The sequence below is a fragment of the Notechis scutatus genome, chromosome 1 (assembly GCF_049901735.1).
Source record: "Notechis scutatus isolate UNSWTSFEM ecotype Mainland chromosome 1, rNotScu1.2, whole genome shotgun sequence".
Lineage (NCBI taxonomy): Eukaryota > Metazoa > Chordata > Lepidosauria > Squamata > Elapidae > Notechis > Notechis scutatus.
This window is the reverse complement of record NC_142009.1, coordinates 208,517,222-209,670,654: the sequence shown is the minus strand read 5'-3', so window position 1 is coordinate 209,670,654 and position 1,153,433 is coordinate 208,517,222. Positions and strand designations below refer to the sequence as shown.

Genomic DNA, 1,153,433 nt, shown 5'->3' with positions numbered 1-1,153,433 from the left:
CGCCCGGGGAAATCAATTCTCCACGCTGATGCATTGAGCAGAACACCGCTTCCAGAATCGGTTGAAGATCCAGCCCCAACCATCACAACGTTGCAAATTGAGACTCTACACGCGCCGCCATTGACGGCGAGAGACATTGCCCTCGAGACAAAACGAGATCCGGTCCTGCAACACATCCTACGCTGGGTTGAGCGGGGTTGGCCAACAGAACAGCTATCACCTGAATGGGCGCCTTTTAAAGCCCGCCAAACCGAACTGTTTTCCCAAAAGGGTTGCATTTTGTGGGGCGATAGAGTCGTAATACCAGGCAAACTGCAACGAACTGTTTTAGCGGTATTGCATGACGGACATCCGGGCATCGTGCGGATGAAATCACTCGCACGGAGCTACGCCTGGTGGCCGGGAATCGACAAAAGAATCGAGGCCTGGGTCGCTACTTGTCAACGTTGCCAAGACGTCAGCAACGCCCCACCTAAAGCAAGCCCAACCGAATGGGAAACTCCGAGGGGACCATGATCCCGTATCCATATTGACTTTGCGGGGCCTACAAAAGGGCACACTTTCCTTATTACAGTCGACGCCTATTCAAATTGGCTCGAGATCCATCGAATGAACACAACTACAACGGACTCAGTTATCAACAAATTAAACAGGTTATTTGCCACACATGGGTTTCCGGACGTTCTCATCTCGGATAACGGCCCACAGTTCACAGCATTACCATTTGAACAATATCTTGCTGACCGGGGCATCCGCCATGCGCTAACCTCGCCCGCGCATCCTGCGGCAAACGGACGTGCAGAGTGCATGGTACAATTTCTAAAAAAGACCCTCCACAAAATGGAATTCGGAAACATCGATGAGAAAATCAATCGAATTTTATTGTTGCAGCACATCACGCCCCACAGCATTACCAACAAAACGCCCGCCGAACTTCTTATGGGGCGGAAACTACGATCGCACCTCGACCGGCTCCACCCCGCATATGCACCCGAAAAGCCTTTTGGCTCCAGCAGCAAATGCCGGGAATTTAAGGTAGGCGATTTAATCTTTGCCAAAAACTTCTCCGGCGACCCTTTATGGATACCCGCAACCGTTACCCACCTCACTGGGCCTAAATCTTACCGCCTGCTAACAGACGATGGGAGGGTGTGGAAACACCACATAGACCAACTCCGTTCGAGATTACCACCCAGCGCCCATGACTCCCCGGGTTCACAAACTGAGGGGGGAGGAAATATTGAGGAAATTGACTTCGATATGACGGATAGCAGGCCAACGGAAACCCTACGGCCCAGCGAAGTACCGGGATTGAAGCGGGAGGGAGTTGACTTTTCCATGGGACTTGAACACGGGGAAACCGAACTGCGAAACCCGAAGAAACACTGATTGGCGGAAACAACCACAACGGAAGCAGCACGGAATCACCGTGCAGCGAAACGGAACTTAATAGTGAGCATCCAAACGCTCCACCGGAACCGGACTTGAGGACAAACCCGGTGGAGCCACGGAAATCATCCAGACAGACCAAACGGCCTGTCTATCTTGAAGATTTTGTTACAGCTCCCCTCAAATGGAACCCAAGGGGGAGGGGTGTTGTGAATGAATAAAGTAAATAAGCCCAAATGCAAAGTAGGTTTTGGAAGCCTGCACATTTGATTGGTCCTTGAACAGCGAACAAGGATTGGTTCATAAAAGCCCCTGATTGGCCAAACTTAGGACACTTCCTATTGGTTATTGGTTTGAACCTTATGCACTTATTATTGGTTAATAGGGTAGCAGCCAACCCTATAAAAGGGTTACTGCTGCCCATAGCCTTGCTCTGTTCTGTTCTAATTACTGTTATTAAAGAGTTGAAGTCACTGGTCAGATGTCTGGTCTCCATTATTTCCCAAACTTAACACTGGGATCATATGATCATTTTTTTGCAACCATCTGACAAGCAAGTCAATGGGAAGCCAGATTCACTTAACAACTGTTTTACTATCTTAACAATTGCAGTGATTCACTTAATAACTGTAGCAAGAAAGGTCATAAAAAGGGGGCAATGCTCACTTAACAACTGTCTTGCTTTGCAATGGAAATTTTGGGCTCACTGGTGGTCTTACGTCAAGGCCTGCTTTATTTCTCTTTCTCCCCTCCTTCTACTCACATTCACAGGGGAACTTATAGTGCTTTGGGGGTTTTAAAAAGTGCCATTATTAATATCCCTAAACAGGTATTGGTAGGTGTTGCAATTTTGGAAGCCTCCATTTTGAACAGTGCACCCCAGATTTTTTTTTTTTTTTTTTGAAACTCCTACATCTGGAAGAATCTGATTATTGCATGAGAGGCAGCTTTGGATGTTTCATTGTCTTCCTGGAAATGAACAGCCCAATTTGACCAGTGTATTCCAACTAAGTAGAACTCTATTGATGAGCAGAAATGGTCTATTCTGGAATTAAGCCAGAGGACTTAAATCATCCCAATTGTAGTGAGTGTGCCAGCATATTTCTGGGAATAAACAATTGATCTAAGGTAGACATAACTGAGAAATTGTAATGATTTTTTAAATTATTGTTGAGATCCTTGTCTTCTTTTTGGAAAGGGTTCCGGTTTTTCCTTCACATTAAAAATTTAATAACTAATTCAATATTAATATCCGGGGTCAGCTGTGGAACTGAAACCATTAATCCAAATCTGGAGTAGTGGAGACACAAAATCTAGGGAAGCTTTCCCAGGCTGGTGGGCTTCCAAGCATGAAAACTCCAACTCCCATAATTCTCAGCATTGGTCACACTGACTTGGAATTCTGGAAATTAAAGCACACTTATTTGGATGGTATTCATGTCAGACAAGGTTGATCCCAGGAATAATGCTACTAATTGATGAGCCACGGTACTGCAGTGGTTAGAGTACAGTACTGCAGGCCACTTCTGCTGACTGCCGGCTGCCTGGACTTTGGCAATTCAAATCTCACCAAGCTCAAGGTTGACTCAGCCTTCCATCCTTCTGAGGTGGGTAAAATGAGGACCCAGATTGTTGGGGGCAATAGGCTGACTGTCTAAATCACTTAGAGAGGGCTGTAAAGCACTGTAAAGCAGTATATGAGTCTAAGTGCTACTGCTATTGCTAATTCTTGCTCCATGTAGGAAGAAGTATTCCATTGGACGTGATTCCTATCCCATCACTGAATATCCCTGCATTAGAAGATACTAATTACTAGTGGTAATTCAGACCAAATTGTGAGAATTCTATTGGGGGCAGCCAACATTAAAGCAGTATTTATTTAACTATTTATTTACATGTCTTTATTTCCTATTCTGTCTAATTAAAGCACAGACCGACAGACTGTGAACAAATTGCAAAAAAAGGTAGGCTCTCCAAACAAACAGAAACTAGAAAAATAGCAGTGCCGTAGATATAAAAGCAGCTTAAGAAAAAAAAGAAAAGTGGACAAAAATCACAATTAAAAGCAAAAGCAAAACAGTAAGCAGGCAGCTTATAAACATAAGCAAACAAACTAATAAAATTAATTCAAGTAACATAAAGATGGCATTAGAAAATTCTTGGAAGTATACTAACGCTAATAGCTTCACCAGATGCTGGAAAGAATATGAAGTTAGGCATTAGCAGGGTAAGTACATTACAGGATTGCTGTGTGCTTCTACACACTTCCAAACCAACCCTCCAGTTCCCACAATTGATTAGTCTTTGTTTAGCAGAGGTACATGCCACTGTATTGAAGAATGTAAATACGCAGGACGTAAGAGGCACACAGATCTTGAAGTCTGCCTGTGAGCATTAAGCTACCATTAATAACTGATTATGAAAACTCACCCTCTCAACTCCTATGGCGCTTCTGCAGCATACTCCCCATGGCTCTCATCAGGCTCATAGAAATAAACACAGCTGTGAGAAAACTAATTTCCGTTTATTACATTTTAATTCTTTGCTTTAAAGGGCCTTCCTCGCAAATGCCTTTGTGAAGCTGTGAGTAGTTGGAAATAATAGGATAGCAAAATAGTTAGGATACCCTCAAACCATACCATGAGTAAACTTTTTTGTCGGAATACCAGGGTGATTAGGCCTGTGGCACAAAAACACTGTAGCACATTAACGTTAGCTATAGATTAAATGGAAATTACATGGAATAATAGCTTACATTTCTATAAACCTCCCCCCTTCCCCCGGGGTATTTTCTTGCTTTGTTAGGTCTACCACCAGAGAGGGAGGAGTATCATTCTTTGCAGTGGGAAATAGTAATCAGTTTGCTTATGGAGTTTGGATGGAACATTGAAACACGAAGAAGAAAACTTTGAATCGGTGGCAGTGAGTTTTCAATGAAAGAAGGCTATTTATTTGAAATGCAAACCTAAAATACAGTCAGTTTCTACAATTTATATTTATTTATTTATTTATTTATTTATTTATTTATTTATTTATTTATTTATTTATTTATTTATTTATTTGGTTTGTCAATTGCTTACAAGATAATAGGTATGAGTAAAAACATAGTTATGAATACATGGATACATATAAGAAAAATAAAAGAAACAATAGGACAGGGACGGTAGGCACGTTGGTGCACTTATGCACGCCCCCTACAGACCTCTTAGGAAAGGGGTGAGGTCAATAGTAGACAGTCTAAGGTTAAAGTTTTTGGGGTTTGGGGAAGAAACCACAGAGTCTGTCAGAGTATTCCAGACATTGACCACTCTGTTGCTGAAGTCGTATTTCCTGCAATCAAGTTTGGTGCAGTTTACCTTGAGTTTGTATCTATTCTGTGCTCTTGTATTGTTGAAGCTGAAGTATTCATTGACAGGTGGGACATTGCAATGTATGATTTTATATACTATACTTAGATCTGACCGAAGGCGATGTAGTTGTAGGTTTTCTAGGTCTATAATTTTAAGTCTGGTGGCATAAAGTATTCTGCAATGAGTAGAGGAGTGGAGAACTCTTCTTGTGAAATATTTCTGGACTTTCTCAACTGTGTTAATATCAGATATGTAATGTGGGTTCCAGACTGATGAGCTGTATTCGAGTATTGGTCTAGCAAATGTTTTGTATGCTCTAGTTAGTAGTGTAATATTACCAGAGAAAAAGCTACGCAAGATTAGGTTAACAACTCTTAATGCCTTTTTGGCTATGTAGTACTCCAAGATCCTTGACAGAGTTTGGATCATCAACAAGGTCTTGACTATTCAGCCTGTATTTTATTTTCTGATTTTTTTTTGCCAATATGTAAGACAGAGCATTTATTTATTGAGATTTGAAGTTGCCATTTGTTTGACCATTCTGATACATAGTCGAGGTCTTTTTGAAGGGTAACAGTAACAGTATTGTCATAGCTTTACATCATCAGCTAACAGTATTGTGAATAGCTTTACATCATCAGCGAAGAGAACGTAGTTGCTCTTAATATGATCACAGAGGTCATTTATGTAGAGTATGAAGAGAGTTGGTCCTAGAACACTGCCTTGGGGGATACCACTGTTGACAGGTACAGAATTTGATAGGACACTCCCAATTTTGACCATTTGTTGTCTGTTTGAGAAGAATGCTTCTATCCAGTTATGCAATTGTCCAGAGATACCATAAGATTTTAGTTTTAGTAGTAGTTTGTCATGTACCACTAAATCAAAGGGTTTACAGAAGTCTAAGTAGATTGCGTCTATTGCTTTGCCCTGATCGAGTTGTGTAGTCCATAGGTTTTTGCAGTGTAAGAGTTGCAGATTGCAGGATAGTTTTTTTCTGAAACCAAATTGTTTATTAGAGAGTAGGTTGTTTGACTCTAAGTGGAGGATAATAGATTGGTTAATAATTGATTCCATGACTTTACAGGTGACACAGCATAAAGAGATTGGTCTGTAATTTTCAACTAGGCTGGGGTCTCCCTTTTTGAAGATGGGGATGACCGTGGCTTGTGACCATAGTTTTGGCAAGGAGCTGGTTCTGAAAGATTTTTCGAAGATTATGCTTAAAGGTTTGGCTATGGCAGTGGATAGCTTTTTTAAGAAGTAGGCACATATTCCATCTGGTCCAATAGATAGAGATGGTTTTAGATTGCATAGTGCTTTTTCAACATTGTCTACTGTAAAATCATATGTATTAGATCATTGTAGTTGTGGTTCGACTAGGAAATACTGGGCATGATCCATTGCTGTTTACAAATACTGAGCCAAAGAATGTGTTAAAGAGGTTGGCTTTAATAGTGTCGTCATTGCAGTCTTTACCATTAGGTCCTTTCAGCGGTGGGATGGACCCCTGAAATAAGATGCAATTTGGTCTACTGGTTAAAGTACCAGGTTAGGAATCAGGAAATGGTGGATTCTAGTCCCGCCTTAACATGAAAGCAGCTGGATCATTTGGATCAATCCCTCTTTCTAGGTCCAGCCCAACTCACAAGGTTGTTGTTGTGGGGAAAATAGGAGGATGAAAGAATTTTAGATTCATTTGCTGTCTTGAGTTACTTATAAAGTAATAAAGATGAGATAAAAGAATCCTAATCAATAATAGAAATCTATCAAAAAATAAATACAGCAAAGGAGAAATTCTTCCGATGGTGATGCCTTGGTGAAAGGGTGAAGGGAGAGCGGTCTCCATCTCTGGATCCTGTTTTTTCACTTTTGGGGAACTTTCGGGGCGTGAGGAGCCTGGAGAGCCAAGCGGAGAAGAGGGGAAGCCCGGAAGATGGCGAGGTGAAACACGATCGCCAGCCAGCAACAAGGGAAACCCCTGAAAACCCAAAGTGAAAGTGTCTGTCATTTTATTATGGCAGACCCAAGGCCATGGCTGAACTGTGAATGAGGAGGAAGTAAGAAGATTATCAATGAAAAGTGTCATTGAAGTTAAAATCCCAAAGTTGCAACTGTGATGATTTGCCAAAAGTAAGTTTGAACTTGTTTCTGAGGAAAAAGGAGCTCTGGTGAGGGGGGAGTAACCCCATAGTACAGGCAGTGAGACAGTAAGAAAGAGCTGTGATTCAGCACTTTTTACAAACGGAAAGTGACTGAAGGAGAGGGGGTATAAGTTGGAAGTGAATAGTTCTAGGAAGCTGAAAGGTGGAGATTGAAATAAGACGAGAACTGGTGGGAGAAGAAGAAAATCCAGGGAAGCCAGAGGAGGAGGTGGTGAAAAGAAATTGATAAGGGAGAGACGATTGACTTCTCTCTGCTTCTTGGATGGAGGGCAATTGCGAGACCAACAAGGCGAGTGGAGAAGGAGAAAGTGAAATCTGATCGGGACGTGAGAGCAATACGAAGGAAAGAAAAGAAAGTCTTGGAAGGAAGGAGGAGGTGAAGTGAAAGTGGAGAGACATTGAAAGGATCAGAAGGAAAGTCAGGACGACGGAGGTGAGAAAGGCGAAACACGGAGAAAGGAGTGACTGAGCAGTTTTCAAGCGGAAAGAGACGGCAGGACATTAATGGGAGCAGAGAAGAAGAAAATTTGGCAGAGAGTGGGCTGAAAGAGACAATGAAGGAGGATTGGAAAGAAACGGAGAAGATACGAGTGGAGTCATAAAGAGAGAGACTTGGAGCGAGTAGTATAAAGACAAAGCGGAAGAGAGGAGAGTGGGAAATGGTTTGGACTGAGACAGTGAGATTGGAGAGAAAAGAAAAGGAAATCTTTGAGTGGTTTGTATGAACTGTAAACTTTAAAGATAACAAAATAGGCTGGTATTGAAATATAAGTTTGATTTATATGATTAACATGATCTGTATGACCTGTATGATTTGAATGTATTTGTCTATTACAGCACTGTCTTAAGGAGATTGTGGGTATAAGAAATCAAAAAGGAGGCTTTCTCCTTCTTTAATTTGAAATAACTTGATGGTATAGTTATCTTGACAAAATAGGATTATTGGGTTAAGGAACGTAGTGATAAATAATCTTAGAGTAGGATATTAAGAGTTTAAGAAGAATATATATTGTTGTGAGTATAGAGAATCTAAACCTTGACCCCTCTTTTATTGTATAAAGGAGAAACTACAATACATTGTGTATAGAAAGAAATAGAAAAGGGGTGTTTGAGTAAGAAATGTAGAGATACATGCATATATAGATCTTTCAATTGATAAATACCTGACTACTGGATTACTGCTCTAAGTTAAAAGTGAATTAAGAAATTGGACTTCCGGTTTGAAGGGCTTTGGTGACAGACAGGAATCCGTGGTCGTGCGCGGTTTCTGTCTGGGCTCACCACTGGAGCGCCTCGAGCCAGCTGGTTTCGGGGCTAAGCCACCCCATAGAGGTAGTGAAGAGGGGGGAGACCACTAGCAGGGTTGACGAGAGCCACATCTCTCCTCCTCAGCTGGCCATTACTCCCTTTCCCAAAGGTGGTTGCAGTGGTGGTCAGAAATGGCCACCACAAAGAAGAACTCAACCGGAAAAGAATGTGCAGGAGGACGATAAGAAGTGAAAGTTTTGGCTGACCAGGTTAAATTGTAAAAGCAACAACTAAGGTACCCTGGAATTTAAACTTACAAAAAATAACATTGCTCCCAAAGAAGAGTCGGAAGCAGCGAAGGAAAGTGAAAAGAGAAAGGTTTGGCTTTTCCCCCCTTCTCTCTCCTTCCCTATACTGACAACTAAGAGACTTAAATAAGAAATTGGAAAAATCCACTTTGACATCAATAGGCAATTAAGCTGAAAATAAAACAAAATGCCAAAGGGATAATAAAGATTTCTGGACATTAAAAATTTTCTTTTTCATAAGCAGGAAGGGAGAGAAAAAGAATAAGGGCAGGATCTGGAAGAGGGAGGAGACTGCCTGGAATTAAAAAGAATCTACAGTAAAACTTCCACAAGACTTCTAAAAGATACATTTTAACTGAAACTTTGCAACTAAATAGTAACCCCAGGAAGAGAAAGTGAAAAAAAAGAGCAAAAAGGAAACAGCTTGCGTGTATTTGGATTATTTGGTGATCTTTGGATTCTTGGTTATTATATTTGAATGACTAAAATCAATCTAGTGGTTGTTTAAAAATTTATACAATGGCACCACTTCTGGATGAATTGAAAATGGAACTTAAAAAGTACAAAGAAGATGCACAAGAAGGGAAGGGTTCTTTTGGCTTCGTTTTTCAATTCTTAGAAATGGAGATTTGGAACTATGAGAAACAACAAGAAAAGACTGCAAAACAAGTAGACTGGGACAAAGGAGAAGCCATCTTTAATGAACAAGCAATTTTATGTGGGGAAGAAAAAGGAAAGTGGGGAAAGAGAATGGAGAATTTAAGACTTAAAAAAAAACAACCAAAGAAAAGAAAAATAATTCGAAAAATAAGTATAATACTGGAAAGCAACAGAAAAGGGGAATACAGAAGAGAGAAATAGAGGTAGAGAGACAAGGGGGTAAAAAGGGGAGAGAGAAGAAGAGAGGGAAGAAGGAAAGGAAAAGAAGTTACAAAGGACCGGAGCAAGATATAGAGAAACAGGACCTATTTAGAGATAATGGGTGAAAATCTAACTGAAAAAGGGATTGTGTAAAGGTACATAAGATTGTATTGTTATATTAGTAATAGAAATAACTTTAGAAAATTGGAAACAATGTATGATTAAAATGAGGGATAAAATAGTTAGTGTAATTTAGTGAAATGTTTGTGAATAAAATAAGTGAAATAAAATAAATGAGAAAATTGAATTAGGAAGGAATGGGAACATTTTAATTAGTTAATGTTTTATAAAATATAAGAGAAGAGGGAGGGAATTAACTATGGAAAGCTTATAATTATTCCCATTGAAGTATGATATTTAATTGAAAAGTAATGTTAAAGAAGTTAAGACTTTAATGAATATTAATATTAATGATAGAATTGACTTGGAATGGAATGTTGTTTTAATTATATACATTTATAATTTTTTTCTTTTTTTAAGAATACAGTGTGTATTTTAAGAATGTACCAAGCAGAATCTGAATGGAAGTTATGTGTTATATTGAATGTTACAACTTTAGGGAAAAGATATAAAGGCGTCATACTCCAATCAGTAACTACAGGAGAAATTTTGTTTAATGAGAAAAGATAATAGATAATTGAAACAGGACAGACAAAAAATATAAATACAATGATTTGAATTGAGATGAGATAATTAAAATAAAATTGAGAAAATTAAAAGAGGGGAGAAGCTATGCAGAAAATGTAAAATAGTAATAAGATATGGAATAGAATATAAAAATGAGCATGAACCTGAATTTGTGTCTGTATGAAGAAATGTAACCCGGGATTACACTACTTTCAAAAAAGATGTTTTATTTGTATTTTTTTTCTCTTTGTGAAAACTCAAATAAAATTTACAAAAAAAAAAGTGAATTAAGAAATTAAAAAGGGCGGCTTTTTGTCTTTCCTTCTCTATTGGGGTGATATTTGAGATTATAATTACTTTGATTAAATATTGTATATTGAACTAAGGAAATATGGTGATAAATAAGTTTTGATTACAATATTACAAGATTAAGAGATTAAGGGGAGAGTTTATTTAGGTGATTATATATAAATGGAAATTAGATTCCCCCTTTTATTATAAATAAAAGGAAAAAAGGAATAAATTTTAATACTTTGTGCATAAGGAGGGCTTTGTCTGAGTAGGATATTGTTAGATATATAGTGATATTGACCTTGAGATAGAGAAAGGGATAACAAGGGGTGCTAATTCGATATAATTATAATAAAGAGATTTGAAAAGAAGAAGGAATAAATTGAAAGTAAGAGATTAGTTTAAAATATATTGTAAAGGAAATAATAAAATAGGTAGAAACAAATAGAGCTTGAAAATAAGACAAGGGCCATGAAATCAGCCTGGAGAACGGCAAAGAAGACAACATCTAGTCCAACATTGACAATTACATCACCTGCCGGTCAAGAGGCAATTGAAGGAATGTCAGGGGCAGAAAAACAAACTGTAACCAATATGCAAACAATACAGGCTTCGTTAATGATCATTCAAGAAACCATGCTTAAAATGCAAGAACAACAGATAAAAACACAAGAGAATATTTCACAAAATCATATGGAATTGAAAGGCAATATTAATAAATTAGAAGACAAAGTTGATACCATACAGCAAACAATGCAAAAGAACAAGCAGAAACTAGAAGAGGTGGAACTTAGAACAGTACAAAATGAAAATAAACTGTAACTAATTGACAACAGGATGATGACAATAAATAAAAGATTAGAAGAACAGATTATCCACCTAGAGATGCCTATTACTTGTGGTTTCAAAATATCATTGAAAGTAGAGATGAAGATCTGAATGTGCTTATGGCAGAATTACTTGCACCAGCTTTACAAAGGGAGACCCAAGAGATCCTGCTAGAAATCGACAAGGCCTATAGAGTTCAAATGAGTTACGCTCGATGTAACAGGTTATCCAGGGAAGTCCACATGCGATTTGCCAGGAAACAAGTACGTGACATAATATACATGATAACGCGAGACAAACCTTTGGTTTATAAAGATAAAGAAGTGCAAATCCTGAAGCAGGTTTCCAAGAAGGTGCGTGAACAGAGAAAAGACTATAAGTTTTTGGCAACACAACTTATCCAGAAGAATATAATGTTTTGATGGTTAATCCAGAAGGCTTGTTGGTAACATGGCAGGAAAAGAGGATCAGGATAGATAACTTAGACAAGGCGCAAGATTTCTATGAGCAGATTGGAGGAACAGAAGAAAAAAGCAGCGGTAGAGAGGAGCTAGAGACAGAAAGCCAAGAAGAACAACAACAGCAAGATATAGGAGGCTTAGAACAAGAAGGAGAGAACAAGGAAGAGACGGAAGGAAGAAGATTAAGAACACGCCCGCAAAGAGAGACTAGAATTAACAGAAGATAGATAATATCCCACAAGTAGAAAGACGGAAACGGAAACGAAGCTATTATCATTAAACATAAGTGGTCTAAACTCACCCATTAAAAGGAAACAGATACTATCTAGATTAGCCAAATAGAAATTAGAAATAGTATGCCTGCAAGAAGTTCATATTAAAAAAACAATTCTGGAAATGTTTAGAATATCCTAAATTAGGAAGGTTATTTGTAGCCCTGGCAGATCAAAAACAGAAAGGGATAGCGGTATATGTTAAAAAAGAAATTAAGGCAGTAGAAAAATATGTAGACCCACAAGAATTTTGATACTTGAACTAGAATTAGGGTACAAGCCAATGTTATTAGTTATAGTTTATGCACTGAATGACAACCAAAGTCAATTCTATAAGGATTTACATGAGGTAATCATATACATCGAAAAGGAATAAGGAAAGATGGCAAAATCAGAATAAATTACAGGAGGAGATGAAAGACCTAGAAAGTAGATTACAAAAAAAACCACAAGATGAAAAATTGAGGAGAGAGATGATTCTTACTAGACATAAATTGAACATTATAAATCAGGAAGAGAGAGTTAAAGAGGTGAAAAGGGCAAAACAGAATTTTTTCGAACATGCAAATAAACCAGGGAGGTGGTTAGCCCATAAATTAAGATTAGAAAGAGAAAGAAGGTTGATACAAGAATTGGAGGATAATTATGGAAAATTAGAATATCGAATGACTGAGAAAAAGAAAATAGTACAAAAATATTTTGAACAACTATATAGGGAGGATGGAATAAACCCTGAGAATATAGAACAATATTTGAAAAGGAAAGGTATCCCAGAAATTAGAGAGGAACAGAAAGAGATATTAAATAAAGAAATAACAGTGATGGAATTGAAAAGGGCGGTTGAAAGGCAGAAAGATAATAAGGCGCCAGGGCCGGACGGTCTTCCAGCAGAATTGTACAAATGTATTTATGAATATCTTGAACCAGTGATGTTAGATGTGTACAATGAGGTATTAGACTTTGCTAAATTACCCGATTCATGGAAAGAAGCGAATATCTCACTAATTCCTAAAGAAGATTTAGATCATAAACAGATTAAAAATTATAGACAAATCTCACTCCTGAACGCAGACTATAAAATATTCACAACAATAATGTCAGAAAGACTAAAAATTATATTAAATGAACTTATTCATATTGACCAGAACGGGTTTCTACCCTCTAGACAGATAAGGAACAATATAAGGATAGTATTAAACGTATTACCGTATTTGCCGGCGTATAAGACGACTTTTTGCCCTAAAAACATGCCTCCAAGTGGGGGGTCGTCTTATACGCCGGTAAATACATTGTCACTCGGTGCAAGAGCGACGGGGGCGGAGCTCCGCAACCTGCGAAGCCCCTTCAAGCCCAGCCGAAGTCTCTCTTCCTCCTCCTCCCACCCACCCACCCACCCTCCGCCCGGCTCGGGCGCTATGAGGCCAATCTGGAGGTGGGGTGGGGTGGAGCGGGAGGGTCTCTGGCGGGCCGCTTCGCCCAGCCAGCCCCGAGCCGCGTAATGGCCCGGGAGTGGGGGGAGAAGGTGGTGGGGGTGGACTGTGGCGCCCTCCTTCTGGGCAGTGGGGCGGGGGCGGCAATTTGCTCCTCCCGCTTCTCCCTCCCTCTTTGAAAGACCGGGAGGGCTGTGCTTGGGGCGGGGTGTCCTCAGGAAGTTCCTGATGGGACCCCGCTGGGCAGGGCCACCCGGCTCCCGAGCTGCTTTCCAGGGTCCCCTTGGGAAGAAAGGGTCCGGTGGGCGGTGGAAGAAGGCGAGCGCCCTCCTCCCGCCCCTGTCCCGTCCCGTCCCTCCTCTTGTCCCCTCCTCCCCTCCCGCTTAAGAGAGAAAGATCTGCCTCCCCTGCACCGAGCTTCCACCCGGCGCCGCGTCTCCCGGCCAGCGCGCTGCGACTCTGGGAACCGGCCAAGCGACTTTAAAACCGGCGGAGGCCAGAGATAGCCGGAATTACCCTCCACACCACACACACACACACACACACACACACACACACACAGAGAGAGAGTTGGCAGCTGTCCATCCCCACCCTTGGAGTCCCGATGGCACGCACGCAGGGGCTGTCACAAAGAAAGGGAGAGGAATTGAGTGCCAGCCTGAGAAAGGCGAAGCTGCCTCTCTAAAGCATTTTGGTGGCTTTGTAAGTTTGGGGGAAAGGGGTTGGGGGTGTCAATCAAGAATTATATCCAGAATACCCCAAGTGTTACAACTTACTGTATTTGCTGGCGTATGAGATGACTTTTTGCCTTGAAAAGCATGCCTCCAAGTGGGGGGGGTCGTCTTATACTGCGAGTATATAACAAAAACTATATTTTGAGTGGAAATGTTGGGGGCTCGTCTTATACGCCCAGTCGCCTTATACACCGGCAAATACGGTAGAATACTATGAGGCCCACCCAGGAAAGCAGGCAGCATTGATTTTTTTGGATGCTCAGAAGGCCTTCGACAATCTCAGCTGGCAGTTCTTGATCCAACAGGTTGAAAATATGGGATTTGGATCTAAATTCAAGAAAATGATTGGCACAATTTATTTGAACCAAAAAGCTAGGGTAATTATAAATGGGGAGATTACTGAAAACTTTAAGATTATGAAAGGTGTTGGGCAGGGATGTCCAATGTCGCCTCTGCTTTTTATCTTGACCATCGAAGTGCTTTTAAATCAGATTAGACAAAGAAAGGAGATAATTGGACTGAAGAGCAAAAAAGAAGAATATAAAGTACAGGCGTTTGCGGACAACTTAGTGTTTTTTGTGGAAGCTCCAATGGAGTCAGGGACCTATCTAATCCAAGAATTAGAAGAGTATGGGGCGGTAGCAGGACTAAAAATTAATAAAGATACAACAAAAGTAATAATCAAAAACTTGATAGAAAGTCAAAAAAAAAAAAAACAATTGGAAAGGAAATTGGGACTACAAAATGTCAAAAAACTTAAGTATCTAGGAATTTGGTTAACAGGAAGATGCTCTTCCATAAAAGAGGATAATTATATGAAATTACTTTCACAGATAAGGAAAGATCTGGCCAATTGGGGAACATTACAACTATCACTATTAGGCCGAATAGCGGCCATAAAAATGAACATACTACCGAAACTATTATACTATTTTCAAACAATACCTATAAAATTGGATAAGAAATTTTTTCAGGAATTAGATAGGACGGTAATGAAATTTATATGGATGGGGAAAAAAGCACGAATAAAATTGAAAACGTTACAAGATAGTAGAACCAGAGGTGGCCTTGGACTCCCAAAATGGGAAACATATTATCTAGCAGCAATTTTACTATTGGTTAAGGAGTGGCTAAACTTAAAAAATAAAAGAATTTTGGTGATAGAAGGTCATGACCTCCAAGTTGGGTGGCATGCCTTTCTATGGGATAAAAAGAATAAGATCCACTCCTATTTCCATAGACATTTGATAAGGGACTTTTACAAACATGGGAGAAAATTAAAAAAGCATTATTTGAAAAGACCAAACTGGATCTCACCTATGGGAGCTATATTATATCCAAATAAAAGGGACACTAAAAAAATTAGATATAAAGAATTGGTAGATGAACAGGGGGAATTAAAAACACTGGATAAACTAAAAGAACAAGGAATAATATTAGACTGGTGGGTATATTTGCAAATTCAAACTAAATTTAAGAAAGATGTAAAGGAGCTAGGGATAGATAAAGACTTACAAAAATTGGACCAAATCTTGACAGGCAAGGATATAAAATTTATAACACAAACATATAATTATTTACTGGAGGTAGAACTAGAGGAGGAAATTGTTAAGGGACCAATGATTGCCTGGGCAAGAAATATGGGTCATAATAAAAATTTGGATGAGTGGGAAAAGACTTGGACCGAGAACTGGAAGCTGAGTTTGTTGACGGCATTCAAAGAAAATCAATATAAAATGTTTTGTAGATGGCACTTAGCGCCAGCATGACTGGCGAAAATGTATCCAACCTTGACACCGGAATGCTGGAAGTGCAAACAAAAGAACGGAATGTTTTCCCATATGTGGTGGCAATGTATAGAGGTCAAAAAATACTGGAAGAAAATACAGAGATGGCTTTTTGAGATTACGAAATATAAATTGAATTTGGAACCCGAAATGTTTTTATTAGGTATGATCAAAGGGAATTTGAGTAAAGATAAAAGATACCTTATTGTACACATCTTAACTGCAGCAAGAATCACGTTAGCACAAAATTGGAAGAGTGATAAAATACCACTGGATGAAGTTTTGATTAGAAAAATAATGGACTGTGCTGAACTAGATAAATTCACTATGGAACTGAAAGGCAAAGAGGATCGAGAATACTATGCGACATGGGAGAGGTGGTATGAATGGGTGAAGGAGAAGGATAAAAATAATGTATAGTCACAAAATAAGAAATGGAAATGATATTTTTGTATTTTTTGTTTTTAAAGAATAAAAATTGAAAAAATTGAAAAAAAGAAAAGAAAATAAAGCAAAGGAAAAAGAAGAATCTCGGATTGCTTGTCTGCGAACAATTATTATTGGAATTATTGGAAGGTGTGTCTCCAGCAGGAGATTTCCAAACTAATGTTGTGCCCTATGAGTGGGAAATTGCAAAATAGAATAGTTGGGATGTCACCTTGGATTCATTTAGAATTTTGTCTGATTATTTTTTGAGAGAGACAAAAGGCTGCCCTGGGTGGGATGAGTTGAATATAGCAACATTGCATCTTAAAGCTTCATTGATGTCTTGATTGATTTTTTTACAAGTGAATCAGTTCCTCACTCAGATAAATTTCCTCTGTGCCACTCTCCAGTCTTTTCAAAGCAACCAGACATGCCAAAGAATCAAAATAATGGGCAATAACAACACAAGAGCACACAATAGATACAAACTCAAGGTTAATCGCACCAAACTTGATTGCAGGAAATACAACTTCAGCAACAGAGTGGTCAATGTCTGGAATACTCTGCCAGTCTCTGTGGTTTCTTTCTAGACTGTCGGCTATTGACCTCACCCCTTTCCTAAGAGGTCTGTAGGGGGCGTGCATAAGCACACTAACGTGCCTACTGTCCCTGTTCTATTGTTTCTTTTTATTTTTCTTATATGTACCCATTTCATGTATTCATAACTATGTTTATACTTTTACCTGTTATCTTATAATCGCTTGACAAAAATAAATAAAATTAAAAAATAAAATGGGCAAGGGCATAACTAGAACCAGAATCAGATTTGGTGCAGTGTTTGTATAATGTTTGATCTGGTTTAGATTGAAGCAACTAATCTTGAGAATCCTCCTGGATTTATGGATCTTGCTGAAAGAGCAGGCAAGCAACCACAACTAGCAGTTGTTACAGGTGTTCTGTCTACCTTATATGCAGTTCTATCTTTCCTCTCTATTGTAGTTGTTTCCTGTATCACATTGCTTCTCTCAGATTCATCTCTATCGTTATTGCGATGCATCTCCTGTTCCTGTTGTATTACTCACTCTCTAGTACAGGGGTCTTCAAACTTGATTTGTGGACTTCAACTCCCAGAATTCCTCCTCCAGTCATGTTAGCTCAGGAATTCTGGGAGTTGAAGTCCACAAGACTTAAACTTGCCAAGTTTGAAGAGCCTTGCTCTAGTAAAATGGTTTCTGCACAGTATGGCTTGTAGTGTGCTTACCTACTCTACATGAAACAGAAGTACTTTCGCACAGGTTCACCTTGGGCATCAATTGCATCTATGCCTGGATTTGAAGGTCTTGCTCCTGGTGACTCGAGCTTTATTCACAACTCTTTTGGATTACTGGGACACACCCTATATGGGCCTGCCTTTGAAGAGTGCTTGGAAGCAATGGTTGGTCCAGATGCAGCAGCAGCAGTAGCAGTTTGGCTTGTTTCCCATTGCACCCAAGCCGCACTACTTCTCCACAACTGCTTCCTTTGGTCTTCCAGATCCCATTCAAGGTGCTGTCCCAAAGGTGCTTTTTCAGGAGGCAACTGGACTTCCTTGTTTTTCCAGGAAGTTTCTTCAGCTCTGACTGGATGGTGGGGAATGGAAAGATCAGACCATCCAGTCAGAGCTGAAGAAGCTTCTTGGGTGAGAAGCAAAATGTCTTCAAAGAAAACCAAGAAAGTCCAGTTGCCTCCTGAAAAAAAGCACCTTTGGGACAACCATGACCTGGATGACTGAGAATCTCTATAGACCAATACAAGGTGCTGGTTAAAGCCCTAGAGAGAAAAAGGTTAAGCTATTTGCAGGAGAGCCAACCTGCACCAGATTTGGTAGGGAGCACTTGTTGTGTGGGTCCCTCCCTTCCATTAAATGGGTCCTTGTTTTGGACCCATTCCCTGTAGCAGTTTGTGTTCCTGTAGAACAACACCCTTCTGGAAATCTGGATAGGCCCCACCCTCTTAGCTTTTGATAAGGCATTGAAGATCTTGTCTCATTCTTGCCTCAAATTCCTCAACTGTTTGGTTCAGAAAACTAAGCAAGCTTTGTTGGTTACAGCTTTTTCTTTAAACAGGCCAAGACTATTTGTTTTGACCTCACATATTGCAGTTCAAATTGTGGTGTTGTTGTTGTTTAAGCTGTGAGTCATTGCTGGGAGATGGCTGGCCAGGTAAACCATTAAAATAAAATAGAAATAAATTATAGTGAAATCAATAAATTTTGAACATTTCTTGTAGAAATGGAATGGGCAATCCCTGGGCTTGCTTGTAAAGTAGCCTCCATACCCAAATCACAACTCTGGAAAGAAACCTTTTCTTTCTGGATACATGGGCATTTTGCCATTTAAACAATGAGAAAGAAAGGATCAATCCTCTATATCTTGGAGCCCTGGAAGTGCAGTGGTTAGAATGCAGGATTGCATGCTTACTTTGCCCACAGCCAGACGTTCGATCCAGCCTGGCTCATGGTGGATTCAGCCTTCCATCCTTCCGAGGTCAGTAAAATGAGGACTCAGATTGTTGGGGGCAATAGGGTGACTCTGTAAATCAGGGGTGTCAAACTCGATTTCATTGAGGGCCGCATCAGGGTTGTGTTTGACTTTGGGGGGCTGGCCAGGGTAGGCATGGCTAGCTCAACATCACTCATGTGGCGGCCTGAGCGCTGTCAGCAAAAATGGGCTCCTGAGCTCTGTTTTCTTTGGCAGAGGCACCACAGGACAGTCCTTCGCTGTTTCCAGGGTGCCCCACAGGCCAGATCTAAGCACCCCGTGGGCTGGATCCAGCCTATGGGCCTTGAGTCCTGCTGTAAACCATTCAGAGAGGGCTGTAAGACACTATGGAGTGGTATATAACTCTAAGGGCTATTGCTGTTGCTAAGTGCTACATATCACATACCCTATGCTCCTCTGAAAGCCACAAAGATGTCACATCACTTCTCCAGTGACATCACCTGGGGTGTTCTGAGGCAGAAGGTAATTTTTTTTTAAAGTTAAGGCACAGGACTAAGCTTAGAACGATTGTCCTTCCCTGAGCTATGAAATAACAACAGCATTTGATTAAAAAAGCAGGTTTGGCCACTGGAACTTAGCCTGCCGATTAGCAAATTGCATCGTGCAACATATATTTCAAGGCACAAAGAACTCCGTTATTTGGGGGTTGTTAAAAATGGCCGACAGGAACTCAGATTAAAGCATAAAATAAAAAGCCTATCAGCAGACTATTGCTAGGGCTGCAGGGCGGTATTTTCCATCACTGAATTCAAATTGCTTCTTCTGCCAGCAGTGTTTTGTTGTATCTTTTTATATTATTCCTATTATTGTTTGGAGGCTAGCATGAAATACATTTCTTAAGACGCCATTTTGGCGACCGTTGAAGCAACCATGACGTAGATAAAGTTTATAGGGGAGAGAATAATTGAGTTTGAAAATAACTTAAAACCTGAAAATCTGTTTAGACTACCTAATACGATGTCGCCACGAAGCAAGTTTCCCTTCTGATCAAATACTGAGGAAGAGATAGGTCCAAATATAATCTGCAGCTTCTTTCCTGATAAACTGAAAGCAGTTGGTAAATAATTCCCTCAATTCTGCTAATGTGTGGATTCTATAATGATGACAACAACCTGATGGATGGATGCAGATTACGATAATTGAAGCTAATGTAAGATTACTACTAATAGAAGGAAGGATGTATGGGGGAAAGTCATGCAGGTAGAGAAACCTACAGGCGATGACAGTAAGTTGACAATACCAATTCCAGTTCAAAGGTAAACTTTTGCTGGTAAACCTTGATGAACTGCAGTCAATCAAAGTTGGTTTACATCACAAGCAGGTTCGGGAAAGCCCCTAGCTAAGATCTGTGTAGATCTTTGGAGAAGCCCCAAATTCCACTCCTGGCTGGCCCCACCTACCCCTCCCTGCCCCTCCCAGGAGTCCCCACACAGACTGGTTTGGATGCAGGTAAGTGCAGGGCACACACGGAGGCTCGGGAAGGGTGAAAAACGGGTCTCCCGGAAGTTTAGGAAGGCCAGAAATGGGCCCATTTCCAGCTTCCAGAGAGCCTTCAGAGCCTGGGGAGGCCGTGTTTGCCCTCCTGGGGGCTCAAGGAAAGCCTCCAGAGCTCAGGGAGGGCAAAAACGTCCCCCCTGTGGTGCAGGAGGCCGACTAGGCCACACCCACCATGGGCATGCCCACCCAGCAACCGGGCAGAGAACTCTTTGCTAAAATTTTTGAAGCCCACCCCTTCATGGGGTCATACAATTTCTGGGCTAGATTTTCCAGCAACTCCTGCTGAGAGTGTGTCTTCAAGCAGAAGCTTGAGAGGAAGACAAATAGAATAATTTTAAAAAATTACATCTTGCAATGTGTAACTGGCCCTTGTAACAGCTACCGTGTGCTATAGGTCTTCAGTGAAACAGAACTAAAAAGAATAAACCCCATTGCTGTCAGTGAAGCAATTTTCCCCCGTTATTTTATTTTGATTCACACCTAAGAGGATAGGTAAATGGCAGGAGCCGTATCACTGGCATCTTGAAGCCATTGCAAAAATGATGTGAATTATGTCATTTATTCCAGTGACATAAAGGGGTCATGATGAAAATGACGAACAGGGTGCCAAAGACCCAATGTTTTGGCTGGGCCCATGATTGCAGTCCTACTTGGTGCCGTACATATTTTATGTTGTCTTAATTATTTGGTTTCTAATTTGGTTTTAATGGTCTGTGAAATACGCTGCCCAGAGTCACTTGTTGAGATGGGCAACTATAGAAATGAAATAAATAGGTCAACAATTGTTTCCTAGCATTTAGAGTTGTGTAGGGTCTTGAGACTGTTAACTTTAGTAAGTCTGTTTCATTCACTGCTCTTTCTTCAGAGGACATTTACGAGCACACATCTCATATAAAATATAACATCAGATTTGCAGGGGGAAAAATAGCCACCAACTCATTAAAATGTTTCTAGATTGTGTTATACAAGGGAGTCTCTCACTCTCCCTCCCTCTCCCCCTCTCTAATACTTACATTTTTTTAAGTATATAAAAATGTTAACATGGGATTTCCTTCCAAAACAAAAATCAGCAACAACTCTTGACATTTTATTCCCTCCTCCCCTAGCAAGAAAATCCAACTTGTCCCCATGAAATATAGTCAAAATGAGCCTGAGTCTTGAGGTCTGAGGAATGGGCCCTGTCAGTTGAGACGAGACAAATAGCATCTGTAACAAAAGCATCTGGAAAAAAACATGCAGCTGTTGGAAGGTCAAGCAACCTGGCAAACGAAGGAATTGAAGCTGTTATATTCTGAACCCATAACTTTTTTTGTCACCGTAAAGGCGACCGCTAGGTTTCCCATTTGAACTACTGTAAATTGTTAGCAAAATGTCTCATTATTGGAACTTGCCATCAAAGTTAGCACAAAGGCTGGTAGCACTGACATTTCTTCTGCACTCACATCCTTGTTATTCATATGTACTTCTCTGATTTATTGTATAAGTACACCATTGTGCCTCCCATCCCTGTCCTATTGTCCCCATTTAATCGTACCTATTTTCTGTATTCTTACTCATGTTTATACTTATAGCTATTATTTTGTAAACGATTGACAAATCAAATAAATAAAAATAAAATAGCTATTATCTTGATCATCTGGTTACTTGGATTAGCATTGTCTTTTCTCTATTTTTTTTAAACTGGCTTTAATTAAAATGAATTGTGTTTTGACCTGTTCTGGGTAGCACAACTCTTGAATTAGCTCACATCCTGATTAATGCTTTGTTTTTTCCCCCTCAACCTTTCCTTCATTTCTCAGCTGTGCCATTTCCCCCTTCCCCTCAGACGTTATTCAAATGCTGAGCATCCCAGCTCAGTGTATCTGTTTTTCAACTGTAGCCAAAGCATTTAAGATATGAAATGTCTCTCAAATTGTAGAAGGAGATGAGGAATAAATGAAGCAGTTACTGAATAAATAATAGAGTCTGAGCTAATGTCCATCCATCTATGTGTCAACCATTACATTCCAGAATGTAAACTGCATAGTTATATGACAGGAAAAAAAGGAAGGAAGGAAGGAAGGAAGGAAGGAAGGAAGGAAGAAGGAGAAGGAAGGAAGGAAGGAGGGAGAAAGGAAGAAAGAAAGAAAGAAAGAAAGAAAGAAAGAAAGAAAGAAAGAAAGAAAGAAAGAAAGAAAGAAAAAAAGAAAAGGGAGGGAGGGAGAGAAGGAAGGAAGGAAGAGAGAGAGAAAGAAAAAAGAAGGGAGAGAGGGAGGGAAGGAGGAAGGAAGGAAGGAAAAAAAAAAAAAAAAAGAGAAGGGGATGAGGTGGCACAGACACTTAATGACACTGGAACTGCTGGCCAGAAATAGTCTGTACTCCACCAGTTCGAGGCCAGCTCTGGGAGATGTATTGAACTACTGCCGCTTGCTCCCTGGCTCTTGCCCACCTAACAGTTCAAAAGCATGCAGTATTGGAAGAAGATAAATGGGTACCACTTTGGCGGGAAAAACCTAGCTGTGTTAGTATGTGGGGAGAGCAGAAGCCAGCTCTGGACCTGGCAGATATGAGGCAGTGCAGGTTATGCAACACAAGGGAAGGCAAGGTAAGGCAAAGTAAGACCAGTGGAGGAACCCTGAAGAGCAAGCAACCAACGCTGCTACTCCGCTGGTGTCAGCTCGCTCACCCCCAGCAGTGCACCAAGGACTGCTGGACAGAATGAACTAGCAATTTAGGCTGTCAGGAATGCATTGTGTCTAGCATTTTTTGATTTTCCTGACATTGTATGCCATATACTAACTAACTAAATAAATAAGTATGGAGTGATGTTTATTATATGTTAACATATATTCATTCATCAACTTCTTTTAGTGGTTAAGGCTCCAGGCTAGAATCCAGGAGACTGTGAGCTCTAGTTCTGCCTTAGGCATGAAAGCTGGCAGGGTGACCTTGGGTCAGTCACTCTCCCTCAGTCCAACCCCACTTGCAGGGTTGTTTTTGTGGGTAAAATAGGGGAAGGATGAAATATTAGGGAGGTTTGCTGCCTTGAGTTACTCTTAAAGTAAAAAATTTTTTTTTTAAAGAGGGAGGGGGATAAAAATCTAATAGATGAACAGGGAAAACCATAGAGTAATTAATACAGGCATCAAATATTCCCCATATATTTGTTCAGAATATGGGTCTCAGTAAGAAGGAATAAATAGTAAAATTAAATATTTTTGTTAACGATCAAGATCTTTCCATCACCCAACATGATGTGATGTGGAAATCCATTGCGCTTTGATTGGAGGAATTCCTTGATTCTCCTCTTCCTCCTTTATGGCCATTTTCATAAATGACAGAAAGTGTTCCCACTCTTTTTCTTTTGGTTCATGGAGTTATTTTTTGCTGCAGTTCCAAACAAAGAGACATTATGGAAGGTGAATGAAGAATCAGATTAGGTTCAAGCAAACCTTTCCAAATTAACATTCTCCACCTTCGAATCCAGGTTGCCCTGTCCAATGGGGAGGTAATAAATGAAACTAAGAAGTTTCAGAGCAGAGGAATAAATGTATGTGTGTGGGGGCGGGGGGAGGGAGGAGGCAGGAAGGGAGGGAGAGAAAGAGAAGGAGGAGAGAGATCCCCAGGATCACAAGTGCAGATATAGAGTATATTCAACTTCAACTGATGTTCTGCTGAGCACACACAAAAAAGAAAAAGACGTATTCAGTATTCCCTGTGGCCTTTGAATATAACACATTGGAAGGGACCTTGGAGGTCTTCTAATCCAACCCACATTTCAGACAAATGGCTGTCCAATCTCTTCTTGGGAACTTCAATTGATGGAATGCCGTTACACTGATTAATTGTTGTAACTGTTAGTTGTTCTAACTTTCTAGGTTAGTTCTCTCCTCAATTACCTTCCATCCATTGCTTCTTGTCTTTCCCCTCAGGTGCTCTGTAGAATAAGTTGATCCCCCTCTTCTCTGTGACAACCTCTCAAATATAATATCATGTCACCCCTAGTCTTTCTTTCTTTTTTTCTTAAACTAGCCATACCCAATTCCTGCAACCATCCTTCCTATGTTTTAGCCTTCTGTTTTCTATCTTCCATTTACATCATTTATACAGAGGCAGCTTAGGATTTCACCCAAACTCATCTAGTATTCATTAGCTCTTTGGGAGCACAGTCTTTACTCCCAATAGGCAATTATTCCCAAGGAGATCTGTTTGAAACCTTACAGTTCTTTGCCATTTTAGTTGCGGTTGCTTTGGGACCATTTTATTCTGAAATTCTGAGATATTTTCAAGAACAGATGCTGGTGGGATAGTTTCTAAAATGTTGGAAGAATTGATTGTGTCCCTGAGTGTATAACTGATTCAGACACCCTCTGGGAGAGAGTGTTTTTTTCTGCCTCCTTAAGCAGCTTCTTCACCCATTCTTGCCTTCTAATGAAGAGTCATCCAAGGAGATATATGATATCTGCTTTTCCTAAAGCTCTTATTCTCTTCTGCGGAGATATAATTTGCTTTTTTCTTTCTTGAGAAGAACCTATACACCAAGACAGAAGCTGAGCAAAAAAATAAGAATGACTTCATTTTAGTATACTTCACATCTGACCAATAATCTGATTCCCCCATCCCTCTGAGTAATTGTATCTTTAAATGAAGTTAAAAATACAGAAAACAAAAATAAAAGCCGATAAAAGAATGCCACAAGTGCTGAAAGAAAGCCACTTTTTGCAGTCTTTTGTATATGATTAATATATTTTTCTAAACGTGTACAGTGACAAGAACAAAACAGAATTCACTACTGGTTGAAAGACTAGATATATAAAGATATATAAATATGACTAATAAAAACAGCTACATTGTTTGAAAGGTGATGTATCAGGGGTGTCAAACTCAAGGCAGGGCCGGATCCAGCTCACGGGGTGCTTAGATTTGGCCTCGGGGCCGCCCTGGACACAGCGAAGTACCAGCCCACGGTGCCTCTTGTTAAGGTAATTCCCCGTTAGGAGAATGAGTGCACACAAGGAGACATAGTGAGAGTGGTGAGGAATAACACACAACCACCACACAGATACACTGTATAGTAAAATGTAGGTTTTTACTTCCAGTAAACAGTTAAGCAAAGTCCAACAAGCAGTCCAAGTCATACACGGTTAAAGCAGTCAGTTTTCAGTCCAGGGATAATCCAAATAACAAAGTCCAGTATCATGCACAGTTCAGTAACAGACTTACAGTAATCCAAGAATAATGACGATCAGCAACAGTCAATAAGGAAAATGCAGGAACCGAAAACAGCGAACATCAGAACATCGACCAACTAGCAACTATTAACAACCGGACTAAACAACCCAGGTTTCTGGCTCCATCTTATGGCCCTTTGAGGCACCACACCCAATTACAATTTTATCATTCCCTTAAAGAGACAGTATTAAATGTCTATCCTGGTTTATATATTTCCAACCCAACTGTTAGGTGAGTTACATTCCTAACACCTCTGACCGTGAAAACGGAGCTAGCGAGCTCCATTTTCGCTGGAAGTGGGTTGCAGGAGGCCCTAAAATGAAGCTCGGGAGCCCATTTTCATTGGCAGAGTGCTTGAGCCACATGAGTGATGTCATGCTGGCCACGCCCGCATGCGGCCCTCGATGAAATTGAGTTTGATTTCCCTATTGTAGATGTAGCCTCAATGCTGGAACAGCCAGTGGCAGTTTCTGAAGTAGGTCTATATGAGCTTTGCCAAAGGCGAGTGCTGACTTTCATTTGAGTGAGATGCCACTATGAAAAGAGGACCAAAGGGCCTGTCTGTATAAAAGAGTGCCACCTAACACATACATCAGCCTCTCCTTCATCATGTGGTATATAAACCTAGTACATGCTCCAAATGTCTGTATTCCCTAGAATTCTACACCCAGCTAAACCAATTATAACCAACAGAACAAATCATGTAAGCAGAATTTGATAAGCATGAGAATTTCAACCCACTCCTACCGTCAGGGGGGAAACAAACTCTTTCCCCAAGCATTTCATTGTCAAGAAGGATGGAAATGACAAGGAAGGAATAAGATGCTAAAAATAAGCTCTTTGCAAACAAGCCCAGTAGAAAGAAATGCCATTTTTTTTAAAAGAAAAAACAGTACTTGTTGCAATCTACTTTTTTTTTTGGCAGCCACATAAATCAAACATCGTACCCTGGAGACAGCATTATTCTATTCAACAAGGGACAGACCTTTTGTAGCACTGGTTGACTTTTCCAATGCTATCACGAAGGGATATACTGCCCACTTTTCCTTAAGCTCTCAGAGGGAAGGAGACACATGAGAGAGGTTACATTATTCAGGCCTCCGTGTATGAGGTTTTATATTTTTTTGAGTGGGGTAATTTCTCTGTTTTTACAAACTATATATACCCGGTGTGGTGTTGTCAGGTAGTGAAATCTGGTGGGTCAGTTGTAATTTTCCTTTCTTTAAATGCAAGTTAGATCTTTGGCTGTGAAATATATGAACTTCTAGTGTAATCCTTCCAGTTATTAAAGGTAATAGATTATGTATCTGTAAAGCTAATAATACGAGAAGGCACCTTAGAACTACTGTCATGATAGAAGAGAAATTAAAAAAAACAACTATGAATTATCAGGATGTACCTTGTTAAGAAAGATCTTATTAATGAGGTGTGAAAGAAGATGATGGCAAAGGCAATAAATAAAAATAAAATAAAAAAAAAGAGGGCACGGAAAATTATAAAAACAAAATGAGGAAAAAGAAAAGCCACAAGAAGGGAATTTTTCCCCTCTCTATTCTACTAGCTGCAGTGCCAAAAAAAAAAAACAAAAACAAAACACCAATCTAATGAACATCACCAGTTTGGGTTGTTTTTTTTCTTTTAGACATTGTTTCTCAGCTATGATATGTGATTCGTTATCTGTCAATAATGTCTCTTAATAGTCTGTCAGGAAAAGAAAAGAAAAGAAGAAAAATAAGTATGTCAGAGAAGAGAAATCATTTCTTCCCTTCTCCTCCCTTTATCAGGATCACTAAGATAACCAAAGGTTGCATTTCTAGAAAAAAAAAAGAGTTTGAAGATGCCATGAAATAGCACATGTTAAAAATATAGGCACTGATAGAATGCTATGAATTTTAACATATGATAAAGCCCGGGCTATTCCAATCACCCTTATTTTGGGATGTTTCTGTGCAGACTTTTCAGCGTGTGACTTTTTGTCTTTGTCAGACTTAAAAGATCCAGGCTGATTTTATGAATCCCAGCATGGGTTCACTCATCTTTTGGTAGTACATAATCTGTGTATCTGTCTGTCTGACAGAATCACTTTCTCTCTTTATCCAGTTTAGAGTACAGAATCCTGAATAAGTGAGTTGGAATAGACCTTGGTGGTAACAAATAACATTTATTTATTTATTTTATTGTTTTGTTTTCATCTCGTCCAACCCCCTGCCCAAGCAGGAGACCCTACACCATTTCTGACAAATGGCTGTCCAATCTCTTCTTGAAGGTCTCAAGTGATGGCGCTCCCACAACTTCCGAAGGCAAGCTGTTCCATTGGTTGATTGTTCTCACTGTCAGAAAGTTTATCCTTATTTCCAGGTTAAATCTCTCCTTGTTCCGTTTCCATCCATTATTCCTTGTCTGGCCTACGGGCGCTTTAGAAAATAGCTTGACCCCTTCCTCCCTGTGGCAGCTCCTCAAATATTGGAAGACCGCTATCATGTCTCCCCTGGTCCTTCTCTTCACTAGACTGGTCTTCTAGTCCAACTCACTACTCAAGCAGGAGACCTTATACTGTTCCAGACAAATGGCTGTCCAATTTTTCCTAAAAAAAGTGATGGAGTACAATTTCTGGAGGCAAGAGATTCCACTGATTCATTGTTCTCAGGAGATTTCTCTTTAGTTCTAAGTTGGATCTCTCATTGATAACTTTCAGTCTGCCACTTCTTGTCTTGCCCTCAGGATTTTTTGAGAATAGGTTGACCCCCTTTTCTCTATGACAGTTCCTCAAATATTGGAAGACTGCTATCATGTCAGTCCTTCTCTTCATGAGACTAGCCTTACCCGATTCCTGCAACTGTTCCTCATATGTTTTAGCCTCTAGACCCCTAATCATCTTTGTTGTTCTTTTCTGTACTCTTTCTAGAATCTCAACATCTTTTTTGAATCCTGGTACCTACGAGTCTGGTCTTGCCAAGGCAATATATAGTAGAACTGTATTTGTAGACTATCAAGTCCACTTGGGTTTGGGCAATTCACAAACCAATGTGGTCCTGAGCTTTCTTTTGCCATTTGGGCCCGCAATACTTGCTGATGTCATTGATCCATCTTGTGTTTGGTCTCTTCCGTGGACACTTTTTATCAAGTGGGATCCATCTTATCTCTGCCTTGGTCCTCCTGCCATCAGCTCTTCTTGCTGTGTGACCAGCCCATTTCCATTTCAATTCTTTTACTCTCTTGATGATATTGTATACTTTCGTTTGTTCTCTAATCCATGTTTGTTCTCTAATCCAATCTATCTTGTCTTGTAATGCCAAGCATGTATCTTTCCATGGCTCTTCGTGCCACTTGTAGCTTTTGTATTACCAAAGACAAGTATGTCATAGTACTGTATTTCTAGACTATCAACTCCATAAGGGTTTGGGCAATTCACAAACCTGGCATAAAACCATGAAAACCAATCAAATCAATCTCAATTCCCAAATACCTTCTTCTCCACCAAATTCCCTCCTGCCCAATTCTGAAAATCCACATTGTTCTATATTAGCATTCTCCAAACACTGAATTCTGATTGGTCCACACGGACCGCAACCTGATTGGTCGACTGAACGGCCGTGATTGGCGCGCTAAGAATCAACCGTGATTGGCCGAGCTGATCGCGGGAGATTCAAAGCTCTGTCATTGGCCGCCGAGCCGCGAGCAATCCCTATATGAAGGGCTGCCGCGGCTCCAAGATCTTGTACATGTCTTAACACTGCAATAAAGAGCTGAATGTACACTTGGTCTCGCGTCTCTGTGGGACCGATCTACCCGATCTAACACACATATTTAACAATATTTCAAAGCTCTGTGGAAAAGCCTGGTTTGGACTGCCTTTCTGAATATCCTTAAAAAGGAATGCCAACTGGATCTCTCTGGGAGCTCCATAAGCTGTGGGGTCATAAAGAAAAAAGCACAAAACCCCTTCCCTTTATTCCAACCAGTGGTGGTGATTATTAGGATCCAAGCTCACGACATACAAACAGCCTAGTTCTATCTGAAGGAGGTAATCCTACAAGCGTCCAGATGTTCAACTCAAAGGCTTTATCTGTTCATACCAGCACTTTGAATGTTTTCGGGTGCCAACTAGAAGCCAATGCAAAACTCCACGAGTCTCCATCCTTTGATCAATTTGATCTAGCAGACTGGGCATGTTGCAGGATCTCATCAGCCAAAGAGGGGATTTAAAAGACAGGCCTTTTCCGCAGTAGCTTCTGCTTTGTGGAATATCCTTCCCTTTAGAGATGAGAATTGCCCTAATCCTGTTGGCCTTTCATAAGGCTTTAAAAACTTGACTGTGTTCTCATGCCTGGAGCTCTGAATGTGTTAAAGACCCCATTTCTTGGCTTTACTGTTGACTGCTTAACTATCTCAGCTACTGTGTATACTTATTGATTTTAAATGGTTTTTTTTATTGTGGCAGGATCCAATCTGGGTTAGTCACCAGGACCAGAGGTTTTTTTGTCTTCTGAGCTTTCGGACTTGTGCTGGAGTGCATCTTCAGGAAAGATGCACTCCAGTCAGTTTTGAGAGTAATTCCCTGAAGATGGGCTTCAGCAAAAAAAGTCCAAAAGCTGAGAAGGATAAACCTGTGGCCGCAGTGACAAACCCAAATTGGATCGTACAGCTGCAGCTACAATTAGTCTTCAAAGGCACTCCTTGTAGAGTACATTACAGTAATCAATTTAACCAGTCAAGGTGTGATTCAGTGTATGGCTGTTTTAAGTCCCTGGCTTTGTTTAAATCTGGTGGATTGGGACTTGTCACACAGCCAATGCATCTGAATTATGTGATCAGTGTTACAGGATGTAATGCTGCGTGCAGAAAGGTCAGTGATTATGGTCAGGAGGAAAGAAGTAGGAAGCTCTTGTCAAAGTCCTGAGGTTTGCATACTTGGAAGAGAACCGTTAGAAAAAAACAGTAGGTAGAAGGAAGAATAATCAAATGGGTCTCAGAGAGTAATGTGACTGTGTGTGGTAACATTTGTGTATTCTTAGCTCATTGTTGGCTGCCATCCAATACAACCAAGTAACACCAGGACATACTTGCAATTTAACTACCCTGAGACGTAAGAGGCAAAATGTTAGAAATGTCAGTTTGAGGTGTTTGATTTATACCTTCAACCTAATTCTAATTATTTTAACCTCATAATTTGCATAAATCCAATCACAGCTATCAAATCTGTCGAAGGCATAAATTCTTCTGGTAGCCTTTGATTTACAACCAGTATACTGTTTTCTCGCTTGACCCTTTTGAGACTGATTATTTATTTTAAAAAAAAAATGAATTAGAAGAATGTTTTTTTTTAAAAAAAAAAAGAAAGAAAATAAATGGTGAGGGTAAAACATTGTACATTTACTAACACATTGTGGAAACCTTCCTTCAGTTTCACCCACTCGGATAGAAAGCATTGTTTTGAACTTACAAATGTCACTTTGTCCTTACAGAAAGGTTAATTCGTGAAAATATCACTTAATCGTTACAAAAAGATGACAACAATCCCTTACAGACCTGCATATGTAAGCCTATTGATTGGGTTGGACGTGAGCTCTGTGTCACATTAGGATTTCAGAATTCAGTCAAGGAAAAGTCGATAAAGTATAATCCTCTACATATTTATAAACTACAATTCCCACCATCCCTTCCCATGAGCTGTAATAGCTAAGGCTGATGGGAAATGGAGTTTAACATTCTGAGGAGGGCCAGACCTTACTCACATCTGGATAAAAACCTAAACTAAACCAGCTTGCGGAACCTGAACACACCTGTAAGTGGATCATAAGCTTCCTAACAGACAGGAAGAAATAATTAGATTTTTTTAAAGAAAGCCATCAGCAATGACAGTGATTGTCACATCTTGTAGAGATTTCCATTATTATGTGTTACATGAAGACGAAGAAAACTTTCAGCTGCTCTTGCTTCAATGTGAGTAACCAGGTTTCTCTTCTGTCACTTTTTTCCCCTTTTCTCCACACTTCCCTTTGCTCTTATTTTCTGCTTTCATTTTGACTTTGACTTTATCCAGCTGCAGTACTGTTTCTCTGGCCCACACGCTGCTAAAACCCAACCATCCATGACCACTTACCTAGGACGATGTCTGTCGCTTGTGGAAATAAATTACAATTAGTTCTAGATTTACAACATTTCATTTAGCGACCGTTCAAAGTTACATCACCATTGGAAAAAAAAGGACTTATGACCGATTTTCACACTTGCAATCATCGCAGCATCCCCTTGGTCATGTGATCAAAATTCAGATGCTTTGCATATTTATGATGGTCGCCGTGCCCGGGAGTCACGTGATCAGCTTTTGCAACCTTCTGACAAAGCAAAATCAACGGGGGAAGCCAGATTCCCTTCACAACAGTGTTACTAATTTAACAACTGCGGTGATTCACTTAACAACTGTGGCAAGAAAGGTCGTAAAATGGGGCAAAACTCACTTAACAATTGTTTCACTTAGCAACCTAAGTTTTGGCCTCAATCATGGTTGTAAGTTGAGGACTCCCCGTACCGTGGAGAAATTTTTATAAAACCTGAAACATGGGTGGTTTTTTTTTTTAAAAAAAATGCTTTTATGTCCATAAAAAGCAACATTTCTGTTAATACATGCACAAATTATTTTACACTTTCTTTGAAGGCTGTTTCTAAAAGGTCTGCAAGGAATAAATCCTTTGTTCGTTTCACTCTTGGATCTTTACTAAAAGTAGCCAGGCTAATCTCAAAGAAAGGCTAGAACACTTCACCTAAAAGGAGAAAATTGATATGGTGAAAGAATTACAAATGGGGGAGGGGGAACCTTTCCCTTGCATATCACAGCATGTAGTGAACATTTTCCCTGCCGTAGCATTATGTAAATATTCCAACTTTCCTAATAAAGATTTCACACAGCATAGTTTTAGGGTATTTATTATATTTTCTCAGCTAGCATAAAGTGTTATTGAAAGGGATAGGAGGCCTAGCAGATCAGATAGCAAATACAGAAACATTATGTCCTCAATTTTAATGAACTAATGGGGAAAAGAGTGTTTTCGATAGCTAAACACCCATTAATATGAAGCTTACCCTACCCAAAGAACGATAACTCCAATGAGGACAACAAGTTGGGCCACATCACCTCCCCTCTCTCTTCCTCACCTTCAGTATATTTATTTATTTTATTTATTTATTTTATTTTGTCAAGCGATTATAAGATAACAGGTATAAGTATAAATATAGTTATGAATACATGAAATGGATACATATATGAAAAATAAAAAGAAACAATAGGACAGGGACAATATGGTGCACTTATGGACTCCCCCTACAGACCTCTTAGGAATGCCTTAGGACCTCTTGATGCCTTAACAGGTCAATAGTAGACAGTCTAAGGTTAAAGTTTTTGGGGTTTGGGGAAGAAACCACTGAGTCAGGTAGAGTATTCCAGACATTGACCACTCTGTTGCTGAAGTCGTATTTCCTGCAATTAAGTTTGGTGTGGTTTACCTTGAGTTTGTATCTATTATGTGCTCTTGTATTATTAATGGTTGAAGCTGAAGTATTCATTGACAGGTAGGACATTGCAATATATAATTTTATGTACTATACTTAGATTGGACTGAAGGCGGCATAGTTCTAGGTTTTCTAGGTCTAGAATTTCAATGTCAATGGTGGCATAAGGTATTCTGCAACGAGTAGAGGAGTGAAGAACTCTTCTTGTGAAATATTTCTGGACTTTCTCAACTGTATTTATATCAGATATGTAATGCGGGTTCCAAACTGATGAGCTGTATTCAAGTATTGGTCTAGCAAATGTTTTGTATGCTCTAGTTAGTAGTGTGATATTACTAGAGAAAAAGCTTCGCAGGATTAGGTTAACAACTCTTAATGCCTTTCTGGCTTTGTAGTTACAGTGGGCTCTAGCACTTGGATCATTAGAGATGAGTACTCCAAGGTCCTTGACAGAGTTTGGATCATCAACAAGGTCTTGACTATTCAGCTTGTATTTTATTTTCTGATTTTTTTTTATGCCAATATGTAAGACCGAGCATTTATTTGTTGAGATTTGAAGTTGCCATTTGTTTGACCATTCTGATACATAGTCAAGGTCTTTTAAAAGGGTAGCAGTATTGTCAGTGGTGTTGAATAGCTTTACATCATCAGCGAAGAGAACACAGTTGCTCTTAATATGATCACAGAAGTTATTTATGTAGAGTATGAAGAGGGTTGGTCCTAGAACACTGCCTTGGGGGGACACCACTGTTGACAGGTACAGAATTTGATAGGACACTTCCAATTTTGACCATTTGTTGTCTGTTTGATAGGAATGTTTCAATCATGCAGGTGTCCAGAGATACCATAAGATTTTAGTTTTAGTAGTAGTTTGCCATGTGCCACTGAATCAAAGGCTTTACAGAAGTCTATGTCGATTGTGTCTATTGCTTTGCCCTGATCGAGTTGTGTAGTCCATATGTTTTTGCAGTGTAAGAGTTGTAGATTACAGGATAGTTTTTTTCTGAAACCAAATTGTTTATTAGAGAGTAGGTTGTTTGTCTCTAAGTGGAGGATGATGTCCCACCTTTGCCTCTGAAGAACAGGCCCGTTTGGTCACAGGGCTACTCTGCTTTACAAAAACAGTGAAAATGTGGCTTTTCAAACGAGGCTGAAGTGCTTTAGTGATTCTGATGAGTGTCAAGCAATGAGATTTGATTTACACTGTCTTTTAGGTAGTTCTAACATTATTATTTTCTTTTCAGCAAAGACTCTTTGTCTTTAATGGACTTACCAATTATAAGCCACCTTTGATTTGTTGGCCCTATACACCTAATATGTCATCGTCGCCATGCAACCAACCTGCTTTCCTCTCAATCGTCCCAACTCTTTCCCTCCCTCTCTCTCTGCCCTCAGCGATTGCTATTGCCTCAGAGAGAGATAACCCCGGGCTTGATTTTTCCTTTCCTTTCCTTTCCTTTCCTTTCCTTTCCTTTCCTTTCCTTTCCTTTCCTTTCCTTTCCTTTCCTTTCCTTTCCTTTCCTTTCCTTCCCTTCTCTTCCCTTCCCTTCCCTTCCCTTCCCTCTCTCAGCTGCTAAATTCAGCAGATTTTGTCTGCTAATTCTGAAGTTGCGTAAAGCAATGTTTGTAAAATCAATGGCTTATTGCACACAGTATAATCCACATTTTCTCAAAAGCTTAGAGAACTCCCATAGTTCTCAGCAGACGTAGTTGCAGAGAGCCAACTACTATTTGACAGGAAAAAAAAGATGGGCTGAGTTTGCCCATCTCTGAATCAGAATATGATTTCTTTGACTTAGAACGTTTTGATGGTTCTGGGATGTTTATTTGTTGTATTCATTAAATGTTTATGCCCACCATCTCACTATCCAAAACATCAAGTGTTGTGTCAGTGCAGTCAGTTACGTTGTACTCAGTAATCCACAGGCAATCAAATCATGTCTCAGTTCCAGGTGTGTGTCTGACAGGTCACTCAGCAGTGCCCAAGGAATTGTGATTCAGCACTGTTTCCGTGGGCTTAATTAGCAACAACTACTCACTGGTTTATCACTTGATGCCTTAACAGGTCTCTCACTGGAATGCTGAGAATCAGTTGTTTCAGCTAATTTTGGATTACAAGCACCATCAGTCCTGGCCACTGTCTATATCAGCTACAATATTTGGGGTCCAAAATAAATGGAGATATGAACATTTCCCACTGAAATTGGGAATTAGAGCATGTATTTATTTATTGTTTATGCTGCCCATCTCATTGTTGCAATGATTCTGTATGGCTTGAAATGTAATAAAAAGGTAGAAAAGATAATACAAAACAATTAGAATTAGGAGGATTAAATAGGAATCTAAAAACCAAGAGGCTGGGCAGTATGGGAGTGAGGCTCTTCTCTCTATTCCCATCAGCCACTCGCAGCATAGAGCATCCCTACTGGGGTCCCAGGCCAATGTGGCACAGCCAGGTTTTCAGGCTCTTCCAGAAGGCCAGGAAGGTGGGGGCCAACCTCACCTCTAGAGGAAGAATATTCCAGAGGGTGGGGACCATAGCAGAAAAGGGTTTTCTGGACTCCATCAGCCACACATTTTTGGCAGACGGGATCCAAAGTAGGCCTCTTCCATTGGAATGAGTGAGGCAGGCTAGTCTCACCATTGGGGTGAGACAATTCTTCATATACTTGGGACACTCTGGACCTATGTCATAAAGGGCTTTAAGGGTAATGACTAACATTAACAATAGAAGGCAAAAGAGCTATTATTGGAAATGGAAAAGACAGAGATGATAGGTCATGCTTGTAGAAAACTGAAATTTTGTGCTAGGAGAAAGCCCAAATTCTAGCTTCTACATTAAAAGCAATAGAACAGTATTCCTACTGTGGGAAGCTCCCCTCTCCTTAGAAGAATGAAATATTTTGAGGAATATTTTTAAAAAGGCAGAATATTATATTTCTCTAAATGAGAAATAGACAAACGTGTTTTTAGAGGCAGGAGGCAGCCCCAGTTTCCCTGTCCCCAAGCAGAAACCGAGGAGGCAGCTTTTAGAAATGCAGATTTGGTAATCCATTCAAGACAGGATATGTTGAAACAAAGTCAGAATGGTAAGATTAGAAGCAACCACTCACTCAAGATCAAAAACAGGATGAAAACCAGTAAGCCACATTGGGAATTGTCCAACACTCTTTCAGAACACAAGCCCCTTCATTGCACCATCCCATCCCAGAGCAACCCAAACTTCACCTGGGAGCTCAGATAAACAATAAACCAGAGATTGACCAGATTAGCTCAAACACCTAGGATTTGCATTTCCTGTTTTGCCTATAGAGCCAACCATGACCCCTACACAACCCCTCCACGACCCCAATAGGAATCTGACAACAGTCAATAGAATATTAAAGGACCTGTTCTTGCACAGGAACAGGAAGCTCAAATACAAAGCCCACAGAAGATATAAAAAACCACCCCCTCTCAACTCCATTTTGTCAGCTGCACCAGAACCATAAACAGTGGTTCTGTTCATTATTAAACCATCTTTTCAATCAGCCTCCATGTTTCCAATGTCTTTCTCCCAACTTGGAACTGAACCAGATGGATATTTCTTCCAACACTACCAATCATTGGAAATAATTAATTAAAGTCTGGACACAGATGATCATGTATGCTTCTCCATGTTATGTAAGTTGCAGGAAAAGTTTCACAAAACATGAAGCTATAAAAAATAAAAATGGAACAAGTGTAAAAAGTCAGGTGAATATTTGGTAATCCAACATTTGCATAGCTGATCTTCTCCAGTGTATGTGCACCTTTGTACTTTCTCTAGTTCACCACTAAGTTTTCACTGAGCAAAAAAACATAACTGAAATCAATCTGCATACCCTGTTCATGCAGTTCATATAATTAACCATGCAAGTGAAATAGCTTCTAGAAAATAAGCAAAATTATTGACTGGATAATTCAAAAATAGCAGAAGGTATTGACAGTTAGAAGGTAACCAATATCGCATAAACCCAAAAAAGTTCATTCTGTCATCAGCTCACCAAAGAACAAAAGCAAGAAGACCGATCCTATTGATTTTCAAGGCTTAGGGTGGTATATATTTTTTTACACCCTAAGAAATGCAGTGGAAAACCTATAGCGAGATTGGATATTGAATCAGGGCCAGGCATACGGAGCCAGACATTCTAGGCATACGTATTGCTTTTGACTGTCTTCATCTGCAAAAGCAACATAGAAAAAGTGTCAGGGAGGAAAGAGGTGGTTGCTTTATTGATTCAAAAGGAGATGTGTTGTGATGCAATGATTTCAAAGGATTTTTATCCAATTCAATAACTGGAATAGTTCATAAGGAAAGGGGTATGGAAAGCTTATACACATATAGCCGTGGTTGAGAAGTGACTAAGCAGACTTGTTAAACAAGGATGCCCTAAGGTCATGCTTTCATATAAGTTCTGATTATTGTTTTTTTTAATTTTAAACAGGTTTATTTATTTATTTATTTTGTCCTGCCTTTGTTATTTTGTAACTCTAGGTGGTGAACATACCTCTTCCTCCTCCTGTTTTCTCCATAACAACAACCCTGTGAGTGAGTTGGGTTGAAAGAGAGTGATTATTCCAAAGTCACCCAGCTGATTTTCCTGGCTAAAGTAGGACTAGAACTCATGATCTCCTGGTTTCTAGGATGGCATCTTAATCCCTGCACCAAATAGGCTCTAATAGGCTGCTCGTCAAAATAGAATTTTACCAAGGTGGCTTTGGCAGACCGCACTGTAACATTTCCAGCATAACATAAGTCTGAATTCACCTCTTACATGCAGAGGACTCAAGACAGCATGCTTATAATTTAGTTTACTTTACTTTATTGTCATTGCACCTCGTACAATGAAATTAAATACCATCTTCAGTGTACATTATGACTATGAAAATAAACACACATTCTTCACATTCTATACAATGAATTGAAAACCCCTGATATTGCATTAATATTGCACTATACAGTAGAATTCAATATAGTTACTGCTCTGGGATAGAAGCTGTTTTTCAGCCTATTTGTCCTTGTTTTTATTATTATCCTGTACTGCCTGCCAGATGATAATAGTTAAAAAAAAAGTGCCCAGGATGAGATGGATTTTTGGGAATGTTTTGAACTTTCTTAAGGCAGCGGGAGCTATAAAGCTCTTCCAAAGAGGGGAGAGGGCAACCAAAGATCCTCTGGGCAATGACATTAACTCTCTGGAGTGCTGTTCTTTAATGCATGTGTAATTAATATATTTAAGCAATACTGTGGATAATGCTAGAACCTTATCAATAATGTCCTCTTGGCTTCTTCATGTTGGTTGTAATATAGATTGATTTTTTTCTCCCTTTGATCTCATTTTGTTTTTTCACTTTTAAACTTCTTTCTCTTTGCCTGTGTGTGTGTGTGTGTGTGTGTGTGTGTGTGTGTGTGTATGCAGCAGCAAGAAGAAAATATAGAGTATAGGTAGTCCTTGACTTATGATTGTTCCTTTAACAACTATATAAAGTTATGACAGTGCTGCAAAAAGTGACTTATGACCAGTTCTCACACTTATGACTGTTGCAACATGTCCTCAGTCACACAATCAAAATTCAGGAGCTTACATTTATGACGGTTGCAGTATCTTAGAATCACATGATCATCATTTAAGACTTCTCCAGGAGCTTTTGACAATCCAAATCCATAGGGGTGAACTTGATTCACTTACAGACCCTGTGATTCACTTAATGACTGTGGCAAAAAAAGGGTTGTGAAATCAGACACGACTCACTTAAGAGCCACATCACTTAGAGGCAGAAATTCTGCTCCCAATTGTCCCTGTGTAAATTGAGCATTATCTGTACTTGCACTCTTGTAAAGTTTATATCCCTTTTTTGAAAATGGAGGGGAGGGAAATCCCCGGGGAAGAAAATTGCTCCACAGTAATAAAAGTTAAGAAGAAAATGGTTTTGGATAAAAATAAGGTATTAAAAATGAGATGAATGAGTCAACTTTAACAGTAACTAAGAAGAAGGATTTCAAAGATCCTTTGGATAGTAAACACTCTCAGCATGTGATTATTCATCATGAATGTTCTGTTAACTCCCCTGAGCAGCAAGATTATCTTCTTTCAGTTCCTAAGGGTTTCTTGTTTTTTGTTTTTGCAATCCTATAACAAGTTTATCTGATTTCATTTAGTGCTCAAGGATGTTACAATCCTATTCAGCCAACTTTTGCAATTTGCTCCAACTCTGCATATTGTTCAGAATAAAAAAATGAGGCTTACTCTAATTCTAATTATCTAGCTTATTTGAGGAAATCCAACACTTACAATATGCTAAAGAATGTAGTTTTTGAAGACAGGGGCAAGAGCTCTTGCTGGTTTACCTGGGCATGTGTGTTAAAGTAGGCAAGGCAGGAGTAAGTAGCTGGATTCTGACTGAGGCTGATACCTCTTTGTAGAAGGGAGTGGTCCCAGGCACCTCAAAAGAGGAAGTGATCTGGGTGGCATGCTTTTTTATGGTATAAAGGAACTTTTTTATGGTATAAAGGAACTAAAGGGGTATTTTAGAACAGTGATCCCCAACCTTTTTTACGCCGCGGCCCGGTATCCCCAACCTTTTTTATGGCGCGGCCCGGTACCGACATCAGCTGGGCGCCGCCATCTTGTTTTGATGAAAAAGTGCTTCCGGTGAGCTCACCGGAAGCACTTTTTCATCAAAACAAGATGGCGGCGCCCAGCAAGCCAGCGGCCCGGTAGGACTTGTTCCACGGACCGGGACCAGTCCGCGGACCGGTGGTTGGGGACCCCTGTTTTAGAAGACATTATATACGGGAGTCTCTGTGGTTAAACTGGGAGAAGACTAAAAGACAATGTTATTTGAAAATTCCAGTCTGGCTATCGACTATTGAAGCATTTTCTTATCCTATATACAAAAAGGAACAAACAGTTAGATATGGTGACATATTGAATGAAAAGGGTGAACTTAAATCTATGCAAAAATTAGAGGAACAAGGTATAAAGATGAATTGGTTTTCATATGCGCAAATACATTCAAGGTATGATAAAGACTCTAAAATAGAAGGTTTCTACGATAAACTGACTGATTTAGATAAGATTTTGACAGGTACTGATGAAAAGGTGATTAAAAAATTGTATGGATACTTATTAGAAATTAAACTAGAAGAAGAAAAAGTTAAAGAAACAATGATTGCTTGGAGGAAGAATTTTGGATATGGGATTGATTTAGAGAAATGGCAAAAACTGTGGTCTCAAAATTATAAAATGACAATGTCAACAGCATATAAAGAACATTTGTATAAGATGTTTTACAGGTGGCATTTCCCCCCTGACAAGAATAGCAAGAATGTTCAAGAACAAATCTGAAAAATGTTGGAAATGTCATCAGACACCTGGCTCATATTACCATATGTGGTGGACTTGTGCGGATGCCAAAAAATATTGGACTAAAATCCACACGTGGTTGGAAAAAATGACAAAAAAGCATATAGATTTGAAACCAGAGATATTTTTATTGGGAATTTTACCTGAAATATATAGTAAAGAATTGAAATACCTGATTGTAAATGTATTAACAGCGGCTAGTATTGTATTTGCTAAAAACTGGAAAAATGAGAAAATACCATCACAGGAGGAAATCATTAAGAAAATATTGGAATGTGCTGAAATGAGTAGATTGACATTTGAAATCAGAGAACAAGATGATAAACAATTTTATAAAATTTGGGATCTATTCTATCAATGGTTAGACAATAAAACGTGGTAATGAAATATGTAGATTCTTAGAAAATAATAAATATATAAAGATGTATTCTTTTCTTATTATATCTACAAAATGATTGTAGGATAGATTTGAAATGATAATATGAACTGTCATAAAACAAATTAAGTAAAATATGATTATTTCATGAAACATGAATGAATAAAAGTATAGTCAAATGATTGATTAATAATGATATTAATGTATTTAATACTTGATTGAAAATATGAGAATATATACAATGTAATTGTAATTGAAGACTACGAAATGGAAGCACAAAACAATTTGTAAACCAATCGGCACACTGTATGTATATATATGGAAGATGGCTTGATGTTTTTATGTTTTGTTTGTCTATGTTCGTCTTAAAAACCAATAAAAATTAAAAAAAAAAAAAGAAGGACTGATCTAACCCTCAGAATAACAGAGTTGGAAGGGACCTTGGAGATCTTCTAGTCCAATCCCTACTCAAGCAGGAGACCCTTGTGGGAAGCCACGTCGTCATCTCCACAATGGAAGAACTATCCATCTGGTTCAGTTCCAAGTGGGGAGAAAGACACTGGAAATTTGGAAGGATAGTTTAATGGTGAAGCAGAACTACCAAGCATGTGTGATTCTGGGTAGCAGACCACATGTGGAGAGTGGAGAGTGAGGGTTATTTATACCCTCTCTTGGGCCTTGCCCTTGAACTTCCTATTCCTGTGGCAAGGGCATGTATTCTATTGGTGGCTGTCAGGCTCCCATGGGGCTATGCAGGGGTCATAGTTGAGGTTGTCTGAGCTAAGTTTGGTTGAAACTTGGAGGGTGATGATGTAATGAAGAGGCTTGTGTTCTGTGGGCAATTCCTATGGTTTGGATCTTTTGTGAGGGCTAATCCCACCATCCTGAGGCTGAAGGTCTTTTGTCTTGTAGATAGGCTGGCCCAGTCCTTCTCAATGGGTACCAAATATCTGCTGGGGGCAGGGAGCTGAAGCTCTGAGTTTCTGTCTTTAGAAACATGTTTCTCCTTTAGGGAAATATAATAATTCTTCCTTTTTAAATATTTCTCACAATATTTCATCCTTCTAGGAGGGGTGACTTCCCTCACCCCAGAAGAATGAAAAATTTCCGGGAAATATTAAGAGGCAGAATATTATATTTTCCTAAAAGAGAAATGGAGAAACATGCTCTTAAAGACAGAAAGAAAACTCAGTCTTTCGTAATAGCCATTTAAGAAATAGCCTTTCTTAAGGTTTATCCTGTAGGAAGTTAGCACCCACCCCTCTCCTAGAAAATTGAAATAGCCTAGGAAATATTAAAAAGGCAGAATATTTCCCCTAAAAAGAGTACAAAGTCAGAAAAAGAAACTCACCTCAGAAGCAGAAACTCACCCCCACCTTTGTTAATGGGTGGGCCATTAAGGCCGGGGCCAGAATACTTTACATAACAAAGATCTGCAGGTAAAGCTATAACAATTGCCAAAAGCCCTTTTCAGTGCATAATCATCCAGCAAGGCTCAACCAAGCCTGGAACTCAGGACAGCCTACCGAGTTGCCCCTGCATGGGAGTCTGACAACCAATCAGAATACAAGATCCAGTTCAAATCCCAACAGAGGGTATAAAACCCAGGCATTCTCAGCACCTCAGCCCTTGTCTTGATCTCAGCCCTTTTCTTCTTCACCTTGAAGCATGTGATCATCCTTCCTTTTCACTCTGGAGCTCCAAGCCATGTGATCCTGATATTAAACCTTCCAAACAGCCTCCATGTTTCCAGTGTCTTTTTCCTCACTTGGAACTGAACCCAGATGGACATTTTTTCCAACAATCCTTTGTTCAAATTATGTAGAGTTAGTATTTTAACATATAGCCACACGACTACATATCCAAGGTACAGCCATGTTTAAATTTGCTTTTCAATTGTATCGCTGATAATTTCCCATAAGTCTTAACTTTCAAGAATAAAGTTTCGGAGACCAGGACTGGCAGGAGAGCATTTAATACATTGTAGCATTTTTAGCTGTTCTCAAGCCTCCATGAACAAAGAAAATAATCCAGCCAATCTTGGGAAAGGCTGAGAATGTACTTTACCCAAACCCATTTTTGTTGTTTTTCCTTTTCAAATGTTTCTTTTACTTTTTCAATGCTCTTTTCTGTGGCTATGCTGTAATTCTTGTGAAACAAGAGAACTGATAAGGGAATATCAAAGAGGTGAGAAATGATGGGATGGGGGGTGAATGCTTAGCAAGTTTGGGTGACAATAAGGGCTTAACTAACTAAACATTTAGGTGCGACAGCAGATTATAGGCGGACTGTTAGTGTGTGACTGGCCTGGGCCTATTCACTGGGCCTGGGAAGGATGGAGAAGTGGCCGGTGATAGAAATGTATAAAATATGCTGAGATCTGTAACTGGTGTGGCCTCTTGACTGTGTGTGTATTGACACCCACCAGCCTTTGCAAACGCTTCATATAAAGTCTTTGTTTTGTTTCCAACAACTTCGGAGTTGAATTTTATTCCTCACAGTGAGAAAGGTGGGATTCTTCCAGTGGTGGGATTCAAAGTTTTTTTTACTACCGGTTTTGTGGGTATGGCTTGGTGGGCGTGGCAGGGGAAGGATATTGTGAAATCTCCAGTCAGAGGTGGTATTTGCCGGTTCTCCGAACTACTCAAAATTCCCGCTACCGGTTCTCCAGAACTGGTCAGAACCTGCTGAATACCACCTCTGGACTCTTCTCAGCTGAACTAGTACAGTACACTAGTTGCAGTCTTTCCTTGAACACTGATATTCATACTCTTGTTACCGTAATCCATTCCATATGGGGATATGTTTTAAGACCACTTGATATCTTCAACTGGTATAAAATGAGGCTGCTCATGAGTTTACTAGTCAATCTCCACATTATCATATAAAATCATTACCCTTCAATGGCTATTGATTTGTTTCAGAATGCAATTATGGATGCTGAAAATCAGCCACAATGCATCTACGGCCCAGGCCCTGTTTTTGAGATAGCCTGACCCAAATAAATTCCACCCTCCCTATTGGGATGATGTTAAAATAGCTATGACCAGAAAGGGGCACTGCACAACTGGTGCTATCTTTATTGGGACACTTCAGGAATAGGAATCTGCCATGCTAGATACTTTATCTACAACCCTTTAACAGGCCTTGCAATTGATGGCTATACAATGCATTAGTTTTAGAGCTATCTTGGCCTGGTTGTCAGTAGTTTGCAGGAAAAGAAATCGTATAGACGTGAAATAGCTCTGCCTTCCTTTTTTTGCCTCTATGTGTTCTCTCATGCTAGAGAATTTTGTGTGTTATTTTATTGGTCTGGGCCCTCAAGACTTCTTCTCCATAGGAGAAAACAGTGGGGATGGGGTTTGTGTAGCTTTTATTAGCCAGGTCAGAATAGTTTTAAAACCAAATGCAATGTATACTCATTAAGTACAAGATGTGTGGGTTTAAATCCCATTAAAAGGTTGAACATAGAACATGTAATATGGAAGATAACTACACCTCAAGACTCCCAATGAGGATGGAATTGGTTGTGCAGTGCCTCCCATTGGTCATTAGCTAATACAACAAAATGCTAATAGCATGAGGCCAAACCAACGAGGATCACAAACTCTTTACATTTATTTATTTATTTATTTGATTTGATTTGCCAATTGTTTACAAGATAATAAGTATAAGTGTATACATAGTTGTGAATACATGAAATGGGTACATATAAGAAAAATAAAAGAATAAGAGAAACAATAGGACAGGGACGGTAGGCACGTTGGTGCGCTTATGCATGCCCCTACAGACCTCTTAGGAAAGGGGTGAGGTCAATAGTAGACAGTCTAAGGTTAAAGTTTTTGGGGTTTGGGGAAGAGACTACAGAGTCGGGTAGAGTATTCCAGACATTGACCACTCTATTGCTGAAGTCGTATTTCCTGCAATCAAGTTTGGTGCGGTTTACTTTGAGTTTGTATCTATTGTGTGCTCTTGTGTTGTTATGGTTCTAGACTGTTCTAGACATGTAGTGCTAGACTTACAATGTTCATTTAGTGATGTTCAAAATTACAACAGCACTGAAAAATGTGACTTATGACCGTTTTTCACCCTTATGACCATTATACAGCAGTTTCCCCATGATCATGTGATCAAAATTCAAACACTTGGCAATTGACTCTTATTTATGAGGGTTGTCCCAGGGAGTCATGTGATCACCTTTTACAACCTTCTGACAAGTAAAGTCAATGTGGAAGCCAGATTCACTTCACAACCATATTATTAGCTTAATAGCTTAACAACTGTGATTCACTTAACAACTTTGACAAGAAAGGTTGTAAAATGACAAAAATCATTTAACAAGACAATTGCGCAATTGTGGTCGTAAGTGGAGGGCTACCTGTAGTATGAAAGAAGGAAGATGTATCTGCATAGCTTCTGCAGTCTGGATAAATAGTGAATATCCATTGAAGGTCCTCAGATAGCAAGAACTACCACAGAAACAGACAATTTTGGTGGGGTCTCCTTCTTCTGGAACAATTTCTACTCAAGGCAAAGCGTTCTAGAGATTTGTTGGGCCTCAGTTTTTCTAGAAGGCCTTTAGAGAGGGACTAGTCTAAGTGTGATCAATTCCAAAATGTGAAAAAGTTGTTTCACATTGATATCTCCTTGTATTTATTTCATTAATACTGTATCATTTGATTGATTTTCCCCCCCCACATTTTTTGTTTAGCATCCTGTTGGACTGAAATGGTATAAAATCTTATGAATTTATAGATAAATTTGATAAATAATTGTATTTAAATCAATAAATTTAATTACTAAAATAAATTTATTTAGTCTTATTGATAGGACAGAGCAGCTGCCTCAGTCCCTTGAAATCTCAGTAGTAGACTTGAAGCAATACACTTCAGTAGTGCAAGGCAAGAGTTGAATCTTGTTGCCTCACTCAACGTTTCATTCTTTTCTGTTCTTCATTCCCAGTTGGAGCCTTATTAGAAGAAACTTTCTTTCTTTCTTCTGTTTCTTTCTCCTAGTTGAGGGACCCCTACCAATTTTCTCATCTTCTTTAGGTGCTTAACGTCAATGAACATATGCAAAGCCTGTAAGTCTTCTCTAGTCAGTGCAGTTCCATATAAGTAAAGAAGTATTTTGAACTTGTGTGCTAGATGAAGTAGTTACAAGAGGACTACTTCATGAAGCATCTTCTTCATATCAAATAGTCTTGAAGACTGACACATTGGGAGTCATGACTTGAATGTACATCTGCACAAATGTATTTATTTTTATCCCACCTTTATTCTTTTATAAATAACTCAAGGAGGAGAACATACCTAATACTCATGGTTCGTGGGCCATGGTTTTCCTAAAGGTCCTTTTTTAGGAGACAATTGGTGTTTTCTTTGAAGATGTTTAGCTTCTTGTGATGGTTTGTTGTGAAACTGGATTGATGTAAGGAATTTGATAAACATGGGTATCCCCAAAGGTGCTTTTTCACAAGGCAAATGGACTTTCTTTGTTTTCCTTGAAGACGTTTCACTTCTCATCCAAGAAGTGAACTGAAGAAACTTCTTGGATGGAAGGCGAAACGTTTTCAAAGAAAAATCAGAAAGTCCAGTTGCCTTTTGAAAAAGCATCTTTGGGACGTACTTAATACTCCTTCCTCCTCCTATTTTTAACCATCTGAGAGGAGCTAGACACACAGAGAGAGAGAGTGACCCACCCAAAATCACCCACCTGGCTTTCGTGCAAATAGAATTAATTTACTTTTTTTTTCTTTTTAAAAAACCTGAATGGTTACTTATTTAATCTTCTTACCATCTGCATCCAGGCATGTCTGGTTTTATTCAGGTGCTTTCACTGCACAAAGTAATAGGTCAAAAAAATTATAAGTTTAACAAAGATAAAGTCATATTTGACTGAGCTCATGCATGGATCTAATTTTCTTGGAAATGGTACCCATATGGTTTCTTATTTCAGGATGCTTTTTTTCAACTTCCCAGTCTAGCCCCAAGACCTTGAGTTTCTTAGTGGCATCCTATTCCAGTAATAACTTCAGTCAAGAAACAAGAGAAAGTTTCAGAGTATTTCATTTTTAAAAATTTGATCTTGATCTTGATCGATGATACCAAGATAGGAATATATTGAATAGTTTGATAGTTAGTTCAATCAGAAAAACAAAACAAAACAAAAATTCCAGTGTTTGGAGAAATAAATGAGGGCTTATCCATAACTCTTTCCTGATTTCTTACTACAATTTCCTTCACTGTCGTAATGAAGGAATGTTTTAGATCATTGCGACACAAAGGACGGAATTTTGAACAGCATTTCTTTTGAGTGGAACATATATTCCAAAAACAATTTTTAAAAGTTCAAAAGATTTATGCTTGAAGAAGATTCTCTGTTGTTGAGCAGAAATCATGCTGCTGATTGTCTTGGCCCATTGGCAACGGAAATATGACAATGTAAGGTAGGCTAATTATGTAGCCATGCTGCCTCTAATGAGCAACTTTCATCGCAAGGAAAATTGTAAACTACAAAAAAAGCCTAACTTATTCTCTTGCTGCTGTACCGTTCACATCTTAACTTCCCCATCTCATGTAAATGAGGACTGAAATGAGAATCCAGCTACTCACATTAGAAAATATGTCTTAAAGTGCTTTCAGGGCACGCCAGCTGCTCATGGGGTGGGGGGGAAATAGAAAGAAGGATTTGCAAAGCAAATGTTCCTTTCTCAAACTGAGCAGGTGAGAAACCTTTATATTTTTAAGCTTGGGAAATTGTTTTGATTGAAAGAGAGAAAAAGAAAGAATTAGAAAAAAATGTGCGACTCCTTAAAGCCTCTGCATATGATTTACTCTGGTTTTTTTTTTTTTTTGCTCATCATAATTAAACTAGGATACTGCATCACTGATTAATTAAGACTGCCCTAAAAGTTTTTGCACATGCGCCCGCACACACACACACACACACACACACACACTCATTTGCAGTCTTGTTTAAAGCCTTTTTACAGAAACTTAAACAATAAAAATAGGCTACTGATTTTCTATAGCGCATTATTATGTATTATTATATAGAGGTACATATGCATGCATAAGACGTAATAATGATTAAGTAACGGTTTCATCTATTTATGCCTGTATGGGCAACAAATCCATTTCTTTCTAAGGGACAACCTGACTAAGAGGCTTCAACAAGAATGTGTGTAATAAAGATGTTGCTGAATGCTACTTATGCAATATCCCTTTTGGAATGCCTTTCTGATAGACTGGGACTCTAAGTCCCAGAGATTTGCAACTCTAAGAACTGGAGTCCAATCACAACTGGATAGCATTAGGGTAATGTAGGCAACCAAAGACACATGGTGACTTTATAACAGTGGTAGGATTCAAAATTTTTTAGTACTGGTTCTGTAGGCATGGTTTGGTGGGTGTGGCATGGTTTGGTGGGCGTGGCAGGGGAAGGTATTGTAAAATCCCCATTCCCTCTCCACCCCACTAACCTGCTTTCCAGCTCCATTCTCCTATGCAGGTCAACAAAAGAAGGGGGAGGCAGAGAATAGATGGGGACGGGGCCAGTCCGAGGTGATATTTTCTGGTTCTCCGAACTACTAAAAATCTCTGCTACCGGTTCTCCAGAACTGGTCAGAACCTGCTGAATACCACCTTTGCTTTATACTTGAGGTAGCCAAGTCCGTCCAGTACTTCATGTTCTGTCAGACAGGATGAATACAGAAAACAGAGGCACACGGAGGAAAGAGGAGTCCAATTATCCTGAAATGGGTTAGAGGAAGATCAAGATGCTTTCCCGTTGAAAGAAACAAAAGACCTCCTGAAGCAAGAACTGATCTGCATTGAGCTAGTCGACTGCCATGAATATCTAGCATAGTCCACCAAGATTGAAACAAAAGCAATGGCTTTGGCGGTTAAACATGCAATTGCATAATGTTTGTGAAGGCGCAAATACACAGATAAAACTTTAACCTTAGACTGTCTACTATTGACCTCACCCCTTTCCTAAGAGGTCTGTAGGGGGCGTGCATAAGCGCACCATCGTGCCTACCGTCCCTGTCCTATTGTTTCTCTTATTCTTTTATTTTTCTTATATGTACCCATTTCATGTATTCACAACTATGTATACACTTATACTTATTATCTTGTAAACAATTGGCAAATCAAATAAATAAATAAATAAATAAAATAAATAGAATCAAGAAATGGCTGTTCACCTAAAATATGAAATTGTCTTCGAATTTCATTAGGTGAATCAGATTTCCCTCATGGTAATGAATTTCTGAGGCAAACTCCTTCCCGCCCCTCCCCTCCCCTCCCCTCCCTCCCCTCCCCCCTCTCCTCTTCTGCATTGCTTAACTATCCAACAACCATTGATCCCCTGGTGATGGACAAAACTGCTTAAACCACCCAGTGTAAACTAAGTGAGTATAAAAACTTAAAAACAAGACTACCACCACTAATAATGAAATACAGTACATGCAGTCATACGAAACTTGTCAACACATGATGTTTCATATTTCTAAAAAGCCTTCATAATACTGTACGTATGGGTTGTTTTTTTGATTTTTGTTTGTTTTTGCTTTTTAAAAAGGTTTTTTTTATTTTGGCATTAGAAACATTAGAAAGATATAGATGCCAACAAAACCCATTTGGAAAGGGCATTTCAAATAGCTTTGAAAGCATGGTTTCTATGAGATCTTTTAGCTATGCTTCCACACCCACTATGTTTTTCCTCCCGGTGGCTGTTCTTTTCAGCTTTGTAAATCTAACAAGTTTCTTTGATCAATGTTATAAGCACTACCCTCCTCTTTGCAAGAGAGAAGGCAGATCAAACATCTCAGAGGAAGGTGGTTTTTTAAAAAAATTCAGAGTGGGTTTCTTTGGCAGTCATAAAAAGTGAAGCCCACAATAGTTGTGTTAAAAATGAATGTTTTGTTAATTAAAATGCTTTCCCAAAGGTGAAACTGATGTTGAAGTGATCCTGTCATTTCCTGATCTGCTAGAAGAAAGGGGTATTCTTCTTCTGTACCACGAGTGTTATTTGAATAAATGAAGGAATATATTGATGTACAGCATCAGAGGCTACATCATAGCACATTAAATCTTAAGTTGGCTGAGATGGACTTGTAAATTTGTATATGTCAGAAATGGAAGTTACGTCAGGCTGTTTATTCCAGCACACGGGCAATCATCAGTTATTATCAATTGATTTTTTTTTGAAAAAGGTAATACAAAATGGATAAAGTATTAGAAATGTATACAAGTTGGCTATGTCTACGTTTTACATGCACATGCACACATCAACTGGAAGCAAGGCAACACCTATTTATTTATTACATACCAGGCACATATTCATATTGCTCCCAATTTCCCCCGATATATACACACATACACACAGACACAGACACAGACACACACAGACACAGACACAGACACACACACACACACACACACACACACACATATAGAAGCACAGAGCCAAAGACACAAGCCTGAAGATGATGAATGAGACTTCATCGAAATGTTGCCTAGATACTTCCAATCTTACGCGGGAGAAAACCCGAATAACCAAAGATCCACATACAAATACCGCGAGAACCTCAGAAAACATATATATATATATATGTATTTTCCCACGTCATTGTAGTTGTTCTTTAAAGTTGTAGCAACGTTTCAGCAGAATCTCATCTGCCATCATCAGGCTTCTGTATAGTGTTGCCTGTGAGTCAGACTTTTACAGTGGTTTCCGATTTAAATTTGGGGCACCCTATTGCTGTACCAGAATGGTTTTTTCTTCATCCTGATTGGTTGGGAGTCTTGGTCTGTGTTTATTTGTCTCGGAGTTTGCTGTGTTCTGCTTGATTGGTGTCTCTAATATCTTCTGTCTGTTTTTTGGCTCTTTTTGTATCTTGATTGGCTGGTAGCATTGTGTTACTTTATTGGAGGCCTTTAGTGCAGCTTGGCTTCATGGACGGCTATCATTAGTTAGGAAGCTGGGTTTCATCTGGGTGCCTGGTTGGGGTAGGGTTTGTAGCGCTTTAATTTCATTTTTCTGCAAGTTGCTTTTGGGTGGTTTGCTTGTGCATAGGGATTGTGCATAGGGATAGCCATAGAGATTGAAAAAAGACCAGAAAGCATGAATAGAAGAGATGATATGATGGCAGATGAGATTCTGCTGAAACGTTGCTACAACTTTAAAAGAACAACTACAATGACATGGGAAAATACCCGAACAAAGCCGAATGCCATACATGTAAGTACCGCTAAAACTTAAGAAAACAAATATATATATATATATATATATATATATATATATATATATATATATATATATATATATATATATATACACATATACATATACACACACACATACACACACACACACACACACACACATATACCTATATACCTATATACCTATATACCTATATACCTATATACCTATATACATATACATATATATGTACTTCACACTAACATTAGCATCCACCACAGCCAGTTGAGCTCAGCCAAGCACCTGATTTTCACCCATGCTTCTCAGTCCAGGTGTGGCATCCTGCTTCTGCACCTCCTGGAACCCTATCTTGGCCATGCTAGTATTCATCCAATGATACAGTCTTAGATTAAGTCAATATAATGCTTCTGGACTTTGTGCTTGAAGTGGAAAAAACCCAAAACTTTGACTTTGGGTTTTATTGATTAGATAGGTTTGTTGTTATATAAATAGCTAGATGATGATGATGATGATGATGATATCCATTATTTATGTCTGATTCTTGGTGATTCTCAGGTCTCTCCACATTTCTTATTCTACTGTGCTGAAAGGAGTCAGAAGTCAATGCTTTCCTTTCTTTTCCCTTTCTCCTCTTCACCTTTTCCTCTGCTTTTTTTCCTTCCTTACCTTCCCATTATTTTCATTTTTCTTTGTATTTTATATTTTGATTAGCTAATGAAAAAATTAAAAGTCAAAATAATCCTCATGATATTCATCCCGAGTGGTTTGCATCTGTAGGTGTGGCTTGGTGGGTGTGGCATGGCTTGGTTGGTGTGGCAGGGGAAGGATACTGTAAAATCTCAATTCCCTGCCCACTCCAGGGGAAGGATACTGCAAAATCCCCATTCTCTTCCCACTCCACTAACCTGCTTTCCAGCTCTGTTCTCCTGTGCAGGGCAATAAAGAAGACCCAGCTGTCAGCTAGGACTGGGGAGGCAGAGAATAGATGGGGGCGGGCCAGTCACAGTTGGTATTCTGAACTACTCAAAATTTCTGCTACTGGTTCTCTGAACTATTCAAAATTTCTGCTACTGGTTCTCCAGAACTGATCAGAACCTGCTGAATACCACCTCTAATTTGTGTTGGTCTAATTTTGGAAGGGTCAATAAGGATTGTGAGTGTGTCACCTGCCTAGAAGACAATATAGTTTCCTCTCCCAGAGAAGAAATGAGTTGCCAATGTTTAGTTTACACAGTGCTTCATCTGTTGTTAGTGGATAAGGATTGTCTGTGAAGTGAGAACATCCTGGTGATGATCTCCACCTTCCAAATAGTGGGTGCAACCAAGCAATCAAAGCCATGGCCCTTTTGAATACACATTGCCCAGGTGGCACTTGTGTCAAGACTAGCCTGATTACGCCTGCCATTTTCAAACAGAGTCTCATTACTCTTGGTGTGGAATCTTGAATCTGGGGGAGAAGCAGTCTGATTCTGCCATGCAACAGAGTGAAGGGATTTCTTTCAGGGTAAATCTAACATCAGAAAGATTTAGCCAGCAAGGGGTCAGGATTCCAGCAGTTACCCCCATTTAAATCATGAGTCTCAAGCCAAACTTCCAAAACTTAAAAAGGATCTATTGGGACTTAACATGCCAGCACTGCCTGGGTGTAGCCAACTCTGAGACACATAATTCATTGTCACCCTTGACCCTGGTATTTCCCTCATCCCCTGGGTGTATCGTAATTCATATTCTCCAATGGGACACATCCATAGCCAAGAGTCATCAATCATGCTCTCCAGTTAGAATTTTCTGCAGCAGAAATTTCAGTCACCTTGTTACTATCTTTGAAACCATGTATGGAATGCAGTTTCGGTTTTGCAAGCTGCTGCACTTCTCCCCACTCCCTTTCTGTTGGCAACTCTAAAAAGACCATAGAAATATACTGTATTATGAGTTGACACAAGACTTGTTAAGTATAGGCTCCAACTGGAGAAACAACATATTGGTGCTGCTAGAATATAAGTTAAGAATGAAGGCTTTGCTTGCATGCAGGATATTGTATCGTAAAGATTATTTTCCCTGAGTGCAATTTCAGATAATCTCAAAATCTTGCAGTATTGATTGGACCAAGCTAAGTGTTTCCATTTCATGACTCCACTATGTTAAAATGGCATAAGATGTCTAGGATTTTCTCCTTGGATTTCTGGAGTTTTCTTTCCTTTCTCCCTTCTCTTCCTCCCTTCCCTTCTCAAAAACATGCTAAGCCTATTGTAAATTACGGTTTTTAGTGTTTCCCACTTCAAAATTGCACTGTCTACCTGCCCATGTTTCACCAGGCCCAAAGAACATCAAAACAATCCAGAATACACCCGTCCCTTCAGATGTATCTGCCTGCAACAGCTAAGTCAGCATGATACTGTCCCAGAGTTGGCCTTCATTACAGTGTCTTTAGGACACCACTGTCAAAATGAAGTTGTGGATATCAGTGTAAGCATATCTCGGTCATGGAACACTGCTCTTCCAAACCAAGTGTATGGGACTGTGTCTTTGTCATTAATATGTCATCTAAGCACAATAGTGTAGCAGTTTTTTTTTCACCTCAGCAACTTTAAGATTTGTGTATTTCAATTCCCAGAATTCTGGGAAAATGAGGAATTCTGGGAGTCGAAGTCCATACATCTTAAAATTGTTGTGGTTGAGAAACACTGGGGTAGACCACAAGGCTCTGTATTTTATATTTGCCATTATCTTGGTCTGGTCCTGTACTTGTATCAACTGCTGGATAACCAAATAAATACCCTTTATTTATTTATTTATTAAATCTATCTCCCTATCAAGCAACTCTGGGTGTAGATTTTGGACTGTTGGCTGATTATGAGTGACATTTTTCCTGGGCTCATAGGATTTGATGAATGACACGGTGCAATAACTTCTTTCGATGTTACTTTACTTTGGATATTTCATTTATTAAAAAAAACACATCAAAGCTAATGGCATCAGTTAGCTTTATTTTCCTTAGTCTGGCTCTGCAAGCAGAATTTACCTCTGGCTAATTGCATTCCAAAGTTTGCTTCTCCCTTTCCTTTTCCCTCTGCTAATGCTGCTGCTTGATTTTTAAAACTGTTTTGTAGACAGAACTTTTATTTTTCTCTACTACTGAATACCAGAGCCTAAATTCTCTCTAACTGCATACATATTAGCAAGCTATAATTTGCTCTGTCATGTAGCTGCACATGATTATTTCTAATTATTCTACTCTATATTTATGTCATGTTTTAGCAATAAGAAAATGGATAAATATATATACTCTCTGGCTTTCTCTGTCAGATTGACGCAGGCTTTCTCTCTCTGGTAGAACATTTTCTCTTCCAGTTGCTTTCAGTCCATAAGTGATCATCTGCACTGAACAAATCAAGTTCCATGACATGTTTTCTTCTTCAGGTCTTCAGTCGGTCTTTTTCAAGGGTGGGATTCAAATTTTTTAACAACCGATTCTGTGGGCGTGGCTTAGTTAGTGGGTGTAGCTTGGTGGTCATGTTATTGGCTGGACGTGGCCAACACAATATCACTCACATCGAGGCATGCATCTCCTCGCCTGGCCTCTCATGACTGTGGGGATGCTACAACAGTTGTAAGTGTGAAAAAGGGTCATAAGTCACTTTTTCAGTGCCATTGTAACTTTCATGGTCACTCCACCCAAGCAAAGTACCATCAAAGGAGGGGAAAAAACTCCAGCGAAGTTCCTGAGACAGGAAGTCTAGTCCTGCCAAGAATATAAGAAGGGTTAACAGAGAGGCAGTTTCTGTAAGCAACACCAGAATGTTTCCTTCCTGCTTTCCTTACAGGATTAGGCCAGTAATTTCTTCTCACAAGCGATTCTCCGAACTGCTTAGAATATTAACAACTGGTTCTAGCCAATAGGTGTGAACTGGTAAAATCCCACCCCTGGTCTTTTTCCAGATTTCACTCAACAGATCTCTTTAGCAATCTTCCCTGAATGTGTCCTTGAACCAATAAACATCTCGTCAATAGAGATTCACAATCATCCAGGTCATGGTTGTCCCGAAGGTGCTTTTTCAAGAGGCAACTTTCTTTTTCCTTGAAGAAGTTTTCTCATCCAAGAAACTTCCTCAGTTCTGACTGAATTGTGGGGAATGGAAGGATTTTATATTCCTTGCAGTCAACTAGTCATTAGCAATCTTTCTGAGAGTCATTGAGGCCATTTGGAAGTTTATCTGTGCCTTCAGAGTCACTGGATTAGTGCAAATGGGATGAAATTTACAACACAGTCCTTTCACCAGTTCCAAAAAGATTTCATGTCATACCCCACCCCTCACCCGTAGAGAGCGAGCTGTTCAGTTTTAATGAACAGATGGCCTCTTTGACCCCTCTTTCAAACCAGCGATCATCTCTGTCCAGAAAGTGGACTTTGCTGTATTCAAAAGAGCGGTCTTTGTCTTTCCAATGTGGATGGACTATTGAATCTTGTCCTGTTAGGTTTGTTCTTCTATGCTGTACCATGCATTTGTGAAATGTCTTCAAGGAAAAACAAAGACAGTCCAGTTGCCTCTTGAAAAAGCACTTTTGGGACAATAAGCATCTTGCTAATCAACCAACATTATTCCTTAGTGAAACCAACACAACATTTTCAAGAGCCACCATTATCAAGGTCCCCATTGTACCAACCACCGTAATGTCTCCTAATTCTTCCCAGTGATTATCTTGAGATTCTACCTCTTCCTTCCTCCAATGGTATCATTTCCCCATGAGAAACTAAGTTATCTATTTATAGTCTGCCTCTAATTATTTACAGAGCATTTGTTTGGGTTTTATATAGATATATTAACAGCTAGCAGGAAACCATGGTATTTTTTTTATAACTATTACAGGAGACATGATTCAGATTGTTGTTTTTTTATTTCTAAGGATGTTTCTAAAACTGTGATGATGTAGTAGAGAAGACGCCTCATATACTATGTCACCTGTCTGAAATTCAGCTTATTATGGGTATTAGATTGATTTCCTAAAGATGTGGATTTCCCATAGAACTACCTCTTTTGCAGTCTTAAATATCAACCAGTCAAACCTAATCATAACCTATACAGTCTATATCCAGGACATTAGAACTGTCATGCCTCATAGTTTGTAGACTCTTTTATCTTTAGCATATGAACTCCATCAAGGCATTGTACAGACATAATTATTTCACATATGAAATATTGCTTAATCTGTATTTAAATATATGTATAGCACCTAACTGGCTGATAATTTTAAAGGTTTATAATAGTACAATGCAAGTAATTAAGAGCAGCAAGTGAAAACTGTGACAAAGAGAGAGATGAATTCTACCAATCTCAAATGAGATACCGATACTAATACTAATAGAAGAGAAAGAATGGGAGGAAATGATAAAATATAAAGACCTGCAAAACGAAGTAGAATGACTGTAGCAAAAGAAAGCAAAGGCGATACCAATAGCGATGGGTATTGTGGATGCAATCCCAAACATTTAGGACATCACTTCAACACTAGCAGCATTGACAAAATCACTTGCAAATTGCAGCCTTATCTGGAACAGCTTACATCCTGTGACACAGTATCTTTTATATCATCAAACTACAAAGTCTGTATCATGCCCCTGGTGGAGTCTGACTCTGAGGAAGAGGAGGAACAGTCAACAGGGAATGGGAGTGTGGCTCCAGAGGTGGTGGAGGAGGCTGGGGAAGGGCAGAGGCCAGCTGAGCAGTCAGAGGAGGATCCAGGCCCATCCCCTATCCATCCTAGGTCACGCAGGGAGGAGAGGATCAGGGATAAGCGAGATCTACTCAAGAGGAGATTACCATGATCCTCCTCATGGCTTGCAGGTGGGAGCTATGTATATAAGTTTGCAACTATGCAGTTAGAATTGCTGAAGTCAATTAGTGTTTACCTTGAAAGAGGTTTATCTTTGCTGGCGTTCTTCCCATGGACTTTTCTCAGTTATTTTCCTGGAGGTTATAATTAGTTATCTTAGCTTGCTTCGGAACTCTCATCAATGCGATTTGTTTTGGTTTTTCTGTTTGCCTCATTATTTACTTTTGTGACTTTAAACTGTGCCTAATAAAACAGTGAAGTTAAGTTGAAGGCTTTACCGGACTTTAATATATGTTTTGGGTTTTGGGGTTATTTTGAGAGACTACGGGTCATCACAGTCTGCTTATCCCAGGTCCTTGGGAAGGATTCAAAAGGTGGATAAAAATGCCAAATGCAGTGTAAATGTTTGGCAGATGGTATAACCAACCATAATAACTGACTAGTGAGAAGATACTCAAGCACAAAACACAATGTGACATAGAAAACCGTGAAACAGGATACGTAGACTTATTTTACCATATTCAAATATGTTCACTTTGCAGGTGACCTCAACCTGCCCTAAAAAAATAAGCTCTGATTTGGGCAGTCTTAACTATACACTTAGGGATGCGATGGCTCAGTGGCTAAGATGCTGAGCTTGTCGATCAGAAAGGTTGGCAGTTCGGTGGTTCGAATCCCTAACACTGGGTAAATGGAGTGAGCTCCCATTACTTGTCCCAGCTTCTGCCAACCTAACAGTTTGAAAGCATGTAAAAATGCAGGTAGAAAAATAGGGACTACTTTGGTGGGAAGGTAACAGCGTTCCATGTGCCTTTGGTATTTAGTCTTGCCAGCCACATGACTACGGAGATGTCTTCAGACAGCGCTGGCTCTTCAGCTTTGTAATGGAGATGAGCACCGCCCCCAGAGCCGGAAACGACTAGCATGTATGTGCGAGGGGAAGCTTTACTTTACCTTAACTATACACTTGGAGGTACTGCTAACTATATTTACCTGCAAAGGAGAGAAGACCCTCTAATGTCGGGTCCCAATGAATTGTTTAACTGATAATAAATCTAGAGCCACGGTGGCACAGTGGTTAGAATGCAGCACTGCAGGCTACTTCTGCTGACTGCTGGCTGACTGCAATTTGGCAGATCGAATCTCACCACACTCAAGGTTGACTCAGCCTTCTATTCTTCCCAGGTGGGTAAAATGAGGACCCAAAATTGTTGGGGGCAATAGGCTGACTCTGTAAACTGCTTAGAAAGGGCTGTACAGCACTGTGAAGCAGCATATAATTCTAAGTGCTATTGCTATTGCTATACTAAGTTCTTGACAAGGCATATCAATGGCAATCAAACATAATGTACAATGTCTTCTATAGTGGATGAACAACAAATGGCTTCCTTTCCTGACATTATATTTGAGAAATATTTCACCATGTTTTACCATAAAGTCCAGCAGTTTGAAACCTGTTCTGGTAAATGTTCCTCTTTGACCCTGTGTCAGGCTCACAGTCAAATATTTTTCTCTTTTGTCCTTGGCTGACCATTTTAGTGCTTCTAAGCAACTCCATGTCTGTTTGAGCACCTACATCCAAGGCTCTCTGCTTGAAGATTTCCTTGGCCTGTTGTTTGAGTGAAAATAAATAAGAATGTGATAGACCATGCTTTACCATAGTTTTAACAAGCTACTTTATCCAAACCAAGGACAGAGGCATGCTGTTCTAGGCAGAGCTTGGGTAATCTATGATAATCCATTTGTAGGGTCTTCTATCAACAATTAAAAGCTTGTTTTGATTAGGACAAGTAGCATTGATAGATTTCATCTCTAATGGGTGTTAGGGTTTGGAGATTAACCCCTAGCAGAGTATTGCAGCAGTAGTCAAGCCAGGCAGCCAAAGGAGAGCGGAAGGGCCCCAGAGTATACACACACTGAACACAAACACTGTTTGTAGTTTAAATAGTTTTTAATCCAGTTAGAGTTTAAGCATTGTCATTCAGTCCATTAAGTCATTCACAGTATTTCCATCCAGTAAGACTCACTAGTATAGTCCAAGTTAAGAGTCCTTGCAATATCTTTATCAGCCGATAAAGATATCTTCTCCTCCTCCGGTTTCACTCTCCAGAGAAACAAACGCTGGATATTCAGCAAACAGTAGCAAACAATAACAGTTCAGTCACAGGCACTCACAGTCAGTAATCACAGTTAGTCGCAGTAACACACAGTTACTCGCAGCAGCACACAGTTACAGCAAGTTACAGCCAGACAGTAACAGACAGCAGACAGTAAGCTTTCCAGCTTCTAATGCTTCCTTATATTGTAACTTCTAACCGCACCCTTAATCGGCTAATTGCCTGCTGCATTGTGCTTAAAGTGATAAGCACTTAAACCATGATATCTAAGTTTTATATATTTATTCACCCAAACCATATTTGGTATCAATGTTATACCTAACATACTCCCCTTTTGGGTGAAATAAATATATAATACCTTTACAATCTTATCCCATATTTTTCACAACTCTCCTGGTGCTTACTGGCACCTTGGGCTTTAGTAAAATTATCAGCTAAATTGTCCTCCGACATACAGTACTCTAGCTGAATCATCTTACTTCTTACAGATTGTCTCACGTTTAGATATCTTAGATCTGTATGCTTGCTCCTTGTTTTTACTCCAATATTTGTGGCCATTTGAATTGCTGCCTGATTATCTTCATGTATAATTATAGGATAATCTACAGTTATACCTATATCAATTAACATTTGTTTATACATTATTAACTCTGTACATAACAATGATAAACAGGAGAATTCTGCCTCCATAGTAGACAAACTTATATGCTGTTATCTTATTGACTTCCAGCCTATTAACGTATTACCCAGCATTATGGCTGTTCCTGAAGTCGACTTTCTAGTGTCTCTTTCTGATGCATAGCTAGCATCTGCATATGCACTCAAAATTAAATCACCCTTTGGTTCTAAATACAATGAATAATTCATTGTCTTTTTAAGATATCTTAATATCCTCTTTGCTGCATTCCAGTGTCTTTCACATGGTGCAGAATTGAATCTAGCCAACTGATTCACGCAGTACGATATATCTGGTCTAGACCAATTACTAATATAACTCAAACTACCAATTAAAGATTGATAAATCACCTTATCAAACTCAGGGCTTTGTACATCAGTGTTGCTAAACTCCTGACTCATTGGAGTCTTAGCTGGCTTACAAAGCTCCATCTTGTAATCTTTTAGTAATTTGCTTATCTTATCTTCCTGAGATATCTTAAAACCTTTCCTTGTTTTCTTTATATTCAAACCGAGATACTTCTTTATCTCCCCTAATTGCTTGATCTTTATTCTCTTTCCTAATGATGCTATTATTTTATTTGCTTCATCATTAGTTTCAGTTATCAAAGCAATGTCATCTGTGAATAGTAATAATAATGATACTTTCCCATTTGTCTCCCTCTTAAACAGACATGGATCGGCTAAACCAGCTTTAAATCCTATATTGTCTAGTACCTTTACAATATACTGGTTCCATTCATAGCCTGATTGTTTTAGACCATAGAGACTTTTCTTTAACAACCAACAATCATTATTATCCTTATTTTCACTTTTAATACCAACAGGTTTTTTCATATAAATAATATGTTTTAATGGGGCGTGCAAGTAAGCAGTTTCCACATCTAAATGGTTAACTATATAGTTTTTACTAGCTGCCCACACTAAAGCTGCTCTCAAGGTTGCTGCCTTAAGACTAGGTGCAAACACCTCATCATAGTCATTAGCATTCTGCCTAAAACCTTGGGCTACTAACCTTGCCTTATGGATTAAATTACCATCTTTATCTGTTTTTACCTTAAATATCCATTTGCAGCCAATGGATTTCTTTCCTACAGGTAATTTGGCATTTTCATACACCTTCATCTCACTTAATGAATTCAGTTCCTTATTCATTGCTGCATACCATCTTTCTTTTTCCTTAATAGGATACTTTTTAATTTCTTCAACAGAATTAGGAACTTCATTAATCTGGCACACTGTGTTAGCCTGGTACCTATCAGGCGGTCTAGATACACGTGTAGTTCTTCTGGGAATTACAGGGCTTACAGGAGGACTTTGTTGAACTACTACCTGTTCATCTTCCTCATCCTGTTCAGCTATTGAATCTGTTTCTTCCTTTATGGGCACTATTTCATCCTGTATTTGTCTCTTTACTTTATTTTTAAAGTTACAGGGATAACTAATGGGATTTCTATAGGATTCAATAATTACATCTTTATTGGCATCCTGTTCTAATTTCTCCCATCCTTCATGTTCTAGAAATTGGGCACTAGCACTACATAACACTTTAGATGTGCCTTTCTCCCAAAATCTATATGCCCTATGGTTTGCCTGATAACCAACGAAGAAAATCTTTAGCTCTATGTTGCCCTTTTTTCTGAGTTGTGCAGGAATATGCACCCATGCTGGTGCACCAAATGTGTGCAGGTAACTTAGATCAGGTTTCCTGCCATGCCATCTGGTGAATGGTATTTCACCTGTCGTTGTATTAACAACGTTGTTCAATATGTTATTAGCACACATTGTAGCCTCCCCACAAAGAATCAGGTAACCCAGAATCATTTAACATTGTTCTAACCATTGCCTGTAGTGTTTGGCCTCTTCTTTCAATAAAAGCATTATGTTCTGGCCTGTATGGAGCAGACTTCTTATGCTCTATTCCAGCTACCTTAAGTCTGTTCTGGAATTTGTTATTAATAAATTCGCACCATTATCTGTCACCAGGGTTATCAGTTGACGTTAGACTTTCTTTCAGCAAACCTAAGCCAATTGAAAAAATGTTGATATGTTTCAGTTTTGCTTTTCATTAAATAGCAAAACCCATATCTAGAATAATGATCCATAATGCTCAGTATATATCTAGCACCTCCCATACTGGGTTTCTTTGGACCTATTATGTCTGCAAATACTACTTCTAAAGGTTCTTTTGTTTTGAAACCATTTAGCCTATTTGCAGGCAATACTTTGCTCTTATCTTCACAGCAAACATTACAACGCAAATATTTATCACAAGGTTTTAACCTTATTCCTTCAGATAACTCAACTGTACGTTTTAGCATTTTAAAATTTACATGCCCCAAACGCCTATGCAATAAATGGATACATTCATCATGAGGCTTTATATTATTAAATACAGTTTGTGCCTCCCTTTCTTACTATTATCTAAGACATATAATGTTCCATTTAAAGCTGCAGTTACCCTTTTGTTATCTTTTTCAATTATGCAATTATTATCTTTAAAAGTAATTACATAACCTAATTTATCTAATACCCTTACTGAAAGCAAATTAAACTTTAGTTGCGGTACATACAACATTTTTATATCCTGGTTTATGTACGGACAACGTGCAAAACCTTGACCTTTCGCTTTCAGGTTCCAGCCATTTGCAAGTGATATATGTTGAGAACTTTTAGACATTTTTATAAATTTTGTCTTATCTCTTGTGATGCAGTGGGATGCGCCACTGTCAACCACCCATAAATTATTCTTCACATCAAAGTTGCTAATCGTGGCTAGTTCAAATGCTTTCTTTGGCTTTTTTACATTCTGGCTTTTTCTCTTTTTGCAGAACCTTGCCAAATGTCCTCTGCCTCCACAATTAAAACACTTTTTAATTGTGTATGCCGTCGAAGATAAATTCTCTTCTTCCGGTGCTTTACTTTGCTTTGCTGGTTTCTTTCAAGCTTTGAAGATAATTTCTCTTCTTTCTTATCTTCTCTCAGCTCGTCACGCCACGCCTTCTTCTGGCTTCTTCTAGTAGCCTGCCTGTAATCTCGGTTAATGAGAGGCTTTCTTTTGGCAATACCTCTAACGAAGTCACATAATCATCATAGCTTTGATCTAATGAAGATAATATTATGTAGACTTGTTGCAGTTCATTAAATATAAGCTCTTTTTCTTGCAAATCTTGAAAAATGCTCTTCATACAGTTTAAATGAACTAACATATCTCCATTCCTCTGAAGATGCGTTCGAAAAGCTTCCGTGTAAGATTTATATGTGCTCCTACACTGTCCCGAACATAAATCTTCCTGAGGTTCTCCCAGCAGTTTGCAGCATTTTCTTCTCCACGAATATGGACAAGCTGCTGATCACAGAGAGTCAGTCCTATGATGCATAAAGCCTGCTCATTCTTCAGTTTAAAGTCTTGTAACTTTTCTTTATCATCATCATTAGCAGGATCCCAGCTACTCACATCTGGTGGGTTTGCTATAATGTCCCACAATCCTTCTCTGCGTAGAAGTAAACTACATTTCATTGACCATGAAACATAGTTTGTTCCATCCAGCCTGGATATCATGGACAGTTGTGACAAATTTACTTGTGCCATTACTCTTCAGATATTTTGACTATTTTAAACTAATTAAAACAGTTTGTTTTTACAGTAATGTGCAACTCACACCAACTCTCTGCTATATCCTGGTTAGTTAGACTATGCTGCTGGGCCCATAACCAATGTTAGGGTTTGGAGATTAACCCCTAGCAGAGTATTGCAGCAGTAGTCAAGCCAGGCAGCCAAAGGAGAGCGGAAGGGCCCCAGAGTATACACACACTGAACACAAACACTGTTTGTAGTTTAAATAGTTTTTAATCCAGTTAGAGTTTAAGCATTGTCATTCAGTCCATTAAGTCATTCACAGTATTTCCATCCAGTAAGACTCACTAGTATAGTCCAAGTTAAGAGTCCTTGCAATATCTTTATCAGCCGATAAAGATATCTTCTCCTCCTCCGGTTTCACTCTCCAGAGAAACAAACGCTGGATATTCAGCAAACAGTAGCAAACAATAACAGTTCAGTCACAGGCACTCACAGTCAGTAATCACAGTTAGTCGCAGTAACACACAGTTACTCGCAGCAGCACACAGTTACAGCAAGTTACAGCCAGACAGTAACAGACAGCAGACAGTAAGCTTTCCAGCTTCTAATGCTTCCTTATATTGTAACTTCTAACCGCACCCTTAATCGGCTAATTGCCTGCTGCATTGTGCTTAAAGTGATAAGCACTTAAACCATGATATCTAAGTTTTATATATTTATTCACCAAACCATATTTGGTATCAATGTTATACCTAACAATGGGTATGCTTTCTTCTTACATTGAGAACTAAATAGACCATGGGTTATCGTTCTTTCTGATGGGAGTAAGACTATTAAGTGTTGTTGGGAATAGATGGAGGAATAAGCCAAATATCTGAATTATCCTCAGCAGATATTTTTCTTTTGGGTTGGCCACTATTTGTATCATCATCATCATCATCATCAAACAATTTTCTCAGCAGGGTTCCCTGCAGGTATGCTGAATTTGATTTCCCATAATCCTTTTGTCCATTTTCTTTTAACTTTTATGAGAGTTCAACAAATCAGAAATGGGATGCAGAGGGCTATAATAAAATATAATCTCCCTAAAATATAGTAGACTGATACCCTACAGGCCACAAGGATTTTATCATTTGTTTCTACTATAGTGGATATGTTTGATAATAGGCATAGAAATCTAGAATCTCTCCATATTTTTCCTTGCAGAGTTTTCTTCACCTAAACATATTTTCCTTTCCAAAGCTAACTTTTATTTATCTGTCTATCATCTATCTATCTATCTATCTATCTATCTATCTATCTATCTATCTATCTATCTATCTATCTATCTATCTATTTTTTAGAAAAAGTTATGACCTTAGATTATTTAATATAAGCATAATTATACTTTTGTTTTATTTTTATTTTTAGAAATTCAATTCAATTTCCAGAACTCTGTTTTGAATATCTTATATACATGGTGGTATCTGACATATCGTGGCAATCAAAATCATTTTTTTAATCAGGGAAGAAAGAAAAAAATATCTTTTTAATGTTTAAAGTGTTGAGACCTAGGGAAAACAAAAATCAACCAAAATGTTGGGCTTTGATCTGTTGCCATGCTTACAGCTAAAGTAACAGGGAACAGTTCTTTCATTTTGTGTTGCAAAAAATTCAATCATTGTAGCTTCAAGTCAATGGAATGCTTAAGAGATCCTGTCACTTCACTGGGCTTTGCAATTAATAAAGTCCCCATTTTGTATTGGGTAATTAGAAGTGGTAGGTCTTAGGGAGAGAATGTCTTGGGATTTCTGAATGGGCCGTTTAGCCTCAAAGAGATTGTGTTTTATCTGGAATCCTTCGCTGCCTGCCATCAGGTCAGCTTTCCATGTATATTAACAGTATGCCATCTTCTAAGTGTATAGGCTTGAGGAAGAGCCATGGTAGTGCAGTGGTTAGAATGCAGCATTGCAGGCTAATTCTTCCAATTGCCAGCAGTTCAATCCTGACCGGCTCAAGGTTGACTCAGCCTTCCATTCTTCCAAGGTCAGTAAAACGAGGACCCAGATTGTTTAGGACCAATATGTGGACTCTGTAAACCGCCTAGAGAGGGCTGTAAAGCACTGTGAGGTGGTATGTAAGTCTAAGTGTTATTGTTAAGTGGCATTCACTCAATAATACTATGTAGCCCTTTTTTGTTTATGCCCAGGCTACTGAAATAAGCTGCAGGCATACAGATTGATAATTTAACTGAGAGAATTAGGAAAACAAATATTAAACTGTCCCAAATGAAATAAATGAATGCATAAATAATACTTCTATAATAATACGTTCTCTATTTAAACTGTTAATCTCACAGCAACACATTTACATTCTCATTGAATATATGATGATACACAGTGATTTTTACAATGCAGATATGTGCACTTTGATGGTTTAGCTTTGTGTGCGTGCGTGTGCGTCCATGTATTGCACAGTAGTTGTAACCTGTTCCAGTCCCAAGGACTGAAGGGGAAATACAACATCACACAGAACAAGAATATAATAAATAACCCAAATGAGTTTGGAGAACAAAACATCACACAAAAAAGGTTACCCCCCTCCTCCTAAATAAAACCCAAAATAGATGTCTCCCTCAGCCAGCTGGGATGGAAAGCACGTTGAAAGGAATGGTGGGATGGAACTGCAGCAACACAAACTTGCCAGGGTGGGCATGGGATGAGGTATTGGCATGCAATTATAGGAAAGGGTAGATGTGCAAATGTGTATTTGTCCAGAAGGCCTGCATGTAAGAAGGCAATTGGCATTCACTTTTCTGATGTGGAAACTAGACAAGGCATAGCAGCAAGGGAATTGTCAAACGGAGGAGCGGAGGAGCTGCCAATCCAGAGCGAGCTGCCAACTCCCTACCACAGAATCTTATTGTTGGACAGAATTTCCTGAACCCAGTTTAGAGTCCAGCCACAGCATCGGCTTAAAGCTACAGCGCGGATAATGGATATGCGGTAGCGTAGGGCCCCAGGGCAGACTCTGGTTTAGAACACGCAACCCTTTTCATGCCAGGATCATAGTGTTATCTTAAATAATAGATTAGAAAAATGTAGTGATTACTTACATTATTGTTTTCTGCCCACCAATCCTATTGTCATAAAAAGTCCAGAGCTTTTTTTTTTTAAACCAAAGGCAAAGTCAAGAAAATCTCCAATATTTCTAGCAGAATAAGAAAGAAAGGGAGGGGGAGGGAACGAGTAGTCCAGGGCAACCATTCTTCCCCTAACTTGAAGGGGTGCAAAGGCCTCCCCCTTCCTCTCTTCTCTATCTCTATCGCAAAGCCTGCCCTCTGGAGCACCCCCACACATACACAGAGAGAGAAATTCAGGTGGCTTTGAAAACTTCACTGTTCCTCCAGGGTTATGACCAAAGTAAACGTCTATGCATGATTATTTCTCTTTTTCAACAGGCAGGTGATTTCTATGCTTATTGTTTTCTGCATTAAACACTGTAAGGTTGCCTAGTGTTTTATGCAGTTAAATGAATAAAAGGGTTCTTCAAACACAGAGAGCCAAAAGAGCATTCAAGTACAGCATCATTGTCTCTCTCTTTTATATCCTTTAGAAAATGGGCGATGTACCATTTCAAACCTTACATTCATTTTCATTATAAACATCTTGCACATTACTCTCTAGTGCAACAATTAGAAGTGGTGTTTGTTTGTTTTTTAAACTTAGCGGGTGTATTCATTTAGTAAATGTATATGGCAGTCCATCTCATGCAAGGTGGCCCTGCATAGTATACAACTGTTAAACATTCATCATCTGATCTCTTTCAATTGTTTTCTTCATCTCTTTTCTTGTTGCAGTACTTTGTAGAAGTAGCAATCGCAAGGAAACTGACACCAGCAGCCACTCCAGTTGGTCACTACTTAATTTTCCTAGGAATAGCAATAGCACTTAGACTTATATACCACTTTACAGTACTTTACAGCCCTCTCTAAGCGGTTTACAGGGTCAGTCTATTGCCCCCCCCCCCAAAAAAAATCTGGGTCTTCATTTAACCCACCTCGGAAGGATGGAAGGCTGAGTCAACCTTGAGCCTGGTGAGATTTGAACTGCCAAATTGCAGTCAGCTGGCAGTCAGCAAAAGTAGCCTGCAGTACTGCACTCTAACTACTGTGCAACCGTGGCTCATGTCCTAAGTACAGTAGAACCTCGGGTCGCGAATGCTTCTGACCACAGTCAAATCGGGTGCCCACCAAAAAAATCAGCTAAATGTTTCACTGTGGTTGTGAACAATCAAACACAGCTGTGGCGATTTCCCCTTCCGCACCATTTTTTTCCTACGCGCATGTACAGTCAGTCTTGCTTCCGGTCATGACCAAATTGGGTTGCGACCGAAGTCCTGAAACGGATTACGGTTGTGACCGGAGGTTCCACTGTATCACATTATTTCAAGGGGTTCTATTGAAAAATGTGTCTGCTTCAGAAAAAGAGTAGTACAGGTAGCCCTTGACTTACGCCCACAAAATTTCCATTGCTAAGCAAGACAGTTAAGTGAGTTTTGCCACATTTTATGGCCTTTCTTGCTACAGTTGTGAAGCGAATCACTGCAGTTGTTAAGTTAGTAACACCGTTGTGAAGTGAATCCGGCTTCCCCATTGACTTCGCTTGTCAGAAGGTCGCAAAAGGGGATGACATGACTTCGGGACACTGAGACTGTCATAAATATGAATCAGTTGCCAAAATCAGTTGCCAAATGTCTGAATATGGATCACATGAGCAGGAGGATGCTGCAATGGTCGTAAGTCACGTTTTTCAGTGTTTAGTCACTAAATGGATAGTTATAAACTGAGGACTTCCTGTAATAGGCATTTGAAGAGGAAGTTGGTGTAACTTGGAACAATATTCAAAGGCATCCGACAGGGGAAGTTAACTAATGTTTGTGTTATTTTTGAGTCTCTCCAGCTAAATGGGTCCAAAGAAATGCACCCATTTAGTAGACCTATATACAGTATATATCTACCAGCTCAGCTGAAAACATCCAGATGATTTTTAGTTGGCAGAAAACTCTTATTATTATTATTATTATTTTTTGCAATCTTCCCATGGCCCTACCTACAGATTTTTTTTTCAGCCCAGCTGTGGTAGCCTGGCTATTCAAAATGTATCACTAAATGTGGCATAGAGGTAAGAATTAATAAAACCATTTGGTTAATTGTCCCATCTATTCTCAGTGATGACATATACCTAAAACAAAACAAGGTCCTATTTAAGAATAATAGTACATAGGAGAATTCACATGACTTTCCCCCCCTAATGGTCTACTTCAATTATGTAGCATTATCAGCAAAGGTTACTGCCAAAGACAATTGTTGGAGTAGTACATTTTGATGAGTTTCATGACCTTATGGGTTCACTGTGGGATCTGCATCCCTTCTGGGAGCTTTTTTTAAATATATGACTTTTCCTCACCACCCTCAAGCTTTCTTCCTTCCTTCCTTCCTTCCTTCCTTCCTTCCTTCCTTCCTTCCTTCCTTCCTTCCTTCCTTCCTTCCTTCCTTCCTTCCTTCCTTCCTTCCTTCCTTCCTTCCTTCTTGATTCCTGCCTTCTCCCTCTCCTCCCCTTTTTTTAATCCCCCAAAGATTACTCAACTATGATGAACTCTGATTTGCAGCAGAATCTGTTAGGTTGATTACTACCAGTCAGACTTTTATATCCGTCTTTTAATCAGCCAAATATGTAATGTCTTTTGTTGGAAGAATGAGCAAATAGACTGCTGATCAGTACAGGTTTGCATATTAGCACCTCACATTGAACTGGGTCTGTGAGATTACATTAAATCAACCTATAATCCCATGTATTATAAACAGATGAAAAGAGACTTCAGTTTGGATGTCAGAATGATGATGGGTGGAATCTGCATTTCCCCTGTAAACTCAATTAAATAGCAAGTTTTCATAGGCTCAAATATGCTGGTTTTGAAGTAGTGTAGACAGAATCAATAATCCTAGCAAGTCCATTTAATTTCTCTAGTGCCCTTCCTACTTCAGTAAGTCTATCAAGGCTCTGTAGATTTGATTTCAAAATCACATCTGCATCCGCTGAGCAGATACAACTTCCATTTTCTTTTCCAAGTGCAAATACATTATTTGGTGTTTTGCCATTCCCAAAGGTTAAACAAAGAAGAAAGATCTCTTTGAGTTTTTTTAAAAATAAATAAGTTAAATTATATACACCAAAATAAAATAGTACAAATATACCTGTGTACTAAATAGAATGGTTCTATCTTAGATGAGATTTGATCATTTCACTTCTTTACGGCCCACGTTTGTTGCTTTTTTTTGTTTGTCTGATTCAATTATCAATGTATACATTGATTTTTATATAATATGGAATTCAGTTCTTAGCAATCTGCATCCAGAAAGCTCAGTGATATATTTTAACTATGAAAATCATTTGTTAGAGTCTGCAAAAAGCTTTGTGGAGCATGTATCTTGGAAGCAACAGGATATGCAATATACCCATGACAAGGAAGGACATGAAATTATGGCACATTTGATGTAAGTGCTGTATTTGAAAGAGGATGCACTCTGAAAATAAGGAGGAAATGCTTTACAGGAGCTGAAAAACAAAATGCTTTACAGGAGCTGAAAAACAACTCAAATTGTTATTGGTTATCAATAGAAGAAAATATTTGGAAATAAGGGTTGAACTGTGGAGTCCTTGGTGCTCTCTGAGCTTGTTTGCTTTCCTGCAAGACATTTCATTGCCCAACTAGGCAACATCATCAGTGCTAGAAGTGGGTGGGTTTTGCTCTCTGTTTATATACAAGGGGCTCAATGTTAGTGGGAATGCTATTTTCTTCTTGGTAGTTCTTTAATTGGACTGTTGTTTACCATTTTATCGTATTATTAGAAATCACTTTTCACATTTATTAGTCTCTCCCTAATGTCAACTCATAAAACATTTTGTATACACATACAGGGAAAATAAATCCTCTTTAGTTTTGGGAGTGTGGCTCGAGGCTCATGATTTAATTGGAGCAATTGCCGGAATCCTGACAGATAGCCAACTCTGAGGATATTCAGGATATTTATTTATTTTAAACTGAAAGCAGATAATTTGACTCCTTGTACAAGCAAGTGAAACTTTTCTCCCCCACTCCAATACATTCAAACAGCTAGTTACCCAGAAGGAAACACACAAAAGAGCAATTTTCATTCAATCTGGTTGTAAGCTCTTTGTTAGAAAAACTGTCATTTTCTAGTCTTCAGAGACATTGTTCTGAAAAGGAGGTGGCTTCTACAAAAGAAGGGCCCAGTGCACTTTTGCAAGATTGATCCTCTGATCCCTAAGCTATGAAATAATTCTTTTGAGATCTAGAGGTCAGATTTCTATCATTGCAGGTCTTCCCTAAAAATAATTTAAGACTGCAATGCCTACATGTTGAACTTGATTCTTAACCTTGGCAGTGTTACAGGTGTAGTTTACCATTACTTTCTTCTGGAAATTTTCCTGGCTATCCAATAGTTCTTGAATTTCCAGGTGATTCCCTATCCAAGGCCTAACTAGAGGATCAAATACTAACTAGAGCTGACCAAGATCAGTATTAGTATTAATTTACTTTATTGTCATTGCACCTCGTACAACGAAATCAAACAACATCTTCAGTGCACATCATGATCATGAAAATAAACACAAACACACATCCTTCACACTCCAGACATTGAATTGAAACCCCCCAACACTGCACCAACACTGCACTATACAATAGAATTCAACAGAGCTACTGCCCTGGGATAGAAGCTGTTTTTCAGCCTGTTTGTCCTTGTTTTTATTATTCTGTACCATCTGCCAGATGGTAATAGTTCAAAAAAAGGGTGCCCAGAATGAGATGGATCTTTAAGAATGTTTTGAACTTTCTTAAGGCAGTGGGAGCTATAAAGCTCTTCCAAAGAGGGGAGAGGGCAACCAATGATCTTCTGGGCAATGACATTAACCCTCTGGAGTGCTTTCCTATCTGCCACTGTGCACTTGGCAAATTATACAGAGGTGCAGTAAGTTAAGGTACTCTCTATGGTGCAGCGGTAGAAGGTCACCAGCAGTTTTTCATTCAGTTGTTTTCTGAGAAGTCTCAGGTAGTATAATCTCTGCTAGGCCCTTTTGACCAGTGCTGCAATGTGAGCACCCCAGGTCAGGTCCTCTTTTATGGTAACACCCAGAAACTTAAAACTGGCCACTTGCTCCACTCAGTCTCCATTGATAAGCAAGGGCTGGATGCCTGATCTGTTCCTTCTATAGTCCACTATAAGTTCCTTGGTCTTATTGGTATTGAGGACCAAGTTATTGTCTCACACCATGAAAGCAACCGGTCCACCTCATCTCGGTAGGCAGACTCATCCCCCCGGAGATGAGTCCCACCACTGTTGTATCATCTGCAAATTTAGTAATAGTATTACTAGCCTGAGTGGGAATTCAGTCATGCACATAAAGAGTATAGAGTAAGGTACTCAACACGCAACCCTGTGGTGTTCCAGTGTTAAGAATAAGGGCTGAAGAGGTATGATTACCTCATCTGACCCTCTGTGAGTGGCCAGACAGGAAGTCCATAATCCAAAGGCAAATTGAATAAGAAAGTGTTAAATGCAGAACTAAAATCTACAAAAAGCATCCTCATATAGCCCCCCCCCCCACTATTCTAGATGAGTCAGAGCAGTGTGAAGAGTGATGGCTATAGCGAACTCTGTAGATCTATTTCTTCTGTATGCAAACTGGTGTTTATCAAATGTATGTGGAAGACCAGAAATGATGTGCCGGCAGACCAATTTTTCAAAGCACTTCATGATGATAGGAGTGCCACTGGTCTGTAATCATTCAGGTTATTGATAGGGAACTTCTTTGGCAGCTGAACAATGGTGGAAGCCTTCAAACAAGATGGAATAGTGGACTGGGATAAAGACCAATTGGTAAAGACTCTTTGCCGATTGGTAAAGACTCCAGCCATCTGATCAGCACAGTCTTTAAGCTCTCGGCCAGAGATACCATCAGGACCGACAGTCTTTCTAGAGTCCACAGCCCTCAGAATGCTCCTCACCTTCTGTTCCTCCACAATGAGGTGGGGGTCTACAATTGGCTGGTGGTTGATTTTAGCTGTTTCTGATGTCTCCACTTCAAAGCGAGCAAAGAAATGATTCAGTTCTTCAGCCAATGAAGCATCCTCCTCAGCAGGGATGACATTGGTCGGTTGATGGTTGGTAATTTGTTGCATCCCTCGCCAAACATGCCTCATGTTATTGCTATAAAAATCATCCTCAATCTTCCTCTTATAATCAGTCTTGGCCTTCCGAATACCTTTCTTCAGATTAGCTCTGGCAACACTGTATCTTGCCCCATCACTGGACCTAAAGGCCTTGGTCCTGTCACGCAAGAGGAGCTGGACTTCCTTCTCCATCCAGGGTTTCTGATTGGGATAGATCCTCGTAAAGTGGTTGTTCAGATCCTTCCCTCTGCTAAAGGAAAAAACAGTGGCCAGTCTATCTTAAAAATAATGTCTATGTAGAGGTGGTATTCAGCAGGTTGTGACCAGTTCTAGAGAACTGGTAGCGGAAATTTTGAATAGTCCAGAGAACCGGAAAATACCTCTTCTGACTGGCCCTGCCCCCATCTATTCTCTGCCTCCTGAGTCCCAGCTGATCGGCTGGGTCTTCTTTGGTTGCCCTGCACAGGAGAATGGAGCTGGAAAGCAGGTTAGTGGGGTGGGGAGGGAATGGAGATTTTGCAGTATCCTTCCCCTGCCATGCCCCCAAGCCACGCCCACCAAGCCATGCCCATAGAACCAGTAGTAAAAAATGTTGATTCTCACCATTGGGTCTATGTATGGTGGCTCTAAATCAGGGTTGTCAAACTCACGTTGTCACGGCAGCGTCATCTGACATCTTGGGACTTTTTTCCCCTTTGCTAAAATAGGCGGGGGTGGGGCCAGCATGTGATGCATCTGGCTCGCAGGCTGTGAGTTTGACACCCCTGTTCTAAATGGACCAATCCCAGCAATTCAACCTCTTATACTCTAATGCTAAAGGCTGTTCCCCATCTTCATATCAATTAGCATCAATGGTGTTTCAATATCTCATTGGATCAGGTCAATAATGTATTAGTCATTGCCATATACAAATCAACTTGGTACAACTGAGAAGACATGGACAATCAAAGGTTATTCTGTCCTGTCTATTTTTCAAATGTGCCCTGTCTGCCTTAGTTTGGAATCTAAAATCTGCTCACCTCAGATCAAATAATCGGTACCAATAAGAAAGCAATATACCAAACCAAAGGCATATTGATTAATCAGACCTTCACAAGCAGACAAGGTCTTCCTGTCCTGAGAATTTGTGACCTATACTTGTTACGAGAGAGGAGCATTCCTTTCATCTTTGGAAGTTGAGAGGTGACATAATCCATTCTGGGGAATGTTTATCAGCACTTTATCACCACAGCAGCTCTTCCAATGAATTTGAGAAGTTCTTTCAGGTGTTTACCAGCTTTTTACACCTTGTGTGGAGTGTGAAGTGGTGGTGTGGAGGCCCGTATGAATTCAGGGTTATAGTGTAGAAGACACCATAGAGCAGGGGTGTCAAACTCACATCATCATGGCAGCATCACATGATATATCGGGACTTTTTTCCTCTTTGCTAAACCGGGCATGGGCGTGGCCACCACATGATGCATCTGGCCCGTGAGCTGGGAGTTTGACAGCCCTGCCATAGAGGGCAAAGCTCAATCCAAGGCTCACTCAATAAGGGAGGGAAACTTGGTTAGTAGACCAAGTACCATGATTGTGGGAAATGAAATCTAGAGGGAAGAGAGGAACTAAAAGTCTGCCTGGCTCTCATTTCTATTTCTGGCATGAAACATGGGCACCCTCCAACCTACACCAAGTAGAATACAATGTTTCATATAACCCAAAAAAGGGTTAAGGGATGCAGTGGCTCAGTGGCTAAGATGCTGAACTTGTCCATCTAAAGATCGGCAGTTCAGAGGTTCGAATCCCTAGTGCCAGGGATGAGCAGGGTGAGCTCCTGTTACTTGTCCCAGCTTCTGGCAACCTAGCAGTTTGAAAGCTGTAAAAATGGAAGTAGAAAAATAGAGACCACTTTGGTGGGAAGGTAACAGCATTCCGTGGCCTTCGGTGTTTAGTCATGCTGGCCACATGACCACAGAGACGTGTTTGGATAGCGCTGGCTCTTTGCCTTTGTAACAAAGATGAGCACCACCCCCTAGAGCCAGAAACAATAGTACATATGTATGAGGGGAACCTTTACCTTTACCTTTAAAAGGGTTAATTTTAATGGCTTTCTTCTACCCATCTTTATTATCCCATAACTGTACTCATTGATTGAAAGGATTATTTATGTATATATATATATTTCTAATTATTTGATTTGTATGCTCATAGTAGGTTAGGGCAAAGAGCCATGGATGACATCCTCCTTACATGATACGGAACAGTCAATATAAAAAAAAGCTCTATAAAAGCTTCCCCAAAGATGCTTCGAATTGTTCCTTATTTACTCTCTTCCTGCCATCAACAGTCTTCCAATCACTTTTAACAATAAGTTTAATTAAGCTAGGATGAAACAACTGGGGCCATTTAAGCCAGCCAGGCATCTATGTGTCGTGCTACTTGTCCCAATATTATATTTTATTACTCTCTGTTTCGTTTCTTTTTTTTTCAGTAATGTGTGAGTTTTCTTATTAAGGACAAATGAATAAATAATGCATAATGTGTTTAAAAATTATCACTTAATGATGAGGTGTGGTTTTATTACATACACTTTAAGAGGGAAAATTGTTAGAAGGACTGCCAGAGTACAAATCAGCATTATGAATGTTCTCACTGCCACTTCGGGAGCGCTTCCAGTATGAATGAACTCAGTAGCAATTACCCGAGAAATTACGAGAGATGGACAAGGGAGTAAACATTAATCTAGAAGTATTGATACGGGAGCATAAACATTAAGCATGCTTGTGTAAATATTCATTTACGGCCACTTAAAATGACCTCTCGCTCATCAATTTTTCTCAACATTGTCTGCTTTCTGAAGAATTTTATTTATTTAAAAGATTTATATACCCACCCATCATTCAGCCAGCTCTGGGCGGCTCCCAATCAAACATTAAAAGATGTATAAAATCATTGTAAGATGTTTCAAAACATAAAACACACCCAATTAAACATAAAATATTGAAAAACAACAAAAAAAAACTGGCACCAATCAGAGCTAACATGCCATCATCTGATCTTGCCTCAAATTCTTGGGGGGTAAGGGCAGGGGTGGGATTCAAAAATTCCAGCAACCGGTTTGCTGCCCAGTTGCTGGGTGGGCGTGGCCATGGCCTACTGGAACTTCTGGGAGGGTCATTTTTCACCTTCTCAAGGGTCCAGAGGCTTCCCTCGGGCCTCTGGAAGGGCAAAAAAGGCCTCCCCTGGGCTCTGGAGATCGATTCAAATACTGGTTCAGTGAACCAGGTGCAAATTTAACATCCGGTTCGCCCGAACCAGTCCGAACTGGTAGAATCCCACCCCTGGGTGAGGTGGGAGGAAGCCACACCTTCAAAGCCTCATGGAAGGTTAAAATGGTGGAGAGTAAAAGGCCTCAGAGTAGAAGGCCTCAGGGGGCAGAGTATTCCATAGGGCAGGAGCTGCCACAGAAAAGGCATTCTTCCTAGCTCCCATCAGATGGCAATGTTATTTTAGGGGAAGCGACTAGGAACATGCCCACCCTATCTAACTCCACAGGAAAAGGTGGCCTGCAGATAGCCTGGTCATATAGGGTTTTTAAGGTGATGACCAGCACCTTGAATTGCTCCCAGAAAGAAACTGGAAGCTAGAGCAGCTCATACAACAGAGGTGTCACATGAGCAAACCTCGAGGTCCCCATTGCTGGGCGCACATGCTGGATTCTTGACCATTTGAATGCAGTACTGCAGGCTACTTCTGCTGACAGATGGCTGCCTACAATTCGGCAGTTCAAATCTCATGAGGCTCAAGGTTGACTCAGCCTTCCATCCTTCTGAGGTGGGTAAAATGAAAAGCCAATATCCTGGGGGCAATATCCTGATTCTGTAACCCACTTAGGGAGGGCTGTAAAGAAAGCACTGTGAAGCAGTATATAAGTCTAAGTGCTATTGATAAAACACATTGCAGAGGAGAGGACCAAGGCATGAGTGACCATAAGCAAGTCAAAATAAGGCAAGACCCCATGGGAAAGTTGGGGGTGGAATGCGGCTGGTACCACATACTTTATTGGATTTTATTTGTATTATTTTTTTAAATTGTATTTCTATATTTTGTAAGTCACCAAAAGTCTTGGGGATATGGCACCTACAGACTAGATAGATAGATAGAAAGAAAGAAAGAAAGAAAGAAAGGAAGAAAGAAAGAAAGAAAGAAAGAAAGAAAGAAAGAAAGAAAGAAAGAAAGAAAGAAAGAAAGAAAGAAAGAAAGAAAGAAAGAAAGAAAGAAAGAAAGAAATATGACTAAACAGGTAAATGAACAGAGTCAGATGATGATGCTGGGTTAGGAACCAGGAGAGGGTGAGGTAGGTATAAAGCCAGCTAGTTAACTACAGGTTCTGTGGGCGTGGCTTGGTGGGCGTGGCAGGGGAAGGATACTGTAAAATCTCAGTCAGAGGTGGAATTTGTCGGTTCTCCGAACTACTCAAAAATTCTGCTACCGGTTCTTCAGAACTGGTCAGAACCTGCTGAATAACACCTCTGTGCCAGACACTCTTTCTCAGCCCTAGGAAGCAGGCAATGGCAAATCACTTCCAAAAAACCTTGCCGAGAAAATTTTAGAGACTAATGTAAAATTAGGAGTTGTTTGGAGTCAACACTTCCTTGAAGCCCCACCCACCCAAAAATAAAGAAAAATTAAAATTAAAATTGAAGGACTAGTGTAAAATAATTCTTTAAAAAGTTTCCTGTTACCTAAAAAGGTAGATACTTTGAAAAAAAATCACTGGGTTTTTATTTGCTCCCAATTTTCTTAACAGTACCTCCTAAAAATATTTTATGCTTGAACTGTTAAAACTGTTAATGTGTATCTGTATGTGTTAACAGATTCTAACATCTCAAGCAGGGCTGAACACGTTTACTGAGAATTATAAAGAACTTAAAAATTAATTATAAATTACAACGCTGGATTTTAATAAGATTGCAACTGAAGCTCTCATCCATGAAACCATGATGTATAGTTATTATTCCACTATTGTTAAAATCTATGTAACTCACATCCCTCTAACAATCCACTGCAGGTGATTTTTCCAATCCACAGAATTTTTCTTTTTTCTTTTTCAAGTTGTTACCAATTAAATATTCTTAAAAGTTACACTTAGAAACTGCAACTATTAATATGAAGTGGCTAATTATTTGAACAAAAACTCAGCATCGCCATCAACCAGGAACATGCTTAGTTGGAGATAAGTCCTCTTGAAATCAATGGGATTTATTCCCATGCAAATTTGTCAAGGATCGAGGTTTAAGAGAGTTTTAAAGCAGAAGCTTGATGTTCTATCCTGCATTTGCCGGTTGCCAAGGGCTGGTCTTCTTTTCCCCATTTTTATTTGAATGACTTCATCAATATCATTGCAAATTGAAACTGAAAAAAGGTTCAATAGCTACTTGCAAAGTGATGGATAAGGGTGAGTAGAGATCCTGGGGAGATGGGAATCTCGTTATTCATATTTTATTGATTGCAACACAAAAATAAGCTTAAATGTAGATTGAAGCTTAAGATTCAATAACAGTATCTTAAAGGTGAAAATTCAATGAGCAAAACTGTTATCTAATGTCCCTAGAGGCAAGTTCATTGTTTAATAATGACATCTGTGACAAACAATTACTTTTAGGTTTTTATCCTATGACACTTTCAGACTGTTTTGATTTCTGACCATCTCCTCACAATCCTTTAAAAAGCCATCACAATGTTTTGCACATTGTGTTGAGCAGAGGTGGTATTCAGCAGGTTCTGACCAGTTCTGGAGAACCTGTAGTGGACATTTTGAGTAGTTCAGGGAACTGGCAAATACCACCTCTGACTGGAGATTTTACAGTATACTTCCCCTGCCACGCCCAGCAAGCCACGCCCACAGAACTGGTAGTAAAAAAACTGGTGTTGAGCCAGAGAATGTGGTTTGTTTGCTTTCACTTAGCCTGAAGTGGGAAGCCTGCTATTATGGCTTGCAAGTTGCGATTTAGGGTTTTGCATACAAGGTACTCCTTGACTTACAACCATTCATATAGTGACCAAAGTTATAATGGCATTAAAAACAAGTGACTTATGACAGTTTTGCATACTTACAACTGTCACAAGCATCCCCAGGGTCATGTGATCAAAATTCAGACGCTGGGCAACTGGCATGTATTCATGACGGTTGCAGTGTCCTGGGATCATGTGATCACCTTTTGTGATATGCTGTCAAGCAAAGTCAACAGAGAAGCCAGGTTCACTTAGCAACTATGTTCATAAAACTCTACAGATCCCTAATTTATCCCAAAGGTGCTTTCTTGAAGAGGCCACTGGACTTTCTTTGTTTTTGTCTGAAGATGTTTCACTTCTCATCCATGAAGAAGAGAGCGGAAGGAGCTTCTTGGATGAGTGTTGTGGTTCGCCGGCAGCCTGTGCAGACGGCAGCGGAATCGGACAGTGGGGATGAACGGGGACCAATACGGGAGTCTGGAGAGGACTCGGATGAGGGTTCTGCGTCCAATGCAGAGATGAGGCCAGGACCATCTGGAAGTGGGGTGCTCACTCCGGGGCCTCCAGCAGCGAGGCAGAGGAACAAGGGGAGCCTATTCCCAGTGCATGTGTACACAGAGCTGCTAAAAGGCGAGAGCAGCTGAGATAAAAGGGGCGACTCAGGAGTAAGGTTTGGAGGTGATTGCCCCTCCCATAAGGTATAAAGGACAGGCAAAGGTGAAGCACCTTTGTAGGAAGCAAAGTCGTTCATTCTGTTCAGATTAATTCTTGAAGGTCTGTGTGGACTTTGTACTTTGGTTGGTTTTTTTAATAGTTCATTTGGCACTTTTGTTGTTGGCAGCACTTCAAAGGAGAGAAAGGTGGTGCTTATCTCAAGGGACTGTTTGAGACTCATTACAGGCTGGGAATGAACATAATTCCCAGCATTGAAATAAAACAAGAGTTGTTTTAACTAAGCATGTGCTTAATTATGGTCTCGGAAGCCTTGGTCAGAACAATGAGAAGTGAAGTGTCTTCAAATAAAAGCAAGAAAGTCCAGTTGCCTCTTGAAAAAAGCATCTTTGGGAAAACCATTGTTAGGTATAACATTGATACCCAACAAGGTTTGGATGGATAAATATATAAACTAAGGTATCATAGTTTAAGTGTTTGTAACTTTAAGCACCACACTGCATGTAATTAGCCAATTAAGGGTGCGGTTAGAAACTGCAATAAGATGAAGCAGGAGAAAGCTGGAAAGCTTACTGATTGCTGCTTACTGCATAGTGCTTTACTGTTTACCGTTTGCTGTTTACTGCTGGATACAACTGTTTATTACTGTTTTACTGCGACTGTCTACTGTTTGATCGTACTACTGAATATCCAGCGTTATCCTCTGGAGAAAAGGATCGGAGGAGGAGAAGATATCTTTATCGGCTGATAAAGATATAGTAAGGACTATTACCTGGACTGAGTTAGTGAGTCTTACTGAATGGATATATTGTGAATGACATACGGACTGATTGACAATGCTTAAACTCTAACTGGATTAAAAACTATTTAAACTACAAACAGTGTTTGTGTTCAGTGTGTGTATACTCTAAAACCCTTCATCTCTCATTTGGCTGCCTGGCTTGACTGCTGCTGCATACTCTGCTAGGGGTTTATCCCCAAACACTAACAACCATGACCTGGATGACTGAGAATCTCCATAGACATCCCTACTTTACATTTCTGCCCTAGAGCCTCTAATTCACAAAGCCTCTAATTCCGTGATGGCGAACCTATGATACGCATGCCAGAGGTGGCACGCATCACTCTCTCTGATGGCACATGAGCCATCGCCTCAATTCAGCTCTGACGCACATGCGTGCATGCCTCCTGTTGGCCAGCTGGCCTTTGGGTCTCTGCCGCGTATGCATGGGGGCGCATGCAGCAGTGGTGGGATTCAAATTCTTTTACTACTGGTTCTGTGGGCCTGGCTTGGTGGGCATGGCAGGGGAAGGAGACTGTAAAATCTCCAGTCTGAGGGGATATTTGCTGGTTCTCCAAAGTACTCAAAATTTCCTCTACCAGTTCTCCAGAACTGGTCAGAACCTGCTGAATACCACCTCTGGCATGTGTGGGGCTTTTGCGTGCTTGCGCAGGATGGGGTGCATGCAGGGAGTTGCGCGTATATGTGTGGGGGAGTGGTGTGCATGTAGGTGACCGTGCACACGCACAGGGGCAGGGTGCATGCATGGGGGGGCACACATTGCATTTGGGGGATTTGTGCATGTGCACACATTTGTGCACACACATGTGTGCTTTGAGCACTTGGTCCAAAAAAGGTTGGCCATCACTGCTCTAACTCATAGTTAACCCATAGATTACTAAGCCCAAAGAATTAATAAATAGGCTAGAAAGGAAGAGACCATGAGTTCTAGTCCTTCCATAGCTATAAAAGTTGGCTGGGTGACTTTGGGCCAGTCGCTCACTCTCAGCCAAACTCATCTCACAGGGTTGTTGTTATGAGAAAAATAGGAAGGGGAAGGCATGTTAATATGTTCCCCTCCTTTAGTTGTTTGTAAAAAGAATAAAGGCAGGATATAAATAATAATAAAGAAATAAATAAAAATAATATAAAACATCTTGACTGCTCTTATTCTTTTTACTGATGTGTTTACACTTCATTATAACATTTTGCTGATGATGTTTACTTCCATGCTGGTTTTGATAATAAAATATTTATTTGCTGCCCATCTTGCCACGGGGCTACTCTTAACTTGTAACCAACTTGTAGCTGAAACTCCTGTGTTGCATAGCTTTGGCTGAGAATGGTGGTGGGAAACCTGAGTGTGTGGCACTTTAAGGGGGAAGATGCCGCTCTCTTTTAATGGGTTTGTTTCATTGTGTTTTCTTAAGATCCAAGGGACCCTCTGGGGAGGCTGGGCTCTATATGTAAGTAATCTTTCATTTAAGATAAAGCTTTCGCATCTTAGCTTTTGATAATTGTGGGCTTATCCTCTCAGCCATTATATTTCTGAAATGGGAACTGTAAAAGGAAGGGAGAGCTGACCTTGAGGAAGATATGAGAGAACAGTTAAGGGAGGGGACAGAACAGACTCACCCCCCCCCCTCCTCAAAAATACACAACTCTGAGAAAGAAAGAAGCACAAGAGAGGAATTCAGATCACCTTGTTTGGCAGAAGGGTAAGTTAGAAAGAAACTTGGAAGAAGAAGAAGAAGAAGATGCTTTCAAGATTTTGTAATTCTATCCTATTGCAAAAAGAGAGCAATTGTGGAATCCCCGCTGTGTTTATTTTTCACCTGGCCTCCCAGAAGAGGGCTAACAACCCCCTCTCCTCCATGAAAGAGGTTTCAATCAGTCTTTTTGGTGAGCCTCTTTTGTTCTGCCTCCTGCTGAAGAACAGGCCAAAAAGCGGAGTGTTAAAAGCAGAGATCTTTCTGAAAACGGAAAATGTTTCTTTGCTCGGAAAGGAGCGGGTTGGGAAGCCTCTGCCATGCTTTGTGCCTGCCTGAAACTGTTTTATAGATTTGTGCAAATGCACATATCGCAGCATGGAAGACAATTAATAAAGGAGGGCAGTTGGGAAGGGATGGAGGGAGGCCCATCCTTTTCTCCTCTTTCGTTTTTGGCAAAAATTAAACGGAGGTGGGAAAACATGTTTGCCTGAGGTACGAACATCTGTTGGCCACTTCTCTTTGGGAGGAGATTTATCTGGGGAAGGCTGAACAAACGTGCAACTGCCTAATTTCCTGCTGGTCCCTCAACTGGGTGCATTGCCTGGCATTGGGCCATCTTGGAAAAATCTGTTGCCCGCCTCCCCGAGCTCCAATTTCCTTTCATCCTGTTCTATATTCTTTGACTGGCTGGTTTAGGGTTCAGTTTAATAGGATTGCATTCCAATGGGGAAAACGATGACTCAAACAAATTGTTCTCAGAACCCGGATATACAGGTGACTTTGCTCAGTTAAAAGGTCAGCAGCAGAGGTGGTATTCAGCAGGGTCCGACCAGTTCTGGAGAACCGGTAGCGGAAATGTTGAGTAGTTTGGAGAACCGGCAAATCTCACCTCTGACTGGCCCCGCCCCCATCTATTCTCTGCCTCCTGAGTCCCAGCTGATCGGCTGGGTCTTCTTTTGTTGCCCTGCACAGGAGAACAGAGCTGGAAAGCAGGTTAGTGGGGTGGGAAGAGAATGGGGATTTTACAGTATCCTTCCCCTTGCCACGCCCACCAAGCCACGCCCACAGAACTGGTAGTAAAAGAATTTGAATCCCACCACTGAAACACAGTCTTACCTAGAGTAATTACTAGAACCAACATTCAACAAGTTAGTGATTTAATTGAGCTTCGCTTTTCTCCCTTCTGAGCCTTACAGCTTCCAGTCTCTTGTTCAACCTTTCCAAAAATCTGCACCTTGGCCCAAAGTGAAAAATAAGAGTTTCTGAGTGCCATTGACAATTCATCCCAAATAGATGGATGACCTGCCCCAGGGATTTCATATAGATGTTCAGTTTTAATCAGGAGAGTTTCCTACATTGGGAAAATCGGTTTATCTTATATGTAAGTACAATGTTCCAGTCTTATGTCACAGATTGACCAGTAAATTCAGAGACCTGTGATCTGGACACTGAGTTTTAATTTTGTACTCTAAATGATGGGGAACTAATGCCTAGCTGCCACAGACAAGCTGTAACAGCTTATTTAAGTTTTGTGAAGATTAGCGCAAAACATTTTGTATTCTCGACAAGTAATTATGAGGATGTGGGTGAATGTAACCTGCCTATTAATGTCAGGCGGAATAGCAATAAAGTCTTCATTCAAAGTGCCAGAAAATGGGTTGCATCCACAAAATGTTTGTTATCTTTCCTGACATACAGGTGCAAGTTGTATTTAATTCTACATTTATATCTGTATGCATTTATGCACCTTGCATAGAAATATATAAACAGATTAAAGATGGATATTTAAAGTGACAGTATTGGGAAGAGTAAATGTTTTGTATTTTGTAGGGAAGGGAGAATAAGAAAACCAAGTTGGAATTCTCCTTTTTTGATTGTCCTGAATTAATATTATGCAAGAAACCATTTTCTCCTCAGTCTGGTGTTTATTGCTTATCAATTCTTCCAGCCTTTGACTTTATTGATATGTGGATTGGGTAGATTGGGTAACAAGATACTCCAATTTCAAGGTTTTCAGTACTGTGTGGAGAAGAAAAAATCAGTCGAGAGCTTTCCTTTGTTAGTTCTTATGCTGTCCCATCCTCCCTCCCTTCCTCCCTCCCCCCTCTCTTTCTCTCTCTCTCTCTCTCCCTCCCTCTCCCTCCTCTGTCTTACACACATACACACATGTAACTGTGATTTAGTAGGTTTATTAATATTCCCCAGCAACTCCCTTCACCCAAAACCCAGAACTGTTCCAATTTAAGTTCAGCCACAAGCAGACGAATGCTAGGCCACAGAGCAAGGGCCAATGGGTCCACACTTGAAAGTTTCCCCATCAAAATAAACCCACCACACAAAATTAAATCCACAATACAAGAGGGTTCGTGAGGCACAATCCAAGTCAAGGTGTCAATCTAAAGCAAGGCAAGAATCACAACAACCAGAAAACACACAGCTAGGAAATGAACAGCATCACTTCCTAAATAGCCAGCTTCTGGTACAGCCCATCAAAAAGGATAAAGCTTTCTCCTCATGAGTAATCTGGCTGACTTTCTCTGCTCCTGCCTTTTCCTCAGCACCAGAGGTGGTATTCAGCAGGTTCTGACCAGTTCTGGAGAACCAGTAGCGGACATTTAGAGCAGTTTGGAGAACCGGCAAATGCCACCTCTGACTGGGCCTTCCCCCATCTATTCTCTGCCTCCTGAGTCCCAGCTGATCGGCTGGGTCTTCTTTTAATGCCCTGCACAGGAGAGCAGAGCTGGAAAGCAGGTTAGTGGGGTGGGGAGGGAATGGAGATTTTGCAGTATCCTTCCCCTGCCACACCCACCAAGCCACACGACACCCACCAAGCCACGCCCACAGAACCGGTAGTAAACATTTTTGAATCCCACCACTGCTCATCAATGATTGGCTGCAGCTGCATGCTTCCTCCACCTGAAGTCTCAGTGTTGTCCTGCTGCAGCTGTGCTTCAGGCAAATCCCTCTCAAATGGCTTCTTGGAGCCCTTAACCAACTCCCCTCCAGACATGCCTGGAACTGGTTCATCTTCCTTCAAGCTGACATCTGGATAGATACCTGGGGAAGCATCCAGGGAGTCATCATACTCCTATAAAAAACAACAATAACAATGAGAGTTTATTTAAAAAGAAAGAGCACACAGAACCTTCCCCGTTGCTACTGCAGTCACTGAAGATATCACATCAGGTCACTGATCAAAGAAATCAGATAGAACTGAATCACCAAATGGAGGCTTGATTAGATCTGCAAGAGTATGATTCCATATCAGGCCTGTCAAACTGACGGCCCTTGGGCTGGATATGTCACACACAGGCCACACCCACCCTGGCTCTGCAAAGGCAAAAAAACCCCATCACAATACATCACAATATGTCATGTGACGCGATCGAGTTTGACAATCGTGTTCTATAGCGTTGCCGTGATGAGTAGAATAGTGCCAGCCCTTCAAGGTAACCCACACCAGGAAACCAAAATCAGGAATACTAACAATACATTTATTTTAAAGTTACAGTAGTAGAATCTTGCAAGTCTGAAAGTACTTCCCTCTTGCCTTGATGTTCCAGAGAACCAGAGAGAGAGAGAGTCATTCCTAAGATGGTTTTTCCACCCCTATTCCTGCTTTGGATTCAGATACATTTTATCAGTACGTTGTCTAGGTTGCAGCTCTTCCTCCTGCCTCTCAAGGTTATTCTCACAGGCCATTATAATTAGGCAATGGAAGAGGGTAACATCTGAAAGGCGTGGGAATTATCTTCACTTCAGAACTAACCTGAACAATTGTAAAATAGGTAAGCTACCAACACTGCAAAGCAATCCGAATTCCTAGATTAAAATTCTCTTGGCATGGATTGTGCAGGTGTTCCTAGATAGGTCTTCTTATCTGACAACACTTTATATATTTCTTGGAGACATGTCATCTGCTTTTTTCCCCTCCCCTATTAAAATAAGAGCTGTAGTATCCCTCCTTAGATGTTTGGGAACCAATAGTTGCTTGGAAAAAAAATTCAATGAGAAGAATTGGACTTGCTTCCTGCCCTTGGAGATAAAGGCATTCAAATCTAACCCGTTGACAGCTAATTAGCAAAACTGGAATTGGGGTCAGATGGCTAAAATATCGGAGGTGTTTTACTTTAGCCAAAGTAAATTTCAGGAGGATGGGTTGTACTGAAAACTGCGTAGAATTGGGAGAGTTTTAATTTTTTTTTTAACTTCTTTTATCATAATACTACTAGGTCACTCAATGAAGCTGATTGGCAGTGGAAAAATAAAATGTGAGGTTTTTTTTCCCTTGAATTAATGTTTGCAGTTAACCTCAAAGCTTAGGCTGATTTAAAAGAAAGATAGGTGGATTTATTTATTATTTCTTCTATTTAGAATAAGTTCCTAGAATTTCTGAAGTGTTTCCCATGCAGAAAGCTTAATAAAAGCTGTACAATCCCAACATTTTACAGCAAGTCAGTTGAAAATCAGATAAAGCAATGTTGCCTTTTCCACTCACCTCCTTCAGTCTTATTATTTCTGAGTTGCAGTATACTCAGTTTTCAGTGGAGAAGTGGTGGAGGGAAGCATATTCCAGCTGATAAGGAAGTTGGCATTTGAGATTGTGAGATACACAAAATACAGATAGTCCTCAACTTATGACCACAATTGCACAATTGCCCCAAATTGCAGCATGTAAAAAAAGAAAGGACTTCAATTCCTCGGTTGTGCCCACTACTTCAATGTCATTGATCCCACACACCCCATGGATGCCCTGAATTGTAGAGCCTTTATCTTTAATCGAGCACATTTACATCTGGATCGTTCCAAGGCTTGCTCTGAAATAATTTTTTTTCAATCTCCAGTTTTCTACCAAAGAGCCAATGGAGAGGTCATTGTGGATCAGTACAGAAAGGGTTCCACTTTCAAAAATATAAATATAAATAAATATAAAAGACCCACATTCTTCTAAAACTAAACTCTTGCTAAAAATGGAAGAGCCCAAGCAGCCTTGTTTTTCAGTGCTGGCAGGTTTGTTTTCATGGCTCATTACCCAGCTAGTTTTGTTAATGTATTAGAGTGCCATCACACCACTCACCCCCAGCTTTGTCCAGATGTGGAAGCAAGGCAGCCAAAAAGGTCTACAATTTTGTGAAGCCGAAAAAGCTTAGGGGACATCTATGTAAGCTCAAAGTGACTTGAAGACAACTGGCTCAGTCTGATGTCTCCAGTACTCTTGAAGTGTTGGTTTGCATACTTACTTTGAGGGTGCACAATTCTATGCACCAGGGGCTCAAGATTGATTCAGCTTTCCATCCTCTCAAAGTTGGTAAAATGAGGACCCAGATTGTTGGGGGCAATAGGCAAACAATGCTCTTTCATTGTAAACTGCCCAGAGAGTGCTGTAAAGTGCTATGAGGTAGTATATAGAATCTAAATTCTATTGCTATTGCTATGCATGTCTACTTGGAATGCCACCTACTCTAGTCAATGGGTCACGCTCAGGGGTGGGATTCAAATTTTTTAACAACTGGTTCTGTGGGTGTGGCTTAGTTGGTGGGCGTGGCTTGGTGGTCATGTGACTGGGTGGACATGGCTTGGTGGTCATGTTATTGGCTGGGGGTGGCCAACTCAATATCACTCACATTGAGGCACACATCTCCTCGCCTGGCCTCTCATGACTGTGGGGATGCTGCAACAGTCGTAAGTGTGAAAAATAGTCATAAGTCACTTCAGTGCCATTGTAACTTTGAATGGTCACTCCACACAAGCAAAGTACCAGCAAAGGAGGGGGGAAATACTCCAGAGAAGTTCCTGAGACAGGAAGTCTAGTCCTGCCAAGAATGTAATAAGGGTTAACGGAGAGGCAGTTTCTGTAAGCAACACCAGAATGTTTCCTTCCTGTCTTCCTTACAGGATTAGGCCAGTAATTTCTTCTAACAATCGGTTCTCCGAACTGCTTAGAATGTTAACAACTGGTTCTAGCGAATTGGTGCGAACTGGTAGAATCCCACCCTGGTCCCGCTCCCAAGAAAGATACAAGGAGTTACATTGGAAAGTTGTTCCATTGTTCCTTGCATCCTTAAGCTCCAACACACAATAACTGGTTATTTCTTCAGCAACTCCCATGTTATTGCTCCTAAAGAAGATGAAAAAGGAATCATTTATTTTTCATGTCCAGACAGTTTTCCTCCTGTCAAAATAAAAATGTGCATCTTTGAACGCATACACATGCAATGAAACTTTGATTTAATGGAATAGTTGGGGAAAGAGGCATCCAGTAGACTCCAAAGTTCATTAAATCTGAATGCATATTATTTATGCAACTAGATAATTGTGCATATGATGTAAATCGATGCAGTAACATTAATTTACGTGACTCAATTGGACTTTATTTTGAGATGATGGCTGGTTGCCAATTTTGTTCACTGAAGTGGAAGTCTACTAAACTCGGGTTTGTTAAACTGAGGCTTTATTATACCAGTGCATGTGCACTTATACACACACAAACACAGACAGACACAAAAATGGTCACTCTTTAAAGTTGATATTTTAGTACCTTAGAACCTATTTCAAAATTCTGTTGAGTGATGAATGCAAAATAGATTTTTGCAGAAAATTAAATATATAGAATAAGATGGAGAACATCAGTCCAAAAATTAGGAGAGGAAGGGAGGGAGGGAGGGAGGGAGGGAGGGAGAGAGAGAAACACACAGAGAGAGAAAGAAACAGAAGGAAAGTGGGAAAAGCACTTTGATTTATTTCAATTTAACTATAATTTTATTTCCTCCTTGTCAAAAAAGACAGACTTGTTTCGCTATCTTGGATGTAAATATAGTTAATGTGCTGAGGCTGCAATGCTTCCAGTGTGGAGGTCATTTAATAGTGACATAAATTATTTTACTGACTGTTCCTGCAAGTGAGTATGACTCCATATTGGATAAATGAATATCATAAGCATGTGCTGTTCCATCCTACCAAATATCTGGAATTTTATTTTCTTCTTTCTGTCGAAATGCTAGAGAATAACATGAATAATAAAAGTGGTTCTCTCTTTCTCTCTCCCTCCCTCCCTCCCTTCCTCTCTCTCTTTCTCTCTCCATTGAAGAATGAGATCTACTCCATTAATGAATATATCAAAAGCGGCTACTTTCTTTTCAATTGAGGAACCTTCTGCCGGTATTGAGCTTCCAATAAACTTTATGGAAAAAAGGTTTTAAATTTTTTTTCAAAGAAATCTGAGACAGAAAGCCCTCCATATAGTACTAAATGCTGCTTTTAAGGTCTAATGTTGAATTGGTTAGTAATTTGTAAGACTGTTATTTTAGTTTTCTTCGACCCTAAGCACTGAAGTGCCTTCACTAGATAGCTAGTCCAGACATAATAGAGATTTCACCGGCAGAGAAGAAACATCGGGCAAAAAGGTCAGCTTTGACTTGATAAAAACATTACCTTTTAACGTGTCAGTTTTATCCTGTGACAGAGATAGACAATTTGATGTCCTACATGTGCTTTGACTGTTGGAAACGAAGCTTAAAAATGAAGGGTGGGGAGATGATTTACAAGTGAGCTGATGACTAAGTTCATAGGAATTTTTAGAAGTGACTCTTAAGTGTCTTTAGAACTGAACTATGGGCTCTTGCTAGATATGATAGAAGCCATCAACGAGTCACTTAACAATCTATATTCTGCCCTAGTAGGGGTACTCCTGAGCAATATCATTTGATCTCTACTACAGAAGAAAAGAAAAATGTGCTTCCTTTCCCTAAATTATGGTAGAGATGGTGTGATTGATATGCGCAGAGAACTCCTAAAACAGGAGTAGACAATCCTCTTCTTCCAGATTTTTGCGGTTCAGTTTCTAAAATCCCTGATCCATAGGTCATACTTGATGGACAAGATGAGAATTAGAGTCAAAGCACATGTAGGACATCAAATTGTCTATCTCTGTCACAGGATAAAACTGACATGTTCAAAGGTAATGTTTTTATCAAGTCAGACATGACTCCTGGTGATTCTATTGACATATTGATGCAATTTTCTTGGCAACAGAGTGAAAATAGTTTGCCATTACTTCCTTCAGAGACGTTTTTTGACCTTCTTAAAGAAGCATACAGTCTTGCTACTTCCCATCCGGGTACCAATCACGTTTGACTCAGCTTAGCGCTTTTGGAGATCATCCAGTCACCTAGATGCTACCATCTATTGTGAACAACAATGGCTCCAATCTATTTCCTTGAACCCATGTCTACTGAACTGGGATCAGATTAAGGCTTCCAGTTCTGGGCTGTAAAAAATCTACATGAACACATAATCAGAGCAAAAAGTTAGTGTTCCTTCTATCAAGAGAACATGGATAGAAATCTTCTAGGAACCTTTCCATTCAGCACTAGACTGTTGGAATATTTAAGGGTGAGGCTAAAACAAGGGAAGACATTGTGGATAGGTCTGGCATGTAACACTGTAAATCAACATTCTGTAACCTGTAGAAACATTAGGGTTACAGCTTCCAGTTGGCTATTCGGCCTTCCAATTCTAGGAAATTGAGTTTATATTCATCTGTTTTACCCTATTCCATAAAATGCTGGATTAGGGCTAGGATGCTTTTAAGAAGTCCTCTTTAGAGACAGGTCTAATTGCTGTACTAATAGTAGGAAGCCCCATAGAAAGTGCTTTTCTGTCTTCATTGCATTCACTTTGTTTTCAACAACAGGTCCTTTGCTTTCATTATGTGAAACAATACTTTTGTAAACAGCTATAACAATCACAGTTGTGTGATATGTAAATAAACAATTAACTGGAGAGCTTTTGACAATCCTAAAACATAAGGGTCTAACCAGTGTGGGAATCCACTAGTGTAGCATTTTTGACACATGGTCACCCACTCTCTATTTAAACACAGTAGGTTCCATTCTGAGCCAGATTTTATCATTAGACATTGTTTTCCTGATGTCTACTCAAAATCTATTTCCTTCCAATTTAAACCTATGTTTCTTGTCCTGGCTTTTGAACACACCTGAAGAACTTTATCCTGCTTCTAACTGATAGTCCATCAACTACTTAAAAACAGCTATCATGACTTCCTGCAGTCTTTCCTTTTCCAATTTCTATCTACTCAATGATTCCAACTGTTCCTTGCACATTTTTCCTTCAAAGCTTCTTATTATCTTGGTTGTTCTCCTCTGAAAGTGTTCTTAAAACCCTCTTGATTGCTATCTGCTGACGGCTACTTTTATGTTTATAGCTTTAATGGCAACGTATTGAGGCATCACAAATACAATGGTCACCAAAGCAAATGCTTACTGAATAATTCTTCAGAACAAGAATACTTATTAAGTAGTATTAAAGCTCCCACTAACACATTACAAATTTCATGCAATCGCATCGTCAAATGGTTGCATTATACACTCCATTGCGCTGGCTTTGTGTATTTATATGAATGAGGGTACTAGTTTAATTTAACTTTAAAAGAACCTTGCAATTAAATGATCCAAATGAATGTTAACAGGATACTGCAAAAATTCCTTACACACAATCAATAGGGGAGGACAAATCAATATAAAATGCCTTAACCTTATTGTTCTGCATTCCAACAGCTTTTAAAAATATTCTGAAGAAACATTTCATATTGACTAGTTATCACTTCATATTTATTATCACTGAGAGGTGAAAATAGCATAGTTTCTTTAACTTATTTTGTTCTACCAAATGATGGCAGAGAGAAAGAATCAGAGTAAAAGTAATTGTAAATTAACCTTATACTGACATCTTCAAATAAAATATTTCCAATAGAAATGGATGTATGGACAGACAGGCAGATAGTCATCACCCAAAAAGAAGTGATGGCCACCATTTAGCTAGAATAAGTTTTGAACACTGATCCAGCACAAATTTCTGCAATTCTTTCACCAAATTTTTCAGTTGAAATGAATCTTGCTATTGAGTGTGTTGAGCAGCAAGCATTTGGGATCTTCAGTAAGAGCATTAACTATATTCTGAAGTTTCTAATTTGAAGTACAAAGGAAAATAAATAGTGTAATTACCTTATACCTCTGTTTACTTGGAAGTAAGTTCAGTGGTGGGATTCAATTTTTTTTATTACCAGTTCTGTGGGCGCGGCTTGGTGGGCGTGGCAGGGGCAGGATACTGTAAAATCTCCAGTCAGAGATAGTATTTACCGGTTCTCCCAACTACTCAAAATTTCTGCTACCAGTTCTTCAGAACTGGTCAGAACCTGCTGAATACCACCTCTGAGTAAGTTGCATGGTAACCAGCGGTCTTATTCTTCGATGTATGTTGTTACAATCACAAAGAAAGGGATAGAAGGTTGACTTCTAATATAAACCGGGCACAAACCTAAGCTGTCCTGTGGCTTGTATCTTTGCAACTCAGTACCTGAACCCAGATGTAGTTTGCAACCCATAGTTTACAGCATAGTGTTATAGGTGAAGAAATCCACTATGGCTTGTTCAATAAACAAGATGTAATAAAGAAACATCTCCCTGTAATGTGGAAACCTAGCCCTTGAAGACAAAGAATTTTAAAAATGCAAATAGTAAATAAATCAACCATACTGTGCTTTAGCACAGGGATGTGCTAGCCTGCGGGGTGCTTACATCTGGCCCATGGGGCCGCCCTGGACACAGCAAAGGACCGGCCTACAGTGCCTCTGCCAGTGAAAGCAGAGCTTGTGAGGGCTGTGTGTGGCCCTTGCAAGCTCCTTTTCAGAGGGTTGCAGGAGGCCGTTCCAGCCAAAAACGGAGATTGGGAGCCCATTTTCACTGGCAGAGCGCTCAGGCCACCACAGGTGCCCCCCCGGCATGAGTAATGTCTGGCTGGACATGCCCACCATGACCATGCCCACCCTGGCTTCCTGAGGTAAAACACAACCCTGATGCGGCCTTCAGTGAAATTGAGTCTGACACCCTTGCTTTAGCACAATGTGTGAATCTTATCTATATGCCTCTCTTAGAAAGTTACATTGTCCCCTCCCTTCTCCCCCCCCCCCCCCCAACAGGCTAGATTTTTCTTTAAAAAGAGCCTTTTTCAACTGGCCCCAAGGTAAGGGAACTTGCAACTATCACCCGATATTGCTATTCTTTTCTTACTTATGTTTTCTCCTTCTCTCATTTGACAGATTAATAATGTTCTTGTTAGGGGTCAATTGTTTTCTCTGGATCTGTTTTTAATGAATTCTGTATTACCTAAAGTTATTTCTGCAACTGAGGTGGACTTAAATGGACTAAATAGTCAATAAAAGAACTCCTGAATGTTTTCTTACTTTTTCTTTTTTCTGTAGTGCAGAGTCGGAGTTGTCAAAGTTGTCAAAGCATGTCAAAGTTTGCTTGTATTTTTTTCTGCAGTGACATGTCAGAATGGCAACTAGTGGCATGTTGCCTTATTATCATTGTTACAGTTTAGAGGATGAAAACCAGGATTTTGGTCCCAGAATTCTTGCAACCTGGAAGAAAGATTACAAAGCAGCTTAATACACACAATGAAAATTATTAAAAGAAAGTAAACTATTATTTTACCACTTTACAAAATTTTTAATAAGACACACTTGGAATACTGCACCCAGTTCTGATCACCACAATATAAAAAAGATATCAAGACTCTGGAAAGAGTGCAGAAAACAGCAACGAAAATGATTAGAGGACTGAAGGCTAAAACATACGAAGAACACTTACAGGAATTGGGTATGTCCAGTCTAATGAAAAGAAGGACTATTGAAGACATGATAGCAGTGTTCCAATATTTGGAATATTCATCCTACAAAGACGAGAGGCTCAAGCTATTTTCCAAAGCATCAAAAGGCAAAACAAGAAACAATGGATGGAAACTAACTCACCAAGGAGAGAAGCAACCAACACTAAGGAGAAATCTCCTAACAATCAACCAATGGCCTTCAGAAGTTGTGCGTGCTCCATCACTGGAGGCTTTCAAAGAGACTAGACTACCATTTATCTGAAATGGTATACGGTCTCTTGTTTGAGCAGAAGGTTGGACTAGAACAGGGCTGTTAAACTCACGGCCTATGGGCCTGAAGTGTCATGCCCACTTTAGTGAAGGGGGGGAAAGTTGCAATATATCACATGACGACGCAAGTTTGACACCCCTGGTCTCGAAGAACTCCAAGTCGCTTCCAACCAGAGGTGGTATTCAGCAGGTTCTGACCAATTCTGGAGAACCGGTTGTGGAAATTTTGAGTAGTTTGGAGAACTGGCAAATCCCACCTCTGACTGGAGATTTTACAGTATCCTTCCCCTGTCCACCAAGCCATGCCCACAGAATCGGTAGTAAAAAAAATTGAATCTCACTACTGCTTCCAACTATATTATTTTATGTCCTATGCTTCATCAATCTGACCAGAAAAATATTTCTTATATCCTGTCTGCATGCCTGCAGATGGTTTATAAGAATATGAGTTCAAATGTTTTCTTCAGGAACTCAAGATGGTGAATATCACTGTATTTGTTTAGATGGCAGTCAAAAAGCAAAGAAAAAGAAAAGCAGCAGTTTTTCTTTGTTAATAAATCATTTTAAGCAACTCCAGCATAATAATTCTCTTAATTTCCTAATGCATTTTTACAGTAAAACAATACAGTACAGAACAATAGAGCACAGTAAAGCATTTTTAAATGTTATCATTAAATTCTCATTTCAAATCAATGTACTAGCTGCAGATTGCTGCATAAAGAAAATATTTCAATAATTTTACTCATACTGGGAAATGAATGGCTGCTTTTCAAGTCTGGTCTATAAAACTACAACATCCTATTTAATGGTAAATAACTAAATTGGGAGAGCAAGAAATGAACTTCATTTTATTTTCAGTATTATTGGTATTTGGCCTGGAAATAATCTGCCATTTACAAAATGAAACTAAATAAACCAAGAGAACAAAGCACAGCTGACTAAGCCCAGCAGTTGGGTGAGTGGACATGTATGTAATTTAGTTATTTCCTTTTTCAGGGGTTGGGGTGGTTAATTAATGAGGTTGATAATGACTGTTCACTTTGTAAGCAGTGTCCTAAATTTAGGCCAAAATCAAATGGTAAAAGAGTTTGTATTCACAAAGTCTAGGAAGCTGAAAGGAAAAAGAGGGCTGAATGGTAGAGCTGATTTAGAAACCATATACAAAAGTATAGACCAACACAAATGAAGTAATGATTTATGGCGATGCCAACTAGTCTGGGGTCCCAATGGGGGAGTGGCTAGTTGACATTGCCGTAACTCATTGTTTCATCAGACCCCAGTTGCCTCCTGAAAAAGCACCTTTGGGACAATCATGACCTGGATGACTGAGAATCTCTACAGACTCCTCTCTGTGTGCACTTTGCTCCCTCCCTCTCCATCCTGCTTAATTTTATTTATTTTATTTATTTATTTGATTTGTCAATTGCTTACAAGATAATAGATATAAGTATAAACATGAGTAAGAATACAGGAAATAGGTACGAATAAATGGGGACAATAGGACAGGGACTGTAGGCACAATTTAAGATCTTTATTTATTGTTTTAATATTTTATTCTGCATTTTATTCAATGTCTGTAGGCTTCCTAGAGTAGTCTTTGGCAAGATGAGCAGCATACAACTTTAACAAACAAATAAACCAAGAAACAAACCAAGAAGAACAATGGAAAGAAAAAAATCCATGCGAAGGCAATCCCTTTATCAAGCAAACTGCTAGTAAAAGTTTAAACAATTTTTGGACACTGGGAGAAAAAGGAAGAGGCACAAAATTTTGGAAATGTAAGGAACATCTGGACCAGGTTTCTCTCTTAGATTGTGTTGTGCATAAAAAGAGCTAATATGCAAATTGATGCCTATTAAATATAAAATTAGGGTTAGGCTGGACCAGGAATTTTTCCAAAACTTGTTGAGAAGATCATGCAAGCAAATCTTCCATTTCTGGAAATACGAAATGCAGTACATTGACTTATGCCTGGTTGCTTCGCAATAGTTCGAAATTACAATGTGCCTCCCCAGAGGTACACATATAATAATCTAGTTCTGAAATTCAGATGGTGTGATCATGTGAATGCATTTTGGGTGCTCGGCAAACTGGTCCAGATTTACACCCATTTGCAGCATCCTGCAATCACATGACTACATTTTATAATGTATTTGCCCCAAACTGGCATTCATGTCTGTTTTTTTGCAAAGCTTGCCCATAGCAAACGATTGGTTTGCTTAAGGACTGCAGTGCTTTCTTAATGACTGCCCCTCCTCAAAATGTTGTAAAAATCAGGTCACATAGGTCGCCTGCTTTATGATTATCATGACTTGAACCACAATGAGCAGGCTCCATTACATTCATAAATTGAGGACTACCATAATTCCATTCTTAGGCCTTATCTGTGTTGCTAGATTGCCTTGTGGTTGGTGCCTGCCAGCAACCATTTTTGGATGGCAGAAGTTGCTTCAGTTGTCATTACTTGTACAGATAGCACATTTGGGATCTCTGGAGAAACAAGGCTGAAAATTCCACACCGGTTGAATTTTTAAACCTGTAGGTGGTTATCTATTTTTGCATCCTAATTACTACAAAATTAAAGATGATTTTCTCTCTCCCACCCCCCATGTGTCTATTAAATATTTCTTGGCTAATAAAAACCATTTTCCTGGCTGGAATTCAAGCAACCAATAATAGAATAATAATTAAAAACAATTTAAATTGAAATGCAGCCCGTAAGCTATCAAATTTTGACAGTGCACCTTAGTGAACTAAAAACCAATGAATTATTTCCTTGTCTGCTGATTTGAAGGTCAGTGATACAAGTAGTTATGTTGACTTTGAGGTGATTTATTAAAGGTTTTAATCCGTCCTGTTACCTGGACTAATATTGGTTTAGTTTGTTTAATATTAGGATTAGATGACTGTGTTTAATTGCTTCATAATTTTGTTAAATAACCTAGAAATCTTTTTTAAGTGGGTGACCTAAAATACATGCATTTTTACTTACCTCTGAATCTACGATTGAGAGCTTGTTTTTATACCCACAATGTAGTCAAGAATTAGCCCTGAAGCATTTAGTATATTCCACAAGCGTTAGTCTTCAATTTCCGTAATTCTCAGCCTGGCATATTAAAAAGATATCTGATATGAAAAGCATCAGATTGAAGCTACCAAAAAAAAAAAAAAAATGTGGGGAATCTGGCCTCAATTAATTCTTACGACCCTGCCAGCTTGCCAAGGAAATACTGGTCATAAATTCGTTTATATTTATTTTATTTTTGGATTTAGACCCATCCTTTCTACTTCTTCAGTAATCAAGGCAGCTGACAACATTGAAAACAGGCCTTTCTGTTAAATCGGTTTTGGAAATGATTCTGGGAAGTGTTTCCCATTAGAGTTTGGATCAATTTGGTGTGATATTTCAATGAGTCTTACAAAATTTAAGTGAAGATTGAACGCTTAAGAGAAGGGACGGAAATGCTTTAAACTTAGTCAAATAAGAACACAGAGTTTTTCAGTCTCTATAAGCATGGCCTTCCCAATAACCTAGTTCCAGGCTGTGTGTGTGATTTATGATGCACTCTGAAAAAAAAATGCAGCAGGCATGTTTATACAGCCCAGCTCAAAAATCCACCAGAAAGAAGATGGAATCTTAGAGGCTATATTTAGCGGCTGCCGCCTTCATTATATTTAAATGGAGAGAAAGGAATTGCCTTGAGAATACAGCAAGAAGTTTATTTGGAAGCAAAGTTCTAATAGTCCCATTATTCATAGTTAAGGAGTGTAGTCAGTGAATCCAGAATAGCTACAAACCTGCTCCAGGGGGTTCAAGCAAGGGCTAAATGAAGCAACTATCAGCATTTTTTGCTCACCAAAGAAAGCGAAAATAATGGTGATCACAACAGTTTAACAAGCTGGAAACAGGCGCTACTTGTAAATCACGTTTCTTTTAACGAATATTCTAGTTAGTGACAAATATCAATTTACTTTATGCTCGCTAAGCTATTGAATGATGGTTATGAATGGATTAGCTAAATAGCTTTTAATCATCAAAGTAGTCACTAAAATGTCCAAAAAACCTCAGTCCAAATATTTACTTACTTTATAAAATTATTTATTTGTATCCCGCCTTTATTGTTTTTATAAATAAGTCAAGGCAACAAATACACCTAAGACTTCTTCCTCATATTTTCCCCACTAGTCCATCCTGTAAGGTGTGTTGGGCTGAGAGAAGGTGACTGGCCCAGGATCATCTAGCTGGTTTTCCTGACTAAAGTGGGACTAGAAATCCACAGTCCCCCAGTTTCTAGTCTGGTGCCTTAACCACTAAACCAAACTGGTAATTATTTCAATGTATCTCTTTTACATTCTGCTTTGTCATTTTCACCAAATGCTTCCTTTTCTTCCTCACATGCAGATTCACCAACTGAGCTTTTTTACCCAATGGAAACAGATTGCAGTGGAAGGGAACAGCAATATAGATTAAAAACCGGGTATCGCTCCTAATTTATCTTGTGGCATTCCCCCCTGAGGCTAAATGGGAGGATGGGAAACCTATGATCTTGTTTCTCCTTTCCTCTACTTTACAGACAAAGAATAACCGAAGACTTCAGAAGCAGAGCGATGCTAAGTGTGCTCCCATTTTGCTATTGAACTGATTTCCTGAAAGATAATGCAATTTTTATCTGTGGGAAACTTTATGTTATTGAAGTCTTCACACTGCCATTATTTTTTATCTGTTTCAAAGGTAAATTTCTGTGGCAAGTAGTCCAAATCCAATGGCACTGATTCCTGAGCATCTCCTAACCTTATTGACCACAAAGGGGCAACAGTTAAAGATGATGGATGAAAGATTTGCTCTGTTGATCACCCTGTCTCTTCTTTGCCTAGAGATTGCAGGTAACTCAAATCACTTCCTTTACCTTTCTTCCCAGGCACACAAACACCAAATGCAAATTCTTACATTCTTTCCCTGGTAGGAAACTACTAGCAAAATGTATTTAGAAAGAAAGCGTAGAGAAAGTTCCTTTCTCTTATGGTTATAAAGACTGCTTCACTCATCATTTGCTCAGCTGAGAGACCTGCTCTCAGGAACCCTCATATGTACCCATAGGAGACTTCAATGTCTATCCAAGTGATGGGCTCCAGTGACTGAAGAAATGTATAAAAAGATTCCATGAAAGAGAGCGGTGTGGGAGGCAGGAGTCTTCTCAGCAGATTTAAAAATAAAATCCAGACTACTCTCAGAAATGGAGTTGCATTGTACCACGTCTTCCAGGGATGGGCTACTACCGGTTCGCACCGATTCAGGCGAACCAGTTTTTAATTTTAAGGCCAGTTTGGCAAATGGGCAAATCCCACCCCTGGACCCAAACACCTTGCCCTTCCCCTCCCAAGAATCCCCACGCAGCCCATTTTTGATTGCAGGAAAGTGCAGGGCCCGTGTGGAGGCTCAGGGAGGGCAAAACCCGGAAGTTCCGGAAGGCCAGAAACGGGCCCGTTACATCTACCCACCCACCAGGACGGGAAGATAGGATATGTTTTGGGTCCTATAGTTTGGGGATTGTCATCTGATAGGATCACCAAAAAAAAATGCCTTTTTGGTGGTGACCCCTTCCTTAATGAAAATCATTCTCCCCGAGGTATGGTTGCCCCACCTCTGCTTCTCCAAAAGGACCTAAAACATGATTTTGTTGGTGGGCCTGGAGATCAGGAATGGAGATGAGGCATTTAATTTGACTGTATTCTTTCTGCCATGGTATGTGGGATGGGTTTTTATTACATGATATGATGATATGACAGATTTTTAAAATTTTGTAAGCCGCCTGAAATCACTTATGTATGAGTTGGGTGTTTGTACAAATTTATTAGATAAATAAACAAACAAATAAATTAACATGGGAAAGAATAGATTTCTCCCTCTGGTTTCCTTCATGTTCCTGAAGTTTCAAGGAACTCCTTTTGTGCAAGATGAAGTGGGATCTACAGAAGGTCAGAGGCAAACACCAGGAGACACTGCAAACAAAAGAATGAATGACTTTTTATGGTGCATTTAAAGGACATAGATCAAGCCAGGGACATTTGGAAAACCCTCTTGGACATACAGGAGAAAAGAGCCAGCTTCTTCAAAAAGTGTATTTTTCAAAAACATTTGCAACCAATACCTGGAAGAAGTGGGATCCACATCTACAGCCAATAAAATATATTGCCAGTCAGCTTATGCGATTAAACAGGAAGAAAAGCTGGTTGCCTTCATTTTAAACTCCAGCTACCAAGCTGTGGTAGCTGCAATGGAAATGGAAGCAGAAGCGGATATTAATTTTGTGATAAATTGCCTAGAAGATTGTAATCTTCATAACTGTAAAAAGCCAGTTTTCAGTCTGGAAACTGTGTAAAAGGGCAGGAGAAAGGAAAAGGAAAAGGAAGGTTTAGCTTGCAATGGTTGGGGGCATTTGAAATTCAGTTGTCCTAGAAAAGGGAGTCAAGGCAAACTCTTTAGACTGCATTCCTAAGGGGAAGACTCTGTTCAGGTTAATGAAAAAACAAAAGGCAAACACACACACACACACACACACACACACACACACACACACACACAGCAGAACAATATGTGCAAGAACAAATTGGCCACCAGATGGTACACGTTTTGATTCTGCCACAAAAAGAGAGGATTATTGAAGTTGAGGATCATAAATCCACCGCTAATTTGGTAAACAGAAGAAAGATAATTTCAGCTGGGAGTCTCCTTAAGTTTCCAAAGAGAGAATGCAATTAAAGATGCCTTATCTACCTTCGTTCTGGAACTAAGTTGGCTGTTTGTAAAATATACCAAGGATGAAATGTAGGATTTAAAGACAACCAGACTCTTGTTCTTCTTCTTCTTTTTTTTTTGGAATCCACCATTTGATGTAAAAACTCAAACCCAAAAGGTTTTTGCTTGCTTACACCAGACATAATCAAGGGTGCAATATCCTTGTTGTGATTGTGGCATAAAATCGCTATAATTTGGCAGGTTTAGCTCAGGGCTGTCAAACTCATGGGCCAAGGGCCGGATGCGTCATGTGCTGGCCACACCCATACCGGGTTTAGCAAGGGGGGGAAATAGTAATACGTCACATGATGCCACTGTGATGATGTGAGTTTGATACCCCTGGTTTAGCTAAAGGATTAAAGTTTCAGCCATGAGTAAGTCAGTTCATGTGTGCATGGGTTGTAAAATTCAAAGGCTAATGAATGTGAAGAGAGAGAGAAAGACTAAAAAGTCAGGTGAGTCAATTCACCCTGGTTTAGTAGGCCAGTTAGTTCTTTTTGTGGGTTATTTAAGGGACCACTTCTTCCCAAATACTGTCTCATCTGATTTGGCAGAAGAAGTAAGTTGTGGATTCCATCTGGTAACAAATCACATCTGATGGGACCTCAGAGACAAGCCTTTTGTGTTGTGACACCTGCCCTGTGGAGTGTCATTCCCTTGGAGACGAGACTGGCTCCATCCTCCATCCTTCCCAAAATGCCTCAAAACACGATTGGGTCAACAAGCTTGGAATCTCAAGGTGAATCAGTGAGATGATTACATTGTCCAAGATGGTCTGTTCTAATTCTGTTAACATTGATGTTTTTGAATCATGGAATGTTTCTGGTGTTCTTTTTTTATTGGTTTATTTTTTTATTCTATGTAGTCCAGAGTCATATTTGTGAGATGGATGATGTGTGTGTGTGTGTGTGTGTGTGTAGAATTTTTGACACCAAGTAAAAATAAACATCCTCATATAGTAGATGGTTATACAAAATGCCAATTTTGCTACTTGCTTAGCAGAAATAGGGAAGTACTAGAAATTTAAATAATACGTGGCACATACTTATTAATAGAAACATACAGTTGGAAGGGGCCATTAAGGCAATTGAACCCAACTCCCTGCTCAATGCTAGAGTTCAAGTGGAAGCAACTCCCACAAATGGTTCTCCAGCTTTTGCTTGAACACATCCAGTGAAAGGCTCCATTCCTCCTTCAATACTTGGTTCCACTGTTGAATAGCTCTTGTTTTCCCTCCCCGTCCTACTATTCAGCCAGACGTTGCCTTTTGTAACTTCAATCCATATCCTGCACTAAGATGATAAAGAATCTGGCATTTTGGGGGTGGTTGGGGGCTATGACATACTTTCATAGATTTCAACCATTCTAAAGATATCACCCTCGGCCTTCTCAAGACTAAGCCTTTCCAGTTCCTTCAACCTCTCCTCATAGAGTTTATTTTTAGTTCCCTGAACATCCTCATTGCCTCTCTCTAGGTTGGTTCAATTTCTCCAAGCAATTCTTAATGTGTGGTCTCAGAATGTAAGGTAGATAGATTTGCTGATTAATGCTCAGCAAAGTGAAAATATTACATCCCACAATTTGGAAATTATAGCTCTGTGTGGCTGTAGCCCAAAATTATACACATTTTTTTATGACAGCAGATAATCCTATTTAGTGACCACAACTGGGATCAACAACTCAGTTGCTGCTACAGTCTCCAAGTGGAAAAAAAATATGTGACCATGATGGGCTTATGACCTCATTTCCCATTAAGGGGTTAAGCAAAGTTCCTCGGTCACTAAATGAAAAACCACATGACAGCAATTTACAATTTTACTTCTGCCTTCTCTATTAACTCTACCTGTCTCAAGCTGGTTGTGAAGCACACAAGTAGTGATTACAGGACTGGGGGATGCTGCACCAGTCATAAATGTGAGGATTGGTCACAAAGCATTTTTTTTAACCTCGCCATAAGTTTGGATGGTTGCTAAATGAGGCAGTCAGTAAGTGAGGACAATCTGTATATCACATTGCTGATCAAATTCCATTTGTAGTTAACCGCTTTTATAAGATTTTTTTCCCCAGAAGTCTTTCCATGACTACAGAACTTAACGTAGCCTTCACAATTGGGCTGCATAAGTACATTTAGACCCTATTTCTCACCTTGTCCATACCTGCTTCAGTTTAAGGAGTATAGTTAGTTGGGGACTGTGTTATGGTCTCCAGGAGGCCCTCCATTTTAAGAGCTTCTGTATGACATTTCCAAACACAATAAAGAACTTTCTTTGTATGCAAATATTGTCAGCAAAATGTTGTACAGCCTTTATGTATAAAATCATTGTAGGTGTCAAGGGAACAACTGGCATTTGCAGAGAAGCAAAAGTAGAGGGAACTTCAGTAAATCCCATTTATTTCATAAGATGTACCATTTCAAAAAAAATACAAAATATGTATCCAATTACTCTTTTCTAAGTGAAGAATTTTTCATTTGTCTCCAATAAATTTCATTCTGTTATTTCCAGCCCATTTTGTGAAACTATCAAGGGCTTTGTAATTTTATTTCTGATTTGGTAGGCATTAATTAACTAATTACTAATTAATTACATTAATTCATTAATAAGGGGCATGCATAGGTCCATGTACTAATGTCTCCCTTTTATTTGTTCCCATTTCAGGCAGGGGTGGGATTCAAATTTTTAACTGGTTCTGTGGGCATGGCTTGGTGTTGGTGGGCGTGGCTTGGTGGTCATGTTATTGGCTGGACGTGGCACAACTCAACATCACTCACATCAAGGCACGCATTTCCTCACCTGGCCTCTCATGACTGTGGGGATGCTGCAACAATCGTAAGTGTGAAAATAGTCATAAGTCACTTTTTTCAGTGCCATTGTTAACTTTGAATGGTCACTCCACACAAGCAAAGTACCAGCAAAGGAGGGGAATTGAAACTTGCCATATCCTGTTTAGTAACTCCATCCAGTTTGAAAGTAATGTTGATGGGCAATCTGTGAGTGCAGTTTCTGGTACAGCTATATATATATATGTAAAAATAAAGGAGACTCATGGGTTTTACTCCACTAATAATAACTGACTTCAGGGGATGGTGCTCATGTCCTTTTCTTTGTTTGATGCCAGAGGTCGCTCTTTCCATCACGGCAGCATCACATGATGTATTGTGACTTTTTCCCCTTGTTAAACCAGGTGGGCGTGGCCAGTGTGTGACACACCTGGCCCGCAGGCCGTGAGTTTGACAGCCCTGCTTTAGGCCCCTGAGCCAATGCTGTCAGAAGATATTTCTGGGATCATGTGGCCAACATGACATCATGCTGCAGCGCAGAATGTGTAACAAAACACGGAATGCTATTATCTTCCCACCAAAGTGCTACCTATTTATCTACTTGCATTTGCATGCTTTCGAACAGCTAGGTGGGCAGGAGCTGAGGCAAGTCACTGGACCTCACCCTGTTGCACAGAGTTAGGGATGGAACTGCTGAAATAAAGACCTTCTCAGGCATCTTTTAAGCCACTGAGCTGCTATGTATATGTAGTCCATATTTAATTAACCTGCTGATCAGAATATCGCTAGATACTGTGTCAATGCTTTTTTGAAACCAAGATATTATACATAGTATTCCCATTGTCTAGAAAAGAAAATTATCTGACAACTGTTATAGTCTAACTAGACTTATTCTTAACAATCCCATGCTATTACTACTTTTTTTATTTTAAAAAAGGTCTTTACAGATCATTTGCTCTGTTTTAAAATCTCTCAGGTAAAGCTCAAAATAGAAAAGCTCAAGTATAAATTTAGTCCAAACATATGAAATGTATTGTGTTGCATCAGAACAAGACTCACTCACTCACTGTCTTGAGCATTCTGATGCTAGGAAACAATAGAAACTTGGAACCCAAATGCTTATTTTCCCCCCACCTTTATTTTTTCATCATGTTAGTTTATGGTGAATGCTAACTGCCCCTGGAATTGCAGAAAACATGGCCAAATAAGCAATTTTTAAAACTTTAAAATATATCCTTGTATAATAATAATCACAACTTTGCTTTCATGGACCAAAACTTCTCCTTAATTTAGAATATGTATTGTGGTGTTTTTTTTTTAAATCCAAAACAAAATAAACTCTGTTCTTTAAGAGAAGGAAGACGAGGGACTTTTTAATTTCTCTCAGTAAACTTCTCAATCACCAATCTAATAGATTATAAGGTCGAAATAACAAGCAACTAAGCTCATTAACAACCCTTTCAATTAATACTTCCAGGATTTTTTTAATCTTTATTTTTTTGTAAAAAAAAAGTATTCAACATAATCACTTTGTCTTGCAACCAGCAAACACTTTCTTTGTTATGCATTATTATTAATTGCATGAATAGCATTAATTTTACAATAAGAGTGTGCAGAAATGATACTACAACCCTCTGACTTTTTTTTTAAGTAGCACTACTTAGAGAGAAGGACAGAAGTGTAGACAGAAGTAAAACAAAAGGAAGAAAAAATAGTGGCTTCTGACTTTTTCTCAGTGTAGTAGAATAAAGGTAAAGGTTTTCCTGTCAGTCATGTCGAACTGTAGGGCACTGTGCTCATCTTCATTTCTTGACCGAGGGAGCCAGCATTGTCTGAAGACCATTTCTATGGTTATATGGCCAGCATGGCTATATGCCAAAGGCACATGAAATGGTGTTACCTTCCAACTGAAGTGGTACCTATTAATCTACTTGCATTTGCATGCTTTCAAACTGCTGGGAGGGTGGGGGGACAGAAGCTGGAGCAAGTAACAGGAGCTCCCCTTGTTGTACGAAGCTTGGGTCTCGAACCCAGGCTGTCAGTTGACAAGCTCAATGGCTTTAATTGATGACCCTTAGTGCTCCTATGCAGTTAAGTAATAAAGGAAAAGGTGTAGCTTCTGGCTTTTGCTTTACATTTCTAAAGAGCTCAAACCATTTCTATAACAACAAAATCACTCTACCCATCCACATCTAAAAGTTACATTTTTTTTTAGTTTCCAGTGCAAAATCCAGAAGTCCAAATGGAAACAAAACCAAATAGATATTTCTCTTTAAATAGAACTGTCAATTTGCCATCTTTGCCAATTCTTACCACCTTTATCATCTTCCATTGTGGGAATAAGTGTGTCTTTCCATCTTTGCACGTATAAGATTCTCCCCCTGCTGTCAACATACAGTATATAGTAACAAAGTTCCAAATTCTTTTTCAAGTTCTCTTTCTCCAACAAACTTAAACCAGGGTAGATTTTTTTTTTAAGCCAGACTCATTTCCAGCCAGTTTGGCCTGGGAGACAGACTGCTTAAGGTTGATCTGGGCAAAGGAATTTGGATATGAACTTCCCGTTTGAACTAAACCCCTGGACCAAACTGTTCTTAGTTCCTCTTGTTTGTTTACTCTGTAGCTCTCCCCCCCCCCCCTCTGAGCTACAGATAACATACCTTGTATAAATGATTAATTACAGCTCCTTTTCTTTACCAGAGGATTCCTGGGGTGGCAGGATCATTCTTGATTCTTGTACTTCTCTATAACTGAACAGAAACAGACAGCACAATCCAATAGGTGTTTTACCCAGAAGGAAGCCTTGCGAATTCTATCTAACTAATTTCCAAGGAGGGAAATGCTTTGGACTTCAGCCAGGGAGGATGTCTCATTCCAGTCTTCAGAAAAAGCTGCTTATTGCCAAATGCTTGGAAACCAAGCTATCTTCATAGAGCTCACTGCTGATATTGGCTCTGTCCTCATGGGCATGTGACAGCAGCACAGGAACGACTTGTTTATGTCTGGTGCTTGTCTCCCCCCCCCCCTTATTCACTGTTGAAATTCATTTCTGGCTCTTGTACAACAGTTAGGTTCATGCTAATCAATTGTAATATGCCTAGTCACATACAGTTCCCTGTAGCATGACAGTCTTACATGACAACCTAGGTAGGCTTGGCAATTGCTCCTGAATGAACAAGCTGGCCTCTATTTTTTCCTTCTTTGGATGTATTGAGAGCATAAGGTGACCTGTCTGCTGCCAGTGCAGTCATCTAGATAACACTGCCTCTCTGCATACTGATGCTTTGGAGTAAGGCTTTTGCTGAGTTTGATATTATTCTGCATTTTGATTCTTTCATCTTCTTTTTCCCAGTCTTGATAGAGAAGGAAGGAAGGAAGGAAGGAAGGAAGGAAGGAAGGAAGGAAGGAAGGAAGGAAGGAAGGAAGGAAGGAAGGAAGGAAGGAAGGAAGGAAGGAAGGAAGGAAGGAAGGAAGGAAGGAAGGAAGGAAGTGACGAGGGAAAGGGAAGGAACTACACCATAAACTTAAATAGATCAGGTCAACATCCTGAGATCAATGGAGTAAATTCCCATGAGAGAAATATCATGAGTACATCCTGATGTAGGGAATTGGGAAAGGAGGATGGGGAAAAAAATAGAAATAATTATATCTGGGCTTAGGATATGCTAATGACATACCATTTATTGGGACTCTCAAGACCTCAGGTGTCTTCCAGGGCAGTTCAAGTGTGTTCATTCCCACCATCACCACCCCAACAAAACAATGAGGTGGGTTGATATCAGAATAATGACTGGCCAAAAATTCCAGTGAGTTTTCAATGACTGAGGATTCATTAATAGTTACATCAACATATTTTGTTCTGACCCAAACCCTTTCCCAAGAAAACATACAATAACCAAAGGGAACAGAAACCTTTTAATGAGTTTTATGAATCCCCGGTTAAAAGGCTGCTGCAAACTAATTAATTTGATAAGCACAAACCTTGCCAAAATTGTACAAGATTGCCAAGAATCACAGATAAGAAATATTTCACAACACAAGAGTCCAACTTAAGATACTGTAATGTCCACGAGGTTGAGTTTCAAAATGTCTTTGCTTCCTGCAAAGAACAGTCACTTCACAGCTGGCTTTTATCTTCTTGAAGGAGGGGCCATTACCTTGCAACCTTACTCCTGAGTCGCCTGTGCTGTTGCAGCTGCTCTTTCCTGCGAGCACTTAGCACAGGCTCCTCGGGAACCTCATCATCACTACTGCCAGCCCCCACAATCTCTGAAGGCAGCAGTCCACTCCCTAATGGTCCTGGCCCCTCATCTGAGTCCTCGCTCTCCTCAGTTGTCTGTACCTGCTGCCGGCTAACCACAACATATTTTCGGTCTATTGTCTTCATGGTTTGTTTTCATTTCATCCAAACAGCTTTAGCCATCCTTAGCTGCAGCAGAAGAAAAACAGTGCTTTCCCATTGAGCAGCTTAAAGAATGTAAAATCTATTACACTTTCCCAGCTGTTACAGTCAAGGTGATGCCAGGTGACCAGTAAACCAGGGAGCCCAGGAAAAGTCTCTTTGACCACTGCACCTGTTCTTTCTGGCTCTTGATCAGCCTCATCTGGGTGGGTTCATTCTTTCTCTGCCCTAGGAAAAACACCCAGGGCAAATTGTTTCCAAAAATCTTGGCAAGAAAACTGCAGACAATTGTCAGGAGTCAACAGCGAACACACACACATAAACACAATGTTCCAGTTTATTTTCACCCAGCATATTCCCAATCAGTTCCTTCATTCATATCAGAACAAGCACATAGGCTGTTTATAGGACTGTTTATCTCTTTCTCTGTCTTCATAGGTCTTGATGTTTATTTATGAAACATCAGTAAACATTAAAAGTTAACTGACAAAATGGGACAAAAGGCAAGCAAGATAGGGAGAGAGAGATGAATAACTTGCAAGACTTTAACCCTATTTGTTTATGTATGAAAAAGGCACTAAACTTTACAGAGCAGTGGGAAACAATAATGTGATTAATGAACATGAACTCTTTTTTTAACATTGTATCAGCAGTATGGCAAAGGAAAATAGGCCACCAGGTGATCTCTTCTCTATTCTGCACCATTAAAGGGAACAATTGGTGCATGGAGATGATGTGTTCAATACATTCTACTATTTTCTCCCTAAGAAGGTAAAACAGTGTGCTCTTTTTTGAAATGGAGAGAGAGAGAACACCTGTATTTTAAAGACTTGGGGATATGCTTTTGCAAGGTCATAATGCTTTTAATCACTGAACTGATGAGACATATCCTTGGCATTAAGATCTTTCTGGAAATGTTACTTTCTCCCTGCTATGATTTCCAAAGCCAAAATAAAATTCCCCCCCAGTAAGGCTAAGGTAGGTGGGAATCAGTGGTGGGATTCAAATGGTTTTACCACCGGTTCGGTGGGCGTGGCTTGGTGGGCATGGCTTGGAGGGGATGCTTTGCCTCAGTGGCCCCCAACCTTTTTTGTGCCACAGCCCGGTACCGGCATCACAAAATGATCCGCGGCCTGGTACCGGCATCAGCACGCATGACAAGGCAAGGCGAGCTGAGCGACCGGCCAGCCAGCTGTCCCCCGCTTCTCCCCGCCACCTTCAACTCCTCCTTTGTACCCTTTTTGTGCTTTTTTGTGCTTTCTTAATCTCCTCTGCCATCGGGACGGCTCTTCATTCAAAGCCGCCCCCCCTTTCAATGAAACTAAGGCGCGAGGATTCCTTCAGGACCCAAACGCCGCTTTCCAACTGGAAAAGCTCACCCGGAAGCACTTTCTTGTCGAAACAAGATGGCGGCGCCCAGCAAACTGGCGGCCCGGTAGAAAATGATCCACGGACTGGTACCGGTCCGGGGCCCGGTGGTTGGGGACCCCTGCTTTGCCTAATGCTGGCACCCCACACCAGCTGAGGCTCTGCCACGCCAATCAGCTGAGAGGATAAAGAAGAGAAAAACGCAGGGGCAGGTGAGAGGGCCGATCCTGCGCTTTTCTCTTCTTTTTCCTCTCAGCTGATAGTCAGAGGATTTTTTTCCCCCCTCTCAGCTGATCGTCAGATTTTTTACTACCTGTTTGGCCTAACCGGTCCAAACTGGTAGCATACCACTACTGATGGGAATGGCAGGAAGGTTGATCTGCAAATTTTCAAAGGCTATTTTAGCAATCTTGTTTTTAAAGACCAACCCTTCTTGATTTATTTTTTTTCCTCTCTTTTACAACAAAAAGAAAACAAATTGTAATCCTGACAATGTTGTCAATGTCACACTTTTTAAGTTGCCGAGCTCATCTTGTTTCTTTTGCAGAAAAAAAAGACACCTGGGTAGATTGTCTTAAAAAAAGAAAGGGACGCAATTTTCAATCAAAAAAGTGTGTGTGTGTGTGTGTGTGTGTGTGAAGAGAGCCGTTTGTTTTAAACCAGTCTCTTAAATTCCTCCCCCACTCCCTCCAAAATTGTTCTGATTTCCCTCAAGCATCTGGGAGAGAGGTTTGCTATGCAAATCACTTCACCGAGGTCCCTTATAATTTATCTTTAACTGATATACCTGGAAGTAAGGCTACTTTATGGTGATGAATGCCTTCAAACAGATACCAAAGCGAATCCAATCACTCTCTCTTCCCAGAAGATTTTTCTTTCTGTCATGATTGTAGTGTGGAGGGAGACAGATACTATCTAAATTACACTGATCATCACAACAGAGATTGTTATTTCACATATGTTCTTTTCTGCTTCTAAGAACTAAAGCTACACGCCTCCCCTGAATCTCTGGTGTGTTTTTTTTCCAGGGAAAAAAAGTCAGTGCTGACTTTCCATATGTTGCTGAACTACAATTCCCAGCAGTCCCCAGCAGCAATCTAATTGTGAGATGTCCTGGGAAGCATAATTGAGCTACATCTGGAGAACATTCTTATGCTGTCTTCCCCAAAGAAGACCCTTCTTAAGGACAAGATTTTCTACTCCCTCAAAAAAAAAAATGGCTCTGTTTTTTATCAAATGAGAATTTAAGATGGCTTTTCTTCAAAACAAATTTCACTCTTCTAATAAGAGTTATGATAGACTGTTAAGTAAGCTTTTGTTTTCTGCTTTGTACATCTTTTTATTTATTTATGTTATTTGTTGTTTGTATTGTTAGCTTACATAGTAATGTATCTTTTAGGGTAGAAATTCTGGTCTTCTGGTTAAAAGCTTTATGTTGTAATATTGGTTAAAAGCTCTATATTGTAATATTGACCCAACCAGAACCCAACCCCTCCACTACCTCTTCTGAAGCAAAAAAAGAGCCCAAAATATACTTGAGGAGCCAGCAGTGAAGAAGACAAGAAAAACGGAATTCCGATAAAGGCTGCTGTTGTTCTTTGAACATTGCATACTTCATTGATTGTTTTAGGAAGGTAACAATACTTAAGCCTGGGAATGAGAGATGATAAATGCCAACCTTTCCAGATCTGCGGCTCCCAGAGTTTCTGTTTATTGGCCATGCAGATTGGACATTTGAGGAACATCTACAGGACACTATCTGTTCATGTGCATAATAAAGCAAGGATGTGTGACAGAAGCTTTCTGGTACACCGATACTTGTCAACAGCCTTCATCACATTTCTCAAGCTCATCCCCAAAGTGTTTTTTTCAAAAGGCAACTAGACTTTCTTGGTTTTTTTTCTTGAAAATGTTTCACTTCTCATCCAAGAAGCTTCTTCAGTTCATAGATGAGAAGCGAAACGTTTTCAAAGGGAAAAAAACAAGAAAGTCCACTTGTCTTTTGGAAAAAGTATCTTTGGGACAACCATGACTTGGATGATGGAGAATGAGAATGAATTTATTTCTCAAGTTCCAATGCACAAATCAGTCTTTATAGAAACTAGACTTGACTGAATCAAATATCTTAATTACTTTTTGGGATTATTGTATTTATTCTTTGCATATTAGAGAGATTAAGATCCTTTGGCTTGGCAAAGTTATACTACTGTATATTCACTGCAAGTTTTCCTCCCCTTGAAAGATGATGGTATAAATTTGATTTGATTTTGAAGTTTTAAAAATAGATGATGTATTGGACTAGGCAGCAAAAGGTGTATGGATTTTGGAAAGTTAATAATAGATTAAGGGGACATAGGGATTTGGAATTATAGCTTTGAATTATTTAGAACATACTTTCTTAAGGGAAAATAGAAATTGTCTTGGTTATGATTTTTTTTAATGAAATGAGATCTTGAAGGCTGGATACTAGAGGATAAAGAAATTGGAATAAAAATCCTCGGTGAAAATTTTTGAATAGCTTTCAGCCAAGCATTTGGACAGAATGGATCAGAGATTCATTCATTGCTTGGTAAAATTGACTGTATGTTCGTATGGAATTGTAAAACAAGAATGATCTGTAATGGATATTTATGAAATCAGTTTGAAGGAATACTTTAAAAATAGTATAAATGAATCGTTTGGAGATTTAGAACTTATTCCCTACAGTAGATGAACGGGGATTAAATGAGATTGATTTGGATATTTCCCACCCCCTCTGGATATACAAAAGGTTTTGTTAAGATTTAGAAGGACATTTTTAGAAGTGATAAACAAAAGGTAGACTTTATGTATGGAAACAAGAAAAATATATTACAATTCTAAAGATTTTCACTTTGAAACACAGAAGGCCACTTTCTTGGGTCACTTTCTTGAAATTGGTCAAAGAATAACTTTTAAAAATTAGGGGGGGGGGATTAAAAATTACCTTGTTTGGTCAGGATTAAAAGAAGAAAATAGTTATATCTGGTTGGCCCTATTGGATTTCTGCTGATAAAATATTGATTGAGGTGGCATTTTGATTTTGTTTTCCTTATCTGTGACCTGAGTTGGAAAAGAGAGATTATATTTTATTTAGAGACGGTGATAAACTATTAAAATTATTTTCACTTGCTAAAATAAAGAGACATTTATTTCTTCTTTCTTTTGCTTTTTTCACACCATTTCATTTAAAAAAAACATTTCTTGTTTTGTATTTTTTTTATAGTTTATGTAGTTTATGGTCTTTTGTTCTTTACATGTATAATTCTTAAGAAGATATTTGGGGAAAAAGATCTGCTGAATATGACTCACTCACTAGTTTTCCCATTTTTTGTGAATAGTTTCTACTGGTTGTACTATGTGAGAGGAAGTCATGAAATTGTTGCTCTGTTTAATGATAGTTATTAATATCAAGCTTTATGAGTCTGGTAACTCAGGAATCAACAACTTAGATTTCTCAAAAGCTGTTTATTGAAGTCTCCTTTTGATTCAAACTCAACTCATGATTACCTCATTTATGCTTTGATGCAGGTTCCTTAGGTCAGTGGCCCCCAACCTTTTTTGTGCCACGGCCTGGTACCGGCATCACAAAATGATCTGCGGCCCGATACCGGCATCAGCATGCATGACAAGGCAAGGCGAGCCGAGCGACCGGCCAGCCAGCCATCCCCCGCTTCTCCCCGCCACCTTCAAATCCTCCTTTGTACCTTTTTTGTGCTTTTTTGATCTCCTCCACCATTGGGACGGCTCTTCGTTCGAAGCCGCCCCCCCCCCTTTGATGAAACTAAGGCGCGAGGATTCCTTCAGGACCCAAACGCCGCTTTCCAACCGGAAAAGCTCACCCGGAAGCACTTTCTGTCGAAACAAGATGGCGGCACCCAGCAAACCAGCGGCCCGGTAGAAAATGATCCACGGACCGGCACCGGTCCGGGGCCCGGTGGTTGGGGATCCCTGCCTTAGGTAACATATTAAATATGAAAATGGTTTCCATTGCCTTCTTCAGAGTTGTTTTTTGATCCTAGTCTAGTCCTGGAATTTCCTAATACTGACCATTTCCAATTCTGTTTAGTTTCTCATTCCAGGTGCTGCCCTCAGACTGATGTTTTTAAGTAGTTGATATGGTAGAAAATGCTACGAACATTATTATTAGAACCAGATTTGGACACAAAGTCCTCTTTCTAATTAAGTATATTCAGTGGCACAGGCAGTAATTATCACCTATATTTTTGGCATAGATTTTTCCCCCCAAATAAATGAAGCATGTTTGTTCATTCTCAAATTATTTTGTTCAATCTTTTTACACATATTTTAGTGCAGAATATTAATTCTTCTAATTATCATGTAATTAATCCGGTTGCAAACATTTTCCTCGTTTCTCTTAAAAATCCTAATAGAGGTATACTGTGGTGTTTCTTCTGCCGTTTGAATAAATTGCATTTGGTAGCACGTTAACTTTGATAAATCTTGTGCTGTTTTAATTAACATCAACAAGGAATTACAGAAACAGTTTCAAAAAGTTTCAGGGCATCACATTAGTCTTGGGGGATTTAAATATTTAGGAATAATTATTGTAAGGGATTGGCACCAATTAAAACCAACCTAATGAGCCTCTTCTGTGCAAGATGAAAATGAAACTTAAATCATGGCAATATATACAGTATATTGTATTATCATTGCTCAGTAGAATATCTAAGTTAACAATTATTATACTTCTTAAAATTCTATTTTGTTTCAAATATTCCAAATTCCATGATTTTGTATGTGGAAAATAAGTTTTTTTTCCTTCATTTATATGTAACTCTAAAACTTCTAAAGATTAAACAGACCTGCATAATATAGCAATACCACATGTTTGGTCAAAACTTGTTCATACATTTTAACTAAGGCGGTTTACATGAGGTAGAAATGAAATAATACTCAGTGAGTACAAATTGAGTGAGCACTGGGTCTCCTTTCAGAGAGGGAATTATTATATATCAGTATTACTCGACAGGAAGAAATTAGTATCTATCTTCTTCAATCATTTATTTTTGATATTTTTTCTTTTCAGGTATATGGATAAATGTGTTCATTGCAAGATTTAGCAAGAGGAATATATAATATTATATTAAGGTCTTAATTATATATATAAAAAGCCTCTTGTTACTGAATATATATTTTTAGAATGAATAGTCACAAATGCCAGCCTAGTTCAAATGATTCAAGGTTAATGATTTTTAGCATAAAAATATCTAGGTCGCATCAACTGAGACTGCTAACAGTTGAAGAACGGCATATATATGTACTTAATTTAACAGAAAGATAATTCCATCAAGGCGTGTTTATTTATATCACTGTGGGAGGGGGGGATTTCTGTGATAAAAATGAAGGTTTGCCAAGAATGTTTCAGATGATACAGATGGTCCTCAATCAGTGGTGGGATTCAATTTTTTTTACTACTGGTTCTGTCGGCGTGGCTTGGGGGCATGGCAGGGGAAGGATACTGTAAAATCTCCAGTCAGAGATGGTATTTGCCGGTTCTCCGAGCTACTCAAAATTTCCACTACTGGTTCTCCAGAACTGGCCAGAACCTGCTGAATACAGGGGTGGGATTCTACCAGTTCGCACTTATTCTCTAGAACCGGTTGTTAACATTCTAAGCAGTTCAGAGAACCAGTTGTTAGAAGAAATTACTGGCCTAATCCTGTAAGGAAGGCAGAAAGGAAACATTCTGGTGTTGCTTACAGAAACTGCCTCTCCGTTAACTCTTATTACATTCTTGGCAGGACTAGACTTCCTGTCTCAGGAACGTCTCTGGAGTTTTTTTCCCCTCCTTTGCTGTTACTTTGATTGTGTGGAGTGACCATTCAAAGTTACAATGGCACTGAAAAAAGTGACTTATGACCATTTTTCACACTTATGACTGTTGCAGCATCCCCACAGTCACGAGAGGCCAGGCGAGGAGATGCGTGCCTCGATGTGAGTGATATTGAGTTGGCCACGCCCAGCCAATAACATGACCACCAAGCCATGTCTACCCAGTCACATGACCACCAAGCCACATCCACAGAACCCATTGTTAAAAATTTGAATCCCATCCCTGGCTGAATACCACCTCTGTCTTCAACTTATGTTCACAATTGATCCCATGATTTCTGTTGCTAAGGAAGATGGTTGTTAAGCAAGCTTTGCCCCATCTTACAGCCTTTCTTGCCACCATTGTAAGTGAATCACTGCAGTGGTGGAGTTAGCAGCACGGTTGTTAAGTGAATTTGGCTTCCCCGTTGACTTTGCTTGTTAGAAGATCACAAAAGTGGATCCCGTGATCCTGTACATTGCAACATCATAAATACACACCGGTTGCAGGGCATCCAAATTTTGATCATGCAACAACAGGCATGTGCAACAGTTGTAAGTGTGAAAAACAGTCATAAGTCATATTTTTCAGTGATGTTGTAATTTCGAACAGTCACTAAATGAACTGTTGTAGGTTGAAGGCTACCTGTATTTTTTTTTTACAACGGATGTTCCATTTAAATAATGGCAAAAAGACATATCTAAATTTATATGGCAAATTAAAAAAAACACCACAAGTTAAATATGAAATGATAAAGATGCAAAGGAAAGAGGATGGTTGGGTTTACTGAATTTTAAATTCTATTTCAGTGCTTGTTGTTTGGTCTGGATGAAAGAATGGATATTACTGAGAAATAAGAAACAGTTAGAAAGTCACAACCTGAGCTTTGGATGACATGGGTATTTATGGTATGATAAAGTTAAAATCATTTTATTAGATATGCCATATTGACATTCTGATTCTTGTGTACTACCTGTACACAAGAATCTGAACTGCTAACAGTCAAGGAAAGTTGGCCTTGATAAAAGTCAAAAGATTTCAAGGGACGTCTGGACTTAGGTCTCTTACGGGAGTGTAGAGACTCCAAACTGATGATGCATTTGACCCTGCCCTCAGGCTAAGTCATCTCCTACATTTACAAAGACACTAACAAACACATGTTAGTCCCAAAACCTTTTTTTCTTTATTTCAGTGGCTGTGAATTTTAGTCATTCACAGCCTATAATGAGTCTGAAACAGTTTGTAAATAGTCCCATGGAAGTCTGCCAAAGTCCTTCAGGATAAGTCTGATAAGCACGCATCTTTATCTTCCTTGAAATGTTGCCAACAACTAAATGTCCAATTAGTTATACGAGGCCAAAACGGAACACAAATTCAACACCGAGCTTCAGGTTTCAAACTGACCAAGTACGAACAAAGTTGCTTCCTGCAAAGATTCCTGTCCTTTTGCTCCTCCTTTATGTCTTATGGGAGGGCCAATCACCTCCAAGCCTCACTCCCGAGTCACCCCTTTTGTCTTAACTGTTCTTGCCTTCTGACAGTTCTGCGCACATGCACACTGGCTACAGGCTCCCCTTGTTCCTCTGCCTCGCTGCTGTCAGATTCTGGAGGCTCCAGAGTCAGCACATAACTCCCAGATGGCCCTGGCCCCATCTCTGTATCAGATGCAGGACCCTTGTCCAAGTCCTCCCAGACTCCCGGACTGGCCTATGTTCCTCCCCACTGTCCAATTCTGCTGCCGTTACTGCAGGCTGCCGACAGACCACAACAGTTAGCTCAAGAAGCATATCATAGAAGAGAATTGGCAGATAAAGATAAATGGTTGACATGCCAGGCCATACTGCAAAATATCCAGGGGAATTTCAAATCAAGACAAAAGAATAATTATGAGCAGAAGGGTATTGTTCTCAGTGGTTTTAAAGAGCCATAGTGGTGCAGTGGTTAAAATGCAGCATTGAAGGCTAACTCACTGCTCACTCCAGGAGTTCAATTCTGAGTGGCTCAAGGTTGTCTCAGCCTTCCATCCTTCCGAGGTTGGTAAAATGAGGACCCAGATTGTTGGGGGCAATATGCTGACTCTGTAAACCACTTAGAGAGGCCTGTAAAGTACTATGAAGCAGTATATAAGTCTAAGTGCTATTGCTATTGCTATTTTCTAGTTTACAACTATCTGAAAGGTATAAAATAGACAAAAAGAGTAAGCCAGATTTTGAAATACAATTGTGTACTGATAATAAACATATAATTATTACATGTTGAAATTTGAGACAGACAAAGAACAGATTAAATAATACATGGTAACTGAGCTAAGAATATTGGTTATAATACACAGATAGCTCAATAGGAAATGTGTAGTTAATATGTGTATTTATACAACAATGTAAAACTAAATATCGTTATTGTTTATAATCTGTGATAGTCTGTAACCCTATTAATTTTCTAATCTTATTTAATCCTTTTAATAAATTAATTAAGTATAATTCTAAATATAATAGCTTATATAGTAAACATATATAATTCAATAAATACAGATAAATATGTGTTCGATTGTTTTCTATTCTTATATACTATATCTTATAACTTTCTTTTAATTCAGTTAAGTCTATGAATCAATATATAGCCATTAATTAGTTATACATCAATTGATTAATTAGTTGTTATCCAAAGTATCAAATTGTGGAAAGATATAAAGGATATATAGGGTATAGCAGTTATAAAGAATGTAGCAATCTATGAAATAGGATACATAAATTAATTCTTCTTGCAAGCAATCATATATATATGTGTGTGTGTGTGTGTTTTTTTTCATAGATTTTCACGGGTACAGGTATGTAGATCTAGGTGTGTTCGGGTCTTTTCCCGTGTAAGATTAAGTGTATATTGGCTGCTTGCACTGGCACGAAGCCGAAAGCACCATCCTGAGGATGGCGAGTGGCACCTCGCCGAAACATCGCCAAGATACTCTTAATCTTACATGGGAAAAGACCTGAACACACCTAGACCTACATATGCAAGCAGCTGCAAGCTCACATTACTCCGAGAAGCACAAAGGCAAAGACACAAGCCTGAAGATGATGAATGAGACTTCATCGAAACGTCACCTAGATACTCCCAATTTTATGCGTGAGAAAACCTGAATAACCAAAGATCGATTGATCTATCTATCTATCTATCTATCTATCTATCTATCTATCTATTTGTTTTCTTAAGTTTTCGCGGGTACTTACATGTATGGTTTTCAGCTTTGTTCGGGTATTTTCCCACATCATTATAGTTGTGCTTTTAAAGTTGTAGCAACGTTTCAGCAGAATCTGATCTGCCATCATCAGGCTTCTGCGAGGTGTGGCTGCCCATTTATTTATTTATTTATTTGATTTGATTTGCCAATTGTTTACAAGATAATAAGTATAAGCGTATACATAGTTGTGAATACATGAAATGGGTACATATAAGAAAAATAAAAGAATAAGAGAAACAATAGGACAGGGACGGTAGGCACGTTGGTGCTTATATGCACGCCCCTACAGACCTCTTAGGAAGGGGTGAGGTCAATAGTAGACAGTCTAAGGTTAAAGTTTTTGGGGTTTGGGGAAGAGACTACAGAGTCGGGTAGAGTATTCCAGATGTTGACCACTCTGTTGCTGAAGTCGTATTTCCTGCAATCAAGTTTGGTGCGGTTTACTTTGAGTTTGTATCTATTGTGTGCTCTTGTGTTGTTATGGTTGAAGCTGAAGTATTCATTGACAGGTAGGACATTGCAATGTATGATTTTATATACCATGCTTAAATCAGACCGAAGACGGCGTAATTCAAGGTTTTCTAGTTCTAGAATTTCAAGTCTGGTGGCATAAGGTATTCTACAACGGTAGAGGAGTGGAGAACTCTTCTTGTGAAATATTTCTGGACTTTCTCAATTGTGCTAATATCAGATACGTAATGAGGGTTCCAGACTGATGAACTGTATTCAAGTATTGGTCTAGCAAATGTTTTGTATGCTCTGGTTAGTAGTGTGATATTACCAGAGAAAAAGCTACGTAGGATTAGGTTAACAACTCTTAATGCCTTTTTGGCTATGTAGTTGCAGTGGGCTCTAGCACTTAGATCATTAGAGGTGAGTATTCCAAGGTCCTTTACAGAGCTTGGGTCATCAACAAGTTCTTGACTATTCAGCTTGTATTTTATTTTCTGATTTTTTTTGCCAATATGTAAGACAGAGCATTTATTTGTTGAGATTTGAAGTTGCCATTTGTTTGACCATTCAGATACATAGTCGAGATCTTTTGAAGGGTAGCAGTATTGTCTGTGGTATTGAACAGCTTTACATCATCAGCGAAAAGAACGTAATTGCTCTTAATATGATCGCAGAGGTCATTTATGTAGAGTATGAAGAGAGTTGGTCCTAGAACACTGCCCTGGGGGACACCACTATTGACAGGTACTGGATTTGATAGGACGCTCCCAATTTTGACCATTTGTTGTCTGTTTGACAGGAATGCTTCTATCCAGTTATTCAGTTGTCCAGAGATACCATAGGATTTTATTTTTAGGAGTAGTTTGTCGTGTACCACTGAATCAAAGGCTTTACAGAAGTCTATGTAGATTGCGTCTATTGCTTTGCCCTGGTCAGTTGTGTAGTCCATATGTTTTTGCAGTGTAAGAGTTGCAGATTACAGGATAGTTTTTTTCTGAAACCAAATTGTTTATTGGAGAGTAGGTTGTTTGTCTCTAAGTGGAGGATAATGGATTGGTTAATAATTGATTCCATAACTTTACAGGTGACGCAGCATAAGGAGATTGGCCTGTAATTTTCAACTAGGCTTGGGTCTCCCTTTTTGAAGATGGGGATGACTGTGGCTTGTGACCATAGGTTAGGCAAGGAGCTGGTTCTGAAAGATTTTTCAAAGATTATGCTTAGAGGTTTGGCTATGGCAGTGGATAGCTTTCTTAAGAAGTAGGCTCATATTCCATCCGGTCCAATAGATAGAGATGGTTTTAGATTGCGTAGTGATTTTTTCAACATTGTCTTCTGTGAAATCGATATGTATTAGATCATTGTTGTTATCTGTGGTACGGCTAGGAAATACTGGGCATGATCCATTGCTGTTTACAAATACTGAGCGAAGAATGTGTTAAAGATGTTGGATTTAATGGTGTCGTCGTTGCAGTCTTTACCATCAGGTCCTATCAAGGGAGGGATGGACCTTGAGTCTTTTAGTTTGTTGTTTACAAAATTGTAAAAGCACGGGTGGAATTGGTGCTTAGAAGGTTTTCCTCTTGTTTAATGTGATAATTGGTGCATTCGGTCTTTATCTGGTGGCATAAATTTTTGTATCGGTTTTTGAAATTGGCAGCGTGACCAGATTTGTTTTTCCGCCAGAGTGATCTCTTTTTGGATTGAAGTTTCCTTATTGATATGGGTAATCTGCTTTTTGTTTTGTTTTGGGAGTTGTTGTTGGAACATATAGTTTGATGACTCTTTTGACTTCAAGTAAAAATATGTTGTAATGGTCTTCAACGGTATTGCATCCAGTGAATAGAGATTGCCAATCAAGGGATGAGAAGATCGTTGTCTATAAGATCATAGTTGCCTTTTTGAAGTTACAATTGGGGATTACATCATAGTGATGATTTTTGTGTGGACGTATGTTGAGACAAAAGTCAATCATATTGTGGTCACTACTGGAAAAGGGTTCTTTAGTTTGTATTCCGTAAATTAAATTCAAACTATTGCAGAAGATGAGATCAAGGCAGTTGTTTAGTCTAGTGTTGTTGGTTACTAGTTGTTCCAGTCCCAGATTTGTAATAGCATTATAGAAGGTTGTGTGTATGATTTCAGTTGTACAGTCATTTAGGGTCCAGTCAGTATGAGGTAGATTGAAATCACCAAGAAGGATAAAATGTCCCCTCGTCTTTAGGCAGTCTCTTTCGGGTGATGGAAGCTCCCCAAATGCAGTCACCAGCTACTTCAATCGGCCGGTAGAAGCGGCCTCGCAGCGAAGGGAGTGTGTGTGTGCCATGCCTCGCCCCGAAGCGGCTGGGGACTCTGCCTTCAAGGGAGCTTTTGTCTGCCGAAAGAAGTGGCCTCGTGGCGAGGAGAGTGTGTGTTTGTGTGCGCTCGCCCCGAGGCCGCTTCTACCGGCCGATCGAAGTGGCTGGTGACTGCATTTGGGGAGCTTCCATCGCCCGAAAGAGAGTGCCCTAAAGGCGAGGGGACATGGGTAGCCACGCCATGCCCTGAAGCAGCTGGGGACTCTGCCTTCAGGGAGCTTCTATTGGCTATCGGGGTATTGTAGCCTAGACTACCTGCAAGGCACTCCTAAAGGCAAGTTTTCTCCCCATCCCCCCCGCCCTTCCCCCGCCCATTTCTCTTCACCTCATGTAGTTCTAACAAATGATGTGGGAAATGGCGGGGAAAAGCATGGTTTGAAGAGACCTAAATTTTGGGGGCGGGGCTTAATTTCACCTCATGCCTAGAAATCATGCTGGGCCTTCCTATTGGTGGAGGCCGTATTGTTGGAGAAACACGGTAGATTTAGACAGAGAGATGGATGGATATGTATGTACTGTATGTATATGTATATGTGTGCGTGTACATATAAATATACATTTATACACACACACACACATATACATGTATATATGTGTCTCTGTGTATATATATATACATATACATACATATACACAATATATAAATATAGATATAGATAGATATAAGAGAGAGATGGATAGATAGGTATGTACTGTATGCATGCATATACTGTATGTATGTATGTATAAATATATACACACAGAGAGACATATACACACATATACACACTATAAATATAGATAGTTGGATAAATAGTTCGATAGAAAGATTGAAAGAGATTTAATAATAGATGATCGGTGGATGGATGGATGGATGGATGGATGGATGGATGGATGGATAGATAGATAGATAGATAGATAGATAGATAGATAGTCACAAAGCAAATTGTTGCTTATTGGTTGTAGAGATTTCTTTCCTCCCTGATGTGCAATGATCCTAGCATTTTTTTTTTGTAAGTAGTGAAAGCAAAAGACCAAAATATCCACCCAACCCCCTAGTGAATTTGCCATTTGTACTAGCTCTTATTTCCAAGGTCTTGCTTGACGTTCCAGCTGCTGATAAATGATAGCTGCTGCTAACCTCGGAAGTAAGTGCCAGTAGAAAGAACGGAGATGGTCAATTAGCCCTTTCTGTTCTCTCATCATTTGCTGAGTGCTTTGCAGCCTTTATTTAAATAACTAAAGACCATCTCTGCTGGTATATTGGGGGTGGGGTCATTTCTCTTACGGGGATTTTTTTCTCTCAAAAAGCTTTCAAACACGTTCTAAAAATATTTTCAATTTTTCTGCAAGTCGGCTGGTCAATAGCCTGGTCCATCACCTCGTCCACTGTAATGAAATTCAAGGGAGCAAGGGGCTCAAACTGAATACAGGTAGTCCTCGACTTACAACCACAATGGAACCCAAATTTTCTGTTGTTAAGTGAGACATTTGTTAACTGAGTTTTGCCCCATTTTATGACCTTCCTTGCCTCAGTTGTTAAATGAATCACTGCCGTTGATCCATTAGTAACCCAGTTGTTGAGTGAGTCTCCCCATTGACTTTGCTGGGCAGAAGCTCGCAAAAGGGAATCACGTGACCTTGGGACACAGCGACGGTCATAAATATGAAACAGTTGCCAAGCATCTGAATTTTGATCACGCGATCATGGGGAGGCTGCAAAGGTCGTGACTGTGAAAAACGATCGTAAGTCACTTTTTTCAGTGCCGTTGTAACATTGAATGGTCACGAAACGAACTGTTGTAAGTCAAGGAGTACCTGTACCCATTATTTCTTACAGTCAGGAAGCTCCGAATGTTTTGATCGTTGTTCCAGGGGGGCCAGGAACACTCAAGGCATTTCCAGCATTGGTCCATCCAGGTAAGTGAACGCAGAATAAATGGGATGGCCCAGGAAACAAGCAAGCTGAAAGAACAAGGTAGTGGAGGAAAATGCTTTTTACTATTTGATGTATATAGCAATGGCGCTTAGACTTATATACCGCTTTATAGTGCTTTGCAGCCCTCTCTAAGCGGTTTACAGAGTCAGCCTATTGCCCCTAACAATCTGGGTCCTCATTTTACCCACCTCAGAAGGTTGGAAGGCTGAGTCAACCTTGAGCCTGAGTCCCCCTTCACCTTAGCCTGAAGGATGGAAGGCTGAGTCAACCTGCGTCAATATGATAGATATGGACAATTTTTGCTGGCCTAAAATATAGGGTGGGCAGTAGGCAGGAATGCTATATTTTTTTCCCTAGCAGGTAAGGCTTGTGAAGGGGAGAACAATGAACAAATAAGCAAGTATGAGTATCATTCTGTAGAAGAGGTGTGAAAGGCAGTGCTCCAGTGGCCACATGTCCACTTTCATGTAGAGCAGGGGTTCCCAACCTGGGGTGCGAGACGATATTCCAGGGGGTGCGAGAAAAGTCCAGGTAAATAATAGGATATTGGCTATATGTTGGCATTTTTATTTATTATTTATTTCAGGGGGTGCGAGGTTCGAGTGAAATTTCTTTAGGGGTGTGGGGCAAAAAAAAGGTTGGGAACCACTGATGTAGAGGAAAGATGCTGTCTGAAGGGCTCTTCCAATACTTGAGGGACAGTCATGAAGAAGACGGATGACTTATTCTGTAGGGCAGTGATGGCTAACCTTTTACGCACCAAGTGCCCAAAGCACATGTGTGGCATGCATGTGTCACGCCCTGTACATGTGCACATGATACCCACATATGCACCCCCACAGGTGCACGTATGACCCCCGTGTGTGCACCCCATGAATGCATGTGTGCCCCACCCCTGCATATGTGTGCGCAACCTCATGTGTGCGCCTTGCTCCCATACATGTGTACGCAACCCCCGCATGCACCCTGCGCATGCGTGGCAGAGACCTGAAGACCAGCTGGCCGGCAGGAGGTGTGCGCATACACAGCAGAGCTGAGCTGGGGCAATGGCTCGCATGCCCAGAGAGAGGGCTCTGTGTGCCATAGGTTCGCCATCACGGCTATAGGGCATCAGAAGGGAGGACAAGAAGTATTGGATGGAAGCTTGTCCAATAGAGATCCAACCTATAAGTCAGAAGAAATTTTCTGACAGTGAGAGCGAATAATCCATGGAATAGCTTGCCTCCTGGGCTTGTGGGTGCTCCATCAGTGGAGGTTTTCAAGAATAGACTGGACAATAATTTCACTGGGATGGTACAAAGCTGAACTAGAAGACTTCTGAGGTCCCTTCCAGCCTGTGATTCTATGTGGTTAGGAATGCCTCCAGCTGATGTACTGAAGCTGACAGCTTGGTTTCTGTTAGCTACTTTGCTTTGTCAGAAGTGCCAATGGAATTATCTGATGTGCATGTGTACACGCAGACCGGATGAACATCAAAAGACCAATGAAGCCTGAGCTTGGACGAGGTTCTGCTAGTTTAAGTCTACAATAACTACAGAACTGCTTCCCCCGAGAGCTTAGAGGGTTCTTCAGTCATGGCTTTTTACTGAAGCAAAGGGCCCCTCGAAGCATCACACATCCCTGGGACCTGTCCTACCACTGTCACATCTTTTGGGTTTTGGTTTGTTTACTATAAACAGGAGTAGAACATGTCACCTCTGATTAAGGGCAGTTTATTTTGATATATATAAGCAGTGCGATTTCAGGAGGCCCTAAAGGCTGCCCAAAAGTTTGGAAATGATTGTTGTGTCCATAGGCTACCCAAGATTAGACTATGCTGATCAAAGAGCTACAAAAAGAAAGGATGTCAATCAATCAGAATGGAAGTGGAAAGGACCTTGGAGATGTAGTGCAACCTCCTGCTCAGGAGGGAGATCCTACACCAGTGATGGCTAACCTTTTCAGCACTGAGTGCCCAAAGCGCATATGTGCGCATGCGCACCCTCAAAATGCAATGCATGCATGTCCTTCTGCATGCGCCCTGTCCTTGTGCATGCGCAGCAGAGACCCAAAGATCAGCTGGCCAGTGGGAGGCGCGCGTGCATGCGTGGCAAAGCTGATCTGGGGTGACAGTTTGTATACCCACAGAGAGGGCTCTGTGTGTCACCTCTGGCACGCGTGCCATAGGTTCGCCATCACGATCCTACACCATTGCAGTCAGGTGGCTGTCCAGTCTTTTCTTAAAAACCTCCAATGACGAAGCACCTACAAATTCTGAAGGCAAACTGTTCCACCGGTTGTTTGGGGTATCTCACAGTTTGATATATAATTCTAGGTGATCCTTGGTTCACCCATGGAGCACCACTGCTGCATCAGCTGTGCTGGCCTGGCATCCAGTTGCATTCTGGGTGCTATTCAAGATGCTGGTTATTACCATTAAAGCTCTTCATGGCACAGGGCCAATTTATCTGTGGAATCACTTTTCCCTGAGGCTATTTCTTGTTACCTATGCTCCCAGGATGGCTTATGGTCACTCACACACTCACAGCCTGTTGAGGCACACAGATCTTTAAGCCTCTCTTATTTTCTACCTGGGTTTTCCAGATGGGTGCAGTTAGAGCGGACGACACACAGCCATGATCAGCCTAGTCTCAAACTGTCTGTCCCAAAGATACTTCTTTCAAAAGGCAATTGGACTTCCTTTGTCTTTGCTTGACGACATTTTGCTTCTCATCCAAGAAGCTTCTTCATTTTGGAATGATTATAGAAAAGATTTGAAAAGAACTGAAGAAGCTTCTTGGATGAGAAGTGAAATGTCTTCAAGTAAAAACCACAACAAAAAGGAAGTCCAGTTGCCTTTTGGAAAAGCATCTTTAGGACAATCATAACTTGAAGACTGAGAATTTCCATAGACATCTCTCAAACTGCCTTTTTTTACTAGGTTATATACAGTAATCATACTCCAGGTCCCCTCCTTTGAATGTTGCTATCTGAATGGGACCTCAGAGACATGGCCTTCTTGGTAGTGGCCCTAGCCCTTGGTATAGCCTCCCACCTAAGATCCAATTTATCCCTACCCTTTTAGCCTTTTGGAAGACCTAGTTCTTCCTCCAAGTATTGGACTAGGATGGGGATTGTGTTGGGAGGCTGTTTGGTTTAGCGCCTGGGGGAAGGACATCTCTCTTTTTCCTTTGTTTTTGTGGAGTATTGTGAACCATATAGACTCATTATATGGGATAGGCAGCGCTCAAAGTCTTCTTTTTTAAAAAAGATAACAGAGTAGAGAGTAGAGTAGAGTAGAGTAGAGTAGAGTAGAGTAGAGTAGAGTAGAATAGAATAGAATAGAATAGAATAGAATAGAATAGAATAGAATAGAATAGAATAGAATAGAATAGAATAGCTTTATTGGCCAAGTGTGATTGGACACACAAGGAATATGCCTTTGGTGCATATGCTGTCAGTGTACAAAAAAAGAAAAGATACATTTGTCAAGAATCATAAGGTACAACACTTAATGATAGTCATAGGGTACAATAAGCAATCAAATCATACTAGGAAACAGTCATTAGGATACAAGCAACAAGGTTACAGTCATACAGTCATAAGTGGGAGGAGATGGGTGAAAGGAAGGATGGGAAGATTGATAGTAATAGTAATGCAGACTTAGTAAATAGTTTGACAGTGTTGAGAGATGGGTCCAGATCTTGGTTAATGAATCAAAATCCCACAGACCTGTCTGCCACCTGCGTTTTGAGTTTTGTTCTGCCACTGCAGTAAGAGGAATTAGGGAATCTACCAAATAAAATAAAATAAACAAAGCAGAATTCTCAGAGGCATCATAACCTGTTCAGTGGGTTGCTCAATTTGCTTTCGGAGCAGATTTGAAGCCAGTGTGGTAATATCCTTCATCCTGCTTGCTTTGCACCTTTGACTTTCTCAGGCGATTAATGAGATTTAGTTCTGCTTATGTTTCTGGAAGGCTAGGGTGAAAGAGCTCCATACATCATGAGAATTGTGAGATACAAGAACATTTTCTAAATACGTAGATGGAATACTTTAGGGAATGGATAGAGAGCTGGCTATTATGGGCCCACATTTGTATGCCTGTATCACAAAGCAATTGATACACCATTTTCCTATATAGGGACATAGATTTGAGGTAAGACAAGAAGTAATGGAGGGAAGCTTAATAAACAGAGATCCAACCTAGAACTTAGGACACAGAGGTGGTATTCAGCAGGTTCTGACCAGTTCTAAAGAACCGGTAGTGGAAATTTTGAGTAGTTTGGAGAACCAGTAGCAGAAATTTTGAGTAGTTCGGAGAACCAGTAGCGGAAATTTTGAGTAGTTTGGAGAACCAGTAGCAGAAATTTTGAGTAGTTTGGAGAACCAGTAGCGGAAATTTTGAGTAGTTTGGAGAACCAGTAGCGGAAATTTTGAGTAGTTCGGAATGCCACCTCTGACTGGCCCTGCCCCCATCTATTCTCTGCCTCCCAAGTCCCAGCTGATCGGCTGGGTCTTCTTTCCTTACCCTGCACAGGAGAATGGAGCTGGAAAGCAGGTTAGTGGGGTGGGGAGGGAATGAGGATTTTGCAGTATCCTTCCCTTGTCATGCCCACCAAGCCACACCCACAGAACCGGTAGTTAAAAAAAATTGAATCCCACCACCGTTAGGATAGTGAAGACTCCTGACAGCAAGAACAATTTTCAGAGGAATGGCTTGCTTTCAGAAGTTGTGGGTGCTCCCTCACTGGAGGTTTTCAAGAAACTATCGGACAACCATTTGTCTAAAATGGCATAGTTTCCTGCTTGAGTAGGAGGATGGACCTCCAAAGTCCCTTATTCTGTAACTTCACTATTGTGAATTTCCTCAAAGTAAACTCTACCCATAGCTGCTGTTCATAACTTTTTTGGCCATGTTAATATCCATAGCGCTGTGAAGTCCAGCATGGGTAGAATTATCACATCTGTTCTCTGCCTACATTCTTTTGCCTGTTACCAAGCCTAAATTTCAAGTGTTGAGGAAACAACTCCTACATAATTTTGGATGTATAATCTTAAAAGGAGGGGTTTTTCTTGTTGCTTGCAAAATAACTGTTTCATTCACAGTCTGTAGAGATACTCAGTCATCCAGGTCATGGTTGTCCCAAAGGTGCTTTTTCAGGAGGCAACTGGACTTTCTTTGTTTTTCTTTGAAGATGTTTCACTTCTCATCCAAGAAGGTTCTTCAGCTCAGAGTGCTTCATTCATAACTCTTTTTATAATTTAGCTTTGGTGATATGCCCTATTTCTTGCATTGTTACTGCTCTGTAAGTAATACAGATAGTCCACGTCTTACAACCACAATTGAGCCTCAAGTTTATGTTGCTAAGCAAGACAATTGTTAACTGAGTTTTGCCCCATTTTACGACCTTTCGTGCCACAGAATCATTGCCGTTGTTAGGTTAGTAGCAGGGTTGTTAAGCGAATCCGTCTTCCCCATTGGCTTTTGTCAGAGCGTTTGCAGCATGACTGCCATTAGGAGATAACCCAGGAGCAAAACACAGCAAAAAGAGACTTAGATTTTTAATAGTGGTTTACCTACAAGACAGTTATATACAAATGTATAAGTGGTAGGCAATTACCTGACAAGTAAGCAAACTTCTTTCTTACACGGAGAACTTCTACAATGAATGCTGGACACAAGGAGAGAGAACACCCTCTATAATGGCTGCAATTATATAAACACCTCTTAAAGGGATAAAACCCATCCCCAGTCTTCAAGGGAAATACCCATGTTATGCTGAGTCATGCTTATTGCATCAGCCACATCTGGCAGCTATTCACTGATTGTCGGCTCTTAAATCCCAAGACCTTAACAATTTTGCTTGCCTGAAGGTCACAAAAGGGCTGGGACACTCCAACCATCATAAATACATGCCAGTTGCCAAGCTTCTGAACTTTGATCACATGATCACGGGAATGCTGCAATAGTTGTGTGAAATATAGTCAAAATTGCTTTTTTCAGGGTCATTGTAACTTTGAGCAGTCACTAAACAAATGGTTGTAAATTGAGGACTACCTGTATATCACCCAATATGTAAAGCAGCCAGTATGGTATAGGTTGTAATCTTAGACTTGTAGTGGAAGGCCTAGATTCAAGTCTATACCCAACGGGGTGTACATAGGATGACTTTCGATCAGTGTCTGTTCCCCAGCCTAAATTACCTCAGAGTATCTGTGAGATACTATAATCTTGATGTTGAGAGTTATATTTAAGTCATCTTGCTTTGCTTACAGCCAGTGTCACCAAACTCTTAAAGACCATCAACCTCTTCATGAAATTTCAGATTGAGTCCCAAACATTGATTAAATGAAAATAATTTCATAAATACTATTTTGAGAGTAGTAATACTAATAACAAGTAACAGGTAGGGTCTGACCTCAAAATCATAGAAAAGGTACAATCATAGGAGCTTTCCAAAGCTAATCAAAAGAGATCCAATGGTTGCAAGAGTGTTGGCTGGTTTTCCTGCACAATTTGGCTAGTTTTGGAGATCAGTTGCAGGAAATTTGGAGCCTTTGTGGATTGCAGTTCTTGGAATTATTTTGGGCTTCTTTTAAGGGTCATATATCAAACTCTTATGAATGATGTTCTGTCGCCAATAAAGAGACTCGCAGACCGGAGTTGAATTCAGCTCTTTTAATAATAACAAGTAACTTCAACTGCAGTCGAGCCGCGGCAGCCCTTTTTATAGCGGCTGCTCGCGGCTCGTAACCAATGGCATCTATTTAAACTTCCCGCCGCTTTAGGCGGCCAATCAGATACTCACGTTATTAACCAATCGTTTCGTTGCATTTACTAACCAATAGGAACATCGACTTAGAAGTCTCTATTTGAATACACTACAAATGATAACTGAAAAATGCCTTACAGGGATGCAGATGATACCAACAGGCTGAATCAGGTCAGCTGGCCTTCTCTGCTCTTATTACCCCGCCAGCGGAATGGGACAACTCACCACAGCCAACTACCACAGCTAACTCACCACTGCCAACTCACTGCAGGACAACTAGCCTTGGCCAACTCACCATGGCCCAACTTGCTGTGGGATAATTTAACAATTCTATTTAATTATTTAAAAAAAAATTATTTTTTATTTTTTTGTCATTCACATTTCATACTGTCCCTCCTTTTGCATCCTTTCTTTAATGATTCAATTCCACGGTTTCTTTAATATTAGTGTAACTCTTGTCCTGCAGCGAGTTGGCTGTGATGAATTATCTCGTAGCAAGTTGGCCGTGGCAAGTTGGCTATGCCAAGTTCACCATGGTGACTTGTCATAGACCCCCCTCCCCCCAGTTGCTCATTCTTCAAATCCAGCTTGTCTTTTCTCACCTCCGCTTTCCACCTCCTCTCCCAAGGACTGCTTTGCAAACTAGAGGGGGAAACACACACTTTGCAGCTCCCCTTGATATTTGGACTCCTCAACCTGTCCAGAATCCTTGGCATCCTGATGCCAAAGCCTCCACTACTCCACTTTTGCCTCTCCCTGCCTCCTCACCCATCTTTCTGGTTGCGTCTTGCTGCTTAGGCCCAGCCCAACGCTGGATCTCCGGTGTCTGTCCTGAGACAGGTTCCCCAAACTGCTCCGCCTGCAGAAAGGCAGGTACACACTGGCCAGGAGAGCCTCAGCAGGCCATGTCATTCTCTCCCCTCTCCTCCAAGGCTCCTTCCTCAATTCATGCTCTGCATGCCTCTGGGCAGGGTTGGGATTCAAAAATCCCAGCCACCAGTTCTCTTCCGGGTTGCTGACTGGGCATAGCCATAGTGCGCGTGGCCTATTGGAACTTCTGGGAGGCTCATTTTTCGCCCTCCCCAGGTTCTGGAGGCTTCCCTCAAGCCTCTGGGAGGGCAAAAACAGCCTGCAGACCCATTTCCAGGCTTCCAGAACTTCCGGTAAGCCCATTTTTCACCCTCCCAGAGCCTCCATGTGGACTCTGCACTTACCTGCATCCAAAATGGGCCACTTAGAGACTCCTGGGAGGGGTGGGCTGGCCAGTTCAACTACCAGTTCAGCGAACCAGATATAAATTGAACATCCAGTTCACCTGAATCGGCCCGAAGCTGCTGAATCCCACTCCTGCCTCTGGGCCATCCCAGGATTAGAGATTGAAAGGTTAGGAGGTTTGGACATTAGTTGAGGGAAGTTTATGGCCTTTGTGGGTTGTGCTTTGTTTGGGTTACTTTTATGGTCAGGTTGGACTAGAGGCAGTGGTGTATTAACCATTAAGCAGACTAAGCACGTGCTTAGGGCACCAGGCCCAAAGGGGGCAGCACAAAGTTGAGAATATGGCTTCGTTTGTACAGTATGTACAAAGGAAGGGGGCACCAAGATTTGTCAGTGCTTAGGGCACCAGTGTGAGCCTTAATCCGCCACTGACTATAGGGTTATAAAAACAAATTGGGGCGTCTGGCCACATGCACCGCTCGGACTCCCTACTCCTGTGCCAGAATGTAATTCAGTTTCACGGCTGCTAGTTGGGACAGCAGTGAGATGGCATGGAAGGGGAAGAGCAAAGCCTGGTGTGGGGCAAATTTGACAAGGGTTTGGTCTTCAATTCTACCTGCCTTCCATGCCAGTGCCCCATCCAGTATGCCTGCTTGAGAACAGTAGGGAATGCATGGATTTGCAGAATGTCAGCTCTGGACCGCATTGCTTGTTTCTTAACAATTGGCTCTAAAAGCAGATTTTTAAAATCTTGCTGTTGGCAGGGATGGAAGATAATACCGTCTGATTACTTCTCTGAAAGCAAAACCTTCTGCACGATACCCCCATTATGATCAGCATGCATAAAGGAAACGCCATGGTGAAAAGTTGTTAGGTATAATAACAGTTTAAATCTTCTGTCTGAAGGTGTGCCATTTCTGCAGTCTGGGGACAAAAGGAAAGGAGGGAGTGGGGAGAGAAAAATGCAATCAAGCCCTCACTTTTGCTTTAAGCTAGAGAAGTCAAGGTGTTAAATTAGCATAATTTTAGTGACCAGAAATGCATACAAAAGAGAGATCAATTTTCTTCCCATTTTACAGGCAAATTCCTTGGCTTTTATAACAAACCTGGTCTTTTTCCAACTAAACCAACTTCTGTTATTTTCTTTTTTAAAGCAAAAATTACATAGCTCTGAAAATAGGGCTTAGATTATAATGACAGTTTTTGTGTTCAACTGAAGAACATCACATATGTTTCCATCCTTTTGTGGTTTTTGCTAATTACTTGGGCTTTCCTTTGAAAGGAAAGATGGAATTAGTGAACCAGGAATGACACAGTGGTGCCCTAGGTTAATTGATTTGCTCCCTGACCTTTCTTCCAATGAGCCCTTTTCAATTGTCTGATTTTGACTCGCATAATTTCTCATTGTGTTTATGCATGTGACTTGTACAATATCAACGTTATCCTAAATGGGTATCTAGTTACAGTAAAATGATTTGATTCAATGGAATCAACGTTTGTCATCGAGTGTTGGGTTCTTTGGCAGCCGTCTAAAATCAAAATCATTTTTTTTTTCTAATTGCCATTTTACAGAGTTTTCTTTATCAAGATTTGTTGAAAGGAATGGAGTGGCAAACAAGAATTCTATACAAGAATTCATACAAGAATTTTCAGGGTAGGAGCAATAAAATCCTTTTTCTATTAGGAATGTAGACAAGTTCTGGGTTTTCTTTCCAGCAACTTTCCTTTAATCCAGCAAGGAGTAGAGATTGCCTGGGGTCCCTGGTGCTCTCTGAATTTGGTTGTTTCCTTGTAGATACTTCAGAGCTTGCAGAGATGGGATTCTTCACTGCTAACAGTGAAGCAACTTAACATTGCTAAGGGAATATTGTGGCTAACTATTTACATAACAATCTCTAGAATATTTATTAATCTGTGAACCTACTCTTACATATAATAGGAGCAAGGTATTTTCTCAGCTACATTCGCACTTTGCTATTCAAATAGATCTGTGAATCTGAAAAAAAAATTATTAATCAGTGCAAATTTATTTGGGGTGTTAATAATTCCAAACATTTGGCTTCAAGAAATAATGCTGACAAAAACTTGGCAATATTTCCCGATATCTGACTCAGCACAACTTGACTAGACTCTTAACCTCAAACTCAATTGAAGGCTATTGAATGGCTGATGCAGCACAGCTAGATAAGAATCTTTATTGCATTACTATAGCATGTAGCCGTTTGAAACAGTTCATTACTCTCTGTGAACGTGAAGGTGCATTTCCTTTTTATATCCTTTCTTATATTCAATTCCTATACTTCTTTCTTCTGCTCTTTCAATAGTTCATTTTATTTTATTTTAATTATTTTGCTTTAATATACAAAAAGAGAGGGCAAGAAAAAAAAGATTTAACCCCCCCGAAACCTGTCAACAATCGTAAAATGATAACAATATGTATTGTCTATATTTTGTAGAGAAAATCTATCAGCCCAACCAATCAGCCCAATTTTTGAATAGAGCATTCAATATATATATTGAATGTGTGTGTGTGTGTATGTATATGTATATGTATATGTATATCTATCTATCTATCTATCTATCTATCTATCTATCTATCTATCATCTATCTATCTATCTATCTATCTATCTATCTATCTATCTATCTATCTATATGTTTTCTTAAGTTTTCGCAGGTATTTATATGTATGGTATTCAGCTTTGTTCGGGTATTTTCCCACGTCATTATAGTTGTGCTTCACATGTACAAAACTCATACCACCTCTTGGAAATGATCAAAGATCTACACGTGGAACAAGAAGGTCTGCTTGTAAGTTTCGACGTGGTTTCACTATTCACTCAAGTCCTGATAAAAGAAACTCTCGAAATAATCAAAAATAAATACCAACCACCCAAACACCTCATGGAACTAGCAGAACACTGCTTAACCAACACATATTTCATATACAAAGGACAAAAATACAAGCAAATTGAAGGAGCCCCTATGGGATCACCACTGTCATCCGTCATTGCAAACCTGTTCATGGAATAACTTGAATTCAGAGCCCTAGCCAATGCCACCCACAAACCCAAACTATGGTTAAGATACATCGATGACACATTTGTTATTTGGCCCCATGGAAAAGAAAATCTAAACAATTTCCTAACACACCTAAACAGCACACACCCCAAAATCAAATTCACCATGGAAACGGAAACAAACAAACAACTACCATTCCTAGATGTACTAATCTATAAAAAAACAGATGGCTCTCTAGGACACACCATATACCAGAAGAAAACACACACCAACCGCTACCTCAACACCCAAACCCACCACCACCCAGCACAGTTAAACTCTGTGGCCAAAACACTAATCGCCAGAACCAAACGCCTGGCAGACAAGACACACATAAAGACTGAACTACGCACCCTGACTAAAGTACTGACAGCTAACGGCTTCCACAAAAGCAAAATCACTGGCCTGATCCACAAAAACACACTGAGACATAATGGAGACCTAGAAGATGAACAGACCTATGGAACAGCTGTCCTGCCCAACATAAGAGGTACTACAGACAAAATCAGCAAGATACTACACAGGCATCACATCAAGACTGCCTTCAAAACAGACAGAAAAATAGCAGGCATCCTAAGAAACCCCAAAGATAAAATTGACCTGGAAAACCAAGGCATATATGAAGTTCCCTGTGCATCATGCCCTGCCACATACATTGGACAGACCAATAGAAGAATAAGTACCTGCCTGGATGAACAGAAAAATGCAGTAAAAAAGCTGGAACACACTTCCTCACTAGTCCAATACATGAAAGCAACAGGTCATAGCATCGACTTCAATGGCACCCAAACCCTAGCCGCTATAGAAAACCCCAGCTACAGAATTATCAGAGAAGCCATAGAGATTGAAAAAAGACCTGAAAGCATGAATAGAAGAGATGACTCCACCAGACTGTCAATTATTTGGAAGCCTGCATTCACAAACAAAAAAATCTCCACACCGCAAGCCAGGCAAACACCTGGGCACAAACAGACCCCCCCTGATACCTCCAGTTCAAACACACCCCAACCAGGCACCCAAATGAAACCTAGCTTCCTAATAAATGATAGCCGTCCGTTTACTCGGAGCCAAGCCGCACTAAAAGCCTCCAATACAGGAAACACAATGTTGCCAGCCAATCAAGACAAAAAAAAAAAAAGCCACAAAACAGACAGAAGATATTAGAAACATCAATCAAGCAGAACACAGCAAACTCCAAGACCAATAAACACAGACCAAGACTCCCAACCAATCAGGATGAAGAAAAAACCATTCTGGCACAGCAGTAGGCTAGCACCAAATTTAAAACTGAAATGGCTGTGAAAGTCTGACTCACAGACGAACACAATACAGAAGCTTGATGATGGGAGATGAAATTCTGCCGAAACGTTGTGACAACTTTAAAAGCACAACTATAATGACGTGGGAAAATACCCAAACAAAGTTTTAACTCCACATTTTGAGTAGTGGTTAAAGCCATGGGGGTGAAAAAATGAGAGACTGGGAATTCTTGTCTTGCCTTAGGCATGAAGGCAGGTAGGTAACTTGCAGCCCTATGAAGCATGCAATGGCAAATCACTTCTAAAAAGAAGATTAACAATCTATGGACCTGCCTAGGCAGTCAAAAGTGCCCTCTCCATCCCAAGAAACACAATATTAAATTATGCTAAATTTACAGACATTAAAATCAGACAATCTGCGATTCATTGGGTTAATCTTTCCAAGATCGCCAGATTCCTCAATGCCTTCAACGACGACAGAGCTTTTAATGAACTGCTTTCACTGGAAAAGTTGGGATATATCCAGAGATGTACTTGCCTTGAAAATAGCCCATACTGAGCTGTATGGCACAGTCAAGCTTCAATGTAGAACTAGTCATTCTATTTCAATTTGCAGGTCTTTGTATTTTGTAATCTTCTCCAATTCCTTCTCTTCTATTTTGCTGACAATTGTTAAGTCTGGCATATTATGCAGCCAGTGCCCCTCTGCTAAAGTCTCAGAGCACACTCTGATTGTAAATCTTACATCATCTGGCTTAACCAACTTCTTCTGCACTTGCTGGCTCGTGAAACATCTGATAACAGTTATGAACCAGATTTCTTGAGCTGGATAGAGACCAAACTGGACAATCTCCAGCTTAATGTCTAACATGCCTTCGGCTCATATGACTTATTTCCTAGATTCCTGTTCTCCTGCATTCACTAGAACTATAAACATTGAAAGAAGTCTTTGTAGAAAAATCTGCTCTGAATGCAAATACTCCAGACTTTGCCTTTGGCACCTTCAAGTACCAGGCTCTAATGTCCAAGAATGAAATCCTGAAGTTATTGTCAGCCAATGCAGACAATTCTACTCCGTGGGCCATTTGCCTGGCTCAGTCACTAGTTCTAATTAACATGTTTTGATTTCAGTTCTTCTGAGCCTCAAAGCAACATGGCCATTGACAAAGGATTGTGATTTGCCTGTAGTTGACGGTCGCTATTTTTACTCATGCCATGATTTTTAAATAATTAACTATGTATCGTTGCATTGCAATTATAATTCATTCTCTCTGAAATTGTATGCAGAAATATGCATAATTTAGCGATACAGTACATTTAATTAAGATGGAGAACTACATAAATATGGTAAGGAGTAGATAAAAGAGTGCAACTGGAAATTATAGATGTGATAGGTCAGTAGACAGGTATACTTTCCCAATAAGTGGGATGTGTGTTTGCATTTACACTCAAATAGCTCAATCATAATCATCAATTAATTAAATTTTAATGTCATTTAGTCTCACATACAACTCATTTGTCCTAATGCCTGTGATATTTAGTGTTTTTGGTTGGTATACAGTAGACGGACTCTCCAGATTATCATTTTTTTATCTATGCATCCATCTCTCTCTCTTTCCTCTCTTTATATTTTCAATAACCCTGAGTTTGGTGATGTCCATCTGAGAATCAATGCTCAAATTGTCTCCAACTCAATAAGCCGATCAACATTTATTTAGTGTGATGTTCTTTTGAGCCCGGCTTTATTCTTTTCACCGTAATAACTTCTTCCTTTCTCATTGTCTCCTGTGGGTCTCATTATCCAATTCAGCTGGCAGTTCTCCTGCTTTAATTGGTAGATCTTGGTTATGTTTCCAGGCATTAAGACAAGGATTGAAAGGTCAAAAAGTGCTGCCCTTAGAGTGGACAACTGGTATAGATTTTCAACGGTCACTTCTGAATTGTCACCTCTCGGCTGGGTCTTTGCCCAGAATCTGGATTGGATGTTGGATGCCGGAGACCTTTGAGCTTACAAGGTGATCCAGAACTATGTTAACTATCCAGTTCTCCTGGTGCTGGCTAATTGTTTAGTGAGTATGGTGGATATGGTGAGATTACCGTATGGGCTTATCCAGACATTCCTAGATCTGTAGCCAGACCATGCCCTGGTAAATATTTTTTATGCAATGTCCTCTTAGCATTGTCTTTCTCACATATCTAGCCTACAGCTGGCACTGTCTTTAATAACTAGGTTATAATATAACCTAGTTATTAAAGACCTATAACTAGGTCAGAGCTGAAGAAGCTTCTTGGATGAGAAGCGAAATGTCTTCAAAGAAAACCCAGAAAATCCAGTTGCCTCTTGAAAAAGCATCTTTGGGAACTATGACCTGGATGACTGAGAATCTTCATAGACATTTGGTTATAATGTTTTTTCTCTTCTTCTGACACAGTTCTGGCCATGGATTTGATCTCACTGGCTGGGGAATTCTGGGAGTTGAAGTCTACAAGTCTTAAAAGTTGCCAAGGTTGGAGACTTCTGATCGATCATGTTTTAGTAATAGCAATAGCACTTAGAATTATATACTGCTTCACAGTGCTTTTACAGCCCTCTCTAAGTGGTTTAGAGGCAGCCTATTGCCCCCAATAATCTGGGTATTCCTCATAGTATGGTTGCGGACACAGTCAGGAATAGAGAATCTATCCAGCAACCGTTTTTCTCTTTTGAATGTTGTGTACATGTTCACTTCCCTCCAGTGACTTGGATTAGTCTTCCTTGGCATTTTGGATCACTTGGACTTGGGCTGCAGAAGAGGCTGGACACCTTGTTTCCTTGGAGGCCTCTGCCCATGCAGTGCCAGGCTGGCACTTTCAAAATACATCTCGCATCTTATGCATGCTGCTTATAAACATTATTGTTCATTGTTTTGCAAGAACACTGAATATCTTTTGAAGAACCAGGATGAGCACCTTCTGGAGAAGGTCCTGTGTCGCCCAGATGATTGGTTGAAAACAGGAAAGAGAGACAGGTTATGCCCACTGTATGCTGATAATTTTATTACCATTGGGGTCATTCTGTTTCTGCCAAGGTTTTTTTTAGTTTTCTTAAATTAAAAAATACATTTTTAAAAAATACATTTTGTGGGGGATTCACCAGTGGTGGGATTCAATTTTTTTTACTACCGGTTCTGTGGGCATGGCTTGGTGGACATGGGAATCTCCTTTCCTGCCCCACTCCAGGGGAAGGATACTGCAAAATCCCATTCCCTCCCCACTCCACTAACCTGCTTTCCAGCTCCGTTCTCCTGTGCAGGACAACAAAAGAAGACCCAGCCAATCAGCTGGGACTCGGGAAGCAAAGAATAGATGGGGGCAGGACCAGTCAGAAGTGGTATTTGCTGGTTCTCTGAACTACTCAAAATTTCTGCTACTGGTTCTCCGGAATTGGTCAGAACCTGCTGAATACCACCTCTGGGATTCACCCATTCTGGTTCCATGCCTGTTTTCAGCTTAAGACTGTTCTTTGCCTTACAGGCAGTCCACAACCTACGACCATAATTTCCATTGCTATACAAGGCAGATGTTAAGTGAGTCATGCCTGATTTTACTCCCTGGATTCATTTAGCAACCACATGTTTCACTTAACAACTGCAATGACTTGCTTAGCAACCATAGGGGGTGGGGAAGCTTTCCCAATGAACTTCGCTTGTCGAACACTATCCGGGGAATTCGCAAATGGCAATGTCGGTTGTAAGTGAACGTTGATCACATGACAGTTGGGGATGCTGCAACATTTATAACTGTAGGGATCTGTTGTAAGTCACATTTTTCAGTACCGTTGTAACCGTGAACAGCTGCTACACTAATGGCTGTCAGCTGAGGACTACACATATTTCCGGGTGCTCCCAGCCACAAGAACAAAAACAGATTTGCTGCCAACACTGCCATTCCTCCTAGACAAAGATGGAGCTCAGTCACTCCAGATCTCTTCCACCTGTTCCAACCATGCCCTTACTACACCCTTTCAGTAAAGCCACTTTGGGATGTGAGCTTAGCATGCTTTCAGAAGGGTGAAGAGCAGCTCTGTAACTGTCAGTCAGGCAACCTGACAAGGAGTTAAGCATGCCGTTCCAAATATCCTCTTGCTCCTACCTCAACCTGCTCTACCAAACATTGGGAAAGGGGTTGTTTTCTTTGCTTCAGGCAATGAATGGTGGAAGATTGGTTAGAAGATGGGTGGCTCTGTAAAGGGTTTAAATAAATAATAAATAAAGAAGAAACAAGAGTTAGAGAGCTTCGCTTCACCATTTGCTTTCCTTAACTTGATTATATGCCCTCAAATTGGTGTCGGCTCTTAGTGGTCCACATAGATTTTCACCAGGAGGATCTGGCCCTAACTTGGTCTTTCAGGTCTTCCAATGGTACAGCCATTCCCATTATGACAGAGTCCATCCACCTTACTTCATCATCTTCTACTCTTTCCTTCTACATCTCACATCACTGGATTCTTCTCTAGGGAGCTTTCCTTAAAACAGGACATTAAAACCATACAGACAAACCCGTTGCCAGCTTTCTTAGTATAGAAGAATAGGATATGCCATGAAGGGCAGCAGTTTTATACCCGCAAAGACTTACGACAGGATTACAGGATGGTTGTGCTATCTTGCAGAAAATGTTACATATGTAGGCTGATTCCTGTATAGGAAGCGTTTATAAACACGAGACTTTCTAACACATTGGATTACTTTAACCTTAGTAATATCCACTATTCATCTCTAAAATAAACAGTTGCCAAAACCTGCACTCTTCCTCCTGCACCGGCTGGTGAGGTTGTTTGCTGCTGATTGAAAGACACTTTACACATGCTTAGGTGCAGTCTTTTTCTATAGCTTTATAGAGGCTATAGCCTTCTATAGAGGCTGAGCTGCAAAACATATTCTCTCTATTGAGCTTGCCAGCAAAAGTAGATTATGAGTTTGGGGAGATGATTTGATCATAGATTATTACATCCAGGCAGTTTAAAAGTACAATAGCTTATTCTATTTCTACAATAGATTTGTTTTAATATTTATTGTTGACTACATTATTATAGGTTGGAAAACTGGGAATTACCTGACAGATAAGGAATATGAAAATGACAAACCTGAGCAAATAATTGTTATCATTTCATTGGTGGTGACCCCTCCTTCTGGCCTTTCTTATCCCATCTTTGTATAACATAATTGATGCTTCAAACTATAGTCGGTACAGTGATTTCACATTTGCTCTAATTTACTTGTTAAGTTTTCTTTTTTTTAAGGCCCGATAATTCCCAGTACAACTCTGGACAATCATAGAGTATATTTTGCCTTGAAAACATTGAATCACAAGTTTACTCTGTTTTTTTTTTCACCTGGTTCATTGATTAGCTTCTAAAATATATCACAAAAGTTGCATTACTAGCTCTATCAGTATGCTATTTCAAGGTGCCATTTTGAAATATTTAGTCAGAGACTGGTTTAATAAAGGGAAAAAACATATTTCTAGGCTGATTTCAAGTGAAGAATTGGGTTCTTATTCACACTGAGGTGGCAGAATCATCCTACCACTGGGAATATTAAAGAAGTTTGTTCAGTGGCCCCTGAGAATAGGACATAATCTCCTGGGCTAGATCTTGAGGTGGAACTAATGGAAGAAATAAAAACAAGACAAGAAACTATGGACGGAAATTAACCAGGGAGAGAAGCAACCTAGAACTAAGAAGAAATTTCTTAATGGTGTGTTGGAAGAAATATCTTTCTGGGTTCAATTCCAAGTGGGGAAAAAGACACTGGAAACATGGAGGCTGTTTGGAAGATTTAATATCAGGATCACATGGCTTGGAGCTGCAGAATGAAAAGGAAGGATGATCACATGCTTCAAGGTGAAGGAAGAGATCAAGAAAAAAAAAAAAAGGACTGATATGCTGAGAGTGCCTGGGTTTTATACCCTCTGTTGGGATTTGAATTGAAGCTTGTATTCTGATTGGTTGTCAGACTCCCATGAGGGGCAAATCTATAGGCTGCCCTGAGTTCCAAGTTTGGTTGAGCCTTGCTGGATGATTATGCCCTGAAAGGCCTTTTGGCAATTTGCTATAGCTTTACCTGCAGGTCTTTGTTATGTAAAGTATTCTGGCCCAGGCCTTCAAATCCATTAACAACGGTGGGGGTGAGTTTCTGAGTTTCTGAGGTGAATTTCTGCTTCTGAGTTTCTACTCTTTTTAGAGGAAATATTCTGCCTTTTAAAATATTTCCTAGGATATTTCACTTTTCTAGGAGAGGGGTGGGTGCTAACTTCCTACAGGCGAAAGCAATTAACTAACGGAACGGCTTGCCCTCAGATGCTGTGGGTACTCCATCACTTAAGGTTTATAAGAGACTGGACAGTAACTTGTCGGAAATGATATGGAGTCTCCTGCTTGAGCAGAGATTTGGACTAATAGACCTCCAAGGTTCCTTCCAACTCTATTATTCTATGTTCTATGAAAGCAAATGGAAACGTCTATGACCCAAAGAAAACCATTTAAAATTAATAAAGGGACATAGTACAATTCAAATAGTAGAGATATGCATGACATGGAAAGCACATTTTGTTTCAAACCCAGAGCAAGCAATTGCATTCAAAAGCTGTGCCAAACTCGGCTTCCGATTTGAGTCTCTTCGGCGACAGACCGAAATCCGCGATCGTGTGTGGTTTCGATCTGTGCTCGCCGCTGGAGCGCCCGAGCCGGCTGGTTTCGGGGCTAAGCCACCCTGCACCCGGTGAAGAAGGGGGAGACTGCCAGCAGGATTGAGGAGAGCCGCATCTCTCTTCCCCAGCTGGCCATTACTCCCTTTCCCGAAGGCAGTTGTAGCGGTGGTCAGAAATGGCCACCTCAAAGAAGAACTGAACCAGAAAACAATGTGCAGGAGGAAGATAAGAAGAGAAAGTTTTGGTTGACCGGGTTAAATTGAAAAAGCAACAACGTAAGGTACCCTGGAATTTAAATTTAATAACATTGTTCCCAAAGAAGATTTTGAAGCTGCAAAGGAGAGAGAGAAGGGAAAGGATTAGGTTTTGTTTTTTCTTCCCTTCCTTATACTGACAGCTAAGAGACTTAAGCAAGAAATTGAAAAAGATCCACTTTGACATTAATAGGCATCTAAGCTGAAAATAAAAGTCAAAGGGATAATAAAGATTTCTGGATATTTAAAAGTTGTTAAAAGCAGGAAAGCAGAAAAAAAATAAAAGGGCAGGATCTGGAAAAATAGAGGAGACTGCCTGGAACTAAGGAATGGAACTGTAACTAAAAGGACTTACAGTGAAATTTTAGCAAGATTCCTCAAAGATACATTTTAACTGAAACTTGGTAACAAAATAATAGAACCCCAGGAAGAGAAAGTGGAAAAAAGAAGCAAGAAGAAACAGCCTTGGATTATTTGGATTACTTGGTGATTTTTGGTTTTTGCATCTAGATGACTAAAATTAACCAGGTGGTTGTTTAAAATTCTTTAAAATGGTATCACTCTTAGAAGAACTGAAAGTGGAACTTAAAAAACGGAAAGAAGATGCGACTTCCAGTTTGAGCTTCTTCAGTGACAGACCGAAACCTCATCTCTGCGAGGCTTCGATCCGTGCTCGCCGCTGGAGCGCCCCGAGCCGGCTGGTTTCGGGGCTAAGCCACCCCGTAGAGGTGGTGAAGAGGGGGGAGACTGCCAGCAGGGTTGAGGAGAGCCACATCTCTCCTCCCCAGCTGGCCATTACTCCCTTTCCCAAAGACGGTTGCAGCAGTGGTCAGAAATGGCCACCACAAAGAAGAACTCGACCAGAAAAGAATGTGCAGGAGGAAGATAAGAAGAGAAAGTTTTGGTTGACCGAGTCAAACAGCAAAAGCAACAAATAAGGTACCCTGGAATTGAAACTGTTAAAAAACAATAACATTGTTCCCTAAGAAGATTTTTAAGCTGCGAAGCAGAGAAAAGGGAAAAGATTTGGTTTTCTCCTTTTCCTATACTGACAGCTAAGACAGCTTAAGCAAAAAATTGGAAAAAAAATCCACTTTGACATCAATAGGCATTTAATGCTGAAAATAAAAAGTCAAAGGGATAATAAAGATTTCTGGATAATTAAAAGCTTTTGAAAACAGGAAAGGAGAGAAAAAGAATAAAAGGGTAGGATCTGGAAGGGAGGAGACTGCCTGGAATTAAAAAAGAACTTACAGCAAAATCTCAATAAGACTTCCAAAAGATACATTCTAACTGAAATATCTCAACAAAAACCCCAGGAAGAGAAAGTCGAAAAAGAAATAAGAAGACTTATTTCGGGACTATCTGGATTACTTGATGATTTCTGGATTCTTGGTTATTGTTTTGAATGACTAAAATCAATCGGGTGGTTGTTTAAAACTTTTAAAATGGCTCCACTTTTAGAAGAACTGAAAATGGAACTTAAAAAGTACAAAGAAGATGCACAAGAAGGAGAGGTTCTTTTGCCTTTGTATTTCAGTTTTTAGAAATGGAGATTTGGAATTATGAGAAACAACAAGAAATGCCTGCAGAACAAGAAGATTGCGACAAAGAAGAAGCCATCTTTAATGAACAAGTAATCTTAGATGGGGGGGAGGAAAGGGGGAAAGAGAATGGAAAGTTTAAGATTGGGAAAAACAATTTAAAAAAATAGAGCGAAAAATAAGTATAAAATCAGAAAGCAACAGAAGAGGGAAATGCAGAAGAAAGAATTAGAACTAGAGAGACAAGGGGGTAAAAAGGGGAGGGAGAAGATGAGAGGGAAGAAAGAAAGGAAAAGAAGTTATAAAGGACAGAAGCAAAATATAGAGAAACAGGGCCTATTTCGAGATAATGGGCGAAAACTTAATGGAAAAAGGGATTCTGCAAAGGTACATAAGATAGTATGGTTATATTAGAAGCAGAAATAATTTTAGAAAATATGAAACAATGTATGATTAAAATGTCTGATAAAATAGCTATCGTAATTCAGTGGAATGCTTGTCAATAAATAAATGTAACAAAAGGTATATTTAATGATTTATAAAACACATGTGAAGAGAAATAAGGGAAAAATTAATTATGGAGATTATATGTGGTTTTTAAGGAAGTATGATATTTAATTGAAAAGAAATGTTAAAGATGTTATGGTTTTAATGATTATTAATGATAGAACTGAACTGGAATGGAATGAGGGTTTATAATTACATATATTTACAATCTTTCTTTCTTTTTTTTTAAAGAATATAGTGTGTATTATAAGAATGTGCCAAGCAGAATTCGATTGGAAGTTATGTATTATGTATTATATTGAAGGTCATAAACTTAAGGTATATATTGAAGTTTAGATAAGAGTTGAATGGATGTAATTAAAAGATATAAAGGTGTCATACTCCAATTAGTAACTACAGGAGAAAATTTGTTTAATGAGAAAAGATAATATGAAATTGAAACAGAACAGACAAAAGTATAAATATAATGATTTGAATTGAGATGAGATAATCAAAATAAAATTGAGAAAATTAAAAGAGGGGAAAAACTATATAGAAAATGTAAAATAGTATAAGATATGGAATAGAATACAAAAGGAGCATGAAATTGAGTTTTGTGTCTGTATAAAGAAGTTCAACCCGGGACCATGCTATTTTCAAAAAAGATATTTTACTTGTATTTTGTGTGTGAAAACCCAAATAAAACTTTATTTTAAAAAAATGGAAAGAAGATGCACAAGAAGAGAGAGGTTCTTTTGGCTTCGTATTTCAATTCTTGGAAATGGAGATCTGGAACTATGAGAAACAACAAGAAACGCTTGCAGGACAAGAAGATTGGGACAAAGAAGAAGCCATCTTTAATGATCAAATAATTTTAAGTGGGGGGAAAAAAGAAAAGGGGGGAAAGAGAGTGAAAGGTTTAAGACTAGAAAAAAACAACCAAAAAGAAGAAGAACAATTTGAAAGATAAATATAATATTAGAAAGCAACAGAAGAGGGGGTACAGATGAGAGAGTTAGAAGTAGAGAGATGAGGGGGTAAAAAGGGGAGGGAGAAGAAGAAGGGGAAGAAGACAAGGAAAAGAAGTTGTAAAAGACAGAAACAAGAAATGGAGAAGCAGGGAAAAGATATAAGGATTGTAACCATAAGCTTGTTTAGAGATAATGGGTGAAAATTTAATTGCAAAAGGGATTCTGCAAAGGTACATAAGATAGCATTGTTACATTACAAACAGAAATAATTTTAGAAAATATGACTAAAATGATGGATAAAATATTTACTGTAATGTAGTGGAATGTTTGTTAATAAATAAATGAATTAAAGTGTTTGAGAGAATTAAATGGGAACATTTTAATTATTAGTAATGATTTATAAAAATATAAATGAGAAATATGGGAAAAAAAGAATTAACTATGGAAAGTTTATAAGTGTTCCTAAGGAAGTATGATATTTAATTGAAAAGAAATGTTAAAGGTGTTAAGATTTTAATGAATATTAATGATAGAATTGAATTGGAATGGAATATGTGTTTTATTTACATATATATATATATAGTTTTTTCTTTTTAAGAATATAGTGTGTATTTTAAGAATGTACCAAGCAGAATTCAATTGGAAGTTATGTATTATATTGAATGCTATAATCTTAAAGGTATACATTGAAGCTTAAATAAGAGTTTGAATGGATAAAATTAAAAGATATAAAGGTGTCATACTCCAATTGGTAACTACAGGGAAAAATTTGTTTAATAAGAAAAGACAATATGAAATTGAAACAGGACAGACAAAAGTATAAATATAATGATTTGAATTGAGATGAGATAATTAAAATAAAGTTGAGAAAATTAAAAGAGGGGAAAAACTATGTAGAAAATATAAAATGGTAATAAGATATGGATGTCTGTATGAAGAAGTGATAACCTGGGACCATGCTATTATCAAAAAAAGATGTTTTATTTGTATTTTGTTTTTGTGAAAACCCAAATAAAATTTTCAAAAAAAAAAAAAAGTTGTGCCAAACTCAAATCTGAATATTTTGTTTGTTTCAGGTTAAGATGAAGAAAATTCCAGAGGGACCTGGGAGTGATTTTCCACAGTGACCAGAGTCTGCATGGTCTGCACTCTCTCCCCTCAGCAGCTCCTATCATGGCATATTCTACCTTCCCAAATACTGCCAGTTTTCCTAGTACCTTGCCTTGCTTTCCTTTTCATCCCTTCCCTACAGAGCCATTTCTGCCACCACCTGTGTCTTTGAGGCAAATCCCTTCAGTTCAATTACATCCACTGCTTATGTCCACTGGAATATCTCCCTGGCTTTCGAATCTTCCCACTGCCCATCCTAAAAATAATAGGGGGAAGCTTCCAATATAAACAGCCATCAAACTCCATCCCACTGTGCAATAATGATGTTACCTAACTTGATATGAAATGTCTACAGGAAAACAACCAAGCTCCAAAGAAAATCCAGCCTTTCCTTCCTATTCTCAGCTACTGCTGCCATCAATGCTGGCTTGTATTCTTAGCAGTAAAAAAAAGAGGCCCCAGTTCCTCATGGCTCATCAGCCCCCAATCTTTTCAATTGCCTCTCTGACTTCTTCTTTATTCTATGTACATATCAAAACATCCAAAAACAAAATATTTCACTTAGGGCACAGAGCACCTAAAACTAGCTGTACCATAAATGGAAGTGGTTGTGCATGAGGCATTTTGCAAATGTTTTTAACAATGGAGCCTTTTAAGGCTCAAGTTAATCCCAATTTTCTGTCTCTGAATCCAGAGACCCCCTGTAATTCCATTCAGACACTTTCATGCACTTGGGAAATGTACAAGCACTTGTACAGATCAAAATATCCAAAACACAATTTTTTAAATTAGAGCCCAGAGATACCAGCTGCACCATAAATAGAACAGGTCATGCATGGGGCATTTTGCAGATATTTTAACAGGTGTGTTGTGTCTTTTAAGGCTCAAGTTATCTGGATTCCCACACTCCTTGTGTAGGAAGTTAGCACCCAGAAAAAAATTGAAATATTTTAGAAAAATGAAATATTTTAGGATATACTAAAAGGGCAGAATATTTCTCCTAAAAAGAGAAGTGGAAACTCAGAGAGGCAGAAACTGAATCCAGAGAGCAGGTTTCTGTAATACCACTCCGAAAATATGACACACTTGGAAAACATACAAGTACCTGTGCATATAGACAGCATCATGAGGAGTCACAGTGATGAAACTCTTGCATGGCTTGAATGGAAAAACACATACAATTGTTGGAAGAAATATCCTTCTGGGTTCAGTTCCAAGTGGGGGAAAAAGTCACTGGAATCCTGGAAGTTGCTTGGGAAGAAAGTTTAATAGTGGACAGGACCACCTGGTTGGGTGAAGAAGAAAGGAAAAAGGGCTGAGATGCTGAGAGTGCCTGAGTTTTATGCCCTCTGTTGGGCCCCACCTGAGTGTTTCCTGTTCCTGTGTAAGAAATGTATCCCATTGGCTGTCAGACTTCCAAGGGGCGGGGGTCTTAGCCAACTTTGCAAGACTTTGTAGGCTTTGCTGGCTGATGTAATCTTCCTGGGGCCATGTGGTGAGATGGCTACCTTTGTTATGTAAAATACTCTGGGCCAGGCCTTAATGGCCCCATTGGCAAGGGTGGGAGGGCTGAATTTCTGCCTCTCTGAGTTTCTACTTCTCTTTTTAGGGGAAATATTCTGCCCTTTTAGTATATCCTAAAATATTTCATTTTTCTAAAATATTTCAATTTTTTTTCTGGGTGCTAACTTCCTACACAAGGAGTGTGGGAAACAATCTGCAGGGCAAGCAGGCATATTTTGTGTAGTGTTTCTGGACTTTCCAGTAACTTACGTTGGCTTATCTCAGTGGTGGGATTCCATTTTTTTTACTATGGGTTCTGGCAGGGGAAGGATACTATAAAATCTCCAGCCAGAGGTGGAATTTGCTGGATCTCCGAACTACTCAAAATTTCCACTACCAGTTCTCCAGAACTGGTCAGAACCTGCTGAATACCACCTCTGGCTAATCTGAAAGCAAGGTGGAGTGAAAGGTGGATCATTGCATCTAGCCGATCTTGTTGTTTCGTAAATTACTTCCCTTTTTATGCCGCTCTCCATGGAGCCTTGCGATCTACTAAGTGTCTGTACACAGCCTTTCCTCTTGAATGCATGGCAAGTTTCTACTCCACAAAAATGCCTTCCGGGGCTAGAAATTGTACATGTAAATGAATCCATTGATGCGATTTTTGGTTTGGAAAGAGGTTTAAAAAGCCCGTGTGGATTTCATAAATAGCCTAGTCCTGGAATACACACTCCAAATGTTTCTTAGCACCTATTTCACGTCATGATTTGCAAGCATGATGAATAGCATTTTCCGTAAAACAAACTCCAGTGACTTCTCTGGACAGCATCTGCTTAATCATGTCCTTCCACACATGTCAGCGTTTGGTCTTTCTCCCCCCACCACCCCTGCCCAACCTCCCTTCGATTTCCCCTGCAAACATCCCTAACGGTGGTGCACTTACTCATTTTGTTGCTTCTCTTGAAATGCCAAGACCAAGTATCCACGCAGAATGTTATTAGATACTTTTTATGGACTAACCCAGACAGAAGCAGCCACGCCACAATAAAACAGATAGGTGGCCTTTGAGAATTGTCAGGTTGGAGGTCTCTTTACTTCTCTGTCAGAACTCCCTGCCGCTATCCATTTGCAGGGCTTACCACATTTCCAGGGCTGTTATTAGTACAAAGTAGAGACACGACAGAGAACCATTACGCTTGATCAGCTCTGCCACCATAAAAGATTCTGAAAGAGGAGTGGGAAGCTGCCAGCTGAGTTAGGGTACTGCTGAGTGATGGGTTGGAGGCAAGGTGCCCTCTCCATTGTTCTGGTTTGCACAGTGAGGAGCTCTCGTCGTAAAGGATTAAGTGGGCCCAGGCCTTTGAAAGTCCGCTGTGACAAGGCCAACCTTTGACGGGATGGTGCTTTTACTTAGAACTCCTCACATCACTCTGCCAGCCAGCTCTTTTGTCACAAATGCACTCTCTCTCTCTCTATTTTATTTTACTTTATGTTTAAATCTCCGAGCCGACAATTCAGGAGGGAAAAGGCACTTTGCAAGGTGCCATAGTTTGCCTAAAGGCCCCAAATTGCTGCTAATCTAGTGCTGGTGCTTCCAGCGTATTGAAACAACTCATCCCTTTGCTTTAAACATACTGCATGTGGGAGAGAGGAAAAAGGGGGAGAGGCTGTTTATCACTACAGCCGTTATCCTTTATTTATCTAAGGGATGGCTAGCCAGGTTTTAGCTGAAGGATGGAGATCAACACAGCAATTGCAAACAATAAATAATGATAATGATAATGATGATGATGATAATGATAATAATAATAATAATAATAATAATAATAATAATAATAATAATGATAATGATAATGATAATGATAATAATAATATCATCCTATATTTACCTGAAGGGGGGATAACTCTGACTTGATCATCCTAATCATTTCCTCTCCCAAGGCAGCATACATAGAAGAACAAAGGAAACAAAGATTGCAAAAAGTCCTGGAGAACACCCATTCTCTCTAGCTTGTCAGCCTAGGGTGCCTGTCCCTCACCCTTAAATATCTATAAAATACTTTTATATTTGTGCATATATGTATGTATATACACATATATGGTATTCAGCTTTGTTCGGGTATTTTCCCACGTCATTGTAGTTGTGCTTTTAAAGTTGTAGCAACGTTTCGGCAGAATCTCATCTGCCATCATCAGGCTTCTGTATTGTGTCCGTCTGTGACAGACGGATGAGATTCTGCCGAAACGTTGCTACAACTTTAAAAGCACAAGTACAATGACGTGGGAAAATACCCGAACAAAGCTGAATACCATACATGTAAGTACACGCGAAAACTTAAGAAAACATATACACATATATGTATATACACATATATGGATCTTTGGTTATTCGGGTTTTCTCCCACGTAAGATTCAAAGTTGAAACCAGCCTGACCAAAACCAACCCTGATGATGCTAATAGAATCAGACTCGAAATCACCAACATCCTCTGCACTAGCAAACCACCCAAAAGCAACTTATCCAAAGAAGAACAAACTGCACTACGTAACCTGAAAGAAGACACCAGCATAATAATCCTACCAGCAGACAAGGGCAACGCGACAGTGGTTATGAACACATCTGACTACCAAACCAAGTTAACCAACCTACTCCTAGACCCCACATACAAACCCCTAAAGACAGACCCCACCACCTACCTAGAAAAAACCACCAGATCCAAAATAAAAGCCTCCCCATCAGTGAAGAAATCCAGCAAAGAATCATACCCAGAGAGAAATCTTCCAGATGCCCTAAGCTTTATGGTCTCCCCAAGATACACAAAGAAGGAACTCCACTTAGACCAATAGTCAGCTCCATAGGCTCACCTCTACAAAACCTAGCCAAATTTCTCGCCAAACAACTACAGCCCTATGCAGAATCCATCAACTCACATGTAAGAAACTCATTCCAGTTCATCGAGATCATAAAGAAACAAAACTTACAACCCAGCGACCTACTAGTGAGCTTCGATGTCATATCCCTCTTCACCCAAGTGCCAATAAAAGAAGCCTTGACAGCCATCCAAAACAAATACAACCCCCCCAGCACATCCTAGATCTGACCAATCACTGTCTATCCAATACATACTTCACCTACAACGGACAAAAATACAAACAAATAGAAGGAGCACCCATGGGATCACCCTCTCACCTGTCATCGCAAACCTCTACATGGAACACTTTGAAACACAAGCTCTAGAAAAATATGATCACAAACCCAAACTCTGGCTCAGATACGTAGATGACACCTTCATAATCTGGCCACACGGGAAAGAAAAACTGAACAACTTCCTCACACACCTCAACAGCCTACACCCCAAAATACAATTCACCATGGAAACAGAAGCTAACAATCAACTTCCCTTCCTAGATGTCTTGGTATACAAAAAACCCAATGGCTCCCTAGGACACACCATCTACCAAAAGAAAACACATACAAACCGCTATCTACACGCACTCTCACACCTCCACCCAGCACAGATCAATTCCGTAGCTGAGACACTCATCTCCAGAACAAAATGCTTAGCTGATGAACAACACCTAAAAACCGAACTAAACACTCTCACCAACGTACTAACAGCCAATGGATTTCAAAGAAAGAAGATCACCCACCTAATCCAAAAAGAAACCCCAACCAAAATCCAAGACAGAGAACAAGAGAACGCAAAGCCCTCCTCCCATATATAAAAGGCACTACAGACAAAATCAGCAAGATCCTCCAAAACACAACATTAAAACAGCATTCTGCACAAACAGAAAAATATCCACCATCCTAAGAAACCCTAAAGACAAAATTGAGTTAGAAAACCAAGGAGTATATGAAATCCCTTGCACTGCCTGCCTCACCACATACATTGGACAAACTAACAGAAGAATAAGTGCACGCGTTGAAGAACATAAGAACTCAATCAAAAGAAGAACCAACCTCTTCCCTGGTCCAACACCTCAAAGCCACAGGACATGAGATTGACTTAAAAATACCAGAACTATCGCCAAAACTGAACACTTCAGCAGCAGAATAATCAGAGAAGCCATAGAGATAGAAAAACGCCCACACAGCATGAATAAAAGAGATGACACCTCCCGCTTACCAGCCATTTGGAAACCCGCCCTCATGAACAGACGAGTACCCAACATGATGAATGACACCAGACCCACACCCACGAGGGCCACACAAGATGCCACCACCACACTTCCACGTAAGAATCAGACTCACACCCACACAGAAGATGAGACACGACCACAGACCAGAAGCCGCACTGCAGCTGCATCACTACCCACTTCAAACCCATCTGAGCCATACATGAAGCGAACTGACCCCCACCATGAAGATGTAGCACGACCACGAACTCAAAGCCAAACAGCAAGATCCCAGCTCACCAGCTCAAATCCCCCAGCAGCTGGGACTAGCCTGAGCACGGCCAAGCCCCCACCTGAACAGAGCACGCTCCAGCCAATCAGAACACGGCCAGCCCCCAACCAATCAGAACACAGCCAAGCCTCCAACCAATGAGAACACACCCCACCCAATCGGAACGCAGCCAAGCCCCCACCCAGTCAAGTCACACCCCCACTGGCAGTTAGAAGGAAGAAGCAGCTGAAAGCTCACATCACTCTGAGAAGCACAGAGCCGAAGAAGCAAGCCTGAAGATGATGAATGAGACTTCATCGAAACGTTGCCTAGATACTTTGAATCTTACGCGGGAGAAAACCCGAATAACCAAAGATCCACATACAAATACCCATGAACCTCAGAAAACAAATACACATATATGTATATACACATACATATGCATATGCATGCATGCCAGAATCCATAGAAGGATATTAGTAGACCACTTTATTTGTGAATGTGATAACTTTTTTGCATGTGCCTTTGACTCGGTTTTGAGCTCCTCATGATTGACTGGACTATTTCCTGAAGCTTTCTTGGCAAGTTTTTTTTTTCAGAAGTGGTTTGTTGTTGTCTCCTTCCCAGGACTGAGTAGCCCAAAGGTAGCCAGCTGGTTTTGTGCCTAACGCCACCTCCTGATTTCTAGCCTGTTGCCTTGGCAACACCAAACTGACTCATTCTATTATAATTAATTGTTTATAAAATTTGCTTACCCCGTTTATAAAATTATCAACCAGTCATTTCCATATGCTAATCATTTCCTCTTCTGCATATATAACTAATTTTATATCACAGATGTAAATACACAATCATGTTTCCTGGAGAAACACCCAAAAAAATTAGGATGCAGATGGAATAAGGGCTAGTAGCTATTGAACTAAGAAGTGAAGATTTTCTCACCAACATACATGATATCAGGACAGTGTATCATATAGGGATCCAACAAGTAATGGGAAATCAATGAAAGGGACTTAGCCTTGTCAACTGAACAGGCTTGTAGGAAAAGGCATTGAAAAAGCATGAGTTAAAGGGTGACCTGCAAGAGCAACCTAAATATAATTTAAGATAACGTCACCCTGGTGCTTCTAAACTCAGCAAACTATTGAGTTCGGTTCTGATGTGGCCATTCAAGAATGGATTGTTCTTGATTTACCATGAATGCAGTTCCAATAAAAAAAATTCTGATTCCAACCTTCAGTTTTAAAGTCTGGTAAAGAATAAAATAAAAGGATGAGCTTTCATACTAATGGATTTAAATGAGTTTAACTTTTCTAGAATACCACATTTCTCAGCACATTTATATTTTCCAAACAATCAAGGCCACCAAGGTAATTCAAAAGCTTTCCTCTTTATGATGCTTTGTTTAACTGATTTGTAGAAGTATCATGTTATATAGAGCTAAAGGATCACATGCTGCATCAAAGAGTTTCCAAGTATCCTTACTTGAAATAAACTAATTGCTGCAGTTTGTACATTTTTGACATGTAATCTTACTCAAGAGTTAGATTGAGTAATTGAAGAACTGAACAAGAAAAGAGATGGGGTCTCTTCAGGCCTGCTTTAATCTTTGTTATCCATGAATACTCTATTGTCATTGGTTGTTTATTTATAAATAATCTAGGTTGCCTTTTTCTACTTTAATGGATTTCTAATTATGATAGATACATCTCTCATCATGCCTATCAGATTGCTACCACAGTATGATGGACACAGCACATCTGGAGATCAGTTACATTAGCACTTAAATAAACAAATTACAATGTTTGAAGGGTTGGCGAACTACGATTCCCCCTGTTATCTCAAGGGCTGTTCAAGGTTTTCCAGGACATTTGGAGGACTGTATTTCAAAAGTGAATAGGACTATGATTCAACACAAGCAGGATTTGGAGAGATTTTAAGGAAAGAAGTGGAGTTTTCAAGTTTGTGCAAGAAAGTAAGGTATTCAGCTCACCCTTCAATATTCTCTCCAAAGCAAAAGGAAAATTTGTCTGGTTGCATTGAGCCTGCAAACAGAAGGCTGGTATACAGTACACAGAAGCTGAGGTACACTATTTTCATATATTATTGGTTAAAGGTCCTCTTGAAAAAGGATTATGTTTTAAGGAGATGGAAGAAGAGGCTATGGTTGAGAGAAAGCAATTAATGGCAGCTGAATGGGAAATGACTGAAGGTCAATTAATGAATTACCGTCTTAATAAGAAAATTAATGTCTAAAACATTAGCCTCAGAACATTGTTGTTGTTGCTAATTATGTTAATGACATATATTCTGGTTGGAATTTATCTGTTTTCAGTGATATGTCAGTTTCTTTGCATCCCTATATTACTGAAGGTCAAACTATAATGGAACATTAATAGAAAAACACCCAAATCCTGTCAATAAGTGCTGCCTTTTTTACACTTCAAGGATATTGTTGTTAATAACCAACCCTTTTTAAAACATCCTCTGAGAAATCCAATCAACATAAAAATTAGCTTCTTATTGAATTTGGATCTTAAGAAATATGTTTAATATTTTAAACCATTTTGCCATTGATTGGCTAATATAGGATATTCCAGCTCTTTATTTTTCTTGCAGATGACAAATATCCACCTTAGTGCTAATCTTTAACAGTTTTTTTAAAAAAAAACATATTGTAGGTTTATGATTAATGCAGGATTTTTTAATGCCACTGACACATCTGGGCCAAATGTGAATCAAGAAATATTTGACTGTAATATTCTCCCATTTCACAGTTTTAGATCATCCAGATTCCTCTTGCAAATAATTTAAATGCCACAAAGACTTGGTTGCCAATGAGTTGATATAAAATTTAATATCTCGCATTGTTCATGACTTTAAAGCAGTAGTTCCCAAACTTTTTCAGTCCACCGCCCCCTTGGTGCTACAAACTCATCCTCAATGCCCCCCACCCAGGGGCGGGATTCAAATTTCTGTGGGTGTGGCCTAATTTGAGGGTGTGGTTTGCTGGTAACGTGACTGATGGCATGGCTTGCTGGTCACGTGACTGGGTGAGCGTGGTTTGGTGACTGGCAAACCAAATACAAGTGGTCCTCACTTAATGGCCGGTTGCTTAGCAAGTGTTCTAATTTATGACTGGCCTCCCCAGAACTACTTGACCTGTTTTTGGAGTTTTGACAGCCATGCGCACACATATACACATACTCCCTTCCAACCCTGCTGGAGCAGGTCATTGGACTAGAATCGGCAAAGCATCTCTGATTAGATTCTAGTAGTGAATAAAATCTAATCAGAGATGCTTTGCCGATTCTTGTTGATTTGTTTTATTTGTATTTCTTTATTTTATGTTGCTGAATTGCATTGACATGTGTGTCCCTTCCTGTGCACAACCCAGAAGCTCTTGTGATTCTTTGCAGCAAAAATTACCGACCTCTGGCTTTGCTCTACTTTTCAAAGGTGCCGGCACTGCCGCATTCTAGGTGCCGGACCTGCAGGTCCACCCATTGAGCCCGCTGCACTGGAGGGACCTGCCCAAGCAAGTCCAAGCGGAGCGGTGCACCAAATCAATGGGGTGAGCCTGGGAGAAAGAAAGAGAGAGAGAGAAAAGAGAAAGAGAGAGGAAGAAAAGAAAGAGAAAAGGGAAAGAAAGAAAAAGGGACAAAGAAAGGGGGGATGGAGGGATGGAGGAATGGAGGGAGAGAGAGAGAGAGAGAAAGAGAGAGACCTGATGCATCAGATTGAAATGAGGCCTAGTTTAGAGGCCCTTTTCCACATTAAAACATCTTTGCCAGCAACTTTGCCAGCACATTGAAACATCTTTGGCTTCTATTAATTAAAGGTTTTGTGGACAAAACATGGCCAAGACTATCAGGAAGCTCTCACATTTTGTTGAGGCTTTAAACAGGATCCATTGGACTAGATCTCCACCCTAAAAAATGACTTTTCCCCAATGTATTACAGTGCCAATGCTGAAGAAGGCAAAACCAAAATGTATTGGTAAATTACAAGGAGAAAACACACACACACACACTCCCTTCTAACCCTGCTGGAGCAGGTGATTGGACTAGAATAGATATCTCATTATCTTTCTCCTCTCTCCCTCCCTCCCTCCTTCTTTATTTCTTTTTCTTTCTGTCCCTTCCTTCCATCCCCCCTTTTTCTTTGTCCCTTTTTCTTTATTTCTTTTTCTTTCTGTCCCTTTTCCTTCCATCCCCCCCTCTTTCTTTGTCCCTTTTTCTTTCTTTCCCTTTTCTCTTTCTCTTCTTCCTTCTCTCTTTCCCTCTCTCAGGCTCACGCCATTGACTTCATGCACCACTCCGTTCGGACTTGCTTGGACAGGTGCCTCCGGTGCAAGGGACTCAATGGGGTGGAATGCAGCACGGCAGTGGGATGTTTGAAAAGGAGAGCAAAGCCACTCTGGCTTTGCTCTCCTTTCCCAATGCTGCATTCGGGGCGGAGCTCCTTGCACCAGAGCGTGCAAGTCAATGGGATGATCCTGCGGGGCCTTGCCTCGAACGCAGCGGCGGCGGGATTTTTCTCACCCCTGAATTGTGCCCTGCCTCTCACCTCCAGTGCCCCCTGCCACCCCCTTGCCACTCAGCGCCCCCCCAGGGCATCCCACCATCCCCCAGGGGGCAGTACCCGCCCACTTTGGGAACCACTGCTTTAAAGGAAAAAAGGAGGTTTAGTTATTGTGTATAAATTAGGATTGCCCCAAGGTCAATGAACGTTATGTGAATTTTGAATAAAAGTGATCCCCACTCCAATCCCCACGTCTTCACAAAGAGGCAAATTATTGGCTCAATGGCTAAGACACTAAGCTTGTCGATCAGAAAGGTCGGCAGTTTGGCAATTCAAATCCCTAGCACCGCATAATGGAGTGAGCTCCCATTACTTGTCCCAGCTTCTGTCAACCTAGCAGTTTGAAAGCATGTAAAAATGCAAGTAGAAAAATAGGGACCACTTTGGTGGGAAGGTAACAGCGTTCCGTGCACCTTCAGCATTTAGTCATGCCAGCCACATGACCACGGAGACGTCTTCGGACAGCGCTGGCTCTTCGGCTTTGTAACGGAGATGAGCACCGCCCCCTAGAGCTGGAAATGACTAGCATGTATGTGTGTGGGGAATCTTTACCTTCACCTATTTTCCTCACTGCAAAACTCACACATTGGAGAGCAGTATGTGATATCAAAATTAAAGGAAGATGTCCTGAGTGGATCCAGGTGGATCCTGAATTCCTTAGTCAATGTGTCTGTAGCTCCAGGCAATCATCATCTATGGGAGATCCATTCCAACCTAACAATAACAAAACCAAATGTTTTGAAGATAGCTAAAGCCTGCTCCTCTTTTTGTGCATATATGATATATGATTTCAAGGAAAAATCAAAAAGTCTTTTTCCAATCAGCATCATCTTCTTCCCTCCAAGAAATTATAATGACAAAGCATTTTTTTGCTATGAAAATCAGAGGCGTGCAATCTTTGGAACTAAAGCAGACAACCCCCTCCAATATACAGTATATAACATCTTTCTACCCCCGACAACCTACTTCTCAGTTGCTCATTTTCCTAAGCTTGCACAATAAATAGCTCAGGATATTATGCATTTGGATGTCAGATGGCATTAAAAAATTGTGACTGCTGGGGGTGAAAATAAAGAGAGGAGAGGACAGAAGCCTACTGAAGTATGTAATAATATGACATGTATTAGGTACACAGACATACTGTAATGCTAATGACACACTAATGAGATAAATGCATTGTTTTCAAAGCTTGTGTTTGAAGTGTAAACCCTCCTCTGTTAAAGGCTTTACAGCAGAATTGAGCAAACTTAGAATTGTTTTAGGTTCAGTGGTTGTCAGAATTGAGCAAGGGGACAGGATACTTTGGAAGAGAATTTAAATGTTCATGGATGACTTATTTTATTTTGATTTTTTTTGTGGATGTATTATCACCACTCATTTGCACATTCCAAAGAGGCTCCAGAGATCACAAAATAGGATTTGGAAGATTACTCACAGACTTGGAGCTACAGGTTGCTTGTATCCCTGCCATCAGGAAAATTGGATTTATTTATTCACAGTTATGCAATTGACATCCAATCTGAAATATAGAATTGGGGTCTTTTAGCGTCTGATCCTCTTGAAGGGATCTTGCTGCTTCATATGCAATCTTCATGAATGTTTCTCTTCGTGTGAAATTCACTTCTATGTACTTCAAAGAGTTGAGGGAATAACAGATGAGGAAGAGGAGAAGAAGGAAAAGGAGAAGGAAAGCGAAGGGGGGGAAATGGGAGAAATAAGATACAGTAACACAGTAGGGGATACTATAAGTTGTAAATAAAGCTAAGCAAAGTGATTAGCTATGGTAGAGATCAAAGAGTGCAGTTTTATGACTTGAAAAGTTTGCTTGTTTCATTGATCTCAAAATAAAATGAAATGAAATAACTTGTTTGTTCTGGAATAAACCATCTAAAGTAAAACCAAAGCAAAACAAAAGAAAAGACTGCCTGGTGATTCTCCAAAGCCCCAAACTAATAATTCTCACTTCGGCTGAATCATATGCCAAAGCTTCTTGGTATAGTGCGAGGGCATTCATCCCACTAAAGAAAAGAATTACAGTTATCAGCTTCTTTAGCCTTGTGCCAGTTTAAATAACATTATTACACAAATCTCATGCTGGTGTGTGCTACTACTATTTCTTTAGTTCATATCATAGCTTTATGGTTATTAAAGCAAAGCATATCTAGAAATGATTTTTAAAGAGCTCTGATATCCAGAGTTCTGCCAGTATTACCATATCTTCTACCTTGGAATGTTTTCATGTGTTCCAACATTTTCCTGCCATAAGCAAAAGTTCAAACTTCATTTTTCTGTCTTTCAAGGACTACGGTTAGCCAACAGAATCAAACAAGGACAAATCGATAACAAGCAAGGAGTATAGGTAGAAAAATCTATTTCTAAAACCCAATGTCAAAATAAAATAAAAATTGCATTTTTTAAGGAAGAGAGAAACAAAAAAATGTAAGTAAAAGATGGTGTTCTTTTAAGCTAGAAAGAGTTAACTAGAAGTTGTTATACTACCACAACAACATTCCAGAGAAAACATAGGCTACTTCTTGGGTTTGGTAACTTTTCTATTTTCTTAGATTCTAATCTGTGTTCTCACTACCAATCCTTTACCTATTGAATTTAACATCTTCTACTACATAACTCTAATACTAAAGGAAAGGTAACTCATTCTTCAGCACATGGAAAACCAAATGTTGGTAGTAAAAATCATCAGGAAAAGCATATGAATACAGTTGAGAAAATCCAAAAATATTTCACAAGAAGAGTTCTCCACTCCTCTACTAGTGCCAGAATACCTTATGACACCAGACTTGAAATTCTAGACCTAGAAAAACTAGAACTACACTGCCTTCGGTCCGATCTAAGTATAGTACATAAAATTATATATTGCAATGTCCTACCTGTCAATGAATACTTCAGCTTCAACCATAACAACACAAGAGCAAACAATATATACAAACTCAAGGTTAATTGCACCAAACTTGATTGCAGGAAATATGACTTCAGCAACAGAGTGGTCAATGTCTGGAATACTCTACCTGACTCTGTGGTTTCTTTCCCAAACCCCCAAAACTTTAACCTACTATTGACCTCACCCCTTTCCTAAGAGGTCTGTAGGAGGTGTGCATAAGCGCACCAATGTGCCTACCGTCCCTGTCCTATTGTTTCTTTTATTTATATTTTTTATTTTTCTTATATGTATCCATTTCATGTATTCATAATTATGTTTATACTTATACCTGTTATCTTATAATCGCTTGACAAAATAAAATAAATAAATAAAAATAAAAATATTTAGCAGGTTCTGGGTGGTAACTCAGAACCTGCTAAATATGCTTTTCCTGATGATTTTGTATACAGTATAATGCAATAATCTATATACTCTATTTAATTTTAAAAAATCAATAAGAATAAGACTGGTTTAATAAAAACAATGCTAGAAGTCTTTGAACTAAATTGACTACACTTCCACCAGCAAGGTATTGAGACTACAATCCAAGTACACAGCTAGATGCATTTATTCGGCTATTGCAAACTTTTCTATATGAACTTCAGATGAATTCATTATTTCTCCTGATTGTATCCCAAGAGATTATTGATTGGTATTTGATAACAAGAGCCTATTATATCCTTACTGTAATCTTCACTGGTTGTCGACTGCTTTATTGTATGAGCTAATAGAAGAGAATATTTATAGTTCAGGGTTGAACTGTGGGTCCCTTGGTGCTCTCCAAGCTTGATGGTTTTCTTGCAGATGCTTCTTTACCCTACTAGGTAACATCATTAGTGCTAGAAGGGCATAATTCAGGGTCTTGATATCAGCCTTTAGGGCTCTCAATAGCTTAGGAGTTGTCTATCTGAAGGATCAGATCTGAAGGAATGTGGCCAGGCACTAAGAGCAGCAAGAAAGACTCTCTTCAAAATCTTTCATATGACCACCTAGGAGGAGTGTTATGTTCTGTTATATTGCTTCCAAGCCATATACTATCACAATTTCCTCAGAGTTGTGTTTGATCCTGCTCTTTCAGCTGTTAGGCTTTGGCAGAAGACTTGCCTTTAGTGAGGTCTGCTCAGTTTCAGTGGAGCTGAGCTAAGCAGGGACTAAAACTGCTTTTTTTATATTTTATGTATCTTTGTGTGGATGTTATTGATATTGATAGTCATCTTGAGTAAATAAAAGGACATCATCATCATCATCATCCCAATGTAGAGCTACTAACTGACCATGGGAACATGAATCTAGATCTCCCAGGTCTTGTCCTAGCACCCTAACTACCACTGATGTATGCAAGTCATTTTGGAAATCAATATTTAAGCCACATCCCTCTAATTTTATTTTCATGATGCAGCAACACAGCTGTTTATAGAGCTATATTTGTTGACACAGATTTAATATGACACAATTTTATTTTGATATGACACAATAAAATGTGGAAATACATAAGTAATGTACCTTTCATTGTTTCCTAGATTTGGCAACTCTTCAACTTAGCAAAGGTCTGGAGGAGCCTGGGAATTTTTGGCTGCCAGGCTAACTATGGACCTGACCTGATTTATCAAAGATCTGACACACATGAGAAGAACACAATATCTGGTTTGAGTCTCAGAGCAGATGTGACATGAATTAGGGAGCATTGAACTTCACCCCCTGCCATTGATAGATCACTCTCTGATTGCTATGGAGTTTTACTTCTGCAACACTCCAGTGGGGGAGTGTCTTTCGATCCGCTAACTTTATACTTCTTGTTGGTTTACAGAGGGCTCTTGCATGGTTTCCTAAGGCTTTGGCATGCAACTCAGACAAAGCTCTTGTTGCCCACTAGAATAAAGAGATGTCTTGGGCACTGAACCAGGTTGTAATGAAAGAAGCCTCTCCCTGTTCCCAGCTGCATGCACCCCCCATGGATGAGTTCAGGGAGATGAACATGCCTATAACATTGCTGGATTGAGTTCTGTCTCAAATCTTGACCGGTACAAGCAAGTCACAGTGGTGATTCAAGTGGCAAAAAAAAAAAAAAAAATATTGTCATTGTTGTCTCAGTGGAATGCCAGTTAAGAACCCTTCTGAAGAACGCTCACCAAAACCAACTGAAAAATTGCTCTGAGTGATTTTGCAACATTTTGCAGGCAACACTATCGAAATCTGAGAGGGGCCCAGTTGGACAATGGCAGTGGAAATGACTGTGCCTTCATCTTGTGATTTGAGATCGTCTTGAGTTTATAAGATCCAAAGAAGTGGAAAAGTTCCTCTGCAGAGTTGGTTCCACCACTTCTCTCTTGGGTCCCTGTCCTTCTTGATTGCTGAAGACTTCTGAAGTATCAAATGGTTGGATCCAATGCAAACACAGAAATATGTTTTGGATAGGAGCTTGCTTTGTAATGTCACAATGCATATTTGTCATTTTGACCATGATTCAGCATGTTGGGAATGCCCTTAGCTATAAGATAGCGAGGGTAAGTATTGTGACTCAACAAAAAAAGTTGCTGTGAGTTTCAAAGGGAAGGAAAGTAAGACATGCTGTGAATATTCAATAGCATTCCATTCCCTCTGTTTTTTCTAGTCCTGTGAGATACAATTCAAGGAAATGATTCAAGAGAAGTCCCCTTCCCAAGTAGAAAATTATATATAATATTTCTTCAGTTGATTCAAAACTATACACAATTAGGTCTGGTCAAACACAGAAGCCTTGTGCCTTCTTTCCCCCATGGCCCTTCAAAATTGCAACGACTGTAACCAATAACATAATGTTTTTGGATGAGTGGAGCCACAAAATGCATGCTTTTCAAGGCAAAAAAAGGATAAAACAGCCTGATTTTGGATGAGAGCCTTCAGGGGAGTTTAAAGAATATCCAGATTCACCTTTCCAATAAAAAACTTTTGCCTCCACAAAGCAGATTGATAACATTGGCCTGCCTGCTCTTTATTTAGACTACAGCTTGGTGGATAAAACTAGCATCAAGTAGCAGATCTTCCACTGCACGTATAGACTGTCTTTCAAAGGTAAAGGCAGCATTGAATATGGGACCCAACATTTCCGCTATATTAATGAGTAATAATCTGTCCTCACCCAGGACATCACATGAACAAGGGATACAGTTTTTTAGTTATCCTGAGCCCAGTCCAGTAGACCAGAGTTCCCCAATCTTTCCAGCTTTGTAGATCAGCAGGGATGAGGACAGGCAATGTTTCTGCATGAGTGGCCAGCAAGCATGTGCAGGGCTCCATTTATGTGAGCAGAGGTGCATGCCAGAGGTGGTATATAGCCAGTTCTGATAGAATCTGGAGAACAGATAGCGGAAAGTTTGGAGAACTGGGAAATACCACCTCTGACTGGCCCCACTCCCATCTATTCACTGCCTGCCAGGTCCCAGCTGATCGGCTGGGTCTTTTTTTGTTGCCCTGTACAGGAGAATGGAGCAGGTTAGTGGGGTGGGGAGAGAATGGGGATTTTACAGTATCCTTCCCCTGGAGTGGAATGGAAATGGAGATTTTGCAGTTTATCCTTCCCCCGGAGTGGGGTGGAAATGGGGATTTTACAGTATCCTTCCCCTGCCACACCTACCAAGCCATGACCACCAAGCCATACCTCACACACCAAGCCACGTCCACAGAACCAGTAGTAAAAAAAATTGAATACCACCACTGGTGCATGCGTGCCCAATGCTCATGCAAATGGAGTACATGTGTTCATGCTTGTCCACTGCTTGTGAAAATGGGGATGAATGTGTGTGCGTGCATCTCCGCTACAAATAACTCAAGGCCCACTAGTGGGCCATGGGCCAGAGGCTGGGTACCCCTGAATTAGGTCTTTGCTAATAAAAAGATAGTATCTTATTTATTAAACCCCTAAAGATTACTCAGGTTCACTTATCAGGCAATGAAATTGAGTCAATTGACTTTTCAAAAATTATTCCACAATTCTTTTTGACTTACCGTTAGTTTTAGGAACATATGTAATAAAAATAAATCAATCAATGAAGCTCTAGGGGATATTTGAGGAATTGATAAAATATTCTCTTCATTCCCTTAAGCCAGAGATCTTCTTGGATAACCATCTATGTCCTAATCAGAGTGATGAAAATACTACTTGAGATAATGGTGCTTTAAACCTCACCTAAATATCTATGTGGGACTCCAGAATAAATTGAAACATTTATCTTTTCTATTTGTTAGCCAGTGGCATTGCTCTTAAATTTTGAAGTGGCCACTGTTTGTTAAGATGTTGTTTGTATGCTTCCGGTTATGGTACTTGAATGAAACGAACTCATTAATCAGTGAGAAGCAAGTTGCTAGCATGGTGTATAATTTACTGATTTATTATGTTAGGATTTGTGTTCATTACTATCTGGTAAGATAAAAGTAAAGATGGAATTTTAGCATATATTACACAATAAAACAATGCTGCTGTTTGTGATAAACGATCATGTTTTCAAGCTGCCGACTACTCTAATTGCTAATGCTCTGCCAAGAATGCTATGATCTGGAAAAAGAAAAGGAATAAAAATGGCAGTTGCAGATTGACTGGAAGTTCCCATCCTTCTTAAGAGTTCCATTTTCAATGATCCGAGCTCAGGAAATAAGTGTATATATATGTAGGTTCTCCTCCGAAGAGAATAAGATATGCACGTCAGACTGAGAAGAAGATAGAACTAGGAGAACCACTGACTATGTGTGTGCTTCATATATGTATGAAGCATATCCAGTTCCTATGTATTCACTCTTTACCTGAACAGAATGTAGATTGTGGCATCTACTCTGCAGACCATAGTCAGTGGTTCTTCTAGTTCTATCTTCTTCTCAGCCCGATGTGCGTATCTTATTCTCTTCAGAGGAGGACCCACGTCCAATAATGACCTTTACCACTCTCTTCCTAATGGATATACCCTGGGATAGTCTAGGAGTGGTTATTCTTACTCTCTTCCTCAGTCTCCTATCCAGCTCCAGACTCTTCTGTCTGTTGTCTCTTTCCCCTTTCTGGAATCTGCTCCTCTTTTTCCTGCAACTGTTCTTCAAGAATAAAGCATATGAAAAAATGGTTGCAGGAATTGGGTATGTCTACTTTAATGAAAAGAAGGACTAGGGGTGGCATGATAGCAGTGTTCCAATATCTCAGGGGCTGCCACATGGAAGGGGGGGCTCAACCTATTCTCCAAAGCACCTGAAGGCAGGACAAGAAGTGGTGGATGGAAACTAATCAAGGAGAGAAACAACTTAGAACTAAGGAGAAATTTCCAATTAATCAGTGGAATGGCTTGCCTTCTGAAGTTATGGGTACTCCATCACTGGAAGTTTTTAAGAAAAGAATGGACAACAATTTGTCTGAAATAGTATAGGGTTTCCTGCTTGAGCAGGGAGTTGGACTAGAAGACCTCCAAAGTCCCTTCCAACTCTGTTATTCTGTTATCCTGAAATCACTTCACTCTACTGCACCACACCAGCTCAGCCTTCACAGGCACTATCTCTCATAAAAAGCAACAGACATGCCAAAGCAAGCGGTATTTAAAATAAGTAGTGTTAGCGGTTATTTAAAATAAAAGGCTTCAAGATTAAAATGGGAAACTTGTAATAGCTTCTTAAAACAGGAACTTCATGACCTGGGGCCATTATAGAAAAGGTTTTATTTATTGAACATATCAACTCAACCGGTGTTACAATGGGGCTACCAAGACTGATTTGTCTCTTGGTTAGTTCATATCAGTGTGCTTGGCATATTAATAGTAATGGTAATAATAGCCACAAATTGGCATGGCAGATTTTCTGCAAAAAGAAAAAGAAAAAGAAAAAAAAGCCACATTCATCCTATTTTGCAGTGCTCACTCTGCCTGAGTTCCTTTTTAATTTACTTCATTATATGAATAGGTATTTTTACCTGGATTAAATTTACCAACAGCCAGATTCTATGTCTTTTCTCTGCTTCTTCACTGAAGACAAGTTGCCCGTTTACTTCTTCACATTTGTGTTGACCACATCATACCTTCATTTATAACCCATCAAATCTACTCAGGATACATTTTTGTGATCTTTCTTCCCTCCCTCCACATCCCACGACTTTCTATCCACTTAAAACTTTTGTGGGATTTTTATAGCTATGTGTATGGTTGTTTTTTTTATTATTCATTCTCATTTGACATGACAGGAATCATATCTAACAGCAGAAGTGCATTAAAAAAATGAAACCATTGGAGCTGAGCCCAATTTAAGATAAGTAGACACATTTCATCATAGATACGTTTGGGACCGCGTTGTTTACAGATGTTCAATATCACCAATGGCCCTTTAGCTTTCATTAATGTCAATAATGTATTTCCTTTTCCTTCATTTTTTTTTGTTGGAAAAAGTATTCTTTTCCTCTGAGGGTCAATTACCGATTTTCAGAGTAGGGGAAAAAGAAGAAGAAAAAGAAGAGGCAAGAAAAATCTCAGAGCAAACAGCCTTGCAATATTTCTTTCAAAAATTTTGAGCCAGTGCTGTGTAAGCTAATATCTGGAAGAGAAAAAAGAGATATTTCTTTTCACCTTTTCCTTCACTTCACCATTCTTAACACTTATTTTAGTGTAATTATTGCAGTGCTACTGCTCACAGCACTTCAGTTAAAAGTGTGTCAGCACTTCCATTATAAAGTTATATTTTCAGGGCCTAAAATCTTCATTGTAAATACCAGCTTGCTGGGATGACAATAGAAAATGTGATATTCAATTTTTTTTATCCCGTCGCTAGATGGAAAAATTGATAGAAAAATTCCATGCTTGGTAATTGTTTCCTTAAAATGTAGATAAGAAGAAAAGGAAGAGTATTTATTGACCTAAAGCATACATTTGTTCTGTCATATGAAACAATACTATTTTGTATTTACAGTTCCCAAATGCTTGCTTGGCTTGACTCAAACAATTTACTGCTTTCTATTTATTTGACAGATTTATTAATCATCTTTCTTTCCTGGGGTTCAAGATGGTGCAAATAGCAGCATCTGTCATTTTTCTCCATAACAACAAACCTCTGATGTAGGCTGGGCTAAGAGAGAATGACTCTCAAAATCATTATCTGAGCTTTCAGGAATATGTGGACTCAAACCTAGGCTATTCTTGCACTTGTCCAGCATCTTGGCCACTACATCACATTTGCTTTCCAAACTATTGGATTCAGAAGTTTCCGCTGAAGGGCCCTAAAGTCAGTCCTCCCAGTTGTGTTTTCCAAATGTGCTAGACTTGAGTTTCAAAAGTAAAAAAAAAAGAAAAAGTAAAGGATGATTTCTTACACAATTAGCGTTTGAGGAAGTCCTCCCCATAAGGTGAAGTCTTTCAAGCTTTGCAGCAGGGGCAGGATTTAGTCGGTTCTCACTGGTTCATGTGAACTGGTTGTTAAATTACCCCTCCCTCATTATCACAGTGGATCCTGGACGTTGCGCTGCAATGGAGAAATGGGTAGCGAGCAGCCAGTGCGAGAGAAGGAGAAGGCTGCTTTCCCTCTTTCTTCTCCCTGTTCCTCCTCCTTCCCTCATGCTGGCTGCTCCATTTCCCATTTCACCATTGCAGTGCAACATCCAGGATCCACTTTGACAGCGGGGGGGCGGGGGGTAATTTAATAACTGGTTTGCCCAGGGTCAGGTGGGCCATCATGGGAGGCTCATCCAACATAGGCAGCAGAATGAGGATGGGCCACACCTCCCAGAACAGGCAACCTGACCCTGGGTAAACCAATTGTTAAATTATTTGCATCCCACCACTGCTTCTCAGTATTACTTGCATAGGAATGTGAAGTACAGGTAATCTGTGATGACCCGGGGCGTGGCACAAAGGCAACACAGTCAAATAAGCAAGTCCCTTTATTATCTCCAACGTTGACCCCAATGTCCGGGTTACCTTTGGGCTGGAGAAAAACTCTCCCAGGAACAGCCTTTAGACTAGACTAGACTAGACTAGACTAGACTAGACTAGACTAGACTAGACTAGAATAGAATAGAATAGAATAGAATAGAATAGAATAGAATAGAATAGAATAGAATAGAATAGAATAGAATAGAATAGAATATTGGCCAAGTGTGATTGGGCACACAAGGAATTTGTCTTGGTGTAAATACTCAGTATACATAAAGGAAAGGTACATTCGTTAAGAATCAAGAATCATAACATACAACACTTAATGATAGTCATAGGGTACAATCAGCAATCAAATCGTACGAGGAAACAGTCAATATAAAACGTAAGGATACAAGCAACAAAGTTACAGTCCTACAATCAAAAGTGGGAGGGGATGGGTGATAAGGAGTGGTGAGAAGATTAACAGTAATAGTAGTGTACATTTTGTAAATAGTTGAACAGTGTTGAGGGAATTATTTGTTTAGCAGAGTGATGGCTTTCGGGAAAAAACTGTTCTTGTGTCTAGTTGTTCTGGTGTGCAGTGCTCGAAAGTGTCGTTTTGAGGGAAGGAGTTGAAACACTTTATGTCCGGGATGTGAGGGGTCTGTAAATATTTTCACAGCCCTTTTTTTGACTCGTGCAGTATACAGGTCCTCAATTGAAGGCAGGTGGGTAGTAATTGTTTTTTCTGCAGTCCTAATTATCCTCTGAAGTCTGTGTCTGTCCTGTTGGGTTGCAGAACCAAACCAGACAGTTATAGAGGTGCAGATGACAGACTCAATAATTCCTCTGTAACTGTAGAAAATTCAGTCCAAAACAAGATACACACAAACTGTAACTTAAAATCCAAACAAACCAAACTGAAGTAATTAGCTTGACAGGGCAAGAGAAGGAATTTCAGACTTGAAAGCACTGCAAAACTCACACAGTTGGGAAGACACCAGGGACACAGTTAGACAATACAAGATAAAGTCACATTTGCTCCCAACTGCCAGCACGCAGCTTGCCTTTTTTATACACTGTGTTCCCAGCTGCAGCTAATGAAGGGAATCAGGGCCCTTTCCTCCCCCATAAGCCACGCAACCCACGTTGCTCTCTTCTCCATTCCTCCCTGCGTGCCCTAGAATGAAGAAAGGGTGGGCCTGGGTCTTCCTCTGAATTCCCCCTCCCTTGTTCTACCTCTTCCCTGCTCTTCCCAGCCAGACTTTGCCCTTCCCCAGTTTCTTCCACAGCCAATGGAGCCACACTCCCACTCCCTGTCAGCTGTTCTACTTCCTCCTCTGAGTCAGATTCTGACAGGGCACGACATAATCTTTGACTTAAAACCAATAATTGAGTGACCAATACATCAGCCCTGAAAAAAGTGACTTATGACCATTTTTTCACTCCTGCAGCATCCCCATGGTGATGTAATCAAACTTCAGATACTTAGCAACTGGTACCTACCATGTTTCTCCAACAATATGGCCTCCACCAATAGGAAGGCCCAGCATGATTTCTAGGCATGAGGTGAAATTAAGCCCCGGCCCCAAAATTTAGGCCTATTCAAACCATGCTTTTCCCCACCATTTCTCACATCGTTCGTTAGAACTACACGAGGTGAAGAGAAATGGGCAGGGGAAGGGTAGGGGGGATGGGGAGAAAACTTGCCTTTAGGAGTGCCCTGCAGGTAGCCCAGGCTAGAATACCCCGATAGCCTATAGAAGCTCCCTGAAGGCAGAGTCCCCAGCCGCTTCAGGGCATGGCGTGACTGCCCATGTCCCCTCGCCTTTAGGCAATCTCTTTCGGGCGATGGAAGCTCCCCAAATGCAGTCACCAGCCACTTCGATCGGCCGGTAGAAGCAGCCTCGGGGCGCGCACACACACACTCCCCTCGCCGCGAGGCCGCTTCTACTGGCCGATCAAAGTGGCTGGTGACTGCATTTGGGGAGCTTCCATCGCCCGAAAGAGACTGCCTAATGGCAAGGGGACACAGGCAGCCACGCCCGCCCCAAAACAGCTGGGGACTCTGCCTTCAAGGGAGCTTTCGTCTGCCGATAGAAGCGGCCTTGCGGCGAGGGGTGTGTGTGTGTGTGCACTCACCCGAGGCCGCTTCTACTGGCCAAAGTGGCTGGTGACTGCATTTGGGAGCTTCCATCGCCTAAAGAGACTGCCTAAAGGCGAGGGGACACAGGTAGCCACGCCACGCCCTGAAGTGGCTGGGGACTCTGCCTTCAAGGGAGCTTTCGTCTGCCGATAGAAGCGGACTCGCGGCGAGGGAGTGTGTGTGTGCGCTTGCCCGAGGCTGCTTCTACTGGCCGATCAAAGTGGCTAGTGACTGCATTTGGGGAGCTTCCATCGGCCGAAAGAGACTGCCTAAAGACGAGGGGACACAGGCAGCCACGCCATGCCCCAAAGCAGCTGGGGACTCTGCCTTCAAGGGAGCTTTCGTCTGCTGAAAGAAGCAGCCTCGCGGCGAGGGGAGAGTGTGTGTGTGTGTGTGCACTCGCCCTGAGGCCGCTTCTACCGGCCAAAGTGGCTGCTGACTGCATTTGGGGAGCTTCCATCGCCCGAAAGAGACTGCCTAAAGGCGAGGGGACATGGGCAGCCACGCCTCGCCCTGAAGTGGCTAGGGATTCTGCCTTTGGGGAGCTTTCGTCGGCCGATAGAAGCAGCCTCATGGCGAGGTACATGCGTATGGGCCGCTCTAGGTGGGGGAGGAAATTAAGTCACCCCCGAAAAGACGGCCTAGCCATTTTTTCAGGGGTCAAAAAAAAATAAGGCCCGGCCTTATTTGGTGAGAAACATGGTATTTATGACAGTTGCCATGTCCCGGGGTCATGTGATCACCTTTTATGAACCTCTGACAAGCAAAGACAATGGGGGAAGCCAGATTCATTTAAACCACTGTGTTACTAACTTGTCAACTGCAGGAATTCACTTCACAACTGTGGCAAGAAAGGTTCCAAAATGGGGCAGAACGCATTGAATAACTATCTTGCTTAGCAAGAGGAATTTGGGCCTCAGTTATGGTTGTAAGCCAAGCACTACCCATAGAAGGATCTCACTGCTGGTGACATCCCATGGCTATTGGTGGAAAAAGGAACCCTGGGTTAGATAACAAACCATTGATCTGATCCACCAGGGTATTTACTGTAGTCTCAAGATATGCAGTGAAAGCTAGCTGTGGGAGGCATTTGTTAATCAGCCTCACTCTGAGCCGCACCAGTTCAATTGGCTTGTAGGTAAAGCAAAATGTAATAACGGGGAATAAGGTGCTCAGAGTTACTTCTGCTTGGGAAAAAGAAGTTTGCAGACTCAAAAGTGTCAATGACCCGAGGTGGAGAAAGAATAGGAAAAGATTCTAACAACAAGAGAGTTCCCACTGATTTTGATCAAGAAATATCTGCCAATAAGATTTCCAAGTTTCTGGTTCCAAGCAGACAAGGCTTAACCGAATCTGATTAAGTCTGTGAATCTCAGCCATATTCTCTGCTGCATTCTCCAGTTTGAACATTTCAAATGGTTTATAAGACAGTTTTCTTGAGCTCATTAAGAAAATTCTTTACACTACAGTACTCTGGCTCTGTTTTCTGTCAATTTTCAGTTCACCATTCCCTTCATGGCTTTCAGTGGCTCGTTTTTCTCAAGAAGTTTTTTAAAAAAACACCTACCCTAACCTGTCTCTTTCTCAGTTAAGGTGACATGGGAGGCCCAACCTAAGGATTTGCTGAATCTCATTTGATTTAATTACATTGCTGCCCATAACTTATCTGCAGATACTAGGAAATAAATCATTGGCAAGTTGATTCTTGGAGATTCAAAAGCATTTTGAATAAGCTGCATATCAGTGGATGGATGTTGAGGCCATCCTTAAGTAGCTTTAATCAGTGCAACCAGCACTTACTCAGCAGTTTGCTATAACTCTTATTGACCTTGGCAGCTGTCACACAATATATCCAGTTTATTGTAGCCAGAGGTGTCAATATTAGGAAAATAAGCAGAATAAAGGTACAGCTCTTTATTTTCAGGTCAGAACTCTGCTCAAAGAGTTCCAAAGCACCTTAGCAAAAATGTGGCACTAGTGCAAATTCTCATTAGCAGTTTTCTTACCACAGGGGTGAATAGCAGCAAGAGAGCGTGAACTTCTGCTGATTTCTCTGCTGCATGTCTTATTGCAAAAATATGGACCGGACAGACTGCTCTCTGTAAAGGCAAGATAGAGACAGAGGTGAGCTGCACTTTTGTTGGCAAGGGGCTTGCTGGTTGTGCACGCACCACTTTGGGGCTGAAACGCAGCTTCAAACAGGCAGCTAGTTGACTCAGGCAGCTCCAATGAGTAACTCAGGGCGGCGTGGAACTCACCTGGCCAGCCTGGATGGGAGAAAAGTTAGCTATTTAGGGAAATCATAGCATAAGGGCAGGTGGGCAGGCCTAGCCAGAGATCACCGGTAGGGGTTTGCCCAAACCTCGCCAACCACCCAGCAGCCCACCACTGGACAGAGAGCAATGTTTTCTCCAGGTTTGCTCTTTTTCTGTGGTACCTTACAGAGATGACATCAGATTAGAACAGACTAGGCGACAGTGAGTTCTAGTCAGACCTTCCACGTGAAGGCCAGCTGGGTGACTTGGGCCAGTCAGTCTCTCAGCCCAACTCACCTCTCCCAGGATTGTTGTGGTAGGAGGATATGTTCGCCATCTTGAGTTATTTATAAAAATAACAAAAGTGGAATTTAAAAAGTATTTTAAATAAATACATCTGAAAGCAGGGCTTTTGAATGATAAATGCAGATCCGTGCCAAAGTGGATGGAGGGTTAGAGCTGCTGTTTCCACCCGTGATGTAAAGATTTGGACTACTTTGGTGTGATCCCTCTCAGCTCACAGACATAAGGAAATCATTCCAATCTCTCTGTTCCCATAACCAGTGGTGGGATTCACACTTTTTTTACTACCGGTTCCGTGGGCTTGGTGGGCATGGCAGGGGAAGGATACTGCAAAATCTCCATTCCCTCCCCACCCCACTAACCTGTTTTCCAGCTCTGTTCTCCTGTGCAGAGCAACCAAAGAAGACCCAGCTGATCAGCTGGGACTAGGGAGGCAGAAAATAGAGGGGGGGTGCGGTCAGTCAGAGGTGGCATTTGCTGGTTTTCCGAACTACTCAACATTTCCGCTACTGGTTCTCCAGAACTGGTCAGAACCTGCCGAATGCCACCTCTGCCCATAACATCTCCTTCCAATGTATCTGGGACCAACCTGTTGCTCTGAGGCTCATGGAGCTTAAATGGGACATTCTAAAGCCTGGGATAGCTAATTCAGTGTGCTTGATTATTTTAGCGTCATCTTCTATTTGGCTTATATAGAGATTTTATTAGATCGAATTTTGTCGACTGTTGCTAGCTAGTCCTCAGTGAACAAGAGTAACGGGGACCAGAATTTCCATCGCCAAATGATGGGGTTGTAAAATGCGATGTCTGCATGACTTAATGACAGAATTCATTAAGGAAGGCCCATTGTCGACATGACCTGAATCCCACCAGTTGTTAGGTGAGGACCCAGCTTGATCCAAAATCATTCTGGACTTAATCCTTCCCAGTCCCGAGCTTTGATAAGGTAAGAGGGGCTGCCTCCACTTTGACCCCTACCACCTCCCTACCATCCCTCCAATCTCTGCCCATTTGTGTGCTTTGGTGGGGGGGTAGCAGGGATAAGCCGGGGGCAGCTGGTGGAACTCCTAGGCCAGGGGTGTCCAACCTTGGCAACTTTAAGACTTGTGGACTTCAACTCCCAGAATTCCTCAGCCAGCTTTGCTGGCTGAGGAATTCTGGGAGTTGAAGTCCACAAGTCTTAAAGTTGCCAAGGTTGGACACCCCTGTCCTAGGCAGTGATGGTGACACCACTGGGGCTGAAGGGTAATCTTGGGGGAGGCTCAGAGACCTCCAAGGACTCCACGGTTCAACCCTAAACTACAGGCGCCTTTTCTATAATCTTTGTTTTTTGCAAAGGAATACTAGCTTACCATGAATTCACTTAAAACAATCCTCACTGTAATGAGTGAAAAATAAATTATGTAATAAATAATAAAGCTAAATAGATTTTCTTTGAAGAAATAATAGCAGATCATATAACAGCTGGATCTGGTAGATAGTAGGACTTTGCAAAGGTTAAATTCAGATTTTTTTTTAAAAAAAAATTCAAAGGCAAATTGATGGGAACTTTTAATCAACTTTATGAACGGTTTGATAATTCACAATGAGATGCCTTCAGTTCAGGTTGGATCCCAGATGATCGGTAAACTTCCAGAGGACAACAGCAAACAGTTCAGATCATGATGAATGCTAACTGTGGGGAGATATTTACAGATTTGTTACTACCTCCCAGTAAGCTGCCACTGATTTAAAATTGTTGGCTTTTAGTGAAGAACTTCACCTTAAGAATGTCAGTGAAGGTCAGGTAAAACAGTTAAATATATCCTGGGGAAGAATCAGTGGAATAAGTCTTTGAATGGAATCATCAAAGATACCATGTAGCTTTTATTAGAATAGAAATTCAGCAGAGAAACTGAAGGAAAAACAGGAGTCTGTCATGTTCAACGTTTCAAGAGATTTGCCAGGCTATTTCTGTATATTTTGTTTTCTCAAGCAAGAAACGAAAAGAACATGCAGCCAAATGTAAGACCATGTATGTATTATAATATGATTACCTACTCATATATAGCCACAATGTGAACATATATACTTAGGAATTAGTCTTAGTGAAGCTCACAGGAGAAGTATGAATAGGGGCAATTAACTATATGCTTGCTGGTTTCTACAATCAAAGGATATGCAGGCTACATGATTTCAATATCACCCCCCCACACACACCCACATACACACTTTAAATTATTCACACTTTGAGGAAATCATGTATTATCAAATGAAAATGTCTAGTTAGCCTCTCCTTAAATCTGTTGGCTTTTCCAGTGGCTTATTAAAGATATTAGTCTATTATATATTTTGGATTTTTCCAAGATTTTCCACTTCACAGCTAATCTAGCTAACTACATTCAGTCCTTCTTGAACTTAAGCAGGTTTCACACTTTTTTAAGTTTGAAACCTGCTTATTTAGAAGTAAGTTTTGTTGTATTCACTGCTTACTTCTGAAAAGACTTCAATAAGAACATGATTTCATCTCTGCATATTAGTTTGAGGGAGTGAAAAAATGCTGAATTCCACCTGATATGAGATGAAATATAGAATTATCAAAATGAAGAAATTTAAAACTAAATTTAAAACTAAAATTTCTACCAAATTCATAGTGATGACAGGAAGATTCATTTTTTTCTGATTTCTGTAATTGAACATACTTTGAAAGTATAACTAAATTACTTTGATTCTACTTTGATTCCATTTCAACATCCTCCTGTTTCTGAAAGAGGTGTACTTCTTTTATCAGTTTGCTAATTATTGTACAAAGAAACCCCTCAAGCTATACCTGAGAACTATAAAGCCATTCTCATGTTGTAAGCATCTGCCTCAATACAAGATCCTTTCATTTTCACAAAAACAAAGATACTCAGATCTACAGTCTGCATTGTAAGGCAGTGATCCCCAACCTTTTTTATGCCGCGGCCTGGTACCGGCATCAGCTGGGCGCTGCGGCCCGGCACCGGCATCAGCTGGGCGCCGCCATCTTTTGATGAAAAGTGCTTCCGGTGACCTCACGAAGCACGTTTCATCAAAAAAGATGGTGGCGCCAGCGTGGCTTTCCGGGTAGAAATGGCTTTCTACCGGAAAAGCTCACCGAAGCGCTGGCGCCACCATCTTTTTTGATGAAAGCGTGCTTCCGGTGAGCTTTCTACCCGGAAAAGCTCACCGGAAGCGCTAGCGCCGCCATCTTTTTTGATGAAAGCGTGCTTCCGGTGAGCTTTCTACCGGAAAAGCTCACCGGAAGCACTTTTTCATCAAAAAGATGGCGGCGCCTAGCAAGCCAGCGGCCCGGTAGGAATTGTTCCGCGGACCGGTACCGGTCTGCGGACCGGTGGTTGGGGACCCCTGTTGTAAGAGACTGATCTTAAGTGTTTTGAGTACCTGAAGTCAAAATGGGCACTTTTCTTTCCATAACCAGATTTTTGTTTCTTGTGTGCATAAACATTTTTTCATATATTTATGTGTGATAAAACTTTTTTAGAATTGAGCTCAGCTTCTAGTGACCTCATTGGGCATGCCCCTATACCTTTCTTGAGAACAATAAATACCAAAATGTATTTATTAGATTTTTATTCCACTTTTTTTTTTCCACACATAACTCAAGGTTGCAAATATACCTAATATTCCTTTCTCCTCTTATTTTCCCCACAACAACACTGGAAAGTGAGTTGGGCTAAGAGAGAGTGACTGGTCCAAGGTCACCCGGCTGGCTTTCATACCTAAGGCAGGAGTAGAATTCACCATCTCCTGGTTTCTTAGCAAACATCTACATCATAGAATTCTCCTTTCCTTGGATTGCTTTTTTTATTTATTTCCCAGGCTAGCTTAAGGTTCCAGTATATTGTGCAGACCTTCTATCCCAATATTAACCAGCCCTTATCAATAGCCCTTATCAATAGCCCTTAGACTTATATACCACTTCACAGAGCTTTACAGCCCTCTTTAAGCAGTTTTACAGTGTCATAATATGGCCCCCAACAATCTGGGTTCTTATTTTACTCATCTCGGAAGGATGGAAGGCTGAATCAGCCTTGAGCCAATGGGAATCAAACTGCTGGCAGCTGGCAGTCAGCAGAAGTAGCCTGCAGTAATGCATTCTAACCACTGCGCCACCACAACTCTTATAGGCATGTTCTCCTATCAAGCTTAGATAAAATTAGCCGAATATCATCACAATATGTATTGTTACTATGGTCCTTATATTTTGGAGTGGTATGTCTTGTTCACAAAAAATATGGGATCTTCAAGCTGGCCTAAGGAATCTCTGCTTTCCAAGGTTCTGAATTAAAATTTTCAGGATGCTAGCTAAGTTGACCAACATTGTTGGGGGCTGTAATTCAGGAAAGCAGTGTGGTTAGAAGCTTCTCTGTTTACTTCAGGCTTTAAAGCCAAAGATAATTTTAGTAAGCTAATTTTTTTTTTGCACATTCATGCTACATTATCTCCAGATCTTATTGATTCTGCTAAGTTAGCAGTTTTTAAGACTAATGACCACAATTTTAATATGCTACCCAGCTTGAAAAAAGAGATGTGTTAAGAGGTTAATGCTTTCACTGGTCTAATTGCGCATAAACACCAGTCTTTGTAAATGATAGTAAATGGGTTTACCCCTCTTTCTTGTTGAGTCTTGCTTGGCTAGCTCATTCCTTCCAGGGAAATGGTATTGACAAAGAACAAGAGCCAAGGTATTTCTATGATCTAAACTTCTGCTAAGATCCACAATTCACATTTTGAAAGCTGTCCTTCAGAAAGAATGAACACTTTTCCTTTTCCTTTTACCAAAAGACATTAGGCAGTTTTTTTTTAATCACATTATCTATTCTACATCAAGAAATTCTAGTGACAAATTGCAAAATAATTTTGAAGCACATCTACCTAATTACTACCTCTTGCCTTCAACTAATGAGATAAATATTATGCTCCGATATCCTCTGTTTTGGCAGCTGTAGATGAAGATAAGGACTTGGGAGAATATATTAAAATTAAAGAAAAAGCTTGTTTTCAGAGTAGGATTGTGCTGTAGCTGGCTTATATAAAGGTGCATGCTCTAAGGCAACATTTGGCTACAGTTAGAAGCCTGATACATGCTGAAGATTACTCAGTTAACCCTAGGTTATATCATATACCCTCCTTCCACTGCTTTTCATATCCAAACATATTTTATTCTGCCTCAGCAGATGGATGGATGGTCTCAGTTTTGTTCCTTGTGCATTGAAATGTGCTGATGACATTCCACTGCTTAGCCGATTGGCTGTGTAGGCACTGGAATCATACCAATCAATGGACTCCTTCCTGCCTTGTGCCTCTGAAGTGAGCAAAGCCCATTTAGTGTGTAAAGGAGCATTAGGTACAGCCTAGATCTGGTTAGTCACAGATTGCTCTGAGATGTTTGTAAGATGGAAGGAGACCAGTCTAATTTGAACGTGTTGCATTGTGAATGCACCTGTGACACTGTTCTTTAAAAACACATACTTTGCCCTCAAAGCTGATGAGGTCCCTTCTGATGCACTCTCTACCCCATATCTAGGGTTTCTTCAAGAAGGGTCAATTCTTCACAGCTAGGTCAGGAGAAACAGACATGAATATTGGAGGGTATAGTAGCAGAATCTTGAAAGCCTCCTAGAAATTTCTGCTGCCCTCTCATATACAAACATAATTAAGATAATTTTATTTTGAATCTCTTCTCATGTTCTTTCCTTTCCCAGGACTATGTTGGTGTTTATATTCTTTTTGTGCATTCCTTCTTCAACCTGATGTCTGTATTTTTCAGTGACAACATTTCTCAATTTTGGCAACTTTAAGATATCTGGGCTCCAACTCCCAGAATTCTCGAGAAAGCATGCTTAGGAGTTGAAGTCTACACATCTTAAAATTGCTTGGGATGAGAAACACTGCCTTATGGGAAGAATGTTTTCTCTGACAGCCAGATAGTTAGCCATCAGCAGGGACCACCAGATCCATTCTTGCTGCTAATTAATCAGGCTGCCCTTGTTATGTTTGAGAGTTCATGTAATCCAGGACTGTCAAACTGGAGGCCCGCGGGCCAGATGCATCATACACAGGCCACACCCATCCCAGCTCCGCAAAGGGGAAAATCATTATGAAACATCATGTGATGGCAATGTAACATTGCAAGTTTGATACCTGCAATGTAATCCATGGTCTTACTCATCATTTACAAATTACAAACTCCTCTTCTGACATCTTTTTTTCCCCACAATGAGATTATATTCTATAATCCCTTTTGAAAGGGGTTTCAGCATGGTATTTCCATCTTCTCTTAAATGTGTTTGCTTATGTCAAGTCTCTTCCACAATTGCTCTCCAGTATTCCCACCTAAGCTGTAACTTTTCTTGTGATTTCTCTGAAAAAATCTCAGTTCCTTTTCTTGTTTCATCATTGGTTGTCAACCTTGTCCTTTCTTGTAGTAGTTGATGTTGAAAGTCTCCATTCAATCATCATATAATCCTCCTGGTGCCTGTGGTTTTCATTCTGCATTGTGACTACTATGATAGTTTGTTCTGAAACTCAGCTACATCTTTTTTTTTCTATGACAAGTTGAGAATATATTCATTTTTCTTTTTAGTTTTCATAGTGTCTCTAATCTCAGAGATCTCTAATCTCTTCCACAGTTCCTCAGCTTAATTTTCACCCAAGTTAAGTGTACTGAATCCTTGTACTGATGTTAAGTGGATATACATTCTCCAGGTAATATCCTACTGGGACAGCTATCGTGTTTAATTTTCTATGTCTATCCTGTATATTTGACAGCAGTAATTAACAGTAGATTCCACAATCTTCACCTGAAAATATCCTGACTGATGGAATTGCGCTAACCCATCTTCTGCTTCCTATTAGGCACTTGATTTGATTCTGTCATTGTGCATCCACTAATGTGGATCTTCATGAATAGATTCTGCATTTATGCTGCTTGAAGCAGGTGTTGGCAATAAACAAAGAATTATCTTTGCAAAATTCTATTAACCTATCCCCCTGCACTACTGTGTTTATCTCCTGTCCAAATTTTCCTGCTATTCTAGTTTCCTCCATTCCTCCAGCTTTTGCATTGCAGTCATTAATGATATTATATTCTTTTTTTTAAACAAAGCAGTTGTATTTTGTTCCTCCTGCAATTTCCTATGGAATTTTCAGTTTCATTTTACTGAGTTTGTAATAGATGCATTCACTTGATGTTTACTTAATACAGTGGTACTCCAGTAGTAATTTCTAATTGGTTCTGGGAGGCATGATGAAAACCAAAATGATGAGTACCAAACAATTTTTTCCCATAAGAATAATGTAATGAGTCATAAGGCAGCTGACACTGACAAGTCTAACATGTGTGTGTTGAGTATCCAACAAACAATGAGTACCAATACAAAATTTTCATGTCAAAATGCATTGAATACTAAATTCAATGCACTTCAGAACAGTCGAGCTACTGTTGCATCCACTAATATAAATAGATGTAATTCTGTAGTGCATTGGGTTATGGCCAATCACATATTAAGAACTGTCCTTTTGACAGTAAAATTGTTACTCCATTCTTTCTAAAGGAATCATGCTCTAGATACTATACTGAGTAATCAAATGTGGTCCAACCCTCCTAAATTAGTAAAATGTCACAATCTGTATGCTTCATTTTTGGTTTACACTTTCAAGTTCTCTTTGTTTCATGCTTCTTACATTTTATGTTCTTATTGTAAGTAAAGCAATACATTCCTTTTTCCGGGACTGGCACTATCAATTACCAAACTTCCTTATGGCCAGTTATGACATGGATATGAAGTCCTCTTCCCTAATGCAGTAGTAAAAAATGACTTCTGATATTATTACATTTTTTTATAAATAACTCAAGGTGGCGAGCACACATAATATTTCTTCTTCCTTCTATTTTTCCTACAACAACAACTATGTGAAATGATTTGGGCTAAGAGTAAGCAACTAGCCTGAAGTTACCGAGCTGTCCTTGATGTTTAAAGTAAGACTAAAATTCACTGTCTTCTGGTTCCTAAACTGGTGCCTTAAACACTATGGAGATATTTTCCCTATCAGTACCCCAACATGTCTAAATAGAACATCTACTGTGAACCTATATAGCTTTCTTGGTTTGGAAGTCGTTTGCTAAAGGTCTTTCATGTTTGGTTTTGGAGTTTTTTTTTATCTAGGGGCATTGGCTTTTCTTGCACCTGTAAAGCATTACTTTCCTTTTCCTCTGATATGGAATTTCATTTAACATCACTCCTTGTCTTTCATTCTTACTGACAAAGTTGCTCTTATAGCATCACCCTTAAGCTCACTGGGCTATTGAGCCCTCTGCCACATCAAATAATAATCCCCTTATAATAGACTCCAATGTTTACACTAATGGATAAACAGGGGTTATTTCATGCAGTTGTAACACAGCTATCAGAACTGTTGTGTAAACATGGGATAACTTCCCCCTCTCAGCCAAAAGTCTATTGATTTGAAAGGGCAGGTAGAAAAGGCTGGTGGATGACATATATAAGGGTGTAATTGCAGCAAGCAAGTCTGCATAAGCTATGATTTCTTTCTTGTCTGCAATAAACCAAATTATCACACCTTGTTGAATCTGTGAAGTTCTCCTGTTAGTTAGCTACTGATGCAAGGTTGAGTTTCGGAGAGTAGAGATTTATTGCTGTGCCAGTGTGAAGCCTGACAACAGGGGTGATGGTGCCCTGTTAAAGTAGATAATGCCCATTTGAGAACAGCAATGTCAAGCTCCATCCATGGCTTCTCTTGCCCTTTTTGGATCCATTAGGAATGAATCAGAGTTAGTAGGAAGGGAGGAACTGTTTGACTTTTCTTTAGAAGAAGATTCGCGGCTGAGAGAACAAAAGTTATTTTTTTTAAAATGTTATTTGATGTATAAGTGCTGAGCCATCAAAATCTAGCTTTTTACTACTTTACAAATAGAAACATTGGTGAAATGATTTATTTCTTTATTCATTGGGGCCACCAGAAGTAAGTTGCAAGAAGGTATATTAGCTATTTGTTACTACCAAGTGGTCATCTGGATTTTTATCAGCTAATATTTAATCCAGTAAGTATTATAGCTTGTGGTCTATGGAACTTCACATTTTAGAGATGTAGTATAGAAAGAATCCACAAGTTTGTGACTTGACTTCGCAATGGCAAGACTGAGCTCACAGGTCAAAATATTATTTTTGAAGGCTCAGCTGCTGTTAGGTATGCTTGACCCAATCCTGAGCTTGTAAAATGAGGGTGATATTCAAGCATTTCTCCCAATAGTTACACAACAATTTGTCAAAGGCAATCTAAAGTTCTCTTAAAAATGGAAAATCTTTTTTGTGTGTGTTAGGTATGGATTATTGATTATAAAAAATAAAGCAAAACTTTGGCAATACCATTTTTGACATACTTGTCTACCCATTATGTGGAAATGTTTTGATTAGGATGTTAAACTTACACCAATCTTTTCTCTAGGAGCTCAAGTACCCTTTTCACTTACAAGGGATGGTGTCCCTTCACTTTATCTCCACAACAATAACCTGATGACATAAATCAGGGTTAGAAAGAATTACTGCTCTAAAGTCATCTAGCAAATGTCTATACCTGTGGGTGGACTGGAGTTTTCCTTTCCAATGAAAAACTACCTTTCTAAAAAACAACATAAGTACAATGAAGAGGACTTTACCATGGAATTCTTTCAAATTAGATTTAATCAGTGGGACTGACTAAGAGAAAGAGAAGAAAAAGGGAAGGGGTGAATTCCTGAGATTAGGATTTCTTTGACCTTATTGGCATTTCAGATGGCCTTGAAATCTTGCTGTAATTCCAAGTGTGTGAAGGGTCTTGTTTCTTGTTTATGTTGACAATAACAGACCATAATATCTCTTGACTGCTATTTATCTTTTATTTATTTCTTGTACTATGCATTAACTGTTTTGTTTTTATAAACTGTAATTATCCTCTTCTCATAACCAAAAAAGATGTTGAGACTCTAGAAAGAATGCAAAGAAGAGGAACCAAGACGATTAGGGGAACATATAATGAATGGTTGCAGGAACTGGGCATGGTTAGTCTGGTGAAGGACCAGGGGAGACATGATAGCAGTGTTCCAATATTTGAGGGGCTGCCACAGGGGAAGGGGTCAAGCTATTTTCCAAAGCAGCTGAAAGCCAGACAAGGAACAATGGATGAAAACTGAACAAGGAGAGATTCAACCTGTAAATAAGCAGAAATTTTCTGACAGTGAGAACAATCAACAAATTGAACAGTTTGCCTTCAGAAGTTGTGGGAGCTTCTTCACTGGAAGCTTTCAAGGGACTGGACTGCCATCTGTCAAAAATGGTGTAGGGTCTGCTTGGGTAGAGGGTTGGACTAGATGACCTACAAGGTCCCTTCCAACTCTGTTAATCTGTATCTTGGTATTTTGATTGTTTTTTAATCACACTCTTGTAAAATGATTTGGGTGTCCAGTAGTAGGGAAGTAACTTATACAATTGCCAAATCATGATGATCAATTTTAAAAATGAACTCACCTCATGTATCATCCAGGCAAATGCCAGCGAAGAGTGCTTTATGGCACAGCAATTCTTGCATTCTGCAAGCACCACTTGTTGAAGTAACAAATCCCACTGATCTCAATTTGACTTTAGAGTATTTTCTTTACCTTACCAATTAGAATATTTATGGTGTCATCCCTCTGGGCTGGTGAAGTAGCTTTCCCTCATTTGATATGAATATTACATTATGTCTTAGCTTGTTGGGAAGGAATTATTGCACATCAGCTACAATTATAGCTGACTGCTGTCTCCACTCTTGACGATTTGCAACTAAGTTTGGTTGACTTTTCCTAAACATCTCATCCATCTGATGTGCCACATATAAATAAATAAATCCTTTAAAAATATATTTAATCTGTAATAGGTTTCCCATTTTTTTTCCAGGAAAAAACAACATATTTTTGTCTTATGTTAGATGGAAAACATGTCCTGTGCAACATAGCTAACTAAGTTAATGAGGCTCAGCAGTTTTTTTAATTTTTATTTTAAAGTGTCGTTTTAAAGACAATCATTTTTAGACCAAGTAAAATTTCCATTTTGTTTATTACATTTTTGCACTTGATTCTCTTTGGCAGGATAAGGCAGCAACTTTACATAAAATGGAAGATTGGCTAAGATTGCATGCATTCCTATTTCCAAGTTATTGCATTCCTAATAAATCATTTGTGGGGAAATATTGGGTTTTCTCATCAGCCTGATTTGACACAGACAGGAGTTTATTTATGGTCAATTTCTGTGGTTATATACTGTAGGCATGGCTCATCAAGAGTCTTGGCTGCATACTTTTCATTTGATTTTAGATGCTGATTATGAATGGAGCTCTAAAAGCAATCGTCTAAAGCTCCTTGACACCAACACTTTTTGTCCCGTACTTAAGATCTTATGCACTATGCATATATCTGTGAATAAGTTTGGACATTGGTTTAAGATTTCTGTCGACAAGGACAATTATATGCACATCCTTGTTTCGTCTGTGAGTCAGACTATTACAGCCGTTTCAGTTTTAAATTCAGTAGGCTGCCCCAAATTTAAAACTGAAATGGCTGTAATAGTCTGACTCACAGACGAACACAATACAGAAGCCTGATGATGGCAGATGAGATTCTGCGAAACATCGCTACAACTTTAAAAGCACAACTATAATGACATGGGAAAATACCCAAACAAAGCTGAATACCATATATATATATATTTTCACACCCAGTTTTTACTTAGTAATATACTTAGTATATACTCTACTTAGTATATACTTAGACATAAGCTTTTATAATTTCTTAAGGATCACCATTTTCTCATTCTTATCCTGAAATTCATTTAAAAACAATAACTAATGAAGAAGATAACACCAAAAGCAAAACAGACTACAACAGCCAGACAACATCCTGCATACTATTGGGATATGAAATGTTGGAAACTCTATCCGCAATATGAAATTTGACACCATGAGAATAAGGAACCAAAGTTGAATTATTAATTTGAGAATCCTGACTGAAAGTTTTAGGGTAGATTATAAGCAAAGGGGAATACAGTCTAATGACATGGTTTAGGAGAAAAGTATAAATTCCTGTCTTGGACTACAGTGCAGGGTTCTGCATTTGCTAAGTGCTGAAAAACAATATTTGTTCCGGTATGTTGTAAATTGGAGTCAATATAAATAACAACAATGTAATATGTGTACATTATAATAGTTTTTTTTAAATTTTAATACTGTGTGCTGCTTGGATGTGCAAAGCATGATAGGCAGTAAATTTTGAATAAAGGTAATAAAAGCAATAAATATAAATAATGCCTACTCCAAGCTATTCTTTTCTACAGAGGAAATTGAAATATCAACCCTTTTCTGGAAATAGTATCCACTAAATACAGTCAAACTTATTTTTCTGTAGACTTATATGGGATTTCATATTAATTCGCTGAAGTTTCTCATCACTTGGAATTCTAAATTATTGAAATATAGCAACATTCCAATAAAGTTGACTCTTTCCATTTTTCTACTGATGATGATCATTTACATGCCAGGTCTACTGCTTAAACTCGTAACTAGCAGCTTCTCATATATGAGATTTTTAGAACATTCTGCAAAGTCTTCATGTAATAATATGCATGATAATATTCCTAATTAGTATTCTTTCTTTCTCCCACAGAAATAATGGGACCCTTTTTTAAAAAAATGGCCTTGTGTCAGGTTATTGGATTAATAAAGCAAAAACTCAAATATTAACATGGAATTTGCTAGAGAAAAAAAGGCAACATCTGTAAATAACAATGGGCTTTAATATTTCATATAGGTTGAATATTTAGGGATCTACTTGACCAAATTAAAGATTCATTTAAAATGATGAATTGAGCTGGAAAAATGCAATAGCAGATATTTCTAGCTAGAAAAAAAACACTAAACCTATTATTGCTAGGAAGAACTGAAGCAGTCAAATCAAGGCTCAGTAAAATATATTTTTCCAGTGATCCAATATATATTGATTGGTGTAAACAAGAAACAAACTCCATGTGGTCTACTGGAAGACTTAAGCATTAAATTAAATATCTTCCAAGATTCAAAAACAATGAATTGGGTTAGTTCCTTTGAAATTTATTCCTAGTTGCTTAATATGGATTTCAGAATTGATTGTACCTGCTTATGACACATTCTTTTACAGAATGGGCAAGGTCTCACAAATATCTTTGAGTTGCTATAGATGGGACTAAACAGTATATAAAATATCAAGTAAGAACAAGGTCTAATTCCCTCACGTATTTATTCATGTAAATACGAAGGAAATCTTCGTGGTTGCTGTTTCTTTCAATTGCACTTTTATTTTAAGTATATTTTAAGTGGCCTCAGGATGATCTTTTGCTTTGAAAAACCGCACATAAATATCTAAATAGGTAAACAGGGTTCCAAAAAGGATTTCATCAGATGAGTCTATTTTACTCCCCTATCTCTTTCAGAAGATGGGAATAAAACCATCAACCCAGGAGCAGAAGTCACAAAATTGTCAGTGGTCAGGCTACTATTCATTGCAAAACATTTTCCAAGAATTCACACAGAAGAGGCCATGCACAAGCTCAACCAAGTTCACTCCTCTGCTTCAGCTTTAGATTATACAAGCGATTGTCTAACCTTAGTTACATAACTGCAATTTTTTTTTTTTTGCAATGTTCTAAGAAAGACCATGCCTGGGCCTCGCTGTTGTCCAATTGTTCATTGAAAATAATGGCTTTCCTCTTGTCCCTCAATATTGTCTTAATCTTCCCTAAAGAAACAAGGTAAGGTGTTATTAGCTATACAGATATTTATTATTGAGGACAAACTCATGGTGTGTGAAATCTGTTAGTCTTTGTCTTCCATTGCCTTGGGGATTGAAGCACACACAACTAAGGCTGGAGAACGGTTAGCAATAGAAGGGGCAGCAATTTCATGCTGATGTGGTTTTCTGCCTAGTTGAGAAAAGGTGCAGACTTCTTCACCTTAACAGGAAGGAAAGGACCAAAGTTTAAAGTTGCCCTTCCATGAACAGAAGACATTTTTTTTGCATCTGCAAGGGCAACTACAAATCTAACCATGGTGACCACTGTTAAATACAATGTTGGAAATAGTCCACTCTCCCTCAAACAAAATTACAAGGATTTCTAAATCATATGACTCAGTACAATGTTATGAATATTTACTATTCAACTTTTTCTTTTGAAGCAAACTCTCTCTTTCCCAAAGCATACCTGATATTTTCTTTGCCACTTCCCCCCCTCAAAGCTGGATTCTGGAAACCAGTTAGACTTTATTCACTTATGTAATAACTTGCCTTGCAAATCTGTAAAACATGTTCTGTGCCTACCAAGCTGTCAACTTATTCCAGATACAATTCCAAAACTATGAATCATTCATATAAAGTCTATGCAGGGGGCCTGTAAACATTATGCTTCACATAAACATCTCTTCAATTTAACTCTTTTTTTCCTCAGTAGAACTAAGCCCAATCAGGTTAACTTCCTTAAACATTTTGCTTCACATTTTTCATTTGAGGATAAAAATAGCTTTTCTTGATTTTAATTTTCTCCTTTTCAGTACATCATGCCTGAACATATTTGTCTACAATAATAGTTTTCCCCTTCTCTGTGTTATATATAACAGTGATAAAAGAGACAGTAACTTAGTGAAAATAACTCGAACTATCTATTGATATATTAGCTAGATAATATAAAATTGCAGTGAAATCCTGTATAAAGTGATTAAAAATCTTGTTCTTACTATTTTAAACTCAATGAAAATTTGGCTAATATAATATAGTTAACTTGATATTAATAGAATGCTTGTTGATTGTTCAGACTAGACAAATTTATTATTGACCTGGACATTTTATTAAACTATACAAATTGTGTAAATGAAAAAAAAGAATAAGTTTTAAAAAACAGGAGAGATTTAAAATATTTCTACAAATAATATTTCAAAAGGCCATAAAGGTGAATCATATAAAGAAATTAATTTAGTTTACTAATTTAAAGTTGTTATATGCTATACAACAATCTGAATACATTGAATAATAATTCCCTGCTTGTTAATATTTTGGAATCTTTTAAAGCGCAAGCTGTTCTGAAGAGCCTGCTCCCAATTTTATCAAGCCATTTTTATTTTCCTTTCTTTCTTTTTCTTTTTTTGCTTGTAGTTTTCTGCTAATATAAAACAAACCGGCATTGTTTATAACTGTTTTGCTGTGAAGGTTTTATTGGATTTCATATTTTATGTACGCTGCTAGGTCTCTGGAATGCAATGGAGTAAAATGTAGAGAATAAATAAATGAATTTGAATAAAAATAAACAAAAGCCACCTATACATACAATAATAGGTGATTTCCTAAGCTCTCCTTGTTAATAACTTCTTAAAATTGTTGTTTTGCCAATCAGTATGAACCATACCTGTTCATACATGGTCGTCCCCTATGTTAACAGGCATCAGGATATCTAATATAGGACAAGAAGTACATTTTTATCTTTAACTCCTAGAAAACCTTAAAAATTGGGCATACTCACCTGTTGTACCTTTGGAGGTATTTTGAAATCCTTTCCAGGTAGGGTGGACCACAATCAAGAAAGGGGCAGTCCCTTCACAGAGATGCTCACCTTGAATCAACATTGCCAAATATTTATTTATTTATTTATTTATTTGATTTGCCAATTGTTTACAAGATAATAAGTATAGATGTATACATAGTTGTGAATACATGAAATGGTTACCCCTATCTCTTTCAGAAGATGGGAATAAAACCATCAACCCAGGAGCAGAAGTCACAAAATTGTCAGTGGTCAGGCTACTATTCATTGCAAAACATTTTCCAAGAATTCACACAGAAGAGGCCATGCACAAGCTCAACCAAGTTCACTCCTCTGCTTCAGCTTTAGATTATACAAGCGATTGTCTAACCTTAGTTACATAACTGCAATTTTTTTTTTTTTGCAATGTTCTAAGAAAGACCATGCCTGGGCCTCGCTGTTGTCCAATTGTTCATTGAAAATAATGGCTTTCCTCTTGTCCCTCAATATTGTCTTAATCTTCCCTAAAGAAACAAGGTAAGGTGTTATTAGCTATACAGATATTTATTATTGAGGACAAACTCATGGTGTGTGAAATCTGTTAGTCTTTGTCTTCCATTGCCTTGGGGATTGAAGCACACACAACTAAGGCTGGAGAACGGTTAGCAATAGAAGGGGCAGCAATTTCATGCTGATGTGGTTTTCTGCCTAGTTGAGAAAAGGTGCAGACTTCTTCACCTTAACAGGAAGGAAAGGACCAAAGTTTAAAGTTGCCCTTCCATGAACAGAAGACATTTTTTTGCATCTGCAAGGGCAACTACAAATCTAACCATGGTGACCACTGTTAAATACAATGTTGGAAATAGTCCACTCTCCCTCAAACAAAATTACAAGGATTTCTAAATCATATGACTCAGTACAATGTTATGAATATTTACTATTCAACTTTTTCTTTTGAAGCAAACTCTCTCTTTCCCAAAGCATACCTGATATTTTCTTTGCCACTTCCCCCCCTCAAAGCTGGATTCTGGAAACCAGTTAGACTTTATTCACTTATGTAATAACTTGCCTTGCAAATCTGTAAAACATGTTCTGTGCCTACCAAGCTGTCAACTTATTCCAGATACAATTCCAAAACTATGAATCATTCATATAAAGTCTATGCAGGGGGCCTGTAAACATTATGCTTCACATAAACATCTCTTCAATTTAACTCTTTTTTTTCCTCAGTAGAACTAAGCCCAATCAGGTTAACTTCCTTAAACATTTTGCTTCACATTTTTCATTTGAGGATAAAAATCGCTTTTCTTGATTTTAATTTTCTCCTTTTCAGTACATCATGCCTGAACATATTTGTCTACAATAATAGTTTTCCCCTTCTCTGTGTTATATATAACAGTGATAAAAGAGACAGTAACTTAGTGAAAATAACTCGAACTATCTATTGATATATTAGCTAGATAATATAAAATTGCAGTGAAATCCTGTATAAAGTGATTAAAAATCTTGTTCTTACTATTTTAAACTCAATGAAAATTTGGCTAATATAATATAGTTAACTTGATATTAATAGAATGCTTGTTGATTGTTCAGACTAGACAAATTTATTATTGACCTGGACATTTTATTAAACTATACAAATTGTGTAAATGAAAAAAAAGAATAAGTTTTAAAAAACAGGAGAGATTTAAAATATTTCTACAAATAATATTTCAAAAGGCCATAAAGGTGAATCATATAAAGAAATTAATTTAGTTTACTAATTTAAAGTTGTTATATGCTATACAACAATCTGAATACATTGAATAATAATTCCCTGCTTGTTAATATTTTGGAATCTTTTAAACGCCAAGCTGTTCTGAAGAGCCTGCTCCCAATTTTATCAAGCCATTTTTATTTTCCTTTCTTTCTTTTTCTTTTTTTGCTTGTAGTTTTCTGCTAATATAAAACAAACCGGCATTGTTTATAACTGTTTTGCTGTGAAGGTTTTATTGGATTTCATATTTTATGTACGCTGCTAGGTCTCTGGAATGCAATGGAGTAAAATGTAGAGAATAAATAAATGAATTTGAATAAAAATAAACAAAAGCCACCTATACATACAATAATAGGTGATTTCCTAAGCTCTCCTTGTTAATAACTTCTTAAAATTGTTGTTTTGCCAATCAGTATGAACCATACCTGTTCATACATGGTCGTCCCCTATGTTAACAGGCATCAGGATATCTAATATAGGACAAGAAGTACATTTTTATCTTTAACTCCTAGAAAACCCTAAAAATTGGGCATACCCACCTGTTGTACCTTTGGAGGTATTTTGAAATCCTTTCCAGGTAGGGTGGACCACAATCAAGAAAGGGACAGTCCTTTCACAGAGATGCTCAATTTGAATCAACATTGACAAATAGCGAAAGGCGAAGATTTTTCTTTGTGTCTGTGTCACGTTCTGACCTTCCAGCACCAGAAAACGCAAGCAGTCCAGTATGTGGCATGATATTACATTTAATGCAGGCTTGAAAAGTCAGCACGAAGTGAATTTCGGTTTAAGTCAGTGTTATTCGCTGCCACTATGAAGCTGATTTTAAATATCCCGCTGGCCCCGCCAATAGCGGGATTCAATTTTTTTTTACTACCAGTTCTGTGGGCATGGCTTGATGGGCATGGCACGGGAAAGATACCGTAAAATCTCCAGTCAGAGATGGTATTTGTTGGTTCTCCAAACTACTCAAACTTTCCACTACTGGTTCTCCACAACTGGTCAGAACCTGCTGAATACCACCTCTGGGCCCCTCCCCTCCCCAGCAGGAAACTATGGCTGCTTTTCACACTTATGACCATTGCATCATCACACAATCAAAATTTGAACGATTGCAGTCTAACCAACTTCCTTCCGAAAAGCAAAGTCAACGGGGAAGCCAAATTTTCACTTAACAACCACGTTACTAATTTAACAACTACAGTTGATTCACTTAACAACTGTGGCATGAAAAGTAATAAAATTGGGGCAAAACTCACTTAACTAGGCTCAGTTGTGATCACATGTTGAGGACTATCTGTATTCAGTGGTTTTGTTGTTTATTGTTTGATTATTTAATAGAGTTTTGGGCAGATTTTTTGTTGATGTAATATTTTATTTGGTAATTTGGATTGTATGATGCTTTGTATTCTGCCTTAGGTGTGAGTCACTGTGGAAATTTGGGGACAAAATCATGGAAACAAATTAAGAAACAAACCAATTTTAGGAATAAAGAACATGAAGACATAAAAGAGGACCATTCATAGGGCATTAACCCTACCAATCTTGCATACCTTTTCCCTCTAGACTGGAAAGACGGGACGGGAATGTCAATATTTGTATATATATCCCACACACTTAAACAGAGATATCAAGGCCAGAGATCAAGCTCCTCAACTTGGTAATACAGAAGTAGACAAGTCAAGTTGACTGTGAGCAATGAAAGGTAACTTTGGACAATGTTGCTGTGGAAAATGTTAAATGCTGCCTTGAACTTGTGGAGGGAAAGTGGGATATCAGTCTAATCCAGTGTTTCTCAACCTTGGCCATTTTAAGACATGTGGACTTCAACTCCCAGAATTCTCTGTCCAGCTATGCTGCCTGGGGAATTCTGGGAGTTGAAGTCCACACTTCTTAAAGTGACCCAGGTTGAGAAACCCTGGTCTAATCCATGAACAAATGACAGAGGTTTCAGGCTTAGATCTGCAACTATGTTCCTATCAGCTCTATCTTCAGCCATTGTAGGAACTGGCCATAACCATTGTCAACAAAGGATGTCATCCTGATTGGTCCTGGACACCTCATCACCACTCTTCCATGAAGGTGGTATCTATGCGGGGCCATGCCCTGCTCCTGTTGAATTTATTACTAGTGGGAAAATTTGCTGCCTTGCCCATTGGTAGTGTGTTGTGTTGGAATGACGTGGTTCCCTTTTGTTCATACCTATATTGCCATTTATGAGAAATATACTACAATCATAGTCAAGATTTACCAACAACCTATGGGAGTCTTCATGAGCAATCCCAGCAGAAGTAACCTTGGTGCATGCACCGAGAATCTTAGAAGACCCTCACTACACTTTTGGGAGAAAGCAATTGCCTTAGTGGTTTAAGCTCACTGCTCACTGCCAGGAGTTCGATTCTGACCAGCTCAAGATTGACTCAGCTTTCCATTCTTCTGAGGTCAATAAAATGAAGATCCAGTTGGTTGGAGGCAATATGGCGACTCTGTGAAACACTATGAAGTGATATATAAGTCTAAGTGCTATTGAGGGGGAAGGGCATTTATTTATTTTCTTGTTACATTTCCCCCAAGAGTTAATAGAAACACCACACTCTCATTTATAGTCCTTGTATCGGGGGAATAGGTTACACTGAGAGAAAATGATTGATACCACAGTATCGGGGGAATAGGTTACACTGAGAGAAAATGATTGGCTTAGAGTCACCTGGTTAGCTTCTGTGGCTGAAGATGGCTTTGATATTAAGTCTCCTGAGGCCTACTCTAACTCCTGAGCCTCTATACAAAACTTGGATTTAAGCGCCCTGCCAAATCATTTGCATAGATCGAATTTGTATGTTTTTTTTTTTATAAAAAACACCGTTTTAATTGGATTGAGTGATGTATCTGTCTTGTGCCCTCTAGGAAAATTAGGTTATTAAATTGAAATAACAAAATTAATAATGTTTTAAAAAGCCACCCTACCCAGGAGTATTAATAATAGTTGTTAGCAAAAGTTTTAAGAATGTTTTCTAAGGGTGGGTGTAATTAATTTCTTCCACTTGAGGGGAAGAGTGAGGATTGAGTTTTAATTTTATAAGATCTATTTATTTTTTAAATCAAACCCAGAAAAGCAGTACCTTGGTGCTTTTCCAGATAATCAGTTTATTGTGAAATAAATGTATATGAATAAGTTATGGGAGTCCAGCAGGGGTTTATAACAATCCCTCCCCCAACCACTATATTCATTGTAGCTATTACGCTGTTGAGGAAATGCCATAATTCAACTGTAAAATATATACCTCATATTTCTGAGGTATGGCTGAGAATGGAATGACTGAGTGCCAGTCAGAGTAGGTAACACTAAGCTAACTGGATTAACATCCAAATTTGACATAGCTTTTAATATTTGATAATGGGCATTGGGAAATGCCATTTAGTTTTCCTTCATTCCCAGGAAGTCCGTTTGCATAAAACTTCAACTTGCATTGACTAGTTACTGATCTATTAGTGGTAATTAGTATAGATCCAACAGTTTCCTTTTTGTTTCAGTTCCAATTATTTCAGGTGTGCCAGAACTAGAATTGATGGGTTTTTCAGAGTACTCTAATTTACTGTCAAAAATTGTGTTAGTCCTAAACCTATAAAGAGAATAATTTAAAGATAAAATTGGAGGGCTCCAATATCCCCAAAGTCCTGCCATTAACAGGGCTAGAAGTTAGGGAGAAGCACCATCTGTTACTTTCCCTGTTTATTTTTTTTCTGTTAAAAAGATGTTATAACAAGTAATAAAAAAGACCAGCTCCATGAACATGGGGAAGGCTTGGAAGAGCTTAGGATTTTCCAAGTGGCATCATGCTCCTACCCTTACTATAAAATCTTCCGTATTAAGCTTACTTTAGTACATAAACTAGAAAAGCAAGTTAATTGAATGGATTAAAAAAACAAGCAAGCAAACTCACAAACAGATAAACATGTGGTTGGTCTTTGTGCAACTGAGGAATGGTAGTGAGCTGACATACATTCCATTAGCAACATCATGGAGATGGATTTCATTATTTTTGATGCAGGCATTCAGTGTACATAAGATTTACCTTGAAGAATTACAAAGCTAACCAATTATCTGCCTCACTCGTCTTCAAAAATAAGTGGATCAGCCTGAGGCTACTATGTACCACCGAGGGCCAAAGTTCAAGGGATGTTGTTCTCATTTTGAATATTTGTCTTAATTCTCTGTCTATCCAATGTGGGATATTGTTATGAGAAATCCTATTGCTCATATTGGGAAGCAAAGTAATAGAGAGCTGGGTGGTGATGGGGATATTTCTGAGCTATGTAATAGAACAGTGCAGGCCCGTGATGGTGAACCTATGGCATGCGTGCCAGAAGTGGAATGCAGAACCATCTCTGCCAGCATGCGAGCTGTCGCCCCAGCTCAGTTCCACTGTGCATGTGCCTTCCGCCCATAAGCTGATTTTCAGGTATCTGTCATGCATGTGTGGGGGCGGGGTACATGCAGGAGACACGCACTCATGTGCAGGGGGGGTGGAGGAGTGCAGGGGGGTCATGTGTGCATCTGCAGGGGGACAGGGGGAACGCAGGGGGAACGCACGCATGTGCAGGGGGCAGGGGGTGTGAGGGGGTGTTGCACGTGCATTGCATTATGGGTGCAGGCACGCACTTTCAGCACACGATGACAAAAAGGTTAGCTATCACTGGTGTAGGCAATGGTGGTATTCTACCCATTTGGCCCAGTTCGGCCAAAGATCATCTGTGAGTGAACCGGTTCCGATTATCAGCTGCTGGGCCCATCCACCGTGCCCCGGCTCTATTCTTACCTTTATTTCCTGGTTTTCAAGCTCAGCTGCTTCACGCGGCACAGCGGATTTGCTGCATGTCAGCTATTTTACACACAGGGCTTGCAGCAGAAGGTGAGTTGCAAACGCTGTGCACGCGCAAAGCGCATACTCACCATGAACCGGTAGGAAAACGTTTTTGAAACCCACCACTGAGTGTGGGATGAAATAAAGATCTTTTCATCATGCTAGTCTTTCTTGTTGTTATTTTATTAATTGGAATGGTTAAGAGGGGAAATGACACAATGACAGTTAATTATAACTAATCTCGAAGCATTTTGACACAGACTAATAAGAACAGAGAGCCCTGCCAGCAGTTACTTATATTCTGGAGGTTGCGTTGGATTGGGTTGTATTGCATGGGTTGGGAGTGAAAAGGTGCCAGGGAGCGAGATGTGCTTTTGCCTAAAATAATTTCCCTTGCTTCATGTTCCAGGAAGCTGAATTTGCTTGGTAACTCGATCACATCATTTGGACTGCAATATTCAGGCTTAGGAAAAGCATTGGCTGTTGAAGCAGAGATACCTGTGGAGTAAGGATTAAAAAGAATTTCTGCTGGAATGAATCTAAGTATTTGGCTGCCAATAGATCCATTGTGAGACATTCTTCCCCCAGGAAAATGGAATGAACAGATGCAGTTGCACTTATTTTCAGTGGTTGTCAGGTCTTTTCTGTTTGAACTTTTAAAAAGCTTGATCTACTTAAGTAGCACTGGGATGCATGCATCCTCAGCACTCCCATGGAACGAGTCCACGGCCATTAAAAAAAATAAAGGGACACTTTGGTTATCCTGCACCTTTGGAAAAGGAAGTATAATTCGTGTCTGACCCATGTCCAGTTTGGCAAAATGTCCTTTGAATTTTTAATTTTTAAAAATGAATATTTGCCAGATTGGAAATTGCTCCCCAAACTGGACAGTTAAATGAAGTAGGCTTACCCTGATCTGCTAACTTCTACAGTGAAAATATTGCATAATGGAAATATGAATATGAAGAAAAGAGAAAACTTGCATCTGGACAATTTTGCACATGGAACAGGACCCTGTCTCTTTTCCAAATTCCCTATTTAGCAGTTGTTTTCAACGGAAGCTATTTTGCAATGGGGAAGCAAACAAAGGAGTAGAAATATTTCTACTGAAATGAGTGGATTCCTTTGAACCGGCTAGGAGATTGGGAAGGATAATTGCTTAGTTAATTTTAGTTGTTTATAACATCTAAACCTTCCTTCCTTTCTCTCCCTCCTCCCTCCCTCCCCCCCTTTTTAACCTCCTTCAGTTGTCTCCATTTTCATTCCTTCCTTGTGAACCTACTACCCCCTGCCACCACGTTTCATCCTTCATTTTTCCCTAATTCTGCCAGAAGAAGGCAGAGGAATGTATTAGCAATTAGCAATTAACTTAAGTGTTACAGATTCATTTGTGAATGTGCCCTATTTTATTGTGTGTGGAGGTCATTTCATACACACGTACATATACATGAATTATATACACTCTCCGAGAGGGAGGGAGGGAGGGAGGGGGAGAGAGAGAGGGGGGGGGAGGGAGGACCTAATGGTAAAGACTGCACCCGGCGACACCATTAAAGCCAACCTCTTTAACACATTCTTTGGTTCAGTATTTGTAAACAGCAATGGATCATGCCCAGTATTTCCTAGCCGTACCACAGATAACAACAATGATCTAATACATATCGATTTTACAGAAGACAATGTTGAAAAAGCACTACGCAATCTAAAACCATCTCTATCTATTGGACCGGATGGAATATGTGCCTACTTCTTAAAAAAGCTATCCACTGCCATAGCCAAACCTTTAAGCATAATCTTCGAAAAATCTTTCAGAACCAGCTCCTTGCCAAAACTATGGTCACAAGCCACGGTCATCCCCATCTTCAAAAAGGGAGACCCCAGCCTAGTTGAAAATTACAGACCAATCTCCTTATGCTGCGTCACCTGTAAAGTCATGGAATAAATTATTAACCAATCCATCATCCTCCACTTAGTAACAAACAACCTACTCTCTAATAAACAATTTGGTTTCAGAAAAAAACTATCCTGTAATCTGCAACTCTTACACTGCAAAAACATATGGACTACACAACTCTATCAGGGCAAAACAATAGACACAATTTACATAGACTTCTGTAAAGCCTTTGATTCAGTGGTACACAACAAACTACTCCTAAAACTAAAATCTTATGGTATCTCTGGACACCTGCATAACTGGATAGAAACATTCCTGTCAAACAGACAACAAATGGTCAAAATTGGGAATGTCCTATCAAATTCTGTACCTGTCAACAGTGGTGTCCCTCAAGGCAGTGTTCTAGGACCAACTCTCTTCATACTCTACATAAATGACATCTGTGATCATATTAAGAGCAACTGCGTTCTCTTCGCTGATGATATAAAGCTGTTCAATACCACAGACAATACTGCTACCCTTCAAAAAGATCTTGACTATGTATCAGAATGGTCTAACAAATGGCAACTTCAAATCTCAACAAATAAATGCTCTGTCTTACATATTGGCAAAAAAAATCAGAAAATAAAATACAAGCTGAATAGTCAAGACCTTGTTGATGATCCAAACTCTGTCAAGGATCTTGGAGTACTCATCTCTAGTTATCTAAGTGCTAGAGCCCACCAGCCCCACACAGCAAAAAAGAAAAAAAAGTTGTCCCCACCCCTAGGTGGCTTTTTCTGGGCAAAACAACACCACCAAACCAAAAAAAAAAAAAACCTAACAAAAACCCCACACCCCAAACCCACATTATGTATCTGATATTAGCACAGTTGAGAAAGTCCAGAAATATTTCACAAGAAGAGTTCTCCACTCCTCTACTCGTTGTAGAATACCTTATGCCACCAGACTTGAAATTCTAGACCTAGAAAACCTTGAATTACTCCATCTTCGGTCTGATCTAAGTATGGTATATAAAATAATACATTGCAATGTCCTACCTGTCAATGAATACTTCAGCTTCAACCATAACACTACAAGAGCACACAATAGATACAAACTCATGGTTAACTGCACCAAACTTGATTGCAGGAAATATGACTTCAGCAACAGAGTGGTCAATGTCTGGAATACTCTACCCGACTCTGTAGTTTCTTCCCCAAACCCCAAAAACTTTAACCTTAGACTGTCTACTCTTGACCTCACCCCTTTCCTAAGAGGTCTGTAGGGTGCATAAGCGCACCAACGTGCCTACCGTCCCTGTCCTACTGTTTCTTTTATTTTTCTTATATGTACCCATTTCATGTATTCATAACTATGTATATTTTATTTATTTTATTTATTTTTTATTTATTTGATTTGCCAATTGTTTACAAGATAATAAGTATAAGTGTATACATAGTTGTGAATACATGAAATGGGTACATATAAGAAAAATAAAAGAAGAATAAGAGAAACAATAGGACAGGGACGGTAGGCACGTTGGTGCGCTTATGCACGCCCCTACAGACCTCTTAGGAAAGGGGTGAGGTCAATAGGTATATACTTATACCTATTATCTTGTAAGCGATTGACAAATCAAAATAAATAAATAAATAAATAAATAAATAGAGAGAGACTGTCCTTTGTTTGAAATCGCCCATTGAGGGCCACCCACAACCCCAGGAAACAGGCTCTCACAGTCAGGAAATTCCTCCATTTGGATCTCTTTCTGGAAAGCAGAAAGCTGACAAGGGGGAAATGCGGGAAATTGCAGCAGGTATTGTTTTGCTGAGATGCTCTTCTTTTCCTATCTACTTTACATTTGGGGACAGGGGCTTGTCTTAAGTTCTGTCATCTTGTCAGGTAAATCTAGTCAAAATGACAAGAGAGGAGACACTCCTTGACACAGCATTCTGGGCTGGAAACAGAATGGAAACAGGTATTTCCAGCGTTGCTTATGCCATAGAAGAACCTCCATAGACAGCTCCCTTTATTGCACTTTTCTATTCTGTTGGATGCAATTCTAAAACAATCAAGATGCTCATTGAGAAGGCAGCTATATAACTCAAATAAATAAATAAATAAATAAACAAACAAACAAACAAACAAACAAATAAATAAATAAATCCTCCCATCATGGCCAGGGAATTTTGCCCAGATTCAGGCGAGGTTTGACCACCTCACAACAGTGACGTCCTCTTATTGCTACACACCTGGAGCGCTGTAACAAGGCTGCCTTTTAACATGCTTGGCAATTTCTGTGAGTGCAGAACTACTACAAGTGTGCTCAGGGCCTTCCATTGAATTGTTTCAGAGAGCCTTTGGTAATTGATGATTATCCTACACAAAATAGCATGTAACTTTAGTTATGGCTGTTTCTGAGTTATTGTTCATGTTTTCGATCTTATCGGGAGTTTTTGTTGTATTTATTACAGGAGATATTATTGAAAGTTTGGTGTAGTGGTTAAAGCACCAGACTAGAAACCTGGAGACCATGACTTCTAGTCCCACTTTAGGCATTAAGACAGCTGAGTGACTTTGAGCCAATCCCTCCCTCTCAGCCCAGCCAACCTCACAGGGTTGTTGTTGTGGGAAAATAGGAGGAAGGAATATTTGATATGTTGTTTATAAAAATAATAAAGGCAGGATATTACATAAATAAACAAACTATTTTAAAAAAATATTTTTGTCTATGTTTATCTCACTGTGGATATTGCTTTGAGATTTTATTTTGATTGTAACCCACCAGGTGTCTACCTGGATTGAGTGCCATGGAAATCTTGTATAGTGGCACCTGTAGATTCATATGTAATGTTACAGGGACCAAACAATCAGTGAAATACTTCATCAGCTGAAGAAAAAGGCATATGACACTAAATTTCATAATTGGCTTGGTTTGTAAATCTGTCTGGTTCAAAACTATATTATTAGCAATCACTCCTACATATTATACTACATAGCTAAAGCCAGCTGAATTGCTTTTAGGTGCATACAAGTTATTCAATATTTTAATTATATTTACTGAAGCTATTTGCTAACTTCTGTAGTCTTTATCCCAATTTTCGAATGAAAATTAGCAAAGCAATGAATAATTAAAATCAATAAACAAATAATTGAAATAACAGAGCTTCGGGGGGGGAAACACTCAATTTTCAGTGTTTGAAATTAACACTGCCCATGCTTAAAATGCTAGAAAATGAATAAAATGAGGTTTACAAGAGAATCCTATAGTATTACTGACACTCTAGGTAAAGTCCCCTTTGTTACTAGATATCTGGTAGGAAAACATCAAACATTCCCTGCTAGATTAGACCAAAGGCCTACTTACATTCATGGAAGTCCACAAGGACAAGGAGATGGTAATTCTCACAGTTGTTGAATCTCAGAGGCATGCTTCAGCATCCTGCCTCTGAGCTTGGGAATGACATAAAAGCATCATAGCTATTCTTAGCCTTATCCTCTGTCAATTTATTCTACTTTCTTTTAAAAACTACCTGAATAGGTGGCTGTTTTTCTCATTTTTTGTTTGCCTGCTTTCATATTTTTTTTTTATTATCCATTGGTTCTCAATGAAACTCAAAAACCTCTACCGTCATCTTAGGCTGGGACTTTAAGGTAGCGGTACGTAGATCCTAGCAACAGATACAATAATATCAGTAGATCTAATATGCTTGGGTTGCATTCCAACTTTATAGGTTGCGACTCAACTTTAAAGAAACACACACATCCTGCCCAAACCAGAAACTAGTGAGCATTTTTTCAGACAGAAAGTGATGAGTGTTAGGCCAATTGTAAATTAAGTTGACCCATTGTTAAGTTTACCAGTTCTAGCCCGCAAAGTTCTCCATGACCAGAAGATGGCAGTAATGAAACAGAGAAAACTATACCTTTTGTTGTCATCTAGTGGTCAGATGGTTTTTTTCAGCCCAGAGTTGGTAACCAATCCACTGGTTTCACTGAAACAGACTGTGCCTTTGATTTTGGACTGATTCCACAAATTAATACAGAAAAGTTTTATTTTCTATCCACTATTTGTCCTCTCTTTCCCTCTAATATTTCAGGTCTTTCCCATTAACATGTGTCCTGACTCATCAGATCACATTCCATAGTAACTGAAGAAATTAACACCATTAAGAATATTTGTCAGATTTGCATAATTTATTTTGAAAGCAGCATTTGAACTTTCAGTAACCTTTCCCATGTTCTTTTATCAGCTTCTGTCTGAAGTTTGGCTTATGGATAATTAACAAGTATGTTGGGACACATGGATAAACTATGCCTGCATGGCTATTTCTGCAGTTAGGAGCAGCTAAACTAACTCCAGCATTTTCCATGATACCAAAACTTTACATAAAAACCTAATGTAGATTTCTGACTTCTACCTTCTCTATCATATGACAATTTAAAACGAGGATTTCTAACAGGGTTATGGAACCTGGCTTGTGAAGTGAAAGTTCTTGATTAGCTTGGTACAATTTATATATAATTGGATAGTTGATGGCTAATCTAATGCTTCCCAGGATTCCAATTCTTGATAAGCTAGGATTCTGTAGGACTTTGATTTGGAATTTTGGGTAAATGCAGTGATGTCACTCTGCAAAGATTTGCACAATCTTCATTTTCTAACTGCCACCCCTAACAAAGCTGCTTCTAATGGGTGACACAAAGATCTGTGAACTTTGCTAAACCTCTTCAGGGATCCTTAATAATTTTTTTTGCAGCTTTTTTGGTCTTTGCTTCTGCTGTACTCAGTTTTCTACTTTTTCATCCGAATAAAACCAAAACAAAGCCTAGAGGAAAAATATTCTCAAGCAAGAAAATTTCTGTGTGACAATAGGTGGAATACACTTCTTTCTCCAGCAGGAGGTTCAAGACTCCAATCAAGAAAGGTTAATAACTTGTGGATATTTTCACAAAGCTTTTCTTGATTTGCATGGCAGGTAGAATTCTTGCTATTGGGATTATATATATCATTTAAAGATGCACTATATTTAAACATCCCCTTTCATGGCACCCTATATATAAAATAAAAATATAGTGAAGAAAAAAAAAGATATATTAACTATAAAATGATTTCCTCCTTCATAACAAGTCTAACATTTTTAGTAACATAAACTTTTCTAACTCTTTTCCCCATATATCAACTCTTATCTACGAACAAATCCAAGTCTCATCATTCCAATCCTGATGTCAGCAAAAACAAGTGGCAAAAGCCATTAAGGGTTACCAGAGATAACAACATCCCTACTTTAACATTGATCAAATAAAGCAACTTTATATTCCCGCCTTTTACTTTTAAGAATCTTGATCTTTAATCCCTTCAAATACTGTTGTAGAATTCAATTACTTTCTTTTTTTTTTCTTTGTCCCTTCTCACAAAACCCTTCAAAATTTAACAAAACTTTTTGCAAGTCCAATATAGGAAATTATCCAGGCCAGTCTTTTGATTTATTATTTATATGTTTAATGATTAACACATCAGCTGGTTTCATTTACATATCCAGTATAGCATCTTTTTCCATATCATTTTAAAATCCACTTTCAAATCATGTACTCCTTGCAGTTGTTTTCATGACTAAATTGCAGGTACTGAAGTCTTAGTAGTCAGCTGGTACAGTTGAGGGATTCCAACTAAGCTCACAAGATGTCTATGGAGATTCTCAGTCATGGTTGTCCCAAAGGTGCTTTTTGAAGAGGCAACTGGACTTTCTGGTTTTTCTCTGAGGTCATTTTGCTTTTCATCCAAGAAGCTTCTTCAGCTTCTTGGATAAGAAATGAAACATCTTCAAAGAAAAACTAGGAAGTTCAGTTTCCTCTTCAAAAAGCACCTTTGGGATAAGCTCACAGACTAATGTAGCCTATATGAACTTGATAGCTTGTAGCTATCAAGAATCTTTGTAATAGCAAATTTTTAAGTACTTGGTGAAACTCTTTCAATCCTTAGCGAAAAAAGTTTTAAAGGATTTAAAAAAAAATCTTTTTGAATCAATAGCAAAAGGGCTATTAAAACATTGGTTTTGGAAAGTTACAAATGAACTAAGAGTCCAGATGGATTTCAACTAAGATTTAATTTTTATTAATTATAAAATCCTTCCTGTTGCTTTGAATTCTTAAAAAATCTTATTTTTTTTAAAAAAACAACAGGATGGGACATTGTTCTGTCCTCAGTACACATTAGTCTATGTGCAGCTCGACATGCAGCTAAACCCACTTATCCTCTAATAAAACGGACCATGTGCATAGATCTGAATGCTTTATTGAAAGAACAGGATATGGTGAAACTGGGAAAATAGGGATACATACAATGAGAACCAAATACAAGTTAGATAGTATTGAGTTACTGCTAAACATAACAATTAATACATACAAATAATTTAAATCTCACCAGCGATGCTCTGTGTGTGGGATGTGGGTTTGTCCTTAGATGACCATGTGCCACAGATTAAGATGGATTCTTCTTTGTGCTTCTGCCTTCTCCAAATGGTAAAGGTAATGGAGCGTGGCTTCCCAGCATGCACTTGTTTGAGAGTACTGGTTAATGGGTAAAATGGATTGGGTCAGCTTCAAACAATATAATTGGTGTTTGTCTCTCTGGCCACTAGATGGAACTAGAGAGCAAGAACAGTATAAAAATCGCATGTTGGGGCATATTTGTCCCTCCACCTACTAGATGGGACTGGAGAGCAACAACAATATATAAAAGTTACATGCTGGGGCATGGCAGACATTGAAGATTGGATACTAGAAGGAACTAAAGACTATAATTATAGGAGAAGAACACTTAAATAATACAGCATGGAGTAAAATACTTTAAAATTGAATATATGAAAGGATTAACAATGGACCCAAGAATTAATTTTAAAAGAGGTCGCTTCTTTTAAGATGCTGTGTTAAAAGATGTTATGGAAGAGGAATATGTTTTACCAGACAATATGGGGAAGGCAGTTCTGACAGAACTCACTTATTGGTGCTTGTAGTCACAGATGATACTTTTTAAATAGCAATGAACCCCCTCAAGAATTTCTCACTGTTTTCTTTTTACTAGTACCTCAGATCTTAGCTTATATTATTGTCAGCCTCTTTTACTGAGAAATCTATCACTGATTCAGTGTTGGAAAAAGCAAAAGTATAGAATGTAGGGTGTCATTAACTGTAGGGCAAAGCATCTAAAAGGATGCTGTGTGAAGTGCAGCTCTCTAAAAGTTAGGGAAATTACAGGGTTTGAAAGTTTTGATACGACAGCTTTGAAAGTTTTCCTCGTTTCCTGCCTAAGCATAGGGATTTCGAGAGAAGCAAAGCAGTTGTGTTGGTACACCAATGGCGATGATGGAGGAAAGCACTACTGAACTTTTTGGAGGGTGCTTCTCCCTCAACATTTGGAGGGATGTTAATTTTGTATGCTTTGCACTGCACTACAGAGTCTCCTCTCTGGGTGTTTCCTCGGTAATTGCTCTTTTTATGAAGATCCTTACAGCAGATATACATAACCTATGTAGCAATAGCAATAGCACCTAGACTTATATATTGCTTCACAGTGCTTTTATGGCCCACTCTAAGTGGGTTACAGAGTCAGCATATTGCCCCCAACAATCTGGATCCTCATTTACCCACCTCGGAAGGATGGAAAGCTGAGCCAACCTTGAATCTGGTGAGATTTGAACTGCCAAATTGCAGGCAGCCAGCAGGCAGCAGAAGTAGCCTGCAGTACTGTACTCTAACCACTGCACCACCATGGTGTGTGTGTGTGTGTGTGCGCGCGCGCCCGCTTAAATTATAATGGTTCATATTAGGACATCTGGTAGAAATTATTGCTATAAATTCATTCATTCATTCCTTTCAACATTTATAAGGCCATCCAACAAAAGCAATTTAACTCTGAGTGGTGTTACATAAAGAATAAACATTAACAAAACATTTATAATGTAGAATAACTATACTATAGAAGATGACCAGGCTGAACCAATGGGAGGAGTCAAGTGCATCATTAGTTTGGAGTCTCTTCATTAAAACTTGAATTGGTTGCATTAACTACAACTCAGGATGAAATAGTTATATAGGTGTTACACAATGCTTTCAGTTTTAAAATTAGTTGAGTGTTTGCTCCACTCAGTTGAATGGGGCTGTAAATACCTGCCCGATGCTTCTACTCTGATGGCACCACTGACAGTTACTATTGTCCAGTTTGCAAGCTTTTGTAAGTCTCATGAGCCCTGAGTTTATTTCATCTTCTATTTATCTTTTTCTATCATTTGTATTGCAGTTCAGCTTGGTATCAAACCGGCAAGCCGAAAAATTGGCTAGCTACTTCAAACCAATGCACAGAAATCAGTTCCCTGCAGTTACCTGACATATATCACTTCTTTTTAGTTGTCACGTCATGGAATCACAATGGTAATATAAGCCACAAAAGACAGTCACAGAATTATTAACTAGAATTTGGGCTATCCTTCTGCAACCGAGCGTGCTCCAGATATTTCCTTGTTCGTTCGATTTATATGGCTGCCTACTTTTCAAATGGCTCTGGGCTGCCTACAGACTGCTAAAACATCAAAATATAACAGACAATCAATAAAAATGCACCAGAAACAAATAACTCACTTTCCACATACTAAAATGGGTTCACATAATATTCTGCCTGGGAAGAAGCTCAGGTTAACAAGAACTTTTTAAAAAGACAATAGCAATAACAATAGACTTATATTATAATAGCAATAGCAATAGACTTCACAGTGCTTTAGAGCCCTCTCTAAATAGTTCACAGAGTCAGCATATTGTCCCCAACAATCTGGGTTCTCATTTTACCAACTTCGGAAGGATGGAAGGCTGAGCGAGCCTGGTGAGAATTGAACTGCTGGCAGTCAGCAGAGTTAGCCTGCAAAACTGCATTCTAACCACTGCGCCAACATGGCTCTAACAGAATTGGGACCATCTCTTCTTATTATATAATCCCCTGGGCAGCTTGACCAATGTTTAAAATGAAAGGAATTCTAATCCTCCCAACATGAGGTTCAGCATGTTGGAGAAAAACGCCTCGATTCCACAACTCTTTCTCTTGACCCTTTTCTCTTTAATCACATTCTCTTACATGTAATTTTCCTCAAATCTGCATTGTCTTGCATTTCCTAGGCCTGGGCTTATCAACTTTGACTTGATTCAAATTGTATCTGATTTTATTTCAATTTGTACTTCAAGATTCAAGGGCAAAGTGATTCAATTTGTGCCACTCAGATTTGATTCAAAAATTATTTGACCAAAGGCTATAATAGGGAAACATCCAAACCCCTGCAGCTGTTTCAGTTTTTAACAGAATGGGATGAAAATTATAAGGATGATAGATTCTTTAGAGAACATTATAACCCTGCCAAGTTCTACCCAGATACCTTCACGTCTTTCACCGCAATAAATGAAATATATCCACTGCACCGATTTTAAGGCAAAGATTGCGGGGATGAAGAAAGCACATCAATTCTGCCATACAATAGTTTAGCAAGGATCCAAAATTATTATGCTGATAAGTGCAGAAAACATTATAATCTCTCATTGGCAAAGCTTGATCTCATTCTGGCAGAACTCAGAAGAATGACAATTCACTGCCCCATGTGGTATTATATAGATTTCCTGCCTTTGATCACTGGATTTTCTGAGGAACCAGGAGGCTTGGATTAGTTTCTTGGCAACATGGCCTCTCTGGGAAGGACCTTTCCTCACAGGCAGAAACTGTTTTTGCTGTAATAATATATAGTAGTTAGTTAGGATGAGCAGCAGAGGTGAGTAGTGAAAAAGAGTGCCACAGCCAAGCAGGCTGTAGAGGTAGAGGCGGGCCAGGAAAAGGGTAACTTCCAATCCTTAAACCATGTTTGGAATAAGTCCTCTAAGTAGGAGACTCTAATACTTGCATTCATTGTTAAGAAATTTTAATCCATCTCATGGAAAATCATGGAAAAATTTAGAAAAATTATTTCACTTAAGACTGCACAATGGAACTGATTGGGTTTGAGTTCATCTTCAATGTACAGTGGAACCTCGAGTCGTGAATGCTTCTGTTCACGACCAAATTGGATGATGACCAGAATTTTTGGCAAAGTTTTGTTTATGGTTGTGAACACATCTTCGGGTGGCGACCAGACACAGCCACAGCAATTTTCCCTGCCATGGCGATTTCCCCTTCGGCACCATTTTTTGTTTGTTTGCGCATGTGCAGATGGGCGTACTTCCGGTCACGACCAAATCAGGTTGCGACCGTAGTCCTGGAACGGATTATGGTTGTGACCCGAGGTTCCACTGTAGTAAAGATGAATTGAATCACACTTCTTTTGGTAGGATCGAGAAAAAATATGACATTCCATGTGAGAGAGAGAGAGAGATCAAAATTTAGACTTCGGTGCTACAGTCTTTGAGCTGAAAAAGTAAATAAAGGTGATTACAATGTTAGCCTTGCACCCTAAATCAAATATATTGTGCTGAGAGTTTAATAAGGCATTTGCTGCTTGGTTGGCTACTTTCAAGAGTCTCCCCCAACCCCACCTCTACCCGCCATTCTCCATTGCACATTGTTTGCAACAATTTAAAAGTGCAAAAAAGTTATGAAGACTAAAAATATCTTCAAAAGTGTATGAAATACTTTTTGAAGCCACCAGATTGATTTGCTGTTCTGAAACCGGGCTCTTTTTCAACTCAAGAATAGACTTCAATGGGGCGATTTAATTGAACCTTGCTCAAATTACTGTGCTCCTTTGAAGCTTTGAACATCTATAATAAATATTGCTGGATCAGGAATACTCCAGACTTGACAATTATTTAAGTCACTTTCCTTTGGGGGGAAAAAGAAAGTGAAAGGAATGGTGAACTGCAATAGAAAGCTGACATTTTGTTTTTTGTCTCATAGCTATACTGGGCGCTTTTTTATAACTAGTCTGCAAGATGTCCCTAATGTATGTTAATATTTTTATTCATAATGCCAACTGTTGCTCTATTTCTTCCTGTTTTGTTATCAATTGTGCAGTATTAATTTGATCTATCTATTTATCCACATGTAGCATCAGCAGGGCAATGCTGTGGTAGATTAGACTAAGAAGGTTAAGTCAAGACAATTTTAACTCAAGAAATTATTCCATATTCCATAGTTTTTACCATATTTATTCCAAAACTGCCTTCTCTTCTGAGTAACGTATTTGCAACTTCTCTTAAGAATATAGAGATAGATATCTATGTGTCCCTGGGCATTAAAAAAACCCAACATAATACAAAATTATTAGAAACAGCCATCACAGTTCTTTCCATATTCATGCTGGGTGGAAAAAAAATCAAGATAGTTTACATGTTAAGGTGTAAAGGGTTTTTATCTTCCTTTCCAGAGAAGTAATTATGAAATAATGTGTTTTCTCACCTGATGCAAATATCGACTGTGGTTTTCCAGATTAACACATACTGAGATTTGAGGAGCAACTTTGATATTTTCCATTCTTGCAAGCATCCTAACAGAAAAAATATCAGGATTTACCTGCAAAAGTGCTTGCTGCTTAGTTATCTCTCCATTCTAAGCAAAGTAAGTATGATTGGCTGGTGGAATAAATATTCCATTTACTTGCAGAGCACTGGAAGAAGAAGAGAAGTGAGAGGGAAAAGAAAGGAAATGAATATTAATTTGATTAGGCCTGATATTTGGGGTGTGCTGTTTTTTTATGACCCATGTGGCTCATAAAAGAAAATGAGGAATCTATTTGGAACCAAAAACTTTTCCATAGAAGACCACTCAACTATTACATGGTCTACCAACCTTATTAATAGTCTAGCTAAATATGTTAAATAGTTTTTCCAAATACTCTGGGAATCATTATATGGCCAGGTTGTCTGGATCACAGAATTAGACACTTTATTTTCCCATCTAGGATGTCTTTTTTATTTTTAACACCTATCCCTCTCCCTCTCTCCTCCCCCCTCTCCCTCCCTGCCTCCCTCCCTCCCTGTATACACCTGTTTCCCCTTTCCTTCTCTATTCTCCGATCCTGTTCTCTATGCAAGAACAATATTAAATGGAAAGTTTTGTGGATCAAGCTATGCTCAACTTGCCAAATACAACACCTTGTGTACACCATGGATGAATGCCTGGCTGCCTAACATCTCTGCTCTTTTAACTACACATGACAACACGCAGGGGGATCCTTGTGATTTCCTGGCATTGGCAGAAGAGACGAGACATTGGTTTCCTTTGCTGTTTTCTGTTCATTAACACTGATACTGCTGAGAGATCAATTCCTGGGATAAGAGGGTATCATTTTACTTCCCAAGACGCCGAGACACCATCCAGAAATAAATTTCTGATACCGAGAGCAAACTAGCCAAGCAAACATGTTTCTAGGAGGATTCTGGTGCCACTTATTCTCTCAATTAGGCATCCTGGGCTAATGTGTGGCCCTCTAGATCAGGGGTGTCAAACTTGTTGTGAATCAATAAAAGTGAATAACCTAAATGCAAATTAGGGGTTGAAAACCTGCACACTTGATTGGTCCTTATACAACAACTTGGGATTGGGCCAGAACCAGTCCCTGATTGGCCACTTTTGGGACTTTTCTTATTGGTTAGTAGTTTGAACTTGTTGCACATTTTCATTGGTTAATAAGGCAGCAGCTAACCCTATAAAAGGGTTACTGCTGCCCATAGCGTTGCTCTGTTATGTTCTATTACTTTATTAAAGAGTTGAAGTCACTGGTCAGATGTCTGGTCTCCGTTATTCTCCATACTTAACACTGGCGACGAAGGTGGGATTCGGAGACCGAAGAACAACCAACAGAGCATGTGGTCGAACACGCACCATCAATGGCAACATGGCCAGCGGTGCCGTACCACCCGCTCCATTCAACCCAGAAACCGAAGACTGGGAGGCCTACATGGATCGGTTCCAGATGTTTCTGGAGACCAACAATTTGAAAGATGCAATGACCGGAAAAAAAAGAGCTATCTTTCTAACTCACTGTGGGCCAACCGTGTTTAAAATGGCAAAGTCACTTGCCAAGCCAGCAGAGGTAAAAGAAATGGACTGGGATGTCCTCGAGCTGTTACTACGGGCTCACTACGCGCCCACCGTACCAACCTTAGTAAGAAGACACGAATATTACCAGAGGGACCAACGGAAGGGTGAAAGCCTTGCCAATTACATCGCGGACCTCCGGAACCTAGGAGGCCTCTGCGGATTCGCAGACTTAGAAGAAGCCCTCTGGGACCGCCTGGTTCTGGGCCTAGAAGACGGCGCAATCCAGAGCAAAATTATGGCTAAGGGGGACATCAGCCTCACCGATGCCCTTAAAGAAGCCTCGGCAGCGGAGGCGACCAAGAAGTCGGCAGCCCAAATGCGCCGCACCAACGCACCGCTATGTAAACTCGCCACTGATACCTTGCCTCGCTCGGAGAGACACCCGGTATCAACTCACCACGAAGACCTAGAGTCCCCGTCCGACAGCGATGAGGAAGAGGTCAACCGACTTCGAACGGAGAGAGATCAGTCCACACAACACTCATTTCGACCGTGTGCCGGCTGTGGAGCCAATCACCCACGATCCGGCTGCAAATTCCTCGACGCACTCTGCCGCCATTGCGGGAGACGCGGTCACATCGCAAAGGTTTGCAGAAGCAAACAGAACTCCAAACCCCGACAGGCCGAATTCCAATCTTCCGGATTCTTCGGCACACACCGAGAAAAAGTGAACCACTCCTACAGAAACAAGCCGTCCACCACTTCCACCAGGCGTGAAGAAACCAGGCGGGAAGAGACCCACCAAACAATCACCATAGGCCACACTACATCCCTTGATGCCGGGAAAATCCGAGTAAAAGTCACCATCGAAAACAAACCTTGCGTGATGGAGGTAGACTCGGGATCTTCCCTCTCGATGGTGTCGTGGAAAATGCTACAACAGCTCATTCCAACGATTCGCCGCCAAGACCTTAACCCTCAAAGGGTTATACTCAAAGACTATCAGGGCAACCGAATTCCTGTCGTCGGGTCCCGCAGATTCCAGGTCTCATTCAAGGACCGCACCGTCGCACTACCACTGACTGTCGTGGATCGAGACAGGCCTAGTCTTCTAGGCCTTCAATGGTTCAGGCCGCTCGGAATCACTGTAGCCGGAGTCCACAAGGCCGAAAGCGTCGATTGGGAGGAAGAACTCGTGCAAGAATTCCAAGACGTTTCGCGAACGGACTAGGCAAGTATAAGGGGACCCCAATCTCGCTTAACTTGAACCCTGAGATAGCACCCATCCGCCTTAAGCGCGTCGGGTGCCGTTCGCCTTAAAGCCTAAAATCGACGAACAACTCGATAAGCTGATAGCGCAGGGCGTACTGGAACCCACCGACCACGCCCGTTGGGAAACCCCGATAGTGACGCCTATCAAGCCTGATGGGTCCCTAAGAATTTGCGGAGACTACCGGGCCACATTAAACCACGCACTGCAGCAAAGTGCTTATCCAGTACCGGTAGTGCAACATTTGCTCCATTCCCTGGGTGGCGGAAAGTTTTCGCCAAACTAGATCTAGCCCAGGCGTATCAACAATTGCCTGTAGACCCAACCACAGCCGAGGCGCAAACGATCGTAACACATAGGGGCGCATTTAAATACAACCGGCTCCAATTCAGGGTAAGCGTCGCCCTGTAATCTTCCAGAGTTTAATGGAAAGGTTGTTACAAGGGATAAAAGGCGTTGTCCCATATTTCGACGATGTACTCATCGCCGCACCTAACAAAGACATTCTAGAAAAAACGACTTAGAGAGGTTTTACGAAGATTCCAAAATGCAGGACTCAGAGTAAAAAAAGATAAATGCCAGTTATGTACCGAACAAGTAGAATTTTTGGGATATCTCCTGGACAGCCAAGGAATTCATCCCACCGAAGACAAATTACGAGCAATTAAAAGGCACCCACTCCAAGGAACAAGGCAGACCTACAGGCGTTCCTTGGACTTATCAATTTCTATAATGTTTTTCTACCCCACAAAGCAACAGTAGCTGAACCATTGCATAGACTATTAGACAAAAAAGCAACGTGGGTTTGGGGGCAACGGGAACAACATGCTTTCCAACAAGTAAAGAAATTGCTAACTTCTGATTCAGTACTTATGCAGTACGAGACTCTGCCGCTCACTATCACGTGTGATGTATCACCTTTGGGGTTGGGGCAATTCTGGCCCACGTGTTACCAAACGGAGCGGAGGCCCCCATCGCGTTTTTTCGCGAACCTTAGCTAAAGCTGAACGAAATTATAGTCAGCTGGACAAAGAAGCTTTAGCTATTGTGGCTGCAGTTAAAAGATTTCATGAATATGTGTATGGCCATGCGTTTACAATAATCACTGATCATAAACCGCTACTGGGGATCATTGCGGGTAATAAACCAACCCCGTATATATTGTCCCCCAGAATGACCCGTTGATCTGAATTCTTGGCGGCCTACAACTACACCTTGCAACACCGCCGGGAAATCGATTCTCCACGCTGATGCATTGAGCAGAACACCGCTCCCAGACTCTGTTGTGGATCCAGCCCCAACCATGTCAACGCTACAGATCGAAGCTCTACATGCACCACCCTTGACGGCTAGAGACATTGCCTTTGAACGAAACGTGACCCCGTTCTGCAACACATACTACGCTGGGTTGAACGGGTGGCCAACGGACCAAATAGCACCTGAATGGGCGCCTTTCAAAGCCCGCCAAACCGAGCTGTTTTCCCAAAAAGGCTGTATCTTGTGGGGCGATCGAGTCGTAATCCCTGGCAAATTGCAACAGACTGTGTTGGCGGTATTGCATGAGGGACATCCGGGTATTGTGCGGATGAAATCACTCGCACGCAGCTACGCTTGGTGGCCGGGAATCGACAAAAGAATCGAGTCCTGGGTCGCTACTTGCCAACGTTGCCAGGACGTCAGCAACGCCCCACCTAAAGCAAGCCCAACCGAATGGGAAACACCGAGGGGACCGTGGTCCCGTATTCATATTGACTTTGCGGAGCCTACCAAAGGACACACTTTTCTGATTACTGTCGACGCCTATTCTAACTGGCTCGAGATTCATCGAATGCACACAACTACAACAGACTCAGTTATTAATAAATTAAACAGACTATTTGCCACACACGGGTTTCCGGACGTATTGGTCTCGGACAACGGCCCTCAGTTCACTGCATTGCTCTTTGAACAATATCTTGCTGATCGGGGCATCCGCCATGCGCTAACCTCGCCCGCGCACCCTGCGGCGAATGGACGTGCAGAACGCATGGTACAATTTGTAAAAAGACCCTTCACAAAATGGAATTTGGCAACATTGACGAGAAAATCAATCGAATTCTCTTGTTGCAGCACATCACGCCCACAGCGTGACCAACAAAACACCCGCTGAACTTCTTATGGGGCGGAAAATACGATCGCACCTTGACCGGCTCCACCCCGCCGCACCGGAAAAACCTTTCGGCTCCAGCAGCAAATGCCGAGAATTTAAGGTAGGCGATTTAATCTTTGCCAAAAACTTTTCCGGCAACCCGTTATGGATACCCGCAACTGTTACCCACCTCACCGGGCCTAGATCTTACCGCCTGCTAACAGACGATGGGAGGGTGTGGAAACGCCACATAGACCAGCTCTGATCGAGATTACCACCCAGCGGCCATGACTTCCCCGGTTCACCAACTCAAGGGGGAGGAAGTATCGAGGGAATTGACTTGGACACAACTAATAGCAGGTCAACGGGAGCCCTACAGTCCAGCGAAGCACCGGAACGTGAAGCGGGGAGGGAGTTGATGTTTTCAGGGGACTTTAATACGGGGGAAAACGAACTACAAAACCCCGAAGAAACACGGAGTAGTAGAGACAACCACAGTGAATGCAGCACGGAATCGCCATGCAGCGAAATAGAATTTAACAAAGGTCATCCAAACGCTCCACCAGAACCGGACATTAGACAAAACCCGGTGGAGCCTCGGAAATCATCCAGGCAGACCAAACGGCCTGCCTATCTTGAGGATTTTATTACAGCTCCCCTCAAACGGAACCCAAGGGGGAGGGGTGTTGTGAATCAATAAAAGTGAATAACCTAAATGCAAATTAGGGGTTGAAAACCTGCACACTTGATTGGTCCTAATACAACAACTTGGGATTGGGCCAGAACCAGTCCCTGATTGGCCACTTTTGGGACTTTTCTTATTGGTTAGTAGTTTGAACTTGTTGCACATTTTCATTGGTTAATAAGGCAGCAGCTAACCCTATAAAAGGGTTACTGCTGCCCATAGCGTTGCTCTGTTATGTTCTATTACTTTATTAAAGAGTTGAAGTCACTGGTCAGATGTCTGGTCTCCGTTATTCTCCATACTTAACAAAACTCGTGTCGTCACGGCAGCGTATCGTAACTTTTCCCCCCTTCACTAAACTGGGTGTGGGGGCATGGCCAGTCTGTGATGCATCCGCCATGTGGGCCACAGGTTTCGCAGCCCTGCTCTAGATGGTCCTCTGGGATGTTGGGCCTGCCATGCATTTGGCTTTTTTCCTTCCACCAACCAAGAGAAAAGAAATTTGGGGATAAAAGGGCTGTGGTTCCCTCCCTTTGGAACATATCTTTACGGACATTAGACTGGCCCACACTTTGACACTCTTTCACAAGGCCCTGAAGACCTGGTTTTACCAAAGGGCCTGGGGACCTCAGAATGGGATGGAGCCCATCAAGTGGCTTATTCGGTTATTGTCAACCGGGGGTGGATGGGTTGTTTTTACTCTTTGTTTACAAGGCTTTTATTTTTTGGAAGCTGCCTAGAGTCACTGAAAGTGAGTGGGCGGCCATATAAATTCTCTAAATAAATAAAAACAAGAGTTGGGAATTGCCTGGTGAGGCTATACAAACTGGGAAGTGGTATACTTTTTAAAGCTGCATCCTAATCCAGTTCTCTGGGGAGGAGGGAGAAAACAATCTTATTGCAATCAAAAGCTATGCTTTTAATTAAATTCTAATTAAGGTTGCAGCTAGAGGATCCTTGTGCGATTCCTTCTACTTCTCCTTTTACTATAAAACATAACCCAAGCAGCTTTGAATAAGCCATTTGCTTTGCGAGGTAAAGCTGGAGACCAACAAAAAGCACGATCCAAACTTAACCGATTTGCAGTCCAACAAGTTGCATTGAGAAAAACAAGCTAATTTTGCCTAATGAACCACACAAAATTGTTTTTAAGCGGGGGTGGGTTGGGTTGGGCTGCTACTGAGCTCATTTGAATTTGCACAGATATTTTGTAAAAAAAAATTGCTGTGAGAATAGTTTACCTAGAATATATGTGGACCCAGAGGATTTTGTACCACTTCTAGCGTTTTTTTTCAAGGATCCATGGTTTGCATAATCTCTTAGACTGAGGTCCTGGTGTGGATTTGAGCCCATCTTAGTTAATGTATAAGTTAAAGTAGAACTCAGAAGTATGTATAATGTATTGTAGGAAGTTAGCACCCACCCCTCTCCTAGAACATTGAAATATCCTAGGAAATATTAAAAAGGCAGAATATTTCCCCTAAAAAGAGTAGAAACTCAAAAGCAGAAACTCACCTCAGAAGTAGAAGCTCACCCCTATCTTTGTTAATTAAGGCCTGGGCCAGAATATTTTACATAACAAAGATCTCCAGGTAAAGCTATAGCAATTGCCCGAAGCCCTTTTCATTACATCATCATCCAGCAAGGCTCAACCAAGCCTGGAACTTAGGACAGCCTACAGAGTTGCCCCTGCATGGGAGTCTGACAACCAATCAGAATACAAGCTCAAATTCAAATCCCAGCAAAGGATATATAAGGGTCTCTCCGCATCTTGGCCCTTCCTTCTCTTTTCCTTCACCTTGAAGCATGTGATCATTCTCCTTTGGAGTTCCAAGCCATGGGATCCTGTCCACCATTAAACCATCTTTCCAAACAGCCTCCATGTTTCCAGTGTCTTTTCCCCACTTGGAGCTGAACCCAGAAGGATAATTCTTCCAACTGTATAATTCAGAAGTATGACTAACAGGCAAATGTTTGTGTTGCTTAGTTCAACTTAACTTTAATACCATGCATAATTAAATGTTGCCCAACGTTGCTCTTAAAATCCAGACTATCTGGTATTCCCTTGGCTGTAGTAGGGTTACCAGATCTGGAATGAAAAAAAAAAAAAAACACCAGACAACCACTACATCGGCAAAAAAGAAAATTTTCAGTATTTATTTCTGGTTTTTTTAGTAGATATCTGGATTTCAGTGTATATCTGCTGGCCTTAGGCATACCCTTATATTAGCTTTCTAAAAATAAATTTTAAAAATTTATATTGGCTATCTTACTGGAACTGAATTCAAATAAAACCTGTAAGTAATAATAATAAAATCTGTTAATAGATTAATAAAGTAAATCCATGAAAGTGGATTAAAACTGGGTAAAAAATAGAAATTTAATACACTGGAATATTATTGAATATAATGAATTAATCTCAACTTCAATATATTGAAATTAATTAATGGAGAATTAAGAATTAATGAAATTAATTGCAAAGAATATGCAATAAGGAAATTAATGGACCAGAATTACTTTTACCTTGGCCGTGTTAACATTATAAATATGGCCTGAGCTATATCTCACTAGGAGTTGCCAATTCCAAAAAGATTGTTTACTTCTTATGGGAAAATCTTGCAGTCATAAAATTGATGGATAGAACCAAGAATTATTCATTAATAATATTGCCTTAAACTGGCATGTATATATTCACGTGTCTGTGTACTTTTGTTACTTCTCCAGCTTCTACCTAAGATAAGGATCGCCATTCTACAGGTTCAAAGATCAATCTCAGCCATTATTTCTTGTCTTTATTTATTGTGTCACTTCGTTTTTAACACAATATTAATCCTACAGAAACAATCAGAGGTGGTATTCAGCAGGTTCTGACCAGTTCTGGGGAATCGGTAGCAGAAATTTTGTGTAGTTCGGAGAACTGGCAAATATAACTTCTGACTGGAGATTTTACAGTATCCTTCCCCTGCCACGCCCACCAAGCCACACCCACAGAACCGGTAGTAAAAAAATAATGAATGCCACCACTGGAAACAATCCTGTATGCTTTGCAGGATTAAACCCCCCCACCCCCAGTGGAAAACAATTGAAAGGTACATATTCTTGTTCATTGTATTCTATGGCAATAAATTTACTTGTTCAAACTTTCGTAGACATTTCAGCACTCCTTACCTCAGGAAAATAGTCTAGAAAAATCACCCTCCCACATCTCCAAAAGTTTCTAAATATAAACTGGCATTTGTAAGAAGCCTAGCTGACTTGCTTTGAAAGACAAAAGGAAAAATGGATCTTATAAAGGGCTACTGTTCTTACTGCTTTTTTATATTTGAAGGGAAGTAAAAAAGCATCCCGACAGTTATATCCTTGCTAAATACATGGTACTAAATCCAGATTTCTTTTCTCTTCGTACTTCGGCTTGCAGGGTTCGGGGGGTGGGGGGTGTTTAATATATTCAAAAGAACGAGAACACAGCAGCAGGCTTGTCATTCCTGTGGGAGATGGAAAAGGAACATCTCCTGTCTGGTTGGTGGAGGAGAGGACCTGCTTAAGCAAATGGCACTGAGCCCAGCTTTCTTGGAACCAGCCGTTGAACAGCAGGGTTGCCAAAAGGATGCACAATAACAAGCTCCAATCTCCACAACACCTGGCCTATACAAAACCAGGTCATTATGAACCTGATCCAACCTGTTATTCACCTTGTCGTGCTATTCCCATATTGGTTTGCAGAACTTCTTCCATAAAAGATGAGGGTCTCCTTGGCAGTCCTCGCTTTCAGGTTTTCATCGACTTTTACTTGAGCACCACTTGGGAGGATCCGCAACATCCCTGGGAGACGACAGGAGCAGGAATGAAGAAATGCAGCATCTGAATATTCGATGAGGCAGGAGGCAGCCTGGGAACTGAGAAGCATTCCACTGCCCATACTAGGTTTAAGTATTCCTTTTTCTTTAACAGATGCTATGTTCTTCCAAATATCTTTAATGAACTTTTAAACAAACAGGCCCCTGCAGATGTCCTTGAGAGCGAGCTCCTGCAATTACAGTTGACCAATGCTTAAGCATTGAAGATATATATAATCCCCGGGTTATGAGCATTCTCTTAGCAAACATTCAAAATTACATGATAAGCGCCCCCTAGTGTTTGCGAACAAGGCCCAAAACTATGAATCTTGCAGCACTATGGCCGTTGTCACCCTTATAAACAACCGCAGAGACTCTGCAACATTTATCCTGCACAATGCTGGCCGAAATAGAGCTTCTGAGGGGTAGATCCGCCCCTCAGAAGCCCCGTTCAGGCATCCAGAGGCTCTATTTTGGCCTGCAATGGGCCAGCGGAGACCCATGGAGAGCCAAACGGAGCATTGGAGGGCTGGATTGGCCCCCAGAAGCTCCATTTTGGCCTGAAATGGGCCAGGGGAGGGCCGCAGAGGGCCAAATGGAACTGCAGAGGGGTGCATGTAGCTGAGAGGTTGGAGAGGAGATTGGTTCTAGTGCTTCACAAGGTAAGTGACCTGTCATGGCAGATTGGGGGGGGAAGCAATTGTGGGGAGCATGAGGTATTTCAGTGAGTCAGGGAGGCCTTGGGTGGTCTTGGGCATGTGGTCTGTTCCATCAGTAGCCCCCTCCCCATGGCCTTCCCCACCCTGAAATACCTCATGTGCACTTAACACGCCCCACATTCAATTAGCGAATGCATGGGCGAAAGGAGGGAGTGATCTTGTTCAAGGTATGAGATTCACTCCCACGAATCCTCGTGTTACGCATAGAATGGGCAGGCTTCGTTCCATGCGTAACTCAGGGACTATCTTTATAAGAATGGCCATGGCAAGCATATCGGCTGACTTTGGGGTGCTTCTAAAATTGCATCTGTAACACAAGTCTGTATAGCTCTATGGAGAATATGCTAGTAATACCACATCTATGGTCAGATACGGAATATGGATGCATAGTGCAGTTTAGTTGACCAGGTAATTCTTAGCAGCAGATCTACTAAGCAGCTCTTCCCTGTTTATCTCTTGTTAGTCCATCAACTGACAGCCATTAGAGATCAGCTGCTTTCTCAGAGAAATAAATTCTAGACCTTCAAAACTGACATAGGTACAATGTGTAGGCTTTCACATAGCATTGTTGTATTGCATGAAATTAAAAGAAGTTGCTAGCCTGCTCAGATAATTGGTAAATTAGATATTGTGGGTAATGTTCTATATTTCATGCATTATAGTAGCATCTCATGGTTTCTCCATATTACCGCTACATGAATAAATTATCAATCCATTTGCTTAGAAAAAAATTAGACAAAATCTTGATTTGATGGACTAATGGGAGGAGGGATAATTAGGCCAGAATATCTTTCCACCTGACACTTTATTGCCATTTCCCAAGTCCTGAACTGAGGATTTGGTATGAATTATTCCTCGTAAAAAATGTAAAAATGGTGCTGCTAAGAAAAATGATTCTCTCTCCCCACAATTTACCTTCCACCTCAACCAATTTCACCCCCTTTCTTTTCCAAACTAAGTTTCTGCTTCTCCTTTATTCTTTGTGCAAAAGATAAGCTGTGCTCAGTACTTCCTTTTTGCATTTGTGCATACATCTGAAACAGTATCTGTCAACTTCTTGCTTTCTTTGCTCCTGCAAGAAGCCTTGATCATACATTCTCCACTTTTCTTTGAATTCATCCTTTCTCTTGTAGAAATGAATATATTAAGTTCCTCATAGACTAATAACTGCTGAAGATCTCTGTGGTAGCCTGCAGACAGTTAATAATTACTTTTGAATACCAAGTGATTATTTCATTGTCTTGTATGTCATTAGCCCAAATATTATTGAATAATTTGTATGGCTTGCACATTAATTATAGTTTTATTTTCAGATTCCCCTGAATGTATAAGCTTGTTCACTTTCCTGTACTGGGAGGCCCTGCTGGACTGGATCAGTTTTGTCCAGCATTTTGTGTCACAAATGGTCAACTGGCTACATCTGGCTACATCTGGTAAAATCACAAGTCGGGACTGGAGGATGATAAGTACCCTTGAACCAGTGGTGGGATTAAACACTTTTTACTACCAGTTCCGTGGGCGTGGCTTGGTGGGCATGGCATGGCTTGGTGGGTGTGGCTTGGTAGCATGGCAGGGGAAGAATACTGTAACATCTCCAATCCCTCCCCACTCCTGGGGGAAGGTTACTGCAAAATCATCCCCTCCCCACCCGCTAACCTGCTTTCCAGCTCTGTTCTCCTATGCAGGGCAATAAAAGAAGATCCAGCTGGTCAACTGGATTCGGGAGGCAGAGAATAGATGGGGGCAGGGCCAGTCAGAGGTGGTATTTGCCGGTTCCCCAAACTACTCAAAATTTCCGCTACTGGTTCTCCAGAACTGGTCAGAACCTGCTGAATACCACCTCTGCCTTGAACCATTGATCTCTCTCTCTCTCTCTCTATCTATCTATCTATCTATCTATCTATCTATCTATCTATCTATCTATCTATCTATCCATCCATCTATCTATCTAACTATCTATCTATCTATCTATATGTTTTCTTAAGTTTTCACAGGTATTTATATGTATGGTATTCAGCTTTGTTCAGGTATTTTCCCACGTCATTATAGTTGTGCTTCACATGTACAAAACTCATACCACCTCTTGGAAATGATCAAAGATCTACACATGGAACAAGAAGGTCTGCTTGTAAGTTTCAACGTGGTTTCACTATTCACTCAAGTCCCGATAAAAGAAACTCTTGAAATCATCAAAAATAAATACCAACCACCCAAACACCTCATGGAACTAACAGAACACTGCTTAACCAACACATATTTCATATACAAAGGACAAAAATACAAGCAAATTGAAGGAGTCCCCTATGGGATCACCACTGTCATCCGTCATTGGAAACCTGTTCATGGAAGAATTTGAATCCAGAGCCCTAGCCAATGCCATCCACAAACCCAAACTGTGGCTAAGATACATCGATGACACATTTGTTATTTGGCTCCATGGAAAAGAAAACCTAAACAATTTCCTAACACACCTAAACAACACACTCCAAAATCAAATTCACCATGGAAATGGAAACAAACAAACAACTACCATTCCTAGATGTACTAATCTACAAAAAAAACAGATGGCTCTCTAGGACACACCATATACCAGAAGAAAACACACACCAACCGCTACCTCAACGCCCAATCCCACCACCACCCAGCACAGATAAACTCCGTGGCCAAAACACTAATCGCCAGAACCAAATGCCTGGCAGACAAGACACACATAAAGACTGAACTATGCACCCTGACTAAAGTACTGACAGCTAACGGCTTCCACAAAAGCAAATCACTGGCTTGATCCACAAAAACACATTGAGACATAATGGAGACCTAGAAGATGAACAGACCTATGGAACAGCTGTCCTGCCCTACATAAGAGGTACTACAGACAAAATCAGTAAGATACTACACAGGCATCACATCAAGACTGCCTTCAAAACAGACAGAAAAATAGCAGCCATCCTCAGAAACCCCAAAGATAAAATTGACCTGGAAACCCAAGGCATATATGAAGTCCCCTGTGCATCATGCCCTGCCACATATATTGGACAGACCAATAGAAGAATAAGTACCCGCCTGGATGAACACAAAAATGTAGTAAAAAAGCTGGAACACACTTCCTCACTAGTCCAACACATGAAAACCACAGGTCATAGCATCAACTTCAATGGCACCAAAACCCTAGCCACTATAGAAAACCCCAGCCACAGAATTATCAGAGAAGCCATAGAGATTGAAAAAAGACCTGAAAGCATTTTTAATTGATGTAATCTTTTATTTGGTAATTTGGATTGAATGATGCTTTGTGTTCTGCCTTAGGCATGAGTCAGTTTGGAAATCTGGGGAAGAAATCATGGAAATAATTTAGAAACAAACCAATTTTAAGAATGAAGAACATGAAGACAGCAAAATTAACTGAAAAGCAACAGAAATTTTAGGCTCAATTGTGGTTGTCAGTCAAGGACTACCTGTGCATTCCAGATAAAGGTGAAATCCCTTTGGGTTTTCTTGTACCTGCTTTTCTTTTGATTTAATATTTCTGGAACCCCTTCCCAAATCCTCAGCATACTATGCAAAGTACTCTTAGGAAACTATGCATGGATTGCAAATAACATACAGCAACTTTCTTCTCATAAGCTGGCTGCACATGTGTGAACTGCTTTCTTTGAGCAATTGACAAGTTCAGAAATATTATGAGTCATTCTAGCAGCTCAAACAATCAATTTGGAAATTGCATCAACATGAATACAATACAATAGCTCACCATGTAATTGTTTTAATTTCCTTTTTCTATCCAGTCACTGATCACCTACCTGCAATAAGCTTAATAATGCCCTTCAATGTTATGTTTTAAATGGAATATAATGAAAGGATTGGGACTGGGATTTAGATTGCATTTCTGAAATAATGGGGAAAGTTAGAAATTATAAACATCTGATTTAATACTCCAGACAGCTTCCTTTCCCCCACAAAAAGCAGTATTCCTGTTCACTAAGAGCTACTTTGATTAGACCAATCAGTACCTCAAAGTAAGAGAAGGGGTCACACAGAACTCTTGCTATGGTGCTGGTAGGGAGAGCTATTATTCGAATTTGACTGAAGGTCCTTTCATCAACCCCCTGTATTCTCATGTAGATCAAGAGTGCCTCCTTGAGGGTTTGGAAAGTTTTAGGAATTATTTTGTTTGGCACCTATAGTGTTCATGATTATGTAAGTCAGGATTTTTTTTTTAATTCTGTAAGAGACAGGACCCCTGTACAAATAAATAACATGGGACTGCTAAGTACTTAGCAGTCTCATCAGATGTATATCCTACTACATTGCTCAAATGAAATCAGCAAAACCTTCCATGCAAATATCTGTAGACTTGACTTTCAGGACAGTGCGTATACTGTACTGAATAGCTTCTGTTAATGCATTGAGTGCTCATCAAATGCTCATCAAATGATCCCTTCTTATAGTATGTCTTTGAGAAGGTTGAAACATTTTGTTATGTGAGTACTTTTCAGAGCAGGAGTCTGACTTGAGCAATAGTTAGTGAGTTGTTATACAGGTTGCATAACAGAAAAAAATTAATTGGAAGCCGTCCAGAATCACTTTGTAGAATGAAATGGCTGGTATAAAAATTTAATAAATAAATAAAAGATTCTATTTATAGGAAGCACGTCCTATGGATAGGTGAAGCCTAGCACAATTCTACATCCTGCTGTATGGAACGCTAAGAGCATGTACGCCATTCATCCATCTTGGGAAAAAAGACAAAGAAAGTGACCTGAGATTAGGAATCTCTAGCATCTAGGCCGTTTCTCAACCTTACTGATGTCTGGACTTCAACTTCCAGAATTCTCTAGCAAGCATGGATGGCTAGAGAACTCTAGGAGTTGAAGTCCAGATTTCTTAAATCTGCCAAGGTTGAGAAACTTTTCATAACTATGTTTTTATTCATAACTATGTTTTTTCATAACTATGTTTTTACTTATACTTATTATCTTGTAAGCAATTGACAAACCAAATAAAATAAAATAAAATAAACGTATCCAGAGTGATAAAGAGGGAACATAAAATAAATCCTTCCCGACTTATACTGCACTGCCCCCTTGTGGCCAGGAGGTCACAAGATGCTGAAGTGACATTGAATTTGCGCCTCCAGCATCCTCACAGGAGTAAAATTAGTGATGCAGTGTATAGTTCTAATGTCAATTTTCAGGACCCGAGGGAATAATGGAAGGAGGTTTGCATTCATTCTCATTTACAAATATAGATCCTAGAGTTTTCAGAGGAAGACATATTGGGAAGTAAAAACTTCTAGAGAATGGATCCCTTTGTGAATCCAGTTTAGCTGATTAAACAGTTAAACAGCTAAAAGGTATATTATCCATCAACTGAAGGCTGCTTCAGAGGGGCACATCTAAAAAAAAACAATGGTGGGAATGGTAGAAAACTAGGACTAGATCAACAAGGAAATATCAAATAAAGAATTCTTGTAGATATTAGAAAACCAAGGAAAGCCAAGAGACATAAAGAGGAATCTTTGCTCTGGCAGTTCTTGTGGAAAGGCTAAACTGCTCTCTCAGAATCCTGCCTGAATTTTACATTAGTGAATGAAAGTCTAGACAGAGAAGATACAATTTGCCTTTAAGAAAATGGTAGAGGACATCAGTGTGTTTTGTTACTGTAACTAGAGTATCATCTGAAAATATTTTATATTTCTTTGTATGTTTATCTACTCCCTCCACTCAAAAAATAGGAATGTTTAAAAATTTGCTTCTTATAGTGCCATCCTTTGCCCATATTGCTTTAAGAAGGGTTGGAAATGTTGTGCTTTAATTTCTTCAGGAAAAAAATAGTGACTGTAAATAGCGGGCTTGAAAATAAGTAGTTCCGCCCAGCAATAAGAAGAGAAGAAAAAGAGATTTTTTTTGAGAGAGAGTCTGGATATGTAACGTACAAGTCAGAACAGCAGCAAGATGAAAAGAGCCTCATGCCAGGCATTGGGTGGAAATGTAAGCAAACAAAAATCATATTGAGGAAAGAGGAGGAAAATATTCTCCATCCATATTTATTCCTGATACATACACAGAGCAGGAGATCTGTGGGACAATTGCTGTAAATTACAGCTGACCAGCACTTTTATATTTTATTTTATATTTTCAATTCTTTTATATTTTTATAAGGATATGAAGAAGATGAAAAGCAGTTTTCTGATTTCCTTGATATTTGCAATGCAGCAGACCACATTATTGGGCAAATAGCAGTCAGACTCTGCAAGCAAACAGACTTTGGTAGTCTTGGATTTGCTATACAAATGTGAGTCTTCAGAAGCCAAGATTTTAGGTTATCACCACTACAACAAACTCTGCATTTGTAGTAATACCCAAAGAACTGCTTTTAAAATACCTGCTTACATCAACATTTATTTATTTAATTTTGTTTGCTGCTCATTTCTCTGTGAGGAGGAGACTCTGAGTGGCTTACAACATAATCTTTCCTGCAGACATTTCTGTGTTATTTTTTATTTTATTTATATCTCTTTATTAATACAGTTATTTATATAACTTATTAATTTTTTAACTTTATTATTTTTTTAGAGATAATTGAAGGCTTCAAACATATCAAGGTGGTATTAGAACTCACTGTCTCCTGGCTTTTAGTCTCTTTAACTACTAGATCAAACTGGCTCAATTATTATTGCACATATTAATTCATATTATTGTTGTGCTCTTAGGATCATTGTGGTTTTGTTAGGTTCTGTGTCTCTGGTTTTCTAAGCATTTAGAAAATGCTTTGGTTTTTATTTGTTTCTTGGGAATAGACCCAACAGAGAGATGACCCTTGGCGATAGAGTTCAGCATTTTTCAAACCCAACTGATGCAACTGATGGCCAACCTTTTCTGGAAATCTGGTGGTGGTGGTGATAGGTTGAGGACAGTACAAAGTTCTTACCAGCTAATACATGGACTTCAAGATATTTTAATTAAACTACATATAACTGCAGTCATTAAAAAGCACCGATGAGATTCCAATCATTTGTTCCAGTATGGTAACAGAAACAAGGGTTAAAAAAAATGACCCTATTCATTTAGATTTAGCTCAGAGAAGTGACAGCTTTTAGATATTTTTTTTAATGCTACAATTTTTTCAGCTGTTTTTGTGTTAATCCCTTCAGAATGCAGCATTTATCAGCTACCACATAGGTGTTAAGTGCTCTGTTCCAAGAGGATTAGTGCTTTCTCCCTCCACTGCTCTTCTGTTAAAAAAGATGCCCCCATGAAGGATGGCCACATAATAATCCTTTACCTTCTTGTTTATAGATACTATGGCTAGGAAATGCACTTAATATGGGTTTAATTCTGTTTCTTCTCTATATTCCAAACAGAGGAATGCTCTTCATAGATGCTGCTATGTCTTCTAAAAGAAAAGGATTTCTCTCCCCTTCTGGGTGAAGAAAGTATTTTATGGCACAATACCTTTTACTAGAATTGTTCATAACATGGCATTCAATCTGTCTGAAGTGGGTTCATTGTGCCCCCAAAAGATCTGTTTGCGCTCAGCGATGTTTTTAAATCCAGCTTCCTTTGTAAGAACTCAGAGAACTGTTGGAAGCAATGAATGCATTATTATAAAAGTCTAGCTATACAGTAATCTTTTAAAGGACAGGAATAATCTATTTGTTGCTGGCAAGAATGTATGTACTGTCTTTGAAGATTTCTTAGAATTCTAATTCTGTAAAATACAGCTGCCTAGTTCCTGACTCAGTCTGGCCAAAAGGAACATATCGTGTCAGTTTTGAAAGAATTTTAAAGGCTTTGATCTGTTTCTGATTACACTTCAAATGTTCCTGGTGCATATCAAGAACTGTTAATATAAGCTTCATAAAAACCTGACCCTGATGACTTTGCTCAAAAGTCTTTACAAAGATGTTTGGAAGGCTTAGTAAAGGGCTGTGAAACCCTTGGCCCATGGGCCAGATGCGTCACCCACTGGCCACGCCCACGCCCGGTTTAGCGAAGGGAAAAAAAATGTTCCAATATGTCATGTGATGCTGCCGTGACGATGTGAGTTTGACACCCCGGCTTAGTATGCTCAGCCCTTGCTAGGCAACCAGTACATGTATACCAATTATAGTTTTAAGTCACCTTTTGATTGCCTCAAAGTCTCTCCCAGCATAAATGCTAAAACTGATTGTGCAATAGCCTGTCTTTTTGAGATTGAAAAACAGGTGAAAATTGTTATGTAAGCTCAATAATAAAACATATCAATTAAAAGAATACAATACGTAGGAAAACTCCAGATTCTCCTTCTGATTTATGATATATCCATTGGTAAAAAGAAAAAAACAATGTCATGATTTTTTTTTCATCCTTCTAAAAAAGTGATCCTGTGGAAGATCCAGGTGAAAATAAAACAAGCCCCTTTGAAGTATCTAACTCCATTGCTTTCAGATCCAATTTTGGGGTTTTCTGAGGAGCTCAAGGTGAAGAAGGATGCCTGGATGCCAGATTGTGAGGACAAAAGTAGAGTAAGGAAAATTAAACTGAAATGGAATCTGTCTGGATGCCTACCTCCTGATGGCAGCAGGAGAATCAGTTGGCAACAATCATAGTTTGTTGTTATCAGTAAAGAATTGGCTGGTTCTTCTTTCAGTTACAGAAAGGGTACACGCTCTGAGGACCTTCAGCAACTTGCTGTAATAAGTTTGAAAAACATTTTTTTCTCATAAAAGCATTAAGAGCTGTGGTGGTGCAATGATTAGAGTGCAGTACTGCAGACTACTTCTGATCACTGGCTGCTAGCAGTTTGGCAGTTCGGATCTCAATGACTCAAGATTGACTCAGCCTTCCATCTTTCCGAGGTTGGTAAATGAGGACCCAGATTGTTGGGGGCAATATGCTGACTTTGTAAACCAATTAGACAGGGCTGTAAAGCACTGTGAAGCGGTATATAAGTCTAAGTGTTATTGCTATTATATGAGTTCATTTGTGGTTGCAGCTGGTTTATGTTTCTTGAATGAATGAGTTTCATTTTGTTTAATTTGAGGATATGGACAAATCACTTATATAAGTGAGGCCAGTTATTCCCTTCTTATCAATCCTGGATAGTAAAAGCTATTGGACAGGAAATTAAATTCAGGTTTGGTTTGATCTCCCTTGGATGATCTGTGCTCAAAGCTCTACAAGTGGATTGCATCACTGCTCAACCATTCAATAGCATTTAATATTGATTAATATTCTTCTACATACTGAAATATTAATATTTGAAATATTGAATATTGGAATATACTACAATATTTGGGTAATGTAATGTGGAAGTGCACCATTTTCAATGGATCTCAGTTCTTTCAGGTGGAATATTTTCACAAGTAATGCCAAAGGGCTATTGGCTGTTACTATGGAGTAACATGGGGCTATATTTATCCCTCTTTTTCTTTGACATTACAGCTAGGAAAGATAACTGAAATTTATAGGTTGGATGTCTTCATTTTACTGATGCATTTATTTGACCTACAGATCCAAGGAGAACCATCCCATGGGGTTCTCAATTTCAGCTTAGATATTTTTTTCTCTCCAGAATTTAGTTTTCTCTCTCTCATGCATAGACAGGGCTTTCCTCCAGAATATGAAGTAGCACCAAAGTTTATTAGCGCATATTGCACTGCCCTATCTTCTGAGCTCCATTCTGCTTCAGCGCCATTTTAATATGGGACATTTTAAAGAAAGGGTAGAAAGTCTCATGATGTCACCTTCAGGAAGAAAAGAAAGAACTACAAACAATTCTCCTTAATAATCAGGCAAGTTTTGCAAGACTGAACGACAATCAGTCAAATCTATTTAATCTATGCCATGTGGTTTCCCCTTGCAAAATGGTAAATCTATTGCTTTACTGGGCAGAACTGACCATTCCATAAATGAGATGCAGTCCTACCAGGCATAATCTAGCCACAACTGTGGGTTAGGTGTAGCAATCTTGATTTACAAGTATCTACCTTAGGGGTATCAAAGTCACATCATCACGACAGCATCACGTGACGTATCGGGACTTTTCCACCTTTTGCTAAACCGGGCATGGGCGTGGCCAGCACGTGATGCATCCGGCCGGGAGTTTGACAGCCCTGATCTACATGGTTCTACCTGGAAAAAAAATAGGCCATTACTTGTTTTGTTTTGGAGACACCCAAACCCAGTAGGCAGTGTACCATGGATGGGGGGAATTGGCCGAAGAACCTGTTTCCTAGAGGCTTGTATAGGAGGGAAGAGAAGTAGCTCTTTAGTAAATAGTTCTCCGATATCAAGGAATTTAAGTGCCAACTACTTCTTGTCCCACTTTTACCTCCCCTTTTGCTTCAGATTTGAAGAACTGTTGCTAAAAGAACTACTTCCTGTTTCTTTTCCTCCCACTTCTCTGACCATTCTTCTAAGCCCTGGTCATAAAGAAAGGGAAAGGGGCAGAGGTGATATTCAGCAGGTTCTGACCAGTGGAAATTTTGAGTAGTTTGGAGAACCGGCAAATCCCACCTCTGACTGGAGATTTTACAGTATCCTTTCCCCTGCCACGCCCACCAAGCCACGCCCACAGAACTGGTAGTAAAAAATTTTGAACCCCACCACTGGAAAGGTGGATCAAGATCAGTGGAACAGATGAAGGGGAAGTTTGAGGGCTTTTTTTTCCCTACAAGCAGAAGACACAGGGAGAGAAGGGTTTTGTTTTTGTTTTTTGGCACAAGACAGAGACTATTTTGAAATAAATTCTTCATTACCAAAAGCAGAATGGTTCTAGAAAAGTAGTCCAGGAAAGGGAAGTGTGATCAATAGGAGCTGGGCAGAATCCCTACCCATCTATCAACAGAATTGATTCAGGTACATTTTCCGTCATTCACATGGCAAGAAGGAAAATGTTAGTTTTGGCCTGGAAGAGTGAAATTTGAAGGCTGCATTTGTCTCATCCCAGCTGCCTCTGGTGCAGGCTAGGGGTAAGATGAGGGAGAAGTCATTAGGTTATAACCTAACAGGAATCACCGGCTAAAGAAAGGGAAGTAAAGAGGCGAGGCAGTATGGAATCCCTGTGGGGGAGGAAGTGACATACACCAAGACTAGCAAAGCCCTTCCCAACCCACATGAAAATGCAGTCAATCTGGTGAATTTCTTGTAAATAGGCGATCTATTCTACAATTTAAAAAAACAAAACTGTTTTGGCTTATTCACAGAATTGTTCTGGGTGCTAGTGCCTGACATCTACAAAGTAGTTGATGAGGCATTACAGGTAGCAGGACATGAGGCTGAACTAGTGAAATGTTTGACAGGACAGGACAGATTATCTTCCCCATGACAGATTTCAGATAAAATGATTTCTAGTAGATCTCTCAGCTAAGGATTTAAAAGAAGGAAATGTCTCAGCGCCTTCTGAATAGACTGCTTAATTAAAGATATGGGTGGACCAACTATTCTTAGCGTATTATCCCCGCTATTACAAGCACCATTAAAGTTATAGTGTGGGTCAGGGCTGAAAAGCTGGCAGCTCTTATTCAACATAGGAAGGAGCCAATTGTCACCAATGCCTTTCTTTTTCAACTTCAGCAACTTCCCACTATTTATGGCTGTAATATCCCGGAGCTGCTGCACAGCTCTGTCAACAAAGGTTTTTCTTTTACAACCACAGAATAATCCATGAAAGAAACAGGTTCCCTTCTTGGCAAGAGAAAACAACAACAATGAACTACATCTTTTATTGTGTAGACACCAATTATCAAATCTGTAAGATTCAAAAATGGGAAATGTTTGCTTTGCTTCACTGACTTCAAAAGAAACATTTTAGTTTGGTTCAAACTAAATTATTTCAAATGGAAACTGAAGAAAACTACAATATTTTAAAGACTGGAATACAACACAACACAGGAAAACACAAAATAAAAGGGGGAAAAGAAAGCCAGTATAATTTTTCAACCAGAGAAATGAATATATGAAATTTAAATCATGTTCAACTTAATATATTAGTGACACACTCATGCTAATGGGACTCTGAAACATGAAAATTCTGCAAGAAGCATTTCCAACAAATCAGGATACAAAATGTGTAGAATTCAAATAAAATGTGCAGAAATCAGCACCCAAGGCTAAATTTTATTTATTAAATGTATATACTACCCATTTTGACCTCCAAATTTAGGATATGATTTCTGATCATGTTAATATTCACTGCTGGTTTTATATTCATTAAGCAGTTCTTTTCTCATTCAGAAGAATGTTTGCCCCCTTAAGCATGGCGCTGATAGGTCTTTTGTACATGTTTCTCAGTACATCTTATTTCCTGTGACAGTGTCTTTTTTATTTATTTATCCCAATTGGACTGTTCCAGAGTCTATACAGGACAGCCAAGAGTTGTGCTACCAATGGCCTCTATGGAGGCAGCAGAGATCCTAAATAGCACCCCCCAAAATGGTACAGCTTGGTGCCACCAGATCACCTCTACATTCCTCATTCTTTGCAACTAGCACTGCTATTATCAGCATAATGTTCAGATTTGGAGAAGGCCAATATTGGCTGTATTGTAAGAGGTGACTTTGTTTTACAACCAGTTGTAGAAGACAAAATCAATCTTTCAACTGTCTAAAACTCAACTGAAATATCCTGTGATCATTAGCTCACTCTGTAAGTTCATGTAGACACCTTCCAATGATGTTAAAATATAGTCCTCACATAGAACTCCTGCATTCTATTTGCTACACAGTGGAGACATAGTTGATCTGAGCTCTGGCAACAAACCACAGTATGATTAATACAAATATCAAAAATAGCAACTGCTCATCTACAGATAACCCGAATAAGTAGAAAGACATTTGACCCTAGAGGGACTAGTTGAACAGTTGGTCATTGCTAATTGAATCACATTCCATCAATAAAGAATAATTGTATGAGGGCTGGGTGAAAAGTAATGCCTTCAAATAATCCTTGAAATGAACCTTTTATGACACTCAAAACCTTAAAACAATGATTAAGCTAAAGTTGGAATCCCAAGAAAGAAATGTATGTAGAAAGAGACAACTGCAAAGTTGGATCTTAATATCTTATTTCTACATGCAATCTAGATTTGGCAGTCAAGTGATTTCTACCTTTTCTCAAGATTGAAGGAATGTCTTTGTGAGCATTTGATTGAATCAAATGAAGTACAGGTGAAACTCAAAAAATTAGAATATTCATTTATTTCAGTAATGCAACTTAAAAGGCGAACCTAATATATGAGATAGACTCATTACATGCAAAGCAAGATAGTTCAAGCCGTGATGTGTCATAATTGAGATGATTATGGCTTACAGCTCATGAAAACCCCAAATCTACAATCTCAGAAAATTAGAATATTGTGAAAAGGTTCAATATTCTAGGCTCAAAGTGTCCCACTCTAATCAGCTAATTAAGCCATAACACCTGCAAAGGGTTCCTGAGCCCTTAAATGGTCTCTCAGTCTGGTTCAGTAGGAATCACAATCATGGGAAAGACTACTGACCTGACAGTTGTGCAGAAAACCATCATTGACACCCTCCATAAGGAGGGAAAGCCTCAAAAGATAATTGCAAAAGAAGTTGGATGTTCCCAAAGTGCTGTGTCAAAGCACATTAAGGGAAAGTTATGTGGAAGGGAAAAGTGTGGAAGAAAAAGGTGCACAAGCAGCAGGGATGACCGCAGCCTGGAGAGGATTGTCAGGAAAAGGCCATTCAAAAGTGTTGGGGACTTTCACAAGGAGTGGACCGAGGCTGGAGTCAGTGCATCAAGAGCCACCATACACAGACGGATCCTGGACATGGGCTTCAATGAACAACAAACAACGTCAGAAACATCTTACCTGGGCTAAAGAAAAATAGACCTGGTCTGTTGCTCAGTGGTCCAAAGTCCTCTTTTCTGATGAGAGCAACTTTTGCATCTCATTTGGAAACCAAGGACGCAGAGTCTGGAGGAAGAATGGAGAGGCATACCCTGCAAGATGCTTGAAGTCCAGTGTGAAGTTTCCACAGGCTGTGTTGATTTGGGGAGCCATGTCATCTGCTGGTGTTGGTCCACTGTGCTTCATTAAGTCCAAGGTCAACACAGCCATCTACCAGGAGATTTTGGAGCACTTCATGCTTCCTTCCATTGATGAGCTTTATGGGGATGCTGACTTTATTTTCCAGCAGGACTTGGCACCTGCCCACACTGCCAAAAGCACCAAAACCTGGTTCAATGACCATGGGATTACTGTGCTTCATTGGCCAGCAAACTCGCCTGACCTGAACCCCATAATCTATGGGGCATTGCCAAGAGAAAGATGAGAGACATGAGACCGAACAATGCAGAAGAGCTGAAGGCCTCTATTGAAGCATCCTGGTCTTCCATAACACCTCAGCAGTGCCACAGGCTGATAACTTCCATGCCATGCCGCATTGAGGTGGTAATTGCTGCAAAGGGGGTCCAACCCAAGTACTGAGTACATATGCATGCTTATACTTTTCAGAGGTCCGATATTGTTCTATGTACACTGCTCAAAAAAAATAAAGGGAACACTTAAACAACACAATGTAACTCCAAGTCAATCACACTTATGTGAAATCAAACTGTCCACTTAGGTAGCAACACTGATTGACAATCAATTTCACATGCTGTTGTGCAAATGGAATAGACAACAGGTGGAAAGCAGAGGCAGTTAGCAAGACTTCCCCAATAAAGGAGTGCTTCTGCAGGTGGTGACCACAGACCACTTCTCAGTTCCTATGCTTTCTGGCTGATGGTTTGGTCACTTTTGAATGCTGGCGGTGCTTTCACTCTAGTGGTGGCATGAGACTGAATCTACAATCCACACAAGTGGCTCAGGTAGTGCAGCTCATCCAGGATGGCACATCAATGCGAGCTGTGGCAAGGTTTGCTGTGTCTGTCAGCATAATATCCAGAGCATGGAGGTGCTACCAGAAGACAGGCCAGTACATCAGGAGACGTGGAGGAGGCCGTAGGAGGGCAACAACCCAGCATCAGGACCGCTACCTCCGCCTTTGTGTAAGAAGGGACAGGAGGAGCACTGCCAGAGCCCTGCAAAATGATCTCCAGTGGGCCACAAATGTGCCTGTGGCTACTCAAACGGTCAGAAACAGACTCCATGAGGGTGGTATGAGGGCCCAACATCCACAGGTGGGGGTTGTGCTTACAGCCCAACACCGTGCAGGACGTTTGGCATTTGCCAAAGAACACCAAGATTGGCAAATTCACCACTGGCACCCTGTGCTCTTCACAGATGAAAGCAGGTTCACACTGAGCACATGTGACAGACGTGACAGGGTCTGGAGACACCATGGAGAACGTTCTGATGCCTGCAACATCCTCCAGCATGATCGGTTTGGCAGTGGGTCAGTAATGGGGTGGCATTTCTTTAGGGGGCCGCACAGCCCTCCATGTGCTCGCCAGAGGTAGCCTGACTGTCATTAGGTACCGAGATGAGATCCTCAGACCCCTTGTGAGACCATATACTGGTGAGGTTGGCCCTGGGTTCCTCCTAATGCAATACAATGCTAGACCTCATGTGGCTGGAGTGTGTCAGCAGTTCCTGCAAGATGAAGGCATTGATGCTATGGACTGGCCCGCCCGTTCCCCAGACCTGAATCCAATTGAGCACATCTGGGACATCATGTCTCTCTCCATCCACCAACGCCACATTGCACCACAGACTGTCCAGGAGTTGGGGGATGCTTTAGACCAGGTGTGGGAGGAGATCCCTCAGGAGACCATCCGCCACCTCATCAGGAGCATGCCCAGGCATTGTAGGGAGGTCATACAGGCACGTGGAGGCCACACACACTACTGAGCTTCATTTTGACTTGTTTTAAGGACATTACATCAAAGTTGGATCAGCCTGTAGTGGTTTTTTTCCTTTAAATTTTGAGTGTAAGTCCAAATCCAGACCTCCATGGGTTGCTAAATTTGATTTCCATTGATAATTTTTGTGTGATTTTGTTGTCAGCACATTCAACTATGTAATGAACAAAGTATTTCATAAGAATATTTCATTCATTCAGATCTAGGATGTCTTATTTTTGTGTTCCCTTTATTTTTTTGAGCAACGTACAATCCTTGTTTTATTGATTGCATGTAATATCCTAATTTTCTGAGATTGTGGATTTGGGGTTTTCATGAGCTATAAGCCATAATCATCATAATTATGACAAATTACAGCTTGAACTATCTTGCTCTGCATGTAATGAGTCTATCTCATATATTAGGTTCACCTTTTAAGTTGCATTACTGAAATAAATGAACTTTTGCACGGTATTCTAATTTTTCGAGTTTCACCTGCACTGTAAAAAGGACTGTCAGGAACTGGTTGAAAAGAGAAAGCTTGGCACTCTTTCCTGACAGTTTTAAGAAGCTTTTCTATTGTTGGCAGGATTGTGTAATGAATGGTGGTGATTATGTGGAGAAGTAAATACAGGTGACAAATAGCTCATTTCAAGGATGGCTTTCCTATTAAAGTATCTTTATTTAAAGTTATAGAGGTGGAGGCATTACTTTTCATCTGAAACAGATATTACTGTCAACATAGCATAGAGATTGAAGACTATATCAAACCATTTAAGATTTTAGATGAGGGTGTAGTACAACATCTTTGCAACTAAAAACCAGAATAATAGTAAGAAAAATATATAACTCTTTTTCCTGATAGGCTGACTTTAAAAATTACATTTATTTGTAAAAAAAAATTGAAGGTAATGGAGATACAACTTTCTGCCTACAATATGAAGTAGTATGACTGCAATTACCTACCCAGAATTCTGCTACTTTATTCATTTATAGAAGTAGGACAAATCCAGTCTGCCTCCAAAGGAGGACAGAGATCCTAATTTATCTTTTTTCATTTCTGTATGGATGCAGAAATCACATTTGGTAATCCAGAGTTTCAGGTCTTTAAGACTTACACAGAAGTGCAGCAAATCCTGGAAGATTTGGGTTCTGTTGAGTGAATTAGGACCTCTCCAAGTTTGATAAATAAAAAAGTGTCAAGAAAACATTAGAATAGTTCATAGAGTATTTAGACCAGGGGTGTTCAATCTTGGCACCTTTAAGACTTGTGGGCTTTAACTCAGAATTCCCTAGCCAGTAAGTAGAGATGCGGGCTGCCCATCCATTTTTATCTGGATGAATGCCCGGTGAAGAGCAGAGAAAGGGTTGCATATGGAACCATTATCACTGCTTCTGATGACTAGCGGTAAGCTTTCTACGCTTCATCTACCTCAATTTATACAGCAAGAGGCAAAGGACTGGATCTAGGGTCCCCCAAAATGGACAACTTATGGAAACCCTTACCATCTTCTCATGTGATGGTCCTTGTCTTTGGGTGTGTCAGCCAGAAGAAGCACTACGTCAGAACATGGAGAGTAGGCAAAGTTGTCCATGCCAACCTCCCAATGCATTAAGATGGTAAAGGCTGCCAGTAAGAGGCAAAGACAGTACAGGTAATATCCTCGACCATTTGAAATACAACAGTAACGAAGAGAGTGACTTCTGACTTTTTTTTCCACACTTATTACCATTGTAGCATCCCTATGGTCAATTGATCAAAATTTGATTGTTTGGCAACTGGGTCATTTATGATAGTTGCAGTGTCCCAGGGTCAGTGACCCCCTTTTGGCAACCTTCTGACAAGCAAAGTCAATGGGAAGCCAGATTCATTTAACAACTTAACAACTGCAGTCATTCACTTGACAACTGTGCCAGGAAAGGTCGTAAAACTGGGCAAAATTCACTTAATAACTGTCTCACTCAGCAATGGAAATTTTGGGCTGTTATGATAGTAACTTGACAACTACCTGTAGCACGGATGCCCCCATCCCCTTTGCACCCTTTCTGCTCACATGGTTGCCTGTTGTTTTGGTAGCATGGCGGGCAAGGCTGATCCATTTTGCAAAATGCTGTTGGAAGAAAAATCCGGTCCGGTTCCAAACCGAGAGAAAGGCGTTGGAAATAAAATGGAGGCTGAATGGGAAGGAGGACTGTGTTTATTGATGAGCAGAACCAACAACAGCATGTGGTTCTGAGACAGCTGCCAAAAAGTGGATGGATCTTTATAGGTTTCTGTGACTTTGAAGTTTGAACTGTTCTTGGGATTGTGTAATGAAGGGGCTTTTGTGTCTCTTGCTATTTCAGTGAAGGTGAATTGACCCTCTTATGTCCTAAAGGTCATGTCCTGTTCTTAATCCTATCACCTGGAGCTGAAAGTGTTTTGTGAATAGATTGGCCCAGTCTTTCTTAATGGACACCACATATTCATCTCTAAAGACTTCAGGCATCTGCTGGAGGCTGTTGGGGCTGCTTTTTGCAGGGAAATATAAGATTCTGCCTCTTTTGATATTCCCAAAAAATTTCATGGGGGGCGGGGAAAGGAAAGAAGAGTGAGTAAATACTTCTTACAACTGCCAAGGCCAGTTAGGTCACTGGAAGCAGACAAACTCAAAACCACAAAATGCAGTAGTTCTAAACAATACCAACAATCTCCGTGGATCCCTTTCAAGAGATCAACCGCAGTTCTCTTGGGCAGGAACCACTTTGCTCTTGGCAGAATGTCCCCACGGCCCTCACCGAGTCAGGAGAGGAGCATCTTTCCCCTCCAGAATCGGCAAGGGCTCCCCACTATGCCCAACCCATCGGAGTCTCCTCAAGTTTTGGGAGCTGTAGTGGCCCAGTGGTTAGAAAGCAGCACTGCAGGCTACTTCTGCGGACTGCCTGCAATTTGGCTGTTCGAATCCCACCAGGCTCAAAGTTGACTCAGCCTTCCATCCTTCTGAGGTCGGTAAAATGAGGACCCAGATCGTTGGGGGCAATAGGCTGACTCTGCAAACCGCTTAGAGAGGGCTGTAAAGCGGTATATAAGTCTAAGTGCTATTGCTGGGAAGGCCGCCATTCCCTGTGGCGTTTGGGAACGTCAAACTCCGGCGTGGTTAGCCGCGGGATAACTCAAGACCCGACCGCCTTAAATGGCGACCGGTCCGCGCAACCCCAGCTGAGGAAAAGCCGTGCCTGGGGTGGGGAACCGGGCTCGGGGCGCCTTTTCCCTCAGCTTCCCACTCGGCCTTCCCGGCCGTGGGTTCATTCACGTTTCTCGCTCCGCGGCTCCACGCGCCCGGGAAAGCCCAGCCTAGCCAGCTGGCTGCTTCTACTTCTCATTCCCGGCGGAGGCGGGGTGGGCGGGCGGGCGGGCGGGGCAGCGGGAGCCACCCAAGCAGCCAATGGCGTGGCGGCGCCGTACAGCAGATGGCGTTCGCCGGCGAGCCCGAGCGAGCCTTCCCCGCCGGAGGAGCTTGACACCTCGCGGGGGTCTGTGGCATCGGCGCCGGGCTATGGGTGGGCTGCTGCCAGACCTTCACCTTCCTCCGCCCGGGGAAGCGCGTCCCCGCCGCTCCCGTCGCCAGACCCAGGCGAGTCCGGTAAGTGCCCGAGCCCGCTTTGCTGCCGTGCAGGAGCCTCTCAACCTTCGCTCCGTTTGGCGCAGGATGCCAACTTGGGATGGGGAACGAGGGAGGGAGAGGGGGTGTCAGTCGAAGGCTCCCGGGCAAAGCCCCCGCTCTTCCTCCCCGTGCTTTTCCCGCCACGCTTTTCCTCCGGAGGTTGCAAAGGGATCGGGGCATGGGAAGCGGGCAGGCAGGATCGGGGATGTCCGCATCTCCAAGGCTGCCTGCCGCCTTACCGGGGAGTAAACCTCCCCCCACTTGAAGTCGGCAGGGACTTACTTCGGAAGAGCCGAGCGCCGGATTCCGCCGAGCGCCTGCAGACAAGCTGCGGAGGGGATTGCGCGTGGTCGATGATCCCCGCTTCCCGATCCGACTTTTCCTTGAAATGGCATTTTCCTTCCCCTTTCCTCTTGTTTTGTCTTAACATTTTTTTTTAAATTAAAAAAAAAAAAGATTAAGCTATCGTTAACTGAAAATCTAGGGTAAGGCGAAACGGTCGAATTTGACCCGATCCAAATTGCTGACATGCCCAAAGGATCTCCGTGGCTTCCCAGAAGAAGTTGTGTTCTTCGCTCCCTTAAAAAAAAAAAAAACAAAAACACACACACACACACACACACACACTCACTCCTTGGAATGGTTGTTAATCTGCATTGCGATTGCTTAATCCTCCGCGCCCCCCCCCCGCCCCCTTATTCCTGCCACCTATACAACCCAGAAGTTTGCAGACGACCGCAGTATGCTAGTTCCTTAGAGAGGAACGTGAGAGCAGGTTGGAGGCATAAACATTGCAAGGAAATGGTGTACCAAAAAAAAAAAAAAATCTGTGGTGGGTGCTCAGATTTCCAAAGTGTCCTGATAGGTTTCAGAAAAGGATGGGGTGCAGCTAGGGGAGATCCTACACTGACTTGGGACTGAGCCCTGCAGAAGCCGGAAAAGTGAGCAAATTATTGTCAGGTAGGAAAGGGAAGAAGGTCTGAGTAAGTAGCACTGGCACCAATGTGGCTTGCTTTAGAGTAAACATACAGTATGTGCCATTCCGTTGGTAGAGAATTTAGAAGGTTTTAATTCACAGCAAGTCCATAGGATGGGGAGGGAGGGCTGGATTTCTCCTTATTAATATGCTCAAGAATAGGTTGTACATGTGACTTTTAAATGAAACTGTATAGTTTAGTAGTATTTCTGGACCACACTATGCCAGTTATCTTAATATAAAAATACAGCTGTCCTGTTTAGGATTAAGCATCTGGCAAGGAAAACAAAAGCATGTACCGGCTGATTCTGTTTTTCTTTTTTTTCCCTCGCTTCAAGTTCTTTCCCTTCTTCTTCCACAGTGTTTTTTTCCAGAGACTATGTCAGTATCATTCCTTTGGAACAGATTCTTTAAAATCAGTGGCGCTATGTTTGTTATTTTTCTTAAAGCTTAGTAGTTTGCTGTTCAGATGGAGCTCAGATTTTATTTTATGGAAAGTAGAGGAAAGAACTAGCCACAGTTCTGGCATTTCTAAATAGATATTAGACACACGCACAATAAGCCGCTAGAGGTATAACCCTCACCTTGTTTATGTGTCAGTTGTTTGTGTTCATAAGTGATGTCTGGTACTGAATATACAACAGAACCTTTATCTTTGTGTATGATTTGGGGAACTCTCCCCCCACTTTTCTTAATGTCTCAGCAGGTGGCAGCACCTAACTTTTTCCAGGGCTTGGAAGCTAAGCAAAGGGTTAGTATTTGGCTAGGAGACCACTATCAAAAAAGCCAGAATATCCAGGGTGAAAGCTAAGCTAGTCTGGGAAGTTAAACAAAATGCAGGTGATGGTAAGTCTCTTCTATGTCTTTGCCAAGGAAACTGCATCTGTGTAGTTACTGAGCTCTACTTGAGAAGGTGTCTTTCTGCCTTTCTTGGTTCAGTCAGTAGTTGAATGTCAAGATGATGAATTTATGTCTGGGGCAGCTGTGTCAAGGATAGTGCAGGTTTGTTGAGTAACTAGAAGGCAGCTAATCTTCAGGGACACTGCTTTTGTGTTCCACACTCTCTGTTAGCAATAGCTGCTTCCAGGTTGCTTCATGAAAGAGAGAAAACTTTTTAGCTTCCTAATAAAATCAAGGTTTTCAAAGCGGAATACTTCTTCTCGGCAGACAGACAAATTAGTCTTTGGAAGAGAAGGGCACATATTTGAGTGGCTTTTTGAAAGTTGCAATGATTGAATACTTATTCAGGTATCACTTTTAGGTTTTTGAAATTGTGCAGATAGTGCTTTGCCTGTCTATTAAAATGAAACCTCTTCTTGCTTTGGAAGTTGTTTCTTACATACTAATACTGGATTACTTTTGGATTTGTCTTCTTTGTTTTAGTCTTCTAAAAAATGAGTGGATTATACTGTTCTTAACGACTTGCTTAATTTATGGTTTGATCAGTAGTTAAAAAGCCATTAATCTGGAAGTCAACTGGATCTTTTTCATGTCCTACTTACCTACTGAGCTTTAAAAAAACCCACCAAGATCAAATGATGAGTGATGCTTTTTCTTTGGTAAAAAGCAATTGACAGGAATGGATTTTCAATTTTTAGTCTCCTTCCCTCCTTTTCCCTAGAATTCTCTACAACTTTTTTTTCAATCTGTTGCTTTCCAGATCTGACATATCACAATTTCCATAAGTTTTGGCCAGCATATCCATTGATTTAGGAATAATGAGATTTGTGTTTAAAGATTCTTGATGGTACCAAGTAAGTGGGAAGAATGTGATGTTGCTTTTACAATAATTGCCTAGAAGATGCAGTGCTTCGAAAACTTGATATGCTCATGGAAAAAATCCTTGCCTCAATGAATTTAATGATTGACAGAACAATTCTGAGCATGTTTATTTTAAAGTCAGCACATTATAATCATTTCCATGAGAGCAGGTTCTAATAGAATTGTTTTTGACACTTTTTGGGGAAAAGCCAATTGAATTCAGTGAAATACAAGGGGTGCTGTGCAAAATTATACATAAGTGTTTAGCTTTGCAGTATAGCAATCTCCAAATTTTATACTTACTTAGTGTAAGTTACCTATCCCATAGCTTAGTTCTATGGATCAAGAAGACTTGCTCTCAAGGAAATGAGTTCAAGATTGCATCTTTATTGGATCTACTAAATAGCAATCACAGGATTGGACTCTATAGCTATAATGTCTTCTCAGCTCTACAAATGCCTCTTTCATAATAATTCCCAGTAATTCATATGGTACTTATTCTTGCCATCTTATCTAGTTTGAGAGTAAGCCCATGTAAACTTGGGACTTCTCTTCTGAGCAGTAAATTTACATTGGAGATGGCTGCTATATTTCAGAGTTCTGTACTTAGTTGTGGGTTTTGATGATACAATGAGACTTCTTTCCATTGCATTACATTTAGGATCAGGGTCAACTGGTGTTACTACCAGTTCGGTGACTATGTTTTGCGCGCATGTGTAAAACAACCTTAGGCTGTGCCGCCTGGACAGCTGAAAAGTGCTGTGTGCAGGTGCGCAGCATTTGAAAAGCCTCTTTTTTCCTGCTTTTTCAACCTCAGCTGTGCTGCACAAAGCAGCTGAGGTTGAAAAAGCAGGAAATAAAGGACAGGTAAGAGCCCAGGTGGGCAGGTGAGCCAAACAGCAGCAAACACAGAACCGGTTCAGTGTCTTCTGAGCTACCGCCTCTATAGAACCGGGCAGAACCAGTAGCATCCCACCCCTGGTCAGGGTATTGATTTTTAAAAATAGGATTTCCTTTCCTGACCTTAATTAAAGTTAAACTTGATGAAAAGAGGGATTCTCTGGGTATGTGTGTGTGTGTGGATAAAACAATTTCTTTAAAGTACTCTGGCAAATCTATTCAGAAAAAACATGTAGATGGAGGCAAAGCCATTAAATTTCACCATTGAAGTGCCGTCCAAGCAATGCAATAGTATTTAAATTAGTGATCGGAAGGATAACAGGATAGCAATCATAGATAGTGGCAAGAAGCAATTACAGACCATGGATATAGGCATCCTTATCATAATAAAATATTTCAATATCAAAAATTCAAATAAGAAGCATAATCCTTCATATACCAGATAACTACAATAGAAAGGAAAGTTAAAAGTTTAATTCTATGTACCTGACCATATTTGCTTGGAAGGCAGTTTTAAATGGAACATTCTTAAGTTTTTATATATATTTTTACAAATGAGTGTGATTGTACTGAACTACTCTTCCCCTGGATGTTCTCAAATGCAGTGACCACGTTGGCTGCAGAGGATGGCAGAATTACAACTGTATGAACCTTGTCGTAGAGGAAGAAACTGCTTCTCTCTATAGCTGAGCACTAATGTTTCTTCTGTGATAATAACCTTCAATCTCATTTTTTTAAACCATCAAGTGGTCCTCCTTCCCATCTAGTCCACCCTTCCAAATCCTTTGTGTTCTCATTACTTTTGGTTTTCTCTTGTTTTACGCAGGAATGCTTTGATGTCATTTCCTATTTTATAGTAAACGTGGATAGAAAGGTCAAGAGTTGCTTCCCTTCTGGTTTTGAAGGCTGCCTCTCCCACCTAATAAGGATAAGAGGGCTTAACCTTGTCACCTGCTCATAAAACAGGAAGTGTCATTTTCAAAAGGGCTGAATCTGGCAAGGAGTACCCACAGTTCTTGCTTCCAAGGAAGCCTTTTAGAAATCCAGGAGAGCTGCCCAGGGCTGCCAAATGAGCTGTCAATCATTGTTAACGTGGTGAGACAGGGAGAAAAATGACTGGAGTTTAAGCTCTGAAGCTTAGACTTATCTAAAGGCTTTGACTTCTTTGCACCACAGAGGACAAATTATCTGTACATGGCTTCATTTTTGTCTGCAGTAAAGTCTGACTTAGCCAAGTCCTATCCAACAGCTTTCTGCTGATTAAGCCTATCCACTAATAATGGGTTTAGTGTCTGAAGCATCAAGATTTATTGTCAAGCTCTGTTGTGAGCTTAGACACATTGGATCCAGTAATGTAGATGGCTCAATTATTAGGGGAATGTGTGCTTCAATCCCTATGTATCTGCTGAAAAGTAAAAGAGATACCCTGTGGTAAGATGGGTGGCCAGTAAACTTTACAAACTTTACATGAATAAATAAAAAATAAAAACAATTTTTTTTTGACTGAAGTTAGGCTTATTCTGAGGGATGTGTGTGTAGGCCTGAAGCCAAAGCGGACCATTGGAACTTGCTATAGGAATACAAGTGGTTCTCAGTGAATGATGCTAATTGTGACTGGATATTCTGCTTTTAGGCAATGATGACAATCCTGACTGCTGTCATAAAGTGAGGAACGCATGGGTCATTAAGCGAGGACCTTAGATGACCCTCATTTTTGGCTAGTTTTCTTGTGGACTTCGATTGGCGGCAAAGAAGAAGATTGCAAATTGCAATGGTGTCATCACAGCTAAAAGTATGAGGTCTGGTCACAACTACCGTTTGTTCAGCGTTGTTGTAGGTTTGAATGGTTTCTGAACAAGTGGTCCTTAAATGAGGACACTTGTAAGCAAGTTCAAGACACCGCGGCTGCTACTCTGTTTGGAAAACATATCATCTCTCTCCTTGAGGAAAAGCTCTGAGAACTGCTCACAATCCATAAAGTATAACTTGATTATGACAGATAAAGAGGTTTTAATACTGTGATATTGTTATTGTGCTATATTTGACCGTTCCATAGATAAATATGATGAAAATGTGAGGTTTAATTCAGTGGGGGAAACCCATGATGTGTGTATCCACGCAATTTGGTTTCCATTTTGGATATTTTATGAAATAGCCTTTTCTGAATTTCAGTCTACACCTACAATTGATGTTGCTAAATTTAACAAGCATGCCTGGATAAACAGAGATGTGCTGATCTGAATAGAAGCCCCCAATGCATTCAGACATTAGGCTAACACTGCTGATTGGATGATTAAAACCCAATTGAAGTTGATAGGATTGAAGGGGCTTAACTGTGCATAGAACTGTAACCTCCATTTGTATTTTTTGGCACGCCATTTTAGTACTCTTTTTTTTCCCCTAGTGCTGTACCTGGAAGACTAGACAGATGCTAGCTGCTGTGCTCCATATGTTTGCATTATGGTAGGCTGCTGACTTGTGCCCTGGAGTCATGTTCCCTCCTCCTTCATTACGTTTGGATCAGGAAGAGCATTCAAACAAGTTTGATGTGCTGTAGCTGTTGCTTGCAAGATGCTGTTTGCCTGTATTTTTTTCCCCTTTACAGTTCTGGCTATGGACTTGATTCTTTTTCTGATCTGTTTTTTTTAAAAAAAATTAGATAATCTGAGGAAATCTTTTCTATAGCGTCAACTGCTCTACACACACACACACACACACACACACACACACACACAAGAGCTGCGTGCTACTTTATGAAATATTTTTGTGATGTTCAGTCTTTTCTTAGACTCACATTGTTGTTTTGTTAGATTACTGAGGCTTACAATAGGAGTCAGAAACCGATTTCTTGACCCCCTTCAGGAATTCAGTGACTACACAGCCCTTTTTCTCTTGGGAGACTCCCAAGCTATAACATCCTTTAACAATTCTCCAAATCCACACAGAACTTTAAAGCGCTATGTTCTAATCATGTCATAATCTCAATAGTCAATGAAATAAATACTGATAGTTTGTACTGGGAGCCTAACCACATTCTAAGCTACTGTTTGCTTTAAGTGCAGTATATGAAGTAAATAAGGATTCATACTGCAGGCTAAATTGAACTAAGCAAAACATATTATGAGATTAGCACAGTGTGTGAACCCAGTCATTACCACTTGTGATGGCAAATGAATATCCATGCCAGAGGTTCAATAGCAGCTGGCTTGATGGCAGTATCTGTTCTCTGATGAGTCAACCAGGGTGGTGGAGGGATCTGTCTAACCCCACTTTGCCTTCAGCTGCCCCTCTTTCTGAAAAAGGAAAAAAATGGACAAATAATCCTGCCCTGCTGTATTTTAAATATAGCCGGATCATTCTCCAGCCTGGAAAATTTCTTCTTACCCTTTGAGGAAGAGGAGAGATCAGTCCACATATGACCTTAATTATCAACAGGAAATAATAGTGTGATAAATATTTACTTGCATTAATTGTTGCAGTTGTGAAATACACACACACACACACACACACACACACACACAGTGTTTATCACAGTGCTTTCTATAGGTCCTGTTTTCCCGCTTCTCTTTCCGTTTTCACTTTCATAATTATCATATTCACTCTTATTCAGATATAAGACTACTAAAAGAAATAGATAAAAGGGCAATATAATCACAGTCACAAAACTATAAAGTTCTTACAAATGGAATCAAAGCCAAATGGGTGAAATATTTTTTATGTACAATACTTGAAAACACTTTGTAAGGGGCAGATGGTCTGAGAAGTGAATAGGAAACATTCGCAAAAGTTTCCTTGTTCATATATAGATTAATTGATAACACAATTAATCATCCCAGGAGATGATTTTAAGAATCGGGTTATGAAATGTTCTTGGATATTTTTGTTGTTGTTGTTTAACTCTCCCTGGATATAGTTGTCATCTGGTTTTAAAAGCAGATGACTTTTTAAATGGATTAGTTCAGTGGTGTCAACATAATCTTGTATTGCTTTTTAATTTATATATGAGTTATGGTATCAGTACAGGCAGCAGTGCGATTCAATCAGTGTATCAGTCGGTTCGGTGAGTGTGCTTTGTGCGCGCACTCTGCCTTTAAAAAAGCCCATTTTCAACTCTAATACTTATCTTCTACTGTAGCCCCTGGGACTAGAACAGCTGAGGCATGGCAAACCGCTCTGCCGCGCAAATCAGCTGGGCTAAAAAAATCAGGAAATAAAGCACAGGAATGAACAGGTGGGGCCAAATGCTCACCAGAACTACCGGTTCTGAATCCCACCACTGGGTACAGGGAGTCCTCGATATACAACCATTTTCTTAGTGACCGTTTGAAGTTACAGCAACACTGAAAGTGACTTATGACCAGTGGTGGGATTCAATTTTTTTAAAACTACCAGTTCTGTGGGCGTGGCTTGGTGGGCGTGGCTTGGTGGGCGTGGCAGGGGACCGGATACTGTGAAATCTCAATTTTTGCTGGTTCTCTGAACTACTCAAAATTTCTGCTACCAGTTCTCCAGAACTGGTCAGAGCCTGCTGAATACCACCTCTGCTTATGACCATTTTTCACACTTATGACCATTGCAGCATCCCCATGGTCATGTGATCAAAATTCAGACGCTTGCAAGTGTATTTATGACCGTTGCGGTGTCGCAGGGTCATATGAATCATCTTTTGTATGACCTCCTGACCAGCAGTGTCAATGGGGAAGCCAGATTCATTTCACAACCATGTTACTAAGTTAACAATTGCAGTGATTCATTTAACAACTGTGACTAGAATAGAATAGAATAGAATAGAATAGAATAGAATAGAATAGAATAGAATACTTTATTGGCCAAGTGTGATTGGACACACAAGGAATTTGTCTTGGTGCAAATGTTCTCAGTGTACATAAAAGAAAAGATACATTCGTCAAGAGTCAAGAACCATCAGGTACAACACTTAAATGATAGTCATAGCTCATAAAATGGGGCAAAAAATTCACTTAACAGTTTTCCTTAGCAATGGAAATTTGGGGCTCAGTTATGGCTGTAAGTTGAGGATTCCCTGCACCTAATTTTGGGGATACCTACTTTGAGATGGATGTTTCTGTCTTGTGCTGAATTAGTGGTTCAGGGTTCTCCCTCCAAGAGAAGCTGTTTTCTGGATGGGGCTCTTCATTGTTGTTGTCCTTTAAGAGGTCACTGAAGACAATTTTGTGGGGATTGAATTGCTCCCACATTGGATATATTTTATGGATGTGGATGTTGGTTTATTTTTCTTTAATTGGTTAGGGTTTAGGGTTAATTGGTTGCTTTATTTGGAACTGCATTTTAATGTATAAATCTCTTACTCCTGATTAAATCTTATCTTTAAATGGTTTTATAGAATTTTATTGCAAAGTTATGGTTTATACTTGACTTAAGTTGTTTCAGTAGGGAGATATATAAATGCTTGGATAAATATAGTGCCAAATAATGCTTATTGAAGATAGATTGGATAGGTTTAAGACAGCAGATAAGGACATATTCAGTGCCTGGTATAAATCCAGCTGGTAAATTATGTTTAGTATTAAGACAAGCATTAGACCGGCACTAATCTATATTGGACTTGTCTTATTGAGATACAAACTTAGCTTGCACAATGCTCTACTGTGAATTACTGCATCATCCAAAATAGACCATGATTCAAGACTATGATTTAAGGACTCCTTTTTGCCCCCTGCCTATAAACCTGGATGTTGACTCGGTTTCTTTAATTATGGTCTAGCATGTCATCTGAGCGTATACAAAATGGCTGGCTTATTCTTAAGAAGCCTTTAGGGAAGGGGTGTCAAATTGGATTTCTTCGAGGGCCGGGTCAGCATTGTAGTTGTCATCTGTGGGCTGGCTGGGGAGGGAAGATGGGACGGACCGCAGATAGGACGGACGCCTCCTGTAGCACCCTGCCGGCCAAAACGGGGCATGGGCGATGCACGTGGTCCCCCCGCACCCAATTTTTGCTAGCAGGTGCTGCAGGAGGCCGTCTAAGCTGAAAACAGGGTGCAGGAGCCTACGTGCAACCCCCCCACGCCCCATTTTTGCTAGCAGAGGCACCACGGGCTGGTCCTTTGCTATATCCTTTGCTGGATTTGGCCCTCCTGAGTTTAACACCCCTGCTTTAGGGAATAAGACATTAGAGACCATAACATGTTGTTACTCTTGAAGAGCACCTCTGCTACTTCCAAGCTTTTTTGCTGTGGACATGTAGCATGGTCCTTTCTAAAAATAAAAAGTCTATAAAGTTCCTTAACTCTCAGGGGGCAATATATGTCTTAATCTTTAAATCAATTTCCCAGCCTCTATAAATGTGATTGGGATACCACCTGTAGAAGGAAGGGATACACTGAGCTCTTATAGTTGTTTCACATGTTGTCTTTGACATAGATTATCTCTTAATCTCTTGCTCCTGGTTAACAGTGGGATATCCTCTTGGATGTACACAAGTTAGTCTGAATGTCTTAATGGAGGAAGTAATCATATGAATTTTAGGAACATAGGCAGATTGCAGACATGGCCTGTGCACTCTTGCTATCATATTAAAGAGTCTTTCCGTGTAAAAATGGTTTGAATTATTCTTCAGATACAGTCACATTCATGCCTAATTCATTTCATATATACTGTAGTTTTATCATAAGGCACAATGATACATTGTACGTATTATTTGGGTATTGTGATATTTATGCATTGTTAATTAGAGACTATGAGCACTATGATGTTAATAATGTAAACCTTTAAAGATAAGGAAGAAAACAAAATTTATAACGAGATAATTTTTATTTCCCATTTCTAAAAAGGAGGAAGCCAAAATATAGATTTTGAGTAGAGCCAAAGCAGAGAGACAGCTTGGTGCAATGGTTAAGGCATCGTGCTAGAAACCCAGAGACCATCAGTTCTATTCTGTTGCCTTTAGGCAGAAAGCTAGCGGGTTGACCTTGGGCTGGTCACTCTCTCTCTCAGCCTTAGGAAGCAAGCAATGGCAAACCATATCTAAAAGTCTTGCAAAGCAAATTGTGGTTACAAGCCCAGTCACCAGGTGTCCACACTGATTCAGTGGTATACACATACAAACATACATGCACTTATGCATTCACACACAGGGTAAAAGTGAATGGGAAAACATTGGGAAGGCAATGGCTGCTGTGGAATGGAAGAAAGATTTGACATACACAATGTTAAATATTTTCATGCCCTTCTAAGTTCTGCATAGAAGGTCTCCATTCATTGTGGGTTTGTACAGATTAGAATTGTGGACGTGGAAGCCACCTGGGCTGATTTGCACTTGGAAGTAGTTGCAGTATGAAGCAGCTGCGAAAGATGAAAAATGAAGATAGCAGAAACGGAATTAATAGAGAGTTAGGATCCGACTGAACACGGATTTAGATCTGCTTTATAAAAACCTTTTAATTGGAATGGATGAGAGATCCAAATTCCCTTTTTGACTGTGGCTATGGAAGCTTTTGCTTCTTTATGAAGTGCACTGGGTCCTTTTCATCAAGCTATAATCTTTTCTTTCTCCATTCCTAAAATAACACAGCAATATTTGGTGGGGTAAATAAAACCAACAATGCCAGCAATATTTGGGGGGGTGGGATAAAAAAGTGGAAGGAAAATGCAGCGCTTTCGAGAGGCTGCAACTACTCTCCAGTGGCTGCTTTATATGTTGCTTTGGGAAAGCTATGGATCTTGAGAAGCACAGGGGAGGTTTTGAAAGGGGCTCTGCCAGTTCAGTCAATTGCAGATTCTTCCCTGAAATGCTTGCAAACCGCCACTTCTGAGCCTCCCGGGAATGGATTTATCTGATAACTAGAATGGACGTGATCAATGTTCATTTTTAAATAAGAATGTGTATGTTTTCTGCCTGTTTTTGCTCAACTTGCAGTATGAAAAGAATAGTTCCCTTGAGAAAGGTAGTTTAATGCTAGAAATATAGACTAAGGGAATAATTTCAAAATAGCATTTTAAAAAAACCTAAGTAAATGATAAGTAAATCGTTAAAAGGAAGAAAAAAAAACATGAGGATAAACACCCATACGAAGGTACTCATTTTAGGCCAAGGTGAAACAGGAAGGATGTGTTCTAATTTTGTAAATGCAGATCTCAGAGTCACCCTTTTCAAATATTTGATCCGAAATGCATTATTTGTATAATGGATTATACATATAGGGATGGATTCAAAGGCAAAATGGTTCTTTGGGCCACACCTGAGCCGGCATGCTGCATCTGTTTGCAACACTTAAGCCAAACTCACTTTTTGGGAGATCACAGTGCAATAGCTGAAGGCAGCCACTTGAACCTGGGAAGAGGTCCAGAGACTTCCAGGAGATGCTGTCCCACCTGGTGCCCAGCACACTGTTTTGCCCTTGAATCTAAATTACTGCCCAAGTTTATATAGTCAGTCCTCAACTTATGAAAGGTCGCTTAGCAATCATTTAGAGCTCTGATGGACCTATCTGGGGGTACTTATAATGCAGATTTGAAGTTGTCATGGTTGCTTCCCCATAGTCACGTGACTGCACTTCAGTCTGACGTTTGCAGCCCCCTGTGGTCATGTGACTGCATTTTATGATGATTTTGCATTTGCTTCCAATTTTCAGCAAAACTGCATCCTTAGTTGGTTCGCTTAACAACTGTGGACTTCAGTTAAGGACTATGGATTTACGTAATTGCTGCTGCAGAAGTCGTAAAAAAACTTATGACCATCATGCATTATGCCTATGATGGTGGGCAAGCTCCTTTATGGTCTTAATTCAAGGACTACTTGTACTCTAGTCTTAAAGTCCTTATGGCAGGTCTTTTCACTTTTATTTGCCATTCTAGTTAGTTGCAGGAAAAGCTACTTGCACTGTTGTTTTTATTCTGCAAATTATCTACAGCATGGTTGTGCAACCTTTTGGCTTTCCTGGGCCATACTGAGCGAAGAGGAATTGTCTTGGGCTGCATATAAAATATAACATAGTTTCATAATATAAAATCTCATAATAATGTTAAAAGTCTACCATCTTGTGGGGCCACATTACTAGCTATCCAGGGCTGTGTTTGGACATGCCTGATCTACAATATCACCTTTTGTTCCGAAATAAAGTTTTCAATGTGGTTAATATCCTTAAATTATAGCATCCAATTTTCACATGGTTCTCTTATCTTAGTATATACTGTGAATGGTATGCATGCAGTTTGAGTTTTTCTTCTTGCTTAATTCCAAACTGAGGAATTCACCATTATTAACAATTAATTGTGTGGAAGGCAAGGGCAAGGAGGAGCAACTGAAAATGAAATGGTACATGAGACACATCGCAGGTGGTATGGCAGCCTGTCATATTCCTCTTTAAGCGATGCGATAGCATGCATCATGTTGCTTTTTAAAGAAACCGGGTCTGTGGCCTAATCAATGCTCTGGAATCTCTTTTATTGCAATGGCAGAGATTACATAGGAGCAAATTTGAGATGCAATGTGTAATAAAGCTTATTTGGCCAAGGTACCTAAATTTCAGGTCCTTGCCATTTATAGTTTCATTTCTGCAAATAAATATTGGAGCCTAAATGTATTTCCCCAAAGGGTGCTACACGTTCAATTGTTAGATTTCTTTTTTGTCTCAGTGCATACCACATGTTGAGATCATAGCCTTAAACAGAAACTGATCCAGGAAAGCTCTTAGACCAAAGTTTGTTTTTTTATCATCTGGAAGAGAATGGGCCAAGAATGGAACACAGCATTAAAATATATATTGATTTTTGCCTCTTGGGATGCTTGTTGATCCCTGATAATGACGTGTTAGAAAACTTTGGAAAAAGAAATCCATGGGGTGTTTTATATATGGGTATATGTGTAAGATATATGTATATAGCATAGGAATAGCAATAGCACTTAGACTTATACATGGCTTCACCATGCTTTACAGTGCTCTCTAAGCGATTTACAGAGTCAGCATATTGCTCCCAACAATTGGGGTCCTCGTTTTACCCACCTCGGAATGATGGAAGGCTGAGTTGACCTTGAGCTGGTGAGAATCGAACTGCCAAATTGCAGGCAGCCAGCAGTCAGCAGAAGTAGCCTGCATATTGTACACCAACCACTACTCCATCATGGCTCAATAGCACTTATATACCTCTTACATACCCTTACATCAAGCAGGTTCTCATTTTACTGACTTCGGAAGGATGGAAGGCTGAGTCAATCTCGAGACCCATTAAAATCAAACTCCAGACTGTAGGCAGAGTTATCCAGCAATACTACATTCTAATCACTGCGCCACTACGGCTCCAAAGATATATGTGTATGTGTGTACATACAGGACCCACACATATAACCCAACATAAAAAAGCAGATGTCTTCTGATGTCGCTCCTTCCTTTGATTTGGGGACTTTTTGACAATACCTACCAGCTAATATTGTATATCTAAGCAGCATTAAGATTGGCTTACTTTGGATGGGAGGTCACCACGAAACTCCAAGGCTGTAGATAGACTGGAAACGAATACTGGGAGAAGAATATAGGTAGTAGTTCGTTTAATGACCATTTTGAGTTATGATGGCCTCAGATAGGGTGATCATGGGGGGGGGGAAGTAACATTTCACAATGGGTCAAAGTGCTTTGCCCTCTCTGTAAAACCCTTCCAGCCATCATAAAATGTTGTGCCCCGACCAGTCACATGACTGCATTTTGGGCACTTGCCAACTGGTTGCAGTCACAAACGGGTGCTTTTTTGGCAGAATCTGGGAAAAACACCTGAAACTGGCAAAAAAGTCAGTTATGGGACTGTGATTTGTGTCTTTTTTGCTAGTTACAGGTGTTTTTCCCAGATTCTGCCAAAAAAAGTACCCATTTGGGAGAATGGGTTTGGACTTATGACTGCATGATTCACTTAACAACCACAGTAAAAGGGTTTTAAGATTGGATCTGGTCATGTGGGTCTCTCAACCTATGACCGTCACAACTTACGACCAAGATTCTAGTCCCAATTGTGGTTCTAGGTTGAGCACTAGCTATGAAGCATTATTTGTGTATTGTTGGTTAAAAGTTACATGGACATGCCAAGAGCAGCGAAAACATTTTATCTTGAGATGCACTGTGTAAAGCCAAAATTTGTTTATGTGCAAATTGTTATTTCTGTTATTATGTGGAAGATCTCAGGAAAAGGTAGATCTGCATAGTTGCAGGGTTTCACTTGAAATGCTTAATTTTTCTTCTTCTTTGAGGAAGCTATCCAAGTTTCGCTACTTCATTATCGCTCCACATAGTTTGTATGTATTTATGTCAAGGCCAATTGTTTTATTATGCCCTACCTACCTTCTTTTTATGCTAAAATGCAAAGTGGCACTGACATTTAAGAAACTAGAGTGACTGACGTTATTAACAATCTTAGCCCCCTTACAGACGAGATGCTTCAGAAGCCATAAATACAAGGGCAACGGAAGATACCAAAAACAACATAAATGATCTGTACAAGAATGAAAAAAATAAATAAACATTTTTAATAAAACCCAACCATGTTGCGCAACATGCGGTCTAATTAGGGCTCAAGAATTACAGTTCAGTAGGATTTCTCACATATCTTGTATAGCTTGTGTATTAACTGGGAAAGAAAGAAAATGGGTAAAATTCAATCTTTTCCTCCATTTTATTGGTCAGAAACAGAAAACTGTTCTTGGTACAGGGTAACCCTCTGCTCTGTTTTTTTTTGCTTTCTGGATACGAAAGCAGTGGCAGGCAGTAAAATGGAACAGTGTGCACAGGTCCACTGGTTCGTGGCTCGACTGTTCCACTTGCTGCCTGCTTTTATTTTATTTTATATTTTTGGTGTGGGGGTTATGCTCTTTTAGCTTTTTTGCTTGTGCTGAAGTTTGGTTTAAAGAAGTGCAGCAGGTAAAAAGTAGCACTTGCTGGCCAGGAGATGGAGATCATCTGTATGTTATCTCTGTCCCCCTTGTCACGGGTTCTTTTAAGTACACCCAGCTCAGTTCTCTCAAAACACAAAAAACCCAATACAGGTCTCTAGACAACACACACACACACACACACACACACACACAACTTCATAGGCTATTACTCATTACTCAGCGCTACTCCATTCTTCCTCATGAATTCTTCCTCATTGCGATTCTATCACTACAGGTAATTACAATCATTTGTTTGGTGATCAGAGTTATAACAGCACTGAAAAAAGTGACTGGTTTTCACGCTTACAACTGTTGAAGCCTTCTCCTGACCACATGATCAGAATTTGGGCATTTGGCAGCTGGCATGTACAGTTTTTACGCCAGTTGCATTGTTCTGAGATCATGTCATCACCATTTGTAATTTTCGCAGCTGGCTTCCAACAAAAAAAAAAAATTAATGGGAAAGCCAGATTCACTTAATAAGCACATGATTCACTTAGTGATTCACTTAACAGCAGAGGCAAAAGTATCATAAAATGGGGTACATTTAACAACTGTCTTGCTTAGCAACATAAATTTTCAGCTCTATTCTGATCATAAGTCAAGGAGTACCTGTACTCCTTGGGAGAACTGCTAGATAATTTTTCCCTTTCTATAGTAGATGCTTTAAATGGCTTCAGGCTGTTTTGCAAATACACACCTTCTTCACTACACCTCTGTATAAAAGCACAGCTTTTATAGTCAGGATTGCCCTGCTGGCTGGGGAGAGGGCTTAAAGAGACAGGAGCACAGGGAAGGATTAACAGGGCACTAAGGACAATCAGTCACACACCCCTAAGGTGGGCATACGGAGCATTCTGGCCTTTTGTTCTTTGTATGCTTTTTGAGCATGATGTTCTGCAAGTTAATATTAAGCTATAGCTACATATTAGTAATCAAACAATTCATGCCTGTTCTATAACACAAACAGAGGATTCTAATGGGGGGAAAAAACTGACAGGGCTATTGGGTACAGTTTAAGAAGGTGAATTGGGATTAGGGAAGGATGGAGTTCATTTTCAGAATGGCAATTGACCAGGTTAGGCTGGTCTTACAACCAACTGTCCAGAGTTGAGACTGTGGAGAGAAAAATGAGGACATAACCTTGTGCAAACCTTGGCTTCTGAGAGGAAAAGCAAAATGTAACTGTAATAATAACAAAATAAAGCATGCTGTTTAAATCTGCTTTTCCCAAGTTCATCAACCATAACATGTTGAAGAGATGGTTTCAGAAGAATCAGTTCTTGGCTTCATTACTTAGTGTCTCTGATACAATTTCATGTGGTATTGCACCAGGAGAAATGCTATTCTGCAATGCTCTATCATTTCTGGGTTTTATTCTGTTTTACACAATGTCAGTGTAGCGTCCTCTTGTTTTTCTTGTAGATTAATGATATTTTATAGGAAAAGGCAGTTTAGTGAAGCTACTGTAGATATTTTAGTTGGGAATCAAACATTGGGTTATCAGTAATGTGGATAATGTATACCAAGAATGTGAGCTTGGACTATAACGCTCATTATTAGCTTCGAAAGATTGTGTTGGATCCTTAGCTTGCTAATCTAGCAAAAAACAACAGAGTAGGCCAATGGTTGCTCACCTTTTTGGGCTCCTGTGCCAAAAATTGTGTGCACGCTTGCACGCTCGTACTCGTGTGCCAGCACCCAGAAGGCAATGCGCGCCCCCTATCCCCCCTACGTATCAGCGCGTAATCTCCACCCCCGCTGCCCCTTTACCTGCACTGCACCTCACAGCTGATTTTCGGCCGGTTTGAGGCCTTTTTCGGCCTCCCAAAGGCTGGAGGGAGGCTTCTGTTGGCTTCTGCAGGCTTTGCAGGCCGAAAACTAGCCCCGTTTCATCACTTCCGGTATTTTTGGAAAAACAGGCTTCTGCAGGCCTGCAGAAGCCTGCAGAAGCCTTTCTCAAGCCTTTGGGAGGCCGAAAAAGGCCTCAAACTGACCGAAAATCAGCTGTGAGACGTGTGCATGCCCAGTGAAGTAAGTTTCCCTGTAGCTCACGTGCTGGCACAAATGGCTTTTTGTGCCACCTGTGGCACGCATGCCATAGGTTTGCCATAACGGGAGTAGGCTAATAGTTATTCTCTTGCTTGATCCTTGGAATCAGTTTAGTGGTCGGCTTTCTTGTGCAGCCAGGTTTCGTGGTTAGAGCAACCTTAAGGAAAGGTCTTTTGTGGAAAGTACTACAGTATCTGGTCTACATGGAGTCAAAGGCAGCCTTTTCCAACATCCCCATTTTAGAAGTGTTGAATTGGATCTTCTGGCAATCACAACTTGTGTGGAGAGGAGTTACAGCAGGGGTATCAAACTCGTGTCGTCACGGCAGTGTCACATGACATATTGGAACTTTTTTCCTCTTTGCTAAACCAGGCATGGGAGTGGCTACCACGTGACGCATCCTGCCCATGGGCCGCGAGTTTGACAGCCCTGAGTTATAGCCATAAAACTTCTGGATGGTGCCAACCTGGGGGAGATTGATCAAATAGATTCCAAAGTTATTTATGATTTTTGAAGCAACTTCTGTAGCAATAGTTGGAAAGGAGGAGTAAAAACATATTATTGAAAAGTTCTGAGGAATTCTTTGAAATAAAAGCACTTTTTCTGTTCTTTCTAACCAATAAATGATTATTGGTTGGTAGTGCTGTCTTCTGGAAAATGTTGGCTCCACCGGTCTGACCAGGGGACTCTTCAGTGGCTTCCACCCTTATTAAATTCTCCACTTGGGATTGTGCTATTTTATTGTTTACCTTTGGTTAAAGAGGAGCCCCCAGGGATGTAATTAACATGTACAAGTTTAATACAATATATATCCCTCTTAAAACAACTAGACACACGCACCCTGAAAACAAAGCAAAAAAGAAAGAAAAGAAAAGAAAACTAGCCAAATGAATAAAATGACAAACACATCTTTAAATTCAGTGTTGCAATCTTGTGCACTTGGGAGTAACCCAGCTTTGATTTTGTGTTACACAGGGGTAGGACTGCACCATATTTCTAAGATGCCTTTGAGTGTTTTCTACTATATTTCATTCCATATGGTTTACATTTGAGAGAATGCATAGGATTATTGGGAGTTTAGAAGTGTAATAATAGCAGTGCTAGATTTCTCATCATGCCGTCAATTTTCTGTTTTGTAATTTCAGCCAGGAGAAAATATTTTCATCCTGAAATTGTATTTCCAATAAAGCATTAAAGGTCTTATCCTGGAGAAGAAACACTGGTGATTGCCTCCACTTTAAACCCAGAAATTGTGTTAAGTATTTGATTATTTTGGAATGGCTTCTACCCAAGGTAAACACTCTAATTGCAGCTGCTGGCCTTTATTTATGATCAGCTAGGTTGTGTGCTCTCTTGACAATTGCTATGCCAATTGTTCACCTGTGAATAATAAGCAAATCCAAGTCATTCTGCCTTATCAAATGTAATTGATGGTGTGGAAGCTGTTCACATGTCCTGATTTGGTATATAATTAATATATGAGGAAGGAGAAAGATGATTATGGTAGATCTTCTATAGCTGCTCTTCTGGTTTTAGGCCTTTTGCCCTGATAATCTTTCATATCTAATTGTGCTTTATTTATTTATTTTATTTTTATTTTATTTGGTTTATCAATTGCTTACAAGATAATAGGTATAAGTAAAAACATAGTTGTGAATACATGGATACATATGAGGAAAATAAAAGATAAAAGAAAAAGAAAAACTGTTAAACCCTATTCTTGGGATCTGTTTATATAGAACACCCAAATAATTTCCCTTGTAGACCACTGAAGATACAATTGCATCTGGCCTCATCACAATGTCATAACTGAAGAAGACATTTTAGATATCCTTGAGTGTCTGTTATTTTCCTTAGATAATCTTCACTTTCTTGGGATTTGAGTTGTTGACAGACTGCTGGAAATTATGTTATATTCCCATGATCCATGACAATTACTTTCTCATCTAACTTTGACAGTGAGGGATTTGCTTTGTCTATATACGGCAGTTGAAAAGATGAAACCTAACCCCTTATTTTGGTTTTCTACTGAATTCATTGTCCTCTGTGCTCCCTGTTTGTATACAGTGCTTATAATCTCTGCTTCCCCGCCCCAAATAAGACAGCAAAACTTTGCCCTTGCCTGACTGTTCTTCCACTTGCAAAACTGATTTGATTCTTCAGTATTAAGTTGACAGTGATGGTTAACATGGCATAGCTGGTAATTCCAGGTTGGAGAAGGCTGACGATATTGGCATGCATATAAATTTGCAAGGGATGCATTAGCTGTTTTGTGTGTTGCTTCAGGACAGCAAAGGATGGTGTTCATCCTGCAATCATTTTAGTAAATGGAAGCCTATGCTAGCTAGAGATTGGTTTAATTTTCAGAATTATAGCCATCATAACTTTCTCCAGAGCCAAGACTTCCTTGATCAGATTCATATATAAAATCATGAGTTGAGCTGTCAGGTTGCTGTGAATCATAGCAGTTTTGCCAAAGGATATGTTAAATAAAAAAATTACCTTATTATTATATCACAGCTGGCTTGATCAAGAAATGTTGATGACCTGAAATCTTTCTACTCCTTCACCTATTGTACTTTGCATGAAAAGACAATTCATTGGAGTTACTGATACTAGTAGTTAGAGAACAGATTTTTTTTCTTTTCTCACAGATCACTTAGTTCTTTCACTTATATATACACAAAATCAGGCTTTGGAATAATGTTAATTGACAATAGTATACATGCATATTTTGTTCCTCGCTTATTTGAAATGCTCTTTTTAAAATTCAGAGGAAAGTTTGATTACTTGGTAATTTTTCTAACAGGATATGATCGAAAAGAAGTTAACATAGTAGTTTGTATATAAAGTTTCCATAACTGGATTGAAACATGATCCACAAACCTCATTAGATATCATTTGGGAATATTTCTTCTTATTGGAAGAAAAAAAATGAAAAAAAGGCTAGAACATTTCGGACATCAAAATATAGGTTTAAATAAACATGGAAAGATAGTTTATAGGATGGCTGTTACAAGGCAACATTTTTATTAAAAGGATGTAATTTAATTGTAGTGCACTTTCCAAGGCATGGCAATACTTGTTAGAGTTGCGTTTTACCCAGATGAGGTTTCCCTTGGAGGACATAGCTCTTGAGAACTGTAGTGTTTTTGTAATATCCTTCTGTTTAGAGCTATTTAAAAGAAACCATAAGCATGTAACTTTATACAGCAGCAGATGTTCCCGCATGGAATCCAGAGACACAAGATCACTTTACCCCAACCCTTCTCCTTAATTGTACAAAGCAGATTCACTTTCCTTAAGGTCTGATTGTTGTTTCATTCAGGCCCTAGGAAAATATTGTTCACTGTGTCAGAACTATTTTCTTCCATCAGGAAATCAGTATGCAATTTTGCCAAATGAAAAAATAGTTGATGAGGAGCTGTAATGTAGCCTTTTGTCAATGTGGCATCTCCAGATGTTGCCGGTATACAAGGAGTTATCATAGGTATTATGAGCTATTTATTTTAAAGGATATTCTTGTTTTAAATTAAGATCCAAGTAACGTTAACATTATATGCATCGTTAGTACAATTTCAGGTGCTTTGAGATGGACTTAATGGTCCCTTAATGCTGTCTGAAATGAAAAGTCTTTCATGTATCTTTAAAATCACCATTGAAGTTGCATTTTTTAAATGAGCTTTTAAATGTTTGTATTTATTGTTTTTAAAGATTGATGGTTTTATTCAAGATGGGTTTTTTGGGGGGGTGGGATTTTTTTGGTGAATTGCTGTTCCAGGAGGCAAAGCGGCTTAGAAACGTATGATTAAATAATAATTGAGAAACCCTTTTTCTATGAGGAGAGTTGATTTTAAAAGACAAGAATTTTGTGCTCTCAATTAAAAACAGAACTTTTGAAAAATGTTATAATTGAAATGTGGAATTTGGAAAGTTCTGGTGTGGAACCTGAAGCACGGGGATCTTGGATCATTTCTGATGTTTATTGGATTATTATTATTATTACTTATAGATCCTCTGTCATCTTTATTTAATCATTTTTGTATTATTATTCTGATCCCATAAAGGTTGTAATGCAACCTAAATTCCCTTTTGGAAAACTGATTTTACAGTATTTCTGATACTTTTTAATGATGGGCTTGTAATTTCTGGAGACTTACCCGTTCATGATGCCAATCTGATCCTGAACAAGCGTTAAGAGTTGTGGAGTATGAATCTGTTAGCTGATGACAGAAAATACCACCGGAGTGTTCATTAAATGGCTTTTTACGCTAAGTTTTGCTATTTTGATGGACCTCTCTCCAGAGTTCTTCCAAAAACCATGAGTGTGAAAAGCAAGTCACTGCTTATTATAAAAGTATTTTCTTTTTGACTAATGTGACCTAGAGTTGCTGCAATTTTAAAAACATCTGCTTGCTTATGGAGACACCTGCTCAGTGCTGAAACTTCAAACACAAGTTAATCTTCAGATTCTGTGACCTTTCATTCCAGGGTTCCAGTCAAGATTGTCATTTATTGTTAAGTTGGTTCAGACAGGTTATAAATCATTATTTTCTTCACCAGCTAGGTTCCTTAACATTCAGTAATTTGATTTAATCTTTTTTTTTCTGGACTGGTCACAGCAGAGTGCCTAATATCTGACCCAGTTGTGCCTTTCTGTGGTTTTTTTTTAAATCTTATTTACCTCCCATTCTCCATCCTTCCATGTTTTTCATGTAAGTTGTGTTAAGTGTCATAGAAAGGAAGGACAGGCATGATCAATGTCAGTTGCATTTAATGATCCCTAGATGTGAGGGTCTTGGACCTTTGCCTGCAAGTTTATCTAGTGATGGCACTGAGCAAAATTGTCTATTTAACCTTTTGACTTCTGTTAGTAGAGAAAAATAATGGGCACTCTGTCCCAGCCCCATCTGGCCATTAATGCTGCTCTTTCTCTGTGTGACTATTAAAGGAACTGAAGAGGACAAAGTGTCTGACGTCTTCATCTACTTCAAATGCACAAAATATCGAGTGAATACACAGGGGTGCAGAATGCTTATGAGTATCTTAGAGGTAGGAGATGTAATATGGATTTCATATGTAGTGAAGTTTTCAGCTGATAGACTGAATCCACAAATTTTTGATTTGTTTCAGACTTATATTTACACTGAATGTTATTGTTACTGCAGTGAGAATATGTGCTTTTGCAAGGTGTGCTGTAGTGCATTCTATATATGAATATACGTGTCTGTCTCTAGCTCTCTGTGATCTCTTTCACACTCTTCTTTTGCATTTGCTGAATGGACTTATTAGGTATTTCAAAAATGCAATAAAAAATAAATAAAATACAAATAGTTTTTGTTTTTTTTTTGCTGAAAGAATCATATTCCATTGATTCTTTCTTGCTGAAAGAATCATAGGTTCTTCATAACCAACCTTGTGCCCAAGGCAGGAATCCATATATCATGCTAGGCAAATTTCTGGCAATTCTTTTCTATTGATGGAGCACTTACAACTTCAAAAAGCAGGCTTTTCCATTGCCTAACAACTCAGACAGCCAGGAAATTACTTTTTATTTTGAGTTTGGATCTCTCTCTGTAAAGGTTCTACCTGTCTGGCCCTTGGATGCTGTGAAGAGTAAATCCATACTTACTGCTGGGATATCCCTTTATGTATTCGAAAATTGATATCATGTTCTCTCCATGGTACCTCTTAGTCTTCTCTTCTTTAGGCTAGACCAGGACTATCAAATTCCCGGCCCACAGGCCGGATGCGTCACGTGCTGGCTATGCCCACACCCGGTTTAGCGAAAGGGATAAAAGATCTGATATGTGACGCCGCAGTGATGACATGAGTTTGACACCTGGGGCTAGAGATACCAAGTTTTCTGTAATAGCTTTTTGCAGGGTTAACCCTCACCTTCTTGATCTCAATGTTATGCTTTCCCAGTCCACAGCATAGAATATTTTATTGGCCAAGTGTGATTGGACACAAAGGGATTTGTCTTGGTGTAAATTCTCTCAGTATACATAAAGAAAAGGTACATTTGTTAAGAATCAAGAATCATAATGTACAACACTTAATGATAGTCATGGGGTACATTGTTTATGCATTGTGTTAACCAGAATTGGAAATAATATTCCAGATGCAATCTGACCAGGTACTATCACTTCCTATGATCTTAACACTATATCTCTGTTGGTGCAGCCCAAAACTGCATTGGCTCTTTGTCAACTTGGACACATTGCTGGCTTGTGCTTAATTTGTGGTCTATTAATCTAGATCTACCACCTAAATTCTTTTCCCAAGTATTGATGTTAAACCAGGTGCCATCTACCACTTATCTGTGCATGTGTTTTTTCCTCCCTTAGCTCAGAACCATATATTTCTCACTATTGATCAACATTTTGTTGGATATAGTCCAATGTTCAAGCCTATCAAGATGTTTCTATATTTTGAACAATCGGCGTATATATATGAAGTGCAAGGAAGGGATTGAACGTATATACCTTACAATTGACCTCACTTGAACATTGTACCATTTACCAGAGAATTGTTGTCAAGCTACTGTTGATGAATAGAATGCTATGGTTTACTCTACTAGGATAATAACAGCTGAATTTCAATATTACAAGTTGGGCAAGACTAAGAATGATTTTAGATTGTAGAATAATAAATTTAGGTATACCCTACTCATGGCAAGGAGCAAGGCAATGCTAAACATTAGATATTTAGACATTTAATTCCTCCTCCCTTCCTCCTCCCTCCCTCTTCCTTCCTTCCTTCCTTCCTTCCTTCCTTCCTTCCTTTCTTTCTTTCTATGAGCTTTTTTGCTATGACTGCAAAATGTACTGTATTTTGGGAACAGTAATGGAAGCATGTCTCATTTTTGCAAAATGGCCCAGGGGAATATTTCTGCATTTTGGGGAAACAAAATTATAGAATCTTTTTGGTAGCAGTGGCTGATTATCATTTTCCCCAGAGTGCTCCAGAGCAACATATGTGGAATATATAAAGAAAATTAAATTGTGATCAAAAGCTTTAAAAAAAATACCCTTTGCAATCATAACAGGTGGGGGATCTCTTTGGTTATCTAATATTTCCTTCGGTTGGAAATAATAGTCCCAGGTTCAGATTCTGGTATGGCCCAGTTATCTGAAATCTCAGAGTAGCAACTGGTCAGGTGATAGAGAATCTGAGTTGATGTAGTGATAATCCTAATTTAATGTTCAAAATATGGGACCAAGCAGACTTCTAGCACAAAAAGTTCATTGCTTGCATGAACAGCTCCTAACGTTCCCCAAGAAAGCCATAAGGATGAAACTGTCCTGTTTTGATTTAAAAAGAACATGAGTAAGTTCACATTTTTAATGATCTGCATGTAAGAAAATTTATAAGGGATAAATGGAACTTTTTCCAGTCACAACATGTGTTTAGAAATATGTAAAATATTCAATGCATAATTGTGTTTCCAATAGTGATAGTTGATAGTTCTAATATATTTATTAAAAAAAAACCTTAAAAGAGCCAACTCTCTATTGATTAACAGCAAATTTCTAATTTAAACCGAGTTTGAAACTAAATGTGTTTTAAATAATTAAAAAAGCTACTTGCTTGAAATAGACTGCTCTGAGAGGGTACTTGTTACCAACTGAGATACGACTTTCATCCCATCGTTTTGTGTTCTTTTTGATCTCTAGTTAATTGTGAAGAAATGGCTTGTGCTTGAATCATATCTTTTCAATTATAACTCCCATTTAAAAAGAAATGAAATACTTGGGTGGTATTTAAGATAATATTTTTTCTATAATTTCTATCTCCCAGTAGTATTTAGGAGGAGTTTTAGTACAAATAATATAAAATTACTATCAACCGTTATACAAGACATCAGTGAAAATGTTTATCATTCTCCTCTCCATTATCCAAGCTTTCTGATCTTTTAGTTGGTTTAGGCTGCTGTTGAATGTTTTCACAAAAGGGGAGTTGGAAAATCACCTAATAATAACCTTTTATTTCATTTCTTGCATTCAGTTGGGCTGTATCTTTCAAAGTAATTTTGCGAATTAAATATCTTATAAAAATTAAATAACTATAAAAATGTATTTTTTAAAAAATCCTCTGCCCTTTTCCTTTACAGGAAATTCATGTTTTATGAGCCAGTCCTTTAAAGATTGTACAGATAATTCTTTTTTTAATTTTTTTTGTTAAAAATGAAAATATGAATGTTTTACAAGCATTTTTGCTTGTAATGTTCCTTAGGCAGCTGAGGTCCTCTCTTTCAACTTTAAATCAAAATGTGCAAAGAAGAGTCAAGCATTTAAGCAGCAGTGGCTTTTGGAGATGATTAGCTGAACAAAAGAATTGTGGTGGATGACCAGTAGAGATGATGTTACATTGGACTGATGTGGAATGTGCTTAATCACTTCCAAGAGTATATAATAAATCTTGAGTGTCTTCCTAATTGTGTAGTGCTACTCTCCAAAGTACTCATTATTGGCCACAGTGCAAAATTGCATTGGTTGGATGGACCTTTTGTGTGGCTCACTGTGATAGTTAGAGCCTCCATTTATTAAGTGGCATAACGAGGACCTTTGATTGACAGGAAGTAGTGATATCAATGCTCGTAAACAGCATTTTCACTTTTATTTATTTGTTTGCTGTGAAGACCAGGAAACAAAAGAACAGCTCTCAGTTGTTTCAAGAAGACAGTGTTACTCCCTGGAGAATAATGTGGTCTGGTGCAAACCTGGAGTCTTGTTTGTCACACAGCTGGGCAGTGTTTGAGAAATAGAGGTAGTAGTTCAGCCGCTCAACCTCTAGAGGGAGTCGGGATGCTGTCTCATGATGTGACATCATCGGTAAGGTAGGAATTGGTGTTGAGTGTTCAGGACCTATTTATCATATGAATTTGGGTAATGATGGAAATAAAACCAGGAAGCATCTGGAGAAAAATAATTCTCCTTTCTATTATTTACCAGTACATCTGAAATTGCTGATTTTGTTAGCCAGTTTTGGGATGTTTGGGGAGGAACGTATGTTAAAGGCAAAGAGGGGAATAAATTGTTTCTTTCATGGTTCAGAATACAGGATGAATCACCTGGTGTCCTACTTTCCTTTTTCATTCTGCTACTGTTATATACATAAAAGGATTGAATCTGAATAATTGGGACTGAACATCCTAATGATCCACAGTATTGTTTTCAGTGGATCTGCAAAGTTTATGTCTTTTGATATATAAATATATATAAAGTAGGTTATGGATATTAACTCCAATACCCTTCTATTTTTATCCTGTTGTTCACGTCTCTCTCTTTTTCTCTCTGGCCTGTCTTTTTGTTCTATTTTTACCATTTAATCGTTTTCCTTGTTTGCTGATATCTAGCCAGGGAAGTCTGGAAGATATGGTCAAAAACAACTGTGCAATTGATTGTTAAATGCCCACCACGGGCACCCCTGTTGCTAGTTCTGTTGAGTGGCACACCTGCTTGTTATGATCTGGAGATTGGGTTTGCCTGAAAGTGTGTGAGTACAGATGAAACTAGAAATTATATACAACATTTTTTCCAGTAGGACTAACATGTAGGGGTGCCCTGTAAAATGATTAAAGCTGCAAATTGGCAACCAATAAGAGCCGTATCTTTTATCTATGGTATTTCTATTCCTGAGAAATGTCATTTTCTCTCTTGAAACTAGAGAAAAAGAACTGATTATGAAAATAAATGTTAATTTTAATTTCTCTAGCTACTTCTGGAGAATTGAAATATGTTCCACAAATCCTATTGTTGTTTTTAAAAGACCAGAGAGATTGTGTAGCTCGGTTTCATTCTGGAAATGCAGCAAAACTTTGTTGATTATAAATATGCAGATTTAGTGTCCATAAGCATACAAGATGAAATTTGGAGGGGGATAACTTGTGGAATGCTTAAGGGTGTCATGCCTATTTTCTGACATGCAGTGATTCTGCCACTACGTCTGACTCCTGACATTTAATGTTTTTGGTATTTCGGTTTCCGGCTTCTGAGCTTTGAATGTCAATTAGAGAGGTTGGAATGTTCAGCATATTTTGTACTTTTCCTCCGGGTTCTTTTTCTGAACATATCACCGTCTCTTGCCTTTATCTTCATTGTACTTAGGCATATTTTGAAGGCTTTTTCTGAACAGTGTCATAATAAGATTTCTGCGTAGCAGAAAATGCTATGCATTTATGCAGTTATTGAGGACTTCACAACTTATTTCATGATATTGCGTCTCAGAGAGATGGAAAATCTTTTCATATGTTGCTGAGTTCTGCCTCTCAATATTCCCACTGTTGGTCAAGTTGGCTGTGGCTGCTGGGAATTATAGTATAGCAATAACCTGAAGTAGCAAGAGTCTCAACCTTAAAATGAAGAATGTGTGTGTGTGTGTATTCCTGAGCATATTAAAAAAGGGGTTTTTTTGGTTAAAAAAAAAGGAAGGTTGTTGTAACCAGTAAATAGACTAATTAAATACTTTTGATTCATCTTATACAAAGCATATTCATCCCTACCTATGTTACAAGTGCCAAACATAGATAGTTACAACAAAACATAAATGAAAGTTAATTACTGAGATGTTTGAGAAAAGCTGCTGGAGTGACCAGAAGAGATAAAATCAGAAATGAGTTCATATGGAAAAAAATGGGCAAGAACTAGTCTTAAACTACATATAAAAAAAAAAGCAAATAAAATGGTTGCTCACCTGCAGAGAATGTCTTGGGATTCCATACCGTACAAGAGGAGAATGTCAAAGAGCATGAGGAAGACCCAGAAAATTGAGAGACAACATCAAACACACTCAACAACATCAAACAACAATGGCTGCCACCAGAAGAGCAAGAACAAGAACTTTGTATCTCCCCTGACACTTGAAGTGGTAAAAGAGGAAGTAAAGAAGAAGAAGAAATACTTTCTTTATTCTAGTAAGGTTGTTGAATTCGGCTGCTAAGCTCAGAGCCAAAGACTTTTACTTGCTTGTGGTTTCATGGGAAGCTGTCTCAAGAGAAGATCCTATCGAAGGGCTCTTTAGCCTGATTTAACTTAGGTGTTTTCTCTCAATGTCTGTTATTAGATCACTGTAGCAAAGATGAAAAAAAAAAGCGACACATTTTTTTATGTCTAGCCAGAGGGGCAAAAATGTCCTACAATATAGGACTTATAAAACAGCTGTGATCAATAGTCGTTGCCTCTCAAGTAACCAAGCTGACTGTCCTTGCATGTCCCTTGTCTCAACCCTGTGTGCTCTTGCATTGGGTGGAGGAAACAGTTCCTCCTCATCTCCCTCATCTGGCCAGCTGCAGCTACACGCCCTCTCCGCCCAAAGCCTCTGGACTGTTATGCTGCAGTTGTGTCTTTCCAGTCCCAGGTTCAGCTGGCCACTTATCCAGTTGCTCCCTCTGCAACCATTTCGCCGTGCTCACTTTCCTGACTTGGAGCCTCCAGCCACCTCCAGATGTTCTTCAACATCCCTCCCTGATGTGCCTGGAATCAGTTCTTCCTCATTCGAACTGTTGTCTGGAGAGATGTTTGAGGACAGCCCCACAAAAAGCCTCTCTAAGAACTATGTAGAATAAAGAACTGGCAAATAGACTGGCTCTTCAATAATTCCTCTCTGGGAAAGGAGAGGGCTTGAGATCGCCCATAAGTACTTCATGAGGAGACCATAAGACGGTAGTCTCCATTGGGTTTTGTGTCTCTGGGAAATGAGGGAATACACATTTCTTGGCCCAAACCATGGTAGGTGCCTTTGAAAGGGTATTGGTTTACTTGTTCCAGATTAGAATAATTTTGTGAGAAGAGACAAAATAATAATAATAATAATAAATTCTAGGAGATCACTTGAAGGCATTAAAGATCAAGTTTGTTAAAACAAACAACAAAAAAGAAATATAAAGTTGATTTATTTGATCAAGGTTAAAATAAAGAAGTTACTATCCCTGGTAATGGACTGAATGATGAGATTTTAAGAGTTTTTATATAGATAAGAGATGAGATATAGGAAGAGGGGGATATGGGAAGAATATTTGCATTTTAAGGGAAGGTGTGAAGGTACTAAAATTGCTTACACTTCTTGTGATGAAGGAGGAAGTAATTTCTTATATATTTCCCTTTGTATTCTTTGCTATAATTTTATTTTTTCTTTCTTCTCCATTTCTGGTTTTTTATTTCCTGGATTTTCTATTTCTTCTCTTTTTCTTTTATTTCCTTAGTTTGTAGTAATTTTTATTGTTGTATTTGTAATGGTTTAATAAAATTACTATATAAAAACTAATTAGTTTGCTGATTATGCCAATGGAGAAGAATGCAAAACAAAAACAACAGTTGAGAATCTGCAAAAATAGTTACATTTCCCCCCTTATCAAATACATTATCTCTACTATCAAATAGTTGCTTTTGTGCAAGATAGGGAAGTATTACCTCACGTCCTACTTTCCATCTCTATTTTTCTGATGTTATGTATATAAAAGAGTTAAAGCTCCTACTCTGTGACTCTCTCCACGATAATGGATTTTTGTTTCTTGTGGGAGGGAAAGAAAAAGCAGGAAAAGAAAGGAAAGAAAGGAAAGAAGAAAGAAAGTAAGAAAAAGAAAGGAAAGAAAGAAAGAAAGAAAGAAAGAAAGAAAGAAAGAAAGGAGAAAAGATACCTTAGATACAGTAAATAGATAAATTGTTGACTTTTGTTTGTGTCACTCTTTCTCCATTTTTCCCTGCCTTTTATCCTATGTTGCCAGTTAATTATTTTGTTGTTTGCTAATGTTTAATAAACAACTATCAAGCTGTATTATTCCTGGTGTTTACTCTCTAGTCATGATCGTGTATGTATTCTATATACACACACTATATATATGCAGAGAGAGAACATACCAATAATCATAATCAAAGGAAAAAGAAAAAAAGCTTGAAAAATTAAATAACATAAGAACTATTAAAAATATTGATCCTACTGTTTTAAAAATTTCATACTTTCCCATTTATTGGGAGGTAAGCCCAATGCATGCACTGGGAAACTGTGTATTTTATGCATAATCCATTGCTGTGAATTAAGTGGTAGATTTTTGGTTTCAGTGTTGTTATAATAATTATTTTAGCCAGACTCCATAGCAGAAAAGTTCAGAATCCCTGAGGTCTTTATAAATTTCAAATACTGACATAACTTGAGCATCTTTATACCACACAGCACTCAATTCAGAGCACTATAAATAATGTCGCAATAATCAGCCACCTTCCAAACCATATTTATGTTTTAATTTCTAAACTGCATCTCTAAAAGCAAGGTGATTGCAACCAACTCTTACATCTGAGGTAATCCAATATATATAAAAAAAGTATTGCATTAGTGTCCAATATATAAAAAATATTGTATTGATATTGACCAGTTCTGGAGAACCGGTAGTAGAAATTTTGAGTAGTTCAGAGAGCCAGCAAATACCACCTCTCTGACAGGAGATTTTACAGTATCCTTCCCCTGCCACGCCCACCAATCCACAGCCACAGAACCAGTAGTAAAAAAATTAGAATCCCACCACACACACACACACACACACACACACACACACACATAACAAGTCTTTGCTGGATTATTAGGGTTCAGGTATTCACGCACTTTGGACCAGAAGTCATGTTAATTCTTACTATCAAGTTTCTGATACGTCAAATGGCCAAATGTTCATATTAACAACAATCTCACTCAAAATAAAGGAAGGCATTACTACTTATCTCAAGATTTAAATACTATGTGCAGGTAGTCCTCAACTTACAACAATTTATTTAGTGACTGTTCAAAGTTCATAAACGCTGAAAAATGTGACTTACAATCATTTTTCACAGTTACAATCTTTGCAGCATCCCCCCATGGTTATGTGATCATAATTTGGATGATTGGCAATTGGTTCATATTTATGACCATTGCAATATCCTGGGGTCATGTCGTGATCCCTCTTTGCGACCTTCTTGCAAGCAAAGTCAATGGGGAAGCCAGATTCACTTAACAACTAGGTTACTAACTTATCAACTGCAGTGATTCACTTAACAACGGTGGCAAGAAAGGTCATAATATGGGGCAAAACTCACTTAACAACAGAAATTCTGGGCTCAATTGTGGTCGTAAGTCGAAGGCTACCTATATTAGGATTTTCAAGGGAGTGGTAAACTATTAATTGGAAAGTGAATGACTAATCCTCAGAAGAAAGGAAACAGCTATCAATTGTTGTTAATGTTAGGGTTCCTGGGATGCTAAAATTTCCTTTTAATTCTCCATCTAAAATCATAATTGATTATTGAATCTGCCCAGAATAATACAAATGTCATGTTAAAATGTACCTTTTGAATTGTAAAAATATAGCTCTGCATAAGGTGTATTAATGTCATCTGTAGATTTTATAAAATGAATCTTCTGAATTTTCCAGTGCTTAAGAGTTTATGCAAGGATTCATACTTCCTTAAGGAAGATAAGCTGGCTTCTCCAGACAGAGCAAAAAAATAATAATAATGATATTTTGGGTTTTATAATGTGTGTAAAAATTTGTCCAGAGTGAGCCAGCTAGATTGCTTACAAGTGAACAATGAATTTGAGAATTATCTTTGAATATGTACAGTCCAGTTAAATCAGGTAAGTGACCATGTTTGAGAAATGCCCCTTGGGTTGTAATGGACTAATTTTTATGTATGTTTTTGCATATTTTTAAGGATGAACATTGAATAAAATTAGCATTAACTTTTCAATATTGCTGCTTGCCTTTTCTCTCTTTCTGTCATCTCCTGCTTGCCTTTTGAAAAGCCTTGAAGACTTGGGTTTTCTAATGGGATTTGGGCCAGTATGGTGGTCTTTAATAGTCGGTGTGAAAATTTTTACCTCAATTATATTTATACTTGTTGGTGTTATAATCTTATGTTAGCTGCCAGTTGGGCAGCCACATACATTAATGAAATAAATAAATGCCCTTTTTGGAAGACAAATGCCCGAATCTATCTCCAACTGATAACGCACAACAGTACAAATATTTCACAGTTGGTTTTGTTCTTACTACAGATGCTAACTCGCTTTGTGTTAATTTATAACCGCTATCTTTGCTTTCTGTTTGGTATTCTGGATTGGATTTCCTTGTGGATTTTTTTTTTCATTCACACTTAATATGCTTCCAAAATTCCCCTCACCCATGGAAATAGGCCAGCATTGCCTTATCGGTGAGATGTGTGACATTTGAATTTAATAAATATGTGTAATAAAATAAATAAATAGCTTCGAGCTCTTCTTGTGCTAGAACATAATGCACCCATCCTTCATGATCTCTTTCATTATTGATGAACATAATAACAGAATTGGAAGGGACCTTGGAGGTCTTCTAATCTAACCCTCTGCTCAAGCAGGAGACGTATACCATTTTAGACAAATGGTTGTTCAATCTCTTCTTAAAAACCTCCAGTGTTGGAGCACCCACAATTGCTAGAGGCAATTCATCCCACTGATCAATTGTTCTGTCAGGAAATTTCTCCTTATTTCTAGGTTAGTTTTCTCTTGATTAGTTTCCATCCATTGCTTCATGATTACTTATTTTCTTCTTATAAAAGAAAATTTTCTATGATTTTCTTTTACAATTATTGTGGTGGGTTTTTCTTTTTCTTTTTGGCACTTCTGAATTTTGGTGAGCCTTTCTTGTAAACCCTCCCGATTTAATTCACAGGCAGCCTATTATCATTACAGGTATTAGGCCAGATAGGATTTTTCCATGGGTCTGCCTACACCCCCCTCTAAATCCGAGTTAGGGTGATTTTTTCCTTTTACATGTTCTGTTCCTAAGCCTACTCATTCGTTGCTCCACAAAATTGTCTCCTGTCTTTAAATCCCAGCCAAACTATCTGCTTTCCTGTCTCCCAAAGAATTGGACTAAGATAATCCTACTGCTGACAGTTTAATTTCCTTAACTGTTGGTTCTTTCGCAGAATATTCCATGACATCAGTGAGGTTTAGTAAATTGTTGTCAAACAATTATCACAAAATTGCTCATTACGGTGCAAGGTAATTTACTGGTGTCTTTCACAGCAAATGCAAATTGGAGGGTTTGAAGTCAGTTGAAAGTGTATGTTTCTTGTTAAATGTCTTTTGTCTATTCTAAAGCCATAAAGAATTTGTGCACCCAAGGAGGAAAGCTCAATAAATAGGAGAATTTTTTTTTTAACTTGTTTTAGGATTTCTCCTTCATTTGAAGTCTAAAAAGCTGTATTATTCTCAAAGTGCAGTGATGCTATGGGGTTTTGGCAGCAAGTATGCAAAGAAAGACAAGGCAAAGTTGTAGCAACGTTTTGGCAGAATCTCATCTGCCATCATCAGGCTTCTGTATTGTGTTCGTCTGTGAGTTGTAAAAGTTTGACTCACAGACGAACACAATACAGAAGCCTGATGATGGCAGATGAGATTCTGCCAAAATGTTGCTACAACTTTAAAAGCACAACTATAATGACGTGGGAAAATACCCGAACAAAGCTGAATAACATACATGAAGTACCTGAAAACTTAAGTGTATATATATATATATATATATATATATATATATATATATATATATATATATATATATATATATATGGAGAGTAAGATTAGTATCTAGGCAATGATATCATTATCATCTTAGGCTTCTTCTTCAGCTCTGTGCTTCTCAGAGTGACTCACTCTGAGAAGCACAGATAGCCTAGTGATATGAGATCATACGTCTATCCAATCGGGAGAACCAATAACAAGATCCACATACAAATACCGAGAACCTATATATATATATATATATATATATATATATACACACACATATACATATACATATACATATACATATACATATACATATACATACATACATACATACATACATACATACATACATACATACATACATATATATATATATTGCTCAAAAAAATAAAGGGAACACTTAAACAACACAATGTAACTCCAAGTCAATCACACTTCTGTGAAATCAAACTGTCCACTTAGGTAGCAACACTGATTGACAATCAATTTCACATGCTGTTGTGCAAATGGAATAGACAACAGGTGGAAAGCAGAGGCAGTTAGCAAGACTTCCCCAATAAAGGAGTGGTTCTGCAGGTGGTGACCATGGACCACTTCTCAGTTCTTATGCTTTCTGGCTGATGGTTTGGTCACTTTTGAATGCTGGCGGTGCTTTCACTAGTGGTAGCATGAGACTGAATCTACAGTCCACACAAGTGGCTCAGGTAGTGCAGCTCATCCAGGATGGCACATCAATGCGAGCTGTGGCAAGAAGGTTTGCTGTGTCTGTCAGCGTAATGTCCAGAGCATGGAGGCGCTGCCAGAAGACAGGCCAGTACATCAGGAGACGTGGAGGAGGCCATAGGAGGGCAACAACGCAGCATCAGGACTGCTACCTCCGCCTTTGTGCAAGGAGGGACAGGAGGAGCACTGCCAGAACCCTGCAAAATGATCTCCAGCGGGCCACAAATGTGCCTGTAGCTGCTCAAACGGTCAGAAACAGTCTCCATGAGGGTGGTATGTGGGCCCAACATCCACAGGTGGGGGTTGTGCTTACAGCCCAACACCGTGCAGGACGTTTGGCATTTGCCAGAGAACACCAAGATTGGCAAATGCACCACTGGCACCCTGTGCTCTTCACAGATGAAAGCAGGTTCACACTGAGCACATGTGACAGACGTGACAGGGCCTGGAGACGCCGTGGAGAACGTTCTGCTGCCTGCAACATCCTCCAGCATGGCTGTTTTGGCAGTGGGTCGGCATGGTGTGGGGTGGCATTTCTTTAGGGGGCCGCACAGCCCTCCATGTGCTCACCAGAGGTAGCCTGACTGCCATTAGGTACCGAGATGAGATCCTCAGACCCCTTGTGAGACCATATGCTGGTGCGGTTGGCCCTGGGTTCCTCCTAATGCATGACAATGCTAGACCTCATCTGGCTGGAGTGTATCAGCAGTTCCTGCAAGATGAAGGCATTGATGCTATGGACTGGCCCGCCCGTTCCCCAGACCTGAATCCAATTGAGCACATCTGGGACATCATGTCTCGCTCCATCCACCAACGCCACGTTGCACCACAGACTGTCCAGGAGTTGGGGGATGCTTTAGTCCAGGTGTGAGAGGAGATCACTTAGGAGACCATCCGCCACCTCATCAGGAGCATGCCCAGGCGTAGTAGGGAGGTCATACAGGCACGTGGAGGCCACACACACTACTGAGCCTCATTTTGACTTGTTTTAAGGACATTACACCAAAGTTGGATCAGCCTGTAGTGTGTTTTTCCACTTTAATTTTGAGTGTAAGTCCATTGATAATTTTTGTGTGAGTTTGTTGTCAGCACATTCAACTATGTAATGAACAAAGTATTTAATAAGAATATTTCATTCATTCAGATCTAGGATGTCTTATTTTTGTGTTCCCTTTATTTTTTTGAGCAGTGTATATAGAATAGAATTCTTTATTGGCCAAGTGTGATTGGACGCACAAAGAATTTGTCTTGGTGCAAATACACACATACACACACACACTCAGGAAGGCTTGACATCTAAAATATGTACGAATTTATGGATTAGCAAGCAGATATTCTGTTTTTGATATGCTGTGATATGTTGTAAACATAATGGTCTAAAGTGGCTTAGGATTACAGGTAATTGGATTAGAGGTAATTGGCCTAGAATCAACTCATATTTGCTGTCATGTAATATTTGGACAATGATATTGACAGCAGTGAATATATTTCTTAAGTTTGGGGAGATGCAGGTATTTTTTTCAAGGAACAAAGCAAGTGAGGATTTATTAATAAAGTCACAAAGCTTTGTCTTAAGAACATATACAGTAGTTAAGGACTGGAAGGCGATGCTGGTGGAATTGAGGAGCAACCTGATAGGACAAGGGAGGTTCATAGGCATCGTGAAGCACACAGAAGCGGTGATCATGAAAGAAACATTTTCTTAAATAGCTTTCTAAAATAAATTTATTTTGGGACCTTTCCAATCTGCACATCATTTTGGGGTCTAAATGCAATCAATTTAAACTTAATCTAGTTCCTTAAAATTAATAGTACATAAGGAAAGTACAATCAGATTTATGATTTGCATAGGTCCTCTTTGATATTTATTAAAATATGCACATTTTTTATGCATCAGTGCAAGCCTGGAAAAAGATGCCACTGTCTTTAAGCATAATGATTGATTCATTAAAACAGCAGTATTCTTTTTTTCTTCATAAGCCTAAAAAAAGGACATAAAGGAAGAAGCTACGCTTGTGCTTACCTGAGGTCCAAAGCAATTTTCCAAACTATTTTCAAAGCCTTTACTATGCTACTAAAGAATTCATTGTAAAAATGATATAAGTCTTTTTGGGATTATGTTGATAGTGGCAATGATTTGATTAAGGAAAGGTAGAGGACTAAAACACAATTTTCTGATCATACTGCCTTCACAGATAGATTATTTGTAATGGAAAGAGTGATTTTTTACTTTTAAGCACAAAGATTAACATTATGTATATAATGTTTTCTGTTTGGCACTATGCCTTCAGTACCAGTTGAAGTTGCTCAATATTCTTCAGGGGCAGCCCCGTGTAGAACATGTTGCAGTAGTTACAAGAGGTTACAAGAGAAGGATTGCAGAGAAGAGCAAATAAGAGGATAAGGGGACTGCAGGATAAATTGTATGATGAATGGTTAAGAGAACAAGATATATTTAGTCTAACAAAGAGAAGAATTGGAGGCGACATGATAGCTGTCTTCCAGTACATTGGGCTGTCACAGAGAAACAGGGGTCAACTTATTCTCCAAAGCTTCTGAGGGTAGTACAAGAAGCAATGGGTGGAAGCTCATTAAAGAGAGATCCAGCTTGGAACTAAGGAGAAACTTCCTGATAAGAACAATTAAGGAATGGAACAGCTTGCCTCCAGAGAGAGATGTGGGTGCTGAAGAAGAAAGAATTGCACAACCATTTGTCTGTGATGATATAAGACCCCCAAGACATAGTCAGGGAGTTGATCTAGAAGGCCTCCAAGGTCCTTACCAGCCCTATGATTGTAGGACTTCTCATGGCATGAGTCACGGTGAGCAGTGCCTCCCAGTAGAGGAATAGTCACAACTGGTACGCCACCTTAAGGGATGCAAAGGTTCTTCTATCCATGGCTGCCACCTGCTCTTCAAGCAAGAGCTATGAGTCTAGGAGGACCCCAGATAATGTACTGGGTCTTCCTGGGGCAGTGCAACCCCACACAGAATTAAAGACAGAAGAACCTTGTTTATAGAGAGTCCAAATACCTCAGCTATTCTATCTAGCTAGGGTTGAGTCAGAGCCTGCTTTGCCCCATCCAATCCCCAACAGTCTTCTGACACTGGGATAAGACATCCATCACCCAAAGGGTCTGGGGTAGAGATAAGAAGCTGAATGTCATTTGCATATTGATGATATCTTACCCCAACCCAGATCAGTTCACCTAAGGGCTTCATGTAAATGGTAAATAGAAGGAGAGAGAGAACTGAACCTTGAGTTTTTCTTTTTCCCTACCTTCTTTTTTCTGCTTTTTTCCTATTCTTTTCTTTTTTTTTCTTTCTCATGTTTATTATGTTCTTTCTTTCTTTTTTCCTTTCTTTCTTTGCATGAATTTATTATTCGTGTAAAATCTCTTAATTAAAATTATTTTTCAGAGTTATTTTTGATTTCCAAACTTTAAAAGTCAAGTGTACAATGGGAACATACTTTAATAGGTTTGGGAGAGAGACAGATGAAGTGAGAAGATGAACGACAGAACACACAAAAGCACTGACTAGATCATATGGTTATCCATCTTGTCTCAATGTCTTGTGTGGGAGTGTTGACTATGTATTTTGCTGCAATTTCTTTATTCCTCAGTTGTTAGACTGATATCCAAGCTTTCCCAAAGGAACATACAATGACATATATAATTTTATGTGAGATTGGTTGAAGGGACGGAGAGAGGGAGAGGGAATGGGGAGGAGGGAGGGAGGGAAGGAGAGAGACAGAGACAGAGACAGAGACAGAGACTCAAAGCTATTCAGGAAATTTTCAAGGTTGATGGAAGATTTGAAATTGAGTCAACCCAGTCATAACTTAAATGCTGCATCATATTGATTTAAAGTTATCAGTTTAAAAAAAAACCATTTTGGCTCAGAATAGATTTTTGTGTATTTTTCACCTGTATTTCTTTGCTGTGCTTATTTAAGATAGCAGAGGTGAAATGAAGATTGATTTATGTATTAGAAAAGGCACTGAGGGAAGGAGCCCTTCCACTTTCTGGCACCACCATGTATACTCATTTTTTTCATCTCATTACACATGGTACGTGCCATCTGCTTTATTAAGTTTTTGGAAGTTCTAATATAGTGTCTCCTGTCTTTTTGTCTAAGGTAGTTGGGGAAAATATTTTTAATATATGAACTCTCCAACCTCCCCCCCCTTTTCTGTTTTTCCTGATAAGATATTTCTGTAGAAATGGAAAGGTGATGAGATAAAAATCAGTCATGTTTCATATGCAGAATCAATGCTGTAAAAAGCATACTAAATCCTGGATGCAGCCTCTCATTAAATTCCCGTACATTTGGTGATCGGCACATAGACTCCGTAAGAGGACAGGTATAAAATATTGAAGATGCTAAACTTCCATTTAGTCAAGCACTGACATGATGTGGGTGTTGGTATATCTTATAGCTCGTTTTATGTTCACCTAATTTAAAAATTGCTTCTGTTTAGCTAGATCTTTCATGACCGTAATAGATATGGGGAATTTTACATTTATTTCAGGTGGAGCACTGAAAGGCAGTGCTACAAAGAATGCAAGATCAGCTTTTCATCATGCAAATTTGATTATAAGTAGAACGACAGCAACTTAAAAAGAAGGTGCATGAATGTTTTATGTATATTTCCTCTTTAGCCACAGCCTTTGCAAAGAGCTTGTAGTTCACAGATGTTATCTTTTTGTATGTTCCCTTCCTCAAATGCTTGTATTATACATTGGTGGAATTTAAATATACAGAATTTTAATAAAGGAATATGAAGAACGAGAACTTCTTTTCCTTTTTTTTAAAAAAAACTGAAAATGTAACTTAATCATGGACAGTTTGAGGTGTTTTGGTCATGCTAGAGTGGATCCGAATTTATCTGGCATTTGAAATTTCCTGATAGAGTGAGAGGAAAAGGGTAACGATAAAGATGGAAGAGTTCTAACAAAAAGGTAAGCCACAAAATAATGTTGAAAAAAGCCTTCTTAGAAGAAAACTCGACACATTTAATTCTCTTGTCTCAGAAAAAGGTTAGCACCCCAACATTTTTCAACATCAGTTTAAAAATCTAACCTGTCTAGGGGAACAACATTGCTTTCTATGATTTATTCAACATAAAACCATTGCTGAGGCTTATAAATTTTTTGAGTTGTCTAAGAGAACCATGAATTGTAAATCCTAATGAAAGAATAAGACAAAGGTGGGCAACCTGACACATCCTTGGCTTAATTTTAAAGCTTTTTATAAGACTTCTGCTATGATTGTTCACTTTAGCTTCATCCCTTTTAGCTTATGCAGACCAAACAGGTTATCCCAAAAGGAATATTCATACTCTGATAAAAGGACAGTCCTTATTTGGACCCAACTTTCAGAAAAGCACTGTTGATTTCAAGAGTTCATGCCAAGCTAAGCTAAAAAAAATGGATGTATGTGTCATGGATCGTTCTGAATCACTTGTATTGGTATCACATAATGGATGTAAGTCAAGAAGAAAGTGAGGAAATGGTAGCCCACTCGATGGTACAGAAGAATAATCCTCAGCGGTCCCAGCAAGCGCAACCAGTTGAAATGGATGCTGGAACTTAACATGCAGGAGTATCTGGAAGTCCACAGGCTTTTGAATCCTGGACCAAAAATTAAAGCAAATGACCCTTGTGCCTATATCTGAGCATTTTCCTTTAGTCAGTGGATTTTCGTAATTGTGTCTCTCTGCTACTGCCAGTACACTTGGATTTAGAAGTTGCCTTGCTGTGAATTCCTGGGTTGGTTTTTGGTGTTGAGAACGTTCAGGGTCCACCATGCATGAAGGTCTGCCAGCAATCCAGATAACAGTTTTCTGGGAAAAGAGAACCAAAGGATATACCAATGTTAAGTGGTCTTGGGGCACCTTCTTAATCATACAGATTATCTGGAAGCATTTGGTTCTGTTTATTGGAGTGGTGCAGCAGTTCTCACCTCACAGTCAGGAGGCTGTGAGTTCAATCTTTGGTAGAGGCAGATACTTCTCTTCCTGGGCACAATGAGAATATATCTGCTGAAACAAACTCTGCATTGACCACAGGAAGGACATCTGGCCAGTAAACACTTAGCTCCATTCAGTTGCCCAGACTCCACCCTGTAAGGGATTATGGGGTTGTTAAAAGATGATGATGATTGGAAGCATTTTAACATGTGTTTTGAAGACATAGTTTGTCTGACCATTTTTAGATCTGCCGCTTATTCTTTTGGGAATTCATCAAGTGCCAGAATAATGGTATATGTAGATTTATATATTCTGAAATACGTTGACAAATGAGTGAAAATCATACCTATAGCTATAATTTCTAATATTTTCTAAGTATACATTTCCCCCAAGTGCTGCAGTTTTCCAGGCCTTTGTTCAAAAAGCAAAGGGGAGCAGCTTAGCAGTCTTTTCTACTATATTATGTTAATAAACTTGGGAAAAGAGCAACATCTGGTGTCTTGCAAAATTGGAAATGAGAAGGCATGTGATAAGAGTGCAGCTGCTGGTATTTGATGAATTAGATTTGGTATGCAAAATAGTTCTAGATTGAATTAAATGACAGATTCCTGATGCTTTATGGTAAGCTGTGCTCATTCCCTTTTCTTTTCTTTTCTTTTTGGAAAGAAAATAAGAAACAGTAAGTGAATGAGGGGAATGAGTAAGTGAATGAGGGGAATCTTGATCATTAGAGCCTTCGACTTTGGACCTTCAAAGGATCGTGGGATATAATGGGTGGAAGATTGCAATACCATCATCCTATGCATTCAACAGTACACAAGGCTGAACATATTAGAGAATGATTGTCAGAACATATTGCCAATGATTGGAACGAAAACATTAAAAAAAATGTTGGAGGGCCCATGGAATGTTATAATAAAATATTGTAACACAGAAACATTGAATTATAGGTCTGGAAGTGACCTCGTTGGTGGTCTTGTCCAAGAAGTAAAAATTGGACACCATTTGTTCAGGATTATTGAGGGTTTATCATTTATTACTGAGTAGTGTGGTGTCCTAGAGGTGATGGTACTTGCCTCCCACTTGGTAGATTGAGAGTTCAATCCTAGGCAGCAACAGATGTTTCTCTAACAGAGCACAAAGAGAAAATATCTGCTGTGAACTCTGCATAGGTATCGGGAAGGGCCTCCGGCCAATAAATGCTCATATCCATTCAGTTGTCCTGACCTCATTCTGAATAAAGGAATTACAGGGTCATAAAAAGAAAAAAAAAAGGTTTATAATTCTTACCTGAAAACTTGCAAAAGTTGACAGTATCATGAGGTGGTTTTTTTTTTTTTTTTGTAATTTGAATATTCTGTGAGTATTAGCCAGGAACAGTGTTAACAAATTGGTATCCATAGACTCCGCACTTTCTACTGTCAGAGTAGGGTTTATTTCCAGACAAAGTAAGCAAATGAAGACCATTTTATATGCAATATGCAATATGAACATTAAGATAATATGACAGTAAGTTTATTCTCAACTATCTGGATGGAGTGGTTTGTAGGCAATAGATTTACATAGCATAGTTTAAGATATGACTGGTTCTCATCTAAAGTCTCTAGTGAATTAATAATTTAAAGCATTGTTAAGATAACTGTCCATATTGTATTATTCAATTTATGTTGAATATGTATGTGCTTAGCTCTAGGGTATTGGTAATATAGTTTATGTATTAACCAATATTGTTTTAAAAGCAGTAAAATTGTAGGATTCTATGCTGGTAAAAATCATTTACTCTATTTGTATCTATTTTTCTTTTGGAGATTTCTTTTAAGACAAATTCCTATCTATGAAGTAGAAAATATTCTGCTTATTTTATATTATTGGACTTCCAGATTTTTCCTATAGAATTTTTCAAACAGAAGCATAACTAGTGTGCTACATTAAATCCAGACAAGTTAAACTAATTGCACACTACTTCCTTAAATGTATAATCCAGCTTTCCAATTGTCACAAATTCATTCTTCCCTTGAAGAACCATGCCAGAAGATGGAATGAAATCCTCATAATAAACTGTCATCATCTACATGGGGAACTGACTCACTGGTCAATTTCAAATTCTTTTTGGCTGACAAGTGAAAACAAAGCCTGCTATAAATGGACTAGCAGAATATAAATATTAGTGTATTGAATGATCCTCACTGTTGAGCTGGCTTGCAATTGCTGTTATATAATCTCTGCAGTGCCAACATAATTCATAAACTTTGGTTGGCATAGCCAGTGTTAGGGTTAGGGTTATTTATTGTTTAAGTTGGTTCCTTCTATAAAACTTATGATTTGGTATTCTCTGTAGTGTGAATTATTGAGGTTCAAATGCAGGTTAAGTAGTTCAAAAAAGCTTAATACAGTCTTTGTTCAAATATCTTACTTCTTATTTTCCACTTCTGTACTCAAAGGTGTATTTTAAAAATTGCAGCAAGATTGGCTGTTCAGAAAGATTAATTGTGTTATTGACTTCTAGAAATATATAGAAAGTTTTATACCAAAGAACTTCTGCCAGTTACATAAGGACTTCATTTTTTTTCTCTTCAAGAACAAAAGAGAAGTGATTATTGTAACTGTTTTCTGGACCATTGAGAGTATTTAGAATTTAACCCTTTGGGATTATGGATTTTATATGGCAAGTATACAGAATACGTATGACGTCAGTGGGTTTATGAGAGGGCGGAATAAATAGCTCCCTGATACCCTTTCTGTTTCAGCAAGAATTATTTTAAAAAGATGGGCATCGGACACATTTTGATCTGATATTTTGCAGCTAGCTGTACAATTCCCCCCACCCTCCCTGTGTAACACTTCTAACTAGACTTTTGTAGCAAGAAAGCACAGAGCTGCTGACTTAGCATATGAACTGATGATAAGGGACTTTGATCATCTATTTTCAATCTATTCTTGCTATTTGTTCAGTAGGAAAATGCAGTTAAATGAGATCATGAGCCTTTAAACCCTTTTGCATTTGGTTCAATATGGAAAGTCAGATGGACTTAAACAAACCCTTAGTAGAATTGTTTAATTTACATAATTTCTACAGTGCTGAATAATCAAAAGTCCGTCTAGCTAGCCCAACATTTGGTTCCCAAGTGCAGCCAGTTACATACCTTCAGAAACAAGGCTGGAAAATAGGTCTTTTCAGTAATTATACCCTGTAGTTGGCATTCACAGCTTGCTATCCAGTGTTCTAAATCTGAACATTTCACATACAAGTAGTTCTCAACTTACAACCATTCATTTGGTGACTAAAGTTACAACAGAATTGGGGGGCGGGAATGACTTATGGTTCTTGCATTTGCAAACACTGCAGCATCTCCATGGTGATGTGATCAAACTTTGGGCATTGATAACTGGCATCTATTTTTGAGGGTGACAGCATCCTGGGGTTTTGTGATCACCGTTTGTGATCTTCCCAGCCTTCTTCCTACAAACAAAGTCAATGGGAGAAACTGGATTCACTTAATAACTGTTATGATTCACTTAACAACTGCAGTGAGTTAAAAACTGTGCCAAGAAAGGTCTTAAAATTGGGCGTGACTCACTTAACTGCCTTGCATAGCAACAAAATTGTGGATTCAATTGCGGTTATAAATTGAAGACTATCTGTACTTTACATTACCAATAGCCATTACAAAGCTACACAAACTGATTGCTCCCACCTTATTCTATACCCGTGATGGCGAACCTATGGCACGCGTACCACCTGTGGCCATTTGTGCCTGCACGTGAGCTGCAGGCAAACGTATCTCACTGCGCATGTGCGTGCCTCACAGCTGTTTTTCGGCCGATTTGAGGCCTTTTTTTGCCTCCCAAAGGCTTGAGGAAGGCTTCTGCAGGCTTTCCAAGCTGAAAACTAGCCCTGTTACATCACTTCCTGATTTTCAGAAAATACCGGAAGTGAGGACACGGGGCTAGTTTTCGGCCTGCAAAGCCTGCAGAAGCCTTCCTCAAGCCTTGGGACTAGAAAGCCCCAATATTTGGCTTTTTCTCAAAGCAATGTTGTTGCAATAGCTAATATTTTTAGTTTTATTTCTTCACAGAGCAGGTGATATTTGCTTTATTGGGATGAAGGGATGGCCACCAACAACATAAATGATTTTACATGATACTGCACTGGTAGGACATGGAATACTGCATCTGGTTCTTGTATAAAAAAGATGTTGAGACCCTAAAAAGTGTGCAGAGAAGAGCAATAAAAATGATAAGGGGCCTGGAGGCTAAACCGTACAATGTACAATTATGGGAATTGGGTATCTCTAGTCTAACAAAGGACTAGGGGTATCATGATAGAGTCTTCCAATATTTGAGGTTCTGTCACAAAGAAGAGGGGGTCAACCTATTCTCCAAAACATCTGAATGTAGAACAAGAAGTAATAGATGGAAGATGATTACAAAGAGATCCGACCTAGAATTAAGGAGAAATTTCCTGATAGTAAAAACAGTTAATCAGTGGAACAACTTGCCTCCAGAAGTTGTGGATGCTCCATCATTGGAGATATTCAAGAACAGATTGAGTAACCATATCCAACATTTTTTCCTGCTTAACCAGGGAATGTTAGGTTATCCTCCTAACCCTGTTATTCCATGTCCTATGTGATTAGATAAACCATGAGGACATAAATAATTTTGTTTGCCTATTGCCTTATGGGAAAATTAGTGATATGAAGCTTGCTATTTAGTTATTTGCCAAAGAATACTGTAGAAATGTTGTATGGTGATTGGTTTTATTGAAAGTTAAATGTGTTTTTATATCTGTTTGTATGTATAATTGAAAAATTGAAAACCGGGGTTGCCAGATTTTCAAAGTCCCATTCTTTTGAATGCAAAGCTTTCAGAAGAAAAATATTGTATGCCAGTCTGCATGATGAAGTTAGTGTACATTAGCAAGTACTAAAATGTGAAAATAAGCATGAACTTTCCCAGTAGGATTACATTACTGCTGATGTTTTTTTTTCTTCTTATTTCAGCAATAATGTAGAACTGAGAAAACAACATTGTAAAAAAAAAAAGATAGAAATATATGTGGAAGGGGAAAAAAATCCATCTTTTCTCCTGCTTTGTATCTCCAGGGAGCAAAAACAACAGTCAGAACGGAAGTTGCACTTGAAGTCCGAAAGCCAAGTGTAGCTAATGTGGCTTTTTATTTGTTCTTGTGTGAAACCTTCCAAAATGATGGGTAATGCTGGTGGGGCTTGAACAACATTTGGAGAAATGAGTTACCTCTCCTTCCTCTGACCTTTGTGTGTGCTTTTTGTTGACAATCAAATAGATGGACATGTTGAAAACTGATGTCAGAGAGTAGGAAAGAGACAGGATCTTGCCCTCTTTCCAGCTAATGTGTTGCTTACTGTTGCAGTGCATATATAGTAATTAATCTGGGCTTATTTTTCAATATAGAGTGGTCTTATCTCTAATGGGAGTATTCAAGTCTTAATTACAACCAATTTTATTTATTTGTTTGTTTATGTATAGCACTTTCTTGAAGTTCCTTAATTATTTCAATTGCTTCATTATCCACCAGTTGCTAAACTTAATCACCAGGCTTTGTTATGTTAACTCCTTCTCTTTGCTTTATTTTTCCTTTCCTGTCCGCAGCCTTTTCTAAGCTGAAGAGAGAGGAAGAGTGAAAAAACAATTCCTTTTTGGAGTCTTGTTGGAACACTAAGCCTTGATCATACTTCTCTGTTCTACTACTGCTAGGCTGTTTTCCAAGTAGCTCACCTCCTCTGTCCAGTTCTTTGCCACTTCCCATTTAACAGACTTTTTTTCCTGACTCTGTTTGCTTTGCTAGGATCATCTGACAGAACATCCCCCTTCCTCTGGCAATCCTCTTTTTTTTTCTTTCTTCAGAGAGGCTCAGGTTTGCCCTCAAATCCACAGAGAAGCCCAAAACTCCTTTTGGTGTTCTTTGCCTGACCAATTCTCCCATTATGAATCTTGTACTAGAAGAAAGACATGCTTGCCTAGAGGCATTATATATAAAGCAAGAAACTTCTAGTGCTATCTCTCATATCTCGCAATTTGAGAAAAAGTCAAAAAACTGACCTTGAGACCAAATGAAAGATAATTTCAGTGCTACCCTGCCACAATTGTGACAGTAAATCATGTCCTTATCATTAAATCACTAGAGTACTGCAATTCACTCCATCTGGGCCTGCTTTTGAAGGTAAGTCAGAAGATATTAACCCCAGCTAGGCAGAGAAACTCATTACTGCAGGATTATGCTTATTCTTGGGTCACTGCACTGATTACCAGTAGGCTTCTAATCCAATTCAAATACCTTCCTTCCTTCCTTCCTTCTTCCTCCCTCCCTATCTACCTATCTACCTACCCATCCATCCATCCATCTATCTATCTATCTATCTATCTATCTATCTATCTATCTATCTATCTATCTATCTATCTATCTATCTAAATTTATATAGCTGCTCATCTACAGGCATGACTTTAGGTGGTATAAAGTAAAAGAAATGTAAAACAGTATGAATAGATATCTTGCAGAATCTGTTGCTGTGATTCCCAGTTTCCTTGTTGGGAATACTCTTAGGACAATATCTGTTGATTCCTGAGATTGAAGAAGAGCGTTGTTTGATGCCTACCTACAGTACAGGTCAAGATATTTTTTAAAAAGTAAAAATATTTTTCTTTCAGTTGTTTTCTTAATTTTCTCTCTTCGTGTCCCTCCACTCCCCTGCAACTAAAGGCTATAACAGTCAGAGATGTTCTCATAGCTGTTAAGATCTGTACACATGAGTCTCAGCTGCCATTTTGGTAGAGCCAAGTGACATCAGGAATATTCTTCTGTTATACTGTTTATCAACATAAATTTGTATATTTTGAAATTTGTCAAAAAAAGGGTTTAAGAGCAATCATTTTAAATAATTACTTGACCTATTCTGTTATCCCTTGGCCTTTTTCTCTCAGTGGTTTCCATATTTTCAGAATAAGTTTTCCACACATGATGCCATAATAAAAAATCCCATCTTGGATTATTTTATGGGTGTCAAATGCTGTAAAATGTATGTACTTACTATATATTAGAGAGGCAGTTTGTGTGCCTTGTACCTTGTCCAAAAATAATTGACTCATTAATCTTAGCCATATCAAACTGGTACCCATTAGAAGGGTCAAACGTAGGTTAATCTTAATAGGAAAACATGAATCAGTCTATACAGATGTGTGCTTTTCAAGTGATTTCTGTTATGTGTAACTTACTGTACTGACAATAGAAAAAAAAAAACCCAGAGAACCACTAGATGGAAGAAATCGTGTTTGTTGGTAACTCTAATCAAGGGTTGGTTGCACGTAAAGCTAGACTTTGGGTTGGGATACTATGTAAATGTATGTATGTACTCTGTAAAACTTGTTGCCTGGTAGCTGGTGTGCTTATAGCAAAAATAACCTTGAGAGTATAACACTATAGGTGGTCAAGTTGATATAATCTCTTAGCAGATACAGTTTGCACCAACGATAGTAGTTTCACCGTGGTATAGTGCAGCCTGCCTGATTAAAAAAAAAAGTAAGCAAGTTCCCTTGAAATAGGGTGCTATAAGGAGTTCCTAGTCAGATGTGAAACTTTGGGAGTAAATAACTCTCATAACTCTCAGCCCAACCTACTGCACAGATGTGGCAATAATATGGGCTTCATCCCCAAGTAAAACACTGCCAGTACTTTAGAGTAAGATAAGATAAGCAAACCACAACAGCAATTCCAGACAGCATGTGTGGCGGGACATTCTCAAAATATCTAGAGGGCTCTGATTTCTTATCCATCATAAAGTGTCCTGTCTTGGTTTCTTAGGGGCATGAGAATGCATGCAGCTCCCTAAAACTTTTAGTGATTTTGCTATCAAATTGTTTTCTTAAAGGTGAAAAGAGGGGAAAATAAACAGATTTTGGAAAAGTAAGCAAGATTAGATGTGGTTGGCACTCAGGTGGAAGACTATTAGGAAATGATAGGACTGTGGGTTAGAGTGGGAAGTTGAAAAAAATATGTTGGAAGAAGGCAGTAACAAATTGCTTCCCTATTGTCAAAATAACTATAATGGCTCCAGGAGTTGTGCATGCAAAGCAGTCTTTATCTCTTGCAGGTAGTCCTTGATCTATGACTGTAATTGACTGTAATTAATTGGAGGACATTGTTGTCATATATTGAAGCATTGTGGATCCAACATTTTGACACTTTGTGGCAGCCATTAAGCAAACACTGCAATCATTAAGTGAATCCATTTTCCCCAATAGGTTTATTTTTGGGGTAGAAATTGGAAGAAGATGCCAGAAACCGGCAAAAAAAAAAAAAAGTTACAGATTGCAGTCATGTGACCTCAGTATGCTACAAATGACTGTAAAGGTTGCTAAACACACAAACTGTGGTCACATGATTGCATGGGTGTGTTTCTGTCTGTATGTGTGGCCATTGTAACTTTCAAAATGGGTTATAAGTAGCTCTGGGGATTTAATAATTTTGGTTTAAATTTAGAGTATTTTTTTTTGTCCCAGCTTTTCTTATTGCAGAAGGAAAGGAACCAACAATATACCAACAATATGGCCTCCACCAATATGCCCATATATGCCCTATATCTAGGCATGAGGTAAAATTAAGCCCTGCCCCCCAAATTTAGGCCTATTTAAACCATGCGTTTCCCCACCATTTCTCACATCGTTTGTTAGAACTACACAAGGTAAAGAGAAATGGGGGGGGGAAGGGTGGGGGGGGATGGGGAGAAAACTTGCCTTTAGGAGTGCCTTGCAGGTAGTCTAGGCTAGAATATCCCGATAACTGATAGAAGCTCCCTGAAGGCAGAGTCCCAAGCCGCTTCAGGGCGTGGCGTGGCTACCCGTGTCCCCTCGCCTTTAGGGCAGTCTCTTTTGGGCGATGGAAGCTCCCCAAGTGCAGTCACCAGCCACTTCGATCAGCCGGTAGAAGCGGCCTTGGGGCGAGCACACACACACACACACACACTCGCCTCGCCATGAGGCCGCTTCTACCGGCCGATCGAAGTGGCTGGTGACTGCACTTGGGGAGCTTCCATTGCCCAAAAGAGACTGCCCTAAAGGCGAGGGGACATGGGCAGCCACGCCGCCCTGAAGCGGCTGGGGACTCTGCCTTCAAAGGAGCTTTCGTCTGCTGATAGAAGCGGCCTCGCAGTGAGGGGAGTGTGTGTGCGCGCTCGCCCCGAGGCTGCTTCTACCGGCCGATTGAAGTGGCCGTTGACTGTATTTGGGGAGCTTCCATCACCCGAAAGAGACTGCCTAAAGGCGAGGGGACATGGGCAGCCACGCCACACCCTGAAGTAGCTGGGGACTCTGCCTTCGGGGAGCTTTCGTCGGCTAATAGAAGCGGCCTCGTGGTGAGCTACGTGCATATGGGCCGCTCTAGGTGGGGGAGGAAATTAAGTCACCCCCGAAAAGATGGCCTAGCCGTTTTTTCAGGGGTGAAAAAAAAAACCAAAAAACAAGGCCCGGCCTTATTTTGTGAGAAACAAGGTATAAATCCTGAAAGAAACTGGGCATATTGCATTACATAGTCAGTATTATCCATGCAGTAAAGAAAGATTATGCCCACTCTCAATGATTTGAAATATTCCTGATATTAAGATTAATATAATTTGTTTGTTTGGTAACATGTTTCATAAGAAGCTGCATCGCACCTGAAACTTCCTTTCTTAGAGACAAATAATCTGTGTACTTAAATTGTAAATGAAAAATAGTTAAATAATACAAATTGTATAGCCAGGAACAACCATGTTCTGTTCTTATTTAATTAAAACCACTAAGTGTATTGCCACTGAGGCAGCTGAAAACTAGCTCAGTCCACTAAAAATTAAAAATGAACCTGGCTTCCATGTATAATTGCTAGACTGAATCTATAGGGAAAGGTTCCATAGAGTTTAAGAACGATTAAACCAATATGTATTTAAAGAAACATTCCAGAGAGTGCTATAATATTATGGCAATACTATGCCTATACATCTAAAAAGGTTTTTATCTAGAGAAGGATTATGCTGATACTATAGAAAGAACGATGATAAAAATAATAGAATGGAAAAGTGAATTGTCACCATAGTTGATCAGATCTGGAAACTAAAAATAGAATCCAGTAGCACTTTTAAGAACTTTTAATATCTGTTGTATATAAATTCTTATTTTCTACCAGGTCTTTGGGAACATTCTGAATAGTAACAGTTGAAGAAATGTCAAACTTGGCCTTTGTGAATTCTTACCAGTCAGATAATAACATGGAGGAAACCAAATTAAATCATGCAAAGCAGATTCTAGTCAGGTACTCAGTATGGTCCTGTGCTTTTCAGCTGAACATATGGTTGCATCTGCTGGAGCTAATGTTGCATGACCTTTTGCAAGTTTTCAAGGAGGTCTGTCTTTATACAGACAAGAAAGCTGGCATACTAGTTATTTCCTTGATGTGAAAAGCAGCATGTGATAAAGGGGTCGCCTGGAACTTTGCAAAATTTAACCCTAAAGGCAACAGTATGTTAAGAAGGATTGTTTAGAGCACACTTAATTAAAAGCAGTGGTTGTGGTATTACTCTTGAAAACTGCAACTGGCTCAGAACGCATGGGCAGGCTTTCAAATGCTCACATAACATGTATACGATGTGAGCTGTATGGAATACCACTGGGATCAGAGCACCATTCAAGGTAATGGTTGTCATTTATTAAGTCCTACTTGGCAAAGGGTCCGGATATTTCTGGGATTGCCTATGAGCCGCTGGCAGCTCAGAAGCCTCAAATAAAAATGGCTTCCATCTGCCTACTCTTTTTGTTTTTATCACAATGTAGCCAAGCAGTGGTGGGATTCAATTTTTTTTACTAATGGTTGGTGGGCGTGGCAGGGGGAGGACACTGTAAAATCTCCAGTCAGAGGTGGTATTGGACGGTTCTTCGAACTACTCAAAATTTTCGCTACCGGTTCTCCAGAACTGGTCAGAACCTGCTGAATACCAGTTCTGTAATCAAGGCTCTTTGACAGAGAGGTCTGTGTGACTTAAGAAATAACCTGTTGAGAACTACTAGATTAGGACATTATGTACAATATATTTCCACCCCCCCTGCAAGCTGCTATGTTTTTATCTTAATAAATATTATTTATATTAATTGCCTATGCTTTAAAAGCTTTTAAAAATGTTTTTTTTTAAAAAACAAAAAAACCACACACACACTTTTTACAGTACTAAAATGAGGCTATTTATTATTATTTTTAAAATGATGTTTGTTACTAAAACAACTTGTGAAAATTGGACCTGGAAAGCATCAACTTAAAAGACTCATTGATTGCCCTTTGTTGGTAGGAACTTTTTACATGATTTTCTTCTGCCAGGGTTTTCTGTCTTAATCTGGTGGTGGTGGCTTATTATATTGGCTAGGTTTCTTGATTAATGCTACTCTGCACCGTGTCTTTTGGGTTTTATTTCTTTTTAAGTGTTGGAAGCTATCTGGAGTCTTTTGATTGATGCGACAAAGAAATAATGTAAAACATTAGGTTTTATGCACAAGGGGATTTTTCTAAGACAGGGGCTTCCATACTTGGCAACATTATGACTTGTGGTCTTCCATTCCCAGAATTCAGCCACGCTGGCTGAGGAATTCTGGTAGCTGAAGTCCACAAGTTGTAAAGCAGTGGTGTTTCTCCTCCACTGCTTCAGATGGGCTACATTTCCCCGAGCCTATCATGTCAAAAACATCAAAGTGAAAATGCAAGTGAGAAATGATATGTGGGACAGGAGAGAAAGTGGTTGTACATTGAAAGCAGGGTGGATTTGATTTAAATCAATTGACTTAAGTAACAGGAAGCCTCAGCAAAATTGGATCACACATTATGCATTAGTCAGAAGGATTTTGTAATCATTTGTAGTAAAAGCATTCTTATTGTTTATTCTCTTCACATTTTCAGAATTTAGAGATACAGATTTCATTCTAAATACCGTAGATACCTTTTCTGACAGATTATCTTCTGATCAATTTTAATAGCAAATGGAATGATGATTAATGCTAAGCAAGAAGATACAGACTCATGAAATTCATTTAATTACTGGGGATGTTTTGTGGATTTTTTGCTGTTATCTGCTAACAGAACCAGTAGCTTTTATACTGTATTATTAAATTTGTTCATTCATTGATCTTCATCTTGGCATTTTAGAGACAGGTCAGTTACTGAGTTTATTAGGCTGTTTCTCATCTTGGCATTAGCATGTGGGATATCAAACACTGTAATTGTAAGTTATCTTCTTAATTGTGTCTTTGAGCTGTGTTCATTTAGTTTAGAAAACATTTTAAGAAAAACCTTAAGTTAAACATACATTTGAGGAAAGGAATGAAGAAAAGGTTTTTAGATTTTGCCTTAAAGATCATTTGTGGTTAATGTCAAAAGGCAATTACTATGAATTGAGAAGAGATTTAAAAGCTCATGAAACAAGGACAAAAGGAAGGGACATTTTTTGCTATGATCTGGCTGAAACTTCTCACCTTAAAAACCTTATGAAATCTAAGACTAGAAAATAAAATAACTGCTTAAGGTCAGATTTGTTCTGTCTCCGACATGGACCTGAAGCTGTGTTGATTGCTTGAGGGAAAGTTCATAGGCTACTCTTTGAAGGATAACTGCCTTAGTTGTTATGATATTTAACTTTTTATAAACGGAGCACTTTACCTTGACAAACATGGCAAGTTGCTTGATTTTCAGATCAGTCAAGGAATAATGTTTTATATCGTTCTTTTCATTCCTGGAAGAGATAAATTTTGTTTGATATGCACCAGAGTGAGGTTTTTCTAATCTTTTCAAGAAGGAACAGAAGAGATATGTGGTATATGTATATAGGTACTGGTAGTCTTGACTTAAAACTCAGCCCAAAATTTATGTTCTTAGGTGAGACAGTTGTTATGTGAGTTTTGCCCCTGTTGTTAAGTGAATCACTACATTTGTTAGTAACATGATTGTTAAGTGAATCTGACTTCTCCTACTGACTGTGCTTGTCAGAAGATTGCAAAAGATCATATGACCCTGGGACGCTGCAACGATCATAAATACATGCCAGTTGCCAAATGTCCAAATTTTGATCACATGACCATGGGGATATTGGACTGATCTTAAATGTGAAAAATAGTCATAAATCACGTTTTCAGTGTTGCTTGTAACTTTGAATGATCACTAAACAAATGGTTGTAAATCAAGGACTACCGGCATATGTATGTATTGTCCGTCCATCCGTCCATCCATCCATCCATCCATCCATCCATCCATCCATCTATCTATCATTGTGATGGCGAACCTATGGCACGCATGCCAGAGGTGGCACATAGAGCCCTCTCTATGGGCACATGCGCCATCGCCATCTGCTTTTCTGGTTTCTGGCATGCACATGTGCACCAGCCAGGTGGTCTTTGTGAGCACCAGAGCATCAGAAAATGGCCAAAAAACCGGCCACTTTTTGGGCCGTTTTCAGGCCTTTTTCTGGGCCTTTTCAGGCCATTTTTCAGGTTGGAAAATGGCCTGAAAATGGCCCCAAAACAGCCTGAAAACAGCCCCAAAACAACTGGAAAACTGCCAAAAATGACCTGAAAAATGGCCTGAAAATGGCCCCAAAAATTGCCAAAAAAGCCCAAAAAACAGGCATGCACACATTGGCCAGTTGGTCTTTGGGTTTCTGGCGCTCGGCATGTGCACATGCATGTGCATGCATGCATGTTCTGGTTTGGGCACTTGGTGCTGCAAAGATTCGCCATCACTGAGCTATCATATAACATCATCTTGTTATTGCCAGTTTACAGGCAGGAAAATTTAAATGTACTTTATTCTATTCCTGGTTTTGATCTTAACCTAAACATAGATTTTGATGGCCAGTTTGGGTTTGGTGTATGGTTAAAGTTGGACTAAAAACAGGAAGACTGAGTTTTCATCTTTCGTGAGGCATGAAAGGTGGTTGGGTGACTTGGGGTAACTCAGTCTAACTAAAGGGGTTTTCCTTGTAGAGAAGAGAGGAGGAGTGAATGTTGGCTGTGCCACCTTCTGTTGCTCAAAACATCTAATACATAAATAAATATTGAGCAATTCGGTCTTCTGGTTTGTCAGCTTCGCGGCGGCAGGGATTTGCGAAGCTGCGCGATCCCTGCCGCTAGCCGTTTTGGGGCTCCGTCCCACACGGGTACGGAGCTAGGCTGCCTGCAGGGGCAGATGAAGGTAGGGGGATCCGGAGAAGGGACTGGGGTGTTGCAGACCCCCTCCCTGGCCGGCAGAACCCCCTTTTCCCAGGACGGTGCAGCGGCGGTCCGTAATGGCCGCCACAAAGAAGCTGGCAGCCGGGTAAGAATGCGCAGGAGGAAGTGGAGAAAGTGATTGAGAGGAGAAAGTTTTTCTTGGCTCCTAGGACTCTAAGACATATTTAATAAAATTCCTGAAAAGTATGACTTTCTGAATAATACCTGCCAGAAGAGGAAAAAAGCGGCTGCTTGAAGGTGCTGAAAGGATAGCTTTCCCTCTTTTCCTACGGAATAAATAATTGGATATTAAGAAACCTATTTTTTTAGGTGGAAATTGGTTTTAAGCGATGAGTGGGAAGAGAGAGGATTAAAAAGAAAATATTTGTATGCTAAGATTTTGTTGGAGCAGATGCCTTAAGGATTTGAAGACTAGAATATATTGTAATAAGATTTTAAACAGATTTGGACTTTCTTTCTCTTTGATTGATATTACCCCAGAAGGAGAAAGTGAGAACTCTGCCTTGGTTTGGACTGATTGATAACTTTGGGACTGTTTTATCTTTTTTATTTTCTTTTGAATATTCTGGTTGTTGTAAGAAGAAAGAAGGAGAAAAGAAAAGAAAAGATTTATAATGGCTCTTTCTGTTGAGGAACTAAGAAAAGAATATGAACAAGCAAAAAAAATGGTAAAGATGGTGTGGAAGAAGCTTTCCTTTTCTTAGAAATGGCGCTTACTAATTATCAACAAAAATTACAACAGATGAAGACAGCAGAGGAACAAGAAAGAAAGGAAGGAGCCATCTTTAATGAATCTCAGAATTTGATCCAGAAAAAGGAAGAGAGAAAGAAAAGAAAAGAAGAGAAAAGAAGAAAACTAAAGGACTTAAGGACTTAAGATCTAAAAAACATTTAAGAAAGGGAAAATAAAGTGCAAAACCAATATGATGATTGTAAACAAAGGGAAAAGAAATACGACAGAGAAGGGAAGCCGGTAAGGCAGAGGCTAGAAGAAGGGGGGTAGAAAGGTTTGTTGGGAGAAGAAAGAAAGGAAAAGGTGGAGAAAAGCTACAATGTTTTGAAATTAAATGGAAAAAGGAATTTTTATGGATAATGGATAAAGTATAATTTTTTTAAAAAAAAAAGATTTTGCAAGGTACATAAGATGAGATGGTAGTATTGCAATGGTTTAAGAGTTGATAAGAGATTAAAATGTTAAAATGTTTAAAAATGATTGGCTTTAAAACTTAATAATAGGAGAGGTTTAGAATATTGTTTTAATTAAAGAGTTTAATAAAATTATGGTATTGATGTTATTATAAAATTTTTATTATAGTATTTCTTTTTAATATTTGGATTTATTGTCTAATTATGCACTTAATTGTGTTGGATGTATTAGTTAGATAGAATGTACCAAGCAAAATCTGATTGGGTATTAGATATTATTTTAAAGATTAATTTGATTAACTTAGGGGGAGATAGAAAGGCATCATACTCTGATTAATGATTTCAGGAGAAACTGATTTTCTTTTTTTCATAAGCGATGAGACAAAGGGATGATAAAAATGGACAAAAGATACAAATATAATGATTTAAACTAAGATGATTAATTAAGGTAGAATTAAGAAGTGTGAAATATGTGGAGAAGTTAATATAGAAGGCTTAGAATGGTAAATAAAATAAGTAATGATATGTAAGATGAGCATGAATATAATTGAAGTCCATGAAGAGAGAGACACCTGGGTCCAAGTTACTTTCAAAAAGATTTTTTTTATGTTTTGTGTGTTGTGTGTATATGTCTTTATTGGGGGAGAATTGGTAAAAACTTGTAGAAATATAGAATGAGAATAATGGTAACTAAGTCAGAAAGAATCAGATGAAATAATAATAATGATATTGAATAAGAGTAAAGAGAAGGAAAGAGAAATTGAATAAGAGGTTTTGGTATATTATATGGAAATGGTTTAAAACAGAATCATAATTTATCTGACTTGTTAAATTTACAATGGAAAAAGGTTTAAACATGTAATGAATAATGATAATTTGTGTGTTTTAAAAATTAATAAAACTTGTTTTAAAAAAAAATAAAAAATAAATATTGAGCAATTTAAAAAAACTGTGACACAACTAGCTAGTTTTTCATATGTGTTAATATATTTTAAATAGAGCACAATGTTTAATTCTAAGTATTATGCCATTTAGGTTTTAATGTTTTTCCTTAACATATTTTTAATTGTAACATACCATAGGGCTACTTGGTAGCATGTGTCAAATATATAAATAACTAATAATTTTGCATGCATTCCACCTTTCTTTTTTTATCAATTTAACAGTGATTCAGAATAGCAGGATTCAAAATGAAGGTTATGGAAATGATTATGTTTGTGGGATGGAGCCAATATTCAATAGGAAATGCTTTCTTTAGGTTTGGTAATGTACTTCATGTTTGTGCCAGTATAAGACAACCCATGATTTTGGGTGGGGAGAAATAGAGAATATCATCTTCAGGTTTCTAGGAAGGTGGTCTTTTCCCTTATTTGTTTATTATATTTTATCACATTTTTATAATTTTTTTTGCTCCATTCTTGCTCCATTAAAAGTAGTGCTTTTGCTGGTAGTATAGGCAGGACTTCCTTCCCTTTGACCCAATGCTGCATTCCAATTGGCTTGTGAGGATTCTGGATATTTATCCCTACACACCTTGCTCTTGGCTTTATGTTTCTATTGGGCTCCTGGCTGGCCTTCCTGCTATAAAAATGGGACCTCTGCTGGGGAAATCCAGGAGGATTAATCAGTGAAAGGGTGAATTTTTTTCTTCATTTTTTTAAACAGGTTCAGGGGAAAAATGATGAATCATTCCTTCCTCCCTCCCTCCCTCCCTCCCTCCCTCCCTTGAAATTGGCAAGATTTCATCTGGAAGGGCTGGATTAAGGCCACCTGATGCTCTAAGCACAATCGTAATCAAAATTCTCATGCTAGAAACAAATATATTTGACAGTACCTTCAAACCAAACTTTTAAACTTCAGTCATTTACCGTGCCAAAGAAACAGGTATTTAACAATGAAGATTAAAATTGAACAGTGTAGATAAAAATAAATACAGAAAAAGTTGTCTACCGTCAAGTATGGCAATGAAAAAGTTAATGAAGGGCTAAATGACAGCTAAAGAAAGAAACTGTTGGTGCTTTCCTTCCTTTGGTGCCTTAAGCATCTGCTTATTTTGCCAAATGGTTAATTCAGGACTACCAACTGACCATAAAAATTATTAAACTATTGTACTTTTGTCTTCCCTCAAGTCCTCAGAAAACATCCCCACATAACAAGAAGCAATTGATGCTTGCTATATAGGGGTAGGATTCAGTGGGTTCGGACCGGTTCGGGAAAAACGGATGCTAATTTTACATCTGGTTCGCTGAACTGGTAAATCCCACCCCTGGCTGGCCCCTCCCCCCCTTCCCCAGTCCCAGGAGTCCCCATGTGGCCCATTTTGGATGCAAGGTAAGTGCAGGGCCCACGTGGAGGCTCTGGGAGGGCGAAAAATGGGTCTCTTGGAAGTTCCAGAAGCGGGCCCATTTCTGGCCTCCAGAGGGGCTCCGGAGCCCGGGGAGGCCTTTTTTACCCTCCCGGAAGCTCAAAGAAGGTCTCTGGAGCCTGGGGAGGGTGAAAACTCCCCCCTCCCTGGTGATGCAGGAGGCCATGCCCACCAGGGCCACACCTACCCAACAACCGGACAGATTAACCAGTTGCTGAAATTTTTGAATCCCACCCCATAATATCATAGGTAGAAGTTGGAGGAGGGAGCAGGAAAACCCATTAATATGGAGGAGAAAGAGGGTGAGATCCACAAAAGCATTTCTTAAATTGGTTTTGTTTTCAGCTAGTTTACACAAGGAAAATAAGCGGTTGAAGGCTGCAGTGAGGAACAGGCCTCAAGTTAATTCAGATTCCCCAATTTTGATCTTGTGTGTTGGAGTGCAAACTCCATTGTTTCCATCATGTATGGCAACTGGCAGGTTAGTTACAGATGATATTGTTAGGTTAAAAATAGTAATAAAATCAAGGTTAACTTTGAGAGTTGGAAATGGATTTTGCCAAAGTTTACTGCCATGAAGGAGAAGATTTAGGACATTATTCCTTGAGATGCCCTAGATATTGCCACTGCATTGTATTTCTTAAGAAGACAGGAGAAGAAATAAGCAATAAGACAATTAAAAGAAATAGTTCATTTGATTCTAATTACATTGAAATGAATCTAAATTATTTAGAAATAGTTTTTCCCTAGATCTTCTCTGACATGCCAGTATAGCCTTTGAAAATAGCCTCCAAGGAAAGTTACATTTTCCAATGTAATCAATGGGAGTTTTCTTGTTTTATTATTTTTAATTAGTTTGTGATTTATTTGCTTCATATCTTGTATTATTGTGTGTACGTGCATTAGAAGAGGGTGTGCTTGAAGAAAAGCTCTTCCAGTATTCAGAAATAGAAGGCATGGAAGTGACAAATTCCAGACTTGGGGTTGTCAATAAAACCTCTCCTGCCTGTACTGATCAATCAAGGTCTGATCAGTAGAATTGAAGGAAAGGTGTGTATGCACATACATTTTATTCTCCTCTTGGACAAGCGTTTCTGATTGTAGAGATGCAAGTCTGCAGTTAATGGGAGGAACTAAAAAAAAATAATTCAAAAATGTGCAAAGCGGTGGATGACATTGGCATGTCTGATGCATTTCTGCCTAAATCTGATGTCCCCTTTTCAATCATTCATTGAAGAAGAGACAACTGAACTGCTGGAAACACCCACCTTCCATACATTTGTTTTCTCTTATGTCAGCCTAAGGACACTGATCTCTTTAGAAGATTCCTCTTAAAATACAATAGGCTGCTGAAATTCAACCTGGAAATTCCAAACTATTCTATAATTATAATGGAACATTCTCCTCCATTCTCCTATCCTTCTGCAAGACCATGTAGACCTGGCTCTGCCAGTTGACCTGGAGATCAGATGGGAGACTTCCATGCTGGAGATGGCTGCTAGATTAATACCAGACTCCCCCTTATCTCCCCACTCCCCACACCTTGCTTTCTGCTCTCCACCCCTCTTTTCGGTTATCACATTGATGTATTCTCGTTGTGTTCTTTTGTCATTTTTTTATTTTATTTTACGGTTCCATTATTTTACTTTCTGTTTGCACCCCTTTCCTTTTCTTCCTTTTCATTATTGTAAATCGCATAGAGCAGCCCACAGCGAGATAGGCGGCAAATAAATTTAACAGATAAAATAAATAATATGTCAACTCATAAAATATTTCTGTGGTCTTTTTAGAGTTGCCAACAGAAAGGGGGGGGGGAGCAGTGCGGCAGCTTTGGAAATCAAAAGTGCATTCCATAAACAGTTTTCAAAGTTAGTAACCAGGTAACTGAAGTTTCTGCCACACAAAATTCTAACTGGAGAATATGAATTATGATACCCACAGGGAGTGGGGGGAAAACCAGGGTCAAGGGTGACAATGAATTATGTGTCTCAGAGTCGGCTACACTCAGGCAGTGCCGGACATGTTAACTCCCAATAAAACCTTTTGAAGTTTTGGAAGTTTGACTTGAGACTCATAATTTAATTGGAGTAACTGCCGGAATCCTGATGTAATAACAATTTTAAGCATTGCTTAAAATCATTGGCCGTGTCATGCAGGGGAATTCACTGGAGAAAATAATTACACTGGGAAGAGTCAGCGGTAAAAGGAAACCAGGCTGCCCAAGAACATGATGGCCAGACACCGTCACAGCTGACCCAAGCCAGATCATAGAAAAATTCAAAGAAGTAGTGCATGATTGGAAGACGAGGCGAGACCTGGCCCATAGAATTGCCAAGAGTCAATTGAATGAGTGAATGAATGGATAACATCCTCATCATTAAGCGTAGCTTGTCTTATAAGGAGCAGTTCTGCAACTGAGATATTCAGATTGAAGTGACTGAAGTGACAAATCACACGAGTGCCCCAGTGATAAATACATGAAAAAGATGCATATGTACAGTCTTCCAGGAGCTGCAGCGCAGAAAAAATGATTTATATCCCTCTTGTGTATGCATGGGAGAATTAACCGCTTTGGAATCTTATTGTCTGCCTATCATTCCTGTTAGAATTCTATTGAGTTTGAACTTTTCAGGAAGATACTTGAGCGTCTTAGAAAAAAGTGTGAAGAGTAGAATTTTGAAGGTGAAAAGTTTGGATGAAAATACGTATCTTGTCGGATGACTTGTGGAATGCATTCGACAGATGCGACACTGTCGGATGACAGTGGAATGTAAACTCTCTGGCAATTTGATAGGCTGAGGTGATGGCAAGACAGAGCTGTCCTGTCAACAAAAGCATGGTTTGGGTGATGTCATTTTATCTTTTCTTTTATACAGTGGAGGAAGTCTGACACAGTTTTCATTTACACTGGCAGTGTGAAAAATGCAAATCTTCCTTTTTTTCTTTCCTACAGCCCCCCTCCCCCAGAATGGATTGGATTATTCCTTTGCCCCCTTTGAGAACATTTGGGCAAGTGGGTTGGATGTTATCAGGTGTTATCAGGTTAAACCCTTGCAGAGGTTTATATCTACTTTTACAGCCCTTTAAAGAGATCCTAGATTTATCCATTTCTGGAATTTATCCATTTCTTCAGCCCTTGGTATGTTGTGCAAACCTTAGAGTTACCAACAAGCCAATGAAGAAAATAGAAAATAAGATGAAATTATAAAGAAGATTAGGACTCAAATTTTAGTTAATTTAAATTTAAGTTTAAACCAAAGAAGATTAGGACCAACTAGGACTTAAAGGTTAGACCAGTGTTTCTCAACCTCTGACACTTGAAGATAAATGGATTTCCACTCCCAGAATTCCCCAACTCTGCTGGCTGGGGAATTCTGGGAGCTGAAGTCCACCCATTTTCAAATGCCTGAAGTCGAGAAACATTTGGGTTAGAGGAAAACCACCCTCTACATGCAATCAAACAGATAACTAAAGCTTGCAAATGCCCAAGTTTTAGAGAAGACCTTTTATTTTAGTTCAGAGGAAAAAGCTGCAGAAAGATTTCCTCTCTTTCCTCGCTTGGTTTATCTCCTCTTCAGCCTGGAGTCAAAGTAATGTATTTAAAAGAAATATTGGTTGGAGGGCAGAAGGAGAATTTAGTTTTATCATCTAATTGGGGTGGGAGAGGAAAGATCAACGTGTTTGTCCTCCCCAGCTTTTTTGTTTTTTTATTGAAGATATGTGGCTACCTGAAAGGAAGGAGTGTGGGAAGTTAAGAAAGGGAAAGGTTTGGGAAGCTGATCCGGAAGGTGTCTTTCATGCAAGGACCGACTTCCCAAAGCCTAGAGAAGGGAGAATGTCTGTGGAGATTCTCAATCATCCAGGTCATGGTTGTCCCAAAAGGTTGTTTTTTTTTTTCAAAAGACAAGTGAGCTTTTGGTTTTTTTCTTTGAAGACATTTCACTTCTCATCCAAGAAGCTTCTTCAGTACTTTGGGATGGCTAAAAAGGGAGGAGAGCTTTACAGCATCCCCATGGAAAGCTGATGTGTGCAGACAACTGATTAGCAGAGAAAGCTCTGCAAGCAGCTCCCATTTTATTTTATTTATTTATTTTATTTATTTGATTTGTCAATTGCTTACAAAATAATAGGTATAAGTATAAACATAGTTATGAATACATGAAATGGATACATATAAGAAAAATAAAAGAAACAATAGGACAGGGACAGTAGGCACGTTGGTGCGCTTATGCAGGCCCTTACAGACCTCTTAGGAAAGGGGTGAGGTCAACAGTAGACAGTCTAAGGTTAAAGTTTTTGGGGTTTGGGGAAGAAACCACAGAGTCAGGTGGAGTAGTCCAGACATTGACCACTCTGTTGCTGAAGTCGTATTTCCTGCAATCAAGCTTGGTGCAATTAACCTTGAGTTTGTATCTATTGTGTGCTCTTGTATTGTTATGGTTGAAGCTGAAGTATTTATTGACAGGTAGAACATTGCAATGTATGATTTTATATACTATACTTAGATTGGACTGAAGGCAGCGTAGTTCTAGGTTTTCTAGGTCTAGAATTTAAAGTCTGGTGGCATAAGGTATTCTTCAACGAGTAGAGGAGTGGAGAACTCTTCTTGTGAAATATTTCTGGACTTTCTCAACTGTGTTAATATCAGATACGTAATGTGGGTTCCAGATTGATGAGCTGTAATCAAGTATTGGACTAGCAAATATTTTGTATGCTCTAGTTCATAGTGTGATATTACCAGAGAAAAAGCTATGTAGGATTAGGTTAACAACTCTTAATACCTTTTTGGCTATGTAGTTACAGTGGTCTCTAGCACTTAGATAATTAGAGATGAGTACTCCAAGGTCCTTGACAGAGTTTGGATCATCAACAAGGTCTTGACTATTCAGCTTGTATTTTATTTTCTGATTTTTTTTTGCCAAAATGTAAGATGGGGCATTTATTTGTTGAGATTTGAAGTTGCCATTTGACCATTCTGATATATAGTCGAGGTCTTTTTGAAGGGTAGCAGTATTGTCGGTGGTGTTGAATAGCTTTACATCATCAGCAAAGAGAACGCAGTTGCTCTTGATATAATCACAGAGGTCATTTATCTAGAGTATGAAGAGAGTTGGTCCTAGAACACTGCCTTGAGAGACACCACTGTTGACAGGTACAGAATTTGATAGGACGTTCCCAATTTTGACCATTTGTTGTTTGTTTGACAGGAATGCTTCTATCCAGTTATGCAGTTGTCCAGAGATACCATAAGATTTTAGTTTTAATAGTAGTTTGTCGTGTACCACTGAATCAAATGCTTTACAGAAGTCTATGTAGATTGCATCTATTGCTTTGCCCTAATCGAGTTGTGTAGTCCATATGTTTTTGCAGTGTAAGAGTTGCAGATTACAGGATAGTTTTTTTCTGAAACCAAATTGTTTATTAGAGAATAGGTTGTTTGTCTCTAAGTGGAGGATAATGGATTGGTTAATAATTGATTCCATGACTTTACAGGTGACACAGCATAAAGAGATTGGTCTGTAATTTTCAACTAGGCTGGGGTCTCCCTTTTTGAAGATGGGGATGACCGTGGCTTGTGACCATAGTTTTGGCAAGGAGCTGGTCCTGAAAGATGTTTCAAAGATTATGCTTAGAGGTTCAGCTATGACAGTGGATAGCTTTTTTAAGAAGTAGGCACACATTCTGTCCGGTCCAATAAACAGAGATGATTTTAGATTGCGTAGTGCTTTTTCAACATTGTCTTCTGTAAAATCGATATGTATTAGATCATTGTAGTTTTCTGTGGTTCGACTAGGAAATACTGGGCATGATCCATTGCTATTTACAAATACTGAGCCAAAGAATGTGTTAAAGAGGTTGGCTTTAATGGTGTCGTCGTTGCAGTCTTTACCATTAGGTTCTTTCAGGGGTGGGATGGACCTTGAGTCTTTTAGTTTGTTGTTTATAACATTGTAAAAAGCGTGGGTGGAATTGGTGTGTAGAAGGTTCTCCTCTTGTTTAATGTGATAATTGGTGCATTTAGTCTTTATCTGTATCTGGTGGCATAAATTTTTGTATCGGCGTTTGAAGTTTAGCAAATAATTGTCAGGAAGCTGAAAATGGAGGCTGCTTCCAGGAGGCATGGAAAGCAGGCCTAGTTTCTGCAGGGGATGGGAGGGAGGGAATGACAGTCAGGGGAGGGTACTGCCATACCCCTGGAGTCTGTTGTAAGTGTGAGGTGCTGCATCTGTCTTAAATTTTAACATGTTAAAAAGTACTTTTGAGTTGTCGGTCATTGTTTTGAATGTTTATTAAATGGCCTTTAATCTGGATATCTGGGGAAAGGGGAAAAAGGAATTTTCTTGGAATTTTTAGATATGCCCTGGAACATTTTGAATCCTAGTACCTCTGCAACTACAGCCATTACATTATATTAATTATATTATGTTATATATTACATTATATTATATTACAGTGGTGGCTAACCTTTTTGGGCTCCTGTGCCAAAAAGTGTGCCTGCGCTTGCACGCTCATGCTTGCGTGCCAGCACCCAGAAGGCAATGTGTGCCGCCCCCATGCCCCCCACGCACGCGCCTGCAATCCCCACCTACCCACTCCCCGCCGCCCCCTTACCTGCACTGCGCCTCACAGCTGATTTTTGGCCGGTTTGAGGCCTTTTTCAGCCTCCCAGAGGCTTGAGGAAGGCTTCTGCAGGCTTTGCAGGCTGAAAACTAGCCCCATTTTGTCACTTCCGGTATTTTTGAAAAAAACAGGAAGTTATGAAACAGGGCTAGTTTTCGGCCTGCAAAGCCTGCAGAAGCCTTCCTCAAGCCTTTGGGAGGCCAAAAAAGGCTTCAAACTGGCCAAAAATCAGCTGTGAGGCACGCGCATGCGCAGTGAGATAAGTTTGCCTACAGCTCGCTTGCTGGCACAAATGGCTCTGCGTGCCACCTATGGTGCCATAGGTTCGCCATCACGGTTATATTATGTATTGTATTGTATTATTATTATTACAGTACAGTATAGTATATTTACTATACTATACTATACTATACTGTACTGCACTGTACTGTACTGTACTGTACTATACTGATAGTTACTTCTTTAGATGTTACCTTGCAAATAAATAAATAAACATTAACTTTATCTTGATTTCTTTGTGGTTCTTTTGCCCTGATCCCATTCTTCCTTGTCCTGATTTGATTCACTTGTTAGAGCAGGGGTGTCAAACTGGCAGCCTGTGGGCTGGATGCAGGCCACGGCCACCCCATCTCCGCGAATGGGGGAAACCTCATGAAATGTCACGTGACAGCAACATGATGGTGAGTTTGACACCCGTGTGTGTTAGAATGAGTTTCCCAACATAAGTCACTGGCCAAATGCTTCCTTGCCTTGCTCCTAGCCTCCAAAATGTTGCACCCCATGAAGATATACTCAAAGTTTTGGTGCAGGGAGATTTAATTTTTTTTTATTATCCCACCTTTCTTATTTCTATAAGTAACTCAAGTTGGCAAACTTACAAACAATACTCTTTCTTCCTCCTATTTTCTTCACAACTGTGAGTTGGTTTAGGCCAGGGGGTCTTCAAACTTGACAGCTTTAAGAGTTGTGAGCTTCAACTTCCAGAATTCCTCCAGTTATTTTAACTCAGTAATTCTGGGAGTTGAAGTCCACAAGTCTTAAACTTGCCAAGTTTGAAGACCCTTTGCATTAGGCTGACAGAGAGGAACTGACCCAACCTGGCTTTCATGCCTAAGACGGGACTAGAATTCCTTGTCTGCTGGCTTCTATCCTGAACCACTTGACCAAACTGGGTCTGTCCTGCCAGCAGAAGTTTAGATTGTTTTCAGAAATACTTTTCAAAGTAGTTTTTTTTAGCACTGAATTCCATACTTCTATGAAAACATATCTTTTTGCTTCAACCAAGTAGAATAGAAAGCTCTATTAGAAATGTGTGAAGAACAGCCATCAAGTGAAACAGTTTCCTCTAGCTATCTTTCTTGTGCATGCCTCCTCCTCTGTATGTAAGGGAAAATCCACAGTCTGAACATTAATCTTACAAATAAGGTGCTCACATGAAGCAATTTCTGGTATGGTGACATCCTCATCTTTTAAATGTGGAGCATGAGAGATTTGCCATTTCTTAAAAATCAATTTCCATCTTCAACTCTTCAGCAACAGCAGTCCCCTTATAAAATTTTTGAGGTTCATGCATTAAAGAAAAATCGTGTAACAAATACAGGGATAACTCATTCAACAATCGATGATGAAGTTACTCTGGGTTGATGGTGATAATCAAAACAATGTCTTTTACTGGTGTAAGATCACTAAAGTTCTTTTTACACTGGATTTTATTTTGTTTTGTTTTGTTTTATTATTTTATTAAGAAAATTTATTTGGCTGCCCAACCCACTCATGGTAATTCTAGATGGCTAACAGAAATAAGCCTGCATTATTTTCTGGTGAGACTCATTTCTAAAAACAAATATGCTTTTCATTTTATTGAGAACTACAGTAGAATCTTTGTAGGAGTGTGAAATGTTCATAAACATTCAAGTGCTTTGTGACACCTGAGTGTTTAAATGCCTTTAATTAAAATACAAGGAAAACTTCACATAAATTAAAGGTAGAGACAGATCTAGTTCTGCAAACTCTATACAAACTCTATACCTTAAGCCAGGGGTCTTCAAACTTGACAGCTTTAAGACTTGTGGACTTCAACTCCCAGAATTCCTCCTCCAGTCATGTTAACTCAGGAATTCTGGGAGTTGAAGTCCACCAGTCTTAAACTTGCCAAGTTTGAAGACCCCTGGCTTAAGGTATAGAGTTAAGGTGCCACTATTGACCTCACCCCATTCCTAAGAGGTCTGTAAGGGGTGTGCATAAGTGCACAATTGTGCCTGCCGTCCCTGTCCTATTGTCCCCATTTATTCGTACCTATTTCCTGTATTCTTACTCTATGCCTATACCTATTATCTTGTAAGCGATTGACAAATCAAATAAATCAAATAAATAAATAAGTAATACAGTAGTTTGCAGAACGGTGCATGTGAAAGATTGGCTTTCTTGGCAGATTTAATCAATACTTAAGAGAGGTTCGGAAAGGCAAGAATGACACCCACTTGGGTGTACTTGTTGAGGTATCAGGATAGGAAACTGGGAGACTGTGAGTTCTAGTCCCACCTTAGGGATAACTCCAGCTGGATGATTTTGGGCGGCCAGTCACCTTTTCTCAGCCAGAAGAAGGAGACAAGGGCAAAACACTTCTGAAAAACTTTGCGAAGGAAATTGTAAGAAGTTGTCCAGGCAGTGTCTGAGAATCAGACATGACTGAATGAAAGAAAAAGAAAGAAAAGGCAAGCAAAGAACAGCAAAAGAACTTTCAGTGTTGAGAACTCTTTTGCACTGAATAACAAAATTGCAAATATTTATGATTTCAGTAAAGGTGTTAATATTTTAAACTTCTTCAGATTCCTCTGTGAATTACAGATGTTTTTAATAAATGACACTGTATCTGAAAAGCATTTAATAATTTCTAATATTTTATTTTAAATTAGAATAAAATCACATATTTTGATCAAGTGATAGATCAACTCAACCAAGGCTAAATCCAACTGATTATAAAGTAAGAGGGAATATGCCAATAAATATTATAGCTCAATTATAAAAATGGATTTTTTTAGGGTAAATGTTAAATCAGATTAAAATGAGGAATGCATTGCTAGTTCTAGTAACTGTAATGGAACATAAGTCTTTATGCCGGTTATTTTACCAGATCATTAAATTATAGCAGCATAATGAATGCTACAGGCACGCACACACATGCAAATATATAATATTAGCTTATAGTTTATCACATTAAATTTTCACACCAGAAAGCACTTGCAACATGATATGTCAGAGACAATCCTTATCAAACAACTGGCTCCAATGGATTTCTCTTGCTATCGTCTGTTTTATTCTTCCTCTCCTCTGTGGAAATACCCTGATATCTAAACCAGGATACATTTTTTTTACCTCTTCTCTTACCTACGTAAACAATTATGTCTTTTAATATTAATTTTGAATGGAACCAATCTTTTCCTTTAGGTAGCAAGATAGCAAAAAGTACCTCAAAGGAGTAGTGGACAGGTTTTCTCTCTGAATACATTTGCTTCCTCCATCATTAGCATTATGGCAGATCACTCACAGAGATCCTAATTGCTCCTCTTGCATATTATCATAATTGCTAGTGATATTATCGTAGACATGGTGCTCAACTGGTATCAGCATAGCTATCCTTGGCTGTATCATTGGCGATTTTTAAAGCTTTAGTAGGTAAGCTTAATTATTTGTGGGGCTCAGATGGTCTATTGAGCCATCCATGTAATTTTTGGAAGTGGAGTGGAAAAGCGGAATACACAGGTGAAGAACTGGCTATGCTAACTATGTCATGAGATAAATTGCATTTCTGGGATTGTAGTCTCTGGTTTATTCTTTTGGCAAAGGATTCTTGGCCTTTGGAAACCTGACCGGGAGGTCTTTCAATCTGTTGGTGTTAGAAACGGAGGACTAAAAAGAAAGGATTGAAACAACATTTAAAATGTTTTTTATTGCTCCAAAATTTCAAAAATCATCAAACTTTTATTTACAATCCAAAACCACGCATGCAGTGGAATTTGTTGTTCTATTTCTATGGTTATATACACTGTTCAAAAAAATAAAGGGAACACTTAAACAACACAGTGTAACTCCAAGTCAATCATACTTCTGTGAAATCAAACTGTCCACTTAAGTAGCAACACTGATTGACAATCCATTTCACATGCTGTTGTGCAAATGGAATAGACAACAGGTGGAAAGCAGAGGCAGTTAGCAAGACATCCTCAATAAAGGAGTGGTTCTGCAGGTGGTGACCACAGACCACTTCTCAGTTCCTATGCTTTCTGGTGATGGTTTGGTCACTTTTGAATGCTGGCGGTGCTTTCACTCTAGTGGTAGCATGAGACAGAGTCTACAACCCACACAAGTGGCTCAGGTAGTGCAGCTCATCCAGAATGGCACATCAATGCGAGCTGTGGCAAGAAGGTTTGCTGTGTCTGTCAGCGTAGTGTCCAGAGCATGGAGGCGCTGCCAGGAGACAGGCCAGTACATCAGGAGACGTGGAGGAGGCCGTAGGAGGGCAACAACCCAGCATCAGGACTGCTACCTCCACCTTTGTGCAAGGAGGGACAGGAGGAGCACTGCCAGAGCCCTGCAAAATGACCTCCAGCAGGCCACAAATGTGCCTGTGGCTGCTCAAACGGTCAGAAACAGACTCCATGAGGGTGGTATGAGGGCCCGACATCCACAGGTGGGGGTTGTGCTTGCAGCCCAACACCATGCAGGATGTTTGGCATTTGCCAGAGTACCAAGATTGGCAAATTCGCCACTGGCACCCTGTGCTCTTCACAGATGAAAGCAGGTTCACACTGAGCACATGTGACAGATGTGACAGGGTCTGGAGATGTCGTGGAGAACGTTCTGCTGCCTGCAACATCCTCCAGCATGGCTGTTTTGGCAGTGGGTCAGTAATGGTGTGGGGTGGCATTTCTTTAGGGGGCTGCACAGCCCTCCATGTGCTCACCAGAGGTAGCCTGATTGCCATTAGGTACCGAGATGAGATCCTCAGACCCCTTGTGAGACCATATGCTGGTGCGGTTGGCCCTGGGTTCCTCCTAATGCATGCCTCATGTGGCTGGAGTGTGTCAGGAGTTCCTGCAAGATGAAGGCATTGATGCTATGGACTGGCCCGCCCGTTCCCCAGACCTGAATCCAATTGAGCACATCTGGGACATCATGTCTTGCTCCATCTACCAACACCACATTGCACCACAGACTGTCCAGGAGTTGGGGGATGCTTTAGTCCAGGTGTGGGAGGAGATCCCTCAGGAGACCATCCGCCAACTCATCCGGAGCATGCCCAGGCGTCGTAGGGAGGTCATACAGGCACGTGGAGGCCACACACACCACTGAACCTCATTTTGACTTGTTTTAAGGACATTACATCAAAGTTGGATCAGCTTGTAGTGTGTTTTTCCACTTTAATTTTGAGTGTAAGTCCAAATCCAGACCTCCATGGATTGCTAAATTTGATTTCCATTGATAATTTTTGTGTGATTTTGTTGTCAGCACATTCAACTAGGTAATGAACAAAGTATTTAATAAGAATATTTCATTCATTCAGATCTAGGATGTCTTACTTTTGTGTTCCCTTTATTTTTTTGAGCAGTGTACTTCAAAAGTAAAAGGATTTTGTCTGAAATGCATTGGGATTCAGGCTGAAATAATCATGTACCATTTTTGTACACATGGTGGGCTGTCCCTTTTTATTTCCTATGTTATGACTGCAACAGCTTCTGAAATAAGGATCACTGCTGTTCTTCCTGTGGTGAAACAAGAGTTACAGTTCAAAAACTGGTGGGATGATGTTCAAAACTATACTTGTTTTGGTTTCATTTATACCTACATGAAATTGGTGGGAAACATAGTTATGATTGTTCTTCACTCCTTTTTCCATCTATGAATTTGGTAATAATTTTCAGAGATTTCTAGCACCCATACACCCATAGTACAGTTTTTATTAATGTTTTAATTTGTCCAGTTTTAACATTTTAAGGTTTTAATTCTTCTTTTTTTAATAATTTATAAGCCATCCAGAGTCACCATCTAGGGCAGACAGGAAACATAAATAAATAAAAATAAATAAAATAAAAATGAAAGGCTTTCAAATGTCCTGAAAAACTCTGTTTGCAAGTGAAAGTAGATTGCTAGAGCTACTGAGTATCCCATGCTTATAGAAAAACCTGAATTATCTTTCTGAAGCAAATCCTTCTGGGATTTGCTGACCCTTATGCCCAATTCTGAGTTTTTCAAGTTCATTCACAAGAGTTAGTTCCAATACAGGTAGTCCTCGACTTATGACCACAATCGAGTCCAACATTTTTTATTGCTAAGCAACACAGAAGTTAAGTGAATTTTATCCTCTTTGTTACAACCTTTGTTGCCACAGTCATTAAGTGAACCACTGCAGGTGTTAAATTTAGTAACATGGGCCAGGTTGTAAAAGATGATCATATGACCCCGGGACACTGCAACCATCATAAATACATGCCAGTTGCCCAGCATCTGAATTTTGATTATGTGACCGTGGAGATGTTGCAACAGTTGTAAGTGTGAAAAAGGCACTTTCTTCACTGCCATTGTAAATTGAATGGTTGTAAGTCAAGGACTATTTGAATGTCACTCTCATAAAACCCTTTTATACATAAAGGGGTTCAGCATGCACAAGGAAGAGTTTTGGGAACTGCTGGTGGGACACAACATGGTCAGTCTAAACTCACCCCAGCATCTCTAGTATTGATCATGGACACATAATGAGGAATCCCTTGATCTCCACAAGGGATCAAGATCAAGGGATTTTTTTTCATGTGTGTTAATATGCGAAAAGTTCCCTTGTCTTTTAGATAGTTTAGAGCAGGGCTGTCAAACTCCCGGCCCGCGGGCTGGATGCCTCACATGCTGCCCACACTCAAGCCCAGTTTAGCAAAGGGGGGAAAAGTCCCAATACATCATGTGATGCCGCCATGATGATGTGAGTTTGACAACCCTGGTTTAGAGGAAGGTTTTGCAATTAATTATTTAACTCACAAAATATTTAGGATCTCTCTCTCTCTCTGTCTCTCCCTCTCCCTCCCTCCCCCTTCTCTCTTTTCCCCCCCTCCCCCCATCTGTCTGTCTATCTATCTATCTATCTATCTATCTATCTATCTATCTATCTATCTATCTATCTATCTATCTATCTGTGATGACCCAGAGTGCAACACAAACGTAACAAAATCCAAAACGTAAATAAATGTTTTAATGCCTCCAACTTGGCCCCACTGTTCAATAATACTCAGTTGGAGATAAAACATACTCAAAAATAGTCTTCAAAAGAAAGCAATACAGTCCGAATTTAATGAGCAGATAGAGGTGAAATAAAAAACCAAACAAACCACAGTGATGAAATTTCCACAACGAACAGGAGAAGTATGGTGGTTTGACATTGAAATGAGACACAGGGAACTGTCTCTGAGAAAAATGCCAACCCTGAGAGAACTCAGGTAGCAGTATTTATTGAGAAAAAACACAAGCAAAAATACAGTATGCATATTCAGAAAACAATGACCTCAACAGGAGATTACTTCACCAGCATGAGAACACACAATCTTGGAAAGTCCCAGATGTTACCTTGCTAGGATGAGATCATACAGCCACGGAAAGTCTCATGGGAAAGTTTGGAAAGTCCCATGAGAAAGCACAACTGTGTATCTTGTACCTTGAACTTTCACCCATTTTCCTATTCCTTCTAAACTGGCAGAATCAAAACAGAATGAGGCACTCTGAGCAAAGATACTCCTACCCCCACCAAGAATGCCCACATCTTCCTAGACTTACTGCTAGTTATACAAAGGCCTTACAGAAAATGATAAAATGATCAATAGGTTATATTACCACATTCCCTCCTTTTTTATTTATTCAAAGATAGGGGGTGTTTTAGTGGCATAGTACACAGTTCCCTCATGACCTGATCCCACACGCCGGAAGACTGAGGTACACATTTGTAATAGATTAGGAATACATTGAATAAAACAACATAATAAGATACATATAGCAATAATAATAACAACCCCTTGCAATAAGGAGCGAAACCAAGATCCATCAGGAAGCCAGGACCACAGACTGTCCCAGAATGATGCATTAAACCCATCGGCTCCAGATTGATGCTGAGCAATACGATCTTCCATGTCCTGAACAGTCTTTGTAATGTTTGGCTCATAATTATGTATAAAAACACAACAATGCGAATGAATTAAAGCACAAACTCCTCCTTGAGCAGCTAACATAATATCTAAAGCATATCGATTTTGCAAAGTAACTGTACGAATTTCAGACATTTCTACATTAATCATCTTAATATTCTTTATAGTATCATTAAACATAGCAACAGTAAAATTATTTAAAATATGAATATCTCTATAGTTCATAGCAATTCCCAAAGGCGGGATAAGACCTCGAGAAATTTGTGTCCACAGATTACCTCCCATGGTTAGACCCGAATCCAATTCCCGACGATTTCGGATCCGAACCTCAGGAGGTAATGTATCTAACTTATAGATAACCGGAATGACAAACCCCAAAGTACATGTCCCTGACCAATTTGCAGGGATTTGTTGATATGCCCACAGTCCACATAAAACCAAAACCCTTCCAGCTGTACATAACCTTGTTGACTTGCCGCTTGCATCAGCTGTTTCATGTCTAGATATTGATACTGGCCAAATGCGTCAGACTCATTTTTCCCATTTACCCAAGTTATGTTGTTCTCTGAACCATTTGTCCACTTAATAGTGTAATTGCAGACACTATGATTCCCCAAGAATTGTGAGTTTGTAATGTTTTGGAAACATAAATGTGCTGGAGACTGCAGTGCAGTCTTCACCTTGACTGTGAAGTTCATGGCATATGAAATGTTATGCTTTCCGGTCTGCAAAGTAGACCGATTAAATGGAACTCCATGTAGAGTCAGTCCTTCTCCCACTCTCCCAGGAAGGTGCATACACAACCAACAATTGGTGATGTTCAAGTTTTTGGCAGTTGTGCGCAAATCTTTAATGTAATTATTATCTGTCCACAAATCATCGCCCAAATCTCCGGCACGCTGAACATGCTGTCGCTGCTCTCTCCGCACCCGAGCAGCCCAGGACAGATTAGGCAGAATCAACAGGATCAGGAACCACAGATGCACCATCCTGCTCCTCCGAAACTTCCTTCACAGGTGCCTGCGAATGATCAGGTCGAACACACCGACCAGGAACCCAACGAATTTGACCAAGATGTTCAACTGCTGCATAACCACGTCCCCACGTTATCAGCTCAGCAGGAACCCATGCTGGATCTGGAAGGAACCGCACCAACACCCGAGGTCTCACCGCATCTGTAGAAGGAGAAGAAAAATGCCTGCTGGCCGCGCTCGCAGGGGGTTACCAGACAAATTTAAAAATTTAAAGTATATAAAGCTAGATTTAATTGATCTTGAATCGCTGGAAGCCCCAGGAGCTTCCCTCCTTTTTTATTTAATTTAGTCAACATGGTCTTAAGCGTGGAATTTGAGCAACAAAACACACATTCACACGCTGCTCCAAACATCCTTGTAACAGCAAAAGCAATCTTAAAATATCAGGTGATATTCCAGGAGACAAATAAGAACCTGCTACAAAAGGGTAACAAATTATACACATACAATGAATCCACTATTAAATTAAAATCCTGATTGTGAAAATTTTGAAAAGCCAAAACTACAGCAGCAAGTTCTGCCTGCTGGGCAGACTTCTGCTCTGATGTCACTTTTGTATGCCAAATTCCAGATTTATCTTTCCAAACACAAGCACCAAAAAACTTTCCCTCCATCAGTAAAAACTGTAGGAGCATCTGATATGCCCAATGGTATCCTTTCTTACATTTTGGGCACACTGATTTAGGACGAACACCCTGTCCCATTGATCTCTTATTCTGCTGACTTTGACCTCCTCCAGGAGCCCGACATTGCGCTTTAAAATGTCCAGGCTTCCCACAATTGAAACAATTCCCCTTTTGAGCATGTCCTGTTTGTAAAGCCAGAGCTAAAGTTTCCATGTTAAAAGACTGACTCCCAACCTTCCTACATGCATTAATCAAATCTGCGATTTCTCTCTCTCCACTTGCTACCAGTGGATTTAAAATCTTTTGCAATCTGTGTTAGCTTGTTCTACTGCTAACTTAAAAAGCAACTCTTTCTGGGCGAATTGATTATCAATTTGTCTTTCAATAGCCAATTTCAATCTGCTAATGAAATTTTCATAGGGTTCATTGTTCCCTTGTTTGATGTTAGTAAAGGTCTTCTCACCACCTTGCGTCAGGGAGAGACCCTATGGCTTGAAAAATTATTTGTGGGAGAAGAATGAACCCTTCCTCAGGCATACCATCTCTGTTGTTCCACTGTTGTAAAATTACCAGCTCCGTAAAGCTGATCTGGGGTAACATTTGCTGTTCCCCTCTGGACTGCCAGCTGTCTCCATTTCTGATCTAACACCAAATATTGAGCTGGAGTTAAAATCATATTTAACAGAGCTTTCCAGTCAGCCGGAATCATTTTATTTCCATAACCAACTGCTTCTAACAATGCCTGAGTATATGGCGTTCTAACACCATATTCTTTTGCTGCTTGCTTAACTTCCCTCAAAATTCTGAGCTGTAAAGGCTTCCACTCCCGCTGCGGATTTAATGCAGCATCCATGACAATTTCCACTGGATTAAGTTGAACTTCTACTCCAAACTCCACCAAATCATCTCCTGATAATTCCCCTCTATTCTTTGCTTCTTGAATAGCTGCAGTAACTGCATCCACCTGAACCCTTAAAGGTAAACTCTTATCCTCTGACAAAGTATTTCTAGCGCTAGACAGTCCCCAGATTTATCTGGAGGTGCCGTCGGGCGGCAACAAACGTACCGCATGGTAAAGCGGCAAACCTTCTTCGGGGGTGATAGGAGCGGTTGTTCATAAGTAGCTAATGCATCCATTATCACCCTCCAGGTTAACAAAATTGAAGAAGGGGCACGAGGTTCCTCATGCAAAAATTTCCCTATCTTTTCCAGGACTCTACTTTAATACTACCTCCTCCGGATATGACTTAATATTTTTCCAAACATACTGTAGTAAGTCCTCAATTTCTTTCTTTCCTACAGCACAACCCCTACTGCCAATTCCAAACCCAAAACTATTCCCAATGATCCCTCTCAATTCCTGATGTGCTCTTTCTGAGCCTTCGAGAGATCTCCCCCATACTCACGAAAGAATCTATCTTCGTCCAGCGAAGAAGATGAGGGCCCAGTCGACGTCCGCGACGATGAGTATAGGATGCGGGAAACGTATAGCCTTCCAAGCTATCACGTCGGGGTCACCATTTATGGTGGTTTGACATTGAAATGAGACACAGGGAACTGTCTCTGAGAAAAATGCCAACCCTGAGAGAACTCAGGTAGCAGTATTTATTGAGAAAAACACAAGCAAAAATACAGTATGCATATTCAGAAAACAATGACCTCAACAGGAGATTACTTCACCAGCATGAGAACACACAATCTTGGAAAGTCCCAGATGTTACCTTGCTAGGATGAGATCATACAGCCACGGAAAGTCTCATGGGAAAGTTTGGAAAGTCCCATGAGAAAGCACAACTGTGTATCTTGTACCTTGAACTTTCACCCATTTTCCTATTCCTTCTAAACTGGCAGAATCAAAACAGAATGAGGCACTCTGAGCAAAGATACTCCTACCCCCACCAAGAATGCCCACATCTTCCTAGACTTACTGCTAGTTATACAAAGGCCTTACAGAAAATGATAAAATGATCAATAGGTTATATTACCACAAGAAGTATTTACCAAATTCAAGAAGATAAAAGGCAGAGTCTGTTGGAAGGATACTGTTAGGAATAACTATAGTTACCTAACGTTGTTTGGGTAAATAATATATAAACCATGATAGCAAAGTTTAAATGTGTTTTTCACTTTAAACTCTAAATCAGTGATCCCCAACCTTTTTTTATGCCGCGGCCTGGTACCGGCATCAGCTGGCGCCGCGTGACCCAGTCCCGGCATCAGCTGGGCGCCGCCATCTTTTTGATGAAAAGTGGCGGCGCCAGTCTCGCGGTGAGCTTTTCCGGGTAGAAATGGCTTTCTACCCGGAAAAGCTCACCGAGCGCTGGCGCCACCATCTTTTTGATGAAAAGTGCTTCGGTGAGCTTTCTACCCGGAAAAGCTCACCGGAAGCACTTTTTCATCAAAAAGATGGCGGCGCCCAGCAACCAGCGCCCAGTAGGACTTGTTCGCGGACGGTACCGGTCCGCGGACCGTGGTTGGGGACCCCTGCTCTAAATGATATAATTTGGGTGCGGTTGAGAAACTGCCATAAGAGGGAGCTAGAGAACCTGGATTGCTACTGGATTGATGGTTGATTGTTCTGTGTGTTCCCTGTTGCTGAGGTCGAAGGAGGAAAGAGTTTTGAATGCTGCATATCTAATCTACTGTGAGAAGATATTTACTGGACTGATTTATGGATTGACATTGTAAGTTAACTGATTTTTTTTGACACTGGATTTTTGCAATTGAACAATCTCCGGACTGAACTGACTGAACACTAGTGAATGATATTTGGACTGTTTGACCCTGCTAAACTCGTAATGGAATAAACTATTCAACTAAGACAGTGTATCCGTTTTTACTGAGTGTGAAAACTAAAAAACACTTTCTCTCATATTCGCCTGACTGCCTGACTGCTGTGCACATTCTGCTAGGGTATATCCCTAACAGATACCAACCAAGATACCTTCAGACCAAAATAAACACGCTTTGCTTCTGGCAACCTGTGTTTTAACCGTCTCTCTTATATACTCGTCTCCCCAGCTGCAACCAGTGAGGAGGATCATGGCTGCTTCCTCTCTCACAAGCCAAGTTGTTGCCTTCTCCGCTCTTCCCTGCGTGTTGGGGAGGGGATGGGCCTGGTTCTTCCTCTGACTGCCCAGCTGGCCTCTGCTCTTCCCCAGCCACCTCCACAACCTCTGGAGCCACACCTCCACTCCCTGTCAGCTGTTCCTCCTCTCCCCAAGAGTTTGACTCTACCAAGGGCATGACTCTATCTATCTATCTATCTATCTATCTATCTATCTATCTATCTATCTATCTATCATCTATCATCAAGTGCACTTAAAAAATTTTTTTTTTGAAAGGTGTTTTCCTATATGGGTGGAATAAACAAAATATTGTGTTGAAGGAATAGCAGCGTACTCAAAATGTGAAACGAATGGCTAATTTTCTGGAGGTCATGCTCTTGCCCATAATCCAGGCTGCTTTGCACTGTCAATGGAAAAAGGAACAACTGAGTGGAATTCTCATTATTTCTTCCTATGGTGTGTTCTTATTGAATTATTGCCAGGTATTGCTAGCAGATGCTCATCAAGCCACTGCAGGACTCCTCTGTTAATTGAACTATAATGGGAATGACAGCAGGGAAGGTCAAAAACGATAGGACCAGGGATGATATAACATGAACTCTGTTCTCTTATAAACTGAGGAGGCAATTGCCCTTGCTAGGGTATGGTTCTATAAAAGTTTTCTTTGGAGACTCAGCCGACTTTTTCCTTGGATAGTAGAAGTCTTCGTAAGAAAGGAGTTAATTTCTGCAGCTTTGGTTTTACACTAACTAAATGCCAGGTTATAAATCCTGTTCAGGGATTTAACTGAAATAGGAGGTGCTGAATTGTACATAATGCAATTTATTCTACCCATCTCCTATCCCCGTGCCTGTATGTACACTATACAGTGCCTGGGAAGGCAAAAATTCAGAGGACCACTTGATGTTAGCCTAGAATAAGCATTTTGTGTATCTTGTGGCTACCATTTAATGGATGTTTGGATTTTTAGCAACCCAGACATGGTATCCCTACTATATGCACTCTATAGTGCTTTTACAGTTTGAATTCCTAGGGCTTGTTAGCCTGCTTTAGGGTGAGAGTACCCGTGGGCTGTCAGACTTCTGAATGGAAAATAACTTCATGTCAACATAGTATAATAGACTTGCGGAGCTGGCGCATTGTGCAACAAGGTCACATAGTGTAATAACATTAGGACTGGGTTAGGGATTTCTCTCCTCCCTGTGAGTTGTGTTGGGGGGGGGGATTGCACGAAGGGAGGCTCAGCCAATCTCATTGTACACATGTTGTACTCTGACAGTACAGGTAATAATAAATATGAGTGTCCAATCTTGGCAATTTTAAGACTTGTGGACAGGCTGGGGAAATTTGGGAGTTGAAGTCCACAGGTCTTAAAGTTGCCAAGGTTAGACACCTCTGCTTTATAGTGTTAAGACTGCATGAAGTTCTCACATTCAAGCAGTTAGTAGGAGAATCCTACTTCATATTTGCTGCTCAACCTAGTATGGCTGAAAATTGAGAAGGGGAACTCCCTCCTACCTACATAAGGGTAATTGCTCTGTTTGGAAAAGTGACATATACTGTACATTAAGGGCTACCAAACTCCCTATGTCAAAGTGCAAAAAAGTCAAAGCCAGACAAATTGTTAGTCATATGAAGTGGAAAATTGCCTCTATGGTAACAAGGTAACAAATACGTGAGTTCATTTCCAATGTGAAATCTACTACCTGGCTATCACATTAACAGGATCAGTTTCTACATTACTACAAATGAAGTTGCTGTTGCATTGGTTATACTTAGATTTGCCAAGCTGGTTCCCCCCCCCCCTTGCATTATTAATCAAACTAATTATGTGTTTGTTTATTTCAAGTACTTTAATACTTCAAGTGGAACTCTCTCAGACCAATTTGCATGATAAAATAGTGAAACCCACCTATATATCTAAGGGAAACAGGAGGTGAAATTTAAAATTACAATCAAGAGTCAAATCAAAATACACAAAATAAAGATGGGTACCTTCCTATTTAAAGAAAATGGAGAAAACCCCCAAATCATTATGAAGTGTGATGCAGTATCCCATAAACATTGACAAAAACACAAATTTTATGTGCCTGCCACTTGAATGTCTCTTACTAATCAGGCACATTTTTATTGACTCTTGATTGGCCCTGATCATATTCATTCAAACCATTCTTCAAGTAAGTTGGCTGCAAGGTATTGAGGAAGATTAGGAAGATCCTTCTTACCATTTATTGGAGTTGCACAGGTTTCAAAAGGGATTGTGAAATTTCATAAGGCTAGAGGCTAAGCTACAATATCAAGAAAATGGGTGGCTGGATTGGTGTGATGGAATGATGAAAATCAAGCTGATTGAAATAATTGATTTAGAATTTTGGTCCCACAAAACAGCCTATGATTCTGTTTCCCACCTATGATTTTTGCTTAACGATAAAGCTGGGTCTTCTGCTACATTCGTACTGTGAAGAGGTGGACTGCCTATTAAAATCTAAGCTTGCATACTAAACAATGTAGAATTTCAGACTGAAAGCCAATGGATTTATTGTGCAGTAGGCTTTTGTGTACAAAACTAGCCTTTAAAGTGCAAGGCAAAACCAGCAAGTAACAAGTAACTCGAAATTCTAGACCTAGAAAAGCTAGAACTACGCTGCCTTCGGTCCGATCTAAGTATAGTATATAAAATTATACATCGCAATGTCCTACCTGTCAATGAATACTTCAGCTTCAACCATAACAACACAAGAGCAAACAATAGATACAAACTCAAGGTTAATTGCACCAAACTTGATTGCAGGAAATATGACTTCAGCAACAGAGTGGTCAATGTCTGGAATACTCTACCTGACTCGGTGGTTTCTTCCCAAACCCCAAAAACTTTAACCTTAGACTGTCTACTATTGACCTCACCCCTTTCCTAAGAGGTCTGTAGGGGCGTGCGCAAGCGCACCAACGTGCCTACCGTCCCTGTCCTATTGCGTCTTTTATTTTTCTTATATGTATCCATGTATTCATAACTATGTTTTTACTTATACCTATTAACTTGTAAGCAATTGACAAATAAAATAAATAAATACAAATAAATAAATAAATACATACAGATATTAGTCTGAGAATTGTAATTTTTATGAACACCTATGTCGATACACTCTTGTGCAATAATGTGGGATTTAAAATCTGCTTAAGTCCCTCAAATGTGGGTTACATGTTGAAAGTATTTTTAACTTCTTTTTAATTTAGGTTTATTGGCAATGAGCAAAATGCTTGTGCTCAGTTTGTGATCAGTCCTTATTTTCTGTGAGTATGTGTAAGAGAACCTTGGCTGCAGAGGTGGCATTCAGCAGGTTCTGACCAGTTCTGGAGAACCGGTAGCGGAAATTTTGAGTAGTCCAGAGAACTAGCAAATACCACCTCTGACTGGAGATTTTACAGTATCCTTCCCCTGTCACGGCCACCAAGCCACGCCCACAGAACTGGTAGTAAAATTTTTTGAATCCCACCACTGCTTGGCTGCTCCAGCTGTGATTTATACAGCATGCTGTGCAAACCTTGACATTTCTTGCTTTAAGAAATCAGTGGGTTCAGTCTTACCTATTAATGGCAGTTTTTTTTAAAGCTGTGATTTGCTGAACAAGCCACAATAATCTATGGCTTGCACATAGTACAAAACTGTAACGAGTACATTTAGCAAGAATGGACAAGCTTAAGCAATAATTTCAGAAAGTTTTTGTCAAGGTAGTAAAATGTGTGTGGCATCATCACAGTTCAAACTCTGTCCATTTTATACTTTAATGCAGCATTTGTGCAAAGAAAAGGAGTGATGCATAATTTATCATTTACTCCTCTCCTGTGAGGTTAAGCCAGGATCCATGAAGCCAGAGTTCATTTCTTTATTTTCTTACATACACTAGACAGAATCTTGCCAGACTAAACCCTTATTGGTCTCTCCCTGTTGGATATGTCCTGGGAGATTCTAGGGCAGGGGTGTCAAACTCACATTGTCATGGTGGCATCAGGTGACGTATCGAGACTTTTTCCTCCTTTGCTAAATCGGGCGTGGCTGTGGCCAGTGCGTGATGCATCCAGCCCACAAGCCGGGAGTTTGACAGCCCTGTTCTGAGGAATGGCTATCCTCACTTTCTTCCTCTCCTCTCCAGCTCAGGACTCTGCTGTTCTTGTCTCTTTTCTTTTTGGAATCTGTTCCCTCCTTCCTAAGAAATTGCAGCAACATGGTACTCCATCATACTATCTCCTCCCCTCCCTCCCTCCATCATACCATCTCTTCTCGCCCTCCTCCTCCTCCTCCTCACATGTCTACCTTCACTCCTCACCCCTGACATTCATGCTTAAAAAATCCATGCCTTGATGAAATCCATTCCAGTCAAGAGAACACTTGTGAAGAAGTGAACAAACCCAAGGGCCTGATTATGCTTGAACTTATTTGTGGTGCATTCAGATTTAATTTACATGAAAAGACTCCTCTTATGGTTTATCTATATTGCTATATATTATTTTATTCATTCTAAAAATGTGTAGAACGCTATTGATTTTCCTACAAGAATCCAAATCTCCACCTTTTCTTTGATCATAAAGTAATATCCCAGAACACCGAGCTTTGGCTGAATATACAGTAAAATAGATTTGGGTGTAAGAGTTCTCACATGTTATGCTCAACATCAATATGATGCAATATGGTAGGTTTGAAGGTCAGGTTTCAGCATGCTGTTTAAACATACTTTGGTGTATGTTGCTCTCAGCTTCATCTTTTTGAATTTCTTTCAATTATGTGTTTAAGTATCAACTTTTGATAATATATGGAACCTATTATACTCTTTGGATGATATTTTTATTACATAGTATTCAGGCAACTGATCAAATGTATCATGCCATATTAACACACACACACACACACACACAGAGAGAGAGAGAGAGAGAGAGAGAGAGAGAGAGAGAGAGAGAGAGAGATTTTACTTGAATCTCTTTCTCAGTGATCCATAAAAAGACCAGTATAAAAAACAAAATATATATATTTTTTAAAGGAAATTATCCAGACTAGGGAATAATTTCTTTGCCTTTGCTAATAGCACTGAATGATAACTGGAGTGTAAGAGTAATATCATTTCATAGAAGAATTCTGTTCTACGATTCTTTTAATTAAAATCCTTTTTGCTGATTGAAAGTTCATTCTCTGGTGTTTTCCTTAATATATTCCTAATGTATCCGTTTGGATTCCCTTGCTGGTGATATCTTTCATTATAATCCACTTAGCTGAGTTCATAATTAAACTTCTAAATACAAAGCTTTCATCATTATATTTTCAGGTCATATTCTGAAATTCAAAAGTTGAAGTCGAAGAGGACTTTTGTGGGTTTCATATTTCTCTTCCCCCTTTATGGCAATAGAACTGAAGGAATATTTTAGAGCTCATATAGGAAAAGCTTACAGAACTACTAGACAACTATGCCCTGTTTGGTCATCATTTCAGAACTATTTCTTACCTAAAATGAGAAACAAAAATGAGCAGTAGGCAGATAAAGTGGTGAGAACTGAAGCAACCTCTGATTTCCTGCTGGCTTCCCCATTACATTTCCTTGTGAGAATTTGGCAGCGAGCATCAGAAATCTTCCCTTCCCTTCCCTCCCCACTCCTGTCCTCCCTTTCCCTACCTTCTCTTCCCGCTAAGTGACTGCTGCTGGGTGTGGAAGGGAGCAGGGGATTGCAAGTGTGGCTGGGAAATTGTCACAAAACATTGAAAAAAGAAGACCATGTGACCACAGCAGCAGCCCAGCAGAAGTTAGCGGCACTGAAGCAGCCACAACTTCCTCAAATTTCATTCCCTCAGGAATCATGGGTCCCGAATTTTGGACACATTCTGTATGCTAGCCTGTTTGAAGTACCTTGGTTCAAAAATTGTTAGCCCATTTTTCCCAGTTAAAAGTCACAGCAATGAAAGTTTTAACGGAGATAGATAGCAGCCTCTGCATTATTAAAATGTGGTAGTATTAGAGGAGAAAAAAATAAGTAGCAAAAAGAAAATGAAAAAAAAAGTGAAAATTAAGCAATAGCTTCTAGGTGATTTTTCAAGAGTAAAGCTGTAAAGATTATTCCCCTCACCCTTGTTGTATTAATCAGATTCTTCATAGAAGAGGTTAATGCCTTTTCTTTGTGTTCACATTGATCTTTGAAAGGGTTTGCTTTAAAAATGGTTGATGTTCTTAGAGAGTAAGTAGCCCTAGAGTCCTAAATGTGCTAGGCTACCTTTCCCAGAATTCACAGCCTCTGAGATCAATGGCTCATCAGGCTATCATAGACTATGAAACAAGTATTCCTGAGTCTACCTGGAGGGCTTTTCCCCCCCCCTTCTTTTTACCAAAAGCAAGTTAGCCCACAAAATTAGAAGCAGGTACAGTATTTCTCCAGGTGTTCTAAAAATCCTCCCACTCCTTACTCAGTGATAATTGCCTTCCTCTCCAAAATTCTGCCCCAGATTTCTAGTTTTCCTTTCAGCTGGTCTCTCTCCAAATTATATTGCTTCTCCTTCCTTCAAGTCTCTCCTCCAGCTTTCTCCCATGGAGTGTTGTTTCCTTAAGTGTACGGCCTTACAACTCCTATTGTCTTCCCTGGTGCTTCAGTTCTTTGCTTTAGCTAAGCTCCCTGCTTTGCATCTGTTGTGGGCACAGGCTTTCATCCATTCCTGACTTAAGATGATTTAAAAAGCATCTGTTTTCAAAGCCGGGAATGAAAAGGGAGAGGAGACAGCTTTCTCTCAAGTTATTCCCTCTACATTTTACTTCACACACTCTGCTTCATTTTCTCCCCCATTAGTCTGTACAATATGGATATAGAAATAGTCATGTGAGCATTATATATTCACTATATATATATATATATATTTTTTTTTAAAACAAGTTTTATTAATTTTTAAAACACACAAATTATCATTATTCATTACATGTTTAAACCTTTTTCCCTTGTAAATTTAACAAGTCAGATAAATTATGATTCTGTTTTAAACCATTTCCATATAATATACCAAAACCTCTTATTCAATTTCTCTTTACTTCTCTTTACTCTTATTCAATATCATTATTATTATTTCATCTGTTTCTTTCTGACTTAGTTACCATTATTCTCATTCTATATTTCTACAAGTTTTTACCAATTCTCCCCCAAAAAGACATATACACACAACACACAAAACATAAAAAAATATCTTTTTGGAAAGTAACTTGGACCCAGGTGTCTCTCTCTTCATGGACTTCAATTATATTCATGCTCATCTTACATATCATTACTTATTTTATTTACCATTCTAAGCCTTCTATATTAACTTCTCCACATATTTCACACTTCTTAATTCTACCTTAATTAATCATCTTAGTTTAAATCATTATATTTGTATCTTTTGTCCATTTTTATCATCCCTTTGTCTCATCCCTTATGAAAAAAAAAGAAAATCAGTTTCTCCTGAAATCATTAATCAGAGTATGATGCCTTTCTATCTCCCCTAAGTTAATCAAATTAATCTTTAAAATAATATCTAATACCCAATCAGATTTTGCTTGGTACATTCTATCTAACTAATACATCCAACACAATTAAGTGCATAATTAGAGAATAAATCCAAATATTAAAAAGAAATACTATAATAAAAATTTTATAATAACATCAATACCATAATTTTATTAAACTCTTTAATTAAAACAATATTCTAAACCTCTCCTATTATTAAGTTTTAAAACCAATCATTTTTAAACATTTTAACATTTTAATCTCTTATCAACTCTTAAACCATTGCAATACTACCATCTCATCTTATGTACCTTGCAAAATCTTTTTTTTTTTAAAAAAAATTATACTTTATCCATTATCCATAAAAATTCCTTTTTTCCATTTAATTTCAAAACGTTGTAGCTTTTCTCCACCTTTTCCCTTTCTTTCTTTTCCCAACAAACCTTTCTACCCCCCTTCTTCTAGCCTCTGCCTTACGGCTTCCCTTCTCTGTCGTATTTCTTTTCCCTTTGTTTACAATCATCATATTGGTTTTGCACTTTATTTTTCCCTTTCTTAAATGTTTTTTTAGATCTTAAGTCCTTAAATCCTTTAGTTTTCTTCTTTTCTCTTCTTTTCTTTTCTTTCTCTCTTCCTTTTTCTGGATCAAATTCTGAGATTCATTAAAGATGGCTCCTTCCTTTCTTTCTTGTTCCTCTGCTGTCTTCATCTGTTGTAATTTTTGTTGATAATTAGTAAGCGCCATTTCTAAGAAAAGGAAAGCTTCTTCCACACCATTTCTTAGTTCCTCAACAGAAAGAGCCATTATAAATCTTTTCTTTTCTTTTCTCCTTCTTTCTTCTTACAACAACCAGAATATTCAAAAAAAAAATAAAAAAGATAAAACAGTCCCAAAGTTATCAATCAGTCCAAACCAAGGCAGAGTTCTCACTTTCTCCTTCTGGGGTGATATCAATCAAAGAGAAAGAAAGTCCAAATCTGTTTAAAGTCTTGTTACAATATATTCTAGTCTTCAAATCCTTAAGGCATCTGCTCCAACAACTCTTAGCATACAAATATTTTCTTTTAATCCTCTCTCTTCCCACTCATCGCTAAATCCAATTTCCACCTAAAAAAATAGGTTTCTTAATATCCAGTTATTTATTCCGTAGGAAAGAGGAAAGCTATCCTTTCAGCACCTTCAAGCAGCCGCTTTTTCCTCTTCTGGCAGGTATTATTCAGAAAGTCATACTTTTCAGGAATTTTATTAAATATGTCTTAGAGTCCTAGGAGCCAAGAAAAACTTTCTCCTCTCAATCACTTTCTCCACTTCCTCCTGCGCATTCTTACCCGGCTGCCAGCTTCTTTGTGGCGGCCATTACGGACCGCCGCTGCACCGTCCTGGGAAAAGGGGGTTCTGCCGGCCAGGAGGGGGTCTGCAGCACCCCAAACCCTTCTCCGGATCCCCTACTTCAGCTGCCCCTGCAGGGCAGCCTAGCTCGATACCCGGCTGGGTCAGAGCCCCAAAAACGGCTAGCGCGGCAGGATCGCGCAGCTTCGCAAATCCCTGCCGCCGCGAAGCCGACAAACCGGAAGTCCTATATTCACTATATATTTTTATTATTTAAAAAATATGAATGTGTTATTAATTAATAAATAGTTATAAACTAACGAGAAGATTAGTAGAGTATTGTGAGTTATTTAGTGATTAAGATGTGATAGTAAATGGAAATGGGAGAAGTATCAGTAATGACTATTAGGACTTATCAAATTTGATATCAAATGTAAAGAGAAATGTGTTATGTATTCACTATTGGTTTTGTATTCTTAAATTTGTATGTTTTTAATTCTTGTAAATAAAGTTTAAAAGAAAAAATAGTCACATGAAGTTACACACAGACACATTGACAGACAGACAGACAGACAGCTGAATGAGAAATAAACTCCTTTATTTCTCCTCATTAGCCGGTATAACTTATGGAAGCTTGAGGTATACAGTAGATGAAACAGATGAAGAGGTTTGGAGGCCTTTATAATGCAATTTATTCAGGGTGTGGCAGATCTGCAAATGGTATCTTGCTGTGTGTGTGTTTTTTAAAAGCTTTACATGAACTTTTAATATTTGTGACTGTGTTATAAAAACTGAGATTCTGATTTTGCTATTTAGCTCATGAGTGAATCTAGCGAGTCAAAGTAGCTTGCTTGACACCAAGATATGAGGATCTGGCACAGAGTGCTTTAATTTATTAGTTTTTTTCCTGACTTGACAGAATTTCCATATACATGTCAAAGGGAGCAGCTGATCTGTTTGGTTTTGCAACCATCTTTCCCTTTATCACAAATATGCTGAGACTTTGAAGTAGGGCTCTTGTGCATATAAAGAACTTTATACCAGCCAGTGATACTTTTAATCCTTTGAATTAGTTATCTTCAGATATTTCTTTACTTGGCAGGTGCTGTGAATTGCAAAACTTGGAATGTATCTTTGCATGTCCAGCTATGCATCTCAGTTCAACCTGACAAAAGCTATTGTTTCTTTCTTTGACCTCTTCTATTATCTTTACTCTTTGTTTTTAAAAAAACCACAATCTTGGTTAGTGATTAGGATGCAGACATTCTGCCAGAAAGCATTCCCATGTGATAAACAAACTGCAGTAGAATATTTGTAGAAGAAAACCTGCATTAATATCTTGGATAATTCTGATAAAACTGAGCTGAACTCATGCTAGGAATAAAGAACAGGAAACCCATAGGGAATAGATTCAAACTAAAGTTGATTAATAATAGGCAGAGTGATAGAGGAAATTGGGAGAGACAGGAACTATTTTGCTAACTTAGCATGTTTACTTAAATATGTTCTGCTGTATATATTTAGCTTTCTCAGCCCAATTCACCTCATAGGGTTGTTGTTGTAGGGAAAATAGGAAGAAGAGAGTGTTGGATAAGATCACTGCCTTATTTGTAAAAATTAATAAAGGCAGGATATGAATGAATAAATAAATAACAATACTTCAGTCAATTGATACTTCATTTATTCTCTAAAATTTCTTTAGCAATACCGATAGCACTTAGACCTATATATCACCCCATGGTGTTTTACAGCAGTCTCTGGGAGGTTTACAACGTCAGCCTATAACTCCCAACAAACTGGATCCTTATTTTACCTATCTTGGAAGAATGGAAGGCTGGGACAGCCTTGAGCTCCATCAGGCCATGAGCAGAATTAGCCTGTAATACCACATCCTGACCATTGCACCTCCAGGGCTTTATAGAATGTTAGATTTGAACAGACCCATTAACCACCCATCTTCCCGTAGGGTAACTCTGAGCAGTTTACAGTCACAAAAATATGTCTATACAAATACAATTAAAACATGATTAAAACCAGACATTGAAACCTAAGAACAGAGGAGGAGGGCTGGGGCGGGTGAGGGGATCTGTTGTTACTCGATCAACCATCTCCTCTGTGCTGTTCCTCCACTGGGGCCCCAGGCAAAATGGCAGAGCCAGGACTTTAGGCCCTTAAGAATGTGGGCCTTAAAATGTTTGTATTTGGGTATTTGAAGCTCTGAGATTGGTCCCATGATACATCATATTACAAACTATTAAAAATACTCTAAGGACACCTGTATAATAGATGCTGAGAGGAAGGCAGGCTTTGAAATTCACCCAGTCCTTGTAGAAGTTCAACAGAAAAAGTATGTGCACAATCTTGAATGAATCCTTGGGTCCTAGCTCAATGCTGGAGAACTCAAAAAAATTGTACAAACCGACAGGATTTTGATTCCTCATGTGAAAGGTTCACGATGAAGCATAGTTATTAAGCAGAAGGAGAGGACTTCCAACCAAATCCCGTAATTTAATTAAGCCTTAATTTTCTGTTCAGTCAACAGTGCTATGCAACAGGTGTAAGCTGCTGTTCTCCAGTTTTGTTGAAACAGCAACTGTGGGTTTCTAGGCATTGTTTCTGCTATCGGTAAAGAAAGGGAGAGAAAGTGAAGCTGGAGGTGAAATAATTTTGAAATTGGCCTGACCTATAGAAGACCTAAATCAAGGAGTTTGCATTTAAAGTCCTCAGTTTTGAATTAAAGAAGTAAACTAAATTAAACATAACAAATAGTCCCAATAATTTTTCTCAATCAGAACAGATGCTGAATTTCAAATTAGGCAAAATCTTTACATGATCTTACTTTCCCATTAATATAAGCTAAAAACTATTGTCTCCATGATTATCATTAACTATGCTGCTCAATTATATTAATGAATGAAATCAGACAAAAATATTATAATTATGCCATGCTGAGTAGGCTAAATATGAAGGGTAGTATCATGATGGAGTCCTTAAAATTTAATTATGTAGCACTGTATTAACAATCCATGTGGATATATCTGTATATGAAGACAGAGCTTGCCTGATATGTCATGATTTAGATATTAGACTAGGAGTACGGAAACAGATTCTACTTTAGACTTGCTGGGTTACTTTAAGCCAATCACTCTCTCTTAGCATAACTTACCTTACATAGCTGTTGTTCTTTGGAAAAATTGATAGAGAGATCATGATGCATATAGTTTTTAGCTCCTAATTAGAAGTGGGATTAAAAAAGTGTGTAAGCTTGTGTATGTGGCTTATAGGTTTTCTGTAATATCCTGCTTACATATAATTAATAAAAAGCAATTAAAGAAAAAAGGAAGAGAGCAAAACAATATCGATCTGTGTGTGTTCTTATATTGTCATACTTGTTTATATGTAAATAAAATTTTATACAATTTTCAATAATAGATGACCATACCCCACTGTAATTATTCATACATAACCTCTGATGATAAGCAACTGATTCATATGTTGTAAATAAATGTAAATCAGGTATTCCAATATTGAAGAACTAGTCTCTTTGCAATACAAAAGCAATAAGAATTCATTCTATTGTCTAGCCATCACCATCATTTTTCAGGTAATATGTACAGTATGTGGTTCAAAAGATTTGGACATTCAAGTATAGTAAAAGTCAAATTAGTATATATGATTATTTCTTCCCAAGCAGAATGACATCACAAAAATGTATGCTTTACTGATATATTGCTCCCGTTGCATTATTTATGTGATAATTGTAATAGATAGATAGACAGATAGACAGACAGACAGATAGACAAACTGAATTTTGGGTGGCTGACCCTTTGCCTTATCAACAACTGCACACTATAAGATAACAATTTTACATTTTATGTTTAGAAATATCCCAAAGTTCCTTTTTTTTTTTTTTTTTTTTTAAAAAAAAAGCACTTTTGGGACAACCATGACCTGGATGATTGAGAATCTCAATAAACATGTTTAGAAATAGTTTTGCTTTAAACTAAATATAGTCATTAACAATTAGTAAGCTTAAAGAAAAACAGTAAAATTATGTGATTAATCTTTTTGGATATGAATCTATTGCTGATGGTTCAGTAACATTTTATTAGATAACAACTTTCCTGTTTAAATAAAATAAGACAAACAGCTGGTAGCAAATATAAAAAGTTAAAAATAAATAAATCCTTGCAAAATTAAAAAAATCCCCACGAAATGTAAAATATTGGGAAGTTTGACCTGTATTCATTTTGCTCTTGGGGAAAAAAGCTTTTTTTGGTTTTTTTTGGTTCTTCCTTCACAGCACATTTTTTGACATTCAAGATATGACCATTTGCACTTTACCTTTATGAGAAATCTAAAAAGCTATTGGTGGTTTTTCTTTGACAAATGTGAGATTCATCACATAATCAGACAATCCTTTTAAAAAACAACAACAAAGGGAATTAATTCAAGAAATAGGTGTATGTAGGTCATTGCCACTTTGGGAACTGAGAATTATAGTTTGTGGTTGGTGGGGAGACATCTTGAAACAAACATCAGGAAAAAAATGAAGTTTATTGCGTGTTGGTGGGCAATCTCTTTAAGAAGCATATTCAGGCGTGCCTGGAAATGAGGCCAATTTACAGTAGCTGAGAGTAGATCTCTGGAAAAAATTGGGGGTTTTCTTTGTTTTATAAATGCAATATGACTATTTTAAGACTGATTTTAAGTCTGCACGGTTCCAAAATCTGGAAGAAGCACTTATGGTCCTCTTAGGAGCACAACATACTACCTGAAGAATTCTGGGAGTTGAAGTCCACATACCTTAAAGATGCTGAGAGGGTTAACACTGTGTTAAACTATTGTGGGTTTTTCTTTTTCTTTCCCAGGCTTCTGCCTGAAAAAGAAGTGCTGCTGCTTTAAGAACCACATTAATTCAATGAAAACATTCCTTAAACCATCCTCATCTTTTTCTGAGGCTCATATGGAAGTCTTCACAAAGGTGGATTAACACAATGCTTGCACGGCCTCTGAACCTCTTCTGCCTAATGGTTTTAGAAATGTGCGCAATTCTAATAGTTTTCATCTGTAGCCTACCTCAGATCCCTGGGAGGGGGTGTTACTTGCTGTCATTGTTCAGCAATCATGATGTGAAGGAGCTCTTTCTACCAAAAGAGGACTTAGTAATTGCGTGCAGCCTTGGAGCATCCATCCATATCTTGAAATGGAGACACAGGCCTTATCCTAAGCATCACAAGTGGTTCTATAAGGACATCTTATAGAAGATATTGACATATTTTGAAGTGGACTACATTTTTGTTGGGCAACAACTATTATTTGAATTCCTAAGGACATTTGAAAAATAAAATCAAATAAATGGCAGCAGGCGGAGACTAAGTACTTTCCTGTATCTAAATTACACCAAAGCCCTTTCTTTCTAGGATATGTTTTAAAAAATGAACTGGTGACTATATTCTTTAATAAGCTTTTGTTTCTTTCATTTTTAGGCATAGTGAAGTGAACTGGATTGATCTTCCTGAAGTATGTTTCTGAGGAATAGCTGGTTTTGTGCTCGCTGGGCATGGAAAAACATGAAAAAGGGCTTAATAGTCCTTGCCTTCTTCCTCTTGCACGTTTCTGATCTGGAAGGTAGAACGTCACCTCCCTTTGTCTGGAAAACAGGTAGGGATGAATGAATCCTTAACTGACATTTACAGCTTAGACGATTGTGATTCTTCAGTCATTCACAAGAATGGATTTTTTATTTATTTTATTTATTTTGATTTGTCAATCACTTAAAAGATAATAGGTATAAGTATAAACATAGTTATGAATACATAAAATGGATACATATAAGAAAAATAAAAAGAAACAATAGGATAGGGGCGGTAAGCACGTTGGTGGTGCCCCCTACAGACCTCTTAGGAAGGGGTGAGGTCCATAGTAGACAGTCTAAGGTTAAAGTTTTTGGGGTTTGGGGAAGAAACCACAGAGTCAGGAAGAGTATTCCAGACATTGGCCACTCTGTTGCTGAAGTCGTATTTCCTGCAATCAAGTTTGGTGCAGTTTACCTTGAGTTTGTATCTATTGTGTGCTCTTGTATTGTTATGGTTGAAGCTGAAGTATTCATTTACAGGCAGGACATTTGTAATGTATGATTTTATATACTATACTTAGATTAGACCGAAGGCAGCGTAATTCTAGGTTTTCTAGGTCTAGAATTTCAAGTCTGGTTGCATAAGGTATTCTGCAATGAGTAGAGGAGTGGAGAACTCTTCTTGTGAAATATTTCTGCTGATGGATGGAGGAGGTTACCCTCCTGATTTTTCCTGAATGCTTTCATAGAACAGTTCACAGAATCATAGAGATGGAAGGGGCCTTAAAGGTCATCTATTTCAAGCTACTGCTCTATGCAAGAACCATTATACCATTTCTGCCAGATGGAATGTTGGAAGGAAGGTCTCCATTGAAGTAAAATTCATCACTTCAGGTGTCAGCCTGTTCCACTGGCTAACAGCTTATATAGTCAAGAAATTTAGTTTTTCTTAAAGTTTTAATCTATTGCCCCCTCTACTCCTGCTCCTGCTACTATATGACAGCCATTGGATATTTGGAGATTGCTATATCTCCCCTCCTGTCAAGTGATCTCGTCTGTTGTGTAAGTGTGCCCAGTTCGTTTATCCATTCCTCACAGGATTTCACTTTTAGATCCTCTCACCATCTTGGTTGACTTCCTTTGAACTCATTTCAGTTGTCACTGTCCTTTGTGATGCCCAGAACAAGACCCATATTCCAAGTGGAGTCTGACTAGAAGTGAGTAAGAGAAAAAAAAATCCTTCCTTTAACCCCAAGCTAGCATTTAACATTTTAGTACCTTTATCACATTGCTGGTTCACGTTTAGCTTGTGATTGAGAAGTAAATCCAGATTCCTTTCCTGTTGCTAAGCCAGGTTTATCCTTTCTTTCTTTCTTTCTTTCTTTCTTTCTTTCTTTCTTTCTTTCTTTCTTTCTTTCTTTCTTTCTTTCTTTCTTTCTTTCTTTCTTTCTTTCTTTCTTTCTTTCTTTCTTTATATATATATTTATTTATTTATTTTTGTCAATTGCTTATAAGATAATAGGTATAAGTAAAAACATAGTTATGAATACATGGATACATATAAGAAAAATAAAAAATAAAAATAAAAGAAACAATAGGACAGGGACGGTAGGCACGTTGGTGCACTTATGCTTATCCTGTCTCATACTTGTATCTTACAGCTTCCTTCTCCAGATGAAGACCTGTATGTTTTCCTAGTTAAATTCCATTTATTCTTTTCAGTTCAAGGTTCTCTAGATTTTTCTGACTTTTCTTTTTTCTGAGGTGTTAGTTGTCCCTCCCAGCTATGCTTCAGCTTCAGCTTTGATAAATGTCCCCTTATCCAAGTGCTGATAACACACACACACACACACACACACCTATGAAAGACCCAGGGGTCGGGACAAGAGCATTCACTGCTTCCCTCCAAGCTGAAATGTAAGTAGTGATGGATTCTCTTTTAGGATAAACAGCTTCAAATAGGTGGAATAGAAGCAGTGTTATTGTGGTAACTAAAACTATGATAGTTACATCTACTTGTGTGTGGAACAAGAAGTTAGATGAGGAGCAAAAACCTGGAAGAAAAGAAAATCATGCATTAATTTGTCAATTTATATTTTGAATGCAGTAGAGGCAGGGAGTTGGGGAAGAAAGCAAGCCGTATGCTTAAGTCATCATTTCACAATTTGGGTTTCAATAGCTAATCAAGTGCATTTTTATGTATAAAGGATTTTTGACAGTGTAGTTTTATGAGGTCTGGGTTTTTCTTGGTTTTGGTGCTTTGCTAGGTGTGTAGTACAAAGGATATAAGAAGCCCAACAATCCTCCAGAAAAGCTTTGGGAAAATAAATGTCTTTATTACATTTAAAAAAAATGAAATAGTGGTTCAAATATTGCTGTGTCTTGTTGATTATAGTATTCTGATAAAAAGGGATAGAAAATCCATTAATAATAATGGTATGGGGCTTGTTTCCTAGAGAAGTTTCTTAATGCAGGGAAACATCTCTTTCCAAAGGATGGAATGGGAAAAAAATATAACAATTCAAGGATTTTGAATTATTTCCCTCTATCTATCTGTGTTGTCACTAGGGATGTGCTGTGCTTTGGATCTGTAGTGAAAACACGCTTCGGGCACACATCTGCACCTGTCAGCACCTCCTTAAAAAGCTACATTTTCTTGGTTGGGTGTTTCCAGGAAAATATGTGTTGGGTTTCAGGATGTCTGACAGTGCTGATTTGTGCCATGTCTTTAACATTTCACCACTCAGATGTTATTATTTACCCAACAAAATTAAAAATTGTTTTGCCACATGGAGAATGGATAAGATTTCACTCTTGGTTAAAGTACACATTTTCAGGACTTCACCTATTAGAAACTTCTTAATATTCTCAAATAGAATGTAAAGATCATTAATGCTCAAAAGAGTTACAAAATGAAAGGGAGAAAAAGAAGAAAGGAAACATAACTAATTGAAAATAAAAATGAAACAGTATCTTTCAGGAGTACCTAATGATCCCAGCCACCTCTATCTTCATTCTAAGCTATAAAAGAAAAACGGATAGGGGAGGAGGAATAATTCAATTAAGTTCATTACTTCTCTATAGACTGCTATTTGAGTGTTCATCATTTATTTAAGTTAATTAACATGATTCCATACCAGAGTCAAAGAATTATCCCATTCCAGTATCCAGGGATGCAAAAAAAGCTTAAGAGTAAAGAAAGGGAGAAAAAGAAATATTCTTCCTTGCCCTCTCTTCATCTTGTGGGTGTGTGTGGGTGTGCGCGCACACACACACACACACACACACACGTGTACACACACTTTTTGTCTCTTGTAGACTGGCCATGAGATAGCCCTGCTGGAACTCTTTATGCTTCTCCACCACTCTTGAAGGTAAACTTGGTTAATATCATGGGCTCTTATCTCCTAATATTCCAAAGAATTGGAATAGGAAGATAAGTTAAGGTAGTAGAAGATATATATGATAAGATACTAGAAAGATAATAATAATTATTTGAACTTTTATGAGCAGTTTTGGAGAAAATATGCAAGGTACCACTTCCAGAAGAAACTAAGAAAAGTCAGATTTCCATGTTTATAGTTGTGAAATTTAAGGGTCTTGGAAATGTGTGTTGTTGTTCATAAAACATGAAGTATTTCTAGATACGTCTTATACATAGTTATATTGACCTTTGAAGATAAGCCTTCAACGAGTTTTGAAATATCTCAGAAGATTTAAGGATTCTTAAAATGTTTTTTTTAAATGATTGATTTTTCTTTTTATGGATGGTGTATTCAAGACCCTTGTTAAAAAGCATATCAACAGCTGATTTGTGGATATATGTAATGTCTGGATCAAAGTTAAAAAATCTGGTTTGAAAAAGTAGACCAAAATATTATTTTGGATTGCTTTCTCTTTCAAATGCAAAAATGTTATTGTAGTTAGACCGCTTTTCTGCTACTATTAACCAGATGGACTAAAATTTGGTCCCGTTCCCCCCCACCGAAATGCAAGTGGTTGGACATGCTGGCAGCCCTTGGATATTTGAGGTAAAATTCTGGCTTAATAAGCTATTTAATCCTTTGCAGTTTTGAGTCAGTAGTGTATATTAGGGGCAACTAGGGTTATCATATGTGGGCTTCGAAAATCTGGATAAACTCTATATGTCAGCAACTCCTAGCTCTTTTCTGCCAGATTTCATAGTCCATATGTGATAGCCCTAGGGAAACAGTAATGAAGTGACTGTTCATAATGAAGTTAGTGAATGAAAATTTACTTTTCTATTGAAGAATGATATTCAAGGCAGCATATAGTAAGAATGCAATTGCTAAAAACAAAAAAAAAAAAGAAAGTTCAATTAAAAAAACTAAAAGTGCAATTTAAAAAAGCAAAATGACAGGCTAAAGTCTTGTCTCTATTAAAAAAAAAAAACGCCAAGAAAGAATTCTGCTAGATTACAATTAGCTGGAGTTCAAACATTGAGAAAATGTGATTATATTCACCTCAAATTTTTGGTTTACTTCATTCATTCACTTCAAATGTCAGACCAAAGCAGTGTTTTCTTCAGAGGTATTCAGTAAGTAGGCTCGTAAGAATAGAATTTAAAAAGGAGAATGCAGCCCTCTAAATAGCGTGGCTAATTTGTTTGACCATATGCAATATTTTGCAGGTCTCTGATATCTTTTTAGAATTTGTACAGCTTTCTTGAATTGCAATGGGGGAAAAAAGATATGTGTACTGGCAGTTAAGTATGAAGTCCCAACATTTTTGGTAGCCTCTTCCAGTTGCATATCCATTTTAAATCCAAGAGTAGATCAGACCTGGCCATATTACAGTTCCCAGGTCACATCTAGCTTTTTGACTGTCCCTATCCGGCCTACAATGATTGCTTTTATTTTGAAGGTGACTGCTATTCCCCCCCCCCCCAAATTTACTTATGTTTGTATATACATGCCTCACACCTTCACAGACCTATTGGTTTGGCTCTCCACAACAGTCCAGTTTTTCATGTGGCCCCTTGGGAAAATTAATTGTGCACCCCTACCCTAGATGAATGTACTATTCTCCTCCATGCTGCATCGAGAGCCCAGGATGGGTTGACTCCTTCCTATGATGTCATAGCTGAGTCTGTACAAAGATATAAAAGCCAGCCCCAGGGAGAGACCCCAGCTTTTGACTCAGCTCCTTTCAGTCAGTAGCTGTGTCTTCAAAAGCTTCTGTTAGATAACACTCACCAGCGATCTTCAGTGCTTTTTTCCTCTCTTCAAGCAGCTCCCAGGAATCTGGGCAGCTGCTCTTCCAGAAAGTAGGTCTCTCTCTCTCTCTCTCTCTCTCTCTCTCTTTCTCTCTCTCTCTCTCTCTCCTCCCTCCCTCTCTCTCTCTCTCTCTCTCCTGCAACGTTGGGAGCAGCATTACAGAGCTCTGTGCAGGCAAGCTGGGCAGCGTCTGCAGACCTCCCCCACGCCTGCGGTTTGGAGCGATCGTAAACACGATCGGCAAACTGATAAGAGCTCAAGCCAGCTGATCGTGTAGCTGGTTGCTGTGTTTTTCCCTTGCTGACTTCGCTCGGGGCTCTGTATAGCCTAAGGAGCTATTCTTCAATCTTGGAGCCTGTTTTCCTGTAGTCAGCGACCATCTTGGATTCAAGCCTTCCACCACGAGGTGAGTGGCCATTTTGTAAGCCCGGGGGCCATTTATACCCTAAGGGGCTTAATAGAAACATTTCTAAACAGCTTCTTTCCAATGCAAGAGCCTTTATTTTACAAATGGAGCAAGTTAAGGCTCAGGCAGAGCTTTCCCCTCCAGTGGAACAGTCTCTTAAGCCCAATAGGAGAAAAAGACGTAGGCAACGCACCCAATCAGTCCAGAGGGAGGTGGCTGCTAAAATCAAAGCTAAGGCTCTAGCCCCTAAGAAGGCAACTCAGGCTGAATTGAGGGCAGAGAAGCGCAGACATGCAGCTCTAGAGAGGCAGTTCAACAAAACTATTCAACAGAAGGGAGTGCAGCTACAGCATGTTTCAGGTGATACTCGTGGGCCCCAACCAAGCCCTCCCAGGGGAGGAGAAGTTATCTATGAGCCTTTCCATCCTCCATCCTGGTCTCCTGAGGCTCTTGCTTACAATCAGATCCTCAGGATCTAAGCAGATCTGGGCCTTATTTCCAACAGGCTTCTGTGCCCTATGTTCCTCCCCCCTCCCTCCAGGCCTCGAACCTCTCCTCAATCTAGGCCTGAAGCCACCTTCACTCCCACAGCAGTGGGCCTTCAGCCTTCTGCCTCTACCTTTGAGCATAGACCAAGGGATATCCAAGACGTAGTCTCATCAGCCATTAGGCAGGGATTGGCTGAAGGCTTCAAGCAAATTCTTCAACCTCTGGAAAGGGTTCAGGCCCTTCTCCCTTCTCAATCTATAAGTTCCTTGCCTCATCATCCTGATTTACACAGGCCTCTGGACCTCAGGGTCCGTTCTTCTCTACCAGAATGGGAGGAGGTTGATGAGGAAGGAAGGCCTTCACCATCTGAACACAGTTACTCCTCTCATTCAGAGTGTGAAGAGGGTGAGATTTTTGACCAAAATCTTTCAGAGGAAGAGGATTCTCGCCCAGAGCAGACATCCTCTGCATTGGTCTTCAAACCTACTCTCTTCAGACCATTACTCAGCAAGGCCTTGGTCACTGCCAAGCTGTCACCAGAGGAAGTGGCTCCCGAGCTACAAGGAAATCCCTCTAGCCAAGGGGATTTGCTCTTCTCCAAGCCTGTAGTGAATGCAGAGGTTTTGCCTTCTCCCATTTTGTTCCTGGACATGGTCAAGGAACAGTGTACTTCTCCTTTGGCAGGTCCTCACCCATCTTCTCTAGATAAGCGTTTCTACAATGTCAGCGCAGCTCTGGACAATGCCCTGGCAGTGCCTTCTGTTGACATTCCGGTTCTGGCCTCGTTCTCATTTTCTGGCACTCCCACGGAGCCAGAAGATATCCTGAAACCAGATGATAAACGTTCCGAACAGACCCTCAAGCGCAATCACCAGGCTGCTGCTTGGGCTGTTCGGGCTTCAACAGCAGCATCCTTCTTCACCAGGGCATCCATACGGTGGCTGCGCCAACTCCAGAATAGATTGCCTGCTTCTGACCTTCGGTCTCACCAAGACCTTAATAAGATTATTGCAGCGGCGGAATTCACTGCGGATGCCACTCTCAATTCTGCCAAATTTGCATCCAAGGCCATGGCATCTTCTGTAGCAGCAAGAAGACTTTTATGGCTCCGAAATTGGCAGGTGGAGTCACACCGAAAATGGAAGCTGGCTTCAGTTCCATTTGCAGGTGATAAGCTTTTTGGTGATGCTCTGGAACCTTATCTCATCGAAACCAGAGATAAATGTAAAACTCTCTCTTCCTCTGGGAAGAAAGCCGACTATTGCCCTGCTCCTTATCACCCTCCTGCCTTCCGAGCAGAGACCTCATCTCGCTTCCCCCGCTCTCACAGGCCATACTCCCAACGCCAAGACCAACGGGCGGAAACATCTGGCAGGCAACAACCTTCTCCTGGTAAACGGCCCTTTCGGGGGGAGGGGGTCGTTCCTTCCGTCCCTCTAAGTAATCCCTCGTTCTCCCCACCCATCGGAGGTCGCCTAGCCTTCTTTGCCTCCAAATGGGAGGAGTCAATGACGGACACCTGGGTGCTCAGCACTATTAGGTCAGGGTTACGATTGGACTTCCTAACGCCACACACCCCCAATTTTTTTTGATCTGTCCTGTGTCTCGGGACATTTCCAGGCAAGCCCTCATGAATCAGGCCATTCAGCACCTTCTTGAAATCAGGGCTATTCAACCTGTTCCCCCGTCTCAACGGGGACGTGGACTTTACTCTCGCCTTTTCATTGTTCCCAAAGCCTCAGGGGGGTGGCGAGCCATCCTTGATCTAAAATTTCTCAACCAATTTGTAAAATACAGGCGATTTAAAATGCAGACTCTGCATTCTATTTTAGAGAGCATTCGGGAGGGCGACCTCCTCTCTTCCATTGATCTCACTGAGGCTTACCTCCACCTCCCAATTTGGCCTCATCATCGCCAATTTCTCCGTTTCTGTTATCAGAATACCCATTACCAGTATCGAGCACTTCCCTTCGGCCTCTCATCGGCTCCAAGGGTCTTCACAAAGGTTCTGGCAGCATTGGTGGCATCTCTGTGTTCTATTCCAGTGAGGATCCAATGCTACTTGGATGACATTTTGATTCTTTCCTCTTCCATCCTTGCGACCCATTGGGATCTGCAAATTACCCTGTCATGTCTCCAGAGCCACGGAGTTTCCATCAACACCAAAAAGAGCCAGCTCTCTCCCACCACCAAATTGCAACACTTGGGAGCAGTCATTGATACCATGTCGTGCTAGGTTTTCCTGTCCCCAGCTCGTGGAAAGAGCCTTGCAAAGATCATTAGTCAGATCCAGCAACATCAAATTGTCCCCCTGTCGCTGCTGTCCAAACTTCTGGGGGAGATAGTTACCTGTCTTGGCATCGTCCCGTGGGGTCGGCTCCAGTCCCGAGCCTTCCAATGGTTCCTGCTTCCCTACCAACAAGCAGGAACCAGCCACTCATCCATCAAGGTCTCACTCCCGCCACAAATCCAGAGATCTCTCAATTGGTGGCATTCCCCATCTATCTGGAGGGGACTCCTGTTCAGGGACCCAGACAGGCTAGTGATAACCACCGATGCCAGCCTCCTGGGTTGGGGTTCCCATATGCAGGGCCAGATAGCTCAGGGCGTTTGGTCCAGATCCAAACAGACCCTTCCCATAAATTGGCTAGAGCTCAGAGCCATTTTTCTGGCTCTCAAGCATTTCAGGCAATCAGTGACCAGCACTCATGTTCTAGTCCTTATGGACAACATGGCCGCAAAGACTCATGTCAACCAGCAAGGAGGGACGAGGTCCAAAGCCCTCATGAGAGAGGTTGGGGTTATGGGCAGAGAAACACCTGTTATTGATCTCGGCGGACCACATCTCCAGGGTCGGCAACTCCCAGGCCGACTGGCTCAGCAGGAGCCTAGTCGACCAGGCAGAATGGTCCATTCCTCCGTCTCTATTCAGGGATCTTTCCCTCAGATTCAGAACACTGGAGGTGGATCTTTTCTCCACTCCTCAAAACGCCCAAGTCACCAGATTCTTCACCAGGTTTCCTTGCCAGGGAGCAGAGGAGACCAATGCTCTTTGGTGCAGATGGCCCAAGGGTCTCCTCTATGCCTTTCCCCCTCTTCCCATCATTCCAGCAGTAATTTGGAAGAGGTCAGAGGAACGTGCGGAGCTCCTCCTGGCACCCTATTGGCCAAGGAGGCCCTGGTTTGCGGATCTGGTCAACCTATCGGTGGCTTCTCCTTGGAGGATCCCTGCCCATCTAATCTCCCTTCACCAGGGGGCCTTGCTCCACCCAGAGCCCCAGTGGTTCAAGCTGACTGTGTGGCACTTGAGCGGCAATGGCTAGAGGAGGCTGATCTTCCAGAAAGGGTCATCCTCACTATCCTGGCTTCTTGCAAATCTTCTACAAGGCGCATCTATGATGCCACCTGGAAGGCTTTTTCCCGATGGTGCCTCAGGGAGGGTCTTTCTCCTGCTTCAGCCCAATTGGCAGAAGTTCTTAGCTTCCTTCAGCATGGGCTGGAGAAAGGATTGGCCCCCAACACCTTACGCAGGCAGGTTGCGGCCCTCTCTTCAGTCCTTTCATGGGGTTCGCTTCCTTCCTTATCCCATCACACTTCAGTCAGGAGGTTTTTGAAAGGGGCTTCCAACCTGCACCCTCCGGTGGTTCACAGGTATCCTTCCTGGGACCTTCATTTGGTCCTTAATGCCCTTACAAAGCCCCCCTTTGAACCCCTTAGAACAGTGTCTCTCCATTTCCTGACTCTGAAGGTAGTGTTCCTTGTTGCCATCACTTCTGCCAGGAGGGTTTCCGAGCTTGCTGTTCTTTCCATCAGACAGGACCTTTGTTCCTTTCACGATGATAGGGTTGTTCTTCGTTTGGACCCCTCATTTATTATGAAGGTTAACACCTGGTTTCACAGGTCCCAGGACGTTGTTTTGCCTGACTTCTGTCCTCTCCTGCACCATAACTTAGAGCGGCAGTGGCACACGGTAGACGTAAGAAGGGCTCTTAGAATATACATTAAGCGCACTTCCTCCTTCAGGAAGTCGGAAGCCATGTTTGTTTCCTTTTTCCCTTCTCTCTTGGGGCACAAGGCCTCTTCTCCTACTATTAGCAGGTGGGTCAGGTCTTGCATTGAACAGGCCTACAAAGCTGCGGCCCTTCCGGTTCCCCGAGGTCTGATGGCACACTCTCCCAGAAGCGTGGCCACCTCTGCTGCCTGGGCGACCCAAGCATCCTTGGAGGAGATTTGTCGTGCGGCCACATGGACATCCCTGTCTCCTTTCATCAGACACTACCATCTGGATGCTTTTGCCTCGGCGACTGCAGCCTTCAGCAGACGGTTGCTTCAAGCGAGTGGTTCCACAGTCGGTGTGATGAGCCAGACGAGGACCCGCCCCTGGACACGCAAGCTTTGGTATGTCCCATCCTGGGATCTCGATGCAACATGGAGGAGAATGGGCGTTGGTAGAAGTTACCGTGAACGCCCTTTCTATCTATGCTGCGAGAGAGCCCAGCCCCTCCCTTGATTCGTCCGGAGAGGGTAAGACATATTTCTGTATTTATTTTGGGCTTTCAGAGACACCTTTCAGTCTGTCAAGTATCTTCGCCAAAGCTGGGGTCTCTCCTGGGGGCTGGCTTTTATATCTTAGTACAGACTCAGCTATGATGTCATAGGAAGGAGTCAACCCATCCTGGGCTCTTTCGCAGTATAAATAGAAAGGGCGTTCACTTCTACCAACGTCCATTTTCAGTTGTGTCTCCAAGCTGTAAACCAACTGTATGTGTGGCTTGTTTTTGGCTTTGATGGCAAGGATATTCCAATGGGGCCTACCAGGATTTCTTATCAGATCACTAATGCTCTTCAAATATAGCATGGTATATTATTCTTGTAGTGATTATACAAAGCATTATTTTGTGTTGATAAGAACTTAGTTTAGATTAGTGTAAATACAGATGTGTTGGAATACACATTTTATACAAATACATTACTTTCTTTGGTATATATGACCGTGTTTACTACACAGATAGAAAATTGCCCTGCTTCAAATTAACTTTTGATATCAATTATGCCTCATGTAGCTTTCTGAGGGTAATGTATTACTCACTGCAGTCTCATACAAAAGAGCTTTAAATTATTCTTCCTAAAATATTCCAATATGTAAAGTGATACCTGGATGTGGTACTCAACTTATCTTTCATTTTTTCCTTCCCACTAAAATTCACATATTTTATATGTATATGATCAACATAGCCATTGACAAATGATCTCAACCTTTGATAGGCACCTCTATCAAACATTTTCCAGCAGAATGTAATTGAAAAGCCTGCTGCTGCTAAAGGGCATAGAATAAAGATTTCAATTACCCTGGCTGAAAATACTTAGAATTGCAACTTTTATTTCTGGAGATATTTTGCATGATCATCATATTCCTATACTTTATCTCCATATTTGTGTTTTAGATGAGTTAATCTTAGTTAAAGGCCAGCAAGAGAGTATTTTGGAAGTCTTGGCTCTGTGCTGTGTTTCTTTAAATGACTTTAAAAAAAACAAAAGTCTCAATGGGAGGTGCATCCTTAAAGATTAACTACTTTCCAACATTTTTCAAGTGATGCGCAAAATAATGCAATTAAAAATAAGTATCATTTGGATGCAGAGATTCATGTTTAGCTAGTGAGCATGTTACACAAAACATGACGATTAAAAAATGAAATAGCATATTTGCATGTGTTAGGGCAAATTCCTTTCCATAGATATGAAATGATCTGAAAACAACTCGGTCCTTTTTCTTCCAGGTTTTACAGGGAATATTAATTAGATTGTTTTTAAAAACAGAATGAAACAGAAAGGACGTTAAAGGTCACGCGGCTGGTGCTAATAGTTTGCCCTTTCTTTCCAAACTGCAAAAGTCACCCTGATTAAAGTATTTCAGCTCTCATATAGGTATTTTAATGTAGACAAATTTATCACAGTTTTGTTAACAGGAAAGGCTAGGGATTCCATCTAATTAAGTGAAACTCTTGTCCCTACTGTAGATGTTTTCATTCAATTATTTAAACTCAATATATAGAATGGAGAAGATTTGAAACCTGTACAGTTCAATTAGTTAACAAATTAATACTTTAATTAATACAATTATAATGCCTCATGGTTGTATTTTAAAATTGGAATCCTATGCAATAGGAACCCAAAACAATCCATTGCTGTCCTTGCTCACTGTGACCAATGCAACTACCTGGTGATTTTCCCATCTATTGAACCGGAATATGATTTATATTTAGCCTAATTACCGAGGGAGCTGTACAGTGGGCAGCCTGATCCGTGAAATGGGCAGTCCTGAATCAGTTCTCTTCTGACTCAGAACAGCCCAGACTTGGAGAAGTGTGCTAATTTTAGGGCTAAATTATCTGATCCAAAGAGTGACTGCCAGCTGTGAAAACAGTCAAATGTAGGGGTAGGAAAGTACTTTTAACTTTCATTTCTGAGCTGGTATGAAGGAAGCTTGATAGACCAGTTTGAAGGGGGGCTGTGAGCTGAAAAACATCTCAAGCTTCTTCCCTTTGAGGCTCAACATAAAACAATCACTCAGGCACAAAAGGATGGAGGAACGTTTGATATGTATATGCCATAGATCTTAGGAAGAAAAACCTTCAAAAGCCATTGTGCAAGAATTCCAGCAACTGCTGGGTCAAGTGTCAAATTCTACATACAATCAATGTTCTTACACCTTTTTAAAAATGTCTATTCCACATAAATGGCTAGAGTTGATTTGTATGTGGGGTGGTGGTGGTGGAAATATTGTTTACATTTGTGTTTTGGTAATAAAAAAAGACTGAGCTCTAGAATGGGAGAAGGTGAAGATGGAGAAAAAAATGGCAATCACTGTCTTTCTCTTCCTGGGGTCACTGAGGAAGGAGATGCGAAAAGGCCTGTGAATTCAGAAGCCTCACCAGCTCATGCCGAAGGAGAATTGGAAATTATTCCCTTCTTCTATTTCAGTTGGCATCGCTCTCTTTGGTTTCCGTGTTCCACAGCAGGTAAATCTTCCCTGTGTCTGTGGTTTCATTCGAGGCAAGTTGTATCCGAAAGCCTTCTGCTGAATACAGACTTACAACAGTGAGCTTAACGATCGTTCGAAGTTACAATGGCACTGAAAAAAAGTGACCGTTTTTCACACTGGCAACCATTGCAGCATCTTTATGGTCACAGGATCAAAATTCGGAAGCTTGGCAACCATTTCATATTGTGGTGTCCCATGGTCAGGTGATCGATCACCTTTGACGGCCTTCTGATGAGCAAACTCAATGGGGAAGGCAGATTCAGTTAACTGTGTTACTAATTTAACAACTGCAGTGATTCACTTAACAAAGGGAAAGCAAGGAAGGTCATAAAACGGGGCAAAAGTCACTTAGTAAATGTCACTCGGCAGCAAAAATTTTGGAGTCAGATGTGGTTGCAAGTTGAGGATTACCCATAATATGCTTTCTGAATAGGGAATGGAGAGCTGAGAATGCTTGAAATATCTATAGAACTTTTAAAATAGCTTCTCTCTACTTTTTGTTTACATATAAAATCCTTGATTATTTTTTACCATTTTTTTTAAAAAAAAAAGATTTTGCTTGATATGGAAATGGAAATAACCTAAAATAGGAAGCTACTCTGTAGTTTATTATCACTCTGCGTGCAGCAATCTTCTCAAATCATAGCATATGGATATTTCCATAAAAGCATATAAGACAAAATTATTTTTAAGCAGGTCTTTATTGTTTGCTGTGATAATGATGTTTAAATTTTCTCTATTCTAATTATTCAAGTATATTGGGATACTGTGCAGATATGGTTTTGTGTTTGGTGAACTCTATATATTTTCTGCTTCCCCTTGTATATTGGAAGCCAATATATTGATTAAATTAAGACTATGAATGTGAATAAGAAACAGACTTTTTTTTTAACAAGATGATGAATACGCATACTATTATTTGATTTGCATAGGAGGAAAATTGCCAGAAGACCTTTATATGGTTCTTCCGTATTTATAGACTATTAAAACTCTTATGTCTGTCTCATTGTTTATAACCTTCAGTTTGCTGAACTAGTGCATCACAGGGTACATGTAGTCTTCAACTTTCGGCCATTCATTTAGTGACCATTCAAAATGACCCCAGCACTGAAAAAAGTGACTTATTTTTTTCATATTTATGACCATTGCAGCGTTTTTCATATTTATGATCACTGCAGCATTCCTGTGGTCACATGATCAAAATTCAGATGCTTGACAACTGGCACACCTTTATGATGATGGTTGCAGTCTGCAGGAGTCATGTGATCACTTTTTGAAGTCTTCTGACGAGCAAAATCAACGGGGAAATCCAGATTCGTTTAATAATCGTATTACTAACTTAACTTCAAGGGTTCACTTGACAAGAAAGGATGTTAAATAGGGCAAAATGCACCTAACAACTGCCTCGAATAGTAGTGGACATTTTGGGTTCAATTGTGGTCATAAGTCAAGGACTACCTGTAATAATTTTTGAATCAATGTACTTCAGATAGGGTAGGTGTTGTGTCCGCGCAGCTGCAGACACAGAATAGCCTGCCGTTAATAGCATGGGAAAATAGTTACTTAATTGGCTAACGGCGTGGCAGGCAACCGCTATATCATGGAGCCCGCCAGCTGTTAGCCCTCATTGTGTTGCAGTTGGAATTGAGTACTTACCAGTAAAACGTTGATTGCGGATCCATTGTCTCTGGCTCCTTCTTTCCCATGACACAATAGTAACTTAAAAGAATGTGTCCAAAATCCAAGACCCATGAGTCTTGTGGGATTGAAATTTGGCAGAGTTGTGGCCAATTCATTGCTGCTGCACTGTCACGCCACTACACTGCTGCCCTCAGCCACAGTCACGTGATCATCATTTCCAATGCTTCCTGCCAGCTTTCTTCAAGGAAAGTCAATGGGGAAGACGGCAAGAAGTCAAGTCACTCCCATGCCCACTGCTTTCTTGTATACCTGTGGTCATTCTGTTTCTCTATTTAAATAAATAAGTCTGAAACAATGATCCAACAGGTCACGGAGTTGTCTAGTTTTCAGCGAAAGCTCAGTACTTTTCAAAGCCTATTAATTTAAGGGATGGAGCTTTCTCTTAGGAATCAGAGAATTGTAACAATGTTTTTTGTCCGGACTGTAACATGTGACTGTTGTACATGAAAGAAAGGTTATGATTAAGTTTGATTAAAAGCAGTCAATTTTGTGGGATTCAGGGGGGAAAAAAACGTATTGGGAAGCCACTCAGTGCTCCTGGGCAAGTGTGACTTGAAAGGTTGCTCATGAAAAATAACTTTACAAATTAGAACTTAATAAAAACTTTGCTGCTCCAAATGGTAAGCCATACTCCCTATGCGGTTAGTGGTTTCATTTCTTTCTCAGCAGTTGGGTAATGATTATGGCTCCAGATGCTGCAGGACTGATAAAGAGATTGATTAATTTCACTCGAAAGGGCATATGTTCAAAGAGAATCCAATTGGAACACCACGAAAGGAGGGGTCTGACATCCTTGCAGCAAAAGAGTTTAACATAACATGGTCCCCAACTGTTTCTGGAAAAAGATTGCACGCTATTATTCATCTACTCAATATATAAAATGCTCCATTTTATGCCAACCCAAGCTAGACACATCATCCGAGTTGTTTATGCTGACTTAATCATCAAAACCCCATGGCCATACTGACAAGTGCCAACAGAGACATAATCAGTGCCTCTGACTTGGCCTAAATATGCAAGTACACTTGCTTAACTATATTAATTAAATTTTCACATTTATCTTTCTTCACCAGAAAGATACACTACAGGAATTACAGTTCCTGTGAATTGGTGCATTTTAGGTATTATTTTGAAACTGACCTTGTGTGCAGCTCACTGCCTCTGTTTATTGGGTGCCTATGTACCAACTGAAAGTCAATGCAAAATGACAAGGTTCCCCCTCCCCTCACGTTGCATCTCCTGTGTTCCCCTCCAAATGCATTCTCAAAATGTTGGAGGATTTTCAAAACCAGAGGTGAGATAAATGTAGGATTTAGGTAGTAGGACCACAAAAGATTTTGTGTGAATGGAAATTTGTTTGAGTAGGTGACCGTTTGTGTGAAGTCCACATCAACTTCGACTGTTGGGCTATTAGTAAAATAGACTGAAGTATTAATCCAAAAGTTATTTGTCTATTCTAAGGGGTATTGTGGCTAAATCTGTTAATGCTAAAATTATAAAGTTATATGTACCCTATGACTATTATTAAGTATTGTACCTTATGATTCTTGACTCTTGACGAATGTATCTTTTCTTTTATGTATACATTTGCACCAAGACAAATTTCTTGTATGTCCAATCACACTTGGCCAATAAAGAATTCTATTCTATTCTATTCTATTCTATTCTATTCTATTCTATTCTATTCTATTCTATTCTATTCTATCGTATCCTATCCTATCCTATCCTATCCTATCCTATCCTATCCTATCCTATCCTATCCTAAATATAGATGGGGTTTATGAATTAAAGGAAAACAGCCACACAAAGTTTGTAGAGCTTTGCTAAATATTATTAGATCACAGGTTCATGAGTATTATTTAGATTTATTACAGGAACATTAAAACCCATCCAGTGCATAGGATATACAATTGTAGTGTGAGCAGAGACAGAACCAGGTATCTTCAGCTTTCTGTGAGCCATATTCTCAAAAAAGTAATTTATTTACAAGATGAAGGGATATGTGCAAATATGAATCAGATTACTGACATACATATCCCCATATTAATATATTTATGAAATCAAGTATACTCAAGGATAGATGTACAGTGCAGCTTAATATATGTAGCAAGGCCTGACATTGATGTAACTTTGGCTCATTATTTATCATTATTATATCAAGGGTACATCCGACTATTCAAATGAATGAAGGAATAAATTACACATATTCCTGACCTAAACAAATAATTGCAAAAGAATAGAAAGGCTTCCATAATAGTAAACAAGTACTCATGTTAGGGACAAGCGACTCACAAAACCTTAAATTTACCTATAGATCAGAGGTGGCAAAATTTCATTCTTCTAATGTCGCTACATTTCATTGTCATCATTATGGATAGTTTGTTGACTTGGGACCATGGGATGTTTACTTGGGACCATGAAGTTGATTTGGGACCATAGAGACTGAATAAGACATTTGGGTTGACTTGGGTCATGGAGACAGAATAAGACCTGATATTGCCTAACATTAATATTGATGGTAGAGAGATGGTTGGTTGATGGTTGGTAGAGATAATGTGCATACCAGAGAGACACTGGTACAGTAAGTAATAACAAAACTACAATTGCTAGTCATTTCTAGAATACTTTTATGTATAGAGTATTATAGGTAAAGTAAAGGTTTGCCTTTCTAGTTGTTTCTGACTCTAAGGGGCGGTGCTCATTTCTGTTTCTTAGCCAGTGTTGTCCAAAGACTATTCCATGGTCATGTGGCCAACATGACTATATACTGAGGCTGTTACCTTGCCACCAAAGTGGTACTTATTTATCTACTCGCATTTGCATGCCTTTGAACTGAGAGGTGGGCAGAATCTGGGGCAAATAATGGGACTCACTCACTCCATTATGCAGCACTCAGGTCTTGAACCTGGGCTCTCAAACTCAGCTTCTTTAACCGCTGAGCCATTGCGCCTTCATAGAGTATTAACAAACTCTGTATATGGGAATCAAGCAAGTTTACCCTTCCTGAAATAAAAACAGAACCATTTGCATGGTTGTGCCATTTGTAAGAATCACTTTAAAAAAAAACCTATTTTGAATTAGTGAAATGGAATAAAATTGCATTTTCCTTTGTCTATTCTTGTAGTCATAAAAAGCACAAAAGCACTCACTAGGTGAAGCCTAGGAAATAAGGAAATCTCTCTTTGCAAATGTCCAAATATTCACCTGATAATATTATCTAATATTAATTACTAAATACAAATTACTCTTCTTGGAGACTTTTTACAATTTAAAGATTTGACTTAACGATTTAATATCATGTTTTCCAGAACATTGATAAGCTGTATCAGACTAAAGCAGAGTAATCCAATAGTTGGTAATAATCCATATCTTAACTATGGGCTTGATGTGATAGTTAAGGGCTTTGATATATTGTAGGAATCTTAATCTATGTTTTATCCGTCAGTGTAGATAATTCCAATTTAATTTGGAATCCTAATTCTGAAATAAATGTCAGAACTCAATTTTTGTTTCCCCCTTAAAGTGTAATCTGTTTTGACTTTCTTTAATATATCTACATTTTCTTTATTCAAACTAGGAAAAGGCAGCACTTAAATTCCATGTCAGGTATATTATTAAAGTCCATTTCCTTAGCGTGGTGCTATGTGTCATTTTCAATGCTTTCTTAAAAGACAACTCATTTGCTTGTAACCTCTAGAAGCCTTGAAAGGTCTTTAGTTATGATATTTTATGCATCTGGAAGATTTCATCATTAAATTAGTAATGAGTATTAATTAAACATTTCTTTCCCTGGTAACTGTCTCTGTGAAAGGAAGGCAGAATATGTGATCACTAGAATTTTAAAGTATGCAGGAATAATTAGAACCATTGTAAACCATTGTATGAGGTCCCCTTCTACCCAACGTTGCAGTCTCTATGCAATGATTTAATAAGGGTCCTATTGCAAGGAATATTGTGCTGCTTCCAGTGGTATGTCCTTGGATAGAGAAACATCAACCAACAGAACAAAATGTCACTCCTCTCTCCCTTGTGCAGAAAATCATCTTCCTTGTGATGATTATGAATAGATGTACATTCTGGTGATATTTTCCTTTCCCCTATGCCCATACCAAAGGACAACTGTTTATTTACCGTATATGCCGGCGTATAAGACGACCCAGCGTATAAGAGCGACCCCCAACATTTCCACTCAAAATATAGTTTGTTATATACTTGCCCCCTCTTCCGCACGCCTTCCACTTTTGCCTTTTTTTTTTTGAGGCATTTTTGTGCACCGTGGAAGCGAATCCCGTGAAGCCGAAAGGAGCAGCCAGCCTTCTCCCAGCTCCCAAGGAAGCGAGGCTCGCACCGCCCGAGCTCCGCTGAGGTATCCGGCTGGGGCTGTCAGTTGTTGTTACCGCTGGCGCGGCTCTGCGCGCTCCAGTCCGCGTTGCCTCAGGAAGGAAAGGCAAAAGGAAGAGCCGCTGCTGCCATTGCAAAGCGCCGCCGCGGCTCTTCCTTTTGCCTTTCCTTCCCAAGGCAACGCGGGACTGGAGCGCCGGAGCGCGCCAGCGGTAACAACTCCTGACAGCCCAGCCGGATACCTCAGCGGAGCCCGGGCGGTGCGAGCCTCGTTTCCTGGGAGCTGGGAGAAGGCTGGCTGCTCCTTCGGCTTCACGGATTCTTTCCACGGTGCGCAAAGTGCCTCAGCCTGGGCAGCCACAGTGCTTCCCAATTACTATTTGCCAGCGTATAAGGCACCCGGCATATAAGGCGACCCCCACAATTGGAGGCATGTTTTTCAGGGCAAAAAAGTCATCTTATACGCCGGCAAATACGGTATTTATATTTATTTATTTTTGTCAATTGCTTACAAAATAATAGGTATAAGTAAAAACATAGTTATGAATACATGGATACATACAAAAGAAAAATAAAAGAAATAAAAGAAACAATAAGACAGGGATGGTAGGCACGTTGGTGCGCTTATGCACGCCCACTACAGACCTCTTAGGAAATGGGTGAGGTCAACAGTAGACAGTCGAAGGTTAAAGTTTTTGGGGTTTGGGGAAGAAACCACAGAGTCAGGTAGAGTATTCCAGACATTGACCACTCTGTTGTTGAAGTCGTATTTCCTTCAATCAAGTTTGGTGCAATTAATCTTGAGTTTGTATCTATTGTGTGCTCTTATATTGTTATGGTTGAAGCTGAAGTATTTATTGACAGGGAAAACATTGCAATGTATGATTTTATATACTAATACTTAGATCGGACCAAAGGCAGCGTAGTTCTAGGTTTTCTAGGTCTAGAATTTCAAGTCTGGTGGCATAAGGTATTGTGCAACGAGTAGAGGAGTGGAGAACTCTTCTTGTGAAATATTTCTGGACTTTCTCAACTGTGTTAATATCAGATACGTAATGTGGGTTCCAGACTGATGAGCTTTATTCGAGTATTGATCTAGCAAATGTTTTGTATACTCTAGTTATTAGTGCAATATTACCAGAGAAAAAGCTACGTAAGATTAGGTTAGAAACTCTTAACGCCTTTTTGGCTATGTAGTTACAGTGGGCTCTAGCACTTAGGTCATTAGAGATGAGTACTCCAAAATCCTTGACAGAGTTTGGATCATCAACAAGGTCTTGACTATTCAGCCTGTATTTTATTGTCTGATATTTTTTTTTGCCAATATGTAGGACAGAGCATTTATTTGAAGTTGCCATTTGCTTGACCAGTCTGATAGTCAAGGTCTTTTTGAAGGGTAGCAGTATTGTTTGTGGTGCTGAATAGCTTTACATCATCAGCGAAGAGAACACAGTTGCTCTTGATATGATCACAGAGGTCATTTATGCAGAGTATGAAAAGAATTGGTCTTAGAACACTGCCTTGAGGACACCACTATTGATAGGTACAGAATTTGATAGGAAGCTCCCAATTTGACCATTTGTTGTCTGTTTGACAGGAATGCTTCTATCCAGTTATGCAGGTGTCCAGAGATACCATAAGATTTTAGTTTTAGGAGTAGTTTGTTGTGTACCACTGAATCAAAGGCTTTACAGAAGTCTATGTAGATTGCGTCTATTGCTTTACCCTGATCAAGTTGTGTAGTCCATATGTTTTTGCAGTGTAAGAGTTGCAGATTACATGACAGTTTTTTCTTGAAACCAAATTGTTTATTAGAGAATAGGTTGTTTGTCTCTAAGTGGAGGATAATGGATTGGTTAATAATTGATTTCATGACTTTACAGGTGATGCAGCATAAAGAGATTGGTTTGTAATTTTCAACTAGGCTGGGGTCTCCCTTTTTGAAGATGGGGATGACCGTGGTTTGTGGCCATAGTTTTGGCAAGGAGCTGGTCCTGAAAGATTTTTCAAAGATTATGCTTAGAGGTTCGGCTATGACAGTGGATAACTTTTTTAAGAAGTAGGCACATATTCCATCCGGTCCAATAGATAGAGATGATTTTAGGTTGCGTAGTGCTTTTTCAACATTGTCTTCTGTAAAATTGATATGTATTAGATCATTGTAGTTGTCTGTGGTTCGACTAGGAAATACTGGGCATGATCAGTGTGGTCAGTTTTGAAGCTAATCTTCACAGCCTTGTTCCAACTCTAATATATTGTTTTGAGGACAGTAGGACTGCTGTGGGTTGAATAGATATGCTTTTCTGGATCTGTTTATTCTCCACAGTCTCTTAGCAACACCTGATGGAGTGTAAATTGATTTTTACTGGAACTGATTAAGGCTTTCTTTTATCAATTAACTGTCTTGCTTTTAACAAAATACTCAGTCAAGGTTAATAATATATTATCTTATTAATAGGGACATTTTGGGATGTTGAATTCTAGATTTCTCTTAATGAAAATCAAAATGAAATTATTAAGATGGAGTTCTGCTTAGCATTATATATATATATCCTATCTATCTATCTATCTATCTATCTATCTATCTATCTATCTATCTATTGAAACAGTAAGGTTATAACTTTTAATCTTCAAATGTCTTCATTTGAAAACATAAAATTATGCACAATTGATTTTTTAAATTTATTTTTAGTTATAAAAGAAGAATCCAGTGTTAGTATTAAAATATATTTATATGAAATATAAGTATATTTTAATATACTTATATAATATCATTATAATGCATTTAATATAATTAATATAATACCACTATAATGCATATTCTAGTACATAATTAAACCATCTGAATTTAATGCTCTGATGTGAATTTATTGTGCCTTCTTTACTATCAGTAATGTCTGTTAATGTATCAATTTGTGCATCATTAAAACAATATAACGAATATTCTTAAAGTAGTGGACCCTAATAATGCTTACAGAATTTTAATTAAAAAAAACATTTTTTCAATGTTCAGAATGTTATCTTGAATTTATATTTGCCATTAATATCAGTATATAGTTTGTAAGATAAAGGTTGAATTTAGCTTTCAATTCTGAATGAATTGGGAGGATCATCACACATGATGCAAATCTAACTCTAGATCTCTGACTGTTTTCTGATTATTGGGATAATGCCATTATTTTGCAAATAATGTCTGTCTTTTCAATCTTTACAGACATTTTAATAATATGTGATAAATGCCATACATTATGGATTCTTTCAGTGCTGGGTAGGGAAGTAGAATTTACCATGTGTTATAAGATGTACCCATTGCTTGATGACACTGCTTTAATGGTTCCTTATGGGAACCCAAACAAGTTTTTCCCAACCTGCTGTTGAAAAATGCACCTGCAGATGTATCAGAATTCGTCTTTAGCATTAGCATTAACATCACAGAGAAACATTATATACTCCACTTTGAGTTGTACAGAATAAAGGTGTGATATAAATTCAAATAACAACAACCAGCACAACTATATTTTGGAGCTATTGGTTGTTCCATAATGTTTGTATGTTGTAGTGATTTTTAATTGACTTTTAAAAATCATAACACGCTTTGGACTGTATTTTTGATTTTCATCATCAAGTCAAGATATCTGATTTCGGTTAATAGCACATTTAATTCAAAAATATCTTCTAAATCTCATGAACAGCTTTTGTGGGGGGTAGAATGAAAAGGAAATCTAAATAGTAAGTTGCCACATGAAAGTTTACTGCTTAAAGTTAGGCTGCATAGAAGTGTTTCCTATTAAAATAAACCACTGTTGGATGCAATTCAATATATTAATGTCTGTAGTGCATGAAACATATATATTAAGATTCTGAGTCAACCGCTTATCTTCAAGAGATTGATCTTTTCCAGACCTGAAAATTTAGCTCTTTTCAATGGAAATTCTAAACAAAACAACTTCTTTTATGCAAAACCCATGTTAAGGTGTAGGTGCTTGTATCACACCCGAGAATTGTGATAAACATGACAGAGGGTAATTGATAGACATGACTGATATTGAATCATTAGGTTCATGCCATCAAGATGAAAAAGTAGGACATTGCTGCAGAAATTCTTGGAAGACAGCCATTGTGTGAATCAAAAGCTTATATTTATTCAAGACAGAATTGAAAAGTGACATAAAAAAAGTATCCAAAAACCAGAAAAGTAACACAAATAGACTGAATAAAAAGGGAAAATGTTTAAAGTTGAGCAAAAAGGGTATTTGACTGTGGCATGTTAATGGAAAATATAGTCTGTTTGGATTCTAGCTATTAAAATTCTATAAGTGCCTATGCATGTCTGGCTATTTATGAGATATTGAGCAGACAGTAGTCCCCTATGTATGGAAGTTGTAAAGGTCTCAATCTCTCTCTGTCTCCTCTTTTTTTTGTTTAATTCCTGGATTTGGGAGGCAAGAATGGATAGTGTTTTCTAATTGATCTGATGGCCACAAGTTGTAGTCCATTCTTGTTCCTAATATTATTTTATAAATATCTTATAGTACTAAGAATGCAGTTTCCAAAGTATAAAAATGGTATAATAAGACTGCTCCAGTGCTTAACATTTTCACCTTTTTAATGTTTAGCTGATGGATATTTGATTGTTAACCTTTTCTAGAATATGTGATTATCTAGCCAATAAGGCATGGGCTATGGATGAATGACATTTGAGGGTAGCAAGTTGACCGTTATCAGAAAAGAAGGCTTTTATAGAACATGACAGGTGAAAGTTCTGGTTGCAAATAGATATTTCTAAAAACCAGCATTTTTTGGGAGATATGTATGTGCACTACTTAAAGTCTAGGAGGATGGCTTTAATATTGACTGCATTATTAATAATCAGCACTTTTGGAATTTATATAATTTAAATACCAGGTCTAAAAGTCTTAAACTTTAAGTTTGATATGGGAAAAAAATTACAGATGCTTTGCAAACTAAAATATAGGTTCTTGCCTTCGTTGATATTCTGATTAGTTTAACCTTGATTGATTCTAGAGGAGATGAACCAGCTACAGAGCTCTCACAATGACTTAATTATTACTGCAAACAAAATCCCAAATCAGGTTTGTGGTACACTGATAAGTGTGCAAGGGTGTACTTTTGGAGGAAGGGAAGAAAGTGAACAGCTGCAAAGGATATGAGGTAACCGATAATGATGTTACCCAGTTGGCCTATCAGGAACAGATGCCCTCGGGCCCATTTTGAAAGGTCACAAGGCTGAATGTGATAATGTCATTTAATCTCTTGAAATATGGGCTTATTGCTCCATATGTGATGGTTTCCCAAGCATAAAATCAACCATAATGGGTATCACCTTAAGAACAAAGCCATTTATTGTTGCATGAGATTTATGCAATTACGTAGATTATATGAATTGGAAGGGACCTGTTTAATCCAACTCTCTGTTCAGTGCAGAAGTTCATTAATGCATCCATGTCAGGTGGTCATCCTTTTTAGGGATCCACGAAGAGGGGATACATCACTGCTCTGGGCATACTGTTCTGCTGCTTAATTCCCAATATTCAGCCTGAATCTCTTTTTAATTTCAATTATTCTTTATCCTGCTTTAATTTTAATAGAGAACAAGTCCACTAATTCTTGCACAGTGCAGTTTCTTACATACTTGTAGACCACAATTATATCATACTTCAGTCTTCAGTCTTCAGTCATACTTTCATCTCTAGTGCTTCCTTAACCATAGGATTGGGTTTATCATCCTGAAATGTCTCCTGTGAAACTGCTCCAATTTCCTCTTTTTTAAAATGTGCCCCCCCCCAAATTAAACAGAACGCTACTTGTACAATCTAAACCTGGATTATATTCCCCTATATTAGTTAGACAGAGCACTGTCTTGAAAAAAATCTAGCAGTCATGGGCAGAATGGCTATTGCATTGAATATCTATTGAGACTGTTTCTATAAACAGTTTAGGTCATTTGAATAAGATTCCAGTGAGATCTTTGAAAAAAGTGGTCAAGTCTTATTTTATTTGACACCTATAAACAGGGGTGGGATTCTACAGGTTCGCACCTATTCTCTAGAACCGGTTGTTAACATTCTAAGCAGTTCGGAGAACAGGTTGTTAGAAGAAATTACTGGCCTAATCCTGTAAGGAAGGCAGGAAGGAAACATTCTGGTGCTGCTTACAGAAACTGCCTCTCCGTTAACCCTTATTACATTCTTGGCAGGACTAGACTTCCTGTCTCTGGACCTTCTCTGGAAGTTTTTTTTCCTCCTTTGCTGGTACTTTGCTTGTGTGTCGAGTGACCATTCAAAGTTACAATGGCACTGAAAAAAGTGACATGACCATTTTTCACACTTACAACTGTTGCAGCATCCCCACAGTCATGAGAGGCCAGGCGAGGAGATGCGTGCTTCAATGTGAATGATGTTGAGTTGGCCACACCCAGCCAGTCACATGACCACCAAGCCACATCCACCCAGTCACATGACCACCAAGCCACATCCACCAACTAAGCCACACCCACAGAATCGGTTGTTAAAAAATTTGAATCCCAGCCCTGCCTATAAACTATACAGAATACAGAAGTTTTTGTTGTCAGCCTCACTATCTAAACCCGGATAGTTACAATCTCATGATAAAATTCTCTCTTTTGTGTTTATGTGCAAGTGGGAAAGCTATTGTGGTGTGGGAGAGCCATTATGTTATAGTGGCTAAGATGTGGGACTACCAGCTTGGAGATGTGGATCCAAGCATTAGCCATTCAATGACTTTGGTCAAGTCATTCAGTGTTCTTTCCCTCACAGGATTGCTTGATGTGAGGAAAAAAATGGAAGTAACAATGTTATATAAGTCACTCTCAGCTTATAGAGAAAACGTAGATAAAAATCTTAGTGAAAAGATTAAAAAAATGTATTTTATGCTTATATAAAACCAACTAAAATGCTATTTGTACATATTATGTGTACTTTGTGTGAAACAGACAAACACAGACAACAACATATGGGCTACAGGTAGTCCTTGACTTACAACCATTTGTTTAGTGATCATTCAAAGTTATAACAGTACTAAATAAAATAACTTATGAGGATTTTTCACACTTAAGATCCTAGCAGCATCCCTGTGGTCATGTGATCAAAAGTTGGATGTTTGGTTGGCAACCGGCATGTATTTATGATGGTTGCAATCCCCTGGGATCATGTGATCACTTTTTGTGACCACTCTACCAAGCAAAGTCAATGTGGAAGCCAGATTTACTCAAGAGCTGCTAAAATCACTTAAGTCTTGCTTAGCAATGGAAATTTTGGGCTGAATTGTGATTATAAGTCGAGGACTACCTGTATATCCAATCTTAAATTAGTCTTGTACTGTTTTTCTATTTCCCGTTCATGTCTCCTCTGTTTTTCCTGTGGCAATGTGTCCCAAAGCAGCCTCAGAGGCAATTTGGAGAGGGAACAGACTGGATATGGAAATTATTAAAAAGCTATTCCATTGACAGAGCAGTGCAGTACCCCTGGCATCTACCTAATGCCTTTAAAATAATGTATACTGACTGGGAGATTCCACTGAGCCTAAAGAAGATTTGCTTCTTATTTAACTTTATATATATTCTGTGACTGCTCATTTTACAAACCTCCATTGTTTGTTGGAAAAACCCTACACATTGTCATTTCAACATCATCCCGTTTCATGCCAAATTGCTCAAAGTGATTGCTAAATAATGTAGTGACGTGCTTGAAAATAGTGGGCTCTCCCCCCCCTCCAAATGACTAACCACCGTGCATAGTTCCTTTGTAAATCGAAAATGTTTTACGATGTTTTCTATTGTCTTTTTGAACTGTATGATAGGTATATTCTGACAAATGAAAGCTGTTGATCTTTTGTATTCCTAACCCGACATTTCAGTCAGAAATGGTTGACAGGGTAGGTAGACAATACGCTATAGTGCTCTGCTTTTTTTCAGTGTTTTTATACATTACCGTTATTGATATATACCTGGCCCTGACTCTCTCATCAAATCCATGTGTATGAGCAGGAGGTTGTGCAGAAATATGACTTGGATTAATCCCTGATTGTATTACAATGCTTGAAGTTTCAAGTGCTCTTGCATATGTTTCTAATACAAAAAGAGAAACTGCTATCCCCCACCCCAGCCTTTGTAGATATACTTTTGTTTAAAGCATACATACATACATTGCAAATTAAATGTGAGAACCTACAGTTAAAAGAAATTGGCCCCAGGCAATGATTTGCAGAAATAAAAAATCAATAATGGTTTCATTAAAGGAAGAAATGTAAAAAGTTTAGGGATTCTCTGCGGGGTGGTGGTGACTGAGATGGAAGGAAGGAAAGGAAAGGATAACCATTGATTATTTTGCTTTGCTGAATCCTGATAAATTAGTCACAACACTATGCTGTTTTGATAGATTTTTATTTGAAGCACAGTCCTCCTAAACCAATCAGAATCCTTAATCTATTTTTCTTTCTTTCACTTTTAATCACTCTGCAGAAGAAAATGACTTTCCAGGTGCAATATTTCTTGCGTCTTCAGTAACGTGTCTCAATATTGACAATCCTGTCGTTCTCAGTGGAATTACGATAGAAGTTATCTCTGCTATATTTGGTCATACTGCTTATCAAACCCTTGCAGATTAATCTACATTTTATCTTTGTTGTCTGTCATGTTTTCCAAACCTAAGGTGTACCAATTTGTGTAAAATTCTGAAAAATTTGAAAGTCTAGCTGTGAACCTCTGTCCACCATTTTGAAAAAGCACGGTAATAAGGATTTGGCTTCTTGCATTCTCTTTTGCATTCACTTTGCTATCCGAATTTATTTTATGTTATTTATTAGATTTATTTGCCACCCATCTCGCCACGAGGTAACTATACTTATTTATTTAAAGCAGAATTAACTGTGAAGAAACTGCAGATGACTGGAATTTTTTGGATGTCTTAAACAAACTTCTGCAGAGCTTATAAAATGCTTCAAATATTTGAAATAAATTTGTACCTGTAATGTTTACATACGATAACATTAATGCTAGTTAGAAGTATAAGCCCAACTAGTCATTTGTAGATTTTAAAGTTTAAATCAAAGGATGTTAAAATATTATTGAAACAAATTTATCTTACATACTCTATATCACTCTCTTATTTAGCTGCAAACTAGTTCCTGATTGAAAGAAAATTATGGCTCATGTTTAACTAGGTATTAACTTGATTGCCTAACATTGTGTGCTTCATATTAGTGTAAGGGAAATAATTGGAATCAGTATGAAGAAGCTGGAACATATTGGTCAAAGTAATTTTTTTTATTCCATTGTTTTTTCTCCTTGGTGAGGTAATATGAATTACTTTACCATTGGGATAAGGGTGGCACATTAGCCAATTAAGTAAAGTGGGAAAGTAGAAGAAAACCAACTTGTTCAACTTCTGAATTGGTGATTGATAATTGGATTAACGTAAAGAAGGTAGGGCTCCATGTCACTTGAAAAGCATTTATTCAGTCTATATTGGGTGAATATATAGTTTTCCTATGATTCAATTTCAGTCTGGATATAACAACAACCATAATAATAATAACAACAGTTGGAAGGGACCTTGGAGGTCTTCTAGTCCAACCCCCTGCTCAGGCAGGAAACCCTGTATAATTTCAGACAAATGGCTATTATCCAATCTCTTCTTAAAAACTTCTAGTATTGGAGTATTCAGAACTTTTGGAGGCAAGTTGTTCCACTGATTAATTTTTCCATACTTTACATTCAGGTTTTAACAGCGGGCAAGAATTTTCATATCTAAGGCTAGCATATTGTGTGTAACTTTGTAGAGATTTGGCCACAGTAATATATGCCTCAATTGTAAGCGGCCTAGATTGCTATAAATGATTTATAATGGGTAGCCTTTTAAAATGACTTACAAATGGATCCCAATGCTTTGGCTAAACAGCTTCTTTGAGTCAGAAAGCCACTCTGTTGGTGGTTACAGTGGATAAAATTCTTTACATCTTGTTGGGATGACACATTTGAAAGACTGTATTCTCTTCACAGTTTCTAAAGCCTTTTTCTCTAGCCTAGTTGGAGGTATGTTGATGAGAATGGAAAAGCCGGCTTGGTGCTCTTTGATAGGTCTCTAAATCCTTTTCAGTGGAAGTCTGGCTACCTTCCTTGATCGTATGCAAAAAAATTGGTTTATTTGGGCAACTTTATGCTAGATAAACTACAATGATTGCTGTGACATGTTTAGTTGATGAACTCTTCATGATGTTCTAACTATGCTTTTTTATGAATTTCCACAGCTTGTAATTATTATTATTATTATTGTCTTGGGTGCTATTGCTTAAATTAGGTAATTCAAACACGGTGCAGATACTCTGTAGTGTCTATTGGATGAGATCATCCAAAGAAAATGGTGCAGTTGTTGGTTTAGAGAAGAAATTTGATTACCGCCATAGCTGTCAGAACATCTGGGAGTTTTAAGAGTGAAGATTTATCTGCATACACTTGGCCTAGAAGGATATCTTGTTTTGTATGCAGTGAACAAAAAGCCCTATCATGTATGGCATAATAATCTCAGGTCTTATTCAGATGTCACAAAAGCAGATGGTATGAGATACCCAATGCTATTTGAAGAACTTTACTAGAAGGAGAGAAGAAATGCTTGGCTCTGATTCCCCAAGGCTTTTTCTACCTCTTGCTGACATCTATATCAATCTTTGAAAGATGGGAGTAATGAAAATAGAAGCTCTGGCAATGACCTTTGAGAACAAAAAGGGAAAGGCTTTATAAAGACATTAATGTTACATGTATCAGCAAAGCAAAACAAAGAGAATCTGAACATCCAAACATAATTGCAAATTGTTTAAGCCTTAATTATCTTCATAGGCCATTGTCCATTGGTGCTGCATTGCTATTATTTCTATTAGTAGAGAGAGAGAGAGAGAGAGAGAGAGAGGAGGGAGGGAGGGAGGGAGGGAGGGAGAGAGAGAGAGAGAGAGAGAGAGAGAGAGAGAGAGAGAGAGAGAATGTGTGTACTATAATGTGAAAATATGCTTGTTTTAATTCCCTTTTACACATACTCCAAATGCTATTATTAAAATGTCTGAGGTAAAGGAAGCTCTGGTGGGTTTTTTTAAAAAAAGTGTTTAGGTTACAGAAAGGCTTTTTGTTACATTTTCTAGAAACTATATTTTCAAGAAAACATCTAGAGCAGGGGTGTCAAACTGATGGCATCACGTTGTCATCATATGATATATTGCAACTTTTCCCCCTTTGCTAAAATGACAGTGGGGGTGGCCAGCATGTGATGCATCTGGCCTGTGGGCTGTGAGTTTGGCACCCCTGATCTAGAGTGTAGGGATGACTTTATATATTTGTAATACCTTATCTATTGAATAAATATGGCACATTTCTTATTGGTTGACACAATGGTGCCTGGCCTAAGAAAGGAAGTTTCTCACTGCCTTTTCTAGGGATAATTTCCTGAATTAAATTGTACATTAAAAGGCATTAGAAATTTACATTTTAAAGATACTATTAGTAGTTAAAGAGCATTCTGTTCTTGCAAAATTTCTGTTAGCTTGTGGTAAATTCAGTTATATCAAGATGCTGCCCGTGTAATTATATTATAAACTCATTCATAGGTCATTGTATGCTTCCGTGCAATCAATATTTATCTGCATTTCAAAAATATGTTAGTTTTGCATTATTATGCCTTGGTGATAACACATTGAGACAAATGCTGTCATTGTGTGTGACAGTTATGGGTCTTTTTAGTGCTCCTATTACACATGCCTAATTTGGAAAATATAATGACCAACTCATTAAAATGTAGTTAGCATAGTTTGGTTTGGCCAGTGCCTTGATTTATTTGCAAAAGCTTGCTTTTTGGGTTTCTTTGCTTTAAACGTTAGAACAAAAACAGAGAGGGAAATAATATCTAGATGTTAACTATGTCTTTAGATGTGTAAAATTGAGGATTATAATCAAGTAAAGCAAACTGAATTATGTCTCCAGCTAATATCCCGGTAAGAGTGGTAATAGATGTCCCTAATTGACTGATTGGTTTTTATATCTATTTAGATTTATAGACCAAGAATTGCATAGTCTGTTCCATGAATTTTAAAATAGTACTCATTTTTTTTTCTTAGACAATATTCTTTTTTCCATACGTTTTAAAACTCAGAAGAAATTTTGGAATACTTTGTGATATTGGGCACACTTAAAACAAATCTTTCAGTTCTAGCCACAGTATTATCAACATACGCTTTGTACTGAGCAAAGACTTCTTATATACACATCGGATTTTGTATTGGAAGCTTTTGTTCATCACCTAACAGAGCAAATATGAGCCCATAGTGTTAGTGGGAAAGAAAAGTGATTTTAGCACATACAGAATACAGTTTTTCTTTCATTAGATAACCAAGCCTGATGAAATTATCGGAGGTGCTCATATATATTAGTCAGAGGGTTTAAAAGAAAACAATCTTGCATGAATATCCAGATTTGGAAAGAACAGAAATACTTGTATGACTTAGGAAGCCAAACTCTTAAAATGAACTTAACTTACAAATTGGCAGTATTGCATGCAGTATTTCCAATGCTTTCATATACATTAAATTGACTCAACCTACCAGTTAACTAATTTACTTTTGCATGGGTTATATATTTGTCTTTAAAAATGTCAAGTCAATTAGCTGAACCGATCTTTAAACTTCCTTTTAAACCTACCCTTTCTTTTATCAGATTTTTTTTTTCTTAAATGGGGACAAACATCTGTGCACTCCTTAAGTTTCAGGTCCTTAGGAGACCTATCCCTACTTAATGGGTCTGGCCCAACTTTCCTAGTCTTAGAAGACCAATTAGTGTACAAAGGAAGACATATCTGATTTCAGTACCATCTGTTGTTTGAGCGGAAATATTTTGTAACATATTCAGTACCGGAGATACAAGATACGTGTAATTATAGTGGCAGGTATTTGGTCCCCTGCTTGGCCTCTAGAAACTGTCCATTAATGGAAAAACCAGCTTACCATTTTATTCTGCAAAAATTCCTTTGGGATATTTTTGGTCTGGCAGTTAGCATCCTATAAGTAGTTTTGACTTCCAGAGGAATAAAGATTGATACCGTATGGTATAGAATTAAGAATCAGTTACAAACCATGCATTGAAAATTGTAAGGCAAGATCCACATATTGCAGCCGATGTATTAGCACTTTAAATTAATTCAAACATTTATGGGATTTGTATCCTGGTTTTGCTCATACATTTAAATTAATCACTATTAATTTAAGAGCAAGAGAAAGTTGATTTCATAAACACAGAGCACTAAACAAAGTTTTTAAAACTGAAAAATAGAAAATAAGCCAAAAGGCAGGGTAAAATATTTAATTCAGTTCAGTACAAGTTTATTAAAGGAATTTTACATAAAGTTTGTATAGAACATGATTCAAAATGATTTTTCACTGAATTACTAGAAAACATTTACTACATTAAATAAGCTATGGACTGCTTTTCAGTATGTGTTATGATGACATTTTATTTATTTAATTTGACTTTGGCACTACCTGACTCCAGATAAATTTTCAGCAGTCCATATAGTAAGAAACAAAACACTAATACAATAAGCCTTTCACATAAATGGGCTGTAATATTAAGGTTTCTATGACAAAAAGAGGTCTGGTGGAAGACAATGATCATCCTAGATAGGAATGTACCATTCTTCAGTCAAGGGTACTGATAGTCTTTGACTTATAATCATTTGTTTAGTGACTGTTCGAAGTTACAATGGCACTGAAAAAAGTGACTTATGACCATTTTTCACACTTATAACTGTTGCAGCATCCCCATGGTTGTCTTATCAAAATTTGGATGCTTTGGATGCAACTGACTCATATTTATGATAGTTTCAGCATGACTGGGGCCATGTGATCAGCTTTTGTGACTTTCTGACAAGCAAAGTTAACGGGGAAGCCAGATTCACTTAACAACTACGTTACTAACTTAACAACTGTGGTGATTCATTTAACAACTGTGGCAAGAAAGGTCATAAAATGGGAGGACTTAACAACTGCCTTAACAACTGCCTTGCTTAACAACAAAAAATTTGGGCTCAATTGTGGTTGTGTATATGATACCTGTGCTCCTCTATTAGATAAGCTCAGATAATAACAACAAAAAACACAAATAATCCATTTGTGTATGGTAGGAAAAGAACCTATAAACTTTACCCCTTATAATGAAACCATAAAGGGAAATGAAGTGAGGAACTTCTGAAAATGGCAGAATTGAGTAGGATTATTTAAAGTGGATTCTTCAGAAGATGTGCATGACATGCCTTTTTGAATTGTTAAAGCAGATGCTTTTGGAGATAGTAGGGACAGTTTCCAAAGCAACTCATGAAAAAGACACAATCACTTTTAACACTTTGAAAAGAGATCTTTGTTACAGTTTCCCTTGCATTGCCAAACGTTTTTTCATGAACATATGTGTAGTCTAACAATACAGAATTTTTGCATCAATGGGATGTATGATGTCTCCCAGGAACTGCTACCATTGTCATAGTCTGAACAATTCTGAGCCTTGAAAATCTGGCATATTGTATGCAAGGTTTGTAACTGGGTATCTGGGGATCTGTTTTCTGCTTGTTGTGGAACAAATCTAGGGGCTATGGTGGCTCTTCTTTCAGCCATAACTTGCCAAACAACAACAAATCTTAGTAATCTTGGATGTAGAGAATGTAATTTGAGTAAACCACTAAATAAAATATTTAATTGGTGGTAGCAAAAGAAAACCAAACCTTCTAGAGTAGTTTCCCAACAAGAACTTATGTTATAATCAAGGATACTACTCAAGGAAAGAATCAAAAGAGAATTAAGGAGAAATTTCCTGACAGTGAGAACAATTAATCAATGGAATGGCTTGCCTTCAGAGATTATGGGTGCTCCATCACTGGAGGTTTTTAAGAAGAAACTGGACAAACATCTTCTGGAATCGTATCAGATCTCCTGCTTGGGCAAAGGATAGAAAACCTCCAAGGTTCCTTCCAATTTATTAGTCTTTTATTCATTTATGTCTTAAACCCAGATAATATATTCATATGGATACTGTGATTCAGATCAGGAAATATCTCAGACTTAAAAAAAATCTTTAAATGCTTTAACATTACCTGATAATCCTTGGAAATATAGCATTATAAATAGAATGGGAGTTCCATGGAAGTATGAAAGCATCGATATTACATCACGTAATGTTAAATGCACCTGTACGAATGTCAAACTGTCATGGAAAAGTCTGAATTTTGCAAAGAAAAATTGGTTGTAAATAATAGTAGTAATTATCACAGTAATTAATCAATATTTTCCGTTATTTTTATTGTATTAAAGTTGATTGCACTAACACAATAGACAATAAAAAATAAAATGCCTCAGTAAATGGGAGGTATTATTACTTTTATTTTCTCTGTATGCTGTTTTGGTGATTTATAAGACAAGTTATAATTCTAATATTAGGACAGGTAGTCTGTTTGCAGATTCTAATATTAGGACAGGTAGTCTGTTTGCAGATGTACACACACGCACACACACATATACACATAAATATGTCTGTGTATTATCGTTGCACACTAAGACCAGTGTGTCTCGCTGAGTACTTTATCTTCCTGGTAGAAAGTTCATTTTTAAAAAAAACTAGAATTGTGCTGTCCAGCCAGTGTATGGGAAATGGATAGTTAGTGAGCTGTTCTTTAAGGGAATGCATCATGGTAAATGTAGTTAAGGTATCCTGCAAATGTAGTCCATGTCACGTGACCAAATTTGTAATCCTAATTGGTCACTAAATTGACCTTCAATGGGTTGGAGGAGTTTTCCTCACTCTTGACTGAACTCATGGACTCGTGGTAACTGTTCTACTTGTATCGTTACAAGATGGGAGAAAAAGAATAGGAGATAAACCATCTTTTTACCTACAAGACAGATATGCAAAGGATTGGTCATTGAAGAAGAACTTCATTACAAATGTGAGTTATGAGGATACCTGATGAACCAATAAAAGTACTTTGTTATGGATGTTTTGTGGAGTTTATCTATCTGCATCTGTACAGGATACAGAATAGTAAAAAGATGGTTATTTGAAGTCCTGAAGCCCATCAGTATAAAGACAGTTAATTTGGATTTGTGATAAAGCAAAGTAATGTTGAAGCCAGGAGTGAATGTGGAATGCTAAGCTCTGTGCCTCAGTTTGAATTGCAGGGAGGGGCAAAAATCCCCCCCTTCCCCTTTTACGCAAGAGACTTTTCAAATATCCTATGCTTTGACTTTCAAAGGCAATCAAATTTGCCTCCTTCAATCCTTTTTTTTTTTTCTCTTCCTTTACTGAGGCAAGATTCCTTTATCTTCATATCAAGCCAGGAAGGGGCAAATTCCCCCTCCTTTTCTCTTCAGTGAAAGAAGTGCTGTGTCTCAAATTACAACTCCTAACTCAGAAAGAACTAATTTGTAAAAGAAAGGGAGGGGCCAAGTACCTCTCACCCATCCTTGTATTCATCCAATTACAAATCCTTTCCAAACGCAATGAGAAAGTTTCAGAAATCTTGCTGGCATTTCTAGAAAGGAAAACTAACTTTGCCCTGCTCATTTCAACTGAAAGGCTTTGCATTTTTCCAGCTCAGAGGCAATAAGAAGCCTCTCCAGCTATTTTTACAACTACTCTGCCCATTTTATTGGGGGTCATAATTCATTACTGACAGACCATCTTCAAAGCAAAGAAGGCTAATCCTAGCAACATTTTTAAAAGGAATAATTTCTCCTTCTGCTCAAAACCTTAAAATTTCTTCATGTTCCCCTATCTTTATTAAACAATTAAAAAAACATATAACACTGCAAGCAAACCTTTGGAGTGTTGTATTCGATTGATTGGTTTTTCTTCCAGCAAGGAAACAATAAATTCCTCTGAAGTTCACCCCCCCCCCCCAAGACTCAAGCAAAGCAGCCCACAGCACCATCTGGGGCTCAAGGAGAAATTTCCCAGAGTTCAATATTTTTTTTGCACAGTTTCTCAAATTTGACCAGAGTGTTTATCCAATGATAATCCCTTTTTGCAATTATTGTGGACAATTTAATCAATTTAATTCAAGGTTCCAGGATTAACTGCAACCTAACATGGGCGTAGCAACAGCGTCTTCCATTCATATTTCTGCGTTTAGCCATCCAGTCTTCTGACTTCGCTACGCAACCTCTACTGCCACCTTGTGGAGCAAGCGACACTAACAGGCATATTTCTGCATTTAGCTTCCAAGTCTTCAGACTTCGCTATGCATATTTCTGCGTTTAGCCCTCCAAGTCTTCAGACTTTGCTACGCAACCTCTAGTGCCCCCTTGTGTAGCAAGCACACATCGCACCCTAGAAACTGCCATACTGTGTGCTGTGCTAGCATTGCCCAGACTCTGCATCGCCACCTACGTGCTCAAGTATTAAATTCAGCAGCAATTCTACTTTCTGCTACCTGCTTGCAGTGCACCCTAGAACAACAAAAGTCACCTTTTACCAATTTGAAACATGGCAACTGCTTCAGCCATGACGGATGTCCCTGAAGTACCAGAGGACTCGAAGCCTCCACCCACCCTTGCTGTAAACATGGAGCCTGGTTCCCGAAACCCAGTTTCAGATGTCCATATCTTTACGGAAGCGGTGATACCTCTGAAAGCCTACGACCTTATGTCCTTCATAGCACAGATTTGATGCTTTTTCTTTCATGTTAGTAACTAATAGAGAATCAAAGGACTGTCACTCAATGTATAAATACATCTTATTTTGAAATGAAAATGAAAAAAAAAAGTTCTCCCATGAGCTGTTCAGAGCATCCAGAAGTGGGAGGTGCTTCAGTCACTTCTGGAAAGGCTGGGCTTAAAACTCCGGGACGCTCCTCTTCCTCCACGGGACACCTCCCCAGCGTCCCCCAGTTTTAGCTCAGCCTTCGTGGTAAGAGGTTGTGCACTCCCTGACTGGAACGGTTTTCTGATTCAGCTAGTCAAAATTCCGGTTTGCTCTTGGGTTAATTCGGCTTGTAAATTTTTCCCCAATTAATTTGGTGATTTCAAGGCTTGTGGCTCTATTAGGTCATCCCCCCGAATCAGTTTGAGAGCAGTTCTTTGTGGCTGGTGGAGCCTGCCACTCCACAGGCAGCCTGAGACGGCCTATCTAATTCCCTGATCATCTTATCTCTGCGATCTTGGCGGAGCGCTTGCAGCCGCGGCTCACTTCTCCTTGCCGTTTTGACTGACAGGATCATTTATCTGACAATTTAGAGAGTCAGCAGCAGCGGCTTGTTAAACTGCTCAGGCAATTAACATCGGAGATTCTGCCTTCCCGCCATTTTCAATGGCTGGCTTCAAGTTCGTGCCTAAATATCACAGGCGCCATTCCCCAGTGGTATCCCTTCTTGGGGACCGGGGCAAGTACTTTCCCACTCCACTTCCCTGACATTATTTCTCTTTTATCTTGCTGGCGTTGGATAAACAGGCTAGTCCTTAAACAGGAATTTTTTCCTATTGCAATTGCTTTTGGATCATTACATTGGAGTGAAGCCGCAAGTGCCATTTCAAACAGCGGGGCATTTATGACAGGAAAGGATCCATCCAGGCCCTGTATAGCTGGTTTCCCTTGTTGGGGACCAGGGATCCAGAATATTTCTTGCTTGGAACGCTTGGGGGTTTCCCTTGTTGGGGACCCTTAGATACTGTTTCCCATATACACAGTTTAACATGTAGATATGGGCACGTATATGTATATGTGTATGTGTATATATGTGTGTGTGTATATAGATATATACATATAGACTTACACTCCTGGAGAAGCGTTCTACTTTCAACCACAGGGGTAGGCATCACCCCTAAGTACAAATAATAATAATAATAATAATAATAATAATAATAATAATAATAATAATAATAATAATAATAATGGATGCCCATAGATGGCACCAAGCCTTGGAAAGGCAGTTGCAGAAACGGTCCAGGGAGGCGGACAAGATGGCTATGACACAACAATTGGATCAACAATTGTTGGGGCCTTTGGACTTATCCACCCAGCCCAGACAGGCTATTTCTGGACAGCCTCCCATAGGCATATCTCCTCCAATGAGCACTGCCCGGCGAATCCCAGAGGCAACCTTCACCCCTACGGCTGCCGGTTTAAGACAGGAGGAGGGATTACCTGAGACTATTCCCATCAAAATGAGGCAATGGATGGAGATGGCCATACAAAAGGGCATTGTGGCTGGAGTTCAGCAATCCATCCGGACCAGACACTTTTCGGCTACTTCGGAAGCGAGATCCCTGTCTGCTCGATCCTTTGCGCATATGGGACATCATCAAACTCAGGTATTCCCTAATATTCCTGACATACCAGTCCAGGGTCTTCGGGAGGAGGTGGAATTAGATGACCAGGATGTTCCCATGGAGGTGGGGTCAATCCATCAGATGGACTTGGGATTGTCAGAAGCTGACCCACTAGAATGAGGAATGTCGGATGACGAAGGCCTCATTCCGGACCAACCTACCTTTTCTGGCCTTTTTCGTCTGCACCTCTTTAAATCTTTACTGTTCAAAGCAAAGAATAGCGCTAAACCAGGCACATCAAGCCCTCATCCATTGTCAGCAGGGTCTCAGGACGAATCCAAGGATCTAATATTCTCACAACCGGCTAATGAGGCAGAAACTATTCCTGTCCCTCGTATATTTGCTGAATTAGTACAAAATCAATGGGCATCAGCAGCATCCTACCCAGCACCAACAGGGTACGATAAACAATATTATAATTTGGCAACAGAGTTTTCAAATTTTCTCAAAATGCCGGAGATGGATGAGCCCATTGTGGCACTGGCCTCTTCTTCAACCTTTCCCAATGAGGCCGAGGAAGCCCTGAGACCGGAGGAAAAGAGAGCAGAGTTGGCACTCCGTAGGGCGCATGTTTCTGATGCCTGGGCCATTAGGGCAGCTACAGCTGCGTCCTTTTTTACATGGTCCTCCCTACGATGGCTCTTCCACTTGAGGGATATATTGCCAGCGTCAAATGTCAGAGCCCACCAGGACATTGCTAAGATTATTGCAGCAGCAGAATTCTCCGCTGCCGCCACATTTAATGCAGTCAAATTCTCGTCTAGAGCCATAGCATCTCACGTATCAGCACGGAGACTGCTATGGCTCAGACATTGGCAGGTGGATACCAAGCATAAATGCAAGCTGGCATCAGCCCCAATATCGGGGGATAAATTATTTGGCAGTGTCTTGGAGGCCCTGCTTATTGAGAATAGAAACAAGAAAAAAGTTCTTCCCCCTCTTTTTCGGAGGTCTGAAAACAGAACGCCCCAGTCTATTTGCCTCTCCCCTCAACGCCCAATTTCCCCAGTATATTTCAAGGTACCCGACTCGGGGCGGAGGCCGTCAATGCCCTGTGATGTCAGTGGCCTCCCGGACTTCTATATGCATTTCCTCCACTCCCTGTAATACCCAGGTTGATCCAGAAGTTATTGGAGAACGAGCGGAATTGATATTGGTCGCCCCTTACTGGCCCAGGTGAACATGGTTCGCAGACTTACAGGACCTGTCGAGAGAACAACCTTGGAAAATTCCACTGTCAAGGGTTTCCCTCTCGCAAGGGCCGGTACTTCACCCAGACCCACATTGGCTCAGCCTAGCCGTATGGAGGTTGAGCGGAGCCGTTTAAGGGCCCAACAGATTTCAGAGGATGCCATTGCCACCATACAAGCATCCAGATGGTCCTCAACAAATCGTACATACGAGGCCACGTGGTCCGCTTTCTGTCGCTGGTGCCGGGGGTCTAAGATTGACCCAACCACCCCATCAATAGGACAATTATTGGACTTTTTACAGGAGGGGTTGACCAAGGGGCTATCTCCAAATACTTTATGCAGACAGGTGGCGGCCTCAGCCTCGGTGATATCCTGGGGTGACCTTTGTTCCATAGCACACCATCCACATGTCTGCAGCTTTCTTAAGGGTGCTGCAAACTTACGACCTCCTGTAATTCACCGCTATCCCACTTGGGAGCTCAACAAGGTGTTAACCGCACTTACAACTGGCCCGTTCGAGCCTTTAAGAACCGCTAGTCTCAAATTCCTGACATATAAGGTGGTCAAGATAATTGCGATTACATCAGCAAGGAGGATTTCCGAATTGGCAGCATTGTCGATGAGAAAGGACCTGTGCGTGTTTCATGTGGACAGAGTGGTTCTCAGTTTGGATCCTTCGTTCACCCCTAAAGTAAATTCAGTCTTCCACAGAGCGCAGGAGTTGGTGCTTCCAAATTTTTGTCCGAAACCATCCCATAGACTGGAGCATCAATGGCATCGACTTGAGGTTCGAAAGGCATTAAGCATCTATTTAGACCGCATGGCGGCATTTCGAAAATCTGGGACTCTATTCCTATCCTTCAACCCATCCACTTTAGGACACAAGGTGTCGTCAACGCTCAACCATTGGTAGATGGTTGAGAGCCACCATAGCTAAAAGTTACGAATGCCAGTCCATCTCAGTTCCTAAGGGCATTACAGCCCACTCAACAAGGAGTGTGGCAACATCAGCAGTATGGGCCACACGGGCTTCCATAGATGAAATTTTCAGAGTGGCAACTTGGGCTTCACCATCACCCTTTGTCAGAAATTATAAAATTGATGTCTATGCCTCAGCGGACACTTCATTTGGCAGAAGAGTCCTGCAGAGGGTCCACAGAGTTTAGGAGTGAATTTCGATCCAGACGGAGTCCCTCCCTAAGGACAGGCCAAGCTTTGGTATGTCCCACTTCTGGATGCTCTGAACAGCTCATGGGAGAAAGGGCGTTGGTACTTACCTGATACGCCCATTCTCTGTGAGCGGTGAAGAGCATCCAGCCCCACCCATTTCTTTCTGTCTGGTGGGGTTCTGTTCCGGTCAGGGATCTAGATTAGGTGATGAGTCCCGGACTTTGGCACTCAGTCTTCGCAAAACTGGGGGACGCTGGGGAGGTGTCCCGTGGAGGAGGAGGAACGTCCCAGAGTTTTAAGTCCAGCCTTTCCAGAAGAAACTGAAGTACCTCCCACTTCTGGATGCTCTTCACAGCTCACAGAGAACGGGCGTATCAGGTAAGCCCTTTCTGACAGATTTGGAATTTTGATTAGCAGTTATTGATGGGCATTTATTTGGTAGGCATTCCTGCAGTACCCTGCTGGCCAAACGGGCCGCAGAGGGCTGCGTCTCCCCCGCACCCCATTTTTGGCCTTCAGAAACACAATTCTGGCCAAAAATGGGCTGCACGGAAGCCCTGCAAGGCTTCTGCATGGCCCATTTTGGCTGACAGAGGCATCGCGGAGCAATCCTTTGATATTTCCAGGCCGGACCTGCTGGCTAGCTGTAAGCACCCCATGGGCCAGATCTGGCCCGGGACCTTGAGTTTGACATCATTGCTGTAGATTCTTTACTGTTAATGGACACTTCCAAGTGACTTGCATTTTCAGCTTTTCTTCATTACACAGCTGACTTTCAAAGTTTTTCTCTCTGTTTCTCTCTCTGTCTTCTTCCCTCCCTCCATTTCTCCTGCTATCTTTGTAGGCAATTTTAAAACGAACACTAGCCTTTTAAATGGTAATACAGCACAGGCAAGAACTTTTAACAGCACAATATGTAAAAATGATGAACCTCAGAAATGGACCTGCCATTTCTCAGAGAAAGATACTGAGCTTTATGGAAGAACAACACAGGGAAAACACTGTGGAAAGTAACACTGAAGGAGAATGGAGCCGCCAGTGAGGAGACAACATTCCATGGGAAATAGCTTTAAAAGCAATAAAAAGTGTTAAGGGACTAGCAATGAAAACGTGAAAAAAACACACAAAGCACTCAGAGTGAGGGAAATAATTTGGCAATGAAGGGGAAGCCCGCATTCACGGGGGAAATGGCATTCAATGGGGGGAATAGCATTAGAGACAATGCTGAAAGAGCAGTGATGAACAATCTCTAGGGACTCATGACTGGGAAGCATGTAGGCTGAAGCTTTTAGGGGAGAAAGCAAACATGCTTTAGACAAGTATTTCTCAATGCTGGCTGCGAAATTCTGGAAGTTGAGGTTCACATATCTTAAAGTTGAGAAACAGTGCTCTAGAGGGAGCCTCCTTCTTTGCCTTAGAGAGTTTGGAATAAAAAGGGGAGGAGAATTTGCTTAATTTGGGAGTCAGAAGGTAAATGTGCAAAGAAGGGGTCTGAAAAATCCGATTATATGAATAGGAAAGAAACAATAAGAAAAATAGAAAAGAAGTCTTCCTTATTCTCTTATTCAGAAGTCTCCAAACTTGGCAACTTTAAGACTTGTGGACTTCAACTCCCAGGATTCTCCAGCCACCTGGCTGGAAAATCCTGAGAGTTGAAGTCCACAAGTCTTAAAGTTGCCAAGTTTGGAGACCCCTGCTCTAATTGCTATTGATGCCTTTTAATTTTTTCCCCTTAGTGGTGAATCACACAATTACACCATGATTTGATCTAAGACGGGTTGGCTTAGGAATTATGGGAGTTAAAGTCCACAAGTCTTAAAGTTTCCAAGTTTGGAGACCCCAATCTAAGAGGATTTTGCTGGTCCCACTAAGCATATTTTTATATGTGATTGTGGAACACGGAGAAGAACTAAAACAACACAGATGCATTTTTAAAAATGACATTACCTTTGATTGTACAGTTTTAAAATGATTGTAAAAAGGCCCCTTTATGTACAATGTAGACTAAATTCTTTGGAATATTTTCTCAGCTCTTGTGGGAAGATGGCTGCTAGAAATTTACATCATACAAAGGATTTGCTTTCCCTGTGGAATAAACAGCTATTCCATAATCTGTCATGTTGATGGATGATTTCCTTGGGATAGGTTTCTGAGCTTTAGGTGGACATAGATGGATTGGATCCACAACATATGGATTGACTTAACCTCAGAAACTACACCTAGACCAAGCCAAGTCCAAAAACACTAGAAAATTCCTGGAAGACTGGCATTCAAATCACCCATCAACAGGCAAGTAGATATGAGTTATCTACATACCATTCAAAAGAGACAATCAAAAAGCCACAAAGGAAACAAAAAGACCAAAACACCTCCTTACTAATCAATATCCAGATGAGCACAGATTAACACCAAGATTAACTCAAGAAGGAAACAATATCCCAATCAAAGAATTACCAATTCAAATGAACAAGCTAACAGTAAACAAACTCAGTCTAATCAAGGAACCATTAAGTCTAACCACTAAGTCTAAACACTAAAACCTCTCCCATCAGTGGTGGGATTCAAATTTTTTTACTACTGGTTCTGTGAGCGTGGTTTGGTGGGTGTGGCAAAGGAAGGATACCGTAAAATCTCCAGTCAGAGATGGTATTTGCTGGTTCTCCAAACTACTCAAAATTTCCGCTACTGGTTCTCCAAAACTGGACAGGACCTGCTGAATACCACCTCTGACTCCTACCAACACTGAGAGGGCAAGCCACTAACAGAGAACAAAACACAGCTTCCTTTTAGCGCTGATGATGTTACCTAGTTTGCAAGCAAACAACCAAGCTCATAGAGTACTAAAGGTTCAACTCTGACCAACAAGTATTCTCCTCTGTCAGTATGAAATTCCTCCAAGAATTAAAACTGGAAGCTGGTACCTGTGTTACTGTTCTTTGAATGGTAGTTCTAATGGCCAGTCATCCCAAGGTTTAAAGATCAGCTTACATAACAACAGACAATTCATCAGGAGCAAGAGGGAAAACAAAAGACCGATGTTTCTTCTTTGTTGCATAAGCCTGTATTTCAAGGACTGGTGGTTAAAGCCTTGAGAAGTTCACAGAATAAATGAAGGAAAGTGGAAAGCACATCAATAGCTACTAAGCAATGCTTTTTGGCTAGGTATTTTTTGGTTTCCTGAAGTTATAGTTCTCCAGGAGCTGGGCTTCCAGCCAGTTTAGTGTAGTACCCCACTGTCTTGCCTAGATTCAGGTAATCAGGTTAAACTGCTTGGTTCTTTCAAGTCATGAAAGCCACTCAGCAGTCTAGTCTAGTCCATTGAGGAGATCAGGTTTGAGATGGTTCAATGAAGTTTTTCCCTAAGATAAACTAAGCTTTATGGATGGAGCATGAAGAGAGCACACAACTAGTGGCCAAGGCTGCAGTTTCCCTTGAGAGATGCCAGTGTTGATGGAAAAGAGAGCTCAAAATGAATTCCTTGGTGTTGATGACTCAACTCTCAGTTTTAGACCGTGTATACAGTGTGAATTTGTTTGTTTGTTTGTTTATATTTCATATTTTTAGCTGCCCATCTCCATCAGATAATTTGGTGGGTTTCCTGAGGTGGGGTAAGATCACATAAGATTGATATTATTTGAAAATCCGTTCTTCCTTTTGCATTCAAAGTTATCCTCCATCGACCTTTCCACGGAATATCCAGGTGCTTGTTCTACCTTCTTAGAATTGAAGTGTTATGCCTGTAGGCAGTATTGGCATTAAACTGAGCAAAAGGTCACATTAGCAAAGAGCCAGGGAATAAGGAAAGTGGAATGTCTAATAAGGCCAGTCTTGTAGAAAGCCTTGGTCCCTCTAATACAGGCCATGATACGAGTTTTTTTCCCCTATAGAAAAAAAAAACTTAGATTTTAGGGGACAGATTGTCTCAGGACAAGTTGAAGAGGAGGAAAGTTTCTTATCAAATTGTGAACAATAGATATACAATATAGTTAAATTACTGCATTCAATTTTATGGACCAATTAGAGGAAAGAATTTTGTGTTAACTCTATAGTTACATACTTGATTCACCTTAATAATTTATGTAATATGTTTCAACTGACATCCTTTGGATAAATTTTACAAATAGCATTGAAATTTTGTCAATGGCCAGTAATGTTTCAGAAAACAATAGATTTCACCCCTTTTTTGAAGTCCAAACTAAAAATTTGTCAGCTGCATCCAAAGCCCTCAAAATGCCGAATTATGTATTGCACAGTATTAATCTACTTACTTCAGCTCAAGATAAAGTAAGCTTGAATATTCACCTCAACCATGCTGAGGTAACACCATGTATGCTTAGTTCTATGGGCTCCAAGCCCTCAGTTGCTTCCAAACAACCCCTCTATGAGTTATTTTCTGTATCTCTTCGCTGCTATCTAGTGGTCATTTGTGCCTCCCCCAAAAAAAAAAAAAAAATCTAGCTAAGGTAACTCTTGCTGCTGCCAATGTCTTTCTAGTAACGTGCATGAAAATGTGTTTGACTCTTCCACAGAGCTTCTGGCAAATTCAAATAATAGTTGTGGGCTTATTGTACATTCTTGGGAAGCAGAGAACAAAATTGTTCAGAATCTGATCATTAAGGGACAATTTGATATCTATCTACTCAGAAGTAAAATGTTCTCCTGTTTTTGGAGTGGTTGTTTATTTAGAGCTCTTTTTCCCTATTTTATCCACTTTTCTGTATTTTAATTTGGAATGGATTTTGGAGGAATAACTGAAATTACATACATACATACATACATACATACATACATACATACATACATACATGCATACATTTAGCCAATGGGATACAATGCCTTTTTGACTGAATCCTCAATAACTCTTTAATATAATAGCATAGGCTTTGACAAGTTGAAAGTGAGTTAAGAATATCTTCAGCACCTAGGATGGAACTGTTCTATTGATGCACATTGTAAATGAAAGGGCTTACTTTTTCTTAGAAGCATGCTTGAATACTAAAATAAGTTTCATCATGCAACTTGGATTCTGGGGGTAGTTTTTCAATGAAATGTCTGGATCCCAATGTATTATTCAGCAACCTGTTGATGTATGGTGCTTGCATTTAATAATAAAGGTTGCGCTTAAGATATTTTATATCAGTTTCTCAATTTAAGTGGTTTCTGTACATTAATGTGCAATCATTGTGCTTCATAATAGAAGCCATTGTTCTTGTAAACAAGCTCAGTGCAGATCCTTTGTCTTCTGTGTTGAACAAATACCATGGCCACTGGGTTTTTCAAAGAGTAAGCCTTCCTCATCCCACAACTCTCAAGCAGGATTCAATAATCGGAGTGCTTTGCAGAAACAGGATCTTGCTGAATAGCATTAATTGTAGTGGTAATAAACCAGGCTGAAGCTGAAACTCGGATACGTTCAGAGGTGGTATTCAGCAGGTTCTGACCAATTCTGGAGAACCGGTAGCGGAAATTTTGAGTAGTTCAGAGAACCGGCAAATTCCACCTCTGACTGGAGATTTTATAGTATCCTTCCCCTGCCATGCCCACCAAGCCATGTCCAAAGAACCGGTAGTAAAAAAAAATTGAATCCCACCACTGGATACTTTGACTGCCAAAGGCGCAGAGAGGAAACATTGGTAAAGACCCTGATGTTGGGAAAGACTGAAGCAAAGGGAGAAGAAAATGGCAGAAGATGAAACGGTTAGATGGTGTCATCAGTGCAGTCGGCAGGAGTTTTGGCAAATTTCTGAAGACAGTGGAGAAGAGGGACGTCTGGTATGCTGTGGTCCATGGAGTCTCAATGAGTCAGACATGGCTTAGCAACTGAACAGCAAGAAAATAAATCAATAACTACAGGGTGGGGAAGATACTCTTAGTTTGTAGTAAACTCAGTAACTGCTTTGAAATTGTGGTATGGAGTGTGAGGCCACACACAAGGTATACTGTGAGTATACTGTGTTTTATGACTTCAGGCTCACCATAGAAAGAAGATTGGCCAGAGGCGATATAAGGTTACTATGGATTTTCCCCTTAGAATAGAACTCCAGTAGGCATTAATTTAAGAAAATGTGAAAATACAATCTTTTCTGGCTTTTCTGGTTTTGTGAAAGGAATAATTTTGTGAAAGAAATAATTGAAGAAGTTTTGCCTCATTGTTGAGGTGTGAGATGTGAGCAAGTTTGTACAAAATAAAAAAGATCAATTTTTTGATATATCAAGAGAATATGGTGCAATGGGGGGGGGAATAGAGCCTTCTCAAGCGGATATCTTCAGATATGTTGGGCTACATCTCCCATAGTCCTTAGCTCGCATAGCTCTTGATTGTGCTTAGGAGTAATGACTGGTATACATTAAAGGTCATCACTGTGTTTTTTTTTATCCTTTTTGGATTTTAATAATATTTGATCAGACAGTGCTGCACTTCAGATTCAAGGTCCAAAAGATGCTTTGGAACATACCAGGAATATTAAGTAGCACTTCTCTGTAACACTGAAAGTAGGTTTTCTTTCCCTGGTTCATATAGTATTCGGTTCTAGAGTGAGCAATCAACAGTTGCAAGTTTTACAAGAGGTTTAATGATAAGGTTGAAACTCAAACAAGAAGACAGGTAGAATTATTCATTGAGTAGTTGCAAACAAGTTCTAGGTGAGTGCTTAACTTGTAGCCAGGCTACAGTTCCAATTCAGTTTGAAACAGAGAGGTTTAGAACCTAGCACCAGAGGTGCAAATATTCCAGTCCTGGATCATAGCCGTAAGAGACAAGAAGAACATACTGCCCTGAGAAAAATGGGAGTAGATAGCAGCAGAGAAACAAGCATTTGTTTCATGAATCACGAAGTGTTGAATTCAAGCACAGGGAACTAGAATAAGAAGAACGCAGAGCTGATACTGAAGTGTTTTTTTTCTTTTTTCTATTTGAGAGGAGACTACAACAACCACAACTGTGGGCATGGCTAAATTGGGAGCGTTGCTATTCTTTCCTCTGGAGTAGCTATGCTGATTGCCTTTGCTCTTTCTTTTAAAGTTTCTGGCATTGGATTTGGCCTCACAATGTATGTTCCTCAGTTCCTACTTATGTCTCTCTGATCTCCAGGTGATTAACTGTCTGTGTGAAGAGTAAGAAAAGTGACCATGAACAAGATATGCAGGAACAGTTATCTAAGCAAAAGGGGCTGCAACATTTTTTTAGATCCAACACAATGAGATCAGGATCTTCAATTCTTCAGAAGACCATGATATATAACAGCTTTCAGGTGATTCAGACAAATGTCACATTGCTATGCAGGCAAAACACGTTTTGCAGATAAAATCCAGAGTACTGTACAGGCCTAATACTTAATATGAATGTAATAAGTAGATAACTTTAAGAACTTTTGTAATTTTCAAATACGGCAATTTTAAGAGTGGAAATCATCAATTGCACATATTGAAATTATGTAACTGTGTTACTCTGGAGAAGTACAGTTATTCTAGCACCGGGGTGTCAAACTCGCAGTATCATGGCAGTGTCACGGTAGCATTTCCCCTTCACTGAACCAGATGTGGATGTGGCCAGTGCATGACGCATCCGGCCCGCAAGCCATGAGTTTGACAGCCCTGTTCTAGCAGGTCAGCTGATCATAATGATGGATCCCCAAAATACAACTTCAGAAAAGCCAACTATGATCTCATAGCTGTCGACCTATCATCTCTTGATTGGCACATTCTGTTCTCTAGCTGTAATACTACAGAAGACCATTATAATGCATTTCTGCTTGAACTTGAAAGAGTCATTAAACTATATGTACCATTAGTAACCTCCCAAAACAAAAACAAATTACCCATAACAATAAGGAAACTTCAATTAAAAAATTGCTATGGCGTAAAAACAAAACTAGCTACGTAGCAAACTTTAAAAACCAATACAACACCTTATGCTGACAGATAAAGGCAGAATGCACCAATTACCACTGCAAGCAAGAGGAAAACCTCCTACACACAAAATCCATCTGCACCTTCTACAATTTTGTAAACACCAATCTTAAAGACTCAAGAACCATCCCACCTCTAATAGGACTAAATGGGAAAGACTGCAGCAGTTAAGCCATTAAGGCCAACATCTTCAACACATTCTTCAGTTCAGTCTTTGTAAACAGCAATAACTCATGCCCCACATTTCCTAGTCATATCACAACTAACTGCAACGATCTACTACATATTGACTTTATAGAAGATAACGTAGAAAAGGCTTTATGTAATCTAAAGCCATCCCTATCTATTGGCCCCGATGGGGTCAATACTTCTTGATACTTCTACTGTATATTTCTTAAAAAAGCTCTCCACTGCTATAGCAGAACCCCTAAGCATTATATATGACATACCATTCAGAACCAGCTCCTTATTGAACCTATCTTCAAAAAAGGTGACCCCAACCTGGTTGAAAACTACAGACTAATCTTACTGTGTTGCGTCACATGCAAACTCATGGAATCAATCATTAACCAATCCATTACCCTCCACTTAGAGTCAAACAACCTACTCTCCAGAAAACAACTTGGCTTCAGGAAAAAATTGTCCTGCAATCTACAACTCCTACACTGCAAAAACATATGGACTACTCTGCTTGACCAGGGTAAAGCAATAGACACAATTTACATAGACTTCTGCAAAGTCTTTGATTTGTTGTGGTACACAACAAACTACTATTAAAACTAAACTCTTATGGCATTTCCAGATCCCTTCATAAATGGATTACTGCATTCCTGTCAAACAGGCAATGAATAGTAAAAATAGGAAGTGCTATATCAAACCCTGCTCCAGTTAACAGCAGTGTCCCCCAAGGCAGCATTCTAGGACCCACACTCTTTATACTCTACATAAATGATCTTTGTGATCACCTTATAAGCAACTGCATCCTGTTCACAGATGATGTAAAACTATTCAACACCACTGACAATGCTGCTGTCCTTCAAAGTGATCTTTATTATGTGTCTGAATGGTCAAACAATTGGCAACTCCAAATCTCGACCAACAAATGCTCTGTCCTACACATTGGTAAAATAATCAGTTCACCAAATACAAGCTAGGTGGATATGACCTCGTTGATGATCCTCACTCTGTCAAGGACCTTGGAGTACTCATATCAAACAACCTAAGCGCCAGAGCTCACTGTAACAGCATTGTCAAAAAGGCATTAAGAGTTGTAAATCTAATCTTACGAAGCTTCTCCTCCAGTAATATTGAATTGCTAACTAGGGCATACAAAACCTTTGCTAGACCAATGCTCGAATACAGCTCATCTGTCTGGAATCCGCACTGTATATCAGACATTAATAGAATTGAGCGAGTCCAGAAGTATTTCACGAGAAGAGTACTACACTCCTTTACTCGCAACAGAATACCCTATATCACCAGGCTTGAAATTTTGGGCTTGGACAACCTAGAACTATGCCAGCTACAGTTGGACTTAAGCGTAGTACACAAAATTATCTGCTACAATGTCCTACCAGTCAATGACTACTTCAGCTTCAACCGCAACAATACAAGAGCACACAACAGATACAAACCCAATGTAAACCGCTCCAAACTTGATTGCAGAAAGTACGACTTCAGCAACGGAGTGGTCAATGCCTGGGATTCACTACTTGACTCTGTTGTTACATCTTCTAACACCCACTCCTTTAACCTTAAACTATTCACTATTGACCTCACCCCATTCCTAAGAGGTCTGTAAGAGACGTGTATAAGTGCACAATTGTGCCTATCGTCCCTGTCCTATTGTCCCCGTTTATTTGTACCTATTTCCTGTATTCTTACTCATGTTTATACTTATACCTATTATCTTGTAAGCGATTGACAAATAAATAAAATAAAACTAAATAAAATAGTTTGCTTCATCTAAAGTAAAAGAAAATAACTGACTTCCATATCAGTTTTATTTTCTTCATTTTTCTTCATTTGGAAACAGCTGTGGAAGTGTTTTTTTTTTTAAAAATCATAATAGTGAGAGTCCCAAGATTATCTCTAGTTTATTGTAGTACCTTGGGGGACAGGGAGGAGAATATCTGAGTTAATAATGTTTTGAAAAAGACTTAATATATTTATGTATAAATGCTATTTGTAGAAAAAAAACTTAAGAACGCATGGACATTAACCATAAGTGGGACAAATTTTGTGCTTCAGCAGGAGAAGTTGTTCTTATTTAATCAAAGAATTCCCAGATTGGTTGTGTGTAACCCAGATAATATATTTCCAGTGCACAGCCTTCTGACAATTTTGAGGCATTATATAACTAAAGTGCAAAATAAGTTGAGTTGCTATGAACTCCCCTAATTTGTTTTATGTAAAATATACAATGAAAACAATGTAGATGGGTTATGTTCCATCACATAATACATAATAAAGTAAAGCAACCAGATTTGAATGGCCAGAGTTCAGATGGCTACTAAAAGGATTAGGATATTTTTTATCTCTGTACTGCCATGAAATGCATTTTTGGACTTTTGCAGCTCAATTCTGGTAGGATAGGATCAAAATTCCGAAATCAATTATTGTTGGGCCTTGATCCAATCTTTATTTTCTTAAGATTGGAATATTGGTGTTAGTGTTGTCTTTTAACAGCACTGTCACCAACCTTTTTGACACCAGGGATCCGTTTCATGGAAGATAATTTTTCCATGGACCGGGAGGGGGGGGAGAGAAGCACACAACTTAGATTCCTCACATGCGCAGTTTATAATAGGGTTTGCTTTGCATTCTTATAAGAACCTAATGCCTGATGATCTGAGGTAGAGCTGAGGCGGTGATGCTAGTGCTGGGGAGGATCTGCAAATACAGATGAAACTTTGCTTGCTCACCTGCCACTCAGTTCCAGCTGTGTGGCCTGGTACTTAACAGGCCATGGATCGGTACTGGTCCATGGCCTGAGGGATGGGAACCCCTGTTTTAACAGAGGAAGAATATTTAGGCTTCAATCTAGTGGGAAATTCAGGGAAGACCATCTGAGAAAATGATTTTAGAATCTTCTGAATAGCTGGTTATGTGTTGAGGACTGAGGGGAATAAAAATCTTTTGAGATCTCACGTTATTTTTCATTGGCCTGTAATTGGTCAATTTGTCCTTTTTTTCTCTACTACCCCAGAGACAAAATCTCTACTATCTGATCAGAAGAGGTTAGGGGACACCACAAAGTTCTTCAGGATGATATCGGTAGTTGAAAATTGCCTCTACATGTGTGCAGCTGATTTTAGATGAAACTCAAATATTGTGAATAACCCTTGAAAGATACTATGACATTATGACAAGTAAACTATTAGAAGTCAGATCAACCGAATGGGATCTGGAAGCATTGTTATGAACAGGAAACCAGTGGGATAATGGTGAGTTGGGTAAGGCAGAAGGTCAGTGAGGCAGGAAAGAAAAATGAGTGTAGTAATCATGAGCCAGGAAATACAGTTTTCTGGTTCTATAGTGATCTTGCCCCAAAACAAATTTGCTTGACTAAGAATCTTAATGTGGATCCAAACTTTACTGGGATTGTTATTATAAACTGGGATGGAGATTAGAGTAAAATAAACACTGGCATTGAGGGAAAGAATCTGTGGAAAATTCAATACAATCGGGAGGAGGGGAAATCTGGTCTGAATTTCAATTAGGGACTGGCATATTTTCAATCTGTCATTTGGAGGGTGGTGGTCTCCTCTCCAGTATTTGTAATAGTAATTAATTAAACATACACAAACACTGCTTCTGCTGAATTCTCACTGGGCTCTGTTTTGTTATTTATTTTTAAAAAAACATTCAAATCTTATAAATTTTGTCTGATTGGATCTTCCTTGTGACATACAGCAAAATGCTACTAAGGCTAACATAGTGAAATGTTGGTGTGTTTTCTCAGAGAAAAGTTAACGATATATAAACAAATATTAAAAAAAAAATGCTCCAAAGAATCCAAGAGTTGGATTTAGGATAAATTGGAAACAGAGGTGGACTCCCACCCTCCAGGCAAGTGGTTTACAGTGGTGGTTGGATTAACTTTACACAGGGACCCAAAAGAAAGTCTTAAAACTCTCTCCTGTTTGTCATGACAAAATTCGGAGTGGGATTGTGTTAAAGATTGTATTTTAAAACCTTCTATGCTGTTGGTAATTACATGAATGCTGTCTTGTCTGCTTGGCCCTCAGTAGTACATCTTTTAGTTTGCAAGCAAATAATATAATGTACCATTTATTATAGTGATGCGATGAGGATCTTTTTTTGGGATTTCCTGCTCTCTCTCTCTCTCTCCCTCTCTCTCTCTCTCTCTCTCTCTCTCTGTGTGTGTGTGTGTGTGTGTGTGTGTGCTTCTCTTTATGTAAAGCAAACACATCATTTACATTCTTTTATGTAAGGTCAGAAAAGTCTTCAATTAGTGAATGGAAACTAATTTGGCTGGAACTCATCCACATCTGACCCAGGCTAATTTACACATGGGACAGGATTGATTGAACAGAAGAAGAAGAAAAAATCACATTTGCTTGCTCTAAATCTGTCATCTACCTCTGAGTTAATTTAAAGAAATATAGAAATGAATATTTGCTTACATTTTTGTACACACATCTTTGTACTGTTTATTTTCTACTATATATAAATACATTGTATGCAACCTTTTGCAGGCTTAAACTGGGGACTTAGTTTGTCCTACATGTACCCATTCAACTCTGTGTTCAATCGATCAATAATAATAATTTTATTAATTTTATTAAATATGAACTTTGGGAAAAAGTATTAAGTTAAAGATCAGACAGAACGTTAGTCAGGAAATACCACCTGATAGTTTCTGACATTTCTTTACACATTAAGCCTGTGCAGTAATCACAGTACTTTTTAGTGGATGGTGAATGTCACATTTGGGGTTAGAAATTGCTGACAGATGCTATTTACTTGTTCTCAAGTGCTCCAAAACATCTTTTTTTGTTTGATATCTGATATGCTGTACAATCCTACTACAGCTGTTTTATAAGAGCCATGGTGGTTAGAATGTGCGGTGGTTAGAATGCAGTATTGCAGCCTAATTCTGCCAACAGCCAGAAGTTTGATCCTGATCAGCTCAAGGTTGACTCAGCCTTCTGTCCTTCTGAAGTCAATAAAATGAGGACCCAGATTGTTGGGGGCAATATACTGATTCTGTAAACCACTTAGAGAGGTGGCTGTAAAGCCATATGGAGCGGTATATAACTCTTAAGTGCTGTTGCTGTTGCTATTATAGTTAGAAAAATTATAATATTCCCTTAAACCATTTTTCATTTACACTAAGCAGTGCCTTTAAGCAATTATATCACTGTAAGATGATTCACTGTAGGAGCAAAGGTTGACTCAGCAGGCAGTATTCTACTTTGCAGAATGTATAAGAATATGTAAATCTGGATTTAACCCCAGATGAATGAGGTGTTCTGCTGTTTCCTTTTCGGAATGAATTTAGAACAGTAAATAAGCTATCCAAATATCCAGGTGTGATTTCTCTGCCTCTGTATTAGTTTACATATAAATGTACACATAATACTTACTTGCAAAAATGGACATGCAAAACCTCTAGAAATACTGGCATTTTCCCCATGAATCATTTTGAGTTATGTCTGCAAACTAAACAGAAAAAGAAAGCCTCGAAATTTTCCAGCATGAATCTTCATTATACTGAATTTTCCTTTATTATCTGACATTTTCAAACAACCAAGAAAATTACAGTAACAGTTTTTTAAAAATATGATGAATAAATCTGATCTATTAGGCTGAAGAGTATTTCTCCAAAAGAAAAAACAGAATCTTGGTTATTTGGGGTTTTCAAAAGCACATTCTTTCGATATTAGATACATTAAAAAAAAAAGTTGAGAGATCACATTATTAGAGTTGGGAACAATTTCCAACATCAAAAGTGTAGATCTAATTGATGATTAAAAAGAGGAAGCTATTTTAATACAAAAATATTGGTTTAGTTTACCCTTTGTCTGTATAATCAAATAGCAGTTCTTCCTAGCTTTGTCAAAAATCTTTTCCCTGGCTACCTGTTTAGGATTGAGTTATGCATCTTTTGCATATAATTCACATGGGCTTTCACTGCTGTTGTCCTTTCTTAAAATAATGCAAACAAATTATCATATACATAAATACATTCCACATCTCCTTGCTGTCAAGTCACCTTATAAAGCTTCTTTTGCTTTGTTTTGGGATGGATTTTTCATTTAACTGTAGTGTTCTGATATGGAAATAGCTTGGAATCAAACTATTAACTCACTTTTTCTCAGAATTTTAGGAAAGCCAGCAGTGATTGCTTTAAACCATTTAGTTTTCTTAATAATATAATCCCCACCTCCAAATTAGAGTAACAACAGAGATGACAATAACACAGGTTCTGAACCTCAAATTAATTTAAGAAGTGACTTCTTAAGAACTTCCTAGTTTTGTCACTAAAAGTTTTACTGTTTTCTCTGATCACCTTCTTTTAAAAGCTATTATACATTAAGGTCCTATTAAGTATGTAGGCACAAATACTGATGCCTGCATAATTATGCAATCAGATATTTAATAAACTACAAAGACCTCATTTTCTAAAGAACCAAAGCACAAATTGCAAATGATATTTGCTGTCCACTGTGCCCCATTTTTGAAAACAAGATCTTAAGTTTTATCTCTTTTGAAAAGAAAAAAGAAAGAACATGTTTGCTTCACAGTTATATTATAATTTGACTGGAGTTGGAGTAGTTTAATTTTGGGGGTATGCAATATTTTTGAAATACATGTGTTCTTGCTTTCTTTCTTGCTTGCTTTAACACAAATAATTAAAAGATAATTTAAGAACACAACCATCTAATGCTAACATTGTAAGATGAACATTAAAAGGTAAGGAATCTGGGCAAAGAAAACTACATAGAAGAAAGAGAATCACTAAAAATTATTTCCCAGCAAAAGATTGGATTTTACACAATAACATCTTCAGATGTTTCAGATGCAAGCCATAGTTTTATTACTGAAGCTAACCAGTACAAGGGAAGTTACTGTACAAATATGCAAAGCTGAATTTGCAATACCAGAATAATTAGAAGAACCTAGAAAGAATTATGACTAAAAATAGTATTAAAAAAGGGAAGACAATGTCTTATTGCTCAGTCTATACATGTGCAACAAAAGAGAAAATAGATTAAAATTTCCACTCTGGGTAGTATAAAGTTTAAAATAGTAGCTTAAAATTCAAGTAAATATCAACAAATAAAGCCATAATGTTGTCAAGAAGGAATTTTAAGATTATAAATTTATGGTCACCTGTCAAACATGAGAAGAATGTAGTCTAATAACTGACATTGCCTGTACAGTTTTATTACTGGATGTGAATTTCAAATGTGAGCCATGCCAAAAGGGTTTATATAGTTTCTTTATTTTCATCTAGTCTAAACTCTGCAGATTATTAATTAGCATTCCATTTGGACTTCACAATTGGTTAGATTTTAGTCTGCAAATATTTTATTTACAACGAGTGATCTGATTTTTAACTGTATTAATGTGTAATGTACTTATATGTTTTCTTATTTGGTTTATTTGCGTTCTGATAACTGCAAATAATGCTTTGTCTTATTGTTCTGCTGACTTAATATTTGAGTACAAGAAAACATGAAACAGAATGACAAAATTACATTCAATTAATTTTTTGGCCTGTGTCCAATGACTGGGTTGTTAAAGACAGCCATTGCAAATAAAATTATGAAGAACACTAATCAAAGCATTTTAATATGTTTTGTTTTAACACTAAAATCAGGAATGCTGTTTTACTAATCTAAAGAGTGTAAATTAGAAAAGACACCAAAATATAATGTTAGAAGTTGGTTTATCATTGTATTTCTTTTAATTTGTAGTTTTGCTGTACTACAAATGTAATAACCATCAAAATGAAAAATGCAACAGATTGATAATGCCATTGAGTTTTAATTAAACTGCTGAATTGAAAAAGGTCCAGATGGATAACAGGATAATATAGTTATAACCCTGTTATGAGAAATGCTGGGCTGCCAGTTATAGCATTTTATAAATAAATGTTATGCCAAAATAACATGAATTTTGGAAGATCATCTAGAAAACTAATCATTTATGTCTGTAAAACAGATGGTTTCTTATTTTATTTCATTTGGTTGCACAGCAGTGGTCTCCTTAAATCACTAAGTCTTCCTTTCCTATCTACTGTTCAATACCCTACTTATATATATATAGTCTACTTTTTTATTGCCCAGAGTGGGAAAATCTTTGGAAATTTATATTCTAAAATATTGGTGGTATAGGGGGGACTTAAATTCCTTTAAAAATTCCTATTGAGCTTAAATAAAATCAAGTTTCAGCACATACAAAATTATTTTTGGGAGTTTACTGACAAATCGTGCAAATTAAACACAATGAAATCTTCAGAAATAAGCCCAATCATGTAAACATGATTGATTGATTATGTGTCATCAAGTTGGTATTAACTGTTATTGAGGACACAGATAAATTATATTTCCTCATTATTTCAAAGTTGGGCATTCCTGTTTGTAAAAAAATAATATAAATATTTTGTTTGCATTCTGACCAATTTCAGACTGAACTTCGCTATCAGACCACTTTTCTTATCATAAACCTGAACAATTGTCACATCAAAGGGTTACCCATGAAAACTAACTGATATTATTCAACCATTGATTGCATTATATCAAATTCAGTATTTGACAATCCTTGCTGACAATGAAGGCAATATCATTTTTTTGTTTTTGTGACTTGATTAATAAATAGTATGATATTTTGACTAAAAGTGTCCAATTCTAGTCCAGTTCAATTTGCCGATCAATATATCATATCAATTTATTGTATTTATTTATTAAATTTATATGCTACCCATCCCATTGTTAAAGCAATTCTGGTCAGCTTTCAAAGTGATAAAAAATAATATAAAATGATTATTATTTATTATTTATTAACTTTCTTTGCCAGCCATCTACTTACAAATCCTTAGTTAATCTCTCTTAATTTTAATGTAATGTTAAAATCAGATTAAAATTAAAAGATATTAAATGAACATTAGAAACCATATAAATTATGAGAGATTAAATCAATTTATAGTTGATTTGTTTAATCTTATGAATATATGAAATGGGTACATATAAGAAAAATAAAAGAATAAGAGAAACAATAGGACAGGGACGGTAGGCACGTTGGTGCGCTTATGCACGCCCCCTACAGACCTCTTAGGAAAGGGGTGAGGTCAATAGTAGACAGTCTAAGGTTAAAGTTTTTGGGGTTTGGGGAAGAGACTACAGAGTCGGGTAGAGTATTCCAGACATTGACCACTCTATTGCTGAAGTCGTATTTCCTGCAATCAAGTTTGGTGCGGTTTACTCTGAGTTTGTATCTGTTGTGTGCTCTTGTGTTGTTATGGTTAAAGCTGAAGTATTCATTGACAGGTAGGACATTGCAATGTATGATTTTATATACCATGCTTAAGTCGGACCGAAGACGGCGTAATTCGAGGTTTTCTAGTTTTAGAATTTCGAGTCTGGTGGCGTAAGGTATTCTATAACGGGTAGAAGAGTGGAGAACTCTTCTTGTGAAATACTTCTGGACTTTCTCGATTGTGTTAATATCACATACGTGATAAGGATTCCAGACTGATGAACTGTATTCGAGTATTGGTCTAGCAAATGTTTTGTATGCTCTGGTTAGTAGTGAGATATTACCAGAGAAAAAGCAACGTAGGATTAGGTTAACAACTCTTAATGCCTTTTGGCTATGTAGTTGCAGTGAGCTCTAGCACTTAGATCATTAGAGGTGAGTATTCCCAGGTCCTTTACAGAGCTTGGGTCATCAACAAGATCTTGACTATTCAGCTTGTATTTTATTTTCTGATTTTTTTTACCAATATGTAAGACAGAGCATTTATTTGTTGAGATTTGGAGTTGCCATATGTTAGACCACTCAGATACATAGTCTAGATCTTTTTGAAGGGTAGTAGTATTGTCTGTGGTATTGAACAGCTTTACATCATCAGCGAAGAGAACGCAATTGCTCTTGATATGATCACAAAGGTCGTTTATGTAGATTATGAAGAGAGTTGGTCCTAGAACACTGCCTTGGGGAACACCACTATTGACAGGTACTGGATTTGATAGGGCGTTCCCAATTTTGACCATTTGTTGTCTGTTTGACAGGAATGCTTCTATCCAATTATTCAGTTGTCCAGAGATACCATAAGATTTTATTTTTAGGAGTAGTTTGTCGTGTACCACTGAATCAAAGGCTTTGCAGAAGTCTATGTAGATTGCGTCTATTGCTTTGCCCTGGTCGAGTTGTGTAGTCCATATGTTTTTGCAGTGTAAGAGTTGCAGATTACAGGATAGTTTTTTTCTGAAACCAAATTGTTTATTGGAGAGTAGGTTGTTTGTCTCTAAATGGAGGATGATGGATTGGTTAATAATTGATTCCATGACTTTACAGGTGACGCAGCATAAGGAGATTGGTCTGTAATTTTCAACTTGGCTTGGGTCTCCCTTTTTGAAGATGGGAATGACTGTGGCTTGTAACCATAGGTTGGGCCAAGGAGCTGGTTCTGAAAGATTTTTCAAAGATTATGCTTAGAGGTTTGGCTATGGCAGCGGATAGTTTTCTTAAGAAGTAGGCACATATTCCATCCGGTCCAATAGATAGAGATGGTTTTAGGTTGCGTAGTGCTTTTTCAACGTTGTCTACTGTAAAATCGATATGTATTAGATCATTATTGTTGTCTGTGGTATGGCTAGGAAACATTGGGCATGATCCATTACTGTTTACAAACACTGAGCCGAAGAATGTGTTAAAGATGTTGGCTTTAATGGTGTTGTCGCTGCAGTCTTTACCATCAGGTCCTATCAAGGGAGGGATGGACCTTGAGTCTTTTAGTTTGTTGTTTACAAAATTGTAAAAAGCACGGGTGGAATTGGTGCTTAAAAGGTTTTCCTCTTGTTTAATGTGGTAATTGGTGCATTCGGTCTTTATCTGGTGGCATAAATTTTTGTATCAGTTTTTGAAATTAGCAACGTGACCAGATTTGTTTTTCCGCCAGAGTGATCTCTTTTTGGATTGAAGTTTCCTTATTGATATGGGTAATCTGCTTTTTTGTTTTGTTTTTGGAGTTGTTGTTGGAACATATAGTTTGATGACTCTTTTGACTTCAAGTAAAAATATGTTGTAATGGTCTTCAACAGTATTGCATCCAGTGAATAGAGATTGCCAATCGAGGGATGAGAGATCGTTATCTATAAGATCATAGTTGCCTTTTTTGAAGTTACAACTAGGGATGACATCGTTGTGGTGATTTTTGTGTGGACGTATGTTGAGGCAAAAGTCAATCATATTGTGATCACTACTGGAAAAGGGTTCTTTGGTTTGTATTCGGTAAATTAAGTTCAAACTATTGCAGAAGATGAGATCGAGGCAGTTGTTCAGTCTAGTGTTGTTGGTTACTAGTTGTTCAAGACCTAGATTTGTAATAGCATTGAAGAAGGTTGTGTGTATGATTTCAGTTGTACAATTAATTAGGGTCCAGTCAATATGAGGTAGATTGAAATCTCCAAGAAAGATAAAAGGGTATGGGCAGGATGTAGCCCATGTTAGTAGTGTATTTAGCTTGTTTACATGTTCGATGTCATAATCAGGTGCTCTGTAACATAGTAAGAATCGAATTGTGATATTTAAGGATAGTTCACAGATGATGGTTTCAGGAAGGGCAAGCTCCTGGGTAACTTGGATATTTTTTAGATGTAAGGATTTTTTATAGAATATAGCAACACCACCTCCTCGACGATTTTCACGATCTGATCGGTAAACATGATAGTCTCTTACTGTGGTAATGGAGTCGGGGAGAGATGCATTGAGCCATGTTTCACAGACAAATATAATGTCGAAGTTAGCCATATTTAAGAGGATGAGAAATTCAGGTATTTTATTCACGAGGCTTCTTGCATTGAGTAGTTTGCATTTAAGTCCGGCAGCAGTTGGGATTGAGGTAGTTGGGGGCGTGCGTGCCTAGTCTTGGGTGATGGTGGGTGGTGGGTAGTTTTGGGTGATGGTGGGTGGTGGTAGGTGGTTGAGGTAGGGTAGTGGTTGAGGGTAAAAGTTGGGTATTGGGTTGCGTGTCTTACTTTTGATGCAGTCAGCATGGTAGTCAATGTACAGGTCCTTCTCTCCATTGTCTAGACGGGTTTTGAGTTCGATGCGGAGTGCATGGGAGCGGGCACGTTGCTGTATGGTTAAGTCAGGGCGGCAACGGAGGTTTTTGTGGTTGGTGTTGGTTTTGGCGAGTGAGTTTATAGTGTAAATGAGTTTACGTTTGCTTGATTCATTTTTGCAAATGATCCTGCACAAGCGTGGGGCCACAGAGCCGTCTCTATTTTTGAGCTCTCGGTCAATGCGGGAAATGTCAAGTATTTCATCGCCGGAGAAGGTTGATGCTTGGTAATCTCTGATGATGTTTCGGACAGTTGTGATGTCATCATTGACAATGCTGTCTTCTAGTCCAAATAAGATGGCGTTTGGGCGTTTCCGTTCACGCTCAACAGCTTCTCTGATGAGGATTGGGATATCAATATTTGTCTGGGTTGCGTTTATTTGTGGATTGGGTTTTGGATTGGATTGTGGTTGTTGGGTGGAGATGTGGTTTGTGGCTATTTGATGTTCAGGTTTTTGTGTTGTGTCTTTTTTTTCAAGGTTGGTTATTCTTTCTTTTACGGCGTCCAGGGATGCTAATATGGTGTTGAGGATGTTTTAATGGTTTCGATGGTTGAGGATGTTTCAATGGTTTCAATGTTTGGGGATGTTTTGATGGTTTCAGCGTATCATCTCTTTTAGACAGATCTAGTTTGGATATGCATAATTTGCAGAAATATGGAAACTCATTGGATGATTCTAGGTATCGAATCATTTGCTCAGGTAATCCCAAGCAGTCATGGTGGGTGTATTTTTACACAGAGAACATTTGATGGAGTATTTATTATCTATTAGATTTTTGCAGCATTTAAGGCATGTGCAGGAGTCTTGAAGTTCATTGGTGCAGGAGTCTTGTAGTTCATTGGTGGGGATTGTCTTCTCATTGAGTTGTGGTTTGAGGTAGGATTTTCTTTTTGGCATGGTAATATTGGTAAAATAGTACGTTGATTGAATTAATTAAATGAACAATTTAGGGTAATCTATATAGTCAATATTACATCAAACAATATCAAACAATCTATTGTAGTAATCTCTCAAGTCAGATAGTATTTCTAAGCAACTTTCTTTAACTGTTTCCATATTGAGGCTTCTTACAGTCCATGTTCCTACTGTAATTCTATCTGTAGTTCTTGATTTTCTTTTCTCACATGGCAATAGCGGTAGCTAAATGTTGCAAAGGCTTTAATTTAGCCATATAATAAACATAATTAGTACTCTGGAAAAAAAATCCTTAGCTCTTTCCAATGCTATGTTGAGTGCCATCGGACCTGAGAGGCCCTTCATCCACCACTATATCATCAATTACGCTATATTTGTCTGCCTGTAGTTTCTTGGTAAAATGCAGAAGTGGTTGACTCTTACTTTTTCCAGTGCAGAATGTACTGATTTCTTTGTGGTTGTCACTAAAGTGATCTTGTTGCTCTAGCATCTTCTATATTGCTCCTGTCAAATATACCATATGTACACATACACATAGAAGCCCATCTGCAGATAAGCTGAAAGTCAAATTTTTAACAACAACAAAAAAAGTTAAAAGTGGGCCATGAAAAGTGTGCCAGACCTGGATTAGGCACCCCTCAAAATTTTTGTCTTTTAATTTTCACAATTGACTTACCAGTGAAAGGCCCTTTCCCCCTGATGTTTTGATTAAAATTTGATGGCTGGTTTATCCATATTACCATTTATAATTGTGGATAAGCCCATCCATAGATAAGCTATCATTGGGGTGGTGGTGTCTATGTTAAAATCTACAATTGCCAGCTTATCTGCAAGTATATGCATACATGCCTCCCCACTTTAGTTATGCTGCTGGGATGACATATTCTTGGCTTAGATTCCTGGTGTTTTTCACTTATCCTTCTCAGCAACAACCATTGCCATGTTGAGGAAACATAGCAGGTCTTACAAGGGCATATTATACCTACTAATGTTTGTGCCCATCGCTCTATACAAAATACAGCAATGGAAGAAAAAATAGTAAGAAGTTATAGTTATGAAAAAATATTTTTTTTTGCTAAACCTAGGTTAACCTAGGTTCAGGCTGAAAGAATTGGGACTATCTGTTAGGTTGCAGCATAGAAGGTATATTTGTGCCTACAAAGGTAGTCCTTGACTTACAACGATTCCTTTAGCGACTGTTCAAAGTTATAATGGCACTGAAAAAGTGACTTATGACTGTTTTTCACACTTACGATCGTTGCATCATTCCTATGGTCACATGATCAAAATACAGGTGTTTGGCAACTGGTTTATATTTATGATGGTTGCAGTGTCCTGGTGTCATATGATCCACCTTTTGTGAACTTCTGACAAACAAAGTCAGTGGGGAAGCAAGATTCACTTTTAATACCGGTGTTACTAATTTTACAACTGCAGTTATTAACTTAACAGTAGCAAGAAAGGGCATAAAATGGAGCAAAACACACTTAACAACTGTCTTGCTTAGCAACAAAAAGTTTGAATGGTCATAAGTCAAGGACTACCTATATACAAGGATCCAGTCAATTCTCATTCAACACTAAATTGGTGCCAGTTAAGGGTCAACATAATTCAGGAGGGGTTGGACTTGGATTCTTTGTGGCAACGTAAGGACTCTAAGCTGATGACATGTTTAACTTCACTGCCCCAGGTCTGCCTGCTCTTCTCCTACATTTATACCAACATCATTCATTATACTTCATACCTTTCTATCCCTGCAAGTCATCCTTGCCTTCAGCACTAGACAATGTTTTATAGTTTATTTTTTGTTCTGTAAAGTTGTCATTTATTTCTTTTCCTGGATCCTATCAACTCCATCCAACCATAACTTTCTAATCTTTCCCTTCCTCTTGGCTCATTCACTCTTCCTTTCTGTACCTGGGAATTTGATCCCCATTCATTCAATAAACAACATTAACACATTTCTTGTGTTTTCCCCTTCTTTTTGTACTTAATCCACATTCATTCATCACTCATTGAATTCTTTGCCCTAACTCTCTTGTCTTATTACACACACTTCTTACATAATCCATTCCACTGCAGTCAAATTTTAAAAGATTGTTTTATTTGATTGCAAATATATCATGTTGCATACTGAGTTATAGTGCTGTGTAATTTTCACTTTCACAAGTTTATTTGTAGTTGGACATGACCTAATGGAAGACACTTTAAAAATATATTTGCTTTTCTGTGTATAAGACAGAGGGACATTCTTATACACAGCATTGTTACTTTATTTAAAAAAACTAATTTCTTGCAGCAGACCACATGCCATCTCTATCATTCTACCAATGGTTGCATGACTTTCCATCCATTTCTCAATCTTCAGTAAACTTCCTAACCAGCCATACAAATTAATGTATTGCAGTTAAATATTATGGATGACTTACCTTTGATAGTTCCATTTCTTCTAAAATACAACTTCCTTGATTACTGATACATTCATTTTCATAATCCTTGAAATGAATTCAAAGATCATTCAATTTATTTTTCACTCAAATTATTCAAGTTCTTAGAAACAATACAACATTGTTATACATTTACAATCCCAACCTACTTAGCTATAATACTGAATTTCTTATCTTTTTATCTATAAATACAATCAAAGCTGAAGAGGTAAGATGAGCAACAATAGAATCTTGGCTAGTTTTACATCATCATATTTGAGCTATCTGAACCCTCCAAAGGAATCAAGTATCAATTGGAAAAGTGTGAGAAAAAGACTGAGGTTTAAATCTTGATATATATACACATACTAGCTCTCTGTGATGTCATGCTGGTCACATGATTGTGGAAATGTCTTTGGACAATAGCAATAGAACTTGGACTTATATACCGCTTCATAGTGCTTTACAGCCCTCTCTAAGTGGTTTACAGAATCAACATATTTTCCCCAACAATCTGAGTTCTCATTTTACTGACCTCGGAAGGATGGAAGGCTGAATCTGGCTCAATGGCCTTGAAATGGCAATTGTCTGCTATAGTCAGCAATGACTAGTGGAGTAAACTACACAGAGTCTCTTTTATCTTTACCTTTACATACACATAAACTTTAGAATCCTCTGATAAGCAGAGAACAGTCATTCATGTTTCAGTTAAATAATAATAATTTAACCAATTTGTGTCTGAGAAACATCTGCCTAGTCAAGTCAAATGCTGAATAAAGGATTAAAAGTCTAGAAAATGAATGCCCAAACATTTTGGCTTGGCTGGGCTTTATTAAATGAAAATGAATGGTCTTGGGCAGCTTTAAAATCTATAATATATGTATATAAAGAACAAACATCTTAATTTTTTTTAAAACAAATATATAATCTCATGAGGCTACATGCAGGCTGCGGACTGCACATTGCCTGGCCTAGAGAGTTGCAATTTCTTGCTAAATCTGAGATAAACCTCACAAATACATTAAAAACCAAGGGGACATCAAACTTCCTTCATTTCTTCCCTGTTTAATATTTATTTACTAAATGTTTTGTTTTCACCCCTTTTCTACTTTTGTCATATGCCATTCCATAGTTCAGACCTCTTCACTACACCCGTTGTTTTAGCCTAGACTTTCTCTAAATCAGAGACATGCAATTTTTTTTAATATTCATATTTATGAATGTCATGCTGAAGGTCAAAAATATAGTCATGCATAAAACCATGTCCACGACTTTGCTGATTGGTTCTTCTTGTAGCCTTTTAATCAAAATTCTATTCAATACTTTCCTAGGCTTATTTAAATTAATTTTAATGTAATGTAATGAATATAATACTTGCCTCTCCTCTTGCTGTCTTTTTCTTTATATGGAAGTGATCAAAGCATGTTTTCAATTGTCTGACACAGGTATGGCCTTCATATACATGTTAAATAAATTGCACAGCCACTCCATAAGCAAACCGCACCCATTTTTGAACATTTCCCTGAGTACACAATCTACACCTTCTGTCTTTCAGTTTTTCAAAGTTCTTGTACCATTTATGACTTGCTTTTTTGTCCATTTATTTTTCTTGGACACTAACATCTGTAGCATTCATTCCAGTTATGTTCTTCAACATTTCTCTATAATTTCCCATACAAAACTCTAAAACATTCCTTCCCATATTCTCTCACTTCAGTTTAATCCCAAATCACATCAGCACTTTTATTTGTAATTTCATTCACTCGGCTCAAGGTCTTTGTTAATCTTCTTCATTTCTAAAACAATTTTGTATTTCCATCAAAATCACTTTGCATTTTCTCTGCCTTTTTCAATCTTAACTGTTCCTTGCTCTCTTTGACTACATTCTTTGCAACTTATCTTTTTCTCTCAGTGCACATTACAGAATATATTTCTTTAATCCTCGGGGTTTTGTTGCAATCATTCTCTTATATGCATTTTTTTTCCTCATGCACAGGCTCTTTAATTTTATCATTCCACCAAGCCTCCTTTTTCATATTTCCCATTAGAATAACTCCTTGCAGTTCTGTGGCTCTCTGTAATATATTTTTATACTGTTCCAAGCAGCTTCAACTTCCTCCTTTCTCAAGGTCCACCGTCCATCCTATCTATTTGTAGATTAAACTATTTTCTAATAATTTCCCTTAGAAGACTGATACTTTTTCTTCCTGCAGTTCTCTAATTTCACTTTAATTTATTTCACAATGTTGATATTTTCCCCCAAGGCTTACCCTTGACGCTACCATATAACACTCTGTTCAACATTCAGAACTTTCATCAGATTTGTATCCTACACTAATTCAATTTTTCATCACAAACAATCAAATCAGTCATGCTTTTAGATTCACTGTGGGTGCATAGAAGGTATACAAACAAAGACTTATGCTGAACTACATATTCAAAACAAAAACATACCTTTTTGTAAATAATTGCTCACAAACGTTTACCATTTACCAACTAGGAACCACAGAACATGAAAGGCTGGCTGCATTGTCTTCTATCAATTTAATTTGCCCTGTCAGCCGGGAAATGAACCCAAAGATCCATGCATTCTAGTTGAACACCACAAAAAAGTGATCAGTAGTCAGAATGAATGGTGAGATGTTTCAGCTGGAGGGAGCTGTTTTTGTTATGATATATTGCAGATAAATTAGAAATTCCATCTGAAAATAATCCTTCTCTAATATTTTCTCATGCAATTCGACCACCATGGCAATTTTGTCTCCTCAGAGCTCAGTGGAAATAATTGTCTGACCTTCTATATGGAGAAATATAAAGAGGAGAAAAGAATGGGATATGATATCTTTTGTCAGAATCATCCTAACACCAAATTGTTATCAAAAGAGATTGAGAAATGGAATATTAAACGGGGGAAATAACTTTATGGTATTGCACTCTGAAAGTTTTGTTTGCGTCAGCAGTCACACAGAGATATTTTATATATCCTGTATGGTAATATGGGCACTGACATACTAGTCAGGGGTAGGTTAAATTGGCCCACGCAAGCTATGGACACTGTGAACTACCACAAAAATTGTTTCAGATGCATAAAAAAACAGACTAAACAGAGTTGGAAGGGACATTGGATGTCTTCTAGTCCAATACCTTGTTTAAGCAGTTGACCATATACTATTACAGACAAATGGTTGTTCAAAAAACCCAAACCCTCAAAAAAACAAACCAAACCAAGATCAGTTCAGCATGGACTTTTTTTCTTTTGGAAATAGATAATCAGAGGAAAGAGACCTGTCTTCTGATCATAGACTCTTTCACTCAAGAAAGTTTGAAACACTGCAGAAGTTTCAAACACACACTCACTCTCTCCCTTTCCTCCTCTCTCCCTCCTTCCCTCCCTCTCTCTCTCTCACACCCACGCACACCTATAATCCCCCCGGCACACTCTTAGCTAGATATCTTTAAGGGGATTTTCTTCCATAGGTTTAATATTTTCTGTCAGAAACAGGACTCAGTGCATAAAGTATAATCATACCTGTTTACAACTGTACATATTATGATGCTACCAGGCACAGCTCAGGGAGGGAAGGTAAAAGGCTATTGATTTGTATTTCTGTACATTTTCACTGCATATCAGGAGAACATGAAAGAAAAATGGAAAGAAAAGCTATTTAGGTTAGCCATTGCATTCAATGAGAAACGAAGAACTGATAGCTGGGGACATCATTCTGCTGCAAAACTAGAGATTTCTAGCAGACGTAAAATCTTCAACATCAAAAAATGAAAGAATAGTCTGAGATTAGAAGATAGATCTAATAAAACTGTAGAAAGAAACCCTTTTCTATTCATATTTTTTTCACCCAGAGCTCACTTGTAGATATAGGAAGTTGGACAGCAGCCCATTCACGAGAGATATCAACTCTCTAGGTTTATCACGCATGCAGAGCTAAATGGATGTGCATATCTGGTACCTAGTAGGAGTGATAAAATTCACAACCAGGGAGATGGAAACAGAATGTAATAGTGAGGATTCAGAAAATGAACAGGGAAGAAGAAAACTAGAGCCAGATTGGAAGGAGGGCATTTCAGTCACACCCACCTATGTAGCAAAAAGTGACCAAACCAATCCTAGAAATACAGATTCAGAAATTCCACCCTTGGAGAACACAAAGTGTAGACTTAAGGGCAGATATTTGAAGAGAGTTGGATCAATAAGGTACAGTTTGCTTTAGATCTCTGAAGCCTTGTCTTGCCTTGCCTTTTTGCATCCTTAATTACAGATTTTTGTCTTGTGTTCTTGCACCTTAAGGTGGAAATAATCCTACATTTATTCATGCCATACCATAGGGGTATCAAACACTATTGAATTAAGGGCCGCATCAGCTTTGTTTGACCTTGGGGGGCTAGGTGGGTGTGGCCAGAGTGGGTGTGGCCACCTCGACATCACTCTTGTCAGGGGCACCTGTGATGGCCTGAGTGCTCTCCCGAGCTCCATTTTCGGCTGCAATGGCCTCCTGCAAGCCTCTGCCAGCGAAAACAAGTTCTGTTTTCTCTGGTCCTTCACAGATTTAAGCACCCCATGGGCCGGATTGGCCCCCTGGCCTTGAGTTTGACACCCCTGCATACTGCATAGTTAGGTCTCTTTATTACATAGAAGGAGCAAAAGAGGAATAGTAATTTCTGATCCACAAAACTAATCTTGGTCCATGTCATGTTTTATTTTTTATTTTATTTATTTGATTTGCCAATTGTTTACAAGATAATAAGTATAAGTGTATACATAGTTGTGAATACATGAAATGGGTACATATAAGAAAAATAAAAGAAGAATAAGAGAAACAATAGGACAGGGACGGTAGGCACGTTGGTGCGCTTATGCACGCCCCCTACAGACCTCTTAGGAAAGGGGTGAGGTCAATAGTAGACAGTCTAAGGTTAAAGTTTTTGGGGTTTGGGGAAGAAACTACAGAGTCGGGTAGAGTATTCCAGACATTGACCACTCTATTGCTGAAGTCGTATTTTCTGCAATCAAGTTTGGTGCGGTTAACTTTGAGTTTGTATCTATTATGTGCTCTTGTGTTGTTATGGTTGAAGCTGAAGTATTCATTGACAGGTAGGACATTGCAATGTATGATTTTATATACCATGCTTAAATCAGACCGAAGACGGCGTAATTCAAGGTTTTCTAGTTCTAGAATTTCAAGTCTGGTGGCATAAGGTATTCTACAACGAGTAGAGGAGTGGAGAACTCTTCTTGTGAAATATTTCTGGACTTTCTCAATTGTGCTAATATCAGATACGTAATGTGGGTTCCAGACTGATGAACTGTATTCGAGTATTGGTCTAGCAAATGTTTTGTATGCTCTGGTTAGTAGTGTGATATTACCAGAGAAAAAGCTACGTAGGATTAGTACGTAATTATGTACCAATATGTACCAATTGAATGTACCAATTCTTATATTGCTGTATTTAATATGACTAGGAAGTATAAATAAACCCAAAACAGAGTTGTATAACTGGCAATACACAGGTACAAAACACTTGAAAAATTGATGATCAGGAATTGCTACTTTGCTTCTCTTAAATCCATTAACTTGTATTCTTGCACCATTAGCCAAAACTGAACACCACAGCAGCAGAATAATCAGAGAAGCCATAGAGATAGAAAAACGCCCACACAGCATGAATAAAAGAGATGACACCTCCCACTTACCAGCCATTTGGAAACCCGCCCTCATGAACAGACGAGTACCCAACATGATAAATGACACCAGACCCACACCCATGAGGGCCACACAAGATGCCACCAGCACACTTCCACGTAAAAATCAGACTCACACCCACACAGAAGATGAGACACGACCACAGACCAGAAGCCGCACTGCAGCTGTATCACTACCCACTTCAAACTCCTCTGAACCATACATGAAGCGAACTGACCCCCACCATGAAGATGTGGCACGACCACGAACTCGAAGCCAAACGAACACAGACCCAGACCCCAAACTCAAAGCCATATTAAAAACCCAAAATGCTACATCACAGCCACCCGCTCAGGACATCACATCAGAAAACTCAAGAAATTACACCTCAAGAACTCAAGAAGTCACAACACAGCAAATGACCCAGGATATCACAGCACAAGACCAAGGATACCACAGCAATAAATCTCACAAGGTCATCACACAACCCATTACCCAAGCTGTTACTACACAGGAGGCTAATCGAAAAGAGATCAAAACACAAACGACCCAGGAGATTACAACGCAAGACCCAGGATACCACAACAAAAGAACTCACAAGCCCATCACACAACCCATTACCCAAGCCGTTAAAACACAAGAGGCTAACGACCCAGGAGATGACAGCACAAGATCCAGGATATCTCTACAACAAAAGGCCATTACACAGCCCATTATACCAACATCAACTCCATCAACCAATCAAGAGGCTGCAGCACAGCCAACCAGCCCAGCACACCATCCTCCACCACTTGTATATATAGAGAGATGGCAGCTCCGGTCACATACTGCTTGCACTGGCACTAAGCCGAAAGCACCAGCCTGAAGATGGCGAGTGGGACCTCGCCGAAAGGCTTAAGTAAAAGATTTTATTAGCTTCTTCCGAAGTCTGATGACTCAGTACCACTCACAAAGCCGCTACAAAACCAACAGACACACATACACACTGTAGCTCAGCAGTTGGTTATTTAATAGCAAAAATCTCAACAGGATTCCTGTTTAGATAACAATGCGATGAAAATCTGGCAAGCAGCTTGCACTTTAGATGCTGCTGGGATCTCTAGCGACACCCCGTGATTGCCATGTATTTGGTTCAACCCGAAGGAAGTTTTACATATATTTATATGAACATTCTGTTTTTGTGTTTCTTTTCACCCATTCTAGCAACGGATATTTAAAGAAGTACTAAATACCTGACTAAAAGTAGTTAGTACAAGTAATCCTTGACTTACAGCCACAATTGAGGTCCAAATTTCCAGTGCTAAGAGAGCCAGTTTTAAGTGAGTTTTGCCCCATTTTATGACCTTATGACAGCTGTTAAGTGAATCACTGCAATTGTTACCTGAATCTGGCTTCCCCGTTGACTTTGCTTGTTCCAAAAGATGACCACATGTCCCTGAGATACTGCGGGCATCATAAATATGAACCAGTTGCCAACATTTGAGTTTTGATCATGTGACCATGGGGATGCTGCAACAGTTGTGACAACTGGTCCATAAGTCACTTTTCAGTGCCACTGTAAGTTAGCACAGTCACTAAGCAAATCATTTTAAGTTGAGAATTACTTTATAGGTCGATGCAGTCCTCTAAAAAAATATAATATTTCAGAAGAGATGACACCACATTTGGATGCTATGTTGTTGATACAATCGCCTGTATTACAGATGAAATATAGATATCAAAATAGCAAACTGGAGAGTTTTAGTCCAAACTAGGATTCCCAGTCACATTTCGTGAAGGTATTAAATGGTTTGGACATGGTTTGTCATTATGGAAATAGCAGTGGAGCACTAATGCATCTGCAGCCTTTATACCTACATGCAAATTTTCAGAGCTGACAAATGATTTTATCATTTTGTGGATCTGTACTGTGTATGTGTGTTTGTGCATGCATGCATGTGTGCGTGTAACATTCTTAAAAGTACAAACTTTGCTCCTTTTGTGTTCCGACATTGTGTGCAAATCTGAAAAGGTGGATCTTGTATCGTGATGCACATTTCATCACTGACAAAACCTCATCCTGCTATATGGAACCTCTTATGTGATTGTATGCTATATATATATACACACATCTGTGATTATGTGCTATGTACATATATACAGTGTCTACAAACCCACATTAAAATGTTAGGTGTATAATTCTACAAACACAATGTACAAATAGACTATTAATTTAAGGCTGGTTCTTTGGATTCAGACTCAGAGATTACTTTCGAGACAATATTTAGAAGGATTTCTAAATATTATTAGAATACTATTCTAATAGTACTATTCTCCTTGTATATAAATACAGGAATTGAAAGAGAAGATAAATTTATAGATGATAACTGTAATCCACCAGCAGAGAAAGATGTAATTTAGCTTGTCTGGTTTATTTTATTCCAATTATTGTAATAGGTGAGTCATTTTTTTAAAGTTTGATCTCTACATTTGTTCAATATTTGGAATAATCTTTTATTTTTCCTTTAAAAAAAATCTTCTTCAATTTAATATCACTCCAGTATTGTCCCACATGAATGCTGTGTGAAATATTTTCTGTGGTGACAGATCAAAATTTCAGCATTTGCTTGGCTTGTACAAAAATCAAAATTAATATGTAGCACAATAAACTACACTTTGGTTTACATGCAGAAGAATCAGATAACAAATAGGAGATTTTACAGTGACTTCTGAAAGCAGCTCATGGTTAAGCTTTGCTTTTTAAATTTATTTGCACATCATTATTGTCTAAAGTATCTAAGTGGCAATACACGATTTAACAGATAACAGATAATCAGAGTTGGAAGGGACCTTGTAGGTCATCTAGTCCAACCCCCCCCCCCCACCCAAGCGGGAGACCCTACACCATTTCTGACAAATGGCTGTCCAATCTCTTCTTGAAGGTCTCAAGTGATGGCGCTTCCACAACTTCCGAGGGCAAGCTGTTCCATTGGTTGATTGTTCTCACTGTCAGAAAGTTTCTCCTTATTTCCAGGTTGAGTTGTTCAGTTTCCTTGTTCAGGAACTCCTTGTTCAGTTTCCATCCATTGTTCCTTGTCTGGCCTACAGGTGCCTTAGAAAATAGCTGGACCCCTTCCTCCTCTCTGGGGCAGCCTCTCAAATATTGGAAGACTGCTATCATGTCTCCCCTGGTCCTTCTCTTCACAAGACTAGCCAAGCCCAGTTCCTGTAACTGTTCTTCATATGTTTTAGTCTCTAGTCTCCTAATCATCCTGGTTGCTCTTCTCTTGTAGAGAGAGTCTCAACATCTTTTTTGTAGAGTCTCAACATCTTTTTTGTAATGTGGTGAACAGAACTGGATGCAGTACTCTAGGTGTGGTCTTACTAAGGCTTTATAGAGTGGTATTAGTACCTCCCTTGATCTTGATTGTATCCCTCTGTTAATACAACTAAGGATTGCATTTAGTTTATTGTGGGTCTGAATATTTTCAACATTCAGTTGCTTGCTTAGCACCAACTCACTATTCATTGCAGGGTTATAAACAGGATGGATCTTTACCTTGTAAACTAAATGTTGCATATCAATTCTGTATTATATTTGCCAGGTGCATGAGTTTCTCAGGAAAAAACAAAAGACAGTTATAAAAAAAGTTGATTTAAATCCTGATCCACCCATTTTCACCAACATTCAGCTGTGAGGCAATATTTGCTTTCAACTTAATCATGTTGCTTATATCATGCTATTTTTTTCCAAGAGTACTGCTTGTTTAGTTGCAGTGTATTTACGAGAAAATGCACGAACAAGTGGAAATCCTCATTGTTTTGAGTCATCCAAGGACTACTTTTGAAATTTTCCAGCTCTGTTTTTTTTTAGATAACCTGATTAGGATGCAGAAATATGTAGAAAATGTGGTTCTGTATAGGTGCAGAAGGCAGAGATACATCACAGTATTTAACACCAAGAATTATATTTTCATATTTCAGCTTAGGTATGAACCTCGGAGTGCTTAGGCATTATGACTGGGTATACATCTTGCCCTGAACTGAAGTTTATTTTAATAGTGATTTGTTGAATAAATCAGAATGGCCAGGTTCACATATAACGTCTGTCTGATTTGGAATGGGTAAGCTCCAGAGGTGGGATTCAGCAGGTTCGGAGTAATTCTGGAGAACCGGTAGCGGAAATTTTGAGTAGTTTGGAGAACCGGCAAATGCCACCTCTGACTGGCCCCACCCCCATCTATTCTCTGCCTCCCGAGTCCAAGCTGATTGGCTGGGACTTCTTTGGTTGCCCTGCATAGGAGAATGGAGCTGGAAATCAGGTTAGTGAGGTGGGGTGGGAATGGGATTTTGCAGTAACCTTCCCCTTGGAGTGGGTGGGAATGGAGATTTTGCAGTATCGTTCTCCTGCCACATCCACAAGCCATGCCCACCAAGCCACGCCCACAGAACTGGTAGTAAAAAAATTTGAATCCCACCACTGGTGAGCTCCCAGACTTGCTTTTATATTACAACAAGAATTATCAGCATAATTCCTCCATTTCTATTTATCATTTTACAGAAATATTTCTTATTTCCAATCTTTTGAACGGACATTTCAAAGAAGAAAAATTACCATTCCCTTACTTAAATGCCATAAGTTAATTTGAACCACCTTTTGTTCTTTACGCCCTCTACTGTTGAAAAAGTGCCAACTAGGCTGGAAGGAAGGGTCAAGTGAGGACCTAGCTTGGAGTCATTGCACAGCCACAAACGCTATAAGCTGGATCTCCCCCAAGATTCATGAAGCTGGTTGTTCCCAGGGAAGATGAATGGTCTGATGTGAGTCTTGTAACATAGGTGGTAGATAATAAAGTTGCTGACTTTATGAATGGCTCTGGTTGCTTATGCCTGACATCTGCTTAAGCTTCCTGGTATTCTATCTCTGGTGATAGCACTTCTGCTGCCAAGCCAATGTGGAGAAATAAAAGAGAAGTGACTTTCCTGCTTTCAGAAGCCCAGCTTTCATATGGGATTATAGCTGGCCAGACCACTAAGAACAATGTGAGCACCCTTTGGGAAAACCACATTTCCCAAGATGCACTTGTGGCATGCATGGGAAGTAAGCTGCTATAAAGAGAAGGAGGGAGCTTTCTGTTGCTTTTCGTGGTTGTTTTCTCCAAAATTGGAGCAGATACTAGAAGGAGGATCGAGTGCAAGAAGATAGGTGAACAATGAAAGAATCATGGAGGAAGGAGGAAGAAAACAAAATAAAATTTATCTTTTATCTACCTTGTTTTTATCACTACCTAATTGGCAAATACTTTGAGCTAGCATCCCATCTGTGTCAAACAGTTGTAAATAATGACCCATCTGCTCAAAACTTGTAATTTTGTTAGCAAATTCATGAATTAACTTATTTGCATAATTGTGTTTATAAAACAAAAGCACCCAAGTTACTTAATTTAAACTATTTTTATCCTGAACTGCAACATTTTGGCAAACGTCCCTTAGTATGCACTGCTGAGAAGAGGATGATTGTGTGTGTGTGTGTGTGTGTGTGTCACTTGTTAACATTTTAACAGATTAACAGAGTTGGAAGGGACCTTGTAGGTCATCCAGTCCAACCCCTGCCTATGCAGGAGACTACACCATTTCTGACAGATGGCAGTCCAGTCTTTTCTTCAAAGCTTCCTGTGATGAAGCTCCCACAACTTCGTGCAGCTCAGATAAATAAAGGGGGGAGGAGAGATAGGGTGGCCCATGCCAGAGGACCAGGGACCCATGGGGAAGCCCCAGCGTCAGAATCTTTGCCCCCTTTCCTCCCGCCCGTAATCCCCCTAAAAGACTTTGCAGGCCCCGCAAAAGGGGGGGAGGAGTCTGGAGGGCAGAGGATGGCACCAGGGCAGGATGGATTGAAGGAGCCTCTCGACCCTGCTCCAGTGCCAGCGCTCACCATGTTGGCGGCATCTTGCAGCACCAGAGAGTGAGAAAAGCAAAATGTGATTCGTTTTTCAGAATAAAGTTTGGAAATTTGCAGCCACTTCATAAAATAAATAACAATCTGACAGCATTTCCATTTAACATGGATGGTTTTAAACCAATTATTACAAACGCAACTGTACAAAATTGAAGTCAAAGGAGAAAAGAGCTTGCCGTTTAGGAATACCGGATTGTAAGAATTGGGCAAAACTAGTTTATTAGGGGTGAGTAATTTAAAATGATTCTTCGTTTGCTGTTTATTTTGTCTGTTGCTCATAAACTTCAATTATATATGACTGAGCAATCAGATATTGGGAGGTGGGGAAGACTAGTCAGATTTCAGGACAGAGAAACAATCTATACAATTGAATAGTTTTACTGCAAGCTATAAATCATTACTCGGATCTTTTCTCCAGGATGATGTGTGTATCTCTTTCTGTCTTACATTTCTTCATTTTTTCCTAGTTTATCTTATCCAGTGCTGTCTTTTTTTTCTTCCCTTAAAGAAGCCTAAACAAATTGTGGCTTGAGAATATTGCCTTACTTTGCTTTCCTCATCTTTTCCCCTAACTCTTATAAAGAGTGTAGGTTGCAGCCCTTTTATATTCATCTAGGATTAGCTGTCATTGAATTCAGTTTGGATTTACTTCTGGAAGGACACAGATGGGTTTTCTTTTTCCTGAGACTAAACATTTATTTATTTATTTGTATCTTGCTTTTATTATTTTTTACAAATAACTCATGGCAGCGAATATATACAACATACCTTCCTCCTCCTCTTTTCCCTGAACAACTAGATGAGTTGGGCTGAGAGAGAATGACTGGCTCAAGGTCATCCAGCAGGCTTTCATGGTTAAGGTGGGACTAGAACTCACATTCTTCTGCTTTCTAGCCTTGTTGACTTAACCACTACTAGACCAAACTGGTTCTCTGTGAATACAGTGGAATATATTCAGCATTTAATTCATTTTACTATATATAGTGAAATACTTTAAATATACTTTTCATTTCTTGAGACAACCATCAATCTTCAGTGTATATCATAGCATAGATAGGGTATGAGAAGGATTTAAAGTTTGATATTTTATTTTCAAGAAATGTCAGTTTTTGAAAAAAGAAAATATTGTGAATCATGCAAGTCTATCAAAATGAAACCAGTCCATTATTGAAAGCCACCCATTGTATCAAATGAAAATTCTTTAAGAAATTAATTGAAATAATTTTCAGCCATATACTTTAATGCAGGTGGAACAAAGTAATCTCTTAAAAATCTTAATCAGCCTAAAATGGATTATCCTTTCTTGGGCCTAAAAGTTTGTAATCTAAATCTGATTTTTTTTTCCAGTGGTGTTAATCTACGCTTCAATTGCCTTGCTGTAGAAAATTAAAATGTTTTCCTCAATGCTATCCTTTTGTGGTCAAGAATTCAGCAGGTTACCTATTGTCTTTTTTAGTTGCATGCCAGTGAGCAGTGTGATATCATCTAACTGTCAATTCATAAAGCATTCCTATGCCTGTTTTAGAGTTGTCATAACAAGAGTTAGGGTTAGGGTTAGGGTTGTGGGAGAAGCAGAAAGAAGTTCACATATATAGACAAGGAAGGATTCCGAGAGACAGGGAAGGAGAGAGAAAAGACAAAAGAAGAGAAGAGGAGAATGTGAGTCTTTTGTGTGTTTGGCTAGAAAGCGTACCTGTAGTTCCTCTGGACAATGCACTAATAGTTTGTGAAATAATAATATCTATTTCTTTGTTAAGGGAGCCTTTTGGTGTAGTGGTTAAGATATCAAACTAGACTCTGGAAGACCACGAGTTACATTAAACTGCCTTAGACACAAATTCAGAACAAAATAAAGCAAAAATGAAAGCCCAGTCTAGTTAAAACATTCTTTAGAATTGTTCTATTTTCAGTATCCTTTGGAGAACCATCACAAGGGAACCAGCCTGTTTTCTACAGAGAGATTGTTCCAGTGTGGCTCCCAAGAAGTAGCTTCATTTTCCTTTACCTCCAAAAAGTCTGGAACTAGGAACAGTTTTTCTCTAAATGACCAATACAGTAGATTGGTTCAATTCTGGAGTAAAGAGTAACAGTGACAGAATTGTTGGCCAGACCAGGACACCCTCCCTTCCTCCCTCCCTTACTTACTAACTAACTTACTCACTTACTTAGAAATAAGGCAAAGAAAGCTGTAGTAAGTGGGAGGATTTAGCTACACTGTTCCAAGCTGTTCAAGTGGATAAACATATTTCTTTTCGAAGAGCCAAAAAGATTGCCTGTGGGCTGTACTTTTGAACACGGGTTGTTAGATTGCATGTGTTCCACTGAATGTTTGATTTCCTTTCTAGACTTTCTGCTGTCAAAGAAATGTGGCCAGTTTAACCTACTTACCAGGCTGATACTTTTGATTTCATGATTACAGTTTGGGAAATTGCCTCTTCATGTGGGCGTATCTAAATTCACTTTTGAAGAGCCAAAGAATAGGCAGCTCCACTGGTTCTTAAGGTCTTTTTCTGCTCCTATTTATATTTTTGGGTGGAGGGATTGTGTTGCATAGTGCAAAAAAAAAAAAGGAATGTACCAGTTTTGAGTGCTACAGGTTTGGTCTATAGATTATGAGATTTGGAGCCATGGCAACCTGTTTGGGCCATGTTTATATTGCCAACTCTCATATTTGAGCATTTGACATCAACTGCTGTGTTATGTGTGTGGCTTTAATACACCCATTTTAAGCAAAGTCTTTAGAGTGATAAAAAGAACTAATTACAGCATAGATGCTGTCGCACTGTAATCGAGACAGATTTAAGTGTAACACATTTGGGGTATGCATATGCATATATCCCTAAACACACAACATTGACCTATGTAGAAGGGCACATATCCTACCCATACAATTGAGTATCTTTCAGAAAGATAATGCTAAGTTTCCTCTGTTGAGTGTTCAGAGAACTGAAAAGACAATTGCGGAATCTCCTCTTTTCCTTGAAAAGAAAATAGTATGGTAGAAGCCAACTCAACTTCGATGATACCCTGTTGTCTCTGAGACATAGTTGGAGCCTAGCAATTTGAAGCAGGAAGATGTTGCGAAAGACCAATCTTTCCGCCCACCATGAGTCATCCCTGACTTATTCATTTCCACTATATCTTCAGTGTCACGGATGAATCTTGAGACTCTCTTGGGTTGATGCCTCTGAGAAGGTTTAGTTTTACCGCTTTTTGTAAGACTCTGAATCACTTTTTGCTGTATTCATGTGCGAATGACTTTCCCCTGTCTTGTTTGTTTATCGATACATAGTACCGCATTTAAAAGCCACCTACAATCTGATCGATTCAGTGTGGTTTGTATACGGGAGTAAATTTTTTAAAAAAATACTTAAAGCAATCAAATCAAACTGATAGTAAAACAAATTAATAAGTAATGGATGGGCAGATAGGTTGAAAAGAATTCAAAGGATAAAACATTCTTCCCAAACCATGGGGGGAAAAAATAGATTCCGGGTATTATAAATACTAGTTATAGCCTCCTGAGGCATCATTGGCAAAAAACACAGTCATCACAGAATTTGGTAATGTAAGCTTGAAGTCTGATTAATCAGACCGTTCAATGCTTTTAAAATAGAATCCAATAATTTCAGTCCTTAAGCATTATGGAAAATGCTTTAGTTTGTCCATTCCCAATTCTGGCAGGCATTCTTTGTTCCAAATCTAAATATCCACTAATGCATTTGGGCTCACAAATATCACATAGGATGAGCCTTGCTCAACTTGTAGGGTTATCTTGTTCTTTGTCTTGCACAGTTCTTGTTATAGCACCAGAATCTAATCTAATGAAGTCTGCCCAATTCCTTTTGCAGTTCACTTTAAGATTGTGATGATTACAGATGTAATAGCCTTATCATCTTTATATTTCTTTGCTAATGTCTTTTGCTTAATATCTACTTTAATGAAAAGGTCTGAAAAATCTCAGTATTACTCTTGGATATTTTAATGTATTGGTTCATACTGATAAAGTGATGTCTGCCAAGAGGGTAATTTTGATAGATTTAATCCATCATTGGTTAACACTCGCCTGTATCATGCAAATTTAAAGTAGAAATTCAGTACAGGTAATAGTTGATCTGCAAGCATTCGTTTAGTGACCATTCAAGGTCACCAAGCGAGACATGACAGTAGTGTTCCAAATTTGAGGGACTGCCACAGAGAGGAAGGGGGGTCAAGCTATTTTCCAAAGCACCTGAAGGCCAGACATAATGGATGGAAACTGATCAAGAATAGATTCAACATAGAAATAAAGAGAAGTTGTGGGAGCTTCATCACTGGAGGCTTTCAAGAAGAGATTGGACTGCCACTTGTCAGAAATGGTGTAGAGTCTCCTGCTTGGGTGCAGGAATTGGACTAGATGACCTACAAGGTCCCTTCCAACTCTGTTAATCTGCTTGACTAAAATGTTACAATAGCACTGAACAAGCGACTTAAGACCAGTCCTCACATGATCATTGCTGTATCCCCCCTGGTCATGTGATCACAATTTGGGCACTTGGAAACTGGCAAGTATTGATCACGGTTGAAGTATCCTGGGATCATCTGATTGCCATTCATGACTTTGCCAGCTGACTTCTGACAAGCAAAGTTAATGGGGGGAATTGAATTGGCTTAATGATTAGTGATTCACTTAACAACCATGGCCAAAAAAAAATCATAAAATCAGGCACAACTCATTTACCAACTGCCTTGCTTAGAAATGTTGTCTAGTGGTTAAAACAGGAGACTGTAGAAAACAGGAGACTGTGAGTTCAAGTCTTGTCTTAGCCATGAAAGGCAGCTGGGTGATTTTGGGCCAAGTATGTGCCTCTCCCTCTCCCTCTCTCCTAATAATAATAATAATAATAATGATAATGATAATGATAATGATAATGATAATGATAATGATAATGGTGATAATGGTGATAATGGTGATAGTAATACTGTGTTTCTCATATAATAAGGCCGGGTCTTTTTTTTTTTTTTTGAGCCCCGAAAAAATGGCTAGGACGTCTTTTCGGGGGTGACTTAATTCCCCCCCCTCTTGCATCTTCGGGCGGGCGGTGACGGCTTGGATGTTGACCTCGGCGTTAGTGGGGCACTTTGTATCGGGGTCAACGCAGGCAGCACCATATCCGGGTGTGCAACAAAAGTACTTCCCAACGGCAAGCCCCCCCCACCATTCCCCCCCATTTCGCATGTTTTAATATAGGCCTTAATTTGGGGGAGGGGCTTAATTTCATTTCATGCCTATAAAACATGCTGGGACTTCCTATTGGGGGAGGCCGTATTGTTGGAGAAACAGGGTAGTAATAATAAGACTTGGTACTATGCCCAAGAATTTTATAAAATACATCAAGAAATTGCAGCTTCCTGCAATAACACCAGTGGAATTGCAAAAAACTGCACTACTCAGAACATCGTGCATCTTAAGAAGGTACTTGGTTGATACCTAGGATGCTGGCAGCAACCCGTATCAACCATTAGCATCAGTCAATGGTATTTGTGGTGCATTTTTTGAATGTTCAGTTGACTGAATTTCATGTTTAATGAATAAAGTATATAACAACAACAACAACAACAGAACTTCTAATCCCAATTGTGGTCATAAGTCAAGACTATTTATACTGTACCAACAGTACATATTGTCATCATGATACTGCACAGCTCAAATTCCCTTTTACAGAATGCAAATTGAAAACTTCAGGATCCATTGAGTCACTTTGTGTAGCATTTAAGACTTGACACCAGAGAGGTGCTTTTGAATGCATGGGGACAGGAACATGACATCTGTCTCCAACTCACTTTAGAAACCATGTTTTTTTCCAGAAACCTGCCAAATTTTCCGCTGGCTTTTCTCTTAAAGAAAAGATGGCAATGTTTTAAGACTGGAATTACCTTTAATGAGTACATTTCTGGAAAAGATAAATAAACAAGTTGGGCTTCTTTATTGAACAACAAATAGGTGCCTAGCTCACCTGAAATATAAAGCAACTCTTTTTAATCATTTTCAAAGAGCATAGAGTCCTCATATGAATCCAATAAATAGACATAGAAAAATGTACACAGAGACCTTGAGAACAGCTGAGTGGCATCTCTCCATCTTTCTCTGAAGCTGAAAAGGAGGATTTGATTCCTTTGCAATATTAGTATTTTAGAGTTTCTGAAGATTGCGACAAAATCACAAGTATAAGAAAGATTATTTGTTCACAAAATTCTACTTTTTTTTTTCTGCTTTGCCAGAGTCTACTTTACTCTAATCTTCTCCAGGTGTGATAGATGCAATTGCCATCATTCTCAGCCAGCAGATGTAATGTTCAGGCATTCTGAACAAACCAATATATTAACTCACTATAAGATAATTTTTATAGTTCTGTGTTTACTCACGGAATATGGCCAGGCTCACATGGTACCAGTTGTTTGATCTCAGGGTTGTTCACAAAATAGTTCCTAGGTAACAAGTATTAGTAAAACATACTATTGAAAAGACCTCTTCAGCAGATGCCCACACAGGCCTTCTTGTCATCTTTGCCTTAGAATGATTTTTATTGATATTGCCTATTGTATCGTCCAAGTGAAAAGCAAACATGTATTTGTAATCTTTATTTCTGCACCTGTCTGGTTGCTGAAGCTTTAACCTGCCAAAAGGCGTAGATAGATGTGTCAGCTTGATAAACCAACAAGGGCCAGCAAAGCCTAGAAAGTTTCTTCATCTTTCTTTTTGCTGAATGGTTAAAGTTTGAACCTGTCAGGGCAGAGAAGTTTCTGGAATAGGGAATGTCTATCCCTCCCTTTAGTTCATCTTGATCTGTTGAACACAGTGAGCAAATTTGCTATGTAGCTGTAGGCTTAAAGTAAAATTCTATATTTCTAAGTAACATACTTAGGAGTTAAGTAGATACCGTATTTGCCGGCGTATAAGACGACTTTTTTGCCCTAAAAAACATGCCTCCAAGTGGGGGGGTCGTCTTATACGCCGGTAAATACATTGTCACTCGGTGCAAGAGCGACGGGGGCGGAGCTCCGCAACTTGCGAAGCCCCTTCAAGCCCAGCCGGAGTCTCTCTTCCTCCTCCTCCCACCCACCCACCCACCCTCCGCCCGGCTCGGGGCGCTTGCAGAGGCCAATCTGGAGGTGGGGTGGGGGTGGAGCAGGAGGGTCTCTGGCGGGGCCGCTTCGCCCAGCCAGCCCCAAGTCGCGTAATGGCCCGGGGAGTGGGGGGAGAAGGTGGTGGGGGTGGACTGTGGCGCCCCTCCTTCTGGGCAGCGGGGCGGGGGCGGCAATTTGCTCCTCCCGCTTCTCCCTCCCTCTTTGAAAGACCGGGAGGGCTGTGCTTGGGGCGGGGGTGTCCTCAGGAAGTTCCTGATGGGACCCCGCTGGGCAGGGCCACCCGGCTCCCGAGCTGCTTTCCAGGGTCCCCTTGGGAAGAAAAGGGTCCGGTGGGCGGTGGAAGAAGGCGAGCGCCCTCCTCCCGCCCCCTGTCCCGTCCCGTCCCTCCTCTTGTCCCCTCCTCCCCTCCCCGCTTAAGAGAGAAAGATCTGCCTCCCTGCACCGAGCTTCCACCCGGCACCGCGTCTCCCGGCCAGCGCGCGCTTGCGACTTGGGAACCGGCCAAGCGACTTTAAAACCGAGCGGAGGCCAGAGATAGCCGGAATTACCCTCCACACCACACACACACACACACACACACACACAGAGAGAGAGAGAGAGAGAGAGTTGGCAGCTGTCCATCCCCCACCCTTGGAGTCCCAATGGCACGCACGCGGGGGCTGTCACAAAGAAAGGGAGAGGAATTGAGTGCCAGCCTGAGAAAGGCGAAGCTGCCTCTCTAAAGCATTTTGGTGGCTTTGTAAGTTTGGGGGAAAGGGGTTGGGGGTGTCAATCAAGAATTATATCCAGAATACCCCAAGTGTTACAACTTACCGTATTTGCTGGCGTATGAGATGACTTTTTTGCCTTGAAAAGCATGCCTCCAAGTGGGGGGGTCGTCTTATACGGCGAGTATATAACAAAAACTATATTTTGAGTGGAAATGTTGGGGGCTCGTCTTATACGCCCAGTCGTCTTATACGCCGGCAAATACGGTATATCTATTTCAAATTAGCATTCCTTTGCTTACTTTGAAGAGAATAGGAGGATATTTTTCTATTACATTTTTTGGGGGGACAGGCAAGATAACATTATTCCTTAGGGATTTAAAATGCATTAATTAAATATCAGCTTTAATTCATTTCTCAGCCTGTGATAATTCTCAAAGAAGACAGCATAGAATTACATAGAAATGAACAAATGTTTCATTATTAATTAGCAAGTCCTCAAAAGCAATCCTACAGATATTAGTCATTTTATATAATAGAAATAACTCTGGCCACAGTAGAGTAATATATTTAAATGGCTATCTTCATAGCAATAATGATTTGGAAATATATTTATGTAGTATTTTGGTTGTTCTCTATATTTTCTCTATATATGTATATGTATCTGAATGATTTCTAAAGCCACATGGATTTAGATGAGGAGTAGGATCATCCCGGATACATGTGAAAAGCTAAGTCCCCTATGGGTTGAGCTTCACTTTTCATGGAAACATCCATATAACTTTCTTGGCAACAGTAAGGAAGTAGTTTGCAACTGGCTTCTGACATGTAACTAGCATAAATATTGCCCTAAGAAAATGAAACATCAGATGTATACCTAGGTGTGGTTAGTATAATTTTGTTTATATTGAAGTTCAGAGATCTGTGCCACTCTTTCGTTGACGTCATCGCTACAGAAGAGATCAATATGTTTAAGATAATCTAGTCAAGACATTTCACTGAGGGTAGAAAATGTTAATTAAGATAAAATTTATTATCAGCCCAACTCAATCCACCATAGGATGAAGCCTTCTTCATTGAAGGATATATAGATTGTAATCTATCATGCTGGTGAAGTATTTTGCAACTTTCTAGTCTGGGGCTGAGGGGCAGTGTCCGGCTCAAAATCATCTTACTGACTTGTGTGTCCAAGGGAGATCTTGAACTTTCATAGAATAACAGAGTTGGAAAGGACCTTGGAGGTCATCTAGTCCAACCCCCTGCTTGAACAGGAGAGTCTATTCCAATGATTAGCCTCTACCTAGGTTTGAACTTACAGTCTCCTGATTGTGAGGTGAGAGCTCCATTTTGGTCTGTCCTCTCCTAGCCCAGCTCCTTAACCATAAGCCGCATATGCAAGTAGCCCAGGTTCGAATCCCGGAAAGGGTGTGGCTAGGTGACAAGAGCTAAATAGCTTGAAATAGATCTATACTAATCTCCCTTTATTTCTTTGTCAGTAAAAAATAGAAATTCAACACAAAAATAGTTTGTCACAAAAGCGACTGCCTGCGAAGGGTCCTGGGTTGGGGCTGAAAGGTGAAAGAGGAAGCAGTATGCTCCATCCCATAATTGGGTAGATCAGGTTGCCCTGATAGAGGGGTCTCACTGGAAAAAAAAACACATAAGCCGCATTGGCTCTCCCAAGGAAGAGCGTAGTTTGAAAGGAAACCAGGCAGAGTGAGGATGAAGTTTTAAGTATCTTATTATTGGATTAGATTAGATCCAGTTTTATAGTTAGGGAAAGTAAAGATTACATAGTTAATATTTATTGCTCAAGCAATAATAACTGGAAATGTTTGAAGAGTGCATCTGCTGCATTAGGGAAAAACTGAAATTGTATAGGAAAGGTAAGATTTACTCCTGCCTTTCTTTGTTGAATTCATAGAAAGCCTACGAAGATACATAGTGTTTAAAAAGTTTCAGGTCAAATTCTTGTCTAAGCCAGTTGGACTAAAATATTGTTTGAGCCAATAAAGCCTTTTATTGAGCACTGTATGAAGCTGTTTACGGGCTTCCGTTTTTCTAATTAAACTGAACCCTAATTTTCCCTACGTTTTCTGTTCATCTGCAGTGATGCCCTTGCAGTTATTACTTAGATTTCTATTCTGACCTTTTGTACGTATCCTCCTAATGGCTTTTTTCCCCTGTTCTCATTCTCTCTCGTTCTCTCTCCCTCCCTCCCTCCATCTCTCTGTCTCTCTGCCTCTGTCTCTCTCTCTCTCTCTCTTTCCTTTTTTTGTTCCATAAAACTTGACTGTCTCTGTGTTACTAAGATTCTGGCCACCTAAGCTTTTATTTTAAAGCAAAATTATAAAAAATATTGTAGGGACTCTGATGCTATTGGAAGGGTATCCCAGATAGGAAGGCTTTAATTCTATGAAATTGTATTTTATTCCAACATAAATAGTGTTTACAATTTGCATTGTGAAATACTAAGTTGAACAAAATGGATATTTTTAAAGGGCTACAAAATTAATGGCTATATGGTCCCAAAATGGATTGAAATAGTAAAGGATTGCATTTCCACTAACCTCCATGCCAGCTGCCAAATTGGAAGTGGTACCCATAATACTAATAAACATTGGTAATGTAAATTACATTGATTTCAATGGATTTATTCCAAGCATGACTAATTCTGGATCAATGCTTATCTTCTTTATTGTTGTTCTAATATGATCTGCTTGGCAGGTCCTAGAAAGCATTAAAATGTCCCAGATCTATTAAGCAATTTTGTCTCATCAAATAAATTTGGCTGCACTACAATGTAAGTTCCTTGGAACAATTTATGAAAAGAAAACATGAATTAGGAAAAGGAGAATTTTTTTTTAATGTAATAACTATTTCGCACGATACTGATAAAAGGAGGGTGGAGCTGGCTTGATTTAAATAAGAGATTTTTCATTTTTAATAAGATGAATATAACAGATTTTAAACCCTTTTTCTTGCTTATTTGTTTTTAGTACATTACTTGGCCACTGAAAACAACCACTTTAGAACAAAATAGATTTTCTTTAACAAGAATATATTCTACATAGTCTATCTTTAGACATGCAGTCTATACAGTATACTTTCTTTACTGTGCAAGAGTAGAAACACTGTATGTAATGCAACTTAACCTTAATGTATATTTATTTAGTAATTTTTCTGTTCAATGTGATCCCCTTTTGCAACCTTCTGACACGCAAAGTCAATAGAAAACCCAGATTCACTTAACAACAAACTTAACAACTGCAGTGATTCACTTAATAGTTGTGGCAAGAAATGTCATTAAACGGGGCAAAACTCATTTAACAAATGTCTCACTTAGCAACAGAAATTTTGGGCTCAATTGTGATCATAAGTCGAGGACTCTCTGTACTAGCTTCTCAGATATGTGTCCACTTATGCTTCTCTAATGCTAAGTACTACTACTATTTGTCACTTTAGGTTTAGAATTAATTGGCATTTTACCATCAATCTGGCTGAAGAGAAGATGGATGACTGTATCCTTAATTTTTTTTTGGCTGGCAACCCTTTGATCTTGTTTCTTTTTATCTTCCATCCTGTTGAACCTCTGATGATCTTTAGGGACATCTGGTCATTTGTCTCCATATACTGTTCCTCATCCTTTGTTACGCTCTTTCTCTACTGCATTGTGCTTTGGGAGTGAGTCTAACCCAGGGGTGCAAACTCAGGTTGTCACGGTGGTGTCACATGATGTATTGGGACTTTTTTCCCCTTTGCTAAACCAGGCATGGGCGTGACCAGCATGTGACGCTTTCGGCCCATGGGCTGGGAGTTTGACAGACCTGGTCTAACCTAACATTCTATAATGCTGTGATTTATTTGCCTTTCTTATCCTGGGCAGAAATCAACAATCTAGTATTTTATCTTCAACAACTATTGCTTTCTGTTGCTGAATATTATGCAATTGTTCATTATTATAACATTAGGAAGAAACAGAAGAGAGGATTAGAGAAGAGAGAATCAGAATTAGAGAGACAAAGGGTCAAAAAGAGGAGGGAGAAGAAGAGAGGGAAGAGGGAAAGGAAAAGAAATTATAAAGCACAGAAACAGGATATAGAGAAACAGGGAAAACGTACAAGGATTAAAGGTATAAGCCTATTTAGAAGACACAGAGATAATGGGTGAAAACTTAATTGAAAGAGGGATTCTGCAAGGGTACATAAGATAGTATTGTTAAATTAGTAATAGAAATGAACTTTGAAAATATGAAACAAGTGTGATTAAAATGATAGATAAAATACTCACTGTAATGTAATGTTTGTTAAATAAATGAAATAGAGAGAATGAGATAATGAAATTAGGAAAGGAGGAGAACATTTTAATTATTATTAATGAGTTATAAAAATTTAAGTGAAGAGGAATATGAAAGAAATATGAAAAAATTATGGAAATATTGTAAGTGTTCCTAAGGAAGTATGATATCCCATTGAAAAGAAATGTTAAAGATGTTAAAGATTATAACTAACATTAATGATAGAGCTGAATTGGAATAGAATAAGTATTTTATTTATTATTGTTATATATATACTTTCTTTTTAAGAACTTAGTGTGTATCTTAAGAATATACCAAGCAGAATTTGACTGGAAGTTATGTGTTATATTGAATGTTATAATTGTAAAGGCATAAATTGAAGTTTAAATAAGAGTTGAATGGACAAAAATTAAAAGATACAAGGTGTCATACTCCAATCAGTAACTACAGGGGAAAATTTTGTTTAATGAGAAAAGAAAATATGAAATTGAAACAGGACAGACAAATGTATAAATATAATGATTAGAAAGATATTGAAACTTAGAAAAAGATATATATAATTGAATTTAGAAAGGAATGAGATAATTAAAAGCAAGGTTGAAAAAACTAAGGGAAGGGAAAAATTATTGAGAAAATGTTAAAATAGTAATAAGATATGGAATAGAAAACAAAGACGAATATGAAATTGAGTTTGTGTCTGTATGGAGAAGTGATAACCCGGGACCATGCTATTCTCAAAAAAAGATATTTTATTTGTATTATGTATTGTGAAAACCCAAATAAAATTTTTACAAAAAAAACCAAACCACAACTATTGCTTTCGAATTAGGAAGGGCAGGTTAGCAACAAGCAATATGATTTTCTATTTCCAGCTTCTAATTGGCAAAACAAAGCAGAAAGCTAAAAGAAGAATATTTGCTTGAATTACTTTCCTTCCTTCTAACATCCATTCCAGAGGTTATGGAGCTCTAGGGTTGTATGCATGATCAGTACCAGAGTATGACCGATTGATGGCTGGTCCATCATCTCAATCATAGTATGTTGTGGACCTGCCATGCAGATGAAAATGAAAATTTTAAATTTTTCTTTAATTTTCATTTTAAAGTTTTATTTAATTTAATTTAATTTTTTTATTTAATTGTATTTTAAAATTTTATTTAATTCTATTGCAAATCTTGATTTAATTTTATTGTAAAACCTAATTTAATTTAATGTTAAAATTTAATTTAATTTAGTGATAAAATTTATTTAGTTTAAAAATGTTATTTAATCTCATTTTTAAATTTTATTTAGTTTCAAAATTTATTTAGTTTTAAAAATTTTTGATCACTTTATTTTAAAATTTTATTTAGTTTTATTTTAAAACATTTATTTTATTTTAATTTTTTATTTAGTTTTACATTTTTACTTAATTTTACTTTAAAAAAGTGAAATAAAGCCTCATTTATTTCATTCAGAATAAGCAACAGTATACATAGCAGGTGGATAAGTAGAAACTCTCCCAGTTATCCTGGAGCCAAGCCAATACTTTCTTTGTAGCCACAGTGTAAACTAGATGAACCCATGTTTAGAGGGGTCAAGGGGTCAAGGTTCACCTCTTCCTCCTATGAATGTTTCAGCAGTTTCCCAGGCTTTGTCTCTCTCTACTCTATGATCTTAGCCAGGGGTGGGCTTCAAAATTTTTAGCAAGGGCTTTTCTGCCCAGTTGCTGTGTGGGTGTGGCCATAGTGGGCGTGGCCTAGTCAGCCTCCTGCACCATGGAGGGGGGGGGTGTTTTTGCCCTCCTTGGGCTCCAGAGGCTCTCTGGAAGCTGGCAATGGGCCCGTTTCCGGCCTTCACGAACGTTGGGGTGGCCTTCACCCAGAACTTTTTCATCCTCCTAGAACCTCCGCATGCCCTGCACTTACCTGCATCCAAAATGGGCTGCCTGGGGACTCCTAGGACGGGAGGGGTGGGGTGGGTGGGGCCAACCAGGAGTGGGATTTGGGGGTTCTTCAAACTGTGCAGAATCTTAGCTAGGAGTTCTCCCGAACCCCCACAAACCCCCACAGCAGCTCACCCCTGATCTTAGCTAGTGGTGGAAAACCATCTTTAGAAGCACATAGGAAAGTTTGGGTGAAAGAAAGAAACAAACAAAAAAAAAAAACACCCCACCATTATTTTCTTATGGAAGCTGGACTCTTTTTTTGAGTAACTTTTAAATTGTCCAGCAAGTAATAACAAATTACAGAGCTTTGTATGAAATGCTTTTAAAGAAAGCAGATACTCCAGCCCTCCACGGGAGAAAGCTGTGTGACAGAAAAATCAGTAGCAGAGCACACTGCAAGAACATAGAATACCACAGGGCAAATAATTTAAGTAGCATTTAAGGTAAGAAAAAAATAAATTTTGCAGAATTTTGTAGACAGGTTTGGTGTGTGTCACAGTAATGATCAAACCCGTTTAAATTTTTAATCTTCCTTTGCTCTCAGGAAATGTTTGTAATAAAATTATTGCTAAAACATAGTTCTGGTAGAAATTAATAGAATCTGACTTTTTATACAACAATGTAAAGTGTAAAACTTTGGAAGTTATTTCAAATAAACATGATAAGTGTGTGTGTGTGTGTCTATATATATATATATATATATATATATATATATATATATATATATATATATATATATATATATATATATTTTCTTAAGTTTTCTGGTACTTACATGTATGGTGTTCGGCTTGGTTCGGGTATTTTCCCACGTCATTGTAGTTGTTCTTTTAAAGTTGTAGCAACGTTTCAGCAGAATCTCATCTGCCATCATCAGGCTTCTGTATTGTGTCCGTCTGTGAGTCAGACTTTTACAGTGGTTTCAGATTTGAATTTGGGGCAGCCTATTGCTGTGCCAGAATGTTTTTTTTCTTCATCCTGATTGGTTGGGAGTCTTGGTCTGTGTTTATTGGTCTCGGAGTTTGCTGTGTTCTGCTTGATTGGTGTCTCTAATATCTTCTGTCTGTTTTTAGGCTCTTTTTGTATCTTGATTGGCTGGCAGCATTGTGTTGCTTTAATGGAGGCCTTTAGTGCAGCTTGGCTTCGGGTAAATGGACGGCTATCATTAGTTAGGAAGCTGGGTTTCATCTGGGTGCCTGGTTGGGATGTGTTTGAGCTGGAGGTATCAGGGGGGATCTGTTTGTGCCCAGGTGTTTGCCTGGCTTGTGGTGTGGAGATTTTTTTGTTTGTGAGTGCAGGCTTCCAAATGATTGACAGCCTGGTGGAATCATCTTCCTCACTAGTCCAACACATGGAAGCCACAGGTCATAGCATCAACTTCAATGGCACCAAAACCCTGGCCACTATAGAAAACCCTAATCACAGAATCATCAGAGAAGCCATAGAGATTGAAAAAAGACCAGAAAGCATGAATAGAAGAGATGATTCCACCAGGCTGTCAATCATTTGGAAGCCTGCACTCACAAACAAAAAATCTCCACACCACAAGCCAGGCAAACACCTGGGCACAAACAGATCCCCCTGATACCTCCAGCTCAAACACATCCCAACCAGGCACCCAGATGAAACCCAGCTTCCTAACTAATGATAGCCGTCCATTTACCCGAAGCCAAGCTGCACTAAAGGCCTCCATTAAAGCAACACAATGCTGCCAGCCAATCAAGATACAAAAAGAGCCAAAAAACAGACAGAAGATATTAGAGACACCAATCAAGCAGAACACAGCAAACTCCGAGACCAATAAACACAGACCAAGACTCCCAACCAATCAGGATGAAAAAAACATTCTGGCACAGCAATAGGCTGCCCCAAATTCAAATCTGAAACCACTGTAAAAGTCTGACTCACAGACGGACACAATACAGAAGCCTGATGATGGCAGATGAGATTCTGCTGAAACGTTACTACAACTTTAAAAGAACAACTACAATGACGTGGGAAAATACCGAACCAAGCCGAACACCATACATGTAAGTACCGCGAAAACTTAAGAAAACTATAAACATATATATATATATATATATATATATATATATATATATATATATATATATATATATATATATATATATATATATATATATATATATATATATATTCTTCTATCCACTCAAGATTCATAGGGAGAAATTGCCTGTAGCTGAGCCATGCAAGGTAAGATAGCATTATATCAGAGGTAATGAGGCCCATTCCCAGTAAAATCAGGTGCCATCAAGTACATATCATTTGATGTGGCATGGTTATTGTGGATTATATACAATAGACATGGCAGAGTTTTCTCTAAGTGTCTGTTTATCTTCCAAAGAGATTTCACCAGAAAATTGAAAGGTGACAAGATCATTGACGCAAACGTAAACGTAAACGTTGGGTGATTTGGTCTTGCTGTGACCTGCATTTTGGGGGTGGCATAGGTAAAGAATTACAACAGGAATATACAGTATTTTTACAGTCTGAAGACATAACAAATTACTTTCAGAACACAGAATGGGAACTCTCTTAGATGTGCATCCTTTTTCCAGATTTTTTTTTTCCTGTGTTTTACCAGAAAATGAAGATTAGAGAAGGATGTAGAATCACAGAATTAGAAGGAGCCATTTAAACTATGAGGTCCTATCTCTAGATTAAGGCAGGTTGCCCAGATAAAAGCATCTATGACAGATGGGTGTCTAACCTCTGTGAATGGAGTCTATTACCTTTCTGGGTAATTGGTTTTTACTGTCAAGTGCCGCTTATCACCTATTTCCCAAAAAGAGATGTCCGTCGAAAAGATAAACTTTTTTTTTCTTGAAATTTCTCAGTATGTCCTAAATAGTCTCTCAGTGGGCAGCAACATCTGATCATCTTTTTCTGGGATAGGAAGCAAATGATGGTTTGCTTAAGTAATGCCTGGATTGCAGATCCACAGGAATGGAAGATAAATAAATAAATCTGGGGCTGACACCCTGTCCCTGGGAAATAACCTTAAAAGACAGTAGCAAACCATTTTCATATTTTTGCCTAAATATGCCTGATACATTTATATAATCACCAGGAGTCGACTACAGTTTGTGGCCATCTTTACTGACACAAATATTTTAAATTAATTATTATTTAATAATACCATGACAAATGAATTACTCCCAAGCCTTACCTAGGAGGCATTGCTTTGTAAATGAAGATTTCCTGTGTAGCCCATAAATATGCGATTTCTTTTAAATGTTATGTTAAGCTATATTATGTTATGTTTTGTGCATATGTGGTGGCGCAGTGGTTAGAATGCAATATTGCAGGCCAACTTTGCCTACTGCCAGAAGTTGGATCACGACAGGCTCAAGGTTGAATCATCCTGTAAAACAGGACCCAGATTGTTGGGGTAATATTCTGACTTTGTAAACTACTTAGAGAGGGCTGTGAAGCACTGTGAAGCAACATATATGTCTGAGTGTTATTTTATTTTATTTATTATTTTATTTGATTTCATTTTATTATTTTATTTTATTTTTATCTGCCTTTATTATTATTATAAATAACTCAAGGCAGTGAACATATACAACACACCTTCCTCCTCTTCTTTTCCCCACTATTATCTTTTGTGCTAACATAACCATGAAGCAATTTGATTTCTAACCACCCCTCCCATCTCATCACCTCTTCACTCTGTTATGTTTTAAGCAGAACATTTTAGCAGTACTATAATAGGATCCCATGGAATTAAATGCCAAAAGCAATTACAGCCTTGGATACTTGCCATTTCCAAGAGACTGTTGAGGAATTTCAGGTAGCTTGTTCAGTGGAGCTTCACCCACACTTGCTTCTCAGCTGTGTAGATTAAGGAAACCGCTTGGATAGCTGAAGGTACAGTAGTTGGAAATAGGACTGCAAAAAGTGGGGAGGGCAGGAGATCGCTGAGAGGCAGAACATAAAACCCCTTTTCCTCAAAACAAGGCAAAATCACTATAGAGAGAGGTACATGTTGTGCTTTTCATGGCAGACATCCGTAGTTTCCATTTGGAGATTGGTGCCACAGAGAATAACTAATTTTAGCTTCTCTAAGGGGTAACCGGAGCAATTAGACCAGATCCAGATTATACAGTACAAATTTACTAAGCTTGAGGACTGCACTTAACTTTTGAATGTCATACACAAGGAATTCAAATGTTAAAAAGGGTTAGGTAAGAAACAACTAAATTTGATTTTTTTCTTCATTTCACTGCAATTCGATTAAAATATATTAATATAAACATTCTCCAGTCATTGTTAGCTTCTCCCTTGTCACATTAAAAAAAAGAAATTTTCTTAAGAACTTTTGAAAGACAGTGTGTAACCAGGGAATGTGGACCTCAATTATGGACAGAACATTTGTCTTCCTCCTTGGTAAAAACTTGGTTTTGGGCTCCATCTTTTATTTTTAATTTTTATTGAACTACTGTGTAATTTTGCTTCTAGGACTTTAGGGAGAAAACAGAAGGCAGTTTATTATTCCTTTGGTGTTGCTTTCTCTTTCTAGTTGAATCTGCTGAGCGAAATGAAGCTCATTATAAATTACACATACGTTTAGCCTGAATAAAGGCTGTTATCTTTTTATGCTAAAACCAGTCCTGCTCAAATCTGAATGTTTTATTGTAGAAGGGCTGTTTTGATTTATGCCCTCACAGCAGTTGGAGTTTCTCAGTTGTCATGAAACATATAGTTCTACCATATAATAATGGAATCCTTAGCAAAACCTGAACTAGTTATGCTATTGTTACTATTGGACCTATACGTACTATTACTTTTATTTCAGAAAAAATCTATCCTGTAATCTGCAACTCTTACACTGCAAAAACATATGGACGACACAACTCGATCAGGGCAAAGCAATAGACGCAATCTACATAGACTTCTGTAAAGCCTTTGATTCAGTGGTACACGACAAACTACTCCTAAAAATAAAATCCTGTGGTATCTCTGGACAACTGCATAACTGGATAGAAGCATTCCTGGCAAACAGACAACAAATGGTCAAAATGGGGAGCGTCCTAATAAATTCTGTACCTGTCAATAGTGGTGTCCCCCAAGGCAGTGTTCTAGGACCAACTCTCTTCATACTCTACATAAATGACCTCTGTGATCATATTAAGAGCAATTGTGTTCTTTTCGCTGATGATGTAAAGCTGTTCAATACCACAGACAATACTGCTACCCTACAAAAAGATCTTGACCATGTATCAGAATGGTCAAACAAATGGCAACTTCAAATCTCAACAAATAAATGCTCTGTCTTACATATTGGCAAAAAAAAAAATCAGAAAATAAAATACAAGCTGAATAGTCAAGATCTTGTTGATGACCCAAGCTCTATAAAGGACCTTGGAATACTCACCTCTAATGATCTAAGTGCTAGAGCCCACTGCAACTACATAGCCAAAAAGGCATTAAGAGTTGTTAACCTAATCCTACGTAGCTTTTTCTCTGGTAATATCACACTACTAACTAGAGCATACAAAACATTTGCTAGACCAATACTCGAATACAGCTCATCAATCTGGAACCCACATTACGTATCTGATATTAGCACAATTGAGAAAGTCCAGAAATATTTCACAAGAAGAGTTCTCCACTCTCTACTCGTTGTAGAATACCTTATGCCACCAGACTTGAAATTCTAGAACTAGAAAACCTTGAATTACGCCGTCTTCGGTCTGATTTAAGCATGGTATATAAAATCATACATTGCAATGTCCTACCTGTCAATGAATACTTCAGCTTCAACCATAACAACACAAGAGCACACAATAGATACAAACTCAAAGTTAACCGCACCAAACTTGATTGCAGGAAATACGACTTCAGCAATAGAGTGGTCAATGTCTGGAATATTCTACCCGACTCTGTAGTTTCTTCCCCAAACCCCAAAAACTTTAACTTTAGACTGTCTACTATCGACCTCACCCCTTTCCTAAGAGGTCTATAGGGGGCGTGCATAAGCGCACCAACGTGCCTACCGTCCCTGTCCTATTGTTTCTCTTATTCTTCTTTTATTTTCTTATATGTACCCATTTCATGTATTCACCACTATGTATACACTTATACTTATTATCTTGTAAACAATTGGCAAATCAAATAAATAAATAAAATAAATATAGATAAATAAATAAATATTACTATTGTAGTGTTCCTCTGTATTACATGCAGGTTTTCTTCAAGTTACGGCCACAATTGATCCCAAAATTTCTATTGTTAAGCAGGACAGTGTTTAAGTGAGTTTTGTCCCATTTTATGATGTTTGTTGCCACAGTTGTTAAGTGAATCACTACAGTTACATTAGAAACACCGTTGTTAAGTGAATCTGGCTTCCCCATTGACTTTGCCTGTCAGAAGGTCACAAAAGGGAATCACATGACCCCGTCATAAATATGAGCCAGTTGCCAAGTGTTTGAACATGACCACAGGGATGCTACAACTGTTGTAAATGTCAAAAATGGTCAAAAGTCACTTCAGTGGCATTGTAACTTTGAACAGTCACAAAACAAATAGTTGTAAGTTGAGGACTATCTGTATTACTTTTCCCTGGATTTTTTTTAAGAATACAAATGGTAAACATAAGATGTCTGGTGAAACAGGAGTTACAAAATAAATCCTGCATTTGTTACAATAACAACAATTCACATTCAGGTTCAGCCTGTATCTCACAAATGGCACGTATCCGAAGTGTGTGTGATAGTTACAGTACAACGTTGACAAAGAAATAGAATGCTGGATTAAGCATGCCTAAATAATAATGGAGTAGCTCTAGCACAAAAATAAATCTAGTAAGAACAAAAACCCACAAAAGAAATGAGAAGACAGGATATTTTTTTTAAAAAAAATATTTTTTATTGAATAAAACATTAAAAACAATTGAACAGTACGACTTTCTTGGCCATCATTTTGGCCATACAAGCTATAGTATAGAGATACACATAACAGTTAATTTCCTTTTTCCCTTATGTTATTAGTATAGTGTTAGCTGCATATTATTTCTATTTACATTTATATACAATATTATACATATTTACAACTGTCTTTTATACTCATGCATTCATATCATCTCATATTTGTCCATTATATTCCATTCTCTTTGGTTTTCAAAACTTTAACTTTCATTCTATAAAGCATCAACCCTTTCTTTCTTTTTCCTTGACTCTAGCCGTTGATACATTTTACTCCAGACTTCATAATACTCTGTCTCACCCTTACCTTTGATTTCTAAAGTTAGTCTGTCCATTTCTGCACAGACTAATATTTTCCTTATTATTTCACTTTCTGTAGGGGTATCTTCATTCTTCCAGTTTGGGGCATATACCAAGGGAGATTTTTGTTTTGTTTTGTTTCTGATAGAAGTCTAAAAATCTGAAGTCCCATCGCTCGGGTCAAAACAAGCAAAATAAAGTAAAAAGCAAAGTCAAGCCAAGGATGGATTGGGATAGATGTGAAGAACTAAACAGTAGGACTGAATACTTGACATCTAAGGTTTTCTAAGCATCCCTCTGTAGAATGGATGTATAATGTAAAGCTAGACTTACTGAAGGGTTTACCTGCCTGCTTTCTTCAGTGGATTTGTGTTTATTGACTTTTTTCCTGTTTTAGTACCACAATAGCTGGTCTTCCCTTCACTTTGCAACTTTTTCCCTATGGCCCATTGATCGACAAGTGGGACACACATTTCTGACAAGAGCTGTTTTTCAGGTTACTAATGTGGAACAGTGACAGCAACAGAGACTGTGCCAGGCAACCTGTTTGTGGAGGCACCTTCAGTGGAATTAGAAATCTGGGCTGGAAGGCCAGGTTGTCCAACTTCTTTTATGCCACAGGCAAGGTAGTTTATAGCTGCTGAGTTATAGGTTGCCTTCTTGCTGGAGGTTTCCTTCAAAAGAAAAAGCAGGGCAGGGAGAAAGAGGATTCATTTGAAATTAAATTAATGCAGTAAATATTATTACAATGTTGAGTAATAACAGTGATCTTTTTTTAAAATCCAAATATAATATTTAGAAATCTCTGGAGACTACTTGGGACGGGGTCGTGCGGAGAATAGGAAAGTGGGCAGTAAATACTCAAAAGCTAAGTGTTCAGCTCTTAGAAAAAGTACTCTTTGAACAGAGCGACCTTGCATGTTGTTGTTGTTTTGTATTAAATTTATATGCTGCCCATTTTGTTGTCAAGCAACTCTGGGCTGTTTATGACAATATAAAAACACAATAAAAATGTTAAGAACATTAAAAGCTTTAAAACATTCAGCACTGAGAATTAAAAGATAAACATTAACAAAGAATTAGATATAAATGGACCAGGATGGTAAATGTTAAACGGGGGAACAAAGCGGAATCATCTAATCTACTAAAATGGTAAAGGTTTCCCCTGTCCACTTGTGTCCATATCTAGAGGGTGGTGTTCATTTTCATTTCCTAACCAAGGGAGCCAGTGTTGTCCAAAGACATTTTCTGTGGTCATGTAGCCAGCATGACTATATGCCGAAATGCATCAAACACTCTTACCTTTCTGCCAAAGTGGTCCCAATTTATCTACTTGCATTTGCATGCTTTCAAACTGCTAGGCGAACAGGAGCTGGAGTGAAGATGGGAGCTCCCTGGTCATGCAGTGCTTGGGTCTCAAACTGCCAACGTTTTGGTCAACAAGTCCAGTGTCTTAACCGGTAGGCCACCACCACACCCTAACCACATCTAAAGGGAGATGCCTCCAACAGGGCCCCAGGCCAGTTGTTTTAATAACTGGCTTAGCTTTCTCTGTGATCATGCTAAGCTTCTGTGTGCAGATAATTTTTTCAACAAGAGGCACTTTCAGTCATGTGACCCATTGCATGTAGGTTGAGCTTCTCACATCCAAGCTTGCTCTTTTTTTCCAGTGAGAATTAAACATTAAATGTTAAGTTCATCTGATGTTTTTCAATTTATCATGCTGTTATCCTATCTTTGGTGGGGATGTTGAAATGTGTCATTTCCTATTGCGATGAACTTAGAAGTGATTGCATTTAAACTGCTGCTGGCTTCTGACAGGGATGTCTTTTTATTTCTTTGAAATCTCATTTGAAAAGTTACATTCAGTCCTTGAAGTATATTTAATAGCCAATACATTTGTTTGACAGTATTGTCAAAGATAATTTAAGAGGTTTTTGTTGTTGTTGGTTATCTATCATTTTACCAGTTTTTTTTAAACTGATTGTGATAAATGAGTATCTTCCAGAAATGGCATTTGAAAATATTTTATTTGTTTTGTTGGTGACACGGCAGAACAAAGATGCAACGAGAAGATTACTTCTGCTGACATTCAGGATTTCAGGATTGCCTAAAGATTTATGTATGGGCCCTTCTTATCAGAAAAATGCAGACAAAATCAATGTAGGTGTTGATTGCGTTGTTTTCAGAAGTAGTTATAACAATGCTTAGAAATGGATGCAGAATTAGTGTTTGTTTTAAGACCACCAGGGAGGCTGCTTTGGTGCTTTTTTTTTTTTTTTTTGCTGATTGAAATGTTATGGAGATAATCTATAATTGTAGCATATGCGAATGGGTTGAGAGGAACATATCTTAGAACAGTTTTCTTAATGTTATGTAAAGTGTTGGAGCTGTGCATGAAATACATTGACAGCTTTGTTGAGAGAGGAAATGGATGGCTTCGGCAGTAAAGCTGGCCACTGAAACCCGGGAAAAATTGCAATATAAATAGGATTGGTTCATTGTTCTCCCTGTAGAAGAGTCTCATTTCATAAAATACGGTAATTAGCATCCGGATTTTGTCCATGATAGAGAAACGTGGTAATCTATCTGATACTGATTCTGCATGTCAGTCTATCTTGCTCTTTATTGTGTATTCGAACTGTCAGAAGTTCTCCAAGGTTATTACAGAAGTTGTTTTCTGTTTGGAGATTTTGTTCGGGTATTTTCCCACGTCATTATAGTTGTGCTTTTAAAGTTGTAGCAACGTTTCGGCAGAATCTCATCTGCCATCATCAGGCTTCTGTATTGTGTTCGTCTGTGAATCAGACTGTCACAGCCATTTCAGTTTTAAATTTGGGGCTAGCCTACTGCTGTGCGAGAATGGTTTTTTCTTCATCCTGATTGGTTGGGAGTCTTGGTCTGTGTTTATTGGTCTTGGAGTTTGCTGTGTTCTGCTTGATTGGTGTTTCTAATATCTTCTGTCTGTTTTGTAGCATTTTTTTGTCTTGATTGGCTGGCAACATTGTGTTTCCTGTATTGGAGGCTTTTAGTGCAGCTTGGCTTTGAGTAAACGGACGGCTATCATTTATTAGGAATCTAGGTTTCATCTGGGTGCCTGGTTGGGGTGTGTTTGAGCTGGAGGTGTCAGGGGGGATCTGTTTGTGCCCAGGTGTTTGCCTGGCTTGTGGTGTGGAGATTTTTTTGTTTGTGAGTGCAGGTTTCCAAATAATTGACAGTCTGGTGGAATCATCTCTTCTATTCATGCTTTCAGGTCTTTTTTCGATCTCTATGGCTTCTCTGATAATTCTGTGGCTGGGGTTTTCTATAGTGGCTAGGGTTTTGGTGCCATTGAAGTTGATGCTTTGACTAACACATGAAAGCCACAGATCATAGCATCCCCCCCCCCCCCAATCCTTTTTCAAATGATACAGTATAACAAACCAGATTGAAGAAATGTGTGCATGTTCCTGATGCAGAACAGTTATTTCACCTTCTGGCTACTATAGTAGTTTCCACATTTTTCTGCTTTTGGTTATAGGCTGACACAAATTTATGACTGAGCCTGGAATCTCACTTCCCTATCCATCTCTTCTCTTTTCTCAGTCCTTTTTGTTCTTTTTTTAAAAGGCAAACTGGCTGATAGAGAAAGTCCCTCCAGGATAGAGACATGCTGTTTGCAAGAAAAATGCAATACTCCTGTTTTTTATCCAGTTTGACTATCCCTGTCATGTTTTATTTTGTGGAGTTAAAAATAATACAGTGGTAGTTAGATAATCTCAATTCATGTTTCTGTTACAATCTTGGTTGCAACTAACCCTGATAGGAAACTCTCCAGTTTCCATGGTTGATGAAGAAATGAACCCATCAACCAAAAGAAATGGTATTTGGACATGAAAATGACAGTGTAAAACATTTTGCAGCACTCCAAATATGTGCAAAGACATGACATTAAAGAATAAAAGAAGTAAATACCTGTAAGAACTTGCCCATTTAGCTTGACTTTGCTCAGTTTTATTCAGGATGTTTTGTAATTCTGTGCATGTTTGAAGTGTCAAGGTGTCAACTATAATGTTGGTAATAGTTGTCAACTTGCTATAGACAGTATAAAGCAAATTCATACTGTATATAACGTTCAAATATGTTTGAATGTTTCCTAAGTCACTTTTCTTATCGTTTGACACAAGAACAATTTGGGGGATATAATTTTCAAACATTTTAGGAAGTGTTTCTTTTCAGAAGGCACTTTCTTAAGAAGATTACTGCTACCACTAAAAGGATGCAGTATGTAAGGAGAAGAAGAAACCCCCCCCAAGAAGACTTATCTGAAAGAACTGACACAACAGCAATCTTGTACTTTGATTATCTAAAGTGGAAACCTCAATAGAAAATCAATTGAGCATTTTGAAAAAAAAAGATTAAAAAAAAAAGAACAAAATAAACCTGCAACCTTCATTATATACAGTGGCTGTCCCAGCTTGAAAACCTTCCCTTAATGTTCTGTATAGGTTAAAGTTTCCATCAATGTTCTGTGAAATCAGTAGGGATGTTACAGCAATGTGAGAAGTTATAGCCACAAATTAACAGAGCGTACAGTAGGTAGCCTTGCCCATTTAGCTTGACTTTGCTCAGTTTTATTCAGGATGTTTTGTAATTCTGTGCATGTTTGAAGTGTCAAGGTGTCAGTTATAATGTTGGTAATAGTTGTCAACTTGCTATAGACAGTATAAAGCAAATTCATGCTAAGAATGTGACATTGGGTATGGTCTTGCATCTATTAAAAATCATTGCAATTCAGAAATGATCAGGAAGGAAAATTACGGGAATTAGTAACTTATCATCACTGTACCCGATAGTGTCACTTGTTGACACAATCTGACCTTTTAGTGGGGCAATGTTGGCTATTGCAAATTGATGAAATCTAGATGCTCCTTTATAGATCGAGACAATTATGGAAGAAGGTTCAAGGTACTCCGTAGGACTTCTATTCACATTCTGTATTCTTCTGTCTCCTAATGATACTTTTTGGTAGCACAACACTGTAGCTGACATAAGCTAGTTTTGTCATTCTTACAGCTGCATGACAGCTTATTTGTGATTGATCTCATGGAGACTGTATGCTGAAAGCTAAAAATATAAACTAAAAGTACAGTGCCATGTACTTTCTTATCTGATCGTGGGAAACTACCATTCCATATAGTGCTTGAGTTACTATTCTATATATTTCTTTCCAAACTGCTATAGTTTCATTTCTTTCATTAGTTGTTCCATGTGGAAGAGGAGAAATTTGGAGGCTGGTGATACCTTAACTATGTGTATCATAGTTAAAAGAAAGGCATGAGGGGAAAGAGTTCTTGAAACCTAGCAACCACACTTTCCTCTTAAGATCTTAAATTTTAGTTTCATTGATGATAATTTATTGATGTCTACATGTACAGAAGAAGAGACTCAGGATCCATGTAAAATAGCAAATTTTGGCAACAGGCATAGTATGCCACTTAGCAAAAGCAAAGCTTGTCAGTTTTGGTCCTTTTATTTTGAAGCGTGGAAATCCGAGCAAATAAGATTATCTCAAATTTATGTTTAAATAAATTTGAAATACTCTTGAATATTATTTACTGGGATCAAGTTTCTAAAACATTTTGAAGTGGCTGTTAGTTAGATGATAAAAATGTAGAAGCAAAATTTTAAACTCTTGCTGAACTCTTGCTAGATGTTGTTGATTTTATTTCTGACATTGTGCAAGAGAACAGTAAACTCACACAGCGCTTCATAAATTTAGATTATTGCAATGTGCTGTATATGGGGCTGCCCCTCAAGAGCACTCAGAAACTGCCATTGGTGAAAAATGCAGCTGTGTAGGTAATAAACAGTACCAGATGTACAATGCGTGAAATACCACTACTATGTAAGTTACAATAGTTATTGGTATGTTCCCAGGTGCAATTCAAGGTGCTATTTGTCAACTTCAAAGTCTTACATGCTTGGGATTGGCTTACCTGAGCGACCGGCTTTCTCCCATGAGCTGTTCAGAGCATCCAGAAGTGGGAGGTGCTTCAGTCTCTTCTGGAAAGGCTGGGCTTAAAACTCCGGAACGCTTCTCCTGCTCCACGGGACATTTCCTCAGCGTCCCCCAGTTTTAGCTCAGCCTTCGTGGTAAGAGGTTGTGCACTCCCTGACTGGAACGGTTTCTGATTCAGCTAGTCAAGATTCAGGTTTGCTCTTGGGTTAATTCGGCTTGCAAATTTTTCCCCCTATTAATCTGGCAATTTCAAGGCTTGTGGCTCTATTAGGTTATCCCCCCGATCAGTTGAGAGCAGCTCTTTGTGACTGGCGGAGCCTGCAAATTTGCAGGCAGTCTGAGACGGCCGCTTCAGGCAATTAGCCTATCTAATTCCCCGATCGTCTTATCTTTGCGATCTTGCCGGAACGCTCGCAGCCGCGGCTCACTTCTCCTTACAGGATCATTTGTCTGACATTTTGGAGAGTCAGCAGCAGCGGCTCGTTAAAGTGTTCAGACATTTAACATCGGAGATTCTGCCTTCCCGCCTTTTTAAACGGCTGGCTTCAAGTTCGCGCCTAAATATTACAGGCGCCATTCCCCGCTGGTTTCCCTTCTTGGGGACCGGGGCAAGTACTTTCCCACTCCACTTTCCTGGGATTATTTCTCTCTTAGCCTGCTGGCATTGGATAAGCAGGCTAGTCCTTAAACAGGAATTTTCTTTTCCCTCTCGCAATTGCTTTTGGATCGTTACATTGGAGTGAAGCCTCAAGTGCCATTTGAAACAGCGGGACATTTTTGACAGGAAAGGATCCATCCAGGCCCTGTATAGCTGGTTTCCCTTGTTGGGGACCAGGGATCCTGAATATTTCTTGCTTGGAGTGCTTGGGGTTTTTCCCTTGCTGGGGGCCCTTAGATACTGTTTCCCATCTATACAGGCTTACATATAGATATAGGCATATGTATATATATATATATATATGTTTGTGTATGTGTATGTATGTATGTATGTATATATGTGTATATACATTATATATATATATGTGTGTGTGTGTGTGTGTGTGTGTGTGTGTGTGTGTGTATGTATATATGTATGTATGTATGTATATACACTCCTGGAGAAGTGCTCTACTTTCAACAACAGGGGTAGGCACCACCCCTAAGTACAAATAATAATAATAATAATAATAATAATAATAATAATAATAATAATAATAATAACAATAATATAAAAAAATAAAGTTAGAGACACGAGATTCAGTCCTCCACAATGGAAGGTGACAACGTCTTCCGCTCCAAGACAAATAAGTCCCGAGATAAGTCAGTGGGCCCCAAAAAGGCCTTTAAGGTGGCGGATAAGGATGCCCATAGACAGCACCAAGCCTTGGAAAGGCAGTGGCAGAAACGGGCCAGGGAGGCGGACAAGATGGCTATGACACAACAATCGAATCAGGGCACAAGTACATTGTTGGGGCCTTTGGACTTATCCACCCAGCCCAGACAGGCTATTTCTGGACAGCCTCCCATAGGCATATCTCCTCCAATGAGCACTGCCTGGCGAATCCCAGAGGCAACCTTCACCCCTACAGCCGCCGGTTTAAGACAGGAGGAGGGATTACCTGAGACTATTCCCATTGAAATGAGGCAATGGATGGAGATGGCCATACAAAAGGGCATTGCGGCTGGCGTTCAGCAATCCATCGGACTAGACACTTTTCGGCTACTTTGGAAGCGGGATCCCTGTCTGCTCGATCCTTTGCGCATATGGGACATCATCAAACTCAGGTATTCCCCAATATTCCTGACATACCAGTCCAGGGTCTTCGGGAGGAGGTGGAATTAGATGACCAGGATGTTCCCATGGAGGTGGGGTCGATCCATCAGATGGACTTGGGATTGTCAGAGGCTGACCCACTAGAACGAGGAATGTCAGATGACGAAGGCCTCATTCCGGACCAACCTACCTTTTCTGGCCTTTTTTGTCCGCACCTCTTTAAATCTTTACTGTTCAAAGCAAAGAACACCGCTAAACTAGGCACATCAAGCCCTCATCCATTGTCAACAGGGTCTCAGGACAAATCCGAGGATCTAATATTCTCACAACCGGCTAATGAGGCAGAAACTATTCCTGTCCCTTGTATGTTTGCTGAATTAGTACAAAATCAGTGGGCATCAGCAGCATCCTACCCAGCTCCAACAAGGTACGATAAACGATATTATAATTTGACACCAGAGTTTTCAAATTTTCTCAAAACGCCGGAGATGGATGAGCCCATTGTGGCACTGGCCTCTTCTTCAACCTTTCCCAACGAGGCTGAGGAAGCCCTGAGACCGGAGGAAAAGAGAGCAGAGTTGGCACTCCGTAGGCCACATGTTTCTGCCTGGGCCATTAGGGCAGCTACAGCTGCATCCTTTTTTACACGGTCCTCCCTACAATGGCTCTTCCACTTGAGGGATATATTGCCGGCGTCAAATGTCAGAGCCCACCAGGACATTGCTAAGATTATTGCAGCGGCAGAATTCTCCGCTGACGCCACATTTAATGCAGTCAAATTCTCGTCTAGAGCCATAGCATCTCACATATCAGCACGGAGACTGCTATGGCTCAGACATTGGCAGGCGGATACCAAGCATATATGCAAGCTGGCATCAGCCCCAATATCGGGGATAAATTATTTGGCAGTGTCTTGGAGCCCCTGCTTATTGAGAATAGAAACAAGAAAAAAGTGCTTCCCTCTCTTTTTTGGAGGTCTGAAAACAGAACGCCCCAGTCGTTTCGAAAGGGTTCCTTTTGGCCCTACTATCAAGGCCCATACGTTCCCAGATCGTAAAGAACATCAGGCTACAGACCCAGTTTTAGACAGGAAAGGTTGGAAACTTCCGACAGAGGTCAGTGGGGAGGCCAAAACAGAAGAAACCCCAGAGGTACCGGAGGTCGATTATTTCGTCGCCCCAAGTGAGTCCTTGACAGCAGCTCCCATTGGAGGTTGGCTAAAATTGTTTGCTGATCAATGGGACAGCTCCACCTCTGATGCGTGGGTCAGGGACTCTGTTAGGTTTGGTTTGGCGCTAGAATTTCAATCCTCCCCTCTGAACTTTTTCATTAGGAGCCCTAGGTCCATGGACCCCATTAAGAGAGTGTTGATGCAGGAGGCTGTCAATCATCTTCTGCATATTCGGGCCATTAGAGAGCTCCCATCTGAACAACGGGGTCAAGGCTGTTACTCTCTATTGTTTGTGGTCCCAAAGAGTTCAGGGGGCTGGAGGGCAATTCTGGACCTCAAACGTCTGAACAGATCATTGGTTTATCGAAAATTCAAGATGACTACTCTCCAGTCCATTCTGCTCAGCATCAGAGAGAACGATGTCCTGACCTCTATAGATCTGACAGAGGCTTATCTACATATACCAATTAGACCTGCTCACTACAAATATCTTAGATTTTGCTATTGTGATCGGCACTATGAATATATTGCCCTACCATTTGGTCTGGCTTCGGCCCCTAGGACTTTTACCAAGGTCCTCGTGGCCTTGGCTGCCTCACTCAAGATCAAATCTATTCGCTTACAATGTTATCTGGATGATATTTTAATTTTGTCATCTTCCAGACATCAAGCAAATTTGGATACCAAGATTACTCTGGAGACCCTTCAGGGTCATAGCTTTTCCATAAATTGGGATAAAAGCCATTTGATCCCCTCAACTAGGTTAGTTCATTTAGGGGTGGTGATAGATACCGTGGAGGGCAAGGTCTTTGTCTCTCAGGACAGTTTAAACAGTATCCAGTCTTTGGCCAGAAAGATCAGAGCCTTAAAGAGGGTTTCCCTGGCAGTGCTGTCTCAACTGTTAGGGAAACTGATTTCTTGTATTTCCATTGTGCCTTGGGCTCGATTCCATTCTAGAGAGCTGCAATGGTTCCTGCTACCTTTCCAGCGATCTGGAAGAGCCACTTCCAACGTCCGGATAAAGGTACCGCACAATGTTCTCTGATCGCTCCGCTGGTGGTCAGAAAACACGATAAACAAGGGGTGTCCTTTCAAGGAACCTTACAGGGCAACGATCACAACCAATGCCAGCCTGGTAGGATGGGGAGCTCACTTCCAATCCCACACTGCACAGGGAATTTGGACTATTTCCGAACAATCACAAAGCATCAACCTGTTGAAGCTGCAAGCAGTTCACCTGGCCTTATGCAGCTTCTACCCCTTTTCCAATCATGCCACGTTCTGGTCGTGACAGACAATATCACAACCAAGGCCCACGTAAACAGACAGGGGGTACCCATTCCAAACTTCTGATGCTGGAGACGGCCAATTTGTTCAAGTGGGCCGAGGCCAATCTGTTTTTGCTCAGGGCAGAAAACATAGCAGGGGCCTTAAACACACAAGCGGACTGGCTCAGCAGGGCCACGATAGATCAGGTAGAGTGGCGCCTATACCCGTCTGTCTTCCAGGAAGCAGTGCGGAGGTTTGGGCAACCGGTGATCGATCTATTTGCCTCTCCCCTCAACGCCCAATTACTGCGCTATATTTCAAGGTACCTGACTCAGGGGGCGGAGGCCGTCAATGCCCTGCATTGTCAGTGGCCTCCCGGACTTCTATATGTGTTTCCTCCACTCCCGGTAATACCCAGGTTGATCCAGAAGTTATTGGAGGAACGAGCGGAATTGATATTGGTCACTCCTTACAGGTCCAGGCAAACGTGGTTCGCAGACTTACAGGACCTGTCAAGAGAACAACCTTGGAAAATTCCACCGTCGAAGGTTTTCCTCTCCCAAGGGCCGATACTTCACCCGAACCCACAATGGCTCAGTCTAACTGTATGGAGGTTGAGTGGAGCCGTTTAAGGGCCCAACAGATTTCAGAGGATGCTATTGCCACCATTCAAGCATCCAGACGGTCCTCTACAAATCGTATATACGAGGCCACGTGGTCCGCCTTCTGTCGCTGGTGCCAGGGGTCTAAGATCGACCCAACTGCCCCATCAATACGACAATTATTGGCCTTTTTACAGGAGGGCCTATCTCCAAATACCAAGGGCCTATCTCCAAATACTTTACACAGACAGGTGGCGGCTTTAGCCTCAGTGATAGCCTGGGGTGACCTCCGGTCCATAGCGCACCATCCACATGTCTGCAGCTTTCTTAAGGGTGCTGCAAACTTACGACCTCCTGTAATTCACCGCTATCCCACCTGGGACCTCAACAACGTGTTAACCGCACTTACAACTGGCCCATTCGAGCCTTTAAGAACCGATAGTCTTAAATTCCTGACATATAAGGTGGCCTTCCTAATTGCAATCACATCAGCAAGGAGGATTTCCGAATTGGCGGCATTGTCAATGAGAAAGGACCTGTGCGTGTTTCATGCGGACAGAGTGATTCTCCGATTGGATCCATCGTTCACTCCTAAAGTAACTTCAGCCTTCCACAGAGCGCAGGAGATGGTGCCTCCAAATTTTTGTCCGAAACCATCTCATAGACTGGAGCATCAATGGCATCAACTTGACGTTTGAAGGGCGTTAAGCATCTATCTAGACCGCACGGCGGCATTTTGAAAATCTGAGGCTCTATTCCTATCCTTCAACCCATCCACTTTAGGGCAAAAGGTGTCGTCGACGACCATCGGTAGATGGTTGAGAGCCACCATAGCTAAAAGTTACGAATGCCAGTCCATCTCAGTTCCTAAGGGCATTACAGCCCACTTAACAAGGAGTGCGGCAACATCAGCAGCATGGGCCACCCGGGCTTCCATAGACGAAATTTGCAGAGTGGCAACTTGGGCTTCACCATCTCCCTTTGTCAGAAATTATAAAATTGATGTCTATGCCTCAGCGGACACTTCATTTGGCAGAAGAGTCCTGCAGAGGTTCCACAGAGTTTAGGAGTGGATTTCGATCCAGACGGAGTCCCTCCCTAAGGACAGGCCAAGCTTTGGTATGTCCCACTTCTGGATGCTCTGAACAGCTCATGGGAGAAAGGGCGTTGGTACTTACCTGATACGCCCATTCTCTGTGAGCTTTGAAGAGCATCCAGCCCCACCCATTTCTTAACGTCTAGTGGGGTTCCATTCTGGTCAGGGATCTAGATTAGGTGATGAGTCCCGGACTTTTGCACTCAGTCTTCGCAAAACTGGGGGACTCTGAGGAGGTGTCCCGTGGAGGAGGAGGAGCGTCCTGGAGTTTTAAGCCCAGCCTTTCCAGAAGAGACTGAAGCACCTCCCACTTCTGGATGCTCTTCACAGCTCACAGAGAACGGGCGTATCAGGTAAGTACCAATGCCCTTTTTTTTGGATAACGTCTTGCAAAACAACTTTAAGTAATATATTTTCCACTAATATAAGTTAATGAAGGGCTTGATTTTATGGCTGCTTATTTTGTATTGCCAGACAAGCTAATTGGATTTTATAAGTAAGTTTTTAATACAGTTTTCTATTGAGCATTCTCAGAATTGATTATCCATTAACTGCTGATTAAAGAAAACTACCCAAGAAATTGAAAAAAACAACTGACTTTTTATTTTGAGTCAGCAGCATCTGTCCATGATGATAAAAGTACAACTTTACTAAGTACCAGACTTTCAGGCTAGTACATGAAGAAATGGAGTCAGCCTGGAGTTGTGCCAACAGTGCTTATCCTAGACACCACACACAAATAACCAGTGAACTGGGGGTGATCTTTAAGAATAATAATAGCAGCTGACTAAAGTAATTCTCCAAACTGGCGGTAATGAAATCATGATTTGCTGCTATTATATCTGCTAGCTGCCATCTACTCCAAGAATTAATCCATGCATTTTAAAAGCTTATCATTTGGACTTACACAAGAGCTACATAATGTGGTTTTACTTACTATGAATGACCCTTCGGATGTGATTGAAGGATAGAAAAAGAGGTTATTTTCCCCAGCTCCTTTGCTAATGACATCACTATCAACAAGATGCAATATTCTTTTGGTTTTTCATTGCTCTTTCCCTATTGTCCATACAAAAATGTGGCGCTCTAATAGGAATCAGCATGACAAATATCACATTAATTCTTTTTGTCTTATCACTCTCTCTGTGTGTGTATATTATGCCTGTGAGGATTTAATCCATTTCTGCTTCACTGAGACACTGCCTTTGCACCAAGAAACAAGCCATAGCCTACATGACACAAAGGTTATCTTGATTTGTGGTTGCCTGTGAAGAACATACTCCTCAAGTTAAATGGGTCGGGTGCTCCATTTCTAGCTACAGCAGTGGGGCCCTGCTTGGCGACATCACTTCTGAGACCACGTTAACAAAACTTCGGCTGAAACGAAGCATCTTTTGATGATTCTTTCAGCTAAGGTTAAAAATGCCTTTGAACTGAACTTGATTCAGCCAGTCACTCTCTCTCTCTCTCTCAATCCGAGGAAGAAGACAGTGGCCGTCCATTCCCCCCCAAAAAAAAAAATGCCAAGAAAACTGCAGAGACTTCTCCAGGCAGTTGCCAGAAGTCAAACACTGACTTGAAGACACACATGGACTTTGTGCTCATTATGTTTGTATTTATTCTACAGGCAAAAAAAGCAGTTTGGTTTCCATCACATAACAAGTTATAAATATTCTTACATACCGGTGGCAGTATTAGGAAAGATTATGGACTGATATTCCATCCTTGACACCTCAAATTAAAAGCCAACACATTAAAACACAGACCTTGAATTCTTGAATTGGCTATTCCGTAGCTGCCTTTGGATTACTATTTAGTTAGGAATCCTGAAATTTGCTTCCCTATTGTAGTTTTGTCTTATTTATTATATTGTTAAAGTTAGACCTTTCCATTTTAAATCTTTAAATACTTTAAAAGTTAAATACTTGTTTTTTGGAACAAATAATGGCATTTATTGCCTTTCTCCATTAAATCTGGCTACAGGCTGTGAGGATGAGTTACTTTCCTTATATTGCTGTGAATTAATCTATGATTGGTCTCTGCGCTGTACCTTTACTAGGTGCTATATTAACAGACTCCCCTTTCACTGAAAAAATCTTTAGCTATAATAGTTTATTATTGTGATTGGCTGACAGAAGATATGAATGTCACATGATCAGTATTTAAACTGCTAGTATTTTATTTTAGATAGTGTCTTACCAAGAGAGTATGGGTGAAACAAAATGGGTAGATCAGCACAGATTAGACCAATCATTTGAAGATTCTTTTATGCTGTTCATGATGTCCGATGAAGTGGAACATTTTTTTTTTGAAAGGATGGTCTCTCCTGCCCATGTGTAAAGAAACTGCAGTCACTGGAAGTTTTTCCTTCTTATTAGAAACAATAGAGTTTCCTGATAGAGTCTTCCTAGATGGGTTGGACCTACAATAATCCAGTATTCCTAGCTAACCTGACCTTCATCTGGAATTGTGATCCTACCATATTTAAATGTCCCAAGTTGCCCCAACTTATTATCAAATGATACAATGAACCAGTGATGGGATTCAATTTTTTTTTACTACCGGTTCTGTGAGTGTGGCTTGGTGGGCGTGGCAGGGGAAGGATGTAAAATCTCCAGTCAGAGGTGGTATTTGCTGGTTCTCCGAACTACTCAAAATTTCTGCTACCGGTTCTCCAGAACTGGTCAGAACTTGCTGAATACCACCTCTGCAATGAACTTTTCTTCAAGTTCAAGAATTTTTTTTCTATTCCGTTGCAAAAGAGAAAGCTAGATATTAAGAAAGCATGTAAGATTTTAAGTAGGACCTAAATGTTTTGAGTGGTTCTTGGGTGACTTTATTTGGTCCTAGCACGAGATTTGTTCTCACCTTTTTTACCCAACAGGAAACCTGCTTTTATTGGTTTTGTTTTTGTTTTAATTCTTCTTGTTTTTAATAATAAAAGCTGCCCAGAGTCACGTGGGTGATATAAATGAAATAAATAAATAAAATTTCCAAGAATTTCATCTGATAATGAAATTATCAAAAAGAATCTTGTTGATTCTTGCTTTAGCACTCTTTCCCCATTCATTAAGGGTATGGCTGCAGTAGTCCTTCATAGTTGATACTTTAACTGCCAGCAAATAAGGTGCACCCATTCTCCTTGTTTAAAAATAATGCTTCATTAATTTCACAGGCTTAGCTCTCTGAATAAGAGGAAGAGAAAAATCCTCAGGGACGACTCACACCTTGGTCAGCACTTCTTCACTTTCCTACCATCGGGTAGGAGATATAGAAGCATAGCCAGCCATACCAACAGGCTGAAGAATAGTTTCTACCCATGGGCTGTCAGACTCCTGAATGGAAAATAACTTTATGTCAACATAGTATGATAGACTTGCGGGACTGGCACGTTGTAGAATAAGTTCACATGGTGCAATAAGATTGTGTGTTTGTTAGTAGGATACACTGAGTTAGGGATTTTTTGTCTTCACTGTGAGTTGTGTTGTGGGGAGTTCAGTGAAGGGGAGACAATGAAGGGGAGCTCAGCCAATCTCATTGTACACATGTTGTACTCTGACAATAAAGGTTGAAATTCTCTTTCTCCCCCCTCCTCCTCCCTCTCCCCCTGAAGTCATCAGAAATCCTTTATGAATGTACTTCCCTTGTGAATACTATACTTTCTAGTAGTATGATATGAGTATTGGATGTGCAGGAGGCCTACTGTTGAAGTTGAAGCTAAGAAAGCAAAGATTAACAGCAACTAGAAGCTGATTACATATTTCAAACTTTTCAATGATTTTTTTTTTTTTTTTTTGCAAAATGGTCAGAACAATGCTATATTAGAGTGAAATGCTATGCCCTCTAAAGAAGATGTTTCTTCTTAAGATGGCAAAAGAAAGAAGAAGGTTTTTCTGTCCTGTTTGCCATCCACTGGCATGCTGGCTGTGGAATTCTGGGAGTTAAATCCACCCTACTAAAACCTGCCAGTTTGAGAAACACTGACCAGCATTGTTGTGACTTTTCCACCCAGATTTTGGAGGGATAGGCCTGGAAAATACGACCAAGCTCTTTTATGTATTAGTGCCTTAGATTTGGGTTAGTGCTTTGGATATCAAAGAGAATTCTTGTGTCAGTAAGTTTTGTGCTTTCCTGGAAGTAAAAAAGCAGAGATGAGAGTTTAGACACAATTGGTTTAATGTTGCAAAGACACAGTTTATCATTAGGATGCTTCATTCTTCAGCAGGTTAAATTCTAGAGGTCTTTGCTTGGTGTCATTTTCCCCCTTTAACCTGCTAAAATTAATTTCACTTCCAAGAGTTTAGACTTTCTGACTATTTCAGAAGGAGCCATGTGTAGCTTTGCCCTTATAGAAAGGAACAACTTTTTATTTTTCAGCTACAGCCAGAGTCATTACTCGTATTACATAGATACATACACACACACACACACACACACACACACACACACACACACTACTGAGTGTTCTGTATGTTTGTTTTTTTCCAACTTAGAGAATAGTGTTATTCATCAGTGGGATAATATTTCTTAATGTTTTCATGATAAAATGATGCCGAATTGAAAAAAAAATTCAAGCTTACTGATGATATTTAATGGATGCTCAGAAAAAAATCCATTAAGAAAACACTCTGAAGCAAGAGGTGCAGTGGTGGGATTCACTTTTTTTTTTTACTACCGGTTCTGTGGGCATGGCTTGGTGGGCGTGGGAGGATAAGGATATTGTAAAATCTCCAGTCAGAGGTGGTTATTTGCCGGCTCTCCGAACTACTCAAAATTTCTGCTACTGGTTCTCCAGAATTGGTCAGAACCTGCTGAATACCACCTCTGAGGAGTTGGCTTATTCTTTATAATTCTAGCTGAAATTGTAAAGATGACATTCAAAATCTTGTTTCTGTTAAGGATTTCTCCCACTAGGAAAATAATACTGAAAGCTGGCTATTTTTCTTAAAAATTCTTTGTGGAGGTATTCCGGGATCTATTCTTCTATTTCAGTAAAAGGGTTTAGACAACCTAGCACCTTCCTGATAATTAAAATACAGCTTCTGTAATTATTATTGATCCTTCCTCCCTCCCCAGAAAAATAATCCTTAAATTTAATTCCCTTGGAAGAAATGTGTCTTGGCATTTTGTAAATTAGCCCCCTTTTTTTTTGCCCATGATGCAGCATTTCATTCAACCGAAGGTTAAAAACTATCAAACAATACAAGACTTTTAGTAATATATAGGTAAAAGTAGTAATACTGTTTCTTTGATGGGTTGCATTTTTCATAACAAAGCAAGCCCACAGTTTGATAATGCTTCTGGATCTTTGGAAGGTGCTTGAGGTCCAGAGAAGACAGATACACTAACTGTATCCCTTTTAAAAAAGAAAAAAAAGGCAGGGTTTGCCACTACTTTGCATAACTAGAGAGCTTTGGGAGCTAATGTCATACTGTATCTCATGAATGTAATTTGTCAATCCTGTTGGCACTAACTGGGACACAAACTGATAGCCCAACAAAGAAGAGGCATTAGGCAGTATTGCAAATATACCATCAATTTTGCTGAAGCTCAACTCGATTACTACTTTGTTCTATAAGCTGTTATCAAGAAGCTAAGCTTTGCTTCATTTTTAGATATTGTGTAGGGCAACTTTTTGCATTTTCCAAATTTGCCATCAGAGTTTTCGGCATAATAACTCCAAAATATGCTGGACCTATACTTGAATACAGCTCATCAGTCTGGATCCCATACCATGTATCTGATATTAGTACAGTTGAGAAAGTCCAGAAATATTTCACAAGAAGAGTTCTCCGCTCCTCTACTCGTTGCAGAATACCTTATGCCACCAGACTTGAAACTCTAGACCTAGAAAACCTAGAACTATGCCACCTTCGGTCCGATCTAAATATAGTATATAAAATCATACATTGCAGTGTCCTACCTGCAAATGAATATTTCAGCTTCAATCATAACAATACAAGAGCACACAATAGATACAAACTCAAGGTTAACAACACCAAACTTGACTGCAGGAAATACGACTTCAGCAACAGAGTGGTCAATGTCTGGAAAACTCTACCTGACTCTGTGGTTTTTTTCCCCAAATCCTAAAAACTTTAATCTTAGACTGTCTACTATTGACCTCAACCCCTGCCTAAGAGGCCTGTAGGGGGCGTGCATAAGCACACCAACATGCCTACCGTCCCTGTCCTATTGTTTCTTTCTCTTTTTCTTATAAGTATCTATCTCATGTATTCAAAACTATGTTTATTCTTATACCTGTATCTTGTAAGTGATTGACAAATCAAATAAATACTAAAAAATACTAAAAATACATTTCAAAATGTTCATGGTGAAAGACAATATATTTCAGCGTGCAACTTTGCGTGAAAACAGTAGGGTTGGTTCCAATTTTGGGAATTCTCTGCCAAGGGTACTTATGTGAATAGCATCTCAGGCAGGCTGGTCTTTGGTATGTAAGTCAAATTTGTCTCTGGAGTTGGGTATAGTTTTTATTGTTGTGCTTTTAAAATTGTACCTTGAAATGGGGATCCTTTAGTTTTGTTGAAAACAACTTGAGAGCTATTGGTTGATAGAAATGCAGGATGTAATTCAAATGAATAACGTACATTACTTAGCTTTGCATTTGTCCAATGTTCAGTGAAGGAGGGAAGAGAATATTTAGCAGTAAAATAAAATTTGATTAGAATGTAAAAAAAACAGGTGAATCTTTGATCTGAGTAGAGTACAGTTCAGGTTTTAACACACCAACCGATACACAGAGGGAGGGAGGGGAGAGGGAGGGAGGGAGGAGGAGAGGGAGAGGGAGAGGGAGGGAGGGAGAGGGAGAGAGAGAGAAAGGGAAGGAGGGAGGGGGAAAGGGAGAGATGGAGGGGGAGGGAGAGAGAGAGAGGGAGGGGAGGGGGAGCGAGAGAGAGAGAGAGGGAGGGAGAGAGAGAGAGGGAGGGAGGGGAGAGGGAAAGAGAAGGGGAAGGAGGGAGAAAGGGAAGGAGGGAGGGGGAGAGGGAGAGATGGAGGGGAGGGAGGGAGAGAGAGAGAGGGAGGGGGAGAGGGAGAGAGAGGGAGGGAGGGAGGAAGAGGGAGAGAGAGAGGGAGGGAGGGGGAAGGAGAGAGAGAGGATCCAAACAACTATCTTTTACTAGCCTAGATGCAATTGGACTATAACGTCTAGAATTAAATAACTATATAATAACAGATCGGCTGCAATGGATTTTCATAGTAATATTACATTGGCAAATATTTTTATAACTATTGCTGGATACTGAAAACAACAGGGATGTTAAGAATAACTCTGTAAAATGAAATGAATCCAAGTTGTTTTTAGCACAAATTGCTATTTAGTTTTTGACTGGCTTTAGTGCCAGTTTTACAATTTATACCTTCCAAAAATTGAAAAAATATCTCTCTCTCTCTCTCTCTCTCTCTTTCTCTCTCTCTCTCTCTCTCTCTCACACACACACACACACACAACACACACACACACAGAGCTTAGAAAACATAGTAAAGAAAAAACACTGTGTTTGTTCTTTACTTTTCTTTAGTGTATGGATTTTATAGTATTGGCTTTTACTTTTCATGTTAAACACATTCAAATGGGATACATTTTTAAAAATAACATAGGTACTTGAATAAAAGAATTGTGCAACTTATTAAATATGGAGTATTATATGGTTATATGCATGCCCATACAAATATACATTGTGTGTGGGGGGGAGAGGGAGGGAGGGGGAGAGAGAGAGAGACCAGGCCATTAACAATTGGATAATAATCACATAGGATTTTACTTATATGTGCCATTATGTAACTTGTAACTTCCAGAATTCTCCAGTCATCCATGCTAAGTTGAAGTCTACCCATCTCAGGTCTTCTAATCCAACCTCCTGCCCAAACTGAATGCTCTATAACATTTCAGATAAGTGGCTATCCAGTCGCTTCTTAAAATACTCCAATGATGGATCACCCACAACTTCTGAAGGCAAGCCATTCCACTGGTTAATTGTTGTTATGGTCAGGAAATTCCTCCTTAGTTCTAGGTTGCTTCTCTCCTTATTCTATGGAGATTCTCAGTCATCCAAATCATAGTTGTCCCTTTTTCAGGAGGCATCTGGATTTTCTTGTTTTTTCTTTGAAGAAGTTTCACTTCTCCTCCAAGAAGCTTCTTCAGCTCTGACTGGATGGTGGGGAATGGAAGGATTTATATTCCTTGCAGACAGCTGGTCATTTGCATTCTTTTAGAGAGTTGTTGAGGCCACTGGGAGGTTTATATGTGTCATCAGGTTCACCTGGTAGTGCAAATGGGAGTGGAGCTTTCTTGGTTGCAGGGTGTTTTCTGCCCTGTGTCCCTTCACTGTTGAAGACAGATGCAGACTGTTGGGGTTGAGTCTGTGTTGTCTGCATCTCAAACTGAAATGCAAATGGTTCCTGTTGTCTGCAATTTTTTTGGAAATCTGTTCATAATCCCACACCATTCGAAGGGTGTTCATCCCAAAGTGCATAGCTAAAAGTCTGTGGAGCTTCTCAATCATCCAGGTCACAGACTCATCTCCCAACACCCTCAACCACAGCGAAGGGACACAGGGCCGAAAACATCCTTCAGCCAAAAAGGCTCCACACCCATTTGCATTACTTAGGTGATCCTGAGGACACAGATAAACCTCCAAGTGGCCTCAACAACTCTTTAAAAGAATGCAAATGACCAGCTGTCTGCATGGAATATAAATCCTTCCATTTCTCCACCTTCCAGATAGAGCCGAGGAAGCTTCTTGGATGAGAAATGAAACATCTTCAAAGAAAAACAAAGTCCAGTTGCCTCCTGAAAAAGCACCTTTGGGATTCACTCCTTGTAAATAGAAGACATGTTTAGCACTTTTTAAATTTTCTTTTGAGAGTTATTCAGATAGTTCAGTATTTATTTTACTTGGTTGTTTTTCTTTGAAAATGATTTTCTTAATCCATTTAAAATTTTGTTGAACATAGTGATTATTGCTGTACAAATTTATTTCCAATTCATTCTACATTTTAAAAAAAAACATTTGTATGTAAATTGATATGAAACGTTCATGTTCCTCCAGGCTCTTTTAAGCTTTCATATGAGTTTTGTATATATTTGCCTCTTGCCTTCTTATAATTGCAGATGCTGGAAATTAAGTATGAAATTAGACAGTGGAAAAGATAATGCAACAATTCTACTTTTATATCTTGAAAATATTAAAATAAACTCTTCCCAGTTGTGGGTATAGCTAGATATATCTTTTATATTTTGTCTGATTGCAGGCAGTTAATTTAAATTTTATAATTTAACTGATTGTAGTTATTTTTTTTTAATTCACATCGAGCTGGAATATCTCCAAAGTGAAACATCAACAGAGATTACTCATCTAAATTGTGGAAGAGTGTGTTTCCTTTGGAATAATGTCATTTTTTAAAATTGAAACCTGTTAGATGTTTGGACACTCACACTCTTTGACTTATGGGGCTTGTCAACAGCATCTCCCTAGGTTGTAACTGCAACTATTTTGAAATAAAATAATTCAGTGAAATTAATTTCCTGTTAAGTGGATATAAGATTGCAGCATTTGGCTCTTAGATCTGTTTTCTGCAGGGTGCCCGAATGTGTCATCTTTGGTTTAATGTTTCATTAACAGCTGATATAAGTTAACTACTTGTAATGTCTAGGAAAACTACACCAGGAATCTAAGTGGTTTAAAAATCTTAATTTTGTGAGGGAAGTAGAAATATCTGACACATTAATAGATAACAGATAATCAGAGTTGGAAGCGACCTTGTAGGTCATCTAGTCCAACCCCCTGCCCAAGCAGGAGACCCTACATCATTTCTGACAGATGGCAATCCAATCTCTTCTTGAAAGTCTCAAGTGATGGCACTCCCACAACTTCCGAGGGTAAGCTGTTCCATTGGTTGGTGGTTCTCACTGTCAGAAAGTTTTTTCTTATTTCCAGGTTAAATCTCTCCTTGTTCAGTTTCCATCTATTATTCCTTGTCTGGTCTTCGGGTGCTTTAGAAAATAGCTTGACCCCCTTCCTCTCTGTGGCAGCCCCTCAAATATTGGAAGACTGCTATCATGTCTCCCCTGGTCCTTCTCTTCACCAGACTAGCCATGCCCAGTTCCTGTAATCATTCTTCATATGTTTCAGTCTCCAGTCCCCTAATCATCCTGGTTGCTCTTCTCTGTACTTCTAGAATCTCAACATCTTTTTTATAGTGTGGTGACCAAAACTGGATGCAGTAGGTGTGGTCTTACTAAGACTTTATAGAGTGGTATTAGTACCTCCCTTGATCTCGATTGTATCCCTCTGTTAATGCAACTTAGGATTGCATTAGCTTTTTTGGCTGCTGTTGCACACTGCTGGCTCATATTTAGCTGGTTGTCCACTAAGATCACATTTCTCAAGGACACGCTCTAATATTCTTTGAAGTGAGCCATCAAAGCTAATCTATACAGTACTGTAGATTTACATACAACATATGCACATATTCTCTGCTCAATCGGTAGACTCATCACTGTGTTTTGTCTAAAGGGAACTCGGAAGAAATGTGAGGATGTCGCAGTCAAACCAGTTTGAACCCAATGATAGATTAAGCTAGAACCAATAATCCATGGAGCTTGTAATATTTCCATGTTTAACTTTGAGTCTCTTAAGCTAAGATGGACAATTTACAATTAAAGAATGTGGGTACCTTATACTTAATGCTTTTTCTAAAAATGCTTTTTGGAATTTCCCAAGATAGTTTGCTGCCAGAATTCAGCAGCTTATTACCAACAGTAGGACCATACTTTTTTGGGAATTTGAAGGAAATGATTTGTGAAAACAAATACATTATCCAAACATAGAGATTTAATCTTTAAAAATGAAGAAGCAAGACTATATAACAAAAATCAATTTTAAATGTTTCACTTTTATGATGTACTATAATACAGTTTTTACTTGGTTCCTATTAGTTCACTTTTAGCTTTGGTTATACTAGTATTTGTAAGCTTGGCATGACTATTGCTTAAGAGAGTTATCATGTGAATTCAAGCTTGTTTGAATTTAAGAGGACCATGAAAAGAATTTAATTAATAAATGAAATGAAATGAAAAAAATATTGTGAAACAAAAAGAAATGTAAATGGTGTAATAGGTTTGAATAAGAGTCATTTGATCTTGTGTAGTGGAGTTAACAAATATGTGCAAGGAAATAAAGGTGTAAGTTGAATTATGAACAAAATAAAGTAAAAGAAAAGGTGTGTACAAGTATGAATTTACAGCTTGGTGACCGTTTCATGTTATGCTTCTTTGAACGATGATGATGAAAACACAGGGATGAGTTTGAGAGATACTATGCAATACACTGAATGAATGTGATTTGGGAAAAAGTTATTCTGCTTAATGGCAGAATAACAAAGACATCTGTACCATGGTTATGTTCCATTTGGTCTACAAATCATTGGTTCCCATCTTGCTATATTTAATCCTGGATGGTTCTGGATGTGGTTCAAACTATTTTCTGGAAATTCAAGAATATTTTCTTGGAAACGTAAAAGAAAAGGGGAAAAAAACTAGACTGAATGTAGACTACAAGAAGAGAAAATGTGATTCCTACATGAAAGGACAGATTAATTTCCCAATAGAATGCATATAGAAAACTGCTGGGGAGACAGTAAAAATAATTATGTTATATAAGTTTGTGCAAGTATCCTAATGGGAAATATGAAAAAGGATGCTTGAAGGAATTATGAGGTGAAAGGGTGCATATAAGAAAAAATGCACATAAGAAAATGATTGTTGCAAAAATGAAGACGAGAGATCTTGCTGAATGTACGTATAGGGGGAAAAATAGCAAAGCATGCAGTCAAAGAGGGCAAGGAATTGTTAAGATTAAAGTGGCAGTGCAAATTGATGATTTTGATGAAGACTTTTAAAAATGTGCTTTGGCTGAAACAAAGTGATGAAATGACTTGGGATGAAACTGAAGAAAGGGAATGCTTGAAGGATTATTTTAGAGATTTATATTGGAATGATAGTGAATGACTCCTGTAAGTCTCCAAGAAACAAAAAAGTTAGGGGAAAAAAGTCAGAGTTGCTGTGAAAATTATGGAAAATTGGTAGGACTGAAAATAAAATGTAGACTTATTTGAGAGATGTTAAAATATGGATGTGCTTTGTTAAGGAGAGGATGTATGATTTATCTAAAGTACGTTTGAAGACCGCACCTATAACTGATGACTGGAATTATTGTTCCTTCATGCCAAAGGAAAGACAATAAGAATGAATGCAAAAATGATGAGGGATTAGTATAGCTGAAAAAGGAAGGTATATAAGAGGTGATAGCAAATTTTGTGTAATACGGTTTTTATGCTGGGAAGGTAGTATGTAGATCTTTCTCTGTTTAACAGATCTTTTAAAAATGTACGAGTGTGAGAAAGAAAGCTTATTGTATGTGTATTGATGTAGAGAAAGATTATAATAGTGAACAGGTTTGGATTATGGTATGAGTCATTGCAGAGTTGACTTGATTGCAGAATGTGACAAGAGCTATTAGAAGATACAAGAGTAGTATTTACAACTATATGTCTATACTAGACAACCCATACCTCCCCCCCATTGGATCATTATTTCAGAGATATTTACATAAACAGAGAAACAAAATGACCAAGGGCAAAAAAGCGGGAGCAGGACCGACTTCCGACTTCCTGCTGGCTTCCCCATTGACTTTCCTTGTGGGAAGCTGGCAGAGGGCATCATAAATCTTCCTCCCTCCCTCCCTCCCTTCCTTGAAAGTTTATAACTGGTTTGATATAATTTAGATTAATTAACCCCCCTTCCTCTTTTTTTCCTTTGGCTTACTACTACTTATTGTTTTTTTTTTTTTTACTATGTGCAAAAACATTATTCATCCTTAAAGGGAACTGAATGATTAGTATAAATGTGTTTGCATATAACTTCTCTTAGCCTCCAAAATAAGAAACAAGTTCCCTTTTCCATCTTCTGAGCTCTTATAGTATTCACCTCCTAGTTCTGAAAGTTCTGACTAGGAAAGTTGCAGGCATAATAGGAAGGAACCCAAGCTAGTTCTAGATTGAACCAGTTCTTAGACCACTGGGCTCTGATCTATAGTTTCATCATATGTTCTACTTTTCTGTGTGTTTCATCATGAAAACAGATGTTAACCTTAATAACAACCTTAAGATCTCTTATTCTTTCTTTTCTTTTTAGGTCACTGGGGACGATGTATTGGTGACTGTGGTTCAGGTGGTGTTCAGAGCCGAGTAGTGTGGTGTGTACACTCAGAAGGCTGGACAACCCATCATTCAAACTGTGAACAAAGTGATAGACCTGAATGCCAGAGGAGCTGCTTTAAAATATGTGATTGGCACCTTGAACTCTTTGAGTGGGAAGTTTCAGAATGGAGCATATGCGTTCTAGTCCCTTTTGCCCACGGTGAAGTCAAACCGAGGACTTCAGAGTGTGTAACTGCACAGCATGGATTACAACACAGAACTGTGCAATGCATACAAAAGTTGAATAGAACAGTGGTTTCGAATGAGATTTGTGGATATTTTACTCCTCAGCCATCTACGGAACAAGCCTGTCTAATACCTTGCCCGCGAGATTGTGTCGTATCCGAATTTTCTGCCTGGTCTGAATGTAGCAAACATTGTGGAAAAAGTATACAGCATAGAACCCGTTTTATTATTGCTCCTCCACTCTACGGTGGAAGCAAATGTCCAAATCTCACTGAGTCCAGGGTCTGTGAGGTTTCCATGTCTTGTCCTCATGCGGAAGAGGAATATTCCTACAGTCTTAAAGTTGGACCTTGGAGTAAATGCCAGTTGCCTCATCTGAAAGAGCTTAACATGGTTGGGAGAACTATTCTGGATTTCAGTTCCGATTCATTAGAGCGAAGCACTTTTAAGCTTGAAATGGTTGAAAATTTGCAACATTCTCACAAATTTAGGTCCCACTACAATTCCAGGGCTTGGGATATAGAAATTGGTTATCAAACAAGGCAGGTGAGGTGCACAAGAAATGATGGGAAAAATGCTATATTGAGGTAAGTTGTTCTCTTTATTCATGACAAATCTTTTCTTGAAAGGTAGTTACATTTCCTAATGGAAGGGCTATTTTCTAATGGAGCAGCCTACCATGGGAAGATGGAGGACCATTTGCTACCAATTATGTGAGCAGAGGCTGAACAGCCACCTGTCAAGGTTGCCGTAGCAGAGAAGAGAGAGCTGGGCTACATCATCTTCAGAATCTTTTTCAATGTTGCGTTTCTCTGATTCTATCTGCTTTTGTGTACCATGTCTACATTCTGCAATTTCCAGTAATATTGTATATTTACTCTTATTTAGTAGTAGGGTAATCAGGATCAAATAGTTCAGAGAGATAGTACCATTAAGTGTTTCTCCTTTTTGGGAGCAGAGTTTCAACCCATATTTTCTGCTAAAGGGAGCAGATAGCATTCATTGCCTATAGCAATTACAAAGGCCATTTCAGATATTTCAAATCACTCGACTGCTGATTATCAAAAGGAACACAAATGCATGGCAGAAGTAATTCAAATAATTCTTACGCATTTATGACTACCACAGATTGATAAGAGCAGAAGACCTGAAATACATTCTATTCTTATTTGGGACTCTGCAGCTTGGAGAAAACACAACGGAGACAGAACTGGATTGAGTTCCATAAAAATCATACATGACAGTGACAAAGTAGAAATTGAGAAGTTTTTCTTTCTTTAATGATATTTTTACTAATGTTTATAGATACAAAGATAAAAACAAATAAAAATAAGTGTGGAGAAAAAGTGAATATATGTATGTATGTATGTATGTATGTATGTATGTATGTATGTATGTATGTATGGTATTCAGCTTTGTTCGGGTATTTTCCCACGTCATTATAGTTGTGCTTTTAAAGTTGTCGCAACGTTGCGGCAGAATCTCATCTGCCATCATCAGGCTTCTGTATTGTGTTTGTCTGTGAGTCAGACTGTCACAACCGTTTCAGTTTTAAATTTGGGGCTAGCCTACTGCTGTGCCAGAATGGTTTTTTCTTCATCCTGATTGGTTGGGAGTCTTGGTCTGTGTTTATTGGTCTTGGAGTTTGCTGTGTTCTGCTTGATTGGTGTTTCTAATATCTTCTGTCTGTTTTGTAGCATGTTTTTGTCTTGATTGGCTGGCAACATTGTGTTTCCTGTATTGGAGGCTTTTAGTGCAGCTTGGCTTTGAGTAAATGGACGGCTATCATTTATTAGGACTCTAGGTTTCATCTGGGTGCCTGGTTGGGGTGTGTTTGAGCTGGAGGTATCGGGGGGGGGGTCTATTTGTGCCCAGGTGTTTGCTTGGCTTGTGGTGTGGAGATTTTTTTGTTTGTGAGTGCAGGCTTCCAGATAATTGACAGTCTGGTGGAATCATCTCTTCTATTCATGCTTTCAGGTCTTTTTTCAATCTCTATGGCTTCTTTGATAATTCTGTAGCTGGGGTTTTCTATAGTGGCTAGGGTTTTGGTGCCATTGAAGTCGATGCTATGACCTGTGGCTTTCATGTGTTGGACTAATGAGGAAATGTTTTCCAGCTTTTTCACTGCATTTTTGTGTTCATCCAGGCGGGTACTTATTCTTCTATTGGTCTGTCCAATGTATGTGACAGGGCATGATGCACAGGGGACTTCATATATGCCTTGGTTTTCCAAGTCAATTTTATCTTTGGGGTTTCTTAGGATGGCTGCTATATTTCTGTCTGTTTTGAAGGCAGTCTTGATGTGATGCCTGTGTAGTATCTTACTGATTTTGTCTGTAGTACCTCTTATGTAGGGCAAGACAGCAGTTCCATAGGTCTGTTCATCTTCTAGATCTCCATTATGTCTCAGTGTGTTTTTGTGGACCCGAACAAAGTGTGTGTGTGTGTGTGTGTGTGTGTGTGTGTGTGTATACACACATATACATATACATATACATATACATATACATATACATATACATATACATATACATACATTGCTCAAAAAAATAAAGGGAACACTTAAACAACGCAATGTGTAACTCCAAGTCAATCACACTTCTGTGAAATCAAACTGTCCACTTAGGTAGCAACACTGATTGACAATCAATTTCACATGCTGTTGTGCAAATGGAATAGACAACAGGTGGAAAGCAGAGGCAGTTAGCAAGACATCCCCAATAAAGGAGTGGTTCTGCAGGTGGTGACCACAGACCACTTCTACATTCCTATGCTTTCTGGCTGATGGTGAGCCCATATGCTGGTGCGGTTGGGCCCAGACCTGAATCCAATTGAGTACATCTGGGACATCATGTCTCGCTCCATCCACCAATGCCACATTGCACTACAGACTGTCCAGGAGTTGGGGGATGCTTTAGTCCAGGTGTGGGAGGAGATCCCTCAGGAGACCATCCACCACCTCATCAGGAGCATGCCCAGGCATTGTAGGGAGGTCATACAGGCACGTGGAGGCCACACACACTACTGAGCCTCATTTTGACTTGTTTTAAGGACATTATACCAAAGTTGGATCAGCCTGTAGTCTGTTTTTCCACTTTAATTTTGAGTGTAACTCCAAATCCAGACCTCCATGAGTTGCTAAATTTGATTTCCATTGATAATTTTTGTGTGATTTTGTTGTCAGCACATTCAACTATGTAACGAACAAAGTATTTAATAAGAATATTTCATTCATTCAGATCTAGGATGTCTTATTTTTGTGTTCCCTTTATTTTTTTGAGCTATGTATATGTAAGTCTAGGTGTGTTCGGATCTTTTCCTGTGTAAGATTAAGAGTATCTTGGTGACGTTTCGGCGGGGTCCCACTCGCCATCCTCAGGCTGGTGCTTTCGGCTTCGTGCCAGTGCAAGCAGTGTGTGATCGGAGCTGCCGTCTCTCTATAAATACTGGTGGTGGGGGCTGGTGTGCTGGGCTGGTTGGCTGCACTGCTGCCTCTTGATTGGTTGATGGAGTTGATGTTGGTATAATGGGCTGTGTGATGGCCTTGTGAGTTTTGTTGTGGAGATATCCTGGATCTTGTGCTGTAATCTCCTGGGTCATTTGTTTTGTAGTGATCTTTTTTCCATTAGCCTCTCATGTTTTAACAGCTTGGGTAATGGGTTGTGTGATGGGCTTGCGAGTTCTTTTGTTGTGGTATCCTGGGTCCTGCGTTGTAATCTCCTGGGTCATTTGTGTTTTGATTTCTTTTCCATTAGCCTCCTGTGTAGTAACAGCTTGGGTAATGGGTTGTGTGATGACCTTGTGAGTTTTATTGCTGTGGTATCCTTGGTCTTGTGCTTTGATTTCCTGGGTTGTTTGCTATGTTGCAACTTCTTGAGTTCTTGTGGTGTAATTTCCTGAGTTTTCTGATGTGATATCCTGAGCGGGTGGCTGTGATGTGGCATTCTGGGCTCAAGGCCAGACCAAAACCCAATTCAGGGACAATGGGACTATCAAAACTTTTTGGTTTTGAAGATTCATTCATTCTTTCCTCCAGGACAGGGCCTGGATTCCTCCAGATGCTAATTATAGTGGAACAATGGTGGAAGAATATTATGTTTCCATAGCTTGAATTGAATTATCCCAAAGGAATCTGGTTGGACATTGAGAGATAAAAAAAATGTTGCAAGGGTCACTTTTACATGTGTTAACACTGGAAATTAATAGGAATGTTGAAGATTGAACTGTACCAATGTATAGAGATGAATAAATCTTGCTTAGGCTACAGGATGGAAATAGATTGTAAATCAATAAATTTAGGCTAATGAAAGGAAAATATATTTTGTTATGGTATTGTCTCTGCTAATCTGATAATTTAAGGTGAATCAATATTCATGCCAATCTAATGTTTCAAATCTAGTTACAGAGAAATGACATATGGAAGAGTTTAGAGTTGAATTGTTTGTTGTAACAACCCTGACCATCAACCAAAAAGTTCCTTGTACAACTATTGAATTCCAATTCAAGCAGAATTTTGCATTTTAGAGCTGGCTGTTGTTTAAATAAAAAAAATGTTATATACCCTGTTTCTCCAACAATACAGCCTCCCCCAATAGGAAGTCCCAGCATGTTTTATAGGCATGAAATCAAATTAAGCCCCTTCCCCCATATTAAGGCCTATATTAAAACATGCGAAATGGGGGAATGGTGGGGGCTTGCCGTTAGGAAGTACTTTTGTTGCACACCCGGATATGGTGCTGCCTGCGTTGACCCGATACGAAGTGCCCCACCAACGCCGAGGTCAACATCCAAGCCATCGCTGCCCGCCCAAAGATGCAAGGGGGAATTAAGTCACCCCCAAAAGACAGCCTAGCCATTTTTTCGGGGCTCAAAATAAAATAAGACCCGGCCTTATTATATGAGAAACACGGTAGTTGTGGAGTAGCTAGTAGGATTAATCTTTTTCAATACAATTTTTTGCCAAGCTCAGGGAAGATAATTCCATCAGCACAAAGTCTATTATTACGTTCAAACATAGCTTTTTATAGAATGGGAACTTTGTCATGTCTTTAAGTTTAACATTTCTTTATGTCAACCTTTTCTGGGCTAATTTTCTTATCATTCCTGTAATATAAATGTACTCAGTAAATAAATGGAAATAATAATTTGATAGCTAGTATTAGGTTAGAAAAAAATATAATAATGTTACTGGCTGAAATCATGTGGGAGGCTGTGGATCCCTTTCAATCTTCTTGGTGCCTTTATGTGACCCCTTTGTCTGATCTGTAATTCCCAGATCTCACTAGAAGAAAATAAGGAAGAGAATAGAAGGAGTTTTATTAATCTTGCTGAAATATTTGCAGGACCAGTGGAATAGAAATATATTTGTTAGTATTTTTGTGACCTTTTGTTTATTACATTTTATATATCTTCTTTTTTGGAGTGTGATTTAGACAAAAGGCATGTTGTTTTAGAGTTCTGTTAAGTGCAAATTGTCCCTGTAGTTCACCTGTAGAGTTAAAGATATAGCCACCTTCAAATCTTGCTTGAATTATTCTGCAGTATTATGATTGCACAGGAGTTAAATTCCTGTATAGACCAGATTAATTTGCCATATGACTCATGGCTGGAGAAAGAGATAAGTACATGCATTAAAACCAAATCATTTGAAACAGTGCTTTTGGCAGCATTTTAGTTCATTTCTAGGTTAAATATATATTTCAAGAGAAAAAGACCCCTGACAATGAATGAATGATCCATCCATTTATTAACTCATTTTGGTACAGACTTGAATTCTTACCTCTTCTAGACCAGTTTTTGCATAGGTTATACAGATCATTCTTTCATATGATATATAAAAAAATTATGATAATGTTACTGAATCAGTTTAGGCATGTAGATACATAATTAGATAATGGCAGTCATATGATTCCTTTAATAATCTCCTTTGACCACTCCATCCTTATATTTTGAAAAAAAGAATCAGACTGGGGCAAAAGGTACGAAATCAGTAGAAGTCCCTGGCCCAGGAATCAACCCAATATATTATGCTATCATATAGGAGTGAGGTATGAGTCTGTGAGTGGATCCCTCCCCACTTAGCTGGAACACCAATAATATAGAACTATAATTTCAATTGTTCTGTGGTGCACATTGCCAGTCCATGATCCTGAATGATACAGCTATTTATTTATTTTTATTTATTTATTTATTTTTGTCAATTGCTTACAAGATAACAGGTATAAGTATAAACATGGTTATGAATACATGAAATGGATACATATAAGAAAAATAAAAAGAAACAATAGAACAGGGACGGTAGGCACGTTGGTGCGCTTATGCACGCCCCCTACAGACCTCTTAGGAAAGGGGTGAGGTCAAGAGTAAACAGTCTAAGGTTAAAGTTTTTGGGGTTTGGGGAAGAAACCACAGAGTCAGGTATATAATTATATAATAAGATGGTTGATAGAAGTGACAACTTATCTTTTCTTTTCTGTAATATATGTTTGGATGTAGCATTTTACTATTTTCGTTCTACTTTTTGGAGTGATGGAAATTATTCGTTATCAAAAGTAATTTCTCCACTGAGGGTCCTGAAAGATGTATTCCAAATCTCATTTTCAGTAGGTGAAGATGCTTGTTCAAGGCCATGCAAGTACTGCTTCCTTCCTTTGTCTGAAATGGAGTTATTGAGCCTTGAAGCAAAAGAATGGAAGAAAATAGTGATGATGGACACTCTCAACAATAACAAAAACAAAGACTGCTGTATCTCTTTGTCGTATTGCTATTTACAGGGATATGAATAGGAGCGATTGCTTTGCTGAGTACCCATGCTGCAATGCCCATCTCCAATAGTAATAATAATAATAATATCATTCAAGCTGAGAACTTCAAGCACTTTGAAGTCAAGAAGAAAGTTAGAAATGAATATTTCCCAAGAGTGAAGAAGATATTAAAGTCCAAACTCAATGGAGGAAATACCATGAAGGCAATTGATACCTGGGAAATTTCAGTCATTATATCCGCTGCTGGAATAGTATATTGGACTCAAAACTAAAAGCCTTGGATAGGAACATCAGAAAAATAATGACAATGTATCATTCATCCATGCGGCAATGTTGACAGACTCTACTTACCAAGGAAAATGGCTGGGCATGGAATGTTGCCTCTACATCGGAGGCTAAGGGAGGGGAGGGAAAGGAAGAACATCTGATGGATAGTGAAGAAGATGCATCAACGTAGGCTTGATGAGTACTGGAAAGACCAACCTGGCCTGCAAGAATGACCAAATGAAGAAGTTGACGGGGGATAAATAGGCCAAATCCAACCTAAACATCTGACTGGCTTTGCAATGAACCATGATGATGATGATAATAATAATATTTTCAAACAAGCTCTGAAAGATCTGCTTTTACATTTTTATGTGGCAAATATCAGTTACATTAATTTCCAGTTTACAAAGCAGAAATGACCCTTTAGCACCTTTGTAATTTTATACTACATTTTGTGTAATTAACCTCACATTATATGTGATTAAATGCTATGATCCTGTTACAAAATTGTGGCATCGTGAGACATTATACAGAGAGAGGCTATTGAGCTTGTCTCTCATTTCAAGAAATTTACACCCCAATCTTAATTATTTGAAGAAGAAAGTTATTAGGGGAAGACTCATTTTCTGAATTGACATTTGCATGGCCAGACATACTTCATCTTTCCAAAAAGCAGCCTTAAATCAATGAGATAGTAATATTGGAATCCTTTCAATGTTGCCATGCTCTGATATTAGTTTAAAACAGTCTTTTAATTGAACCACATGTACATTCTTACTCTGCAATGTCTCTTTCGTTTCCTTAATCTCTTCTACTACTTGGCAAAAGATAACAAATTAGGGGATTGATAAAATGTAATGGAGGGAATCTAATTATTATGGAGTGATTGTAGTGTGTGGGTTTTTTTTTCCTGCTCTTCAGTGACAACTCTTCAGGATTTGTTTCTAACAAAACACTTTCTTATCACAGCCTTTGTATGCAAGAAGCCATCCCTTTGACCTTTCGCTCCTGCATTCTTCCTAAAGACTGTGAAACATCAGGGTGGTCTTCCTGGAGCTCCTGTTCAAAGACTTGTTACTCAGGGGATCTCTCACCAGGATTCCGCAGAAGAAGAAGGATTATAATACATGAGGCTCTTGGAGCTGGGAAGGAATGTCCTGAAACTGAAGAAAGAGAAGCCTGCAATACTGATGGTGGAGGAAAACACCTTCAGCCTTGCCCAAGGTATCCCATACCATTACATTTCTCTTGTTTCAACCAGAGTTGATCTTCTGGTTCCTCTAGTGCAGGGGTGGATTCTACCGGTTCGGACAGGTTCGGTTGTTATGATTCTGTGCAGTTCGGAGAACTGGCAAATCATGCCCCTGGCTGGCCCTGCCCCTCTCCATCCACCTCTCCCCTCCCAGTCAATCCTTATTGTGCATGTGCAACATATCACACATGCCCAACATCGCGGACTGCGTTCTTCCCTGCCTAATCACTCCTTAAGGTATTTTTCCCCCTCCCGACAATCAGCTCTTTCTACGATCAGCTGTGCCGGGATTCTCCTCGCTGTCTTACTGCTTTGCCCAGGAGGCTTCCCTGAGGTCCAGAAGGCCTCTAAATGGAGTGTGGGGGGGGGGTGCTGCGAAGAAGAAGAAGAAGCTATGCCCACGCAGTCACATGGCCATACCTACCTAGCCACTCCCATCTAGCCATGCCCACAGAACTGGTTGTTAAAAAATTTGAATCCCACCCCTGCTCTAGTGGCTTTAGGGTTGGCCCTATGGTTGGCACCTTTTGATCTAATGACGAACAAAAGAGTGGATCCATGCACGTTTTTCTGAATATGAGACAGATACTCAAACCCTTGTCCTCCGTGCATCTCAGGAAGTTTTTTTATCTTTTTTTAGTCTAGAAAATAAGATGACCTTCAAAGAGAAATGCAGGAACATTTTTTTAGAGTCTAAAATAGCTAGATTGCATTCAGGAAGTGGCTCAGACGAAATAATTCTACCAGTAGTCCTTGGCTTACAACCATTTGTTTAGTGATCATTCGAAATTACAATCTTGTTCTTCCTAGCGTATTCCCGCAGGAGTAGGGTCCGCTTTGTGGATCATTGAACACCACTTTGCACGGTCAGCTGTGCCTCCGGGGTGCAGGCCCACAGCTTGCATATCTTTGTTGATGGTGTCTTGCCACCTGTGTTTTGGATGCCAGCGCGGTTGCCGGCCATTGACTTCTAGTTAGTAGGAAGTCTTGGCCACGGTGAAAGGTGCTGCTCTCTGGACATGTCCATACCAGCAGAGTCCTTTGCAAAGTGATTTAGTTATCATTCGAAGTTACAATGGCATTGAAAAAAGTCACTTAAGTGTGAAAAAAGTTTTTCACGCGTATGATTGTTGCACTATCCCCATGGTCATGTGATCACAATTTGGATGCTTGGAAGCTGGTTCATATTTATGAGAGTAGCACTGTACCAGGCAGGATCAAGGGATAACCTTTTGTGACCTTCTGACAAACAAACTCAATAGGGAAGCCAGATTCACTTAGCAACAGTATTACTAACATAACAACTGCAATGGTTCACTTAAGAACTGTGGCAAGAAAGGTCATAAAATGGGGGCAAAACTCACCTGTCTTGCTTAGCAATGGAAACGTGGGACCCAACTATGGTTGCAAGTGGAAGACTACCTGTATAAGAAGGATGAGATAAAGCACCATCAAATCTGCAGAATTCTGCTGTAATAGACAATCTGCAGAGTAGAATGGCAGGTCTGATCCCTACAGTGGGAATTGCCTTCACAACATACCCAGGCTGAGAAATATTATAGGTATCTTTATATCAGAATGCTCTGGAGCAGGGGTCACCAACCTGTTGGACCTCAGGGAACACCAAACTCATAATTTTAAATCCCAGGGATCACTAACCAGTTTTGTGGGCGTGGCCTAAGTTGTGGGTGTGGCTTGGTGGTCATGTGACTGGCTGGCCATGGCTTGTATGTAAATATTATAAATATTTATATAAATATTGAATTTTTTATAAAAAAAAGAGCAACTTTTAACCAAAATTAGGCAAATCAGGCAGGTAGATTGAGTTGCTCACAGAATCAATAATTCATTCAGAAATCTATCTATCTGCCATTGGCTAGTTCAGTCTGTCACATAAAATTTGCTAGCAAGCAAACTCATAAAATTTGCTAGCAAGCAAACTCACAAAATTAACTCACAATACACCATGTATGTAAATATTGAATTTTTTATTTAAAAAAGAGCAACTTTTACCCAAAATCAGGCAAAGCAAGCAGGCACATTGAGTTGCTCTCAGAATCATTCAGTGTTCTATCTATCTGCCATTGGCTAGCTCAGTCTCTCAAATTTGCTTGCCATGAGTCCTCACTGAATAATAGAACCTTCAGTCCTAAGGGAAGTTTGGCTGTGCTTAAAAGCAGAGCTGAAGATCTAAAGACTAGCTAGAAAGCAAGAAATCCAATCATTTCCTGCTTCCTAGCTAATCTAAATTTCCCAGCACAGCAGAACAGATGAGGGTCGGAAAAAGGAAAAATAGCAATTTAGCAGGCAAGTTTGCCGGATAAGGAGTGAATGGGCGGGGAGGGTTCCCGTGGGCCATGTGGGTGGCACAGCCTTATGTTTCTGCACAGCCTGGATTAATTGCTTTGGGGGGGGTGCTCTGGGGGTGAGATTTCTCTGCGGCCCACCAAAATTTTCTCATGGCCCACCGGTTGGTGATCGCTGCTCTGGAGCATCGTCTAAGTTTGGCAAAGAGTTAAATGAGTGCAAAGAAATGAGTAATATCTGGCTTTGGAAATGAAGTTCAGTTTGTCTTTGATGGTTTGCGCTTCCCCTGAAAGTGTGTGTGTGTGTGTGTATGCACACTCTCTGGTTTTCAGCTATTGTTAGCTTCCCAGATGACAATTCTAGAGAGGAGTACAGTTGAATATAGCTGTTCATGAGTCAAATGGATTTGCAGCATTTTGGGTGCCTTGAGCACGTTCCAACTTGGACTATGCAAAATGTTCTACGTGAAAAGTATGCCAAAGTTGACCCAAGTGGTAATTACTAACAGATGCAAAGACCTGGCTCCCAGGATATGGAGACTGGAAAATCTTCACACTTCCAAGCACACTTTAAAGTATTGTCATGAATTGTTAAATTCTCAGTGGTTTTAGGTATTGACTATCTGAGCCATTTGCCTAGCCTGTTAAAAATCTGCTGCGGAGACATGTAGGAAACACCCTCAGAAGTTGTCTTCCCATTCCAAAAAAAGTAATTACCAAACCGGTAGTAATGCCGGTTGAATCCCACCCCTGATACCCAACTTTATGTATCAAATAAATGTGTTGCCGGTGCGAGGTAGATATTCAGAGATAGATCTTCCTCAGTATTTTGTAGGCTATCTTCAGAGGCTATTGACAGGGGGGATATATTGGAGGAAATGAAGGATGAAGAATTCAGTCTGTGGTCTTTCATTGCCATTTCAGTGCTCTCAGAATTTTTAAAACATTCATAATATCAAGTTTTTGCACAATCTGTCTTCCTGGTCATTGTCCTTAAAAAGAGAAAGTAAGTTTAATAGTAGAACATAACAAAATATGAAAGAAACACATATGTAGATGTTTAGTACATAATGTTTAGGCATAGAACTAGATGTGTAACATAACTATCAGGCTATTATCTAAAAACTATTATCTAAAAGCGATGAGGTTTTAAATTTATTAAACTTTATCCCTGCCTGTGGCTTTGGACCTCAACTTTCTATTGAATTACTGAATTCTCGCTGACTTGATCTTCTACTTTTGGAAAGTTAGAAATCACAAGCAGATAAAAGTAAAAGAAGAAAAAAGGATTGTGGATTAGAGGGCTGTATGCCAAAAGAAGTCACTCGATCACAGCTACTGCTATTTAAAAACACTATCATTGAAGTGAGAGCTTGCCAAGGATATTTTTTAAGTTAATAATTTTTGCAAATTCAGAATCCCGCTATACTGTACTCAACATGAGCTGAAAACCAGAATGTTCATCTCTTTAAAAGCAGTAAAATAAAAGCTATTGAATATAAGTAAGCAGGCATCCAGACTTGAAGAGGAAAAGCTCTCTCAGCATACATGAGACACTGACTTCACGCTTATCAGCAGTTCTGTGTGATGCCAAGAAACCGTGGAAGTGCCAGTAGGTGCATTGTGAGAATAAAACAAGAGGAAAATAATGCAAGTGTTTCTGAGGGTCACTTTGCTTGTAAAACTATAGAAAGCAAATGTCACTGTAATTTTTCCTTTCTTTGAGTAAATTACCCTCTTTGTATAGACTTACAATGTTGGACTTTCAGTAAATAAGGAAGGCTGATAGGCTATTCTCTCCCTCCCTCCCTCTCACTCATTCTCTCCGTGATACACACACCTAGACAATTCTAGGCACATTTGGATAAAATTGGAATTTCCTGGGAAAAGTCAAAACCCAAATAAGTAATTGATGAACTTACCTTGGAAGAAAACAAGCTCCAAAATAAGATGTAAATATTTATAGTACGTCCCCAAGCCAACTTTCTGATATTTTTTAAAAATCTACAGTTCTAGTACCTGTAGTTCTAGTACCAGGTAGCTAAGGGAACATTTAGCGAACTAACCCAAAGAATTCATTCCAACCAGTATGAAGTCTTGTCTGTTGGTCCAATTTGATATTCCAATCCACAGTGGCCTAAAGCTGTCTCTCTCCCCCCCCTTCTTTTTTTTAATTGGAATATTTAGTTGGAAGTGGTTTATATGCTGCTCCAATTGAAACTGGTTTTCAATGGCTTACCCTTTATATAAATCAGGTTGAAGACTGCAGAGTCTAAAAGAAATCATAAGAGTTCAAGGCAAGAGTTCAAGTGATGGGCCAGGGGAAAACGTTTTAGAACTGAGATCTTTTCTTGTAGGCAAATCTTTTAGGACCATATTTTATGGTTTCATTGAAGACCTTTGTTATGAGCCTTGTCCAGCTCTTTGTTCTTGAGAGCTTCTATGTCTGCCCATACACTGCTGTTTATTCTTCTTCCCGTGAATGGTGGAATTCTTTTCAAATTCACCCAGGGAGGAAGAAATAGAAAAAAAACGTAGAACATGGAATTATAGGGCTGGAACTGACCTCAGCGGTCTTGTAGCCTAGCCCCTTCAAGGTAGGAACCTTATATCATCCCAGTCAAAAGAAATATCCATAGTTTTACAGTGAAGAGAGAAAAAGAAAATGTATAACTTTTCACCAGCCCAGCAGCCCAGGATGAATGAAATGGCCATGGAAGGAGGTGACTAGGGCCCAGTCCTGCCTCAGCACAGAATGGCTAGTTGGAGCTGTGTCATGTTTAATGAAATGAAACACATCAAATGAAACACAGACCTACTTGAGACAGCAGCATTGAAACAAAAATGTGAGAGGTCTTAATTGTGAGATTGTACACATAATCCTTCTTGCTTTTCTCTGTCATTTAAAAAAATCTCTATGGGTTTTCTTATTTTAAATAATACTTTAAACTTTGGTTACTAATATTTACCGGGGTATTTTCCCTTCCTGTTGGGTTTCTTTCAATTTAGGGAAATCCTGAGATATTCAGAATGTTCTTGAGGGAATGTAGATGGAGTAAATTCATCTAAAAAGTATGGCATTTATGCTTCAAAAATAACGTCTAGTCTTGCAGTTTTTTTATTTGAAAAATTGTTAAATGGATCTCTTTGTGAGTGGACTTTACATAAACGTTTTCTATTCCTTGTTCTCTACAAGATACTCATGGAAAACCTCTGAATGGAAGGAATGTGATGTTTCTCTCCTGTTGGAAAGGCAGGACCCTCGACTCGATAAACATGCAGCACTCTGTGGAGGTGGGATACAGATCCGTGAGGTCTACTGTGCCCAGACAACTTTGGAGGAAATGCACAAGTCAAAGGAAGGTACATATAAATTATTTATATCTCCCCTGATGAAATAGGTGTGTGTGTGTGTGTGTGTGTGTGTGTTAAGGGGTATAAGAAAATCCATTGTTTTAGCTGCCTCATAGCTAGGTGAACTGGAGGGGGGGCAACTTGCTTTGAGTCTGTGTAAGGCAATCTGAATAAATAACCAAACTGACATGAAATCAAAATGGAAAGGCAGAATACATGTTTATTAGCAAAATTAGAAAAGTATTATTTTGGGTTACCATTGCAAATAAGTAAAATTTAGATGAATGTCATGTAGTACACATGTACAGAGAGTTTGAAATAAAAATATTGAAAGAGTGGACATATGAGCTGATATGGAATTGTCAGATAAGGATTGTGTGTATTTGTTTCTGTTTGTCAAACCGTCTCATTTTGATGAGGGCATCCCATTTTGGAGGTGGCTCGTAGATGAGTAGAAGAACCCACCTCCATCCTGTCTACAAATTGGCTCTTTTCTTCTGTTTTAATATTAACTGTAATGTTTTAATGATGATTTAGTGTTTTTATTCCTGTAATTGTTTATCTTGTTCTTTAAGTTGCTCAGAATCTCTTGCTAGAGCGATGGGCGGCACAGAAATTTAAATAAATAAAATAAAATGTTTTATATTTATTTTAAAGGCCCACTCTGTTGAAAAAAAAATCAATTTTGTTGCAGACATGGTGGTCAAAATCATGTACCTGAAACCCAGAACTGGCTTGTTTACAAAGAAAAACCAAGTCTGTCTTTAAGAGAGGTTGCTTGCCTTCCATGTTTGGCCTGAAGACGGGGGGATTGGGTACCTTTATTGCCACCCCACCCACCACAAAGAACACCTTTGCCTCCCACTAAGCTTACATTCAGCATTTGCAGGGGAAACTCTTTATACAGTGAGCAAGATAATCACACCCTTTGTTTACTGTGTTCATTAGCGATTCTGCTATGCGTGTTATCTTCTGCTTTCTTTCCTCTGGATGGTTGCCCTGGTGTCAGAGTTTTACTGAACAGACATGGAACCATCAAAAAAAACTTAAGGGGACTGGCTTGATCCAAGCCATAAAAGCAGAGCTTTGAAATTGTCTAATTTGAAATATAAAAGTATTGCAATGCAACCAACTTATAAAAGTCAGCTCTTTGAGTTAATTAGGAAAAATCATGGTTAATTGGTTTAGTTCACTGCTGTGGGGAAAAAAGATTTTCCAAAGTTTTATGCTGCTTTTAAAAATCGAAGGGGGAATGTTTCCCATAATAAACATCAAAGACCAGTTAATGCTGCTGTTTTAGTACATTACAATAAAAGCAATTTCTTTCTTTAGAAGAGCTCCAAATGGTATAAAGTCCACCTTCCCCGAAGCACTCAGAGCGCAGAGATACAGATTTTATATTATGTCATGCCCCCATATAAAAGAGTTTTTACACAGTATGTAACCTACGTGGATTTTTTAGTTATATTGGCCACAGGAAGCACTACATGGCTGCTTTCATCCTATCTGGGATTTATCAGGCATTGGTAGCCAGACATTATTCTATGCGGTTCAAATCCTCCATCAGGATTTGAATTTGTTGACCTTGGTGTGTATAGACTGCATACAATGCATTAGAAGCTATCTATGGTGCTCAGTGGTTTCAGAAGAGATATATGGAAGCTTTCAGAATATCCTTTACTTTGCTCTTAGTCTGACATAGAATTGGTCTATTTTATTTCGTTTAAAGACAGAGCCCATTAATATCCAAACATTATTCTCCAAAAATAAAGGTCAGCCCTTATCTCAGAATTCTAGGTAAAAATGGACTCCTACTGTAACACAAACTAATTGATTTCATTTAAATCCCTGTTTGAAATGATTCTAAATCCTTTCGGTGGAAACATCTTGGCTTATTGATTTCCCCCCAATTTCTGTTTGATTTGCACCTCAGAGAACTCGACCGCCTATTCATTGTTGATCACCTGGTGTTTACTTCTAAGAAAGGTATTGCTCAGGTGGTTGTATAATATCATGCAGGGGGTTTCATTCAGTAAGTTTTAAAAGCTCAGAGAAGAGGCTGGAAATTCGCTGGAAATTTGAAAGGAATTTGTATACTTAAGGCACCGTCCCTGGCAAAACTCACTTCAGCTCTTTCTGAAGTAGACACTTAGCCAGATGGAGCAGGGCTGTTTTTTGGGCAAGGCTTTGATGAGACCTTGAAGGACTTCAATTCTAAGCCTTAATAGTATGCACACCTGGGGCTTGACTAGAAGATGCATGGAGAAATCCCAGAATAAGCTCTTGTATGGTCTGAACCACATATATTCCTATGATGTGTGCCTACAACTGGACTGCTGTCTCTCTTATGGAATAATGCCTGTTTGTTTCAGGAATAAAAATAGTAATAGTAATAAACCAGAATATATTGGACCAAGAACAAACACCCATTCTTTCCTCTTATCTTCCTTTTTTACGTGCTTCTTGTAATAAACTCCTATGTATTTAGAGATTAAATCAATCCATTCCTTTTCTTATTCAGATGTTGTGGTTTACATAAGCTTTCATTTTGCCTTAAGGCATGGTGAAGAAAGGGCTAGGTCACAGACTGATTTTTGCCTGCTGTAATCTCAAGACTAAATAATCATGCAGTTCAGCTATGAGATTAGGAAAAGCAGAAAGCACATCGGAGATAGAGACATGGGCATGAATGGCTTATGGAGATAAAGTGGTTTGATATTAAGGGGAAGCATAAAATACAACTCTCTACTTTCTCATAGTATCACCTCTGTAAGAGCCAAAAATGTACTAAAAACCCTGAGTGTAACGTAGGAGGTATGATTTAACAGCCTTGCATTACTTAATTGGAATCTATAAATGGATATGTAGAGTCCAGTGACTCTGAAATCATTAATATTGAAATCATGAGCTCTACTGAATTCAGGGCGATAGATCCAAAAAAGGGGTTTCAATTTGTCACCATTTGTCACAATTTGTCAGGATTATTTTCTGTGCTTAATTCTTTATGTTGTTTTCCAAACGTCGAATTATTTGTGGCAATAATCCTTTAATTACAAGGGCAATTTATTGCAATATGACCTTAAATCAGTAGCCAAATATTTTCAGACCCTCTTCCATCTTTAATGCCACATGCAGCCTATAATTCATTTTAACTTCATCTATTTATGTTTCTCTTTTTTATGTCTGCTTCTCTTGTATTTTCTCTCCTGTTTTACTTTAAAAGACAAACAGTAACAAAAAAGGTTAATTGTTCTGCCTGTGAGGGCTGATGAGGGCAAGGGATATGACATATGATCAGTACAATCAGTAGTTATGTAACTTTCCCATAAATTGGAAGATGAATGAGTGCTGTTTTTTCATGAGGATCCTGTAAGCTAGAAACAATGTCTTACCTGCTGCAATTGTATCAGCAGGACTGGTGTGATGAATTAGGATCCATAATAGTGATTCTCTAGCCTCAAGGTGTAATTGTGTCATTGAGAAGCAGTCTGTAAACATGTGGGATTGATTAAACTGATCAATCGAATGATTGAAACTGAATTCAATTATTGAAACTGAAAATATATTTTAATGGGCACAGATGTAAAATATACAGCAGATAACAACCTGGACCTTACCTTTTCTCAGACCGGAAACAGGAACATCAAGAATAAAGTACAGAAGGAAATGATGAAATGAATTGAATTTGTTTTCCTAAAATGGACATGGGTAATATAAAATACATATCTATTCTAAGGAGCTTAATTTTCTTGATAAATGACGTATCTTCTGACAAGATATAAGTGTATTCTAACAGTTTCATACTAAGTTTATTGGGGAATTATTGGGGCATTCACCTATTGATTAATGGTTCATTGCCAAATGTTGGTAGAACTAGAATGGATCAAATTAAAGCTACATGGTCAGATACGACAGAGCAAGTCCATACATTATGGGTGTCACATTGCTGTCACATGATGTTCTCTTTGTGGAACTAGGGTGGGCATGACACCCCTGCTATACATGAAGGAAACTGATTAAACCAGGGGTGTCAAACTCAAGGCCTGGGGGCCAGATTCGGCCTGTGGGGTGCTTAGATCTGGCCCCCTGGAAACAGTGAAGGATTGGCCCGTGGTGTCTCTACCAGTGAAAATGTTTTGCAGGAGGCCATCACAGCTGAAAACAGAGGTCGTGAGGGCTGCGTGCTCCCCCGTTCCATTTTTGCTGGCAGAGGGTTGCAAGAGGCAGTCGCAGCTGAAAACACAGCTTGGGAGCCCGTTTTCACTGGCAGAGGGCTTAGACCACCACAGCCGTCCCCAACACTAGTGATATCAAGTTGGGTGTGCCCAATCTGGCCAGGCCCAATCTGGCCAGGCCCACCCCCAAGGTGAAACACAACCCTGATGCGGCCCTCAATGAAATCAAGTTTGACATCCCTGGATTAAACTGATATATTGCTAAACAGCCTATGCACGGGAATCTTCTCAATTAAACAGCACCTGCCTGGATTTAGTTAAGAGTCAACAGAATTCAAGGGGAGGAGATTGGACTTAGTCCTCTTGTGACTATGTAGAGATTCTAGATGGTCCCTCTTTTAACTTGGCCCCCATGTTCTGCAACTCCTTATCCTACATCATAAAGTAATGGCATAATTAATGGATAACAGCTGACACCTTTAAAACAAGGTATACATGTATTATTTAGGTTTTATAATTGTCAGTACTGTATACAGGTAAGCCTACTTTCCAAGGAAGTTTGGAAATTCAAAGATGTAAATTCATGAAAAGAGCAAAATGTTAACTTGCAATCATTTTTTTTCCTTCATACTAAAAGTGGAAGGAATAGATATTAAAGATGACTCACACCTTTCCCATACTGAGCCTGCAGCAATGCATCTTAAGTGAGTGCCTTTAAAACTTTTTTGGAAACTGCATTGATACAGAATGCTATAGCCTGACTGTTAGTCGACAAGAACCTTTATAAGGATATCACATTGTTTTAAGGGCATTGCACTGGTTACGGATGGGTGCTTTTCAAACTACTAGTTTTAGTCTTAACCCCCATGTGGCTTAATTCTTAAGGCTTTTCACTTTTTTGAATGGAATTTGCCCATCTTGTTCACTCAACAGAAGAGATGGTACAGTCTCTGTTCCCAAGAAATGATTAACATTGTTCCTAGTGGCAATGCTATCTCTGTAATGGTAGTTTAATACTCTGACGATGTCAACAGAGGCTGACGAAAGCTTAGTAAGTACATTAAATGTAATTTTAAGATCATAGGATGTCTGTTTCTTCTTTTACAAGTATACCTGAAACTTGTATTTTTAGAATAGTTTTATATTTATATACTGTATATTTTTATATGTATGTATGTATGTATGTATGTATGTATGTATGTATGTATGTATAGAAAGAATCACTAATTATTTATTTGATTTTATCCTGTGTTTATCACTTGATAAGTAACTCAAGGTGGTGAACATACACAAATATATATATACATACATACATGTATAATATATATATACATACATACATGTATACACTAATCATATTTCTGCCAAGCATGCTATATATCATTATACAGTAAAGTTTTCAGGGCAAATAAAACATTTGCTTTTGTGACAACTGTTACACATTAGGCCTTAATAAAGTCTTTTTATTTTTTGGATTGTAGATGCAGAAATTTATGTGGATCATTGCAGGCTTTTCCTAAATCATATTAATTCCTACATTAGAGTTTCTTTATTGAATGATCAGATGCCCTGTATATCTTGCCTTGCTCCTATCTTTTGTGTGTTATAAATCTGCTATATTGATCACGGGAGGATGGCACAAAACTCTCTGTCTGTGATGATTGCTTAATAGCAAGACAGTGAGCTTTAGGAATAGCTTACCACCTGGATAATTGCTGCAATGAAACTGAAGGTAGAAATATCTAGCAATATCATTAAATCTTCACACAATGGCAGCAATCTACACAGTCTACCTTAAAGATGATATAGCAAGATCATTAAAAAGCCCATAATAGGTTGATTATTCTTGACTCTTTCCTCATGGTAAATGTCAATTATGCACAACACCAGCTATTATGTACTAATAATATTTCTTCAGTCAGTTTAGAAATGCAGGATGTTGCATGGCTAGAACTACTGTTTTTAGGACAGTATTGAGTCAGACAGATCTTGTTGAAGTCTTACTATTTCCTGGTATTGTGTCGCTTTTCTGTTGCGGAGTCCTCTTTGCACATTAATCTAACTCACGTTAGATTAGATTAGTCAACCATGGCTGAGGCTAGTCCAAGAAAATTTTATGCATATTAGCAGTTCATGGTTGGTGTACAATTGTACTTGAGATTCAGTCTTACTTTGCACTTGACCTTTATGTAAAGTAGAGTAATACTGAATAAAAATGTTTAGCATATTTGCATTGTCTGTTTTACAGAATATTTTTCTTCCAATTTTATTATCACTTCTTTTTCTTTCTCTTTTCTCTACTTATATGCCAACCATTTCCTGGTATATTTGAAAATTCAAAACTTCTTTGGTTTGCATAGTTCACCTTTGCTCTCTAGAAGCTTAATTTGGTTGGTAATAATTGTGCTCCTTGGTGATTTTTAATTTTTTTTTTCTTTATTGTTATCTCATCCAAAATCACTTGTACTTTCTATTTCCTTTTCTTTTTAAATTTACTATTTTGTTGTATAAAAATACCCTCTTACAAAAGCTTTGTTTTCATCCCAAACTGTTCTTAGTCTTGTACCTTTATAAAGGTTGTTCTCGAAAAAATTATTTTAACTTCTTTTTATAATCCTTCACTACCATTTCCTTTTGCAGCATCTCATTCTGTCTCCACTTAATAGAGCTATTTTTCCTGTTAAAAGTTTAAGTTAATGAATTGCTGTGTTTGGTATTTTTTATAAGTTAATAGCGAAAGCCTAAGACATCCAACTCATATCTATTCTAGAAAAGATGTATGCCTTTCAGAATAAATAAATATATTCTTTTGGGCCACAATTTTTTACCTCTCCATAGATCAACAAACTCAAAATTATCCATTAAATTGATATTGAATTAATTATTCCAATTAAAAATAATGTGCAGGTGGTTTACTCAATTGTTCTTATAACTTTACGACCATTATTATATGTTGTAACTGTACAATAGTATAGTAACAATAGTAGTTCAAAATATATATAAAAATGCAATTCACCAGTTACTGATAAACTGCATACTTACATTTTAAATATATAACTATTTCATATAGAGAGAGCTAAAAACATGTGAACCTACAACATAATGCATGCTTATAGAATCACTTAAGAGACGGTATAATACTTTCATATTTTATTTACCTTAAAGTGAAGTAACCAATAATTTCAAAAGATTTTACCACATGTCAGGCATGCATTGACATTTCTTTTGTGGGTATCATGATTCATTGCCTGAGACTTTAATATTGATGAAAGAGAAGTCAGATCCAATAGCCCTTCTGAAAGACAATCTGTCTTGATATTCTCATTTTTTAAAAGCCATTCTAAGGTTTTTGTTGTTGTATTCAGGAAAGCTCTCAGTTCAGCCTGCTGATATTTTCCAATCTATAGGGAATATAAAGTTAAATAACCATAAGAAGCTGTAATATTCTTTCTGGGAGATTGAAAGGATAACGGGAGAGAGAGAGAAAGAGATGAAAGGATATCATATTTTGTTTTCTTGCTTATTTTTGTTTTTGTTTTTATCAGTATCTGGGAGCATAAATATCTGTTGTTCTAAGCACCCAGAATTACAGTTAAGATCAATATAATAAATAGGCATGTTTAATACTAAATGTACTTTGTGTCAATTTAATCCAATTTACTATTTTACCATAGTAAGAATGTTGTAGATTTCTTAAACATATCTTTATTTACTCCTTTTTACCTTTGTATATTGTTTTATTATATTAATATAAAACAAATGTAGCACATTATTTGAGTACAATTATCTTTATACAGTGTTGACTGGATATTATTAATACTGTGATGTTTAGACTAAATTGAACTTGTAAAGATAATACATGGACTATGTTATTACCTTGAAGAAAATAAGTGTATTTTATTATGGTCCCCTTTTGTAGTTCTGTCAAAAAATGTCTGTAAATACTGACCTCTTGCTGGGGCATATAGTTGGTAGCTGAATAGGACAGTCGTGTTGTCTTCCATTTCTGGTGCTTCACAAACATATATTTTGTCAGAAAGTGGTGGAATTGTGCATGTTGAATCATAATACTCAGATTATGTGTCAGACTTGTTGCCAGGTTTTTTATTTATTTATTTAACAAGACATTTTACTCTTAACCATCATTTCAACCACATGATGTTTGCAAGTGACTCAATGTTGGTTTGAGCTAATGATCTAATGTATTCAAGGCTCTTTGAATATTGCCTTGACCTGAGGTCTATCTCAGAGTTCATATTCTGTGGGTGACTCAAGCAGTTCAATGATTTTGTTCATCTATATGAGAGGTGGGGAACTATGGCTCTTTTATGATTTGTGAACTTCAACTCCCAGAATTCCTGAGTCACCATGGCTGGCTCAGGAATTCTGGAAGTTGAAGTCCACAAGTCATAAACGGGCCATAGTTTCCCCACCCCTGTTATAGTGAATTCTGTACCATATGTCTTGGGTTATGAAATTATCTCTTACTTAAATGTGATTTTTTTAAAAATGGCTTAGAAATAGTATTTTTTTAAAATCATATGGCAAAGAAAGCTTTGTGTTGTTTCTCAGCTTGAACATATGAGGTTATTTTGTGTCTTGAACTTTCAGGGATGGCTTTGCTTCAGAAATAATAGCGATGAGCAGCAGATTCCTTGAGCTGGAAACATTTGGAACATTAAGCAGGACCATATCTTAGTTAAGCTTAGGGAATAAATGTGTCTCTTGCATTTTCCCATTTATGAAGGAATTTTTACAGGGTTATGAGCACATCAAGTTCACTTTATATGGAAATAACTGTCAGAAGTTAGTGATGATAATCCAAAAGAACTGGCTATAGTTACCATTATGGAGTCTTCAGTGGCCTTTAAGGGAGAAAAAGAGAGAATAATACTGTAATAGGATTTTCCATAACATTATTTATATTTTTACCTCAACTAAGGTTAACCTATTTTAAATAAGTTGCATTTCATGCTATGCGGCTGGAATTGCTAAGAATTCTTTTGCAACTTTGTACTCTTACAACTTCTGTTTCAGGCTAATATTGATGTCTGCTTGATATCTCTGTCTGTCTGTCTGTCTGTCTTCCACTAAGAAGGTTCTTTTTTGTAGCATTAAAATAGCAGAGTCATTACTGCAGCCTGTTGCGTTCTATTTTTTTTATTTTTACAACTTTTCCATTTTGGAAAAAAAAAGTACCTATTTTTCTTAGTTTTAGAATTAATGCGACTTACTGTATTTATCATTGGTTACTCTAGAGCAGCGGTGTCAAACTCAATTTCATTGAGGGCCGCATCAGGGCTGTGATTGACCTTGGGAGGGCTGGGGGGCATGGCTTACTGGGTGGGTGTAGTCAATTAGGTGGGCATGGCCAGACTGACGCCACTCCCCAAACTCCTGGCATGTTTTCTCTTCATATTGGGTAGACCAGGATGGAGCTATGCTGGCCTGCTCTTTCTTATTCGTACTGGGAGACTGGGCCAAAGCTACACTGGCCCAATCTTTCTTTGCACTGGGTAGACTGGGCCGATCTTTGCTCCTCACATTGGGTAGACCAGAACGGCCCCGCAGTCCAGATCCAACCACATCGCAGCGTGGATGCGGCACATGGACCTTGAGTTTGACACCTCTGCTCTAGAGTAAATAAATTGTTGCCAATCGGTATTTCAAAACTATATCTAAACAAGTGAAAGTACTTAGCAACATGGCTAATATTGTTTTGTGTTGCTTAAACTGAATCTGCTTGTGATGAGAAAAAAAAATGCAGTGAGACTGATATGCTTCTTTGCCAGTAAATTACTAGAATGATAAATTGTTTTGCAAAGAACAATGCTAAAGGCCACATTAAGAAATGCATGAACCTCGGATTTCCGGTTTGTCGGCTTTGCGAGCGGTAGGGATTCGCGAAGCTGCGCGATCCCTGCCGCGCTAGCCGTTTTTGGGGCTCCGATCCAAAAGGGTGCGGAGCAAGGCCCCTGCAGGGGCAGCTGAAGGTAGGGGGATCCGGGAAAGGGTTTGGGGGTGCTGCAGACCCCCTCCCTAGCCGGCAGAACCTCCTTTTACCAAGACGGTGCAGCGGCGGTCCGTAATGGCCGCCACAAAGAAGCCGGCAGCTGGGCAAGTATGCGCTGGAGGAAGAGGAGAAAGTTTTTAAAAGTGAAAGTCTTCTTGGTCGACCCAGGACTCTAAGATATATTTAATTTAATTCCTGAAAATGATGGCTTTTTGGATGATTCTTTCCACAAGAGAAAATAAGCGGCAATTCTGAGGTGCTGAAAGGAACGTTTACTCTCCCCCCCGACGGAATTAATAAATGGATATTGAGAAACCTGTTTTTTTTTCAGGTAAAACTAGCTTTTGGGATAAGTCGGAAGGAGAGGACAAAAATATATTTATCTGGTTGGATTTTGTTGGAGGAGATGCCTTAAGGATTTGAAAACAGAAATAAAATCTTAATAAGGCTTCAAAACACAGATTTAAATTTTCTTTTTTCCTTTGTCTGATACTACCCCTGGAAGAGAAAGGGGGAATTTTGGCTTGGCTTGGATTGATTGAGGATTGTGGACTTTGGGATTGTCTTATTTTTCTTTTGGAATATTTTGTTTTTTTTTTAAAAAAACAAGTTTTATTAATTTTTAAAACACACAAATTATCATTATTCATTACATGTTTAAACCTTTTTCCCTTGTAAATTTAACAAGTCAGATAAATTATGATTCTGTTTTAAACCATTTCCATATAATATACCAAAACCTCTTATTCAATTTCTCTTTACTTCTCTTTACTCTTATTCAATATCATTATTATTATTTCATCTGATTCTTTCTGACTTAGTTACCATTATTCTCATTCTATATTTCTACAAGTTTTTACCAATTCTCCCCAAAAAGACATATACACACAACACACAAAACATAAAAAAATATCTTTTTGGAAAGTAACTTGGACCCAGGTGTCTCTCTCTTCATGGACTTCAATTATATTCATGCTCATCTTACATATCATTACTTATTTTATTTACCATTCTAAGCCTTCTATATTAACTTCTCCACATATTTCACACTTCTTAATTCTACCTTAATTAATCATCTTAGTTTAAATCATTATATTTGTATCTTTTGTCCATTTTTATCATCCCTTTGTCTCATCCCTTATGAAAAAAAGAAAATCAGTTTCTCCTGAAATCATTAATCAGAGTATGATGCCTTTCTATCTCCCCCTAAGTTAATCAAATTAATCTTTAAAATAATATCTAATACCCAATCAGATTTTGCTTGGTACATTCTATCTAACTAATACATCCAACACAATTAAGTGCATAATTAGAGAATAAATCCAAATATTAAAAAGAAATACTATAATAAAAATTTCATAATAACATCCATACCATAATTTTATTAAACTCTTTAATTAAAACAATATTCTAAACCCCTCCTATTATTAAGTTTTAAAACCAATCATTTTTAAACATTTTAACATTTTAATCTCTTATCAACTCTTAAACCATTGCAATACTACCATCTCATCTTATGTACCTTGCAAAATCTTTTTACTTTATCCATTATCCATAAAAATTCCTTTTTTCCATTTAATTTCAAAACGTTGTAGCTTTTCTCCACCTTTTCCCTTTCTTTCTTTTCCCAACAAACCTTTCTACCCTCCCTTCTTCTAGCCTCTGCCTTACCGGCTTCCCTTCTCTGTCGTATTTCTTTTCCCTTTGTTTACAATCATCATATTGGTTTTGCACTTTATTTTTCCCTTTCTTAAATGTTTTTTTAGATCTTAAGTCCTTAAATCCTTTAGTTTTCTTCTTTTCTCTTCTTTTCTTTTCTTTCTCTCTTCTTTTTTTCTGGATCAAATTCTGAGATTCATTAAAGATGGCTCCTTCCTTTCTTTCTTGTTCCTCTGCTGTCTTCATCTGTTGTAATTTTTGTTGATAATTAGTAAGCGCCATTTCTAAGAAAAGGAAAGCTTCTTCCACACCATTTCTTAGTTCCTCAACAGAAAGAGCCATTATAAATCTTTTCTTTTCTTTTCTCCTTTTTTCTTCTTACAACAACCAGAATATTCAAAAGAAAATAAAAAAGATAGAACAGTCCCAAAGTTATCAATCAGTCCAAACCAAGGCAGAGTTCTCACTTTCTCCTTCTGGGGTGATATCAATCAAAGAGAAAGAAAGTCCAAATCTGTTTAAAGTCTTGTTACAATATATTCTAGTCTTCAAATCCTTAAGGCATCTGCTCCAACAAATCTTAGCATACAAATATTTTCTTTTTAATCCTCTCTCTTCCCACTCATCGCTTAAAACCAATTTCCACCTAAAAAATAGGTTTCTTAATATCCAGTTATTTATTCCGTAGGAAAAGAGGAAAGCTATCCTTTCAGCACCTTCAAGCAGCCGCTTTTTTTCCTCTTCTGGCAGGTATTATTCAGAAATACTTTCTATACTTTTCAGGAATTTTATTAAATATGTCTTAGAGTCCTAGGAGCCAAGAAAAACTTTCTCCTCTCAATCACTTTCTCCACTTCCTCCTGCGCATTCTTAGCCGGCTGCCAGCTTCTTTGTGGCGGCCATTACGGACCGCCGCTGCACGTCCTGGGAAAAGGGGTTCTGCCGGCCAGGGAGGAGTCTGCAGCACCCCAGTCCCTTCTCCGGATCCCCCTACCTTCAGCTGCCCCTGCAGGGCGCCTAGCTCCGTCCCGGCTGGGTCGGAGCCCCAAAACGCTAGCGCGGCAGGGATCGCGCAGCCGCAAATCCTGCCGCGAGCCGACAAACCGGAAGTCCTTTTTGGAATATTTTGGTTGGTGTGAGAAGAAAGAGGAAAAAGAAAAGAAAAGATCTATAATGGCTTTTTCTTTTGAGGAACTGAGGGATGAATATGAGCAAACAAAAGCAGCCTGTAAGGATGGTATGGAAAAGCTTTTTTTTTTTTAGAAATGGCGTTGGTTAACTATGAACAGACAATACAGATGGAAGCTGAAGAACAACAAGAAGAAGACGAAGACGCCATCTTCAATGAATCCCAAAATTCATCTAAGAAAGAAGGAAGGAAGAAAGCGAGGAAAATGAAGGATTTAAGATCTAAAAAACATTTAAGAAAGAGAAAAATATGATGCAAAATAAATACAATGATAGCAAACAAGAGAAAAAGGGAATACAACAGAGAAGGGATGCCGGCAAGACAGAGGTTAGAAGAAGGGGGGGTAGGAAGATTTGGTGGGGGAAGAAAGAAAGGGGAAAGGCGGAGAAAAGCCACAAAGTTTTAAAATTAGATGGGAAAAGAGGAATCCTTTTTAGGGATAATGGGTAAAGCATAAATTTTTAAAAAAAGATTCTGCAAGGTACACAAGATGGTATTGTAACATTTGTATTAGAAATAGAAAATTAGAATGGCTTAAGAGTTAATAAGAAATTAAAATGTTGAAATGTTTAATAATGATTGATTTTTAAAATGTAATAAAATATTGAAGGGAAAGGCAATGAGAATGCTATAAGATTTATTATTTAGATTTATTATTTAACTACGTATTTAGGAGGCTATTATGTATTTAAACATTTTTGATTTTTTACTCTGTTTTTATTGTAACTAAAAGTAAAAATTAGTAGATAGAATGTACCAAGCAGAATCAAATTGGGTATTAGGTGTTATTTTAAATGTTAATCTAATTAATTTAGGGAGAGGATAGAAAGGCATCATACTCTGATTAGTGATTTCAGGAGAAATTCTTTTTTTTTTTTTTCATTACAAGGAATGAGATAGAGGGATAATAAAGGATGGGCAAAAGATACAAATATAATGATTTAAATTAAGATGGATTGAATAAGATAGAATTATGAAGAGTGAAATGTGTGGAGAAGTTTATATAGAAGATACAGAATGGTAAATAAAATAAGTAATGATCTGTAAGATGAGCATGAATATGATTAAAGCCCATATAAAGAGAGGTACCTGGGGCCAAGTTACTTTACTAAAAGATTTTTTATATGTATGTTTGTGTCTGTTTATGTCTTTGAGAGTACTGGTGAAACCTTGTAGAAACATAGAAAGAGAGTGATGATAATCAAGTCAGAAAGAAATAGATGAAATAATATAGAAACGTATTGTATAAGATAAGGTTTTATCTGACTTGTTAAATCTATAATGGAAAAAGGCTCAAATATGTAATGGTTGATGATGATTTGTTTGTTTTTTGAAATTAATAAAACTTGCTTAAAAAAAAAAAAAAAGAAATGCATGAACCTCGTTGACAGGGAATAGTTTGATGGCTAAAACAAGCAAGATAATATTTATCTTACACTTTTCTGCTATGTGATTTTTTGAACCTTTAGAAAAAGAACTAGAGTATTCAGAAAGTAAAGTCAGTTGGATTCCTGCCAGCTTTCACAATCCCTAAATGAATATCTTAGAGGCAATGTTTTGGAAATAAGTAATAATAAAAGTAATCTTTGTATCCAAGTATCACTGTCTGTTAATTTTGAATTAAATATTATCTCATCGTGAAACAAGATTGTTATGGCAATTGGCTATGAAACCTTAAAATACCTGTTTCTCAGCCTTTCTGCATTTCATGCTTCTCTGCATGAGGGTATACATCGTGTGCATGCTTGGTTTGCGAGCAGGAAGACATAGAATGAAAAATAGAGCGTACGATATTTATCTTTCCCACCATGATAAGTCAAACCTGAGTTAAAACTATACAAAGAGAATGTATATTCTTTGCACTCCCATGTGTACTCAAGAGTGCTTGACTTAAAGGTAAAATACCTTTTACTTATTTGTTTGATATTGTTTAGACTGTTCTTCAACTATTTCCTTGAACCCCATTTTCCTTCCTGTTCATTAAACAATCATCCCCTTCCCCCCGTAAAATTCTAGTTAGTCATTCATTTATATCCTGGCATCATGATGTGGCAGTGCAGTATACCATGAGGGTACTCAGCAAGAATATGTGATTGTTTTAGATGTGTATGCAGTGACAAGCTTACTGGCTAAAGGTGCAAGCTTATTGCACGGGGATGCTTGGATAGTGTTAGGGATAACATTGGTTACCTAACTTAGTTTGGGTAAAATAATATATAAACTATGTTAGTGAGTTTAAGTGTATGTATCACTTTAAACTGTAAACCAAGTTTTTGGGTGCGGTTGTAAAATCACCATAAGAGGGAGCAAGAGAGCTCACTGTTTACCCTGGCTTATACTGGAATGCTGACAATGATAGATTGATGGTGATAACTGCGTGTTTGCTGAAAGAAGAAAAGGGGTTTGATTATTTTCTTCATATCTCTGACTGCAAAAGAGATATATCACTGGACTGATTGATTGTAAGTTTAATGAACTCTTTTTCAACACTGGACTTTGCAAACTGAATAACCCCTGGACTGACTGAACTTAGTGTATGACATATGGACCGTTTGACTATGCTATAACTCTTGCTGGAATAAAAACTATTTAACTTGCACAGTGTATCTGTCTTACTGAGTGTAAGCTACTACAACGTTTTTGTCTCACATATCTGCCTGTCTGCTAGACTGCCGTTGCACGTTCTGCTAGGGTGTATATCCCTAACAGATAGAAATGTAGAGGATGCCGGTGAGGAAGAATCTAGTCCAGGGGTTCCCAACCTGGGGTGCTTGCACCCCTTGGGAGTGCGAGACAATATTCCAGGGGGTGCGAGAAAAGTCCAGGTAAATAATAGGATATTGGCTATATGTTGGCATTTTTATTTATTATTTATTTCAGGGGTGCAAGGTTCGAGTGAAATTTCTTTAGGGGTGCAGGGCGAAAAAAAGGTTGGGAACCACTGATCTAGTCAATGATCAGTGATATCTTTTGAGGAAATAAGAGAGCTCCATGGTGAAGGTTGGCAGAAATGGTACAACAAGACTTGTAATCAAGGCAGTAATATATCGGAAAGGAAACAATGAGGCAAGAAGTCAACATTACAGGCAGTTTCAAGGGAAATAATTGTGATGAATGGAGTCCTGAACTGTAGATTTAATAAAACAATTTATGCATAACAGCAGGTATCATGATCCTGGTCAGAATATATTTTTTTGAAAATAACAACCAAGTAATTAAAATAGATAACTTAAGTATAATGTAAGAAATTTCATTTCTTCTGATTATTACATTATTATTAGCTTGAACTCAGATGTACCTTTGGTTGCTGTGGTGAGAATCTGCCCAAAGTATAATGCATTTGAATTCAGAAACACTTAGTGATTTAAAGGAATAAGCTGCACAATTTCTTTTTCCTTTTATGTTTTTTTCCCCCTCTTAAGTGACTAGACCTGTGGAAAAGAAACTTTGCCTTACTCCCGTTCCTCCTGCTTCTCAACTGTGTAGCATTCCGTGTCCTCCTGATTGTGTGGTTTCTTCCTGGTCAGCATGGGGCCCTTGCATTCATGAAGACTGCCAAGAAATTCAAGGAAGAAAAGGTGAATTTGAATATAAGTTTCAACATAATGTAGGGTATTTCTTCAACCTGATGTTTTGCAGATGTACTGGATAATATTTCCTTTCAGTTTCCCCTGATACGTTTGACTTTTTATCCCCTTTATAAAGTGTGCTTCTTTACCGTGTATTCTAGTTTTTAGCAAACCATAGTTCTTTTGCTTATAATCCATGATTAAACATAGTCCTACTTGGGTATTTAACTTAGCCTATTTTCTATTTTTTTATTTTTATGTATTTTTTGTTTCAAGGGAGAGAGAGAGAGAGAGAGAGAGAGAGAGATTAGATCAGATCTCTATCTATCTCTCTCTCCCACCAACGTCAGCAAGCCACCGTCAGTCAAAATTCATATTAGTGGTCCCCGGGATTTAAAATTATGAGTTTGGTGGTCCCTGAGGTCCAAAAGGTTGGCGAACCCTGCACTAGAACAAAGGGACCGCAAAGGCATGAAATGAGTCCAGGAAGCATATGAGACTGAGTTTCTGATTCAAACTAATGTACTGAGAGAATATTTGTACCTCAGAATTGAACTGAGGAGTCCTTGGTGCTCTCTGAGCTTGGTGGTTTTCATGCAGACATTTCATTACCCAGCTCAGTAACATCATCAGTGCTAGATGAGAATTTACCTAGAGGTTACCTAGTTTGGTAACAAAGCTAATGTGCTTTATGCCAAATTCATGATTATTGAAGAATTCATGCAAATAAGCTCTTTTCCACCTATGTAACAAATGTGGATATTTTTTTAAAATGGATTTCTTTAAACATCAGAAGGGAATGATTCTGCCTGCACTCTGATTCCTCCAACAGTATATGCTTGCATAAAGTAGACCTAGAAACCAGTAAGTTATAAGTGGGAGTAAGATTGTTCCAGTACACATTTCTCCAGGAGTTGAATATTATATGAAAAGAGCTCTATTATGTATAGCTTGTTGTTGAGCAAGTTAAATAGTCTTTTTCATAACAATGCAAATATGTAGACATAATGGAAAAGCAGTCAAGTTCTCCAGCGAGTCTATCCTTTTTCCCACGTTCCCTCAGTACAAATGTGGCCCATGCTAATGTATAATTTCCTACATCAGAAATAGCAAGGGAGAATGGGAAAGTGGGAAAAATACGTAATCAGACTTCTTTTCTAAAGTGCACAAGCATGATTTGATCTTCTTTAGTACGTGCAATGTAACCTGAGAGATTTTTAATAGCACCTTCTTGTCATTTCATTGTAAGTATGCAAGGCAGCTTAAAAGTTAGCAGAGCTGTCTAGCCAAAGACAATGAGCTAGAACTGTGAGAAAATGTGTTTCTTACCTCTATTGTATTTGTTCATCTTCAAGATGGATTGACGGTTGGAAATTATTCAGTATTGTTTCTTCCTTCTGATTTTAGCTATTTGCCTCCCCACCCTTCTCTTAGGTTTCAAAATGAGGCACAGACACATTGTTGTGGATTCCATTGGTAATTCTGAGAACTGTCCACATTTGATAGAGGCTATTCCATGTGACAATCCAATGTGTTATGACTGGAGCATTTCAGAAGGAAACTGTTTCCCTTATAATGGAATATGTGGACAAGGAAACCGTGTGTTGTATGCCCAATGCAAAAACAACAATGGTACGTAGCTCAAAGATATTTCATTTAAATATATACTACACTGTGGGGCCTTTGATGCTCTCTGAGCTTGGTTGTTTCCTTGCGGATGTTTCATTACCAAACTAGGTAACATCATCAGTGCTAACATCATCGATGCTGCATTAATATTCAAGATGCTTTATACTGTCTGTTTTCTAGAAAGAATGCATGATGTACATCTTAAGTTCAGATATGGATTTTACTAAAGTTTGTGGCTTTATTTTGCACCACACTTCGTCTTGTGCAAGTGTGTTGCTTAACAATTTAATCAGTTCTTTCTAGCACATCATTCTACCTTCTTCCAAAAAACCTTAATTGCCTCAGTATAAGAAAAAGAGAGATTCCCGCAGTGAAGATTTCAGGGCTGAGGCCTAGTTTTCAGTGGTTTGCGACAGGGATTTAGCTCCACATGTGTAAATGATAGTTATATTGGCCTCAGGCAGGAGGTGTTGGGGGAGATTAGATGCTACTGGGCTACAAGTAGAATTTGTGCAGTGGAAAAAAACCATGCTGGAGATAATATCCTTGATTGTATTTGTGTAAACAAAGCCACATAAGGTAGCACAATGCCAAGGAAAGAAAGTTGTTCTTATTGAGTGCATTGCAATACAGTGCCAAGGTGCCTGGGCTTCATGGGATTTGGGAAGAAAACTGAATATTATCAATTTGTGGCTCCAGCTTATTGGTTTTTTTTTTGGCCACCCTTATGATTTTAATCATAAAAGCCTAAATCCTGCTAGATTAGTCTGTATGCTTCCCTAGTCCAGTTTATTGTACCTCTCTTTAGCAAATGGGATGGCACTGGGGAAGATGTTGAACTTAGACAGGAGAATATGAGCTCTCTTCCACCATCCCTTCCCCTGTGTATGATTCAGAAGATAGGAAAGAACTACTGGTATTAATAGCCCTTGATATCCTGATCCTCCATAAACTTTGGTTGGGCGCTAAATTGGCTGTGCTTACTTACCACAGCTGCTGGCAGTGAATTCCACAGTTTAAATATGAGCTGCATAAAAAAAATCATTTCATTCTGTTGGTTCTGAATTTGCATGCATTTAATTTCAGGGAATGGCCTCAAATATTTTTCTGGAAGGGGGAGGGGAGGGTGGGAGAGAGAGAGAGACTTCTTTTTCTGCAAAATTTGCCTAAAGCAGGGCTTTCCAAACGGTGAGTGGTATTTTCCTTGAGGAGGTGCAAATAGGGGTGGTGTGAAGAACTTGTTAGTTTTACAAAATTTCGATGTCCATCTTTCTCACAGTTTCATTTTATAGTTTTCATTGTTCATTTGTGTTCATTTTGGTGTTTGGATTGTTAGGAAGATGACACTACAGGGTGGGGGTAAATGCAGCGGTGCGATTCAACTGGTGTAACAACCAGTTCATTGAGTGCGCGCTGCGCGTGCGTCATACACACAATTTATGTGCGTGTTCTACGTTTAAAAAAGCCCATTTTCAACTCTAGTACTTACCTTCTACTGCAGCCCCGGTGACTGAAACAGCTGAAGTGCGGCAAACTGCTCTGCCGCATGAATCAGCTGTGCTAAAAAAAACCAGGAAATAAAGCACAGCAAAGAGCAGGGGTGGGTGGATGGGACCAAACACTTGCTGGAACTACCGGTTTGCCCACCCGCTGGGTAAATGCCGAAAAATGAAAAGCCCTCTAAAGCAAGTCATCATCTTTTGTGTTGCCCAAGTAGTTCGCCACTAGCACGGTTTCAGATCTAGCAGGTTTTCATGAGACATGTTCCACCTCTTACTAAAGCATCTAGTAGAAATACAGTTGACTTTGTCTCACTGACACCATTAGACCTATAGCTCTGAGAGTGACAATCCTTTTTTAAATAATAATTTTACAATTAAAAATATAAAAAGTAATACAAACTAAAAAAAAAAGAGTAAAAAGAATAAATAAAAAGTGCAGAAAAAAATAGTATAGAGATAAAAAAATTAAATAAATTACTTCTTCCTCCATCACAGCAAAGATAAATAATTTGAGTAATTTATCACCTTCTCTTTAAATACAACAAATTATCTCTTCTTCCCATATCTCACCTCTTATTTAATAAACAAATCCTTAAAGCCTGGTTGTTCAATTTTGGTCAGCAAAAACCCTGTTAAGGATTACCAGAGATAACAACATATCTATTTAACTGTGATAAATAGCTTGAAATAGATAAATAAAAGAACCTTCTATTCCTTTTACTTTAATAATCTTAATCTTCCTTTAAGTAATGTCCTAGAATTTGATTTCTTTTCATTTTTATTTCTTTTTCTCTTATGATAAAATCTTTGAAAACATTAACAGGTCACTTTTGTAAATCCAATGTAGAATAATTTTCCAAATCACCCTTTTGATTTGTTATTTGTATATCCCTTTTAATTAATAAGGCATTGTTCTTGTGGACTGTCATTATAAAATCCACTTTCAAATCAGTCTCAGTCTTGTCTGGTAGAACTTGCTGTTCTTCCATAATAACTTTTAAACGCAATCTACCTATAATGGCACACATTCTTAAAATTATTGAGTCCATGGTTCACACATTTTCTTCAATATGTCTAAAGCTAAACTATTTTGTATTAGTCAATCAAATTTCAGTGTTCTTCCCATTCAATTGTAATCTTTAGTCCTTTCTAATTCTCAGTGAACTTTGTGTCCATGAATGCTATATTACAGTTGTGATCTTGATTGAAATCCCTTGATTCCCAGTTGTTCATCTCACAAGTTGACCACACACACACAACCCCCCCCCCCACCCAATTCCTGCAGTCTACTCATAAGGAACAGCTGTCAAAAGTACACATGACAACTTCATAATCACCCCCTTTTTTTGTGGAGACTTCATCTGCCAGAATTTGCTGTCTGGCTACCAGTCTCCGCTGCATTGTCATCCTCCTTTGGGATGACTAGTTTGCATGTCTCCTCATTAGAAGTCTGGGAGTGACAATCCTCTGGGTGTAAACAGAATTATCTCTCTGCTTTGTCAGTTATGTTTATAATAGAGCATCAAAAGAAAATTATTTTGACAACAGCGGTGTGATTTCTTTCCAAGAATGTATAACCTTCCTCAAAAAGGTACATCAACATTTGCATTCCTTTCTAACTGTCGCCAATACACGCAGACACAAGATTTACTTCAAGGTTTTACAACTTATTGCCGAATAGTTTGTTGCATAATCTGAACTGGGAAAGTGGTTTTAGTGCTGTCTCCAAACCACATTGTATAATATGAATGGAATATGAATGGAATATGAATGGAATGGAATGGAATGGAATGGAATGGAATGGAATAGAATAGAATAGAATAGAATAGAATAGAATAGAATAGAATAGAATAGCTTATTTGAGCAAGTGTGATTAGTCACACAAATAATTTGTCTCTAGTGCAGAAGCTCTCAGTGTGCATGCAAAGCAACAGAGTCATAATAATCATAATACCAATAAGAGGAGATAGTAAAGGAGATAAGGGTAATAATAATACTTCTGCCATATGGGTAAATGTACTTTGATATAAATAATATCGTGAAAATTAGGTGTTCAGTAGAGTGATGGCACGAGGGAAAAAACTATCCTTGTTTCTAGTTGTTTTGGCATGCCATGCCCTATAGCAGTGTCCTGAGGGGAGGAAGCAGTTTGTGTTGTAACTTTTGGTTTTCCATTTTAGAAGGATAGCTGACATCATAATTTTCTCCTTTGAATGACATAGGAAACAATGTTTTACATAGTCTTTTGATCTGAGAGGAAGTGGGAATATGTGGACATGAGCTGCATCACTAATTTTTTTTTATCCACTAAAATCTACACTACTAATTTTCCAGTGCTGCCTCTAAAACCAAGGATAGTAGAATTCTTTTAAATGAACAGAATTTCCCCTTTTTGCCTTTGGTAAGTAAGCATCATGCTTCAAATACTTACATTCTCTTTCTCCCTTTCCCTCTCCCTCCCTCCCTCCCTCTCTGTTTCTTCTTGCAATCTTATTACATTTTAAAAAAATATAAGGAATGTGATTCGAGGGCCCAGATTCTGATGATATGTAAATGAAAACATTGTGCTGAGTAACATGATATTTACATTGCAGCGTTTCAGACCCAGAGGATGTTCAATTTCCAGCCCATTAATGAGGCACATTTTCATGTGAAGTTTACTAACATGTTGCAGAGGCTGTTTTCCTTGGTACACTCTGAACCTATCCTACAACTTAATTATTTTTGATAGAGTGACTTTTGTCAGATCACAAGATTGTTTTCTGAAGGGCCTATTCGCCTGCTTTTAATCAAATGAATGCTACAATATAACTAATCTTATCCTAGCTAAATCAGAAACGTGCAATGTCTTGGTGTAAACATGGCGTTGGAAATATTTCCAAGAAGAAACAAGTGAGACTGATTATCAGACTGGCAAAATTACTATGTGAACTGTGGATCATTCTCTTCTTATTCCACTTTTCTCTGTTTTCAACAGTGCTTATTAATCAGAGCTTCATTAACTTTACCATTCCAGACACTGAAATCAGAATATATAAGGAGTTTATTCTGCTATGTTAATATGATTGCTGTGGACTTCTCCATGAGTTCAAGCAAAGCTTCGTTGGTGCAGAAAATCTAAAAACTGGATGTTGCCATTTATAATATAGGCAGAGGTTTGATTTCTGTGTGGTGATTGGATGTTCCTTGGATGATAAAAGAAAAGTTGCACTGATGAAATTTTGCTTGAATGTATCAAGAAGCACATGCAGCATTCATGATCTACACTTCGGTGCAGACTGTCCTAAGCCTGGAGAATGTCAAAGAAAGTATGCCCAGAAAAGTAACTAAGAATAAAAAATAATAAAAAATCAGGGCAGTCTTAAAATAAAGTTACAAGTCTATATTCAAGATAACAAAAAAATAAAAATAAAACGTTATTCTTTTGGGCGCAGGATAAAATTTTAACATAAAGATCAAAATTAATTCCCAAGTTGGATCTTAGCATAGATTGAATGCGCCTGGAAACAAAAAGACAGAAAATGGATTTATTATATGCACTGGTCTTTTGGAAGGAAAACTTATTATTAAACAATTGGGGTATATTGAACCCCTTTCATAATTTACAAAATAGCCTATGTTTTACCTAATAATTTTTTTTTCTTTTTTCTTCCTTCCTCTTCTACAAACTCTATCTTGGATGTCCAATATTTTCCAGGAATGATTACATCAATCTTGTTTGAAGAATAAAAATGATATTAAAGACTATATCTATAAAATCTTTTCCCCATTTCTTTTATCAGTCATTTCTAGCAAATGGATCTATTGGAATTATTGGCACTAATACCAGTGTTGAATGGGTTTTTCAGCTTGGCTTTTATCCCTTGGTTCTTGTGAAAACATTTTTGCAGAAATCTTGAGTACACTCAATTCAGAGCCCTAAATAGGAAGCATTAGGTTAGCCTATTTCCTTTTTACTTTCCTGATGTAAAACATATTACCTTGTAAGTTAGGCTATATGATTGGCCGAACTCACACAATGAGCTTAATTAATGAATGGGAATTATATGCCATATAACTTCATTGTCTTCCAGTTTATGTCAGTTGACATGATTTCTTTTCTTTTTTTATAATGAAAAAAGTTTGTTTTGTCTCACTCTCTGAACAAGCTTGACAGGTATTGTCAACCTAATGTAATTGCATTGTACTGTGTACAATTGTAATATCATCCATCGCTCTGCTTTTATTTTTAAACTCAGACTTATTTTTGATCCTGCTGGTTGCTTTTAACTGCTAGAGGAGAGAAAGAGAGAGAGAGTGATAAATTCCTCTCATGCAAACAACCTTGACCTCAGATTCTGACATTAAGACTCAGGATCTTTGGCTGTGAGAGTTAAGCCTGACTTGGACGCTTAGTTGAAGTCTCTCCTTTTCTAGTCCACCTTCTAAGTCCTCCTAGCAGTAGCACCAAAAATTGGAGCCCTTCTCTGTTTAATTGGCTGTGGTGTTCCTGACTGAAACTATATTAGGATAGTAGATGTGGGTCAAATTGCAAGTGACCTGCATCTGCCCATCACAGATAACAACCCTGTTGCGTTATCCCATGTCTTCTCATAAGGCTGCCAACTGTATAATAATAATAGTAAGTGACCCTGGCAAGAATTTTGTGATTCTCTTTGAAACTTGAAAGTCACTTGTCTAACAGCCACATCTCATGAAAAGAAAATACAACATTTTGGTTGCTATGATGGTCACATACCTACGTCTATAATATACTCTCGTACCTATGTTTGCATTTCTTTTAAAAACATACAGTGGAGTTTACTTCCTTTCAAGGTTGCTGTTTTTGTCAGGGAAAGCTGTTGATTGAGACAACACACATTTGTTCTGAGGTGTCTTTTACTGGTGTGCAAAATGTCTTCAGAAAACTATTTACATCGTTGTGAATAGGTATTATATTTTCAGCATCAAAATGTATTTTGTTTTCACATGTACCTCTATGGAATTTCAGGGTGGCCTTTGGATCTAACAGCATCCAGGGTTGTTTTTTTTCAGACTTGAAATGTTTCTCAGCCTTCTATTCTGTAACGGAATAGCAGATTTTTATGAAGGTGGACAGGCAGACAAGTAATTTCCTTGACATCTTTTGCCCTCAAAACAGTGGTATTCATGTGTATTGCTAACTTTGAGCTCTAATACAAGTTTCAAATAATGAATCATTCTGGTACCTTTCTTTTTTAATAGATACTTGTTATTGTTGTTGATAGATAGGTAAGAAATATGGAATATAAGTTTGGATGAATGGTTAGATATTTTATTGTTGTCCAAGGTCAGCATTATAAAAAGAAAACATTTCAACGACAACCAAACAAGCATATGAAGGAAACATCAAAATTTAAATTTAAGAGTCTGATTTTGCAGCCATTCTTCTCTTCTATCAAGGATTGTGCAAAAGACTTTTTGGTTTTCTTTAAGGTGCTGTTAGATATTTTTGTTTTTTTGTTTTTGCTAACTTATTCAAATTTGGAAAGAATACAGAATAAAACCATACTGAAAAAGTGACTTATGACCACTTTTCACACAATAATCATTGTAGCATCCCCATGGTCATATGATCAAAATATGCCATAGCCGCCAGTTGCCTGGTACCACCCTTCCCCACTCACAATTATTTCTGCATGCTACTGCTGCCTGGCACCACCCAAGCCCTACCGGGATCGCTTCTGCACACCACCAGTTGCTTGATGCATCCCCCATGGCTCCCATGATCACTTCTGCAGATCACCACTATCAGTTATCTTGTGCCTCCCACAGCCCCCATTATCGCTTCTGCATGCCACTGTTGCCTGGTGCCCCCACGCGCCCACACAATCACTTCTGCATGCCTCCACCACCACTTGCCTGACACCCCCCACTGGCTCCCACATTGGTGTGGTGCCCCCCACAGCCTGTCACCGATCGGTCACTGCCACCTTCCCCATTGGCTGGCAACTTCTTATTCCATGCAGCCAAGGGCTGGGTCAAACAGTGTCTGAGTGAATGGGCAGGGATGAAGGGCCAGGGGCCATTGGTCATGTGGAATGACCAAGAGGGGGGGAGCAGAGGAAGAAAGCTAGCTATCAATCAGCTGAGGCGGGTAGTTGGGGATAAAGGGGGCATGGCCAATGGTGGGCGCTAAAATGTCCCATTCCATTTGGGATGTTTTCCTTGGCCAGGAACAACTAAGCAGCTTATACCCCAATCAATATTTCTTTAGCCTCATGGTAGTTTAACAGAGAAGTTTGAAAGTGTATGGAAACAGTTTTACTTTTTTTTTTTTTTTTTTACCTCTCAGTGTGAATTGTTTATAGTAGGCTAACTGGTAGAATTTCCTACAGATTGGTCCAGGGAAACTTTTTTTCTGCTGAAAGAAGGGGCAGCCAAATGAATTCAGTGCCCCTGAATGAGGACAATTATCTGTTGCTGGATAGTTCCCAGAATTTCATGCAAAGCAGCGGAGCCGCATTTGATAATTCAACGAGGAGAAGGAAACAACTTGAGAGATTTGCAAGCTGAAACAAGGCATCCATAAAGTTCATGAATGCCTATTAGGTTTTTCAATTATATGCCAGAGACGTTGAGTGGGATGATGGATCAGTTTCAAGAAGGACTTGCTGATGAGCTGATTTAGTAAGACTAGGCACACCAGACAATTTGGAAGAAGTGTTTCATTGTGTCTCTTTTTTTTGTTAATTGGTGGGTGATTGGAAGAGTTGAAGTATATGGGAAATAGTAAAGGGAGCGGATTTTATAATCTCTCTTCATCTCTCTCCCCATCCCTGATAGCTGTTCTGACCAAGGCTTCCTGAGACACCAACAAACACATATAAAATCTAAAAATCTTGTATTTTAGTTCAATGGCTGTGAATTATTGTCATTCACAGCCTGGAATGAGTCTTAACTGGTTATAATTAGTCCCAGGGACGTCTGCCAAAGTTCTTTATAAGACGTCTGATAAAAATGCATCTTATCTTATTTGAAGTGCTACCAACAACTAAAGTCCCAATTAGTCTTTCCAAAACCAAACAGAGAACAAATTCACCACGGAGCTTTGAGAGTCCAAATTGATCAGAGCAAACGACTTGGCTTCCTGCAAAGGTTTCCCTACCTTTATACCTTAGCGGAGGGGCAATCACCTCCAAGCCTTACTCCCGAGCCATCCCTTTTGTCTTAGCTGCTCTTGCCTTCTGGCAGCTCTGTGCACACACACACTGGGAATAGGCTCCCCTTGTTCTTCTGCCTCATTGCTGCCAGATTCTGGAGGCTCCGGAGTCAGCACATAACTCCCAGATGGTCCTGGCCCCATCTCTGTATCAGATGCAGGACCCACATCCGAATCCTTCCCAGACTCCTGGACTGGTTTCTGTTCTTCCTCATTGTCTGATTCTGATGCTGTCCGCACAGGCTGCTGGTGAACCGCAACAATAGCCTCCTTGCACACCACAGTGCTGGAGAATCCATTCAAATAGAAGCACTAAAAAATAGAGGCCTTTATCTGCAACAGAGAAGCAGAAGAAAGAGAAACCTAGGTGCCTGTGCAATTGCCAAGCAGTGGTCACAAGTGCTGAAATTGCTCAGTATCCTCAGTAAACTTTGCAGAGTCCCCCCTCAAGACCCAGCAGGATGGCTGGCCGAGGGAGCGGGGAAGTCAGACAATTTGGAAAGCCTCAAGCAGTCAAGAATAGGAAATTGCATGCCACTTTTCTCTGCTATTCTTTGTTCAACTTCAGCTCTCGTAGATATGGATGCTACAGCCAATTTAATGAATAAAAACCACGGTGCAACACTTCAAACTTCCCACATAGTTATGAGGAAACCCCCCCCCCCAATCTTCTTGTAAAAATGATTGACAGATTGAAAGCCTGAGTATTGATTTGTTCTATGACCCATTTGTCTGGACATGGTATTCTCAGAGGTTTTCTCCAAAATCGTAATTCTGAAGTGTCGATTCTCTATCTGCAGAATCTCTCTCTGGGAGTGAGATAGGCAGCCTCCAAATTTGATGAATAGTATTTTCTTCAGAGTTCATTTTTTGGTATCTGTCGAGCATCACAGAGAAACCTCTCTGCATAGAGGTAGTCCTTGACTTACGACCGCAACTGAGCCCCAAATTTATGTTGTTGAGCAAGACAAATTTATGCTGTTGAATTGTTTTTGTGAGTTTTGCCTCATTGTATGATCTTTCTTGTCACAGTTGTGAAGTGAATCATTGCAGTTGTTAAATTGGTAACACGGTTGTAAAGTGAATCTGGATTCCCCATTGACTTGGTTTGTCAGAAGGTGTCATGCCCTTGTTAGAGTCGGACTCTGAGGGAGAGGAGGAACAGCCTATAGGGAGTGGAGGTGTGGCTCTGGAGGTTGTGGAGGAGACTGGGGAAGGGCAGAGGCCGGCTGGGCAGTCAGAGGAAGACCCAGGCCCATCCCTTCTTCATCCTAGGACACGCAGGGAGGAACGGAGAAGGAAACAACTTGGCTTACAAGAGAGGAAGCGGCCATGATCCCCCTCATTGGTTGCAGCTGGGGAGAATAGTATATAAGAGAGATGGTTAAAACACAGCGTTGCTAGAAGCGTGTTTTATTTTGGGTTGAAGTTATCTTGGTTGGCATTCTTCCAACAGACTCTGCCTTGTTATCTCCTGCAAGTTGGTAGTTATTTATCCTGGTCCGTTGTGGAAATTTCTTCATTGTAATTTGTTTTGGTTTTTTATTTCACCTTCATCTGCTCATTGAGTTTGGACTGTATTGCTTTCTTTTGAAGACTATTTTTGAATAAGTTTAATCTCCAACTGAGAATTATTGAACAAGTTGGGCCAAGTTGGAGACATTAAAGGACACTTATTTACGTTTTGGATTTTATTACATTTGTATTATGCTCCGGGTCAACCCAGAAGGTTGCAAAAGGTGATCACATGACCTAGGGATACTGCAACCATCATAAATATGAATCAGTTACCAAGCATCTAGAATTTTGATCACATGATCATGGAGATGCCACAACGATCGTAATTGTGAAAAATGGTCATAAGTCTTTTTTTTCTTGGGTTGTTGTAACTTTGAGCGGTCACTCAGTGAACTGTTGTAAGTCAAGGACTACTTGCAATTCTAATCTTTATAGACCTAGACACATCATAGCACCTGAATGGCCTTCATTACTATCCTACTAAGAATTTGTCTGTGGCATATTACTGTTGATAATTATCCCCGAAAAACAAACTATCCGCCGTTTCAATATCTCTATTGTAAATTGTAGGACTGGTTGCTGATCCTGTTGTTATTCGTTTAGACTTCTTTTATGATCCCATTTTACACCATGCTCCTGGACTGTATTAGTTACTAGCTTTACATCATTAAAGATTGCAGATCATTTGCAATCTTTGCTATCAGAGTAGTGTCATCTGCATGGAGTAGGTTATTCAAACTAGTTATTTAAAAACCACACTCATTTTTCTTGCTATCCAATCTAGACTTTTTTTTTTCAACTCTTTTGTAGAGGGAGACGGAGATAGTGAAATAATGCAAGGGCTTTTAACTATGGGCCTAACTCAGTAAATAGAACTGGGTGTTTGGATTTGTGTACTCATTTGTGGAAATATAAAACATAAATTCTGGATTAAAACCCAGATAAGAGATACAGGTATATGAGTCGGTAACTATGCACGTACTCTGACACATTATTCATGCCAGCATGGCTGCACAAATACCTGGATTTGAAAGGCAAAAGTGGTTTGGGAGAATTCGTGAACATGGACATCTCATCTTTTAGAAGATGTATTGCTTCCTGAATTTATACTATGCAATCCCCTAAAAAATCTCTATTTCCTTTTAAGATGATATAGACAGATGTGACTTACTTCTACATATTCTCCAAATCATCTTTTACCCTCTGAATCTGCTACCTTGATTCATTTTAACAAATGAGTAGCTGTCTAAATTGAACAAATAAATGAACAAATGAATATGAAAGAATCTGGATCTGTGCCATAAGGCACAGCACCCAGTGGAAAGATATCTCTAATTCAAATAGTCATTCATATCATGCATCAGATGGAAACCTTTTAAAATCCATTTCAAAATCCATTATTGTTCAATCAATCAACATTTATCTGTGATCCAAGACCAAACACAATAAAAGACCAGTAAACAATACAATAGTTACTGTATAAAAGGGAGTTTTAAAATTGTGAGAAAATCCTAAAGCAATTAGCAGTTAACAGATTTCAGGAGCAAATAACTAGGAGCATTCACTGAGTTCAAAGCACTGAGGAGTTTATTATTGTTACCTATACATAAGAATCTAGTCAACTAATGATTAAAACTAAATTACTGCTCAATAAGGGTCATTGGAATTCTTGGGAGACTAGACTGGGAACTCTGGTGGCAACCCAATGACTCTACACCAAGGGTCAGCAACCTGTGGCTCTGGAGCTGCATGTGGCTCTTTCATCCCTCTGCTGTGGCTCCTGTTGCTGGTCAGCTCCACAATTGATAGGGCTTTCGGTTAGGACCTTTGTGGCTCTTTTAGTGTTTAAGATTGCCAACCCCTGCTCAGCCTGCTCTTCTCCCACATCTATTGATAAGAATTTTGGAACCTTGTTAGAGGTTTCTGAAGAGTGGTCACTTTTCATCTGTGATACTTACATATCTATTAGTTGTTGCCCTACCTTTGGTCTAAAGTGGAGCGTATGAGATGTTATAGAAATATCTAGAAACAGACTAGGAAGGAACACAGTTATGCTATAAAAGGGAGAGAGGCTTTGACTCTGTCATTTTGGATAGCCAGATCCCAAATTCTCTATTTTAATTTAACCAGGTTTTAACAATCCCAAAGCAGGTAATGCTAAGACTACATTATGCCAAATTATAATTAATCTCCTCTTCATAGATTGGAAGAGAACCTATCCCACAATTCCCTCACTGTGAGCAATTCCCTCACTGTGATCTGCTGAAGGTCAGCCCTTGGTTGCTTTTTGCTTGTGGCTCAATGCTCATATGTGGAAACTCTGTGCTAAAACATTCATAGATTACCTGATTCTGGGTGAGGGTTTCATGCAGAGCAATTCCATCCATTGTTGCACGTTTCCTAGATTTATGAACAAGAAGGGACACCTAAACTTACTTTATTTTCTAATTTCTTTGTTAGTTTCCAAGTTACCTTTGCAAGCATAATTATAGTGACATTAGAGATTTCACCTTTTGCTATTTTCCTCCTCCTTTTCTCTCCTAAAGGCTTGACTAGGTAAGCTGGAGACAAAGATTTCTAATTATACAGGATAAAATTATTTTTGTTAGTACCCAGTTGATTATGAGTTAATGTGATGTGTTTTGGCTTAACAAACCAAAGACCTTGGTTTTGGGATGTTAATTACTATTTTAAATATTTGGGACACAGACTGGTCCATTATAAAAATCATGGGGCTGCCCTTAAAAAGCATCTAAAAGCTACAGATGATGCAGGATATGGTGGCTTAGGCAATTGTATGAACTTTTCAATCAGCAGATGTTACAAATCTGCTCTGTGACCAGCAATGGTGGCCAGTTGGCTTCTGAGTTTAATTCAGTTCAAGGTGTTGGTTTTAGTCTACAAAACCCTTAATGAAATGAGTCGGAGTTTCTGAGGGTTCAATTACATCATGTTCTGGGTTCTGTCTGGGTTCTGTTAGCTTTTCATAAGGTCTTAAAGATTTGATTTTGTCACTGCGTCTGTGGATCAGAAGGCAGGGCTGAACCCATACTTAGATTATGTTTTGTGATTTAGTGGCTCTCTTTTTAACTCTGACTGCTGTTCCTATATATATGCTGTTTTATTTTTATGCTTTTATATTTTTCTTTTAATACTGTTAGCTGACCAGAGTCATGAATCTGAGATAGGTGTGTATAGCAATAACACTTAAACTTATATAAAGCTTTATAGTGCTTTACAGCCCTCTCTAAGCTGTTTACAAAGTCAGCATATTGTCCCAACAATCTGAGTCCTCATTTTACCCACCTGGGAAGAATAGAAGGCTGAGTCAACCTTGAGTGTGGTGAGATTCGATCTGCCAAATTGCAGTCAGCCGGCAGTCAGCTGAAGTAGCCTTCAGTACTGCATTATAACCACTGTGCCACCAAGGTATATCTAAATTAACATCTTTATCATCAACACCCTCTAAAAAATTCATTTAGGCTGTATTGGTATAGTGGTTAAGACATCAGGTTAGAAACCAGGAAACGGTGAGTTCTAATCCATAGGAGGAGGAAAGAGTATTATGCATGTCCGCTGCCTTGAGTTACTTATAAAGTAACAAAGGCAGGATAAACAAAAAAAATGTAATAAAATGTTAAACTCCATACAAAAAAAGCCATCTTCTTATTAGCTAATCTTGGGAAAGCTACAAAGGACTGCCCTGATATTTTCCTGGCTATCAAATGTGTTCTGCATAGCTAACTCAGATTTCATTTACCTCTTCATATTTCTGTCTTAAGAAAAAAATAACAGGGCATTCTGTAACCTTAAGAAACCAGATTCTATTATTAACTGTGTGGTTTAATTTGCAATGCCTTTCCATTTTCTTTATATCCCTCTAAAGTACTCTTGCTTTGCAAGGTCAGATTCCACTATGAATCCAATTTTAGCTGTATTAAGGGGCTATATGTCTGAATAAACAAATGTCGAACTCTAATGAATGTGCTGAAATTCTAATGTGGCTTTCAAAAAGTGGCTTTCCTTAAAGCAGTTATGTAAGTTTTTTTTTTTCCTGATGTAAAATCTTATAGAAGAATGATATGTTTATTTCTAGAAACAGGAGGGAAGCAATTGATTGAACGATGCATCTTCTGCCTACAGATATCCAGTGAATTGGACCTGATTAACCTAATTTAGCAGAATACTCACCAGAGAAAAGAAATTTACACATCAGCTGAATTATTTAACTAAGATTGATCTAATTGTATTAAGGCTAGAAAGGCCTTTAAGAGGATTTTCCTGGTGTTGTTTTGTTTTTAAAATATCTTTGAAACTATACATACTGCCTCGGTAACAAGATAAAAAACAACTTTCCTGATTGTAAAACCTTAGCTTATTTATTTAGCCTTTCAGCCACTTCTGTCTCAAATACTCACCAGTGGCTTAGCAACAGTTTCTCATAGAAGAGAAAGCAGGGAAAAGTCATTTTTATGATGCATTGGCAACATGGGAAGAAATATACTGATAGTCTTTTTTAATGTTTTTTTTGTGCATGCCTAAACTTCAGCTGTGTTGACACAATGGATTGCTTAGACATTGGAGTCGGGCAAGATGACCAGCTCCAGAAAATTCAGGAGAAAGGTTTTTTTTAAATTAAATTTATTCATGGTCCATCTCATTTCCAAAGTTTTTAGTGACTGGTTTCACCTGACTGTGCTGATCTGGTAAGCAAATAGTTGCCAGCATGAAAAGGACTAGGTCATATTTGCATGCTGGTAGGAATAGGTTTACCTACAAGTAAAAAAGCAGATAATGCTAATTTAGCTCCATGAACATGGTGGGATATGTGAGGATATAAATATGCCAGTTCATTTTGTTTATTATTTTTCATGGAAATATCTTAAATAATCCTAATTAAAAATCATAAATGTTGGTAAGCTCTTATTAGAATCATAAGAAAAAACAACAATCAACCTTCTATAAAAGTACTATCATTTCTGCTTCTGACTAGATCATGAGCCAGATGCATCATGTGCTGGTCACGCCCATGTCTGGTTTAGCGAAGGGGGGAAAAGTTCCAATATGTCACATGATGCCGCCATGATGACGTGAGTTTGGCACCCCTGGACTAGATAGATGGAGCCATCATTGTTATGGCTTAATTGCTCTTGCTAGCAATTCTGTAACAATTTCCGGGGCTTCTTGTACATCTAGATAGTATATCTTGGATAGTTTACAGCTTTATGATACTCTCCATCCAAAGGAAGAAAGATGGTTAAGGTAGGATAGCAAGTGAGCAACTCTGGAAAGCTACTAGTTCTAAAGAATGCTTTTTAAATAGCTGTATGGTGAAACGTACCAATATCTGTATGTGATGGTGATTCATAATATGCATTTTTCTACTAGATTTTATTTTAATTATACTGATTATAGAAATTAACAATCCCAAGCAACATGGAACTTGGACTTTCTTTTTATTTTTCCTTATTTAAGAGATATCAGTCATTACATGTTGAACTGCAAGAGGGAAAATGCAGATGGTTTATTTGGTCTTCTACTTTTCCTTCATAAGCATATTGCACACAATAGTCTCAACAAGGTTATGTAGCAATTTGAGGATGGAAATTAATACATTTTCCTTCAAAATTTGAAAGGATATTTGTCTGTTACTTATTTAGGTTTCAGTCTTGCTAAATTATATTATGCAAAGTTGATGCCAAAGTTTAATTGCCTTTTGGGTAGTTATCTGGTAGTACATCAAGTGTGCTCCTATAACTACTGAGTGAATAAATGCATTCATCAGTCTACAGTACTTGAAGAAAAACTCCTACCAAGCCATTAAAAAATAGATTCAGATTGCAATTCATGATGCAAAAAAAAAAAAAAAAAAGGCTATTGCAATGGAAGATAAACTTGAATGCTTTGGGCAGCAATTTTCTTGATGTTCATTTAGTTGTCTGGAAATAAAATTAGAGTCAAAACATTAGAATTATTGAGAACTGGGAAAATAAGATTGAAAGAGAAATGAAATATATTAATTATTAGTGCTCATTTATATCAGTCTGCACAATACACATGTCATGCCCTTGTTTGAGTTGGATTCTGAGGGAGAGGAGGAACAGCCTACAAGGAGTGGAGGTGTGGCTCCGGAGGTTGTGGAGGAGGCTGGGGAAGGGCAGAGGCTGGCTGGGTAGTCAGAGGAAGAACCAGGCCCATCCCCTCTTCATTCTAGGACACACAGGGAGGAACGGAGAAGGAAACAACTTGGCTTACTAGAGAGGAAGCAGACATGATCCTCCTCATTGGTTGCAGCTGGGAGACTAGTATATAAGAGAGATGGTTAAAACACAGCGTTGCTAGAAGCAAAGCGTGTTTTATTTTGGGCTGAAGTTATCCTGGTTGGTGTCCTTCCAACAGACTGTGCCTTGTTATCTCCTTCAAGCTGGTAATTACTTATCTTATTCATTGTGAAATTTCTTTCATTGTAGTTTGTTTTGGTTTTTTTATTTCACCTCTATCTGCTCATTAAGTTCGGACTGTATTGCTTATTTTTGAAGACTATTTTTGAATAAATTTTATCTCCAACTGAGAATTATTGAACAATGAGGCCAGGTTGGAGGCATTAAAGGATATTTATTTACATTTTGTTATGTTTGTGTTATACTCCGGGTCATCACAACACATGTGTAGGCAGGCTGCATTTAAATGCCAGGATAAACTATAATTTATTACATCAAGAAGGAGCTGCAAAGTGTTTCAGTTTCATCCATTCATTTTCTTCTCCGGGATGGTAACAAGATGAAGCCTATGAGTTAATTTTTATGTTAGTTAGAAGATTGTACCATCTGAATTCAACAAACAGTTAACTGCAGTGTAGATTAAATGGTGGTCCCTTTTTGCATATCATAATAACAAATAGTATCAGAAAAAAAACCTAAGTGTTCTTAATTCATCTCACAAAAAGAATTGAATACCTGGGGTTCCAACCCAGATTTTGAATAAATAAATAAATAAATAAATCCTTGGTCCAGGTAAAACCTTTATCTGAAAAGAGGAGTCTGTCACCATCATTTTTTTTCACTCCATTTTGTTTTTCATTTGAGTTTATAAGAATTCCTCTGAGTTTATAAGAATATAAGAATTTCCTTTCTTTCAGTGTTCTTCTTTAACAAGTTCACAAGCTTTTCTTCCTGTTTTGATTATTTACTGTTTGCTCTGTCATCTCAACTGGATTAACTGTAGTTAACCATGGATTAAGCAATTTATTTATTTTTTCAACTGACCATAGTTACTGTTAACTCTTGTTTATAGTTGTTCCAGTTTATAATATCAAAATTCTAATAAATCAAATAGCAGGAAAAGTTAGGATAGTGGTGTTTTTTTTTAACCAGCCCTAATACTAGACCCTGTCTTTAAAGATATATGAATTTTAGAATTTATCTTCATTTTTAATGGTTATTTATTTTTTTAAAAAATAGTACAGACATGAAATATATTACACCTAAAACTTATCTGTTACCTTAGAATGAGTTAGATAATGAAATTCATAAACCTCTATTATGTAAGTTATTTTTCAAAAAAGCAAGAAAATATGCATCCTATCGATCAAGCTTTCTTTTGTCAGCATTTTGCTTTGTTGCAATTTCCTTTCAATCCCTTACTAATTTTTTTTTTAATATTGGGCTCTGTAGCAAGAAATAAAATTAAGAAGAAAGATTACTTGGGGATCATAAACAACTTCAATAAACCTCTAAATGACTAATTAGACAAAAGACATTTTGTGGCATAAATTGGAGGAAAATTGCTAGTCTAAGGGAAACAGTTGAGAATGCAAAAACAGTGTTCGCAAAATTTTCTGAAATGAAGTGCCTTTCCTGTTCATTCATGGAAGCTCCAAGTTTTCTAATACAAATTTAAGGGTCTAGAAGCATTTATATGAGGATGATGTAATTCACATAAGAAGCTGACACTGACATTGTGAGAATCCTTGTAGAATTCCATCTGTTTTGAATTAGAACGGATCAGTTTCTGAGCAGAATAGGGCTTGGTTTTATAGGTAGTCCTCAACTTACAATAGTTCATTTAGTGAACTAAAGTTACAATGGCACTTATGACCATTTTTTCACACGACTGTTGCTGCATCCCCATGGTCACATGATTTATATTGGGATGCTTGACAACTGGGTTATGTTTATGATGGCCGCAGTGTCCCAGGGTCATGTGATCCCCTTTTTTGACCTTCTGACAAGCAAAGTCGATGGGGAAGCCAGATTCACTTAACAACCAGGTTACTAATTTATCAACTGCAGTGATTCACTTAACAAATGTGGCAAGGAAAGTCATAAGATGGAGCAAAACCCACTTAACAAATTTCTCACTTAGCAACATAAATTCTGGTTTCAGTTGTGGTCGTAACTGTATTTTTGTACTGAATCACATTTTAAGTACCGAGAATTATCTAGGTTAATTAGTACCTTGAATTGATGAGCTATTGCAGAGGTCTCCAAACTTGGCAACTTTAAGACTTGTGGACTTCAACTCCCAGAATTCTGGGAGTTGAAGTCCACAAGTCTTTAAGTTGCCAAGTTTGGGGACCCCTGAGCTATTGTGATGCTCCAGAAACATCTTCTCATAGCTGATGCCTCCATGTTAGACAATAATCATTACTTCAGTTCACCAGTTTGGAAACAGCCATCAGTGATGTCAACCTTCTTTTGTTCTTTCTGCTCTACAAGAATATCCTTTGTCAGTGCTTCCGGTTTGGGTTTCTTTAGCGACAGACCAAAATCTGCCATCGTCCATGGTTTCGATCTGTGCTCGCTGCTGGAGTGCCCCAATCCTTTGGATTTGGGGCTGAAGCCACCCCGTAGAGGTGGTGAAGAGGGGGGAGATTTCTAGCCGAGTGGAGGGGAGCCGCATCTCTCCTCCTTGGCTGGTCTAAACTCCCTTCCCCGAAGGCAGTTGCAGCGGTGGTCAGAAATGGCCACCTCAAAGAAGAACCCGACTGGATAAGATTGTGCAGGAGGAAGACAAAGAGGAAAGCAGGACAGACCAGGCTAAACAACAGAGAACATCTAAGCAAGGTACCCTGAATCTAAAAGTACCTAGAGGAATACTTCTGAAAGAAGACTTTTAAGCAGTGAAGGAACAGAGACAAGGAGGTTAAAAACCCTTTTTTAACCTTTATATTGACAATTACAAATGGTATCGAAAGAAATCTGTATTAATCTACTTTGACACTAATAGGCAACTTTAAGCTGAAATCTAAGTGTCAAAAAGAGAATAAACATTTTTTCTTCGGTCATTTTAAAGTCCTAAAAAGGAGAAGAGTGGAGGCAAAAGGGTGGAACTTGGAATAATGGAAAAATGGAGTGCCACCTGGAAAAATAAAGAGGATTAACAGTGAAACTTTGAAAAGACTCCCGAGGATACATTGTAACTGAAATCTTATTAAAAGATACAGTAACCCATGGAAAGGAAAAGTAAAGGAAAGAAACAAGAAGGAACAGTCTGGGATCATTTGGTGATACAAAAAAAAAGTTTTTGGCATTGTTTTTTTTTCTTTCTTTTTCTGTTTTTACTTAAAGTGAATCGGGTGGTTGTTCAAAAGTGTTTAAAATGGCATTACTCCTGGAGGAATTGAAGATGAGTCTTAAAAAACAGAAAGAAGATGCAGAAAGGGGAGGAAGATCCTTTGGATTCGTATTTGAATTTCTTGAAATGGAGATCCTGAACTATGAAAAGCAAAAGGAAAAGCTTCAAGAGCAAGAAGAAGGGCGGGACAATGAAGAAGCCATTTTCAAAGATCAAATAATGCAAGGTGTGGTAATAAGGGGAAAGGGGGGGAAAGGAGTTAAAAGTTTGAGATCAAAGGGAATAGCCAAAAGGAAAAATAGTCTGAAAAAGAAGTATAACAGCAAGGAGAAGCAGAAAAGAAAACCACAGAAGGGGAAATTAGAGATAGAAGGATAAAAGGGATGAGAAAAAAGGGGGGGAAGATAGAAAGGGAAAGAACTCATGAGGGACAAAAGCAGGAAATAAAGAAAAAAGGGAAACATACTAGGATTAAAGGTATTTGCTCAGCTAGAAAACACAGAGACAATGGCTAAATTAAGTTAAAAGTGAGGATTCTGCAAAGGTACAAAAGATAGTGTTGTGACAGTAGAATATTGTAATGAGTTAGAAATGTAATAAGTAAATAATCTATGAGATAAAACTATATTGTTATGTAATGGTATGTTTATTTATAATTAATGCAATAATAAAGAAGAGAGGGAAACATTGTAATTGTTTCTAAAGATTGATAAAATAATGAACAGAAATGTGAAAGATTTATAAGGGAATTTATACCAGTTACTAGAATGAATTTGAATAATTATTTTGCTTATTAATAGTAAATAACTTATAAGATAAAATTGTATGACTATCCAATGGTATGCTTATTAACAGTTAAGTAATAATGAAAAAGGGAGGGAAACATTTCAACTGTTCTCAAAGATTGATAAATATTGAAAAGAAACGTGAAAGATTTACAAGGCTCATACCAATATTAGAATGAATTTGAATAACTATTTTGTTCACTAATGTTTATATATATACAGTATATTGTTTTTGCTATGTTTTTAGAATTTTTCTTTTTACATTTTTAAGGGGAAGTACCAAGCAGAGTCTGAATGATGAGATTTATATGATATAAAATAGATATTAGAAATTTGAATGTTATAATTTTAGAATGCACAAATTTAATGTTTAATGAGATTTCATATGATAATAACAATAAGACTTAAATGTGTTGCATTCCAATTGGCAATCATAGAGGGAATTTTGCTTTTTAAGAATGTTGGAAGAGAACATAATGAAATTGTAAACAAGACAGACAAAAGTATAAGTACAATGAATAAAAAGATATAGTAATTTAGGTAAAAGAAATACAATTAAATAAAAAGAAAATGAGATAATCATAAAAAAAATTAAGAGAAGTAAAGGGAGAAATAGTGAGAAGTTGGAAAAAGAGTAATAAGATATAAAGTTGAATATATAAGATGAATATGCATATGAAATTGTGTCTGTATGGAAATGTGATAACCCAGAACCATGCTCTACTCAAATAAAATGTTTTATTTGTTTTGTTAAAATTCAATAAAACTTTATTAAAAAAAAAGGATATCCTTTGTCGGGATAGAGGATCATTTCACTAACTTAATGACATGACAATGACATCGCATTTATTCAAAATCATAGAAGGTTAACTAGAAGAATGTGGTAGGCAATAGCAAAACTATCTATCTCTTTTGTCAAGTTGAACAGCTGTTCAAAATCAAATGCTTTTTTAAAGATTAATATTGAAAAGCCAATATGGAATTATGGTCCCTTATTTTTACTTTATGTCAGGTGAAAATTGAACTATTCTGTTTCAGGAGGGAGTTATAGGTAGTCCTCGACATACAGCCTGTCATGCCCCTGGAGACTGACTCTGAGGGAGAGGAGGAACAGCCGACAGGGAGTGGAAGTGTGGCTTCAGAGGTTGTGGAGGACACTGGGGAAGGGCAGAGGCCAGATGAGCAGTCAGAGGAGGACCCAGGCCCATCCCCTATCCATCCTAGAACATGCAGGGAGGAGAGGATAAGGGAGAGATGTGGTCTGTTCGGGAGGAGAGGGCCTTAATCCTCTTGATTGGCTGCAGCTGTGACAACTGAATAAGAGGATGGACTTGCGTTTGGGCAAATGCTGGAAACAAAGTGTGGAAATATCTCTAGTTTGTCTTCCTCTTTGAGTTTGGCGCCCTTCCCAGTGTATGTTATCTGTGGACGTCCTCCAGTCCTTATCTTGCCTGGTTTGTGTTGCTTTTTTCCTTCTTCTTGTAACTGTTTGTGTGGGAGTTTTTTTGTCTTCCATCAAGAATATTCGGAGCTTGGAAGCAAAGTGAAGGAATAAAAGGGGCTTCACCTGTTTTCTGTGACTGTGTTTGTTTTGTATCCCACCCTGGGTCATCACACAGCCATTCGAAGTTACGATGACAGTGAAAAAGTGACATGGTATTTTTCATACTTACACACTTACACATCACCATCCCCATGGTCATGTGGTCAAAATTCAGGGGCTTCACAACTGACATGTAATTATGGCAGTTTCACTGTCCTGGGGTTATGTGATCACCTTTTGTGACCTTCAAAGATGGCTTCTGACAAGCAACGTCAATGGGGAAGCCATATTTGCTTAATAACTAGATGATTCAGTTAATAATGGCAATGATTCGCTTAACTATGGGGGAAAAAAGTCAAAATGGGGCAAAACTCACTTAACAACTGTCTTGCTTAGCAACAGAAATTTTGGAGTCAGTTGTGGTCATGAATCAAAGACTTATCTGTACTTTGATCCTGACATAATTAGCAGATAAAAGCTTAAAGATAAATTTGGGGATTTCCATGCTGATTTGTGAATGCATCCTGCATTCTCAGCCAAAAGGAGAAAAAGAGGAAGACTGAATTTTGTAGTTTCGAATTACTGATCATTTCTTATGTGTTTCTTTTTAATGAAAAGAAAGTTTATTTATTTATTTATTTATTTATTTATTTATTTATTTATTTATTTATTTATTTATTTATTTATTTTGTCAAGCAATTATAAGATAACAGGTATAAGTATAAACATAGTTATGGATACATGAAATGGATACATATAAGAAAAATAAAAGAAATAAAAATAAAAAAGAAACAATAGGACAGGGACGGTAGGCACGTTGGTATGCTTATGCACTCCCCTACAGACCTCTTAGGAAAGGAGTGAGGTCAATAGTAGACAGTCTAAGGTTAAAGTTTTTGGGGTTTGGGGAAGAAACCACAGAGTCAGGTAGAGTTAATCTAATCCTACGTAGCTTCTTCTCTGGTAATATCACATTACTTTTTTTTTTTTGAAAATTTTATTTGGGTTTTCACAAAAACAAAATACAATAAAACATCTTTTTTGAAAATAGCATGGTCCCAGGTTATCACTTCTTTATACAGACACAAAACTCAATTTCATGCTCATTTTTATATTCTATTCCATATCTTATTACCATTTTATATTTTCTACATAGTTTTTCCCCTCTTCTAATTTTCTCAACTTTGTTTTAATTATCTCACTTCAAATCATTATATTTATACTTTTGTCTGACCTGTTACAATTTCACATTATCTTTTCTTATTAAGCAAATTTTTCCCTGTAGTTACCAATTAGAGTATGACACCTTTATATCCTTTAATTTTTTCCATTCAAGCTCTTATTTAAGCTTCAATGTATAACTTTAAGATTATAGCATTCAATATAATACACAACTTCCAATCGAATTCTGCTTGGTACATTCTTAAAATGGTAATATCACACTACTAACTAGAGCATACAAAACTTTTGCTAGACCTATACTTGAATACAGCTCATCAGTCTGGAACCCACATTACGTATCTGATATTAACACAACTGAAAAAATCCACAAATATTTCACAAGAATAGCTCTCCACTCCTCTACTCATTGCAGAATACCTTATGCCACCAGACTTGAAACTCTAGACCTAGAAAACCTAGAACTATGCTGCCTCCAGTCCGATCTAAATATAGTATATAAAATCATACATTGCAATGTCCGACCTGCAAATGAATATTTCAGCTTCAATCATAACAATACAAGAGCACACAATAGATACAACTCAAGGTTAACTGAACCAAACTTGACTGCAGAAAATACGACTTCAGCAACAGAGTGGTCAATGTTTGGAATACTCAACGTGACTCTGTGGTTTCTTCCCCAAACCCCAAAAACTTTAAGCTTAGACTGTCTATTATTGACCTCATCCCCTTCCTAAGAGGCTGTAAGGGGCGTGCAATCATGCCTACTGTCCCTGTCCTATTGTTTCTTTTTATTTTTCTTATAAGTATCTATCTCATGTATTCAAAACTATGTTTATTCTTATACCTGTATCTTGTAAGCGATTGACAAATCAAATAAATAGTAAAAAAATAGAGTATTCCAGACATTTACAATTCTGTTACTGAAGTCGTATTTCCTGCAATCAAGTTTGGTGCGGTTTACTTTGAGTTTGTATCTATTGTGTGCTCTTGTATTGTTATGGTTGAAGCTGAAGTATTCATTGACAAGTAGGACATTGCAATGTATAATTTTATATACTATAGTTAGATTGGGCGGAAGACGGCATAGTTCTAGTTTTTCTAGCTCTAGAATTTCAAGTCTGGTGGCATAAGGTATTCTGCAATGAGTAGAGGAGCGGAGAACTCTTCTTGTGAAATATTTCTGGATTTTCTCAACTATGTTAATATCAGATACGTAATGCGGGTTCCAGACTGATCAGCTGTATTCAAGTATTGGTCTAGCAAATGTTTTGTATGCTCTCGTTAGTAGTGTGATATTACCAGAGAAGAAGCTACGTAGGATTAGGTTAACAACTCTTAATGCCTTTTTGGCTGTGTAGTTACAGTGGGCTCTAGCACAGGGGTCCCCAACCGCGTCCGCGGACGTACGGGCCGGAACAAGCCTACCGGGCCGCTGGTTGCTGGCGCCGCCATCTTTTTGGTAAAAAAGCAATTTTTCGTCAAAAAAGATGGCGGCGAGCGGGTGAGCTTTTCCGGGTAGAAAGCCATTTCTACCCGAAAAGCTCACCAAGCGCATGGCGCCATTTTTGACGAAAATCACTCGTGACGTCACCGAAGTGATTTTTCGTCAAAAGATGGCGGCGCCCAGCTGACGCCGAACGGCTGCGGCGCCCAGCTGACGCCGGAACCGGGCCGCGGCGTCGAAAAGGTTGGGGATCCCTGCTCTAGCACTTAGATCATTAGAGATGAGAACTCCAAGGTCCTTGACAGAGTTTGGATCATCAACAAGGTCTTGACTATTTAGCTTGTATTTTATTTTCAGATTTTTTTTTTGCCAATATATAAGACAGAGCATTTATTTGTTGAGATTTGAAGTTGCCATTTGTTTGACCATTCTGATACATAGTCAAGGTCTTTTTTGAAGGGTAGCAGTACTGTCTGTGGTGTTGAATAGCTTTACATTATCAGCGAAGAGAACGCAGTTGCTCTTAATATGATCACATTTAGTCCCGCTACATTGCATTAATTGGCTGGTAAAGTTACTTTTACCCAATGTACATTGCAATTAAAACAGATTAAACACAATAATTAAAAACCATATTTTGTTTGCCATGTAGCTTTTAGAAACATGGCTGTTACTACATTGATATTTTGATGCGCACAAAGGAGGAATCAGATCAATTAAAGTATTGTAGTCTCACACTATAAGCCCTTTGTACATGTGTTGTCACATTGCATATAGTATACATCTAGAAAAAATGCAGCTTATGAACGAACGTCAGAACACTGCTTTTATCATTCTGTGGATGCTGTAATTGTAATTCACAATTCAAGGATTTCTTTCTTCTGATGGAAGTAGTTCTCCAGAGACAGGAAAAAATACCTTTATAGCCAATCTAATTTCCATGAAGAGGTTCAGCTTATTTCATTCCTTAACTATACTACAATAATACAATTGGATGTTTTTGGTATAATTGGCCTTCACACGATCTCTGTGTATGTGTTGTTTACCAAATGCATAGCATTCCCTATTGGCATGGCCATGATGTCAAACTTATTTCTAAAGCTTTGCATCTCTTTAACACGTCAGTGTACCATGACATTCCCACTGATACAGGTAATCCTTGCTTATTGATTACCTTGTTTAGTGACCATTCAAAGTTATGACAGCCTAAAATACAATCTTTGCAATGAATCCTCCCATTTATGAACATGGCAATGTCCCATCGTCACATATCACCATTTGAGCACTTAGTGCACATTTAAGATTGGAGTACATAATATAAAGATGTGATAAATACATTTCAGCAGCAATCACTTGAATGCTTTTACAGAACCCATCAACTTGCATGGAGGAGGAAGAAAAGGCCTCCTTTTTCTGTTTTTAAGGCAGTCTGTAGGCTCATTTAGATTTTTAGACTATCTCCTGATGGAATCAGCTTCCCAAGTCCAGGAAGCTAAAGCGAATGCTGTAACAGAAATATCCGATATGCTAGACCTGTGATAGGGAAACCTATGGCAGAGCCATTTGTGCTAGCACGCAAGCCGCAGGCAAACTTACTTCACTGTGCATGCCCATGAATAGGCCCATTTCATCACTTCCTGTAATACTGGAAGTGACGAAACGGGCATATTATTCATCCTGAAAAGCCTTGCAGAGGCTTTTTCCAAGCCTCTGGGAGACTGAAAAAGGCCTCAAACCAGCCCAAAAATCAGCTGTGAGGCGCAATGCAGGTAAGGGGGTGGTATGGGGCATTGTGCGTGCATGCGCTGGGGGCATGGGGGGGCATGAATTGCATTCTGGGTGCTGCGCACGAAGTGCACACGATGCTAATGCGCGCAGAATTTTGGCATAGGAGCCCAAAAGGCTAGCCACTACTGTGCTAAACTGATGCTGGGCAGCATCACAGAAAAAGCAAGGACCAGATAACCATCTGAACCGGGAGTGTCAAACTGGCACACCATGCCCACCCCAGTTCTGCAAAGGGAAAATTACCATCACGTGATGGTTATATGACACTGCAAGTTTGACACCCATCACCTGTACCAATCTGAAGGTCTCTGTCTTCCATATCAGGATTTGGGCTTGACCAATGAAGAGAAAGGAAGTTCATGGAAAGTACATTATAAGCAAGCATGATAAATAATGTTTCAGATCACAGTTATTAATTGTGGGGCACAAAGTATGGGTAAGCCCTTTAAGGAAGTAGCTTTGCTGGCATTTTTCTATTTAGTAATGGTAGGATTGAGTAAGCATTGAGTACCTTCACTAGTATACACTTTTCCTAAGAATGAGGAGCTTTACATCACTCTCTGAGCTGTTTACAAATGTCAGCATATTGCCCCCAACAATTTGGGCCATTTTACTGACCTTGGAAGGATGGATGGCTGAATTAATCTTGAGCCCTATTAGGATTGAACTCCAGGCTATAGGCAGAGTTAGGTTGCAATGCTGCATTCTAATCATTGTGCCACCAGGGCTCCTGGATACTGGTTAAAGGCATTCATCTCTAAAGGCAGAAAAGAGAGGGCTGAGAGAGAGGTTTCACGGAGAAGAGAAGATGATCAGAAGATAGATTAGTCCTGTTAAGGATAGATTCTTCATCTTTTAAATATGGGAACATACAGGAAATATTAGAAATATTAGGCCAGTGTTTCCATTTCCATTTCACTTTTCTTTTTCTCTACTAAAGTGTAAGCTGCTCAGATTCATCTAGTGCAGGGGTGTCAAACTCGATTTCATTGAGGGCTGCATCAGAGTTGTGTTTGACCTTGGGGGTGGTGGTGGCGTGGCCAGGGGGCATGGCCCACTTGACGTCATTCCTGTCAGAGGACCTGTGGTGGCCCAAGCGCTCCCAAGTTCCATTTTCAGCCACCATGGCCTCCTGCAACCCTCTGCCAGTGAAAACAGAGTTCAGGAGGGCCCTCCCAAGTTCTGTTTTCACTGGCAGAGGGTTGCAGGAGGCCCTGGCGGCCAAAAACGGAGCTCAGGAGCCTGTTTTTGCTGGCAGAAACACCACGGGCTGGTCCTTCACTGTTTCCAGGGTGGCCCTGTGGGCGAGATCTAAGTACCCCGCGGGCCGTATGGCCTTGAGTTTGACACCCCTGATCTAATGCTTGCTTGGTTGTACAAATCCATGTTAGGAGATGAGTTACAGTTCAATAGCAGAGCTCTTCTGCATGTATAAATATTTGATGTAGACTTTGGAAACTCCAACTCAAGTCGGGACACATTCCTTTCTGCAATTCTAGAAAGACACTGGCGGTCAGTAAAATAACAGCTGTGAGCTCGAGGTTCTGATCAGCTTTCATGTAGGTTCCTATGCTTATCTATGAGACAGACTAGATAGAAAAAAAATAAGGGATGAACACACAAATGTGGAATGTAATATTTGACAACTACAAAACTGAAAAACTGGAGCATTTGTGGGGAAGAAGGTCACTCATGCTTTAATAGCCTCCTGTAGTTTGTTCTGTGTGGGGCTCCTTCTGAACACCACTCCGAAGCTACAACTGGTTCAGAAGGTGATGGTTTGTCCAGTTTCGGTAATCTCATGCTGACATTAGAACTCCGCTCTGCAAATGATATTAGAACTCCGCTCTGCAAACTGCATTGAATTCTACATGGGTGCTTCTGGGTGGAATTCAAGGTTCTTGATTGTCACTTAGAGGTATGGAGTGAGTTATCTGTGGGACTAAAGCTCTCCCTAGTTGTTTCTATCCATTTATCAGATCTGACAAGAAGGGCACACGCTAGATCCCCTCGGTGAAAGAAGGCCATCCAACTTGCAGTAGGAATTAGGCCTTTTATTTATTATCACCGGTCCTTTCAAACATTGTATTTCCTCAAGTTAGTTTGGCCCTGACCTTGCTGGGCTTTCACAAAGTGCTTTCAGTGAACTGGTGCTCTAGGAAATGGGGGTCAGGAGGTTAGGTGGCTGTGACATGCATTGTTACTGTTGAGTGTTTATTGGGTTTGTTTTCAGCAACTGTTTATATTTTTTACGGTTTTGTCGATATCGGTATTTGTAGCATGTCCGTTGGACTGTTAGCTGCCCAGAGTCACTTCTTAGAGATGGTTGGCCTTATAAATCAATGTAATAGATAAATAATAAAATAAATATAGCACCTTTCTTAGCTTGATCTAGAAGTATTTCCCTTCTCTTTTTCCTCCACTTCCCCTGGGCATGATTTTTGCAGTCAGTAGAACTCAGAAACTGCTTTAGTCAGAGGTTAAGATGTTCAGCTGTCTACAAGAAAAGGAATTTGAGATGCTGTTAGCCTTATGTTCTTCAGAGGCCATACAGTCCAAATCCAGCTGGAATTCTAATACCAGGCATAGAAAAGCACAGCCCACAGAGTGTTCATGTGTAATGTTGTGACTTTGTCAGCCCTGAAAAAGAGTCTTTACACCATGAGACATTTGGGAAAAATAACTGACAAAGATTTATTTATTTATTTATTTATTTTATTTGATTTGATTTGTCAATTGCTTACAAGATAATAGTTGTAAGTATGAACATAGTTATGAATACATGGATACATATCAGAAAAATAAAAGAAGCAATAGGACAGGGACAGTAGGCACGTTGGTGCGCTTATACACGCCTCCTACAGACCTCTTAGGAAAGGGGTGAGATCAATAGTAGACAGTCTAAGGTTAAAGTTTTTAATCATGCTATAGTTTAGCATTTACTTTCTCCTTACAGTTTTATTTATATGGAATCTGGCTTCATACATGAAGAAATTGATATGGTTTTTATGCTACAAATTATGTGATATATATACATATACACATACATATACATATACACATACATATACATATACATATATATATATATATGTTTTCTTACGTTTTCGCGGGTACTTACATGTATGGTATTCAGCTTTGTTTGGGTATTTTCCCACGTCATTGTAGTTGTGCTTTTAAAGTTGTAGCAACGTTTCGGCAGAATCTCATCTGCCATCATCAGGCTTCTGTATTGTGTTCGTCTGTGAGTCAGACTTCCACAGTCGTTTCTGTTTTAAATTTGGAGCTAGCCTACTGCTAAGCCAGAATGGTTTTTTTCTTCATCCTGATTGGTTGGGAGTCTAGGTCTGTGTTTATTGGTCTTGGAGTCAAGCAGAACATAGCAAACTCCAATCAAAAATAAATACCAACCAGCTAAACACCTCATGGAACTAGCAGAACACTGCTTAACTAACACATATTTCCTATACAAGAGACAAAGATACAAGCAAATTGAAGGAGCCCCTATGGGATCAGCACTGTCACCTGCCATTGCAAACCTGTTCATGGAAGAATTCGAATCCAGAGCCCTGGCTAATGCCACCCACAAACCCAAACTATGGTTAAGATACATCAATGACACATTTGTGATTTGGCCCCATGGAAAAGAAAACCGAAACAATTTCCTAACACACCTAAACAACACACACCCCAAAATCAAGTTCACCATGGAAACGGAAACAAACAAACAACTACCATTCCTAGATGTACTAATCTACAAAAAAACAGATGGCACACTAGGACACACCATATACCAGAAGAAAACACACACCAACCGCTACCTCAACGCTCAATCCCACCAACACCCAGCACAGATAAACTCTGTGGCCAAAACACTAATTGCCAGAACCAAACGCCTGGCAGACAAGACACACATAAAGACTGAATTACACACCCTGACTAAAGTACTGACAGCTAATGGCTTCCACAAAAGCAAAATCACAGGCCTGATCCACAAAAACACACTGAGACATAATGGAGACCTAGAAAATGAACAGACCTATGGAACAGCTGTCCTGCCCTACATAAGAGGTACTACAGACAAAATCAGTAAGATACTACACAGGCATCACATCAAGACTGCCTTCAAAAGAGACAGAAAAAAAGCAGCCATCCTAAGAAACCCCAAAGATAAAATTGACCTGGAAAACCAAGGCATATATGAAGTCCCCTGCGCATCATGCCCTGCCACATACATCGGACAGACCAATAGAAGAATAAGTACCCGCCTGGATGAACAAAAAAATGTAGTAAAAAAGCTGGAACACACTTCCTCACTAGTCCAACACATGAAAGCCACAGGTCATAGCATCAACTTCAATGGAACCAAAACCCCAGCCACTATAGAAAACCCCAGCCATAGAATTATCAGAGAAGCCATAGAGACTGAAAAGAGACCTGAAAGCATGAATAGAAGAGATGATTCCACCAGACTGTCAATTATTTGGAAGCCTGCACTCACAAATAAAAAAATCTCCACACCACTAGCCAGGCAAACACCTGGGCACAAACAGATCCCCCCTGATACCTCCAGCTCAAACACACCCCAACCAGGCACCCAGATGAAACCTAGCTTCCTAATAAATGATAGCTGTCCATTTACTCGGAGCCAAGCTGCACTAAAAGCCTCCAATACAGGAACACAATGTTGCCAACCAATCAAGACAAAAAAAGCCATAAAACAGACAGAAGATATTAGAAACACCAATCAAGAAGAACACAGCAAACTCCCAGACCAATAAACACAGACCAAGTCTCCCAACCAATCAGGATGAAGAAAAAACCATTCTGGCGCAGCAGTAGTCTAGCCCCAAATTTAAAACTGAAACGGCTGTGAAAGTCTGACTCACAGACGAACACAATACAGAAGCCTGATGATGGCAGATGAGATTCTGCCGAAACGTTGCTACAACGTTAAACGCACAACTATAATGACGTGGGAAAATACCCGAACAAAGCTGAATACCATACATGTAAGTACCCCTGAAAACCAATGAGAACATACCCCCACCCAATCAGAACAAAGCCAAGTCCCCACCCAATCAAGTCACACCCCCACTAGCAGTTAAAAGGAAGAAGCAGCTGCAAGCTCACATTACTCTGAGAAGCACAGAGCCAAAGACACAAGCCTGAAGATGATGAATGAGACTTCATCGAAACGTTGCCTAGATACACACACACACACACACACACACACACACACACACACACACACACATATATATATATATATATATATATATATATATATATATATATATATATATATATATATATATGGCCTTCAGCTTTGTTCGGTATTTTCCCGTCATTATAGTTGTGCTTTTAAAGTTGTAGCAACGTTTCAGCAGAATCTCATCTGCCATCATCAGGCTTCTGTATTGTGTCCGTCTGTGAGTCAGACTTTCACAGAGCGGATTATAATACAGAAGCCTGATGATGGCAGATGAGATTCTGCTGAAACGTTGCTACAACTTTAAAAGCACAACTATAATGGCGTGAGAAAATACCGAACAAAGCTGAAGGCCATACATGTAAGTACCCATGAAAACTTAAGAATATATATATATATATATATATATATATATATATATATATATATATATATATATATATATATATATATGGTATTCAGCTTTGTTGGTATTTTCCCACGTCATTGTAGTTGTGCTTTTAAAGTTGTAGCAACGTTTGTCAGAATCTCATCTGCCATCCTCAGGCTTCTGTATTGGGTTGGCAGCCGTTTTTTGTTTGAATTTGGTGCTGGCTTTCTGCCTTATTTGAATGGTTTTTTCCTCATCCTGATTGGCTGGGAGTCTAGGTCTGTTTTTATTGGTCTTTGAGTTGCTGTGTTCTTGATTGGTTGGCAACATTGTGTTTTGTGCATTGGGGTTTCTTAGTGCAGCTTGGTTTCTTGTGAATGACCAATAATTATTTATTAAGAAGCTAGGTTTTATTTGGGTAGCTGGCTGGGGCATGTTTGGGCTGGAGATATTAGGGAGGGTCTGTTTGTGTCCAGGTGCTTGCCTGGATTGTGGTATAGAGATTTTGTTGTTTGTGAGTGCAGGCTTCCAGATGATTGATAGTATGGTGGAGTCATCTCTTCTATTCATACGATTAGGTCTTTTTTCAATCTCTATGGCTTCTGTAGCCGGGGTTTTCTATAGTAGCTAGGGTTTTGGTGCCATTGAAGTCGATGCTATGACCTGTGGATTTCATATGTTGGACTAGTGAGGAAGTGTGTTCCAGCTTTTTTATTGCATTCTTGTGTTCTTCAAGGCAGGTACTTATCCTTCTGTTGGTTTGTCCTATGTATGTGGCAGGGCATGATGCGCAGGGGACTTCATATATGCCTTGGTTTTCCAGGTCAATTTTATCTTTGGGGTTTCTTAGGATGGCTGCTATTTTTTTGTGTAGACAAAAAGAACCCAATACACAAGCCTGAGGATGGCAGATGAGATTCTGCCGAAACATCGCTATAATAAAAGCACAAATATTAAGACGTATATATTTTCATAGATTTTCACAGGTACAGGTATTTTGGGTCTTTTCCCGTGTAAGATTGAGAGTATCTTGGTGATGTTTCAACGAGGTCCCACTCGCCATCTTCAGGTTGGTGCTTTTGGCTTCTTGCTTTTGCGAGGAAAGCGTGATCTGAGCTGCCATCTCTCTTTAAATACTGGTGGGGAGGTTGGCTGTGTTGTACAACACAGGAGGCTGATAGACACACAGCCAATACCTCAGCCACATATGTCCTTACGAAAAAGCCAGCCAATCTGAAAACATCCACTCCATCAACCAATTAAGAAATGACAACACAGGAAATCTCCCCACCAGTATTTATAGAGAGACGGCAGCTCCAATCACGCTTTGCTCGCACAAGCAAAGCCGAAAGCACCAGCCTGAAGATGGCGAGTGGGACCTCATCGAAACTTCGCCAAGATACTCTCAATCTTATATGGGAAACGACCCAAACACGCCAAGACCTGCATATAATAAAAGCTGAAAATATTTGGATTTATTTGTTATGTATAAATAGGAATGTGGGGTTTTTTTTTCAATTTAGGGGGAGAAATGAAAATCCATACTCAGGCATTATAGTGGAATCTCGGGCCCTGACTGTAATCCATTCCAGGAGTAAGGTCGCAACCCAATTTGGTCGTGACCGGAAGCACGACTGACTGCACATGCGCAGACAAAATTTTTCATGGATTGTGCATGTGCGGAAGGGGAAATCGGCACGGAAAAGGAATCTGCCACAGCCAGGTTTGTTTGCCACCTGATTTTTGAATCGTGACCTGATTCAAAAATCGGGTGAATTTTTTTGGTCAGAACCCAATTTGGTCACAAACAGAAGCATTCGCGACCCGAGGTTCCACTGTATTTGATATTTGAGAAATGTAGAAATAACAAAAACAGAAGTTCATCATAGAAGATATAAAGGGTTTTTTTTTAGTAGAAGTTTAAATAGATAATATGATACATCTTGTAGCCTTTCCACATGTCCTAAAACATGAACAGTCCAGAGCTGCTTGCTTCCTAATATAGCTCAAGATGAGCTCGTGAATTTTTGAGTAGCAGTAATAATTTATTCAACATGTACCTCATAATTGAGATATAATTTGCTGTTGTTATTCTGAATGCCGCTGTTACTTAAAATTCAGCTCCCCTACCTGTCTGCAACATACAATCTGTATTCCTAAGTCAAGTGAAGAGGAGGACATGAGTTGCTATCACATTGGGAGCTTTGGAACTGAACAAATCACTTTGAAAATCCTCAGGGAAGCAGAGTTTTCATAAGTCCAGCAAAATCTTGTGCGTTTAGGTGATTCTATATACCATGCTAACATAGGCTGTAATTCTAAACACTTTTTTTGCGGGGGGAGGGAAGCTGCTATATTACATTTCTGTAATTTTGCAAAATAAACGTATAAAAGGGATCACACTGCTTTCAAGACTGTGAGCATTTTACTGCTAATATTTATTGTGAAGCCTGTCTTCCATGAAAGAATCACTTAACACTTCTGCTGTGGATGTGACAACCAGCTAGATGTTCTGTTAAAGTACTGAGGCATCAAGTTATTTTAGGGTAAATACTTTCTAAAAGATTCATAACGATAATTATGGAAGACTCCTCTGGTGTTTCAGTGTACAGACTTCCCTTGTTTATGACAGGGTTATGTTCCCTGAAAACATAATATAAGGCAAATTTGTACAAACCGAGAGACTAAAGCAACAGCAAAGCAGGACAGGCTGTTAAATGTTGTAGCCCAATTGCATTAACAAATATGTTCATAAATTTGTAGAGCCTTATTTTGAGTCATTGGGAGTTGAGTAGTGTATAGATTTTATTATGGTTGGTTGTGCAGTCAGCCAGATACGTAGGCTGGATTTGGCATTTTTTATCCACCTATCGAGTCCTTCCTCAAGACCTTGGCTAAACAGATATTATTGTTTGAAGATGTTAAAGGTATCATTGAAGGATGTAAGCAGGGGTGGGATTCAAATTTTTAAAAAACTGGTTCTGTGGGCGTGGCTTAGTTGGTGGGCGTGGCTTGGTGGTCATGTGACTGGCTGGGCGTGGCCAACTCAATATCACTCACATCAAGGCTCGTATCTCCTGTCCTGGCCTCTCTTGACTGTGGGGATGCTGCAACAGTCGTAAGTGTGAAAAATGGTCAAAAGTCACTTTTTTCAGTGCCATTGTAACTTTGGATGGTTACTCCACACAAGCAAAGTACCAGCAAAGGAGTGAAAAAAACCTCTAGAAAAGTTCCTGAGACAGGAAGTCTAGTCCTGCCAAGAATGTAATAAGGGTTAACAGAGAGGCAGTTTCTGTAAGCAACACCAGAATGTTTCCTTCCTGCCTTCCTTACAGGATTAGGCCAGTAATTTCTTCTAACAACCGGTTCTCCAAACTGCTTAGAATGTTAACAACTGGTTCTAGCGAATAGATGCGAACTGGTAGAATCCCACCCCTGGATGTAATCAATGAAGAATAATTAAAAAGCTCTTCCCCCTGCTCCCTCTCTCTCTCTCTTTCTCTTTCTCTTTCTCTTTCTCTTTCTCTTTCTCCCTCCCTCCCTCCCTCCCTCCCCCCCTCTCTCTCCAGCAAGGCTAAAAAAACTAGCTAACTGGCAAAATAGGAGAAAAGTCATGCAGAATCAGGGAGTGATGTGAACAAAAGGCAAGAAACTACATTGTCTGCATTTCTCTCTCTCACGAATGAAGGCAAATATATGTGTCCCAGGATAATGTTGCAGGGTCCAATCTGGGTCGTTCACTGGGATCAGAGGTTTAGTCTTCTGAAATTTCAGACTTGTGCTGGAGCCAGCCCATCCTCAGGGAACTTCTCTCACACATTTGGTGAGTCACAAGTCTGAAAGCTCAGAAGACTAAATCTCTGATCCCGGTGACTGACCCAGATTGGATTTCTATCTCTGTCTCTAACACAAGACACAGAATGTTGCAGAGTGCCAGAGTTATTCCAGCTTTAATTCTTTTGCATACCTAGCAGTAGCAAAATTGAGGTGGAAAGTAGGCTACTAAGTGATCCTTCCTCTCTTCTGCTTTATGAAAGAAACAATTGGATGGCCAGGGATGGTGGGTCCAGCATCAGATGGGAGGAAAGCACATTGCTCAGAGACCCTCTTGGCTTTGAGAAAAGAAAGCCAGCACATTTGCTGACCTAATTTTGAATCCTGGCTGTTGTGGAGGGAAGAGGAGAAAAGCAGGGAGCATGATTTTCCTCCACTTCCTTAGGTTTTCCTCCACTTCGTTTTCCTCCACTCTAGCAAGGGAGCACAACTTCTGGAGAAAAGCAGAACTGAATAAAACAAGTGACTGATAGGAACAGCAGTCCCAGGAATACTGTCCACGAACAGGTCACTGTTCCTACCTGAACTTAACAAGAAGAACCCTAGCTATCTTCTCCAACTTTCCAACATTTAAATTATGAAGAGACAGGTGATGAAATAAGGTGGTCAATGGAAGAAAACCTCTGCTATTTAGACTTTTTTGCCCATTTTTCTCTCATTTATTTGCATTTTTGGGGGCTTCCCAAAACACTGCAGAGAAGAAAATATTCTGGGAGTTCAGAGGCGGTGGACAGAGGCTGAGAGCACCTGTTCCTTGAATCCAATTATTCAGGCTTAAAAAAACCTTCCAGTGTGTTGCTTTGGTGTATTAATTACAGAACTCAGGCTAGGGGTAATGTCATTGCTTTACTAGATTAGATCATAACTTTTACTTTCCAGCATCCATAGCAGTTTTTTTGTTAATGATATTGATGAAGCAGAAGAGGTGGAAGAAGAAGAAACTATCGGAATTACACAGTGCTACACAGAAGTGTTAATTACTCTCTTTACACAGAGAGTCTTAGCTCAGGATCATTCCAAGGGTCCCTAGCCTCATGCGTTTGGATGCTAACCAAGTACTTAAGGACTCCCCTTTCTTTTTAGTAGACATACCAAAACACAATTATTTTTGGTCCTATTTATCCTTTGAATATCAGTTGAGAGCTGATGAGAGTAGATCATTATGACAATAAAGACGCTCAGGCTTAACCTTTTGCAGTGGTGTAAAATTAATGAAAAATATTTGACACAGGTAAATAAGTATTAGTCATAAAGGTCACTCTAACATCAAACCCATTATGTGATACTTAGCAGAATTCATATTAAAAGTAACGAAGTATTCATTAAGAGAAAAGTAAGTGTAAATCTATTTCAGCAAGCAAAAGGAAATCTAAGTGACAACCGCAATGAAGAATATTCTTGATTTGCTGTCTAATTCATGTCTTAGAATGTAGAGAAAAAAACCCTAAAAACAATAGCAGATTATATTTCTATCTACAATACATGACGGTTACAATTTCTTTGTGCTTTTCTTTAATGCCTGTTAGAATATTTTCTTCCATCCTTGAAATAAAACATGTCACATAAGTATGTTCTTTCTTTTTTCTAAGCATAGCATCATGTTTTCATTTGCAATTTTTTTTAAATTATTCAAATCTTTCAAATAATTTTTAATTTATTATATTTAATTTTATAAATAATATTTTAATTTATTAAATCTTTAATATATGCTTGTGAACAGCATGCATGGAAAAGATAAATAGCATAATGGGGATATGTTAAACTTAACAATTTGGGATTGGGAACACAGCATTCCAGAGCATGTGGGAAAGGCCAACTTTCCATCAGACCATACAGTTCTTTTTGGGATGGGTGGGGAAATGGGGAATTTCTGGAAATACATTCTCCAAACAGAGATTGAGTCAAAGTATTGATTCTCAGACTAATAAAGATTCAGACAGCCTTGGTATAAACCAGGGGTGTCAAACTCAATTTTATTGAGGGCCTCATCAGGGTTGTGCTTAACCTCAGGGGGCCAGGGTGGGCGTGGCCAGCTTGACGTCACTTGTGTCAGGGGCATCTGAGGTGGCCCGAGCACTCCCAGTGAAAATGGGCTCCCGAGCTCCATTTTCAGCTTTGACAGCTTCCTGCAACCCTCTGCCAGCGAAAATGGAGCTTGGGAGGAATGCCCATGGCCCTCTCGAGCTTTATTTTCACTGGCTGAGGTATCACTGGCAGCCCCTCACTGTTTCCAGGGTGGCCCCATGAGCCTGATCTAAGCACTCCGTGGGCTGGATTTTGCCCCCGGGCCTTGATTTTGACACTCCTGGTATAAACAAACCACAGTTGCTAACTTTTCCTTTATCACAAACGCTATGAGAAAAAGACTCAGTCTCAATTTTAATGATTCTACATTAAAAATATTTCACTCACTGGCATTTTTTGTATTCCTCGCTACTTTTAGCTTAATAAATTTTGTTAAAGCAGCCCGGTGAGATTGATGCTTTGGAAAAATCACTTTGCATAAAGACAGTTAAGATACGGTAAAGAAAACATACCAGAGTTCTTCAGAGCGATATATTCTTAAATCAGCCAGTTTTGCATGTCCCTAATGCTTGTTTGGCAAAGGATAAATAACATTTCATTCAGATTAAATACTTGGCAATGGCAGCATTAAATTATGTGAATTGAAGACATATAGTGGGGATAGGGAACTGTGTATTCTAGAAATTCTCACTAGAAAGTGAGAGAATAAGTATTTTGTGCTTATTAAATCTAAAGTCAGAAAAAATATTCATGAGCATCTGTCAGAGTGATGCATAAATGGGTTAACAAAGGGATAACAAATGATTATAGGTGTGATCATGTCACCTCTCAATTTTTTTTAAAAAAATGTTTTTTATCCTGCCTTTATTGCTTTTATAAATTAGTCAAGGCAGCGAATATGCCTACTGTCGTATTCTTTCCTCTTCCTATTTTCCCCACCACAACATCTCTGTGAAATGGGATGGGCTCAGTGGTGGGATTCAGCAGGTTCTGACCAGTTCTGGAGAACTGGTAGCGGAAATTTTGAGAACCAGCAAATCCCGCCTCTGACTGGAGATTTTACAGTATCCTGCCCCTGCCACGCCCATCAGGACACGCCCACAGAACCGGTAGTAAAAAAAAACAAGACTGAATCCCACCACTGGTTAGGCTGAGAGAAAGTGACTGGCCTGGGTTTTCATGCCTAAGGTGAATTAGAACTCACTGCCCCCTGGTTGCTAAACCAGTACCTTGACCCCAAGACCAGACTGGCTCTCTTTTACAGTTATCTCTCATGCCCATTCACATGGTATCCCCAACATTTGTGATGTATGCCACTGCTTGCCTCATAGGATTCATGGAAGATCCACATTGAAACCTTCTTGAGAAACTAATGTAAATGTAACAAATAATAAATAAAAAGCAAAACACGCGAGCTAAGGAGAATATGCAGATGATGCTTTACAAAAGCAAAGATATTTCAAAGAGGTATGAAGTAGCAGTGATGACACATTTTAATTACCCCGACATCTCTTGGGACAGGACGGTTCTTCCGGATGATTTATGGCTGTCTTCCTGATTTCTCATTTGCAGGATTGAGAGAGTCCCCAAAATACGAGCTTTCCTAAATTTGATCTTTTTTAAAAAAAACAACACAGTATATAACAGTATATAACATTTTATTGACTCATGGAGTAAAAAATACATTACCTAATATTCAGAATGTACGTTGCATATTTGGTAGTCTAGGAAGAGTGGTGGTAGGGGGAGAGAGATTTTCACAGGTTATATATACATTATTGTCAGTTTCTTAGAATTATTGGTAGAAAATAAGGAAAGATCTAAGTAATTCAAGAATTCATTGCTCTTTTGTTTAATGTAATTATAAAATGCAGACGATATAATATATTCCAAATTCACCATATCAGGACTAAAATAAGAAATTGTTGTTTCATTTCCTTATTCAGTTAGCATGAACATTTTTTTTAAAAAAGAGGAAGTAGTTTTACTTTATGTCTAAAATACAGTTCATAAAATGAAGTATAAACTGTAAAATGAAATATAAAAAATAGGGTAGTGCATCAGTTGAAATGTGTTGGTGTCAATGTTCTGACTGATGAACCCAACCAAAGCAAGCACGGCAGAGATGATCCAATCTCTTAATGCAAAACTTCACCGAGTACATCATTTCGGCAAAGATGAGGGCAACACCCTATCTAACCATTTCCCATGCAAACCCACATAGTTCAAGTTTAGGTTTTTCCTCCCCCTATTAGAGCAGATCACACTGTCCAATGGTGTCTCCTGGTATTGTTAGAAAGTCTTTTGGCTCTGGTAAACTGCCCTTGGTTCTCACGGCTGGCATCTTGATGCCTGGAATCTACATTCCATCTACCCTTTCCCTCCTCCCCATAGTTTGCTGGCAAGCTGAGAAACGATAATAGTTGCAACAGCAAAAGCGCCTTTTGAAGCTCGACAGCTGGAATGAAAATTCACAGCAAATGTACAAAGGGGGAAAAGGAGAACTAATAAAGGTACATCAATATTAGTAGCCCAGGATCTGTTATCCGATTTATCTCTGATATTATTGCCAGCATAATAGAAGTACATCAGTGAAATTTGCTAGGTTTTGTAGAGATCTGCCAATTCAGATTATTTTTAGGTAGTAGTCCTTGACTTATTGCTACAATTGAGCCCAAAATTTCCATTGCTAAATGGGGTGAGTTGTACCCCATTTTATGACCTTTTCTGCCACAGTTGTTAAGTGATTTACTGCAGTTGTTAAGTAATCATGCAATTGTTAACTGAATTTGGCTTCCCCCATTGACTTTGCTCACCGGGATGCCACTTGGGAACAAGTTTAAGGGGAAGTCCCAAAAGTATACAGCAAAATCATAAGTTCAACTGGGGGCGGGAAGCTAATATGAATGCCAATAAGCTAATTAAAATATGAAAATAAAGAAGGACAAATATAGGAGATGGAAATAGCCATCTATATTATATCTATAAATCTCTATCTCTATATCTATGAATGTGGTCTGTATTTATAGAGATGATGATAAGCCTGGAATGAGTGAGGTTAACAAAGAATGCTCAGAAAAATAGGACAGACTTTCTAAGATGTGTTAAAAATAAAAGGAAGTTTTTTTTAAAAAAAAAAAGCTTTCCAATTGCTGAATCAAGGTGGCAAAATTTCTTTTATTTATACACTGTAATTACTTATTTTGCAATTGCAACTCCTGGGTAGCAGAACAAAAAAAAAAAAACAGCAGAAGAAAAGCAAGCAATTAGCAATAATTAAATAACATTATTATATATTTATTGTATACAATTTATACAGCCATTCATCTTGCCATGTGCCACTCTGGATGGCAACCATAAGATTAAAACTTGGCAATATACCAACAAAAATAAGGCAGTATTGGAACCTGAGGACAATCTAACTCAAAGCCGTAGAGACACAGAAGCATATAAAGAATAAGAATATAAAGAATGTAAACTGCATAGCATTAGTGTGTGTGTGTGTGTGTGTGTGTGTGTGTGTGTGTGTGTGTAAGTTTTGAAAAGAAAGATAAAAACTATCAGAAAATAATTATAGAATAAAGATAATTGAAAAGAAAGAGAAGGTAAAGGTTTTATAAAAGTAACAGTAAGAGAGCAGTTTTTGGTATCAGTAGGGTTTGCCTGGAGTTTTGGGGTCTAAATTTGGTAGTTCAATCGAACATTCCTTGACTTTATCTTTCTATTTCCTATCGACACAAAAGGCAACTACTGTTGTTGGTTTTCTCTTAGCCTGGCATTCTTTTCCCAGTTGGTTTCTTTCTGTCTCTTCAACTTTCCTTCTTAAGCCAACTACGAATGGTAGAATGTGATAGAGAATCATGGTCAAGTTCAGGCTGTCACAGTTGCTTTCTTTTTTACTTCCCTGAGTGACCGACAGCCCTACTATTCTGGTGGTGTCTCCACTGAGCATTTACCAAATTGATCCCTGCTTAGCTTTTTGAGTTCAGTTAAACCTGGGTCTATGGTGCCATGAACCCAACAGAAAAAATAGAACCAGTAGCCACTGATGGCTGTATTCTCTGTGGGGTTTTTTAGATTTCTTTTAAAGCCATCGGGGTTGGCGTTCCTTCTTGTGTCTTGTGTTAAATGGTTAATAGTTTTAGTATGGGGGACACACACACACACACACACACACACACATTTTGAATTTATCCTCCATCTCCTACCATTCAGCTTTGTTTGTTGAATTTGTGTTCTTATAAGGGGAAGAACAACCATTCCCTTTCTCATTATTTGCCACATAGAATCAATATCCTCTGAAATTTCTAACTTCCCTAAGTTTTCCTGTGATTTATAACATTAAATTATTTCCTATATGATTTTTTTTTCGTTGTAGCCAATTGCTTGTGAGTACGGTTAAATTGAGATTTATATTGACTAAATAATCTGATGGATTTAAAGGTCATTTTGAAACCAAAAGTCCCTAGTCTAAACTCACTACTTTTGCTCTTTCTGAATTTGCTTCCATTCATAATATGAGATTTTTTAAAATGCATAATCAGATATTTGCAATGGTGTTGAAAAAAATCTGATCCATGTGTTGCATGATTGAATACAATAATAATACAACCATTTTTTTTAAAAAAAGGCTTTACTTGCACAGTATGCACTAAGATTAAACATAAAATTATATTTACAAATTAATTACCCGTGTTATGTATTTAATGATTCACATATCTTTTGTAAATTGAATCAGCAAAGTCCCAGTGAATGCCAGATATTTTTTCTCTTTAATTTAATAAGGTGAAAGAGAGACACATTCTTAAATTTATTCAGCTGACATCTATGAAGTGGTAAAGTGCTTATTTAACCCTTGTGTAACTATGAAATATAAATAAATATGTTCTGAAAAATATGGAGCTAAAGCTGCCAAACCATTTCTTCCTTTAATGTGCATGCATCATTTTGTTTTTTAAACTATATTTAAAGTCAAATATAGCCAGTACAGACCCCCTACAATTATTTTTTATTCTGAATTTGTTGTAAGGTTGCATATTTTATTCCTAAAACAGTATTTTCTACAGGTCATTCCTTGATCAGGCCTTTAAATTGTGACAATCAAAATAATGACATATTTATATGAAGGAAGGTGACTGAGTATTTTAAAAAGAATCTCCTCCCTCTCAAAGGCAGACGGTTCTTGGAATATTGGTTTTTAGTTCTTCTCTTTTTCAACAAAGAAATGGGGACATAGAGGTCTTGCTTACCTCCCTGTGAAGAGGATTAGTGTCTACACTGAAGATCAAGATAGGCCAGAGGCCTTATTTATGTAGTGGTTTTGTAGATTGGGCCAGCTCTCCACCAGATATGGTCCATGTATGGAGAGACAGTGTTTTCCTCCCCCTTGAAATGAAGGTCACTCCTGCTTTGCTTTGATCACTTATTTTCTTATTTGCACCATCTCCCTACGCTGGCTGTTAACAGCATCCTTTTTTATAATCAAACTTAAGAGTAGGGCAGCATGATCCCTGCTTTACTCCCTGTAGTGAGGCAATGGCATTTTGCCTGTCTCCCTTTCGGCCACTTGCATTTACTATTTAAACCTCCCAGTATTCCTCTATTAGCCTCTTCTCAGCTATTGTCTGATGACCCTCTGCCCTCCAATTCACTGATTGTTATTGAGAAAGAAATCTTCATGAAGATAACAACTAGATTATTTTATACAAAAGCTATTATGGCGAGTAATACATTCAAACTACATTAGACAGAACAAAGCATCAAAGCCCCCAAAGTAATAAACAGCCTTCCTTCTGATTTGTGTTTCTTTGTAATTTATGTTCTTTCCTTATAATGCAATTCAGGGCTCTTGTATTTTGTTTGAAATATATGTATTTTAAATTATAGGTAACTGTTTTTGTTTTTCCTTTTTCCAATTATGAGTGAACTTTCTTAATATTTATGCAACATTAGCCACATTACACTTATCTGTTATTTTAATCAACATCATGCTGGAGAAATAAAAGTAAGTTTTGAATAATGAGTTAATAATAAAGTTTTTTACCAACCTTTGTTCTTTTGCTATAAGAAGTGATAGAGAAAACTATGGGACTGCTTCAGAGAACGATGAATGATATTGATTTATTTTAAAGGATATATACCTGTCCATCGAACATACAACAGAACAGCTAAAAACAGAACAAAGGAAGTTAAAATAATCATAAAATACTAACCAATATACCATAGAAGGAACTCAGCCACGAACACTATACCTATGTTGGCCCCATTTATTATCACAGCTCAATAACTCCCGAAAAAGCCAAGTCTTCACAAGTCGTTCCATTCTGGACCAGCTGAAGCTTCCAAGAGCTTTTGAAGGATAGCCCCATATAGTTGCACTAATCCAACTATTTATTTTTTATTTATTTTGTCAAGCATGCATTAGATCAGTGGTCGCCAACCAGTGGGCCGGGGACCACTGGTGGTCTGCGAGAAAAATTTGGTGGTCTGCAGACAAATGTCCCCCCCAAAGCACTCCCCCCGAAGCAATTAATCCAGGCTGCGTGGGAACACAAGGCTGCACTGCCCACATGGCCCGCCCACCTGCTGGCCCCCACCCTTTGGCCGAGCGCAAATCTTACCTTGAGTAGAGCCACACAAGCTGGAACTAGAAGGTAAGGCCAATGGCAGGGGAGGGAAATCCACCCTGAGGTGACTTGCTGACATTGGTGGAAAAGTCGGTCCTCTATTCCAGAGCTGCAGTAGTCATAGGATTGGCCCTTTGGTCATCCCAGAGCAGCTCCTCCAGTCCATGACAGGCCAGTGCACCCAGGTGGAGGAGCAGCTGCTCTGGGATGACTAAAGGGCCAGTCCTGTGACTACTGCAGCTCTGGAATATGGGACTGACTTTCCCACCAATGTCAGCAAGCTACCGTCAGTCAAAATTCATATTAGTGGTCCGCAGGATTTAAATTTATGAGTTTGGTGGTCCCTGAGGTCCAAAAGGTTGGTGACCCATGCATTAGATAACATGTATAAGTATAAACATGATTATGAATACATGAAGTGAATATGAATTAAAAGGAACATTAGGGCAGAGACTAAAGCATGAGTGTTAGCAAACAGGACCTCCCAGTCCAGGACAGTTGTGACTGCTACAGTAGATGAATCTATGCAATCTGTTTAATCTTCTTTTAGCTGAAGCCCTGACTCCAGGAGGAATTCCATATAGCACTGTAGCTTTGTCTGGAGAGTGACAGTTAAAGAAGAAAAATATCTCATTTCAGGGGCTCAAGGAACTCAGTGACTTTCTGTCTTCTGCCCCATCTATACCCTCATAGCCTCTGGGCACTGGGAAAGCACCTCAACCACATCACAGCCAGGAGGGAAGATATACAATTCATTATTGTCAATTTCATCTTATATTCTTACCCAACAGTTTCATGTAGAGTGGAAAGAGGAGTGGAAAGAGGGCCAGGTCCAGAGGTACCTCACATAAAAGAGGCATAGAGGTAGAATTTTTTCCCCTACCACCAACACTATTTGGAACTGGCCTTGGAGGAAGGAGAAGAACCAGTACAAAATTATACTTCCTAGTCCTAATCTCTTACACTGACCAGAAGAAGAGCATAATTAATGGCATTGAAAAGTGCAGTGGAAAGCTGCTCTGGAGCAGGGGTCGCCAACCTTTTGGACCTCAGGGACCACCAAACTCATAATTTTAAATCCCGGGGACCACTAATAATGAAATTTGACTGATGGTGGCTTGATGACGTTGGTGGGAGACAGAGAGAGAGAGAGATCTGATCTCCCTCCCCCCCACACACACAAACACACAGAGGCAGGGGTGGGATTCAAATTTCTTAACCGGTTCTGTGGGCGTGGCCTAATTTGTGGGTGTGGCTTGGTGGTCATGTGACTGGCTCGGCATGGCTTGTATGTAAATATTATAAATATTTATATAAATATTGAATTTTTTATAAAAAAATAGCAACTTTTACCCAAAATCAGGCAAAGCAGGCAGGCAGATTGAGTTGCTCGCAGAATCACAGATTCATTCAGAGATCTGAGAGATCAGCTACCTGAGCCTGTCACATAAAATTTGCTTGCAAACAAACCCATAAAATTTGCTAGCAAGCAAACTCACAAAATTAATTCACAACACACCATGTATGTAAATATTGATTTTTTTATAAAAAAAAAGAGAGCAACTTTTACCAAAATCAGGCAAAGCAGGCAGGCAGATTGAGTTGCTCACAGAATCACAGATTCTCTTAGAGAGATCTGTGTTTCTGCCATCAGCTATCTGAATCTGCAACTGCATAATAGAACCTTCAGTCCTAAGGGAGGTTTGGCTTTGCTTAAAAGCAGAGCTGAAGACCTAAAGATTAGCTAGAAAGCAAGAAATCCATTGGTTTCCTGCTTTCTAGCTGATCTAAATCTCCCGGCACAGCAGAACAGCTGATGGTCGGAAAAAGGAAAAATAGCAATTTAGCAGGCAAGTTTGCCAGGTAAGGAGTGAGTGAGCAGGGAGGGTTCACGTGGGCAATGTGGGCAGCACAGCCTTGTGTTCCTGCGCAGCCTGGATTAATTGCTTTCGAATGTGCTCTGGGGGGTGACATTTCTCTGCGGACCACCAACATTTTCTCGCAGACCACCAGTGGGCTGCAGACCACTGGTTGGTGACTGCTGCTCTGGAAAGCATGGATTGCAGATAACTTCATCTCATGTCCTCCAGAAGTTACCCACAAGCTCAACCAGTGTCTTTTCAAGACCATGAATTAGCCCAATTTTGATTGAAAAGGGTTTATTTATACACTAGACAATCTAGTACCTTTTGGGTCATCCTTTCAGAGATATTTCTTTCCCTCAACAGAGCAACAGAATGAGTGGACAAAAAAGCAGTGGAAGCATAAGTAACTTCTGACTTCCTGCTGTTTTCCCCTTTGACTTTGCTTATCGGAAATTGGCAGGAAGTGTCGAAATAATGATCATGTGATCATGGCTGCCAGTGACTGATCATGGTTTGTGAATATAACAAGTGTGTAAGTGTAACTGCTGTGAACATCCTTCACCTTTCATTTCCACAGAAATAATGAGTCCTAGAGTTTCTATACATGATTTTTTTAAGTTAATACATTTGAGATACTTTGATACAACAATTGTTACCCTATTATGTACCACTTCAGCTAACTGAAAGTTATAGTGGCAAATAGACTGGAGAGTTTTAATAGGATATAGTTATGTTTTATATATAATACCCTTTTGGCTTCTTTTACACATAAAATTGCTATTGAATATAATCTCTATCTTCAAGTAAACACAAAAGACCAATGACTTTTTAAAGATGTAAAGTATTTCTAGGAACATAGGTCCTATTTTGGATAATATTCCCTGGCTTATTATGGATGTATAAAGCGTTTCATGCATAAACTGTTCATGCATGAAACAGCTGCTTTCCACTTTATTTTATCAAATGGTTGGAGATTTATTATTTGCAACCTTGTGCCAGAGCTGTAACAAATCAATTGATTTGTGATCCAATTGAGATATAGTGTGAGTTGCCCAATTTCTCCATTGCTTTTTAATTTATTTCTTGAACATTTGAATCAGCCAGGTTTGAATATTTTCCTATGTTATTTGTCACTGTTAATCATTAATTATATTTTTAGTATTATTTTTTCTTTGTTCCTTTTGTTTTCTTTTGTTTTATTTGTATTTTTGCTTTTCTTTTTCTTTTAAACTTGTGCACAGAACAGCTACTTTCAGATTATCTGTGACCAAACTAAAGCTTACATATTTGGATGAAAACTTACGTTCTAGGCCAGGGGTGTCAAACTCAAGGCCGGTGGGCCAGTTATGGCCTGCAGGATATTTATATCTGGCCCGTAGGGCTGTTGTGGAAATAATGAAGGACCGGCCCACCGTGCTTCTGCGAGCGAAAATGGAGCTCACAAGCTCTGTTTTCGGTTTGCGATGACCTGCTGCAACCCTCTACCAATGAAAATGGAGCTTGGGAGGCCGCATGGTTTTACTGGCAGAGTGCTCGGGCCCCACAGATGCCCCGACACGAGGAACATTGAGCTAGCCATGCCCCTCTGCCCACCCGAGGTCAAACACAACTCTGATATGGCCCTCAATGAAATCGAGTTTGACACCCCTGTTCTAGGCAGAAGAGTTGGAATATTGGTTAGTATGGAAATGCCATACTTGAAGCCAAAACACTGCTGTTACATTTTTAAAAAAGAAAAGTTGACTTTCCTGTTCATTATTATTTTTCAATGTTCTTATTAATACCAGATAAGTAAGTTATTTACATGATAAAAAATAATCTTCTTGTGCTTATAAATGTTGTAGAACTGAGACTTCAACCAATCAGAAGAGTTTGAATGCTGTTTAAATCGGAACAAACTGTAGAATTGTGGTGCATCGCTCACGTGGGACTTGGAAGTGTCTTATTTCCTGCCACCATCCCAAACTGAATTTAGTCTTTGTGTCCATTCAACTTCCATTGGGGGACACTTTTATTTTCAGGTAGAAGCAATACATTTCTGGCTGCTCACTTGAGTGACTACAGAGGTTCATCGCTAGCATTTGAGGCAATAATGCCTAGAAAGATGGATGATGACAGGGGAAGTGAAAGTTGTTATCCGAGCATTTGTCATGATTTAGGACATTGAGATAGATGGGCAAACCTCTTGAAAGGGTGCAGAGCTCCCTCTCTCTGGCACTCTGTGGTCTTGAAAGGAGTTTATCATCTTGCATAAGACAGGGATTGTGTACTTTATTTAAATTCATTTTAATTGGATGTTTGGTAAGGGAGGTTCACACTTATGGGAATTCTAGCATGAGTGCTTAGAGCTTAAAAGCCTTTGCAGAGAAATGCTGTTTATAAAAAGCAATGTCACCTGCATCATGGAAAATGTATAATTTCCAAGAGGTACTTTCATAGCCTTTCCATTTAGAGACAGAATTAGGCAAAGCATACCAATTTACGGTCTTAACCCCCTCACCCCACCACCCACCCACGGTGCTGGTCATTGTCACAAATAGCACGTCTCGGTCCCGACAACTCCCAACTGATTCCCAAGGCGTCATTGCAAGGATAAAATTCATAATATTTCTAAAGTCTGTTTTTTATTTTGTCTCCACAATTTATTTTGAGAATAAAACAAATAATGATGTGTTGCTCCTTTGAAATGAATCACCTGGAGCCTGTTTTTTTTTAGAGCTTTGCCACCTAGATCTATGATTATGAAAAGAACTCTTACTTAACCCACTTAATGATAGTTATGTACATCTGTGGAATTCATTAAACAACCTTCTGTTTCTAGAGAAGTCCTGTTTAGATACAAAATTGAATGTTCTTTTAAAGATATTATTAATCATACAGAGGGCCAGTTTCATTTAGTGGTATGAAGCTATAAATTGAGGGACAGTGAGTTCTCGTTCTAGTCCCACCTTAGGCAAAAAGCCAGATGGGTGACCTTAGACCAGTCACTTTCTCTCAGTCCTAGGAAGGAAGCAACGGCTTCTGAAAAGCCTTGCCAAGAAAATTGCAGGGTCTTGTCTAGGCAGTCTCTGAGAATTGGACATGATTGAACAGAAGGAAGAAATATCATATATAGGAAATCTGCATAAAATTCAAGCTACAGATTTACATAATTATGCACAGGGAATAATCAAATATCCCTGATAATATCTTCCGAATATAATCTAATATTGTACTATGTGAAGTGAATGAGTGAAATTGGGCAAGGCACTGATCCAGAGAAATCAATTCACTTGGTACAAATTGATGGTAGTGATGGATTATGAATGTAATTCAGGATGATAATGCCCAGAAATTTTTAATGTCATGTCAAATTTCACTGGGAACTTTGGTTTTTTATTCAAACAATTGTTAAAATGTGTATTAAATAAACAATGTCAGACCGTGCTAGCTCTAAATAGGAACAAAGAAAGTTGTTTAATTTAATATAATTTTACAGTATGTATATATTTGCTGGGTGACTTACAGTTCAATAAAATAGTATAAAAGATTAAAACAATAAATACATTAAAATTAACAAAAAATAGCTAAGACCCATTAATTTCAGTGTCTGGATTCACCCACCACGCTAAATCATGATTGGATTCAACAATATTTACACATTAGGTTCACATATCATATTAAATATAAACCAAGTTTACAAATCACAATAGTGGGATTGCAGTCAATGCCATCTATATTAATATATAATAAATGCCTAAAGCAATGTTTTTCAGCTCTGATAACTTTGTGCTGTGGACTTTCTGCAGAGTGGGAAGTTCACACATCCTAACGTTGTCAAGATTGAGAAACATTGCTCTAGATCAGGGGTGTCAAACTCACATCATCATGTGACATATCAGGACTTTTCCCCTTCGCTAAATGGGGCATGGGTGTGGCCAGTATGTGACGCGTCTGGACGGGAGTTTGACAGCCCTGCTCTAGATTTTCAAGGACTGATCCTAGGATCTTTGACAAATGAAGCAAATGATTTTCAAGGACTGAGCCTAGGATCTTTGGCAAATGAAGCCTAAAATCTTTTCAAGATCTATTTTTTTCAATTGCTCAGGAAATGGAATTGAACTGAATTCACTGCTGATAAATCTATAGTAACATAACATATAAAGGAAAGAAGAAAACAGAACCATGCAGCTGATGATACCTGAAGGTTCAACTACTAGTGGTCTCAGGATAGGTCATTAGTGAATGACCTTATTGCTTAATGTATGTAAATAGGGGAAGTGTGATGCATTACATAGGATGTTTTATTTATTTACTTCATCTGTCAAATGTATATGGCTGCTCAAGAAGAATCACAAGAAGTGACTTGACAGTGTACAGCAAAAAATATAAAACAATGGACATGTCAAAACAATCATATTATTTAAAAATCATAAAACTCACAAGAGATTAGATTGGCAAGAGAATTACCCCAACATCTCAGTGGTTCCCTGAGACCTCCAGGCCTATTGACAAAACCAGATCTTGAGGAACTTCTGAAAAATAAATAATATTTTTTTACATTTGCAACTTCTCACAACCAAGTGCTCTTCAGATATGTTGGGTTTTAACTCCCATAATCTTAGTCAGGAATGTTATGTTGATGGGGATTGCTTGCAAAATTCTGATGGAGGAATGTTTGTTCTTCCAATTCAGACAACTGACTTACAAAACTCTAATCCTCTCCTGATATCTGTTTCCTGGGCAAATTCACTGGATAGGGCATTCAGATCTGCAGGCATTTGCAAGGTGGTGTCCGTCCCCGTCCCCCCATTTGTTCCCACTTTTACTTAGCTACTAATGCAAGATACATAAGAACAATATAAAGTTGATTCATAGCAAAATGAAAAGTGATGTTGGAGAAATCTTCTGTGTAATCTTCTGATCAATTTTATCTCTTCTGTAAATTTAAAATGAAGTTGCGCTGCAGATACAGTAAATGACTATCCATGAGATCTCATATTTTTCAGTGGTTCTTATATTGCATATTAAAGTACCATTGAAAAACTTTGCTAAGAAGTTCTCCCATGAGCTGTTCAGAGCATCCAGAAGTGGGAGGTGCTTCAGTCTCTTCTGGAAAGGCTGGCCTTAAAACTCCGGGATGCTCCTCCTCCACGGGACACCTCCTCAGCGTCCCCCAGTTTTAGCTCAGCCTTCATGGTAAGAGGTTGTGCACTCCCTGACTGGAACGGTTTCTGATTCAGCTACTCAAATTTCAGGTTTGCTCTTGGGTTAATTTGGCTTGTAAATTTTCCCCCCAATTAATTTGGCGATTTCAAGGCTTGTGGCTCTATTAGGTTATCCCCCCGATCAGTTGAGAGCAGCTCCTTGTGACAGGCAGAGCCTGCCACTCTGCAGGCAGCCTGAGACGGCCGTGTCAGACAATTAGCTTATCTATTCCCCCAATCGTTTTATCTCTGCGATCTTGGCAGAGCACTCGCAGCCGCGGCTCTCTCCTCCGTGCCTGACAGGATCACTTAGAGAGTCAGCAGCAGCGGCTCGTTAAACTGCTCAGGCAATCAACATCGGAGATTCTGCCTTCCCGCCATTTTCAACGCCTGGCTTCAAGTTTGCGCCTAAATACACAGGCGCCATTCCCCGCTGGTTTCCCTTCTTGGGGACCAGGGCAAGTACCTTCCCACTCCACTTTCCTGGGATTATTTCTTCTTTATCTTGCTAGCGTTGGATAAGCAGGCTAGTTCTTAAACAGGAATTTCTTTGCAATTCCTTTTGAATCATTACATTGAAGTGAAGCCGCAAGTGCCATTTCAAACAGCGGGACTTTTTTCGACAGGAAAGGATCCATTCAGGTCCTGTATAGCTGGTTTCCCTTGTTGGGGACCAGGGATCCAGAATATTTTTGCTTGGAGCGACCCTAAGTACTAATAATAATAATAATAATAATAATAATAATAATAATAATAATAATAATAATAATAATAATAATAATAATAATAATAATAATAATAATAATAATAATAATAATAATTATTATATTAAAAAATTTAAAGTTAGAGGCACGAGAATCAGTCCTCCACAATGGAAGGTGACAACGTCTTTTGTTCCAAGACAAATAAATCCCGAGATAAGTCAGTGGGCCCCAAAAAGGCCTCTAAGGCGGTGGATAAGGATGCCCAAAGACGGCACCAAGCCTTGGAAAGGCAGTTGCAGAAACGGGCCAGGGAGGCGGACAAGATGGCTATGACACATCAACCTCAGTACCCAAGTCCATTGCTGGGGGCCTTGGACTTATCTACCCAGCCCAGACAGACTATCTTGGACAGACTCCCATAGTCATATCTCCTCCAATGAGAACTGCCCGGCGAATCCCAGAGGCAACCTTCACCCCTACGGCCACCGGTTTAAGACAGAAGGAGGGATTACCTGAGACTATCCCCATCGAAATGAGGCAATGGATGGAGATGGCCATAAAAAAGGGCATTGCGGCTGAAGTTCAGCAATCCATCCGGACCAGATACCTTTCGGCTACTTCGGAAGCGGGATCCCTATCTGCTCATTCCTTTGCACATTTGGGACACCATCAAACTCAGGTATTCCCCAATATTCCTGACTTACCAGTCCAGGGTCTTCGGGAGGAGGTGGAATTAGATGACCAGGATGTTCCCATGGAGGTGGGGTCGATCCATCAGATGGACTTGGGGTTGTCAGAGGCTGACCCACTAGAACGAGGAATGTCGGATGACGAAGGCCTCATTCCAGACCAACCTACCTTTTCTGGCCTTTTTCGTCCGCACCTTTTTAAATCTTTACTGTTCAAAGCAAAGAACACTGCTAAACTAGGAACATCAAACCCTCATCCATTATCATCAGGGTCTCAGGACGAACCCGAGGATTAAATATTCTCACAACCGGCTAATGAGGCAGAAACTATTCCTGTCCCTCGTATGTTTGCTGATTTAGTACAAAATCAATGGGCATCAGTAGCATCCTACCCAGCCCCAACAGGGTACTATAAACGATATTATAATTTAGCACCAGAGTTTACAAATTTTCTCAAAATGCCGGAGGTGGATGAGCCTATTGTGGCACTGTCCTCTTCAACTTTTCCCAATGAGGCCGAGGAAGCCCTGAAACCGGAGGAAAATAGAGCAGAGTTGGCACTCCGTAGGGTGCACGTTTCTGATGCCTGGACCATTAGGGCAGCTACAGCTGCGTCTTTTTTTACACGGTCCTCCCTACGATGGCTCTTCCACTTGAGGGATATATTGCCGGCGTCAAATGTCAGAGCCCACCAGGACATTGCTAAGATTATTGCAGTGGCAGAATTCTCCGCCGACACCACATTTAATGCAGTCAAATTCTCGTCTAGAGCCATAGCATCTCATGTATCAGCACGGAGACTGCTATGGCTCAGACACTGGCAGGCAGATACCAAGCATAAATGCAAGCTGGCATCAGCCCCAATATCGGGGGATAAATTATTTGGCAGTGTCTTAGAGCCCCTGCTTATTGAGAATAGGAACAAGAAAAAGGTGCTTCCCCCTCTTTTTCGGAGGTCTGAAAACAGAACGCTCCAGTCATTTCGAAGGGGTTCCTTTCAGCCCTACTATCAAGGCCCATACGTTCCCAGATCGCAGAGAACATCAGGCTACAGACCCAGTTTTAGACAGGATAGGTCGGAATCTTCCGACAGAGGTCAGCGGGGAGGCCAAAACAGAAGAAACCCCAGAGGTACTGGAGGCCGATTTTTTCGTTGCCCCAAGTGAGTCCTTGACAGCAGCTACCATTGGAGGGCAGCTAAAATTGTTTGCTGATCAATGGGACAGTTCCACCTCTGATGCGTGGATCAGGGACACTGTTAGGTTTGGTTTGGCACTAGAGTTTCAATCCTCCCCCCCCCCCAAACATTTTCATTAGGAGCCCTAGGTCCACGGACCCCATTAAGAGGGCGTTGATGCAGGAGGCTATCAATCATCTTCTGCATATTTGGGCCATTAGAGAGGTCCCATCTGAACAACGGGGTCAAGGCTGTTACTGTTTGTGGTCCCAAAGAGTTTGGGGGGCTGGAGGGCAATTCTGGACCTCAAATGTTTGAACAGATCATCGGTTTATCGAAAATTCAAGATGACTACTCTCCAGTCCATTCTGCTCAGCATCAGAGAGAACGATGTCCTGACCTCTATAGATCTGACAGAGGCTTATCTACATATACCAATTAGACCGGCTCACTACAAGTATCTCAGATTTTGCTATTGTGATCAGCACTATGAATATATCGCGCTACCATTCGGTCTGGCTTCGGCCCCTAGGACCTTTACCAAGGTCCTGGCGGATTTGGCTGCCTCCCTCAGGATCAAATCTATTCGTTTACAATGTTATCTGGATGATATTTTAATTTTGTCATCTTCCAGACATCAAGCAAATTTGGATTCCAAGATTACTCTGGAGACCCTTCAAGGTCATGACTTTTCCATAAATTGGGATAAAAGCCATTTGACCCCCTCAACTAGGTTAGTTCATTGAGGGGCAGTGATAGATACCGTGGAGGGCAAGATTTTTCTCTCTCAGGACAGACTGAATAACACCCACTCTTTGGCCAGAGAGATCAGAGCCTTAAAGAGGGTTTCCTTGGCAGTTCTGTCTCAACTGTTAGGGAAACTGATTTCTTGTATTTCCATTGTGCCTTGGGCTCGGTTCCATTCTAGAGATCTACAATGGTTCCTGCTACCTTTCCAGTGATCCGGAAGAGCCACTTCCAACATCCGGATAAAGGTACCGCACAATGTTCTCCAATCACTCCGCTGGTGGTCGGAAAACACGATAAACAAGGGGCGTCCTTTCAAGGAACCTTGCAGGGCAACGATCACAACCGATGCCAGCCTGGTAGGATGGGGAGCTCACTTCCAATCCCACACTGCACAGGGAACTTGGACTATTTCCGAACAATTACAAAGCATCAACCTATTGGAGCTTCGAGCAGTTCACCTGGCCTTACGCAGCTTCTACCCTTTTTCCAATCACGTCGCATTCTGGTCATGACAGACAATATCACAACCAAGGCCCACGTAAACAGACAGGGGGGTACACATTCCAAACTTCTGATGCTGGAGATGGCCAGGTTGTTTAGGTGGGCCGAGACCAATCTGCTTTCGCTCAAGGCAGAGCACATAGCAGGGGCCTTAAACACACAAGCGGACTGGCTCAGCAGGGCCACGATAGATCAGGCAGAGTGGCGCCTACACCCGTCTGTCTTCCAGGAAGCAGTGCGGAGGTTTGGGCAACCGGTGATCGATCTATTTGCCTCTCCCCTCAACGCCCAATTACTGCGCTATATTTCAAGGTACCCGACTCAGGGGGCGGAGGCCGTAAATGCCCTGCGATGTCAATGGCCTCCCGGACTTCTATATGTGTTTCCTCCACTCCCGGTAATACCCAGGTTGATCCAGAAGTTATTGGAGGAACGAGCAGAATTGATATTGGTCACCCCTTACTGGCCCAGGCGAACGTGATTCGTGGACTTACAGGAGCTGTCGAGCCAACCACCTTGGAAAATTCCACTGTCAAGGGTTTCCCTCTTGCAAGGGCCGGTACTTCACCCGGACCAACAATGGCTCAGCCTAGCCATATGGAGGTTAAGCGGAGCCGTTTAACCCTAACCCTAACCCAACAGATTTCAGAGGATGCCATTGCCACCATACAAGCATCCAGACGGTCGTCAACAAATCGTATATACGAGGCTAAGTGCTCCGCTTTCTGTTGCTGGTGCCGGGGGTCTAAAATTGATCCAACCACCCCATCAATAGGACAATTATTGGCCTTTTTACAGGAGGGGTTGACCAAGGTCCTATCTCCAAATACTTTACGCAGACAGGTGGCGGCCTTAGTCTCGGTGATATCCTGGGGTGACCTTAGTTCCATAGCGCACCATCCACATGTCCACAGCTTTCTTAAGGGTGCTGCAAACTTACAACCTCCTTTAATTCACCACTATCCCACTTGAGAGCTCAACAAGGTGTTAAGTGCACTTATATCTGGCCTGTTCGAGACTTTAAGAACCGCTAGTCTCAAATTCCTGACATATAAGGTGGTCTTCTTAAATGCGATCACATCAGCAAGGAGGATTTCTGAATTGGCAGCATTGTCAATGAGAAAGGACCTGTGCGTGTTTCATGCGGACAGAGTGGTTCTCAGATTGGATCCATCGTTCACCCCTAAAGTAAATTCAGTCTTCCATAGAGCGCAGAAGTTGGTGCTTCCAAATTTTTGTCCGAAACCATCTCATAGACTGGAGCATCAATGGCATCAACTTGACGTTCGAAGGGCGTTAAGCATCTATCTGGACCGCACGGCGGCATTTCAAAAATCTGAGGCTCTATTCCTATCCTTCAACCCATCCACTTTAGGACACAAGGTGTCATCGACGACCATTGGCAGATGGTTGAGAGCCACCATAGCTAAAAGTTACGAATGCCAGTCCATCTCAGTTCCTAAGGGCATTACAGCCCACTCAACAAGGAGTGCGGCAACATCAGCAGAATGGGCCACAAGGGCTTCCATAGATGAAATTTGCAGAGCGGCAACTTGGGCTTCACCATCGCCCTTTGTCAGAAATTATAAAATTGATGTCTATGCCTCAGCAGATGCTTCATTTGGCAGAAGAATCCTGCAGAGGTTCCACAGAGTTTAGGAGTGAATTTCGATCCAGACGGAGTCCCTCCCTAAGGACAGGCCAAGCTTTGGTATGTCCCACTTCTGGATGCTCTGAACAGCTCATGGGAGAAAGGGCATTGGTACTTACCTGATACGCCCGTTCTCTGTGAGCTGTGAAGAGCATCCAGCCCCACCCATTTCTTTCTGTCTGGTGGGGTTCCGTTCCGGTCAGGGATCTAGATTAGGTGATGAGTTCCAGACTTTGGCACTGTCTTCTCAAAACTGGGGGACGCTGGGGAGGTGTCCCGTGGAGGAGGAGGAGCGTCCTGGAGTTTTAAGCCCCAGTGTGTGGAGTGTCACAGAGCACTGCATTTTTTTTCAGATTTGGATAAGGGGCGCACTTATCAAGTCTGCAGATGAGAGATGGAAGGGATGGCTAATATTTTAGAAGAAAGAGAGGTGTTTCAACAAGATCTAGACTGGCTTAGGCAGTGAGATAGAATTTTACATGAAGAAGTATAAACTTTTGCATCTGAGTAGGAAAATGTAGGTTGGATAGAACTTTTGGCAAGAGTTGGAGTCTTCTTCTTTTTCCTCCTCCTCCTGCTCCTCCTCCTCCTGCTCCTCCTCCTCTTCCTCTTCCTCCTCCCCCTTCCCCCTCCTCTTCTCCAAAAAGGCTAACAATGCTAATATACTTAGTGATGCTTGTTTCATTATTTTTTCCCAGAAAAATGGATTCCCAAATAAGAAAGAAGGGTAACTTATTTCTTCACCATAATTATTAGGTGAATGTAAAACCATCCTGACAGTTGTTCCCAAATAGGCTAGATGGTGAAGCTTAGCTTCTGAAGCAATCTAAAGGAGAAAATTATTTCTTCTTGATTGAAAAATATCAGACTTTACAAAATAATCAAGCTGTGGTGAATTCCCAATCACAGACATAGGAGATATATGTGTGTGTGTGTGTAAATATAAATGCGGTTTTCTGCTCTATCATTTCCCTAAAAGGGTTTGAGTTTTTTCAGAATTGACATCTTTTTGGCTAAGTGATCTTTTATAAGGGAAAAGCACAATGCATCTGGAGTACATCTGCAATTCAGTGCTGCATTTATTACTCTGATACATTTATGGTTTAATTGAATGTATTAACTTCATGATGTGATTTAATCATTTTTTGTTCTACCACATAGATGAACATTTTTTTTTGTCATATGCCTATTTAATATTTCTCATAAATGAAAATCTCAGTTGTTGTCAAATCTTTCAGCTTAATCCACCCCAGGGAAAGGTCTAACAGTGTTAAAAATCAAATGTTTAAAATGTGTAAAGACAAACATTAATATAGCATTAATAAAACAATGTGTTCCTTACTCTTATGGAAGGAATTTAGAAATGTATTTCTATTAACAGAAGTTACGTCAGGAAGAGTGATTCTTTTTTTCTTCCTTATAACTAAACTTGTAGCATTAGTAGAGGAGAAGAAAAAGAAAAAAAAATTCATCCAGGAGAAAGGGATATTCCATTATTCTGAAAAGGAACTGCTCATAACATTTGATACCACCAATGAAAATTTTAAATAATATTAGGTATTACAATTATGTCGCTCCATATGAGTGTTGTGGAACTGTTTTGATAAATACACGTTGATGGCTATATAATAAGAATATTTTATGGTGGAATATCTTAATAGTCAAGAGGAATCCCCAAAACTGTTTGAGAACAGAATAATATCTTATATTTCCAAGAATTAAAATCTTGGAATTGTCTTATTCTACTCTAGGTGGCCAGCCAAAACTTTATGGTGCTCATGGAAAGAAAAGAAAATAGTGATGCGCTCTTCAATTGCTAGCAGAAGTGCAAAACCTGGGCTGCTTTTGGTGCTGTGCTTCTGATTTACCTCGATGATATATCGTCAGGCTAGATTTTTAGAATGTACGAAGGCAGCAGGGTTCTATTTGCTGTGTGAGGGATTCAATAATTTATAGAATTAGTAAAAGCTTCATTATATTTTTTGTGCCTGCACACACTGAATTCACTCTGCTATGCTCCATAAAAGTTCAAAGGTAATATTTTATTGTCATGCATGAGAGTGAAATAAATTGGAGACAGTAATGTAATCATGCTTGCTGATGTGTTCTGAATTTTGAACACCATCTATTAGGAGCTTTGTCACAAAATACTTAGGGAAATATTTATTCATACTGAAAATTTTAATATTTTTTCCCTGCTTATGCTCCTTTGTTTAAACATGCACGTGGGAAATTTATCCTGCAGACAGCAGTTGCTGTCAAATAGCACTTTTTTTCTTTTTAATAACCACATAAGCTGAAGTGGTTGTCCCCTTACTAATAGAGGTGTAATAGAGGTGTGTGTGTGTGTGTGTGTGTAAAAATGAACTATATACAGAGGAGAAAGGAAGAGGGGACTGTGACATACAACAATTTTTGGCTTCTTCCATTTGGAAGTGGGTTCAGATTTTACCATCAACATTTATTGTGTTTCTTTTAATTGCCAACTGAGTAGTGCATACACTTATTGTTCAGAAGATTGGAACAATCAGGACATTATCCTTTTACAACCTGTAATGTTATGGCTGCCTTGTATCAGGTGTGGACTTAATAATTGGTCCGCAAATAAGAACATGGCTGTGAAATCTGCCATTAGCATAATTGTACCTAGTTTGTCTCTAAGGCCGTGAGTCTGTATGTGCTTAACTAGGATCAAACCACACTGAATTCATTAGACTTACTTCTGATTACTCACTGCAAGGATTGTATGGTAATTGGATGTGAATCTCTCTATAATTCAGGCCTTTATGTGCAGTCCGCAATCTGAAGCCAATGCAAATTCAGATTTCTTTGAATGCCTAATAAAATTTCTGGCTTTTCTCTTAAATTGCAAAAGATATTCATCACTGGTGGGATTCAAAAAGTTTTACCACCAGTTCAGTGGGCGTGGCTTGGTGGGCGCTTTACACACGTGTGCACACTTTGTGTGCACACACATGCCAAACATGCACTTTGTGCAGGCACAGAGGCGTTTGCGCAGGCACAGAGGCGTTCCAACTCACCTCCTGCAAGCCTGCACTCTCCCGGTCGCTTCAGCAGCTGCCGCGTAGCACTTTGCTCTGCTGCGCAAAGTAGCTGCGCTTCAAAAGCAGAGGATAAAGGTGAGTATGGGAGCTTGGGCGGGTGGGCAGGCGCAACAGCAGATGGCGGAGAGAACTGGTTCGGTCTCCCCTGATGTTCGGCACTACCGGTTTGGTAGAACCAGGCCAAACCGGTAGAATACCACCACTGATACTCATCCTGAATGTGATACTAGAAGCTTCCGAAATTTCCTCTTTGTAAGTTTACAGTGTCACCAGTAGGACTTCGGACATGGGGTAGTGAAGTTATTTTATTGAAATGTTGTTATCTTACAGTGATGATTGGAAGAAAGAAAGTCGGCCAGAGGAGATGGTGGCTGAATTGTTTGGGAGTTTGAGCAGCCGGCCTAAAGCTTTAATATGTACTCTGATGAAATCTACCAATATTGTACCAGTGGCCTTCATGAAGCTTTGATTGAATTTCCTCTTCAAAATGTTGAAATAAAGCAAGCTTTTTTTTTTTTTTTTTACATGCTACATATATTAGCACACGGCAAGTCTGAAAGACTAGTGAGAGATACAGAGGAAACTAAGAACTAAACTGGAAGAAGTTAGAAACATTTTGAAATGAAAAGTGGACTAAAGAATCTTTCATAAAGAAAGAGAAATAAGCACAGAGGCCAGAAATAGGTATAAACAATAAATAATATAGTCCCTTTGGGATCACCTGATTGTTAGATTCTATTCCTTCTTCTACATTTTACTATTCATGTTGAAGTTATTGATTTTCTGAGTATTCTTTTGTTTCCTCCCTCTTTTAAATAAATCTAGAGTTTGGGGTTTGCTTTTGGACTTTTGTTTTTTAGGGAACTCACATATCAGAAGGATCTGTTGCACATTCTTCCATGCTGTTTAGGAGGGGCATACTCCTAAACTTAATGCATTCCTCAAATTTTCAGTGAACTATTGTTTTGGACGATGTGCTCCTCTTCAAAAGCAAGCAAACAAAAACTAGTGAGGTCAGTATATAACATAAATTATATAAAACTTAATTATAATTCTAATTAATTAACAAATGCCCCATGTATTAATTAAGATTTCCCTCATATATTTATTTATTACTTTTTTTAATGCCACCCATCTCTCCTACAAAATGATTACAACTTCATGAAAATATTTGAAGGCTTTGCAAATTAGAGGCTGTGCCTTTTTGCACTACAGTATGAATTTACAGGATGTCCCACAGCTCCTATCTTCACCCAGAGGTGCTAGTAAAAAAAATCTGATATGGACTTTAAAATTTAGTCTTGTCTTTGAAAGAGGAATCGATACAGTACAGGTTCCAGTGTTTATTTTAAAGAGTTTTGGAAGCTTTTGCCATTTTAACAGCTGCAAGAAAAGAAATTTCAGAGGAACTAATTCCTTGTAGAATATTATGAATGATCCTTTCCCATTTTATAGATTTTATAGATGCTATCATAACTAAATTGTGTGTAGTATTAGATGGTTATTACAATATAATCATCAGACCAGTTATAAGAAGGTAAAGCTGCTTTGATATTTAATACTTTTTAAATGGCTCCTCAGGAAACATGCCACGTTGGCTATAAATGATGGCATAATTATTAATGAGGTAATTAAAATTTTAGGCAAAACAGAAGCCTGCTATAAAGATAACATTTATGTTATGACATGTACGTCTCGGTGTGTGAATGTATTTAGTTCAAATTAAACAATTGCATTTATCTAAGGAAGGGAGCCTGTCTTGAATGAAAATGGGAATAAAACGTAGTTAGTTAGATAGTGAGCTCTCTACAAATAATAATGGAATATAATAGAATGCAAAGTAGAAATCTGCTTCAGTAAACCAGTAAACTGGTTGTTCCTCATCAAGTGAGAATAAAACACAAATAGGTAGAATTGTGGCACCAATTGAAGACCCCCATGGAGCTTCAAGTAGATAAACAGAAAAGTAAAGGAGTCCCCGAGGATTTTACTCCACTAGTCCTTCCGTTTATGCATCACTATCATATCTGTATGTATATACCATATTATTCTTGTTTAAAAATACATCTTACCTATCAAGACTTTTGAATGACATAAACATAGAATCGCGGCATCATATGAATAGATTGGCATCTGTTCAGACTTGCAGTTCAAAACGTTTTCCAGCTGATGGCAGCCGCAAGCTAACCATTTTATTATGTTCTGCTATAATACAGGACATCCCTTGGAACAGATAAGTAAGGTTCAATTGAGCTTATAAGAGGCCACTCCTGCATCTCTTGTGGCTACGATCCACTACGATTCAAGATTAATTCCCGGTTTGATTCCTCCCTATCTGGCTAGGTGATTCCCAACACGTCCTTTGTTTCTCTAATTTTCTGCAGTGTTTCTCCCAATGGATTTTAGGCATTATTCATTCGGCATGTTAATTTGTAAACTTGCTACCTTCAGATAAAACCAAATGTTACTTTTCTATAACAACTAGATCCTCTGCAGCTCTAATTTGAAGTGTATTGCTCTATGATATTGGTAGAACAGCAATATGGTCTAGTCTACTTTTGTCAAATGGTATCACCTCAGTGTTAGCACCAGGGCTCAATTTCAATTTATTAAGGCTCTGTATCCTTCTGTTCTGCCTTAGGGTCATCCATACACCATTGTCGGTTACATTTGTTGTTGCCTCTGTGTAACACACAAAGATGATGAAAAGTACAAATGGAATGGCTTATAATTATGGTGATCTGAGTTGTCACTTGTGCAAGAATATATTGAGGTTTCTTGCCATCCTTAATGCTCGATCCTTTCTTTCTCATGTTTGGCATGTGCTAGTAGACAAGAATTGAATCACTGTAGTAAACTAATCCTGGATCAACAGGTGAAAAAAAATAAAAGGCTTTAGAGTTCCATTAATATTATCAGGAAACCCTACTGGTTCAATTCTATGTATGTAATCTATATATATAAAAGCGAAATACCACTCACAAAGTCTCCAGAACCATAAAGCCTATAAACTTGAAATTTGGCACGTATGTTCCTCTTGGCTTCTAGGCACTCACTAAGAAAGGATTTTTTGAAATTACCATCAGAGCATTAGTATTTCCTATATTATTATTAACACACTCTGATGCTAAGGAGTTCTATTCCCCCTCCCCACTTGAAAAGAAATCTGTTCCAAATGCAAAACTCAAGCAGAGGAGAGAAGTTTCAGTTTTAGTTTCACAGCACCAAGCTAAGAACTAAAGAACTTTAGTACAGAATAGTTGAGCTAAGCCATGCCAGGGTTCCTTGCTGTCTCCTTCTTGCTCACATAGCAAATACTGTTTCAGTTTCCAAACAGCCCTCAACTCTCTCACACACTGACAGGACCCCAGCCAGATTTCCCATTCCCTTATTTTCCTCCCCAGAAACTAAGCCTGACCACATAGTTTGATAAACTTGGGTTTCCACCACGAGCTCCAGACAGTATTCAGCCCTCATTTTCCCATTGCAACAATCCTTTCTTGAAAGGAGGGATATGGATCTCTTTCAGCGCTTAATTACTACATCACACAAGCTTAATGAGCACAGCCTTAACATCAGTAATTCTATCCCTTGCACTCATCCAGTGTTGCTGAAATAACAATTGATGCCAGGTTGTTAATACTATGACTTTCTCAGGAAGCCAAGTACTTTCTATGTATGATTGGACATACTTTGGTTTCCACATGACCTAAAACTCTGATAATATCCCAGTGGAGTTCACAGGGCTGAATTGTAGGATTCATGAGGTACTTTCTAGAGCGTGTTCAGTTGTCTCATTAATGTTTCTTTCTCTCCTCACCCCTATCCTTACCTCTGTCTTCATATTGCATGAATGACTCTTGAATCCTAGCACGTTGAGCAAAAATGATTCTCACTGAACAATGGCAGACATGTCTAGAATTGTATGGAAACCGTTCAAAAATGCCTCACAGACTGGCTGAAGTGTTACAGTATGTTTTATTACCTTGTTTTGTTACATCTTCATCATGTTCAGAAAGAAAAAAAGTTATGTTATCTGTACATTGGCACCAATTACTCAGGAGCAGAATGGGAAGAATTACAGAAATATGTGGCTTGTAATTGTGAAAGCAGAACAAGAATAATTAAATGGAACTATAAGGGATAGAGGGATTTTACACATTTTTTTCCCTCTCGGAGTTTTCATATAAGATTTGATTTTGCAGTGGACTGAAGCCTAGGAGTACAGGATAAAAATAATACATTTCCACCCAGTTTACAGGGAAATAGTGGAGAATTTTAATGTGTTTGAGGTTTCAGAAAGAATGGGAAAGACAGTTTAGTTGCAGGGGATTTAGGAAAGATTTCTCCCTGTGTATTGTATAATTATACAGCATTTATTAATTTAAGAAAATTACAAGGTAACTGCAAAGTGATATTGGCCCCAAATCGAACAGCTACCATAGAAAACATTAAAAATTGAAGAGAAAGAACTGAGAGTTAAACTGCCAGATCAGCCATTTAAAAAAAAATCTATCAAAAGAGAGCCCAAGAGGAGGGAAATAAAGATAAAAGGCCCCATGGCGATCAGGATTATGATGTATAAAGTGAATCATTGAGCAAAACCTGACGGAGAAAAATGAGAGAATTAGAGAAAGAAAAAGCAACTGAGCAAAGAACAAAGTTCCCCAAACTCTAGTAAGAGCCTACTTTGCATTCAGCTGACGGAATACTCTTTTAAATTACACTGACTTCCATCGTTAAAGTTAAGAGTGCTCTGGTTAGTCTCTGGAACAGGAAGGGAAATCCTGGAAGTGTTTCTAGGATGGGAAGGCCATTGAGAGCCACTTTGGTCTAGTGATTAAGACATAGGTGTCAAACCCGCGGGCGTCGCATTGCTGTCACATGACGTTTCATGACTTTTTTTCCCTTCATGGAGCTGGGGTGGGCGTGGTCTAAGTGTGACACATCCAGCCCACGGGCTGCCAGTTTGACACCCCTGGTAAAGGATCAGGCTAGAAAGCAGAAGAATGTGTGTTCTAGTCCCACCTTAACTATGAAAGCCAGCTGGCGGACCTTGGGCCAATCTGTCTCTCTTAGCCCAACTCAACTCACAGGATTGTTGAACGGAGAAATAGAAGGAAGAAGATGTGTTGGATATATTTGACAGCTTGAATTATTTGTAAAAAGAATGAATGAATAAATGATGTTCTGCATTCTATTCTGATTTCCACCAGATACAATCCCACGAATAGATCTATTTCTCTTTTAAAATTATTTGTGTTCCTTGCTATCAGTTAACCTTATATTACAAATTACATGATGCTCTGCACTGTGTGAAAGGACAAAGCTGTTTTGACATTTCTTTAAATTCATGTTGTTTCCTTTCTTGTGTTGTTCACCTGTTTCCCTGAACCATGTCTGCAAACTCTGAAATGTTCATGTTATTTTCCATTTTCCCTTTGTTAAACATTACTTCTTTGTTTTTTCCTCTCTCTCTCTGACATTTCTAATTCTTTTCATTATTTTATTTGCTCCCCTCCTCTAACTTCCTTTCCTCTTTCAATTTCTGAAATAGTGATGAGTTATTTCCCACCCTGATGGTTACGCTGACAAACTGACAATACGGCTTGTTGGATTTATGTTAACTGAAACCAGCATCCAGACAGCAATGTCTGTGTGATGTAGGCTTTTCAGCTGGCAAAGCAATGACATGAAACTAGAATTACTAGGATTTGAATCGGTGTCTCAGAATGGGGAAAAAAAGTTAATGACAACATTGCTAAGAGTTGAGTACATTACAAATGATTATATCAAATCAATCCTTTCCTCCTAAATTGTATTATTATTGTTACCTAGTATTTAAATGCAATAGTTCTTTTGGCAAATTAGATGTCTGAGAGTAGATTTTTTTGCCCATTAAGACAATTTATCCTGAAAGATTTAAAATTGCTCTTAGTAAGCAGGCAAATGGTAACTTTGATTTCCTTCTGTCTCCATTCTTGAATTTACTACCATCTTCTGACATCTTTGTTATAGGGAAGCAGTTACTCAATGTTTATTGGTATTGTTTCCCAAGATTTAAATGAGATATAAATTTTTATAGCAAGTATAGTATTTTAATGACTGTTTCATTATTTTACAAGCAAAACAAGAATAGATACAACAAGTAATATTGACAGACAGCATGCCATTAAATAAATGAAACTATTGCTTGAGTCATTTGTGTGCAAATCAGGATCTTCTTTTCTTAGTGCTTGGTTGCAAAATTATACACATTGCTTGGTACAGCATAACAACAAAAATAATGTTACGTGTTGTAACATTATATTGTGATAAAACTCGTCATTATGAAATAATTCTCTGCAACTACAAATTCCCTAATTTCCATTCTTGTTATTAATTTTAGGAAGGAAGATAAACTAGTGATCATGGGAGCATATTTATATTACAGGTAGTCCTCAGTTGGAGGTGTGTCTGCAATTTAGCCCCAAATTTTTATTGCCACAGACAATTGTTCAATGAGTTTTGCTCCATTTTTATGACCTTTCTTGCCACGGTTGTTAAGTGAATCACTGCAGTTGTTAACATGGTGGTAAAGCTTCCCCATTTACTTCGCTTGTCAGAAGGTCACAAAATAGGATCACATGACCCTGGATCATTGCAACCATCATAAATACATGCCGGTTGCCAAGCGTCCAAATTTTGATCTTGAGATTGTGGGGAGATTGTGTCATAAGTCATTTACTTCAGTGCTGTTGTAACTTCGAACAGTCATTAAACAAATGGTTGTAAGTCAAGGACTACCTGTAATTAATTCTTGCATGTAATGACTGTTAGGGACCTGGATTTTAATGAACCTCTTTCTTCAAGCTCTATTTCACTCTATAAACATCTTTCTCATGTGCTGGGATCTTTTTTTTAAATTTAGAATAGAATGGAAAGAGATTTTAGATAGCTTACGCTTAAAGAGGAATTGGTAAAATTGGTTCCTTCTTTTATGAGTGTCAATCCTCAAGATGAAAGCCAAGATCTTAATAGAATATAGCTGATGGCCAAAGAGTCATCTAACCAGAAGAAAGAAGAGTAACAGTCTGGTGGGATGTTGGCCCAGCCTTTGGTACGGAAGACTTATGGAGGCCATTACATTAATGTGAATTTGCCAATCAATTTCACAGGAAGCCAGAATCCCAAAGGTGCTTTTCCAAAAGGCAACTGGACTGTCTTTGTTTTACCTTGAAGACGTTTCGCTTCTCATCCAGGAAGCTTCTTCAGAAGCTTTTTCACTTCACTTTTGGAGGAGAAGCAAAACGTCTTCAAGGAAAAATCAAGAAAGTCCAGTTGCCTTTTGAAAAAGCACCTTTGGGACAACCATGATCTGGAAGGCCGAGGATCTCCTTAGACAGCTAGAGTCAAATAATTTGTTTCATGATCTACAATTTATTATTTTGAGGAGAGTTGAAGAAATCAGAAATACATCTTCGGCAGTTGCTACAGATACCTTGTAACCGGCAAGTTCTGAATAAATAGATTGTTTTGCTTTCAGTCACTTTTGTCCAGTGTGAGAATAAAGTCACCTTTTTATAAGGCATGAAGATTTATGGCAACATTGCATGATAGGATGAAACTGCAATAAACTCCTCTTTGGCATTCTAGTTTCCTTGAATGTTTTACATTTCTCATATACTGGGATTTTGAATAAAATATTTGTATAATTCATTTGTCAAACTGTCTAGTGTTATCCTTATGAAATTATTGCCCAATATTGCTTTTTCAAGTTGTGCTGAAGTAGGTGATATTCAGCACTTGTTATGTATCCTATTTTTCACCTGCATAAATATTTTCTTGCGATAACTTGAAACCCATGATCAGGTTAGTTCTTCTTTTCTTCGGTAATTCTATTCCTTGTTTTAGAGGTTATAGCAATAGTACCATTATTACTACAAACTAGATTTTTTTTACTTTTATCCACATGGAGTAGAAGAAACACAAAATGTAAATCATTTGAATTGTAGCTGTGAAAGTTGGGAAATGGACACGTATTCTGTGTTTTCTTTGAAAAATGTAACAAATAAAACAGATTATTTATTTATTATTTATTATATATCAATTTAGAAACTGCCCATCTCATTGGTAGAGCATATCTGTGATACGCTTGTTTTAAACAGAAATGGTGAAATGATATTTATTTACTTACATACTAATTTACAAGTTGGCTCCTGTCCTGTAAACCATCAACAACTCCCAGGCTTTAAATAACTTTAAAGGGTTCTTTTTAACTTTTTTATGATTCTAGTTTTTAGAATCTAGTAACAGCTACCATCCAGGCAGATTCTCAAAATCCTTGCAAGGGCTACAATATCAGAATGACTTATGGAGACAAGCACATATAATTGGTGCATGGTTTAATTCTTCTTCTCCCACCCACCCCATTTAGCTCATCTGCTGTCAGCTAAATGTGCCTATCCAGAGTGGTGTTGCTGCAATAGGCCATTCTCCGAAGAATGACTAAATGACAGGTTGTAGGTGCAGCAAGAGAATCTTGCCAAATGTGTCATGGAAAGAGATTGATGTTGATTCATGATGAGAAGCCTTGTTGGAGGACATTTATTTTGACATTTATTTCATCATTCTTATTTTGACATTTATGTCATCATTCAGCACACTAGAATAAATATACAGTGATCATGAAAGTTAAGCTTCGTCATCTTCAATCACCCAGGGACGTCAGAGAGAGGGAGGGAGGGAGGGAGGGAGGGAGAGAATATAGCAGTAGAAATAATTAAGGTCCTTCCTAAGTAATAACCCTATCTTTGGGTTATACTGCCTTTAGGGGTACATTTGCAGTACTACAGGCTACTTCTGCTGATGTTGTGGTTAGCCGGCAGCAGTGAGGAGGAGGAGGTTCCCGAGGAGCCTGTGCCAAGTCCGCATGAGCGCAGGATGATTCATAGAAGAGAACAGTTGGAGCAGCACAGGTGACTCGGGAGTAAGAATGCTAAGTAATGGCTCCTCCCTCCAGGGAATGTAAGCCTGGTTTCAAAGGGATTTTGCTCTGTAGAAGGCAAAAACGTTCGAAGGACTCAGCATTGTGTGTAGAGACTCCGGCTTATCTGAAGAATTCTGTCAAGGTTTTTCTGGTTGGACTAATTGGCTGCAAGCCATCTTTTATCTACAAAGAAGTTTAGGTTTGAGTTACTGAGTTTGTCTGTGCTTGCTTTCTGGGAACCCGGTTGGGTCAGAACAGTTGACTGTGGGTTACCAGCAGTTCGAATCTTACCAGCTCAAGGTTGTCTCAGTTTCCCATCCTTCTGAGGTCGGTAAAACGAGGACCCAGATTATTGGGGACACTATGCTGACTCTGTAAACCACTTAGAGAGGTCTGTAAAGCACCGTGAAGTGGTATATAAGTCTAAGTGCTATTGCTAGTTGGCCCTTCCTGTAGCAAAGTCTACCAGAAAATATATAGTTGATTGTGGGGGGGCGGAGATAGAGAGGGAGATGCAGCCAATCAGCCAGCTATCTATCCCTCCCTCTGTCCATCCATCCATCCATCCATCCATCTTGGCATGATTGTTTGCTTGATTCTCGATTCTCTTTATTATTCCCCATAATATTCTTGAAAATTTTTATTTGGATTTCAGAGGCTATGAAGCTGCCCTCATTTAGAAATATAAATATAGAAATTACTGATGCACATTTGACAGCTGCTTCCACTGGCAGCATGTGTGCCTTTTTGTAAAGACAAAGGAATATAGATCTCTCTACATTATCATCATAAACCAAATAGCTTTTTTCCCTACTTCTCCTTCAATTGCATTTCTTCGTTTTATTGCTATCTTCTCTTCATATTTAAATTGCTTGCCTCTATTGGGTCATCTTGGGTTCCTTAAATATAACAAAAGTCGATGTCCTGAAGGAGGAGGAAAGTTAAAGTTATTCAGAGTGAAAATGTTTGTACAGGGATACAGATTTCCGATTTAAAGAGCTCAAACTGGGGAATGGTTCAGAGCTGATATCCATAACTCAGTCCAGTTTTCTGTGTCTTATCTCTGTGCACATCACCATGTTCTTCTATTTTCGAGTGCCCCAAAAGGCCAGAATCAACTAAACATATGTACTTCCCTTATCTTTGCAAGATAGCACATACATTTCTCTTAGGTTGCTCCATGATCAGAATTATTAAGTGTTTGGTTCAGCTTCTCAGTGGACATAAATTTCCTCAATTTTTTTCTTCACATCAAGTGTATATTGAACTTTTATTGAAGAATACACTAAGGAAAATCTTTGCCATGCTTTTGAAGCTTGCAGTTGACAGGTAGAGACTTTTTTTTTTTGTACGAGTGCCTTGATAATTGTTTTGCTGCTCATATATATATATATATATCCAATCAATGATGGAATTCTGGGATTTTAATAGTGGTTTCATTTAAAACATTAACTATCTAACTGCTTCAATGTAGTTGATTTATTGTACACTGCTTTGAAGACTCTAGGACAGTGGTGGCTAACCTTTTGGGGCTCGTGTGTAAAAAATTGTGTGCGCGCTAGTGCACACGCACTTGCATGCCAGCACCCATAATGCAATGCACGCCCCCTCCCCACGCCCCTTGCCCATGCACGCGCAATCCCCCACCCCACCCCCTTACCTGCACCGCGCCTTCCAGTATTACAGGAAATGATGAAACAGGCCTATAATTTGTCCTGAAAAGCCTTGCAGAGGCTTTTTCCAAGCCTCTGGGAGGCCAAAAAAAGGCCTCAAACCAGCCAAAAAAAAATCAGTTGTAATGCGCAGTGAGGTAAGTTTGCCTGCAGCTCGCGTGCCAGTACAAATGGTTCTGCGTACCACTTGTGGCACATGTGCCATAGATTCACCATCATGGCTCTAGGAAGTCTGAAAAAGAACTAACAAATGTTTTGAATTTGACCTTTTTTAATATGACTTGTAGGAGATTTCAAAAATATGGTTTTGCATCTTGCAAATGTGACTAATGGCAAGTCAAGGCAGTTGAAATATGCCCTGTCTTATTTTGCAAAGATATTCTGATCCACACATGACAATATTTCAATAAGGTCAGACCCTAGAGCTGTGATGGCAAACCTTTTTGTTATGGTGTGCCAAAAGCACGCGTGCACCAGCACCCAAATGCAATGCGCCTCGCCCCCACACACATGCGTGCACAACACCCCTGCCCTGCCCCCACACCTGCACTGTGCATGCATGCACCTCCCAGCTGATTTATGGCCCATTTGAGGCTGGTTTCGCCCTCCAGGAGGCTCGAGGGAAGCCTCTGCAACCTCAGGAGGCCGAAAAACAGGCCCTTCCGGAAGTGCCCGTTTTCAGCCTCCAAGAGGGCCTCAGGAGCCCAGGGAGGCCATTTTCACCTTCCTGGAGGCTCAAGGGAAGTCTTGGGAGCCTTGGGAGGCTGAAAACGGGCCCGTTTCATTACTTCCAGTGTTTCCAGAAGGCCCATTTTTCAGCCTCCTGAGGCTGCAGAGGCTTCCCTCGAGCCTCCGGGAGGGTGAAAATGGCCTCAAACGGGCCAAAAATCAGTTGGGAGGCACGTGCATGCGCAGTGCAGGGTAAGTTTGGCTGGGGCTCACGTGCCCACATGAATGACTCTGCGTGCCACCTGTGGCACATGTGCCATAGGTTTGCCATCACGGCCCTAGAGTATTATAGGTGCCTTGTATATTGTTAGATGGTGATTTCTATTATTTTGTATTATTGTGCCTCCAAGGGCAGATAAACATTGAAATTAATAATATATGGATGGTGCGGTGATTCCATCCCTGCACTCTAAGAAAGTTTCAGCAGTTGGCCCAAAGAAAGTGATGGTGATTGAATCCCTATAAAGTAGGAGCATGTACATTGAACACACCTGACGTTTGTCAACCCAAAGGGAAAAATGTGTGAACTAATGTACATATGTTCCTCCCTATCCTATTCTTCATCATGATATTAATGATCTTTATCTTGATCAAGGTACTTATCATTTTATGTTGGCTTCTTTCTTTTCTAGATGAGGATGTAGCTGATGATTTTTGTGCTGATTCTCCATCGCCTTCCAAAACAACAACTTGTGAAGTACCCTGTGGGATGGATTGTGTTGTGACGGAGTGGGCGCAATGGTCACCTTGTTCTCAGTCCTGTTCCAATAAAAATTCAGAGGGCAGGCAAAGCAGAACAAGATCAGTGCTGGCATTACCAGGACAAGGTAAACAATGGGGTTTTTTTTAGCTTAATTTTTTTGTTTCCAAATAAGAATTCCTGTCAAGTACCAAAGCTGGCATTGTGCTTGGGAATCCTTGCCTATCAGAAGACACTGGATATGCTATTGTTTCACTCCAGTGGTTTCCAAATATTTTTTAGTATTTATTTGATTTGTCAATCGCTTACAAGATACAGGTATAAGAATAAACATAGTTTTGAATACACGAGATAGACACTTATAAGAAAAATAAAAAGAAACAATAGAACAGGGGCGGTAGGCATGATTGGTGCGCTTATCCACGCCCTCTACAGGCCTCTTAGGAAGGGGATGAGGTCAATAGTAGACAGTCTAAGGTTAAAGTTTTTGGGGTTTGGGGAAGAAACCACAGAGTCAAGTAGAGTATTCCAAACATTGACCACTCTGTTGCTGAAGTCGTATTTATATGTATATATAGATCACAGTCTTTTTATATGTATATTATATATTATATATTATATATTATATAGTATATAGTATATAGTATATAGTATATAGTATATAGTATATAGTATATAGTATATAGTATATAGTATATAGTATATATATAGTATAGTATATAGTATATATGTATATTTGTTTTCTGAGGTTCTCGCGGGTATTTGTATGTGGATCTTTGGTTATTCGGGTTTTCTCCCGCGTAAGATTGGAAGTATCTAGGCAACGTTTCGATGAAGTCTCATTCATATGTATATATGTATAGTATATATTATATAGTATATAGTATATATGTATAGTATATTATATAGTATATAGTATATATTATATAGTATATAGTATATATATGCTATTCAGCTTTGTTTGGGTATTTTCCCACGTCATTATAGTTGTGCTTTTAAAGTTGTAGCAACGTTTCAGCAGAATCTCATCTGCCATCATCAGGCTTCTGTATTGTGTTCGTCTGTGAGTCAGACTTTTACAGCCGTTTCTGTTTTAAATTTGGTGCTGGCCTACGCTGTGCCAGAATGTTTTTTTCTTCATCCTGATTGGTTGGGAGTCCTGGTCTGTGTTTATTGGTCTTGGAGTTTGCTGTGTTCTGCTTGATTGGTGTTTCTAATATCTTCTGTCTGTTTTGTGGCATTTTTTGTCTTGATTGGCTGGCAACATTGTGTTTCCTGTATTGGAGGCTTTTAGTGCGGCTTGGCTTCGGGTAAACGGACGGCTTTCATTTATTAGGAAGCTAGGTTTCATCTGGGTGCCTGGTTGGGGTGTGTTTGAGCTGGAGGTATCAGAGGGGATCTATTTGTGCCCAGGTGTTTGCCTGGCTTGTGGTGTGGAGATTTTTTTGTTTGAGAGTGCAGGCTTCCAAATAATTGACATTCTGGTGGAATCATCTCTTCTATTCATGCTTTCAGGTCTTTTTTCAATCTCTATGGCTTCTCTGATAATTCTGTGGCTGGGGTTTTCTATAGTGGCTAGGGTTTTGGTGCCACTGAAGTCGATGCTATGACCTGTTGCTTTCATGTGTTGGACTAGTGAGGAAGTGTGTTCCAGCTTTTTTACTGCATTTTTGTGTTCATCCAGGCGGGTACTTATTCTTCTATTGGTCTGTCCAATATATGTGGCAGGGCATGATGCACAGGGGACTTCATATATGTCTTGGGTTTTCAGGTCAATTTTATCTTTGGGGTTTCTTAGGATGGCTGCTATTTTTCTTCTGTTTTGAAGGCAGTCTTGATGTGATGCCTGTGTAGTATCTTACTGATTTTGTCTGTAGTACCTCTTATGTAGGGCAGGACAGCTGTTCCATAGGTCTGTTCATTTTCTGGGTCTTCATTATGTCTCAGTGTGTTTTTGTGGATCAGGCCTGTGATTTTGCTTTTGTGGAAGCCGTTGGCTATCAGTACTTTAGTCAGGGTGTGTAATTCAGTCTTTATGTGTGTCTTGTCTGCCAGGCGTTTGGTTCTAGTAATTAGTGTTTGGGCCACAGAGTTTATCTGTGCTGGGTGGTGGTGGGATTGGGCATTGAGATAGCGGTTGGTGTGTATTTTCTTCTGGTATATGGTGTGTCCTAGTGTGCCATCTGTTTTTTTGTAGATTAGTACATCTAGGAATGGTAGTTGTTTGTTTGTTTTCATTTCCATGGTGAATTTGATTTTGGGGTGTGAGCTGTTTAGGTGTGTTAGGAAATTGTTTAGGTTTTCTTTTCCATGGGGCCAAATAACAAATGTGTCATCGATGTATCTTAACCATAGTTTGGGTTTGTGGGTGGCATTGGCTAGGGCACTGGATTCGAATTCTTCCATGAACAGGTTTGCAATGACGGGTGACAGTGGTGATCCCATAGAGGCTCCTTCAAGTTGCTTGTATCTTTGTCCTTTGTATATGAAATATGTGTTGGTTAAGCAGTGTTCTGTTAGTTCCATGAGGTGTTTGGGTGGTTGGTATTTATTTTTGATGATTTTGAGAGTTTCTTTTATCTGGACTTGAGTGAATAGTGAAACCACGTTGAAACTTACAAGCAGATCTTCTTGTTCCATGGGTAGATCTTTGATCATTTCCAAGAGGTGGTATGAGTTTTGTACATGTGAAGCTGCTGCTTCAGCATGGGGCTGTAGCTGCTTTGCTAGGTATTTGGCTAGGTTTTGTAGTGGTGCTCTTCTGGAACTGACTATGGATCTGAGAGGTATGCCTCCCAAAAATACACAAAGAAGGCATACCTGAACAAAGCTGAATACCATACATATAAATACCCGTGAAAACTTAAGAAAACATATATATTATATATTATATAGGATATAGGATATATTATATATGTTTTCTGAGGTTTTCGCGGGTATTTGTATGTGGATCTTTGGTTATTCGGGTTTTCTCCCGCGTAAAATTGGAAGTATCTAGGTGACGTTTCGATGAAGTCTCATTCATCATCTTCAGGCTTGTGTCTTCGGCTTTGTGTTTCTCGGAGTAATGTGAGCTTGCAGCTGCTTCTTCCTTTTAACTGCTAGTGAGGGTGTGACTTGATTGGGTAGGGGCTTGGCTGTGTTCTGATTGGCTGGGGGGGTGTTCTCATTGGTTGGGGGTTTGGCTGTGTTCTGATTGGCTGGGTGTGTGTTATATATTATATATATTTTATATATATATAATATTATATAGTATATAGTATATTTATATGTATATGTAGATCACAGTCAATATACTCTATTGAAGTGAATAAAATTATAGAAACCTTTTTTGATAGGGTTAAGATTTCAACATAGCATTACGTTTTTAGTATGACCGTATTGCAGTTTGTTTCTTATTCTAAAGTCTTTACAGTTTTATACCAGGGACTGCTATACTTATCAGAAACCACAATCAATAATCGTTATGAACACAGATAGCTAGAATTATCAGATGTAATTTTTTAAAAAGTAAAACGATGTGTGTATGTTTGTATGCAGGGAGTGAGAGAGAGGGAGGGAGGGGAGGGGAGAGGGAGAGAGAGAGAGTCTGAATAAAGGACAGCATTCAGGGGACTTGACTTTTCAAGGTTGTGTTCTGTTTCACATTCCAATTCAATGTCTTCCCAAGTGAATTATTAGAATAGCTTTAGTAACAGTTATTCAATTCAATTCAATCTTTATTGATTAGCCCTTGGGCCATATCAAAGTGCAAAATTCCAGAAACAAATTATTACTAAAATTTAATAAAGCAATTTAAAATGGAATTGGATAAAATACAATTTAAAATGAAATTGGAACAAAATACAATTTAAAATGAAATTGGAATAAAATACAGTCTAAAATGAACTTGGAATAAAATATAATAATTTAAGATATAGATAAAATATGATAAAATTATATTTCGGTATCACCCCTGCAATCGACCCCAGTCAGTCCCACTTATGCAGATCTCAAGTAACAGTTATTATTAACTTGCAAAATTGAGGAAAAGTTAAACCTACAAAGTTACATACAAATATCTACTAATTCATGATGGCATGAAATTGCAGATGATAACTTTGAAATCATGATATAATAAAGTTTTTAATATATCCAAGTATTGCATGTATGTATTTATTAGATTTTTTTATCCCACCTTTCTTACTTTTAGAACTAGCTGAAGGCAGCAAACATATATGATATTTCTTCCCCCTCCTCCTGTGTCCCCCCATAACAGCAGTCCTGTGAGATGTATGTATGTATGTATGCACACACACACGCACACACACACACACACACACACACACAATGGTAATGCTGTTCTTGGTAACACATTCCCTATATCCAGGAAAATGGAAAATTAATCTGGAAAATTAATTATGTTTTATTTTAACATAAAATGTATTTTCCTGCATATATCTAAATTCTGCTTACGTTTACCCAGTTAATGGAGCTCAGAGAAACTAAGCTAAGGTGCTACAATTTATTCATCTGGTTTTTATTTATAAAAATAAGTTAACTGTGTTTAAAATTTACAGGAGTTAATTAAAACAGAAGATGTGACATTTCTGTTACTCACGGAATTGATCCATGAGAAGAATATTGCACAACACATAAAAATGAAGAAGAAAATGGGGTTCTAAAAAACAATCTGCTTTCATACTGTATATTAATATATGCAAATTTGATATATTTACATATATTAAATCATCATATTTGTAAGGTCCTTCGGAGCAGATTTTAAAAGCCTGAATGAATGCGCAAGTGGAATAATTTGTACTGAATATGTTGAATATCATTTTTTAAAGAAAGTAACTAAAATTAATGAAAATATCATACATTTCTTGTTCAGTGAATCAATGTATGCATAGCAATAGGCAAGAATAAATGGTTAATTTAATCATGATATTAATTTAGGGTCATTGTCTGTATTGACTCTTAGCATCCATATATGATCTGTCTTCAGCTTGACCTTTAGGTCTCTCAATGCTTCACTCACTGCTGTCATAATTAAGTCTATCCATCTTACTGCTAATCATCCTCTTCTCTTTACTTCAACTTTTTTGGCAGTATGAATTCTTCAAAGAAGTTGGGTCAGGACATAATGTGCATAAAGTGCAATAGTTTGGGCTTGATTATTTGTATCATAAGTGAAAATTATAGATTGCTCTATGATCCATTTGTTTATTTCCTTGACTATCCATCATCTCAGGCACTGTATAATGTTAAGCAGAGGCAATTTTCATGTGTAGTTACTATCTGTACTTCAAAGACAATTTAACCTGTAAAGGTGGTATAGGAGATGTCAGAGTTTATTTATTTATTTATTTATTTATTTATTTATTTATTTATTTATTTATTTTATTTGCCAATTGTTTACAAGATAATAAGTATAAGTGTATACATAGTTGTGAATACATGAAATGGGTACATATAAGAAAAATAAAAGAATAAGAGAAACAATAGGACAGGGACGGTAGGCACGTTGGTGCGCTTATGCACGCCCCCTACAGACCTCTTAGGAAAGGGTGAGGTCAATAGTAGACAGTCTAAGGTTAAAGTTTTTGGGGTTTGGGGAAGAAACTACAGAGTCGGGTAGAGTATTCCAGACATTGACCACTCTATTGCTGAAGTCGTATTTCCTGCAATCAAGTTTGGTGCGGTTTACTTTGAGTTTGTATCTATTGTGTGCTCTTGTGTTGTTATGGTTGAAGCTGAAGTATTCACTGACAGGTAGGACATTGCAATGTATGATTTTATATACCATGCTTAAGTCAGACCGAAGACGGCGTAATTCAAGATTTTCTAGTTCTAGAATTTCAAGTCTGGTGGCATAAGGTATTCTACAACGAGTAGAGGAGTGGAGAACTCTTCTTGTGAAATATTTCTGGAATGTAGTTGCAGTGGGCTCTAGCACTTAGATCATTAGAGGTGAGTTAGATGTCTCTTAAACAATTGTAAATACAGTAACTACATAATTTTTCATATAATAATAAAACAGCAATAATCACATAATTCCTGTAGAATGAAGGTTCATCAGCTGTATAGAAATCTTTCAATAGATAAAGGAAGCTATACACCACAGATCACCTCATCTATATATAAAAGGTAGAATGAAGTGACTTGGGTTAGCATGTTTAAGTCCCCTTTTCCATGGAAGTGCATAGACTATCCCAAACTTGGATTCATTGCCCCAAGCTGCTTATTACATGCCAATTATCATGGCTTCAGTTATCATGGATTTACAATGAAGCCTCCATCTCATAGGCCGTCTGCTGCAGAGGTAGTGGTTGCCCTGGAAAAATTGAAGGAGACTTCAACTCCAGATCAATCCATCCAGTGTGAAACAGTTTTAAGGTGAAGCAATTGGGTGTGTGTGTGTGTGTGTGTGTGCTGGTTATAGTTGGCCTAGTATGAGACTGTCCCCTTTGGCCAGTCCTTGGGTCGGTGCTTTTTCCAGTTTCCACAGAAACATATTTGATTTTTCCTTTCAAAAGGAGCCAGTCAACTGGTCAGCCAAAAGGGAGAAATGCTGAAATTGACTAGACCATCCCTGACTTAATACACATTTAACTCTCCTTTTGTCTTTTATGTGGCTGTGAATTCCCTTTCCAGGTGCTGTTCCTTTGGGGGAAGCTCTGAATCAGCCCATAAGAGGTAGACCATAAGAAGTAGACCAGATAAAGAAACAGACACCAAGTGTGCCTAAAACTACTTTTATTAACTTTGATGATTGTTAAAGAATCTTGTAAGTTTAAATGTCCTTCTCCTCTTCTCTCTACACATTAATTTGGGTAGGTGGTATCTGAGATACTTCTTAGCCCTTCCCCTTCATCTGGCCTTTTTCTCCTAGTTGCCTTATAATGGATCTTCCCTGTCTCCATCAAGGTCATCCTTTCACTCTTTACACTTTAACTGCTCACTTCTTCTCGTGAAATATTCTTTGAAGTCATTTGTTCTATCCTAGAATGCAGAGCATTAGACTCTTCTCACTAGAGAAGAGCTTAATGCTGGGAAAGATTGAGAGCAATAGAAAAAGGGGACGACAGTAAAAGAGGTGGCTGGATGGAGTCACTAAAGCAGTAGGCGTGAGCTTAAGTGGACTCCAGAAGATGGTAGAGGACAGGAAGGCCTGGAGGAACTTTTTCCATAGGGTCACAATGGGTCGGATACAACTTCACAACTAACAACAAGAATGTAACCTGCCTCCACCCTGGCCTCAACCTAGAGCTGTCCAGCAGCACTTCTCCAGCAGCTGCCCCTTAACTGCAGAAATTCAAATGTCCAGTAAATGAGAAAAAAACTCTGTTTTCTCCATCAAGTAGTCAGTTGGGGAGATAGTAAGTAAATATATGTGAGAGATAAATTAAAACAACAACAAACATATAGCTTTCTCACACACCCAAGTCCTTTTTTGGAATTCCTAATCCATAAACACTTATTCAGCAACTGCATCTGGTTTTCTCATCTCCAGGTGACCACTACCTGGATGAGTGATGATCTCCTTCCTTCTGTCTAGTAGTTTTCAATTGATAGGCTGACATTCCTTTAGAAAAGGGAGGGAGGGAAGGGAGGGATTGAATGCTCTGACTTTACAGAGTGAGAGGGGTTCAGATACCACTCTAGCACATACCTGGAGATTGGCACCTTTAAAATAAAGGGGGGGAAATGCCAATTGTTGACTTTCCAGTGCCACATGAAGGACCTGTACAAACTACAACATAGCATGGTCCTGTTCCAGTGGTGTTTTAAGGGCAAGATGTGGAGCACTGTAATTTACACCATGGTGATTCCCTCCCAGCTCTAGGAAGACAGAAGAGCATGGCAAATCATCCCCGGAGATGACCCTTGGATGTACACGGTAATGTTCCTTCCCTGAAATGGAAGAGGTGTGTTTGGGTTATGTTGACCTCCACTCTGGATTAAGAAATACATGCACCTTCTCTTGTTTTGCTATTGTGATCCTTCAGATTCACCTATGTGAGTTTTAAGCATCAGCTTTCCTTAGCCCAAACCAATTTTTAGACACAACCTGCATCTTCATTTAGTTTGTCATATTTCCCTGCATAAAAGGGAAATATTTTTTTTTAAAAAAAGAAATATTTTCATATTTTCCTGAAGTGTAATGATAACGATGATGGTTTCATTTCTGAGCTTTATTTTCCCTTCAGTCTTATTTTATAGCTATTTTTACAGCAATAAATTATGATTCAATTATTTGATTATTATCTGGAGTAGAATATTTCTGTTTAAGAATAGTTTCACTTTATAGCAATCAGCGGCCCACAATCTTGGTTTAGACAGTATGTTACATCAAATGTTTTAATAGATATTGCACTACAGCCTTAGGAAGTGATGTGCTTCTGCAATTTCCTCCTTATCTTTTTTTTAAAAAAATGTTTGATGTTTTGGAAAGAGAATTATCAACTGTGGAAGGCAATATCAATCAATAACCTCTACTGCTATCAAAATTGTCTCTGGTTGGCTCCATTTTTTTTTTATTAAAAGCACTCTATACTTCCCTTAGGCATAAAGGTGCAGCAAAGAATGCTATGAATATTCAATAACGACAAAAGCTTGTAGACTCCTAACTATGCTCTAAAACTGTTTTTGTTAAACTGGCTAACTTGAATGAGACCCAGGAAGGACTAAGGGCAGGGAAGGCCAGAAGCCTCAAAACACTGGACTAAAAAATGGACATGCACTTGTCCTTCACATCTGGTCCCAACTCCATTCTATTCCTCTGCCACTGCTTGCACGTAAGTAGCATTTGCAAGCAATCAATGCAGAAGATGACTGGCTACTCTTTCCTTACCCCTACCTGATTTTGTTTTTCCCTACGTACACACACACACACACACACACACACACACACACACACACACCTTTACCTCTCTTCCCAAATCCCCACAAACATTTCCCCTGGTGCCCATGTTTTCTAAACGGTAGCTGGGAGAGTTAAAAGCAGAAAGAACTAGAAATCCCCCCAGGAATTTCTAACCTGTGTAGCAGCACAGACAGATTGTGAGTCCATCCGTCTCTCTTTGCTTTTCATGGGCGGACATACTTGCCTGTCCCCCAAGAGGTCTATTTAACCATCAAGAAGGCATCCTGTGCAAATATACTTAAGAATGAAGTCCCACTGAGTTGCAACTGAATTGCCATCCAGGGAGAAGGAACAATTTACAGACCTTTTGACTGATTTCACATGACAAGCAATATTTCCTTGGGTAGAATTGTGAATTTCCAGATAGAGATTTAAAACAAAGTCCTGAAATTGCCAGATAGGCATTTGCCATGTACAACAGCAGATCAAACATGAGATTGTCTGTCAGATGATTGAAGTTCAACTGAAAGTAGAACATGAGAATCACTCTAATCATTCCAGTAAATCCATCAAGGAATAGCTGTGGGGAAAAAAATGAAAGGACATACAAGGTTCTAGAATGGCCAAATCAAACTTCATTTTCAAATCTTATTGAGATGCTATGGGGTGATTTGAAATGGCTACACATGCAAAATTTCCCAAACATTACAGGGCTGGAAAAAAATCTGTATGGAACAATGGGGAAAATGTTCTCAGTTGATGTCAGAGACAGATACAAAAAATGCCTGTTTGAGGTTATTTCTGCCAAAGGAGTCAATACCAGATATTTGATTCAAGGGTACATTTATTTTTTTTGCACAGAAGGAAATGGCATATCTGTTAACTTTTTGTTGAATAAATAATTGCCAATTTTCATATTTTTGTTCAATGTTTGTTCACCTGTTTATATGCTGTATGAATGAAGATAAAATATTGAAATGTATCAGGCATGAAAGACCAGGACCACACATGAAGTTCCAATTAAACTGATTTATTATTGCATGCCTATGCACAGGAATCTATCCTTTGCATAGGAATCTATCCACTATTTTGACACTAGATAAATAGCAATAGCACTTAGACTTATATTCACAGTGCTTTATAGCCCTCTCTAAGCGATTTACAGAGTCATCCTATTGCCCCCAACAATCTGGGTCCTCATTTACCCACCTCAGAAGGATGGAAGGCTGAGTCAACTTTGAGCCTGGTGAGATTCAAACTGCCAAATTGCAGACAGCTGGCAGGCAGCAGAAGTAGCGTGCAGTTCTGCACTCTAACCACTGCACCACCATGGCTCATAAAGATTAATAGAGTTTAAGAGGGGTTGGATTTAGTCCATTATGGCTACATAGTGATTCTAGGCTGATTCCTGTTTGATTTCATCCCTAGGATGGAACCTGTCACTTCTACAAAATGTACAAACATTAAAAAAAAAAAAAGATAACATGGGATGTACTAACTTTTTCACATGACTGTAGGCTAAAGAGAGAAAATATCTTACTTGCAAGTATTTTATTTATTTATTTGTTTGTTTTATTTATTTATTATTTTATTTTATTCATTTATTTGTTAAAAGCTTACAATACAACAGAAACAAGAACAAACATAAGTTTAAATACAAGAAATAGGAACTAATAATAGGGGACAATAGGACAGGGACGATAGGCACAATTGTGCGCTTATGCATGCAATAAAAAAAGTAGTATCAATTGTTCTAAAAACTGAGTTTTTATCCAAGGAAAAGGAGCATAGCCCATTCGTTGGATGTTGATTTGTTGGTGAAAACCTTAACCTTCCAAATAATTGTAAAATTCAAGTTCAAATTTGTGTACTTTGAAAATATTAATTTTACATTTACAATAGGCAGATTGCTTTTCGTTTTGTGCCAGTTCTCTATTACAGGTTGTCCTCAACGTATGACCACAATTGAGCCAAAAATTTCTTTTACTAAGTGAGATAGTTGTTAAGTGAATTTTGCCTCATTTTACACCCTTTCTTGCCACAGTTGCGGTTATTTAAGTTAGTACATGGTTGTTAAGTGAATGTGGCTTCCCCATTGACTTTGCTTGTCAGAAGAAGGGAAGGATCACATGACCCCAGGACACTGCAACCTTCATAAACATGAGTCAGTTGCCAAGTGTCTGAACTTTGATCATGGGGATGCTGCAACGGTTGTATGAAAAACGGTCATAAATCTTTTTTTTTAATGCCATTGTAGCTTTCAACAGCCACTAAATGAACTGTTGTAAGTCGAGGACTACCCATACTAGTGTTTTCTCTCTTGATCAAGGTTTCCAGTATTTTTTTCCCTTAAACCTAACAAGACCTAGAGCAGGGGCATCAAACTTGCATCGTCATGGTGGCATCATGTGATGTATCGGGACTTTCCCCCCACCTTTGCTAAACTGGGCGTGGGTGTGGCCAGCACATGACGCATCCGGCCTGCGGGCTGCAAGTTTGACAGCCCTGACCTAGATCCTTAAAAACTTTGAAAACACCTGTTTTACAATATGTATAACACATTTAAAGATTCCTCTTTTTGTTTGATTGATTGCTAAAACACACTACTCGGTTTTGGAACTTTGTTTACTGCAGGCAGGGTGTCTTCTTGAACAGTGGCATTATTTTTGAAACCATTGCTACAGTTTATACTGTTCTTATCACTCACAGGTGGAAAGCATTGTCCTCCTCCTTCATCACTCCAGGAGTATCGACTGTGTAATGAGCATTCTTGCAATCAGCTATACTGGGGAACCTCTGCATGGAGTCTCTGTTCAGAAAATGCCCTGCTAACAACTGTGAATACTACTATCAATTGGAACAACAAGGCAACCTGTGGAGTTGGAGTACAGACTAGGAGGGTGTTTTGTTTGAAAAATAACTCTGGCCAGGTCCCAGCTAAAAGGTATTCAGTACGGCTATAATATTTGGTTTATTCTCCTCTGAACACTCTCATACTTTTAGTTCTGTACAAATTGGAGAAGGCCATTATAGAATTGTGCACTTAGCAAGATGGTGGACATGCCACCCTCATTACCACATAACTCCTCTCATTCTTTCTCTGGTGAATTCATGCTTCCCTTTTTAAGAGATGACCAGAGCTGCATCGAAGTGGTCAAATAGGCAGTCAAATAGACAGAATGGTCTCCCCCATGCAAAGCATAAAACGGATAGACCTGTAAATTTGTAAGATGCAAAGTATGTTTTTCTCCCAGATTAGGTGGAAAAATAGGCCTTAACTGTACTGAAATTCAGGCAGGGACATAAATGTGGGGAAACCCATCTGGCACAGCTACCACTTGCAGGAGCTATGAGTTTTGGAGGAGCCCCACATTGTGCATAATTTCTGAGCTGAGATATAAAACCCTATTCAGAGACAAAGATAATACTCCCCTGGAATTATTTGGCCCAGAAATGCAAAGTCTGTTCCTCTTCATATGGACTTAATTTCTCGTGTTATGATTTCTGCTCACCTCCAACCTCAAGTTTCACCCTGAGAGAAACTCCCATGGGCAAAATTTCCAGGTGCACGAGGCCAAATTTTACTGAGGAAAATTTGGAAAACGCTTTCAAAACTGATTCTCTTTCCTTTAAGGTAAATTTATTAGGACTATGTAGATCTTGAAAAATATTTTGCCAGAAGTATTTTAGATCTTAGGTGAATAAAGGGCCCTCTCTGCTATTTTCTGGAACAGCCCACAAAAGATATTGTCACATTAACTTTAATGAGGAAGATTCCTTAAAGCGTCTCTCTCTCTTTTTCTCTTCAGGATCACAAACAAGCTTGTAAAAAAAACCAGCCTATTTTAAGGAATAATAGAAAGGTGCTGTGTTCACAGGAGGTCTGAAATACTTTTTTCAAATCATATTTCCATTGGTCATAGCCCCTACACTCCAGCCTCAGATTTTAAAAAAAAGATGCTAAATAACCACTACTCCATTAGGTTTGATTGAAATTATCCTATGAAAAACAAATGTGATTCTAAAGAAGATATTTAGCCTCTCAACTGACCTAATCTGCTTGGCTTTAGTAGCTGGGAGAAATAAGAAATTTTTTCCAAATCAAGACATAGCTAATTACTTTTGTGCTCTGTTAATGAGTCTAGAGAATTACAAACTAGTTTTAATTCTTACTGCATCTTTTTCTCTCTCTCCTGAAAATGAGCAGGCTGTGTTGACTCCTGTACAGTTAATTAAAATGCTTTAAGATAATGAGACTAATTGATAAGAAAAAAACCCCTCCTGTTCCTTCAGAAGAAGAAAAAGCTTCATCAGCTTTTGGTTTTGTTCTCTATTCCATCATACATTGTTTAACACATAATTGGGTCTTTACTCTTACACAGAAGTCTAATGACATAGATGTATTGCTGAGGCAAAAGTTGTAGAGTATTGTGATCGGCTTGGAATATTAGAAGAAGATGTGATCAGAAACAATAGTGAAAGAACATCTTCCTCTAACATAATATGAATTTAATGCACATAGCCACAGAGATTTCTAAAATTGATACTTCTGATTTTTCAGTAGAAAAAAAATGATTTAATTTGGTCGCTTCAGGGCTCATTTAGCAATACGTGTCAGAGTGAATGTGAAGATATGAAGAAAGCTTGCGCTAACAACTCTCGCCAGCCGTGGCTTCTTAGTGAACATAATCCAGTTGATTATATTTTTCTCATTGATTTTTGGAATCTAATTTTTATTTATCTACAGTACATTTTATCGATTTTTTATCTATCCATGGTGCGTTGCGCCATGATACCAGAGAGGAGTACATTACATGAGCAAGCCACCCATACTTTGAACAAGGAAAATCATTACCCATGTGCAAAAATGTAATTTAAATGGCAGAAAAATTAACATTCTTTAGGGTTTTTTTCCTGCCAACTAAAATATGGTTAGCTATAAGATGCCGGTGTCCTGTCTTCTTTTCTAAGCTTTATGTTCTATATCTCATGTAACTCATTTAGTTTAAGTTGCTAGAAGTGGGTGGGATTTGCCACCCAGTTTCTGAATATGAATTTGTGAATTTCATCACATTAGCAAAGAGAAAAAATAGTATGTGGCTAGACCTGCTTATTATATTGTATTTGTCTACTTATGAAAATTTAAACATTTGGAGTTGCTTTAAGAGCTGCTGTAGAGATGATTAAGCATAGGATAACTTCAAGGAGATCTATGTATCTACATAAATATTCAATTTACCTTAGAGTGCAATTTATGAAATGAGGATTGTTCCTTCTTTTTATTTGAAGGAAATGGGAGGCTAAATACATTTTCCATTTTACAGATTTCCAAGTAGATAAAAAAAAAGAATAATAAATTTGAAAGAGATTAAAAAACCAACACTAATAAAACGGCATTGTATATAGAGAATTCATGGGAGAACAAAACTTATTAAACTTATTAAAACAATGCAAACTTATTAAAACAATGCATTTCACAGTGTGCTTTGATTAACTTAACAAAAGCTTGACATTATTAAATTTGCACACAATTATAGCCATATGATTTATGTTTGGTTCCTACCAAATTTTTGACTGATTGAAACAAAATATACTCCATTGTATTCTGGTTCCTACCATAAAGACTGCCAGAGATTAATATCTTAGTTATTTGGATGGTTTTATTTTATTTCTGCTATTTATCTATTGTTCCACCCAAGCAGACATGAGACAGCAACAAATACTAAAACTGAAACAATTCCATCAGCGTTGTTAAAATCAGTGCCAGTGCTGATGGGTACATATCAATTGATTTCTAAAGACTCACAAATGGCCAAGTTTTCGTAAGTTTTTGTAAAGTCTTGAGAGTAGGAGCCATCCTCACATTGGAGACAATCTGTTTTAAGGAAGCAGAGCTGTCTCAGTGAACTCTGCCACCGTGGCACTTCCCCACACATCACCTAATAAGAAGGGGACATCTCCTGGTTGTCAGGATTGGCTAGGCATGGCTATCTGGCAAAGTTCCCTTCGTGGATTTAGTGGATTTAACATCTCATTTCTGTGACTACCTGGTGAAGCCCCAGGCTGCTATATTTTGTACCAGCTGATACCTCTGCATGTTCTTCAAGGGTGACCCCAGGTAAATTGAAATGCAGTGATCCAACTAAGAGGCGATAAGGGGATGAATGGCCATCCCTGATGCACTTAACAGAGTCCCCATCCAACCTTTCTCCTATGCATCCATTAAGTGGTTCTACTAATTCAAGTTCCACCATAATACAATGCATCCAACTCCAACTCTTAGCAAGAACAGTGACCCATATAGAAAGGCACTGTAGCTTATGATACTGAATGCCACAAAAGGGTCCAGAAAGATATCTGGAGGAATGGTGATGGTCCCTCCTGGTCCAACCACCAATCTTCCATGGGAGCATGGGTGTTCCTTTCTGCTTTTTTTTTTTTCTTACTTGCTTCGGCTTGTCTCCTCTTTTTGACAATTTCCACCACCTGTTCTGACATCTTGGGTTTGTTTTTTCTTTCTTTTCACAGTCATCCTTAAATCTTCTTTAATACATTCCTCAAGTTTCTCTAGTTCCCTATCAGTGAGTTTCAGGATTTCAAAATTATTTTTCATGTTCTCTTTAAAATTGATGGGTATATGCTTAATACCAAATTGTGGAAGCACTTCATTGTTCTGCTTAACCTTGATGTGGAATTTGCACATGGGCAGTTCATGATCTATGTTCCATAGTCATCCCCTGCTTTTTCATCCATCTTTGCTTTTATAACTGAGCTTCTCCACTTTGTATCAGTAGTAGATAGTCAACTTGATGTCTGCATGATCTATCTGATGACGTCCATAAATATAGGCATTGTTGTATTTTTGAGGTTTTATTTATGAAGATTATCTTCCTTATAGTTATGAAGAAATATTTGGATTGTAGAAATTGGTAAGTCATCTAGGTCAGTGGACTGCAAGAAAATTTTGGTGGTCCACAGAGAAATGTCACCCCCAAAGCACCCCCTAAAGCAATTAATCCAGACTGCATGGTAACACAAGGCTGCGCCACCCACATGGCCTGCGGGAACACAAGGCTTGCATTGCTTGCATTGAGGACAACACGAGGTAGTGAGGGGAGGGGGAAAAGGGTGGAGGGGGGAACCTGCCCCACGTGCCTGGCCTGGCCACCAGGCTGCTTCTTTCTGCTTCTCTCTTCTCTTTTTTGGCTGCATGCAAGGAAAGCAGCAAAAGTCTTTCTTTCTCTCCCCCAAACTCTACCAGAAATGAGTCTTTGGGACCCTGCAAGGCATCCTGCTCCAAGATGCTGCACAAAGACTCATTTCTGGGGGAGTTTGGGGGAGAGAAAGAAAGGCTTCTGCTGCTTTTGCTGCTTTCCTTGCATGAAGCCATCTCTCTCTCCCCCCAAGAATGGAGCTGGAGACGGTATCCTGCGATCCCAAATAAAGAATGATTGGTCGGTAGGAAAACGGGGTGGGGAATTTTCCTGCAGACTTTTTGGGGGGATTTTTCCCAGGGTCTCTGGTCCGCGGGGTTTAAAATTATGAGTTTGGTGGTCCCTGAGGTCCAAAAGGTTGGTGACCCCTGATCTAGGTCACCAAGCTGGCTTTGTACCTAAAGCAGGACAAGAACTCGTGGCCTTCCCAGTTTCTAGGCTGATGCCTAAATCATTACACCAAATTAGATTTTGAGGAGCCCATTATACAGCACTATATTATCACTATACTATCAGTTACTTTATCTTATCTGTCAGTGTGGTTATCTATATAAAATACAGGAGTGGTTTACTACTGCCTTCTGTGTAATCTGAAATGATGCCCTTGTCATTTTCATTAAAATGGCCATCCATCTCTACCATCTTTTAATATTTTTGCTGCCCAGTACAGGTCCCTGCCTACTTTACAGGGCAGATGAGATGAATTTCATGCCTTGGTGAATCCACAAGAAGAGTACACTTCATTCATCCCTCTGAGAAATATCCACCTACCCTGATGAGACATTTTTGCAAGCTCTCTCAAATCAATGCTAGATAGCACAGGGAGGGAAAGATCAGTGATAATTATCTCTTCTCACTCTTTCTTCACAGAAATATTTACAAAATACTTAAGGTTTTAAAAAAGAAACTCAAAATGAAACTTCCAGTTTGAGCTTCTTTGGTGACAGACCGAAATCTGTGATCGTGCGCAGTTTCGATCTGTGCTCACCACTGGAGCGCCCCGAGCTGGCTCGTTTTGGGGCCAAGCCACCCCGTAGAGGTGGTGAAGAGGGGGGAGACTGCCAGCAGGGTCGAGGAGAATCGCATCTCTCCTCCCCAGCTGGCCTTGCTCCCTTTCCCGAAGGCGGTTGCAGCGGTGGTCAGAAATGGCCACCTCAAAGAATAATTCGACTGGAAAAGAATGTGCAGGAGAAAGATAAGAAGAGAAAGTTTTGGCTGACCAGGTTGAACTGGAAAAACAATACAAGGTACCCTGGAATTTGAATTATGAAGAACAACATTGTTCCCAAAGAAGACTTTGAAGAAGCGAATGAGAGAGGGAAGGGAAAGGATTTGGGTTTTTTTTCTTTTCTTCCCTATATTGACAACTAAGAGATTTAAGCAAGAAACCAGCAAAAATCCACTTTGAGATTAACAGGTATTTAAGCTGAAAATAAAATGTCAAAGGGATAATAAAGATTTCTAGATTCTCAAAAAATTTTAAAAGAAGGAAAAAAAACAAAAGGGCAGGATCTGGAAAAATGGAGGAGACCACCTGGAAGTGAAAGGAATTAATAGTGAAACTTTAACAAGATTCCTAAAAGATATATTTTAACTGAAATTTTGTAACAAGATAAGAGAACCCCAGGAAGAGAAAGTGGAAAAAAGAAGCAAGAAGAAACAGCTTTGGATTATTTGGATTACTTGGTGATTTTTGGATTTTCGGCTATTGGATTTAAAGGACTAAAATTAATCGGGTGGTTGTTTAAAAGTTTTTAAAATGGTATCACTCTTGGAAGAATTGAGAATGGAACTTAAAAAAACAGAAAGAAGATGCATAAGAAGGAAGAGGTTCTTTTGGCTTTGTATTTCAATTTTTAGAAATGGAGATCCTGAACTATGAGAAACAAGAAGAAATGCCTGTAGAACAAGACCAAGTATTTTTATGTGGGGAAAAGAAAGGAAAGTGGGGAAAGAGAGTGAAAAATTTAAGATCTGAAAAAAAACAACTCAAAAAAAGAATAGTTTGAAAAGCAATTACAACATTAGGAAGAAACAAGGGAGGATTACAGAAGAGAGAATCAGAATTAGAGAAGGGGTCAAAAGGGGAAGGGAGAAGGAGAGGGGGAAGAAGGAAAGGAAAAGAAATTATAAAGGACAGAAACAGGACATAGAGGAACAGGGAAAACGTACAAGATACAGAGATAATGGGTGAAAACTTAATTGAAAGGGGGATTCTGCAAGGGTACATAAGATAGTATTATTATATTAGAAATAGAAATGAACTTTGAAAATATGAAACAAGTGTGATTAAAATGATAGATAAAATACTCATTGTAATGTAGTGGAATGTTTAATAAATAAATGAAATAAAGAGAATGAGAGAATGAAATTAGGAAAGGAGGGGAACATTTTAATTATTATAAATGTGTTATAAAAATTTAAGTGAAGAGGAATATGAAAGAAACATGAAAAATTATGGAAATATTATAAGTGTTCCTAGGAGTATGATATCCTATTGAAAAGAAATGTTAAAGATGTCAAAGATTAAAACTAACATTAATGATAGAGCTGAATTGGAATAAAATAAGTATTTTATTTATTATTGTTATATATATTTTCTCTTTAAGAACTTAGTGCATGTTTTAAGAATGTACCAAGCAGAATTTGACTGGAAGTTATGTGTTATATTGAATGTTATAATTGTAAAGGCATAAATTGAAGTTTAAATGAGAGCTGAATGGATAAAAATTAAAAGATACAAAGGTGTCATACTCCAATTAGTAGCTACAGGGAAAAATTTTGTTTAATGAAAAAAGAAAATGTGAAATTGAAACAGGACAGACAAAAGCATAAATATGATGACTAGAAAGGTATTGAAACTTAGAAAAAGATATATATAATTGAATTTAGAAAGGAATGAGATAATTAAAAGTAAGATTGAGAAAACTAAGGGAAGGGAAAATTATTGAGAAAATGTTAAAATGGTAATAAGATATGGAATAGAACACAAAGATGAATATGAAATTGAATTTGTGTCTGTATGGAGAAGTGATAACCCGGGACCATGCTATTCTCAAAAAAAAGAAAAGAAATTTTACTTGTATTATGTTTTGTGAAAACCCAAATAATTATAATTATAATTATATATATATATATATATATATATATATATATATATATATATATATATATATATATATATATATATATATATATATTTTTCTTAAGTTTTAGGTACTTACATGTATGGTGTTCGGCTTGGTTCGGTATTTTCCCACGTCATTGTATATATATATATATATGTGTGTGTGTGTGTGTGTGTGTGTATATATATATATATATTTGTTTTCTGAGGTATATATATATATATATATATATATATATATATATATATATATATATATATATATATATATATATGTTTTCTTAAGTTTTCGTGGTATTACATGATGGTGTCTTGTCATTGAGTTCTTTGTGTTCAGCAGATCTCATCTGCCATCATCAGGCTTCTGTATACAGAAGCCTGATGATGGCAGATGAGATTCTGCTGAAACGTTGCTACAACTTTAAAAGAACTACAATGACGTGGAAAATACCCAACCAAGCAACACCTATATATATATATATATATATATATATATATATATATATATATATATATATATATATATATATATATATATATATATATATTTATTTTCTGAGGTTATATATATATAAAATATATATATATTTCTTTTATATATATATAAAAGAAACTCAAAATCCAGCCTGCTAAATTCAGTTTCACTAGGGAATGCCAGAAAAATAATTCAATATGCCTTGCAAAACAAAACACACACACACAAAAAAAAACCTGAAGAGATCTCTTTTCTGTCTAACTACCTGCACATAGCAATACTGCATTCAGAGCTGTGGTGCAGTGGTTAGAATGCAGTACTGCAGGCTATTTCTGCTGACTGTCAATTACCAGCGGTTTGGCAGGTCGAATCTCACTAGGCTCAAGGTTGACTTCCATCCTTCCAAGGTGGGTTCAATGAGGACCCAGATTGTTGGGGGCAATAGGTTGACTGTAAAACTGCTTAGAGAGGGCTGTAAAGCACTGTGAAGCGGTATATAAGTCTAAGTGCTATTGCTATTCAGTGTTTTCTCATTGATGGCAAGTAGGTGGGTACTTTTTATTTCATAGCGGCAGTTACTATAATTTATATTTCTGTGTGTAATTGTACAGTTCCTGTTTTGAAATAAATTAGGTATACGTGCAGTCTTCCTACAGTAAGTGTGACTTGTTCTTAGATGAGTGTAGGGATTCTGTTTTGCTAAAGTAATGTTGGGGTTTAGAGGACTGTTGTGCAGTTACCCAGAATTGCATTCAATCCAGGGGCACCTAACTAACCACATGTTATACAATTGTATTGCCAGGTGTCCAGAATCCATTAAGCCAGAAACCATCCGCTCATGCTTGCTCCCGTGTAAGAAAGATTGTGTAGTGACCCCCTTCAGTGAATGGACACGCTGCCCTACCATCTGTCAACATGGTAAGCTGGTCTAGAAGAGTCAGAATCAATCCTCCAGTTGTTCAATCCTACCCTAACCAATACTTAGTAAAGTTTTGGATTAGAAATAAATTTTGAAATGAAATAAAATATATTATATAGAATGTTTTAGAATAAGTCATCTCAGGTAGCTGATGACCCTTTTAAATACATGATATACTCTTCAGGACATGAGACCATATGAAAGAAGGCAATGAAATTAACATTAAAAACATGGCATAGCTAAGGATATGCTTGGCAATAAGCTAATAAATGATAGGTTCAGTTCTATTGACTTGAATTCAAGTCAGTAGAACTGAAGTGTACTGTATGTACCTAGTACAGATGTGATGGTAGAAGATAATGGGATATTCTATGGCAAATTGTAAGAGTTGTCAATGCAACATCAAGCAAAGATAAAGAACTTCTAAAAGATTATTAGAATCCCAGAGTTGGACAAATTGAAGCTTCCAGAACTACTTTACAGGAAGGTTTGATTTAGGTAAATGCTTCATAGAAATAGGAGACATACCAAGACACTTCCAGATTAAATTGTGGTACAAACTATTCATTGTTTGTTATCAAACACTTGGTTAAATTTACAAATTTAAAGAAAGCAGGAATGCCAGCAAAACTTGATCTTGAGTCGTTATATCAGATCTATTTAAAGTACAGAATGTGAGATGCTATGCAAAGAAATAATGGGCACCATAAAACCATTATAACAAAATAAATCCCAAAGTTTCAAAGATGAAGGGATCATAGTGGCTTTTTTTAAACTTGAAAGGATAAGGAGAGACTTGGTAATTGGGCCAGGACCTACAATTGAGTTCACGCTTCCAGTTCATACAAGAAAGGACTAGGAAAGATACTTCAAGAATGTAAAAAAGAATTTTTTAAAAAAGAATAAAATAGCAATAAAATAAATGGTTTAAGAATCCATAGGAAAATAATTCTACATGAGGTAGAAATACTCAGTAGTAAACAATAGAAGCGAATGAGGTGAAAGAAAGATGAAAAGATTATGCTGACACAATTTAGAAGTGGAAGTGTATAGTTCTCTACAAAAACATTTTTAGAAAAAGGGATTATATGCAATTCCATTAGAAGGTGAGATATAAAAGCCCAGCTATCAATAGGAAAGTAAACGTGCAATTAAAATAACTGTACTGTTTGAAACTGCAACAGAAGAGGCAATTCATGTGTTAACAATTCTAAGTCACTAAATATAGAATAGGTTTGAAGTAGATATTATACCATAATATGTATATTTGAGAGAATACACAGATTACCGAATCATCACAGCAACTCTCATGCAAGCAAACTTTCACTTAAGATCTTAACGAAAATGAGAGAGATGCCAAATGCACAGTTATTTAAAAAGGGAGCGAGATATGCAGTCCAATTGTTGACATAAGATAGGTAGTGGAGAGAGCAAAAGAAGGTTTATTTTTTGCTTCATGTGGCATTAAGGCTTTTGATTGTGTAGATCGTGGTTTTTCCAATATGGCAACTTTAAGACATTTTAAAATTGCCAAGTTTGAAAAATACTGTTGGAGATAATGTCTGACACAGAACATATTAAATCAAAAGGTGTGTCAGAGCACATAACTATTCCTCTGATGAATCTTTTCCTTGAATAAGAAGCTACTGTTGGAACTAAATTTGGAGAAGCAGAATAAGGAAGGGGATGAGACAAGGGTATATATTGTCACTGTATCTGCTTAATTTATGCAATGAATATATCACAAAAACCGGCAGGATTTAAATAGATGACAGCTGAAATCAAAACTGGAGATGACAGTGCTTTGTTAAAAGAAAATAAAGAAGATGAAGAAGAGCTTATTCTAAAAATAAAAATGGAATGTGAACAATGAAGGTTAGTTTTCCAAATTTGGAAAGCAGAGGTAATCTTAACCCGAAGGCTCAGTGAACTTTGATGGTTGATAGTAAAGAAGTGACAGTTGATAGAAAGTTTTATATTTTTAGCTTCAAAAGATGGAGAATGAGCTGGAAAAAAATTAAACCAGAAATTAATCCTGGTGATATAGAACATGATTAACTTTAAAAACATCGTAAAAGATAAATATGTATTTATGAGTAGTTCAGAGTAGTTAAAGCTACAGTTTTTCCAGTGGTAGTGTATGAGTATGAAACCAGAACATTTAGAAAGAGTGAGAAAAATTAGATATGAATCTGGAGATGATTATTATCATGGACTGGAAAGAAAATCAGTTAATGGATACCAAATTAAACAAACATAGCTTTTCCACTTTGTGATTATTGGTCAGCAGAAGCTCACATTTTTGGGCCATGTAATATCAGTGAATGCTGAACTAGGACAAAATTTTTATCCTTGGCAAGATTGCTTGAAGAAGAAAAAGAAGGCAACAGGGTAGATGAACAGGATCAAGGAGGTTACAGAATTCTCTTTGGAAGAGCCACAGGGTATTATTAGAGAGAGGCAAAGGTAACAAGCACTTGTCCATGGAGTCTACAAATAGTCAAGTTATCTACTTGCATTTCAATGAAAAATCCCTTCTTAGTAAAGGCTTTCAAATATACAGTAAGTAAAGCCTTCAGAGAGGAGCTTTTCACCCTGCCGGGATAGAGATCTCTTTGCCCTCCCTCCAATCCACAGTTTGAGCTGTTCAGGCAGCTCAGATGCTGCTATTTCAGAAAAATTGTAAGTTACCTGCATTCACATCTAGTTTTGTCACAAACTGATTGCTGTGAAAAGCAGCTGTTTTTACGATTATTTCTCTACTGCCTGATGTTTTCCCCATTGGCTCCAATCTTACATACTTACAGCTGATGTAAAGTCCAATCTTCAAGTTAAACTCGATTCCTGGTGACTTCATGGACACATATTCAGTACCAACCTGCACTTTATACTATTCCCCTCCTCATCCCAGTTCTTTCTAATCTACTGTGAGTTTACCTTTGCAGTAGGCAAAGCACACATATTTCTGTTCATGCATCTTGACTTAATATTTGGAGAGGAATTGTCACTTCTGTTTGACTAAACCTTCACTAAACATAATTAAAGTTAGAGAACTTGATTCCTGGTGATTAGAAGGATATATCTATTTATTTAGGGTGAAGAGAAATATGGAAGTGGTTTCCCATTGCCTTATTGTATTTTTTTTTAACTTCTCAGCAAAGGAATCCCTGGAGGTTCTCATTCAGATACAAACCAAACCCAACCCAACCATACTTAGCTTTTAAGTCCAGTGTTCCACTTAATAATGTGACAAAATGTAACTTATCACCCTCAGCTGGATGTTTGAGTTAATTGTGCTGAACCATAATAGCTATTGGTATGAAAGATTGAATAGATTCTAAAGATGAACTATATATTCTGACTTAGATAGTTGACTTAGCTCTATCTGAATCTATAAATTCAGATTCTACATAGAAAGCTGAGGGTTTTCATTGGTATTTAGATGTACCCCAAAATTCGTTGTCGGAGAGAATGTCAGAGTAATGTTGTAAGAATAAGCGCAAGCTGTGGCTAAGTATTCTTCTCTTCCCACATGTATCTCAGACAAGATTTAACAACAAGACTATCTTTGGAAATAGCACATGGCAAAGTTCATAACTTAGAAAAGGTTTGATCTTGAACTCAATATTATACTACCTCTCTTTACTTACTCCAAACAATAAAACATATTCCCTCTCTGAGAAAGGACTTCTCAGCATTTTTTTTCCATATCTGGTACAATATAGGTTTTTTTTTAGGCTGATATAAAGCTTTTTGCAATATTTTTGCTTTGTTTGACTGAGCTTCTGTTTATTCTCATCTTTGCTCTCATTCATTTTACTCACTTTTTACGAATAAAAAATGAACTATTGCTTGTGAATGGCGATGGCACTATATTTTAAGAAAAAAAATCATAGTCCATTTAAAACAAAGCAAATAATATGGTAATTAATTGTTGGTTTTTTATATGTTATTAGATAAAGAAAATGAATTCAGACATACATTTATTCTGCTTATTAAGAAATGTTGTAGCATTAAAAGCCTCTCCAACATCATATTTAATTTCATTGAAATAGTTATCATTTAATATGGTTCTAAATTCAAACTAAGTGGTAAAGAATTATGTTATACACTGGATTTAATTTTAATTTGCTATTTTGTGAGTTCTTTAATTTATGCTGCACAATTAAAAACATAGCACAACTGGAAATTTAGAAAACCACTCAATGGCAAATGCATCTAAATTAAACAGAAAAGATTATTTAACAAATACATAAACCGCTGAGTGGCTAAGCTGCAAACATAATCACAATCAAGTTTTAATTTGCCAGTGATAAAACAGAGTATCTGCAAAAATAATGGCAGCTTAAGAAAACAACATTGACAGTCACATCAGATGTTGGCAGCAGTCTGTTAGATAAAATATGAAGAACTGAACTGGGCAATTGGTGTCTAGCTTGCCCTGCAGTTAAATGTCAGCAAAATGACTGTTTTCTACTGAAGACTTATCATGCTCTGTTGAGTGCTTAAGGTATTAACAGATATTGGAAGACAAAAATTAAAAAGAGAAATTTAAAATGAAATACAGAAAGTTCTTTAGTTCTTTTCTGTCTTGTATACTCACTTTGCTTAGAAATTTAAAAAATCTGAATGTATTTAAAGTTATTCTAAGCAAAGTACTTTTGCCACTGACATGCAGAGCGGTTTAATGTAATAGGGTCTTTTTTGTGAAATTTACAGGAAATATTCAAAGAGCTAGAGTAAAACTGAAGAACAAAGTGGTATTGTTTAACTAAACCTTAATATCCAGAGTTAATTTCTGTGAATTGCATTAGCCAAGAAAATCTGTCATAAGTGGATTGCTGGTGCTTTTTTAAAAAACCACTCCAGAGCTAAAGATGACCCAAATATAGAAAATGGATCTTTCTTTATTTTCTTTGAATACCTATTCCATGGAGACAAGGCACTTCTATACTGTAAGAAGTCAAAAGGAGAAAAATAATGATCCCAGACCCCACACATTCTTTCTTTCTGTTTCTTCTGCTGTAATATTTTTTACCCACTGGATGCTTCTTTCAAAAAATTTCATGTTGAGCCACGTCTGTGCAAATACTTACTCTGAACCTGAAAATAGTCATTGATGCATTATTTTTATGAATGGTTATGAGACTAGGAAGGGCAGGGTTGGCTGTAGAGGGGCTCTTTCATAATCAGCTATTTTTCTGGTCCTGATCCATTGGAGCAAAGAATTGTCAAGGTTTCAGGAAATAAAAATTACATAATATCCTTTATTAAAAGCAAAACAGGTAATCCTCGACCTACAGCCATTTGTTTAGTGACCATTGGAAGTTAAAACAGCACTGAAAAAAGTGACTTAAGATAGTTTTTCACACTTATTGTTTTCACACCTATTGCAGCATCCCCGTGGTCACATGATCAAAATTTGGACGCTTAGCAACTGGCATGTACTTATGACAGTTGCGCTGCCCCAGGATCATGTGATCACCTTTTGCAACTTCCCCAGCCAGCTTCTGACAAGCAGTCATTGGGGAAATCAGATTCATTTAACAACCACGTTACTCACTTAACAACTGCAGTGGTTCACTTAATGACTGTGGCAAAAAAAGGTGGTAAAATGGGGCAAAACTCACTTAATAACTGTTTTGCTTAGCAATGGAAAGGTTGAACTCAATTGTGGTCGTAAATCGAGGACTACCTATATAACTAAAGTCTGAAGTAAGTGAGATACTTCAGAAATAGAAGTGAATATCAGTGATGTACAAAATCGGCTATCCTTGATAGAAAACCATTTTTATACGCTTGAAAATACCTCAGGGAATACCACTGCAAAAAAACAGTCCCGCTACAGGATCATCGTTCAAGATGCACTTAATGGAGGAACAGAATGCCCGGACACTTTATTTGAAGAGAGAGAGTGTGAAGGTGTTTCACTTTGTCCCACCTACAGGTAAAGTAAGAAAATATCTCTAAACATACGATTCGTCAGAATGGCATTCCTCAGATCACCAGTGAGGCACTTGCTTCTGCACAGATTTAGAAAAAAAACTAATCCCCGTTTTTCATAGCAACCCTTTTACTTTCAGGCCTTGGTCTGAATGAAGTGGCTTCCTTAAAGCAGTGGCATCCTTTTCTTAGGCTTGTGCTTTAAAAATCACAAGAGAGCCAAAGCTTTTCTTCCAAATTGTTTTCGAAATGTGTTCAGCCCTATTGATTGCCCTCTTTGGACGATGCATTATTTTGATTGACAGTATAATAATATAGCTGTGTATATAGCAGTGTACTATGGTATACAGTAATATACCTAAGTATATAATAATGTGCTATTATTTATAAATGTACAACAAGGTTCAGGGCTTCAGAGAAGAGTTGATCTGATCTTGGATTAAATCCAAATTACCCTTTCAGCATGGATCCCTGGCTGAAATGAGATGCAGAAAGATCCTGAGTCCCATCTAATCCTATATATCTCTCTATCTCTATCTCTATCTCTATCTCTATCTCTATCTCTATCTCTATCTCTATCTCTATCTCTATCTCTATCTCTATCTATATCTCTATCTATCTATCTATCTATCTATCTATCTATCTATCTATCTATCATTCTAACTTTAGAACTTTATTTGGAGCACAAGGTTGAATTGTGAGGTCCTTGGTGCTCTTTGAGCTTAGTTATTTTCTTCCATACGTTTTATTCACCAACAATGTAACCTCATCAGTGTAGTAACACTTCATTAATCAGCAAGGTGACATTATCATTGCTACTGTACTGATGGTGTTACCTAGCTGGGTAATAAAATGTCTGGAAGAAAAAAAAAACTAAGCTCAGAGTGCAGCAAAAAGCTCACAATTGTAACTGTTTTTATTTCATAAGTGAATGGGACAGCCTCTACATAATTCAACCTTTGGAGGATATGATCCTTATATTTACATTTGAGAAGGATACAAAAGAGAATATATGAGTCAAGGCTTTATATAGCTTCTTATACCATACATTTATTAAAATGCAATGTTTTATATATGGAAGTACTTATTCTGTTATCATTTACTTATGGAAATGAAACTAATGAGTAGATTAAACAGTTTCAGTAACAACATGAAGATTCTATTTTGGAAACCAAAATGCCCAAAAACACACCTTGAAATAAGGTCCACTCACATACTATACAAGTCTCCAGGGTTCGTTTGTATTATTGTATTTGAGTCCAATTTTGTACATAAATATTACTACTTGCATTGGTTTATTTTGATATTTAACACTTAACTTTAAATTTTAAGAAACACTATTAAAAATGTTAAAGTATTGAAGTGTTAAAGATCCAACTATGGGTATTGTTGAACTTTTGTCTAGAATGAATTATTTTTGATATAAACATTAACATAAAAATTAGTTTGTAACCTAACCTAACTCCATTATATGTGCTCCAACATCATGTCTCCTGAATCCAGATATTATCAGGTCCTCAAAGAAGTAGACTTTGGCATTTTTAAAAAAATATTTTATTTAAAGTGGATGAGTTTATTTAGTAATTCTATTCTAAATAATTAGGAAGAATCGCTGAAACAAGTAGCAGACTGACATAGGTCCTGTTACTCTCAAGCATCATGGCACCAGCCATTGGTATAATAATAAAGCATGACATATCAGGTGACACATTAGGGCCAGCAATATCCCTAACTGAGTAAGCTAAGTTGTTATTGGTGCAGCCCCTAATTAAATTCTGTGGGGGGAAGATCAGAACCAACAAAACAAACTAAATCTGATGCATCATAACTGTTCTTCTGTTTCCATTTCAGTTGGAAGATCCACAAATGGGGTCAATGCTTATTGGTGCCTGATTCAGTAAGACAAGGTGTATTAGGAATCAATGAAGCATGTGGGCCCGGTTTGCAATCAAGAGGTAAGAGTTCATAAATAAATTTTGTTACTCTTTATTAGCTATTTTCTCATGGTACCTAACACTTTGCTAGATGCGAATGGTATTTTACAAGATCATTTCAGACTAGCTAAAAGTCATCTGCCTCCTCCGGTCACCTATGAACAAAACAATGACAGCAATGAAGGATTACATTAAGTATTTATTGTAATTAAAACACTCTGAATGTGGCTTATTGTGATTAATAACTCATATATTTCTCATGATAAATCTTGGCCTCAATTATGGTTACACAATTGATTTGGCAAGAGAGATGTGGGATATAGCTGAGGGATGCTGAGAGCCTTTCAGGACAGACCAGACTAGGAAATCAAAGTCATGAATGTAATGTTAATTTTATTATAATGTTACAGTAACAGAATCTTGCAAGTCTGAATGTGCTTTACCCATCCCTTCCTTTATCATCCTGAGAACCATGGGGATTCTGTCTGAGTCCTTTATTCATACTACATTTCTGCCCCAGACTAAGATTTCTTTTTATCTGCCCATGTCTCGGTATCATTGCCATGTTCCTCAAGTTTATTCCTTCTGCCCATTACAAGTGCAAGAAAAATGCTAACACAGCACATTGACCCTGGGTGTCAGACTCCACAGGCTGAAAATAATCCCGTTTTACAATGAAAGTTGCTGTCCTGACTATCTCTCCAGATTCTGTTCATTAAGTGTCAGGGCTTCAACCCATTAGTTCCTGGTTATCAATGAGTCACCCTGAATAGATGACAACCGATTAACATAATAACAGCAACATTGTCAACTTGCCACTCTTATCATCACTCTAAAAGCTTGAACGTGAACTTTTACCGGTGCTTGTTAGATCTACTTTTCACTTGTTCTACCAGTCCTCCTAATGGCTCACCTAATGTTTTTGTCAAGTTTCCAAGTGATGAAATCCATTTTAAAAAGAAAAGCACAAAGTCCATCTTCCAAGACAATTTATTTTATTTAGGAAAGCATCAAATTGGCAAAGTCCATGGTCATTCCGGATCTGACACAACCCAGAATTACCCCACATATTAGAAGTTAGAAACAACCCCCCCACACCAAAGTAACATTGTCCAATAGAAGTAATTCAACGTTGCTTGATGTTATAAATCTCCACCTCCAGTGCCTAGGCATGGACAGCTCAGGTTCCCATGGAAAGAATGATCACCTAGCCTAAACAACTCTGTCTCCACTCCTCCCCACTTAGGAATGTGGCAAGCCCGAAACCCTTCCCCCATGACTGCCAAAGAGAAAGTAAGAAAAAAAATATATATATTAAGCCTAATTAAAATGGCTACACATATGTCAATACTGGGCTTGACAGTTTTATATCTCTGAGGTAGTTCCAAAGTTTGCCAGCAGGAACGAGCTGCTTGTGAGCTATCCGATCAAACACCTGCATCATTTCTTGATACCAGAGTCCAACATGTACTCAACAAAGATGCCCACTAGAGCACTGGCAAAATATCCAAGTGCCCACTATAATTTATCTAACAGGCCCACCCACTCTGTGAAAGTTTCAAGCTGTGAAAGCCACAAGGAAGGATCTGTTCCTGGCCATGCAGCCAGTCTGATATCCTCTTTATCCTGCTCACATATTGGCTTTGATCAGAAGCAAAGATTAAACAAAGCACATATCCATTAAATGAACTCCAAATTACTTGGCTAAGCCCAGATGCTTCCACAGTAAAAGAAAGATTTCATTAAAATGGCAATGCGTACACAAGCATTTCAAGTGCAAATTCTGCCCCCCCTCTCCAGTTCTTGTGTGTGCCTTGATACAAGTACAAAAAGAGCAGAGTTTATGTTGCAGCATTGTGTTGTGTGTTTTGCTCTTTGTCCTCCCTGGAGAGGCCCATGGAAACATCTATGGTCATGAACTCCTGCAACTTCCAAGATCCCATGATCTCATGGCACAGAGTTTGAAGTTCCTAAGCACCCAACGGTGGGAGGATCTTAATATCAATATCCTGGCAGGATCTAAGATAGTAGGTCTTAAATTGTTTTATCTGATTACTCCCTTTTTCGACAGTCTCAAATAATGTCATTACTCCCCAACTTCTCAAAATCAGACTCTCTTGTTTTATACATTTGTTTTGGCACTGGAAGTCCAAAATGAATCCTCAGCTCACAAACAAGCAAACACAAATTGCTCCATTATCCTCAGGATATGCCCCAATCACCCCCAATTTAGGAACTCTTGGCCTGGAATGGGACAACTCACCACAGCCAACTCACCATGGCTAACTTGCTTAGGAATAATTTGTCATGTCTAACTTGCCACAGGACAAATTAACAATTTTAATTTAATTATTTAAAACAAATAAATATTTTATTTTTTGTCATTCACATTTCATTCTGTCTCTCCTTTTGCATCCTTTCTTTAATGCTTCTATTCCACCATTTCTTTGATGTTAGTGTAGCAGCGAATTGTCCCGCGGCGAGTTAACCATGCTGAGATGTCCCTCTGTGAGTTGGCCATGGTGACTTGGCCATGGTGAGTTGGCCATGATGAGTTAGCCGTGGTGAATTGTCATAGATCCCTCAGGAAGAGCTCCTGCCAGGTAACAAAGTAGCCAATACATGCAAAGGATAATTATCACAGAAACAAAATATTGTAAGGAAAGAGGATCACAGTGGATGTTAATCACATCACAGTAATCTAGATATCAACGGTTACAATTTTGGCTTTTGTGATGAGCAGCAGCAAAAGTACAGTCTAGGATCCCTAGAAAAGTGTGTACTAACAAACTGTGTAACTAAACAAATATTTCAGGATAATGCTAAAAACTAGAGCATAAAGTTATACCCAAAATTAGATTCCAGAAATATGAAGGTGACTGCATGTGTTGAAACATCATTCCCAGATTTATTTCCCTTCCTATTTACTATATGATTTGTCGGTGGTGATTTATTTTCCCAATAGATACATAAGCTACGTTATGAAAACTTTAAACTGTCTAATAAGACTTAAAGGTTTAAGATTTGCTGTCTTCAAAATAAAATAAACCAGAATCCCAAAACAAATACTCTTAAATTTTCCAATGTGATGTTTCAACATTTTCCTTTGTGATTTGCACTTTTTGTGAAAAAGGAGTAGTTAATGGATATTTATTGGAGAGAAAAATACATGAGCAATTTATATTTGATAAATCAATGCTTTATTTTTTATTTTTTACTTTAGTGGCAATCTCACACAGGGTAGGTATATGGCATACAAAGAACTTCAGAATTGTTTTGAGCTCTCCAATAGAAGATTTGAGAAAAAACACGATACCATAGCCATGGCATTTTAAAAAAAAAATCACCTACATTTAGGGCAGGGGAATGCTAATTAAGCATTTAAGATCTATTGTACATAAGGAAGACAAAATCTATAATATTCTCTCTCCCTAATTGTCATGTGGGGCAGGCAGCAAGGTTGGAAACAGTACCCAAGAATACATAAGAGGTGCTGTGTGGATCAAGCTGTATGCATGGGGTGGTGCAAGTCAAGAAGATTGCATGGTGAAGTCACAGTAGTGTGTACAAAGTGCTGTACCGGTCAGGCCCATTTGAAGCATCTTGATTCCAAACTTGTTGTCTTATGATGCACCATTTTTCCCAGTAAAAGGTCATGACAATGAGAGTTTTAGTAGTATATAGATACTTCGGTAAAATATGGTATCCAATATACCAGTTTGTTTATTTAATGTGGGATTTATATCCTCACTCAAAACTGGGGTCTTAGCCCAAGAGCTCAAGAGGTTGTACCTATCGCTCCCGCAACCATTTTTCTCCCTGCAATACTCACCCTTTGTGATAGGTTGAGATGAGATAGGAGAAAGTGACTGGGCTTAGTCACTAAATGATCTTTCTTGGCTTAGAATAGATCCTTGGATCTCCCTGATCTCGTCTGAAACTGTAATCACTATCCCAGAGATGGGGTTGTTATGTTTTTTGGGGGGGAAACATCTTTAACTTGAAAGCGAGCTATTATTTTCTATGAAAGCCTAGCGTGTGAAAGTTAACTGGAAAGAATAGGTCATCGTTTTCTAAAAAGGAATGAAAGACATTTTCTTCCCTGGTTTAATAGCAAAGTTTTAAACAGCAGATGAATGTGTGTGCATTCTATTTTATAGATCTTACAGTAACACTTCCAACATTTTGGTAGGACGGGCAAGCTAATCTAATGCATTGGGAACTGTTTGGAGCGTAGATGTTGGTCTCCATCCAACAGAACATTTAGCACTGCCTGTTCGTTTGTCTGTTTGTTTGTATTGGAAGCTGGGCAGGCTGCCTTCCGCTTTCATTGCAAATGGAATAAAGCCACCCTGCTAATACAATTATTAGAAATAAATTAGTGTTACTCATCACAGTTGTTTAATGTTGTGTTAAACATTATGCATATTCTTATTTGCACATTATAGGAGTTTGAAAACATAAGGAGACAGAAAACTATTTAGGCCCTAGAGTGCGATGTTTTGTTTTGCTTTCTGGTCTCTTCTTTTCATATCAAATGCTTAGTACTCCTTTTGCTTTAAATTAAATTAAAATTCCTTATAGATGCCACAGTTGGCGAAGGATTTGCAGGACAACCATACTTACGTCTGCTAAGAAATAAGAGGATTTCACTTAAGGGGAAGTATAGAATGTTCCTCCAAGGGTTGAATATATTGTAACAAGACCCAAATAATATGTGTGCTACTTTCCACTACTTAAGGGAATTGTGCTTACCAGTATTTAAATAGACCCCCTATACATTTAGGCTTTAAATTTGCTCCTTTGGACTTTGTGTAATTGCTATTATTTATTCATATAAGTCATCATGTATACACAAAATTGTTCTATGAAACTACAGTGTGTAATTTAGGCGTTCTGTTAAATGCTGAAATTAACAAATGTATTATGAAATTCTAAAGAGTAATATAATTTAACATTTTGTTCATTAGGACTATTTTGTAATTATGGTACTCATTTCCCTGTGTGTCATTACTATATACCAACTTTATAATTATTTTTCATGTTTATTATGCATGTAGATAAATTTATTAATTTGAAGTGGATTGCTATAAAATGCTGTCCCAGATGTAAATCTAGGGCTTGTTTACAGTTCATTCTTTAGTTCTGCAACATGAAATAATACCCATGTAGACATGGGTAAATATTATAAGGGGAACTAAAACTTGACAAATCCATAAAGATCATAGCATAATTCAAATCTCAGCTAGAGAATTATAACCATGATGATTTGACTATAATGTTACGATGGATAAATTGCATGGTATATAAATGTTAATTGCTCTTCTTTAAAAGAATGTTTTATAGATAAATATTGTGATATCTACCTATAATGGAAAAATGTTATGCATAAAAATGAAGCTACTTAATCCAGTCCATTAGGTGCTCTGTACGAGGACTGAACTGACAGCGGCAATCTGTCACTTCAGTCTTCTGATTACTTTGAAATATTCTTACTGACATCAGTGGAATTGTTGCATGAGAACGAAAAATCTACCTGCCTGAAAGGTTAATTAATTAAAATGCCAGCCTCGGCATCATGTTTTATTTTGAAGAAAGCTACCAGGGCTTTCCCTACCCCGATAGTATCAATAGGAAGTAAAAGATGGCTGCTTAAAATCCCATCCTTTGTTCAACCGCCCAGAGGAAAATAAAATGTTAAAAATCAACATAAGGAACCAAGAGGGAGTTAGGCAGAGGGCATCTTTATCATTTTGCCTTTGATAAATTGATATCATGTGATTGACCACACTCATATTGGCCAGTTTTTGAACCTTCTCATTACAACCAAGCTGTGAAAGTGCCCATAGTATGCTCTAAGAATTCCAGTTATACCTTCTAGCTAACTATTATTGTGTTTTAAATTTATATTATAGCCTGGTAATTTGGGGACAATTATTTAAAGGTAGCATTAAGACCATTAAAATAGTGACTGTGTCTCTGAAGATATTATAGTTCTCCCTATTATAGTTGGAATTCAGAAATATATATCAACATTAATTTGGAATGTGGTAAAAAATCTAGAGGATATGATTCTGCATCTGTAAGTTTCAAAAGAGACAATTTAAGCTCTGCTATTCATCAGTCACTCTTGCTCACCTAGTAACCTTATTCCATTTAAATGTGTATTTTTGCATTATCAGTGCCACCCCTTCCAAGCCAAGTCTTCCCGGTGGTTTCAAATAAAATCATCAATTAAAATTCTGAATAATTAAAATACACAAAACAACACAATAATTAAAAATGTATAATAAAATGATAAAGCAATAAAATAATAAAAGCCACTGTCCAAATAATTAAAAATTTGCTGAGCAGCATATATATTTAACAACCATACATCAATTGATTAAAAGGTCTTAGATAATGAAAGTCCCCTGCTTCACACTGAAAACATTAAAATAGAGTTGGCACCAGGCATATATCAATGAGACAAGCTATCCAAAATTGGGGGTCAATGCTAAAAAGACAAAGTTGATGCATTTGAAATCTTAAGATGTGATAAAAACATATTGGAGAAAATTTTTGTAAATAAAGGCCAGTATGTTAGTTGGGACTGGAATTAACTTGGGAACCAGCAAATTTTTGGGCTATCTTCAAGGGTATCCCTCTTCCATTTAACAGATAGTTTTCCATTGATGTTGTGGTATAAGTGGCACTTTCCACAAGTACCTTTGCATGGTAAAAGATGTTCAAAGGTTGCACTGTGGGAAAATGCCTATATTTCTATACTGAACATACTCAAGGCTCCTTCATGATTTTCTGTTCTATTTCTACAGTTTATACTCTTTCCCAGTAATTGGTGTATAGATCTTTATGTTTTTAGTTAATGGAGTCTAAGCAGTGTGTGTGTGTGTGTGTGTGTGTGTGTGTGTGTGTATGCGCGTGTGCGTGCATGCGTGTGCAAAAAGCAAAAATTAATTGAAAGAGGAAGCTTATCAGATATAGCCACAATCTCCTTGATACACATAATAAAATTTGATTGTAAGGTTCTTCCATGTTATGAAGGATATTTGTTGGCCATGACTTCCCATTCACATTTGAAACTATTTTGTTGAGCCAAATGGGAAATTCTTGGAAGTTTGATATTCAGCCAAACCAGCCATCAATAGACACCTAGAGATAAACCATATTTGTATACTACTCAAATGATAAGAGATGATAACAAAGCTAAGGAGGAAACAAAAAGACCAGAACACATCCTCTCCAGCAGCCAAAATCCAGTTAAACTGATTAACACCAGAGATTCAGAAAGCAATACCCTAATCAAGGATCTACCAAGGAGAAAACCACAACCTCACCTATACTGGCAGGGCCAGCTACTGTATATAAACAGGAAGCAAACCCTACATTCTCTGGCCCTGATAATTTATTTTTATTTTATTTTAGGAAATTTATATTGCCGCCTCTTTGCACATGACCACTCAAGGCGGCTTACAGGAATATAAAAACCTCTCTATATAAAACAATAAAACTAATAAAAGACTAATCATATAATATAATAAAATAAAATAACTCCCGCCCCATCGACAACACATCACACAAGCCATTTAATGGGCTCTATCCCGCTCTGCGTTCTCCGGGCCTGCTGGCAGAACCAGGTCTTCAGCACCTTCCAAAAGAGTGTTAAAGTGGGAGCCATTCTAATCTCTGGGGGAATGATTTTCCAGAGAGAGGGAGCTACCACAAAGGCCCTTCTGGCTCCCACCAGGAGTATCTCCCTCGAGGATGGGACTCGCAACATTTCTTGCCTCCCCGCTTTGGTGGGTTGGGTAGATGTAACTGACAAGAGTTACCTAGTTGGATAATGAAATGTCTGCAAGCAAAGAATCATGCTCAGGAAGCACCAAGGGCTATACTGTGCAACCATGAATTATATGTTTATAAATTATGTTTATTCTAGTGCAATTGCCAAGAGAGTCTCCTTCTTGGCTAGAAAGAAATGAAGATATTTCAACCAATCAGTGCTGAGCTAATGGCTAACAATTGAGATCAAACAAAACTCATACATTTCTCCGCTGCTTGTAAATTGGATTTCTCCCTTTTCTTAAAATCTAGAGCAAGAGCATGCTGTGACCTGGCATGTTTTCCAACAGCTACATTTGGTCCAAGTTCAGGCATAGTTAATATGTTCTGTCAACAGATCTGAATTCTTAGAAATCTACTAATTCTTGCAGTTTTGGAGAACTAAATTATGTGTGTTAAGTGCAATATTAAGCATAGGTCTGTAATAAAGCCTGAATAGTTCATTTTTCCCCTGCAGCCATCACAGCATTAGATGTTGTCAAATCAGCCTTGTGAAGTGATTGAATTCTCTGAGTTTTCATAGAGTTTCATCAATGAAGCTCTAGAGACAAAGAACTTTTCAGCAAAAATAACGATAGACCTTTTAGATTTCATCACTTCCAAAAGAACTCCCGCCTCGTTCAACATCAAAGGAACTCCTGAGGTGATAAATAATTGATGAAACCAATATGCTAGAAATTAATAAGCTAAATTTAATGGTCATATATCTAACTATCATTGAGAAACTTATTATTTTTTATGTGCATCCAGGGCAGGTGTTAGCCCTGGGGAAACATGTAAGAAATAATGGCATGCTATGCTTTAGCTATACACTCAGGTTGCCAAACAGCTAAGACACTCACTTTTAACAGTCTAGCATTACAACTACTTCATCTGCAATTCTTCTAAGAATAAATTCAGTCACAGTGTTCAAATTTCTGACATTATATTTGGATTAATTAATTGGACTGTTTTTAAGAGCCAGAGGTGAGAAACAGGAAAAAGTTATTTATCCTTCTTGAAAGTCAAACACATGAAGCCTTATTGTACATTGGTCAACTCTTTGTTTAATGTAATTACGCTAGAATCTAACATAAAAATGGTATGACATTTTGACGGCAGATAATGTTTCCCCTATAAAAAATCAGGCATCTAAGCTGGCGTGAAGCTGGAAAGAAACTTGCCCCCTGAATTTGAGAGAGAAACTCTCAGGACCTTTGCAAACCACAAGTATGTCAGCCAAAGCAAAATAAGTGCTTATTAAGGGAGCAGTCAAATTTTTATGTAGGGTAGAGAAACAAATGATTACCTGCATTCAGTATATGTCAGAAAGCAGCCAATCAAACAGTAAAAGACATTAATGTGCAATAAGGGCTTTATTTTGCTAGACCCTTAAAGTCTGTGGCATTTCTTCCTCACACTGATTTTCTTCCTTTAATCAGGGGCTTCAGAGCATCCTCCTTGTATGGTTGTTGAAAGGGCTAGCTTTTGTACATTAAAGGAAATGGCTTTGGCTCAGAGGAAAAAAAACATGTTTTACAAAACTTCAAAAAGAGGTATGGATGCCGGGCTAAGGTGCTAATATCATCTTTATTAAAAAGCTAATAATAAAGCCTAAAATGTGCACATTTAGTCAGTGTGAATAGTATCCATAAAATATATCCATTACTTCTTGAAAAATGAAAAATAAACAGTCCAAAGTAATGGGCCTTGTTTTGTTCTGTACTCCCACTTCAGGGATGCAATTGCATCTTTCCAAAGGCCATTCTGGGCCATCTCATTTGCTCTCTGTTTTTCCTCTAATTTCAGCATATTATTTCGCAGCTGGTTTCATTGGCCTGCTTTCCTGTGTCAAAATGAATAGGGGCTGTGACTAAATCCACTATATTAGGCATTAATCCATTCTGATCCAACCCAGGAAGGTTTGTCAGATTTCGTCTGCTTTTGCTCGACAGACCAAAGTCTCAGCCATGCTGATTGCTATGTGTAGAGTCAAGTAAATAACGTTCGACTCCACAATCAAGAGCTTCTCTGAAATTCTTGCTTCTGCAAGTGTTTTCTAAACCTTCTTCTCTTTCATCAACCTCCATGAGAACTGGTTAAAAAAGAAGAGCACATATTGCCCACATATTTTTTTCCAAATGTACAGTTGTAGCATGACTGTTCATTCTAATGCAAAGTTATGGTATGCGTAATAAACGACTGAATCTTGTTTAAGCCCTAGCCTGCACGAAAAAATTATAAATGGAGTGTTAGCTGATGTACTGCCCATTTCAAGAAAAAAATGTTCACATCTGGCTTTTCAGATCAACTCAAACCCTGCCCACTTTCTTTCTGTTGTGGTCATAAACAAACGAGAAGCATCTACTTCTCTGCTAATGGATTTACTGTTGTGTTATATGCAGACCAAACTATTATAGTTTTTTTTTTAAAGGAACCATGGTTTATATCAGCAGTAGGATCCTACTACCAGTTTGGTGATCGCGCGTGGGCAGCTTTCCCCACACCAGCTGAGGCCTGCAGCGCCAATCAGCTAAGAGGATAAAGAAAAGCACAGGGGCAGATGGGAGGGCCGATTCTGCGCTTTTCTCTTCTTTCTCCCCTCAGGTGATAGTGGGAGGCTTTTTTAACTACCAGTTCGGCTTGGTTTGAGGTTAGCTACTTTCAATTTTTCATCGTTAGGATTAATCGTAACTCTGTCCATTTTGGATGGCATCACAGTCTGCAGTTCATCTAAAACAGAAGGAAAAGTTTCCAAAAGTTCATACTGAAGAAAAGAGCCCCCCACAAGCCCACAGAAGCTGATTTATATAATGCTGAGCATTACTTCAAAATTTAGTATTGCTTCAAAACGAGGCCAATATTTCTTTTATCAACTGAAAACTGATGAGTTTCTTCTTTTAAATCTTAACATTTTATGGGACCCAGGGAGAATACCTTTTCTGCGATGTCTCCCTTTCTCTGGAATGATCTCTGTGTTTCCCAACTAATATATATCAGGCCTCAACTCTACTCACTGTTAGGAAAGCTGTTAAGCAAGCCTTTCCCTCCAGGCATTAAGGACTAGTTGAATGGAAATCCCTTTTGGGTTTTTTTTTGCAGTTCCTATGTTATGTTCATAAATTGTATATATTTTAATGTTACATGGTTGATTTGCTGCTTGTTTGTTTTTTATTATTATATACCACGCAAAGTCACATTGTTTGAATTGGGTGGCCTTCTAAAACCAAGTAATAAATAAACAAAGAATAAAACTGAGGAGCCAGCAGAATATACTCTGAAGGAAACAAAAAGATCAAAGCACTTCCTTACCAGCAATCAACATCTACACGAGCAGAGATTAATACCAAGATTAACACAAGATCAATACTCAAATAAACAATACCTCAATCGTGGACCTACCAACATAGACAAATAAGCTAACAGTAAATAACAGCCTAACCAAGGAACAAGAACCAAGAACAGCCCCATCAACACTGACAGGACAAGCCACTTGTATAGCAGGACAACCTAGCTGTTCGAAAGCATGTAAAAAAATGCAAGTAGAAAAATAGGAACCACTTTGGTGGAAAGGTAACAGTGTTCCGTGCGCCTTCAGCGTTTAGTCATGCCAGCCACTTGACCACAGAGACGTCTTTGGACAGCGCTGGCTCTTCAGCTTTGTAATGGAGATGAGCACTGCCCCCTAGAGTTGGAAATGACTAGCACGCATGTGTGAGGGGAACCTTTATCTTTTAATCCCATACCGATTCTGATAAAAACAAAACAAAACAGATAATTAAGAGCCAGGATATATGTGAGGCTAGTACAGAGGATTGTATTCAAAATAGGTTAAATCTCTTGGCATAAGATGATACAAATCAAAGAATTGGAGAGTAGGTGATAGTTATGGATATTACATGAGAAATACCTAAGCAAGGAAGATTAAAACTAAAAGGGGAAAAAGAAGAGTGACAAGACATCAAAGCTTTTCACAGTTAGATTTGCTTGATTAATTGAAAAAAGTTGGAGATTTACACCAGATCAATAAGAAATATGTCCATTAAAGACAAGTTCCATTATATACACAATTTGCAAGAGCTATTACCGTACCTCACTCATCTTCAAATGCTAGCAGTACACAGGCTACATTTAATAAGGAAGGAAAATAAAATCCATTTAGTTGAAGAAACTGCTCTTTTAATTTGACAATCAAGGGAAGGAAAGAAAAGAAAAAATCATATTATATTTCATTCCCTTTTTAATTGTTCTTTTTTGAATCTCCTTAGATTTCTTTTTTCAAGTATATATCTCCTTTGATTCAAATAGCTGTCCTAGGCAATTTCCCCCCTCCCTTTTTTTTTAATGGCAGCAGTTTAGCATCAAGCAAGTGCATAATAGATAAAAAATGTCTTTGGAGATCCAAACTTTTCCAGAGGATGAAAAGCTTATTAAAGGAGCGAATGAGGCACCATGTCTCTTGCCAACTGTGAAGTTCCTCTAGCTGTTCCTCACTTAACTTTGTGTCAGAGAAAAACTATCCTTCCTATGTTTAAGTATTCTGCAGTTTTCATAGCAGGGTTCAGACTTTCCATAATTATGTGTAGACAACATGAATGTAGTCTGAGAAGAAGCATGACGGCTGTAGTTGTGCTGAGAACCCCATATGGATGATTTAGATGCAAAGCATGTGAATTAGAATGGGAGCTATAGTGTGCTGCAGCTGCCCCCCCCCCCCAAAAAAAAAAACCAGCACAATTCTAGGGTGCATTAACAGAGGTATAGAATGAAATGTGAAGTGTTAATACCACTTTATGATGCCTTGGTAAGGCCACACTTGGAATGCTGCATCCAGTTTTAATTGCCACGATGTAAAAAAGATGTTGAGACTCTAGAAAGAGTGCAGAAATGAGCAACGAAGATGATTGGGGGACTGGAAGTTAAAACATATAAAGAACGGCTGCTGGAACTGGGTATGTCTAGTCTAATGAAAAGAAGGACTAGGGAGTGACATGATAGCTGTGTTCCAATATCTAAGGGGCTGCCACAAAGAAGAGGGAATCAAGCTATTCCCCAAAACACCTGAGGGAATGTCAAGAAACAATGGGTGGAAACTAAGCAAGGAGAGAAGCAACCTAGAACTAACAAGAAATTTCGTGACAGTTAGAACAATTAATCAGTGGAACAACTTGCTTCCAGAAGTTGTGAATACTCCAACACTGAAAGTTTTTAAGAAGAGATTGGACAACAATTTGTCTGAAATGGTATAGGGCAGGGGTGTCAAACTTGTGGCATGATGTATTGCAACTTTTTTCCTCTTCGCTAAAGCGGGGGAAGGCATAGCCAGCGGGTGAGGAACCGGTCTGTGGGCTGTGAGTTTAACACCCCTGGTATAGGGTTTCCTGCCTAAGCAGTGGGTTTGACTAGAGCAGAAGTCTCCAAACTTGGCAGCTTTAAGACTTGGGGACTTCAACTCCCAGAATTCCTCAGCCAGCCATTCTGGCTGGAGAATTCTGGGAGTTGAAGTCCCCAAGTCTTAAAGTTGCCAAGTTTGGGGACCTCTGGACTAGAAGACCTCCAAGATCCTTTCCGACTCTTATTCTATATTCCAAATAGCATCTGGAAATGCTGCAGATGCTTTATTGTTCTTGGCATATATATTTTTTTACCAATTCTGGAAAGAAGCACTCTGCGTAGTAATGTGTAGGTCAGGGTTCTCCACCTTGGCAACTTTAAGACTTGTGGACTTCAACTCCCAGAATTCCTCAGCCAGCTTTGCTGGCTGAGGAATTCTGGGAGCTGAAGTCCACAAGTCTTAAAGTTGCCAAGGTTGGAGACCCTGGTGTAGGTAACTGAGAATTGTGTGGTTTCAACCAGCTCATGTGTATTTTAGATGTGTGGAGAAGTATGGCCAAATCCCGTTTTCCTAGTAGAACTTTACAGGTACTTCTCAACTTGCAGCCACTCATTCAGTGACCTTTGAAATTATGGCAACTCTCCGGTCAGCAAAGGGATTTAGGACCAGTCCCTGAAGTTACAGCTGTTGCAGCACTCCCACTGTTACATAATCAGAATGCAAGTCCTTGGCAGCCTGCTCATTCTTAAGATTGCTTCAACTCACCCCCATTCACCAATTTGCCCTTCTTCCATGTCACCTTGGGAATCTTCCCAATGACTTTTATCTAAGTCCAGATGATGTTCTCCTCCATTTCCTTATTCTGTGTTTCCTTTATTATTTTATCAGCAGGGGACTCAACTTATCATTTCTGTTGGGGCGATATAATAACCTTGTCTTGCAGGATTAAATACATTTGTGTGCGTATGTGCGCACATGTCTAAGTGAGCTCCAATGGGAGCAATTGGATAGATAGATATACTATTTGTTAGTATATACTGTAGTTGCTATAGAGAAAAGGGCCTGATATTTTCCTTTCTATAAAATGATCTGCAGCCTAAATTGGGAGAATGAGTGAATTATTGTTTCTAATCAGGCAACGTAATGGATTTTAGGTGTTACGTTCCGTAATTGCTTTTTGTATTGCAAACACCGATTTCCAAATTTTTTTAAAAAAATGATCAATAGCATATACCCATTTTTTCCTCCTACTTCACCATCCCTCTCCGTCTGTCTTCTCTCATAGAAGGTAGAAAATATCTATTGTATGATCTTACCCTTTATAAAAGAAACAAAGAAATCATGTTTTCTCAGTAGCTTTGTTCCTTTCTCTGATCAAACCATAATATTTGAATTGTCTCAAAATAAACAGTAAAACATAAGCATTACTTTCAATCTTTGCATTGGGTTTTTTCTCTTACCTTTGAGAATTTCCTTCTCCTCACAATTGTATAAAACAGCATCCCTCCAATGACTTGTGCTAAAAGTCAAGGACATTCCAGCATGAGAATGAAGTTTTGTATGGGAATTGCCTACTTTGCTATGGAGAATACAATAAAATAAAATGAACCGATACGGTACCCATGTCTAAAGTGGTTGGATTTGTTTCAGTTGAATCTAGTTAAAGCATGTTTGTACTGAACGTATTTTTCTGTTTAAAAAGTGTCCTCCATAGTAAATCTTCCTATAGAAAGTTTTGCAATACAACACAACAAATCAAATTAATCTAACAAGTTAATTTGAAGAGAAAAACACACACTTTTTGGCTGTTGACTCTTTTGGACTTTAGATTGACCTGTTCTCCTCACCCCTCTTCCCCCCAATGTTTTATTTTTGGGAGAATACATATTTCTAAAAACTGAAAAGAAGCAAACAGTTGGGTTTTAATTCATTTGGATAAAGGAACCTTACAAACAGAAATTATTATTTCTAGATACCACATCTCATTCATGCAAAGTTCTCCCACAAAATTACTTCTACTGCAGTTAATGAAATGTTCCATATGGCTAGGTAACCTTGAGTATATGAATCCTTAATTCATAAATTTCATCATTTTTTCCCCTCTAAGATGTTTCCAGTAGGCAAAGCTAAGCTTGATTTGCTTCAAAACATAATTTAGCAGTATTCTAATATTGCTGGCAGTACAGGTCGCCATTGAGGGCAAATATCGACATATTTCATCACCATTTTAAAAGTACATTTAATATACTTTTGTATCATATATAATATAGTGTATTTTCTGTTATTATGTGCAATTCATTCAGTGAGTTTATTCAGTGAGCACCCTTTCAGATTCTGCACTTAAGTCTTTCCATGCCGGAAATTTTCAGCTTACCTTTGGATGCAGCTGAGTTTCTCTTAGCTTCAAACAGTATCTTAAAACTTACCTACTGTGAAATCAAATCTGCAAACCATTCAGATTAAGGCAATCTTGAATAAGACTGAATAAGAATAAAAAAGAGAACACCAGATTGTTCCAAATTTGTTAAGCAGTTGCTCCTTATGTTACTGACCTTTAATTTTGCTCGTCACCCATAATCTAGCGACAAAAATTATAACCCACAAGCATTCATGGCATGTTTTTCATGGTTTTTAGTTAAGCTTTTATGATTTAGATACCTGCTTTCCACCTTAATTATCTACCCAATTTTAGCGTGCCCTCACTAATCATCTAGCAAGTGTGGTTCATAAATTTGCTGAAAGTGCCTTAGAAAACATTTTACCCGAAGAATACATTATTTTTTTATTGAGGCCTATAAAGAAGCAAGCCTTGTGTAGTATTTTGATGACACAGTAATTTTGCCCACTCCTTACGTTGGTCTGCTGTATAAAATTCGCTGCTCCAGTTCTGGCTTTAAAAAATCAAGATTAAAAGAAATCCTCACTTGACCTTCAGTAATTCATTGCTGTGTGTTCCCTTCTTGACAAATGTTCTTCAGTTATATTTCTTTGACATTGCTCTCCTTGGACACTACAACCAAATCAACCTTCTCTTTATTGTGCCTTTGCGCTTTCTCTATGACTGGAACATTAGATGCTGCTTGTGATGATCACACATCCTTTCCGCTTCCCTGTGACTCCACTGACTTCATAGAGATTTGAAAGAAGATGCATCTTTGGTGGGGGTGTTTTGGCGAGCATACACAAGAATCAGAGAGAGAGAGAGAAAGACTCTAATAGCAGGGAACTTGATAGTTATGTGTTATTTGAAATGGTGTTGGAAATGAAATTTGTCCACTTTCTGAAACATTCAACGGACCACTTATAGCCCCCTTAAGATTTAAATTTCTAGGAGAAACTAAGCAAAAACAAATTAAGAATATTTTTTGTTTGTGTTTGGAGCAATACACGAGCACACAATAGATACAAACTCAAGGTAAACCGCACCAAACTCAATTGCAGGAAATACGACTTCACAACAGAGTGGTCAATGCCTGGAATGCACTACCTGACTCTGTGGTTTCTTCCCCAAACCCCAAAAACTTTAACCTTCCACTGTAGACTATTGACCTTACCCCATTCCTACGAGGTCTGTAAGGGGCGTGCACAAGCGCATCAACGTTCCTACCACTCTTGTCCTAATGTTCCCTTTTATTCGTATCCATTTCATGTATTAATAATCATGTTTATACTTATATCCGTTATCTAATACATGCTTGACAAATAAATAATAAAATAATAATAAATAACCTTTGTGGCAAACAATGTACTATCCCATTGTCAGTCTGGGAGAGAAGTGTTCTGGTTTTCTGGTCTCTCTTGGAGTTTGCCTTGAGGATCCAAATCTGGTTTTAAAGTAAGCAACCACTAGAAGGAAAACAAAGTGATAACGCCAAAAGATTCAGTGCATGAATTGGGTAAAATAGCATAATAGATTATTCATCAGGCTCGTGGAATACGTGTCATGGTAAAAATAACATACAGCTAGCTTTCGATTTACAACCACAAAATTGCTAAGTGAGACAATTAAGTGAGCGTCGCCCCATTTTACGACCTATCTTGCCACCGTTGTTAAGTGGATCACAACAGTTGTTAAATCAGTAATGCGATTATTAAGTGAATCTGGCTTCCCCGTTGATTTTGCTTGTGAGAAGGTTGCAAAAGGGGATCACATGAACCCAGGTTTGTGTAACCATCATAAATATGAGCCAGCTGCCAAGTGGCTGGTCACATGATGCAATTCTAAGTTGCATTAACAGAGGGATACAATCGAGATCAAGTGAGGTACTAATACCACTCTATAAAGCCTTAGTAAGACCACACCTAGAGTACTGCATCCAGTTTTGGTCACCACATTATAAAAAAGATGTTAAGACTCTAGAAAAAGTTCAGAGAAGAGCAACCAGGATGATTAGGGGACTGGAGGCTAAAACATACAACGAACAGTTGCAGAAACTGGGCTTGGCTAGTCTAGTAAAGAGAAGGACCAGGGGAGACATGATAGCAGTCTTCCAATATTTGAGGGGCTGCCACAGGGAGGAAGGGGTCAAGCTATTTTCTGAAGCACCTGAAGGCCAGACATGGAATAATGGGTGGAAACTGAACAAGGAGAGATTTAACCTGGAAATAAGGAGAAACTTTCTGACAGTGAGAACAATCAACCAGTGGAACAGCTTGCCCTCAGAAGTTGTGGGAGTCACTTGAGACCTTCAAGAAGAGATTGGACTGCCATTTGTCAAAAATGGTGTTGGGTCTCCTGCTTGGGTGGGGGGGGGGTTGGACTAGATGACCTATAAGGTCCCTTCCAACTCTGATTATCTGTTATGTGTTATTTGAACATGGGGATTCTAGAGTGGTTGTAAGTGTGAAAAATGGCCACAAGTCACTTTTCATAAGTCACAGTCACTAAACAAATGGTTATAAGTCAAGGACTACCTGTATAGCATTGGTTAGGAGTAAGATTACTAACCAGGACTTCACATGGGACATATCTCACCAGTCTTAAAGTTAACGTAGTGGCCATGGGACCATTTCTAGGTATAATTAGATACTTTATCTTGCTCGTTGACCAGCAAATTCTAACTATAATTATTAGTACCAGGTTTCAATTTTACATGAATTAAATGGCTTTAGAAGATTACAGTATCCAAGAACTGGGCAGTGGGGACTTCATCTGTATTCTTCAATTTTTTTTGTCTGTTTTTAAATATATGTCCACTCTTTCCCTTATCCTACCACTTATTGAACGGCACAGGCCATTAAGAGAGAAGATCTTATCTTTTTTTTGTTTTTATTAAGATGAATCTCTAATGCTCTTTCCAGGGTGAATCTTTGTACATTGAATGTGCCAGGAAGGGTTTTTATTGACATATTTTTTTTAATATGGTTAGCTATGAGGAGTCTTTGGTGCTCTCTGAGCTTGGTGGTTTTCTTGCAAACATTTCATTACCCAAACTAGGTAACGTCATCAGTGCTAATGACTGATGATACTACCTAGTTTGGGTAATGAAGCATCTTCAAGAAAACAACTAAGGCTCAGAGAGTAGCAAGGGCCCCTCATTTCAACCCCGAACTACAAATATTCTCTGTTATGGATATAGTTAGCTATGTTTTATGTTGGAGCTCAAGTTTTGTATTTATTAAAAGATTTACATACTACCACCTGTCATGCTATTAGGTCCTTATTGGTCACATATGCATTTACAAGTTATGCATAATAATCTATCATAATTCTTTGTTACATGGATTGACTCCTCCTTTGACCGTTTAACTTAATTTTTCCTTGTCATGTAAAATTCTTAAGCCACAAATTGATGGTAGAACACAAATATTTAGGGAAATCTGGTTATGGGTTGCGCGCAGCTGTGCATGGGCTTCTGAGTAAAACAGCTGCTCTTTGCTGTATATCTGATACTTAAATTTTCAAACTTCAGTGCTCCCTTTCAAAAGGAGCATGCTTGAGGAATTCTAATAGCTGCTCAAAGCTTTACATTGTTTTTTTTCCCATTAAATTTTATTTCCTAAGCAAGGCCTTCCAGGATGAAAAATAAAATGGGATCTGGTTGGATAATTGGTCCTGTTGCTTTGTCAGTTCCTGCGGTTACCTATCCCTTTTGATCTTTTCTGCAGTAGAAATGTCTAGCAAAAACACCCGAAGTAAAGACTTTAATTATTAGCATTTCATAAACAAGGTTAAAAAAAAATACGTCCATCAGCAGAATCTTTTAGTTGTCTAATCAGTTTCCATATTAATTGTTTTCTAATTGCAGATTTAGGTTGACTGGACTTGTGTCTTTCCCAGAATGCAATAAACATGTCATTACCTTATTGGGTATTTTATTATTATTTTATTTATTATTTTATAAAATGTACATTTCTGTTATTGTATTGAGATGCTGCCTCTCTCTCTCTTTTCTTTCTCCTCTTTTTATTTGAATCACTCATGTAGCCTTTTCCCACCCCACTGCTAATGGGACAGAACCTACTTCATTGCCAGGATATAAAACGTTTTATTGCTGCTCTTCAGGCTTACTCTGTTTTGAAATTAATCATTTGCATGCGCACCTATGGGTAATAAAATGGGTTATTTTGCAGTTATGAATGAATAAATAAATAGTGAATTTAACATTTCCTCTTATATAGCAATCTTAATATTATTTTCTCTTCTATTACCTTTATGCTTTTAACAGTATTTCCATATTTGGGGGGAGGGGGGAAGAAATTTAATTTTATCCAAAACATATGATAAGCCATTACTTTGGCAGTATAGAAGGAATGTATAAAGCAAAAAAAAAAGTAAAATCACAGTCATATGTACAGACACAAACATTGTATGGTCAAGTGTATTTGAATTCTTTCATAGCTTATTTGCAATATAGATAAAATGGGGAAATTTTGCCAAGTTCTATTACAGTAGTCAGAAATCTATGTGCTTCTTGAGTGTTCTTTGCTTTCTTAGTCATACCCAGAGCCCATGCTGTTGAAATCTGACAGCCAAAGCTAGTAATCAGATTGCCTGCTAAGTTTCATCTCTCAGCTCAACTCAGCTCAGCTCAACTCATGTCAGACAGATTAAAAACATCAATAAAACTTAACACTGGGAAGATGAGGTGGTGGGAATGGCCAAAAATTAAAGTCCTGCTAACTCTGGAGATATAGTTATATCACTACAGTTCACATGGTTACAAACACATTGTTCATTCTTGTTTTTATAGATAGGAATTATTGATATGGTGTTAGATGAGAACATTATGATAAAGTATTTGAATATTATCATGATGCAAGACTGAGTATACTGCCATAATCTCACCCTATAAAAAGACACCAAACCAGAGTTTCCTACAATCTCATATCTGTCTTGACCATAACACTAAAAGTCATTCCTCAGTCCAAAAATAAAACTAAGATTAATAAGCAAACAATACATCTTACTAAATAATGTTTGAGATTACTGAATTCTAGGTCAGTCAAACAATAAATAGTCAGCACTTTATGGGGAATGTAGCTGAAGGAATAATTGAAGTTTGTATACCAAGTAATCAAACAAAAAGCAGTTAACAATCTATGAGAATTTAGTACATTTACTATAATTACAGAAAGGCATGAACGTCAAGAAATAGCACATACAATTAAAAGATACAAAGATGAAGCAGAGGTTGAGAGCAGCAGGAGAAATGGGATCAGGTTTCAAGAAATGATGGAATGTTCAGCTATAGTAGAAACCAGAAAAAGAAAAAAAAGAGACTCTTAACATAACAAAATTTAGAAGTGTTTTTGCCTCTGTAATAGTTTTACTCCATTATGAGATGTAAATGAATACATTACAAAATACAGGTGTTAGCTGAGTACAGTGGTATTTATGCAAACTACAAATGTGATGTTTTTGATAAGCAAATTCTTTGAAGATAAGGAAGAAAAAAATTATATCATTCTTAAATATAGTTTCAAAAATGTTTTTTTTTACAACTGTACAATCAAAGCTAAGAATGGCACTGCTAGGCAATTGTTAAATACAAAATTATTTCATAATATGAAAAAAAGTTTGTATATTTAGCTCAGTGCTTAATATTAAGGACTCCACTGTATGGTTATTTATCTTTGTTTATAAATATTGAGGAAAAACAAGGCAAAAAGTCAAAATGGAACTGCTTGGAAAAATAGATATTTTTGTTTAATGTCTTTTGAAGTTTTCCACCCAGGGGGGAAATATATAAGATGCAGCATTCACAACACACCTGCTGTAAGAGGAACCAGCTTTTGTATTAGTACCATTTCACATGGCATGGAGAATGGCATTAAATATTTCTGGATTGGAGAGGGAGAGGAAGAAAGCTTGAGATAGATCTCCATGCCTGTGTTTTAGCTTGCAGATACTCAGGTTTTTCTGGAACTGGGGACTAGAATCAGAAAGAGATGTGCAAAGGGAAAAGGTTGGGCCCGGTGACTTTCAGGCCCTGAAAGTTACCAAAAATTAATGGCCTGGAAAAAGTTGTCTGCTTTTGATTAATAATAGAGGCTCCAAGGAAGAAATGGTGAATTATTGCACATACCTATTGCTGTGAACAAGTAGGGCCATTCAGATCGTGGGAAGGAATCATGTTCCAGAGGGCAAGTTATTATGAGTAACCAACTTTATATTCCTTCCTTTGACTTTTAATAATCTTGATCTTTGGGCCCTTCAAATAATGTTCTAGAACTTAATGGTTTTTCATTTTTTTCTATGTTCCTTCTCACAAATTTCTTCAACAAGCTTCTTTGGTAAATCCTACATAGGAAAATTATCCAGGGTGCTCTCTTGGTTTGTTATTTGTATATCCCTTTAAATATTAACAGATCAGCCAGTTTCTTTTGAATACCCAGTGTATCATTTTTACCCATATCAAACGTGTGGCCTGTCATTTTTAAATCCACTTTCAGATCAGTCCCAGTCTCGTCCAATAAAACTTGTTTCTCTGCTATAAATAGTTTATCTGTACCAGCAGATACTCTTCAAATTAACTACTGGATCTATCATTCAAAAATATCCTTCGATATTTCCAATGTTAAAATCCTTTGCATTAATAAGTCAAATCTAAATGTTCTGTAATTTTAAGTTTTAGGTCCTGTTAGTGCCTGTAGTTTCCAATCTTAAAAATCCCACCCTTTCATGTTTTTGTAAAAGAATTAAAATCAAAAGTATTTTCCCCACCCCCAGAAAGAATTCTTATGAATAATTCAAAAACCTTATTTCAGATCCACCGATAACTTTCTAAAATCAAAGTTGTAATCACCAGTGGTGGGATTCAATTTTTTTTACCACCGGTTCTCTGGGCGTGGCTTGGGGATGTACTTTGTGTGTGCTTCGTGCATGCGCAGAGGGTCTGCTACTAACCTCCTGCAATCCTGTACTCTCCCTGTGTCTTCAACAGCTGATGTGCAGCAATCCACTGTGCCGCGCAAAGCAGCTGAAGTTGAAAGGCAGGAATTAAAGGTCAGTATAGAACCGGGGCGGGTGGGAGGGCCCAATAGCTGATCGTCGGAGCAAACTGGTTTGCTCACAGATGATCGTTGAAGTTACCGATTCGGCCAAACTGGGATAAACTGGTAGAATACCACCAGTGGTAATAACCTTTTTGCTGTTTATTAAAAATATTTTTTTAAAAAAATCCTTAAATTAGTATTCAAAACTTCTTCAGCTAACGATTGAAGAAAATATTGATTTGTCAATCCGAAGTTTCATAATAGCTGAAAGCAACTAACAATAATTTTCCAAAAGTGATTAGACACAGAAGTATGCGAACCCACTGTTCTTGTTAAGGTGCTGATCATGGTTTGAACAAGAGGCTTATTCCCTTGACTCCTAGAGCTCTGAATCTGATGATGTAAAGCTATTCAACACCACAGACAATACTACTACACTCCAAAAAAGACCTCGACTATGTATCAGAATGGTCAATCAAATGGCAACTTCAAATCTCAACAAATAAATGCTCTGTCTTAAATATTGGCAAAAAAAATCAGAAAATAAAATACAGGCTGAATAGTCAAGACCTTGTTGATGATCCAAATTCTGTCAAGGATCTTGGAGTACTCATCTCTAATTATCTAGTGCTAGAGCCCACTGTAACTACATGGCCAAAAAGGCATTAAGAGTTGTTATTCTAATCCTGTGTAGCTTCTTCTCTAGTAATATTACACTACTAACTAGAGCATACAAAACATTTGCTAGACCTATGCTTGAATACAGCTCATCAGTCTGGAACCCTTATCACGTATCTGATATTAACACAATTGAAAAAGTCCAGAAATATTTCACAAGAAGAGTTCTCCACTCCTCTACTCATTGCAGAATACCTTATGCCACCAGACTTGAAACTCTAGACCTAGAAACCTAGAACTACGCCGCCTCCGGTCCGATCTAAATATAGTATATAAAATCATACATTGCAATGTCCTACTTGCAAATGAATACTTCAGCTTCAATCATAACAATACAAGAGCACACAATAGATACAAACTCAAGGTTAATTGCACCAAACTTGACTGCAGAAAATACGACTTCAGCAACAGAGTAGTCAATGTTTGGAATACTCTACCTGACTCTGTGGTTTCTTCCCCAAACCCCAAAAACTTTAACCTTAGACTGTCTACTATTGACCTCACCCCCTTCCTAAGAGGCCTGTAGGGGCCTTGCATAAGCGCACCCACGTGCCTATCGTCCCTGTCCCGTTGTTTTTTTATTTTTCTTATAAGTATCTATCTCATGTATTCAAAACTATATTTATTCTCATACCTGTATCTTGTAAGCGATTGACAAATCAAATAAATACTAAAATACTAAAAACTCACCAGAGAAAATTGAGTTGCAGTCTCCTCATGAAGAACAACTATGTGGAGCACTTGTAAGTCATCTCAAGTTTTCTCCTTGTCCAAAAAGGAATTACAAAGAACTGGTTTACTTACTGGCTCTTTATTCTGTTGTGGTCTAGCTCCGTTTTCAGTTCTTTATTTGTTCCCGGGAAGTCCAAAATAAACATATTATTTTTGTGTGATTAAATTTAGCAGCAGGAGGATAGGAACCTGAATATATTTTATAAACTGTAATAACACACCACGATCCTTACCTGAGTAGCATATGATGATGCCTCTGTTTCTTCTACATTATTATTTTTTGGGGGGGAGGGGGGGTTTACAGTAATACAAAGGAACAAAATCTGTAGAGGGAATCCCCTTATCTTTGTTCTCTTCTTCCCCTTTTATCTTAGAGCAGAAGAAAAAGGGAAAAAGCAAGTTAAAATAGTGCAGCTACTAACTTCTGAAGAGAATATGTTGCCCCTAATAATAAGCAAAATATTACCATAAGATCAGTAGATCTAATTGCAGGCTCCTCTCCTCTTAAGAACCAAAGTGTTCAATAGATTCCTCTATTGGCAATCAGACTTGGTGTTCTTGAAGGTAAAAGAAGCAAAATCCCTTCTGTATTGTAGTGAAGATTAAAGTTTTGGAGTCTAATATAAGATACTCACCTCCCAGCATCTTTCCATCCTCAGCCTGTTGATTATGTTTCTTTTTTTCAAGTGACTTCACTGTGCTCTGCCTCTGAAGTATAATTCTGATAAACTATCATATTGTTTGGTAGTATAAAAAAAGTTTCAGGATGGTTTGAAAACAAGATGATTTTAACATGGCATCTTTTATTTAAAAAAATGTGTGATATAGCAGAGACAGGGTTTGTTCTTAACTTTGTTAAAAGCTCTGCAGGGAACTTTCACATTTGGTAACTTTGCAACACAGCTAATTTCCATTTTCTTTCTCTCTAAACTTTTCACAATTTTCTTCTCTTATTCCCCCCTCCCCTGTTTTCAATCAATTCCAAAGTCAAGTTTCACTTTAAATATCTCTAGTTTTTTCCATATAAACCAGAAATATACTGAATTTTAGATATAATTGAAAATAATATTTATTTTTATTTTTACTCTTCAGAGTCAACTTACTTAAGAGGCGCTGTTGGCATTATCAGAGGCCAGATTAATGGGACATTATATATTAATTTGCAGTGAGGCTATAAACTGCATCTGCTAACTGCTATTAAATATCAAACAGCTGTTTTTCACCCATATAAAGAAACGTGCTTTGGCTAAATGCGCTTTTGATTCTAAATATATAACACCTCTCTATAAAACACTTAACTAATATATTAACTAATATATTAGTTAATATATTAGGACAAGTAAATTAATTGTCCCAGATTTTGCATGTATTATATTTCTTAATATTTCTTTGATATGATTCTAAAAACCAGATGTGGAAAGACAAGATCTTTTTTCAGTATGAAGTTAAACTTTGCATAGGGAGAAACAATTATTGCCGCATAAGTGGTGTGGAGGAGGAGCAGTTAAGTTGCTGAAGTAGCAGTGAAGAAATCCTGATCCCTCAGACAAATGCTATCTGGGTGACTTTAAACCAGTCTCCCCCCAAAAAAAAAAAAACCCCAATGTTGTTGTGAAAGAGAAAAATAGGAGGAACACTATGTATGTCGCTCCTGTTTAAAAGGTGATGTCTACACTCTTAACAGAAAAAGAAATAGGATACATCTGACAATACAAATTTGGTTTCGTATCATAGATGTATTTCCTCATGCTAAAGTGAGCCATTTTTTACTTACTTTGGACAGTTCTTGGATCCCAAGCTAAACCCTTCCCAATTCCCCTCAAGCCACACCACTAAAATTCAGATTGCAACAACTGGTGGCAAGCTTTGGTAGGGAATAAAATTATCCTTAACTCCCTGCCTAGAGATTGGGAGGCAACCAGGGGTGGAATTCAACCGGTGTTACTACCGGTTCGGTGACCACGTTTTGAGAGAGCTGAAAAGCGCAGCATGCAGGTGCATAACGTTTGAAAAGCCTCTTTTATCCTGCTTTTCCAACCTCAGCTGTGCCACGCAAAGCAGCTGAGGTTGAAAAAGCAGGAAATAAAGGACAGGTAAGAGCCTGGGCAGGCAGGTAGGCCAAACAGAAGCAAACACAGAATCGATTCGGTGTCTGCTGCTCTTTAGAGCTACCTGTTCTATAGAGCCAGGCAGAACCGGTAGTATCCCACCCCTGGAGGCAATCGCCTTAAACTCTGCCTACTCACACAATACTTAGAAATTATTTTCTAAGTCAGGGGTGAGATAATAAACCTGAAGTGTTGACAAGGGAGTTATCCACTGAAGCTGGTAGCTACTGAATGTATTTTTTATTTTATTTTTATTTATTTATTTATTTGATTTGTCAATCGCTTACAAAATAATAAGTATAAGTATAAACATGAGTAAGAATACAGAAAATAGGTACGATTAAATGGGGACAATAGGACAGGGACAGGAGGCATGATGGTGCACTTATGCACGCCCCTCTTAGGAATGGGGTGAGGTTAAGAGTGGATTGTTTGAGGTTAAAGGAGTGGGGGTTTGAGGATGTAACTACAGAGTCAGGTAGTGCATTCCAGGCATTGACCACTCTGTTGCTGAAGTCGTATTTCTGCAATCAAGTTTCGAGCAGTTAACATTGAGTTTGTTGTGTGCTCTTGTATTGTTGTGGTTGAAGCTGAAGTAGTTATTGACTGGTAGGACATTGTAGCAGATAATTTTGTGTATTACACTTAAGTTCAACCGTAGGCAGCGTAGTTCAAGATTGTCCAAGCCCACAATTTCAAGTCTGGTGATATAGGGTATTCTGTTGCGAGCAGTACTCTTCTCGTAAAATACTTCTGGACTTGCTCAATTGTATTAATGTCTGATATGCAGTGAGGATTCCAGACAGATGAGCTGTATTCAAGTATTGGTCTAGCAAAGGTTTTGTATGTCCTAGTTAATAATTCAATATTTCCAGAGGAGAAGCTTCATACGATTAGATTTACAACTCTTAGTGCCTTTTTGGCAATGCTGTTACAGTGAGCTCTGGTGCTTAGGTCATAAGATATGAGTACTCCTAGGTCATTGACAGAGTGAGGGTCATCAATGAGGTCATATCTGCCTAGTTTGTATTTGGTGTACTGATTTTTTTTTTACCAATGTGTAGGACAGAGCATTTGTTGGTCAAGATTTGGAGTTGCCAATTGTTTGATCATTCAGACTCATAATCAAGGTCACTTTGAAGAGCAGTAGCATTGTCAGTGGTGTTGAATAGTTTTACATCATCCGCGAAGGGGACGCAGTTGCTTATAAGGTGATTGCAAAGGTCATTTATATAGAGTATAAAGTGTGTGGGTCCTAGAACGCTGCCTTGGGGGACACCACTGTTAACTGGAGCAGGGTTTGATATAGCGCTCCCTATTTTTACTATTTGTTGCCTGATTGACAAGAATGCAGTAATCCACTTATGAAGGAATCCGGAAATGCCGTAAGAGTTTAGTTTTAACAGTAGTTTGTCATGTACCACTGAATCAAAGGCTTTGTAGAAGTCTATGTAAATTGCAACCATTGCTTTTCCCTGGTCGAGTAGAGTAGTCCACATGTTTTTGCAGTTTAGGAGTTGTAGGTGGCAGGACAATTTTTTCCTGAAACTAAATTGTTTTTGGGAGAGTAGTTTGTTTGACTCTAAGTGGAAGGTGATGAATTGGTTAATGATTGATTCCATGACTTTGCACGTGACACAACACAGTGAGATTGGTCTGTAGTTTTCAACCAGACTGGGGTCACCTTTTTTGAAGATAGGGATGACCGTAGCTAAATAAACCCAGTGATTACTTGTCACTGTGTGACTGGCACGTTCAGTATCCAATTAATTTTGCTGATCCTTTCCATTTGTGGTGTGCTTTAACTCTTAACATCACAGTTCAACATCTTGTTTTTCTTTAATCAGAGGATCTTCTCTGGTTCTTTGAATGTACTTAATTTTAATGTCAGAGTCAATCCTGTAAAATATCTGATGAGAGCTATAATATCTGAATAACAAATATCCAGATGACCACTCGATGGCAATGAAGAGAAACAGAACTGGGTGCCCCGGTTTCCTTGATGGACTTTTCTGCATCCTTTAAAATGTTCTTACTGAGGGCTTCCAGTTTGGGTTTCTTCAGCGACAGACCGAAATCCGCGATCGTGTGTGGTTTCGATCTGTGCTCGCTGCTGGAGCGCCCCAATCTTTTGGATTCGGGGCTGAAGCTACCCTGTAGAGGTGGTGAAGAGGGGGGAGATTGCTAGCCGAGGGGAGGGGAGCAGCATCTCTCCTCCTTGGCTGGTCTAAACTCCCCTTCCCAAGGCGGTTGCAGCGGTGGTCAGAAATGGCCACCTCAAAGAAGAACCCGACTGGATAAGATTGTGCAGGAGGAAGACAAAGAGGAAAGCAGGACAGACTGGGCTAAACAACGAAGAACATCTAAGCAAGGTACCCTGAATCTAAAAGTACCTAGAGGGATACTTCTGAAAGAAGATCCTTAAGCAGCGAAGGAGAGAGAAAAGGAGGTTAAAAACCCTTTTTTAACTTTTATATTGACAATTACAAATGGTATGGAAAGAAATTTATATTAATCTATTTTGACACTAATAGGCAACTTTAAGCTGAAATCTAAGTGTCAAAAGGAGAATAAATATTTTTTCTTTGGTCATTTTAAAGCCCTAAAAAGGAGAAGAGTGGAGGCAAAAGAGTGGAACTTGGAATAATAAAAAAATGGAATGCCACCTGGAAAAATAAAGAGGATTAACAGCGAAACTTTGAAAAGACTCCCGAGGATACATTGTAACTGAAATCTTATTAAAAGATACAGTAACCCACAGAAAGGAAAAGTAAAGGAAAGAAACAAGAAGGAACTGGGATCTGGGATCATTTGGTGATATAAAAAAAAGTTTTTGGCATTGTTTTTTTCTTTCTTTTTCTGTTTTTACTTAAAGTGAATCGGGTGGTTGTTCAAAAGTGTTTAAAATGGCATCACTCCTGGAGGAATTGAAGATGAGTCTTAAAAAACAGAAAGAAGATGCAGAAAGGGGAGGAAGATCCTTTGGCTTCATATTTGAATTTTTTGAAATGGAGATCCTGAACTATGAAAAGTAAAAGTAAAAGCTTCAAGAGCAAGAAGAAGGGAGGGACAAAGAAGAAGCCATTTTCAATGACCAAATAATGCAAAATGTGGTAATAAGGGGGAAAAGGGGGAAAGGAGTTAAAAGTTTGAGATCAAAGGGAACAGCCAAAAAGAAAAATAGTCTGAAAAGGAAGAATAACAGCAAGGAGAAGCAGAAAAGAAAACCACAGAAGGGAAAATTAGAGAGAGAAGAGTATAAAAAAAGGGATGAGAAAAAGGGGGGAGAGAGAGAAAGGGAAAGAACTCATGAGGGACAAAAGCAGGAAATAAAGAAAAAAGGGAAACATACTAGGATTAAAGGTATTTGCTCAGCTAGAAAATACAGAGACAATGGCTAAATTAAGTTAAAAGTGAGGATTCTGCAAAGGTACAAAAGATAGTGTTGTGACAGTAGAATACTGTAATGAGTTAGAAATGAAATAAGTAAATAATTTATGAGATAAAACTGTATTGTTATGTAATAGTATGTTTATTTATAATTAATGCAATAATAAAGAAGAGAGGGAAACATTGTATTTGTTTCTGAAGATTGATAAAATATTGAAAAGAAATGCGAAAGATTTATAAGGAAATTTATACCAGTTACTAGAATGAATTTGAATAATTATTTTGCTTATTAATAGTAAATAACTTATAAGATAAAACTGTATGACTATCCAATGGTATGCTTATTAACAGTTAAGTTATAATGAAGAAGGGAGGGAAACATTTCAACTGTTCTCAAAGATTGATAAATATTGAAAAGAAACGTGAAAGATTTACAAGGCTCATACCAGTACTAGAATGAATTTGAATAACTATTTTGTTTACTAATGTATATATATATAGTTTTTGCTATGTTTTTAGAATTTTTCTTTTTACATTTTCAAGGGGAAGTACCAAGCAGAGTCTGAATGATGAGATTTACATGATATAAAATAGATATTAGAAATGAATGTTATAATTTTAGAATGCACAAATTTAATGTTTAATGAGATTTCATATGATAATAACAATAAGACTTAAAGGTGTTGCATTCCTATTGGCAATCATAGAGGGAATTTTGCTTTTTAAGAATGTTGGAAGAGAACATAATGAAATTGTAAACAAGACAGACAAAAGTATAAGTATAATGAATAAAAAGATATAGAAATTTAGGTAAAAGAAATACAATTAAATAAGAAGAAAATGAGATAATCATAAAAGAAAATTAAGAGAAGTAAAGGGAAAAATAGTGAGAAGTTGGAAAAAGAGCAATAAGATATGAAGTTGAATATATAAGATGAATATGCATATGAAATTGTGTCTGTATGGAAATGTGATAACCCGGAACCATGCTGTACTCAAATAAGATGTTTTATTTGTTTTGTTAAAACTCAATAAAACTTTATTAAAAAAATGTTCTCACTGAGAGCATTTCTTTGAAAAACAACCACATATTTTATAATTCTAACGCCTCTTTAGTTGCAACGTGCTGAACCTTTCATTCTTCAAATTTGTTTAACATTATTCTGCAGGTATTCTGGGATTCGACTGTAAACTAGTTAGTTTCTTTTTATCTGGAAAACATTTAGAATTCAGACAGGTCAAAACCCCAGATATAACATGTTTCTTTTGAGTGTTAGGTTTTTTTAAAAATATCTCTTACTTTCATTTGAGATGTTCCTTCTAAAAATATTCCACAAAGGGATTTAAAAAAGAAGTCAATTTTTTCCTTTTGAATTTCAATTCCCAGAATTTTCCTTAGCCTGTTGCTAAGAATTCTGAGATTTATCTGGAGGATATAAAACTTCTCCATGATTACTTAGAAATGAGACCGAGGTAGCAATAAGCAAACTGGAAAATGGAAGTGCATGAATTTAGAGTTGATTCAGATATAAAATGAAGTTCACTTGATACCACTTAAGGAAACTTGCATCATTTAGGTTTTGCTTATCATGCTAATTTTCTGTTTTAAATAGAAATCATGGTTTCCCCTTCTTTCTGGATTTGCAGATATATCAAGGGTAAAGAGGATTTTTAAGCTTGGCTTCTTTTGTAGTGGAAATGAAAGTTGTAAGTCACACCAGAGAAGGAAGGAAGCAAATATTGGGGAAAATATCTCAGATTAAGGGCAATAATTGGCATTTTTTTAAAAAAAACAACACTATGGTTTATACATATGTAAGATTTAACTGGATCATGTCCCATTTCTTTACAGTAGAATATTTTTCTTATTTTATACCAGCTTCCACAAATGTGTGATTACTCACTTACAAGGTAATGTCCATGAAAGGTTCTTCACTTATGAAATTAAGCAAAGGGATTAATTAAGCAAAGGAATTAATTTTGCAATAGTGGTGAATATCCGGATTATAAAGTAATCTGGATTAAAGGGATTAATGTATGTTGAAACCAAGATCATGGCTTATAGAATTCTTGCCAACCCTTTAGAAGCCCAACAATGGGACATGGTCTTAGAAGGAAGGCTCAACAGCTGCCTCTCCCATATGCATCTGGACTTAAAAATAAAAAATACACATTTGGAAGATTTTTGTGGTACCTTTTTCTTGAACCATATTTCTCTACAAACCCCTGCTTGATCTGATCCATTTTTAACTTGATCATTCTTTTCCAGCTCTCCTTCCAGCCAAGCAAATTTGGTCTCATTCTGTTTTAGTTTCATAGATTTCTTCTACTGATATAGGCTTGAACCCCATCACACAATTTCTTCCCAAAATTCTGGTTGTGTTACAGATGAAGGATTTTTTATGTGACTAAAAGAAACTACAGCAATGAACTTTTCTCTCTTCTTTTTTTCCATCTATGGATTCTTATTCTAAATGATTTCTTTTCTTTACTAAAACTATGCAATTTACTCACAGGTTTTTTTAAAAAAGATACTTTTGCAGTAAAGAACTCCTTCTAGTAGCTGAATTTACCCTTCTGATTGTCTGAGTACCATTGTGGAACAGGCCATATTTAAGAGAGAGAATATGACGAGTATTCTTAACATAAGAGCTAATGATTTCTTTCTACGGCAGCTATAGGAATAATTGTTTGGCTTCTGAAAATGCCCAGTAATTTTGAAAAAGAAAGGAGTGAGAAATCAAAAGCATGCAGTTATTCTTCTTGCAAGAACCCATATATACATAAATTGCTGCCTTCACATTATTCACTTCTTTGGTGTTACTCAGAATGTGGCCAAGAGAGTACAATATAATTCTATAAAAATCCACAGGAAATTTTTATTCAGTTTGGTTTGTGGCATCTATAAAAGCAATGTGAAAAATGCCTTTTTTGCAACAGCTAAAAAATGTAATAACATTATTTGAATATTTCTTAAGCATCCTGGACTACTAAATCAATTAAATCTATTTGGTTCTACTATAGAATTATTTCCAGATGTGTGAAATCTACATTTGATGGAATAATGAGTTACACATTAAAGCTGAATGCCAGATTATAGTTCTGGCCTGTATATTGAAAATAGATAGATAGATAGATAGATAGATAGATAGATAGATAGATAGATAGATAGATAGATAATGCACTGATAGATAGATAGGATTAGATAGGCAGGTAGAAAAAAAGAAAGACAAAATGGAGGAAGGGAAGGGAAGGAAGGAAGGAAGGAAGGAAGGAAGGAAGGAAGGAAGGAAGGAAGGAAGGAAGGAAGGAAGGAAGGAAGGAAGGAAAGCCTGAGACATTACTTTGCTCAAACAGATGCCTAAGAGTATGCCTAGGTTGTTTGTAAACAACTCAAGATATGTGGGATTTAGTAGAGCAATGACATTCTTGTTTATAGCTTTAATAATTAATAGGGAGCTATGGAGGGAACTACAGAGGAGAGAGCTTCTTAAATGCCCCATCCATTGCCTCTTTCCTCCTCCTCCTCCTCCTCCTTCCTGCCCCCCCAAAAAAAACCCTTCTTTGATATTTGCATGGACATCTGGTAGCAGTAGCTCTTCTCCATAACATTGTTTATGTCTTCCATGCACACAAGGAAGACAGAGATCATAGTATTGACTTAAAGACTCTTGCTTTAGCATCACTTAGTGCAATGAAAGGGGGGAAAATGGTTTCAAGCAATATCAGGGAGCTTGGTCACCAGCATCATGCTTGTGCCTGTTGGCATGATGTATAATCTGAGCTTCTTATCATAGGGCATTAACAAGGGGGGTAGAATTAAAGATATCAGATCAGGCACCAAATGTTTGCTACCAGTCTGTGTTTTGAATGTACTGTAGCTTGCTGAAAAATAATTGGTTTACATCAGAACATCTATAGATAAGGGTGGAATTGGATTTATAGAGCAATATAATTATATTATATAATTATTTCTTTCTTTAGATGCAACTAAATATTTTAAATTTGCTGCAAAATATATGTGAGCTCTTTTCTCAAAGCTCTCCCCCCCACAACTAACACCCTTTTGTCTGGTTCATTCTGCTTCATGTAACAATAGTACATGACTTCACTCTTTTCTTTGACAGAGTTACCAATGTTGTCTTTATCACTTTCATTAACTTTGTGCTTATCCTTCAAGTATCCTCTGCCTTGGCAATTTTGTATTCTTTATTCTAGACAAAAAACAACAACAACAACAACCCCAAATTGATCCATTAGTCAGTGGGAAATGTAGTTCCAGAAGTATAAATTTGGGGAGGAAGATATTATTTTGTTTCTCTGAAAATTGGCTTGTTTCTTTAAGCAATATGTATAACTACTTCATCCTCAAAGCAATGAGATAGTTCACATATATTATAGTTGCTTCATACAGAACATATATGATTATATGATTGACTGTCTACATTTAAAGTAGTTTCTAGAAATGAAAGAAAGCACACAAACTGTTTCCACTCATTTTACCAAAGTTAAAAATGTAGGACACTACTACATATCACAGGATCCAGAGGGTGGCCAATGTATGGAATCTAGATTTGATTCTCTAATGGGCAACTTTATAGAAGTGATCATCAAGATGTGGCAAACCATCTTTAGCTATCCTGATCACAAAATCAGTTTGCAGATTCTCGTAGTAAGCAAGTTAAAGTACTAATGTCATCGTAATGTAAAATACTTACTGACCTACTTTACTGGATTTGTAGCAGTCACTCTGCAGTCTTATTATTTTGATCAAAGGGTTTGCATATTTTATTCCCTCTCCCCCCTTGATGGACATCAAGAAATTCATTAGTCTCTGGGCTTATAACACGCAAAACTGGTTTGCTTGTTTTTGTAACTATATCTATAATTGAGATTCCATGCTGATTCACGTATGGTGCTTATGAGTCAATTAAATTGCCCTAACAGGCAATTACCAGTTGATTGTTTAATTTATTCTAGCAAGTGATGTTAGTCTTTTCAAAAGTTTGTGTATATGTAGAAAAAACGCCTTTTGTAGCCTGAAATATTAAAACATTCCAATTTGGGAGATCAAATATAAAAACATAGTCTTTATATTTTCTAATACTTGTGTTTTTGAATCACTTAAAAGATTATAATGTAGATGTATATACCTGTTTTTTGAAAGATTTATTAAGTTTTGTGCTTATTATAGTTAAAATTATGCAGATAAAAGCTAGAGAATAACAGCCAAATGGTAAAGAATCCTCCTTTTCATATGCTAGCGTACGTGCCCTACAATAAGGACAATAATGAAAATAATAAAGTGTGTTCTGACTTACAAAAGATTGAATCCAAATTATTACTGTGCTTCTTGATAATTTTAAATCAGTGTCAGCCAATTTACACGTGTATGAGGTATCTCATTGGGTGGGAAAAGCCTTGTACTTGCCTCTCCCCCACACCTGAGGCACTCCATGCTCCACTTAACAACCCCTACATTCCTTTTATGATTAAATGAATCGTTGGGTGTCATTAAGTGAGGCATTTGAGGTGGAGTGGTGACCTAGTGGTGGAGCTCTCGCCTCACAATCAGGAGGCTGTGAGTTTGATCCTAGGTAGAGGCAGATATTTCTCTCTCTGGGCACACTGAGAATATATCTGCTGAACAAAACTCCGCATTGGTGACAGGAAGGGCATCCGACCATTAAAACACTTTGTTTGCTCCATTCAGTTGCCCAAACTCCACCCCGCAAGGGATAATGGGGTTGTTAAATGAAGATGATGATTAAGTGAGGCAGTTATTTAATGGCTGTCCCGACATTTGACTGTAATAGGCAGGCTCCATTATGAGCTTAAGATCTAACTGCATAATGGCAGATCTCCAGGATTTTGAGGATGCTGTTTTTCTACATTGATTAGGCATTGATCCAAATATGTCTGCTTCATGGCTTATGTTTTTATATTTCCAAAACATTATTAATGCATTAAATACTATTCTGTTTTCCCCTTGTTTTGTGTTTCAATTTAATTCAGTTTGTCAAGGCGGTAGAAACATCTTTGTTGTTAAAGTCTAACTTAATCAGCAATCTTTCTAATGATATACCCAGCTTATTGAAAGTGAGGTAGACTTTCAGTTCAATTATCACATCATTCCATAGCTTTGTTGAACTAAATACCTGTCTTACGTGGAATCATGGAGCTGAGCTGGATCATAAGAGTCCAATTATAAAGTTTGAAAAAACATACTGTACATTCATAAATTCTCTGTCAGAATTCATCAACTTGAAAATGTCCCCAGTCTGTGAAATTATAGATTTAATAAAAGCACCACATTTTTTGCTTCTTTTTGGCAAAAAAACCAGAAGATTGCAATTTATTATTTAATCAAATCAGCATGATTTAGTAAGTCTGGTAGTATGAACTTAAATATACTTATTTGGAAACAGTATTTAATCCCTGAAACTAGTACCTATTTTTTTTTTTTTACTTCTGTACATTATTTTCATCAAAGTGAACTGCTAGATATATGCTTCTTGAATTACCATGAATATTAATTTATATAGAAAGTGATCCCCAATAGGAAGGAAATTCAGAAAACAAATAGCATATTATTTTGGCCAGTTTAAAGACAACATCTTCGTGTGTATGAAATGTCACATTTATTATCTATCAAATTTATAAGCATAAACGATTTTGGGCAAAAACCAAATTTCCAAACCAAACAAACCAGATAATAACTCAAGGAGTAAAATACACAATGAAATGATAAAATTGCCACAAGGTGCTTATTTCTTAATCCAGCCCATGGAGAAAGAGCCCCTTCTTCAAACTGATTTAAACAGAGGTCAACCTATCTCCCCATCAGCATCAACTGTTTTTGTGTGGAAATGTTCGCACACAAATACAGGAGATTTACTGCAGTACTGTGCCTTCCTTTCCCAATCACTGGAGGCATTCTAGAAGAGTGTCATGATCAATGGTATTGAAAGCTACAGACAAATCACAGAAAACCAGAAATGTTCCGCCATCTTATCCTGATTCCCCCAGAGATCATCAACTAGCACTGCCTTCATAGGCTCTGTAGCAGTCCTAATAATCTGCTTTATCTAGGACCCTCTATTGAAGCAATCCTGGTATAAAAGGAAAACTTGAAGAAAAGAATGGACAAAAATTGTCCATCACTGTTGGGTCCAATGATTACTTCTGATAGAGACAATACCACCTCCTCATTCAGCCTTATGAAACAGCCTCTCTCCTGTGGTCTGGAGGCCCCTAACTCTCCTTTCCTTCTGGACGTCTATGATGACATCTTAAAGCTTCCCTCTTTAAGATCTTGGATCAAAATAATATATGAACACAATAGAGTGATTGTGTGATTGAATTTGTTACACAGTCCTTAAGTTATTGTAGTATGATTATATTAATTACATTAATTATATTTCTTCTGTTGGATTTATAGAAGTGTTATTATATGTTTTTGTTATTTAGTCTTAACCTCCCAGAGTTCATATGTAAGATGGATGGCGTTATGAATTTTATACATACATACATACATACATACATACATACATACACCATTACATGGTTGCAGCAACAAGCTACTCACATTGAAGTGTTAACTAGCCAGGGTGGATATGGATTTAAATGACAGATAACCAGTTTAGTAGTCTTAAGCTCCTGTCCACTTCTTCAGGAATTACAAAGTCAAATGTCTTTCAAATACCAGGGCAAAATGGTGCCTTGGTCAGCTCACAGGGACTCTCTCAGTTGGAATTGAACTCAGGGTACATGTAAATGATACTTTCCTCATAAAATAATGTATCTGGTAGTACTATTTTTCCCACAGAGTAATAGCTTATAAGGGTGGGATTATTCTGCCAGAGGGTAAAACTTTTGTTGTTGGCCCGAGAGGTGAACAAACCTGCTGTGTGTCCCGTTCTCAAGCTGAGCCAGTCTGTGTGAAGTTGTAAATCCAGCAAACAAAGACACAATCATAAATAAGTCCGAGTTCAAAGGAAATCAAGTTCACAGGGCAAAGCAGTACTTACAGCCTGAGTCAATTCAGGATTAAAGTTTCCAAGAAAGCGCAGCAGGTATGTAGCATAGGGCATGACATGCATGGTTGGCTGATATTGAAAGAGCTAGATTACAAAATGTTGTAAGCCACTGCACGCAGGCAAGACAATCCAAGAAGATAATCAGTGTTACTGCCACTGAAAGAAGGGACAGGCAGAAATTGGGTCTCCTGCTACAACAGAGGGGCAGAGGGCAGCAGAGGCACAAAAGTGTTATGGCATAGTTGTTCTCAGTGACACATAAATCACTGGAATCCTTTTGTTAGCTGATCAACAACAACAACAACAACAGCAACAACAATAATAGTATCTGCTGGAAGCTCTTGAATTGTTGAGAGTTAGGGTTAGTTCTAGCTGAGACTTGCTAGTTGAAATCTGCTAGTGACTCAGCTCATCTGACATGGATTAGTCCTGCTTTCCCATTACCAAGCTGCTACCAGATGTCACCAGTTGTGCCAAACACTGAGGATACTCTCGGCAGCTGGGTACTCTGCCTCTACTTTCTACCTCTTCACACAGAAATGGCAGCCTTCTATTGGTTAGATGGGATATGATTCTTTTTGAAGAACTGAATGACAAAGATGATGTCGGTAATAGCGAATCCTAAAAACTTTTTTCTAGCGTTGTTAGGGTTGGGACTGTCTGTATGTAATTTCTGGTCTTGATACTCTTCTATCTTCTAAGGATGAATCAAATCAGGAGCATGATGTATTTCTTGCAGTTGTGGCTGTTAAGATTTATTCAAAAAAATATATTATCAAGATATAATATAAATATCTTCCAGTAACAAGACACCTTTGTTGATTTTGTCAAGATTACTCAGTCTTGACTTAGTGGATTATTGAGATTTGTTTTACATATATTTAATAACAATTTAGAAGGCCAGATCCTGAAGATGAAACTCAAATACTTTGGCCACCTAATGAGAAGGAAGGAGTCACTGGAGAAGAGGTTAATGCGGAGAAAGATTGAGGGCGGTGATAGAAGAAGGGAATGACAGAGAATGAGGTGGCTGGATGGAGTCACTGAAGCAGTAGGCATGAGCTTAGATGGACTCCAGAAGATGGTAGAGGACAGGAAGGCCTGGAGGAACATTTTCCATGGGGTCACGATGGGTCAGACACAACTTCACAACTAACAACAACAAAATATTTAATAGGAGGGCTCACAGTATGACAAACAGGATCTGCATGTTGAGTGCTTCTGTTCACTACTCTTGTCATTCAACTGTATCCTGTTCTATGCACAATTTTTGATCCCCATCCTGAATCAGTCAACTGGTTTAGTCCTAAGTGGGTGTTTAAGACTTCTGTCCTATTTAATCATTTCCAAAATACCTTTTAATGCAGCAACGCTCTAAAGTATACTCCATTTTTAAACTTTAAACTAACCCACACTCCCAGCAAGCTTTTTGCTTTTAAATCCTTATAATTATTTTCTTTTTCTTTACCATAATCCTTCCTATGGATTCAAAGTACACTTAACCAGGTGGCTTGAAGGTCTCTTTTCACTTTAAATTCTTTTGTCCAAATGCGCTTAAGAAAGTGGATTGGGTGAATCCAGTATCCTTGAAACAGCTTCACCTGAGGCTATGAGCTTGTTATATCCTTCCACAGTTGCAGGCATTATACTCAAAAGTCACCAACAATTCCTTCCTGATCCTGCAGGCTTCTCCCTTCCCAGGTCCTCCAGGGCTTAAGTGTGCAATCTCACTAAAGGGGACAGTTTAATTTGAAGCATTGCTATGTTAATAAAATATTTTTGAAATAATTGATTAAAGAAAACATACTTCTGAAAAAAAGGTTGGGTCACTTATTTTTTCGGATTCTTATTCTTTACCTTTATGTTTCTGTTTTACTTTTGCACTTTGCTGTTTCTAGTTCTTTTTCTTTATATGTCTGCTTTATTTATGTAAAATTCTCAAAAAATTGTAGATGTACACACACACACACACACACACACACACACACACACCGTTTTTAAAGGGAGGAAATTCCATCCGAATCCAAAGTACATATAAATTATAAATAAAAACCAACACAAACCATGCTGCAGCAATGAACGAGACAGGGCAGGATAAGGAATTGAAGACTTTAGAAGATAACAAAACACACACGGTTGGGAGGATGCCAGAACTCAAATAAGACTTGACAAACCAAAATAATTCACTCTTTTCTTCCAGCAAGGAGCTGTGCACAAACATCCTGTTTATCCTGTTTTCCCAGCTGCAGCTAATGAAGGGAATCAGGGTCTTTTTCTCCCCCCCCCCCCGTAACCCACGTTGCTCCCTTATCCTCCCTGCGTGCCCTAGGATGAAGAAGGAGAGGGCCTGGGTTCTTCCCCGGAATGCCCAGCCAGACTGTGCCCTTCCCCAGTTTCCTCCACAGCCACTGGAGCCCCACTCCCACTCCCTGTCAGCTGTTCCACCTCTCCCTCGGAATCAGATTCTAACAGAGGCGTGACATATAGTGAATTTCATAGTCACAAAGGGGATGAAAAGATAATTTTGTGATTAACTCATACATTTATGAGCTTTGCAGATATAAAACAAAGGAAAAGTGAAGTGAGATGATAAGAATAATCAAGGTTACACTTAGCAACCACTTTGTTTAACAATCACAATTGTGGTTATTCAATAGACTACCTGTTTTCCTGTCCATCTGCAGAAATCTCCCTCTTATGTATAGAATTTGCTATTTCTGGCTGCTTAAAGGTTCTCTAATTACTGTGACATTCTTTCCGCTGTTTTGCATGGGAATAGTCCACTGGGGAGGATTTTGCTTTGCAGGATTGTATTCTTAATCTTCCCTCTAAGTGTTTTATGTTAACATAGATAATCCATTGTGCATCCCTAACAGATAAAGCTCTTCTCCAGAAAAGAAAATAGCCTCCTGAAAAAGTTTTAATTTGTATTTATATGAAGAAATCATTCTCTGTGTTTTAATCCTAGCCGTAATTCTGTAGTGATCTTTATAGAGTCAATAAATATCTTCCTTTTTTCTTCTTTATTTTTTGTTGGTGATAGTACAGTAGTATCAGGGGTGGGATTCTACCGGTTCTGTCCAGCTCTGTAGATCCAGTAGCTCTGAAGAGCAGCAGACATAGAACCAGTTCTATGCCTACTGCTGTTTTGGCCCACCCGCCTGCCCGGGCTCTTACCTGACCTTTATTTCCTGCTTTTTCAACCTCAGCTGCTTTGCGCGGCACAGCTGTGGTTGAAAAAGCAGGAAAATAGTGCTTTTTCAAACGCTGCGCACCTGCACGCAGCACTGCTCAGCTGGCCGGGCAGCATAGCTGACGACATTCCACACGCATGCGCAAATCGCAAAATCACCGAACCAGTAGTTACACCGGTCAGATCCCACCCCTGAGTAGTATGATTATCACAACTGTCTAAATGTTCACTCTGGAATGTTCTGCAAGTCTTAAAACATTTAGAGAACAGAGATAATAAGCAATATTAGAATGTGTAAAGAAAAAAAAAAGAAAATACCTTCTTTGAAATACAAACACAGTTCTGAAAAACAAACAGTATAGTATTCCACAAAACAGTTATCATCAAAAATAGCTTAATATGTATTTTTCATTTTTGATTAAATCTCATTTACTTAAAAAAAAAAAAACCTTGATGGTAGATCTTTGATTCTAAATTCATCCTGTGCCTCCAAGGAGTTTCAAATCATTTATTTCTGTCTGTATTTATTCATTCATTTTCTGCAGTTGTGACATGCACCTTGGAAGGTAATCATTCAGTAGATGCCAGTGAGTGTTTGAAGTGGGCAGGACCGATGCCTTCCCTTGTCCAGGATTGCTCAGTGCCTTGCAAAGATGACTGCATGTTTACTCCTTGGTCTAAGTTTACAGCATGCACTTCAGATTGTGAATCAACACGGACCAGGAGAAGAACTCTCACAGGTAGTATAAATCAATGAATCAATCATCCTTAGTCCTTTTGTTTCCAAACATCCATGGAGTTGACTTTGGAGGTTTGCCAAGGCCAATTAAGTGTATTCTTGTTTTGTTAAAAGTCTCATAATGATTTCCTCAGTGTTGACTTACTAACAATTTGCTCTGTTATTCTATTAAGTCTGTCAGGAGGGCTTCCTCCTCCTAGGGTGTCAGGATCATCATTTCATCAGTGAGTCCCTTAAGCTATTTGAATGCTGAAATTATTTCAACTAATCATAGCAATAGCACTTTAGACTTATATACCATCCCATAGTGCTCTACAGCACTTTCTGGGCAATTTACAGTGTCAGCATATTGCCCACAAGTCTGGGTCCTCATTTTACCAACCTCAGAAGGGTGGAAGGCTGAGTCAACCTAGAACCCCATCAGTATCAAACCCCCAGGCGGTGGGCAGAGTTAACCTGCAATCCTTCATTCTAACTACTGCATCATTAGGGCCCTAATAGCCAACTGAGGCAGAAATTTCTATTTCCTTATAGAATTTTAGTTTTTTTTTTCCAATGAGTTTTTCTGTATAATCTCTCAAGGGACTGCCCTTTTCCAACTGCACAAGTGTAGAAAAAGTATGAATAATATTCCTACGTTGGTTAATGCAAAAGTTCATAAGGAATCAAACAAAAATGTGAATGCATGAATTGTTTAAGTACTATACACAGTTAACATGGACATCTTACTTTAAAAGTTTTAGCGTGTGTAGGTTGTAAAAAAAAAATATCTGCGAATCACACTTGTATAATTACTTGAAGCTCTCTCAGTGTGTTTATTTTATGAATTGGGTTTGTATGCTTATATTTCAGGATTCACATAGTCTGCTGCAGTAGATTCAGTGGGTAGCACACATATATACCAGAGTAGAATATTCCATTCTCCAAACTCTGAAAATATCCCTTATGTTTGATTTCACAAATGCAGGATTTTAGGATATTGAATTTAGTAGCTGGAAACTTCAAGCGTACAATAGGCCTGTAGTTGATTGGTTAGAAGTTGCTGACTCATGCATGAGGCAATCTACACTATACTTGGTTGCTGGAAGTACAAAGGGGGAGGCGTTTCCCCTTTTCCCCGCCTTTTTCTTCTTTGTGTTCTATAGTATATACTGATTAATTTACCTCATGGTATTCCTGTGTTCCTGGTTATTTTATATTCTTTCCTTCTGGGTGATGATAAAGACTTATGTGTGTGTGTGTATGACTACAAGTTTGTGTTAGTGTCTCCAACTTCATCTGGACAGCTGCTATGTAATTCCTTGACACAGACATGTGTTTTAATGCATAAATTATTGCAAACTGTATATGTAATTGATTGTGAACTGTTGGCCTTGCTCAACGGATTGCACATCCACACACTTTTACAGTAGTATATGGGTCTGTATTAATCTACAAATACTACCAAGATTTACGGCTTTTCTGCAATGTGAGTCACTGTGTGTATCTTCCACAGCTGAAAATCACTCCTCTTGAAGTCACAGCTAGTCACTGATTTTGGTTTCTAAGCATAGTGGAAGTGTCACTTAGCAACCGTCCTTGTTTTTAGTAAAGAAATCTGCCTTCTCTCCCTGAATCCTCACTCTGCTGGGAAGCAAGATGAATTAGTAGCAGTCACAGGTCTAACATATAACTGTCTTAGAAAAGAGCCTAAAGTCCTTTAGGAAAGATCCACTGGATAGCATCTCACAAAAAAGTTTTTCGTTGGGTAAGGATGTTGCTACAATGAACTTTTAATGATGACAGCTGCTGTAGCTGCATCTTGTACTCAATACTATTATATTAGAAGATGAAGTGGGGTTGATTAGGAACAGAAAATGCTCATTTGAAGCAGAAAAATCACTAGTTCAAATCCCATCTCGATCGTGATCATACTGAGTAGGTGACAGGTGAACATTTTCTCAGATTTAATCTCAATAATGGGTATAATGATAACAGAACAACAATATTGTTATCCCTTGAAGGCATATTATGAAAAACTACATATGGTTTGTAAAATGTTCTAAAAGTATTAAAGTATTATATAAATGTTTATCATAATTATAATAACATCCTTGCCTTAATCAGTCAGACATCTGTTGTTTAACTTGTCACTCCATCTAAGGGAATTTCTTCCAGCAAAAAACCACAATCCATCATCTTACTGTTTATCAGTGACACGAAATTGAGCATTGCTGACTAGGGAGGGATGATTCCTGTCAATTTTGCTTTTGCTAAATCTCTAACCTTTCCATCCACAAATTATATTTGGTTTAGCTTTTTAGCATTTAGGAATTGGGAAAAATCTCTAATTGTGCATCTGTATCTGCTCTTTCTTGCATATCTTAAAGCTACAGATGCTCTTTGTGGATATGCTATTATAGGATTGAAAGGACAGCAGCGTAAAATGGTTGTGCATGTATAATTGGAGTAGCCACATAAGTCACATACAAGCCTGGGAAAGGATGTAGTTGCTTTAATTATTTTTAAAAGGATGCTTCATGCACTCTTTCAAAGGATTTGCATAGCTCCAGTGCATTGCGCACAATATTTTAAAGCATTGTTCTACAAGAAAATTGCATTTTTCTATAAAAACTACATTTTTCTGCGTATGTCCCCTAAAGTATATATCCCTATGGTTCTTCTGTGCTCTAGAGAGTGTAGTCTAGAATTATGACAACACTTTTTCAAATCCCTAGCTATTGCTTGTTGAAGATGGGTACAACATTTGGCATTTTCACTAAAGTTAAAATTCCTTGCAACTTAACGATTTCTGGTACAGGTAGTCCTCGACTTACAACAGTTCATTTAATGACCATTCAAAGTTACAACAGCACTGAAAAAAGTGGCTTATGACTGCTTTTCACACTTAGAAACGTTGCGGCATCCCCTTGGTCACATGATGAAAATTCCAGGGGTTGGCAATTGGTTCATATTTATGATGGGTGCTGTATCCTGAGGTCATGTGATCAGATTTTGCAACCTTGTGACAAGCAAAGTCAATGGGGGATCCAGATTCACTTAACAACTATGTTACTAACTTTAAAAATGCAATGATTCACTTAACAACTATGACAAGAAAAGTCATAACATGGGACAAATTCACTTAAATGTTTCACTTAGCAACATAAATTTTGGGCTCAAGTCATAACTTGGGGACTACCTGTAGTTGTTATATGAGCTGGATAAAGACCATTCTAAGGAAATTTTTGACACAAAATGTTACACTTCTTTAAAAATTGAACACACTGATGTCTGCATAGTTTGAAATTATGGTGTCGCCTCTTGCCCAGAATCATGGAGATTAAATTCTAATTCTTATCATCACAAAAAGAGTTGTAAATTATAGGTATGTTTGGAAGCACTATTCAACACCAATAATCTATGTCTATATATATATAAAAGCGAAAAAGCACTCATGCATTATCACAAAATCTCCAGAACCGTAAAGCCTACAAACTTGAAATTTGGCACGTATGTTCCTCTTGGCTTCTTGGTGCTCGCTAACAAAGGATTTTTCAAAATGACCAGAGCATTAGTATTTCTTTTTTTATTATTAACATGCTCTGATGCTAAGGAGTACTACTACTCCTCTCCACCTGAAAAGAAATCTCTTCCAACTGCAGTTCAGCTAAGCTACACCCAGGCTTCTTGCTGTCTCCTTCTTGCTCACACAGCAAATACTGCTTCAGTTTCCAAACAGCCCTGAACTCTTTCACACACTGACAGGATGCTAGCCAGATGAATACTGATGGATGCTGGTAGGCAGAGGCACAATTTTTTCCCCTTATTTTCCTCCCCCAAAACTTACCCGATCACATAGTTTCATAGCGAAGCATTGGCATCCTGGTAGTCCTTAATAAAGGAGCTGTCGAGCCATTAAAGTTTCCATGGAATAAAGGGATTGCAGGCTATAGTGGGCATTAGAAAACATCTTGGAGAGGGCAGTGGTAACTAGTTCCAAAACTGACATCAAAATCTTTATTCTAATTACTCTCTTGGGGATAAGAAATTGATGAGCAGAATGGAAGAACTAAAATGAGGAAGAGAATTTTCCTGAAGCGAGTAGGTTAAAAGGCCTTCCTCCCCACCCCCTTCATCTCAACCAGATCATTCAAGATTTAATATTACTTAAGGAAGTCACCTAATACCTCTAGCTCACTCTCAATTCACTTGTTTTTTCTCCAGCCTCTTCTCTTTTGAATATACATTCTCATAATTAGGCAAACCAGATACATTTCTTACTTGCTCTACTGCTATTTAAGTGACTACTTAATAATGAACTCCTTCCCAATGGCATGGATTAACATTGATTCTAGTTTTGGCTTCAGTAGCAAAAGTGTCTTCAGTTTTATGTATGTTTGTTTCTAACATTCTGTAACAAAAACTAACAGTTGGGAATCTGCCAATTCTACATAATTGTTCAACTAGAATAGGAGTTTAATCTAAGTGTCCCAAATCCTAATTTAATTTTCTGCCTCTTGCATAGTCTGGGACACAAACACACAGGGGAACTGGAAAAAAAATCCTCTGTACTGTCTTTAAAAATTGGCTTAATATTATCTATAGTATTTACCTTATCTACCTAATTTTATATCTTCTTTCAGGTATGTAACACAACTTTAATCATATCACTGTTCTCACAGGAACAAATTACAACTTATAATTATTATTTTTTTAAAAATGAACACTTGAAAATTCCTACTGGACTTTCTTAACAAGGATTACAAATGTAATGAAGTTACATAATAAAGAGAAACAACATGAATAATAGCAATAGTACATTTAGTGCAAGAGTAATTCTTACTTAATGACCCATGCTTTTGAATAAAACATTACACAGAACTTGCAAGGATGTTAATAAAAAACGAATACCTTACCTGCAATGATCCAGCAAGATATTAAAGAATAGTGTGTTATGGTTGGTTGCAAAGTCATCCAGATGTTTAGACTGGATTTGGCATTTTTATCCACCTATCTAGTCATTCCCTTGTACTTGAGATAGGTACTGTATTTTTCAGTCTATAAAATGTTCTGGACCATAAGACGCACATTACCTTTAGAAGAGGAAAACATCTGCCTCTGCCTCCCAGCATCCTCCTAGCATTCATCTGGCTAGCATCCTTGCAACAAACAGCCTGGTCAGCTTTAGCACATTATCACAGCCCCAGCACATGGCTCGTCAGGGCTCCGCTCTGTTGCACCCACCAGCAGTCAACTGAGCTGAGCTGCCGCCGCTATCAGGGAACACTGGAACCTTCGATGACGAGCAGCTGATTGGCAGTTGTATCGGTCTCCCTGCCCATTCACCACTGATCGCTGCGGCCCATTCACCATGGCCTATTTGCCACCTGTTCGCTGCGGTGAATGGGCACGGAGATTGGCAGCAAACGGGCCTGTTGTGATCGGGCCATGGCAAACAGGCAGCGGTAAATGGGCAGGCGGTAGCAAACGGGAAGGCCGCAAATGGGCAGCGATAGGTAGCAGCAGCAGTGGTGATCCCCGCCACCTAGAACAACTGATTGGTGGTATTCTAGGAGGCCGATCCAATTGCCAATCAGCTGCTTGGCAGCAAAAGCTCCAGCATTCCCCATAGGCAGCGCACCAACCTCCCTCCCCCCGCCTCAATATTCGCTCTATAAGACACACAGACATTTCCACCCACTTTTTTTGGGGGGGAGTGTGTCTTACAGTGCGAAAAATGTGGTAAATGTTGATGCTTGACGCTGTTAAAGATATTGTCACAAGATGACAGTATTTTAATCTGCTCATTTTCATCTACTTTTTCAACTACGTATTCCCACCAATTTTTCATTAGCAGTACATGATAATTTTTACAGCTGCTCAGTGAATCATTTTGGCAACTATATTCTGTCGTTGTTTATAATCAGTCTGCAAATTTCTTGCATAAGCTGAGTACATGATCTATTGTTTCTTCTGCTTCTTTACACACTCTGGACTTTAAATCATTATTGATCTGGTTCATCACACGGTCAGTCAGAAGTTTATGACTGGATTTGGCATGTTTACCCACCTATTGAGAATAACAGGTGTTGTTTGACAGTGCTAAAGGTATCTTTGGAGGGTGTAAGCTGTTCTAGGGAAGGCTGCCTTTTTCAAGTGAGTGGTGGTGATTTGATCAGTGCCCATGGTGTTCAAGCGGTGCTTCAGATTTTTTGGGGATTGTACCCAAGGCACCTATCACTATTGGTATTACCTTTGATTTTTTTTTTTTTGCCATAGTCATTCTACTTATTTTTGCAGTTTTTTGCATTTTGTGATTTCCTTCAGTTCTTTCTCTTTTCTTCTGCTGTCTCCAGGTACTACCATATCTGCTATCTAGATTTTTTGTTTTTCTTATTGACAATTGTGAAGTCTGGGGTATTATGTGGCAGGTGCCTGCCTGTTTGAATTCTAAAGTCCCAGGGCACTTTAGTTTGTTCATTTTCTATGACTTTGTCCATTTTGTGGTCCCACCACTTCTTACTGATGATGCATGGCAGTTCTTGTTAAGCTGAGGACTCTACTATCTGCATCTACCATATATTCTGAACTATTAGGGAGGTGCTGTCTTCACCCTCTTTATCTCGCTCATAATATGTGTATTGAATTGCCCCTTACTCCTCTAGAATGCAGCCCCTCCCACCTGGAAATTTATCTCTGCACTATATTCCATCACAACAATAGTTTTTAAAAGTCTTTCACTAGGGGTCTTTGTGTTACAGACTATTGGGCTCTCTAAAAGTTTATTATAGAACTAGGAAAATACTTTGGGAAAACCATTGGAAATATGTGAGAAAAAGCTTTTATTTGCTGTAGATAGGATGCTGATTACCGTATTTACCGGACTATAAGCCGCTACTTTTTCCCCATGCTTTGAACCTTGAGGCTTGTACAACAATGTGGCTTGTCTATAGATTTTTCTTCGCTAACTGCCATCGGGGGTGCAAAAACGTGACAGACGCAAGAGGTCAATGCAAAGAAGAAGATGCTACCCATAGTTTTTGGCGCACTCAATGCATATATATCTGCAGCTTATAGTCTGGTGCGGCTAATATATGTAAAAATATTTTTTTCTTTTAAAATTTAGTGGGTGCAGCGTATATTCCAATGCACTCTATAGTCCGGTAAATACGGTATTTCTTTTCTAAACAAAATAAGAAAGCAACTTAAATAATGTGATCTGCTGTTTGCATTTCCCACCATATTTTAATGCAAACAAGCCACACAGAGTTGTGGTTTCTGTGTCTTAATTTATTAAGTTGTTGTATTTCTTCACATTTAGTTCAAATGATGCAAGCATCAGCAACAGCCATGGCTTTTTCATAATATATGTGTTAGGTCTTTCTTTCCAATAAGATATAACTTTTTTTTTCTCATAATCTAAAATTTGACATTCCCCAAGCTCTTTAGAGGTTTCCAAAGGGTGGAAAAATCAGTTCTATCAAAATTATCCAACCTCCCAGCAGATACACCAAGCTACAATTCCCTAACCCTTTTTGCTTTTTTGCTATTCCTATTCAAAAAATATTTACTTAACATATGAAAAGGTATTGTTTCAAATATAAAAATAGCTTTGGTGGATATTTTTTTAAGATAGCAAGAAAGCTGAAAGTAACATTGTTCTGTAATAATTGTACCAATTCATGAAGAAAATTGCCCAATTTTGAGGCATTTAGGGACTATCTTCCTCTTCTGCATTTTAATATTAAACATGCACAAAATTAACTTGCTTCTTACTTCATGTTTAATAGCATGTTTAAATCTGTGTGTGGTTTACCCATTTAGTATAACTCATGAGAGAAGCCTTCCTCAAGTATACGCCTGTTCAATCTAATTTGAGGTTACATGATTTTGCAATCTGTAAAGAGGATGAGAGTTAAGCCTTATGTTCAAGCAAGGAGTATTTATTTTGTTTAATCTCCAACATTTTCCCCCAACTTAACAGTTGTTGTTTTTTTAAAAAAATGCTTTAAATGATTTGTATTCAAACTAATGGAACAAAACAGTATTTAAAGCTGCAGATTCTTGAGAAAAAAAAAGAATTTTAGAAAATGGCTCTAAAATATTAACACATTAATTGACAAAAATGGGAAGTAGGCAATTCTGTGGGAATCTCCAAGTGGGAAAGTTCTGTAGGAAAAATTACTGGTTTGTGTGGCACTAAGTGAGCAAACAAACAAATTGAGTGGGAAAAGATTGGCAAGTTTTGTAAAAGACAGTCTTGGGCACTGAGGGAAGCTGTTTATAGCTCAGGCAAGCTCTTCATAGGGTTCCTTACAGGCATGTTCTCTGATGTTTCAAAGAGTGATTCAGTTCGAAGGAAGCTCAGCTGAAATAACCCCTGCAAATTGAACGTTCAAATATCTAGGGCAGTTCAAGGCACCCCCTTTTATAGTACTGAAAATCTTTGAATTGCTTCAGAGATTCAGAGGTGATTCATAGAAGTGATGGAATCTGAGCCTGCTTTCAGGAATTCTGCTTTTCTGTCTGCTAGAACCCATTTAAGGGAATCTACTTGATGACAAAGAGACAGGGAGACTTTGCTGCTCTTTTTTTATCTGATTCTCTTTTTTCTTATATAACCTTTTCATAAATTCATACTTGTTTGTCCTATTCTCCCTTAACTGATAGTCAGCTTATCTAACCTGTAGAATAGTTCCCATTAAACATGTATCAAATCTATCTGAAGTTTTCTAACTCTTTTTATAGTTTTCATTGTCCTTTCATTTTCCAAACTTTTCTCCAAAAAGTTGCTTTAAAAAGTTCATAAAAATAATATTTCAGTTTTTATTCTCCTACATTTGGTTTGTTTGGCTTGCTTGTCCTGTACTGAGCAAATGGATTTATTGCTTGTATGGGTAGGGATACTTCTTTAAAAATATATATATAATACAAGCTACTCTTTTATTTTATAACGTGTTACATGGGAAATACTAAGAACATGGATACCATCTCAGACTTTTAAAAAATGCTGCCCAACAGCATGTAACACACCAGAAGAGATTAACATGTCAACAACCTGGCTCAGGAAGGCTTCCTTCTTAGAAAAGTATGTGATTGTGAGTCAGGAACTCTGTGATCTTTAGCAAAAACTTAATTTTCCTACAATTTTTGAAAATTTTTATATTGACTTATGATATTTCCCCATTGGTTCAATCAAACTTCTCTATAGGCTGTTTGCTGGAGAAACTAGAAGTTGCTAGGTTATCACGTCTTCTGGAGTGGGGGGATGGGGGAATAATTAAAAAATGTGAAAAATAAAAGGTTGATGGGTCATCTGCATGAGGAAAATGTAATTCTGTTTCCTGTTTCACTTGATTTTCAAATTCCACACATTACCTAAAAATATTTATCAAGGTAAAGCAATGTTGACATCCAGGAATTTTTAGAACTTAACATCTAAACCAAAAACCAATAGCAATAGTTATTTTTTATAACAGACATACAGTTCCCTTGTTTAGTTCCCTAACCTAGAGAACAATATGATACAACAACCACTTCTAGGCCTTGGGATTCTCTTATATGTTAATAGAAATAATTGTAACCACAAATAAATTACTCTTGTGACAACTTGCCAGAGTTTCGTACATTACCACAGCTTGTTTAAAAACTAGCTTTTCAATAGTCTTTTGAATTATTATGGTCAATGGGTGGAACTCATTGTTGTCAAGCAAAAATTGATCATTCTATGGCTCCCACAACCACACTGTCAATATTTGGTACCAGAACATACAAATGGTACAATTTCCTCCTATGACAGTATGCATAAAAACCAGCAGGAAAATACACTTTGTCCCAAACAAGCCAAAAATTAAAATATTCACTCCATCCCTCTGAATAACATCATTACATTATCAATGTGCCATCTGTAACTCCTAGTTGCCAAAAATAATAGGAAAAAATATGATTCCCAGATACTAGAACATGTTGCCTACGTCTGTTGGCGTATACCATATAAATAAGTCTGCTCTTTCAGAATAACAAGAATAATAGAGTTGGAAGGGACCATGGAGGTCTTCTAGTCCAACCCCTTGCTCAAGCAGGAAACCCTATCCCATTTCAGGCAAATGGTTGTCCAATCTCTTCTTAAAGACCTTCAGGGTTGAAGCACCCACAATATCTGGAGGCAAGCCATTCCACTGATTAATTGTTCTAAATATCACAAATTTCTCCTTATTTCTGGGTTGAATCTCTCTTTGATTAGTTTACATCCATTGCTTCTTATTCTGTCTTCAGTTGCATTGGAGAATAGGTTGACCCACTCTTCTTCGTGCAGCCCCTTAGATATTGGAACACTGTTATCATTCTGATATTTAATCAGAGCTTAGCAACTTTTTCAAGTAGTAAACCCTATTACAGGAATTCATTTGATCTTATGGATCAAATTTTAATAGTTAACATGACTAAAGTCTCATGTGATTTCATGCGAGAAAACAAACTTCATAAGAGACTGGATTGTCTCATGAGCTCTGTATTATTTTAATTTGCATTTTTAAATCATTTTTAATAAAATATTTTGGCATCACAAATGGATGTTTCAGAACTTCTGTTCTAGTAAATGGAACCTTGTGGTTTCTGGCATAGATCTTAAATTCATTGTGTCGTCCCAAACTGCTGATATCCTGGTTGGCCCAGATTTCTGTAAATACATCACAATATCTGAGCTAATGTAATAAATAATGAAGAGTAATAGGTTAAGTATACGCCGTAGTATCTTTGGGATGTTTGCCTGACCGTCTGTGTTAGAAAAAGTCTTGGAAAATTGAAGTTCTTTCTAATTACTTAAATGCCAAGTAATTTCGAAAGATGGTCCTACTATTTGTATGTGGAAATTGTGTTCAGTCAATTTATACAAAATTTATACAAAAGATTCCCCAACTATCTGTAGGCGGCAAATGGAGAATGGTACAATAAAATTATTTTCTTCAGATAATTTCAGAGGGGAAGAACAGGCTTTTGTTTTCTTTTTCTTTTGTAACAAAAGCAATCAGATAGTTGTTTTCCTTGTTATTGTTTTGTGCTTCATCCAAAAGAATCTCTCCAAGTTTCTTTAGGTTTCCCGGTTGCCCTGGAGATATCTCCATCGTCTTAGCTCTCCAGAGCTCTGGCAGGAACTAACAGATGTCTTTGAACCAACTCTGCTGCCGTATTTACATTTCAGATGGTTTGGTTCTAACTGTATTAAAACCCTTCAAGTATAAATAATATGACATATTGTTATCAAAAGCAGCAGATGTTACGCTAACAAGCATATTTTCCTGGTTGGAACAGGAAGAAGCAAAAAGCGAGAGAAGTGCCAGAATACCGAAGTCTATCCTCAGCTTGAGACGGAACTCTGCCCTTGTGTAATATTTACCTCCCAGCCTTATGGAAATTGGTCGGAATGCATCATTGTGGTAGGAAGAACAGAGCTGCAGTTGGAGATGAGATTTCAGAGACATGGCAAAGAATGTGGAGAAGGGGTGCGCTTCCGAGCACTTGCCTGCTATGATAAGACCGGCAGAGTTGTAGATCCCTCTCGGTGCAACCACTCAGGTAAAAGAGCATTGAATGTATGTAAAACATCACACCTTGAAAGGGAGTCATTTGTAATGCCTCCTTTGGCAGCCAGATAATGGGACACTCGCTGTAGCAAACTTTAGTGTTATATAATCCATCCCATCACATGGGACAAGAAAACAGAATATTAATTGTGTGACCACATTTACTATATTGTTGGCCTTTAACGGGATAACTCTGGAAGACCAATTCATTCATAACATCAGTTAATGAATATCTGTAGTGCCACAGCTGAACAGAAGTTAGTTTTTAGATGGGCAGACATTAATGAAAAATGTTTCTACTTCATTGTTTTTAACTCAAGAGAGGGCCACGGTATAGATATATAATATAAGCTAAATATAAAGTAAACTATATCTCACTTCTCTTGCTCTAGATGTCAAATCCGGCTAATTAGTCTCTAATTATTTTGATACTTTAGTAAACCACTCGCTTAAAGAATAACAGTATGGCTTCCTGCCATGCTTGACTTAGAAATATTATTTCATTAGGTTGGATAGCTCCGCTCCAGAAAGAAAGCAATTTAAAATTTTGAGTGGTGTGGAAATCAGCAATTGTCAATTGCATAAATATCATCAACTGGAGTTACATTAACAGATGTTTTCCCGCTCCAAAGCTGGAAAACGTTTCTCAACATCTCATCATCATATTGTTACCCCACCCCACCCCTATTTTGGCATGTTGTCACACTCTGTTTCTGTTGTTGTCACATTTGTTTTTAATAATTAGCACTGTTTTTGACCCTTTAGTCTTGTCTTCACTCAGCCTATTCTTATTTGGTTTTTAGGTTTTTGTCGTGCATTGCCTCTTTTCATCAGCATGCAGTATCTCCACTGGGAGGAATAGTCTGTTAACAGTGTTAGAGTTGTACCCATCGATTTGACTGGAATGAGAATCGGGGGGAAGGGGGGGAACCAAACAGAAGGAGACAGGATGAAGCTCCTCCATAATGGGGGTGTTCATTGGAGTACAACAATTCCATTCTAGCAGTGACAGTACATCCACGCAAGATAGTTCTTCATGAATCACTGCACACCTTTCCAAATTTTGCTTTTTAAAAGATTGATTATATGAGAAAAAGCAATACAAACAAATCCTTTGCTGGGTAAGGCTTCTCTACATTTTCATAGCGTGTGGGCAAAAAAATGTTAAAAATGCTGTATTATTAAATATATCAGCATGCCAAAATTGAGAGATTTATTTATGGTTGTGCAGTTTGTCCAAACGAGCATATTCATTTGTTTCACTTTATGCATCAGCATTTGTTGAAGTATTCGCTGTTATTATGAGATACTAAAATAATAACCCCAGCAATATCTACAATGAAATAGGTATCGAATGAAACAGATATTTGCATGTTACAAATTGAAATACAGATAGTCCTCAACTTAACAATCACTATTGAGCCCGCAATTTATGTTGTTAAGTGAGGCATTTGTTAAGTGAGTTTTGCCCCATTTTATGATTTTTCTTGCCACGGTTGTGAAGTGAATCACTGCATTTGATAAAGTTAGTAACCCGGTTGTTAAGTGAATCTGGGCTCCTCATTTACTTTGCTTGACAGAAATTTGCAAAAGGTGATCACATGATCCTGGAACACAGCAATGGTCATAAATACGAGGCAGTTGCCAAGCATCTGAATTTTGATCACAGGGCTGCTACAAAGGTCGTAACGGTGAAAAACGGTCATACGTCCCATTTTTCAATGTCATTGTAACTTTGAGCGGTCAGTAAATGAACTGCTGTAAGTCAAAGATTACTTGTATTGTCAGAATCCATTGAAGAGCATGAAGGAAAATCTATCAACAAGTAATTACATAAGAAATTCTTATTTTAGATTTCATCTTAATTTGTGTGTGTTTTATTAGAAATATAATCTTCTCTGGACTGCTGGGCACCGTTGTGCTTCGGGTTTTACATACTGTGCTCTAGATAACAGATTTCCTGTCTTTTCAGTTGCAACTGTGGCCTTTAGCCAGGGGTGGGATTCTACCAGTTTGCACCTATTCGCTAACGTTGTTAACATTCTAAGCAGTTCGGAGAACTGGTTGTTAGAAGAAATTACTGGCCTAATCCTGTAAGGAAGGCAGGAAGAAAACATTCTGGTGTTGCTTACAGAAACTGCCTCTCCGTTAACCCTTATTACATTCTTGGCAGGACTAGACTTCCTGTCTCATGAACTTCTCTGGAGTTTTTTCCCCCTCCTTTGCTGGTACTTTGCTTGTGTGGAGTGACCATTCAAAGTTACAATGGCACTGAAAAAAGTGACTTATGACCATTTTTCACTTATGACTGTTGCAGCATCCCCACAGTCACGAGAGGCCAGGCGAGGAGATGCGTGCCTCGATGTGAGTGTTATTGAGTTGGCCACGCCCAGCCAATAACATGACCACCAAGCCATGTCCACCCAGTCACATGACCACCAAGCCACGCCCACCACCTAAGCCATGCCCACAGAACCAGTTGTTAAAAATTTGAATCCCACCCCTGCCTTTAGCCTAGTTGGTTTCTGATTGGTGTAGGTTGGTGAGGGCTGATTTGGGTTGATGCAAACTATATCAATCAGGAAGCAGCTCACCTAAAAGGCCAATCAGAAGTCAGGATACTTGGCTATAAAGACAGTAATCCAGCCACTCCCTGCTCAATTGCAAAGCACTTTACCTTTAAAGATGCCAGGTTGATGATATGCACGTGGAAAATGCAGAGTGCAATTCTCCAGTAAAAGAATAAGAAAAAAAATATCTTAAATTTCACGAGATTTCCACAAGTTCTGTGGTACGCTATTAACAGTCATGCTCATATTCCATACTTCCTCCTGCAATTTTTTCCCCATGGCGGCATGCCCATAAAATAAGTGGAGCTGAAAGAGACTGACTGGCACTGGTTGAGTGTAAACTTGAATCTAAATCTCCTCAGTTTTTCTCCAATTTTTTTTTAATCCAAATGCTACCCTGGCTCTCTCATCCTTCCTTTGGTGCTTGTAATTTACACCTCTTCCAATTCCAGCTTTTCTCACACTAGTCCAAAACATTTGTACATAAATACAGAATGGTAACATGACAATAAGCAAAGGATAAGAGAACAAAATGATAATTCACATCCTTTGAGAAGAACAGGCAGAAACAGGAGACTTGTTGCTGTTAAAATTTACATCCAGAGGATTTAGTTATTTGCTTGTAATTGAGCACTAATTTTCATTGCATCAATAAATAAGACCCTCTGTTGAAATATATCACAGCAGAGGGAGCTTCTGCCTTTGAGGAAGGCAGAATCCGAATGCTCAAAGGCCTTGTAAATGTCAGGAAGGCCTCTGGAAGTTGTAGTTCAATACTATCTAGAGACCAGCCCGTGTACTTATTTTATATTCAATCCAGGTATGTTTCACAAAAACATCTTGAAACAAAAGGATCCTGGTTTGCTTCTATGGAAAGTCTTGCCACCGTTGCCATTGACCCCTGGAGTGATGTATGGAATTCTGTCAAAAGGCCCTGCATTGTACAAGGCAGCTGGAGGTGCTGTTTTCAAAATATACAGCTGCCTCAGACTTCTTAATTACAGTGATGAAATATGCCAGTCGTGGAAGTAAATGAGATTAAAGCCAATTAGTTTACATGTGCATCTGCTTCAAAAGCTGCTTGCCTATCATATTTTATTTCCAAAACCCTAGCCTCCCTTTACACAAACTGTTTAACATGCTGGCATGACTCTGTACAGCTATAACAAATTTACCACATAAGCAAAGAAATACACCATCGCTTTTATTAAGTGAAGATTGCATGCTTCTTGATTACATTTCTGGAAATCTACCCTTTGACCAAAGAAAATTCTCTTTATTATTCAGACTCCTCTGAAGCCTTTATCTTATTTACTCTGGCCTGCAGCCATAATGTTTTATTTTTTGCTTATGAATATGTGTGTGTGTGTGTGTGTGTGTGTGTGTGTGTCCCCATTTATGCACTCATGCAATTCATCAGCCTCTCAATATTTAGTATAAATAATATGTTTCCTTAAACATCTTCGAGTGCTTTCTGCCTTGGGCTTCACAGCCCAGCAAGATTACTGATGTGGGAAACTGTCCAGTCATAAGGCAGGCAAGCGAAAAAAAATTGAATCATAAACTGTAACCACAAATAATTTAAAAAGCTAATAAAAACTCAGTAACCAATCTGCCTTCTAGCTCTACGCATTATTCTACCCACAAATCCCATGAAACGGAAGTTTCTGTAGTTTCCCTCCTCTCCTTTTAGTTAATGCTGTGTCAGTGTTTACCTGCCACTTTCTCAATCATTTTTCCCCCCTGCGAAAGGGCTTTCTGTATTTCTGCTGTATACTCTGGATTCTTGAGAATTCTTTTTGAATTTCCCTTGGGGAGATCTCTGCAGTTAATGTTATTTTGGAGATAACAAAAGATAAAGTTGCTTGTATGGTGGGGTTTTTTTTCTTTTTAGTTGTTGTTAAATATTTCCTAGCAGACTAAATCTCCTTAGGTCTCTGTTGTACATGGTAGACTGAAAAAAACCATGAAGGAACTTTCTCATGTTATCTTGCTTCAGGACTGAATTGTCATTGAGGAAGTGAAAGAGGCTGCAGACCACTAGAGGGACGTTTGAACAATGAAAGCAAGTTACTCACAGATCTACTTTGGTCACCTTTTCATTTCATAACTGGAAGAACCTCATCCTGCGCTCATGAGAATTTTGCAGAATGTCTTTCTGTTAAATAAATTTTGATATCAGTTCTACATTAAACACGGCTGATGGGGAGGGGGGAAAAGGGAGAAACATACTTACCATCTTCATTACTTGTATGCTGCCCTGAGTCCCCTTGTAGGGGAGATGGACGGCATAAAAATTTAATAAGTAAATAAAAATAAATCTTTATATGCTGCTTGCCTAGATGTTCCTGACACTGAGTAAACCCCTGTATGGGAGCAATTAATTCTTAAGTACATTGTGTCTACTGTCAATCTCAAACCTGTGACAGCAGCTCCCAACAAGATATCTTAATTCTCACAGAATCTCATTAGTCCTATTTACTGCAAGGAGATGGGGGTTAAGTTGAAAACTGCATATGTGCTTTTAGACCTAATTTATAAGTTAATATGTTAAGACAGGCTTCTTCGATACCTTTGATTTTCTTTCTAATTGTCTTTCTAATTGTCTAAAAGTCAAAAGAGACTTGGAAGAAGCTTGCTTCATGTTTAAAGGTAGAGAAAAGAGTGATCCCTGTGCTGCAATGCGTAAGAAGTGTCTATTTCCATTCCAAGTTGCAGAGGATTTAATTACGAGAGAAGGTATTTTGAATTTTTAATAGTTACAGAACCGAGGATTCACTCTGCACAAAATGTCTGCCTCATACAGAATAAAGTCATTGCAATCCAGGAGTCGGTTTGATTGTTAGTTGGATTATATTCACACGATCAGACAAAGGCTTGAAAATTTAGAGTACTTCCATCAAACTATAGTAAAATGTATATGAATGAACAAATAAAATAAATGGCCCAACCCCTATATACATAAATATATAAGCTTTATCTCTTAAAAATTGCTGTTTTTAATAGCCGGTGGAAAGCCAACCGCAATGGATCAGATTTCTAATTGATTGATTATGTGTCATCAAGTCAGTATTGACTCTTAGCAACCACATACATCGATTTTTCCCCATAATGATCTTTCCTTAATCTGCTCTCTTGTAATGGTGCATTCATTGCAACTTAACTGAGCCCATGTACCTTGCTGCTAGTCAATTTGTTCTTCTCTTTCTTCCCATCTTTACAAGCATTAAAGCTTTCTCCAGAGAGCTAGGCCTTCATGTAATGTGTCTGAAGTAGCATAATTTGCACCTGGTCACTTGTGCCTTAAGGGAGAATTCTGGGTTGATTGATCGATGATCCAGTTATTTGTTTTCCTGACTATCCATGGTATTCTCAGGAGTCTTCACTAGAATTCAAAAGTGTCAATACTTCTATCCTGCTTCTTCAAAGTCCAACTTTTACTTCCATAGAATATCACAGGGAATACCATTGCCTGTGTAATTTTCAATCTATTGTATATAGGTATAGACACATCACAGCATTTCAATATATTTTCAAAGTCCTCCATACTTGCATTGCCTTTTTCTAATCTACTGTGTATTTCTTGACTGTTCGTTTCTTTATTGTTTTAGTTGAGCCTAAAACACAGAAGCCATTCACTACTTTTGATATCTTTATTGTCAGTTCTAATGCGGATTGCTCTAACTTTGTCATTAGTTTATATTTAATGTTAGACTCCTTTTTTTACTGTGCTCCTTGACTTTTATTCTTAGAGCTTACAGATCCTGTGCATTTTCAGCTGTCAGAGTAGATCAGAATTCTAGGAGGAGGTTACTCCAAAATGAAAGTGCACCAGTAGGAAATCAGAGCCTGTGGGCCTCTGCCCCCTTTATTTCTCAGAAGTTGGAAACAAAACTAGATCTACACAACATGTAAGAGTCAGACAGATAAGAATGATTTGAAGTGAACCATCCAGCAAATATCTCAGTCCTAAGACTTTAGCAATCAAGACCAGCAGTTTAAACTACATTTGGAATATGTGGGCATGGTACCTTTATGAAGTACTCATGTTTTATGAGTTAAGGGAGGAGGAAAGGAGGAAGAATCCCGTCTTCTTAGAAATATTCTGTGTTGTTTAGTTTCTTAAGCATTGGAGGGAAACATCTTAACATAATCTGATCTGAAACAAGGAAAATATGGTGCTTTACCATTGCAATGGATCATCTAAAGAACTCTGCAGTGAATTTTGACTAATATCTTTTTATTTTTATCCAGTGTTTATATATTTGAACCTCCTCCCATGATATTGCCTGTATATTTATTGGATATATAATTTATCTACAAAACCCCACGATAACAAATACTGTGTGAGAATTAATAGCTATTTACTCCCATTATTCTGTTGATAATCATTTTATTTCAACTTTTCCCTTTAAGATACTTACTCTTTGCTGAAAATTAATTAAGCCGGCTGTCACGAGGTAGTTGAAAACTGAAGTTTGTTTGTTTTTCCTGAGTTGAAGAATTCCTTTGTAATAGGTATGCAAAATCATCTGGCAAATTTCCCACATATAACTGGGTCACCCATTATGCTTTGTTGCCTAATGGGATAAACAAATACCTGTGGAGATTTTGCTTCTCTCTGCCTAATGATAGGAATTCTTTTATAGAGTTTATAGAGTTTCTTCTTAATGGTTTAACTATAGATTCTTTTTGATATGCAAGTGTAAAGGACAGGTATGGATCAATATATTCCAACATGGGAAGAAAGAAGATGCTAATGAATAACAAAAAGAAAGATAGATAGACTGATATGCATGTATATAAAGAAGCTACTAAGAGAAAACATTGGTATGTAAAATAGTCAACCAAATTAGTGTACATTTTAAATTAGTGTTATACAGCTTAGGGAAGAATTGCAATATAGAGCTATTATGGAAAAATGGTTGTAACTATCAATTTGCTCTCTGACTCCAGTGCAAAAGGGCAATAAAATGCAGCAAGAAAGGATAAATATAAACCAATTTTAGTATTTATTGCTTTTGCCCTTCTCTATAAAATTAATTTTATCGTGGCTTAAGGATCCAGACAGTTTTAACTAGTTACCGGTATTCTAATAAAGCATCATAACAGAAAGCCTTTTAAGGATCTATCCTTGTCATAAACAAATTCAGTGCAAAAGCCATCAGCCTGTTCTGCCAATTTGGTTTATAGCTTTACCTCAGTCTTTGCTTCCTATAGCAAAGCAGCATGTGTAATTTCATTCTTTGGGGATAAAGCTATTCAACTTTCCTTTTATTTTCTTAATACTGAGGGATCTGCGGATACAATTTTTTTTGACAGAGAGTAAATAGTTGGAGTATCAAGCTCAGACAATAAAAACACAGATATAACAAAAAATGACATAAAATAGAATAGAATAGAATTCTTTATTGGCCAAGTGTGATTGGACACACAAGAAATTTGTCTTTCTGCATATGTTCTCAGTATACATAAAAGAAAAGATACATTCATCAAGAGTCAAGAATCATAAGGTACAACACTTAATGATAGTCATAGGGTACAATAAGCAATCAAATCATACTAGGAAACAGTCAATATAAATTGTAAGGATACAAGCGACAAAGTTACAGTTATTCAGTCACAAGTGGGAGGGGATGGGTGATAAGGAGTGATGAGATTAACAGTAATAGTAATTCAGACTTCGTAAACAGTTGGACAGTGTTAACAGAATTATTTGTTTAGCAGAGTGATGGCTTTCGGGGGGGAAATGTTCTTGTGTCTAGTTGTTCTGGTGTGCAGTGCTCTATAGCGTCGTTTTGAGGGAAGGGGTTGAAATAGTTTATGTCCGGGATGTGAGGGGTCTGTAAATATTTTCACAGTCCTCTTTTTGACTCGTGCAGTATGCAGGTCCTTGATTGAAGGCAAGTAATTGATTTTTCTGCAGTCCTAATTATCATCTGAAGTCTGTGTCTGTCCTGTTGGGTTGCAGAACCAAACCAGACAGTTATAGAGGTGCAGATGATAGACTCAATAATTCCTCTAGAACTGTATCAGCAATTCCTTGGGCAGTTTGAGCTTTCTGAGTTGGTGCAGAAAGAACATTCTTTGTTGTGCTTTTTTGATAACGTTTTTGATGTTAGGTGTCCATTTTAGATCATGTGATATAGTAGAACCTAGAAATTTGAAGGTCTCTACTGTTGACACTGTGTTGTCTAGTATTGTAAGAGGTGATAGTATGGGAGGGTTTCTTCTTCTTTTTAAATAAAGTTTTATTTGGGTTTTCACACATACAAAATATAAGTAAAACATCTTTTTTGAAAATAGCATGGTCCCGGGTTGAACTTCTTTATACAGACACAAAACTCAATTTCGTGCTCCTTTTTGTATTCTATTCCATATCTTATACTATTTTACATTTTCTACATAGTTTTTCCCCTCTTTTAATTTTCTCAATTTTATTTTGATTATCTCATCTCAATTCAAATCATTATATTTATACTTTTGTCTGTTCTGTTTCAATTTCATATTATCTTTTCTCATTAAACAAATTTTCTCCTATAGTTACTAATTGGAGTATGACACCTTTATATATTTTAATTACATCCATTCAACTCTTATTTAAATTTCAACATATACCTTAAGTTTATGACCTTCAATATAATACATAATACATAACTTCCAATCGAATTCTGCTTGGTACATTCTTATAATACACACTATATTCTTTAAAAAGAAAAAAGAAAGATTGTAAATATATGTAATTATAAACCCTCATTCCGTTCCAGTTCAGTTCTATCATTAATAATCATTAAAATCTTAATATCTTTAACACTTCTTTTCAATTAAATATCATACTTCCTTAAAAACACATATAATCTCCATAAGTAATTTTTCCCTTATTTCTCTTCACATATGTTTTATAAATCATTAAATATACCTTTTGTTACATTTATTTATTGACAAGCATTCCACTGAATTACAATAGCTATTTTATCAGACATTTTAATCATACTTTGTTTCATATTTTCTAAAATTATTTCTGCTTCTAATATAACCATACTATCTTATGTACCTTTGCAGAATCCCTTTTTCCATTAAGTTTTCACCCATTATCTCTAAATAGGCCCTGTTTCTCTATATTTTGCTTCTGTCCTTTATAACTTCTTTTCCTTTCTTTCTTCCCTCTCATCTTCTCCCCTCCCCTTTCTACCCCCTTGTCTCTCTAGTTCTAATTCTCTCTTCTGCATTTCCCTCTTCTGTTGCTTTCTGATTTTATACTTATTTTTCACTCTATTTTTTTGAGTTGTTTTTCCCAATCTTAAACTTTCCATTCTCTTTCCTTCCTTTCCTTCCCCCCTCCCCACATCTAAGATTACTTGTTCATTAAAGATGGCTTCTTCTTTGTCTCAATCTTCTTGTTCTGCAGGCATTTCTTGTTGTTTCTCATAATTCCAAATCTCCATTTCTAAAAATTGAAATACGAAGCCAAAAGAACCTCTCCCTTCTTGTGCATCTTCTTTTTACTTTTTAAGTTCCATTTTCAGTTCTTCGAAAAGTGGAGCCATTTTAAACAGTTTTAAACAACCACCCGATTAATTTTAGTCATTCAAAACAATAACCAAGAATCCAGAAATCATCAAGTAATCCAGATAGTCCCGAGTTATATCTTCTTATTTCTTTTTCCACTTTCTCTTCCTGGGGTTTTTGTTGCGATATTTCAGTTAGAATGTATCTTTTGGAAGTCTTGTTGAGATTTTCCTGTAAGTTCTTTTTTAATTCCAGGCAGTCTCCTTCCTTCCAGATCCTACCCTTTTATTCTTTTTCTCTCCTTTCCTGTTTTCAAAAGCTTTTAATTATCCAGAAATCTTTATTATCCCTTTGACTTTTTATTTTCAGCATTAAATGCCTATTGATGTCAAAGTGGATTTTTTTTCCAATTTCTTGCTTAAGTCTCTTAGCTGTCAGTATAGGAAAGGAGAAAACCAAATCTTTTCCCTTTTCTCTCTCCTTCACAGTTTAAAAATCTTCTTAGGGAACAATGTTATTGTTTTTTAACAGTTTAAATTCCAGAGTACCTTATTTATTGCTTTTGCTGTTTCACCCAGTCAACCAAAACTTTCTCTTCTTATCTTCCTCCTGCACATTCTTTTCCAGTCGAGTTCTTCTTTGAGGTGGCCATTTCTGACCACCACTGCAACCGCCTTCGGGAAAGGGAGTAATGGCCAGCTGGGGGGGAGAGATGCGGCTATCCTCAACCCTGCTGGCAGTCTCCCCCCTCTTCACCACCTCTACGGGGTGGCTTAGCCCCGAAACCAGCCAGCTTGGGGCGCTCCAGCGGCGAGCACGGATCGAAGCCTCGCAGAGACGAGGTTTCGGTCTGTCGCTGAAGAAGCTCAAACCGGAAGTCCGGGAGGGTTTCTTCTAAAGTCTACCACCATTTCTATGGTTTTGAGTGTGTTCAGTTCCAGATTGTTCTGGTTGCATCACGAGGCAAGTTGTACAACCTCCTGTCTGTATGCGGATTCATCATTGTCTCGAATGAGACCAATCACTGTTGTGTCATCTGCAGACTTCAGTATTTTAACAGATGGATCATTTGAGATGCAGTCAGTGATATATAGGGAGAAGAGAAGTGGAGAAAGCACACAGCCTCGGGGAGCCCCTGTGCTAATTGTACAGGTATCAGATGTGATTCTGCTTCACTTCACTTGCTGCTTCCTGTCTGTTAGGACGCTTATAATCCACTTACAAGTGTGTTCAGGTACCGCTAGCTGGTTTAATTTAGTTAGGATGATTTTAAGAAGATGTTTAAATGCAAGTCAAGATAGTGCCTTTTCAGTGACTCCTATACCAAGAAAGGGCACTGTTTTCATGCTTCTGCATCATGCTTATTATTTTTGTGATGTCCAGGGGGGGAAAAATTGCTTCCTGAAAACACTTGGTGATACCGATAGATCCTTTTAAACACAAATATAATTTCAGAAAGACTGTATCATGTAGGTATGTTAAGAAATATGATATTAACTTTTAATCACTGCATAAGTTCCAGAGCCTCAGGGGTGCAGTGGTTAGAGTGCAGTACTGCAAGCTATTTCTGCTGCAGCCAGCTGCCTGCAATTTGGCAGATCGAATCTCACCAGGCTTAAGGTTGACTCAGCCTTCCATCCTTCCGAGGTGGGTAAAATGAGGACCCAAATTGTTGGGGGCAATATGCTGACTCTGTAAAACCGCTTAGAGAGGGATGTAAAGCACTATAAAGCAGTATATAAGTCTAAGTACTATTGCTATAGGACCAAAAGCATTTTGCTGCTGATTTTTGTTTGTACTCAGTTCCAAGTCATCTCACTGGTATGTCCAACAATAGTCACCCAACATTGATGGATTCCAGGTCCCCTGATATTGCTATGGCAATATCATGGTAAAAACTTTCACCATGTTTGTAATTCACTGCAGCTAGATTTTCAGGAAAAGAGTCCAAGAGTGAATGCAGAAAATGAATCTTCAGAGACATGTTGCACTTCATGAACTTGTATGTAGGTTGGTGCTGTATAGTTGTCAAGAAAATTCTCAACAACATCTTGAATATTTTCCAAATGGTTTTCTCTGGCCCCACTAACAGATATTTTAACCACTTGTCATTGATGACATATCTGATCTTGGACCAGCAAAAATGCCTTCCTTAATCTTGGCATCAGTTTTTCTTAACCATATTATACTTTTTATATGTGGCCCAAGACAATTCCTCTTCATTTAGTGTGGCCCAGGCAAGTGTGATGATAGATAGATAGATAGATAGATAGATAGATAGATAGATAGATAGATAGATAGACAGATAGCAGTGGTGGGATTCAAATTTTATTTTTTTAACCACTGATTTTGTGGGCATGGCTTGGTGAGTGTGGCAGGGGAAGGATACTGTAAAATCTCCAGTCAGAGGTGGTATTTGCCGGTTCTCTGAACTACTCAAAATTTCTGCTACCGGTTCTTCAGAACTGGTCAGAACCTGCTGAATACCATCTCAGATAGATAGATAGATAGATAGATAGATAGATAGATAGATAGATAGATAGATAGATAGATAGATAGATAGATAGTTTGCAGTAAATATTTTTTCTTTGCACCCTAGGAGAAAAATATCTGCCACTACCTTGGATTGAACTCTCAACCTTCCAAGTTGGAGGTGAGCATCTTCATCACTAGGCCATCACACCACTCAGTAAAATGTTCAGCTCCATCCAGTTGCCTCACCTCTTCCCCAAATTAAGTCTCTTTGCATTGAGTCCTGCTGATTTCATAAGCATATTCAAGTTGTTTTCTTGACAATCATATAGAAGCAGTTTATCCCTGCTTTCCTTTGGAATGTTTCTTGATTTTCTAAGCTTGAGTGCAGCCCTTTTATTTCTTAGTGACCTCTTATGCACTTGCTAATCAAGTCTGACTTTTCTCAGGTGCTTTGTATCAACACAAGACTATTGGGCATGCCATCTAACTTGGCTTCCAGCATTGTAGATAGTGCGGGTGGAAGGAAAATGTACTGTGTTAAATATTGATAGTGATATTAACAGCAGGCATTCAAGAATGTGTTAGGTGATAAGATGAATATATTTCCATTAGAGAGCTAGTTAGCACATATTTAAGAGGTTGTAATGCATGAAGTTGGCATATATTTATAGTAACTACTGCAGTATTAATAGCAACTGAGCTATTTTCTTTTGTCAAGCAAAGAGGATTGTGTCTTTACTTTAAGCCTCATGTAATTATTTATGGCAATATTTATGCAACATGTTGAACCAGTTAAACTAAGCCAGGTAAGGTATTTTAGTATTTATTTGATTTGTCAATCGCTTACAAGATAAAGGTATAAGAATAAATATAGTTTTGAATACATGAGATAGATACTTATAAGAAAAATAAAAAAAACAATAGGACAGGGACGGGAGGCACGATTGGTGCACTTATGCACGCCCTCTACAGGCCTCTTAGGAAGGGGTTGAGATCAATAGTAGACAGTCTAAGATTAAAGTTTTTGGGGTTTGGGGAAGAAACCACAGAGTCAGATAGAGTATTCCAAACATTGACCACTCTGTTGCTGAAGTCGTATTTTCTGCAGTCAAGTTTGGTGCGATTAACCTTGAGTTTGTATCTATTGTGTGCTCTTGTATTGTTATGATTAAAGCTGAAGTATTCATTTGCAGGTAGGACATTGCAATGTATGATTTTATATACTATATTTAGATCGGACTGGAGGCGGTGTATTTCTAGGTTTTCTAGGTCTAGAGTTTCAAGTCTGGTGGCATAAGGTATTCTGCAATGAGTAGAGGAGTGGAGAACTCTTCTTGTGAAATATTTCTGAACATTTTCAATTGTGTTAATATCAGATACATGATATGGATTCCAGACTGATGAGCTGTATTCAAGTATAGGTCTAGCAAATGTTTTGTATGCTCTAGTTAGTAGTGTGATATTACCAGAGAAGAAGCTATGTAGGATTAGATTAACAACTCTTAATGCCTTTTGGGCTACGTAGTTACAGTGGGCTCTAGCATTTAGCTCATTTGAGATGAGTACTCTAAGGTCCTTGACAAAGTTTGGATCCTCAACAAGGTCTTGACTATTTAGCTTGTATTTTATTTTCTGTTTTTTTCTGCCGATATGTAAGACAGAGCATTTATTTGTTGAGATTTGAAGTTGCCATTTGATTGACCATTCTTATACACAGTCAAGGTCTTTTTGGAGGGTAGTAGTATTGTCTGTGATGTTGAATAGCTTTACATCATCAGCGAAGAGAACGCAGTTGCTCTTAATATGATCACAGAGGTCATTTATGTAGAGTATGAAGAGAGTTGGTCCTAAAACACTGCCTTGGGGGACACCACTGTTGACAGGTACAGAATTTGATAGGATGCTCCCAATTTTGATCATTTGTTTGACAGGAATGCTTCTATCCAGTTATGTAGGTGTCCAGAGATATCATAAGATTTTAGTTTTAATAGTAGTTTGTCGTGTACCACTGAATCAAAGGCTTTACAGAAGTCTATGGAGATTGCGTCTATTGCTTTGCCCTGATCAAGTTGTGTAGTCCATATGTTTTTGCAGTGTAAGAGTTGCAGATTGCAGGATAGTTTTTTTCTGAAACCAAATTGTTTATTAGAGAGTAGGTTGTTTGTCTCTAAGTGGAGGATAATGGATTGGTTAATAATTGATTCCATGACTTTACAGGTGATGCAGCATAAAGAGATTGGTCTGTAATTTTCAACTAGGCTGGTGTCTCCCTTTTTGAAGATGGGGATGACCGAGGCTTGTGACCATAGTTTTGGCAAGGAGCTGGTCCTGAAAGATTTTTCAAAGATTATGCTTAGAGGTTCAGCTATGGCAGTGGATAGCTTTTTTAAGCACATATTCCATCCGGTCCAACAGATAGGGATGGTTTTAGATTGTGCAGTGCTTTTTCAACAATGTCTTTTGTAAAATTGATATGTATTAGATCATTGTAGTTGTCTGGTTTGACTAGGAAGTACTGGGCTTGATCCATTGCTGTTTACAAATACTGAGCCAAAGAATGTGTTAAAGAGGTTTGCTTTGATGGTGTCATCGTTGCAGTCTTTGCCATTAGGTCCTTTCAGGGGTGGGATGGAACTTGAATCTTTTAGTTTGTTGTTTACAAAATTGTAGAAAGCACGTGTGGAATTTGTGCGTAGAAGGTTTTCCTCTTCTTTAATGTGATAATTAGTGCATTCAGTTTCAGTTGGTGGCATAGATTTTTGTATCAGCTTTTGAAGTTGGCAACGTGACCAGATTTGTTTTTTCACCAAAGTGATCTCTTTTTGGATTGAAGCTTCCTTATTGTTATGGGTAATCTGTTTTTCCTGGTTTTGGGAGTTGTTGTTGGTACATATAGTTTGATGGCTCTTTTGATTTCTAGTAAGAATATGTTGTAATAGTCTTCAACAGTATTGCATCCAGTGAATAGAAATTGCCAATCAAGGGAAGAGAGATCGTTGATTATAAGATCATAGCTGCCTTTTTTGAAGTTATAATTGGGGATTTTGTCGAGATGATTTTTGTGTGGACGTATGTTGAGACAAAATTCAATCATGTTGTGGTCACTGTTGGAAAAGGGTTCTTTAATTTGTATTCCGTAAATTGAATTCAAACTATTGCAGAAGATGAGATCGAGGCAGTAGTTAAGCCTAGTATTGTTGGTTACTAGTTGTTTCAGTCCCAGATTTGTTACAGCATTGTAGAAGGTTGCATGTATGGGTTCAGTTGTACATTCGTTTAGGGTCCAGTTAATATGAGGTAGATTGTAGTCACCAAGAATGATAAAAGCATGTGGGCAGGATGCTGCCCATGTTAGTAGTGTATTTAGCATGTTTACATGTTCAATGTCATAATCAGGGGCTCTGTAACATAGTAAGAATCAAAATGTGATATGTAAGGTCAGTTCGCAGATAATGGTCTCAGGAAGAGCAAGCTCCTGGGTAACTTGGATGTTTTTTAGATGTAAGGACTTTTTATAGAAGATAGCAACACCACCTCCTCTACGGATTTCACGATTGGATTGGTAAACATGATAGTCTCTTACTGAGGTAATGGAGTCAGGAAGAGATGCGTTGAGCCATGTTTCACAGACAAATATGATGTCGAATTTAGCCGTATTTAGTAAGAGGAAAAATTCAGGTATTTTATTTACAAGGCTTCTTGCATTGAGTAGCTTGCATTTAAGGCCAGTTGTAGTTTGAATTGAGGTAGTTGGGGGCGTGCGTACCTAGTCTTGGGTGATGGTGGATTGGTTGAAGAAGGTTTAGATGCTGAGTTGTGGGTTGTGCGACTTTCTTTTGATACTGTCTGCATGGTAATCAAAGTACAGGTCCTTCTCTCCATTGCCTAGACGATTTTTGAGTTCTGTGCATAGTATACGGGAGCGGGCACATTGCTGTAAGGTTAGGTCAGGACGAGATCAGAGGTTTTTATGGTTGGTGTTGTTTTTGGCGAGTGAATTTATAGTATAAATGAATTTACATTTGCTTAATTCATTTTTGCAAATGACTCTGCAGAAGCATGGGGCCACAGAGCCATCTCTGTTTTTGAGCTCTCGGCCAATGCGAGAAATGTCAAGTATTTCATCAGGGGAGATGCTTGATAGCCACTAATGATGTTGCGGACAATTGTGATATCATCATTGTTATTGATGTCCTCTAGACCATTAAGATGGCGTTAGGATGTTTTCGTTCACGCTGGACAGCTTCTCTGACGAGGATTGGGATATCATTATTTGTTGGATTTATGGTGTTTTGTGGATTAGGTTGCAGTTGTTGGTTTGTAGCTATGTATGTAGCCTAGGATGAATGGAGTTGAAAATAATAGAATTATTATTATATACCTTTCCAAATATTCTATTCTAGATGTCTCCAAGTTTTTTAATGCAATGTTCAATCCATGCACTAAGAAATTTAGCTGGCCTTCTTTCTCCAGGGACATACTGTAGACTCTAGATGCAGCTTCAACAATGCAATAATTTCACCATTCCCCAATTTCTAACTGTTCCTTCTTTCCTATTTTTTTTTTTTTTTTCATTTTAGGTTATGTTGAACAGCCTTGCACTGTACCTTGTCCATTTGACTGCAAATTAAGTGACTGGTCTGACTGGTCTCCTTGTAGTTCATCGTGTGGGACAGGAGTGAAAATTCGGTCCAGGTGGCTTAAGGAGAAACCATACAATGGAGGGCGCCCTTGTCCAAAACTAGACCCAAAGAATCAGGTGAGGTGTATCCTAAAGCCAATATACCAATTTGGAATTGATCTTCTATATCTAAATCATTCTGTGATTGATACAGTAGAATCCCTCTCGTAAGGGTTGTATAGTTTCCTTTAACTGTCTCTCTTATTGCAGATGCATGCTAGAATAAACTTTTGAAAGGTTTTCTTATTTACAAAGCTATTAAACACTCCATAAAAGATTATTCATTAATAATAGCATATCTTGCCTCCAAACCTAAAACAGTTAAGCCTGGTTAGTGAGATCAGACACTGCAAATAATATTTAAAACAACCTGTGAAACCTAGTTTTTTTCTTGAATTATTCTTTGAAGATATTTCCCCTACTAATTCAATTTCACTCATTCTAATAAGTTTCTGTCTGACAATTACATACTAATTTTCAAATGTGTATTCTATTATAAAAGGATGCCAATATAAATGGGAATATTCAAATGGAAAATTAGGAGTAAAATATTTTTCAATTAATGTTGTAATTTAATGTAATAAAGGATCTTTGCAGTTAATACAGATAGGAGATTATTTCCATTCATACAATTTAAAATGTTTAATGCTTTTTAAAGACTATTGAAACCAAATCAGAAGTAGTCTTCTTTTTTATGATTGTTTTCTTTTAAAAAGATCAGTCTCGATTCATTTCACTCTTTTTATGATTTTAATACAAATATAGTTGTGTTTGGAAGAGCTTTTTAAGTTTACGGTACCCTAAATAGGGCTATGCAGAATCTTCCAAAGAGACCTGCATAGGAGTTCACACAAAGAATTTCTTTTCAAAGTTGGCTGAGGTAGTAGCCTTATTGTTTGTTAGTTATATGTCTGCTATTTGAAAAGAGGTTTTATTCATACCTGTTTGGAAGGTTTGCTCAACCTGAACCTTGAGTTCAAAAAGGAAAGATTCCTGTCCAGAAAGAAGAAAATAGTATAAGCCATTTTTTCCCCCTTCCTCTGATTGCAATTTTGACCTGGTCATTTTTAGCACAATCATATGTTAACACAGAGCAAGAAATATTTCAAGTGACTGCTTTAATTCCTAGATTTAGTTCATGTACTACTCACACATGTTTCTCTTCATCCTTCCATCACCCTGTTGTGTTGAATAGTAGCTGTGATGCTTAGCCTGAAATCTATAATTACGTACCTGGGCAAAGAGTTTGTTGATTGAAAAAAAATTGATCATAGATTTTAAAAGTATATATGCATATTGGCCCTCTTTCAAAGTAAATGTTCTACTCATGAATGGAAAGCATGAAAATATTAGAGTCATCCTATGTCCAGTCAGGATTTGTGCGTGAGATTGTTAGACCGACTTATTTTTGTGACAAATGACCAGACAAGACCACTCAGAGTTATTCTTTGTTGGTCTAAATCAGAGATGGACATTTCACCTTCAGCGCTCTTCACCATTAGCTGCGTTGATCAGCTCAAATCTTTAAATCTGAAACCCAAATGTCAGCCACTCTAGAATACATGATAATAGCAAACTGTAGATTGCCGGTTGCATAGCCAGCACATGTACGGTCCAAGATAGCCAACCCTAACCTGTGGACTTCTAAAATTGATTAACTTTACCTTTCTGAATTTCTAGCCAATATGGCCATCACCCATGCTAGCTGTGAATTCTGGAATTTGTAGCTGAACATAATTGGAAAGCATTAGGTTGAAGAAACTTGCCATCATTATTATTATTATTATTATTATTATTATTATTATTATTATTTAATCTTTTGTGAAATTCACAGCCTTTGGGGCTGGTTGGTAGCTAAACAGCTCGAGTCCTAACTAAGGACCTAGGAACTGTTCAGGTAGCATCGGAGGATATAAGCTGTTCCAAGTGGGGTGTTTTTTGTAGAAATTATTATTATTATTATTATTATTATTATTATTATTATTATTATTATTATTAACCTGCTTTGAAAATGTGGATTCAACTTAACCTTAACATTATTCACAATCTTTTTAAAAAGATTTTTATCCTACTTTTTTAAATATAAAACTCAAACCAGCACCTTTTTCCTACTCCTCTTTCTCCACAACAGCAATCCTGTGAAGTGGGTTGGGTTGAGAGAGAGAGTGACTAGTGAAAGTCACTCAATTGGGTTTCATGCTTAAGGCAGGATTAAAACTCACATCGCCTAGTTTCTAGGCCAAACATCTTAACCACTACAGCAAATTGGCTCTCGTTTCATTATTATAAGCTTCATTATAGATGATTGTAAGCTTTTTATTATTTCATTTGCGTTTAGTCAAATCTGTTTGTTGTTTTTATTGACTTCCTCACATCTAATTCATAAGTAATAATACAGTAGAACCAAACTCCAAAGAAGTATGATGGAGAATACTCAAAAAGATAAATAATGCCCACTTCTCAAAGTTTTCCTTCATGAAACTGAAGGATCACAAAACAAGTAAAATGAAATCTCACCATAGTGAAAAATAGTGAACTATACTTCTGCAGCCAGAGTATCATGAAAATTAAAACTCATTGCTTTTGCCAGCTTCTAATAATACATTTGTTTCAGCAGGTTTTTGAATAAAACTTGAATAAAAATTGTGCTTGATTACTAATAGCTAGTAATTTTTGTGTGCTTATTTCTTTGTAAGACCTACAGTATAGGGACAACCATCTCAGCATAGTGGCATGCACTTCTTAATAAAAATAGTATATTATGTACCCTGATTCTTACTTTTTTCCCCCGAAAAAGCATAATCCTAAATTTATTTAGCTGTAACAGTGCAGGAAACATGTTGGCATGATTTTTTCACATATTTTTTTTTTAAATTGCAAAGAGTTATAATTTATTTTATGATTCATGCTTTGTATGAGATTTTCTTCATAGTAAGAAAGGCCAATGTTGTTAGTTGCTGAACTCCTTACATCTGTTACTGTTTTAAATTTTAGCATTTGATATGGAAGTTGACTAGGAACTCACTGTGAACCTCAGGGTGAGAAAGGAAAGCAGTTCCAATTTGTTTCTAGTGAATTTGTTACTCCTGTTGTTTTTCTCAGTGACATTTCCTTGTATTACTTAGAAAAATGACAAATTACATCCTAATATGAAATGTCCAGTTTTTTTGTCAACAATAATTCATTTGTGTGTATGTGTGTGTGTTTTGACACTCTTGAATGCAGTACATTAGTAAACCCCACACCTTGTGTTTTAAAACAGTGCTTTTAGAAGTTTTCCTCATACCCCATTTTCATTTGATGAAACATCCTGATATAAAGGTTAAAAGGCTGTGCCTGCGAATGAGGAAAAAGCCATCCGTAACAACTGAACTTAAATATCACTTCAGTTATAACATAACGTACAGATATCACCGGCTAAATAAGGCTATTAAATTTGCCAATTTGAGCCAAATCATCGGAAATGGCTTTGTAGTGGTCTATTTACCAGAGAGATATTTCTTCTAAGTAGATTGTACCAAAAGCTTTTGTTGGCAGCTTTTTATGGATTGTCTTGTTCAACGTTTAATTTATTTGTTATCCGTTTTATGGAATCGTGGCATTGGAAGATATCTCAGAGATCATCTAATCTAACCCCTTTGGTCACCGCTAAAACAATTTCAGACAGATTGTCAGGCCTGTCCCAGCTTGGATGTTCAAGAAAGACCCTCGATTCACTTTTACTGAGGCCAAGAGGTTACAATGTAGCAAAGATCTGAATATTCCTGCATAAACCCAGCGCTTTTCTCTTCCCACGTGCCCTCCTCGCTTGGTCCTTTTATAAATGTCCAAGTGTTCAGACTAGGTGTTTTGGTGAACAGTCCTAAAATTTTGTGCCTCTTCGGTGGGCATTCGGATACCATTCTCACACCTTGGATCTGCCAGGCTCTGATCCAGGCTGGCACCTCTGGTTCCTCTCATCCTGTCATCCTCCCCTCCCTATATCCCCTTATTCGTCCTTCCCCCCCTTTTATGACAGGGCGAAGCAGGGCTGAAACAATGCGATGGCAGGCCTGATACAGATAGCAATGCAGTCTCTGCTTAAAGCCCTCCATTGAAGGGAAACCTGTCACTTCATGACTCAATCTAGTGCTTGACAGCTCTTACCATGAAGAAGTTCCCTCTAATATCTAGACTTAATCTACTTTCCTGTAACTTTAACCCACTGTTTGAGGCATCATAAATCAGCCTGACAACAGTGAACACTGAAGCCGAAATTATTCTAGTATCTTTGTCTAGGGTAGAAAAGAGCAGAGCGAATAGATGCCTTGCCTGTCCTTTGGCAGAAAGTTTCATTCTTCCCTTCCCTTTTTCTTTTCCTTTTTTTAGAAACACACTCAGTGACTTTTAAATTATACACACACCTTTCTACACATGCTGGCATGTGTAGGTGTTGCAGCATGGCATCTGTTAGTTTTTTTCCTCAGCCTGATTTAACAGTGTGTAGGATTACCATCAGTGAATTTAATATGCAAAAATATAAGGAAAACGCTGAATTGAAGACACAAGCTTCAAAAAGATTGGTTGAGTCACTTGCAGTGCTTAATTTTGTGGGTACTTTTTTGTCTATAATAGAGATGTATCTGAGACTAGCAAATAACACAGGTTGCATGATTTTTTTAATGCCTTCTATTCTCTTCCATAAATATCAGCACAACCGACTTTCTCAAACCATATTCTCTTAGCCCATCAAGGCTGAACTCCATTCCTTACGTAGCTGAAATGCCATGGGGGAGGTCAAGAGCAAAAATTCAGAACCCAGTGGTTTTCATTATTCCTTTTCTCTCCAGCCATGTGAGATTAAGTGCTATACTTGTATGAAACATCTCAGTAAAGTTCAGAGTTCTGTGACTGAAAGCAAAGTTTCAGTAGTCAATAATGTGCAGACTTTTATGAAGCAGCTGTGCTCTGCACAATGGAAGGCACACAATTCTCAAGTTGCTTCCTGTTGTCATGAACCATCATCAGCTTCCAGTTCAAGTAGCTGGAAGAATTGAGTATTTCCTTGAGTGAAATGACAGGTATATACAATATGTCCTACATATTGGCAAAAGAAATATCATAAAATAAAATACAGGCTGAATAGTCAAGACCTTGTTGGTGATCCAAACTCTGTCAAGGATCTTGGAGTTCTCATCTCTAATGATCTAAGTGCTAGAGCCCACTGTAACTACATAGCCAAAAAGGCATTAAGAGTTGTTAACCTAATCCTGCATAGCTTTTTCTCTGGTAATATCACACTACTAACTAGAGCATACAAAACATTTGCTAGACCAATACTTGAATACAGCTCATCAGTCTGGAACCCACATTACGTATCTGATATTAACACAGTTGAGAAAGTCCAGAAATATTATGCAAGAAGAGTTCTCCACTCCTCTACTCGTTGCAGAATACCTTATGCCACCAGACTTGAAATTGTAGACCTAGAAAATCTAGAACTATGCCACCTCTGGTCCAATCTAAGTATAGTATATAAAATCATACATTGCAATGTTCTACCTGTCAATGAATACTTCAGCTTCAACCATTAATAATACAAGAGCACACAATAGATACAAACTCAAGGTTAATCGCACCAAACTTGATTGCAGGAAATATGACTTCAGCAACAGAGTGGTCAATGTCTGGAATACTCTACCTGACTCTGTGGTTTCTTCCCCAAACCCTAAAACTTTAACCTTAGACTTTCTACTATTGACCTCACCCCTTTTCTAAGAGTCCTGTAGGGGGCGTACATAAGCGTACCAACGTGCCTACCTTCCCTGTCCTATTGTTTCTTTTATTTTTCTTATATGTATCTATGTATTCATAACTATGTTTATACTTATACCTATTATCTTGTAAGCAATTTACAAAAATAAATAAAAAAATACCGCACCTATACAGAAACCTCTTCTAGTTACTAGAAGTGCTGAATGAGGCATCCAATAATAAGGAAAAGTGTAGCAAGTTCAGTTCACTGACAGATACAGCAGCTTTAAAGGAGTGTTTTGCACAAACCTTCATAGAAGTGAAGCTTTGCATAATTTTAGCAGATTGTCCCATCTAACAGAATGATTAGTTTATTAAATTATTTTGAATTTTATGCTTGGACATTAGGCCATATACTAGCAGAATATTATAGAACTGATTGGACAGATTAATCAAGCCTTTCAGAAGCAGAAGAATAAAAAAATAAGACATACAGGTATACTAGCAGGAAAAGATACACAAAGGCAGGGTTTCAAAATACATTTCTTGTTATTTTATTACATTAATATGGACACCTGTTTGGCAGGTTTCCTATTGCTTAATTAAATGGTCCTTCCCTACATTGTGGAATGGATACCACAAATCTTTCTGAGAAAAAGGTTGCACTTAAAGTGGAACACATAATCCTGAAGTGATCAAAGAGAAAGTGGGTTAGTCCAAATCTTTCCTTTTTTAAAAGTATACTTTTCTTAATCCATGTTCTTCCTTTGAGTTGCCTCTCAACTTTTCCTATCATTTTATTTCAATTCTCTGAAAAAGATGGTTGAATGTCTCACAAAAATCGACGACTCCATAAGAAAATGATGCTTTATGTCTCTTTATTGTGCTATTATTTTTAAACTATGATTATTAGAAGTCCTTGGTGCTCTCTGAGCTTGCTTGTTTTCTTGCAGATGTTTCATTACCGTAATTAGGTAACATCATCAGTGCTCTGGTAGTAAGGAGTGCTGTTTGCTGTCAGTTTATATTATGGTGACTTGCCTGTCTATGTAGTTGGGGGTGATCTTAGAGATTCTTCAGTTGGGCTGTTTACTGATGGCTCTTTGGCAGTTTCTTGATTGGGGTATTGCTTAGTTGATTGTTGGTGTGATCTTAGAGTTAATCTATACTGATCTGGAGTGCTGATTACGTGGCGCAGAGGTGCTGGAGTCTTTTCCTCTTTTGGGCTGGTCGATTGTCTCTTTTGCAATGTTGTTAATGTCTATGTGTCTATTGATGGCTGATTCGTCAGAGTGCCAGGCTTCTAGAAATTCCCTGGCCTTTTTGAACTTGGCCCTGGTCTAGGATTGTCACATTTTCCCACATTTGAACTATGATTATTGTAATCCCTGGAGCTCCCATGCAATTATGGATTGGACAGTGCATTTTACCATATTATACGCTATCTAAAAGTATTCACTGGTCATCTAGGCCAGTGGTTCTTAACCATTTTGAAAGAATCGCCCCCTTGAGCCATTGAGGAAGTTATCATCGTTCCCCTCCCCCAACATAACCTCTCAATCACAACACAGGGAAGTAATTCTTCAATTTATGCAAACACGTTTTTTGTTTTCTTTAAAATTGTCATCAGGACATATTGATGCAAATAATTTATTTCCAGTCTTTTTCCCATATCTCAACTGTGTGAAAAATTCTGATGCCACCCATCACTTTGCTCCCAAACTTCGTGATACATGTATTTCATTATTACCTTATTTATTTAAGACACTTAAATGCAATGACCACTGAAAACAAAATTCAATTGCAAGAAAATGATATGCCCGAAAAAAACAGTAACATTTAATGATTTAATTACAAGTGAATTTTAAGACACAAAAAGAAATATAAAAAGGGCATAAGAACAAACTGCAATGCAGGAACTAAAAATTTCAAGATGAAAACTCTGAAACTAAATTAAGATTCGAGGAAAATATATATTCATGCACACTGTAAAAAGGGTTAAAAAAACACAAAGGAAATTTTTACAGAAGGAAAGCAACAAAAATCAGAGCGACAAATTTAATGGGTAGAATAATAGAGGCTGCTGCGCACCGCGCATGAAGATGAGCGATGCGTATTCACATATGTACGGTGTTCTGTACTGAAGCTAGCTGGAGGAACATTTTAAAACACAGTTCAATCCACTAATACCAAGCGATCTGATGTTTTTGTATGACAGATATACAGTGGTCAACTGTATGAAAAAAGTCTCAAAAGTGTCCCCAAAACTTCTCACTCCATCACCCCCATATCGCCCCCCTTCCGTTCCTTCGCCCCCGCGTTGCCCCTTTTCGTTCCATCGCCCCCCATAAAACTGAAATCACCCCCTGGGGGGGCGATATCGCCCAGGTTAAGAACCACTGATCTAGGCCATTCATTTGAGATCCAGAGAAGAAGAAAGAGAGAAACAACTCCATAATGCCTAAAAGCCACCAGTGCAGCTGTGCTGCTGACAGGCATACCCCATTCAATTTAGCCTTACATCCTGCTGCCTCTTGATTGTTTCTGTGATCATGTAATATAATTACTAAGTACCATAGAAGATCCTCAGTGATCCATCATTTCTTGAAAGTTAAATTGGAATTTTGTTATAAATAATTATGCTGGTTTGTTGATGGAAACCAAGATTAAGAAAGAGACCAATCCTGCATTAGAAATTCATGAGTAGAGAGAATAGAACAAAATGTTATTGAATCAGCCCTTTGGCTATATCAAAAGTATAAAAATAATACAAAGTTAATCCCAATCTGATCTAAAGATTCTGTCTTCTTCAAAATGTCTCCTTCTCTTTGAAATAAAGAGAACGGTCTTACTAGCAATATGCAGGTTCATTCCTTGCAAAATGTAAGACAGTTTCTCTCAGGGGTGCCAGTATTATTTAGTTATTAAATAAGAAACTGAATAAAAAGCCTTTTCTGCAGAGCGTATTTTGCAGTAGCAAGACTGTGTCCATGTCTTCAATGGCCACAAATATACAATCTTCCTTCAAATAGAGAGGAGAGAGGAGGATGGGACTCTTACCATTCCAAATGTGGGGATATCAGCAAGGCCAAGCAGGAAGCTCTCAGATGCTAGATATATTTGCACTGAATTCTTAAGTTGTTTCTATCCTGGTTTCATGCAGCCTTGTCTCTAAACAGTTTTTAAGAAAATGCTGTCTGGACTGAGATGTTTTGGCATCAGTTTGCATGGTATTTAGTAGACATTGCTTGCTAACTCATCCTCCCATTTGATAGTTCCCTGCTGCTGTTTCCTCTCAACTGTCCATTCCAGAAAAGGAACTGCCAATTACTCTCATTCCTGTAGAGACATGTGCAGTGTTTGTGTGTGGGGCGGGAGAGGAATAATCCTCCCTCTGCAAAGCAGCCAATCAATATGTAGGGCTTGGCCTAAAAGAAAGGAAGATACGAAAGACCAGGCAGATAGCAAACAAAAAAGGGAAAGCACTACTTTGAAAGTGGAGAAGAAAAATGTACTGGGAGGTCAAATTCACAGTCAGATGATGAGTCCAGGGTGATGTCATTGGTCCTTGCTTTCCAAAATGATTGTTGGACTGTCCTAGAGAGGGGGCAACCTGATATTGTCAGTAAGAACATTATTCCTGACACAAGATTGATACAGGTAGAACCATGTGACTGTTTATAAATATCTCAATCCATTTTGAGAATATTTAATGATGTTGTGGAGGCATGCTGGCCTAGTGGTTAAGCTGTGGGCTTGTTGACCAGAAGATCAGCAGTTCGAAACCCAAATACCGCATGATGGGGTGAGCTCCCGTCACTTGCCTCAGCTCTTGTCCACCTCGCAGTTCACAAGCATGCAAATGTGAATAGATAAATAGATACAACTTTGGTGGAAAGGTAACAGCATTCAGTGCATCTCAGCCTATAAGTCATGCTGACCACATGACCACAGAAATGTCTTTAGGACAACATTGGCTTCTTCGGTTAAGAAACGGAGATTATCATCAACCCTTAAGAGTCAGATACGACTGAACAGGGGAAACCTTTATCTTTACCAATGATATTGTGAAAGGAAGATAGGTCCAAATTAATTATTTGAAAGAAGCTCTAATCTGGTAAGTTACAAGAAGATGCTATGCCTCTTTTTAATGTATAGAAGCCCAATCTCTTTTTGAAGAGAAAACAGTCAAGACAGAAAGTGAAACACTCAGTTTTCCCAGATTGTTTATTATTCTGCGTACCATTTTTACTTTCTCATTTAGATCTTCAATCTAATCAAATTTTTAAAAAGTTTAAAAGATTTTTATTATTTATCTTGAGACTTCGCTGTGATGAGCAAAACCCAATGGGCATACCCCCTTCAACTAGTTGAATATATGAATGTGACACATTTCTAAGTTGTTGGAATTAGATGAGAATCTCATTAAAAGTTTAGAGTCTGATCCCAATTACAGCTTAGAGTGATTATCAAATGTCAGGGCCATGTCTGAGGTGCCTGAGAAACCATTTCTCCATAGAGAAGGGCCATTTGGTAGCATAATGAACAGAAATTTGTTGCACGTAACAATAGTAAGGCCACTGAGGGCCTCTTCTTGTTCTGCATAGATGGGTTTCTAGAATATCACTGCTTTTTATCAATGCACTTACCTTGCACTCACTTTCTCTTTGGTTTAAGTCACTGAAATGGGAAAATCTTCATTAGTCTATTTGAAAGTAAGGGTAGAAAATAACTTGATTGGCTCTAGGAAGCCAAGCAAATAACATCCTAAAGTATACTCTTCCCGAACACACACCTTCCAGAACTTGTGGAATTCTTCTTGTTTTTTTGCATTTTGTCTGCAGTATTGGTGGGGCAAAAGTCTACGACTCGCATGTATTCATGCTGCGGTAGGCAGTCCATCCACCGTTTTTTAGTTGCTCTTGGAGTCACCAGTCATCTGTCTGAGAGCAAGTGCCCATCACGTGATGGATTCCACATCAGCTAAACCATCTTGGCCTTAGTTCTCTCATTTTGTCTGGAATTCGGACAACTTTGAAGTCTTTCCGGATGTCTTTGTTTATAATATGATCATCTGATCATTCTCATTTCCATTGTGTGCAGTGCCTAGCTAGCTATATAACAATTCTGGGAAACTAACCTCCCAGAATTATTAAATGGATTATCTCAGTGTGACAATTATACTATGAGTACAAAGTCTGCCAAATATTGATTGTAACTAAGGTTGTGATTGTGTAAGGCCCAGCCTAAGAACGGCGTAGAACAATCCAGCCAAAATTCAGTTCTTTACTTCCTTACTCCAAATAGACAGAATTTTGCCAGATGAACCCTTTATACTCCCACCCAACTGCTATACCTTGGGAGATTCAAGGAAGTAGCTATCCTAAATCTCTTCCTCTGTCTCCTATCCAGCATCGGACAGTAGTGATTCTTGTCTCACCCTCCCCTCCCTGCCTTGGAAACTACCATTTCACTATAATGCTCCCTCCTCATTGGCCCCATCCAGCACTGTTCTGTTTTAACTATGTATGCTGTGCAGAGTCACATGGAGGTGAGAAGGGCATTGATATAAATTCAATAAATAAATAATCTAGCATCTTGAACATACACTGGGAGTTGGCCAATACATTCTGAATATGCACAGCACTTATCTGATTGCACAAGAGACAACAAAATCTCCTGGATTGGATTATTTTGTTTGTGTGTGTGTGTGTGTGTGTGTGTGTGTGTGTGTCAAAAGCATCAACATTCTCTGTCCCAGTATAAGCAGAAGTATATTATATATGGAGAAGGATTAGGGAAATAATCATTCAGTACCAAAATGCATAATTACCTAGAAAGTAACTCTTAGCCATCAAAGACAAACATGACATCTCTTTCTCAAAAAGAGAAAAGTATAAGATGCTTGGGTCTTCATTTATCTCAGTCAACATTTAAGGATCCTATGTCTGAAACTATTTGGCAAATGAAACTTTGTAATATTTACATTTAGGCCATTATTCTCTCTGAAGACAATGTGAATGCCATTTAGGGATTAAATATCAGTTCACCTTCTGAGCCACCTCAGCTGTTTGTGATTTGTTGCCTTATAAAATATATATTTTATAAGTCCTAGAAATTAGTTATTGTATTACTCTAGGTGACCTGTCTTTATCACTCTAGTTACATAGACTCCCTAATTTATTACAGCAGACTTTGGAAACCTGCGTATTAAAATATACAGTATATTTAAAAAATTCTGCTTCTGAAAGTTTTGAAGTAGTGGAGTACTAAATAATATTGAGATTATTTGTGTCATCCTTTCAGGGTTTTTTTTTTTTTTTTTAACCAGATTCCTCAAACTCTTCAACCATAACAGATCTTCTAATGCCTTCTAACTGCCTTCAATATAAAAGTTGGAATACATTCAGAGATGTATCTCCCTTGAAAATAGCCCATGTTGAATTGTATAGTGCAGTCAAACATCAAGACAGGAAATGTTTTATGACATTTCGTTTTATGTCATAAACTGTGTTATGATAGTTTTTATGCCATAAAATGTTTTATAAAATTTGCCAAGTTTCCATTCCGTAGGAGCCATAGGTCCATTCTGAATGCATTCTGTAAACTAGCCCATTTGATCTACTTGGACTCAGAAGGTTTTCCCCTGTGGTGCGCTGTTTTGACCAGTTATAAGTTACAGGAAAGAAAAATGTAGTAATGTATAAATTCTTCAGCATTCTGTTTCTGATTGTGAACTATTGAGTGGTTTTCTGGTTTGAGAATTGAAGATAAGTACCTTGTTTCTCATATAATAAGGCTGGGTCTTATTTTTTTTTGAGCCCCGAAAAAATGGCTAGGCCGTCTTTTTGGGGGTGACTTAATTCCCTCCCTTGCATCTTCGGGCAGGCGGCGACGGCTTGGATGTTGACCTCGGCGTTGGTGGGGCACTTTGTATCGGGGTCAACCCAGGCAGCACCATATCCGGGTGTGCAACAAAAGTACTTCCTAATGGCAAGCCCCCCCACCATTCCCCCCCATTTCACATGTTTTAATATAGGCCTTAATTTGGGGGGAGGGGCTTAATTTCATTTCATGCCTATAAAACATGCTGGGACTTCCTATTGGGGGAGGCCGTATTGTTGGAGAAACAGGGTACTTGTGTTCAATGACTATACTACACAACAACTAAGAAGTGTAAATTAATTATATTTGCGTTAAGAAAATACTTCAAAGTAAGATATATGTGGATTCTATAATATGATCCAGTTGAAATTAACTACTTTGAAGTTCCTTTAAGGTTAATAGGAGAAAGTAAAGCTCACGTGTTTTATTTTTTCCCATTAAACTCAAAGAGCTTTCAACAATAATGTTAATTTGTTTCATACCCCATATTTCTGTGATTTAAGTCAGTTTGAACTAAATTCCATTGCTGGAAACTGGTTTTTGAAAACAAATATTGTTACAGTATATTAATACTGCAGAAATATAATTGCTCTCCTATAACTGACATATAACTGAATCATCTGGCAACCTAATGCAGGTGTGTCAAAATCATATAAACTAAAATTGACAAGGACCATAGTTCATCTTATAAAATGCATGCTTTAAGAAATTGTACTATTTGAGTCTATGGGTTTTTTCTTCATATTTATGTCACAAAAGTTATACAATTATTTAAATATTTGTTAAGCATTAACATGTACATACTGAAAGCTATATATATATATTATAAAACCATTCCTTTCTCATTGGCTGAAAACTTAAGACTAACTTGCCATTGTTGTGTTAAGCTGGGTACCCAGTGAAATAAAATTGAGATTAGAAAATATTGACTAAATTATGGTTAAAATATCAGAATAAATTATTATTATAGGAGGGCATACAGTCAGCTGGATATTTAGACTGGATTTGGCATTTTTTAAATCCACTTAGCAAGTTCTTCCGAAGGACCTGGAATAGTAAGATGTTTGATGCTGTTAAAGGTATCATCACAGGATGTAAGCTGTTCCAAGTAAAGCTGCCTTTTGTAATTGACTGATGGAGATTTTGTTAATGTGGGTGGTGTTCAAGGGGGGCTCCAGATGTTTAGGGATTGCCCCCAAATTTGTCTAAAGTGGTGTAGGGTTTCCTGCCTGAGCGGGGGTTGGATTAGAAGATCTCCAACGTCCCTTTCCAGCTCTGTTATTCTATTCCAGTGGTTCCCAAAGAGGGCAGTGCCAACCCCTGGGGGGCAGTGGGATGCCTTAGGGGCAAGGGGGCTGGCAGGGAGGCACTAAGAGGCAGCAGGGGGGCGTTCAAGGCACTGGCCCCGCAGGCTCACTGACTGCCGGCTACACAGCCCATTGACTGTTTCATCGCTCCATAGCCGGCACCTCAAATGCAGAACCCGTGCACGGTGAGCCTTGACAAGCCCAGGGAGGGAGGGAGGTGGAGGTGGCGGAAAGGGGGCTCCTTAGCTTGCAGGCTGCCCTCTCCGGTGGAAGCAGCAGAGGCGTGCCAGAAGGCCTGAAAACCATCCCAAGGCGTGCAGTGGAAGGGGTGGGTGGTCCAGCGTTAAGGTCCCCTTCCCCGGAGGAGAACAAGGGAGTGTGCAGCGCCTGCCTGGCCTCCGCCTCTCCAGCCAGCCGGGCTTGCGCGCAGGATGCGGGTGGGTGCAGCTGCGGCTCTCCAAGGCATGTGGCTCGGTTCAGTTCGGCTCTCCGTGGCCGTCCCGGACCTAAAACCTAGCCTCCCTCTGCAGCCCGGTTCTTCCAACCAAGCCCTGTGCTTGCTTGCTTGCTTTCCAAGCGATCATTCCCTCTGCCTCCCCTCTGCCAGTCTGGGCTGCTTCCACATGCCTTCCTCCTCCCAGGCAGAGCGTAAAGATGAGCAGAGCGCTTCCCTGAAGTTGGGAGTCTCTGAGCATGTGCAGAGTACCTCCCCTTGCTTGGCCCGATGGAAGTGGACCTTGGGTTGAAGCAAAGAGGGTGAAGTCAGCCACATTGCTGCCCCGGGGAGGTTGGCATTGCAAAATTGGGTGCCAAAGAAAGAATTGGGGCAGGGGGCTGGAGAAGGGGCAGAGGGGCAGCTGCATTAAGGATCAGGAAGATCTTAGCCATGGTTTATTGACTAAGCCGGAATCAAACAGCATGCTAAACTCTAAACCAGAATGGCTGGGTTGATATATTCAGCCTGTGTTTCTCAACCTTGGCAACTTGTGTGGACTTCAATTCCCACTCTGGCTTTGTTCTACTTTCACAAAGTGCTGCCGCTGTCGCATTCTTTCTGTCTGTCTGTCCATCCATCCATCCACCCATCCATCCATCCATCCATCCATCCATCCTTACATACATACATACATCTAAAAGGTCTGCCTGTCTGTCTATCTGCCTGCCTTCCTGCCTACCTACCTACCCGCCTGCCTGCCTGTCTTTCTGTCTACCTACCTACCTACCTATCTACCACTCTTATCTATCTATCTACCTACCTACCTGCTTATCTATCAATCTACCTACCTACCTATCCATACATTCATCCAAAAGGTTGCCTGCCTACCTACCTATCTACCAATCTTATCTATCTACCTCTCTCTCTCTCTCTCTCTCTCTCTCTCTCTCTCTCTCTATATATATATATATATATATATATATATATATATATATATATATATATATATATATATATATATATATATATATACCTATCTACCTACCTACCTACCTGTTTCTCTCTGTCTCTGTCTCTCTCTCTCCATCCATCCATTCATCCATCCATCCATCCATGTTCAAAGCGCCAGCCCCGCAGGCACATTGGGAAAATAGAGCAAAGCCAGTCTGGGAGGGAGGGAGGGGGAGACAGAGACAGAGACAGAGACAGAGACAGAGAGAGAGAGAGAGACCTGATGCATCAGATTGAAATGAGGCCTAGTTTAGACTGAGGCCCTTTTCCACATTGAAATATCTTTGCCAGCACATTGAAACATCTTTGGCTTCTATTGAAGGTTTTGTGGACAAAACATAGTCAAGACTATCAGGAAACTCTCACATTTTGTTGAGGCTTTAAACAGGATCCATTGGACCAGATCTCCACCCTAAAAATTACTTTTCCCCAATGTATTACAGTGCCAATGCTGAAGAAGGCAAAACAAAATGTATTGGTAAATTAAAAGGAGAACACACACACACACACACACACACACACACACACACCCTTCTAACACTGCTGGAGCAGGTGATTGGACTAGAATAGATATCTCATTATCTTTCTCCTCCCTCCCTCCCTCCTTCTTTATTTCTTTTTCTTTCTGTCCCTTCCTTCCATCCCCCTCTTTCTTTGTCTCTTTTTCTTTCTTTTCCTTTTCTCTTTCTTTTCTTCCTTCTCTCTTTCTCTCTCTCTCTCTTTTCTCTCTCTCTTTCCCTCTCTCAGGCTCACCCCATTGACTTGACTTGCTTGGGCAGGTCCCTCCAGTGCAGTGGGCTCAATGGGGTGGACCTGCGGGGCCAGCACCTAGAATGTGGCAGTGGCGGCATGTTTGAAAAGTAGAGCAAAGCCAGAGGTCGGTAATTTTTGCTGCAAAGAATCACAAAAGCTTCTGTGTTGTGCACAAGAAGGGACACACATGTCAATGCAATTCAGCAACTTAAAATAAAGAGATACAAATAAAACAAATCAAGAATCGGCAAAGCATCTCTGATTAGATTTTATTCACTACTAGAATCTAATCAGAGATGCTTTGCCGATTCTAGTCCAATGACCTGCTCCAGCAGGGTTAGAAGGGAGTGTGTGTGTGTGTGTGTGTGTATGTGTGTGCATGGCTGTCAAAACTCCAAAAACAGGTCAAGTATCTCTGGAGAGGCCAGTTATAAATTAGAACACTTGCTAAACAACTGGCCATTAAGTGAGGACCACTTGTTTGCCAGTCACCTGGCCATGCCCACCCAGTCACATGACCACCAAACCACCATACCTACTCAGTCATGTGACCAGCAAGCCATGCCCAGCCAGCAAGCCACGCCAGCCAGTCATGTGGCCAACAAGCCACGCCCACCCAGTCACATGACCAGCACACCACACCCACCCAGTCACGTGACCAACCCACACCCTCAAATTAGGCCACACCCATAGAAATTTGAATCCCAACCCTGGGTGGGGGGCACCGAGGATGAGTTTGTAGCACCAAGAGGGTGGTGGACTGAAAAAGTTTGGGAACCACTATTCTATTCTATCTATTCATGTACCTGCATGCACATGGATGATTTCCATCTGAGCCAATGGCCTGTATTTATCAGGTTTCTAATTCACATGGAAACTGATCCAGTTTTATTGATATAAAGATTTGCTCTTAACGTAAAATAATTGTGGCACAATTTTGAGTGTCCTAATTGAGTGGATGGGTGAGTGAAGGTTCTTACGTTGATAGTTTCAGTTGAGAAGAGCAAATTTTTTTTTTTTTTTTTGAATAGTGCTTTGCCGCTCAGCCAGTAATTCTGAATAACAAACAAAAAGATTTATGTAATTTGGAATTTGCACCTAGAAGAAATAAACATCTGATACTGGCTATTTTAGCAACTTGTATAAAGTATTCTATTCTATTGAAGGCATCTCTGTGTATGTATGTATGTTTGTGCATGTGGGTGAATTAATTCATTAAAAGACTTCACTAATGAGTTAAACTTCTCCCTAAGACACAATATAAACACTGTGTAATTGATTACAGATATTCTTGGACCGGGTTCACAAAGAAATTTGGTTCAATAGATTGTATTGCATGTCAAGATAAAGATAATACATTTAAAAGGGTTTAGCATGTTGTGCATGTGAATCTGTGTCTATCTGATTGTGCGCTTACAAGTTTGTCTTAAACATGTGACTAATCTTAATAGCAATAGCACTTAGACTTATACACTGTTTCATAGTGTTTACAACCCTTTCTAAGCCATTTACAAATGTCAGCATATTGTCCCCAACAATCTGGGTCCTCATTTTACCAACCTTGGAAGGACTGAAGGCTGAGTCAACCTTGAGCCAGTCAGGCTCAAACTGCTGAACTGCTGGCAGTTAGCAGAATTAGCCTGCAATACTACATTCTAATCACTGCGCCATCGTGGCTCATTAATAAAGCCTGCATGCTAACAGATTGTCCACCCATGTGCTAACTACAACATTATTCTGTATATTTCTGTCTTTAGAAACCTCAGATAAAAATGTTCATTTCCTTATGTATAATTTACAGGAACATTTGATTTCAAATGCATAGTGTTTAGATAAGTAAATGCAAAAGGGGAAATATATACAGTATATAGAGAGCTGAAACTGCCTTATTATTAAGGAGACCAGCTCTGCAGTTTTCTGCCTTAACTGACAAGAGCTCTCCAAGGTCTTTGCAAGAAGCCCTTCTTATCAAAAATGTCTTACCTTTAACTGGAGATTTCAAATTGTATCACTTTCAATTTGGTTGTGCTTGTTATCTTACTTTGTGGATGTTCAACTTATATTGGACCCAACTATTTTTTTTTTCTTGGAATCTTAAAATTTTGTCCCATGGCATTCTTATTGTGAAAATTGATTGCACTCCTTAAAACCCTTAATAACAATCTAAATAAAACAAAATCATAAAACATCCAAAATAAATTCTGTTTACTCTGCCTGTAATAGCTGTACTGATGGGGTAAAGAATGGGAATTGTGTCATGAATCCCTAAAACTTAATTCTATTTACTTAGTAGTGGTGCATTACCTTGAGATGCCATAATAATAAAGCTAAAATCAACAGTGTGTGTGAATTTCATAATACCTTGCTAAATTAGCTTGCATGGCTGACAATGAATAGATGTTTGAATAGATGGTATTAATTGGCATAACAAGTCTGTTCCAGCAAAAGTTCTTTTGTGATTATGTGGTCAAAAGTCAGTGAAAACCATTCCTTTAATTAACACTTTTAAGCTACTTCATATTAAATTCAGCTGATTAAATTTTTCTGTAATTAACTTAGTCACACAAAAGAGGTTAGCACCAGAAATCCGAGATCAAGAAGGGATATCTCGGTAGGTATAGGCAATATACTTCTATTGAATTCAGTGAAAGTGAGTTTGTTTTTGTATGTGATTGGCACAGCTGGGGTGAGAGACTTCTATAACAGAAGATGTAGAGTTTTTTTTTTATAGTGTTTGAACTTTTCATTTTGTTGGTGTCTATTTCTTGGAGATAAGTTCTATATACATTATATAAAAAAGATTGTTTCGGGAAATGTGTCCACACATCTTTCTTAGTAAATATGTATTGATTCAGGAGTCGTGAGTTACTTGTAAAAATAATAAAAAGAGTTACAAATAAATAAGATACATAAAAATACATTTATTAGATTTTTTTCCTCCACCTCTATTACTTTATCAGTAAAACAAGATGGCAAACATACCTAATATTCCTTTCTCCTCCTATTTTCCCCACAACAGCAAACCTGTGAGGTGGGTTGTCAGTTTTCATGTCTAAGGTAGAACTAGAATTCACAGTCTCTTGATTTCTAGACTGGTGCCTTAACCATTATATGCTTAAAGCAGTTTTACCATTGATGGTAAATGATGTAAAGAGAATCATATTTCAGCCTTTTCTTTAACAACTCAGAGGTTTCCAGTCAATTCCCTGGGAAAAAAAGAAAAGGGTCAAAGTTAAGAAATATTGCCACAAGTCTTATTATACATCATGAATCACACACTGGGTTCGTCATGTTGTTACAAGATTCAATCCACATCTCAAAGATTAGTGCACAGAGATTCTAACATAAAGCTCTAAAATTGGCCAGGAAACTTGCATTTAAACTTGCTCAGAAGTAACCAATTCAGATGGGAGTAGTAAAATAGGATAAGGTTGGATTGCTGGTTGTTTAATTTGCTGTTTTATAAGACTGCATGTTGTGACTGCTGTCTTCAACTTTTTTCACTGGCAATATTGAGAAACAGTCAGATACAAGTTAGCCATGAGTCAAAAGGAAGTTTACATAGAAATACCCTTTAAATAAATTGCTGTAGATTTTCTCACTTTGTGTATTATCTTTTCCTGATGGGATGTTAAATGAAACAAATGATCTCATACATTTATATTCTGTTCGTGCAGTTTCAAATTGCCTTGCATGCTTTGCCAAAATCACAGCAATGTTTCCTGCTTCACTACTTTTACTTGAGGACGGAAAATAAAAATAAAATAAATCAACAGTTCATTATGCCCTCCTTATCCATGACAGCACCTCTGATAACCTTTCATTTAATCTGCATTTAATACATGATTGGCCAGAATGATAATCTAAATTCACTTCACTTGTTTAATTGTGGGTGTGTAAGAAAATGATTGGCTGAGCAAAAGATACAACTAGTGCATACTCAGTTAGCACATTCAGTCTGTGGAAGTGTTAAATGGAATTAAGGCTTTTCCCTCCCACACGTGGCAACTTCTTTCCCCCACACGTGGCAGCTTGGATGCTTTGCATCTTCCAAAGATGCTCAGATTATGTTAGTGATTAAAAAATAAATAAACACGAAAAACCACCCTGGTTGAAACCCTCTACTTATTCTCCAAAGAGTAACATGGGTGTATTAAGGTTTGAGACGCTCATTGTTTGACTTCGACAATACATCACAAAATCCCCCCTTAAGGGCAAAAAAATTACCCCTCCTGTCCTTTGCAGGTGCAGTCCATTGGAAGAACGGCAACCAAGATAAACCTTCTTTAGGAATAAAACACTAAATTGTCTCCAGCGTCTGTTAGCACGCAGGTCCAAACTCTTACGCAGATCTCACATTTGCAACCCATGAAGAGGATCACGCCCTCTCCTCCCTAGTAGACCACATTTTACCCTGATCCTCTCCTCCCAAGTAGACCACATTTTACCCTGATTCTCTCCTCCCTGCGTGCCCTAGGATGGATAGGTGATGGGCCTGGGTCCTCCTCTGACTGCTCAAGTTCAGTCTCCACCAGGGGCATGACACTGTTAGTAGTTTAGGGAGAGGAAGGGGAGGACTTGGATGGAATTATAAGCAGGACCAGGGAATCTGAGGGTGGGGCAGGAGAAAGGATAAAATGAGTAGTAATAGCAGACGGAGATGCAGTGAAGGCAGATGGAAGACTGCTTTTAGGGAAGGGTATTGATTAATTGAAACCAATTCCAACTTCTAGTCCTGTGCCTAATGTGAAAGAGAAATTCCCGTTTTCAGGGACCTTGATTCTTGGCTGCCAGTTCTGTCTATAATAAATGTCTTTATCCATGACGTGATTGTGGATGGAAAAAGCAGGTTGGTTTGATGCCCAAAAGTGGAGTGGGTGAAAAAGTGGTGTTTTACTACTCTTAGAATTTTGCTCAATTAGATTTTAGGCTTTTCACCAGCACAAGCCCAAAGCAAAGGAGAAAGAGAGACAATTGTGATGCAGAGCACTCTTCTAGCAACAGATAATTGAATAGATGCTTTGTTTCTGAAGTTGGACTCAAGGAAAAAGTTTTTGTAGACTTCTCTCGGATTCACAGCAGCATACCTCCCCAGGGTCCTTGATCTCATTTCTGTGTTGATGTTGGGAGATTCCAGGCCTATGGTTTGGGGTTATGTCAACCCATCTTCTCTATATTAAAAAAAATCCTGACTCATGAGGTCCGCTACACATTACACAGGGGTTTTGTGTTCATAGTAGGTGGAACATTTTCTTTGGGTAGGAGATATTAACATTTCATGTAACATGGTGAGACCATTCCCTTATTGTAATGGAGCTAATGGGTGCCCTCCATGGGTAGAAGAACTTACTCAGTCTGGCCCAAGCATCTAATAGATCCACTTGTTTTCTGAAGAGCCTTTGGAGAATATCACCAAACTTTATTAGGCAATTATGCTGAGACTTTGGTCTCCTGCTGGAAAGTGACAGCTCTACAGTCTTGGGTAGTATTTCATTTGAACAGCCTCTTCTTGCTTGCAATCTAGTTGATAAGAACAGGGTGTGGCACTAAGACCAAATGGATTCCCCTTGTGAATGACCAATAATGAAAACGAGGATGTGGGAAATATATCCCTCCTGGTGCTACCTGATATTTTAGCTGCCTTCAATACTATTAATCATGGGATCGTTCTGGGTTAGTTCTAGAGGTTGGAAATGGGAAAACAATATTATAGTGGTTCTCTTCTTTCCTCCAGGGATAGTTTCATCAGTGATGGTGGAGTGAGAAACTATAAAGCCTTTTATTTATTTTAAATGCACAAAATTTAGATCTTTACTGTTTGCAATGAAAAACCTTCTTTGTTAATGGTGACTTATGAATATTTTTCTTTTGGATACTATACTATATATTCAATTGAACTGGTACTTTAAATCAGAAATGGCAAATCAAATGAACTAAAAATGTCTTTCTTCCATGAAAGGTATAACTGTGATCCTGTTTAATCTGAAATTAACCTTTAACTTCAGAATTCAATTACCTATATTGTACCTTGGCTGTCCAAAGCTATCTACAAATTAACATTTGTAGAATGATTCTTTTCACATTTTATAATGAGGAAATCAACAGCAACAGAAGCAACAAAAAGGTGTAAGAGGTTTGCTCCATGTAGAATTAACAATCAGCCCAATGACACTCTGGATAAAAAGAAAAACAGTGCAAAATACCATACCTCCCAGCATAAGTTGCAAACCTCCAATAAAGCCTGCAGTAGGATGAAAAGTAGCAGAATAGGGCAGTAAAAAATGACAAGACTGGTGATAAGATATACATTTCAAGCTGAACAAATGTACAACAACAAGGACTTAAAGATTAATGGATACAGTAAAACCACACAGAAACACTGACATCTACCATTAATGCTATCTTACATAAACCATCTGCAAAAAACCCTCCCCAAAAAACCAGGAACCAAACTATTGGTGACAAAAGACAAAAATAGGTCAGATTAGGTGGCAAATATCTCCAGTTGGCTCCTTCCCCTTCGGACCATTGAATCTTTCAGAAATGGATGAACCACAATTTAGGAATTGACAATCAAATTCTTTTCAGCATTAGAAAAATCACTCACTTACTGGACTCTCCATTTTGATCTAAGAAAATGTAGAACAGACAGTCATATTTCTGACCAAATATGAACAAAATCAGAATCACCTTAAAGTAGCAGGGAAAAAATAGCCTTTAAAACATTATAGTAGGAAATGAGCAGAAGGACAGTCATCCTGGATAGAGATTGTTCATCCATAAAGCTGCAGAATTGTTGAACAACTAGCACATACTCTTCTAAGTATAAATATAATGCTGAAACTGGAGAAAGAAGTCAAGAAAACCCTCAATGATTTAGCCAAGAGAGGACCAGTTACGAAAGAACAATGGCATATGAAAAGCTGTAGATCCATCCTCTCTATCCTTTGCGCTTCTCAAAGTTCATAAATCATACATACCACTTAGCCCAGTCTATCGTTATTGGAAACCACCACATACAACTTAACCATAGATTTCATTAAAAAAAAAACCTGGAGACCATACAGTGAATGTGCTGTTAATTCACCAATACCAGTACCTGAAAAAAGTATGAACTGTTGAGGAACATAAAGTTATGATTTCATTTGAGGTCGCAATTTTTCACATCCATGGATTCAAAAATATCCATTGAAGCCTTACAATCAAACATAGCCAAGCATACAAAATTTGAAAAACCCTGATTAATCATCACTTACTTTCATCACTTACTTTCATCACTTACTTTCAGTTTGATGGGCAGATATACAAACAAATCAGAGAATCCATATGAAATCGCCCATATCAACACCCATAGCAGAAATGGTCATAAAGCAATTTTTGCAATCCAAAATATGGATCTATTTTGTGGATGACACTTGTGTCTTAATCACAAATGACAATTGAAACTACAGTCTATAACAGGCCCGAAGGCCTGATCCAGCCCACATGATGCTTAGATGTGGCCCGTGGGACTGCCCTGGAAACAGTGAAGGACCGGCCCTCGGTGTGCAAAAATGGAGCTGGGGAGGGCCATGGGCACCCCTGACACAAATGATATCAAGCTGGCCACACCCACCCTGGCCATGCTCACCCCAGCCCCCAAGGTCAAACACAACCCTGATGCGTCCCTCAATGAAATCGAGTTTGACACCCTTGGTCTATAACATGCATTATTAAATGGAATCAAATGCACAAGCTAAGAAGAAAACAATAACAGACTATCTTCCTTAGATATTATCATCAGAGGAAACGTTGACAGACTTCAAATTCAGGCATAGCAGAAAAGACACATACAAATGCAAGTGCTGCATTACCAGAGCAGCAATCCAACTATCCGCAAGGAAAGCTCTACCAGAATACTGTTCGAATGAACTAAAAAAAAAAAACTGCAGCAGACTTCAGCACTTCAAAACAATGGAAATTCATGCAACTTCATAAAACGTGTCTTTCTTTCTGCAAGTAGCTTTCTGTGTAACCAATATAGATGCAGCCAATATAGAATGAGATATAGAAAATCTCCACATCTCTATTGCAAGCATTTATTTGAGCCCAAAGCTGGACCTCAAATCTTCAAGAAATACCTGTTTGCCTGCAAGCAAGAACTGGGAGCACAAAAAGTAATAGAAAACGAAGAAGCTCAAGTGCTTTGGGACTTTAGAATTGAAAGGGACAACCACCTGTCACATAACCTCCCAGTCTTAACAATTGTTGACAAAAAAAAAGAGAGAGAAAAGTCTGGATAGTGGACATGGCAGAATTTGGAGACAGCAGGAATAAAAGAGAAGGACCTGGAAAAGATAACAGAATACAAGGACCTGCAAATAGAAGTAGAATGACTATGGCAAAAGATAGCAAAAATAGTACCCATAGTGAAAGACCCCTTGAGTGCAATCCCTAAACATCTGAGGCACCACTGGAAAACCATCAGCATTGACCAAATCATCATCAGTCAGTCATAAACAGTTTACATCCTGTGGTGATAGCTTTAACATCATCAAGCAACAATATCTTCCTACCCCAGGTCTTTGAGAAGGACTCAATAGGTAGACAAATATGCCAAGTCCTGCCTGAACATCTGGCTGACTGTGCAACCAGCCTTAATAATAATACATCAAGACAATGATCTGAACAGGAACTTTTTACGCATTCTCAGTTTATTCTCAGCAGGAAACCACTTACATACATTTCTTTTTGGAGCAGAGTATATGAACTCAGCATTTCACCATCTCTTGTTTATTCAAATTAAATAACTCAACCTCTTAACTTACAGTTCTATGGCACAATGCTTATAGTTTAGGCCTTGGTAAATAATTTTATTCAGAAATTAACCACAGGAAGATTTTCCCCCAATGTTAATACAGAAGGAACTGCTAACGAAGTATCAGTTATTACAATTATAAAGCACCATCCATGATAAGCTATCCCCACAATATGCAACACATTTGGGACACATATTCCATTATGAAATATTTCAGGGGTGATAAATCATTTCACATTTCCTTAGTATTCCAGTAGCAGCCATGATTCTCTGTTCCTATTAGTACCTTAGCATCTCTATTTTTTCCCTTTCAGTGAAATGTTTTAGAGCCAAAAGTTTTTTGTTTGTTTTTTCTGACACATTGACAGGCTACAGATTCACCATGGAATTTTTCCTGATATGATCAGCAGCAGCAGCAGAGCATAGGATGAACTGAGGATGATAAAATTTGTGGCACAATCTTCAAGATACAGTATTTATATGCTTGGGGTTTTTTTGTAATGCACTGATAAAAATATATATAAGTAATTTCTGCTAGGTCCAAGTTGGCCAACATAAAAATTGCTGTTTTATCAAGTCTAAATGTGCATTTACTAGGAAAAAATGAAGAAAATAATGACGTCTATAATTTTTTAGAATTAATATTTTACATGCAATTATGAACTGTTTCAATTATTTTGTCAAACAATTTTTTTGCATTACTGTACATTCTTATATTAAATATTGCTTGTCTCATAGAACACTCCCAGTTCATCCTTTTTTTTTTAAAGTGATTTATTTTCTAAATCATACAGATTTTTAAATTGAAAATGCAAAATAGGAAATCTTATAAATAGTCTGTGAATTCAATCACTATTGAATTCTTAACTTCCTCAGCAGGCTCATTTTGTTCTGAAGACAATAATAGATTTGTCCAGTTTCTTGACCAGTGTCTTTACATTTTCAATGATGCCTTCTAATAAACATATAAAAGGATCATATAGCTGAGGGGTGTCAAACTGGTGGCCCATGGGCTGGTCGCTGGCCACGCCCACTCCCAGTTTAGCAAAGAGGGGGGGAAGTCACATTATGACTTCGACGATGCAAGTTTGACACCCCTGATATAGCTGGTTGCTCTTCCAAAATCTTCTGAAATGTTTAAAATTAGCATCATAGGAAAATGCCAGAAAATATTTACTTGGGGCACATTCTCAGGAAATCACTTAGATTTCTCTCATTATGCACATCTCAATATATAATATTTGGATCTGCAGTAAGAGGCTTCCATATTTGCATATGCCTGTGAGCATAAATGTCCTAATGACTCCATGGCAGACTCTATACATATAGTATTGGAACCTGTAGAATGCAATGTAGCAAAGTATTAAGCATATTTAGACTCCCATTGATGGGATTTAAGTACCTTCATTTGTGCACTGGGTAGCACCTTAAGGGCAGAATCAATCGATCAGTTCCAGCTACTTTGCCACCCTGGTTCATTTACAAGCCTCCGGAATCCAGTGGATTCCTCCTTAACCCTTTTAAAGGCAAAACACAAAATAAGGCACAGAACTGTTCCAGTTTTGACAATAGAGAGGAGCGGACTTTCTTATTTGCAATCTGGGAGATATAATTGCTTCTACATTATGGTGCTATGATACGTTTAATGGAAATTCTTTTTATGGGCCATTTTACTGCACTTCGGCATTAAATACACACAGGTGCCTAAATGTATTTCATTTGTACCATTAAACCATTAAAGGTAGTTGTGTGCGAATTGCATTACGAGTCCTGAATCTGTCAGCTACCGTATAATATTTAACAGCTAATGCTTTTTTCCCCCACCTTACCGAAACTCCTATTTTGTCTTCTGTTCCCCTAAAGGATTCGCATAATTGTCTCCTCAGATGAATTTTCAGTTTATGTTCCTGGGAGCAGAGACCACCCTTATTATGCTTTTACCAAATTCTCTCTGTGCCTTTGTCTGCCTGAACTGTGCCACTTTCACAAAAGAAATACAAAATCTGAGGACTAAGCAAAACTGATAAGTTAGCTTAATCGTTTCACTTATCAACACTTCTCACTTTTCTTCTTCCTATTTACTAAAGGAGGATTTCCAGCAGGATGCCAAAACTATATGTCCTCGTTCCATACTTATTCACAGACCCAGCTTCCAATCTGAGATTCTCTGTAGCTTTCAAATGTGAACCATTTCATGGAGGAAATTCAATATACCTCACATTTTAAATCAACATGGGTAGCGTGGGAAACTTCTTTGAGCCTGGCAGAGATTGGATCAGAGTTATGTAGAAGTAAGGAAGAGATGTACTTATTTAAACTCTTATCTATCACAGTCTGGGAGAAAGAAAATCTTCTAACATGTATATGTTCATACATTATTAGCAGATACCAGCTACAAGATGGCGATAAACTCATGGCTTTTGTTCCCCACCCACCAACCCAGTATAGCAATGCTGTGGAATGTTTAAAAAATAATCAATAATGCCTATTCTTTTCTAATCACAGATTTGCTGAGTCTATAGTTCTGCCAGCCTTTATGACATGGCCACTACAACCATTGTTCAATAGCAAATACAATGGGTATACAATTCTTCTTCCTGAATTGTGCAATTACAAATCACCAATGTGTGATTTATCTCCCAGCTGTTGCACTATGTAGACCAGTTGGAAAAAACCAGAAAGAGAACTCATAAATACACTGACTATAAAACTAAAGTTCCCTCTGTATTCCAAAGAAAACAATCAAGGAAATCAACCTTGACTGTTCTTTGGAAGTTCAGATACTGAAGCTGAAGCTGAAATACTTTAGCCACCTAATGAGAAGAGAGGACTCATGGGAAAAGGCCCTGATGTTTGAAAACATTGAAGGCAAAAGGCGAAGGGGTTAGCAGAGGATGAGATGATTAGATAGTGTCATGGATGCAATGAACTTGGATTTGGGCAAACTCTGGGAGACTATAATAAAGGACAGGGGAGCTGACGTGCTGTAGTCCATGGAGTTGCAAAGATTCAGACGTGACTTAGCCATGAGCAGCAACAACAAAAGAATAATTATTGCACTGATCTTGTGTAATTTGGTTACCAGAAAAAATACAATGTAGATGAGTGATATTCAGCCAAGGTATCCAAGTCAAAGAGTCACTGGACACCTTTGCAGCACAATTATGATTACTATTTTGCAATGTCTGGGTCATTGCATTTTTCTGTAAGCTACAATTTACTGCTATTGACCCTATCGAATATAATTAGCTCATTATAACTTTTTAATTGGGAGTAGTGTATAAAAAGATGCACAGATAAACATTTCTTCAGCATGACCTCATGTCCACAGGATTTGACATATGTTTTTTATATATTCTAAAATCCTGGCTTTTTTCTTGGAGACAGATTAAGTCAGCTTTAGAAGTAGAAAATCCACATTTGAAAATCAGTGAAGTTCTGTTCAGGCAGCATGGCTTGTAGAGCATATTAATGTGTATTGTCCTGGTATAAGTGAAGCCTTTAAGATCCTATTGTCTCTTAGTTTGTAGGTTTCTCTCTAATCACTCCACAAAAAGGGAACTCCTTACAAGTTCCCATCTTGAAGAATTTTATCCTAGGCTCCTCACCAAAGCAAAGCAGAGAGAGAATAATTAATAACATAGAAAAGTGTGGACTTTTTGCTCCAGTTCAGACATTAAGTCAAAGCTTATGCAAAGGTCTTTGCTAAATCCATTAATCACTAGTCTGGTTCTTAAGCAGCAGATAAGGCCATATAATCCTGAGGGTTTTATATATATATATATATAGGGAATGAATATATATATATATATATATATATATATATATATATATATATATATATATATATATATATATATATATATATATATATATATATATATATATATAGGGAATGAATGAATATATATATATATATATATATATATATATATATATATATATATACATACATACATACACACACACATATATATATATTTGTTTTCTTAAGTTTTCACGGGTACTTACATGTATGGCATTCAGCTTTGTTCGGGTATTTTCCCACGTCATTGTAGTTGTGCTTTTAAAGTTGTAGCAACGTTTCGGCAGAATCTCATCTGCCATCATCAGGCTTCTGTATACATACATACATACATACATACATACATACATACATACATACATACATATTCAATGTAAGTATCAGGAACCATTATTCAGATTTGTCCTTCTCCCTAATTTTTCTTATGAGCGGGGATATTTATTTATGTGTTTTGGTGTGGAAGAGCGTTTCAGGAGATAAGCTGTTATAATTGTGATAGAAGAGTGAAATAAGATTCATAGCCATGTGTCCATCCACTTCTCTAGCTTGTTCCCATTCAGGGGCAAATTACTCTGTAAAGAAAGTTGTAAAACCTGTACCTTTCTGTTTATGAGCTGTCCCTCTACATCATGGGGGTTAAACTCAATTTCATTGAGGGCCGCATGAGGATTGTGTTTGACCTTGGGGGGGGGGGCTGGGTAGGCGTGGCTAGGGTACATGTGTCCATCTCGATGTCACTTGTGTAGGGAGTACCTATAAGCCTGAGTGCTCTGCCAGCGAAAACAGGCTTCCATGCTCCATTTTCTGCTGCAACGGCCTCCTGAAACCCTCCGCCAGCGAAAATGCGGCCCTACCAAGCTCTGTTTTTACTGGCAGAAGCACCGCGGGCCGGTCTTTTGCTGTTTTCATGGTGGCCCCACGGGCCAGATCTAAGCACCCCACAGGCCAGATCTAGTCCCCGGGCCTTGAGTTTGACACCCTTGCTCTACAAGTTTAGTGCTTCCACGTTTGTGTTTTCCAATGAGGGCCTTTCTGAGATTTTTATAGCGCTTTGCCACAATGTCCATCTGATAGCCACTGGAGATCTCTAGCTAGCTGGGGGGGAAAACCTTGTGATACCTAGATTTTTTTTGCAGTTTTTCAGGAAATCCCATCAGCTGCAGACATCCAAGGCTCTAAATTTTTCCAATTAGTCCTCAGCTAAGATACTGTGGAGCCAGACAACCTCAACCAGCTTTCTTATGCATATGACTACCTGGCAGTGATTATGATACAGTAATTATCAATTTTGGCCAGATTTACGCATGTTAAAGCATGCAATATTTTTCTGTAACTGCCAAAGGGCTATCCTGTCTGTTGGATGCTCCCTAAAATGGATGGATAAGTAATCCTATCCTACAGTCCCAGGTTCTCATGCTGAGGATGGCACCAGAAGGAACAGGGATGCTAGAACATATTTAGTGTATAAGGCTCTGCCAACAATTTTTGTTTGAACAAGTGAGACGGACTTTGGAGAGGGGCTTTATGTATTCCTCTGTTTCATTTCTCTTATTGCAAGCTATCCAGGCATGATACATCAATATATATAGCTATCTCTTTGGAAAAATTAGACCAGCAGTTGGTGCTGGCAGGGCATGAAAGCAGGTTAAACTGAACAGTATGCTCATATTTTGTAACTCATCTGATTCTCTGGATTCAATCAGAACTGTTCTGCCTCCAGTCTCCCATTAATCAGCTGCTGCTTCTGTAATGGGTGGGAATGTTCATTTTTCATTTGGATTTCTTTCAGTATTTATAAAGACTTCCATGTAAAATGATGCTGAGCTGTTATACGGAGGACCAATAGGTGCTCTGTGATCCTATTGATTGTATGTGGTAGCATCACATGATTAATCTTCTCCATTCTCTCTTCTGTAGCCAGGAGTCACTGTCTTCTGCTGTCCTTACTGGTCATCTGCTACTGCATACTTTACCATACCATGCTTTGTGGGTACCTTAAATTAAAATTTTCAGCAGTTTAGAAACCTCGCTATATGATGAAAGCTGAATCCCTTGCACGCCTTCAGTGGACTGTTTCATACCATGAAGCTTTTGTTGCTTAATAGTAAACATATCCATATTTGGGACTCCTTTGTAATCTGGGATGTCTTTGGTGTGTACAATCTGATGAAATAGATGAGGTACCTTATAGGAACATAGACCTATGGGCTTGTTCCATTTCCTCCGCGATTCCCTTTGGGAGTCTGGGGAGGCATGGCCAGCTGGAAGGTTGTCAGCATTTCATTTTGGAAAGTGTGATATTGGCAGCGTAGAACGATGCTCTGGCACACCACGATTAAAGAGCCCCTTGTTAGATCTGGTGTCTTGATGCAGTGTGGATGGCTTTGGAGGGGTGGGGGGAAAGATGCTGCCTAGGAAGCAATCATACAAGGGAAGGGGCAGACTCAAAGGGCTTAACGGTCAGAGAAAGAAACTTAGGATGGATCCAGCCCAGGGGTGGGCTGCTGGGAGTTTGCAGGGGTTCGGGAGAGCCCCTAGCTAAGATTCTGTGCAGTTCAGAGAACCCCCAAATCCCACTCCTGGCTGGCCCTGCTCACCCTGTCCCCCTCCCCTCCCAGGAGTCCCCACGGGGCTCATTTTGGATGCAGGTAAGTGCAGGGCATGCATGGAGGTTCAGGGAGGGCGAAAAATGGGCCTCCCAGAAGTTTGGGAAGGCCGGAAATGGGCCTGTTTCTGGCTTCCAAAGAGCCTCCAGAGCCCAGGAAGGGCAAAAATACCCCCCTGCACCATGGTGCAGGAGGCCAACTAGGCCACGCCCACAATAGCCACGCCCACCCAGCAACTGGGCAGAGAATCCATTGCTAAAATTTTTGAAGCCAACCCCTGATCCAGTCTAATTGTTCAGACTGTTAAAAGTGGCAATGGGAAGCTTCTACCTTTAGACTTCCACAATTCTGTTAATGTAGCTATACAATCAAGTAGATTTAGCTCATCTAGTTGTATTACCTGCCTTGTTTCCCTGGGTAGATGGACACTTGGATAATTAGTATCCGGTCTCTGATTATTATTTTTTCCGTTCACATGAATAAACCCGATATGTTGAGGAGGCGGCAACTCTTAGCGGGCTATCTTGATCCTTTTCAGTCAGGATTTAAGTTTGGGCATGGGAACAGAGAAAACATTGGTTGCCGTAGTAGATGATCCTTGTTGGGACCAGGATGTGGAGAATCCATCACTCCTGTCCTTTTAGACTTTTCAGTAACCTTTGATACAATCAACCGTGGGATCTTTCTGGACCATCTGCAAGAGCGGGAAGTTGAAGCCACTGTTCTACAATGGTTCCATCCTATTTGTAGGTGGTGGTTCTAGTTAGGGAGGAGGGGGAAGGAAGTAGCTGCACAGTAGTAGCTGCAAATCTTTGTGGAGTGCCTTATGGTTAGGCTTCTCCTCTACTAGTAATCAGGGGTGGGATTCTACCGGTTCTGACCGGTTCTATAGAACCCTTTGTTAACTTTCTAAGCAGTTCGGAGAACCAGCAGGTAGAAGAAATCTCCTTTTGTTTTTCTCCACCCTTGTTACATTCCTGGCAGACAGTCTAGACTTCCTGTCTCCAGAGCATTTGGGGGTTTGGCTTTCTTAAAGGGGAAGGGTTGTTTTAAGATTTTTACACTGCTGTTGGGAGGAAATACTTCCTTGGACAATCAGCACTTTGGAGAAATAATTAAATAATGAAGCAAAGCTTTTAGTGACAGGGAACCAAGAGGAGGGACATTCAGCCAGGCTTCTTGGCTAGCTAGAAAGATTGACATTCAAACGTGAGTTTACATATCCTTTAAGTTTTGGTGTAAAACTGGTTTTTGGTGAATGTTAATTCTGTGCTTGGTGACGTTCAATCCTGTGTTTATTGATGGGATAATTTTCCCTATTCAGCTTCAACAAGCAACAGTGTTGAGGTATTCCCCGTTAGGAGAATGAGTGCACTCAGGGAAGCATAGTGAAAGTGGTGATGAATAACACGCAACCAGCACACAGATACACTGAATAGTAAAATGTAAGTTTTACTTCCTGTAAACTGGTAAACAAAGTCCAACAAACTGTCCAAATCATACGCAGTTAAAACAGTTAGTATTCGAAATAATCAGTCCAGGGATAATCCAAAAACGAAGTCCTTTTCTTTACCAGTATCATAAAGGTCAGTAAACGGAGTTTGCAAATAGTTGCAAGACTCACAGCAATCCAAGCAGGACAACGATCAGGCAAAAAGGCAATAGGGAAATGCAAGAAGAGAACAAACTAGGTTTTTGGCTCCATCTTATGGCCGTTGGAGGAACCTCAGCCAATCACAATTACAACATTCTCTTAAAGATACAACAGTATTAAATGACTATCCTGGTTCATATATTGCCAACCCAACTGTTAGGTGACTATAATTCCTAACAAACAGCTACTGTTGTGATTTAATTATTTGTATTGTGTTTGAATTTTTTCTTGCCTCATGGTTTCTTTTTCTATCTGGGGAGGGGGGGTCTTCCTCACTGCTTTAGTACTATCTGGCACTGTCCTTTTGGGGTATACTTCCAAGAGGCAGGATGCAAGCTTGGCACTGCCTTTCTGGAGGGCATGTGACTTTTTTTTAAATCTGGATAATTTCCTTAGGATATCTTGTGAGGTAAGGGAGACCAGCTGATATTTTTAAGTGGTGTAAACGGATCTAAGGATTGCTTTTCCTGGGTGTGCTTTTTCTGGAAAGCTAAAATAACCTCTGTGCTAAAGAGTTTCACTTTATGAGCAAGAGCTGGCTGCTTGATAGTTATCACTGCATTTTAACTATTTTCATTCCTCAAGGTGCTCTGGCACCCTGCCTGATTTGTAACTCTGGCTTGCAGGTATTTTTAATCTAATGATTGGTATTTAGGGCAGCTTTTTGCAAGCAAAGAAGCTTTTTGTATTTTTGTACAGGTAATCCTTGACTTACAACAGTTCATTTAGTGACCATTCAAAGTTACAATGGCACTGAAAAAAGTGACTTATGACCATTTTTCACACTTATGACCGCTGCAGCATCCCCATTGTCATGAGAGGCCAGGTAAGGAGAAGTGCCCCTTGCCATGAGTGATGTCGAGTTGGCCACGCCCACCCAGTTACATGACCACCAAGCCACACACACCAACTAAGCCCACAGAACCGGTTGTTTAAAAAACTGAATCCCACCCCTGCTAGTAGTTAACAGTTTTACCGTATTTATCGGCGTATAACACGCACAGGCGTATAACACGCATCTTCATTTTAAGAGGAAATTTCAGGAAAAAAATTAAATTTCTAAATAAAAACTTTGAAGCAAAATAAGGGTAGCTCAGAACTTTTTTTTTATTAATATTATTACCACTTATAAGGTAAATCAGTGGTCCCCAACCTTTTTGTACCAGGGACCGGTTTCAAGCAGAAAATTTTTGCAAGGACCGGGGGGAAGAGAAGAGAAGGAGGCTTCGCTCTCTCGCTGCTCCACCATCCAAGGAAGAAACTGCTTCAAAGAAGCGGGGGGCTTTTCCTGTCGCCGCAGCTATTCCGAAGCGCCCGTTTCACCCCCACTCCCACCCGCGCGCGCGCTTCAATCCACAGTGTCCCATTCTGCCTGCCTGCCTGCCTGCCTTAGTTTCTGGTTGTTTGGGAGCAGCTTCGGCTGAGAATAATAACTATTTGCCTCTTTTACTCAGCCGAAGCTGTTCCGATTCAACCATTAACGAAGGCAGGCAGGCAGGCGAGGAGCACTGCGGGCGGGCGGGCGGGCGGACGGGGTGGGGTGGGGAGAAGCGGGCGCTTCAGGGAGCTGCGGCGACAGGAAAAGCCCCCCGCTTCTTTGAAGCAGTTTCTTCCTGTGCTGGTGGAGGAGCGAGAGAAAGCGACTGAGAGAGCTGACCCAGAGAGAAGGACAGGCTTCGGTTGCTTCCTCCCTCCCCTTCTTTCATTTGTGTCCTTGATCCCGATCCCAGCAGCATTCACCGAAGGTGAAGAAAGCCGCCATTTTTTAAAAAAAAATTCTTTGCGGCCCGGTAGAGAGTGCTCCACGGCCCGGTACCGGTCCGCGGCCCGGTGGTTGAGGACCCTGAGGTAAATAATGCAAAATAATGCCCTCTGCTCGCACCGCCCGGCCTCCGCTCGCACCGCCCGGCCTCCGCTCGCACCGCTCGCACCGCCCGGCCTCCGCTCGCACCGCCCGGCCTCCGCTGGCTTCTTAACATTATATCGGCGTATAACACGCATACATCATTTGCCCCTATTTTCAGGGGGAAAAAAGTGCGTGTTATACGCCGATAAATACGGTATATGAAACTACAGGGAAAGATTATTATTGTTTCAGGATATGGGTATCACCTATATGCTAATGATACACAACTTCATATCACCGCTCAGTTTCAGTGCCTGGAAACTGAGTAGGATGAAAGAGTCCAAAGTTGCTGCAGTTGGTGTGAAACATAAAATGCAACTGTTTGTTAACTGGAGCTCACTGCAGGGAATACATTACACCTGCAAGAGGATCTGCATTGATTACCAATAGTTTACTGGTGCAATTAAAGGCGTTATTATTATTTTCTCTTTTTTTTGCCTATAGTTATAGTTCACCACTTTGTTGTCTGAAAGACCGCATTCTTTAGTCAGAATCAATCTGACTGAGATGGTAATATCTCGCTTCTATAAAGCGATTAGGACATAGACACAAAGGAACAGCCTCTCTTCTGAAATTAGATTAGCCTCCATGTTGAATTTGTTCCAGAAGAAGCTCAATAGTGGACATTTGTTAATTGATCCAAGCTATCTGTGTTTGAATGTATATTTGGTAATGATTCTATTATGATCTCTTATTTAATTACTTTTCTTTAGTTTATGCTTACTGCAATATTTTTATGCTTTGCCTATCGTTCTTGTTATAGATGTTTAATTGCTAATTTATCAAGGGTGTTCTCATACAAAATTTGTTAACTTCCAGGAATACTATTGAATGTAGCAGTATACAATTGAGTGAGTGAGTGGATGGATGGGTGGGTGGATAGATGGATACATGGATGAATGAATGACATGTATTATTGTTTTTGTTGTCGTTATTCTGAATCAGTTCACTGCAGGATGAAGACTTTTTCATTGATAGCTTGTTGACTTCTTTATGAATTTATTTAGGAGATTTATATTGCTGCTTATTTTAAGTAAATAACTCTGCGGTACAGTACAGAGTAATAGCATAAATGCAAATCCAAGCAAATATAATAAATACAAAATGCAAAAGTTGTGGATAATAATTTGTACCATTCTGTTCCAGTGCAGGATGATTGATGGATATTTCTCAACTTCCAGGTCTAGGGTAGAGAGAGGTAGACAATGGACCAACTGTGCCTAAAGGAAGACTCGAACTGATTCTCCCCAATTCTAATTCAGCACCATAACACTATAGCTGCACATCCATACACATCTACGTGCTTACAAACACAGAGGAGAGAGAAAAATATTTCAAAACGTGTTGTTAGACCATTGGCTAGACTGAAATGCACGGAGCTATTTTGGCTGTCTTCAAATATACCGTATTTTTCGCTCCATAAGATGCACTTCCCCTCCCCCAAAAGTGGATGGAAATATCTGTGCATTGGTGCCGGTCCTTTGGTGAATAGCAGCTGGGCCGCCACTGCGGGGTCCCTTTTCAGTGCTGAACCTAGCCTCTTCTGTCTTTGTCACTGCCTGCCTCTTCTGTCTCTTTTCCGGAGTGCAGGAGTCAATGGGCAGAGCTGGCACATGAGAGGACACCTATCAGTGGCCCTCTCAGGCGCCGCTTGATTTTTTTTTCTTGTTTTCCTCTTCTAAATCTAGGTGTGTCTTATGGTCAGGTACGTCATATATAGTGCAAAAAACATGGTAATTAATCTGCAGTATATTTGAACAAAGTTGTTAAATTAGCAACAGTAGCTTGGGGTTACGCATCATGCTAAGTTCAAACCAAACATGGTAAATAACGGATATTATGTTTAGCTTTCCCTGTGTGAAGATCGTAGATGAGAAATGGTGGAAATCCTATCATAAACCTGTTTTATAATATAATTTAAATGCATTTCCCACTTCAGAATAACAACAAGCTATACTACCAGGTTTTAGGTTTAAAAGCCAGACAGGCTCTGAATGGACTGAAAAAAGAAGGATTAGTAGAAGTATTACAAATTGTCTGCCCCCTATCCAATCAATAGTGTTGTCTGCCCCCTATCCAATCAATAGTGTTGTATGAATTTGTCAGTACTATGCAACTTTGACTGGAATATGGAAGTTGCTGATACACTTAACATAATTTGGAAGTCTGTAGCTACAGTTTGTGAATGGGAACATTGAAACCACCTGGCACATTTGTTTCCCATTGAGATAAATTGTGGCACAACCTTGCTAGTTTTAATTTAGCCGAAGTATTCTTTGGAGGAACAGACTATGTGCTTGTGTATGATGAACAAATACTCCGAGATCCTCTGGGCATAAGTATAAGCAAACTACAGTGTAAGCTTCTTCGCAGTTATTAAGTGTTTTTTCTCCAGAGTCTTTTAGTGTTAAAAAGTTAAGTTCTGACCCTTCACAATGTGCTGGAGAATCTTCTTTTCTTTTGCATTAAATGCAACATTTATTTTAGAATGGTTTTGCTTATAGCTTCAACGTGTTTTTCTTTAATTTCATTATTGTGCATCCAGACATCCTGTATAACATTAAGATCAGGACATGTCCTTAAACATGTAACGTACAGCCATGGCAATAGGAATTTATTTCCAAATAAATACCAATAATTTTATTACATCTGTTTGTTTGACTGTTTGAATCTAGCACCTTTGAATCCAAATAGACTGATGATGATAGTACACTGATAAAAATATAAACTCAGTTACAGTGTAATTCTAAGAGATATATAAATACTAAATACTTAAAGATCGGGTTGAAAAAGTAGTACACCTTAATTCCTTTTCTAGAGACAGAATGAGTGGAGACAAAGGAGAGCTGTTTCATCGTTTGGGAGTGAAAAGGAAGGGCCCCTTTGTCACCATTTCAACAAGCAGACTTCTGACAGTGAGGCTATCTTTCTGATTTTCTAGCCTCTGAAACCCAAATTTTAAATTATGTCCATCAAGTGGTTAGCAACCAGAGCAAATCTTTCAACTAAGCCAGGATCTCATGCATTGGTGAGTAGCCAGGCAGTGCTTTTTTTTTTTTTTTTTTGCTGATTGAAACTTCAAGATAAAAGGATCCCTGCTCAGAAATGCCTCGTTAAAAAGTGGAGCACCTATGAGATTTTTAAAATTAAATCTATTTTTATAGTGATGATCATGATTGTTATTCCTATTAAATGTTTTGTATTTAATGTATCCGGTTTTTTTAGTCAATATTATGCAGCGCTTCAAGAACAGATGTTCCACAATTTAGTCTTCTTTACTAGTCAATGATTAGAAGCTTGGCTGCTTCATTCTACTTGTATAGTCGATTTATTTATTTACTTATTTATTAAGCAAATTTGTATGGCGGCCCAACTCACACATAGGTAGGTGATCCCCAGCAGCTGACAACGTTAAAAACCCGTAACATAAAAGCCCCACCCTAAACCCTCATATAATCCATTTCAGTATCTTTTTTTCTTTCCATCTAAAATTCCTCTTTTTAAGGTAGGTGGGATTAGAAACAAACTAGTTCTTCCAGATGATTGTGAAACAGCATCTTAAGCTTCACATTAGTTTTTTTTTTTTTTGGGGGGTTTGGAGTCTTTCTCAGCATCACGATAAATGGCAAATTGGCTCGGTGCCCTTGTTTTCTCATCCTCGTCTTATTTATGCTCACAGGCTCAAAGTAATTGGCTTATAAAAATTGGTTTTGACTAACTCAATGTCCCTGCTACCTCCTCTATCAATATATTTGATGAATATAAAGTTTCAATAGCAACAAGTTAAAAAAAAGAGAGAAAGATCTCTTTCCAGGACCATGTCAGCACGTGATGAAAATACAATAAAATTACATTACTCAATATGGTTTTGTTATTCTGATTTAGTTGGTAAGGCTTTGTGGAGGTTGTTTGTCACTGTCATATCTTATTGCTTGCAGTTGGTAAGGAAGAAGCTGAAGAAGAAAAAAAATATTTCCTAGTATTAAGGCCTCCTTGATTCTTACTGAGGTCTTAGCAAGCATTCCAGGAGAACTAATGTCTGCAGAAAGAGGTGAAGGACAATTGCTAAGAGACGATAATTAAGAAACCCGTACCGCTTTGAGATGGGTTCATAGCAGTGCAAATTGGGCTTGGGAAGGGGGCACATAAATGGAAGTCATCCTTTCCTTATCCAAGTCTTGCCCTCTTTCCCACTGCGATCAGGGTAGTGGAATTAGTAGCAGCATGGAGGGACTGAGCAATTAAAGGATGTCGGAATTGAAGCATGGGCCTGGCAACAGAAAGCCTGGGAGGATTCCACATATTTAAGTTCAAGTTCAGCTCCTGAATTGATTTTCTTGGCAGCAATTTCAGACTGGATTGCCATGGTCTTTTTCTGCTTTTTCTTTTTTTTACTTCCCTCACTAACACTACAGCTGAAAACGAGGGTTTTAGCATAAAAACAGGAATCTTAGCAGTATTAGTTTGGATCTTTTCTGGGTTTTATTTCTACCTTATTCAAAATTGCCAAAAAAAATGTTCTCCAGTAGTAAAGGCACAGCTAAATAAATATAGATTTGTCATCTTTGGATTGCTGGAAGGATCATACTGAAAATAAAGGACAGGTAGTTTTCTCCAAGTCAAGGCAGCCTATCTTCCATGAAAATTAATAAGAATGAATAAGTGTGTGTGTGTGTGTGTGTGTATAGAGAGAGAAAGAGAGAAGATTTTTTCCCCTTCAAGTGTTACATAATCAGGGTGTTTTTTTCCTGCAGGCTGTGGATCCAAAAATTAGTTTTCTTGTAAAGAACAAAAAAACTATAATAAAGAAGAGAAGTGAAAAAAATCCTTAATCTCTTTTTGTTTCAGTTACAGACAATTTTTATTAAACAACAAGCATTTCTGAATCATATATGGAAGATGATCTGGAAAAATCAGTATCTTACTTTTCCAAGAGAGATGTAAAATATATTGTAGATTTTAAAAAGGATTAAGTATTTGTTGTAAATAGAAATGAAAGTCTAAATCAGAGGTCTCCAAACTTGGCAACTTTAAGACTTGTGGACTTCAACTCCCAGAATTCTCCAGCCAGCATAGCATAGCTGGCTGGAGAATTCTGGGAGTTGAAGTCCACAAATCTTAAAGTTGCCAAGTTTGGGGACCCCTGGCCTATATAGTAGGGCAGTGTCCAATACTAACTAAAACTCTGGTAGTGGAGAAATTTTCATGTATGCAACATTTTTCTCTGTAAGGGGTAGTAGTATACATTCAATTTGCATAACATTTTACAGAATGCTTAAAAATAATATCCCACTTCAATGAAGTTCGATAGACAGGTCACTTCATCCTGTATAATCTTTATTTGCTTTCAACATAATTTTAATGTCTTGGCACATTGACTGGAGTGCTTTTGGTCAATCCCAAATTCTCTCCTTACTCCTGAGAGGTATTCCAAGGAATTCAGCTGCTCATTCTGTTGTTGGCTCCACTCTCTGCTGAGCCAACTTCAGTCCACCATTGCTGCCCCAGAAATCCTCTCAATAGCTGGTCATTGTTAATTATCTTTAAGGATGTACCAAAGCAGAGTTTTACATACCCAGTGGCATCATAGTTAGCAGATTGGAATTAAAATGCTTTTTATTTTTCAGCAATCTCTTAACATTAGGTGATCATTTAGAACAGAAAATACTGGACGTGGTTTAATATGTTAGAACTACTAGAATGCAGTAGTTACGAGGGCTATCCACAAAATAGATTATGTTTTCGTCTGTAGCAAAAAGGGGTGGAGCTAGCGTGGCCATCTTTGGTCTGTGCATCCGCCGCTCAGTCTGCATCTAGTCGTGCTAGTGGCAGGTTCGTATCATTGCCCGTTATTTCACAGCAAACGTTTGAAAAGTGTGCTGCAATTGAAAATCCCGCGAGTTGTGAGGCGCAATCAGTGATAAGGTTTTTGTTGGCAAAAAACCATAAACCGATTGAAATTTTTCGGCAACTGTGTGAAGTGTACGGGGACAACATCATCACTGAAGGTGGAGTGCGCCAGTGGTGCATTAAGTTTAAAAATGGCCGAACTATGGCACTCGAGAAGTCCTGAATGCTTTCAAGTGGGAGATTTTTCCCCATCCGCCCTACAGCGGATGGCTTGGACTACACTAGCGCTTTGACAACGAGCGGAACTGCGGGTGGGTGTGACTGACTGGCTCAAATCTCAGGCGGCTGAATTTTATGACAATGGAATTACAAAGCTTGTTCACCCCTATGATAAGTGCCTCAATTTGTTCGGTGAATATGTTGAAAGGTAGTATTTAAGTGTCACTTTCAAGTGTATATAATAAACATTTTTACCTACACTTTGTTTTTTTTCTATCGCAAAATGTAATCTATTTTGTGGATAGCCCTCGTAGATCCCAGACACTTCTGCATTCCTTTCACAATAGTAGTTTAAAATAAAATAGTTCAGAATGTCCTTCCACTGGCATGTTATATACTTAGAAACATGAAGCTTCTCAAGGCTTAGATGCTGAGTATTAATATATTGATTTTCCCTTGTTGTTGGTGCTTCCTTTCCTCTAATAGCACTTCCTTAAAATTAATCTTTCCTTTCTTTTCAGCAGTTGTCTTTCAGGAGTTTTAACTCAAAGGTTGTCAACCTCTTTTTTTCTTCCCTTTAGCATGCTGTTTCTTTTCTCCATTCCTTCATCTCATTCCTCTTCTTCACACCTCACTATTTTGTTTCATGAACCTTAAGAATTCTCCTTTCTACTTTTCATCTGTCTCTCCTTACTGCTTTTTCTCCATTACTGCACATCTGAAGTGATCTTTTTTCCCCTCTTTCTGGGACACCCTCTTTTAGGTTCTTTGCAATTGTTTGCTTTATCTACTTCAGCATTCATGCTCTTTCAAAACCTCTGGCTCTTCAAAGCCCTTTTATTGTAAGGAAAGTAGAGGCTTTGTGGCACAGTGATATCCTCATTCAAGATGTGTTCAAGAGATTTTTGGGGCACTGTTAAGACACATCCAAAAACCTCAGCAAAAGCAGAGTTTGGGGAAAGTTTCTGATAAGTTTTCTACTATGAGCCCCATCCAATCAATTAAAAAAAAAATTTAAGGGCTTTCCCTACTATATTTCATAGCATTCATTTAAAATAAAAAGGTTACTGCTGCATATTACAGATATGCAAAATTTTCAGATCACAAACAAGTTAGCTGTAATTTTTCCCCCCTTAACTACATCTATAAGGAAGGTTCTAATTTTCCTTTTTTGGAAGATATAGAGATCTTCATCCCTGGCTATTGGGCAGAATTTGTGCTGGCATACTCCCAAAATTATTAACAAGCATTTTAGAGACATTTAGAAATAATTTCTCCTTTAAGAATCCACCTTTATAAAAAACTTAGTAGCAATTCACAGAGATTCACTATAATCTCACAGAAGTTGCCTGTGTGTCTTGGGGCAGAAAGATGGAGCAAAGCAGGATTTAAATACCTCCCTTGTGATAGAAACTTCAATGTTGTATACAAAGCTTTGCTGAATATCTTTCAATATACTCCTAAAGCACCAAACTAATGAATATATGGTTTTCTCTCCTTTTTGCTTATCATGCCTTGCTAACATGGACATCTACAAAGGCTCAGGTTGGTGATACAATCTGTCTTGATATTTATTGTTCTCATTTGATTAAGGAGGGTCTCATGATATTCTTCATCACCAAGTCCCACCAGCTCACCTCCATACTGCATATTGGCGGGGGAATTCTGGGAGTTGGAGTCCAGAAATCTTAAAAGTTGCTCAGGTTGAGAAACACTGCTCTGTAAGATTGAACCCAAGCGAGTTGATTGTGAAACAAGAGGGAGAAACCAGCATGCTCAGGAAAGTTGCCAAAGATTTGTACTAAGTCCAGTAAAATATCTTTTGAAAAAAACTAAAGAACCCTAATGAGATACATAATGCTGAAAGGAATGAAGGAAAAAGGGGGAATGGCATGGCTGTTGCATGGCTGACTGGCACTTTCCCAGGTGTTACTGATTCAAACTCTCCCTTCATTCCTTTTCAAACTGAATGAATGCATTATTGTGTGAATTAAGAGTTGTCTAGAAGGTTATGTGTTGATGAGCATTGTCTTATAATTTGGCCAAATGCAGTGTTTCAAAAATCATGCAGAGGATAATAGTATTTATCTTTGTTTAAATGTGCTATGCTTGCCTTAATTATGATGGGAAGAAAAGCAGAAATCTCAGAGTCTAAAGTTTGTTTATTTTTAATCAGCCCAAAATGGGCCAATGCTCAACAGTTTGCCTGATAGCTTTATTTAGCTCAGATTTCATATACAGCAGCAAAGTATTTTTTAAACAGTATTACTGCCAACATTTCCAAGTATGCATTTCAAATGTCAAGGATCCAAGCTCTTGGATTAAGCTGTTTTCCAGGTAGTAAAATTAGCTGCCTATCTTTTCTTTTGAATAGATAGATAGATACATAGATAGATAAATTTAGAGAAGTGGCTATTTGCTACACTAAAACTATTTGTAAAATATAACACATTACTGCCTTGAAATCATCATTAACTACTCTCTGGAGCAGGGGTATCAAACTCAATTTCATCGAGGGCTGCATTAGGGTTGTATTTGACCTCAGGAGAGTGGGGGTTGGCCAGGGGGCATGGCCAGCTCAATGTCACTTGTTTTGGGGGCGCCTGTGGTGGTTTGAGCGCTCTGCCAGTGAAAATGGGTTCCCAAGTTCCGTTTTCAGTTGCGATGGCCTCCTGCAACCCTCTCCCAGCAAAAATGGACCCCGAGTGGGCCGCACATGGTTCTTCATTTCCATTTTGGAAAGCTCCATTTTTGCTGGCAGAGGCACCATGGGCTGGTCCTTTGCTGTTTCCAGGGCAGCCCCGCAGGCCAGATCTAAGCATCCCACGGACCGGCCCCAGCCCATGGGCCTTGAGTTTGACGTGGCGGCGGCGGCGGCGGCAGAAGCGGCGGCGAGGGCAGAAGTGGCAGCGGCAGCGGCAGCGGCAGGGGGGGCGGCAGCAGGGGCAGAAGCGGCAGGGGCAGAAGCAGCAAAGGCGGCACCCGCCTTTTCGGTTGCTATTTGGCATGGCGCTCGCCTCGCCCCGCCTCGCGCCTGCCTCTCCTCCTCCTCCTCGCTGGCTCTTGCCAGAAGGTTGGGGTGGGCACTGGGCCCCATTACGAGGCGACCTGGGCCGCATGCGGCCCGCGGGCCGCGGGTTGGACAAGCCTGCTCTAGAGGATATAGTGTGGATTCTCAACAACAGAGTAACATATTCTTCAAGATGGCCACTAACAGAGAAATTTATGCTTATAAATGACATATCATACAACAATGTAGTACAGTAAGTCTCTGTGTTTGCAAATGCCCTCTTAGAAATACAGTATTCTCCATTCCAGAATAGATATAAGCAATCATTAATAATTTTAGGTCAGTCAGTGTTAAGAAAAAAATATTTATATTCAGTGTTAGAATTTACCAATAAATGACTATTTTTGAGAGAATTTATCACAAATATACTGCTTTATTAAGAAGGAGGAACAGCTTGACACGATGAGAAAGGTCATTTTCTGGTCTTCAGAACTTCAGGAAAGGTCCTGAAAAAGTTTGCCATTCAGTGGTCAAGGTACTTCAGTAGTGAAAGTCTATTTTTGTCTCCTTCTCTTCCTCTGTTTCCGTTTCCTCCTCCTCCTCCTCATGTTTAGAAAACATTTAACACTGCACCAGCTTGAGGAAGCCATGTAGTTTACAAACAGACAGCTTGTTGTTTATGCTAAGCTTTAGGGGTCTCCTATCTTCATCTGCCACTAATTAGAGAAGTAGAGTTTATTGAAATGAAAATCACTTTGAGAATACATGCAACAATTAGCCAGCCACAAACATTGGACAAACTAACAGAAGAATAAATGCACACATCGCAGAACACAAGAACGCAATCAGAAAAGAAGAAAATACTTCCTCCCTTTTCCAGCACCTTAAAGCCACAGGACATGAAGTTAATTTTGAGGGAACCAAATTAATCTCCAATAGTGAACACTTCAACAAGAGAATAATCAGGGAAGCCATCGAAATAGAGAAACACCCCCATAACATGAATAAACGGGATGACACTTCCCGCCTACCAGACATCTGGAAACTAGCCCTTATCAACAAACGAGTCCCAGCCACGAAAACCAACACCGGACCCAAAACAACACATGACGCCACCACCAATCTCCCTCACCAGACTCAAACCCAAACCCATCCCATAGACAAAAGGCAACCACCGTCTAGAAACCAGATCACGGCTGCATCACCAGCTGCCACACACCCTGACCCCCAAACCAAGCAAACTGACACAAGCCATGAACACATAGCCAGGCCTCAAACTCGGAGCCAAACCAAAACCTGGAATGCCACATCACAGCCACCCACTCAGGATATCACATCACGGAACTCAGGAGGTTACACCACAAAACCTCAGGATGTTACAACACAGCCAACGACCCAGGAGATTACAGCACAAGACCCAGGATGTCACAACAATAGAATTCAGAAGGTCATCACACCACCCATTACCCAGGTCGTTACAACACAGGAGGCTGATAGACACACAGCCAATACCTCAGCCAAACACGTTCTTACGAAAAAGCCAACCAATTTGCAAACACCAACTCCATCAACCAAACAAGAAATAACAACACAGCCAACCTCCCCACCAGTATTTATAGAGAGACGGTAGCTCCAATCATGCTTTGCTCGCACAAGCACGAAGCTGAAAGCACGAGCCTGAGGATGGCGAGTGGGACCTCGTCGAAACATCGCCAAGATACTCTCAATCTTAGATGGGAAAATACACGAACACGCCAAGACCTGCATACCTGTACCCATGAAAATATACATACATACATATATATGTGTGTGCATGTGTGTGTGTAAAGTTCTTATATGATCTCATGAACTGATGGAGTGGTTATATACTGGCAACTTATATTTAGTGCATAGATGTTAGGAGTGGATTATAGGACAGTAAAAGTCATTTTCTCTGTGGTATATTGATTCTGCAGTCAAGAAAGTATCAGACCAGGCATTCAATTGGAGATAATCAGCAACAATACACTTTGAAATTGGAGAAACTCAAACACACCAAAACATGGATATAAATTAGAATTATATAAACAGTGGTGTTCCCAAGTAACCTGAGAACTGAAGTTTCAGAATCTCTGAAAATACTTCTTCCAGTTCTTATATGGTGACAGGCTGCCTAAAATCTGATGTGGAAAGCTTTTCTAACAATGTGCTGATGACATTTGTTCTAATGAGTTTTATAGAGCCCAAAAGGTATGTTTTATGCAAAGGAGATTTTCTGAAATAAGATATGCATTCATTCAAGTGATGATACTAATGAAAAACACACCTGAACATTATTATGGTGATATTCTGCAGCCATTAGCCACAGTTTAAAACAAAACCATTATAAACCAGAACCAGAATACATTGTGATGATTGGTGACTTAACAAGAGTAATAATAGGAATTCAGATTGAAAATGAATCTGGTGCAGTGTTGCAGTTCTTTAAATTTATTTTTTAAAAGTGTATAAACATTGTGGCCAACAGTACAATTCTACAGAAGTCTATTCAGAAGAAAGCTATATTGTAGTGTTTAATAGGATTTATTTCTACTTACATGTATTTAGGAGTACTATCTAATCTACTTCTGGAACTAGTAGCTTGATAAAAGAAATTCCAAGAATGCAATATTATATTGGCATCACACATGGGATACAACGCAAACTGAGGACAGTATTCAGTTCTACACTATGCCCTTGGGCTTCATGTGGACCAGATGCATTCTTAGTAAATGAAAAATCGAGATCAGCTGCAGGCTTCTCTTGAAAACATTGTAACAGTGAGCCAAGAAAAATAAAAATGGGACCACATCATCAACTGGTAGAAATCCCAAAGGTAGCAGAAGACATTCTGGGTAGCTGGGAGCAACCAGGGAGAAACAGGGCATGATTAGTATTGTGTTTTGTTTTGTCTGAAATGTATATGAGTGTCTGGTATGACAAATTAATTGGCTATGAGCCTCATCAACTTACCATCTCAGTTTACTTTCTGCAAATGGTTGGATGCCTTTTCCTCTGCTTTGAGAGATTAGATGTATGGCTGCTTTGCTCTCACATCAATTATAGTTATTATTTTATGATGAAGCCCACAGCAATTTCCAAAATGTTGACATGGGCCTGTAGGAACAGTATATTTTCTCAGTTGGTTCACATTTTGTGAAGGTAATAACATAACCAGAAAGCTAGAAGCCTTTAAGTCATTTGTGGCTCTGTTAATTTTGGCTTTTATGAGAGGGAGGTTTCAGTTCTTCCCAAACCCTAGATGTATGTTGGGAAGCACCCAGCCTGGTAAAGAGGGAGGCTCAAGCATGGAGTTTGCTTGGACTCACTGCAGAAGGGAGGGAGGGAGGGAGGGAGGAGGGAGGGAGGGAAGGCAGTGCAGAAAGAGAGAGAGAGAGAGAGAGAGAGAGAGAGAAGGGAAAGCAGTGCAGAAAGAAAAGAAAAGAAAAGAAAAGAAAAGAAAGAAAGAAAGAAAGAAAGAAAGAAAGAAAGAAAGAAAGAAAGAAAGAAAGAAAGAAAGAAAGAAAGAAAGAAAGAAAAAGAAAAGCAGTGAAGAAAGAAAGAAGTGAAGAAAGAAAGAAAGTGAAAGAAAGAAAAAAGAAAGAAAAAGAAAGTGGGAAGGGAAAGCAGTGCAGAAAGAAAGAAAGAAAGAAAGAAAGAAAGAAAGAAAGAAAGAAAGAAAGAAAGAAAGAAAGAAAGAAAGAAAGAAAGAAAGAAAGAAGGAAAAGCAGTGAAGAAAGAAAGAAAGAAAGAAAGAAAGAAAGAAAGGAAAGAAAGAAAGAGGAAGGAAAAGCAGTGAAGAAAGAAAGAAAGAAAGAAAGAAAGAAAGAAAGAAAGAAAGAAAGAAAGAAAGAAAGAAAGAAAGAAAGAAAGAAAGAAAAGCAAAAGAAAGAAAAAAGACAGAAAAAGAAAGTGGGAAGGGAAAGCAGTGCAGAAAGAAAGAAAGAAAGAAAGAAAGAAAGAAAGAAAGAAAGAAAGAAAGAAAGAGAAAAGCAGTGAAGAAAGAAAGAAAGAAAGAAAAGCAGTGCAGAAAGAAAGAAAGAAGGAAAAGCAGTGAAGAAAGAAAAAGAAAGAAAGAAAGAAGGAAAAGCAGTGAAGAAAGAAAGAAAGAAAGAAAGAAAGAAAGAAAGAAAGAAAGAAAGAAAGAAAGAAAGAAAGAAAGAAAGAAAGAAAGAGAAAAGCAGTGAAGAAAGAAAGAAGGAAGGAAAAGCAGTGAAGAAAGAAAGAGAGAGAGAGAAAGAAAGAAAGAAAGAAAGAAAGAAAGAAAGAAAGAAAGAAAGAAAGAAAGAAAGAAAGAAAGAAAGAATAATGTATGTAAAAAATGTTTTGACTTTTTGATAAAATATCCCTTCATGTTCACTTTTCCAGCAAAGATTTGAAGTACTTTTATATTTTCTAGACATATAAATATGTCTGGTGACAAATATCAATGACATATCATCCTGTACAATCTCTTTAAGGCTAGAACATAAAATAACTTTCTGTCCTTTCAACCATACATTTTCCCATTGGTCCATCTGCATAGTACAACCAAGGTTTTTAGCCCATTTCACCATACATTGTTTCATTTGTTCTTCTTCTGTCTAATATTTCAGCAAAAGTTTACACATTTTAGCAGTAACGTGTTCATCATTAGTACATAATTCTGTTTCAGATTCAGTCTTGCTTTGTTCAAAACCATAATATATTTCTTTTTGCTTAATCTTACATAAAAATATCATTGAAAAGGATATCCTTCTCTTATCAAATCTTCTCTTGATTTAATTTTACAATGAGAAAATTCTATTACATCTCAATAGGTTAATCATTTATGTTCACTTAGCTATAGAATCCTTCTTGTACTGAAAACCATAAAGATATCCTGGGGCAAAATCTGAATTTGTTCCATCTAGCCCCTCTAACATAATGATGTTTAAAGTCTGCAGTTACCTTACACTGTGGATTTATTTTGATGGTAGTGGTAAAAGGTTGCATTGTTAACTTGGCATTCTCAAATCAGGAGTCTACCAGTGATCAATCTTAAATGGTGTGAATAGGAATTCAATAAACACAGGTTTCACCACATTTTTAAAAAGGGTAATAAAGAAAGACCATTGGTGCTACCTCAGCCTTCATTCCCTTGTGCTTCCCTCCCACATTTCAATTTAGTGTCTATCATTTAAAGATGGTGAGGAGGCATGACAAAATGTTCTAACTCTTCTTTTTTTCATTTTAATTTAAAATTCTGTTCTACCTTTCTCTTTTGTGTTTCAAGGATTTCATGGCTTATTTACATTATTAAAATACAAAATAATAAAGAAAATGAAATAAAAAATGCAGCTACTTAGCTTTATTATTTTTAAAAATAGGAACTCAGGAAAATAAATATTAAACTTAAATATTTGGCAAATAAAACTGTACAAGACTGTTCTAGCTTCTACTGAAAATAGGCTTATTTGAGTTTTACAATTTAATTCAAAAACAGTAGCTGAGCTATACTGAAGCCATGACATATCTGAATAGTTGTCTCTGTTAATCCTTATAGTAATATACCAAAGTTGTATGAAATTGAGTGAATAAGCCTGTTGACCAAAATTCAAATTATTTTTTTAAGGCCCCTGCATTCCAAAAGCAGAGAAACATTAGAGAACCAATTTACGTTAACAGCTGTCTGATTGTGAACTTTGAACACTTTGGGAAAAGAATATAAAACAAATCCTATAAAGTGGAAATCACAGCTGGAGAGTTTTAATATCTAAACGTTGATCTCCTTTCCACCTAACTAAATGCTTCAGTAAATCAACCTGCTTTTCTAAAACACAAACCACCAAGTTTGATAGTTTAGAAATTGCTACCCTTTATTGGGTAGGCAGGAGGGTTATTGTCTCAAAATTATTTTTTTTCTCCTTTCTACTGACACCTAGACGTGTTCATACCCACATTGGAAGAAATAATTGAGTATTAATTTGCTCTCATTTTGGTAGAAATAGTATAAAAGATTATTTTTCCAGTGTTCGCCATCTGATTCAGTCATCAGTTACTTCTAATATAATAAGAAGATATTGACTTTTTTGAGGGTGATATCAAGATTTACTGACTTGAAACCTTTGCTGAGGCAAAATTGGAGTCAATAGTTTCCTCAAAGAACAATAAGTCTTGATAGGCACCAGTATATTGTGCAACTTTTAGAAATACTGAGTACCAGAATTCCAGCTGAGGAGAACAAAAATGCCAAATGGAAGGATATTTTTTATTAAAAAGCTGGGAGTTAGTAGAGAAACACTGATCATGGCAAATAATGTCATTGTTCAGCCAAACATTACTACAAATAAGTTTAATATGTAAAAAAGGTTCTTGGATTAATCTGAATCTGAATATTAATGGGTATAGAATAAAACATGCTGTAGAAAGTATATAAAAAGTAGCCATACAAATATATCATTAATGTTAATATGTTCATATATGGCAGATAAGAGTGTGTGTGTGTGTGTTTACTGACAGGGAAGTAAAGATGCAAATTTCTAGCATTGTTATTTGAATTTAAATCTAATTTTCTACACAGCATTGAAAGAATGTGTGAAGATGTTTCCTTTTTCTTTCAAATTGAAGTCCATAGTGGAATTAGCTAATTTGTTACTATACTATACTATACTATACTATACTATACTATACTATACTATACTATACTATACTATACTATACTATACTATACTATACTATACTATACTATACTAATTACATACTATAGGATAGTATTTCCTAATATGTTGAATATAGTAATAAACAATGGTGCAGAATAAAGCAATAGTGGTTCTTTTTAAATTAATAAATTACTACATGTATTAAGGGAAATATATAACTTGACTCCTCTTTTTGCATACTCAATAAAGTGTTAAAAATTCAAACCATGGTTAAAATAGATAATAGATCTAAATGAGATGGGTGGCACAGAAATCTGCTTCATAAATAAGGTAAATGAATAATAGGATAAATGGAAAATATACTATAGTTTAAAACTGGCAAAAAAAAATTTCCTGCATTAAAGATTACTGATAATCTTTATAAAGCAGAAAGCACAGAGAATTGGTTTATCAAAAATTAACTGAGTACAGATGAACATGTTTTATCTGTTTGTGCAGGGAGTTGAACTTAACTTGATAGCAGCTAACTAACAACCACCAAAACTAGGGTCTAATCTTGGTTCTTTGAATATTTTCTTAGTTCTGAGTCATACTCTATTTTACCAGCAGAAATTCAGTTATGTCTTGATACCTGCTGAATGTCAATTGCTTAGCTTCCTACTTTTTCTGGAAACTATCCCATCAAAGTCTTGTAGCTCAATTTCTTCCTTCCTGGAGTTCTTCCTCCTTTCCCCTCCCAAAGGATCTCCTTCCTTTCACATCTCTCACCTTTTCCTTCCCTTGATCTCAAGGCAAAGGATTTTGCCAGCAAAGGAGAGCTTAGGACACAGGTGTCAAACTCAATAGTGTCATGTGACATATCGCAACATTTTTTGCCTTTGCGGAGCTGGGGTGAGCATGGCCTGCGTGTAACACGTCTAGCCCCTTGGCCTCCAGTTTGACACACCTGGAAACTTTTGGACAACTTTCCTCCTCCATTATTCCCTGTTTGAGACTTGGATTTTGTAATCACAATGGACTCTGCCTATCTGGCTCCAGTCTGAGTTTGCATGATTGAATGTGGAGGGAAGAAGAGTCTGGCATGTCCTGCCTCCACAAATGCCTATTCACTGCATTCTTCTGATCTAGGAAGTGTTTAAAAATATGGATGGAACAAAAATTACCAATACTCATAGTCTGCTTGAAAAGAGATGAAGCCTTATAATAATAGGAAATAACTTTTTTTTGCCCCTCCATTTTGGGTTCATTGAACTGAAAAGGAAGATGGTAAAAGTAGGTTACTGAGTAGTTCTAGTGCAAGAGAGAGTTCAGCAGATGATGACCTCTATTTTTTAAAAGTAAAAGCAAACTTTTGCTTGGTAAAAAAAGGAAAAATCTAACAATGAACTGTAGAACTTGGCAACCATACAGATGGGGAGCCAGAGTTAATATGAGGAGATGCTGGGAAGGTTTCATTGTTGGATGTCTGAGCAGTTATTATAACTGGAGTCTTGAAGAGAAGGAAAAAAGTAGGAGGAGTTCTTAAGAAGTCCACATAAGCAAAGGTGACCAAAGAATTAATGAAAAAAAATAGAATGATGAATATAAGAGAAAACTATAGTTAACCCTGCTACCATATGCATAAAATACATCCCCTGAAGGAAAGCAAGAGAAGAGCTTGCATAAAGTACATTCATGGAAGAATGTGCAGATGAAATTGTCCATTTGTATGACTCACTGAAATAAGTTACAATCCTGGGGTTTTGGTTAAGCACAACTTGAAATGATAACTTAATAAGTTTCTTTATCTCAATAAAGAATACTGGATATTGGCCTCACCTGGACAGGGAAGTTAACTCATTCTTAAATGCTCCTTCCAGCCACCAGACTTATGGAGGATGAAAGAGAAGTTATTACACAGAGTGTCTTCTGCCTCAGAGTTACTACTGCTCCCAGCTCAATTGTACAAGTAGGAATTATGTAGGCATTATTTAAAATAAAACATGGCTGAAAGAGAGATTAGGACCTCAGTTTGCTCATGTGACTCTACTTTCACTTGGGCCATTATGCATCTGTTTGTTGTTGTTTTAGATGGGCTGTTTAAAAAACAAACAATAGAACGTGCCAATTGCTCAGCAGCCCACAATTATAGCTCAGATATTGACCAGGGACAAAGACACTAGGCAATCATTAATTTTCTTGACTGCTGGGCTATCTATGAGCACACATAAAGTACAAGCAACCAGGATGTAAGAATACATCCAATTATTTTTATAGACTCCTTCCCTAGTATTTAAGTTACTATTGCTATTCCTCAATGTTTCCCTAGGTTGAATTGTTTTAATTTCAACATAAATCTGTGATATATACACAGATTGCCTGCTGATATCTAAAATGAATTGGGAAGACTCTAAAAACACAAAATCACCTCACTTTGAAATAATCTGCTAGAATACAAGGCTGCCAAAACTGTACAGTTTTGTACCCTGTATTTCAAAAGAGAAATCAAAATTAGAGCTGGGAAGATAATATTCCTAAGAATCAACATAGGTCTTTAATCTTTTCACTGTTGAATAAATGCTAATCCCTCATCATTAAGAAAAGTGTGAAGAATTGTTTATAGGTATAGATTGTATATGGATAATTGAAATGAAATATGATCATTTAAACTAGTGTGTAAAATTATACAAGTGTGTGCTATATGTTTAAACTTATAAGATGTGCTTGTATATAGTATATCAGCTGTTGTTTTATTGTGTTTTCTTTTTTTAGTTCTTTTTTCTTTTGTTTTCTTTGTTATTTGTGTTTTTATTAAATAAAGGTTCAAAAGAGCAACAACTAAAAAATTTCCTCCAAATAGACAAAATTATCAGGGATTAAAACAATTCACATATGAGGAAATGCTATGGCTTGTCATTTAGAAAAAAGGAGATGGGTCATGATGGAGACATATAAATTTATACACAGGATAAGTCTAATATTAGAATTTGGTGCTGCCCAGCATTGCTGAGTGATTGGAAATACCAGATATTACTTTATTCAATGCATCTGAAATTCAGTAACAGAAAAGATACCATGATGGGTGTCAATTTGGAGACCATCCAGAAGGAATTAAGAGACAACATTATCAGTTCTTATTTACACTTTTTGTTATTATTTCCAGTATGAGAGAATCTAGTACTTAATATTATTTTGGGATTATTGGCACAATATGCTTCTGTAGGAATTCCTTATTTGTAGGCAACCAATTGATCATTGGAGAAATGGAACATTCAACTTTAATTTCACCAAAGATGTGTTGTTATTTACTCCTCTTCATAAAAAGAAGTGTTGCAACTGAACTTGCATCGTGACTTCAGATACTTGGTTGACCAGGCTGCACTAACAAGAGCTCTTAATGAAGGACAATGTGCTTCTGTATATGGAATTCATAGAGATTTCTGCAGCATACAAGCCTTTCCTGTAGGCCTGTCTCATCTCTATATTAGATAGAGTCAATTGGAGAAAATGGGCATATTGTTTTGCTTCCCATGACTTTTCTGTGTCAGAAGGGAAGTTGAAATAAAGACTTACAGCAGGATAGTCTCATCAGAGTTTGATGATTTGGAGGAAAGTTCTTACCCACAATTAATCTAAGCACGCATTGAAATAGATTTGATTTCCAAATCAACCTTTGGGGATGCTGGATGAAAATCCTGCAAGGTATGATGAAAGTGAATAAGGGGAAACTGGACTGTAATGCAGTGCAATAGAGATCAAACTGAAATTGTGAAGGCAAAACAAAATCTGTCCCTTTTCACATTGTATAGATGGATCTCTCGTGATGGATATTCCCTTCAGTGCAGTATGCTTCTCTTGGTTAAATCTGATTTGTCTCTGTTCTCATCTTTGACAACAAAGGAAGAACAAAATGAAAATGAATTCTGACCTCATAAAGCTATGTGTCCAGGCCATGAGGAAAAACACCACACAGTGTACTGTTATAAATGTGCCAGAGACCAAAGACTTGACTTTAAAAAAAAAAATGATTGGAATTGAGGAGAAGTGCAGGTAGTCCTTACAACAGTTCATTTAGTGACCATTCAAAGTTACAACGGCATCAATAAAAGTAACTTATGAAAATTTTTCACAGTTATGACCTTTGTAGCATCCCAGTTCACATGCTTGTTTCATACTTATGACTGTGGCTGTGTCCCAAGGATATGTGATCAACTTTTGCGACCTTTTGACAGGCAAAGTTAGTTCGATTGACTTAACAACTGGGTTACTAACTTATCAATTGCAGTGATTCACTTAACAACTATGGCAAGAAAGGTCATAAAATGAGGTAAAACTCACTTAACAAATGTCTCACTGAAAACAGAAATGTTGGGACTAATTGTGGTTGTAAGTCAAGGACCACATGTATTGTAGATTTGAAATGAAATATTTAATCAACTGAGCTCTCTAGCATGGATTCTATTTGGCAAAGTACAGAATGACAAGTTATCCAGTGGACATCTGAATTCTACAGTCTATCGGTGCCTAGTTCATACACTTCTTTCTTACTTGAATTTAAAACTATTGTTTTGAATTATGAGCGTATAAATCAGGTATGACTACAGAACCTCAGAATGAGCAGAAACTCTAAAATATTATCTAAGTTCACTAACTATTAGAAAGTAGATTTCTTTCTGGCTGCTTCTCATAATTTGCTTCTGATAAATATTTCATCCAGAGGTCTTTATTTAAAAACTGTAGCACCATAAACAGCATGGTAAAGCAGAACTAATATTGCTCATCTGAAAGCTAGGGCAACTGCTTTGAAGAAAAAAATACTCCTCCTAAAAACTAAATAGTATAGACTGTAGCAGAACTCCTCTATAAAAGAGAGTCCAGAGTAGGTACTACCCATTAAAATAGCCTTTTTCCCCCAGATATTCTTTGCCTGGATTCTGGTGATAAGTGCATGGAATCACTTTCAGTTGCAAGTTTTGCTACTCAAAATTCTATAACCACATTAATCATCTTCATTCCGGGTTTCATAAGAGAAATTTCAGTAACTGGCAAACTTCCCATAACTTAATGTAGAACAAGTTCAATATTTATTCGCTTCCTTGGCACACTTTCCTGATAACATTTGACTTTGTTTGGAGTTGTCTTTTGGCTTAGAATATTGGTGCGTTAATGATGATGACTTGGATGTACCCGTTGCATTATTAGGTTGTAACTATAGCTGATGCCAGCAATTTAATCTGAATTTCAATGTTATGTTTTATTTTTATAGCCATCTTGATAACCTTAATGGGTGGGGGATGGGTTTAAAAATTAAATATTTAAATAGTCTATTGATGCCTTCCAGTCTGTCTAGACTTGATACCATGATAACTACATGGATGAGTGTACATAGTTTTCTTGGCAACATTATCAGAAGTTTGAGAAGTGGTTTGCTATTGTTTTCCTAAGGCTGACAAATGCTTGAACCAAGGCCACCCTGCTGGTTTATAACTAAGGCAGGATTAGAACTCACAGTATCTTCACTTCTATCCTTGTGCTATTATACCTATTACACCAAACTGCCTTTTTGATATATTAAATATTATATTAAACCATTTGCAAGGGTTTTTTTTAATTGGTCTGTCTCTGCTCCTCACAGCAAATATGTCAATAAAGAGACATTATCAGACATGAATGGAGGACAAGAATTACTTGGGCAGTTATTTACCTGCTGATATTTAATTAGATAGAACATAAATATAGCCATATTAGATCAAGCCATCTTAATCATTTGATTCTTGTAGAAGCCAATCACTATGAGATGGAAACAGGAGAAGGTTGAGATGTAGCTTTCTTCCATTATTGTTATAATTGGAGCTGATTCAGATTGCAATGGTACAAAGTAATTATGAGGATGCCACATTTCACCCATATGACACCAATATCAGTGGCTTCTGACTGTAATTCAAGGTGCTGGTTGTGACCTAGAAAGCCCTTCATGTATTAGGGTGGATACTGCCTCTTGCTGATCTGGCAAGGTTGACTCACTCCTGGTCCTGTTGTTAAAGCAATATTATCTTGTGGAAATTGGGAATAAGTTTCTCTGTTGTTTCTTCTGCCCTCTGGAACAAGATCCCCAACTCTTGAAGATCTGATTTTTTTTCTCTCCACCCAGCAGATTGCAGAGGCTGAAATCAGCCCAGAGTAGAAAATCAAAATTATGAATGCAAATACTATATTTCTTATAAGGTTACGGTAACAAAACCTTGCAATTCCCTTTATCTTGTGAGAACTAGGGAGGGTCCTGTCTGAGACACTTTTTCAAATTACACGTCTGTCTCAGATTTAGATTTTGTTAATGTGTCCATTGTCTTGGTTGCAGCTCTTCTTCCTGTTCCTCAAGGTTATTCCTTCTATCTGTTATAGTATCTCCTATACTGTTTTTACAACTGGCTGTATTAGTTTTCCCATACAAGTGTTTGGTCCTTCTATGGTCACTTGTTTTTGGTCCTCATTATCGTATTCCCTAAGATAATGAGAGCTGTCATGCAGTTGAGGCAGTCTAGATGGCTGCTTAAATAAACATTTCAGTAAATAGTTTTCACACTGATAGATAGAGAGAGCCGGCTTACATTCTGGAGCTAATATTGTGTCTCTCAATATTAGTAGCCCCTGATACATTTGGGCTAAATTCATCAAAGTTAGTGATCATCATTGTGACATACAGTATAGTATGAATGTTACACATAAACATCTGTAGTATGCTTTCTTTTGTTTCTTCTAAAGTTCCTAATCAACCTCCCAGAATGATCCTAGTCCTTAATATCTGAAAAGAAAAGAAATTCTCCTTGTCCACTTTCTCTATATGATTTTATGCAAATTTACACATATCAATTGGGTCACCCTTCAGTCACCATATGCTAAAAAGTCCCATATATTCTAGCCTTTCTGGTCAAAACCCCTGATCACTTTCACTACTTTTTAATGCCCTTTTCCCAGTTGTGTTACATCCTTTTTTAGATGTGGTGATGGACAATATTCCCAAGGCACACAGACAGTTGGTTTTCATAAATACAATTACAGTGTTGGCAGATTTATTTTCAATTTTTTTCCTAAAGATCCTTAGCTTGGAATTTTACTTTTTCCACAGCTGCCAGATTCTCAGCTAATATCTCTAGTATACTATCCATCATAACCCTAGTTATGGTCATAGTTATAGATAGCTCAGACCTCATCAATTTACATGCATCTAAAATTATAAATTTTTTGCCCCGTTTACATTACTTCCCATTTAGGTAAATTGAATCACATTTACTGCTTAGTTGAACAATCATTTAATTTAAACTGATTCTCCTAGAGCAACTCACAGGGAGCTTTGGTTTTTACTCCTAATAGTTTAGCATCATTTGCAAAGTTGTCTATCACACTGCATATCTCTAAGTTACACATGACTGCCATTTTGAAAGCCTTCTCTCTGTATATTCAGCTGAATGTCTCTGATTTCAGATACCTATGTATTACTAAAACTCTCCTGTTTGTCTATTTGTAATGTTAAATTGGGCACAGGATAGCAATTTTTGAATCAAAGTACCTCAAATAGACAAATTTAAAAATTCATGAAAAATCCAGAACCCATCACTCAATGTGTAATTGAAATTTCAAGGATTTCAATTTGCATTTGCTGCCACACAAATGCATACGTTTGCATTTGTGTGGCAGCGCCACTCCAGTGAGCCACAGTTATGTAATTGCAGTTTCCAGCTACACTTCCCCCAAACCCCACAGGTTGCAAAGCATTGGGGAAAATGGGAGGAATATATCTCGACCCTCTTTCCTGCCTCCCCTCCCAGTCAACTGGCAGCAAGGTCCAATGGATGAGTGGTGATTGGCAATTTTGACCCTGAGGCTGAAATTTAAAATATTTTAGCAGCAACAGGTGACAATGAAAGGACAAGGGATGCCTGCTAGCAAGGTAGGGTGGACTTGTGGCTGCTCGTAGGGAGGGGTGCCTTCAGGACATGTCAGGTTGGGGAGCAGGGGTGTAGTTTTCATTGTGGTCAGTGACTCCCTTTATTCCCTGAAAGAATGAAAAGTGGCAGACAATTTCATGTTGTGAGAAGAAAAGGAGGATGTTTCACCAAAGCAGCGCTGAGGGATGTGAGGGGAAGGGAAATGGTGCCAACCTATATTATATGAGGAAAGAAAGATGACTCGGTGGATCATAGATTGTCTAGTTCTTACACAAGCATTGAATGTAGAGACTTTTGAGTGTTTGAATGCACCTGAATTCTGGAATATCCTCCTCAGGGATTATGACTAATGCATACTTACAACCTGGTGGCCGACTGATAGCTTGATAGGTTTATGTTGTCACCAGTTTTTTCCCCTCCTTTCTATCTGTAAATTGCTAAGAAGAATACCAGTTGATTGTACTGTCTTTAAATAATGTTCATTGAGTTGTATACTGTTTTGCAATCCATTGGATGAATGACAGGTTGCAGTTATTTACTCTGAAAGAAATAAACAACAAAATAAAAAATTTCCAAGGAACAATAAAGGTAATTGTCTCAAAAAGATGCTTCCTAACATAGAGGTGATACGCTTCTGGGTAGAATTCAGTGAAACACCAGTCTCCCTAATTAGGGTGTATTGTCTTCCCTAGGAAGCCTTGCCCTACAGTAGACTCTTTGACCCAAATTAGAATCATGCAATACGTACTCTGCACTACAAAGACTAACATTGCTGTTCTCTGTGTTGGAGAAATCAATACTGTGGCCTGGGTTAAACAAGGAACTGTTTATCGTTCCCATTATTGCATGTGAGGCAGGAACATACAGCAACAGAAGAGCTTCATGGATGATAGTTGATCTTCAGTTGGTCAGGACCGGTTAGCTTTTGGAGTATTATTGTGAAATTTTCCTTTTCTAAATTTTCCATGGTGATTTGTACAAGGTGTTGTAGTAGTTAAAGGATTCAACTAGGAGTGGGGAGACCATGTTCTAGTTTACTCTTAGACAGATAAGCTCACTGAGTGTGGGTGGACCAATGCTTCTCTCTAATCTCAAACTACAATACTGGATTTTTGTCTGGAAAAAATAGAAGGGAGTGCTGAATATTCTGCTTTTTGCCCCTGAATTTTTTTTATACATTGACATTTTATCTTTTCTTCCATATTATTATATTTTTCCATATTCCACATGATTTTCTCTGCCCACATGATGAACACTCATTTTATATGTATCTTGCTGAACCATTGCCAAAGGGATGGGAACAGAAAGCCTGATAAACATACGTATAAACATAATTTGGACCCACGTGTGTTTTGTATAGTCTTTTACCAGTATCAAGGTACATCATTGGGGACATATGTAAAGTCAATACTGATGCATGAAATCATAAAATTTTGTTCTTTGAATTGCTTAGTCCGTTTATTCCTTGTTGCATGGGAGATGACGTAGGTGAATGAACCTAAAAGCTTTAGGAATCTACATCCAGAAACTCCTGAATTTGATAAATGTTCCTAGTTAAACCAGTTATAAATGTTTTTAGTTGAACCAGATTCATAGGAAGAGCAATGAACAAATATGAGAAACAGCAAAGGAAGAGACTAGAAAGAAGCCTCTCATCTGTACTCATCATACACACAAAGCTTTTAACGATTTTTTAGATGTCATCAGTAAAAACCCATATCTAACAACAGAGTCACCACAAGGATAATGTAAACACGTTCCCCTTTGTATTTGATCTTGTACTCCATTCAGGCATGGCCTTTGAAATCAACTTTTGTGACATTGACTTTCTTGAAAGGCAAATCGCATTCACTGCCACTTGTCAATTGTCGGTGTCCTTGTTTGGTTCACTGCCAACAGAACAACAGTCCTTTGGCAGGGTTGCTGTTTCGTTCAGTTGACGACTAACACATTTCATTTTCACTTTTATTGGAGAATGAAGAGAAAGGGCTAACACACTGAAGCATTATTAGCGAATGGGAGACAAATTCAGAAGTAGAGGAATCTAGGGTATAAACACTGAAGCATTATTAGCGAATGGGAGACAAATTCAGAAGTAGAGGAATCTAGGGTATAAATTCCTAATTTAAAAACGCTTTATCTCCATATGGCATGAGTCAGATATTTTTTATTCTGTCCTGGCTTTTTATTCATTTATATAAAGGTTTTTGTGCCATATTTACTGCAGCCAGTCCTTCCTTTCTGTAGGAGAGAAACACCAGGAAGAAATTAATATTTTGACAGTTTTGATTGTATTTCATGTTCAGAATATAAATGAACAAACTCACCTCATTTAGAAAACAGATTGATTTGATCAACCTATTTTAAACTAAGATCAGGGAGTCCTAGAAATTAAAATACAGAATATAGTACTATTTGACAATGAGAAAGAAAAGTAACGATTCCTTATAAAAACCAAAAATAAAATCAATTTCCAACCTGCTATGAAAACAAAGGCTGAATCAATGATATTTTTCCTCCTCTTTGTCCTCTTTTTGTTAAATGTATATCCCATTTTTAAGAGGGTGCAGAAGCAATTAAAAAGCATGAAAATACCGCAGAATGAAATTGTTTATAAAAGAAAAAAGTGCAACTGCGCAGAATCTGGCAATGACATATGTTGTGGCAGGGTTGATATCTCAGAACATCAGGAAGGTGTACAATTGTCTTGTGTGTCCTGGGTATTTATGCAATAAAGGTGAGATAAGGTAGTATGAATACTTTTGTGGTACATACACTGGAGAAGTACTTTTTACTTGTCCAGAGTCATTGGGACATTATCTGAATGGGTAGGGGACCTTCTTATATCAACCTTCAAGAACAGCTGATGGGAGTGACATTGTGCAAGAGTAAAGGCCCTCTGGTGGTTAGGTACTTTGAGATTAGTTACCTAGGTATGACAGAGGAGAGACACTGGGTTCACTGGCAATAATTGACAGGGATCTGGCTAGGTTCAGTTGGCACTCTGTGTCTACTATGCACTGTTTAATGAGTACTTTGGCCTGATCATATCCCGTGCTGAGTAGAAGACCTGGATAAAGTGATATGAAATCAAAAACTGCTTTGAAGTGGATGGGAGGTAGTGTTGTGGAAGGAGTATTTTTCAATGAAACATTGGAGAACTAAGCACTGGATGATGGTAGTTCATCCTTTCCTAAATCCAGCTTGCTGTTCCTCAAGTATGATTTCTGGTTCCAGCCATTCCTGGAGTTTCTATTGTAAGTGTCTTGCATAACATTTGCTGATTGTACTGAGGAAGCTGATGGGTTTATAATCGTCAGATTTATCGTTTTCCTCTTTTTTGTTATAGGGACAATGACTATGAGTCCCTAATTTTTGCATAATCAGCCATCGATGTCAATGAAAGTAAAGAGTGAGGCCAGGGTGGGGGTGAGTTGAGTAAATATGATTGGCCTGGAATTACCCAGAAAAATTCCGTAGTTGAAAGTAGATTTGGTTTTCTCCATTCCCGGTCTAAACTTTACTTACTACAGCATAGAAGTAGTACATGGCAAAGTCGAATTTTTGGCAAACATGGTTTTCCAAAATGTAATTTTCAGTAACATTGCAAAAACAATGGGTTTGTTATGAAGAGAACCATAGAAGAATCATGAAATAAAGAAAACAGTTGCTTGACCTGTTTCTCATACATTTGCTAGGTGCATCCAATATGTTTGCTAGGCAACACTAGAGTAAGTTGCACATTTGCCAGTGTTCTGGGCTACATGTGAATCAAACCATTATGTTAAATGTAACTTGGTTTATTTGTTTGGAAGACAGCCTTTGAGGTGAAGACAGGGATTGTGCTTTGTGAAGATATATCTAAAATCTAAAATATGACCAGCATTTCAGCATCTGAAAAAAAAATGTGTATAGCTACTACAGTAATAGAATAGCTGGTTTCTTGATGCTTGTCCATCTTCATTTCAGTTTTAATAGCATGACACATCTATCTCTTATGATTACTCGGTTTTAGCTTCCCTTCTGCAGTCTATTTGCCTTGTGTCACTTCATTTTAAGGAAAGCCCCATCCTTTCCTTCTTAATATATTTCTCCTCATATACTGCAGAAAGACCAGAATTTGGAAATAAGCCTGTACTGAAACAGTAAATTCAGCTTTATATATTCAAGCTCTAGAGAACAAGTATGAACCTGAAGAAGCCAGGTAGACTTGGACCTATTTCATGCAGTTCTTTGGTTGACTTTTACAGCAGGTGAGGGAAGCAGCTGCAGAGGCATTTTCATAATTTTTACCTCAGAATCATGGCTTGATGAGTTTGAACAAATAATGCATGAAAAGAAAAAGATTAAACAGAAACCCATCAACAACTCTTATCAATCTCAAACTTTAAACTGTCCATATATATTTTTATGTGAAAAATAACATCATTTTTTAATAAAAGTTAATAAGTGTCAACAGGGAATAAAATATAAGAAAAAGAAAGAAATAGACAAAAAAAATCAGGAAAGAAATAAGGTTAGGAGGGAAGGGGAAAGGAAAGCTTAGAAATCTTAGCTTTTTTTATATGTCCACCAAAGATGATAAAAATACCTTCAGACTGATTGCATTGTCAACATATTTATGTTTAAATTGCCTTTCAAGTATATATATATATATATATATATATATATATATATATATATATATATATATATATATATATATATATATATATATATATATATATATATATTCTTAAGTTTTTGGTATTACATGTATGGCATTCAGCTTTGTTCGATTTTCCCACGTCATAGTAGTTGTGCTTTTAAGTTGTAGCACGCAGAATCTCATCTGCCATCATACAGAAGCCTGATGATGGCAGATGAGATTCTGCCAAACGTCGCTACAACTTTAAAAGCACAACTACTATGACATGGGAAAATCCCAACAAATGAATCCTATACACTAATACATCATACATACATACATATACATATACATATACATATACATATACATATACATATACATATACATATACATATACATATACATATACATAAAATTCTCAAATTCTTCAAGGATTAGATTAGATTAGATTAGATTATTCTATTTATACCTCAACTTTATTATTTTTATAAATGTCTCAAGGCTCCCTCCTCCTCCTATTTTCCCTACAACAACCCTGTGAGATGGGTTGGGCTAAGAGAAAGTGACTGGCCAAAATCACCCAGCTGGTTTTCATGTCTAAGGCAGGACTAGAACTATCCAAATTTTGGAACAATCTGATTTATTTATTTTTTGGCAGTTTACTCCTACAGTCCTTAACACATTCATCTTTCACGTTCCTTTTCAAAAGAAAAGTAATTTCAATTGGAAAACAACCCCAGAATTATATGCAATGCCTCAGTTTTTCATTACCTCCTCAATTGGTAGTGCTTCCAGAAACCTCTGCTGAGGATTTCAAAAACATCAAGGTAGTGAGTGAGATTGCACGATTGAAGCCCTGTCCCTGCGGGTTTTTTTATATGCATTTGATGCATGTCAAAAAAAGGGGCAAAATGTTCATTTCACATTTCATGGCAGCCATCTTCACTTTTTTGACACACACACACACACACGCACATACACACAAACAGACACACACACAAATGTACACACGCACACACACACTTACATGACTAGTGTCCCTGAGTGCTGCACCATTGGGACCAAGAGCAATCGAATCAAGTATTTATGTTGTTGGCTCAGGAAAAAAGAGGTTTCTGTCAACTCTATCAAGGCTGGCAACTCAGGAAACAGAACTACTTGGATTTCTGGAATTCAATTTATTGCTAATAGGGTAAAGTAACAACCTCTTGAAAGCCTGCCAAAGCAATTAATGGGATCAATTTATACTTCTTGTGCTTAAGATGGAATTACTTTGAGTCTCCTTCTCATCTTTCCCTCCTCTCCTGAAGTAAGGAAATTTTTCTTCTTTAATGGTCTGACTTCTTCCCATGATGGTCTATCTTCCACCTCCATGTTCCCTGTATCTGTTCCCTGTCAGTCTCACTACTTAGCCAAACAACCAATGTTTGAGAGTAGCATTAGTTTTCTCCATCTGTTCACATGACTCCAGGTGATGATAGGATGACAAATGGACACAAATCAGTGGTGGGATTCAAATATTTTTACTACCGGTTCTGTGGGTGTGGCTTGGTGGGTGTGGCAGGCGAAGGATACTGAACTGGTCAGACCCTGCTGAATACCACATCTGATACCAATGTCTGCTAACTGAAACAGGACTTTTTCAAAAATGGGGTATAAATTGATAACCACGATCAAATCACGTGATTAACTAGGAATTTGTACTATGATTTAAACACTGCTGTGCCATTTCAAGAGCAGGTGGCTGTTCTTCACAGAACCAAAAAACAAAACAAAACCATGCAAGTAAGCAGATCCACCATCCTTACAATGACAAAACTATGCACACCTGGAAGATCAAGAATAAAATCCAGGGAAATTGCATGCACAGTCTAATGGGAGACTGGAGCAAACTTACTAGCTTAGTAGAGATAGTCTTGGTCGAAGAACAGACATGATATTCTCCTTGTTGCCACAAGCAGTCCTTGAATCCCAGATACAACATATTAAAAACGCCTCCTTGCCCTGAAATCTTATTGTCACATTTATGAGAGAGAAAAATGCAAATGGCCATTTGAAAAAGATATCCTTAGCCAATCTGTATGATGGTCTGGAGATCATCCATCCAACTCCTAGCACATGAGTTTTATTGTAGTAGTAAATGAATCAGATCCAATTGATGCCTGCCTTCCACCCGTAATGTCTCATGGATATCTCTTCCAGGGGGAACAGGAATCAAGATTATGGTAGGAAAGAGCAAGCAGGAAACATATAAAGGCAAAGCATCCTGCTGGCACTTTATTTTGTTAACTAGGAGCTAGGAGTAATGTAGAAATAAGCATAAGAGGAATTATTGTGATGCATGGGCAGACTAGTCCATTGAAGAAATCTATTGTTGAAATACTGCTTTTACAGCTATAATGTGTATTCGAATTTCCTATAATTAGTAGGAGAGATTATTTCATCCAAATCAATGTATAAATTCCTCTAAAGTCCAATTTAATGAAAATGCATGCTTTCTGAAAGTGGTTCAGCAGTCCCCCCGGCGTGTCCCCCCCCCTCAAAAAAAAAGAGGCAGAAATAGTCAAATCAATATCGGGATTATGTGTCTGGATGCCAGCTTTCCTCAAGACACTATGGGCATGAAAGAAACCAGTCAAATTAACGGAAGTTCTTCTTCTTCATGGAAGATCATTACCACATTCCTTCCTGCCCTTGGCATCATGGTTGTAGAAATTCTGGAGATCTTGGATAAAGGAATGCTTTCCTCTTGCCCAGACAGGTTTCAGTTCTACAAGTCAGGTCAGCTCACTGATCCACAAAGCAAAAGGTGGAGACAAACTTAGCATTTATCAACAGTAACTTGAGGCTAAAGGCTCCAATGATGCAGCAGCCCATGGTCAAGGGAGTGGCTATTATTTTGCTAGAAAAATAGATGGGCACCTGTTGCCAATCACTTATATCTTAGAATAGGCAGCCCAATTATTTCTGTTATACTTAATACCATCCTTCTTTTTGCTAGACCCTATCAAAAAAAAACGTCACACCTTCATCACCCCTGTAAATTGATCTAGCCACATCTGTGCTTCCAGACCTTCGAAGTGTAGAGATACCATCAACCACTTAGCCCCTGTCCCAACTTCACACCCATTTTACCCAAATGCTCCATAGCATGGCCAGACTGTTTGTCAGAGCTTCCCAAATGTGGCAGAAATTCATAAGAGAAATTTAGACCATCCAAAGAGCCAGTCTAAAGCCAGTCTAAAATTCCTTCAATTCAATGCACACGTTGGGGAAGAAAGGGAGGGCAGAAGTGGACCTTGAAATGATAAATGTTGTTTTAAATATTCTCTGCCTAAGCAGTTTGATGCAGTGCTGATGTTTAACAGATAACAGATAATCAGAGTTGGAAGAGACCTTGTAGGTCATCCAGTCCAACCCCCCGCCCAAGCGGGAGACCCTACACCATTTCTGACAAATGGCAGTCCAGTCTCTTCTTGAAAGTTTCAAGTGATGACACTTCTACAACTTCTGAGGGCAAGCTGTTCCATTGGTTGACTGTTCTCACTGTCAGAAAGTTTCTCCTTATTTCCAGGTTGAATCTCTCCTTGATCAATTTCCATCCATTATTCCTTGTCTGGCCTTCGGGTGCTTTAGAAAATAGCTTGACCCCTTCCTCTCTGTGGCAGTCCCTTGAATATTGGAAGACTGCTATCATGTCTCCCCTGGTCCTTCTCTTCACTAGCCTAGCCATGCCCAGGTCCTGTAACCATTCTTCATATGTCTCAGTCTCCAGTCCCCTAATCATCCTGGTTGCTGTTCTATTTGAATTTTTGGCAAATTGTTTTGCAATTATTTTATGTATTGTAAGTAGAGTTTGACTGAGAAGCACAATTGTTTGTTTTAGAGATATATATTTTTTTAAAAAATCATAGAAAAATAAAATACAATAAAAAGGTTTTATGGAATTGAAATAATTTTTTGAAAAAATAAAGTTGCATTTGTATGCTAAAATGAAATTTTAACAGTATATGTGATACAATCAAGGAAGGGGAAAAACTTTTTTTCCTTTCTTGATTGTATCAGATATACTGTTAAAATTGGGCATCATAAAGAATACATTGTATGATTATAAAAGGGAATATCTCATAGATCTTCAGAGGAAATGAAATTGTAATGAAATGCTTGATTAGACTGTTGGAAATAGTTATTTTTATTCTAAGAGGCTGCATGCTTATCACATTCCCTTTTAAGTCTATAAGAAATCAATGAATTTAAACATTACGGTCTTCTTAGAACAGTGGATAAAATCTAGTACAGTACTCAGCAACTGGAGGAAGATTTTTTTTCCCGATTATTGTTCTGCTAAAGTATTTCTCTGGAGAATTTTCACTCAAGTGACTGATTATGTATACATTTGTATGTTTTCTTTGGAAGGTGCACGAGGCAATTCCCTGTTACAGTGAGTGCAATCAGTATTCCTGGCGAGTAGAACCATGGTCTCAGTGTGAAATCAGCAGTGCACAAAATTCCTTCCATTGTGGAGAAGGAATACAAATGAGGCAAATCAGGTGAGTGGAAAATAAAAGCAGTTGGCTATTGAATCATGGATTGAGTAGTTGATTAATTGGTTGATTGATTGATTGTTGATTTGATTTCTATAGCTGCCCAGCTCAACCAAATGACTGGGCAGCTTACAATTATAAAATTATAAAACAATTAAAAACCATCCCAAAAAATTAAAGCAATAAAAAACCTCCCACAAAATAAATTTAAAAACAAGCAAGCTAAGAAAATGTAACAACTGTTTCTGGAACTTTTGAGGATATTATTTTCCATTAACATCTTTATAAAACTGCCTTAATTTTATCACTTGAAGTCCTTTTCAATTATTTATACTGTTGTTGTTTTTTAAAATTAAGTAACCAATATTGTACTATGCTATGTGACGCTATACTATTCAAAAGACTTTTGAATACAAAGGTGTCTAGAGTAGTCTGTTTCATGTTTGCATGAAAATAAAGTTAATCTTTAAGAGGAAAATTCTGTTGCATGGACTGTAAGCATATCTTTGGATTCATGAACAGTGTTTTACTTAATTGCAGTATTTCTACACAATTTCTACAAATTCTTTCAGCTCTCCTCAACAACACTAGCATGACATAAATATTCAGATAAAATGAACTGATTAAATAATTACTAATTATCCACTGCAATGAATAGTTATATCTGACATATGTAACAAACATAAAAATATTTCTGAAAATTAAAAAAAAAACTTAATTGAAAGCCTACTGAAGGTAAGATCACGAAATGGAAAAAAAAATCCCAGAAGAAGACAGTGACAAACCATTTTTATTCTGCTGTCAAGATAATTACCGAGACGTGTCTAAAAATTCACCAGACGTTGAGCTCGATTCAGAGGCTTGACTGTATTACTTATTTGTTTTTCATTGTGGAATGCCTTGCAGATGATGTTCTTATCATCCTACAGATGTATAAACACCACTGAAGGTGGAGATGGTGAACCTGTACCTCTTGTGCTTTGTAATCAGTCCAAAGTTCCCTTGGAAAAACAGAAATGTATCCTCTATTGTCCTAACGAATGTGTGGTGTCTGAATGGAGTCATTGGAGTCAATGCCCAGAGGTACTTTAGTTCTGCCATAGTTCAAATGCTTGCTATTTTTAAGTATTAACAGGCTCAACCATGACCTGCTTAGATCCATAATCCCATAAAAAGAAGGGACGAAGAAATATATATTTTCCTGAAACCCAATATTGTTGCTAAACGGAATGATAGTAAGCACTTTCTCTAGTGAAGCAATGTATGACTTTAGTTCTTCGATAAATATGCATTTCTTCAATTATCATTTATAGCACCAGTACTGACATTTGCTTTACATGGGTCTACCCTTGAAGAGCATCGCAGCTCTTCCTAGCAATTTAGCTACAATGGCTCAAAATGAGGGGAGCAGATATTATGAGTGCTGACAATCTGCACATGTTAAGCCTCTTCTCCATGAGTTGCATCAATTGCCAGCAGGCTTCCAAGTTAGGTTCAAAGTGGTTTCAGTTACCTATAAAGCTGTCCATGGAACGGGGTCAGGTTACCTGAGGAAGCACCTTTCCCTGGTTGTGTCAATCCATCCCATCGGATCCAGCAGAAGAGGCATGCTATGGGTCCCATCTACTAAAGGATGCCATCCTAGAGGACCCAGGAAGTGAGCCTTTACTGTCATAGTGCCTGCTGTTTGGGACATCATCCCTCTGATCACATGGTTGTATCATGGGCATGGGGTTCAGAACACGTGGCAGAGTTAATACGGTAGTTGTGTTGCAAAAAAATTGTGGTTTAATCTCAGCTACCAATTTCATATATAGCATTGTGGTGTTTTTTTATGTTGCTTTTCCAGTGTTGTTAGCTGCCCAGAGTCATCATGATGAGATGATGACCATATAAATTTCCATCTCATTTTACTTGATTGCTATAGTGATCTTCTATTCTCAGTGTCTGTGTACAGTAAATGTACAGTAAGTGGATAAGCTGAGAAATTAAGCCCTTTTTGAAGATTCAGTGGTAGCAATGTTTAAACCAAATGCCTTTTCTTATAACATGTTCATGTCCAAAAACCCTAATTACATGAAAACATTTGAGGCATTTCATGGGCCTGATAGTTCCCAAGGTGTCATATTCCCAGTTGTTAAAGATAAAGATATCTTTATGATAACGTGATGATAAAGATATTTCTCTATTATGAATGCCCATGTGTTTTCTCTCTGTAAAAGGAAAATATCCTCAATATATGCTACTAATAATTGACAGCCAAAATACAGAATCTGAATGCCTCTGGAAATTCATAATTGATCCTGATTTTAAGATTTAATGTGAAGAGTTTGTATTCATATTTGAAAAAGAATCTTCCTGAGGAAACAGTCCTTCATATATGCTATTATGCTGTCATTGTCATATTTGTCATCATTCTAGTGACATTATAATAAGCAAATCCTTTTGAATAGCTATGTTGTTTTCATACTAAGACTGTGAACCAATACAGATTAAATAAGCCTGGCTTCTAAAAAATATTTAAATGCACTATCGCATGCAAAATGCTGCAAATTATTTTTCATGGTTGCTATCAGCATAACAACCCACTCAGTTCTTTTTAAAAAATCTGTCCTGTGAATTCTTATTTGCCATTATTCAGTTATATTCTTTCACAGGCAAAACAATAAGACTATAGAATGATACTCTTAGTTTAACTGCTGCCATCCTAAATCTGTACTCAAATCATCCTACTACCCATAGTTCTTGAGTTAACCGAGACTGCTGGGATTGCTATCACTAAGTGATGAAGTTCTAAAACACAATGTCATATAACCACACTGCTTAGCAATGGCGATGGTAATCCCAACAGTAACCCCAAGACACGTGGGTTGTTAAGCATGAAGTGGCAGCAGTGGCAAGTAAGGAATGCAGGAATGTCAAGTTGCTGTGTGGAGAGTAGAGAGGCCCTAGGAGGCCCAGTGCAGTAGTGTGCAAGCACATGAACACAAGTCGCATGGATGGTGCTGTGTAGCCTGAGCACAGAAAGACTGGGGGATGAACGGTGTGGCAGGACACAGATATAAAAAGATGGGAGATGACACAGCAAAGCGTGAGTGCAGGAAAGTCAGAGGATGGATGGTGCAGCAGGGCATAAGGGCCCCCAGATAAGGTTGAAAGTTGGAAGCATGGTTCTCCAGTGGTTCACCCCCTTTCTCCTTCTTTCTCCTTGCCCAGTTCCAATTAGCGTTGGAGGGGAGAAGAGATCTATCTTAGGCTTCTCTTATCTGGGATGCATCAGGATTAGAGTCTCTCTCCCCTCATCTATTTAACATCTGTATGAAGCTGGTGGGTGAGATCACTCGTATATCACTAGTATATATCTCACCCCCAAACCAAACAAGTGCTTACTCAGGACTTGGAGGTTCTGAGGGGGTCTAGATAGTGAGGAACCATCTACAACTTAACCCTAGCAAGATTGTGTGACTTTGGGTTTTGGGGTCCCCTGTATCTAGAGGGTTGCCATTTTCAACACATGATGGGGTGGGGCTCTCCTAGACATAATTGATGTGCAATTTAAGGAACCTCCTGGACTTTCATTTCCTTCCTGAAGAGAAGATTGCAGACATAGCTCATGGGAGTTTCTTTGGACTACCCATCAGTGGTGGGATTCAAATTGTTTTACCACCAGTTCGGTGGATGTGGCTTGGTGGGCTTACTTGGGCTAACGCATGTGCGTAGCTTTCCCCACACCAGCTGAGGCCTGCAGCGCCAATTAGCTAGGAGGATAAAGAAAAGAAAAGCGTAGGGGCAGATGGGAGGGCAGATCCTGTGCTTTTGTCCAAGGATTTTTTTTCCTCCGCTCAGCTGATTGTCAGCTTTTTTTTTTACTACTGGTTCATTTGAACCGGTCCGAACCAGTAGCATACCGCCACTACTACCCATCCAGTAAATTGATAGGGTTACCTCATTCCAAGTCCCTTCAATTTTATGTGGCCATCTGGTAGGACCTAAGAAGTGAGCCTTCTTGTAGATGTACCAACCCTATAGAACATCTTCCCCTGTGAGAGAAGAGGGTCGTATCTTCCTTACCTTACAACCAGAATTTCCTCTCAGGGAGGAGGGCATACACACACGCACACACACACACACAGAGGATTAAAATGGGGGCTGCTTGGTGCTCTCTGAGGTTGGTTATTTTCTTGCAGATGTTTCATTACCCAAATTAGGTAACCTCATCAGTGCTCCCCGTGAAACTGAACTAGTTTGGGTAATAAAGCAGCAAGAAAACAACTATTCCCAGAGAGAACCAAGGACACCCCCCCCCCCGCATAACTTGTACAAAAACTTGTACAATTCAAATCAATCCCACTATACCATGCTAACAGGTTCATATTCGTATTCTCTCTAGAGCCTCAACAATTCTATTTTTTATTTTATTCTCATTTTTAGTTAATTGTGCTGTTTTTCTTCTTTTTTTGTTGTGCTATATCTTACTAGCCAGTAGTACACTGTACTAAACACTGGCTGTATTATGAATAGAAGGTGTAAAAACTTAAGATGGGTGAGAGCATAAGGTCATAGCAAGCAGGAAACTATATTTGTATATTTGGAATGGATGAAAATCCCAAATAGTTTGCATTACAATTTTTTTTAAGAGCCTGGAGTATGATGAGAGGGGAGGAGAGGGGGAGAGACAGAGAATTCATTTCTATAGGCCTGTTTGCCGTTTTCTTGAAAATGAGAGATATTTTTTCTTAGTTATATAGGATTCCTTTTATCTGGGAATATAAAAGCCATATGATAGAATACGTTTATTAGGTTAACACAGGTTTACCAATCAGTCTGCTAACTTTCAAAATTAAAAAAAAAACTTTTTAGAAAGTTTATTTATTTATTAGAAACTTAAAGGATGATGGAGAAAGGAATAAATATAGCAAGGGTTCAATCCGTACCTCTCTCAGTTTCAGCTTGGATGAAGTATTATAGAATCTGCTGATGTGAAAATTAGTTTTTATCAGTTTTGCTAGTGGTGTGAAGTTGCACTAGATATTCTCCCAAGGCTTGTTAGGAATAGGAATAAATATTTGTTACGGATCCATTTTTGGAACTGCAATATCCAGTTAAAACTGTTTTATGCATATGTGAAACATGAGGTTCCTTTAGTAAGTTTAAAACAGAAAACAAAAGTAATTCCACTTAAAGGTTGAGGCCTATATCTGATCTGTGTGCAAGGGAAAAAATATCTTTCTGTGACATTCACTATATCTACATACCATTTTTATGTCTACGTATAAACAAAGGACATAGAGGTAGTCCTCATCTTAGGCCAATTGCTTAGGGCAGAAGTGGGCTGAACTTTATTTGACAAGGAGCTCGCTGGTCGCGCATGCACCACTTTGGGGCTGAAACGCAGCTTCAAACAGGCAGCTAATTGAGGCAGCACAGAACTCACCTGGCTGGAGGGAAAGTTAGTTATTTAGGGAAAGCATAAAACAAGGGCAGGTGGGCAGGCCCAACCAGAGATCACAGCTAGGGGCTTGCCCGTACCTTGCCGACCATCCAGGGGAGGCTCCCCCCACAGTCACATGATGACATTTTGGGCACTTTGCAACCAGGCCACATTCACAGCTGTTTGCAGCATCCCACAGTCACATAACAGTTTTGCCAAAAATAAACCCCAGCGTTTAAGTTGTGGTTTTCAGCAACATTCTGCAGAAAATAAAATGGTCAAGAAATTGGCTTTATAACTGTCACGAGATACGACCGTGATGGGCAGGCTATTTTACTAGCTCAAGGACTACCCAAATACTATTAACAGATACGATTAGTGTTATTTATATGATTTATAAACCAGTTATATATTATTCCATTTCTTCTTCTTACCTAAGATTCATTTTGGGAATTCTTGCATCAAGACTATGTCTTGCCTGTTTCAATAAACACGGGGAAATGAAATTGAAGCACATTTGTCTTCAGAGACTTCATATGAATTCCACTTACAATAGTAGGTTCACACATCATTACTTGATTTTCTCCTTCTGCACAGACAGCAGAGAAAATATATCATCTCCTGTTAAATATTCAGCATTGAAGAACTGTGGCAATACCTGTAACGTCTTGAATCTCTGTTCATCTGACTTGGAAATGTAATTAATTGACTTCACTTGAATTCATCAAAGCACTCTTAAACTGAGTTAATATGCAAGTTGGGCCACAACTCTCTGAAATAATTATTTCAGATTTATTGTATCTGCTGTCAGCTTTTGTTTTTGTTTACAAGAATTGATAACTCCCAGTATTTCATCTGAGTGACCTCCTTGTTTGCATCAAATGATAACATTTAGAGTAGTAATTCAGGAGGGCTGGAAAACCATTCATTTAATTACATAAATGCATAAGGCAAGACATGGGATGAAAGAAAATAATAATAATGTTCTTCATTGTGGATCAGCAACACTTTCATGACTTATCTGACCATTAATTATGTTCCAATAAATAAAATCGGTATTGCTAAAGTATTAATGGATAACTTCAAAAGTGGAAATAAGACATATGATTAGTTTCACTAGCTTTCGACAGCAACACCTGGATATTTTAGGTCATAACTCAGAATTGGCTATAGAGAAGAATTCAAATCATTTCCTTGGTAACAAGATTAAAATTAATAGTTTCATCAATGCTCTTATACCTGAGGGTAGGAAACTATAAACTCCCTTTTTATAGTCCTCAGAACCATTCCAAAATTTAGTACTGTGGTTGCTGAAAACCAGTAGCTTGTAATCTCATGATTTTGAGTTGGGAACATATACAGACTCTGATAAAAAGCCCAGGAAGGATTTAGGCAGTTTAAAAAACAAGAAAAGGCCCCCAAACTCTCTTTGCAAAATATAAGAAAAAAAAATTAAAAAATCTCAGCTCTTGCCATATATTTACGTAGTCAAATGTATTTTGTACTATTATCCACTCCTCCCATCTTTAAAAAAAAGGTCAAAGGCTAATATGGGCTAATCAATTGGACACAAATGTTTTAAACATACCCTAATTTTAAATATAAGTAGTTCTCGACTTACGACCACAATTGAGCCCAAAATTTCTGTGGCTAAACAAGACAACTGTTAAGTTAATTTTGCCCCATTTTATGACCATTCTTGACACAGTTGTTAAATGAATCACCGCGACTATTAAGTTAGTAACACGGTTGTTAAGTGAATCTGGCTTCCTTTGACTTTGCTTGTCAGAAGGTCGCAAAAGGGGAATCACATGACCCCAGGACACTGCAACCGTCATAAATACATGCCAGTTGCCAAGCATCCAAATTTTGAACCACGGGGATCCTGCAAAGATCATAAGTGTGAAAAAGAATCCTAAGTCTTTTTTTTCAGTGCCGTTGTAACTTCGAATGGTCGCTGAAGTCGACTACCTGTAACAGAGGCATCATAACTGAGCAATCTCGCTTCGAGAGCCAGACAGGAGATTTCAGCAGAAAGCATTTCTTCTCCTTCCCTTAGCTGTAGTGTCATTGTCATAATGGCACCCAGGAGCACAAAAACAACGGTTATTTTGACTTTTTCCTCTTTTCCTTGATCAGGAGGGAAAGTAGCCTAACCGTTGCAGGATCCAGGGTGGAGACCAATATTTGTTTCAATGTAAGGGCTCAAGTGTGTTATTAAAATTGAAGTTGTTTAAATGCATTGACAAGATCCTTCTGCCAGTTCTTCGAAGATACTTGCCTGTGGGAAAACCTTTATGGCATGAGGCAATTGGTACACAATTAGCTACCCATTTCAAAAATCACAGAAGCAAAGGAGGTTTACAAGCCATCAAGGCCCTTCTCCAACCCATAAAAAGGTTTAATATGTCAATAGATAAGTGGATTCCAAATGTTTGACTGTTTAATGGTTAGTAGATAAAGTGGTCATTTTCTCAAGTTCCACAATTTCCAGTGCACACACAGGGCTGGGAGCAACAATCGGTGAAATGCTTTCTCTCTCTCTTTAAGAGCTATGCTTACCCTTCCCTCCCCAACCCCTGCCTTTAAAAACATGTCAATGTTGTCTTCTTTAATCCACTCTTTAGAATTGGATTAATCATGATTTTAATTATCATTTTTAACTGGAGTGTCTCTAGGTGGAAAAATAGAGTGTACGGTGCAATAATGAAGCAAATTAATGTGGGACATCATTATCAACATCTATGGGATTGGAGTAATGAAATAAAAGCAACTCCTGTTTATTTCAGTAAAACATGTTTCCATTCAATTTTACTGAAATAAACAGGAGCTGCTCATTCCATTGGAGGACTAACTTGTAATGATTTGTTCATTATGATTGACAAAGCATTTGGTAAATGTCAGAGTACCTGACAAATACATGTTTTGTTATGATTGACAAAGCATTAGAATGCTCTATCCCTGAGATAGCAATAGCACTTAGACTTATATAACACTTCACAGTGCTTTACAGCCCTCTCTAAGTGATTTACAGAGTCAGCCTATTGCCGCCAACAATTTGGGTCCTCATTTTACTCACCTTGGAAGGGTGGAAGGCTGAGTCAACTTTGAGACTGGTGAGATTCGAACTGCCAAATTGCAGGCAGCCAGCAGGCAGCAGAAATAGCCTGCAATACTGCATTCTAACCACTGCACCACTGCAGCTCTTACTCACATTTTGTTACATTTTTATGTTTATGTTAGGAGCTTTGTACAAGTAAGGTAGTTCTCAACTTACAACTGGTTGTTTTGCAGTTGTTCAAAGTTACAATGGCCCCAGAATGAGTGTTTTATAGCCCCTATAAGCACCCCGGGCCATCGTAAATAATTATGCTATACCCGCTATGATCATGTGATTGCATGTTAAGCAGGTCAGTTTTACAAATGGTTGCAGTGTTCTAGGGTCACATGACTGATTTGCTATATTTTTGGTACTTTCCAGCATTTTTTCCCAGTTTCTAGCCAAAAAACAACAACAACAACACCCATTCAGATGAATGGGTTCACTTAACAACTGTGATGTTTGTTTAACCACCACCATGTTTCTTAACAACCACTGTGAAAAGGCCAGAAAATTACTTCCAGTCACATGGGTGCCTCAATTTACAATTGTAACAACATATGACCAAGATTTCCAGTCCCAATTATGGTGATAAGTCAAGGACTACCTGTATACTTTCTCAAATTGCTTTATTTTTTAGGTAAACTAGATTCTTCTTCAGGGATTAAAAGTCCAGTGGAATGAAAGGGGTTCCGGGAATCATTGCCATTATAAAATTTTTAATGGAGTTCATGTTATAAGGAGTTTATGACATTGATAATAGAGCATTCACGTCTGTTTGCAGATTGCTATCCGTGGTTCATTATGCTCTTACAGTAAAGCCCATCTAATTCCTTCCCTGGTGCAGTGTTTTCTGCAGTGACGGATTCCACTTGCACATTTCATTTTGAATAGCTAGTTAAACCTCATCTTCCTGCTGCCACAAGCATTTCAATAAATTACAGGATCAATAAGCATGTCACATCCCGTGTAATTGTGAGTTATAAAGGTCATATGAAGAATTGGTTGCAGAAATCGTACTAACATCGGCAAGCAGATATTTAAACATTGCTGAACATGTCAGCATCTTAAAAATATTCTGAAACAGAGCTCCTTGCTCACAACACAGAAAAGTACAGTCTTGGTCTTCATTTTTCTGTTTAGACATTTTAAACACATTATGGTAGCATTAGTGTATCTGTTAAAGTGCATCCAATTCATTATAGTTCTTTATACAATGGATACCAAACAGTTGAACAAGCAATTTTAACCATTTGGTGGCTTTCTAACCAGGTAGTCTCTTCCAACCACACACACACACACACACACTTTCTGTATTATTTTTGGGGACTCATCAAGGACTACTACCTAAGATATAGCAAATTCCCCGTAGGGTAGGAGAAACTAGAATGGTCAATCAATAAATTCCACATCATGAAAATAATCACACATGGAGAACAAGGGATTATCTTTTCTGGGCGAAGAGAAACAACTAAACTGTTGCCCTTTATTATTTCCAGTTGAGAGTAATATTGAAAAGAAACTACACAAAAGTGCTTGGGATTCTGCTGTCTGTCCATCAGCAGGATCATTCACCAAATAGGATCAAAATTAACTGTGAGGGAAACATTGCCAAAAAAGAAAGATTACATTCTAAAATGATCTGGATGTGGTTTGGCGGCTAAAAATGTTACTCCCAAATACAGCCCTCCAGTAGAGGCATCTGGGCGGGAATGCTGCTGACCAAGCCCCTCCCTCCCTGTTCTAGTCACATGACCCAAACTAGAGTATAGGCATCCTGCTCTGGGTTTCCCAATTCACACTTACTGTACACACAAACATTCACCCAGCCACAAAACAAAGGGAGAGAAGAAACACACATACAAAAGCAGAGATAGCATGTATTCTGTGCCCTGATCGGATCCACACAGATACATGTAGATGGGGAGAAAGAGGGAGAGAGAGGGACGGAGGGAGAGAGAATGGAAACGTTATATGATATTTCATTCCACAGATGAAAACACAGTTTTTTCCTATGGCTACTGCTAGTCAAGGTATTAGCAAGAATTTCAGAAGCCATGTTCAGTGGGGATTCCCACCTTATTTTAGTATTTCAGTTGTTAATAATAAAGGCTCACAATAAGCAATGAATTTTGAGTTCTGTTTGCTAAACCTATTGCCTAAGTCATTGATAAAGTTGCACACATTTCTAAGATTCCTCTTCAGTGAAAATGATGCAATGATTCTCTCCCCCTCCTCCACAGAAGTACAGCTAAAAACATGAAAGCTGTCTAGTGGGATCTAATTAGATGATACCCTGGAGTCTCCAGCTCAAATGTCCAAATGCTTAAATATTAGCAAAGAGGAGGGAGAGAATACTTCAGATTGGATCAATGCCATTTTCCAGTGCTATGTTTCTTAATTAAAATATTTCCCATAAGAGTTACTATTCAATATCTTTGGGGAAATTAACAAAATCAGTCATAAAACTCATTGTCACATTTAGCTAGGCCTTTGCATTTTCAGTGCATCTGGTACTGCAATTTACAACAGAGATCAGAGTTATAATTAAGTGATGAGCAAGCTCAGTTCAAAACCACTAGTCAAAATTAACAAAGCCCAGACCTAACTAAGGTAGGTCTAACCAGTTTACTTGCTTCCTTTTATCTTATTCATAAATATGTTTCCCACATTAAAGGCTAGAAATCACATCATTCTCACGAATATGTATTCACACCAAGAAATACTGTTAAAAATGTTCAGTGTTTTGAGCCGAGAAAGTGTTGGAAATCCCATTTCCTCTGGCTTGTTGCAAAAGTAATGAATCTGTTCTAAATTTATTTAGTGATGTATATCTATCTAGTACTGAAACTCTTGTAATGAGCTTTAACTGGGCAAAACAGTGAATCATAGGGCAACAATTTTTGAAACAAAATATTTCAAATGGGCTAACTTATGGAATGTGGCCAAAACTTGGGGCCCATGACTCCAGGGATGGGCTGCTACTGGTTCTCACTGGTTCGAGTGAACCAGTTGTTCATTTTATGGTCAGTTTGGCGAACCAGCAAATCCCACCCCTGAGTGGCCCCGCCCATCCCACTCTTCCCAGGAGTCCCCACATGGCCCATTTTGGATCGCAGGTAAGTGCAGGATCTGTGCTCAGGGAGAGCAAAAAATGGGCCTTCTGGAAGGCTGGAAATGGGCCCATTTCTGGCCTCCAGTGAGCCTCCAGAGCCCGGGGAGGGCAAAAATGTCATCCCCCCTCCCCCTCAGCCCACCATGGCCACGTCTACCCAGCAACTGGGCAGAGAACCGGGAAAGTTGTAACTGTTTCAGTGCTACTGTCTATGCCGCTAATGTGTTCCCATGATCTTCATTTTCACTCTTCTGTGACAGTTTCCCCCAGACAATTTCTCAATCCCTCACTCCCTCCCCTACCCAGCAGCAAGCACTTAACTATCTCAGGGAAGGGAAAAGGGGGAGAGATTTTGTATGCTTCGTGTCAGATTCCCACAAGAAAGCTCAGTTAGAGAAGCCAGCGAGACATTGTTCCTGCACCCACTACTTTTTGATCATTCTGCTTTCTCTGTTTAGGTAAGAAAATAGAGCATAGATTGGCTAATAAGTTCTAAGACTTAAGATGTTTTGCTGCCAGGAATGTTGCCATTCTCTTAATTATCCTCAAACAGTAAGTTTGGGAAAGAGAACAGATGGGATTTAGCTGGATACCTTAAAAGATTTGTTTTGGAATCTGAACAAAATGTTGCTGTATTCTGGACCATTTTTACAAAGGGCTCAGGTATTCTGGGATTCAGTGTTATCAGTATGTATAGCAACTTAGTTCATAAATTTAAATCTATACTTAGTTCAGTATAGTTTCCAAGAATACAACATAGAAATAGTGAAAACATCCCTTGGCCTTCATGCACTAAATAAAGTTTTAGGAGAGGGGAAGCATTCTGTGTTTGGCTGAATATACTTAATATCCTTGGGAATTTTGCTCAGGCAAGCTTTTCAACCTCCCTGAAACCATGGAAGCACGAAGCATGACCAGACTTCTCTTTTCTTGATTTCAGCCCAATTGTATAATAAATCAATGTAGAAGAAGGGTTAAAGAATGAACCAAGCAATTATATTGTAAATATGGTTAAGAATTGATCTGTTTAGGATTGTAAGGGTTATCTTTATCTAACCTACCAAAGAAGAATATTTGCAGCAATAGATAACATTTTTGGATTAGCTAGCATGTTTGCTTTTGGAGCCATGTCATGGGCATTCTTGCCCAAAGTTTGTCTAAGGAGATTAGTGTAATTCTAAAATGCTTGCCATGGTTGATGGGACTAGCTGTTAAGACATCCAGTTTCATAAATAATGATAAAGAAGCCCCTTCTATCCCCAACCCTCTCTCTTCAAGATCCTCTTACAATTTCAGTTCACTTTTGACTTTTTTAGGCTAATAGACACATTTCAAAATACATATGTACACATACACCATTATTTTTTATGGAACTATACAACTAGAGATATTATTTGGCTGTGCAGTATACCAGTTTCCTTTTTTAAAAAAAAAAAATTGGTGGGAATTTTAAAAATTCTATGTTGCCTAGAATTGCTCTCAGTCTTGAAAGCACAAGCATATTTTCTGGATTAAATAGAGTGAGCAAACTGAAAAAAATCCACTTGGGTCATCCAGTCCAATCCCTTATTTGGTGCAGAAATCCAGATTAAACATTGCCAACAAATAACATCTACTTTTCCTTTGACACATCCAGTACAAAGGAGAACCCAACATTTCTTGGAGTGATTGTTTTGGCATTAAGCAGTTGAATATTAAATGGGAATCTGTATTTTTGTAAGTTAAATCCATTATTTGTGCCTGAACTCTGAAATAATAGAAAAGATCTTACCCCTTTCCTAGATGAAAGTTCTCCTATGTGCTTTTTATTACACCTGTGCATTTCAGCGGCATCAGGTCACAGTGGGAAGAAAATGTAAGCAATCAGAAGCAATTTGCCATTTGTGATTATTTATCAAGTCACATAGTTTTATGGAGTTAGGTCTAGAAGTCCTTTTACAACTTCCAAGTGAGTGCTCTTTAGGGACAAACTCTACTTATATCTTTTCTGTTTCCTGCAAACATTTCGGGGAGAGTTAGTTATATGAACAATCTGTCCAGTTAATCTTTTTATGCTTCTTCCACCCATAATTCCTACATGTCATATAAACCCAGATAAAGGTATTAGAAAAGTATAGATAACAAAATATTTTCTGTGCAGTGGGTAAAAGAATTGGTACTGCTGATCATTTAATCTTAATGTTATACCATTTGAGAATTTGACACTTTTTTTCCTTTAGAAAGTTTCCTAGGTTGTTATGTCTGTTGCTTGAGCATACTAAAAATCTGTTTATAAACAGATTGGTCAGAAAACCCATTCTTCCCAAATTTGGAAGAACAGAATAACATAGTTGGAAGGGACCTTGGAAGTCTTCTCATCCAACCCCCTACTTAAGTAGCAGACCCTATACCATCTCAGACAAGTGGTTGTCCAATCTCTGTCCAGTGATGGAGCACCCACAACATCTAAAAGCAAGCCATTCCTCTGAAAATTGTTCTCATTGTCAAGAAATTTCTCCTTATATCTAGGTTGCTTCTCTTCTTGATTAGTTTCCCTCCATTGCTTCTTATTCTGTCTTTGGAGAAATCCAGTAAGCAGAGCCTCCTCACATTTATCTTCCTGTTGACATGTCTAGACACTCTGTAATTCATCTCCCATATGCTCTATGGTTATATGACTATATAACTGTACATTAGGAGCATATCAAGAGTCAGTCTGGGAAAATCCATTGAAGAAGATCATTTGCAAGGGGAAGGAATCTACACAAAGCCCTTCTTTATCAATTCTTGCAGACATTCTCTGTCTTTTTCTCCACTTGCACTTCTGAAAGCTGTTTTTGTCCCTTTCTGTTGAGAGCTGGCTCTTTTGTTTGTTTGTTTGTTTCTCCTAGAAAGAAGAAGTGGTGGCTTTAATGCCAATTGAGGAGTCCTTGGTGCTCTCTGAGCTTCATTTTTTCTTGCAGATGTTTCATTACCCAACTAGCTAACATCATCAGTGCACCCCTCATTGCTGCTTTGAGCTGCAAATATTGTCCTCGATCGATTAATGCAGATTGTACCAGAATTTGTGCTTCAACCAAGAGGCTCTATACACAAGAGACAATGGGAGATAGCAGTAAAAATCTTGGACTAGAAACAGGGAGAGCAACCACAAGCAAAGGACCAGTCAGTTTCTCTCAGCTCAAACTCTCGCACAAGGTGAATTAGTGCAGAGGGATAGAATCAAGATCACATAAAGTGTTAGTAACAATGTATAATGCTTTGGAAAGCGTTATATTTCACACTTGGAATATTGCACCCAGTATTGGTTAACATAATATAAAAAAGATGTTTAGACTCTAGAAAGAGTGTACAGAGGAGCAACAAAGATGATTAGGATACCAGAAGCTAAAACATATGAAGAACAGTTGCAGGAGTTGGATATGTCTAGTTTAATAGAAAGAAAGATTAGGGTGACGTGTTCCAATATTTGAACAGCTGAGAACAGAAGAGGGGGTCAACCTATTCTTCAAAGCACCTGAAGGCAGGACAAGAAGCAATGGGTTGAAACTAATCAAGGAGAGACTCAACCTAGGACTTGGGAGAAATTTCATGACAGAACAAGTTCAATCAGAATAGAGCTGGAAGGGACCTTGGAGGTCTTCTAATCCAACCTGCTGCTCAAGCAGGAGATCCTTTACCATTTCAAACAGGTGGCTACCCAGTCTTTTCTTAAAAACCTCTAGTGATGGAGAACCTACAACTTCTGAAGGCAAGTTCCACTGGTTAATTGTCCTCACTGTTAGGAAGTTTCAAGTTGCTTCTCTCTTAGATTAGTTTCCAAACATTGTTTCTTGTCTTACCTTCTGATGCTTTGGAAAATAAGTTGACCCCCTCTTCTTTGTGGCACCCCTTCAAATACTGGAATACTGCTATCATGTCACCCCTACCTCTTCTTTTCTGTAACCAAACCCGTTCTTGATATGTTTTTGTCTCCAGACCTTTAATCATCTTAGTTGCTCTTTGCACTTTTCTCAAAGTCTTAATATCTTTCTGACCAAAACTGGATGCAGTATACCAGGTGTGGTCTTACTAAGGATTTATAAATTGGAACTAATACTTCACGTGATTCTATGCCTCTGTTTATACAACCAGGGATTTTATTATCAGAAGTTGTGGAGGCTCCAACACTGGAGGTTTTTTAGAAGAGATCAAACATTTGTCTGAAGAGGTATAGAGTTTCTTGCTTGAGCAGAGGGTTGGCCTAGAAAACCTTCAACATCCCTTCCATCTCTGTTATTCTTTTAAGGTGGTTGTTGTGGGGGGAAATAGATCTTTTATCCAACTTGGATAGAGCCACATCCAAATTAAAATAGTAAATGAAGATTGTACAACTGGGTGTGGACAGAAAACATAAGATGAATACCTTCTTCAATTTTCTCCAGAAGGAGAGTTTTTCTTAGCAGAAGCACCGTTTCCTTAGTAGAAGCACCGTTACTGAAAAAATCCAGTTGAGGATCTCTTGAAAAACAATTTTACCATGAAACCTAAAATATTCATGGACAAACCTTGACTGCCTCATCACTTCATACAGTGATGAGTGCAGCATTCCATCCATGAGATATTTTTTTTTAACTTTTGATATGATTTTTGAAAGCAATTTCTCTTAAATCTGTGAAATCAAATTGAATAATAAGAACTGGTGGGAAGAAGGAGTGGGAAAATTAGCCTGCCCAGCACTAGCAAATAATCTTACAGTATTTGCTGATAGCAAGAAGAAATTTTGCTTTCCCTTCCTTAATCCTTACGCAAGCCATGTTTGGATCAGATTTTAAATAGGCCTCCATAATAAGTTGTTATAAAACACATCCCAGATACAGTCAATTAAAAGATGACAGTCATTGCCGAGCTGCTTGAAGTGCTCGTTTTCATGCTGGAAAGGTGATCATTTATAAAACCAGCTCCTCTCTTCATCGATTTTCAGTGACTGATTTTAACACAGCAAAATGAATTCTGTAGAGCAGTAATTGGGAACTTCTATCAAGATACTTCACGTTGATTATTATTGGCAAACCATTCATACTATTATTTTTGCTTGCAAGGACAAACAATCAAATTAATTGTGGGAAAGATAATAAACCATTTATAAACAGTTGGAAACAGGATTTGTTTTCATGTAATTAAGAAAAATGGCTTATGTTAAATGTCTGGCTGACCATTCTCCAGCAAACAGCTGAGCTTACCAGGAAAAGTAGCTTGTATATGTAATGACGCCACAAGGTTACAGAGAATGCTACGGAGCTCTTTGCATCTGCTTAATTCAGATTTACTGAAAGAGCAAACAGTCTGGTCTCCCTTGGCAAATGCTCAGGAGAAAGACACCGAAGTTGTACACCCCGGTGTAGGTGTCTGCTTTCCGCTGTTACAAGAGGAATTGTGCAAGGGATCTGCTGGACTGCTGTCAGCTGCCAGAGCTCTTTCGGGCTAGGTCCTCTGTAGTATTGTGCTTGTGAGCCAACGTGTTGGGAGTCTTCTTTTGCATATTCAGGAGGGTGGGGCGTTGTCTTTCTTTCCTGATTCTGTCAGTCTCTCGCTCTTGATTTCTGTCTTTGGTGGCAGCTGCAAGACAAGAGAAGCTTGTGTTTTTGAACTGCTGTCTCTCTAGTTGATGAGCATTTAAATGGGGGGGCGGGGAAGTAGTGCCCTTGGAGTGATTTATGGAAGGACACTTTTTTAAAAAAACAACCTTAATATTTATGAGGATAACAAGGCGTGGGGAGGGTTGTGGGTTTGATCCGGTTGGGTTATAATCTCATCCAGTCCATGGTTTTCAGCGCTTGATTCCTCCAAACTCATTTCTATTAATTAAATGCCTTTGAGAAAATGCAATTGCGCTTTGAAATGTATTTCTATATTTAAAGGGGGGGTTGCTTTTCTGCTCTTCTTTACTTCCTGATAAAGTTTGCTTCATTTGGCATCAATAACAGGGTTACCACTGTCATGGAATGGCTTAGAGTGTGCCACTCATTTGTGTTGTAGCTCTGCCATTCTCAATCACTTAAGCAACTCCATTACCCCCAGCATCATGATAAAGCAGGTTAGGACATTTGTATGCCAAGCTAATTGCCCTTTAGGAGCATCTGAAGCTAATAAATTACTCCACTTACTGCCTATTCACTTTGCTGCTGCTACCCAAAAGTACCCATGTAACTGTGCCCTGGGGCAGGGAGAGACATATTAAATGCCTCATTAAGAAGAAAAAGAGAAACAATCAACCAGCAAGCAAGCGGAATCTTCCTTAGCCAGCAAAGGTGTCTTCTTGCTGTGCCTGGAAAAAAAAAGTCTCATCTTGCAATATGGCGTGATTTTGTTTGCCTCCAAAATAGCGCAACTGTGTCTTCCTCCCTTGCAAGAGAAGGGGAAGGGGAAGGTCCTATGAAGATGATGTCTCCAAAGATATATGGACTGGGATAGAACTTTGAATGGTCTGGGAGAATTCTCCAGAGCCCCAAACTATTTGTGTCCTGCAAGATAGAGTAAATGGCAGGATTAATGCTTTGTGTGGACTTCTGGTTTTCCTAGGACACTCTGTGATGAAATAGACTAGGAGATGGCTAGAACATAAATGTATAATAGAAAAATAACTTATTTTATGATCTCCGTGGCATTCTCAAGTAGCTTTCCAACAGAGTTCTTTGGATTGGTTCTGGGATTATAATCATTGGAAAACCTTGTATTGCAATTCATGGAGATTTGCCAAGATGGATCTGTGAGGGACTTTGAGAAAAATATTCTGTTTTGAAATAAAGTATTTCTAATCAAATTGCATGGGATAACTTTCAGTTTACGGGCCTAAGAATACAGGTAGAAAATGTATACTAGAGCTCTGTCTATCTTAGCTTATTTAAGAAAAATGACTAGGCAGATCCAGGCAGGGAAAATATTTCTTTATGTGACAGATTGGGGCCAGAAGTCTTAAAAAGAAAACAGTGGGTCCATCCACTTCTGAAGAAACTGTTAATTTAGTCCTTTTTAAAAACACCCTTCATGGGCAACATGTTTGAGAGGATTGTGACAGTGCAGTTGGAGAAGATAATTAAATATGTATATCTGTATATTTTTAATGAACAGTAAAAGAATGCCAAGTGGATGTTTTTCAGTAGTGGCTGATATTGTCTTCTTTTATTCAAATATAGCATCTTAATGATTTGGGGGAAATAGCACATTTTTTCATAAACCTTTATCAGCTAAAACATCTTCAGCATAGCATGGGTGATTTAAAAACAGGATAAAATATATTTTCAATTTGAGAGAATTGAAGGAAACATATTTTCATGAATAAAGGAGTTCACATTTTACTATAACAATTTTTTTCTTAATTGAAAAGAAAAAATGAAGACAGTTATAAGACTGATCTACAAAAATGATGGTACCTTTTTTTTTCTTTTTCATTCTCTATGGTTCCAAAATAATTAATAAGCCAGCAGTAGCTTGGTTGATTGTTTGGATGACCACCATAAAAATCCTCAGCCACATGTTATGATTCTTCCCCTATGGACATACAGAGAGGTTGTTTTTTTTTTAGATGACTGTCAAATTCAGGGGGAAAGCATTGATGTTATATAATGAGATTATTCACAAGAGACTCTTTAGCCTGATAGGCAATTTGAAAACCAATTAAATTAATAATGCAGGTAACCATCCTTGCCACAACTGTAAACATGTGCTTGCATAATTCACTTACCCATGTTTTTTTTCTAGCGATGTGATCCCAGTATAAGGCAAACAAGGACTCGACATATACTACGAATGCCTTTAAAACCCAAGACATGCCCCGAAAGTGCACAGCAGAGACCTTGTATTCTGAATCAAAATTGTTTTCAATATAGTTACAATTTAACAGGTGAGCATCCTTCATTGTAATTTGGAATGAAATTTAAAGCATTCTGCCCAATAACCGCATCAGACTGGCAAAAGTATATAGAGATGTATAGAGATGTAGCATTAGGAATATATAACTTTCACTGGACTTGAACTTTCAAGGGAGGCCATTTTGAAAATAGCTAAAAGTTCGTGTATTTATTAATTCATGATAATTTATGAATCTTAAACTTATGAATTAAGTTCTCATAGAATTATATAAAGTTATGTACAATTACATATAGTATTACTATATTTTCTATAATATACATTATATTTATACAATGTATAAATACAGGTAGCCCCTGACGTACAACAGTTCATTTAGGGACTGTTTGAAAGTTACAACAGCACTGAAAAAAGTGACTTTATGACCATTTTGCACACTTAGGAAAGTGTGATCATCCCCATGATCATGTGACCAGAATTCGTGCACTTGGCAACTGACATGTATTTATGACGGTTGCAGTGTGCCACGATCATGGGATCACCTTTTGAAACTTTCTGACAAGCAAAATCAATGGGGAAGCCTCACCTAACAACCATGTTATTAATTTAACAACTGCAATGATTCACTTCACAACTATAGCAAGAAAGTTTGTCACATGGGGCAAAACTTACTTTACAAATGTCTCACTTAACGATGGAAATGTTAGACTCAAACGTGGTTATAATGGGGCTGCCCTGGAAACAGCGAAGGACCAGCCCATGGTGCCTCTGCCAGCAAAAACAGAGCTGGCCCGAGCTTCATTTTTTCTGGCAGAGGGTTTCAGGAGACTGTCCCAGCCGAAAACAGAGCTTGTGAGGGACATGTGGTCCCCCACCAAGCTTCATTTTTTCTGGCAGAGGGTTTCAGGAGACTGTCCCAGCCGAAAACAGAGCTTGTGAGGGACATGTGGTCCCCCACCGAGCTCCATTTTTACTGGCAGAAGGTTTCAGGAGACCATCCCAGCCGAAAACAGAGCTTGCGAGGGACATGTGGTCCCCCACCGAGCTCCATTTTTACTGGCAGAAGGTTGCAGGAGGCCATCACAGCTGAAAACGAAGGTCAGCAGCCCGTTTTTTCTGGAAGAGCAGCTTAGGCCACCACAGGTGCCCCCCTGACATGAGTGACAACATGCTGGCCACACAACCCCCCCCCGGTCCAAAACAACCCTGATGCAGCCCTCAGTGAAATTGAGTTTGATACCCCTGGTCTAAAGCATAACAGGAATTTATCCACATAGACAGCAGCAGTCAAGCTCCACTTGAGAGAGGTGCAAATTTGTGATTCATTGATCCTAATTTCCAAGTTCAGATTGATAAACTATAAAAAGGTACTTAGAAATGGGCTCAAGAAGTCAAAGGTGTCAGCTCCTAGAGGCAAAACTTAGAATTCCTATAAAGAGCCTTATGCAGAGTACAGAATGGACTTTTTATTCTAGGATTCCATCATTCCTACCTTCCTAATGGAAGTCTGTTTAGAGATATTCCCCTCATTAAAATGAAAGGACATCCACCTAGGAATGAAGTGTGAAGACCACACAGAGGGAAAAATAATTTATATCATTTCATATGCATTTTGAAGGCAGGAAAAAAAGTCATTTATTTAAGATTTCTAGCTATTTTCAACATTACCTTTGCAGAGTGGTACTTGAAAAAACAGCATTCCCTAATTGGTTATCCTAGCTTGGAGAAGACATTAATATTTTACAAGTGCTTTCTTTCAAGGAAAACATGATTTCTTTTGTCAAACAAAACTCAGTTGGAGATTATGACAAGAGTTGCTTCAAGGTAGTTGTGCTGCAGAATTTTTTTTACAATTTTTGGCATCCAATGGAGCGGCCTGCCATTTGATCACTATGAAGTGCTACATTTCATCATCCCTGGACAGTTGTTAGCATACTCGGAGGGAATGTAATTTTTAAGGGCTACTGAAATAAAAACAGAATAATTTAAGGCTGGATGGCTTCTTTTCTTTTAAATAATATTATAATGATTTCCAAATCGTAAAAAACTAGCTTCATTTTTTTTTTAAAAAAAAGGTCTTTCTAGCATTAATAGGCAGAACCAATTGTAACCATGATGTCTCTTTAGACTGGAGCACATGCCAGCTAAATGAAAATTCAGCCTGTGGACAAGGGATTAGGAATCGCCTTCTAAGCTGCATTCGCAGTGATGGAAAAGCCGTGAACATGAACCACTGTGAGCAGGTGAGCTTCCATTTTGTTACTTAATGCAAATATTTGCTGGGCCCTTAAGTCACCTTGAATATCCATAAAAAAAATATCTGATTGACAACACTCAGCTTCGAAAGTATCTTATCAAATCATTTTGGGTTATTTATTCTATTCTGATTTGGTGTCTATGGAGATTCTCAATCATCCAGATCATGGTTGTCCCAAAGATACTTTTTCAAAGGGCAACTGGCCATTCATGGTTGTTGTTTTTTTCCCTTGAAAATGTTTTACTTCTCCTCTAAGAAGCTTCTTCACAACTTTTTCCTTGAAAAGTGTTTCGCTTCTCATCTAAGAAGCTTCTTCAGTTCTGAAGAAACGTCTTGAATGAGAAGCGAAACATTTTCAAGGGGAAAAAAACTAAGAAAGTCCAGTTGTCTTTTGGAAAAGCACTTTGGGGACAAGCAGATGGTGCTGGCTTCAGTGAAGCCCAGACATTTTCATATAGGAATTTATAAGAAGATAAATGGAAATACTTATAAACACACAGTGATATACAACCTGGCCATCTCTTGCTCACTGATTTTTGGAAACATTGCACCCAGGGGCTAGATAGAACACAGTAAATAAAGTGTATTCAGATGAGATAATGTCTTCCTAGAGCAACCTGATAAGTTAAGAGGTCTATTCCACACTTATGTAGGTCTCTGCACTTAGGTCTCTGCATAAGTTATACACTTTTGTATTACCCTGATTGTTAAATAAGTAAAATTGCTATCATCGCATAGATTTTATAGTTTTTCAGAAAAATGCATCAAAATAAATGTCACTAACCTTCTGTAGTTCCATTTAGAATCCTCCATAGAGTCACTGACGTAGTTTTGTCATTTGAAGTCAGTATACAGTATAAGGTAAGGTAGATCAGAAACTATTCCTATATTTTGATCAGTAAACATGGATTTTTGAGGTAAATAAAAATTGAAAAAATTATCTGATAAAAACAATTTTCTAAATCTTACCCAAATCATGGCTGACTCTTCTTTTTTAGTAGCATTTATATAATAATTCTTTTTGCTTTTTGTATTTCTAGCCTGCTTCTTTCTGTTCTTTTTTTTCTTTCCTTCTAACTATCCCCTCAACATCTCCCTCCGATTGTTTGCTCAAGTGAGGGCTCCATCTAGCATTTCATCCCATTGGCCCTCTGTCAGTCATTATACCCTTCTTTGTCTGTTACAATCCAAATGAGCTCAGTTTCTTCTTTGTGGGTATATACATTTTCTATATTGTGGCTCTTTCATCCAAGTCCAGCCAATTCAGAAGACAAACAGACAAAACAGCAACGTATAAACTCAGGATACCAAAGTGAAACATGCTAATCAGGGGTAGGATGCAAATATTGTTACTACCAGTTCTGTGGGTGTGGCTAGGTGGGCGTGGCTAGGTGGGCATGTCCACGCAACTGGGTGGGTGTACCTTTTTTTTTTTTTTTTTTGCAGCACACCATCCCCAGCTCTCTTTTTTTGAGGCCCAGGAAGCCTCCTGGAAGGGCGTTTTTGCTCCTAGGAGGCTTCCTTGAGGCCCAGGAGGCCAAAAACAGAGCACGAAGGGGGGGGCATGTAGTACCCCCCTGCACTCAGTTTTTTTGCCTCCTGGGCAAAACAGTAAGACAGTGAGGGGGTTCCTGGTGCAACTGATCATCGGAACAGCTGATCGTTGGGAGGGGAAAAAAAGAAATACCGGTTCAGATGAACTGGTAGAATACCACCACTGATGCTAATGCACTTTACTGAGTATTGTTTTTGCCAAAGACTATGGCAAAGCTATGAGCAAGCTGGACTTGAGGCATTGAAAAAATATTGAAGAAGCTATCGTTGTTGTTGTTGTTTTAAATAGCTGCCTACTCTAAAGACTCTGCTCCACTTACAGGTATTTCTTTTAGAAGCCCTACTTAATTGCACCTCTGCCTGGCTATCAGTGACAAGTGATCTGTTGTGTTTTCCTTAATAGTTGAATCTGGAAACACCCACCAAAATGACTGCCAACTGCATGGTAGAATGTGTAGTCAACTGTCTGGTTACCGAATGGTCTCCTTGGTCGGAATGTTCACAAACTTGTGGTTTTGCAGGTAATTGTGCCTCTTGAATTACTGTTTGCATTATTTTGGAATACAAAGTTTTGCCCTAGCAGTTTACAAATATTTTGGTTTGGAACTCCCTGAATTTCCAGAATGTTGGTCTAGAATCTAGAACATCACTTTTGTCTCAATAGATAACAGCACCAGCCAATTTTGCTTGGGCTTGGAAGCTAGGTGAGGTCAGGTCTCTGTATTATTTGGATGAGAAATGGGTGGGAAATAGTAGGAAGCCAAACAAAAATATTCTAAAAGAGGTCTATGGAGATTTTTAATAATCCAAACCATGGTTGTCCCAAAGGTGCTTTTCAAAAGGCAACTGTGTTTGTTTTATTCTTTGTTTTTTCCTTGAAAAAAAATAAACCGAACAAGCTTCTTGGGTGAGAAGCGGAGCATTTTCAAGGAAAAAACAAAAATCACCTTTGGGACATGCTAAAAAACACCTTTGGGACATACTAAAAGAACTCAGTGTCAAATAACTTACGGATAAGAGAACCATATAGCTATGTCCATGCAGTCCCCAAAAGTTAAGAAATACTTGGAAGAGTGGTTCCAATATGTTTTCAGTAGGACTGCCAGACTGAGCTGCAAAAATCCATACTAACACTGGATGACAGTGAAGAAATGCCAGACAACTTCTAACTCTCTGCTTTTGTTTTGTGACCATTCAGATTTGTTCAGCCCAGATCTAGTAATCCTTCCCTTGCTAGCATTTTCGAAGGGAGCCTGGTTGGGCAAGGTTAAAATAGACACATATTGTACAATATGTCAGTATACATTATCATGTTTCTAGAAACCGCACAATACAACTCATCTTACAGAATGACATATTGTGACTATGGTCATATAGTACATACGGTACTCATGGTTTGTTTAACCATAACTTATTAAATAAACAGCAATGTGCTCTGTTTCAATAGCTTACTACAAGATAAATCATAGTTTGAAAACCATGACAACTGGATTCATTAACATGCTAAACCAAATGGAAGTTAGCGTTTTGGTTTACCACACCATATAAACCCACTCAGTAATTAGCACAATGGTTTAATAATTATTGTTAATGAATTTAAGTCTAGCTATGAATAACACTGCAAATGTATGAGGTGTGCACTCACAGTAATAAAATGGTACAAGTTTTTCAACACATTTTCAAAAATCTAATAATGAGTTAAATAAAGAGTGTCAGTTGTTGAAGCTGAAATGTTGGTGATGTGAATACTGGGATAAAAATTAAAGTATTTTTTAACTACCAAAAACTTAAAATTCATGCTAACTTCTAGGAAGCTGTAAGAGATGTTAAAATACTTGTGGAAAACATTTTCTGTTTCTTGGCAATTTAGGTTGTGGCTTCTAATTTGACTAATACAGTATGAGTTGTGGTCTTATGAATATATTGCCATTTCAGTGTAAAGTTATGATTATTCAATGAGACTTGGTTTATATGTATATTGCAAGTATACTATTTTCACTACCTGACCCGTTTGGAAGCAAACTTTCCTTTTGCAAGACAATAAGCCCTATTGAGCCACTGAAGAGAAAATACTGATTAAAAAGCTCAGAAATTTTCATATTGGTATTCTTCCAAACCTGAAATTCTAGGCAGATGTAAATAAGTGTTATTTACCATATTTTTCGGAGTATAAGACACACTTTTTCCACTCCCAAAAGTGGGTGGAAATGTCTGTGTGTCTTATACAGCGAATGTTGCCGAACCCCCACTGGCACCCACCCTTTGGCCTCTGCCTCCCAGCAATTTGCCTCCTTGCAGCAAACAGCCTGTTTCAGCTTCAGCACAACCGCACAAGCAGCTGATCGTCGGTTGGATCGGCCTCCCGACAATCAGGTTTTTGCAGGCTGCAGGGATTTCCATTGCCACCTCCATGCATCCCATTTTTTGCCTCCGCGTGCCCCATTTTCCGCCCAATCCCTGCCACCCAAACAGGATGAAAATGGGGCATGCGGAGGCCAAAAATGGGGCGAGCAGAGGCGGCAATAGGCTATGGCAATCCCTGCAGCGTGAAACAGCTGATTGTCATTGGGAGGCCGATCCAACCGACAATCAGCTGCTTGTGCTAATCAGTCTGTGCTGAAACTAAAATAGGCTATTTGCTGCAAGGAGGCAAATTGCTGGGAGGCAGATTTTTTTTTCTTGTTTTCCTCCTCAAAAGCTAGGTGCATCTTATACTTCGGAGTGTCTTATACTCCGAAAAATATGGTAATTCAGTGCGACTTTCTTCTGAGTAGACATGTCAAGGAGTGATGTTACAGATCACTCTTCTTCTGCTAATTCTAAAATCAAACTGTTTTTCTAGAAATGTAACCACAAGAGGAAGAAGCTTCGTTTGTTCCAAATCTGTGATTATTAAATAAATAAATAAACAGAAAGAAAGTAAAAGTCAGGATTTCTGAACAATTTTCTGTAAAACAGATAAAGTATTCAGGGATATGTTATTAATGAATTAACTGGTGAAATGCCTCTGTTCTTCTCTCAGAGATTAAAATTAGGAGGTTTTCCCTTTTTGTCTGTTCTACAGAAAGCACCTCTAGAATCTACTTATTAGTTAGCCTCATTTGCATTTTCAAGGCACAGTGGAGTAGAGATAATTTTAATCTTCTTTTAACCCTCTGTCACTCTGTCAGCATGCTGCTATTCAACTGGAATCATGACCTTCCCACATCTTATCAACTTGTACCAATTTAGTTCAACTTTACTGGCAAGTGATGCAACTTTCAACATATTGAACCTCTAACAATACTGCTCTTGACAGCCAAAAGTTTTACGCAAGGCTGGATAAGGAGTAGATTTCATGTATTCCATCATTAAATGGAATAATGTGTCATTGACTCGCAGTGAATATGACTTTTAGTTATAGTGCAAGTCTTTTATCTAAAACCAGACATAACAGAAGATTATTTTTGCACTCAAAAACAATTAAAATTATTTTTAAAACACAATTTCACTATGATTTCTCCTCTCACTTCAGTACAAAACCTGCTGTATTCCATTGCCACAGTTTGTTTGTTTATTTATTTGTATATTTGCTATGTTGTGATAATACGTGCAGAACTATTTTTTGTGACAGCTTCACTCAATGGTAAAGTTGGACTTGTCTTTAGTCCAGTCTACACAATTCCTGTAAAACAAAATATTAGCCAGAAACTGTAGTGTTAAGCACTGACCCTTTTTATTGGGTTTGTTTGAGCTCTTTGTAGTCACTAATATTGCTGGCTGGAGACAGATTGATATGAAAATCCAATTTAATGTCTCCCAAAGTCAGTACTAATAGAATTTGGAAGAAGTAATTCAGTATGTTGAATTTTCTACTTGATCGCTCACGTGCCCTGGTCGCTCTCCTAGCTTTCCCTACCACGTGGCAGCCACGGCGTAGCTTGGGCAGATGTCCCACGGCTGCTGCACATGCGCACTGCATGTGAAACAAAAGTACTTATGTTTTTTTCTTTAATCAGAGTAGTCAGTTTTGCAATTATCTAAGTGATTGTTAATTTATTTATTTTTTATTTTTATTTATTTGTCAAAAGCTTACAATATAACAGAAAGAAGAATAAACATAAGTTTAAATACAAGAAATAGGAACTAATAATTGGGGACAATAGGACAGGGATGGTAGGCACGATTGTGCACTTATGCACGCCCCTTACAGACCTCTTAGGAATGGGGTGAGGTCAACAGAAGTTAGTTTGAGGGTAAAGGAGTGGGGGTTTGAGCAGGTGACAACAGAATCAGGTAGTGAGTTCCAGACATTGACCACTCTATTGCTGAAATCATACTTCCTGCAATCGAGTTTGGAGTGGTTTACATTTAGTTTATATCTGTTGTGCGCTCTAGTGTTATTGTTGAAGCTGAAATATTCATTAACTGGTAAGATGTTGTAACATATGATGTTATGAACTATGCTTAAGTCTAATCTTATTCGGCGTAGTTCAAGGTTGTCTAAACCAAGAATCTCAAATCTGATGCTGTAGGGTATTCTGTTGTGAACAGAGGAATGTAGTACTCTTCTGGTAAAATACTTCTGGACTCGCTCAATTGTATTTATGTCTGATATACAGTGCGGATTCCAGACAGCAGAGCTGAATTCAAGTATTGGTCTAGCAAAGGTTTTTAATGCCCTAGTTAGCAAAACAGTATTACCAGAGGAGAAGCTTTGTAAAATTAAAATTTACAACTCTTAAAGCCTTTTTGGCAATACTGTTGCAGTGAGCTTTGGCACTTAGATCATTCGATATGAGAATTCCAAGGTCCTTGACAAAGTGAAGGTCATCAACAAGGTCATATCCTCCTAGATTGTATTTTGTATATAGATTTTTTTTTACCAATGTGTAGGACAGAGCATTTGTTGGTAGATATTTGGAGTTGGCAATTGTTAGACCATTCAGACACATAATCAAGGTCTTTTTGAAGAACGGTAACATTGACGGTGGTGTTGAATAGTTTAACATCATCAGCGAAGAGGACGCAGTTGCTAATAAGGTGATCACAAAGGTCATTTATATAGAGTGTAAAGAGTGTGGATCCTAGAACGCTCCCTTGGGGGACACTGCTAATAACTGGTGCAGGTTTTGATAGGGCGTTTCCTATTTTTACTATGTTTATCAGGAAGGCGTAATCCACTTGTGAAGGGATCCAGAAATGCCGTAAGAATTTAATTTCAATAGTAGTTTGTCATGTACCACTGAGTCAAATGCTTTACAGAAGTCAATATAAATTACATTATTGCTTTACCCTGGTCGAGAAGTGTAGTCCATATGTTTGTAGAAGTTGCAAATTGCAGGACAATTTTTTTCTGAAACCAAATTGATTATTGGAGAGTAAGTCGTTAGACTCTAGGTGGAAGGTAATGCATTGATTAATAATTGATTCCATAATTTTGCACATCACACAACACAATGAGATTGGTCCGTAGTTATCAACTAAGCAAGGGTCACCTTTTTTGAAAATGGGGATGACCGTTGCTAAAGACCATAGGTTTGGTTAATGTCTGAATAAATGTGTAAAGGCTACCACAGGAGAGAGAGTAAACCACTTGAGTGGCTAAAAGAAAGTTAGTGGGGATGGGAAACCAGACAACTCTCAGACATTGGAGTCAGGAAGGTTTCATTCTCTAGAGCAGAAGCCTCCAACCTTGGCAACTTTAAGACTTGTGGACTTCAACTCCCAAAATTCCCCAGCCAGCAGCCTAGTCCACAAGTCTTAAAGTTGCTAAGTTTGGCAACTTAAGTTTGGAGTTTGGAGACCCCTGGTCTAGACAAAGAAAGACCTATAGAAGCAGGGCAGAGACAAAGAGCCTAGGACATTACAAACAACTGAGTCATCTATCTGCCACTGAACAATTGCTAATGTGTATTTAGAGGATTTAGGTCAAGGGGGAAAAACCCTCTCAAATTTATATGAGAAATGAGGCAGAATCTTGAAATAAATATGAGGAGGCAGGAACGCAAACCCGTACCTGATATTTAAAGTCACCTTGAGAAATTAAACATGCCTATACAGAAAGAAACACTGGCAGCTTTCATTTTAAATTCATTGTCTAGAAATTACTAAGTTAGAATACATACAATAGAAATGAAAGTGGAAATGTGTGTGTGTGTGTTTTGTGGTAAATCATTGGTAAGAGGATAACCTGCCTATCTCTGAAGAGCCCCTTTTCTAAAGCCAAAAGAGGGAAAAAGAGAAATGCTTCATTTGCAATGGTTCATGTCGTTTATAACTCATTTGTCTAGAAAAGGGAGATAAGGCAAACCTATTAGACCACATTCCAAAGATGATGACTCACCTCAGGTCAGTGTAAGAAAAGGCCACAAAGGAGATGGAGCAACCAATCTCAGAACAAATGGCTTTTTTTCTTTTTCTTTTGAAGTTCATTAAGGGGGGGAGAAGGGTTCATTAAAAAATGAATTCTTCTACCTGTACCATTCACTTGGCCACCTTAGCAGGCAGAGTCTCTGCAACATTCCATTTTGGGTCAGGCAAAAAAGGGTTGTTGTTGATTTTAAAAATTAAACATGTCTCATATGTCCCAGATCTAGAAGCAAGTATTTTTTCAGTTTTTTTTTAAAAGGGTATAAGATTTAAAAGAATTATTATCATATATTGCTTATCAAAGGCACTATCCTGGAAAATGGTATGTTAGAATGTGTAGAAAAGAAGGGTACTCAAAATGATGTAACCAAATGGCACTGGAGAATGGCAGAGACTCATATCCTCTTTGTGAAGTAGAAGCAATAACCAGACAGAGGACAACAGTTGCAGCACTGTGTGAATCTGTCCAGATGTGCATGCCAGATAAAGACTGGAGATAATAAACCAATAAATGTGGAGATAAAGTTGATAAAGAAACTGTGAGAGCATATTCTCTTTTCATAGTTACATTTGTGGGCCAATCCAATCCAGGTGGAACATATATATGCTTACTTTGATAGATGATTACACAAGACAATGGATTTTGCTTCTTATTTACTGGAGAAATGAAAAGAATATATGGCTTTATTTAAACGATTTAAGCATCAGTTTCTCTGTATGGCAAACATATAGCAGGTAACATATCTGAAAGAGCACAGCAAACTGCAGTGGCCTATATCTCAGAAGATAATGGTGTGATAGAGAAGAAAAATTGTCCTTGATTGAAATTATGAGATGCATACCGAAAGATTCAGTATTTTGCTCTGGTTTTCTAGGACTGTTTATGCTCATGTAAATGCAACCACATCACTATGAATTTATAGCTGTAGCCAAAGGAGATGAACAAATTGTGAATACTCTGATCTGCAGGAGTTTATTCTTGGTAGTAGATCCACTTCCATGGAGATACCTGAGATAAATATTAGGGCAGACAGGAGGAGAGGTTTATGTCTGTTGATCATCAGTGGAAGAGGCACACTCTTGAAACTAGTGCAAACAATTTTATTCTTGTTTTCATTGAATGAGTAATTAATGTTTGCTTTCTTTCAAAGCAAAATCCTAAAATGTAGAACCCATCCTCCTTAGGGCTATACAAACCTACAGTATCATAAAAACACTGTGGAAGTTTATTTTTTTAATAGACTCATGCAGCTGCCTCAATTATTTGATTTGAAGAGAGGCATTTTACGTACACCCCCTACCCCCACACATTATAAATCACCACTCTTTTATCCTCAAACTTATTTAGTAACAAGGTGGCCACATGGCACATGTGAGTCATTTGTTATTGATTTATCATCTTTCCAACAATCTTAGGCCAGCTGGCTTCCCACCCAAGGGAGGATATTTCAGGGCAATTCCATCTATGGGACTCTGTGTTACTGTCAGCACTAAGCAGGATTTTTTTTTCCCTTGAAAAATGGTTGCAGAAGTTCTCCATCACCTGAAGAAACTGGTAGAATTTGTTCCTTTCCTCTACCCCTTCCAAAATTGAACAATATTTTTTACAGGCTGTCGGTGCTTAGTTTTGCCCCAAATAATCACAGCTTTTCAAACAGAGATTCAGCCGTGAGATGATTTCTGATGGTATCCCCAAGAAACTGAGATTCCCATTTGTTCTGTTTATGCAAGAGCAGCCAGGACAGAACTGGCATTTGTCACCATTACTATGTTTTGATGGTTGATAATAATTCTTCGTGTGAAACATTCTGCAGCCCACAGAAATGCAGCTGGCCTTCCCTTTGTACTGGCCTTTTTCAAGGTCCCTACTTTAGTTGAGTTGATGTCCTTCTCCCATGGCTGAATGTGACATTCCCAGAAGACTGGAAATAATTGTTAAAGAGGTAAATACTGTGGCAGCTGTCGTTAGAAAGCCATACTATTCTTTCAGAAGTGAGCATTTGCAATGACATTTTCCCAAGTTCCCTTTTGCCCAAAAAGGAATATGCAAATCGCATGGTGGATAATAGCAAATGGCTTTATTAGTTTCAAGTTGCTTTTCAGGATTTTGCATTAATGACTAGAAGTTAAAAAGCTATTCTGACTATAAAGTGCCTGGGTCGCTTATCAATGACCAAGGGAAATTTAGAGGCTCTTGAAAAAATTGTAAACCTTAGTAGAAGTAAAATAATTAGGTTGGCTGCAATCCCATGCACAATAGCTTGCATAAATTCCTCTGAGGCTTAGTAAGTTTAAACAACCATGTTATCCTAGGATTGTAGCTGTTATTAGGAATAAATCATGTCCCATAGAACACAGCCTTTCTTTTATGCTGAAGCAGCCCTTTCAGTGAGTCGTCCCCCTCCCCCCCGGGGAATTTACTGACTGTTGTAAAGGAAAAGTGCAAAGATTCTAATAAAAGCAGGAAAGGCACTGAAATACAGTACTACTGTGGGCATTTTAATATACGCTACCATAATACACTATAGTATAAATCCTAATTATTATTACAAATTATTATCTATGTTAATCTTTGTTTTCTGTATTGATCACGAATATGTTTCATTTGCCAAATCTTGTCAGCTCATCTTTGCTAATTAGAAGCATCTGAAAGAAATGCTTCATTGTTTCATTAATTAAACTCATTTTTAAGTGCCATCTTTTTAGGCCAAGGCTTAATAGCATTTATGACAAATCAGTAGATAGCACTACTTTCATATTTCTCCGCAGCAAGTTCATCAATAAAAATAAGGTAGAACACAATGAACAATTATCCAAAAGAGAAATCCTTATTATTAAGCTAATTTCCTTTTTCTGTAATTAACCTTCAGAGAAATAATGATTTGAAAAGTATATAAATAAAGATATTGCATGGTTTTGTATAGGAGGTTGAGAAATACCAATGCTGATATTTTGGTAATTAAGCATTTATTTATTTTTCCTCAAGATTCCTGTATGTTTGCTTGCTTGCTTTTTTGTTTATTTCCATCTGTGCATAATTTGTCCCAGTCCTGAGAACTCTGAACAGTATCAAAAATGCAAACTAAAAGTAAAAGCATAACACCAACGATAGATTCCCTCACTCAAATTAAGCAATGTATCTTAACCTTGACAATGTTAAGATGTGGGGATTTCAAGTCCCAGACTTTTCTAGCCAGCATGCTGGAGTCATTGAGTTAGGGGACATATACAGTTCATTAACTTGCTGGTTAGCAAGACAAGTGCTTCTCATCCCTCTGGAGAAGCAAATTCTTCAAAGTAGTGATTGCCACAAAGCAGGACTCTGTTACCCACACCCCAACATCATCATGAGGACTAGTGACCTTCAGCAGACTTTCTCTGGATGCCTGGAAGCAGATTCAGTTTGGGCATTATGTTACGTGATATATCCTGGTTTTTAATTCATAGACTTAATAAAAAAAACAACTCAAATAATAATGTACTGTGGCATATTCCAGAATATTGTAATTACGATAGTGCTGTTTTCCAAAAACAATGGTCATGTGTTTAGATTGTTTTTCTGCTTTTAACCATATGATATGTGAAGATTGTTTGACCAAATTAACCTGAAAAATTAAAGCCAGGTAATGTCTATTACTGTCCAAAACCACTTTTAGTATTTCCATTAAGAACCTATTAATTTTCAGCAAAATATCCTGAACTTAGTGAATAGGAGCAGAAATTAGGTTACCATTTTTGGAATAACACTATTAAGTACCGTTTGTTAAAGTATCCACAGAATCCATTAAAAAGAATCATCAACATCATCTACTGCCGTGACATAGGAAGAAATGTTTCATCTAATACTATTCCAATTATGATGAAGCCAGCTTGTTCCTGAAAGTAGAAAAGGTTCCTGACTGAGATAGTGAGATAGCTTAAGATAGTGTTCAATAGGAAAACTTGCTTTGTTTATCAAGTTGAGCAACTAACAATGGCTCTTGTTAGATGAAGCAGTGGGGAGAGCTTCATATATGTCTGTATATACATACATACACACACACACACACATACACCCTCTTTCCCTGAAAATAAGACCTATCTAGAAAATAAGCCATAACATGCTTTTTATGGTGTGCCTAATATAAGCCCTATCCCCAAAATTATGGTGTACCTAATATAAGCCCTATCCCCTATCCCCCAGCTGGCCCATTATGTCTGGTTGCTTGTGATGCCATGGTCGCAAAGTGGGGTGGTAGTGGAGCTACCCCATGCATCCTGCACTGGCTTACCTCAAGACCCCACAGCCAGGCCATCCATTCTGACACCTGCCTTGTGGCAGCAGCACTATTAACCATGTGCAGCAGGAGCCCACATGGCCACCAGCCCACTTCTGCTTGCTCATGGCCACAGCCGTGAGGCAAGGCAAGGGTCAGGGCATGGATGTGGCTGTGATGGCTGTGGAGGCCCTGAAGTAATCCGGTGAAGGGTGTGTGGGGCAGTTCCACCCGCCTCACCTCATGGTCACGGCACTAGTGCGTTGCTTGGCCTTCTGCTCCATTGTGGCTGAAAGCAAGCAAATGTGGGTCATTAGCCATGCGGGGTCCTGCTGGACAGGGCTGCTGGTGCCATGGCTGCAAGGTGAGACAGGTGTCAGGGCATGGGTGGCCTGGCTGCAGAGGCCCTCAGGTAAGCCAGTTTGGGGCAGTTCCATCCTCTCTTGCTTCACAGCAGCAGTGCTGGTGCACCGCAAGCAAGCAGAAGAAGTGGTCCTCAATACATGGAGGGAAAATAAGAACCCCTCCCCCCAAAAAATAATCCCTAATGCTTATTTTGGACCCAAAATAAAATAAGACCCAGTCTTATTTTTGGGGAAACTCTGGTACATATACATACCTGCTGTACATAGCAGATACATTTGATACAATCATCACAAGTTGAAAGTTAATGAGTGTGTTAGGTAATTATCTATTTATTTAATTTTTATACCACCCATCACCCCTACAAGGTGACTCTGGGAGGCTTACAAGTTATAAATGGATGCTATACAATTGATGCTGTAGAACCAGGAATGATTGCTAGATCTGGAAAATCTCTCATGCAAAGGCATCTCTGTTATTGCAACAAATCCTTGAGCACCGAGTTGTCATTCTTCTGTGCATGTTGTGAATGTCCGTCTGAAATAGTCCCTACTGTTTTCTTGGTAAGATTCTCAGAAGTGGTTTGCCATTGCCTGTTTCCTGCAACTGAGAAAGACTGACTGGTCTAAGGGCACCCAGCTGGCTTTATGCCTAAAGTGGGATGAGGACTCAAGATCTAGCAGTTTCTAGCCTGATACATTAACATTATACCACACTAATTCTGGTGATATTCGTTTGAGATCATGTGAAGAGGGAGCGTGGGCAGAAACATTCATAATCAGCCTTTCCCAGTGCCCACAGCTGTGTGTGCAAGGCTGATGGAAGTTGTGTTACTCATCAAGTGGATTTATACAGGGAGTGGTTTTGTGCAACAGAACAAATAGGTATAAAGTCAGGAGAATTAATTTGGTAGAAGGAATTCTGGAGGCTAGTGCTGATGTGAAAGAAAATAAACCCCATTTAGCCAATAACAAAGTGTTGGGAAAGCTAGAGTTATTCGCATGTCTACAGCTTAGAATCTGAATGTGGTTTCCCTCCGTTATTGGAGGGAGGGTAAGTCAGGAGAGAAGCTAAGCAGAGCAGAACAGGTCAGAAGCCAAAGGAGAAGGAATATAGCCATTATAAGGCGTGTCAGTAGAGACTTGCAAAGTTAGACAAAAGAAAGGGTGGGGGAGAGGGAGAGGGAGAAATGCTTGTACCAGCTATCTCTATATCTATTGCTTCCAATGCTTAGTAGATACATAGATACAGAAAGCATGGAAAACTGAATTCCATCATTATTTTTTTTAAACAGCTCGCTAAGGCCAACCTTTTGGACCTCAGGGACCACCACACTCATCATTTTAAATCCCGCGGACCATTAATATGAATTTTGACTGACGGTGGCTTGCTGACATTGGTGGGAAAGTCAGTCCCATCTTCCAGAGCTGCAGTAGTCACAGGACTGGCCCTTTGGTCATCTCAGAGTAGCTGCTCCCCCACCCAGGTGCACCGCCCTACCATGGACTGGAGGAGCTGCTCCGGGATGACCAGTCTTGTGACTACTGCAACTCTGGAATATGGGACTGACTTCAGCAAGCCACCCCATGGTAGATTTCCCTCCCCCGCCATTGGTCTTACCTTCCAGTTCCAGCTTGCGTGGCTCTACTCAAGGTAAGGTTTGCACTCAGCCAAAGGGTGGGGGCCAGCGGGGGGGGGCTTGTGTTCCCATGCAGCGTGGATTAATTATTTGGGGGAGTGCTTTGGGGGACATTTCTCTATGGACCACCAAAATTTTCTCATGGGCGGGGTCCTCCGGTTGGCGACCACTGCAATAAGGTATTGAAACTGGTCTCTTGTCAGGGGTTTGGAGGGCTATGTCTGCTAACATCTCTTCTGTATTATTCAAATCAACAGGTCTTTTTTTTTTTTTTTTGCACATCTTATCAAAAATGGTACTTGGCAACAATGTGCTTTGTCTACTTTGGAATCAGAATGCAACTTTGTTGTCTCTTATGTAGACAGGTACAATTGTGTTCTTTGGCTTATCTGTTCCAAGCCCAATATTAGTTTAACCAGCTCTCGCAGATGAGCAGGCAAAGTTGACAATTCATCCATCATAGAAGAAAACCCCACTGGTGTATTTTCTGCCCTTTATTGTCCTCAACCCTATTTGCATCCAGTTATCTTGCAATGTTACAATTAAAATTTAAAAATATACATTCAAAAGGATGCATTCAAAAGGCAACTTTTAATAGGATAAAAATGGTAGTGTGAGTAAAGGATATTTAACCGATAGGATATCACTTAACTACAAAACTAAGAAACTTTTTTCAACCTGGAGCTGTACCACATCTTTAGCCCTTGTGTTGTTGCTGTAAAAGTTATGATAGGTGACACTGAAATGTTACTAAAATGATGGGCTGGTTTTTAAATATTTCTGTTTTGTGGGGAGATTGTGTTTAAAGGACTCAGAATGTCTATATTTTTTAAATTTAATGATGGACTTTTTGCAATTGACAGATGCAAATGTTGTCAATGTGTTAATTTGTCTAAGTCATGTCTGATTTTTTGGTATGGCACCCTGTGTGTCAATAACCACTGAAGCCACCACAGTTGTTTATTCCATAATCTTTCAATTTGACTTTCAGATCTCAATACTTTGTGATCTCCAATTCTTTGTCTTCTATTCTACTGTCCCCTGGTATTTCCTCATCCATTATCCACCTTTTCTTCTTTTTAACAATTATATGTGGTGTGTTATGAGCCAAAACATTTATCAGTCTGTATTCAGAAACCCCACAATATTTTTGACTACTTTTGACTGCTCATTTTTTAGTACATTTTTATTTCTATGTTCCTACCATATTTTCTTTATTGACACATGGTCATTTTTATAAATGTTCCAGTGAATCATTTTGGTGATTGTGTTACGTCATTGTTTATTATCAGTTCGTGCAATCTTGCACAAGCTGAATATATGATCTGTTGTTGTTTTTTCCCCTGCTTCTTTGCACAATCTGCACTTTGAATCACTGGATGATTTTTCAATTCTGGCCTTGATTGCATTAGTCCAAATAGCTTGCTCTTGTAAAGCCAAATTCAAGCCTTCGGTTATTTTAGCCTTATTAGTTTTCGTTTAAATGAATTAGAGAGATAAGACTGGGCACACATCATAATCTCTTTTCCCAATGATTTATCAGTATTTAAATGTGCCCAGAAAGATTCAGAAAATATTAAAATACAAGGTGTTCAATTATCTTTTTTTCCTTCTTTAGGTCAGATGCTCCGTACCCGATCTATAATTATGGAAGCCCAAGGAGAAGGAAGACCTTGCCCAGCTGATCTTATTCAGTTCCGCAGTTGTGTTGTAAAACCCTGCTATAGCTGGGTTCTTGGAGAATGGTCCCCGTGCAGAGTGGAGGTATTTGAAGTTTGTAAAACATCTCCTTGCCACAACAGGTAGAAAATGAACTTGATTGCAACCTAATTTTATGAGGCAGTTTGATCCTTGTTTTGAAAGTTAAGAGGGGAATGTTAATTTAATATTATTGAAAATTCTACCAAAGTAGGAAAAAGTCATCATAAATACAACCGAGGTAGGTAACTAAAAATTAATTTAATATCAAAGGTCAAAGAGCTGTACAATTGCAATAGCATTCCAGTGAGTGTCATAGATAGGTTTTGCATCCGCATGCCTAGATCAAAGCATGATTTAATTTCAGAGAACCCTGCTACCAAGGAAATTGACTTTTGCACTAAGAATACCATGTAGCCTCTTTCAATACTTTGAAAGGCCGTGAAACAGTATGGTTTAAAGCTTCAGTAGCCTGAAGTGCTGATTTTGACTTTTTTCCTTGAAATTATTACTTTTTTTTTCTGATAGTCTGAAAATGTAAACGCTGATGTGAATTGTGAAGCATCAAACTGCTGTACTTTTGCTTTCTCAGCGTGGATGGCATGTATGCCGTCCCTTTTTTCACACTGCATTGGGCATGCATCTATTTGCCTTATGCATCATTCTATCCTTCCCTCTTTAAATTATTCTTCATTCAAAACATTTTGACCGAGTATCTAGCATTGATTTTAAAGTGGTTTAGATTTCCACACTCAATTATTTTAGAGTTTGGAGAAGATGATATCTGCTTAGCATTAATCACATCAGACTAATTGGGTCATACCCCAAAAGATGTGCAAAAGTGAGGAAGATTTAACATGTTAGAAAGGGACATGTTGTTTTGAGAAACAAACCCAAAACATCTTTTCTTCTGCATTTGTAGAGCAATAATGCTCTACCAATATACCTAGTGAGGCTTTAGCCCTTCTGAATCCATACTATCTTCAAAAGTGTATTATTATGTTTTGTTGAAGAGCATTCATCTCCAAATTTGGCAACTTTAAGTCTTATGGACTTCTTACTGGGGGATTCTGGGAGCTGAAGTCCACAAGTCGTAAAGTTGCCGAATTTGGAGACCCCTGTTAATAAGAGTAATAAGAGCACATCTATCCTTTTCCTTGCCTCCACCAAAAGAAGAACTATTTGTTAGAGAATGGTCGTTTAACAACATTGCAGAAGATTTATTAACTGCAAGGGCGGAACCCAAAAAATGGAAGTAGGAAAGGACACTTTTAATTTTTTTTTACCATTCTTGCACATTGCAAGAAGCATTGCCTGATTTGCAAACACTTTGCATTGTTTCTAGGATTAAAATATATACATTACGTAAAGTGTAATTATTTATACATCAAGTTGTTTTGATCAATTTCCCCCCCTCCCCCCCCCCCCCCCATTAGGGTGGGCAATGTGGAGATGGAATCCAAGTACGAAACCTGCAGTGTGTGGTGCTTGATGGCATGTCATCATCAACATTTAAGCAAGTGGAGAGTACCCTGTGTGAAGAGCTTCCCCCTAAAGAGAATTTGCTTCGACTTCCATGTTCTATCCCTTGTCCAGGTAAACTCGGAGAAGGACCTTATTTCATCATTTTGGTGATAAATAGCTATGGCCAATTGCACAGGATGTTCCAAGAAAATAGGTGGTTTGACATAGACCTGCAGTTTATGCTATACATACTAGCTTTTGATGAATTGCTGTCCAATCTTAAAGATGTCTCATTAGAACTCAATCACACAAAGGACTACTTGCATTTGTCTCCTGATACTAACTTTTAAGTCTGGCATGATGAGTTTGTGAGCCCCAAGTAGCCTTCTGATTTCAAAATGTCACCCAGATTGCTTTTGGCTTTTCTGACCTTGGGCTCAGGATCCATCCATGATCAGGATCATCTTCTGGTCACCATAAGTTGCAATGTCCCCATTCACTTGGACTGCAGCCTTTCATGAGAGAACAATCCCTTTTGTTTTTGCAGAATTAATCTTTTATCTTAAACTTACCTATAGCCTATTATAAGATCTCTCTGAACTCTACTGGTTTAATATAGGTAATATAAACCCAGATAGAGGGTTAAAATAATTTCTGGACTTGAGAGTAAAAATAAACAGAATGTTCTTGCTGATGGACTATGGTCCAGAGGTCAACATTTCCCATCTCTTTTTTAACTTTTGCAATGCACATTATATCAGAGAGCAAGGTACTGCAATCCTCTTCAGATTCAATGGTAAGAAAGGGCTTTGGGCCAGGGATGGGATTCAAATTTTTTAACAACTGGTTCTGTGGGCATGGCTTAGGTGGTGGGTGTGGCATGGTGGTCATGTGACTAGTTGGACATGGCTTGGTGGTCATGTTATTGGTTGGGCGTGGCCAACTCAATATCACTCACATCGAGGCATGCATCTCCTCGCCTGTCCTTTCATGACTGTGGGGATGCTGCAATAGTTGTAAATGTGAAAAATGGTCATAAGTCACTTTTTTCAGTGCCATTGTAACTTTGAATGGTCACTCCACACAAGCAAAGTACCAGCAAAGGAGGGAAAAATAACTCCAGAGAAGTTCCAGAGACAGGAAGTCTAGTCCTGCCAAGAATGTAAAATAAGGGTTAATGGAGAGGCAGTTTCTGTAAGCAACACCAGAATGTTTCCTTCCTGCCTTCCTTACAGGATTAGGCCAGTAATTTCTTCTAACAACCGGTTCTCCGAACTGCTAAGAATGTTAACAACCGGTTCTAGCGAATAGGTGCGAACTGGTAGAATCCCACCCCTGCTTTGGTCCATCTACAGTGCTGATGCACCATCTACAGTTGCATCTTTGGCAACCCAGCAATACATTCTGGGGAAAGACACATCTGGTTTAAGCACCTTTTTGCCTTAACTGAAGTTCTATACTCCTTCCCTCCCACCCCCCTTTATATGTGTGTATCTGAGAAACATCCAAGTGAAGAAACTGTTGTTTGCAAGGAAAACAGTCTAAGGTTAGTCTAGAGTTCAATCTTATCCAGAGAAACAAAATTTCCAAAGTTGTGTTTAATATTTTTGTGCTTATGCTGATTAGCACAAACCATGCAAAAGAGTTTTTTAAGAACTTGATTTTTGAAAAGTACAGTATTATATGCTAATAATTAGATCAGGGACATTCAGGTGGTGAAAAACAATTAACATACTTTACATGCTTGATTTAACCATTCCTACAGTTCAATAGCAGGGATCACATGCAAGCTCCACTTCTTTTTTAAAATCCCCATAAGTCTTGTGAAATTGTATTGCCAGGATTGTCAGGAAGGTATGCACTTTATTATTACCTTTTACAAAAGCAAAAACTTTGAAACTGTTTTAATTTAACATAATTGTAAAGCAAGTTAACGAAGGTTATATAATAGGTTTTAGCATAACTACTATAAAAAGCAGTTTCTCTCCCACTCCATAAATCCATATATTACATTCCCATATATCACCTCATTGTATCCTTCAGCTGCCACAAAAAATAATTTAAAATAATTTAATTTAAATCAAAAAATTCCTATTGCTGCTTTAAAATTAAAGTCAGTGTTTTCAAAGCACTTTCTATAAGGGCCTTTTTAGGAAGGCCAGAGTCCAGAAGTAGAACAGCCCTTCAAATGATACTGAACTACAACTCCCAGCATCCCTCACAATTGGTAAGCTTGGCTGTTGCTAGGAGGCCTGTCCACATTCTATACTGGATATCTCAAGAGCAGGTATTGGATTGGGTCAAATAGATGAGTAGGCATATAACTTTAATAATAAGTAAAAAGTAAACCACTTATCCACTTCTGGGGACAATTCAGATTGTAGTGAAGGAGAAACCACAATGTGAGCATGTCTATAGTGGGCACATGGTTGGGCCAGTATTTTACAGTGGGGGTGGTGGTCAAGAATTGTAGATTTCTTTGTGCTTTTAACTTAATTCTAGACTTACATGTGAGAGACAGAGAGACAGAGACTGGGACAGGGGGAGAAAGAGAGAGAAATTCCCACATTTGAAATACAGGAAACCATACAGTATCACCATTTTCGAGCTCTTTTCTCACCAACATTCTGCAGCATAGCCTGTTGCCAAAAAGATCCCAAAACGTACAAGATTGTTCCTTGGGTTGGATAACCTGTAGATTCCTTCTGATGCTATAACTGGAGAGTGTATAGAGACGTCCATTACTAAAGTCTATCCTTCCTTTCTTCCTTTTTTACTATAAGGTGACTGTCATTTATCCGAATGGTCTGAGTGGAGCTCTTGTGAATTAACGTGCATCAATGGCAGGAGCTTTGAGAGCATGGGTCGTCAGTCTCGATCAAGAACATTTATAATTCAGTCTTTCGAAAATCAAGACAGCTGCCCTGAACAAGAATTGGAGACCAGGCCTTGCTCAGGTACAGAATACTGTAAACCGGTTCTTATTACCTCACAAAAGAGTTTGCTTCTAAACTGTTTTCTCGTAGTTTATTGTCAACAAACCCTGTCTTTTCTTCCCCATCAAAAGACATTTATTAAGAAAATGTTTGAAAAGGCAAGAAGAGACTGGGAAACTATTTACAGTCCTTAGAAAGGACAAAAAAAATGAGATAGGCTAGACAGACAATTACAGAAAGTTAAATCACCAGAACAGCAAACTCTAAAATCTGTCTATTTCTCCTGCTTGGGTATGTCTTGTTTAATAGTTTTCCTTTGAATTTACTTCATAATGTTTAGTGTTATTGAAAAGAAATATATATAAACTGTTGCCTTATTTGAATTATAGGAGGAAAATGCTATAATTATGTATGGAAAACAAGTCTTTGGCAAGATAATGAACGCACAGTGTGGTGCCAGCGTTCTGATAGGTTGAATGTTACAGGTAGGTATGCTCTAGCAATGTCATTGTTATCATCAATATCACCATCACCTTCACCACTCTGTCTATTACCAATTTTATACTAGTTCCTTTTTTCAACAATAATTTTATTACAGTTTACAAATACAAAGACAAAAAATTGATACAAACTAAAGAAAATATAAACAGTAATGAAAAGAAAAAGGAAAAGTGAAAAGAAATAAAAAAAGAATAAAGAAAAAGAGAAAATGGATGGATAGATAGATCAACGATAGATAGATAGATAGATAGATAGATAGATAGATAGATAGATAGATAGATAGATAGATAGATCAGATGACTCTATTCCCCCTGCAGGCAAGAGTAAACAATTTGAATAAATTAACAACCTTCTCTGGTACTTCAAATTTAAAAAAAAGTATCTTTTCATTATCTCATCTCTTATCAATAATCAAATGATTATACTCATTCAATGTATATAAAAATCAATATTGCAACTTCAAAATATATAAAATTCCCGACTATTAAAATATTTTAATATTTACAACATGAGGAAGCTGAGAACAAGAACCACAGGTCTAAATTAAATGCTCAGTACTAAAACAAGGAAGATCTGAATACAGAGGTAAGTTTGTAAGAGGTATGTAAATGCAGTGCTGTCAGTGTCTCCTGAACACCAGGGGGAAGAGCATTGTGTAGGAGGTAAGGCAAGTATAATTGTCTGGGCCTCCTCTGGTAATTCTAGCATGAGATCCAAGGACCTTCCCAAAGTGCAAACTAGTGTAGGTTTTTTTCTGGTTTTTTTTTAAAGAAAATCCATGCCATCTAGAACTATCAGACCCAAGCCTAGAGTAGACACAGTGAAATCCAGCTGAGTCCAATCCTCTATTTGCTTACACCTAATGGACAGAACCTTGCTAAACTAAAGCTATAACCTACTAACCTACCAGATCTATCCTGAGATATTCTAAGGTGTGGTTTCCCTGAACCTCTTCACCCCCTGTCCCGTCCAGTGGAGGACCGTGCAGTCTCTTAATCTAGGCCAGGGGTGTCAAACGCGATTTCATTGAGGGTTGTGTTTGACCTCGGAGGGCCGGGGGATGGGTGTGGCCATGGTGGGTGTGGCATGGGACTCGTGTCAGGAGCACCTGTGGTGGCCAAGTGCTAATGCAGGACTTCTGTGAGACCCTCCCTCACTCTCATTATAATCTATCTTCCTTCCTTCCTTCCTTCCTTCCTTCCTTCCTTCCTTCCTTCCTTCCTTCCTTCCTTCCTTCTTTCCTTCTTCTTTTTCCTTCCCTTTTCCTTCTCCTTTCTTCTTCCTTCTCCTTCTTCCTTCCCCTCTTTCCTTATTTTTCCTTCCTTACTGTCTTCTCATCTTCCCATCTTTTTCTTTATCTTTCCTCTTTCCCTTTCTCCTTTCTTGTCCTTTCTTGCATGCTCAAATGCAAAAGGGGAAACATGTCTCCTTTTGTTTTGTGTTTAGTTTAGCCATCTGCCAGTTTAGCCCTTCTGCCACTGGCAGAAGGGTGCAGGAGGCCATCATGCCCAAAACCCGGGTGTGAGGGGGCAAGTGCTGCTCCCTGAGCTCCATTTTCACTGGCAGAGGCACCACAGGCTGTTTCCAGGCTGGCCCCGTGGGCCAGATCTAAGCATCCCCCGGGCCAGATCCAGCCCCCAGGCCTTGAGTTTGACACCCCTGAACTAGGCTGTTCTCTGAGAAAGCTCTGTGTTGTGATAACTCTCCCCCTCTGCTCCTCCAGGAACACATTCCATCATATGAACAGGCAAACATAACCTGGAATTATCCAGGTATGTCTCCATTTCAGTCTCAGTTTGTTGTTTTTTAAGACCTGGGCTATAAAAATCTTGATGGTCATTATAGAGCAGGAAAGAGATAAGAAAAACTGTAAATGCTGCCATCTAATCTTCCCTCTAATGTGTGACATGCTGTGTGCAGAAAAAAAAAATTGTTCTGTGCAGCTTTTCCCAAAAGATCTACAGATTTGTGTGCCTGAATAGAAGTAAATTGCAAATACAGGGGAAAGCATCCTGTTCAAATTGTTTAAGAATGGAAACTTGAAAGTATAATAGTATGTCACATACAAGCCTTCAGATTATAATACAAACTCTGATAATTGATACTTGCAATTGTTATTTTGTGAGCATTTCAAATTGTTTCTTTTTTCCTTTTTGGAATTTGATACTGCAATGAAAGAAAAAAGAAAGGACTTATACAAAGGAATTAACACAAAAAAACATTTAGATAGCCCCTTCTCTTTCATTTATTTCCCATTATTTCCGTCTTCTGAACTTATTTAAATTTCAATTATTAATTTTAAAGGTGATTTTTTTTATAGGATCAGCAATGAACATGGACCTTGTGTGGCCCAAACTCATTCATTTATTAATATCTTCTTAAGAAACAGGCTGGCCAAGGAGATTTTTAGGAAGCCTCTTCTCAGTGCAGAGGAGTGAGCAATAGTCAGGCACGTCCTGGCTCAGTACTCGGAGACCATAAGAGTCTTGATGACCCTAACAGTGGTTGTAGTAGTCAGGAGAGCTGACATATTTGACTCTGGATGAAATAATAGACAGAATTGATTTGGGGGTAGTGGTTCCTCCTGGACTTGCACCTTATATAGCAGGGTAGGGTAGGGTAGGGTAGGGTAGGGTAGGGTAGGGTAGAATAGAATAGAATAGAATAGAATAGAATAGAATAGAATAGAATAGAATAGAATAGAATAGAATAGAATAGAATAGAATAGAATAGAATAGAATAGAATAGAATAGAATAGAATAGAATATCTTCCTGATTGGGTCACTATAGTATGGTCTCCATGAAGACCATGGAGAAACTGCAACTGGTCCAGAAGGCCACAGGGATTGGACTTCTGCTTGTCCCACAGTTTGACCATCTTATACTATGGTAGCATGAACTGCACTGGATTCCAGATGCTTTTATGGTGCAGCTGAAAATGCTGGTTATCCTCTTTAAAGGCCAGCAGGGCACGTTAGCACAAGGCCAAGTTACTTGCAGGACTGCCTCTCCCCAGGTGTGTCTACCTGTCTCACTAGATCAGATAGGGTGAGTATGCTCCAGGTCCTTTCCCTTAAATTATTTCATCTGATGAGACCTTAGAGGTGTTCTTTCTCTGTAGCTGCCCTAGCCCTTTGGAACAGCCTCTCACCTGATATTCAAGGGTCCTCTACTCTTTTGGCCTTTCAACAGGCAATGAAGACTTAGCTTTTCTCCCAAGTACCGTGCTAGAATATCATTCAGTTGCGGTCAACAGTATGGTTACTCTGGCACCTTGTGGGAAAGGTTTTTATCTTGTTTTTATTAGTTGTTATGAGCTGGTTAGGATCATTCTGTGAGATAGCAGCCATATAAGTTTTTTTCTTTAACGAATAAATAAACTTTTCTATTCTTCTGCTCTTTATTGAGGCCCAAGGCCAGTTACAGATCCAATCGAGTTTCAATCCATATTAAAAAAAAATGAGAATTGATACTTTCTAGGAATTTCTTCAAAGCCAGCATCCTTTCAAGCATTTGCTTCAAAAGTGAATATTGGTAGCTCGCTGCTAATTCATATACATATTTGGCAGGTATGTTTACCTAACACTTTCCTTTGTCTCTAAACAATCATTATCATCATCATTTTAGCCATAGTCTATCTACTGCAGGATGAAGGCCTCTTCCGCATATTTCCAACCTTAGCTTCCTTTTGCCAATTGGGCCCACAATACTTGCTGATGTCATTGATCCATCTTGTTTTAGGTCTCTTTCATGGACGCTTTTTATCAAATGGGATCCTTTCTAGGACTGCCTTGGTCCACCTGCCATCAGTTCTTCTTGCTATGTGACCAGCCCATTTCCATTTCAATTCTTTTAATCTCTTGATGATATCATATACTTTTGTTTGTTCTCTGATCCATGTGCAGGTCTATCTATCTTGTCTTGTAATCCCACAAGCATGTATCTTTTCATGGCTCTTTGCGCCACTCATAGCTTTTGTATCAATTGTGAGGTTAGTGTCCATGTTTCCCCAGAACATGTTTGAGCAGGTAGCACACACTGACCGAAAACTTTTCAGGCATAGGGGGAGGTTGTTCTGGAAAATTATGCTTAGCTTGCCAAATGCTTGCCAACCACATTTAACATGCTGTTCAATTTCCTTTATTGTATCACCTTCCATTGAGATCCATTGACCAAGGTGTATATAGTGGTCTACTACATCTAGTTTTTTTCCAGATATAATTTTTTTCTTTGTTTGGTGAATTTATTAAAATAACCCGTTTCTTTTTCAGGTTTCTTTTTAAGCCAAATGGTTCTCTTCCTTTGTGCAGCTCTTGTATGTGTCTTTGTAGCTCTTCTGGCTCTTGTGAGAAGAGAACAACATCATCTGGAAATCTTAAGTGATTTAAATAGGCGCCATTGATTTTTATTCTAACTGTTACCCAGTCTAGTTTGTGAAATACTTCTTCAAGGCAGGCTGAGAAAAAGATATGATGATATTGTATCGCCTTGCCTTACACCTCGTTCTATGTTGATTTCCACTTTAAATATTGTTCTAAAATAATACTGACCTTTTTTGTAATTGTGTTATTTTACAATCACATTTTTATAATCGTGTTCTAAAAACTAGAAAGGGTTGATTCTTGATATCTGGAAGAAGTCAAACATATTCCCCTAACCTGAAATAGTCCTCTTTCATTTGCCCCAAAGATTTTATCTCTTCTTTCTTTGAAAGATATTAGTTTTATTATTTTCTTCAGGGATTTTATTAATATCACTGTTTTCTTCAGAGGTGTTTAAAATGCTAGGCAATGGTGGTGATGTTTTTCTTTCAGTTTTGTTCATTTTAGATGCTCTGCTGTATTGTTTTTATAGTACCAGTGTGATTTTCTTTCTAGTTACCTTATAAATTCAAATTAAATGGAGGAATATAAATATTTTAAATAAACTTAAAAAGTTCATCTGAAAGCTGAAGCAGGAATATATGCACATAATCATCAGGGCACACTGAGCAATCAACCTGTGCAATGAAAAATAGTGTGTGGCGCATGCAGAGAGCAAATACATGGCCAAAGATTTCCTTCAAAGCAAATAGTTTCAGCTGACTTTGCTTCATTGTGCTATAATGACTCTACATTACATAAATATATGTGCTTTATTTCAATTAATACTGGCAACACAATTAAAGAAACTTGTGCATAGGAATGACTGTGAAGACCAGGATGAGAACTCACAGAGAGAAGCAGGAATATTTGATTCGCCATTTCATTGTGGTTTCTACCACTGATCCTCTCAGGTGTAAGGCTCCAGGGAGGGGTGATCGCAGGATTACTAATGAAGTCACATAAAGGTGGTTCATACTGATCAGTCACCAAAAGCACATGGAAATGCTGGTAGATTCATTTGTTCACATGCTTCTATGGCTTGTTGCCTTCAAATTTATGCCACGCAAACAGATGCTGCGCTATGTGCAGTTCCCTTTGATAGATATTTTTGAAGTTGATGTTTTAAAGATGGATATGGCGGTTCTTCTGATTATTAATAGGAACCAAGGACTCTGTTGAGCTGCAGTAAATATTTATCTCCAAAAGTAGAGCTTTGTTCATTGAAAAATGTAGCTTTGACAAAGCACATTGTTCCCTATGAAATGTTCCTCTCTGTCTCAGAGAAACGAAAAAAATACCCCATGCATTTGTATACTAAGAACCGCACAGTAACTACATTGCTCATTAGAGAGGGCAATAAAATAATCTGAGAGAGCAAAGGAGGAGTGTTCAAACATCTAGTCTGTAAGTGAGTAGAGCCTGGCACAGCTGGGGAGAAGAGAATTTATTTATGGAATTTTAATGAGAGGCTGTCGTATATTTGTGGGACTCTGTTTGCAATTTTTCAGCAGGAGAATTGTGGAAAAAAAATACATCATTTAGTTTATTTCTCCATTATAGTGTTATACATTTAATAAGACTGAAAATTAAGCCACCAAGAACCATACTGTAATATAAATACCTTGTCTATGATCTTTTCAGTAAGAATGGACAAAGTTTCAGGGAGGGGGGGAGGGAGGGGAGAGAGGGGGGGAGGGAGGGAGGTAGAGAAAGAGAGAAAAAATAAAGATATAGAGAATTTAGAGGAATGGCATGAATTCGTGCTTAAGAATGAAGCTGGGACAATCACTTTCCTACTGAAGCAGTCCATCCTGATGAGATTGAATATTTATTGAATTTAGCGTCCTCTTTTGCTGGTATTAGTGATTTTTTTTCATAAATCCTCTAAATAATATGATAAGGTTGGGGAAAAGATAATGCAATATTGTCAGCATTGCTTTATACCAGTCAACTATTGATGTGATTTTGCATTAAACATTTGGACTGGAAATTTCTGGAATGGTTGAAAAGAGAATATTTTTGTAGAGACCTTTAGGGCAGATCAAGCATTATTATCCAATATTTAATTTTAGGTCAACCAGCAGGAAAGTATGTTACATCTTCTAAAAGGACATGTTATGCAATTTTCAGAGTCTTTAAATCTATTTGACCTAATTTCAGGACTCTCCGTTGATAAATATTTGGTAATACTTATAGTCATATGATAATATATTTGTCATATGATAATATATGTGTGTTAGATGTAACCAGCAGAGATAATGTTATGGGCTATCCCCACCAAGGAGAAGTAAGTATGTATGTTTCTTAAATGTCTCTTAATTGAGATCCTCATCCCCACACATTGACCAAAAGCCTGTCACCTATTGCACTGTCTGAAGATGATACAGATGTTTTATCACTGCTCTTCAAGGAATTGGAAAAAGCTTTAAGAAGCACATTAGATAACTCGTGACCCATTGTATAATCCTTACCAAGCACTCATGTACCCAGAGACCTGTGTTGCACCCCCGTGCAACCTCCCCGCCCCCTGGTACCACTTGCACACTTCCATGCCCCTCCACACCCTCCCAGATGGAGAGGGCATGTAGGAGCACAGGACTGGTGGGAAAGGGACCCAGAGATGCATATCTTAGATATTGCCTTGAGATACTGAAAACCACATAGGTGGCAAATGGGAATTTAATTGAACAAGTAAATGTTTGATAGTACCTTTAAAGCTTGGAAAGCTCAGGTCAAATAGACTGCTGAAAACACTCAAAAGTTTAGTTCCAATTAGATTTGGGTTTGTTTGTTTTTTAGCTGAAAAGTTATTTTAGATCCAGAGGCCCTAAAGATCTTTGAAGGGGGGGGGGGGAATACTTCAGTTGTTGAATGGGACACAAATTCTCTACGTACTCATGGAAAATTTTCAGTTCTGGAACTAGTCCAGTCTAAATTTTGTGATCTGTTTTATGTGTATTTGGTAGGAGGCATTGTGCTTAGAATTGGAGTTTATAGCAGATGAGCCTCATTTGGATATGCATTTTTAACCAACATCTAATGTTATATTTATTTCAACCAGCGCACTCTGTGTCGATCTTATAATAAAACCGTCACTTCTCTTATCTGTTCTTCTCCTGATACCAATAATATCTTAGACTTAGAGAAACTGCGTATTATATTTTGTCTTCATCTCAAGTTGATTACAGATAATTAAAACTTTATTTAATAGTAATATTTTATAAACAGATAGTATACAATAGAATATGAGCAATTATTTATCTTTAAAGAAGTTTATCAAGAAAGCTCTTCCATCATGCTTTATTGCAGACTGAAACAGTGAATCAAGGACAGCAAAGAGATGTAGAAAATTCTAATGCCTTTGATGTCATATGATGGCCATCCAGATGTGTGCGGTCCAAATGCAGTAGCCCTAGCTCTTTTTTCTCGGTGTCCTTCGCTTCCTGGCTGCTTTTCTTCCAAGAAATTAGCCTATTAGCCCTCTATTTAATTCTAACATGGTAGCAAATACCTCCTTGCAAGATTCATCCAAAAATAACTGTGTCATTTTCTAACTTCTCTAACGTTATAATGCTGAGGCGTGACAAAGAGGTTTCCATTGCGTCAGTTTCATGCCCTGACCTTCACACCTTTGTTTTAGGAAAATATTAAAAAGTTGCTTATTTTTAAGGAAATTGCCCTTGAGAGAAAGGAAAGGTGGAAATGGTAAGACTTCACCATCTCCTCTTTTATAGGGGCTTCCAATATCACCTGAGATTGCCATTTCAATCTTAGTGTATTCAACATACAATTGTGCATGTTGAATCTTTCATCTGATCAACATAGGGGCATTTCTAAGCAGAATGACAAGCACTGTGCTTGCTCTGTATGCCATTGAAGTGGAAGTGGGCTGAGTCTTTATAAACTTAAAAGGATGCACTTGGGATGCTTTAATTTTTAATTCTATTCCCCACCTCCTTTCAACTTCTCATGTGTATTATATGAATAAATGGCATCAACTGACAACTGCCCACTATAAACTTATTATGCTGCACGTCTTTTCCCACAAATTCTTGTTGTTAATATATTGATTTTAAAAAAAAGTTGCTTCAAGACCAGGTACTACATTATGCACTTTAAAAAAAAATTAACCATACTCTTATTTTTTTTTCCAGAAGAAAATTGAAAAAAAACAACAACCCTGGAACAAAATAAAAGTATGGTTAATACAAGCAGAAAAAAATATATTTCTGAATCAAAAACCAGCAGATTCAATTATTCTTTTGCCTGTTTTATGATTATAATATTTTTATTATTTGTGTTTTGAAATACCCATTTGTCACATTCATATTTTCTCTCTCCATATATAAAAATTGTAGAATATCGGTTTGCATACCTTAAAAAATACAGAGAGTCCAAGCACGATACTTTTCACCGGGCAGAATGGATGCTAAAACGTCTTCTGCCAACGTGTCTTGGGAATAATGTAAATGTACTGTTTTCAAAAGCAGCATTGCGGCACAGCAAATAACCAGCGGATATTCCTAACTCATTTTTGAATTGTATCTTTAATGATTTCTCTTGACAATTCTTCTTGCAGGGGGCTGCTCTATGCAGTTACAGCCGGCTACAACCAGGCATTGCAACCCAGCCTGCAAAAAACCCTTCTCATACTGTACACAGGTAATTCAGATGGTGCCCTTTACTTCGTTGGAAAGAACCAATTATTTTTAGAGTGTAAAACAAAGCAAAATCAAAAAGCTCCCAACTGACCAGAGACCTAATCGGGCATGCACAGGACACTATCCATTCAGTAAGTTGAATATATAGCCTTACTGATGAAAGGGGATATGTGAAGAAAACATACATGTGGGTAACTGCAAGAAAATACTTGCTTTTTTTCCACAAAAAATCAGTTTGGAACATGAAAGGCAGGTTTTAAATATAGAAATATAGAAGCTGTGAATGAAAAGAACATATAAATGTTCACCTCCAGTGACATCAGGAACTCAATCCCTTCCCATGTGAAGCATAATCATTTGTGTTCTTAGAATCCTTTGGGATTTCTTTGGAACACTGAAATGAAACAACAGATCTTCTGCAATGTTTTTTTTTTATTGACCTGTATCCCGTCTTTATTATTTTATAAGTATCTCAGGGCAGCCAACATACCTAACGTTCCTTCCTCCTCCTATTTTCCCCACAGCAACAACCCTGTGAATGAGTTGGGCTGAAAAAAAAGCAACTGGCCCAAAGTCATCTAGGCAGCTTTCATTTCTAAGGTGGGACTAGAACTCACCGTCTCCTGGTTTTTAACTTGGTGCCTTAAGAAGTAGACTAAAGTGGCTCTCTTCTCTGCCTTTTAATTCTGATCTTAAGAGAAAAGGAAGCAACCCAAGTTACTTCCTCCAATGATTATAAGCAAAGGGTCATTGACTGAGATGGGTAGCAATAGAAAGTAAGTAAGTAAGTAAGTAAGTAAGTAAGTAAGTAAGTAAGTAAGTAAGTAAGTAAGGAAAGAAAGAAAGAAAGAAAGAAAAGAAAGAAAGAAAGAAAGAAAGAAAGAAAGAAAGAAAGAAAGAAAGAAAGAAAGAAAGAAAGAAAGAAAGAAAGAAAGAAAAAGTAGGTAAGTAAGTAAGCAAGCAAGCAAGCAAATAAGCAAGCCAGCAAGCCAATAATTCAGGGACAATGTACCTTCAGACTTTCAGTCCACAGGGAACTTATATCCTGATTTTTGAAAGAGAGTTTGAAGTCCATACCTGTTCCTATATTTTGGGAGATAGAAGCACAATGAAACAGCATTTGACAGCAGCTTTCACAGCTGCTACAATTTATATGTTTCCCATATCATTATATAAGCTCCTTGGAAAGTTAACAGTGGGACAATGGCTGCTGCTGTCAGCCTTCACAGAGGTGAAGCTATGTCACGTCTGTTCATCTAGAACCTTTCCAGTTCTGTATGAGAGGACATATGTGCTTTCTCATATCATCCATCCATATAGGAACTCCTTCCATGGATTATTATTTTTTTCCAGATGTCAGTATGACAAGACATCTTGGCATAAAATAGATTCAAAAACTCCCGGATAAAATGTGAAGGGGGCAGTGGGGAGGGAATCCCAGGTATCTAAAATGCATAGTAGAGAAAGAGAAATATTTTTACAAACTAACCCTTCTGAGAATTTGCATGGGTATGTTTTTAGATTTTAATCCCACCTTTATTATTTTTACAAGGCAGTTAAAATACTTAATAATCCTCCTCTTTTCCCCCACAATAAGAACCCTGTGAGATGGATTGGGCTGAGAGAGAGAGAGTGATTGGCCCAAGGTCACCCAGTTGGCTTTCGTGCCTAAAGCAGAACTAGAACTCGCCATCTCCTGGCTTCTAGCCTGATGTCTCAATCACTACACTATATCAAATTGGCTCTCAAACTGTATTTTAAAACACAGTTAAAATGAATAGCCTTTGGGGGGCTGTTACCTGGTTTGATTTCATGCTAAGGACAAATCCATACAACCTCCACACAAGACCACACCCATTAACCATTTCCCAAACGTACAACCACACTCCTCTGCCTATATCTCAGTATCCTTCTGCAGCTGAGGACAGCTGAAGGTTTTACATTCTGCAAGTGGTGTTCTCCCTAATATCTCACATCAAGACGCTAGGAGCAAAGGTAAGGTGTGTTGATGTGCCTCCAGCTCTTGCCTGAAATAACATCTTGTTCTTTTTATATTGTTAGTTGCCCAGAATTATGAATTTGAGATGGGCAGCTATATAAAATAATTATTCTCTCTCTCTCTCTCTCTCTCTCTCTCTCTCTCTCTCTCTCTCTCTCTCTCTCTCTCTCTCTCTCTCTCTTCCTATCCCTATCCCTCTATTTCTATCCCATCTGTATTATTTTCTGTCAATCAGTACATTAGTATGGTGAAATACAGAAACTGCTTTTGCTTTGACATTCATGCAGCCTTACCATCAGATTTAAAATACTTACATTTTGATGCATAACACAATGCAAGCCCTATGCATCTACTCTAAATAGATGTCAGGTCAAGCTGGCCACCAGTCCGTCCAGACAGAGTTGCAGCCTTAAATGAACAACATCTCATTTGAGAGGGAAAACGTTTTACTTTCATCGCTGCAGGGTTTTGAGCTGGGTTCTTTCGGTAAGATGGATTTTTGTGTTCGGAGTTTCTGTTGCAACCCATTTATCCAGGCTCATTAAAAGAAGGAACAGGCACTCCATTGTTCTGTTATATTTAGTATGGCTTAAAAAGCTTTGAAAGATATTGGCAATTTACAGTAAGTCCTTGGTCTAGGTTGGGCTTTCAGTTAAGATAATAAAAGCATCTGGCACTAGGTTAACTGGGGTGCACCCAGCAGTCCCCCAGTGGAAACATTTTCTGGGAATGAAAACTTTCTGAACTACTTTTCTCCTTGTTACCTAGGGTGCCATCTGTGGCTGTGAGAGAGGCTACACTGAAATCATGAGATCAAATGGTTTCCTGGATTACTGCATGAAGATACCCGGTTTAGCAGATAAGAAAGCTGATGTTAAAACAAATGCTGCCAAGCATAAACCTATCAATTCCAAAATGCATGACATTTTCAAAGGATGGTCAATTCAGCCTTTTAACCCAGGTAAAAATAACAAATTGTTGGCATGATGTTCTATCTCTCTCTCTCTCTCTTTTTTCTCTCCCTCTCTTAATTTGAAAAGTAAGCTTCATGCTCAGTGAATCACATAACCAGAACTACACTAGAGGATATACAAACTCTCATTTGTAATATAATCATATGAATATCATTAGCATAAAATTGTGCAAGAGCATTATTCTGTAGAATGACCTGGGATTTCAGTTTACAATGCTGAAGCTAATGACATTCTCTTCACTGATTAATCAGAAATATAAATAGGAGAGATTCTCCTACAAGGAGGAGAGAGAAAAACATAAAGGTCAATGTAAAGCATGAGACTTTCTCCATACCTGTGATCTGTGTTCAAACATAGCCGCCAAACACTGCAATGTTACAGCGCAGTATATAATCCAATCACAAGTTGGAATCCTACAGTTGCAGGATACCTGCTGTTCGGTATATTTTCCATTATTCCATTATTTGGCCTCCTTACTCTTTTTCTCATAAGATGCCACTTCCCTGTTAGCCCTGTGATTTAGCATGATTCTTCAGTTATTTCTGTAAAGATTGGTATGGTTTGTAGATGAGTTTAGCCAGCCCTTCAGGTTTGGAGAGATTTTGCCAGCAAATTCAGGAAGTAATGGTTATAAGGGTTCCTATTTTTAACTGACAGAAAATAAGCAAAATGCACACTTCGCACCAAATGTATTATTTTGTTCCCCTTTCTCAGATGGAAAACTTAAAATCTGGGTATATGGCGTATCAGCTGGCGGGTTTCTCATTATAGTTTTCCTAATCTTCACCTCCTATCTTCTTTGGTATGTATTCTGTACTTGCTTCTAACCCTGTTAATTCTGTTTCTAGATGTTGGATTTAGATTTAGTCATTTGGAAATAAATTAGAAGGGCTGAAATTCATTGGTACTCAAAGTTGCAAATAGCTTTCAGAGATTAAAATTCAGGGGTTACTTTATATTCTGTGTAATTAGAAAGCTAAGTATCACTTGAAAGCCTTTTCAGACGTTCACATTATTTACAGGTTTAGTTTAGTCTATAAAGGATGCTCCAATCCTTTTATTTACAGTAGGTTGTCCCAAAGGTGCTTTTTCAAGAGGCAACTGGACTTTCTTGTCTTGAAGACGTTTCATTTCTCATCCCAGAAGCTTCTTCAGCTCTGACTGGATGGTGGGGAATGGAAGGATTTATACTCCTTGCAGACAGCTGGTCATTTGCAATTTTTTAGCCAGTTGTTTAGGCCACCTGGAGGTTTATTGGTGCAATCAGGATCACCTGAGTTGTGCAAATGGATGTGGAGCCTTCTTGGAACTGCTGAAAGGACTGTGTTGTAGACTGGAGATAGATGATGTCCTTCTCCCTCTCCCTCTGTTGAGAGAGGGCTGTTCAGTTTTGACATAGATGGCCTCTCTAAAAGAATGCAAACGCCCAGCTTGTCTGCAAGGAGTATAAATCCTTTCATTCCCCACCATCCAGTCAGAGCTGAAGAAGCTTCTTGGATGAGAAGTGAAACGTCTTCAAAGAAAAACAAGAAAGTCCAGTTGCCTTTTGAAAAAGCATCTTTGGGACAACTATGACCTGGATGACTGAGAATCTCCATAGACATTTTATTTAAGTTGATATGTATGCGTGTATGCGTATATTCTTTTTACAACCCTTTATTTGGGGTGGAGCCAGGGTGACTTAATGGAATGGAGTATTTTCTGTTCAGATCCCCTTCTTGATGCCTATGTGGAATTTGCAGCAGATATTTTCTCTTTGCGCCCTGTTAGAGAAACATCCACTCCCTAGGATTGAACTCTCAACCTTCCAAGTGGGAGGCAAGCGTCTTCACCTCTATGCCACCATGGCAGTATATACATACATATAGACTGATAGATGTATTCATATTCATTCGTGCCCAAGAGAGGATAAGGTGCGCAGATAGAGTTTTATTCAATGGTATCAGCATATTGGTTCTTAACTGATAAAAAGTTTTTAATTTTAGCAGTAGTTTGTCTCTTCTTTTGTAGGAACTATTATGAAATGGCTCTGGGCTAATGGGCTTGTGGAAGTAAACTAGAGAATTGGATATTTTGTATTTTATTATCACAAATACCAACATAATGTGGAGCAACATTTATTTATTTATCAAATTTATACACCACCCATCTCAATGTCTAAGTGACTCTGGACAAATAGTAATAAAATATTATTATTAGTTATTTTCACTATTGTATAATTAAAACTTTGCTTATTTTAATTTATATTTTAAAACTTGATTTAATTTTAAAAATATTCTCAAACACGCATACAGGTCTTTTTTTTTTTTTTAAGATTGCAACCACGTTACTGAATTCATCCTTCAGCAGTTTATTTATTCATTACCCATCTTTATTGTTTTTATAAATAACTCAAGGCAGCGAAGATTTCCAACACATTTTCCTCCACCTGTTTTCTGATTTTACTTTAGTGGATAGGGTTCATTTTTCTGAGGGTATTTTTTTTTTTAATGGTGGTTCAGGAAGAGATGCTGTTTTAAGGGGCTTTTAGACTATGCAAAGGCTAATGACGTTTTATTGCTGTTCTATGTCACCAAAAAATGGTGGGAAAGCATGTCATTTTTAGGGATTTGTCATTGAATATACACAAGTATGGTCAAGGGCTGCAGAAAGAAAGGAAGTATGCCGGTAGGCCTCGACCACAATTGACCCCAAAACTCCTGTTGCTAAGCAAGACAGTTTTGTCCTACTTTGCTACCTTCCTTGCCTCAGTTGTTAAGTTAGTAAGATGATTGTTAAGTGAATCTGGATTCCCCATTGACTTGGGTTGACAGAAGTTCGCAAAAGGTGATCAGAAGATCCTAGAACACTGCAACCAATTCAGCAGGTTCTGACCGGTTCTGGAGAACCAGTAGCAGAAACTTTTAGTAGTTTGGAGAACCGGCAAATACCACCTCTGACTGGCCCTTCCCCCATCTATTCTCTGCCTCCCGAGTCCCAGCTGATTGGCTGGGTCTTCTTTTGTTGCCCTGCACAGGAGAACAGAGCTGGAAAGCAGGTTAGCGGGGTGGGGAGGGAATGGGGATTTTACAATATCCTTCCCCTGCCATTCTCACCAAGCCACGCCCACCAAGCCACACCCACAGAACCGGTAGTAAAAAAAAAAATTGAATCCCACCACGGACTGCAACCATCATCAATATGAGTTCAGTTGCCAAGCACCTGAATTTTGATCACATGACCAATGTCAGATTTTCTTTTTTCAACTTTCAATTTCCAAACCTCAGGGGTGCTCAAAAGTTGTGACACGCTTTGGAGATTGTAAAGATATTTAGGTTGCTTTAATATAATGTAATGTGCTTGGTAAGTAACTTACATAAATGTCGTAACTTTTTAACATTTTGTTTGTTTCATGTCTGCAACAGTCATAAGTGTGAAAAACAGTCCTAAGTATTTTTTTTCCAGTACCATTATAACTTCAGACTGTGACTGAATGGTTATAAGTCAAAGACTACCTGTATGCATTTCTCAAATAGCCCACAATTCTATGGTTTCTGCTTTTTCTACCTATGGCCTATGTGTGTGGAGACGGAAGTTAAAATAACTTCAGTTTAACCTCCCAGTTTTGAAAAGGGAAACCCTTTAACTTTGGGGTTTAACTTTGCCTGGATTTAAGATGGGGTTTAACTTTCCCTTGATTGTGCCCCAAATGAAGGATTCAGTTCACCTGTTTGGTTTCCTTAAACAAATGAATGTTTTTCTTCCTTTTCAGCAAAAACCCAAAACAGCCACAACATACTCCTCCGCCGCAGAAGTGTCTGACTTTAGCCTACGATGGAGATGTTGATATGTAAGATGGAAACCACCACCCAAATGTAGACATTGACTGCCTTAACCGCTGTCCCCACCCACCACCCACCCCCGCCTCTTTTGATACAAGATTCCAGCTGATGAGTTTGGGTTTTATTTTTGTTCTTTGGGAGAATCTGGCATCTGATATAATTGGGCAGAATATAACTTCCAAACTTGACCAGTTTTACCTTTTAGCATATCTGAAACATGGTATGACTCTTTATGACTCTTCCCCAGAGGGGACCTCAAGAATTACATCTCTTCCTTTTTAACCATAGGAATAAGGACAAATGAGAAGTTCTACAGTCTTCTACTTATTTTTTTTTATCTTTTATTTTTGAAAGCATGACAATCCTGTGCGGGGGGAGATAAAATTACATTTACTGTAAAGGACAAACTGGACGCTATGTCATTATGCACTATATTAGTGCAGTTTCTTTCTTCTTCACCACTTTCAACCATGGGTTTTCTAGAGTTTATATTTGAGTTACATTTGAAACTATTGAAAGATCCAGAGTTCTTTGATTTCCAGACTGACTCAGTTTCTTAGATCACAAAATAATCTGATTTTCCTTCTGCCAAAGGAGATAACAATGAACGAGAAATTTTGCAGCGTATAATCCAGGCCATTTTTTTTATTCATGAGAAGGTTTTTCTTTCTTCCTTGTTGGACAAATGTATTAATGACTAATTGGCATTAAGCCATTTAGGTGTATTTTAAATATTGAAAACTTTAATTCAGTCAGTTAATATACATTCTGATTTTGTAATTTAAATTTTATTACCTGCAATTATTTATGATTCTTTTTTTAAAAAAAGTTCTCTGACTTTATTTATTACACACACAGAAACACACAAACAAGCTGTTTGTACAAGATCTTGCTTTTTAAAAAAGTTTACAAGTCTACATTTGGAACATCTTGAAGAAGATATGTATATGTAGTAGTAAATGTTGCAAGTACGAAAGTGCCATCTTGTGGTATTGACATGTATTTATACATAAATAAAAAAAACTAAAGGGTGTGGGAATGTTGATGCAAATACATTGCAATGTCTGTTATTAAAAAAGATTTTGCTTTTTCGTCCTTTGAGAGCAAAGTCTAATCAAACTATAATTATGAGCAAACTCTGAGACAGGGAGACTCAGAATGGATTCCTGAAGTAATTACACATTATAAATTCATTAAAGGAAATCCCAACATGTTTCCAGCTGAAATTATTGTTCATTAGGCACACGTTGTTTCTGAATAAAACTATATCAGAGCTCCCCAAGCAGTACCTTTCCATCATTGGACATATCAGCAGTTAAAGTAACCGAATACTGTATAGAAGCAACTAAGGCCAAATTATGGAATGCCCATTTTAAAATCAGCTAAAAATATTTCTGTCAATTTTCCAAATGATTTCAGCCTCAGGAGAAAAGTCTAAAGTAGGAAAAAGAAGAAAATGAAAGATGCAAATAACTATATAAAGCATTATTTTTCAAAAGGGAAGAGTTAACACTATGGGGATGGAAGGGGTTGCCTTCTATGGGGCTGTTCACAATGGAAAGGGGTGTTAAGGCTATTAGCAAACTGCACCCTGGAAGAATATAATAGTAATTAAAACTCATACTTCCTTCCTCTTTTTTCAAGTTTAAATCAGATATTGCAGTCATATTTTGATGGGGAGAATGCATAACAAAGTCATAGTTCCTTCAGCTGAAATTTTGGCCCTCCCCAATGTCATCAAACATATAAAAAGTCTTCCCCAGTTGCCATGCACAATGGTCTATTTATTCCATAGAGTCCTTTTCTCCCGCTCCCTTACCTGTCATACCATCAACTGGTTACATTTCTTTAAAAAAAATCCTTCTAACTAAGGTTGGCATTTGGCTACACATTCTGCAGACAATGGCAAATATTTAGTCGATTTTCTTTTGGCTGCCATTGTCTGAAGTATACAGGTAAGATGCAGCTACTGAAAAAGTATTGTTGAAGAGCTGGAATTTGAGTTTTTGCTGTGTAGAAACTGAAAAGTACTCGAAGAACATTATGTGAGGAGAGGAGAGGAGGTGCCATTCTTACAAAAAACACAACTTCCTGCCTAAAGCCTAAAAATACAGAATGTGATTTTTTTTGTGTGTCATTCCTAAAACATAGCAGGTAGTTGTGCAACCAATCAAATTTGTATATGAAAAAGTTTTTAAAGAGAAACTCCAGACTATAAAAAGAATTGTATGCAGAAAGAGGAAGCGTAAGACAACTTCACATTCACAAATGCCAAGTGAAATTAATAATCCTGGTTGAACAAGATTTTATTTGGCTTTTAGTACACTGTCAGGGTTCATTGCATAAAGGATGGTTGGAGAGAAATTATCTGAGCCTCCTGTATGTATGTTATCAGGCAGGCCCTCCTTACTTTTTGAACATTATCCTCTGCTTCATAGCATATGGAGAAAGGCAAACTATTTTTTTTCAATCAAGCAGTTCTCTGGATCTCCTCAGTTATAACCAGCTAATCAGAAATAATTTACTGACTCAGTTTCCTTGGGAACTTTAGTGGAATTATAATGATGCAGTCTTTTTGCACGTGCCTTTGTATATATGTAGAGATGTTTAGGAAAAGTGAAGAATGGATTCCATTTATTCAGGCCACTCTGTGTAGAATCAATTTACCATATGGTTTGAGGAATGCTATTGTGGCCTGTCCAAACCTAGGATGAATTCTGGAATTCAGCCAGTCTGGGCAATGATGCTGTAATTCCTAAGTATCCTCTTCCTTTTGCAAAGCCAAATCAGTCCCTTGGATTTATTAAAGAGCAGGGAGCAATGTAGCATCTGGGACAACAGTTTAAGTTCACTGGAGGCAATCTCTAGATAAATCAAACTGACTCATTAGGATCCCCACTCCATGGTAATGAAGAATGATATTTCTCTGCCACTATTGTGTTCACACGGAAGAGATCATATTTTGTTTTTCAAAATGTGGCCTTATTATCCAACTCCAAGGTAACTGATAGTACTTTTCAATATTATCTGAACAAAATTATGAGCTGAATGATTGAGAACTAACTGAAATTAAATCTATACAACACTGAGGTGCTACCAAAAAATTGGACTCAGAAACTGGGATTCACCCTGTCTTGGATGGAGTTGCAAGATTACCCCAAAGATCAGTTCTTCAGTCTGAGTACATTTCCTGTTTCTTGAGGAACATAGGAATCTCATGTTGTGGCTCTGACAAGAAGAACATCTACACAGTAGCATTTAGTGGGTCTATTCCTGTACTAGTCAAAACTGGGAGCATGTTTCCATGTCTTGCTTTACTTCAACATGACCTTGAAGATTAATGTATCCAAGTAGGGTTCCTTCAAACAAATGTCCAGGATTCAACTTCACAGAGCCCTAATCGATAAACTGCTGAGAGCATCTGATGCATGTGTTGAAAGTATCAGTTACCAACCATTTTTCTAGTCGGAAAATAAGGTGTTTCTGTTAATTTTTGAAGCCCTAAAGAGCTTAGGCGGTCCCCAACCCCCCCCCCCCCCATAGCCGTTTCATGACTTCGGTGAAGCCTTTTCACTCCCCCTCTCCCCCCCCTTTGAAATCCTTCGGTGACATCCGAGTGATTTTAAAAACACCGAACGGGCCCGGCTGTCCCGATTGCTTAGTGTCCAAATATTTTAAGGGCTAGCTTTACTATTATTAACCTATTTGAGTTTTCTCTTGTATGATTCCCAAACTATTCAGTGTTTAGATTTCTATGTTTCAAAAATTAGTGCAAACACACCTCTTGAAAGGTGGGATACAAATCAAACACCCAGGTATGCGTGCAAATACATACACTTTAAACTTTGAATTCCTAAACCTACAGTCACATAGCATTACCCTTATATGCTATTGTTTTCTTCAATGTAAGATAGTAAAATGGAGGATACAACTTCGTATTATAGAGCTGTGCTACCACTTAAATGCTCCCCTACAATTTTAAAAATCTTCCTGTAAATCACATTAAAAAATATGGCTCTCCAAATGTTGCAAGCAAACTCCCATCACTCCTAGCCAGCATGAACAATTCTCAGAAGTGACAGAATATGCAACAAGAGAGTGGGAACCTAAGATTGTCCTTTCACAGTGTTTTTTCTTAGTTTAGCAAATTCTAGGAATTGAAGTCCACCTATCTAAAAGTTGCCAAGGTTGGCAAACACTGTCATATCATATATAGGATGGCAAATCTGGCAAGTTGTCTGAATTCAATTCCTGTTTCTGCATTAAATCATCCAGAAACCATAAATTTTAGACTTTTTAAAAATAAAAACACTTTTTTTATGTATCTAAAAAATGCTGCTTGAATATTTGCATTTTATCCACCTGGCTTATGAAGGTTATACAATCAATCCTGTATGCAGGACTCAAATCACAGGAAAGCATTTTCCATTTGAATCCATTTTTCAGAACCTCACAGTATTTTCTGTTGCAGAAGTTCCACAAAGTTCAGGCCAACATAAACTGCATACATCTGGCTCATACGCATTGGCAGTTAGCATGCTAATAGCAGGAACCTACATGTTCGTTTGGCATTTTCAGACTGTACACCAAAGCCATTAAATGGCATCCATTGATCTCAGAGAAGCTGATGAAGGACTTTGTGACCTGCAATTTATTGCTCAACTGCAGCTTTTTTGTTTTCAGCACTTCTCACAAATGCGTGAGCTAATCAATCAGCCAGATGCACCTGCCACGTTGGGTAGTAGTACCACTTAAATAATTAACTCGTTTGGATGAGCCACTTCCATCGCTTTCTTAAGAGGATGGTTGACAAGACTTGATGGATGGGAACAAAAAGTTGACTGTAAAGGAAACAGGCCTGCTAATCTGAGCGTCAGAGAAAAGCTGGTTTTGAAAACCTGGTAAGATGTCGATCCTAGAGCAGGCCTGGGACCCATCTTTAGCAAGCATCAGAACACAGAAAGGGGCCACAGGTTGCCAGCTTAACTGAAAAGCCCTGGATAATCATCTGCTGAACTTTCCTTTACAATGGTCAAGAAGGTTTGTTCCCTGGGAAAAAGGCATCTTCTTTTCAATCTTAGCCTTTCAAAATTATCTTTTGATAATTTTGGTAAGAATTCTCAGTTCAGGACTATAAAAATCCAGAGTACCACTAGATGGCAGTAAAGAGAGGGTTCACATATATCTTCTGCCATCTAGCTCTTTTATTACTTTTCTCAGGCAGAAATCATGTGTCGCGCCCCTATCGGAATCTGATTCAGAGGGGGAGCAGAGCAGCTGACAGGGAGGGGGAGTGTTTAAAAAGGGAAGCTGCACACAGCAAAGTTGGGGGCAAATCGTGAATTATCTGGTATCGTGGAGGCTTATCTGGGTTCCTGGCGTCTTCCCAACTGTGCGTGTTTTGCTGGGCTTTCAAGTCTGCAATTCCTTCTCCTTCCTTGTCCAGTTAATTACTGCAACATGGTTTATTTGGATTTTTATTTACAGTTTGTATGTACTTTGTTTTCGAACTGAATTTCCTCCACTAAAAGACTGTTCTTGGGAGAGTTTTTTTTCTTCAGCTGAAGGTAACCTGGACATTGGGGGCAAAGTTGGAGGTATTAAAGGGACATTTCTTGCTTATTTGACTGTGTTGCCTTTAAGCCACACCCCGGGTCATCACATCATGGAGGAAAGTGCTAATTCTGATGGTGGGGTTTTCTGGCACACACAGACGTTTTGCACTGACCTAAGGATCCACAGCTACTCAACACGTTCCAGTTTGAAAAAGCCTGCGATGATAGTGAAGGGAAAGACTGGGATTTTTTTGAATCCATGTACACATACCCTTTGATGGCAATCCATCCATAAGAATCCGAATAAGAATGCTTCTAACTCAAATGAAATCAAATTTTTATTACAGTCAAAAGACCAACATAAAGAGGGCAGGACACACAATTTAAAAAGCACCAAAGATACAATAGAAAATATAGAAAGCTAAATATATTAACAAACATAAACAAAGGTTTAAAAAAAAATCTCAAAAGCATCTAAAAGCATCCAAAAGCTTCTATCTACCGTAGAAGCATTAGATCAGTATAGGAGAGCATGGCAAACTCACAATACAAAGAACTCTAAAATAAGGAGCTGGTTCATGACACAGCTCCCCTTTTTGACAGATTTTAAGTGCTGCTGCGTTGGCAGCATTATGTGTTGTAGCAGGCTTGGTATCTGAAAGCAGCAGAGAAGGGTAGAATTGGTGCATCCCGGGTATTTATGCAATAATGGTGAAATGAAAAATGTCTCTTTAGTACAGGCACTGGAGAAGTCCAGGTTCTGTTGTTTCTACATGTCTGGAGTCATGGGCAGCGGTGGGATTCAGCCAGTTCACCACAGTTCAGGAGAACTGGTTATTAACTTTCTGAGCAGTTTGGTGAAACTGGTTGTTGGAAGAAATAATGAGGGCAGAGAACCGAATGTAAAATTATTTGAATCCCACCACTGGTCATGGGGGCATTGTTTGAGGAGGGCATTTTCTATTTTATGGACAGCTGAGGTGACCTGACATCATGCCAGAGTAAACTTCCAGATTAGTTAGGAATGACATAGGAGAGGCAGAATAATTGTTGTGTTCACTGACAATAAAGGTTGGGGACAGAGGTGATATTCAGCAGGTTCTGACCAGTTCTGGAGAACCGGTAGTGGAAATTTTGAGTTAGTTCAGGGAACTGGCAAATACCACATGGAGATTTTACAGCATCCTTCCCCTGCCCCGCCCACCAAGCCATGCCCACAGAACCGATAGTAAAAAAAAAAATTGAATCCTACCATTGGTTGGGGACCTGGTTAGGTCAAATGGGCCCTCAGTGTTCAATGAGAGCTTTGGCCTGATCATATATCATGCTAAGTAGAAGAAGGCAAACTGGTATTGTTGAGAATATGGTTGCGTTGTCTTCATTACCTTGGCTGTAATATCATTTAATTGTTGAGAGAATTGTTGCATTGTCTATATCACCTTGGCTGCAATATCATTTAGCCTTTACGATATAAAGTTCAACATTTCTACAGACAGAAAGCAAAGCTCATGGAAAGGTGGAGTGATGGAACTGTGGGCGTTCCAAGAGGTTATTCCCTTGCTCAGGGGAGTGAGTTGGACTGAGTCTTTGAAGCGTTGTAGAGGAGATCTCTCTTGTGCAGTGGTGGGATTCAATTTTTTTTACTACTGGTTCTGTGGCTTTGTGGGCGTGGCAGGGGAAAGGATACTGTAAAATCTCCAGTCAGAGGTGGAATTTGCCACTTCTCTGAGCTATTCAAAATTTCGGCTACCGGTTCTCCAGACCTAGTCAGAACCTGAATACCACCTCTGCTCTTGTGGCTGGGTTCAGGGTTGTTATAATATTTTTGAAGGTGAAAGGGAACCTGAAACAGTGGATCTGTTACTCACGTGTTTTTTTTTTTTTTTTGTCTCTGCATTGGGGAGATAGGAGTTGATCCTCATCTGTCTCTCTGCTTTGTTGGATTCATGGATCCCAGTATCATTACTAGGGTTGATCTTGGATCTTTTTCTCTCTCTCTCTCTCTCTCTCTCTCTTTTGCCTCTGGATGGCATTTTGGGGGCTATAGTATTAAGCCAGAAGGGATGCGGCCTATCACGAGCCAAGATCTTTTTTTCACACTTACTTTAGTGTGTTGTCATTTTGGTTCCTCTTCTGCTAACTCAGATAAGCAGCAGTGTCAGCAAGGCTGGCAGGCAGGTAGGCTCCAAGCAGGCAAAATATCTAACTCGGCATTGTACTACATTTACCAAAAGGGAAGGCTTATATCGCAACACGACACCCACTGTCTTGCCCATTTTGACCTGCACATAGCATGGATGCTCCTACAGACAAGAATCCAGGGTGGGTCTCCAATAAATACAAATACAAACATTAATTACCTTCTTGTTAATTATCCGAGCACTGAAGTGAGCATTCCAAAGGGCAGAAAAATGGAGAAAGGTATGCTTCACTGACACTGTCACACCCACTGTGGTTTGATTTATTTATTTTTTCGGTACCACCTTGTGGATACTACTGATTTGGGTGGAAGACGGGGACCCTTGACTGGGGGAGCTAGAAGTCCAGCTCATCCTTCCAACTGCTTTCATTATGATTGCTTATTATCATCACAAGAATCTGATCTAAAGCAACAACACTAGACTAAACAACTGCACTAGACTAAACTAAATCAACAACACTAGACTAAACAACTGCCTCGATCTCATCTTCTGCAACAGTTTGAACCTAATTTACGGAATACAAACTAAAGAACCCTTTTCCAGTAGTGACCACAATATGATCGACTTTTGTCTCAACATACATCCACACAAAAATCACCACAATGATGTAATCCCCTATTGTAACTTCAAAAAAGGCAACTATGATCTTATAGACAATGATCTCTCATCCCTTGATTGGCAATCTCTATTCACTGGATGCAATACCGTTGAAGACCATTGTAACATATTTTGAAGTCAAAAGAGTCATCAAACTATATGTTCCAACAACAACTCCCAAAACAAAACAAAAAAGCAGATTACCCATATCAATAAGGAAACTTCAATCCAAAAAGAGATCACTCTGGCGGAAAAACAAATCTGGTCACGTTGCCAATTTCAAAACCGATACAAAAATTTATGCCACCAGATAAAGACTGAATGCACCAATTATCACATTAAACAAGAGGAAAACCTTCTAAGCACCAATTCCACCCGAGCTTTTTACAATTTTGTAAACAACAAACTAAAAGACTCAAGGTCCATCCCTCCCTTGATAGGACCTGATGGTAAAGACTGCAACGACGACACCATTAAAGCCAACATCTTTAACACATTCTTGGCTCAGTATTTGTAAACAGCAATGGATCATGTCCACTATTTCCTAGCCGTACCACAGATAACAACAATGATCTAATACATATCGATTTCACAGAAGACAATGTCGAAAAATCACTACGCAATCTAAAACCATCTCTATCTATTGGACCGGATGGAATATGTGCCTACTTCTTAAGAAAGCTATCCACTGCCATAGCCAAACCTCTAAGCATAATCTTTGAAAAATCTTTCAGGACCAGCTCCTTGCCTAACCTATGGTCACAAGCCACAGTCATCCCCATCTTCAAAAAGGGAGACCCAAGCCTAGTTGAAAATTACAGGCCAATCTCCTTATGCTGCGTCACCTGTAAAGTCATGGAATCAATTATTAACCAATCCATCATCCTCCACTTAGAGTCAAACAACCTACTCTCCAATAAACAATTTGGTTTCAGAAAAAAACTATCCTGTAATCTGCAACTCTTACACTGCAAAAACATATGGACGACACAACTCGACCAGGCAAAGCAATTGACGCAATCTACATAGACTTCTGTAAAGCCTTTGATTCAGTGGTACACAACAAACTACTCCTAAAAATAAAATCCTATGGTATCTCTGGACAACTGAATAACTGGATAGAAGCATTCCTGTCAAACAGACAACAAATGGTCAAAATCGGGAGCGTTCTATCAAATCCAGTACCTGTCAATAGTGGTGTCCCCCAGGGCAGTGTTCTAGGACCAACTCTCTTCATACTCTACATAAACGACCTCTGTGATCATATTAAGAGCAATTGCGTTCTCTTCGCTGATGATGTAAAGCTGTTCAATACCACAGACAATACTGCTACCTTACAAAAGACCTTGACTATGTATCTGAATGGTCAAACAAATGGCAACTCCAAATCTCAACAAATAAATGCTCTGTCTTACATATTGGCAAAAAAAAAAATACAGAAAATAAAATACAAGCTGAATAGTCAAGATCTTGTTGATGACCCAAGCTCTGTAAAGGACCTTGGAATACTCACCTCTAATGATCTAAGTGCTAGAGCCCACTGCAACTACATAGCCAAAAAGGCATTAAGAGTTGTTAACCTAATCCTACGTAGTTTTTCTCTGGTAATATCACACTACTAACCAGAGCATACAAAACATTTGCTAGACCAATACTCGAATACAGTTCATCAGTCTGGAACCCTCATTACGTATCTGATATTAGCACAATTGAGAAAGTCCAGAAATATTTCACAAGGAGAGTTCTCCACTCTTCTACTCGTTGTAGAATACCTTATGCCACCAGACTTGAAATTCTAAAACTAGAAAACCTTGAATTACGCCGTCTTCGGTCTGACCTAAGCATGGTATATAAAATCATACATTGCAATGTCCTACCTGTCAATGAATACTTCAGCTTCAACCATAACAACACAAGAGCACACAATAGATACAAACTCAAAGTAAACCGCACCAAACTTGATTGCATGAAATACGACTTCAGCAATAGAGTGGTCAATGTCTGGAATACTCTACCCGACTCTGTAGTTTCTTCCCCAAACCCCAAAAACTTTAACCTTAGACTGTCTACTATTGACCTCACCCCTTTCCTAAGAGGTCTGTAGGGGCGTGCATAAAGCGCACCATCGTGCCTACCGTCCCTGTCCTATTGTTTCTCTTATTCTTTTATTTTTCTTATATGTACCCATTTCATGTATTCACAACTATGTATACACTTATACTTATTATCTTGTAAACAATTGGCAAATCAAATAAATAAAATAAATAAATAAATTTGATGTGTGTTGCTTACACTCCAATATTCTACCAACACTAATGCTTGTGAGCCACCCAGAATCTTCTGTGGACATGGATGGCTATCCCAATTGGATAAATAAGTGAATAAAATAATTAACCGCAATCTTGGCTTCTTGTCTTTGCATCTTTCCCACCTTACACCTCCTTTCATTACCACTTGGCTTACAGATGAGCTCTTGAAGGTGGCAAACTCCGGAAACTATCTGGTGATTATTATTTTTTTGTACTTGCTTAATAAAACGCCATCCCCTGTGAGCTATATGGAGTGGAGCAACTAGCGATCCAAAAAGCTGTAACCTTTTGTCTCCATCTAGAAGAGGGGGGGGGGGATGAATAAAAGCCTCTCCTTTTGCATTCCATTGAAGAGTCTCCTTCATGCCCAAACTCTTAAGATGAAACATGCATCTCATTTAGAATGAGAACTAAGCAGTGGGGAGATGAGTCAGACAGATCTCTGCATACCTGAGAAATAGATCCAGCAGCTTTTGAACGGGAGGAGACCAAAATCTCACGGTTTCATCCATGATGAGAATGTTCAAAATAATCTAATCTGCCGTTTCGGTCTTGAGAAAAGCAACAGAATTGACTGGGAAATGTTACTTCAACTGAAGCCAGGCTTGTTATCCAAAAAGCTTTAAGGCAATCATATCCTGCAGCTGATTTTAAAAAATGTTTCTCAGCCCCCGAGACATGTTTTTTTTCTTGGGCACAGAAATGAAGTTCCATCTGGTGAGATTCAAAATGTTTTACTACCGGTTCTGTGGGCATGGCCGGGTGGGTGTGGCCAGATGATCATGTGACTGGGTGGGCATGGCTATGTGGTCATGTGACTGGGGAAGTCAAAAGTCTTTTTTTTTTTCGTAGCAACCCCCGCGCCCCATTTTTGGCCTAGTGGGCCTCAGGGAAGCCTCCTGGGAGCAAAAATGGGGCACGGGGGTGGGGAGCAGCACTTTCCTTACCTTGTTTTTGGCCTACTGGGCCTCAGGGAAGCCTCCTGGGTGCTGAAAAAAGAAGCATTTTGAAGCCTTCCAAGGTAAATACAACAGTGAGTGGGAGGGATCAGCTATGCAGCACAATTTAGATTAGCTAGAAAGCAAGAAATGCTTTCTAGCTAATCTAAGTTGCACTGCACAGCTGATCATCGCCCAGCTGATCGTCAGAAATACCGGTAGCATATTTTTTTTTACTACCGGTTCGGGTGAACTGGGCCTAACTGGCAGCATTTCACCTCCGCATCTGACCCACCAATGCGATTTTATATATTGTACAAATAATGAAGGAACAGCTTGGAGAAGTGCTAACCCCTGGGAAGATTATCTCAGCAACTTCCCAAGGGGGCTGAATTTACCCAAGAGCAAGCATATTCTAACCCTATCCCTGAGAAATAGTTTTTGGTGCAGTGCATAACCCACCCATGAAGGCATGAGATGGCCCTTTCAGCCTAACTGTTCTACAGCCATGGATCAACCATTAAAAAAGGAAATACTCATTCAATGCTACCTTGAGAAAACAAGGCTTATTTAGCAATATTTTCTGCTAGACATCTTGTCGGAAACAGACATTTCTCCAATTTGCGCATTCAGACCATGTGGAAAGGTAGAACTGGATGGTGGTACTGGCAAGGAGGAGCTCAAACATTCTTTTGAAGAGATGTCCTTTAGGATGCCACCCAAAAAGATAAAAAGCGAAGCACTGGCTTTTGATCCATTATTATTTTTTCCTATTTGCTCTGTTTATATCCTACCTTTTTGTCAGGACTTCAAAAAAAAAAGCTTGCTTAGCTCTTTCTCTCTCTCTCTCTCTTTTTGTCTCATGACAACAACACTATAGGCTTGAAGATAGGAATTGTTCTAAAGTAGGGGTGTCAAACTCAAAGCCCACGGGCCAAATCCAGCCATGGGGTGCTTAGATCTGGCCAGTGGGGCTGCCATGGAAACAGCAAAGGACCACCCCGTGGTGCCTCTGCCAGCAAAACAGAGCTTGGGAAGGCCGCATGGGCCGCAGAGTTTGGGAAGATTGCAAGAGGCTGTTGCGGCCCAAAACAGAGCTTGGGAGCCTGTTTTCACTGGCATAGTGCTCAGGACACCACAGTGCCACCGACACGACTGATGTCGAGCTGGCCATGCCCACCTAGCCTTCCAATATCAGACACAACCCTGATGCGGCCCTCAATGAAATTGAGTTTGACACCGCTGGTTCTAAAGCTATTTTTTGGCTGAAGGTGGAATTAATCCTGGTCTCTTCCATTCAGGTCCAACTTCAAACAATGCTCCACTCTTTCTCTCTTCCCACCTTTCCGTCCCAATTCTCTCGATTTGTGACTGGAAATTACTAATTCTTACTCCATGAAATAGAACCAAATTTCTTCCCATTCTGTTCCTTAAAGGGAAAAATGGTGGTGGAATTCTCTAATGTTGGTACGGGAGTCCTAGTACACGTATCCATGGCTTTCATAGTCCGCTCTCTATCCAGCAATCACACACACACACACACACACAAGTTCCCATGAATCAATTAAACCCCCAGGACAGCATCACGAAGGAACCTGCCATGTTTTTATTTCTCCCATCAGGACATCCAAACTGCCAGGAAGCCACAATTGCTGCAGAGATCTATTAACAGAGCAAAGCAAGAATGACATCTAAGGTCATCTTGTAACAACAAAGTAAGCTCAAAATCATTCTAAAATAAATGAAAAAGGAAATCTAAATTAGCCTGGGAGTATGATAGAAAAACAAAAAGCTTTCATCACAGGGACTTTTCCTTCAGGAAACTAGAAGATGGATTTCAGCAGTGTCGAATGTACCGTATTTAACCTAAAAGTTCCAAGTAGAGTTTTATGGGGTTTTGTTTTGTTTTTCCAATCAAAGGAAAGAAGAATTAGGAAACAAACAACAGGAATAAATCCCACACTGCTAAGAGTCAGACCAAATAGTACTCAGTACTCAGCTGACCCTGACTGGTCACAAAAAGGGTTAGTAGGATTGGAGTCGATTAAATCACAGGTTGGACTGAGAAGCTGAGAAAACATTGTGGAGGAAAACCAAGTTAAATAAGTTTCAGATTGTTGCTTGGAGAGATCCATGGACTTGTCAAATAGTAACTCAAGGGAGACTTTACCTAAGTTTCAATAGAGTCACATTCTTCATCCTTTTTTGATAAAATAAAAATAAAAACACTTGAAAGCAAGGAACTACTCATAGTAAAATGCTCAATGCTAAAAGGCTGTTTGATGTTCTTAGTTTGTGCTTAATATCTCTCTTCCAAATGTTCTGCTGTGCTCCACATAGAGTTTTCACCTCCCATCAAGTGCATTTACTGTATCTGGTGGGAAACTACGCTGGATTAATAACCAAAACTTCACCTACCGCAAGGATGATGGCTGTAATACTATTGCATGAGGTTACTGGTTCATCAAGATGACTCTTTGAGGTGATCTTCACTCTGCGGTGCTTAATTTTAAGATTCTGTGGTGCTGGTAGACTATTCTAGCCATTTCTTCTTCGGATCTGACAAACAGATAATTGAATGTTAATAACTTTCAGATGATGTGCCGCAGAAGACAAGATGATCCCATCAGCCCCAATAGTGGGCATGTACTGAATATCTTCATTTATTCTTCCTTTAGGCCAGGACAAGCAACAATCTGCCGCTGCATAGGGCAACACATGCTATTTTTGGCATGCTGAGGAATTAGCAGAGTGAATTTTAGAATGTCTCTCATGTGCAAAAAAAAAAAAAAGGGAGGGAGAGGCTTCTCCTGTTTTCAAAAGGAACAAGCTGTGTCTCAAGTTTGCATGATATTAGCCATGAATTGTTACCCTGTCTGAGGTCTTTTTTCTGCTGTGCTTGAGGGAAGAACCAATGACTATAATTAGAATAGGGTAGACCAGTGTTGTTGTCTGGGCAAAAACTGAATAAAAAGAGAAAAGGGAGAAAACTCGCAAGTTTGGTGAGAGGTTAGAAAAACACACATGAACCAAGTTGCTTCCTATAACAATCCTGATAGCATATTTATGACCACAGAACTGCTCTGGGTGAAGAATAGACATCAGTTAATGTCATGAGCCTCCGTTTACAAACCTGTATATATGGGTGCAAATAAACCATAAATTACAAAATGCCAGTCTGCCTCCTATACTTCATTTCAAGAAATTTAGCTCATCCATTTATATAGCTCAGTCCAGAATGGAGACTATAGAGTCTCACAATGTCCATCATCCCTACAACACTATTTGTTTTTAATAGGACAAGATAACAGCATTGCTAGGAAGTAGCCTGTGGGTCATTGCATAAGAGAACAGCATTGTTTGCCAATAAAATGTCAGCACTTGCTCCAGCAAATTAATGTCAATGACACTGAGATGGCTCCTGTATGCTTAGGACAGGAAGGCTGCATTGCCAAAACATATGGCAGGCATTAGTAAAAGTTCGTTTTCTATTCTTTTTCTGATACAGCCTAGTGCAGGAAAGCAGATCCGTCAAAAAACACATTCTATCTGTCCTTGCTGTCTTCAATCTGTCTGGTGTCATAGTCCGAATTTCCTAGGGCTTATGATTCAACTTTTTCAATTACTTTCTATAGTGGGCACTATTTGTGGAAAGAGTCTAGCTCCACTTCTAATATATTTCACTAATGCTATACAATAAATAGTAACCTCGGTGTTGCTTGGCATCCTGAAGGCCTTTTTAAACTTTAATTTTTCTATTCTTGTTTTCACTGCTTCCTTTTATGGAAATATAATATTTTTATATGGTTTCTATGTTTTTAATTGTACACCACCCAGAATCACTGTGTGATGGGCCGTACCTACATTTGATAAAATCAATAATGTTTCTACTTGTCTTAGAAGAGCTATAGTGGCACAGTGGTTAAAATGCAGTACTGTAGGCTACTTCTGTTGACTGCTGGCTGCCAGCAGTTCGGCAGTTCAATTCTGCCTGGCTCAAGGTTGACTCAGCCTTCCATTCTTCCGAGGTCAGTAAAATGAAGATCCAGATTGTTGGGAGAAATATGATGACTCTGTAAACTGCTTAGAGAGGGCTATAAAGCACTGTGAAGCAGTATATAAGTCTAAGTCCTATTGCTAATTATTGCTATAGCAATTTATTTCCTTAATCAACCCAGCCATGGCATAGGGCATCGCCCCCCTTGCAATGACCAAATTAAGAAGCTGGCACCAGGCACACCCTGCCATCTGGCAGTCCTTGCTTTCCCAAGCTCAACAGGGCTTCCCATCTCTAGTGGACGAGCTACTCTTAGGCCACCCATCAAACAATCATAGCAAAGAACAAGCATAGGATAAAACAGATCTATTTTAAATCAACATTTTTAAAGATGTGTATTTTTTTAAAAAAAACAAAAAACCTTAATGTTGCTTATTTAATAAGGAGGTTTTCTCTTAAAAACAGTAAAATTCCACTAAAATAACTAAAAAGCTGCTATATTCAATCCCTACAACAGAAGAAAGGTTGGAAAACAAGATGGAGTTAGCAGAAATTTCAAAATTAACTGCTCGATTAGATAAAAGAAGACAACAAGCTTTGTTTCTACTTGGGAACCCCTTCTGGATTTTATTATTGAAACAAACAAACAAACAAACAAACAAAGAACTTTCAATGTTGGGTTTTGCTGATTCATATAGTGTGTTGTTATAGAAATGGCTGGCATTTGTTAATGAAGCAAAAAGTTGAGATTGTAATACTGTTGTGTATTTTACTGTTTTTAAAATGGTTGGAAGTTCATACTTTTGCTTTCGTTCCCCTTGTACCTATATGTCTTTCCCTCCCCTATTCCCCCTTCATTTTCATTTGTAGATTATATTATGATAATTTTAATAAAATCCTTTAAAAAAAGAAAAAAGAAGTGTTATCTACTCCACTTCATTTTCTTAATGATAAATAAATAAATGGTTCATTTTCCTTTTTCTCCCCCAGCTCAGCTTGGCTTTGTGAAATAGCTCCTGGGTTAATCAAGTCTTCCCTCTGCAGCATGACTGAAGAAAGCTCTTAATTATCATTCTCCAAAATCACAGAGCTTCCTGGGATAAGCAATTTTCTCCTGGCTCCATTTCCTCTTTTTGGAATGGATTTAATCACAAAGCCACTGCTGAATAGTGGCCTAAAGAAGTGACCAACATGGCTATTTATTATGAAGCCCAACAGCTTGAGGTCTTTTGAACTGCACAAACTGTGTAGGATTTCTATTAACACCCAGTGCCCCAAAGCATACATAACAACTACAGGCATCTGACTATAGCCTCTACTCAAAAGTTCATTGTTTTTGACAGCGAGCTGTGTTTAACTGCCCAGCTGACTTACACCTCCTGTGTGGAACTGAAGTTAGAGGCTCTTCTTCAGCTGACTCCATCTCGGTGACCAAAAGTGGGGAAAAGACAGAGAGCCAATGTCATCCCATCTCTGGAATGGCCTTCCCATAGAAATGCAACCTTGCATTTTTCATGGCACTAGGGAAAAATGTATTAATTTGTACTTTGCTTTGTTTGGGTCATCTCAGCCAGAACACACTGAAGTTGGTCCTGGGTTTAAGAGCGGATAGCACTAGCAATAGCACTTGGACTTATATATACTACTTCATAGTGCTTTACAGCACTTTCTAAGCAGTTTAGTCAACAATCTTAGTCTTCATTTTACTGACCTTATAAGGCTGAGTCAACCATGAGCTGATCAGAATCAAACTGCTAGCAGTCAACAAAATTAGCCTGCAATACTGCATTCTAACCTCTGCACCACCATGGCTCTTCATGTCTGCAGTGATTTGGTAGATTTGGTAGATTTTTTTTTCTAGATCCTATAGAGTATATAATTTATTCTCATCAAGCCAGGGAGACTGCTTGCTACCTCAGGTGGGGAGGGAACCTTCCTGAGACATCCAATAAGAAAAAGAACAGCCCACCTTCAGTTGAGATTTTTTTTTTACAGCTTTTACTCTTACTATTATAAGAATTGTGGTGGTGCAGTGGTTAGAATGCAGCACTTGCAGCTACTTCTGCTGGCTGCTGGCTGCCAGCAGTTCAGCAGTTCAAGTCTCACTGGCTCAAGTTGACTCAGCTTTCCATCCTTCTGAGGTGGATAAAATGAGGACCCAAAATTGTTGGGGGCAATAGGCTGTCTCTGTAAACCGCTTAGAGAGGGTTGTAAGGCACTGTGAAGCGGCATATAAGTATACAAGTCTAAGTGCTATTGCGACATTATCCAAAGGATTTTCTTCTACATGTACTTGAAGTTGTCTCTATCATCACTTCTGGTCAATGTTCCTTAGCTGCTGGTTTTCAATTGATGTTTCTCCTATTCTTCTTACGCTTACCTCTTTCTTTTCTTGGGTCAAATCTCTAAACCACTTCTCAATTTTTCCTCATTGGTGAACTTCCAGCTCTCCACCTCACATCAGCTCAACTACTAAATGTTTCATGGTGATCTAGCTCCAAGAAAACAATTTTTGCTTTCTCATGCCTCTGGTTTCATTGACAAAGGGGCAGCTCCCAGTCCTCAGAGACAGTTCTAATCTTATACAATAAACCAGCAAAAAATATAAATGGGTTATGCAATGCTAGTGGTCTCTGCTAGCTCCCACTACTCTTTTTTTCTCTCTTTCTTATCTTACCTCCCTTACTTCCATTCTTCTCTTCCTTTTTGCCTGACCCACATTTAGAATTGTACTAGTGTTCCTGAGTTACTTTTCCTTCGGCCTCCTCTGGTTTTTTCATTCTATTCCTCTGCCCACTGCCTAACTTTTGGAGCTGGGATAACTTGAACTATATTATGGCATCAACATATCTTGCAGGAACCTTCCTATCTCTTTCTCACATCTTTATCTCTGGTTAGCCTAACCATCTTAGAAGAACCTGTATCCAATCTACGCCTACCTATTTAGCTTACAACTTCTACCTTTTTCAACTTCCCTGCAAAATACAAGGTTGCATTTATAAATTAAAGAACGCATAAATAATTAAGTTGTGTTGCTTAGTTTCAAGATCTTCTTCTCCTCTTCTCCTCCCCCAGCCTGGAAGGAAGAAGATGGATTATAAAGAATAAATTCAAAGCTCAAGCTTTGGTGAGTTCTAGCAGCTCCAAAGTTTAACCAATGGGGGGAAAAGACTAGCAGTTTCTTTAGGCAATTGTACTTGATCTGATTCACTTCCAGATACACATGGACACCCTAATGCCCTGAAAATATCAACTATCTATCAGGAGGCAGTCAAGATGGTAGTTTTACATTGTTTGCTATAGTGGTGGGATTCAAATATTTTTTACCATCGGTTCGGTGGGCGTGGCTTGGTGGGCACGCTTTGCACGCGTGGACACACTTTGCATGTGCGCACACACCAAACATGCACTTTGCGCAGGCGCAGAGGCGTTCTAACGCACTTCCTGCAAGTGACTGGGATCATGCACGATCCTGGTCACTTCAACATCTGTGCAAAGCAGCTGCGCTTCAAATTCAGAGGATAAAGGTGAGTATGAGAGCCCAGGTGGGCCCAACAGCAGAGCGGTGGAGAGAACTGGTTCAGTCTCCACTACTCATTGCTGCTACCAGTTCAGCAGAACCGGGCCGAACCAGTAGAATACCACCACCGGTTTTCTACCTCCAAGCATGCCCCGGCATTGGGAAATTGTAATGTCAGAAGAGGCTCCCCAAAGGTATTCTTCCAATATTGTCAGGGGAATGTGGGTTGCAGGATCTTATCTGTGACCTGAAGAGTCATCCTTGCTCTTGAATAGATACAAAATATTTCTCGCTCATATTTTCTTATCATTGGGAAGCAGATCACCATTTCTTGAACTGCCGTTTTTGCCAGCGCTTGAAAGAGACCAAAGAACCCTTGGATTCTTTTACATTTCTGAGAAACGTTTTGATAGTCTTCTATTACTTGTCTTACTATCAAAGAGAGAGTTTTCCAACTCCTAGTAGTATCTGAGCCCCAATTCACTTGATCATCAGCAACATCAAAAAGCGAAAAATGAGAGTGTGTGAATCATGCCTGGTCTCAGTGACAAAGCAAGTGAGAGGTAGAAAATATATTGTTTAAGGACACTGATAGGTACTTCTTTCATCATTTGCAAGGTTCTATTTTTACATGACTTAATTCTTTTAAAGTAGATTCTATTTAAAAAAAACAAACAGGAAACCAACAAACTACCAAGGACAGTGCCTTTCTCTAGTATTATTTTTATTCACAGGTATATTCTGGTGAGGAGGAGGAGAAGAAGAAGAAGAAGAAGAGGAGGAGGAGGAGGAGGAGGAGGAGGAGGAGGAGGAGGAGGAGGAGGAGGAGGAGGAGGAGGAGGAGGAGGAGGAGGAGGAGGAAGAGGAGGAGGAAGAGGAAGAGGAAGAGGAAGCTACTGTGGTCTGAGAAGTGGAGGTGGAAAATAAGCTCACCAGTCTGATTCTGGCAAATTGCAATTGGGATAACTATCCCTGGGTAGCTGCTTGCTGAATAGTGTCCCCTTCTCATTGTAATAATTGCTGTCAGAGTGCCCATGACAAGTTCTCCATATGCCAAATGGGCCTCCTGCCTTGACCAGCTAATCTATTCCTCCAATGGGTAAATGTACCTAGATTCCAAGTTTGCTAGATGATTTTGATTTGCTCACTCCATTTCAACCTGACTACAATCGTGGGTAGGCATTTTGAAATAGATTTGGCCAGCTTGGAAGAGGGCTTTTACTCAGAATTGGAAGGATTGTATCCCTAATAATTCTGCTCAAAAATATTCAGTATGGTTCTATCAACTATGAAATTTCTTCTGGATTGTCGTCAGCTCAGTTTTGGAAAATGGAAGTATTACTTTGCAATGGTTTCAGTACAGGATAGTTTCCTGAAGGTGATGCTTGGGACTCTATCCATTTGGCTGGTGAGTTCCTGAGACTGAATTCTGCAACGCATGGTTTAAAACTTCTACTTTACCCAAGTTTTTGGGAGATGGAGGTGTCCTACATTTGATTTAGACTAGTCTGCAACTGTGTGTAGGCATTGACTATGCTGCAAAGTGGTTGATGGGTAAGCATAGATTGCGGATGGTTGCAAGTAGGCTGATGTACACACCTCCCAAATCTCAACTGCATGTTGTGTGAAGAAGCACAACCTGCATGCTGATTGGTTGATCAGGGAAGTTTTCTATGCTTTGTTGTTTTAGCGCCCCTAACCAGAATGTTAATGTTTGCAGAAATATAAATGCAAAAGTTATACAACCATCTCCGAAGAAACAGACACATACATTCCCTGACATGCAGTGACACAGAAGTCTAATGCTCATCTAATGTGTGATGTGAGTAGTGGGCTGGAACAGGGCTAAAATATTGGATTAATTTCAAACAGAACAGGGCAGTTGGGAAATACAGAAGTAATTTGGATTTACAACCAAAATAGGAAGAGGGTACATTGTCTCTGAAAATGCAGTTCTCCATTGAAAGGTGAACAGTTTGCAGTTTGGTCATTAACTTTCTTTACTATTTGGGTACTGTATGAGCCAGTCAGATTGTTGTGAGGTGCACAAGTGGCCTATAAATTATGTTAATATAAATGGAACAGTGTTTTAATGAAACAATTTGAAAATAGCATCATCATTGCACCCATTTCAGATTTTTAGCATCTAATGCTCTTTTCCAGGCCAAAAGCTGTATCTAACCATTTTATGCCAAGGCTGTCTTGATACTTACAAATGTGCACTGATTCTCATTGTGATTCTGACTCCTGTTGCTGCCAGGGTTTATTTTTATGGAAAGTCATATATAATCAGGGTTGCCAGATCGCAGCTTGGCTCTGCGGCCAAACTCAAGTCAAAATACGGCCAAATTCGGCCAAATTATTTTCTCTCACGGCCAAATTTTCTGGCCAAATTTTTTTATGCAATATAACATGAGGATATATTGTTTTTTGTTTTTTTTAAACTCTTTTTAAATAATCAAATCATAAAAAATAGCCTTTATTCGACAACGTGACGTGACGTCATGGGAATTTCTGCATTTCTTTACTCACATCCAGGCTAGGCAGCTCACTTCAAATAACCGCTACTACCGTTTGGAAAGCTCAGGGCCAAATGCAGCGATCCTGAGGAGGCGGGAGCTAGGGCATGAGGGTTTTTAGGAGAATTCCCCCCCCCCACCCCGATTGAAAAGATATAATCACTAAACAAATAAAACGACACAAAAATAGCAATTATATATATATATTGTATTGAAAACCGGTATTCGGCCAAAATTTCGATTTCACGGCCAAGCAACTTTCATATGGCCAAATTTCCGGCCAAATATATTTGGCCGGAGACGTGATTTTTTTCACGGCCAAACAGATTTCTATACGGCCAGATTTCTCGAATTTGGCCGGAAAAACGGCCAGATGGCAACCTTGTATATAATGCCTCCAAGCAGTGTTGAAATAAGGGAGACACAAAAATAGGGTGTGTGTCACCCCAAGTTGAAACCAAAGGCAGCAATTTGGCACTAAAGACAACACTGCTGGTGTGAGGTAAAGCCTTGGAAGAAACAGGACATGGCTTATGAATTCAGTAAACAACAAAGGCCTAAGCTAACAGAGGCAGATTGAAAGGTTGTGTGTTTTGGATATTGATGTCATCACCTCAGTATATGAAAAGAACTTACAGTTGTTTATGATGGGATTTGTTAACAGTTCCTTCGGATAATCCACCTAGCAACTCATTGGAAGTTTCAGCAAGAAGAAACGGTTTTCCAGAAGCTGTAATTATTGATTGGTTGGTTGGTTGATTATGTGCTGTAAAGTCATTGTTACTCTTCTTGCACACAAGAATTTCTCCATGACTATCTATTTTTAACCTGATCTTTCAAATCTTCCAAAGGCGAACCTGTTGTCACTTTAACTGAGTCCATCCATTTTGCTGCTAGTCATCCTCTTCTTCTGTTCTTCCACTTTTCCCAGCATTAAAGCTCTTCTCCCAAATAACAAGGTCATCACATAATGTTTCTGAAGTAAGATAATTTGAGCCTGGTCATTTGTGCCTTGAGTGAGAACTCTAGATTAATTTGTTCAAAGATCTATTTGTTTATTTACTTGGCCATCCAGGGTATTCTCTGGAGCCTTCTCGAGTATCAAAATTCTTTTTTCAAAAGCATCAATATTCTTTTTTCCCCCCTGGCTCTTCAAAGTCCAACTTTCACTTCCATCAACTGTTATGTGGCTTCCACGAGTCTGATTTTTGTAGGCATATACACATTTCAGCATCTTTTCCAAGGGCTTCGTGGCTCCTTTACCTAGGGTAGTCTACAGCATGTGTTTCTTGACTACTTGTCCCTTTCATGTTGATGATTGTTTATAAAGGCAGAACCTACCCATTCCACATCAATATCTTCCTTGTAAACTCTAAGGCAGTCATTCTACCTGTTGGCATTAATTTGGTCTTCTCTATATTTAATTTAGTCCCATTTTTTTCACCATGCTCTTTGATTTTTGTTACTGGAGTTTGCAGATCTTTTGCATTTTCAGTTATCAGGGTAATGTCATCGGTACAAAACAGGTTATTGAATATTTCCCCTGCTCCTGTTTTACAACCATGCTCGTCTTCTTCCAATTCAGGTTCCTACAGATGATTAAGCAGATGAAGTGGATGGAAGTTCCAGTTCTTTCCAGACCATGGAGCAGACTGAGTGCCTCTGAGTCAATAACTTTTCTTCAAAGATGATTGTTGGAAAGCGAAATGAAGGGTGAACCACTTGGATGGCCCTCTTTGCCCTGTAAAGGTAGGACAGCTTAAATAAACTATTAAACATAGATTAAATTAATAAATCATAGAGATTTATAAGATGGATCCTCTTTTATCCCACCCATCAAACCTACCCAAATGGTTTTGCAAACTGACTCATACCTTAAGGAGCAGTAGTCAAATCATCATCATCATCATCATCATCATCATCATCATCATCATCATCATCATCATCATCTCAGAATCATGTCCTGAGTCCCAAGGAAAGGCCTTCAAAACTGCCTCACTGAGTTCTAGCATTTTAAACATTTTGTTTTGCAGTGGAGCACTAAATTGACTGACACTCTCCTTGCCAAGGTAAACCATCCACATGATGGTTTGGCCCCTGTGATTTGATTTGGTGGAAATCATAAAACATTCTTTAGCATCAGTAAAATAAAATAAATGGGCTCTGTTTTTCATTCTGGACCAGGATCATATCAAGTAGCTGCAACTGAGCTAAGCATCCAGTTTTTTTGTTTTTTTTTTGCAGTTGCTGAAATATTACGTTTTGAGGAAGAATAGTGACAGTTCTACCATAGCATCAGTGTAACAGTCAGGAGCCTCTAGGAAAATCAGACATATATTGAAATGAACAAGTAATTAAAGTGAACGGCAAAGAATGACAGTTTGTCAGTATTCAATGAGTAATAAAATAAGAAGTCAAATATGGATTTTAATAATCCGTGACAGATATTGCCAGGTTGTAAATGTAAGACAGTAAGCTAGATCTTACTTTTATTTTCTTATTTGAAAATCTTGGTTAATGGGACATAGGTAGGTTCTGAAGAAGCTACATCCTTGGCCCCTCTCCTTTCTCTGGTCTCAATGTCTATGGAGATTCTTAGTCATCCAGCTCAATGGTTGTCCCAAAGGTGCCTTTTCAAGAGGCAATGAGACTTTAAGTCCAGTTGCCTCTTGAAAAAGCACCTTTGAGACTTTCATCTCTCTCCTTCAGCCATGCTATCATCAGAATCAGAGGTGGTGTTCAGACAGTTCTGACAGGTTCTGGAAAAACCGGTAGCGGAAATTTTGAGTAGTTCAGAGAACCAGTAAATACCACCTCTGGTTGGCCCCATCTATTCTCTGCCTCCTGAGCCACAGCTTATTAGAGTCCCAGCTGATCTGCTGGGTCTTCTTTTGTTGCTCTGCATAGGAGAATGGAGCTGGAAAGCAGGTTAGTGGGTGGGTAAGGAATGGGGATTTTTCAGTATCCTTCCCCTGGAGTGGGGTGGGAATGGAGATTTTGCCTTCCCCTGCCCACCAAGCCATGTCACACCCACCACACCCACCAAGCCACACCCACAGAAATGGTAGTAAAAAAAATTGAATATCACCACTGATCAGAAGAAAGATAAAGAGGGACCACTGTGTGCAGAAATGCCTGTGTATGTGTGTCAAGATTATCATGATGGCAACTGCAACCATATAATCAAAACTCTGACCTTTTCTTCATTAAAAACCGACATAGCTTTGTGCAGTTATGGCTGCCATAGTGACTTTTTTGACATCCCCCCCACACGCACCCAGCCACTGTCTGCATTTGTTTGAGCTTGCTAATTGAGTAACCTTTAAAATAAAAACATTCCTTCAAATAAGCATTGGGACAGGCGTTCCTGCTTTTAGGTTGTCCAAAATAAGCCCGAATTGAGGATGCTGAAGCTGTGGGGAAAGATGTTATAAATAGCAACAGAATAATGTAGGTGAGAAAAATTTTGGAGTAGAAAGGAAGTACTGCTTGATAGCACCATCTGGTGGCAAAATTTGGAGCAATACATAAAGAGAGAGAGAGAGAGAGAGATTCACACAAGCCCAAATGGACTATGTTTCAGGCATATTTTTTGACTGGCATAGAACTGAAAGCATGGAACATCCCTTGCTTGTCTGCTTAATGCTTAGAAGGCATATCTTGGAGTGTATTTCTGGAAATAATGTGTCTTCATGTGCAGAACTATTGGTTCTTGATGATCTACCCCACTTTTCCCCGATCTTGTGCTTCTCAAATGTGTTGGGTTTCAATTTTAAAAACTCCTAAGTATTATTATGGGATTTGAAGTCCAAAATATCTAGTTAGGACCACAGGGGTGAAGTTAATAGTAGATATCAACAAAAATCAGAACGTTCACCAGTTCTTTGCTGCCATCTATTGATTTTGTTTCTTAGCATACATCAGATATAACCTGTTGGGATTGTAACTTTTGAATTATCAAAAGGCTAAATAGCTTGACAATATATAAATGAAGAGCATATTAGGCTTAATAAAAGCGATAGAGGCATTACAATATTGCTTAAGCTAAATGAAAACACTCAATATAAATATTGACCAAAATAAAAGTATAGTTTGCATATAGCTTATTCAACAGGTTTATACTGTTTTATTTCAACAAATAACCTGTGGGGGCAGAGTTTCATTTTACATTGATTAAAAAAGCAACATAAAGTGTTACGAATGCCACTGTTACCAATCATGTCTTGCCTTTCAAAATAAGCCTCAGCTGGGTTTATTTCCCTGGTGGATTTACTTCTTTTTGTAAAATGTATAGTAGATCAGGGGTCTCCAACCTTGCAAAGCTGGCTGAGGAATTCTGGGAGTTGAAGTCCACCAGTCTTAAAGTTGCCAAGGTTGGAGACCCCTGTAGTAGATAACTCTCTCTTTTTCCCTCTCTCCCTTCCTCCCTCTCTTTTTCAGGTAGAATAGGGAAGCATCTAGATGTCCATACTAGAGCTGGGCCAACAAATACAAGTATTTACTTCAACAAAATAATCCAAGCCTTGGTGATCTGGCTCACTTTGATGAAAGTGAAGTAGCTACCTGGTTCACAGTGTGGAGGATATCCAATCAGTTTGAACTGGTGCTGTGGTTCCTACCATCCTTTTCTTTTATCCTTGCCCAAGTAACATCCAGACTAAGTGACTTTGGGTTGCCCATTGCCTTTGTCTATGGAGATTCTCACTCATCCAGGTCATGGTTATCCCATAGATGCTTTAAAAAGTCAACTGGACTTTCTTCTTGAAGACATTTCATGTCCCATCTAAGAAGTTTCTTCAATTCTAACTAACTGCTGGGAAATGGAAGGATATATATTTTTCAGTCACTGGTCATTAATACTCTAAGGCGGGAGTGTCAAAACTCCCCCCATGCTGGATGTGTCACATGCTGGCTCCACCCCCACCCGGTTTAGTAAAGGGGGAAAAAGTCCTGACGCCACCATGATAACACAAGTTTGACACTCCTGCTCTAAGAATTGCTGAAACACCAGGGGGTTAATTTGTGTCTTCAGGGTCATCTGTATCAGAGTGCAAATGGGTGTGTAACCTTCTTGGAACTGCTGAAAGGGCTGCATTGTAAACAGAAGATAGTTGGTGTTGTATCATTCCTCCTCTGTTGAGAGAGGGCTGTTCAGTTTTAACATAGATGGCCTCTTTGACCCCTCTTTCAAAGAAATGGCCCTCTCTGTCCAGAATGTGGACTTTGCTGTCTCCAAAAGAATGGCCTTTTGTCTTTCAGATGCAGATGCACTGCTGAATTCTATCCTGCTGCTTTAGTTCTCCTGTGTTGTGCTATGCATTGTGTAATGGTTATATTGTTTAGCCAGTGTACAAATCTGTACATGCCTCGCTGCATTGCAATGCATATACAATATTGCTTTTTGTCTATGGGTGTTTTGTCTATGGGGTGGACCAGCTTCTGTCTTGATGTGTTCATGTATGTTGTGTTTGTTGAGAGTCTCCTGAGCCTGCTGTCTTTAGCAAAGTCACCCAGCCAATGGTTCCAGGCTTGTGGGGTCTTCGGTAAAGGCTGAAAGATTGCCAACAACTTTTGAACTTCAAGAGTCTGTAGAGATTCTGTGTCATCCAGGTCATGGTTGCCCCAAAGGTGCTTTTTTCAGGAAGCAACTGGACTTTCTTGTTTTTTCTTTTGAAGATGTTTCACTTCTCATCCAAGAAGCTTCTTCAGCTCTGACAGGATAGTGGGGAATGGAAGGATTTATACTCCTTGCAGACAGCTGGTCATTTGCATCCTTTTAGATGGTTGTTGAATCATTTGGAGGTTTATCTGTGTCCTCACAGTCACCTGAGTAATGTTCCTGGTTCCTGTAGTCTGCAATTCTCCCCCACCCCCGGAAATCCATTCCTAGTCCCACACAATTCAAAAAGTGTCCATCCCAAATTGTATAGCTAAAAGCTTTTGAACTTCAGGCAATCCTTCAGAGTTTTCCAAAGTCATTCATCCCTGGAATGATTGGTCAGTACTTTAAGAAAAAGTTACGTTGGAGCAGAGGTCTCCAAACTTGGCAACTTTAAGACTTGTGGACTTCAACTCCTAGAATTCTCCAGCCAGCATAGTTTGGGGACCCCTGCCTTGGAGTTTTCTCATGGGTTTTCCAAATGAAATCTTTTGGCCCTTCCAGGAGACAAGAGAAGCCAGATGCAGAAAAACTCCTTCCGTTCCACTTGCCTTGTTCTTCTGCTCAGTGAATGGTTGAGAGAAGACAGCATTATGAATCATTTATCAGTTATGGGATGAAGGCAAGTGGTGTTAAAAGAAGCTTTAGCATACCCCTGGTGTGTTTCATCCACTTACCAGCAAGAGAAAGAGGACCAGAATATTACAATCATTTCAGATTTCTGGAATCATAACAGCTTGTCAGGTGGAATACCACTTTTTCAGGGCTGGGCTGCTGGGGTTTGTAGGGGTTCAGGAGATCTCCTAGCTAAGATTCTGTGCAGTTTGGAGAACCTCCAAATCCCACTCCTGGATGGCCTCGCCCACCCACCCCCCACTCCCCTCCCAGGAGTCCCCGTGTGGCCCATTTTGGATACAGGTAAGTGCAGGGCACACACGGAGACTCGTGAAAAACGGGCCTCCCAGAAGTTTGGGAAGGCCAGAAATGGGCCCATTTCCAGCTTCCAAACAACCTCCAGAGCCTGGGGGGGCTGTTTTCACTCTCCTGGGGGCTCAGAGAAAGCCTCTGGAGCCTGGGGAGAGCAAAAACACCCCCCTCCCTGCCATCGTACAGGAGGCCGACTAGGCCATGACCACTATGGCCACGCCCATCCAGCAACCGGCAGAGAACCCTTCGCTAATTTTTTTGAAGTCCATCCCACCGTAATCTATACTGGACTTGTCTAACTGGAGAGGCCTTTCAGCCAGGAGTGCAGGATGAAGACATTATTCAACTTCTCTCCCGGCACTTACCAAAGAAGGCTTTCCTCAACCTGGAAAGGGAGAGTGTGGGATCTGCGGATGATGATTTAGAGGACTCCAAAGAAGACAGAGATGAAATAACATGGTTGCTTGTCGATGGAGAGTCTCCGTCATCCAGGTCATGGTTGTCCCAAAGGTGCTTTTTCAAGAAGCAACTGGGCTTTCTGGTTTTTCTTTGAAGGCATTTTGCTTCTCATCCAAGAAGAATCTTCAGCTCTTCTTGAATGGGAAGTGAAATATCTCCAAAGAAAAACCAGAAAGTCCAGTTGCTTCTTGAAAAAGCACCTTTGGGAAACATAGTTGCTTTATTCTTAGAAGCAAGAAGGCAGTGTTGTTTTCCAAAGAACCTTCAAGGAACTGCTTCATTCAAAGTTTCATCAAAGTGAACCTCTCCTTCAAAGTTTGCCCTGCCCTATTGCATATATACATACATACAAATGTGTAGTGTACTGTATATACCCTAAGAGAAAATATCACAGATAAATTTCAGTTAGAGATGGCAGCTGTAAGATGACAAGACAGGAAAGCCTGACGTTCTGCAGAACTTTGATCTTCCTTTCTCTCCATACCAGTACATTCTATCCTTCCTTTGGTGGAATGGTCTTAAATTTAGTGTCATCTTCCTTTCAGGTGGATAAAATGATTATGATAAATAAGTCAAGTTGACCTATTTCTTTTTCAGTGTGCCCCAGGAATTTAAGAACCAGCTGGTGAATTGCATGAACATCTTCCTCATATTATTAGCAAGATCACATTTTTATTTGATTTATTATGTATTTTGAAAAAATATATAAGAAAGAGACAGCTTTTTCAAGTAGACGGGGCAATGACAATGAATGAATCTGAAGTCATTTAAAAAAGCATTTCAGCACAAGTATTTGAAGTTTCTGATGGAAAAACTCATCATTAATTTTACACCAATTTCTATCCTTTCCCAAAAGACGTATCCTACAGAACAAAAGCCATTCGCACAGCTTGTGCATTCAAATACCTCTATTTCCATTGGGAAAGCAATTTAGTGCATGAAGATTATGAGGAAAACACAAAGATACTCTCATCTAAGGAGCAAATCAACGAGCAAAGTTGATCTCTGAAACTAAGCAACTAAAGGCCTCTAATGAGGTGAATTCAAGACTTTGCTGCCTTTATCAAAGACATTTCACTGTCTTTCCTGCTGATTTACATAGACTTTGAGGCTGCTTCTTATAGAAACATTTTGCACAGACCAAAAAGGCCAGGAAACATAAAATGCCATCACAGCTGGGCATGATTGTTTCCAAAACGTCTTATTTCAAGCTGGAAAATATTTTCTGCCATTGGGTCTGCATTGGTCAGCATATCAGAAAAAAGAAAGTGGTATACAAATGTGGTAGAACCATATTGATCAAGCTGCCCCAAAAGCATTTATTTGTGATATTAAAATTTTGGCAGGGATGATAAAAGAGAAAAAAAAATACAGGCACTGAAAGGAACTCTTCCCTATTCCACCAGGAGAGACATGTATATCATAAATTGTTGGATATTTCAGTTCTCCATTCAGATCCCCTTCAGACATTTCTTGTTGTCTGGAGTTCAAGACTCTTCACCCTAATAGTCAACAGCCTACAGTTAATGATAAAATGGCAATCCTATTTATCCCACAACAGTTGAATCTTTCAACATAGAAATAGGATTGTGTCCTCTCGTCTAGTGGAAGAAGATTACATGGAAAATACAAAGACTAGACCAGACTAGACTATTCTAAGATATACCACTGATGTCATCTTCTTGGCTGAAATATAAACTGTATGGTGCAACAAGGAGTGTGGCTCTGAAAAAGGTAGTGGTTCATATGTGGTCTGTTGTAAAAAATAAATGATTGTCTGAAGAAGTGAAAATGAGTGTGTGTGTATGAGAGAGGGGGGAGAGAGGAGAGAGAGGGAGGGAGGGAGGGAGGGAGGGAGGGAGGGAGAGAGAGAGAGAGAGAGAGAGAGAGAGAGAGAGAGAGAGAGAGAGAGAGAGAGAGAGAGAGAAATGCAGCATAGTGGCCTAATAGTGAAGATTCCTACCTTCCACTCAGAAGGTTGAGAGTTCAATCCTAGTTAGCAGCAGATGTTTTAGGGCTCAAAGGAAAAAAAAATCTGCTGTGAACTTTGCATGGCGTCAGGAAGGGCATCCGTTTAGTAAACTCTCAGCTCTATCCAGTTGCCCTGTTTCTACCCCAAAATAAGGGATTACAGGGTCACAAAAAGACAGTTTTAGAGAGAGAGAAAAAGAGAGGGAGAGAGAGCAAGATGGCAGTATTGTGTGAGTTAAGCACTGGAGAAGAAATATAAAAACAAATTGAGTGCAGTGAGAATGATGTACTCAATGTGTATGTGTGGAAGGACGAGAACAGATGAAGCCCACAAGAATGAACGAACACTGAAAAATATGAACAGAACAAGAAGGGAAATCACCAGTGCAAAAGAAGCTTTGAAAGAGCAGAGAGAATAAATGTGAGAGAGATTTCCACTCTAAATGGAAGGAAAGTGAATGGGTGAAGAGCAAGGCAAAAACCAACGAGGTTGTGACTGGTTTGAGTTAATGAAATCTGAGGGAGAAAAAGAGAAATGGAATCAATTTATTTATAAATAGTTGTAAAGATTCTTATAAGGGTATTTGCAAAAGCTCTGGAATAAAGAGCTGGCATTAATAAATCAATGGTTAAGGGATTAAAAGAATATGAGGTATTTTTCTAATTACCTTAATAAGAGATTAATTCAATCCCAAATCCCAGGCTTATTGGATATTTCAGACAATGCTTAAAAAGGGTTTAAATATATTGGAGGTGTAAAATGGATAATATACTTGCCTTATCACGGACTGGTCTCACTATTGTTTCATTTTATTTTAATGCCTGTAAGATTGTTAATGTGCTCTTACACTGACTGATCGATATGGTTTAAAAATCTGAAAGTTCTGTTTTGCAATTTATCATTATATCAAGAATTATGGATCAAAGGAGCATGAAATACAGCAAAAATAAAAGAAATACTTCTGTATGGAAATACTGGAGGATGTGTGATCATTTTCCATTTATGAACTTTCTCTCTGTTGTGTAATGGAAAAATCAATCAATATTACTCTGTACAGTCAAGCTTTAATGATATGTTTATACATTTTTTTCTGAATGATATATCCCTCTTTGGAATATTTCTTTACTGTTCCCAACTTTTCAACAGTTTTGTTTGTTCTTTTTTCTTTTCTACATATTAAGGCTTAATTTTTTTTAATGCAACTTAACATTTCTCTTTTTGTTCCTTTTCCCTGAGGATTGCCATTTTTTTACATGGAAAATCAACTTGAATTATTGTTAATATTTACATGCAGAACGTCTGGGCCTCAAGAATTCGAAATGGTTCACTCAGTAGGAACACAGAACATAGAAGAAGGGACAATATATTTTCAATCAAGAGCTGAGAAGCCCAATAGAGGAACTATAGAAAAGTCCACAGAATTTTTATTTTTATATCTTATTTTATTTTATTATTTTATATTTTATTTTATTTATTGTACATAGTTATATATGTCCATCTCACAAACATGTAATTCTGGGCAGTGTTTAAAGTTAAATACTTCATAACAATCTAAAAACAATCAAAAATAAATAGACATATAAACTATATCCAAATAGGCAACATTGAAATCAGATGGACTTCCATTTTATGTCAACAATGCTGAAAAGGTTCAATTGCAGCTGTCAAAACTCTTCCTATAAAGTAAAATAAAAAAAAATTAAAAAAAATAGAGAAATTCCCCCCACCCTCTCTCTTCCTTTTCCCTTTCTTCTTCCCATCCTATGTATTTCTTAATAAATATAACTTTTGATTTACATATAATGAAACACTATCATTTCTTAATAGTTGGGTTAAGGTCATACTCTGCATCCAAGTATTATGAGGCTTTTATCAATTCATTTTAAATAGGACCTCTTGCTACTTCGGCTGTTCTGTTAGCACTCTTCATATGCTCAGGAGCACAGCCTCTAAAAAAGGAGGCCTGAAAAATTCAAATCACCAACAAGAGTTTCTTGGCCCTTAGGAATAGTAGCTTTATGTGGAAAGTGGCTGAAAGAAACAAGATTCCAGTTGTTTTTGTTCTGCTGGACAGTTGCTTGTTGCTTTGTCCAAACAATTCTTTCTACCGTTCCCAGATTATATACTGTATATTATTAATCTTTGCATTTTAATGACTGAAATCCCTGTTTGGCATTCTGTTGCATATCTCTTCTTTCTTTCTTTCTTTCTTTCTTTCTTTCTTTCTTTCTTTCTTTCTTTCTTTCTTTCTTTCTTCCTTCCTTCCTTCCTTCCTTCCTTCCTTCCTTCCTTCCTTCCTTCCTTCCTTTCTTTCTTTCTTTCTTTCTTTCTTTCTTTCTTTCTTTCTTTTTCTTTCTTTCTTTCCCTTCCTTCCTTCCTTCTTTCCTTTCCAAATCTACAAATCTTATCCTTTGCTTTTTGCTTGTCCATCTCAGATGGATAAATGCATCTTTGCTGAGTCTAATGCAACACGTTTGAAGTCAGACTGTTTTGTATACAATAAGTATTTGTGTATTGACCTAAGTCTGATAAGGGACTTACATCTTAGCTTTCTTTTAAGTAAACTTGTAGAACAGGTGATAAGCACATATTGAATTGTGATGTTTGCTGATGTTTACTCAACATCAGGTTATAGTTTTGCTATAATTGAACTGAATGGATCTGGATTTAGGGATTGATTGGAAACGTGTTGGGTGTAAGCTAAATTCAAAAGTATCGGCAATCATTTTTCAATACTAATGCTTCTAAGCCCTTTAAAACAAGCTGCATTGTCTGGGACAGATTTCAGTCTCTGCACTGAGCAAATGGGAATAAAAGGCTAAGAGGTTTTCTCTCTAAATCGGGTATTGCTATTTAGAAGAACAGAGAACAAGATCTGACTGAATGAGCCTTAATTTCCAATCAGCCCATTGCTCTGCTTTGTTTGGATCCATTATTTTTGTTTTGCCTTGGATAAAATTTTAATCTTAACACTGACTGGCTGGGCACACAAACCATTACAACAGTCCCTTTCCCTCTAAATATGTATTGCTTTTAGACTTAGGGGACAAGTAGGTATTAAGAAGAATATGGGGGGAAATGAATATTTCTGCGTTGATTGTTTCTTTCCTTTAAGATTAGAGACGGGGATGTGGGAAATGGGTCTTTGTTGTGTGAAAGGTGCTTTACGGAAAGCAGGAAGTTACATGGGATGAGAAGAAGGTTAATATTGGTCACTATATTTGTCTTACAGGCTTGTGCCAACGTTACAGTTTCAGTCAGCTTGCCTGCCCCCTGCATGTGTCAGCTGTCACAAAGACGCAGCTAGGCTGTTAGTCCCAACAAGGTACAAAGTGTCAATTCCTTTTTGCCCTGATACCACAGTTCCTCTTCTGCGCCCGCCTGCCAGCTGCTGCCTGCCACAACCTGCATCCTTCTTCCTATCCACAGGTCCATTTGCTACACTGGCACAGTCTTTTGTCTGACCGGCACTTTCTGTGCCCGCTGCCCCTTTCTGTCTGCATACCTGTTCCACATGGCCACATCTCCCTGCTGGTTGGCAGACTCTGTCTCTCCGCCAGCCATCCTCTGCCCACCACATCAAGCCTGATCCTTCTCTATCCACTGGCACACTCTTCTGATTCTGATAAATAATACTTTGGCTTGCTGTGGTAGCCTGCTTGCTTGGCCAAACAAGGATGTTGGGGGATAACCCTTCCCAAAGAGGCAACTCTTTCTATCACTAACATAAGCAAATTGCCAACAAAGATGTGAGAGGATACTTTACTAGAAGACAGTCGTACAAGGAAGGATGTCTGCCAAGTATAAGGAAGGCACGCTAAGTATAACAACCAAACATCAAATAGTGGGGAGATAAAAGAGTGGACTTCCACCTTGAAATCTTGGGAAATCAAAGCCCTGCTCCTTTTTACAAGTGTGCAATGCATGTAACACATGTTTAAAAAGGGTGAGCCTTTACTCACCTGGCCATAGCTGCCATTTTGAAGCCAGTGACTGTAGTTATACACGTTCCTCTCTATTAGGCTCTATTATTCATATGTCTGTCTGTTGTCTCCTAATAGTGTAAGTCAGGGGTCTCCAAACTTGACAACTTTAAGACTTTGCGGGCTTCAATTCTCAGTAGTTCCCTGTCAGCATGGCTGGCTGAGGAATTCTTGGAGGTAAAGTGCACAAGTCTTTAAAGTTGCCAGGTTTGGAGACCTGGCTTAAGTAAAAACTCTAAGCAGCTTAGAGTTGGAGGAAGTATTTCTTTTTGTCTTGCTGAATGCCCAAGGAAGAAAAGAAATCGATTCTTAAAGCCTTCAGCTGCCCCTGGTAGAAGTTTTGGCAGCAGCTTGATGAAAATAATATTTATAGGAGGAGCTGAAAAAGATTGTGTCTGGCAGTTTTGGGAAGAAATCAACTCCGAAACTCACAAGCACCTTCTGTATTATGGCAAAGGTTACATTGCCTGGTTTTCTCTGCCAGTTTCATCCTTGGTGACCAGCCTCTGCCAGCTTTCTCCCTCTTCCTGACCAACCCACCTGCTTCCCCTGCTGGCATCTGCTTACAGTGGATAAGTTCTCCCTTCCTGACATAGAACATTGCCAGGAAAAAAAAAAAACCTTGACAATCAATCCAGCTGAGCACCCACCAAAGCCAAGGACAATCAATTTCTTCGCAGGCAGGGCCAAATTTTCCAATCAGCTATGCCATTTCCCTAGCATCCCACAGAAGGCAGGATTGACACACCCTAGAAAAATAAGTGACCAAGTTTTTTTTTTCTTAAGAGAAAAAATAGCATGCACCACAATAGGTTCCACATAGGTTCAACACAATTTCCACACAGGTTGTTTGCTAGGCAAATGGAAAACTGTTCTGACATCTTTTCATTGTCTTCCTATTGTAGCTAACCTGGGATGCTTCCTATCATGGCAGCTGTAGGGGTTCCAATGCTTACCCATAAGTTATGGCCATGAAAAAAAACAACTATACTGATTTCTCTTGGAATCTTGAAATGTCAACTTGAAAACACTTCTGCAATCCTTGACTCTTAAAATTCCAATTCAAATCGAGACAGCTGATTCACACCACACGTACTTTGCAAGCTCTTGTGATGTAGTAATTGGGATGGAAAGAATGGAGTCGGCTTTTGATCATGATTGGGGAGATTTAAAACGGAACACTCAAACACCTACACAAAGTGTAAATTAACATGAAGCATCCTGACCTTGACCAACAAAGCTGATGCACCATGCTTATTCGTACTTTGGTATTGAGAACATTTCAGAAATTGGGAGACAGTCACCAAGTCACTGTCTTTGCTTTCAGTTGAGAGAGGTGTATTGGATTTTGACTGAGAGATGAAATGCTCCTGAAGCCACTCGAAGGCAAATCTGAATGCTTGTGGCCGATGCAGGAAGGAAAATGATGGAAATTAGATTGGTGGGGGCCCAAATAATCATCTCTACTCCTCAAGGAGTAGAGACTTAGGGTAGGCAGAAGAGATTGCAGAACAGAAGAAACTGTGTGTCCAATTGGAATAAAGGTTGAATGCATGGACACCCACTTATGTCTTCCAGTTTTCCTCCTCAAAGTCCCATTTCTGTTTCAGATGAGACTTTGTTAATCTGTCCAAAGCCAGATGTCAGCTATATGTAGAACAGAAACCAACCAGTGTTAGAAGCAGCTTATGCTGTCCCATTGGGCACATCTGCATTGCTTTAAAATTACAGGAGAGATGGATGAGCAAGGGGGGGCAGGCATCGCTATGGGTTTTTAATAAGAGGAGAGGAGGAATTATTATATTAATTATAATTAATAAATATAATAATAAATAATATAAAAGCTATATTAATGCTTTCCTGTAAGGTTAGCCTCAGGGATGAGGGATAATTTGTTAAGTGAAATTTGTTTTTAGGAAGCCTACAAGCTTGAATGTGATGTGTTGAAAGCTAATGTAGCTTTGGGGCAAACTTTGAAAACACAGCTCTCCATTTCATTAATTGAGTCGCAACATTTTTCTTGCAGTCTTGTGCCAAAATGTCAATTCTGGTACCGCTCAGTCCACCTGCCTCTCTCGGTGTGCCAGCTGCCACAGTGATCCAGCTGAGCTGTTGAGCAAAACAGTCCACAGAAGGTCTGTGTGTGGCACCAGAGTTTCTCTCTGGGTTGCTGTGCCCATCTGCTGGCTGTTGCCTTCTGGCCAAAACCACCCCCTCCTTTTCCACAGCCTACCTGTTCCAGCTGGCAGAGTCTTTCGACTGCCCCAAGTTATAGCTTAGGGCAATGTTTAATTTTAATTACAAATGAAATGAAACAATGGAGTTTGTCCTGATCCCACCCATTACATTTTGGAATGGGACAAGGCCTCATCTGCTAAAAAGTATAACCCTCGGCTATACCCCTGGGAGTAGGCATATCCAATGTTCACAGTTGATTAATTCCAGCAATACAATGCCATCCCTTGCCTTAGGATATCTTCTAGTACTAAATATGAGTTCTGTCAGCCAATTTGCATGTAATGTGACAAATTGGGACATACAGAATTAATAAATAACATTTTATGCAGACTGCCTTCATTATGAATGACTGCCTCTGCTATGAATGGCAGCCCAAGACTGCAGCTGAGCTGAGCTTTAACATCTTTCCATCACTACTGCCCCCAAACAGGAATGTCCCGTACAGTGGTGGGATTCAATTTTTTTTTTACTACCGGTTCTGTGGGCGTGGCTTGGTGGGTGTGGCAGGGGAAGGCTACTGTAAAATCTCCAATCAGAGATGGTATTTGCTGTTCACTAAACTACTCAAAATTTTCACTACCAGTTCTCCAGAACTGGTCAGAACCTGCTGAATACCATCTCTGGTCCCGTATAAACAATCAGGGGCCACTGAATCTTTGATCCACGCCCTGTTATACTGTAGTTACTACTAATTTATTGCAACTCCCTACTCAAGTTGTTCCCTAGTGAGCCAGCTGAATTGTCCGAGATCTTCTATAAAGACCTCAAAACAATTCACTTGGCTGCGAAATTGGCATTACTATCATTTAAAATCCAGGCTTATTTAAATAAAACACAGGAAAGATAAATAATACCACCACATTATCATTTTTCTCTTCTTATGTGTAAGTCAGCAATTTTATCTGTCATATCAAATTACTACCATCCTGTTAATTGAAACATGATAGTATGTTGCTAAATGAACATCAAGATTACCTGTTGGCATTTGACCTAAATTTCAATACCGTCTAGACTTGAGCTTTTCCTGAGCCTCTTTAATTTCATAAATCTCCACCAGATGCAGAAGAGACTCAAACCACAGGCCAGAAGTTGATATTTTTTCACCTAATCCAATTAGTGTGAGCAAAATGGCAAATTCCTCTAATGAGGGCTGATGACACGAATTCAGGAATTTTAGGAGAAACAGCTTTATGTTGTCCAAGTCCAAGAAATGGTCAACTCTTGTGATGGATCAGACAATGCGGTCACAAATCTGACTTATTCCCCTTCGTGTCCTTCGTAACTGGTAAAGGTAAAGGCTTCCCCTATCCAGCCATGTTCAACTCTACGGGGCAGTGCTCATCTCCATTTCCTAGCCAAGGAAGCCAGCGTTGTCTGAAGATGCTTCCGTGTTTCATATGGCTGACATGGCTACATGCCGAGGTGCATGGAACGCTGTTATTTTCCCACTGAAGTGGTACCTATTTGCCTGCTTTTGAACTGCTCGGTTGGCAGGAGCTGGGGCAAGTAACAGGAGCTTACCCCATTGTGCAGTGCTCAGGTGTTGAACACACCTTGTCAGCATTCCAGCTGACAAGCTCAGCATTTCTAACAGCAAAGCCAGGATCAAATACAGCAAATGGGCCAAGGAACTCAGCTTGTTAAAAATGCTGCTGTCCTCTACAAAGGACCAACATGATTTTCTTTAATTAGTCACAAACACAGAGAATTTGGGAATTTTAGCTGTTCTTTTTTCCAATATGCTTGGGCCTTCAGTTACTTCATTTTTGGCTGCTTTGTTTCACCTGATTAAAGTGATTCAACAGGAAGGCTTGAATCTGATGGAAAATAAATGGCAGACCTTAAACCATGATGCTGAACCTTTGGAGTGTGGTGTGCTTAACTTGATTCTGCTGGTATGGCACCACCACCCTCTGAAGAAAATAGAAACAATTCTTTAAATATTCAATTATTTTTTTAAAAAAAATACAATCCAATTAGGTGGGGTGCTAGATTTGCAATAGTGGTGAATATCTGTAGCTCAGATGTGGGATGAGGGTGAAGGTTCATTCTCCAAGCTTGTGGGTTGGTTTCCAAACATTTTATTACCAAGCTAAGCAACATTTTCAGCAGAGTTTAGGGTATGTCAGTGTCAGTGTTCTTCTGTTTATAAGGGCTTCAGGTGTGGGTGTGTGATGGGTCAGCTGTGAATCATCAGGGAGTCTTGTGATGGGTATTGTGATAAGGAGATTACCTCAGGTCAGGGTCATTAGGAGGTGAACTGCTGCTGGGAGGGGACTTGTGTGGGTTGGTTGAGGATCAGTGCTGTCTTTGGTTGGCTGTGCGGTTGATTTGGATTCTGAGGGGTTCATAGGCTGGTTGTAGGTCAATGTGTCTGTTGATGGAATTGCTTGTGGAGTGCCAAGCTTCCATAAACTCATAAGCGTGATGGGTGGTAGTATTGCTAGGTATTATATAAAATATCAATTTATTAGGATCTGGAATCTAGAGAGCAACCTGCTTACAATTCAGACTATAACTTCTATTATCAATAGCTAGTATAAACATTGAGCTTGATCACATAGTTGAATAGTCTTCAACTAGAATTATAGTGATTGTAAATATATATCTGACCAGCAGAGGGGACAATGGACCTTGTTCTCTGGAATTACATGGATACATCTCCTTCATCTTGAAGAGCAAGAAATAACAGAGGCCAGCATTAGGGATAACATTTCCTCTGACAAGAAAATTTGAATACAAGGTGGCTTCATGTCAGGAGACCTGGATTGTGAAATGATCTTTTATGGCCTGCCCATAAAGAATTTTTTGCAAAAGAGATGTTTTAAATAGATTTATTAACTTTCATAGAGAAATCTGGAGCATGACAGACTTGTTGAATCCACAGTTGGGCAATGTTGGGAGCTGTTTTTTCTTAATTTATGCATGTTGATGCAACAAATGGCAACATACCATACTAACAATGCTTTTAACATCATTTTTTATTAGTATCTTCATTTCTTTCAGTTTTTTTTCTATTCCTTAAAGTACAATTGAGACAGGTTTCAGACAAACCAAGACTGTCTTTTAATGACCCCATAATCCTTTATATTGGGGTGGAATCAGGGTAACTGAATGGAGCAGAGTATTGACTGGCTTGGCTGGATGACTTTCCTGTCGCTAATGCAGAGTTCACAACAGATTGTGCCCAGAGAGAGAAATATCTGCAGCTACCTAGGATTGAACTCACAGCCTCCTGATCATGACACAAGAGCTCCACCTGTAGGCCACTGCACCACTCACAAAACAAGACTATATTACAACCCATAATTGAAAGCAGCACAATAATTGATTCCAATGGTAGTCTTCTGTTAAAAAAAAAGTCAACTACAAAACTAAGGCCTGACATGAGCAAAAAGTTTGACGCACTTCTCTTTTTTATGCCTGTACTGTTTCTCAGCTCCTGATGGAGATTTGTAGTTCATGTATAGCTAGCTCCTTAAATAATAAGGCAGCTGGCCAAGAAATTACCTTCTTAAACTCAGTGGTCTGAAAGAAATTGTCTCTTGTCTTCAGACAAAAAAAAAGGAATATAATTCCTGTTAATAATCTTGCATTTTCCAATGGGTATGTATCTCAGGCCACCTTGATAACACAATATAACAAAATATCTGATTGCTTAAATAATAAGATCCATCAGTTATTCAAACCAAGTTCTCCTGCCCCCTGCAAATAGTAATACATTTTACAATAAATGCTTATTGTGCTGTAATTTTCAATATAGTTCATGCTATCAGCATGCTAACTGCTATATACAACAGATCGATGTCATGTTTCCTGCTTTATTTACTGTAAATACTGCCACTATTTTCCAAATCTTTCCCATGCCAACCCTCTATGCACTCTAGGACACATATCTGTCCAATGGAGGATGGAATATCTTAAAAAGCCACGCTAATTTAGGCAGCTTGGGTAGGAAGAACAATAACAGGTGTATAGAAGAGTATTCTGAGATACCACAAGTGACAGAAGGGTTTTTGTTTTTTTCGAGTGCCAGAAATATAGTGACAGTAACAGATGGAGCACTGCAGAGACAAAAGAGAGAGAGGCATAATCTTAGATCATCTGTTCCATATTTATTACTAGAGTCCAACTAGCATATAAAAAGAAGAAGTTCCAAACAAGGACAAGCTGGAGAAGGTCCACAGAAAAAAAAGGACCAAAGGCAAAGGTGAAAAGATAAGAAAGGCACAAAGAGTTTCTATGGGAATGACAGAAAACACAGCATACTGATCGTGTGTTGATTAAAGAGATTAGTGAAGCATAATAGTTACCTTTTTCATGAGATATTCCTACTTGTTCAGAAGTTATAACAGTGATGATGGTTGTTCTTCTGATGGTCGGAGCCTGTTCATAAAGTTAGAATCAAAACCAAGAAAAATATTCTTTTTACACCAGAACTTTGAGGTGGATCCTTAGGTATGATGCTTTAAAGTTATATCTAAAAAGAGGGGAAATGCAATCAATGTCATTGTTGGCGCTCATTATTTATATCTTTGCAATAGTCTGGCTGGAATTTTGTATTCCACTATGTTGCTACGAGGAAATGTAGCACACTCTACAATTTTGTTCAGATTATGATATTGAATCTGTTTTTAAATATTATCATTTCTGAGTTTGAATAAAATTATCAGTTCTTAGATCTGAAATCTGAGAACAACGATTGACGTTGCAGAATATAATCCTAGAGTATGTGAGATTTCAGCTTCTGACCTACTTTCTTGTTTTCATCATGGCTATCACATGTAGACTAATATCTAAATTGACATGGGTTGGGAGAAGTTTTGGGTTTCACCAAAAGCAGCTCTCAGATGAGCCAGAAAGCTTGAAAATGGTTTTTATTTTCTATCTTCAAAAGATAGCAGCTTGGAACTTTTTATTCTAATAATACAACAACAGCAATACCGTGTTTCTCCAACAATATGGCCTTCCCCAATAGGAAGTCCCAGCATGTTTTATAGGCATAAAATGAAATTAAGCCCCTCCACCCAAATTAAGGTCTATATTAAATATGCAAAATGGGGGGGAATGGCGGGGGGGGCTTGCCATTAGGAAGTACTTTGTTGCATACCCGGACATGGTGCTTCCTGCATTGACCTCGGTGTTGGTGGGGCACTTCGTATCAGGAGACCTTCCGCCACCGTTGCTTTCCCTTCTACCCGTGCTGCTGCGGTGTTTAGAGCAACGCGCGGCATTTGGCGCAGCCACGCGGCATTTGGCACAGCCACGCGTGGCCAGCCATGGCTCCTCCCTGCAAGCGGAGCCTGGTGGAGATACCTGGCTTCAGGCGCTCCTGTCACTGCCTTCCTGAGCATCGTTCGAAGGCAAAGCCCATTCTTTTAAAAATGATGCCCAAAGCCTCCCCTGCCCAAGAAGGCAGCCCAACCCCATGTGGGGAGACAAATCTCCCGGGGCCGCAGCGCAGGATCAGCCCACCCCGGGAGAAGCGCCCAGCTGCCATCCCTGCCTGGCACTGGGCAGAGCACAAACAGCTTCGCCTGGGCTGCCCAGTGCAGCTGACAGGTGGGCCCTCCTGTCCAATGGCGGAGCTCTCACCAAGGCAGCGAGCACCTCCCCACCGGGACCTCCGCTCATCCTGCCAGGGCTGTGCCGGAGCCGGATGGGCTGGGCAGAGCCGGGAAAGGGAGCCACGGATGCGCGCCCACCTGCCAAGCAAAAGAGCCGGGCCGACCTGAGCTTGGCTTCCCAAATCCCTCCAGCCCGAACCCGAAGGGGCCACCAGAAGAGGCTGCCCAAGGCAGTGAAAGCACCCACCCATCTGCGGACAGGAAGGTGAGGCGATGGCAGCGATGGTTCCCTGGCCGGCGGGTCCAGCAGAGAGACACCAAAGCCTCCCGTCCTTTCCACCCGTCGCCCAGCCCGTCCCCATGCATCTCCAAACGTGCCGGCAGCTCCAAACGCTGCAGCTGCATGGGCATTGGGCAGAGGTGCTCATTCGGCGGGGCTCAGCTTGGAGGAGGATGTGGCGCAGGCCATCGCCTTGCCTCCCTGTCCACGGATGGGTAGGTGCTATCACTGCCTCGGGCGGCCTCTCCCCATGGCCCCTTCAGGGTCGGGCTGGAGGGACTTGGGAAGGAAGCCATGCTCGGGTCGGCCTGGCTCTTTCACTTGGCAGGAGGGCACGCACCCGCAGCTCACTTTCCCGGCTCTGCCCAGCCCGCCTGGCTCCGGCGTGGCCCTGGTGGGATGAGCAGAGGGCCTGGTGGGGAGGCGCTCGCTGCCTTGGCGAGAGCTCTGCCGCCGGGCAGGAGGAACTGCCTGTCAGCTGCGCTGGGCGCCCCAGGTGAAGCTCTTCGTGCTCTGCCCAGTGCCAGGCAGGGATGGTGGCTGGGTGCTTCTCCCAGGGTGGGCTGCGGCCCTGGGAGATTTGCCTCCCCACATGGGGTTGGGCTGCCATCTCGGGCAGGGGAGGCTTTGTCGTAGTAGGGCGTTGTTTTTAAAAGAATGGGCTTTGCCTTCAAACAATGCCCGGGAAGGCGGCGACAGGAACGCCTGAAGCCAAGTGCCTCTGCTGGGCTCTGGCTGCAGGGAGGAGCCCTGGCCGGCCCCGCGTGGCTGTGCCAAATGCCGCGGCATTGCTCTAAACACTGCGGCGGCACAGGGAGAAGGGAAAGCAATGGTGGTGGAAGGTCTCCCGATACGAAGTGCCCCACCAACGCCAAGGTCAACATCCAAGCCATCACCGCCCGCCCACCCAAGGATGCAAGGGGGGGAAATTAAGTCACCCCCAAAAAGACGGCCTAGCCATTTTTTCGGGGGTCAAAAAAAAAATAAGGCCTGGCCTTATTTTGTGAGAAACATGGCAGATCTAGTGACTGAACGATGTAATTACAGAGATGTAACAAGAACGGGTTGGTATTTTGGTGAATGGTTTTAGTCATATCCCAATGTGTAAAGAGTACAACAAAATTACGAGAAACCCACTTCTTCCTGTGCATGCTGATCTTCCTCATCTATCAATTGGAAGGCTTAAATCCAGGAAGCCCTCTTTGGCACTCGCTCAACAGCTGTCTAACAACTGTTGACATCAACACACAGTGGAAAGCCAAATGGGCTGCTGAACGCCCAGATACAGGCAGTTACATAGATGGCCCTACATAAAAGGTGCCAGGTTTTGACCTTCCTCATCAGCATTGGTCAACTCTGAACAGGATCCATACCCAACATGGAGTCTGCCAGGACTCATTGTTTAAGTAGGGTCTTGTCTCTATCCCTCAGTGTGACTGTGCTGCTCCTTGACAAAATGTCTGATTTTTTTCTACACAGACCACTCCGTCTCTGAATAGCTGGGTGGACTGGACATTAACATTTGAACCACTGTAAGTCCCTGTATTTGCCATACGCTAAATAAAAACATAATTGTAAAGAGGAAAGGAGTTGCTATCTGCTGTCCCATTGACGTTATTAGAGATTCATATTGTGAATGCATTATATTTATACCTAGAGATATACAGTATTATATTTAAGCTAGAGATAGAAATGTAAGAATGTAAGAATAGCTTTGCTGGACCAGGCTGAGGCACATCTTCAGGGCTAAAATGCAGCGATCCACTTTAATCAAAAGAGAATGCCAGCTTTAAAAAGTGCTACCCAAGTGCCAAGGTCTGACTGAGAGACCTTGCAACTTCAAGTTGATGATGGCTTCAAGGTGGCAGGTGCCATTGGGTCTTTCTATAACCTGGTCTCAACTATATCTGAGATTCTCAGATCTGTGCCACAGTAAGAATCAGCACTGTATTTTAAAGCAAAGGTGAAGGGAACAGCAGAAATCATGTTGAAAAAGTCGATGAAGGACCCATTGTTGTTTAAGAGGAAGGTGGGATAATAATTTTGATTGTAGCTTTTGGCAATGAAGGTCAGGAGTCATTTCTTCTTAATTATCTTCCCTCCCTTCCCTATTTTTTGTTTAACTATATTGTGTCCTGCACTTCTCCCCTTCTTTTCTTTGTTTATATAGTTATTCTTTTTTCTTTTATTGAAGTTAAACTTCTCAATTAAAGTTACCCATATCTTAATCATATATATCTACATAGCTAAAAGAAAACAGCAGTAGTCAATATAAAAAGCCTGAGAAAGAATGATATACAAGACCCACTGTATAGAAAAAGGTAAGCTTTTAGCAGCTGCCTTCTGTTTTGTGAAATCACTGCATATATTTGTAAACATATATTTATATTTCTTTCAGTATATGTAGAGCCAGTTTGGTCTAGTGGTGAAGGTACCAGACTAGAAACCAAGAGACAATGAGTTCTAGTCCAGCTTTAGGCATGAAAGCTGGCTAGGTAACCTTGGGCCAGTCATTATTTCTCAGCACAACTCACCTCACAGGATGGTTGTTGTAGGAAAAATAGGAGGAAGGAATATTAAGTAGGTTCACTGCCTTGAGTTTCTTAGGAAGGGAGGGAGAAAGCTAGCCACTAAATGAAACTAGCTAAATAAAGTAGTAACCACATTGAGAAAGCTGGTGGAAAAGGACCACAGATGTAGAGATGGGACAATCTCCTTGGGGACCTTCTGTACCATGGATCTTCTGCTGCCAATTGACTTGATTTCAAAGTCTCTTGTCTGCTTCTCCTGCCACCCCCCAAAATAAATTACAAGTGCTTTTTGCTCAGGATATGGTTCACGTGTAGTCCTGCGGATATGTCAGTATTTACATCTACACTTTGGGGGGTCAAATTAATTTAGTAGAGGGCAAATGTTGAATAGTTGGCCCTAAGACAGGAATGTGCAAATCAAACTTGTGGTTTTTTAAAAAAATTTTTTTTGAATTCTTTAGAATTGTATCCTGGTAAACTTTTTGGAAATGCTTACAGTGAGTTGAAAGGATCTCCAGAGAATTTTGCCCCATTAATGGCTCCAAGCAATCTAAACCATGGCTGAAAATAACAAGTATACAAACAAATGTCCTGTCTCTTTGGCCAGGAAGATAATAAGAGAGTAGCTATTATAACTGAACTTTCAGGATATAGGAATTATATATCAGATTTACAGATAGGTCATCTCTTTTGCAATTTTACTTTGGCCCAACTAAAAAAGCAATAATAATGGATTAAATCAAATAACTCAGTATGACTGCTCCCTATTGAGAAGGCTTCCTGGTATTAATCTGAACACTCAATTATGACTGTCTTTCTTTCCAAAATATAAAAGTTGGGAAGTATAGAACTGAGCAAGATAAAGGATTCATTGATTACTTTTGATGGCTTACGTAGAAGTAACAGAAGTGCAGTTTTTCAAAGTATAATGTAGCACAGAAAAGTTGATCTTTACATATTATCCATGTGCACACATAATTGCCACTGACTAGGTAGAGCATAGACTCTAAACTTAATCGCTCCACTTTTTGTATCACATTATTTAGGTAAGGAGTATGTAGCCCTTGTTTAATGACCATTCTCAGTTACAACGCTGATGACAAAATAATTTTGCATCTAATCCTCACATTTATGACTTTCACAGATCTGTAAAACAAAGGAAAGCGGAAATGAAATTGTAAGTACAGTTGCGATTTCCCTTAGTGATTGTTTAACGAGTGATTTGCCAGTCCCAATTGTGGTCATTAAATGAAGACTATCAGTATGCCATTTCTGTTAGCTCTACGGTCACCCCTGGACTTATTTCTACACCATATCCAAACATGAGCCACACCTAAACTGGATGGGACAAGATTGATTGGGCAGTTGGCTTAAATGTTGCCTGTTAGCTCCACCCACTTGGAAGGAGTTCTCAGGAAAGGTGGTGGCCCCTACTTTCTAGTTACCAGGCCATTTTTCTCCTTCTCTCTTCAATTATAGAATAGAATAGAATAGAATAGAATAGAATAGAATAGAATAGAATAGAATAGAATAGAATAGAACAGAATAGAATTCTTTATTGGCCAAGTGTGATTGGACACACAAGGAATTTGTCTTAGTGCCAATTAACATAAATACATAATATTATTAACATAATATTATAATATAATATTCTTAACATAATATTATTATTGTGAACAATAAATCTGTAAGTCATAGTGTTAGTCTATTTGGGAGAACATCAGATCACATGGCGCCTAACTTCTCTAAACATTTGCCATAAATGTTATGAAGGAAAGTTCATAAGCAATTAAGGAGCCTGAACACCTCTTTCAGAACTCTGGTTTCTTCTACTGAAAAAGCTACTTGGATAAGCAATGAAATCTTTCAAACCAAAAAACCAAAAAGCTCAGTTGTGATGACTCCTCTTCTAGACAACTCTACCTGGATGACTGAGAATCTTTATCAACATTGTGTTAAATTGAGGTTTTACTGGAGCAGTAATTTTGCTGTTATAACTCTGTTTAGGCAAGTAAAGTGGTGATGGCCATTCCACAGTTTCTCCTACACCATGCTGGACCCAATCATTCCCTCCCTCTTTATACAAAGCATCTGACAGGGCCACTTTGTAAAGTGCCTCAATACAAATGATGCGTCCTCGCTTGCAGTGTGAAAGCAGCCACCTCTCCAGAAGTGTTAATGCAGCTGCTTCCTTTCTCAGCTGTTTGCACAATTATTGCATGTTTCTAGCTCTTTGTGGATCTCTTCTTGAGCCTTTTTATTTTAAGTCCTTCACAGAACCACTATACCAGAGGTGGTATTCGGCAGGTTCTGACCAGTTCTGGAGAACCAGTAGCGGAAATTTTGAGTAGTTCAGAGAACCAGCAAATTCTACCTCTGACTGGAGATTTTACAGTATCCTTCCCCTGCCACGACCACCAAGCCACGCCCACAGATCCAGTAGTAAAAAAATTTGAATCCCACCATTGCCCTATACCCACTGCAGCAGGCCCAGGTGTTGTGCCTTCTATTGCTCTTCTACTTCTTGCAGACTGATGTCACTTCATGATGAGAAGAGAGTATATTCTGTGACTTTCATTTGGCTGCAAAAGAGCTTTCATACTGTTACAGTTAAGCGTAGGACAGAAGGGAGAAAAACGGTTCTGTGGCTAATGCTGGGGTTGGGAATTGGGTGGGAAAGAAGAGGGGAAAAAACACAGTACTTTGATGGATTGTTGTTGGAAACCAGTTGTTATCTAATTTAGGTCGCACTGAGGTCACTGGGACCATTGGGAAGCACACATGGAAAGAATCTGAGAAAAACTTTGTATAAGCCGTACCGAGTCTTTTAGTAGATACAGCTGCTTTAATGCTTTGAAGAGAGGTGCTTTGCTTAAACCAAGATTTTTTTTAAAAAAAAAAAAACATACTTTTCAAATGATTGGGCTGCCTACCCTGTAGATAATCATATTTATGATAAAGTGCTATTGGCGGTGAATTATGTTTTTTGAAGATAGAGACAGAAAAAAACAACCTGGGAAAATTTGAAAAATCAAGAAGCAGAACTGATAAATAACCCAATGTCCTGTGCCCCTTAATATTAATAATATTAATATTTGAGATTAAATATTGCAGAAAATGTGCTGTTAAAATGAGTTTCAACACCCTAAAGACTATTTTTTTTCAAGACAATGGATGAGTCCAGATTTTAGAATTCATGTAATTGAATTGAAGGGTTTTGAATGATTGAAGGGTTTTTGAAGGGCTTTGAAAGATACCAAATTTGATCTAACAGAGACAGATTGCAAGATGCCCAGCCATCCGAACATACATCTGTTATATTGGTCTGCCAAAGGTTACAGTCATTTTTATATGGTCCCCTATATGCAGACCTTCACTGTTCATTATACCGGAATCAACACCAATACCTCAAATTGGCTGTCATCATCAGTGATACACATAGTAATTCTCACAGCCTGTCCTTGATCAGCATATTACCGCTTCAGTACCAAAAAATGCACATATGCAGCCTGTGCAATTTGCAATTATGTTTCTTCTTCATCTATAAATGGGGTTGCACAGTAGCTCAGTAATTAAGGCTCTGGGCTTGTTGGCTGGAAAGCCCAAGTTCGAGACCCGAGTTCCATGTGATGGAGTGAGCTCCAGTTCTTGCCAACCTAGCAGTTCAAATGCATGCAAATAGATAAGTAGGTAACACTTTGGTGGGAAGGTAACAGTGCTCTGTGATGTCATGCTGGCCACTTGACCTCAGAAACATCTTCAGACAGTGCTGTCTCAATGGCCTTGAAACGGAGATGAGTACCACCCCTACAGTTGGCAATGACTAGTGGAGTAAAATCCGCAAGGGGGACTCCTTCATCTATAAATACATATCATATGCCATAATTATTTACTACCTTGCAAATGTTTACATGATTTCAAAAACACAAAGCCAGTACAAAAAGGCATAAAATCTTTGAAATGAGAATATGGTGGGTTGTGCATCAGTTACGCTGTTTCCTGGATCAGCGGTCCCTACTCACAGTCACTCATGCCCTGGTCACTTCCTGTCTTGATTAATACAACACGCTCTACATGAGGCTGCCCTTGAAGGGCATCCAGAAGCTCCAGTTGGTGCAAAATGCAGCAGCCCGCATGGTTTTGTGCAGACCCCGGTGTGCACATGTGTCACCTCTCCTGCTGAAGCTGCATTGGTTGCCAATTTGCTTCCAGGTGCAATTCAAGGTACTGGTTGTCACCTTTAAAGCCCTTCATGGCTTGGGTTATCTGAGGGAACTTCTCTTGCCAGTCACATCTACCCGACCCATTAGAGCGAGGAGGCAGGGAATGTTGCGGGTCACACCCCTGAGAGAGATACATCTGGAGGGACCCAGCAGAAAGGCCTTTTCTGTGGGGGCTCCCTCTCTCTGGAATATCATTCCCCCAAAGATTAGAATGACCCCTACTCTAGCAGTCTTCCGAAAGGCACTGAAGACCTGGTTTTGCCAGCAGGCCTGGGGAACCCAGAGAGGGTTGGAGCCCATCAAATGGCTAGTGTGACCTGCTGTCATTGGGGCAGGGAGTGGGAGTTGGTGTTTTTGTTTGTTTGTTTTTTTGTTTTGTTTGTTTTGTTTTTCCCAAATTTTGTTCTATTGTACTTTACTATTTTTTTATTCTTTTTGTTAGTTTTTATTGTTTTTTATTTTTATTTTTTGTTTTAAATATGGTTTTACATTGTGTAAGCCTCTTCGAGTCACCATGGGCGAATAGGCGGCAATATAAATTAATTAAATAAATAAATTTAATAAATAAATAAATAAATAAATAAATATCAACCCTTTCAGATGTCTTCATATATCCTCAAACAAGCCAACTTTACCTGATCTTTGTGGACATAGCTTCTGTGTGTTGTTCACAAGGTCAGAAAAGTAAAGGCCTTCCAGGCACCTTGAGTATATTTCCAGTAAAATAACAACAGTCATCCTAACTCCACAAATAAGGCAATTGTCAGCCCTCTATTACAGTCGTATGGTATGATAATCAATGCATTTTATAAAACAGAATTAAGAAAATATTTTTCATCTAGACATTTTAGCTGGAATATCTCCAATTCAAAAGATCTCAGAGCTTTTTTCTGGAATAATGCATTGTGAAAACTGATGCTTTTAACCTGAGTTTCTCGCCACAAAACAATTCTTACTCTAATTTATAACACCCTCTTTTAAAATGTTAAAGCCACATTTTAACTAAATTATTAATTCTAAAGTACTTTTATGTTAGCTAATCTTATTTTCAATTTTCTCAAAGTTCATTACTTTCCACGCTGCTCTGCCTGAGAACAATACCCACTATAATGTATGTCATGTACTATTTTAATTTTTTTTAAATGAAACTCTGGATTATGAAATATTTAATATGATTTCAAAAGAACACAATAATACAATTACCATATTAATTGTGTTCTACATCTTGACACTGTTATGTTTTAATTGAACATATGCAAATACCATAAAATGTTTGAAAAGCATGTTTGTATATTTTGCTTGTTGAATATGTTGATTTTTTTTGTCAATTAGTGTGGTCATTTACTAAGTGTTTCAATTAGATATAATGTCTTCTCATTAAACAACCATGTTTTGCCATTTTCTGTATTACTACAGTTGCCAGCTTTTAAATAAGCAAGAATTTAGGCAGAATCAGTTTGGGTTAGTTGTTAAGGAACCAGGCTAGGAAACAGGAAACATGAGTTGAACTCATTGTCAAACAATGAAATGGTAGAGTCATGGTTTGGGATATTTTGCTGTGTCAAGACTAGATAAATTTTACTATCATTGAAGGAAGCATCATTTCTGTTTTGGGACATCTACCGGAGACTATAAAACCATCTGTTTATTGCCAAATGTGAAGTATAAATAAGTGACTCCCGCATCAAGATATTGTTTCCCAACTTAGAAGTGAATTCATGACAGAACGAAATCAGAACAACATACTCAGTACTCTGAGATACCCAGACCGAAATCCTATAGGAATCTTTGGCAGGACCTGAAATGAGCAGTTCATGCTAGAAAACCCTCCAATGTTACGGATTGAAGCCATTCACCATGGAGGAATGTATAAATTCTTACCCAATGGTGTGAGAGATTGATCATCTATTATGGGAAGCCTTTAATCTCAATTATTTCAGTTAAAGCTGTTGCAATCTGTTCCTGAAGCTAACGGGCAATTTCTTTTGCACATGGATGCATCACATGTATGAAATTAAAGCTAAAAGCACGATGGGCAGGCTCTCAGATTAGATAGCATATCAGAAGATTTCAGCTTGTCATCCCATTATTATAACTTTTCATCTTAAGAATGAAACGTTAGTATCGATTGGATGCTTGAATCATTCCTGGTTCCTTTGATTTTTTTCTGCCTTGGGACTGAAGCACAATCCTTTCAAGAAATTATATTCTCTTGAATACAATCTATATTCTCTTTTTCTTATATATAATCTTATAGACATTCTCCTTTCTTGTCTGAACAACAGTTTAAATGACCTTGTAAAGTGACACCATCGTTGCACATTAAATTTATTTTATGGCAGGATAGTTATCCTATGAAACTTGTGGAGTAATACGTTTGACTCCCTGTTGAATCTTCACCTGCATGAGCGGGAATGAAATGGAATAATATTAGTTGCTGGAGGATTTTATGGCTGTCCAGCTACTATGGCTCAGTGGTTAAAAACCCAGCCGAGCTTGCCAGCTGGAGAGCGGACAGCCCAGGGTTGAGACCAGAGTTCCACGTAGTTGGATGAGCTTCTGTTACTTGCCCCAGCTCCTGCCATTCTAGCAGTTCTAAAGCATGCAAATGTGAGTAGATAAATAGGTACCACTTCAGTGGGAAGGTAACAGGGTTAACAGGGTTCTGTGCATCTTTGGCACATAGCCATGCTGGCCACATGACTACCGAAATTGTCTTTGGACAATGATGGCTCCCTCGGCCAAGAAACAGATATGAGCAACATGTCCTAGAGTAAGATACCACTGACAGGTATATTTTTACCTTTACCTTTTTACCAGCTACTATATGAAATTTAGTGGTGAATTAGCAAAGTGTCATACAACAATTGTATAGTTTACTTGCATGGGCTCTTCAATGAATATTGGGTGGTGCTTACTCATTTATATCTTCTAGTATGTGGATAACAATGCTGATTTGTGTGGGTGTATAGCATCTGAAATATACCACCACAACTTTAAGCCTCTTAAATTCACTAGATAAGTATACCTGGGACTTTAGTATTAACAGTAAATGTTCTGTACGGTCATTACCATTCTTGCAGACCTGCGCCGCGAATGGCTAAGACGCGCGGCGAGCTGATTGGCTGAGCGAGCCGCATGGATTGGCCTGCCGCAAATCCCCCGCGATTGGTAGAAACTAATCGCGGGAGATTCAAAGCGGTGCCATTGGCCGCGGCCGCCGCGGCTAGAGAATAAAAGCCGCCGCTTTCCTTTCGGAACCCGAGCCGATCTCGGGACTAATAAATGAGCTGAACTGAGTCACTGGGCTCCGAGTCTCCTTTCGCGCCGGACACAACACTGGCGACGAAGGTGGGATTCCAAGACTGATCCCCATCGTACACGTGTCCGGGGAAGCGAGACCGACGAGATGGCCAGCATCGCACCGCCCGCACCTTTTAACCCAGCTACTGAGGATTGGGAATCATACACGGACCGATTCCTAATGTTCCTCGAAAGTAGCAACTTAAAGGATGCAAACGGGCAGAAGAAAAGGGCTGTTTTCCTCACACACTGCGAGCCCGCAGTGTTCCAAATGGCGAAAGCCCTCGCGAAGCCAGAGGACGTCAAGACAATGGACTGGGCCGACCTCGTGCCATTACTCCGAAGCCACTATGCCCCCGACGTGCCCACCCTCATCCGGCGGCACGACTTCTATCGACGAGACCAGCGAGCAGGCGAGAGCATTGGAGACTTCGTGGCTGCCCTGCGAAATCTCGGAGGCATGTGTGGTTTTACGGACATGGATGAGGCGCTCCGAGACCGCGTTGTCCTGGGACTCCGAGACCCAGTCCTCCAGAGCCGGTTGATGGCCAAAGGCGATATCGCCCTCGCCGATGTCCTCACTGACGCCACCGCAGCCGAGGCCACCCGGAAGTCAGCAGCCCGAATGTGGAGGTCCGACACCTGAGACCGAAGCGCGACCACCGAAGCGGGCATGGCAACCGAAACGCGCCCCGAAGCAAGCCGCCGAGAGACCACCACACACCATGGCGACCTCGACTCCACCTCCGACGCCACCGACGAGGAAGAAGACGTGCATCGACTCCAGGCAGACCGGGACTGGCGCAACCGACGGAGTCGTAAGTCAGGGCAACCGTGCGCCGGGTGCGGGGGTGACCATCCTCGAGCAGAGTGCCGGTTTTTCGACGCAATATGCCGGCACTGCGATAAAAGGGGCCACATCGCCCGGGTCTGCCGACTCAAGAAGAACTACAGCCCCCGATGCCGAGACGACAGCAACCGGAGGTGAGACGGCACCCCCCCCAGGCCCAGGGACCGCCAAGTCGAGACCCGATGGAACCGAGACGGACGGAGCCGACGAGACGGTGGGAACAGGTGGAGAGAGGAAACCCACCAGACGATCGTTATCGGCCACTCCTCCAGCACAGACGCCCGGAAAGTATATGTGGAGGTGGGCATCGAGGGCGAGCCATGCAAAATGGAGGTGGACTCCGGGTCCTACCTTTCCATGGTCGCATGGCGGGCAATAAAGCGCCTGGTGCCCGCCATCCACAGGAAGGGGCTGGAAAGCCAGAGCCTGATTATCAAAGACTACCAAGGAAATCGTATACCGGTAGTCGGGACTGGCCAGTTCGAGGTGACTTTCAAGGGGCGAACAGCAAGGCTTCCCCTAACGATTGTGGACCGAGATCGCCCTAGCCTTTTGGGACTGCAGTGGTTTGCACCGCTCGGAATCGAGGTGACGGGAATCGACCATGTCCAGGAGGCCGACTGGGAAGAGCAGCTCACCAGAGACTTCCAGGAAGTGTTCGACGGCACCTTAGGCAAGTACCGAGGGCCCCCCATTTCGTTCAGCCTAGACCCCAGCGTCCCCCCCATTCGCCTGAAACCACGGCGAGTACCATTCACGCTCCAGCCAAAAATCGACGAGCAAATAGACAAGCTCGTCAAACAAGGGGTCCTCGAGCCAATCGACCATGCCCGGTGGGAGACCCCCATAGTCACCCCCGTCAAGCCGGATGGGTCAGTAAGAATTTGCGGGGACTATAAGGCCACCCTTAATTGCGCGCTGCAGCAAAGCGCCTACCCCATCCCAGTAGTGCAGCACCTCCTACACTCACTGGGGGGAGGCAAGGTCTTTGCAAAGCTCGACCTGGCACAAGCCTATCAGCAGCTGCCGGTCGACGCAGAAACGGCCGAGGCACAAACAATAGTAACCCACCGGGGGGCTTTCCGCTGTAAGAGACTCCAGTTTGGAGTCAGCGTGGCCCCAGGAATATTCCAGAGCCTCATGGAGAGACTCCTGCAAGGAATCAAGGGGGTGGTGCCCTACTTCGACGATGTATTGGTGTCGGCAACCAACCAGAAGGAGCTAGAGGGTCGCCTGAGGGAAGTCCTAACTAAATTCAAAAACGCGGGGCTGAAGGTTAAGAAAGAGAAATGCCAATTACACACCGAGAGAGTCGAGTTCCTGGGGTACCTCCTTGATCGGCACGGAATTCACCCAACCGAGGAAAAAATCAGAGTGATCAAGGAAGCCCCCAGACCGAAGAATAAAACGGAACTACAGGCTTTTCTAGGACTACTTAACTTTTACAATGTTTTCCTGCCCCAGAAGGCGACCGCGGCAGAGCCTTTGCATAGGCTCCTGGACAAGGCGGCTCCATGGACTTGGGGGAAACGCAAGGAAGCCGCCTTCAACAAAACCAAGGACCTGCTCACCTCGGATGCCGTCCTCATCCAATACAACGAGACCCTACCGCTAGCTGTCACATGCGACGCATCACCTTTTGGCGTCGGCGCAGTCCTCAGCCACACTCTCCCCGACGGGAAGGAAGCACCCATCGCCTTCTTCTCACGAACCCTCACCAAACCAGAAAGGAACTACAGTCAGCTGGACAAAGAGGCCTTGGCCATCGTTGCCGGGGTCAAAAGGTTCCACGAATACATCTATGGCCGATCCTTCACCATCATCACCGACCACAAGCCGCTGCTGGGAATCCTGGCAGGGAACAGGGCCACCCCGAACATTCTATCTCCTAGAATGACAAGGTGGTCCGAATTCCTTGCAGCCTACAGCTACCGGCTCACACACCGACCCGGAAAGACGATCTCCCACGCAGACGCCCTGAGCCACATGCCGTTACCAGACTTCGACACCGACCCAGCACCCACGACGACCACCCTCAGCATAGAGACTCTGCCCGATCTACCCATAACCGCGTCAGACATTGCCCGCGAAACTAATAAAGACAAACGTCTGGCGTGGGTATTGCATTGGGTAGAGAAGGGGTGGCCCGAGAAAGATGACAACGAGACTTTCCGGACATTCCGGAACCGACAAACGGAACTGTCATTGCAAAAAGGGTGTCTACTTTGGGGGGACCGAGTTGTTATTCTGGGAAAATTACAGGGAAAAGTCTTGGAATTGTTGCATGAGGGGCACCCGGGCATCGTTAGGACAAAGGCCTTAGCCAGAAGTTACGCCTGGTGGCCAGGGATGGACAAGCAAATCGAAGCCTGGGTGGCAGCATGTAACAGATGTCAGGAAACCAGACCCAGCCCTCCAGCCGCCCCGATCCTGGAATGGGAAACCCCTAGGGGACCATGGTCCAGGATCCACATAGATTTTGCCGGGCCCACAAAAGGACACACCTTCCTCATCACGGTAGACGCTTACTCCAACTGGTTGGAGGTAAGCAACATGAGGACTACCACCACGGAGGCCGTCACCAAAGAACTCAGCAAACTATTTGCAACCCACGGCCTCCCAGATGTCCTCGTATCCGACAGCGGGCCCCAATTTACCTCGCTGGAATTCGAAAAATTCCTAGTGGAACGGGGGATATGACACGCTTTGACAGCACCGGCACATCCGGCGGCGAACGGGAGGGTGGAACGGATGGTTCAATTCACGAAAAAAACCATCAAAAAAATAGAGAACGGGGAAATCCAAGAAAAAATAAACAAAATGCTCTTTATACAACACATAACCCCAAATACGACAACTAATAAAAGCCCGGCAGAACTATTGATGGGGAGGAAGTTAAGATCCCCACTCGACAGACTGCACCCCACATACAACCCGGAAAAGCCCCCAAACTCCTCAAGCAGAGACCGAACCTTTAAAACAGGCGACACGGTATATGCAAAAAACCTCACCGGAGACCCACTCTGGGTACCAGCAACCATAACCCAAGTGACAGGTCCCCGCTCGTACCGCCTACAGACAACCGACGGACGAGCATGGAAACGACACATCGACCAACTAAGGTCGAGAATAGCCACGAGAAATACAACCGACACGCAAGCAGAAACAAACACAGAAGGAAACCCCCCCAACACAAACCAAGAGGGGAGGGAGGGCCCAATAAACCAAACACCACCAGAAAGAAACCTGGAATACTCACCGGCAAGCAGCCAACTCAACACCGCACCAGTAAGAAGCAGCCAGGCCAGCTCGACCAGCCCGGAAAGACCAGGCGGGAGCGGCAACCGCAACTCGACCAGCCCGGGTAGACCGGGAGGGAGCTGCGACAAAAGGCCCGGCTCAGACTTCCAGACGGTTCCATCGACAGGACGAGGAGCAACACAGAACCCGACCGAACCGGCCGAGAACCAAGCACCAACTAACCTGCGCAGGTCAAGTAGACAAGTACGAAGCCCCGCCTACTTACGGGACTACGTTACGTAGGACCCTACCAAGAGGGGAGGGGTGTTCTGTACGGTCATTACCATTCTTGCAGACCCGTGCCGCGATTGGCTAAGACGCGCGGCGAACTGATTGGCTGAGCGAGCCGCATGGATTGGCCCGCCGCAAATCCCCCGCGATTGGTAGAAACTAATCGCGGGAGATTCAAAGCGGTGCCATTGGCCGCGGCCGCCGCGGCTAGAGAATAAAAGCCGCCGCTTTCCTTTCGGAACCCGAGCCGATCTCGGGACTAATAAATGAGCTGAACTGAGTCACTGGGCTCCGAGTCTCCTTTCGCGCCGGACACAACAGTAAACTTATTATAAACCACCTCCTGCAAAAAATAAAAAAAGTGGTTTTAAAAATTCAGACAATTTATATGGTAACACATCTAAACATATGAATCTCAATGGCTAACAACAAATTAAAGCATTAACAATAATAAAAATAAAGTAAGTATGACAATCATCAACGAAATTCACAGCAGAAGTGGGATCTTTTTTTAAAAAAAATCATATTATGGTTATATTATTGGTGTGTAGGACATGAAAAGAATTAGGATCATTCAGGCTAATTATCTGGGAACCTTTATTAAAAATGAAGCTATAGAGCCCAACCCACAACCTGTTCCAAAATATATAGGTATAGAACTGCATTCTTGCTATGTGATGATAATGTAGCATATATTTTGTTATACAAAGTATATTGCTCTGTTCCTTAATTAATAGTTCTCCTGATTTGAAGACTAAACTATGCATTTGACAACAGTTAAAATCCGTTGAACATTTATTTATTCATTTGTTTATTAAATTTATATGCCACCATCTCACTGTTCAGAATGACTCTGGCTATGGAATATGGAGTCAAAGAGCCAAATGTATAAAATAAATACTACAGGAGATGGCCAGTCTGAACCCAAGGGAAGTGTCATAAGTCATGAGTCCCTGCATGCCTGTAAGAGATCTAAGTCCAGCCTACTTTGAATGCCTCTTAATTCCCACACATTTCCCTTGAGTATTAATAGTTCAGATTGTGTAGAGAGCTTAAGCTTGCAATAAATCTTTATACTCATTTGAACTGCCTGCATCGCCTGATTTCCCCGGCTCTTGACAAATACAACTTAATATACCAGATTCAGATAAATCTACTGGTCCCTGATTTCTAGAATTTATATGATATAAAATAGTCCCAGTATACGCTTTGTCAATGATATTACTGTATCTCAAATGCAAACTTTTTAATGATCAATTTGAAATTGTTTATTGACCTCAATGTAGTTATTATATATGAAGAAATATCTTTATCCCTCAAAGGCCAAACCTCAGAGCAGCAACTACAATATTAAGGTATGTTTACATAACTAAGCAGGGGTGGGATTCTACTGGTTCGGATCAGTTTGGGTGAACCAATAGTGCCGGTGAGCATTTGGTCTTGCCCACTTGCCCCTGCTCTTTCCTATGCTTTATTTCATTTTTTTTAGACCACAGCTGATTCGTGCAGCAGAGCAGTTTGCCATGCCTCAGCTATTTTTCACAGGGGCTGCAGTAGAAGGAAAGTATTAGAACTGAAAATGGGCTTTTAAAAAATACTTTCCTTCTACTGCTGTGCGCACGCTCACCGAACCAGTTGTTACACCGGTTGAATCGCACCACTGTAACTAGGTCTTCTGTTTGTATTTTAATTCAGATTAGAAATGTAAATCTCTTCCTCTCTAAAATGACCAAATGTTAATATATAATTGCTGGATACTTCTAAATGTCAGTCTACATCAATAAAGGCCAATATTTCGTATTTTTGTATTTTATATTATAAGCTAATAAAAACTGTAAACGTCAAAAAATAAAATAAAATAAGGGCCAGTGTGATCTGCTTTAATATTCTGTAGAATATGCTGAGTTTGTCCTGGAAAATTCTCATAGAATATATCATAAGACTGATGTGTTGGATCAATGCCACCATCAGCATTTATGGGTGAAGTGATTGGGGCAATTTAAGATCTAGATGTGTAAAATTGCTCATATCAGGGAAATCTGACACAAAAGATAATATATAAGTATGCAGAACTTGATCTAAAAAGCAGATAGATTACACAAGTTAGAAAAAGTTTTCTGATTATGTTTTGAATTTTACCTTCCCCCTAGTTGTAGTGGCTGAAGAAAATGCTTTATTTGCTTTCAAACATTGCCAAACTAGGTTGATTTTTATTCTGGATGTGATACTGTTGGATTTAGCACGCATCTTTTTAACGGAGGAGAGGTACCCTTTTTTCTCTCCTCTCTCTCTCTTTTTAATTAAACTTTCCAAAGAAAAAGACAAAATCAACTCCAATAGATAACTAAATTAATAGAAGAGATGGTACAAGAATCAGATATAGTCATCTATATAAATAAAATAGATACAAATCAGGGAAAGAAATTTACTACAAAGCAGAGCAAACAGCAAAACAAAATTAGAGAAAAAAACAACTCTTCCTTGTTTCTTTGTCAGTTGGAATGAATTTTTATTTTATTTTATTTTTGAATAGAGAAGAAATATCATCTCCATATTTGTCTTTGCAAAGGCTGAAAAAGAAGCCTGAAAACTGTGCCCTTGGCTCATAGTATTATAAGAGCTTTGGAACATAAATGCATGATTTAGAAACTGCAATTGTTTTAGTCAATGTCCTTATGAATTTAAGACCGAAGTGAAACAAAAACAGAACATTAGATGGTCTAAATATTTTCTCCCAGTAATTAGGAATGGTTATTGATTATATGCCATCAAATTGGTGTTTTGATGCTTAGCATGACGCAGACAGAACTTCTCCAAGTCTGTTTTGAGCAGTGAAATCAGGGCCGTGCCACCTTCTGTAACTCTCCATCATGTTTCCATACGTGTTTAAGGAGATTTATTTTATTTATTTATTTGATTTGCCAATTGTTTACAAGATAATAAGTATAAGTGTATACATAGTTGTGAATACATGAAATGGGTACATATAAGAAAAATAAAAGAAGAATAAGAGAAACAATAGGACAGGGACAGTAGGCACGTTGGTGCGCTTATGCACGCCCCCTACAGACCTCTTAGGAAAGGGGTGAGGTCAATAGTAGACAGTCTAAGGTTAAAGTTTTTGGGGTTTGGGGAAGAAACCACAGAGTCAGGTAGAGTATTCCAGACATTGACCACTCTATTGCTGAAGTCGTATTTCCTGCAATCAAGTTTGGTGCGGTTAACTTTGAGTTTGTATCTATTGTGTGCTCTTGTGTTGTTATGGTTGAAGCTGAAGTATTCATTGACAGGTAGGACATTGCAATGTATGATTTTATATACCATGCTTAAATCAGACCGAAGACGGCGTAATTCAAGGTTTTCTAGTTCTAGAATTTCAAGTCTGGTGGCATAAGGTATTCTACAACGAGTAGAGGAGTCCATTGCTTACAATTACTTACAATTTCTATAAATGACAGAAGGCAGAGAACTGACTTTGATTTTGGGCTTCCTAACTTCTTTTGTTACTAGCCCCTTTCTCTGGCTTCACAGTCAAAACTAAAAATTTGCAATTCTTGTGAATCCATTGAGTTCTTTCTATTCAACTACATAAAGCAATCTTGCCTCTCTAACTCTAACCACCCTGCTAAAGCTAGCAATAAAGCAATTAAAGAAAAAAAAGGGGGAGTTTAATTATAATTTCATGTTGCATCTGTGAACAAACAAAAATCTAATTTGTTGTTTCTGGAATTCTTTTGAAATCTTGCATCAGCTGTCACTTATTGAAATTTAGAAGCTTCAAAAAAGGGGTGAAATACATTGTCCCATGATACTTTAATGCTAAAGTTGGGTTGGTATGAAATATTGCTTTTCATTCATAATATTCTATTATTAATATTATTTTTGACCCAGGAGAGATAAGGGGAAATGCAGGCCTCTGTCCTTCCCATGCTGCTTTCGAGAGTTTCCCAAATTTACATGCAAACACAATTTTGGTTATGTCTGAAAAGGTTTGCAAGTCCACAGAGAACAGCAGGACAGTTAGTGCTTAGTGACTATTCAAAGGTGGGGTTTTTTGATGGACCTTAAAAAAAGGTACTTATGGCCAGGACTCATAGTTCTGATGGCAGCTCCCCACATGGTCATGTGATTCAATTTTGAGCACTTGGCAACCAGCCCCTCATTTAGAGCCATTTGCAGAGTCCTATGGTCGTTTGTAGTCATTTGCTTCAGGTTTCTGACAAAAAATAAAATAAAAATCCATTGTGGACAATGGGTTCGCTTAACAATTGCAGCATTCACTTAACAAGCATGGTTTTCATTTTATGACTGCCACATTTGCTTAATGGTTGCTGCAAAAGATGTTGTAAAATCGGATTGACCATGTGATGAGCCCCCTTAAATGAGTGTCACGACTTATTTCTAATTATGGACCCAAGTTCAGTTTTAAGTCAAGGACTCCTATACATGAATTCACACTAGGAGTTGTTTTTGTTCTGTTTTTTTTTCAGTCTCATAGCACATTTACAGTCTTCAAAAGAATACATTCCATTGTTCAGAAACAACATGTAAATCTCAGATAGTGGCAAGAACTCTTCTTCTACCAGTTTTGGAACAGCTGGAAAGATTTTGGCCCCTCCATGGCTTTTTTTTCTGTTTTTGTTTCTCTCCTTCCAAATCTTTGTTTTCCTTATGTTGAGCTTGTGCAGCAGGAAGCGTCTTCATCTCCTCAGAGAGTGGTGAGATGACTCCTTTGATTTCTCTCCCTCTCATCTGAAGTCGAAAAAGAAATGCTTTATTATCAACAATAAGGGTTAATGGAGTGTTAGACTCGAAGGTATATAACTTGGCAGCATAACCAAAGCTACCATCACTCTCTTCAAAACTCATAAATAGCGTGAGGGAGGGGGAAAAAACCCCCCACAGAGAATACTGAAAGAAATAACATTAGAAGAACGGATTGGTGTGTGTATTTATGTGGGTATGTATGTGTGTTTTGCTTGCCAGGTGAGTGAGTCAGATATTACAATACAGCATAAAAAGCTTATTGTCTCTGCCTTGAAGATTAATATAGATTGTGTTTTTATTTTATTTTTCTCTGTAGTGCAGTGGAATTACTATGGCCACGAGAGGGCGGTGTAACTCAACATTTTTATTCCTTTTACTTTCACAAAAGGATTAAGGTTTAGCTGAAACATGGTGAAAACTTATTTTGTGGATGGGATCACTGGAGACCTCAGCTGTTCCACAGAAAAAAAGCAGAGCTATCCTAGACTTTGGTGATTGCCTTGATCGTAATTGTTACAGAAAGCTGCTAAACTATTTGGCTTTTTCTTTTCATTTCCACTGGTATAATCTGAGAGCTGATTGAAATTAAAATGGGAATTCATAGGCCCTGATGAATTATGGGAAGCAGAACTGTCATTCAAAGGTTGGCAGAGCCAACCAATCTAACACTCAAAGCAAAAAAAAAAAAAAAAAAAAAACAGCTTCAACGGCAGAACCTTTGTAAAATCCAATCAACTTTTGGGGAGTCCTGCTGAAAACAAAAGGAAGAGAAGCAATTATTTGTCCCTTTATTGGGTTGTTCCTTTCTCTTCTCACTGCTGTTCAATTGTTCTCCTTCTAAATACATTGATTGAAGTAGATCCAGGGTGATCTTGGTGCAAATCTGCCCTCAGCCCTGGAAGTTCACTATCTAAATTCATTATTCGGCTACTCCCAACATCTCATCCTAAGTAGAATCTAGCAAAGTGTTTATAAAATAACAAACCAGTTGAGAAATGTGGTATCAGAACCCCAGAACCGAACCATCTACCACCAGGCTATCAAACTCCTGGCCCACATCACGCTCTGGCCATGCCCACGCCCAGTTTAGCAAAGGAGAAAAAAGTCCCAATTCGTCACGTGATGTGGTGGTCTGGCATTCGAAATGAGACACAGGGAAAATGTCTGAGCAAATGCCAGCCCTGAGTAAACTCAGGTAGCAGTATTTATTGAGAAAAAGAAAAAACAAGCAAAAGTACAGTATGCATATTCAGAAAACAATGACCTCAACAGGATATTACCTCAACAGCATGAGAACATACAGGTACGGAAAGTCCCATGGGAAAGTCTGGAAAGTCCCATGAGAAAGCACAACTGTGTACCTTGAACTTTTACCTATTTTCCTGTTCCTTCTAAACCTGCAGATCATAACAGGATGAGACACTCATTGCAAAGGTACTCCTACCCCCACCAAGAATGCCTGTATATCCCTAGATCTATGCTAATAGTTGTACAAAGGACTTACAGAAAATGATCAATAAAATATGTTACCACACGTGACGCCGCCATGACGATGTGAGTTTAATACCCCTAATCTACCACCTATGCCAGAATTATGATGAAGTGTGGCATTGTAGCCTGTCTCAGCATATATTAATGTTGAGCCCAATTCACCTACTTTCACTCCTCTTGATGTTGGAGATTGGTCTCAGCAGATGGAAGTACTTGGCCAACGTTGTCTGAGCTTAGAAGTTAAGCAATGCCCAGCTGGTGGTATTACCATATAGCCAGGTAATCCTTGATTTATGATTGGTCATTTAATGACCATTCAGAATTACAATAGCCTCAGAAAGGGTGCTTGATGCCCAGTAAATCACTTCTGGCCATTATAAAATGTAGCACCGTTCTTACAGAGGTCAATGATCACATTTTGGGCTCCTGGCAACCAGCTTACCTTTACAATGGCTTACAGTGTCCTGTGGTCATATAACCAGGATTTGTAAAAAAATTTGGCATTTCTGGCAAAAATGCCCATTTCGGAGAATGGATTTGGACTTATGACCACATAGCAACAGCCATAAAAAAAGGTCATGAAATCAGATCTGATAGCACAAGTGCATCAACATGTGACCACCCTGACCTATGACTCCCAAATCCAGTCATAAATCAAGGACTACTTCTATGTCAGAGATATTAAATAGGGACATCTGAAAAATGCATTTCCCTAAGGATCATGAGATTATAATTTTAACTGGTAAATCCTAACAGTTTTATTTTATTGATCAATTACTTAATAGATCTGTCTCCGTTTGTATGTTTATGACAGAATAATTTAGAAGGCAATAAAGGTTACTTCTGATATTCTATTTCCCCCCCCCCCCATATTTTTGGCACCTTGCCGGCTAGGTGTTAATAAAACAGCACCTCTAGGATTGTGTTGGCAGAGAGAACTGAATTGAAATCCCATTTTAGCTACAATATCAGAAGGTGACCACCTGGTAAGTTATACTCACTGTAAAACAGGAAGAGTACAAGTTTGCCATACATCGATTCTGAAAATGTGAAGATTTAATTGCATGCCAGTCAAAAACAAACAAACAAACAAAAAAAGAACAGATTTCCGCATAATTTATAACTACCTAGAAGTTTCAGTTCTATTTCTCCATTTTGGCCTTCTCCAATTAGGTGCCCTCAGGCTGTGAATTAAAAGAATTGGAAAACTGATTCGGAAAGGTAGGAGGTTAAGAAGACAGTTTTAACTTCAAACAATAGATTTCCTCAGGCATGTTGCAGTGCTCTCTTGTTAATTATAATGTATCATTTATCAAACATAGTGTGATCCCACCTATAGATTAAGCGGTTAGGATTTTCAAGCAGGCTGGTATGCTTCTTGTTAAATAAAGCTGATGAGGTTGTTTTCCCAAGTAAGACTTGCTGTGTAGACAAGTCTGTATCCTTTGTTTGATTTAGACACATCTCTGATTTTTAGTTCAGATTCTATGAGTATAACATGCTGAATATAAAGACATAGAATCATAGAGACATAGGACTGGAAAGGACCTTGGAGGTCTTTTAGTTCAACTGCTTGCCCAAAAAGTGTCCAGACACACTTTTAATATTTCATTCTGCAGGAGTTCACCTGCAAAGTTAGTATTAAAAAAAATTAGGAGCCTCTGTGGCGTAGTGGTTAGAGTACAGTACTGCAAGATACCTCTGCAGCCAGCTGCCTACAATTTGGCAGTTCAAATCCCAATGTTGACTCAATGTTGACTCAGCTTTCCATCCTTCCGAGGTGGGTAAAATGAGGACCCAAATTGTTGGGGGCAATAGTAAATTGTTGGGGACTCTGTAAAACCGCTTAGAGAGGGATGTAAAGCACTATAAAGCGGTATATAAGTCTAAGTGTTATTGCTATTGGGATTTGGGAAAGGACTACAATAATATGGTAAGGAGACTGCACTGTCTCCATTTTCTAAAAAAAAACCACCTACACCAGTTGTAATGTTAGTTTAAAAAAAAGTTTCACTTGAGATTTGAATTGTAAAATTATGCCACAGGGGTACATTGTTATTCACTTTTTGCTAATTTGTGAAATGGATGAAGTAAGATATTCAAAATACATGTATCTCTCCAAAAAAGATAATGAATATTGTGCATTAACACTTGGCAGTATTGGAACAAATCCCTAATGCAGTGTTTCTCGGCCTTAGCAACTTTTAAGATATGTGGACGACTTCAACTTCCAAATTTTCTCCAGCCAGCCAGGGAAGTTGGGAGCTGAAGTCCACACATCTTAAAGTTGCTAAGATTGGAAAACTTTGCTAATGCATTATGTACAGTGGTGGGATTCAATTTTTTTTTACTACTGGTTTTGTGGGCGTGGCGTGGTCGAGGTGGTGTGGCTTGGTAGGCATGGCAGGAGGAGGATACTGTAAAATCTCCATTCCCACCCCACTCCAGGGGGAAGGATATTACAAAATCCCTATTCCCACTCCACCCCACTAACCTGTTTTCCAGCTCCGTTCTCCTGTGCAGGGCAACAAAAGAAGACCCAGCCAATCATCTGGGACTTGTGAGGCAGAGAATAGATGGGGGAGGGGCCAGTCAGAGGTGGGATTTGCCGGTTCTCCGAACTACTCAAAATTTCCACTACCGGTTTCCCAGAACTGGTCAGAACCTGCTGAATACCACCTCTGATTATGTATAGCAATGAGGAAATGGTTTCTTGTTCTTCATAAATACATGGCGGGATGATGTGTTTTCCCCTATTAAGTTTGGGATGAAAAGAACAGGGTTGTTTGGAAGTAAGTATGTTAACTTCTCATTTCAACTCTGGAAGAGATAGGAGGACTATTATGTAAAGCAAAGGCACCTTTGGTTCCTCCATCTTCTGGATAGGAAAAACAAGTTTTTCATTTTTGTTTTTAAATCAGAGAAATCCAGGGACATGAAGTAAGAAATGCTGTACTTGAACTGAGATCTACTATTTTTCTGGCAGCTCTGACAACAGCTGGAAGTCTGGAGAGAATCAAGGAGAAAGAAGCTGAGGTCTTTAGGTTCCCATTAAAGAACAGGTACATGTAGTCCTTGGTTTATGACCACACCTGGAATCCAAATTTCTGTTGTAAATCATTGCAGTCATAAGTTAAGTCTTACCCTATTTTATGGCAATTTTTATGGTGGTTGTTAAATGAATTCATCTTCCTCAAGGGACAGGTGTTTTTTTTTAAAAAAAAGTTTGTATTTATTTTGACCGTGTGCTAGAAACTGTGAGGTGCTGTTAATTATACACAGATGGCAAACTTTTGATACAAACGCAGGAAACGTATTGCAGTTGTAAATTGGTAACTGCAATAACATAAACATGTCATAGGCTTTCTGCTTGGAGAATGAAAACACGAAGAGTTACCTTTCAGAATTCAGATAATACAGAGAGAAAACATACACATGGAGGAATAATTCAAGAGTGGTCAGATTGCAGCCCAAACTTCATCTAGGAATCAGGGTACAGATGGCGTCTCACACACAGGCATAGGGTGGATTGTGTGCAAGGTTAATTGCCACAAAGGACTTGTCAGTAATTCCCTTCTGTAAACACTACCAGCTTGACTAAGTTCCCAAGCCATCCTTCCTTCTTTCAAGCAGACCTTGTTTAGATCTGGGTCTGGTTCAGCTGACTCAGACTGCACCTGTATCCTCTCAGGTGTGTTCTCAGGTGTAGGTTGTTAACTTCAGAGGTTCATCTCAGTGATGGGATTCAATTTTTTTTACTACCGGTTCTGTGGGTGTGGCTTGGTGGGTGTGGCAGGGGAAGAATACTGTAAAATCTCCAGTCAGAGGTGGTATTTGCCGGTTCTCCAAACTACTCAAAATTTCCGCTACTGGTTCTCCAGAACTGGTCAGAACCTGCTGAATACCACCTCTGGTTCATCTGAAATATTTATCAAAACTTTGTGGTAGCCAGAATCATAGGAAATAATCTCAAAGACACGAGAAGGCCAAGTCAGACTTCCTTTTCCATGTAATTATTTAGTTTTTGAGAGATTTGGCCTGGCTGTAATATTTTTGAAATGATAGCAAGCACACACTTTCAAGTATCATTTTTATTCAAAAAAATATTAAAAATTGCCATGTTACTTCTCAACAAAGTTGCCTTAGGTTTAACTGTCATTATTTATTGAAGGCACATCTGACAGAAGTTCTAAGTTTTTCCCTTAAAAGTTTGTCTGAGAGATAAGAGGGCCAAAGGTGTCAGGTGTCTAAGGATGGATCTGAATCTGGATCTTCCTTGTCCAAGATCTATTATTTCATAAAATCATGGGGTTGAAGATCTAGTTTTATTCAACTATATAAAGCAATCTTGCTTCTTGCAGGAATTCTTGCAGGAATCCTCAAAACATCCTAAACAATTGCTAGCCAATCTTTGTTTGAAAACCTGCAGTGATGAAGCCCCTAAAACTTCAAGAGCAGACTGTCCACTGTTTTAATAGTCTCACAATCAGGAAATTCCTCCTTATTTCAAGCTTGGTCTCTTTCTGTAAAGCTTCACCTACTGATTGCTGTCCTGTCCTTGAGAGTTGTGAAAATAAAAGATTGCTATTACAGTATGTCTCCCCTTAATGTTCACTTCAGTGGTGGGATTCAAATTTTTTTTACTACCAGTTCTGTGGGCATGGCCTGGTGGCCGTGGCGTGGCTTAGTGGGCATGGCAGGGGAAGGATACTGTAAAATTCCCCACTCCAGGGGAAGGATACTGTAAAATCCCATTCCCTCCCCACTCCAGGGGAAGGATATTGCAAAATCCCATTCTCTCCACACCCCACTAACCTGCTTTCCAGCTCCGTTCTTCTGTGCAGGGCAACCAAAGAAGACCCAGCCAATCAGCAGGGACTCAGGAGGCAGAGAATAGATGGGGGTGGGGCCAGTCAGAGGTGGCATTTGCTGGTTCTCCGAACTACTCAAAATTTCCGCTACCGGTTCTCCAGAACTGGTCAGAACCTGCTGAATACCACCTCTGGTTCACTTCTTTAAGCTAAAAATACCTAGTTTCTTTAACCACATTTCGTAGCCTCCAAGCCTACTGCCATCTCTGTTGCTCTTCTTCACACTCTGTTCAGTTCTTCAGCATCCTTCTTGTATTGTGATGAGCAGAACTGGACACAGATATTATAGGTGTAGCATAGTGGTCAATGCAGCATACAGCAGCAGAACTATCACTTTCTATGCTCTTGACATGATACTTTATAGACATGTTGATGGAGCCAAAGATTGCATTGACTTTTTTGGCAATTGCAGCACATTACTGATTCATGCATATGGTCTTCTTTATGAAACACCCAGAATCTTCTCACAAATTCTACTGCCAGACCAAGTATCTTGTATCTAGCTTTTTCCTGCTTAAATGTGGGACTTTATATTTCTTACCATTGAGCAGCATTTTATTAGATATGACCCACTGTTCAAGCCTACCAACATCCTTCTGAAACTTGAGTCTGCCTTCTGATTTTTTAGCAACCTCTCCCACCCCAATTTTGTACCATTTATAGATTTGAGGAGCACCCCTCAACCCCTTTGATTAAATCATTTGTAAGACACATAAAGATGCATTTATAAAGAATGATAAAGAGGTATAAAGATGTATGTCTTCACTGAGGCCCTTGGCAAGGGGAAGTAAGAGCCTTCACTTCATTCCATCTGCTTTGTTGTACTTTCCTTTTGATTGATTGTATTGTAATTTATTTGTTTGATTGTTGTGAGCCATCTAGATTTCTTATGAGTTGGGCGGCATACAAGTTTAACTGATGATGGTGGTGGTGGTGGTGGTGGTGATGATGATGATGATGATAAGAGCACTGGCAGAATTGCAGACCATTGAGAGACCCCAGTGCATACTTCCCTTCATGTTGTTGTCGATCTGTTAAAGACCACATGTTGGGCATAGTTTATTTATTCATCTGTCCAATTTATATAGCTGCCTATTTCACCAAGCAAGGTACTCTGGGTGGCATATGACAAAGGCATAAACAATTGACAAACTATTTCTGATAATGGGACCATTCATCACAAATTAATCCATTTAATCAAGAAAGAGGGTATGATGAACTTTATCAAATGCCTAATTGTAGTCTAGGTACAATACCCACAGCATTCCCATAGTCTACTAATGTAGTCACCTAATGTACACACACAAAGAGAGAGAAAGAATCTGATGCAACCGATGTTTGATAAATCACTGGGTCATCCATGCCCCCTTGAGTCATTATTTCAAAAACATTTATTTAACTAACCAGAAAAATAGAACAACAGAGTGAACAAAATCAATGGGAGTGAGAGTAACTTTCAACTTCCTACCAGCTTCCCCACTCAATTTGGTAGGTAGCATAAGAATCCATCCCACCTCTCTCCTTTCTTCAATGTTCCTTCACCTTTTTCCTCCTTCCCTCCCACCCTTCCTCCTCCTTCCATCCTTCCATACCTACTCCTTCAATTTTTCACTCCTTCACCTTCTCCCTCCCTCCCCCTCCCTCCCTTCCTTCCTAGCTTCTTCACTTCTTCATTTCTTTCAGTTCATTACATACTCCCCAATGGAGTCCCAAAAGCCCCTGAAAGAATTTATTTCAGCTTTAGGTTGAGCATCGTTCTGTGGAGCAGTTCATGCAGAATAAAAAACACAAAATTCATCAGAATTCTATTTTCCCATAGATTCTGAGCTTGCGCCACTTGGGATGTTTACAAAGCTAGGGAAAAGTCATCAGGAGTTCATTTTATGGGAAGTTTTAATTCTTTGGGGAAGGCAAAAACCAATCTCCTCGCTATGACATTGAAAATGTTTTCTGCTAACATCTGGCAAATCTGTTTGTTTGTGTTCTCCACTATTGCTGAACTGTTATTTATAGTGTTCTCATCCTAATTTACATTTTAATTTTATGAGTGGATTGAGAATTCTTTTGAAGCTGCTGCAGTTGGTATCATTCAACACAGAATGGAATAAGCAGCCCAACACTCCATTGGAAGTTATGTTAAACACCTGAAATGGAGTCTAACTTGACTCCAGTGAACTTTTAACATCTTAAAGCCATTCTTACCCTCCCTTCCACGTAAAGCTGTTGTTTTTAAACATTTTCATTTTGAACGTGTTAGCAGCCTTAAAGAAGCTCAGTGTCAGCGTCATTCTGCTCTGGAAATACTACTGGGATCATTTGGAATTAAATATGGTTTCCAAACTTTAAAACATTGACTTCACTATTTCTGTCTGTCAATGTAGAAATGGAAATGTAAAGGTTCTTGATCTTGAACATTTATTTAATTGTTGTACAATCACAGCTAGGCATAGAGAATTGCTTGAATAGAGCTTGAATAGAGAATTTTGTCCAAAAAAGTCAGAGCAAAAAGGAAAGTAAAATAGAGAAGGGTATTTTAAGCAAATAAAATATTTATTGAAGCTCAATGTTATTTTTGGATCCTAATATTTTTAAATTGTGAAATGATGAGGTAATGGCTGGGGATATGGAGCAAAGAGAGAGAAAAGAGAGAGGATGCACCTAAACACTCAGTTGACTTCTATGGTGGTGGCCTTTGTGTTATTCTCTTCAAGGATCCTTGAACCAGGGAAGAGTGTGACCTTGGTCTTGGGGTTGGGGTCAGAAGAAAAGCAGTGCATTCTACTGAATGATGTAGTGAACAGGACAATATCCCAAAGCTTCACAGCCAGTCAGAAGTAGAGATGTGATTAAATCATAGAAGACAAGTAAACTCAACTAGGAGAGATAGCAGATGATTTCATGGTACACAAAAATGCAAAATTGTTCAGTGCCTCAAGGTGTGAAGATGGGATATTTTTTTCCACACTGCTGAAAGTATTCACAAAAAGGTATGTATAGTTTTGACTCAATCTTTATATTTCTTGAGAATTTGAAAATATGGTATATTTTTTTAAAGAGCACCTCAATTTACATCCTTAAACAATAACTTGCAATGTTACAAGGATTGTAGGGAATTAATTCTAAATTAAATCTCAAGCATGCTTGATTAATTACAGCAAGGCCAAGAAGACATACACTGAAATTACAGTTGTAGATTTTAGCTTATTTTTATCCTCTGAATATATATCCTTAATCTTATTTAGACAAAACAGCCTACCAAATCCTCTGGGAAATCTTGAGGTCTGCAGACATTAAAGAGAGAGAGAGAGAGACAGAGAAGGAGAGAGAAAGAAAGAAAGAAAATCCTTAGATAATTACTGTGGCTGGAGCTAAACAACCCAATAAGAATTAAGCATCCATAGAAAATATCCATAAAAAATTGAATGTGGAACTTGGGAGTGAAATGAAATGGAAGCCAACCTTTCTTCTGACTAATATTTCTTGTCCTATTGGACTGTGCTGTGCTGTGAACATTAAGCTTGGTGCAATGCAGACAATTAAGCTCTTCATTTGGAAAAATAATTGAACATGGGAGAAGTGAGTGAAATACATTTGTGGAGATGTCCATTATATCAAGATGAGAGTGATGTGCTAATCTCTTTTTAGTTAAATATTTGCATTACTATAAGTATTTGGTTAAATATTTGGCAAATATAGAGTGGGAGCAGATCAATATCAGGGTGAACAACACTGACACAAGTCATTTCAATTAAAACAGTAATTGGATTTTATCTGTGGTCAATCATTCACAAGAAAGTCATTGTTTCTATAGGAACTTTGTTATATTAGGGTAAATAACTTGTGACATTTACCACAAACACATGCCATTCATAAGACAGATCCTGATTCCTACAAAATACACATAACACACAATGGAAAATGGAGAAAAGCAACTGAAGTGGAATGAATATGCACCACCCACATAGTTTCCCCCCTGTGTTTGGGGAGTCGAGGAGCTGCTTCATCTCCAAGGAGGATTTGAAAGAAAAGACAGATATGAAACATGAGAATATTGATCAGTGTTGCATCTCTTTTCTACCTGGTGGTTTGTTGTGTTTTCATCTTTTATTTCTTTAGAGTATTGGAAAAGGCTATCTTTTATGGCAATTTATATTTTTGTCCAATCACATGATGAAATTATGAAGCGAATTGGAGGAACAGGATTACTTCAAGGAAACTTTTGACAGTCATTATGTGCCACTAGCTGCTTTTGACTTCCCTATTCTGAGTCATGCAACATGCTTTGCCTGGAAGTCTTGGTTAAAATCTTTCGGACTTTCTTTAAAAAAATAATAATTTAAAAATGTTGAGCCAGGCTCAAGCCCAGAGAAAATACAGTGAATCTCAGTCAAGACCAACCTTTTATTTGCTTGGACGTAATGGACAGATTCTTGCCAAACTAAAGCAATAACCTTCTAAGCTACTAGATCTACATTGAGAGATTTTAGGAAGTGGCTAGCTTGAACTTCTTTCCCACCCCACCCCAGGGTCCCATCCAGCTGTGGAATGTGAAATAGCTATGCATGTTCAGGACATGCCCCAGCAGGGGTGGGATTCAATTATTTTAACAACCGGTTCTGTGGGCATGGCTAAGTTGGTGGGTGTGGCTTGGTGGTCATGTTATTGGCTGGGTGTGGCCAACTCAATATCACTCATATTGAGGCACACATCTCCTCGCCTGGCCTCTCATGACTGTGGGGATGCTGCAACAGTCGTAAGTGTGAAAAATGGTCATGTCACTTTTTTCAGTGCCATTGTAACTTTGAATGGTCACTTCACACAAGCAAAGTACCAGCAAAGGAGCGGGAAAAAACTTCAGAGAAGTTCCTGAGGCAGGAAGTCTAGTCCTGCTAAGAATGTAATAAGGGTTAACAGAGAGGCAGTTTCTGTAAGCAATACCAGAATGTTTCCTTCCTGCCTTCCTTACAGGATTAGACCAGTAATTTCTTCTAACAACCGGTTCTCCGAACTGCTTAGAATGTTAACAACTGGTTCTAGCGAATAGGTGCGAACTGGTAGAATCCCACCCCGTGCCCCAGCAGACCAGCCAGCAGACAGCAAGGCAAGGGCTATGAAGAGGGTGGGTGCTGGCAGCAGGGAGATCACATGGCTGGCTAGCAGGAGCTTGAAGTGGTCCAGGTGCAACCCGGCTGGCAGCTCCATCCTGTTAGTGCCCACTGCCAGTGGCAGTTATACCATTCTCAGCCTGGGACCTCCATGTACTGCCTTCCAGCCCACAGAGTTTCTGTAATAAAACATATTAAGCAAGGGTGGGATTCTACCAGTTCACACCTATTCGCTAGAACCGGTTGTTAATGTTCTGAACAGTTCGGAGAACTGGTTGTTAGAAGAAATTACTGGCCTAATCCTGTAAGGAAGGCAGGAAGGAAACATTCTGGTGTTGCTTACAGAAACTGCCTTTCCATTAACCTTATTACATTTTTGGCAATCAATTCTATTGATTGTTTAAAGAATGAGGGAGTCTAAGACTAACATTAACAATTCCTGTTTGTTATTGTATGTATCATAATCTGTTTCATAAATTTGTTTTCCCCCCTTGATTCCCCTTTTTGTTTTGTTTTTACATTCTAGCCAATCGTACCACTTATTCCAGATCGAGCAAAATTCCGCCTCCTCTTTTCCTTTTAATTTTAATGTGAGTTTTTCCATTTCTGCACATTCACAAATTTTTTGAATAATAAATTGTATTGGTGGTATATTAGGCAATTTCCAGAATTGAGCCAGTGAAATACGTGCTGCTGTTAGGATATGGATAATCAAATATTTTACTTTGGAGGATAACCTTCCTTATTGATACCCAGAAGATACAATTTAGGTTCCCACTCCAATCCACCCTGGACAATTTCTTCTAACCAAGTTTTAATTCTACTCCAAAACTTTTTGACCATTGGGCATGTCCACCAGAGATGGAAGTAGGTACCATAATTCCCTTTGCATTTCCAACAAGTTGGATTGGATGTTGGATATATTTTTGCTAATCTGGAGGGTGCTAGATGCCATCTATATATCATTTTATATAAGTTCTCTTTATAAGACACAGATTTAGTTATTGTAAGATTTCTCTGCCAGATTTCTTCCCAGTCTTCTAAGTCTATATTATGGCCGATTTTTTTTGCCAAGCTATCATTGGTCCTTTCACAATTTCCTCAGCTAATTCATATTCCAATAGATAATTATATAATTTAGATATCATATTTTTATCTGGGCCCCAAAGTATCTTATCAAATTTAGTGCTCTTTAATTCTATTCCGAATTCTTTTAAATTGTTCTCATATCTTATTGCTATTTGGAAATAGGACCAATGATCAATCACTATTTTTTGGTTTTCTAACTCTTGGGTCGATTTGAGCTTTCCTTCTTTGTATAAAATTTGGTGATATTTGAGCTTTTTACTGATGTCCGTTGTATTAGGGTGGAACATTGCCTCCATTGTTGACAACCATAATGGAACTTTAATATAATGGTTTTCCTATTATCAGACCAGGTTTTTATCAAAGATTTGTGTAAAGTATGTCTCTGAAAGTATGAATGACTTTTACTACTCGGGTTCCACAAGAAGGCATGCCACCCTATTTGTAAGTCATATCCTTCTAATGTTAAAATTCTTTTGTTTTCCAATTTAATCCAATCCCCTTTATCCACATTAACATTGCTGCTTTATAATAGGTCTCCCAGGCAGGGAGACCAAAGCCGCCTCTGCTTTTATTGAAAGACAACTTTATTAAAAAGGATCAAATATAAAATAAAAAAAGGAATCAAAAGGGGAAAACCTTAAAAAGTGAGGGAAAAAAGAAAAAAAGGAGGGAGGGAAGGGATAAACAAAGAATTATAAAAAAGAAAGACTTCTGACTTTTCTCAGTACAGATGCAAATGTATGATCTGATAATCTCTCACTCTAAGCTAAGCATAACATAAACAATATCTAATTCTTAATTTGACAGCATATAGAATATGTATTCATTCAAAAATAGTTATTAAACATGGTTGTAATGATCTTTGGCTATTCCCTCTACATAATAGCAACAGAACCAGAGGTGGTATTCAGCAGGTTCTGACCAGTTCTGGAGAACCGGTAGTGGAAATTTTGACTAGTTCGTAGAACCAACAAATACCACCTCTGACTGGCCCCACCCCCATCTATTCTCTGCCTCCCGAGTCCCAGCTGATTGACTGGGTCTTCTTTTGTTGCCTGCACAGGAGAACGGAGCTGGAAAGCAGGTTAGTGGGGTGAGGAGGGAATGGAGATTATGCAGTAACCTTCCCCCAGGAGTGGGGTGGGAATGGAGATTTTACAGCATCCTCCTCCTGCCACACCCACCAAACCACGCCATGCCCACAGAACTGGTAGTAATTTTTTTTGAATCCCACCACTGAACAGAACTGATATGGAAAATAGGACACCAGGTGATCTCTCTTCTAATCTGCCTTATAAAGAAGAGTAGCGGGGTGAGGTGGGGATGATGTATTCAACAAGAACAGGGAATGCCTCTTTCCTTCTTGACATTGTGATACCAGGAAAGAGAAAATGGTTGTATATTTTCAGAGTATTTTTAAGGGACAGGGAAGTGGAAACAGAGGTGATGTGGTAATTCTTTAACAAAGATGTTAAGAGTTCTAGAAAAGCAGCAACCAGTATTGAAACAAAGGTCATAACAAGTAATCCTCAACTTACAAGCATTCGTTCAGTGTTTTTTCAAAGTTACAACGGCACTGAAAAAAGTGGCTTATGACACTTACACCCATTGGAGCATCTCTAGGATTACAGTATCAAAATTCAGACGCATGTATGTATGATGGTTGGTTTTCCGGGGTCACGTGATCAACTTTTGCGACCTTCTAACAAGCAAAGTAAATGAGGAAGTCAGATTCACTTAAGAAATATGCTACTAGCTCATCAACTGCAGTGATTCATTTAACAACTGTGGCAAGAAAGGTCATAAAATGGGGCAAAACTCAGTTAACAACTATTTCGCTCAAGAACAGAAACGTTGGGATTCAAGGGTGGTCATATGTTGCGGACTACCCGTACATATTAACAGTTCACCCAGCCTAGCGAACAAATCTGATGGCATTGAGGAAGAGAAAGGATTTATTTTTCATTCAGATGAATTGGAAAATTCTAATCTGGTTCCCTGTAAGAAATTCAATTTGAAAAGTTATTTTTGAAACGGGACTGATGATTGAATGACTCCCTAATCATTTACAGACTCTAATGTAAGAAAAAACAGTCCATTGTAGAGATTTTTTATTTTATCTTGGGAAGCATTGCTATGGAACAGTGTTAAATGTTCATTAATGCTTTCACTGCTCGGAGGAACACAAGCCAATGGCTATAGATGAATTATCTGACTGCACTGCAAAAAAAATAAAAAATAAACATTTCACGTCAACCTATTTTAGTAACAGACAGATAGTGTCTGATCACTGGCAAGAGGAAATCTTGTCTAATTAATGTTTTTAGCCAATGGGAGAAAATAGCACAAGCTTCATATAAGATGAATTTGACACTGGAGCACCGATTAACCTTTTCCCCCCTACCATGATAAGTTTTACATGTCCAAAGTACTCAGCACTGAATTCAGGGTCATTTTCGTCCAATGAATATGATTAGAATGATAACCATACTTGAGCCCGAATAATTATGAAAGTATATCTCAGGTATTCCATTGCTACTAGAATTTCAAGAATGTTTGTACCACTAGGAGTTAAAGAAGGAAATAAGCCAATATAAGCATTCAGACTGATGGCTATGAGTTCCAATAAGAGGGTAAAACAGAAACAGGACTCCTTGACTACGTGTGCAGTGCGGTTTGTAGCAAACACTGTGCATTGTCTCTTAAATACTCAAAGTTTAAGTAACTGGTGTTACTCCTAGGTAATTGGGTATCAAAGCTTCCCTTCCCTTTTTCCTTTTCCTCCTTTCCTTTCCTTTCCTTTCCTTTCCTTTCCTTTCCTTTCCTTTCCTTTCCTTTCCTTCCTTTCCTTTCCTTTCCTTCCTTTCTTTCTTTCCTTCCTTTCCTTTCCTTCCTTTCTTTCCTTTCCTTCCCTTCCTTTCCTTTCTTTCCTTTCCTTTCCTTCCTTTCCTTTCCTTCTGTTCTTTCCTTTCCTTTCCTTTCCTTTCCTTTCCTTTCCTTTCCTTTCCTTCCTTCCTTTCCTTTCCTTTCCTTTCCTTTCCTTTCCTTTCCTTTCCTTTCCTTCCTTTCCTTTCCTTCCTTTCCTTTCCTTCCTTTCCTTTCCTTTCCTTTCCTTTCCTTTCCTTCCTTTCTTTCCTTTCCTTCCTTTCTTTCCTTTCCTTCCTTTCCTTTCCTTCCTTTCTTTCCTTTCTTTCCTTTCCTTTCCTTTCCTTTCCTTTCCTTCCTTTCTTTCCTTTCCTTCCTTTCTTTCCTTTCTTTCCTTTCCTTTCCTTTCCTTTCCTTCCTTCCCTTCCTTTCCTTTCTTTCCTTTCCTTTCTTTCCTTTCCTTTCCTTTCTTTCCTTTCCTTTCCTTCCTTTCTTTCCTTTCCTTTCCTTCCTTTCCTTCCTTTCTTTCCTTCCTTTCCTTTCCTTCCTTCCTTTCCTTTCCTTCCTTTCCTTTCCTTTCCTTCCTTCCTTTCCTTTCTTTCTTTCTTTCCTTTCCTTTCCTTTCCTTTCCTTTCCTTTCCTTTCCTTTCCTTCCTTCCTTTCCTTTCCTTCCTTTCCTTTCCTTTCCTTCCTTTCCTTTCCTTTCCTTTCCTTCCCTTTCTTTCCTTTCTTTCCTTTCCTTCCTTTCCTTTCCTTTCCTTTCCTTTCCTTCCTTTCTTTCCTTTCCTTCCTTTCTTTCCTTCCTTTCCTTTCCTTTCCTTTCCTTTCCTTTCTTTCCTTTCTTTCTTTCCTTTCCTTTCCTTTCCTTCCCTTCCTTCCTTTCCTTTCCTTCCTTTCTTTCCTTCCTTTCCTTTCCTTCCTTTCTTTCCTTTCTTTCCTTTCCTTTCCTTTCCTTCCCTTCCTTTCCTTTCCTTTCCTTTCCTTCCTTCCTTCCTTTCCTTTCCTTTCCTTTCCTTTCCTTTCCTTTCCCTTTCCTTTCCTTTCCTTTCCTTCCTTTCCTTCCTTTCCTTTCCTTCCTTTCTTTCCTTTCCTTTCCTTCCCTTTCCTTTCCTTTCCTTCTATTTCTTTCCTTTCCTTTCCTTCCTTCCTTCCTTCCTTCCTTCCTTCCTTCCTTCCTTCCTTCCTTCCTTTCCTTTCCTTTTCTTCTTTCCTTTCCTTCCTTTCCTTTCCTTTCCTTCATTTCTTTCCTTTCCTTCCTTTCCTTTCCTTCCTTTCCTTCCTTCCTTCCTTCCTTCCTTCCTTCCTTCCTTCCTTCCTTCCTTCCTTCCTTCCTTTCCTTTCCTTTCCTTTCCTTCCTTTCCTTTCCTTTCCTTCCTTTCTTTCCTTTCCTTCCTTTCTTTCCTTCCTTTCCTTTCCTTCCTTCCTTTCCTTTCCTTCCTTTCCTTTCCTTTCCTTTCCTTTCCTTTCCTTCCTTTCCTTTCTTTCTTTCCTTTCCTTTCCTTTCCTTTCCTTCCTTCCTTTCCTTTCCTTCCTTTCTTTCCTTCCTTTCCTTTCCTTCCTTTCTTTCCTTTCTTTCCTTTCCTTTCCTTTCCTTTCCTTCCTTTCTTTCCTTTCCTTTCCTTCCCTTCCTTCCTTTCCTTCCCTTCCCTTTCCTTTCCTTCATTTCTTTCCTTTCCTTTCCTTCCTTCCTTCCTTCCTTCCTTCCTTCCTTCCTTCCTTTCCTTTCCTTTTCTTCTTTCCTTTCCTTCCTTTCCTTTCCTTTCCTTCATTTCTTTCCTTTCCTTCCTTTCCTTTCCTTCCTTTCCTTCCTTCCTTCCTTCCTTCCTTCCTTCCTTCCTTCCTTCCTTCCTTCCTTCCTTCCTTCCTTCCTTTCCTTTCCTTTCCTTTCCTTTCCTTCCTTTCCTTTCCTTTCCTTCCTTTCTTTCCTTCCTTTCCTTTCCTTCCTTCCTCCTTCCTTTCCTTTCCTTTCCTTTCCTTTCCTTTCCTTTCCTTTCCTTTCCTTTCCTTTCCTTCCTTTCCTTTCTTTCTTTCCTTTCCTTTCCTTTCCTTTCCTTCCTTCCTTTCCTTTCCTTCCTTTCTTTCCTTCCTTTCCTTTCCTTCCTTTCTTTCCTTTCTTTCCTTTCCTTTCCCTCCCTCCTTTCCCTCTCCCTCTTTTTCTTTCCTTCCCCCTCTTCTCCCCTCCCCCTCCTCTCCTGCTCCTCCTTTCCTTCCCCCTCCCCTCCCTCCCCTCACCTCTTCCCCTCTCCTTCCCTTCCACCTCCCCTCCCCTCCTCTCCTTTCCTTTTTTTCATGCTGTGCTGTGCTGTGCTGTGCTGTGAAGTCTCAAAAATAAAAGGAACCCCCTTTGCACCACCCCAAGCCCAGCCCCGGTCTGGCAAAGTGCAAAGGTGTCCTATCCTAGGAAACCCTAACACTGTGGTGCAGAGCTGCTGTGCCCAGGGAAGCCCCAGCCATAGTGACTCTTGCCACTCTGCACTCTGAGGCCCCTGATGCGCTGCATTCCACCATCCCAGCTTCTCCATCTTCAGTGTTGCCAAAACTTTGAACGGTCTCGGAACGAACAGTCGTAAGTCGAGGACTACTTGTCCCCCAACCGATAAAGCTCATGCTTATTCAAAATTATAGGCATGATCATCCAAGATGTGAGGAGAGCACTGTGTAAAGGAAGGTGCCTTTATCAAGTGAGGAGAGATATACAATCATCTTACTCAATGGTCTGTTTTCCAAAAGGCAAGACTGCCTAAAACAAACCGCAAATTGCCTGACTCCCATCATGTTCAAGTACCAGCTCCACAGAAAAAAAAAAAAAAAAGCTGCTCCACACAGTTTGAAAAAGAAAATCCTATAAGTTTCTCGCTTCTGGCCAAACAATACAGATTTAATTCATTTAAAATTTCAACTGTTTAATTATTTAAAGGTGTTATGCTTAAATGTTTGAGATGACTCGCTTGTGTCTAATGTTAGGAGAGATCTGACTGTGTGGTTGTTGCTGATCCTGAAATATCATCCATTACGTTCCATGTCATCTTTCGATCAGAATAGAGCTGGAAGGGACCTTGGAGGTCCTGTAGTCCAGCCCCCCTCTCACACATTCAATAAAGTTTCCTTAAAAACCTCCAGTACATCTTCCGAAGGCAAGCTGTTTTTACTGGTTAATTAGACTCACTGTTAGGAAGTTTCTCCTTCTAAGATTGCTTCTCTCTTTGATTAGTTTCCTTCCATTGTTCCTTGCCTTGCCTTGCTTTGGATCTTTCTTTTCTACAACTTGTTTTTATCAGATTTGTTCTCTCTACCTCAGCTAAAATTCATCAAGAGATTAGGGGCAATGATCTTGGACATTCAGTACTCTTTTGAACAGCAGGCTTTTAATTGGGACCGTGTAGTAGTTCCACCAACAGGCAGCAGAGGTCAGCATTGTTCTGCTCAGTAGAACAACACAAACACCCTGGTGTGATAAGCTATAGATGAAACCTGTTGCTGCTGTAATAATCAGACCATGCACTTGGAATGAGTATTCCACTAAAATAAAAATAAATCAGAAGGAAACCTAAAGGTAGATATGGATCACAAACACAAACAGCGCAAAACTTTTGATACGATCTCTTGTGATTATTTCAGAATCTGCATTCAGTCTTCTCAAATACCACGTCACCCAAAGAGATTACTCCTCACACTTTCTGCCCATACTTACCCAGATGGAGAAATTACAGAGGAGGTTGGTTATTCTTCAGATTAGTCATCACATTATAGGGAAAGCTTCCTTCCCAGACTTCTTCCAACAGAGATTTTAGCCAAATTATTCCCTCACGGGAGCATTCTAAGCGCAGCACCGAAAGCAACACAGCCATCTTCATTATTATAGCACTGCCTCCTAATGGAGTTGGTGGCGTATGATGGTTGTGAAGCAATACAGATCTGAAATTTGCACGTTGGAATGCGGTGCAGATTAAATTAAAAGCATTGAGTATAGATAATACTGCTCCCCGTGGATTTTGTTAACTGTCCTCGTTTGTCACATTAAATGTGACGATACGGTCCAATTTTTGAAGATGCTCTGAAGGTTTATGGTCTGGTGGGAAAGGAATCTCATCACCTACCGTGTGTTATTGTGCCAACAACCCTTTTTCAGAGATTGCCTCATTTCTTTAGGAATGTTAAGTTAAAAAAAAAAAGAGGGGGGAGAACAGTTGATTAGGATGATTCTCCATGCCTTGAAGTTGTAGGGGGTGATATACCTACACAGCACAGGTTTAATGCAACATTGCCATTAAAGCACTCCTGAATTAGAGAGCTCTCTCAGCTGTTTTATGTACCGTCTGGATATTCAGTAGCTTAGGTTGATTTGGTGGAAGTATATAAAATTCCAGCTGTGGAATTTTAATCAGAGATGCCCACTAGGGAAGGAAGTTTGCTGAAGGCATTGTTCTAAATGCTGTACTTAGGATTGCCTTATCCTCTCTGCAAAATGGAGGAAGAGATCAGAAAATGGTACTAAAGCATGAGGGAGTTTCTTGTACTTCTTTGCTGTTGTCCTGTGGTTATCTGGGTTTTTGCTGCCCAGGTCTTGTGCTTCTAATTGCACCTGCATTTTGGAATGGTGCCAGGGCCGTAGAGTGAGGACATGATTCCACTTACTCAATGATCCATCTATTAATCACAGCGCTCACTGAATGTAATCAGTGAATATAATGTAGGTGGTGAGGGAGCAACCCATACAGTAATTTTAGGCAATTTTGGTTGAAGTGCCTTATGCTCACTCTGAAGTCACAGTGTAATTTCATTATAATTGCTTGGACGTTTGCATGACAAAAGACTACCTTTAACATTGGACTACCACAACTACGATGCCAAACTCATTCATTTAGGCTCACGTTCCCCCAAACGGTCAGCTACTATTCTACAAAAACTGACTTCTATCCATGGAGTGAATAGAGATAGTGGGTGTTAGGGATATACACCCTAGCAGAACGTGCAACGGCAGTCTAGCAGGCAGGCAGATATGTGAGACAAAACGTTGTAGTAGCTTACACTCAGTAAGACAGATACACTGTGCAAGTTAAATAGTTTTTATTCCAGCAAGAGTTATAGCATAGTCAAAACAGTCCATATGTCATACACTAAGTTCAGTCAGTCCGGGGGTTATTCAGTTTGCAAAGTCCAGTGTCGAAAAAGAGTTCATTAAACTTACAATCAATCAGTCCAGTGATATATCTCTTTTGCAGTCAGAGATATGAAGAAAAATCAAACCCCTTTTCTTCTTTCAGCAAACACGCAGTTATCACCATCAATTCATCATTGTCAGCAATCCAGTATAAGCCAGGGAAACAGTGAGCTCTCTTGCTCCCTCTTATGGTGATTTTACAACCGCACCCAAAATACTTGGTTTACAGTTTAAAGTGATACATACACTTAAACTCACTAACATAGTTTATATATTATTTTTATCCAAACTAAGTTAGGTAAACAATGTTATCCCTAACAGTGGGTATACCTGTAAGGACACGGGGACAGACCCAATGGTGGGATTCAAATATTGTTGCCACCGGTTCAGTAAGGGCAAGGCTTGGTGGGCGTGCTTTGAGCACACACTTGGCATGCACACGCGCACCAAACGTGCACTTTGCACAGGCGCAGAGGTGTTTGCGCAGGCGCAGTGGCATTCTAACTTGCCTCCTGGAAGCCTGCACGATCCCGGTCGCTTCAGCAACTGCTACACAGCACTCTTCTGTGCCGCGCAAAGCAGCTGCACTTCAAATCCAGCGGATAAAAGTGAGTATGGGAGCCAAGGCAGGCGGGTGGGCCCAACAGCACAGAGGCTGAGAGAACTGGTTTGGTCTCCGCTGATCATTGCTCCTACCAGCTCACCAGAACCGGACAGAACCGGTCGAATACCACCACTGGACAGACCCCACCATATGCGATTATACTGGTTTACATTAATTTGCTCTAAAAAGGTCAGATAGATGCCTGAAGAGGGATTTTGTTTAAGTAATTTTTTTTTGCCTAAAACAACCTACCAAAAATAAAACTTCTGCTTGCTTTCCAAATAAGGTTAACACATTAGTGCACTTCCAGAATGTAACCATAAGGCAATACCCTCATTAAGACATTGTTCTGTTGTGTTGCAAGTTGCTTTGTTTTGTTTTAGCAGTTCTCACCCCATCTGTAAATATTTCCTTCAAAGAATCCTTTAAAAAAAAAAAAGAAGAGTTGTATGATGGGCAAGGGAAGCCGTTCTTTAAATGCTCTTGGAATGGAATGACTCTTCTAAATAAATGGGTCTGCATTATAGAGACTTCCGCTTTTTCCAGGGTGGTATTAGTAGAAAGGATTGCAAATAAATGAGCTGCTTTGCTTAATTAGCACTGGAACTGTGGGTGCATGGTTACTGACTGTTAAAAGCCCATCTGGCCAAAGACTGTGCAGAATCCTCCAAAAGTGGCTCAACAAGACATCCTACTAGCCGTTGTTTTGGGAAGGGTAAGTGGGCTTTTAAAAAAAGAATGCAGGGCCTTGTTAAACGTCCCTAAATAAGGGGAGAAATTAGTGCTAGGATATGAAATGTTAATAGAGAAGAACTAGAGACTGCAGCAAAACAAGCATTCTCTATGGCTTGCCTTCTGCTTCAGCACATGAGGAGAATGGCAGGCTCCCTTTCTTGGAGTAACAGAAGGGAGCAATTTGCATCCAGGTTTCTGCAAAATATAATGCAATAATATAATGGCTTTTGCTGCCCAAATCTTGTGATTCTAATTGCACCCGCATTTTGCACCAGGGTTTGTACAAAATATGATGCAATAGCCCGGCATAAATGATGACTTGTAAGTCATGACTTGTGCCTCAAAGGATTACATCAGCTTACCCACTTGTGATTTATTCATCAAACCACGAATGAGAAAATAAGTGAACCGGATGATTTTAACACAGAGTGGAAAAGGCTCAGGCAGAAAGCACATGGACCATAATGGGAAAGAGGAATAACCTTCAGGAACAGAAGGAAAAGCCGCACTCAAGGCAATGGTCATATAAAAGGAATCTAAGTCTGGGCCAGAAATGTAATTTGAGAAACTGTTTCAAACAGGAGATTTCCCCTGTTCTCATAAAGATAAAGGGAGGGAGAAAGCACTTTCAGATTGTGTTAATGTTTGTGTGTTTGGTTTCCAAGTTTGATCTATCTTGGATTGTTGACATATTGACAGCTTACTCCTCCTTGTACTTTAACCAGGATTTAAGGCTCACCATATCACCAACTCTACTTCTGTAATCCATATTTAGTCTCTGATTAAGCCTATGTTTATTCTCAAGAAGAGATAATAACAAGAAAAATTCCCACCAACTCTCCTTTCCATCCAGAAATGTTGCAGGAAAGGCAGGGGTGGGATCCGACAGGGTTAACTACCAGTTCGGTGATTTACGAGGTTCGGTGATTTACAATGTGCTTCCCTGCATGCTGCGCGCGCGCCTGTAAATCATCATCAGCATGCTGTGTGCAGAGAAGCAGCCTTTCAAAAAGCCCTTTCTTCCTGATTTTTTAACTGCAGCTGTGCCTCACACGGCAGCTGAAGTGGAAAAAATCAGGAAATAAAAGGTCAGGTAAGAGCCCAGGTGGGGGGTGGGGGTGGCCAAAAACATCAGCATACATAGAACTGCTTCTATGTCTGCTGCTCTTCAGAGCTACCGGTTCTACAGAGGTGGACAGAACCGGTAGAAACCCACCCCTGAGGACAGGGCAACAGAATCTTGAAAGCTCACAGAGTTTCTTTCCGCCCTCTCAAACAAATGAAGCCAGGGTTATTTGATTTAGCAATGAAATTTAGAGGCCACCTGACTCCAGAATGACTCTGAGCAGCTTACCTTAAAGGTAGAAAACAATTTTTAAAATTCCAAGTGTCCAAATAAATGCACTCCCTATAACGGAAATCACAACCAATAGGGCTTCAACCCATCCCATAGACACCAAATAAACAGTGTTCTTCTAAGGAGTACAGGGCATTCTTGTGTTACTCTCTACATAATACTACAAGGGTTGGTAATAATGCTTCCAAAAATCAGTTTCAAAGCCTTCACTGAGATAGTATCCAGTTCAAACAAGAAGAATTTTGAAGCGCAGTTGCTCACTAAAACCTTGGTAGGACTTAGAATTTCTGAAAGTGTTTGGGCTTAGAACATGACAAAATATAAATGACTGTGAGGACTAGTTTGGAGCACACACGATTATGCCTTTATGAGAGATTGCAATCCTTCACTTCCCGTCTCCCTCTAAATCATTCGTCTGCCTTTCCAACCGTCAGCAGGGTGAAAGATTGCCTTGTCAGAAGCAATAAAGCTCATTTGTCTTCTCCCCGAAGCCATAAATACCTGTGGGAAGTTTAGTATAAGAAAAGCCAATAGAAGTGGCTTCTTCTGAATCCCACAGGTATCAAAACATCTGCAGTAAAAAGGTAGCTTCATCTGCTACCAATGCTAACGGAGGAAAGTTGAAAAACATTCTTCACATCAAGAAGGAAACATTGCAGAAACTTCACAGATGGCGTTGAAAAAACAGTCAGCTTATTTGTGGGTTAATCTGTTCTCTGAATCTTGTCATTGTGGTTTCTAAATCATGACTGGGAAATGAGTACTTTCAAATCACAGCTGGAAAAAGTTCCTGGATGCCACCTTTGTAATGGGAGGGAGGCAAGAGAGATCTGTCCATTTCAGCCTCTCAAAAGATGGCTGTAGCTCATTCTGGTGACAGAACCATGAAGCAATATGGATAACTCAGGAATTATTTCCTGCTTTAAGTATTGCGGCTAATTAGCACATGAAAACAAAACCAGCCATTTAGAGAATTGGAGAGTTTTTGTACTATGTTGTAGCATAAAATAATTCAACAAGTTTACTCTAATAAGAATGTTAGAGGGGGAAAAAAACAATCTTTAGGGCAGAAATTGGTGAGGCCTGTTATCCTTCTATTAAGAAACCAGGAGAAAAAGGGAGAAAAAAGCAACATAATAGTGAGATCAGAGCCAAAAAATAATGGAAAGAGTAGGAGATGAGTGCACAGGCAAATCTACCACAGATCAGAGATCAGAACCAAAAATTCTAAAATCTGGTACTGAGATTGGAGCATTAGTAACTATTTCATGCTTAGATTTTATAGGTAAGGAGTATCAAAATGGAACAAGGTAGTAAATTCTGTAATAAAAAAAGGTTTCAGTTTTACAAAATAGCACATTATGTCAGCACTTTGAAACATTAAGCTTAATTTAACAGTTCAGGAATATAAGATTTACCCAGGAACTAGATGCAAAAATTGCCATAAGACTGCAGTTGTTTTACTATTTGATACTCTTAAATAATCAGCATTCAGCCTCTTGCTGACTTATGGCAAATCATTTTGTAAGATCTGATCTCTCTCCTGTCGGCCCCCGAGTATAAATTATAAATTTATAAAGTATAAATTTGTGCACATTGTTAGAGTACTGTAGTTATCAAATATCATTGGAAAGGGTTTTGAATCAAGCCATTTGGATAACTGCTTCACAGATGTGAATTTTTTTTCTTGTAAACACTCAAATAGTTGCTGTTCTCCCAAGAGTGGGTGGGTGGGAGCTACTGCACATTAGCTCTTGCTAATTCTAAATAGGAGTCTAACAGCAGTGCAGATAAATTGCTGCCTGGGCTCACAATACCATTAAATCCTAAATTTGGGATTACAGTGCACAATTCTTTTGTTCTGCTAATGCACCCCACCCCACCCACAAAAAAAAAACCCTCATCAAACCACAAAGTGGCTCACAGTGATAGCATGCTAACACAGCATTCAAGTTATTATTATATGGTGAACCACAGAATACCCAACCCTATTTTAACTTAGTTTAGCATATTGTCTGTTTGAGCACGGAAAACAGTCATACATGCAGGGCCTAGCACAAACTGTTGATTCCTTTTGTTCTCCAGGGCAGTGTGATTTTGTTTTTCTTTCTCAAATCCTTTTCATCTTGCATAATTAATCTTCCTTTCATTGGCAGAAAAGTGGTGGGTGAAGGGAAACAGAACCATTCAGGATTATTACAAAAACAAACTAAATAATTCGTGCCAACTTGGATTTTGGAAAGGGCAAGCAATGCGCCACTTTGTATTTTTCTCACTCTTAATTCAGACAGTATAGTTATTTATCCAGGAGCCAGTACCTGTGTCAAAATATACGTGACTTGATTTCTCTCATTGTGGAATCTCATTGTTTATGTGTTGACAGCATCAGAAACGTTCTATGTATGTAAATGGAAATATCTTTTAAATTCCCCCAATGGCTAATTGGCTGCAAAAGCTGATGGAGTTACCGGAGATGGCTACATTGACTGCTTTAATTAAAGAAAATATTACAACCAACTTTGTTTCTACTTGGAAACCACTTCTGGACTTTGTGCTTGAGTGGGGTGGGGGGAGTAGTTCAGAGAACCAGCAAATACCACCTCTGACTGGTGATTTTATAGTAGGAAATGAAACACTGACTTTGAGTTTTGCTGGTTAGATTGGTTTGTTGTTATAAAAATAGCTAGTATATATTATTATGTAAAGGTAAAAAGTTGAGGCTCTATAATATTACCTTATTCTACTGCACTAAAAGGAGTCGAAAATAAATGCTTTTCTTTCTTTTTCCCCTTTTACCTTCCCCTTTTTCCTCTTCCCTTTTTTCCTTCCTTACTCTTCCATTATTTTCATTTCTCTTTGTATTTTATACTGCAATAAACTAATAAAAATTTGACAACCAAATCTCATTGCTGGAGCTTAGTCCACAGTTAACTGGGACATCAATGAAACAATCCCATGACTACTTGTGACGGTTTCTTTGTTTGGCCTACTGTGAATGCGAACCATGCTGCCTTTGAGCAATAGTGGAAGTGTTCTCCAAGGCGTGGTTCTGCTGTACAGACAAAGGTTGACTCAGTGGTAGGATTCAAATTTTTTTACTACCGGTTCTGTGGGCGTGGCTTGGTGGGCGTGGCAGGGGAAGGATACTGTAAAATCGCCAGTCAGAGGTGGCATTTGCTGGTTCTCTGAACTACTCAAAATTTCTGCTACCGGTTCTCCAGAATTGGTCAGAACCTGCTGAATACCACCTCTGTGTTGACTGCTATGTCCAAAGCTGTGTGACATTGTGGGTGTGGGCTGCCTCCCCCCTGACACTTTTCCACTGAAAACAAATATCATTTAAACACCCCCATTGTTGCACAACTAGATTAAATCAGTTGCAGCCCATTACTTTAAATAATCAGTATCTGTAAGTATCAGGCTGCCACCTCTCACTTCAGTGGCAAAAGCTGGAAAGTTAAAGGAGGAGGCATGTAATTACAGACATTTTCAAGGTTCATTTTTGGGGAAATTAAAATCTAACATTATGACATTTGACAGGCTGTTGCTTTCAACAGCGTTGGCTCATCTGTACAAATATAGACTGAGCCAGAAAACAGGGCAGAGAAAAGATTGTTTTATTGAATTCTTTTCACGGATGCCTTGTACTTTGCCGGGAAACTGAACATAATATTGAAGGCACAAATACAATCCTTATTTTAAAAGATCAAATTATATTTGGACAGCTTGCATGCAGATTACATTATATTTGGGAAACCATGTGTCTTGTTTTTTTATTTTCATTCAATCCTATTGTGCTGATGACTCACCAAAGTCAACATGTGAAAAAGAAGCACTATACTGGCTAGGAATAATGGAATTTACCCACTTAGAGTAGATCAAAATGAAAATAAAAGTATCTGTGATACTAAATGTATCTTTTTGGTCTACTATGTTTAAGTTACCCTTTAAATTTCAAAGTTGACACACATACATAAAATGCAAGAGGCATCATCAGAAAGCTATTTACTTCCTCTCTAGAGTATCAAACCATGCTTTCAACCTATAACTTATAACTAGGAGAAAGAAAAATAAGGAGTTGGGGCTGGCCTTAGCAGTGCCCAAAGCTGAATATTGTTGATGAGAAGGTCTCAGTGCATAGAAGGAGTCCTCAGAATATTTATGAGCTAGATCGGTGGTCGCCAACCGATGGTCCGCAGAGAAATGTCACCCCCAGAGTACCCCCAAAGCAATTAATCCAGGATGCGCAGGAATACAAGGCCCGTGGGAACCCTCCCCACCCCCTCACTCCTTACCTGGAAAACTTGCCTGCTAAGTTGCAAATTTTCCTTTTTTTTTCTTTTTCTGACCATCAGCTGTTAGATTAGCTAAAAAGCAGGAAATCGTTGCATTCCTTGCTTTCTAGCTAATCTTTAGATCTTCGGCTCTGCAGAGATGAAACTTCCTTAGGACTGAAGCTTCTATTATTCTGTGCAGGTAGCTGATTGCAGATAGACAGATCTCTAAGTGAATCTGTAATTCTGTGAGCAACTCAATCTGCCTGGCTGCTTTGCCTGATTTTGAGTAAAAGTTGTTCTTTTTTTATAAAAAATTCAACATTAACATACATAATGTGTTGTGAGTTAATTTTGTGAGTTTGCTTGCTTGCAAATTTTATGAGTTTGCTTGCAAGCAAATTTTATGTGACAGACTCAGGTTGCCAATTGCAGAATCATAGATCTCTAAGTTAATCTGTGATTCTGTAAGCAACTTAGTCTGCCTGCATGGTTTGCCTGATTTTGGGTAAAAGTTGCTCTTTTTAAATAACAAATTCAATATTTACATAAATTTTTATAATAGTTACATACAAGCCATGCCCGGCCAGTCACATGACCACCAAGCCACACCCACAAATTAGGCCATGCCCACAGAACCAGTTGTTAAGAAATTTGAATCCCACCCCTGCCTCTGTGTGTTTGTGTGTGTGTTTGTGTGTGTGTGTGTGTGTGTGTGTGTGTGTGAGAGAGAGAGAGAGAGAGGGAGGGAGAGAGAGAGAGAGAGAGAGAAGTTAGATCAGATCTCTCTCTCTCCCACCAATGTCAGCAAGCCACCGTCAGTCAAAATTCATATTAGCGGTCCCTGGGATTTAAAATTATAAGTTTGGTGGTCCTTGAGGTCCAAAAGGTTGATGACCCCTGAGCTAGATGACTTCTGCCAGGAACAATGAGGAACATTCCAAAAGCATGATTAGAACGATTCTTAGATGTTAGCAACTAAGGCAAAAAATGAAGCTATTATTTCTACTAAAAGAAGCATTGCAAAGTATTGACTGCAGAGATGACCATACTTTGACACCTGCCATATTCTTGGTTGTCTTTATTTCAAAATATGCTCATTTTGAATCACAGACAACTCTACATAAAACATAAATATGCATTCAAACGTAAGATGTGTTTGTATGTAGAAATTGTGTTGGTTTCTGCTCACATAGATTCATTGAAACATACAGTTGGATTAGAAATATCTAAACATCTGCAGACAGATGTTAGATATTGGATCTTAGGGTTTTTTGTTAAGATTGTTTTAATGTGAATGCTTTTATTCTTATTAGTATTAGTAATCTTTTTGGACTGTCTTGTACTGAATTTTTAAATGCTGGAATGGTGCCTAGGAAAGAGTTCAATCTTAAAATAATAATTTACACTACTCATAATAAATATATCATGTAAATGCCAAATTACAAGTTTGAGGTAAATAAAAAGAAATCCACTTTATTCTTACAACATCTGATTGGGAGCTTGGTGTAGAAAAAAAAAGGCTGGATTAGATGTTTCTTGTAAATTATTTATTTTTATGTACATAACTGGCAAAGCTGTTTAAAAAATGTAGTCTAGAAAGAAATTTTTCCATGACAACTTTATTTCCACACTGAAATTCCATCCAATTTCTCTTGAATGAAGTTTTTTAGCATCCCGTTAATTTATACCAGAGCACATCAGATGAAGGCTTTTGTCCCCATAAGGAATAAAATATTATTGACATAGGTGGGTTTTATAGCAAAAATAAGAACTGGGTCAGGCAGTAGAAGTGGGAAGAAGATACTTGAGATATCCAACTCCTAGGGTCTTCTTAATCTTCCTTCCTTGGTCAAATTAAATCTCTTAATTAAATCTTGGTAAAGTTAATCTTTCTGAAGCAAAACTGTACCCAAATCCTTACCATCCAGTAACCTTCAACTCAGAAAATGTGCTGTCATCATCTCTCCGAAATCATAACAGTGTTTTCTCTCCCTTTTTCTCTTTTTCTCCAGCAACAATTACTTGTGAGATATTTAATAGGCCTTCTCCTGAAAAGCAAATCTTTCAGCTAGAATGTATCCCCAATAAATGAGTGTAGACTGAATACACTGCACAGAGCTTAATCTATATAGTCCTGAAACATCTCTCTGGTAATTAGGTTTGAAAGTACTCTGGAAAGAATATGCAATTAGTAATAATTTCAGAAAGTTGGACTACATCTTTTTGCACATTCTACTAATACTTAGATTTTGAAATAGAGCAATAAATACTTCTAATCTTGGGGTGGGGTGGGTGGGAATCTTATGTTTTCTTGAAATGGCCAACAAAAGTTAGGGGGGGGGGGGATTCTAGATACAACCCCGAAATGTTTAATTCATTTAAATCCCCTTTTAAGCTGATTGGCTTTCAGCAATTGAACTTTATGAAGTAGTGCAGTCCAGTCTTCTGGACGTGTTAGGGTTGTGGTTGCTAATTCATATACAACAGGAGATAGAATAGCAGAAGATCCTCTGGGCCTTATTGACCCAGGCTCTCTTCAGAAGCTCAGCAAGTATATTTTTTCCAATTTCCAGTCGGTCCTCCATCACCAGTAGAACCTGAGGACACATGAGGTTAGATGGGATTACTCAGATGCTTTGGACAACTATCTCCTACTATTTTCTTTTTGGCTTGAGCTGATGGAAGCAACAATGCAAACCCTTTAGAGAATACCAATTTATGGCCGGAAGGTGGCAGTGTAACAATGATTTTATTTTCCTCTTTTTTTCACTTTTCCTAGTCATTCCCAAAAGGTAACAACACAGCGGGATGCAGCCCTATCTCTCTCACACACCAGGCTAAGGGGGAACATGCCAGGCAAAATGCAGATAGTGGGAGCAGGAACTACTAAGTTGCTACTCCATTAGGCAAAAGTAGGGACCATGGTGCAAAGGCCCAGATATTCCAGCAACTTGTTTGGAATGGCATAAGGTATCCTGCTTGAGCCGGGGTTAGCCTAGGAGACCTCCAAGTCCCTTCCAACTCTGTTATTCTACGTTCTATTCTGTCTCTTAGCTTTCATTTAATGCTGTCTGTAGTTTTATAGCCCTGGTGGCTGCCATTTTACAAAGCATACATTTTACATTTCTATTTCTATGTACACTTTACAAAATATATATTTTATAGATCATATTTAGAAACCACCCATCTCACTCAAAGAGCAACTCTGGGCAGTGTATAAATAGATGTTAAGAACAACTTTAAAAGCCTGACTCACAGACGAACACTATAAAGAAGCCTGATGATGGCAGATGAGATTCTGCCGAAACGTTGCTACAACTTTAAAAGCACAACTGTAATGACGTGGGAAAATACCCGAACAAAGCTGAATGCCATAGATGTTAAGAACTATATATAAAAACAGTTAAAATTGAGAGTAAAATATTAAAATTCAAAATTTTAAAATATGTATAAAAGATTAGAAAGTTTTACTGAAAAACTCTTAATAATAACGTAAAATCAATCATATTGGTTGCTTGGGTCAACCGGAGATCTTCCAATCTCCTCCTCTCTCTCCCTCTCCCCCCTCTCTTTATCATCCATCCATCCATCCATCCATCCATCCATCCATCTATGATCCATCTATGATCCATCTATCACCCATCTATCATCTAATTTACATAGTAACAAGTTGCTAGTTCAGTGGGTGGAAGGTGGAGCCAGGATACAAAACCCCAGATGTTTGGACTACAGCAATTACATCAACATTTTAGTATGTTATTGAAACTGCTATAAAAACACAGTATGCATCACAATATTTCCTTTATCTCTAGGTCTAGACTGTAGAGTTCATGAAGTTTATATTCCTCCCTCTCTGCTTTCCCACAATAATTAGATTTCTTATCTTGTTCTCTTTCAACCTCTATGTGAGTTGATAGCCACAAATACTTTACCAACTGAGATATTTTCTTACTTACTCAAACTATGGCCAACGAACAGCCACACTGCAAACAAAGTTATACCTTGACAGATCACAAGAAACTGACAGATCACACGCAGCCGAAAATCAACCCGAAAACCAGACCTTGACATCATCAGAAGTTATCCGAACAAAGCCAGCACCAATTTACATCACACAGACGGTACTTAAAACCAAGGACTATGATTCAGCAACTACAGCTACCCAATCACATAACCCGAAATTGGACCAGGACTCAGAAAGGTATTTAAGGGCCACTGCTCCCCCAGACAAACACAGTCCAAGGCGCACTGAAGATGTCTCCTCGGATGGAAATGAAATGTTTGCAACCAAATCATCAAGCTCGGAGCTCAAACCAACAACATAACTACCAACCCAAGCTACTAATATTCAAAGACATTTTAATTATGGCCATCTCTTCCCTTTGATCTCCTACCCTAATTCTTCAAACTATGCTCTTTTTAAAAAAAAGAGAGAAAGAGAGAAGAGTGCCCCCTCCTCTCTGATTTTATGAAGTTATGTATTATTAGACTTATTGTAGTATACCGATTAGAATGCCAGGAGTGGACTGGGAAACTATTTTCAGAAGATGAAATAAGGTCATTGGTTAATTGGTTAATTATAACTAATTTCTTAGCCTACTTTACAGGGTTACTATGAGTATACAGTACAATGGTGAAGTAAGGGAATTATTGATTGGGGATGTTGTCTGAGTCCCTTGGAAAAAAGCTGGACTGTAAAAAACCCAATAAGGCTTCATTCACATAACATGTTAAAACCTAAAATCTGCTTTTGATCTTTTTTGAACCAGTCATTGAACAACATGCTATGGTTTATTCCTTAGTATGTAAACTCAGTCAAGGGTGAGCTATTCAGTGAACACAGTTAACATATTGTTTCTCTTATTCTTTTATTTTTCTTATATGTACCCATTTCATGTATTCACAACTATGTATACGCTTATACTTATTATCTTGTAAACAATTGGCAAATCAAATAAATAAATAAATAAATAATTAAAGAAGCCACAGTGTAGCACCATATATGAACCCAGTCCCAGTATAAATACTGTATTTATCCTAGGTTTACCAAACAAAATCAAGCTTTTTATCTGGATTAAAGTTTATTCTCTGTTTTCAGAATAACATGACTAGGAATTGCAATGGATTGGATTGAAAGAGAAACCATTGTTATGATATAAAACGAATGTGTGAACATAGTACCATGTTGCAATATGAGCACTGAAAAATTAGACCAGCTTTAGGTTTTGTTTTTTCATCTTTATCTGTTTTTGTTACAGAGACAGTTACATCCACTTGTGCTTTGAACAACAAAGAACAATAGCTATTTAAGTAAGGAGTTAAATGTGTAGCACCGGCTTGGAGCAGATCTAGATTTAGATCCTCAAAACCATAAGAATCACCTGTTTTGCCCGAGTACTTGATTAAATCCCATCTTACAGTTGGTCAAGAAAATACACAAGTTCTTTACAATCTAGAAAGCAAAGTTGGAAATAGCCATAGGCACACAGCCATTTTTCAATAGGATTTGTGTTATTTCTCTTAAGTGTGAATATATTTAATTACTTGTTAAATTAACTCCTGGATTGTGCACCTGCAAAGAATACCAAAATTATACAGCAACAGAGTTCACCAACAAATTATGGTACCTAGGTTGTAAAAGCATAATTTGAAAGCCAGACCATGACATCATCAGAAGTTATCCGAACAAAGCCAGCACCAATTTACATCACACAGACGGTACTTAAAACCAAGGACTTGTGGTTAAGGCATCAGGCTAAGAAATGGGAGATGGTGAGTTCTAGTCCTGCTTTAGCCATGAACGCCAGCTGGATGACCTTGGGCCAGTCATTCTTTCTCAGCCCAGCTCACCTCACAGGGTTGTTGTGGGGAAAATAGGAGGAGGAAGGTGTGTTGAATATGTTGCTGCCTTGAGTTATTTACAAATATAATAAAAGTTTGTTCAAATAAACAAATAAAGATCATTCTCCAAGTGACTCTGGGAAGAGTCCAGTGACAGTAAATAGTATGCATAAAACAAAATCATCATCTGCTGATGATTTCATTATTTTGTAATTACGGTATTGTAGTTTTATTTATGAAATTTCTGTTCAGTGAAAGTTCCTTTAGTTTCACTGGCAATCTGAAGAATAAAGAGCTGGATACAAATGCAATGATGGTGAAAATCACTGCAACTTAAAGAAAACATCATGAAAAATGCCGTTTGGACACAATAAGGATAAATACATAGCCAAGGAAGCCAACAAGTGGGAGCAATGTTAACTTTGAAGTTGTTCTTCTATGGTTTATTTAATGCAAAATATAAATGGTTGTTTATTTCTTTAGCTGCAGTTCAAAGCGTGCCCAGAGGAGTGCTTGAAAATGATGAGATACCTTCAGGCAGTTTCTTAGGGAAGGATATGGTGCTTGAACAAAGTAATGATACATGGAGAATACTACAATGTACAGAGGTGGATTGAAATGAGAAAAATAAAGGTTGGAAGGGAAAAGCCCTACTAGTTCTGCCTCTTGGTTTCACGTGCCTGTAGGCAGCTCTTCTCTCTCCACTGCTAAAGACATCATCCCTGTCCACCAAAGGAATAGAATGGAATGGGATGGGATGGGATGAAAGGGGAGAGGAAGGGAAGGGAAGAGAGAAGAAGCTAGGCTAGATAGTAGAGTAGAGTGGAGGAATAGAATACCATGTATTTCTGTGAAAATAAGACCCGGTCTTATATTTTTTTAAGCTCCAAAATAAGCATTATTTTCAGGGAAACATGATATCAGGGTGATCAGCCCAGCTGGATGCCCCTGCCCCCAGTACATGCACAAGAGGCGGTGAGGTGTCCACAGCAGCTGCAGCCCACTGGCCACTTGGTCAACACACTCTGGGGCTGCGCAGCCCATGCAGTGCAGGTGAATTGATGACATGTCCAAGCAGCTGATGGAGAGAGAGGTGCAGGGGGGGGCACGTGATCTGGATGCGCTGTGCGGGCCATGGGAAAGCCAAGTGTCAATGGGCCAGAGTGGGCAGGGGGCCACAGGAGGCTTGTCTTCATGTGGCAGCACTGGCAGCAGATGGAGGCAGGGGGGTGGGGGAAGGAAGGTGATCCCGATGCACCACGTGGGCCATAGGCAAGTTGAGAGACATGAAGTCCCACCAGCGATGTGCCTGCAGCCTGCCAGGCACGTCAAGATCTCCCCCCTCCCTCCTTGCTTCTGCCTCCATCTGCTGCCAGTGCAGCCACATGAAGATGAGCCTCCTGTGGCAAGCCTTTCCCCTGCCTCTGCCTGCTTCTTGGACAGGTAATCAATTCACCTGCGCAGTGCAGGCTCTGGATGCTGTCAGATACCATCACCCCCTGCGTCTTTACTGCCTCCAGTGCTGGCCATACCCACCCATACCCTACCCTGGCTGATTAACTTGGGATTATTTTTTGAGTAGGACTTATATTAGGAGCATGCTAAAAATCAGGCTAGGGCTTATTTTCTGGTTAGGTCTTGATTTTGGGGAAACACAGTAGAATAGAATAGAATAGAATAGAATAGAATAGAATAGAATAGAATAGAATAGAATAGAATCTGCTTGGGTTCTATTTTCTACCTCTGTCTGCTGCTATTTGCACAAAAGGGTTAAAGTTGGAATGACTAAAAATCCCTCCTTTGAGGCTATCAATACTAATTATATTGCCACAATATTGTGGCTATGGACTCTGGATAGTTCTATGCCTTGTGACACAGATAGTGAGATACAGATAACATAGAAGATTGATACTAAATTCTTCACTCTTTTCTCATTTCCCTCTCCCTTCTTTGGTCTGCATTTTATCCTGCTTTTGTGTTTAGTAAATAAACACTTAAATATATTATGATAGCTATATAGAGGCACATGAGCATATTTATTATTTCTCAATTTTTAAAAACTGCCCATCTCCCTGAGGGACCCTGAGTGGTGTACAGAAAAAAAAAATCAAACTGTAAAAACAATATATAAAAGTTAAAAATCAAGGATAAGTTAAAATTCAGTGTAAAATTAGTTAAAAGTTAGTTAAAAGGTGGGAGTAAGGCCTTCAGGGTATTAGCCAAGCCCACAACTGTGTGACAAGTGGTGGGATTCAAAAAAATTTACTACCAGTTCTGTGGGCATGGCTTGGTCGGCATGGCAGGGGAAGGTTACTGCAAAATCCCCATTCCCTCCCAACTCCTGGGGGAAGGTTACTGCAAAATCCCATTCCCTCACTAACCTGCTTTCCAGCTCCGTTTTCCTGTGCAGAGCGACAAAAGAAGACCCAGCTGATCAGCTGGGACTTGGGAGGCAGCGAATAGATGGGGGCAGGGTCAGTCAGAGGTAGTATTTGCTGGTTCTCCAAACTACTCAAAATTTCTGCTACCGGTTCTCCAGAACTGGTCAGAACCTGCTGAATATCACCTCTGTGCGTGAGACCCTGTCTGAACCCCAAGCAAGGGTGCAGAGCCATATTTTAACTCCTTCCCTCTCCTCTGGGGCCAGAATGTTCCCCAGAACAGAGGCAATGGCAAAGAAGACTCTCTTCCTGGGCCCCACCAGTCAAAATACACTGCTCAAAAAAATCAAGGGAACACTTAAACAACACAATGTAACTCCAAGTCAATCACACTTCTGTGAAATCAAACTGTCCACTTAGGTAGCAACACTGATTGACAATCAATTTCACATGCTGTTGTGCAAATGGAATAGACAACAGGGGGAAAGCATAGGCAGTTAGCAAGACATCCCCAATAAAGGAGTGGTTCTGCAGGTGGTAACCACAGACGACTTCTCAGTTCCTATGCTTTCTGGCTGATGGTTTGGTCACTTTTGAATGCTGGCGGTGCTCTCACTTTAGTGGTAGCATGAGACAGAGTCTACAACCCACACAAGTGGCTCAGGTAGTGCAGCTCATCCAGGATGGCACATCAATGCGAGCTGTGGCAAGAAAGTTTGCTGTGCCTGTCAGCGTAGTGTCCAGAGCATGGAGGCACTACCAGGAGACAGGCCAGTACATCAGGAGACATGGAGGAGGCCGTAGGAGGGCAACAACCCAGCATCAGGACCGCTACCTCCGCCTTTGTGCAAGGAGGGACAGGAGGAGCACTGCCAGAGCCCTGCAAAATGACCTCCAGCAGGCCACAAATGTGCATGTGGCTGTTCAAACGGTCAGAAACAGACTCCATGAGGGTGGTATGAGGGCCCAACATGCACAGGTGGGGGTTGTGCTTACAGCCCAACACCGTGCAGGATGTTTGGCATTTGCCAGAGAACACCAAGATTGGCAAATTCGCCACTGGTGCCCTGTGCTCTTCACAGATGAAAGCAGGTTCACACTGAGCACATGTGACACAGACGTAACAGGGTCTGGAGATGCCGTGGAGAACATTCTGCTGCCTGCAACGTCCTCCAGCATGACCAGTTTGGCAGGGGGTCAGTAATGGTGTGGGTGGCATTTCTTTAGGGGGCCGCACAGCCATCCATATATTCGCCAGAGGTAGCCTGACTGCCATTAGGTACCGAGATGAGATCCTCAGACCCCTTGTGAGACCATATGATGGTGTGGTTGACCCTGGGTTCCTCCTAGTGCAAGATAATGCTAGACCTCATGTGGCTGGAGTGTGTCAGCAGTTCCTGCAAGACGAAGGCATTGATGCTATGGACTGGCCCGCCCGTTCCCCAGACCTGAATCCAATTGAGCACACCTGGGACATCATGTCTCGCTCCATCCACCAACGCCATGTTGCACCACAGACTGTCCAGGAGTTGGGAGGTACTTTAGTCCAGGTGTGGGAGGAGATCCTTCAGGAGACCATCCGCCACCTCATCAGGAGCATGCCCAGGCATTGTAGGGAGGTCATACAGGCACGTCGAGGCCACACACACTAGTGAGCCTCATTTAGACTTGTTTTAAGGACATTACATTAAAGTTGGATCAGCCTGTAGTGTTATTTTCCACTTTAATTTTGAGTGTAACTCCAAATCCAGACCTCCATGGGTTGCTAAATTTGATTTCCATTGATAATTTTTGTGTGATTTTGTTGTCAGCACATTCAACTATGTAATGAACAAAGTATTTAATAAGAATATTTCATTCATTCAGATCTAGGATGTCTTATTTTGTGTTCCCTTTATTTTTTTGAGCAGTGTACTTTGTTGCTGAGTAATTCAGAGTAAGCAATTGCACATAGCAATTTTCCAACATCCATGATGCTGTGTCCTGTTTTGAGCAATGCTTCCTTGTTCATATTAAGTTTCAGTATTATTAATAAACATAATAGGTGGCAAACCTACTAGGATTTAATAAAATGCCCAGGAAAGTCTTAGAATGCCACTTCTTGTTAGGAATATTGACTAGGGACTCTTTAGAAAAATGATTGAAAACATTGACTGGAGTTGTAAATTTCAATACACAATCTTTTTTTTTTTTAAACTGTCCACATAAAGCCATTGCAGCCTGAAATAACTCCAGCTAAAGTAATTACTGCAATGTTGAGAGCTGTAAAACATATTTGATGTGAATGGGATTACCATAGAGATACTATGCAAACACTTCCAGTTGCCTTTTCAAGTATATCAGCCAACTCAAATGATTGCAAAGACCAAAAGCAGACTGACATATAAACTGTGTGTGTAAACTGATGGTTTTGAGGTAGCAGTTTTCATCTGCAGAGTATATTTTGACAGGTTGAAGATTGAGAGTGACATTTTGGATGGCTGATGCTATTCTTTTTTGAATCCACCATATCACTTATATAAACTGGTTCTAATAGGCGATAAAGGGAATATGTGAGCTGAATGTACTCCCGATTCCCTGTTTTCTCCCTATATAATCACTCTGGAAGAAGAATTCCCTTGCTTGCTTGCTTTCACAAGACTAGCCCTTTCTGGCACTTTTATTTTCTGGGGAAAAAAATGAGAGTGGTTTGCAGTTATGTTACTGTTTCTACAGTAACCTTTGAAGCTGAGTCTCAAAGATCAGATTTAAAGAGAAGGAAGGAAAAACACTTCATTCTATTGCCAGCTTCTTTTAAAACACTGGAGGAGTTTCCAGGAATATAATGCCAACATACATGTATAGCTGCGGTCTGCCATTAAAATTGGAAGTTCTAGATCAGGGCTGTCAAACTCCCGGCCCATGGGCCGGATGCATCACATGCTGGCCATTCCCATGCCTGGTTTAGAGAATGGGAAAAAAGTCCCGATATGTAATGTGATGCCACTGTGACAACGCGAGTTTGACACCCCTGCTCTAAGTCAGTGGTCACCAACCAGTGGGCCAGGGACCACTGGTGGTCCAAAAGAAAATTTGGATGGTCCACAGATAAATGTCACCCCCAAAGCAATTATTCCAGGTTGTGTGGGAACACAAGGCTGGTGTCGCTTGCATTGCAAACAACACGTAGTGAGGGGAGAAGGGAAAGGGTGGAGGGGGGGAACTTGTCCCACTCGCCCCATGCTACTGGCTTGGTCACCGGGTTGCTTCTTTCTGCTTCTTTCTTCTTCTTTTGGCTACACTCAAGAAAAGCAGTAAAGGATTCTTTGTCTGCCCCAAACTCTGCCAGAAATGAGTCTTTGGGATGCTGCAAGGCATCCTACTACAAGAGGCTGCACTGGCAAAGACTCATTTCTGGAGGAATTTGGGGCAGAGAAAGAAAGACTTCTGCTGCTTCTGCTGCTTTCCTTGCATGATGTCAAAAGTCTCTGTCTCTCTCTCTCTCTCTCTCCCTCTCCCTGAGAACGGAGCTGGAGATGATATCCTATGAACCCAAATAAAGAATGATCAATCGGTAGGAAAACAGGGTGGGGAATTTTCCTACAGACTTTTTGGGGGATTTTCCCAGGGTCTCTGGTCCGCGGGATTTAAAATTATGAATTTGGTGGTCCTTGAGGTCCAAATAGTTGCGACCCCTACTCTAGATGGTAATCCAGCACATTTCACTCACCAATGACATGATCAGAGGCTGGAATCTGCTCGATTTCTCTTGGTCACCTTAGGCTTGGGTAGACATTTATTCCTTTTCAGTTGCCAGGTCCTGTCTTCCATGGTCCAGCCTATGCTTTCTGAACAGTGGTGGGATTCAAATTTTTTTTACTACCTGTTCTGTGGGCATGGCTTGGTGGGCGTGGCAGGGGAAGGATACCGTAAAATCTCCAATCAGAGGTGGTATTTCGAACTACTCAAAATTTCTACTACCGGTTCTCCAGAACTGGTCAGAACCTGCTGAATGCCACCTCTGTTTCTGAAGTACTTGAGAGGTCCTTTACAATAATGGGAAGCTATGGCAATTACTTCTAAAGAAGCACTAGCCTGGAATGAAAAACTTCTTGCAGAAATACTACTCCAGTGTGGAAAGTCAGTTTGATAGGAAAAGAGATTCGGACGCCCACAGCTGAATGTCACCGGTTCTATTTCCAAATGAGTTCTTCAGAAGTTTTCTGCTGTTTCTAACAACAACAACAACAACAACAACAACAACAACAACAACAACAACAACAACAAAAACAAACAAAGGGCCTTGCTCGGTCCTACTTTTTATTGTTTTTATTTACTCTTCACATTTTTACACATTTCCTACATAGTTTGGCTTACCCAGGAACTTTGTGGGTGCTGCCAGACGTATGCACTCCCTGCTAGCACTTTACTATGGTTTTACAGTATTTGGCAAGGATGGTTCTCACTCTTTACTGATTGAGTCATCTCATGCCTTTTCTCTGCTGCTTTGATCTGTCAGGTGGGCTATTTTGGATTAAGGATGTAGTAGTTTGCCTTCAGTAATAACCTGCTTGACAGGTAACAAATTTATTTATTTAGGTCTTTTTTTAATCTCACCTTCATTATTTTTTACAAATAACTCAAGATGGTGAACATATCTAATATTTCTTCCTCTTGCTTTTTTTTTTTTTTTTTTTACTACAATTACAGCCATGTGAGGAGGATTGGGAGCTGAGGGAGAATGACTTGTCCAAGGTCACCCAGTTGGCTTTCATAGCTTAAGCAGGACTAGAACTCACAGTCCCCTGGTTTCTAGACCAATGCCTTAACCATTATCTGAATATTTATACCGATAGGTTTTATTTTTCACTGTACTTTTAATTGTTTTATACAGAAAAACACTGAATCATGTAAACTGTTACCTGAAACAAGGTTAGTTGGGGAGAGGGAAGGGATGTAGATGGAAGTAACAGCAGAAAGTTAATATTTAACTACACTTTTTAAAACTATTTAACCATTCTGATATGCTTTTTTTTTCAATTTTACTTTTTGCCTGGACAGCAGAATGTTACAAGGTGGAAAAATAAACCCATATTCTGCTGTGAAAGTAAGCACATTCTACTTTTTATATTAAATGCCCAAAGCTGTATTCTCTCCACACAGTCATGAAAACAAGCAATGTCAGGATTAACCCAATACAAATATGAGAGCAGAGCAAGAGTTTTCAGTGTTCAGCTCCATTCAAGACTAGCCAGTTTGTCACCAATTGCTCTTGTTTTGTTCAAAGCAGAAATCCAGTACTTGCCAAGAAAGGGCTTCTGTGGGTGGAGATAGATTTAGCCTGTAAAAATATACTTTGTCCTGACACACAGAATTCATTTCCTGCAAACTATTGCGACATTTCAACAAATTGAAACTAGCAGCTCTGTAAGGACGAGACTTTTACAGGTAGGTACAAATGTTTTCAAATGTTGGTTTTAAAAGAAAAAAAATCTAAACTGAAATCAACAATACATTTTTCCTAAAGCTCTCTCTTTTCTCTGTGTTGCTATTGGCCTACATTTCTATAAATAGAGGATCAGATCTAACTTGGTATTTTGTATTGTGTACTTTGAGCTATACTTCTGTGCTGGGAAATGAAACACAGCAACAGCTGCAAGATTCTTCTAAATTAGACTCCATCCCAGTGTTCATTTGGACCAAATAATCCATGTTGAATATTTGAGTCAATGAGTTCTGGATTACAATTTCTCGTGACTTAGTTCTAAACTAATTTGGGTATGACCACGCTGTAAAATATTTTGTAGAGATTTGAATTAACAAAATACAATATGCATTGCCATCCTTGCCATTAGGGATCATTACTGAAGATTCTTCTGCATGTTTACATTTATATTTATAAAAATCCTGGTTGCACATAAGAGCCATGGTGGCACAGTGGTTAGACTGTAGTATTGCAGGCTAATTCTGCGGACTGCCAGAAGTTCGATCCTGACGGGGCATATTGTTGGGGCAATATGCTAACCCTCCACTTACAGAGGGTTGTAAAGTACCAAGAAGCAGTATACATGCCTAAGTGCTATTACTATATTGCCTTGTATTTACATAGCGCATCAGGCATGTGCTCCCTGTGGCTAAAATTAGGAAGCAAAGACAAGAAATCTGCAAGTAAAATTATTGTTGCTACTAATAATACTTGCAACCCGATTTTTAAATGTAAGCTGTAGCAGGCTTCTCTAGATTAAATGTGCTAATATGTACAATATACAAAAAAAGAGCCTTATTCATTTTTTTTGCCTGAAATCAAGAAATATTCAAGCTCTGAATTGTATGTTAAAATAATCAAAACCATTTCAAATGTCATTCACTTGAATCTTCCCAGAGTCTACTTATCAAAAGAATGTGTAAACATGGGCAGTATCGTTGTTTAGAAGAGCTATTTATACATCATTTATAGTTATTGTAAGCTATGAAATTTTGCTTCTCATGTAATTGAACTCCTTAGGGCAGTGTTTCTGAACCCTGGCAACTTTAAGATATGCAGACTTCAACTCCCAACTTCCAATTTTGGAAATTGAAGTCTATCTTAAAGTTGCCAAGGTTGAGAAACATTGCCTTTTAAGGCAGAGGTCTTCAAACTTGACAGCTTTAAGACTTGTGGACTTCAACTCCCAGAATTCCTTCTCCAGTCATGTTAGCTCCGGAATTCTGGGAGTTGAAGTCCACGAGTCTTAAACTTGCGAAGCTTGACTACTCTTTGTGTATGTATGTGTGTATGCAAAAGTTCTTACGTGCCATTTCATTCATTTCATTTCTCCAGCTGTTTTTCCTCTGTGTGAAAATTAACTAAGAGCAATTCTCATTATCTTCCAATAGCTGGAGAGTAGCTATCATTGGAAACTGCATAAAGCTGGAATATTGACGTATCTCCACCTTGGGGGTCTGCGGTTTGCATGTATCTGTCTGATCCCTGAGAAAGTAGTCTGTGAAGTGGTAGCACTAATTCAGCTGCAATTTCTGCAAGATGTCTTCTTCCTCTTGGATTTGGTTTAATTCCTTAAATTCTTCATGTTGGTGATTGCATCACCATGAATTAGGAATATTTAAGGAAGAACTAACCTTGGTTCCAAGAGCAGCTGTCGATAAATATGCTTCTAGAATTCATATTATGAATTCCAAACTGACTTCAATTGGACAATCTTAATCACTTCTTTCCTGCATTAACTTACCCAACAATTCTATAATCCATTTGCAGGAATGTTGACTCTCAAGGTAGATTCATATTGGGGGTGCCAGAAAGACAAGATATAACCTGTGCCTTTCAGACATGGTTACTGGGCATCCAGCAAAAATCTTCCTTTTTTGTCTTCATATCTGGCAGGAAAATAAATTTAATAAATAAATAATAAATAATTGATTACTACCTTTGGGCTGGCTTGGCTGCTACCAGAAATTGACTAAACCACAATCATCTATGAACACCAACTAGCAGTCAGAAGACCTGATGAAAACTTCATAATTGCCGTGGACATGGACAGACTTAAGCATAGTTTCAACTGGGAAACTGAGCATCCTAAAGCAAGCCAAATTCAAAAACACTAGGTAATTTTTGGAAGCTGGGAAGTCAGACAAATCAGCCATCAACAGGCACATACAGATAAACAACATTTGCATACCATTCAAAAAGAGACAATAAAAAAGCTAAAAAGGAAACAAAACATCTCCTCACCAGCAATCAACACCCAAATAAGCAGAGATTAACACCAAGATTAATATTAGATCAACAGCTCACCACTAGACCTAAAACAACAGGAAGGAAACAACAATTAAGGAACTATCAATTCAAACAATCAAATAAACAGTAAACAACAATCTAATCAAGGAACCACCAAACTACTTCCATCAACAGACAGAGCAAGCCACTTGTATATAAACAGAGGGCAAACCCCACCCACTCCCTTCTAGCACTGATGATGTTACTTAGTTGGGTAATGAAACATCTGCAAGAAAATAACCAAATTTTCAGAAAGCACCAAAGTTCCAACAAGGCGATAATCAGTTACACTCTGAAGGCTTTTGCATCCTAAGTCTCTAGCACATTTCTGTGACTGAAAAAATCAGTCTTTCTGATGCCAGGAAAAGTAGTTTCATAAACTGTACATATAGACCTAAGTACATTTTTTGCAGTTTTTTGCTGTAATTTTTATCTGGGATGCTGAGAAAGTAAATAATTAATGTGTCCTCTTTAATGTGTTCCACCATTTGTCCTCTTTTCCAATTTTCCATGTCCTCATTTGCCTGTTTGGATATTCTGGTAATGGTACTAATGGTATAGATTTCCAAATTCCCAGCCAGTTACATCATTGCCATGGTGACTAGTAATCTAGGAGATTATATTTTAGTCCTTACATAGATAATGGACATTTGGACAGAGAAGGCTGAGGCAGATAATAATATTGAGTTCCTTGGTTGCATTTGATTTGTGTGTTTTTTAAAACTGTATGAGAGATTCCAGACATGCAAATAGAAATGTAATTAATCTTGCCACTTTTGCTTTGAACATATCTTAACCATCGTCCAAACTTTTGTGAATATTGAGTTCAGTATTTGTGACTTCTCAGGCAGAATCTGCTGTCAAGGCAATTATTAAGTTGAAGGTTCAGAGGAAAATGCTGACGTAAGTCTCAGAAATGTTAGACGAGCAAAGAACCTGCTGACTGAAAAGGACTGGTAGCAGAAGGCCCAAGGGGATGGAAGATGAGGGATAATCTCACTCAAGATCTCAAGAAATAAAGTAGGAATAGATATATTTTATCAGTAAAAGCAGAGAAAGGAAACAATATTCTTGACAGATTGAGATCGAAGTAAAAGGATGACCAAGAATGTGTATCATAGAATGTACTGAATTAAAAAGCATAGGGGTTTTTTTCTTGGCCTGGTTGGAAGAAATAAAGAACTAAGGAATTTCAGAGTGAAGTTTTCAGAGTTATTTATTTAGTAATTTTATGCTGCATTTATTACTTTTTAAGTAACAAGGCAGAAAACCTACATAATACCTCTTTGTCTTTCTCTTTTCCCCCCACACAACAGAGGTGAAATGCTGTTGGTTTGGCCTGGTTCGGGCAAACTGGTATGTCCGATGATCAGCTGGGCGACGATCAGCTAATCATTGGATTTCTTGCTTTCTAGCTAATCTAAATTGCATGCACAGCTGATCCCCCCTGGCTGTTGTACTTACATTGGAAGGCTTCAAAATGCTTCTTTTTTCATTTCCCAGGAGGCTTCCTTGAGGCCCAGGAGGCCAAAAGTAGGGCGCAGAGGGGTGCTGGAAAAGAAAAAAGACTTTTGACCCACAGTCACATGACCACATAGTCACACCCACCCAGTCACATGACCACCTGGCCACGGCCACCTGGCCACGCCCACAGAACTGGTAGTAAAAAAAATTGAATCCCACCACTGCTCCGCAATAACCCTGTGAAGTGAGTTGTGTTGAGAGAGAGCAAATGATTGGCCCAAGGTCACTCAGCTGGCTTTCATTGCTAAAACAGAACTAAAACTCACAGTCTCCTAGTTTCTAGGCTAGCAGCCGAACCACTACACCAACCTGGCTCTTAGATACTTTAAAAAGTAGCTCCACAGAAAGCAATTGTAGCAGATATTTATGAAGTGACTTTAAAAGCTCCCTTAAGCCAAGTTCCCTACTATTAACTATTAAATTGGTTTCCTACATCAGGTCCAACTCTGCTTCCCTTTTTCAAAATCAACTAGAAGCTACTCTCTACTGAAGTTTGAAGAATAGGTAACTATAAGTGCATGAACGGTTGGCCCAGTAGTTACAATGTTGGAAATCAGAGGAGATTTTTACCATTTCCTTCCCTTGCCATGCCCACCAAGCCATGCCCATCAAGCCATTAAGCAGGTTCTGACTAGTTCTGCAGAACTGGTAGTGGAAATTTTGAGTAATTCAGAGAACCGGCAAATACCACCTCTGATTGGCTCTTCCCCCATCTATTCTCTGCCTCCTGAATCCCAGCTGATCAGCTGGCTCTTCTTTTGTTGTCCTGCAGAGGAGAACGGAGCTGGAAAGCAGGTTGGTGGAGTGGGGAGGGAATGGGATTTTGCAGTAACTTTCTCCCAGGAGTGGGGAGGGATTGGAGGTTTTACAGTATCCTTCCCCTGGAGTGGGGTGGGAATGGAGATTTTTACCATATTCTTCCCTTGCCATGCCCACCAAGCCATGCCCATTAAGCCATGCCCACAGAACCAGTAGTAAAAAATTTTGAATCTCACCACTGGTGGAAATGGATGGTGGCCCTCTGGATTCTGGGAATCCAATAATAGTTGAGGATTAAGAGCCCTTCCCAAGCTATGAGAAAGTAATCTCATTCAGCTCTGATTTCCTATTGGATCTTCATTTTGTTTGTTTTTTTGTAGCCTATTATCAACCTTGGTGAATGATGAAGAGTAATGACTTCTTGCTTAGAGTTAAATAAGGTTAAAGTAGAACTAGGTGCCAACAGAATATTGAACACTCCAGAAACCCACCTGAAACCCACAACACTCCCAGGTGTTGCCCAGACCAGATTAAAATGCATTCATAATTTTATAAGGAAAATAAAATAAAAATACAACAAAATACAAATAATATTACATTATGAAACTCAATGAGAATAAATTTAATGACCAATCACCCAAACTTCAGGCTTGTGGCTCAGGAAAATTCTCGCACAAACTTACTTCCTAAGTTAAATTGCAGCAGAAAAAAATAGGGCTAACGAGATGCAAGATACTAGATATCCAAACAGGCAAAGGAGGTCATGGATAATTGGAAAGAAGCAGTTCACACTAAATTGAATGTTGCATTGCCCAAACTTTCACTAATTGTGACCTACCTGTATCTTTTCCCCAGATAACCAGCAGGCAGGTGGCCTTGCACTGTTAAGTGACCCGCTCCAGACATTAGAGCTTCCAGCGCATGAAGGACTATCTCTCTCCAAAACAGGTGGAATGAATTCCTCTCCTTTCTTTTTTTTAAAAAAAGATAGAATGTCCTCCTTCCAAAAGGGGTTGAATTTATACCTGTTGAGTTTCAGGCTGCTTAAGGTCCGTGATCATTACTAACTTTCTAAAGTTGAAAAGTTTTGCAATTATTAATAATTAAAGTTTAAATAAGTGCAAAATACACTAAAAAATATGGGGGACAATAAAAGAGAGGGGGTGATTCAAATGAATTTGGTTATACAAGTAGTTCTTGGCTGACAACTACGGTGGGTGCCAGAGAAGTCGTTGTTAAGCATTGTGGTTGTTACGTGAGGCAATGTGCGATCACACTCGATTTTACAACCTATATCTGTTGCAGTTGTTAAGCGAATCACCATTGATTAAGTGAGACATCACATGACCAGGACTTGACGTTTCCTGCTGTCTTCCCCAATGACTTTGCTCATCAAAATCATCTGGGAATATTGCAAAGGTTGACACTATGATGAATATAAAGGAGAGGACCAGTCATCATTTTTTTCAGTGGTATCATAACTTTAAAAACACCCAATGCTGAATGTGTGGTTGTAAGTGAAGGACTGACTGTAATGCTTTTCTTTCTTTCTTTTTTTAAAAAACTACTCGTTTTGTAGCCCACATATTTTAACTTGATTTGGGAAAAGCTATAAAAATTTTTTTTCCTATACATGGGCTATCAGAAATTAGAAGGGACATTTCAGGGATGTGAAAAGTCAGGCTAGGACAGTGATGGCTTACCTTTTTGTCCTCACGTGCTGAAAATGTGCACATGCACGTACATGAATGTGCTTGTGTGCCTGCACCATAATGCAATACATGTGTGATCCCTCCGCCCCCTGCGCATACGTGCACGACCCCCCCCACACGTGCCCCATGCTTCTGTGCATGCACGTCTCCTGTGTGCGCCCTGCCCTCACGCATGCGCAGATACCTGACAATAAGCTGGCTGGTGGGAGGCGCATGTGCAGTGGACCTGATCTGGGGTGACAGTTCATGGGCTGGCAGAGATGGCATGCTATATTTTGCCATCACGGGTCTAGGAGGTGAAGAGGAAGCTTGCATGATAATTTAATGGTAGGCTGGGAGGAAGCTGAGAGTGGGAAAGAAATAATCTATATATCTAACTGTGTATGAATACATGATCACACACACACAAAGACACTGTAAAAATTCAAGGGTCTATAAATATACATAAGTACTGAAAACAAATAGTCAATTAGTAATAATAAATACAATGATACATTTCTTCTAATGTATTGATTATCCCTTGTTGTGTTAATGTATTAATATACAGTAAATATATATTATTATCATTTGATTTTTCTACCTTTTTGTAGATATATAACTCAAGGCAGCCAACATACCTAAAACTCCTCCTATTTTCCCCACAACAACAACCCTTCAAGACAAGCTGGGTGAAAGAGAGGGACTGACTCAAGATCACACAGCTGGCTTTCATTTCATTTTCATTACCCCCAAATTGGGATATATAAACAAATATACCTGTGTGGTTTTCTAAGTTAAAATACAACATGCAGGGTGCTTATGCAGGGTTTAGTGGTCCCTGTTTCTATTTGAATTTGACACCACTGCTGTTCAGTAGTCTACAGTATAATATTCTGATAGGATGGGCAACAATCACCCCAGAACAATGCCTAAAGGTCCACTAAAGCTCTTTAATTGAGTTTTTTTTCCTTCTAAAAAAATGCTTGAAGATGACACAATATTGTAAGTTTAACTTTCCCCCCCTTAAGTTGAACCTATTACATTTTTCCAAATTCCCAAGGGATTGCCAGGATCTTAAAAACAGAATTTTAACTAGTCTTAAACTGGTCCCACAATATCACCTCAGAGATGCAGAACTTCCAAAATATCTTCCAAAATATTTCTGGGCAGAAGTTCCTTATTATTACTTAGATTCTTAGACTCTGTTTTCAAAACAGCCTGGCTGGGTGCTCTGTTCTATAAAAGGTGACCAAGGTCTTGTGGCAAAATCTGATAAAAATGCCCTCTCTGAGATGGGACAAGGACTGAGGCTGTTCTTACTTTTCCCATGACTCTTCCTTGTCTTTCCAAAAACGTGAGCCAACTTTCTGTTTTTTTGACCTATATATTTAAGCAGGTTGGCGATTACCATGACCATGAGGAGTTTGTTCTCGAATCACAGTCATTATGTTGAAACTTTTCAAGTCTTCCTCAAGAAGTCAACTGAACATCAATGCATACTGGACTTCATTCACAAGAAGCTGCCCCAATTAATATCCAGGTAAATACACGGCAGACATGTTCTTAGAAATGTTTAATAGATGCTTTCATACATGAGATTGTTGGGAAAAGACTAGATAATCCCAGATTAGAACTGGTTTGGTTCCAGGTTTTTGTTGTTTTTAAGGTTTTAATTGGTAGAGTTTTACAATAAAATATTATTTATTATTGATTGGGAGCTGCCCAGCGTTAGTTAAAAGGTGAATGACTATATAAATATTCTAAATAAATTAAATCAATCTGAGTGAGCATTTTTATGTATTTAGTTGTGTGAAACTTAATTTTTCATTCCACTTCATCTGACCCACTTCTTTCCTTTTTTAAAAAAAAAACATGTGTTTTATATTTATTTGTTTGTATCTTGCCTTGATTATTTTTACAAATAATTCAAGGCTGCAAATATATCTAATATTTCTTCTCCTCCTATTCCTATATTCAGAACACTTCTCTTTGAAATAGACTTTGCCAGGGGTGGGATCTGACAGGTTTAACTACCAGTTCGGTGATTTACGATGTGCTTCCCTGCATGCTGCTGTAAATCTTCATCCGCTTGCTGCCTGGACAGCTGAGCAGCGCTGCATGCAGGGAAGCAGCATTTGAAAAAGCACTTTTTTCCTGCTTTTTCAACTGCAGTTGTACCTTGCATGGCAGCTGAGGTTGAAAAAGCAAGAAATAAAGGTCAGGTAAGAGACCGGGCAGGCAGGCCAAAACAGCAGCAGACATAGAACCGGTTCTATGTCTGCTACTCTTCAGAGCTACTGGTTCTACAAAGTCGGACAGAACCGGTAGAATCCCACCCCTGAAGCCCATTAAAAGACAGACGTGATTGTTTCTGTATCTGCAAACAAAACTTAAATATACACTGACATGCATTCCCATGTAATATGGAACTTCTATCCACTCCAAACAGTTATAACTTTTATAACTGTTTGGAGTGGATAACACTGTAGCTATTAATCAATTGGCTTTACGTTCAACTGTGGAAAGGGAACTTCACGAAGACAGTAGTGTCACAAAAACAGGAAAAGCTCAAGGGGAACATCAGGTCAGCCAGAAAACAAACTTACATAGGAAAAGGAATCAAATAAAAAATGTTAAAGAATCCCTATAGACAAAGGCCTAAGTAATTAAGAAAACTAGACAAATAGGAAAAGGAAACAAAAGATAATTTAGAAAACCCTTACAAACACAGGACATACCAAATAAGCAAAACAAACAGACAAAAGACACAAAATATAAATTACAAAAGGGACAGACAGGAGATTGCCACAGAACAAATATGAAAAACTATCTTAAAGCTAAAAGAGATTAGAGAAAACCAATGATACAATCTGGCCACCCCATGGAGTTTGCCTTCCGCACCCTGCGGAGTTTGCCCTCTGGCGGGAATAAAGACAAACTCAAACAGGATTTGAAACATTAGGCACAAATACAAACACTCACACAAAATCAACTTACAAAGGGAGAAAAGGGTATAAAAAACCAGGGACTTACCATAAGAAGCTAGCTAGCCCAGAAACGCAGACTTCTCGCTGTTCTCTGCCTTCCTGAAAAATAAAAAGATCCAGCTTTCAAGCAGTTGTCCGTATCCTTGCGCCAGAGCTCTCCCAGCGGGAAAATTGAATCCTTGAAAGAAAGGCATTTTGACACCTTTCAACACAACAAAAATCAGTTTGGTAGTGCCATAAATATTCTTATTCTTTCCTTTGCATGCTTTTTTTAAGTCATGTTGTTGGTCCAACATGGGACAAATAAATAAAAGAATAAAGAAGCATATTCTGCTTTCCTCCAAATACTTTGAATAGAATAACTAATATAACTATTAGATATTTTACTATATTCCTCACACTAATCTTATAAAGAAAGTTATGCTAAGGGAGAGGAACCTGTTCAAGTCATTCAGGGAATTTCATAGTTGAGAATTGTTGAGTACAAAGAGTTTTTCAAAATTCCTTACTAGATTAGTGAGCAGCGATATTGGCTAGAGCAGGGGTGGGTAACTATATGGCTTGCTCAGGAATTCTGGGAGTTGAAATCCACAGGTCATAAAGGGGCCATAGGTCTATGGAGATTCTCAGTCCTCCAGGTTGTGGTTGTCCCAAAGATGCTTTTCCAAAAGGCAACTGGACTTCCTTGGTTTTTTTCCCTTGAAAATGTTTCGTGTCTCATCTAAGAGGCAGATGAACTTAAGAAGCTTCTTTTCAAGGAGAAAAAAGAAAGAAAATCCAGTTGCCTTTTAAACAACGCCTTTTGGATAAATGGGCCACAAATACCCATCTCAGGAATAGAAGATTGTCAATATATTTATGAACTGGAATAGAGCTTGGTAACAAGGTCAGCCAATGAATAAGCATAGTAACAAAGTCAGCCAATGAGGACTGTTTTGGAAACTGAAACTAAGAGTAGCCTAGGAGTGGCTCTGTGTTAAGCTCTGCAACTCTGCAGCTATGTTAAACTCTGAGTCTGTCTATTGAAGATGAAACTAACCTGCTTGCTGAAGACTAGAGCTCTGGTCTGAACTTGCAACATGTTTCTGTTTGAGTTTGCTCCATGTTGGAGAAATCTACAACTGGTTTGTAAAATCTTATTATGTTTATAAAAACGTTAAATGAAGCATCAGCCATCTGTGTTTATTTTTCTGGCGCTGAATTATCACTGCAAAACTCTTAGTAAAGATGTCTACAAATTTCCCCATTCGAAGGAGAACCCCAATTCCAATTTCCTTAAAAGCAGAAGTATTGAAAAGCCCAGTGGGGCAAATCCCCTTGCATCCAAGACTGGGAAGCCAAAAGGGCTACACATGACTGGAGAAATTATTGTACAATGAACATCAGATTGTTGTTATATACATCCTTTGACCATCTGAATCAGTGCAATGTACTTCACCCATAAAAAGAATCCCAAAATCTCTTCTCCTTTAAAATAAATATAAAAAGTGAATCCTCTTCCATCAGATTCTCGGATTCAATGAGAAAACAAACAAACAAGAGAATCTCTCCCTCCAGCACTAATGGATCTCTCTAGCAGGATTCAAAATTCCCATCAATATATCCCAGTAGCATTTTATTTTATTTACATTTTTTTTGCTGGTTGACATATTCATCTAGAGGAGCTGAAAAGACTTCCTGCTCTTGTTTGTCTGCTACATAGTTCAGTTTAGGTGTAAGCAGTACATGCTTCTCTCTTTTAATAGCTCAAATCACTGAAAATTAAACTTGTTTCTAATCACAGGTCTGCAGTCCATCTGCATGGCCCCATCCTGACCACCCTTAATGAACCACATCAGGCTGGAATAAAAGATTAGGAAGTGCCTAGAGGACATTTTCTAGAAATGTGTGTCACCAGACTTTTTGGACAGCTTTTGATGTTATGAATTTGTCCTTCCCTCCTAGCATCAGTAATGGAAAAACTGATATCAACGTTCTAAGTGTCGGCGGTGGTTCAGGTGAGTCAAAATACAAAGGTATTATTTAGCCATCTGAATTATGGATGCTGTTAGCTATGCAGGATATTATATTACATTCATGTACTTGGAGGAACTTAGAAATAATTTAAAATATACCTCCCGGCAAAAGGATGTTCTGCAATGTGGGGATGAATGGGCAAAAAAGAATCAGATAATGACAATAACATGAAAATTAAACCTATATATAGAATCAGACACTCTCAGACACACTGATTTTGTTTCATATAATTTTGCAGGAGACTGGGATGTTGGCTAGCCAAAAAAGAAAAAGAATAGGATGGGGCTTTTCAATTTCTTATTCTGTATTTCATTTACTTTGTGACAAATGACTTTTTAAGCATCTAGGGAAGGCTTTCTGGATAAGGCCAAGGCCCATCTTAGTCTAGCATTTTGATTCCCATGATGACCAACCAGGTTCTGTGGGACTTGCGGGTTCTCCAGGACTCACATTTTCACTGGTGAAGGCCAAGGGTTTTGCCCAGCTTCAGTTGGTACACTAGTTACAATCCTTTCTGACTTAGGGTAAGTTTATGACAGTGACTTATGCTCTTAGATGAATGTAGCACACTTTATACAGGGCTGCTGCCTTTGGGTAAAGTCTAGAAAGCAGAGTGCAGTTGTGCAAGAGATAAGGATCCAGACGGTAAAGGTGATGAGTCACTTTAGCACATAGCACCAATGATATTGCCTGCCAGTAGGTTTCTAAGCAACCTTCTGGTGTTCACCTACATGCCCCAGCTCCTGTTTACATGCAGGACCATTTCTTCTAACTATAACTCTCTTATTTGGGACTATCATCCCAAGAGCGAATGTTTGGGGTCCAACTAACTAACTAACTAACTAACTAACTAACTAACTAAATGGGGTAGAGTTTGGAAACGGATCTTCTTGGTGGTGGCCTCAACACTTTGAAACAAAATAATCCCTGAAGTTAATTTAGCCCTCATCTTGCAGGCTTTCCAAACAGTGTAAATGTTCTTGCTCTGACAGGGGTTTGAGCAGTACTGATAGTGTGTGTGGGGGGGTGTATTCTTTGTTTTTAATTACATTTTTTCCAGAGTTATGGATTTTATTGGAAATTCAGGGATGCTTGAGTTTGCTATATTACTACCAGAATTTACTTTTATTTTGTTTCATTTTCAAGTGATTGAGTCATTATGACTTAAGTCATAAATTATTATGGAAACTTAATCCCCCCCAAAAGAACAAAACCCTGAAAAGCAGCAATTAAACCTTAAAATGTCTTCCTTTGTTCATGATGAAGAACTCGGTCCACACTGTAGCAGTAAAAAGAGCTGCTGGCATCCTTATTTATTGACCTGACTTCTATGGCAGCTTTGAGACTTGTGGACTTCAACTCCCAGAATTCCTGAGCTAACATGACTGGAGGAGGAATTCTGGAAGTTGAAGTCCACAAGTCTTAAAGTTGCCAAGTTTGAAGACCCCTGTTCTATGCATACATTTCTTTGGCTCAAGAGCTACACTACATTTTATGTAGTAGATCAAGAATCTTATTCTGAAAGTGGTAGAGCCAGGACACAGATATGTGTTTGTTAAGGAGGGAAATGGGTACCTGAAGACTCTGTGAGACTTTTGTCCATTAGTCTCCCTCTTCAAAATAGTGCAAAAGGGGGGCTCAACCTTTTGGAGAGCTGCCATATTGATCAGGGCAGGTCACTCTTTTTTTCACCCATGTAAATCAATAATAAAGAAAAACTCCAAACTCCCTTGCTATGAAACAAATATTTGCCTGTAGTCTTAAAATCGATGTAATAACTCTAATATTTAAGAATAATTATCAATGATAATCACTGAAGTGGACTTTAAATATCATACCATACCATACCATACCACACCACACCACACCTTGAAACATTAAAAAAAAACTACAGAAAACTGACAACGGAAAAAGACCCAGTGATCGGTCAAATCTGCCCTTTGAGGGTTTTTTTTAAAAAAAAATTTATTTTTTTAAATTTTGGTTGGGTGATGGATATGTCTTTATCCCAAGTATGTTTAAAGTAATTTACTGATGATTGACCTACTACCTCATCAGAAGTTGGTTCCAAGCTTCCACTACTCTTTCTGCAAAGTAATACATTCAAAGGGTTGCCATGCCATGCCATACCATACCATAACATACCAATTTTGTTATGTTATTCACTGGATAACACCAGAAGAAAGATTGCACAACTCATGAAGACAGTGATATTTATTTATAGGGCTGGTAGCTGATAGCTTAAAAGTAAGAGGCAAGTAATAAGATTTCAAATGATTAAGAACCTGGCCAGAATTGGCTATTTTATAGGACCAGATGAACTCCATTATCTGATCCCCATTCAACTATTAGTGTCTGTGGTAGGCTACTGGTATGCAGCAGAAGTCATGTTAAGAGTTACCAGACTCTGTATATGATGACTTAGACCAGTTCCTAGATCCTTTGTTCAGTATTTATTTTTTAATGGCAAAGTGTCTGGGCAGCAAAGAAGAAAATTGAGGAATACATGTAGAATGCTAGTTGCTCAATGTGCTCCAAAGTTTTCACACATTTCTTATTCATTTGAATGATTTATTTAAAAAACATTTCAACTCTGCTTCCCAGCTGTTCATTATGCTAGCGTTGATAATCTGTATGGAAAAGCTTGTGAGAGCAAAATGCTACATTAGCAAAACTAGGAATGCAGGCAGGGTAACTTTAAATGGTCATAAGAATAGTGAGGTGGTGTCATTCCTAATCTATAAAGAAGTGTTTTCTGTTTACAGCTTATATCTTATTAATGTGGTCAACTGCACCCCCTTCTAATCAAAGAAGACATTTACTGTGTGGTAAAATAGTGATTCTATTCTAAACAATCTATTTCCTTGAAATGTTTAATTGGTAATTTAATGGTGAACATTATAGTAGCCCCTTAAAGGTAATTGTATCAGAGTCCTTAAATAATTTCTAGAGCTTTAACTGATAGTTGTCAATTGATTTTTCAGGCTGCCAGAGAACTGGTTCTGAAATGCCCCAAAGCCCTTGTTTGCATATAAATAACTAAATGAACTCAATTAAGGTAGAAGATTAAATTACAAATCAGATTGTTTGAGGTAAAGAGGAGCTTTAAAAATAACCGAAGGCAATGGATTAGTTTCTTGTGAATGGGAATGAATACATTATCCATTCAATCAATAAACATACAAGATCTCCAGATGAGTCGATAACAGCTTCAGTTATCCCCAATCAGCCTGACCATATTGGCTAGGAATGGTGCACCTGAAGAGCACTAGGCTGCCTTAAGATAGTTCAATAATGATGGAATCTGGCATTGGCTTCCATCTTCTGCATGTAAGTTTAAGGGGATCTTTGAGCAAACCCAACATAAATGCAATGCTGTCACATGCAATGCCATCCGCATTTTATTTCTTTTTTCCTTTCTATTATAATGAATTGTTTTTGCATTGTGCCCTTAAACCTCTGTTTAGAATTGGCTAGCACTGAATAGCTGCCAACTATGAGTAGGTCTAGCCATCTATCTATCTCAGCCTCTGGATATGATAGATCCATTCTACTTCTTTGTAAAGAATCATATATGTAGTTGAGATGATGGACAGGTGGATGGATGGATCCTTATTAAAGGATCATAGTGTAAAGTATCTTCTAAAAGTGATACAAATGATAGATTTTGTTAAGCCTTTGTAGGTATCTATTGATGTAACAATTATAGATTGGAATATCGTAAACAATTTTGATCCCAGTACTTTCAAAAAGGTATTATAGAGCTAAGAATACATGTAAGATGATCAGCGAAAATGATGAAAAATAATTTGTCTAGGAATAAAAATATGCACCAAGACAAATTATTTGTGTGCCCAATCACACTTGGCCAATAAATAATTCTATGTCTGTCTGTCTGTCTGTCTGTCTGTCTGTCTGTCTGTCTGTCTAAACGAAGACAAGATGGAAAAAAATTGTATATCTGGTTTGGAAAAAAACAAATTCTTTTTTTCCTTCTCTCAATGAAGCACACAGTAGAGATTAAAGTAATGCTTCTATACACCAAATATAATAAAAATACATTTGCTGCATATGTGATGGCAACAGAATTGGGACAGTTTTTAAAGTACATTAAAATAACTTCATGAGTATAAAACTATTATGTATAAAACTAATGAGTAGTAGTCATGGTGGCTCTTCATCAGCATCAGGTTCAGAAGCAGATTGCTTATTGATTCCATTTGCTGGTGTAACACAATTGATAGAGTCCTATTTTACTCACGTTTTGCTTGTGAGATTCATACGAGTTATCGAAAGAATGACTAGTTACATCTAGCCCAATGTAGTTGTTCTAATATTCAGCCATCATAGTAGAATTGTCTCACGCTCCTAATAATGATGGGATCATGTAACTTGATCATTACAGAGCAATGCTTTTCGTCTGTCATTCGCTATATGCCATTTGGAAACTAATTTAACATCTGCATAGGAACCAAGTAAACCCCCACACACTTCGAACAAAAAGAAAAATTATATTAGTTTGGTTTCTTTGTTCTTCTTTGTGTCTTAGGGGAAATTGACCTTGAGATTCTTGCAAGATTACAGTCGGACTATCCTGGTGTGATCATTCATAACGATGTGATAGAACCAAACGCAGAACAAATAAACAGTTACAAAGGTATGTTTAATACTGCAGCTTCTGCTGAGCTTCACGTCACTGATCCGTTTGCCCCTCGGTGTTCTAGAGTTTGTTATGGAAATAATGTGCTATTGAAATGTTTCTCTGAAACATCCATTTATCACATTTCCACTGAAAGGGAGGAAGAGATACAGCCTGATGTTTCTCAGCATGGTGGCAAGCCAGAGGGTGCAAATCCCTGCTTACGTGACAGCAAACACAATGCAGTATTAATGCTACTTAAATGAAAAGGGGAAATTTTGACGCTGTTATTTGAGAAAAAAAAAATTAGGGATTAACTTTCTGAAACTTCAAGCCAGGACACAAATATTGATTTTCTTCCATGAGTTGAGGGAGGACAAGGCTGCTTTCTTGAGACCATTGGCGCTCTTGGAATTTTGAAAAGCCTCAAAATAGCTGCTCTGCTTTCTGAGGTTGTATACACTATGCAATCTTAAAACCCTCACTTATTGAAAAACAAATTAGCTGGTTATTCTTGCCACCTTGCCAGCTCCATTCCTACTTATTTCTGACTTTTTATAAGCAGGTAGGTAGCAGTCAAACAAAGAAAAATGCTCCCTGTTTAACTTGATAGGATGCCTATAAGGCCTTCTTAGAAGTAAAGTGAAGCTAAAAACTAGCCATGTGCCTTGCCACATGCTATTTTCTGCAAAGTCTTCTGCGCTGTGAAGCCTGGTAGATGCCAAGGGTGGTGTGTCCACAGACATAGTGGATGCCCGTAGGGATCACATTTCCTATTCTGCTATGAACTCTGTCTTTGTTTTACAAGGCTACTCATAACACAATGTTAAGTTTGGCTACATACATAGCAAAATTCATATTTCCATTTAGGGAAAGAGTTCCCCTCTTGCAGGTTTTCAAATCATCTTTGGTAAGCAGCCCAGAATGTTTAGCATATTGATAGACATTAGCTTTCTTCTCATTCTTCAATTGACTGTGTATCAACTGTCTGATAATGAAATAAAAAGCAGTTCTGGGCATGTTATCGTCACTGTCGATATGGATTACTTGCAGAAAGATGTCTGGGCTTAAAATACACAGAGTTTCACTGTGGTCATAGAGCCTAGGAACCAATAATGGAAGAGGGATGAGCAACAGCTGCTGCAGTTAAAAATGAGACCACTCACACCTAGACATTGCCCACATATATAATATGCAGCACAGGTGCTACTAAATCCAAAGTAATTATTACAGAGCAAGAAAAAATAATAAAGCACCACTGAAACCAGAAATACATAACAAATAATCATCACCCTGTTGCTGAATCTTGACGATGTCCTTAATGCTGTCCCAAATACAATGTTAATAGCCTTTCTGAAGAAGAAAACTCTACTTTCAACTATAGGTAGTCCTCAACTTACAATGATTTGTTTAGTGACCATTTGAAGTTACAATGCCACTGAAAAAGTAACATGACCGTATTTCACCTTTATATAGTTACAATATCCTCATGGTCACCTGATCAGAATTCAGATACTTGGCAACTGACTCTTATTTATGAGGGTCTTAGTATCTTGGGGTCATGTAATCACCTTTTGTGTCCTTCTGACAAGCAAAGTCAATGGGAAAGCCACATTCACTTCACAACCCTGTCACTAACTTAACAACTACAGTGATTCACTTAACAATTTTGGCAAGAAAAGGCATTAAATAGTGTAAAACTTAATGACTGTCTCACTTACCAACTTGGGCTCAATTTGTGGTGGTAAGCCAAGGACTACTGGTATTAGAGAGGAAAGGACTTGACATTATCTCTGGATCATTCCATCTTGCCACCTTTACAAATGGGAGATTTCACTCTTTTCTGGGATGAGTGAATGGAATGGGCTACTTCTACCTGAAGGAGGTTTCCATGAGTAACCTGGAAGTCCACCTTTATAGGTAAAAAATAATAATAACACTTTATATTGAATCAAGAAACTCACTGAAGCCCATAAAACACCTCTAAGACCTGGCTTATTGGGCAATAACCTTCTGTACTGTCTTCAAAGACAAGCCCATGTAAAGCACACTGCAGTAATCTGGTGTCCAATAGGAAATTTTTTTAAAAAGCATAGGTTAGAGGGGAGGAATAAGCAAAGAGAGAACATTTCTCATCTTCGCAGGGAGGTATCATAATCAGAACCTTGAGAAAAGTAATATTTCCTTTTCTGTGTTAAGTCAGTGTCTGTGATGTTCTGAATGTTCTGTGCATGTACTCAAGATTTCAGGTCACGTAACAGAACCTGAAATAATGGAATCGTGGTTGAGACAGACTTATAGTATCAGTGATGGAGATCTTTATTGCTTTTGGGGAGAAAAGAAAGCCACATCTTTTATGAGTTTTCAGTGACAGAAAAGTAGGCACTGTCTCCTTGTACTGGAAATTAAGAGAATATTGCAATCAAGAAAATATTCCAATTATTGTCTCAGTGTCCCTTAGTTTTCAAGATGATACTGAAATCAGAGTTGATTTCACAAGGAAATGTCAAATTTCAGCACAGTAGGATTAAGCTCTAGGTCAAGATTAGAGAACTTGTGGCTTTTTGGTTTTTATGAAATTACAACTTTTATTAGCTACACCATGATGGCTAATTGTGCAAGATGCTAGGTACTGTAATTTCATAACAACACAAAGAATACAGATTTCCATCCTTCTTGAAAGTCTTAAACCAAACTCACAATTTTAAAAAAAAGACCAAAAACCAGTTTTAGGATATATAAAAATAATGAAGTCATCAGAATAGTAATCTTATCTCATCTTAAATATTAGCAGTTTTATGACAAAATCTTTGGGGCATTTTCACCTCCATTTAGATAGCTAGATAGACATAGATAGATAGATAGATAGATAGATAGATAGATAGATAGATAGATAGATAGATAGATAGATGCCGGAGAGTATCTAGAAGCCTGGCACTCTGACAAATCAGCCATCAATAGACACATTGACATAGACATTAACATCATATCTACACTATGCAAAAGAGATAATCAATTAATCAGTCCAAAAGAGAAAAAGACTCCAGCACCTCTCCATCAGTAATCAGCACTCGGATCAGCATAGATTAACTCCAAAGTTAACTTCAGACCAACAATCAAGCAATCAAGTAAGCAATCAAGAAACTGCCAAAGAGCCATCAGTAAACAGCCCAACCAAAGAATCCATAGCCCTAACCCTAACCCCACCCACAGAGACAGGCAGGACACCAGAATCTAAACTGAGAGCAAACAGCACTCCTTACTAGCATGGGTGATGTTAGCTGGTTAGGGAGGGCAATGAAATGTCTGCAAAAAACAAACAAGCTTCAGAGAGCACCAAGGATACCCCTCCCTTCCCGCTTCCTTAAATAAATCATGTTTTCCAAAATGAGATAATACGAATACATTGTTGATCTATATTGAAGTCCTGCAAGTATTAGAGATCTAGACCAAATTCCAGAGAAAAACATAGCAAAATGTACCTCTTTCTATATTAAAGTAAAGAAAGGACAGCAGCCGAGAATTGGCCTCACCAATGGCATCAATGTCATATTAAAAATACATGGCTTTCAGCTGCTTTAAAAAGACTGAAATGAAAATGTATTCCATATTCGCAAATGAGATAAACTGTGGAGCTATCACATTTCAGAACGTGTTGCAAAGACACCAGATCTCAAGAACGTAAAGTTCACTTGGCACAAAGAGACATCCCTGGAATATGAAAATCGAATTATGGACAGCAAAGAGATGGGGAAATGGAATTTCATCCACATGATCCAGGTAGAACAAAGCACATTATTATGTGGCCAGACCACTGTTACTGAGATATTACATTAATGGGCTATTTTTCATGCATGTTGTATTACTTTAATATTACAAATTTGCTCTTTTTATTTATAAACTATTTTCTCTCGCTGTAGTTTTACCTTCCTGACCTGATAGTTATCCTGCTCTGTAGAAATTGGGATGGGTGGGAGATATAACTCAACATACAGACAGGAAATTTTTTGCAAATATTTGAATTATAAAATATGCAAAATATTTCAAACATTTAACAAAACATTCCAAGGAATCTGCAAACCCATTGTTGAAAGAAATATCCTTCTGGGTTCAGTTCCAAGTGGGGGAAAAAGACACTGGAAACATGGAGGCTATTTGGAAAGATGGTTTAATGGTGGACAGCAGGACCACATGGCTTGGAGCCCCAAAGTGAAAAAGAAAGGATGATCACATACTTTAAGGTGAGAAGGTCAAGAAGGGAAGACCAAGATGCTAAGAGACCCTTATATAACCTCTGTTGGGCCCCACCTTAGTGTTTCCTGTTCCTGTGTAAGAAATATATCCCATTGGCTGTCAGACTCCCAGGGGCAGGGTCTTAGCTAACTTTGTAGGCTTTTTTCTGGACCACATGGCTTCACCTGAGTGTTGGCTGATACAATCTTCCCAGGTCAGGTGGTGAGATGGGTAGACCCTTTATTATGTAGAATACTCTGGCCTAGGCCTTAATGGCCCATTAGCAAAGGTGGGGGTGTGTGGTTTGAGTTTCTGCTTCTCTGAGTTTCTACTTTACTCTTTTTAGGGGAAATATTCTGCCTTTTTAATATTCCCAGGATATTTCATTTTTCTAGAAGAGGGGTGGGTGCTAACTTCCTACACCATCTCACCTTGAAATGATCCTTCTCATTTTTAGATGCTGTATTATGTAAAAGACATGCCAGCTACCATTAGATTCTTTCACAGCCTCTTGGAACCTGGGGCCAAACTCCTCATTATTCTTGTTTCAGGTAGGTTCAAAGCTGAATCCTAAGACATCCGATTTGTGTAATTGTAGTATTTTATTATTTATGTACTACAGGTAGTCCTCAACTTACGACCATAATTCAGCCCTACATTTCTGTAGCTAAGTGAGATATTTGTTAAGTGCATCTTGCCTCACTTTATGACTTTTCTTGCCACAGTTAAGTGAATCACTGCAGTTGTTAAATTAGTAACACAGTTATTAAATGAATGTGGCTCAGATGGTTGCAAAAAGTGATCACATGACCCCAGGACACTGCAACCATTATAAATATGAGTCAGTTGCCAAGTGTCTGAAGTTTGATCACATGACCATGGGGATGCTACAATGGTCATAAGCATGAAAAATGGCCAAAAGTCACTTTTTTCAGTGAAATAATAACTGAACAGTCATTAAGTGAATTATTGCAAGTTGTGAAATGCCTGTATTGAAGTAGTGGTCCATAATGTGCACCATATAAAAGTGTTATGTTGGCCACCAGGAGGCACTATAGGACTACTTTCAACCTATTTGGGAATCGTCAGACATGTATAGCCAGACGTTAGTCTATGGCAGGGTTATGCAATTAACTTTCCTAAGAAGCCCCATCAGAAACTGGGACTGTGGTATGAAGGGCTGAACCAATAGGGCTGTGAGGGTGCATATGCGTGCACGCACACACACACACACATATGTAAAAACTAAACTAGTTATTTGTCAACTTTTTAAACCTTGATCCAGAAACTGACAGATGAAATCAGCCAGCTTTTCCCCATGTACTCTCTGTCTTATAGTACAATTAGTCATGTTTCTATTTCCTTGCAAAGAAAACCCAGCTATGTCACCAGGAATGCTGCTCCCAGTGTGCATAGTGAAAACCAGATTGTATTAAAATATGATTTGCTGGTCTTTCATTTTGTGGATATAAAAAGTGAGCTACAAAAAATTATAAAGTGACCGTATCAATATAAAGATAACCCCAAATAATTCATTAGTCCCATTGAACTTGAAATATATTTATGGAGTACCAGAGCAGATTCTAAAAAGAGGAAAGGGATGGGGTCTGAAACACTTAATTCCTAGGCGTGGGGGATCCAATTTCTATTAATGAATTCATTCATGTGATTTTTTTCAGAATGGCACCCATAACATTTGACTGCGTGTGGCAATAAGCATATAGCTAGAAAGTTTTCTCCATCTATTTGGCTGGCTCATTTCCATGTTAAAACTCTTCATTTCATTCAATATTGTGATGCTAGGTAAAAAGCCCACACTAGAATGGTTATGTCTGAATAAGAAAGATATATTCAGATTATCTGAAAAATGAAATATCAGTGATTGAAATAATGAAGCATTTGTTTTTAATCTGGTAAAGTAAGTAACATTTTTAGGATTAGTGCCTAATGCAAGTCTTATGGGTACAAACAGCCAAAGTTAAGCACTTTCAGGTTTCATTGATTTCACAGTTTGTATTTGTTATTCTTGGGTTTATGTTGTGAACAGAACAGTATGTACACAGGAACAAGGAGAGGGATGGAAAAGAAAGATGGGTTTATCAAATACCACTCACAAAATAGCAGTCTAATAATACAGAGCAATTATCATGGCAGGATCTATATAACCCAACTCAATAGGACTCTTATGAACACAAGTACACACTTCCTCTAGATTTTTGAAAGAGTTATTTGACTGGTTATGTTTTCAGTGAAAACAAAAACAATATTTTTTGTCAAATGCTTAGCCGGTAGCAAAACATTGCGCTTTAACCTGGAATTACCAAATTAGGGATTATTTCTCATTTTATTTTACTAACTTCATATGTTTGAGTGCTGTTGCTAAAGTAAGGATAGTTTTTAAATCTTAAAATAATCACATACATAAAAAGTAAAGGTTCCCCTCGCACATACGTGCTAGTCATTTCTGGCTCTAGGGGGTGGTGTTCATCTCTGTTACAAAGCCGAAGAGCCAGTGCTGTCCGAAGATGTCTCCATGGTCATGTGGCTGGCATGACTAAACAACGAAGGTGCACAGAACGCTGTTACCTTCCCCCCAAAGTGGTCCCTATTTTTCTACTTGCATTTTTACATGCTTTCAAATTGCTAGGTTTGCAGAAGCTGGGACAAGTAAGAGGAGTGCTAGGTAGGAGTGCTAAGTAAGTGGTGCTAGGGATTTGAACCGCCGAACTGCCGACCTTTCTGATCGACAAGCTCAGTGTCTTAGTATGTATTATATACATACAATTAGACATGATGAAGGGCATTCTTATATTCAAATCACAGAGATGTGTATACATAAGCAGTACCCTAAAGAAACAGGACATCTCATGCATCAAATATATGTCTGGCCTACATCTTTGTAGACAGAAGATACATCATTGAACACCCTTTTCTCTTAATATGTACATATTGAAAGTGAGTTAATCAGGGGGAAGATACCATATTAGATATCAAGTGCTGACTTTACACTTACAAGAGAAATATAATCTTAAAAGCTGTATTTCAGAATAATTACTGATAAGTACACAGATGCAAAACAAATGTATACAGCAACCCAAATGTTATATTGATTATCTACCCTTTGCTGATAAATCTTGAAGCATCTGAAGAGAAAGGGGACATTTACAAGAAATTAGGAAAAAAAAAAAAAGGTAAATGTATTCTGACCTGATTTTGGATATTTTGAGTTGTTGACTTTTTAAAAACTCAAAATATTTTTCTGTCCCAAGCCTGGCACCCTTATTACATTTTGAATCTTACTCTTATTTCTCTCTTCTCCAGCATACTTAGCAGGCACAAGGAATGCAACAGGTAGGTGTGTAGAAGCTCTAAGTCAGGAATGTCCAACCTTGGCAACTTTAAGATTTGTGGACTTCAACTCCCAGAATCCCCCAACCAGCATGGACACCCCTGCTCTTAGCTAACTGAATCTAGGGCACCTATCAGAAAATGTTTATGGGGGCATCTATTGGAACTGAGATACATCCATGTGCAATTTCTTTTCTGCCAGCCATTCCTCACTTGAGTAAAAGATAACAAAAGAAAGAAGACAACCAAAGACAATCAGTTAAGGAAAAGATACGTTATTCCATCATTCAGAGTGAATTGTGTGAGGTACAACAGAGTAGATAAACATCAAAAGAGGTGAATGAGCAACGGAACAGAAGAAGCCTTTGCTAAAATAAGACTACCCTCAACGTAGTCCATAAAACCACCTCTAGCACTTTGGTACCAAGTCTTATGTCGAAAGCTCTCTGGTGCTACTCATACCTGTTCTTTGCAGGGCAGCCTGCCTGAGGAGGGATTCCTGGTGAGTTGTGCTCAGTGCACCGTTTGCCTCCTCATCTAATTAAAAAAAAGTATATCATGTGAAATGGAGAGTAGGAATTTGTTAAGAAGCATGCAGGACATCAGCTCCGCCCATAATTCAGTTGTCGGTGAAACCAGGCCAGCTATGAAGAAAGACACAGGATTGTTTTTAAAGATAATATCCTCCTCTCGCAGCCAGTTTGCCACAAAGTCTTAAAAAACACAAGTCTAGCACCGTATGTTGCATCTACAGGGAGTGATTATAATAATGTGCCAGTCAGGTGGTGTATAATTGCTCCGTTTCAGAAATGGCATTGAGTCACAGAACATTGACACCAGTGCATTCCTCGCAATTAGTGCTCGGCATTCATTTCCCACCACTGGGGGAGGGAGAGACAGGGAAAGAATAAATAACACAAATTTGTTGTGCAGCATCCATTTAAAGCTGACAATGTTTATGTTTCCGAAAGAAACTCTTTCAAGACTGACTGTTTTTCTCCCCCCCTCAAAAGGCAGACAAGTAGCTTTATTAACATGGGGGATTTGCAGTCATACTTCTCAGCAGGCCCTCATTAGTCCTGAATTTATTGCTTTCCTATCCAAAGGGGCCAGGAGCTTTGGCTTTTTATAAATGATTCACATCAGAAATGCTGAATCATGCCACCAAGGGTACCAAATAAATGAATTAGCTTGGTGCCCCTTCCTACTGTTCCTGCTAATATATTTTTCTCTCTCTTTCTCTCTCTCTGTGGTAATATCTGTATATCTAACATGCAACCAATTCTTAAATAAAAATAACTCCTTTCTCACTGCAAGGGTTGCCAGCTGAGTGACCTAAGATTGCCAAACATTTTAAATAATTTGGGACATCGTTATAATAGAATTTCATGAATATAATGGAGCCCTCCTACCCTGTCATCTTGTCACTCTATACAACTTTATGGAAACTACATTAAAGTCTCATGCAGCCCTGGCTTATTTTAGGCCTACTGTAAATCAGAATGATCCTTTGTCAAATTTTCTTGCTTCTGTCTCCATGGTTGCTTCTGAATTAATTACAATTGCCTATATTGGGAGCATATATAAGTCGATCTCTCAGCTAAATCATATGAAAGTTAATTAGATTTTAATTAATCATGACTGAAGCTGTATCTTGATGCATACATGCACTACATGGACTTCCTTTCCAGTAAATCACCAGGTTTAGGCCGAATGTACTATTTTCCTGCTTTAACGGACTGACATGAACCTTTGCTGATCTAATATACTTTGGATGTGACTGAGAATTTTGGGAATTAAAGTCTAAAATATTAGGTGGGAGAAAGCCAACTTCATCTCTATTAAAATATTTGTTTATAAGATTTCTGCCTCAGATTTTGAATGCTAGTAGACAGTCTCTGGACCCCCTTTTTTAAGCTGGTATATTCAAATTATGTTAAATAGGGATTACAGCTGGACCTTGAATTATGATCATAATGACATCTGCCCATCACAGACTTAAGTCATGACAGACATAAAGTGACCCATGGGACTGATCCAATTTTATGACCTTTTTGGCAGCGATTGTTAAATAAAGCAATAAAGTTCACTATGGGTGTGGTTTTGCCAAAAATAGAAGTAAATGTTGGTTTTTGGCAAAACCGTTGTAAAATGTGATCATGTGATTGTGGGACGCTACGAACAGCTATAAATGCAGTCTGGTTGCTGAGTGCCTGAGGTATAGTCACGTGATGGGGCGGGGAGCAAAACACTGGAAATTTGAATCTGGATTGTGAGTACCCCTAGGGAGGTCCATTGTAACTTCAATAGTCACTAAGTAACTGGTTGTAAGTCGAGGACTACCTCTATTTCCTATAGGTAGAAAGGAGAATGCAGCTTTGAAGTTCAGGATCTCTTCTGTAACACATAGACACACATACATACACACATTTCCACATGTCCTTGTTGTTCTACCAAACACATAAACAGCCATCATTGTAAGAAATTAATTTCCCATCCTTCAGAAAGGATATACTTCGATACTATATGATGAGATAACCTAAGAAAAGGTAATTGTTATTTACATAATCCCTTATCTCAAAACCTTTCCCTCAACGTCTAACATCTGATTGCAGATTCAAAGGATGACTTTAAACCTGAATAAATGTAAACTAAAGTCAAGAGCTCTTGAGAGACACAGGGAGAGAAATGAGTGTGAAAATACTCAAATCCTTCTCCCTCTTCCAATAAAAGTGTTTTATTTGAAACGTACAGTTATGTGTAGTGATCAAAGCCTTTCACTGCTACAATGATTTCACTAGCCCCTTGAGCAATTGCTTCCAAAATGGCTGTTCAGCCCAGCTCTAAACCTGCTCTTCTAGATGATTTGGAGATTTATCAACCAGTTTCTGATTTATTTGTATGGGGTGGTGAGGAGTCAATCATGAGATCAGGTCGGGCCTCAGTGATGTTCCCATTCGCGTTTGGAAATGATCTTCAGCTTCTAAATTATGTACAAAGCTGCAGCAGCACTGAAAGAGATTGAAAAGAGTAAGAAAATATATAACCACCCCAATTCCAAGATATGTAATTCCAAGATATGTAATGCCACCCCTGTTCACTGGGGATAATGCTCATAAAGAAGGGCTCTCTAATCAGTTTGCGTGTTGAAGCAACTTGGACACAGATTTAGGGTATTTGTGGCCTGCAAAAGTGTCAAAAAGGCAAGGCATGTGGCAACTTTCTTATTTGAGACCATCTCTGGTTTCAACCTGACACATTCCTTTCTCTCAATATCTAATTGCCAAAGTCTTTTTCTTGTTACTCTGCCCATATTTTGCCTCTTGTTAAATCTGTGCAGACTGTCTCTGGCACTCCTGAACCCATGCAGTGAATTGATTTTCCTCAGATTTCTTCCCAAAATCGATCTTTTTCAGTTAAGAATTAAGATACCTGACTGATCCAATACCATTTGCTACCTTCTCCATTTTTATCTCTTCTGTGGGACTATACTCACTCTTAAAAATCTCCAAAGAGCATAGGCATTGAACAAGGTTTCCAGCAATTTAGGGACTTATAATGCAAATATGTCTGAGGGGAACAACATGGGGAAAATGAACCTAAATTGAATTTGATGGAATGAAATTTCACTGGTTTTTTCAGTTCTATTTCAAGCCCTGTGTTTAAAATGTGGGAAATCCATTCACTGCAAATTATATAACCCAGACAAACAAACAGTAAACAGCTTAATCAAGGAACCACCAATATCATTCCCACCAACACTGACAGAGCAAGCTCCTAGTATACAAACAGAGAGCAAACCCCCACTTTTTGCTAGAACTGATGATATTACCTAGTTAGGTAATGAAATGTCTGCAAGAAAACAACCAAGCTCAGAGTTGGATCTCACAGTTCAAATCTGAGCTATAGATATTCTCTTCTATTGGAACATGTATAATACTAATAATTTTACATGTTTGTGATATTGTTTATTTGACAGGACGCAGTGGCTGGGCCAAATTGTGGAGAAAATACGGTGCTCGTTTACCTCCGAATGATCTTTGTTTATATATTTCTTCTGCTGATGTTGAAGAGATGCTTGATGGTTCTGGACTGAAGTATCAGACTCATGAGCTTCCATCAGACATGGACATTACAGATTGCTTTACTGAAGGGAGCAAAACTGGGGAACTTTTGCTTGATTTTTTGACAGAAACCTATAATTTCAGTAAAACTGCCCCTCTTGATCTAAAAAATGAACTCATTGAAGATCTTAAAAAGCCTGAATATGGTGAAAGGAGAGGTGACAAATATTTTTTTAATAACACTCTGAGCGCAATAATGATTGAACATTAAAATGGAGAGATTTATTTACAAACTTAATGTCACTGTGAACTTGTTTAATATTTTAATATCTCGATTGTATGTGAAACCTGAGACAAATACAGACAGAAACACCCAAGTGGGATTTAGTATGTTGTGTCTCGAGTTATCATTAAGAGTATCAATACCAGTATGTGTTTGCAATGTTGCAAATAAATATTAATACATTAAAATTAATAAATTAAAGTAAATTAAAACTTACTTAATTGGGATGCTTATCATTATTCCTATGTGAAGGTCCCATGTTGAGATGATGAATCAGATCTTGAAAAGACAGAAGCCTATATTCTGCTTGATGAAGAAAGAGTGGTTGCCAACAAGTTTGCACTTATGACTTGTTGCAGTGCCCTGCAATTGTGTAATCACCATGTATAAACACGATTTGAAACCTTCATGTATTCACTATTTGTAACTACCCAACCTGGGGCTTCGACTGTTCGTCGGAGATAATGAGCCTTGCTGACGTCACACGCTGAGCTGTTACAGCCTGCGGGCGGTTGTAGACAAAGTGATTAGGATGCTGTCTGCTGAACTAACAATCTAGAAAGGGGTGGAGGGTCAATTCATAGGCGTAAATACAATGATGGAATATGATAGTTTGTACAAGTATAGTAAATAGGGGTAAACTATTAATGGCTAAAAGCACAGTGTACAAGGGGTTACATGGTGATTGGGTGTGATGCAGTAATGCTCATCGGATGGTGGATAAACTCATTAAGTTGTTAACTGGTGTATAAATACAGCTCTGGCTGCAAGGTGTGCCAGAGCTGACTTTAATTCCTTTTGGTTACTCGTTGTTACCTGAATCCAGAGCTTTGTATGGACGAATAAAGACTCATTTGATCATTACCTTGAGACCTTTGTTTCCCTTCCTATCTGGAATTCGGCAAAACAGCTGAGAGACGCTTGCAATGAAGGTTGCAGGTTGCTGGGGTATCAGTCCTTTTGTGTTTGCACCATGTCAGCCACTTTTGAATGCCAAAAGAGAAGTATTTTCTGAAAGATATTTATGTTATTCTTTAAAGCAAAGACAATGGATTCATATGGCTCTTATTGTTACATACATTGAATCCCCATCCACCTCATGTTATATAGATAGATATAGATATAGATATAGATATAGATGATATAGATATAGATATAGATATACATATAGATATACATATACATATACATATACATATACATATACATATAGATAGATATAGCTATAGATATAGATTTAGATATAGATACTGTTTGCTGACTTTTAGATGTTTATAAAAATTATGCATTATGAACTATTGAGATCTTCTTGTTTTCTGAGCTTGCTTCTGTTCTTGTAGATATTTCATGACCGGTTTGGGAAACATTATCACTGCATGGGGGAATTTTTCTGGCTGTTTTTTTGTCTTATCAGTCTTGTTTGGAACATTGTTTCTTCTTTGATTGCTTTTTTGGTGAAATATTGCTTCTTCTTTGATTGTTCTTGTTTATCTGATTGCTGTTTGCTGCTTGTTTGGGTGCTGGTCAATAGAAGTCTGATGAGAAAGGAAATGTTTGCTTCTTTTCTTGACTTCTCATCACTTCTTTTCTTGAATGGTTTGTGGTTTGAGCTTATCTCAACGTGTCTCTTAATGTCTGATTCACAGAGTGTAAAACATCTAGGATCTTTTTTTGCATTTTGGGTCTAACATGTCTAGTTTCCCAATTGAAAATATGGTTGAAATTATCAGTGTGTTTTGAAACTAAGCAGTTTTCTTTTGACTAATAGTTAAAGTTCATGGATCTATTCTCTTTTCATGAACTATTGTTCTTTTTTATGACTTGTTGCATTATGATTAGGTCATTGAGGGTTTTTCTGATTTGGTTGTTTAGTTTCTGTACAGGATTTGTATTTATGAGATTGTATGTTACCTTATCATTCAGCATTTCTTATTTTTGGGGGGTGTAATGTGTTTTTTTTCTTATGAAAACTGTGGTTGGGTTGTTGGGAGGACAATGGTGGTTTGATCATTTTCTAGTGTTTTTAGGGCTGTTTTTTTTCTGCCTTGAAGTGATTCTGTTTCCTTATATGTTTGGTCAAAGGAATAATTCCTTCCTTTATGGAGGATGTTATGTTCTGAGGTAGATAAGAATGCCTAACCACCCATTCAGGTTCAGATACATCTTGGGACCTGTGAATCTTGTGATCTGAGATCATGAGGCCATCCAGTGCAGCAGTCAATACTAGCTGCAAAGGATACATTTTTTAAAATCCATCAGGGGAAGGTTTATACTTTTGAAAGCCTTCCTGTAGCAACAGTTGAGTCCTAGAGGGCATACACAATTCTTCAATTGTCTAGAGGATTTGGCAAAGTGGATTAGTTCACAAAGAAAGGGGAGGGTGTTGTTCCTCTTCCAGAAAGGAAAATTTTGATTGTATGCTAATTTGCATGCTCTGCCATTCGTTCATAGATTACACTTCCTAAGTGGCTGACATTTTCCATCTTGGAAATTCACAGGCAAGGAACTCAAGGGAGGTGGGGAGCAAAGTATTTGTTTAGCCATACAATAAGCATTCCTTCAACAAGACAGTTACAGTCTACTGAAGAAGAGGGTGATTTCTCCTTTTTTTTCTGGATTAAAAAACAATCTCTTATAACTGTTTTCCAACCTTTAATGTTTTGCTATTGCTGTGGATGCAAAAGAATGTGAACATAGGAGCACAAAGCACACAGAGAAAGTGATAATAATTCTGCTTCCAATTAAATTCTGTTGGTCACTTTCATAGTTCTCTTTCATTCTGCATTTCTCTCATTAATAGAGATCTGAAAGTGTAGTGCTGCTGGCCTGGTTCCATTGGTGAGGGGGCATTGGATAATAGTTTATGCCTCATTCTTTTAAGCATAAGTACACAGATCTTTATATTTTCATGCAATTGTTGAATATATATTGCACAATTAAACAAAGATTTATTCTAGCCATTAAAAGTCATATTTTGTTTTGCCCTATCCTTAGTGGGACATCTGTGTAGAGTAGGAAGTTCTTTCTCATCTTCAATCCAATTAATCTGGAGAAAGAGGTAGTTTTTATTTTTTATACATGGTCTCATTTCCCCCTGATATAAACAAGGAGTCTTCAACCATGATGGCCTCATTCTTGGCAAGAGGACAAAGCATGCCAAAATAAGATATAGAACTGTCCTCTTTGCCATTGGTAAAATGCAGTGAGATGAGATCATTGGAAAACAGGCAAGCTTAATTAAGGTTCATAGTCTACATAAGCTAGTTAGAAGCCTCCATGGGATGGAACTTCAATGCAGACCTTGAAGTGTGTGGGTATGCGGGTGCTCAGGGGTGGGATTCAATTTTTTTAATAACCGGTTCTCTGGGTGTGGCTTAGTTGGTGGGCGTGGCTTAGTGGTAATGTGATTGGCTGGGCATGGCCAACTCAACATCACTCATCGAGGCACGCATCTCCTTGCCTGGCCTCTCGTGACTGTGGGGATGCTGCAATAGTCATAAGTGTGAAAAATGGTCATAAGTCACTTTTGTCAGTGCCATTGTAACTTTGCATGGTCACTCCACACAAGCAAAGTACCAGCAAAAGAGGGGAAAAAAACTCCAAAGATGTTCCTGAGACAGGAAGTCTAGTCCTGCCAAGAATGTAATAAGGGTTAACGACGAGGCAGTTTCTGTAAGCAACATCAGAATGTTTCCTTCCTGCCTTCCTTACAGGGTTAGGCCAGTAATTTTTTCTAACAAGCGGTTCTCTGAACTGCTTAGAATGTTAACAACCGGTTCTAGTGAATAGGTGTGAACTGGTAGAATCCCACCCCTGTGGGTGCTCCTCTGGGGCTTCCTGACTGGTAAAAGGGCGACAGGGTCTTTCTTTGTCTTAGTATATTCTTCATGATTATTCTTTGACTGCTGTCTAATTTTACACTATTGTTATTTTCTTCTTTTGCCTTGCAATAAAACCTTAACTGAATAGTCACTGCTTGTGAATGCAAAGGAGACATCTAGAAGTTATTGAACTATAGCTCGCGGCAGCCCAAGCATGCATGGCCAATGCTAAGAGAACTTGGGAGTTACAGTTTGTGTCGGGCTCCGACTTCAGCCTTTGGAGAGCTGGCTATAAAAGAATCCATCCACCCCTTTTGAAGCTGTGTGTAGGAGATGACCAGGCTGAGCCCAAGGGTGGGGTCAAATGAGTCATCAGTTTGGAGTCACCTCATTCCCACAAGGGATCTAAGTCTAGCCCCCTATGAATTCTGTTGACTCTTATCTACCGCCAATTTGCCTTTACTGTTAGTAGTTCAGATTCTTATGTATAGGTAGCATGGAATAAAGTCGTTGTACTTTTGAACCCCACTGGCCCCTGGTTTCTTGCACCTGACATGTGTGCTCCATGGTAGAAAGTTCTGTTGTTAGGAAGCTTTTTTTTTAACATCTAGATGAAATCTGTATTTTTGTAAGTTCTACTCACTGGTTTTAGTTTCGTCCCCTGGAATACAACTCATCTTCTCCATTCCAGATTTCTGATATGGAAGAGTGATACTGTATTTCTCCTTTAATATTTGTTCCCTATCTTAAATAGATGCAGACATTCAAACTATTACCAGGACTGCATCAACATTTCCATCATAATGGTTTCCTTTCTCTAGTTCAGCTCCAGTTTGTCAATATTCTTCTTAAAAGGCAATGCCCAAAACGGGATACAATGCTCTAGATGTGTTCAGTCTATGATGAACGCTTGTGTAGAACAGCCTAAGATATTTTACAGCCTGAGCCACAGATTAAAAGGACAGATCTCCTTCTATTCCTTCTACAAAGCCTGACTATATTGGCTGGAGAATGTATTAACCCTGAAAATTTTGCCCTCAAAAGCCCAATTTGGACAAATAATACTTTCTTGGACCCACTTGAGGTGGCTACTTAATTTTGCCTAATGATGGAGCTTGCTGTCCATGGGATGGTTAAGTGAAAGGCAACCTAGACAAATCACCAGCCTCAGCCTTTTTTTCCTGAATCCCAGCCTTTTCCCTTTATCTCAACAATTCCCCCTGGAGCTAGACCTCATGGTTTGTAGACCAAATAACTTTATTTTCAATTTATCAAGCTGCAGAGTCCTTAGTGGTATCCAAAATTTTCCCTCCATGCTCCTTTCATTTGACTGGAAATCATTAAGTTACTCATCCTAAACTTTGACATATCACATCTGAATAATCTCTACAAACAAATTAACAGGGTTCTCAAATGATGTCATTGCTTCTCTCTCCCCCGAGCCTAGAAGCATCCATTTTATTATAGCAAAGTCTTTCTATCATAGACTCCGCCTCTATATCAATATATTAGTAGGGTGGAGCTTTAATGTTTCATAAGAATATACATGTTCTCATGAAAAAGATGAATATCTAATTTTATATCTTCATTTGTACGATGTGCCAAAATTGTCTTAAATATTTTGTTATGGATGGAGGAGCTTTCTACCAATTTAGGCTTCTGCTTCCTTTCATTCTCCTTCTCTCCGGTCTGGAGAATGTTAACATAAATTGTAGCATAAATCTTTGCCTTGTAGAGTAGCAGAAGGCACATATAAAAACCCATATCTTTACTGCACATATTTCCCATTAACCATAATCTATTAGTAATTGAAGTTCATTACAAATTCTTGTAGGCTTTATTGCTATCATGCTGCATGACATAGTGAACCTGGCTTGCATAACAAGAAGCCCTTGCTGGGAATATCCTATTAACAATGACAGTGCATTTGTCATTGCGATAATAAACCCAAGAACTGCCTGTAGATTATAAATTATTGTGATGCCATTTGCAACACTGTAGTTTAAAGTTTTGTCAGGCCTTCCATTTTAAAGACCCCCATTTTTCAGTGAGTTATAACTCAACTATAAAAATTTGCAGCCCGTTTAAATTTGGCCTATAAGGACTTATCCCAAGAGATCGAAAAAAGACAAGGCAAAAATGAATAAAAGAAATCAATGAAAGTCTAAATTGACCCCTAGTTAAATTACATAAATAGAAGGCTAGTAAATGAAAGGGATGCTCTTTGTTTGGCATTAGTGCATACTCTTAACTCATTCGGTTTTAAAAAATAACATTTAATGAGTAACTACATGTTGTTATTGCAGTGAATTTAAGGCTCAACATTCTAGGTATTTAAACAATAGTTAAAGAGTTTGGCAACCAGCTGGGAAACCCTGTGTTGTATTTCCTAAGCCTCTCCCTCTATCCACACGAATTTTCTCTGGCACTACATGTACTCCAGTTATTATTTTTACAGACTTTACGTTTGCATTGATCTTAGCCATGGTTAATGTCAGTTCCACTTAAGTGGGATTTGTGAACTCATTTGAAACACAGGATAGGAGAACGCACTCAGTTAAAATGGTTTTGGTAAGGACTGTACAAATATAAATCTTAGCACAATGGTTACCAGGAAAAGAGAAAGAGTACGGCTGAGAGAAGGAAGTATGGGAAAATACACAGATAAAAAATGAGAAACATTCAGTTTAATATAATTCAACAATGATTGGGTAGTTGTGTTTAAATATTAACAATTATTTCATGGCATATTGAGAGAAGGACAAGCAAAATCCCTCCTGATCCTAGAGTGAGGAAAGCAGGATGGATTATATTTCTGCCTTAACATTACTTGTACCTCACTTTCTTCATTTGCAACAAAGAAAACAATTATATTGATTCATGATACTATTGCCAGTGAACCACTCTGTGGTTCTTGAACAAAACATAATGCCCACCCAACCAGTGCTGGTCTAAATTCCTGAAGTGGTCAAATGGTTAGATTTTAGTGCTGATATTTAAGCTTTAAAATATAGCAAAGAAAGAATTGAGATTCTTTCTTTAGGGGACTCGAGGCTAAAACATATGAAGAACGATTGCAGGAATTGGGAATGTCTAGTTTAATGAAAAGAAGGACTAAGGGTGACATGTTAGTAGTGTTCCAATATCTGAGGGGTTGCCATAAAGAAGTGAGTCAAGCTATTCTCCAAAGCACTTGGAGGCAGGACAAGAAGGAATGGATGGAAACTAATCAAGGAGAGAAGCAACCTAGAATTAAGGAGTAATTTCCTGACAGTTAGAACAATAACTGTCTCCTTTACACAACCAAATGTTTTAGATTTTGATAATATTGTAAGATATAAAAACTTACTACATGAAACCGGAGAGTTAAAGGGTAGGAGCCAAATACAAATCCAAGGAAAAGAGATAGCATGGTGGCCCTATGCACAGATACAAACACATTATAAAAATGATAAAGAACAATTCGGTTTTAATATGACTTACCAAGAATTAGACAAGATTTGGCATGGAGAGTGTTAGGTATAACATTGATACCAAATATGGTTTGGGTGAATAAATATATAAAACTTAGATATCATGGTTTAAGTGCTTATCACTTTAAGCACAATGCAGCAGGCAATTAGCCGATTAAGGGTGCGGTTAGAAGTTACTATATAAGGAAGCATTAGAAGCTGGAAAGCTTACTGTCTGACTGTAACTGTGTACTGTTACTGGCTGTAACTGTGTGCTGCTGCGACTAACTGTGATTACTGACTGTGAGTGCCTGTGACTGAACTGTTTTTGTTTGCTACTGTTTGCTGAATATCCAGCGTTTGTTTCTCTGGAGAGTGAAACCGGAGGAGGAGAAGATATCTTTATCGGCTGATAAAGATATTTCAAGGACTCTTAACTTGGACTATACTAGTGAGTCTTACTGGATGGAAATACTGTGAATGATTTAATGGACTGAATGACAATGCTTAAACTCTAACTGGATTAAAAACTATTTAAACTACAAACAGTGTTTGTGTTCAGTGTGTGTATACTCTGGGGCCCTTCCGCTCTCCTTTGGTTGCCTGGCTTGACTACTGCTGCAATACTCTTCTAGGGGTTAATTCCCAAACCCTAACATTGGTTATGGGCCCAGCAGCATAGTCTAACTAACCAGGATATAGCAGAGAGAGTTGGTGTGAGTTGCACATTACTGTAAAAACAAACTGTTTTAATTAGTTTAAAATAGTCAAAATATCTGAAGAGCAATGGCACAAGTAAATTTGTCACAACTGTCCATGATATCCAGGCTGGATGGAACAAACTATGTTTCATGGTCAATGAAATGTAGTTTACTTCTACGCAGAGAAGGTTTGTGGGACATTATAGCAAACCCACCAGATGTGAGTAGCTGGGATCCTGCTAATGATGATGATAACGAAAAGTTACAAGACTTTAAACTGAAGAATGAGCAGGCTTTATGCATCATAGGACTGACTCTCTGTGATCAGCAGCTTGTCCATATTCGTGGAGAAGAAAATGCTGCAAACTGCTGGGAGAACCTCAGGAAGATTTATGTTCGGGACAGTGTAGGAGCACATATAAATCTTACACGGAAGCTTTTTCGAACGCATCTTCAGAGGAATGGAGATATGTTAGTTCATTTAAACTGTATGAAGAGCATTTTTCAAGATTTGCAAGAAAAAGAGCTTATATTTAATGAACTGCAACAAGTCTACATAATATTATCTTCATTAGATCAAAGCTATGATGACTATGTGACTTCGTTAGAGGTATTGCCAAAAGAAAGCCTCTCATTAACCGAGATTACAGGCAGGCTACTTGAAGAAGCCAGAAGAAGGCGTGAGCGTGACGAGCTGAGAGAAGATAAGAAAGAAGAGAAATTATCTTCAAAGCTTGAAAGAAACCAGCATAGCAAAGTAAAGCACCTGGAAGAAGAGAATTTATCTTCAACGGCATACACAATTAAAAAGTGTTTTAATTGTGGAGGCAGAGGACATTTGGCAAGATTCTGCAAAAAGAGAAAAAGCCAGAATGTAAAAAAGCCAAAGAAAGCATTTGAACTAGCCACGTTTAGCAACTCTGATGTGAAGAATAATTTATGGGTGGTTGACAGTGGCGCATCCCACTGCATCACAAGAGATAAGACAAAATTTACAAAAATGTCTACAAGTTCTCAACATATATCACTTGCCAATGGCTGGAACCTGAAAGCGAAAGGTCAAGGTTTTGCACGTTGTCCGTACATAAACCAGGATATAAAAATGTTGTATGTACCGCAACTAAAGTTTAATTTGCTTTCAGTAAGGGTATTAGATAAATTAGGTTATGTAATTACTTTTAAAGATAATAATTGCATAATTGAAAAAGATAACAAAAGGGTAACTGCAGCTTTAAATGGAACATTATATGTCTTAGATAATAGTAAGAAAGGGGAGGCTCAAACTGTATTTAATAATATAAAGCCTCATGAAGAATGTATCCATTTATTGCATAGGCGTTTGGGGCATGTAAATTTTAAAATGCTAAAACGTACAGTTGAGTTATCTGAAGGAATAAGGTTAAAACCTTGTGATAAATATTTGCGTTGTAATGTTTGCTGTGAAGATAAGAGCAAAGTATTGCCTGCAAATAGGCTAAATGGTTTCAAAACAAAAGAACCTTTAGAAGTAGTATTTGCAGACATAATAGGTCCAAAGAAACCCAGTATGGGAGGTGCTAGATATATACTGAGCATTATGGACCATTATTCTAGATATGGGTTTTGCTATTTAATGAAAAGCAAAACTGAAACATATCAACATTTTTTCAATTGGCTTAGGTTTGCTGAAAGAAAGTCTAAACGGCAACTGATAACCCTGGTGACAGATAATGGTACAGAATTTATTAATAATAAATTCCAGAACAGACTTAAGGTAGCTGGAATAGAGCATAAGAAGTCTGCTCCATACAGGCCAGAACATAACGCTTTTATTGAAAGAAGAGGCCAAACACTACAGGCAATGGTTAGAACAATGTTAAATGATTCTGGGTTACCTGATTCTTTGTGGGGGAGGCTACAATGTGTGCTAATAACATATTGAACAACGTTGTTAATACAACGACAGGTGAAATTCCATTCACCAGGTGGCATGGCAGGAAACCTGATCTAAGTTACCTGCACACATTTGGTGCACCAGCATGGGTGCATATTCCTGCACAACTCAGAAAAAAAGGGCAACATAGAGCTAAAAGATTTTTCTTCGTTGGTTATCAGGCAAACCATAGGGCATATAGATTTTGGGAGAAAGGCACATCTAAAGTGTTATGTAGTGCTAGTGCCCAATTTCTAGAACATGAAGGATGGGAGAAATTAGAACAGGATGCCAATAAAGATGTAATTATTGAATCCTATAGAAATCCCATTAGTTATCCCTGTAATTTTAAAAATAAAGTAAAGAGACAAATACAGGATGAAATAGTGCCCATAAAGGAAGAAACAGATTCAATAGCTGAACAGGATGAGGAAGATGAACAGGTAGTAGTTCAACAAAGTCCTCCTGTAAGCCCTGTAATTCCCAGAAGAACTACACGTATATCTAGACCGCCTGAAAGGTACCAGGCTAACACAGTATGCCAGATTAATCAAGTTCCTAATTCTGTTGAAGAAATTAAAAAGTATCCTAATAAGGAAAAAGAAAGATGGTATGCAGCAATGAATAAGGAACTGAATTCATTAAGAGATATGAAGGTGTATGAGAATGCCAAATTACCTGCAGGAAAGAAATCCATTGGCTGCAAATGGATTTTTAAGGTAAAAATAGATAAAGATGGTAATTTAATCCATAAGGCAAGGTTAGTAGCCCAAGGTTTTAGGCAGAATGCTAATGACTATGATGAGGTGTTTGCACCTAGTCTTAAGGCAGCAACCTTGAGGGCAGCTTTAGTGTGGGCAGCTAGTAAAAAACTATATAGTTAACCATTTAGATGTGGAAACTGCTTACTTGCACGCCCCATTAAAACATATTATTTATATGAAAAAACCTGTTGGTATTAAAAGTGAAAATAAGGATAATAATGATTGTTGGTTGTTAAAGAAAAGCCTCTATGGTCTTAAACAATCAGGCTATGAATGGAACCAGTATATTGTAAAGGAACTAGACAATATAGGATTTAAAGCTGGTTTAGCCGATCCATGTTTGTTTAAGAGGGAGACAAATGGGAAAGTATCATTATTATTACTATTCACAGATGACATTGCATTGATTACTGAAACTAATGATGAAGCAAATAAAATAATAGCATCATTAGGAAAGAGAATAAAGATCAAGCAATTAGGGGAGATAAAGAAGTATCTCGGTTTGAATATAAAGAAAACACGGAAAGGTTTTAAGATATCTCAGGAAGATAAGATAAGCAAATTGCTAAAAGATTACAAGATGGAGCTTTGTAAGCCAGCTAAGACTCCAATGAGTCAGGAGTTTAGCAACACTGATGAACAAAGCCCGGAGTTTGATAAGGTGATTTATCAATCTTTAATTGGTAGTTTGAGTTATATTAGTAATTGGTCTAGACCAGATATTTCGTACTGCGTGAATCAGTTGGCTAGATTCAATTCTGCACCATGTGAAAGACACTGGATTGCAGCTAAGAGGATATTAAGATATCTTAAAAAGACAATGAATTATTCATTGTATTTAGAACCAAAGGGTGATTTAATTCTGAGTGCTTATGCAGATGCTAGCTTTGCATCAGAAAGAGACACTAGAAAGTCGACTTCAGGAACAGCCATAATGCTGGGTAAGACATTAATAGGCTGGAAGTCAATAAGACAACAGCATATAAGTTTGTCTACTATGGAGGCAGAATTCTCCTGTTTATCTCTGTTATGTACAGAATTAATAATGTATAAACAAATGTTAATTGATATAGGTATAACTGTGGATTATCCTATAATTATACATGAAGATAATCAGGCAGCAATTCAAATGGCCACAAATATTGGAGTAAAAAACAAGGAGCAAGCATACAGATCTAAGATACCTAAACGTGAGACAATCTGTAAGAAGTAAGATGATTCAGCTAGAGTACTGTATGTCGGAGGACAATTTAGCTGATAATTTTACTAAAGCCCAAGGTGCCAGTAAGCACCAGGAGAGTTGTGAAAAATATGGGATAAGATTGTAAAGGTATTATATATTTATTTCACCCAAAAGGGGAGTATGTTAGGTATAACATTGATACCAAATATGGTTTGGGTGAATAAATATATAAAACTTAGATATCATGGTTTAAGTGCTTATCACTTTAAGCACAATGCAGCAGGCAATTAGCCGATTAAGGGTGCGGTTAGAAGTTACTATATAAGGAAGCATTAGAAGCTGGAAAGCTTACTGTCTGACTGTAACTGTGTACTGTTACTGGCTGTAACTGTGTGCTGCTGCGACTAACTGTGATTACTGACTGTGAGTGCCTGTGACTGAACTGTTTTTGTTTGCTACTGTTTGCTGAATATCCAGCGTTTGTTTCTCTGGAGAGTGAAACCGGAGGAGGAGAAGATATCTTTATCGGCTGATAAAGATATTTCAAGGACTCTTAACTTGGACTATACTAGTGAGTCTTACTGGATGGAAATACTGTGAATGATTTAATGGACTGAATGACAATGCTTAAACTCTAACTGGATTAAAAACTATTTAAACTACAAACAGTGTTTGTGTTCAGTGTGTGTATACTCTGGGGCCCTTCCGCTCTCCTTTGGTTGCCTGGCTTGACTACTGCTGCAATACTCTTCTAGGGGTTAATTCCCAAACCCTAACAGAGAGGAAAGGAAATTGATTTGTAAAATATACAAATATCTTTTGGATTATAAATTAAAAGAAGAAACAGTCAAGGAATGTATGATAATTTGGGCAAAAAATGTGGGCCACAGAATTGAATTAGACAAACATATTTGGGAAATAAATTACAGACTAACCATGTCAGTCTCGTACAAAGAGAATTTGTATAAAATGGTTTATCGTTGGCATTTGCCACCTGCAAGACTGGCTAAGATGTTTCTGAATCTCCCGCTAAATTGTTGGAAGTGTAACTGCATCCAGAGAACATATTTCCATTTGTGGTGGACGTGTCCATATGTGCAGAAGTTTTGCAGAAACATTAGAAATTGGATTCTAAACACAACTAAACAAGACATAAAACTTGAATCTGAAACCTTCCTGCTGGGTATGATACATTCAAAAATGGAAAAAAATACCAATATTTAATTTTGCACATTATAGCTGCAGCCAGAATAAGCTATGCACAAAATTGGAAAGTGTCTACTATCCCTTCAGAGGAGATGGTTATTAAAAACATTCACGAGTGCGCAGAGATGGATAGCCTAACTAAATTACTAAAAAACAACCAAGATAGTGACTATTATAAAACCTGGAATTGCTGGTATGAATGGTTAAAGAAAAGGCAATATTTGACAACTGGATAAGTTATGAAATTATGGAGGATGTGCGTTTAATCATAAAGTATTCTGTGAAATTAAAAGAACGAGGAAGATATTGTAACAAGGTAGAACACGTCAACGTTAGGGGGTGGGGAAAATGTGTAAACATTGCTCAACACCTGCTGCAAAATGTATATATGTATATATATTTGCAGGTCTTGGCATGTTCAGGTCTTTTCCCGTGTAAGATTGAGAGCATCTTGGCAACGTTTCGACGAGGTCCCACTCACCATCTTCAGGCTGGTGCTTTCGGCTTCATGCTTGTGCGAGCAAAGTGTGATCGGAGCTGCCGTCTCCCTATATATACTGGTGGGGAGGTTGGCTGTGTTGTCATTTCTTGATTGGTTGATCAACCAATCTCTTGTTCGAAATGGTATTGAGTCTCTTGTTTGAGCAGGGAATTGGATTAGAAGACCTCCAAGGTCCCTTCCAACTCTATTATTCTACATTCTGAAATGGGAATTCAGTGCTTCCCAGAGATTAAATTCTAGGATGAGGGATGTCCCTACCCTTAAAACATTTCCCCAAATATCCAAGCAACAGGATGAAAAAAAAAACAGATTCCTCTTGGGGTAACACCATTTTGTCATGGAAAAGCTATCAGTGAATAGCTGATCCACAGGCACACAGAAATATTGCCCAGCCTTAGTCTGAAGACTGGTTTTAGATGTTGGCTTTAGAGATTTACAAACAGATGAGGCACATAAAGCAATTTGAAATATTTATTTATTCATTTATCTTTGGAGTTCCAAATCCAATGATAGCAGTGACTCTTTAGCATCTCACGATCTATTGACCAAAAGGGGTTAGTCAGTACTCTTTGTTTATCACTCTACATCTTCTGCATCTAAAAAAAATAAATAAATGCTAATCTGAGATTGTGTCCTACCTACTTTTCCAGGAACCAATAAAGTACATGCTTTGGATCCTAACTCCATTGGGTAGGATGTAGTTAGTTAGATATTAGGCTTTATTTACCTAGTGTATATGTCCTGTATCTAAATCTCTTTTCTCCTATAGTTATAAAACCTGTTCTTTAATAATTTAGAGAATTACACACACACACACACACACACACACACACACACACACACACACACACACACACACCACTCCTCCAGCCATTTATACATTTTAATGCATAAAATCTAGATACATTTATTGGATTGCTTTACTTTTTTCCACAGCTACGTATCAAACATGGCATTTTTATTTTTATTGGTGTGCTTCCACTGGCAAAGACTTTTTAAATGTTTTAATATTATTTTAATAATATTGCCAATATGTAGGAAGCCATGCAAATATTAAATTTTCCTCAGGTAAAACAATATTCTTGAGAGGGCGAGGAAGAATGTATATACTGTATATAAAAATCCCTTAGATTTTTAACAGAATTCTTCACCAGCTGTACCTAACTATTTTTCAGCTTCTATGCCTATAAAGTGCACTGAGTCTTAAAATACAGCAGATGTTTTCATTGATTGCATAATATATTTTTACCACAAGTCATATAAGAAGCTTGAATATATATTGCATTTTTCATTTCCAATTGTCCCAAAACACGTCAGTGTCTTGAAATGTGAAAACCACTTCACCTTACGCAGAGGTGCTACATGCTCTGGAGTGAAATCTAACAGCTGTTTAAGAGCCCTCAGCACTATTACCCAACAATTTATGTTAGGGAGTAGAACTGAAAACTAGCTAATTCTGATAAAATTGAAAAGAGAAAGAGGGAGAGAGAGAGAGAGAGATTGTAATTAGCTTAGGGAGGGTTGTTGAAGATCATGCTTTGAAAATGAATGCATATATATTTAAGAGTAGGGTTATTGTGGTGCTGAAGAAGACTCTTGAGAGTCCCTTAGACTGCAAGGAAATCAAATCAGTCAATCCTAAATGAAATCAACCCTGATTGTTCTTTGGAAAGATGCTGAAGCTGAAATATTTTGACCACTTAATGAGAAGAGAGGACTTATTGGAAATACCCTAATGTTGGGAAAGATTGAAGGTAAAGGGAGAAGAGGACAGCAGAGGATGAGATTAGAATATATAAAATAAGAAAGTTGGAAGGGGCCTTGGAGGTCTTCTAGTCCAACCCCGCTTAGTCAGGAAACCCTATACCATTTCAGACAAACGGTTGTCCAATCTCTTCTTAAAAACTTCCAGTGTTGGATCATTCACAACTTATGGAGGCAAGTTGTTTCACTGTTGAATTGTTCTGTCAACTTAGTTCTAAGTTGCTTCTCTCCTTGATTAGTTTCCACCCACTGCTTCTTGTCCTGCCCTCAGGTGCTTTGGAGAATAGCTTGACTCCCTCTTCTTTGTGGCAGACCCTGAGATATTGGAACACTGCTACCTAGTCCTTCTTTTCATCAAACTAGACATACCCATTTCCAGCAACCGTTCTTCATATGTTTTAGCCTCTAGTCCCCTAATCATCTTTGTTGCTCTTCCCTATACTCTGTGCTCTGCTCTTTTCTGTACTCTGTACTCTTTCTAGAGTTTCAGCACTAGGAAATCTAAATTGTACAGCCCTTTCTAGATTTTTATATCTGGGCTCAAAAATCTGATGACCTCTAAATGATGTCAAAGAGATACAATACACTATAACACTATTATCCATTTTCATATAGAGGCATTAATGCTCACACTTTGAGTGTAGTTTATGCTAGTGTATGAGCACAATGAAGATTTGATTTGATTGGGTATAGTTATGGATCAACCTTACTGTAGTACCATCCAATTACATGTTAAGACTTTATCAATAAGATTGTTGTGTTGAAACTTGTCAAAAGTTTTCCTGAAATCATGATAGATAATATCTTTAGTATTCCACAGCAGTTGTTTCTCACACAACCTATTTTTGATGAAGACATGCTGACTGTCAGCAATATTGACAATGTCTTGAGGATGCTTACAAATAACATGCATTATTATTTGCTCTAATCTTTTTCAGGTATTGATGTTAGATACTGATTGTTGGATAATTATTGGGATTCTCTTTTTTTTTTAACCTCCCAGAATGGGTGTCCCATTTGCTCTTCTTGGAGTTCAGACACTTCTCCAGTTCTCCACAACTCCTCAGAGAGCAATAATAAAGGTTATCTCAACCCTTCAGGCAGTTTCTTCAATATTTCAGGATGTATTTTATTAATGGAAGAGAATATTTGCAACTTGGATTGAAACTTGGGACCTTAGAACTGTCTCTGAAGAGCAAAGCCCACTCTCTTCTAGCACTGATAATGTTATCTAGTTATGTACAAGAAAACAACTAAGTTCAGGAAGGACCCCACAATTTAGAATAATTTTGCATATGAACTATAATATATTATAACATAGAGTATAAAAATATATACTCCATAATGTACATGCCATATGTTGTTGTTACAGGTCTTTAAAAAAAAGTAAGAAACCTACCACAGGACCATTCATATTCAGTGCTAGCATTATAAAAAAAAGTGGTCTGTTTCTTTTTACTTTCAATAATATTCATGCCACTGATATTCACAGCACTGAGGTCCTTTAAAAAGATGTACACCCTACATAGCAATATTAGTTGCTGCCCAAATAGCATGTAACTTATTGCAGAGCTGTGTCTTGTTCTTCATGGGTTTAGTCTAGTTAATAGTTCTATTTCTAGATCTTGATGAAATGTATGCCTGCATCTTGCTTCTTTGCGTGTCTGTGATCTGTTTCTACGCTGACTCAAACTTCTAATTTTTTTGGAAGACTATATAAGTTGGCTGTAGCAGACATGCTGACTTTTACTAACACAAAGAACCCCTCTCTCCATTCCCTTTCATCTCATTCTACTCCCAATCCCAGATGAGCTCTAGATAATGCACTACCCCTCTAGAGCAGGGGTGGGCAAACTTTTTGGCTCGGGGGCCACATTGACTTTTAAAATTTGACGGACGGGCCGGGTCAGCACAAGATACGATACATATAAAAAACTGCATTTGTTAACAGTTCCCCTTTTCAAAGCGAGGGGAGGAAAGAGTTTTGTTTTTTAAGTGGAAGAGACGCCTGCCGTACTCAGGGTAGGAAAAATAACTATTTTTTTCTCCGAGACACCCTCCAAAACTCAAGTTTGGCGTCATAGTTAAATTTGCACAACATAGATAGATAGATAGATAAAGTGGCCGCGGTTACATACGGACCAATCTTCGGCGGGCCGCATAAAAAAGACAAACGGGCCGGATGTGGCCCACGGGCTGTAGTTTGCCCACCCCTGCTCTAGAGTATTAATGGGGGGGAGTCACTAAATAATTTCAAATGGCAAAGAAGCCAATCCTAAATAAGCATTTTTTTGAGCCAATCTTGATTTCATGGGCACATCCATATCATTTTATGAAACTGTATGGCAATGATTTCCCATCACCTGCTTTTAGGGGTTATTTTGACTTCCTGGTATATCTATATTTTTTGTAGCTTGGTCTGATTAAGCTTTTCAAAATCAGCCAAGGCTGGCTAGGGACTGCTAGCTTGCTTGATCAGATCAGGCATAGTCAATCATTCTGGTCTTTAATTTCATCCCAAGCTTGATTTCTCATGTTTCCTAGGACTTCTTGGACCATCTTGCCATATGTTCCAGAGTTGTATAACTTACTTATAAACATCCATGTCTGTTCAGGAGAGAATGAAAATAAACTACTGTGGTGGCACAACAAAGTGTCACAGATGGCGTAGCCTACTGTTCAGACAATGTGTTGAAGTGTGAGGTCATTCATCATAGATCATACCTGAGTTTCGGGCCAACCAACATAAAAACCCACTTCATCCCATCAGTCTGGTCGCATCATCCCTTCTACTACAGTACCTCCGAGTTACCTCTCTGTGAATTATCAAGCCAGTTGCAGTGCTCATGAAAAATCTTTAAAAACATTAGTGTGCTGTGAAAGTAAAACATGTTAGCAAATATAATTGCTACCTGGGAAGAAAATGAAGATGACAGCACAACCCTCACAGTCATCTCCTTCAAAAGCTAGAGCCCTTTTGCAAAAGCACTTTGTGAAAACAAATCAATAAATTACACAGCACAACATTTGTTTTGCTGAAAAAGAAAACAGTACTCCTGCAGTTATTCAGGAAGCTGTAAAATGATAGAAAGTGAGTGTAGCACTTAAAAAAGAACAATCTACAAATGTTTACGTTATATGCTATGCATTATGCTACAATTGCATAATTTTCAAGAAAGAATGCGACCCCAGTACTTGGGCAACACTTAGCATAATTTATAATAAGGTTTATTTGTTTTGGGTTTGTCATGATATATGTATCCCTAATTATAGTTTAGTTAATACTTCAACAAACCATGGTTAATTTGGTGGAGTAATTTTATCTATGAGGAGAGCTATGTCATAGCATTATTATATCAAATAGTTCACAACACAGAGTTCAAATGAATGAGTTTTTGACTGGAGTCCTATGTCACACTAAGTAAGGTTTGGTTTGGTTTGATTTGGTTTGGTTTGGTAGAAAGAATGTTAATGTAACTAATTAACTTAGTTTGCAGTGTAAAGCAAGTATTAGCCTTGAATACATTATAGTTACAAATATATTCTTTACCACAGCCTATTACGACTTGACACATCAGATACATTAGGAATATAAATAATAGAATTCCCAGTGAACGGAGCCACAGTGTCTAGTAAGTTCTCGGACCATGAGTTTTCTTTTTCTTTTTATAATTATTTTAAAATATATATAGTACTTTTCAAAGCAATTTCTCCCAGGCAGTCTACAAAAAGTTTTATCGATTTAACTTTTTGTTTTGTCATAATATTTATATAGCCCATAATATTTATATAGTCTCACAAACAAGTAAGTTTTTAGATGTCAAATATGTAATGAATGTCTGCAGAAAGCAAAGCCAAAGTAATGATTGAACAGGTTTACAGTGTAACATGAAATCCAACAACATTTTTGAGACAACTATAGGAGCAAAAATATTGTTAAACTATAAACAATATTGCTTCTAAAAAGATACTTTACCGTCATGCTAAATATAAACAATTCAAAAGTAGAGGTACAAGCTTGATGGTTGAGTCTAGATCTGAATCTAGGTATCTCCCATTGTGGTCCAACACTTTGACTTCTGTACAATCTGTAATAAACTGTCCAGATTAATATTGTATGGAACACCAATTACAGACCTCGGAAAATGGCTTGATCAGGTGCTTCTCTTGGGAAAGAAACTCCACTCTGAATCTACTAATTGAAGCCATAGAGCATAACCACAGGAGTCCTGGTGGTGCAATGGTTGGAATGCAGCATTGCAGGCAAGTTTTGCCCACAGCTTGCAGCTCGATCCTGATGGACTCAAAGTTTCCATTCTTCCAAGGTCGGTAAAATGAAGATCCAGACTGTTGGGGGCAATTTGCTGGCATTGTAAACCAATCAGAGAGTGCTATAAAGCACTGTGGGGTAGTATATAAGTCTAAGTGCTATTGCTATAAATTGATCCAGGTAGATGAACCAAAATACTTCATAATCTTTTGAGTTTTAGTCTTGAGAACACACAGCTTAACCAGATTTTGCTTTTGGTCCCAAACCTTACTGATTGAGAGGGTCCTGGAAATGTTGAATGAAGAATCCCAGAAGTGTACAGCAAGAGTATATATACGCAGCAAGATTACCAAAAGCATGAGTCCAGGTCACCAGCTACAGCAAACAGGCATCTATATTGGGTAGCAGTAATGTAGGAGGATGCTGGAGGCAGATGATCACTTGTGTAACAATTGCAAAGGCACCACTTCAGATTGTATATAACTTAAAGAATACATGGGAATACAGATTTACACAGAGAGCAGTTAACTGTGACAAGTACCACAATTTAAATGGACTGTTTTCTAGTCGTCTCCAACATAGCTTTTGCTATTGGGAGCATCATAAGGAAATTTCTTGAGATGTTTATGTTAATAAGTACACAAACTCATACCACTGCCATACCCCCATAGAAGTTTTAACATACTTATAATTACAGAGACTGTGTATATATGTTCACTTCTCTTTTGTCATGTTTTCATCATTCACTAAATAAATAATAATAACAGGCTCTTAAAGAAAACTATTCACCATATGAGAATATACTCCATCAATCAACCTTCAAGAAAACCTTTTCAGGGACTCAGAATTCAATTTCAAACATTATGGGAGACAGGTTATGCATTCCTGTCTTACCTGGATCCTGATTTGAAACAAAACTTATCAATGAGCTAATCAGTGTTCCTGATTGCTTTCTTTACATATCTATTGCCTACCACATATTAATTAAGTCTCCCTTCAAAACTAATTACAATTTTGAAATGACTCACCTATTTTGAGAAAGATGAAAATAAAACAAAGAATTAGATTCAGAGAACTTTCATGCGATTACGGGCTTCTCTTATATGCTATTTTTCCTTCTTAGACCCAGGACAAAGGTCTATAATAGGAAAGAGCCAGCACAGGAGTGAAATCTTAAAAGAGCCAGCATGGGACAGTAGTAGCTACCCCATTAAAATCTATGAAGTATTGTATAGGGTGCATAAGCACTAGGTTTGTTGCTTGCCTTATCTTTCCCTTATTCTTCTTTCCCTGTACTTCTGAAAAGGTCATAAGGATTCATTAAACTTTATAGGTTATGTCAAAGAGCAAAAACCCCTTTCAGATTGTTCTTACAGAGTAGACCAACAGTATTTGTTATATTCTGAAACATATTAGGAATTGGAAATATGTAGGCCAATATGACCTATTTATTAATTTTAAATGTATAGCTCCAAGGGAGTCAGCAGCAATCCAAATCCAAATATACAAAGAAAACACTTAAGAAAAGTTAAAGTAGAAGTCAAATTCAATTCTGGAGGGAGGGAATTTTAGTTAAGGAGCTCTGCAGATTTCCTGTGCCAAATTTCCATGGTGTTTGTGTTGTGTGTGTATGTATGTGTGTGTGCACGCATACCTGAGTGCTCAACCCATCTCTTCATTTGGTCTATAGGATACCATGCTACCTTCAAACCCAGTAAGTATGATGTCACTTATAGGACATATTTTCAGGTATAATCTTTGCTTTTTTGACATGAACAGAATTCAGATACGTTGAACTAGATAGTACCTGGGTAGAGCTTCTGAATGATGTTAAATTATAACGCTGAACTCTAAAGCACAGCAGGCTCATTTTTTATGATCATAGTCTTTGGAAATTATTAACCCAGGCCTTGTCTTTAAGGGAAAAGACTTCTGAACCTGCTCCTCAGTCATGAAGCAACTTCAGCTCCTAGAAGGCTCAGCTCCTGAAGTTTCTGTATACACATGGGCGTTGCCATATTGAATGCTTATAGCAGTAGCAGTAGCACTTAGACTTATATACTGCTCCACAGGGCTTTACAACCCTCTCCAAACAGTTTACAGAGTCAGCATAATGCCCCCACTAATCTGGGCCCCCATTTTACTGAACCTGGAAGGATGGAATGCTAAGTGAACCTCAAACCTTGTCAGGATCAAACTTTAGGATGTGGTCAGAATTTGCCTGCAGTACTGTATTTTAACCACTGCGCCACCATGGCTCTTATTAAACTTTTCTTTAATCAAACCAGAAGCAATACACCTCTTCATAGTTCCATGGCATACACCATTTCTGTGTAGAGTATTTTAAATTGATGAGAGTAGTTTTAAATCTGAGGAGAAAAACTAATGATAACAGCTACACCAATGTCAGTGAAAATACTGAAGTGGTGGGAAGTTTCTGCCTTTTCAGATTGATAGTCAATTCATCAAGAGTGAGTTATCACACACCTTTCTACTGATCTCCTACATTGATTTCATTCAGCCTACCTCAACTGGAACTCCAATCCAAGCTTGGGGAAAAAGCAACACTCCCCATGCCCCCAAGATGATAGCTTTCAAGACAGACAGATGTGGAGAAAGGACAAGCTGTGAATTGGCAGTGGTGATATGAGGCTGCCCTAGAAATGGTAGTAGATATGTAATGTTATAAGCAGGCTTCTATTTTGCTACATTCATGCTCTGCTTTTACAGCCATGACAATCCTCCCTTATTCTTTTACTGACCAAAAATCATACATTTTTTTTTTATTTATTTGATTTGATTTGCCAATTGTTTACAAGATAATAAGTATAAATGTATACATAGTTGTGAATACATGAAATGGTTACATATAAGAAAAATAAAAGAATAAGAGAAACAATAGGACAGGGACGGTAGGCACGTTGGTGCGCTTATGCACGCCCCCTACAGACCTCTTAGGAAAGGGGTGAGGTCAATAGTAGACAGTCTAAGGTTAAAGTTTTTGGGGTTTGGGGAAGAAACTACAGAGTCGGGTAGAGTATTCCAGACATTGACCACACTATTGCTGAAGTCGTATTTCCTGCAATCAAGTTTGGTGCGGTTTACTTTGAGTTTGTATCTATTGTGTGCTCTTGTGTTGTTATGGTTGAAGCTGAAGTATTCATTGACAGGTAGGACATTGCAATGTATGATTTTGTATACCATGCTTAAGTCAGAACGAAGACGGCGTAATTCAAGGTTTTCTAGTTCTAGAATTTCAAGTCTGGTGGCATAAGGTATTCTACAGCGAGTAGAGGAGTGGAGAACTCTTCTTGTGAAATATTTCTGGACTTTCTCAATTGTGCTAATATCAGATACGTAGTAAGGATTCCAGACTGATGAACTGTATTCGAGTATTGGTCTAGCAAATGTTTTGTATGCTCTGGTTAGTAGTGTGATATTACCAGAGAAAAAGCTACGTAGGATTAGGTTAACAACTCTTAATGCCTTTTTGGCTATGTAGTTGCAGTGTGCTCTAGCACTTAGATCATTAGAGGTGAGTATTCCAAGGTCCTTTACAGAGCTTGGGTCATCAACAAGATCTTGACTATTCAGCTTGTATTTTATTTTCTGATTTTTTTTTGCCAATATGTAAGACAGAGCATTTATTTGTTGAGATTTGAAGTTGCCATTTGTTTGACCATTCGGATACATAGTCAAGATCTTTTTGTAGGGTAGCAGTATTGTCTGTGGTATTGAACAGCTTTACATCATCAGCGAAGAGAACGCAATTGCTCTTAATATGATCACAGAGGTCGTTTATGTAGAGTATGAAGAGAGTTGGTCCTAGAACACTGCCTTGGGGAACACCACTATTGATAGGTACTGGATTTGATAGGGCGTTCCCGATTTTGACCATTTGTTGTCTGTTTGACAGGAATGCTTCTATCCAGTTATTCAGTTGTCCAGAGATACCATAAGATTTTATTTTTAGGAGTAGTTTGTCGTGTACCACTGAATCAAAGGCTTTACAGAAGTCTATGTAGATTGCGTCTCTATTGCTTTGCCCTGGTCGAGTTGTGTAGTCCATATGTTTTTGCAGTGTAAGAGTTGCAGATTACAGGATAGTTTTTTCCTGAAACCAAATTGTTTATTGGAGAGTAGGTTATTTGTCTCTAAGTGAAGGATGATGGATTGGTTAATAATTGATTCCATGACTTTACAGGTGACGCAGCATAAGGAGATTGGCCTGTAGTTTTCAACTAGGCTTGGGTCTCCCTTTTTGAAGATGGGGATGACTGTGGCTTGTGACCATAGGTTAGGCAAGGAGCTGGTTCTGAAAGATTTTTCAAAGATTATGCTTAGAGGTTTGGCTATGGCAGTGGATAGCTTTCTTAAGAAGTAGGCACATATTCCATCCGGTCCAATAGATAGAGATGGTTTTAGGTTGCGTATTGCTTTTTCAACATTGTCTTCTGTAAAATCGATATGTATTAGATCATTGTTGTTATCTGTGGTACGGCTAGGAAATATTGGGCATGATCCATTGCTGTTTACAAATACTGAGCCGAAGAATGTGTTAAAGATGTTGGCTTTAATGGTGTCGTCGTTGCAGTCTTTACCATCAGGTCCTATCAAGGGAGGGATGGACCTTGAGTCTTTTAGTTTGTTGTTTACAAAATTGTAAAAAGCGCGGGTGGAATTGGTGCTTAGAAGGTTTTCCTCTTGTTTAATGTGATAATTGGTGCATTCGGTCTTTATCTGGTGGCATAGATTTTTGTATCGGTTTTTGAAATTGGCAACGTGACCAGATTTGTTTTTCCGCCAGAGTGATCTCTTTTTGGATTGAAGTTTCCTTATTGATATGGGTAATCTGCTTTTTTGTTTTGTTTTGGGAGTTGTTGTTGGTACATATAGTTTGATGACTCTTTTGACTTCAAGTAAAAATATGTTATAATGGTCTTCAACGGTATTGCATCCAGTGAATAGAGATTGCCAATCAAGGGATGAGAGATCGTTGTCTATAAGATCATAGTTGCCTTTTTTGAAGTTACAATAGGGGATTACATCATTGTGGTGATTGTGTGGATGTATGTTGAGACAAAAGTCGATCATATTGTGGTCACTACTGGAAAAGGGTTCTTTAGATTGTATTCCGTAGATTAGGTTCAAACTGTTGCAGAAGATGAGATCGAGGCAGTTGTTTAGTCTAGTGTTGTTGGTTACTAGTTGTTCCAGTCCCAGATTTGTAATAGCATTGTAGAAGGTTGTGTGTATGATTTCAGTTGTACAATCATTTAGGGTCCAGTTAATATGAGGTAGATTGAAATCACCAAGAAGGATAAAAGGGTATGGGCAGGATGCAGCCCATGTTAGTAATGTATTTAGCTTGTTTACATGTTCGATGTCATAATCAGGTGCTCTGTAACATAGTAAGAATCAAATTGTGATATTTGAGGATAGTTCACAGATGATGGTTTCAGGAAGGGCAAACTCCTGGGTAACTTGGATATTTTTTAGATGTAAGGATTTTTTATAGAATATAGCAACTCCACCTCCTCGACGATTTTCACGATCTGATCTGTAAACATGATAGTCTCTTACTGTGGTAATGGAGTCGGGGAGAGATGCATTGAGCCATGTTTCACAGACAAATATAATGTCGAAGTTAGCCATATTTAGGAGGAAGAGAAATTCAGGTATTTTATTCACGAGGCTTCTTGCATTGAGTAGTTTGCATTTAAGGCCGGCAGTAGTTGGAATTGAGGTAGTTGGGGGCGTGCGTGCCTAGTCTTGGGTGATGGTGGATGGGTTGAGGTAGGGTTGTGGTTGAGGGTAAAAGCTGAGTATTGGGTTGAGTGGTTTACTTTTGATACAGTCAGCATGGTAGTCAATGTACAGGTCCTTCTCTCCATTATGTAGACGGTTTTTGAGTTCGATGCGGAGTGCACGGGAGCGGGCACGTTGCTGTATGGTTAGGTCAGGGCGGCAACGGAGGTTCTTATGGATGGTGTTGGTTTTGGCGAGTGAGTTTATAGTATAAATGAATTTACGTTTGCTTGATTCATTTTTGCAAATGACCCTGCACAAGCGTGGGGCCACAGAGCCATCTCTATTTTTGAGCTCTCGGTCAATGCGGAAATGTCAAGTATTTCATCAGCGGAGATGGTTGATGCTTGATAATTTCTGATGATGTTTCGGACAGTTGTGATGTCATCATTGACATTGATGTCTTCTAGACCAAATAAGATGGCATTTGGGCGTTTCCGTTCACGCTCAACGGCTTCTCTGATGAGAATTGGGATATCAATATTTGTCTGGGTTGTGTTTATTTGTGGATTGGGTTGTGGATTGGATTGTGGTTGATTGGTAGAGATGTGGTTAGTAGCTATTGGATGTTCAGGTTTTTGCGTTGTGTCCTTTTTTTCAAGGTTGGATATTCTTTCTTTTACGGCGTCCAGGGATGCTACTATGATGTTGAGGGATGTTGTAATGGTTTCGATGGTAGGGGATGTTTCAATGGTTTCAATGGTATCAACTCTTTCAGGCAGATCCAGTTTGGGTCTGCATGATTTGCAGATATGTGGAAACTCATTGGATGATTTTAGGTATTGAATCATCTGCTCAGGTAATCCCAAGCAGTCATGATGAGTGTATATTTGAATATTTGTGTATATTTGAAGAAGTGTACATTTGAAGAAGGTGGGGAAATAGAGAATACACAATAATATAGGAGTAAAACAGTGGTGTATATCCTTGTAATTCATTTATAGCTGTTCCACCATTGGATTTTTCATTGACCTCTGTAGATACCATACTCTAAATAAATAAAATAAACAAACATTTGCTAACCTGGAATGCAATAAGCATCCCTTATCTGAAGTTTCTGGATTTCTTGTGAGTTTCCTTAAGTTTTTTGCTCCCTCTCAGCAGCGCACTTGCATGGTGGCCTCTTTTGTAAGTGCTGATGGAAAATATAAGAGCTGTTGAGGAAATGTTCCCCTATCAGCTTTCTCCAGAAACACTTGCCAAAACTGGAATAGCTTCTGGAAAAGCTTCTGTCCAAATGCAAGCAACAGAGGTAGGAGAACACGCAGCATGTTCAGGATGATAGGGAGATTTTGTCGAGAGAAACTGTGCTGCATTTTTGCTTTGACAAAGGAAATAATTTTGCCTTTGTAAGGAGAAAGCTCTTAAAGTGAATATAAGTTGCCTTCGTGCAGACTGAGTTTGCATTGGGGGTGATGTTTTCTTCTCTCATTAACAGGAGAAAGGAAGGGACCAGAGGGATAAGGTACAGATTTGGAAAAAGGTGACAATAAATTAACTTTAAAATCATGTACTATCTATCATCTTTGCTGGCTGTTGTGGCCTCCTACCCAGCCTCAAGACACCAAAATCTCCTGCTTTTCTTCTCTCCCTTTCTTGGTGACTAAACAAAGAGATGCGGGGAAATCAGCAGAACAGGAAATTTGTCTAGCTAAGCTTCTGATCGACTTCATCCAACATAATGCTTTTTAATCGCTCTTTGAACAAAAGATTTAGCTCTAAATCCTCTTTTGCTAAATTTGCTGCTCCTTATTTATATGAGATTTCATATTTGTTCAATTCCCCTGTCTATTTTTTCTCCCAGAATGCCTTTGCATAAGAAGCAAATTGTTAGTATCTCCAGACAAATGAATTTTAAGATTCCGCCACCCCTGCTAATTCCCCCCCCCCCCCCGAATTTCTTCTTTCAAAAGGTTTCATCTTAAAGCATGGCAGGCAATAGACATCTAATTCTCTCAACTTTTTTTGTGCCATGTAATCTTGCATTCTCTTGCTGTGCTCTTATTGCCTTCATTGCCCTGAAGTGCTGTTATTGTGCATCTTGCTAACAAAAAGCATATGATAATTAAAGCTAGTTTGAATGAGAATAGTCTGCCAGTCCTTTCAATTATCCTTTAAATATGCACGATAAATGTGCATTTTGCTATCAAATGTGTTCTAAGCTTATCCCAGATCCACAGCCTATTCCGAAAGAGTTGGCTCTTTAGCAGGTTGTATATACATCCCTAGATTGCAAAGCACTTCACTAATAGAATATACACTGCTCAAAAAAATAAATGGAACATAAAAATAAGACATCCTAGATCTGAATGAATGAAATATTCTTATTAAATACTTTGTTAATTACATAGTTGAATGTGCTGACAACAAAATCACACAAAAATTATCAATAGAAATCAAATTTAGGAACCCATGGAGGTCTGGATTTGGAGTTACACTCAAAATTAAAGTGGAAAAAAATACTACAGGCTGATCCAACTTTGATGTAATGTCCTTAAAACAAGTCAAAATGAGGCTCAGTATTGTGTGTGGCCTCCACGTGCCTGCATGACCTCCCTACAATGCCTGGGCATGCTCCTGATGAGGTGGCGGATGGTCTCCTGAGGGATCTCCTCCCACACCTGGACTAAAGCATCCCCAACTCCTGGACAGTCTGTGGTGCAACATGGCATTGGTAGATGGAGCGAGACATGATGTCCCAGATGTGTTCAATTGGATTCAGGTCTGGGGAACGGGCGGGCCAGTCCATAGCATCAATGCCTTCGTCTTGAAGGAACTGCCGACATACTCCAGCCACATGAGGTCTAGCATTGTCGTGCATTAGGAGGAACCCAGAGCCAACCACACCAGCATATGGTCTCACAAGGGGTCTGAGGATGTCATCTCGGTACCTAATGGCAGTCAGGCTACCTCTGGCGAGCACATGGAGGGCTGTGCGTCCCCCTAAAGCAATGCCACCCTACACCATTACTGACCCACTGCCAAAACGGTCATGCTGGAGGATGTTGCAGGCAGCAGAACGTTCTCCATGGCATTTCCAGATCCTGTCACGTCTGTCACATGTGCTCAGTGTGAACCTGCTTTCATCTGTGAAGAGCACAGGGCGCCAGTGGTGAATTTGCCAATCTTGATGTTCTCTGGCAAATGCCAAACGTCCTGCACATTGTTGGGCTGTGAGCACAACCCCCACCTTTGGACGTCGGGCCCTCATACCACCCTCATGCAGTCTGTTTCTGACCGTTTGAGCAGCCACATGCACATTTGTGGCCCGCTGGAGGTCATTTTGCAGGGCTCTGGCAGTGCTCCTCCTGTCCCTCCTTGCACAAAGGCAGAGGTAGCGGTCCTGATGCTGGGTTGTTGCCCTCCTACGGCCTCCTCCATGTCTCCTGATATACTAGCCTGTGTTCTGCTAGCGCCTCCATGCTCTGGACACTACGCTGACAGACACAGCAAACCTTCTTGCCACAGTTCGCATTGATGTGCCATCCTGGATGAGCTGCACTACCTGAGACACTTATGTGGGTTGTAGATTACGTCTCATGCTACCACTAGAGTGAAAGCACCGCCAGCATTCAAAAGTGACCAAACCATCAGCCAGAAAGCATAGGAACTGAGAAGTGGTCTGTGGTCACCACCTGCAAAACCACTCCTTTATTGGGGAAGTCTTGCTAACTGCCTATGCTTTCCCCCTCCTGTCTATTCCATTTGCACAACAGCATGTGAAATTGATTGTCAATCAGTGTTGCTACCTATGTGGACAGTTTGATTTCACAGAAGTGTGATTGACTTGGGGTTACATTGTGTTGTTTAAGTGTTCCTTTATTTTTTTGAGCAGTGTAGTTTTGTATAACAGCGGCTCATTTTTATCCAAATATTAATTTTCTCTCCAGTTTTAATTTTTTTATTAGCTTATCAACATATACAATACAAATAAAAATGAAAATAATAGAATAGAATAACAGAGTTGGAAGGGACCTTGGAGGTCTTCTACAGGTAGTCCAGGAAATCGCATACCATTTCAGACAAATGGTTGTCCAATCTCTTCTTTAAAACCTCCAGTGTGGGAGCATTCACAACTCTGAAGGCCAGTTGTTCCACTGATTAATTGTTCTAACTGTCAGCAAATGTCTCCTTAGTTCTAAGTTGCTTCTCTCCTTGATTACTTTCCACCCATTGCTTCTTGTCCTGCCCTCAGATGCTTTGGAGAATAGCTTGATTCCCTCTTCTTTGTGGCAGACCCTGAGATATTGGAACACTGCTATCATGTCACCCCTTGTCCTTCTTTTTATCAAACTAGACATATCCAGTTCCAGCAACCTGGACGACACAACTCGACCAGGGCAAAGCAATAGACGCAATCTACATAGACTTCTGTAAAGCCTTTGATTCAGTGGTACACGACAAACTACTCCTAAAAATAAAATCCTATGGTATATCTGGACAACTGAATAACTGGATAGAAGCATTCCTATCAAACAGACAACAAATGGTCAAAATCGGGAGAGTCCTATCAAATCCAGTACCTGTCAATAGTGGTGTCCCTCAGGGCAGTGTTCTAGGACCAACTCTCTTCATACTCTACATAAACGACCTCTGTGATCATATTAAGAGCAATTGCGTTCTCTTCGCTGATGATGTAAAGCTGTTCAATACTACAGACAATACTGCTACCCTACAAAAAGATCTTGACTATGTATCCGAATGGTCAAACAAATGGCAACTTCAAATCTCAACAAATAAATGCTCTGTCTTACATATTGGCAAAAAAAAATCAGAAAATAAAATACAAGCTGAATAGTCAAGACCTTGTTGATGACCCAAGCTCTGTAAAGGACCTTGGAATACTCACCTCTAATGATCTGAGTGCTAGAGCCCACTGCAACTACATAGCCAAAAAGGCATTAAGAGTTGTTAACCTAATCCTACGTAGCTTTTTCTCTGGCAATATCACACTACAAACCAGAGCATACAAAACATTTGCTAGACCAATACTCGAATACAGTTCATCAGTCTGGAACCCTCATTACGTATCTGATATTAGCACAATTGAGAAAGTCCAGAAATATTTCACAAGAAGAGTTCTCCACTCTTCTACTCGTTGTAGAATACCTTATGCCACCAGACTTGAAATTCTAGAACTAGAAAACCTTGAATTACTCCGTCTTCGGTCTGACTTAAGCATGGTATATAAAATCATACATTGCAATGTCCTACCTGTCAATGAATACTTCAGCTTCAACCATAACAACACAAGAGCACACAATAGATACAAACTCAAAGTAAACCGCACCAAACTTGATTGCAGGAAATACGACTTCAGCAATAGAGTAGTCAATGTCTGGAATACTCTACCCGACTCTGTAGTCTCTTCCCCAAACCCCAAAAACTTTAACCTTAGACTGTCTACCATTGACCTCACCCCTTTCCTAAGAGGTCTGTAGGGGGCGTGCATAAGCGCACCAACGTGCCTACCGTCCCTGTCCTATTGTTTCTCTATTCTTTTATTTTTCTTATATGTACCCATCTCATGTATTCACAACTATGTATACACTTATACTTATTATCTTGTAAACAATTGACAAATCAAATAAATAAATAAAATAAAATAAAATAAACTTTAGCCTCCAGTCTCGAGGTGGTATTCAGCAGGTTCTGACCAGTTTTTGAGAACCAGTGGTGGAAATTTTGAGTAGTTCAAAGAATCGGTAAATACCACCTCTGACTGGAGATTTTACAGTATCCTTCCCCTACCATGCCCACCAAGCCACACCCACAGAACTGGTAGTAAAACAAATTGAATCCCACCACTGCTCCAGTCCCCTAATCATGTTTGTTGCTCTTCTCTGCAAGTCTCTTTCTAGAGTCCCAACATCTTTTTTACATCGTGGTGACCAAGCTTGGATGCAGTATTCCAAGTGTGGTCTTACCAAAGCATTATAAAGTGGTATTAACACTTCAAGTGAATAGGAAAGCAATGGAGGAAAAAAGGAAAGAGGAAAAGGTGTAGGGAAAGTGTTTTTCAAGTGTTTCTTGGCTGGCTGGGGAATTTCTGGGAGTTGAAACCTACATATCTTTGAGCTGCCAAGGTTGAGAAGCACTGGTGTAAGGGAAAGAGGTGAAAAAGAAAGAAAAGCATTGGTTTCCAACTCCTTAGTGGAATAGAATACTGTCTCAACTTTTTGCTTTTACATAGTAATATATATTAATTGAACAAGGAAGAGAAAATTTACTTACGGTGTATTAGTCTAAGTTCCAAACCAATAATAAGCTGCAACTTCTTTATTATGACATCACTATTGGATACATATTCAGGCCAATACCAAAATTAATCTCCACCCTCTGGTCCCATGATCTTCTGCAAATTCTTCTTTCCCTCCATTTAGTGAAAAACAAATTCAGAATATATTTATTAAGAGCATCTGCAAATGAATTGCTTTATTAAGAGCATCTGCAAATGACACTGCCTAGAGTGACATTTTTTTCCTGTGTGAACCCCTACTCTATAGGAAGGTTCTTGACAGCTTTCTGAGAATCTCTCAGAGCATTCATTCATTTTCCACTAGGAATGATGAGTTAGCTAGACAAGTAGCCGCTGTCCACAGGATGGTGATGCTTTTTTGAAGATGTTTTCCCTATTCAGCAACATTTTGATGGTTCGGCTGGTACAGTTCTTCTTAATCCGTCTGAGTTAAATAAGAATGTAGTGGAATTCTCTGTTTAATGGGAACTTGATTGTCTCACTTATTAATGAAGACAAACAAGGAAACCAGATTTCAGCTGTGGAAGTTTACCAGCCGTCTTTTTAAAATACTGAATTGGCTTTTTATAATTTTCTCCCCTTTCCTTTCTATTTGTATTTTCAACTTCATTGGGAAATGATCATTTTCTAAAAGGACACTAATAGTGAGCCAATAGTACTTCACATGGGGGAAAATAGGGAAAATATTAGTATGTTCATTGCTTTGAATTATGTATAAAAATAATATAAATGTGTTGCCTGGGGATTTTTTTAAACAATATTTTCTATTTTCAACAAGGCCATTAGACTGGGGAAATGTGGCCTGGATATTGTGTCAGGGAAAGTACTGTGACAAAAGAGTACAATTCGGCAACCCTGGGGGTGATTGACATTGTGGGGGTGTTCTCTCCACCTTTTTAACCTTTTAGACCTTGAATACTGTAACCGCACCTTTTAATTATGTTTTTAATTCGGTTCTTAATTATTGTCAGCTCTTACGGGAGGTCATTGAAACTGGTTCAATAAAACACTTCACTCACAGTCTTGATGTAGCAATGTGTGTTTATTTTGGCCTCCTCCAACAGCAGCAACAAATGGAAAGTCCAAGGAAAGCCAGCGCTGAGAGCGTTTGCCTCTCAGTGCTGTTTATATTTCCCGTTCACCCCCCCATTAATTAGCTAACATCCGCCCTTAGCAAAACACCCAACATCCATCTACAGCAATCTCACACGCTACCCCCCAACCCCCCAAATAACACCTTCCCCCTCCCCGAGTGTCATCCTTCCACCCCAATCCATTCGATATCCCCTATGTGGAATGCTGACCAGCCGAAATGACATCCTGAGGTATTTCCCGGCTGGTAAGAGTGGGAGGCATTTTGCTTAGAGCTTTGCAAAACGCCGAACAACTGATAAGGCAGTTTCCCAACTGGTCGCGCCAAAGCGGGGAGGAGCAGTTACGCCTGGCTTCATCGGCTGTCATCGACATCGATTCGGGACCTTCCAGGTAGATAGCTCTCCCCCAACCACAGCGATGTGTCAGGCTTCATTTCATCAGCAGCGTTGTTGAAGCCCGACAATTATGCTTTTATGTTATGAACATATTTCTACGGTAAACCACCCAAAGTTACTTAGGTGAGATGGATAGTATGGAAATGTGAAAATTAAATAAAATCACTCACTCACACATTCAATCAGTCAATAAAAGTACCAGAAGGTACTCTGGCAGAGTATTCCTCAGCATCTAAAATTAGTCTGGCAGAGTATTACTCAGTATTCAAAATTACTCTGGCAAAGTATTACTCAGCATTGAAGATTACTCTGGCAGAGTATTACTGAGCATTGAAGATTACTCTGGCAGAGTATTACTCAGCATTCAAGATTACTCCAGTAGAGTATTTACTCAGCATTGAAGATTACTCTGGTAGAGTATTACTCAGCATTCAAGATTACTCTGGCAGAGTATTACTCAGCATTGAAGATTATTCTGGCAGAGTATTACTCAGCATTCAAGATTGATTACTCTGATAGAGTATTACTCAGCATTCAAGATTAGAGTATTGAGGCCTATTATTTTTAACAAACTCTTTGAGGAATGCCTTAATTTACAAACATTGCCTTCAGACTAGAAAACTCTGAAGTATTGGTAATATTATACATATTAAGGATTACTTCTGTTGGGCAGATAGTCTCCTGCTAATTTTTTCTATAGCTCATTGGTTTGATGGGGCGGGGGAGTTAGAACTTTTAATAGATGGAATTTGATGTTTCTTGTACTTGTTTAATTATAGGTAGCCAAGTGTTATGTAAGTGCATTATTTCATTGTATAATCATCTCTTCAGAAGTCTGGAGCCTTCCTAAACTCCAACGAAATGTGATGAAGACACCGTGAAAGAATTCCTCCTACTGAGATTCCTCTATAGTACTTGTGATAAATGAGACAGAAGCACTTGAGAAATTGCTGCAGAGTCACCCAATTGTTGTCCACTCAATTTCTCTTTTAACAAATGTAATGGAAATTTTCAAGTGTGTTTATACCCAGCTCTTGTATTTACCAATATTGTTGAGGCAGATATGGGAATTCTTATGGCTTAACCTAGGAAATGACATTATATTGAGGCAGTCCAGACTGGTTCATCTAATTCAGGATTAATTATATGAGTAGGAACAGGATTGAGAATGAAATCATTTTCAGTGCTACTGAGAGGTGAACTTGGCCTCCACAATGAACAATTCAGTTATGAATAGTACCAGGAAGATAAATTTATGAAGACACCAATGTGCCATGCCTGTATGAATGCTCCTGCTGGCCTGATGTTTAAGATCTCTGATGCCAACCATTCAAGTTTCATATAGGCATATTTCTTCTTCAACATTAAAATAAAAGAAAGGTTTATTCACTGATATTAAATTAAAATGAACATGGCTGCGAAGCGCCATCTCCTAATGAGGAGACTTCAAAAACTGGAAAAAATAAAATGATAAAATAAAATGAATGCTATAGACATCAGGTTTGGCAAATGTTGTTGCATCTATGCTTAAAGTACACATATCGATTGCTCATTTGAACAGGCTAAGGAGAAATGACCTTAGATTCTGAGATGATGTCAGACTACAGAAGTCACTTCAAATTGTACCTTAATTTAGTTAATTTAGAAAATTGAAACCCTATCTTTGCCAAAAAGCAGACAGTCATTTAGATGACTAAAAGGGAGCAGCACAGTGACCTAGAGGGGAAGATGCTCACCTCACACTCAGGAGGTTGAGAGTTCAATCCTAGACAGTGGCAGGTGTTTTTCTGTCAGGGCACAAGGAGAAAATATCTGCTGAGAGCTTTGTTTAGGTGTCAGGAAGGGCATCTGGCTAGTTAACACTCAGCTCCATTCAGTCCCCCCAACTCCACCCCAATAAAAAGGGATTACAGGTTCATTAAAAAGGAAAAAAAATAGATGGCTAAAATTTACCCTTACAATTGGCTTATATAATGCAACAATTCTTCACACTAAATCCATTTGGTTAGCCTGCTAGTCCCAGTTTTAAAGTTAAACAAAAAACAAAAAAACCTCCCATATTAAACTCAGTGGGATAAGGCAAGGGAAAAAAAATACAGCATTGTGATAGAAAACTTACTTTATTGGTTTTCATACTACGTGCTAAAAAAATTGTTTTTAACCACTTCTTTTCGGAGTGCAGCATATTCTGCCATTGTCCTCTCTCAAGCTTATTTATCATTGCTGAAAGGTGAGATTACTTATCAGAGAAACAAAAAGCTGGAAAACTACATTATTTGCAGACCTTTCTGCACTCTGAAGTTGCAAAAGGTCTGAGGCTCTGATTCCATACCTACATTTACTTAAGAATAAGTTTGTCCCCTCAAATTCAATGAATCATGAGTCAGGAAGGATAGAATTGCACTATCTATATACGTTCACTTCAGAATAAATTACATCTTTAGTGGGGTTAAAGGATTACTAAGTTTGTATTAAAGTTGCAGGTTCCGGGTGTATTTTCCTGAGGTTCTTATAGTATTTTAAAATATTGATCATAAGAGGTTTCTTTGTTAAGCGTTGTGCAGTCCTTGTTCTGTGGGGTTGCCAATCTCTGGGATGTGCCCTCTCAGGATCTGGCAATTTTTCTGTTTATTAGATTGATTGGCTTTTATCCAGGAGTTCATAGCAGTTCTTTCCTTAATTTATCTTGATAACAACCCTCTGAAGTACTTTAAATTGATATAAAGTGATCCAAATCTATCTGGTGAACTTCTTTGCCTGAGAACATATTAAATTTGGGAGTGCCTAGTTTTACTTCATCATACCCGCTACTATAGCTAAAGGTTTTTTTTACATATTTTTTTGTGCATGTGTGGGAGGGTATAATGACCACATATTACAGTAAACTATGATTTGCGCAACAATAATTCATTGAATAAGCTACAAAGGGCTGGATTCATACCATATGCTAAGTTGTAACTCATGATTGATAAGCAACTGGATAGGTTAGCATAACTGTTAAATGTTAATCCTTCTGACAAACGTTTTTTTCCAAAATTAAAAGGAAAAAACAGTCAATCCATCACATCATTGTGATGCAGTAAGCCGCTTTCTTGTGAATCAGTTCATTATAGAAAGAAGATAATCTGGTCCCAAATGATTCTACATCAACAGCCCCAAATCTCCTTGCACAGGGAGGCTGTGTTGCTGAAGCAGACTTCCAAATGCACTGCTACAGAAGAGATTGTACCTGCTGCTCAACAGCAGTAACTGTGAGAGGGATCTAGAAGTCCTAGTGGACAATCACTATGATCCAGCAATACTCTGCAGCCCCCCCCCCCAAAAAAAAACTCAATGCAGTCTTAGGCTGCATCCACAGAGGGATAGTATCAAGATCACGTAAAGTGTTAGTACTCCTTTGTACTACCATGGTAAGACCCCACTTGGAATACTGCATCCAGTTTTGGTCACCGTGATACAAAAAGGACTCTAGAAAGAGTGCAGAGAAGAGCCACAAAGATGATTAGGGAGCTGGAGGCTAAAACATATGATCAACAGTTACAGGATGACTAGTCTATGTCTAATCCAGTGATGATTAATCCTTTCCACGTTGCGTACCAAAAATGTGCTCGTATGCACTCGGGTGCTCGCTCATGTGCCTGCATCCATGATGCAATGTGTGCATGACTTCCCCCGCCCCTGTGCATGCACATGCAACCCACTGTGCATGCACCACACACCTCTGCGCATGCACACACAATCCCCCGCATGCTGCATGGCTCTGCATATGTGCGCATGTCTCCCACACATTTATCTCCCCTTGCGCATGCACGGCAGATAATAGACAACCAGCTGGCTGATCGGGGTGCATGAGCGTGCGCAGTGGAGCTCTTCCGGGCGACCTCTCATATGCCAGCAGAAGTGGCTCTACATGCCACTTCCAGCATGCGTGCCATAGGTTCGCCATCATGAGTCTAGTCTAATGAAGGGAAGGAATAGGGATGACATCATAGTCTTCCAACATTTGAGGAGCTGTCACACAGAAGAAAGGGTCAACCTATTTTCCAAAGCACTTGATGGCAGGACAAGAAGTAACAGATGGAAACTTATGAAAGACAGATACAATTTAGAGCTAAGGAGAAATTTTCTGACATTTAGAACAATAACTGTCTCCAGAAGTTGTGGGTGCTCCATCACTGGAGGTCTTTAAGAAGAGATTGTGCAGTCATTTGCCTGGAATGATATAGGATCTTCTGCTTGAGCAGGAGGTTGGACTAGAAGACCTTCAAGGTCCCTTCCAATTCTGTTATTCTGTATGAGAACAGCTTCCTGTACAAGAAGCTCCAGAAGATCTTGAGGCATAGTGCCGATCTGTAGCTTATTACTGAAAAATTGCTCTGAAAGGGGGACACTGAGGTAGACCGAGAAAAACAAGATAGATGTCTTTGAACTATGGATCTGCAGATGTTTACTGAGAGGTGTCATAGACTGCAAAAAAGAGAGAACTAATCATTAGGTCCTGAAACAAATAAGGACTGAGACTATGTCTCTGAGGCAACATTGCATAAACAGAAGCTCAAATACTTTTGATGTGAGGAAGCAGCAGACTGAAAAAAAAATAATTATGCTTGGAAAGACTGAGGCAAATAAAAGAAGGGGAAGAAAAATGAGAACATGAATGGACAAGATCAAGGAATATACCAGTTTATGGCAGAGGACAGCTTGAGATGATGGACATTTGTCCACAGAGTCATTACAAGTTCTTCCTCACAGACAAATTGTTATTCTCTCCCCTGAGCACTATCCTTCAGGCACATGCCCTTTTTGGTAAGGTACCAGAACGTAAGAAACATAAGCACTACTTTTTTTTTTTATTTGATGCCATTCTGAGACAGTTACTGCCTTTTCTTATATTTCTTGATGTTCTTTCTTGGAATTTCACTTCATGTGGATTTTTTTTCCCCCTGGACTCGACAAAATATGAGTCCTTGACACTTTATGAGAGTTAAAATACAGTTAAATTTAGTGAAAGATCCCAAATGGTACGGCAATTCAGCCATGATGTAGAAAATCAAATATTGAATTAGAAATCCAACGGAGGACTTACATGCATGGGGAACAGCAGGTTTAGTTATTTCTCTACTTCTGAATACATCATGAATGATGACAGCAGATGCTGCTGCTGAGACTTGTATTACAATTATTGTGATTTACTAAATAAATGTCTCAACAGGTGATAGTCCCTGGCTGTTCAGCGTTGTCTAGGAATTGGGAAGCATCCAAATCTTATCGAGTAAAATAATAAAATACAATAAATAAATACATTCTGTTGAGTCTGGGCATCACAGTGAGAATAAACCGGATCAAAACAAACTTGACATTTGGAATTCAAGGTCTATATTCTCCAGACATGATCAAAAGCATTGGTACCCCTCCACTTTTCCTCAAAGAATCCCAATTTGCCCTGATACAACTTCTGTCAGGATCTGCTTTCAGATTTTCCAAATGGGATCTACCGTATTCCACAGAGCAGACACTTCCTTTTGCTGTATGACTTAACCTATTCGTGTAAATCATGAAAGCTAATTAAAATGGCATGGGCACAATTATTGGCTCCACTAACCTAGTATTCCATAGTATTTGTGGCAATAACTACAATCAAGGGCTTTCTGTAGCTCTGGTGAAGACTTCTCGATTGTCAATTTGGCCTACTCTTCTTCAACACATTTCTCCCATTGTCTTAGGTTTGATGCGTTCTTTTTCCCAATGGTGAGTTTCAGCTCTTTCCATAGATGGTCTTTTGGATTCAGAGCCAAAATCATGGCAGGCCACTTCAGAATAGTGCAATACTTGTTTTTCAGCCATTCTTGGGTTCTCTTAAATGTATGTTTTGTGTTGTTATCTTTCTTTGCCTGAGACGGAGCTTTCTAACACTGAGTATTTGCTTCAGAATGTCTTGATTATCTTCTGATTTCTTTTGGCCCTGCAGAGATTTGCGGCACTTGGTGCCAGAGGTAACAAAGCACCCCATAACATTAGTAATGGAATTTCTTTTCTTCAAAACAATCATTTTTTCTTCCTCTGGAAACATAGAGCTGCTGTGATTTACCCAAAAGTTCTAATTTTGTTTCATTTGCCCAAAGGTTGTTCTCCCAGAAAGGTTTGTAAAGATGCATTATAATCTGCCTTTTTTGTGTCTTTCTATCAGAAGTGGGAACTTCCTGGATTTTCTATCATGGAGGTAATTTCAGTCAGATAGTGACTGACAGTGTGATTTGATATTGTTGCACCTTGATCTTGGAGATATGCCGGGATCTGCTTTCAATTTTTCTAAATAATGCTAATTCTTTCTCCACCATTCAAACTACCCTTCTGTTCAATCTGGGGTTTATTTTCCTCTTGTGGTCCACATCCGAGGAGGTTGGCTACAGTCCTTAAATGTCTTGGTAATATTCGGAACTGTAGTCACAGGAACATGAAGCTCCTTGGAGATGGTTTTGTAGCTTTTATCTCTGCCATGCTTGGCTATTACCTTCTTCCTTTCTCCCTCAGACCAGCCTCTCCTTTTCTTTCTCTTGTCCACATTCACTGGGATGTATACAATGACAACAAATGACTGGGTGGTTTTTCTCCATTCAAATAGCCCGACTGATTTGAGCTTGAAATCACGTGTGACATTAATTAAAGTAATTAGTCTGTCTGGAGGATCACTAAAATCCAATAATGTCTTTTTAACTTCTAAGAGGTACCAATAATTATAACCATGCCATTTTCATTCGTTTTATGATTTACAAGAATATGATAACTCATACATCAAAAGCAAAGTGTCTGCTCTATGGTTATGCTGGATGCGTTTACTTATGTCAAGTTCAATTTATTTCATGACAAATTGGAATTCTTTGAGGGGCAAGGTGAAGGAGTACTAACATGTTTGGCCATTTTTGTACAATTCCCATTAACTGCACTGGGTAGAACTGAAGTTTACATGGTCCCACCTATTTTTATAAATGGACTTTTTAAGGGTTTTTTAAAAGATTTTTTTAGAGCACATTTTATTATAAGTTAAATTACAGGGAGTGGAGGGTTTTGCTACACTTTATTTTGCACCTATTTTACAGGGCTTGTCTCCGCTTTTTGAAATGAAACATTTGAACATATTTCTGTTGCGATGTATACCAATTTGTTGCAACATCTCTGTTTACCTACAAAAGTACACACAGCAAAAATTGCACCAAAATGAAAGCGTGGCAATGAAGAGCGAGCACATTCCCCAGCAGTAATTTCTGTCTTTTGCTATTGCATCTGACAATTATGTAGCTCAAAATACTCAAGGATGCTCATTTGAGAGTCTTGGACAGCTCAAAGCAAATTGGAGCCAAATGAGGTTTTGGTTGATCAGAGAGCCATTCAATTGTGTTAAAAGAAAAAGCTCTGGATTTTGTCATCCTCAAATTTTTTTTTGAACAACAAATGGAATGCCATCTGGATAGCAGAGACATCTGAATGTTGATTGTTTAAGGATAATGCTAACTTTACTAAAGTGAATTTGAAAAACATTAAGGTGTACTGTGTTTCTGTCACTATTCTAAGTCCTTCCTTGCTGTTTGCTTGGCTACTTATTCTGCCACCCATTCCCATAAAAGAAAAAGCTGTAACTAGAAAAACTTTCTAAAAACAGATATTTTTATGATATGCTGGAGACTAGTATCCCAAATCTTAGAGCAATTTATATGATAGAGAAGAAGTGTGTAAAGCTTGTTCTGCTCATTTCCTACATTGTCTATGTGCATTGGCATATTAAAGCTACCGACCTCCCAAAAATTTGATCCCACCATAATTTACAATGCAAACTGAAACAAGGGAAAGGTAAGGTATACAATAAACAATATAAAAACAAATAGTACAATTAAACATCAATTGTAACAGTAGTGAAAATTAGTTTTTCATTGTTTAAAATATATGGGCACAGCAAAGGATCATAAAGGTGCATGAGAAGTGGTGGGATTCAAATAATTTAACAACTAGTTCTCTGCTTTAATGATTTCTTCCAACAACCAGTTTGGTGAACTGGTTAACTTTCTGAACAGTTAACAACTGGTTCTCCTGAACTGGTGCGAACTGGCTGAATCCCACCAGTGTGCATGAGGCCCTACTTCAACCCTACTTCACCTACTTTATTACCAACTTGTATTTTTTAAGGAAATGAAAGGCAAACGTGATCAAATATACGAGTGGATGATAATTCTATAAACTTTGATTATTATTATTTAAATATAAGTGAAATGCACCTAAATTTAGCACCTAAATTTAGCAGTTACTCGCATCTCTCACAAGACTGTAGGACACATTTTCCCCAACGATTAATGATTTGGTGGATTTCATCATTTAGTGGTAGTAGATTTACTACAACTATGTCCACTACTATGACATACTGCTCTTTCCTTGCAGATTCCTTCTCACACTCACTATGGATAAACCAAGAGGAGGAGGAAGGCAAAAGGAAGTGTTTTCTGGATTCTAGGCATAGGAAGGGGGAGCTTAGGATATTTAATGCATTGGAAGGGCTCCTTTGAGACAGAGATTGTAGGAAGTGGCAGAAGATGTTCATGTGCCCCAACTTGTTTGGCAGCTCCATTTCCGCACCTCGCTAAAGTGCCACCTACCATGCCAGGTTTGGATTGCCAGGAAGATAAGGACTCTGTTCCTTGCAGGCTGGTGTTTCAGAGTCAGATATTGTACAGGGGCAAGAGGGGAATGGAACATTTCACCTTCCATTTCAGACTTGTCCCTTGATACCGAGGAGATATCTAACCCTACTTCAGAGGCTTGTTTATTTATTTCAATAGGTTTGCATTGCTATTCATAGGCGACTCTGGGCAGCCATACACACTGACATAAAGAAATACATCTGGTTCGGAAGGATAATTACTCTCCATACATTCCATGATAGAGATATAGAGGGAATTTGCAGGAGGAGGTAAGTGATAGCATGTCTAATAGACCCTAGGAATGTGAAAGAGGGAGTTGACCAAGGTAGAAACTATTCCTGGGCCAGGAGAAAGGTGACTCGGAATAACTCCCCTTTAATAACACTAGGTATTAGTTGAGTTGGAGATGTACTGGGGTGGCTTACAAGACTGCTACAATATCTTACAGCAATAAAGATCATTCCAGAAATCCAAGCAGTTCTTATTTCTTTAATCTGCCTGCCTCAAAGAACTTGTCAGTATTGAGTGATTGTTGCAGAGAATGTTTTATAAGTAGGACAAGGCACAAAGCAACTTTCTTCCAGGAGTTAAAGCAGCTAGAGAGAATTTGGGGAAATTCACAGGCAAATTCAGGCCGTGTTTTTAAATAGGTCCTATTAATGGCATTCATTGATCTGTACATTCTTGATAGAGAGACTGCCCTACAGTTTCCAGAGATCTACAATGACTAACAGACATTTTTTTAAAAAATAAGACTGTAGAACACAACTGGGGGGGAAAAAACCTCACAGTGCTTGAAATCATAGGTTGTTGTACAATTTCTCTTCACCACCAAGATTAGTCCAGCACTCTGAGAATCTCTTGTGGGTCCCTAAAGTTTATCCAGATGGTTATTTTGAAGACTAGCAAAAGAAATTAGATTGTGTTCCAAAGAAATTGTTTTCTAATATGCTTTTCTCCAATACTGCATTTTCTGTACATGTTTACCACATTCTTGAATTAAGCAGCTTTTCATGATTAAGCCCTTTGAATCTCATCAGCAGTTTAAATCCTATCAGAGGCACCGTCTTTTGAGTTGTGCTTTTAATACCTTTCAGCCTGATTTTTCTCAATATTTTCACTGTTCATCTTAATATATTTTGTGAGCACCTCTATGTTTTGTCCTCATTTGTCTTAATTCTACATGCTATGGAGAAAATGGTGCAACTTTGCGAGGATAACATCAAAGGCCTAGTTTACCTGTTTTCATGGTTAAAGAAACAACAACCATTCAGATTTACAATGAATCTTTATGCCCTTGTTATGGTTCCATTTTACATGCAATTCTAGGAAATTATCTCAACAGATATATTATAAATGTAATTGAAAAGGACAAGATAAACAAGATGTCTGTGTCCTATTTATTATTCTCATTTCGACTTCTTTTCTCCCATGAAACCTCCAGACCTCAAGTCTCATTTCTGTCTTTCCCTGTCACTCGAAACTCTACATTTTTCTTAATCTTCAACATTCTTTCGACCTAGTCCATGAATCAAAGTTTCATAGGCAAAGCAGCAGATAATCTTTGATAGGATGGCCTTTGCCAAGGCAACACATGGCTTTCCTCTAGCCTATATGCCAAGCATGACATGATGGATTCGTGCTTTCAAGTTGCTGTCCTAGTCACATCTCAAGAAAGGGTCGAAATAATTTATTTTAACTGGGTTTTTGTTGTTGTTATTGACAAGTTGACTTTTTCCTTCTCCAATAAACTGCTCCACTTACTTAAAGAAAAGAGTAACTAAGGCAGAAAATAATTGGAGAAATGGTCAAATATGTGGTGATAACTTGCAGGAAGACAGAATTTCCTCTAGTTACGTGCTCTGAGTAACCTAGCACACCTGTAATTTGACATGAACTATCATGGTTTTGAATGCTGCCATAACTGAAAGAGAAATTGAAGTAGGGAGAAGTGAGCTAGGTAACCTAGAGTCACAGATTCACAGATAACCTTGAATCTCATCTCCCTCTGAAAGTTATATTTAGGATTTGGAATTTTCAGGGGTTTCGAAAATTCAAAGGCAAGAACAAAAGACTGATCTTGACCCAATATAACACAATAGTTACATAATTAATGGAGCCATTTTAAAGTTTGATGCACTCTTGAAAGGTTTTAAAATGTTGTTGTTCTGGGGGGGGGGACCCTCATTTCTGGCCTGTTTTATCTCAATATTAAAGATCATCAAGGGTTTTCCAAAACTTATTTGCTGATTTTGGACCATGTTCAGAAATGATACATATTTTATTTCATTTTCTACTTGCAAACTGTATGTGAAACATAACTGATATTCTGCAGTTGTAAGTGCATGGAATCACTTTGAAAAAGGAAAGTGATCAATATTTGACTGATCTAAAAATTGTCTGAGATGTTACCAATCTTCTGAAGACCTAAAGACAATTGACAATCTACATGGATAGGCAATGGTATCAAAAGAAAAGGGACTTGGTGCAATGAAGCAAATTAAGAATAGCTATTTACCTGTATTTTCAAAAAGATGTACAATAAGCAGTCAATTCTTTATAATATTTTTATTTTTATTTATTTATTTGATTTGTCAATTGCTTGCAATATAATAGGCATACGAATAAACATGAGTATGAATACAGGAAATAGGTATGAATAAATGGGGACACTAGGACAGGGACAGTAAGCACAATTGTGCACTTATGCAACAAGGGCTTTGAAATTTGAAAGTTATGCTCTAGTCTAGGCAAAGAAGTTTCCATAGTTCTTAGTAGTATTGCAAACAAACAATATATTTGCTTGCTAGTTAGTTACATCTTGGATATGTAGGCTGCTTATTTACAGAACCCTTGAATTCAGTTCTCTGGATTCACTTATTTTGATTATGGGGAGCGGGGGGAAGAGATTACACAGGCCTTAGACTGGAAACTGGCATCTATTATAGGTGAGTCGATGAGATAGCAAATCATTCTAATCCAATAATAACACTGGGCTTAAATATGTTATGGCAAAATAACTGTATAAACACTGATCTGCGATCAGGGCAAATTTCATTTAAAAGTCCAAAGTCTTACAGTTAGAAAATTGGATGATAGCCATCCATCTGATGTCGACTGATGTCAAAACAATTGTCTTGTCACATTTGATGGGAAAACCTTCCTGCTGTTACTTTTCTTTGCTCAAATTCCAAAAGCATTCAAATGACTTTCTTCCACCTGTGGGAGTTAGGGAATACAAAGCTTTCAGAAACACGTCTGAGGTTCCAGATGGTAGATGGAGGGTTTTCTGACACTTGGCTATGCCAGCCTACTTGGAACTTATTCTGTCATAGGTAGGAAATGAGTCCTCAAAACCCAACCCAGTGAATTATTATGATCCAGTGAAGATGGGTGGTCAGTTGGAGAATCTGAAAGTTGGGCCTGTAGGAGGCCATAAGAGCATTTCTATTTTCCTCAGTTATGTGGAATGAGGCATATAAGGAGTTAATATTCAGTAATCTTGGTATTCTCACAAAAGGCTGAGAACCTCTGCCTGGAAAATATATTTCCATGATAGGCTGATAAGCCCTGTGTATTCGAGGCATGTTGTCAAGGTTAATGAGAAAAATTATCTCCTTGAAACATCCCCACCCCCTCAAAATCAGGTATGCCAAATCTTGCTTCTGATACACACTAATCTGTCTGACTCTGTTTCAAGAGTGACTGTGATACATCAAAGTCAATGCCTTCGCCATCCCCAGAGAACATCAAGTTTAGTCAAGCTTAGCAATCTTTGCATTGTACCTGCTACACTAAAGGAAAGCAAGGATTGAAAGAAGTTACACTACGGTGGGAACAGAATATACAGTATATGGAAGTGGAAATAATAATGATGATGATGATGATGATGACGACAACAACAACAACAATAATGTTCTTGAAATAAATAGACCTATGTTCAGTTTTTATTACTCACAACCTCTCTTTGACTGGCTATCTTTCTGTAGATAGTGGGAACTAGAAGGACTGACTACAAGCAGCATGATAAAGTAGCAGCAATGGTGCACTGGAAGATCTGCAAGAAATATCATTTGCCTACAAGCAAGAACTGGTGGGACCATAAAATAGAGAAAGTCATAGAAAATGAACAAGTTAAATTGCTCTGGGACTTTAGAATTCAGACAGGCACCTGCTGCATAATACCCCGGACTTAACAATTATCGATAAGAAAGACAAAAAAAAGTCTGGATAGTGGATATGGCAATGCCTGGAGATAGCAGAATAGAAGAGAAAGAACTGGAGAAGATAACAAAATACAAAGACCTAAACATTGAAATAAAATGATTGTAGCAAAGGCAAGCAAGGGTAGTACCCATGGTCATAGGCCCTTGGGCACAATCCCAAAATAACTGAAGCACCACTTGAACAACATAGGCATTGATAAATTCACCATCAGTCAATTGCAGAAGGCGGCTTTATTTGGAACAGCTTCCATCATGCAATTATATCTGTAACATCAAACATCCAGATCTGCCTATCTCAGGTTCTTGGTAAGGACTCGATAGGTAGACAAAAATCCCAAACCCAGTCTGAACATCTGGATGACTGTGCAATGATCAATCATCATCATCATCATCACCATCACAATTATTCATTTGGAAACCTTTTCTTGAAATAATTAGATCTATATTCAGTTTTTATCACTCACAACCTCTCTTTGACTAGCTGTCTTTCTTTAGATGGGGCTTAGTGGAAACTAGAACGTGATGCCTGGGGAAAAAAAGTTGGGGAGATCCAGGATTGCATAGGCTAGGCAGATATTTATTTATCTCTGTATGTTTAAGACAGTTAATTAAAAGAAAGGGGACTTCTTTATTAGTACTTAGTGCTAATTAGAAATAAACGCTGATCATTCTTTGAAAAACAAGCTGAAATGCTCAAATATTTTGGTCACCAAATGAAAAGACAAGACTCATTGGAAAAGACCCTGGTGTTGGAAAAGTGAGAAGGCAAAAGGAGAAGAGGACAGCAGATGATGAGTTGGTTGGAGAGTGTCATCAACACAGTGAACATGAAATTGAACAAACTCTGTCAGACAGTGGAGGACATGGGCAGGGGGGGGTAGCATGCTGTGGTCCTTGTAGTCACGAAGAGTCAGACATGACTTAGCGACTGAACCAACAACAAAGGAGCTACATACACTGAATTGAATTTGGGTACCTTGAATTTTGCTTTTCATGTATATTTCAACCACTGTGAGGATCTCATTATCTCATTTGGTCTTTGAATTGTATTCTTGAATAAGTCCCCCCCCTTCAAACAGTAAGAGAGCTGAATGAAATTTATTCAATGGGGGGGGGGGGAGTAATATGCAAGATTGTGAGACCAAAACTAAATATGTTTATTCCTCCTCAGATTTCCCTTTTCTGCCACATTGCAATGTACAATTCAGTGGCTATTTTTAAGAGAAGTTCTGGAGAACAAATCTTAGGCATCAATACTCCCAGCCTAGATACATTCCAAGTCTTGCTGTCTAGAAAGTGTCTGAACTGAACTGCAGCTGATTCAAGACTACTTAAATACCGGATTATCCACTTCTAATGCAACCCTACACATGTCTACTAAGTAAATAAATACCAGTGAGGGCATTGTTCTCAGATAAGGGAGAAACAGATTATAGCCTCAGTCCCTTTTGACTGCTGAATAGATCTTCTAGTAATGATGGGGAAATGTTTTGGTACTTTTTCAATTCCTGGTTATCAGTGAAATTGGGTCCATAAGAACACAAGACTTGGAACATATTGATCTTTCAATATTATATCTTCAGGATTGTGGGGGGGAAAGTAAATATCTCTTCTTATCCTATCTTATTCCTATTTCTTGGGTGCACAAGCATTATCTTGTTGGCTTTGCTTCCTTATGGCAAATACCTCTCCAGAAGAAAGTGGGGCTATACAGTACATGAGATTCCCTAAGTACCCTTCCTGTCACTTACAAGAATTGCCCTTTTGGCTTCCCTGCAGAATGGGAAGGATTTGCATCCTTTTGACTTCCTTCAAGAGGAAAAAATAAACATAGGGATTATGAAGGTTGCTCTCATTTTTCCTTACTCTGGCTTCTTTGCTAAATCCCATCCTCTGTGTGATCTCTGACTACTGAAGCATAGTGCCTCACAGATGCTAAGGAAGTGAGTTTTGAAGTGCCATCTTGAGATGGAAAAGCAACAAAACTGTCATCTGCTGAAATCTATTTTCATATTTTGCAAGAGGGAGTCATCATAAACAAAGAGGGGCTCTCTTCTTGCTCGCACCCTCTTCCTATTTGCAAATTACCTGTGTGTCCTTTCCCCCACCTACCCTTGATCACTCAGATATCACCTATCCTGTTCCAATAATATTATGGGACCAAGGCTGAAAACAAATTACTCTATTCGCTGATGCATGGAATGAAAATGTTGTTTTATTCCAGAGTTTCTGGAATAATATTTCAGGTTTGCCACAAACATTGGGCTGCAGGAGGAAAAGGAGGAGGAGGAGGAATCAGCAATGTCATTGCTGAATAACATAAAAGAAAATATATTAGAGGTATCTTTTGTAGTGATATAGTCAGCTGCATCGGGAGGCAAAATGTGTCTTTTGTATTCCTACTGATTTCTCGGCTGCGAAGGATATACATCTGTCATTAGCTGCAATATCTGTGCTTGCCAGAATCTTTTCTTTTCTCAGACAATCTTTTCAGGCACAATTAATGCTATTATCCCCGATGGGGAGTTGCGATTTTTGCAAGATATCAGCCCATGTCTTTGTGGCTTCTTTGTGACAAATATTTGTGTACTTTTTATGTCTCAGATACACCAATGCCAGAATATGGCAGGGGAAGGGGGAGCCCTGAAATCCATCTACAATTTATTTAACCCTTCTGTCCCACTGGAAATGGACTACTGGCTTTTTAAATGTGTATTCAAATCTTGCAGCACCATGCTCTTTCTTACATGGTGCAAGAAAAGGTAATTCTGCTCCAGAAAAAGCAAAAAGAGCAACAGCTGGACAAGAAAAAGAAAGACAGACCCTCTGGACAAACAAAGCCAACAATGCTTGCCAATAGGCTTGAATATATCAAGTTCTCTCTCTCTCTCTCTCTCTCTGTGTGTGTGTGTGTGTGCTCCAGTGATAAATGTGGTTTAATCCTACGTTGCTTTTGTCTAAGTCTCATTTTTTAATCACCAAATGATGTGAAGAAGCCCCAGAGTGAAGAACGGAATCTGAGCTTCTTTTGAGCTTCCATTGTATCTCCATGCATCCATCTATGTGTCTCTGGCCATTAATATCCAGAGCATAGTTCCACCTCATTGACTTGATTGAGCTTTCCCACCATACAACCTCACCTCCCCATTTGTAGTCTCACACTAGTCATGGTGGTGATACTCTTCCATCATGTAGACAATCATATTTGTTTTTATAATGATTCCTGGCACAAGAAGCCTTCTTGTCGCTATTGTTCTGAATGGAGGTGGAGGTGAGGAGAAGGAATGAATGGCTTGTGAGCAGATGCTTCTCTTCTCATGCCAGACATGTAGGTTCCTTCTCTGTCACTTTTTCTACTTGAGAGTCAATCACAGGATTCTCTCTTTTTCCCAGCCTTCTATTTATTTTGATCCCAATTTTTTCCCCATCAGCATTTGATTAGTTATTTTATTAGGAAGGGGAATGGTCACATAGACTTTGCAATTTAAAAAAATAAGATTTGGCTCATGTCAAAATTAAAATATGTTGAGGTATTCCCTGTTAGGAGAATGAGTGCACTCAGGGAAACGTAGTGAGAGGGATGTGGAATAGCAAACAACCAGCATATAGATACACTGAATAGTAAAATGTAGGTTTTACTTCCAGTAAACGGGTAAACAAAGTCCAACAAACAGTCCAAATCATACATGGTTAAATCAGTTAGTATCAGGGATAATCCAAAAATGAAGTCCAGTGTCATAAACAAAGTTCAGTAAATGGAGTTTGCTAACAGTTTGCAAGACTCACAGCAATCCAAGCAGAATGACGATCAGGCAAAAAGGCAATAGGGAAATGCAAGAAGAGAACAAACCAGGTTTCTGGCTCCATCTTATGGCGTTGGAGGAACCTCAGCCGATCACAATTACAGCATTCTCTTAAAGATGCAACAGTACTATCCTGGTTTATATATTGCCAACCCAACTGTTAGGTAACTATCATTCCTAACAAAATCTAAATAGGAAAAAAAGAAGGGTGAAGAGGAAGGGGAAGGGGAAGGGGAAGGGGAAGGGGAAGGGGAAGGGAAGAGAAAGGAATAAATGTTACAACAAAGAAACTTAAACAAAATACAAACTACCCTGCAGAGGAATCAAATTTACCATGGAATATTTGCCCTAAAAATGTACTTTATGACTCTAGAACAGAAAAGGCCCTCTCATACTTTCATAACAGTTGTATCTCAGTAGAACTGGAAGTACAACAGAAATGCCAGACTGAGAAGCAAATTCATGTAAACCAGACAATCTTAGTCATGCCATCACCTCTGTCTTTCCACTCCCAAATATCCTTCCCTACACTCTCCCTGTACATACATACTTGCTCATCTGTCTACACCTGCTTGTCTTTACCACTGCCCTTCTTCTCACTACCCATTACCCATTGCAAAGATTGTCACATGCACCATTGTGGGCCTTGAATGGAGAAGTTTATATGTTCACTAACAGTTGATACCAATTTGATGACACATAAATAATAACTGTTTATTTAGGTGACCCATCAGATTCCCAAATAAGTAGTCTTTTGGCCTGTTATTTGCTGATGTACTAGTTTTATATTCCAGTTTTATTTTTCACACCTCAAGGTTGTATACATAACCTTCCAGCAAAGTTTACCAGCAGGCTTCTCTGCCTAAGTGATGACTAGAACTGATGTTCTGGCCATTTCTAGTTCAGCACCTTAAATATTAAACCACACTGTTAATTCTTCCATAAGGTTTTTGTCAATACAAATTGTACACTTTTGCACTTTTACTCCTCCTTAAGCATGGTTGTGTGTTGTATTCAGTTTGTTTTTAAGCCCAAGCATTAAAATATTTTTCTGAGAGTACAGTGGCAAAGATCATAATCAAACTTAGCTTCTTTCTGTTTTCCCTATTGCATCTGATATTCCTTCCATTGATACTTTCTGGCTTTGAGAAGATGTATCTAGGCTGCTCACTGGACAGCTCTTCCACAAATTTTCTCACTTATTACCAGTTCTTATCCCTCTATTATCACAAAGTTTTCAAGACTAGTTATGACTTATTTGAGAGAAATCTGCAGTTTGGCAGATCCCAAATCTCTCTTTTGAGCCCAGCTTTGATGGAATTGACATGTGTGGACATGGTCCAGGACTCTTTTTCTAGAATGGAAAGGGATGCCTGTCCCATGGAAAGGTTGCTGACCTTTGACAAGAGGTAGGGAAGGCATTCTATGGTCAATGGTTTTGAAAGTCAATGGCCTTTTCAAATAACTTGCCAGCAGTGGCTATATAATCATATTGAAGACAACGCATAAATTATGTTTCATTGGGATTAAGAAAAGAAGCAAGAAGAAAAAGAAGTAGGTCTTTCCCCCTTTTTCAGTACAGAAAAGAATGTTTCTTTGTTTATATATTTTCCTAGATCCCCAGACAAGCTCATAACTTTTCCTTTGGAGCAATCAATTTGTTGCCTAAAACAAAAGTAAAACTAAACTAATTTCCTGTAAGAAGCTCCCCTTGGTGAGAAATGCATTTGTTTTGTAAAATGACGATTTCTGTTGTCCCTGAAGAGCTGTTAACAAGATGTCAATTAATCATGCAAATGAGAAGAAACAAATATTAAGTTGATTATGCTACCTGCAGCTAGGCTATGAGATTGCCAGATGTTATTTCTTGCCATAAGACATGTATCTTTGAATCCTTCACAGGTTGTGGTGGGATAATGGGTGTCAGAACAAACCATTCCCATGGTTTGATCCCCTGGCAGTTAAGATTATTTCCTTCCTTCCTTCCTTCCTTCCTTCCTTCCTTCCTTCCTTCCTTCCTTCCTTCCTTCCTTCCTTCCTTCCTTCCTTCCTTCCTTCTTTCCTTCCTTCCTTCCTTCCTTTCTTTCTTTCTTTCTTTCTTTCTTTCTTTCTTTCTTTCTTTCTTTCTTTCTTTCTTTCTTTCTTTCTTTCTTTCTTTCTTGTCTTTATATTTTCCAATGTGAAGCTGGTTAAAATGGTAAGAGATTGTGCTGTGGCTGAAAATTGTGGAATCACAGACTTACAAAGGACTATTTGCACCATCAAAATTAAGCCCATTAGAGAGGAGAATCACAGAATGATGATGATCAGAAGCTTGCAGGCCACAAAGCATTAGTACTTAAACAGATGTGAACCTCCTGTGATCATCAAGCAATCTACCAAATATCTATTAATTTGAAAAGAATTTGAATAAAGAATGTGCATGGTTAAAATTTGGAACATAATTTTCAGATGTCCACATTCTCCTGTGGCCAATCTCCTGTTGTTTGAGATTTCATTCTTGTTTGTAGTAAAGATTCTAATCTAGCTAAATTGTGTCTGGGACTCTTCTGCCACATCTAGCTGAGATGTGAATTAAGATTAAATATCTAGAAACCTAAGATTTCCTTCTGAGCCCCAGAGTAAAGCTCAACAAGCCAATGCTTACTACATGAAGCCAGCCAATTCTATCTTGAAAAGTAAGGCCATTATTCTATATTCTATATCATTATGCTTTCTATTTTCTAGAATCCCAGAGAACAAGACACATTTTTTCTCTCTCTCTCTTTCTCTGACGAACTTTCCATTCCTGAAACTTGTTATGTTAGCTAAATCAGTGGTGGGAATTCAATATTTTTTAGTACTGGTTTTGTGGGTGTGGCTTGGTGGGCGTGGCAGGGGAAGGATACTGTAAAATCTCCATTCCCACCCCACTCCAGGGGAAGGTTAATGCAAAATCCCATTCCCTTCCTATCCCACTAACCTGCTTTCCAACTCTGTTCTCCTGGGCAGGGCAACAAAGGAAGACCCAGCCTATCAGCTTGGACTCAGGAGGCAGAGAATAGATGGGGGAGGGGCCAGTCAGAGGTGGTATTTGCCGGTTCTCCAAACTACTCAAAATTTCCATTATCGGTTCTCCAGAACTGGTCAGGACCTGCTGAATACCACCTCTGAGCTAAATATATCATTTCCTTCCATGCTTTGCAGAAATTAGTATTCAGTCCCTTGATTATCTTTGCTTTCCTTTTTCTGACCCTGCTCCAACTTATTCTAACCCTTTTTAAAGTGAGGTGACAGGAGTGGGGTTAGAATGCAAACATTCTGCCCATTCACAGAGTTTGCGAGAGTTTCTTTCTTCAACTCAGGATCCTTAATTATTATACACCCTGTTAAATCAGATGTTAAATTGGTTGGCTGTTAAATCAGATGTTCAGAAAAAAACAGATTTTTCTCAGTGTGAGAAGTTATCTGCATTACTATTACTATTAATCTTCCCATCCTTCCTTTCACCCATCTCCTCCCACTTATGACTGTAACGTTGCTTGTGTCCTTATGATTTTTTATTGACTGTTTCCTAGTATGATTTGATCGCTTATTGTACCCTATGACTATTATTAAGCGTTGTACCTAATGATTCTTGATAAATGTATCTTTTCTTTTATGTACACTGAGAGAATATGCACCAAGACAAATTCCTTGTGTGTCCAATCACACTTGGCCAATAAAGAATTCTATTCTAAAAAAAATGGTGCTAATTAGTACACTTCTTTTAAGTTGGCTACAGAAAGAATTAACTATGTGATAAGTTGAAATTTAACTATGCAAGCAAGGTTTTAGAAGTACTGTATACTGTATGCTTAAAAATAATGACATAAATTTAATTAATGCACCAGCAAGATGAAAGATTGTTGAAATGTACCGGTATCAATTCTCTTTGGGTATGGCAAAAAGGAAAGGAGAACGTGATCAGGATTTCAAGATTCTGTTACTGGAGCTTATATCAATAAAGTAGCATTTCTAATATTGCAGAACCTGTTTCTAAGACCTGGCCTTGGAAACAGCTGCCACATATCTTTGCCCTGAGAGATACCCTGGTGTGTTAGTTTTAAAGGATCCAGTATTATTGCCATTTTTCCTTTTTAAAAATAGTAGATCATAGAGTGCTTGGCAGAGTGTAATGCACAACAGAGACATTAAATAGATAATAAATACATACATGCATAAATAAGCAAGCATACTGGAATCCTATGCACCCTTACTGATTACAATTAACCAGTGGAACAAATTGCCTCCAAAAGTTGTGAGGTCCTCAACACTGGAGATTTTTAAAAAGATATCGGACAACCATTTGTCTGAAATGATATGGGATTTTTTTGCCCGAGCAGGGGGTTAGACTAGAAGATCTTTAAGGTCCTTTCCAACTCTGTTATTCTTACTTAGAACTAAGACGTGTTCAACTCCATAAGAAGAGGAATGAAGAGGATGGAGCTTTTACTGTGAAGCACCATATGAATTGCTGAAGAATATCTTAAATAAATTAATCCTGTTTATTTACTAAAATATTTGCATCTCATCTTTTCCCTGGATGATTTCAGGTATTGTAATTAGCATTACAACATCTCAAATTAGAAATTAATTCAAAGCTTAAAGGGCGCAATCTTGCACATAATTAACCATGTGTAAATATAGCTTAAATATTTGAGTGACATGAATTACAGTGAACAGGACGGCAACTTAACTTTGAACAATGTGCTGAATTTTAAATTCCCCTGGATTATTTGTTTCAGCTATATAACTCATTAAAAAAAAAGTCATAGTATTTTCTAAGAATGCCAGTCAGCTGCTTCTCACCATTAATGCTTTGTGATAAGTTGAAAATGAACTTCTTGCTGGAAATTCACTAGCTTCCAGTGCTATTATGCACTCTTCATTTACAAAATGAATAGGTCCTCTCTGAATAACTGTCAGTACCTTTATATTGGTAATTAAAATAAGACCCAATTTCATGCACAATTGACAACGTACAAGGAATTTTTCTGATACCCAAAAAGCAAAGGATTTTATGAAGCTGCGTGTGTGCCTCTCTCTAAAATATACTATTCCACATATATGAATCTCCTGGATGGATCAGAATAATACATTTTAATTGCATAAATATAATAAAAGAAGCCATTTGCCCTCCTATTAAAAAATGAGAACATAGCACCTTAGTGTCAGAGACATCTGGTACTTGAGCAGATGTGCCTATGCAAAGTCAGTCTAGCAATCCAGTTGAATAGTTGGAGGCTACCTGAAGGGTACCTGAAACAAAATCCTAGCACTCACTGTGAATTGTAGGAACCAAAGAAGATTTCTCCTGCCTTCTCCTTAACCTGTTTAGTTATTTTTACTTTATGTATGTATGTATGTATGTATGTATGTATGTATGTATGTATGTATGTATTTATTTATTTATTTATTTGTCAAGAGGTTATAAGATAGCAGGTATAAGTATAAACATAGTTATGAATACATGAAATGGATACATATAAGAAAAATAAAAAGAAACAATAGGACAGGGACGGTAGGCACGTTGGCATTGTCTCTTTCTTTGCAGCCCTATCCTGGAACCAACTTTGTCTTGATCTGTAGCATGAAAAGCTGATGTTATAACTTCTATGACAGAAGGCCTTTTATCCTAATATTATTGAATTAAGAAGTCTACTAAAGTCATGCAACACTTAGGTTCCTTTTGAGTAGGACTGCATATTCATGGAAAAACACATTCCCCTGAGGTGCGATCCGTACCCCACCCTTTTGACATTCTGAAAGGGCCTGAAGACAGCTGGGTGGGAACCCCAATGTGGTTTGTCATTCTGGAGGTGGTTAATGGACTAAGATAAGATCCAGCTCCTCCCCGTGTATATCTAACTCCATTCCTTCCCAACCTAGTTAATTTTAAATCAATTTTAGTGGTACTATTGATTGGTCTAATGTTTTATCTTGGTTTTATTGGCTACAAACTGCCTAGAGTCATCTCTAAGTGAGATGGGCAGCATGTAAGATAAATAAACAAATAAACAAACAAAGAGCTTTCAGGCAGTGGTTATTTGCTGCATAGAGAGCCAGTCTGGCATAGTGGTTAAGGCACCAGACTAGAAATTGGGTGATAGTGAGTTCTAGTTCAGGTGTAGTCATGAAACACATCTGGGTACCTTGGGCCAGTCACTCTCTCTCAGCCCAACTCACCTCACAGGGTTGTTGTTGTAGGAAAAATATGAGGTGGAAGGTGTACTGGATATGTACATCGCCATGAGTTATTTGTAAAAGTAGTAAAGGTGGGATACAAATAAATAAATTAAAATTAAAAATGGTTAGAGGTGTGAATAAAAGAGCTTCTTCATTCAGTAAGGAATGCATGACCAACACTTCTCTACATCTCCTATCTTCTAATTCTGGAGTAAATAATCTTTTGGTTGACAGGCATTATACTTAACACTGAAAGAGATGAGAGGAAAAATGGAGAAGATAATGGTGCAAGGAGGCCAAATGAAGACACATATGTGACTGAAATGAATAAAACCAGTTTAGGATTTTTGCTATGTGATATGTATCTGCTTTCTCAAACAACCTAGATGAAAACTTATATAATCATTTGTAGTTGGAAAAATCTCTGAAGTCCAGAAAAAGATCTACAGAAAATGTGCCAACTTAATCTTGCCATCTTGAGCCATGGTGGCACAGTGGTTAGAATGCAGTATTGCAGGCTAATTCTACTGACTGCCGGCAGTTCGATCCTGACCAGCTCAAGATTGACTCAGCCTTCTATCCTTCTGAGGTTGGTAAAATAAAGACCCAGATTATTAGGAACAATATGCTGACTCTGTAAACTGCTTAGAGAGGGCTGTAAAGCACTACAAAGAGGTATATAAGTGCTATAACTATTGCTTTCTTCAGATTGGCTACTCTGACTCATGACCGTGTAATATTTGATATGTGTTGCAATGTTAAGAGGAACTGTATTTGGAGAAAATCAATGCATTTAGGAATATTTATTCTCTTTTATTCTTAGGATGTGTTTAATTAAGATAATGATGATGATGATGAGTAATGATGGTCATTCTATGTGTTTATAGAAGTGCATATGCCATGTTTTGTAGCCTGTTTTCTGCCTTTCTGTAAAGTATCCAGTGTCTTATAATGCCCTAGAAGCATGAATCTGTATCTTCCCAAGATCTGTCTATTGACTGCCTTCACAAACACCTCCACCAAATGTTCCCAGCCTATTCCATGTTCAGCAGAGGAGCAAGCAGATATATCTTCATAGCTCAGACATTAATCCAGGAAATAAAACTTCAATACATGAGGCATTGTTTTTTTCATTATAGATACTTTATTGTACTCTTCCATCCATTTGATTTACCAAGAGAGATGGTAGAGATTAAAGAGGGCTCCCTTAAGGAGGATGGCCCCTTGTGATTGCAAATCAAGATGCTGCCTCCCCACTGTTAAGGACAGCCTACCAGGTCCACCACTGATAAGTCTTTTTTCTAAAGTTAGCTCGCACTTTTAAATCAGGACTTCACGAAAGGCATTAAGAAAATCTATTACAGTTCTATGGTGGATGGCAAGTGGGATTTATCAGCTGTACCTTGAAGTAAGCAGCAGGATTCTCAATCATTTGATAACCTTGAAACTGCTAAGGTATCCAATTGCATCATGAATATTGTGCAGGAAGAGAAATAACTCAGAGAGTCTGGTATCTTTATGGAAAAAATAGGACACATTGCTATGTAGAAAACTAAAGCTACCACTGATGCAGGAAAACAAGCATTTCTAAATATATAGGTGCAACCGTGTGTTGTATCTATCTCTTATCTAGCTTTTACATAATGTCAGAAAAGATAATCACGTTAGTAGCATGTCATACCTGGAAGAAAATTACATGTGTGTCCTACTATAATATAGAAATGCACATCATTAGATTCACATATATTTGTGAGGAGGAAGGTTTCTTCTCTGAGCTTGTGGGTTGTTTTCTGAATATTTTGATACTAGGCAAGGTAACATCTTCAGCAGATTTTAGGAATTCCTAGATGTTACCTAGCCTGGTAATTAAATGTTCAGAAAACAACTCACAAGCTCAGAAAACTAACCTCCACCCTCATCCAGCACTCGAGCTACAAATATTTGCCACTATGACATTCATATATTTGTATCACAGGTAAGTCAGGCTTAAATAAACTGAAGAAGAAGGTACAAATTGGGACTTTTCTAAAGAGTAACCAAAATATAGACTCCTAGGAGAGATATACGCCCATTTATAAATTACTAAAACCAGGACTATTAATAAAATATCACAAACAACAACATGGTTAAATCTTTTGCCCTGTTGATGTCACCCAAATAATGTTATTCCTGAGAGAAAAGCCTTCCCAGATATGGTTCCACTTGTGAAACTTTCATGCCAGCCAGGAATCACTATGATCAGAGTCCTTTCACATTTAGACACCAGCATGTGAACAACTACACACATGAAAGCTTTACTCCTGAAGACACTTGTCCCAAGTTTGTATAATGGGTGACCAGTACTTTAACATTGTATGAGAAGATATTTACAAGACAGAACAAATTCAAAAATGCTGAGAAGGTACTTTTCCATTCGATGGAAATATTACCACCCAACATATTTGTGATGAACAGGGAGAAATATAGTTAATCTTGATAAAAGTGCAGTCGTCCTTGATACAACTTTGGATATTACATAATGAAATAATAAATGGGGGGGAAATTATATTTGGTATTAGCAATAGTGCATTCTGGTCATTACAGATGCTCTGGGGCCTTTCTAACATCATAAAAGAGCATGACTATTAGGTCAGTCTTTGAATGTGCACACTTTAGCTAAATGCCACAAGTTGAGTTCTGAGCTCTAAACTGCCTGGTAGAAATAAATATCACTGGTTTAGAAGAGGATTGTATTAGGTCTTGGTTCAATTGAAGGATAAGATGTAATCTACAAGCCTTACATTATTTATCTTTGGTTTAGGACAACAAGGGGAAAACATTTTTGGACTCAGAGGAGTCCTGCTCAATGTTTTAGCAGTGCCATTAAGCAGTGGTTCCCCCCAAAGTGCTTAGCTTCATTTTTGCAGAGGATTAAAGTAAAGGGAAGTTTTAAGAATCTAATGGGCAAAGATGCAACAACATGGCTATTTTGTGGAATTAATTTAATTAGGAAAAAAAGTATAAATTATTTGTTTTTTGTATCCCACTTTTATTATTTTTACAAATAGCTCATGGTGGCAAATATATCCAGTACACTTTCCTCCTTCTATTTTTCCCACAACAACAACCCTGTGAGGTGAGTTGGGCTGTGAAGAATGATTGGCCTAAAGTCACCCACCCAGCTATCACAGCTAAAGCAGGGCTAGAACTTGAGGTCTTCTGGTTTCTAGCTTGATACCTTAACCGCTAAACCAAACCAGTTCTCGTATTATGTTTTGCAGCATTTTGTTGCTGAATTTTGGCTATATGATTTTTGAAGTTCTTTAGAGGAGCAAAAATCCAGGAATGTGGTGGTGAGTACAGGTATTATTTATATTTTCCTCCAAAAATTCCAGCATATAGCTTGCCAGTGGATAAATGGAAACACTGTTTTTTCTTCAGTTGCTGAATAAATGGATTGTGAGTGAATGAATTTGGGATACCGTGGTCCGAATAAAATCAAGATTCTTGCAAAACCTGGGCGAAGTGAAACAGTCCATATTGACCCATATGAAGGCTTGCTTAAACTGCTGAAACTTTACATAGAGATTCCTGGAGTAACATGTCTATTTATTTTATTATAAGTATTTATTATTATATTTTTATTTTAATCAATGTATAAGTTCATCTATCTCATACCAATCATTTGTGTCATCTACCAAATATTGCCCATACGTTACACTCCAGCTACCTCATCAGTGGAAGCAGTGGTGCTTAAACACAGCAGACATGAGCAAAGGATTGCCTACTTCTAATAAATAATGTCCTAGCATATTTAGGAAAAAAGCCACTATTTTAGGATTTGCACTCCACTATTAAGGCAATTGCTGACAAAGGTCCATAATTCTTAGATAATTGTTAGATGGTGCAGACTACAGTTTTTCATTGTCGATTTGTATTAAACCTGATTCTAGTAAGCCATTTTATTCCTGCTGATGCAATTTAATTTAATGTAAAATAGATGAGCATCCGAAGGAGTTTCTTTTATTGTATTTCTGTTCCCTGACAGAAAGGTCCATTGAGTTAATAGAAAATTTGGACAAAGTATTTTAAAGCAAAGCACTACTTTGGATGGATGGGTCCTTCAGGTGCCACAGCCTAGTAAGATTGTTTCACAGTCATGGGAAAACTCAATGTCTGAAGTGATTTATCATTGTGTCACGTTGTCCTGCTCTTTGTCACATTGACTGACAATAGGAGGAACTTGGAAATAATACAAAGATTCTATGTGCACTGATAGCGCCTGCACTGTGATTACCGAAAAAAAAGGAGGTGGGAAAAGGATGTGAGGTGAATCTTAATTGTTTTTCCCCCACTGTGTGAAAAGATACTGTAGTGACAGGGCTTTTTGTTATTTCTAATATGCATGCACACATTTAGATAGTCTAAGTTATACTAATACCAGACTAATCAATCTTTTGTCCAAGTAATGCTTAAGCAATAAGTGTCTTTTTTTTCTTCAAATACCGCAAAACTGGGAGAGGTACACCGAAACAAGATAACAGCATTAAATGGAAGTATATTCCTCCTTAGATTAATGAAAATATTAATAATCCAATAGGTTGCTCTTTCAACCAATAAGAATAAATATTCATATAGTTGTAAATTTAAATCAGAACAGCAAAGAAAGATCACAAAAATATGTGCCTATTTTACCAATGGTCTGCCCTTGGAATAAAGCAGCTTCATATTTCTTGGGTATTTAATATAGCAAAATCATGTTTTTGTTTCCTCATCTTTGATGTGCGATGTGTAGGATTCTGTGGATCTTATTTTCTTTCTTTGTGGTCTTCTGTAGTTCTATGTTCTTGTGCAACTTCTAACAGACTGGAAAATATACATGCACAGAGCAGTGGTGGGATTCAATTTTTTTTACTACTGGTTCTGTGGGCTTGGCTTGGTGGGCATGACATGGCTTGGTCAGTGTGTCTTGGAGGGCATGTGCAGGGGAAGGATACTGTAAAATCTCCATTCCTTCTCCATTCCTGGGGGAAGGTTACCACCGGTTCTCCAAACTACTCAAAATTTCTGCTACTGGTTCTCCAGAACTGGTCAGAACCTGCTGAATACCACCTCTGGCACAGAATCTAATTTTAAGACCATGTGGATAATAGAGGGCTGGGACTGAGGAAGCCCAAACCAACTTCTCATCTCCATAATGTCATTTTGAGAAGCCTGGCATGGCCTGCCATCAATGAGACTGATGTTAGATTAATTTATTGATTTAAAATATATGTATGCCACCATTCATCTAAATGCTAGCCACATGTTGAAACACAGCTGTGAGCAAGGATCAGTTTTACCTTTCAAGCTTTGTTTCATTGAAATCTGAAACCTTTGTTCATGTTTACCCCATACCATGCTCAAATTGTCTTTAACAGCCAGTATCTCAAATTTATGTTGGTTGTTAACATCACTGGGTTGGGGGAAGTGGGGTTTGGGAGGAGAAGTTTAAAATAGAATAGTTGGAAGACAGCAAATCTTATTCCCATAGTCACAAAGGAAGGAAAGGAAGATCTGACCAAATGGCAAATCAGTCAGTCTGACACGGAGGTCTGAAAAGATCATAACAAGATCATATAATATGGATTTGTTCTGCTATTGCACCATTTTATACAGTATATATAATGTTACAAAAACCACTGTCAATTAAAATGTGGCTACATGTTTAAATACTGAATCAAACACTTGGCTCATCTTTGTATAAAGAATCATGAACTAACTGTGCACATGGGTCACCCAAAAATATTATTTTTCAGTGTTTGAAAAAAATGCAACCTAAGAGTTAGAATCTTGGATGGCACATGTGCCATGTGCCCACATGTGTTCACTTTATATGTATGAACTGGCTTCCTATCAGTGTAATAGAACAATATTGTTTTACTTTCTCTGATTTGCCTACTATTATTCTTCCTTTTCCCCTTACTTTTTGAAATTGAATCATAAAACCAAAATAAAAAAAAGTAAATGTTCAGAATAAGTTGTACCAAAGCATTCTAAAAAGAGTAAAAATAATAAAACAATAAAAAATAACTAAACAGTAAAACAATTAAATAAAACTAAACAAAAATAATTTATTTAAATGTTTAAAAAACACAAGAAAAGAAAATTAGGATCAGTATTCTGCATTAACATATTTACCCCAAAAAGGCAAAGCTAATTAACTACCATTTTGATTCATTATTTTTTCATCTGGACAAAACAACAAACAACTATGTGTTCTACCTGAAAATTTTGAGAATAGAATCAAAGGGCTGTATTGAAACTTGAGAATTCTAAAAACATAGTCCAGGAATACATGTTTACTTTGGGTTAGTTTATATCTCCAGGAGCAAACGAATTGCATCCAAGGTAATGAAAGAGCTAGCAGATGGCCTAGCTAAATCTTTATTCGTTATCTGAGAAATCCTGGAGAACTGGTAAAATGCCAGATAGCTGGAAGACAGCAAATCTTATTCCCATATTCACTAAGGAAGGAAAGGGAGATCTGACCAAATTGCAAATCAGTCAGTCTGACATGGAAGTCTGGAAAGGTCATAACAAGATCATTCTGGAAGTATCCTGACAATAATGTGATAATTTCCAGAAGCCAGCATGGAGGTGGTTGGTGCACTAACAATGAAGGGTCTTCCACCTCTTCTCTCCAAATCTTTGTTTGTTTTTTATTTTTGTAATTTTAATCTGTGTTTACATTTATGTCAAATGTTACTGTAAGCCACTCAGAGTTGCCCTGAGACACAAGATGGGCAGCAAATAAATTTGATAATAATAATAACTGTGGTAAAAGAATGGTAGTACCAGTAATACTGTAATAGGCTCCTTGGGCGCAATGCCTAAACAGTTGGAGCACCCCTTGAGCACCATCGGCATTGAGAAATTCACCATCAGACAATTGCAGAAGGCAACTTTACTCCAAACAACTTACATCCCGCTCTGCCCAGCCGGACTTTGCCATTCCCCAGCCTCCTCCACAGCCAACGGAGCCACACTCCCACTCCCTGTCAGCTGCCCGGCTTCCTCCTCAGATTCAGACTCTGACGGGCATGACAATCTATTATAGGAATGGTGGGCTTCTATAAGGCAGTAACAAGACCCCACCCAGTCCTAAGTTCTTCAAGATATTCTCTTAGAGACTCAACAAATGCAACCTTACTCTAATGTGATTGGATGTTGATGAATAGATTGACTTCCAGGTTCCATTTCCTTAAAAAGTCATCTGATTTAAGTCTGGGCATCCATCAAGCATCAATATCTACCTATCCCAGGTCCTTGAGAAGAATTCAATAGGTGGATACAAATTTCAAACCCAATTTGAACATCTAGCTGACTGTGCGATGAACCATAATAATGGTTCTGCTAATTGATCTTATTTCTAGAGATCTGTTAAACTTTAGTTCAAAGTGAATCAATTATTTTGGAGCATGCATAAGCATGCATGCCACCAGTCCTGGAAACTTCTAAAAGGAGGCAAAACTCACATCCACTCAGAAACATTTTATCTATCGTGCAAGCCCAGCAAAAACAATTATTAGTGGAAGGGGGAAAATGAATATCATTCATCTGAAGCAGTCAAATGAGGTGCTTAATGAAAGAGCCAATCATTTATATTGAGAGTTTTACATGAGGCTAAGCTGAGTATTACTTATATCAATTTTTCAGTTGTCAGGTTAGGATACCTTGATATGAGATCAGCTTCCTCAACTGATATTTATCATTCAGTAGTGATTGTCCCTTGAAGTATCTCACAATTACCAGGTATAGTTGAAGCCAAGTATGGTTGTTTCTGAACTGCATCATCATCATCATCATCATCATCATCATCATCATCATCATCATCATCATCATCATCATCATCATTGTTGGAAGGTATCTTGGAGGTCTTCTACTCCATTCCCATGCTCAAGCAGGAGACCTTAAACCAACCATTTCAGACCAATAGTTGTCCAACCTCTTCTTAAATGCCTTCAGTGATGGAGCATCCACAACCCTTGAAGGCAAGCCATTCCACTGATTAATTGTTCTCACTTTCAGGAAATGTCTCCTTAGTTTTAGGTTGGTTGTCTCCTTGATTAGTTTCCACCCATTGCTTCTTGTCCTGCCTTCGGGTGTTTTGGAGAATAGGTTGACCCACCTTCTTTTTTGTGGCAGCCCCTCAAATATTGCCACACTTCTATCATGTCACCACTAGTCCTTCTTTTCACTAGACTAGACATAACAAAGTCCTGTATCCATTCTTCTTGTGTTTTAGCCTTCAGTCCCCTAATCATCTTAATTATTGGAATAGTTCATTTGGGGTTCCTTGGTTCAAAATTTGCTGCCCTATGATGTACCATTTTGCCCAGTCAAATATCATGACAATGTGGGTTTTAGTAGTATATAGATTGCCTTGTACATGAAATAGTATAGCATAGACATAATTCACACTTGTTTATCAATACTAGTAAAAATGGAATGTGATTTGTAATATCTGTAGCTATATCAGCTTTAGTAATGGAAGAAACATCACTAGAAATTGCACTGCGATCAATGCAATATAAAAAATGAAACCTAAAACTTCCCTCTTGAAAGCTGAATTGAATTTTGATTTAAATGTGACAACTCTCTAATAACCTTCCCTTTAAAATCTCACTGGGATTCCATTTGGGAAGCACATTTAGTTTTGTTACCAACACTACATAGGGCCACAAGAAACCCCTTGACAGCAGAGGCAATGGAAGATGTGCAATGCTCTCATTGGTGAAGATTCACCAACACATAGATAGAACCTTCAATAACGAATAGGTATCTGGTTTCTCCTGCAGCCCAAGCTAACACTGCAATAGAAGGCTATGTCTGAGCATGTCCATAGCAACCTAAAGGGACCAAGACAAGGTGGGCAGATCCCAATTCCTCACTATGTCATTAACCATCTTGTCCATGAAGCATGCCAGATCCTTCCCATGACAAAACTAGCACTAGGAAGACACTACTTTGCATTGGGAACAGCCATAGACTAGTAGGAAACAAAGGAAACATAGACATGATGTAACAAAGAAATTATTAAAAGCTTACATTAATTCTAGGGCTAGGGCGTTAGGAACATGAGTTAAAAAAAATCACCAAAATAATAAGAATACTATGGTACGCACATATTTTTCTGTGGAAAGTTTAGTTATATTAGTGCACAGCTTAAGAAAATTAAAGGCCTTAGGCCAAAAAAGATGGAGTAATATAAGAATGCTTAGGAATGGTTTGTATGCTTGATTTGTTTTACAGTGATGTTGGTCTTTAGTTTTGATTGGATTGTTTTACTGAAACATGAAGGGCATTTTGAAGGCAGGAAAGAGAATAAGATGCATTTCCAGAAATATGCCCAACAGCTAAAGCTGAATGTCAGGAGTAAATTACAACAACTTGCATTGATGATGACAATACATTATAATTCATAGCCTAGCCAAATATATCCAAAGTTTCCTTGCTGTTCTAAGAAAGTACTTTTTTAAACATTTACTGCTTAGGCTAATATTATATTTGTGCAAAAAGGAGAATAGGAATCCTATCCCACATATTTAGCAAACCAATGCAGACAAGCATTCCTAGAATGAAATATCCTAGATATGTTAAGTATCTGCACTTCATTGACATTCAATATGGGATGCAATTATTTATTTATGGCTAACATAAATAATCATACCTTTATTTTGTACTCCTCTGGAATAACCAATATCTCTTGAAAACAACACTCAGCTGTTGCTTTGAAACTCACTGAGATTTACTAAAATAATTCTGATAATTAATAGGTATCCTGGCAATTCCAATGCTGTTTACCTTCAGCAATTGCTTAAAGATGAATGGATCATAGTCACAGTGCGAGCAGCTAGATTCTGACCCTATTTCCTTCGAAACCAAGGAGAAGGTGTGATGAACTGAGATAACAGTTCCTAGTGATGAAATCTGTTCCAAATAAAACTGTGACACAAGATGGGAGAAACCCATCACACTGCATCAAACCAGTTACAAACCAGCCCACTTAGTCTATGAATGCCAATCTCTTATGGAGCATTTACTTGCAAGTAATAGCATTTAGCTGTTTATTGTTGTGTATTTATTTTTACTCAACAAATTAGAGTTGTGAACTAGAGGGGACTCTGGAATATACCTTACCCCTAGCAAATTATGTAAGCCCTTGTTATTTTGTGACTTTGTGACAAATACTAAGTTTTGGTACAACAAAGCATAGATTAACATTTTAAGCAGTTTGAAAATCTGAAACTTAAAAACTGAAACTGCTGTCATTTCTGGTGAACATAGACTGAAATCTATTTTTAAGGCAATCCCATTGTTAAAAGTCATATTTTAATTATCTGGATGTTGCCCTATTAACATCTTCTTGTGATATTCTGTTTTTTTTCTTGGAGCCTTCTGCAGTCTAGATTCTATGGAAATGCAGAGGATTTTTGCTTGCAAGGGTAAGCAATTTGTTTGGCACATTTGGAATTTTTAATAGTAGATTTTGAATGTTGTTATAAAAGGACTATCATAGAGGAGAACCACTTATCTATCCACAAAATGGTTAGTTACGACCAGTTACAAAGTATTTATTTATACCAAATAGCAATTAATGGCACGTTCTTGTAATAAACTCAGTGGCAGATGAGCCAGCCCCACATTACCTGTTCTTGTTTAAAGGTTGTGAATCTAATTTGGAAATTACAGTCTCCTTTGTCCCTTATTCTCTCAGGGTAAAAGATAAATGTGACATAATCGGAAGTGCTTAGTTACTCAATACATTCCAAATATTCTTTTTCTTTCTGGAGAAGAGAAAGGAAACATTTTTGGTTACAACTCCCAAACTGCACCATGTTGGCTGTATTTCATGAAACTGAACCCCTGCAATATCTACTGCCCAAGCTGGTTGCCTACCTTGATTTGTTGGAGAATGGTGAAAATTAATGATCAGTGAGAAGCTTGTGGAAATTTGAAAACCTATTATTAAGTTTTTAGCTGCTTTGTGGAAAGTTGTTGTTATTGTTTTGCGATTGTGCTTTGAATTAGCCAAATTTGATGTAGGAATGCTGAATTGTACTGTCATACTAAGCATCCCAAATGGTGGATAATCTTATTATTTGCCTGTAGTTTTCAACAAGCAATCAATCAGTCCTACTGTAACTTCTGCATGGGGATGTGAGTAAAAGATTCCAGAATATAATTCAGTGCTAGGTTTGTACATTAATAATTGTGTGCCCCAAATACGTGATGCTTCCTGGTCCAACTTATAGGTCAAAAAATTTATACTGCTTCATACTAATCTGGTTGCAAAGTCAACACTCCCACCACAATCTTGAAGCAGCATTGAAGCGGGGGGGGAATCCTGTTAAAAAGAAAAGGGATAAAGCCATAGCCTTGCATCATTTGGCTGCTTAAAGTTTAATGTTTTACATGAAATAAGATAAGGCTTCATAAAATTTCTGTTAAACCTCTTAACCCGGTACCTAGAAGCTATTACATCATAAATAGAACACAATAATTTATCTTCCTGGTTATTTCCAACTGTCCTGCTTTTTGACTCTTCATCTATCTAATGAAGGTCAGTATGCTCTGAATTTATATCTTCAATCATAGAAGTCAAACAACCTACTCTTTAAAAGTCCCCTCAAGGGTTATTCTGCAGCTGGGTGTTGCTTCCAGTTAGTAAGAACATATAACTTCCTGAACTGCAAAACAAGTATAACTGGATTATGGAAGGCATATAATGTAGATGTGGATCATAGGTTTCTTCCCTTTCCCTCATTCACTTTTATCACTCTTGGCGAAATGTATTTTGGTTTGTTGTTTAACATTCTATATGAAGCCACTGGGAAAGGTCATGCAGCAACATAGGATGTGATATCAATATGCCGATGATATTCAATTATATGTCTCATAGGCTGCTGTTCAGGTGATGGCTCAGTGCCTGAAGGATGTAGGTCTCTGGATGAAAGCTACATCTCACCCTAGCATGATAGAGTAGCAATTATGGTCCCCTGGGATCAGGAGAGTTCAGAATATCCAACCTTGAAAAAAAAGAAACAACGCAAAAACTTGAACTTCCAATAGCTACAAACCACATCTCTACCCAACAACCACAACCCAATCCAAAACCCAATCCACAAATAAACACAACCCAGACAAATATTGATATCCCAATCCTCATCAGAGAAGCTGTTGAGCGTGAACGGAAACGTCCAAACGCCATCTTATTTGGTCTAGAGGTCACCAATAACAATGATGACATCACAACTGTCCGAAACATCATCAGGGATTATCAAGCATCAACCATCTCCGCTGATGAAATACTTGACATTTCACGCATTGGCCGAGAGCTCAATAACAGTGACGGCTCTGTAGCCCCACGCCTGTGCAGAGTCATTTGCAAAAATGAAACAAGCAAACGTAAATTCATTTATACTATAAACTCACTCACCAAAACCAACACCAACCATAAGAACCTCCGTTGCCGCCCTGACCTAACCATACAGCAACATGCCCGCTCCCGTGTACTCCGCATTGAACTCAAAAACCGTCTAGACAATGGAGAGAAGGACCTGTACATTGACTACCATGCTGACTGTATCAAAAGTAAGCCACGCAACCCAATACTCAGCTTTTACCCTCAACCACAACCCTACCTCAACCGATCCACCATCACCCAAGACTAGGCACGCACGCCCCCAACTACCTCAATTCCAACTACTGCCGGCCTTAAATGCAAACTACTCAATGCAAGAAGCCTCGTGAATAAAATACCTGAATTTCTCATCCTCCTAAATATGGCTAACTTTGACATTATATTTGTCTGTGAAACATGGCTCAATGCATCTCTCCCCGACTCCATTACCACAGTAAGAGACTATCATGTTTACCGATCAGATCGTGAAAATCGTCGAGGAGGTGGTGTTGCTATCTTCTATAAAAATCCTTACATCTAAAAATATCCAAGTTACCCAGGAGCTTGCTCTTCCTGAGACCATCATCTGTGAACTATCCTTAAATATCACAATTCGATTCTTACTATGTTACAGAGCACCTGATTATGACATCGAACATGTAAACAAGCTAAATACATTACTAACATGGACTGCATCCTGCCCATACCCTTTTATCTTTCTTGGTGATTTCAATCTACCTCATATTGACTGGACCCTAAATGATTGTACAACTGAAATCATACACACAACCTTCTACAATGCTACTACAAATCTGGGACTGGAACAACTAGTAACCAACAACACTAGACTAAACAACTGCCTCGATCTCATCTTCTGCAATAGTTTGAATTTAATTTACGGAATACAAACTAAAGAACCCTTTTCCAGTAGCGACCACAATATGATTGACTTTTGTCTCAACATACGTCCACACAAAAATCACCACAATGATGTAATTCCCAATTGTAACTTCAAAAAGGCAACTATGATCTTATACACAACGATCTCTCATCCCTTGATTGGCAATCTCTATTCACTGGATGCAATACTGTTGAAGACCATTACAACATATTTTTACTTGAAGTCAAAAGAGTCATCAAACTATATGTACCAACAACAACTCCCAAAACAAAACAAAAAGCAGATTGCCCATATCAATAAGGAAACTTCAATCCAAAAAGAGATCACTCTGGCGGAAAAACAAATCTGGTCACGTTGCCAATTTCAAAAACCGATACAAAAAATTTATGCCACCAGATAAAGACCGAATGCACCAATTATCACATTAAACAAGAGGAAAACCTTCTAAGCACCAATTCCACCCGTGCTTTTTACAATTTTGTAAACAACAAACTAAAAGACTCAAGGTCCATCCCTCCCTTGATAGGACCTGATGGTAAAGACTGCAACGACGACACCATTAAAGCCAACATCTTTAACACATTCTTCGGCTCAGTATTTGTAAACAGCAATGGATCATGCCCAGTATTTCCTAGCCGTACCACAGATAACAACAATGATCTAATACATATCGATTTCACAGAAGACAATGTTGAAAAAGCACTACACAACCTAAAACCATCTCTATCTATTGGACCGGATAGAATATGTGCCTACTTCTTAAGAAAGCTATCCACTGCCATAGCCAAACCTCTAAGCATAATCTTTGAAAAATCTTTCAGAACCAGCTCCTTGCCTAACCTATGGTCACAAGCCACAGTCATCCCCATCTTCAAAAGGAGACCCAAGCCTAGTTGAAAATTACAGGCCAATCTCCTTATGCTGCGTCACCTGTAAAGTCATGGAATCAATTATTAACCAATCCATCATCCTTCACTTAGAGACAAATAACCTACTCTCCAATAAACAATTTGGTTTCAGAAAAAAACTATCCTGTAATCTGCAACTCTTACACTGCAAAAACATATGGACGACACAACTCGACCAGGGCAAAGCAATAGACGCAATCTACATAGACTTCTGTAAAGCCTTTGATTCAGTGGTACACGACAAACTACTCCTAAAAATAAAATCCTATGGTATCTCTGGACAACTGAATAACTGGATAGAAGCATTCCTGTCAAACAGACAACAAATGGTCAAAAACGGGAGCGTACTATCAAATCCAGTACCTGTCAATAGTGGTGTTCCCCAAGGCAGTGTTCTAGGACCAACTCTCTTCATACTCTACATAAACGACCTCTGTGATCATATTAAGAGCAATTGCGTTCTCTTCGCTGATGATGTAAAGCTGTTCAATACCACAGACAATACTGCTACCCTACAAAAAGATCTTGACTATGTATCAGAGTGGTCAAACAAATGGCAACTTCAAATCTCAACAAATAAATGCTCTGTCTTACATATTGGCAAAAAAATCAGAAAATAAAATACAAGCTGAATAGTCAAGATCTTGTTGATGACTCAAGCTCTGTAAAGGACCTTGGAATACTCACCTCTAATGATCTAAGTGCTAGAGCCCACTGCAACTACATAGCCAAAAAGGCATTAAGAGTTGTTAACCTAATCCTACGTAGCTTTTTCTCTGGTAATATCACACTACTAACCAGAGCATACAAAACATTTGCTAGACCAATACTCGAATACAGTTCATCAGTCTGGAACCCACACTACGTATCTGATATTAGCACAATTGAGAAAGTCCAGAAATATTTCACAAGAAGAGTTCTCCACTCCTCTACTCGTTGTAGAATACCTTATGCCACCAGACTTGAAATTCTAGAACTTGAAAACCTTGAATTACGCCGTCTTCGGTCTGACTTAAGCATGGTATATAAAATCATACATTGCAATGTCCTACCTGTCAATGAATACTTCAGCTTCAACCATAACAACACAAGAGCACACAATAGATACAAACTCAAAGTAAACCGCACCAAACTTGATTGCAGGAAATACGACTTCAGCAATAGAGTGGTCAATGTCTGGAATACTCTACCCGACTCTGTAGTTTCTTCCCCAAACCCCAAAAACTTTAACCTTAGACTGTCTACTATTGACCTCACCCCTTTCCTAAGAGGTCTGTAGGGGGCGTGCATAAGCGCACCAACGTGCCTACCGTCCCTGTCCTATTGTTTCTCCTATTCTTTTATTTTTCTTATATGTACCCATTTCATGTATTCACAACTATGTATACATTTATACTTATTATCTTGTAAACAATTGGCAAATCAAATAAATAAATAAATAAATCTTTGACTCTGGATGGAGTAACACTCTCCAGGAAAAGAACTGGTGCCCATTTTGGGGAGCCTTTAGTAGCTCATACTAGAAGAACAGATGGGAGTTGTGGTGATGAATTTGGATAGATTTCCTCTTGTGTGCTAATTGTACCTGTTCCTGGACTGGGAAGCCTTGCTCAAAATCTGTCATGACATAATTGCCTTCTGTTTGGACTACTGCAATGCATTCTACATGGGGCTGTCCTTGAAGACTAATCAGAATGGACTTACGTGTGACACTACTTCATTGCTATTTGAACTGCACTGGTTCCTGGATGCTTTCTGGGCACAATTCAGGTGCTGGTTATTACTTTTAAAGCCCTACGTGGAACAGGCCTAGGTTATTTACCTAGGTATCCTGAGGGATATCTGCCCATCCCACCAAATTCAGATGTGGTATTCAGCAGGTTCTGACCAGTTCTGGAGAACCGGTAGCGGAAATTTTGAGTAGTTCAGAGAACCGGCAAATACCACCTCTGACTGGAGATTTTACAGTATCCTTCCCCTGCCACGCCCACCATGCCACACCCACAGAACCAGTAGTAAAAAAAATTGAATCCCACCACTGACCAAATTGGGTAGGGTAGGCACTTGGGGAAGTCCTCTCCCTTAAATACAGTTATCTGATGGGATCTTGGAGGTGCATTTTGTTTGGTGGTCACCCTAATCCTTTGGCACTGCCTCCTATCTGAGTTCCAAAGGTCTTTTAGCCTTCAAGAAGATCATCCAGCTCTTCCCCCAAGCATTGGGCTAGGGTGAGAGTTGAGCTGTTTGGTCTGGCACTTGGGGTGGTGGTGGTTTTATTTCTATTTCTGCTTTTATTGATTGTTGTGAGGTACCTAAAGTCAGTATATGACAACTACAACCTATCAAGTGTAGTAGAACCAAACTTCCCCTTCGGGGAAAAAGGTGGATAGTTTCAGACAAATGTAGTGTAAGTAAACAATATCCATCTGATAAAAATATAGGAAAGGAATCTATAGAATACTGTCATGTGAAGAATCAGGACATATATTAAGTTGCAGTTCAGAAGAATCTAGTCAATTAATAGTCAGCACCAGATTGGCATTAGATAAAGTTTGATAGTATTCAATGGAGGAGGGGTTGAACTTGAATCTTTTGTGGTAATGTGGTAATCTTTTGTGGCAGGAGCAACTCTAAGTTGATGATATGTTTAACTCTATCCCTCCAGCTCTGCTTTCTCTTCTACAGATGCAAGATTTGTGTTATATATATATTTTTTTAAATGAAAATTCCTACTTCCTATATTTTCTACAGTAGTATGATATGTATGCCATTTTCTACTGTACATTAGTAATTCTACTTGTAGTTCTTGGAGATTAGCTGAAAACCTATATTTGATCCCTTTTCTACTTTGTTGCATGTGTAAAGTTGCTGTTACAGAAATAACATTTGTTATATATATCCTTACACATTTATTTAATTCATGCTAATACACTACATTCTTCTCACTTAAAAGTGAAATAGCTTAATGTACACAAAATCCTAATATAACACTTTGAATTTAAATTAAAAATGTAATACAGTAGTTTGATTTAATTAGTGTAAGATTTAAAAAACACAATCAACTTAAGGAAACAGATAAGAAATTGAGTTCTCAGAATCTTCTAAAGAAGAAAACATTACACGGCCTTTCCTATTTCTGTTCTGATTTCTATGCCTATTGAATCATTCCTATATTTGTTATGTGTTTTGGTTGATTACAACAAAACTATTGGAGTAAAGGCAGAACAATTAGATAAGAAAGTAAAGTTGCTGATTAATTGTTCTCTAGAAAAATGAAGACAAAAATTATGTAAATTGTAAATTGTTAAAGCCATGAGAATGCCATAAAATGGTCAGTAAAGGGTTTAAAAATTACATCCAGATTATTTTATATATAGAATATTTAATTATTTATAGTATAGAAAAAATATATATGATTTCAGATATTAGTTTCCTCCCACTTCTTTAATTCAGAAACTTTAAAATAATGGAATAAGATACCACTTACCAAAATGCATAGGATTTGGATTGATTTGCACAGCGCCAGTGTGAACCACAAATTGGCAAATCTGCCAATTTCATCAATTTCATATATTTTTCTCAATTTTTCCATACCAAGATTTGTTGCATGAAAATGCACATGGATTTTTCTCTGTGTGCAATTTGTTTTATACAATTTGCCAAACAGACCTTTTCTCGTAATGTCATGTGTTGTTACTTTCTACATCCAGATGACCTGGGCTGATCTCAGAAATTAAGCACAAATTAAATCCTTGAATAGTGGACAGTCCGGAAACCACAGCCTTGTTGACTAGACTAGAAAATAGACAAGTATCTTAGAAGAAGGAAATGGCAAACTTAATCTGCCAAGAAAACTGCATGGATGTAGTCTCCAGATTGTAAGTTTGTATCAAGAGAAGAAGAGGTGGGTAACTACAACCTCTTTACACTTGTGGACTTTAACTCCAATGCTAACTCAGGACTGGAACCCACAAACTCAGGTCATAAAGGAGCCATACTATCCCATCCCTAGTCAAGAGTATCTTTGTCTTTCTTTTCTTCATTCCCCCAATATATGCATTTTCAATGCCTTCCTTTTGTATTGAAATGCCCCAAACTGCATGAATACTGGTAGGTATCTGTCTTCTCGTATTGATCGGGGAATTGGGAATAAAGTTAGGTTGCATTAACAATGTGAACTGAACAAATGGCTTGCCCACTTCTACTCTTATCTTTGTGGGAATTCTCTACCCAGGAGTGCTTTTCCTACAAATAGATGCAATAAAAACCTGTAGTTTATAGCTCCATTTTCAAAGGAGCCCATTGTATAGCTCTCATTTCAAACCTGCATGACAGGAAGTGCTACCTTGACATGCTCCATTTGCTGGTGATATGGCTAATATATGTGGACAAACAAATATGCCAGTAGCATAAGGATTATAATGTGCTATAATGAAAAGATCTGCTTGTTTGCTGATGCTTTGCTTATTCTGATGGAGAAAAAAAATACAGGTTTATGACAGTTTGGCATTAGCAAGCACTTTAAAAAGGTGGCTGGGAGCCTAATATGAAAGCATAAAAAGACTTTCAAGCATATCACATATAAGCTATTTTAAAAGATACTAGTTACACATGAGTTTTAATGTCACTTCCAATTCCAATTCTCTAATTGCATCTTCTTCCCTGCCAAAAGTTTCGGATAAATACTTCTTTACAGAAATGTGCAGAGTTCATGTGCTAAATTACTTGGTTTAACAGGAAGAGCTAGAAAAACTCTGCTAAAACATCTGGAAGTCAGTAATGATTGACCAAGTTGAAGCACAGGATTTTTCATAGTTGACACAAACCAATATTTGCTTGCATGTATTTATTACACATGGGACCTAAGGTATAAATATGATTTCTGTCATCTAAAAAGTGCATCTTTTCTGGATTACAATGGTAGATATACTATATATACAGTGGATTGATATACAATGGATTGACATGAGGGCAGGACAAGAAACAATGGTTGGAAACTAATGAAAGAGAGAAGCAAACTTCCACTAACCAGTGGAATAGTGTGTCTCAAGAAATCATGGGCACTCCATCACTGGATGTTTGTAAGAAGAGTCTAGACCGCAGGTGTCAAACTTGCGCTGTCACATCATTGTCACGTGACATATTGCAACTCCCCCCCCCCATGGGCCAGATGTGTCACGCGCTAAACCAGCGTGTGACACATCATGGGCTGTGAATTTGACACCTCTGGTCTGGACAGTCACATCTGAAATAGTATAGGTTCTCCTGCTTGAGCAGGGTCTGGACTAGGTGACCTCTGGACTAAGGTCCCTTTCCAGCTCATTCATTCTATTCTATTTTCTATTTGCTGGCGAAACTGTAGAAAATTTTTGAGTTTACATGTCTCAGATTATGGTCAAATGGATGAGTTCCCCAAATCTTTTATGATTCTCTTATACATTTATGCAAAATAAAATTTATATCTAATATAAAATAGTAAAATAAAATAAAAATAATGATCATAAATGGTACATTTTTGGTACATTACTATATGCTCTTGAAACTCAAATACTTTGGCCACCTAATGAGAAGGAAGGACTCACTGGAGAAGAGCTTAATGCTGGGAAAGATTGAGGGCAATAGAAGAAGGAAACGACAGAGAACAAGGTGGCTGGATGGAGTCACTGAAGCAGTGGGCGTGAGCTTAAATGGACTCTGGAGGATGGTAGAGGACAGGAAGGCCTGGAGGAACATTGTCCATGGGGTCACAATGGGTCGGACATGACTTCGCAACTAACAACAACTATATGCTCTAACATAGGGACAAAGGTGACTTTTCTGAAACAGTAGTTCAAGTTTAACTTCTAAACTAAACTCGGGTCTGCTCAGGAATGCTTTTTAATCACTAATATTCACTAATGAACTATGTCGTCTTTCCAGTTCCAAGCAGCCTTTTTGATCTTTCATCTCCCACTCCACCAGTCATTCCAAAATTTCTAGCATGGCAAACACACCCTAAGGGTGTTATTTTCCATCAGTTCCCAGATCATTTACATCATTGTACTAAGCCTCATGGAATTCAATAGTAACTTCTTTCATTATATGTTCTGTATATACAGTTTATGGAATGCTATTCTTCTGTTTCTCATAACTTATAAATATTGTTCACAGCTGATTTCACTTTAGTGGTCTCTGAGCTTCTTTTTCTTCTTCAAAAAGAAAAGAAAAAGAAATATCTGCAGCAGTGGTGAGATTCAAAAAAAATTACCGGTTGTGTGGGCATGGCTTGCTGGGTGTGGTGTGGCTTGGTGGGCATGGCTTGGTGGGTGTGGCAGGGGGAGGATACTGTAAAATCCCCATTCCCTCCTGAGTCCCCACTCCAGGGAGAAGGTTACTGCAAAATCCCATTCCCTCCCCACCCCACTAACCTGCTTTCCAGCTCCATTCTTCTGGGCAGGGCAACAAAAGAAGACCCAGCCAATCAGGAGGCAGAGGATAGATGAGGGCAGGGCCACTCAGAGGTGGTATTTGCCGGTTCTCTGAACTACTCAAAATTTCCGCTACCGGTTCTCCCGAACTGATCAGAACCTGCTGAATGTCACTTCTGATCTGCAGACCCATTCCTCAGCTGTTCACCAACTGTTGTAGATGGCCAAATTACCATTGGGTTCTTGATACAAGGAAAGAGAAGCTCAGAGAACAGCTAGAACCCAACAGTTTAACCCTGGGCCATATGTATTCTCCCTTCATGCAGTTGATTCATCATTATAGTTGTCCACAGCTCCTGCAGTGAACATTAAGTGACTTGACTTTCAGCCACACAATGTGATTTTTATTGCTTTTCTCACTGATGCATCCCTCATAGACCCACAGATCTGTTCTGAAAAATCTCCTATCCCTCCAATATACATTCACGTAGGATGCAAGGGGAAGAGGAAATAGCTTCAGCTGACAAGCTCCACTGGATAGTACTTCATGGCTTGGCCACATCATCTCTGTATAAAAAATTGCCTTGTTCCTTCCTAGAAAAGACTTATTTCTTACCCTTCTTTCGATAAGAATAGTTTTCAGCTAGCTTTGGAAATAGCATTTGTATATCGATAAAGAGCTGTATGCAACAAGGATTCAAAATGATCTTATGTCTCTGTTTATATATAGGATGCTTACTTGTGCTGTAATCTATCGACTGCCATGGAGCCCTCAATAATTCTATAGGCTGATGCGAGCGTATGACATTCTATTCTGGGTTGAAAACCATTATCTAATTTTTAATCATAAAAGCTTTATAATGAAATGTAACCTCATTTACAGTTCTGGGTATACATTCTAGAGATTTCCAAGGGGGTTGTTCTTTTTTTTAAAGTCTGAAATCTGATTTATCTATAAGGCACACTTCACGACACAAACCAATTTTGCTCTAGTAATACCATGTCAATATTTTCTGACAGAAGATAAATGTTGTTATTATTTTGTCATTTCTGACTTTTGTAAAAGTTAAGAATTTTACAAAATGACTCTTCTTTACATGTCAAAATGGTAAGTTGCAGACAAAAAAAAAGTAAGTTGCAGACAAAAAAACTAAGACAGTTTTTATATCAAGGGACAGTGATGGATTCTATGATGAGGTTAAAAATCACTTGGTGCAATATTGACATTTTGTAAAAAGTGGAAAGTAAGCAACATTTTCAATGGATAAATATAGTTTTATATAAAAAATTGAGGTGGGGAAAATACCAAGAGAAATTTTAACAGAATATATTTTTATTGATTCTGATGCATGACATCAGGGAAAAGTGATTCATTTCTTGCCATTTTGATTTTTTCATGCCCCATGCCTTGTTGATAATGTTGCATTTATTTTAAGGTAAGTTGATCTAAGCTGTGCTTCATTTCTCTAGTGAATAAGCTACAATTATAATCTTATCAAACTTTATGGAGAATGGCATATCAATAATTATTTTGAAATTATTCAGAACTTCCCAACATATTTATGTATCAAATTTCCATACCGCCATCTTACTGGGTGATTTACAAATGAAACCACAGAATATATAAAAATACATAGTTAAAAACAGAATTAAAACAAAATTAAAAATTGAACAGCTGAAGAGTTAAAAAGATAAAAGGAGCACCTTTAAACCATCAGCCACCCCACATGTATGTATTTTGAGGGATGTTTTTTTCCACACATGATCTAGATCGGTGGTTCTTAACCTGGGAACCATGGAACCCTGGGAGTCACAATGTCATCATCCATGAAGGCTTGAAGAAAAGTTATGATTTAAATCGTAAGTCTTGGGGGTCCATGGCAATGGTTCCGTAGTGAAAAAAAGGTTGAAAGACACTGGTCTTGATAACTGCCATTGGCTTGCCTGAAAAAAATACCCAGTTACTCATTTTTTTGGAAACAAAATATGACATGGAATTACCTTGTTACATAAATGGCCTGGCATTATTTAGTCAAGATATCATCTAGAAATACACATTGTGACTTCCTTTAAACCCGTTCCATGTCAATCCAAGCAAGGTCATTAAAAATGTGGCTTTGGAAGTTGACGGGGAAAAAAGAAACAATAGGCTGCTCATCTTTTAAAATAATTCAGTTAAAGATTATATTTTTAAATTTGCTGGGCTACAATAGATCTCCATGACTTTCTGTTGTGACACATCTTGCATTTAACAATTCCACGCTGAATAATTCATTTAGGGATGTAACACTCCTCTGTTTTGAACGCTATGATTGCAATTATAATTTCCTACAAACATGCTTACGTTAAAGAGGTCTTTTTTAAAAAAAAAAAAGAGAGAGAGAATAATATTAGGAGTAGACAGCTATTAGTAATCTTACATTAGCAATCGTTGTCTGCTCCTAATTTTATTCTTTCTTTTAAAAAAATGACCTCCTTAATATAAGCATGTTTGTAGGAAAATATAATAGGAATAAATGGGAGGCAGCCCCTCCTTCGGGAGACAGAGGTATGCAGTTGAATACAGATATGATTCCCCTGATATTTACAAATTTAGGTGATAAGGTGCATGTATGAAATCGTCATTAATGGATACAACATGCTAGGCAGAACATTTCTATCACAGAGTATTATTTTATGCATCTGTTTTATACAAAACAAGCAACAGCAAACAACAGGATTGGGTATGCTTTTCTTTCCTCTTTTAGAACAGTATCAAGGAAGAGATTGGAAGCATTTTGCTTTACATTTGGATAAAGGGAGACAATGATTATCATGACTGGTCACATATTATTGTGGCTGGTCACATAATCAGTCAGATGTTTAGACCAGGTTTCAAATTTTTATCCACCTGTTAGGTTCTTCACGAAGTCCTGGAGTAGGCAGATATTTTATTTTGATGGTGTTAAAGGTATCATTGGAGGATGTAAGCCATTCCAAGTAAAGCTGCCTTTTGCAGTTGACTGATGGGAATTTTGTCAGCATGGATGGTGTTCAAGTGGAGCTCCAGATGTTTTGGAATTTCATCCAAGGTGCCTATTATTATAGGTCAGGGGTGTCAAACACAAGGCTTAGGGTTGCTTAGATCTGGCCCGTGGGACTGCCCTGAAAATAGCGAAGGACTGGCCTGTGGTGCAGTGGTGGGATTCAATTTTTTTACTACCAGTTATGTGCGCATGGCTTGGTGGGCATGGCAGGCAAAGGATACTGTAAAATCTCCAGTCAGAGGTGGAATTTGCCGGTTCTCCGAACTACTCAAAATTTCCACTACCGGTTCTCCAGAGCTGGTCAGAACCTGCTGAATACCACCTCTGCCGTGGTGCTTCTGCCAATGTGCAGCCCTCCTGAGCTCTGTTTTTGGCTGTGATGGCCTCCTCCAGCCCTCTACCAGAGAAAATAGAGCCAGGGAGGACCATGCCAGCCCCATTTTTGCTGGCAGAGGGCTGCAGAAGGATCCCCCCAGCCCCCCTGGGTCACCACAGGTGCCCTCAACATGAGTGACATTGAGCTGGCCATACTCACCCGGCCATGCTCACCCGGCCCCCTAAGGTCAAACACAACCCTGACGTGGCCCTCAATAAAATCAAGTTTGACACACCTGCTATAGGTACTCTTTTTTTTTTTTTTTTGTTATTGTTTGTTTTCTTTGGCCACAGTTGTTCTACTTCATTTGCAGGTCTTTGTATTTTGTGATTTTTCTCCAGTTCTTTCTCTTTTATTCTGCTGTCTCCAGGTACTGCCATGTCTACACTTTTTTGTCTTTCTTATCAATAATTGTTAAGTCTGGGGTACTATGTAGCAGGTGCCTGTCTCTTTGAATTATTCAGTCCCAGAGCACTTGAGCTTCTTCGTTTTCTATTGCCTTGTCTATTCTGTGGCCCCACCAGTTCTTGCCTGCAGGCAAATGGCATTTCTTGCAGGTATTCCAATGCACCATTGTTGCTATATTGTTACATTATTGTTTGTAGTCAGTCTGTGCAATCTTCTTGCAGCCGCTAGCCAGGTAGTCTATTATTTCTTCAGCTTCTTGTGAGGCGGGACTTGCTGTCTATTGCTGGCGTCTCAATTCTGGCTAATTATAACAACAGAATTAGTGTACATGAATCATATTTTGTCTTTATGTCAAAGCACTTGGGCTTCTAGAGATTTATGGCTTTTGTTTTTGTTTTAATTTTTTAAATAAACTACATGCCTGGATATATCATCCCAACCAGTGTGGGATTCAAATTTTTTTACTACCAGTTCTGTGGGCATGGCTTGCTGGGTGTGGCTTGGTGGGCATGGCAGGGGAAGGATACTGCAAAATCCCCATTCCCTTCCCACATCTGGGGGAAGGATATTGCAAAATCCCATTCCCTTTCCACCCCACTAACCTGCTTTCCAGCTCCATTCTCTTGTGCAGGGCAACAAAGAAGACCCAGCGGATCACCTGGGACTTGGGAGGCAGAGAATAGATGGGGGTGAGGCCAGTCAGAGGTGGCATTTTCCGGTTCTCCAAACTACTCAAAATTTCCGCTACCGGTTCTCCAGAACTGGTCAGAACCTGCTGAATACCACCTCTGATCCCAACCATTATTTCCTTCCTTGTGCAGAATAAAGTAGGAATCACTGGGTGTCCTATTTTCCACCTGTATTCTGCTGTTGTTAGGTACATAGAAGGATTAAAGCTGGAATAACTAAAGGGCCTTCCCTTCAGAGTATCCATGCTAATTACCCACAATACTGTCTTCAATCGCTCCATAAAAAAAAAAAAGACTAGGTTGTTATTAAATCCTCTTCTGTTTTATCTCTTGCCTGTTGAGCATGTCTTTCTCCTTCCCTGCCTTTGCCATTTATTTGCCTTTGGTATGTTTAATAAATAAATATCAAGCTCTTTTGGGGCGGGTGGAGTGGGGGGGGGTTAGCTGAATGATATGCATGTTTGCTTTGATCTAGATAGAGGGATGACTGGGAGTATGCTGGATGAAAGAAAAACTGGAAATTACCTCCAGTAATTTTGCAGCAGTCACAAGGTTCATTCCAGCTGCAAAAGCCTTCAGGGTTTTTAATCTCTTTCCTTCCCCCTCCTTTCACTTTGGCCCGTTGTCAGCCAGATGCCTATTCTCTGCAAAACAGGAACCAATTAATTCTGCTTGCCAAACACAGGAGGAAAGTAAGGCTTCCTCAAATATCAAATCAGTCCAAAATCATTTAGGCTTAAATTATTTTTCTGATTTCTCTTCATGTTGATCCCTTTGCAGTCAATTAGCATCGTCACTTTTAATCTGTACTCTTCCACTATTGGTCATTTCCCATTAGAGGCTTAATAAAGAGACACTGGTGGTCAGATGCAACCCTCTGCCATGTGCCATCAAGCAAGGGAATGCCAGCGCAGTCATTAATGTAGCTGACATTTACAGAAAGGTTAGGTATTACAGATACTGTAACTTCAATCCCAAATTATGCCACAGAACAGCAAATGAGCTTATAACTTTAGATTTCTACCCAAACAGCAAGGTCCAACAGGGTTGGAGTGTTGCACAATTAAAATGATCTAACTTACAGATTTTGAAGCTTAATTAAATTGTATTTCTGCACAGGTCTATGAACTCCGGAGAAGAAATGCTGTATCACCTTCAAAATATCAAGGTCTGAAAATACCACTCATGGAAGAAGTCAAAGCGAATATCTGAATCTGGCTATGAAAGGTTTTTTCTTATTTTTGAGCATGTTTAAGCAATGTATTGCATAGAAGTAAAACACACGTCAAGTCTGCACAGGGTTTAATTTGCCATAACTGCCATGACTAGTATTTGCACACTGGACATGTCTAACATAAACCAGAAACTACAGTATGGGAAAGAATTAACAATCTGGGATGGACCTCATTGCTTGGGTTGAACATGTTAAAATTCCCCTTCTGAGTAAATATGAAGGTCTTTCAAGAAAGTAGGCCAATAATCCAAAAAAATTATCTCTATCAACTATAAAGTGATATTTTAAAATAAATAAAATTGACAGTGATATACAAATAGAGTGCATTGACATAATGGGGCAGTTTTTCTCAACCTTATGAATTTTAAGATGGATGGACTTCAACGGCATGGCTGGCTGAGGAATTCTGGGAGTTGAAGTCCACCCATCTTAAAGTTCATAAAGTTGAGAAACATTGATTTAGGTAGATGCGGTCGTCTACTGTCAGATTCACCAAGAATTAAACCTCCAGCCTTTTCTTTTAGGATATTGATCAAGTATTGGATTGACAACATGGCTCCCTGGTCCTTGAGAATCAGCTCTCCTGTTCAACACACACCTTATAAATAAGATAGACTTTCTCTTTGGAGTTTCTATGGAGGGGAGTTTGTGGGTTTGCTTTACTATGGGGAGATCTTGTAGCAAGTGTTGTGTTTCAATTGGTAATGGATAATTCATTCCCGGTATGGCTTTGCAAATTATCTTGCAACTCTATGGATTCACATATATCATGAAGTGAGCGGTGAGCTAGAACTCAAGAACAGATGGCTGAAGTGAAATACCCATCTAAAGCTGGGATTTGTGTAATAGTCTCAGAGAAATATCTTTTGCACAAAGTTTGTGTCTGTGTACAGATGGCTTTGGAAGGATCCTGGGGCAGCCATGCTTTTCCGGAGACGCAGCTTTGGCTCACAGTGTCACCCCTCCAAAAGGTTTGCAGAGCCCTCTAATTCTTTTCTAAACCTTGACAATCTAAACATCTGGAAGTCACAGCTGTGGAAAGGTTCTCTAGCTACACTGCAGTTAGTTATGCATCTTGTTTACAAAAGGATATACTACCTTTTCACTCGAAAAGTCCTCTCTCTGTGTGTATCTATATCTGTATCTGTCATGCATGTGTCATATGCCCATCAGTTTGGTATGACCCAGTCCTTCCATGGGCTTCAATTGTATTACTATGCTAATTTATGCCTAAATGTTTTCACATCATCTTTACAACATGTCCTTCAAACATCATTTATTACATTTAAAATATGATTTGCTGTTCTTCAGTCAAAGTTCTCAGAACAGCTTATAATATCATACCCCAACTTTTTAATACAAACACAATAAAAGATAGTCCAAGAAAAGAACAATAAATGCTCTCAGGAGTATCATGAGAAGATGAGGCTTTATATGGGAGGAGATGATTTCACAAATGCAGTGAATACTCTAGGGTTATGTGAGTATTTACATAAAGAGCAATCCACAAGAAGTTTTGACTGCCACTCAACTTCTTATTTGAGACCAAATATCCTGTAACAGATCACTGTATACAACTTCCTCCTACTGATAAAGAAGCATACAATGGATCTAGCTAGTAGCTAGATATTAAATATGTGCTGATCGCATATATTTTCTTTGGATTCTTGATTAAATACGTTTTCTACTATTTCATTAACTTGTACTGCACTGCCACACATTTCTGCACCTTAACATTTCATGCCTAGAATATGATTGGATTGACGGAATACACAAAGCTGTGGTTTGGTTTGTTCATTTTAACTTCGTATGGGAATTCAGCCATCTTTGATTTAACATGAAGTGTGAACCAAATCACTATGGTTGTTCAACAAACCATGGTTAAATAAACTGTGCACTTGAAACATAAATGCATGGTGGAAGAAAAAGGAGGAGGAGGAGGAGGAGTTCACTGTCCTATATGGAGCACAAACAGGGCTCTTATTTTTGATCCTGACATGGTGGAAAGACTGGGAATCCTGAAGCTGGGTAAGACTATTCAGAATACAATGTCAAATCTGGTTACACAGCACCAGAAGGCATGGGGCAACTTGGGATTTGGATGGTTAGAGAAAGTTATTGACATTCATTTCCAATTACCTCTCTCATTATTTAGATGTGTTTCTTGGTGTGAGATTAGGGGAAGATTGTTTCCATGGTAATAACTTGTCTTCTATTATTCTTTTGTTGGATCTCTTTCTTCAAGATTAAAGAGTCAGAAGAGTTGTGTTTGGCAATGGGAAAATAAACCACATCCCTGTTTCTGATGTTAACATACTGGCACTAATACCATCACACAAAATTTATGTGCATTTCTTCTTTACAAGTTAGGTGTGTTTGGTGCTTTTAAATAGTAAGAAGTGATAAAATACATGCAAAAATAAGAATAATATGTGGTTAGCTCATTTTACATTCCCAAATATATCTGCTATTTCAGGGAGTTGATATTGCATTCATAATAGAAAAACACAGTTTTTGTATTATTACAATAATTTTACCATCAAGAGATAAAGTTATTTTATAATACTTTAGGTTATATGTACTAAAAAAAAATGAGGGACAAGGAATGGCACCATTGACTGACCTACTTAAGGCACTTTTTAGACAATAATACCAACATAATGTGCTGCATATATTTCCAGAACAATTTCTTCAGAAATTTTGTGGTGGTAGGAATGCCTAAGAAATAATTGGATCAGAAGAAATCATATGAATGAGTGAGCTGGCCAGCTGCAGATAATTAAGAAAGCAGAATATGAGAAAACGCCATGGGACCATTCACATACAATTACTTTTGGAGAAGGGATGTCTAGTATTATTGTTCCATGCAAATTTGTTTGGGGAGTAGCACAGAAATAGTTCCAAAGAATAATTCAGAAACTCGGTGTGCTTTTCCCTAATGTTCCTTTATGGTTAAAGACATTGAGTCTGTTATCTTCAGCATTCCTGTGAGACATTTTTTTGCTCCACCACAATGAGATATTCTTAGCAGGCAAATTGCTACCTAAATTTACCTACTTGCTAAATGAAGCCAATCAATAAATGAGAGAGAATGAAGCTAATAATGAAACCATGAAGTCTGCATTTTGTCAAAAATCTTAGGATGAAACAAGTTCTGAGATTTTGGACACTCGGTTTAGACTTTACCAGGAGCTGTGATAGGTTCAGGGTTCATCCAAAGCTGTTTGAATGAAGAGGGTAGATCTCCTAGTTCAAAAATATAAATCCAGATGTCATACAGAATTGTATCAATCCTTAGGTAAAGCACACTAGATACTACCATATTTTTTTTAAATTTTTATTTAGATACTAATTTATTTATGATTTAGATATTAACAAACTTCTATTTTTAGAAGAATTATTCAACTATCTTTTGCCCCATTTTAAAATCATGTTACATTTCCTCCTAGTTAAGAACTGAACATAGGAACGTAATAAATATAATTCTCAAGCATATTAATACACATTTTTTGCTTTTTTCCATGTACGGAATATATGTATGTACAAGATACATGTTCTACAAGGGTTTTAGAATCAAGGGACAATTGAAGAGTGCAGGGTACAATAGGGTATCGTAGAACTCCTTCTGTCATAATGAATGTTGAGACACATCAAAGAAGACCTTTGACTGGGGGAAAACGGAACAGCCATGGCTTCGATGTTTCCCCAATAGAAGTATGTCAGAGAAGTTTTACAAGAAATCTTGGATTTAACTGTTGGAAGTGTTGACAGGCATCATGATAGATAAAGTTTAGAAACAGGTATGGCAGGGACTCCAGGAATGGTCCTTATTATAGTAAAATAATCTTGAAAGCTTGTCCAAGTTTCTCTCTGCCTGATCATATACTAAATAAAATTAAGGCAGGGTTATTTTGAATTTCTTTTCCATGCTTTGCTCTTTATCAAGGCTATGTAATTTTTGGGGGGGGGGGGGGGGTGGACAGGCAAGTCCTTCCTTAACTGCTTACTCTTTACTTACTCTTTCCCTATTTTTCTCCCCTACTTATTGGTGTATACATTCCTTCACATGTAAATTTGATACAAGGAGGGACAAATCAAATGGGGAGATGCCATGCAATGGGTGTCTGTGTGTCTCTGTCAGAGGTGGTATTCAGCAGGTTCTGACCAGTTCTGGAGAACCGGTAGCGGACATTTTGAGTAGTTCAGAGAACCGGCAAATACCACCTCTGACTGGAGACTTCACAGTATCCTTCCTCTGCCATACCCACCAAGCCACGCCCACAATATCCTGTAGTAAAAATATTTGAATCCCACCACTGGGGTGTGTGTGTTTGTGGGTGGGTGTTAAAGGATGAGTGTTCTAATATGGATTCTCTAGCCCTGAGACTACCCTCCCAAGCTTCTCCATAGGTTAATGCTTAATTTAATAGTTAATGCAAGAAAAAGGAAAATGATGCAACAAATAATTAAAAGTATTTTTTTAAAAAAAAACTTCGAGAATTAATGTATTTGCATTTAAATTAAATCTGAGTTCAGTCAAATTAGGTATTTTTCCTGGCTCTTCCTGATGTCTGAAAGTTGGCCTGCAACTCACCATTCAAAGACCAAATGCAGCCTCAGCATGAAAATGATTGCACAGGTCCCTCTATTTTGCTGGAGTGAAGGATGCACTACTGGTCTCTTGCTATTGCTGCAGTAAACTGCTACTATACATTAGTCTTCTCAAGGTGCACTTCAAACCATCCAAGCAATTCCACCCAATTTTTTAATGGATCTGGACCAGTCCATAATGAGCCAAACTATATTGGGCAAAGAGGCACCGAGAGAAGGAATCTGACAGGTGGTGAAAGACCATGCATTTCTTTATTTAGTCACCAAAGGTTCCTCACATCTCTATGTATGCAACGAAGAAAATTATATTTAATTGCAGGGTTATTTTACCTTCCCATCCATATTGGGTATTATAAACAGTTTAAATTAAATCAGTAGCTACAATTCTGTCAGGAGCTCACTAAGTGCTATAAGCATCGAAGCAATTAAAAATCCAGCACAGAAGGTAATTAAAAGCCTTACTGGTTCTTGCTATTAGGCTGACATTTTAAATGCCACACTATGTTTTATTGAGCCAATAACCTATTTCCCCAGTCTCCTCAAGACATCCAACCAGTTCTACTAATTCATCAAATTCTACAAGTACTTAGATTAGTATTCTGATTAATGTAGTCTGTTTCACCACATCTTTATTCCTCCACAAAAAACATCTTAACAATGTAAAATAATGCCACGTAAAAACAACACTGTATTATGGTGGCAGAATGAATGGAAATTTCTAAATAAAGATTTACTGCTTCACCTTGGTTTGGGGATAAATTGTGCCTTTTGCTGTTGACAGTATGGTGGGGTTAAAGCAGTGGCCCCCAACCTTTTTTTGTGCCATGGCCTGGTACCGGCATCACAAAATGATCTGCGGCCCAGTACCGGCATCAGCACGCATGACAAGGCAAGGCGAGCCGAGCGACCGGCCAGCCAGCCGTCCCCCGCTTCTCCCCGCCACCTTCAACTTCTCCTTTGTACCTTTTTTGTGCTTTTTTGTGCTTTCTTAATCTCCTCCGCCATTGGGACGGCTCTTCGTTCGAAGCCGACCCCCCTTCGGTGAAACTAAGGCGCGAGGATTCCTTCAGGACCCAAACGCCGCTTTCCAACCGGAAAAGCTCACCCGGAAGCACTTTCTCGTTGAAACAAGATGGCGGCGCCCAGCAAACCGGCGGCCCGGTAGAAAATGATCCACGGACTGGTACCGGTCCGGGGCCCGGTGGTTGGGGACCCCTGGGTTAAAGGATAATGTAATTCATTTTGTTTGCTTGTGTAGGTTTTAGAAAATAGAATGGAATCCTTGAGAAATTTACAATAATTTAAACCATATTTATTGATCTTTTGCTTTGATGGGTATTTGATCCTGTCAATAAGAACACCTGTTTAGTATTTAATGCTCCATTGCAACCCAATCTTAAACTTCTTCAAGCATCTTCAGCTAGGCAGAACCTATGGTTATATCTGTCCTCATTCTGTCCTATGAAGGATTCTATGCCAGAACAAATTTGAACAATTTTAGCAGCAAAGTGTAATGCAAAATTGATTCCCCTGAATTTTTCAAGATTTGAATTGAAGTTCTTGATAGCATTCTCATTTCTCCCCATGTAAACACACACACACACACACACACACACACACACACACGTTGAACATTCTTAGGGCTAGACCCCCCCATATTTTGAAACAGCCCAAGTGACTCCAAAAGGAACAGTGTCCCCTTTGTGTCTGCAACTGGGACACAAATTGGGTGATTCCCCCTACTTTAGATACCTACCTACATTTATCCAACACTGCTCCATCTCTTGATAAGGACAATGATTGGTTATTGCTTTTCCTTCCAACAAGTAACACTTGGTGGAAGGTGTGCTAGAACCAAGAGAATGCACCAATCACTTTCCTCAGATTTTTCTGCATTAAAACTTAAAAGGACAGCACGATGTTCCAGGCTTACTGCTGAAACGGACTAGCATTCTACAGTCAGAGCAGACCAGTTTATGAAAGCATGTTTTTTTTCTGTCAAGTTGAGAACCAGGGATTAGTCCATCAAAGCTGACAATTAGCTGTAGGCAAAGAAGGCTCAAAATTATATTTCATTCCTCATGATTCCTTAACTGAACTTTATTGAGCTTATGGTGCTCCGTCCCTTTGCTTCAGCAGACTTCTCAGGGCCAATCACACTGCCCCATTTATAGTTTTGCTGAATCTGATCCAATGTCTTTCATTGAGATGCATCAACGATGTTATATTTTTAGATCTATCTAGTAAAACTGCAGTAATCTAAAAATTACTCTGGCTTGAGAGTGTTCCATACTAGCAGGCTTGTAGACCTGCATTCCTATTGGTCCGGAAGAGCCGGGCTGGGATTGGATGATATAAAGCACTCGTGATTGGTTCGTATGGGGTTTGCTGCGATTGGGTAAAACCAAGTGCGGCAAGCTCAAAAGTCTGTCATAGGCTGTCTAGCCGTGGCCAGCTCTATAAAAAGAGCTGCCACGGCTAGGGTTGGGTCTCAGAATCTGCTTCCTAAATAAAGAGCTGTTGTTCACTACTTGAGCCTCGTCTTTCAATGGGACCCACCGACCATATTTAACACTGGCGACGAGGATGGGATTCTGAGACAACTAGGCTGATTAGCACGTGGCAAACAGTGCAGAGACGACCAGCGAAATGGCCAGCAGCGCTGCGCCACCCGCACCATTCAACCCAGCCAGCGAGGACTGGGAGTCCTACATTGATCGCTTCCAAATGTTTTTGGAATCCAACAACTTAAAAAACGCTACCAGCAGCAAGAAGCCATTTTTAAAATGGCCAAGGCACTAGCGAAGCCCGCAGATGTCAAGACAATGGATTGGGACACCCTAGCTCCCATCCTCCGAAACCACTACGCTCCGGCTGTGCCAACTCTCATCCGAAGGCACGATTTCTATCAGCGTGATCAGCGCGAGGGTGAGAGCATCGGTGAGTTCGTAGCCGACCTGAGGGACCTAGGGGGCTTGTGTGGATTCGCCAACTTGGACGAGGCCATGCGTGACCGGGTTGTCCTCGGCCTGAAAGACCCAATACTCCAAAGCAGGTTGATGGCCAAGGGTGACATCTCCCTCACCAACGCCATAGCCGAAGCCACCACAGCCGAAGCCACCCGTAAGTCAGCGGCACGAATGTGGCGTTCAAATGGAACTGACCGCCAATCAGCCAGCGTGATGACTACCACACTAGAAAAACTCGTGACCTCCACCCACCATGGCGACATCGAATCCCCTTCTGACAGTGAAGAGGAAGAAATTCACAGACTTCAATCGGAATGCGAGTGGCGAGACCGGCACGGTCGTAAGTTGGGGTACCAATGCGCCGGCTGCAGAGGAAATCACCCGCGTTCCGAATGCAAATTCCTGGACGCTGTTTGCCATTTTTGTGAGAAGCAAGGGCATATTGCCAAAGTATGCCGCAACAAAAGAAATTTCAGCCCCCGGCGTCGAGGAAACAGCCCGAAAAGACTAGATGGCACCCCCACCAAAAACCGGGACCGCCCGACTGACAGCAGATGGAGCTGGGATAGTCGAACCAAGAAGTTCAGCGAGGCACCAAGAAGAGAAGAAACGCACCAAACGGTTATCATTGGCAACGCTTCATCAATCGACGCACGAAAGATACGTATTGAGGTCGCCATTGAAAACCAACCATGCACCATGGAAGTAGACTCTGGCTCCTACCTCTCTATGGTCTCTTGGCGGACCATAAAACGCCTGATACCCACCATATGCCGCGAAGAACTAAGCGACCAGAAACTGATTTTGAGGGACTATCAAGGAAACTGCATCCTGGTTGCTGGTACAGGACACTTCAAGATTTCTTTCAAAAACCGTACCAACATCCTACCACTCACAATCGTTGATAAGGACCGCCCCAGTCTACTCAGGTTACAATGGTTCACACCACTGGGGATCGAGATGGCAGGCATCAACCACACAGATGATGAAGATTGGGAAGCTACACTCGTACGGGACTTCCAAGAGGTCTTCGATGACACCTTAGGCAAGTACAAGGGGTCCCCAATCTCCTTTAATCTTAGCCCTGACATCGTTCCCATCCGCCTCAAACCGTGCCGAGTGCCATTTGCACTCAAGCCGAAAATAGATGAGCAATTAAATAAGCTCATTGCGCAAGGCGTATTAGAACCTATCGACCATGCCCGATGGGAAACACCAATTGTCACCCCCATCAAACCAGATGGCTCCCTGAGAATTTGTGGAGACTACAAGGCCACCCTCAACCATGCCCTGCAGCAGAGTGCCTACCCCGTGCCTGTAGTCCAGCATCTCCTACACTCACTGGGGGGTGGCAGAATCTTTGCAAAGCTTGACCTGGCACAAGCCTATCAACAACTGCCGGTTGATGCTGAAACTGCTGAGGCTCAAACTATCGTGACACATCGAGGGGCATTTAAATGCAACCGACTCCAATTTGGAGTCAGCGTCGCACCTGGGGGTCTTCCAGAGCCTAATGGAAAGACTGCTGCATGGAATTAAAGGAGTCGCACCCTATTTCGACGACGTTTTAATAGCAGCCCCCAATAAGAAACAATTGGAAAAACGGCTCAGGGCAGTCCTTCAAAAATTTAAAGACTCCGGCCTCAAGGTAAAAAAAGAGAAGTGTCAATTATGTACCGAAAGGGTTGAATTCCTTGGATACCTCCTTGACAAACAGGGAATTCACCCTACCGACAAAAAACTAAAAGCTATCAAAGAAGCCCCCAGACCGAAAAACAAAACAGACCTCCAAGCTTTCCTTGGACTCATTAATTTCTATAATATTTTCCTACCCCAGAAAGCGACTGTCGCGGAACCCTTGCACAGACTCCTTGATAAAAAGGCTTCCTGGATATGGGGACGGCGAGAGGAACACGCTTTTCAACAAATAAAAAACCTTTTGCCTTCAGACGTAGTCCTCATTCAATATAACGAAACCCTACCATTGACTGTTACATGCGACGCATCACCCTTTGGTGTTGGCGCAATCTTAAGCCACACTTTGCCAAATGGAACAGAGGCTCCAGTTGCATTTTTTTCCAGAACCCTGTCCAAGCCGGAGAGGAACTACAGCCAGCTGGACAAAAAAGCCCTCGCCATCGTTTCAGCAGTAAAAAGATTCCACGAATACATTTATGGTAGGACATTTTCAATTATTACGGACCATAAACCCCTACTTGGCATTTTGGCGGGTAACAAACCCACTCCACACATCCTGTCACCTAGAATGACAAGATGGTCTGAATTTCTTGCCGCTTATAATTACCAATTAATACATCGACCAGGCAAGACTATCTCGCACGCCGATGCTTTAAGCCGCTCCCCCTTACCAGACGTGCAAGATGACCCAGCACCCACATTACCAATTTTACAAATAGAAACAGTATCCATGCCACCACTGACCGCGCAAGACATTGTCCACGAAACGAAAAAGGACAAACACTTGGCGCGAGTTCTCAGCTGGGTGGAGAGGGGCTGGCCAGAAAGCGAGCAAAATGAACTCTTTAAACCATTTAAGAACCAACAAAATGAACTCTTTTCACAAAGGGGTTGCATTTTGTGGGGAAACCGGGTGGTAATACCGGAAACGTTACAGAAAAAAGTTTTAGATCTACTCCACAATGGGCACCCAGGCATTGTACGTATGAAAGACCTGGCCAGGAGCTATGCTTGGTGGCCAGGCATGGACAAGCAAATTGAAACCTGGGTCGCCGCTTGTAACAGATGCCAAGAGACTCGCTCGGCTCCCCCAAAAGCCCCACCATTAGAATGGGAGACACCCAGAGGCCCTTGGTTGCGCATCCATATTGACTTTGCAGGGCCAACCAAGGGGCATACCTTTTTAATCACTGTTGACACTTACTCGAATTGGCTCGAAGTGAGTGAAATGAAGAAAACCACCACGGAAGCTGTCATCAAAAAATTAAATAAACTTTTCGCCACGCATGGTCTGCCAGATGTGATAGTATCTGACAATGGATCCCAGTTTACCGCCTTGGCTTTTGAGCAATACTTGGCAGATCGCGGCATCCAACATGCATTGACATCGCCAACTCACCTGGCGGCGAATGGCAGAGCTGAACGCATGGTTCAATTTACAAAAAAAAACTTCAAAAAATGGAACATGGCAACATCCATGAGAAAGTCACCAAAATGCTTCTTATACAACACATCACACCAAACACCACTACCAACAAAAGCCCAGCAGAATTGCTGATGGGCAGAAGACTCCGGTCACCCCTGGACCGCCCGCACCCTGCTTACACCCCGGAGAAACCTCTTGGCTCCAGCAGCAAGCACCGCGCCTTCAAAGTAGGAGACACTGTCTTTGCCAAAAACTTTACAGGGGACCCACTATGGCTCCCTGCAAAAATCACCCAAATCACGGGCCCTCGTTCCTACCGGCTCAAGACCACCGATGGTAGGTTTTGGAAATGACATATTGACCAGCTAAGATCCAGGCTGGCCACCTTTCCCCTCATAGACTCTAACCAAGAAATCAGAGGGGGGGGGGGACCTCAAACTCTGAAAAAGAACTGACACCTGCGCAAGCAGAACACCCCCCACACACATTAAAGAAAAACCAAACATTAAACCAACAATACTTACCAGCCAGCAGGGAACCGTGGCAGATGGGTACTTCGCCTGGAAGCAGCAGCCGGACAAGCTCTACCAGCCCAGAGAACCCAGGCGGGAGCAGCAGAGCAAACGACTCGACCGACCTGGAGTCACCAGGTGGGAGTCGCAGCTATAGGCCCGGCTCACCCTTCCAGGCGGTTCCATCGAGGAGCTTGAGAGCGACGTGGAGCCCGTCCGAACCTGGCGACGACCAGAGACATTATGAACCGCGCAAGTCAAGTAGGCAGGTACGAAGACCCGCCTACTTGCGTGACTACGTTACCCCGCCCCTTGGACGGAACCAAGAGGGGAGGGGTGTTCCATACTAGCAGGCTTGTAGACCTGCATTCCTATTGGTCCAGAAGAGCTGGGCCGGGATTGGACGATATAAAGCACTCGTGATTGGTTCATATGGGGTTTGCCGCGATTGGGTAAAACCAAGTGCGGCAAGCTCAAAAGTCTGTCATAGGCTGCCTAGCCGCGGCCAGCTCTATAAAAAGAGCTGCCGCGGCTAGGGTTGGGTCTCAGAATCTGCTTCCTAACTAAAGAGCTGTTGTTCACTACTTGAGCCTCGTCTTTCAATGGGACCCACCGACCATACTTAACAGAGAGGAAGATGTGACTGAGCAAGAAACTGAGGCTAAAATCCACAACAGTATTTTTGTGAAGAGATGGGTTGCTATCTATTCAAGCAAAGGAACAGAAGACTTCTTTGCCACTCATGCACAATATAACCTAATAACCCTGAAGTGGAATTTGCAGTGCTTTTGCAATTCCTGCTAAAACATCATGATAGACATTTTTCAATTTTCTATAGTCTTTCCAGGAACTGCTTTCTTATGTACTGCTTTCCCTTCAAATATCTTTACTCAAGTATCTAGTATCTTGCAGTTCAAGACCTATTCCATGAGATCCTCAGTGCCATTTGCCTCGATCGTTGCAGATGAACAGAACTGGAGAGGCAGATTGATTTAGAAACCAAAAACAAACCCCAAAAGGTCTTTAAATCTATCTTTAAAATGAAACTTCTGACAACAGGCAGAAATGAACTCCGTTCTTTTAAAATGCCAGAACATTTCAAGATGATGGTGAATGAACTTAACTCTTCTATCCTCTCTTGCAGTTGTCCTTGTTGTTTAATTGCCCTTCTAGAAGATATAACTTTTTTTTATAAAGAATTTTTATTTTTAAAAACAAACATACACATACAAAACATAAAAACATAAAACCACCTTCCATTTTATATACAGTACATACAGTCTGTCAGTTGGTTGCAAATTTTTTGTGCTATCCTTTTGTAGTCATTTACTCACAATTTATGTCAATTTTCACATTGTCAGACTAACATGTGCTTATATATTTATCAGTTATTAAGATGATATAACATTTTAATGTTCATTTTATTGTTTAGAAAAAATTATATCTGCAGATAGCTGCCAGTATATAGAGTAAGAGCTGTTAATAAATAAAGAAATAGATATTCAACTGTTCAGATGGAATGAAAATTGGTGAAAAATTTCTTGGTCAGCAAAAAATTTAATCTCACTGTTGGAAGTCTACCATGTTATACCCTGATTTTTTTTAAAAAAAAATTGTCCCACCTTCATCCCAGAAAAAGAGAGTCTTCTGCACAAATTGAAACAAAACCACAGATATGACAATACAAAGGTATTTTCTTCATGCATGCATATCAAGAAGCTCTCTGAAGGATCAATTCATTTCTAGTGCTCTATTTCTCACCAACTGAATGATCATATGACGATGCTTGGTCAGAAAAAATGGCTTCTGTGCATGTGCAGGAACAACTTCTGTTTTAGCAAAATGATCAGCTGAGACAAAATTGGCCAACATTATCCCTTCATGATAGAAAATGCTTCCTGAAGGGAGATCAATTAGAGCCACTTAATTTTACCATACACATCACCTCACCTAATTAATAACAAGATTCTACAAAAGGAATGCTCACTGTTCTTTGACATGGGAATATTCCAGATAGCTGGATTAAAGAAAAGGGTGTCAGAGAAAAGTGCAACCACATGATTCCAGAAAAGAGATGCAGCTGCTTTAAGGAGTTGTAAACAGGTGCTATGTTTGCACCCCTGCTATTTTTAAAGCACCTTTTCAAAATCTAATCTGAAGCCCTGCATTCCATATTCTAGCTATGGCCATTAGTTATACTCCAATTAAATTGTCATAGTCTAATTAAAGTTGAACCTTTCTAATAGCCATTTCAGAAGAGCTAATGTTAGCACTAATCAGAAAAATCTCTTTTTCTTTAATTTTAGCTATATACTTAGTTTAAGTGAGTGGAACCAATTTAATCTCTGTTTCCCATTCCTATATTTTCCTCAGCCCCCCCCCCATCATTTTTAGCTTTCCTTATGAATAATAATGTTTTTGGAACAATGCATAATTGTGCTCCTGAAATTCTGAAAGGATCAGTATATATCCATATGTAAATATAGAAAACTTGCCACATCCTCTTACTTGTGCATTTCCTGCCTATCCCTCCCTTTTTCCCTTCCACTTTCTTCTTCTTCTTCTTCTTCTTCTTCTTCTTCTTCTTCTTCTTCTTCTTCTTCTTCTTCTTCTTCTTCTTCTTCTTCTTCTTCTTCTTCTTCTTCTTCTTCTTCTTCTTCTTCTTCTTCTTCTTCTTCTTCTTCTTCTTCTTCTTCTTCTTCTTCTTCTTCTTCTTCTCCTCCTTCTCCTTCTCCTCCTCCTCCCTCCTCCTCCTCCTCCTCCTCCTCCTCCCCCCTCCTCCTGCTGTTTTTGCATTTTTATCCACCTTCCCAGTCTTTCCCAATGAACTGGGATATGTTGTTTGTTGTTGTTAAAGGTATCATTGCAGGATGTAAGTTGTTGCTAGTACAATTACCTTTTGCAATTGATTGATGATAATTTTGTCACTGCCATTGGTGTTCAAGTGGTGCTTCAGGTGTTTGAGGATTGCACACAAGGCATCTACTGCTATTGGTATTATTATTATCTCTTTTATTCATTAAACATGAAACTCAGTCAACTGAACATTTAAAAATGTATCATAAATATCATTGACTGGCACTGATGGTTGATATGGGTTGCTGCTAGCATCCTAGGTATTGACCAAGTATCTTCTTTAAAATATACGATGTTCCAAGTAGCACAGTTTTTTGCAGTTCCACTGGTGTTATTGTAGGAAGCTGCAATTTTTGTAAAATTCTTGGATATGATACCTAGTGCCCTAATGACAATGGGTATCACTGTTACATGTTCATCCATAATCATGTAGTTTCGATGGCCAGGTTGTGATATTTTTCCAGTTCTTTTTCTTCAATTCAACCGTCTCCTGATATAGCATTATCAATAAATTGTACACTTCAGTTTTCAACAACTGTGATATCTGGTATGTTGTGTTCCAAATGACTATTATTATTATTATTATTATTATTCATCGCACAGTCAGCCAGTTCTTCAGACTGGGTTTGGCATTTCTGTTTACCTATTGAGTCCTTACCAAGGACCTGGGATAGGCAAATCTGGATGTTTGATGGTGTATTATTATTGTTGTTGTTGTTGTTGTAGTTGTTGTTGTGTTATTACTCAACAAATACTACAGAGAATCAATACTGTATTTATTTTTACAAACATGCATTTTCCCAGAGTCATTTTGCAATTCTCAATCTAGTCCATGTCAAAGTATTTAATATGGCCCATTCTTCATAGAGAATTGTGGTCTCATTTGCCTCTCTGAGATTGATAGCTCTGTGTGACATCAATCCCAAAAGCACTGATGTGGGCCATAGACCTCAACCAAAAGGCCTATCAATCTCTTTAGGTCTTAAATCAGGCTGGTTGATATCTTTCCAGTTTCTCTATTCCTGCATCGGCAGTCTGACTAAAAATGGCCATCACTCATTGCTACTCTTCCAGAGGTAGTTATTGCTTTGAGTTTACTGTCTGCGTTAACAAGCTGTTATTACCCTTGTTGTTTCCTTGATTTGTGCAAGATTCATAACAAAAGAGCCCAGTTGCTTTTAAAACATGAATGGAACGTTATGATTTTATTACCAACAGAGGCTGAAAAAGTAGCAGTCCACAAGCCACTGCAGCTTCGTGTTACACTGTACCTTTTAGAAAGCTTATGATGGCTTTTATTCATTAATTACCAGAGCTGCCAATAAGTATGAGGATCAGCTTGTATAATGAAAAGACTTCTAGAGAGCGGTAAGTTTCATTGCATATCCTGATCATTAAAACATACTGCACTTCTTCCTTCCTTATTCTGATCAATATATTTTTTTCAGACTACTAGTCTTTCCATTTTGCAAAACCTGGACAATTCATAGCCCTATAAAATTTAAATCATGATAATGATGCTGATGCTGATGCTGATGCTGATGCTGATGCTGATCATCATCATCATCATCATCATCATACCTCCAACTTGCCTTTACTATTTTCAATTTTTGGATTACATTCAAATCATGGATATGTCTATTTTTAAAAATTGAATAGAATAAGGAATTAGAAACTACATTTTGTCTATATGTAGATAATTGGTTTGACACAAGTAAGGAATTGGATTATCATTAGTATCAAAATTTCAATAGATTTTAGGTTATAGCTTATTTGAAAAATTAATGTTTCAGATTTACATGACCCCATTGAATTTCTACAGAAAAGGAATGAATAAATCATTAGTATGTTGGAGAAGCAATGAGAATAACACTTTATTTAAAACATACTTTTGCTGTGTCCTAAAATTATAATTATATCTGTAACTACATACAGTATACAGTGGAGCCTTGGGTCGTGACAGTAATCCATTCCCAGACTCCGGTCACGACCCAATTTGGTCGTGTCTGGAAGCACAACTGACTGTGCATGTACAAAGTAAAAAAAATGGCATTGAAGGGGAAATCAGAGTGGAAAGGGATTCTTTCCATGCCGATTTTGTTCGCCACCCAATTTTTGAATCATTTTTGAATTGGGTGGATTTTTTGTTCACCACCTGATTTGGTTGCAAACAGGAGAGTTTGCAACCCGAGGTTCCACTCTATTTGATTTTGAGACAAGTTTAGGACATCCATATCCTTTTGAGCAACATACTACTACATGAACATTGACAATTGGATAATAGAAATAGATTCACTATTCACTCTCTTTGCTAAGAGACAACATTGGAAAGATAAATGTATTTCTCCCATTATTTAGTGGATTGGTGTTACTTGCGACTTAGAAAAGCATTGCTTATTGACATAGCTGATATATATATACAGTTACAATGAAATATGATTGTCTTTTATTGGAACTGTGGTGTAGAAATGTATGTATATGTATACAGGTATGAATAACCCCTATTTAAATTCAACTCAACTCTACTTATTCAATTTAAATAATACCCAACTCCAAATTGACTCTCGGTGGCATACAATAAAACCAAATAGAATAAATATATAATACAATATTTATAAAATAAATAAGAAATACATTTAAAGAGAACCAAGTGAATCAGCAAACCCAGATTTCTGTACCCATCCAACAACCTATCCAGGCACTCTCCAACAATCTGTCAGCCCCCCGCCAAAACCCAAGGCTGGCAGAACAGCAGGTCTTTAAGGCATTCCAGAAGACAAATGAGATTGGAGCAGTGGTGGGATTCAAAAAGTTTTTACTACCAGTTCTGTGGGCATGGCTTGGTGGGCTGTTGTAACTTCAAACAGTCACTAAGCAAACTGTTGTAAGTCAAGCACTACCGATATTTGGGGATGATTTGCAGATGGAACATACAGAGGTATGGCAATATTCATTCAAGAGTCATTTGCCAGAAAGACTTCACTGAATGCTACATTCAGTGCAAAAAATGTACTGCCCAGAGTCACAGAACCATGATGGATGGTAATAATTACATTTATTTATTTATTTATTTATTTATTTATTTATTTATTTATTTATTTATTTATTCATTCATTCATTCATTCATTCATTCATTCATTCATTCATTCATTCATTGAGTTATCTGCTTGCTTGCTTGGTGTTCTCGCTGCTGACTTTTCCTGTGCAACTACCGTAAAAGAACTTTCTTCAAAAATCAATCCTAAACAATGCTTTTTAAAAATAAAATTTGGGATGCTATGGGTATATTATTTTTTTTAGATTTATGAATAAAGGATCCAATATAATCTTGTGCAAATTAACAGGTTCTTCTCATGTCAAGGAGTTCCACTGAAATCTCTCAATTTTCATCTTCCACTGCAATTTGCTATGTGCTATTAATATGCCATGGCAGTGTTTTGAAGATTGCTCAGAAGAAGCTACTACTTAGTGGAGATTTCAGAAAGCTCTAGAGACAGTAAGAATTCCCCAGAGCTTAAGGTATGAGTAATTTTTGTTTGCTCATGTGCGTATGTGCCTACCCATGTTTTTTTCCATTTTAGTATAAGTTTCAAAGTACTTTTGTTATTACTTGACTCTAGCCTACTTGAGTATTTTTTTTAAGGAAAAAAAAAGGTAGATTGGGAATGCATAGTTGGTATTTACCATTGCTCTCTGTTATTGAATTGCAATAGAACAGTATTGATTCCCTTTTGTTAGCTACTTCTGTTACATGGAATTATGGTAGCCAAATTCCCCTGTAGATCCATTCAATTGCTTGTTTTCTATTTTTGGTCTTCTAGTCCATCTTTTAGCCCATCACATGGCCAAAATATACAGCTCTTTCATCTATAATCTCAAAAGAGTATATGTGATATTATTGAAAAATCAGAGCAAACAACACCAAGGAAAGGATTTGTCCTCACTAAGAACCAAGATATCAACACAATGAAAAGCATAAAGCAATTGGAACACAGAATTTCATCAGCTGTTATTGTTGAATTAAATCACTGGTCATTATGACCTCTGAAACCTGTTGATTGCACAACTGTATCATAATAAAACAATTCTTAAAATTTATGAAATACACAACAAAATTCTTTTTTTTAAAATTTTTGTATAACCCTATGCTTGTCCCTATTATCTTTCCATTATTATAATGCTAACTGGTTTTAAATGGCCTCACTGATAAGAATATATGGTAGAAAAATCTTGGAATTTGAGTTAATTCCATGAAAAAGCCATGATTTGCATTAAGAAGAAAAGAAGTGCTGCCTGGTATATCACATGCAGACCCTAATGTAAATTGATGATTAAACCCTTGCCAAACAATTCTTGCCAAATGTGAATGTACAGTGCTTAATAGTGTTGGAAGTGTTAAGTCACCTTTCCCACTGAGATAACTTAGCAATGATAATTTATGAACTATGGCCTTCATTAATACTTCCACTATACACTTAAGAGTATTTCTTTCTAAATTCCATTGTGCTTCTACCAATTGTAGCTATGAGATCTCAAAGAAGCTTGGATGGTTTCACTTAGTTTTGATGATAGTTATTTTGATATTATGATGGAAGGAAGGAAGATCAAAAAATTCTTCCAGTAAGCTAAAAGCTGGAAGGAGCTAAAAGCTTTTGATTTAAAATAATAATGTGAATAACATATTCCACTTCATTTTAGTTGAAGTTTGCTCTGGGGATGCTGATTAAACAATAGCCCCCAGTGCCCAATCGAGCATTGAGGAAAAAAGAGTGATTTTAATAGCATAAGTATTATTCCTGTGTGGAAACACATTTAATATGAAAAGGTTTCCTTTGTTATTCATACATGAACTATGACTATGACTATGTATAAGTGTGTGTGTATATACATATATGTATATGAAATTTTTCAGCATCTGAGTCACTGATGATTCAGGATTATTAAATATATTGTTAAAGGAGAGGGTAGGGATAGATTTTGAACAATGTGCTCCATTGATTACAATTGCAACCTGTGAAATAAAACTCTTGCTAATAAATTAAGATAAAAATCATTGTGTGGAGAATTAAGGAAAATTTTCAAATGCCACAGATTTTCAATTTACATAAAAATTTCTTGGGAAACAATGTGAACAAATAGGCGTGCATTGTACGAAGTATACCATATAATTCAGCGTAGAAATTGGGGAAAGAAGGAAATGGAAGAGGAATCGCTTAGAGAATTTCAAGGTTTTAATGTTGCAAGTGAATATATTTTGCAGAAGGTAGATGTTGCAGCTTTGAGTATGACAAGACTGAAAATTAAGAGCAGCTTGTTCTATAAATGAGTTCAAAGCTTAACAGAACCAGTTATAGAGGTTATAGTGGTTATAGAGATTTAGAAGGTAGTAACTTTTGGGGACAGAGAGAAAGGACTGGTATTTGTAGAATATAGTGTATTCTCTATTTCAAGGATCTTCAAACTTGGCAAGTTTAAGACTTGTGAACTTCAACTCCCAGAATTCCTCCTCCAGTCATGTTAGCTCAGGAATTTTGGAAGTTGAAGTCCACAAGTCTTAAGTCTTAAACTTGCCAAGTTTGGAGACCCTTGCTCTATGTTGAAATGGGAGTTTAATTCAGTGATAGGCCTCTGGAAAAGGAACTGCAATATCAATAGCACTTACACTTATTGTATATACCACTCCACAGTGCTTTACACCACTAATTGGGCAGTTTACAATGTCAGTCTATTGCCTCCAACAACCCGGGTCCTCATTTTACTGACCTCAGAAGGATAGAAGGCTGAGTCAAACTTGAGACCCATCAGGATCAGACTACAGACTGTGGGCAGAGTCATCCTGCAATACCGCATTCTAACCCCTGTGCCATCTTGGTTCCTGTGTAATATCTGTGTCCTTGGTGTGGCTAGAAGGCAAAATGTGACATTGTATAGATTCTTACATGCAGATCTTGGCTTCATTGTAACTTTCAATCTTGGATGTGCAGAAGGGAGAAGGCATGGCAAGTGGAAGTCTGAAAACATAGAAGAAAAATAAGAGAGGTGAAGGAAGATTGTCAATCTTTATGAGACTGGAATGACATCCCTCCTGTGTTTCTAGTTCAGAATGGAAGTCTCATTTTGATTTAAATCTGAAACAACTTTAGAGAAGGGCCTTCGAAAATGTATTGTTCACTATATGAATTATGGGTATGTAGGTGTGTCTTTGAATCATTTTTGACTCCTGGTGACCACCTGAACTAGTCCCTGAAGTTTTTTTGGCATGATTAGGATTATGATATTTGATTTTGGCCATATTGGAATCTAAGTGGATGGAGGTGTTTTTTTTTTTTTTTTTGTCTTGCTTGCATTGTATTTTCTAATACTTTGTGATAATATTTCTAATAATTTCTAATACAAGTGAAAATGTGAAAAAGAATGAAAAAGTTAAAAAAAAAAAGTCCATAGGAACATTTTGTAATGTAATTTCTGACACCTGTAAGTATATTTTAATGGATGTCCTAATTTATTTTTTTCCTTTATAAAAGGAAAGAGAAAGAAAAAAAAACAATAGGAACTATTTTTCAGACATGATTGCATTTTTATCGGTCATCTGTCTGACTGTAAAAGAATTCTGCTTGTATTTTATGGGAAGACCAAAATGAGAATATAAAAAGCCAAATCTAACCTCACTTAGACTGCTGTTAAGTAAAAGCATATAATACTTTTATCAGTTGTGTAACTCTTTCTGAGAAAATTATGTTGCAATGATGAAGCCATTAATCATACCACTGACACTTTGCTATAGCAAGAGGTATCTTAAATCTATTCGGTTCTTTCAGAAGTGAGAAAGTAAATGTGATCATTTATCCTCTGGATTTTTTTCTCCAAAGGGTCAAAGTAAACGAATTATTTGTAATTCAAAACTAAGGATGAAAAAACTGAATAGTAAGTTGTATCACATAACATAATTACTATTTATTGACAATAAGATATTCGTGCTTTCCTTTCCAAAGAGAAATGGATAGATCAGGGGTGGGATTCAAAATTTTAACAACTGGTTATGTGGGCATGACTTAGGTGGTGGGCATGGCTTGGTGGCCATGTGACTGGGTGGACATGGCTTGGTGGTCATGTTATTGGCGTGGCCAACTCAACATCACTCACATCGAGGCACACATCTCCTCACCTGGCTTCTCATGACTGTGTGGGGATGCTGCAACAGTCGTAAATGTGAAAAATGGTCATAAGTCACTTTTTTCAGTGCCATTGTAACTTTGAATGGTCACTCCACACAAGCAAAGTACCAGCAAAGGAGGGGGAAAAACTCCAGAAAAGTTCCTGAGACAGGAAGTCTAGTCCTGTCAAGAATGTAATAAGGGTTAACGGAGAGGCAGTTTCTGTAAGCAACACCAGAATGTTTCCTTCCTGCCTTCCTTACAGGATTAGGCCAGTAATTTCTTCTAAGAACTGGTTCTCTGAACTGCTTAACAACCGATTCTAGTGAATAGGTGCGAACTGGTAGAATCCCACCCCTGGGATAGATGCATCAAGCTCTGAAGAAGTCACATAAAAGTTATTTTCAAATTAGCAATTCCAAAAATATCTGCATTAAATGTGTTGCAGTTTTAAACACAATGTACTAAATATAGTTAATAAATGCAAAATGTGAAAATAATATAACTATGATATAACAACTTGAGGGGGGAAAAAACTAAAAGTTTATTTTAAAAAATTCAGGAACATTTAAAAGAAAAACAAGTAAAGAAGATCTTAAAACTCTAAAGGAACGTTTCAGTCCCAGAGTCCCTGTGTTGTCTGGGGAATTCTGAGAGTTGAAAACCTCACATCTTAATATTGCCAAGGTCGACAAACACAATTCTAAGCTATCTGCCGTAAATATTATTGTAAGTAGCCAAGGCACACTAGTTGTGGTCATCAGCTAATACTGCACCACCCATACACATGAAAGAATTCTGACCAGTTCTGGAGAACCGGTAGCGGAAATTTTGAGTAGTTTGGAAAACCAGAAAATACCACCTCTGACTGGCCCCACCCCCATCTATTCTCTGCCTCCTGAGTCCAAGCTGATCGGCTGGGTCTTCTTTGGTTGCCCTGCACAGGAGAACGGAGCTGGAAAGCAGGTTAGTGGGGTGGAGAGGGAATGGGGATTTTACAGTATCCTTCCCCTGGAGTGGGGTGGAAATGGGGATTTTGCAATATCCTTTCCCTGCCATGCCCACCAAGCCACGCCCACCAAGCCCCTCTCACATAATCGGTAGTAAAAAAAAATTGAATCCCACCACTGGTTAGAACCCAACGATTATATGAGTTGATGGGATTGAAAATGGTGGGTCAGATTTTCTGGTTTTCTGGTTTTATTGTTAATTGTTTTGAGTTGCCCAAACTTGTATTTCACAAGATGAGTTGCCATATATACCTTTTAAATTAATGTATAAATAAAATACTGCCAAAAATAATCATAATCAATTATTATTTAAGTGATAAAATTATTACTTAAGATTAAATTTTGTAATCTCTTTATCTAAAACCTTTCATGAGTATAGGCAATGAATGCCACCTCTGGTTCTAACCTTATACTATACCCAGTTCCTGGGAGAAAAGCCAGCTCTTTACAGCTTTCTTGAAGGCTAAAATGTCAGGGCCCACTGGATCCTGGGGGAAAGGTATTCCACAGGATAGGGACTGTCATAGGAAAGACACACTTCCTAGGTACCTTAATACCTAAGGGACAAGACCTGGAGCATTCTGGCTTTATCCAGTCTAGTGAAGCAGGCAAATATTCTCAGTGAGAAGTGATCTTACAAATATACTGGCCCTCTTGGGCTTTAAAGGTAATAACCAGTACCATGAATTGCTTCCAGAAAGAAATCAGGAGCAGCAAAGGGCAAACTGAGAGGTGGCCAGCATTGCAAAAGCTGCCACATTCTGGACCAGTTGAAACATCTGAGGGGTCGTCAAGGACAACCCCTTCAGTGGTGGAATTCAAAAATTTGTATTACCGGTTCTGTGAGCGTGTCTTGGTGGGCATGGCTTGGCTTAGTGGGTGTGGCAGGGGAAGGATGCTGCAAAATCTCCATTCCCTCCCCACCCCACTAACCTGCTTTCCAGCTCCATTCTCCTGTGCAGGGCAACAAAAGAAGACCCAGCCAATCAGCTGGGACTTGGGAGGCAGAGAATAGATGAGGGCCAGTCAGAGGTGGTATTTGCCAGTTCTCCGAACTACTCAAAATTTCCGCTACCGGATCTCCAGAACTGGTCATAATCTGCTGAATTCCACCCCTGAACCTCTTATAGATAGCACTGTAGTAGTCCAATTGGGAAGTGCCTGTGAGCAAGGCCTTTCAATCTAGAAATGGACCAAATATGTTTGGTGATTAATGAGGCCCTAATGCAGGGCTGTCAAACTTACGTTGTCACAGTGGCATCACATGACATATTAGAACTTTTTTCCCCTTTGCTAAAATGGGTGTGGGCAAGGTCAGCATGTGACGCACCCACACGGTGGGCTGGGAGTTTGACAGCCCAGTCCTAATGCATAGCAAAGAATATTTTCTAATACTATACAATTGAATATATTTTCATCCAAGTTAGAAAATAAACAGTGCTAGAAGGCAGCAGAAAGAGTGACACTCACATTAGCACTTCCAGTATGACAATGTTTTGCTGTATCACCAGATTCATAATAATTCTGGCACTCAAATATACAAAAATAATAGGATCCATCATTTAAATGGGATATAAAACTGTTAAGTGAGAAGCTAGTAAGCTTGGAGAAGAAAATAGAAATAATGAAAATTACTAGAACTCGTTATTACTTTAATCTGCTTCTATATGGACCATGCAAAGGAGAGCCTTTACCCTTGAAACAGTTTTGCTTCTGAACTGTGAGGAAAGATAAATCTTTTAGAGGGTGGAGCAAACTCATTTTCCTAGATAAGAAAGTTTTGTTCAGCCTTCTCAGCATGACTATAAAACAGAAGGACAAACCTGAATGCCAGCGCAATAAGTAATTGATGGGCTATGGATACTAACAAGGACATGCCTCCATATCTTTTCTTAGAGCTAGGCCAAACACTTGTTAAAACTGTAGGTATAATCCTGGGAAGGAAGAAGTGGAAAAAGAGTGTGTGCCTTCTTCCTACAGCTTTTGAAAATAGATGGATAGATTATAGCAGAAACATATATACCCATGGTGTGAATCCTCATTTTTAAATTTTCCTTTGAGTGGAAATTAGAGACATGGTCACTGCCAGCTGGTCATAGGAAACAGAGAAGTCCAGTATGTGTGAAGTATATGCAAAATCCTCCATGTGGTAATCCTGAAAATAGGTAGAATTTTAAAACTTGTTGGATAAAGGAGGGGAGAATTTTCCATAAGTCAATGTAAGCTTTTATTTGTAAAAGCTATTTATTGGATGAAAAATTGGTATTCAGCGGCAAAAATGGGACTATGCATTTGATAATCCAGTTACTATAAAATAATTGAAACTGAAAAGAAGTAACATACCTAGGATGGCATCCAAAGTCTTGCATCTGCTTAGGCCTGAGTATATACAGTAATGCTTTGTAAAAAAAATATGTCCTAGAGCAGGGCTGTCAAACCCCCAGCCCACAGACTGGATGCGTCATGTGCTAGCCACGTCCATGCCCAGTTTAGCAAAGGGGGAAAAAAGTCCAGATACATCATGTGACTTTGCCATGACAACATGAGTTTGACATCCCTGTCCTAGAGCAAGGGTGTCCAAACTTGGCACTTTAAGACTTATGAACTTCAACTCCCAAAATTCCCTAGTCAGCATGGCTGGCTGGGGAATTCTGAGAGTTGAAGTTCACAAATCTTAAAGTTGCCAAGTTTGGAGATCCTATCCTACAGAAGCCTTCCAAAGGTCCACCAGTGAAGACCTTCCAAAATATTTCTGTAATCCTTCTCCATTGACCATCGACCTGTGCCACCACGGAAAATACACCTGGCTCACATCATGAGTATGCCACAAAAGTTCCTCCAAAGTTCACTTCATTGTTACCTTGAATGAAAGGAAAATGATTAGACAAATCCTATCAGTTACATTTAGCTAACTTAATTCAAACTAAATCCAATTCAGCTGAATTTAAGTTATGGTCTGCCCACTTTTAAAGTGGGTTTGACTACATTTTGGAGGTATCTTCTGGGGTATTGCACAGAACAATATGAACGTTTCTTGAAAAAGTGTATGCAACCAAGTGCTACAGTTTCTTTTGTATTCTATATACAGTATATAGATTGTCTAGGTACCTTTATTCCCAAATTAGTTTAAATAGTAATGAATAATTATGCCTTCTAATATATTAGGAAGGCCAAGGGTATTCTCATATTTCTTTTCTGTAACTCTTTCTATTGTTCATAGTGTGCACCCACTTTTCACAAAACCAGTTCTTTTCAAACCCATGAGATGTGGGAAATGTTGGTTTGATGAATCGTAAAAACATCAACAACTTCCATGGTAATGACATCATAAAACCAGAGAAAAAGATTCTGGGCACCTATCTGCCTTCAAACAAATATGGGCACCTATAGGAGGAATATTGGCAGAATATATTACTAAGTTCTGAATGGTAATGTGTCCTTCCTACACGTACTATCATACATCATGCCGGCTAGACAGGGGAGCCTTTGCCCACATTCTTTTCTCACTGTCGAACACATAAATTAAAATCATACACATATTTACAACAACCAGAACCACTCTTTAAGTGTATAGAAAAGCTCTCCAGGTGACAGATTATAGCACACTGGAAATGAAATGACAGATGATTGCTTTTCTGAATTCAGTATATTGGAAAGTGATATACAGGATGCAGCATCACTTTACACCTTTAATAAAAAAAATCAACACTTGGCTTTCTACTCTGAAATACAACTTTTGCCTACAGCAGTAGTAAATCAAGAGACAGGGAATTCAACTTGACACTGAACTAAGTAGAAGTTGGCCTCTCAGAGCAAACAATGCAACATTTTTTGCAGTAGGGCAGTTCTCTTGTCAACAGGGAATAGAGTTAAAATACATCCATCATCATCACAATTAAACACTGTAGCTTTTGAAAATTGTTTTTAATGCAAAAAAAATCTGTTATGGACTGAAACAGGAGCAAACAAAACAGACATACACAAATCTATGTGAGTTTCAAGTGGGGATCAAAGTCAACACAACTATTTTATTGATTGATTGATTGATTTGATTTGTCAATTGCTTACAAGATAATAAGTATAAGTATAAACATAGTTATGAATACATGAAATGGGTACATAAAAGAAAAATAAAAGAAATAATAGGACAGGGACGGTAGGCACGTTGGTACCCTTATGCACGCCCCCTACAGACCTCTTAGGAAAGGAGTGAGGTCAATAGTAGACAGTCTAAGGTTAAAGTTTTTAGGGTTTGGGGAAGAAACTACAGAGTCAGGTAGAGTATTCCAGACATTGACCACTCTGTTGCTGAAGTCATATTTCCTGCAATCAAGTTTGGTGCAATTAACCTTGAGTTTGTATCTATTGTGTGCTCTTGTGTTGTTATGGTTGAAGCTGAAGTATTCATTGACAGGTAGGACATTGCAATGTATGATTTTATATACCATACTTAAATCAGACCGAAGACGGCATAATTCAAGGTTTTCTAGGTCTAGAATTTCAAGTCTGGTGGCATAAGGTTTTCTACAACGAGTAGAGGAGTGGAGAACTCTTCTTGTGAAATATTTCTGGACTTTCTCAACTGTGCTAATATCAGATACGTAATGTGGGTTCCAGACTGATGAGCTGTATTCGAGTATTGGTCTAGCAAATGTTTTGTATGCTCTAGTTAGTAGTGTGATATTACCAGAGAAAAAGCTACATAGGATTAGGTTAACAACTCTTAATGCCTTTTTGGCTATGTAGTTTCAGTGGGCTCTAGCACTTAGATCATTAGAGATGAGTATTCCAAGGTCCTTTACAGAGCTTAGATCATCAACAAGATCTTGACTATTCAGCTTGTGTTTTATTTTCTGATTTTTTTTGCCAATATGTAAGACAGAGCATTTATTTGTTGAGATTTGAAGTTGCCATTTGCTTGACCATTCTGATACATAGTCAAGATCTTTTTGAAGGGTAGCAGTATTGTCTGTGGTATTGAACAGCTTTACATCATCAGCGAAAAGAACACAGTTGCTCTTAATATGATCACAGAGGTCATTTATGTAGAGTATGAAGAGAGTTGGTCCTAGAACACTGCCTTGGGGGACACCACTATTGACAGGTACAGAATTTGAAAGGACACTCCCAATTTTGACCATTTGTTGTCTTTTTGACAGGAATGCTTCTATCCAGTTATTCAGTTGTCCAGAGATACCATAAGATTTTAGTTTTAGGAGTAGTTTGTCATGTACCACTGAATCAAAGGCTTTACAGAAGTCTATGTAGATTGCGTCTATTGCTTTGCCCTGATCGAGTTGTGTAGTCCATATGTTTTTGCAGTGTAAGAGTTGCAGATTACAGGATAGTTTTTTCCTGAAATCAAATTGTTTATTGGAGAGTAGGTTGTTTGTCTCTAAGTGGAGGATAATGGATTGGTTAATAATTGATTCCATGACTTTACAGGTGACGCAGCATAAGGAGATTGGTCTGTAATTTTCAACTAGGCTGGGGTCTCCCTTTTTGAAGATGGGGATGGCTGTGGCTTGTGACCATAGGTTAGACAAGGAGCTGGTCCTGAAAGATTTTTCAAAGATTATGCTTCGAGGTTCGGCTATGGCAGTGGATAGCTTTTTTAAGAAGTAGGCACATATTCCATCCAGTCCAATAGATAGAGATGGTTTTAGATTGCGTAGTGCTTTTTCAACATTGTCTTCTGTAAAATCGATATGTATTAGATCATTGTAGTTGTCTGTGGTTCGGCTAGGAAATATTGGGCATGATCCATTGCTGTTTACAAATGCTGAGCCGAAGAATGTGTTAAAGATGTTGGCTTTAATGGTGTCGTCATTGCAGTCTTTACCATTAGGTCCTATCAGGGGTGGGATGGACCTTGAGTCTTTTAGTTTGTTGTTTACAAAATTGTAAAAAGCGCTGGTGGAATTGGTGCATAGAAGGTTTTCCTCTTGTTTAATGTGATAATTGGCGCATTCAGTCTTTCTCTGGTGGCATAAATTTTTGTATCGGTTTTTGAAATTGGCAACGTGACCAGATTTGTTTTTCCGCCAGAGTGATCTCTTTTTAGATTGAAGTTTTCTTATTGTTATGGGTAATCTGTTTTTTTTTGTTTTTGTTTTGGGAGTTGTTGTTGGTACATATAGTTTGATGACTCTTTTGACTTCAAGTAAAAATATGTTGTAATGGTCTTCAACAGTATTGCATCCAGTGAATAGAGATTGCCAATCAAGGGATGAGAGAACGTTGTCTATAAGATCATAGTTGCCTTTTTTGGAGTTATAATTGGGGATTACATCATTGTGATGATTTTTGTGTGGGCGTATGTTGAGACAAAAGTCAATCATATTGTGGTCACTGCTGGAAAAGGGTTCTTTAGTTTGTATTCCGTAAATTAAATTCAAACTATTGCAGAAGATGAGATCGAGGCAGTTGTTTAGTCTAGTGTTGTTGTTTACTAGTTGTTCTAGTCCCAGATTTGTAACAGCATTGTAGAAGGTTGTGTGTATGGGTTCAGTTGTACATTCATTTAGGGTCCAGTCAATATGAGGTAGATTGAAATCACCAAGAAAGATAAAAGCATGTGGGCAGGATGCTGCCCATGTTAGTAGTGTATTTAGCTTGTTTACATGTTCGATGTCATAATCAGGTGCTCTGTAACATAGTAAGAATCGAAATGTGATATTTAAGGATAGTTCAGAGATGATGGTCTCAGGAAGAGCAAGCTCCTGGGTAACTTGGATGTTTTTTAGATGTAAGGACTTTTTATAGAAGATAGCAACACCACCTCCTCGACGATTTTCACGATCTGATCAGTAAACATGATAGTCTCTTACTGTGGTAATGGAGTCAGGGAAAGATGCGTTGAGCCATGTTTCACAGACAAATATGATGTCAAATTTAGCCATATTTAGTAAGAGGAAAAATTCAGGTATTTTATTCGCAAGGCTTCTTGCATTGAGTAGCTTGCATTTAAGGCCAGCAATTGAGGTAGTTAGGGGCGTGCATGCCTAGTCTTGGGTGATGGTGGATCGGTTGAGGTAGGGTTGTGGTTGAGGGTTAAAGCTGAGTTGCGGGTTGTGTGGCTTACTTTTGATACAGTCAGCATGGTAGTCAATGTACAGGTCCTTCTCTCCATTGTCTAGACGTTTTTTGAGTTCAGTGCGGAGTACACGGGAGCGGGCACGTCACTGTATGGTTAGGTCAGGGTGACAATGGAGGTTCTTATGGTTGGTGTTGGTTTTGGCGAGTGAATTTATAGTGTAAATGAATTTACGTTTGCTTGATTCATTTTTGCAAATGACCCTGCAGAAATGTGGGGCCACAGAGCCGTCTCTGTTTTGGAGCTCTCGGCCAATGCGGGAAATGTCAAATCAGGGGAGATGGTTGATGCTTGATAATCACTGATGATGTTTTGGACAGTTGTGATGTCATCATTATCATTGATGTCCTCTAGACCAAATAAGATGGCGTTTGGACGTTTCCGTTCATGCTCAACAGCTTCTCTGATGAGGATTGGGATATCATTATTTGTCTGGCTTATGTTTTATCTTTCCTTTCTTTTTCACTTCTGTCTCAGCTGCATTCCTGGCTTCGATTTAGCCATGCTGGCAGTTCTCTTTTTAGTTCGGATGGAAGGGTTTTCTTCAGGTCAGTCGAGGAGACTCTCTCTCCTCATGATCACTGAAGCATTCCTCTGCCTTTACCACCCATCCAGGGTGACTTTAGGCTCCTAAGAGCCTCAGGGCTTTCTCCTCCCTCCTGGTTTCTCCCTGCCAGCTGTCCGATGTGTGGGGGATATTAATGGAAACACTTTGTCTGGTGTGGAAGATACTTCTATCAGCTGTGTGAGGGATTTAAATTGGTCAGAGGCTCATGACCAATCTCCCAGCAATCCTTTTCCCCCCCTAAAATTTATGTTTGTAAGTAGTGAAGGAGGGCATAGCCTATAGGGCTTATTTAATGCCTAAATATAATTTTGCTGATTTTATTGGATTGATTTCTCCTGAAAATGGTTATGTTTATTCAAAGAAGCCTATAAAATGAGTTTTCTGGGGTTTCATCAGAGGTGGCATTCAGCAGGTTCTGACCAGTTCTGGAGAACTGGTAGTGGAAATTTTGAGTAGTTCGGAGAACCAGCAAATACCACCTCTGACTGGAGATTTTACAGTATCCTTCCTCTGCCATGTCCACCAAGCCACACCCACAGAACCGGTAGTAAAAAAAATTGAATCCCACCACTGGGTTTCACTGCTTATTTATATGATTGATTGATTGACTTCTATAGCCACCCATCTCACCAAATGATTCTGGATATCTCATATTACCACGATGTAAAAAAGATGTTGAGACTCTAGAAAGAGTGTAGAGAAGAGCAACAAAGATAATTAGGGGACTGTAGGCTAAAAAGTATAAAGAATGGTTGCTAGAACTGGGTATTTCTACTTTGATGAAAAGAAGGACATGGGGTGACATGATAGCAATGTTCCAACATCTCAGGGGCTGCCACAAAGAAGAGGGAGTCAAGCTATTCTCCAAAGCACCTGAGGGCAGGACAAGAAGCAATGAGTGAAAACTAATCAAAGATAGAAACAACCTAGAACTAAGGAGAAATTTCCTGAGTTAGAACAATTAATCTGTGGAACAACTTGCCTCCAGAAGTTGTGAATGCTCCAACACTGGAAGTTTTAAAGAAGAGATTGGATAACCATTTGTCTGAAATTGTATAGAGTTTCCTGCCTAAGCAGGGGGTTGGACTAGAAGACCTCCAAAGTCCCTTCCAACTCTATTGTTCTGTTCTATTCTATTCTATTCTATTCTATTCTATTCTATTCTATTCTATTCTATTCTATTCTATTCTACTCTACTCTACTCTACTCTACTCTACTCTATATATTATAATTGTTTAAAAAAAACAATAAAAACAGTAAAAACATTAAAAACATTAAACATTAAAACAAGTAAATATTTAATTGACGAACACCAGGATCCAAATTTGCTAGGTCCACATTTCAGAAATGTTAGTGATCTTCTGTCTCAGGATGATCAGAAATCAACAGTACCTAAGTTGGGTAAACTGGGGACTAAGTTCAAATTGCAGATTGGATATTGACCAGCACTTGCATCACCAGCATGAGGACTCTCTATGGCATGACTCCATGAAGCTATGCCATCCAGTTTAGTCCTGTCATGATAATTGTCTATTCTTTTGTGTGGAAACACAACGGAAGCAAAACTGAAAAGTTGTTGCTAACTGAACATTCTGAAAAGTTTGGCAACACAACTGTTAATGGTGTGCCATTTTTTTGAAATTTCCAAATGTCAATGCCATCTCCGGTTTCTTCTGTGATTGTTTTGGTTTCACATACATTTGGAAAGGATTGCTGTCATGGGTTGATTTCTTTTTTTACTGAAATATGTAAGAAAACTCACACAAACTAAAAATAAATATTTGTCAAGCACCCAAGAAATTGGGAGATTCCGGCAGTTCAAATGAGTATAAAGATTTATTGCAAATTTAAGCTTTCTACAAGAATCTGGTCAATTGGCTGTTAAGGAAAATGCACGGGAGATAAGTAGGCTGGACTTAGATCTCTTGTGGGTGCTCAGGGACTCGTACTTATGGCACATTTAACCCTTCCCTCAGGCTCAGCCTGGTCATCTACAATATTTATGTTAAAATACAGCCTATGATCTATATATTATTCCATGTCATCTTTGGGAGGTGATGATGAATTAAAAACTGGAAGTGCAATTCTGTACAAGCCTACTCAAAAACAGCCACAAAGAGTTCAGTAATTCTTATTCCCATATAAACAGGTAGAAGAATAGGCAAAACTGAAGAGTGAAAAAAAAATTGAGTGGGAACCACTTCTCATAGTCAATGCTCATCAAATCATACATTAGTTTTTATCCCAATTAAGCACAATTTAATGACTTTTTCTTGTGAGTTTCAGATCTCACTGATTAATAACTCAATACTTCATTTCCTTATCATTAACATCCTTACTTTGATTAAAGACAATGAAGATTTATGGGCATGTCCAAATGGAATGAGAGGAAAAGTGAATAGCTGAAAAGGATCTGGGAGATTATATCAAGCATTAGGAATAACCATGAGAACTGTTTTGAAATACTGGAAAAAGGTAATTCCTCTAAACATTAAAGATCAGATTCAAGAAATGTCTAAGTTCCTATTTTTGGAAAAGACATTTTTTTCTATCAATAAAAATAATGACTCAATATATTTCCATTCAACATAGTTTTCATAACATTTTAATGTGGATGAGACAAATCTTTATGTGCGATTTGATATATTAAATATATATGTGATGTAGTTAGATGATTTATACCTATTCTGTTTTTTGGGGAAGGGTTTTTGGAAATGCTCCAAAGATCCAGGGTAGGGAAAGTTATATCAAGCAATCCTAATCAGAACAATGGGAACAATTCAAATGGGGAACTATTGATTTCATTTTTCTTAGAACATGTGTGCTATTCATGTTGCTGAGTTTTCATATTCCTTGCTGGCCCAAAAATATTCCAATCAGATTAACAGTAGAATAAATATATTTTGATCCAGAAGTGTATGGATTTAGGCAGAGACTATTCCAAGAAATGCAGTAATTTAAATAACATGTTCAGTTTAGAACTGCTGATAGAATTACTTATTTAGAAATAGAAGTTTGCTAACTGTTCTGAACTACATTTTCTCAGCCTTTTGTTTCATGGAAGAGATCTTTATTAGGACCGTTAAAAAGCCTCCACTCATAAATAATTATAAAAATAGTCAATATTTTATTTTTGCTACAATGAGGAGGGGCACCAGATTACCCTTTATAAAATATATAGCATCTATTTGCTTAATTAACTAAATTAATTGGTGAACCAATACAGGAAACTTTTATTTAGATTATATATCTATGCTGTGATTGCTCTGCATGTGTGTAGAACACACGTGCTTGCTACGGAAACTATTTTATTCTAATTATGCCAGGATACCCATTTCGCAATTTTAGGTGATTGTTCCTAATAAACATTGCTGAGAAACAGATTTTCTTTTTCACATCCTCTCTTACTTATTTCCTCCTCACATTTAATCCCTACAAGATTCTCAATTTTATACAAATGGGCCAGCCATTTTTTAATAATTTAATGCACTTAGTAATCAAAATGATGTTAATCCATAAAATCAAGGAGTTATTTTCCGCCTCCCAGGCATTTAGCTTAGCTCCCTCACATAGTTCTCTAACAGATCCATTATACTGTATCCCACACAAGATTTGTAAGGCTTTGAGCTTCTAAATAAGAGTTAAGTCTAGGTAAATGTTTTATACATAGCCTTCACACATTAAGTGCAAGTAACAGTGTGGCATGATGCGTTTCAGACAAGTTCATCTTGAACAAGCTTAGGGCTCTCCCCCAAGGCTCAACATATATCTGGTGCTCCTTCCCAGTTCCAAGCGACATAGCTCAATGTCCTTATTTTCCATGAAAGAAAGGTTGCTTCGCTTCCCGGTCCCCATCTGCTGCCTTCTCAACACCATCAGCCAGGCAAGAAAATCTCTGCCAATCACTATCCTCCAGTGACTGGAGATGGTTCTGACAGATGACTAGACTTGCAGGTTTAGTTACTTACTAGCAGTTGTTCCTGCTCCCTGTCCCTCTGTTAGACTGGGAAGCTATTGAGCTTTGAGAGAGGACAGGTAAAGTGGATGAAGAGTCTTTTTTTCCACCTGCAGACCCCTGATAAGCCCAAGTGACAGATGCGGGAGAGGAATTGTACAATCTGGTATTTAGCACAACCATCAGCTCTTGTTCACCCTATGTGGGAATCAAAGGTGGTATTCAGCAGGTTCTGACCAGTTCTGGAGAACCGGTCGTGGAAATTTTGAATAGTTCAGAGAACCGGCAAATACCGCCTCTGACTGGCCCCGCCCCCATCTATTCTCTGCCTCCCGAGTCCCAGCTGATTGGATGGGTCTTCTTTTGTTGCCCTGCATAGGAGAATGGAGCTGGAAAACAGGTTAGTGGGGTGGGGACGGAATGGGGATAAATGGAGATTTTATAATATCCTTCCCCTGGAGTGAGGTGGGAATGGAGATTTTTCAGTATCCTTTCCCTGCCATGCCCTCCAAGCCACACCCACCAAGCCAGGTGCAGAATCCCTTGTTGCAGGCAGGATGCAGGACCCCAGGCAGAGTGGAGGTTCAGCTGGCAGCAGCCCAGAGCAGAGTCCGAAAGTCAGCTGAGCCTCACCATGTGTCCCCTCCCACCATGAAGCCTGAATCCACTACCTCTGTGCTGATGCAAGAACCCTACAGCTGCTAGTCTTTGCCAGTGCAAGAATCCTCCAGTCTTTGCCAGCACAAGAAGCCTACAGCTGCTGCTGCTGCTGGCTCGGTTCCCGGCTGACAAAGAGGCTGCTGCTATAGGCCCTTCACACCAGCAAAGACTGGTGGCTGCAGGCTTGTCACGCTGAAAAAGATCAAGATCCATGATTTACTGTCTTGTCTATTGTTATCTTAGTGGTACTAGATAGCTCATCTCCTTAACATTTGTGTCTTTGTGGGTGTGTATGTGTGTGTGTGTGTGTGTGCCTGCAACCTGGGACAGAACTTGCAGGCTACCACAAACATTAAATAGGGGTTCCCGCAAGGGTAATTTTGGATAAATTCTGCTCGACAATGTTTTCCCCATGGTTGTCTTGCCAAACAATACAAACCAAACAATGCAAATTATATTGATGTACATTTTGTTTCTTCTCCATCCGTATTTCATCAAGGTAATAATATTTGAGACAAAATGGAGGATTGTAATTTGGATTTAATTTTATTGCACCCAAAACAGGATGTCTTAATGGCTAGAGTGTTTAATGCCAAATTAAACATAATTTTGTCCACTTGTTTCAATAGCTCTGCCTCTATCTTCCCCTCTTCCCCTGATTATTCTCCATCTTATTTCTTTCCTCAAAAGATTTGGAATTGGATCACAACAGACAGAAATTGAGACAAAAAAAAACACCCACTAAATTTGTCTTCTGTATCTGTAATGAATCTATTGAAGGAATCTGCAATGGAATGCTTATTTATTGAGCAGGATGGGGGCCTGGTACAACTGGTTTCTTTCTAGCATTATCTAGTTTAGTCAGTCAGATTATTTCTTTCCAAATTGCTGCAGAGTCTGAGAGTGATGGCTTCCCACTCAAATTAGCAATGAATTCTTGGTCTCACAGAGAAATCCCCCCAGGGAAGGCATCTTGAGAAGTATTGCTATTCTTCATTTTTCTAAGCCTAGATACCGCCTGCCAGCTTCAGCTTAGCTTTCTATCTGACTTAGAAGTCTTGTGCAATTTTAAGCTGCTCATTATTCAGTTTCTACATATGTTCCAAAAAGACAAATGATTCTCAAAGCCATGGCTTGAACGTGAATGTGTGAATGACAAAGCCAATTTTATTGAAAGGTTCAGAGATAACAGAGCATCTAATACACACTTTCTGTGAGGAATTGTCCTTGAAATGAGAAAGAAAAAAGCATATAAATCTTTACCAAAGAACAAAAAATGCTATATGCCCAGAAAATCAACGAGAAGAAGCTTGTTCAGACAACAGGAGGAAAAAAAATCTTATTTGGGACTCAGTTGCCTTTCCTTCCCAAAGCTTCTGGTAAGTCTCACTGTTTGATTGTCATCAAGATGTGTTCTAAATATTTCCATAATACATTTAATCAAGTATCTAAAGGGACTTGACTTCGTTGGATCTTTGCTCTGGGGCTATATCAAATTGGCCCCTTGTAGAGAGTAAGAAAGTTGATTTTGATGGAAATACATAAGCTCCTCTATCAAAGTGATCAGGGATGATATAGGAAGAGGTTCACTACAACCAGACTTGCAAGATTCAACTACAATGACAAATCTCAATAAAAATACTTTTCATTTTGGAGAAGATTTCCTGGTCTGCTTTTCTTAGTGGAGCTGATGCTCCTTGAGACACCCATGGAAATAGTTAAACTTAAACAAAGCAGTTGGAGGCAATCTGACCTCAGCAGAAATGCTGAAAGTCAATATAAAATTAAGGTCTTCCATACTGGCATCACTCATCTCCTCCATGCTGTATCATCCATATGGAGTATTTTATCCAAGACTTCAGAGATGAGTTTGATTGATAAGCATCCATTCAAAAGCAGTCTTATCAGCTGCCGCTACTGACTTGTGTCATACTAGTGGTCATCCAGATATTCCATAGAAATTCCTCAAAGATTTAACAAAACCTGCATATTATCCCCCTCTTCCACATGCTGGACATTATTATTATTATTATTATTATTATTATTATTATTATTATTATTATTATTATTATTATTATTATTATTATTATTATTATTATTATTATTATTATTATTATTCACAAAAAATGCCAGTGTACACAGCAAACAAGATAACTATGCTGGATTTTGTATCACAAATCACTAGTCGAACACTTCCCAAGCGTTTAGGACTGCATGATGTATCGGCAGATTATGCAAGCAGATCCCAGTAAGGTGGCCTTTTGTGGTGATCTTGTCAGTGCCAATTGTTTTTAAGTGCTTGCCTAGGTCTTTAGGTACAGCCCCCAGTGTGCTAAGTACCACTGGAACCACCTGCACTGGTTTATGCCAGAGTCTCTGCAGTTCGATTCTCAAGTCCTGATATCTGGTGATTTTTTTCAAGTTGTTTCTCATCGATTCTGCTGTCACCAGGTATGGCAATGTCGACAATCCACACTTTTTTCTTCTCCACAATTGTGATATCCAGGGTATTGTGTTCCAAAACTTTGTCAGTCTGTATTCGGAAGTCCCACAGTAATTTTGCATGCTCATTTTCAACCACTTTTTCAAGCTTATGATCTCACCAGTTCTTTGCTACAGGCAGATGGTAGTTGTGACACAAGTTCCATCTGAGTATCTGTGATGTTGTTTGTGATCAGTCTGAATGATTGTCTTGCAACAGCTCAGTATGTGATTGATAGTTTCGTCTGCTTCTTTGCAGAGTCTGCATTTGGAGTCAACAGCAGATTTTTCTATTCTGGCTTTGATTGCATTCATTCTGATGGCTTGTTCTTAGGCTGCAAGACTCAGGCCTACTGTCTCTTTCTTCAGTGTTCTGTTGGCCAGCCTTAACCAGGTCTTTTCCTTATCTACTTTTCCTTGGATCTTTTCAAGTAACTGTCCATGCAGTGCTTCATTACACCAGCTGTCAGCCCGAGTTTGCATTGCTATTTTCCTGTATTGATTCTTGGTTTGCTACACTTTGTGCAGCTTCCTATTGTTGACCTCCATCAAAGCTGGTTCAACACTGTCTTTCACATAATCTGCCAAAGCATGCTTCTCTTCTTCGACTGCCTGCTTCACTTGCTAAAGTCCTCTGCCACCTGCTTTTCTGGGCAAATATAGGCTGTCGACGTCACTACGCGGGTGCAGTTTTCTTGTTTTCCTATCCAGGTTATCCAGCTCTGCCTGTGTCCAGTTTATGATCCCAGCACTATATCTGATGATGGGTATGGCCCAGGTATTTATAGCCTTGATGGTGTTATCGCCATTCAGTTTGCTTTTTAGAAGTTTTCTGACCCTTTGTGTGTATTCTTTGCTGACCACATTTTTCACTTGCCTATGCTTGACATTGTGCAGCTGCAGTATGCCCAGGTATTTGTAGGCTTTGGGTTGGTGGCACTTGATAGTTTGTCCATTGGGCATTTCGATTCCATCACTTTCTACGATTTTTCATTTCTTCAATACCACTGTGGTGTGTTTGTCCAGACCAAACTCCATGCTGATGTCAGTGCTGAAAAATTGAACTGTATTGGTCAGTGACTGGATTTCGATTTCTGATTTTCCATATAACTTCAGATCATCCATGTACAGCAGGTAAGAGATTTTCTGTGAATTTTTAGCAGTTTGATAACCCAGATTAGTTATCTGTAAAATTGTTGACAGGGGGTCATGGCAACTATGAACAGCAGAGGTGACAAAGAATCCCTCTTTTGATGTTGACCAGTCCGTAGCTTTCACTTCCAATAAACAATTCTGTTTTCCAGTGCTTCATCGCATTTGCAGTGAAAGTGCCAATGCATTTGCATATTCTGATGACATCCAGACACTTGATGATCCAGCTGTGCAGTAGTGAATCAAATGTTTTCTTGTAGTCAATCTACATAATAATGTACTATATTATTATTATTATTATTATTATTATTATTAGTAGTAGTAGTAGTAGTAGTAGTAGTAGTAGTAGTAGTAGTAGTAATAGTAGTAGTAGTATTTGTACAGCCAGCCAGATGTTCAGACTGGGTTTGGCAATTTTGTGTACCTATCAAGTCCTTACCAAGGACCTGGGATAGGCAAATCTGGATGTTTGATGGTGTTACAGATATCACTGCAGGATGGAAGCTGTTCCAAGTAAAGCTGCCTTCTGTAATTGACTGGGGGTAATTTTGTCAATGTCTATGGTGTTCAAGTGGTGCTCCAATTGTTTTGGGACTGCACCCAAGGCGCCTATTACTATTGGTACTACCCTTGTTTGCCTTTGCCATAGTCATTCTATTTCTATTTATAGGTCTTTGTATTTTGTTATCTTCTTCAATTCTTTCTCTTCTATTCTACTGTCTCCAAGCACTGCCACATCCTATTATTATTATTATTATTATTATTATTATTATTATTATTATTATTATTATTATTATTATTATTATTTCACATGATGAGGAACCTGTCCTCAATTACAATAAAATGAAAGGAGTTGCTTTCTCCAAATGAACCTGTCATTCCATTCTTGGAAAGTTTATAGCTTTGGTATTATTTATTTATATATCAAATTTAGAGACCACCCATGTCACTCACAGAGTGACCAAAAGAGGTTAAAAAAAGACTCAGAAGTCTTCTTCTAAATCTCAGTGATCTATAATGGACAACAGAGGATTGTCATTGTTCAGACCCATAAACTTTCAAATGCTACTCTATATCTTGCTAATAATCACATAAATAACTGCAGCTACTACTCCAATGATCAGAATTCCCTAGGCAAATGACACCCATATTTTTAAAGTTCTCCAGTTACACCATCTTCACATGCACCCTTAATATTTCTCAATGTTATTTGGGTTATTTGGTGGTGAAAACTTACTACCTTTCAGTGACTGGAAAAATGTAAAAACAAAAAGCAAATCTCTAGGCTTATTTTTTTTTTTTAAAGAATGGGGAAAAAGCCCAGGGAGAAAATTAGCTATTGAAGATAGTGTTTCAAACCAGCAACCTTTATAATGCCAAGTGAGAATCTTAATCACCGTGCTATTTCAGCAGTGTTGATAAAGGGAGGTAGAGAATCTATTTGAGTATATAATACAATGGGCTTTAAAAAAAAAAGCTGTTTTGTACTTACAGGTATTTGCATTTTAATATTTTAACCTTGTGTGTGTGTGTGTGTGTGTGTGTGTGTGTGTGTGTGTGTTTAATCTGTATGTACAGAAATACCAGCTCAAAGGAATCCTAAAGGTGTTTTTCAAAAGGCAACTGGACTTTGTTTTTCTTTGAAGACGTTTCACTTCTCTTCAGTTCTGACTGAATGGTGGAGGATGAAAGGATTTATATTCCTTGCTGTCAATCTTTTCATCCTCATAACTGAAGAAGCTTCTTGGATGAGAAGTCTTCAAGGAAAAACAAAGGCCAGTTGCCAAAAGCAAACATTGGGACAAACATGACAGAAAATCTCTATAGACATTCAGCTCAAAGGAAGGAAAACTCAATCACTTTTTCTAAACTCTTGCACCTTGTTCCCATATGTTACCTGGCAGAATAATTTTTCCCCAGATCAATTCATTCAGAATGTTACATAACATCTCCCAAAACTTACCTCTGATTCTTCCATTATTATTATTTCTGGAGTATAATCTGCAATTATCACTCATCTATGAATTTCTACTTTCAAATTGCATCCACAATGCCCTAAATGGCATCAACTCATATTTTCTGATATAAAAATTTAATCTGTAAAATTTAATTTACAGTTCCATTTCCATATTTGTATTCAATAGCCCCAAAAGACTGAGCCACAGTCATTCAAGTCTATCGCATTCTAACTTTCAGCTCAACTACAGAAAATATGTTGATGTGTTATTGTTTTATTTTTAAATTCGCACATTAATTCATACTTTTAACTTCTGGTTGTCTTCTATTTCATATTTCCATCTTTGGTGTGTCTGTTTTTAGATGAGCTCACAGAAATTAATTTCTATTATCTGTGGTGGCTTTGGTCAGTTGACTCTTTCATATAACACTTTTGGCAAGATGGAAGAGATGTAGGAAAAAAAATCACTAGTTTTAGTTGTACACATGCTATTTGCAGCATTTTCACACAGCAGTCAGGAAAGTATTAATCAGTTATGACCAGTGGTGGGATTCAAATAATTTAACTGGTTCGGCCAGGGTCAGGTTGGCTGTTGTGGGAGGCGTGGCTCATCCCCATCCTCCAGCTCCACCGCACATGTGGGACGAGCCTCCCACGATGGCCAACCTGACCCGGGGTGAATTGGTTGTTAAATTATCCCCCCCCACACACACACACACTATCAAAATGGATCCTGGGCACTGCGCTGCAATGGAGAAATGGGCAATGGAGCGATGGGCATGAGGGGAGGAGGAGGGGCAGGAAGAAGAAAGCGGGAAAGTGGCCTTCTCTTTCCCTCACGCCAGCCACTCCATTGCCCATTTCTCCATTGCAGTGCAGCACCCAGGATCCGCTTTGGTGGTGGTGGTGTAATTTAACAACCAGTTTGCCCAAACCGGTGTGAACTGGCTGAATCCCACCACTGGTTATGACATGTTTAGCTAGTATGTCACAAGTAAAAAAAAGCATAGCCCAATTTTACCTGTTTGCTATTCTGAGCATGACAGGATTTCAAATCTTGCATTCTATAGTGGCCTAATCTTGCATGCTGGTCTATAGTGGCATGCTGGTCTATGTTGGCCAGAAGATTTCCACATATTCAAAACCCACAAGTATTTCTTCTTTTTCTTATCTCTTCCATTGAAAGCAAAGGGGGAGAAAATCAGGATATTGGTGTCAATGCCACACAGAAACAAAGAATGAAAGTAAGGAAGATAGCGCAATACACCAAAGGTCCTTGAGGAGTGACAAAGGTGACAAAGGTGATACAGGGTTATTCCCTAAGTGATGTGGGTAGGAACTTTCTAATAGTATTAATTCAATAACATTTCACAGTGAAAGCCAAGTACTGTGAGCATTAATCACATTCCCTAAAGCGGCCCCCCCCCCCCCCCCCCCCCCCCCCCCCCCCCCCCCCCCCCCCCCCCCCCCCCCCCCCCCCCCCCCCCCCCCCCCCCCCCCCCCCCCCCCCCCCCCCCCCCCCCCCCCCCCCCCCCCCCCCCCCCCCCCCCCCCCCCCCCCCCCCCCCCCCCCCCCCCCCCCCCCCCCCCCCCCCCCCCCCCCCCCCCCCCCCCCCCCCCCCCCCCCCCCCCCCCCCCCCCCCCCCCCCCCCCCCCCCCCCCCCCCCCCCCCCCCCCCCCCCCCCCCCCCCCCCCCCCCCCCCCCCCCCCCCCCCCCCCCCCCCCCCCCCCCCCCCCCCCCCCCCCCCCCCCCCCCCCCCCCCCCCCCCCCCCCCCCCCCCCCCCCCCCCCCCCCCCCCCCCCCCCCCCCCCCCCCCCCCCCCCCCCCCCCCCCCCCCCCCCCCCCCCCCCCCCCCCCCCCCCCCCCCCCCCCCCCCCCCCCCCCCCCCCCCCCCCCCCCCCCCCCCCCCCCCCCCCCCCCCCCCCCCCCCCCCCCCCCCCCCCCCCCCCCCCCCCCCCCCCCCCCCCCCCCCCCCCCCCCCCCCCCCCCCCCCCCCCCCCCCCCCCCCCCCCCCCCCCCCCCCCCCCCCCCCCCCCCCCCCCCCCCCCCCCCCCCCCCCCCCCCCCCCCCCCCCCCCCCCCCCCCCCCCCCCCCCCCCCCCCCCCCCCCCCCCCCCCCCCCCCCCCCCCCCCCCCCCCCCCCCCCCCCCCCCCCCCCCCCCCCCCCCCCCCCCCCCCCCCCCCCCCCCCCCCCCCCCCCCCCCCCCCCCCCCCCCCCCCCCCCCCCCCCCCCCCCCCCCCCCCCCCCCCCCCCCCCCCCCCCCCCCCCCCCCCCCCCCCCCCCCCCCCCCCCCCCCCCCCCCCCCCCCCCCCCCCCCCCCCCCCCCCCCCCCCCCCCCCCCCCCCCCCCCCCCCCCCCCCCCCCCCCCCCCCCCCCCCCCCCCCCCCCCCCCCCCCCCCCCCCCCCCCCCCCCCCCCCCCCCCCCCCCCCCCCCCCCCCCCCCCCCCCCCCCCCCCCCCCCCCCCCCCCCCCCCCCCCCCCCCCCCCCCCCCCCCCCCCCCCCCCCCCCCCCCCCCCCCCCCCCCCCCCCCCCCCCCCCCCCCCCCCCCCCCCCCCCCCCCCCCCCCCCCCCCCCCCCCCCCCCCCCCCCCCCCCCCCCCCCCCCCCCCCCCCCCCCCCCCCCCCCCCCCCCCCCCCCCCCCCCCCCCCCCCCCCCCCCCCCCCCCCCCCCCCCCCCCCCCCCCCCCCCCCCCCCCCCCCCCCCCACCCCCCCCCCCCCCCCCCCCCCCCCCCCCCCCCCCCCCCCCCCCCCCCCCCCCCCCCCCCCCCCCCCCCCCCCCCCCCCCCCCCCCCCCCCCCCCCCCCCCCCCCCCCCCCCCCCCCCCCCCCCCCCCCCCCCCCCCCCCCCCCCCCCCCCCCCCCCCCCCCCCCCCCCCCCCCCCCCCCCCCCCCCCCCCCCCCCCCCCCCCCCCCCCCCCCCCCCCCCCCCCCCCCCCCCCCCCCCCCCCCCCCCCCCCCCCCCCCCCCCCCCCCCCCCCCCCCCCCCCCCCCCCCCCCCCCCCCCCCCCCCCCCCCCCCCCCCCCCCCCCCCCCCCCCCCCCCCCCCCCCCCCCCCCCCCCCCCCCCCCCCCCCCCCCCCCCCCCCCCCCCCCCCCCCCCCCCCCCCCCCCCCCCCCCCCCCCCCCCCCCCCCCCCCCCCCCCCCCCCCCCCCCCCCCCCCCCCCCCCCCCCCCCCCCCCCCCCCCACCCCCCCCCCCCCCCCCCCCCCCCCCCCCCCCCCCCCCCCCCCCCCCCCCCCCCCCCCCCCCCCCCCCCCCCCCCCCCCCCCCCCCCCCCCCCCCCCCCCCCCCCCCCCCCCCCCCCCCCCCCCCCCCCCCCCCCCCCCCCCCCCCCCCCCCCCCCCCCCCCCCCCCCCCCCCCCCCCCCCCCCCCCCCCCCCCCCCCCCCCCCCCCACCCCCCCCCCCCCCCCCCCCCCCCCCCCCCCCCCCCCCCCCCCCAAACCCCCCCCCCCCCCCCCCCCCCCCCCCCCCCCCCCCCCGAATCTTACTTGAATACTTGAAAAATCTGATTTTCCAACAACAGGGGTGAGACTGTGACTTACAATAGAAGTGTTTTCATTTATGTCTGGTATGCAAGTGCAAATGTGTGGGGGATGAGGTGGCTGGATGAATCATATCCTTAGATTTAGGCCTTATTTGTTTTCAGGGAGCCCAGTCTCGCACCTTGGTTCTTTTGTAACTGTGTGGATTTACAAAGATTAAAAGGAGCGTTACTTAAGAGTGGGTGGGTGGGGAATACGCATTTCCAGAAAATATCATCCTGTATTAATTTGACTGATTACATATATAGGGGCAAAGAAACATTTGGTGCAAATCATGAGCACTTCAACAAATTGCGGCACACACCTGCATCCAGCAATAAAGCTGACAGGTTTTATCTAAGTGTACTGACGTGTTATATTTAAACATAAAATTTAATTATTATTTTTTCAGTCCACCTTCCATGCCACAAAAATGTCAGTACTATTCACAACACCCCTTATAAAAATTAGAGCATAAAAATAGCAACCTATACAATTTTCAGAGAAACAGCCGAGCTAGGGTTTTTTTTTTTGTTGTTGTTTTTGAGGCAAAAAGAGCTAAGAGGCTATGGGGATGTTAAAGGCCAGTCAATGATTATTGCCATTTTTTATTTTTTTTTGAGATCACAACCTATTTCATCAGATGACATAGTCCTGATTAAAAATATATAATTCATCCAGTAAATAAAGAAAGGCAAGGAAAGGGAGAGAGGGAGGGAGGGAGGAACGCTGAAAGGCAAGGTGAGAGGAAAAAAACGACTATCCACACAGATATAGTTATGGGCAACACAGATATTCTTACATTTGTTCCTTTATTCTTTTTTGTTCCCATATTATAATATGCTGCAGTTTGGAGTGATTGCTTCAACTGAAATAATAACTTCAGTCAATTATAATTTTCAAAGCTTCTTAATGTTATGGAGAACATTTCAGAGTATATAGGCAATGTTTTAAGAATTAGTGCCCAAAATCTCTAGTGGCAATAAATGTCTTTCACCTTGGAGATGCTCCTTTGCTGGGACAGGGGTAAGGGTAGCATGCCATCGTCCATTTAGTTCTCTAGGCAACCTTCAACACTATTGACCATGATATTCTCCGAGACACCTCTGAGGGTTGAGATTGGAGGCTCTTTAATTTGCTTCTTCCTCAGATGACAGTTCCTATTGATGTTGGAAGAAGAAAGATCAGCCCAGCATGGTCATCCCAATACATGGTCCCCCAGTTTAGTAGAGAAAGGGGAGCAGAAGCATGCAGGAATTCTTTTTTCAGCTATGAGTTGTGGACAGTTTCAAAATGAAATCAGATTAGCATCCTTCTGGATGAGTTCCAGAAACTGGTGAAAATGAAGCCTTTTGGAGAATTGCTTATGATGATTACATGGTATCCAATTGGTATGGACTCCTAGCGACCACACAGATAAAATGTGCAACATTAAACATGATCTTCTTTCAGTCACACTCTTCAGGTTTCCAATGGTGCCTCCATTGCTATTGAAATCAAGTCTATCCTCCTTGCTGATGGTCACTTCCACCCTTATGTGACATAACATGACAGACCTGTCAAGAGAACCTGGCTTTCATCTCTGAAGAAGTAGGCAGGCAACATTAACATACTAACGTAGCGTGTTTTCTTTACAACTTTCATTAACCTGTTCATGTTTAGAGTTTTGATTGTGTATTGTTGTGTCTTATTCTTTTTGCTTGCATTGCAAACTTTGGTGAACCGTATTGTAGAAATATGACAGATAAATAAATATTATGGCAGGTTTTGCAAAATTGCTAGCTTCGAGAAAATAGCTAGGAAAATAGCTAGGAAAATAATAAAAGGAGGGAAATTGTTTGTGATTTTCAAACCAAGATTGCATGGAATACAGTAGGACATTTTTAGATTCCTTTCTTTCAACATGGTGCCAAAACTGAGTATCTTACACTATCTTAGTGCAGTATCTTACACTAGTACTGCTCTTTTCATGTACAGGTAGTCCTTGACTTATGACCACAATTGAACCCAAAATTTAGGTTGTTAAATGAGAATTTCTTACGTGAGTTTTACCTCATTTTATGACATTTCTTGCCACAGTTGTTAAGTGAATCACTGCAGTTGATGAGTTAATAACCTGGTTGTTAAGTGAATCTGGCTTCCCCATTGACTTTGCTTGTCAGAAGGTTGCAAAAAGGGGGTCACATAACCCTGGGACGCTACAACAATCATAAATATTCAAATGCCATGCATCTGAATTTTGATCCTATGATCATGGGGAGGCTGCCAAGGTTGTAACTATGAAAAACAGTCATAAGTCACTTTTTTCAGTGCTGTTGTAACCTTGAACGGTCGCTAAATGGACTGCTGTAATTTGAGGACTACCTGTATTCATATGATGACATAGTGCATGTTGGGATGCAGCCAGGGGTGGGATTCTCCCAGTTTGGACTGGTCCGGGCAAAGTGCATGCTCAGCGAACTGGTTGTTAAACCGGTTGAATCACACCCCTGGATGTAGCTTGCAATGTGTGGGCACAATGCTAATTTGACTACTTTACTACTTACCTATTCCCTCACCCATCTTCCACCGACCATCTGATGCTTGTGAAGAAGTTTTGAGTTTATGGAATTGCAGACGGGTACTTTGTGCATGCCCCAGGTGTTCCAGAGCATTTCTGGTTTCGAATCTGTACAGGTGTAATAGAGAGCTTGCTGGCATGTCATCTGTTTTGTATGAGATGCAGAGTAGGTTTGGGTTGTATCTGGGGCTTTCCCAAAGTTTTCTGAGAAGTAGTAACAAACAAATGTTTTAAAGACCTCCCAGTGTGGAAATGTAAACTCCAGCTGTTTAAGTCAAAACTGTTTCCATCTTATGACACACAGAGTTTCCTCTTCAGTAGACAGTAGAAGTGAGATCTATAGTAGAAGTGACAGCTATAAATATTCCATGGGGTAGATGGAGGAGTAGTAAGTATTCTTTATAGACATAGCAAATATTAATTGGACTCTTCCCGTAAAAATATGCAGTGTATAATTCTCACTCCAATAAGATCTGTGCTCTTGAAATAATTCAGAATTAGGTTACTCTTTCAACTTTCCTAGAACTAAGTACAAATCTTTGCTTATTTCTCCACAATGCTTGTTACTCTTTATATAGTACCACTCACTCATCATGAAGTCTCCAGAACCGTAAAGCCTACAAACTTGAAATCTGGCACGTATGTTCTTCTTGGCTTTTAAGTGCTTACTAAGAAAGGATTTTTCAAAATGACCATCAGATCATTACTATTTCTTAATACAGTAATTAACACGCTCTGATGCTAAGGAGTTCTACTCCCCCTCCCAACCTGAAAAGAACTCTGTTCCAACTGCCAGTTGCCTTCTATTAACACACTCTGGTACTAAGGAATTAGACATTCTATTCCCCCTCTCCACCTGAAAAGAACTCTGTTCCAACTGGCAGTTATCTCACAAGGTTGCGGAACAGCAGTAGTTAGCATTCTTCGCCATCATGCTCCATTATCCTGTAGCTGTAAAAGTCAGCAGCAGACACAGTCTTCTTGAGAGGACCCTTGGCCTTTGCATCACATTGAGGTATATTGATGTAATAGCCATCTTCTCTATGGCAGATCAGAGGGTACTGGAGAGTTCAGCAGCAGTCTGGGGCTCCTTACAGTACTACATGTCGTTACCTCACCAAAATGTCTATGCCTTCCACCTACGGAACTGCTTCCAGGCTCAAGGCAGCAGGAGCGATATTCCCTTGTGTTTCAATCACCGACCACCACTGAGCCAATGGATTATGAACCGGATTTCTCCTGCATAGCCCGATCACTGCCAGTTGTCTCACATTCCGTTACCTCAGTTCAAACTGGCAGACGTTCCACTCCTTCACTCAGGAGCAGTCTGGGGCTCCTTACAGTACTAAACATCGGTACTTCACCAAAACATCTACATCTTCCACCTATGGAATGGCTTCTGGACTCAAGGCAACGGGAGCAATATTCTCTTATGTGTTTCAATCACCGACCACCACTGAGCCAATGGATTGTGAACCAGATTTCTCCTGCATAGCCCGATCACATAGTGTCATTGCAAAGCACAGGTATCCAGCTAGTTATATATAGTTTGGACAAAACTTTAGGTCCACTTAGATTTTTCCATTGTCCTCCTCCTTAAATGTCCTTTACCCAATGTACAAGTTGTTCCCAATGAGACATGGAAAAAAGAAGGGCAAAACATGAGAAAAGCAGATTTAACTCATCTCAAGGTTCCTCCAGCAAACATCTCTTTTTGGAGTCTGTTGAAGAAATCTTTGAAACTTACATACATACATCCCTATGATAATTTTGTATCTCCTTATAATGGATAACTTTTACACACTTCTATGACATTTACTGTAAATATATCAGAAATCTAGAGGCATGTCTTTATAAATATACATTTATATTTCATGCAAGCATTCTCAAATTGGGGAAATAAAGAAGCGAGTAGCTGATCATGTCCAAGTCAGGGACTTAAAGGATTTTAAGAATTAATTTTAATGTGTATATGCTAGTACCTTTTAATTTTTTGTAATCTTCTAAAACACAATAATTTTTGAAATGCGATGATGTCCAAGGAAATAGAGATTTAACAGACCTTGACTGAGTGAACGTGGATCCAATGGACAATACATGCCATATTCGGTATGTTTCCGTATGTACAATCCTATGTATAATTTTATGCATGGATAAAAGCATTTTTGGATTTAACGGACATCTTGCTTTAATGGACACTCCATTAGTCTGTTAAGTTGAGGCTTTATATATGTCTATTATGGTGGCCTATTTATTAATATCCAATTACTGAGGTGAAGAATAAAACATGTGGAAGAGAATGGAAACTATATTCAATTTTCCAGATGACTGATGAGATGGTAAATGGCCCTTTTGTTGACATACTGCTTAGCATTTTCTATCTGAAACCTGAAAGAAATCACCTTGACTGTCAAAAACTGAGGTCAAATGTACCAAGTAGATAATCAGGAAAAAGAACAAATCTAATTTTCACAAATCAGACAAGATAAAATATCAACATTAACCTTGCCCTTTGTCAACCAGAGATAGCAAACACAGTCTATGCAAATTTTTGAATAGGCATCCATCAGTAACTGCAGTCTAGAGCTATTGTTTAATTCCCCAAACCAAAAAAATATATATCTTCAAACTTTCAGGTTACATATATTCTCTAATTTTTCACGTTCACACAAACTTTATTAGTACTAAGGTATTATTGTTAGTCAAAAGCATATAAGAAGAATCACTTTACAAGCACCAGAAAAATATTGAAAGACAGGTCTCTCTGCCTATGGACTCATAGGCCAAAAGGTAATATTCCACAATGAAAAGGAATGGGAAGAATCAAGCACAGAGCAACTTCCTATTAGTAAATGGATTTGGGCATTTCTTAGATTTGAAATCCTTGAAACTGAATTGCTTCTTCAGGGCAGTGTTTGTTGTGGTTCTCTGGCAGCCTGTGCAGACAGCTGCAGAATCGGACAGTGGGGAAGAACAGGGGCCAGTCTGGGAGTCTGGGGAGGACTCGGACAAGGGTCTTGTGTCCGATAGAAATGGGGCCAGGACCATCTGGGAGTTATGTGCTGACTCCAGAGCCTCCACAATCTGGGAGCAGCGAGGCAGAGAAACAAGGGGAGCCTGTTCCCAGTGCGTGTGTGCACAGAGCTGCCAGAAAGCAAGAGCAGCTAAGACAAAAGGGGCGACTCAGAAGTAAGGCTTGGAGGTGATTGCCCTCCCATAATGTATAAAAAGTGCAAAGGTAGGAAAAACTTTGCAGGAAGCAACGTTGTTCGCTCTGATCAGTTTGGACTCTGAAAGTTCCATGTTGAATTGGTTCTCTGCTTGGTTTTGGAAAGACTAATTGGGACTTTAGTCATTGGCAGCACTTCAAATAAGATAAGGTGCATTCTTATCAGATGTCTCCTGAAGAACCTTGGCAGACGTCCCTGGGACTATTTATAACCAGTTAAGACTCATTCTGGGCTGTGAATGACGATAATTCACAGCCATTGAACTAAAATAAAAGAGTTTTCGATTTTATGTATGTTTGTCGGTGTCTCAGGAAGCCTTCATCAGAACAGTGTTCAATGTGTGGTCCAGAAATACAAGAGGAACCTTAGTTTTCTTAATCAACACAAGTTATATTCTTCAAAGTATTTTTGCAAAATTGTCATTGCCCCATCGGAGCCCGGGTTCGAGGAGGAGGAAGAGATGGAGCCGGGGCCAATGGAGGGGGATGGCGCAGCCCCTACAGCCCATGAGAAATGATCTGAGAATGAGGACGAGGCAGTCCCTGGTCCCTCAAGCCTCGGAAGAGTAGGGGCGAGGAAGAGAGGGTACAGGTAAACCAAGGAAGGGGGGATGAGTTGGAAAGGGCAGGCAGAGGAACAGAGGAGTGGTGGAACTCTAGAGATAAGCAAATGCTTCCCCCACCCAATCCCCAAATGCTGAGAATGGAGAGGAGGCAGAGTCAGCACAGAGTGACCCGACTACTCAAGAGGAGGGCACCCACCTAACAGTAACATGGCTCTGGTCTGGGTTTTGCTGCATTCATGATGGACTTTCCATGCCGTGATGTTTCAAGGCATTCGTTGTGAACTTTGCTGAGTTTGAGATCCTGTCTTGCTCCAGGAGCGTGCAGCTCCCTTAGACTTCCATTGCTGGGAAGTTGCATCAAGTGGAGGTATGCATATGTGTTTGAGACCTGCTCTTGGATTGTAGGTGTAAACAGTGTGCAGAGACTATAGGAACAGACAGGGAATTGCTGGATTGTCGGGATTGGGGGTGGTGGTGGTTGAATAAAGGTTAGCAAGCCTACGGCTAGCACGTGTTCTTTGCATGCCAACCCTGGGTCATAACAAAAACTTTGAAACTTGGGTTGGAAAAGTTGTTTATTGCTAATTATTTAAAAGGCAGTGTGACTGTTTGGAAATTTAAAAAGAAAAACAGGGAAACATGGACATCTACAGACATCTGGAGCAGTGGTGGGATTCAAATTTTTGTACTACCGGTTCTGTGGGCGTGGCTTGGTGGGTGTGGCATGGCTTGGTGGGCATGGGAGGGGAAGGATACTGCAAAATCTCCATTCCTGTTAGGAATTTAAGTCACCTAACAGCTATTTAGATTGGACAATATATAAACCAGGATAGACATTTTAATACTGTCTCTTTAAGGAACTGCAAAAAAATGTAATTGGGTGTGGTTTCTCAAACTGCCATAAGATGGAGCCAGAAACCTGGGTTGTTTTGTCTTAGTCTTAGTCTCAGAAGAGAGTGTGAGTGTATCTCTGTTTCTTTCTGTTGGAGAGTTTTGCCATTTCTTCTAATTGACTGCTATTCATGGATTTGATGTAAGTCTGATACTGAACTGTTTTTGACACTGGACTTTGTTACTGGATTATCCCTGGATTGAAAAACTGACTGATTTACCTGTGAATGACTTTGGACTGCTTGTTTGAACTTTGCTTAAACCTTTATTGAAAGTAAAATAAACCTACATTTACTGTACAGTGTATCTGTGTGCTGTGTGTGTATTATTCAAACACTACTCTCAAATACATCTCCCTGTATGCGCTCATTCTCCTAACGGGGAATTACCTCAACAGTTCCCACCCCACTCCTGGGGGAAGGTTACTGCAAAATCCCATTCCCTCCCCACTCCACTAACCTGCTTTCCAGCTCTGTTCTCCTGTGCAGGGCAACAAAAGAAGACCCAGCTGATCAGCTGGGCCTTGGGAGGCAGAGAATAGATGGAGGCAGGGCCAGTCAGAGGTGGTATTTGGCAGTTCTCTGAACTATTCAAAATTTCCACTACCGGTTCTCCAGAACTGGTCAGAACCTGCTGAATACCAGCTCTGATCTGGAGACATGTAATACAATGTAGACATGTAAGACGTGTCTACTTTCAGTTAAACTCTATTCAAGACAGGCATAAGTTGCGTGTAGTGGAGCATTAGTAAAAAGTCTTCGGCTTCTGGATTTTTGTTTAATTCCATTCCCTGGAATTTTCTGATCATCTCTCACTGTCATGTCCTTGGTAGAGTCAGACTCTGAGGGAGAGGAGGAACAGCCGACAGGGAGCGTAAGTGTGGTTCCAGAGGTTGTGGAGGAGGCTGGGGAAGGGCAGAGGCTGGCTGGGCAGTCAGAGGAAGAACCAGGCCCATCCCCTCTCATCCTAGGACACGCAGGGTGGAATGGAGAAGGCAACAACTTCGCTTGCAAGAGAGGAGGCAGCCATGATCCTCCTCATTGATTGCAGCTGGGGAGACTAGTATATAAGAGAGACGATTAAGACACAGCATTGCCAGAAGCAAAGCGTGTGTTATTTTGGGCTGAAGTTATCTTGTTGGCGTCTTCCAACAGACTATGCCTTGTTATCTCATTGAATTTGGTAATTACTTATCCTGGTCCGTTGTAGAAATTTCATCATTGTAGTTTGTTTGGTTTTTTATTTCACCTCTATCTGCTCATTAATTTCGGACTGTATTGCTTTCTTTTGAAGACTATTTTTGAGTACGTTTTATCTCCAACTGAGAATTATTGAACAGTAGGACCAAGTTGGAGGCATTAAAGGACATTTATTTACATTTTAGATTTTGTTACTTTTGTGTTACACTCTGGGTCATCACACTCACACAATTCTAGCTATAGTTTGATCCAATTAAGCTGACAATCAATATTTTAAAACAGCATTTCTGACCAAACATTGACAAGAACCAATCGAACTCTATGACAATATGCAGTGCATTTTTAACAAAAAAAGAAATGGTTTTGTTCAATGTTCATAAAATAATTATTTAGAATCTAAACAATAGGGCAACGTCCTGCAATAACTGAGTGTAACTGATTTTTCAATCATCCATAATGACCATTACAAAATACATCTTGGATCGTTATGCTGACCTCTCAAGTGGATGACCTCATTCTGTCTTTTCTCTTTATTTTGGCAAATACAACTAATTAAAACTGGTAATGCTGCTCCTGTTTGAGGCACTGCAAGTACCTAATTGCACTGAAGATCCCTCATTCCAATTAGTTAGTGGCCTTTGAGTTGCACTGTGCCTTAATGCTTTAATCCTAGGAAAAATTGAGAGAGAATAACATCACACTTTGATAGTGAGCCATTCCAAAAATGGTTGAAATAATATATTCAGGTCTGATCACTCTGAAGAAGTGCCACAAAAACAAAGGCGGGGGGGGGGAGGAGAAGACACACCACATGTCCATCCTCATGCCTGCCAGCAGGCCAGGTGTTTGCAAGTAAGAGAGAGAACTGCAGCACATTGCTTTGGTAACCTGCATAGGAGCTGTTTTTGAATCGTGTTGATGAAGAGTTCATCACGAACAAAGCACTAGCAATCACTACCAAAGTGATTGTCAATCTCAAGAAGCCAAATATTTGCAAAGGAGTTTGGTCTGGTGCAGGGGTGTCAAACTCGCAACGACACGTTGTCGTCCCGTGATGTATCACAACTTTTTTCTTCTTCACTAAAATGCGGTGGGGGTGGCCAGTGCATGATGCAACCGGCCTGCGGGCCACAAGTTTGACACCCCTGGCATAGTGGTTAAGATGCTGCCCTAGAAACCAGGTGACTGTGAGTTCTAGTCCTACCTTAGGCATGAAAGCCAGCTGGATGACTTTGGGTCAGTCACTTTCTTTCAGCTCAATCCACCTCACAGGGTTCTTGTTATGGGGAAAATAGGAGGAAGAAGGAGTTCAGGTAGTCCTCAACTTACAACAGTTTGCTTGGTATTCATTTGAAGCTACAACTGTGCTGAAAAAAAATGACTTACGACCATTTTTTCATTCTTACAACCATTGCAGTATCTGGATCCTATTTATGACAGCTGCAGTGTCCTGGGGGTCACATGATCCCCTTTTACAACCTTCTGACAAGCAAAATCATATGGGAAGCCAGATTCACTTAACAATCATGTTACTTAACAAATGTGGCAAGAAAAGTTGTAAACTGGAACAAAAATCAAGCAACGAACATTTTGGACTCAATTATGGTTGTAAATCAAGGACAACCTGTATTAGTATGTTCGCTACCTTAAATTATTTATAAAAATAATAAGGGCAGGATTTTAAAAATCTAAAAAAAATAGTAATCTTCTCCATGACCCCTTAAGGGAGTTTTGAACTGCTTTGGGGTTGTTTTTATGTCTTACATAGTTTAAACCTAAGTGGTGATTTAATGAGCAATGATGAACATACCTGGAATATTCTTTGTGACAGACAGATACATTGACGTGATTATGACTCTGAGCAAAGACATAGTACCACTCTGTACATCCTTTAATCAGTTGCAATGTATTCCCAGGAAAAAAGAAACATTTTGGGCTTAAGGAATAGCAGGCATGTATTAGGCAAGATTCTATTTTCTCTGAAGTATCTTCCTGTCTTTGAGTAGGAAGGACAATCCACTTTTCAGGTAAGTGGTGCTAAAATGTATTGACAAACATATGAACAGCAGGTGTACGTATTTTTGCATATGACCTAAATAAATTAAAAAGTGAAACACCCCTTTGAATAAATGTTGTTTTACCATGCTTTAATTTAAGATAAACCTGCAGCAGCAGCAGGATTTCTTTGCTCCTACAGTCCTACAGGCCACCAGGGCTAAGAAGAACAGTGACAGGTTTTCTTCTTCACTCTGTTTTTATAAGAAGAGCCCTCCCTCCCTCCCTCCCTCCCTCCTTCCTTCCTTCCTTCCTTCCTCTCAGAGATTCAGTTTTTCTGTTAGGCCTTGTTAATCACACAGTAAATGTCACTTATTTCTTTGAACTCTAAGTATCTTTCTATCTTGGATTGTTAATGAGTTGTTCTCTCTTTCTCACAAACATGCTCTCTGCTAAATATGGGTAAAAGACATGGAGGATTTCAATAAAGTTTTTCTCTATTTTTCCTGATAATATTGGAATGGAGTGGAGCGGAATGGAACAGAACAGATATGTGTATGTGTACACACACACACACACACACACATATACACACAGGGTAAGGTGGTCATAGTTGGTTTTTTTGAAGTTGTATTTTGGGGATCCATCATTATGATCTTCTAAAATGTGTTGTAATTTATGTTGTAAACCTATACTGTTAATTCAGGCTATAATTTCTATAACTCTTCCCTCATTAACAATAAGAATCTACTTTCTAGTCACATCTAGGAAAAACATTTTACTTTAAGGGAATCTTTGTTCAAACTTTTGTTTGTTCATTTGAAAATACTTTATTGTGCTCAGTTTGAAGTAAGCAGCTACTCAGATTCCTTAAATATGTCCCATATTCAAAAGTTGGACTAGTTGGGGAAAAAATGTTTCTGGGTCCTTCCAGCCCTGAAAAGTGAAAGTAATTGAAAATGCATGAAATAGGCAAAGTAATCCACACAAAATGTTTCAACACCGTTCTGCTTTTAAGTAAAATAAGAAAATATTTGCTGTTCAGTTGAACAAAGAAACATCCATTCACTGAATTCATACCAGAAACCAACACAAACAACTTTGCGAAACCTGTTCTTAACATCCTATAAAATGCAAGGTTGTCTTCTCCTTCATATGTTTTGTTTTGTTTTTAATGTTCAATGATTTGTTTGTGTCACAGTGTGGGAAATTATCACATTCATCAGGCCATTTGAAGCCAATATCATTACAATAGCTCGAATGACTGAAGCCACAGTCATGAAATATGGAAAGCCATTTCTCAATCTACACATTGGTTTGCAGCCGTCATAAAAAACAGACTCATCTAGCATCCAGCAGAGCAACACAATAATCTGTATTCCTTGGCATAAAATGTATGTGGGGGGAGGAGGGCCCAATTATTGAAATCCTACAGTGTTGAAACAGCACACAAGGCATTAACAATAAAATAGGAAGGTAAGTTAATGCATTCAGTAAGAATAATGGCTAGATAATTAATGACGCATAGAAATAGTATGGAAAAATCCTATTTGTGCAAAAATAAGTATCAAACAATAGGTGGATTTCTCCCATTAGGAGAAGCATGATATAGCTACTGTTTAAAACAAGAGCAAATTAGTACTTTCTAATTAAAATACATTTTTGATCATTTCTTTATTTGAAGTTAAAATACAAAGCTGGGCAAAAGAAAAGATAAAAGAAGAAAAAACAAACAAATATCAAATGCTGACAATAAAAAAAAAACGTGTACAAACTATAACAAGTAAGAAGTATATCATTAGCACTTAGCATTAAATATAAATTGTTCACCCTGGTTGAATGCTGAAAAATATATGTGAAATATCGGGTACGTTCTCCCCCTCCCCTTACACAACCAAATTAGAAGTAATTAGAAACTTTTCTATCTATATTAAAAAATACTATGTTGCATAATTATGCAACTTAATTAAAATACTTTTAATGCCCCCTTTTTTTTTTTGCTGAATGAACTCTTGCCCCACAATACCCAAGGTCATCAAATAAGGATATTTAAATCCATCCTTTGAATTACCTTTCCAAAGGTAGAGGTTTCAAACAGGCTAAGACAGCGGCCCCCAACCCGTTTGGGCACCGGGCACCGTTTCTGTGGAGAGAGCTGTTTCCATGAACCGGAGAGGGTGTAGTTTCACATGCTGCCTTGCATCCTGCAGACGGGGGCTTCACTTGTTTGTGTGGACCGGTTTCTGGCATGCCACAGACTGGGGCCGGTCCACGGATTGGGAGTTGGGGACTCCTGGGCCAAGAAACAACAATGAAGAACAAGAGCTCAACTAGACGTTTTCAACACCAGGTATTTCCAAGGAGAGTTAACAGATTTCACAATACAAATCAGAATGCCACTTCACTGCACTGGGTCTGTTTTTCTAAGCCCCAAGGTTTCCTGTGACATTTACCAAATGAGATCTTTCAAAAACAAGCAAAATAAATGACAAGAACGAATGGGTAAAATTGAAAAATAAACTAATTATCTAGTGATGAATAATGGCTAGATAATTGCTAACATCTAGAAATAACATTTTATTTCTTCAAAAGTAGAAATAAAAATGATAGCTCCGATTTATTAGAGATGACACATATTCAGAGGTTGTTTTTTTAAAAACTGAGACAAGTGCACCTGGTTACTTTGGAATTTAAGTTTGGATCAAAATGGTAGGAATTTGTGACAAGAACTAAGGAAGTTAAAACGTGATTGACAAGGATCTGGGTATGAAAATAATGTGTTGCTCCAAAAAAGAGAAATTTAAAAAGGCAAAAAATAAAATAAAAAATAAATACAGTACATGAACAAGTACAATTGTAGAAGAGAAAGGCATAAAACTCTTCTCCTTGCAACTAACAGAGGTAGGTTGGGTGGTGCAAAAGAATCAGGAATATGAGTTGGCAATGCTTGGCCAATAGAAGAAAAAAAATGGCTGGCAATTTCATTAATGAGAAAAATGTCTGGTGAATTGAATGAGAAAGGACTAAGGCTTAAAGATGCAACCAGATGAGGGGATTGGTTCTGACAGGAAGATAATCCAGCTCAGAAAAAGGGATCAGAGAGATGTGAGAAAATTACCACAAACACTGACAGTTGTAAGGGGGTGAAGAGAAGGGAGAAGTTATTTATTTAAATCTTTTTCTACCTATAGAAGAAAATATTTGTAGTTCAGGATTAAACTGTGGGATCATTGGTGCTCTCTGAGGTTGGTTGTTTTCTTGCAGACGTTTCATGACCCATCAGTACTGATAACTGATGATATTACTTAGTTGGGTCATGAAACATCTGCAAGAAAACAACCAACCTCAGAGACCATCCCTTTAAATACACATATGCGCACGCGCACACACATACACACACACACACACAAATATGAATGATAGAACTTCTAATTTCTCAGCAAGTCTCCCACTGAATTCATTCAGATGGCTGTACAAATATTTCCCATTTTGGACATATGCAGACACAGGTTGAGTCTTTCCTTCACTTTTTGCGAGGCTACTTCACTACTTGGCCAAGCACAAAAATGTTCCCGAATAATTGAACTCTCCTCCATTAACTTATTTTCCTTTCATTTTTAGATAGCCAGTTTGGTATAGAAATTAAGTCTAGAAAACAGGAGAATTCTAATCCCACCTGTGACATGAAGCCAGCTGAATGACCTTGAGCCAGTAACTCAATCTTGGCCCTAAGAAGAAGGGAAAAAAAGCAATGGCAAACCACTTCTGAAAATGTTGCCAAGGACTTATCCAGGCTCAAAAGCATAAACACACACACACACACACACACACACACAGAGCTTTCTTTCTTTCTGGCTTGTTTTGCTTTCCCATCCCCGTTCTCAGTACTATTTTACACCAGTTATTTGCATTCTAACATTTTCCACCTATTCTTTGAACAGCTCAAACTTGCATTCCAGGTGAACTAACCCAATTCACTTGCTTGCTTGCATTCCCTAAGATGAAATGTTTCAAATATTATAAACTTTCCTCATGATAATTCTGTCCAACTTTTCTGAGTATTTTTTTTTTTTTTTGTATACAGCCATTTTAAAATATTCATGGTGGTCCTCAGCATTTTTTCTCCAATAACTCCCAGTGTGGAATTCGGATTTCATTAGGGCATCATCCAACATTTTCACTTGAATGTTTGCAAGCCCTAGGTTCCTCTCTAGTAAGCTCAGCACTAGCTCATATCCCATCACTCTGCATAATATGGAGTTGTTTAGCTGTGCTGTACATTGCCCCACCCTTGACAGAAGCTCAATTTCACGTGGACCATCAGATACTATGGACTGTGTTGTGTAAACCAGATGCTATGACTTTATTGTGGTCTTCTGAACTGATACCATTATGTTAGAAGTGCTACAACAGAAAAGTACCACAAAACATTTACCTTAGCCCTTTTCCAAGTTTAAGCTAAGCCTAAATGTCTGATTAAATTTTCCAGGCTTCTCTGTTGTAGCAGAGTGGCAAAAACTTCCTGTTTCTGTCAGACTATCTCCTTTGAAATTAGTTGCTTCACAACTTCACAATTGCTCTTCTGTGATGAAGCACCTGGTTCTGGCCAATGATTAATAAATAAAATGGCAGTTGGGATTATGTATACAAAGATGATTGGGGGACTGGAAGCTAAAACAAAAACGGTTGCAGGAATTGGGTATGTCTAGTTTAATGAAAGGAAGGACTAGGGGTGACATGATAGCAGTGTTCCAATATCTAAGGGGCTGTCACAAAGAAGTGGGAATCAACCTATTCTCCAAAGCACCTGAAGGCAGGACAAAAAACAATGGATGGAAACTAATCAAGGAGATAACCAACCTAGAACTAAGGAAAAATTTCCTGACAGAACAATAAATCAACAGAACAACTTACCTCCAGAAGTTGTGGGTGCTCCAACATTAGAGGTTTTTAAGAAGAGATTGACATCCATTTAGGTTTCCTGCTTGAGCAGGGGGTTGGACTAGAAGACCTCCAAGTTCCCGTCCAACTCTGTTATTCTGTTATTCCTAACATACTCATGCAAACATACACCCAGTCCCATGAGTGATTTATTAATGAGCATCTTTCAATCCACCTTCCCTTAAAGGCCCTAAGACAGGGGTGTCAAACTCACATCATCATGGCGTGTCACATGATATATCAAGGACTTTTTTCCCTTTAGCTAAATTGGGTGTGGGCATGGTCAGCACGTGATGCATCCAGCTTGCAGGCCAGGAGTTTGACAGCCCTGCCCTAAGAGAATTTAGAATGATTCCCTCATTCTCCCAAGATGTCAAATTCTGTCATCATTAAATCTGTAGCTATAATCTCTTGCACCCTTGTTACTGGAAAGCTTCCATTCTTGGATTGGATTTCATACAACAGCCAATATGTAGACTAAAGTTTTTGACAAATATGATTTTAGGAGAAAATTCAGTTATGGAAAAACCGCTATTCAGTTAGAGAAAAAAACAACTGGACACACAAAACACAGAGAGACAATACACACCAACTGCAAAAATGGGAAAGAAAAAGTTTAATGTATAATATACTTTACAAAAAGTTTTTTTGCATATTTCTTTTATGTATAATAGTGAGGAGAAAAGTAATATCTAAAAATAACTCTGATACAGCTCAATAGCAGTAAAAGAATAATCTGATTTTTCCTCTGTTATTCATATGCATATAAGTGTCTATTAATATTTTGGACCCATAATGTTCAGTTCATAAAATGCTTGGAAGCGATTCACTTAATACAGTCTGCTAAATAACAATCCTACATTTTGTTGCAATAAAGTACAGATTTATTGCCACCACTGATTTGAAAGAGAAAAATCACATTTTATGCTAACAGTCTTGATATTTGGGGATGATAACCAACATAAAATAACTTCCATTTGGGGTAGTCAACCTGTTTTTCTTGTGGCATCTGCAGCAGGATTCGTCTTTGGCAAGGGGATGGAGAATTGTAATGCAAGCCCTACTCTTTTGGAGCATGTGTACAAGAAAGATGCACAAATGGCATACATTTTCATGCGTACAAAAGGATTGGGGTATACATCTCAACACTCCATCCACCATCTTGTTAGTATTGGCTTCCACACCTCTGTGGAAACCACCCGTAGACATTGCAAATCTGCTTTTTCAACTTTCATTGCTGATTTTGGAATAAGGACATAGAGTAGGGCTTTTAGATCTGGAGGAAAATTACTCTCTTGGTTCACAAACACAACTGGAGACTATCTTCCATTTGCCTTCAGGGAGATTAATGAATGTTTGTTGCATTGCCAAGAAAAATCCAGCCTATCAATGTTAATAAGATTCCATGAATCCGATTAAACCAATTGCTTTGAAAGTTCAGTCTCTCCTTATCAAGTTGTACAAGAAGAGGCAACTATGTGTGTAGCACATACACACACACACACACGCACATGTCAAACATAAAATGTACTCAAAATGTTAGCTATTTTTAGTTTCATGAGATTTCCACAACCTTTGACTCAGAACCTCCCACTAAAAGCCTTTCAAAAGGATGAAGAGCTTTAAGGTCTGTCTACATTATTTAAACCAGCAATTAGAACCAGATGTTATCACACTTTATATTTAGACACCAAATTTTCAATGTTTCAGCTAGTGCATTCTTGAAGGACAGAAGGAATAATTTCAAAAATGCAATTACCACATATTGTTTCTAGCCTCTCTCATTAATTTACCTGATTGCAAAGAAAATTAAACTAATTTATATTTAAATTTGAAATTGGACCAGTGAGCAATTTACTGTCATCCTCCATGAATCATACGTGAAAGAAAATGTAGCTTTGGCATTCATTTAGCATTATATTAAGTCAGCCACTTGCTAACAAGCAAGCAGAGAAATGGAGCAAGATACATATATTCCAATGTTCATTTCACTGCTCATGACATGGCATACAAGACTGTTATTTGGTGCTATAAATAATAACTTTGATATTAAGACACTTACAAAGAACTTTAGACAAGCTAGATTAGAACAACCTTCCTTTTTTAAAAAAATTACAAATTTTCATCAAATAAGTTTTTGATGAAACTGGATCTCTGTAGCTGCTGCAGACATAATCATACTAAAATATAGGTGCAAAGTCAACCACCATCTCCAAGATCCTGTCTTGTAAACCAGACAGTCTCTCTATTTTACACCAAATCTATATAAAGCCTCCCTTTTTACGACCCTGTAGTCCCTTAATTTGGGATAGAGTCAGAGCGGGGTGGATGGAGCTGAACATGAACTGGCCGGATGCCCTTCCTGACACCACACAGAGTTCACAGCCTATATTTTTTTCTTTGCGCCCTCGGAGAGAAACATCTGTCACTAGTTAGGATTGAACTTTCAACCTTCTGAGTAGAAGGTGAGCATCTTCACCTCTAAGCCTTCATGCTGCTCTGAAATTATATATTTTATAACAAACTCTATAAAGTAGGGTAGCTATAGAGCCCACCAAGAGCTTGAAATTGTGCTACTGAAATTGGGTGGCAAAATGACCAACTCTTTATGCCTCGCTGCTTCCTGATATAATCAAACTTCTCCTATTTTATACCTCTTTGGAATATCTGCAGCTCCCCTTTTAAAATAAATAGAATTCATAGCTTCTCCTTGGGAGGGTGGGCAATAGGAGACACTGATAACGGTGCTGGGTTTATTAACAAATTCATTTATTTAATTCAGATAGTCATTCTTTCCCTACTAGGTTCGTTCACATAGATTTCACATGGATACTTTTTAATGGCTATATAACCGTGCTTTTTAACTCCTGTGTTCCATTATTTTTTGTTCCATTTGTAGCTTTTAAATGGACTGTTTCAGTCATGGGAGACTTTCCACGAGGCCTCTGTTATATTTATTAAACCATATTTGCCTTCTGCACCAAGAGTTTTAATTATTATTTTTGTTTCCTTGAGTGTTAGTGTATAAATAACAAAGAACATAAACTATAAACCAATGTACTTTCTAATTTTTTATTGAGTAGTCTACTGAGCTCTGTTACAAAAACTCTATCACATTCTTTTAGTACGTAAGTTGGAATCTGAAGTCTTTCTTTTAAGGTTTTTGCCTCTAGATCAGGTGTGTCAAACTCACATCATCATGGCGGAATCACGTAACGTATCAGGACTTTCCCCCCCCCCTTGCTAAAGTGGGTGTGGGTGTGCATGACACATCTGGCCTGCGGGCCAGGAGTTTTGACAGCCCTGCTCTAGACCTAAAACACTTAGTTTAAGTCTTCCTGATTCAACTTATCATGTTTTGCCCCAACGCTTTTCTGAAGTCCTTGTGAGCTACAATAACTATAGAGGAGACTCAACTCATTGCTTCCAAGAATATTTCAGGGAAAAAATTACATTATCATAATTATGGAAGAGAATTTTAGGGTGACGGAGACTTTCTCTTTATTCAAGTAAAGTATCTCAATTTTCCTCAAATGGGTTCCCTCTAGAATGGTGAATTTTCAGAACTCCTCAAATTACATGGCTGTTGTACAAAAATCTGATAGAGGATATCGTACAGGTAGTCCTTGACTTACATCCACTATTGAACCCAAAATTTCTGTCATGAAGTGAGACATTTGTTAAGTGAGTTTTGCCCAATTTTACAATCTTGAGGAAGGCTCAAGCTATGCCACGATTCAAGCATAAGTTGTATTTTCCTTAGTTAACTATACTTTCAAACTTTTTAGCTGCAGCTACTTATCAATAGTAATTTCAGATCAGGCCACACTCGAATTCTGTGAATGGCTTATCGATCAAAAACAAATGTGTTTATTTCATAAATAATACACCTAAAGTTTTCTAAAAGTTTTACCTGGTTTTTAATCTCTTCCACCTCTCAAAATATCAGTAGTGATCATTGAAAGGAAGAGGAGGAAGAACTACAAGAAGTGAGAGTTTACAAAGTCAGGCTATACAATTATAGTCATTCACTAATCAATTACGGTATTCTTCTCAAATCCACAATTAGACCCCCCCACACACACACACGCACAAATTAAGACTCTCTTTCTCTCCCTCTCCAAAATGAACTCACCTGCCACTTCATATGTCCTATGTATCATTCATCACACTTTACTGTTGAAAAGAACCTCTTGAAAAGAAGGCGTAAGTGCCGTACTGATGTTTTGAACAATAAGATCATCATAAAAATGAAAGCTTGGACTAAAAAAAAAAAAAGGAGAGGGGGAGGTACTCGATCACCAAAAGAAAATTCTACAGAGCAACAACTGAGATGATGGAAAGTCACCTTATCTGTCAGCCCTTTGAGGTAAGCCGAGTCTGGAACAGACTACAGGATCTTACAACCTTACTGTGACAAAGGGAAAAATGGTAATATCGTCCACATTCATCCCACATAGCAGCTTTTCTGAGATAAAGACTATGTTTAACCTGTAATATTCCTACATATGCTGAAGCTACCATGACTTGGGATAAACCCATGACTACTGGGGCTCTATCTGTTGCAGGGTGTAATAACAGAATATTGAAATCCTGACTGAGCTTCTCTACCTTTATACACAAAAGAATCAAGGAAGCGCAATCATGAGTTCCTTCTGGATAACCATTTATCTGAAATGGCAGTGGGTTGGACTAGAAGACCTCCAAGATCCCTTCCAACTCTATCATTCTATGTTCTTACTCCTTCCTTTTTTTGAGTTCTACGCTCATGCTTATGTAGCCCACCTTTGCATTCGGGATCTTTGGTACTCTCTGAGGTTGGCTGTTTTCTTGCAGACATTTCATTACCCAAACTAGGTGATAGCATCAGTCTGGGTAATGAAACATCTGCAAGAAAACAACCAAGGTCAGAGAACACCAAGGACCTCTCATTTCAATCCTGAGCTACAAATCTTTATTGGCACCTTTGCATTCCTTCTTGAAGGTTATATCCATATAGTTATTCATAACCATTGGTGCAAATTAAATTTAGGCCAGAGGCTGGATATTAAGGGCTTGCTATATCTATTTGTGTTTTAGTTAATAAGAGAACTAGTATCTGGTGTCTCAAAAACATGAACGGTTGGATGTAAGCTGAGGCCCTTGTGGGGAGAGGGTTAAGTTGGCTTGCCTAGATTGGGTAGCCCTTGGGTCAGAGGCTGGGGTGTGGCAGTGTGGAGGGCATGACCGGCGGTAATTCCCATCACTACCCCCTTATGGCAATCATTAAATGAGAGCTTGAGTGTTAAGGCCAAGTTGTTCAGGACTTGGAAAAGATTTTTAGGTAGATTGCATGGGAACTATCTTTTCTTCGTTAAATTGCTTTAAGGTGATTTAAGCCTTATTATTTGGACTTTTCTTACTGTATTCAGTTTACAATAAATGCAGTCCTTGTCTGATCTCTTTACTCATTTGTTCTCACTGAGATCATGAGCAGCTAAGGAAAGAAAGAAAAAAATCGGTGGAAAAAGATATGCTAAGTTTTTGTAAGTTTTACTATTGTTATTTTAAATAATGAGTCCAACTAAATCTGAGAAGCGTAGAGATTTGTTATGCTTCAGTTCTTTGTCTCCAGTTCTCTTACGCATGCTAGAGATGTGATAAAATGACACAAAAAGTTTCCAGAAACACAGAATCATTTAAATGGATTCACCATTGAAATGGAGTCTTTTTGAAGGGTAATCAAGTGAGGATTCATTTTTTTTATTAGCCATTGAAAGCAACTCAGGCATCATCAGATCCTTAGGTAGCCTGTCAACTGCTGAGATTTATTTCCTAATAAATATTCCTAATCTGCTCACAGATGGTAAGCCCGATTTGGATGTGTGTGATACAGACTCACTTTTTCATAGTCAAAACAGAATATATAAGAGGAACACTCATCGGTTATTCACACTTCTTCAAGATAAAAAAAAAATCTATTTAGCAAGGCAATGCTCTGCTCATAAGTAAGCTTCGCTGAGTTTGAAGATAGGGCTGTACTTCCTTATAATTGGAAGTATAGTGGTCCAAATTGCATTAAACATATCCCTCCATTATAGCTTGCATGAAATGTTTCATTTACTATCCGGTAGTATTCATTATCTTCTTTCTCACCAACCTGAATGTAATAGGAACACAATCACAGCAAGTGTCCACAATGAACATAGGGATGGACTACTTCTTGATAGCTTGGAACTGCTCCAAATAGATCTATGCTGCAAAGTGGAAGAGATTAGCAAAACATTCTGGAGAAATACAGTTCTCAAATCACATCTCAAATAACCAAATAGAAATACCCCACCCCACCCCCTAAAAAAAGAACAGATATAGACATAGACACACCCCTCCTTTCCCCTCCCCCACTGAAAATAAAGTATACGATGCAGCTTTGCACATAGATTTCTCCTCATGTGTCACCAGCAGGATGATGAGAAGCAGTCCATCTTTTCAAAATGGCAGCCTCAGAGCCACTGGTGGCCCAGGGGTTACAGGGTGTGAGTTCAGAGATTGAACTGATTGTTCTCTAAAGAAGAAGAAAAAAGCTAAAAAAGTGAAAGAGAAAAAAAAAAGGTACTGCTTAAATGATAAACCTCTTCATTAATACTTTTATCTCTTTTTATGATCCTAAAATCCCTTTCTTCAGGGTGGGGTAGCTGAATGAGTGTTTACTGGCCAGATGCCTTTCCTGACACCTATGCAGAGTTCACAGTACATATTTTCTCTTTGTGCCTTGATAGAGAAATATCTGCCGCTGCCTGGGATTGAACTCTCAACCTTTCAAGTAAAAGGAGAGCACCTTCATCTCTAAGCCACCGTGCTATTCTCTTCATTAATAAATATTGTGTACTTATTTATAAACTTCGGAACTATTTTACAATATTTGATTGTTTTACATTGTTTATTGGATATAGACCAATTCGTCTCATAACAATCATTGGGCAAATACTGTATATTTATTAGAATTCACAATATCGGGGAAGCATGAATCCACATCAGTCACTAGATGGCAGCAAATTTTAGCATTGATCTGAATCTGTCATCTGATGGTTTGGATGTTGGCATCCCAATTACTGTACTAGTATACGTATGTTGTCTGAAAAGTGTCATTGTGGATCAATGCCCATAATGAATGGATATGCTAAGCATATGGAGGACATATACTTCATTGTATGAAATATCTGAGATTTTTTACTCTTCACAATGTTCTACATTTAGGATATTTCAATCCTTCATGACACAGATGATGAAGAGACAGTGTCCTTATTGTAAATGCTGGCCCATAATGGAAACATACAAGAACCCTGTTCAGCCCCATCTAATGTCCAAACTAAAGGATTAAGAGATGTCATTAATGAATATGAACAACTGAAACTATCAGATACTTCCATAAAGTCCAGAAATGAATACAATTTATTTTTATTTATTTCTTTGTCATCAAGGAGTATCTAGCAAGCATCACAGAACTTTGCTGTTTTAATGCCTGGCATTTTCTCCCCTTTGCTTTATCTCTTTTCTTTAAAAATACATTGTTGCCAATAAATTGCTTTTTAGCTTTGAACATAAATGAAAATTATTTGCAGTTTACTGAAACTAAAGGATTAAGAGATGTCATTAATGAATATGAACAACTGAAACTATCAGATACTTCCATAAAGTCCAGAAATGAATACAATTTATTTTTAGTGCAAGAATAATGAGATTTTTTTTTTAAACTAGCTGAATGGCAATGCCCCTTAAATTCAGTGTTATTTAATTTGGAGGAGCAGTACCCTTGCTGGCACACCACTTTTTAATTCCTGTTCTTGTAAAATTTTCAAGTTGCCTGACCAAGCAAGTATGCTTTGAGGAAGGGGTGAAGTCCTGGGCCGTCATCCTCCTTCAGCCCCCTTCCCGGTGTAGCTTTTCTGTGAAATTATTTGCTGACCAAACCTCTAAACGCTCTGAGTAGAATCTTACACTCTGCACCACTTCTTCCTTCCTTACATTACCTTTCCTTCATACCCCTTCACTTCTCCTTGGAGGTAGCAGCCCTTGTATTGATAGCAGCCCTTGTATTATTAGTCAGAAGTTCAAAGACATCCTCTCTGTTGTTTAACTGTTTATAAGCCTGGCAAGCATTCTGACATAATTTATCTCTCAGCTGTTCTGCTGGAGCCCCTACTTTGTCTAAGCCTCTTTCAGTCAACAAGAAAACCCCGTTAACTACACCTACACGAAAGTAAAAGCAATTTCACGCACTATTGGCTTTTTACAGCAAACACTAATCCAGCATGCATTAATGTCAAAACCATCACAACCGCAGAGGTCTACACGTCTACAAAAACTGTTCGCTTCCAATTTTCATAGCTCTTTTCATTTTTCCTGTTCCAACTAGCATCAATACAAGATTCTTGATTTGTTACTGTCTTTCGAAATGCTACTTTTTAGGGTCTGCTTTGCAACCCAGTTTTTTGGGGGGAATGAAATTAAACAGAGCCAAAATCCAATCAGGGCACCTAGGACACTCTGAAAACCTGGAGCATGGTTCCAAAAAACCCCTCGAATGATTGCCACCCAATTATAATATTTAATATGTCAGATCAACAATTTCAGACATATACTATTGCGCTATATAGTCATTTGTTCTTATCGTATTATTCATAAGGTAAATATTAGTGTCAGGATTCTGGCTCAAATCATGAGTCTGGAGCCAAACTTCCAAAACTCAAAAAGGATTTATTGGGAATTAAACTGTCCAGCATTGCCAGGGTACAGCCAATTCGGAGACACTTAATTCATTGTCACCCTTGACCCTGGTTTTCCCTCATCCCCTGGGTGTATCGTAATTCATATTCTCCAATGGGACACATCCATAGCCAAGAGTCATCAATCATGCTCTCTGGTTAGAATTTTGCACAACAGAATCTTTGTCACCTAGTTACTATCTTTGAAAACATTTGTGGAATGCAGTTTCGGTTTGCAAGTGGCTGCACTGTTCCCCCCTCCTTTTCTGTTGGCAAAGAAATATTTTACGAGTTGACAGCCAGAATAAATATGTTCCCAGAAAGCATCCTGCAGAGTAGGCCTCTTTCATAGACTGGCTCTCTGTATTTTCTCCTGTATACTCAGGCCCTAGTTTGGATATCATCCCAAAATCTTTTTTATTTGGCTGCCAGGAAACACAATTAAATACAGGGAATACTTACATAATGACTCCGAGACTAGCAATTCCATAGCTAAGTGAAGCAGTCATTGAATGGCAAATTGTGTAACTATGACTATGCGTTATGGCTAGAAAGAGACAAAACAACTCGGTTTCAAGAGAAAAAAAAGCACTTGATTTCTGTAGGCAGAAATCCTTTGCCTGACTGTTTTCCACTGCTGGTGCAATTGTATTGTGTTTGATGCAAGGATGGGATCCGACCGGTATAACTACCCGTTCTGTTGCTCTGCATCGCACACGCATGTGCGAGTCACGTGAGTGCAATTTACAACCTGCTGAGCTGCCTGGAAAGCTGAGCAGCGCTGCGTGCGGGTGCGCAGTGGTTGGAAAAGCCCCTTTTTCTTGTTTTTTTCAACCGCAGCTGTGCTGCACAAAGCAGGCTGCGGTTGAAAAAGCAGGAAATAAAAGACAGGTAACAGCCCAGGTGGGCGAGTGGGCCAAAACAGCAGCAGACACAGAACCGGTTCTGTGTCTGCTGCTCTTCAGAGTTACCGGTTCTGTAGAGCCGGACAGAACTGGTAGAATCCCACTCCTGGTTTGATGTATAGAAGAGCAAACAGCTTACTCTCTTGAAATTTCTTTCTCTTCAATCTCTCTGCTCTGTGTGAAGGGAGAGGGCAAAGTAGCAACAATGCTACAGCAGAATATCTGCAAGAAATACCATTTGCCTGCAAGCAAGAACTGGTGGGAGCACAAAATAGATAAAGTAATAGAAAATGAAGCAGGGAGATGGATGGTTCAGAAAGAGGAAACATAAATAAATAAAAATCAAGATGCTAAAATGCTCTGAGGTTTTAGAATTCAAACAGAGAAGTAACTGCCGCATAACATCCCAGACTTAATAATTGTCAATAAAAAAAGATAAAATTGTGGATATGCCAGTAACTGGAGACAACAAAATAGAAAAGAACTGGAGAAAATACAAAGTCCTGCAAACAAAAATACAATGACAATGGCAAAAGAGAGGAAATATAGTAACAATAGTAATAGGTCCCTTGGATGCAATTCCAAAACAACTGGAGCATTATTTGAACATCATGGGCATTGACAAATTCACCATCAGTCAGTTGAAAAAGGCAACTTTACTTGGAACAGCTTACATCCTGCAATGATATCTCTAACATCACAAAACAACAAAATCAGCCTATCCGTGGTCCTTGGGAAGGGCTTGTTAGGTGGATAAAAATGCAGTGTAAACATTTGATTGACTGCACAATCAATCATAATAATTTAAATCTGTATGACACCCAGTTCTTAAGAGTGCCTCACAATCAAAGAAATTACAATGAAATCAAATTATTTTTAATCCTAATGTTAGGAAGTTCATTTAATGACACAAATGCCGGGTATATGCCTGCTATATGAAACCAGCTCCAGGGAAAGTAGCTTTAGTGCCTACATTTGCCTGATTTATTCAGACATGCCTTCTCCTGATCAAGTAAGAGAGAAAAAGAAGAAGGCAAAAATCAGAATAAGGAATTAACAAAGTTTATGTATTCAAAATTGTGCTACTTTTCTCTATAAAAGTCAAACCACTTACGAATTGTAAACGCTTTAAACCTAAATCCGGGAAGCAAACATTAGCTTAGTCTCTTGCAAAATTTTATTCAGCTTTTAATCACTCGCAAATGGATAAATATGCTTTGTGTGCTTTGGATGGAACATGTAGCTAAAGCTACATTTGGCTTTTCCTTTAAAATATGTTGGGAAAATAAAACTTCTGGGGAAGAAATAAACATTAAAAAAACATTAGGACAGTAAAGCGTGTTACATCTATAATCCATCCAAGTTAGTTGTCTGCTTGCAATAGTGCTTAACCAGGAATGGAGTCTCCCCAGAAACTCCATAAGATAGCCAGAAGTGGCTCATGGTAGATCAAAGATTATTGATACACCAAAGCAGTTTCAAAACCTCATCTTTTCAGAGAAAATCTCTTATTTTTGGAGGAACAGATTGTTTTTCATTTGCTCCAACAATGATTATTACCATAGTGAATGATGTTTGACTAAAACAGCTGGATCAAGCATTGAAGAGGAAGAATGAAACAAATTCTCTTAATGCCCAAAGGTAATTAAGTTCTGAATGGATACGTGTGATGTTTCTGCAAAACTGTGATATGCTAGGTACTGAGATGGTGCCTTTTTTTAATTTCAGTTCCCAGATCACTACTCAGAATATGTAAATTTAGGACTTTCATGCCTGAAATCATGCACGAATGAGATCTGGTGCAAAAGAGATAAACATTTGTTAGCTTGAACTTATAGTCAGCTCTCATAAGTTGAATTTACAGTTTCTAAAACAATATCGAAACTAGCCGGCTTTCAATGTATTGTAAATCACAGTGTCATAGTCTTATGATTGCCCATGATGTGTGTTTTCTGGTTCCCTAGAGCAGGGGTCGCCAACCTTTTGGACTTCAGGGACCACCAAACTCATAATTTTAAATCCCATGGACCACTAATATGAATTTTGACTGATAGTGGCTGCAGGAAAAAAGTCTGCAGGAAAATTCCCCACTCCGTTTTCCTACCGATCGATCATTCTTTATTTGGGATCGCAGGATATCATCTCCAGCTCCGTTCTCAGGGGGAGGGAGGGAGAGAGAGAGAGAGAGAGAGAGAGAGAGAGAGGAAGAGACTCTTTTGGCTTCATGCAAGGAAAGCAGCAGAAGCAGCAGAAGTCTCTTTTTCTCCCCCAAACAGCCTCTTGGAGCAGAATGCCTTGCAGGGTCCCAAAGACTCATTTCTGGCAGAGTTTTGGGGAGAAAAAGAAAGGCTTTTGCTGCTTTCCTTGTGTGCAGCCAAAAACAGAAGAAGAAAGAAGCGGAAAGAAGCAGCCTGGTGGCCAGGCGAAGCATGTTGGGTGCGTGGGGCAAGTTCTCCCCACCCTTTCCCCCCTCCCCTCACTACCTCGTGTTGTTCACAATGCAAGCAACACAAGCCTTGTGTTCCCATGGGCCACCTGGGCAGCACAGCCTTGTGTTCCCACACAGCCTGGATTAATTGCTTTGGGGGGTGCTTTGGGGATGACATTTCTCTCCGGACCACCAAAATTTTCTCCTGGACCACCAGTAGTTCCCAGCCCACTGGTTGGTGACCACTGCCCTAGAGGATCTGCATGAAGCAACACCAAAGGCGATCGCCTGAATAGCTGAATTGGACATCCAGTTATAAGATCACTGATGTATCCCCATAAAAGTTTACTATAATTACATGGACTGTACACACACACACACACAGAGAGAGGATTTTTTGAAATGAATATCAGAGCATTAGTATTTCGTATATTATTATTAACATGCTCTGATGCTAAGGAGTTCTAGTCCTCCTTCCCATCTGAAAAGAAATCTATTCCAAATGCAAAAGACAAGCAGAGGAGTTTCAGTTTTAGTGTCACAGCAGCAACCAGCTTTAGTACAGAACAGTTGAGCTAAGCCACACCCAGGCTCCTTGCTGTCTCCTTCTTGCTCACACAGCAAATACTGTTTCAGTTTCCAAACAGCCCTCAACTCTCTCACACACTGACAGGACGCTAGCCAGATGAATACCGATGGATGCTGGTAGGCAGAGTCAGAATTTTGTTTCCCTTATTTTCTTTTCAAAAAACTACGCCTGAACACATAGTTTCGAAGAGAAGCATGGGTATACACACACACATACATGTGTGTATATGTATGTATGTATATGTATATATTTCATCGTATGTCTAATAATGATAACAGTAGTGTTTATGTTTATGCCAAAAGGCGCTGCTATAACTCTTGCCTTGAAAAGAGAGGTTTCCTAATGTTTGGGGGGAACAGGTTTTTTTTTGGGGGGGGGGGGCAAAAAAACCAAATCTAATCACTGTTTTTTTCCTGAGTCTTCTACTTCATCTTCTACTTTCTTTTTAAAGTAAGTATAGTGTTAAATTACATTACTGTTTTCCAAGTTTTCCAAGTTACCTGAGCAAAAACAAATGTTTTTTCCCCAACCCCCAAACAACTTATAAGTGCATCATTGTATGCATTTAATAAATAAGGCAAGCAAGCAGAGGGAGAAGTAGGAAGTTTATAAAGAAAAATATTAACATAAGTAATGTTTCTGCTGATTTTTTTTAAAAGAACCTTCTATTTACAAGGCAAAGTTATGACTACTTTGCTATTGCAAGATATTAGTAAAGGGCAGGCGCCAGTTTTTTTTTGTCAGATTAAACAGATTAACAGAGTTGGAATTCATCTAGTCCAACACCACCCCACCCCCCAAGCAGGAGACCCTACACCATTTCTGACAGATGGCAGTCCAGTCTCTTCTTGAAAGCCTCCAGTGATGACGCTCACACAACTTCCGAGGGCAAGCTGTTCCATTGATTGATTGTTCTCACTGTCAGAAAATTTCTCCTTATTTCCAGGTTAAATCTCTCCTTATTCAGTTTCCATCCATTAATCTGGCCTTCAGGTGCCTTGGAAAATAGCTTGACACCCCCCCTCTCTCTCTGGCAGCCCCTCAAATATTGGAAGACTGCTATCATGTCTCCCCTGGTCCTTCTCTTCATTTGTTTTAGTCTCTAGTATTCTGGTTGCTCTCCTCTGCACTTCTTCTAGAATCTCAACATCTTTTTTATAGTGTGGTGACTAAAACTGGATCATAAAGCGTTTGGAAAGGAATACAGGTAGTGCTCGACTTATGACCACAATGGAGCCCAAAATTTCTGTTGCTAAGCGAGACATTTGTTAAGTGAATTTTGCCCCATTGTATGACTTTTCTTGCCACAGTTGTTCGGAGAATCACCGCAGTTCTTATATTAGTAACACAGTGGTTAAGTGAATCTGGCTTCCCGATTGACTTTGCTTGTCAAAAGGAGATCACATGACCCCAAGACACTGCAACCATCATAAATATGAGTCAGTTGTCAAGCATCCAAATGCAAATCACGTGACCATGGGGATGCTGCAACCATCATAAGTGTGAAAAATCCTCATAAGTCATTTTTTCAGTGCTGTTGTAACTTTAAACAGTCACTAAGCAAACTGTTGTAAGCTGAGGATTACCCATACAGTGGTAAAAAAGGGTTTAGTGTGTTTGTGATTGTTCCTGCATGTGTGTACATCAATTTAACAATTGTATTAATGAGGCACAGACTAAATACTTTGCAACCTTACAAAAGCACCTCAATTGAGGTAGGATTTTCTTAAGCTGGTTTAGAGTCAAGGAAACATGAGCACAAAACAAGAGCACCTTAATTTACGTACTCTTAGTAGAGCTTTGAATGAGGTATTTTTGCAAAATGCAACTCCTCTTTGATTCACTAAATCAGATACATCTTTAGCAAAGATCACATGGTACTTTTAAAACTGTACTCAAATATCCCTCCATTTGTGAGTGTGCAGTCACTTTGCTTTCTTCCCAGTAAGTTGCAAAGTACCTCTTTGCGAATACAGCCCTAATACTAATATAATTTGATAGTACAAGTGGTTGTGATGTGGTCTATTGATTAGTACTGGCTATCCTTTAAAAATAATGTAAATGAGCACTTCAGGCATGGATATAATGCTCTTTCAGTATTGATCAAACCAAGCCAACTATTTATAGAAGTGCAGTGGCTCATGTGGTTAGGACACTGAGCTGACAATCAGCAGTGCTCACGTTTGAAATCCAGTTGCTGCTGGATAGGGTAAGCTCCCATCACTTGCTCCAGCTCCTGCTGACCCAGCAGTTTGAAAATGGGCAATGATAGATGATAAATAGATGATAGATAAGATAGATAGATTAGATAGATAGATAGATAGATAGATAGATAGATAGATAGATAGATAGGAAGACCAGCCATTATGAAATTGATTTTTATAGGATGGATGGATGGATGGATGGATGGATGGATAGATAGATAGATAGATGGATGGATGGATGGATGGATGGATGGATGGATGGATGGATGGATAGATAGGCAGGCAGGCAGGCAGGCAGGCAGGCAGGTAGGTAGATAGATAGATAGATATGAAGACCAGCCATTATGAAACTGATTTTTATAGGGTGGATGGATGGATGGATGGTTAGAAAGATAGATAGATAGGTAGGTAGATAGATAGATAGATAGATAGATAGATAGATAGATAGATAGATAGATATGAAGACCAGCCATTATGAAACTGATTTTTATAGGATGGATGGATGGATGGATGGATGGATGGATGGATGGATGGATGGATGGGATCAATACGTATCACTTGGGTGAGCAATTTAAATGGACATGGGTGTCTAACTGGGTGTTCCCCGGCAACAGTGATGTCATCGGCTAATCCTCTCAATGCGCTTCTGTGCTCCCAACATGAATGTAATAATACTTCTGATGTTAATCAACTTCCTGTGGGTTTTTTATCAGCTTTTCCCTCTATATCTTTCATGTATTGACTATATGTTGGCTTGTTCTTCCAATTAATAAATTGGTTTTTAATTGTTTCTTTTCTACATTCAGCTTTGTTGTTTTCAAGAGCTTTCCTTGATTGACCAACTTCAACAATGGCTCTTGGCTTTTCTTAATGTAGTTATTCAGGCCACACTTTTCTTCTTCCACTATTTTTATTCAAGAGAGAACTCTATCCCTTCAGTTCTTGACAAATACAGCTGATCAATATCATTTCTTGGGTGCAAAGCATGGTGCATTGTTGTTAGTTTTCTGTCTTTCCAATCTAAGTTATCAAATTCCGTCTGGTACCAATTAACTATTCTTGCTGTATATCAGACAACAGGGATTCCACAGGTACTAACCAGGGGTGGGATACGACAGGGTTAACTACCAGTTTGGGATTTATGAGCTTCCCTGCCAGCTGTGAGCCGCGCACCTGTAAATCGTCATTAGCACGCTGCGTGCGGAGAAGCAGCCTTTGAAACAGCCCTCTTTTCTTGTTTTTTTTAAACTGCAGCTGTGCCTTGTTCGGCAGCTGAAGTTGAAAAAATCAGGAAATAAAGATCAGGTAAGAGTGGTGGGTGGGTGGGCAAAAACATCAGCAGACATAGAACCGGTTCTATGTCTGCTGCTCTTCAGAGCTACCAGTTCTACAGAGGTGGACAGAACCAGTAGAAACCCACCCCTGGTAATAACTGCTTTAACAATGTTTCCACTATTTAGCCTTGATTTTAAATTCTTTCAAATTCATTTTATATACTTGGTGAAAGTATTTTCTTTGACCTGATTCTTATTGAATCTTATTTATAAATTTAATAAAATTCGTATTAGCCTAATTATAAATGTATAACTTAATAGGCTTAATTTTTATTTCTTGGCATGATTATTATTGCTGGTTGGCCGCACAATCAGCCAGATGTTTAGACTGGATTTTATTATTATAAATGTCTCAGTCATTTCAAGACAAAGTCCATCACTGATTCATGCTATGACTCAGTTATTCTCCTGTTCATATGCCTAGTTAAGAGAATGAATTGTAGGCAATTCCCACGAAATAAACATAAGATCAGCAGCAGCATTACCATTAGAGGGATCAGATTTTTTTGCAGTTGATTAAATACAGGGAAAGACATGATACCCAGTTTCCCCCAACACTGCAACTCCTGAATGCTGGCACTATTACACTGCAGTGGAAGGAAAACTCACATCTCAGATACAAATCTATTTTAAGGAAGGTGGGGGGGGGGAGAAATGGAGAACTTAGTTGGTATATGTTTTCCTATGTTGATGGTTATGTTATAAATCAATGAATACCAAATATTCACATGCATATTGCTCCATTTTCCATTCTCATTTTATGATTTCATAACTGGCCAAATCAAGGAGAACCACAAATAACAAAATCAAAAGTTCCCAGGAAACAATCTTAAGAAACGTCAGGCTAGAAGGAGATATTGCTGGAATCCAATTGTTAATTTTCTCATATAATACTGGCCTCTTGTTTACCTCAGTAAACTCTGTGGTCCATAAAAAAAAAAGTGATATTCAGAAAAATGCTTTGTTCCAGTGGTGGGATTCAAATTTTTTCACTACTGGTTCTGTGGGCGTGGCTTGGTGGGCGTGGCAAGAGAAGGATACTGTAAAATCTCCAGTCAGAGGTGGGATTTGGCAGTTCTCTGAACTATTCAAAATTTCCGCTACCGGTTCTCCAGGACTGGTCAGAACCTGCTGAATACCACCTCTGCTTTGTTCCCCAAACAATATCTCATCAGTGACCGAAAATAATTTCTATTTTCCTAGCTTTATTTGTTGCTCTACAAAGCATTAGTCAATTGCCTTCAGAATATCCTGATGTAACATGGGTTATAGAAGGCAGTGTTTATCAACCTCAGAAATTTTAAGATGCGTGTACTTCAATTCCCAGAATTTTCCATCCAGTGTGGAAGTTGAAGTCCACACAACTTAAAGTTGCCAAGATGTAGTAAAATTGATGTAGACCAATGCTTGTCCTAACCTCCAAAACAAATTAATGCACCACAACCTGATTATTTTGCCTTCAAATTTCACTGACACAAGTTCAGCCTGAGCTTGTTGATCAGAAAGTTTAGCAGTTCGGTGGTTCGAATCCCTTGCACCGAGTAGTGGAGTGAGCTCCTGTTACTTGTCCCAGCTTCTGCCAACTTAGCAGTTCAAAAGCATGTAAAAATGCAAGTAGAAAAATAGGGACCACTTTGGTGGGAAGGGAACAGCGTTCTGTGCGCCTTCGCCGTTTAGTCATGCTGGTCATATGACCATGGAATTGTCATTGACAGCGCTGGCTTTTCATCTTTGTAACGGAGATGAGCACCACCCCCTAGAGTCGGAAATGACTAGCATATATGTGCGAGTGGAACCTTTACCTTTATATGCTATTTTATCCTAGACTTTGCTTTGCAGTTATAACTTACTGGTATTCTGGAAAAGTATCAACCCATCACACAGCTAAGCTGTGAGAGCACCGTCCTTCTTCCTTGAAGCAGAAAGCCTTCTTCCCTGGAGCTGGAAGCCTGAAACAAAACATTCTCCTTTCCTTTGCCACACATAAGATCCTCTCAACCCTCCAACTAAAATCAACCAACCAGGCTGAACTTATGTCGCTGAAATTTGAAAGCAAAATAATCAAGTTGTGGTGCATTAATTTGTTTTAGAGGTTAGGACAGGCATTAGTCTACATCAATTTTACTCAATCTTGGCAATCTTTAGGTGTGTGGACTTCAACTTCCACACTGGCTGGAAAATTCTGGGAATTGAAGTGCATGCATCTTAAAATTTCTTTTTTATTTAATATAAATTTTATTGAACAAAAAAGGAAAAAAGACATTTAAAAGCAATGAACTTGGTGTAATCCTCCTGACACACCTAGTTGTCTTACTTCACTAATTCATATAAAGAATAATACATACATAATACATAATATATATTTACATTCTATATACATAATATATAATATATACATTAACATTAGTCATTTTTAATACTCCCGATCCTTCCTTTTTTCCCACCAGTGGTAAAACTTTCCCCATATTTTGTAATATTCAGATTCATCCTTATTTTTTTAATTCTTGTGTCAATTTGTCCATTTCTTCCCATGTCCATTTTTTTTTAATTATTTCTATTTCATCTGGTATTTCCTTACATTTCCATTTTTGGGTGTAAATTAATCTTGCAGCTGTGATTACATGTATTATTAGATATATTATATCTTTATTATACTTCTCTAAATTGATTCCCAATTTAAAAAAAATTCTGGTTTGTATTATACTTTAATTTCACACATCTCTTCTAACCATTTCTGGATTTTGTGCCAAAAATTTTGGGCTTTTCTACAATTCCACCATACATGATAATACGATCCATTTTCCTTAACACATTTCCAATATATAGGAGATAAATTTGGGTACATTTTAGCCAATTTTGTTGGGGGAATATGCCATCTATAAAACATTTTATATAAGTTTTCTTTATATGATGTGGCCAATGTTATTTTTTTATTTCATTCCCATAGAATTTGCCATTTGTTCAAATTTATACTTTCATTCATGCCATAAAATACTTTTACTTTTTCTTCCTCTAATTCACATTCCAATAGTACACTATAAATATTCGTTATCATTTTATCCTCTGTTCCCAATAATATTTCATCTAATTTTTTTTTTTTTTTTTGCTTACTAATTCCCCAATCTTTCATGTCTTTCCTATAACTCGATTGCACTTGTAGATAAACCCACCATTTTATATCCTTGGTCTTGCAGTTCTTGCCTCAATTTTAATTCTCCTGTCTCATTTAGGATATCCCCATAAATAATAATTTTCTCTTGACAAAGTAGATATGGATACATCAGAGCTTCCAGTGTTGATAACCATATTGGTGTTTCTACATATATTTGTCGTCTAATTTTATTTCATGCCAATAACAAAGTCTGCCTGATTTTGTATCTTTGGAAGTATCTGTGGACCTCTTGTCTGTGTTGCCAAAAAAAAGTGTGCCTGTAAGTTGTAACCTTCTAAAGCTAACATTCTTCTAAAGGTTTATCCAATCTTTTACCCATGTGAGGGTTGCAGCCCTACAGTATATTTCCCAATCAGGCAAGCCAAATCCATTCCTTTCTTTGGCATCTTGCAGCAATTTTAATTTAATTCTAGGTTTTTTCTTTTGCCATATAAATTTCAATATTAATTTATCCAAATTATCAAAAAAATCTAATTTTATAGGAACGTTTTGAAAGAGAAACAATAATTTTGGTAGTATGTTCATTTTTATGATTGCTATTCTGCCCATGAAGGATACTCTTAATTTATTCCATTTTTACAAGTCTTCTGTTATACGTTTAATTAATGGAGTATAGTTGTCATCTTTAATAGTTATACATCTTGCAGAAATCATAATCCCCAAGTGTTTTACTTTATTTGTTATGTGGATGTCCATTATCTTGGTCAGTGCTTCTTTTTGTTTATTTGTCATATTTTTTGTAATTATTTTTGTTTTTTTCCTATTAATTTTTAGCTCCACAACTTCTCCAAATTCCTCTAAAATTTCTATAAGTTTTGGTCCCAAATTTTGTGGATCTTCTAAAATAAAAAATAAATCATCTGCAAAGGCTTGTAGTTTGAATTCTTCGTTATGTATTTTAGTCCTTTTATTTTTGTTTCATTTCTAATTATTCTCGTTAATACTTCTAGTGTCAAAATAAACAAAAGTGGTGATAATGGACATCCCTGCCTTGTTCCTTTTTGTCTTTCAAATTTATCAGTTGTTTCCCCATTCATCAATATTTTAGCTTCTTGATGTTTATATATTGCCGAAATCACATTCAAAATTTTTTGTCCTAAATCCATATATTTAATTTGTTGCAGAATAAAATTCCATTTTACCTTATCAAATGCCTTTTGGGCATCTGGAAACAATAATGCCACCTGATCACCACTATGTTCTTCATAATATTCTGAAAAGTCCAAAATTGTCCTTATGTTATTTTTAAGTTGTCTATGTGGAAGAAATCCATTCTGATCTGTGTGGATAAATTCATTTAAGATTTTTTTAAAAAATCTGTTGGCTATTATTGTTACAAAAATTTTATAGTCCACATTTAGAAGAGATATTGTTCTATAGTTTCTAATATTTGTCTGATCATTATTTTCTTTAGGGATGATTGTGATCGTTGCTTCCTTCCAGGACTGTGGGACAAAATTTTGCCTCATCGAAAACTGCATTAAATATTTTAAGCAATCTGTTACCTAATATGTCTTGTTGATTCTTATATAATTCCACTGGAAGCCCATCTAGTCCTGACGCTTTGCTACTTTTTTGTTTATTTATCACCCAAATTACTTCTTCTAATCTTATTTCTTCATTTAGCATATTTTTATTTTCTTCCAAAATTCTTGGAAGTTCTGCTTTCCTTTTTATCACATTTTATCACTTTTTCTTCTTCTGGATAGTCTCTACTTCATTATATAATTTCTCATAGAATTTCTGGGTTATATTTCTTTTTTCTTCTTCTTGATAACACAGCTCCCCCTGATCAATTTATAATTTAGTGATCCACCTCTTTTCCTTCTGTTTTTTCAGTTTATAGGCCAGCCATCGTCCTGGCTTATTGGCATACTTGAACAGATTTTGTTTAGTCATTTTCAGTTGTTGTGCTAGTTCTTCTTTCTCAAGTAAATTTATTTTATGTTTTATTAGGTCCATTTGTAATTTTAGCCACTGAGCCACCATGTCCCCAAAATAGTATATAGCATGGGCCAAATTGAACATATGGATAAAATCCTTATGGAATCTAAGAGCACCATTTTATATAGAAAGCTCTGTTATTGCAATGGGCTTTTTTTCAACTGTAGCTGTTTTGGGGAAGTGGTTCTACAATTAAACAGCCTCCTGTTGCTTCAGGCAAAAGGACCACCAAATGATCACCAGAAATGCACCAGTTCTTGGGGAAAGATCAGCTGCAGAAATTAAATGGGAGGGGTAGGGTCAAGGGATGTGACCACGGAAAGAAACCTGAGAAGGAGGCTCATAGGGTAGAATGAAAGAAGCCCAATAGGCCTGACAGAATCTGCTCTATGTCAGATGTAAAACTAGTCCTAGTTCCAGAGTGTTTGGGAATGGGAATCGAATGGAATCCTGTAAGCTAGAAGATAGTCTAGTCTTGTGGATGTGCAGCACAGACAGTTATTTGAAGCTGCATTGTTTTCTTTTGCTTGGATTGCTGCTTCTAGGTCCCCCTGCTGCTTTGCGGACTCTGGTTGGCTGCCACTTTCTGCACTTTCTACAGAACGTCAATGACAAGGTTGCCAAAATAATTGGCATCTATTGTGAACAAACAATCATTATTTATACTTCCCCCAAATCTCAGAATAATTTACTTCCTTTCTGCTTTTCAATTTTTTAATGGTTTGTGCTGCAGGATGCTTCTAACAGATTTTAGTTAATAAGGGAGCTGTAATTGATATGAATTTTCACAGCCCCAAGCCACCTAGGAATAATGATAAGGGAATGAGGATGGTTGTTGCAATTAAAAATGAGGATAGTTGGTTTTGGGGGGGAAAGTATTGTCAACACTCTCAGCAGATACTCAGTGTGAATGATTACATGAGAAAGATATCATCACTAGGAATATTTTTGAATTTCTAATGCAACCCCCAAAGAAAAATACCCCATTCTCATTTCCACATGCCTTCAATCATTCCACATGTCTATTCAGAAATCAACCTTAGTAAAGCTGATGATACTTACTTCCAGGTAAGTCAGCATGCGATGTGCAGCCTAAACAACACAAAATCCATACAGAGCTATACTTTGGAAAACTAGTATTAGCAATATGAGTCATCTTAGCAAAATATATCATGATGTAATCAATTCCATACCCTTACAAGGAACTACAAAGATTTAGGTTTGGCTTAACTTTCTCATGACTTAGTCTGCATCTAGTCAATGAAAGACACTAAACTAAATGCAACAAAACCCATACATGAATGTGGCCCACAGGACAGTCTAGGGAAAAGAAAGACTAGGAGTGACATGATAGTAGTATTTCCAGTATTTGAAGGGCTGCCACAAAGGAGAGGCTGTCAGCTTCTTTTCCAAAGCACTTGAGGGCAGGACAAGAAACCATGGATGGAAACTAATCAAGGAGAGAAGCAACCTGGAATTAAGGAGAAACTTCCTAACAGTGAGGACAATTAACCAGTGGAACAGCTTTGCCTTCAGAAGTTGTGGGTGTTCCATCACTGGAGGTTTTAAAGAAAAGACTGGACAACCACTTATCTGAAATTTCAGGGCTGTGAAAATATCTACAGACCCCTCACATCCTGGACATAAACTGTTTCAACTCCTTCCCTCAAAATGACGCTAAAGAGCTCTGCACACCAGAACAACTAGACACAAGGACAGTTTTTCCCCAAACGCCATCACTCTGCTAAACAAATAATTCCCTCAACACTGTCCAACTATTTACAAAGTGTACACTACTTATTACTGTTAATCTTCACTCCTTATCACTCATCCCCTCCCACTTGTGATTGTAGGACTGTAACTTTGTTGCTTGTATCCTTACAATTTATATTGACTGTTTCCTAGTATGATTTGATTGTTGATTGTACCCTATGACTATCATTAAGTGTTATGATTCTTGATTCTTAACGAATGTACCTTTTCTTTATGTATACTGAGAGTATTTTCACCAAGACAAATTCCTTGCGTATCCAATCACTCTTGGCCAATAAAGTATTCTATTCAGTTCTATTCTATTCAAATGGGACATGATCTCCTTCTTGAGCAGCTGGTTGGACGAGAAGATTCCAAGGTCCCTCCCAGTTCTATTCTGATTGATTGATCAATTGCTGCTGACTGACAAAGCTTCGATCACATGTCCCTTCCCATTCCACGAGTCAATGTCTGTTCCTTTAACCTCTTGGAAATGTAGTAGAGGTTAGAATTAAAAAAGAAACCTCTCCCGCCTGACTCCTAAGCAGGTCTCAAATTGGAAGCCCTGCTTGATCTGCAGCCTAGTAACTAATCTCTTCTTTGCTGCCATGCTGCCTTCACTCCATTTGATTGATACAGTTCAATATGCAATCACTACCTTATTAAGTGGTATAAAGTACACACATCTGAGAGGGCAATATTTCCCAAACCGTTATTACCATTACTCCAGAACACTGTTTCTAGTATATCACTCTGCTGAATGGGGAGAACATACATGGGTTGTGAGGCTCAAATAAACCGGTCAATAACATGTTCAATGGTTCAGAAACAGCAAACAAATGAACCCGCTTTAAGGAAACACAAATCCCATATTTGTAATTATCACAGGAGTGCATTTTGCAGTTTGTTCCTTTTAAGTTCTCTTCAAATATATAAGTGTTTGCAGTGAAAGGGTCAAAACCAATTTGTTTTCAGTTTTTCATGCCCGGGTAACTCCAGTGGACTGATATTTTGCATCATAGTGCAACCAACACGAACTCTTGACATGTGCTATTTCCTTCACTTTCAGAGTAAAAGACTAGATGCTAGAAAGTAAACAGTGTGGTTTGGAATCCTAGGGTCCTTGCTAATGATAATATTTGGAGAACCTCTCCAGTGCTATTTGCCTATTTCTGGTTTTTTTTCTTCACATATGATGATTGCTCATATACAGTATGATCATTTTAAGTCTCCTGAGTTAACGTGTTTGCAAATAAGAAACGTACAGATCCTTGAAATAAACATGGTTAGAAGACATTGATGAAGAGATGTATTCCTAGTGCTCCTGTGCGCATATGGTTTATATATACAAGGTTGTGTTCGACTTACAGCCGGGGTGGCATTCTACTAGTTCGGACCAGTTCGGGCAAATTGGATGTTAAATTTGCATCTGGTTCACCGAACCAGTATTTGAACCGACTAGCTGGCCCTGCCCACCCCACCCCACCCCTCCAAGGAGTCTCCATGTGCCCCATTTTCGATGCAGGTAAGTGCAGGGTCCAGGCAGAGGCTCTGGGAGGGGGAAAAACAGGCCTTCCGGAAGTCCAGAAACTGGCTGTTTCCAGCTGCCAGAGGGCCTCCAGAGCTCGGGGGAGGCCATTTTCACACTCCCAGAGGCCCAAGGGAAGCCTCTGGACCCTTGGGAAGGTGAAAAATGGCCCTCCCGGAAGTTCCGGTAGGTCACGCCCACATGACCACATCCACCCAGCAACTGGGCAGCGAATTTTTGAATCCCACCCCTGCTTACAGCCATTCATTTAATGACCATTTGAAGTGACTTATGACCGTTTTTCACACTTATTATTGTTGCAGCATCGCTATGGTCATGTGATCAAAATTCAGACGCTTGGCAACTGATTTATATTTATGAGGGTTGCAGTATCCCAGGGTCATGTTATTCCCCTTTTGCAACCTTCTGACAAGCAAAGTCAATGGGGAAGGCACATACACTTAATCACCATATTACTAACATAACAATCGCAGAAATTCACTTAACTGTGGCAAGAAAGGTCACAAAGTGGGACAAAGTTTACTTAACAACTGTCTTGCTTAGCAATGGAGATTTTGGGCTTAGTTGTGGTTGTAAGTCGAGGACTACCTACATAACTACATACATGCATTCATCACGTTTAGTCTTGGTATTTTATGAGGTCCAAAACACCAGTTTCACCATAGCAATGGCACTCTGCCTGATGAGCTTTATAATCTCTCTCAGGAGGGATCCCAGAGAAAAGGGGGAGCTGCTCTTTTTAATTTGCAGTACTGCATTTGGTGTTAGTGCCTGTCAAAGCACTGTTTCATTTTTTGTCAGAAAGTTGCACATGAAGTATCGGCACATGGAATGTACAGCGCAGAGAGCTGATGTTATCTATTAAATTTGGCTTGCATCGAAAGCACTTAATGAGGCATGGAAGGCTGACTGAGGAAGAAGGTGCAGGAATAAATAAGCGATTCACACATTAGGATTAAAAAATTGGCACAGTTGTATCAGTTACAGATTATAGATATCATACACACACACACACACACACACACACACACACACACGTGTGTGTGTGTATGTCTCCTAAATTACACTCATATGATAATTATAAATATGGGATTTGTATTTCCTTAAAGCAGGTGCAATTGTGTATGCGCGTGTGTATAGGCATATTATATATATATAGATGAAAGATGAAAGAGTACACACACACAAACACAGGCAGGCAAGCTGGCTCAGACTTCACAGAGTTAATTCTTTGGAACTGATAATATTCTTGGCATTCCAACACGTCCTACCTGCCAAGTCCAAACTGATAGCAAATAAAATTTTACTCACAGAAAATCACAATATGTGTATGTTAAACAGAAAATGGCTGTGAAAGCCTGACTCTCAGACGAACACAATACAGAAGCCTGATGATGGCAGATGAGATTCTGCCGAAACGTTGCTACAACTTTAAAAGCACAACTACAATGACGTGGGAAAATACCCAAACAAAGCTGAATACCAGAGAGAGGGGGGGGAAGAGGGAGAAGTAGGTAGGTAGGTAGGTAGGTAGGTAGGTAGGTAGGCAGACAGACAGACAGATGGTGATAGATATAGATAGATATATTGCTCATATACAGATATAGATAGATATATTGCTCATATACAGATATAGATAGATATATTGATATATCAATCGACCAACGAGTTTGCTAGTTAAAGCCTCTTCTAGCTTTTGTTCCCTTTTCTAGAAATCTTTTAAATAATGGAGATGAGAAGCCTGATCTAGCAATAAGCCAAGTGTTATTGCAATAGAATTCCCTGGAGATGATCCAGACCTGGAGACACAGTAACATGGAATTTGTCCCATCTCTTAAGGCAGAGGTCTCCAAACTTTACAACTTTACAACTTGTGACCTTCAACTCTCATGGCTGGCTGAGGATTTCTGGGAGTTGAAGTCCACAAGTCTTAAAGTTGCCAAGTTTGGAAACCCTTGTCCTAAGAAATGTACAAGGAAAGGACAACTTCCAAATGGGCACGGACTATGTCTCCTCTGGCCCCTCCCTTGAAGGTTCCCATTTTTGCTGGGGTGTTAATATTTAAGATGGGAATGGGAATGTTCTACCTCCTGGTGCCCCCTCCTCAATGACTGCAACCGTTCTTCATAGGTTTTTGTCTCCAGGCTTTTAATTGTCTTAGTTGCTCTTCTTTGCACTTTTTCCATAGTCTCGACATCTTTTTTGTAAAGTGGTGATCAAAACCTGGATGCAGTTTTCCAGGTGTGGCCTTACTATGTAATAGTAATACTTCACATAATTTTGATTCTATGCCTCTGTTTGTACAACCAAGGATTGCATTAGCTGTTTTGGCTGCTGCCAGATACTGCTGGCTCATGTCCCTCTCACAGTTACTGTTTTTGAGCCAGGTTTCACCTACTCTGTACTTGTGCCTTTGGTTTTTCCTGCACAGGTATAACACCTTGCTTTTCTCCACATTAAATTTCATGTTGATGGATAGAGCCCATTGTTCAAGTCTGTCAAGATCTTTTTGGATCCTGAGCTTGTCTTCTGGGATATTGACTATTCCTGCCAGCTTAGTGTCATCGGCAAATTTGATGAGTTCCCCTTCTATTCCCTCATCTAAGTCACTTATGAAGGTATTGAAGACACATTGTTCAGGAGTACAGGCATACATCTGAGAAGGCTTACATATCCCTAGTCCTCATAACATACAGGTAGTCCTTGACTTATGGCCACAATTGGGACTGGGACTTCTGTTGATAAGTGATGTGGTCATGACTAAGCCCAATTTTACAACCTTCTTTGCCATGGTTGATAAGCAATTCATGGTCATTAAGCAAATCCAGCTTCCACCATTCACTTTGCTTATCAGAAGCCAGATGGGAAAGTCCCAAACAGTGATCATGTGACCCTGTGACACTGCAACCATTAGAAGTTGCTAAGTGCCGAAATTGTGATTATGTGACCATGGGAACATTGCAATGGTCATAAGTGTAAGGACCAGTGGTGGGATTCAAATTTGTTTACTACCGGTTCTGTGGGCATGGCTTGGTGGGCGTGGCAGGGGAAGGATACTGTAAAATCTCCAGTCAGAGGTGGTATTTGCTGGTTCTCCGAACTACTCAAAATTTCCACTACCGGTTCTCCAGAACTGGTCAGAACCTGCTGAATACCACTTCTGGTAAGGACCAGTCATCAGTAACTTTTTTCAGCACTGCTGTAACTTCAATCAATCACTAAATAGTTGAGAACTACCTGTACATTTAAGGAGTAGGGTGTGTTACTTCTGAGAATATATAGACTGGACTAGAAATTGGAGAAAAGAAGCAAAGGAAAATCAGTGACATTTATGTGGGATTGGTCATAACACAATGGGATTCCTCCTGTGCAGTGGAAGATAAAGACTGGCAGAGCTGCTTCTAGGGACTGCAATCTCCCACCCTATCATCCCCCCCACCCCCTTTATGGAGAGCAAATGGCTCACATCAGGCAGCGAGAAGCTCCATTGCTGATAACACATCTGGTAAGAGAATGGAGATGAGATAATGAAAGGCTGGCAAGCTTAAAAGAAAACATTTGGAGAAAGAAGATGTTTGCTTCAGCTGCTTGAAAGGCAGGAGATGTTTACCAAAAAAAAAACCCAGCCAAAGAACAGGAAAAAAAAAAGAATGAACAGAACATATTTAAATGTAAATCACTCATACTATTATGAGGTAGGAGCTTTAGAGGATTTGACAGAGAGTAGGAACAGAGAGAACTGGGCTCTTGAACCTTCTCTAATGTGATTTAGCGGGTCAGAATATAGCAAGAATGCTTTATCGGGCATGTGGATGGGTTTGGCTGGCAGTTTAGGTTTCTGCATTTTCCAGGTGACTTACGGGGAGATGGAATTGAGGATGTTCAGGAAATGAATCGGGCATCATTTCTGCATTAGTGTGATAACCATACAAACAAATCCAGATGCCCACTTTTCATCTCATGTGGGAGGCATGCCTCATTGGTTGATCACTGCATGAAAAACAAAGATAAGCATTAGCTATAATTGCAGAGAGGTGTTTACACTGCTACAATTAAGGGACTGCCAGTGCTTCTGTTAACCTTTATTTTGCTGGTGTTTTCCAGTTGCTCCATCTGTATGTAGAAGTAGATGAGAAAAATATCCATGGCCTACTGCTGCATTCTTAAACACATTAACCCGTGAGTAAATCCCACTGAATCCAGCAGAACAGGGGTCGTCACGGCAGCATCACGTGATGTATCAGGACTTTTTTCCTCTTTGCTAAAACGGACATGGGCGTGGCCAGTGCATGATACATGTGGTAGAAGGACAGATACTTTGATGAAAGCAAGCACAACATTGAACAGAGAGTCCATGTAAAAGTGTCTTATGATTCTCCAAATATGTGATATAGATAATAAACAAGTTAGGATCTCCCCTGAAGTCAGAGCAAATAACACTCTGTACAAAAATAAATCAATTGGATGCCAAAGAAAATCAAAAGGCTAATCCACAAAATGAATCCAGTTCTGAGTAAAAGAAATCAGTCTCAAAAAAAATATCAGATACTGTCTCCTGCCTCAGTTTGTATACCCTTTCCTTAATTGCCTACCTTTATTTAAATCCTCATAACTAAAATCTTTGCATCTAATCCATTGCAGTTATCATGGGGATCACATGATACATGAGCATGCTCATTTCTTCAGGCACTGTTGAATCCCAATTCTCAGCATCATCCAGTATGGCCAGTAGGGGAGAATGATGAGACTTGTCAAATGGCAATAGCTGGAGGGCCATAGATAGATTCCCCAGTTTTGTTGTAGACTGAAATTAGCATTGTAAATGCTTTCAATCGTTTGCATTGCTCAGGAACATGGCAGTATTTAAACACTCATCTGGACATATCTACCCTGTTTCTCCAACAATACGGCCTCCCCCAAGAGGAAGTCCCAGCATGTTTTATAGGCATGAAATGAAATTAAGCCCCTCCCCGCAAATTAAGGCCTATATTAAAACATGCGAAATGGGGGGGAATGGTGGGGGGGGGCTTGCCATTAGGAAGTATTTTTGTTGCACACCTGGATATGGTGCTGCCTGCGTTGACCCCGATATGAAGTGCCCCACCAACGCCGAGGTCAACATCCAAGCCGTCGCTGCCCGCCCACCCAAAGATGCAAGGGGGGGAATTAAGTCACCCCCAAAAAGATGGCCTAGCCATTTTTTCAGGGCTCAAAAAAAAATAAGACCCGGCCTTATTATATGAGAAACACGGTAATACCATATTATAGATTCTGCATTAGCATCTGAGTCATCTTATTTATATGCAATTAGGTCAAAAACAAATTTATACACAAAACCAAACATCTGGATTTACCCTTTGTCTAAAGAGCTGAGGAAACCCTGTAGATACAGCCAAAGAAACTGCTGGACTAGAACAAATGTTTGTGAGTTCTGGCTTCATCCACGAAGTTCATCCTTGTGAATGTTGATCTCTTTCTGAATTCCTGACCTCATCCATACAGTTCAGAGTGGAGCTAGCCCCAATATTTTACACCTCCTGGAATATTATAATGGTATTCCCAGTTCAAAAAGTATCATACTGCATCGAAAAATCAGAATGCTAAAACAGAAAGATATTTATCTATGCTCTTTTAAAAATGTATGATGTTATTTAAGTTTGATGCATGTGCATTTTTTTAAAGGTTAATACTGAAGTAAGATAGAAGAATGTTATGATTAAACCCTTGACAGAGTGACGTTGGATACAAATTTGTGTCTCTGTTCAATGCAAACTAGGCTAGATGAATAGGATGCCCAGGCTTAATGAACTTCCACTTTGTGTAACATTAGCCACAGCTTCTGGTGCAAACAAGAGGTTGAGACTCTAGAAAAGAAGACCAACAAATATGATTAGGGGACTGGAGGCTAAAACAAGAATGGTTGCAGGAATTGTGTATATCTAGTTTAATGAAAAGAAGGACATGATAGCAGTGTTCCAATCTCTAAGGAGCTGCCACAAAGAAGAGCGGGGGGGGTCAACCTATTTTCCAAAGCACCAGAAGGCAGGACAAGAAACAATGGATGGAAACGAATCAAACAGAGAAGCAACCTAGAAATAAGGAGAAATTTCCTGACAGTTAGAACAATTAACCACTGGAATGACTTGCCTCCCAAAGTTGTGGGTATTTTAAGAAGAGAGTTGTGGGCATTTTAAGAAGAGAGTTGTGGGCATTTTAAGAAGAGATTGGACAGTCATTTGTCTGGAATGGTTTAGAGCAGGGGATTGGATTAGAGGACTTTCAAGGTCCCTTCCAACTCTGTTATTTTGTTTTGTCTTCTAAAATATGCCATTAATATGTCATTAATGAGATGGAGCCACCTTTAGTAGCTCTTCATCATCCTTTCTGCATTAAAGAATGAGACATAAGACATTCAACATCTTCCTCCACGTGACAGGATAGTTGGAGAAGGGGAGTCCTAATTGAAACTTTCTATATAAGTGTAACCTAAACAAAGTAGTGTGAAGTGGTCCTTAAATAATTTAAAAAATCAGAATGTTTATTTGGTTAGGGAATTCAAATGGTGTCTTTTGGGAGGATGAAGGAGAAACTAATCCTGTAGCACTCCTCTGTGCATTCCTGCCACAAAATGTTCAGGAGAAATGTAGACTTCCTTTCTGATACCTTACATATCAAGAAGGCCCATAGCTAGATATCAGAGAACACACACACACAATGCAGAAGGTACCAGCTTCAATCCTTAGTATCTCATGTTCAGAAGATCCAGAAGTGATTGATGGAAAAGGCTTTTTCAAATGGCCTTGAGTAAAAAATGTATGTGATTTCCCCTTCAAATATTGGATCCTAGGCTTGGGGAAATAAAAGGGGCATTTGGACCACTGCGTCCAACCTCTGTTCCATATAGGAATCCAATTAAATCATCCTTGACAGATGGCTCTCCAGCTGACTGAACATATCCAATGAAGAGGAGCATATCACTTCTCTGAGTAATTGATTTCATTGTCAAACTGCTATTACTATTAGGACATTTTTCTTAACATGCATCTGGATCTGCTTCCCTGTAACTTAATGATTTAAGATACATTATGTAACTTAAATCTATCTGTGAAGTTCTTGGTGCTCTCTGAGCTTTTTGTGTGTGTGCAAAAGTTTTATTACCTGACAAGTATTATCATCAGTGCAGATGAATGTGGGGTTTGCTCCCTCTTTATATACTGAAGCTTCCCCAGCCAGTTTTGATGGGCATATAGTTTCCTTCTCGGTAGTTCTTTGATTAAAAAATTATTTTCTGCCTGATTGTTTTGTATACTGTTGTTTCTGCTTCTCCGAATGTTGGTTGGTGGAAATGCTGTTATTTTAGTCTTATCGTTTCCTCCCAAGACTTTTTATTGTTTCTTTTGAATGATGTATAAATGTGCTCTCTCTCTCTCTCTCTCTCTCTCTCTCTCTCTCTCTCTCTCTCTCTCTCTCTCTCTCTCTCTCTCTCTCTCTCTCTGTGTGTGTGTGTGAATGGCTGATTTGTCCAAATGCCAATCTTCCACTAATTTCCCTAGCATTTTTGAATTTCCCTTAGTCTAAATGCTAATAGTTTCCCAGCTGAAATTGTGGTTAAGTCTGTCCAAGTGTTGTAATATGTGTCCAAGTTCAGAGAACACAAACAATTCCACAGTTTGAAACTTGAGCTACAGACATTCCTTTCTATTTAATCTATCTCCTGTGATAATAGTGATCAGGTCCTGGACTTCTTCTATTGTTATCCTTTCAAATATTTCAAATGTATAGCAGATCTTCCTTTCAGTCTTCACTTCCAAAAACCAAACATCTTCAGATCCTTCAATTTCTATTCGTAAAACGTAACTTCTAATTCCCTGATCATGTCTGTTATCATTCTTTGAAACCAGTCAAGTTTCTCTGTGTTCTTTTTATAATATGATGCCCAGAATTAGATTCAACATTCAAGGAGTAGAAAGATGGCTTCTTATGCTTTGGATCAATCACGGGTGATGCAGCTTAAAATAACTTTTTAGCAACCACATTATATAGCTGACTCATATTGTTTGCAATCTAGTTGATCCTGTATTGATTGCTTTAGAGTCCTTAGGGGGAGTGGTGGCCTAGCAGTTAAGATGCTGGACTTCTCAAACAAAGGTCAGCAGTTTGAGACCCAAGTACCATGTGATGGGGTGAGCTCCCATTACTTGCTCTGGCTCCTGCCAATATAGCAGTTCGAAAGCATGCAAATGCAAGTAAAGGTACAGTGTTCTGTGCGTCTCAGACATGCCGATCCTGGAAAGGGACAACTTGCCACAGCCAACTTGCCAAGGCCAACTCAGTGAGGGACAACTTGCTACAGGACAATTTAACAATTCTATTTAATTATGTAAAATAAATTAAAAAATATTTTAATTTTTGCCATTCATATTTCATTCTTTCCCTCCTTTTGCATCCTTTCTTTAATTATCCTATTCCACTATTTCTTTGATATTAGTGTAACTTTTGTTCTGCAGCAAGTTGTCCTGTGGAGAGTTGGCTGTGATGAATTGTCCCGCGCTGAGTTGGCCATGGCAAGTTGGCCATGGTGAGTTGGCCATGGTTAATTGTCATAAACCCTACTGGCCACATGATCAGAGAAGCATCTTTGGACAAGGTTGGCTGTCTGAGGTAGGAAACAGAGATGACCACTGCCCCCTAGAGTCAGACATGATCGGACAGGGGAAATCTTTTCCTCTACCTTTTAGAGTCCTTAAAAAAATCAGTTTCATAATGGCTGGTTTTCATTTCCATCTACCTATCATCCATCTATCTGTCTGACTGACTGACTGTCTGTCCCATCCCGTCCCATCCTCAAAATCAAAATTTCTATACTAAAGTGTAAAATGAAAAAAGGAACCACTCTTTCCCATTCAGTCCTCTGGTGTTTCACTTCTCCCAAAAATGCAGGATGTTTCAAGGCTGAGTCAAATTATCAGCATGTTCCTTCCATATCTTGGCATTCGATTCATCTGACCCTAGAGATGTAAGCTCAATCAAAATAATATATTTTTGATAATAGAACAACAATTCAGTTTCTGCTTATCTCTCATTATTTCTACCACCATAGCTAGAGCTCCCTTACATCCAGGGAGTCAAATGGGGTGTTTCTGGCAGAAAGCAATGATATGAAAAGGGAAATAATCGAAGCATCTATACATTGCTTTTATATATTTAAGAAGTGGTGTCTGCTGTTACGAGTATATTAATCACTTTCATTCCTTGGCCTCTGTATAATTTATGAATACCTATAGACTGAACTAGATTCTCCAGAAACAGTTAGGGAAATTGCTCTTCATAGAAGTAAACTATCCTAGTAGAAAAGCTCTGGCTCTTTCTTAAAAGCAAAAAACAGAGGAGAGGGAGATACCAACACCCTATGATTCTACCTTCAAGTGTACATAATGCTACTTAGGGGCAATGACAAGACATAACTCCAGCAGCGATGTAATCAAAAATTCTATTTGCAGCAGTGAATAGAGACACTGATGTGCCTCTATCCAGTGACACAATAAATCCAATCACCTCCAACTGCTTGAAAGAAAATAAATAAGGAACAAATTGCTAAGGAAAGACAATAACCCTTCCATTTTCTAATAGAAAACTGGCAAATCACCAGCAATTGTTTCTGCTTTGTTTGGGAGGAGACTACTGAGTGTCTGATGAACAAAATGTTGATTTCTCCATCCAGGTATGTTTACTGCAGAGAAGCAGGAATAAGATAAACAATAAAAAGGGAAGCTCTGTGCAGTTCTAAAGACTGTGGGAAAATGATGTGCATTGCAGGCATGGAAACAAGTAAAATGGTAGATACCAACATAGATGGAAGGTTCCAAAGGACTGCCATGAACCTATGCTTGAAATCCAGGAATCTATTACAGTATTGGTGGGAAGCACATCAGTTCAACCATATATTTTGTACACATGATCCCAGTAAACATTCTTCCTTCTTATCTTTTTCAATTATTTTTAATTGCATCTTTCTTCTAAGAAGGTCAGAATAGCACAGGTAGCTTTCCATCTCATTTTTTGGCCTCAAGAGGCATTAAGCCTAGATTAGATAATATGATATCAGTGAGGATTAATATGTCCATAGATACTTTCCTTTGTATTCTCCAGAACCCCTATCCTACCCAAATTAACAGTTTTTTCATTGCCTCCAGCATTATTTTCGAGATTATCTCTACAGCCTTAATCAATTAAAGTAGTTACAACTCAGTGCACACCTTCCCGGAATGATGATTAATGTAAGATGAATACAATCCTGAGAAAGCATTGGGGTGGGGGTGGGGGGTGAGGGTAGAGCAATCTCACTCAATTATTTTTGAAATGGCTATTGGGCTTTTTGTTTGTTTGTTTTTGTTTACTAAATTTGACCCCAAGAGAACCATTTTATAAATAGGCAAGTTTCCCATGGCAACCATCTTGGGAGTCAGCCTTTGACACTTGGTCAAAATTCCAAATGTGTCCATCAACCCCAAGATGCTGGAAAAATTACTGACAATATTAAGCCTGTCCTGTTGAAATGGATGGGATTTGACAATATTTAAGTTTGGCTAGTCCATCTCTAATATTGGAATTCAACATTAAGCAAGCACAAGCAATAGAACAAAGTCAAATTAGAGTCTTGGATATCAAGAGAGCTGATTTCAACAAACTCAGAGAGAGCTTGAGAAAGATTCCATGAATAAGAATCCTCAGGGGGAAAATACCCCAAGAAGATTGGGAAACTTGGGAGATTATAAAAGTCCAGTCTAGCACAATTCCAATGAACAAGAAAAATAAGACATCTAAAAACAAAACAAAAAAAACAAAACCCCAGCATGGCTCCACAAAGAACTCTCTGTTAGACTGAAACATAAAAGAACAAGGATAAAAAGTGGAAAGAAGCACAAGCAACTAAGGCAGAATATCAGCACATATCTCAAACCTGAAAAGATGAAAGCAGGAAAGTAACTGTATTGGAGATAATATTGGAAGTTCTAGTGGGCAATCACATATCTAGTGGGCAGTCAGCAATGTGCAGCAGCTGCCAAAAAAACCCAATGCGGTCATAGGCTGCATTAACAGGAGAGAATCAAGATCATGTGAAGTGTTAATACTGCTTTATAATGCTTTGGTAAGACTACACTTGAAATATTGCATCCAGTTTTATTATATATATATATATATATATATATATATATATATATATATATATATATATATATATATATATATATATATATATATATATATATAGAGAGAGAGAGAGAGAGAGAGAGAGAGAGAGATAGATAGAGAGATAGATAGATAGATAGATAGATAGATAGATAGATATCTTTGGTTATTCGGGTTTTCTCCCGCGTAAAATTGGATATATATATATTTGTTTTCGTAGATTTTCACAGGTACAGGTATGTAGGTCTAGGTGTGTTCGGGTCTTTTCCCGTGTTAGATTAAGAGTATCTTGGCGACGTTTCGGCGAGGTCCCACTTGCCATCCTCAGGCTGGTGCTGTCGGCTTCGTGCCAGTGCAAGTATTTATAATCCTCCAAATACCACCAGTATTTATAGAGAGATGGCAGCTCCGATCACACACTACTTGCACTGGCACGAAGCCGAAAGCACCAGCCTGAGGATGGTGAGTGGGACCTCACCGAAATGTCGCCAAGATACTCTTAATCTTACATGGGAAAAGACCCGAACACACCTAGACCTACGTGTGTGTGTGTGTGTGTGTGTGTGTGTGTGTGTGTGTGTGTTAAGCCTCTAGAAAGAGTGCAGAGAAGAGCAACAGATGATTGGAGGATAAAGCATACAAAGAACGGTTGCAGGAATTGGGTATGTCTAGTTTGATGAAAAGGACTAGGGGAGACATGACAGCAGTGTTTCAATATCTAAGGGGCTGCCATATAGGGAAGGGAGTTCAACCTATTCTCCAAAGCCCCTGAAGGCCAGACAAGAAGGAATGGATGGAAACCAATCAACCTAGAATTAAGGGAAAATTTCCTGAAAGTTAGAACAAATGAATCAATCAAATGACTTGCCTCTAGAAGTTGTTGGTACTCCAACGCTGGATGTTTTTAAGAAGAGATTGGACCACATTTGTCTGAAATGCTATAGAATTTCCTGCTTGAGCAGGGGATTGGACTAGAAGACCTCCAACTCTGTAATTCTCTTATTTTTAGGGCAAATTAAGAGAGCTCTCTTAATGTATGCTTTCATACATAGACCCACACAAACACACATAGTCCATCAGTTCCGCAGCCTAGATGATCTACTACTCTACTCCCTTTCCAAGTTCTGTTCTACTGCCAGATTGTGGAAATACCCAGTACATAGCCTGAAATTAATTGAACGTGAAAAGCTCTCACTAAAAAATAAATGGTTTAATGCAAGAAATTGTTTTGAAATAGCACTGTGCTATTTCAAAACAATTTCTTGCATTAAACCATTTATTTGGGATTTTGTATAACAAGTTTAAAACCCAGAGTGAAATGTTATCCCTGAGTAGTAAACCTCCAATTATGGAGGTTTAAATGGAAATCCATATAGACTCTTCATTGTAAAACCACTATACATTATGATCAGGAAGATTATATTTTTACAGAAGCATTTGGAAAGAATTTTTTTTAGCTACAGCAGTTAATACTTCCTCTGGTGCTTTTCTATATGCCTGGATGAGATAAAAATAAGAACTCTATAATCATTGCCTACATTACAATCTTAAGAAGGAAAGGAATTCACGAGTCTTCTTTGCTTTCACTTACTGAACTGATTTGAACAGGAAGAACAAGAGGTAAGATTTACTTGATTTGGTACCTTTCAGAATGATTAGATTTCAGCTTCCAGCATGCCAAAACTAGCATGCAGGAAAGCCAACCATGTGACTAGGGATAGCTTAAAGACTATGAATTTATTATCATAGAAGATTTTGTGGATCCCATCAGTTTTAATTAGAAACATGGATAGGCCTCAGAACATGGAAATTATAGATAGATAGATAGATAGATAGATAGATAGATAGATAGATAGATAGGCAGGCAGGCAGGCAGGCAGGCAGGCAGGCAGGCAGGCAGATGGATGATGGGTGGGTGGATAGATGGATGCACATACATACATCTACATCATACATACACTGTCACAGAAAAGAAAAGGGGAAATGGTGAAGAGAAGTGAAAAAAGTGATAAAAGTAGTACTAAAATAGTACAGGTAGACTTCGACTTATGACCACAATTGAGTCCAACATTTCTGTTGGTGAGACTGTTGTTAAGTGAATTTTGCCGCATTTTATGACCTTTCTTGGCACAGTTGTTAAGCAAATCACTGTTCATAACATAGTTATTAAATGTATCTGGCTTCCCCATTGACGTTGCTTGTCAGGTCACAAAAAAATCACATAATCCCTGGACACACAACCATCATAAATACATGCCAATTGCCAAATATCCAAATGCCAAATATGGATCACATGACCATGGGGGTGCTGCTACAGCTCTAAGTGTGAAGAACAATCATAAGTCACTTTTTTCTGTGCCATAATAACTTTGAACGGTCACTAAACAAACTGTTGTAAATTGAAGATTATTTGTGGTAGAGTACAATGCAAGTCTTGTGTGGGCATGCGCTAAACCTGTGTTCATTTCCACACAACTGTTTTGTTTAAGCCTGTCCATCCCAAGTTATTATTATTATTAATCAATTGAGATAACCTTTTGTGTAATGTTTGTGCATTCAACACCTCTATCTTTGGAGACCAGCCTATACTTGTATAATCATTAAATGCACTGGCCTTCAAAAGAGCCAGGGCCTTGCATCATCAGGGCCTGGCTCATGTGGAAGAAAGCATGGCTGCACTCATGTAGAGTCATCAAGAAAGCTGACATCATTAAAAAGATGTTGACATGATGAGCTTCACTGTCATTCAACACGCAGGTGCTGGTTAACATATGGAGAGTGATTGAAAAGGAAGGCCTTTGTCTCTGCTTAATCCATGAGAAATGTGGCTAAGTATTGCAATTAATTCTAGCTCAGCTGGTTCATGGTAGAATCGGTCTTTGCAATTCATTTTGTCAAGGATGGCCAGTAATGAGAGTTACTTCTCACAATGACAAGGATGAGAGTTATCAGAATGGTGAACAAATCCACTGCCCTTCCTTCATAAAAGAGGCACACTTCCAGCCTTTTGCATACAAAAAGCAGGAGAAAACAAGGGTTTTGCCACCCTAAATGGTTTAGATATAGGTATTCCCCTTGCAACAAAGTACTTGCTGGAATTTTATTTATTTTATTTATTTTGATTTGTCAATTGCTTACAAGATAATAGGTATAAGAATATACATAGTTATGAATACATGAAATGGGTACATATAAGAAAAATAAAAGAAACAATAGGACAGGGACGGTAGGCACGTTGGTGCGCTTATGCACGCCCCCTACAGACCTCTTAGGAAAGGGGTGAGGTCAATAGTAGATAGTCTAAGGTTAAAGTTTTTGGGGTTTGGGAAAGAAACCACAGTCAGGTAGAGTATTCCAGACATTGACCATTCTGTTGCTGAAGTCGTATTTCCTGCAATCAAGTTTGGTGCAGTTAACCTTGAGTTTGTATCTATTGTGTGCTGTTGTGTTGAAGCTGAAGTATTCATTGACAGGTAGGACATTGCAATGTATGATTTTATATACCATACTTAGATCAGACCGAAGACGGAGTAATTCAAGGTTTTTTACGTCCAGAATTTCAAGTCTGGTGGCATAAGGTATTCTACAACGAGTAGAGGAGTGGAGAACTCTTCTTGTGAAATATTTCTGGACTTTCTCAACTGGGCTAATATCAGATACGTAATGTGGGTTCCAGACTGATGAGCTGTATTCGAGTATTGGTCTAGCAAATGGTTTGTATGCTCTAGTTAGTAGTGTGATATTACCAGAGAAAAAGCTATGTAGGATTAGGTTAACAACTCTTAATGCCTTTTTGGCTATGTAGTTACAGTGGGCTCTAGCACTTAGATCATTAGAGATGAGAACTCCAAGGTCCTTGACAGAGTTTGGATCATCAACAAGGTCTTGACTATTCAGCTTGTATTTTATTTTCTGATTTTTTTTTGCCAATATGTAAGACAGAGCATTTATTTGTTGAGATTTGAAGCTGCCATTTGTTTGACCATTGTGATACATAGTCAAGGTCTTTTTGAAGGGTAGCAGTATTGTCTGTGGTATTGAACAGCTTTATATCATCAGCAAAGAGAACGCAGTTGCTCTTAATATGATCACAGAGGTCATTTATGTAGAGTTTGAAGAGAGTTGGTCCTAGAACACTGCCTTGGGGGACACCACTATTGACAGGTACAGAATTTGATAGGACACTCCCAATTTTGACCATTTGTTGTCTGTTTGACAGGAATGCTTCTATCCAGTTATGCAGGTGTCCAGAGATACCATAAGATTTTAGTTTTAGGAGTAGTTTGTCGTGTACCACTGAATCAAAGGCTTTACAGAAGTCTATGTAGATTGCATCTATTGTTTTGCCCTGATCGAGTTGTGTAGTCCATATGTTTTTGCAGTGTAAGAATTGCAGATTACAGGATAGTTTTTTTCTGAAAACAAATGGTTACTTCTTGAGTTGTACCCTTAACTTCCTTTTAATAAATATTATTAATCAGATATCTTAAGAATCTTGTTGTTTGGATTAACAATTTCCAGCCCAGACCACAATGAGGTAAGACTGATCATTAGAATGCCCTGAGTAGTTGAATTATTCACTATTACTGAATTTTAATGTTAAATCTGTGTCTACTTTTATTCATGCACATGGAGGCTAACTGGAGCAATTTAAAATATAGCAGAGATCAGTGGTGGGATTCAAAAACTTTTACTACCAGTTCTGTGGGCATGGCTTGGTGGGCGTGGCCATGTGACTGGGTGGGTGTGGCTTTTTTGCAGCCCCCACCCATTTTGGGAGCTTCCTAACCACAGAGGAGCCTCTGGGGGAGGTCATTTTTGTTCCCCTCAAGGCTCCTCTGGGGCTCTGGAAGAAAAGGAACTGAGCATGGGAGGGGCATGCAGCACCACTCCAAGCTCCGTTTTGGGAGCTTCCTAGCCTCAAAGAAGCCTCGGAGGGGGGGAGGTTTTGCTCCCCTAAGGCTCCTCTGGGGCTCTGGAAGGCAAAAAATGGAGGGGGGGCTGAGCTCCTCCCTCCATTTTTTGCCTTCCTGGGCCTCAGCAAGGGGAATCCCGGCACAGCTGATCTTATCTACAGCTGATTGTCGGGAGGGAAAAAAAAGAAATACCTTAGGCGAATGTCAGGCAGGCAGGCGAGGTGAGCGAGCATCGGGCGGGAGGGCGACCAGGTGGGGTGTGTGGCCAGCCAGAACTTACTATCGGTTTGGCGACCCATGCCAAATTCTTGCTACAGGTTTGCCCGATCCGGTGCGAACTGGCTGAATACTACCACTGGCGGGGATCTTGCTGCAGATGGTGGCATTATGAGTGGGACATGGGATGTGCAGTCCAATTCTTTTGGAGGCATATGATCAAGAAAAGTTGATCTTACATTTCTGGAGAGTCTTTTAAAACCAGAAAAGTATCTATTGGGCCAGCAGAACTGTAGGGCTCAGTTAAGGATTAAAATGTGACTGATTGGTTCAGATTATGCATCATCCCCATAATCTACTCATTCCAAAGTCTAGATGTAAAGGGGGAAGGCATCCAAACTGTGATATTTTCACACAGGCCTTTTTGTTTAATGCCTCACAGAGGTTCTATTTTGAAAGTTCAAAATGGAGCTCAGAAAGTTATTGTTCTAATAAGGGTATTTTAAGGTTGGAAATCTGGGCAATGCTGTACTGCTTAAGCAACTATTTTCAAGGTTATCTGGAGTCAGATTTCATTAGCAGATGCACATTCTCAAAAGCAAGTCAGCAAATTTAGTCAAGATCTTAAAATCTTGGAATTCATTCTTTCCTCTCCCCACCCCATTCCAACAGTACAGAGAAAAAGACACCAGTTTACAAGCTTAGAAACAGAAAACGCAGAGACATTAGTGATTTTCTTTCTCCACTGCAAAAAAAAAACCAAAAAAAAAATCAATTTTAAAAGCACTTACGAGATAAAAGTTCTAATGCACTTCGTGTTACAATTACATCCATGCTGTTACATATCGTGAAATGTTGCAGCAATTTTTGTGATTAAACAAAAAGAGGGAACCTGTTCAGCGTGGTAGATCTACCCATCAGAGATGTAACCATTGCCAAAGTGATGTCACAGGTGGGAGGGACGATCTTTTCCCACAGGTACATGGATGAAATGTTAAAATGGATGTATTGAGCCTGAAGCTGACAACATCCATTTTGATCCTTATTTTAACAATAAGAACAGCAACAAAAATCAGTCGTTTTGTATCAGATTTTAGTGGTGCAATGTGGAGGCACTCTGGGACTACCTACGTAGTCCATCAGATGCCTGTGTGAAAACAGACTGGAGCAGAAGAGCAATGACAACCTGAACGCATTTGTAATCGAGTCAATAAATGGTCGCAAAGCAACCTAGATTCGATTGACATAACAGACTTCTCTTATCGTCAGTGTAATCCTCATAGGATAATATGACTAAACTAATCCACCATCTGGCCAGTCAAGTAGAATGGCAAGTCAAATTTGCTGTTGTGTTTAATTCCTTCCTGACGTTCATTATGCAGTACACAAAAGTGAGCAAAACCATTTCAATGAAAGCCTGGCACTGAAAGCACTGAAAGTGAACTAACAATTATTAAATTGCATGATGTGTCAGCATTTGCCCATCCAGATGTCAAGAATACTGTCCACTGATAAGTAGCTTCCTAAATGTTATTTTACATTTGGCCTAAATCTGGGCAAGGAAAGGTGCCTGTGCTTTTCTAGCTGCAAATTGGCTTTGACGTTACAGAAAGGAAGAAAACCTTTAGAGGACATTCGTTGAATGGTTTCAAGCAGAGACTGATAAATGAAACCTGCTGACCATTGTGCCTAGGTGTAATAGGTTTAGAATAGAATAAAATAGAACAGAATAGAATAGAACAGAATAGGACAGAACAAAATAGAATTTTTTATTGGTCAAGTGTGATTGGATACATAAGGAATTTGTCTCCAGTGCATAAGCTTTCAGTGTATATACAAGCAATGAGTGATAAATCATGATCGTCTTCATCATCATAAAAACACATTCATCATAAATAGTAAGATACAACACTTAGTGATAGTCATAGGATACTAAATAAGTAATCAACAGAAATCATATTAGGATACTAAATAAAACAATTAATATAAATCATTAAGATACAAGCAACAAAGTTACAGACATAACAAGATAAGGAAATAGGTAATAGGAAAGATGAGAAGGATAACAGTAATACAGCCCTACTAGGTAGTTTGACAGTGTTATTGGAACTGTTGTTTAGCAGAGTGATGGCATGGGGGGAGGGGAGAACTGTCATTGTGTCTAGTTCAGAGGTGGTATTCAGCAGGTTCTGACCAATTCTGGAGAACCGGTAGCGGAAATTTTGAATAGTTCAGAGAACCAGCAAATACCACCTCTGGCTGGAGATTTTACAGTATCCTTCCCCTGCCATGCTCACCAAGCTAAGCCCACAGAACCGGTAGTAAAATTTTTTGAATCCCACCACTAGTCTAGTTGTTTTTGAATCCCACCACTGGTCTAGATGCCTATAGCATCATCTGGAAGGAAGAAGTTGAAACAGTTTATGTCCAGGATGTGAGAGGTCCGTAGATATCTGTAGTTTATGTATTCAAAGAACCTTTTAATGAGCAGTGTCAAATGGGAGTTTCTGCTTATGCAACAAGCTATTTAACTACTTTACTAATCAATTATATTCTTCATAAAGAATCAGAGTTAGAAAGAGCCATTTAAGCTATCAAATCCAACAAGGTCAGTGCAGGAACCCAAATTAAAATAAGCCTGACAAAGACAGTCTGACCTGGACTCTGGAGATTTTCAATCATCCAGGTCGTGGTTGTCCCAAAGGTACTTTCCCAAAAGGCAACTGGACTTTTTTTTCTCTTGACAACTTTTTGCTACTCATCTGAGAAGCAAAACTGAAGAAGCTTCTTGGATGAGAAGCAAAACATTTTCAAGGAAAAAAAACCAAGAAAATCCAATTGCCTTTTGGAAAATCACCTTTGGGCCTGATCTGGATATAAATGTTGAAGCTTGTCATTGGTTTCACCATCAAACTGGTCTTATTGTATGGATGTGTTTTTCCCTTAATATTCATTCAGAATCTATCTTTCTTTAATTAAATATATTATTGCATGTCTTATATTGTATGGAAAAGAAACAGGTCCTGTCCTTTTTCTGCATGATTTCTTTCCAGAATGCGGAGAATGCTATCAGATTCACCTCCATCATTTTTATACAAAGAGAATTCTATTATCAACTGCATTAACATGATATCAGAAAGAACAGAACTAAGTGTTGAATCAGTACACATCTGAGTGTTTGTTTTGATCTGCAAAATATATATTTTAGGCAAATATTACATTACTAAACAACCCATGTCTCATTGGGTCATTTCAGATGTTTCCTAGACAGATAAATTGTCAGGCATAAGGAATCAGAAATGACACGCTGAACTGATCACAGTGTATGTTTATTGTTGCTCTCCTATAAACAGGAATCTCCCCTATAAACAGGCTAAAGCACACACTGCATAAATATTGTAGTTTTAGGGAGGATCTCCCTTCAGTCTCTTCCACCTCAAGAGAGACTCCTCTCCTCAAATTAGATTCCACCACAGAAACAGAACAAACAAGGCAGGTAAAAAACCAATGGGAGCGAGATCAAGTTCCTGCCAGTATCCCCATTGAGTTTTCCTGTGGGCGCCTGGCAGGGAGCATTGGAAAACTTCCTTCTTCCCTCCCCCTCCAACTCCTGCTGTCTTCCCCATTTACTTTGCTTCTGGGAAGCTTGTAGGGAGAAATTCAGAAGGGAAGCCAGCAGGAAGTTGCAAGTTTAAGGCTAGCAGGCAAGCAAATGGCTTCTGCTAACTGGAGCACTAAGTGGGTGCATGGGGTATGGGTTTGGAAGGGTCTGGGAGGATATGTGGGTGGGCAGCATAGGTCAGCAAGGGTATACATGGGTGGGCAAGAAGTATTACATGTCAGATAGGGCACATGGCAGGGTGGTATGAATCAAGAAGGGTGTTTGGGATGCCATGCAAGACCGGAAGGGTACATGAGGGAGCAGCCCAGGTTAGGAGAATACATGGAGGGGTGAAACAGGTTTGGAGGTATATGTGGAGGTGTGGCATTAGTAGGGAAGGGAGCACAGTTCCTTCCTTTCCTCCTTCCCTTCCTTCATTTCCCTTCCCAGCAAACAGGTAAATGGTTGCTGCTGGTTGGTGGAGAGAGTGAGGGATTGTGTAAATGGCTGGGAAACTATCAGGGAACTTTGAAAATGAGGTTCATGTGACCACAGCTACCTGCAGCAGCATAGCACTGGTACTGAAGCAACTTTCCCACATTTCATTCCTTGGGAGTAATGGATCCTAGTATTCTATAGTTAGACCATTTGAGTTACCTTGGTTCATCACTGCTACAATTGTTGCCCTATAGCTTCCAATTTCACCAAATCAAATCTTATAAAGTATCAAACAGACATGAGATTTTTAGAAGATATACATATTCAAGTAGACAGAGTTATCCATAGGGAAATTAAAAAAAAGTCAAAATGGTGGTTGTGGTTGTTCATTTTTGTGCATCACACATATGATGTGTGTAAAAATGGCTGGGGCTTTCACCATACAATCATGGCTGCCACTTTGACTTTTTTTATGTCCTGCAGTTTGATGTATCTTCTAAGCAGAGCATTATGAAACAGAAAATGTGAAGAAATTGGGATGTATTTTCTCAGCTGAAATCAGCAAGGCCAAGAAAGAGTCAGAATCCAAACTGACTCGTTGGTGCCCTGAAGGCTGAAGATCCATTGAAGATGTCTGTTGTCTCAAAAGACATCTTAATGACTTGTGGACTTCAACTCCCAGAATTCCTCCTCCAGTCACGTTAGCTCAGGAATTCTGGGAGTTGAAGTCCACAAGTCTTAAACTTGCTAAGTTTGAAGACCCTTGGCTTAAAACTCTGAAGGTGATAGAAACATAAGGGTATCTTCCTAGTTTTTGGAATAGCTAATATTGATATCAATGCTTCTTTCTCAATAAAAGGGGCAGGATGACTCAGAACCAACCTCTGAAAAAAACTAACTTGAGCTGTGGATGGTAGCAAAGATATAGAAACCTCCAACTCTTGGTTCCCACCTAGTAGTTGTCTGGAGTTCTGCAGTCCAATTCTAATTTCTTCCTTGAACACCATCCAGCAGTTAATTTTTCCTGGACTAAAATAATCATTCAAGGTAAGAGGGCTAACTAGGAAAAATGTTAAAATAATTTCAAAGAAAGGATTAAAAAAATATTTTGAAATATATATCTTTTAAATCCGTGTTTTCATTTTCACCATATGCCTAAACCTAACCTTGCAGTCAATGGAGAATTTGAATGTCTACCCTTGGCTAAAAACGACAGCCAGGTGAGCCACTTGAAGTCTTTTTCCATTGGAGCACCAGTGAATAGTGCTGCTCAGGACTGAATGAGACAAATGTGAGCCACATGAAGATCATCCAATGTGCATCTCAGGTGATGTGAGCTAGCCTCTCCTCACAGCCTAGCTTCTCAAAGAACTATCCTAAAAAAAGAATCAAGGGCAAAACCTAGGCTCAGCAAAGCTATCTCTGCATTTAAGAGATTTCTGCTCAAGTGCAGAAACTCCTGTCATGGAGTTGAGGAGACATGTGCTTAAGTGCATAACATCAATTGAGAGAGCCAAACAATTTTCCATCATATTGCCTAAACAAAGGATGGAACATTTGAGACAATTTGAAGTTACTGTTTTGGTCTGCATCCAAAACAATACAATTGGATCTCAGGAAGCTGAAACAGAAGAGGAAACACTTAAGAACTGCTAGAGGAAGACTGGATGTGACTGGATCCTGGTATGAGCTCATATTTGAACCTTAACCGGGGCAGTTCTGGTGACACAAAATAATATTTTGCCTTTTTTGTCCCATTGACTAAAAATAGCCCAGCCAGCCCTTTTTAAGGTATCCTGCTACCTTTTAGGGAAAGAAGCTCCCTGGATGTTAGTCCTATATTTCTGTGAGGCAGCCATTCATCTACTACCAACTTTTTAACTTCATAGAGCTGGATTTTTTTTCTCTTTCTTTTAACATTTGCTAAGAGGGAATGAGCTTGTGAGATGTCTCAAAGGCAGTTTATATCTTGGGAGGGAACAATATAAATAGGAAAGATTAAATGTATAAAGAAGTGTAGACAAAAGGAGTGGCAAGATTAAATGTATAAATGCACATAAAATATGGCAGCTCAGGAGTGCTGATGCAAATATGTAAAGATATGCCAGGGGCACTCCTGTCCCCCCTTCTACTTTCCTGTTTCTGTATTACCACAAACGCACGCTCCTGAAGCCCTTGGGATATAGGCAGCCCAATTGTAAGCAAGGGGGGGAAAGGTCTGAGTTGCCATTGAAAGGAAATGTCTCCTTTGGGTCAAGTATTATTTCTGCTGACTTCATTGTCACAGCCAGATTATTTCTCAGACAGTAATACAGCAATGGTTTGCTGCTGCCCTCTCTCAGAATATTTTTTTAAAATATATAATTCCCAGTCTTGAATTTCCTAATGGTTTGTTGAGACGCTGTCAGACAGAGAGGTAGGAAGCTGACTCTAGTAAACAGAAAGCAAATGTGGTTTTTCCCAGAGCCATAGAAATCCTATTGAAGTTTATTCTCTTCAATCCTTTGAGCATTCAAGAAAATGACAACCAAAGTGCTTTTTTGGAGCCTCAGCAGTCCGAATCAAGAACTTAACATCTAACCAAGGAATTAAACAGAACCATTAATTAAACAGAATTAAGCAGAAGCAGAACTTAATTAAACAGAATTAAGCAGAAGCAGTTTGAGGCCTGCCCTCCTGTCCTCACCCAAACTTTCAGCCAGTTTTCAACCTTGGCTGTGAACACAGGGCAAACTTCTTTTCTGAGTAGTCGCTGACTCCTTCCTTCCCTCTGAGTAAAGCTTTTCAGTGGCAGTAGCTATTTCTCTTCTTAAGTGCCAGGATTGTGGGGAACCAAATGATGCAGGGGCTTTAGTTTTGAATTGTTGAGACCTAAAATGAGATAACCTTAGCCAGCCAGTGACATTGGTTCCCTTCATCACGGTATTGTTTTATTGAAGTACTAAGTGGATCCAACCCTATTTAGCTTTTCACATCAGCCCAGATCAGCCTGATGCTTCCAAATTTGGGCATGTTGAGAATCTTTATGTAGATATTGAAATAACAGTGGCGGGCTATGGTAACACTATGGTATCCTTCCCTCCATTTAGACTAGGAGTGTCAAACTCAAGGCCCCGGGGCTGGATCCAGCCCATGGGGTGCTTAGATCTGGCCCACAGGGCTGCCCTGGAAATAGTGAAGGACTGGCTCGCGATGCCTCTGCCAGTGAAAACAGAGCTCGCAAGGGCCACACGCGACCATCCCAAGCTACGTTTTCGCTGGCAGAGGGTTGCAGGAGGCCATTCCAGCTGAAAACAGAGCTCATGAAGGCTGTGTGTGGCCCCCCGAGTTCCATTTTTTCTGGCAGAAGATTGCAGGAAGCCGTCACAGCCAAAAAGAGAGCTCGGGAGTCCATTTTCACTGGCAGAGCGCTCGGGCCACCACAGGTGCCCTCCAACATAAGTGACATCATGCTGGCCACGTCCTCCTGGCCATGCACCTGGCCCCCCTGAGGTCAAACACAACCCTGATGCGGCCCTCAATGAAATAGTGTTTGACACCTCTGATTTAGACACTTTTCAGATATGTTGAGATAAGAATTCCTGGATAGTCACACTTGTCTGAAATGGTATAGGATCTCCTGCTTGACCAGGAGGGTGGAAGACCTCCAAGGCCACTTCCAACACTATTCTGTTTCTGATTGCTAGACAGTGTGGTGACCTTGTCGATAGGCAGTTGTGGAAATTACACTCCTATCATATCTGGAGAATTCCAGATTAGACCAAGAGCTAATCCCTAAAAATCTTAAAATTGGATGGCCATCTCAAATAAAGCCCTGTTAGAATTGTCTTATAACAAAATGAAGCCAAGAAATGGTGTGAATTATGTGCTACCTTGTAGTATACACTGTTTTGAGACTTTGCAAGTACAGCTTGCCAAATGCTCAAGTTAGTAGATTCCCATTCAGTTAAGGTGCACAGAAATCGGCAGGATATGAATCTTTGATACAATAAATTCATTTATTAGACCATGTTATAATGCTGTCAGCCTAGACATAGGGACAGTTGTATTTGTTGCATTGTCTGTTCCTAGTGTCTAGTGGTTCTAATAAGATATTGCCTATAAGGAAATGTGGGCTCATTATCCAGTTTATTTCTTAACAGATTTTCTTAATAAAGAAAATCTCAATAAAATATTTTTTGTAAATGTTCTATAAAAGCAAGGGAGCTGAAGTCCCGTTCTTTAAAAGTCTGTCTTACATCTGCAACACTTCAGTATCAACTCTCTGGCGGAAAAAGCAAAAACAAAACAAATCAAGGCAGTTACAAAGAAAAGAAACTTAAAATAGTGCTTCTAATCAAATAAAAGCAAGCAGTACATTGAAAACAGTCAAATGGCTGAATGGAAACTTGTGGTTGCAATGAAAATCTGGTTACATGACTGAAAAATTTAAAGACAGCTTCCTGTGCCATCCAAGGACCAAATTTCATACAAGAGCAATTAAATAAGTTGTTGCAAAAAGGATATTTAAGCAGGTTGTTAAGTGGCAGTAGATATACTCTGTTTCTTGCAAACTGTTTTTTGCAACATAGGCTAAGAGTAATCCCAGCCAGAAATCTCTCAACAGCATCAACCAAAAGACACACAGCTTTTCCATCATTGCTGTCAACTCATAAAATGTTTTGTATATGTTTCATAGTTGACAACAGAAAGAAGCGGGGGGTGGGGGGGAGTTTCAAAGAGCAGGCAGCAGGGTGGAATCAAAAGTACATTCCATTCATATTTTCTTCAAAGACTGATTAGATGATTGAAGCTTCTGCCATGCAAAAATCTAATTGGAAAGCATGATTGATGACTCTCGGCTATGGACGTTTTTCATTGGATGATACACCCAGAGGGGTGGGGGAAACAGCAGGATCAAGGGTGACAATGAATTACGTATCTGAGTTGGCTACGCCCAGGTTAGTGCTGGACATAGAATGTTAACTTCAAATAAATCCTTTTTAGTTTTGGGAGTATGGTTCGAGGCTCATGATTTAATTTAATGCCCTGGTCACTTCCCGTCTTGATCATTGCAACGTGCTCTACATGGGGCTCAGTGGTGGTATTTAGCTGGTTCGCAACGGATCAGGCGAACCGGTAGCAAGAATTTGGCGTGGGTCGCCAAACCAGGAGTAAGTTCCGGCTGGCCATGCCCCCCACCTGGTCGCCCTCCCATCCGATGCTCGCTCACCCCGCCCGCCTGCCTGACATTTGCCTAAGGTATTTCTTTTTTTCCCTCCCGACAATCAGCTGTAGATAAGATCAGCTGTGCCAGGATTCCCCTTGCTGAGGCCCAGAAGGCAAAAAATGGAGGGAGGAGCTCAGCCCCCCTCCATTTTTTGCCTTCCAGAGCCCCAAAGGAGCCTTTTCTTCCTGAGTCTCAGAGGAGCCTTAGGGGAGCAAAAACGCCCCCCCCAGAGGCTTCTCTGAGGCTAGGAAGCTCCCAAAACGGAGCTTGGAGGAGTGCTGCATGCTCCTCCTATGCTGTTCCTTTTCTTCCTGAGTCCCAGAGGAGCCTTAGGGGAGCAAAAACGCCTTCCCAGAGGCTCCTCTGTGGCTAAGAAGCTCCCCAAAATGGGTGGGGGCTGCAAAAAAAGCCACACCCACCTAGTCACATGGCCATGCCCACCAGGCCATGCCCACAGAACCGGTAGTAAAAGTTTTTGAATGGCACCACTGATGGGGCTGCCCTTGAAGAGCATCCGGAAGCTCCAGTTGGTGCAAAATGCAGCGGCCCCATGGTTTTGTGCAGACACTGGTGTGCACATGTCACCTCTCCTGCAGGAGCTACATTGGTTGCCGATTTGCTACCGGATGCAATTCAAGGTGCTGGTTGTCACCTTCTTGGCTTGGGTCCAAGTTATCTGAGGGAACATCTCTTTCCAGTCACATCTAACCGACCCACTAGAGCAAGGAGGCAGGGAATGTTGTGGGTCCCACTCCTGAGGGAGATATACCTGGTGGGACCCAGAAGGGCCTTCTCCATGGTGGCTCCCTCTCTCTGGAATATCATTCCCCCAGAGATCAGAATGTCCCCTACTGTAGCACTGTTCCGAAAGGCACTGAAGACCTGGTTTTGCCAGCAGGCAAGCGGAGAACCCAGAGAGGGATGGAGCCCATCAAATGGCTAGTGTGATCTGCTGTCATCAGGGCAGGGTGTGTGTGGGAGTTGGTTTTTGTTTTTAGGTTTTCCCAAATTTTGTTCTATTGTACTTTACTAATTTATTTGATTCTTTTTATTAGTTTTTATTGTTTTTAATTTTAATTTTTTGTTTTAAATATGGTTTTACATTGTGTAACCCGCCTTGAGTTGCCATGGGCGAATAGGCGGCAATACAAAATAAATAAATAAATAAATAATAAACTTCCAGAATCCTGACCCATTTGAGGAAAAAGTGAAAGACAAATAAACAATGAGTAAACAATAAAGAAACTATACACGGAAGATTGTAAGATTGGGCCTCCCCATCGCTTCCAGCCTAGTAAAATTCTCAATTTTTAAATTTTTTTCCCTAGTAGAGAAATAATCCAGTTCAAACTATGCACTCCAATGCATGGTAACTCATAAGTAAGTCCTACTATATTCAATATGTCTTTTTTACTTTCCCAGTGTACATGCAGAACTGGAGGCAAAAAAAGTTTGACAAATATCAACCATGTAACTACAGGTACTCCTCAACTTACGACCACAATGGAGCCCAAAATTTCTGTTAAGTGAGACATTGGGTGAGTTTTGCCCCATTTTATGATCTTTCTTGACACTGTTGTTAAATGAACCACTGCACTTGATGAGTTAGTAACCCAGTTGTTAAGTGAAACTGGTTTCCCCATTGTCAGAATGTCGCAAAAGGGGATCACATGAACTTTGGGATACAGCAGTGGTTATAAATATGAACCAGTTGCCAAGCATCTGAATTTTGATCCCATGACTATGAGGATGCTAAAAAGGTTGCAAGGGTGAAAAACAGTCCTGTCACTTTTTTCACTGTCATTCAACTTTGAACAGTCACTAAATGAACTATTGTAAGTCAAAGACTACCTGCCTATTGGAAATATTTTCCCTTATTATTCTTGTGGCCCACAGGCAGCTGACGGAGCCGGCAGCAGAGTTGGACATTAGTGAGGAGGCTGGGGAGGAACCCGGGGCAGCCATGGAGGCTGTGGAAGGCTTGGATGAGGGCTCTGTGTCAGAGGCAGAGATGGGGCCAGGGCAGACTGGCAGTCATCAGCTGCCTTTGGGCTCAGGCAGCAGTGAAATAGGGAAGCTTCTGGAACCGGTTCCCAGCCTGCGCATGCGCAGACCTGCCAAAAGGAAGGCACAATTAAGAACTCAGGGTCAACATGGGTGTAAGGCCACAGGTGGATGATGAATGGACCCTCCCACCATCGGAGAAGCAAAAGGGGAGGGGGCTTTTGTAGGAAACAACTCGCTCTTTCGGTCAGTCGTTCCAGCCTCATGAAGATTTGTCTGTATAACCCAGCCCCTCCCAGTCAACACTGAGGGTGGAATTTTACCAGGCAGCATTCCAGGATTGAAAAAGGTCTGAGCTAATTAGTATACCTTTGCAAGACTGTTTGCCAAGCCATTGGCTGACTGTGAATGAAATAAATTTGCATTAATGTAATAAAAGAGGTTTTTGCCAGAACTCCGAATTGACTTAGTGCTTTTTGGGGAGACCTAGGACAGAAGAATTATTCACAACTCACCTATAATTACAATAGATCTTGTTTCTTTCTTGCACTATTGCATTGTTGCAGAAAGTTCAGTCAACATCAAAGAATGTCTGCCTCTATAAAAAGATATGGGCGCAGGTACACCAGAGAATAAAATTTTACATCTGGCTCATTAATAAATGTGAGAGATTATCGAAAGCCTAAGATAACATAGTCCCAAAGACAACGAACACCCTTTTTGTATAACATGAGGCTGGTTTGCAAACACTTATTACATTAAGCTAAAAAAAAAGGTGATGCATTTCCCCTCCCCGCAAGAAATGGCTGTTAGTTGCTATTACTATCAATCAATTTGAAGTGGTTAAAAACAAGTACAGGGGAAAACTATTGGCTAATGCCTATGCTGTTGTTAATAAACTGTTCCAATTTTCAATACTCTTCTGACTAAGCGTGTGTGATTTCTGTCTGCATGTTAAGGACAGACATCAAAAGAACGGATTGGTTGAAAAGAAAGGAGAGAGAGAGAGAGAGAGAGAGGGAGGGAGGGAGGGAGGGAGGGAGAGAGGGAGAGAGAGAGAGAGAGAGGGAGAGAGAGAGAACAGCCTCGTGTGAGGCAACAGACAACTTACCCATTTGCTATCTTGTGATATGCACCAGAAAATATGCATTTTCTGTAAGCATTCTTAATCTTTATCCCTACTCCTAAGATCAAAGCTTAAATCCTGTGCAAATTTGACAAGCAGTAGTAAATTCATTCAGCTAAATGCGCAGTTTGATTCAATAACATTAGTCTTGTAACACTTGTCATGACCAGAAAGAGCCTGAACTGCAAGAAATAAATTAGACAGTTATAGTATTCTTCTTTTTCCTCTGTCGTTAGGGTGGCTGACAACTAAGCGTGTATTCAAAAATGTATCGTGAAGTAAGTCTTTTTGATTAATGAGATTTGATGCTGGCTATCAGCTTGGCTGGCTTTAAAAAAAGGGCTGGGAATTCATGGAAGTTTGGGGGATCATCGGCTATTAGCTTTGATGTCAGGATGACTGCCTGTGACAGCCCTGTGTTGGGAATACTGGTAGGTTCTCTGTTGTAATTGGTTAGCCACGGTGAGGACAGACTGATGGACTAGTTTGATCAAGCAGGGCATGCTTCTGCTTATCTAATTTTATACTTATATAAAAATAGGTGGCATTTAATTAGTGAAATTAGTGAAACATTCACTAAATGAATGAGAAATTCAATTCAGGTTGAAATGAAAGAGAATGCCAGTTTTCTGGAAGACTCACAAAACCACACCTGTGTTGGTTCAGATTAATATGACTGTATAATTGTTATGAGAGTATCAGCCCATTAGACACAGCCTCAGCGAACACAGAACATTGGATTTTTGTGTGTGCTTTGTATGCTTTTATTAAGAAAGTTTGTGAAAACTCAGAAACTGTCATTTAAATTTTTCTGAATCCATTTTTAATAGTAAACAGATTGCTTTCTTGTTCTATGCAACAAATGCAAGAGAACCAAAAATGTGAGTTCAAAGAATGGCTGTAGAAGATGTGATGCTCAAACATATCTTCCCAGGCTAATTTTCTGGGCTCCTAGATTAAACAAAAAGTGAATTCCAAGGACATACCATTACCGTAACCCTATTTTGCACTTAGCATCTCAGCATAGTTTGACTATTTTCTATAACTTGTTATCTGGATCCATTCAATAAAAATGGAAGGACGCCAGTGGTTAAAAAGTGGAGGAACTGCTAAGGCTCCAATTATAATAATATGCCAACCAAAAATCAGTTCAACTACCGGCATGGCACTGATGTTTAGAATGGATGATGACATCAGGTTGAAATGCAATGGAATATCAGTTTTCTGGAAGGCTCCCAAGACCACAACTCTTGTATCAGACTAACATACTGTAGTTGTGTCATTATCAGACCACTAGACACCACCTCAGTATACCCAGAATATTGGAGTTTTTTCTACTATTCTATGGATCAACCCTACCTGCCCTCAAACTGCCTGCTTTGGAATAGACCTACCAAATCTGGGCAACCCCTAGATAGCAGCAAAGAGCTAGATTTTTCTGTATTTTGCAGCAATCTAGTGTGGTCCGAAATTTTGTAGCCCAGGTGTGGTAGGCCCATTTCATATTCCCAAACTTGATAGAGCCAAGCTTATATTTAATTCATTATTTATTTCATTATTTAATTTACATGGCCACCCATCTCACCAATGACTCTGGACAATGAGCAAAATTTAAAAAGAAAGATAATTAAAATAATACACATTAAAACACACAGCAGCTGAAAATAAATCACACACTGTAATGACTAAATTCATCACGAAACTAGTCCCTACATATACTCAGTCTTCACAAAGTCAAGTCTTATGAAAAGCCAGAGGGTCAGAACTACAGGTAGTCCTTGTCTTGCAATCGTTTGAAGTTACAATGGAACTGAAAAAGTGACGTATGACTGTTTTTCACACACATACGACTGTTGCAACATCCCTGTGATCACATGATCAAAATTCAGATATCTGGCAACTGGCATGCACTGATGATTGCAGAGTCCCGGGGTCATGTGACCACTTTTTGCAATCTTCTGACAAGCAAAATGTCAGCCTTCAAGATTTTCTCCCTTTGCTTTGCATCTTTCAGCTGTCATAAGTAACAGGGGGGGTGGGGAGGAGGGGGAAATGGTTATGGGAAGTGAGCTGCAGGTGTTACAAACCAGAATTGTATAAGCTGGGGGGAGCAGATTCTTGCTTAGGTTTCTATCCTATATGCGCAGCTGCAACTCTTTATCAAAATATGTCAAGGTCAACGGACAGAAGCCTCATTACCACCTGGAGATGCCCACATGATATATACAACTTTTAATTGGATGAGCCAATTGAACTATTGGGGGTGGGGACGTTGCCATCACTTTGTATATGTGATTTACGCGCCCATTTTCTCAGATTCAGAATTCTTTTGTTGCTACCACTTGATTTCCAATAAAAGATATCTTTTCTCTGATTAATGGAGTCTAAGTATTTCTTTCTTGGATTTTAAATGGAGCACCAGCTGACATTATTCTGAATCTGAGAAAATGGGCGCGTAAATCACATATACAAAGTAATGGCAACACAAAGTCAATGGGGAAGCCAGATTCATTTAACAACCATGTTACTAACTTAACAACTGCAGTGATTCACATAACAACCAGGAAGAAAGGCCATAAAATGGGGCAAAACTCACTTAAGAACTGTCATGTTTAGCAACAAAAATGTTGGGCTCTGTTATGGTCGTAAGTTGAGGACTACCTGTGCCCTGATCATGAAATGTTCCATGAAGTGAGTGATACAGAAAAGATAGAACTTTTGGGATCTGCCAACTGACATTCCTGGGCTGATAGGATTCAAAGAATGCCCACCATGTCTGACTAGATCGGGCAGGTAGAAACAACAGGGGAGAAACAGTCTTTCAAGTAATCTGGTCCCAAGTCACGAAGGGCTTTAAGGGTGATAACCAGCACCTTCAATTGCAGCCGGAAGTATACTGGCAACCAATGCAGCTCCCAGAGTAAAGGTGTTATATACAGGTAATCCTTGACTTATGACTATAATTGAGCCCCAAATTTCTGTAATAAAGTGAAACATTTAAGGGGATTTTGCCCCATTTTATGACTCTGCTTGTCATAATTGTTAAGTGAATCACTGAAGTTTTTAAGCTACTAATATGGTTGTTAAGTGAATCCAACTTCCCCATTGACTTTGCTTGTCAGGTCACAAAAGGTGATCACATAACCTCGGGACATTGCAACCATCATAAATATGAGTCAGCTACCAAGCATCTAAGCTTTGATCATGTGACCTTGGAGATGTTGCAATGGTTGTGTGAAAAACAGCCATAAGTCACTTTTTCCAGTGCCGTTGTAACTTGGAACAATCACTAAATGAACTGCTTTAAGTTGTAGACTACCTGTATGCATTGAATAATCAGCCTCATTTACTAGCTGGGCTACTGCATTCTCCACCAGTTGAAACTGATGCCTGCATGTTTCCTGGAAAGGCTTCTCAGAGGTACAGGTAGTCCTCGACTTACAACTACAATAGATCCCAAAATGTGTGTTGCTAAATGAGAAATTTGTTCAGTGAGTTTTGCCCCATTTTACGACTTTACTTGCCACCTTTCCTAAGTGAATCACTGAAGTTGTTAAATTAGTAACAAGCTTAAGTGAATCCAGCTTCCCATTGATTTTGTCAGGTCACAAAAGGGGATCACGTGACCCTGGGACATTGCGACCGTCCTAAATAGGAGCCAGTTGTCAAGCATCCAAATGTAAATCATGTGACCACAGGGATGCTGCGATGATAGTTAAGTGTGAAACCTGTAGTTTCCCAATGCCTGCTTAGGGCTGAGAGTGATAACAGACAATCAGAGTTGGAAGGGACCTTATAGGTCATCTAGTCCAACCCCCACCCAAGCAGGAGACCCTACACCATTTCTGACAAATGGCTGTCCAATCTCTTCTTGAAGGTCTCAAGTGATGGTGCTCCCACAACTTCCGAAGGCAAGCTGTTCCATTGGTTGATTGTTCTGTCAGAAAGTTTCTCCTTGTTTCCAGGTTAAATCTCTCCTTGTTCAGTTTCCATCCACTATTCCTTGTCTGGCCTACAGGCGCTTTAGAAAATAGCTTGACTCCTTCCTCCCTGTGGCAGCTCCTCAAATATTGGAAGACTGCTATCATGTCTCCCCGGTCCTTCTCTTTACTAGACTAGCCAAGCCCAGTTCCTGTAACCGTTCTTCATATATTTTAGTCAATCATCCTGGTTGCTCTTTTCTGCACTTTTTCTAGTCTCAACGTCTTTTTTATGTGGTGACCAAAACTGGATGCAGTACTCTAGGTGTGGCCTTACTAGGCCTTTATAGAGTGGTATTAGTACCTCCCTTGATCTTGATTGTATCCCTCTGTTGATGCAATTTAGGATGAAGAAGCTTTTTTGGCAGCTGCTGCACACTGCTGGCTCATATTTTTGCTGATTGTGCACTAAGACTCCAAGATCCCTCTCACAGTTCCTGCTATTGAGCCTGGTTTCACCCAGTCTATATGTGTACTTTTGGTTTTTCTTGCCTAAGCGTAGGATTTTACGTTTCTCTACACTGAATTTCATGTGACTGGCTTTGTACCTAAAGGCCAGACTAGAATCACACTTTCTCCTGATTTCTATAGCCCGATGACTTAACCAAACTGCCTCAGTTGTTGGGACTCCCCCCCAAATGGAAAGCCCCCGTCTTAGCCCACCTGCAGACATGTACGGTTTAATAGCAGAGGCTCCCCTCAGCCTGGCCGGGAGAATGAGAGAGATATGGGAAGCGCCATTCCATCCGCCGGCCACTTTTCCTCAGGTTACAGCATAGCAACCTCGCGCTTAAAGATAAGCCTGAAAAACACGCCAAGGAGCGGCTGGATTTCTTCCCGAAAGTGCCAAGGCATTTCACTGGGCAAGCGCGGGCCAGAAAAGCCCCAGGGTCTGCACCGATGCGGCTTTCCTTGCCTTGGCAAATGACTGCCGGGATCCCCAAGGGCCACCACGACGCCGTGACGCGAACTCGACCTGCCAAGCTAAAAAAAAAAACCGCGTCGTCCCTTTTCCACGCGGGGGAGGCTTCGCTTTCGCCCCACGCATCTAAACTGTACCCTTCTCTCTGCGCCTCCTGGCTCGGGCAGCTTTTCCCGTGATTCTGCCAGTCAATCCGTTCCCCCTCCCCTCCTCCTCCCCCCACAAACGGTCACTGCACGAAAAGCGCTTCGCTTCAGCGAGCCCAAACCCTCCCCACCCCCACTCCACCGCGTGCCTTCCTCCCCCTCCCTCCCTCCCCGAGCGTGCATTGACTCAATTTTGAATAGCCCCTCCCAAGCGAACGGCCAGGGTCGGCTTCCGACGCTGATTTGCTCGCGCGGTTTCGGGCCGTGACGTGAGCACGCACGCTGCCTCTCTCCCGGAAGTGAAGGAAGCGGTGCGGGTCCCAGTAATAGTAACAAGCGGCTGGCTGGGCTTGTACGGTGCCCTCTGCAAGGGGTTTCCCCTCCCCCTCCCTTCGAAGACTTTGGCTCGCTTTGGCAAAGAGAGCGAAGGCCGAGGGGGGGGAGGCCGAGCGGAGCTCCCTGCTTTGGCTTCCCCGCTGAGGGGCGGCTGAGCAGCGGCAGGAGGAGGTGGCGGCGACGGCTTGTGGAAGGTGGGGGAGAGAAAGCAATGCGGCTCCGCCGCCAACAGCTCTGCCCGGACGCCACGCTTCCGCCACAGCCCCTTCCTCCTCCTCCTCCCCTCTCCTCCGTCCTCCTCACGCCATCACTGGGGGCCACGGCGTAGTGGCGCGCCCCCTCTCTCAGCACCATAGGTATGAGACCCGCCGAGACTCCCCGCCAGCACCAAATTCGGGTATGTGATGTCTGTTCTTGCTAGCCGTAGATTAGCTGGTGGAGGTTGTGGATAATGGTGGTGGTGGTGGTGCGAAGAACAACAACAGCAATCACGTCCTGGCCTTCCTCAAAACCATCATCATCGTCATCGCCCGTGCTTTCCCTGCTCTCTTCCCAGCAGAGGGTAGCTCTGAGTGGAAATTGCCATCTGGACTGGGGGAATCCTCTCTCATTCCATTCATTCAGTTTTTTTCTCGCCTTCCCATGAATCTGCAGGGAGGCCAGGAGTTTTCACTTCCTTTGAAAGAGGAAGGGAGGGGAGGAGAGGGGAGGGGAAATGAAGTGGGCAGCCAAGAATTGAATGAAGGAGAAAGCTTTGGCACAGCTCTATTGCCTTGGCTGTGCCAACCTTCCTCATATATTCCCCAGCAACTAATGGGGCAAAACCCTGCAGTGTTCCGGTGCCGCTTTTTTCTTTGGTATCATTTCTTTTTTCTTAAAAAAAAATTATCTTCCTTTATGAATCAAGATGACACATTCTAGAGATGGGTGTTTTATTTCTCATTGGCTTTAAGGAATTACTAAAAACTTCAGAATGTAGCTTGTTGGGCAAAATGCTTTTCTTGTCCTTCTGGACCTTTCTTTTCTTGCCTTGCAAAGAATGACCTAGCCAATGAGTGCTATTCTTGTTTAGATGAGTACACTTTATAAAAATATAATCAAATAATTTAGTTGTAGTTGCTTCATGGATCACTTCCACAGTTTTCTTATATATAAGTTCTGATTGTGTTCCAGAAGCATAAAATGCTTGGCACTTTAGAAGTTAATAAACATAACTTTAGCATAAGTATATATTTTTTTAAAGCTAAAAGTGTGTTTTTGTGAATCAGTATATTGGATAAAGTAGGCCCTAATTACTACAGGAGCTTTGCTTTTAAAACAGCAGGGATATTAGTTTTTTTTTACGAAGGGTTTTGTCATGCTATTCTATATTTATTAGTCTTCAAGCTCTGAGGAGCCCCTAATGTTCAGTGGACATAGTGGGACTAAAGAGAAACCTCAATAGTAAGTTAAGCAATAATTTCCAGTGATAAATAGCCTCAGAAGTATTATCATGAAAGTGTGAGTTGGTGGGCTCTGATTCATACAATAATAGAACTCATGCTGGAACCTCTAGCTGCAACTTGTTGCATAGGACAATAGTTGAAGCCAAATAATGTAAGAGGCATGAAGGAAAGGCTTTTACAACCACAAAATCATCTATATCAATTTCTGCAGTGCACTCCTACTTTTTAAACTTACCTACTAAACTCTTTTGAGTTTAAAGGGCAAAGGTTTTTTTTTAGCTGTTTCTTTTCTATGGCTTTAAGGACACCTGTAGCTTAGGTATATTCTGTGACTGCCCATGTCACATCTAAGTCCCCATCAGCTCTGATGAGTAGTATGGTAATCCTGAATGCTCTACTTAGGTAGCAATGAGACTTCAACAAGAAGGAGTCACAGACTGCTGCAGATGTTCCTATGTTATACCCAAGCATGTTTTGTTGACTGTACAATAACTGACTGACTTCACACATTGCACCATCATAAGCCATAGCGAGTTGGCTTAATGGCTAAGCAAATTATGGAATTAGGTACCTTAGAAAAACTAAACTACCTTACACATAATGCATCATTGATAACCTGGTGGAGAACAGTTGAAGAAAAAGAGACCATTACTACATAGATTAGATTAGATTTCTACAGAAAGAGGAGTTACTCCTGCTTTCTTTTGAATTGCTAAAAACCTCTCCCATTTCAGATGTTGTACACGCTATTCTTTCTTCTTGGGATAACATTGCCAAGGCTTATCAAGCTATTTCTGCTGTAGTTTATTATATGTATTTTATTTCAAATCTGTATTAGTAATGATTTATACTGATGTAAATTATTTTGTTTTTCCTGATGCTGTCATCACTTTACGTGCAATATTAGTATAAAAAGTTTTTTTAAAGTTGCTTGAATGAAAGAGATGAATAATCAAGAGAATGAAGTTTCATGCCATAAGACTTTCTCCCTCTAAGTTATGGAAGTCAAACTTGGTCACATCACATGATGTATCGTGACATATCACAGTGGTTTTTTGCTGGAGTGGGTGTGGCCTGCACATGACGCATCCAGCCCGCGGGTTGCCAGTTTGACAGGCCTGTTCTAAGTGAATCTCCTCAAATGTTCTATAAAGAGTTTTCCAACCCTCTGCAGCAGACGTAAAGAAATGCAAAGAGAAAGGGAAATTTATTCTGTGTAAGAATGCTACTCCACTAGTAGCTACCTATGGCCTATTAAAAAGACTGGAATGTAAGATATTGTGTTGGTTAGCAGTTCCAGTAGTTATGGATTTTATTTTCAGTATTTAATCTGAATATAATTTTTTGCTTGTACATTAGTTAGCATTCACAATCTAGATTTCTGCTTGATAGGATTCCTAAAAGTTTTTCGCATATCCTTTTTCATACTGACTTTAAACTGATAATTATATTTGCTGCATAACTCCAGGAGCAATGAAAATAGCTATTAAAATGGTATAGACCCTTTTCGTCTGTAATCTTCAGGAACCACATTGCACAGCAGTTTGAAATATTCCAATAATAGGTTTTGCAATTACTACCCTCTAGTCCTAAATGCACTTAACCTGGATGCAAGTTAAATTATTTCAGTGGAAGTTCAGCACAGCTTATTTGGAATCAGTAATGGCTCAAATTAATCTGCTTCAACCTTTTTTTTTTTTTTTTGTACTTACACAGGAAATGAATCTCTGGTATGTTGCAATTGCTGAAGTCACATTGTAGTTACTGAATCACACTGTTTACTACAAATTAAATGTCTCATATTTGGTAGGCAAGTCTTGATCCTCCTATGGCAATAATTATATTTTAATTAATAGTTTTCAAGCACCTCAAGTATGTCGGATTGTGTTTCCTTCTACTCTGGTATAAAGGGAAAGTGGTTTGTGCTTGTTGAAAATTCTCTTCGAACATAGTGAATTCTAAAACTGCTAGGTGTTACATATTTTACAAAGTTCAGTGAATATGCAAAAACTGGCATTAGCTACCAAGTTCCACAGAATTCTTATAAAATAATTTTTCTTGATTATTACTCTATTGGATGACTATTGTGCACTATTGTACAATTGTTTCATGTTGTATTATCTGTTAATGAGTTAAGGTTCATATCTCAAAAGTTCAGTCCAAGGGGTTAGAGCACAAAGATAAATTCTAATAAGCATCTTTAGCCTAAACATATTACTCAGAAGTATTTAGTTAAATATTTAGAAATTCACCACATCCAGATTCAAGTAGTACAAGAAAGAAAATTGATCCTAACAGAAGCTGATCTTGCTTCTGCAGGCAAATATCTTTTAAGGATAGGTTTTTCTAAAGTGTGAAGGCTTTTGAATTTGCTCAAAAGTGCTAATTATGTGCTTGAATTTTGAGTCTTAAGGATAGAAACTTTGGCCCACTGTACCATTGCATGATTACACTTGAGGCAATAGGTAGATAGAACTTCAACATGGACTCTTAGTAAAAACCTTCAACCAAGCATGCTTTAACAATTACAATTGTGTGATAACATGCTTTTATTTATATATAAATATATATATTGCTTAAAAATGTAACATTTGACAAAATTAGGAAGCCTAGCAGTGACCTTACATTGCAAATATTTGAACTACCAGTTCAAAACAATGTGTTGTTTGGAAATAGTTGCTATGCAAGTGTAAAAGACAATTCTTGATTTGTCAATTAATATATTTTCCAATGCTGTATCAATTTATTGGAAAGAAAAGTGCACGTGTGAATATATATTTAAAAGGCAGCTTTTACCTTGTGGTTGGAAAGTAATCTGTGTATTAAGTGAATGGATGAAATAGTTCTACTTTATCAAAGAAGTATCTACCAGGAAGATGTAGTATGCTCACATTTTCATTTTGTAGATTCCTGAAAGGAAGAATTAGGGACTATTTTATATCAGTGAAAGCAAAGGTCAGTGATGGCTAACCTTTTCATTGTCGCGTGCCGAAACTGCGTGTGCATGTGCGTGCAAGTGTGCCTGCACCCATAATGCAATGTGTGCGTGACACCCCCTGCGCATGCGCAGTGACACCCCTGTGCGGCATATGCACCTGGCTTCTCTGTGCATGCGCATGTATCTCCCATGCGTGCCCCTCCCCCCACGCATGTAGAGCAGATACCCAACAATCAGCTGGCTGGTGGGAGGCACGCTCGCATGCCCAGTGGATCTGCGTGCCACTTCCAGCATGCGTGCCATAGGTTTGCCATTGCGGCCCAATGTAATGCATATGCTTTTTGCTGATAGTAGTTTTCTTTTGTGGTTTGAAAAAACCCCCTACTGTTTAGCACTTTGTAGCAACACATGTTTGGTAACAGATTAAGCCCTTCTAGATCAGGGGTCGACAACCTTTTGGACCTCAGGGACCACTAACTGGTTCTGTGGGTGTGGCCTAATTTGTGGGTGTGGCTTGATGGTCATGTGACTGGCTGGGCATGGCTTGTATGTAAATATTATAAATATTTATATAAATATTGAATATTTTTATAAAAAAGAGCAACTTTTACCCAAAATCAGGCAAAGCAGGCAGAGGGATTGAGTTCCTCACAGAATCACAGATTCATTCAGAGATCTATCTATCTGCCATTGGCTAGCTCAGTCTGTCACATAAAATTTGCTTGCAAGCAAACTCACAAAATTAACTCACAGCACACCATGCATGTAAATATTGAATTTTTTTATAAAAAAGAACAACTTTTACCCAAAATCAGGCAAAGCAGGCAGATTGAGTTGCTCACAGAAACATTAGCTCAGTCACTCAAATTTGCTTACCATGGAGTCTGCCTGAATTTGCTTGCAAGCAAACCTTCAGTCCTAAGGGAGGTTCGGCTGTGCTGAGCCGAAGAACTAAAGACTAGCTAGAAAGCAAGAAATCCAACCATTTCTTGCTTCCTAGCTAATCTAAATCTCCCGACACAGCAGAACAGATAGATGATGGTCGGAAAAAGGAAAAATAGCAATTTAGCAGGCGAGTTTACCAGGTGAGGAGTGAGTGGGTGGGGAGGGTTCCCGTGGGCCATGTGGGCAGCGCAGCCTTGTGTTTCTGCGCAGCCTGGATTAATTGCTTTGTGGGGGTGCTCTAGGGGTGAGATTTCTCTGCGGCCCACCAAAATTTTCTCACGGCCTACCACCGCTGTTCTAGATGATACTATCACTACTCTCTAATCCCTCTGAAGTTTTTTGAAGTTGGCCCTGTGATTGTCTGCATTCATGCTGACTTCAGACTGTTGACAACAAATAGGGAATACTATGAGTCAATCAGTTCTCCTTTCAGTCAACCAATAGGAAAGTACAAAAATGATAAATCAATTCCTGTGTCTTCAACTACAGCAGCTCCTGGAGTAACAAAAATCCTCTCAGGACCACTATTGAAAACTGAACAATTGCTATTCCCACCCTTATGTTTATAAGAACTGCTGTATGTGGTAGTCTGGCCGTTGTGCAAACCAAAATCTGTTGGGATGAGTGGTAAATTGTCTGAATGTCAATGTGTTATTCTTCCTGCAAATATGTTCCTGTTGAAAGCCACAGTAATGGTAAAACACTGTAATTTTCCTATGAGACACTTTTGTCCAATTTCAAGTAACCCACAAAGACTGGGAACTAAACTAAGGCAAGCCTATAAGTAGGCTTAGTTAAACCTGTTCCTTATTTAGATGCATTATGAAAATTCTTAGAAGGATTAAGATTGAGTTTGCTGATAATATACCTATGCTAAATATTAAAGAGTGCTGAGTTCAGATTATTGAAAGGAGGATGAAGAAATCATTCTTTCAAATGGGAAAGTAGCCAAGTCCTTAGTCCATGAAGTTTGCAATTTTAGTTGTTATGACTGAGATTGAAAAAAGTTGGTTTAGTTGCTTAAAGAAGGTAATGTCTTGGGAATGCAGAATGTATTGGTTTGCTATTAGTTGAATGTGCTTCCAATGTTAAACAAGATAAATGAAGTTATGATTTAAAAATATCAATAAGTTGTTGAATTACATTTCCAACATTTGGCATTTACCTATTTATAAAAAATGTTGGATTTATTATACTCGGGTTGCCAAAATGGGTATATGTTCCTACAAAGATTGACTTGATGGAATATGTTCACTCTCGGATTCTGCAAAGGCTCATTATGAGCATAGAGAAAAGACTGGACAGATTCAAGATTCAAGTTGTTCTTAAACGATTTGAAACAGTTCTTATAGATGCATAACTGTTGAATTTTTCATTTTTCCCTATTCCAAGTTGTATGTGATAGGGTATTCCTTTTGGTTTTTGTTTTATACTTTGTTGTGTTGCATTTATGTTATACTAAATCAATTTTAAAGGGGATACAATATTCTTAAATTGGTGCAGATATCAAATAGGAAAGGTTCTAAGTTAAGATCGAATCAATTTTTTCTTCTCTCTTAAATTAAAAGTACATTTGTTTTCCTTTTGGCAAGTAGTCTTATAAGGCTACTTTATGATTCATTGTTAAAATGACATACTAGTGTCATTCAATAGACTATTGTTTTATCTTCTGCATCCTAAATTCATCATAGGATTATTTCCTTTGTTGATACCATAACATAACATAAATTGATAGGTAGATTAAAATTATTGCCTTAACCTACTGAATTAATGTTGCATTTCAATATTAGATCAGCTCACATATTTTATTTATATCTCATGCTTCAATTCTACCACAATCAAAATGAGTGTCAGTATATACTGTATTATTAAAAAATCTATCGTAACATATAAACTAATTCAGAAGATAGTGATAATACCCACATTAAAATCCACATAAAGCACCAAAGCCAACAACAACAAAAACCCATGACCAATAGAAGCAAGAAGCAGGATCATGTAACTAGCAAGGTGAGTTTAACTTTGAATATTATACCTTACTGTATACTCATTTGCTTCCTATTCCCTGGATGTGCTAATTCTTTCTCTCATTTCCTAGGTATTCTAGCCATACCTTTCTATTATGTGTTAATTTCATAAAGAGGCTAAAAATTGGGCTCTGCATTTAAAAAGAAAGAGAGGTAGTTGAAGAGTATGGACAGGAAGAGAATGTGTGATCGTAAAGTTTTTGCAGAGTAAGGCTTCAATTTATCTTACGATGGCTTCAGCTTGCTTGTTTTTTTTTCTAGGTGGCCATGTTTTCCTGGCCATCCCTGTAGTGAAGTGGCCATACAGGTTATAGGCTTGGAGCTGAGAAAGAATAGATTAGTTGTGCAACTGACAGTCTCATCTCCACCATTTCAGTAGCTTAAACATTAATAGAAAATTTGAAACTCTGCTGCAGAATGGTGGTGGTGGGAAGTTTATGAGAAAAGGTACCCGAAAGTTGACATTGTTAAATTAAGTTTTAATTGTTCACAATCAACTGGCTCTCTAAATAAATGATAGAATATGATATGTATACAGATATGGCTAGTATGTTATCTCTATGTATAGGTTGGTGATAGATTACCCAGGCTTATGCTTCTAAGGTTCAACCAGTTTTCTCTGGATGTGAGGTCTGAAGTAATCTGGGAGTTCATAGCAACCATGGATCTGGTCCAATTTATTCACATATTGAGTTACATGAGGGTCACACATTGGAATTGGTGGTTGGTTTTGGGTAATGATATTGTGATCTATATTTTGGAGATGTTAACATCAATTGTTTGTCATGAATGGATCACTCCCTTTGGGCCCTAGAGTTCTCTGCAGTTCCCCAGGTACCAGATGCATCCAGTGCAGTTTCAGAGGGAGCTTGGAGTTTTTTCCCCAAAGTTCTGTCATGTAATTCAATGGATATCTTCATTGTGGTTAGAATGAGCATGTGAAGAGTGATGGAGGGAATTGCACCTGTACAGATTCTCTATATATGTGGATCTTGTAGAGTGCCATTGTTTATTGAAGAGTTCTGAGAGAATAGCGGTCCAAGAGATGCCTAGGACATCATTCAGGGAAGATAAAAAGTGAAGTCAACCAAGCTTAGGTAAGAGCCTTCATTAGGACTTATCTTGTGGGGATAAGGACAATGAAGGGCACTTATTTGCCCTAATTATATATATATATATAGTTGCCTAATAGAGGTGGGGGAGTATTTATGTGAGGAATATTTTCAGCATCTGCTAGACAAAGTCCTTCAACTTTGCTCATAGTTGGCTTGGCAAATCCAAGTAACCAAGTCATGCCTGAAAGGTGTTTAAGTTGGTTGGTCCTGAGGAAGTAGGCAGGGTGTTTGTGACTGTGAATTCTGCAACTTGTGTTCTGTACCCATGTCCCTCCTAGTTAGTTAAAGACTATTAGGAAGAAGCTCTTGGTTGGGTTCAAGCAGTAGTTAATGCCTCCCTGACTTCTTAAGAGGCCATCCTTGAACCCAACAGTTCTCGACAACTTTCATTCAGCCTCCAATCTTTCCTTTTTAGGAAAGGCTGTTGAAAAGGTGGCTGGTACTCAGCTAAAAGGTGCAGTGGATTATCTGGATCCTTTTCAATCTGATTTCAGGCCAGGATACATACTGAGATGGTACTTATGTACGAGAGCAGGGGTGTCAAACTCCCGGGCCGTAGGCCGGATGTGTCACATACTGCCCCCGCCCCTGCCCAGTTAAGCAAAGGGCGGAAAAGACCATGACGACGTGAGTTTGACATGCCTGTATTAGAGGATGGTGCAACATCCTAGCCCTTGTAGATCTCTCAGTAGTTTTCAATACCATTGACAATGATGTATTGAGATGATTTTTGGGAGGGAGAGTGGAAGGCACTGCTTTGTGTCTAATCTCTTCCTTTCTCCATGGCTGGTTTGGTTGGTGTTGGTGAGGGGAGACTTCAAGCCCTAGGCCCCATGGCAGTGTGGACAGTTCTTCTCTCTCTTCTCTTTTACAAGAAAGGTCATTTCAGGTCGCGTGAAGTAGTGAAACTGGGATCGTTGCCCATTTCCACAAGGCTTAATACAGCTCGTGTTCCCCCCTCCCTTCAAAGGGCTTCACAGCCACAGAAACTTCAGAAGAGATGGAGTCATTGATTTATTCCCTCACTCATAGTTTACTCACAAGCATCCACACCGGCATTCCAAATGCCAGGCTAATTGGGCCACAACCTGCCATTTTCAGGGATATCCCAGGATCCAGAGGCAGCCTCACTCCACTCAGGCCCTTTAACTTACAAAAATAAATGCTAAGGTAAGGTGTAGGGGGCGGCATAGGAAAAAAAAGGAGGTAAAAAGCAAGCAAACAAGGAAGTGGGAGGAAACATCTGGGAATTTACCACTATTTTACAGGCAAGCAAGAGGGCTGCCAGTCAGCTGCCAGGACCACAGGGGTACTGTAAGCATATCCTAGAGGGATTTTGGCCTTAAGCTTGTCTTGGCAGCTCAACTGAACTGCTCAAAAATAAGATTGCTTAAGAGCAGAGTTTGAAGCAGCACCTCATCCCAGCCAGTGCAAAAAAATTTAGAGGGAGGCAAAAATTATCTGCCACTTTACAAGCTTTAAGACTTTTGATTGTTTTAAGTACTCAGTAGAAAAGACGTGGTTATATGGTTACATCAACTTGCAAGACCTAGGAGGGTAAAGTCAACTCGGAACAACAGCCCTGTTATGTGCCACAATAAAGCATTGTGTACAGTTATCTACTACACTGCAGTATGTCCAGTCCCTGGAAAACAAAGAAACCTCATAGCTGGTTTTTGCAGTGTGGTGTAATCAGTGTGCTAATGGTACCCAGCTATACGTTTCCATCCTTGGAGGCTGTGAGGGGCTGGATGAGGAGGAACCACCTTTTGCTCAATCCTGGTGAAATTTTTGTGGGTTTGGGCCCCCAGGACTAATGATATGCCATCTTTGACTGGCCAGGGTTCCAATGCCCCAGACAGAGCTGGTGCACAGTTTGGGAGGGTGTGTGTGGATTTTGGACTTGTAGATATTCTTTGATGAGCAGCAGCACTCGTGTCACTTCCTGTTTGCTTATGGCAATGTGCTTTAAATAGGGCTGCCCTTGAAGACCACCCAGAAGTTACAACTGGTCTAGAATTCAGCAGTGTGCTCCAAGGTTCAAAAATACTACACCCCTATTGTGTGAATTGTACTGATTCCCGGTTTTCTTCTGGGTACAATTCAAGGTACTGGTTATAACTCTTAAAGCCCTACATGGCATGGAAACAGGTCATCTGCAGGTCTGTGTCTCCCTGGGGATACCTAATTGCCCCACCCAGGCTCCAAGTTCCTTCCTTTAAATACTGCATCTTGTGGGTCCTCAGAAGTGTGCCTTTTCCCTTGCAGCCCCTGCTCTATGAAACACCCTCTCTCTTGAGAACTGTACCTATCCTTTTATCCACAGGGTAAATGATTCAATTTCCAAGCTCAGATTGGGTAAGAATATGCGATGAGAATATAGGTTGCATCAAGTGTGGTTGTGGCCCCATTATTTTTAAAGTTTTATCATTGTTTATGATTGTATTTACAGTATTTGTTAATTGGCTATAAGCCATCCAGAATTGGTTTTAAGATTGGTAGCTATACAAATGCTTTCCTTAATGATTTTAATTTTTTTTTTAATTGATAAAATAATAGGATCCAAAAGAAAGGCAAAAAAGTTGAACAAATAATAATTACTAAATATAGAGTTTTCAAAAAATGTAGTGAGAAAACTTTCTAGTAATACATCCTCCCTGATCTTCCAATGGCTAACTTACGATTTAAATATTTTTGCTTTCAGTTGAACATTAATCATTGTTGTTGGTTTCTGCTAACGTCCTAGAAGTCATATTCCAAATCCCATCTTGCTGTGTAATGCATTGCATATAAAGGAGACATTCCTGCCTGAGTTTGGTTAAACATTGCAGCATATTCTCCAGTTCTGGTCTTCCAATCTGATATTGTTGGCAAATCTTTCTTTTACAATATTGTGCAAGGTCTGTTCTTGCTGCTATCAACATATAAGTTAATTATTTATATTTTGTGAAAACAACCTGATAAAATACTTGTGATTTCAATTCAAGTTTTATTTTTAAAATACTTTGAATGTTTTGATGTATTTGTTCTTAAAATACTTTGAATGTTTTGATGTATTTCTGATATTTTGTTTTTAGATTTTAGGGGAGTAAATGCATTATTTGCTATTTGGATATTTATTCTAGTTAATACTTACAGAGTGTAGTAAAAATTCAAGCGATGGCCTTTTGATCTGTTCTCTTTCTTATTCTTGCTTTTTAATCTGGAAATATAATGCATAATTTGAATCACATTTTCTAGAATACAAAATAATAAAACAAACCTACATATTTTGCTGAAACATCACCATTCAAACTAAAAATAACCTCTAGAAAGTTACTTAAAATACCCATTAACACTTTCTTTAGTTAAAATACATTCAAATAAAGGTGAACAGTGTTCCCAGAATTTAACATGGCAAAAAAATGAAAGTTTTCCAGCTCTGGATAATAATCTGTATCTAGAACAGCTTACATTCTACAGTGATACCTTTAACACCATCAAACATCAACATCTGCCTATCTCAGATCCTTTGGAAGAACTTGATAATAGTTCAGTGACAGTACCTAGTCAACTTTAGCTGTTCTTGGAAAGCGAAGCAGAGTTGAACCTTGTTGGAATCTGGAAAGGAATCTATTACAAAGTCCCATGGGAAGGCAGCAAAATAAGACTAGTTCACAAGAATGCCACAGGGACCTCTGCATGAAGTCCCTTGAAGCCTTGCAGAAGACTTATAAAAAACTTTGCCATTATTTTAATCATAATTGATTGAAGTGAGGATCAAGCAAGCAAAAATTCTGGCATACTTCCATTTACACTAGCAATGTGGTTATCAGTAATTAATTAGAATGAGGTTCCAAAGCATTATTCTGCTTTGGAGAATTTAAGTGTTAAAATTTCCCTTCCTCATCATGTGGCACATAGAGTAGTCTCTAGAATTTTTAGAAATTCTACACTTTCTAGATTTTCCTCCTAACCCAACTCCCTAGCAAAATAATTTTGAAAGCTATTACAGGTTTGTGTATTTCTTATTAAAATAAATAACATGAAACTGATCTAAGGACAGTCATTCATCCATTTATTGAATTTCTAGGCCACCCAAATTTAGAATGACTCTGGATAGTTTCACAATTAATAGCAAATAGAAGATGATGCCATATAAGCAAAGAAAAGCAAAGATGAAATAGCAAGCATTAGCACAAACTGTTCCCTACGAAGAACTATTAGTTCTGGATGGTCCTGTGGCCAAATATTTTTGGAAAGTGGGGAAAAATTCCTTCTTGTCCTGTTAGATGTTTTAGTTATGTTTGGTAGCATTGATCATGGTATCGTTTTGGGTGACCTGTGATGTTGGAGATCAGGGGCACTGTTTTGGAGTGTTTCCACTCCTTCCTAAGTGGGCATTTCCAACTATTGTTGGAATAAAAAGATCTCCTGGGTACTGTAGAACGGGGTTCGTGTAGAGAGAGCTCACTTTTTCCCCATATTAATATCTTCATGACTCTGCCGGGTAGGTTGTACATTTTTGGGGGAATAGATATCGTATCATCAAAATACTGATGGTAACCAATTTTATATCTCTGTGTTAGAGTGAGCAGGAAATGTGATGGAATTGTGGTTTTACTTGAATAAGGTAAAACGGACTCATTGAATACAAGCCATAAGTTGGTACCTTTTTGTTTCCATGGATATTCCATCTGTTGTTCTGGATGGGGTTACATTTCCTGAAAGGACAGGTGTACAGTTTGATGGTGCTCCTGGCTTCTGCTAAACCAAGAAGTGGAAACCAGGGACAGAAAGCCTTTGGCCAGTTTAGGCAGACCCACCAGTTGTGCCCTTTCATAGACCCAGAGTTTCAAAAGACAATTACCTGTGACCTTGCCTTGTCTCAGCTTATTGTAGTTCATTCACATGGGACCTAGAAGCTGCAGTTTCCTGTTTGCCGCCTAGTACTAGCTGGTTCAGTGTTGTTGTTTTTAACTGGAACCTTATAGAATGTTTCATATTGATGGGTAATTGCCCTTTTGTTCTATCTATCCCAATCTGTAAAAACATTGAAGGCGGAAATAGGAATGGAAAAACAAAGTGCTAAAAAAAATCTCCAAACTACGAACGAGTTTCCAACCTTAAACTGATATGCTGAAGGCTCGGAATCGTCAGACTGGAGCTAGATCATCCTGGCAAAAGGTCCATGAGGTCACCAAGTCAATGTCAACTGGAGGGCACATAATCCATTGATTTCTCTCTTGATCCATGTCCTTCAGTGTCGCAAATTCTCCACATTAGCATTTGATTGGAATTTATAAACTCTAGAAATTCATCTCTTTGTGATATTTTTGATCTGTTTTCTTTACATAAGAAAAATGGGCATAGTTCTTCCATATATAGTTGGCACATCTTCAGAAGAAGTTTCTTCAGTTGTTAATAGTTTGAGTATTATAAAATTGCCTTGAATATAACAAGTTATCCTTGTCATGAAACACTTGCTATTTAGATTCACTTTCCATTTCCTTTTTTGGCCTACAGTCCCCCATAATTATGCATGAGCTTTTTAAAAAGAAAAATATGATTGAATGACAGTGTTAGAGATCATATGTCTAAGATAACAGAAAGGGAATGTCCCTTTGTCTTCTCTTCTTTGCTGCCTCTGTCTACTTCCTCCAGAGCAATCTGGGAAGCTGACAGATGGGGACAGTTAGATATTACTCACATATTTAATTCCAGAGGATTTGCTTGCCAAGTCAAATTCAAACATCTCTGATACATTAGTCCTTATCAGTTAATTCTGTGGTGCTGTGCTATAACTTTCTCAGTTACACTATATGAAGTAGTTCTTACACATCAATCATTGTGCTTCCCCCCGCCCCCACCATGATGAAATATTATGCACATTCAGGACATATACCTCTTAATTTCTCACTCTTCCCTCCTGCTCTGGTAGCTATTTTGCTTTAGCAAAAATGGCAGACTTCATGCTCCAGTAATTGGAACAGTGGAATAAGACTGAAAATCGGGGTTCAAATTTTCTCGCACTGGTGACGTTCACTATTATTAATTGAGTTCATTCCCATTATTATTAATAACAGAAATGTAAGCCATCCATAGCCTCACTTTAAAATCCTACCCTGCCACAGATACTAAAAGAAGAAAAATTGATCAATTTTCCTGGTCAATTGAGTGGCTTTAAGATGTTGTACTGTCATTAGCTTTCCAAATTAAAAAAAATATTGCCCATGTAAAGCCAGCCCAAGCTTCCCAGATCCTGTCTGCTGCCTTTGCCATCCCGCTTGCACCGCCTGTTGCCCCCCTAACACACCCTCCATCCTCCCGAACTCCTTCTCTGGGACTCTCACCTCTTCCTGCTTTACAATCTGCACCATCCTGGGGTTTCAACAGTTACTGGGAGAGCCGAGATTTCTGTTGCTAAGCAACACGGTCACATGACACCATGCTTTACAACCACATTGCTTAGTGATTGCAGTCTTGGTTCCAATTGCTGTTGTAATCCAAGGACTACCTGTACCAGAAAACATAAGAAAATGCCGTTTTATCACAAAAACTCAACTAGGAGATGAGTGGAGGATAAATATACTGTTATCTCAGTTTTTTCTCACTTTGCAAGCATTCGTGATTTTAGTAAATGTTGCCATGCTTTACAACCTTAATCACATTCTTTTTGAGTTCTGATGTATAAATCAAGTGCATCCCTATTTACATTTGTGAATCAAGAGACTGGAAATTAGGAAATATTCGTTGTTTAACCTTATCACCAAATATGATTATATGCTTTTTAATTCCCTCCTATTCCCCCTTAGTTTTTTTTCCAGCCTCCTGAGCTTCAGAGTCCTATGTACAAGTTTTTTAAAAATTGTACTGAGACAAATTTAAAGGTTCCTGCTCAATATGGTTTCTTTGGCAAAGCAAAGATGAGCAGAAATGGTAATGCGTAAGCTTATTTAGGCTTATAGATATCTCTGGTGCACATCTACTGTGCATAATGCAAGATGGGACAGTAGTCAGAATTCACTTTTTTTTCAGCTATATGACAACAGACCCATACCCCCTTCCCCCACCCATGCCCTTCTCAGATTGGCATCAGATTTTTCCCTCAGTTTTTAAATCAATAAGAGATACAGACAGAACATCATCAGTGTTGAAATATAAGTAAATCAGCCCCACTATTTATGCAAGCAGTGACTCTTCTCCGTTTCCCATATCCTTAGAATTGCTTTTTGGAACACCCAGTTTTGCAGTGTATTTGGACAAGCAAAAGTACCCTGAGGGATTCAGTGTACAGATAGTCCTCGAGTTGTGACCCTTCAGTCAATGATTGCACAAAATTATGATGGCGTTGAGGAAGGGGATTACAATGAGTTTTTAGAGTTCCGGCTGTTGTGATCTGATTGCAATCCAGGTGCTTGGCACCCAGCTTGTGATTATTATATTGCAGTGGGCCATGATCACATGGCTCACAGCTCACTGCAATATAATGTGTCTCTGTGTGTGTGATTCAAAACAACAGTGTTTTCCCACAGGAAAGCTTTTTATAACTTATTTCAAATCCATCTGGACACTTTGTAATTTTCCAAAATGAATGTCCTAATCGCTATTTATCTCAAAAGAAAAAGAAAAATTCATGACTTCCAGTGGTGACATTGGGACAAAGAGAGGCGACGAAGAATGGGCTCTTCATCCCTTTTTCTTGGTGCTGGAGCAACCCTGTGGGGTACACAGGAGTGATTAAATGAAAAGTCAGTATGCAAACTCTGTGTCCTTAGAGGTGCCAGCACAATGTGGGTAAAGGTGGCTATTTTTTCATATCCTGAAGTTCTAAATCTTCCAGAAACCACTTTCTTAAAGTCTCCTCATGAAGAGTAATTACAGGTAGTCCTTAACTTACAACAGTTCATTTAGTGACCGTTCAAAGTTACAACGCACTGGAAAAAGTAACATGATCATTTTTCACAGTTATGACCTTTGCGGCATCCCTATGATCATGTGATCAAAATTCAGATGCTTGGCAGTTTATCTTTCATATTTATGACCATTGCGATGTCCCAACATCATGTGGTCACCTTTTGAGACCTTCTGACAGGCAAAGTCAATGGGAATGCCAGATTCATTTAACAACCAGGTTACTAACTTATAAATTGCATTGATTCATTTAACAACTGAGGCAAGAAATGTCATAAAATGGGGCAAAATTCATTTCACAAATGGCTCGCTTAACAACAGAAATGTTGGGCTCAATTGTGGTTGTAACTCGAGGACTACCTATATTGGGAACACTTGTGGGGAATCCCAAGTCCTCTCCATGTCCAGAGAGGAATCCTGAAGAGTCTGTCCATTTGCCAGCTCTTCATTTTGCCATAGTTGTTGTCTCTATTCTCAGTGGAACCATTTTCAGTTCGCCATTTTTTCCCCTGAAAGTCCTCATTGTTAATATTGAAATGAGGAGGGTTTTTTGCTTTGGTTTTACACAAACCTTGAAGGAGCAGTAGCTTCCCTTTATCTTTCATTTTGGAGGTTGTGTATATACTTTCAGTGTATGTGATATTTTGATAAAAGCTCTTGAATATTGTTCATGTGCAGCTGCTTGGTTTTATTTTAACGTTTAATAATAATCAAATTTATTTCATATAGCTTTCCTTAAAATCATTTTTTTCTAAATCAATTCCTCCCTCTCTTCTATCAATATTTTATCCTGCTGTCTACTTGTATCATATATTCATGATTTGTATTAACCTATTATCTACTGCTATATTTAAACTTCTTGTCCATCCTTATCTAAGGAGAAACAAACAACTCCAATTTTAGTCTCTTTCAATTTTCTGATATCTGCTAGGATAAAACACATTATAGCTACATTTTAAAGCTCAAGAGTTTTAATACAGCTATCAGACAGTTTAAGGCAAAAATGATTAATTCTGATGGATTTTCCTAAAGGAAAAAATAGTTGTAGTTTTAATGCTTCAATAAATTTTGTGTAAAAGCTGCTTAGTATTTAAATGACTTTTAAGACTTCAGAGCTTCCACAGACATAGAATTTTAATAATCTAGAAAGTCATGTTGGAGAGAAGTATTTGTTTATCAAGTTTAATATTAACTGAATACCTGCTTTTCTACTATAAAGCACTCAAGGTTAGTATAGGTGCATTTGTCAGGTTTTTTAAAATGTAATCCATAATATTGTTAGACATATTTTATTATCCTTTCTAACATGATTTATGGTAGACAATAGCATCATTCTAATTGTCTAGCTTTTATTAAGCCAGGATAAACATCTTTGGAAAAATGTCTTGCCAAATGTTTCAAAAGGCAAGCACCAGCATTCTTTTTGTGGATGTCTCTGTGTATTGGTAGAATCATTGGACCTTTATATAGGTAGTCCTCGACTTACAAGAGTTCATTTAGTGACTGATGTTACAACGGCACTGAAAAATGTGACTTACGACCATTTTTCACATATATGACCATTGCAGCATCCCTTTGGTCTTGTGTTCAAAATTCTAACACTTGGCAACTGATTCACATTTATGACGATTGCAGTGTCCTGGGGTCATGTGATTACCTTTTGCCAAGTGTCAGAAGCAAAATTAATGGGGAAACCAGGTTCACTTAACAACCACGTTACTAACTTAACTGCAGTGATTCACTTAACTATGGCAAGAAAGGTTATAAAATGGGGCAAAATACACCTAGCATCTATCTCATTTTAACAACATAAATGTTGGGCTCAATTGTGGTCATAAATTGAGGACTACCTGTACACAAAGATACGTGTGTAGCCAGCTTTATGGCATACAAGATGGGTGACAAACAAATTGAAATTAAATTAAATAAATAAATCTTACGTACGTACATTACGTGTATGTAAAACTTACATACATACATTACATGTATATACAAACATGCATACATGCATAACATACATGAGCCAAATTCTTGTTTAGATCGGGATTTCCTCCTGCTAAGAAAAGCATCCATCCCTCATGTGGAAAGGAAGAAGGTGACTATTTCCACCTTCCTTATCCTGTGTTTCCTCTGAAGATTTGCTCTAGAGACTCTTCGTGTTTCCTGAATGGGCATCTGTGGGGAGCGAACATCTTTAGCCTGGATCAGATTTTTTAGTAGATTTTGAATGAACCTTTGTTCTCTCAGCAGGCTAAATACAATGCACAGATTTATATTGGGGCTGTTCTTCAAGGCATTCAGCAGGGGTCCTTCACAAAACATGTTAAGCCTGATGATGCACCCCTGTGTGAAGTGTTAGAACAGTGCATCCTTTGTGAAGCTCGCTCTGCTGCTTTAGAAGTTGTGCTCAACTGTCAGGTGTGTGGGTGCAGGGGCAACCACTTTGCTAAGGATTCCAACCGACCCCCAAGCCTTCACACCGGCTAAATGAGTCTTCGAGGTATACGGTTGCTTTAATGCTTGAGGAGAAGGCACTGGATTGGGGAAAATAGAGAGTTTCCTCTTTAAATCACCACACAGCCTTTTCCTTCTTACTGAGCGCTAGATTAGAGTGTTTGTTTTTTTGGTTAGGAAGATTCAGAAGGCAGTCTTTCATTATCATTGAATCCTGTAGGTCTTGTTAAGGATTTATGTCCTTTCCTTTGAGAAGAATAAATGCAAAAGGTCCTCTCCTGTAATACAGTTCTACCGATTTAGCAGATCACTCCTGATAACGTTCTGTCTACCGGATGGATCCCCCCCCCGCCAACTGTATCTGGCTCCTTTGCTTTCAGCCTTCTGTAAGGTGGCTTAAACTAGCAAGTTCAGGCAACATTTTAAATTAAACTAGCAAAACTGAGTTCTTGTTTTGTTTGAGGTTTCATTCTGTTAACTCAAATCTGGTAATACCTGTGTTTCATGGGGTTTTATTGCATTCTAATGTATTTTGTGTTTGCAAACCACTTGGAACTTTTGGAGACGTAGGCATAAATGAAATAATAATAATAAAAGGATCCTTTATCAATTAAATATCTAGGTAAGCCACAGCAATTGCAGTTGGATATCGGACTTGAGAGGGGCAAAATAAAGTGGTTAAGAAGATTTTCCAACAATTGCTATAGACATTTTTGATTGATTTATTTCAAGTCTATTTAAAAGATTTTTTTTTAATGTATAAGTAGACAAAGGTGATACTAAATTAAATTGTCAGGATTTAAAATATAATTTTTATTTAAAAATTTAAATATAATTTTAGGCCAGCTTGGTCTAGACTCTAGAGGTTAAGGCACAAGCTAGAAACCAGGAGATGGCGAGTTCTACTCCTGCCTTGGCATGAAAGCTGGCTGTGTGACATTGGTCAGTCATTCTCTCTCTGCCCAGTCCACCTCAAAGGATTGTTGTTTAGGGGAATATAGGAGGAGAAAGAAGTATTCGGTATGTTTGCCTCCTTTAGTTATTTATCAAATTAATAAAACTCTAAAAAAATAGTACAGCCTTCAATTGATGGGGGAAAAAAACCCATCAACATTATAGTAAAATAAAGAATTTGACCTCCGTATGAAACCTATCAAAAGCTATCCATTAATCATTGGTTGAAATAAAAAGGCTCATTTTATCTTGCAAACTATTTATTCTCCATATGTTGCTATTTCCTTAAAATGATGTGCTATTATCAGTAGTTTTTATTCCTTCTCATTTATTATTTTTTAATCTTTTATCAAGTTTGTGGGCTTACAAAAGCTGCTGTTTTCCCTATAGTGAGGCAAGTTGTTCTGCCCTTTGACATGTTAGTTTATAATCTATGTAATATCTTTGTAAACACCTTTTAATACTTTCACCTTTTAATACTTCTAGGTACTAAAAGTATTTTAGGATGAAGTTCATACTTCCCCCTTTCCCCATTTTCAGGTTTTAATCAAATAAGAACAATAAGCCTTGGGGAAAGAAGAAAAATACAGTTCTTTATCTTAGTATTTTGTTCACTTCTTTGGCATTTCATATCTTTATATAGAAACTGTGGATTAATAATAACTGTGAAATAGTGATATTTCTTTGCTTCTATCTTGATGTTGAAAGGAAGGATACTGACAGCTAAATTGCTGCCTTTATACTGCAAAAGAGTGCCATAAAGTGGGGATGTCAAGAGTCCCTACTCCTTCACCTTCTGGAGAGATGTCCAGTGGACCTGTGGCTGAAAGCTGGTGTTACACACAGGTAATGTAGTGTCTGAGTTCAGAATGTTATTAGCATACTTCTTGTAGTTCAGATTTGCCCTTTTGGCTACTTATTCTCTCTCAGTCCAGCCCTATTGCGTGGTGTTGTCATGGTAGGGATGAAATGGATATCCCAAATAAACTGCCTTGAAATCTCAAAGAAAATCTAATAAACTAAGTAAAAATAAATCAACCTTGAGAAAGAGGCATTGGCCAAAAATAATGATAATAGCCATACCTGAAAAGCCACCCAAAGAAATATTTATGATTCTGGTTTTCAGAAAGAAGAACAGGGAGACAAAAAAAGTTGGATAATGACGTTTTAGCAAAAAACCCAATATACAAACACAAAGAGCAAAAAGCAGTGACAGTTTTACAGCAGGCAGAAGATTAAATATCAAAGTTTGACAAGTTGTCAAAAAAGAAAAGAAAAGATGAACAGCCTAAAGTCTTTCAAGTGTTCAGCCTGTACCTGACAATGATAAAGAATAGCCATTGGTAATTGGTCACTTAGCCTTTCAATAATGAACCAAATCTCAACAGTTAGCATTACACAGTTCAGTTGTATCTCTGTGTTTGATGGAATGCAGTGACAGTCTCTCTCCCCCCTCCCCCATTCCTTTGAGTCAATTTCAGCTCCTTAGGATGACATGCCCATGTGAGTTTTTTAGCAGTGATATGGAAAGTGTATACAATTGCCTGTCTTCTGGATTTTTATTTATCTATGACTCTGGCTTCCTCGGGCAGTATCATATCAAAGATTAACCAAACCTAATTCTCTTTAATTCAGAAGACCAGAAAATTCTAGTAGAAATGAATAGTAAGGCTGTTCATGCTTCAAAAATGATTGGGTAGTCCTACAGAATGGAGAGGGGCACAGCACTTTTTTTTTTTTAAAGCAGCCACATCTTGTTTCAGTTTTTCATGTGAGTCTTAAAAATGTTGTAGCTGCTTTAAAATGATGCTAATCCTAAGGCATTTTGAATAGTCTTTTAAGTCATTTTCAAAGTACATAGAAGTGTCACTCTTTATGAGATGGGCGGCTGTCCAATGTGATTAATAAATAAATAATACAATTATATAGTATGCAGCATACAAATTTAAAAGGGATGTTCTGAAATATCCCAGGGCCTAGTATCTAAAATTTAAAAAGTTAATACATTATTACATGTGTTAGCTTTTTGAACTCTGAGAAGCTATTAAGTTTCCTATTATTAATTTATTACTGTTTCCATTTAAAAGAAAGAGGGGATAAAATGCTGTAATCTTGTTCTTTAAAACTAGGATGAACAAGATGAATTATCTCAAAATGAGAAGCTTAAGTTTTATGCATTAGTAGCTCTACTGCCTAACATGATCATCAATGAGACACTTATTTCTTGAGCAATCCATAATACAAAGAATTAGCATTATTAGCAATTGAATTAGTCAAATATTAGAAAGCAAATTAATCACGAATACAGCTTTCTCAAGACTGGGAGCCTACAGATTTATTGCTCTCTAGGACTAGGAGTTAGTAGTGGCAATTTTTAGTTAATGGAAAATAATTATACAATGTGTTGACATAGTTTCTAAAATACAAAATTGAGCGATTCCTTATGACAACTAAAAGACCATTAATTATGCAAGTTATTGTTTTGTTACCTTTAAGTGGGTGAGCAGTTGATTTCTTTGGTAATTTTTTAAAATTAGGTTTGAAAAAGATGAACTTTATAAATTTACATTACTCTCTGCATTTCTTATGCAGGTTAAAGTTGTGAAGTTTTCTTACATGTGGACCATTAATAACTTCAGTTTCTGCCGAGAAGAAATGGGTGAAGTTTTAAAAAGTTCAACTTTTTCTTCAGGGCCAAATGATAAAATGAAATGGTAAGATAAATTCATTAATTTCTTTGTTGCCTTAAATATAAGAGATTCCATGAACATATAATGTGTCAAGTTAGGATACAATAACTTTCTTCAAATGTTAGAAGAGTTGCCAGACATAATGTCCCAAAGGTGCTTTTTCAAGAGGCAACTGGATACCAGTCACGATGACAGTTAGCACAGCTAAAGGCTGAAATACAATTTGTCATACATATTGTAACATATTGAAATATACTATAGTGATTTCCAGCCTTTTCTCTGATGTGAAACTTTCTGGGGATTGAGCACACAGGGCACCCAAAAGAAAAAGGTGGGGGGAAAGGGAAGCTCCCCCTCCATACCCACAGCAACCAGTCACAGCATAGATTGCCTCACGCAGGAGCCAGAGCTCTTGAACCAGTTAACTGTGGCTATTAACTGTGTGTTCTGATTCATTGTACAACCCCACTGATCCAGCTACTAAATTTAAATATTGTAACAGATAAACACTGTGTCATCACTGAAAACATTAGGAGACCACTAAATTATGGGTTGGAAATGTACACCTTTCCCTATAATATCACATCTGACACCTTGCCCCAACCAACATTAAGTAATTAATATAAAAAATATAATGTACTTGATGGCAAAAAAAATCTTTTGTGACCACCAGATTGTCAAAGTTTTGACGTTTCTTCCTAAAATCCTGTAAAATGTGGTCTATAATGGTGCAATGTGGTGCAAGTTTGACCAATAAATATTCATTTTTTGCATTTGCATATAAAATATATTTATTGTGTTTAGGAACCACTGATGTAGTTTTCCATTTATATAAAACTAGCTTCTCATTTTTTGACTACTGAAACTCTATAGGGTTCATATATCATGCTAAACTACATTTGGTTTAAACATAAATTGCTAAATAAACAAAAATAGGTGGTTACTTAAGCAAATCTGAACCGGGAAGCCATGTTAATTTAGTGTAGGTCTCTGTGGTTTTAACTTTATTTATAAACCAGGAATTCTTGTATGTTCTATTTTAAGTGCTTGAATTAGTGTAGTGTAAGAATGTTTTCATGTAATTCCCTTGTTGTTTATGTAACATTAATATTTTGATTATAATCCATTACTTTTGTCCCTGAGTGTGTGAGGGAAGCATGCTTTCTGAAAGCTTGGGATTATTATTATCCTAAGCGTCTTGTGGTGAGATGCAAATTGAGTAGATCAATAGAGAAAAACATGCTTATATTTGGTTTTCCTTACAAAGCGTATGTTTTTTTTTAATCCATGTGTTTTGAACATACAGATAGTTCTCAACTTAACAATAATTCATTTCATAACAGTTCAAAGTTACAACGGCACTGAACTATTTTTCACACTGATGACCATTGCAGCATCCCCATGGTCACGTGATCATTTGGCACCTGACGTATTTATGACGGTTGCAGTATTCCAGGATCATGTGATCACCTTTTGCAACCTTCTGACAAGTAAAGTCAATGGGGAACCAGATTCACTTAACAATCGTGCTACTAAGTTGACAACTGCAGTGATTCACTTAACTGCTGCAAGAAAGTTCGTAAAGTGGGGCAAAATTCACTTAATATCTATCTCGCTTAGCAACAAAGATTTTGGGCTCAATTATGGTCGTAAGTCAAGGACTACCTGTATTTACAGGCAGTCTCCATTGAGTAGCTGATAGAAATCACCATAGATTGTATTGAAGCTTTTTTTTTTTTTTTTTTTTTTAAAGAAAATGAAAAACAGATGGGGATGGATTTTGTCACTTTGTTCTGCACTTCACCCCATATTGTTTTAAAGAGCCCTGTAAACTTTTATGGTGAACAGGAAAAATAGATTTTTCCTTGTGTTAAGATATTTATCAGATGTATTTTTTCTAGAGCAGCTATTCTACTTTATAAAAGACTGAAAACTTGCCATTGAGGTAGGAGAACAAGATTAGAGTTTAAGATAAGTGGATAGCGGATGTGACACTAATCCACAATAGTGGAATATTTGAAGTTTGTAACTTTGGTTGAGGCCATGCTACTCAAAAACATTTTTTTCAAAATATCAATCTAAAAGAGAGAGCTATTTATGATTCCTTGTAAAGGGACCTTATTCTAGCAGGTTTGAAACACATTACCCTCTAAGTCCTGACATAAATATGTCTAGCTGAGGACAGTTTTTATTCAGCATTGATGTATAACCCAGACTTCTTACATTCCAGGTGCCTGAGGGTAAACCCAAAAGGTTTAGATGATGAAAGCAAAGATTATCTTTCATTGTATTTACTTCTAGTTAGTTGTCCAAAAAGTGAAGTGAGAGCAAAATTTAAGTTTTCTTTGTTAAATGCAAAAAGAGAAGAAACAAAGGCAATGGGTAAGTGTATTTTAAAAAATTACTCTGATGTTGACTTTCAGTGTGAGAAAGAAATATTTGGGCCTTTCCAAAGCCTGTCAAAAAGTCACCCTTTTATTCCCTTGGAAATACTTCATGTTTATGGCAAATCAAACCTTTCAGAAAAGGTTGTATACTCTAGCTTTCCATAGATCCTTCCTTTACCTTCTTCTTCCTTCTTCCTCCTTCTTCCCTTCTTCCCTTCCTTCCTTCCTTCTCCTCTTCCTTCCTTCTTCCTTCCTCTTCTCTTTTTCCCCCCCCCTCTTTCCCTTCTTCCTTCCCTTCTCCTTCCTTCCTTCCTTCCTTCCTTCCTTCCTTCCTTCCTTCCTTCCTTCCTTCCTTCCTTCCTTCCTTCCTTCCTTCCTTCCTTCCTTCCTTCCTTCCTTCCTTCCTTCCTTCCTTCCTTCCTCTACTTTGCAATATCTGCCTCAAATTTTTAAGCTGACGTTTGTCTAGTTGACAGTTACAGGGAATTTGTTTATATAAATTCTGTGTTCCTTTTTTTTAAAGTCACTTTGTAGATATGATTGGGAAAGTATGATGCTGCTGCTGTCTGTAAAGCCTTTCACAGAAAAAGCTGCTAACATCTGTAATTTCCATTTAATTAATATTTGTAGGACCTGTCAGTTTGTGACTACTGAGACGGCTGTACAATTGGCTCCTTGATGTGTCTTACTTGGGGTGTTTTTAACAATCTCTTCTGCATTCAAATCAAAGGGCAGAATGAGGTCTCAGGTAAGCCAGGCAGCCTGCCGTCTGGGTTAAATGAGGCCTCATTCTGTCCTTTGATTTGTGGGCAGAATACTGTTGATTATCCTGTTATGGACCTTTCTTATTTTTCTCTCCTGTTTCTTAAAATATACCAGTATAAATCAGTGGTGTTGACGCATTGTGCCCTGTGATGGACATACTCGGCTGCTTGAAAGACCTATTGGTGGCTCATGAATCTGCACAGTGGATACAGTTACTGGGCTGGGTCCAGTTCATTCTCCCATGTATTAAAATAACCATTTCACAGTCAAGAGCCTTTTCTCACTGAGCTTAGCTTCTCGAGAACTGGCTCCCACCGGAGTGCCATAGGGTGCTGGTGGATGATAAATAACATTACTGCTATTGCAACTATCATAAACAGCAGTACTGTTTTTTATAACGTAGCGTTCCTCCACTTGACACCTTCCAGGGTTTTGGTACCCAGGCCAGGATTGTGAGAGCTGATCTCTAGTTTGACTGGAGAACAGCGGGATAGAAAAGCCTGCACAACCTTTGTAAAATGACTGCGTACATTTTCTAGGTAACGTGTTCAGTACTGACTCATTGATATCCAAATACTACCAAATACTTTTAAGGTTACAGATTGTCCTCGACTTATAACACTTCATTTTGCAATTACAACAACTCTAAAGAAAAAGCAACTTACGACTGTGTTTCACACTTGTGACGATTGCAGCATCAAAATTCGAATGCTTGGCAACTGACTCATATTTATGACGGTAGCAGTGCCCTGGAGGTTATGTGATCACTTTTGGCGACCTTCTGACAAGCAAAGTCAGTGGGGAAGCCAGATTCAATTAACAATTATTTTACTAACTTAACAACTGCAATGATTCACTTAACCACTGTGGCAAGAAAGATAAATAAAATGGGGCAAACTCACTTAACTGTCTCACTTAGCAACAGAAATGTTGAGCTCCATTATGGTTGTAAGCCAAGGACTATATATTTTTAAAAGCCAGCCTGGGTCTTTATAACCAAAAATATTTACCTCTACATTTTATTTCTGTATGGTTGGCAATTGAATCAAATGGCTGGTAATATATATTAAACTCTGTTCAATGCACAGCAAGTGGGGCAGTTTCTCAGCCAAAAATGTATTCATGGATACATAGATTGCTATTAATAATATAATGACTTCAACTCAGTAGGAACCTTGGATTTCATTTCTCATCTGTAATTATTTTTAAATGTCTTTTAATTGAATATACTCCTGTTTTATTTATTTACGACTAGAAAGCCAAAGAGCATATCGATTTGTTCAAGGCAAGGACTGGGGTTTTAAAAAATTCATTCGAAGAGACTTTTTACTTGAGGAAACTAATGGTCTTTTACCAGATGACAAGCTTACGCTATTTTGTGAGGTAGGTAATCAATCTGTGCTTTTTAAAATAGAATATTGGTTTCCATGGCTATGAATGAGCGATGAGGAGAGCTTTAAATGTTAAGTTTATCCCTTCTGTATTAAAGAAACACCCTGATCAAAGGTTTGAACTTAATGGTTTTCTTACGTATATGGTGCAAGATCCATTTTCTATAAATAAGTTGCCCATTAGACACACTGCTATTTACCACAAAATGAAAAGAAACCTGAGGAATAGTCCTGTGATTGATGTCTGTCTGTCTATCAGTCAGTCAATCAATAAATCAATAAATCATGGGAGTATTCCAACTCCCATTCCAGCCTCATGAGACTGCATGTTTCTAATGCTTCACTTTATTCTATATTGCACTGGGAACTATCATAGGATCCAACTGGTTCTGCATTGATATATTTTTAAATGAAGTCCAATTGGATAACTCTGTAAGTTTTTCTTGAATCAGGCCAGTACTGTTTACATTGGTTGGCAGTAGCTGTTCAAAGATTTGTGTATCTTAATGGCTGCAGACCATATAATCTATTATTTGTGCATTTTGCTTATTCCTCAATTGTTGACTAGTTTAAGATAAGCCTGAATTTTAAGAATTCACCAAAACAGAAAAGTTTATGTTCTGTAGAAGTGTGACTTTGTAAACTTATGCCATCAACTTTTTCCCCCTCAATTTTGGAACTTCTCTTTTTAGTGCTTCAGCTCCTTGGAGAGATAAGGATAGCTTAAATCACTGGTGTCAAACTCTTTGCTGTCATGTGACATTTCATGACATTTTTCCCATTTGCGGAGCTGAGGTGGGCATGGCCTATGCGTGACACATTCGGCCCATGGGCCTCCAGTTTGACACCCCTGGTTTAAAGTGACCAGAACTTTGAATGCAAAGTTTTAAAAGAAAAAATAGTTGATTTCCATAATGAATGTGTAATGATCATGGTGATCCTGGACCTTTCCTGATTAGCTTACCTACCAAGAAAACAGAGAGGAACAGTTATGGAATACGTTTTAAGAAGACGGAGTTTCTGATTCACAAGTTTGATATGCTAGAATTAGTAATTGTGCAGTAAAACTGACAAAATTGCTTTTGTCAAAACAGTTGTAGTTTTTCATTACATTGATAATGTCCTCCATGACATTAGATGTTTAAAAATTCTTCTGACATTCTTCAGATTTAAATCTGTTAACAAGATTACAAAATTAAGGTAACTTTTCTCAACAATTCAAATGTTCATGAATGCTTGGAAGAGTGAAAGTTGTTTAGATTAATTTAAAAAATCTAATCAATATAAATGCTCTGATGAAATAGATCCTTGGCTTAAATCAATAAATCACTCTTAATTATATCAGTAACCTAAAATCCAGAAGGACTGCTTATGGCGTTTCCAAATGAAAACTAGTGAAGAAAGTTACGATCCCATTACAGTGAGTGTTAAATATACTTTGGTTGGTTATCACTGCTGTTGGGAACTGATTAGTGGCTTAGGAAGACGATGGATGCTGTAACTGCTAATAAGTTTGCTTTGATCTTTGTATTTACAAGAAATATGTGCAAAAATTTCTTGGCAAGCTTACAACTTAATTATGTGCCATTATATTGTGCATGAAGAATAATTGAAATGTGGCTCTTGAGACCAAATGGTAGAAATGTACTGCATCTTATTTTAGTTAGATAGACAATCTAAATTAGCTGTGTGATGGATTTGTTGTGAATACAATTATTGCATTGATAAGTGGAGGTAACAAGCCTGAATCTGAAAGGATTCTCATGTCATAAAATATTCCTGAATCAAACAGTTCGACTGCAAACCAAACTTGTTAGAGGCAAATGTTTAATATGGACAAAGGCAAGAAGTGTGCACAACAGATAAAATCTGTTGTATTGCAGTGGTTTTGATGCATTGATTCAGGAGCATCCAGTCTTGCACTTTGTTTTCTTAACTCCTTTTGGAGCTTCAGTTATTGTTTGCAAACTGAACATAGTTAGCTTTAAAATACCAAGTAGTCCTTATTTAATGACAACTAGTTCAGCAATTGTTCAAAGTTATTACAGCGCTGAACATGGAGATTTATGGTCTGTACTCATACTTGCGTGTGTTGCAGCATCCCCATGCTCACATGCTTGTAATGTGGGGACTTGGCAACCAACTTACAATTACTCTGATTGCAGCTAGGGTTATGCAATCGTTCTTTGCTACCTTCATTGCGAGCTTCTGACAAGCAAAGTGAGTGGGAAAATCGATAGAAGGTTGCATGTGCAAGTGACATTGCGCTTAACAATCACATAGGATTCATTTAATGACTGCAATCAGAGCTCCTGCAACTGCCATAAGTTGGTGCAGTCATACAACTCATACTTTAGAATCATGTCACTTAGCAGTAATTGATAAGCAAGGATTGTCTATAGCTCCTCATTTTTGCTATTGAGATGATTGTTGGTCTTTTTGAAAATCTGGTATTTAGTGCAACTATGGCAAATAGTGGGGAGGAATATGGCAGGCACCCCGGAAGAAGAGCATTAACCCTTCATTTCCAATAACCTCAGATGAATGCAGATTAGTAAAGGCAGAGAGGCTTTGTGTGTGCACAGAGGTCTGTAGTATGTATTTGATGGAATCTGAATGCACATACGTAAGGTAGTCCTTCGCTTATTACCTTTTAATGACCGTTCAAAGTTACAACAGTTTTAAAAAGCTACTTACACCCGTCTTTGAAGTTATGACTGTTGCTGCACATGTCTTTCCAAGGTCACATGACACAGTCACCATAAGGACAGAAATTCAGTTTATTGTTTTCGCTCCTGAAATAATAATTGGGCTACCATTTGGTAGCCACCTATATTAGGTTAGATTATTTGCGCCTATGTGCGTGTTTGCCCACTGCTCGCACAACACCGTCCCCTCTCCACCTCCATACCAGTCTGCAAAGCTGAAAAGATTGGGGAACTCCGTGATACAAGATAAAACAATTATATTGTATATAGTGGTGTTAGATACAATTAGGAGCAGATTTCAAACAATCTGTTAAAAATATTCATTTCTTGCTTTTACTTAATATGCTGATAGTACAACACATGTTGAGTTGTATTTGTCAGATTGGTTTGTTGGTCTATTTTATTTTTCTAGCTAAATATCATGATTTTGGGGCATCAGAAATACTTATCAGTAGTTTGGAATGAAATGAAACTAGTTGCCTAATGTATGCATTATTGTCCTATGAGAACCTTAACATTACAGTTATTGATATATTATTTACTGTTTTGATTAGGTAAGTGTGGTCCAAGACTCAGTGAATATATCAGGACTATCCAGTACAAACACCTTAAAAGTACCTGAATGTCGACTAGCTGAAGATTTAGGCAACCTCTGGGAAACCACAAGATTCACAGATTGCAGCTTTTATATAGGAGGGCAAGAGTTCAAAGCTCATAAATCTATCCTTGCAGGTATCTTTTACTTCTGTCTTGTTTCATCGTTTTTGTTACAATCTTGACCTACTACTAACACTCAAGTTTCTTCCCACAGCTCGTTCACCTGTTTTTAATGCCATGTTTGAACATGAAATGGAGGAAAGCAAAAAGGTGAGTGGAGCACTGCTTCCATTTCTGTGGAATGATATCCTAAAGCAGGGGTCACCAACCTTTTGGACCTGAGGGACCACCAAACTCATAATTTTAAATCCCGGGGACCACTAATATGAATTTTGATTGACGTCGGCTTGTTGACGTTGGATGGGGAGGGGGGGAGAGAGAGAGGGGGGTCTGATCTAACCTCCTCCCTCCCTCCCCCCCCTCTCTCTCTCACACACACACACTCAGAGACGGGTAGGATTCAAATTTCTTAACCGATTTTGTGGGCGTGGCCTAATTTGTGGGTGTGGCTTCGTCATGTGACAGGCTGGGCATGACTTGTATGTAAATATTATAAATATTTATGTAAATATTGATTTTTTTTTATAAAAAGAGCAACTTTTACCCAAAATCAGGCAAAGCAGGCAGGCAGATTGAGTTGCTCACAGAATCACAGCTTCATTCAGAGATCTGTGAGATCGGCTACCTGAGCCTGTCACCTAAAATTTGCTAGCAAGTAAATTCACAAAATTAACTCACAACACACACACACACACACACACACACACACACACACACATATATATATGTATGTATGTATGTATGTATGTATGTATGTATGTATATGTGGATCTTTGGTTATTCGGGTTTTCTCCCGCGTAAGATTGGAAGTATCTAGGCAACGTTTCGATGAAGTCTCATTCATCATCTTCAGGCTTCTGTCTTCAGCTCTGTGCTTCTCAGAGTGATGTGAGCTTGCAGCTGCTTCTTCCTTTTAACTGCTAGTGGGGGTGTGACTTGATTGGTTGGGGGCTTGGCTGTGTTCTGATTGGGTGGGGGTGTGTTCTCATTGGTTGGGGGTTTGGCTGTGTTCTGATTGGTTGGGGGTTGGCCATGTTCTGATTGGCTGGAGGTGTGTTCTGTTCAGGTGGGGGCTTGGTTGTGCTCAGGTTGGTCTTAGTTACTGGGGGATTTGAGCTGGTGAGCTGTGATCTTGCTGTTTGGCTTCGAGTTCGTGGTCGTGCTGCATCTTCCTGGTGGGGGTCAGTTCGCTTCATGTATGGCTCAGGGGGGGTTGAAGTGGGTAGTGATGCAGCTGCAGTGCGGCTTCTGGTCTGTGGTCGTGTCTCATCTTCTGTGTGGGTGTGAGTCTGCTTTTTACGTGGAAGTGTGGTGGTGGCATCTTTGTGTGGCCCTCGCGGGTGTGGGTCTGGTGTCATTCATCATGTTAGGTACTCGTCTGTTCATGAGGGCGGGTTTCCAAATGGCTGGTAAGCGGGAGGTGTTATCTCTTTTATTCATGCTGTGTGGGCGTTTTTCTATCTCTATGGCTTCTCTGATTATTCTGTTGTTGAAGTGTTCGGTTTTGGCGATAGTTCTGGTATTTTTAAAGTCAATCTCATGTCCTGTGGCTTTGAGGTGTTGGACCAGGGAAGAGGTCGGTTCTTCTTTTTTGATTGAGTTCTTATGTTCTTCAACGCGTGCAAAGCTCACATCACTCTGAGAAGCACAGAGCCGAAGACAGAAGCCTGAAGATGATGAATGAGACTTCATCGAAACGTTGCCTAGATACTTCCAATCTTACGCGGGAGAAAACCCAAATAACCAAAGATCCACATACAAATACCATGAGAACCTCAGAAAACAAATATATAATATATATATATATATATATATATATATATATATATATATATATATATATATATATATATATATATATATATATATATATATATATATATAAATATTGCATTTTTATTAAAAAGAGCAACTTTTACCCAAAATCAGGCAAAGCAGGCAGGCAGATTGAGTTGCTCACAGAATCACAGATTCACATAGAGATCTGTGTTTCTGCCATCGGCTAGCTGAGTCTGCACTGCTTCAGTCCTAAGGAAGGTTGTAAAGATCTAAAGATTAGCTAGAAAGCAAGAAAACCAATGATTTTCTGCTTTCTAGCTAATCTAAATCTCCCGGCACAGCAGAACAGCTGATGGTCGGAAAAAGGAAAAATAGCAACTTAGCAGGCAAGTTTGCCAGGTAAGGAGTTAGTGGGCAGGGAGGGTTCCCGCGGGCCATGTGGGCGGTGCAGCCTTGTGTTCCTGCGCAGGTTAATTGCTTTGGGGGTTGCTCTGGGAGTGACATTTCTCTGCAGACCACCAAAATTTTCTCACAGACCACCAGTGGGCCATAGCCCACCAGTTGGTGACCGCTGTCCTAAAGGACCTTATCTTTGAATCAGCATAAGATGACAGAAACCAAATCAGTCAGTTAAATCAGCAGTCTGTCTGGCACCAGGGACCGGTTTTGAAAGAAAAATAGTCTTCCACAGACCAGGAGGAAGGGGGATGGTTTTGTGTGCAACCTAGATCTCGCATGCACCGATGAAGCTTTGCTCACTTGACCCCCGCTTGCATAGCCCAGTTCCTAACAGGCCACAGACTGGTACCAATCTGCAGCCCAGGTGTTGGGGAGTGCTGGGTTAAATGAAAAACAACAACAACTCAAGAGCCAAATAGTATTTCACAGTTTATTTGAACAGTGCATTTAAAAATATAATACTATGGGAAGTGTTACAAATGTGTGACACATAAAATAAAAGTGTTTTGAGGATGTTGTGGATATTCATTTGCAGGTAGGAATCACATGATTCCGTTGGGTGTGTTAACTGGAACCCTGACACTTGGAGCATCTGTTAATAAAATTGGCCTTTCTGGATTGAATATGCCAATATCTCAAGATATGGAAAGCATGAGTTTGTCTGTCAAAACTATCCTGTCTATGGAGAGTTTCAATCATCCGGGTCATGGTTGTCCCAAAGGTGCTTTTCAAAAGGCAACTGGATTTCTTGGGGTTTTTTCTTAAAAATATTTTGCTTCATATCCAAGGAGCTTCTTCAGTTCTGAAAAAGCTTCTTGGATGAGAAGCAAAACATTTTCAAGGCGAAAAAAAACCAAGACATTCCAGTTGCTGTTGGAAAATCATCTCTGGGATACCCTGGCTCCTGTACTTAGTTAGGAAGAAATAATTGATCCATCAGAATAAAATTGGTTTCATAGTCCTCTGTATTGTTGCCTCTTTTGAACTGCTTTCCCAAAGGACCTCAGTTGGTACTATTGAGGGTTTTTTGTTTTTTTATCATTTCTTTGGCCAGGCATTGTCAAGCCTTCAGCGGCTATTGTCTTATAACATTTTTTAAATTTAAAGCTAGCAGGTTGCTTGAAGCCTGAAACAGATTTGTAAGTATAGTAAATGTAATATTGGAACTACATGTAAGGTAGGAAGAGCAGTATGAGAATTTTGCAAACAAGCCCTAGTTCAGGGGTGTCAAACTCAAGGCCTGCGGGTCGGATTTGGCCCACGATGTGTCCGGCCCGCAATGTGGTTGGATCTGGTCCGTGGGGCCATACTGGTCTACCCAATACAAAGAGGAAAGATCAGTCCAGCATACCTTCAGCCCAGTCTCCCCAGTGTGAAAAGGAAATATTCCAGCAGTTTGGGAGTGGTGTCAAGCTGGCCACATCCGCCTGGCCCCTCAAGGTCAACCACAGCCCTGATGTGGTCCTCAATGAAATTGAGTTATACACCTCTGCTCTAGTTCAACTTTTGACTCATTTATTTTCTACTTCTTTGACTTGTTTATTTGAATCCAAATGGAGCACCATAACAGCTTCTAAATTTCTACTTGATTTCATGGGAAAAATGTCACTACCTGAGATTGAAGGAACCCAACAATAGATTTATTTAATATTATCAGCAGGAATAATGGGGGCATAATGTGTTTTGTAGCTGCGTTATAAAAGGTGGTTTATAATGCTTTAATTAAAAATCATAACAAGATTTTTTCTGATTTGCGTGACAGAATTGTGTAGAAATAAATGATGTAGATCCTGACGTATTTAAAGAGATGATGAGATTCATTTATACAGGCAAGGCTCCAAATCTTGAGAAAATGGCTGACAGCTTGTTGGCAGCAGCAGATAAAGTAAGTACAGAAAAACTATAGAAGTGTTTTACTATTTGTTTTAACAAAATTTAGAAAGAATTCATTTTGAATTTTTCTTACATTCAGGAATGCTATCAATACACTGAGTAAAGAAAGATCAGAAATTATATAAACATGTTTTATACTATTAGTGAAAAGCTGTTATCCATTATTTTGGGCAATGTTTGGAGAACTGAGGTGAATAACCACCCAGACATGTAGTTGTCTATTAGGAAAAAAGAAAGACCTTTTCAGACCTCCTGTTGTCATAATTTCCTCTTTCTAGGATATTACAGTAGCAGACTATAGAAGTGAAATGTATAGATGAGATTAATATTTTTATTGGTGTTTCAAATTTGGAGAATTAACATGCTTTAATTACTAATAATGGATCAATACACTTACAGACTTAGCATTTCTCTTGCCAGATATGTAGCCCTGGGAATTATTGTTCCTAACGTGAATTCATTGAGGGTAGAGCAGTACATGCTCTATCATTCAGATCCTGTAGTTCATTGTAAGGGATCAAGGATTTCATAGTTTCTACTTGGCATTTGTATATTAGAGATGCCTACTTTTCTGACTGAAGCAGGATTGAATATGTGCAAACCATTTTTCCCTCTGGTCAGTATGCACTTGAACGGCTGAAGATCATGTGTGAAGAAGCTCTGTGTAGTAACCTCTCAGTAGAAAATGTGGCAGACATTCTGATTCTCGCAGATTTGCACAGTGCAGAACAGTTGAAAGCACAAGCAATAGATTTCATTAACAGGTATCTCATTTGTTTCCTTGAAAAATATTTCTCCTTTGAAGGGAACACTTCAGAGAGATAATATCTGAGTATTCTCTTATGCACAGGTGCAGTGTTCTTAGGCAGCTTGGCTGTAAAGATGGAAAAAACTGGAACAACAGGTATGTACTTTGATCTCACTTAAGCATTGTCTATAATCTATCTGTGTGTTTGTCTCGATCACAAGAGATAAGAAGTGGAATAAAGAGTGAGGCATATAACTATTGAAGGGTGCCCTCCATATTTCTATTACAAATTTCTCCCTGTTTGTTGTGTTTACATATCTGTTTTATATTTGTGTATTTTGTAAACTTGATCAGGAAGCCATCTAAAGATAAATCGATAATATGGCTTTGGAATTAATGGGAGATCCATTGCAGTTCACACATAAAATGCAGTATTGAATGAAGTGCAGGAGTGGGCACTCTCCTAGTCGCTTCCCCTAAATATTGCCATCTGATGGGAGGTTTGGCAGGCCTCCACCCTTTTAGCCTTCAGTAAGTCTTTGAAGACTTGGCTTTTCCCCTTAAATGTTGGGAGATTAGATGATGGCATGTTAGCACTGATAAGCCCCAGGTTTTTTGTTGCTTTCAATGTTTCATGTGTTTAGTTTTATAGTTTTAATATGGCTTTATATATTGTTTTAACTTTTGATTGAGAGCCACCCAGAACTTTTGGGAACTATATAAATGTTATTAATAAATAAATAAATGGCTTTGTGATTCCTACTCAGAACAAGAGAGGGATTTGCTGAAATGTCAAGCAGCCTTTCAGGTACTGAAAAGTAGCTTTTTGCAAGCCTTGATTCAACACAAGTTGGCTTTGGTAATCACTGACTAAAAATAAAAAATAAAATGCTTTCATTTTGGTTCCTTATCTTCCTGATATCTCCACTTGGAAGTATGTCTTCTTCATCTTAATGTAGCTTGACCTTTGAGTAGACATGCCTGTAGTATTTTGCAAATCTTTTCAACACATGTTTTGTGCCTCTTTTTTCTTTACAGCCAAGCCACAGACATAACGGAAACTGCAGGATGGAAATCAATGATCCACTCTCATCCCCACTTGGTCGCTGAGGCGTTTCGGGCCCTGGCCTCTGCACAGTGTCCGCAGTTCGGCATTCCACGCAAACGGCTAAAACAGTCATGAAATCTTCCATGAACTCTCGGGAACTAATGCCTCCTCGTCCATATCCAGAAGGGGTTTTGCAAACCAACTCCTCAAATATGTGACCCTTCCCTACAGAACAGAACCAGAAAGCTTTTAAAGAATGGATAAATATATGGTTTAATAATCAGCTTTAAATCAGACTGATAATTCTCCAGTTCACTGAAAGGCCTTAATGTCAACTATTCTAGTTCATTTGTGATTTTCCTGTTGTTGTTTTTTAAATGGTGCCTCGTCGTTTTTGACTCGGCTTTGTAGGATTGCACTAGCTCCATAAGGCAGTAATGCTGATCAACGAAGACCGTTTCAAAAGGATCTTCTCTTTTCCTTTTTTTTTTTTAAAAAAAAAATCCCAAAATGAAGATTATTGGTTGGTCTTATGGTAACTGGATTTCAACTAGCCCCCTGTTAAAAGCACTTGAACTGGCAAACAAGCGCTCCAGGCCAAAATATTGTATTTAGGATGCATCTGCCTATCATCAGAGAGTGCTGTCAGGCATGCGGTGGCAATATACTACTCTGAATATAATTTATTTTTCATTGGTTCAGGTGACTGAGGGAAATATGCAATGTCTTGGCTCAGAAATGTATTTTACTAGTATTTATAAATGCTTACTATGTGAGTGTGCCCATCAGTGGAAAAAAATATAGTATTTTTTTTTTTGGCCCATGTTGCTTTATGATCCATTGTTCTTTTACCTTGTACTGAACCAGAGTGAGAGTTGGTACGGAGAGGAAATAAGAGATATGTCTTGTGGAAGAAATGGTAATTTCTCAAATAGAATACACGGGAGGTTAAGGATGCTTAAGAGTGACCAAATGTTGATTTCAGAAATGGGCCAAAATGGAATCTCAGTATGCACTTTTAATGTGTAACTTTTGTATGTTGTGTGGTACATATATATTTTGGTTTTGATAAATATGGTACAGTACTTGTGGCCTAACTTTTGAAATACATTAAGATGCCCACAGCCACATGGGATTTAGTTTTGTTACTGCAAACAAGGTGCGCATGACTTAGAGATGCTGATTTTAACTTAATATCTTCAAGTGTTCATGTTAGAACCCATTCTGTTTCCACACTTTGGGTAGGCTTAACTCTGTTCCCTTATTGTGTGTGCGCACAAGCCTATTGTCACTAGTGAAAATTGCACAGACACACACTTAGCAGGAAGAATAGAAATCTGAAATGTCAGTATGTATAAGCACTGACCTCCTTTTAGCCTTCATTATTGTACTAGCATTGTTGGATGGTATTGAAATTCTGCCTAATGTGAAAAGGATCTTACGATAAACCTTGTAAACTGCAACAAAGAAAGGGTTTTTTAAATTATTACTCTAATTATTGTTACTATTATTCAAAATTTAGCTTTAATGCCAACACTTTTCAGTGTGTGTGTTAGCATTGTTTACAATTGGAGGGATTTCTCTGCAAACATGCACATTAGAAATATTTCATTATCATGGATTTACCTTAATAATGGTGATGTGATATATCTGTTGTGTGGGAAAAATTGCATTGAACCATAAGTAAAGGGAATTTCTTGTGCTTTTTCATAAAAGGTTTTAGGTAGCCCATTTGACTGACATGCTCAATTAATGAAGGTTTCCTTAGTTTTTCAAAAGATATTTCCCCCGTTTTCAGCAGGGAAGTATTAATTCAAAGATCTAAGGCACATTTATGCTCAAAGATTATTATATAAAGAACAAGATTATATATGTAAAGAACAGTTGGAGCAAAAAGAAAAAAAAGGAGTGCTTCCAAACCAATGCTAAAGCTTGAAACAAATCCCCATTCTGGCTCAACTCTTTCTTTCAGAGAAAAGGTCAGTGCAGAATTTGAACATGCATGCATCCTTGAAGCGCAGTTAAAAGGACCATTTTTGTGTTTTCAATGGGCCTGAATATTATTCAGTCAACCAAAGTGGTACAGCAGTGTTCTATCCAGAGATGTGTTATAGTTTGTAATATTTCCAGGAAGTTTCTGTTTATCTAAATTAAGATCATGTATAGGTAGGTGTTCTTACCAGTGAAATTAAAAGAATGTAATGTCCCACAGTGATAAAAGAAGATTTTGCTGCACGGTGAACAACATATTCATATAAGCAATTTTGCATTTTGAATGTTGCAGCTATAATATAAAAGTGACTTGAATATTTAATAGAGTAATTGTCCATTTCAGCTTCTTCTGATAGTACTTGATACAGCAGTCAAGAAAAACATCTTAAATTATTTTCGTTAAACATTTAAAACATCTTAATAGCACACTTTGTACCAAAAATATCAAGCACTGTGTGATAAGAATGAAGTACTTGTTTAAGACATCAAAATTTACAAGATGTTGCCATAGAGGACCTTAATAGCCAATCTTATGAATTGAACTAATATATTGTTTTACTTGTTGGCTACAGCAAAATACTCAGTAAAGTAAAATTAATGTTGTTTTCTATGGATGTGCTAATCCATCTTTATTTTCTCAAGGAACCACATTCAGTGTTTGCATTCTTCCAAAAGAGCTGGCAAGAACAATCCGTATTTTCCACGTTTCTGTACCTACTGACTGAAATCTGGAAAGTTTGTGAGGATGGGGAGCCCATCCTTACTCCCAGATTTTCAGTTCAAATATCAAACTGCTGTGTTTGGCTTGCCTGTTCTCCTCTCCATTGGCCTTCAGTATCAGACCTCTTTCCCTGACCCCAAAGAGAGCAGCCTGCATGTGTTGTGTTATGGTGTATGGGTTTTGTAAGATTTGTTTCCTGAAACATGGGGCTTGGATTTCTGCTAAAAGTGATAGAGTTACCATTTAAATTACTTATGTTGATGATGTTTTTCAATGAAGGAAGCCTCAGTAACTCATCCAGATTTTGGCAGTCCATTTACTGCATGCTGACATAGTGCCCGGTGGTTTTTTGAAATGCAAGCTGATGAAGAAAAAAATGGAAAGTTGTGTGAGAATTTAGAGAGAAAGACTGGTATAGAGGTGATGAACATTGTATCTGGGCAGCTCATCACAGTTGTTCATCTCCAAAAACTGGAGTTGCCAAATATTTTTTTAAAGATATACTTGTCTCTTGCAGCCAATTGCAGGTTGAAAACAGCTCCGGATATCCTAGAAAGAGAATTATTAAGATGAGGCATAGCTAAGGTATGCATGCCTGCTTTTGTTTTGTAATTCCTTGATTTAAGTATGGCAATGTGATGAGTAATGGCTATTTGAGAGTAATTGGCAAGGCACTGATCGCTGTATTACAAAGGGGTTCCTTCAAGTTCAAAGCTAGATACTTTCGTCAACTTCCTACGGAAGATATTAGGATAACCACTGGGGCATGCTTTGTTTTAAGGCTATAAAAGATTTCTTAAACCAATTGATGTGTAGCCCAAATTTAATTTTTATTGACTGGATTGATCTGAATCCTTCCTATGGACTCTAATTAGTTTCAGCGCATAGTACAATTGCATTGATTTTCTTGCTGTTTTGCTTGCAGCAAATGGACTATCTCTGAAATGGATGCACATTATTTTTATCAGTGTTTGTTGTGGTTTGCGTTTATCATACTCTAGTAGTCTAGTTTATGCTGGATTTTGATATGTCCCAATGAAGGTATATTTTTGAATCCTGTTTTGGAATTGAAAGATTGGAAGAATTCAAGCCTGTGCTTAATTGGACATTATCCATATTACCTATCATGTTAAGACACTTGCATCAAACCATCTAGCCTTTTATATCTGCCTGATGTTAACAGTGAAATACTTCAGTGAGATACTTTTTGTACCTTGTTGCTGAAAATATTTTTGCATTTCAGGACATCAAGTTACAATAAAGTTGTTACTTATAAAGAAATACGTGCACATTGATGTCTTTGGGATATTGACTTTGCTACCGTTCAGACTCCCCTAAGAGAGATAAAATGGGCACAACCTTACAGAGGTTGTAATCATGTTGTTGTTTCGGAAGATGCAATATTTTACTTTCCTGCTTGTGCTGTGTTTTCTTTTTTTAAATTTATTTCGGGGGCGGGGGGAACCCAGCCTATTAATGATAATTTCTTCATGGTTGACTTCCAAT

At 39.0% G+C, this 1,153,433-nt stretch overlaps 3 protein-coding genes and 1 long non-coding RNA gene across 16 annotated transcripts; 3 read left to right on the top strand and 1 right to left on the bottom strand.

Moving 5' to 3' along the window:
- Window positions 1-237,018: 237,018 nt before the first annotated feature.
- Window positions 237,019-782,813, top strand: THSD7B (thrombospondin type 1 domain containing 7B). The gene is made up of 28 exons (XM_087950095.1): window positions 237,019-237,166; window positions 329,618-329,792; window positions 452,293-453,130; window positions 460,544-460,798; window positions 466,329-466,495; window positions 482,945-483,100; window positions 484,526-484,723; window positions 556,899-557,093; window positions 568,524-568,758; window positions 577,433-577,548; window positions 583,364-583,496; window positions 585,344-585,447; window positions 626,706-626,900; window positions 638,192-638,455; window positions 655,598-655,776; window positions 723,280-723,413; window positions 724,337-724,490; window positions 742,773-742,914; window positions 745,008-745,123; window positions 747,095-747,212; window positions 760,919-761,064; window positions 762,435-762,594; window positions 765,246-765,419; window positions 765,788-765,883; window positions 774,843-774,925; window positions 777,692-777,884; window positions 778,612-778,699; window positions 781,649-782,813. Exons 2-28 carry the CDS (start codon window positions 329,654-329,656, stop codon window positions 781,728-781,730), a joined length of 4,860 nt encoding a protein of 1,619 aa, XP_087806221.1. The 5' UTR covers window positions 237,019-237,166; window positions 329,618-329,653; the 3' UTR covers window positions 781,731-782,813.
- Window positions 594,297-609,719, bottom strand: LOC148133174 (uncharacterized). Of its 2 annotated transcripts, XR_015746548.1 has the most exons (6): window positions 609,652-609,719; window positions 609,503-609,542; window positions 602,312-602,428; window positions 601,009-601,062; window positions 600,043-600,161; window positions 594,297-595,342 (listed from the first exon to the last, which is right to left on the bottom strand). It is a non-coding gene; the product is annotated as an uncharacterized LOC148133174 (long non-coding RNA). The 2 variants fall into 2 exon arrangements; XR_015746547.1 differs by lacking the exon at window positions 609,652-609,719 and having other exon boundaries at window positions 609,503-609,555.
- On the top strand, window positions 718,479-913,590 carry HNMT (histamine N-methyltransferase). Of its 12 annotated transcripts, none has more exons than XM_026673530.2 (8): window positions 884,777-884,848; window positions 890,313-890,405; window positions 892,545-892,688; window positions 896,080-896,132; window positions 900,701-900,808; window positions 904,440-904,570; window positions 905,481-905,574; window positions 912,351-913,590. In XM_026673530.2, the coding sequence occupies exons 3-8, from the start codon at window positions 892,558-892,560 to the stop codon at window positions 912,704-912,706; spliced, it is 873 nt and encodes a 290-aa protein (XP_026529315.1). In that variant the 5' UTR covers window positions 884,777-884,848; window positions 890,313-890,405; window positions 892,545-892,557; the 3' UTR covers window positions 912,707-913,590. The 12 variants fall into 12 exon arrangements, with proteins under 12 accessions (XP_087806229.1, XP_026529315.1, XP_087806224.1 ...); XM_087950098.1 differs by having other exon boundaries at window positions 892,542-892,688; XM_087950099.1 differs by having other exon boundaries at window positions 890,313-890,506.
- A 199,216-nt stretch (window positions 913,591-1,112,806) lies between these two features.
- SPOPL (speckle type BTB/POZ protein like) lies at window positions 1,112,807-1,153,208 on the top strand. The gene is made up of 11 exons (XM_026673525.2): window positions 1,112,807-1,113,255; window positions 1,133,338-1,133,475; window positions 1,135,222-1,135,343; window positions 1,137,550-1,137,701; window positions 1,139,727-1,139,854; window positions 1,143,125-1,143,302; window positions 1,143,382-1,143,437; window positions 1,147,288-1,147,410; window positions 1,148,040-1,148,182; window positions 1,148,269-1,148,322; window positions 1,149,205-1,153,208. The coding sequence occupies exons 2-11, from the start codon at window positions 1,133,398-1,133,400 to the stop codon at window positions 1,149,347-1,149,349; spliced, it is 1,179 nt and encodes a 392-aa protein (XP_026529310.1). The 5' UTR covers window positions 1,112,807-1,113,255; window positions 1,133,338-1,133,397; the 3' UTR covers window positions 1,149,350-1,153,208.
- The last annotated feature ends 225 nt before the right edge of the window (window positions 1,153,209-1,153,433 follow it).

Excerpts from the sequence above, each read along its gene's own strand:
- THSD7B (XM_087950095.1), top strand. The coding sequence starts at position 329,654 with ATGTTTCTGAGGAATAGCTGGTTTTGTGCTCGCTGGGCATGGAAAAAC. Across the intron at positions 484,724-556,898 it reads CCAATGCAAAAACAACAATG|ATGAGGATGTAGCTGATGAT; the intron begins GTACGTAGCTCA and ends TTTCTTTTCTAG. Across the intron at positions 774,926-777,691 it reads CCTTCTCATACTGTACACAG|GGTGCCATCTGTGGCTGTGA; the intron begins GTAATTCAGATG and ends CTTGTTACCTAG.
- HNMT (XM_087950103.1), top strand. The coding sequence starts at position 892,558 with ATGACCATGAGGAGTTTGTTCTCGAATCACAGTCATTATGTTGAAACT. Across the intron at positions 892,689-896,079 it reads CTGCCCCAATTAATATCCAG|CATCAGTAATGGAAAAACTG; the intron begins GTAAATACACGG and ends CTTCCCTCCTAG. Across the intron at positions 904,571-905,480 it reads ATTTCATCCACATGATCCAG|ATGCTGTATTATGTAAAAGA; the intron begins GTAGAACAAAGC and ends TCTCATTTTTAG.
- SPOPL (XM_026673525.2), top strand. The coding sequence starts at position 1,133,398 with ATGTCAAGAGTCCCTACTCCTTCACCTTCTGGAGAGATGTCCAGTGGA. Across the intron at positions 1,143,303-1,143,381 it reads TCATAAATCTATCCTTGCAG|CTCGTTCACCTGTTTTTAAT; the intron begins GTATCTTTTACT and ends TTCTTCCCACAG. Across the intron at positions 1,148,183-1,148,268 it reads GCAATAGATTTCATTAACAG|GTGCAGTGTTCTTAGGCAGC; the intron begins GTATCTCATTTG and ends TCTTATGCACAG.